Source organism: Schistocerca serialis, chromosome 4 (assembly GCF_023864345.2).
Source record: "Schistocerca serialis cubense isolate TAMUIC-IGC-003099 chromosome 4, iqSchSeri2.2, whole genome shotgun sequence".
Lineage (NCBI taxonomy): Eukaryota > Metazoa > Arthropoda > Insecta > Orthoptera > Acrididae > Schistocerca > Schistocerca serialis.
In genome coordinates, this window is record NC_064641.1 from 17531567 (window position 1) to 18474551 (window position 942985).

The window sequence follows — 942985 nt, forward strand, 5'->3', positions numbered from 1 at the left end:
AAATAGTTAGCTCAGATTCCACCCCGCGAGCGAGGCATTCCGCCTTCACCAATTCCGCCAACCGCCTATACGAGCTGAGGATGACCTCTGAACCCAGACGGCAGGAGTCATTGGTGCCGACATGAGCAACAATTTGCAGTCGGGTGCACCCAGTGCTCTCTATCGCCGCCGGTAGGGCCTCCTCCACATCTCGGATGAGACCCCCTGGCAAGCAGACAGAGTGAACACTGGCCTTCTTTCCCGACCTTTCTGCTATTTCCATAAGGGGCTCCATCACCCGCCTTACATTGGAGCTCCCAATAACTAATAAACCCCTCCCCCCGTGTGCCTGCTCGGACCTTGCTGAAGGAGCAGCCACATGTCAACTCACAGGCAGAACGGGCGATGCCACACGGCCAGCCTCCACATTGACCCTCCGCCTCGTGCGCCGCGAACTCCGCTGAACCCGCCACTCCCCTTGGGGAGAGGGTGGCCCAGTTATTAGTTACTGGTAACTTAACTCAGCACCACAGCCATTTGCTACGCTACGGCACAACTAGTGCATATTCTATAACTTAGTAATCAGTGGCGAAATAAATCTCGGGTGAACAGTCTGGTATGAGTGTGCACAGGACACAATATTTTGGCAATCGACCACGTTGCCATCAGCACCGTGTCTGATGATGGCAACATGGTCGATTGCCGAAATATTGTGTCCTGTGCACACTCATACCAGACTGTTCACCCGAGATTTATTTCGTCATAAAAAACGCCTGGAGAAATTGAAGAACTTAGTAGTAAGTGTCGCTAAATAGATGGCAACGGCCATTAATACTATTTTTTTTTTAAGTTCTCGGGTACTAACCCGCTTATTCTTGGGCCGTGCTACCCGCGATAGTAAATGTACCTTCATTAACAACGGGGAGTAGTCCCTCGCGTTCCGCACAGGTTTTAGTGTGAGTGAATTAATTCCTAAAGTGGACCTCAATTTGGAACTAGACAGTGGTCAGTATACTAACGCTATTCGTCACTGACAAACAGTTTGCGCTATGGCTCCTATTCTTTAAGATCCACTTCAAATTTAACACGGTGAAGATACTAAGCTATACTAATTAATATATGCTATGCGCAATAACCAACACTCACAAATTCACAAAAATCTCACCAAGGACAAAATGACTGCAACAGACCAGGCAGTCACCGCTAGATAAACGACGACATCATTTTTTACCCAAAAGTGTGCAAACCACTCTCTTCAGAATTCTCATCAAAGACGAAACTGGGTAAAACAAAGTCGATCCAAAGAAGTAACATACATGAAACAGAATCTAAGCTAATCCACGCCCCTCAGACATATCTTTCAAAATCACCCCCCCCCCCCCCCCCCCTAAACAGACGGTGACACAGTTCAACCACACAACTGTTTAGGCAACGATACCTTGCTAGTTTTTCAAATAATAAACAACAAACCCGATCATGGCTTTTCCCTGTATGGCGTGCAGAATACCTCTTCATCGATCCACAGCGTGCACAAAACTCACAGGTTATTATATCGGGTGGTTATAATTAAACTTGTCCTATTTAACCTGTTATAACACGGAAACTAATTACATTAAGAGTACCAAACTTGGTAGCATTAATGTCCACAGTATAGGGTACATGATTTCCATGCGTCACAGAGCCACAGTCCAGTTCCAACTGTGGCCACCAGGTGCCGTGGTCAGTCATCGTGATTCATGGTCCCACACACCTGACCAGTCGCACTCACTTGTTGACGTATCAACATGAGCTTGGACAAAAGGAGCAGGGCACTTTTGGTGCAGCTCTATTATCAAAACAACAATAATGCTTCGGCTGCACTTCGGGAATATCTCTGGCTGAAAGGATTACGGAAGGGTGCTCTTCCACTGCGGAGCATGACGAAGAAATTGGAATCAACCGGAGAATTCGGCGTCGCTGTGGGAAGAGGATGACGACCGGTTGCACGACAGGTGGTTGATGAAATCGCTGTTGTTATGGGAAACACGCTACGCGCAATTCCCGATCGCCATGCAGTGAGCGTGCTGTCTCACGACAGTTGAACACCCCATGGTCCACAGTACAGAACGTGCTTCGAACCAATCTCAGTTGGGATCTGTACAAAATCCATACCGTACAGCAGCTTGCACCGAAAGACGCACAGCGACGAGTTGACTTTGCTCTCCACTTTCTCGCAAGGATTGAATTAGACGATGGGCTGGCCCTGGACCGACCTATGGACAGACGAAGCTCATTTTTCTCTGACGGATGACGTGAACACGCAGAATTGCCGAGTATGGGGATCTTCACCTCCAGTCACTGTGCATCACGTTCCTCTGTGTGGTGAACGTGTCACGGTACGGTGTGGCTTCACGGCTACATTCATCGTTGGCCCACTCTTTTTTGAACAGGTTGGCGCTTAAGGACCAAAGAGGTGCAGTCTGACTGGCCAGCGTTACTGCGATATGCTTCGCCAGCATGTTTAATGAAATGAAATTAAATTTAAAAAAAAATAAAAATAAACAGTTACCTTTTTTTAAAATTTGTTTTTAGTTAATTTGCCTTTCTTTCTTTCTGTACGTACGAACTTTGTTGTAGAACCCCTTATTTACGTGTGGTAATAAAAATTCATTTAGACAGAATTAAGTACATTTAAAATTACGTAAACTTAGTCAACCGTCTCATGCTGATAAATTCATATTAACTGATTAAGAATATTTAGTTGAGAATTAAATCTTTTACATAATTCGGCCTTGGCACACGTTTTCTAAATGCAGTGGTCTTTTTTTTTTTTTTTTTAAATATTTACTGAATTCTTTCCCGGCGTTAGCTATGGAACACAAGACTGTCTCTATTAGCAGAAAATGGTTAAATATTGCCAAGCCAACCTGAACGTTTAATTATCATTGATAAAACACACTTCACTATACATTTAAGTTATTTGAAAGAACCAACAAATTGTTAAACTTCAACGTTAACTATCCGCCTATGAATGCACAAATGTGAAACTAGTAATAAATTCCGTCAGTCTCAGGATCGCTGTAAAAGAAAAACATTTACTTAATTCACTGCTAATTTTTATCTGCTCCCGATTTACGGGTTTGGTTAATTTTTCTTAGCGGAACAATTTTTTAAATGTGCCGCCGCTGCAAATCGTTCGGTCGCGGCACAGCCCAGCAATACCAGCGATAGCGATAATTGCTAAAAATGCTGAAAATTCTTTAAAGAAATATTATAGATGAGATGGGCAAGCTAATTTACATTAGTAATACACACTTTTGATAAATTATAATGTATTTAGACTACAACAATAATTCAACTTACATTAGTTTGTAATTTCTCCTCTAATGGCGGGTAAATCTAGATACAGACAGATGAAGTCTACCCATTCATAAAATGCTACGTCACAGCTTGCTCTCACTTTCAGCTCTCCAGGAGGACGACTAAGAATGCACACTATGTATTCCTATTTATACGACTATCAACCGTTATTGTCTCTTTGCAATCTGCGGCTGTATTTTACATTTTTCTTATCGCAGATATTGACACAATTCGTAATTACATTATGAGTATAGAAATATTACAATCAGAAATACATCGATAATATTATTACAGAAAATATTACAATAATAATGAATGTCCTTTACACAAAATTAAATAATATTTTTGTTAAATAATTACAGTATATACAAATTGCTTCATAGCGGCGTATATAGTACAATTAAATTTTAGTTTATTAATAGTGTGTGTGCGGCCAGGGAACGTTACACATGTCGTACCCGCCCTAAGGGAGGGAGACGCATTGAAATGACCGAATTATACACTATGTGATCAAAAGTATCCGGACACCTGACTGAAAATGACTTACAAGTTCGTAGAGCCCTCCATCGGTAAAGCTGGAATTCAATATGGCGTTGGCCCACCCTTAGCCTTGATGACAGCTTCCACTCTCGCAGGCATACGTTCAATTAGGTGCTGGAAGGTTTCTTGGCGACAACCAGCCCATTCTTCACGGAGTGCTGCACTGAGGAGAGGTATCGATGTCTGTCGGTGATGCTGCAAAAAGTCGGCGTTGCAAAACATCCCAGAGGTGTTCTGCAGGATTCAGGTCAGGACTCCTGTAGTGTAACTACTCCGCCACAGGTTGTGCATCATTAACAGGTGCTCGAGCGTGTTGAAACATGGAATCGCTATCCCCGAATTGCTCTTCAACAGTGGGAACCAAGAAGGTGCATAAAATATCAATGTAAGCCTGTTCTTTGATAGTGGCACGCAAAACAACAAAGGGTGCAAGCCCCTCCATGAAAAACACGACCGCACCATAACTCCACCGCCTCCGAATTGTACTGCTGGTACTACACACGCTAGCAGATGACGTTCACATGGCATTCGCCATACCCACACCCTGCCATCGGATCACCACATTATGCACCGTGATTTGTCACTCCACACAACGTTTTTCCACGGTTCAATCGTCCAATGTTTACGCTCCTTACACCAAGCGAGGCGTCGTTTTGCGTTTACCGGCGTGACGCACGACCATGAAATCAAAGTTTTGTCATCTCCCGCCTAACTCTTATATTACTTGCAGTGGATCCTGATGCAATTTAGAATTCCTGTGTGATGGTCTTGATAGATGTCTGCCTATTACACATTACGACCCTCTTCAACTGTTGGCGGTCTCTGTCAGTCAGCAGACGAGGTTGGCTTGTACGCTTATGTGCTGTACGTGTCCCTTCACGTTTCCACTTCACTATCACATGGGAAACAGTGGACCTAGAGATGTTTAGGGGAGTGAAACTTTCGCGTACAGACGTATGACACAAGTGACACCCAATCACCTGACCACGTTCGAAATCCGTGAGTTCCGCAGAGGGCTCCATTCTGCTCCCTCACGATGTGTAATGACTACCGAGGTCGCTGATGTGGAGTACCTGGCAATAGGTGGCAGCACAATGCACCTAATATGGAAAACGTATGTTTTTCGGGGTGTTCGGATACTTTTAATGGCGTAGCGTAAATCGATCGTTTCCAAATGCTTGCCCGGTACGATCACGTGATCTCACTCCCTGTGATTTCTGGTTTGTGGGGCTACCGGAGTGACAGGGTTTACCTGGGGAACATTCACGCAGGCGCTGGTCTGAAGCGCAGCGTATCAATAGAGGTAGTTAGCGTACCTATGGGCATGCTTCGTTCGGCAGTCTTGAGCTTTCAGACTCTTCTGGACAATGATGGCCGACATGTTGAGCCCCTTTTGTAGCAGTAATGGTACCCGTATGTAATGGCGTGATGTAACGTAGCAGAACATTAAAAGAGTTTCACTTGAATTGATTCTGCATTATTTCTCTTCCCCATGTGCTTGACATTAACGCTACCAAGTCTGCTTGTACGCTAATTAGTTTCCGTGTTATGACGTACTAAACAGGGAAAGTTTAATTATAGCCACCGGTACAGTCGAGCTCTAATGCCAGTGCTATAAATTCAGTGGCGTGAGCCAACGGCAGAACTAATGTGCCACACAGTGGAAGAATCCAGGGTTGTGGCAGATACGAAAACCGATGACTGGCGGTGGATTGTTTTCTAGTTACCGTCTACTTCACTCACAAAAACGTAAGTTAATACACAAGAGAATGATAGACCTTGGCTGCGAGCCGTCATTGATCGAAATCAATGTGGAAAGTAGAAAATTTCCTTATATATAAAAATATACATATACATACTCGTGTCTGCCTTACGAATCGTCAGGACCATTTTCCCTGCTGTTTCGTCAATTATTTGCAATTTCGTTTTGGCAATGTGTAGATTGAGTCAGCCCAAACAAGTAGTCCTCATTACGTCTTTGGTGCGACACCCAGCGTCGATGCAAAGCGTCGGTTTGTTTCTAGTTGTGACACTATTAGACAAACGGCCATCTAAATTTACACTACTGGCCATTAAAACTGTTACACCACGAAGATGACGTGCTACAGACGCGAAATTTCACCGACAGGAAGAAGATTCTGTGATATGCAAATGATTAGCTTTTCAGAGCATTCACACTAGGTTAGCGCCGGTGGCGATACCTACAACGTGCTGACGTGAGGAAAGTTTCCAACCGATTTCTCATACACAAACAGCAGTTGACCGGCGTTGCCTGGTGAAACGTTGTTGTGATGCCTCGTGTAAGAAGGAGAAATGCGTACCATCACGTTTCCGACTTTGATAAATGTCGGATTGTAGCCTATCACGATTGCGGTTCATCGTATCGCGACATTGCTGCTCGCGTTGGTCGATATCCAATGACTGTTAGCAGAATATGGAATCAGTGGGTACAGGAGGGTAATACGGAACGCCGTGCTGGATGCCAACGGCCTCGTATCACTAGCAGTCGTGATGACAGGCATCTTATCCGCATGGCCGTAACGGATCGTGCAGCCACGTCTCGATCCCTGAGTCAAGAGATGAGGACGTTTGCAAGACAACAACCATCTGCACGAATAGTTCTTCGACGTTTGCAGCAGCATGGACTATCAGCTCGGAGACCATGGCTGCGGTTACCCCTGACGCTGCATCACAGGCAGGAGCGCCTGCGATGGCGTAGTCAACGACGAACCTGGGTGCACGAATGGCAAAACGTCATTTTTTCGGATGAATCCAGGTTCTGTTCACAGCATCACGATGGTCGCATCCGTGATTGGTGACATCGCGTCGAACCCACATTGGGAGCGTGTATTCGTCATTGCCATACTGGCGTATCACCCGGCGTGATGTTGTGGGGTGCCATTCCTTACACGTCTCTGTCACCTCTTGTTCGCATTGACTGCACTTTGAACAGTGGACGTTACATTTCAGATGTGTTACGACCCGTGGATCTACCCTTCATTCGATCCCTGCGAAACCCTACATTTCAGCAGGATAATGCACGACCGCATGTTGCAAGTCGTGCACGGGCCTTTCTGGACACAGAAAATGTTCGACTGCTGCCCTGGACAGCACATTCTCCATATCTCTCGCCAATTGAAAACGTCTGGTCAATGGCCGGCCGAAGTGGCCGTGCGGTTAAAGGCGCTGCAGTCTGGAACCGCAAGACCGCTACGGTCGCAGGTTCGAATCCTGCCTCGGGCATGGATGTTTGTGATGTCCTTAGGTTAGTTACGTTTAACTAGTTCTAAGTTCTAGGGGACTAATGGCCTCAGCAGTTGAGTCCCATAGTGCTCAGAGCCATTTGAACCATCTGGTCAATGGTGGCCCAGCAACTGGCTCGTCACAATACGCCAGTCACTACTCTCGATGAACTGTGGTATCGTGTTGAAGCTGCATGGGCAGCTGTACCTGTACACGCCATCCAAGCGCTGTTTGACTCAATGCCCAGGCCTATCAAGGCCGTTATTACGGCCAGAGATGGTTGTTCTGGGTACTGTTTTCTCTGGATCTATGCACCGAAATTGCGTGAAAATGTAATCACACGTCAGTTCTAGTATAACATATTTGTCCAATGAATACCCGTTTATCATCTGCATTTCTTCTTGGTGCAGCAATTTTAATGGCCAGTAATGTATAAAAAAATTTGCTTTTAAAATTTGTCGTAATGTGGCTGTGATATGCAAAGACTATGTGGAAAGTTTCGTATATGTTTTGTTAGAGAGGTTTCCAAATTTGTGTTCGTAACTTAGGTAAAGAAATATGTGAAACCTACAACTTACTAAATAATATTTTGTCATGCATTAATGAAATCAGAATGTTCGTGCATGTTATTTCATATATTTGTTCTGGTTGTCATTTGTATTATAAACGGTACACGCCTAGGCACAGCCGAGGGAGGTGGCGCAGTGGTTAGCACATTCGAGAGGTCGACGGTTCAAACCCGCGACCGGCCATCCTGCTTTAGGTTTTTCATGATTTCCCTAAATCACTTCAGGCAAATGCTCGGATAGTTCCTTTGAAGGGGCACGGCCGATTTCCTTCCCCGTCCCGATGGGACGGATGACCTTGGTGTTTGGTCCCTTCCCCTCCAAATCAACCAGCCAACCAACCAGGCTTAGGGACAATTCGTAGGATACGTGTTACGTAAAAGATGCATTGCTTCTTTACTGTATGGAAGTAACTGTGGGAAGCTTAAAACGTGGCTTGGGTTCTTGGCGCGCTACCTGTGTAGTGCGAGCAGGAACGAGAGGACGCAGTCTGTAGGCAGCAGTGAAAGCGGCAACACTCGAAAGGAGCAGGCGATGCTTTGCCTAGAAATTGTTGCACAGTAGCCTCGGATGACGACTGCTGAATAATTACGGCTTTAGTAAAAGTTGTTGGACTATTTTATGGACGTTGAAACGAGGCCAAGAGGAATTAATTAGTCCGTACTACAAGAAACCTGTACGCCGTACCATGGGTAGTATTGCCGCCACTATTATTCGCCGCACCCAGCGCCTGCATCCAGCAGGTTACGAACCGTATAACTAGAGCTGTAGAAGCGTGAACCATTAATTCAAAATTAACTTTTTTTGAATAATTGTTGTGTTGAACATAAAATTTGCGCCAGCCTGTTATTTTATTCGTAATCACTCACCTACGTAAGGTCCTTTGTTGCTAGGTGGGGTCGCTTCAAAAATATGAAGGTCAACTTTGTTTTTTTTGTTTTTTTAATGGGATGCTATAGTTTGGTACTTATTTTCTGATAACGGCTATCGAGACGAATCCAGTGATGTGTAACAGTAAGGTCTTTGAAGCTGAGCGAAGGTCAAAAAGGTGGCATGAACGTCCATTTACAGAGAGTATTCGAAGTGATGACCATTGGTATCAATGGAGTGCTGCATATCATGGATTGAGTGGTATTCCTTATCACATCAGCACTTATCGAAGCACACGCTCTGACAATTCTCCCTCTCATATCTTCAGGTGTAGTTGCAACGTCTTTATAAACAATGTCTTTCACTAATCGCCACAAGAAAAGAAGCAGAGGTATCAAGTCTGCCGAACGAGCCGGCCACGACACATCTCCCCCGCGTCCAATCCAACGATTTTGGAACTGTCTCTGCAACTCATTTCTAGCCATAAGCGAAAAATGTGCCGGACGCCCATCGTGTTGTTACTACATTCTGTGCTCTGTTCCTAAAGGTATTTCTTCCAATAACAGACCTAATGTTTCTTGCATGAATGCGGTGTACTTCCTACTATTAAGTTTTCCTTCGATGTAATAGGGCCTATAATTCTGCCCTCCATAATCCGGCACAATACATTGACCGCCCACGGTTTTTGGTGAGCAACTAACGGCAGCCAACATGGATTTTCAGTTGCCCAGTAATGCAAGTTCTGCAAATTAACATTTGAATGATTCGTGAATGTAACCTCGCCAGTAAATAAAATCAAATTAATAAATGTGTCATACCTCTGAATCTGATGTTGAGCCCATCGGTAGAATTCAATGCGACTCATACAATCCGTACCAATTAATTCTTGATGGAGGGTGATATGGTAAGGATGATATTTATGGCGATGCAGAACACGAACAACACTACTCTGGTTCATGCCAGATTCCCTTGCGATTTGACGCGAACTAACACAAGGATCTCGAACTACAGTGGCAAGAGTACCAATTTCCTTTTCCTCGTTAGTAACTTTCCTTTTCCGGATATGTTTCTGATGCATTAAAGATCCAGTTGTTCTCAATTTATCATACACATATTTAAATATATGACATGTAGGGTGAGTACGTTCAAAAAAATGGTTCAAATGGCTCTGAGCACTATGGGACTCAACTGCCGTGGTCATCAGTCCCCTAGAACTTAGAACTACTTAAACCTAACTAACCTAAGGACATCACACACACCCACGCTCGAGGCAGGATTCGAACCTGCGACCGTAGCAGCAGCGCGGCTCCGGACTGGTGCGCCTAGAACTGCTCGGCCACCGCGGCCGGCTGGTGAGTACGTTGAGGATATCTTTCAGCGTATAAGTCTCTAGCTCTCACTGAATTTTGTTGGCATTTTCCGTAAAGGAGAAGCATATCGACTTGTTCTTCGAAGGAATACACCATTCGCATTCGCTTGATTCGACTATACTGGTCTCATCGTTCCTATTAGTGTTGTATTGCGAAACTGTCGAGTGGTGTTTACATGTGAATGGCACGTTAGAAGGATACGCCGTATTCGGCGAATATTTACCATTTGCACTATATACGAGAGAGAATTGTCAGAGCATGTGCTTCGATAAGTACCGAAGTGAAAAGGCATACCACTCAATACATGATAAGAAGATTGCAGCAGCTCTGGACTGATACCAATAGTTATCACTTGGAACACCTTCCGTAAATGGACGTTCGTGCCACCTTTTCGACCTTCTTTGAGCTTCAAAGAGCTTACTGTTAAACATCATTGGATTCGTCTCGATAGCCGCTGTCAGAAAATAAGTACCAAAATATAGCATCCCATTTAGCAAACAAAGTTAAGCTTCATATCTCTGAAATGACCCTACCTAGCAACGAAAAACCAACGTCATACTATGGCCCACGTTGTCCCATGCAACTTTTGTCCTACAAACTTTTCAGCTACTGTCATTCTTTCTGAGTTATTCTAGGTGACAATAGTTAGTGACTCACCCTGTATAAGCGAAAGTGTGTTTGTTATCTTTTCGCGACTAAACCGCTGGACAGTTTCTTGGCAGTTCACGTGCGACAACAAAAGTACATGTCCGAAACACCACAGTAGCGTAATTTTGGAAATAATATTACCAAGCGCAACTCGGTTTCCCAAGACGTGATGTCACTGTGCTCCGGAAAATGCACACATGTACACATTGACTGCCTTCGCACAGAGATCAGCTAGTCAGATCGTAACGTAGAGGCAAGCCCCACAGAAGATGGCCAAATGCGCTTCACGCATACGATCCACTGCAGTCTGCGACTGCCGACAGATCTCCACGCACACGAGCACCCTTGGCCACGACTCGGCATCGAACTGGGTCCGCCGGTGCACTCTTCTACTTAGGATACCACGAAACCAAATTAGCCCGACTTGCATATAAGCCACACTTCACGTTACTAATTAATCGCGAAACTGCACTTCTCCGCAAACGTGGCAGATGGTGCCGAATGATGGCCTCTTCTGCTGTGTTCGGTGGCACTGGAAGAGATTCCGTCCTCAACCGGCTCCGAGTAAACGGCCGCTAGGGAGCGCTAAAGTGGTAGTTCAAACTCACGTACGACAAGTACTTGCTTCAGTTCTCTCCACACTATGGAACACAAGAGTAGCTGCCCAGCATTCTCTGCGAGCAGGCAATGATACGAGTATCACTGGTTTGCTCATCCGGAACCGAAAGAAGACGTGCAGCATGGAGGTAAGATTAAGGGGAGATGGCGCTACGTATCCCAGCCGTACTACGTTTTGAAGCCATGGGGGCGTGGCTCGCTGCCATGACACTCTGACCAAAACGTTGCCAGTGTGCTATAGCGCTGCGTGTATTACAGTCGCTAATTGCACCATATACGCATGTAACGTCATCAGATTGGTTGTTTCAAAGTTTTTGTTTAAAATAAAATCTCGTAAAGGCGAAATTCCGCGTTTCTTGTGATTAAAAATAGTTTTTAATGTAATATTACGAATAGCTAGCCTTCAATGTAAACGATACAATTTTGTTAATTCAGTAATAAACGCGTATCACTAACTATATAATAGAAACTGAAAACTAAGTTAGCTATACCCTCCCTCCAAAGCCCCATAAATAAATCTTGTTTGTAATACGTACTGGGACATTTCAGTTACGTTACACTACTGGGAAACACTGTTCATTACCACCAATATTTACTGAAATACGGTACATAGAATGGCAAATCTACTCAGTGTCCTATTTAGGCCTATGCTTTACGCCAGTTAATGTAGTGTTAGCTTTTAATTTGGTACATGATGAAGACAAAGTGAGTTACTCAACACTTCGATTATCGACGATACGTACGTATTATACTGAAACGTGAACTTGAAAACTATGAATTTAATTCTTTGAATTAACATACCTTTTGCAAATGTTTTGGGTGTGTAGGGAAAACTGATGGTACATCATTTTCTCGGAGCCTTACTGTTGAATGGGAAGTTCGGTCTATGTCCTCTTCTCGGAAATGCTGAGAACATATAGTGCTCCATTTAGACGCACGCCAGTTCTTCCTCCTCACGGCATTCTCCCACAGAGCTTTCCGACTTTCATTTTTAGGAAATCTAAAATCATATAGGAGAAAAACACGCTACAGTACAAGTACCGATGTAGCACACGTTCATTCACAATGAAGTTGTAAAATCACACTTAACGAGACAACTTACACATGAAATGTTATTCCCTTCGATTTCGCATCACAATCAGAACGATTCGTACATCCGAACACCACACAAGTCACCATAATAGCGCAAAACCCTTCCAAAAGCGAGCGACAAGCCTATGCACACAAGCTTACAGCAGCAATGTTTTGGTCGGATTGAGATGGCTACCCTCGGCTATACATAGCTTCACAGCTGTGACGTCACGGCGTCTCCCTCTATTCTTACCTCCATGACGTGCAGCGTGCCTCATAGATTAACTCCAAAGATGACTAAATTGGTTGAAGTCGATACTAGGTACAGAATGGCGTCTATGCAGTAGCCCAGCGGTAACTAGCAAGCGAAAATAATTGAACAGTAAAATAGCAAATTTAATATTGAAAGTTGCAATGTAACTGCCAACTTTCGAGGTATAGTTCTTCACTCTGGCGATGTTATCAAAATAGTACACGAAGTGATACAAGACTGCTTCAAGCATACAGTGAATTCTTTAATTTGCACATTTCTATTCCGTAATGTGAACTGGGATTTTAATTTTGGGACACCTTAGTTAAGGCTTAAAGGGTACTTAAGTGAAAACACTATATGGTATATCACAATTGTACGTTATGTCAATTAGCGAACATGATTTAGGCGTCCTGACACCAGTGCACGTTTGTTTTCTTATGAGATGTATGGTCAACCGCAGTGTACACGGACGGATCACACGACAAAGGAAGCATTATAATCTTCACGTTGCAAGCATATCCTTAGGTACTGTCCGAAAAATACATTTCCTGTAGTCTACCATAAGAACTGAATGATATTATTGATAAATCACAGTTTTCTAACACTAACTTACATCTTCTTCCTCCCCCCACCCCCTGTAAAATTCCTTATGTTCCCTAATGATTACATTAGTTTTACTTAATATGTTAGGCTAATCTGTTTGGTGGCGAGCGGAAGTGTTTAACTAGACGAATACCAATCAGGTTTGCGTAAACATCGAAGCACAACATCCGCACTGATAAAGGTGACAGATGACCTGAAACAATATGGGCAGACAAGAAGCGACTATCATTTGCTTCTTAGATTTCAGCAAAGCATTTGATACTGTCGACTTCGACATCTTACTAGTCAAACTTAACGGTCTAAATTTCTTACCAAGTGCAGTGCAATGGTTTCGCTCATACACGACGTCTCGTCAGCAACGCGTCCTGTCCGGGAATATAAAATCACAATGGCGACAGGTAGTGTCAGGCGTTCCTCAAGGCTCAGTATTAGGTTCTATTCTCTCTGTATGTCAATGATGTGTCATCCGTTCTGACCTATTGCAAATATCATATGTATAAGTGCGAAACCAAGCAATCTTAAGAAAGCTATCGAAAATTTCAATACTGATCTCGATGCACTATCAAAATGGGCACAGTACATAGGACTAAAACTAAACCCATCTAAAACCCAAGCGGTACTTGTTGGTCACTCTAAGATCATTAGCCTAAAACATAGGGAATCCGTACCATCTCGTATCCTAAATGGAATAAATATTAACTTCTCTCCCTCAGAAAAGAGTTTGGGAGTAATAATAGATGAAAATCTAAATTGGACAGAGCACGTAACTGCAGTGTGCAAAAAAGCATCAGCATCCCTTCACGTCCTACAAAAATATAAAAAACTCTTCCCTTTCGATCTGAAAAAGAAATTAGTACAAACACTTATACTCCCAATCATTGACTACAGCGATATTATCATTCAAGGCCTCTCTCAGGAAAATTCGCGGCGTCTGGAACTGGTTATGAATGCCTGCGTCCGATATATCTGTGGCGATCGACTTTTTGATCACATTTCACCAGCATATGCAAAATTGTCCTGGCTGCGCACAGACAAACTCAGAGATTTCCATACACTCTGTCTCATCTACTCCCTTATAAATGTACACTGTCCCTCATATCTCTCCTCGTCCTTAACGCTTATGTCGGAACAACATGACGGAAACACACGTTCCCATCATAATAAAATCCTCTCTGTTCCACTGCATCGCTCAGTCACCTTCTCCAAGTCCTTTACAGTAGCGGGAACCCGACTCTGGAATAACCTCCCTCGTTATGTTAGAGAACTTAAAAACATGTCCGGCTTCAAAAAACAGTTAATGACGTATCTACTTAAGCAACAGTAATGCCTTCCTCTGTACATTAATACACCTCATTACTTCCCTCTTTCCCCCTCCTTTAATCTCCCTTTCCCAAAACTCGCTATACTAGTAAACATCTACTTTACACGCGAAGATATTAATCTGCACAAATCTTCGTTACTATTGCCAATTTTTCTCATGTTTATCATTATTAATTGATTTTTTTACTGTTATTATTATTGCTTTTATCATAATTTGTATGTATAGCACCTGTTGTAAAAATACTGGCAGCATTTACTTTATTAGGTCTTAGTCATTACTCTTTATTCATACTGTCACAAGAGTAATATAATTTTCTTACTCAAACTATTGTCATGATGTAACTCTGATATGTGAAAAGCTGCATGTGTGGAACACTGGTCCGATGTAAGAGAGGGCCTGATGACCCTAATCTGATCAGGTTAAATAAATAAATAAATAAATAAACTCAGAAGAGTGTTCCTAGAGCCACTCAGTAGCAATTCAGGACTTGTGGGGTGTCGCATTATCCTGCTGGAATTGCCCAAGTCCGTCGAAATACAGATTGGACAAGTATGGATGCAGATGATCAGACAGGATGCTTACGTACGTGTTATCTATCAGAGTCGTATCTAGACGTGTCAGGGGTCCCATATCACTCCTACTGCACACGCCCCACAACATTACAGAGTCTCCACCAGCTTGAACAGTCCCCTGCTGTTATGCAGGGTCCATGAATTCACGAGGTTGTCTCCATACCTGTACACGTCAATTCGCTCGATAGAATTTGAAACGAGACTTGTCCGACCAGGCAACATGTTTCCAGTCATCAACAGTCCAATGTTGGTGTCGACGGGCCCAGCCGAGGCGTAAAGCTTGGTGTCGTGTAATCATCGAGGATACACGAGTGGGCCTTCGGCTTCGAAAGCCCATATCGATAATGTTTCGTTGAATGGTTCACATGCTGACACTTGCTGATGGTCCAGCATTGAAATCTGCAACAATTTGTGGAGAGGTTGCACTTCTGTCACGTTGAACGATTCTCTTCAGTCGTCGTTGGTCCCGTTCTTGCAGAATCTTTTTCCGATCGCAGCGATGTCGAAGATTTGATGTTTTACCGGATTTCTGATATTCACAGTACACTCGTGAAATGGTCGTACGGAAAAGTCCCCACTTCATCGCTACCTCGGAGATGCCGTGTCCCATCGCTCGTGCGCCGACTATAACACCACGTTCAGACTCACCTCAATCTTGATACTGTGGTGTCACCGCCGGACACCAAACTTGCTAGGTGGTAGCCTTTAAATCGGCCGCGGTCCGTTAGTATACGTCGGACCCGCGTGTCGCCACTATCAGTGATTGCAGACCGAGCGCCGCCACACGGCAGGTCTAGAGAGACTCCCTAGCACTCGCCCCAGTCGTACAGCCGACTTTGCTAGCGATGGTTCACTGTCTACAGACGCTCTCATTTGCCGAGACGATAGTTAGCACAGCCTTCAGCTACGTCATTTGCTACGACCTAGCAAAGCGCCATTACCGGTTACTATTGATGCTGTAAAACATGTACCGTCAAGAGCGATGTTCACCAATTATGGATTAAAGTTAAGTATTCCAGGAGCTACGTACGTTTTTTGTTAGTCTCATTTCCTTGACCTGTTCCAGACCTCACGCAAGCCTGCGTGAGCTAAAACGCGTGCCTTTCGGCTTCCTCTCATAGTGGGTTGGCTGTCTTGCCAATCCACAACAGATACCCTGCCACTACACTTTTCTATTATCACGTTCTTACAATTAACATGTGGTTAGACATATTCAAAAATAATAATAATCAAGCAACAAACATGGTTGTCAAACGTAGAAAACTCTTCCTCATACATGTCACGGTATTACGTCCATGATTAGCGGAGGCGCGAAACAGTCACGTAACTGTGTTTACTGATAACTTATAATGGGGTAATGTAGTCCTAAGACATGTTATGTTGAATAAATCACACATTTTAGGCAACTGCTGCATAATTATCTCCGTACTGTTTGTTTCGCATCAATGTATTTTTCAACGGAAAAATTCGAGAGCTCTCGAGCTTTTACTATTAATCTCGAATGTTTTCGAATGAATACAACTTGGAAACGGCAGGTCAGCACTCGGGCAAAATCGTTTTAACCGATGAGTTGTGCAATGTGTAAGGGGCACTCAAATGAAAACGAGAGAGATGGAAAAAAGTAAATAAACAGTTTATTATTTGAAAAGTTATCGGTGTAACTGTTTATACAATATCCCACTGTGAGACAAGACGGTCAGTGCCTTCATGGGAAAATGTTTGCAGATGCCTACGGAACCATGACTGCATCTAGGCGTGAACCTCTTCATCCGAAACAAATCGACGGCCATGTCTTTCTTGAGGACTCCAAGATATGGAAATCGCATGGGGAGAGCTTAGGACTGCATAGAGAATGTGTAAGGGCTTCCCAGCGAAACTTCTACACCATTATTGCGAAGGTTATTTCAACAATGCTCGTATAGAATGTTCGTACAGAAATTAATAGTTGTTGTTGTTGTTGTTGTGGTCTTCAGTCCTGAGACTGGTTTGATGCAGCTCTCCATGCTACTCTATCCTGTGCAAGCTTCTTCATCTCCCAGTACCTACTGCAACCTACATCCTTCTGAATCTGCTTAGTGTATTCATCTCTTGGTCTCCCTCTACGATTTTTACCCTCCACGCTTCCCTCCAACGCTAAATTTGTGATCCTTTGATGCCTCAAAACATGTCCTACTAACCGATCCCTTCTTCTGGTCAAGTTGTGCCACAAACTTCTCTTCTCCCCAATCCTATTCAATACCTCCTCATTAGTTATGTGATTTACCCATCTAATCTTCAGCATTCTTCTGTTGCACCACATTTCGAAAGCTTCTATTCTCTTCTTGTCTAAACTATCTATCGTCCACGTTTCACTTCCGTACAAATACTTTCAGAAACGACTTCCTGACACTTAAATCTATACTTGATGTTAACAAATTTCTCTTGTTCAGAAACGCTTTCGTTGCCATTGCCAGTCCACATTTTATATCCTCTCTACTTCGACCATCATCGGTTATTTTACTCACTAAATAGCAAAACTCCTTTACTACTTTAAGTGTGTCATTTCCTAATCTAATTCCCTCAGCATCACCCGATTTAATTTGACTACATTCCATAATCCTCGTTTTGCTTTTGTTGATGTTCATCTTATATCCTCCTTTCAAGACACTGTCCACTCCGTTCAACTGCTCTTCCAAGTCCTTTGCTGTCTCTGACAGAATTACAATGTCATCGGCAAACCTCCAAGTTTTTACTTCTTCTCCATGAATTTTAATACCTACTCCGAATTATTCTTTTGTTTCCTTTACTGCTTGCTCAATATACAGATTGAATAACACCGGGGAGAGGCTACAACCCTGTCTCACTCCTTTCCCAACCACTGCTTCCCTTTCATGCCCCTCGACTCTTATAATTCCCATCTGGTTTCTGTACAAATTGTAAATAGCCTTTCGCTCCCTGTATTTTACCCCTGCCACCTTCAGAATTTGAAAGAGAGTATTCCAGTTAACATTGTCAAAAGCTTTTTCTAAGTTTACAAATGCTAGAAACGTAGGTTTGCCTTTTCTTAGTCTTTCTTCTAAGTCGTAAGGTTAGTATTGCCTCACGTGTTCCAACATTTCTACGGAATCCAAACTGATCTTCCCCGAGGTCCGCTTCTACCAGTTTTTCCATTCGTCTGTAAAGAATTCGCGTTAGTATTTTGCAGCTGTAACTTATTAAACTGATAGTTCGGTAATTTTCACATCTGTCAACACCTGCTTTCTTTGGAATTGGAATTATTATATTCTTCTTGAAGTCTGAGGGTATTTCACCTGTCTCATACATCTTGCTCACCAGATGGTAGAGTTTTGTCATGACTGGCTCTCCCAAGGCCACCAGTAGTTCTAATAGAATGTTGTCTACTCCCGGGGCCTTGTTTCGACTCAGGTCTTTCAGTGCTCTGTCAAACTCTTCACGCAATATCTTATCTCCCATTTCGTCTTCATCTACATCCTCTTCCATTTCCATAATATTGTCCTCAAGTACATCGCCCTTGTATAAACCCTCTGTATACTCCTTCCACCTTTCTGCCTTCCCTTCTTTGCTTAGAACTGGGTCTCCATCTGAGCTCTTGATATTCATACAAGTGGTTCTCTTTTCTCCAAAGGTCTCTTTAATTTTCCTGTAGGCAGTATCTATCTTACCCCTAGTGAGACAAGCCTCTACATCCTTACATTTGTCCTCTAGCCATCCCTGCTTAGCCATTTTGCACTTCCTGTTGATCTCATTTTTGAGACGTTTGTATTCCTTTTTGCCTGCTTCATTTACTGCATTTTTATATTTTCTCCTTTCCTCAATTAAATTCAATATTTCTTCTGTTACCCAAGGATTTCTATTAGCCCTCGTCTTTTTACCTACTTGATCGTCTGCTGCCTTCACTACTTCATCCCTCAGAGCTACCAATTCTTCTTCTACTGTATTTCTTTCCCCCATTCCTGTCAATTGTTCCCTTATGCTCTCCCTGAAACTCTGTACAACCTCTGGTTCTTTCAGTTTATCCAGATCCCATCTCCTTAAATTCCCACCTTTTTTCAGTTTCTTCAGTTTCAATCTGCAGTTCATAACCAATAGATTGTGGTCAGAATCCACATCTGCCCCTGGAAATGTCTTAACAATTTAAAACCTGGTTCCTAAATCTCTGTCTTACCATTATATAATCTATCTGATACCTTTTAGTATCTCCAGGATTCTTCCACGTATACAACATTCTTTTATGATTCTTGAACCAAGTATTAGCTATGATTAAGTTATGCTCTGTGCAAAATTCTACAAGGCGGCTTCCTCTTTCATTTCTTAGCCCCAATCCATATTCACCTACTATGTTTCCTTCTCTCCCTTTTCCTACTGACGAATTCCAGTCACCCATGACTATTACATTTTCGTCTCCCTTCACTACCTGAATAATTTCTTTTATCTCGTCATACATTTCATCAATTTCTTCATCATCTGCAGAGCTAGTTGGCATATAAACTTGTACTACTGTAGTAGGCATGGGCTTTGTGTCTATCTTGGCCACAATAATGCGTTCACTGTGCTGTTTGTAGTAGCTAACCCGCACTCCTATTTTTTTATTCATTATTAAACCTACCCCTGCATTACCCCTATTTGATTTTGTATTTATAACCCTGTAATCACCTGACCAGAAGTCTTGTCCCTCCTGCCACCGAACTTCACTAATTCCCACTATATCTAACTTTAACCTATCCATTTCCCTTTTTAAATTAATAGTAGCCAGATGAATCATGATACCTCAAAAAGAAACATGTACATTACCATTATTTCCATGACGATTCTGATGGTGTAATCAGATTTTCAATATCTTTATTAGTTTAAAGTTTAGTATCAGACTGTAAATTATACAAGTAACACCCAGCAACGAATTTCCGAAATCTAAACGGTTCATCCGATTTCGTCGATCTATGTGTCTTTAGAAAGCTATTAGTTTAAACGTAAATTAGTATGAATTACAGGCATGTAACTTGAATAGTACATGAGTTATTGGAGGTCAAAGTGGCCGATTACTACTGCTAATCGCGTCAGGCCATAAGTACTCCACAGTGACACGAAAAACGGTAGCAGCATGCTTGTAAATATATTTATTCGTCTATGTCTGGTTATATCCGATATGTACAACTCATGAAGAAATTGGTTAAATATTTAGTGTGTTTTAGAAAGCACAGAGACATTAGGCTACTGGCCTACCTTTTGTTCTACTCCTTTGATATATGTTTATTTAATTTGTTTATGTATCTAATAATGTGTGTTAGAGCGTGTTTATAGTCCAGCCATAGGAATATTCATTTAATTTCAAGTCATTTAAATGTAAATCCAGTATTTCGAATGTGTTTCATTACATATTTACTAAGATGGTATCTGTTCTTTCGGACATGTCCGAAAGAACAGATACCATCTTAGTATATATATATAGTTAAGGCTCACCGGCTGCTTGACCATCTTCTTCTTCTGTGCGAATGCACAAACAGTGCCCGAACTCTTACGGGAATCGGCAACGCGCCGCGAGTAATGAGTATAATGGGCGGGGGCACTACGGATGTAGTGCGGGGCAATACGTTGAGAATGTGGGTTTCGCGGGAGGCGTGCCAGAGATAAATCCCTGCAGTCGCGCTATTCTCTGTGTCCTCAGTAGCTCTGATGGAGGCCGGCATGGCAGCTCAGCGTGTTCGGTCAGAGGGTTACGTGCCCTCTGTAACAAAAAAAATTTAGTTAATCGATCAACAAAGAACACAAACCGATGTATTACGACGTCCGCCCCGAGCAGATGCAACGAACAAAATGAAATTTACGAGGTGCATTCAAGTTTTAAGGCCTACGATTTTTTTTCACCGGACTGGAAAGAGATAGAAACATGCGCATTGTTTTAAAATGAGGCCGCATTCATTGTCAATACGTCCCAGAGATGGCAGCACCGTACGGCAGATGGAATTTTACCGCCAGCGGCGAGAATGAGAACTGTTTTCAATACTTAAAATGGCGACGCTTTCCTTACTTGAACAGCGTGCAATCATTCGTTTTCTGAATTTGCGTGGTGTGAAACCAATTGAAATTCATCGACAGTTGAAGGAGACATGTGGTGATGGAGTTATGGATGTGTCGAAAGTGCGTTCGTGGGTGCGACAGTTTAATGAAGGCAGAACATCGTGTGACAACAAACCGAAACAACCTCGGGCTCGCACAAGCCGGTCTGACGACATGATCGAGAAAGTGGAGAGAATTGTTTTGGGGGATCGCCGAATGACTGTTGAACAGATCGCCTCCAGAGTTGGCATTTCTGTGGGTTCTGTGCACACAATCCTGCATGACGACCTGAAAATGCGAAAAGTGTCTTCCAGGTGGGTGCCACGAATCTGACGGACGACCACACGGCTGCCCGTGTGGCATGTTGCCGAGCAATGTTGACGCGCAACGACAGCATGAATGGGTCTTTCTTTTCGTCGCCTGTGACAATGGATGAGACGTGGATGCCATTTTTCAATCCAGAAACAAAGCGCCAGTCAGCTCAATGGAAGCACACAGATTCACCGCCACCAAAAAAATTTCGGGTAACCGGCAGTGCTGAAAAAATGACGGTGTCCATGTTCTGGGACAGCGAGGGCGTAATCCTTACCCATTGCGTTCCAAAGGGCACTACGGTAACAGGTGCATCCTACGAAAATGTTTCGAAGAACAAATTCCTTCCTGCACTGCAACAAAAACGTCCGGGAAGGGCTGCGCGTGTGCTGTTTCACCAAGACAACACACCCGCACATCGAGCTAACGTTACGCAACAGTTTCTTCGTGATAACAACTTTGAAGTGATTACTCATGCTCCCTACTCACCTGACCTGGCTCCTAGTGACTTTTGGCTTTTTCCAACAATGAAAGACACTCTCCGTGGCCGCAAATTCACCAGCTGTGCTGCTATTGCCTCAGCGATTTTCCAGTGGTCAAAACAGACTCCTAAAGAAGCCTTCGCCGCTGCCATGGAATCATGGCGTCAGCATTGTGAAAAATGTGTACGTCTGCAGGGCGATTACGCCGAGAAGTAACGCCAGTTTCATCGATTTCGGGTGAGTGTTAATTAGAAAAAAAATCGGAGGCCTTAGAACTTGAATGCACCTCGTAAAAAAAAAAGATGGATAGAGCGGCTGCCATGCAAGCAGGAGATCCCGGGTTCGATTCCCGGTCGGGGCTCACATTTTTATCTGCCCCCGTTGACGTCTGTCAACGCCTGTAAGCCAGCCTAAGGGTGTTCATTTCATTGTGTTTCATTATGTTTGTGTGGGTGCGTTAGCTTGAAGACATGGTGCGAGCACTCTAGCCAATCACAGCGCTCGTAAATGGGGAGACTGGATGGAAGCGGGAGAAGAGTTTTGGGCAGGATGGCACAGGACACGGGAGGTACTGGACGCCGCGACTGACGCAGAGTGGCGGAAAAGACCTGGAGTGGAGCAGTTTGCGTCTGGTCGCAAGAGATAGAAATATTTCGTAGTGCCGACTTGTGTACTTGTGAGATTTTCGTGGCTTCTGCAGTGAAGACGTAGTACGCGTTTGGAAGTCAATATCTTGTGAGCTATGTTGTTGTTCATAACTAATTACGTGAAGTACGAATCTATTGTTCCTCCGTTATTCAAGTTACGTTTTATTTAATTGCTGGACCATCGACATCAATAAGTGTTTCGCAGAAATATACCGCATTCTCAAAAGTACTTCTACTGTCGTACTCATCATTTGAAGTCTTCAAAATAGTACCTGCAGATTTTATTTAATTGCAATCTTTCATTTATAAATTTCTATATTAATTCACAATTGCCGAGTGATAAGAAACTTCGACCATTCGATTCATGTGCATATTCATATTGTATACTGTAGACTCAGCAGTATCTGGCCTGTAATGCGGCAACTACGTATCCCAGCCCCTGGACAACGAAACCAGCCAAAACTTTTAATATTTCAACTCTGAGTCGGAGGGAACGTAGTTGAGGGCCATCACATTTTAATTTCAAAGCCTGCAAGCGGATGCGCTTGATTTTCTACACTCTTTTCACTGACGTTGTTAATTTAATCTTTCCCGGGATGGTAATGGAAGAAAATAGACTTTTTAGTCGTTATTCAAAAACAAATTGTATTTACAGTTCGATCTAAATTTAAACTTTACAAGCAGAGTAGTTTCGTAGTAAGAAGTCCAGAGAAATAAAACGATTTAACCGATAATTTTGCGCTGATAAAATTCACAATATTTTGAGGTGAAATTCACACAAACGCCAATTTTACATTTTGTAAGTGTAAGATAAGCGAATTTTTAATATTCAACGACAATTTTACCCAAAATTTCGAGCGGCACGCATACGCTGTAGCTTATGAGGTCTTTGTAGGTCAATTTGAGGTTATTTCCTTGACATATCACATGTGTCGTATGTCAAATTGTTCGTCTCATTGTTTTCTACACCACTGTGGTACGTTGGTAGCAGGTCCCGTTTACGCACTGTAGAGAGGGGCTACATAAAAAGAGAATTGTTGTGTGAGCGAACAATTCCAGCAACGTAGTTCAACAAACAAATCAGCGAACACAGACTATGATTGTCGGGCGAGAAAAAAATTTAAATCCATTGATACAATAATGAATCAAAGCGAAAGTGTAAACTTTCCAGGAGAATTCCTAAATTCACTCATTATTCCCACAGTACCCTCGCAAGAAAGCTTCTAAACAATATTATGGAAACTGAAACATCGACCGGAAAAGAGAAACGCAAGTCAGTACTCATGCCACGAATTCTATTTATTTCATGTAATTTACCGCGCAGCTGAAAAAGACCCCAATTACTTTTTTTCCTTCTTCTCATACTTCGCCTTTCTGCCCCTTCTGCTTCGTCCTTCCTCTTTTCTTTTAGCCGGCCTGTGTGGCCAAGCGGTTTAGGCGCGTCAGTCTGGAACCGCGAGACCGCTACGGTCGCAGGTTCGAATCCTGCCTCGGGCATGGTTGTGTGTGTTGTCCTTAGGTTAATTAGGTTTAAGTAGTTCTAAGTACTAGGGGACTGATGACCTCAGATGTTAAGTCCCATAGTGCTCAGAGCCATTTGAACCATTTTTGAACCTCTTTTCCTTTCATTCTTTCCCACAAAAGTGCGCCATAATGTATAAGGCCCCCAAGGGCATATGACTGGGCTGGTATACCTTGTTCGCGCCACTGGTCGATAAGCAGTATCTAGCAGACAGACACACACAAGCGCATCGCGTTGAGCAGTCGGCGACGGGGAGCAGTTGTAAAACAAAGCATACGGCTGCAGACAGAGAGATGCTGAATGAGGCGCTTTTGGGTTGTTAAGAAGGCAGGGCGTGAAGCATTCGAGGCCTACCGTAGCAGAATGCTGTCGAAAGATCTCTCAGAAAACCGAAGAAATTCTGGTCATATGTGAAGGCTGTTAGTGGCACCAAAATAAGTGTCAAGACACTCATGGACGAGGCAGGAACTGAAATAGAGGGTAACAAAGTGAAAGCAGAAATGGTGAACTCTGTTTTCAAATATTTCTTTACAGGGGTCACTTCAAGACTAATGGTCCAGTTAGTTCTCGCACCACCGCAAAGATCAGTGAAAAAGATTTTAGAGTCAGTAGCGTTAAGAAACAGCTAAAATCGTTAAAAGTGAGCAAAGCACCAGGCCCCGATGGATTCACAATCAGATTCTGCACGGAAGCTGTGGATGACTTAGTCCCCTTCTTAACCGTAATATACCGCAGATCCCTAGAACAAACAACTGTTGGGGACCTACGCAGTGGTTGGAAGGAGGTACAGCACACACCCGTGAACAAGAATGGCAACAGAAATGATCGACTAAGGTGTCTTCTAATGACCACGACATCCATTTGTTGTAGACTCTTAGAACATATTCTGGGGTCAAATGTAGTGAGATATCTCGCACAGAATGACCTCCTCCATGCTGACCAATATGGATTCTAAAAGCATTGGTCATGTAAACCGCAACTTGTGCTTTTCGCACATGACATACTGAAAGCAATGGATCAGTGCAATCAGGGAGCTGCGGTATTTCTCGACGACCATTTGACTCAGTACCCCAACTACGCTTATTATCAAAATCACGATCGTATGCGGAATCAAGCGAAGTCTGCATCTGGGTTGAGTATTTCCCGGTAGGGATGATGCAGTAAGTTACGTCAGATGGATAGCCATTGACAGATGTAGAGGTAACTTCAGGTGTGACCCATCGAAGTGTGTTGAGGCCCTTGGTAATCATATTGCATATTTATGACCCTGCGGATAGTATTAATAGTAACATCAGGCAGTTCACAGGTTATGCAGTTATCTTTAACGAAGTACTCTATGGAAAAGGATGCACAGATATTTAGTTGTATCTTGATAAGAATTAAAAGTGGTGCAAAGGCTGTCATCTTTTTTTTAAATTTTCAGAAATGTAAACTTGTGCTGTTCACAAAACGAAAAATGCGTAGTATCCCGTCACTATAGTATCAGTGATTCACAGTTGCAATCGGTCAGTATAAAGGCTACAAATATCCAGATGTAACGAAATGCAGCGGTCACATAGGCTCAATCGTAGGTGTAGCAGTTGGAAGAATTCAGTTCACTGGCAGAATACTAGGGAAATTCAATCATTCTATAATGCAGATTGCTTACAAAACGTTAGTGCGACCCATCCTAGAATATTGCTCAAGTGTATGTCACCCGTGCCAAATAGGACTAGCAGGGGATTTTGAATGTATACAGAGAAGGGCAGCACAAGAAGCCACTCTCGGGAGTTTGTCACGGAGATTCTGAACGAAGTGAACTGGTAAATGCTCGAAGAGAGACGCAAACTATCCGTGAAAGTCTACTTAGAAAGACTTAGAAGCGGTAACTGATGAAGCTACGACTATGCTACAACCCCCTACGCGTCGCTCCAGTAGGGATGGCGTGGACAAGGTCAGGTTGTTAGGTTACTTACAGTGCGCACGGAGGCGTTAAAACAACATTCTTTCCGCGATCCATAGATCTATATCTACAACTACATCTACGTGATTACTCTGCTATTCACAATAAACTGCCTGGCAGAGGGTTCAATGAACCACCTTCAAGTTGTCTCTGTACCGTTCCACTCTCGAACGGCACGCGGGAAAAACGAGCACTTAAATTTTTTGTGGGAGCCCTGATTTCTCTTGTTTTGTCGTGACGATCATTTCTCCCTATGTAGGTGGGTGCCAACAGAATGTTTTCGCGACCGGAGGAGAAAACTGGTGATTGAAATTTCATGAGAAGATCCCGTCGCAACTAAAAACGTCTTTGTTTTAATGATTGCCACTCCAATTCACGTATCATGTCGGTGACACTATCTCCCCTATTTCGCGATAATACAAAACGAGCTGCCCTTCTTTGTACTTTTTCGATGTCATCCGTCAGTCCCACCTGATGCGTATCCCACACCGCACAGCAGTACTCCAGAATAGGGCGGACAAGCGTGATGTAACCAGTCTCTTTAGTAGACCTGTTGCACCTTGCAAGTGTTCAGCCAATGAATCGCAGTCTTTGGTTTGCTCTACCCAGAATATTATCTATGTGGTCGTTCCATGTTAGGTTATTTGTAATTGTAATCCCTAAGTATTTATTTGAATTTACAGCCTTCAGATTTGTGTGAATTATCGTGTAATCGAAATTTAGCTGATTTCTTTTAGTACTCATGTGAATAACTTCACACTTTTCCTTATTCATGGTCAATTTCCACTTTTCGCACCATACAGACATCTAATCTAAATCATTTTGCAAGTCGTTTTGATCATCTGGTGACTTTACAAGACGGTAAATGACAGCATCATCTGCAAACAATCTAAGACGGCTACTCAGACTATGTCCTATGTCGTTAATATATATCAGGAACAATAGAGGGCCTATAAAACTTCGTAGGGGAACGCCGGATATTACTTCTGTTTTACTCGATGCCTTTCCGTCTATTACTACGAACTGTGACCTTTCTGAAAGGAAATCAGGAATCCAGTCGCACAACTGAGGCGATACTCCGTAGGCACGCAGTTTGGTTAGAAGACGCTTGTGAGGAACGGTGTCGAAAGCCTTCTGGAAATCTAAAAATATGGAATCAATTTGACATCCCCTGTTGATAGCACTTATTATTTTATGAGTATAAAGAGCAAGTTGTGTTTCACAAGAACGATATTTTTTGAAACCGTGCTGACTATGTGTCAATAAATCGTTTTCTTCGAGGTACTTCATAACGTTCGAATACAGTATATGTTCAAAAACTCTACTGCAAATCGACGTTAGTGACATAGGCCTGTAATTCAGCGGATTACTCCTACTATATGAATGGAACGGGAAGAATCTGTAATAACTGGTACAATGGAAAGTACCCTCTGCCGTGCACATCACAGTAGCTTGCAGGGCGTGGCCATGGGTGTATATGAAGAAATATGACGCGTTCCATCTCTAAGATGTAGGGTGTGTAATCTTTGAATAGGACACAGGCGAACGAACTCTCCAATCCGAGCTTGTGCGCCGTCTCTAATGACCTTTTCATGCACGGGACGTGAAACCTTAATCTTCATCAGTACAAGAGATGACAAAGAAAACCAAAACGGCAACTTAAAAGAAGGTGGGTGACTGACATCAAAAGTCATGTAGGACCAACAACGAGGTATACAGCTGAAGACGTTATCGCCTGCAGAAATCTAGACTAGGCTCACACACGGCAAGGGAAGAGACCCCTAGAGACCAAGAATTGTTGTTGATAAGGAAATATTACAAAATGTTAAATATTTTAATAATCGATGATGTGATATTACACATGAATCTGATAGAGATGCAGAGATGAAAAGGCGGAGTTCTCAAATGTATGTGGAAGAATTAAGAAGTGCTTGAAAAACAAAATGCAAAGAAAGACACCATCGAATTTTTTTAAAGAAAGTGGCTGTTCCTGCTTTATTGTACCGAAGTAAGTAATGGGTAACATATAAACAACAAGGGAGTACATACTTATGAGGCAGCTGAAATGAGATTTCACAGAGCAGTAAAAGGATGTAGCTGGTTATGGAGATTTAGGAATGACGTTGGGAATGAATTGAACATCTATAAAGTAGGAAATACGATTCACAAAAACAGACCTAAATATAATAAACACGTTAACAGGCTCAGTAGCCAAACTACACCTTTCAGAATCACAGCATAACCTAGCAGGAGAAGACGTGAAGCAAGACGAAGGAAAAGTTGGGATCGCAACAGACAAATGCCTGACACTTCAAGAATAGCATAAGAATAAGAACAATGTAATACCAGCACCAAACTGTATACGTTTTATCAAAATTTAAACAAAGAGCTCCACAAAGACATATTTTTCACTGTCGCAGCACCAGAGAATTAAGCTGAATTATCGCCGGTACAATTTCGCTTTTCATATGTTTCTGAGCGATATTCTGTTCGTCTGTCTCCCTGCCTTCCAGTGAAGCGGGACTGTATAAAGACTTCGGAGCGCAGAGCACGATTTCCGCCATTACATGCACGCTATTTAATGTAATGTAGATAAATGCTAGGACATGGCCACAGGCATTGTTATAAAGCACTGATCACACAGAGAAAAGAGAAGGCAGAACTTATATTTTCTTGGAGTTCTTATCTGTACTTGGCAACCTAACTGCACTCCAGCATTAATCTGAAACCTATGTGTTTTTAAAAGAATCTTTCCATATTAGAAAAAAATGTGTGTTAGACGCCTACGAGAATTGATTCCAGTGGAAAGTAAATACTATTCGCCTCTAGGCACCAAAAAGTACGTATCTATGAGAGAGCCTGCACTTCATGTTAATGAGGTTCAAATTTTTTTTAAATAATTAACACTCTTGCAAAGATGCATAATAACAAATAAGACACATAACGCCTCTATATAACTGCAACTTGACTAAACAGAATGAATACAAAGATTGTGTGTAAAATTATTTTCGCGGACACCACAAGAAGAAGAAGAAATTAGTCAAATGCCTGGTGGTACATTGAAGGAAATGGAAAATGTTACACCATGAAGAGCAAATGCCATATTTACAAAGCTTTATAGAAATGTTCATCATATAACGGGTATTAAATGATTAAGCTTTCACTCCACTTGGCCGGCCGCTGTAGCCGAGCGATTCTAGGCGCTTCAGTCTGGATCCGCGCGACCGCTACGGTCGCACGTTCAAATCCTGCCTCGGGCATGGATGTGTGTGATGTCCTTAGGTTAGTTAGGTTTAAGTAATTCTAAGTTGTAGGAGACTGATGACTTCAGATGTTAAGTCCCATAGTGCTCAGAACTATTTGAACCATTTTTTCACCCCGTTTGGAACTGATATGCATCATCAAGACGCGGTGTGACCTCGACGTGCGTGAATACAGTCCCGTATTCATCGTGGCGTGGAAGCCGCCTATTGTCATTTTGAGGAATTTCTCACAACTCCAGTAATACATGTTTCATCACTTCGTAAAGGTGGCTGCTGGAGACTGGTACGAAAGTATACATGCCTTCCAATCACATACCAGACACCCTCTGTAGTTGACAAATCAGGGAGACCAGGCAGACTCACCAAGGACCAGTACACACCGCAAGGCGCTTGAGTTGTGAATTGCAGTGTGGCGTCTCGCGTCATCCCGTTGGAATATGACGTTTTCTGCCCTGGTCATGAAGGGTGCGACAACAGTGTTTATCATTCTTGCAGCGTACTGGCGCGCAATCAGCTCCCTTCTGCAATTACCACGTAAGTGTTAGTGTCATATGCAATAGCTCTCCACCCCATGATTCCGGGTGTTGGTGGGGTACGAGACTCAAGAATATCTGCTTCCCGTGATTTTTCAGCAAGTCGTCTATGGACACGTTGGCGTCGATCTGACCGCCACAAATAGAAGCGATCCTCATCGCTGAACACGAGAGAATACCACACGACATCCCAACTGGCTCTGAGTCCACACCATGCATGTCTACGATTTCTATGGTTTGGGGTCAGTGGTAAATGACACCCAGCTTCCAGTAACTTGTTCCCGATTGTTGTGGTGACCTACTCCCACATTTCAGCTATCCATCTGTTCTTGAGAGCCAGTCGATTATTTCTACTATATTCTAGTGGCGCAATCCTTCTGGAAGGATCCATGTACACTGTTCCTGCCACACCATTGTCACGAGTCCGTCTGGTCACTACAGGCGGCAGTCTGAGTGATCCCTCGGTATGATGCCCCCAAGTCCCTCATGCCAATTTTTTGTCTTTTCTCAGTGTCCAAAAGATGGTGATAAGCTGCAAGTGCGCGTCCCCTGAGCACACCTGTGTAGCAACCAACACGTAACAAAATCCAGCAGCATTTGACGCATCCAGTAGTCTCCATATACTGACACCATTCATCATCTATAAGAATGGCTCTCTCCTGGATTGATGTTACTGAAAATGACCTCACATAACGATAAAATTTTTATGAAGCTATCTCACAGACATATGTACACGAGCGGTATCCATGAAGTTTTAGTTATCACCTAAAAAAAATCAAGCTGCGACCACGAAACTTGGTGATTGTGTTACCTCTTCTCTACAAATGTGCCCTTCAATGCGATACATTTTTTCCGACGATGGATGGTTGGAAGGAGAGCGTAGTTGTAAAAATCTACAAAATGGCTGTTCAGGAAATATTCCACCTCGGGAATCATCTTGTCATCATTCTGAAAGTGCCTTCCACGCAATAGTTTTTTCAGCTGGGGAAAGAGAAAGACGACACCAGATACCATACCAGGAAAAAACAAGAGGTGACGCAAAATTTCGCGGTACAAAGAAACTTGTGTGAAAGATGGCTGACATAGTGTTTAGTGTATCTGGGATTGTAAATCAGTTAAGATCCTTAGACACCAGGAAGGCATCTGGCCCAGACGGATTCCCCGTAAGACTATATGTTAACTATGCTACAAATATAACACCATTCTCATCCATCATCTATCAGAGATCATTGGAACAGCGGGAAGTTCCACGGGACTGGAAGAAGGCCCAGGTCATAGTAATCTATAAAAAGGGGAGAAAATCGGATGCACATAATTACCAGCCAATTTCACTGACGTCGATTTGTTGTAGAATCATGGAACATGTTTTGCGATCAGACATAATGACCTTTCTAGACTCTGAGAAGCTCATCTGCAGAAATCAGCACGGTTTTAGGAAACAGCGGTCATGCGAGACACAGCTGGCCCTCTTTGTGCATGATGTATAACAGGCTCTAGATACCGGCTCCTAGGTTCATGCCATATTTCTCGACTTTGACAGCGGCATTAGACTGTTTGCCGATGATGTTGTAGTCTACAGGAAAGTAGTATCTCACTAAAATTGTGAACAGATCAATGAGGATTTGCAGAAAATAAATGCGTGGTATAATGACTGGCAGTTATCTCTCAGTATTCGTAGCGTAACCTACCGTGTATAACAAGGCGAAAATCCCCATTAATGTACGAGTACAAAAAATAAAAAAAATGCCCAGTCTTTGGAGCGGTAGCATCCGTCAAGTACCTGGGTGTGACTATTCGAAATGATCTCAAATGGAATGATCAGATTACACAAGGCGAACTCTAGATTGCGGTTTATTGGTAGAATCCTGAAGCGATGCAGTCCTTCAACAAAGGAAATTGCTTACAATACTTTAGTTCGTCCAGTCTTAGAGTATTTTTCGTCTGTGTGGGACCCTTACTAGTTGGTCTGATTCAATAGATTGAGAAGGTCCAAAGAAGAGTGCCAAGATTCGTGACTGGTACATTTAGCCATCGCGAGAGTGTTACAGATCTCATAGAACGTGTGAAGTGGGACACCCTTGCAGATAGACGACGCGATAATCGGAAGGGGCTGCTCACTAAATTCCGAAATCCGATCTTCGCCGAGGATGTAGAGCATGTATTATTACCACCAACTTTCAAATCGCGCAATGATCACCATTCAAAGATAAGGGAAATAAGAGCTCGTACTAAGGCGTTCAGACAGTCGTTTTTCCCTCGCGCTATTCGCGAGTGGAACACATGAGGGGGGGGGGGGGCGGAATATGACTTTGGCGCGAATTGTGCCCTCGGCCACACACCGCTTGGTGGCTAGCGGAGTATATATGTAGATGTAGGTGTAGAATGTGTGCTGTGCAGAATAGGCTGGGTCGATGTCGTGGGGCAAAAACTTCCCAGTGGATATCTTCCCAAGACACTTTGTATTGACAGCCTCATGTAACCATGACACAAGATTTCGGTACTGTGCTCATGTGACAGTTTGTCCCTTACAAGCATAACCTGTTAGCACCAGACAATGACAGTCTAAAAAAATCGGCGTAGGCTAATAGGATGATTATGGGATTTTAGTGTTTTTCGGCGGTGGTGAGCGACATGTTTTCCCAACTTGAGCACCGCATAATGACAATCTCGAAAAACACTCAGCATCACCTTGCCCAATGATGGTTGGATTTTAGTCTTTTTGGGCGGTGGTGACTCGACATATTTCCACTACTTGAACGCTACATAATGGCAACATCAAAAATTACTCAGAATCATCTTGTCCAATTATGGTTAGATTTTAGCCTTTCTCTGGGATGATGAATCGATATATTTCCACTACTTGAGCACCACATAATGGCAAGCTCAAAACATATTTAGCATCACCTTGTTTCGATTAGATTAGATTTGCTTTCATTCCAATTGATCGGTAGGAGGAGGTCCTCCAGGATGTAGAACATTGTCCAGTGGTGGTTGGCTTTTAGACTGTCTCGGCGGTGGTGAATCGACATATTTCCACTACTGTTAGTCCCTCATAATGGCACGTTCAAAAAGTAGCCTCAGCTTGTCCATTGGTTGTTGGATTTTAGCCTTTTTCGGTGATGGTGAATGCGCATGTTTCCACAGCTTGCTGTGCTCCTTTGTCTCAGGGTGATATTGATACGCCCATCAATGATCCATGGTAGTAACGAAGGGGCTAAAGAAGTGAACTAGACTGGTCTGACACAGCTGCAACATTTCTGTTGTTGCCTCGGTTCCGCAAGCTTTTTGAACAGGCATGCAGTTGTGGTACCAACGGGCAGTGAGTTTTGTCATGATCAAAATGTCAAACAAGATGTTGACAACTGATCCGTGACTGATTTTCGTATTTTCCCCTTTCATCGTCACTGTGATATTCTAGTTTTCGAGCACGAAGGTCTGCGTTTGTCTTGCGACTCCCGTTTCTTCACAGGGAGATGGTCTGTCACTTCGTTTTTCACTATTCAGACATGTTCGGTCGTATTGGAAGTGCCCGCGCCATCACATAATGATTCAGTGTTGCCATACACTTCCACGAAGTAAGTCCTATCTTGCTTTTACGAAATGTTATCTCGTAAGCTTGTAACCTGCTCATCTGCCGCTTCTTCATCATCCAGGTGTCCAATGCATACTTGAATACTATAGCATATTATGTTTGGCATAAAATTTGCTTGTTTTTTGGTGGTACATAACTGCTCCATAGCAAGTTCTTACACTCTGCAGGAATCCATGTGGTTGCCTTCCCCTTTCAATAATATCATTATCATTGCTCCCACTGTCTTTTATTACACTCTCCAAGTTCAAGTAACTTACCACTGTCTAAAGTAGTATCCTCCAACACTTAAACCTGTTGCTACTCTCATGTTATTTTTTTTTTCCAGACTGTCACTATCACTTCACATTTCCTTCCGTTAAATTTCAGTCCATACTGTACCACCTATTTCTCCCACACATTTACCCTTTCTCGTAGGTGCGCTTCTCCTTCTCCACTAAACCATCTGCAAACATCACTGCCCATGCGTCAAAATTCAGCCCGTTGCCAAGCTGTTAACACAGAGGACAGCGATGGCGCTGTCGTGGGGAAGTGTGGTTCGTCTGTCAACTTGAATTTTGACTCATGTGCAGAACACTCACAGCCTGCTATATTAGGGTGGAACGGGGTTGACCTTCGTTCCTCCAACATATCCGAGTCCTCTACACCTCCTGCCGACTTGATCCCCCTCTCCTTTCCAACCCCCGCCCACTGCCGCGCCTTCACTGTTGTGTCCCCCCCTACCCTCCACCCCTACACCCTTCACTCCCTTTTCCAAGGCGACTTCCGTCAACTCCCCCTCCCAGATGATGCCCTCTCTCCCTCTATTTATCCTACCTATCAACTCTGATCATCACCTCCCCCTCCCTCCCTCTGTCCTATTCCCAGGCACCCTCTGCCCCCCTTCCATCCTGTTTTTTCTTCACCTACCCTCTCTTCATTCTTTCTCTCTGAGTCCTTTTGATATCCCCTCCACTGCCTTACCTACTCCTTCTCGCATCCGCCCTGTCCCCCCTCTTCTGCGGCCCCTCTATTTGCTTTTCCTCTCCTCCCCCTTTTCCCCTCTCACACATCCGTGTCACCCCTCCCCAATATGCCTTTGTACTCTATAGTGCAGTGTTTCTGTGAGTGTTCAGTATTGTGTGTCCCCCTTTTTTAAGACACTATACCGTCGCTAGGTGTGTTTTTTTTTAACTCTTTCGAACAGACACCAGACTGTCGCCATGTTTTTGTAATTGTGCCTGTCTAATTACTATGTGTTTTAATCAGCATCACCAACCCTTTGTCTTTATAGTTTCACTTCGCATCTTTTCGCCATGTTACAGTTTTAAACAGTCACTGTTCTATCATCTGTTTATATTGTTTTGTTATCTCCTCAATATGTTTCTAACTCTTCTGTATTCTGCACAGCGGCATATTACGCTGCTGCCAGCCCCCCCCCCCCCACCCCTCCCCCCCTCGCAGAAATTCAATAAAGGACAAAAAAAGATCTTTCTCAGTCTTCGAAGGCTCACTTGAAGATGACTGGTAGGTGCCCAGTCGAAACATCGTGCAATGAATTAAACGACAACCGGCTGCAATCCCGAAATTTATTTGAACGTTCAAGTCACCAGGAAAATTTTAAAATTAAGGCAACTAATTCTTTTTGATTCGATAATTAGGCCTTTATTGCCACCCCTCATACTGGAGTGTCAGTTTGGCAGCAATCGGTCTAGGTGTTGACGGTGCATCGTTTTCAGTTCCATCAGTGAGTAGTCCAGGAGCTAACAATCTAATTTCCCTTCATTAACATCTTGTAATATAAGATTAAAGGTAGTAGTAAAAATGTAAACCATTTTATCATTGAACAAAAGCGAGGAATAGACGTTCGTACATGGTCTATCGAATAAACGAACGACGGTTCACACGACGACGGTTCACACGACGACGGCGCGTAATCATCTTCCGTTTTAGACTAGATATGAATAACAGAACCCCTCGACCCCCTCTTCATTCTCTGTATTCTCCACCTTAAAATTTCAACTATATTTGATATGTCAATTTGCATAAACGCTATTGTTAACGATAACAAAAAGTTTCAGAGACGATCCCTGTTGAAATAAAGGAATGCCAAAATCTGATATAAACAGCAATACAAAAATTTACATTTAGAATTTTACATTCGGTTTCTTTTTATAAAAAGTCATATAAACTTACGTTTCGGCAATAAAAGACAAATATTTAATTTCTGCACATATCGTACCATCACTTTCGGTTCTAAATAAGACATTAAGAATATTAATACCTTGTAGTATTGTATTACGAGCCTCCCATTATTTTTCTAAATCAGTTACCAACCTTCGTAGCATCTACAGATAGCGTTTGTTTTAAATATACAGTAAAAACGAACCTAAACTTTCCAGTATATGAACGCTATGTAACACCAGGAACTGCGGTCGTGAAATTATTTTTTTAATAGGTGTCAACTTGCCAATATTCATAACTCCATACAAATACAACTGTAATTTCCTCACTTATCTTGAGGGGAAGGTCGAACTGTACCACTATACATGTACTGGAAAGAATCGATACGCGTTTGCGGTATTTTAAAAACCAAACCAATGTGCAGATGATAAAAATGTTGGTAATTGGCCTGATTTAGGAAAATTCCACATCGCTTATAATGCACTATTTCAAGGTTTAATCCTTTTTGCTTTATTGTCTGATCGTGGAGATCAAAAGACTCACTAGAAATTACACAAAACGAATTTTTTTAGTCAAACAAGGAGTGTGAAATAGACAAATTGGATATCAACCTGACCTCGTGAGATTTATTTTTAGAAAGAAAAATTTAATTGCTTGAAAGCAATAAAGGTAATTAAGGAAAACTTAGTGATTTGAGGAAAATCACGCAGGGGATTTTTGTCCGAAATTTCATAGCCAAACGAAGTGTAGGGAACGGACAAATGGGATACAAAATTGACCAGCGTGAAATCTAGTTCTGAAAAAAAATTGCAGTTGAAAATAATTAGGATAACAACGAAAAACTTAGTGATTTGAGGGAAAATCACACAAAGGATTTTTATCCGAAATTTCGTAGCCAAACGAAAGGGGGGAAATGGTTAAATACGATATCAAATTGACCTGCATGAGATCTCCTTTTTCAAAAATAGATTTAATTACTTCAAAATCGTCATCATCATCATCATCATGAACAGTTTCCATGTTTGGAACATAAGCTCCACCGTCCTGTTTTCCCACCATCATTGTGTGTTCACTCTGGTCCAGTCCTCGCCTCTTTTTTCAACACACACTTTCACACCTTTCAGCTCTCTCTTCCTTGCTCTTGCTCGTCCTTCGCCTCTCCATTTCATGTACCTTCTTAGGAATCCCCTTGCTTTCTATTCTCTTTAAGTGCACATATTAACTTTTAGCTTTAATGTTTCTATCCTGCTCTGCAAGGACTCCTCTTTCACTATTTCCCTTACCCTTTCACTCCTCGTCCTATCTCTCCTTGTTACTTCTATCCTAGTTCTGAGGAACTTCATTTCACATGCCTGTAATCTGATTACATTTTTTCTTTATTACCCATGTTTCAGATGAAATAACTTCTCTATATTACTACTTTGCTTTTTATGTAGGACGTCTTTGTTACAAAGCAGGCTCCTAATACTTCGCAGAAATGCTTCTGTCTGTCTGTCACGTTCACTGATCTCTTTCTCAATTCTTCCATTTTCGTCTATGACGCTTCCCAAGTACTTGACCCTCTTTAATTGTTCACCAATAATCCTTATTCTGATAGTTGGTCTGCCTTCTTTTGTATTTGAAACCGGTATGTCACATCTGTTACATTAAATTTCCTTCCATACTGTCTCACAGTTTCTTTCCAAGCTTTCATCTGTTCCAGACTCTCTTCCTCCGTTTCCCCCTCCGGTTCAAGTCATCTGCGAACGCCATTGATTTCATCTTGTTTTGTCCAGTTGCTTCTGACACCTCAGTCATTATCTCATCCAAAACACAATGAAGAGGAGAGGTGACAATGCACTGCTCTGTTTCACACCACTTGTTTGCTGGAACCAATCCGTTCTTTCGTTTCGCACTTTCACGCAACTCCACAATACATCTGCTCCACTCTATTTGTTGTCTCTTTTTCCACTACCTTCTTTTCTAGTGCTCTCCAGATCTTTCTTCTATAGACACTATCAAATGCCTTTTGTATATCGAGAAAAACCCTTACAAGGTCTTTCTCAGATTCTTAGCGGCGCTCCTAGAGATGCCTCACTGCAAATATGACGTCAGCAGCTGATCTCACAGGTCTGAAGCTATACTGTTCCTCTCTCAGTTCGGGCATGGGTGTGTATGTTGTCCTTAGCGGAAGTTAGTTTAAATTAGATTAAGTAGTGTGTAAGGTTAGGGACCGATGACCTCAGCAGTTTGGACCCATAAGGCCTTACCACAATTTTTTTTTAATAATAATTTGTATGATACTCACATTTGTGGTGTGTTGAAGAGCTCTGGAATTATTTATGAGCTTAACTCAAGAAGATACGTGGGATCGTTATAGTATTGAAAGGTCGAAATTTAGTGCGAGAGTCAATGCGAGATGCTTTTAATAATTTCCACAATGAAATATTGTCTCAAAATAGAAAACCCAAAGAGATTCTGGTCTATGTAAAGTACACCAGTGGCAAAAAAAACAGTCAATACCGTCACTGCGCGACAGCGATGGAAATGATACCGATGATGGTGCCACTAAAGTGGAGTTACTAAATACAGTTTTCCGTAATTCCTTCACGAAAGAAGACGAAGTAAATAATCGAGAATTCGAAACCAGAACAGCTGTTAGCATGAGTATGATAAAATTAGATATCTTAGGTGTTGCGAAACAACTCAAATCACTTAAGAAAGTCAAGTCTTCCGGTCCAGATGGTATACCAATCAGGTTCCTCTTAGAGTATACAGACACAACAGCGCCTTTCTTAGCAATCATATACAGCCGCTCACTTGACGAAAGGTCTGTTCCTAAAGACTGTAAAGTAGCACAGGTGACACCAATATTCAAGAAAGGAAATAGGAGTAACCCATTGAATTACAGACCCATATCACTGACCTCAATTTGCAGTAGGATTTTGGAGCATATATACTGTACTCGAACATTATGAATCACCTTGAAGAAAATGACTTATTGATTCATAACCAACACGGATTCAGAAAATATCGTTCTTGTGTAACACAGCCAGCTCTTTATTCCCATGAAGTAATGAGTGCTGTCGACAAGGGATCTCAGATCGATTCCATATTCCTGAATTTCCAGAAGGCTTTTGATACAGTTCCTCACAAGCGAATATTAATGAAATTGCGTGCATATGGAGTGTCGTCTCAGTTGTGTGTCTGGATTCGTGATTTCCTCTCAGAGAGGTCACAATTCGTAGTGATAGACGGTAAATCATCGAGCAGAACAGAAGTGATATAAGGCGTTCCGCAAGGTAGTGTCATTGGCCCTCTGCTGTTGCTGATTTACATAAATGATCTAGGTGATAATCTGAGCAACCCCTTAGATCGTTTTCAGATGACGCTGTAATTTACCGTCTAGTAAAATCATTAGACGATCAATTCCAATTACAAAATGACCTAGACAGAATTTCTGTATGGTGCGAAAAGTGGCAATTGGCACTAAACAAAGAAAAGTGCGAGGTCATCCACATGGGTACTAAAAGAAATCCGATAAATGTTTGGTATACGATAAATCGCACAAATCTGTCAATTCGACTAAATACCCAGGAATTACAATTACGAGCAACTTAAATTGGGAAGACCACATAGATAATATTGTAGGGCAGGCGAAACAAAGACTGCGCTTTGTTGGCAGAACACTTAGAAGATGCGACAAACCCACAAAAAAGACAGCCTATATTACAATTTTCCGTCCTCTGCTGGAATATTGCTGCGCATTATGGGATCCTTACCAGGTAAGATTGACGGAGGACATGGAAGAAGTGCAAAGAAGGGCAGCTCATTTCGTGATATCGCGCAATAGGGGTGAGAGTGTCACTGACATGATTCGCGAGTTGGGGTGGCAGTCACTGAAACAAAGACGGTTTTCTTTGCGGCGAAATCTATTTACGAAATTTCAATCACCAACTTTCTCTTTCGAATGCGTAAATATTTAGTTGACACCCACATACGTAGGGAGAAATGATCATCACAATAAAATAAGAGAAATCAGAGCTCGAACGGAAAGATTTAGGTGTTCCTTTTTCCCACGCGCCATTCGAGAATGGAATGGTAGAGAAGTAGTATGAAAATGGTTCGATGAACCCTCTGCCAGGCACTTAAGTGTGAATTGCAGAGTAACTATGCAGATGTAGATGTACCAATTCCATCAGGTACACGAGTGCTGTTTGTTTCTTGAATTGCTCATACAGTGTTTTTCAAGAACCTGCTGTCTTCTGAGAGGTTAGACTGAGATCTATTGCTCCTCTCCATGAATTATTAGCAGTTTATTGCATCTATATTTTTTTTCTCGATTTCCTCTTGCGGTGGGTTGGGGTGACGCCTGAACGTTTTATCAGGGCTAGATACTGGGACACTCGAAGGCTGCAGCTCCGGTACAGTGGAGGTGTCGTATCATTGCGACCCCCATGAAGTTTCTGAGAGCCTGCGTGAAAGTAATCAAGGTAATTAAGAAATACTTAATTAGTGATGTCAGGGAAAATTTAAATATTTAACGAACTGCTGTGAGCGAAACGATGTATCAAAAAGTTCATCTTGTCAAGGCCTAGCTGTTTTGTTCATAAAGACTCACATTGGTGTGTGCTTTGACTGTCGAAAGAATTTGAACCAAGTAAAAGTTTTTAAAAAAAATTGTCGAATATTTTATGAAATGACTTCCCCAACTAAAATCAATAAATAAAATAGATTACAGAAACATCCGACACGCATTTCAATGATGCTCGCTTTCATGTACAGAAAATAAGATGCCGACTGAGATGGTGCTACAGAAGAATGCTGAAGATCAGATCGGTAGATCACATAACTAATGAGGAGGTAATGAATAGAATTGGGGAGAAGAGGAGTTTGTGGCACAACTTGACTAGAAGAAGGGATCGGTTGGTAAGACATGTTCTGAGGCATCAAGGGATCACCAATTTAGTGTTGGAGGGCAGCGTGGAGGGTAAAAATCGTAGAGGGAGACCACGAGATGAATACACCAAGAAGGTTCAGAAGGATGTAGGCTGCAGTACGTACTGGGAGATGAAGAAGCTTGCACAGGATAGAGTAGCATGGAGAGCTGCATCAAACCAGTCTCAGGACTGAAGACCACGACAACAACAATGTAGATAGAGAGGTACAAATTGACACACATGCTTTGAATGACATGGGGTTTTATTAGAACGAAAAAAATACAAAAGGTCAAAAAATGTCCGACAGATGACGCTTTATCTGATCAGAATAGCAATAATTAGCATAACAAAGTATGACAAAGCAAAGATGATGTTCTTTACAGGGAATGCTCAATATGTGCACCATCATTCCTCAACAATAGCTGTAGTCGAGGAATAATGTTTTGAACAGCACTGTATAGGACGTCCGGAGTTAGGGTGAGGCATTGGCGTCGGATGTTGTCTTTCAGCATCCCTAGAGATGTCGGTCGATCACGATACACTTGCGACTTCAGGTAACCCCAAAGCCAATAATCGCACGGACTGAGGTCTGGGGACCTGGGAGGCCAAGCATGACGAAAGTGGCGGCTCAGCACACGACCATCACCAAACGACGCGCGCAAGAGATCTTTCACGCGTCTAGCAATATGGGGTGGAGCGCCATCCTGCATAAACATCGTACGTTCCAGCAGGTGTTTATCAGCCAGGCTGGGGATGATGCGATTCTTTAACATATCGGCGTACCTCTCACCCGTCACGGTAGCGGTTTTGCTGTTCAGCGCCATCTGTCGGACATTTTGTGAACTTGGTGGTTTTTTTTTTTTTTTTTTTTTTTTTTTTTTTTTTTTTTTTTTTTTTTTTGTTCTAACGAAACCCCATGTCAATCCAAGCATGTGTGTCAATTTTTACATCTCTGTCTACATTGTTGTTGTTGTTGTGGTCTTCAGTCCTGAGAGAAGCTGCAGCATTAGAAAATTGAAGCGAAATGCAGGAAGATCTGCAGTGGACAGGCACTTGGTGCAGGAAGTGGCAACTGACCCTTAACATAGACAAATGTAATGTTTTGCGAATACATAGAAAGAAGGATCCTTCATTGTATGATTATATGATAGCGGAACAAACACTGGTAGCAGTTACTTCTGTAAAATATCTGGGAGTATGCGTGCGGAACGATTTGAAGTGGAATGATCATATAAAATTAATTGTTGGTAAGGCTGGTACCAGGTTGAGATTCATTGCGAGAGTCCTTAGAAAATGTAGTCCATCAACAAAGGAGGTGGCTTACAAAACACTCGTTCGACCTATACTTGAGTATTGCTCATCAGTGTGGGATCCGTACCAGATAGGGTTGACGGAGGAGATAGAGAAGATCCAAAGAAGAGCGGCGCGTTTCGTCACAGGGTTATTTGGTAATCGTGATAGCGTTACGGAGATGTTTAGCAAACTCAAGTGGCAGACTCTGCAAGAGAGGCGATCTGCATCGCGGTGTAGCTTGCTCGCCAGGTTCCGAGAGGGTGCGTTTCTGGATGAGGTATCGAATATATTGCTTCCCCCTACTTATACCTCCCGAGGAGATCACGAATGTAAAATTAGAGAGATTAGAGCGCGTACGGAGGCCTTCAGACAGTCGTTCTTCCCGCGAACCATACGCGACTGGAACAAAAAAGGGAGGTAATGACAGTGGCACGTAAAATGCCCTCCGCCACACACCGTTGGGTGGCCTGCGGAGTATAAATGTAGATGTAGATGTAGACTGGTTTGATGCAGCTCTCCATGCTACTCTATCCCGTGCAAGCTTCTTCACCTCCCAGTACCTACTGCAACCTACATCGTTCTGAATCTGCTTGGTGTATTCATCTCTTGGTCACCCTCTACGATTTTTACCCTCCACGCTGCCCTCCAATACTAAATTGGTGATCCCTTGATGCCTCAGAACATGTCCTACCAACTGATCCCTTCTTCTAGTCGACTTGTGCCACACACTTGTCTTCTGCCCAATCCTATTCAACACCTCCTCATTAGTTATGTGATCTACCCATCTAATCCTCAGCATTCTCCTGTAGCACCACATTTCGAAAGCTTCTATTCTTTTCTTGCCTAAACTATTTATCGTCCATGTTTCACTTCCATACATGGCTACACTCCATACAAATACTTTCAGAAACGACTTCCTGACACTTAAATCTATACTCGATGTTAACAAATTTCTCTTCTTCAGAAACGCTTTCCTTGCCATTGCCAGTCTACATTTTATATTCTCTCTACTTCGACCATCATCAGTTATTTTGCTCCCCAAATAGCAAAACTCCTTTACTACTTTAAGTGTTTCAATTCCTAATCTAATTCCCTCAGCATCACCCGACTTAATTCGATTACATTCCATTATCCTCGTTTTGCTTTTGTTGATGTTCATCTTATACCCTCCTTTCAAGACACTGTCCACTCCGTTCAACTGCTCTTCCAAGGCCTTTGCTGTCTCTGACAGAATTACAATGTCATCGGCGAACCTCAAAGTTTTTATTTCTTCTCCGTGGATTTTAATACCTACTCCGAACTTTTCTTTTGTTTCCTTTACTGCTTGCTCAATATACCCCAAAATATTATACCGTATGACATTATGGAGTGAAAGTAGGCAATGTGTGCAAGCTTTTTCATTTTTATGTCGCCTGTGTCAGGTAACACTCGAATTGCAAATACAGATTTGTTAAGGCGTTTCTGCAGTTCTGTGGTATGCTCCTCCCAACTGAATTTATTATCAGTTAGACAGTTCAGGATTTAAGCTAGCTCCCTACTTCTGCAGAGTAGATATGGATGGAGGAGGAGTTGCTACATTTATTAAAAGCTGCCATAAATTCAAGAACATTGACGTTAAGGGGCTCTGGAAAGGCTCAAAATCATGAAAAGTTCAATTTTTACTTTTTTGCGTTTTCTGAGTCTGCAGACTATTACCTTTTAATAGATATATAATTTATTCAATTCCGAAGACTACAACTATTTTTAAATTTTTTTTGAAATGTGTTCTACATGGGCGTGACCCACTGTGGCGCTGTTAAACTGCTGTCAAATGGTGTTATTATTAACGTCCGTGTTCATCAGGTACATTTTAGTGATGTGAGATAAAGTATGTGTTGTGGCTAACCTGTGATGGTTCAATATATATCGCTGGTGTGATTGTCGATTGTGTCATGTTTATTTACTCTGTCGTTATCTCGAAAATATTCGTAATTAATTCTGTTTCTTGAGTCTCTCTTTTGTTGAAGTATCATAATGAGTAAAAGTAAAGTTATTAGAAATCCTCTGAAGGCTTTTAAGAAAAGGAGAAATGTTGGAAAGCCAAAGGTATGTGTTATTACTGTAAACAATAAAGACGATAACCAAGTGAGTGAACCTAACCTCTCAAGTGCACCTGCCCATAGCAGTCAAAGTGGGAAAGAAAATACTTCACAGAAGAAGCTTGGTTCAATGAGTGAAAACTATGAATGTTTTATGGGCGAATCGGATGTGAATGAAATATTTGATATGTCGTTTCTCACAGGAATTTTTTCAAACTGTGTAAGATGTACTCATTGTAGTGAAGTTAGTCTGGAACTCTCCACAATAAAGCACGTAGGACTTGCTAGTGAAATACAACTGAACTGTGATAAGTGTTCATACATGACCACCTTTTGGAAAAGTGTTGCAGTAACTGCAACTGAAGAAAATGGTAGCAAAATCTACGAACACAACAACGAGCGATGCTTGCTTTAGACAAGGAACGCCTTCGGGCTGCAGACAGGGCTGTAAAGAGTCTAGAAATACAAGCAAGAGTAAACAGGAGGGAGGAACAAGAGGAAGCTGGAGGAGGAGTTTGCAGAGGATGAAGATAATCCATCCTATGGACCTGGAATGCACTAAAAAGTTAATCCAATCTTTGTCGCTCGACTCCCAAAACTTTTATTTTCTCATACTAATTACATGTTTTCTAAGGACCTTCCAAACATATTTGTTTCAAACTTTCAGTAAATGTTACACAGTACCTTCTGCATAATTTAACACAGCCTTTTTCCAAAAAACTGTATATTTTTGAATATATAAATAAAAAATTGCAAAAAAAGTTGTGAATTTTCATTACAATTGAAAAAAAATCATCTTTATTAACTGAACTAAAATTTTGTAAAATCCCTGTGTTAAGTTGTAGCCCATATTCCAATAAATAATCTGTAAAAAGTTCAACTTCCTACCTCAAATACTTTGTGAGGAAAGATGTAATTTATAAGCGTTATTTTAACATTGCAAGTATAGGGCGTTCCGGAGTCCCTTAATAGTTTGAGCAGCATCTAGAAGCATGTGCAACAGAAGTTGAGTCAGTCGAAACGCCTACATACGTCGTTTGTGGGTCGGTTGATCAGTCGGTTGCTCAAGTGTAGAGGGTCCTTTAGGACGATAAGGAGAGGGCTACGAAGGACTGGAGCCACGACGAGGAGTGCGCGAGTGTGTGCGACGGGTTAGCACAGGTGCGGCGGCTCGTCCTTGGTCGGCAGTGGGGCGGCGACTCGCGCAAGAAGTGCCTGAGTGGTGGGAGGGGAGGGGGCGGCGGCTGAGCCGAGCTGCGTCCAGCGGCGCCCGGCGGCCAGTCGGCAGTCAGCCACAGCCACCAGCCCGTCGTCCCGCCAGGTGGCTCAGCACAGTGCAGTGAAGTCGGTCGCGCGCGCGCTACGCTAAGCTACCAGTCAACAGCGGTCCCCAGTTCCGAGGAGATGGCACAGCGGAGGATCGGCGGCGGCGCGCTCGGCTTGGCGGCGGTCCTGCTGGCGGCGATGCTGACGGCCCAGGGTCGAACCCAGTCGCTGCGAGGCGGCCTGGCCAGGAGCGGCGGCGGCAACGACCCCAGTGAGTAGCGGCGGACAGGAAGGCGGCTGCTGCCGAAGCGGGCGCACTCTGCTCGCGCTGTGATCGATCACCTGTGCAGGATCCACGGCAGTTCGGGCTGCCACGCCAGGGAGTCCGTAGTCGAAACAACGGTCCCACACTTGCTGAGCGAAAGTGACATTTCCCATCTCAGGCTCTCCTGTTTAGGGTGCTGTCTGTCCGTCTGTTACGCCCCTTTTTCTCAGGGCCCGATAGAGATATCGCGTTGAAATTTCTGTCACATACTGAGGCCTACGGTCCCTTGGCGGTGTGAAACATTTAAGCGTCTAACTCAATGTAATCAAAAGATACGGCCATTTATCACACACATTTTGATACTCGCAAACTCTCTCATTAAAACGTATGGATGAACTATGTATATACATGTTGGATGTACTGGTCTAGTGGTAAAGTGCGTCCCTGGATATCGTGGGATCAAATCTCGGTCTGACCACGGATTTTTCAGTCCTCGTGTTTAGGGTGCTGTCTGTCCGACTGTTACGACCCCTTTTTCTCAGGGACTGTTAGAAATATCACGTTGAAATTTGTGTCACATACTGAGGTGTACGGCCCCTTGGCGGTGTAAAAAATTTAAGCGTCTAACTCAATGTAATCAAAAGATACGGCCATTTATCACACACATTTTGATACTCGCAAACTCTCTCATTAAAACGTATGGATGAACTATGTATATACATGTTGGATGTGCTGGTCTAGTGGTAAAGTGCGTCCCTGGATATCGTGGGATCAAATCTCGGTCTGACCACGCATTTTTCAGTCCTCGTGTTTAGGGTGCTGTTTGTCCGACTGTTACGACCCCTTTTTCTCAGGGACTGTTAGAGATATCACGTTGAAATTTGTGTCACATACTGAGGTCTACGGTCCCTTGGCGGTGTAAAAAATTTAAGCGTCTAACTCAATGTAATCAAAAGATACGGCGATTTATCACACACATTTTCATACTGGCAAACTCTCTGATTAAAACCTATGGATGAACTATCTATATGCATGTTGGGTATGCTGGTCTAGCGGTAATGTGCGTGCGTGGATATCGAGGAGTCGCAACATCAAATCTCGGTCTGGCCACGGATTTTTCAGTCCTCGTTTCAACTTAATCTTCACCTCTCAACGATGTGAGAAGTGGCCAGAAACAACACGTGGTTCGGATTCCACGTCAAACTGGAGGCCTCTTTTTCACGGTTGGATAACACAGTACATTTACTCACTAATGAAATTTTTTCTCAACAACATGGTCCAGTTTATATTCAACAGCGGCATTCATGATTACAATACCAGAAAAAAAGAAAGATCTACACTATCCTTTACCTAACCTATCTTTGGCACACAAAGGGGTAAAATATGCTGCTATAAAACTTTTTGATAAATTACCAGTGAAATAAAATGTCTGACAGCAGAAATAGTTTCAAAAACAAATTGAAATCATACATCCTTGACAACTCCTTCTATACCATAGATGAATTCTTGAATATGAGTAAATAAATCTGGAGATATAATACATGCATTTTGTGCCATTTAAGGAAATGGGATAGATAATAGAAATATTTAGGTATAACACTGTAATGTAAACACAAAAAAACCCTTGTTTCCTGTGCGCATTTCTTGTGCATTTGACACGTTCCACATCTTAACGGTTTTCCGTGCTATTGATCAATGGAACACGTAACTGACTAACTAAATGCGACAGGTTAAGGACGTGGCAGGCACTTCGCTGAAGTGGCGTTTTATAGGAAGACTTGCACCGGGCCACTGAGCCACACCAATCTGTTATCCACGTACATAAAGTTTTTACGGAACCTTCATCTCAGGAGTTCTACTCGCGCTTGACCAGTTTATTTTCTTCATTGTACGCTTTGTACAATTTCAGTTCTTGACCATCTCAGAAGTATATATAACAATTAGAACTGAAAAACACAATATTGTTTATGCTCTACGGCGTTAATTTATTTCTTAAACCGGTTTTCGGCCCATAAGGTCATCATCACTCTTCAAATAACTATCGTCGTCAAACAGAGTACAATATTGGTGAACGGCACTGGAAAATGTGTTACACATCGAGCGTGAAGCATTAACACAAAGTCATCTTTGGTAATACAGTGGTAATGGAATTAAAAATATTAAACAGTAAACGAACGCGAAGGGGACAAACCTAAGAAACATCAACACTAAATTTGAGAATCCAGTGCATTTTTAACAGTATAAGTTAAATTACCAATCCCAATAAAATAAAATTAATGCGTGAAAAGCGTGCTGAAGAATAGCTTGAAGAGGTCTTTCATATGACAGGCGATACAGAAATTAAATACAAGATAGAAGTGACAATTGTAACAAGAAAACATATGCAGTAAGTAGAAACTAACAACAAAATAAATGAATGCAGGCAAAATGCAGGAACAGAAAGGGACTCTGCATGGGAAGATGGGAAGCATTGGGTAACTGTAAGCATTACGTGAAGTTTAAGAAAGGGGAGGTACTGCTATTGAGCTGTATTGGGTCATTTAATACTGAATCCTCTTTGACGACGATAATCAGTTAAATTTTCATGACGGCCTTGTAAGCCGAAAGCCAGTTAACGAAATAATATTGGGGAAATGCAAAATAATGTTGACTTTTTTTTTACAATTATAAAGTCGTTCTACCAAGGAGCGACGGAAGAATCTGGTAACACAGCAATAGAAGACAGTGTATTACTAATCGGTTAAACGTTAAATACAGTAACAAATGACATCTTAAAATGTGCTAGGAATAATAGGAACATACCGTAGAAAAATTCAGCGGTGGAACATTACGCCACAGTACACTGCACATGTTAAATTTGTATGGCATCCACTGTCGCCTTTGTTCCCGAGTGCAAATGTCGTTATTTTCAGAAAAACATTCACTAACATCGTTAATACGAGTGCACGTCACACACTTAAAGTTTTACGTAGCCTATTTCCACGTAACATCGTATTCGACTTCCACTTTATGACCGCGCAGTGGTTAATGTGGGCACTTCACTGTGGAAAATGCTGTTACAAGGAGGTTACGGTAGACTACACAGCAGACTTACAGAGATGATGCACACAGCTGTCATGGATATCCTTCAAGTAGAGCTGCGAGTAATGAGATAAGTTAAATAAAACGCTCAAGGTGTATCGTTACTAGTCGAGTAAAATAAAATGCCATAAATGCTTACTCTTAGAGCTATATAATTAAATACGTCAATGAGTGCACTGCCTAACATAGTTTATTATTGATGATGTAATTTATATTATTATGTGGCAACAGTGATAAACTCATGAATTTTATTACCTAACGTCAGTTTTTTTATGTGGTCGAATACAATGTTGTAAGAGCTTTTATGATCCTGGTGATGTAGTGTTGACCGAAACTGATTGTTAAATAAAGAAATTTTATCAGCAGCTCTTGGCGATAATCATGACTTTCTTCACATCGGCAAATGTTACGTAGCTCAAAATGGCTCTGAGCACTATGGGACTTAACATCTTAGGTCATCAGTCCCCTAGAACTTAGAACTACTTAAACCTAACTAACCTAAGGACATCACACACATCCATGCCCGAAGCAGGATTCGAACCTGCGACCGTAGCAGTCACGCGTCCCGGACTGCAGCGCCTAGAACCGCGCGGCCACCGCGGCCGGCTCTTACGTAGCGGACCTCGCTTGCATTTTTCGTAGTTAATGTACGATATATGTATATAAAACGCTTCGAAATACTCGTCTGAGAATTGTACATTATCTGACATGGGTTTTCTGAATTTACCTTGCATAAAATACGGCGGCGGATTGCATTAAATATGATGCTAACATGGACGACAGACTGTGCTACGGTACCTCTTCTTAGTCACGTCATATAGCCATTTTAAGTGTTTACATATTTTAGTGCCAGTAAAAAATCTGTGAGTAACAATTATCTCAGCTGCTGAAATACACATTATGAAACAGCAGACTCAGTAGCAAGGTGTCACTGGCAAGAGGATAGCAGAGAATTCATGCGATTCGTTGCCACTCGCGAAGTGCACCGGCAGTAGAAGTGTTAGCCATCAGCTGCTTTCTTCATGTCTGTGCACCTCGCCGTATGGTGGGCTGTTACGCGCTGTTTCATAATACGTACCGAAGGAGCTGAGGAAAACAATTAGTTACTCATGACTTTCGACGCCCCTACTAACTGCAGAAAACGTAGACAGCATTATGAATTTCTATATTCGGGGTGAACCAGAATGTCATCTACAAAATTTGGGAGATGGTTCGGCGATATTTTCTGAGTACTTCGGTAGGAGGAACCCGTGGTCCCCGGTGACTCGTTACGGAGGAACTGCGCTTCGCTCGGTTGCTTTCACTTTCCCCCTCCCTTCTTTCAATCGTTGCGTCTGTATTTCACGACAAGTCATGGGATAGCCATATGAACATATAGAGATCGCGGTAGTATTGCGTACACGGGCAGTACATTGTCGTAGCCGTCGTTTGTACTCGGGTGAGTCATGCTTCAGACGTGATTGTGGACACTCAACGGAAATTAACAGACTCTGAACGCGGAATGCTAGTTGCAGCTAGAACTGTGGATATTTTTAAAAATATCGGGTATCGTGTGTATCGGTATCTAAGACGTATCATTGCAGGCTCTCGGTTTATCGAAAGAAATTATCGATACATCGACGTGAAGTGTATCGAAGCACGGGCCTGTAGAAACATAGACTACACATTGTAAGTATACTGCCCATCTTAGAACTGTATATTTAAGTATTGATCTATTATTAGATATTCTGTACATCAACAAGCTAGCAACTTGCTTAAACCCCTTAGAGCAAGAATTGAAAGGAAAAACGATGCACGTTCAAGCTTGGCGACAACAATGGTAGCCGGCCGAAGTGGCCGTGCGGTTAAAGGCGCTGCAGTCTGGAACCGCAAGACCGCTACGGTCGCAGGTTCGAATCCTGCCTCGGGCATGGATGTTTGTGATGTCCTTAGGTTAGTTAGGTTTAAGTAGTTCTAAGTTCTAGGGGACTAATGACCTCAGATGTTAAGTCCCATAGTGCTCAGAACCATTCGAACCATTTGACAACAATGGTAACTGCTTGTAAGTGGCACAATGAAAGGTATCCGATGGGTGCGTCGTTCGACTTCGTCACATATCGAACTTGTCCGGAACACTTCATGTCGACTTCCCTGTCCTTTTTTATTCCTGCATGCGCCAGCGACCTACCAGATGCAGATTCGGGAGGACGACGGTTCAATCCCGTCTCCAGCCATCCTGATTTAGGTTTTCCGTGATTTCCCTAAATCGTTTCAGGCAAATGCCGGGATGGTTCCTTTGAAAGGGCACGGCCGATTTCCTTCCCAATCCTTCCCTAACCCGACCTTGCGCTCCGTCTCTAATGACCTCTTTGTCGACGGGACGTTAAACAACACTAACCACCACCACCACCACCACCAGATGCAGGCGGACGACAACAAAAAAATTGATGAGGATTGAAAACTTCTTGAGAAGAAACTGTCACGTCGAAATACGCCTTTGTTTATTGCCGTCCCAGTCACGAATCATATCCGTGGCGCTCTTTCCGCTACTTCGTGATAGTACAAAATGAGCTGTCTTTCTCTGAACTTTGTAGATGTTGATGGGATGGGCGTCGTCCGTCAAAAGGGTCTCGTAATCCTTGGCAGTAATGCGTCGTTGCAGAGTAACCACGAGCCCCGCGAAGAACCACGGTATGGCTGTACAAATCATCACTGAACCGTCTTCGTGTTTCATTCGTGGGACGTAAACTCGCCCAGAAGCTGGAAACTGTGTGAAACAAGACGCGTCCGACCAAATGACTTTCTTCCGTTGCACCATAGTCTTAGTTTTAAAGTTTCTGCACCACGTTTTCCAGTTAAGGACATTTGCATGAATGATGAGTGTTTTTGAAATCCCAGCTCTCCTGCAGTTCCCTGCTTATGGAGCTCCCTTCGTGTTGTTCTGTTGCTGCGAGTGCTCGCCAGTGCGACATTCTGTTCTGCAGTGACTTTTGCAGCTGTCGTCCTCTTCTTTTACGTCACACAGTGCTCTTCAATGGCTGTCTGCCACGATCACTGAACGCACACTTTCGCCCGCGTTATGACTTAGCGGATGATGTTTTTCCGCTTTCACTGTGTGCGGTACAAATCTTCGGCAGGATCTCTCTTGAAAAACCAGACACTTCGGCTCCTTTCGTTACGGAAGCACCCACCATAAGAGCACCAATAATTTTCCCACGTTCGGATTCCCTTAGTTACGACATAAGCAATCACAATTATACAGAACACTGTTCTGGCCGCGACTGACAATCGCAACATTTTGTGGGCAAATACAAGAAGGTAACCAGCAGGCTTGGCAAGCATCAGTATTTATGTTGAAGCACGAATTTCCGGTGGTGTTAGTATATTTTTGCCAACCCCTTTATCTGCAGGGACAGAGCCACAGACCATATATATTCGAGTGCCTTTGACGCAAGAATTCTTAAGATTCTGGTAGTAAATCAGTATTTCAGTAACTCGCATTGTGAACGTGCTATTGGTCTGGAAACCAATTTATACCCGGCGAACTTCGTTGCGCCTCAGAAACTCTTTATATGTTATAGCTGGCCCGGCAAACGTTGTTCTGCCATATAAATTATCTCTAGTCTATAAGAGTAATGTATACCTGTAACACAATGTATACGTGTAACACTATAGCCGTTGTTGGCGGGAGTTCGAGACACAAACAATAATAATGGCCGAAAGCTGTGCACGGAGTGAGAAAAGGATTAGGGGGAAGTCCGGCAGTATCGGCCGCATTTAGTTCTAGCGTTTCTACGGTAGATCGCGCGGATTTAATAATTGTAGCCGATTCACGGCTCGTCCATGAGCATACAGACATTCGGCATTTAGTGTCGAAATGTGTTCGCCAGCATTATGAATAAGGCCAAGCGCACACGCGTCGATTTTTATCGTACGTAAAGATATTGTACGATTAAATTCCTTTAGAGGAACAAAGGAGAGCATAGGAACTTCTTTGTTCCACTAAAAGAATTTGATCGTACGATATATGACCGTACGATAAAAATCGATGTGTGTGCGCTAGGCCTAAATGTCGGTTTGGCGAATGACGCATGCTGCCTAGTTAAACTTCTCAGTGTAGTGACGTCGATTCAAAGAGGAATATTACAGTCGTTGCTATTGGTACGTTTTCTTCAATTACCTATCTATCGAATAGTGAAAGACTATAACCGGTAGACACCGGGCGGGAATAACTGATCAAGTGATAATTGATCAGTTATCGACTGGAGTTGAAAATTATGAAATTACTAAAATCGCTATTAAAATATAGGGGTTGGTGGTAGGGGGGTGAAAATTTATGGTTGCGTTTATTTTGTAATGCCACATCATAAAAAATAAAATAAAAAGATCTGTCCAAAAAAATAAGAAAAATTTTTGGGGTGGACCGCCCTTATCACATAGGGGCGTGAAAAATAGATTACGACCGATTCTCAGACGTACCGACTATACACGTAAAATTTCGTCAGAATCGATCGAGCCGTTGATCAAGTGATAATTGATCAGTTATTGATCGGGGTTGTAAATTATGAAATTACTAAAATCGCTATTAAAAAATAGTGGGTGCTGGTAGAAGGGTGAAAATTTAGGGTTGTGTGTATTTTTTAATGCCACATCATAAAAAAACATAAATAAAATGTTCTGTCCAAAAAAAATAAGAAAAAAGTTTGGGGGGTACCGCCCTTATCACTTAGGGGTATGAAAAATAGATTATGACCGATTCTTAGATCTACCGAATATATATGTAAAATTTCATCAGAATCGATCGAGCCATTTCGGAGGAGTATGGCAACTAAAACTGTGACACGAGAATTATATATATTTTCGATACATGCAGCGTGCAAGGGGTGTAATTTCTGATATTTATATATGTGATAGAGTAATATGCTGTGTTTTATCTGCGTCAGTCGTCGCACAAACACGTCACATAATTCACTGCCTAATGTTTTGTGCAAGGTCGTAACTGCCCCAGTAGGTGGACTACCCCTTCGACACGTCCACTTGTCCACAATTCAACAGCTCACTTGCTCCACAGGAGGCAATAAGCATTAATGGCTTGCTTATAACACATGCACTTGGAGGCACTACCTAAAATACATATACATGTACATGGATACTCTGCAAATCGCATTTAAGTGCCCGGCAGAGGGTTCATCGAACCATCTTCACAGTTTTCTACTATTTCATTCTCGTATTGCGCGCAGAAAGCTCGAACACCTGTATCTTCCCGTACGAAGTCTGATTTCCTTTATTTTATCGTGGTGATCTTTTCTCCCTATGTAGGTCGGTGTCAACAAAATATTTTCGCATTTGGAGGAGAAAGTTCATTGGAATTTCGTGATAAGATTGCGTCGCAATGAAAAACGCCTTTCTTTTAATGATGTCTAGCCAAACTCCAGTATCATTTCAGTGATTTCTGCCGGGTCTCGAGACAAAGTTCCGTTGTGGAAACTGTTATAAGCGTCTCGCATTGAAGTCCGCGCTGTATTTCGAGCTTCTGCAAAAGATCGCCAATAAAAAGAAAAATGGTTCAAATGGCTCTGTGCACTATGGGACTTAACATCTGAGGTCAGCAGTCCCCTAGAGTTTAGAACTACTTAAACCTAACTAACCTAAGGACATCACACACATCCCTGCCCCAGGCAGGATTCGAACCTGCCCGCATCTCGTGGTCGTGCGGTAGCGTTCTCGCTTCCCACGCCCGGGTTCCCGGGTTCGATTCCCGGCGGGGTCAGGGATTTTCTCTGCCTCGTGATGGCTGGGTGTTGTGAGCTGTCCTTAGGTTAGTTAGGTTTAAGTAGTTCTAAGTTCTAGGGGACTGATGACCCTAGATGTTAAGTCCCATAGTGCTCAGAGCCATTTGAACCATTCGAACCTGCGACCGTAGCGGTCACGTGGTTCCAGACTGAAGCACCTAGAACCGCACGGCCACACCAGCTGGCATCGCCAATCAAACATAGGTCTTGCAATAGCTATAAATATTAGTCTGCAAATGACCTAAATGCCGATGTAATGTTATTTCGTACACCGTCCTCAGTCACTAGAAGAAATATCTGCATTTACACCAGTTTCACCCGGTATACCTCTTCTCCGTTAATTCGAAAAATGGTCAGTCAGTAACAGGTTGATACAAACAGTATCTCCAGGTGGCTAATTTTGTTTTTTTGTTTTTTGCCCAAATCAAAGCAGAAATTGACAAAGCTGTTGTATGACACCCGTGTGATTGGATCGACCCTCTAGTTAAAGCACCACTTCATAAGTTCTGGACCTGCTGATGAGTTGCTACTGAAACAGTTCATGATGATGATCGTAAAAGGCTCAGGCTGTCAAATAAATGCACATAGGAGAGCTGTAGTCATCGGTAGTATCTTACTTATTAAATGCGTTTCCTTTGACGTCTTGCTCCATTTATCTTAGTTTCTGTACGGTACTAAAAGTATCAGCACAACATTGCAAATGTCGGCACTATGGACTGTACAACTTGTTGGGAAATAGCTGTTGGTGACGGTAACACCCACTCTGCTCTTCTCTCACAAGCTTGCCTTCAATACTGCTCGGTTCTGCGTCGGGTCTGTTCCGCTGGCGGTGTTAGTTATAGCAAATAGTTAGTGATAGCAAAGGCACGGACAGGTTCCCTGATGAACAGTTGCCCGGCATGCACCTCGGGTATGAGTTCAGTGAATGCAATAGAAGAGCGGCACAACGATGCAAGCCGAGATGCTCCCACAAAGACGGCAACAGCATCACAGTATTTTTGCATCTAAAACTTTTGCAACTCTTCATCAGTAAACCTATCTATACTACTATGTACCGCTGTTAACGTACAGCCAACATTGTCGGAAAAAGAAACCCGAGACAGGACCGAGCAGTACTGGAGTCGAGCTCGAGACCGAAGAGTAAAGTGGGCGTTACTGTTGTCAACAGTAGGTACCGTGAGTGGAGGGAACAAGTGTGGATTCTCCTATGGCCACTACAGTCGCCGGGTCTAAATACAGGGTGTCCCACTCAAACCTGCCTGATTTTAAAGACTCAGAGGAAATACACCGCAGCAGATACGACAGTGAAAAATGCACCACATTGTAGAGCATCTCAAAGAATTTATGTATTCATCATCAATACACCTCTACATGTGAACCATTTGTAGCACGAAGAATATCGAATCTATATTAAATTTCTTGCCAAGTTTTTTGCCTCATTTCCTCTGTTATTGTTGCAACCGCATCAGTGATACGATGTCGCAACATAGGAATATCGTAAACTTTGGTCGCACACACGCAGTCCTTCACGAATCCCTTCATGAACATAGTGGCCATGCAATGGGTCCTCCGCGTCCGATCCAATGATTAGAAATTTCCTATCCAGAAACTTGGCGAACAGCCGTTGACCAATGCGGCGGAGCTCCATCTTGTTGAAAAGTGATGTTGGGTTGCACGTCTTCCATCTGAGGGCACACAAACTGCTCCAACATGTCCAGATACACTGACCCATTCGCTGTTTGTTCTCCAAAGAAGAATGGTCCAACAATCCTGTCGTGCATTAGCCCAAACCAGACGTTTAGTTTAGGGCTATCACGAACATGTTCACTGAAAACGTGCGGATTTTGCGAATCCCAAATCCGAACATTATGCCTATTAACCCTTCCTGATAGATGAAAGGTTGCCTCATCTGAGAATAAACATCTTTCCAGGAAGTTCGCTTCCGTATCAATACACTGCAGCATATGTGCAGCAAATTGTTGTTGGCGTGGTTTGTCGTTTGGCGTCAGATGTTGCAGAATTTGCACTTTGTAAGCAAGCATACTAAGATGCTGGTGAACTGCACGATGCAAAGTTGCCTAGATGCTTGACGAACTGACTTATGTGGGCTTCTGAGAAACGTTTGTCTGATGTCCTCCACGTCTCTTCTGAAACTCCGTAACGTGCACCGCCAGAATGTTTCAGGTCAGTTCCTGTTGCCAGAAACTTCCTACACCATTCTTTAATTGTTTTCACATCAGATGAATCACACTCATACACACGACGACAATTTCTTTGCACAACAAACGGCGATTTTGTTTCTGCAAACTACACTACAGCTTGCGCGCACTGCAGTGGAGTCACCATTCTGACTTCATGCGACTATGATACACTCTGCCGGCGATACTTGGCACTTCTGACGCGGGAATATAAATTCTTTGTGATGCTCTACAATGTGGTGAATTTTTCATTGTCGTATTCTACTGTGGTTTTTCTCTCCTGGGTCTTTGAAACCAGAGAGATTTGAGTGGGACACCCTGTATTATTGAACCTTTGTGGTCTGCTTTGGAGAGATGGATGCATGATCTCTAACCACTTTCATCTTCGTCCCATAGATTTGCCACTATTTTGTGGGAGGAATTGTATAAGATACCCTTGAAAACGATATAAGACCTGTATTTATCCCTTCCGGGACGAATTGAAGATGTTTTGAATGCCAACGGTTTTGCTACACCGTATTGGGCTTGATAACGTGTCGCGTTTTTGGTCTTCCTCTGTTTTTGTCCATGCTGTAAGCAGCAATGGGGTTCTCAATGAAAAGGAGGGATAATCATTTTAACAAAAATGATAGATACGTACAATGCGTCATCAGTAACATTTTTAACCTGAATATTTAATTTAAATATTCAAACATATCAAGATAGCTTACGTAGATTTTATTCGGACGTGCCTGGGTAAATCATAACCGCTACATTACTTGGTAGTATTCTGATTGCTAGGTGCAGTAACGTACTGAAGCTTGATGATATCGAATGAAACCCAGTAGGAGTATAGTAACTGACGAAGACGTAAACAGTACAAAACAATTCGTGGAATAGTAATTTAGTGGGACGTTGTCTTTTATCGCACAAGAATAAAGAAAAGGACAATTGCCACTTGTAGCAGCTGCGACGCTTTCATGATGCCCAAAATACACACTGAGATCTTGTACATCGTTCTCATCACATCTGGAAGACAATTCAGTCAGTAGCTTAATACTTTCATCGTTCATAGTAAAAAAAGAAAAAAAAACTATCAATAATGGTAACGACAAGGATTTTATCAGGGTTGCGAAAGGCTTGAGCCAGTCATAAAGCAAAATATTGTATTTAATCCTGGAATTTTCAATATTATTATCACAAAAGTTCACTCGGATCGTTGATGGTACCTCCGCAAAAGGCAGTACGAAAAAAACGTTATATTGTGAAAATGAACCAGCAGTCGATGACGCTGTGCCGTAATCGTGTTGCTGACTTGTTCTGTTATATCTGTATAAGTATTCCGTCTGTAATACTATTTCAGATCTCACCGTTTTATAAGCTTTGACTCTAACACTTGTCGTTAGTGAAGCTTACGTTGATTAGTTGTTTATTGAACGCTTGTAGTACAGCTAATAGTACCCGTATGGGGTCGCAACCTGAATGAAAATTAGGTTGGTTACGTGTTACAGAACGACTGCAGCAACTGACGGAATCCAGCTACGGTAAAGTGGCATCCAGCAATCTCTTCTGCTATGAGCTACGTCAGATGTTCATTTCCTCTGCTGATGTAACCTGCGTCTGCAATCTCCTTAAATAAATAAGACAGGTTATTTGCTGGATAAGTGCATGTACTGCTTTATTTAGTTTTCGTGTCAACGACGAATAAAATACGCTGCTTCAGTTTTGCCAAGAATAGCCATTCTGGACACCACGAAAAAGAGGAAATTTCCTATCGAACATATGTAGCGGTCGAAGATTTCAGTCTTCACTTTCGGATAATGACTTTCTGTAAGCTTACTCGTTTTTAAACACGGTTACTTTAAGCACTAACTTCTTTTTCTTGGAGCTTTCTGTCACAAAATCGCAATGCAAACGACTACGTTATAGTTTCGAGATGTTAACGAGATGATTACGTTTAAAATTTAGAAATTTCACTTGCATTCTAGAAGCAATACAGTCTGCGTTCGTATCATGTCGTTTGCATTTTTTTGTTCCCGAGCTCATAAATTTTGCACGGAGTATCTTAAAGTAAAAAGAAAATGTGATCTGTAGAGAAATCATGCAGGACGTTTTGTCTACGTGTTTCTGTATCCATGAGACTGTTAGAGCTATTGTTTTCAGAGCAGGTCTCGGAATTCAGTGTGCTATAATAGAACAGATGGAACAATTACGCATTTCATAAAATCAGACACTTAGCTACCTGGTTAACAACAAATTTTAAAGAGGAGTACTGTCAAATATGTGCATTTATAGTGAACATTTATCTTAACGCAATTCACGCAGAAAAACTCTTCCAATTTGTAGATGACAGAAAGGCCAAACTCTTCATAGTACTTTTGGTAAGGACAAGACGCAAAGGGGTAGAATTATTTGGAAGTAGTGTTGGTAGTGTGTCATGTGCGCATTCTTTGACCTTCCGTTACCGTAGCGCGCTGAAGCGACCTTGGAGTCGTTTGGTGGTAATTAGGACAACAGGAAGCCTAGGTCTCTACATCTGGTCGGCATGTGAGACTAACAACTCATTCTATATTCCGAATTAGTATGAAAGTATTTTGTAAAAATAAGGACGGAGAGGAAAAGACGAAAGCCTGTCTTCAAACTAATGGTGGTGTTAAATGTAGCGTTTCAATAAATACCATAACTGCATGTATACATTTTCCGTGTTGCAATTTACTCACATGAAGTGGAAAAAAAACTTAGGGGTTTATATAGTTTTCAAAACGTCATGTCGTTCAAGGATGAAGCTAATTAGTCTGTTGCGGTGCGCACCGTTTCCTCGATGTTCCAGAGTCTTACCTGTCGTTAGTAAGATATCTCCAGGTATGCAAAGGGAGACGGTTTGGCAACATACGTGTTAAGATCGTGACTCCAGCGTTTCCTGTACGTCATTATATTACTCAATAAGCAGTAAACTTTTAATTCCCTGCGTATGTCCACGTTCCCGAACTTTTCTTTTCTAGAGCATCACTCTAAAATACGATGGAACCTCATTCAATAGGACTGTACCATCGATACTTTTCATTTTATTAGTGTGTAGATTTCCCTTCTCTATAGCAGTTGGTTCAATCCCACGGCCGGTCGGTGTGACCGAGCGGTTCTAGGCGCTTCAGTCTAGAACCGCGCGACCCCTACGGTCGCAGGTCCGAATCCTGCCTCGGGCATGGATGTGTGTGATGTCCTTAGGTTAGTTAGGTTTCAGTAGTTCTAAGTTCTAGGGGACTGATGACCCCAGATGTTAAGTCCATAGTGCTCAGAGCCATTTGAACCAATCCTGCGTCCGGTCATCCGGATTCAGGTTTTCCGTGATTTTCCTGAATCACTCCAGGCAAATGCTGGGATGGTTCCTTTGAAAGGGCACGGCCGACGTCCTTCCCCATCCTTCCCTAATCCGATGCGACCGATGACCTCGCTGCCTGGTCTCTTCCCCCAAACAACCCAACCCTATAGTATTGTTGGAATCGCCTTTGGTTTGTAGCAAATTTTTATCCTTGCTTCCTTTATTGCCTTGCTCCTCCATAATGTTCGAATCGTTTCGTACAACTCATTGAATTTACTGGTCTGCGTCAAGGAGGAAACAGCATTTCAAATTCTAAATGTCTCATCTCAAGACAAATATAATCAAACTGTCTTCATCCAAAAAGACGCCCACACCTGCATCATTACTCTGAAGCCTCCTGGCGGTGTATGGCGGAAGGTACTTCTAGTAAACCCTCCCCCCCCCCCCCCCCCCTCGCGGCCCACAATTCCCTGTTTCATTTGAGAAGAATGGCGCATCGGAAGACTGATTGTTGATAAACGTCCGTATTAAACCCTAATTTATCGCATTTTGTCTTGCTTGTCATTGCGGCCAACTACGTCAGAGGAAGTAATATGTTGCCCAACTCTTTCCGGGAGATATTCACTTGAGTGATGTACAATGCCTTGTTGTACCGTCTGTCACTGGAATTTTTTTCAGCACCCCTGTAACGCTCTCGGGCCGAGTCAACGATCCCGTGTCGAAACGCGCCGCTCTTCATTGAATCTTCTCTATCGCATCTATTAGTCCTACCTGGTAAGGATCGTAGAGTAATGAGCAGTACTCGAGAATCGGTCGAACAAGTGTTTTGTAGGCGACTTCTCCCGTGGGTTAATTACATTTCCTTAAGATCTTCGCGTGAATCTCAGCCTGGCATCCGCTTTTCCTACTGTCTGTTTTGGTCAATCCACTTCAGGCACTTTTGACCGTTACAACTAGATATTTTATCTTAGGTAGCTGTTTACAGTGATTTTTCGCCAACAGAGTAGTCGACTTCTTCGGCTATTTATCCGCAATACGTTACATGTATTTCCGTTCATGGTCAACTGCCGCTCTTTGCACCAGCCATCAGTCTTCTTCATTCTTACTGCACCTCCTTATTGTCTTCTGATATTGCTGCCTTCCTATACCTCATCATCTGCGAATAGCTTCGCGGTGCTTTCTATGTTATCTACTAGATCATTTATACAGTGTGCTTGAAAATCCCCGTTGCAAACTTCTAGGACTTGTGAAGGAGAGTGAATACATGATATTTAGAATAAGACACAATGTCGGGAAACGTTATCTAGCTATAGAGTTACAGGCGCCGTCGCCTGTAAATGTATGTATATACAAGATAATTCCCTGATGATGTTACAAACTTTCGAGGTCGATGGAGAAGGATAAATGTATCAATTTCAGGTAAGCGTCCCTGTACCGGAAACGAACGATTCCAAAGTTACAAGCGAAAACCGTTCTGATACCTCTGACAGTGGAATGTTTGTACCGGTACTGTTGTTGCTAAGAATGTAGGGTAGGCAACTTTCAGAGGAGGTAGTATGGACTAAAACAAGGAAACATAACTACAAAACATGGGCTCTAAAAAGCAGACCTTGAGAGTTAACGAGTACTTGTTCAGTAGAGGACATGTATTTCACACTAGCGAAGATAAACGAGAGCTCACAGATGCTCAGTTGCGCATTTTTGAGCCATTGTTTCCTAGACATTGTTTTCGTTGTTTTGGTGAATAGTACCACCTCTGAAAGTGGCCTACCCCACATTGTTGGCAACAACAGTACCAGCAAATGTATCAACTGCCAAAGGCATCAGAATGATTTTCGCTTGTAACTTTCGACTCGTTCCTTTCCGAAACAAATTGATAAATTTCATACTTCAAACTGATACATTTATCCGTCTCCATCATCCTTGAAAATCTGTAACATTATCACGGAATTACCGTGTACTCGTATATACCGGATGATCAAAAAGTCAGTATAAATTTGAAAACTGAATAAATCACGGAATAATGTAGATAGAGAGGTACAAATTGACACACATGCTTGGAATGACATGGGGTTTTATTAGAACAAAAAAAAATACGAAGTTCACAAAATGTCCGATAGATGGCGCGTGAAAGATCTCTTGCGCCCTTCGTTTGGTGATGATCGTGTGCTCAGCCACCACTTTCGTCATGCTTGGCCTCCTCAGTCCGTGCGAATATTGGCTTTGGGGTTACCTGAAGTCGCAAGTGTATCGTGATCGATCGACATGTCTAGGGATGCTGAAAGACAACATCCGACGCCAATGTCTCACCATAACTCAGGACATGCTTTACAGTGCTGTTCACATCATTATTCTTCGGCTACAGATATTGTTGAGGAATGATGGTCGACATATTGAGCATTTCCTGTAAAGAACATCATCTTTGCTTTGTCTTACTTTGTTATCCTAATTATTGATATTCTGATCAGATGAAGCGCTCGCCATCTGTCCGACATTTTTTGAACTTTTGTATTTTTTTGGTTCTAATAAAACCCCATCTCATTCCAAGCATGTGTGTCAATTTGTACCTCTCTATCTACATTATTCTGTGATTTATTCAGTTCTCAAATTTATACTGACGTTTTCATCACTGAGTACTTACATTTACAGGCGCCGGCGCCAGTAACTTTGACGTTCTGCAGCGTCATTGGATGACGTTCCCGGACATGGGTTCCTATTCGAAATATTATGTACTTACTTACCGCAGTAAGTCCTAGAAGCTTGAAACTGAAATTTTCGAACACCCCATTGTATTGTAAACCGTACTTGCCTGCCCTACCTCCTTCTGCTACTCTTGAAATTTCGTTTACATCGGTCGATTTTGTCACGTCGAAAGCGAAGCGCTCTGCTCTGTCAGGAAGTTCTTAATGCAGTCGCCAATATGGCTCGATTCTCCATAAATTTGTAACTTTTTTCACTGAGCGGCTGTGCTGGGCCATGTTGAATGCCTTCCTGACGTCAAAGAACACGGCAACAACCTCAGCGCCGTTGTCTACCGAGCCTAGTTTCGTAAGACCCATGTCTGTGGAATCCATGTTGATTTTTACGGAGATTTTCGTTCTCCAAACACATCATAATACGTGAGCATGAAGTAGGTTACCATGAACCGCTGCTAGAAGGCGAGAAAATTCTTTAGCATAATGTCTGCAGAATCCTACAGGTATCTCAGATTAGATTAGATTAGATTTGCTTTCATTCCAATTGATCCGTAGTGAGGAGGTCCTCCAGGATGTAGAGCATGTCAGAAAAACAACAATACATGACAAATATTTACAACTCAAACAAATAAGCTTATGTACCTTCCACATGTCCCAAGTGGAATAATCGTCATTTTTTAATGAACACTGTATGAAAGAATCATTTTACAAATACTAATGCACTGAATTTAAAATAAAAAAGTTTTTTAAATTTTTATAAGGTAATAAACGTGTAATACAACTACTAAATACTTATTTACAATGAGCACATTACTGCAGTGAAATGGTGCAGAAGTTAGATTGTACTTACACATACACACACAAAGACACACACTTATTTACAATGAACACATTACTGCACTGAAATTGTGCAGAAGTTATACTGTACTTATATGCATATGTACACACAAATCAGTTGGTTCTACTGAGAAATTCATCAGTGGAGTAGAAGGAGTTGGCCACAATAAATCCTTTAGGCTTCTCTTAAACTGAACTTCATTGGTTGTTAAGCTTTCTATGACTGCTAGCAAGTTATTGAAAATGTGTAGCCCGCATCTCGTGGTCGTGCGGTAGCGTTCTCGCTTCCCACGCCCGGGTTCCCGGGTTCGATTCCCGGCGGGGTCAGGGATTTTCTCTACCTCGTGACGGCTGGGTGTTGTGTGCTGTCCTTAGGTTAGTTAGGATTAAGTAGTTCTAAGTTCTAGGGGACTTATGACCACAGCAGTTGAGTCCCATAGTGCTCAGAGCCATTTGAACCATTTTTGAAAATGTGTGTTCCTGAATAACGCATACCTTTTTGTACAAGCCTAAGTGGCTTTAAATCCTTGTGAAGATTATTCTTATTCCTAGTATTGATTCCATGAATTGAGCTGTTGGTTTGAAGAAGTGATCTATTTTTAATGACAAATTTCATTAAGGAATAAATATATTGGGAAGCAGTAGTTAGTATCCCTAGTTCCCTAAACAGGCCTCTGCAGGATGGTCTTGAGTTCACACTGCATATAACTCTTACTGCACGTTTTTGTGCCTAGAAAACTTTAGCTTGGCTTGATGAATTACCCAAAAAAATAATCCCATATGACATTATGGAATGAAAGTAAGCATAGTATGCCAGCTTCTTCATTTTTATATCCCCTATGTCTGACACACCTGGTCCAGATACCTATCCCCTAATGGGCGCTTTTAGTTGATTTTCTGTTCCGTAATAACTTATCTCAATATCTGCCATGTAGGCGCTCGTGCGATGCCAGTCCGCATTTCTCGTTATCCTGGCAGTGTGATTATGGTAGACAGTAGTAAAGACCAATAAAGGAAACGACACGCAGCGTAGTAAAACTGACACGCACTGTGACCTTCACAGGTGCGTGGTGCGCTCAATGCAGCGCGTATTTACGCGGCCGGGTCGGTAGCAGCCGACGGAATGCAGAAAGCGACAACACTGCCGGCTGCGGCATTGACTTTCACTCCATCCTCACTCACTACTCCGGCGGTACGGCACCGCCACCGGCTATCCGAATGAATAGCGCTACGCAGCACCTCGCGGCACAGTTTCTACTTTGCTAGCCTCTTCACGCTGTCATTACTGTGATACTTTACACATTTTTCGACTCTTGAAGCTCTTAAACATACAAGACGTTTGACCGTACAGGTACAAACCAAAGGGGTGGTTAGAGGATAACGAAATAAGCAAATAATTCCAGTAAACATAGGTCCGGAAACCGATGGTTTCCCCGATACGACGTATGCCCAAGTACATTCATACCAATTTTACAACACTTTTAAGGGGAGTCGTACCGCCCTATCGCGACAATGTTAAATTGGCTATATAAATGCCCCGTTTCCTCAGGAACTGTTGAGTATATAAATGTGGTGTTTTTTATCAAATGTTCTTCCATGTTTTGTGACTGTATTGCTCTACAATCACTTATAATAACAACTGGAAAAAAGTTATGATTTTTTTCCCTACACATATAATTTTTTGGTGTAAATTTTCACAATTTTAATTTCTTGAATTTTAACTATCACAGTAAATACTGCTAAAGTAGAGCTACAACATCATTGTACTATCTATGTTATGTGGTAAATAATTAATTGAGGTAGATTCAGAAGTTTCTGAGAAAAAGGGGCTTTTACACTGAAAAATGTCATGTTGAGAAAATTACGTTTAAAGAAGAAAATTTAATATACAGCCAACTGACACATAACAAATATGTTAGAATCCTACTGGATGGTAGTCCTCATCTCCTCCTTCATCGTCCTTACCCAGTGCTGCCCTCCTTCTCTTGGATCTGGCTTCTTTTGACATATTGTTTGTTGCAATCTCTGCCTTCATGATTCGCAGATGGTCCAAGTCCATCACACTTTTAGTGGTATTGTAACCTTTATGAATCCCAAGATATTCCAAAACCTGTAGTCTTCCAGAATAGCCATCACTAAAAGTAAGAACAGCATCCAAAACACCACGTTCAAAGACTGACCTTTCAACAAAACCTTTTTTTGGTATCCTTGACCATACAACATTGTTCAATGACTCATTCGCTTTTTGTGTTTTGCCCTTGAGACATTTCCTTAACAGCTCTGGTTGGGCAACATCCTGAAACACAGGTTTCATGGCAAGCATAACAGCATTTGGTATAGTAATTTTGTGCGATAAAATGTCTACTTTACTCTCCTCTTTTGCCTTCAAGTATTTACACTATTCAGTGTAACACAGGTTGTGTATTGGTTCAGCATCTGTAGACAGCTTGTGAAAATAAATGGTCCAAACAGCTCTCTTTATACCATCTAAATTATCTTTGTTACTTCTAATAGCCATATTGTAATCTGATCAATTTGTTCTCTCAGTCAGTCGACGTCTTATAATTAGACCATCAGATAACTTGGTACTTCCCAACTGCTGTTTGAGTCTACGTAGTCTCGTGCCCATCCTCTTTTGCACATGATTAATGCACTCTAGTTTTGTAATTGACAAATCACCATATGGTTTACTCTCCACCACTGCCTTATACGATCGTGAGTCTCCATCCCCAAGAAAACTCATATAGCGAATAGCACGGTCATGCTGGGAATGTTGGTACATTTTCACTGCAGAAGCAGCCTCCATCCCTCGACTAGTTCCTTCATAATTTCTCTGACAATCCATTTCATGCTTAGTTTGCTTTTCAGTACTCTTGCCTGCTTGCCTACAACCCTGACAGTACATGGTCAACACACCAACATCCAACACTTTCCCATTGTCGATGCTGATAATAGATGCACATGAATTCTTTGACTGGAAACCTCTTTTTTGCCAGGATCCGTCGAATGATACTGCTATGTCAGAACTACCATTTTCTGCTACAGCCTGCTCTGCTGCATTGACTCCATAGCACACGCTTTGACACTACTTCTTACTATGGAGTTGTATTTGATAGATTTTGCAGGGGGACTAGGGAGGTTCAACAAGCCACAAAGAACCTTATCAGCGTAATGGCCTTTTCCTATGCATCTAAGTCCATAGAAGTATCTTAGATTAGTGTCAAAAAGTCCATTCTTTACACTTACTTCTGAAGTCTTGAAGGTCTTTTCGCTTTTACAGTTGAAACACATTATTTGTGAAGTGGACACCAGGCCATTGCGTTGAGATAGCTTTTCAGAAATTTCAATTTCCCCTCCACATATACGACAACACACTAAGCTGAAATAAGTATAAGGAGATTAAAAATGATATTGCCGTTTGTTTCACTGTCTGAAGCTGCGTTGTATTTTACATCATTACCCAGCAGTTTTTTCTTGGAAGCACTCGGAGGACTAGAAGGGCTGTCACTATTTACAACCAAATTATTACGCCCTTCGGCGCTAACCACTCTTTTTACTGCTGCTATATTTGTTCTGTAGTATCTGTTTCCTTTGTTTCGTATTTTTTTAAACACTACTTTTGGTTTAGTCATGACGAAAACTATCACAGGAAACACAGAAACTAAAATGCGGCTAGTGGATAACTGTTGTTGTCAAACACAAACAAATGTACAGTTCAAAGAGTTTACTGCGAAGTACCGCCAGTGTAGGCAACTTATGAAACGGACAGTTCTCTACAAAACAAAAGAAACCACAGCCTTCTAGACTATATAGTTCCAGAGAAGAATGCCAATAAGCGAAATGATGTAAAACAAAATTCATGGAAATGTCATGGCATGATTATTTTGAAATATTTATTTAAAATAGTAAATAATCGAAATTTTCAATAAAACCAACACCAAATTAAGCACAAACATCCATATTTTCATAATTTGCATTAAAATAAAAATGTCAGATTTTGTCATTTTGGGTGGTACGACTCCCCTTAATTGCTAACGCTACGTTTATTTCGAAACACCGTGAGTTAAGCGTAAATCCCAGAACGACTAGCTGTCCTCGGCTGATCTTATCATCATTCCGGGCACATCCGTACTGGCAAACACCATTCCGACAAAAAATAATGTATCGGTCGTGGTTCAGCAGTATCATGGTCTCCCGTGTGACTCGAGTTGAACCCGTCCGATTTGTGTGTGTGTGGGTGGGTGGGTGGGTGGAGGAGGGGGGGGGGTATTTAAAGGCTTTGGTGATTCCAGCCCTGCTGATAGCGTCGATCAACTCTGAAACATATTGTGGATCTTTGTCAATGCACTTGGAACACGCCTGGTATTACGTAGTAGACACCATTGATTTACGGTATGTTTATTAGGATTATTTGCTTGCTCCATTGCTCTATGCTTTCCTTTCTGTCTATAATACTAATAGTTGAAAACTCTTGTATAAGACTTACTGTTTAGCCGATATGTCTGCTTACTTAAATATCCCAATATTATTTTTATGAAATAATACGTACTGCTAGTCACTTGTTACTAATATTTTACTAGCACGACGCGTTTCGGCAGTATGCTACCATCATCAGGTGCATTTACATTTACTTCTAAATCATAATTAGTATGAAGTGAGGTTAGTGCCCTTGAAATTGACTACAATATAAAATTAACTGTAAATGCTTCGTGTTAATGTAAGTTACAATTGACTGTTGAAAAATATAAATTATTTCATAAAAATCTTACAATACAGGTACAACCCTCACATAATGTCCATATAATATGAATAAATTTAAGTAAAAAATCCTAAAATTGTGTTCGTAAATAACGCAACCAGACACAAATGCTTCTATTTTAGAGCCATAACCGCACAAGAATATCTTGATATTAAGTGCCACTTTGCAGGAAGTCTTATTTAAGAGACGCATAGAGCTTATGACGAAATAAACCTTTGTTCACGACCAGTCTCCGTGAACTATTCTTCGTCACCATCAAACAACATTTACTTCAGCCTCTATAGTAATCGGTCATACCGTGGCGAAAGAAAAGTCTTGCGTCACTACTGACGGCGGTTTCGAGAGAGTTTTATATTTCATTACTCGAAAGTATAATTCTAACTACCGGCTGACAAAAAATGAAACGGATTATAGCCGTCAGACCAGAAGCTCTGTGATCATAACGGGTTCGAAACTCAAGATTACAGAGAGAAGGGCGAAATACTAGCGCCTTTCTCCATATTTCACAGAGGAAAAACTTAATGTGGGTCCTTTTTTTAAATAGTCACGCTAACGTCAGAATGACAGACATCGAAATAAATGACGTCAGTTGGAATCGCTCAACAGAGGAAAGGCCACTGGACATACTGTTGTACACAACTGAAAAATAATGTGTTTTCTCAAAATTAAGGGAGAGCTCATTTCAGAGACCCACTTTATAGTTGTTTGAGAAACGTCATTAACAGTTTCTTCTACTGATTTCGCTCTAACGTGATTTATTGTAAGACTAGTACCGTCCACAAAAAGTACCCATTCTGCTCGATGAGTGTTAAGTGGAAGGTCATTCACATTTCTAAGTAATAGGAATGGACACAGAATTGAATTCTTGACTTCTCCCCACTCACTAAAATTTTCTCTCCCTCTAACATTATTAGCATTATTGAGCGTAATGCTTTGTATTCAGCTTTTGAAGTATGATTCAAACTCGTTGATTGGAAAGCCATCAATTCTATAAAACTTAAGTTCTTCTAAGAGCGTAAGGTACGCAATCAAATGCCTTCGCAAGATCTTAAAAAGTACCAACTGCGGATATTTTATTATTTAAGGCTTTCTGGTCTGATGGATTTACCCTAATCATACGTCGCATTACAAGATATCTATGTTTAAATTTATAATTAACTTTAGTTACCGAATGGACTTCATACTACTGGCCGTTACGTACAGTTACCGATCACTGTTCTTTTTCCACACTCAGATTTCTTTCTTTTCGTCGAGATCGATTATTACGAATGTGGTTCATAAAAGATTGTGTCTGATACTGTAAAAACGCAATTAACGTAAAAAGTCATTTATTATCCCAAGATACATTACGCTAAACTCGTCACACGGCAATCGACTATCAGCCACGATTATTGTCCGAACTATCACATTGGACTATTATATTTAATCACGTCAAACAAATGCATTTATCCCAATCCATCCACGTCTTCAATATCAGCCTCGGGGAACCGTTAACTAGCCGTGTCGATGAATACTACAGTATACATAATACGTTCATGCTCTTCGAACGCCCGCCAACGACGACTTTTGCACACTGACTCAAACTACAACAATGTACCTTTTGTTGGGTGCCAGAGAGGTTTACCACTTTCTCCACTGGCTTGGAGATCGACACTGACTAACCACAACGTGAAATTTTTTATATACCTACTGGGGCGCCATATAGCATAAAGATATGTGTATATGACGCTCCAGTAGGTATATAAAACTCGTCCGTATTCGAATGCAACATTGTTTCAATATTTCAAAGCATTTGATGAAGAACTTTCGGAGATTTACGGTTTTTTACAAAAGAACATTAACATCAACATAAATAAAAATAAATGTTTATGTGTTCAAAGTCATAAATCTCCGGAGCTTTTCCATCGATTTTGATAGAACATTGCATTCGAATACAGGAATGTTTTATATACCAGTTTCTAATCACATAATATATAAATAAATATTAAATATATAGCGAGAAACCGCTGTTATCAAAAATCTGGAGAAGTTCTTGATCGATTTACTTTAAATTTTTACACAGCAGTCCAATGAACATCCAGACAGACATAGGCTATGTATATTCTGAGATGAAGAGGCTTGCACAGGATAGAGTAGCATGGAGAGATGCTTCAGCTGCAACCCACATCCTTCAGAATCTGGAGACCGTGTTCATCTCTTGGCCTCCCTCTACGATGTTAATCCGCTACACTTCTCTCCATTAGATTATGCCACAAATTTCTTTTATCCTCAATTCTATTCAGTACCTCTTCATTAGTTACGTGATCTACCCACCTAATCTTCGGCATTCTTTTGTAGCACCACATTTCAAAAGCTTCTATTCTCTTCTTGTCCAAACTGTTTATCATCGATATTCCACTTCTGTACATCGCTACGCTCCATACAAATACCTCCAGGAAAGACTTCCTAACACTTCATTTTATATTTGATAACATATTTATTTTCATCAGCCATTGCCAGTCTACATTTCGTATCCTCTCTACTTCGGCCATCATCAGTTATTTTGCTGCCCAAATAGCAAACCTCGTCTACTAATTAAAGTGTCTCGTTTACTAATCTAATTTCCTCACCGCTACCTGATTTAAACCGATTACATCCATTGTCGCGTTTTGCTTTTGTTGATGTTTATCTTATATTTTCCTTTCAATGCAATGTCCGTTCTATTCAACTGCTCTTACAAGCTGTTTGCTTTCTTACAGAACCACAATGTCATTGGCAAATCTCAAAGTTTTTGTTTCTTCTCCTTGTACATCAATTCTTCCTTTAAATTTTTCTATCCTTTCCTTTACTGCTTGCTCAACTTACAGACTGAAAACATCGTGGATAGGCTACAATCCTGTCTCAGTACCTTCTCAACCACTGCTTCCTTCTCACGCCCCTCAACCCTTATGTCTGTCTTCTGGTTGCTGTACAAGTAGGAAATAGCCTTTCGGTCCGTCTATTTTACCCCTGCTACCTTCAGAATTTCAAAGAGAGTATTCTAGTCAACATTGTGAAAGGGTTTCTGTAAGACGACAAATTCTATAAACGTAGCTTTACCTTTCCTTAAAACTCGCGAGTTTTCGAATGTAACGTTGTAGGGTCAGTACTACCTCGCGTGTACCTACATTTCTCCGAAATAACAACTGATCTTCCCTGAGGTGGGAATTCGTGCAAGAATCTTGCAGCCATGACTTAGTAAATTGATAGTTCGGTAATTCTCACACCTGTCAGCAACTGCTTTCTTTGGAATTGGAATTATTATATTCTTCTTATGGTCCGAGGATATTTCGCCTGTCTCATACATCTTGCACGCTAGATGGAAGAGTTTTACCGTGGCTGGCTCTCCCAAGGCTATTAGTAGTTGTGACAGGATGTTTTCTGCTCCTGGAGCCATGTTTCAGCTTAGGTCCTTCTGCGCTCTTTCAAATTTTTCACGCAGTATCATATCTCCTATCTCATCTTCATCTACATCCTCTTCGCTTTCTGTAATATTGTACTCTTTCCACCTTTCAGCTTCCCCTTCTTCGCTTAGGACTGGTTCTCCATCTGAGATCTTGATATTCGTCTCTGTTCTCCAAAGGCCTCTTTAATTTTCCTGTAGGCGGTATCTATCTTTTCGCTAGTGAAATATAACCGAGCGAGGTGGCGCAGTGTTTAGCACACTGGACTCGGATTCGGGAGGACGACGGTTCAATCCCGCGTCCGGCTATCCTGATTTAGGTTTTCCGTGATTTCCCTAAATCGCTCCAGGCAAATGCCGGGATGGTTCCTTTAAAAGGGCACGGCCGACTTCCTTCCCCTTCCTTCCCTAATCCGATGAGACCGATGACCTCGCTGTTTGGTCTCTTCCCCCAAACAATCCAATCGAATCCAATCCTAGTGAAATATGCTTCTAAATCTTTACATTTGTCCTGTAGCCGCTCCTTTTTAGCCATTCTGCACTACCTGTAAATCTAATTTTTTAGTCATTGAAAAGTCGTTAACAAACAGGGAGGTTTTATTTATGTCATATCGACTTATGGTTATAAAAAAAAGTGTGTGAAATCTTACGGGACTAAACTGCTAAGGTCATCAGTCCCTAAGCTTACACACTGTTTAATCTAAATTATCCTAAGAACAAACACAGACACACACACACACACACACACACACACACACACACACACACACACATGCCCGAGGGAGGACTCGAACCTCCACTGGGACGAGCTGCACAGTCCATGACTGCAGCGCCTTAGACCGCTCGGCTAATCCAGCGTGGCTTATGGTTATAAAACTACTACAGAATCTGAATGAGCAGTACCAGTAGATAAGGTGCAGTACCAGTAGATAAGGCTGAAGTTCTGAGAGAAGGGGGAAGAGGGATAGAGGGGTGGGAGGAAATGAAAACAGAAAGTGGAAAGGAGAGAGGGGGCAGGAGAAGATAGAGAGGGGGAGGAAAAGATGGACATTAAAATGGAGGAGGAGGTGATGAACAGAGAAGTGATGAGAGGAGATGGAGAGAGAGGAGGGAGGAGAAGGTAGCGAGAGAAAGAAGCAGGAGGTGGTGAACAGATTGAGGGGAAGACAGAGGGGCAGGAGGAGATGGAGGCAGATGGGGAAGAAGGACGACAGAGAAAGGGGGGGGGGGGAGCGGTGATGGATGGAGAGAATGTTTTTTTTTTGATCTCATTTTGTTCACTTTTGTTCGTTGCATCTGCTCGGGGCAGACGTCGTAAGACATCCGTTTAAGTTTGTTGTTGATCCATTAACTCAGTTTTTTATTACAGAGGGTAGCTAAACCCTCTGACCGAACACGCTGAGCTACCGTGCCGGCAGGGTTAGAGAGTGGGTAGGAGGAGGTGGGGAGAGATGGAGGAGAAGAAGATGGCGAGACAATGGGGGGGGGGGGGGGAGAGGTGACGGATAAACAGAGGGGAGGGGAGCAGATCGGCACGTGTATCCAGTTCCCACACATGTTACAGACGTGTGCTTTCTCTACGTACGTGAGGACAGAGTCTCCTCACATTCGGCACGCGCTGCAGCTGGATGCAGAGCATGCGTGGCTCCCGCCCTGCAGCTGCAGAGGTTAGGCGAGGTGAGGTGCCGTTAGGCGCGCGGGTTTCGAAAGCAGCGGGCGCGTGCTGCGGCCAGACGTGACATTCACGGCTCCGGCTGGCATTTCAGCCACGCCGCCGCGGCGACCCGCCCCCCTCGCGGCCGGAAGCAAACCCACACGGGCTTCCCGTCGCTCGCGCAGCCTCTCAAGGCACTCGATTGGAGCCATGTCTGTTTACAAGTACTGAAGATATTTTAAATCTGTTATCAAATGCTTTTCGATTTATTGATATAAACACCATCAGTGACCTGTAATCATATTTTCAATCTGACTTGCTTTCTAGCAGTAAAACCACTTCCTTACAAAAGACATTGAGATATGATTTTATCATTCAGTGAAGCAGCTTTTCCAGAAAGGCTGAAAATTTCAAAAGTGAAGCCATTATTTAAAAACGGCGACAAGTATAAGGTAAAAAACTATCGCCCAATATCTCTCCTCCCAGCATTTTCCAAAATATTAGGAAAACTGATGAAGCACCGAATCAACAAATATCTAAATGACCATAATTTACTAAACACAAATCAGCATGGCTTCCAACCACGTAAAAATACCGAAACAGCAGTAATGTGCTACACTGAACAAATAAATATCTAGAAAAAGATTATACTGTAGTAGGAGTAAATTTAGACCTTTCCAAAGCTTTTGACACAGTGAACCAGGACATTCTTTTAGAAAAATTGGAAGCGTTGAGTATACATGGGATAGGAAAAAAAAATGGTTTGAATCATACCTAAAAAACAGAACACAGGTTGTAGGACTGACATCAACTTACTCCAACCACAAAATAAATTCCGTATCAGAGGCAAAAAATGTAGAAATAGGAGTACCACAAGGCAGCATCCTAGGGCCGATATTGTTTCTTGTCTATACAAATGATTTTCACACCTCAGGTGATGCAGCCAAAGCAATAATATTTGCAGATGATACTAGTGTGATAACAAGTGCACCAAAGCAATTGCTACCAACAACTGCTGATAAAGTACTAAATTACCTCCACTCTTGGTTCAGTGCAAACAGGTTGACTTTGAATGTAAATAAAACAAATTATATGCAGTTTGGGAAAAGATGTCAAAATGTAAATCTCGATCTGGTGTGGGGTGACAAAGCATTAGACAGAGTGACATCCACAGAATTGCTGGGGATTCATGTGGATGATAACTTAAATTTTAATGACCACGTAATAAAACTTGCACAGAAACTTAATTCAGCCTGTTTTGCTCTCAGAATTATTGCAAATGTTTGTACCTCAGAGGGTGCCAGAATGGCATATTTCGGCTATTTTCAATCTCTTGCTACGTACGGAATAATATTTTGGGGTTCCACAACAGGGCGCCTAAAACAAATTTTTTTGTTGCAGAAGAGGGCCATCCGAATAATAACTGACAGTCATCCACAGACACACTTCAAACCCATATTCAAAAAGCTTAGAATACTTACTATACCATCATTATACATACACAAATGTGTATTGTATGTCAGGACCCACATTGCAGATTTTCAGACAAATGCCGACTTTCATAACTACAATACCCGTAATAGCGCAGCACTCCATACTCAGCGAACAAAAAGAACGAATACACAAAGGCATGTGATCCATATCGGTGCAAAACTGTACAACGCACTGCCAGTCAACATCAGGCAGTTACAAGATGATAACAAATTTAAAACAGAATTTAAAAAATTTCTAGTAGAACAGTGTTTTTATTCTGTAAATGACTATATAGGTCAATAAATTTTTTCTGATGATATTTATAAAGGCAAAAGGAAAATACTCTATCTGTACCTAATCATTCATTACATTTACATACTTAAAGGACAGCTGTTGCGCGATGTAAATATATACTTAAGCAATGTTGTGTATATAAGGACTTGCCGTTTAGGGAGGACAAAACTAAAGCCTTATGAAAAACAGACTAAGCATTTAAAATAACAAGCAGGGATGTATATAGGCTGTATTAATTTCATTATATTTATTTAACTTCATTGTATTATTTTGTTTTGTACTTTCTTACGTATATATTGTTTCTGTCCCATTTCTTTGAAGTGGCTTACATGTTCCCTTGACAACATCCATACAATATTTATTGTCAACGGATGGATAAATAAAATAAATAAATAAATTTACTTTATTTTACGACCGATTTTCACTCGCATTACGAAGTGTCTCTGTTTGCATACTTTTGAGGTACTCCTTCGTTTGTCACTGCTGTTCTTTGCCTAATCTCATCATTCCTCAATATCTTTTGTAACGAACTGTTTTTAGATTTAAAAAGCAAACGTATTGTACACGTATTTCATTACAGACCGCTCATGATGGCTTATATCAATAAACGAAACATTTATGACGAGAAGATATACACTTTCTTGTAGCTGCACAGATGGATTTAAAATATCTTCACTAAATCTATTCTTTTTCGTTTTCTTCTTAATTCATTACAAAGCAAAACCTTATTTTTGGAACTTTTTCGAGATTAGTTTCGTGACGAAGTTACTATGGCATCTGTTTCTATACTTGTTATATTGTCTTACTGCAGAAACTTGTTTCAAGAGTAATCCATTTAGAACCAAGGATGCGCCTTATAGTTAATGTCAAGAGAGGTGAACATGATGTTCGTGCGAATTTGCAGATGTAAGAGGGTATCCAATCAGGTAGTAACATACACTGAAGAGCCAAAGAAATTGGTGCACCTGCCTAACACCGTGTAGGGCCTCTGCGAGCACGCAGAAATGCCGCGAAACGACGTGGCGTGGTCTCGACTAACGTCTGAGTAATGCTGGAGTGAGTTGACACCATGAATCCTGCAGGTATGTCCATAAATCCGTTAGAGTACGAGGGGGTGCAGCTCTCTTCTGAACAGCACGTTGCAACGCACCCCAGATACGCTCCGTAACGTTCATGTCTCGGGAGTTTGGTGGCCAGTGGAAGCGTTTAAACTCAGAAGAGCGGTCCTGGAGCCACTCTGTAGCAATTCTGGACGTGTGGAGTGTCGCACTATCTTGCCGCAATCGCCCAAGTCCGTCGGAATGCGCAATGGGCATGAATGGCTCAAATGGTTCAAACGGCTCTGAGCACTATGGGACTTAACATCTGTGGTCATCAGTCCCCTAGAACTTATAACTACTTAAACCTAACTAACCTAAGGACATCACAAACATCCATGCCCGAGGCAGGATTCGAACCTGCGACCGTAGCGGTCACGCGGTTCCAGACTGAAGCGCCTAGGACCGCACGGCCATGCCGGCCGGCGGACATGAATGGATGCAGGTGATCAGACAGGATGCTTACGTACGTGTCACCTCTCAGAGTCGTATGTAGACATACCAGGGGTCCCATATCACTCCAACTGCACACACCCTACACCATTACAGAGCCTCCACCAGCTTGAACAGTCCCCTGCTGACATGCAGGGTCCGTGGATTCATGGTTTCCATACCCCAACACGTCCAAACGCTCGAAACAATTTGAAAAGAAACTCGTCCGACTAGGCAACATGTTCCCAGTCGTCAACAGAGATTTTCTCCGCTCAGGGACTGGATGTTGTGTTGTCCTAATCATCATCATTTCATCCCCATCGACGCGCAAGTCGCCGAAGTGGCGTCAACTCGAAAGACCTGCGCCAGGCGAACGGTCTACCCGACGGGAGGCCCTAGCCACACGACATTTCATTTCAACAGTACAGTGTCTGTGTTGACGGACCCAAGCGAAGCGTAAAGCTTTGTGTCGCGCAGTCATCAAAGGTTATGCTAGTGGGCCTTCAGTTCCGAAAGCCCATATCGATGATGTTTCTTTGAATGGTTCGCACGCTAACACTTGTTGATGACCCAGCATTGACATCTGCAGCAATTTGCGGAAGGGTTGCACTTCTGTCACGTTGAACGATTCTCTTCAGTTGGTCCCGATCTTTCTCCGACCGCAGCGATGTACACATATGTGAAATCGTCGTACGGGAAAATGCCCGCTTCATCGTTTCCTCGGAGATACTGTGTACCATCGCTCCTGCGCCGACTATAAGATCATTTTCGAACTCACTTAAATCTTGATAACCTGCCATTGTAGCAGCAGTAACCGATCTAACAACTGCTCCAGACACTTGTGCGCGAAAGGCAAAGGTCCCGAGTTCGAGTCTCGGTCCGGCACACATTTTTAAGCTGCCAGGAAGTTTCATATCAGCGCACACTCCGCTGCAGAGTGAAAATCTCATTCTGGAAACATCCCCCAGGCTGTGGCTAAGCCATGTCTCCGCAATATCCTTTCTTTCTTTCAGGAGTGCTAGTTCTGCAGCGTTCGCAGGAGAGCTTCTGTAAAGATTGGAGGGTAGGAGACGAGGTTCTGGCAGAAGTAAAGCTGTGAGGACGGGGCGTGAGTCGTGCTCGGGTATCTCTGTTGGTAGAGCACTTGTCCGCGAAAGGCAAAAGGTCCCGAGTTCGAGTCTCGGTCCGGCACACAGTTTTAAATCTGCCAGGAAGTTTCATCACTAACCCACATTACACCTCACGTGAACTTTTGAGCTCTGGTCTTTTTCTCGTATGTGTCAACACCTTGCTGTCTGAACCGTTGCCGAGCTCGCGGGTGACGTCAGAGGGTGGCACGCCATTGCACCGTTACAGAGTAAGTATGTAGGCACCTTTGAGCCAAACCTCAAATTTAGGAGTCGCAATGGGCGATAATTACGGGGTTTCGAAAAAGTAATTCCTCAATTTTGTTGCGCAGTGTAGTTGATATCTGATCCGTTCTGTGTTGCGAGGTACGAACAGGTACTGCTGCGTCTTTGAGAGTAAACGTACCGCAGTTCGTTGCCTCTAGAGTGACCTCGCCTTAGCGGGATGAGCTACGACTTATTACGCTGGCAGACGGTGAGAGCAGGCCTGAGTTACGACTTATTAAACTCACACACACACACACACACACAGGAGGGTGCACTGGGTCACGATCGGACGGCACGCTCTGCCGCCGCTACAGGCGCGGCCATAAATAACGCCACCTAGCGACCCGGCGCGCTCTAATTCGCCACACTTGCCGTCACAGAGCCTCCCTGCTACCGGCTACCTGCCACTGGCAGCAGCCTGTCCAGGCACCGACCGACCCAAGAGCTTAGTCAGGGACCGAGGTGTGGGGGACGTGCCCTTAACGCTAGGATTTCACCCAGAACAAGTCCCGCCCATTCACCCCCTCCACGCCTATCCATAGCGCAAGGCCCTCCCCTAAACAGCCGCCAGTTCCACAATCTGGAAGCTACATCAAAGTTGCTATCGTCACAGTCCAACACATGTTACACTGTGATGAAATTCAGTTGTTGTTGTTGTTGTTGTTGTGGTCTTCAGTCCTGAGACTTGTTTGATGCAGCTCTCCATGCTACTCTATCCTGTGCAAGCTTCTTCATCTCCCAGTACCTACTGCAACCTACATCCTTCTGAATCTGCTTAGTGTATTCATCTCTTGGTCTCCCTCTACGATTTTTACCCTCCACGCTGCCCTCCAATGCTAAATTTGTGATCCCTTGATGCCTCAATTCAGTAACGATAAGAAATTTAAGTTTTTCTGGATAGTAATGTAATATGAATCTGCATTATTAAAGAAATAAAACTATTTATAGAAAATTGAAAGCATCGCCCGCAATAGAAAACAAAAAATAACGTGATGTTATTTAAGGGCAATAAGGACAAATTTTCATTAACTAATTCACTTATTATAATACGTTTATCTGAGGGAAACAGCAGAGCAAACATACAATGCGAAAACAATGGTCTTGAATCTGTCATGTCGGTAGTAAAACCACGGATGCAGTCGAATAACTCTGTTGTCTAAAATCAACGTTATATAGAAATAAGTGAAGGTTGTTTTGTTTATGTATGCCCTCATAGTAGCTCACGAAAATTAAAGAATATGAGAATGCCATAAATTAGAAAGTCCTAATGAAAACAGGAAGATATCTGCTTATATGCCATATTTAGTTAGTATTTGCATGGGTAATGGGTGAATTTTAACTTTTAAATTCTTCCAATGCCATACCTGCGCATTATAAACGAGCTTACAAAGACTTGTGGCTATTTCTGTGTGATTAGTGACCTATATGCTGTTGCAAACGTCTCAGGAAAATAATGTGTCGCTATTCTTTGTCCTGTCTGTTTTTAACCAAAAGATTAATTAATTTCGTAAATGTCATTCAAACCATTTTAAAAATAATAATGTGATGTGTATGTTTGTCGCAGAGGAGTTGTGGAGGAAATAAATGCTGCGGTGTTTCACGGCTGTAAAACGTCCTTCATGCTGTGCTAGTTCTTCTTTCACCCCTAAAACTTTTCAGCAAAACTATTCCGTGAATAGCACGCAAAAACAGCTTGGATCGATCTAGCAAGAACAAAGTAATTTTGATGCCCTCTGGAAGTATAGTGAACATTGGCGCTTGTTTCACATATACTGTCTGAGTTCTGAAACTTAAGTGTCGAGTATGCTGTAGCTCCTCTTTCTCCAAGCAAATTATTCTTTGAGGGTAGGTTTATCCTGTGTTAGCTTTGGGTGCTTTCCCTCACGTAGAAGTATGTTTCCTCATAGGCTATTCATCTGAATATTGAGTTCTCGTATTTAAAGACTTCAGTGCCAAATTGTTTTCTCTCATGTTTGCTGTGGAAGTACCTGGCACAGCTGAGGCCAATTGTGCACGTTTTTTGTAACGACTCTTTCAACTATCTGGCAAAATTTAAGACCTAGCAAGATGTTAATTTAACTTTCACTCCAAGTGCAGCCGAACGCGGTAGACCACGTGGGTCAACTGAAACGATGCCCAGGCGCCGAACAAAGACCGGGAAAACCGGGGGTGAGTGGGCGGGACTTGTTCCGGGTGAAATCATAGCGCTAACGATTCCTGCTATGGGGCGAGGCGCAGCTCATGTTACTTTAGTCGTCGGAGGGGAGGGGTAGTGGGAACCAAGCACAATTTTTACAAATTAAAATTCAGGATTACTGAAAACCGTACTTATCAATGACGCTGATGCTACCGCTTTAAAACAGTTCCCTCTATCTACCATGTTAAAACTACAACACCAGGAAGGTTACAAAATAAGGATATTTTAATTATTGTTCATATACAGTACAGCAGGATGAACAGACGATTAAATTTGAAAGTGATTTGTGGGGTGTGGTGTCGTCCGGATGTCCCGTGGCAAAGATGATACCATGCGATAGGACGACAAGTAAGCATAATCGCTGCCAGACGCAGCGACGAAAGTGAAACGTCGGCGTGGAACTCCACCTGTCGTCGCTGCTGATCGCTTGCTTACTGCAGAGTGGAGTGCCGCTCTGCCCAGCCTCCAACTGTCGGAGAAGACGACACCGTCGTCTCACTACAGAGTCAGCAGTGCGAGAGTTATATTAGACAGAACTATGTGGCAAAATTTGTAGTCAACTGTATTTTCAAAATTATTCAGTTACACTAAGAAATATACGAGAACATAGACAAACTTGTGGGCAGTGATTGTTTCAAAGTTAAATATTTCATCCTGTTCATGTTGTAATAAAGCGATCTCATATTTGGTGTGTGTTACAGTATGAAGTGGGCCTCCACCAAAAGTAAATCTGAGAACCCACCACAGTGCCGACCAGTGTTTTTTCTGGTCACCACAACAGGGGCTACAAAGATGAAGTGTAGTCCCTGGCGCACAGCGTCTGCCTGCTTTCATCTAATACTTTCCCCTCTTTGGGGAAGTGTGGGGGGGAGTTTGTAGCCTTTCGGCTTTTACTCCCCTGTGCACTTGTGTGTGTGATTATTTCTGTACTTTTTTGGTGTCTGTGATCTGTGATGACTGTTCTGTGTGAGTCTGGTACTTGCCTGAGGTTTCGCGAGATAATTGTAGTAATTTGGGTAGGAGCAGGATTTGGGAATGGATATTGGGATTTTTCTCTTCGACTTAGTCGTCGAAGATCGTCATGGGGCGATTGTGTTTATCGCGGGACATGTCGTACCGACCTAGGGAGTGGATGAGGGCGTTTCCCGACCTGGAAGTACCTTCATAGAAGGCCCTTGCCAGGTCTTGAAATCGCTCTCCCAGGAGTGGGATTTCCTCAGCGGCATGCAAATCGTCGATAGGGAATCCAAGGGGTAAACGCAGTGCCCTCCTGAGGGCGCGGTTCTGCAGCCTGTGGAGTTTGTCCAGGTGCTGCTTCGCCGCGTATCCCCAGACAGGACACGTGTATTCCATGACTGGCCGGATCAGGGCCTGGTATACGTTCACTCCTACTGAGCAGGAAAGGGAGCTGGATGAGTTGAGGATTGGGTACAGGATGGACATTCTGGCGCCGACCTTCCTATGGACCTCGTCTATGTGGGGTTTCCACGTAAGACGAGAGTCCAAGGTTACGCCAAGATACTTGGCGGTTCTGCGCCAGGGGAGTTGGGTTCCGTTTAGGTGAAGGTGGAGGGGGGGCGTTGAGGAGGTTCGCGCCTTCCGAGCCTACGGGTGATCAGCATCGCCTGCGTCTTTTCAGAATTGATGGTGATTCGCCAGCGACGGGCCCAAGTTTCTGTGTCATCTAAAACCCTTTGTAGCCTACGGATGACCAGGTCCTTGTTCGCGTTTCTTGTGTAGAAGGCTGTATCGTCAGCGTACTGCGCGGTGTGCACCAGGGGGGCCGTTGGTGTGTCCGCAGTGTACAGACTGTACAAAACGGGCCCCAGGACCGATCCCTGTGGCACCCCAGCACGAATACGCCTCTTGGTGGAGGTGGCTGTTTCTACTTTGACAGAGAAAGTTCTGTTCGAGAGGTAGCTTTTGATCTGCTTAACTATACTCCCGGGGAACCCTTGAGTGTACAACTTGTAGAGTAGCCCTCTATGCCATACTGAGTCAAAGGCTTTGGCTACGTCTAGTAGCACTATCCCGCAGTAGTCTCTGTGGTTGAAGCCCTCTGTGGCTGCTTCAACCACTCCCATGATCTGTTGTGGGGCAGAGTGGTTCTGCCGGAATCCGAATTGGAAATCCGGCAGAATTTGCTCTCTGGTGATATGCTCTTGTATGGGTCTTAGCAGGAGGCGCTCAGGCGCACAGCGTGTTACTGAGCTGCTGACCTAGCTGCGGGTGGAATACACCATTTCTCCGCCACAGCACTGGGAGGGGGGAGGGTGGCGCTCCCGCCGCCCCGGTCGGCCCTACTCCAGAGAAAAATCTCCAGTACTCGTTTGATAGCAGACTTAGTGGTCCTGGTCCTGACCTGAAACAGCGCGGATTGACATATCCGTGTCTGTCATCAAAGGTCAGTTCGACTCGGTTCCCTGCCGAATTAGAGTGATTCTTGCTGCTAGAAGTGTCAGCTGTGTGTACTGAGTTTCTCATCCTCTGTATCCCCTAAACAATCGCCGTGGGGATCTGGGGGGTACAACACAAGACACCAGGATGTCCCAGTCAGAGATAGCTGGTGAAACTAGAAATGCTGTGAGTTTTGGAACAACATGAGTGAAGAAATTACACGTGTATTTTGTACTGAGGATGTGTTTTTTTGTAAGATGGTTCAAATGGCTCTGAGCATTATGGGACTTAACAGCTGTGATCATCAGTCGCTTAGAACGTAGAACTAATTAAACCTAACTAACCTAAGGACATCACACACACCCATGCCCGAGGCAGGATTCGAACCTGGGACCGTAGCAGACCACCGCGGCCGGCTTTTTTGTAAGATATTGACCTTAGTTTTCCTCAGTTTCTCACTTAATAAACAGACACCATTTCAGAATTCTCTCGCAATCATGTCTGCACAACATGTTAGTGAGGTGAGACTGTGTAAACTGCGCTACTGTGTTTTGGCAAAAGAAGCAAATTATAACATGGCAGCAAGAGAAATGTGTAGGTTTTACTGAAAATTCGCCACACGTGACGCTTCTCTTAAAATTACAAATGCTTAACAAGCCACACGAAAGTAAATTGCTGCTTTTGTTGCATTTTCAGCTGTATTATTTTTATATAGTAACTAAAGCAGAGGTGACAGGTCTTTTTGAATGGTTACAATGCAGGAGGTATTGAGTAGGATTGGGGAGAAGAGGAGTTTGTGGCACAACTTGACTAGAAGAAGGAATCGGTTGGTAGGAGATATTTTGAGGCATCGAGGGATCACAAATTTAGCATTGGAGGGCACCGTAGAGGGTAAAAATCGTAGAGGGAGACCAAGAGATGAATACACTAAGCAGATTCAGAAGGATGTAGGTTGCAGTAGGCACTGGGAGATGAAGCTTGCACAGGATAGAGTAGCATGGAGAGCTGCATCAAACCAGTCTCAGGACTGAAGACCACAACAACAACAACAACAATGCAAGGGTGGGTGTGGAGGGGCCTCGTTTAATATTTACAAAAAATCTGAGTGTAGGCTTCAGTTTACCGCGGCACTTGTCCTCCAGCGCTCGGCACTTGTCCTCCAGCGCTCGGCATTTCCCCTCCAGCGCCTGCCCGCAGCCCCCACCACCGCCACCCTCCCCAAACATGCGCTGCCGCCTGTGCAGCTACCGGCCACAGTATTCTGCGTGGACTCCACCCGCCTCCGCGATCTTCACACTTTGCTGCAGAAGCCCCTCAGAGGGTTGATAAATTTCTTCCTTGGAATGGACACAAAAATGGTTCAAATGGCTCTAAGCACTATGGGACTTAACTTCTGACGTCATCAGACCCCTTGACTTAGAACTACTAAACCTAACTAACCTAAGGACATCACACACATCCATGCCCGAGGCAGGATTCGAACCTGTGACCGTAGCAGCAGCCCGATGCCGGACTGTAGCGACTAGAACCGCTCGGCCACAGCGGCTGGCAATGGACACAAATCACATGCTTAAATTGAACTCTTTGCTTGCCTAAGCAGCGGTTTTCCCTTTCTATGCCAATGGAGTTACTAAAAGCCGCTTTGCGGGGTAATTTCAAAGGCTTAACTAATGTTGGTGAGGTTGCTCGGAAAATGATTCAAAAATCATAATGCATACCATTTAGCAGTGATTGAGTTAATGGAATAAATTACTAGGTGAATTATAAGTAATAGCGAAAATTGACGCAGGTATAACTGCATGATAATAGAAGCAAAAACGTATCAGTTAACATGGGTCTGCAACGACCCAATTGTGAGATAATTTATTTGCGGTTGTCACTTGACAAAGACGTCACGATGAAGAATTGACCAAAGAAGTACATATGTATTTCAAATATAACCCAACATGCAGTCGACGCAGATTCAGAAAATGTCGTTCTTGTGCAGTGCGACTAGGTCCTTACTCTCACGAAGTAACAGGTGCTATTGACAGAGGATCTCAAACTGATTCTGTACGTCTCTATTTCCGAACGGCTTTTCATACTGTTCCTCAAAAACGGCTTCTAATCAAGTTATGTGCGTATGCAGCATCTTCTCAGTCGTGCAGCTGGACTTGTAATTGTATGTTCGTAGTAATTGATGGAAAGTCATCGAGTAGGACGGAAGTGATATCTGGCATTCCTCACGGAAGTGCTGAAGGCCGCCTCCTGTTCCTAATCTATACGGCGGCCGGGGTGGCCGAGCGGTTCTAGGCGCTACAGCCTGGAACCGCGCGACCGCTACGGTCGCAGGTTTGAATCCTGCCTCGGGCATGGGTGTGAGTGATGTCCTTAGGTTAGTTAGGTTTAAATAGTTCTAAGTTCTAGGCGACTGATGACCTGAGATATTAAGTCCCATAGTGCTCAGAGCCATTTGAACCTAATCTATACAAACGATTTAGGAGACAATTTTAGCAGCCCTGTTAGTGTCTGCAGATGATGCTGTTATTTACCGTCTAATAAGGTCATCATCTGTTCAAAACCAATTGCAAAATGATTTAGAGAAGCTATCTGCATGTTGTGAAAAGCGGTAATTGAGTCTAAATAACGAAAAGTGTGAGGCCATCCACATGAGTACTAAAAGAAATCCGTCAAATTTCGATTACACGATAAACCGTACAAATCTATAGGCTATCAGTTCAACAAAATACCTAGAGATAACAATTACCAGCAACTTATTTTGATCTGTTACGTAGATAATTTTGTGGGGCAGGCGAACCAAAGACTGCGTTTTATTGGCGGAGCGGTTAGAAGATAGAAAATCTCCACTAGAGAGACTGTCGATACTACACTTGTCCGTTCTCAGCTAGAGTATTGTTGTGCGGTGTGGCAGCCATACCAGATATAATCGGAGGATACCATAAAAGTTCAAAGAAGAGCAGGGGAGATAGTTCGCGCATGTGATTTGCAAGTTGGACTGGCAATCATTAAAACAAAGCCGTTTTTCATTGCGGCGAGATCTTTTCACGAAATTTCTAACTCCAGTTTTCTACTCCAAATGCGAACATTTTTTCAAATGGTTCAAATGGCTCTAAGCACTATGGGACGTAACATCTGAGGTCATCAGTCCCCTAGAACTTAGAACTAATTAAACCTAACTAACCTAAGGACATCACACACATCCATGCCCGAGGCAGGATTCGAACCTGCGACCGTAGCAGCAGCGCGGCTCCGGACTGAAGCGCCTAGAACCGCTCGGCGAACATCTTTTATTGAAGCCTACTTAGATAAGGAGAAATGATCGTCGAAATAAAAGAGCAATTGGAGCTCACACGGAGAGATTTAAGTGCAAGTTTTTTTCCCGCGCGTTGTTCGGGACTGGAACTGTAGAGTAGTGGTGTCGAAGTGGTTCAGTGCACCCTCTGCCAGGCACTTAAATGTGAATTGCAGAGTAGTCATGTAGATGTAGATTCCACCTGTGAACTACGGCTGGGGAATGTGTGCATGCCTGATGGTGTACCGGCACATTTTGCTGCCGATGCAAGGAGACATCCAGTGCGTTAATTTGGTTCGGTGGGTCGAGTGGGGCGTCCACTTTGGCCCTTGAGATTACCTGACCTAACTCCTCTGGATGTTTCTCTCTGGCGTCATTGCAAAAATGATGTACACAGCACCTCCACTGATAAACTTGTAGAATGGGAGCAACGAACTGCACAGTCTTGCGAAGAGTTGCGTAATAACCAGCAGGTGTTTCAAAGAATTTGTAACTCACTGTAGAGAAGAGAGCAGCACTCCATCGAAATGTGAAGACGACACGTGGGCAACCTTCTTCGACAGGCACGAGTGTACAGTAATTTGTAAAATGTAACGTGCTGAAGCAGTATTGCATGCTTGTTAATGTACGCCGTGGTTGAAATTTGAATGCAATTACACGGGGGCTTAATCGAAAAGGGCCCATTCCAAATACGCATGCACTAATTAGGATAATATTTCGTACTGAAATCAGTGGCGGTTTGTAAGCAACCATTTGCAGTTATCTCGCAAACAGTTCGTTTGTGTACGCCTGTTTATTGGAACGTCCATATTTGTATTATCGTAAGATTCCACCTGTTTTCGCTGTCAATTGTGGTAGACCTTCTATTATCAGACGTTATCTCCATACGTTATACGCAACTAAGATAAGAACTTGGCAAAATATAGGTACATGTCGCTGAATAGGGGCCCAGTCAGATCTTAAATCGGCCTTGCGCCACAGTATGTACATCTACATCTACATCTACATCTACATGACTACTCTGCAATTCACATTTAAGTGCTTGGCAGAGGGTTCACGAACCACAATCATACTATCTCTCTACCATTCCACTCCCGAACAGCGCGCGGGAAAAACGAACACCTAAATCTTTCTGTTCGAGCTCTGATTTCTCTTATTTTATTTTGATGATCATTCCTACCTATGTAGGTTGGGCACAACAAAATATTTTCGCATTCGGAAGAGAAAGTTGGTGACTGAAATTTCGTAAATAGATCTCGCCGCGACGAAAAACGTCTTTGCTTTAATGACTTCCATCCCAATTCGCGTATCATATCTGCCACACTCTCTTCCCTATTACGCGATAATACAAAACGAGTTGCCCTTTTTTGCACCCTTTCGATGTCCTCCGTCAATCCCACCTGGTAAGGATCCCACACCGCGCAGCAATATTCTAACAGAGGACGAACGAGTGTATTGTAAGCCGTCTCTTTAGTGGACTTGCATCTTCTAAGTGTCCTGCAAATGAAACGCAACCTTTGGCTCGCCTTCCCCACAATATTATCTATGTGATCTTTCCAACTGAAGTTGTTCGTAATTTTTACACCCAGGTACTTAGTTGAATTGACAGCCTTGAGAATTGTACTATTTATCGAGTAATCGAATTCCAACGGATTTCTTTTGGAACTCATGTGGATCACCTCACACTTTTCGTTATTTAGCGTCAACTGCCACCTGCCACACCATACAGCAACCTTTTCTAAATCGCTCTGCAACTGACACTGCCCTTCGGATGACCTTACTAGACGGTAAATTACAGCATCATCTGCGAACAACCTAAGAGGACTGCTCAGATTGTCACCCAGGTCATTTATATAGATCAGGAACAGCAGAGGTCCCAGGACGCTTCCCTGGGGAACACCTGATATCACTTCAGTTTTACTCGATGATTTGCCGTCTAATACCACGAACTGCGACCTTCCTGACAGGAAATCACGAATCCAGTCGCACATCTGAGACGATACCCCATAGGCCCGCAGCTTGATTAGAAGTCGCTTGTGACGTACGGTGTCAAAAGCTTTCCGGAAATCTAGAAATACGGAATCAACTTGAGATCCCCTGTCGATAGCGGCCATTACTTCGTGCGAATAAAGAGCTAGCTGCGTTGCACAAGAACGATGTTTCCTGAAACCATGCTGATTACGTATCAATAGATCGTTCCCCTCGAGGTGATTCATTGTGTTTGAATACGACGGGGTATCAAATAGTACGTTATCTATTATTATGGCAGGCCAAGTAACTTTTACTGAATGCTGCACTTCATAGTAACATAGATACATGACACTGTATTTCAACATTGTTATCAAGTCTGTATTAACAACGATCGGAATGCTACGGCAATCGTTCACTTCTTCGAAGATAGAAATTCGCTCCTCGAGAACACCTTCCTGTACACCACAGCACACATCAGCAAACAACAGCAGATTGCTGCTCACCCTGCCCGCCAGATCATTTAAGTTTACAGAAAACAGCAGCTGTCCTGTGGCACTTCCCCGTAACAATAGCCTTGCCTCTGATGAACACTCACCGTCGAGGACAACATACTGGGTTCTATCACTTAAGTACTCTTCGAACCACTCACATATCTGGGAACATGTTCGATGTGCTCATGAGTTTGCTAAGTCTGCTATGAGGCACCATGTCAAATGCTTTCCGGAAGTCTAGAAATATGTACTTTGCCTGTCCCCCTTCATCTCATCTCTCTTCTGACAACGCTCCACTACTGTTGCGCGGCGGTGGGTCGATATCGGTAACTTAGTTTTTGAATTTTTTTTATGTCCATTTTTCTGATTGAAGGTTTAAGGGACTTTGGGCGTTCACTTACTTAATTAAGTGAAACACTTGCAGCCATCCTTTTGATGTTACACCGCCAGTTTCGCCACCTTCAGGCCTTAAGGGGCGGTCTACTATCTTTTGCTTCAAAAAATCGATTTTTTTAAAAACTGCATTTTTGGATCCATAAGTGTTTAGAATCCACCCATGAAACAGTTTTTCCGAATACGTTGTTCGAGGTTGCACAAAAAATTGCACCTGCCTGAAATCGGCCTTTTTCACGCACCAGTTTTTTTTTCTTTCGGAGGACGATTTATTGTACCGGTGCTTGGGAGGAAACACGCAAAATTCAAATGAAAGTTCGAACGCGTGTGTTTGGAAGTTAGCCCCCAAGCATTTGCATTCTGCTGCGAAGACTGTGGGGATTGCGACTTTCCTGGCAGTGAGCAGCATCAACGAAGCGGTATTCAGCAATTCTGAAGACCATGACAACGATGGACGTCACCCTGGGACTTTATTCGACGCAGTTCGCCAAGCATTCGGACGACCACCGGATTCAAGCGGTCGAAAACCGCTTGTCACCGGCCGTACGAGCGGCTCTGAAGCAGCGCAGGATGGACCAGATCGAGCAGAACGCCCTCTATGAGGAAGAGGAAGGACTAGTTTATGGACCCGGAATAGCAGATTGAACGTCAGTTGCATAATATTGCATTTATATGTAATCAAAACTTCAAACGCGATTTCCTCGAAATGAATTATTTTTATCGCGCTGTATGGCAACTTCAAATCTACTGAATCGATTGCCATGATTCTTTGTTTCCGACGAAGATAACTAAATTGTCTAGGAGTTGTACCACTTTTATGCCGATCCATCAACTATAAATATTTTTACTTGGCCGACGAAGTCCAAAAATCGATGGAAAATACCCTATTTTTTCCAAATGGCCGCCATTTTGTTTCCTATGGTCCAAATAACTTAAGCGAGGTACAACACGTAAAGAATCTTATATACTTCGTTAACGTCAACTCAATTTTGATTTGAGACGAGCCGGCTGACCTGTGACATACCGCGCGTGCAGGTCTACATCGAAATTGTGTTTCGTTCCGATAACACTTCCGCCTTTGCTCTTAAACATTTCCGGTCGAAAACATTCCAGTTTCTAGAGGAAATATCAATAAACATTTTGTCCAAATTTGACATTGATATCTGTAACACATGCCGAGAACAAAATTCTCAAAGTGTGGCCGTGCGGTTCTAAGCGCGTCAGTTTGGAACCGCGTGACCGCTACGGTCGCAGGTTCGAATCCTGCCTCGGGCATGGATGTGTGTGATGTCCTTAGGTTAGCTAGGTTTAAGTAGTTCTAAGTTCTAGGGGACTGATGACCTCAGTAGTTAAGTCTCATAGCGCTCAGAGCCATTTGAACCAAAATTCTCAAAGAACATGCTTCTTTCGGGCCAAACACAGTAAACCTTTCCTTAACTGACGTTGAGGTGGTTAACTCCAACCATATGCAGGATCCCATCAGTGGCCAACATCTAAGGTGTGGTAGTTGATGGTTGGAGACACATCATCTCTGTTACAGTCTACGGAAACCAGTTCATACACTACTGACCATTAAAATTGCTACACCACGAAAATGACGTGCTGCAGACGCGAAATTTTACCGACAGGAAGAAGATGCTGTGATATGCAAACTATTAGCTCTTCAGAGCATTCACACAAGGTTAGCGCCGGTGGCGGCACCTACAACGTGCTGACATCAGGAAAGTTTACAACCGATTTCTCATACACGAACAGCAGTTGACCAGCGTTGCCTGGTGAAACGTTGTTGTGATGCCTCGCGTAAGGAGGAGAAATGCGTACCATCACGTTTCCGACTTTGATAAAGGTCGGATTGTAGCCTATCGCGATTGCGGTTTATCGTATCGCGACATTGCTGCTCGCGTTGGCTGAGATCCAATGACTGTTGGCAGAATATGGAATCGGTGGGTTCAGGAGGGTAATACGGAACGCCGTGCTGGATCCCAACGGCCTTGTATCACTAGCAGTCGAGATGACAGGCATCTTATCCGCATGGCTGTAACGGATCGTGCAGCCACGTCTCGATCCCTGAGTCAACAGATGGGGACGTTTGCAAGACAACAACCATCTGCACGAACAGTTCGACGACGTTTGCAGCAGCAGGGACTATCAGCTCGAAGACCATGGCTGCGGTTACCCTTGACGCTGCATCACAGACAGGAGCGCCTACGATGGTGTACTCGACGACAAACCTGGGTGCACGAATGGCGAAACGTCATTTTTCGGACGAATCCAGGTTCTGTGTCTACATCGTGGTGAACGCACATTGGAAGCGTGTATTCGTCATCGCCATACTGGCGTATCACCCAGCGTGATGGTATGGGGTGCCATCGGTTACACGTCTCGGTCATCTCTTGTTCGCACTGATGACACTTTGAACGGTGGACGTTACATTTCAGAGTGTTACGACCCATGGCTCTATCCTTCATTCGATCCCTGCGAAAGCCTACATTTCAGCAGGATAATGCACGACCGCATGTTGCAGGTCCTGTACAGGCCTTTCTGTATACAGAAAATATTCGACTGCGCCCTGGACAGCACATTCTGCAGATCTCTCACCAACTGAAAACGTCTGGTCAATGGTGGCCGAGCAACTGGCTCGTCACAATACGCCAGTCACTACTCTTGATGAACTTTGGTATCGTGTTGAAGCTGCATGGGCAGCTGTACCTCTACGCGCCATCCCTGCTCTGTTTGACTTAATGCCCAGGCATATCAAAGCCGTTATTACGGCTAGAGGTGGTTGTTATGGATACTGATTTCTCAGGATCTATGCACCTAAATTGCGTGAAAATGTAATCACATGTCAGTTCTAGTATAATATATTTGTCCAGTGAATACCCGTTTATCATCTGCATTTGTTCTTGGTGTGGCAATTTTAATGGCCAGTAGTGTAGATATTGGCCACTGATGCGATCGTGTGTACGCGTCAGCGTCAGTAAGGCCTGAAGATGGCGTACTGAACACAGAAACTGGTAGCTATTTAATAAATAACATCGAAAGGACGGCTACAGGTATTCCATTTTATTAGTAGTTGAAGTCGCTTTGCATAAAACGAAATCAGTGGGAAACCGATGTCTCTGGCAATGTTGCGAGTAGGACAATTGAAAAAATGTGCGTTTTAAAGAGCTGAATTGGGCTAATCACATTCGTGGATACGGCTATGAGTGGAGCGCGAGCGGCGAGTGTTGTCCACGACACGGCACGGTGAGTAGGCATCCGTAAGTCCAGTGCTGCGGCAGCGCTCCCACTTTCTACGGCTGCTAGCCGGCGTGTGAAAGGATTCTACCGTTACTCAAAATGCCTTGTGACTTTCAACGCCCGGCCGCCCCTACGATAGCCGTAGGAGGAGCGTCTTATAGCGACCTTGCGGAGTGAATGCAGAGGAGGAAGAAACGGTTCACCCAGTATCTCACGATCGCTTATTCTGATTACGGCGTAGCTCAATAACGTCGTTACCGACGCGAGACCATCTACTTTCCAGTTATACCATTATGTGCTCGTGTGCAAGACTCGGTGAGATTTACTCTGAGAATTCTTGGATGAGAAGGAACACACAATAAGTGAGGTATCTTGACACAGCTAGATAATAATGAATTGACCACCAGATGCCTCGAGAAGCGTACCCTCAAGTGCTAATGGAGGCAAGGAGCACAGTGTTGTCAGTAGAAAAGCAATAACAGCAGACTGGGTGCCACTTGAGTAACAAATTCCATTAGGGACATCTCACCCTTCTGAAGCTGCCCAAACCGACTGTTGGTGATGTGACCGTGAAGCGGAAACGCGAACCAACAACCACAACTAAACCAAGATCAGGCAGATCTCATATGCTGATGGACAGGAACAGTTGAGCATTGTGTAGGGTTGTTCTGACCAAAATCGCGTGAAATTTAGCAGAAGTAATCACTCGTCAGTTCGAAAATGCTACCATTACTCCAGCCAGTACGATTACTGTGCGTAGAGTTAAGAAGAACGGGGTATGTGGCGGAACCGGTTTATAGTATTTCGTGACTTTATATACTGGGTGTTACAAAAAGGTATGGCCAAACTTTCAGGAAACATTCCTCACACACAAAGAAAGAAAACATGTTATGTGGACATGTGTCCGGAAACGCTTACTTTCCATGTTAGAGCTCATTTTATTACTTCTCTTCAAATCACATTAATCATGGAATGGAAACACACAGCAACAGATCGAAACAGCGTGACTTCAAACACTTTGTTACAGGAAATGTTCAAAATGTCCTCCGTTAGCGAGGATACATGCATCCACCCACTGTCGCATGGAATCCCAGATGCGCTGATGCAGCCCTGGAGAATGGCGTATTGTATCACAGCCGTCCACAATACGAGCACGAAGAGTCTCTATATTCGGTACCGGGGTTGCGTAGACAAGAGCTTTCAAATGCCCCCATAAATGAAAGTCAAGAGGGTTGAGGTCAGGAGAGCGTGGAGGCCATGGAATTGGTCCGCCTCTACCAATCCATCGGTCACCGAAGCTGTTGTTGAGAAGCGTACGAACACTTCGACTGAAATGTGCAGGAGTTCCATCGCGCATGAACCACATGTTGTGTCGTACTTGTAGAGGCACATGTTCTAGCAGCACAGGTAGAGTATCCCGTATGAAATCATGATAACGTGCTCCATTGAGCGTAGGTGGACGAAATTAAAATGAGCTCTAACATGTTCCGGACACATGTCCACATTTCTTTATTTGTGTGTGAGGAATGTTTCCTGAAAGTTTGGCCGTACCTTTTTGTAACACCTTGTATATATATATATATATATATATATATATATATATATATATATATATATATATATAAAACCAGTTACCTATTGTCAGCGTAACAATTCGTTTGTTCTCAAAAATGATTATCCCGGCTAATATTTGTCACTCAGCTAAAGAAATCTCCACTTGACGTTGTGCAGAAATGGTGTCTGTAAAGTCGTGTGAGTGGCACTAAATTGCATATCATTTATCAGATTTTACACAAGAGTTACTTAAGATGGAAGCACTTTTCTCTAGCAAAGGGAACATTTAGTCACAAAATACTACCCGCGCACAACACTGACGTATGTCTCCTATTAACGAATTTCGTGTAAATCGTCCGAAATAATTAGGCTTCATACATCAGCAAATAAGAAATTGATACTACGTAGCGTTTTGTGAGCAATTAAGGATTCAATCTGAGTTGAATTCTGTCTTTTAAAGTAGATTCGGGACCACCAGTGCACATTTACTTCCATTCATTTATACCTAACAATATTTATGTTTGTTAAAATTCTCGATTCTAAACTGCCGAGGAGATATTTATGCTAAGATGGCGGCAGACAGACGATAGTCAATTTGTCTATTGTTATTTTCCATTCCTTTTATATCAAGGTAATATATTTAGATAAAACTCTTTAACCTTTTTATCTCTATTCTTTAGCATTTAAAATCATTTTCAATGATAAATACCGACATATTTTTTACACCAGCTACTAGTAAACTCCGCTGTAAGTTACTAGCGCTAATGGCTGCACTCCTAATTGCGGAGCTCAAAATTAACGCTTAAAATCATTAATTAGATTGGATTACAACTGAAATAAATACAAATCCACGTCTAGACAATAGCGACTCTATTTTTCAAATAATAATTAACAATATATAGATACAGGTTTTCTCTTTACAGACCTCACACGTCTCACGTCCGAAAAGTTTATCGGTTAGCACAGGAAGAACAACTGAACCACAATTATCACAGATAACAAAAAAAAGATTATAATTGTCGTTGTCCATGAATGCTGTTCTCCGATAATAGTTTTAATTCACACAGAAATTAAATTATTACAGAAATAATGAAATAGTTATCGTCATTTTTACACTATACACTCTTTTTATACGCAGTATCGATAATATTGGTTGAAATTTGTACACTTAGTTCATTTTAACATCTCGTGGCTAGAACATATTGTCGTGCATATTACAGGTACAAACGTCGAGCCGAGCATTTCTGAAGTTTCAAGCAAAGAGTGAAGCGGTGTAAATAGCAACGCCGCTGGACACAACATGACTGGAAACGAGCCATTTGGAGCGATGAATCACGCCGTACCCTGTGGCAAGCCGAAGCAAGGGTTTGGGTTCGCGAATTGCCAGAACAACATCGCCTGCCATCGTTTGTACTGTCAACAGTGGAGTACGCAGGATATGCCGTCACGATATGGGATTGTTTATCGCTGTCAGGGTGTGGTTCCCGTACTGCTAGTAACAAAACGCCAAATGAGGAAAGATGTGGACACATCTTACAGCCTTGCCTTATGCTTATATTAGAGCAACAGTTCGGAAACGATGACCGATTGTATCACTTGGCAATGTTGTTGTGGTCTTCAGTCCAGAGACTGGTTTGATGCAGCTCTCCACGCTACTCTATCCTGTGCAAGCTTCTTCATCTCCCAGTACCTACTGCAACCTACATCCTTCTGAATCTGCTTAGTGTATTCATCTCTTGGTCTCCCTCTACGATTTTTACCCTCCACGTTGCCCTCCAATACTAAATTGGTGATCCCTTGATGCCTCAGAACACATCCTACCAACCGATCCCTTCTTCTAGTCAAGTTGTGCCACAAACTTCTCTTCTCCGCAATCCTATTCATCACCTCCTCATTAGTTATGTCATCTACCCATCTAATCTTCAGCATTCTTCTGTAGCAACACATTTCGAAAGATTCTATTTTCTTCCTGTCCAAACTACTTATCGCCCATTTTTCACTTCCTTACATGGCCACACCCCATATAAATACTTTCAGAAACGACGTCCTGACACTTAAATCTATACTCGATGTTAACAAATTTCTCTTCTTCAGAAACGGTTTCCTTGCCATTGCCAGTCTACATTTTATATCCTCTCTACTTCGACCATCATCAGTTTTTTTGCTCCCCAAATAGCAAAACTCCTTTACTACTTTAAGTGTCTCATTTCCTAATCTAATTCCCTCAGCATCACCCGATTTAATTTGACTACATTCCATTATCCTCGTTTTGCTTTTGTTGATGTTCATCTTATATCCTCCTTTCAAGACAGTGTCCATTCCGTTCAACTGCTCTTCCAAGTATGGGGCCATAAAGCATTATCTGTGATGCAATGATTGGTCACCAAAAATATGAAATCCGCTAACCTGCTCAGAGTCTCAATCTGAATCCAATGGAATACCTTTGAAATTAGTCAGAAGGTCAACTTCGCTCTAGACCCCAGCGTCCAATATCACTAGCTTCTCTGGTTTCGGTTCTTTCGTCATAACGACGAATGTCGGACCCCCCCCCCCTCCGCCCCCCAATTAAAGTGTACCAATAGGTGTCCGGATGTTTCAGATAATGTAAGAATTTAATGTCCCGGCGACAAGAATGGAGAAGGAAAACGAGTGTGTCCTTGTCAGATGAACCAGTCCGACATATTCCTTAAGCAGTGTATGGAAACTACGGAAAACATAAATCTGGATTTTCGAACGAGGATTTGAAGACGGCATTGCCCGGGTCACTGACCGAGGTGGCGCAGTGGTTAGCATACTGGACTCGCATTCTGGAGGATGGCGCTTCAAACAGGCGTCCGGCCATCGTGATTTAGGTTTTCCCTGATTTCCCTTCCTTACCCATCCTTCCCTAATCCTGTGGGACGGATGACCTCGCTGTTTGGTCCTATCCCCCAAATCAACCCGAGTCATTCTAGCAGACGGTGACGGCGCATCATGTATAGACCGACAGTTAATCCGCTGGAATCAGCATTGATTAGCCAAAAATGCTAGTGCTTTCTATCCTGCACGAAAATGTAGTTTTTCGCAAAAAATAGTAAGTACTAAAGCTACTAGTCAGTGGAAGACCTTTTGCGGACTCCGTTGATGTATGGTGAAATACGTGTTGTGACACCAACTAACCACTAAACTCCATAATGAGATTTTCACTCTGCAGCGGAGTGTGCGCTGATATGAAACTTCCTGGCAGATTAAAACTGTGTGCCCGACCGAGACTCGAAGGAAGGTAGGAGACGAAGTACTGGCAGAAGTACAGCTGTGTGGACGGGGCGTGAGTCGTGCTTGGGTAGCTCAGTTGGTAGAGCACTTGCCCGCGAAAGGCAAAGGCGCCGAGTTTGAGTCTCGGTCCGGCACACAGTTTTAATCTGCCAGGAAGTTTCAACCAATAAATTAATTTTTGAAAAACTGTATTGTATATTGCCATATCTGGTTTCGGACACACGAGTCTTGTTCCTGCCAGATGTCGGCAGTGCATTACACGTAAATTACTATAGCGATCGAAAAATCAGCTAAGTATTCGAAAGAGGCAATCACAACAAATAATGAAATTCAGCGTCCACTCTGTTAGAGAGCTAAAATTCATTCTGGAAACCATACTCTAGTCTGTGGCTAAGCCATTTACCCGCAATATCCACTTTAACAAAAGTGCTAGTTCCTCAAGATATGCACGAGGGCTTCTACGTCTACATCACGCTCCGCAAGCGACGTCACGGTATGTGGTGGAGGGTACTTCTGGTACCACTATCTGATGCTCCCACCCCTCCTAGTTCCTCGCGAATGGCGCGTCTTAAGGACAATTGTCGATAGTCTTTGAATTAGTCGAATTTTCTCGTCATGATCATTTCGTGAGATGTGTGTGGGAAGAAGTAATATGTTGTCCGTCTTTTGCTGGAAAGTTGTCACGCGAAATTTAAAAACTCTCCGTGATGCACAATGCCTCTCTTGTAACGTCTGCCCCTAGAGTTTGTTGCGAATCTCTGTACGCTCTCGTGCCGAGTAAACGAATCCGTGACGAAACGTACCGCTTTGCATTGGATCTCATCTATCTCTTATGTCAGTCCTATCTGGTAGGGATTTCTGATTGAGTCGGTCGAAAAAGCGCCTCGTAAGCTACTTCCGTCGTGGAGGAGTTACATTTCTTTAAGATTCTTCCCGTGAATCTCTGTCTGCCATCTGCTTTGCTAGTGTTGGTAGTATGTGCCCATTCCACTTAAGATCGCCCTGGATAGTTACTCGTAGACATTTTACGATATATAATATATCCAGCAATTTGTCATCAATATTGTAGTTGCACAATAGTGGATTTGTTTTCCCATGTATGCGCAGTATGTACACTGCGCATATACAGGCAAAGAAATCCACTACCGTGCAACTAGACTGTCGCTTCTGTGAAGTTTAGAAGCCGCAAGGGTAGTATTGGCAGTAGCAGAACATCCGTAACGAGGAAGACGGCACTTTGACTAGCCTACTAAACTTGCATTCGTGAAGAGCAAGCTTCTAATACCCTTTCGACCGGTCTCATTTCGTTTTTTCGCTGTCTCTCTGTCATCTTGGGAGAAAGCTGGAATAGTTGCTTCCAAGAGTAGCGAACGATTTCCTCCCCCATCGCCCGCAGCTCGTGGTCGTGCGGTAGCGTTCTCGCGTCCCACGCCCGGGTTCCCGGGTTCGATTCCCGGCGGGGTCAGAAATTTTCTCTGCCTTGTGGTGGCTGGGTGTTGTGTGATGTCCTTAGGTTACTTAGGTTTAAGTAGTTCCAAGTTCTAGGGGACTGATGACCATAGATGTTAAGTCCCATAGTGCTCAGAGCCATTTGAACCATTTTGAACCTCCCTCATCGTCGCTAAACCCCAATCTTCCAGTCTTCAAAATACGGCTGTGGACGTCTTTAGCGCGTGTGTGTTTGTGGAAGCGCCAAGCTGTTCTTCGGAAGGCCCCTTGATTATAGCAATTATTGTTGTTACTGAAACATTAAGAGTACACCGGTCCATTAAATCTTCCGGGAATACCTGCAGAGTTTATGGTGAAGGACAGTAATAATTGGTGCAAGTCGTACATGCGAGGACAGGTTGTGTTGTGGAATGCTATCGTTTTTCTGTTATGGCCCGGCGATGGACAGTTTCTTTTTATGGAAACTGGCCGCGACAACTGTAGTGCAAGAAGAAACCGTCCCCTTATAGGGTGTTCGAAGCTCCGCATCACATCCTTCACTTGCGGCTCTTTTTCATTTACAATTTTCTAGATAAGGTGTTCTACTGCGTTATCGGTCAACGATTTCGTCAGACAACAAGGCTCGGGTGCCAGCATTGTTCAGTACACGGCGACACTACAGTCGTAACTCTTCGATTTTGGACTCCGTGATTAGGACAGACATTTTCGCTATATACTGGGACAACGGAGTGTATTATTCTGCATTTTTTCACGCACTAAGAGACGCACCAGTGAATGACACTCTTGTAGCTTGGAACATAGTAGAATAGGTTTGAATGCCTGTATGAATGCATGGTTTCGGGGTGATATGAATTAGAACTTTCTCGGGCTTCCAGCCGCGTCAGGTGGTTAAAATCCCACGAGACATCGCCTTGGACACGGCTCCAGCTAAGCCAAGTTGCTTTTATCGTTACGTCGATGAGACCTTTATCATCTGGCCCCATGGTCGTGAAAAAAAAAGCACTCCGTCTTCAGGCCACGAGTGGCCTACGTGGACCATCCGACCGCCGTGTCATCCATCAGTGGAGGATGTGGATAGGAGGGGCGTGGGATCAGCACACCGCTCTCCCGGTCGTTATGATGGTATTCTTGACCGGAGCCTCCACTATTCGGTCGAGTAGCTCCTCAATTGGCATCACGAGGCTGAGTGCACCCCGAAAAATGGGAACAGCGCATGGCGGCGTGGATGGTCACCCATCCAAGTACCGGCCACGCCCGACAGCGCTGGACTTCGGTGATCTCACGGGAACCGGTGTAGCCACTGCAGCAAGGCCGTTGCCATGGTCGTGAAAAACTGGGAGAATTCTTAGGACACCTGAGCATCATTCACGGCCACATTAAGGCTACGATAGAAGTCGAGACAGATGGTGCATTGCTCTTCCTTGACGTCCTCTTTCGACGGAAAACCAATGGGCACCTCAGCCACAGTGTCTACAGGAAACCGAAACACACAGGTCGGTATCTGCACGCTATCAGATACCACCACCATCCGGCACAAAAACGTGTCGTTCTGAATGCCCCCGTCCATCGTGCTAAAGTCGTCTCAGACGCTGAAAGTCTGCCACTAGAACTGAGCCACCTCGGAAAAGTCTTCCGAGTAGACGGGTACACGCACGGACAGGTGTCACAGGCCATATCTGGTGTGACACGCAAGAAACACGCCAACAGAGAAGAGAGCACCACCGAAGAAGAAAGCAAGAAGCTCGTGTTTTTGTTTTTCTGTGATACGGTGTCGGGAAATATTAGCCGGCTCCTGAAGAGATATAACGTTTGATCGGTGTTCAGGCCCCCGGCAAAAATTCGATAGCTCATGAGGCCTGTGAAGGACGATCTACGTCTTACAAGGGAACCTCCCCATCGCACCACCCTCAGATTTAGTTATAAGTTGGCACAGTGGATACGCCTTGATAAACTGAACACAGATCAATTGAGAAAACAGGAAGAAGTTGTGTGGAACTGTGAAAAAATAAGCAAAATATACAAACTGAGTAGTCCATGGGCGACATAAGCATCATAATGGATGATGTGAGCTTAGGAGCGCCGTGGTCCCGTGGTAGCGTGAGCAGCTGCAGAACGAGAGGTCCTTGGTTCAAGTCTTCCCTCGAGTGAAAATTTTACTTTCTTTATTTTTGTATAGTTATTATCTGTCCGTTCGTTCATTGACATCTCTGTTCACTGTAATAAGTTTAGTGTCTGTGTTTTGCGACCGCACCGCAAAACCGTGCGATTAGTAGACGAAAGGACGTGTCTCTCCAATGGGAACAGAAAACATTTGATCGCAAGGTCATAGGTCAACCGATTCCTCCACAGGAAAACACATCTGATATATTCTATACGACACTGGTGACGGCATGTGCGTCACATGACAGGAATATATTGTCGACCCACCTAACTTGTACACTTGGCGAATGGGTAAAAAGATTCTTCTACCTTGCCCGATTTAGGTTTTCTTGTGGATGTGGTAATCACTCCCAAAAAAGTGATGAAAACACAAGAGTTTGTCACATAAACTGAAAATAACAAATTACAATTTTCACGTGAAGCAAGATTTGAACCAAGGACCTCCACAACTGCTCACGTTACCACGAGACCACGGCACTCCTGCGTTCCCACCGTCCTTAATGTTGCATATCTTCCATTGAACTACTCAGTTTGTATATTTTGCTTATTTTTCCGCAGTTCCACACAACTTCTTCCTGTTTTCGCAATTGATATGTGTTCAGTTTTTCAACGCCTATCCACTGTGCCAACTTATAACTAAATCTGAGGGGGGTGCGATGGGGAGGTTCCCTTGTTAGAACGTCTCGCGTGTACAAGATACCATGTCAGTGTGGCTGTTACTACGTCGGCCAAACAGTATGCACTGTGGAGCAACGCCGGATGGAACACGAGAGGTGCTTACGCCTACTCTATCCAGAAATATCAGCCGTGGAAGAACACGCCTAAGAAAATGGACACCGAATTCTATTCGACGAAGCATCTGTCGTTGCGACGACGAAGGGATTTTCGGATAGCGTCATAAACGAAGCTATCAAAATAAAAACCTCTGAAAACACCATCAACCAGGACGGCGGTTTGCAGCTCAGCACAGCCTGGGACCCGGCCATCACGAGGTTAAAACGGGCGCAACGGACGCGGGATGAAAACATTACCGTATATGGCCAACACCGACTCGAAGGAAGGCCTCGGCGCTTGTTGGTGACGTCACGTCAGCTAGGCACGGCGAACGCCAGGTCTGTTGCAGGCATACTCATAATGGTGGTGTCTCCCTCTCTGACACAGGAAAATGTGAAACTATTGGCGGTAGTTGACCGACACACGTTGTTCTGAGAGATTTCTGCAATCAATTAATTGTGCAATTCATTACACCTCTTAACAAATAGTGTACTCCTGAACTTACATTTCCACCTGTTTTAAGGATTGACATACAAAAACAACTTCATGGGCCAGCAGCTACAGAATTCGTGCTTCTTTACCTTATTTGTAAATCTGAGGAAGTTACGTTTGTACTGGGTTGCTTTTACAAGAAACTGTGAACATATTGGTGCTCTTCTTTAGGTATCTTGGTTGAGTATGGGGTGAGGAGCACTGAAAGGTAATGGTTCAAATGGTTCAAATGGCTCTGAGCACTATGGGACTCAACTGCTGAGGTCATTAGTCCCCTAGAACTTAGAACTAGTTAAACCTAACTAACCTAAGGACATCACAAACATCCATGCCCGAGGCAGGATTCGAACCTGCGACCGTAGCGGTCCTGCGGTTCCAGACTGGAGCGCCTTTAACCGCACGGCCACTTCGGCCGGCTAAAGGTAATGAAATATCTTAAGATTGTACACGTTGGGGGAGGGGGTGGGGGACAGAAGAAGAGGCAAAATAGAGACACTTGTTTTATCAAATAAAATTTTTTATCTTATAAAGTTTTCCTTTCAGTTGCAAGAGGGGAATATTTATCTTTTCTAATGTGCATGTTTAAAAAGTTTAAGCTCAGCAGTATTTTCGATGTATGAAGCTATTTTGTTTCCTGTTTGGAATTCCTTTCGTTGAAAACGACTGTAATCTAATGACTGGCAACAGCTGGACATTTACAGATGTAAATTAGTTCACATTTCCAGTGATGATGTAAAAATAAAATAAACAAATAAATACAAGAAACGAGTTAATTGTAACGGGGTTGGGGTAAGTTTCGATAACAGAATGGATCAAGTACATATAATTACTTGAATGTAAAATTTCGGAAGCTTGCAATGGGGCAAAGCATCTTCTCATATTGATCTACGTTTGTTTCGACAGGATTCAGTAATACAGAACTATGATCTTCATTTGTAGCTTTACGTTAGTAGGAAAATCTTACATCTAAATAAAAGTGCAGAATCCAAAACAGTACCAAAAATTTTGTCCAAAAATAAGAGATTTATAGTGATAAGCACGCCCAGGCGTTTCTGCCTGCAACAGACCTGGCGTTCGCCGTGCCTACCTGACGTGACGTCACCAACAAGCGCCGAGGCCTTCCTTTGAGTCGGTGATGATATGGCGAGGAAGAGAGCACCAGTGACGTCACAGCCAGCAGTGCGGCTATATAACGACGCGGTAACGCCGACACAGCAGTCGGTCTTACCACTTGACAATGACTGAGGAGAGCTCGGTCGAAAGCTCGTGGGATTGTAACCACCTGACGCGGCTGGAAGCCCGAGAAAATTTCATTAGTATAGGTTGATTCAAAAAGAATACCACAACTCTGAAAATCTGTATTTAATCAAAGAGACATGTTGGAACATTGAGTAATTAATCAATGTGAAGAGTTCTTAACAAAGTCTTTCTTTCAATAGAATACAAGTTCATAAATGTTCAATATGACCCCCTCCAGACACTCGAGCACCATCGACCCAATACTCGAACTCGTTCCACACCTCCACACCTCCGGCGTGACATTTTGTGTAGCTGCAGTTGTTCCTTCTTTTATTAGTTCCTCAATGTAAGCTGGTAGAGGTGATCGAAACACCGTATCTTTAGCGTACCCCCACAGAAAAAAAATCACAGGGGCTGAGGTCGGTCAGAGCTTCTTGGAGGCCAGTGATCATGTGCTCTATCACGAGCTGCCTGGCGGCCGATCCATTGGGTGCATTTCGTTCAAATACGCACTGACAGGTAAGTGCCAATGGAGTTGATACTCCATCCTGCTGAAATAACAATTGACATGCTCCTTATTGAAGTTGAGGCGACAGCCAGTTGTGCAACATTTCCACATAAGTTTGCCCAGTTACAGTTGCACCTCCGATGAAAAAAAGGTCCAAAAACTTTATTGGCGGAAATGGCATAAGAAACGTTAATCTTGGGTGGATCAAGTTTTTCCCGAATTGTTCCCCGCGGATTCGCAGTGCCCCATATGTGGACGCCGTGGCGACTGACTTCCCCCGTTATGTGAAATGTTGCTTCATCGTTAAGAACCAACTTCGTAATGAACCGGTGACCCGTTTCCATTTGAAGGGCAAACTCGCATAGCTCGATCAGCTTCGGGGAAGGCTTCAACCAATTGTAGACGAAAAGGTTTCATTACTAACCTTCTCCTTAGGACTCTCCAAATGGACTTCGCTACACCAGGTCAAAGCAGCTACTGACATAAACATAATTATATGTGCTTAGACACAGTGTAGCGAACTTTGAGTCTGGAATTTGGTCATCTATTTTATTCCATAACCATATCAAATGAATAACTATTGCTAATTGCCAGTAAATTAGCCAATTACATAAATCTTCTCGCATTTACTGTTGACAAAATTGGTTTGTATAAGCGAAAATACATATATTGACGAAGCCTTCTCTTCTACTCAAGTCTGATGATTTTTGAGTCTTGTAACATTTGCAAATGTCTTAGGGCCGAAATTCAGATTGTGGAATAAAACCTGTTGTATAGTGCAATACCAGTTATATCTTTCAAAACAGCTATGACAGCTTCTTATCGGTGACTTTCACAAATCACTCCAGATAAATGGTGCGATAGTGCTTTTGCGTGATATCTTCCGCCGGTCATTCCTTTAAGTACTCGCACTTTCTGTACCGTTTGAAATGGCCAATGGTCCCGCTGTCGGTGAGATACCTACCTCTCATAGCCTGTACAGAATTTTTGGTTTCAGCACTGAAAAGGACGACAGATCAATGTCAGTTGTTTGCCCCAAGGTCTAATAAAGGGTGGCGAAGTAGAAATGGAGCGGAAAATATTTGTGAGACTGACGGGGACTGACCCTTGTTAATCACCAGAACAACTCCCGATCACAGAAAAGGCTGGAAAGCGTGATTCAGTTGCAACAATCGGTTGCTGTCAGATGTATGCGACTGCATCTCCAATCTGCTCTGTCACGAACACTTTGCTTTGTCGGTACTTTTGAGTGGCACACATGTTTAGCAACCAGCTGAATGGAACACAAAATGGCGCTCACGATAAAGCAGCGTGTGTTCATTGTCGAGCGTTATGCGAAGCAGAATTCGTTGAAAAGAGCCGGCCGGGGTGACCGAGCGGTTCTAGGCGCTTCAATCCGGAACCATGCGGCTGCTGCGGCCGCAGGTTCGAATCTTGCCTCGGCATGGATGTGTGTGATGTCCTTAGGTAAGTTAGGTTTAAGTAGTTCTAAGTCTAGGGGACTGATGACCTCACATGTTAAGTCCCATAGTACTCAGAGCCATTTGAACCATTTTTCTCCTAAGGACGTATACCGGTGTTTATCCTCCGGCAACCAAGAAAAGAGTAACAGCATGTTGGCATTGTTTGAACAGATTTGGTAATAACGTCTCCATAGTTGACTTTTCTACATTGACCGCACGCGCATCGGAAAGACACGAATTTCACTATTGTCACTTGCCTATATGTCGGTGCTCATATACCCGCATCTGAGTTGCGATACTCTGCATATATGCTACAACGACAGAATAAAACGCAAACATTTTATCGCCCCCTTATAATATACACTACTGGCCATTAAAATTGTTACACCAAGAAGAAATGCAGATGAATAAACGGGTATTCATTGGACAAATATATTATACTACAACTGACATGTGATTTCAATTTCACGCAGTTTGGGTGCATAGATCCTGAGAAATCAGTACCCAGAACAACCAACTCTGGCCGTAATAACGCCCTTGATATGCATGGGCACTGAGTCAGAGCTTGGATGGTGTGTACAGGTACAGCTGCCCATGCGGCTTCAACAAGATACCACAGTTGATCAAGAGTATTGTGACGAGCCAGTTGCTCGGCCGCCATTGGCCAGACGTTTTCAATTGGTGATATATGTAGAGAATGAGCTGGCCAGGGCCGCAGTCGTACATTTTCTGTATGCAGAAAGGTCCGTACAGGACCTGTAACATGCGGTGGTGCATTACCCTGCTGAAATGTAGGCTTTCGCAGGGATCGAATGAAGGGTAGAGCCATTGGTCGTAACACATCTGAAATGTAACGTCCACTTTTCAAAGTGCCGTCAATGCGAACAAGAGGTGACCGATACGTATGACCAGTGGCACCCCATACCATCACGCCGGGTGATACGGAAGTATGGCGATGACGAATACACGCTTCAAATGTGCGTCCACCGCGATATCGCCAAACACGGATGCGACCATCATGATGCTGTAAACAGAACCTGGATTCATCCGAAAAAATGACGTTTTGCCAATCGTGCACTGAGGTTCGTCGTCGAGTACACCATTGCAGGCGCTCCTGTCTGTGATGCAGCGTCAAGGGTAACCGCAGCCTTGGTCTCCTAGCTGATAGTCCATGCTGCTGCAAACGTCGTCGAACTGTTAGATGGTTGTTGTATTGCACACGTCCCCATCTGTTGAGTCAGGGATCGAGACGTGGCTGCACGATCCGTTTCATTCATGCGGATAAGATGCCTGTCATCTCGACTGCTAGTGATACGAGGCCGTTGGGATCCAGCACGGCGTTCCGTATTACCCTCCTGAGCCCACCGATTCCATATTCTGCTAACAGTCATTGGATCTCGACCAACGCGAGCAGCAATGTCGCGATACGATAAACCGGAATCGCAATAGGTTACAATCCGATCTTTATCAACGTCGGAAAGGTGATGGTACGAATGGCTCTGAGCACTATGCTACTTAACGTCTGAGGTCATGAGTCGCCTAGAGCGTAGAATTAATTAAACCTAACTAACCTAAGGACATCACACACATCCATGCCCGAGGCAGGATTCGAACCTGCGACCGGTGATGGTACGCATTTCTCCTCCTTACACGAGCCATCACAGCAACGTTTCACCAGGCAACGCCGGTCAACTGCTGTTTGTGTATGGAAACTTTCCTCACGTCAGCACGTTGTAGGTGTCGCCACCGGCGCCAACCTTGTGTGAATGCTCTGAGAAATTAAACATTTGCATATCGCAGCATCTTCTTCCTGTCGGTTAATTTTCACTTCTGTAGCACGTCATCTTCGTGGTGCAGCAGTTTTAATGGCCAGTAGTGTACATGTATGTTGGTGTTTTGCTACCGGTTAACAGTAAAGGACTGGGTCTACCATTTCTAAAGCCATATGATGTAAGCTGTCACAGGTGGTGACGTGGTGCATAGTAATTTATATTCTTTTATCATAACAGTTTTCTTTCAGTTTAAATAACCCCACTGTTCAAGTAAAAAGTAGTCCCATACTCAGGAAATGAGCGTAGCCAGCAGAGGCAGGACTCCTGCATCACTGTAGCATTCGAGATCCTAGTGGAGGTGATTTGCCATTGCCTCACTCCGAACTGTTATGAATGTCAGGTACGTTTCTGTGTTGTATGGATGACTATGATGAATGTCTGTACTCTGTAGTTCTGGATGAACGGAAGGGAGAGGCGGAAACCGGGTGCCAGCACGTACCCTACTCCGCTCGAATAGCACTAAGAGGGCCGACGAGGTTAATGTCCCCATCTGACGGAGGGATTATCATGAGGAGCGTCACATGACCTCACTCCATGAGACACCACGGAGAGGTTTGGAATTTAATCCTCCGGGACTTTGGGGAACGACAGTGGTCAGAAATTTTACGCCACAACCTCTCTTCCCCTTGCCGGCCAAATACTGGCAGTGAAAACCTTTTCCACCACCAGGATTCGAATCGGCGTACCTCCGACTCGAGTGACACAGCGTCAGCGATTTCGGCTGCGGAGGCGGATAGAATCCTCACCATGAGACTGTTGGAAATTCAAGAATCGTTCTAGTAGCGCATGTTATCTAGGATATTATTATAATACGCACACAGACTGACGTAAACAGACCACACTCCGTATCTGAACGTTTGTTGGAAAAGTTCCACTCCATTTATTTTACGTTATAGCGACGTGTAGCTACATAATTTTGATGGCGCTTGAGCGGAAGTTTAGCTAACGTTGTTGTCAAATACCGATTAGGTCGTTGCACAACTAAGTGGGATGGTAACTTGTTAATGGTATCGACTCTAGGGCAGCCATACGGTATGCGAGACGTCGTTATATTTTACTTAGCCACAAAATGCTCTTACAGCCTTAGATTTCCGTTGCGTAGGGGATAACTTTGTTTTCGGTCTCTGGAATTATTACCATCACGACCAGTTGTTGTCTTATTTTCTGCTTTATTACGTGTCAGAAGCAGATTACAGACTGCCTGAGAAGCCGTTGCATTTGCTTAATTTAAACTTCATTAACTCCACACGGCCAGGTTCGACCTTTTTATTAGGCCATAATGAAGTGTATCTGAAACTGACAATACATAATACGGATACATAAAAATGTTTTATATGATAGGAATGGAGACAAAGCTTGTACAGGGTGTCCCAGAAGGAGTGGTTAGTATTCAGAGAGATGATAGGAACGGTCATTCGAAGCAAAAAGTTTGGTAAACATGGTCCTTTAATGGTCACCTTAATAGCTATGAGCAGTTCTTCTCTCCTACTGCAAGTTTTTTGGTTTCCATATTTTTGGAGGCTGTGTACCCAGTTAATAAGGGGTCAAAAACGCATTCACGCATTCCTTAAGAGCTACAGAGACTTCCTCAGTACAAGGGATACGTTTTACAATAGCGAAGATGACTTTTTTTCTTATTTTGATCAAAAAGTATGGAAACCTAAGAGCTTACAGTAGAAGAGATGTGTTTCACAGTATCGAAATCGAAGAACTGCTGACAGCTCTTAAGATATGCATTTTAGACACGATATTTACTTTATTGCTTCCTGTCACATCCATGAATACTGACCATTCCCGCTGGGACACCCTATATAAACGTTTCTCCTCTCCTACGATATAAAATATTTTTATGTATTTGTATTATGTTGTAGCAGTTCCAGATACGCTTAATAGTGATAAAATAAGAAGGCGGAAATGGTTATATGGATTTAATAAAGTTCTAATTAAGCTACTGGAGCGGCTTTCATTAATTAACAATACTTGCGGGATCAGCACCATCCAAACATGGAGAATCTAATAGGTTAGTGATTGACTGGCATTTGAAAGACATCTCTGTTTTGCACGTCAACTCGGCGGGGAACTTTCCCGTGCTGACAACCTTTATCACCGAAAAGTTGTGGTCCACACGAGAAAAGACCGTTCAAGGTAAACCGACATACTGAACACTGCTCTGTGAATGTAGGTTTACTTTTACCTCCGTTTCCGTTAAAAGTGCCTGTACGTAATCAGTTAACTGCGGTCAAAGTGTTGAGAAGGTTCCAGACGTACATACACGCACACTCACACACACACACACACACACACACACACACACACTTGCGCGCGCGCTCAGATCATGAAGATTATGCTTGTCATTCTGAACAGATAGAAATCTTCTTGGCATATCACGAGAGAGCGTTATAAGACCATTACTTTTAACAATATGCATAAATGACCTAGCGCATAACCACGGAAGCTGCATGGTGCACACAGAGAAGTCGCAATGCTAGAAAATTGTAGCTACGTGGAGGATGATCTCCAGAGGACATACGCTTGCCACTGAGATTGGCCATCGATCGTCAAAGAAACGGTTGCGGCGCACTGGGCGTTGGCGGAAGTCCCCGTTTGTGTCTGATGACACTGGGAGCAGTCACGTCCATTTAATATTTGGGAGTTGTTGTCGTTGTTGCTGTCATCAGTCCTGAGACTGGTTCGATGCAGCTCTCCATGCTACTCTATCCTGTGCAAGCTTCTTCATCTCCCAGTACTTACTGCAAACTACATCCTTCTGACACTGCTTAGTGTATTCATCTCTCGGTCTCCCTCTACGATTTTTATCCTCCACGCTGCCCTCCAATACTAAACTGGTGATCCCTTGATGCCTCAGAACATGTCCCACCAACCGATCCCTTCTTCTAGTCAAGTTGTGCCACAAACTCCTCTCCTCCCCAATTCTATTCAATACCTCCTCATTAGTTATGTGATCTACCCATCTAATCTTCAGCAATCTTGTGTAGCACCACATTTCGAAGGCTTCTATTCTCTTCTTGTCCAAACTATTTATCGTCCACGTTTCACTTCCGTACATGGCTACACTCCATACGAATACTTTCAGAAACGACTTCCTGACACTTGAATCTATACTCGATGTTAACAAATTTCTCTTCTTCAGAAACGCTTTCCTTGCCATTGCCAGTCTACATTTTATATCCTCTCTACTTCGACCATCATCAGTTATTTTGCTCCCCAAATAGCAAAATTCCTTTACTACTTTAAGTGTCTCATTTCCTAATCTAATTCCCTCAGCATCACCCGACTTACAAAATTTTGTACATGGCTGCACGTTCAGAGACCGTGAATAGTTACAATTGAGAGAAAAACAGCCCTCGGTCACTATACCCAGGGCACTATACCGAGGGCTGTTTTTCTCTCAATTGTCACCCGACTTAATTTCAAAAATGGTTCATATGGCTCTGAGCACTATGGGACTTAACATCTGAGGTCATCAGTCCCCTAGAACTTAGAACTACTTAAACCTAACTAAGCTAAGGCCATCACACACGTCCATGCCAGAGGCAGGATTCGAACCTGCGACCGTAGTAGCTGCATGGTTCCGGACTGAAGCGCCTAGAACCTCTCGGCCACAAAGGCCGGCGGATTATATGTACGGAGACATTTTAAGTGAAATACCACATAAAATTAATCTCAGGGAAGACAGGTACGAAACTGAGATTCATTAGACAAACCTTTGGGAAGTGCAGACCATGTAGATAGCTCACAAAACTCTCATTCGACCTTTTATTAAATATTGGTCGTCAGTCTGGAGCCCCTACCAGATAGGACTGACAGAGGAAATTGATAAGATGGAAAGAAGAATGGCGTTTCTTTACTGGTTCATTCAGCAGATGAGAAAGGGTCGCCGGCCGGTGTGGCCGTGTGGTTCTAGGCGCTTCAGTCTGGAACCGCGTGACCGCTACGGTCGCAGGTTCGAATCCTGCCTCGGGCATGGATGTGTGTGACGTCCTTAGCTTAGTTAGGTTTAAGTAGTTCTAAGTTCTAGGGGACTGATGACCACAGATGTTAAGTCCTGTAGTGCTCAGAACCATTTGAACCCTTTTTGAGAAAGGGTCATGGAGCTGCTCATAAAATGTCAGGGCAGGTGCCTGATGCGTCGCGATGTGATGTGCTGTTAAAATTCCGAGGGTGTTCATAGCTAGAAGAATCAACCAACACTTTGTAACGTTGATGCATTAATTTGTTTGAATGCGGTGCTGATATGCAAGACAATAAAAGCGGGTTAAAAGCTGTGACCTATCTGGGGAAGTTAACCTTGCATTACTGAGCAACTGTTTCACCAGGTATCCAGTCTAGTTTACCAAATTCCGAACCAGGCTAACATTAATTATAATCTTTTAGTAGTCATCTTACGATAACCGGTGATATATATATATATATATATATACTCCTGGAAATGGAAAAAAGAACACATTGACACCGGTGTGTCAGACCCACCATACTTGCTCCGGACACTGCGAGAGGGCTGTACAAGCAATGATCACACGCACGGCACAGCGGACACACCAGGAACCGCGGTGTTGGCCGTCGAATGGCGGTAGCTGCGCAGCATTTGTGCACCGCCGCCGTCAGTGTCAGCCAGTTTGCCGTGGCATACGGAGCTCCATCGCAGTCTTTAACACTGGTAGCATGCCGCGACAGCGTGGACGTGAACCGTATGTGCAGTTGACGGACTTTGAGCGAGGGCGTATAGTGGGCATGCGGGAGGCCGGGTGGACGTACCGCCGAATTGCTCAACACGTGGGGCGTGAGGTCTCCACAGTACATCGATGTTGTCGCCAGTGGTCGGCGGAAGGTGCACGTGCCCGTCGACCTGGGACCGGACCGCAGCGACGCACGCATGCACGCCAAGACCGTAGGATCCTACGCAGTGCCGTAGGGGACCGCACCGCCACTTCCCAGCAAATTAGGGACACTGTTGCTCCTGGGTTATCGGCGAGGACCATTCGCAACCGTCTCCATGAAGCTGGGCTACGGTCCCGCACACCGTTAGGCCGTCTTCCGCTCACGCCCCAACATCGTGCAGCCCGCCTCCAGTGGTGTCGCGACAGGCGTGAATGGAGGGACGAATGGAGACGTGTCGTCTTCAGCGATGAGAGTCGCTTCTGCCTTGGTGCCAATGATGGTCGTATGCGTGTTTGGCGCCGTGTAGGTGAGCGCCACAATCAGGACGGCATACGACCGAGGCACACAGGGCCAACACCCGGCATCATGGTGTGGGGAGCGATCTCCTACACTGGCCGTACGCCACTGGTGATCGTCGAGGGGACACTGAATAGTGCACGGTACATCCAAACCGTTATCGAACCCATCGTTCTACCATTCCTAGACCGGCAAGGGAACTTGCTGTTCCAACAGGACAATGCACGTCCGCATGTATCCCGTGCCACCCAACGTGCTCTAGAAGGTGTAAGTCAACTACCCTGGCCAGCAAGATCTCCAGATCTGTCACCCATTGAGCATGTTTGGGACTGGATGAAGCGTCGTCTCACGCGGTCTGCACGTCCAGCACGAACGCTGGTCCAACTGAGGCGCCAGGTGGAAATGGCATGGCAAGCCGTTCCACAGGACTACATCCAGCATCTCTACGATCGTCTCCATGGGAGAATAGCAGCCTGCATTGCTGCGAAAGGTGGATATACACTGTACTAGTGCCGACATTGTGCATGCTCTGTTGCCTGTGTCTATGTGCCTGTGGTTCTGTCAGTGTGATCATGTGATGTATCTGACCCCAGCAATGTGTCAATAAAGTTTCCCCTCCCTGGGACAATGAATTCACGGTGTTCTTATTTCAATTTCCAGGAGTGTATATATATATATATATATATATATATATATATATATATATATATATATATATATATAAGACAATTTAAATAAAAAGAAATTAATCAGTTTACATTTGGACATTTATTTGAACATTGATCATTGTTCCGTTGCAATTTCAGCATATTAAACTTGATTCATAACTGAACTGGTGCCTTATTTAGGATTGTGAAAATGTGAGTTTGTAATCTTACGGAACACATCAAATATGGAGCCAAGATTGGGAGACTGCATACAACACTGCATTCATAAAATAACACACGAAGAATGTTGAAACATATGCAAGAGGAAATTAACCACAACCAACCGATTCAATTTTCACCCAAAGAAGCTACGTTTGTAGCGCAATCCTGTCCGTCATGAAGTTACCACACACTGGTATACTGAATTCATACTAACTCTCTGTGAAATCTTCCCGAAAAGAATAGCTGAGGGCTACTTTGATGCTTACACCACATGGTCAACTTGGTTTACACAAAGAGTGTAACTCCACAATAATTTTGATAATTAAAATAAATTACATCGCAACACAAATGACAAAAGAAAAACATCGAACTGGTTACTATCGTCTTACTATTAACCTGATGGGTCAAACAATTATATAAGCACGTGGTACTGGTCTCACAAAGTACATTCCACGTGGGTTGAACATAAAGAAAAGTTGCTATACTGAAAAATATTGTCAAGACGAGGCGTTATAATCTCACACACATTCGCATTTAAGATTGATGATCTTAGTTAGAGTTACTGATCAACACGTGGTTCCACTTTACTCACAAAGTAGTGACAAAGCAACTACTGGAAGATATTCTGAACCTCACACTCGAATTACACTGCGTTGCAATTTAAGATAACATTAGATATTTTAGAACTAAACCTGAAATAAAGGTGATTTAATTTTCAGTTAGGCTGAAATTAAGAAATTTACTGTCCTTAGCAGACACGCGCTTAGCCGGAGATCTTACCACTTCAGACGCTCGCCGCGGACAGACTGACCTGGGCCCCTACCGAGGGTGCTTAACAGATACAAACGGAAGTGACCAACATGGCAAGGAAGGGCCAGGCCCATACTAAGAATAGAAACCTCTCTGCTTTTAAAAAGCGTAGCTACCTGTTCCGACGTTGGTCCTACTGATCTCTAGCAGACAGGCTTGTCTGCTACCATCAAGCATGCAACTAGAAAGACATTTGCTCATTCATCCTTTCACACAGAAGGGAAGGGGGATCTTATCATATGCAGTATATAAAAGAAAGCGGATGTAGGTTCTGTATCAGACTGTGTGACATGAATTACATATAAACTGTGTTTTAAAGTGTAGTAGTGTGACAGATCGTTCTTGTTTATGTGCAAAAATTACCACGTTCCACTGCTCAGTCTCCTCCCAGGCGGAGTCAGAAACACCACAGTAAATTCAGAAGTGGAATTTATGCCGTAAATGACAACAGATTTAAGAAATTGACATGAAAGGAATCCAGCAGAGACCTTTCAACTTTGCTCCCTGCTGCATAAAGGTGCAACTGTGAGACTGGAACACACGCAGAGACACACCAACAAGTGTTGTTCTAGAACACTATTTGGGACTACAGGAGTTAAGGGAGGAAGTGGCGCTGGTATAAGATGTACTCTACGCCACACACCATCAGGTGCCTTGCGAAGTATAGATGTAGGTGTGGCTGCACAAAACGTTTTTTAGCAGCTCGTATTTTTATTGATCCATCTCCACCACGGTGCTTGTTGGTGCTTTACAACCTCCAGTGATCTCCCGATTCTTGTCATAACGGGCAGGCGCACACCTTGCGGTCGCAGCAGCGCCCATAGAGCAGAAATATCTCTGGAGTGAGCATTGCGTCCTGCGCATGTTGTCAACATTGAACTGGAATTGTCACGTGATCTAGGGACGACGTCGATTGTTTAACGCCAATTCGCGTCCGCCATCAGGTGGCGTCACGTCTCGTCACATAACACCAAAACATTCTACAATACCTTTCGAATGGAGGCATTCGCACAGGTCGTCAACGGAACGTCACGTCATTTCACGATACGTCGAGGTTTCTCGGGAAGAAAATTTTGACGGTACCAGTCTGTTAACATCGTAAGTTAACTTATTTTTGCCGCGCTCATTCTCCTTAGAATAGTTGATTTTGTAATGTTGTATCTTCATAATGTTTATTTTATAATAGCGCTTTGGTTCAAATGGCTCTGAGCACTATGGGACTTAACATCTGTGGTCATCAGTCCCCTAGAACTTAGAAATACTTAAACCTTACTAACCTAAGGACATCCATGCCCGAGGCAGGATTCGAACCTGCGACCGTAACAGTCACGCGATTCCGGACTAAGCGCCTAGAACCGCAAGGCCACCGCGGCCGGCTATAACAGCGCTTTGTTTTAGTGACAAATTGGAGATATTCCATGACGATTGGGACATTTTTTCCACTTTTTTACACAACCGAGGTCGTATATCTGAAGGTGAAAAGTTATTTAGGTTTTACGATAACACACTGGCGCCTACGCCCACAATGTGTATGTATAAGAACATAAGTAGACGAAGCAAATTCCACCATATGACATTTTAAGCAAAAAAGTGAGCTTTAATGAAGGAGTAAAATACAGTTGTTATTAATTACGTAAGAAACAACATAATGGGTAAGTTTAACGGGCTTCATTAATTCGTTTGAAGCTTTCTTTGATGTGTATGAATGTACACATTTTCCCTAGCAAATAATTGTCGATGTTTTGAAACGTTGCCTCACTTCCCAGTAATTTATCAAACATAATTGATCAAGAACATGGTTATAAAGTTTGCTTCGGACATTGACAAATTTTGTCGTTGTTAGCTCCTCAGTTCTGATACTATACTCTAACATTTTATGCATATTAGGGATGGCACTCAAAGCTCCAATTTCGCCGTTCAGTACTGTGTTAAGCGACTTGGCGAGATGTGACATGAAAGACATTGTAAATACATGCTGACGTGAAGCTTCTGTGACGTCATGCTCGTTCATTTTGGTCTTCAAAGCTAACAGCCCAATTTATTTCAAATGTTGTTGTTGTTGTTGTGGTCTTCAGTCCTGAGACTGGTTTGATGCAGCTCTCCATGCTACTCTATCCTGTACAAGCTTTTTCATCTCCCAGTACCTACTGCAACCTACATCCTTCTGAATCTGCTTAGTGTATTCATCTCTTGGTCTCCCCCTACGATTTTTACCCAACACGCTGCCCTCCAATACTAAATTGGTGATCCCTTGATGCCTCAGAACATGTCCTACCAACCGATCCCTTCTTCTGGTCAAGTTGTGCCACAAACTTCTCTTCTCCCCAATCCTATTCAATACTTCCTCATTAGTTATGTGATCTACCCACCTAATCTTCAGCATTCTTCTGTAGCACCACATTTCGAAAGCTTCTATTCTCTTCTTGTCCAAACTATTTATCGTCCATGTTTCACTTCCATACATGGCTACACTCCATACGAATACTTTCAGAAATGACTTCCTGACACTTAAATCAATACTGGATGTTAACAAATTTCTCTTCTTCAGAAACGCTTTCCTTGCCATTGCCAGCCTACATTTTATATCCTCTCTACTTCGACCATCATCAGTTATTTTGCTCCCAAAATAGCAAAACTCCTTTACTACTTTAAGTGCCTCATTTCCTAATCTAATTCTCTCAGCATCACCCGATTTAATTCGACTACATTCCATTATCCTTGTTTTGCTTTTGTTGATGTTCATCTTATATCCTCCTTTCAAGACACTGTCCATTCCGTTCAGCTGCTCTTCCAAGTCCTTTGCTGTCTCTGATAGAATTACAATGTCATCGGCGAACCTCAAAGTTTTTATTCCTTCTCCATGAATTTTAATACCTACTCCGAATTTTTCTTTTGTTTCCTTTACTGCTTGCTCAATGTACAGATTGAACAACATCAGGGACAGGCTACAACCCTGTCTTACTCCCTTCCCAACCACTGCTTCCCTTTCATGTCCCTCGACTCTTATAACTGCCATCTGGTTTCTGTACAAATTGTAAATAGCCTTTCGCTCCCTGTATTTTACCCGTGCCATCTTTAGAATTTGAAAAAGAGTATTCCAGTCAACATTGTCAAAAGCTTTCTCTAAGTCTACAAATGCTAGAAACGTAGTTTTGCCTTTCCTTAATCTTTCTTCTAAGATAAGTCGTAAGGTCAGTATTGCCTCACGTGTTCCAGTGTTTCTACGGAATCCAAACTGATCTTCCCCGAGGTTGGCTTCTACTAGTTTTTCCATTCGTCTGTAAAGAATTCGTGTTAGTATTTTGCAGCTGTGACTTATTAAGCTGATAGTTCGGTAATTTTCACATCTGTCAACACCTGCTTTCTTTGGGATTGGAATTATTATATTCTTCTTGAAGTCTGAGGCTATTTCGCCTTTTTCATACATCTTGCTCACCAGACGGTAGAGTTTTGTCAGGACTGGCTCTCCCACCGCCGTCAGTAGTTCCAATGGAATATTGTCTACTTCCGGGGCCTTGTTTCGACTCAGGTCTTTCAGTGCTCTGTCAAACTCTTCACGCAGTATCTTATCTCCCATTTCATCTTCATCTACATCCTCTTCCATTTTCATAATATTGTCCTCAAGTAGATCGCCCTTGTATAGACCCTCTATATACTCCTTCCACCTTTCTGCTTTCCCTTCTTTGCTTAGAACTGGGTTTCCATCTGAGCTCTTGATATTCATACAAGTCGTTCTCTTATCTCCAAAGGTCTCTTTAATTTTCCTGTAGGCGGTATCTATCTTACCCCTAGTGAGATAGGCCTCTACATTTATTTCAAATATCAGACGTAAACTGCTATGGTGCCTGAAGAACGTCTATACTAAATCCACAGCACTTACGAAGGGAATCTGTCTTTACTAGCGATATGACAACATTCAAACTTTATAGGACAAATGTCGGACAAATCTACGGCGTCCCGAGATCACGTGATCATTGTGGCAACGTATGCTGACAACACAAAATCAATTCTGCGCTTCTGAATGCTCACTCCAGAGATACTTCTACTCCATGGCAGCGCCGCTAGATCTACAAATAGAAAGCGGCAGACGCGCGGGGCAACACGGGCGGCCGCGGCCGCTACGGTGGCGTCACGGCTGCGGCGCGCTGGAATCAAGTGCGCCCGCGAGGTCAGTGCGCGAAGGCCGCCGGCCTTCCAGCGTCCAGCGGGAGTTCGCTGGAGAGCCAGCCAGACCGGACGCCTCCTCTTCTGGGTGGGACGGGAATGTGGAGCTTCTGGCAGCGAGGAAGCCCCTCCGTCCCAAGGACGAGCCATCCAGCCCCTGGCTGGAGAGGTGCTGCCAGCGGACGCTTTCGCAATCTCCCTGGCTCATTTGTTACAGGTGGTTGTCGCCTGCTCGCCGTTCGATGAGTAGTTAAATGGGTAAAATTAAAGGCAGTGCAGTTTACTGTGACCTACGCGTAATACTGTCGTCCACGAATATAAACTGTAAACACTGACGGCCCTAAAACACACTCTTAGGGTACTCTTAAAATTACTTTTTCATCTGTCAATTTGGTTCTGTTAAGAACGACAACGCGTCCTGTCTAGGAATAAACGCGTCCTGTCTGGGAATATAAAATCACAATGGCGGCAGGTAGTGTCAGGCGTTCCCCAAGGCTCAGTGTTAGGTCCTATACTCTTCTCTCTGCATGTCAATGATGTGTCATCCGTTCTGACCTATTGCAAATATCATATGTATGCTGATGACCTTCAGTTGTATCTAAGTGCGAAACCAAGCAATCTCAAGGAAGCTATTGAAAATTTCAATACTGACCTCGATGCACTGTCAAAATGGGCACAGGACATAGGTCTAAAACTAAACCCATCTAAAACCCAAGCGGTACTTGTTGGTCACTCTTAGCTCATTAGCCCAAAACATCGGGGATCCGTACCACTTCTTATCCTAAATGGAACAAATATTAACTTCTCTCCCTCAGCAAAGAGTTTGGGAGTAATAATAGACGAAAATCTAAATTGGACAGAGCACGTAACTGCAGTGTGCAAAAAAGCATCAGCATCCCTTCATGCCCTACAAAAATATAAAAAACTCTTCCCTTTCGATCTGAAAAAGAAATTAGTACAAACACTTACACTTCCAATCATTGGCTGCAGCGATATCATCCTACAAGGCCTCTCTCAGGAAAATTCCTGACGTCTAGAATTGGTCATGAATGCCTGCGTTCGATACATCTGTGACGTTCGACTTTTTGATCACATTTCACCAGCATATGCAAAATTGTCCTGGCTGAGTGCAGACAAACGCAGAGATTTCTATACACTCTGTTGTGACTTGGCAAGACAGCCAAGCCACTATGAGGTGAAGCCGAAAGGCACGCGTTAAAGCTCACGCAGGCTGGCGTGAGATCTGAATCAGGACAATGTCTTGAGACTAGCAAAAAATGTACGTAGCTTCTGGAATACTTAACTTTAATCCATAATTGGTGAACATCGCTGTTGACGGTACATGTTTTACAGCATCAATAGTAACCGGTAATGACGTAGCTGAAGGCTATGCTAACTAACGTCTCGGCAAATGAGAGCGTAATTTGTCAGTGAACCATCGCTAGCAAAGTCGGCTGTACAACTGGGGCGAGTGCTAGGAAGTCTCTCTAGACCTGCCGTGTGGCGGCGCTCGGTCTGCAATCACTGATAGTGGCGACACGCGGGTCCGACGTATACTAGCGGACCGCGGCCGATTTAAAGGCTACCACCTAGCAAGTGTGGTGTCTGGCGGTGACACCATACACTCTGTCTCATCTACTGCCTTATAAATGTACACTGTCCCTCATATCTCTCCTCGTCCTTAACGCTTACGTCGGAACAACATGACAGAAACACACGTTCCCATTATAATAAAATCCTCTCCGTTCCACTGCATCGCTCAGTCACCTTCTCCAAGTCCTTTACAGTAGAGGGAACCCGACTCTGGAATAACCTCCCTCGTTATGTTAGAGAACTTAAAAACATGTCCGGCTTCAAAAAACAGTTAATCGACGTATCTACTTAAGCAACAGTAGTGCCGTCCTCTGTACATGAATGCACTTCACCTCATTACTTCCCTCTTTCCCCCTCCTTAAATCTCCCTTCCCCAAAACTCGCTATACTAGTAAACATCTACCTTACACACCAAGATATTAATGCACATCTGCACAAATCTTCATTGCTATTGCCAATCTTTCTCATGTTTGTCATTATTATTTGATTTTTTTTACTGTTATTATTATTGCTTTCACCATAATCTGTATTACGTTATTAGATCTTAGTCAAGTTTATCATTATTATTTCATTTTTTTTACTGTTATTACTATTGCTTTTATCATAATCTGTATGTATTGAAACGTCCCCTTAGAACAATTTTACATGACTGTCCTTAAACTGATACACAATATTTTTTAGCGCAACGCAATCTGACTTTCAAAAATCCCTACAAAAGAATGGCCCTGACTAACATTAACCTATACGTTTCACAAATCACTTACCTCACCAAAAATCTTAGTTACTCGAACTACTGCAAAACAGCGAGCGCCACTACTGCCAGCTAAATAAAAGATTCAAACTACGGAAGGCACTAACTACTGATAGGCATAGTTAGCAAATGAAAGATTTTAATAGAGAACAAACAATGTATTTATCTTAATAGTCATAATATATATAGCAGTTCATGACAAATTTCAAAACTCCGCCATCTCTCTCCCCACATCCACCACTGCTGGCGGCTCACCTCCAACTGCGCAACGCTACGCGCTGTTCACATCCAGCTGCCGCTGCCCAACACCACAATGGCAGACAACAATGCAAACTAGACACAGACTGCACACAGCACAGCCAGTGATTTTCATACAGAGGTGGCGTTACCAATAAAAAAAACCTAAACAGCCTACTCACAGTATAGCACCTGTTGTAACAATACTGCCGCATTTACTTTATTAGGTCTTAGTCACTACTCTTTATTCATATTGTCACTAGAGTAAGCTAATTTTCTCATTTAAACTATGGTCATGATGTAACTCTGATGCGTGAAATGCTGCATGTGTGGAACACTGGTCTGATGTAAGAGAGGGCCTGATGGCCCTAATCTGATCAGGTTAAATAAATAAATAAATAAATAAATATTCAGTTCTGTCTGCAAGGAAGTCTTGACCCCAATTACGAATCTGACCCGGCGCTAGTTTAGCTCGTATTTTTTTCGCTAAACGGCAGGGGGGAACTGCATCAAACGCCATCCTGAAGTTGAGGAACACGGCATCAACCTGGGCGTCGATGTCTTCGTCACTCTAGATTTCATGGACGAGCAGAGTGAGCTGGGCTTCGCAGGATCTCTGTCTGCGTAACCACTATCGATATTCACAAAAGTGGTTTTCGTTTCCCAGGGACGTCATTATGCGATAGCATAAAACATGCATCACAATTCTACAACACTGAAAAGAAGATTTATTTTCCTTTTTGGCGGGAGAAAAACATATATTGAACGGCACGTTTCCGTAGAACTCTACCATTCTTTCGGAAGATTGGGCCTGCGTAAGCGAGATATGCGATTCTTGGCTTTCATGAAATGAAAGGACGAGTTTTTGGAACAGCGTAATTAAGGGGTCTTTTTTACTAAACATGTCGGAAACGAGACGAAGGTTTCCAGTTAATGTTGGTTGGTTGATTGATTTGGTGGAGAGGACCGAACAGGGTTCGGGAAGGATGGGTCAGTTAGCCGGCGGTGCCCTTTCAAAGGAACTATCCCGGCTTTTGCCTGAAGCGGTTTAGGAAAATCACGGGAAACAAAAATCTGGATGACCTGCGCGGGTTTGAACCGTCGTCCTCCAAGATGCGAGTCCAATGTGCTAACCACTGCACCACCTCGCTCGGTTATGTTGTATGGCTCTGAGGACTATGGGACTTAACTTTTGAGGTCATCAGTCCCCTAGAACTTACAACTACTTAAATCTAACTAACCTAAAGATACCACACACATCCATGCCCGAGGCAGGATTCGAACCTGCGACCCTAGCGGTCGCGCGGTTCCAGACTGAAGCGCCCAGAACCGCTCGGCTACAACGGGCGGCTTGCGTTGTATGTTGAGCACGCTTAGCTACTCGCCCTGGTGGAATATCAGAAAGGCGGGAGGTTAGTGTAACTTCGGTGTGCGACCGCTGATTGCGAAAGAGCCTTTGCGTCCACTGAGTCCGCATTTGTACGACTCACTGCTCGGGTGCTTGGTCGGGTGAATACTGCTGATTGCCGAAGCGCGTCCTCTGCAGCCGAGTAACATTCGATACAGAAACAGCTACCAGTCAACGCCAGGGCAGTGATCTGCTTCATTAGGGGATAGACAGTGTTTCATGAGATGCGTACCACATGGGGTAAAATATCCAGCGAAAGGAAAGCGGTTGTAGGCGCTTCGTTCCGGAACCGCGCTGCTGCAACGGTCGCAGGTTCGAATCCTGCGTCGGGCATGGATGTGTGTGATGTCCTTAGCTTAGTTAGGTTTAAGTAGTTCTAAGTCTTAGGAACTGATGACCTCAGATGTTAAGTCCCATAGTGCTCAGAGCCATTTGAACCATTTTCTTTACCTTTCTTCTTGATAGATGCATTTGTTTTCATAGAAATTTAAATATACACTGAAGAACCACACAGAGTGGTGCACCTGCCTAATATCGTGTACGGCCGCCGCGAGCACGCAGAAGTGCCGCAACACGACATGGCAAGGAGACGCCTAATGTGTAAGTAGTGCTGCAGGAAATTGACTCCACGAATCCTGCAGGGCTGTCCATAAATCCGTAAAAATACGAGGGTGTTGAGTTCTTTTCTGAACAGCACGTTCCAAGCCATCCCAGATATCTACATCTACATCTACATCCATACTCCGCAAGCCACCTGACGGTGTGTGGCGGAGGGTACCTTGAGTACCTCTGTCGGTTCTCCCTTCTACTCCAGTCTGGTATTGTTCGTGGAAAGAAGGATTGTCGGTACGCCTCTGTGTGGGCTCTAATCTGTCTGATTCTATCCTCATGGTCTCTTCGCGAGATATACGTAGGAGGGAGCAATATACTGCTTCACTCCTCGGTTCACGTCTGGGGAGATTGGTGCCCAGCGGAAGTGTTTCAACTCAGAGGAGTGTTCCTGGAGCCACCCTGTAGCACTTCTGGGCGTGTGGGGTGTAACATTGTCCTGCTGGAATTGCCCAAGTCCGTCGGAAAGCACAATGGACAGGATGCTTACGTACGTGTCACCTGTCAGTCGTATCTAGGCGTATCAGGCATTCCATATCACTCCAACTACACACGCCCCACACCATTACAGAGCGTCTACCAGCTTGAACATGGGTTCATGAAGTTGTCTCCGTACCCACGCACGTCCATCCGCTCGATACAATTTGAAACGAGACTCGTCCTACCAGGCAACAGGTTTCCAATCATCAACAGTTCAATGCCGGTTTGACGGGCCCAGGCCAGGCGTAAAGATTTGTGTCGTGCAATCATCAAGGGTACACGAGTGGGATTTCGGCTCCGAAAGCCCATATTGATGATGTTTCGTTGAATGGTTCGCACGCTGACACTTATTGATTGCCCAGCATTGAAATCTGCAGCAATTTGCGGAAGGGTTGCACTTCTGTCACGTTGATCGATTCTCTTCAGTCGTCGTTGGTCCCGTTCTTGCAGGATCTTTTTCCGGCCGCAGCGATGTCGGAGATCCGATGTTTTACCGGATTACTTATATTCACGGTACACTCGTGATATGGTCGTAAGGGAAAATCCCCACTTCATAGCTACGTCGTAGATGCTGTGCCCCATCGCTCGTGCGCAGTCTATAACATCACGTTCAAACTCATTAAATCTCGATAATCTACCTTTGTAGCACCAGTAACTGATCTAACTACTGCGCCAGACGCTTGTTGTCCTATATAGGCGTTGCCGACCGCAGCACCGTATTCTGCCTGTGTACATATCTCTGTATTTCAATACACATGCCTATACCAGTTTCTTTGGTGCTTCAGTGTATGTACTTGATTAGATCATACGCACGTTCTTTAGTTTACTTAATACCTCCGCGGTGTAAATCTAAATGTCGGTATAATCCTTATATGGGACTTCCGTGTTCGCATTGGGAACGCACGTCGGGAGAAATACGGCTTACCTAAATACTCGCGCTTATCCTATCCTGCAACCAGAAAATAGCTGTACGAAGAAGGTACAGAGAAAAGTTCGGAAATAAAAATTACCTCGACTCCGTTCTGCAAAAACCGAGCGAGGTGGCGCAGTGGTTAGCACACTGGACCCGCATTCGGGAGGACGACGGTTCAATCCCGTCTCCGGCCATCCTGATTTAGGTTTCCCGTGATTTCCCTAAATCGCTTCAGGCAAATGCCGGGATGGTTCCTTTGAAAGGGCACGGCCGTTTTAATTCCCCATCCTTCCCTCACCCGAGCTTGCGCTCCGTCTCTAATCACCTCGTTGTCGACGGGACGTTAAACACTAATCTCCTCCTCCATCCGTTCTGCAAAGATTCTTATCCATCTTGACACCAGGACAGCAACGAAATCGAAGAAGAAAACAGCACAATTTCTCACCAACAAAGTGACAACGAATCAAAGTTACATAGTCATCGCTAAAGTCACAGTATCTTCTGTGACTCTCCGACATGCTAAACTTGCGGTTTAGAGGACCCGCAGACAGTCTGTTCCCGAAATATGTGACCATTTTACAATAAGTAAAAAGTCAACACTCTCAGATTCTAGCAAGGGGAGAAATGCTCCTTCTTACCCTTCCATGCCGACTTTGTATGACATTGTATCTATACAAGACGGAACATGTGTGAAGATTATACAATTACGTATCTTTCAAAACACCTGTTACATCTTCCGTAGGCAGCAGTAGGCTGTCTATAAAAATCGGTCCAGTTTTGTGTGAGTCGGTCAACACGTGTGGCGGCTGGGAATCTGCGAGATTCCTTGGACGCTTCAACTCGTCCGTTTCCCACGCGCAGGGCCTCAGCCAACTGATTAGGCGGTCGGCCTTGACGCGGACTGCACTCCAATAAAAGTTATCCGTTCATTCAGCAGTTTACACACCTTGTTTGCATGCGCACTAAAACTAGAGTTGCAACACTTATTTCTTCCATATTATCGAAACCTACAATTTTTCTACGCTGCTCCAATTTCGTGTAAAAAGTCGAAAGACGTGCCCACTGCTACTGGAGCTACTGACAACGTATTCATTGTGATGCAGAGCAATGAGCCGAACCAGTTTAGAGACACACAAAGCACTGACTGTCTGGCACCGAACTATACCATACTGCCTGGGTTTTGAAGCGCTTTTCCTTATTCAGTCAGGAACGTTCTGATGTTGTTCTACGTTTCTGCTTCGGACACACTATATGGAAAACTATCTGACATAAAACGAGCTATCTCGTTACAGGATCCGTCTTTAAAGGGGGAGCACTGATTGGGTTATAAAATTGTGGTTGAAATAAACATCTGTGATATTCCTGGTATTCACCTCAAGCGAACCAGACAACTAGCAAAACCTCACGTCAGGAATAATTAGACGCGGTTTTGTCGCCCACATGCCCCGTACACAAGCCACACGGGTAAATAAACAGGAACTACATGCAGTCCCGTATTATCACGGCAGGCTTAGGAAAGTGGAGATGATGAAGGCCAGTGAACCATATGTTACGTCGAACATTCTGCAAAAGTTGGTGAAATAAAGCGTGCAAACGAAGGCGTAGGTCACGTGCATCGCAGCAATGTACGCACTCAAATAAATTGTAGCATTTATGGACGTATTCGACGGGTGAGCCACATAGTGTTGACCTTTTTTTTGCGCAACTAGATTGTCCACGTAGAGACTGTCGCAGGTGGAATATGAAATAAATTAGATCTCTTACGGAGGTTTACCGACAAATATTGTCATATGCCACAGTTAACATTTCTTAAAAATGCATGTGTCTTTTTTGATATTTCCTATTTCATTTTAGGCAACGGCCTTGCCGCAGTGGATACACCGGTTCCCGTGAGATCACCGAAGTTAAGCGCTGTCGGGCGTGGCCGGCACTTGGATGGGTGACCATCCAGGCCTCCATGCGCTGTAGCCATTTTTCGGGTTGCACTCAACCTCGTGATGCCAATTGAGGAGATACTCGACCGAATAGTAGCGGCTCCGGTCAAAGAAAACCGTCATAACGACCGGGAGAGCGGTGTGCTGACCACACGCCCCTCCTATCCGAATCCTCAATGAGGATGACACGGCGGTCGGATGGTCCCGATGGGCCACTTGTGGGGTGAAGACGGAGTGCTATATATTTCATTTTATGTTAACTGTGTATGTGAAAATAAAACTCACACCACCAGGCATAGTGAAGTGACAGAATATTAATAGCAACCATTACACGTCTTCTCTGAAGTAACTGCCAGCCGCATCGGCGCGTCAGTTCTGGTTCCGTACGAAAAAGTGATCACGTCTAGGAATTTATCGAATAATATTCACTAGATCAGTTCGACTGATGAGGCAGGCCATGAAGTGGAAGTGGTTGCTAGGCTGTCATTCGTTGAACAGTCTGCTATTATAACAGGACACAGCAAAAGGAAATCGGAAGTTTTAAATCTCGCGTTAAAAAATCATTCATGCAGGAGCATCGTACAAACATATCGTCGTTTGACCGTCGTACAGATTCCCGTATGGAGGACGTAGTTCAAATGGTTCTGAGCACTATGGGACTTAACATCTGAGGTCATCAGTCCCCTAGAACTTATAACTACTTAAACCTAACATACCTAAGGACATCACAAACATCCATGCCCGAGGCAGGATTCGAACCTGCGACCGTAACGGTCGCGCGGTTCCAGACTGAAGCACCTAGAACCGCTCTGCCACAACGGCCGGCTGGAGGACTTAGTAATAAGCATCCCTGGCGTAGAGAAGCAACAGAAAGGGCTGAAAACATGTAAGTCACCAGGTATGATGGAACCCCAATTCTGTTTTAAAGAGAGTACTTTATGGATGTGGCCTCTTACTTAGTTTCCTCATATCGTGAATGCCCAGCCCCGTGCAAGGTTCAAAAATGGTTCAAATGGCTCTGAGCACTATGGGACTCAACTGCTGTGGTCATAAGTCCCCTAGAACTCAGAACTACTTAAACCTAACTAACCTAAGGACAGCACACAACACCCAGCCATCACGAGGCAGAGAAAATCCCTGACCCCGCCGGGAATCGAACCCGGGAACCCGGGCGTGGGAAGCGAGAACGCTACCGCACGACCACGAGATGCGGGCCCCGTGCAAGGTCTCAAGGGACTGGAGGAAGCGCAGGTGACGCCTGTACATGAAAATGGTAAGAGAATGGGTAAGCAAAATTACTGACAAATACCCGTAACACGGATTTGCTTCTGAATTCTTGAACGAATTCTCACTTTAAATATAATAAATTTCCTTAATACGAAAGACCTCCTGTCCACAAAACAGCAAGGATTTAGAAAGCATCGCTCGTGCGAAATTCAGTTTGTACTTTGTCAGATGATACACTACGAACTGCCGGCCGGAGTGGCCGAGCGGTTATAGGCGGTTAAGTCTGGGACCGCGCGACCGCTCCGGTCGCAGGTTCGAATCCTGCCTCGGGCATGGATGTGTGTGATGTCCTTAAGTTAGTTAGGTTTAAGTAGTTCTAAGTTCTAGGGGACTGATGACCTAAGATGTTAAGTCCCATAGTGCTCAGAGCCATTTGAACCATTTTTTGAACACTACGAACTATGGATGAAGTTGAAGACAGACAGACTCCATATTCTTAGATTTCCGGAAAGAGTTCGACATGGTGCCCCAGTGCAGACTACTAACGAAGCTCCAAGCGTAGAGCATAGGTTGTCAGGTATGTGAGTGTCTCGAAGACTCCTTAAGTAATAGAAACCAGTATGTTGTGCTCGCCGCCAGGTGTTCATCAGAGACAAGGGTGTCGTCAGGAACGCTCCACGGATGTGTGACTAGACCGCTGTTATGCTCCATGCACGTAACTCATCAGCTGGACAGGGTGGGCAGCATTCTGCAGCTGTTTGCTCATGGTGCTGTGGCGTAATGGAAGGTAATTACAAGGAAATGAACGCCCTTAGCTCCTTACAGGCGTTGAAATACATCAACGGGGAGAGACGAAAATGTGTGCCCCGACTGGGACTCGAACCCGGAATCTCCTTCTTACATGGTAGACGCTCTATCCATCTGAGCCACCGAGGACACAGAGGATAGCGCGACTGCAGGGATTTATCTCTGGCACGTCTCCCGCGAAACCCACATTCTCAACGTATTGTCCCGCACTACATCATTCGTAGTGCCCCCGCCCATTATACTCATTACTCGCGGCGCGTTGCCGATTCCCTAAGAGTTCGGGCACTGTTTGTGCATTCGCACAGAAGAAGAAGATGGTCAAGAGGCCGGTGAGCCTTAACTATATATATATACTAAGATGGTATCTGTTCTTTCGGACATGTCCGAAAGAACAGATACCATCGTTGACCATGCAGCTCGTTAGAATGAAATTACAAGGAAATGAACACCCTTGGCTGCTTACAGGCGTTGACGTACGTCAACGGGGACAGAGGAAAATGTGTGCCCCGACTGGGACTCGAACCCGGGATCTCCTGCTTTTCATCTGTCCCCGTTGACGTGTGTCAACGCCTGTAAGCAGCTAAGGGTGTTCATTTCATTGTAATTTCATTCTAACGAGCTGCATGGTCACCGATGGTATCCGTTCTTTTGGACATGTCCGAAAGAACAGATACCATCTTAGTATGTAATGGAAGGTGTCGTTGTAGAGTGGCTGTAGGAGGATACGAGATGATTCAGGCAAAATTTCTAGTTGGTATGATGAATCATAGCCAGCACGTAAGGACAGAGTAGCGAAGTGAATAGTTGACTTCTGTTTATTGGGGAATTTCAAAGAAAATGTGCTTCATACTGGAGTGTTTTGGATCCCTAGCAGATCAGATTAAAGGGAGATATCGAAAAAATTCGGACGTGGGCTGCTAGACTTGTTGCCGGTAAGTCAGATCAGAGTATTACAGAGATGCTTGGTGAACTCAAGAAGGAATCGCTGGAGGGGAACCGCCATTCTTTTCGCGGAACACTACTTACAAGGGAACCTCCCCATCGCAGCCCCCTCAGATTTAGTTAGAAGTTGGCACAGTGGATAGGCCTTGAAAAACTGAACACAGATCAATCGAGAAAACAGGAAGAAGTTGTGTGGAACTACGAAAAAAATAAGCAAAATATACAAACTGAGTAGTCCATGCGCAAGATAGGCAACATCAAGGATCAGATGATGTTAGGAGCGCCGTGGTCCCGTGGATAGCGTAAGCAGCTGCGGAGCGATAGGTCCTCGGTTCAGTTCTTCGTTGGAGTGAAAAGTTTAATTTTTTATTTTCAGACAATTATCAAAGTTCAGGCACTCACACATAAACAATTTCCCTCTCCAAAATTCCAGGACATGTTCAGATTTGCTTGGACATACGCAGGATTTGACGGTGTACACACGGAAAAATTTGAAAACGTAAAAAACAAATGTTTTGACAGAGCACAGGGAAAACTGTGCGACTCTGAAACTGTTGCATTCATTTGTTGCAGTTTATGTGACAAACTCTTATGTTTTCATCACGTTTTTGGGAGTGATTATTACATCCACAAGAAAACCTAAATCGGGCAAGGTAGAAGAATCTTTTTACCCAATCGCCAAGTGTAGAAGTTAGGTGGGTTGACAACATATTCCTGTCATGTGACGCACTTGCCGTCACCAGTGTCGTATAGAATATATCAGACGTGTTTTCCTGTGGAGGAATCGGTTGACCTATGACCTTGCGATCAAATGTTTTCGGTTCCCATTGGAGAGGCACGTCCTTTCGTCTACTAATCGCACGGTTTTGCGGTGCGGTCGCAAAACACAGACACTAAACTTATTACAGTGAACAGAGACGTCAATGAACGAACGGACAGATCATAACTTTGCGAAAATAAAGAAAGTAAACTTTTAATTCCAGGGAAGACTTGAAACAAGGACCTCTCGTTCCGCAGCTGCTCACGCTAACCACGGGACCACGGCGCTCCTAAGTTCGATTATCCTTGATGTTGCTTATCTTGGGCATGGACTACTCAGTTTGTATATTTTGCTTATTTTTTTCATAGTTCCACACAACTTCTTCCTCTTTTCTTGATTGATCTGTGTTCAGTTTTTTCAAGGCCTATCCACAGTGCCAATTTATAACTATATCTGAGGGGGATGCGATGGGGAGGTTCCCTTCTTAGAAAACTTCGAGAACTGGCGTTTCAAGCTGATTGCAGAACGAATATACTGCCACGTGCAGATTTCACGTAAGAACCACTAAGATAAGAGGAATTAAGACGTAAGGTGGTACAGATATAGACATTTTTCCCTCGCTATATTTGCGAGTGGAACAGGAAAAAAATGACTATCGGTGTTACAAGGTACCCTCAACCGCGAGCCGAACGGTGCCTCCTTTCGGCGTCTGTACGTGGATGTAGATGTAAGGCAGAGGCGGGCAGGAAGCGCGTGAGGCGCGTGGCGGAGAGAGCCTGTGGCGGATGCTGGGTGCCCCACTTATCAGCGACACACTTCACCTGCCGCACAGGCCGGCCCGACCAGTACAGTAGCCCCTGCCGCGGCCGCTGAGAGACACGGGCCTTAACTCCACCTGCTGAGCCCGGCTCGAGTGTAAGAGTGCTCCCGTGCGTAGGCTGCTTTTTCCTTCTTTCTTTCTTTTTCTCGTCAGTCTCCTTTGATGCGATCCATCACGACTTCATCCAGCCTCTTCATAACAAAGTAGAACGTACCTACACTCAACGTCTTCAGTTACTTCTTAGATATGTTCCAAAATCTGTCTTCCCCTATAGTTCACTTCTTTACAGCTGCCTCTAGTACGATGGAAGTTATTCCCTCATGCCAAACACATATCCTATCATCCTGTCGGAATTTATCTACACTACTAGCCATTAAAATTGCCACACCACGAAGATCACGTGCTACAGACGCGAAATTTAACTGCCAGGAAGAAGATGCTGTGATATGCAAATGATTAGCTTTTCAGAGCATTCACACAAGGTTGGCGACGGTGGCGAAAGCTACAACGTGCTGAAATGAGGAAAGTTTCGAACCGATTTCTCATACACAAACAGCAGTTGACCGGCGTTGCCTGGTGAAACGTTGCTGTGATGCCTCGTGTAAGGAGGAGAAATGCGTACCATCACCTTTCCGACTTTGATAAAGGTCTGACTGTAGCCTATCGCGATTGCGGTTTATCGTATCGCAACATTGCTCCTCGCGTTGCTCGAGATCCAATGAATGTTGGCAGAATATGGAATCGGTGGGTTCAGGACGATAATACGGAACTCCGTGCTGGATCCCAATGGCCTCGTATCACTAGCAGTCGAGATGACAGGCATCTTATCCGCATGGATGTAACGGATCGTGCAGCCACGTCTCGATCCCTGAGTCAACAGATGGGTACGTTTGCAAGACAACAACCATCAGCACGAACAGTTCGACGACGTTTGCAGCAGCATGGACTATCAGCTCGGAGACCATGGCTGCAGTTACCCTTGACACTGCATCACAGACAGGAGCACCTGCGATGGTGTAAACAACGAACCTGGGTGCACGTATGGCAAAACGTCATTTTTTCAAATGAATATAGGTTCTGTTTACAGCATCATGATGGTCGCATCCGTGTTTGGCGACATCGCGGTGAACGCACATTGGAAGCGTGTATTCGTCATCGCCATACTGGCGTATCACCCGGCGTGATGGTATGGGGTGCCATTGGTTACACGTGTCGGTCACCTCTTGTTCGCATTGACGGCACTTTCAACAGTGGACGTTACATTTCAGACGTGTTACGACCCGTGGCTCTACCCTTCATTCGATCCCTGCGAAACCCTACATTTCAGCAGGATAATGCGCGACCGCATGTAGCAGGTCCTGTACGGGCATTTCTGGATATAGAAAATGTTCGACTGCTGACCTGGCCAGCACATTCTCCAGATCTTTCACAAATTGAAAACGTCTGGTCAATTGTGGCCGAGCAACTGGCTCGACACAATACGCCAGTCACTACTCTTGATGAACTGTGGTATCGTGTTGAAGCTGCATGGGCAGCTGTACCTGTACACGCCATCCATGCTCTGTTTGACTCAATGCCCAGGCGTATCAAGGCCGTTATTACGGCCAGAGGTGGTTGTTCTGGGTACTGATTTCTCATGATGTATGCACCCAAATTGCGTGAAAATGTAATCACATGTCAGTTCTAGTATAATATATTTGTCCAATGAATACCAGTTTATCATCTGCGTTTCTTCTTGGTGTAGCAATTTTAATGGCCAGTAGTGTATGTGGTCATTCCACTTTAGGTGTCTCCGGATGGTTTTTCCTGTCTACGGTAGTTACTATTTTCAGCAGTTTTTCGTCAATAATGGTATCGCACCGTAGTCGATTTCTCCGCCTATCTATCCAGTTACATTTATTTAGGTTCAGTGAGGGTCAACTGCGAGTCGCTGCTCCATTCGTCACCCTTCTTCACATCTTGCTGCAGTTCGCTACAGTGTATTGGCTTCGCTATCTTTATCATTCGTGACCATCCTCATGGAGCTTCCGACGCCATCCGCTGGATCATTTATGTACGATGGTAAACTGTAACGTTGTCATCACACTTCCTTACGGTAGCTTTCTATCGGTCCATCTCGTTCCGTTAAGATAGACGGATTGACTTCTATCTCCAAAAATGTCCTCGGTACAGTCACAAATTTAGATTGATACTCGGTAAGCTAGAATATTTCACTAAACGGTAGCGCGGAACTGCATCAAACGCCTTCCTCAAGTCAAGGAACACGGCATAAATTTGAGTGCCGACGTCTACACGCTCTGGATCCCATGGGCGAGAAGAGCGAACTGAGTTGCGTAAGATCTGTGTTTGAGGAATCCATGTTGATTTCTACAGAAAAGATTTTCTTTCTCCAAAAGCATCACATACATGAGCTTAAAACATGTTCCATAATTACACAACATATTATCATCACCGATATAGATCTATAATGATGCGCGTATATAGTACAGCCGTTCTTGAGAATCATCTCCGGCTTTTTTTTTCTTTTTGTTTCTTTCTTTTCTTTCAGCGACCTACGATAACCTATTTATAGAAGGGGAGCACGTTATTTCGCATAATCTCTGGAGAGTCACCTGGCGCTGTTGCCTTTCCACCGTACAGCGATTGTAGCTGCTCATTTATTCCGCTATCACTTATCTCGAGTCAGCCGGGCTCCACATTTGGTATGAAGCACTATGCGACAAGCCGACCAGCTACCTACACGCGTACCAATAACATTAAGCCGTTCAAATGAGTCAAAAGCGGTCTGCGCGAAGGCGAACGCCTTCGGACCTACTTTAGCCTCCGAGCAGCTACCGCTGACGCGACGACTCGTCCACGTGTGCAGCCCGTCAGCACGTGCCAGCTGCAGTCTGCATTCAGCGCACTTTTGTGAATGGAGCCTATTTTGCAGAGTTGCATGTACATGCTGTTTCATGTTCCGCCGTTGTGTGAGAACCAATAACATGAAGACATGCTGTGTCCATTATAATTATCCGGGCTGTTATGCCGTGGTCGGTTGATGAATTCTGTGTCAATTCCCAACGTTTCGTCCCCGTCTGCGGAGGACATCTTCAAGGGGGTCTGTAGCCCGATGAAAGGTCCAACACAGCCACTGGGTCGCTACTGACTCCCGCTAAATTCTCTGTCCGCGCCGCGGCGTGACGTCACGTGTTTTGAAAACGTCAGTGCAATTGGCCGCTGTCCGTCGCCGTCGATCGCCGTTGCCAACACCCAGTAGTGGACGAGTGGTACACATCTTCTTTTAACAGCGGCATCCATATACCGTTTAATTTCACGCCCTTTCGATTGAAAAAATTAGGGTGTTTAGCGATTTCGATTGCCTCCCTGTAGAGCCTTTCGTAATATCTGCTCGTGGCCGCTAGTACTTGCGTCTCCTCCAAACGAATATGGTGGTTACGTGGCTGGAAAGCGTGCTCCGCAACAGCTGATCGTTCCGTTTCTCCTCTTATACAATTGCCCTTGTGTTCTTCCAAACGTTTTGAAACAGTTCCTTTAGTGGTACCCACATAAACATCTCCACAGCTGCATGGAATCCTGTACACCCCAGCTTTTTCCAATGCTCTGCGAGCGTCCTTGGCAGGCTTAAGGTATTCCTGTATCTTCCTGGCGGGCTGGTAAATTACGGTGATATTCCGCTTCGTCAAGATCCTCCCTATTCTTTCCGTTACATTTTTAACAAACGGCAGGAAAAACTTAGATTTTGCAGTAGCCTTTACGTCACTATGGTTTCTGCGTGGCTGTCTCACCGCACTTTTTATTTCGGCGGACGAATATCCGTTCTTCGTTAGCGCATTCTGGAGATGTTCCATCTCAGCGTCGAGCAACTCAGGTTCACAAATATTTCTAGCTCTGTCCGCTAACGTCTTGATAACACTCCGCTTCTATTGTGGGTGGTGGTTTGAATCCCGGTGCAAATAACGGTCCGTGTGCGTGGGTTTGCGGTATACTGAGTGGCCGAAACTACCATTTTCGTTTCTAAAAAGAAGCACATCGAGGAAATGTAATTTGCCGTCTACCGCCTCCTCCATTTTAAACTGAATTCTTTGGTTTATACTATTCAGATGTTCGTGAAACCGGCTTAGTTCCTCCCTGCCGGACAGCGGCCAGTTGCACTGACGTTTTCAAAAAACGTGACGTCACGCCGCGTCGCGGGGGCGCGCGGCCACAGAATTTAGCGGCACTCAGTAGCGAGCCAGTGGGTGTGTTGGCCATTCCGTCGAGCTACGGACCCCCTTCAAGATGTCTCCCGCAGACGGGAACGAAACGTTGGGAACTGACACAGAATTCATCCACCGACCACGGCATAACAGCCCGGATAATTATAATGGACGGCCGTGAAAGTCTGCATTTTAGTATGAAGACGTGCTGTGATCGCTGCATACACTATCAGAAAAATCATCGGGAGCCGCCAATGTAATGAGGAGTTGACTACTAGATGCCAAGAGAAGTGGGCCGAGAGTACAAACTAGGCGGGGGAGTATTGTGTTGCCCGTACAAAAGCAGTAATAGCAGAATGGGACGGTGAGGTAAGCCCAGTGACAAGATGTTGGAAGTCAAATGTTTGAGACACCCATTAGTGACATTTGAAGGCTTCTGAAGCTATCAAGTCAGGTGCTCGTAACGTGTCTGGGAAGTGGAAAGGCGAAGAAACGAGTACAGTTAAATAAAGGCCTGGCAGATATCATTTGCTGATGGACAGGAACCATCGAGATTTGTGGAGGGCGGTTATAGAAATGACATGAAATTACCAGAAGGAGTCACTCGTCATTTCGAAAGTGATAACACTAGTCTATCTGCCACAATGATCATGCGTAAGGAGTTTTAAAAATGATGTACAGTGATCGAGCAGCTCCTCATAAGACGAACATTCCCGAAGTCACAGCTAAGCAAAGCTTGAGGTTGCCTAGAGAGCGACGCTAGTGGACAATGGATGCCTGGAAACGAGTGATTTGGAGTGGTGAATCACGCTGTTCCCTGTGGCAAAATGAAGGAACGGTTTGGGTTCAGTGCTTGCCTGAGGAAAGTCGCCTGACATCATGTATAATATCAACAGTGAAGTACGGAGGAGGCGGCGTTATGGCATGGAATTTTTTTATCGTGGTTAGTGTGTGGTCCCCTTCAGAAAACGTTACATCTACATCTACATCCACACTCCGCAAGCCACCTGACGGTGTGTGGCGGAGGGCACCTTGAGTACCTAAAATGGTTCAAATGGCTCTGAGCACTATGGGACTCAACTGCTGTGGTCATAAGTCCCCTAGAACTTAGAACTACTTAAACCTAACTAACCTAAGGACAGCACACAACACCCAGCCATCACGAGGCAGAGAAAATCCCTGACCCCGCCGGGAATCGAACCCGGGAACCCGGGCGTGGGAAGCGAGAACGCTACCGCACGACCACGAGATGCCCTTGAGTACCTCTATCAGTTCTCCCTTCTATTCCAGTCTCGTATTGTTCGTGGAAAGAAAGATTGTCGGTATGCCTCTGTCTGGGCTCTAATCTCTCTGATTTTATCCTCATGGACTGTTCGCGAGATATACGTAGGAGGGAGCAATATACTGCTTGGCTCCTCGGTGAAGGTATGTTCTCGAAACTTCAACAAATGCCCGTACGGAGCTACTGAGCGTCTCTCTTGCAGAGTCTTCCACTGGAGTTTATCTATCATCTCCGTAACGCTTTCGCGATAACTAAATGATCCTGTAACGAAGCGCGCTGCTCTCCGTTGGATCTTCTCTATCTCTTCTGTCAACCCTATCTGGTACGGATTCGACACCGGTGAGCAGTATTCAAACAGTGGGCGAACAAGTGTACTGTAACCTACTTCCTTTGTTTTCGGATTGCATTTCCTCAGGATTCTTCCAATGAATCTCAGTCTGACATCTGCTTTACCGACGATCAACTTTATATGATCATTCCATTTTAAATCACTCCTAATGCCTACTCCCAGATAATTTATGGAGTTAACTGCTTCCAGCTGCTGACCTGTTATATTGTAGCTAAATGATAAAGGATCTTTCTTGTGTGTATTCGCAGCACATTACACTTGTCTACATTGAGATTCAATTGCCATTCCCTGCACCATGCGTCAATTCGCTGCAGATTCTCCTGCATTTCAGTACAATTTTCCATTGATACAACCTCTCGATGTACCACAGCATCATCCGCAAAAAGCCTCAGTGAACTTTCGATGTTATACAGAAGGTCACTTATATATATTGTGAATAGCAACGGTCCTACGACACTCCCCTGCAGCACACCTGAAATCACTGTTACTTCAGGAGACTTCTCTCTATTGAGAATGACATGCTGCGTTCTTTTATCTAGGAACTCTTCAATCCAATCACACAATTGGTCTGATGTCCATATGCTCTTACTTTGTTCATTAAACGACTTTGGGGAACTGTATCGAAGGCCTTGCGGAAGTCAAGAAACACGGCATCTATCTGGGAACCCGTCTCTATGGCCCTCCGAGTCTCGTGGACGAATAGCGCGACCTGAGGGATGTGAATACATTGGACAGCGTTGTGTGAAGTGTACAGTAAAGGAACATTTGGGAGATGATTGTGTCAGCATGGCAATCCACCCTGTCAAAGAGCATTATCTGTGAGGCAATGCTTTGTGAGCAATAACATTCCTGAAGTGGAGCTCCAACCTGAGCCGAATGAAACATCTTTGGGTCAGGAAGAAGGTAGTCTTCGCTCCAGACCGCAGCGCCATTTTCTGTGGTTTCGGGTCTTGAGGAAGACTTTCAGACCCAAGAGTCTCCAGCAGAGTTCAAGGCGTCAAAAAGGCGAAGGGTGGACACACCCCGTATTAATGTTCACCAACACGCGTCCGGATACTGTTGATCAGATAGTGTATTCTGTGGTCTGTTCCTCCGCGTTACCTGGTGGCCTATCGCTTTTAGCCGAAATGGGGGGGGGGGGGCACCAGAGCGTCCTTGGTAGAAAGTCTTGACGCCGTTTTAACAGTTCAGAGTGGTGTGTCATCAACAGCATCCGCTCACGTAGGTGCGCACAGACTCAAACTGAAACCTTGCACAATAACTGTGGTGCATCGACTAATTATTTCACATCCTATTTGTCGACGTCAGTACTCCAACTGGCTATTGCAGTCCGTGCATGATGGAGAGGTTGATTCAGAAATCCTCTGTTTCTGATGAAGCATCTCTGCATTCATCGGGTTATGTGAATTTGCGAAGTTGGACTTCTGAGAATCCTGATGAGTTACAAAAATCTGCATCATATGAAAAGAAGAGTATGGTGTGCGATTAGTCCACCATGAATTACTGGACTGGGCTATAGCTTCTGATAGGTGCGTGAACAACGTACTTCAGCTTTTGATCTGAGAACTAGCAATGACTGGAAATGCCTACGATTATTTCGTAAAGGAAATTGCAAATATACACAATGCCAGTGCGCCTATAACACAATTACAAAGCTGCATTGTCTGCCTCGGATGACTGTGAACACAGGTGCACAGATTCTGACTGTGCGAGCGTTAAAATGGGCGTACTGCTGTTTCCTTCAGTCGTTTCCGCGTCCGTACGGTAAACACAGACCTTCTGTTATAATTTTCTTAGTGGAGAACCTTTATGTCTCTCTTTACTCAACTTCCCGTGGTCTCGCGGCCTTGGCTGTGGGCTCACGAAACGTGTGGCATTAGTCACCGGTAGCAGTTTACGGTCATCTGATGTGTGCCTTTTCCTGGCTTGAATGCCTTTCGCAGCCGGATAGTGCGCAAAACGCGTCAACGTGAACAGGGCCTCAGGCAAGCAACTGGACAGTATCCTGTGTTAAACACAGTTTTATGCTTTCTACAGTTCCTTACCTGTTTCGACACACTTGGTTTTCATACTTCTGTATTCCGCGAAACTTAGGTGAGAAATTTTGGAATTGATAGATGTAGAAATATATACACACTTACATAAATATTCTATGGATGGGGCACGAACAACCTCCCTCCGCCCCCCCCCCCATCCCCGCACACGAACTACCTCCCCCAGAAGAGGGGGGGGGGGCTCTGCTCACTGGATTTGCACCTGTATACACTTTGCCCTTCTGCGATTGTTCCACAGTGCAGTAGGCTCTCTCTCTCGATCTTGTACTTGGTCAAAGTGAAGACCGCTGTCTTGAGGTCCATATGGTGGGTCTCTAGCAAAGCTAGAAAGGTCTCGCAACAGGTCATCTACCATCGACTTTCAGAGAAGCACGCTGCCTGCTATTCTTTCTTGATCTGATCGAAGTACGTATCCATATCACAGTAGACGGCTATGCCTCATCTTCTCAGCTAAAGGTGCCATTCCATACCGCCTGAAAATTACACCGTTGGTCACATGATGATGAAGTGGGAGGCCAAATGTCCACGAAAGTATTTTAGTTTCTATTACAGCAAGCTTCTGCTTCTTTTGTTGTGAACCAACATTCTACACCGTGCAAAACAACTGAAGGAATGCAGATCAGGCGGCCGCTGTGGCCGAGCGGTTGTAGGCGCTTTAGTCCGGAAACGTCGTGCTGCTACGGTCGCAGATTCGAATCCTGCCTCGGGCATGTAAGTGTGTGATGTCCTTAGGTTAGTTAGGTTTAAGTAGTCCTAAGTCTAGGGGACTGATGACCTCAAATGTTGAGTCCCATAGCGCTTAGAGCCATTTGAACCACTTTTTTAATGGAGATCGATATGTTTTCGACTTGAGCATGATCTTCTTCGCACAAAGCATGCATTTAAACCGTGCACTGCTAAAGCGGTTTGTGATTTCTGAAATGACTGCGATGTCAGCAGGTTTTTTTGAGCCAAGGTTCACTCGAAGACAAAAAAACACAGCACTACAAATGAATTATCTGAATGGGACGGAAATCGCTAGATGTGATGCTCATGTACAGACAAACAAATGATTACAGTTTCAGAGCAGTTGGATGACATATTCGTGAAAAATAGCTTCACATAGTGAGCAATTCAATAGTGTGTTGGCCCACCTGTGGCCTTAGGTAAGCCGATATTCGACTTGACATTGATTCATACAGTTGTTGGATCTTTTCCTGGTGGATATCGTGCCAAATTCTGTCCAATTAGTGCGTTAGGTCCTTAAAATCCCGAGATGTTTGCAGGGCCCTGTCTACAATCGTCCAAACGTTCTCAATTGGACAGAGGTCAGGCGACCTTGCTGGTCAAGATATGTTTGGGAAGCTCGAAGACGACCAACATAAGCTCTAGCCGTGTGCAAGCGGACGTTATCATGCTGAAATGTAGGCCCAGGAACGTCTGACATGAAGGGCAACAAAACGGGGCATAGAATGTCGTCGACGTAACGACAACCAAAGGAGTCCTGCTATGGAAAGAAATGGCACCCCAGACCACCATTCCTGTTTGTCAGGCCGTATGGCGTGCGATGGTCTGGTTGGTCTCCCATGCTGTCAGGGGCATCTCTTGCACTATTCAGCCTGCAATCTCATTGTCTGGAGTGGAATTGTCTTCAGCGATGAGTCCTGCTTCGAACTGAGCCCCAGAGACCAGACATATCTGGAGGCTCCCTGGACAGCGGTTGGGGCCGGCCAGAGTGGCCGTGCGGTTCTAGGCGCTACAGTCTGGGGCCGGGCGACCGCTACGGTCGCAGGTTCGAATCCTGCCTCGGGCATGGATGTGCGTGATGTCCTTAGGTTAGTTAGGTTTAATTAGTTCTAAGTTCTAGGCGACTAATGACCTCAGCAGTTAAGTCGCATAGTGCTCAGAGCCATTTGGACCATTTGAGCCACAGCGGTTGGGTACCAGTCTGACTTTAGCTCGCCTTACAGCCAGATAATCAGGAGTGATGGTCTTCTATGCCATTTCTTTTCACAGCAGGACGCCTTTGGTTGTAATCGGAGGCACCGTTACAGCACAGGGTATGTCGACAGTTCTCAAAAAAATGTTGAAATGTGTGTAAATCTTATGGGAGTTAACTGTTAAGGTCATCAGTCCCTAAGCTTACACACTACTTAACCTAAATTATCCCAAGGACAAACACACACACACCCACGCCCGAGGGAGGACTTGAACCTCCGCCGGGACCAGCCGCACAGTCCATGACTGCAGCACCCTTAGACCGCTCGGCTAATCCCACGCGGCCGACGGTTCTCTACGCCTTGCTTTGTTGTCCTTCATGGCAAGCCATCCTGGGCTTACATTTCACCGAGATAATGGCCATCCGCACATGGTGAGTGTTCTACTGTTTGTCTTAGTGCCTATCTTGGCCAGCAAGGTCTCCGGAACTCTTCTAAATCGGGAACATTTAGTGTATTATGGGCAGCTCGGAATTTCGACCATCCAACGCGCCAGTTGTACAGAATTTGGCGCGGTATCTCTGAGGAGAACATTCAGGAAATCTATCAATCAATCAATGCCAAGTCGAAAAACTGCTTGCGTAAGGGCCAGAGATGGACCATCGCGTTATTGACTTGCTCAATTCGTGTAGATCTTTCCATTGAATAAATCATCCAATTTTTCTAAAACTGTAATCATTCGTTTGGCTGCACATGTACATCACATGCACGGATTTCCGTTCCATTCGGATAATTCGTTCGTGGTGCTTCATTTTTTTCTTTCTTTGAGTGATTTGTCTTTGGCAGATCTGAACTGTTGATCTTTGATCTTGATGGTGTCCAGTTGACGGGTATTCAGTATTCTTTCTGCTGAGGTGTAATCCGGACTCTTAAAGGCTGTTTTCAACACGCTTGTGCTTGTCGTTGAGCGTCGTTCTTGTCTTCACTGGCCATAAGAGCATCATTATCTTTTTAGACAACATAGTTGTATGGAGATAAACAGCGATTAATTTACTTCTAATCAGTTATTCAAAATGACAGTCACAATGGCATTATTTATTTTGCCGCCAACTGGTTTCAACCCGCGATGGGGTCATCTTCAGGGCAATTTACACCACTTGGTCGCTCGCTGGAGTCGTCACCCTGCCTGTGCACGGTTGGGCAGGGTGACGTCTGGTGTAAATTGCCCTGATGATGACCCCATCGCGGATTGAAACCGGTTGGCGGCAAAATAAATAATGCCATTGTGACTGTCATTTTGAATAATTGATTAGAAGAGCACACCCTCCTTCGCAGCCAAGGTCGCTAACACACACCTGTGCAATGGTGCTTGACTCGAAGTTATGTCGTTTAGAATTATGGTGGTGGGTGAAATTTTTACTGGCAGTATTTGCCCAGCTTGACGTGGGTGGGTGGGGGAGGGGTGACGGAGAGGGGGTGACGTGGAAATTCTGATTACCAGTTTTGCACCAATGTGCTGGATCAGATTCCAAACCTCTCCATAGTGTCTAATGAAGGTAGGGCATGTGGCACTCTCGGTGTGATCCGTCCATCCGTCGGATGGGGACGTCAAGCTCCGTGGTCCCCGTGGCGCTATTCGAGAGGAGTAGCCTATGTGCTGACATTGGGGTTCACTTCCTTTTTCTTATCACCACCATCGACATACGACACAAACATAACCCTACGCTACACGCACAATCATTGCACTCACCTACACTCTACAAATAGACATACGACAGTACTCCCACATATCAGCAAGGGAAGGGGCCAATATATGCAATGGACGAACACCATTTCCTAATGGTTCTAATGGCTCTGACCACTATGAGACTATGCGACTTAACATCTGAGGTCATCAGTCCCATAGAACTTAGAACTAACTAACCTAAGGACATCACACACATCCATGTCCGAGGCAGTATTCGAACCTGCGACCGTAGCCTAGAACCGTTCGGCCACAACGGCTGGCCACACCATTTTTGCTAGCTGGCTGAATCCATCCCATAGCATGTACCAGCGATTAATGCCACACCACATTTCTAAAGTAGGACGTCGTCAGTATACAACAATGTCGAAGGTGTTAATTTCTGAAGATCTTTGGTGACCGTGTCCGTTATGAGGATGAAAAGAAGGGAAGAAAGAGGTTATGGAGACCCAGAGAAACGACAGTCGTCTGATGCCCGAGGAGAAGACAGTACTCGACTTTTAGGATATTGGTAGAGCAACTGGACCCAGTCAACTAGTTCTTCTCGAACTTCATGGTACTCGATCAGAAGCCTTTTCCAGTTCTGGGAAAGCGAAGTGAAGATGCTTAGAATTCTCACAGTGTTTCTCGATAAGCTAGCGAGTTGCATGGGTAGTCCCTCAGCCTTTCACAAAGCCGTACTGACTGGTGGTAATCTTGACAACCTCGTGTATTCTGCAATCTGTGATGAGCTCCGAGACCTTCATCGTATTTTATAAGAGGCGTATAGGACGATAGTTGGAACATTCAGCCTCGCTGCCCATCTGTTCACAAATTGGAACCTTAGTGCTCAATGTCCACTCGCTTACTATCTACTTCTTGATTAAAATGTTCTCGGGTTTCCAGCCGCGTCAATTGCTTAAAACTACACGAGCTTTCGGCCAAGCACTCCTTGGCCGTTGTCAAGTGGTATGACGCCAGTGGGCTGTTGGTGCGCCCTTATATACGCTAGCTGCCGGCTGTTACGTCACTGGTGCCCGTGACATTGCCATATATGGGCATGTTTTGGGTCGGCTTTCGATGTGCCCTCTTCAACCACGCGATCGCTGGATCCCACGCAGCGCTGAGCTGGCCGTATATGGCAATGTCACGGGCACCAGTGACGTCACAGCCGGCAGCTAGCGTATACAGGGTGTTACAAAAAGGTACGGCCACACTTTCAGGAAACATTCCTCACACACAAAGAAAGAAAATATGTAATGTGGACATGTGTCCAGAAACGCTTACTTTCCATGTTAGAGCTCATTTTATTACTTCTCTTCAAATTACATTAATCATGGAATGGAAACACACAGCAACAGAACGTACCAGCGTGACTTCAAACACTTTGTTACAGGAAATGTTCAAAATGTCCTCCGTTAGCGACGATACATGCATCCACCCTCCGTCGCATGGAATCCCTGATGCGCTGATCCAGCCCTGGAGAATGGCGTATTGTATCACAGCCGCCCACAATACGAGCACGAAGAGTCTCTACATTTGGTATCGGGGTTGCGTAGACAAGAGCTTTGGAAATGGAAATGAGCGTTTGGCGTCATTGGCCGGGAGGCCCCTCGCGGGGCAGGTCCGGCCGCCATATCGCAGGTCTTATTACATTCGGCGCCACATTGGGCGACCTGCACGCCGGATGGGGATGAAATGATGATGAACACAACACAACACCCAGTCCCTGAGCGGAGAAAATCTCCGACCCAGCCGGGAATCGAACCCGGGCCCAGAGGACGGCAATCCGTCACGCTGACCACTCAGCTACTGGCGCGGACCACAAGAGCTTTCAAATGCCCCCATAAATGAAAGTCAAGAGGGTTGAGGTCAGGAGAGCGTGGAGGCCATGGAATTGGTCCGCCTCTACCAATACGTCGGTCACCGAAGCTGTTGGTGAGAAGCGTACGAACACTTCGACTGAAATGTGCAGGAGCTCCATCGTGCATGAACCACATATTGTGTCGTACTTGTAAAGGCACATGTTCTAGCAGCACAGGTAGAGTATCCCGTATGAAATCATGATAACGTGCTCCATTGAGCGTAGGTGGAAGAACATGGGGCCCAATCCAGACATCACCTACAATGCCTGCCCAAACGTTCACAGAAAATCTGTGTTGATGACGCGATTGCACAATTGCGTGCGGATTCTCGTCAGCCCACACATGTCGATTGTGAAAATTTACAGTTTGATCACGTTGGAATAAAGCCTCATCCGTAAAGAGAACATTTGCACTGAAATGAGGATTGACACATTGTCGGATGAACCATTCGCAGAAGTGTACCCGTGGAGGCCAATCAGCTGTTGATAGAGCCTGCACACGCTGTACATGGTACGGAAACAACTGGTTCTCCCGTAGCACTCTCCATACAGTGACGTGGTCAACGTTACCTTGTACAGCAGCAACGTCTCTGACGCTGACATTAGTGTTATCGTCAACTGCACGAAGAATTGCCTCGTCCATTGCAGGTGTCCTTGTCGTTCTAGGTCTTCCCCAGTCGCGAGTCACAGGCTGGAATATTCCGTGCTCCCTAAGACGCCGATCAATTGCTTCGTACGTCTTCCTGTCGGGACACCTTCGTTCCGGAAATCTGTCTCGATACAAACGTATCGCGCCACGGCTATTGCCCCGTGCTAATCCAATGATCATCTGCCAAATCCGCATTTGTAAACATTGCACTGACTGCAAAACCACGTTTGTGATGAACACTAAGCTGTTGATGCTACGTACTGATGTGCTTGATGCTAGTACTGTAGAGCAGTGAGTCGCATGTCAACACAAGCAGCGAAGTCAACATTACCTTCCTTCAATTGGGCCAACTGGCGGTGAATCGAGGAAGTACAGTACGTACTGACGAAACTAAAATGAGCTCTAACACGGAAATTAAGCGTTTCCGGACACATGTCCACATAACATCTTTTCTTTATTTGTGTGTGAGGAACGTTTCCTGAAAGTTTGGCCGTACCTTTTTGTAACACCCTGTATAAGGGCGCACCAACAGCCCACTGCCAGTCATACCACTTGACAATGGCCACGGAGTGCTAGGCAGAAAGCTCGTGCAGTTTTAAGCAATTGGCGCGGTTTGAAGCCCTAGAACATTTTATTCAATGTTATCGCCGAGAGACTCCGCATACATATCTTCTTGTTGTTGGGGAAATCTGTCAGCCGTTCAGCTGCCTCCCAGTGCGCCGATGTCCACAGTCGTACGCCACCGCGTAGTGATGGGGAGCTCGCGAATGAGTCGTTCAAATGAACGCTTCACTCCAGTGAAGTGTGAACTAACCACTCAATTTCAATGAACTGGTACTTCAAACTCTTCACAGATAACACACTCCACACCTTTTTCTAGTTCACTCACTCTCTTCCCCTCTCCCTCATCCCATTACATCGGCGCTACGTCACTCATTCTTCCCTCTACTGCCTGTCGACGAATCGCGCGGTGTTTGTGGGGAACGAAAGGTTTACACGGGGTTTGGGGGGCGAGGGGAAGGCAGCGTCAGCTGCTACCTGCCGTGCTGACATCATTACCCGTGACTATTTGTGCAGTCCAGTTATACTTCGCGTCTACCGGTAGCCTACCGTTGGCAGCGCTTGCGGACAAATGAATATTAAAGATACAAACGAAGAGGCTGGCTTTGTGAGCACGCACAGCCAACATGAAAATAAAAGGTTTGTTAATAACACTGAAAGAGGGATTTTACCTGAAATCGTACCAATGGCTACAGGTGACAGTTAACGTTTTGAATCTGAAGGGTTATTATTCTCAACAAAAATAAAATCTACAGGAAAACTTCTGAATAATTACTTAACGTAGATATATAGACTTTGTGACAGTGGTAAACATACACATTCTATTTTCGATTAAATTTTAAAAGGAACGTAAAATTGCACTGCATTTTGTTGGTAGCCCTAGTTTTTCAGTCCACGAATACAACAAATAAGGTTTCACTTGGCAGATAAGACTTTTTTGGGCGCTTTATGAGAAAATGTCGAGCAAGATTAAATGTAATAGGCCTACCTTCTTTATATGTGACAGGCTTCTCTGTTTATCTTTCCTCTGTCCCCTTCGACCATGCTCTATTTAAGTTAGCTCAGATGCTGTAAGAGCGTAAAACGTTGCGTGCACGCTACTGCGTAGTTCGGCCATCTGTTGGTAAAATTATGAACTATTACGAAGCTTTATTGTACGAGCGAGGCGAAGCGAGCGTAGCCGCGGCTGAGCGGCGAACTGGGCAACTTCGCCAGCCTCCCGTACTTCATCAATGAACTACTTCATTTGAACGCTTCACGGCAAAGAGTGAAATGAATGAAGTAGTTCACGGGAATGAACGAGTTCGACCCATCTCTACTACCGCGCCACCGAGAGGTGTCACTGCAGCAGGTGAGTGGCAGCTGCTGTCAGTGGGAACGCCCTGACCTGGGCCAACGTGGCGGCCGACCGCAGCTGTCCCTCCCACTCACTTCGCGACTGAGGCTCCCATTTCCCACGGAGCGGAGGCAGCAGCGGGCTCACGTAACCCAGGCACACAGCGCGCCGAGCTGGAATCGAATAGTGGCGCTTTAGAATTATGCTTTGTGCCAGAAACTCTCCGAGTACAGCACTGACCTCGATCTCTGTGCCGCCACAACGTGCTATCGTGTGTACGCAAATGTGACTCAACCCGTCAGCATTAGATACGAGGTGTGATCAAAATGTACGGTGAATGATTTTATCGGGAATAAAGTACTAATCTTACGTGAAATTTAATTTAATTTCCTTCGAAATACTGTCCTTGTACCAAAAGTGGCCTCCACCACATACCGTAAAGTGGCTTTCAGAGTATTGAATGTAGATTTTAATGACGTAATTGTTCTCTGCCACAACGGGCCAGTGGGATGGGCTGGGTAAGATAGAAAAGACTATATGATTCGGGTATTGTATCAGAAATCACTTGTGTCCAGATACGCGTTTAAGTCCACTCCGCATGTACACATGTTCCTCAAAAATAGGTGCGGTTCATAGTTAAAGGCTCTGAGGCGGACCTCCTGCAAAGTATATATTAAGATACATTTTTTTTTTTTTCAGTAACGGATTATATAACTTAAATTATCAGAACACATTTAGAACATTCCACACACGAATGTACGTAATGACACTCAACATTTTTGGATCTGTTCTGTAGTGACTTGGCAAGACAGCCAAGCCACTCGGAGGTAGCCGAAATGCACGCGTTTAAGCTGACGCAGACTGGCGTGAGGTCTGGAACAGGACAATGTCTTGAGAATTGCAAATAAAGTACGAAGACCTTGGAATACTTAACTTTAATCCATAATTGGTGAACATCGCTCTTGTTTATACATAATTATAATCTCAATATAAACTGGTAATGGGGCCTTGCTAGGTCGTAGCAAATGACGTAGCTGAAGGCTATGCTAACTATCGTCTCGGCAAATGAGAGCGTAATTTGTCAGTGAACCATCGCTAGCAAAGTCGGCTGTACAACTGGGGCGAGTGCTAGGAAGTCTCTCTAGACCTGCCGTGTGGCGGCGCTCGGTCTGCAATCACTGACAGTGGCGACACGCGGATCCGACGTATACTAACGGACCGCGGCCGATTTAAAGGCTACCACCTAGCAAGTGTGGTGTCTGGCGGTGACACCACATGTTGATCAAGAGATGTTTTCCAACAGATAGTAGCTAGTCTTAATGCTGTGCCTTGAAATGCTACTTAGATCTTTGTATCAAAAGTTTGTGGTGTGGCATCTACGGAGTACATTTCTTCGGGCTTCACGAAGAGCCATACGTCGCGTCTTACGTCGCGTTACGTCATGCCCACGTCACGAGTGGAAGCAGAACTTGGGAGACGCCATATTGAGTTTCGTCGTAATCAGCTGAAGCCCGTAACTGGTAGGTTGTATATTAGAACTACGCGCTACGAATAAATGCTGTTTCTATGCGCCGGCACATTGAGAATCTCTCGAAAGCGCGTCGTTTTTCGTACGATTTGTTGTAATAAAATAACGGGAAACGTCATATTCGTGGTGAAACCATTTTCATACTTTGTTGTTTAGATAAAACTTGCGTATTATGAAAGTATGTCGTTTCAAGGCAGTACCATATTGAAGATTTATCAAAAACGTGTCATTCTTGGTACGATTTGTTATACTTAAATGTCAGTGAATGACACGTCGGAGATATATTACATTTGTTGTGATACGCGCTAAATGCGGTAATGTACAAAAATATGTGCGTCTGTTAGTTACCACTTGTTCAAATGTTCACTACCAGTTAAAGTACGGCTTTTTTGGAAGTGATAAATTTAACCTAGGTGAGTAAAAGCTACGTCCGTTCGGTTTTGAGGAAACCAGAAGTAGTCTCTGGCTGGCTGCTTGAATTTATGCGCACGACGACGCGATTGGCTAACTTCAACGCTAAATAGCTCGGAAATGGCGCAAGGAATCCAATTATTTCTTAACAGTTATTTCTCAACACAACCTCCCCCGCAGCACCCTTACAAGCGTTTCAAACTGTTTCTGACCACGTTGTACATCATCAGCAACAGTACATGGTGTGACTTGCGCAGGTAGAATACTGTCTTCCATTCGCTGTGGTACGGAAGCAAACAGCCTCCGATGCCATTCTGAGGAATTTCTTGCCATACCTGAAAAACACATTGTTTCAATTCATGGGGGTTCATAAGAAAGTATGCTTCGTATTGCATTCCAGATAGGGTGGTCAAATATATGTACAGCCCTCAAGATATTTATAGTGTGAACTGCAATGTGAGGCCCTGCACTATGCTGCTAGGACATGACATTTCCTACCCCAGTCATGAAGAATTTTACAGTCTGATTCACCATTCATGCAACATACTGGCGAGTAGTCAGCCTTACTTTAGCAGTTACCAAACCAGTCCTGTCGTTATATCCAATAGCTCCCCACACCACAATTGTAGATGCTGGAGAGCTATGAGTCTCAGGAATCGATGCTTCCCGTGATCCTTCACCAGGTTATAACTCAAGACTACCACAAAAAGGAGCGAAACTCACAGTTGAACACCGCAAAGTGCCAGCGTCCCAGTTGACACCTTGCAAGCCTGTGTTATCTGCGGTAGGGTGTCAGTGATAAACAAAGTATCGGAGTTCGAGACCTGAACCATGCTACCAGCAAGCCGCACGAGACGGTTCTCGCGACGCTCTGCTTGTAACCTATCCTCAGATTTCAGCTGTTGTCATCTGTCTATTCGTTAGGGCCAGTCGAACCATCCTAAGACCACCTCGTGGTGTATTCCTTCTGGAAGGACCTGTACTAATTCTTCTGCTGTTGGCCAGTCCATGACGTCATCACCCGGCCTGCAGTCACTGGCCTATATCAACCCGTCTGCGCGACCTGTCACTATGACGATCCTATCTCCCTCACGCCAGTAGCAATCCTCTGAGTATACTGTGTTGCCATCTCTACCTGAAAAGTTCCAATAACGTTCCACACATTCAATAGCCATCATGTCTTCACATCAGTCTTTATCTCTAGGAATATCTTTTTTCTGTACTGAAAACGCTGAAGATGAAGTCAGATGAGAATGAAATTTTACTCAACGTATCCCACAGACACGTAAATATTGGAATACACTGAAGAGGCAAAGAAACTGGTACACCTGCCTAATATCGTGTCGGGCCCCCGCGAGCACGCAGAAGTGCCGCAACACGACGTGGCATGGACTCAACTAATGTCTGAAGTGTGCTGGAGGGAACTGACTCCATGAATCCTGCAGGGATCTCCAGAAATCCGTAAGCGTACGAGGGGGTGGAGATCTCTTCTCAACAGCATGATGCAAGGCATCTCAGATATGCTAAATAATGTTCATGTCTGGTGGCCAGCGGAAGTGTTTAAACCAGAAGAGTGTTCCTGGAGCCGCTCTTAGCAATTCTGGACGTGTGGGGTGTCGCATTGTCCTGCTGGAACTGCCCAAGTCCGTCGGAATGCACAGTGGACATGAATGTATGCAGGTGATCAGACAGGATGCTTACGTACGTGTCACCTATCATAGTCGTATCTAGACGTATCAGGGATCCCATATCATTCCCACTGCACACACCCTAAACCATTACAGAGACTCCACCAGCTTGAACAGTCCTCTGCTGACATGCAGGGTCCATGGATTCATCAGTTTGTCTCCATACCCGTACACGTCCATCCGCTCGATACAATTTGAAACGAGACTCGTCCGACCAGGCTACATGTTTCCAGTCATCAACAGTCCAATGTCGGTGTTGAAGGGCCCAGACGAGGCGTAAAGCTTTGTCTCGTGCTATCATCAAGCCTTGGGCTCTGAAAGCCCATATCGATGATGTTTCTTTCAATGGTTCGCACGCTGACACTTGATGATGGCACAGCACTGAAACCCGCAGCAATTTGCGGAAGGATTGCACTTCTGTCACGCTGAAATAGTCTCTCCAGTCGTCGTTGGTCCCCTTTTTGCAGTATCTTTCTCCAGGTGCAGCGATGTCTGACGTTTGATGTTTTACCGGATTCCTGATATTTGCGATCCTACGGGAAAAACCCTACTTCATCGCTATTTTGGAGATGCTGTGTCCAAACGGCCGTGCGCCGACTATAACATCACGTTCAAACTCACTTAAAAGTCTTGATAACCTGACATTGTGGCAGCAGTAACCGATCTAACAACTGCATCAGACACTTGTTGTCTTATATAAGATTTGCCGATCGCAGCGTCGTATTCTGCCTGTTTACATATCTCTGTATTTGAATACACACGCCTATGCCAGTTTCTTTGGCGCTTCAGTGTATGAGCTCGTTAATATTATCTATGTACTTTGGTTTCAGGAATACACTCGCACAGATTATACGATAGTTTAGTAAACTTTGTTATTGTTCAAAACAGGTAACTTTACTGTCTGCGTCATATGTAATTATATTTGTTTGTTTGTTTCAGGTAAGTAGCACATCTTATAACGCTGAAACCGATGCTTCAGCTGACGTGGTACTGGAGTGGCAATAACTTACTGAATCAGAGGAAGATTTGGGAGCTTCATGCAATTCACGAGTAAGTACTGTAAAATATGAACATATTCTCAATGAAGAGAGAGAGAGAGATGTTTCGTCAAAATCGCTCAGATCGGTGGTAGTGGACGACCAAACTACTGGAGATCTGTAGATAATGTTGCTGCTCTCGACCGGAAAGCAAAATCGACTAAACTCTCGTAGAACATCACGGAAAACAACATAGGTGAGTGAAACTTCCTGGCAGATTAAAAGTGTGCGCCGGACCGAGACTCGAACTCGGGACCTTTGCCTTTCACGGGCAAGTGCTCTGGCAGAAGTAAAGCTGTGAGGAGGGGGCGTTAGTCGTGGTTGGGTAGCTCAGTTGGTAGAGCACTTGCCCACGAAAGGCAAAGGTCCCGAGTTCGAGTCTCCGTCCGGCACACAGTTTTAATCTGCCAGGAAGTTTCATATCAGCGCACACTCCGCTGCAGAGTGAAAATCTCATTCTGATCATAGGCGAGTGTTCCCGAGCTGTGGGTGGAACGAATGCAGAGGTGTGTTGGCTTTAAATACGTCCTACTTTGAAGTCGAACATCGCTGATTGTGTATAATACTCAAACGTACATATTTGCAGCATCACTTCTGATTCATTAGTATCAGACCATGCACACGACGTTATGCGGCTGAGTTCAAGTAAGCATCTGTAGCAATTTGCTCATCCTCTGCAACTGCACTCGCTGAGCCAGTTTGTCACTGAGTGGGTTGGAACAATAGTCGCGCACCGACACTCTACGGTACATACTTCCATAATAAAGCAAGCACCTTCTTCCTTGTTTCAGAACTTGTACATTATGCCGTTCCCATAATGTAGAACACAAGTATTTAGCAGCCACAAGTCGCACTGAAATAAATTATGCATTAAGCTCACATTATCCGCTATTTAGATGACCTTCTTTATCCACCCTCCAGGCTGTTAATCCGCTTCACCTGTACTCTGCCAGCTTGCCCTTGCGATGTTCCGTATGCTGATAGTGCAGAACAACGGTACTGTGTGAAGAAGTGTTACTCCTCTATAATGCTTTTATAATGCCCGACGTTGGATAATGTATGGATCTTGAACGGGAATAGAAATGAGAATCAACGTAAATAATGTAGCTGGCGAGTAAAATTGTGATTCATTTGTATTTATTTCCTTGTTGTAATTTCGTGTTGATAATAAAACTATAATGATACGTACACTCAAAAATAACAAGTCTTCAATGTGAAGGCAAATGTACTGATCTTGAACATAAATCAGACCTGAAATTAATACGAGGTGCATTCAAGTTCTAAGGCTTCCGATTTTTTTTCTAATTAACTACTCACCCGAAATCGATGAAACTGGCGTTACTTCTCGACGTAATCGCCCTGCAGACGTACACATTTTTCACAACGCTGACGCCATGATTACATGGCAGCGACGAAGGCTTCTTTAGGAGTCTCTTTTGACCACTGGAAAATCGCTGGGGCAATAGCAGCACGGCTGGTGAATGTGCGGCCACGGAGAGTGTCTTTCATTGTTGGAAAAAGCCAAAAGTCACTAGGAGCCAGGTCAGGTGAGTAGGGAGCATGAGGAATCACTTCAAAGTTGTTATCACGAAGAAACTGTTGCGTAACGTTAGCTCGATGTGCGGGTGCGTTGTCTCGGTGAAACAGTACACGCGCAGCCCTTCCCGGACGTTTTTGTTGCAGTGCAGGAAGGAATTTGTTCTTCAAAACATTTTCGTAGGATGCACCTGTTACCATAGTGCCCTTTGGAACGCAATGGGTAAGGATTACGCCCTCGCTGTCCCAGAACATGGACACCATCATTTTTTCAACACCGGTTACCCGAAATTTTTTTGGTGGTGGTGACTCTGTGTACTTCCATTGAGCTGACTGGCGCTTTGTTTCTGGATTGAAAAATGGCATCCACGTCTCATCCATCGTCACAACCGACGAAAAGAAAGTCCCATTCGTGCTGTCGTTGCGCGTCAACATTGCTTGGCAACATGACACACGGGCAGCCGTGTGGTCGCCTGTCGCCATTCGTGGCACCCACCTAGATGACACTTTTCGCATTTTCAGGTCGTCATGCAGGACTGTGTGCACAGAACCCACAGAAATGCCAACTCTAGAGGCGATCTGTTCAACAGTCATTCGGCGATCCCCCAAAACAATTCTCTCCACTTTCTCGATCGTGTCGTCAGACCGGCTTGTGCGAGCCCGAGGTTGTTTCGGTTTGTTGTCACACGATGTTCTGCCTTCATTAAACTGTTGCACCCACGAACGCACTTTCGACACATCCATAACTCCATCACCACGTGTCTCCTTCAACTGTCGATGAATTTCAATTGGTTTCACACCACGCAAATTCAGAAAACGAATGATTGTACGCTGTTCAAGTAAGGAAAACGTCGTCATTTAAAGTATTTAAAACACTTCTCATTCTCGCCGCTGGCGGTAAAATTCCATCTGCCGTACGGTGCTGCCATCTCTGGGACGTATTGAAAATGAACGCGGCCTCATTTTAAAACAATGCGCATGTTTCTATCTCTTTCCAGTCCGGAGAAAAAAAGTCGGAGGCCTTAGAACTTGAATGCACCTCGTACAAATAATGTGACCGACATGTAAAATTGTAGCTCAGCCATATTTATTTTCATTACAGCAATTAGGTGTTGATAATACGACAATATTTGATACACAATCCGATTTCTCAAGAAACACGTCTGCTTTCTGCAAGACTACGATCTAGAGTTTCTTATACTACATTAGTTACTTGTTGATTCTTCGCTTCTTTCAACGATAGATACACCAGTAGAGGAGAGCCAACGTAAGCAATTTCTGTGCATCATCACCCGTTGCTAATATAAGCAATAACACGTAGACGAACTGAAAGTTTTATTATCTTTTACTGTGGCGAAAGGACTCCCGTCCCCGATTGCTGCACCTACAGCCTGATTCCCCTAATGGGAATCCGTATGGGACAGAGGTCGACATTATAGACAGGAACGCACGGAGAAAGTGAAAAAGTGTCTCACTAATTTCAGAAATATTTCGGAATGAGTACTGAGTCGTCATAAATAGTCTTCCGAAACTGACAAGACGGTTGTGCTGTGAAGGAATGTGCTGGAATAATTCTCTATCTGAATACCTGCCAGCATTTAAATGCGAAACATTCATCATCAGAAGGTAAGAGTCGCCTTTTTACTTTTTTCAGGCGTGTTTCTGACCTCTCCTCACCTGGAATTCCAGTTGGGTGACTGGTTCACCTCCCAAGTCTTTCACCTTGGAGGGTGCCACGCTAAACATAACAGGACTGGATACCTCGACTTGTCGTTTCTCACTCTTAATACACAGCAGACACTGCCTCTCCCATTTAGCGATCTTTAGTGTACGTTATTCCTCGTGGGCGCCGGTGCTAACCTCAATTCTGTCTAGAAAGTCGCTTGGGGCTCACGATGACAGTTTCCTAATCCTGTCGAAATTCTTCCGTACGTCACATGGAGAGAAACGAAGTTGTGCTTGCATTTCAGATGCTATTAGCTAATACTCTCTCAACAGGAAGAGTGGACATGCGTTTCGTTATTCCGTTGCACCTGGAATAAAATCGTGCCAGTGTACAGAACTAGTATCTCTACATTCAAATCTGCAATTCAGAAGGGGAGAAGGAGGTTATAGATTTAGTTAACAGGTAGTTGAATGTTTTAAATAATAGTCCCAACAACATAATGATGTTTATTTATTTACTGGTGACCGGTTTCGACCACTGTTCTAGTCAGACCGCTTGCTCTGTGAACAGAGTAACACGAATGTGCTTAGAAGAATGTACACTACAAGCACAAAAAGAACCGTAGTACATCAACAAACACTTGAAAGAAAGAAAGCCTATACCCAAGTGAGTCTGCTGAAGCTGGTGAGGAGCGGTCGCCACTCTAGGAGGAAAATAACGGCTGCTGAATCACATGCAATTTACATCGCTCAAATAACGGAAGCTCCAGCCACCGTCTCCAGCATTTTATCATCGTCAGACAATGGCCCTAAAACACATTAAATAAGGCCTAAATACAATTGTTTGTGTACAATATTTACGTCCATACCATACATATATCGAAAATACAAATAAACCTAGTCAAACGATAACCTAAAACTTAAAATTGAGTAAAACGAAAGAAAATAAGCTGTTAACGTCTCGGAATATGCACTGTACCCTCTATAGGGTCTCGTGTGTAATAACCATGAGGTCAAGGTGTTTAGCAGGGACGCCACCTGTAACCATGGTAACGTTCTTAAGATCAATGTATTGCGACTGCGTATCATAGATACATCAGTATTGTCGTACAATCTTTGGCTCGCCAGTAGTCAAGGTACCATTATATATGTATATCTCTAACGTCTATAAGTTGTAGAATTTTGGAACACGTATTATGTTCGAGTATAATGACTTTTCTGGAGACTAGAAAACTACTCAGTAGGAATCAGCATGGGTTTCGAAAAAGACGATCGTGTGAAACCCAGCTGGCGCTATTCGTCCACGAGACTCAGAGGGCCATAGACACGGGTTCCCAGGTAGATGCCGTGTTTCTTGACTTCCGCAAGGCGTTCGAAACAGTTCCCCACAATCGTTTAATGAACAAAGTAAGAGCATATGGACTATCAGACCAATTATGCGATTGGATTGAAGAGTTTCTAGATAACAGAACGCAGCATGTCATTCTCAATGGAGAGAAGTCTTCCGAAGTAAGAGTGATTTCAGGTGCGCCGCTGGGGAGTGTCGTGGGACCGTTGCTATTCACAATATATATAAATGTCCTCGTGGATAACATCGGAAGTTCACTGAGGCTTTTTGCGGATGATGCTGTAGCGTATCGAGAGGTTGTAACAATGGAAAATTGTACTGAAATGCGGGAGGATCTGCAACGAATTGACGCATGGTGCAGGGAATGGCAATTCAATCTCAATGTAGACAAGTGTAATGTGCTGCGAATACATAGAAAGATAGATCCCTTATCATTTAGCTACAAAATAACAGGTCAACAACTGTAAGCAGTTAATTCCATAAATTATCTGGGAGTAGGCATTAGGAGTGATTTAAAATGGAATGACCATATAAAATAAATCGTCGGTAATGCAGATGCCAGACTCAGATTCATTGGAAGAATCCTAAGGAAATGCAATCCGAAAACAAAAGAAGTAGGTTACAGTACACTTGTTCGCCCACTGCTTGAATACTGCTCACCGGTGTGGGATCCGTACCAGATAGGATAAATAGAAGAGATAGAGACGATCCAACGGAGAGCAGCGCGCTTCGTTACAGGATCATTTAGCAATCGCGAAAGCGTTACGGAGATGATAGATGAACTCCAGTGGAAAACTCTGCAAGACAGACGCTCAGTAGCTCGGTACAGGCTTTTGTTGAAGTTTCGAGAACATACCTTCACCGAGGAGTCAAGCAGTATATTGCTCCCTCCTACGTATATCTCGGGAAGAGACGATGAGGATAAAATCAGAGAGATTAGAGCCCAGACAGCGGCATACCGACAATCTTTCTTTCCACGAACAATAAGAGACTAGAATAGAAGGGAGAACCGATAGAGGTACTCAAAGTACCCTCCGCCACACACCGCCAGGTGGCTTGGGGAGTATGGATGTAGATGTAGATTATCAAGAAAGATATGTTACTACTACCGATCATAGAATGAAATAGTTATTAAAAGTTGAAAATTATTTCTATCATAATTACATTCAATAATAACGTGGCCATTATGTATTAAAGGGCGTTACAAGCAAACATTATTAAGATATAGAGCGTTAGTGCCCTTCTAAGGGGCAAGCGAACAACATACCTCAGACATAGATGGCGAGAAAAATATTACCTATCATTACGGTAATCGTATGAAGAATGATAGGTTTCTATTGTTAATATTATGTACAATATAACAATTATGTTTAAAACATTAATGAACCTCAATGTAGTATACCTGACATCTTAATATTTTCTCACAGTTTTCGCGTTTCAATAAATTGCGCTGCTCCAGACATACATTCACTTAAACGTCTCTAGAAGAGAACAAGTGTCTGGCGCAGTTGTTGGATCGTTTACTGTTGCTACAATGGCAGGTTATCAAGATTTTAGTGAGTTTGAACGTGGTGTTATTGTCGGCGCACGAGCGGTGGGACACATCATCCCCGAGATAGCGATGAAGTGGGAATTTTGCTGTACGATCACTTCACGAGTGTACCGCGAATATCAGGAATCCGGTAAAACATCAAATCTCCGACATCGCTGCGGCTGGAGAAAAGTCCTACAAGAAAGGGATCGACGACGACTGAAGAGAGTCGTTCATCGTGACAAAAGTGCAACCTTTCCGCAAATTGCTGCAGATTTCAATGCTCGGCCATCAACAAGTGTCAGCGTACGAACCATTCAACGAAACATCATCGATATGGGCTTTCGGAGCCGAAGGCCCACTCGCGTACCCTTGATGACTGCACGACACAAAGCTTTATGCCTCGCCTGGGCCCGTCAACACCGACATTGGACTGTTGATGACTGCAAATACGTTGCCTAATCGGACGAGTCTCGTTTCGGATTGTATCGATGGATGGACGTGTACGGGTATGGAGACAGCTTCATGAATCCATGGACTCTGCATGTGAGCAGGGGACTGTTCAAGCTGGTGGAAGCTTTGAAATGGTGACGGGCGCGTGCAGTTGGAGTGATATGGGACCCCTGATACGTCTAGCTACGACTCTGACAGGTGACACGTACGTGAGCATTCTGTCCGATCACCTGCATCCATTCATGTCCATTGTTCATTCCGATGGACTTGGTAAATTCCATCAGGACAATGCGACACCTCACACGTCCAGTATTGCTACAGAGTGGCTCCAGGAAAGCTCTTCTGAGCTTAAACACTTTTGCTGGCCACCAAACTCCCGAGGCATGAACATTATTGAACATATCTGGGATGTCTTGCAGTGCTGTTCTGGAGGGATCTCCACCCCCTCGTACTCTTACAGATTTATGGACAGCCTTGCAGGGTTCAAGGTGTCAATTGCCTCCAGCGCTACTTCAGACATTAGTCGAGTTGCGGCACTTCTGTGAGCTCGCGTGGTCCTACACGGTATTAGGCAGATATGCCAGTTTCTTTGGCTCTTCAGTGTAGAATTCATTAACTTTACGTACTATGTTGCCTCCAGTTTTGATGCTAAGGTGATCGCTAATCTCATTTCTGCTAAGTCTCATCACTTTCGTCTTTCTTTGATTAACTCTCAGTACAGATTCTGTGATCAGTTGAACGTTCACTCTGTTCAACAAGTCCTACAGCTCTTCGCCGAGAATGAAACTTGTCATAGGTATCTTTTAACCCCGAATTCTAATCGCCTTCATGAAACTTTCTTTTGTTTCCTTTAATTGCCTCTTCGAAGTACAGTAAGGGTGAAAGACTTCCCTTTCTTGCACTAGTGTCAGCCGAGGAGTTCTGTCATAATACAGGAAAAGGATAAGTGTTTCATAATTCTAATGCGAACGGACGGAAGCAAGGCATATCCACCTACCAGGTGTACAAGTATGAAACTGGAATTTCCCTACAGATGGTGCTAGCCGCTGGTTTAGGACCCGAGAGACGGTGTCTGCAGCGCCGTCTGCTTCTTGCAACGGCTGGCGACGAATGTCAACACACAGTAACGCAAGTTACATGCATCGGTACCTGTTTCAAACCCGTAAACACGTGGAGTTTTGTGCCTACAAACTACGATTTGAAGACAACATTGGTTTTGTCTTATCATCTGAAGAAAACTGCTGCAGAATCGCATGGAATGTTTGTCGAAGCTTTCGACGAACATGCTCTTGGGAAAACGCAGTGTTTAGAGTGGTTCCAAAAATTCAGAAGTGGCGATTTTGACCTGAGAAACGACGACCGCGGGAAACCACCGAAAAAGTTCGAAGACAATGAATTGCAAGCCTTATTGGATGAAGATGATACTCAAACTCAACAGGAACTTGTGGAACAACTGAATGTGACGCGGAAATCACTTTCTCTTGAAAGCTATGGGAAAGGTGCAGAAAGTGGGAAAATGTGTTCCGCATGAACTGAATGAAATACAGCAAGCAAATCGAAAGACCACTTGTGAGATTCTGCTCGCCAGATACAGAAGAAAGTCGTTTCTCCATCGAATAGTTACAGGTGATGGAAAATGGATATATTCTGAGAATTCTGAGCGTCGTAAATGATGGGTGAATCCAAGCAAACCACCGTCATCCACTACAAGACGAAATCGCTTTGGAAAGAAGACAATGCTCTGCGTTTGGTGGATCATAAGGGTGTCACCTGTTATGAGTTGCTAAAACTTGGGGAAACCTTTAACAATGATCGCTACCAACAGCAAATGATCGATTTAAATCGAGCATTACGTGAAAAACGACCGGAATACGGAAAAGGGCAACACAAAGTCATATTTCTCCATGATAATGCCCCATCACACACAGAAAAAGGGGTCAGGGAAACGACCGAGGCTTTCAGTTGGGAAATACTAGGGCATGCGGCATATTCCCCAGACTTGGCTCCGTCCGATTATCATCTATCTGCATCACTGGTACACGCTCTCGCTGAACAACGCTTCAATTCGCATGAAAATGTACGAAGACGGATCGCTGACTGGTTCGCTTCAAAAGAAGAACTGTTTCTTTGTCGTGGTATTCATAGCCACTCGGAGAGTTAAGAGAAATTTATGGATAGCAATGGAGATTATTTTGAACTAAATATTGCTTATCACTTTCAAACAACAGACGTGTAAATATTGTAACTAAATTCCGGTTTTGTACTTCTACACCTGCTATAGTTACTGTTGTGGATTGGCAAGAGGGCCAACCCACTAATGTAAGAGGAAGCCGATAGGCACGCGTTTAAGCTCACGCAGGCTGGCGTGAGGTCTGGAACAGGACAAGGAATTTAGACTTCAGAAAAAAAGGTGGTACTTGGTGGAATACTTAACTTTAATCCATTAATGTTGAACGTAGCTCTTGTCTGTACATTCTTTACAATATCAATAGCAACTGATAATGGCGCCTTGCTAGGTCGTAGCAAATGACGTAGCTGAAGACTACGCTAAACTATCGTCTCGGCAAATGAGAGCGTAATTTGTCAGTGAACCATCGCTAGCAAAGTCGGTTGTACAACTGGGGCGACTGCTAGGAAGTCTCTCTAGACTACACCTGCCGTGTGGCGGCGCTCGGTCTGCAATCACTATAGTGGCGACACGCGGGTCCGACGTATACTACCGGACCGCGGCCGATTTAAAGGCTACCACCTAGCAAGTGTGGTGTCTGGCGGTGACAGCACAGTTACACGCATCCTTCGGATGGTTCTTTTGGAAACGGAAACGATCTACGTATTTTTCGAACTGCTTGGAACGTTTTGTTGCTCCAGCGATCTAACGTAAATTGCTCCCAGGAGTTGCAGAAAATCTTTCGCTTAATGTCTGTAGGATCGCACAGGTACCGGGTCGGATCCAGTGGTATCAGTTACCTGTAGTCTCAGAGAGGAAGAGGCGGTGGTCTTGTTGAAGAAACCATCCCAATCTCGCGTACGTCGGCCGTCGTAATTTAATTTATTATTTACTACAGAAATTGGTTGGTAATTGTGATTGTTGCCTACTACTTGATGGACCATAATCAAAATAATATTTCATTCAATTCTGATTTACAATGAAATGCTTTTGTGAAGTTCTCTTTTTTTAACAATATTAAACGTGAGTGGAAATTATTATTTTACGTTAATGAACGTTAGACTCACTGAATCTTAAAGCATGAACATATAAGTTGAACAATGGAATAAACTTTTCATATTAATTTCCTCGGCTAGTCGGTTCACTTTAAAGCAAAAAATCTTTAGTTATTAATTACAATTGCTGCCCCACGCGCGAGAGTATTTTTTCTTACCTCCGTTAACCATTGCCTCGTAGTCGGAGTCCTGGCTCTGGCTCTCGGCTGTTGTACTGAAAATAAGAATCTTAAAGCTACGTATTTTCTACAGCGTCGGGCGGCTGTGGAGAAAAATGTATATTACGTTAACAGCGGACGGGTTTTTCGCTTCCGCTAATTTTTATAAGTTAATATCGCCACGTAAAGGCGTCGTTGGCTGCATCGGCCGCTGCGATTGTTACACTGTAAATTACTCGAATGCAGGTTAATTCAAATGAAGGCGGATATGAAATCGGGATCACCTCTTACAAATTAAAAGTGAACAATAATATTAAATCAGTATATTATCCGCTTAATTAGTACAAATATGCTTACATTTGCAGATGTCTGTCTACACGCAACCAAGACAAGAGAAGAAGTGAAGACGACTAAAAAAATTAACAAAAGAGCGTATCTTGTCGTCTCTTTAGATCATTTTGTTATATTTCTTTGCCCTCGAAATCTACACAGAGAAATTATTATAATACGGTTACATGAGAAAAATGCATATTATTCAATTTTTAAATGTCTCTTCTTTATATATACTGTTTTTTAAAGACTTTTCTAATTATTTCACTGGGGACGCTATACCAGCGTTTTTCAGTAACTATTAAGAAAACCACAGACATTTTAATCGGGATTGTCGAGCACTGGTTTGAGCTCTGGTTCTCTCCAGTTAAGGGACAATACACTAAGATGTTGGAAGTATGAAACAAACCATTCCACATTTGCAGAGCATTTAAAACACTACAACCATCATCCTACAAACATGGAACAAGAAATGAAAATAATGAGAATAAGCAACCATGACAAACATCTTATACAAATGCAAGAAAACTTCCACATCCCGAAAGCCATAGCAGAAAACAAACATGTGATAAATGAACAAACACACATCAACACAGGCTCCCTACTACACTTAGTAAAGGAGATGATAACATAAAACAAAAAAAAAAACAAAAAAACTTTCCCCACACCATCTGGAGACACACACACACACACACACACACACACAAACAGCAAAAAAAAAAATTATATAACACCGAAATACACACACACACACAGCACAAAAAAGTATATATCACAAAAAAAAACCACACACACACACACACACACACACACAAACGGACACACAAATGCATACACGAACAGACCACAGATACTTCAATAGTTACACTCATAAGTTTGGCAATAACATTCGATCTTTGGCAAAAACATTTGAGAGTCGGCAACAGAAACCAAAACATTGCTTTAAAACAAGCGTTCAGTGCATAGTGCTGTGGAATGGGGGAAAAAACCGCAAATTGGCGTTCGTAAGAAGAAGAACAACACCAAAATTGCAACAGGAGCGTAATGTGTAGGAAATTGTGCACGCAACCTGTAAGTACAGTTCAAAACATTACTACTTAATAGGAAATACCAACCACCAGAACTGTTTATAACCTATAGGCACAATGACAAAAATGTAAATAAAATAGCTAACATATGTACGTATTCCAGGCCACTGATGATGCCTTGCAGAAAATAAAGGCGAAACGCGTATGGCACTAAAATTGTGTTTTATTCAGTTGTTGTCAGACGGTCCATAAATAAAAATTATCAATATACCGTAATACTAAAAGCCTCGCTCAGCAGAAGAAGCGAGAGGAAAGCGACGTTGGTGCACCGGTACAACAAAAAGCGGCGTAGCAATTGAGCGTGAGTGGCTGACTACAGATGCAAATTTAGCCGCGGCGCGGTCTGGTGTTCGAGCAAATGGAGTACACGGGTGGGGGCGGTGTGAGTCTATATTCCCCACTAACGGCCGTTCACGTTGAGTCCCGCGTGTTGCCGGAGGTGAAAGGAAACTCTGGGAGGAGGCGGCAGTGCTCCAGTCAGGAATTCCAGGCAAGCCGAGCCTCGCTAATTACCTCTTTCCTACGTCCAACAGGTCGCGCGCAAGTGGATCGTTAAAGCGAACGGCCGTTCGCCAACACCGGCGCGCCGCGGTTCGTTCTTGTACGTTGCTTTTTTTGTCGTCACGCTTACGGCGGCTTGTTAAAGGAACGTTGGCTCCGTGAGTCGGAGCGAAATTCCCGTACACAAGTTCGCTCACTTTGGTTCAAACTGCTTCAAAAAGCTATAGATAAGATTGTAAGGGTACAGTACCATTACGTAGTATCGATTATGGACTATGCAGAGATCATACATGGTTTAAGCAAAGACTGCAGTGCAGTCAACAAAGTGCGAGTGGGTAAGCAGTAGTCGAGTGTTGGAGTCCGTGGGTGGAAGTCGGGTGTGAGAAGCTAAGAGAGAGAGGTTGCTCGGTAGCGAGGCCGGAGATGAGAGGCAGAATGACACACAGTGTCTGATGTTCGTAAATGTTTATAAATTGAGTGATTTAATTAATAAAGTCCAGCAATTAAGAAAGGACATGTTGTCATTTAGTAGTTTTCACAATAACGGAAGTGGACAACAATGAGTCTCATGACAAGGAGGAAAGATATATATTATGCTAAAATAATTAAAATATAACTTCACCTAGAGCGTATGGGAATAATATAGTTCGGTGCAAAACTGGGGGGGGAGCTTACAAGATGCTTCAAACTCTCTTTTCACAAGGTCAGTCATTTCAGTGTGATAAACTCCTTCACACTGTACGCGACCGAGATTAACTTGAATATCACATTTTCGTACCCTGACGGAAAAAATCACAGCACCAAAAAATAATTACTGTAGAGTAGTGAAATTTCGGGAACACTTTTGTCTAGGTAGCATATTTAAGTGATTAACATTGCAAGAGCACAGGTTAATGTATGCGCGAAATAACCCATTGCAAATGTGAAACGTTAATACAGTACATTAATAACCGGTGTAGCCCCCCTTAAAGTTGAATGCAGGCGTGAAAACGTGCATGCATTTTCTGGTACAGGTACCGGAGGTCAGTCTGTGGGCTGAAGTCCCAGACCTGTTGCACGCCGTCGGTCAGTACAAGTTAATGCTGTTTGTGGATGGCACTGGATTTGTCACCCGATGATGCCCTACATGTGCTCGATTGGAGACAGATCTGGTTATCGAGCACGCCAAAATGAACTTGTCGACTCTCTGTAGAGCATGTTGGGTTAGAACAGCGATGTGTGGGCGAGCGTTATCCCGTTGGAAAATATCCCCTGGAATGCTGTTCGTGAATGGCAGCACAACAGGTCGAATCACCAGACTGATGTAACAACTTACAGTTAGGGTGCGTGGGGTAACACCATTAGCGCTCGTGCCGTCATACGAAGTCGCACCCCAGACAATAAGTGAACTGCGGCTGCAGGTCCAGAGTGACTAGCGCGCAGACATGTTGGTTGCTTTCCTCCTGACCGACACACGGCCAACACTGGCAACAAGACAGAACTAGCTTTCATCAGAAAACACAATTAAGCATCCAGCGCCACAGTCTGGAACCGCGCGACCGCTACGGTCGCAGGTTCGAATCCTGCCTCGGGCATGGATGTGTGTGTGATGTCCTTAGGTTAGTTAGGTTTAAGTAGTTCTAAGTTCTAGGGAACTGATGACCTCAGATGTTGAGTCTCATAGTGCTCAGAGCGATTTGAACCATTCTGCGTAATGTTGAAGTACTCCAGAGGCCAACAAGATACTCATATAGAACTTGGGCGGGACCAGATCGGCGGATCGGCGGCCAACTCCGTCCCACTGCCAGTGTATAGCATATGAAGGACTGGTTACAACAGGTGTGGGTCAGTCTGCCGCAGGAGACGATACGACGACCCTGTGATGTCCTTCCGAACCGTATCAGTGCATGCATCCGGACCAGGGAGGGTGTAAAGGTATCGTGATAAATGGGCTCATAGAGCCAAGTTGTTTACAAATTTGACGCGATTTTGTAATCACTGTAATAACATCACACACCTTTCCAATCCCAAAGTTTCATTTAATTTCCTCCTCTCCTTCTCGGTGCTTCACTCCTTTTGTCAGGCAATGGATCTGAAAAAAGAAAAGTTTCCATCAGTAATGGTGATCTCGTGATTGGGAGAATTAGTTAATCAGTAGCGGTCTCATACACCTTGGCCCATAGTCAGAGCTAGACCAAAATGATAAATTCAGGGTTAGGTAACATAAATATACGAATTTTATTTTTATGCCTCTTTTTCTATTTTTGTGCTTAGCATTTTTCTGGATCTGTAGTTGGTCTACGATGACTGAAACCAGTAATTTATTTATTGGTTTTCCAAAATTGTCGTTGTGGCAAGAGTTTTTTTTCCGTTGTCTTCTCTTCGTTCTTCATTTTCAGATACTTGTGCCCTAATTATGTTAATCAGTAAATAAAAATAGTAGCTATGTAAATACAAAACCACAATACATTGTCACTGAAAGTAGCTATTTTGTGAGTTAGTAAACAGTTATTCTTTAAATACAGAACAAAGGGAGCTTAAGTAGGAATGGGTAAAGAAAAAAGAAATAATGATGTCTCGCATGGAGGATTCATAAGTACTTCTTCATTATTGTATTTTTTTTTTTTCAACCTTTCAAAGCTATTGTGAGAGGATGCTATTGATGAAGCATTAGTTCATACGAAAAGACTCGTTCATAGCTCTGTGACATTATCCTGTATTTATTCGGGATAACTCAAGAAAACTTAACCTGTATCCGAGAGCCAGTTCCTTACAACTGTTTTAAAAAGCGCCTTCTTCGAGTTCTCTTCCTAAGCGTCTTATCCGCTTTGTTTTCGTTTCAGTTCTTCTTATTTTCAAATGTAAGTATCTGGATGGTTAATTAAGGTCATCTTTCTGATGCTTTGTATATTTTCTTTTGGGCTAGCAGCAGGATAATGTGTTTTGATTAATGATGCAAACACGGATTTCTCAGTCACTTTTTCATACCACGAGCCAAACAAGAATGGAAACGCATAGCAACAAAAATACATTACTTCTTGATTATCTCTCTCTCTCTCTCTCTCTCTCTCTCTCTCTCTCTCTCTCTCGTGTGTGTCTGTATTTAAGGGGAGAGAGAGAGAGAGAGAGAGAGAGAGAGAGAGAGAGAGAGACATCCGAATCAGAATTTAAATATGGACAGGAGACTTTATTGACTGGGCGCTCGTTGAAGAAGGGGAATTCTAGAGTGCTGAATCAGTCGACATTTCGTATCGACGTGCATCACAACGGCCTATAGCAAACTCTGTCACAGAAGGATTGAAGTTTGTCCCGTGCTTTCCGCAGAGAAAGGCCGCAGATATTTTCTCTCTCGTCGGCATAAAATTTGTATTGCAATGAGTGAAAGCAGCGAAGAGATATATTTACCAAGCTTTCCCTTTTGCATTGGATTTTGATTTCTTATTCCATAACTTCCAGTACATGCAGAGTTTCAGAGAGTTTTGTTTCTTACATTCTGTTATCCGTGTAGCTTCTGTTGTGACTTGGCAAGACAGCCAAGCCACTAGGAGGTAGCCGAAAGGCACGCGTTTAAGCTGACGCAGGCTGGCGTGAGGTCTGGAACAGTTAAAGGAGTTGAGTCTAGTAAAAAAAGTACGGAGCTTCTGGAATACTTAACTTTAATCCATAATTGGTGAACATCGGTCTGACGGTACATGCATCACAAGATAAATAGCAAATGATAATGGCGCCTTGCTAGGTCGTAGCAAATGACGTAGCTGAAGGCTATGCTAACTATCGTCTCGGCAAATGAGAGCGTAATTTGTCAGTGAACCATCGCTAGCAAAGTCGGCTGTACAACTGGGGCGAGTGCTAGGAAGTCTCTCTAGACCTTCCGTGTGACGGCGCTCGGTCTGCAATCACTGATAGTGGCGACACGCGGGTCCGACGTATACTAACGGACCGCGGCCGATTTAAAGGCTACCACCTAGCAAGTGTGGTGTCTGGCGGTGACACCACACCTTCTTCCCTCGTACTTCCGATTTCTTTACATATGACGTGTGATTCTCACTGTATCACAGCTCGGAACATTAGTGCCTTGTATATTTCTAGGTAATGAACTAAGTGGGCTGTTGGAAAAGTAGTCGAAGTAATTGTGACAATACGATTATTGAAATTAAGAGTTACACAACCAATGAAGTGGGGTCTCTCTTTTATCACTTACTGACTCCCATTTATTTATGGATTCTTCCGTCCCTTCTTGATAGAACAATTCCATATTGAGGGTTGAAAAACACATAGGTGATTTTTATTTGTAGGAACTAGTTTTCGGCTTATTAGGTCATCTTCAGATAACTGCTGGCTATTGTCCAGAATGTTTGGTTCGTAAGAACACAAGCCCCTTGTAAACAATAGCCAGTGGTTATTTGAAGATGGCCTAATAAGCCAAAAACTAGTTCATACAAATAAAAATCACCTACGTGTTTTTCAACCCTCGACTCTCATTTCTTTTAGTTACTTCATATTCGAGGTTTCTGGAAATGCATTCTCTGGCGTTCATAGCTCATATATACTAGCTATCCAGCACGGAGTCCGGAAATCTTATGTTAACATCTTGCAGAGGAAACATTCTTATGTGAACTCCAAAAGAAATGCTTCCTAGTTTTTAACGAGTCGCCGGACAAGGAGGTAAACAGATACGAAGCACTAGCTCGCTTGAAGAAGGATATAAGTTGGAAGTTACCGTGCTTTTATTCATTAAAATCTCTCGGCATTCTCCTCAAATGGTTTAGACATCGCATTCAGGATGGCTGGATGGAGATTAGATCCACTCTCCGGCTTAGTGCGAGCTCAATATGATAAACAACCTCACTGCTTATCCGTGACTACGTCGTAGCAATCAGCAGTAAAGAGAAGCTTGAAACCCCAGATGCTAGGAGCCTATCACAACAGAGTCACACATTCCACAGTACAAGGCACCTTGCAGAAAGTCCAGGGAACTCGTTTCTTGTCTTACCAGTATCCTTCTGTGATGAGACATCTGCAGTTTTCCCACAGTCCATGTTTCAGTTCCACAGAATGATGTGCTGCATTTTTAGAAATATCTTCTTCAAATTGAGACCAATGTTTTACACTGGCAGACTTATTTCGGTGAGGAATTCTCTCACTGCCTGCTTCTTACACTGAGGCGGCGAAAGTCATGCTAATATCGTGTCCGACTTCCTTTTGTCCTACGTAGTGCCGCAACCAGAAGTGGCATGGACTCCACAAGGCATTGGCAGTTCCCTGCAGAAACATTTAACCATGCTGCAAATTGCGAAAGGGTTTGCAGCTGCAGGGTTTTGTGCGCGAACTGATCTCCTGATTATCTCCCGTAAATGTTCGATGAAATTCGAGTTGGGGCAATTGGTTCGCCTAATCACTCTCTTAAATTGTCCGAATTGTTGTCGAAACCAGTCGCAAACAGTTGTGAACCGGTGACATGACGCGTTGTCATCCATGAAAATTGGGTTATTCTTTGGAAACATTAAATCCGTGAATGGCTGCAAATGGTCTCCAAGTAACCGAACATAACCATTTCCAGTCAATGATCAGTCCACCTCGACCAGAGGACCCAGCCCATTCCATACAAACACAGCCCACACCATTATGGACCCACCACCACATTGCACAGTGGCTTCCTGACAAGTTGGACATTTTACAATAGAAGTGCCCTAAGCGTGAACCACCTTCCAATATACAATGTTTTTCTTCTAAATATATACATATTATAAAATTTCATTGTTTTAAACATCATTTAGCTTTTCCCATATGTTGTTGTTGTTGTTGCGGTCGTCAGTCCACAGGCTGGTTTAATGCAGCTCTCCATGCTACTCTATCCTGTGCAGGCTTCTTCATCTCCCAGTACCTACTGCAACCTACATCCTTCTGAATCTGCTTAGTGTATTCATCTCTTGGTCTCCCTCTACGATTTTTACCCTCCACGCTGCCCTCCAATACTAAATCGGTGATCCCTTGATGCCTCAGAACATGTCCTACCAACCGGTCCCTTCTTCTAGTCAAGTGGTGCCACAAACTCCTCTTCTCCCCAATTCTATACAATACCTCCTCATTAGTTATGTGATCTACCCATCTAATCTTCAGCATTCTTCTGTAGCACCACAGTTCGAAAGCTTCTATTCTCTTCTTGTCCAAACTATTTATCGTCCATGTTTCACTTCCATACATGGCTACACTCTATACAAATACTTTCAGAAACGACTTCCTGACATTAATCTATACTCGAAGTTAGCAAATTTCTCTCCTTCAGAAACGCTTTCCTTGCCACTGCCAGTTTACATTTTATATCCTCTCTACTTCGACCATCATCAGTTATTTTGCGCCCGAAATAGCAAAACTCCTTTACTACTTTAGGCATCTCATTTCCTAATCTAATTCCCTCAGCATCGCCCGACTTAATTCGACTACATTCCATTATCCTAGTTTTGCTTTTGTTGATGTTCATCTTATATCCTCCTTTCAAGACACTATCCATTCCGTTCAACTGCTCTTGCAAGTCCTTTGCTGTCTCTGATAGAATTACAATGTCATCGGCGAACCTCAAGGTTTTTATTTCTTCTCCACGGATTTTAACACCTACTCTGAATTTTTCTTTTGTTACCTTTACTGCTTGCTGCTGCTCAATATACAGATTGAATAACATCGGGGATAGGCTACAACCCTGTCTCACTCCCTTCCCAACCACTGCTTCCCTTTCATGTCCCTCGACTCTTATAACTGCCTTCTGGTTTCTGTACAAATTGTAAGTAGCCTTTCTCTCCCTGTATTTTACCCCTTCCACCTTCAGAATTCGAAAGAATTTTCCCATATATACATCACAATACTTTAATTTTCCTGTCACAAATCAATGACCTTAGTCAGCAAAGAATACACACTTCGTAATTAGTGACACACGTTACATAATATAAACCTACATCTAATCGATATAAGTGTTACAAGCTCATTCTCTAATGAAGTCGATATCTACTGGACATTAAACTCTTACCACTCCCACTTCACTTTACAGAATATGCTCTGCCCTAGAGATGTTTGTCACAATTGAGGCTACACTGTTGAGAACGTAAACAGCAATGCTCAGTAGCAAGCACGCTTATGTGTTATTCCAAACGACAGTTTTTGTGCTTGTGAGTAGAAGGAATGGAGTAGAGTTATACAAGCGGGATCACACTTGGGTCGTGGTACAATCAGAGTTTACGTCCAGTACGAACTAAATGACCTTTGTTCTCCACCTTGTACGTTCGTTTATGAGGCGAATAATTAACGCTTTTAAACCTCGTGCTCTTCAAACTTTCTTCGTGATGATTGCGACACGCGAAGGAAATAAACTTTTCGCGGCAGTGCTGTGAAACGGGACGGGCGTCAAGTGCGACGTGTTTCGTAATGGAAGTGCAAGACTGCGACGCCCTCCCATCATGGCAGCGCGTGGGCAGACGTCGTGCGGGCCGAGTGGACGTGGAAAGTGTTCCGCCGTTTGGCGTTCCGACGCCCACGCACGTAATGACAGGCCGCGCGCCATTGTGCTCGCAGGAAAGAGCGAAAACGCGGAAGGAGTAGGTGGGAGGGAGGGGGAGGGGGGGGGGGGGTCAGTCGGGCACTCCCTGCGTGGCTAAGACTTCCTGCGTGGGGCCAGTCTCCGGTTTTCACTGGAGCAATAGAAAGCACGCACTCGAGTCGCCGTCATCCGGGGCAGGGTTTCCGAGGTTTCCACGCCTGTAATGTGAATACTGGCGCTGTGCCCCACATTCTTTCCCAATAAATTTCCAATTGAAGGCATAAAGCACCCCACCTCTTCCCCATAATCCCTTTTGCGTCGCCTTTTGAACGTCGCCTTTTGAACGGAATGAATAAATTTTGAGTGGATGCCGTATCACAAATTCTAACCGTTTGGAAAAGTACGACATGGTGCCGAGAAACTGCAGTACGTTTTTACTTTGTTCACGTACTCTTTTCTATAGTGGTATCTTCATCCGGTTGAACGAAATAGTCATAGTGGGTATCCTTGGCGAGCCGGCCGCTGAGGCCGAGCCCTTCTAGGCGCTTCAGCCCCGAATCGCGCTGTTGCTACGGTCGCAGGTTCGAACCCTGCCTCGGGAATGGATGTGTGTGATGCCCTTAGTTAGGTTTACTGGCCATTAAAATTGCTACACCACGAAGATGACGTGACACAGACGCGAAATTCAACCGACAGGAAGAAGGTCCTGTGATATGCAAATGATCAGCTTTTCAGAGCATTCACGTAAGTATGGCGCTGGTGGCGACACCTACAACGTGCTGACATGAGGAAAGTTTCCAACCGATTTCTCATACACAAACAGCAGTTGACCGGCGTTGCCTGGTGAAACGTTGTTGTGATGCCTCGTGTAAGGAGGGGAAATGCCTACCATCATGTTTCCGACTTTGATAAAGGTCGGATTGTAGCCTATCACGATTGCGGTTTATCGTATCGCGACATTGCTGCTCGCGTTGGTCGAGATCCATGACTGTTAGTAGAATATGGAATCGGTGACTTCAGGAGGGTAATACGGAACGCCGTGCTGGATCCCAATGGCCTCGTGTCACCAGCAGTCGAGATGACAGGCATCTTATCCGCATAGCTGTAATAGATCGTGCAGCCACGTCTCGATCCCTGAGTCAACAGATTGGCACGTTTGCAACACAACAACCATCTGCACGAACAGTTCGATGACGTTTGCAGCAGCATGGACTATCAGCTCGGAGACCGTGCCTGCGGTTACCCTTGACGTTGCATCACAGACAGGAGCGCCTGCGATGGTGTACTCAACGACGAACCTGGGTGCGCGAATGGCAAAACGTCATTTTTTTCGGATGAATCCAGGTTCTGTTTACAGCATCATGATGGTCGCAGCCGTGTTTGGCGACAACGCGGAGAACGCACATTGGAAGCGTGTATTCGTCGTCGCTATACTGGCGTATCACCCGGCGTGATGGTATGGGGTTCAAATGGTTCAAATGGCTCTAAGCACTATGCGACTTAACTTCTGAGGTCATCAGTCGCCTAGAACTTAGAACTACTTAAACCTAACTAACCTAAGGACATCACACACATCCATGCCCGAGGCAGGATTCGAACCTGCGACCGTAGCGGTCGCTCGGCTCCAGACTGTAGCGCCTAGAACCGCATGGCCACTCCACCCGGCGATGGTATGGGGTGCCATTTGTTACACGTATCGGTCACCTCTTGTTCGCATTGACGGCACTTCGAACACTGGACCTTACATTTCAGATGTGTTACGACCCGTGGCTCTACCTTTCATTCGATCCCTGCGAAACCCTACATTTCAGCAGGATAATGCATGACCGCATTTTGCAGGTCCTCTACGGGACTTTCTGGATACAGAAAATGTTCGACTGCTGCCATGGCCAGCACTTCTCCAGATCTCTCACCAATTGAAAACATCTGGTAAATGGTGTCCGAGCAACTGGCTCGTCACAAAATGCCATTCACTACTCTTGATGAACTGTGGTATCGTGTTGAAGCTGCATGGGCAGCTGTACCTGTACACGCCATCCAAGCTCTGTTTGACTCAATGCCCGGACGTATAGGCCGTTATTACGGCCATTGGTGGTTGTTCTCGTTACTGATTTCTCAGGATCTACGCACCCAAATTGCGTGAAAATGTAATCACATGTCAGTTCTGTTTGTGATATCTTAAGGGACTTAACTGCTTAGGTCATCAGTCCCTAAGCTTACACACTACTTAACCTGAATTATCCTAAGGACAAACACACACACCCATGCCCGAGGGAGGACTCGAACCTCCGCCGGGACAGCTGCACAGTGCATGACTGCAGCGCCTGAGACCGCTCGGCTAATCCCGCGCGGAACATGTCAGTTCTAGTATAATATATTTTTCCAATGAATACCCCTTTATCATATGCATTTCTTCTTGGTGTAGCAATTATAGTGGGCAGTAGTGTAGTTCTAAGTCTAGGGGACTCTTGGCGACCCGGTATCATGTGTCGAAAATCATTAAGCATTCGCATTAGTTAGGGTTTGGACAAAAATTTGGAAACACCGCGAGAAACGCATGGTTGGACAGAAATGCAGATGCCAACCAAGCCTGCAGGTTGCGCTGTTATTATGTCTTTTTGTGTATGTAAAATGTTATAAATGTGTTCACGATAAAGGATGACAGCCAAAAACAGTTGCAGGATAAAAATTTTTTATTAAAATTCTTGACCAAGGTTTCGGTACATATAAATATACCTTCATCAGAAGTAAAAAATCCTGAACAGAAAGACACATTCATTAGAAAAGCCATAGCAACGAAAGTGAGAAAGAAAAGCTTAAGTAACGGTGAAATTACCAAAGTAATACAGGCACAAAATCTTTAGTTACTTACTAAAATTACATCATGCAATGGAGATTAATAAAACAATTATGCCAAAGGCGTCGTCAATTGTTTAATTATTAGATAATTACGTCGGTAAAAAGTGCAGTCGTTAGATTTACTATTTTGCGATTGGTTATTGATGAAAAGCATGGACTGACGCGGGAGAACGTTGTTTTGCTATTGGCTGTTGAGTAAACTGACCACTGGTAAAGCAATATTCTTCGCGCGCCTTTCTCTGCTGGTAGAGAAGACTTAGAGTATTCTAGAGAAGAGTGGGAGCCTAGTCATGAAACAGTTCGGACGCGTGTAGCAGTAGTTCCGATGGGAACGGTAAGTTGCCGGACCTAGCAGTGTTTCATACATCAAAAGTGTTGTAAAGTGATGCCATAATTATTCCGATGGGTGTGTAGAAATTTCGGAATTTTTAAATGAATTTTGTGACGAGAAAAGACGTATACTCCGCGTGACGTATTGAGCAGGTCGTTGGCTAAAAACTGTGACTGCATTTGGTAGTGACAGACTTAATATTTGGCGAGCATTCTCAATCAAAAACAATCTGTATTTTTGTAGCTATTACGTTTTCGGGAAATGCAACACCATAAACTTGCTAACGTGAGTGAAAGGGATTGTGAGTGACTGTGTTAAGACTAGCACGGTCTTGGCAGTGATACTTGTTCACCTAAGTTTCACAATATATTAATTGAAAACAAAATTTCCAACCTTTTATTTCGTGAGAAAACTTTCTCCCGAAACGTAGATTAGTGACTTAAATTGCAGCCTGGTTCACGTCGAAGTTCAGTAGGTTTCACTCGGCTTCCCTACTGATGATCTGCTGAGACAATGTTCACAGGTAGGTGCAGGTTCGTCGTAAAGGGACGGAAAGGGTGTACGAGACGACCACGACATTTTCTATATGCACCCGCAGTCTTTCGTTAGCCTTCCCCAAAACATTTTCTATGTGTTCCTTCCAATTTAAGTTGTTCGTAAGTGTAATACCTAGGTATTTATTTGAATTTACGGCTTTTAGATTAGACTGATTTGCGGTGTAATCGTAGTTTAACGAGTTCCTTTTAGCACTCATGTCGATGACCTAAAACTTTTCGTTATTTAGGGTCAACTGCCACTTTTCGCACCATTCAGATATCTTTTCAAAATCGTTTTGCAGTTTGTTTTGATCTTCTGATGACTTTATTAGTCGATAAACGACAGTGTCATCTGCAAACAGCTGAAGACGGCTGCTCAGATGTCTCCAAAATAGTTTATATAGAGAAGGAACAGCAAAGGCCTATAACACTACCTTGGGGAAGGCCAGAAATCACTTCTGTTTTACTCGATGACTTTCCGTCAATTACTACGAACTGTGCCCTCTCTGACAGGAAATCGGAAATCCAGTCACATAACTGAGACGATATTCCATAAGCACGCAATTTCACTACGAACCGCTTGTGTGGTACAGTGTCTAAAGCCTTCCAGGAATCCAGAAATACGGAATCGATCTGAAATCCCTTGTCAATAGCACTCAGCACTTCGTGTGAATAAAGAGCTAGTTGTGTTTCAGAGGAACGATGTTTTCTAAACCCACGTTGACTGTGTGTCAATAGACCCTTTTCTTCGAGGTAATTCATAATGTTCAAACAGAATATATGTTCCAGCATCCTGTTACATATCGACGTTAACGATAGGGGATTGTAATTTAGTGGATTACTCCTATTACCTTTCTTGAATATTGGTGTGACGTGTGCAGCTTTCCAGCCTTTGGGTATGGATCTTTCGTTGAGCGAACGGTTGTATACGATTGCTAAGTATAGAGCTAATGCATCGGCATACATCGTTTGTAAGTACGCCTTCGAAGATCTAGGGCTGGGAAACAATATAGCTATTGACGTCGTCCAATACTGGGCTGATAATTTTAGAAGAGACGACAAGGATCATAGACCATGGCTCAAAAGTCCCTGGACACGCAAAAGTAAAAGTAAAGGCGCCGACTGCTGTTTGTCACACTGCGGTTGCAACTCAAGACATTTTCCTCCAACACTGCAGCTGTCCCGGTTTATTACATGACCTCGGATCACAGCGTTTCTTCACTCTGTTTTTGAGGCAGGCACTTGTCAGTTCTTAAGCTGCAGCTTGTTTGTAAAAGGGACGCAGGGGAGGTCAAGATGGCAAGCGAACTAAAAGTCTTGAAAGGTTCTCAATGCGCAACGTGGGAGCTGCCGGAGAACCAGAGAGGGGATGACGACCGATCAGCCACATTTCCAGATTTCTCGTACGCTTTGTTGTAGGTCTTTCTGCTGACAGCAGGACTGTCTGCACTTCACCACACAGACTCTGGGCTTATCGTTGTTGTTGTTGTGGTCTTCAGTCCTGAGACTGGTTCGATGCAGCTCTCCATGCTACTCTATCCTGTGCCAGCTTCTGCATCTCCCAGTACCTACTGCAACCTACATCCCTCTGAATCTGCTTAGTGTATTCATCTCTTGGTCTCCCTCTACGATTTTTACCCTCCACGCTGCCCTCCAATGCTAAATTTGTGATCCCTTGATGCCTCAAAACATGTCCTGCCAACCGATCCCTTCTTCTAGTCAAGTTGTGCCACAAACTTCTCTTCTCCCCAATCCTATTCAATACCTCCTCATTAGTTACGTGATCTACCCATCTTATCTTCAGCATTCTTCTGTAGCACCACATTTCGAAAGCTTCTATTCTCTTCTTGTCCAAACTAGTTATCGTCCATGTTTCACTTCCATACATGGCTACACTCGATACAAATACTTTCAGAAACGACTTCCTGACACTTAAATCTATACTCGATAATAACAAATTTCTCTTCTTCAGAAACGCTTTCCTTGCCATTGCCAGTCTACATTTTATATCCTCTCTACTTCGACCATCATCAGTTATTTTGCTCCCCAAATATCAAAACTCCTTTACCACTTCAAGCTTCTCATTTCCTAATCTAATTCCCTCAGCATCACCCGACTTAACTCGACTACATTCCTTTATCCTCGTTTTGATTTTTTTCATGGTCATCTTATACCCTCCTTTCAAGACACTGTCCATTCCGTTCAACTGCTCTTCCAAGTCCTTTGCTGTCTCTGACAGAATTACAGTGTCATCAGCAAACCTCAAAGTTTTTATTTCTTCTCCATGGATTTTAATACCTACTCCGAATTTTTCTTTTGTTTCCATCACTGCTTGCTCAATATACAGATTGAATAACATCGGGGAGAGGCTACAACCCTCTCTCACTTCCTTCCCAACCACAGCCCCTCGACTCTTATAACTGCCATCTGGTTTCTGTACAAATTGTAAATAGCCTTTCGCTCCTTGTATTTTACCCCTGCCACCTTCAGAATTTGAAAGAGAGTATTCCAGTTAACATTGTCAAAAGCTTTCTCTAAGTCTACAAATGCTAGAAACGTAGGTTTGCCTTTTTCTTAATCTTTCTTCTAAGATAAGTCGTAAGGTCAGTATATCACCACACACTAATTAAATTACGGATTCAGCGATACAGGGCGATTTGCGCTGATATTATTTCACGTCATTGCATATTGGAACTGTACTCGTGCTCGTTCACTACCTATTTTTTACACGTGGCTCATATGCAGAGGGGGTTAGTAGTGAACGGTTGCATTTGCGCCCCTAATGCTGAGTCATATGTTGGCTACCCTTTGAACAGCAGTGAACTGAACACACAATTGTCTATACCACAACCTTGCGAAAATGAGGTACACTATACAAGTTCAGACGGAAACTTATTTATTTAAAAAAGCACTTCTAACTTTGTGGCTATGCATTTTTAAGTTCGCCGGCCGCGGTGGTCTAGCGGTTCAGGCGCTGAGTCCGGAACCGCGCGACTGCTGCGGTCGCAGGTTCGAATCCTGCTTCGGGCATGGATGTGTGTGATGTTCTTAGGTTAGTTAGGTTTAAGTAGTTCTAAGTTCTAGGGGACTGATGACCACAGATGTTAAGTCCCATAGTGCTCAGAGCCATTTGAACCATTTTTAAGTTCACAAATAAATCCGAACTGGATAAATAATAATCGGTGCAATTCGTACGCATGGTTTATTGTCTCGCACCTACACACTTGCACGTTGTTCCGTCACAGTTTATTCACGTGCACTGGCGTCCATGCTTACACTCGCAGTACTTTGCCGCTCCGAACTTACCACCACAACGGACAACTGACAAAGACCCCATTTTCCCGCTCATATCCACAGTCCTGAGTCGGCTCATGCGACACTACATTAATAAGATTAATTCCTAAACATGCCACAATTCATTTACAATTTTTATAAGATTTAGATACTTAAACCTAAATACATTACATAATTTTACATACAATTATCACCACATAATTTTATAATTCGTTGCAATTAAAGAAAACAAAACACTATGCAAAGGAACTACGAACGCTCATCAAAACACAAAACAAGTACTTTCATGTCCATTTTTCATTACACTATTTTAACTCTGCATTTAATATGATATGTAATTTTATTCTTGTTGTTGTTGTTGTGGTCTTCAGTCCTGAGACTGGTTTGATGCAGCTCTCCATGCTACTCTATCCTGTGCAAGCTTCTTCATCTGCCAGTACCTACTGCAACCTACATCCATCTGAATCAGCTTAGTGTATTGATCTCTTGGTCTCCCTCTACGATTCTTACCCTCCACGCTGCCCTCCAATGCTAAATTGGTGATCCCCTGATGCCTCAAAACACGTCCTACCAACCGATCCCTTCTTCTAGTCAAGTTGTGCCACAAACTTCTCTTCTCCCCAATCCTATTCAATACTTCCTCATTAGTTATGTGATCTACCCATCTAATCTTCAGCATTCTTCTGTAGCACCACATTTCGAAAGCTTCTATTCTCTTCTTGTCCAAACTATTTATCGTCCATGTTTCACTTCCATACATTTTATTCTTAAGCACGGAAAATTAAAATCAGAACTAATTTGTGACATGCTATCAGATTTACATGATTAGGAATAACTCCATCTTTTGGCACGGTTTCACCCTCTCCCTTCATTTAATCAAGTCTTTGTACGAAATATGAGACATACAAATACTTGTCTGGCACTACAAAGACCGAAACTGAATGGTGTCTTCATAATAAAATAACGACTTACTTTGCAATTGTTCTAAACATCTTTATAACTTAATTCTACTATGAAACATTTTGATTGAAGTACACCAGCCCAACATATTATTTCTGCTGCTGTGGTTTAAATTTAAATTACAAACTACTTGGAAGAGCCCCATGTTATCCCCCGTTACCTTACAATATACACTAATCTAATCCCCTATTTATGCCACTCATATCCTTCCAGTGGGTTACATTCAAGTAGTAGATATAGTAGACCTAACAAATGTTTTCATAACACACCTGTTGTACCTCTGCTTTTACTTCCATTTCTATAATTTCATCTGTCCGAAGCAAACGATAGTAAACGGTCTGTTGGCACATACCACGGGTTCATAAAATGCCTTTCTTGTGAATCACGACAGGGTCATTATTCGCATGCAGTAATGAGTGCTATCGACAGGGGATCTCAAATTGATTCCATATTTCTAGATTTACAGAAGGCTTTTGACACCACTCCTCTCAAGAGACTTCTAATCAAGCTGTGGGGAATAGTTTCAGTTGTGTGGCTGGATTCGTGATTTCCTCTCTGAACGGTCACAGTACATAGTAATAGACGGAGAGTCATCGAGTAAAATAAGAAGTGCTACCCGGCGTTCCTCAAGGAAGAGTTATAGGCCCTCGGCTGTTTCTAATCTATATAAACAATTAAGAGACTATGTGAGAAATCTTCTGCTTGCAGATGATGCTGTTACTTGCCGTATAGTAAAGTCATCGGAAGATCAAAAGCAACAGCACAATTATTCTGACAAGATATCTGTATGGTGCGAAAAGTGTCACCTGTTTGGGAACGAAGAAAAGTGTGAGATCATCCACACGAGTACGAAATGAAATCCATTCAATTTAGGCTACTCGATAAATCACACAAATCTAAATGTCGTGAATTAAACTAAATGTCTAGGAATTATAATTACGAGCAACTTAAATTAGAACTATCACGTAGATAATGTTGTGGGAAAGACAAACCAAAGACCGCGTTTTGTTCGTAGAACACTTACAATATGTAACAGGTTTGCTACAGAGACTGTTTACATTACTCTTGTCCGCCCTCTGCTACAGTACTGCTGTGCGTTGTGGGTTTCCTAGCAGGTAGCATTGACGGAAGACGTCGAAAAAGTCTAAAAAAAGGGCAGCTCGATTTGTATTATCGCGAAATAGCGGAGAGAATATCGTGGATATGGCAAGCGAGTTGGAGTGGTAATTATTAAAACAAAGGCACTTTTCGTTGAGGCGAGATCTTTTCACGAGATTTCAATCACCAACTTTCTCCTCTGTATGTGAAAATATTTTACTGTCGCCAACTGACATAGGAAGAAATGATCATCGTAATAGAATAAGAGAAATTAGAGAATGTATAGAAAGATTCAAGTGTTCATTTTTCCGACGCGCTGTTAGTGGAACGTCATAAAAATAGTTTACATTGGATTAGATTAGATTAGTATGAAGGTTGTCCGGAGAATCCTCTGCATTGCAGAGAAATTCATGTACGTGTTGATGCAGACGAATGACTCCAAGGAAAGGCATTCACACTGTAGCACAAGGTCAACCAGAAACAGATAAATTGCAAGATTAAACCTCTAATAAGAGTTGTTTTCTCCGCTGGGTTCATAATTAACAACACTTAACTGCAATTGGTTTTCGTGATCTTCCGCCGTGAGTGGTATTTACGCGCCTCTCTGTATTCCACTCACGAGCTTCTGCTGACTGCTACAGCTGGCGCCGTCGCCTCGTTTGCCGGTCAGAGGGGCGTAATTAAAAAAAAAAAATACTGAGTGAAGGAATCAACGATGAACTTGAACGGATGTCATGTGACGTCCGGCCACAACAAATGCAGCGAACAAAATGGGGAGAGAGAGAGAGAGAAAGAGAGAGAGAGAGAGAGAGAGAGAGGGGTGGGGGAGAGAGAGAGGGGGGAGGGAGGGAGAGAGATAGGAAGGGGCGGAAAGAGGGAAAAAACAGTGGTTACCCTCGCTGTCTCTAGATCGCGGTGTCCCGGATTCGTTTCCAGGTCGGGTCCGAGATTTTCTTCGCTCGGGGAGTGGGCGTTTGTGTCGTCCTGAACATTTCACAACTTCATCACAAAGACGCACAAGTTGCCGAAAAAACGTCAAATAGAAAGACTTGCATCAAGAGACTGAACAACTCCAGACAGGGTCTGCTGGCGTACGAACACGTCATTCATTTCGGTAGGTTCCCAAATCTACAACACCCGTTCATATATATCTATCTTCTGGTCGTTCGTCCGGTATAGCAAGTCCACGGTTCCATATGTTTGAAGCGGTTTGAAGTTTCGAAATAACCAAGAAAAACATGATGTCTGTTTACTATCATTCAGAAGAGAGAAGTATTGTTGCATTGCAATGTCGTGTCATAGCTGCCGACGTTCAGCTGAGACCATTTTTTTTTGTGGTGACTTGTGCCGTCATCTGGCCTACGAACATTTCTACTATTTCCAATGACGCTGAAGGTTAAATTTTAATATGATTCGGCAGATCAAAATAGTAGCAAGGGATCCACACAGACCGCTGGATCTGTTACTATTGAAACTGTCTACAGCGTACTGACTGAACAAAGCTGACACGGGGGTAAAAGGGCTGAAATCAAACACAAATGAAAATCGGTACAAAAATGTTGAAATCAATATTAAACGAAATGTGCTTCATGGGTACATCAGAAGAGTGCATTTTAATCATATATTACAAATATCGACGGGAGGAAGTATCAATGTGTTTGTATCAGTGTTTTAATTAATGTTAGTTAGAATATTGTTGTTCGGATGAAACAAATTACCTGTATCGAAGAATTTCAGCCTTTTATTTCGACTGTGACACTTCAGTTGCTTCAGAATGCTTCGCAAAGAAAGTGTCAAAAAGTAATCTGAGTAGCGCTCTCATATCAGGCTTTGCGAATAAGAAGTACTTCTCACTTCCAACATACGTTAGTAAAGCTACGGGTAAGTTCTAAAAGAGAAACCAAATACGAAAACTTAAATCATACGAGGAAACGTGATACAGCGAACGCAAATGAAAAGTTCGATATGGAAAGAGGCTATTATTTCCCAGCAGCTTTAGTCGGTGCGACCAACAAGTTCCGAGACTGTTTCTATTCCTGGTGTGTATACGATGTCAGCTCAGTAGTTTGAACTAACAACTGTGAACAACAGATGCGCATTCGACCAGGCAGTTGTGACCAGGGAGTGTGTGTGTGTGTGTGTGTGTGTGTGTGTGTGTGTGAAATCTTATGAGACTTAACTGCTAAGGTCATCAGTCCCTAAGCTTACACACTACTTAACCTAAATTATCCTACGGACAAACACACACACCCATGCCCGAGGGAGGACTCGAACCTCCGCCGGGACCAGCCGCACAGTCCATGACTGCAGCGGCCGAGACCGCTCGGCTAATCCCGCGCGGCGACCAGGGAGTGTTAGGTAGTGGACGTACGGCCCGAAGTGTGTCAACATTGTTGCGCCACGAATTTCACTGGAGCAACATGCATAAGTGAATCGCTCAAGACATTCTCCAGAAGAGAAAAGTGTGTGCAAACTTTGTGCCGCACATCTTAAAAACGACATGTGGGCGGGGAAGATGATGTCAATGTGACACGCAAGTTGAACAACATCGCACGAAGGACATTTCTGGCACTTCCACATAATTGTATGAACGCTCTGTGTGTTGTACTAAAGTGGGGAAAGACTATGTTAGAACACGTGAAGCATTAAAACCACCATTTTATCTTTTCTTTATCTTTTATTAATCCAGTGTCGAAACTTTATCGACTGTCGGGGTATGTAGTAGACACATGCGTGTGTTACACATAGGGGCTCCCTTCTGACAACCGGTTAGTATGGGAGTGCTCGCAGTGGATATTTGGCCAATTAAGACCAGAGAATTCAGCAAAATTACATCGCATGGTGGCGCCAAAAACGTCGATCAAGCGAAACTCAACTCACGTAGTGGGTAGAGCTGTTGAATACCTTTTAAATCAGTCCACCTCGGCACCTTCTAAAGAAAACACAGTCGTACGGCATTTCTAAATGGGTTTGCGAACTGACTGAAAATTTGCTGATCTGGAGGATGCAGCACGTTATCCTGAATCGTTAGTCATCCACTTTCTTTCTTCTTCTTTTTTTTTTATCATCAGTCGTCTGACTGGTTTGATGCGGCCCACCACGAATTCCTGTCATGTGCCAACCTCTTCATCTCAGAGTAGTACTTGCAACCTACATCCTCAATCATTTGCTGGATGTATTCCAATCTCTGTCTCCCTCTACAGCTTTTACCCTCTACAGCTCCCTCTAATACCATGGAAGTTATCCTGATGCCTTAACAGATGTCCTATCATCCTGTCCCTTCTTAGTGTTTTCCACATATTCCTTTCCTCTCCAATGCCGTGCAGAATCTCCTTATTCCTTACCTTATGAGTCCACCTAATTTTCGACATTCGTCGGCAGCACAACATCTCAAAGGCTTAGATTCTCTTCTTATCCGGTTTTACCACAGGACATGTTTCACTAACATACAACGCTGACCTCAAAAATTAAATTCTCAAAACTTTGTTGCTCAAATTAAGGCCTATGTTTGATACCAGTAGACTTCCCTTGGTCAGAAACGCCCTTTTTGCTGGTGCTGGTCTCGTTTTTATGCCCGCCTTGCTCCGTCCATCATGGGCTATTTTCCTGCCTAAGTAACAGAATTCCTTAACTTCATTTACCTCATGATCACTAATCCTGATGTTACGTATCTTTCTGTTCCCATTTCTCCTACTACTCATTACTTACGTCTTTCTTCGATTTACTCTCAATCCATATTTTGAAATCATTAGACTGTTCATTCCGTTCAGCACTTGCTGCAGTTCTTCCTCACTTCCACTGATAATAGCAATGACGTCGGCGAATCGTATCATTGACATCTTTCACCTTAAATTTTAAGTCCGCTCTTGGCCCTTTCTTTAATTTCTATCATTGCTTGTTCGACATACAGTACAGATTGGGCAGTAGGCCGAAAGACTACATCCCTGTCTTGTGCCCTTTTTAATCCGAGCACTTCGTTCTTGGACATCCACTGTTATTGTTCCCTCTTGACTCTTGTCCATATTATGTATTATTCGTGTTCCTCTGTAGCTTACCCATATTTTTCTCAGAATTTCCAACATTTTGCACCATTTGACACTGACGAACGCTTTTTCCAGGACGACAAATGTTATGAACGCGTCTTGATTTGTCTTTAGTCTTGCTTCCGTTGTCAACTACAACACCAGAACTAACGCTCTGGTGCCTTTATAAAGCCAAACTGGTGTATACTGAAGTACACTACTGGTCATTAAAATTGTTACACCACGAAGATAACGTGCTACAGACGCGAAATTTAACCGACAGGAAGAAGATGCTGTGATATGCAAATGATTAGCTTTTCAGAACATTCACACATGGTTGGCACCGGTGGCGACACCTACAACATGCTGACATGAGGAAAGTATCCAGCCGATTTCTCATACACAAACAGCAGTTGACCGGCGTTGCCTGCTGAAACGTTGTTGTGATGCCTCGTGTAAGGAGGAGAAATGCGTACCGTCACGTTTCCGACTTTGATAAAGGTCGGATTGTAGCCTATCGCGATTGCGGTTTATCGTATCGCGACATTGCTGCTCGCGTTGGTCGAGATACAATGACTGTTAGCAGAATATGGAATCGGTGGCTTTAGGAGGGTAATACGAAACGCCGTGCTGGATCCCAGCGGCTTCGTATCACTAGCAGTCGAGACGACAGGCATCTTATCCGCATGGCTGTAACGGATCGTCCCTGAGTCAACAGATGGGGACGTTTGCAAGACAACAACCATCTGCACGAACAGTTCGACGACGTTTGCAGCAGCATGGACTATCAGCTCGGAGACCGTGCCTGCGGTTACCCTTGATGCTGCATCACAGACAGGAGCGCCTGTGATGGTGTACTCTACGACGAACCTGGGTGCACGAATGGCAAAACGTCATTTTTTCGGGTGAATCCAGGTTCTGTTTACATCGCGGTGAACGCACATTGGAAGCTTGTATTCGTCATCGCCATACTGGCGTATCACCTGGCGTGATGGTATGGGGTGCCATCGGTCACCTCTTGTTCGCACTGACGGCACTTTGAACAATGGACGTTACATTTCAGGTGTGTTACGACCCGTGGCTCTACCCTTCATTCGATTCCTGCGAAACCCTACATTTCAGCAGGATAATGCACGCCCGCTTGTTGCAGGTCCCGTACGGGACTTCCCGGATACAGAAAATGTTCGACTGCTGCCCTGGCCAGCACATTCTCCAGATCTCTCACCAACTGAAAACGTGTGGTAAATGGTGTCCGAGCAACTGGCTCGTCACAATACGCCAGTAGCTACTCTTGATGAACTATAGTATCGTGTTGAAGCTGCATGGGCAGCTGTACCTGTACACGCCGTCCGAGCTCTGTTTGGCTCAATGCCCAGGAGTATCAAGGCCGCTATTACGGTCCGAGCTGGTTGTTCTTAGTATTGATTTCTCAGGATCTATGCACCAAGATTGCGTGAAAATGGTATCACATGTCAGTTCTAGTATAATATATATGTTCAATGAATACCCGTTTATCATCTGCATTTCTTCTTGGTGTAGCAATTTTAATGGCGAGTAGTGTTATATATTGTGTCCGCTGGAGGAGTGTGATAGAACCGTTAGTAAGCGTATCATGTGATTTAAAATCTCAAGCATTTCGCGGATGTTGGAGTTTTCTCCGAGAAAAGTCTATCCGCTAAAAGCTGCAGTGGTGTTCAGTTAAATACAACCAGAATACCAGAGTGGCATTGAGAATGGTAATTAGGTCTTAATTTAGACAAATTCAGACTTAAGCACTTCACAAAACATGAAAGAGTAGTATTCTTAGCTGACAGAATAAGTAAGTACTACGGTTATCGTTAGCCATGTCATGAGGGTGGTATGGACTAACAGTGTCTAGAGATATCAGGGGAAATGAACGCACGGGCTTCTTATAGGTAAAGGAAACGGCAGACTAAATTCGCCTACAAAAGAATCCCCTGCAAAATTCATGTATGGCCCATACCTGACTAGTGGTCGAATATATCGTGTGCACGTCATCTGTAGTACTTAACGGTTGACCCGGTCCGTGGTTCGTGGTGCACTAAAGAAATTATAGGTGGCCTAGCCAACGGTTTAAGATGCAACAAAAATTTGACTTTCAGTACTTGGCATAAAAATTGCCCGAATTTAAAAATATAAAATGGTGATACAGTCTGCTCATTCAGAGGTGTAATCTTATGGTAAAGGTTTAACACAATAAGACGAGCACTACAGCTAGACACTGCGTAGATCTCTTGAGGCAACATAACTCACGTTACGCAGATACCCAGACTATATTCAGCCTGTATTTGGGAATGAGAGCACTTAGCAACTGTCAACAAGCTTTACACATAATCTCAAACCTTCAAGAAAATTTATCTCTCCGCCCCCTGCCCCCCTCACAATGGTTTATCGTTTACTTTATTTTCGCTGGTCACGCAGTAAAAGTGCCGCATGGGGTATTACGTTTTGATTTATTAGTTCTTTGCTACTAACTCTGCCCACAACAGAATTTGCAGACAGTGTTCACATATCCCACTGAATGTACCTGCAAAATACTTCAGAAATTATCGTGCCATAAGCACTGAGATGCGTGAAAACCTAGCTTTTGCGAAAAATGGAGCGCTAATTAACAGGACTGTACTCATCCAGCGTTGGACAGTCAGAGCACTTAGCGGCTTCCAGCAAACTTAAAACATAATTTCAAAACATTTTCTGAACTTTTTCTCGCTTACATACTTAGTGGTGTCGTTCGACGAGTGAGGTCTCGTAGTAAAGTTGGTACCTCACCAGGGAACCACAAGCTACGGACAGTAGCTGCCGGACGCACCCACAAATGAGAGACGTCGACGAAGGCACGCCCACCCTCAAAAGGTTCCACATGCCGCCCCTGCTGGAAGTCTACTTACGTCAGAGCGAAGCGCCGTTCTCCCGATCTTTAATAGCCCACTCTGATAGCAGCAGCATCGTAGTTTCGATCCGCCACCGAGCTGGTGTCATTGATGATTGTTGTGTACCAAAGTTCATAGCTAAGTTCAAAAATGGTTCAAATGATTCTGAGCACTATGGGACTTAACTTCTGAGGTCATCAGTCCCCTAGAACTTAAAACTACTTAAACCTAACTAACCTAAGGACATCACACCTATCCATGCCTGAGGCAGGATTCGAACCTGCGAGCGTAGCGGTCGCGCGGTTCCAGACTGTAGCACCTGGAACCGCTCGGCTACTCCGGCCGGCCATTGTTGAATGCAGTGTGGTATTTGACTCTCATTCAATACAAGAATAACTAGCGACATTACAGAATTGTCCAAAATAATAAACAGCTGTCATTGCGTTCTGAGATCCAAACAAATATGTATCGTCCCTCATACGAACATGAAATTCATGCAAAGTTAAGTATTCCCCATTAAAGAGTTTTAGTGAAACTGAACTAATGTTCTTTATACGCTGTAGCATCCACACTTGACCTGCTCCAGAAGTCAAATCTGTTGAACTGTTGGCTGGGCTTGTTACCACTTTCGGAAAATGCTTAACGTCAAATATTTAACACATTACCTCATTAGTAAAGTAATCTTAAGTTTCAAGCTGTTTTATACGTGAACGTTCGATTCTTTACAGAGTGGAGGTTTACTGATGCAGGGCTCCCAGGAGACATCGAGCGTAGACAAATAAAGATTCGGAGCGAATTTTCAAAGGCTTATTGGAATGGCGAGAGAGTGTAACAGAAATGGTGAAAAATCTAAAGTGGCACATGCCTGGAGAAACGCGCCCTACACCTCGCCGGAGCTTGCCTCGGAAACATCGGGAGCCATCTTGGAGGGCAGAACCAAGGATATTCTTCGGTCCCCTACGGATCTATTGCATAGAATCGTGCAGAAGAATTTAGGAAACCAACAGCTCGCACGGGGGCACAGAAGCAGTCTTTCTTCCCACTTGGCATCTGGAATGGAACAGGAAGAAGTAATATGGATTTGTACTGTAGAGATGTAGATATGTTTGGAGAAAGTTTTCGCAGAACTCATTTTTTACTCCGCGCATTCCTTCGCATCATCATCACCTTCTCATTCGTTGTCCATTAGATGACTGGTCTTTTTCGTATTTCGGTCTTAATGGTCACGGCTGTGGTATTTCTTTTTCGGGACACCTGCAGCCGCTTTCACTCGATACGATGTCACCTTAAGAGTCGCTCCAGTGTGCTATGGGTCAAGGACCATCGCAGACACACATGTGCGTAACACCCGGCCAGCCGCTTCCTGCCTTTCACACTCCAATGTGCTGTGTCGGTTCGTTTCGAAACAGTCGCAGCCCGTCCTCGGGGCAGCTCCCGGGCGGCAGATGATTGGACCGACGAGGAAGAAGCCCTGGGGTCAGAGGCTGGAGGCAGGCGGCAGTCCGATGAGGAGGTGAGGCTTCAGCAGCATTTGTCATCATTACCGACCGCTCCTCCAGTGTGTGCTGGACGATTATGGAGAGGACCCTATTCATCGTACTTAGGAGCTTCTGCCCACCGGTGGAGGAGCGGGGAAACCCGCGTGGAAGGCGGCGCCGAAATGTCAAGGTAGGCCCCCGAGCTACTCATTAGGACACGTTTTGGGTGCTGGAAAAACGGCGGCGACTGGCCGTCGCTCTCCAGAGAGACTCAACCGTTAAGCAAGCGGTCCGGACCCTTTAGCCCACGAGCGGGACGGCGCCGCGCCGCGCCGCGCCGCGGCCGGACGAAATGCCAAGGCGGCGGCCTCACCTGCACTCGACGAGCCACGCCGACACACTCAGACCCGGGGACAACTCTGCGGCGAGGGACCACCCCAGAGAGAAGCGGAATACCTCGTACTGGCGTTTCTGAAATGACACCATCTGACGTCCAGTAGGGTAAAGTCTCATAAATACACTACTGGCCTTTAAAATTGCTACACAAAGAAGAAATGCAGATGATAAACGGGTATTCATTGGACAAATATATTATACTACAACTGACATGTGATTACATTTTCACTCAGTTTGGGTGTATAGATCCTGATAAATCAGTGCCCAGAACCACCTCTGGCCGCAATAACGGCCTTGATACGCCTGGCCATTGAGTCAAACAGAGCTTGGACGGCGTGTACAGGTACAGCGGCCCATGCAGCTTCAACACGATACCACAGTTCATCAAGAGTAGTGACTGGCGTATTGTGACGAGGCAGTTGCTCGGCCACCAATGGCCAGACGTTTTCAGTTGGTGAGAGATCTGGAGAATGTGTTGGCCAGGGCAGCAGTCGAACATTTTCTGCATCCAGAAAGGCCCGTACAGGACCTGCGACATGCGGTCGTGCATTATCCTGCTGAAATATAGGGTTTCGCTGGGATTGAATGAAGTGTAGAGCCACGGGTCGTAACACACCTGAAATGTACCGTCCGCTGTTCAAAGTGCCGTCAATGCGAACAAGAGGTGAGGTGAGCGAGACGTGTAACCAATGCCACCCCATACCATCACGCCGGGTGATACGCCAGTATGGTGATGACGAATACACGCTTCCAATGTGCGTTCACCGCGATGTCGTCATACACGGATGCGACCATCATCATGCTGTAAACAGAACCTGGATCCATCCGAAAAAATGTCGTTTTGCCATTCGTGCACTCAGGTTCGTCGTCGAGTACACTATCGCAGGCGCTACTGTCTGTGATGCAGCGTGAAGGGTAACTGCAGCCATGGCCTCCGAGCTGATAGTCCATGCTGCTGCAAACGTCGTCGAACTGTTCGTGCAGATGGTTGTTGTCTTGCAAATGTCCCCATCTGTTGACTCAGGGATCGAGACGTGGCTGCACGATCCGTTACAGCCATGCGGATAAGATGCCTGTCATCTCGACTGCTAGTGATACGAGGCCGTTGGGTTCCAGCACGGCATTCCGTATTACTCTCCTGAACTCACCGATTCATTATTCGGCTAACAGTCATTGGATCTCGACCAACGCGAGCAGCAACGTCGCGATACGATAAACCGCACTCGCTATACACTACAATCCGGCCTTTATCAAAGTCGGAAACGTGATGGTACGCTTTTCTCCTCCTTACACGAGGCATCACAACAACGTTTCACCAGGCAACGCCGGTCAACTGCTGTTTGTGTATGAGAAATCGGTGCTGTTTGTGTATGAGAAATCGGCTGGAAACGTTCCTCATGTCAGCACGTCGTAGGTGTCGCCACCGGCGCCAACCTTGTGTGAATGCTCTGAAAAGCTAATCATTTGCATATCACAGCATGTTCTTCCTGTCGGTTAAATTTCGTGTCTGTAGCACGTCATCTTCGTGGTGTAGCAATTTTAATGGCCAGTAGTGTAGTACCAGCCTCAGGATTTTTCTGAAAGTTAATGTACACTGCCGGGAAAAATGCAACACCCTCTAAGACAATGTTACACTCCTGGAAATTGAAATAAGAACACCGTGAATTCATTGTCCCAGGAAGGGGAAACTTTATTGACACATTCCTGGGGTCAGATACATCACATGATCACACTGACAGAACCACAGGCACATAGACACAGGCAACAGAGCATGCACAATGTCGGCACTAGTACAGTGTATATCCACCTTTCGCAGCAATGCAGGCTGCTATTCTCCCATGGAGACGATCGTACAGATGCTGGATGTAGTCCTGTGGAACGGCTTGCCATGCCATTTCCACCTGGCGCCTCAGTTGGACCAGCGTTCGTGCTGGACGTGCAGACTGCGTGAGACGACGCTTCATCCAGTCCCAAACATGCTCAATGGGGGACAGATCCGGAGATCTTGCTGGCCAGGGTAGTTGACTTACACCTTCTAGAGTACGTTGGGTGGCACGGGATACATGCGGACGTGCATTGTCCTGTTGGAACAGCAAGTTCCCTTGCCGGTCTAGGAATGGTAGAACGATGGGTTCGATAACGGTTTGGATGTACCGTGCACTATTCAGTGTCCCCTCGACGATCACCAGTGGTGTACGGCCAGTGTAGGAGATCGCTCCCCACACCATGATGCCGGGTGTTGGCCCTGTGTGCCTCGGTCGTATGCAGTCCTGATTGTGGCGCTCACCTGCACGGCGCCAAACACGCATACGACCATCATTGGCACCAAGGCAGAAGCGACTCTCATCGCTGAAGACGACACGTCTCCATTCGTCCCTCCATTCACGCCTGTCGCGCACCACTGGAGGCGGGCTGCACGATGTTGGGGCGTGAGCGGAAGACGGCCTAACGGTGTGCGGGACCGTAGCCCAGCTTCATTGAGACGGTTGCGAATGGTCCTCGCCGATACCCCAGGAGCAACAGTGTCCCTAATTTGCTGGGAAATGGCGGTGCGGTCCCCTACGGCACTGCGTAGGATCCTACGGTCTTGGCGTGCATCCGTGCGTCGCTGCGGTCCGGTTCCAGGTCGACGGGCACGTGCACCTTCCGCCGACCACTGGCGACAACATCGATGTACTGTGGAGACCTCACGCCCCACGTGTTGAGCAATTCGGCGGTACGTCCACCCGGCCTCCCGCATGCCCACTATACGCCCTCGCTCAAAGTCCGTCAACTGCACATACGGTTCACGTCCACGCTGTCGCGGCATGCTACCAGTGTTAAAGACTGCGATGGAGCTCCGTATGCCACGGCAAACTGGCTGACACTGACGGCGGCGGTGCACAAATGCTGCGCAGCTAGCGCCATTCGACGGCCAACACCGCGGTTCCTGGTGTGTCCGCTGTGCCGTGCGTGTGATCATTGCTTGTACAGCCCTCTCGCAGTGTCCGGAGAAAGTATGGTGGGTCTGACACACCGGTCTCAATGTGTTCTTTTTTCCATTTCCAGGAGTGTATTTTACTGACAAACGAGAAAACATGTGGTTCATCATTCCCACTTCATGATGTCCCATACGTGTTCAATTGGCGAGAGAGCTGGTGGTCTCGCTCGCTGGAGCAGCTATCGAAGACCACGTTGCCTCCAGCAGCCGCATGTGGCCGTGCGTTCTCTGGCTAAAGAACACAGTCCTCGAGGCTGTTGCAGTATACGTTATCTAAATGTGCAGCCCATTCTTCAGACACGTGTGCCGAAAGTGTCGAAAATAAGTTTCCTACAACTTACCAGACATAAAACAACAGGTGGAGCGGTGCAGACTGGCAGGTGTTCTATATCGTACCAGTGGTATTATAAATTGAACCAAAAAAATATTTTACTAAATATAGCAACAAATACAGAAAGTTGGTGATTACTGCCGACATTCAGTTTAATTTTTGAGACGTTGGAAAACAAATTTTAACCCCTTAATACATACTGTATTTGTTATCTAAAATGATTGATGAAACAGTTTCAACATTAGCTACTCATTCAGGTCTGCAACTATCACAGTAAAGTATTTTTTACTTCACTCTTACTACTGCACTTTGGGAATGGAATCATTCGCGCACCGAGCGCGTGGCGCAGTGGTTCGGACACTGGACTCGCATTCGGGATGACGACGGTTCGATCCCGCCTCCGGCCATCCTCATTTAGTTTTGCCGTGATTTCCCTGTATGGCTTCAGGCAAAAGCCGGGACGGTTCCTTTGAAAGGGCACGACCGACCTCCTTCCCCATCCTTCCCTAATCCCTTGCAACCGATAACTTCGCTGTTTTGTCCCCCCCCCCAAATCAACCAACCAGTCAATCATACGTGCAACATTGGAAGAACTTCACGATTTCTTCGTCCTGGTCAACTTCGCAGATCTTGCAGAAGCAGCTTGAAGACGCATTAAGTTTTTCTAGTTTTAGTTTTATTAGGACTACTTTTGTTTCTCTCAGACAGTCTGTCGACGTGGAGCCTCTTGTAAGGACTACCGGTGGTCTCAACTTCAGACGAAGTTGCTCTGCTTCTTTCTGCTTTTTTTTTTTTCGTAGAGTTGGGGTAGGGGAGACACTTGTGGCCCCACTGACACTGTCCTACTACAGGTTTGTTGTGGAGGAGTTAAAGGATTCAGGAGTGCGTAAGGTCCATTAGTCTGGCCTGACTTTCCTGGGAGTACATGTCTGTTGACTCATTTCCTATGCCTCATTTCTGGCTTCCGATAATGGACAGCAACAAGTCGCCAAAAGGTCTGAACCCCCAAAAAATGGCCAGATTTCTGTTTTAGAGAAGCCACTGGTGGCGTTTTGTACGATCACAGCCCTATCATATGACTCTCCTACTTGTACCAGCTGATTGGCTGACTAGTATTGCTCAAACGGTTTTTTGCGAAACCATTTGTGAACTGCTTGGTTGCAATAAACAGCAAGTGGCTTAAAAATGCAATGTGTAGCGGCTGTAGCCAATGAGTGGCCCGTGTAGGTAGGTAAATATCACACAATTGTCTAAAATTATAGCAGCCGACAAATATAGCCGGCCGGAGTGGCCGAGCGGTTCTAGGCGCTACAGTCTGGAGCCGAGCGACAGCTACGGTCGCATGTTCGAATCCTGCCTGGGGCATGGATGTGTGTGATGTCCTTAGGTTAGTTAGGTTTAAGTAGTTCTAAGTTCTAGGGGTCTGATGACCTCAGAAGTTGAGTCCCATAGTGCTCAGAGCCATTTGAACCATTTGACAAATATAGCAGTACAATTCCTAGAAGAATTATCGGATCAGATCAATTGTTGGAACGTGAATGGTGAAAATTTTTTCAAAGTACTGGTACAATGTGTAAGAATGGAGCTGGTACACTTTATGAGACGACACCATACTTTGTGAACTTACTTTTTACTGCACAGAGGCTACGCTGATTTTAAATGTTTCTACACTATATTGTCACTTAGCAAGTATAGTTACATGCTAGATAAATTGTAAATAGACTTTACATATTTGTAAGAGAACAGATGCTTAGCTTCACAAACCAATATTTACTTCCTTAGAGCAAAAAATAAGCTTAAACTACTCCACGCCAAAACTATCAAGCATCTTTCAAACTGGTCACATATAACACCTAGATAAAGGCTAATAACACACATTCTGTCCAACTTGCCGCGTCACCATGCAGATAGTCTGATTAGATACGTTAATGGTACAATTTAAATTGGGTGCAAAATATAAGACTGTACCCTACTGAATTACTTTCGGACTCCACTGTTCCGGCTTCCACTTGTCTAATTGTAATTTTTTTTAACGATTTTCTCATTTTGGCTGTTCACTGTACATTTCCGATTGCCAATGAATTGTTCGCCATGTGGGGATCCAATCTGCAGGCGGGCATCATCTTCCGGCTTCTGGAGGACGTCTTACTTATGTGTACCGTGTGAGCTCGCTTGCTTGCTCTGTTAATTGCTAATTACTCCTCTCCTTGTCGACTATTAATTGTTTCATCATTAGCATTATTCGAAACAATGTATTGAGATGTCAGTATTAGATTACTGCATCATTTGTTAAAGCTGGCATTGAATTACAGTAACAAAATCGTGCCACGAAATTCGAATAAAACGTCAAATTTCACGAATGCTTCAAGTTTGGACACGGTTCTCTACTTGCGAATTACTCTTCAACATCGTCCCGACACGAGACATTCTAATTCAGTTCGATACTTGACCACCTTTGCGAATACTTCTTTCGGCCAAGTGCTCATGGGCGATCTGATCTCTAGACTCAACAACTGCCGCGGTGGCGTGCGCTCACATCGGGAAACCGCTAAACTCATTACTGAGTCCAGAAATTCTTAACCGCGCGCTGCCGCACCTTGCATAGGTTGTATTTGTTCTGAAGGTCTGTATTTCTTTTCAGAGTTGTTATGGACAGATATGCAGCAACAGCGACCACACAACAAGTAGTTAATATTCTACTAATGTCTTCTTTGAGGAGGCTTTCTTTCAAAATCGATCTGAGGTTGTGAATATTTTTAATCTTACATTTATCATTTAAGAGATGTAAATTTTATACTGTCTCCTAGCTAACTTTAGCCCTCCCAACACTTACAGCGCAGACATGTTAATATTGTGAGTGCCTCTCCGGGCCCGTTCAGCTCACGAATCACCATGAAACACGTGCGTAAAGCTGGGTCTACAAGTTAGTTTGATTTATACTTTTGGTACCTAGTGTTTTACTATCTCTCTTTTCTTTCGCTTTAAACAGATCATCTGATAATGACCTGGCAGTACGTTGAAACTGGTAATAATACCGTTTATGTAACCTGAGGCTCAGACAGATAGTTCGCAAAGTTACAGGAAGGTACCTGTCTGTCCCTGAGGGAGTTTGACTGACCTACGAGAGTACGCTAACTGAATTCCCATTGCCTTCTTGTCAGAACGTGGGCACAATATTATGAAAGAAACACTTCCATGATGTTCTGCAAATATTATTTATTTGATCATGAGCCAGCTTTCGGTTTCCTAAGGGCCCTCCACACGCACAAACTTATCGTTCAACCTAGCAACAGACCAATTTCGTTGCGACTTGACTCAGCGTTTCAGCGCGGCCCTTATCCTGTCGCTGGTTGCGAAATGTTTGTACTACGTTCAGTGAAGTTATGTTGTGCGAGATGCCGCTTGTTACTGCATAGACACAATAACAGGGACTTGTCTTGACTGTTTTGGAGTTAACAAGGTCAAAAAGAGCCGAGAGGAAGCTGTGGGCAAACCAGTGGCTAATGCAAAAGTAAATATTCACTTACACTCTTATACTTAAGGAGCTGGGGGCCGATGATTTGCGGAAATATTTACAACGTATTAAAAATGCTTATCGTAGCTACTGAATGTCGTAAAAAATGACTGACGAAAAAGAGAACACCCGTAAAAGAAGCTGTAAGCTGCTCGAAGAGCAGGCTGTTAACTAAGGTTTCTAGCCCCTTGCAGAAGTTACGAAGACCTCAATTGCAGTGCAGTTGGATCCTCACAATTATTATCTAAAATGATTATTGAAACACGCATTGCGTTTCACAGTAGCCTCAAAAAGTACATCTTCGTAAAGCTAAATAAGTGGAACGAATGATATTTCTTGTAAACTTGATTAATAAATTTTTGTATATAACGTAAAAGTTGTCCCCTGTAAGTTTAAGAAACTCATTTCGAATTGGAAGACGGAAGACTTCAAATGGTGGGGGCGCACATCACTTAATAAATACAGCATCAGATACGTAATAAATTAAGCATTTAACAACTGTTAGAACAGTAACGGAGGTTCTACACTTTCCTCTTCATAGTAGAAGACGTGGCGGAAAGCAGGATTTCTTTCAACGCTTCTAACAATGAAGCAAGCGCTCGTATATTTTGTGAATTAAGGTCCAGCGACAGTCTGTATTTCGGTTGTTAGTTTTTTTTATTTGCGATACGAGTAGGAAATGAAAACTCAAAATCTAGTCTGTCTGTATTTCGGTTTCTAGATTTCATTACAGCTGAATCTAGAATCTACTCTATTTCCATTTCGGCCTTTATGTTTCATTTTCGGTAAGTGTCGGATATAAAACCTAAAACCCGAAGTACAGACAATTGACGGACTTTTATTAATAAAAATATGTCTTAATGTCTGTGAGTGCCACATGAAACCGTAATAGAATCCGTAAAAAATGAAATAAAATGAAACATGCGTCGATACTGCTATACTACTCGCGCAATGTCTCCAACAAAAATGAGCAATCTATACATTTCTCGAGAAACTCTGTCATCAGTTTCGTCCATCTTCCACTCTGTTATGTTATCCATATCAGAATAGCGTTTAATTCCGCACGCAGTGATAAATAACTTTTGTCGGGCAGCTGGCACAACAGAGCTACAAGAGGCACAGTTGTTTTGGGTGGAGTGGTGGCGATTCGGCTGTCGGAAGGTCATAAACAACCGACCACGTCGTTGTAGTTGTTGTCTTCAATCCAGAGACTGGTTTGATGCAGCTGTCCATGCTACTCTATCCTGTGCAAGCTTCTTCATCTCCCAGTACCTACTGAAGCCTACGTCCTTCTGAATCTGCGCAGTGGATTCATCTCTTGGTCTCCCTCTGCGAGTTTTACCCTCCACGCTGCCCTCCAATACTAACTTGGTGATCCCTTGATGCCTCAGAATATGTCCTAACCAAACGATCTCTTCTAGTCAGGTTGTGCCACAAATTCCTCCTCATTAGTTATGTGATCTACCTGTCTAATCTTCGGTGTTCTTCGGTAGCATCACATTTCGAAAGCTTCAATTCTCTTCTTGTCTCAACTGTTTATCATCCATGTTTCACATCCATACATGGCTACGCTCCATACAAATACTTTGAGAAACGACTTCCTGACACTTCAATCTATAATACATGTTAACAAATTTCTCTTCTTCGGAAACGCTTTCCTTGCCATTGCCAGTCTACATTTTATATCCTCTCTACTTCGACCATCATCAGTTATTTTGCTCCCCTATTAGCAAAACTCATCTACTACTCTAGGTGTCCGATTTCGTAATCCAATTACGTCAGCATCACCTGATTTAATTCGAATACGTTTTGCTTTTGTTGATTTTCATCTTATATCCTCCTTTGAAGACTTTGTCCATTCCGTTCAACTGCTCTTCAAAGTCCTTTGCTGTCTCCGACAGAATTACAATGTCAGTGGCAAGCCTGAAGGTTTTTATTTCTTCTCCATCGATTTTAATTCCTACTTCAAATTTTTCTTTTGTTTCCTTACTCCTTGCTCAATATATGGATTGAATAACATCGGGGAGAGGCTACAACCCTGTCTCACTTCCTTTCCAACCACTGCTTCCCTTTCATGCCCCTCGACTCTTATAACTGCCATCTGCTTTCTATACAAATTGTAAATAGCCTTTCGCTACCGGTATTTGACCCCTGCCACCTTCAGAATTTGGAAGATATTATTCCTGACCACATTGCCAAAAGCTTTCTCTATACAAGTGCTAGAAACGTTGCTTTGCATTTCCTTAATCTGAGATAAGTCGTATGGTCAGTATTGCCTCACGTGTTCCAACATGTCTACGGAATTCAAACTGATCTTCCCCAAGGTTGGCTTCTACCAGTTTTTCCAATCGTCTGTAAGGAATTCGTGTTAGTATTTTGCAGCCTTGACTTATTAAACTGATAGTCCGGTAATTTTCACACGTGTCAACACCTACTTTCTTTGGGATTGGAATTATTATATTCTTCTTGAAGTGTGAGGGTATTTTACCTGTCTCATACATCTTGCTCACCAGATGGTAGAATTTTGTCACAGCTGGCTCTCCCAAGGGTTTAAGTAGTCCTAATGGAATGTTGTCTACTCCCGGGGCCTTGTTTCGACTTAGGTCTTCCAGTGCTCTGTCAAATTCTTCACGCAGTATCTTTTCTCCATTTCATCTTCACCTACGTCCTTTTCCATTTCCATAATATTGCCCTCGTGTACGTCACCCTCTATATACTCCTTTCACCTTTCTGCTTTCCCTTCTTTGCTCAGAACTGGTTTGCTATCTGAGTTCTTGATATTCGTACACATGGTTCTCTTTTCTCCAAAAGTCTCTTTAATTTTCCTGTAGGCACTATATGTCTTACCCCAAGTAATATATGCCTCTACATTCTTACATCTGTCCTCTAGCCATCCTTGCTTGCCATTTTGCACTTCCTGTCCATTTCATTTTTGAGACGTCTGTATTCCTTTTTGCCTGCTTCATTTACCGCATTTTTATATTTTCTCCCTTCATCAACTAAATTAAATATCTCTTCTGTTTCCCAATGATTTCTAGTAGCCCTCGTCTTTTTACTTACTTGATCCTCTGCAGCCTTCACTGTTTTATTTGTCAAAGCTACCGTTCTTCTTCTGCTGTATTTCTTTCCCCTGCTCTTGTCAATCGTTCGCTAATGCTCTCTCAGAAACTCTCTACAACAGTTTATCCAGATCCTATCACCTTAAATATCCACCTTCTTGCAGTTTCTTCAGTCTTAATCTACAGTTCGTAAACAATAAATTGTGGTCAGAGTCCACATCTGCCACTGGAAATGTCTTACAGTTTAAAACCTGGTTCCTAAATCTCCGCCTTAGCAACATGTAACCTGTCTGAAACCTTCCAGTGTCTCCAGGCCTCTTCCACGTATACAACATTCTTTCATGATTCTTGAACCAAGTGTTAGCTATGATTAAGTTATGCTCTGTACAAAATTCTGGCAGGCGGCTTCCTCTATCATTCCTTACCCCCATTCCATATTCACCTACTACGTTTCCTTCTCTTCCTTTTCCTACTATCGGATTCCAGTCCCCTATGACTATTAAATTTTCGTCTCCTTTCATTATCTGAATAATTTCTTTTATCTCATCACGTATTTCTTCAATCTCTTCGTCATCTTCGGAGCTAGTTGGCATATAAACTTGTAATTCTGTGGTGGACGCGGACTTCCTGTCTATCTTGGCTACAATAATGCGTTCACTACGCAGTTCGTAGTAGCTTACCCGCGCTCCTATTTCTTTTTATTCATTATTAAACCTACTCTTGCATTAGCCCTATTCAATTTTGTATTTATAACCCAGTATTTACCTGACCAAAAGTCTTGTTCCTCCTGCCACCGAACTTCACTACTTCCCACTTTATCTAACTTTAACCTACCCATTTCCCTTTTTAAATTTTCTAACCTACCTATCCGATGAAGGTATCTGGCATTGCACGCTCCTCACACACACACACACACACACACACACACCCACACACACACACACACACACACACACACAAATCGGTTGTTCGGTTGGCCATATCGCTTGCACAAGTCCAGTTTGTCGATCGATCAATCGGTCTGTTGATGCGTGTGTGGAGCTCATTAGGCTAGCATCAGATGAAACGACGCGCGACTTACATACTTACCTAGAATAGGTATTATCCACGGAATGAGCATTCAGATTCGCAAACGTAGTACATCGCCTCCAAAGTCACTTGCGTACGGTGAGCACAATGTTTGCCCGCAAACGATTTGCAGATTTTGGTTCACATTACATCTCTAGTACAGGCAGATACCGTTCAAAACTACTGTGGGTTTTGCATGCACGTTTTAGATCCGTGTTGCATTTCCATTCGATGTATGGAGTGAACTTGGCTTGAGGCTATGAACAGATCAATGGAAGGTCATTTCACTCGTTTGCAGAAAGTGTCACAGCTCTGGTATCACAGAACAACTTGGTATAGCAGAAAACGCCTTTGCCGCGATCATTTTTCAAGCTTTGTATTGCACTTCATCGTATTGCATAGTCTCTGTTTAAAGAAATACTACTGAGGCGGCATTGCGAAATCGCTTCCTAGCGTGCCAAAAGTGAAAGTTTCCTGAAAAACGTCGAAGATGGATACATACAACAAATCGGCGATTATTCACACAATAAAACAGTGAAGGAAAATTTTTGGTTTTTATTTTCTAGTCTATATGTTTAATCTTCGTTCATCCTGAAGGAAACTGAAATACGAGTATTAATCGCACATACTCACTCTTGACGTAATAGCCGCTAGTACTCCATTTTTCTATTGTTACTACTTTAAAAGAAGTAGAATGGCTTTGGATATCTGTACAACCCGAAGGTCATAATTCAGACTATCATACACAGATTTTATCTACAACATTGCTCAGAATGTGAATACGTACATTGGATTGACGGGAAGCACATTCCCACGCTTGTGAAGTCTCATAAACATAAAGCCGCACGTCACACACATTAGCCTCGCGATGTTAACTTTTTTGTAATATGTCTCGTTTTCCCAAGAAATAGGACCTAGAGCGCTTCTTATTAATATAATAACTATAAGTATGAATAGATCTTAGTGGTTACTTACTACGAAAGGTATTTTTCCTCCTTTAGCGCATTTCGATTTTTATTCGTGGTGGCAATAATTATTCACCATTTCTGTAACTAATAAATTAAGTATGAGAACAGAATTTGGACATCTAATGTTAAAGTTTTGGTCTTAGCTCAAAATGTAAACAGACTGCGTTATACTTAAGTCACTTAAAACTTTCAGTTTCATCCTGGATCACTACTTGGATATTCCAACTGCATGGCGACGTTCAGAGATACTACTGATACAACATAGAATGGGAAGATGCAAAGTGTTTGTAAAGAATATACAGAATGTTTACTGATTCAGATATTAGTTTTTGCATACATGGGTATCGTTACTTTTAAATATAAATGAAAAATAATGAAAGGTAAAACTGGATTTATTGCTACAATAAATGTCACAGCTAGACATAAAACTGGGTGCGACGTGTACAGATATTATTGTACAGATGATACGTGAAATGATTAGATAGAGAATGTTTAGAAACAAAGATGTTAAATTTAACAAAAAATGAAAATTAAAGTTGATTTTGCTACTGTAATCAAAGATTTGCACAGTGGAAACATAATTTAACAGAGGGGTGCAAATAAATCATGTTTTCGTATGATTATTGATATACAATAGTGTCAGCTTCCCGATTTTCTAACAAGTATGTGAAATACCACAGTCTACATCTAATCGGTGATTTTCTATTAAAAAGTGTTCAGCGAAAGTTGAATATGACTTTCTTTATGTCCAGCTTCACTCACGTTATAATAATTCAACTGCCACAAGTCTGTTCTGGGGAACGAACAGCGCATGCGGGTGATTTCATACACACCACCTTGTGCCAAAGGATTCATTGTGTCTTCACTGTTGACTAATAATGTGCTACGCAATTTGATTGTAGAACGCTGGTGTGCAGTTGCGAAATAACATTTGACCAACATTTGATCATGGTATTAACGGAGATGGCAAATGTTTGACCGTGAATTTAGGGAAGCTTTAAGGAGATTCAATCGTAGTAATTTTCAACTGTACAACTACATCTTATTTTCTTGTAATGGGTAACAATAGAGATAGAAATAAAAAAACTGGGAAATTTTGTTTAATTTTACTCTATAATGTGATACGGTACCAAAAAAATGGCGCTGAGTACTATGGGACTTAACTGCTGAGGTCATCAGTCCCCTAGACTTAGAACTACTTAAACGTAACTAACCTAAGGACATCACACAAATCCATGACCGAGGCAGGATTCGAACCTGCGACCGTAGCGGTCGCGCAGTTCCAGACTGTAGCGCCTAGAACCGCTCGGCCACCCCGGCCCGGCGATACGGTATCATATTTTGGGGTAACTTCATTTTCACTGTGAGAGCACATGATGGAAAATGATTCAATTTAGAAGGAAATGAAGACCAACATGGACGCCGAACAATATAGCAGGTACGCTTTCGGAAAGAAGACCACACACATCAGAACATTCCGTGTTGGCTGTCCTCTGTTTTCGACTGCTGACAGCTTTAAGCGATTTGTCAGTACAGGCTCTTCGGAAGCGTTGCGAATTGTTGTAGTGTGCCAATCAGTTGTCTCATGAATCACGTAACGACTGTATTGAACATGAACGTCCCTACAATCCGATTTTGCGAATCCTTGTTACTCCCGTGTTTAATTTATACCATAGCTGCTGATCGGTACAAGGCGAGTGAATCCGTTGGTTGCCAGTATTGACTGAGAAACGAACAAACATTCGCCCGAAATCTCCTGGCAGATTAAAACTGCGTGCCGGACCGAGACTCGACTCGGGACCTTTGCCTTTCGCGGGCAAGTGCTCTACGATCTGAACTACTCACGTGCGACTTAAGACACCACCTACTTCCGCCAGTAGCTCATCTCCTACGTTGCAAACTTCATTCTGGAAACATTCCCCCTCTCACAACCCTTCTAGATCACCACGATAAAATAAGAGAAATCAGAGGTTGTACGGAAAGACGTAGGTGTCCGTTCTTTCCGCGCGCTATACAAGATTGGAACAACAGAGAATTGTGAATTGAATAATAGAGAATTGTGAATAACAGAGAATTGTGAATGATAGAGAAATGTGAAGGTGGTTCGATGAACCCTCTGCCAGGCACTTGAATGTTATTTGCAGAGTATCCACGTAGATGTCGATGTGTGGGCTATGCCATTCGTTCTCCTCTCCTTATATTACCTTGAGCCAAAACATCTTCTTTCTGTAGAAGCGTGAACAGAAAAGAGAATATGTATCGAAAATACTACCGATTACTGGACGAAAACTTTTCGAGTTCTGTCGATCAGCGAATTTAGGCTATTGATAGTACTTTGCAGGATTAAATTTATAACAGTGGTCAGTGACAATACGGGAGAAAGACGCAGCCAATAAGGGAGCAGCGAGGATTAAAAATAATTGCTGTAATACGGGAGATCCCGGGAAATACGGGAGAGTTGGTCACCCTAAAGCTTTCAGTGAAATGAAAGAATGAATGAACTGTAGACGAAATTAAATATGACGTAAGGTGTAGCAGTATCGCGGGGAAAACTGGTCAGCGGGAGATTCCGAAATACGAATATTATCAGAATGTTTGAGAGATTTCCGAAAATTATTGCCAGAATTTCTCAGTTCTCTCATTGGCTCCAAATTCAATATGTTCATTGAGAAGGTATACGAGAAATCCTCATTTCTACTCGATCTTGAGTCAACAGATGGCGAAAATGCAGTAACGTACCAACAGAAGTGAAAGATGACAGTCTTTGCTTGCAGCCTTGTTGCGACAGGAAGGTGGATTTAGAGCTGCCACTTTAGTGAATGTCAGCACATAACGTTTCACTCCGTTTCCTCTCTTTTTGTCTCTCTCAAGGCGTGCGAAACATTGCACAGAAAAGTAAAATGCTTTTGCTGTGAGTAAAACGCCGGACTGGTCGGGTAGTCACTGGCGAAGGTGAAAACGCTAACGAGGCGTGCGGTGCAGCAAGTAGATGCAGCAGCAGATTGTCGTCTAGCCGTGTAGGCGCTCGTCAGCTGGGAGCTGCGAAGCGAGAAGTCGGCCGCCCCCTGCCCTCGTGTTACGCCCCTTAAGCCGTCGGCACACGGACCACGCATCCGAACGTTGAGCGTTGAGCGTGCCGAGTTTCTGACGTCATAGCGTGGAATAGCACGTTCGGGAGTCTTTCCGAACGTGCAGAGCAATATGTGGTATGTCAGATATTCTGAGCGTGCGTCTGAGCGTTGACCAATGAGATGGCACAACGCCCCCTACGTCACACGCACGCCGTCTCCCTTCAGTACAGAGTTGTGAGGCTCCATATTAAAGCCTATATGTATATATGCCGTTTCTGAGCACCAGCAAATTGAGAATCACTGGAGAACCCGTTGTTAACTGTGTGATTCGTTCCAATAAAATAATGAGAAACATCATATTCGTGGCAAAAGAATTATTATAACTTGCGTATTATGAGAGTAAGCTATTTGAAAACAGCGACACACTGAAGATCCACCCAAAATGCATTGTTCTTGGCACAATTTGTTATAATTAAATTTCAATTAGTAACATAATTATCTACAATTAACGTTCTTAGCAAGGGGTAATAGAATATGATTAAGGTCGAGCAGCGTGTTGTTTGTTCAGCATAATGAGTAGCGTCTCTGACGAGAAATGAGTTTGTGTTGGGACGGTGGTTTGCGTCTTAACAGTTCAAAATTTTTTTCCCTAACATTCGCGTTTTTATTGGGTTCTGATATTTTATTATTAGTTTAATATAAGTATATGCTATAATATTTGATGTTATGTAAATATAAGTTTATCTTTTTTTGAGGGGTGACTTTGCTGGATTGGCTTAATCTATAGGACAGCTTGCGCTACTTCTATAAAAATATTTTGCTCATTTTTCTTTTACACTTCGTAATTCACATGTTGTAGAGATTCTGCTACTGGGTAGGAGCAGTGATCAAGTAAAACAGGCCTTGGGGTTTTACTAAAATGTGCGCATGATGTAATAATAAACTTTATTTATGATTCTTATGCGGAGAAGTATTCCAAATTTGTACCGCACTGTTTGTAATGGAACTTTTATAAGCCTGCGTCCTTATTGATTGGACATGGTACTTTCCTTTTCGTGGAAGATGGAGGAAATGTGCGTTTTAATAGAGTAACGTGGTACTTTTACGGGCGCCCGTTGAGTAAACAGTGTGATTTACGAACTAGAAACATCCCTCAACTGCCGCTGGAGTGCGTTGCGATCGCGTATACCACGTTGGGGCCCACGTACCGTGTGCACAAGTCGCATCGTTCCTGAGCGTTCAGCAGCACGTTGAACTTGGCACGCTCAACGTTCACGTTCGACAGCACGGTCCGTGTGCCGACGGCTTTAGCCACGTCGCTTGTGCCGGCGGCGGCAGTGAGCCCGTTACGATGCAGCCGTTCTCGTTGCGGTGTGCCAGTGGTCGGCTCATTTCCGACCCTGCAGTGTTTACAAGCGGCAGGAGAGAGAAAGTCCTCGTAACTGGTCAGCTCGCCTCTGTCGAGCCGCAAGCGCTGGTCGAGTCGTGGCGGTAGCGGGGATCCGTTTGTCGTCCCTTCACCGGCTCCACTCGCACAGTTCACTGCATCTGGAATGGGCCAATTCTGCATCTGACAAGGCGACCGTACGAACCTACCTCACCGATCTGCCTCGTACTGACAGGTTGTGTAGGGCACGATCAGGACTTCAACATACACTACTGGGCCATTAAAATTGCTACACCACGAAGCTGACGTGCTACAAACGCGAAAGTTAACCGACAGGAAGAAGATGGTGTGATATGCAAATGACTAGCTTTTCTAAGCTATCGCACAAGGTTGGCGCCGGTGGCGACACCCACAACGTGGGTTTCCAACCGATTTCTCATACACAAACAGCAGTTGACCGGCGTTGCCTGGTGAAACGTTGTTGTGATGCCTCGTGTAAGGAGGAGAAATGCGTACCATCACGTTTCCGACTTTGATAGAGGTCGGATGGTAGCCTATCGCGATTGCGGTTTATCGTATCGCGACATTGGTGCTCGCGTTGGTCGAGATCCAATGACTGTTAGCAGAATATGGAATCGCTGGGTTCAGGAGGGTAATACGGAACGCCGTGCTGGATCCCAACGGCCTCGTATCACTAGCAGTCGAGATGACAGGCATCTTATACGCATGGCTGTAACGGATCGTGCAGCCACGTCTCGATCCCTGAGTCAACAGATGGGGACGTTTGCAAGACGCCAACCATCTGCACGAACAGTTCGACGACGTTTGCAGCAGCACGGACTATCAGCTCGGAGACCGTGGCTGCGGTTACTCTTGACGCTGCATCACAGACAGGAGCGCCTGCGATGGTGTACTCAACGACGAACCTGGGTGCACGAATGGCAAAACTTTTTTTTTTTTTGGATGAATCCAGGTTCTGTTTACAGCATCGTGATGGTCGTACCCGTGTTTGGCGACATCGCGCTGAACGCACATTGGAAGCGTGTATTCGTTATCGCCATACTGGCGTATCACCTGGCGTGATGGTATGGGGTGCCATTGGTTACACGTCTCGGTCACCTCTTTTTCGCATTGACGGCACTTTGAATGGTGGACGTTACATTTCAGATGTGTTACGGCCCGTTGCTCTACCCTTCATTCGATCCCTGCGAAACCCTACATTTCAGCAGGATAATGCACAACCGCATGTTGCAGGTCCTGTACGGGCCTTTCTGGATACAGAAAATATCCGACTGCTGCCCTGACCAGCACAGCCTCCAGATCTCTCACCAACTGAAAACGTGTGGTCAATGGTGGCCGAGCAACTGGCTCGTCACAATACGCCAGTCACTACTCTTGATGAACTGTGGTATCGTGTTGAAGCTGCATGGGCAGCTGCACCTGTACGCGCCATCCAAGCTCTGTTTGCCTCAATGCCCAGGCGTATCAAGGCCGTTATACTGCCAGAGGTAGTTGTTCTGTGTACTGATTTCTCAGGATGTATGCATCCAAATCGCGTGGAAATGTAATCACATGTCAGTTCTAGTATAATATATATGTCCAATGAATACCCGTTTATCATCTGCATTTCTTCTTGGTGTAGCAATTTTAATGGCCAGTAGTGTATCTTCGATTTCCGGCGGGGTCAGGGGTTTCCAGCTGCCTCGTGATGACTGGGTGTTTGCGTTGTCCTCATTATATCATCATGATTCATGAATGTGACGAGATTGGGCTGAACAAAGGTTTTGGAATTTGTACGGACGCTGATAACCTCGCAGTTGAGCGCCCCCAGAAACCAAACATCACCATCATTATCATCATCATCATCATCATCACCATAAAACGTGACTCTCAACCGTTTTCGGGAAAATCGAGTTTGAAAATTTTAGGCCTGCTAATACACTTTGAATAGCCGTTGGTATTCAGGGAGCCGGCATTTGTGCGAGTAAGTGGTTAGTTTCACAAGCGTGAGGTCTCTGGATCGAATGTGGCTACCGATATCTTTTTTCATTCCGCCTTATTCTGCCAACGTGCAGTATTAAAGTAATCCCTCCCAAATGCATTTCACTGGTGCAGCCTAATTTTTACATACTGGAGAAGAACCTTATCAAACGACTGTAAAAGTGCGCGTACGTCGTCGAACAGAATAGAAAGATAGCGTCTAGAGTCTTACACCAACAGTCATCTGTACCAATATTTGGTGATTTGCTTCGATACGCGTGGCACACCGCTGAAGTGTGTGATGACCGAGAACAGTTTATAAATGCAAGTGTTTTTGAGTAAACACTTTGAGAAATGATGCACACTGAACGTACCCAGGGGTTAGAGACCCTGCATACCATGCGCTGCTTCCACAAACTGCCTCCATTCTGTTTTGTGCTCGGTTCCTCCAGGTGTCTTCAGTCTCTAGAGCTGCCATCTCGTCCATCCGGTGCTCCCTTGGTCGTCTTACGGGGCGCCTGCTGTTTAGTTTCCTCTCAAATGCTTTCTTCGCTTGTCTTCTGGAATACGGGCTACACGTCCTGCCCACTGCATTCTTTTCCGCTTCAGCTTCTGTAATATTGTTGGTTGTTGCATCAAGAGGTTGATTTCCTCATTCTTCCTCCTCCTCCATTCTCCTCTATCTAAGATTAGTCCCCATAACTTCCACATTACTTTCCTTTCAGATTTTAATAGTTTTTCCTTCTCGCGTTTTGCCATGCTCCAGCTTTCTGAACCGTACATTACTGCTCGGCGTATCACTGTGTAAGAGATTCTCACCTTAGTATTTGCTGATATAGATTCTGAGCTGAGCATCTTCTTGAGTGAATACGTGCATTTCATTCCCACTGCTATTCTTTCTTGATGTCCATTTCAATGTTGTGGTTGCTGATGAACCAAGATCCCAATATTTGAGCTGGTAAACTCTTTTGAACCTCATACTTTCTACCTCCAGAAATTCTTGCTGCTCTTGTCTGCTTTCTAATTGCATGAACTCCATTTTGTCTTGAGTCACCTTTAGTCCACCCTTCTGTGCGTAATTGCCCATTTTCTGGTACATTTCTTTCGACTCATGGATCGATTCACTTAGGAGTACTGTATCATCTGCATATGGGAGACAATTGCAGTAACTATCCATCTGTACACCAGCCCATTGCTGTTGCCTACATTCCCTTCTTACGCTCTCTATGATGACACTGAACGTAACACATGACGGAGCATCCCCTTGTCTGAAACCTGTCGCAATGTCCAACTTGGAAACGCACAGCTGCCCTTGATCCATCCATGCAAGTCTGCACCATTCTCACTAGCTTCTGGTGGGTTCTGAAATCACGCAGTGCATTGTATAGGATATTTCTGTGGATGGTGTCGCAAGCACATTGAAAATCGACGAAGAGACTATAGGTATTTTTATCATATTCCCAGTGCTTTTCAAGGTATTGTCTTAGGGTCGAAACGTGATCTATTGTCGATCGGTTTGGTCCAAAGCCACCTTGGTATTCCTGCATGTTATTCTCTATGAATGGTTGTAATTTTCTGAGGATAATGATCCAGTACCTTGTAGGATACATTCAGCAAGCTGATATCTCTGTAGTTAACACATTCCATTTTGCTTCCCTTCTTGTATATCGCGTATATTATGGCCAGTTTCCATTCTTCTGGCAATCATTCTTCCATATCAGCTGGATCAGTATATATACATCTAAGTGCAAGCTCTCTCTCTCCTTTTTGATTAATTCTCCTGTTTTTCTATTCTTCTCTGGAGCCTGGTTCTTTCTGAGCTTTTTTATTGCAACCCTCACATCTCCTTCAGTCATTTCCCGTTCTTCTTCATATTTCCTTTCCTCCATGGTATCTGCAGGCAGCGTCTCATCTGGCTCTGGACAATTTAAGAGCTCTGAGAAGTAGTCTCTCCATCTTTCTTCAATTGTTTACTTCTTATTTATCAAGTTGTCTTTCTTTTCGCTAATGAAATAGACAGGGCCTGTGAAAAAGTCTTCATTCATCGTACATGCTGTACGTCGCAACAATTATTGTTCTCCATGTTTCTACGATCAGTATCTTCCTCATTCGTGCAGTGCTCAATAGGTTACATATTATACTTGTCGAAATGTGGATACACTAATGTAAATGCCGAAACTGATTTGATTGAAAGTTCCTGTGCATCGTTTTTTTTTATTTCCAATCTCTGTACGAAGAAAATTTTTCTCGTTTTCCTTCAGGATGAATATTTAATAAATAATAAATGAACTGTTAAATATTGATAATTTGCACAGTTGTAAGAAACCTTTTGTTAGAATTATGTGAGAATGAGAAAAGAGTGCACTGTGCACTGGGGACCGAACCGCACAATAACCCTGGGTTCGGTGTGGACGGCGGAGGGGTGGGTGGACTGCTGTGGTGTTGTGAACCACTGACGACTACGGCGGGGACGAAGCCTCTCCGTCGCTTCTAGGTTCCCAGTTCCATACAATAAAACATGCAAGTATACTAAAAATTAAGTAGGCTGATTGGATAAGAAATGAGGAATTTCTCCGCAGACTAACAGGGTCTAGGTGCTACTGCGAGATGAAGAGATTGGCGCAGTATAGGGTACTGTGGAGGTCTGCATCAAACCAGTCGGAAGACTGATGAACCAGTAAAAAGATAAATAGATTATTAAAAAAGCATACAAAGTAGAAGCAATCGCCTGTCACAAATTGGAAAATGAGCGAGAGTAGCTGAAATGAATCGTCAATGTGCGGCAAATAGACAGGGGCAAAACAAAGACCGGAAGAATGGTACATATATCAGTGTCAGTCCCTAACAAGTATTATGGATGACTGAAGACGAAGTATACATGGTTCTTGGTCATGGCCGTGATCCGTATTCAACATATCTGTACGAAATGGGTAGATTTTCTCATGACAATTGCACTTGTGACGACGTCGAAAGACCAAAGCACTTGGTATTTCAGGAAAATGATGATGGCGTCTGTGGTGTTGCAGAACAGGAACTACCCAGAGGCCAAAGCATACACGATATTCTACACTAGTGAAACGAGTGGCGTACTAAGTGTCCTTACTGCGCCGACTGCTTAATTATTGTCCTTTCTTCACAATTGAGAAGTGGTAAGGGAAAACAAAGGTTTCACCGCGAATTTGTCCCTCATGGAGGTATTGTATAAGATGGGCAAAATTTAGCCTACATTTTATATGATGTGGAGGTGTCGACGGTATCAACCAAAGAACGAAGAAAATTTATTGAATGTAATATCGCATCCGAAAGGTTATCAATCATGATCTTAAAGTTGTTGTTGTTGTGGTCTTCAGTCCTGAGACTGGTTTGATGCATCTCTCCATGCTACTCTATCCTGTGCAAGCTTCTTCATCTCCCAGTACCTACTGCAACCTACATCCTTCTGAATCTGCTTAGTGTATTCATCTCCTGGCCTCCCTCTACGTTTTGTACCCTCCACGCTGCCCTCCAATACTAACTTGGTGATCCCTTGATGCCTCAGAATATGTCCTAACCAAACGATCTCTTCTAGTCAGGTTGTGCCACAAATTCCTCCTCATTAGTTATGTGATCTACCTGTCTAATCTTCCGTGTTCTTCGGTAGCATCACATTTCGAAAGCTTCAATTCTCTTCTTGTCCAAACTGGTTATCGTACATGTTTCACTTCCATACATGGCTACACTCCATACAAATACTTTCAGAAACGACTTCCTGACACTTAAATCTATACTCGATGTTAACAAATTTCTCTTCAGAAACGATTTCCTTGCCATTGCCAGTCTACATTTTATATCCTCTCTACTTCGACCATCATCAGTTATTTTACTCCCTAAATAGCAAAACTCCTTTACTACTTTAAGTGTCTCATTTCCTAATCTAATACCCTCAGCACCACCCGATTTAATTTGACTACATTCCATTATCCTCGTTTTGCTTTTGTTGATGTTCATCTTATATCTTCCTTTCAAGACACTGTCCATTCCGTTCAACTGCTCTTCCAAGTCCTTTGCTGTCTCTGACAGAATTAGAATGTCATCGGCGAACCTCAAACTTTTTACTTCTTCTCCATGAATTTTAATACCTACTCCGAATTTTTCTTTTGTTTCCTTTACTGCTTGCTCAATATACAGATTGAATAACATCGGGGAGAGGCTACAACCCTGTCTCACTCCTTTCCCAACCACTGCTTCCCTTTCATGCCCCTCGACTCTTATAACTGCCATCTGGTTTCTGTACAAATTGTAAATAGCCTTTCGCTCCCTGTATTTTACCCCTGCCACCTTCAGAATTAGAAAATGATCTTAAAGGTAAATGATCTTAAAGGTAAATGATCTTAAAGGTAAATGATCTTAAAGGTAAATGATCTTAAAGGAAAATGATCTTAAAGGTAAATGATCTTAAAGGAAAATGATCTTAAAGGTAAATGATCTTAAAGGTAAATGATCTTAAAGGTAAATGATCTTAAAGGTAAATGATCTTAAAGGTAAATGATCTTAAAGGTAAATGATCTTAAAGGTAAATGATCTTAAAGGTAAGTCCTAAAATCGGATTGCTTTGCTAGGCTACTACTGTACGTGGTATGCACTTATGTCTCTGAAAATTGAGAACCAGGTGAATCATACAGTGACTGTGGAATATGCGATTTAACGTGGAATTCGGATATCGATGCAGCTTGTTATTTCTCTCAGATACAAAACATTATCATAGGAGACGGCACTTTAACTGTCAGAAAGAAATCCTAGAACTGTTTCGGGACTGAAGCCCGGTCTTCGGTATTCGGAGTCCTACCAACTTTCTTTCTTATTTACGTGAAGACAAGACACAAATACAGTAAGCGTGTTACTTCTACATTCAAGTAAAAGGACTCGTACTTGTAATCCGTGTCTGGAATGCAGCTACGCTTGGCCTTCATCCAGAACTAGCGAGAAGCAGAGCAATATGATCGCGTGCTGCCAGGGTGACGTATAGCTCAAGGCACTGTGGTTGGGATGACCTTTGTCTTTCTTTAACTGCGTATTGCCCTGCAATAACGGAAGCAATCCGTTATTACAGGATTCTGGAGCCGTAAGAAGTTACTACAGGTCTACTTTCCGTTGTTTTCTTCCTTTTTTAAACTGCAAGAATCTCTGTGGTTACGCTTCATATGTAACACGTGGAACACACACGTCTATTTATCCAGTATACGATGAAATATCATCTTAGTAGATGAAGTATCACCTTAGTAGTAGAATCTAAAGCAATGCATTCTACACTCCTGGAAATGGAAAAAAGAACACATTGACACCGGTGTGTCAGACCCACCATACTTGCTCCGGACACTGCGAGAGGGCTGTACAAGCAATGATCACACGCACGGCACAGCGGACACACCAGGAACCGCGGTGTTGGCCGTCGAATGGCGCTAGCTGCGCAGCATTTGTGCACCGCCGCCGTCAGTGTCAGCCAGTTTGCCGTGGCATACGGAGCTCCATCGCAGTCTTTAACACAGGTAGCATGCCGCGACAGCGTGGACGTGAACCGTATGTGCAGTTGACGGACTTTGAGCGAGGGCGTATAGTGGGCATGCGGGAGGCCGGGTGGACGTACCGCCGAATTGCTCAACACGTGGGGCGTGAGGTCTCCACAGTACATCGATGTTGTCGCCAGTGGTCGGCGGAAGGTGCACGTGCCCGTCGACCTGGGACTGAACCGCAGCGACGCACGGATGCACGCCAAGACCGTAGGATCCTACGCAGTGCCGTAGGGGACCGCACCGCCACTTCCCAGCAAATTAGGGACACTGTTGCTCCTGGGGTATCGGCGAGGACCATTCGCAACCGTCTCCATGAAGCTGGGCTACGGTACCGCACACCGTTAGGCCGTCTTCCGCTCACGCCCCAACATCGTGCAGCCCGCCTCCAGTGGTGTCGCGACAGGCGTGAATGGAGGGACGAATGGAGACGTGTCGTCTTCAGCGATGAGAGTCGCTTCTGCCTTGGTGCCAATGACGGTCGTATGCGTGTTTGGCGCCGTGCAGGTGAGCGGCACAATCAGGACTGCATACGACCGAGGCACAAAGGGCCAACACCCGGCATCATGGTGTGGGGAGCGATCTCCTACACTGGCCGTACACCACTGGTGATCGTCGAGGGGACACTGAATAGTGCACGGTACATCCAAACCGTCATCGAACCCATCGTTCTACCATTCCTAGACCGGCAAGGGAACTTGCTGTTCCAACAGGACAATGCACGTCCGCATGTATCCCGTGCCACCCAACGTGCTCTAGAAGGTGTAAGTCAACTACCCTGGCCAGTAAGATCTCCGGATCTGTCCCCCATTGAGCATGTTTGGGACTGGATGAAGCGTCGTCTCACGCGGTCTGCACGTCCAACACGAACGCTGGTCCAACTGAGGCGCCAGGTGGAAATGGCATGGCAAGCCGTTCCACAGGACTACATCCAGGATCTCTACGATCGTCTCCATGGGAGAATAGCAGCCTGCATTGCTGCGAAAGGTGGATATACACTGTACTAGTGCCGACATTGTGCATGCTCTGTTGCCTGTGTCTATTTGCCTGTGGTTCTGTCAGTGTGATCATGTGATGTATCTGACCTCAGGAATGTGTCAATAAAGTTTCCCCTTCCTGGGACAATGAATTCACGGTGTTCTTATTTCAATTTCCAGGAGTGTATTTGCTGCTGGTATTTGCAGTTGAACAGTCTTGGAAAATCGATGCTGGATGGCCGCATTATTATAAAAGATTTCAAATTGAGCAAAGTGAAGTTTCCTGCCCTACGCGACGTTGGAATTGTTGTGGATTGGCAAGACCGCCAACCCACTATGAGGAAGCCGAAAGGCACGCGTTTAAGCTCACGCAGGCTGGCGTGAGGTCTGGAACAGGACAAGGAATTGAGACTAGCAAAAAACGTACGTATCTTCTGGAATACTTAACTTCAATCCATAATTGGTAAACATCGCTCTTGACGGTACATGTTTTACAGCATCAATAGTAACTGGTAATGGCGCCTTGCTAGATCGTAGCAAATGACGTAGCTGAAGGCTATGCTAACTATCGTCTCGGCAAATGAGAGCGTAATTTGTCAGTGAACCATCGCTAGCAAAGTCGGCTGTACAACTGGGGCGAGTGCTAGGAAGTCTCTCTAGACCTGCCGTGTGGCGGCGCTCGGTCTGCAATCACTGATAGTGGCGACACGCGGGTCCGACGTATACTAACGGACCGCGGCCGATTTAAAGGCTACCACCTAGCAAGTGTGGTGTCTGGCGGTGACACCACAGGAATCATGATCTCACCTAGAGTTCATCGACCGACAGTATGTAAATGGAAACACGAGTAGGCGAACATTATTGCAATTTTAACTTATATTGTCGATAAATGAGTAGCATGTCCACCTTCTCTTCGTTGGCGTGCCTCGTACTCACGCAAACATTCAACTGGTGACGGTTGACTCAATGACCAATATGCGTTTTTCTGGGTTTCTATCTGTTTAGTGGAGAAGCTATGGAATCCTGATTACCTGCACGGTGTATTAGTACAGGAGAAAGAGAGACAATGATACAATCTGATACCTTTCTGAACATATTTTGAGGAGAGAATGCTGATGCGATGGCTCCATACATAACAGTCACAAACAATAGCTCGCTCGACGGAAGATCCGTGCCCAGAGACTGGAAAGATGCACAGGTCACACTAATAGGCAAGAAAGGCGATAGAAGTAATCGACTGAATTACAGGCCCATGTCAGTAACGTCGAACGCAGCAGGATTTTGGAACATACACTGATCAGCCAGAACATTATGACCAGCGATCTACTATCGACATAAACCCGTGCAGGCGGTAGCAGCGTCACCTGGCGAGGAATGACTGCTAGTCAGGGACACGCACGGTGCATGTACACTACTGGCCATTATAATTGCCACACCAAGAAGAAATGCAGATGATAAACGGGTATTCATTGGACAAATATATTATACTAGAACTGACAAGTGATTACATTTTCACTCAGTTTGGGTGTATAGATCCTGAGAAATCAGTATCGAGAACAACAACCTCTGGCCGTAATAACGGCCTTGATACGCCTGGCCATTCAGTCAAACAGATCTTGGATGGTGTGTACAGCTAGAGCTGCCCATGCAGCTTCAACACGATACCACAGTTCATCCAGAGTAGTGACTGACGTATTGTGACGAGCCAGTTGCTCGGCCACATTGACCAGACGTTTTCAATTGGTGAGAGATCTGGAGAATGTGCTGGCCAGGGCAGCAGTAGAACATTTTCTGTATCCAGAAAGCCCCGTACACGACTTGCAACATGCGGTCGTGCATTATCCTGCTGAAATGTAAGGTTTCGCAGGGATCGAATGAAGGGTAGATCCACGGGTCGTAACACATCTGAAATGTAACGTCCACTGTTCAAAGTGCCGTCAGTCCGAACAAGAGGTGACCGACACGTGTAACCAATGGCACCCCATACCATCACGCCGGGTGTTACGCCAGTATGGCGATGACGAATACACGCTTCCAATGTGCATTCACCGCGATGTCGCCAAACACGGATGCGACCATCATGATGCTGTAAACAGAACCTGGATTCATTCGAAAAAATGAAGCTTTGCCATTCGTGCATTCAGGTTCGTCGTTGAGTACACCATCGCAGGCACTCCTTTCTGTGATGCAGCGTGAAGGGTAACCGCAGCCACGGTCTCCGAGCTGGTAGTCCATGCTACTGCAAAGGTCGTCGAACTGTTCGTGCAGATGGTTGTTGTATTGCAAACGTCCCCATCTGTTGACTCAGGGATCGAGACGTGGCTGCACGATCCGTTACAGCCATGCGGATAAGATGCCTGTCATCTCGACTGCTAGTGATACGAAGCCGTTGGGATCCAGCACGGCGTTCCGTATTACCCTCCTGAACCCACCGATTCCATATTCTGCTAACAGTCATTGGATGTCGACCGACTCGAGCAGCAATGTCGCGATACGATAAACCGCAATCGTGATGGGCTACAATCCGACCTTTATCAAAGTCGGTAACGTGATGATACGCATTTCTCCTCCTTAACGAGGCATCACAACAACGTTTCACGAGGCAACGCCGGTCAACTGCTGTTTGTGTATGAGTAATCGGTTGGAAACTTTCCTCATGTCAGCACGTTGTAGGTGCCGCCACCGGCGCCAACCTTGTGAATGCTCTGAAAAGCTAATCATTTGCATATCACAGCATATTTTTCCTGTCGGTTAAATTTCGCGTCTGTAGCACGTCATCTTTGTGGTGTAGCAATTTTAATGGCCAGTAGTGTACTTAAACTAACCTATGGACACCACACACATCCATGCCCGACGGAGGATTCGAACCTGCGACTGTAGCAGCAGTGAGGTTCCGGACTAAAGCGCCTAGAACCGCTCGGCTACAACGGCCGGCTCACACTCCTTTACCACTTTCACCATTTCCCACGGTTACACTCCAGATTACGTTGCGCCCTAGTCTGACCCTAGGCCTGTACTAATGCCTACGGCAATTTCAATCTATTTTGTTTCTTCTGCTTCAGATTGTTTCCATGTCCCGCGGCACTCAACTTTTCTCTTACTTCGGTTTCATTTCTTTTGTTTTTCGCAGTTGTTTCAATCGTTTTATTCTCAGGAACTCAATATTTATTTCACGTACGAAGCAAAACTCGTACAACCTACCTCGGCTAGGAACGCGGTAGCTCCTGGCCTTGAGACACAATAAAAGGCAGCGTAGCTATATGGTCATGTCATGTCACGTGCAGGCATAACTCACGAATTATTTGCGCTCAGATCTTTCCCGGTAACTGCACAGCGGCATTCATATCGCTTGACATTAAGCGAAACATACATGAGTCCTCATAACACTGATGCCTTAGTTCACATTACTTTCTGTAGATCGAAAGCGGAACGTATTATGGCAGAACTTGTTATATTTCGGAACAGCTTTGGATTTAACTACAACAGCAATAACACACACACGCACAATGTCGTAATACTACGAAAGGTACTTGATTAATTTTTTTAATACGTTGCTACTGATTGAATTGCGATCGTATTCGGATCATTAAGGTGTCCGTAAGTTTACGGCAAACTAATTTTGGTTAGCCGTTATCGGTTCATTCAGATACACTCCAAAACTGAAGCATTGCATAAATATTTGAAAATGAATACCAAGTGTCATCTGTAGATTTTAACTTTCTTTTTTTATCTGTTGTATTCAAATTTTCGCTTCTATCTATCTATAATTTTATCCCGGTGAAGCACCACAGGGCTTTGCACGTCTGACTTCTAGTATGGCTAAATGGTATTTTGGAAAATAGCTTTTGTGTGCTTATCTACGTGATATTAGTATGTATGGCTGTTTGTCTATAACTGTTATGCCCTAAATTGTCTGGTGACTGTGGAGACTGGTCTACTATCTTAAGCGTCGGGGTACTGTGAACGTAGCTGGTGAATTAGATGGTGGAACGACGTGGAAGCCCTCTCATAGAGTTTTTCTGACTTCTTTTTGATGCAAATGAGGATCGATCGTTTGTCTAAGAGGTCCATGATGTGTATGCTTGGCGTGTACCGGTCTGCATCGGCGATGACTCGGAGTATTCTGATCTGGAGTTTCTGAATTTTCTGCAAATTCCCATCTGTAGCCATTGACCCAACTTCATATCCGTATAATATAGTTGGGAAGATAACGGACTTGTAAATTCCTATGAAACTTACTCACAGATTAAAACTGTGTGCCGGACCGAGACTCGAACTCGGGACCTTTGCCTTTCACTGGAAAGTGCTCTATTCCTTGTTTCGTCTCTACGTTAAGCAGCCCACCCTTGAGGAGTGGGTATAATTGGACAGAAGCAGTGCAACCTATGCTCCGGGATCTGTGTATCTGTTTCGCGAAGGCCGAGATAAGTTGCTGAGTTCCTCTATTCTGTTTCTTTGTCTGCCACAGAGATCTGACTGGAGGTGTCAACTTTCCCGTGAACGTAACAGCTACAGATTTTTCGGTTTTTTTGCTGATTTTCCATACACTGCTGAATTTTACAGTTACGCCTGGGAGCTCATGTAGCTTTCGTGCTATGAAGCTGAGGTTGCTGCTACTTTTGTACACGGCGCTACCTCCCCACCTTCCAATGCTGGCACGTCACTGGTGTAGAGCGAGTACAATATGGGGCCCAGAGCTGAACCCTGTGGAACCCCTCTCTGGTCGTGCAGCACCTGACACAGTACCACACCTTGGCCAGGAACGAGTCAGTCACGTTCCAATACAAAGTTAACTTTCATACAAATGCAGACCGATAAGCGAGTCACTGATGAGGTGGATGGCAGAAGTCAATCGAAAAGTGCCACGTGCGACAGGAGCATCGCAGCCGATGGCAACGTTTGTTGTTACAAACAGAGCTTTCATTACAGCAGTCAAATGCGTGTAATTTACTCACATCATTCGAGAATGCGATGATAAAAACATTCTCAAGTTAATGGAAGTAATTAGTTGCTCTCTTACAACAGCACACTGGTCCCTCTGGAGCACTGCAGACGGTGTAGAAGTGATAGCAGGCGAACTTCAACCAGTGAAGTAAGTCGCGGCAGCAAAGCGGTGTGTGTGACGCAGCTGTGTGGAGTCGGCGCCATGAGGCGCATCTACGTGGAGACGTGACAGAATGTGTGGCAGAAATACATACCTTAAGCCGTTATTTTTGAAAACTTTATTTGGGCTACTAGTTTCAGCGTCTCAGTAGCGTCTTCTTCTTCAGGATCCTATACCGTTACAGAAAAGGCTTAAAACAATGAAGTATAAAATAAGTTCTATAGTACAACAAACCAGTTATATCAGATACAGTAAAAACGATATGAATTACGTACTTCATAGACATAAAGAGAAGCAATGGTTGGGAAGGGAGACAGGGTTGTAGCCTATCCCCGATGTTATTCAATCTGTATATTGAGCAAGCAGTGAAGGAAACAAAAAAAAATTCGGAGTAGGTATTAAAATCCATGGAGAAGAAATAAAAACTTTGAGGTTCGCCGATGACATTGTAAATCTGTCAGAGACTGCTAAGGACTTGGAAGAGCAGTTGAACGGAATGGACAGTGTCATGAAAGGAGGGTATAAGATGAACGTCAACAAAAGCAAAACGAGGATAATGGAATTTACTCGAATTAAGTCAGGTGATGCTGAGGGAATTAGATTAGGAAATGAGACACTTAAAGTAGTAAAGGAGTTTTGCTATTTGGGGAGCAAAATAACTGATGATGGTCGAAGTAGAGAGGATATAAAATGTAGACTGGCAATGGCAAGGAAAGCGTTTCTGAAGAAGAAAAATTTGTTAACATCGAGTATAGATTTAAATGTCAAGAAGTCGTTTCTGAAAGTGTAGCCATGTATGGAAGTGAAACGTGGACGATAAATAGTTTAGACAAGAAGAGAATAGAAGCTTTCGAAATGTGGTGCTACAGAAAAATGCTGAAGATTAGATGAGTAGATCACTTAACTAATGAGGAGGTATTGAAAAGAATTGGGGAGAAGAGGAGCTTGTGGCACAACTTGACTAGAAGAAGGGATCGGTTGGTAGGAGATGTTCTGAGGCATCAAGGGATCACGAATTTAGTATTGGAGGGCAACATGGAGGGTAAAAATTGTAGAGGGAGACCAAGAGATGAATACACTAAACATATTCAGAAAGATGTAGGTTGCAGTAGGTACTGGGAGATGAAGAAGCTTGTACAGGATAGAGTAGCATGGAGAGCTGCATCAAACCAGTGTCAGGACAGAAGACCACAACAACAGACATAAAGTCTGTTAAGACAACTACGTAGCACAATGGTGCCACTGTTATGGGATGTGGCAAACGTACATATTTAACGGCCAAGGTATGAAGTATTTGTAATAATAAGTAAAAAATAAAAAAATCATAAAGAAGATGTAATATGGTTGGTATAAAAAGATGTTGTCATAGGATATGAAAAGTATGTACAAAGCAATGGCAGAAAATCATAATTAAACGCAATGTAAAATAGTCTAATGTAGGAGAATGTATAATATGTGTGTAACATCAAAATGAATTATTTCTTAGGTTGTAAGGAAAAGGAACACTGGCCACTCAGTTACAAGAACATCCCATGCTTCATGGAAACTAAGAGGAAAAGAATTAGTTAGATTTTCCTATTTTTTCTTTTCAACCTAAGAAATAATTAATTTTGATGATACAAAGATATTATACACAATCCTGCCTTAAACTATTTTGCACAGCGGTTAATTATCATAATTTTCTACTTTACGTGGTGCTTTGCAGACATTTTTCATACGCTGTGACTATATCTTTTTACACCGCCCGTATTACATTTTCTTTGACTTTTTCTTATTTTTTACTTCTTACTAAATGTGTATCATATCTTGGAAACTGAATATGTAGATTTGCTACATTCTATTACAGAGGCACCATTGTGTTCCATAGTTGTCTTGTAAACCTTGTGTCCATGAACTACTGTTTTTCATATTATTTTCAGTTCATAATTTTTACTTGTACCAGTCTGATGTAACAGTTTCTTTGTATTATTGAACTTATTTTGTAGTAAACTATTTTAAGTGTTTTTTTGTAATGGAAGGGTCTACGGGTTACAACAGCAGTGTTAATCCTTGCGTCTTGATGAGTGGAGCCATCTGGTATGTTTTCTGGTCATGCCTCGTAGTGTCTGAGGGGACTTTTATATCACAACGATACGAACATTCCGTGTCCTTCCAGAATGAGATTTTCACTGTGCAGCGGAGTGTGCGCTGATGTGAAACTTCCTGGCAGATTAAAACTGTGTGCCCGACCGAGACTCGAACTCGGGACCTTTGCCTTTCGCGGGCAAGTGCTGTACCAACTGAGCTACCGAAGCACGACTCACGGCCGGTACTCACAGCTTTACTTCTGCCAGTACCTCGTCTCCTGCCTTCCAAACTTTACAGAAGCTCTCCTGCGAACCTTGCAGAACTAGCACTCCTGAAAGAAAGGATATTGCGGAGACATGGCTTATCCATGGCTTCTCATTCTGGAGGTTCGCAGGAGAGCTTCTGTAAAGTTTGGAAGGCAGGAGACGAGGTACTGGCACAATTAAAGCTGTGAGTACCGGCCGTGGGTCGTGCTTCGGTAGCTCAGTTGGTAGAGCACTTGCCCACGAAAGCCAAAGGTCCCGAGTTCGAGTCTCGGTCGGGCACACAGTTTTAATCTGCCAGGGAGTTTCATTCTGTGTCCTTATGTGTTACCCCTCTTGCGGAAGTATCGTGGTGCCATTTTTCAACAGGATAATGCTCCTCCTCACACGGCACGTGTCTGTAGGAGCCGTCCGTCTGATGCTGAGGTACTAAAGCAGCTAGCGAGTTCCGCAGGCCTGCCCCCAGCAGAACGTGTGTGGAACCACTTCGGACGTCAAACCCGCCACAGTGTCAGCACCCAGGGTGTCAAGAACCAGTCACGACAACTGTAGGCCAGCTTGCTTCAGCAGAGGATACGATGACTTTATAACATCTTTGCTAAACGATAAGTGGGTTCATACTGCCAAATTCTGTGTGAAATTGACCCTGTTTTGTATTCGTTGAAATAACATCACATACTCTCTCAACCGTGTAAATTTTATTTCGTTTTCTCCTTACCTTCTAGCTGGTTCACTTTTTTTTATCGTGCAGTCGATATTTCCCGACAAATCGTGCTAATATAACAGCCACATTTCAATGATCTTCTTTCGACGTTTAAATCATTTTGATAACCGTGTCTAAATCAGTGTATGATATTTTTATCTTACGTGGTAGGAATGTCGAATGAACTTAGAGGTGGCTCAGACTTAATCCTAGCTCTGAGGCTTCGTCGAAATTGCACAGGTAAGTGGGTACGTGAACACTCGTAAATTTGCGGTTGGCTCCATAGGGGGAAGTGAGAGAAGGCCCGGGCATTATGTAGCACCCAACGTCTCGTTACGTTCGTCTGACGCGATAATTGTGCCTGTCATGGACGTGTAAGTCGTAACTTAGCCGTGGACAGAAGGAAAGAAATGCGTACTTTGAAAGCTGATAATGATAGGTAACTAAGCCCGTGCGTGACTCCATGGGTAAATTGCTCTGCTTGAGAGAACCATAAATCGCTCGTATTTGCCACGAAGCTGATTTCAGAGCAATTTGTTTGACTTATGTGGGCATTAACCGTTCACTTACATGCTGCAATAAAAATCACGCAATACTCATGTGCAAACATTGCTGCGAATTGATGTAACCTCACGTAGGAATGCGTAAGGAGCACCCCCCCCCCCTCCACACACACACACACACACACACACACACACACACACACACACACACACGCGCGCGCGCGCGCGCATTTGTTTCCTTGCAGATGCTACCAGATAGTGCAATTTCGATGGTATCTGGCGGCTGTAAAGACTACTATAGCTGACACCTAGACCGATAGGCATTTCTACATGTAAAAAATCCACACTGTTCTCTAGTACAAGACATCTGCATTATTTTCTAGTACTATGGCACTGGAGCAGCATATCTGCTTGGAGACACATTTGACGACGCTGCTATACTTATGAAACAGCCCTCTATTTTGGCGGATGGTGCGAAAAATATCAAGGACGCTGCTATGATAAAATATACGTTGGAGAGGGTACAACGAATTCGATAGGAACTATGGCACGATACCGCAGGCAGAGTATACTTTTAACATGACTCCGACCTCATCACATGAAATAATAATGTAACTTAATTACAATAACATTAAGAGTAATACATCAGTAACATGACGCACCCCTTAAGGTATAACGCTCACATTTTTTTCACCGAAGTGCAAGAATCCGTGCACTTTGACGATAACGTAGAAAGCTGCTAAGACGACCGTTGAAATAGGCAACTTTCAGCACAAAGTGTAGATTTCCTGTATGCGTAAGACTTCCATATGTATTGTTTTAAGACTGACATCTTATAAAATCCACAGCTAGAATTCACTAACCAATGTTGACTTCAGATTCAGTTTATATACAATCCTGTATTCCTTGAGACGCCATCTATCATGTGGTGTGCCAAGTACGTATGTGACTGCAGTTATTTCATCGAATCTTTGTAGCTTTATTCCAATCTGACTAATCAGTTCACCTCGATGTCTTTCTGACAAAAGGATTTTTAATTTCTGTGTGAATTAGTTAATGCATAATATATTGAATTTTTTAAAAATCGCGTGAGCAGCAACATAGATAACAATATATTACGCGTTTCATTTAAACCAGTAGCTTTTCTATGAACTCAGAGAGGTTCAAGAGTTCTGCACAGTTAAATCTTATACTAAATTTTAAAATTTCATAATGGAAATAATGTAGGTTTCTAATTTTTCCCGCTATTTTTGGCTGTCGATCTACACGTAGGAGTTCCATTTAGAACTGGTGGATGTATTTTAGAACCTCTGTCTTACACACATCTATCCTATAGGCTGAGAGCATTATTATAAACATCAAAAGAAGCCCTCAGACTTTGCAGGAATTTGTATGGGAGTGCCTGACAAATGCCGAGTCCTTGCAGTGGTGTGCAAGCACTTCAACTTATTCAGACTGTAATTACCTCCGAAGAGGCGCTGCAGAGAGAAGGGAACGAGACAAGTCGATATATTTATGACTCCGGAGGAAGAAAGTGGCGAGGCAAAAGCAACTGTGGTTAAACTCGTCTGCAGATCTCAACGCTTCATTGGAACGCGAACTTAATCGTGTGTGTGTGTGTGTGTGTGTGTGTGTGTGTGTGTGCGCGCGCGCGCATCTATTCTTGGAAGCGTCTCCATCTCTTCCGCTAATCGAACTTGCCAGTGATCACAGGTCAATGAAAAAGCCGCTGGAAATGACGGTAAATTGGCCATTCTATTTGAAATCACTCTCAAGTAGATACTCCAATATATATATGATGTTTGTGGCAGATTCCATTGGCTGATTGTCAGTCAAGTATTCAAACCATTTCTTTTAACATACTGACGTATTATATTTCATTTATTTATTTTAAGGTTCAACGGGCAGTATTCGCATCAACCCTTGGCCGTCTCCAGTTCTTCATGCATGTTGTATCATATCCAGATTTAGATTTTTCGTGATTTCCCTAAATCGCTTCGGTCAAATGCCGGCATGGTTCCTTTGAAAGGGCACGGCCGACTTGCTTCCCCATCCTTCCTTAATCCCATGACACCGATGACCTCGCTGTTTGGTCTCTTCCACTAAATGAAGCCAAACCTGACAAAGGGATTGAACTCCGTCGTATGCGATCAATCACAGAAAGTTGAATACGTTGTTAGCCAGGTCTTTCATGTATACCGTGAACAGCGGCCGTCATATGTTTCACTGAGGTTCGCCGGACGGTATTGTCACCCCTGGTCATATCTCCTCTTTACTAATGACATTTTGGCTTCTGTTGGTTAATAATTCTTCACCGATACTGCGTACCTGGTCTGAAATACCGAAAATAATTATATTTCCACGAAGGTACGGTGCAGAATTGGATGTAAGGCTTCCGGAAGTTACGAAACTCCATCAGCCTTGTTTCCACCTTCTGAATCAAGTGTAGGAAGAGATCAAGCTGAATTTCCGACGATCGGAGCTTTTGGAATACCTGTTGACTTATTCTGAGAATTTTCCTGCTCCCTACATAAGAGTTCAAAACCTGTGCCGTAAATGATACCAGTGAGACAGGTCTGTAGGTCTGCTCAATTGTCCTACATGCTTTTTAAAGAATGGTATTAATGTCCTTTAAAGTCGTCGAATCTCTTACTGCTCCAAGCAGTGAATCCAAGCATTTCCTCAAAGCTGGACGCATACACGTAATAAACAGCTAGTGCCCCGCAAGACTGTAATACGGCCACCTCGGACTATGTGACCAGTACCTGCGAGTTCCCTCAGCGCAGAGGTTAGCGCACTCGGCTCGAGTTCGCGAGGAGCAGGGTTCAAATCCCCTTTCAATCAGGTTTTCCATGGTTTCTGTAAATTGGTTAAGGCGAATAATTTTCGAAGCATTTGACGACGCGCGCGCGCGCTGTTGCCTACCATTCTCCCTGTATTTTAGAACTAGAGTGGACCAATTTGGCAGAAAGCGTTCATTACCATAAAAAGTACGTGCTTTGTTCATTAATTTATAAAAGACTAGCGACCCGCCTCGACTTCACACGGTTAGCGCTAACAAGCGGACCGTACGAACTTCCTCTCATCGATTTGATTCATATTGGCAGGATGTGTGGGATACGACTAGGACTTGAACGTGTCTAAACAAGACGACGCAGCTCCAAATCGCTTTCAAGAAAATCAAATTTGAAAATTTTAGGCGTGCTTATGTACTTTGTAGGGTCACTAGTATTCAAGGATTGCACAGAGAGCGAGTAAGTGGTTGGTTTCATAAACACGAAGTCCTTGGATCGAATCACGCTGCCGTTACTTGATTTTTCTCATTCCCGCGTAATTATAACAACAGATATGTGCGACACGCTGCGAAATTGTGTGATAACCGGGAACCGTTTATGAATGTAAATCAAGTCTGTCTTGGAATAGACACACTGAACGAACCATGTACACGCAAAAATTCGGTGTTCATTACATATCCTGTAGGCCACAGTTGTTTTCCATGTTTCCACTACCAGTATCATCCTGATTCGTGCTGTGCTCCCAAGGTTACACATTGTACTTGTCACAGATGTAGATAAAATAATATAAATAAAATGACAGTACTGATGAGTATCGTATTTTATTTCCAGCTCCCTTACCAAACTTTTTTCCGCTAAAGATTATGAAAATAACAAATCTGTTGTTGGACTTATGTGGGAATAAAGAAACATTTAATATCGGCAGGGAGTTTGGATCCAGAGACCTTGCCCTCAGGAGACCAAGCGCTTACTCTCTTGAATACTAGCGACTTGCAAAGTCGCCGACAATTTTCAAGCTACGCGGGATTAGCCGAGCGGTCTAGGGCGCTGCAGTCATGCACTGTGCGGCTGGTCCCGGCGGAGGGTCGAGTCCTCCGTCGGGCATGGGTGTGTCTGTTTGTCCTTAGGATAATTTAGGTTAAGTAGTGTGTAAGCTTAGGGAGTGATGACCTTAGCAGTTAAGTCCCTTAAGATTTCACACACATTTGAACATTTTTTATTTTTTTATTTTGGAAGTGGTAGTATGGACCAAACTAAGAAAAAAAATTGTCAAGTAAACATGGGGTCTGCACACGTTAAGAGCTATGGGCATACGATGAGTACAAGAGATGAGTTTCACTGTGACAAAGATGAGCTCTTAAAGTCGTTTTAGGGCCATTGTTTCTTACCTCAGATTGATATATCTACCCTTGTTCATCATTCCTGAAAGTTTGTAACATCATCACAAAATCAACCTGTACGTATAGAATAGATCACTGTTCCCCCGTGTGGACAAAGTGCAGCCTTCCTGTACAATTCGTGTACTTCACGGCTGACAGTGTTCTTTCTCGCAGAACTGAAGCTGTGAGGACGGGTCGTGAGTCGTGCTCGGGTGGCTCAGATGGTAGAGCACTTGCCCGCGAAAGGCAAAGGCCCCGAGTTCGAGTCTCGGTCCGGCACACAGTTTTAATCCGCCAGCAAGTTTCATATCAGTGCACACTGCGCTGCAGAGTGAAAAATCTCATTCTAGTGTTCGTTCGATGTCGTAAGCTACGTGTGCGGTGCCGCTGCACATCTGATGAGCTCCTTCTCAAAGAACCTCGCCGCAAAGGCAAAGAGAACGGGCTGATTTGCTGCATGGTTAGATCACCTGATTGGATCTGTGATGAAACTGTCCTCTTGCCAGAGGCTGTGTGCTGTAATCCACCTGGGTAGTGTGTTTGTCTTCGCCGGTGGGCTCTGCCCAGGGTACCTCCGGCAGCGCAGGCAGCGGAGGCCAGAGCTAGCTAGCCGACCAGCCAGCCAGGCAGCCAGCTGCCCGTGGCCTTTGAGCGGACAGCCTGGTCACATTCCCGCGTGGCGCGGTTCTCACGCACAGACCTCGGCTCGCTTCCCGGGGCAGTCGCTTATCGCGGCAGGATATCTTTGCGCCTCTCGCCAGCATCTCACCAGAGACAAGCGCCGCGTCATCGGCGCAGAGCCTCATCTCGACCAGTGCGAACTGCGTTTGTCTAGCAAAAATGGTTCAAATGGCTCTGAGCACTGTGGGACTTAAGTTCTTTGGTCATCAGTCCCCTAGAACTTAGAACTACTTAAACCTAACTAACCTAAGGACATCACACACATCCATGCCCGAGGCAGGATTCGAACCTGCGACCTTAGCAGTCGCGTGGTTCCGGACTGAAGCGCCTAGAACCGCTCGGCCACAGCTGCCGGCTCAGCAATTCAACTATATGGTTTTTACAATTTAAGTTTTAAAGGTTAGCAGAAGGCGGGATATTTACGAGTGTTCAAAATTGGATCAGTTGCGTTTTTTCATGGTTTAAAGCTAAACCATTTGTGAAAGACCAGTCAGTAGTTTCCAGAAAAATATCATTTACTATTTTCTCTGTTGATGTATCTTTACTCGGCTGCTTAACAATGCCTGCATCATCTGCAGGCAGGAGTGACTCTGCCTCCTGATTCAGTTGCAATGGTAGACCATTAGCACAAAGTAGCAGCAGTAGAGGAGGACCAATGATAGAACCCTGTGGGACTCTCATTTTAATTTTTTGCCCATGAGATGATGTGGCGTCCCTCCTTATACTACTTGAACAGCCTAGGGTAACATTCTACACTCTGTTTACTAAATAACAGCTAATCTAGGTGTGTGCTGAACAATGTATTCTATGAAAACCTAACGTCCGTAATAGAATATTATGATTAACACAATCAAATGCATTCGGTAAGCCACAGAAGATCCTAACTAGTATTACATCAATCGCAGATTGGTGAAAGCCTGAAGCGCGTATTGGCATAACTGAAGTTAAGTGGCTGGATGCCGTACTTCTGCGTGTAAAATTGGAGGAAGCTGGGTGATACGTTGGCGTACCCGTCCTCAAGGTTCTCGTCAACAACGCCTGACCACGATGAATGGTTCAAATGGCTCTGAGCACTATGGGACTTGACATCTGAGGTCATCAGTCCCCTAGAACTTAGAACTACTTTGTTGTTGTTGTTGTGGTCTTCAGTCCTGAGACTGGTTTGATGCAGCTCTCCATGCTACTCTATCCTGTGCAAGCTTCTTCATCTCCCAGTACCTACTGCAACCTACATCCTTCTGAATCTCCTTATTGTATTCATCTCTTGGTCTCCCCCTACGATTTTTACCCTCCACACTGCCCTCCAATACTAAATTGGTGATCCCTTGATGCCTCAGAACATGTCCTACCAACCGATCCCTTCTACTGCTCAAGTTGTGCCACAAGCTTCTCTTCTCCCCAATCCTATTCAATACTTCCTCATTAGTTATGTGATCTACCCATCTAATCTTCAGCATTCTTCTGTAGCACCACATTTAGAAAGCTTCTATTCTCTTCTTGTCCAAACTATTTACCGTCCATGTTTCACTTCCATACATGGCTACACTCCATACAAATACTTTCAGAAATGACTTCCTGACACTTAAATCTATACTCGATGTTAACAAATTTCTCTTCTTCAGAAACGCTTTCCTTGCCATTGCCAGTCTACATTTTATATCCGCTCTACTTCGACCATCATCAGTTATTTTGCTCCCCAAATAGCAAAACTCCTTTACTATTTTAAGTGTCTCATTTCCTAATCTAATACCCTCAACATCACCCGACTTAATTCGACTACATTCCATTATCCTCGTTTTGCTTTTGTTGATGTTCATCTTATATCCTCCCTTCAAGACACTGTCCATTCCGTTCAATTGCTCTTCCAACTCCTTTGCTGTCTCTGACAGAATTACAATGTCATCGGCGAACCTCAAAGTTTTTATTTCTTCTCCATGGATTTTAATACCTACTCCGAATTTTTCTTTTGTTTCCTTTACTGCTTGCTCAGTATACTTAACTACTTAAACCTAACTAACCTAAGGACATCACACACACCCATGCCCGAGGTAGGATTCGAACCTGCGACCGTAGCAGTCCCACGGTTCCAGACTGAAGCGCCTAGAACCGCTTCGCCACTCAAGTCGGCGTTTGTCTAACAGTAAAAGGATTGAACCCATTCACCGCTCGTTGAGGTACAGTTGTAGGCTGCACCACAAGTGTCGTCGTTGTGTGACTCTAGGAGGATACATACAGGATGGCTTACGCACAGTTTCTACTTGCTTATGTGCTGTCTGTTCTTTCGGCCACGACGGCCAACGATCTCTTCAGTGCAGGTGCACGCAAAGCACGAACTCCTACGGGAATCGGTGAGATGCCACGAGTAACGAGGTTAATGGGCAGGGTCGCTACATCAGTAGCGCCTGGTATCAGTTGGCAACCTGGATCAGACGGGGGTGAGCTTCGGTACTCCATGTGGTTGTGGTGACCACTGGGTCCGGATGGTGTAGTGGTCAGCTCATCTTCCTAGTAAGCGGGAGATATGGGTTCGAATCCAGGTTCGGTACAAATTTTCCACTTGCTCCGTCGATATAAGTCAATGCCCACTGGCAGCTAATGTCTTTAGTTGCGGGTTGTTTTGGGGAAGGAGACCAGACAGCGAGGTCATCGGTCTCATCGGATTAGGGAAGGACGGGGAAGGAAGTCGGCCGTGCCCTTTGAAAGGAACCATCCCGTCATTTGTCTCGAGCGATTTAGAGAAATCACGGAAAACCTAAATCAGGATGGCCGGACGCGGGATTGAACCGTCGTCCTCCCGAATGTCTTTACTTCCTTTGTGTCTCTTCTACTTGGGTTCGAGAATTCTCAAAATATAGAAAAATGAAAATTAATGCAGATGACCAGGAAAAACATTCCTGTAATGCTCGAATACAACACTGATGGTATGCTGCTTGACACACTCACGACGATTAAGTATCTATGCCTGACGTTGCAAAGTGACATGAAATGGAACGAGCAGATTAGGCCCGTGGCAGGGAATGCGAATTGTAGACTTCGGCAGAACATCATGAGTGTGTAGTTCATCTATAAAGGAGCTCGCTCGTAGAACACTAGTCTGACCCGTTCCATACGGCTGGCCGAGTGTTTGTGATCCCCACCAGGTCCCATTAAAGGAAGACATCGAAGCAGTTCAGAGGCATGCTGCTAGATGTGTTAACGGTAAAGTTCGACCAACACGCGAGTATTACGGAAATGCTCCGTCAAATCAAACTGGAATCCCTGGACAGAAGACGGCCTTCTTTTCGCGGAACAGTTGTTGAGAAAGCTTAGAGAACCGGCACTTACGACACTGAAGAACGATTCTATTGTCGCCAACGTATATTTCGCGTAAATACCACGAAGACAAGAGGAATTAGGGCTCCTACGGAGGCATATAGATAGTCTTTTTCCGTCGTTCCATGTGCGAGTGGAACAGGAAAGGGAATGTTGTGCCATGCACCATGTGCAGGCTCGCGAGTATGTACACACATGAAAAAAATGTCTTGCATCACCTCGGTTCCGAGAGTTCCGGAACCTGTACATAAAATTGGAATAGAGATCAATGTAACCATCATTTCCGCCCTTTCTATTGCTCATGAAAACCACACATTGCATGTTGTACCACCATACAGACAGACCTTCAGAGGTGGTGGTCCAGATTGCTGTACACACAGTTACTTCTAATACCCAGTAGCATGTCCTCTTGAATTGATCCAGGCCTGTATTCGTCGTGGCATACTATCCACAAGTTCATCAAGACACTGTTGGTCCAGATTGTCCCACGCCTCAACGGTGATTCGGCGTAGATCTCTCACAGTGGTTGGTGGGTCACATCGTCCATAAACAGCCCTTTTCAGTCTGTCCCAGGCATGTTCGATGGGGTCCATGTCTGGAGAACTATAGTCGAGCGATGTCGTTTCCTGAAGGAAGTCATTTACAAGATGTGCACGACTGGGGGCGCGAACTGTCGTTCATGAAGACGAATGCCTCGCCATTATCCTGCCGATATGGTTGCACTATGGGTCGGATGATGACATTCACGTATCATACAGCCGTTATGGTGCGTTCCATGACCACCAGCGGCGTACGTCGGCCCCACATAATGCCACTCCAAAACGGCAGGGAACCTCCACCTTGCTGCACTCGCTGGACTTTGTGTCTAAGGCGTTCAGCCTGATCGGGTTGCCTCCAAACACGTCTACATCTAGATCTACATCCATACTCCGCAAGCCACCTGACGGTGTGTGGCGGACGGTACCTTGAGTACCTCTCTGGGTTCTCCCTTCTATTCCAGTCTCGTATTGTTCGTGGAAAGAAGGATTATCGGTATGCCTCTGTGTGGGCTCTAATCTCTCTGATTTTATCCTCATGGTCTTATTGCGAGATACACGTCGGAGGGAGCAATATACTGCTTGACTCCTCGGGGAAGGTATGTTCTCGAAACTTCAACATAAGCCCGTACCGAGCTACTGAGCGTCTCTCCTGCAGAGTCATCCATTCGAGTTTATCTATCATCTCCGTAACGCTTTAACGATTACTAAATGATCCTGTAACAAAGCGCGCTGCTCTCCGTTGGATCTTCTCTATCTCTTCTGTCAACCCTATCTGGTACGGATCCCACACTGCTGAGCAGTATTCAAGCAGTGGGCGAACAAGCGTCTCTGACGATTGTCTGGTTAACGTCATATGCGACACTCATCCGTGAAGAGAACTTGATGCCAATCCTGAGCGGTCCATTCGGCATGTTGTTGGGCCCATCTGTACCGCGCAGACATGATGTCGTGGTTGCAAAGATGGACCTCGCCATGGACGTCGGGAGTGAAGTTGCGCATCATGCAGCCCATTGCGCACAGTTTGAGACGTAACACGACGTCCTGAGGCTACAAGAAAAGCATAATCCATAGGTAGCGGTCATCCACTGCAGCAGTAGCCCTTGGAAGGCCTGAGCGACACATGTCATCGACAGTTCCTGTCTCTCTGTATCTCTTCCGTGTCCGAACAACATCGCTTTGGTTCACTCCGAGACGCCTGGACAGTTCCCTTGTTGAGGGCCCTTCCTGGCACGAAATAACAGTGCGGACGCGATCGAACCGCGGTATTGACCGTCTAGGCATGGTTGCACTACAGACAAGACCAGCTGTGTACCTCCTTCCTGGTGAAATGACTGGAACTGATCGTCTGTCGGACCCCCTCCGTCTAACAGGCGCTGCTCATGCATGTTTGTTTACAACTTTGGGCGGGTTAAGTGACATCTGTGAACAGTAAGAGGGATTGTGTCTGTGATGCAATATCCACAGCCAACGTCTGTCTTCAGGAGTTCTGGGAACAGGTGTGTTGCAAAACTTTTTTTGATGTGTGTATGTAGTGTTTCCTGTGAGTCTAGCGGAATGCGGGCAGGCGCTACCGCATAGTGAAGTCATTTCACGCAGTCTGTCTGGACGTTATTCTTCGATTGCGATTGCAAAACGCCTCGGTTGTTGACAATAAATGTCAGCAGTGATGGTCTCACCTCGGGGAAACAATTCGTAGTACAGGACATCGTCGCTGTTCCACCAGATGCATAACATTATCTTTTGCGGTTGCGCGCATGTTTTAGTAAGGGGATTTGGTCTTTTGTTTGGACTCAGCTCTTCCTTTCTTTTCCTTATGTTAGCATGAAGACACAGTTTCTCCGCACGACTACGATACAGTATAGTAATGATAGGTGTTGTTCACGAGCCAATTGATGAAGAGCCAGCAGAGATGCAGATAAGATCACCTGGTGATTCTTTATGATTTTGGCTTAACAGCATGCGGTACCTATATACCCGTTTTTTAACTTTCCCCATAGCGTGCAAATATCACACGATGATAGAACGATCACAAATCATCACATTTTTCTTTTCGAATACATTGACAAGGATCATTGAGGGTTAATCCATTTAAAGGATCTTTATCAACCCCTCAAGGTATTGGTTAACGTGTGGAGTCAGTAATGCCAAAAAGATCCTCCCTAAAACGAGAAAAACATTTCCTAGCTGTACTGTCCAATGGAATTATCCTCACAAACGGTGAAAACGTTCCGGGTTGCCTCCGCTGCTGTCACACCTCTATGGAACAGAAAAATACGAGGGTAAGTCAATTATTGTCCGCAAAGTAGTTATAAAATTTTATTGTAATCATATAGGAAACTTACATGAACATCATTTTTCGACATAGTCGCCTTGCGTTTCAACGCACTTGGTCCATCGTTGTACAAGCTTCCAGATGCCCTCATAAAAGAAGGTTCTCGGATTGAGCTGCGAGCCAGGAATGCACCGCTTCTTTCACTGCTTCGTCCGAGGCAAATCGACGGCCCCTTAATGCCTGTTTGAGTGGACCAAACAAGTGATGGTCACAAGGGGCAGGATCGGGACTATATTGAGGATGATCCAGTTCTTCAAATTTGAGTTTCTGGAGCGTTTCAGCAGTGTGGGCAGCAGTATGCGGACAGGCATTGTCGTGTAACAACACAACACCTTTTGACAGCAATCCTCGGCGTTTGCTTCGAATTGCAGGCTTTAGCCTAGCAGTGAGCATCTCACGTACACTGTTTATTGTTGTGGCCCTTTCCTCATAATGTTCCAGTGCGTCTGAAAAAACCGTAAGCATCAGTTTTCCTGTGGACGGTTGGGTCTCGAATTTTTTGTTGCACGGCGAATTTGCATGTTTCCGTTCCATACTCTACGGTTTACTCTACGATTCGTAATGATGGATCCATGTTTCGTCACCAGTGATGATCCTGTCTAAGAAGTTGTCTCCTTTGTTTCCATAGCGATCCAAATGTTTTTTGCAGATGTCCAAGCGCGTTTGTTTGTGCAACTGTGTGAGTTGTTTTGGGACACATCTTGCACAAACTTTATGAAACCCAAGTCTGTTGTGGATGATTTCGTTGGCAGAACCGTGACTAATTTGCAGACGATGTGCCACTTCGTCAATAGTTAATTGTCTGTCTAAAAGACTCATTTCACGTCAACGCTCAATGGTTTCTTCATTTGTGGCGGTAAACGGTCGTTCGGCTCCTTCGCCCTGCGTAACACTTGTGCGACCATTTCGGAATTTTTCAATCCATGCGTAAACACTCCGTTGTGGCAAAACACTGTTCCCGTACTGTACCGAAAGTCTTCAATGAATTTCGGCCCCTGATATGCCTTTACTGAACGTTGATCTTCTTTGGTGCAAATAGGCAACAAAGCAGCCATGATTAACACCACGCCAGCGATAACGAAACTAACCTAGCAGCAAGAAAATTGCAAAGATACAACAACAAATAAACAAAGCATGCGTCATCAACGACAGTACTACCAAACTAAACAAAAATACAACTGAATTGCGGATAAAAATTGACTTACTCTCGTATATCGAAGATGATCCGATTTCTCCACTTGGCATCCTATTTTGTAGTGTCCACACCTTCAAAAAAAAATGGTTCAAATGGCTCTCAGCACTATGGGACTTAACGCCTATGGTCATCAGTCCCCTAGAACTTAAAACTACTTAAACCTAACTAACCTGAGGACATCACACAACACCCAGTCATCACGAGCCGTCCACACCTTCGCTCCTTATCTCCCAGTGACAAAATAGCAGTAGAAAAACTCAGACAGTAACAGCGAACTACAAATAAAACATGGCACTCGATGAATAAACCCACAGCAACCGGAATAACAACATACAAAACAAAAACGCTACGTACTTGTGCACCAACCTAATATTTGTGCAAGCACGTATTTCGTAACTATGTACAAGTATTACACAGTGTCGGTACCAGCTAAAGAAGCTGAAGACATGATCTCTTGGAGAAAGTGCTGTCATCACGAGAATTGGGTAACTCTAATGGGACATTCGTCCTCTCCCCCACACGTCTGGACAGGGTTCGGCTCTCCTGGAAAAGCCGACGGGGAAGAGGAGACACGGAAAAAAAAACATGTTAGCCCGACCGTCTGCAAAACCGGACGCCTTAAATGTCAGCGGTGGTCCGCTGAGGAAGCGAAACCCGGCAGTGAGACAGCAAAACACGCGTCCGGCGACGCGCCGGCAGGTGAGTGACAGACAGAAAGGGGGAGTGGCGGTGTTGGAGGGGGGAGGGGGGTGAGTGATCGCGGCCTACTTGCGGCCTGCCGGGTCAAGTGTAGGCTTTCACTGTCCCAACCCAGACGCCCTGGGCGGTGTCGCGGTCCCAGCTGATTCCAGCTCTCCACGGTTTCACTCCAGCCTGCGCGGCTGTGGCGCATTGCGCTGTCTCCGATGATGCAGCCGCATAACAATGGAACCCAGGGAGCGGCTGATCTGCAGTGGGCGGTGCGTGTCAACGTTACTGTTTATTCCTCTTTCCGTGCCACTACTATGCAGACGGACTGCTTCATTAGAACCGTAGAGGGGCGTACCAGCGACGGTGGAATATATGCGAGCAGCGGGGGGAGGGGAAACATTTCCCCGGTGTACCTAGTACCGGTTTACAGCCGTATTCCTGTAGGCGTTACTGACTGTATGAGAGGAAGCTCCTTTCGGACCACTGCCAGAAAATGATGCGAGTAACAGGAGGTCTGACGTTGTTCGAGAGTTAATGTACACTGAAGATGATGAAGTCTCATACTCCATTACAGAGCGTAGGGGAGCGACACGGGAGACCCGCGCCGCCTTGCTAGGCAAGGTCCTAGTGGACGTGGTTTGCCGTTGCCTTCCTCCGACAGGAATAATGTACACTACTGGCCATTAAAATTGCTACACCAAGAACAAATGCACATGATAAACGGGCATTCATTGGACAAATACAGGGTTATTACAAATGATTGAAGCGATTTCACAGCTTTACAATAACTTTATTATTTGAAATACTTTCACAATGCTTTGCACACACATACAAAAACCCAAAAAGTGTTTTTAGGCATTAACAAATGTTCGATATGTGCCCCTTTAGTGATTCGGCAGACATCAAGCCGATAATCAAGTTCCTCCCACACTCGGCGCAGCATGTCCCCATCAATGAGTTCGAAAGCATCGTTGATGCGAGCTCGCAGTTCTGGCACGTTTCTTGGTAGAGGAGGTTTAAACACTGAATCTTTCACATAACCCCACAGAAAGAAATCGCATGGGGTTAAGTCGGGAGAGCGTGGAGGCCGTGACATGAATTGCTGATCATGATCTCCACCACGACCGATCCATCGGTTTTCCAATCTCCTGTTTAAGAAATGCCGAACATCATGACGGAAGTGCGGTGGAACACCATCCTGTTGAAAGATGAAGTCGGCGCTGTCGGTCTCCAGTTGTGGCATGAGCCAATTTTCCGGCATGTCCAGATACACGTGTCCTGTAACGTTTTTTTCGCAGAAGAAAAAGGGGCCGGAAACTTTAAACCGTGAGATTGCACAAAACACGTTCACTTTTGGTGAATTGCGAATTTGCTGCACGAATGCGTGAGGATTCTCTACCGCCCAGATTCGCACATTGTGTCTGTTCACTTCACCATTAAGAAAAAATGTTGCTTCATCACTGAAAACAAGTTTCGCACTAAACGCATCCTCTTCCATGAGCTGTCGCAACCGCGCCGAAAATTCAAAGCGTTTGACTTTGTCATCGGGTGTCAGGGCTTATAGCAATTGTAAACGGTAAGGCTTCTGCTTTAGCCTTTTCCGTTAGATTTTCGAAACCGTCGGCTGTGGTACGTTTAGCTCCCTGCTTGCTTTATTCGTCGACTTCCGCGGGCTACGCGTGAAACTTGCCCGCACGCGTTCAACCGTTTCTTCGCTCACTGCAGGCCGACCCGTTGATTTCCCCTTACAGAGGCATCCAGAAGCTTTAAACTGCGCATACCATCGCCGAATGGAGTTAGCAGTTGGTGGATCTTTGTTGAACTTCGTCCTGAAGTGTCGTTGCACTGTTATGACTGACTGATGTGAGTGCATTTCAAGCAAGACATACGCTTTCTCGGCTCCTGTCGCCATTTTGTCTCACTGTGCTCTCGAGCGCTCTGGCGGCAGAAACCTGAAGTGCGGCTTCAGCCGAACAAAACTTTATGAGTTTTTCTACGTATCTGTAGCGTGTCGTGACCATATGTCAATGAATGGAGCTACAGTGAATTTATGAAATCGCTTCAACCATTTTTAATAGCCCTGTATATTATACTAGAATTGACGTGTGATTACATTTTCACGCAGTTTGGGTGCATAGATCCTGAGAAATCGGTACCCAGAACAACCACCTCTGGCCGTAATAACGGCCTCGATACGCCTGGGCACTGAGTCAAACAGAGCTTGGATGGCGTGTACAGGTACACGTGTCCATGCAGCTTCAACACGATACCACAGTTCATCAAGAGTAGTGACTGGCATATTGTGATGAGCCAGTTTCTCGGCCACCGCTGACCAGACGTTTTCAGTTGGTGAGAGATCTGGAGAACGTGTTGGCCAGGGCAGCAGTAGAACATTTTGTGTATCCAGAAAGGCCCCTACAGGACCTGCAAGATGCGGTCGTGCATTATCCTGCCGAAATATAGGGTTTCGCAGGGATCGAATGGAGGGTAGAGCCACGGGTCGTAACACATCTGACATGTAACGTCCACTGTTCAAAGTGCCGTCAATGCGAACAAGAGGTGACCGAGACGTGTAACGAATGGCACCCCATACCATCACGCCGGGTGATACGCCAGTATGGCGATGACGAATACACGCTTCCAATGTGCGTTCACCGCGATGTCGCCAAACACGGATGCGACCATCATGATGCTGTAAACAGAACCTGGATTCATCCGAAAAAATGACGTTTTGCCATTCGTGCACCCAGGTTCGTCGCTGAGTACACAATCGCAGGCGCTCCTGTCTGTGATGCAGCGTCAAGGGTAACCGCAGCTATGGTCTCCGAGCTGATAGTCCATGTTGCTGCAAACGTCGTCGAACTGTTCTTGCAGATGGTTGTTGTCTTGCAAACGTCCCCACCTGCTGACTCAGGGATGGAGACGTGGCTGCACGATCCGTTACAGCCATGCGGATAAGATGCCTCTCATCTCGACTGCTAGTGACAAGAGGCCGTTGGGATCCAGCACGGCGTTCCGTATTACCCTCCTGAACCCACCGATTCCATATTCTGCCAACAGCCATTGGATCTCGACCAACGCGAGCAGCAATGTCGCGATACGATAAACCGCAATCGCGATAGGCTAGAATCCGACCTTTATCAAAGTCGGAAACGTGATGGAACGCATTTCTCCTCCTTACACGAGGCATCACAACAACGTTTCACCAGGCAACGCCGGTCAACTGCTGTTGGTGTATGAGAAAGCGGTTGGAGACTTTCCTGGAGTCAGCACGTTGTACGTGTCGCCACCGGCGCCAACATTGTGTGAATGCTCTGAAAAGCTAATCATTTGCATATCACAGCACCTTCTTCCTGTCGGTTAAATTTCGCGTCTGTAGCACGTCATCTTCGTGGTGTAGCAATTTTAATAACCAGTAGTGTAGACTATCACAAATTTTCACGTCACGAAAACGCCATTTAAATGTTTCTACATAAGCCGCAATCCGTCATAAGGTTCATGGCGGAGGGTACATTGTACCGCTACTAGTCATTCCGCTTCCTTTCCAATCACAGCTTGAGCGAGGAAAAACCAGCCTGTATACGCATCCTTACTAGCCGTAATTTCTTCTGTTCTATCTTCCTTGGCGACAGTTGAACCGTTCTGGAGTCAGCCGCAAATGGCGAAGCTCCAAAATTTCTCAATAGCATTTCGCGCAAAGAAAGTCGTCTTCCCTCCAGGGATTTCCAAAAAAATGTTCAAATGTGTGTGAAATCTTATGAGACTTAGCTGCTAAGGTCATTAGTCCCTAAGCTTACACAATACTTAACCTACATTATGGTAAGGACAAACACACACACCCACGCCCGAGGGAGGACTCGAATCACCGCTGGGACTAGCCGCACAGTCCATGACTCCAGCGCCCCAGACCGCTCCGCTAATCCCGCGCGGCAAGGATTTCCATTAGAATTCACGAAACATCTCCGTTATACTCGCGTTTTGAACGATCCTACCTATAACAGTCTAGCTGCACGTCTCTAAATTGCTTCGATATCTTCTTTTAATCCGACCTGGCAGGGTCCCAAACACTGGACCAATACTCAAGAAAGGGGCGTACTACTGTTTTACACGCGGTATCTTTTGTAGATGACCTACATTTTCGTAAAATCCTCGCAATAAACCCAAGTGAAACATTCGCCTTCCCTGCAACGTACCTTACAGAACCGTTCCAACCAGCGAGGTGGCGCACTGACTAGCACTCTCGAGTCTCATTCCGGGGGGACGGCGGTTCAAACCCGAGTCGGCCATCCTGATTTAAGTTTTGCGTAATATCCCTAAATCGCTTAAGGCAAATGCCGGGATGGTTCCTTCGAAAGCGCCCAGCCGCTTTCCTACTCCATCCTTCCCTAATCCGAGCTTGTGCTCCGTCTCCTTTGTACGGTCGCAGGTTCGAATCCTGCCTCGGGCATGGATGTGTGTGATGTCCTTAGGTTAGTTGGGTTTACGTAGTTCTAAGTTCTAGGGGATTGATGACCTCAGATGTTAAGTCCCATAGTGCTCAGAGCCATTTGAACCGTCTCCTTTCATATCGCTTTGCAGCTGTACGCCTACATATTTAAACGACGCAACTGTGTCAACCACCACGTCACTAATTCTGTGTTCGAACATTGCAGGATCTTTTTTCCTTCACATCCGCATTAGCTTACATTTTGAAAGGATGTCACATACCGTAATGAGACAAGTGCATGCGCGATTAGAAGCAAGCTGACACCATTTTAAACAATGTCTACGAATTTCTGGCTTGAGAACCTTCTACAGCGTTCTTTTATTAATGATTCAAAAAATAAGTATTCTCAGATCTAATTTCTTGTTTAAGTGTGAGGAATCCACCCAGTTGTTGGCGGTTTTCGTTCTTCTCTATGGTATAACAGCACATTTTAAACCCACTATCGTGTCCGACCAGGTATCCAACCCACGTCATCTGCTTTTCTTCAAGGCACTGTGACAATACGCCACTAAGTTGTCAATCTACGTTCCGTAAGGCGGATGTTCGGTAAGGCGGACTGTAGCATGAAGCCACTGTTATAGTTCACATTAACACTTCATTATAACTAACTGGGGTAAATTGTTGTCAGATAAATTCTTTTGATGAACATGTTTTACAACACTGAGTAACATACCAGAAACACTACTTTGCCTCCAATGTTGGAAAGATTGCCACGCGCGAAATATTAGGCGGCTGGCATTCCTTCGATCTTAAGAGGCAACACAATATCACGGGAATGACACACAATCTGTTAACGGATAGTTTTTCATATATTTTCGTCATATGTTAGTGATGTCAGAAACGGCGTGCCATACATTAAAAAGTGAAAGTTTGTATTCAGTGTCTTTATGCATCTCATGAAATTTAGTTTGCCGCGCGGGGTAGCCGTGGGGTCCTAGGTGTCTTGTCACGGTCCGGACGGCTTCCCCCTCCCGTGGAGGTTCGAGTCCTCCCTCGGGCATGTGTGTGTGTGTGTGTTCAAAATGGTTCAAATGGCTCTGAGCACTATGGGACTCAACTGCTGAGGTCATAAATCCCCTGGAACTTAGAACTACTGAAACCTATCTAACCTAAAGACAGCACACAACACCCAGCCATCACGAGGCAGAGAAAATCCCTGACCCCGCCGGGAATCGAACCCGGGAACCCGGGCGTGGGAAGCGAGAACGCTACCGCACGACCACGAGATGCGGGCTGTGTGTGTGTGTGTGTGTGTGTGTGTGTGTGTTTGTGTTGTCCTTACCGTAAGTTAAAGTTAGATTAAGTAATGCGTGAGCTTAGGGACCGATGACCTCTGCAATTTCGTCCCGTAGGACCTTACCACAAATTTCCAAACTTACTTTGCAGCAGGTGGGAGAACTTCCTCTTCCAGGCGGCGCTAGTCCGCTGTTTCAGGAAGCTAAGGCGCCACGTGGTAGGCGGGAGGTCACACGTTAACGCAAGTCTGTCTGCTTCGAGGACGAGATCTGAAAAGTTACGACGCTTTTGGTTGATCTCGCCGAAGTCGAGGCGCAGCGACGTTAACGAGGCCTTAAATTTCGCCATTTAGAAACAGGTTTGAGAGGTCTGACGGAATACTGCCGAGCTGTTCTCCTCGTTTCTCGAATTCCTCAGTAGAAAGTGATTCTCTCCCAACTCACATGTCTCCATTAGACTAAAGTCTAACTTTACGTGAAGGGTGAAGCCATGCAAATTTTTGTCCGTGACAGATCATCTTAAAGTTTTTCCTTTCTTCTCGACTTTTCAATTCTTTGTCTACTTCCTCGATTTTTTTTTTACTATCTTGAAAGTCTTCCCACTTCTTAACAGTGCCACTACCTTTAGCACTCCTTTTTTTTTACTTTCCCTACGTGCATGACATTCAGATTACATCGCACTCCTCACGGGGCTGCCTCTTTTAAGCTAAACTCATTAATGTTTTATTTTCAAGTTCATATTCTGTTGATGCTGAACGCTCTGAAACGTTTACGGTGAGAACATAAATGTGATCAAAATTTTTCCGTAATCATATGAAATCTGAACAGAATGATTCCGAAACTCTATCGATATTTCACGTTTTATGTCGTCTCTATAGCTTTTCCTTTCCTTTTTCCTTTCTTTTTTAAATTTCTTGCTTCGATTTCTTCCTGTATTTGCCGAAGGCAAACAAGTATTTCCTAGTTTCATCTGTTACGCGTTACCATTTACTTTTATTTAGCTACTGTTCTACTGTCAAATACCGGTCTAACAATCTTTTGTTTTTTTAATAATGTTTCAACTTCCTCTTTTCCTCCTCATTTATTTTGATTATAGTTGTGTAACAGCATCCTTTCTGGCGCAGTTCGTTATTTAACAGAGTTTGAACAGATTTCCTAATGCTCGGAACATGCAGTAGGTCTAAGACGTTCGGGAATCTTTACATGTTTGCCATTCGATGAGAAATGGGACCTTAGCTTGAAATAAGACATCTGTCATCAGTTAGAGATTTTTTGAATGTTCCAAATGATGTGAAAATAATGCTAACTAAAACAGATTCAGAAACGGTTATAAAAGTTTCGTAGGAACATAACATTTTCTTAACAGCATTACGCATGCATTCGTGCATATCAGAGTTATTTTAGCTCGATGGGTATTCCGTCACAAAAAACTAATTCTACGAACTGGCTACATTTCTGTTGTGGTGTTTTGGAAAAAACCATGTTTACCCTTTCACAATCTGTTACAGTTTCAAACCCCGTATGCGCAGCAATCTGAATAGTTTCAGAGATATCCTTTTCAAATTTTCAGAGATATACCTTTCAGATCGGTCGGTAGACTACACCCACAATTACTGCAACAACCAGAAAATAACTCTTCCAGCAGATCACATCGATCCCACCAGTGCAGTAATATTTGCTACCATAAGGACTGCTGATAAGTGTAAATAATTTCTTAGACTCTCCCGGCGATTCGTTGTCATCTTGTAGAATCGGGTGTACTGTTGGTGGTCGGCATCTTGCCAACATGATATTTCGACGTCGTAACTGCCATCAGGTGTTTTCCTGATGAAGATGCAGAGATACGACGTCGAAACATCGTGTTGGAAGACTCGAACAATCAGGTGTACATCCGATTTTACGTGATGATTGATGGTAAACTTTACGATGGCCTTCGAGAGCAGTAGAGCACCAGTACTGTAATCAGTTGCGTCAATAAGTGGACTATTCGCAAGAAGCTATTACCACCACCACCATCATCATCGTTTGCCAATAAGTTGTTGTGACAAATACGGTTCTTCTCTGTTTAACTTCGCCCTTGCCCCACTTTTTTAAATTCCATTTCAGGTTCTGCTGGCTTATTCGTCTGCAGACAAGGTCCACACAACTCGCTGTTGGTCGTCCTTGGCTTCTTTCCACTTCCATATACAGGGTGTCCCGAAACTTTAGGGTCACAATTATGCAGACTGTAGACTGTCATAATCTGATTATTATAAGCTCAAGAAACCAACGTTTGGAAATGATTAGGCGATAAGACGCACTGAACAACCAGTGCTCGTGGAGCAAGCGATTATTTGCTGCCACGCCGTTCGGTCGGTTACCTGATGTCAATTAGAGATATGCCTAGACAGTGACTGTACGCTGTGCATCTCCTTGTCCGCGAGAAATTGTGATTTCAACGGGACAGTCTAGCACCGTACCACTTCATTAGAAATGTATGTGAATTCCTGAACTACAGATACACTCATCGTTGGATTGGAAGTGGAGATCCTATCGTGTCTCACTGCCGCAGCGATTATCGGATTTCACTGCTATGGACTTCTTATCCTATGGCGTTATATGAAGTCCTTGGTTCATGGATACTCGCTGAAACTGAAGAGGAAACGTCATTATTGGACCCTTGCTGTGTCACTGCACAACAGGTAACACAAGTATTCGAGAGTGTGAAGCCGAATTTTTACTTCTTTGAAATGAATAGACTGAGACTGGCGGTCGAAAGTTTGAACAGCTGCTTTGAGCTCTATCATGTATAGACTGTTGACGTCACTAAAGAAAGCTAAATACTCATTTTTTCCCAGAGGTTGAAAATATCGCTTTTATTTAGGACACGACCGGTTTCGGGCTCTTATAGGCCGATCTTCAGGTGTACTGAAAATAGCAAGAGACGGGAGATAATTTCTACACGCAGCAATAGACGTGAAAAAAAGATTGCACAAAAAAGTTTTTAAAAAACACCGGTCGTGCTAGGTGCTGTAAAGCCTTCTTTTTAAAACCACGGGTAGGGTTAGGTGCTGTAAAACCTAAGTCAACGCCAAAGTGACATAGGACAGTACTACAGACGACTGCCTGGGTAAAAAAATGGTTCAAATGGCTCTGAGCACTATGGGACTTAACTTCTGAGGTCATCAGTCCCCGAGAACTTAGAACTACTTAAACCTCACTAACCTAAGGATATCACACACGTCCTTGCCCGAGGCAAGATTGGAACCTCCGACCGTAGCGGTCGCGCGGTTTCAGACTGGAGCGCCTAGAACCGGTCGGCCACTCCGGCCGGCTGCCTGGGTAAAGAAATATGCCAATAATAGCAGGACACTGACACTTAGTGCTGTACTCCGAGCGCCGTGGTGGATGTGTACAAGACGCGACGTGCTAGCAGCGAGCACAGAGCATGGAGTAGCGTACGCGAAGGAGGACGCAAACTGGTAAACCAGAGTGGCAAAAGTACTGCCATCTGTTGACGAGGAGAAGAACGCGGGGCCACTAACCCGGCCGTTCACAATTTGGATTAGTGATTTACATTTAAAATGAAAAATGGTAAAAGGGAAACATTATAGGCCACAGGGGAAAAAGAATTACAGGATTTGGTGGACACCATTGAAACTAACGGAAAAAAACATGGAATGAAAATTAACACAAATAAAACAGAAGTATTGGTGAAACGTCCCCTTTGAACAATTATATAAGACTGTGCTTAAACTGACACACAATATTTTTAGCGCAACGCAATCTGACTTTCAAAAATCCCTACAAAAGAATGGCCCTGACTAACATTAACCTATACCTTTCACAAATCACTTACCTCACAAAAATCTTCATTACTCAAGCTACAGCAATACAGCGAGCGCCACTACTGCCAGCTAATAACAGATTCAAACTACGGAAGGCACTAACTACTAGTAAGCATAGTTAGCAAATGAAAGATTTTAGTAGAGAACAAACAATGTATTTACCTTAATAGTCATCAAAAGTCATAATATATACAGCAGTTCATGACATCCATTTTTACAAACTTTCAAAACTCCGCCATTTCTCTCCCCACATCCACCACTGCTGGCGGCTCATCTCCAACTGCGCAACGCTACGCGCTGTTCACATCCAGCTGCCGCTGCCCAACACTACAATGGCAGACAACAATGCAAACTAGCCACAGACTGCACACAGCACAGCCAGTGATTTTCATACAGAGCGCTACGTAACGTTGCCAATAAGAAAACCTAAACAGCCTACTTACATTGGCACTAGGAGGAAATAAAGAAATAAAAATTATGCTGAATGGAGAAACACTATAACAGGTGCAAAATTTTAAGTATCTTGGAAGCAGGATAGACACCGACTGGAAGTGCAGCACAGAAATTAAAACAAGGATAGCAATGGAAAAAGAGGCGTTTTATAAGAAAAGGAGAATTTTCTGCAGTAGTCTGGACAGAGAACTCAGGAAGAGACTCATAAAATGTCTTATATGGAGTGTTCTTCTACAGGGTGGCGCAGATGGATCGGGTGGTTTGGAAGTGGACTGTACGTCTGGAGGGGGGGAGCCAGGTGTTCGGCGACTTCGTCCTGTGGTGGGGGGGGACGGGAAGTTTCAGTTGCAGGCTGGCAGTCAGTCGCGATGGCTACGTGGTCCGTTGAGCATCGTGTTTTCGCAGTGGAAGAGTTCATACGCAATAACGAGTCAATTGTTGCTGTGACGCGTGCCTTTCGCCGGCGTTTCAACATCCCACCTCGCGGTAGTGTTCCTAAGCGAGATACGATATTGAGTTGGGTGCATAATTTCCGCACTACTGGTTCATGTGCTCCAAAATGGACGCCTAGACCGCCAACAATAACAACGCCTGAGAACGTGGAGCGTGTGAGACGCGATGTCACTGCGAGCCCACGTCGATCAACGAGACGTCGTGCTCAAGCTCTTGGAATGTCACGTCGGAGCCTTCAAAGGATTCTTAACGAAGAACTGAAATTCCACCCCTATAAAATCCTGTTGGTACAGAAGATTCTCCCAACAGACCATCTTCAAAGGCTTCAGTTTAGCCAACAGATGTTGGAGTTATTGGAAGATGTAAACCTGATTATCATGATGTCTGACGAGGCTCACTTTCACATTAACGGATACGTAAACAAGCAAAATTGCCGTTACTGGGCCGACACTAACCCAAGAGATCTACACCAACGGCCTCTCCATAGTGACAAAGTGACGGTTTGGTGTGGGGTTTCTAAGGTAGGGATAATTGGTCCTTACTTTTTTGAAAATGAAAGGGAGCAGGCGGTTACTGTTAATTCGCAGCGTTATGTGAACATGATTGAAGATTTTCTTCTCCCACAACTTGAAGAGAACAATTACGACATGGGCAATATGTGGTTCCAACAAGACGGGGCAACTGCACATACCGCTAGGATATCAATGCAAGCTGTACGCGCTCTGTTCCCTGGCCGTTTGATTTCCCGTAATGGAGATGTCCATTGGCCCCCTCGCTCGCCGGACCTCACGGTATGTGACTTTTTCTTATGGGGCTATTTAAAAGCAAGGGTCTACATGAACAAACCCCGGACCATTCAGGAGTTGAAGGCAGCAATTCACACCGAAATTACATGAATTCCTGGTGATGTGCTTGAGCGGGCAATGCGGAACGTTAAGGACCGACTCCAAGAATGCGTCGCTCGAGAAGGAGGGCATTTGATGGATGTAATTTTTAAAAACTAACATTACTATTTTTTTGTTAATAAACTTCCATTGTAACTACACGTTTTGCACTTTATTTCAATCCAATACCTTTACAATTGACAGTTTGACAAGTATTTTAAAACCACCCGATCCATCTGCGCCACCCTGTATATGCCGCTGAAACATGGACTGTGAGGAAGAAAGACAGAGAAAGGCAGGAGGCTTTTGAGATCTGGACATGGCGGAGGATGGGAAGAATAAGTTGGATGGACAGAGTAAAAAATGAAGAGGTACTGAGAAGAGTGGGAGAGAAAAGACAGTTACTAGATGTAATAAAGAGAAGAAAAAGGAATTGGATTGGGCATATATTAAGAAATAATGACGGACAGATAAAAACAGTTTTAGAAGGTTATGTAGAAGGAAAAAGGAAGCGAGGAAGCAAGGGATTCCAGATACTGGATGACATAATGGACGGTACAACATACAGCAGCCTTAAGAAGGAAGCAATGGATCGCAGAAAATGGAGAGTCAATGGACCTGCTAATATAGCAGATAACTGATGATGATGATAGGCCTATAGAAAATTACATGATAGACGTCAAAAGTGCATTATGCGCGGCTAAGAAACATGTTAAGCAGGGCACGCATACCCGGATGGTGTGACGCAACGTGCTCCTCGTTGTGTACAGGAACTGCCCAGTCCACCAAGACCACCAGATGTCTCGCCAATTGAGCGCAGGTGGAACGTCATGGAGCGGCAACTTAATCGTTCTTCAGGGTGTGCATAAATCATCGCCGGAATGCAAGAGATGCTTGGGCCAATCTGTCATAGGGTGCCATTCGCAACTTTTATGCTCGTTTGCATGCGCGAATACACGCTTTCATTGCAACCAGACGGGGGTATATTGTATAGTGCTGCGACTGTTTGGGCACACTTAACAGTGACGTGTTTGTTTCATTTGGTCTGAATTTATCATATACTCCTACTGTGACTGACTACCTGTCAGATCACTTGTCGGCACAATGGCGTTGTCATTGAGGGTGTTTCATGTCTTTCCGGCAGTATCGCACATCCTAGAGTACTCATTATTTGTGCCAGAGTATTTAACTTGAAAGGTGCACAGCGTGTAAGCAAGAGCATCGACTTCCATCTGTTTGGTCAACTAAAGACGGCGTGAAATGTACCCGACGGCTCTCCCCAAGCTACCAAACACGTGATTACGAAATATCCGAACAGGTATGCAAATGAGCAGGTACGAAGTGGACTTTTCGTATTAGCTAAACACCAAAACGTCAAACGTCAGAAGCAAACGCAACGTTCGATGTATTTCGCGGTAGCGTCAGAAACCTACTACTGCTCACGATATAGTCGGGCAGACGGCGCCTGTGGCTCTGTGCGGCTGCTCGTACATGTCGCAGTCGTGCACGGGGCGGTCCAAAACTGTCACGAAGAGCAGGGAGACTTGCTCAGTTCGGAGACGGCCAGCTGACCCGCTACAGGAGAAGAGGAAAGTAATGCGCGACATTAGAGGAACTGATCCGACATCGTTAGAGTATGCGATGTGCTATCAGTAGTATCAGTCACATTCTCCAAGTACACTACTGGCCATTAAAATTGTTACACCAAGAAGAAACGCAGATGATAAACGGCTATTCATTGGACGAATATATTATACTAGAACTGACACATTTTCATGCAATTTGGGTGCATAGATCCTGAGAAATCAGTACCCAGAACAACCACCTCTGGCCGTAATAACGGCCTAGATACGCCTTGGCATTGAGTCAAACAGAGCTTGGATGGCGTGTACAGGTACAGCTGCCCATGCAGCTTCAACACGATACCACAGTTCATCGAGAGTAGTGACTGGCGTATTGTGAAGAGCCAGTTGCTCGGCCACCATTGCCCAGACGTTTTCAATTGCTGAGAGATCTGGAGAATGTGCTGGCCAGGGCAGCAGTCAAACATTTTCTGTGTCCAGAAAGGCCCGTAGAGGACCTGCAAGATGCGGTCGTGCATTATCCTGCTGAAATGTAGGGTTTCGCAGGGATCGAATGAAGGGTAGAGCCACGGGTCGTATCTAAAATGAAACATCCACTGTTCAAAGCGCCGTCAATGCAAACAAGAGGTGACCGAGACGTGTAACCAATGGCACCCCATACCATCACGCCCGGTGATACGTCAGTATGGCGATGACGAATACACGCTTCCAATGTGCGTTCACCGCGATGTCGCCAAACACGGATGCGACCATCATGATGGTGTAAACAGAACCTGGATTCATCCGAAAAATGACGTTTTGCCACTGGTGCACCCAGGTTCGTCGTTGAGTACACCATTGCAGGCGCTCTTGTCTGTGATGCAGCGTCAAGGGTAGCCGCAGCCGTGGTCTCCGAGCTTATAGTCAATGCTGCTGCAAACGTCGTCCAACTGTTGGTGCAGATGGTTGTTGTCTTCCAGCGTCCCCATCCGTTGACTCAGGCATCGAGACATGGCTGCACGATCCGTTACAGCCATGCGGATAAGATGCCTGTCATCTCGACTGCTAGTGATACGAGGCCGTTGGGATCCAGCACGGCATTCCATATTACCCTCCTGAACCGACCGATTCCATATTCTGCTAACAGTCATTGGATCTCGACCAACGCGAGCGGCAATGTCGCGATACGATAAACCGAAATCGCGATAGGCTACGATCCGACCTTTATCAAAGTCGGAAACGTGATGGTACGCATTTCTCCTCCTTACACGAGGCATCACAGCAACTTTCCACCAGGCGACGCCGGTCAACTGTTGTTTGTGTAAGAGAAATCAGTTGGAAACGTCCCTCATGTCAGCACGTTGTAGGTGTCGCCACCGGCGCCAACCTTGTGTGAATGCTCTGAAAAGCTAATCATTTCCATATCGCAGCATCCTCTTCCTTTCGGTTTAATTTCGCGTGTGTAGCACGTCATCTTCGTGGTTTAACAATTTTAATGGCCAGTAGTGTACTTCGCGTGAGTGGAACAGGAAAGAAATAAAATGGTTCTGGCATATTGCGTACCCTCTGCAGAACACAGTGCGGTCGCTTGCTTATTGGAAAAGGACAACCAGGAAACGACAAAAGGTCGGCCAGTCTCATACATGTATCTCCGAGCCGTCGAAGCAACGTCTCTTTTGACATTCTACAGTGTTCTGAGCTCCCTATTTTCTGAAACTAGGAAGAAAACGGTATGAAGATTAGTATTTAATGTCCCGTCAACTACGAGGTCATTAGAAACGGAACACAAACTCGGACAGGGAAAGGAAATCAGCAGCGTCGTTTTCAAACGAACCGTCCCGGACTTCCCCTTAAGCGATTTGGGGGAAACTGCGGAAAATCTGAACCTGGATGCTAGGATGGGGAACTGTACCGTGGCTCTCCAGAGTCCGTGTTCATCGCCGTGACTACTGCACATCTCGCTCTTACGGCTTCTTGTTGTAAGAGCGAAGCCCATTCAACTCCAGTGGTAGTTAAGTTCGTGTGATGTGAGTCCACGGCCTCTATAATTTCTGTAACTGACGTTATGTTTACTTTTAGCTGTGACTGATTTATTGAGCAATAAATCAGTTACAGTTACAAGGGAACGTGATGTCATTCCAGCGGTAGCTGCTAGCAACACAGCCATTGTTTGTCAGGGTATATACAGTCCGCTTTCAACTTTCAGAGAGCGTACCTTCCGAGAAGAGAGACATGACATATTACTTCCTCCTAAATATGTCTCGCAATTCGACTGTGACTTTAGAATTAAAGAATTAGAGCTCATACGAAGGTGAACCCAAGAACCCCATCGTGTAAGAACAGTTTTAAGTGGGAGGGGCGTTGAAGGAGCTTGTTCCTTGAATTTATGGGACCGTAGAGGAGCCTTCACATAGATTTTCTTGCCACAGGAAATTAATTTGTGCACGTCAGGGTAATCTGATCGCACCTCTTTGGCAACTCTGTGCAACGCATGTACAAGGCAAGTGGCGTGCAACATACTGGGGTAGAGAATCTGAAGCCCTTTGGCTGCTTTAGCCATATATGAAGCACTATCTGCTACAAGCAGCAAAACGTTGTCTCTTTTCACTTCATCCGGCCACAGTGGCTTCAGAGAGTTGTCAAACAAAGTAGCAATCGTCGAATTGTTTACTCTATCGAGAGCTTCACACGTTAGTAGGAACATACTGTATCTCCAGGGCCATCAACTTTTAGAACACCAACAGCAACATTTGCAATATATCGCCCACTAATATCCGTAGTTTCATCTATCGACAGCCAGATCTTTTGCTCAGCACTAGTAATTCGTTTATTGTTGAGCACATCATTGCAGCATACGGATAAATAGTTCTTTCTCAGTATAGAGTAATCTGGAACTGGATGTGTTGTGTACTTCTCCAAGAAGCGTCTGAAGCGTGGATTCTTCAGCTCTTCCAATGGGATGTTGCAGGACACCATCATCTCACACAAATCGTCGCAGAATGATTGCACGGTTGACAATTGACCTGTCTGTTCAAATAACAGCGTTTGCCTGCTGTTATTTTCAGCACTTCGTTTCACACAGCTGCTGTGTTTAGTGGTATTACAGTGTTATTGCATATTAAAGCGCTTTTCTGCGCTAACTTCACACAGTTTAGAAAATAATATTTTTCCATCAGTACTAAAGAAATTCTCTCCAAATTCTCGAACATATCCTCGCAACTTCACGCTGCCGGAGCACTTTGCTTTAGGCATGTTGAACAAGGCAAAGGCTGTATTCAAACCGGTTACTGGGAAAACCTATGCGGCTGCGATGATTATTACGGCAGAAGATGCCTTTGTTGGCTCTGAGAGCGTACTGTCGACTGTGCGCAACAATGTTTTATATTCGCGAAACGACTGTGTTGTGGGTTGGCAAGAGAGCCAACCCGGTATACTAGAGGAAGCCGAAAGGCACGCGTTTTAGCTCACGCAGGCTGGCGTGAGGACTGGAACAAATCAAGGAAATTAGACTGTCGCAAAAAAGGGCGTAGCTGTTGGAATACTTAGCTTTAATCCATAAATGGTGAACATCGCTCTTGACGGTACATGTTTCACAGCATCAATAGTAACTGGTAATGGCGCCTTGCTAGGTCGTAGCAAATGACGTAGCTGAAGGCTATGCTAACTATCGTCTCGGCAAATGAGAGCGTATTTTGTCAGTGAACCATCGCTAGCAAAGTCGGTTGTACAACTGGGGCGAGTGCTAGGAAGTCTCTATAGACCTGCCGTGTGGCGGCGCTCGGTCTGCAATCACTGACAGTGGCGACACGCGGATCCGACGTGTAGTAACGGACCGCGGCCGATTTAAAGGCTACCACCTAGCAAGTGTGGTGTCTGGCGGTGACACCACAGACTGTTGTGGTACACCGATTTTCTACTACAGCCCTGAGAAATAAAGCTGTGTACTAATTTATCTGTTTATCTTTCATAATAGCACGTTAAATATTGTCTCGCGAGCAACATATTCATTTCCTTATTCGTGTGTCCCCTGAGATACGAGAAAAACGGTATATCCATGTTTGGCAAAAGTTGACCGAAATATGACCTGTTATATTAAAAGTTAGCCGCAATATGATCTATTACTAAAATTTGTTGAAATATGACTTTATATGCACGATCAAAATACATTTTTCGACACTAAAATGCCTAGATTTGTGTATACATTGCTCTAAAATTCACCCTATAGTTCAGAAAAAAATATGGTCATTAAAATCCGGGCCCTACTAATGAGGTACTGAATCGAGTTAGGGGAAAAAAAAATTGTGGCACAACTTTAGTTACAGTAGTGAAATGTTGATAGAACACTTACTGACATACTGAGGCATCAAGGAATCGTCAGTCTTGTAATGGAAGGAAGTATGTGTCTGAGGGGGGGGGGGGGGGGGGGGGGAAGAAGTAAGAAGTGTAGAGGGAGACCAACAGATGAATACATGAATACAATAAGCAGGATATGGGCTGCAGTAGTTATGCAGAGATGAAGACCCTTGCAGAAGATAGAGTAGCGTGGAGAGCTGCATCAAGCTCTCTTAAGACCATAACAAAGAGAGCAACAACAACAACCAAAGATGTTGAGTATCAAGGAGTGAGTACAGTTTTTGGACGCTAGACCTCTGTGTCCGCCTATATACGCTACCGTAATGAATTAAAAGTTAATGTTTTACACTGTGTGACATCTTGTTTGATACTGCAAGTGTTTCGACCAATGTGGACAAAACTTTAACTGCGGCGAGTGTGGATGACCTATCGCTGCTGCATTCGTGGTGCAACAGGACGAGGTGTCGCTGTCGATGTGTAGGACCCTCCATAACGAGCGCTCAAACAGACACACACAGAGAGAGAGAGAGAGAGAGAAGGGGGGGGGGGGGGGATAGCAATCCAGAGATAGGCGCGAAGAAGGAGCGTCCTTCTACGCAGAGCACCGTCCCGACACCCGGTCGCCCGCTTTCGCCGTGGCGGTGCGTCTCCGCCTGCCCGTGGCTTTCCCCGCATCTCTCTGGAGACACGCGGCCACGCCACACACCAGCCAGCCGCCGACATCGCTCTAATTAACTGCCGGCCCGGCCTCTCTATGCAAATACGGATCCAGGCAGCCCGCTGCCGTCTCCACACCTGCAGACCTACTCCAGCCTGTGATGCTAGACACACACTGCTGGGTGTAGTACTTCACAGCGACCACCATTCCACACCAGCTACGACGAAATTAACTTCAGGAAACGCATTCGCAAAATTACGAACACGGGACCACCACAGCTATAAAATTTACTGGAAACAAATGAAAATTTGTACTGCATCGGGACTCGAACTCGTATTTCCCTCTTTACACGAACGGTTGTCTAAACTTTTTCGGCTATCCGAGCATGCTTCACGGACAGTCCCAAGCTTCAATATATCCCAGTTTCTTCTTCCCATAGTGCTCGTACTTTGATGTGATCCCTACACAGCAGAGACTATTTAGTTTTCTTGTCAGATTGCCTTGGCTTTGGGATGAAGTAATTAGTGCAGTGCCTGCGTTTGACAGTGTCTGTAAAGTTTCTTTGTACATGCATTGGTCTGCGCTAATGAATGAAATCAACTTTGTTACTCGTCGAAATTACAAGTACTCGGATTTTCCCTTCCGTCTTTCGGTCGGAAGTATCGCTATGCCTCAATTCTACGGACGGAGAGACGTCGCGGTATTGACACAAAATCTCCCCGTCAGCACAAACCTTCGACCTTCCACTACTCACATACACGCCCCTCACGTCATTCTTGAAGTTACAAGAGACGTGTTGCAGCGCCGGCCGGTGTGGTTTGAGCGGTTCTAGGCGCTTCAGTCTGGAACCGCGCGACCGCTACGGTCGCAGGTTCGAATCCTGCCTCGGGCATGGATGTGTGTGATGTCCTTAGGGCAGTTAGGTTTAAGTAGTTCTAAGTTCTAGGGGACTGATGACCTCAGAAGTTAAGCCCATAGTGCTCAGAGCCATTTGAACGCATTCCAGCAGTCACTTGTAAGCAATGAAAAAATGGAGATATACCCCAGAGATATACCGTTTCTGAAAGTATTTGTATGGAATGTAGCCATGTATGGAAGTAAAACATGGACGATAAATAGTTTGAACAAGAAGAGAATAGAAGCTTTCGAAATGTGGTGCTACAGAATAATGCTGAAGGTTAGATGGGTAGATAACATAACTAATGAGGAGGTATTGAATAGAATTGGGGAGAAGAGAAATTTGTGGCACAAGTTGACTAGAAGAAGGGATCGGTTGGTAGGGCATATTCTGAAGCACCAAGGGATCACCAATTTAGTATTGGAGGGCAGCGTGGAGGGTAAAAATCGTAGAGGGAGACCAAGAGATGAATACACTAAACAGATTCAGAAGGATGTAGGTTGCAGTAGGTACTGGGAGATGAAGAGGCTTGTACAGGATAGAGTAGCATGGAGAACTCCATCAAACCAGCCTCTGGACTGAAGACCACAACAACAACAACGACAACAACAACAACACCGCAGAGCAGCCACACTAACAGGACCGATGGACGTTCTAGCATAGAAAGAAAAAAAAATGGTTCAAATGGCTCTGAGCACTATCGGACTTAACTATTGAGGTCATCAGTCGCCTAGAACTTAGAATTAATTAAACCTAACTAACCTAAGGACATCACACACATCCATGTCCGAGGAAGGATTCGAACCTACGACCGTAGCGGTCGCGCGGTTCCAGACTGTAGCGCCTAGAACCGCTCGGCCACCTCGGCCGGCGTATAGAAAGAAAGAACTGACATCATCACACAAGCTAGCATAGGACATATAAGTCCCCACGACAACAGGAATTATCTGTATATCAATTAGATTACATAAAGCAACAGGACAAAAAATGCCTAGACATAATACAATCAATCACAGATGGTGTTTTTCTGCAGGCTGATTTTCCTTCAGCCGTAAGGCGAATGCCGCAATTAAATAATAATTATATGAACATCTTCCTCTCATCCACCTGCATTGCGTACTATGTTCAAACCAAATAAGAGCCCAAAATTAAAAATAAACAACGTTACTACAGCATTAACTACAACTAATTGAAAAGGACCTCACCCTACTGCAGCTTACCGTGGCCTTAAGAGATGAAACGAAAAATTAAAGGAAATTACAGCTAAGTACACAGCCCACATCGAGCCTTCAGACTTTATCCTGGGACATATCGCCCTTGGCGTAAATTAAAAATAGTTCGAATCCCCAGTTTCGATCAGGCTTTTGGCGAGGTTTTTCTTGGTTCTCAGGTAGAAGCTGGTCCCAAATAATTCTCAATTGGAAACTCCCTTCCGCACTCCCAGTTCGCTGAATTTGGCTGAAAAGAATCTGGCTCTAGAATGGGATGGACGTGTCTTCCTCTACAGTTTTGCCTTCTACAATTCCGTCTACTAATACGAATGTTACTTTCTGCTACGTTAGGTCCTGTCATCCCGTTCCTTCTTCGATTAGCACTTTCCGCATGTTCTTTTCCTCGCCGATTCTGCCTAGAACTTCCCCACTTCTTATTTTACCTATCAGTTTAATTATCAGCGTCCTACTGTGACACCACGCCTCCAATGCTTCGATTACCTGCTTTGGCACTTTTCCGTCAGTCCGTATTTCACTCCCACAAAATTCTCAAAAATTTCTTCCTTAAATTAAGGCTTATGTTCGATACAATTAGACATCTTTCAGGAAGGAATATAGAATGAAAAGTTACAAAATACTCTCGGGACACTCACAAACTCTCTCTCCAAGTGTGGAGAGGCATTAAACTTATACACACCAACGCCCTGCCAACCGAAGCAGCACGCGGAGCCGCTCGCTGTTTTCCTATTAGAAGAAACAAACCAAAATATTTGTTTCACAGGACATCACTATTCTAACAGCAGAATTGGCAGACATCCTACAGAAACATCCGTACGCTTGCCAACATGAGGAAGAACTGATCATCCAATTATCGGATTCTGGATCATCACTAGTTCTCCCTGACATTTTTGCTCTACCGTCAACAGGTTAGCAGCCCTGTGTAAAGGCATATTACGATATCAAGTAATTGAAGTGGTAGATATAATATTTTTGCTGATGAGCCTGCTCACAACAGACAAATTAGCCATTCTGGAATGAATCCCAGTTATCAATCTAGTATTAACACAGCTTCAGCTAAGCAAATGAGAAACGAAGATTGGCATGCTCCAGAATCGGGGGATAGGTTACACAGGAATGTAACCTCCGCTGCCAGTGCGTCACTGGTATGACAACAACCTGAGCTTCAGTTATCACTGCTTCAAGAAACATCAGTGCCGCACTGGTTTTACGTAACCCCCGTTAAGTGGGAGGGCACCCCGCCTCCCCCCTCCCCTACCCCCACCCCTCCCCCGTCCTTCTGTAAAGGCTCTGCGAACGCTGGACTTCACGCTGTCCTTTGCAATGACATTGTCAACATAGCAACTTGGTCTTCCGCCTCTGATACGATGTTCTTATTGAGCCTCACGCAATGTTTTCTGAAATGATCAACAAGTCGTAAACTGTTGGATTGTACAATACTAATAGTTATCAAGATAACAGCGCTAGATCTTATCATGTGCCAATAAACAAATAAAAAAGTTTCCACTTATCCTAAAATGACCTCCGTTTCGTATTAACTACCACCAATTTTGCCCCGTTGCTCATGCACTTCGATGACTGACTGCTTTCTTGTCTCTTCTTCGAAAAGTCTTACCCGATAATATGTCACCAAAATTTTTCAGAACATCTCTGCTTCGTTGGTATGCTGAATAAAATTACGTGAAAACGGCTTGGAATATGTAATGGAGCAGTTAATTCAAGAGATTTACTTTTAAGACACACTTCCACAACATAAGGCTACCGCATGAAGTAAACAAATGTGTAAATATACGTACAAACGACTTCGGTAACACTGGCAAAGAGAACTGTAGTGGATAACCCAAAGAGATTATTATTGTTAAAAAAGTAGCAGTCTGTTGTCTGTGACTGGCAGTCGTTGAGCGGCGGAGCGCGCGTGAATTGTGATGCGTACGTCATTGTGCTTGATGGAAAGTACGCGAATTATTACGAATATAATGGCAGTTTGTTGAGATGCGGAAGCAGAGCATTATCACACTATGTTACATAATAGCAACTGCGACGAGAGGACTGAAAGAGAAAACGTCGATCTGCCACTAAAATTCTCATGGCGACGGTAACAATCCAGGTAAGTTCGGCATCTTTCTGTAAAGTGCAACTTCATTTCGATAATATCTCCGTAGCCATTCCAGTAATGTAAGAGATTTGATTAGCTTCTCGGTATCTGTTGTATTAATATCAGTGTTGCTTAGTGCATGATTATTAGTGTTCTTTGCTTGACTTAGTGTGTGAATCATTACTGGTACTATTGTATAACGATGCCTATTACTTCCTTTCGTTTTGATTTCAATTTCGTATTTATGAGCGCACAAAAATAAAATATTATTACCACGTGCACTTAAAAATTTCTGTCGCAGGGCTGCGTTGGGTGTCCAGTGTTCACGGTCAGTTTTTCCAAATTAAAGAGGACAGTTAAAAAGCAAATGCTGACGGCCACGTTACAAATACCACAGCTACAATCTCCTCTTACTGCAGCCACCGGAAGTGTGATATCATCTGGCACTGAGCGTGCGCAATTCTTCATGAATATGGAATGTACGCGTGGCAGTCTGCCATTTGTGTGTCCTACCGTTCTCCGTTCAACTCGGGAGGGTTACAGAGGACGTGTTCGCTGGTTTAAAGGCTCGTGCAAGGCTGTTATCTTCGAAGATGAGCCGGATTTAACTTGTAAAGATACAGCAGTCGCGTATCGATTAGGTGAACAACCCCTGATGTAACTCAACTTCTCATCCAACATTTTGCATCGTTTTGAAGCTCATTGCCCTAGACCGCAAATCGAACCACCCACCGCAACCGACATCTGACGGTAATTAATGTATAATTCTTTTGTTACTAGAAATTTCACTCAATAATGAATTACAGGAAAAACTCATTCTTCAACTACAGGTTCCATCAACTACCACATAAAGTTAAACACGCTACATAGAGGGTACGTGAATGTACGCAAGCCACCAAAATCGGTTGAACTCAGACGAATGCTTGTTTCTGGCATTAATTCCTCCCAGGTATGGTGTCTCTTTTGCTCTTGAAACTGCTACACAGTTTAATTTGAACGAATTTTAATGAGCATAGGAACAGAGCCCTAACTGACAACTATTTTGGTACAAAATGCATTGCTCATGAACTACCGCGTTTTGTCGCTACATTCAGCTCTTCATCCAGTGAAATATAATTACATAGCAAGATTATCTGAAAATCTTGATGTGCACCGCGTCTATGAAACAAGTGTCTTAAAATTCAGTATTACATTACAATATGTACGTTATCTGTACGTTAACTGTGAACAGTCTGTTATTCATTCCGGAACAATGCGAAACGAAGCTCATTCCAACTCTAAATTCTATTAACTTGCACCATAAAACATGAAAAGCATTTATGAAGGCGCCAGAAATACATTAATACGCACCTATCATACACTGTCTTTAGAAGTAGAGTCAATAACATTCATTTCTTTTAACTAATAATCTGTAGCACGTAAAATATTCTTGGTACCGAAAGTATACATAATCCGGCGTTCACATTCAAATTTAAATCATTTCTCCGTCCTGTTAGTCGTATGTATGTTACAGTCAAACCTAGTAGTGAAAACTCGCGCATTTGCAGACCACAGTTCTACTCTCCCCGAGCTTCCATGCAACATTCAGCACTGTAATATCACAGACGCCGATAGAAATACGAAATTTCTATTCCTTTTGTGTCATCAGTCTTCTGACTGGTTTGACGCGGCTATGTTTCCTTCTTCTTCTCATCTCAGAGTAGTACAGACTTTCCACCCACCGGACCCGAAATAGCACATAAATAAGAAGTCTTTACATCACGATTACATTAGTTAACACAAAAGCTAAATTTTTTACCTTGTTTCATGGAAATCAGCGTGTTTAAAATCATCTACATTCCATGAAGCCATTTCATATTATGCTATTTTTATCCAAGATTCACTGACATTTCATTGTTTATTGTCGAACAATAAAGATGGAGATATAGGATGCAATACGATGATGGTAGTTAAGTTTTTTCGAACAACGACGTCTGTGGATATAGAAAATCTGAATTATTTGTCCAAGTGTTTAAGTTTTGTGTGCTGATTGCATGTCGTACGTATTTTATGGAATATTTAACTATTGTCTCGCCGAAGAACTCGTGTGCGGCCTTGCACTTCGAGTGGTTCCAGACAACTGTGAAAAACCCAGATTAGAATATTCAAACCAAGATTCGATCAGTTTTACAACGGTATCACCTCTAGCAGCGAAAGACCTTCGCCCCTACATAAGACATTAAGGTTAGGATAATTCCGTTACTTACCAAGCCTACTGCTCGGTAACGGGAAGAACAGGCGACGGAGATAAAATCCAGTAAACGGATCAACTAGCAGGAGAACAATGGTCGACGGATTGAGGTTACGGAGATAAATGCACGGCATTTTCGGTTCATTACACTACTGGAGGAGAAACAGCTTGCTAACCCTCTGATTTTGAAAGTATCCAGCACCAAACGGAAACTACGATTTAAATTTGTTCATTGGTCTGCTACGTGTTTTGAGGATACGTAGGACAACATCTATCAATCATCATGACGGCAGCATGCAATTTCGTGCAATTCCTTCAGATCGCTTTCGTAAATGATATTCGTAGAGCGAAACCTGTTCTTCGCGGAGAGAGGTGGCTCTCAGTGGGCGTCCAAAATATCCATAAATCATCAGCCAGGAACAAATCGTAGTTGGAACATTTTACATTGTCTCCCGCAACCATATAGTTAGGGTGAAGGCTTTCTTTTCATGTAGCTAAGTACTACGTTCATTCCAGATCTCTACCTCCATGGTAGAACTTGAAAATGCAGTCAGAATAATTTTGAAATGGTCTGGAGTGGTATTCCCTTGCAATGTAATAAAAGTCAAAGAACCCTGACCACAATCATGAGATCTGCTTCGTGACTCCTATCGTTGATAATCTGAAAACAGACTCTACGCGGTTCACATCTTCAGACCCGTGCGCTGAAACCGGAAAACCACACATTACATCGTGATTAAAATTACGCAAACTGTATTTCCTTTGTTCTACAAGCTTGTCTCTTCACTTCATTCGACACGCGAGTCAGCTCCTAGCAACTGTCGCTATGTCCGTGAACGTGTAATTGGTCATGGAAACGTCAACAATCCTTGCATATAGCCAGAAATAAGTACTGAGGCAATGACAAGGGCTGGCGAGTATAAATGAATGTCAATGTATCTGAGCGAATTTTTCAACTCTCGATCGTCTCTGCAGTGGCTTAGAAGCTCCATTACCTCACGAAACTACAAGTAGTTGGCTGGCTATGTTCAGCAAATCAGGACGACCACCACCCACTGGTCACACGGCGGCTAATGCTGGTATCTGACAGCACTCTTTTCTGGTTATGCTCAGCTTTTTGTTACGTGGTATATGTTGACACGACTTTAAAAAATTTAAAGAAAAGAAAAACAATGTAAGTTGACTAGGAAAGCCACAGTAATGTGAACTGTTCGTACGCATGCCCTACTGCTCCCCCGATGGGCGAGGTTAGTAGATTCTTCTACTGTCTATCTAAATCTGTACTCCAAAGGCCCCGTACAATATGTGGCGGTGCGTATGCTTTCCCTCTTTGCTATTCCATTTCCATCTGATACACAGGATGAAGTAACGTATTCCAGTTTCCTCTAATTTTACACGCAGAAGTACAGCATCGAGCCACTTAAGTTATGCCAATACGCACTTCAGGCTTTCACCAATCTGCGACTGAGGTAATACTAGTTAGGATCTTGTGTGGCTTACCGAAAGCATTTGATTAGTTCAAATGGCTCTGAGCACTATGGGACTTAAGATCTGAGATCATCAGCCCCCTAGACTTAGGACTACTTATACCTAACTAACCTAAGCACATCACACACATCCATGCCCGAGACAGGATTCGAACCTGCGACCGTAGCAGCAGCACGGTTCCGGACTGATGCGCCTAGAACCGTTCGGCTACAGCGGCCGGCTAAGCATTTTATTGTGTTAATGATAATATTCTATTACGGAAGTTAGGTTTTTATAGAATACTTGTTCATCACGTGCCTAGATCAGCTGTTATTTAGTAAACAGAGTGTAGAATGTTATCCTAGGCTGTCCAAGTAGTACAACGAGGGGCGCCACATCATCTCATGGGTAAAAATTAAAATGAGGGTACCACAGGGCTCTATCGTTGGTCCTCCTCTACTGTTGCTGCTTTATGTTAATGATCTACCATTACAATTGAATCAGGAGACAGTCACTCCTGTTAAGCAGCTGACTAAAGACACACCAGCAGAGAAAATAGTAAATGATGTTTTTGTGGAAAATACTGACTGGTTTTACACAAATGGGTTAGCTTTAAACTTTGAAAAAACGCATATCATCCAATTTTGACGAGTATCCCAGCTTCGGCTAACCTTTAAAACTTAAATTGGAAAAACTATATAGTTGAGTTGCGAAACGTTTAGGCTTGGCTATTTTTGGCACAAGAATAATTGGCAACTTTGGGGATATAGAAGACAGTAAGTCAATACAGTTAGCGTATTTTCGATTATTCTAGTATGACACCTCGCTTTGGCAAAAGATATACATTTTACCACTGCACAAAAGAAAATAATTAGAATTATGGATGGGGTTCACAAACTTCCATTTTCCAGGCATATCTTTAAGCAGAATTCATTTTTCCCTCCTGAAATTTGTTAGCTACGATCCGTCTGACTTTTGAGAGTTAACAGAGATATTCGCAAGGGCAACACTGGAAGGAAAGGGATCTGCATTACTCTTTAATGAGTCTACTTTTGGCGTGGAAAGGGGTGAAATGTGCAGCTACAAAACTGTTTGACAATTTACACATGGAAATGGAACGTCTGACAGACATCAGAAGCGTTTGCAACGATAGATAAAACATGTTTGTTCTTAAGAACTACTTCTATTGAACAGAAATAGTCATTTTTACAGAAGAAACCTATAAACAGCTAACATGTGGCGATATAATTTTTTTCGCGTCTTAGATATATATGCGTTCTGTGTTTTTTTTTTTTTTCTATTGACTCGTTCCACATCATATCGTTTATCGTGAATTTGATGTATGAAACAACTAACTACATTTATGTCTTCATCATTACTAAGTTGAAGACTTAATTTTGAATGCTACACCGTGCCTCTTAGCCGTGTCTTGTAATTGGTTCTTTCATATCCTAATGCAGTGGAGCATTCATACCTGTACATTTGTCATAATGCTTATTAACAACCAAAAGGAATACATTACAGAGAAAGCATATAAGCCGGCCGCAGTGGCAGAGCGGTTCTAGGCGCTTCAGTCTGGAACTGCGCGACCGCTACAGTCGCAGGTTCGAATCCTGCCTCGGGCATGGATGTGTGTGATGTCCTTCGGTTAGTTAGGTTTAAGTAGTTCTAAGTTCTAGGGGACTTATGACCTCAGAAGTTAAGTTCCATAGTGCTCAGAGCCATTTGACCCATTTGAAAAAGCCTATAAACTGTTGCGAGTACTGTGAAAAACAAAAAGAGAGTGCCACAAGAATGTATTTCATTTTATGTGTAAACATATTCTGTGTGTAGCCTCTACTATTCATTTCTGTTCGGAAGAAGGAAAGTAAGATCAGGATTAACTTCTCGTCGTCAGAAAGCTCATTAGAAACGGTGTAGAAACTCGGATTGGGAAATGAAATCGGCCATGCTATCTTCAAAGAAACCATTCCAAAATTTGCTCTCGACGATGTAGAGAAACCACATTCAAATCATTTGCGCTACGCAAGCTAACGCATGACGTGTTAACGGAGACCAGGTAGTGTGCCACAATTAATTTTCCCTCTTCAAGTTCCATTCCTGTGTGAGGAGAAAAATTGTCGGTACCCCCCTGCATATGCTAGAATATCTCTGATTTTTCCGCTTTGGCCACTTAGCAAGATATAAGTTGGAGAATATACCGTTTTTATTTACTGGAATATGATCTCTCCAAATGTTTAGAGTAGAGCTCTCCACAATGGGCGGTGCCTTATTTACACGAAATCGTTTTCACTGACTGACTATTGCAGTTTCCTCTGACTGAGTCCATATTACTATTCACAAGTCTCAAAAACTGCAGCGCCAAGGTCAAAATTCGGAGACACTCTAACAGCAGCTTACACAACATTCTCCGACTAGACACCGCCGTTAAGTAGAAGGCAGCTGCGAGTGCCTTGAAAATATTGATAGCACATCTGAAACAAGGGCTTTTATTTCCAGCTCGTGATATGCCAATTACTTTCCATTAACGGTTCGGCGTCGGGCGCTGTGTATGATTGTAAGGCTCCCGTAGGCCGCTGATGGCTGTTAACACAGATTCAGCTGTTCGTGACGCTGACAATGGGGGCCACTTTAGCGGGGAAGCTGTTCGCTTTGTTGTTAGCAGCGGCGTGACTGCTTCTCACGTCCAGGATACGTCATGACTGGAGTCCTTATGATATGGCATAACGCTCATCGCTAGGCTATTTATTTTGGCACCATTAGAAGCTACATATCCTCTTTAAACTTAGCTACTGGTAGCACAGTTTATGTAAAATACTCCCAGAGAAATATGTGAATTTTTCATCTATAGGCCTATTTTGAGTCTGTTACTAGTATCTTTATGTTCCCCTTACGTGATTCGTGGCTAATGGATTCGGAGTCAGAAGTTTCTGTATTTCATTCCGTTACTCCCAGATCCTTATGTTCGTGCATGCTTGACCAAAGGACTTAGAGGTGGTAAACAATTGGTAGGGGCTTGTGCATCACGTCTTATTTGCACACTGCGATAAACGTAATGTGCTTGCGGTAATCGTAATGCAGTTTCATTTAATTAGTGGTTTTAATTCTGGTCTTTCTTATGGTGATATAATATTCGCTTCGTGTATAAACAATGACGGGTGTCCTGGACGAAACGTGTGTACAACTCGTCTCAAGGATATTTAGTGGTGGTTGCTGTAGGAACTAAAAGAGGACAACTGCGTTGAGAAAGAGTGTCAGGAATTTATTGTCAGCAATTTATCTACATATACACATATAAAGTGAATCAGAATTTCACTGGCAAACTTCAGAATGTGGTGCTGTGGACCAAAATAAGAAAAGGGGCTAGTAAACATGCGACGAGCATTTGTGCATCGGCCGGCCGTAGTGGCCGAGCGGTTATAGGCGCTACAGTCTGGAACCGCGCGACCGCTACGGTCGCAGGTTCGAATCCTGCCTCGGGTATGGATGTGTGTGATGTCCTTATGTTGTTCTAAGTTCTAGGGGACTGATGACCTCAGAAGTTAAGTCCCATAGTACTCAGAGCCATTTGAACCATTTGTGCATCTTCGCTACTGTGATAGACATGTCTTCACTGAACAAGTGCTTATTGCTCTTAAGTCCATGTTTACTGCCCATATTTTCTTTTTTGGGTCCATACTGCCTCCTCCCAAAATATGGACATCAAAGAGCTTGCTGTAGAAGAGATGTTTCACAGTATCGAAGATGAACACGTACTTACAGCTGTTAAGGTATGTATTGTAGAGCCCATATTTAGTAGAGATTTTTATATTATTATCATTAACATCGAGTATAGATTTAAGTGTCAGGAAGTCGTTTCTGAAAGTATTTGTATGGAGTGTAGCCATGTATGAAAGTGAAACATGGACGATAAATAGTTTGCACAAGAAGTGAATAGAAGCTTTCGAAATATGGTGCTACAGAAGAATGCTGAAGATTACATGGGTAGATCACATAACTAATGAGGAGATATTGAACAGAATTGGGGAGAAGAGGAGTTTGTGCCACAACTTGTCTAGAAGAAGGGACCAGTTGGTAGGACATGTTCTGAGGCATCAAGGGATCAGCAATTTAGTATTGGAGGGCAGCGTGGAGGGTAAAAACCGTAGAGGGAGACCAAGAGATGAATACACTAAGCAGATTCAGAAGGATGTAGGCTGCAGTAGGTACTGGGAGATGAAGCAGCTTGCACAGGATAGAGTAGCATGGAGAGCTGCATCAAAGCAGTCTCTGGACTGAAGACCACAACAACAACAACAACAACTACATGGTTCATACTGCAACCTCTCAAAGTTTTTCGGTGCAGTTCTGGTTCACCCTGTATACTTCACATTGTTCGGTACATGCGGAGTATACAACAAGCTAATAATAACCATTAAATGTCTTACATTCGCGTACCAAGCGAGGGAAAAACGGCGCACTATATTACTCTGTTTGCGCCATACTCCCTCTTATCCTACTCTCATGATTCCTAAGCGAAATATGCGACGGTGACGTCAGGACGTTAGCAGTCTTCTTCGAACAGAAGCTCTTTAAATTTTCGCGAGATTATTCCATTTGATTCTCTAATTCATTCCCCCGTTACACTTTCGTATGGGCTGCAGAACCTAGCATTGCGTGTGTGAAGTCATTTGGTGTCTGTTGTCCTGCCTACTTGGTAACGACTCCGAACGCTGGAACAATACTCTAACAGTTGGACGCGCTAGCGTCTTGTGTCCCAAACTTTTACGGTCAGGCAGCAAGGGTCTGTTTTATATTAATAATGACCATCGGAGTTGCGACAGCAGTTCGTCTCATTAGCTGTTATACATTGAGAAAAGAAGACAGAGTGTAAAGGATAAGTGTTTGCCCCGTACCACGGTGGTCTAGGTGAAGTCAAGAGGAACAAATTTACCTAGGACATCTGCGGTCTATCAAGGCGGTAACGAACCTGATTAAAATCATTCACACTTGGTCTTACAAAATGAAAAACTGTGAATTGTAAATTAGCCTGTATCTCAAAATATTGGGAATATTAACAGCATAAAATTAATAATCATATCTTTTTTTGTCTGGCCGTCTTACAGCGAAACTGCTGTGCTAATAAGGCCTAAGTTTAGAACGAATTGAACTACAACATCCAGAAACGGCACATCTAACAGAATTTGATATTTCATTTTTTGTATGAACCAATAGCTGGAATGTAACTCAATATACTGTGCACAAGGGCCACAGATATACTCACTGGAACATGATTTCATTGGCTGTTTTTTTTTTATCTTGAATGGTGGAGAATGGACATATCTAGCACAGTTATTCTCAGATAAATATTTTCTAGTGATTCAAGCCACGTCCACTGGTTTAAAATCCACGAGCTTTCGGCCGTGTTCTCGTCGGCCATTGTCAAGTCGTGACTGCTGAATCATTGCTGCTGCCATCCTTATACAGCGCGGCAGTCACCACTTGACAATGGCCGAGGAGAACTCGGCCGAAAGCTCGTGGATTTTAAACCAGTGGACGTGGCTGGAAGCCCGAGAAACTTTTAACAGTATACATCGCCGCAAAACTATGCATTCCCATACAGTTATTCCATTTAATTTTATCCATATTTTGCAGCTTAAGACGTGACTGTATTCAAAACATTGGAGGTATGAATTAAACAACGCCTTCAGTCACAACCTTTTCGTGTTTTATTAACTACACGATGCATTTCGGATCCTGTGGGTCCATCGTCAGGTGTAATTTGTCGTAGTACATGTTTTATTTCTTCTCTTGAATCAGGTGAAATGCATATTCCTGTCACGAAAAGGTTTAATGTTAGGTTATGAATTTCGTAAGTCGAACGCGGAAAATATGTGCAAAATAGTGGAAAATGAACAGTGTAAACTTTCCGCATAATCCAAGGAAAGCATTTTTAACGTTTTCGTACCGGCAGACATTCTTTTCTCCGTCGTTTTAGTACATGCCACTTCATACAAGATGTACATTTGCACCCACATGTTTATAAACACTTTACAATATTTTTGTACATGGTGTTGTCAAATATGAATTTATTCGTAGTCCTAAAGATATAACTGTAATACAATTGGCATATGCAAGAAACAAATTTAGAATAGGTCTTCAAAATTACTGAAATAACTATGGCTTGCGAAATCTGGTTGTTCATTTAACATAGATTCTGGTTTAACAAACAGATTTCGCAAGCCATAGTTATGTCAGTAACTTTAAAGACCTATTCTAAAGTTACTTCTTGCATATGTCAATTGTTTAGTAGTCATATTAAATAAATATAAATTTCTACAATACATGCGGCTGTTGGTAAATTATTGCATCAAGAAATACATGCAAACCGTTGTCCCACGGTCCGTAATGGATGAACAAAGATTAAAAGTACTTGACTTTTATCACTGGCTGCCGAAGTCTGTCGCTTGGTACAGCTGAGTAGAAATATAGCCCTAGTATACTGGGCAACATCCACTGCAATGTCACGGGCTCACTAGACATTAAAAACCTGCTATTTTCGGTTAAATAAAGTCGAGGAAAACGACAGTGTCTTTGTATAAGTACCACACCGGAAACCACTGTGCATTCCTGGTGGTGAAACGCTGAAGATTTGTCAAGATGATAGAAGCAAGATTTGAGCCAGGATTCTTCAGAATACTTCTACATCTACATCTACATCCATACTCCGCAAGCCACCCGACGGTCTGTGGCGGAGGGTACCCTGAGTACCTCTATCGGTTCTCCCTTCTATTCCAGTCTCGTATTGTTCGTGGAAAGAAGCATTGTCGGTATGCATCTGTATGGGCTCTAATCTCTCTCATTTTATCCTCATGGTCTCTTCGCGAGATATACGTAGGAGGGAGCAATATACTGCTTGACTCTTCGGTGAAGGTATGTTCTCGAAACTTTAACAAAAGCCCGTACCGAGCTACTGAGCGTCTCTCCTGCAGAGTCTTCCACTGGAGTTTATCTATCTTCTCCGTAACGCTTTCGCGATTACTAAATGATCCTGTAACGAAGCGCGCTGCTCTCCGTTGGATCTTCTCTCTCTCTTCTATCGACCCTATCTGGTACGGATCCCACTCTGCTGACCAGTATTCAAGCAGTGGGCGAACAAGCGTACTGTAACCTACTTCCTTTGTTTTCGGATTGCACATCCATAGGATTCTTCCAGTGAATCTCAGTCTGGCATCTGCTTTACCGACGATCAACTTTATATGATCATTCCATTTTAAATCACTCCTAATGCGTACTCCCAGATAATTTATGGAATTAACTGCTTCCAGTTGCTGACCTGCTATTTTGTAGCTAAATGATAAGGGATCTATCTTTCTATGTATTCGCAGCACATGACACTTGTCTACATTGAGATTCAATTGCCATTCCCTGCACCATGCGTCAATTCGCTGCAGATCCTCCTGCATTTCAGTACAATTTTCCATCGTTACAACCTCTCGATACACCACAGCATCATCTGCAAAAAGCCTCAGTGAACTTCCGATGTCATCCACAAGGTCATTTATCTATATTGTGAATAGCAACGATCCTATGACACTCCCCTGCGGCACACCTGAAATCACTCTTACTTCGGAAGACTTCTCTCCATTGAGAATGACATGCTGCGTTCTGTTATCTAGGAACTCCTCAATCCAATCACACAATTGGTTTGACAGTCCATATGCTCTTACTTTGTTCATTAAACTACTGTGGGGAACTGTATCGAACGCCTTGCGGAAGTCAAGAAACACGGCATCTACCTGTGAACCGGTGTCTATGGCCCTCTAAGTCTCGTGGACGAATAGCGCGAGCTGGGTTTCACACGACCGTCTTTTTCGAAACCCATGCTGATTCCTACAGAGTAGATTTCTCGTCTCCAGAAAAGTCATTATACTCGAACATAATACGTGTTCCAAAATTCTACAACTGATCGACGTTAGAGGTATAGGTCTATAGTTCTGCACATCTGTTCGACGTCCCTTCTTGAAAACGGGGATGACCTGTGCCCTTTTCCAATCCTTTGGAACGCTACGCTCTTCTAGAGACCTACGGTACACCGATGCAAGAAGGGGGGCAAGATCCTTCGCGTACTCTGTGTAAAATCGAACTGGTATCCCATCAGGTCCAGCGGCCTTTCCTCTTTTGAGCGATTTTAATTGTTTCTCTACCCCTCTGTCGTCTATTTCGATATCTACCATTTTGTCATTTGTGCGACAATCTAGAGAAGGAACTACAGTGCAGTCTTCCTCTGTGAAATAGCTTTGGAAAAAGACATTTAGTATTTCGGCCTTTAGTCTGTCATCCTCTGTTTCAGTACCATTTTGGTCACAGAGTGTCTGGACATTTTGTTTTGATCCATCTACCTCTTTGACATAAGACCAAAATTTCATAGGATTTTCTGCCAAGTCAGTACATAGAACTTTACTTTTGAATTCATTGAACGCCTATCGCATAGCCCTCCTCACACTACATTTCGCTTCGCGTAATTTTTGTTTGTCTTCAAGGCTTTGGCTCTGTTTATGTTTGATGTGAAGTTCCCTTTGATTCCGCAGCAGTTTTCTAACTCGGTTGTTGTACCACGGTGGCTCTTTTCCATCTGTTACGATCTTGCTTGGCACATACTCATCTAACGCATACTGTACGATGGTTTTGAACTTTGTCCACTGATCCTCAACACTATCTGTACTTGAGACAAAACTTTTGTGTTGAGCCGTCAGGCACTCTGTAATTTGCTTTTTGTCACTTTTGCTAAACAGAAAAATCTTCCTACCTTTTTTAATATTTCTATTTACGGCTGAAGTCATCGATGCCGTAACCGCTTTATGATCGCTGATTCCCTGTTCTGCGTTAACTGTTTCAAATAGTTCGCTTTACAAACGTTCTGCCCTCGCCTTTCGTCGATTTCACACTAGACTTGTTGACTATGAGTTACGAGGAGGGTGCGAGATTCGATTTGTGCCAGCGTGGCCATTATAATGTCAGCTCTAAAACTGTGCTGATTTCCAGTTTTATATTTGCGCTTTTTTAATCCCGCACGCAAGTACACCACAATGTTTTGTTTTTGTGTATCGGTATGTGGCTCGCTAAATTGGTTTCATTTCGATGATATCACTAAAAAGTTTAGACCCTCGCATTTACACTGCCTGACAGTTGTTAAGCAACAACGGACACTTGCTAAGGAACAACTGCCAACTGCTACAAACACCCTCCCTATGATAGTAAAAGGATATGTAAAGGGCGAGACGAGTCAACCGCAGCGAAGCCAGTACGCAATCACTCTGTGTGCATTCCACAGTTCATGCAGTACGGTTTTTGACGAAGTCTTTTATGGAACCTATTAGTGCGCTAGTCCGTGTGGTACGGAAACATGTCTGCAAGACTTCATTTGAGTCCTTACGATCTTGGACGAGCAAAGGGACGTCTCAATGCCGGCCAGAGCGTCACTACGATGCCCACAATAATGGATGTGTCCGAATGTATCATCTCGCGATTAAAAAAGATCGCTGAAGGTGGAAGTATTATGCGAAAGCATGCAGGCGGTCGTACACGGACCACCACACCGCAAAAGGATCGATACGTAACCCTAGTGGCCAAAACAAACTGACATTTCACTCTGAGGCAGATGGCTGCAGACTTTGCAACGGCGACCTGTACACTTCCTGTACCAGAACCATCTCCCGTTGATTAACTCAAGCTGGTCTGTACGCTCGGAAGTCTGTTAAATGCATCCCACTTCAACCACGCCACCGTCGAAAAAAAGAGTTTCTTGGTAGATGGAGCATGTTGTTTAGGGTCAGCAACAGTATTCCAGAGTGATGTTCTCCGACGAATCCCATTTCACTATAGCAAGCGATTGTGGTCACCAGTGAGAGTGGAGAGAGGGGGAAACACATTCACACCACGTATGTCATCTGTATGTCGTAGGCGTTATGGTGTGGGCAGGCATTATGCACAATGGCCGAAAACCGCTACATATCTTTGCGCGAAGTATCATTGCAGCACAACGGTATTGCAGGGAGATTATTCTGGATCATGTCCCTCTGTTTAGGGGTGCGGTACGTCCTGACTTTCTGTTTATGACGACAGTTCCCACAGGACCGCTGATGTATCGGACACACTGGAAAATGAAGATACTGAAAGTATGGAACGTCCTGCGTACTTTCCGGACCTAAAGTCTATACAGCACGCTTGGAATGCACTCGGCAGACGTGTTTCTCGACGAATACCCCATCCATGAACCGTCCAAGAACTGAAAACCGCCTTGAGGGAAGAGTGGGACTACATCCCCCCAAAGACTCCTCAACAATTTGGTAGCCAGCATGAGTAAAAGGTGCAAGATGTGCGTTACAGCCTGACGAGGACATACTCCTTACTGAGAGTCAGATATCGACCTATATGCGTCATGACTGGGTGTTGTGTGATGTCCTTAGGTTAGTTAGGTTTAAGTAGTTCTAAGTTCTAGGGGACTGACGACCATAGATGTTAAGTCCCATAGCGCTCAGAGCCATTTGAACCATTTGACCTTTATGTTGGGAGTCGGGCCTATGTCAAACATGAACGTTATTTATGTCTGTTGTCCTGATTTCCCGTGTGGTGAAACCTGTACCATGTTTCGTTATAAATATACCGTTCCACTTGTATTACTTATGTTCTGTGTTTCATCTCGTCCATAATTGCGTGTGATTATTCCTGTTCAAGGACGTCTCTGTTCCTTATCAAATGTCAACCAGTGTAAATTTATAGTACAGGTAGTACCGTTTAGTGCGTAGTGGCGATGGTAATTCTTTCTAACATTAATCCATTCTACTCGAGTTTCGTACGGAATGAGAGAAAATTTACTCTTGATGCCCCTGCACACGCCGTTATCGTATTTTCATGATTCCTCCAAGAGATATGGGATGGAGGCAGCGAAATGTTACCGCCCGTAACGTATCACCGGTTTCACTCAACAACGTTTCGCGAAAAAGTCGTTCTGTCGACGATCCACATTTAAGTGTAGTAACCTTGTTTTATATTTTGATATCGGTTACGCCGACCACTTTCTGCGTTAGCAGATGGCTATGTTGACAACTCTAGACGCTGCTGCAGCGCTCCAGATTAGGCCGGGCTACAATACTCAATGCGAAGCCATTAGAGGATTCACTCCGTTTTCCTAGAGATATCTCTTCAAATTTAAATCATTCATTCACTTTCCGCAGTTGAGATTGCACCTGCACATTCCAGGTCATATTGCCTTTTGGTGGTAGGATTATGTCAGCGGTTACTACATGTTTGCAAACTGGCTAGGTTATAACGGAAAGATTTCATTACAGTTTCTCTTGGTCTTTTTTGGGCATACAGTAAGACAGTGGCAACACTGCTCACTTAATGCAAAACTGATGTACATTATGCCAGTCCTAATCACGTTATTGGAGTGAGCTCATGCAGATAAAGATCTGGTGCAAAAATCTTTGGCGAAATGAGGGTTTCCTAACACGTATGATAAGCAACCCGTTCCGCCAATTACTGTAAGTTACGGTTAAGGACGCGGACATGGAGTCCCTCGGAAACATTAAAGAGATCCTGTCTCGACAGGTGTTTCCCAAGGACCGGGCCATTCCTTCCTTATTAAGCTCACGACTTGGCAGTAGCGCCGCAAGTGTGGCAGCCGTATTACCTCGGAAGCCCTTGTCTTAATAGCGAGCGGGCAAATAGCGCCAGTAATAGCTGTGAAGCGTGACTGAGTCGAATCCGAGAACGTGGGATCTAGTACGGGGCGGAAGCAGAAGCAAGCGTATCGAAGGTGGGAAACCAGATTCCCGATTATTCTGCGTCCATTTCATTACATTATTTGATTGATTAATCACGTAATACGTGCATGCTATGTAGACAGTGCGGACAAAGTAAGTGGGAAGGATTTGACGCAAGTAGTCATGCTTCTACATCAACATCCACCTCTGTATCTAAGAGAGTTATTCTGTAAGTAAGGTCCGATTGCTGGTGACAATTAGATAAGGCTATATTGAAAAAGTGAATGGTTAGTCTCAAATATGATCTCATTGATATACTCTACGTATTTTGATTTTTGTAACATATAACAGCTTCCATGATAGCTTAGTATACTTCTTTGTTCTTTTTCATAGCATTAACTGCCTACTGTCTACATCGTATGTAATTCTGTTTTTTTTTTTTTATTGTTTCAGGTAAGTAGTACATCTTCATACCGCAGAAACAGGTGCTTCAGTTGGCATGGTTCTGGTCTTAATTATGGGAATGCCTACTTTATTCAGAGGAAGATTTGGAAGTGTGTTGCAATTTGCAAGTAAGTACTCCACAATATGAACTTATTCTTATTTATACGTCTGACCTCGCATGTATTAAAACGTTTTATATCTGTGGAGGTTCGCCTCTGTCGGATGAACTATATTTCCGAAAAGAGGTGTTAAAAGAAAAAATAATACGTCCTTGTGTTGGAGTATGATGAGCCCAGAACCCGATGAGATGGGTCAATTACACATTACCGCCCAGGATTCCGATTTCGGACTATGGGAGGTCAAGAAGGCTACTGACAAAGAAGGCTGAAGAAAAGTTATATGTTTGTAGCGTGGGCTTCATTGAGTAATAACGAAGGAATGGGCACTCCCGAATGTGTAGTATTCAAAGATAGGAGGTTGTCAGAGAAATTCGAAATTTAATGTGTGAAGAGTAGTACTGGCGGTAGAGCAATGTTGGCGCACATACGGTGCTTCAACGAATGCGTTTTATCTGTTTTTCTGTTCAACTGTCTCCATGCCTTTGACTGCTACGACAGCGAATGGCACGCAAGATATTTGCGCTTGCGTTTTTTGACGTAAACGGATGACACACATGAAAGCGAATAGCTTCCAGACCCTGGTGAGAATCTGGTGCGCTGTTTGATCGAAAATATCCAGCCGTGATCCGTCGTTTCCCGAAGTGCACGGGTGTTCTGTTGCGTGTATCTGGTTGCAATGTCTATCAGCCATAAAGAACGCTAGCTTCTGAATATTACTGGAAGATTAGTCCTATTGATAACACTGTTGGATCAGATGACTGAGTAGTTTTCAATCTGAGGTAACTGTAAAGACTGCGTAAATTGAAATTTTAAACAGAATCTTTAAAATGCAGATGCGTAAGAGGACATCAAATTACATCGGTGTGCAGCCACTTGTCTACGAAGTGGTACCACTTTTACAGTTTCAGAACAATTTACAGTAGCATGTAAGTCAAGAAGTGTTGCATTTCTGTTATTGTAAGACATATGAAAATACCTCTATGAGACGATTTCATAACACGAGAAGTATTTGAAATAGGGCAACGAAACTCCACAGTCGCTAAGAACACTGCTACTGTGTATTACAATTTCAGGAGCAGTTACAGAACGTTTTGTTTTCAAATACTAAGCAGCTCAGACATGTACAGGAATGATCAGTTTCCTGGAAACGAAGCGTTATTGGCAACCTTAAACTCCGCAGAAAGTACATTACGCATAACATTATCTCACTAAAAGATAAATATTATGTTGTCGGTGCAGAATGCGAAAAATCTTCCATACCAACTGTTATGGGAAAAAAATGTCATTTTGCATCTTCTGTCTTAAGCGTACTGCATGTTAAAGGTATCTATCCAAAGACACTTTTCACTTTTATTCAAATCATTTTTACTATACTCTCACTTTTATTCCACTCTTTCTTCGTCTTTCAGAGGTGTACTTTTACTTCAACTGCGTTTTTTATGCAGTTCACTTTAATTTCGTAAAACTTCGTGCAAGTTATTGCGAAGATGCTCATTACCTACCGAATGAATTTAAGGACGTACTGCATGCCGTCCAGGCGATATTATTTCCAACTATAAATCTGACAAGCAAAGCATGAGCTTCAATTTAGGCATGTTTATTTTCGAGCAATAATGCGTTCTTTTCCTATTCCTTGTATGAACGTAAGACGGTAAGTGAAAAAAAAAATACTAACGAGAGAAGGGTTCAGCGATCTGCTGTCACGATTGTCTCCTGTTCTACAGAGAACGATGTAAGCAAGAAACTTAAAAGTCGCTGTACTCGTCATCTGTACTGTAGCTGAGCAGAATTTATATATATGTTTATATCAAATAACTACGTTAGATCATAAACTCCTGAATTCCGAATTACCCGAACGAAAAGAATGCGAACTTTTGATTGCGTCACTGGGACGAAGACAAAGGCAAGTTTTGGGGTTATCTGTCAACATAATGTTACTAAAGGTAAAATCTTCACCTTGTCAAGCTGCATCATGTTTCCCTTTAACTTCTTCTTACACAGTCAACGCCTCGACCCAGAACACATGCCGCTCCTTGTCAACATGGAAGACCTTCATGACAACGACATGAAAACCTGCAGACTTAACAGTTAACAGTGTAGTGTTACTTATTTTGTATCGACAGTGCCCTTCTACCAGTCGCTTGACTGATAGTGAAAATCAGTTTGTTTTATAGTACTGGGTTCGATAAAACTAATGCAAGAAATATACGAAAGGTTCGATGACTGTAATGTAAGTCAATACCATATCTACTATTTTGTACTTTTTACAGAATTGTAATGACATTGGAAGAAGTAAAGGACGTAAATACAGGGTTATTACAAATGATTGAAGCGATTTCACAGCTCTACAATAACTTTATTATTTGAGATATTTTCACAATGCTTTGCACACACATACAAAAACTCAAAAAGTTTTTTTAGGCATTCACAAATGTTTGATATGTGCCCCTTTAGTGATTCGGCAGACATCAAGTCGATAATCAAGTTCCTCCCACACTCGGCGCAGCATGTCCCCATCAATGAGTTCGAAAGCATCGTTGATGCGAGCTCGCAGTTCTGGCACGTTTCTTGGTAGAGGAGGTTTAAACACTGAATCTTTCACATAACCCCACAGAAAGAAATAGCAAGGGGTTAAGTCGGGAGAGCGTGGAGGCCATGACATGAACTGCTGATCATGATCTCCACCACGACCGATCCATCGGTTTTCCAATCTCCTGTTTAAGAAATGCCGAACATCGTGATGGAAGTGCGGTGGAGCACCATCCTGTTGAAAGATGAAGTCGGCGCTGTCGGTCTCCAGTTGTGGCATGAGCCAATTTTCCGGCATGTCCAGATACACGTGTCCTGTAACGTTTTTTTCGCAGAAGAAAAAGGGGCCGGAAACTTTAAACCGTGAGATTGCACAAAACACGTTAACTTTTGGTGAATTGCGAATTTGCTGCACGAATGCGTGAGAATTCTCTACCGCCCAGATTCGCACATTGTGTCTGTTCACTTCACCATTAAGAAAAAATGTTGCTTCAACATTGAAAACAAGTTTCGCACTGAACGCATCCTCTTCCATGAGCTGTTGCAACCGCGCCGAAAATTCAAAGCGTTTGACTTTGTCATCGGATGTCAGGGCTTGTAGCAATTGTAAACGGTAAGGCTTCTGCTTTAGCCTTTTCCGCAAGATTTTCCAAACCGTCGGCTGTGGTACGTTTAGCTCCCTGCTTGCTTTATTCGTCGACTTCCGCGGGCTACGCGTGAAACTTGCCCTCACGCGTTCAACCGTTTCTTCGCTCACTGCAGGCCGACCCGTTGATTTCCCCTTACAGAGACATCCAGAAGCTTTAAACTGCGCATACCATCACCGAATGGAGTTAGCAGTTGGTGGATCTTTGTTGAACTTCGTCCTGAAGTGTCGTTGCACTGTTATGACTGACTGATGTGAGTGCATTTCAAGCACGACATACGCTTTCTCGGCTCCTGTCGCCATTTTGTCTCACTGCGCTCTCGAGCGCTCTGGCGGCAGAAACCTGAAGTGCGGCTTCAGCCGAACAAAACTTTATGAATTTTTCTACGTATCTGTAGTGTGTCGTGACCATATGTCAATGAATGGAGCTACAGTGAACTTATGAAATCGCTTCAATCATTTGTAATAGCCCTGTATAAATACTATCTTTGATCACAAAATATTGTTACAATACATCATACCCAATCAGACTTATTTATCATGTTACTTTTTTCGTATTTCGTCCTTTGATTGCGTGTTATCGTTACTACTACAGAAGAATTTATGTTAGATTGTCAAGCTACAGAATAATTCGTGTAGGAAGGCACATAAACTTATTTGCGGCTTGTTTAAAAGGAGATATTTTACGAGTGAAAGCGACCCCCTGCATTGTTTCTAGGTCTACGATTATGACATGTTAGACGCGAGAGAGGATCCAGGCCAACTAACTAGGTAACACAAGCTGCCCTCAGGAATCGGTAAAATGTAGTCTACATTCTAAAGCAGGGAGGATACACCAAAGGATGTCTGTATGGGAATCACCGTGTGGACATGCAGGAGTTGGGCAGAAAATGGAAAAACTGCGAGAAGTGCATGCTTTAACACACATGGGGCTCACAGAATATCCCGATACGGCTGGCCAAATCATTACCGTACCCCCGCTATGTCTCAGTCTGGGCCACTAGGCCAAAGTTGGAAACAGTGTGTGGCAAGACTCCTCCGACTGAATGACATTATTCCATTGCTCCATAGCCCAGGCCTTATGGCTTTGGCGCCACGATTCCTGTTAAGTGCGTTTACACTACTGACGAGTGGCTCTGGAATACAGCTTTCCCTGCAGCTCCAGCTTATGGAGCTTCTTCGTGTTGGTTTTGTGCTGACAGTCCGCTTCAATGACCATCTGTCGCGATACCTCAACAGCCACTTTCGTCCGCGTTGTGGCTTAACGGATGATGTTTTTCAGCTTTCCGTGTATGCGGTGTAAATCTTCCATACGGTGCCTCTTGAAACACCAAACACTTTGATTACGAAAGCGCGCACCATACTAACACCAACAATGTGCCCGCGTTCAGGTTCACTTAGCTCCGACACAATGCACTCACAACTACACAGAACACCGTTCTGGCCACGTCTAACACATGCAACGTACTGAGGAAAATGGCTCAAATGGCTCTGAGCACTATGGGACTCAACATCTCAGGTCATCAGTCCCCTAGAACCTAGAACTACTTAAACCTAACTAACCGAAGGACATCACACACATCCATGCCCGAGGCAGGATTCGAACCTGCGACCGTAGCGGTCACGCGGTTCCAGACTGAAGCGCCTAGAACCGCACGGCCACACAAGCCGGCCGTACTGAGGAGACTGCGCAGGTGCTGTTAGTGATCAAATACGAGGCGTGTTTTTAAGTAAGTACCGTTTTGAAATTTAAAAAAAGACGTGCTAAAATATCTCAATAATTATATTTTTACATGAAAGACTGTACCTTAATCTACTTTTCTACACAATTTCCATCAGTATTGAGGCACTTGTCATAACGCTGTACCAGTTTTTGAATACCCTTCTCAGAGAAGTCTGCCGCCTGACTTGTTAACCACTGCATCACCACTGTTTTGACTTCGTCATCGTCTTGAAGACGCTGACCGCCCAGGTGTTTCTTCAATTGCAGGAACAGATGGTAGTCACTGGGCGCAAGATCGGGGCTGTACGGAGGATGATCTGGAGTCTCACATCAAAAAGGTGTGATGAGATCTTTGGTCTGATTCACCACATGTGGACGGGAAATGTCTTGCAGCAAAACGATGCCCTTGCTCAACTTCCATGGACTGTTGCTTTGATTCTGGTGTGACGTAGGCCACCCATGTTTCATCGCCCGTAACAATTTGGCTTCAGAAATCATCACCGTCGTTGTGGTACCGCTCAAGGAAAGTCAATGCACTGTCTAAACGTTTGGTTTTGTGCACATCCGTCAACATTTTCGGTATCCAACGTGCGCTCAATTTTCGGTAATTCAAGTGCTCGGTCACAATGCCATACAAAACACTACGAGAAACATTAGGAAAGTCATCCCGCAAGGAGGAAATCGTAAAGCGCCTGTTTTCTCTCACCTTATTCTCCACTTCCTGCACCAAACTTCCATTAACTCCATTGTCCGTCATGCACATTTGTGCGGCCATCTTTAAATGCTCTCACCCACTTTCTTACCATTCCATCACTCATAATGTTTTCTCCGTAAACTGTACAGATCTCACGAGGAATATCGATCGCGTTTAGGTCCTTAGCACTAATAAATCTTATAACAGACCGTACTTCGCTGCCGGCGGGAATCACGATTGTCGGAGGCATCTTAAACAGTCAGTACACAACGTAAACAAGGAAGAATCAGACTGTAATGGCGTCAGCGCGTAGATTAAGGTACAGGCTCTCATGGAAAAATAAAATTATTGAGATACCTTAGCACGTCTTTTTTTAATTTCAAAACGGTACTTACTTAAGAAACACGCCTCGTACAACAGCGCAACCAGCAGGTTTGACTACCATTTGCATTTCCGTTCGAGCTACTTTGGAGGGAAACTTGGCACTGTTTAGCAAGAAGAATGTCTTAAGACTGTGTTGAGGCCCTTCTTAATCATGTAAAGCGGTCTACAGTACGAAGGTTCAAACCACAGTGTTTATCCATTCCTAGACGACTGGAAGCTGTTTTGAATGCCAGCAGTTTTCCTGCACCATATTGGGCATCAAGATGTGTTGTCTTTTTAGTGTTTCTGTATTTTTGGGCAGCCATGCATATGTTGTCTCCCATGTCACAGTGCGCACCATATGGAAAGCCGGAAATACTTCCGAAAAAGAAGTAACTCGATTAGCCGCATCTTCCTCAGCAATACCTATTTACCGAAAATAGACGTCTGGTACTAGCAGAACGATGTCGCCGGACTGTGAGCCTGATTCTCAGAAATAGACAATCCTTGGCCTTCACGGTCGAATTTGTTATTCAGCGGTTACGGCAGCGGTAGACGCTCGAATAACTCCGACGTACGTGCGCTGCAAGTTGGAACGGAGTGGCCGTTTTCTCCGTGTCGTTCGCGCTGCACAACCTGGGGTTCCGCTGCATTCAGCTGCTAGCGGCGACGAACTCTGACATTCCGAATCCCCTGCGCCGGGTACAGCAGTACGGGCACGTTTTCCCGGGCGCTCCGTATCACGTTATTCTGGTGGCCGGCGAAATTTTTTAATCTCGGTATAATTTCAAGGCCCGCCGCATGAATATGTATGAGGCGACGCAAAAGAGGCGAGGTCTTGCGCTACTTCTGACCGCATAGGCCGGGGCGACGGCTTCCCGTCTTGCGTGAAAACCGCTCATTGTTCGCAGGGAAGGACGCAGCCGTATCTTCGCCGACGCATCGACGGCCGGGAAAATAGCATCTACGCTGCGAGGAAATTCGCCCCTCAAGGTGAGGGGTCGAAGGTTTTCCTTCTGTGGATGAAATAGACATGAGGCGAGACTCTTTCATCAGATCACTGGAAATGGAAATCGTATGCGTACCTCTTACAAGGAGACGGCACGACCGTGGGGTCGGGGATTTGGCCGCAATTTTGTGTGGTGAAAGAGGACCTCTAAAACCTCACTTGGTTAAAATATTAGGACCCACTACTCGGAAAATCCCGAGAAAAATCGATTCAAAGTTTCTTAGGTGGCTTATGAGTATAAAATGTTAGTCGACTGCCGAGCCGCCGTGTGACCTACAAGGTTAGCGCTCGGACTCTTACGCCAAAGGTCTCGGGTTCCATTCCTCCTCCGGCATTTTATTTTTTTTTTCTTCTGTTGCTTGCAAAATTGCAGCGCATTGTTACAGAAGAATCGTGAAATCGATTCCCGGGAAGATTGTATAAAAATTCATTCTATAATTCACCATCAATTATCGTCACCAATATTCCGAGACATGATTCAATATGCCTGGTTTGCCTCAAATTTGTCAGAAACTCGAAACATTTTCGTAAATGTTAAAGGGGCATGTTTTTGTACGGATTTATTGCAAACGCCCTGTGATTGTAAAAAATCCGCTTTTGTATGTTGCGCAAGATGTCGCAAAAATTATTGCTTTGTTTATTTTTACTGTAATTACCACTGCAGTTGTTGTTTATAATTATTATATGTATAAAAATTGAATGTTTTGCAATAGACTTTGTTATTCTGATTAAAAAGGCAATGTTTCTCCTCGTATACTTGACAATGAAAAATGGAAAACCCATCGCCATGAATTGTGTTGTTGGACAAAAAGAAAATAATTTTTATTCAATAATGAAACTAACTTTTACAGAACTTTTAAACAAAAAATAACCAAGTACAGCCCACCGACACTCCAATTACAAGATAAAAATGGTAATATTGCACACAACAACAGGGATAATTGCAAAATTTTGAGGGAATATTTCAGAAACCTTCTCAACTGTAAAGAACCAATTGAAAAAATGGATTTCAGCAACTCAACTTCAACAAGTCCTAACTCAGAACCACCCACCGTCGAGGAACTACAATCAATCATTTTGAATCTCAAAAACTATAAGGCTTCGGGAGAGAACCAAATTACAGCTGAACTGTGGAAAAATGTCAATAGAAATGCCATAGAATCTCTCCAAAACATATTTGAAGAAATATGGAAAACAGAAAGAATTCCGGATGAATGGAAGATGGCCCTCATTCACCCAATTCATAAGAGGGGATCCAGAACAGACCCCAACAATTACAGAGGGATTTCGCTCCTTGACGTAACATACAAAATACTGTCTAAAGTCCTTTTGAACAGAGCAGAACCCCAGCTAGATTGTCAACTTGGAGAATACAAGGCAGGCTTCAGAAAGGGAAGATCCTGCCCAGAACAAATTCTAAACCTCAAAAATCTTATGGCCTACCAAAAATCGAGAGCAAAAGCGTATGTCATCACATTCATTGACTTTCAAAAGGCGTACGACTCCATAGACAGGGAATCTCTAATCTCCATATTAAAAGAATTGAACCTAGACAACAAAACTACAAACCTAATTAGAGAAACCATCACCAACACATACTCCAAAATTAAATTTATGGGAGAACTCTCAGACCTATTTGAGATAAAAACTGGAGTACGACAAGGTGATGGACTCTCTCCATTGTTATTTAACTGTGCCCTAGAAAAAATAGTAAGAGAATGGAACAAGAAAATCAATAGTGGAATCCGACTAGGAACAAAAAACAAAGGCATCAAGGTTAATTGCCTAGCATTTGCAGATGATATGGCCCTACTAGCTGAAACATGGGAAGAAGCCAAAGAACAGATCCTCGAATTACAGAAACAAGCAGAGAAAATAGGCCTTAAAATTTCTTTTGAAAAAACCAAAATAATCACAAATATAAAAAAGCCAATGAAATATCTTAAAGTAAGAGACCAAAAGATCGAAATTGTTAAAGAATTCAAATATCTTGGTGAATGGATTAGCTGGAACGCCCTTGAGAAAAAAGCGATAGAATTAAGAAGAAACAAAGTTGAACTAGCCTTTCAGCTTACTAAAAATACTTATAATAAAAAGTCCCTCTCATGGAATTCAAAAATAAAACATTACAACACTGTCATTAAACCAGAAGCACTATATGCAGCTGAGACATTATCTATCACTAACCATGGCCCAATTGAAAGGCTAGAGATCAAAGAAAGAAAAATATTGAGAAAAATTTTAGGCCCCAAATTTCATAACGACAAACTAATCATACCAAAAATGAAACACTCTACAAAACCACAGAAAAACTTTCGGATACAATGAGGAAAAGAAGAATTGAGTTTTATGGGCACATTCTCAGAATGAACCCAAATAGACTTACAAAAAGAATGTTTGACTACTTCAGGAATAAAAAATCCAAACCAAATTGGTTTATCCAAACAGAGAAAGACTTAAGAGAACTACACATCACAGAAAAAATGCTCACAGACAGGACCGCAAAAATGATAAGCAAAGACAGAAAAGAGGGATTCCAGCTCCAAAATAGAAAGAAAAGAACGATTGTCATCTCTGATGAGGAAAGAAAAGCAAGATCAGAAAGAATGAAGCAGTACTGGGCGAAAAGAAAGGCACAGAACACACAGAAGTGATTGATTCAACGTACCCCAAAGTTGGGTGAAACGAAGAAGAAGAAGAAGAAGAAGAAACTAATTTGTTAGAGATAATGTAGGTTTGGGATACTTTCTGAATAATTGGTGGAATAACCAAAGAAAATGAAACAGAAGAAAAGAAAAAGTGCCTGAGGAGGAATGGAACATGAGACCTCTGGCGTAAGAATCCGAGCCCTGAACACCTAGGCCAGACGGCGGCTCGCCAGTGTACTAACAATTTATACTCATAAGGCATCAAAAAAAATTTGGATCGATTTTCCCGGGATTTTCCAGGTAGTGCGTCCTAATATTATAGCCACGTGAGGTGTTGGGGGTCCTCTTTCACCACACAAAATTGCGGACAAATCCCCGACCCCACGGTCGTGCCGTCTCCTCGTTAGTCATGTAAAGCGGTCTACAGTACGAAGGTTCAAACCGTAGTGCTTAAACATGGCACTGTTTTATTTGAGGTTTTGTTCTGTTACCACCCTGTAACCCAGCCGTTCCCAATCTAGTGGGCGGGGAGGGGGGGGGGGGAAGTAGGGCGGGGGAGGGGGGGGGGGGGTGCAGACAGCTCAGAAGAAAGGAGAAACATGCGGTCAGTCAAGTCAAAAATTTTACGTTCTTATTGCAGTTAGTGAATCCATTTTTTGTAGAGCTCATGGCAACAGCTTTGCCTCGAGAGTCACCAAGTTTTTGCTGACGTAAGACACTCTTCAGTCTGCGCTCAGTGTTCTTAGCTCTGTATTACGCTTGTTGTGTTCTGTATAGATAAATAGTATTTTCGGTTTTGTACGTTGAGTGAAAATGTCTGCTATAAAGAAAATTGCTTAATGAAGAATATATTAAGTATGGGTTCATGTTTATTGCAAAAGACGATGTCCAGCTGCCACAGTGTCTTAATTTCCTCAGTAACGACTCATTGCGACCTGTGCGTCCGGAACGTAATCTAACAACAGCACACCCGGCGTCTGAAAATAAACCAAAAGTTTTTGGTTCCATAATGAGATTTTTTAAATCGCATGAAACTGGACTCTGCTGGGATCTTTCGGCTGCAGAATGACAAAGTTATTGAAGCATCGTATGAAATTTCTCTCTCAATAGCAAAAAAAAAAAAAACCTCATACTAATGGTGAGACGTTAATCAAACCTTCCGTTCTTATAGCAACGAGAATTGTTACTGGAGAAGACAGGCTGCGAAAAATGAACTGTGTGAACTGTGTGAAACGTAAGGTCGAAGAAATTGTCCTGAATTTGAAAGAATAGCTAGTTAAAAGACTTGCAGTCTGTCTATTCTACTGATGTAGCTCTACAGTGTCACTTAATAATATACTGCCGATTTGTGGACGGGAAGAACTGTTGTTTTCCAAAAATTTAGAAATAACAGCAAAAGGTTTTCTTGTATATTCTTCCGTTAATGAATTTTTAGTTGAAAATGGTCTGGCCTGGGACAGATGGAATGATCAGATTACACAAGTAACGGGTAAGGCGAACCTTAGATTGCGGTTTACTGGTAGAATCCTGAAGCGACGCAGTTCTTCAACAAAGGAAATAGTCTTGGAGTACTGTTCGTCTCTGTGGGACCCTTACCAGTTGTGTCTGATTCAAGAGATTGAGAAGGTCCAAAGAAGAGCGGCAAGATTCGTGACTGGTACATTTAGCCACCGCGAGAGCGTTACAAATCTCAAAGAAAATTTGAAGTGGGACACACTTGCAGATAGGCAGCGCGCAAAACGGAAAGGGCTGCTCACGAAATTCCGAAATCCGATCTTTACCGAGGATGTAGAGCATATATTATTACCACCAACTTTCAAATCGCGCAGTGATCACCATTCAGAGATAAGGGAAATAAGAGCTCGTACTGAGGCGTTCAGACAGTCCGCTTGGTGGCTAGCGGAGTATATATGTAGATGTAGAGTTATGGGACTTTGTACTGACCGAGGTGACGGAGTGCCAGCCTTGTTAGATTCGCTTTCTGATTTCCCAAATAATGCCAAAAGAAAAAGTCCTGGTCTCATTGACTCTCACTGTATAATCCACAGATTTGCCCTAGCTTCTAAAACTTTACTCGAGATACTGAACACGGAGCTGAAAGTGGCTATCAGTACAATTAACAGAATTAAATCAACTGCCGTGAATATTCGTTTTTTTTTTCGAGTCCTATGTAATGATCTCATTACTGGAAACCAATCTTTACTCTTTCGTATACAAATCCGGTGGCTTTCGAAGGGCAATATGCTTAGCAGGCTGTACAAATTGAAATCAGAAGTAGAATTATTTCTTTCGAGTCAAGGGGAAGCTGAGCTTCAGCGTTCATTCACTGATGAAGGGTTTATATTTTCCCTAGCATAGGGTAACTTCGTAGAGGCGCCGCATGCGGTAGAGACTGCTCACCACTCGTAGTTTCCGCGGACACCGGCACAGCGGGGTTGTAGCGGCACTGTAGTTGCTCTATGACGTCAAGCATAATAAAAGTATTTTACGTTTAGATCGAGGAAGTTTTACACAAGATGTGGGGCAACAACAGGGGTAAGTCTATAAACACCCCTTCAAAACCCTTCTCAGCGTCACGATTAGTTTTTAGTGTATGATAAATAGTCAAAGTTTTCCAAATGTTTGAGTAGTTGTATTAACAGTTAGTTATACTGGGCGTGTTTTGGCTCTAGTGCGGCCATCTTGGCTATCAAGGTCATGAATTTATGAAATGCGACCTCTCTACCCTACAGATCCGGATACACGCCGCAATAAAAACCAATACATATGCTGCACACTTTTTCGTTAGGGATAGTTCCCGCACAAATCAAATAACGGTTTTAAATAAGTGAAAACATTCTCGTTTTGTTTGTCTTTTCGTTCAAACGACTTGGCGTGCACAACGTTTAAGGTTCAGACGACCCGGATGACGACACAAGAGAGTCAAAAAATGTATCCCCAGATACGTGTAAGGAGTGCGGAGAAGTATACCTGAAATGAGCAAAGAAAAATGATTGCTTATGTTCCCCCAACTTGTAAGTTTTGGTTACAAGTAACCTTGCACAATTTTTGTTATGTTTTGCGTCAATTTTGAACGAGAAAATACGAAGAAAGCCAACTGAACTAAGTTTGTAAATCTTACCTTTGTTTTTTATTTAATATTTCACAAGGATTTATTCAGTGTATTAAATAAAGATAAATGGATTATATGCCTTAGTTTTTAAGTTTTCAACTACTAAGAAGGAAACTAGTTATCTAAACCAGTTAACTACTTAGATATACAAATAAGATATAAAAAAGTATTGTTAACACTTCACAGTTTTTTCTTCGCTCCGCTACCTATTTACAACCAAAAATATTTTGACTTAAGAAACAAGATAGTTTTGCGATTTTTAGCATGCTGCATATCACAAATAGAATAAGGGATAGACGCCGCAATGTAAAGATGTTTTCATGGTCAAGTATTATGATTAAATATTACATTAAAAAAGCCAAAAAAATTGTATCTCTTAGACAACTGGTGTATTCAGTCGTAAAAAAAAAGTTTTACTAACAGTGAACCATGGCACTTTACATATGCGATCTTGAAAATGTGCGCCATTTCTCTCGGATTTACGCAACCTTGCAGATTTCACTGTAACCCTGAATAATCTGAATTTGAAACTACAAGATAGAAACACCACAACAACGGCCGGCCGGTGTGGCTAAGCGGTTCTAGGCGCTTCAGTCTGGAACCGCGCGAACGCTACGGTCGCAGGTTCGAATCCTGCTTCGGGCATGGATGTATGTGATGTCCTTAGGTTAATTAGGTTTAAGTAGTTCTAAGTTCTAGGGGAGTGATGACCTCAGATGTTAAGTCCCATAGTGCTCAGAGCCATTTGAACCACAACAACGGATGACAACGATGTCATTGGGTCCTCTTGGAAAAGAAACAATCATGAAATCATTACGTGGATACTGAACTTTGCGTCATTCTCTCGATTCAGTGAAGATCTAGACTGGCCACAGTGTGATGTCAACGAGTGGAGGTTTCATCAGTGAACACCTGGAACCACTTCAAGAAGAGTTCAGACGTTATTTTCCTCATTTGTCTTCAGAAGACTGGCAGTGTAAATTACGAAAATGACCCTTCACAATTTATGTGCTTGTACTCCCTGACGAAACACAAAAAGGTGCAACTGAATTGGAATGTGAGGAACAGTTTCAACAATTGGGATTGGGAGAATTTTGGACCAGTTTCCTTCTTGTACATCCAGGAATGGCGAAGGAAGCCTTAAGCCCTTCTACAGGTCTCATGTACATACCTCTGAGAGATTGAATTCTCGACACTAAGCATCATGAAAACAAAACACTACAGTCACCTGAACGTGGAGAGTGACCCTAGATGTGCTTTAACTAGTTGGAAACCAAATATTAGAGAGCTGCTCAAAGAAAAAACAATTTCAAACTCTCATTCATGTACTGAATTTTTCTTTTGGCTCTCATCACACACAAAAAAATGTTATATGTGAAAAGCATTGTTCAAGTGAAAACATTATCATTGGGTATTTAATAAGACATAAACACATTTCTCTTTCGGCTACCAAGTCCTTTGAAACTCCGTAGTTTTGTATTACTGTGCATTTGATGTCCCTCTTTTACTAAAGTGTGGTTTGCATATTATTGTCAAGTAAAGTTTTTCGAAAGAAGAAAGAAAATTAATAAATAAATAAATTAAATAAACATAAGGGGCATTCGATATTCTGGAGCTGCAACGGGGAGCACCAGGTAGAAACTCCAACCACCGAATCAGCTTGCCAGACTCAGTAGAAATTAACTTGAAACCCTAACCTCCTAACAACACACACCTTTCATTGCCGGAATTAAAATTCGTGGTATATGTCAGTTCTTGCTTAACACTCGCTTCAGTGAGATTTGGAAACAGGTCACGCCATTTTTATGTTCGGGAGCTTTCTTCAAACATGAGAATTATTTTCTAAGTTGTTTGCGTTGTGCATCTACTTAATTTTTCTGGCTTTGAAGTATTTAGAGCATTATGCTCTCCTTATGGAATTCCTCACCATTCTTACACAAATGTATGAAAAGGCTCACCATGTCCTGTTCCTGGCTGTTTCCTTTAGTTCTTGCTGTCTTTTTCTACGTCAATTTCTTTTTCCTTCAATGATAATTTTCTGGGGATAGTTTTCCCTTAGAATATGTGAAATACAGTTTGCTTTTCTCTTACTAATATATTTCACGAGGATTCTTGGTGCATTCTCTCTATGAAATACGTCATTATTGTTTGCTGTGTCTACCCATTTAATTATCTTCATTCTTCTCCGTATCTAGCCATTAAAGCTTTCCAGACGTCTCTTACTTTTGCTTCTTAATTATTCACCTTTCTGTACCGTATGTAACAACAAATAGAGCATTTTGCGTAACATAATTCCTCTTTTGCTCTGTTACCAATAATTTTTGTATTTTTCTGAAGGCTTCCGTTCCAGTGCTGTCCTTACTTCTCCGATTCAGTTTGCAACTGACGTAACCCTGTTTTCTAAGTAAACAACGGAGTACACTTGCTCAGATTTTTCCCCTTTAGTATTATATTTCCTGGGCTGTGTTTCTTCGCTGTTTTCATTAGTCTTGCCTTGAAACAGTTTTTATACATTTCGAAATCCTCCCAAGTTTTTCTCTTGGTCTTTATCGATAGCAGAATTTCTTACTCATTATCTCTGTTTCTTTTCACTCACAAGCCTGTCACCATAACTATTAAATTTCTCTGGAGATACACAACAACTTAAGTGCTTTCCAGAGATCGGCTAACACCGTATCAAAGAGAAGATGCCTGGCTTCCTCACTTACTAGATTCATAGTCTAAACACAGTAATAACTATTCTCATTCTAATAATTCTTGTTTTTTTTATTGAGACTTTTCTTAACAGAGCTTTCTCTACAAAATAACAATACACTCGGAACTTATTACAATGAGCATTACACAAGTACTAACCACAATCTGTTTCGCCAGGTAATTCGATCTTGTTCCGCACGAAATCTCAGTGCCATCTGTACATTTTGGAGCCAGGCAGAGATCGGTCGTCATTATCTCCTTCTTCCTTCAGTTTCCCAACTCAGTTTCATTTCTGATATTCTTATTTCCTCCATTCTTCTTACATGTCTGTACTACTGTAATTTTCATCGATCCATCACATAACATATTCCTTCTTCCACTTCCATTAAAATAATTCTTACTAATCAATAAAGAAGATGTACAACGAAACTGCCGTGTATACCGGCGGCAAGCTGTGGTTACATCCGTATGGGTTTTCCATGAGAGATGCTAACAGAGGCAGCTTGCCGTGACCTTAGTCTGACCCACTTGATTTCTCATCCAGGCGCGTCTCTTAGTTGATGGGAAAAGGCTGACTCTTTATCGTGAGAATCGCACGGCTGTGTGACCCTGAACTTCCTGTTCGAGAGTAAAACTTTTCACCTACACGTCTGCGTTAATGTTCCAGGATTCACTGAATCCAGAACTGGAAAGTATCGGGTTTCTCTGTATGCGTCTTAGAATAGGTTTTATTGCCTTACAACTATCGTAATGTGTGAAGTAAACCTATCCCCAGTTTTACGTGTGGTTTAAACAAAATCGAGCTTTTACTTGTCCAGACGTGTTTGAGGTGGTTTGCCACAGGCTTTGTCTGATCTTTGAGCGGACATGTCCAGACAGTTATCAAGGACCTGCAGTTTATAGTGGAAATGGTATTTTCCACATATAGGAGCCATTGTCAGATATGAAACAAGCCGTAAATTGGGGAGGATGCTAAGTTCACCGGACTTGGATATGATGTGAAGTCATTATGACGGATACACGCTACATCGAAAACGATGGAAACCGTATATCGACTATTCGACTTTTGTGAACTTTCGAGAGGTTGTGACAGGGTAGCGCTGTGCTCTGCGCCATTCGTTTGGATGTGTTTTGCGTTCCTTGCGTTTAAATCGTGTATTGTACTGTTTTTGTGTCCTGTGCGTTGTTTTTAGTTTGCTCGACTCTAATTATGTGTTCAGCATTCGACAGACTAATGAGAGAAAAGCTGAAAGAGTTCAGCATCGATGACGACGGGCAATTGTGTGGTTATCGTGAATCTCAAGCAGAAATTGATGTACTTCTGACCCAGCTGAAGTGCGTCGGTTATTCGTACTCGGTGAGAAGAAGCACTCAGCAGCCAAAATCTTTTGATGCGTCAAGACACTAAACTTTGGTTAAGATTACATTGGGAAATCCACTTGCCCTCGTATTTCATCTCCGGTCGACGATTTTTCTTCAACAATGCCTCATTTTTCTTTTTAAGTTCGAAATTCAATCATTCTACACACCAGTCATTACTGGACACTAAGGTACCTGTCTCTGCGGTCCGAGTGTAAAATTACTTGGAATTATGGTTGATAAAAGACTATCTTGGGATGCACATATAAATTACTTAGCTAACAAATTTGCGCGAGTTCTCTTTCAGCTATATAAATTAAGAAAAAAAAGTCAGCAAGAGTATGCTGCTACAATCTAATATGTACTGACAAGACCAATTGTATGAAACCATACTAAATTATTGATAATAAATAAATATTATTTTCGGCGTAAGCGTTCAATACAACAATCACACAATCTAATCTGGTCGGGACATAAGAAGACTTCACTTTTTTACGAAACGTGTTATCCGTGGTGTTTTCAAGGCCACGGTCAGGAATATTTCTATTAATATCCAGCTCTTTTACTTTTATTTTGGCGAAATACATATACGCTGCCACACTGAGCTGTTTTCAGAATCGCACGTGTCAAAACAAACCACTAGCTGACGACAGTTTAGAATCTCGAACGTTCGTAAAAGTCGATAGGTGTGTTAATCGACTAAAGCGTATAAACGTCATAATGGCGTCACATTATATCCAGATTGGGTGAACTTAGCATCCTCCGTAAATTGGCGGTCGAATCCTGAGACCGCCTAGCTGTTGAAGGTGAGTCCTTTTGGCTTTTAGTCTGACGCTTATGCACTGAGTTACAGAGCCACACAGTGTGACTTGGATGGATAATATAAGAATGGAAACAACGTTTATGAGGAGAAAACTAACAACGTGAAGAACGTATAGAGTCTGTGGATCAACCAGCGAATTTACACTCCTAGCGAAATCAGGCAAAGTAGACGAGACGCTTTACGGAGTCGAAACGCATTCCAAGGAAAACGCGTGGGGCAATGAAAGGCAGACTGGGATCATTAAGTGACAAGAGCCGACCAATAACAGCAGAATGTGGAAAAACTGCACAAAAATGAAAAGACAAGGGGGAACTAAATGAAAACATCCAGATAGTGGGGAAACTGAAGACTATTGCTGCTTCTTTTCTTTGAAGATGTTTTAGATCAGACATCCAGTACTTTCCAAATAGTAAATTTACTTCAATTCTATCTCGGTTCTGTTCACCAACTTCGAAATTAAATTTGCCATGGTCAGTTTCGTCTTGTACAGAATACAAATTGTGTCTTGTATCTAATACAAAAACGTGATCGCGTTTTTACAGCTTTCAATCAAATTTCCCTTATTAAAAATTACTGTTCGTCGGAGTATGTAATCTTTCAGAGAGCTTCTATCGCTGTTTAGTCCAAGGCACACTTTTCCTGGCAGCGTGGATGTCGACGGGGGCTGCAGTCCGGAACCGCGCGGCAGCTACGGTCGCAGGTTCGAATCCTGCCTCGGGCATGGATGTGTGTGATGTCCTTAGGTTAGTTAGGTTTAAGTAGTTTCAATTTTAGGGGATTGATGACCTCAGCTGTTAAGTGCCATGGTGCTTAGAGCCATTTCAGCCATTTTTTTGTCCACGGGGTGCGGGGCAAGATAAAACATTGCCTTTTAACAAGACGTGTCCTGTTGCAAGAACTCAGTTTTACACGAACTACACGGAACGTAGGACGTCTCAAATGATTGATAGTTATCCACCCAATATTTATTGCAGGTAGATTACCATGATAAGCTAAAAGCTACCTACAAATTGTGCGAGACTGCTACGGTCGCAGGTTCGAATCCTGCCTCGGGCATGGATGTGTGTGATGTCCTTAGGTTAGTTAGGTTTAAGTAGTTTTAAGTTTAGGGGATTGATGACCTCAGCTGTTAAGTGCCATAGTGCTTAGAGCCATTTGAGCCATTTTTTTGTCCACGGGGTGCGGGGCAAGATAAAACATTGCCTTTTAACAAGACGTGTCCTGTTGCAAGAACTCAGTTTTACACGAACTACACGGAACGTAGGACGTCTCAAATGATTGATAGTTATCCACCCAATATTTATTGTAGGTAGATTACCATGATAAGCTAAAAGCTACCTACAAATTGTTAGTATATATCAAGTACAAATGGCTCTGAGCACTATGGGACTTAACTAGTGAGGTCATCAGTCCCCTAGAACTTAGAACTACTTAAACCTAACTAACCTAAGGACATCACACACATCCATGCCCGAGGCAGGATTCGAACCTGCGACCGTAGCGGTCACGCGGTTCCAAAATGAAGCGCTTAGAACCGCACGGCCACACCCGCCGGCTATATCAAGTACATCTTTTGTAATAGTAATACGATTATCGATGTAATTTTTTCTAAGCTCGTCTTGTAGATGCTCTGTTCAGGCACTTTATTCAGAGTGCTTGTCGAGACTTGTTAAGAGTCCAAAAAAGATAAGAGGCAGCAAGTTGTTTGTGTATGGTGGGGAGCTTCTTATATCAGCCTAATTGCAGGAGATCGCAAAAGATCCACGATACCTTACGCAGCATTATTAACCATGTCACGAATGTGCATAAAAGTGTATTATCAAGGTGGAAGCGCCTAGAAGGTCAAGTCAGTGAGGTTGTTCACCTGTTAAAAATCGCGAAACAGAACTGAGGTAATGGCCGAAGCAGAGTGTGGTTATGCCGCCCTCGCCGCGGGCAAGCCCTCAGCAGAGAGGCGTAATTACACTGACTGCAGGGAATTCGTGGCGGCCGTCGGTCGTGTTTTCTACGGCGGTGTTTGTGTTGTGCTGCTGAGAGGGCAGACAAAAGTGGACACTTCACGACGGGTGTTTGACACGTAACGTTTCTGTAGCTCTATAAGTCTTTGTACAATGAAAAGTTAGCGAATGTTTTAGGCACTGTTTGACACTGTTTTACAAAGGTTCGCATCCGTCTTCATTAGAGTATGATGCGTAAAACTACGCTGAGCCAAAGGAAACGGCATAATTTGCTGCGGAGAGCGTGTCACATGGCGATTGCGAAGAATACAGTATCTACTGTCAAGCCCGGCCACGTAATGTCAGAAGAGACTTAATATGCACTTTTAAACAATCAGAAACAATCATTTCTAGAAATGTATGAGAATTTCGCAATGAATAAAAATTCATCGGAGGAGGGGGAAACTGCCCCTTCCCCCTCTCCTTTCCCCCCGCTTGGGGTCGCCTTTGCCTGACAGAAGAAAATATAATTTTGTGTAACGTTAAATGTTAATATACATATTTCTGAAACCGTTACTAGTGTTTGTTGTTAGGAATGGGAACTTATTACTCATACCTATACTAAACGACTTTAAGATGTGGTTGTATTTGATAAACAAATCCATTGCTCGCCAACTGATACTTAATACACAAAAGGTATGTAAATTCACGCCTTTAGATTTTTCACTCAATCACACTCTCTCGATCGTCTAAGTGTGGCTATGATGCTCAGTGAAAGAATATCACTCGTTCTCCTTTAACGTCTTTTGACAGTGCAAACAGTGGCCGGCCGGTGTGGTCGAGCGGTTCTAGGCGCTATAATCTGGAACCGCACGCCCGCTACGGTCGCAGGTTCGAATCCTGCCTCGGGCATGGATGTGTGTGATGTCCTTAGCTTGGTTAGGTTTAAGTAGTTCTAAGTTCTAGGGGACTGATAACCTTAGAAGTTAAGTCCCATAGTGCCCAGAGCCATTTGAAACATTTTTTTGCAAACAGTGAAAGGGGAATATTTCTGTAAGTCCATGGGACGCCAAATAACTTTCAGGATATCACTATGTTGGGAAGCAAAACGTTGTAAATCACCATTATAAATAACCATTTCAACAAATTCTTCGTTAACTTTATTTCAGATTTTATCATCACCTACTTACAAGAAAGCTGTCGACCCCTTGTTTCTTCCTCCCACGCCATCTTCTTTGCACTTTCATATCGACTATCACTGTGGAAATCGGTGCGGTCCTATCAGTTGCTCCTCGTCCTTGGATGGCTACTTAACCCTACAATATTCAAGAAAGTTTCTGGTCGATCTCTACAAAAAAAAAAAAAAAAAAAAAATATGCGTTCGGTGGAGGTGTTCCGGTAATACGGAATATGGTAGTAACGTATGTTTTTACTTTTCTTCGCACGTCTTTGTCTATTTAAGGCATAATATTGTGACTATGGGAAGGAAAAACTTTGGATTTATTGATCGCTCACGCTCCTTCCCTTGCCATTACGTACATCTGCATATACCACCGTTAAATATATTAGACAGAAACGTCCTAGATCATACTGCAAATTTTCACTATTTTACAGAGACAATCATTTGTGAATGGCAGATATGTCATCAGCAAGTCGTTCTATTGATTTTTAGGTTTGCACTAAAGAAATAAAGCCACTGACATGTTCGCAGAAGCAACTGCTTGTGTTGAACCGTCTGATTTGCATCTTGTCTATTTGATAACCATTGTTTTCCAAGGAAAACGCCGGGTTTTCGGCTCCCTGGAGCTTGGTAAGTCTGTGTACACCGAACATAGTTTCTAACAATATGGCTCCGGCATACAATGGAAATTCAGGTGTCTGGAGAAGCTTGCCGTAGTTAGCAATGTTTCAAAACTCTTACGACACGGTGGTCGTCACATACAGATCGCACGAAGTCTGAAGTACGGAATGTTGATGCATGACTTTGTTTAATTGTCTTGTACGTGTTACGTGATATTCACCAACACGTAGCTCCGTATGAGCAGACAAGCCTACGTTCAAGAAACAAATTTCAAGATGCATACGGTAATGAATAAATCTTACTTTGAAACGCAGTTAATGACTTATTCATGGCTACTGTGCAAAATTCATTTTGTCAAGGATCAACATAGAACGAGGACAAAAGAAAGAATCAACAGTGGACTGGACAGCGGTCTCAGTCTGTCATTTGTCTGAGCCAAAGTTGATGAAATCACAGAAAACCTAAATCACAGTAGTTGAATAGCTATTCTAACGGTGCTCGTCACAAATACGCGCCCTTCGTGTCAACCATCGCTCATGCATCACCTTGTCGTCCCATACTATGTGATCTCTTAGCCAGTGGAAATGTAAACAAAACAAAAAGTGTAGCCTGTGCTTTACCGAAGCACACAACCTGTCCATGCTAAGGAATCTTTCCACTGCCACGCCTCAATCTGTTTCACTGAGCGAGGTGGCGCAGTCGTTAGCACAGCGGACCCGGATTCGACAGGACGACGGTTCAAATCCGTGTCCGGCTATCCAGATTTAGGTTTTTCGTGATGGTTCTTTAAAAGGGCACGGCCGATTTCCTTCCCTATCCCTGAAACAATGCGAGCTCATGCTCCATCTCTAACGACATCGATCTCGACGGGACGTTACACTGTTCCTTTCAACTACCCGTTTCCTCAAAAGCTCAAGATTTTTGGTGCGAACTGTCCATGTATAATAACAGATTTCCAATTTGTATCTAACGGAAAACGTTACATCTTCTGTTTCTCCCGTTTCCTCGTAAAGCTGGTTCTGCGCTATCTCTCACGAAGCTAGATAGGCGCATATGGAACGACGTTCAGCTACGGGTGGCGAGACTAAAGATAGATGCCTTGTTAGGCAGAGCCCTATAAGGGCGGAGAGGTTGAGCCGGCAACTAAGATAACAAGTGGAGAGTCGCTAGCACATTCATTCAGGAAGTACATAAATGAATTGAATTAGCACCTGCTGCCAGACTAGCGGTTGCAGCTAAACGCAAACGGGAATTAATCCACGCCAGTAATAAACAGTATAGTTATCAGGGACTTTACACTAGAAACTTAAATCTACTTGACGGCCAAATTCTGCTATCGAAATTTTCTACTTATATAAGCAATCTAACCTAGACAGCTACGCTGAATATGGGGCTATAGCCTTCAAGTAACCTTCCAAAGGTTAATGTAATCCCAGCTGCAACGGCTTCGATACAATCCTACTGAATTCGTTCCGCTTTTGAGATCGATCTATTCCAAATCAACTGCTCCAGATGAAAACTGCTTATTCATGATAATCTAAATTCCACGCAATAAAAGTTGGTCCTGATGTAGCGTAAGAAGCCCTTTTTGAGCGCTAAATAATATTTCTTTTTTACATACATACTCCGCAATCGACCATATGGTGTGTGGCGGAGGGTACCTCGTACCACAACTAGGATCTTCTCTCCCTGTTCCACTCCCAAATAGAACAATTCCTTGAATTGATCCGTCCCATTCTATATCGATCTTTTTACTTGTAGTCCGCATCTCGTGGTCGTGCGGTAGTGTTCTCGCTTCCCACGCCCGGGTTCCCGGGTTCGATTCCCGGCGGGGTTAGGGATTTTCTTTGCCTCGTGATGACTGGGTGTTGTGTGCTGTCCTTAGGTTAGTTAGGTTTAAGTAGTTCTAAGTTCTAGGGGACTGATGACCATAGATGTTAAGTCCCATAGTGCTCAGAGCCATTTTTTTACTTGTATTCCAACATTGTTTCCAAGGCGTTACAGCCGACATTCAGCTTTGCACGCAATTCTCTGGTCATTATCCGCCTATGAGTACGGGTGAGTTACTCAAGATGCTCTTCATTGTGAGGGATGACAGCTGTGCAGCATTGACGGGGTCGTGGCTTCTCATACACACCCTTCAAACCACCTTGAAAATGCAGAACCCATCGCCTCACATTGCTCACGTCTGTTATATCGTCTCCATACGCGTTTAGCTAGTATCTATGGATTTCAATCACCCATACTTCTTCAGCAGTGAGGAATTCAATCATGCACTGCTGTCTTAGAAGGGCGTCCGTATCAGACTCCATTTTGCAACATTACCCTGCTGGCGCCAACTACCGCAGAATAATGGAACGAGCTGCAAATGAAAGGGGAAGGTTCAAGCGTTAGAACTACATAAAAAAAAACATCTGGCGTGGACATCCAAAGTCACCACAAAATAATAGGATGTATTACTTTCGGAATGACCCTCGCAGTTGTAGAAAAGCAGAGCATGTACATCTACATCTACATGATTATTCTGCAATTCACATTTAAGTGCTTGGCAGAGGGTTCATCGAACCACAATCATACTATCTCCCTACCATTCCACTCCCGAACAGCGCGCGGGAAAAACGAACACCTAAACCTTTCTGTTCGAGCTCTGATGTCTCTTATTTTATTTTGATGATCATTCCTACCTATGTAGGTTGGGCTCAACAAAATATTTTCGCATTCGGAAGAGAAAGTTGGTGACTGAAATTTCGTAAATAGATCTCGCCGCGACGAAAAACGTCTTTGCTTTAATGACTTCCATCCCAACTCGCGTCTCATATCTGCCACACTCTCTCCCCTATTACGCGACAATTCAAAACGAGCTGCCGTTTTTTGCACCCTTTCGATGTCCTCCGTCAATCCCACCTGGCAAGGATCCCACACCGCGCACCAATATTCTAACAGAGGACGAACGAGTGTAGTGTAAGCTGTCTCTTTAGTGGACTTGTTGCATCTTCTAAGTGTCCTGCCAATGAAACGCAACCTTTGGCTCGCCTTCCCCACAATATTTTCTATGTGGTCTTTCCAACTGAAGTTGTTCGTAATTTTAACACCCAGGTACTTGGTTGAATTGACAGCCTTGAGAATTGTACTATTTATCGAGTAATCGAATTCCGACGGATTTCTTTTGGAAGTCGTGTGAATCACCTCACACTTTTCGTTAATTAGCGTCAACTGCCACCTGCCACACCATACAGCAATCTTTTCTAAATCGCTTTGCAACTGATACTGGTCTTCGGATGACCTTACTAGACGGTAAATTACAGCATCATCTGCGAACAATCAAAGAGAACTGCTCAGATTGTCACCCAGGTCATTTATATAGATGAGGAACAGCAGAGGTCCCAGGACGCTTCCCTGGGGAACACCTTATATCACTTCAATTTTACTCGACGATTTGCCGTCAGTTGCTACGAACTGCGATCTCTCTGATAGGAAATCACGAATCCAGTCGCACAACTGAGACGATACCCCATAGGCCCGCAGCTTTATTAGAAGTCGCTGGTGAGGAACGGTGTCAAAAGCTTCTCTTCGGCTTGTCAAGTAAAAATGACGAACCTGAGGAAACTGGGAGAAGAGGAGGCGTATGCCGTAGGACGGGTGACGGGGACTGGTGACGTGGTGCAGGGAGAGGCCGGCGCATCCCAGACGCCTGCTGACTCAGCTGCGGGCAGGTAACGGGAGAGGAGAGGAGCCGCGGCCTTGCGCCTGCCGGCTGGGGAGTGGCCTTGGTCCGCCGCGGCAAGTAGTGCGCGACCGCTCACACGCCCACGCACCGGGCTCGAGCTGGAGCTGGAGCTGGAGCGGCCTCCGCGGGGCTCTCCTCCACGTGCCTTTCCCACGTCCAGGGTCTCTCTCTCTCGTTACGAGCGTCGCTTACCAAGTGCCAATGCATTGGTCAAATGTCTCTGTAGAGATGGGTAGTTCGCGAACGAACGGGTGCAAAGGAACGGTTCACCAAGATGAACGAAAGGACCGAGGAACGAATTCCAAGGAACGATCGGTTCGTAGTTCACTTCGGTCGCGGCGGTCTACTTACAGTTCCCGGAACGAGGAACGATCGGTTCATAGTTCACTAGTTCACTTCGGTCGCGGCGGTCACTTGGGCAGTTCGCGTTCCAGCCTCGGTCGCGTGCTCGTCTCAGTCTCGGTCTCCGTCGGCCGCACTCATCGTTCTTCGCATGACCACCTGTCTCAGTTCCACTGCCGACTGCTCCTAGTTAGTTCAGTATCCAGTTGTTCATTTCGTTCACTGCGCTCGCCTTTTTTACATGTGTTCCAAACTGTTATTGCACTTGGTTCTGGCTATTCAGCGTCCACGACCGGTAATCAATTACGTTTTATGTAATAGATACGTCTTTTCAGGTAACAAAAGGGCATATCAGCTCACTTCATTATATCGATGAACAGCAGAAGACATACTTATAACAAGGCAAGGTTTTTTTAATTCATATATTTTTTGGTTTCATCGACTTGATTTAGCAGCTAACTTTCAATAATTACCTTAATTTTTAGTGTAAGAAAATTCGTATAAAACGATATTCGTGTGTCTTTCATATACAAAAAATTACATTTAGGAAGGCTCTAATTATTTTTAAGTTTGGTTGTTTCCAATTTGCATTACCTGCTAGTTTGGTTTCTTTGAAAAAAAAAAAAAAAGTGGGTTGTGGGTCATTTTGGCTCAGTAGGAAAAGAGGTGCCTCTCCATTTGAGAAGACATAGGTTGCCATAAAATCGTATTTACTTATTATCTCAACAACATTTGTTCAGAAGGAGCTTTCAAACCAAAAACTTTAATACCGCGAACTTAATTATTATTATTATTGCTGCATTAACTTTAATAGTGCAACATAAGAACCTAATTTTAACTAAGCGTGTGACTCAAGTATGAGAAAACCACATTTTATTTTATGCTTCCATAAAGTCTCTACTTCGCCTACGATCTCAGAGACAACGTGAAGTATATATAGGGTGTAAACGATTATTGTTTACAACGTAGCATAGCTATGTAGTGGAAGTCGAAACGAAGAATTTTATACAAGACACTTGTGGTCTATTAAGTTGGGAAACAGCCACCAACAGGTTTACAAGACTACATGAGCTATAGCCCATGCGCGTCGCGTGAGATTTTCATGTTCTCTTCTCCAACTCCCTACACATTGTCATCGATTGTTTCCAACTGTTGTTTGCATTAGCTTGTTATTTCTTCACTGCCTACTTATTACATGTTTGTCTGTTTGTTGTATCTGCTCGTAACGGGCAACGCATCGTCCGTAATTGGCGAGCAGTCTGTACTGGGGGCCGCTTTTCCATGTGCCAACCTATATGATTTCCCTGCGATCAGCCACACAAGGCTACGGTTGGCTAAACGAGAAGTTCTGCAGAATCACAGAAATTACTTCTAAAAGTGTGTAAGAAATCTTTAATGAATAAAAGCTCTATACTCCAGGGGGGAGGCAAGTGCCCCCTCTTGGTGCCCTCCATCCTTCAGTCACCTACACGACTAGTTTTCAGTTTTTTGTAAGAACCATACACCAAGCACAAATTAACGGTGAACTAGTAAAAATGAACGGTTCCCAAAAAAGAACGATCAGCAGTCAACTAGTCCCTAAGTATGAACGAGTTTGCCCATCTCTACTGACCACTATGGGACTTAACATCTGAGGTCATCAGTCCCCTAAAACTTAGAACTACTTAAACCTAACTAACCTAAGGACATCACACACATCCATGCCCGAGGCAGGATTCGAACCTGCGACCGTAGCTGTCGCGCGGTTCCAGACTGCAGCGCCTTTAACCGCACGGCCACTTCGGCCGGCTATGGGACCTAACATCTGTGGTCATCAGTCCCCTAGAACTTAGAACTACTTAAACCTAACTAACCTAAGGACATCACACACATCCATGCCCGAGGCAGGATTCGAACCTGCGACCGTAGCAGTCGCGCCCTTAGAGGAAAGCTAACTAAAACTATGTACAGTGTATGTCTGAAAAAGTAAAAGTTATGGTATGTGTAATCGTAAGAACGGTGGTCTGGTTATCAGTTGCTTCACTGAATCTAGTACTCGTAGTGAGCCATACGACCAAGTTTTTAAACAGGCGACCAGGGAGGGGTTCAGGTCTTTTGATATTTGGATTTTGGCTGGCAAGATTGCTTGGTAAGGTTTATGTAGCCAGTGATCCACGTCGGCCTAAGTGTTGCTTTGTACATAAAAATATGACGATGTGCATCTATTTGGGATTTACAAGGGGACCGCGACTACTCGCCTTGTCCGATTTCGTCCAAATTCGTGGTATATGCAGGGCTTGGCCAGACATGATAATTACAAAACAGGGAGCTCCAAATGGCCCAGCGTTTGGAAAAAATATAGCTTTTGGTGCGGGTCGGGCGAGGTATGGGCCATTTATGCAAGTGACGTTCGCACGCAGCGTTTAGCGCCGCGAGAAGAGTGTAGAATGGTAATCCGAGCGTAATAGGTTGGACCCTATATTCGGATTTTTTTTCTATTTGTACGTCAGTTAGGCTCCAAAAAAACCGAAATAATGTTTAGTGTATTGTACTTATTATTTTCATAAAATGTATGAAAAGGAAATGTCAATGAAAATGTGAACTTGCAAACAAATTTCCAAAAAGGGATTATAAGGCATACACGAATTATATATTTTTATTATCTTTACAGCTGAGGATTTACATGTGTTGGTGTTGCATTCATCGTAAAAAGCAGCAGACGCAACGATTTTCTGTTATCTTGCACACGCCAAAAACGTCGCATGTTTGTAATTTTACGGGTTCTACAGAAAAACTAGTTTGGTTTATGTTTATAAAAGGGGCTCTCTGATCACACAGTGTGCCAGAAAAACACGCGTAACGCATCATCTCACGAAGTATTGCCAATGGAGCGTATTATGCTGCAGTCTTCTCGGGGTGTGAATTCTTTTTCTCTCTTGATCAGACCAGAGCATTTTGTTGCTTTTTAATCAGATTCTTCGCCTAATAGTAAAAAGAGACGTTGCAGCGCTGACTGGCGTGTGTATTTGGTAGGATGGGGCATTCACATTAATACTGCATGATGGCAATCTCCCTTCATCTTAAAAAAGTCTCCTCCTATAATTATAGATTTGTTTGTCCTTCCTACTAGTCACCTAACTGCAGAAATTAGTTATCCTGCATGTAAGGCTTCAGTTCATAAGTAAAAAAAAAAATGTGTAATGTTGTTGTAAGGCTCCCAGATTTTGATGAAGTAACGACAGTCCTATATTTTACCATGTACTCATCCACCAAATTTTCGTCTGTCTTTCATTTTCATGCCTTTTCTGAAAATATTAATAAGTACAGTGAGAATTATTTCGACTTATTTGCAGTGTTAAGCTAGTAAAAGCTGAAAATAAAAGTATAAAAACAGTTTCCGCAAATTTATTAAACCCATGACGGCCGGGTTACCATTCTGTACTCTCTCCACTGCGCCAACCGCTGGCTGGATACCACACCAACACTAGAGGTTCATGCCTCGCCCGATCTGTGCCAGTAATGCCTTTTTTTCTAATCGTTTAGTCACCTGGAGCCCCCACATCTGTAACTTCAATTTCTGGCCAAGATTTACATACACCATAAATCTGCATGAAAGCGGTAATGACACACAGGCGCGGTCCCCATGCCCGAAATATTTCGGTGTGTACCAATTTGAAATGTGAGTGACAATATGGCTATCAGTGACTGAACTTTTGCCAAGGTGAATCTGTTGCCGTATAAAGTCTTCAGTAAACTATTGAACTTTAGGTATTTACTCAGTTTAAGAGTTTAAGTATTAGGTGCATGGCTCAATTCCTTTTTGTGTTTTGTTACTTGCTGTGCACACTCTGCTTGGACTTAATCATTTGATTTCTTGTCTTTGGTTGTTAAGACGTTCGTACTTTTTATAGTTTGGACAAGAAGAGAATAGAAGCCTTCGAAATGTGGTGCTACAGAAGAATGCTGAAGATTTGATGGGTAGATCACATAACTAATGGGGAGGTATTGAATAGAATTGGGGAGAAGAGGAGTTTGTGGCACAACTTGGCAAGAATAAGGGACCGGATGGTAGGGCGTATTCTGAGGCATCAAGGGATCACAAATTCAGTATTGGAGGGCAGCGTGGAGGGTAAAAATCGTAGAGGGAGACCGAGAGATGAATATACTAAGCAGATTCAGGAGGATGTAGGTTGCAGTAGGTACTGGGAGATGAAGAAGCTTGCACAGGATAGAGTAGCATGGAGGGCTGCATCAAACCGGTCTCAGGACTGAAGACCACAACAACAACTTTTTATTTGAACACTTCTTATACATAAGCAATTTAGGAGCCATTCTGAGCAGCCCTCTTAGATTGTTTGCAGATGGAACTATCATTTACCGTCTAGTAAAGTCATCACAAGATCAAAATCAATTGCAGAATGACTCGGACAAGATATCTGCATAGTACGAAAAGTGGCAATTGAATCGAAATAATGAAAAGTGTGAACTCATTCATATGTATTCTAAAAGAAATCGGTAAAATTTCGGTTACACGGTAAATCACACAAACCTAAAACTTGTCAATTCAACTAAATACTTAGGGGCTACAGTTACGAACAAGTTAAATTGGAAATCTCACATAGAGAACGTTGTGGGGAAAGCAAATCAAAGAGTGCGTTTTATTGGCGGAACACTTACAAGATAAAACAGGTCTGATGAAGAGACTGCCTACACTACGTTTGTCCGATCTCGTCTGGAGCACTGCTGCGCGGTATGTGGTCTGTTTCAGATGGGATTGACAAATGTGACTGAGCGAATCCAAAGAAGTGCAGCTGGGTTTGTATTGTCGTGGAGTAGGGGGAAGAGTGTCACGGATGTGATACGTTGGTTTGGGTTGCAAACATTAAAACGAAGTCGCTTCTGGTTGCGGCGAGAAATCTCAGTCACCAAATTTCCCTTACAAATGCGAAAATGTTTTGTTGACGCCCACCTGTATACGAGGAAACGGACATCGTAATGAAATAAGAGAAACAAGAGCTCGCATGGAAAGATTTCTGTATTCTTTTATTCCGTGCGCTGTTAGACAGTGGAACGGCTGAAAAACAGCTTGAAAGTGGTACGATGAAACCTCTGCCATGCACTTAATTGTGAATTTCAGAATAGTCATATAATGGAGACCTCGCCTTGCCGGCCAAATACTGGTATTGCAAATCTTGTCCACCACCTGGACTGGAGCCGATTTACCAGACAGAGAAACGATTTGCACTAGGATGACACTTCCTTAAACATTGTACGGATTGGTATATACTGTTCTGCAGATTCTAGCTTGAATAGGCTTTCAGTAGAAGCAAAATATGTGAATGATAAGCGCACGAATTTCAAATCTAAAAGCTGAAATGCTTTATTTTGGCTCACTGCTTGTAGTTTGTTACTTGTTGCGTATACTATCGTAATTTTTTAATTGTTTATTCATCTAAATTTCGTAAGAGCCTCATGTCATTTATGGAGTGTCTCAATCCATGACCGATTAGCTTACACTCTCACGGTCTCTCGGGAGCTCAGCGGAAAAAAAACCAACATTATTTTCATCTTCATTAAGTGTGTAGCGGTGCCGAAAACGTCTAGCATGACAGGCAATAAAGAAAACATCGTAAGCAGAAATTGATGGTGGGAAATGAGTGCTGTATTATCTACAGATGTGTAATTTGTAAAGCACTTGATTATGAACTTCATAATGCCAAGGTCGACGGTGTAAGCGAAATGGGTTCCTCTCAACTGAGGCCCGTGTTCCAGCGTGACTCAAGTGCGGAGCGGAACGGCCCCTTGTGTAACCCGGATTTCTGTTGGCTCATCAGCGCTCTGTGCGTTGTACTGTTGCACATCTTCCCGTTAGCAGTATGAGGCGTCATTTCCGAACTGGTTGAACTCCCTGCGTTTATCTAAACGGAATGACGGCAGCGACAAAACGTCCGGGAGAAAGGTAAGTGTCTAAAGAAGTCAGGCCTCAATTGCACTGACCAAGACATGTTTCAAAGATGCAAACATCTCGCCCGTGGGACAGCTGTTCAGGATTAACGCCCTTTCATGACCAGTACTGACGCTTTTATGATAGATACGGTTAGGTATTCAAGACGAATATAATAATTCCGATACCAAAGAAAGCAGGTGTTGACAGATGTGAAAATTACCGAACTGTCAGTTTAATAAGCCACGGCTGCAAAATACTAACACGAATTCTGTACAGACGAATGGAAAAACTGGTAGAAGCCGACCTCGGGGAAGATTAGTTTGGATTCCATAGAAATGTTGGAACACGTGAGGCAATACTGACCCTACCATTTAACTTAGAAGAAAGATTAAGGAAAGGCAAACCTACGTTTCTAGCATTTGTAGACTTACAGAAATCTTTTGACAATGTTGGCTGGAATACTCTCTTTCAGATCTGAAGGTGGCAGGGGTAAAATACAGGGAGCGAAAGGCTATTTACAACTTGTACAGAAACCAGGTGGTTGTTGTAAGAGTCGAGGGACATGAAAGGGAAGCAGTGGTTGGGAAAGGAGTGAGACAGGGTTGTAGCCTCTCCCCGATGTTATTCAATCTGTATATTGAGGCAGCACTAAAGGAAACAAAAGAAAAATTCGGAGTAGGTATCAAAATCCATGGAGAAGAAATAAAAACTTTCAGATTCCCCGATGACATTGTAATTCTGTCAGAGACAGCAAAGGACCTGGAAGAGCAGCTGAACGGAATGGACAGTGTCATGAAAGGAAGATATAAGATGAACATAAACAAAAGCAAAACGAGGATAATGGAATGTAGTCGAATTAAGTCGGGTGATGCTGAGGGAATTAGATTAGGAAATGAGACACTTAAAGTAGTAAAGGAGTTTTGCTATTTGGGGAGCAAAATAGCTGATGATGGTCGAATCGTTTGACGTCCTACCCCCCTTAATACGAATAAATAACAACAATTCGAGGCATAGTGTTTTTTTACGCAATTTCTCCGTAGCAATCAACGTTCAGACAACAAAATTTCATTGCTCAGGACATAGTTTACTTTGTGGGACCAAGGGAAAAGTACTTTCATAAACGAATAATTACCTTACGAGAGATATGTAGCAAAAGATTTACGCAACTCATCCAGGATGGCATGAAAAAAAAAATAGTTGTTGAGATGTGTTGCTCCTTATCGTACTTACTGAGGCGGAGATTGGAAGCAGCGCCGAATTTGCCGAAACGGTCATATAAAACGTAAGTACCACACTCAGGCTGGCCGGTGTACCAGACAAACAACGTCAAAAAAATTCTTCAGAAGAGTGGTGGAAATCGTTTATGCTGGGCGTAGTATACACCGTGTCGATTCTATGCGACAAGTTAAAACTCTGAGCCGGACCAGGATTCGAAGTCGGGCCCCTGCTTTCCATGGGCAGTGCGCTACCATTTACGCCACACGAACCGACTCAAACCTGGTGCATACAACGGCGCCCTCCCTTTCCTGCCAGTCCCTGAGGAGGCTCTCCCACAAGCGTGAAACACTTCACAATGATATTAAAACTCTCCATCCTGATGGGAGTCGTAGTCTGCTGCCGACCACTGAGATGTCTACTTTGTGTGATATCGTAGACACGAGTTTGTTTCCTTTATCATCGGTGACGATAGCAAGCTGTAACTTACACAGCACAGATTCGACGTATATATGCACAAAGTGAATCCGAAGATGAGCCTGCTGGTCCCGAAATCGGTAATGCAATAAAGAAACTGCAAACCATCCTTGCAGCAAGAAGCTAATTTATTTATAGTTGCAACTACACACTGAGACAAATCCTGTCTACACCTGAAACAAGCGTCACTACCACGGTTCACTAAAACTATCCACCAACCTCCATTTGACCCAAAAATATGGTACATTTATAACTGGCTTCGATATCCCTCCTGTCCAATTGCGAATCGTATATGTCACTCAGTAACACTGTCCTAGCTTTGGTCAAACCCATCTCTTTCCTTTCCTTAGGTCCTTTGTCTTTTATTTCAGTACCCCTTCCACTAACTTTGTTACCCTTCCCAGACCAGTTACCAAATACTACAGATTTGGTCACTTCCATACCGCCACGATGTCTTTCTCTTACTTTATCATTACTAAGACTTGAGAGCACCTTTACTTTATACACACATCAAAAAAAGTTTTGCATCACCCCGGTTCCCAGAACTTCTTAACATGGACGTTGACTGTGGAAATTGTGTCACAAACACAGTCCCTTTGACTGTTCAGAGATGCCACTAAACCCGCCCAAAGATTTAAACAACCATGCCTAAGCAGCGACTATTAGACGGAGGGGGTCCGACAGCCGATTAGTTCCAGTCATTCCACGAGGAAGGGTGTTCACGGCTCATGTTGCCCGTAGTTCAACCATGCCTAGACGGTCAATACCACGGTTCGATCGCGTTCGCATTGTTACTTTGTTCCAGGAAGGGCTCTCAATAACGGAAGTGTCCTGGCGTCTCGGAGTGAATCAAAGCGATGCTGTTCGGACGTGGAGGACATACACAGAAACAGGAACTGTCGATAACATGCCTCGCGCAGGCCGCCCAAGGGCAACTACTGCAGTGGATGACCGTTACCTACGGATTATGGCTCGGAGGAACCCTGACATAAACGCCACCATGTTGGATAATGCTTTTCGTGCAGGTACAGGACGTCGTGTTACGACTCAAACTGTGCGCAATAGGCTGCATGATGCGCAACTTCACTCCCGACGTCCATAGCGAGGTCCATCTTTGCAACCACGACACCACGCAGCGCGGTACATATGGGACCAACAACATGTCGAATGGACCGCTCAGGATTGGCATCACGTTCTCTTCACCGATGAGTGTCGCATATGCCTTCAACCAGACAACCGTCTGAGACCTCTTTGGAGGCAACCTGGTCAGGCTGAACGCCTTAGACACAGTGTCCAGCGAGTGCAGCATGGTGGAGGTTCCCTGCTGTTTTGGGGTGGCATTATGTGGGGCCGATATACGCCGCTGGTGGTCATGGAAGGTGCGTAACGGCTGTACGATACGTGAATGCCATCCTCCGACCGATAGTGCAACCATATCGGCAGCTTATTGGTGAGGCATTCGTCTTCATGGACGACAACTCGCATCCCCATCGTGCGCATCTTGTGAATAACTTCCTTCAGGATAACGACAACGCTCGACTAGAGTGGCCAGCGTGTTCTCCAGACATGAACCCTATCGAGCGTGTGTGGAATAGTTTGAAAAGGGCTCTTTATGGACGACGTATCAGTACTACGCAGAGAAGTATCTCAATAACTGATGTGCTGTCCCAACTTCCGGTGGATTATTTTGCGACCTCACCACGCCTTTTCAAGTTTTCCGTGCGTTTAGTGTATAATATGGCTTACCAGTGATCCCCACATTTCCTGCAGCTGTCATATATTTCTTGCTCTTTGAAAATTAATAAAAATTAAAAAATACAGGGCATCGATGGTGATGATGACGATTTTGGTTTGTGGGGCGCTCAACGGCATGTTAACCGCCCGTACAAATTCCCAATGTTTTCAAAGTCTAGTCTCCCCGTTTTCCCGAACGATGATGAAATGATGAGAACAATACAAACAGCCAGTCCACAGGGCGAGAAAATCCCCGACTCGGCCGGGAATCGAACTCGGGACCCCATGATCCGGAGACATCAACGCTAACCACTCTTTTTTTCCGTTGCATTCGGTTGTGGCCGACGTCACATGACAGCCGTTGAAGTTCATCGTTGATCCCTTCACTCTGCTTTTTTATTACAGAGCGCAGCCACCTCTCTGCCCAAACACGCTGAGCTACCATGCCGGCACCACTAGACCACGAGCCGCGAACGCAGGGGATCGAATAACCTCTGGTTTCAAAGCACGATTTCTTACGGTCTACTTCTTTGTAGCAATGTATACGCCGAAAATGAAAGATGGAAGATAGTGTGAACCATTGTAACAATATATACGCCGACCATGAAAGATGGAAGACAGTGTGAAGCATAGGCCTCCGGACATGCTGTCTCGTCACGACGAATCTCCAGGAAAATGAACAGCCCTTCTCTGGCGCAGTGGACAGGCCACGAGTAGAACGAAATCTGCGGTCAGGTGCTTCAAGGTAACGCTGAGAGCACACGCCAAACACGGTGAGGCGACATTTTGAGGCCGCCCACATTATGGGCTGTGACAGCATTCCAGAGGGCTACTGTGCCAGACTCACCGCCGGAGACGCCACAAGGGACACGGACAACGGCTGGGTGCTGCGTGCCGCGTCTTGCTACCGTTCTTCTCAGACATCGCACGCTAAGATTACATTAGATTAGATTAATACTAGTTCCATGGATCATGAATACGATATTTCGTAATGATGTGGAACGAGTCAAATTTTCCAATACATGACATAATTAGGTTAATTTAACAACATACTTAAGTTAATATAACAACTTTATTTTTTGTGTTTTTTTGTTTTTCTTTATTTTTTATTTTTATTTTTTATTTTTTAATATTTTTTTTTTCTTAATTTATATCTAAAAATTCCTCTATGGAGTAGAAGGAGTTGTCATTCAGAAATTCTTTTAATATCTTCTTAAATACTTGTTGGTCATCTGCCAGACTTTTGATACTATTTGGTAAGTGACCAAAGACTTTAGTGCCAGTAGAATTCATCCCTTTCTGTGCCAAAGTTAGATTTAATCTTGAATAGTGAAGATCATCCTTTCTCCTAGTATTGTAGTTATGCACACTGCTATTACTTTTGAATTGGGTTTAGTTCTTAATAACAAATTTCATAAGAGAGTATATATACTGAGAAGCTACTGTGAATATTCCTAGATCCTTAAATAAATGTCTGCAGGATGATCTTGGGTGGACTCCAGCTATTATTCTGATTACACGCTTTTGTGCAATAAATACTTTATTCCTCAGTGATGAATTACCCCAAAATATGATGCCATATGCAAGCAATGAGTGAAAACAGGCGTAGTAAGCTAATTTACTAAGATGTGTATCACCAAAATTTGCAATGACCCTTATTGCATAAGTAGCTGAACTCAAACGTTTCAGCAGATCATTAATGTGTTTCTTCCAGTTTAATCTCTCATCAATGGACACACCTATTCCGTAATACTCTCATATCGTACCTATAGTCGGCTGATGTTATGACCAGTGCTTAATTTCTAAACTTTAAGGTGACGGAATGCGCCCCCTTCTCCTACTTTTCGCCCCCCCCTCCCCCCCCCCCCCGGCCACAAAGAGAGACTTGCGATACTTACAATGAGAAATCGGTTTTTAGAAAATCCTGTTCTGAAATTCAGGTTTTTAAACCATAATATCTTACAATCAGAAACATAACACCAGTATAAACAACAGCTGCCACCGCCTGGTGCCGTACGAGTGTCGCTTTGCTCCATAGTTCTGCTTCATACGTATTGGCACAAGTCGGTAGTCTTCGTGACTATGACAGCATGCTTTCAAATGCTGCCAGCCGGAGCGTTCGAACAGTTTCTTTGTAGCTGCTCCATGAACGTGCGTTCAGTATTAATCAACAAGCCATTTAGTGGTTAATGACAATGAAGATATTCCTGCTCCATCTGGGTCTCGTACAATTCCGATTTCCCACGTCTTCACGGAACGTTAGTCCCGTGTGCATGTTGTACCACAGCAGCCGATCGTTGCGTCGCGCCTGAGTTGGTAACAAAGCCCCCTTCCTCACCCTGAGGCTGCTGTAATCTTCCTCCTCTCCGCTCCTCTCCTCCCCACATCATGTTACACTGTTATTTCTCATTGATACACACAACATGAGACGTCGCCTTGCTACTACATCGCTGAGGTTGTTGGCAGTCGTAAACAAAAGGCGATATGTACCGATCACAACTTTGGAATAACACTCAACTTATCTTGGGTATACTGTACGTGCGTACACACACGAGAAAAACACACAAAAAATGGCTCTGAGCACTATGGGACTTAACATGTGAGGTCATCAGTCCCCTAGAACTTAGAACTACTTAAACCTAACTAACCTAAGGACATCACACACATCCATGCCCGAGCCAGGATTCGAACCTGCGACCGTAGCGGTCGCGCAGTTCCAAACTGCAGCGCCTAGAACAGCTCAAAAAAAAAAAAATAAAAAAAAAATAAAAAATAAATAAATAAATAAATAAATAAATAAATAAAAACCACACACAGTACCTCATGTCCGTCACATGACGTTGGCGACCCATTGTCACGTTCACCTGTGCTGGCGCAGCGGCAAATTATAATTACGTTGTGATTTAATACACGTGTACTATTTCAACTTTCCGGTGCTGAACTGTGAAAGAAAAGAAAACAAAGGGGGTATTTGGGAGGTGCCGGAACGCGTTGCGGCCGAAATTAAGCCCTGGTTATGGCGAACTGAGGATAAAATGGTTAGTACCTGACGACTCTTCGATGTCTAGGTCGCTAGAGACGGACTTACAAAACGAAGTGACTGTGACTGGTTTCAAGGACATGTGATCGTTTTGAGTGATTTATGGAAACCAAAGCAACATTTAATCGGCCTCTCGCTCGATCGTGGTAAGCTCAAACTGGCTGACACAGAAATCCTAGCCATTAGCATTCTGGGAAGGACAGGTTATAGCGGAAGTATTCGGCTGTGCAATGAAGATTTAAGGAATGGCTGACACAGAAATCCTAGCCATTAGCATTCTGGGAAGGACAGGCTATAGCGGAAGTATTCGGCTGTGCAATGAAGATTTAAGGAAGAGGTGAACATAGGACAAGAGATACACGCTAGGTCGATACCTCTTATGGACCGTATGTTAGTTTTGATTTAATCGTCGTAAATGACTCACTACTCCACGTCAGACACTCCGGACTCGCAAAAATTGAGTTTGGTATTACTGCATACACAAACAAGTGAATGGCATCAGAGAGGCTGTTGTGGCGGTGCCCTTGATAGTGGAAACAACAATGTTGCTGGATATTTTTTATCCTTAGAATAACAGAGTTGACGGTAAATTGAGTTCGTGGTTCAGAGTAGTTTCAGGGATAAGACAAGGCTGCAACCTGTCTCCACTGTTGTTCATATTATTTATGGATCATATGTTGAAAACAATAGACTGGCTGGGGGAGATTAAGACATGTGAACACAAAATAAGCAGTCTCGCATATGCGGATGACTTATTTGTGATGGTAGATTCGATTGAAAGTTTGCAAAGTAATATTTCAGAGCTAGATCAGAAATGTAAGGACTATGGTATGAAGATTAGCATCTCCAAAACGAAAGTAAAGTCAGTGGGAAAGAGATATAAACGGATTGAGTGTCAAATAGGAGGAACAAAGTTAGAACAGGTGGACGGTTTGAAGTACTTAGGATGCATATTCTCACAGGATGGCAACATACTGAAAGAACTGGAAGCGAGGTGTAGCAAAGCTAATGCAGTGAGCACTCAGCTACGATCTACTCTCTTCTACATGAAGGAAGTCAGTACCAAGACTAAGTTATCCGTGCACCGTTCAATCTTTCGACCAACTTTGTTGTATGGGAGCGAAAGCTGGGTGGATTCAGGTTACCCTATCAACAAGGTTGAGGTTACGGATATGAAAGTAGCTAGGATGACTGCAGGTACTAGTAGATGAGAACAATGGCAGGAGGGTGTCCACAATGAGGAAATCAAAGAAAAACTGGGAATGAACACTATAGATGTAGCAGTCAGGGCGAACAGGCTTAGATGGTGGGGTCATGTTACGCGCATGGCAGAAGCAAGGTTACCCAAGAGACTCATGGATTCAGCAGTAGAGGGTAGGAGGAGTCGGGGCAGACCGAGGAGAAGGTACCTGGATTCGGTTAAGAATGATTTTGAAGTAATAGGTTTAACATCAGAAGTGGCACCAATGTTAGCACTGAATAGGGGATCACGGAGGAATTTTGTAAGGGGGGCTATGCTCCAGACTGAACGCTTAAGCCCGCATCTCGTGGTCGTGCGGTAGCGTTCTCGCTTCCCACGCCCGGGTTCCCGGGTTAGATTCCCGGCGGGGTCAGGGATTTTCTCTGCCTCGTGATGGCTGGGTGTTGTGTGCTGTCCTTAGGTTAGTTAGGTTTAAGTAGTTCTAAGTTCTAGGGGACTGATGACCATAGATGTTAAGTCCCATAGTGCTCAGAGCCATTTGAACCATTTGAACGCTGAAAGGCACAATCAGTCTTAAATAATGATGATGATGATGATGATGAATAACAGGTATACACGAGAAAGGATGACAAGTGATACACAACATATGTAAGAACCTAGAGGGAAGAGTAAGAATAGAAGACCAAGTCACAAGTGCTCGCATTAAAAAGGACTTAAGGCGAGGGACGCAGTCTTCTTCCTCTTCTCCTCAACCTGTTTCGCAGAAGGAATTATGTAAAACAAAGCTTCAATAATGCGATTAAAAGTCAGAGCGAAGGGATATCAGTGGTGAGATTTGCTGACGAGTTCGCTCACAGTGGTTAGCACTCTGGACTCACATTCGGGAGGACGACGGTTCAAACCCGCGTCCAGCCATCCAGATTTAGGTCTTCCGCGATTTCTCTAAATCGCTCCGGGCTTATGCCGGGATGGTTCCTTCGAAAGGACACTGCCGATTTCCTTTCCCAACCTTGACACAATCCGAGCTTGTTCTCGATCTCTAACGACCTCCATGTTCCTCGGGATGTTAAACCCAATCTTCCCTCCTTCCTTCGAGTTTGCTGTCATCTGTAAAATATGATGATTTACACGACCTCCTGAATATGATAGTCCGCTGTGCACAAAATATGGATTGAGACTAACAGAAGATATGCGAAACTATAAAGCAGTAGCAGAAATAAAACTAGCAAAAAACTTAGCATAAAAATTCGGGGCAATTCTGCTTCTTTGTAAACAAAGAAACACTAGGAGGACAAAGCAAGGGGGATATAAGAAGTAGGCTAACATAGACAAAGAGAATAGTTCTCTCTAGACGAAATCTACTAATATCAAACACAGACCAGAAAAATTTTTCCAGAATGCCAGCATGAATTAAAAAAAAAAAAGCTTTGTTCTTGTGAAAGACAACTGGCTCTTTGTTCACACGAAGTAATGAGTACTGCCGATAGGGGAACTCAAATCTATCCCATATTGTTAGATTTCCAGAAGGCATTTGATACCATTCCTCACAAACGGCTTCTCAAATTGTGTGTCTTCGGAGCGTAAACGACTTAGGAGACAATCTCAGTAGCCCTCTTAGATTGTATGGAGATGAAGCTGTCGTTAAACGTTTTTAAAAGCCATCAAAAAATCGATACGAAGCATAAAATGAATTTGATAAGATACCTATACGGTGCTAAAAGTGCCAGTTGATTCTAAACAGTAAAAACTGTGTTGTCATCCATGTGAGTATTAAAAGGAATCTGTTAAATTTACTCGATAACTCAGATTTAAAGGCTAAATGCGTAGGGACTACAGTTACGAACAATTTAAATTTGAACGATCACGTAGATAATGTTGGGTGACGGCGAACTAAAGGCTGCGTTTTATTGGTAGAACACTTAGAAGATGCAACGAAACTACTAAAAAGTGTGTCTACACTACGCTTGTCCGCCCTTTTGTGGAATACTGCTGCTCGGTATGGGATCGTTACTCGACGAGAATGAATGAGACATTGAAAAATTTCACAGAAGGGTAGCTCGTTTTGTATAATCGTGAAAGGGGGAAGAGAGTGTTCGGTATATAGTAAGCGAGCTGGGTGGCAGTCAACTTCGCATCGAAATTTTTTTACGAAATTTCAGTCACCAACCTTCTCCTCCGAATGCGATAATATTTTGTTGTCTCCCATATACATGGGGGAATATGATCATCGCAAGAAAATAAGAGAAATCGGAGCACGCACAGGAAGATTTAAGTGTTGGTTTTTCCCACGTGCCATTCGACAATGAACGGTAGAGAAACCTTCTGCCAGGCTCTCAAGTGTAACTTGCAGAGTAGATGTAGGATCATGTGGAACACAGCATTGTATGGAGAGGAATCGTGGACTGAGGGGAAACCGGGAAAGAAGAGAATCGAAGCGCTTGATATGTGGTGTTACAGATTCTGATAATTATGTGGACGAGTAAAGTAAGAAACGAGGATATTCTCCTGAGAAATAGCGAGGAAAGGAATATATATCCAACAGTAACTAGAAGAAGGGGTAAGACGATAGAACATGTTTTGAGACATCAGGGAATAACTTCCATGATGCTACAGGGAGGCGCAGAGGATAAAAAATTGTGGTGGAAGAGAGAGATTAGAACAGATAGAACGAATAATTGAGAACGATGGACATAAATGCTGTTCGCGCAGGAGAGGAAGTCGTGGTGGACCGCATCCAACAAGTCGCAAGAATGATGGCAAAAAAATAAAAGTAGGAAACTGTTGCAAATGTTGCATCATATACGCGAGAAACGTCTACATACGTTAAAGTAACCTCTGGCGTGCCACAGGGGAGTGTTACGGGACCATTGCTTTTCACAATATATATAAATGACCTAGTAGATAGTGTCGGAAGTTCCATGCGGCTTTTCGCGGATGATGCTGTAGTATACAGAGAAGTTGCAGCATTAGAAAATTGCAGAGAAATGCAGGAAGATCTGCAACGGATAGGCACTTGGTGCAGGGAGTGGCAACTGACCCTTAACATAGACAAATGTAATGTATTGCGAATACATAGAAAGAAGGATCCTTTATTGTATGATTATATGATAGCGGGACAAAAACTGGTAGCAATTACTTCTGTAAAATATCTGGGAGTATGGGTACGGAACGATTTGAAGTGGAATGATCATATAAAATTAATTGTTGGTAAGGCGGGAGCCAGGATGAGATTCATTGGGAGAGTCCTTAGAAAATGTAGCCCATCAACAAAGGAGGTGGCTTGCAAAACACTCGTTCGACCTATACTTGAGTATTGCACATCAATGTGGGATCCGTACCAGGTCCGGTTGACGGAGGAGATAGAGAAGATCCAAAGAAGAGCGGCGCGTTTCGTCACAGGGTTATTTGGTACGCGTGATAGCGTTACGGAGATGTTTAGCAAACTCGAGTGGCAGACACTGCAAGAGAGCCGCTCTGCATGGCGGTGTAGCTTGCTGTCCAGGTTTCGAGAGGGTGCGTTTCTGGATGAGGTATCGAATACATTGCTTCTTCCTACTTATACCTCCCGAGGAGATCACGAATGTAAAATTAGAGAGATTCGAGCGCGCACGGAGGCTTTCCGGCAGTCGCTCTTGCCGCGAACCATACGCGACTGGAACAGGAAAGGGAGGTAATGACGGTGGCACGTAATGTGCCCTCCGCCACACACCGTTGGGTGCCTTGCGGAGTATAAATGTAGATGTAGATGTAGAAATAATAGGGCTTAATTTAGTATGCGGACACGGCGATGATAGGAGACAACTGCGCCATGGCCTATGCTGTGAGGAAACGCATGGAAAGAGGACGTAGTGGGGGCTCTGAACAGCGGATGGAGAAAGTCCGCCAGCAGCGGTTTATCCTCGGGACTGTTTGCTGAAGGAGCTGCTCTCGGAAAGAGCTGACTTTCGAGTGGTCAAACAGTCGAGACGTCGGCATGCTCCAACCCAGGAAAGCCCACGCTCACACCACAGGCTTACGGCTACTCTGCCTCTTGACTCCAGGGCGGCCTCACAGGCACAACGGTAACCAAGATGTGAGTTAACATTTAAGGCGGGGGTCACAGCGTGACAGCGCAGCCAGCGTCTCGCGTTCTCATAACACGAGGGCCGTAGTTGCGCAAGTGATGACGAGTGACGCGCACAGAACCCGTACCTCGAAAAAACTGGCGAAAGTCTGCACTTGTGTGAGACCCTATCGACCTTCTATTTCAGAGTAGACCTCTGTAGCCGGCGGGAATCTTACCCACACGTACCACGTGTGACACTGTAGAGATTATGCATCTCATTCTACAGCCAGAGTATTGACAGAGTCTCGAACGATAATCTGAAAAGTTGGTCTAAATATGTCACATCCTTAATGGCACAAGCATTATAACACTATCGCGTGGATTTGTTTCTCGACAGATTAAATTATTGTGTTTTCAATCTATTTGCAAGTACGGTGACTTGAATGATCTAAACAATTATCGACCAATTTCCTTACTGGCATCTTTTCTTTGTCGAATATCCCAGAATGTAATGTCGTAAAGGGTAGTACCATACTTACTTAAAAATCATTTGATTAGAACATCACATTTTCGGTTTAGTAATGTCATTGGCAAACTTCAAGCGTTTTTATTTCTTTTCCATTCTTCTCCTTCCAGAAATATCCTTGGTTTCCTTTACTGCTTGCTCAATGCACAGACTGAATAATATCCAGACATACTACAATTCTGTCTCACTAACTTCTCAGCTACTGCTTACCTTTCATGTTCTAAGGCTCTTCTAAATACAGTTTGATTTCTGTACATATTGTATATAATCTTTCGCCCCCTGTATGGTATCTCTGCTAAATTTCCTAGGGTGTATTCAAGTCAATTTTGTAAAAAGCTGCCTCTAAATCTACAAATGTTGTAAATGTAAGTTTGCTTTTCTTCAATTTAGCTTTTAAGATAAGTGTTAGGGCGAGTATTGTCTCGCGTTTTCCAACATTCTCCGAAACCCAAAATGACCTTCCCGAATGTCTCCTTCTACCATTTCTTCCATTCTTTAGTAAATAATTCATGTCAGCATTTGGCAACTATGCTTTATGAAGAGGATACTTGGGTAATATGCACACCTGTCGACACGTGACTGTATATATTACCGAAGGCTTGAAACGAGAAAGTATTTACCACAAGCCAACAGCACCCATGGCTGAGCACACGGCCACTGAACAATGAACCAGTAAGTAGCTTTTCTTCAAAATTAGACGTAATCAAAGTATTCTTCTTCGTCTTAAAGAGAAAGAAAACCTCCCATTCCCAGTGCTGCTTTCTTCCGGTGAACTACCTACAATAATACTGATTATGCATGGAAGGTACACACGTGACAAAAATGGTTCAAATGGCTCTGAGCACTATGGGACTCAACTGCTGTGGTCATAAGTCCCCTAGAACTTAGAACTACTTAAACCTAACTAACCTAAGGACATCACACACATCCATGCCCGAGGCAGGATTCGAACCTGCGACCGTAGCGGTCGTGCGGTTCCAGACTGTAGCGCCTTTAACCGCTCGGCCACTCCGGCCGGCTACACACGTGACGACGGCTGGGAACCACGCTACTGCTACGGTCGCAGGTTCGAATCCTGCCTCGGGCATGGATGTGTGTGATGTCCTTAGGTTAGTTAGGTTTAAGTAGTTCTACGTTCTAGGGGACTGATGACCTCAGATGCTAAGTCCCATAGTGCTCTGAGCCATTTTTGAAGGTGACGAGGGAATGCGATCACTTGGCCATATTTTAACTTTAACTTGAGCAAAAACGTCATCCTGAAGACCTCCAAATCAAAATGAATATGTTTCGTGCATTAATGGTCGGCCCCAGGAGACATACCTAGACCTTCATTTTCCTCTCAGATGCCGTGGACATAAACGTGACAGCAAAGACATTAAAATCTGACTAGCTCATTATTGAAAAATCGCAGGCCAGTTCATTTCGAGGTCGCGAACAGTTCTAATTTTAAGGGGGGCCTTTCCGTCACGTTTCCGCCAGACACCGTAACACAAGGAGCCGCCGAAGTGCAGCGGGCGCGCAATCTCTGCAATCTGTCGGCGCGCCGCCCTTGGCTGCTGTGTACGGATTAACTGTACAGGCGTCCAGAGCCCGGCGCAGCCTTGGTTGTTGGTGTTTCAAACAACGCCAGTGGCTGCCTGCAGCCAGTAACGGGCCGGTCGTTGTCACGGCGCTGCAGCCGGCACAACTGCCCGTGGCGCGCTCCAAGGTTCGCCACCAATGTTACTCTCCCAAGGTGGGCTGACGCACCAAGGCCCACCGCCCACGCTGCAGGCCGGATAACGGACATGTACGGTGACCTACAGAGCCTACACTGAGGTGAAAAGAGTCATGGTGTACCTCGTTTTGCCCGGCGTAGTTCAGCTACTCGACATGGCACGGAGTCGACAATTCGTTGGGAGTCACCTGCAAAAGTCTCGAGCCATGCTGCTCTACAGCCGTCCATAGCCGCGAAAGTATTGCCGGTGCAGCATTTTGTGCACCAACTGTCCTCCCGATTATGTTCATAAATGTTGGATGGGATTCATGTCGGAAGATCGGACCGAGCGAGGTGGCGCAGTGGTTAGACACTGGACTCGCATTCGGGAGGACGACGGTTCAAACCTAATTTAGGTTTTGCGTGATCTCCCTAAATCGCTCCAGGCAAACGCCGGGATGGTTCCTTTGAAAGGGCACGGCCGACTTCCTTCCCCATCCTTCACTAATCCGATGAGACGGATGACCTCGCTGTCTGGTCTCCTTCCCCAAACAACCCAACCCCCCCCCCCCCCCCCGGGAGATATGTGTGCCCAAATCATTCGCTCGAACTGCCCAAAATGTTCTTCCGGCCAAGCGCGAGCAGTTGTGGCCCGGTGGCATGACATCGCTGTTCGCGAATGAATGGCTGCAGATGGTATCCAAGTAGCCGAACATAGGCATTTCCAGCCAGTGATCGTCGGTTCAGCTGCGCCAGTGGACCCAGCCCATTCCGGGTAAACAAAGCCCACACCATTATGGAGCTACCACCAGCTTGCACAGTGCATTGTTGACAACTTGGGTCCATGGCTTGGTGGGGTCTACGCCACACTCGGACCCTGCCATCAGCTCTTACCAACTGAAATCGGGATTCGCCTGACCAGGCCACTGTTTTCGAGTAGTCTAGGGTCCAACCGGCACACCCACGAGCCCAGGACAGGCGCTGCAGGCGGTATTGTGCTGTTGTCAAAGACACTCGCGTCGGCCGTATTTTGCCATAGCCCATTAACAGGAAATTTCACCACACTGTCCTAGCTGATACGTTCGTTGTGCGTCTCACATGGATTTCTGCGGTTATTTCACGGAGTGTTGCTTGTCTGTCAGCACTGACAACTCAAACGCCGCTGCCCTCGGCCGTTAAGTGAAGGCCATCGGCCACTGCGTTGAGCGTGGTGAGAAGCAATGCCTGAAATTTGTTGTTCTCCGCACACTCTTGACACTGGCTCTTGGAGTACTGAATTCCCTAACGATTCCCGAAGTGGGACATCCGATGTGTCTAGCACCAAGTCCGCGTTCAAAGTCTGTTCATTACCGTCCTGGTGCCGTAATTGCATCGGACACCTTTTCACGTAAATTACCCGAGTACAGATGACAGCTCCGCCAATGTGCTGTCCTTTTATACGTTGTGTACGCGATACCACCGCCATCTGTATGTGTGCATATCGCTATCCCAAGACTTCTGTCAGCTCAGTGTATTTTGGTTATAAAATTAAAAATCCATTTAGAGATTAGACTGTGGATAGGCGACGATTTTCCCATTCCCGTTCTGTCACTGCTTCTGTCTTCGACTCCTAAATTTAACACTTTCTTGCTGCAAATATCTCTTTTGCTGCTTCTGTCACTGTGTGGCATACCTTGAGATATAATTTAAGTATACACTACTGGGCGAAATTTAACCGACAGGAAGAAGGTGTTGTGATATGCAAATGATTAGCTTTTGAGAGCATTCACACAAGGTTGGCACCGGTGGAGACACCTACAACGTGCTGACACGACGAAAGTTTGCAACCGATTTCTCATACACAAGCAGCAGTTGACCGGCGTTCCCTGGTGAAACGTTGTTGTGATGCCTCGTGTAAGGAGGAGAAATGCGTACCATCACGTTTCCGACTTTCATAAAGGTCACATTGGACACTATCGCGATTGCTGCTCGCGTTGGTCGAGATCCAATGACTGTTAGCAGAATATGGAATCGGTGGGTACAAGAGGGTAATACGGAACGCGTTGCTGGATCCCAACGGCCTCGTATCACTAGCAGTCGAGATGACAGGCATCTTATCCGCATAACTGTAACGGATCGTGCAGCCACGTCTCGATCCCTGAGTCAACAGATGGGGACGTTTGCAAGACAACAACCATCTGCACGAACAGTTCGACGACGTTTGCAGCAGCATGGACTATCAGCTCGGAGACCATGGCTGCGGTTACCCTTGACGCTGCATCACAGACAGGAGCGCCTGCGATGGTGTACTCAACGACGAACCATCGTGCACGAATGGCAAAACGTTAATGTTTGGAATGAATCCAGGTTCTGTTTACAGCATCATTATGGTCGCATCCGTGTTTGGCGACATCGCCGTGAACGCACATTGGAAGCGTGTATTCGTCATCGCCATGCTGGCGTATCACCCGGCGCGATGGTATGGGGTGCCATTGGTTACACGTCTCGGTCACCTCTCGTTCGCATTGACGGCACTTTGAACATTGGACGTTACATTTCAGATGCGTTACGACCCGTGGCTCTACCCTTCATTCGATCCCTGCGAAAACCTACATTTCAGCAGGATAATGCACGACCGCGAGTTGCAGGTCCTGTACGGCCCTTTCTGGATACAGAAAATGTTCGACTGCTGCCCTGGCCAGCACATTCTCCAGATCTCTCACCAATTGAAAACGTCTGGTCAATGGTGGCCGAGCAACTGGCTCGTCACAATACGCCAGTCACTATTCTTGATGAATTGTGGTATCTTGTTGAAGCTGCATGGGCAGCTGTACCTGTGCACGCCATCCAAGCTCTGTTTGACTCAATGCCCAGGCGTATCAACGCCGTTTATTACGGCCAGAGGTGGATGTTCTGGGTACTGATTTCTCAGGATCTATGCAGCCAAACTGCGTGAAAATGTAATCATATGTCAGTTCTAGTGTAATATATTTGTCCAATGAATACCCGTTTATCATCTGCATTTCTTCTTGGTGTAGCAATTTTAATGGCAGTAGTGTAGATTACTGAAGCAAAATCAATCGCGACAGCTGCTAAATGACTTTTCGACCTTAACCTAAATTCGTATCACGTAGATTCTAATTTTTTACACATAAAACATTTTTGTAGTAGCAATACAACGCCTCTGATTGCTTGCTGATTTCACAGCCAGCATAGAATCTCTCTAAAATTTAGGATGCCTTAAAAAATCAATATTTCTAATTTTGGAACCATCTAAATTCATCACCACGTATTTTTCTATCATGAGTTGAGGATCTACAATAACGTATGACCGTAATAAGATAATAGGTTTCACGGTGGACCTACTTATTTTGATGATTTCGGAAATGTGACACCCCTAAAGGCAAAGGGAGCAATGATACAACCTTGAAATTCAATTAAACGAATGTTTTTAAAAGCAACATGTATTCAATCAATGCGGGCGAAAATACGATCATGCCCGAGACGTACAGGTGTAACCCTAACGCAGCAAATAAATTAATATTAATATTATTAAATAATTAATAATGCCATTAAAACCTTCATAACTTCGGAAATATTACAGACTCGCAGAACCTAAGATCGATTTTGGAATCAGCAAAAAACATTTTGGAGATGAGACAGTTTGCATATCATTTTTCAGCCGTTTTAAATTTCGTAAAGTTTACATTTATTTTATTTTGCTAGAATGGTAGAACAAGTTATGGAAAGAATAGTGAAATCGAGTGTGGTTGGTACCACATTAATACTCATTCCGACTAATTTAATATACAAAGGAAAAACTCTTTTGAGTCAAGACTAACATAAAATAAAATAGCTCTAGCCATCGGGCAGCTTAATTTCACTATGGCATGCATATTTATTCTTGGTTTTGTGACCTCACATCTCTTACACTGGTGGTGAGAGGCATGTATATGAATAGATTTTGGAGAGATGCCATAAAGTAAACGAGAGTGAAGTAACGTTAAGGTAGGCCGTATACACCTAAAACACTTGTTCTTCTGTGAATGCGTTCTAAAAGTAGATTGCGAACAGTGGGAAAACATGACCGAAGACTGTTGTTACTATGAACTTTGTATTGTGAACTGTGTGTGTTTACGAAATAAATGTAATCGTATGAATACATAGTTATGACTTACCACTAATTACGTAGCAGAAAGGAACTCTCGGAGTAGACTCGTGGAATGGACTGCAGCCAGTTTAATTCATCAGTTTTTATTGATGAAATCCATGTACTGGATATGTCGCATAATTGAATGGGGACTCACAATTTAATTTTTTATCAACCTTGAGCTTAGAATACGTCACAGCGTCTAAATATTGTGTAACTTCTTGGGTCCAGTAAGTGGTTTATTTCTTTCCCCAAAGATATTTCGACATATGTTTTGTCAGCCAGTTCTCATACATCCTGTATAAACGCCCGAAAACTTTCTTCTTTTACTTACAGTGTTTCGTTTTTTCTTACATTTGCATGTATTTCATCCAAAAAAAAAATGGTTCAAGTGTCTCTGAGCACTATGCGACTTAACTTCTGTGGTCATCAGTCTCCTAGAACTTAGAACTACTTAAACCTAACTAACCTAAGGACATCACACACATCCATGCCCGAGGCAGGATTGGAACCTGCGATCGTAGCGGTCGCTCGGCTCCAGACTGCAGCGCCTAGAACCGCACGGCCACTCCTGCCGGCTGTATTTCATCATTTGTCTCCTAATTTATAGGCGTCTTCATTTTTTTATAGGATCTGAAATTTTTTCACGAGTGTCCTATCTGATATTTTCAGTTCATCTGATTTAAAATTCAAGCTAGACATTCACGTGTTCAGGGGTATTCTTGTTTCACTTCCGTGTCGTAATACGTTATTTTTGTATTTCTTGATACTCTATTGTTGTTGTAACCAGATATCCTTCTATATTCTCTTTCCATTTTCTGTTGATGTTTCAATTTTTATTTTAATCAGTTAAATAATAAATATTTCAAACATTTTTTGTTAGAAGCACCTTTACATTAACAATATACTCTCAGGAAATGTTTGAACGGAGAAAGGATACATTTTTAGAATCGGGATTTGGGCTTGACGAGAAAGAGTGGTTGTAACCTGAAGTTCTTGTTCATGAGGCTAAGTGTCGTAAGTTTCAGACTGTGTGTCGTAAGATGAGTCCCTGACTTCTGCGAAGTGCCTCGTGGCGTAGGAGCATGTGGCGCTGTTGACGGTGATCAACACGTGAGGTGTGCTCGTTACGATCTTAGTGCCCGTTCAAACTGGAGTCAGTGCATACGGGCGGACGGAGCTGGAGCGATTCGCTTCACACTGGACCCTGAGCGCGTCTGTAGCTGTTTCGCAGCAAGCCCTCAGGCGGCGGGTTGTGAGACGCTTGCTACCTATGCTGCGCATCACCGCCTCCTCCACTTCGCACGTAATTTTCGTTACACTCCGACATGTCAGCAACACTGCACTCCCTGTCTACCTTGTCTCCTTCCTCCGCTTCCTTGCCGTTTCCCGTTTCTCTACGGGGTCTGAATTTTTGTATGGATTTGGAATCTATGTACCCCATCTATTTGAGTGCGGAGTAAATCTCATGTTCAAGTGTGGGGACGTTTTGTAAATGTCTGCGTAGCGCGTATGTGAGGCGGTCGTGGGTACCGGCCCCGTAGTTACCTAGCTGGAGGGGGGAAACCGCCTAAAAACCACATGCAGCCCTAGTCGCTAATCCGCGAGGCGGATTCGATCCCGGGCAGGTTCACCTCTCCGAATACCTAGAAGTGACTCGTTCGGCTATACGGGCGGATCATTCTCTCCGTCTGCTGCCTAGTATTTATTAATTGCATTAAATGTCTTCTGCGGGTGTGTACTGAGTCCACTCCGGATTATACAAAGGAAAGGCTGCAAATAATTGTTCGCCTATCAGTGCAATAAAAATGTCTTGGGATTCTTGAGGGTCAAATCGCTGCGATTCCTTGAAGTTCACGAAGGCATGCACTCTCTTTCTTGTACTGGCGAGGTTAGGATTGTTTGCCTTCCGAAACGTCTGTGGCACATTGCGAATCGAAGCGACAAGATACCCGAGAAATTTTTACTGTAGAAAAACGAAATGTTATTTACGGCAGCCTCGGTCGATACCTAACTGCAGATGGTGTTCTTTTTTTGTTAATGATATATCTACTTTGTACGTCTCTGAGAGTCACGGTCTTTTTCTTTCTCGCATTCTTTTTTCTATTTTTCTTGCTGTTGATGTCCACCGAATGGAAGATGGTTTCAGCTTTTTACATAGTTCGTTAAAAGACGACAATGATCACGACATAAAATGGAAAAAAAAAATTCTCTGGAACTTCCAAAAATTTTTCGTGAAGGCAAAGGAAAGATGCTAAATGTAATCGAGAAATAGTTCCTGGATGGAAGCAACTGTTTATTTCCTGTATTTTTTTCACAGTGACTACACATTCTCAGTAAGAAAATTTTCTGGATGACCGTTCTCTAAACATGACGCCAGCAAGTACCAGTTTTATCTACCACGTCACAGCTTAGCTACAGTGGGAACTACTACGAAATCCGCAGTAAGCGGCGCACTGCATCTCTACTGTGACAGGACCCCAAGTGCTCTACCAGTCGGGGAGTCTGCGTGTCAGCAGCGCTATTCACCTTCTTCCTTCCCCAACAGCGCTGTTCTCCACACTCACCAGTCATCTGCGCTGAAAGTACAGTTAAGATAATCCTGCAGCGCAAAGGCAAGCTATCAGTGTATCCAAAAGATAGAAGTTATAAAACTTTGAACGATTCAGTGACCGTGTCAGAATTATATTACAAACAAATAAGCCCTCGGTCACAAATATTAAGTCAAAATTGACCAGGTTTCGACCGAGCGAGGTGGCGCAGTGGTTAGCACACTGGACTCGCATTCGGGAGGACGACGGTTCAATCCCGTCTCCCGCCATCCTGATTTAGGTTTTCCGTGATTTCCCTAAATCACTCCAGGCAAATGCCGGGATGGTTCCTTTGAAAGGGCACGGCCGATTTCCTTCCCAATCCTTCCCTAACCCGAGCTTGCGCTCCGTCTCTAATGACCTCGTTGTCGACGGGACGTTAAACACTAACCACCACCACCACCAGGTTTCGACGCTAATATGAGCGTCGTCTTCAGAATTAAACTGTTCTAAAACATTAGGTACATAATACATTAATAAAATTAAAGTTTGTACTGACTGGAAAGAGATGCAATACTTACAAGTCACATTTTAAAAAATCTAAGCCGGAAAGGCGACATCAATAAGATGACGAGCCGCTAAGGGCTGCTCGTACTTGTGTAAACAAGAGTTGCAACAAGACTCTGCATATCTTTCCAGTCAGTACAAACTTTAATTTTATTAATGTATTATGTACCTAATGTTTAAGAACAGTTACTTTAGTTCTGAAGACGACGCTCATAGTAGCGTCGAAACCTAGTCAATTTTGACTTAATATTTGTGACCGAGGACTTATTTGTTTCTAATATAGACAGAAGTTATACTCAGTCACATGGGGTAAATTACATAACTGGATCTCCTAGCCAACTGTAAAGCACGACACTTTGAACTAGTATGTATGATATCCTCAGGATGAAATGGGCAATTCGGTTACAGTCCTAGTAGATTCTGTTTCATTTCAGTTGCTGTTAGGCACAAGATACTGTAAGCTGAAACTAGTTACAGAACTATGCTCATAGTCCAGCTGCTAGGCTAACTTTCTCTGGGCGGCTTCTGTCTTTTACTCACGGTATAATCCGGATTCTTTCCATTCGCCTTTTTCTAGGAGAACCGACCGTTGACTAAAGCTGTGGTAGCGACACTGATTGTGAAAACTTCAATTACTAGCCAGCCAAAGGCTACTTTTATTACATAAGCAGTTTGCGCCATATTGATGAACCATCGGTAGCCATATGTATTTTTTTTCCTTTTTCGACAACTGGTTTCAAATGTTTAGTAGCACGACACAAGGTATCCTTGCTTGCCAACGGGACTCAGCCTGTAGGAGAAGCTAGAAGAGCGGTATGGGATGTAGTCTTTACCGTCGTACAGGCATAAGCATATGTGCAATCAATGCGAGATTATCGATCCAATCAATTAATGGTTCCCGTCTTCAATACTAAACGCGCTGTGATAACTGCGTAAATCCAGATATCATGCTAGCACTTCGCGAGATTCACCTTTTGCAACACCATACAACAAGTAAGGTAATTTGGGGGAAGCAACATACATGTATGAATAGGTTAATTGATGAGTAACCCGTTGTCAGAGAGCACAAATGGTTCAAATGGCTCTGAGCACTATGGGACTTAACATCTGAGGTCATCAGTCACCTAGAACTTAGAACTGCTTAAACCTAACTAACCTAAGGACATCACACACATCCGTGCCCGAGGCAGGATTCGAACCTGCGACCGTAGGGGTCGCGCGATTCCAGACTGCAGCGCCTAGACCCGCTCGGCCACGCCGGCCGGCTCAGAGAGCACAAGAGACAAGAAGGCACCGACAGCCTACAAAGTGCTTGTTATTACCTCACACTTTGGTAGCAGTTCCAGGAAGGATTGCATCCTAAATAGCAGCCAGTCATCAGGTAAGAACAGTACACCGCCAGGGAGGCTGGAAAGTATGTTTGGAGGTGGAACAAAGTGTTTGCTAGTGAAAGCGCAAGTTTGCGCTGAAATGTAAACAGCGTGACCACTTCCTTTTTTAACGTTTCCACCGTGTTTGAATTGAGTCCGCTTTCGCTCTTGCAGCGTATTTGGCAAGTAACTTCCCCCTTCGGCGTCCAACGCCGCCTTGCCGCATCGCGCCAGGCGCGAGTTCCAGTTCCAGCTTCGCCTACCGCGGTCGGTAAGGTTGTCGACCATCACCTGCATCGTTTACTCTGTTTCGCGCATAGTGCGGCCAGTCGAAGAAAAGACAAGATCTGATTTGTCGAGTCCATGCCACGCCGAGCTGCTGCTCGGGCAAAAGGTGGTCCGACACGATATTCAGGAGGTATACCATGGGTCTTGTCTCCTCCTGTCCTTGTTATTTTAGCACGTCACTGTAGGCGTCCCTTTTACGCTGTGCACTAAAATACTTGTGAAGTGTTTCTCTTCCTACCGTGCGTTGAAGTCTCCACTGACCTTAAGGCCAATGGTTTTCCAGTCCTTCGCCCGTCCTTCACATTATCTTCTCCCAACAGGTACAAGGACGCAGAGGTGGTACGCAGTGAGCTGTAAATCCAGAAGAACTGGTCCCCGGCAGGAATCCTCATCTTGCTGGACCATCCTCATTTTAAAAGGGCCGAGTCAAATAACTTTCGCTGCGAGTTCCGTGTAGAGCTGCCTACGCAGAACGTTAAATTATGTCGTGTCCCGTTAACGGCTTGTCAGACGTCTGCTCACGTTTGTGGCCACTGCACCAGCTGACATGGCAGTTATTTATGTGCCCTGTAACACGCATTTGCTTAACTTTCAAGGACTGCGTGCGAAATAAGTGCGAGGTTGCGCATCGCTCTCAGACTTTGGAAGAGGCATTACCAGTATATCATTCTGCTAATCGACTGGTATATAAAAAGATAGTTCAACAGAAAATATGGAGCACTAAAGCTGCCGTAGAGCGACTGACTACTTAGGCTTTCCTCGTGTCATTGTTCTTAAAATCTAAAACTCCGTCAATGATTCTTTCACAAAACGCAGATATTTTGGCACGTTTTGTGTGGCTAGTGTTTAGTAGATCACTGTCTTTATTAATGGCTCACTTTCCGCACACAGATTCACACACTTCACAGAGTCACGTAATTAATCGCGTGACGTCTTGATTATAATTAATTTTACAATCGTAATTTGTGCGCAATTTCAAGTTTGCTCCTCTATTTCATTTCATTACTTCTCTTTGGCTTCATAAAATTGTATACCTACACTTCGCGCCGAAATGCCGCTTTGGTGGAAAATTGCACACTTCCCCACCTTCCTTGACTTTAATAGCTGACTTTGCCAGAATTTATTAGCAGAGGCGGACATAATTAAAAGAATAAATTAAAACGATTAGCGCAGCGGCTCCTACTCGTTCTAAATGGTGATCGCGGCCACGCTTTCCATGTTTAGCTTTTTGTTACGCAGTTCCTGGAATGTGGTTCCCGCGTCTACAGGCGTTAATATCTCTTCCTTCATCAGTCGCTGTAGTGCAATTCTGAACCAAGAAATCTTTGGATGAACTAAGATTTAGGGATGAAAGAGTTAATTATTTCGATCAGCCTATTAAATGAATTTGTCTCATACGTTGTGAGACCACAAGAGATGAAAATAGGAATGATCAGATTACATAGTTTTCTCAGTCTTTCCATCATTTATACGTGTGTTAGTGTGTTATTCAATATTGCTACCTTTCCAAAAAAAACTACAGCTCTTGCTCACTAAACTTTAGCATCGGTGCTCTAATGTAATTTACTGTTATTTGTCTAAATCTATTCCAACGCATAAGAGAACAGTCTCTCCAACAAGGTCATAGATGTTATTTTCCCAATTTAATACCATATTGATTTCTTGAATTTTAGTTACAGGAGGTTCAATCAGAACTACACATCTGCGCAAAGTTCTTGGAAATTCGAACCGTATGAAGGCTCTCTCTTTTCTTTGCTCAACGGTGCCGTTTTCTATTCATGCTACATGCTTGTTTCAACACACAAAACAAGCGCCTATCCGACAGAAAAATAATTCCGTGTGTAACGAAGGATGCTCATTTAAACAAGTAAATTTCGTGGGTCAAAAGACGACCAATACCTTAATTTTAGATGTATGTAGTAATTTTTTATTAGTAGAATTGATCGAAGGATGTATTTAAACGTAAATCTCTTATTGTCTCAGACTTATTGTAGCACAAGCCACAGGGTTTTTAGGGGCAACAACTTAAGCGCATGCAATCTTTCAAAGTGAGAAGAGCATGTAGGACAAGGTAGTACACTGACAGAAATCAACTTTGATTTCAACATTATTTGTCCCAATTCATTGCCTACATCGCGTAAATCAGGGATTTTACTGCCCTCCTGCGGTACTTTTCACACCATATGCTGCTTTTCTGCATTTCACGGGCAAGTTGGCGGTTGCTTGTTGCTGAATCTTTTCCAACACGATTCAGTACTATCTACTCAAATTATGGTGTGTGAACAAACCTTTCCCTGCGCTATTCCGCGTTCTACCCAATTTCCCGCTCTTCTATCCCCGACGATAAATTTTTTTAAAAAATTAGGTCGACCACTGTTGCGAAACTTTTTCCTGTACATTTCTTCGGATTTGCTGGTAATAGTTCCTACTGCACCCACAAATTAAACGCATGTCTGAGAGTTACTGTGTCGCATAAAACTCCATCTTCAACAACGAATTACGAATTGCGAACTGTGATGCACTCCACTGTGTTCACATAACAGACGCTCCTATATTGTTTTTCACGGATGCACCAACAGCACCGATACGACAGACGGTTGTTTGTAATGGTAGCAAAGCAGTTAAAAACCCCTGCTTCACATACGTTGTTCATTCCACATCTAGGGCTGCTTGAAATATTCATTTCGTTATCTCATAATACTTAAGATCCTCTACACTGAATATGTATAAGACTGCATTAACAACGATCTTTTTAGATGTCAATCGATTAGGAGAGCGATATACTGGTAACGCCTCCTCCAAAGTCTGCACGCGATGCGCAGCCTCTCACCTATTTCTCACGCATAGATGTCAACTGATACGTGGCTACAAACGTGAGCAGGCGCCACACAAGCCGTTAAGAGAACACTGCCTAACATTCTGCATAGGCAGCTGTACTCGATGTTCGCAGATAAATTTACTTCACGCTGTCCTTTTCTGCCAAAGTGTACGGAGTTGCAAGTAGCATAAAGGAGTCCATCAGAAGAATACTTAGGAAGAGCTTTCCATTTACATCATTTTTCCTACAATTACAGCAGATTTCCCAAAAAGCTTGGTTTCAGTCGGAAGGTAGGTGAAGAATTTGGTCACCCTCCGTGCTGTGCCGACCTGGTACCTAGTGACTACCATTTGTTCTTGCGCTTAAGGGCAGTTCGCAGAGCCTATTCGGCCAATGTTAAATAACCCAAGCCTTTATCTCTAGAACCAGTGAGGATAACAATGTGAAATTTTTACAGCTATCTAATTCATGTTATCTGTGTCTGTTGGAGCAGAATTCAGAGATAAGATACAAAATAACCAGGGACATACATTTTTTTAATTATGCCATTTTACTATGAATATTTGTACATGTAAGCTCCTAGATTCGCACCTATTCCAATTGCTATCATGATAATGCTTCTTTAGGTACAGTGTGTTACAATAAAACGGGTCACAAAATTTCACGTATCTATACAAGTAGTTTTTGATGTAAAGGTACATAATGTATAAAAAAAAGCCAGTTTGAGAAAATCGCGATTGAAGTTCAGAATGATAAAAATGCCCTCATATTTTCATTTTAGGGCTCAAAACCACCTAGTAGAATAGTGAGTATCACGTTCTTTGCCACCCTTCTACTGTAAAATCTTGTTCCTTCTGGCTTATCCTGTTTCTTTGGTGGTAAACTCTGCTGCACGCTGTGCCTCGGCATCTCTCGACTTATTTCGTAAAGTATGACAGCCTGGGGTGACGTTAATATCGGCGAGAACTCTGATCCTCGCTACGTCTCCATCAATAAATATTAATATAGCATCACTAACTGCACGTTTCAGTGTATTTAACCCTATGAACAGATTCTCTGACGCTCTTGTCCAGATAATATTACTGGAAGACTCGTTGAAATTCTGAGTCCACCCATGTAGATATTTTAGGAGGAGGTCTGGATGATCTAGGTTCCCATAAACTCGCTTGATGGCTTCCATAACAGCATCAGGACTAGAGTTCTTGAGTTCAAAATACACTCTGAATCTTCAGCCTTCAGGAATTTACACCATGATTCAGATCCAGGTGGGCAAACTGAAAGTATTGGTTTTTTGTCTGTTGAGAGTTTGTCGAATTATGAGACCAAGGCCGCTTTCTTCACGCTTTCTCAATCATTTATGTTATTTCTGATGACCATTACATAGTACTGCTCCAGCTGGTCTACAGGTCCATTAATCAGTCGATCCCTCAGTGGCCTGGCGTGCGACGAGTCTCTTTTGGTTATCTGAGGCATGTGCCCAACCTCTTTTGTAGGTGTCCACTGCATTACAGATTCCTTATCTTCATATTTTCATATTGATTTGATTCAACTGCGTACTTGTAGGCTTTAGAAACGCATATAAAGAGATACATATCCGAAATTAGGTAGTTTCGGAGCTACGCCAATAACATAACAAAATTATTGTTTTGTTAAATGTCAAAAATTCTGATTTTCTTGCTTGTAGACTCGCCTTAAAGAAGTGCCTTGCTGGTCAACGTTGCTAGAAAGATGAAGATGTTAGGACTGGTTTAAAAATCAAGCGACAGCTTTCTGTATGGATGGATTTCAGGAGTTGGTCGTACGACACGGATAAATGCCTTAATAAAAGTGGAAATTATGTTGAAAAGTAGATTAAGGTCCAGAGAAGGGAGAAAGGAAGGTTAGGGTTTAACGGCTCGTGGGGAACGAGTTTATTAGAGACGAAGTACAAGCGCGTAATGGTTCAAGTTTGGGGGAGGAATTCAGCGGTGCCCTTTTAAAGGAACAGTCCCGCAATTTGTCTGGATTGGTTTAGGGAAATTGCGGAAAAACCAAAATGAGAATGCTCGGACGCGGGTTTGAATCGTCGTCCTCCCGAATGCCAGGCCAGTATGGCAACCACTGCGCCACCTCGCTTGGTATTAAGGTCCAGGCTTTCATATAAAATTAGAGTTTTTCCAATACTTTTTTAAAATTTTCTTTGATAACAGTACTTATTGTACGACTGGGCCTTTTACTTTGCGGCAGTAGAAACTAAAGGATCATTATTTCTGTCTTGGGATCGAACAAACTACTAGCTCCAAAAATATTTTCCCGTTTTTCTGAGAGCGCTGTGCACGTTGTACCGCAGTTGCGGTATCGTCCAAAGAAGGCGGTGCTGCAGCAAAGTCGGCAATTTCCATCGATACCACAGAAGTTAACGATACCTCTCTGCATTCAGCACGGATGAATGGGAGGCCAATATACATCCGAGCAATGGTGCCCTTGGCTGCAGTTCGCGATCAGTGATAATGACGACAGCATCGTCTTAGGTAGGGCACCTGTGTATCTCAAGTCTTATAGCGAATTTTAACTGTGAACAGTGTCCCTATGTACTCCAAGTGAAGATTCTTGAAAAATTGTCTGCATCCAGTGATCAGAGACAGTTGCAAATACTTAGAACATTCCTGTGGAAATGGATTATACACACAGCAAAAAAAAGTTTTGCATCACCCCGGTTCCCAGAGCTCCTGAAGATAGACGTTGACTGTGGATATTGTATCACAGTCACAGTCCCTTTGAGTGTTCAGAGATATCACTAAACAGGCTGAAAGATGTAAACAACATTGCATGAGGAGCGCTTATTAGACGGAGGGGGTCCGACAGCCGGTCATTTCCAGTTATTCCACCAGGAAGGAGGAACACGGATCGTGTTGTCTGTAGTTCAGCCATGCCTGGACATCAATACCGAGGTTCGATCGCGTCCGCATTGTTACTTTCTGCCAGGAAGGGCTCTCAACAAGGGAAGTGTCCAGGCATCTCGGAGTGAACCAAAGCGATGTTGTTCGGTCACGGAGCTGATACAGAGAGACAGGAACTGTCGATGTCATGCCTCGCTCAGGTCGCCCAAGGGCTACTACTGCACTTCAAAAATGTATGTGAAATATTATGGGACTCAAGTGCTAAGGTCATCAGTCCCTAGCTTACACACTACTTAACCTAAATTATCCTAAGGACAAACGCACACAACCGTGCCCGAGGGAGGACTCGAACCTCCGCCTGGACCAGCCGCACAGACTGCTGCAGTGTATGACCGCTACCTACGGATTATGCCTCGGAGGAACCATGACAGCAACGCCACCATGTTGAATAGTGCTTTTCGTGCAGGCACAGGACGTCGTGTTGCGACTCAAACTGTGCGCAATGGGCTGAATGACGCGCAACTTCACTCCCGACATCAGTGGCGAGGTCCATCTTTGCAACCACGACACCGTGCAGCGCGGTACAGACGGGCCGAACAACATGCAGAATGGACCGCTCAGGATTGGGATCACGTTCTCTTCACCGATGAGTGTCGCATAAGCCTTCAACCAGACAATCGTCGGAGACGTGTTTGGAGGCAATCCGGTCAGGCTGAATGCCTTACACACACTGTCCAGTGAGTGCAGCAAGGTGGAGGTTCCCTGCTGTTTTGGGGTAGCGTTATGTGGGGCCGACGAACGCCGTTGGTGGTCATGGATGGAGCCGTATCGGCTGTACGATACGCGAATGCCATCTTCCGACCGATAGTGGAGCCATATCGGCAGTATATTGGCGAGGCATTCCTCTTCATGGACGACAATTCGCGCTCCCTACGTGCACGTATTGTGAATGACTTCCTTCAGGATGACGACATCGCTCGACTACAGTTTCGAAAATTTGTGGTAAGGTCTTACGGAGAAAACTGCTGAGGTCATCGGTCCCTAAGCCTACACACTACTTAATCTAGCTTACGCTATGGACAATACACGCACCCAAGGGCGAGGGATGACTCGAACCTCCGACGGGGGGAGCCGCACGGACCGTGACAAGGCGCCTAGACCGCGCGGCTACCCCGCGTGGCTCGACTACAGTGGCCAGCATGTTCTCCAGACATGAACCCTATGAAACATGCCTGGGACAGATTGAAAAGGGCTGTTTATGGACGATATGACCCAGCAACCACTCTGAGGGATCTACGTCGAATCGACGTTGAGGAGTCGAACAATCTAGAAAAAAAATGTTCAGATGTGTGTGAAATCTTATGGGACTTGACTGCTAAGGTCATCAGTCCGTAAGCTTACACACTACTTAACCTAAAGTACCCTAAGGACAAATGCACACACACCCATGCCCGAGGGAGGACTCGAACCTCCGCCGGGACCAGCCGCACAATCCATGACTGCAGCGCCGTAGACCGTTCGGCTAATCCCGCGCGGCGACATTCTGGACCAACAGTGCGTTGATGAACTTGTGGATAGTACGCCACGTCGAATACAGGCTTGCATCAATGGAAGAGGACGTGCTACTGGGTATTAGAGATACCGGTGTTTACAGCAATGTGGACCACCACCTCTGAAGGTCTGGCGGTATGGTGGCACAACACGCAATGTCTGGTTTCATGAGTAATAAAAAGGGTAGAAATTATGTTTATGTTGACCTCTGGTCCAATTTTTCGTACAGGTTCCGGATCTCTCGGAACCAAGGTGATGCAAAACGTTTTTGGTGAGAGTACAAAGTTAAGTAAATCTTTGTATCTGTCTTGAATAAAGTGCTTTAACATTTTACATGTTCTAGTTTCCACTCGTTCTCCTCAGGGAGCAAGTAAGTACTGACGATTGTAGTTTCGTGAGGTTCATCAGTGCTACGCACGCGTGAAGCGAAATGCCGGCGCTGACGGCGGTAACGAGTAAGCGTGCAGCGCTCTGTGGCTGACCCCGGCTCCTAGCACCTCGTCGCTGTCCCGTTACTACGCGGCGCGCAGCGAGGCATAGCACGTGGCGGAGACACGAGACTGCCGCTAGCCCAAGGACGCAGGGGCGAAGGACCTGACGGCAGCCCACAAGTCCGGGACCCGCACAGGGAGCGCCGGTCCACAGGAGCGACACCTCGCTGCACTCTCCGCGCACCGCCAACAGCCGCCTCGCGCGCCGGACAAACTCGTTTTTGGTGTCCCTGCACGCCCGCCAGGTCACAGCGGCTGGGTGTGCCGCGCGGCAGTGGGCGGGTCAGTACCAGCCCAGCATACAGCGACGTGGACCTGCAGACCTGCCCACGGCCCGCCGACGCTGCAGTGTCGTCACCTCCCAAACTCCAGACCAGGGGTCACCAAACTGCGACCCGCGGGCCACATCCGGCCAGCGAGTTCAGTTCATCCTGCCTGGGGTCGATACCTCAATTTGCTTGTGTAACACCCCACCTGTCACTCATCTGGTTTCGGCGTGTGTTCACCCCAGTTAGTTGACTAACAGATCAACAGAGAGTGCAAAACTGCCGCAATATCGGATAACGCAAAAAAGTAATTTGGCCCTGTGACTCCTGATTGAACTGCGGCGGAAGTGTTGACATTAATTGATTCAGAATTGATCACTTTTAATTAAGAAGGGGTGCACATTGATGTTATATTCAGCTATTGAACACCAGATGCAAATGTTGAACAAAAAATTATTTAAGAAAGTGAGTTGGGATTTCAACTACTTGATTGAAAACAAAGGCAGTCGATTAGCACAGATTTATTTTTAACTCTTGACCTTCAATCATCACATTACAACACTCTCCTATCAGGCAGTGGTAATAAATAGCGTTTGCATGGAGTAAAGCGCGATAAATCAAAAGTAATTCCTATCGACTGACCCAGGCGTAATGCGAAGTGCGAGAAGAATTCTACAATACATGGCCCACGAAACCCTCATGGAAACTTTGCCGACGTGATCCAACAAATTAATCAGTGGCCGGAGCAGGCGCAATATCACCGAATTCAACGTGGCGGAGTGGCGTCGTTGTGTGGACGTCAGCCGACCTCGTAGTGCTGCAAGGCTGCACTCGTCTATTCACTCCTAGCTATCTTGCTCAGTACATAGTTGAACCAAAACTTCCTATGTCCATGCTCAATCATTCCATTTGCTAAGTCCTAAACTGCAGAGATGCTCACTCTTTCTCAGGCAAGCTAAGTAAAGAACGCCACGTCTGCACTCTAGGCAAGCTGGGAACAGAAGACTACTACGGGGACTTCTCCCAGTCCGCTCTTCGCCTCGGTGTCCCCTCCAGCAAAATCACTTACGCCAATTGCAGCACAAGTCGCGTTAATTATGCGTCGCTTCCCAGCGCCGACCAATGCCTGCTCTGGGAAGTGTACAAATGCCCAAAAAATTTCCCTTCCTCTCAACTTCCGCTATTTAGCTCCTCCCAGGCCACCCATCAAGGTTAGTGTCTGCACAAACACCAATTTTTCCTGAATTCTGACTCCCAGGAGAGTACTTCAAATTCCTCGGTCCTACGTTCCCATCGGAGGCCGGCGTATTTCATTCTGTCGCTCTTCACCTGATTTACTTCTGACTCAGCCGACTGTGACTTCAGCGTGAAGTTGCTATAGTCACGAAGACGCTTATTTTGGCCTCTGTTGTCCGCTCCACCATAGCTTTGCGTGGCTTTCTCGCATGTTTCACTGAAAACGGGACGACGGACATTTATCAACAGGCGTACAAGTTCTCCGTCTGCTTCCCGGTACACCAGCATGGGGTCAACCACCCACCCACTGTCACTCATCTTAAGACAGCTGAAGGCCGCGCCCCGTTACCGCTTTCTCAGAGTTTGAGCCACCCTAAGCCGCCTATTGTGAGTGTACATCCCTAACGAAATGTATTGGACCTGAACGTGTCAAGAATAGTAGTTGGTAAATAATCAATCTGACCATCGGGGAAGGGTACACAGAAAACACGTTTGGAATCTAGTAGATGCAGTGGTGCGCAACAATTAGCGTCCACAATGTCCTAAAGGCTTCTTTTATTTATTTATTTATATATTTATTTTTCCGTGGGACCAAATTAAGAAGTCTCCATGGTCATGGAACGAGTCAATACATGAAATTATAACACGATATTAGAAACAGATGAAATGAAACATAAAAAAAAACATATTCGGGTGCAAGTCGTAAGTTTAAATAAAGAAAAGCAACAATGTAACACTGGATTTTGCTTAATTTTTTAGCTCTTCCAGGAGCTCCTCGACAGAATAGAAGGAGTGAGCCATGAGGAAACTCTTCAGTTTAGACTTAAAAGAGTTTGGGCTACTGCTAAGATTTTTGAGTTCTTGTGGTAGCATATTGAAAATGGATGCAGCAGAATACTGCACTCCTTTCTGCACAAGATTCAAGGAAGTGCATTCCATGTGCAGATTTGATTTCTGCCTAGTATTAACTGAGTGGAAGCTGCTAACTCTTGGGAATAGGCTAATATTGCTAACAAACGACATTAAAGAAAATATATACTGTGAGGGCAATGTCAGAATTCCCAGACTATTGAATAGGGGTCGACAAGAGGTTCTCGAACTTACACCACATATAGCTCGAACAGCCCGTTTTTGAGCCCAATATACCCTCTTTGAATCAGAAGAATTACCCCATAAAATAATACCATACGACATAAGCGTATGAAAATATGCGAAGTAGACTACTTTTCGTGTTGAAATGTCACTTATTTCAGATACTGTTCTAATGGTAAATAAAGCAGCATTTAGTTTCTGAACAAGATCCTGGACATGGGCTTTCCACAACAGCTTACTATCTATCCGAACGCCTAGGAACTTGAACTGTTCCGTCTCGCTTATAATATGCCCATTCTGTCTGATCAAAATATCGGTTCTTGTTGAATTGTGAGTTAGAAACTGTAAAAACTGAGTCTTACTGTGATTTAGCAACAAATTATTTTCCACAAGCCACGAACTTATTTCATGAACTACATTATTTGTTACTGTTTCAATATTACACACAAGATCCTTCACTATCAAGCTGGTGTCATCAGCAAACAGAAATATTTTTGAATCACCTGTAATACTAGAAGGCATATCATTTACATAAATAAGAAACAGCAGAGGTCTTTAAAAGCTGACCACCCAACACAATTGTATTTTCATTTAATTGTTCGTAGTAAGTAAGTGCAAACGTTTTGCAGAAGACCCACAGGAACTGCTGTACGACGATTGAGACGCCAGAAATCGTATTACGCAGACTGCTGGAATCGAACCCTCGATCTCACGCACGCTAATTCAAAACACCAACTGCACAACACTGCTCCTTTATGCTGACAGAGATAGTTACCGTACAATTGGTTACAGAGTTGCCAAACTACCAATCTTTGGCTTCCATTTTCTGCCCGAAATACGCGCAGGACGAAATTTTGTGAGGGGCATCTTTGTGTTATCAGTATGTGAAAAATCGCGTTGCGAAGTCAGAGTGCGCGAAATTTTCTTTACCCTGTATGTAGCAGTTCCACCGAACCACTGGTGATGCGTAACAATACACTCAGTTTTCATGTTGACTGTTTTTCCATGTACATTGTTGTCTTGTAGTTTATGTTCATAATAAATGCTTGTTTTTTTATGATTGCAGTACCAAATCTTTTTGTATGAAAATTGATATATCTGTCAGTTTTTTATTGGCTTTACGGAATAAAACTGTGAACAGTAAAAAAAGGAAAGGTTTACACGCAGGTTGTTGGGTGACACAGCAGTAGCACTTTGAACAAAAAACCTTTGAACTACAAGTTGCAGAGAATGCCGGACATTTGCTACGCCGGACATTTGCCACACTTGCCCCTTCGCCAGGTAGCGATCCCTCAGGTAAGGGACGCCCTTCCTCGTACTCCTTCTGTCCGCTTTGAAACCGTCGTCTTCACATCTTACTCGATACTACCAGTACGTAAGTGACTTTCTTCTTCGACATCTTGGCGAAATAAAGAGCTTATTTCCGAAATCGAAGTATTTGTAACTTTTGGGGAACGAAAGCAATACCGACGATTATGTCAGTATGTAATTAGTTCTGCCAAGTATAAATATAGATCCCTCTGTCTGCACGGTAGCTTCCTTTCACGCTTACTGATTGCGATGGAAACAGTCCACCGCCATGGGAACAACAAGAAAGCAACGATGTAAAGAGAATTCGAGTATACGCTAATCATTTCTTTTTGACCACTGCATTTGTGCCTACTTTAATTACTACAACTAGTTGCCCAAAAGACAATAAGGAAAGAAGAAATGGGTATGTGAATGTTTGAAAAGAAGAACGACATACTCCATATTAAATTACTCTCTAAAATCCGATATCCCCTGCGGCGAAACATTAGCTAATAAAGTGTAGAGTGACAATGTTCAAAACATGACTGAAAATACGTTCACTAAATTGAGATAAGAACATCTATGATTGACATGTCATCTAAAGTCGACGTACAATTTTAAAATGTTAGAAATAAGGAAATGAAGTAATACAGAATGCTATGCTTGTAACGTACGTTGTTGTCCTACACTGTTTAGCTCTGATATTTACAGGGTCACAGAGAAGGCATCCTAGGTATTGGAGGGAAAAGCCGTAATTGTAATGATCTGCACTACAATAGAAACAAGAAGCACAACTTAAGGAAAAATAATGTAATGTGTGTTCCAGCTCACAAGCGACATTGAAGCAGATAGTTCCTGTGACTTAGTATGGGCACAGGCTATATTCGACAACCGGAATAAATAAATAACTGATTCCTATCACCGACCCCCGGTCTCAGATGAAACAGTTGCTGATGAGTTCAAAGAAAACTTGAGTCTCATCACAAATAGGTACCCTACTCACACATTTATAGTTGGCAGTAACAAAAATACATTTCCAGACCCAATAGATAGACCCTATGGATAGAAAACAACATCCGTAATTGTTCTAAGTGCTTTTTTCGAAATTACTTTGAACAATTAGTTCACTAGGCCATTCAAATTGTAAATGGTTACGATAACAGACTTGACCTCTTAGCCACAAATAATCCTGAGCATCACGACGGATACAGGGATCAGTGAACACACAGTCGTAGCGAGGCTCAATTCCGTAACAAAGAAATTCACCAAAACTAAACGCGAAATATATCTGTTTATAAAAGCAGCTAAAAATTCGTTTGACGTCTTTCTAAGAGACAGTCTCCAGTGCTTCCAAACTATGTAAGTGAAGACGATATGTGTATCAACAGCACTCGAGAGATTCATACCAAATAAATCAATAAGAGACGGAACTGATCCCCCATGGTACACAAAACACGACAAAAAGCTGCTGCAGGAGCATCGAAAAAGGCACGTATAATTTAGACGAACGGAAAATCTCGAAGATTGGTGAAGTTCTGCTGAAGCTCGAAATTTGGTGCGGATTTCAATGCGAGATGCATTTAACAGTTTCCACAACGAAACTCTCTCTAGAAACGTGGCGGAAAATCCAAACAGATTCTGGTCCTATGTTAAGTAAGGCTCAGTAAGTACCTTTACTGCGCGACCGCGATGTGGAGGAGGGGGAGACAAAGGACTCAACCCTTCGGAGCAAGTAATATCGTGGCAAATGTCCGCCGTGGCAAATGTCCGCACACCGTTGCAGAAAAGGCATAGCTAACAAAATCTGAAATCTTCGTTTTTTTTGCATCAGCCGATAACTGGAGTGTAACTCTATGCACCGTGGAATAGGGTCGCACATATACCTACTGGAACGTGATTTCGCTGGCTGTTGCTTATCTTGAAGGATGGAATGTCAGCCATGCCACACTGTATGCTTATCATGAAGCAATTGTCAAGAGAACTCCTGGTGGGCCGGCCGGAGTGGCCGTCCGGTTCTAGGCGCTACAGTCTGGAGCCGAGCGACCGCTACAGTCGCAGGTTCGAATCCTGCCTCGGGCATGGATGTGTGTGATGTCCTTAGGTTAGTTAGGTTTAATTGGTTCTAAGTTCTAGGCGACTGATGACCTCAGAAGTTAAGTCGCATAGTGCTCAGAGCCATTTTGAACTCCTGATGGATTACGTTCAACAAAATATTAAAGAGCAAGATGTGTTGCATCTAATATTGTTCAACGACGCGTGTTGTGGACGAAACAGAAATCGTACAATGTTTCGATTTCTGCATAATGTGGTCTATAACGAAACATTGAAAATTGTAATACACTACTTCTCTGTATAGGGACACACTACTCTGTATGAGGACATTCCTTTTTGAATTTGGAGCTGTAAAACGGTTCATCAGGGAGCGCCACAGGAAATATAGTGGAACAATACTGTGAGCCTATGGGAGAAAACGGTGTGTCTGAACGTATCTCCATCAAAGTAGATTATATACTAGTTGTCAAGAAATAAAAGGTGTGCCTATCAGATGAGACAGCAGGAAATGGTATTCCCAAGCAAAATAAAATTAGTTTTCAACTGTCTAAGTTGAAACATATTGTATGTAAATGAAATATAAAAAGGAAGATTGTTGTTTATGAGTATATTGATGGACTAGACAAGCATACATTTTTTTTTTGTTATATGCTACAATATCCCTCCGAGTCAACCTCATTAGTAAGCAAACATCATTGGTAGTAGAGATAAAGAAAGTGTAGTATCTGCAAAAACTTGTACAACATATTCGTGCAGGACACATTGAGTTTTATGACACACTTTCGAAACAAATACAGAAGAAGACAATTAATGAGAGGGAAAACTACCCAAATTACTCTATTTATATGTTTCTCTGTAGACTCTTATCACTTTTGTTCGCCTCTTAATTTTCTATAATGTGAAACAATGGTAGCCGGCCGATGTGGCCGAGCGGTTCTAGGCGCTTCAGTCTGGAACCGCGCGACCGCTACGGTCGCAGGTTCGAATCCTGCCTCGGGCATGGATGTGTGTGATGTTCTTAGGTTAGTTAGGTTTAAGTAGTTCTAAGTTCTAGGGGACTGATGACCTGAGAAGTTAAGTCCCATAGCGCTCAGAGCCATTTGAACCATTCTTTTTTTGAAACAATGATAAAAAAATGTTTCTTGCGGTTTATTTCGTTACAGTTTTTAAAATTCCTGTGATTGTAAGAGTGGTACTTTACAAAAAGGGCATATGTAGTACAATATACATAACGTTCAATAGTTGACTCATGTATCGCATGTCGGAGTAATTTTCTTTCAGTACTGTAACAAAACATGACTGGAAAGCTGCGGAAAATTTTCAAGTGCAGACTTTGTGTTTCAAACAGTCTATTAAGTTTTTTGTGTCTACTGAACATTTTCATTTTCGTTGGATATGCCCTTTCTGCATCTTGTAATTCACTTGTTCCAAGAAGACATGTCCTGAGAATCGACTTAAAAAACCGACCAGAGTATGTACTTAGTTGTTTAAGGATGTAGCACCTTTGTGAGAACACGGCCTTCGCTAACACACAGTTCCGCTGCATTGCACGTGGGCACGGGTGTTCATTAAGCCACAGGAAACGGACGCAGTTACAGTGTTACCACATGGCAGGAAACGTGCATTCCAAAGGACTGCGGCGCACAGGATGTTCGGAACTGTGAGGTTTCGCCTTTACATTTCCCATGTATCTCGAGAATGACCTCCTTTGACGCCCATATTTTCTTTATCTGCCGTGGACATCGTAAGTCGTTTCTTATGCGATGTCTCGAATCAGCCCATGCGATTGCCTCTGGTTCGTGGTAACTGCCTAACGATACGTCGTACAGGTAGAGATTCATTTATTCTAAACGCGCAGGGTTCGAATCCACTGCAGGCCATCCTGATAAAGCTTCCAATGGCTCTTTGAGTCATTTTCAGCGATTGTCAGGACTGTTTCTTTGACAAATCCCCGATACATTGCTCCCCCCATACTTGTACCGTACATCTAAGCTCATTATTCCGTCTCTATTGACCTTAACATTGGTGGAACATTTAATCTCTCTTCTTCTTTTCTTTACCGCCACGTTGTCTCTTCCACCTACAGCCGAAAGCACTTCAGTGGCGTCATATACGAAGATGACTCTTTTTTTTTAAACATTGCTGCATAGAAAAGTTTACATTCTTTATTCTTCATTGTTTCTAATATTGTGAACATTTTAACACAATTCCAATTAAACAAATAGACGGTACTGACGTGCGTTTGTGTTATGAGTTCCGCAGGAAAGGTGCTCACTGCATAAACCGAGGTGTTATGTACCTCAGGAGACCTCGAAACTGATGTCGCTGTATCACAGAAGGAAGGAATGGGAGTATTCGAAGACAAAAAATGGCATTTTATAATGTTTATAATAAAGCGTGGCGAGTTGCTTGATTTATTGTTGTATTAACTGAATTGCAACTGAATATAAGTGCTTATTTTCGTCAACAACGAATTTACTGCATGAAGTTAATTTCATTTAATTAGGAGCCAGATGGGCGCTTGCTATTATATCTGTCTAACCCCAGATGCACCACAAAGAACAGTAGACCAATTTTCAGATGACAGCACGTATGAAACTTCGTAACAACTTAAAACTGTGCACAGATGGTGAAATCGAAGCAGGACCTTTGACTTTTGCAGGTTACGCTCTGCTAACTTAATCTAGGGAGCCAGCTTCTCAACTCAGCTGTAAGCTCCAGCCTGACAGTGGCTTTGTATTACTTCTCCAAACTGCAAAAAAGCTCCCCTCATTCCGACGCTACACTAATACCTCTGGGAGAGCGTATATAGTGGTGAAAGGATTAGTCCATTCAGATTTATCGAATTTCTACTCCCTTATATACGAGGAATTTCAAAAAGTAAGTTAACGTTATTATGGCAGTCCAGATAACTTTTACTGAATGCTGACAAAGATACACCAGGACATTCTTTCTCAATATTGTCACCAAGTCTCTGTAACCAACCAATTGTTTAAGCCCTCGACAACAGAAATACACTACTTGGTTACGGCTGCATGAATATTCTCATTTTTAGTAAATCTCCTCTCCCTCGCTCCCTCGGCGAGTCTGTGTGGCAGTTTTGACGCTTTGCCCATAACAATAGTACTGTCCCAAATACTTCAACTCTGGAGTATGTTTCTACTTCCCGCGTCATTTCACTCCTACGCTGTGATGTGCCTTTCAGCGTACCGCAGCAGAAAACCAGGAACGCGTAATCTCTTGTGACAATGCGCCACTCTTGCTGTTCCATGGACTTAGCGTGGGATTACATGGGTAGCTTAATTCCTGAAGTCCCTACGTAGTTTCAAGAAACAGTTTATCGTGGTAAATGTTCTAGCACTCCCCACGTACCACTGCCGTAAGTACTGTGAAGATAAGATTAGATCAATTACATCCCTATAAACATTTATGGCTACAGCTGAACATTTACAGGCGTCTTCTCTAAAAATTACTACATATTTCTGTTCAAGGATTCCTCATTGGTATATAAGGAGATGTTAAAGAAAAACATCTTTATCTGAAAATACTATTCCTACCTGTAGGACATTTTATTTCCATGACCAGATCGTCAAAGAGTTTTATAGCTGCGTATTTCATCCCTTTCCGAGCCAAAGCTAGATTTGTTAAAATACACTCCTGGAAATGGAAAAAAGAACACATTGACACCGGTGTGTCAGACCCACCATACTTGCTCCGGACACTGCGAGAGGGCTGTACAAGCAATGATCACACGCACGGCACAGCGGACACACCAGAAACCGCGGTGTTGGCCGTCGAATGGCGCTAGCTGCGCAGCAATTGTGCACCGCCGCCGTCAGTGTCAGCCAGTTTGCCGTGGCATACGGAGCTCCATCGCAGTCTTTAACACTGGTAGCATGCCGCGACAGCGTGGACGTGAACCGTATGTGCAGTTGACGGACTTTGAGCGAGGGCGTATAGTGGGCATCCGGGAGGCCGGGTGGACGTACCGCCGAATTGCTCAACACGTGGGGCGTGAGGTCTCCACAGTACATCGATGTTGTCGCCAGTGGTCGGCGGAAGGTGCACGTGCCCGTCGACCTGGGACCGGACAGCAGCGACGCATGAATGCACGCCAAGACCGTAGGATCCTACGCAGTGCCGTAGGGGACCGCACCGCCACTTCCCAGCAAATTAGGGACACTGTTGCTCCTGGGGTATCGGCGAGGACCATTCGCAACCGTCTCCATGAAGCTGGGCTACGGTCCCGCACACCGTTAGGCCGTCTTCCGCTCACGCCCCAACATCGTGCAGCCCGCCTCCAGTGGTGTCGCGACAGGCGTGAATGGAGGGACGAATGGAGACGTGTCGTCTTCAGCGATGAGAGTCGCTTCTGCCTTGGTGCCAATGATGGTCGTATGCGTGTTTGGCGCCGTGCAGGTGAGCGCCACAATCAGGACTGCATACGACCGAGGCACACAGGGCCAACACCCGGCATCATGGTGTGGGGAGCGATCTCCTACACTGGCCGTACACCACTGGTGATCGTCGAGGGGACACTGAATAGTGCACGGTACATCCAAACCGTCATCGAACCCATCGTTCTACCATTCCTAGACCGTCAAGGGAACTTGCTGTTCCAACAGGACAATGCACGTCCGCATGTATCCCGTGCCACCCAACGTGCTCTAGAAGGTGTAAGTCAACTACCCTGGCCAGCAAGATCTCCGGATCTGTCCCCCATTGAGCATGTTTGGGACTGGATGAAGCGTCGTCTCACGCGGTCTGCACGTCCAGCACGAACGCTGGTCCAACTGAGGCGCCAGGTGGAAATGGCATGGCAAGCCGTTCCACAGGACTACATCCAGCATCTCTACGATCGTCTCCATGGGAGAATAGCAGCCTGCATTGCTGCGAAAGGTGGATATACACTGTACTAGTGCCGACATTGTGCATGCTCTGTTGCCTGTGTCTATGTGCCTGTGGTTCTGTCAGTGTGATCATGTGATGTATCTGACCCCAGGAATGTGTCAATAAAGTTTCCCCTTCCTGGGACAATGAATTCACGGTATTCTTATTTCAATTTCCAGGAGTGTGTAATGCAGATAATTTTCTTCTCTAGGGTTGTACTTGTGAATATCTCTGTTGCACTCATACTCACACGGATTGTTGCTAACGAATTTCATAAGTGAATAAATGTACCGTGAGGCTGTGGTTAAAATTTACAGCTAACTAAAGTGACGCCTGCAAAATGTACTTGTGTGAACTCCACACATAATTACAATTATTTTCTTTTGCGCAGTGAATACTTTTTACCTAAATGTGGAGCTGTCCTAGAATACCGTCCCAGTAGAATAGGTAACAGGGATGTCGGAGACTGTGTCAAAATTTCGTGCGGTATTACTATGCACGCTGGCGATTGCCATTTAGAACATTTACGAATTGTTATAAGGTGCAAGGCCTTTATGCCATTAACAAAAAAAAATTAGGAAGGATAATAATGTCTATATCTACAACGCTAAATGAAAAAAATGATGTTTATCACCTATTATTAAAGCTATCAGTTCCTTAGAAAGGAGTACAACACGTTTTGATTATTTACGCAATTAACATTAAATACCTGACACGTAGCAAAGCTAGTTTTAAATCTAACCTCATATCGTTTCTTCTGGACACCATCTTTCATTCCATGTACGAATTTTTGTGCAAAAACCGGTAACCTATAAAAAACATGTAGTTGCATGATCAGTACTGAAAAAAATATACCATCTCAGGATTAAAACTAAACTGAATTTTTGTCAGTGTTCGGAAGAACATGACGATGATGTTAAAAAGGAAAACAGATTCTAATGTTCTGCTAAATCACATTTATGTGTCACAAAGAGGCCCTCGGCTTCTCAGGCCATCTTGAGGTGACAACTGACTGTCGCAAACACAGATAAACAAGATATATGACTTACACAGATATTATTTGTGCAGAAGGTGTAGAAATGACTTACAATAATTACATTAACACAAAAAGGGAGGGTAAACAAAGTTTTTACGTGAAGAAACATGTAAGAAATGATGAGAAATAAAATGAATTTACAGTTTGAATCTATTATTTGAAAAGAAAACTTAAAATAACGAGGGGGAAAATGGAAACTGAGTCTGGTCATCTAATACTAAGCTGGCATTCTTTGTCACGTTTTTGTTGATTTCCGACATTTCCAGTAGGGTCTTCTTTCTGATTTCTTTTGGTAGAATGTAAAACTTCACATTCTACATCATACGGATGGTTTTCTGCTAAAAGATGATCAATTAAGGTCGAATCTCTCTTCGTTATTCGCCAGCTTCTCTCGCAGCGTAATTGCCACAACTGTGCCTGATCAATATACGCCTTTTAAGACTGATTGCAAGTGATTTTATATACATCACTCAGTGGGAAGGGCTGCATTTTGAACTGTATTGGTACCATTGGTCTGTAGTTGCAAGACTTTACTTTTTTTGCAAGATTGTCTCAAATATTGATAATGTACGGAATTTCATCAGACTTTGAAACTATTGAGTGATTGCTGCTGGCCAGCGTACAAAAGTGGTGGAATTTTATTCGTTTCCTTTTTTTCGTAGATTATTATCAATAGGGCAGAGCTATGACCTTTGCTGAAAGCGATTTCTTTGATCGTTTGTAGTTCTGTCTGAAAGGCTGATTTGGATGTTTATCTGTGTTTGCAACAGTCAGCTGTCACCTGAAGATGGCCTGGGAAGCAGAAAAACGGTTTGTGACCAAATAAATATAATTTTGCAGAATATTGGGAAGTATTTTCGTTTTTAATATTGCAACTGATCATTCATCGATATAGTGTAACCGGACTCGTTTCACGTCATTTCGAAGAGAAAAAAAATCGTTCAAATGATGTATGTAACGTTTAACTATGCTGAAGAGCAAAGAAAGTGGCACGCCTGCCTAATATCGCGCAGGACCCCCGCGAGCACGCAGAAGTGCCGCAACACGATGTGACATTGACCCGACTAATGTCTGAAGTAGTGCTGGAGGAAACTGACACCATGAATCCTGCAGCGCTGTCCCTGAATCCGTAAGAGTGCGAGGGGGTGGAGATATCTTCTCAACAGCACACCGCAAGGCATCCCAGATATGCTCAATAATTTTCATGGTTGGGGGAGTCTGGTGTCAAGCGTAAGTGTTTAAACTCAGAAGAATGTTCCTGGAGCCACTCTGTAGCAACTGTGTGGGGTGTCACATTGTCCTGCTGAAATTGGCCAAGGCCGTCGGAACGCGGAATGGACATGAATGGATGCAGTTGATGAGAGACGTGTCAGGTGACCAATATCGCTCCAACTGCACACGCCCCACACCATTACAGAGCCTCCACCAGCTTGTGCTGACATGCAGGGTCCATGGATTCATGAAGTTGTCTCCATACCCGTACACGTCCATCCACTCGATACAATTGGAAACGAGACTCATCCGACCAGGCAACATGTTTCCAGTCATCAACAGTCCAATGACATTGTTGACGGGCCCAGCAGAGACGTAAAGCTTTGTGTCGTGCAGTCATCAAGGGCACACCAGTGGGCCTTCGGCTCCGAAAACCCATATCGATGATGCTTCGTTGAATGGATCGTACGCTGACACTTGTTGATGGTCCAGCATTGAAATCTGCAGCAATTTGTGGAAGGGTTGCACTTCTGTCACGTTGAACGATTCTCTTCAGTCGTCGTTGGTCCCGTTCTTGCAGGGTCTTTTTCCGGCCGCAGCGATGTCGGAGATTTGATGTTTTACCGTAGTCCTGATACTCACGGTACACTCCTGAAATGGTCCTTTGGCGCTTCAGTATATATACCTGTCTAAACATTCTTTTCTGACAGTTGATTCCTTATCTCAAAGCAGTCAGATTAAGGAGCTCTACCACCTGAAGAGTTTTCACTCCAAACCTTTGGAACATATTATACGGTACAGGAAAGTCGGTTCCAACACCGCCAGTAAGTTGTAAATCCTCGGGCCGTGAGGCAGTCTCAGGTGATGTGTCGACCCGAAGGTGTGAGTGCGACTCCAGATCTGGAATGCCGTTTAAACCGTTCAGGAAGTGTTACTATTGCTTTCCAATGCGGAGTAATTGTTCACTTCTCATACTAATAGTGCGTGATCCATTAAACAAAAATGAATCGAAGATTTTTGTCGGCATGATACCTCATTTGCTGCCAGATGATGACCTCAATGAATTATAATTTATTAGGTCAGTTTTTCGAGAAAACGACATATTATATCTTTCATAAAATTCCCATTACGTTCACTATAATGCAATGCACATTCGGCCCTGCACAGAAGTGAAGAAAATCCAATGAATTTGTAGTAGAAAAGACACTGGGTTAGAAACAGCGCAACTGATCTGGGAACTATTCTCTCCAGTTACACGACGTGGAAGCAGACGAAAGAACGTTACAGCCATCTGGAAGGCTCAGAATATGGAAGAGTTCGTGAAGATTACGCCCGGTGTTTTCTCTGCAAAAAATAACAAATGAAATACTTCCTTTTAAACGGAGAACGAATGCGTTAGTAACTGAAACGTCGAAATGGTCTCGCCCAGTGTCACGAAAAGTAAACACCGGGGAGACAACCGTCCGAAAATTCTACGTAACCCAATTGTGTCTCAAAGGAATTACTGCTAACAAGAACACTTTAATGTCTAAGTTATAATGGTTGGTTGGTTGTTTTGGGGAAGGAGACCAGACAGCGTGGTCATCGTTCTCATCGGATTAGGGAAGGATGGGGAAGGAAGTCGGCCGTGCCCTTTCCGAGGAACCATCCCGGCATTTGCCTGGAGTGATTTAGGGAAATCACGGAAAACCTAAATCAGGATGGCCGGACGCGGGATTGAACCGTCGTCCTCCCGAATGCGAGTCCAGTGTCGAACCACTGCGTCACCTCGCTCGGTAAGTTATAATGCACATTGACTATACAAAGTGGAAAAAGTCGACATGGATGTTACGGCACGTAAGCATGTGAAACTGAAATAAAGCCACAGTTCCAGCGTGGAAGCCCAGATTGAAGATTATTTTTCTCTCTTCAGATTCTTGTTGGTAGATCGAGAAGTAACATGGATTAAAGTAATTATGCCACTGCGTACGACACCCTGTCCGTGAAGCAGATAGAGGAAGAAAACATGGCAACGTCCTCTTTTCCGTTGTGAAAGTGATTCTTGCTTTTCCAGTTGGTGCTCCACGTTGAGAAGATTAGAAGAGTATGCCAGCAAAATGCCGTCCGGATCAAATCTGGCGGTGAATTTTGAGTAAAATGGTGTATTTTGATGAGTCGAAAGTTTAGATGGTGGGTGGGTGATGAAAGTTCAACGTCTGTGAAGACATGATTGTCATATGACACAGCATCGGTGAAGGTGCTCAAGGTAGGGGAAGAAAAACGTCCTTAGCCGTATCGTGCGAACCAGCCTGGCAGTGAAGCTGACACTCGCCTACAATGGTTTAGAGGAACTGTGAAAAAAATCGAGATTCAGGTAGCTTGATGGGAATCGAGCCTCCCCAGTAGAGTTTCAGTCTGGGATAGCAACATAAAAAAAGAAATCAATTCTTAAAAGTTTTTTCACTGCCCTGTCGCCTGTTTGCAATGACTAGGCCATTGAAGACGTAAGACAGAGATCTATTTGTCTGACGGTGCCACTCAATATTTTTTTCCTTATTTCCCTTTTTTTTGCTGCATTTTTGTTGCTCCCGTAACACATTCACGATTTACAACAAGGGATTTTGTTTCCGCCGTATGTAACTGGATGCGCAATTGAGCGGAAGTTTAATGCTTCTAATTGTATCTTCTGCAACAATGAAGGATTTTGAACACGTTACTTTGGATTGGTAAAAAGAAGGCCCATAAATACAAAAACACTCAACACAGTTCCTGTCAATTTAGGTTGCCAGCGTTTTCGGGCCGCCAGTGTTAAGACATGCTTGTGTGTGTAATGACAATTAAAGTTCATTACTTGTTAGTCATATACTGCAGATTCAATGTAAAAATGTAATTTTTTTAAATTTTTATATCTGTCACACACATTTCATTGCTCCCTCCCCCCACCTCCAAGCGGACAGGTAGAGCTGTTTCAAAAAAAAAAAAAAAAAATGGTTCAAAATGGCTCTGAGCACTATGGGACTCAACTGCTGTGGTCATCAGTCCCCTAGAACTTAGAACTACTCAAACCTAACTAACCTAAGGACATCACACACACCCATGCCCGAGGCAGGATTTGAACCTGCGACCGTAGCAGCAGCGCGGCTCCGGACTGGAGCGCCTTTAACCGCACGGCCACCGCGGCCGGCAGAGCTGTTTCAGGTGAGAGCTTATCCTACAACGCGAGTCTTTACAACCAAATGCACCGCAGAACGTCCGAATTAGAAATATTTGGAAGGACAATTTCGGTTGCAGCTCTGACTTGTTAACCAGAGAAACATCTCTAAAAAAAACTCCGTGGATCAGGGGTTTAAGGAGTATTTTTAATTTGAATCTGAACCAACGTTGTCCCAGATATAAATTAAAAATGTTTGTGCAAGCACAAGCGCTTTGGTCTCTCTCTCTCTCTCTCTCTCTCTCTCTCTCTGTGTGTGTGTGTGTGTGTGTGTGTGTGTGTGTGTGTGTGTGTCTTCAGCGAGGGGCAGAGAGCTTATACAATCATAAGACATAATTCACAACTTCCGAAGGAGATGCCAACTAAATCAACAATAGAGTACATCTCTCCCGTAGATTGTATTGGACGGTAGAACCATCCCATAGGGTGTCCCACCAGGAGTTGAACACAATTTTCTCCTTCCTGCCCCATCATTCACTAACGTAAACTTGAAAGCTGTACCGTTGATGCTACGTAGATAAAAAGCACTGAAATTTCAATTGCACCATTCACTAACTTAAACTTGAAAAGTGTATCGTTGATACTACGTCGATAAAAAGCACTGAAATTTCAAATGTAATAAACGTGCAAATCAGCAATATTACAATAATCGAAAGTGTTTGCTGGTTACCTTCGCGGATATTACTCTTTCCTTTTGCGCTCTGTTGTGAAGTTCATGCTAACAGCTCCTTCTAGGTCACTCATATACAATGTTATCCAGTGAGCTGAAGAAGAGATTCGTTAAGCGAGGGGGAGTGTCTGTAATATAAGATGATGCGATTCGCTTCCTGTAAACAGCACCTCATTTCTCGTTCAACGACTACACTTTCTCTCTGAGGAACATAAACCAAGACAAAAAGCAACCGCAGACGAGTTAAACTACCGGTCTACTCAAGTAAGAAACGAGCACAAAGTAACGCAAAGGTTTCCCCTTATACGTAACGAAGGTCTTCTGTGCAGCAATATTCGGCAAGTTTGCGTTAAACTTTTGAGAAAAAGACGGTAGTATGTGTGTCGGCAGAGAACATCTGATCGTTACTACCTAAAATTACGGCCCCAACGTCAGGTGAACGTCTGAATGCTGATTCAGCAATTTAAATTACTGGTTCGTCTCGGTGTATCCTTTTACGGTTCTGATCTGTTAGCAATTCAGGGAGGTTTTTGGCCAGGGCCGCGTGTAAATGGTTATAAGACTGCGAAAGTTTTCGGCGTTGTTACGGTGCTTTGCGTTAGTGGGAATAATTACGCAGTAATTTTCGGCCTAAGCTCTTGGGTTTTTCCATTTCGCTTCCCTGTGGTCCCTTCATTTTGATTCCATTTACTGCGCTTGTTTTGTACAGTTACCTCACTTTTAAATTCTCTGTAGAGCCCACACAGAAGACGTTTATCACCCCTTGGAATGGATGCCGATTACGGCATTTTGCATTAGCCTTAACACCAGTACTAGCACCGGTAAAAATTTACATTACTTACAATATTTGCTTAAAGTAACGATTTTCAACATTTTCCCTTTATTCGAGCAGAGGAAGTATTTGTAAGTAGGCTGTTTAGGTTTTTATGTCGGTAACGCCACGTAGCGCTCTGTATGAAAATCACTGACTATGCTGTGTGTAGTCTGTGGCAGGTTTGCAGTGTTGGAATATTCTAGTGTTGGGCAATTGGATGTGAACAGCGCGTAGCGTTGCGCAGTTGGAGGTGAGCCGCCAGCAGTGGTGGATGTGGGGAGAGAGATGGCAGAATTTTGAGAGCGGATGATCTGGGCGTGTGTGCATCAGAAAGAGTAAATTTGTAAGACTGGATGTCAAGAACTGATATATAAATATATTATGACTTTTGAACACTATAAGGGTAAATACATTGTTTGTTCTCTATCAAAATCTTTCATTTGCTAACTACGCCTATCAGTAGTTAGTGCCTTCAGTAGTTTGAATCTTTTATTTAGCTGGCAGTATTGGCGCTCGCTGTATTGCAGTAGTTCGAGTAACGAAGATTTTAGTGAGGTAAGAATTCATGAAAGGTATAGGTTATTGTTATTCAGGGCCATTCTTTTGTAGGTATTACTGAATGTCAAATTGCGTTGCGCTAAAAATATTGTGTGTCAGTTTAGTGAATGTCTGAGTACGTTCAGTTTTGCTCAGCTGTTTGAAAATCAAATAACGTAGGAGTTTATCAGCACAGTCATTCATTAATTTTTCAAAGGGGACGTTTCATATTTATAGGGGAAAAAAAACAAATTGCTTTTGTCTCGACCAACATTTGTTTACCACTAACCGGCTTTCGGTTTATTAAGCCCTTGTCAGTTAATTAGTTACAAGCAACGTAGGCGCGGTTTGATCTGGTGACCAAAGTAACTTAAAAACTACGCGGTCTTCGAAGAAGTGATAAATGGTGTCATGACGTCAGGCTATACAAGCACTAAGTTCTAAACTAACATTTGGTTTCTACATCGTACAGCCATCTCGTCAGTTTCGGACTCGAAGCCACTTTTCTGAGTTAGTTGTGGTCTTCAGTCTGAGGCTGATTTGATGCGGCTATTCACGCTGTCCTATTCTGTGCAAACATCTTGATTTCTGAGTAAGTACTTGGAACATACTTCCATTTGGACCTGCTTTCTGTAGTCATCCCTTGGTCTCTCTCTACAGTTTTTCTCCCCACGCTTCCCTACGATACGAAACAGGATTCATTCGTGCCTCAGCCTGTGCGCTATCAATCGATCCCTTCTTTTACCTAAGTTCTGTTGTAAATTTCGGTTTTCTTTAGTTAGCTTCAGTTCCTCCTCATTAATTACGCGATATATCCATCTAATCTTAGCATTTTTCTGTAGCAACGCATCAGAAAAGCTTCTAAACTCTTCTTGTCTGAAGTACCGCACTGCAGATAAATACTGAAGAAAAAACTTCCTAAAACCTGAACTTGTATTAGATGCTAGCAAATTCCTCTGCTTTTTCTGACACAGCCAGTCTGTCCTGTGTGTACTGAAGCAACATTTACGTCATCGCCGTCATGGTGGTCGCCGTCGTCGTTGTCGTCAGCTCCTTCACTATGCACTACTGGTTGAAGACCACCTCCAGACTTTTCTATACATTTAGACCTTTAGCGACGCACGAGTATGCTGTTCTTGCCTATTTTGTAATGTCATCTGCCCATCCGCCATTAGGTCGTCCTCACAGTCTCTTCTTATCTCTTGGAATGCAGCAATGATCTTCCTTTAATATCCGTTCGTTTGGCTGCATCTTCCTTGTTCTTCTATTTGATGTTGATTATAACCGTAATTACGTCTTCTACTCCAGTCTTCCGGCTCATTTGATTGTTTCCCCCGCCAGACCCAGCAATTCCCAACATGCGCCTCTTTATTTCTCACTTAGCTTTCCTCAGGTTTCGAATGGTTTTCGCATTAAAACACCATGTCTCACTGCCATAACTCAAATCTGGCGATGTACAGGGTGATCAAAAAGTCAGTATAAATTTGAAAACTGAATAAATCACGGAATAATGTAGATAGAGAGGTACAAATTGACTCACATGCTTGGCATGACATGGGGTTTTATTAGAACAAAAAAAAAATACAAAAGTTCAAAAAAGGTCCGACAGATGGGGTGCTTCATCTGATCAGAATAGCAATAATTAGCATAACAAAGTAAGACAAAGCAAAGATGATGTTCTTTACAGGAAATGCTCAATATGTCCACCATCATTCCTCAACAATAGCTGTAGTCGAGGAATAATGTTGTGAACAGCACTGTAAAGCATGTCCGGAGTTATGGTGAGGCATTGGCGTCGGATGTTGTCTTTCAGCATCCCTAGAGATGTCGGTCCATCACGATACACTTGCGACTTCAGGTAACCGCAAAGCCAATAATCGCACGGACTGAGGTCTGGGGACCTGGGAGGCCAAGCATGACGAAAGTGGCGGCTGAGCACACCATCATCACCAAACGGCGCGCGCAAGAGATCCTTCACGTGTCTAGCAATATGGGGTGGTTCTAATAAAAACCTATGTCATTCCAAGCATGTGTGTTGATTTTTACCTCTCTACCTACATTATTCCGTGGTTTATTAAGTTTTCAAATTTATACTGACTTTTTGATCACCCAGTATAGTGATCATAAACTTTCTGTTTCAGATGTATCTGAATCTTTGTTTTAAAAATTCCTTTTTAGTGTACCAAAATCACTTTAGGCCTGTTTTTCTTGTGTTTATTTTCTTGTCGATCCAGGTGTGTTGCAACACCTCTAAATTTAAAAAAGCTCAGATTCTGGTCTGTAATTCCGCTGATAATCTGTTGCAGTCCTTTCCTGTGGATGTGATGATTATATATTATTTTAGCTTTGTTATAATTTAACAGGTTTTCTTTCCTTTACTTATTACTAAAAGGCTTTTGATAATGTACATCGAAGCTAACTCTGCGAAATTTTAAGATGCAGATTGAATCTATCGCGTAAGAACTGTGTAGGGTTTATATTATAAATAATAAAATAAAATAAAAATAGTGGACAGCAGGCATACTATGGCTGAAATAAACCGATGATGTACAGCAATAAAAGAATTTAAAATTAATAACGTGGACGTCAGTACACTGCTTTCTGCTGATGACTGTGTCATGGAACTATACGCAGAACGTTGACAAAGGAAGTCCACAGAGATATTCTACTGAAGCTCTACAAGGGTATAGTTATGCCTGTGCTGCTTTGTGGATGCGAAAACTTGTTCATTAAGAAGAGAGATGAAAAGAGAACAGAAGCATGTGAAATAATCTTGCTTAAATACGTAGCTGGATGTACTTCAAAACGAAAAAAGAGAAATAATGACATTCGGGCTCAAATGAATGTGCAAAACATCAATGGCACAATAAAACAATATCGTTAAAGATGGAAAGAGCACAAACCGCATCCCAGACGTAAGAATCACGAAAAGAATATAAACCAAGAGGAAAAAGTTATTTAGGAACACCGACTAGAAAAATTCCTTGACCAATTTTGAAGGCGACGGAACGGACCAAAAGACTCACCTCCGGGTATAGATGGTGATGATAATTTATTTTCAGCATTGCTTCCGAATTTGCATCATTTATTCCATCCATTCGTCTTTGAGCTTTATCTACACGAGAGCCAAACGTGACCAATGTATCACAAAACAGGAATCAACTCAGATACGTCCCGTTAACTAATATTCGTTCTTGGTTGTCCCAGTTTAACACACTTCGAGGCTCTTTTCATATAGCTCTAGATGGTCAAAACAGTAACTTTAATGTAATTTGGTTTTTAGCAGTTTAACTCCGGAAAGATTCCTTCAGTATGGTTGTTGTCATTGGAGTTTTTGTTGCGCTAGCGAAACATTAAAATATTGTCTCATCCAAAGAACGTACGCATGAAATGATCAAACGGCAAGCAAACATTAATTGAGCTCTTGGATTGGCATTTCATTTCAGATAACGAACTTTTGCTCTCTGGTCGACAAAAAGTAGAGGGCTGTGCCTAGTGTGCTACGGTGATTGAGAGGGAAGGAATCTGCATTGTGAGAGAATATTAGTCTTGAGTGTTGCGTCGCTGTGTTATCTCCTTTCATCCTCATTTGTCTGGAAAAATATCAAACATCTCTTAACGGTGTGTCGAATCTGTTCCCACGATTTGACCCCGGATGACTTCTTTTTATTACTTCAACTCTAAACCACGTTTCCCAAGCTTAAGCTCAGGAAATTTAGCACAGACATGTGAAAGTGGCTTCTGGGAAGCGCTGCAAAAAAACGCAGAGATGTTCGGAAAGGTATACTGCAAGCTAAGGCACCTTCTCTGAAGCATTTGGTATCTGAAATGTTTTAACAGTGACAATAAAACACCTGGCATTCACACGTTTCATACAACCTACTCCAACGCTTATATCGAGCTAAGTTATCCATCGTTAAGATAACAATAGGAAACATACAGTCTTTTCGGAAGGAACTATTCAAGACGTGAGAAGGGACGCTTCTTTTCGATGCATCCTCGCTAAAGCGACAGCGCATGCTGAGTGAACTTTATTTTCATGGCAGTAAATAGTGGGTTTCAGATTAAACCTTGAGATTGCGCCATTAACAAACTGATTTAAGAGACAGGGAGAAGTAAGTAGTCATTGCACTATTACAACATCCGAGATTCCAGCATTTAATAGTGGGTCATGATTAATGAGCAATCTTCGAGTAGCTCGGTACAAGCTGTTGTCCTAAAACATATTCTGAACATCATTCTCCTCATTGTGACTATCGCCTAACAAATCTCTCCTCTATCCTATCATCTTTTTATATTATTCTTAAAGAAACAACAAAATGTTATTTATATTTCAACCTTAAATTATTGTTATTTTGAAAAGTATCATTCTTTGTAAATGTTGTAGATAAAACAAAAGAAAAGAAAACTCTAAAAAGATTAAAAACGAAAATTGTAACATGTACGACCTGTTTTCATCATCAGGTAACATGTCTATAATTTGGCAATAAACAATAATAAATAATATCGCCTATCAGGCCATTGCGACACGCTGAAAACCAATTGCCCGCCCCCCAATAAAGTACCAACGCTTTCTCCAAAGTTTCAGACTGATGTCGTTGTAATTTTCTAATTACGTTCAAGGTGAGCCCAGCTCGATTCAATTAAACCAATCAAATACCAGGTTTGCTCAATGCACCTTCACACACCTACCATCTCTAGCAATTACAACCCGATTCTGAATATTACTCGTCATCGCCATGCACACGTGCCCACGATCGAACATGAGCAAAATTTATGTCAAAAGTTCATTGAACTTGGTCTGGGAATAATATATCTAAGTTTTCCATCAACCCGGTGTGTCGCGCAGGTGTGTTGGTAATGTGACCTGTGCCAATCGGAAGGTCACCCCTGACGTTGTTTGTCGACACGCGCATAGAACAACAGGTCGAAAGCCGCACTCGAATGGCTTACGGCATTTCAGCCACATCAGCACCTACATACATACTCCGCAAGCCGCCGTACGGTGCGTGGCGGAGGGTACCCTGTGCCACTCGCAGATAGAACCGGGGGAAAACGACTGTGTATACGCCGCCGCATGAGCCCTGATTCATCGCATCTTACACACAAAATGTACGTTGAAGGCAACCGAATCATTCTACAGTCAGTTTTAGAAGCCTGTTCCCTAAACTTTCTCAGTAGTATTCTTCGAAATGAGAGCTCCCGAAGCAATCTGTAACACCTGCATGGTGACCGAACCTACCGGTAACAAATCCAGCAGCTCGCCTGTGAACTGCTTCGATGTCTTCTTTCAATCCGGCCTCGTGCGGATCCCAGGCACTCGAGCAGTACTCAAGAATAGGCTGCACCAGCGTCCTATATACTGTCTGTTTTACAAATTAACCACACTTCCCAAAAATTCTCCCAATAAACCGAAGTGGACCATTCGCCTACCCTAATACAGTCCTCACATTCTCGTTCCATTTAATATCGCTAGGGAATGTGGCATTAATTTCGACTGATAACACTAATAATAAGAATGAACGTAGCTGTTCGCCAAGCATGTACGAGAATAATAGAGGTTTCGATACGCACAGCTTGCAGTACAGTCCGTTCACAATGGCTCCTCTCTGTCTCTGCCAGTCGCCAGCAAAGGTCTCCCTTTATACAAAGAGTAATATCTGCGTTTCCGCGCAACTGCAAGTTTTCGTCATATTCTCTGACAGACTTCACAAAAACGCGCGTGCTACTTGTCCCAAGGGGATTCCTGCATCAGGAACTCCGATACTTTCAGGGTATTTTCACTTCAGGAGGCATTTCCTCTGGGCTGACAAAGTAGTTGATGCCTGATGGAAATAAGTGAGATGTATGTTCATAGCGGTATGCACAGGCAGCACAGCCAGCTTCTGAGCTTCAGAAACATTATACGGTGATTTTGTTTATAAATGTCCTTCTTGATCGCCTATGTTATAAAACTCACATCACTGGTTTCGAGTTACTGTCATCATCAGATCTGTTCCGAAAAGAAAATAGAAAAAATAAAAAAATAATATAACATTAACGCTAAATGTGTGGAAAACCTAGGAGTACATAAAAAGATAACAGCAGCCATACATGTCAGCTACACGTAGTTAGATATCAAGTCCTTTCGCCCTAGCTATAAAAAACTGAGTAAAGGAAAAAAAAGTGGTCAGAGCATCTGACTGGCCTGCAGAGGACCCGGGTTCGATTCCCTGTGCGGTCGGGGATTTTCTCCACTCGGGGACTGGGTGTTGCGTTCTTCTCATCATCGTTTCATCATCATCGACATGCAGGTCGCCCCATGTGCGTTCAACTGAAAAGCGGCAGAACTTCCCCCAGCTGGGGAGCCCCTACCTTCATTTCGATGCTGATCATTGCGATCATTTTATTTTATTTCATTTCATATATGAATATAGTCGTCGAATAATCTGCAGACGTGGTTACATGAACAGTGCTGGTAGTGGTCTGGGGGCGTCCTGTGCTTACACAAACACAACTAACCCAGTGGAGGGCACTAGTGCTACGCTACATGAATGATCGGTGTCACAAATTCAGTAGGTTAGAACAGAATACGTATGCTAACTAGTTAAACTGGTTCCACGCAGCAAACTGTGTGTCTAATATAAGATGTAGGAATAAAATCCACGATTAAAATATGACTAAAACATGTAAATGTCAAACACTGTTAAAAGAAATCTGTTGGTATGACAATGTAAATAACACAGCAGTGTGTGAAAGTTCGATTAAAAGGCGTAAAAAGTAGTATACAGTAGAAGCTGTTAACAGAAAGACCTTTCAGGATGACGAAGCTTACAAAACGCAACCTTATGTGAAGATCGTAAGTGAAACAATAACTTTATTATAAACGTCCTGGTAGCGGATAGCGCGTTCAGAGTACGAGAACCCAGCTAGGGCCGCTCGTGGCCTCTCTTTAAGCTGTTCTGTTTTCCTGTGGAGTTGCCTGCGGATGGAAGCACCTGTCCCCGTACCGCTGACGTCTCCTGTGTACAGCCGGCCGCGAAGCCGATGAACCTGTTCATATCAGTAAGTTCGTGAACACGTCTTAGTAAGCGTTCAGGCTAAACAGTTACTGGTCATTGAGCAATAACAGCAAAACAATGGTTGTCGTATTCTATGGATCTACATCTCCATTTCCTCGAATAGGTCCAATCCTTACCGTTCCATATTATCCCGCACATTTCCCGCTGCATGCTTTTCGTTAACCAAATGAGTTCCAAACGCGCTCTCATTTGGGCTTTACGTGTGTTCGCTGACGCGAATTTTGAAATTACTCCGGGGCTGACCAATATAAAATCTTTCACAGTTGTGGCGGTTGATCTAGCAGACCCTGGATTCCAAATATTGATTCTTGTTGATGCCAGATTGGTGGAGTAGCTTGGAAGCAATCGTGGCTTTTGCCTGAAATCAGATTTTAACTTCACTTTTTTCTGAAAGCGTGTGCACTTCTACCGAAAAGTGCACCATTGCATGACACATTAACAAACTTATGCCGGGCGGGATTAGCCGAGCGGTCTAACACGCTGCAGACATGAACTGTGAGGCTGGCCCCGGCGGAGGTTCGAGTCCTCCCTCGGACATGGGTGTGTGTGTGTTCGTCCTTAGGATAGTTTAGGTTAAGTAGTGTGTAAGCTTAGGGACTGATGACCTTAGCAGTTAAGTCCCGCCCGCAGCTCGTGGTCGTGCGGTAGCGTTCTCGCTTCCTACGCCCGGGTTCCCGGGTTCGATTCCCGGCGGGGTCAGGGATTTTCTCTGCCTCGTGATGGCTGGGTGTTGTGTGATGTCCTTAGGTTAGTTAGGTTTAAGTAGTTCTAAGTTCTAGGGGACTGATGACCATAGATGTTAAGTCCCATAGTGCTCAGAGCCAACCAGTTAAGTCCCCTAAGATTTCACACACACATTTGAATTTTTTTTTTTTTTTTAACAAACCTATTGTCGACTGATCCTGTTTTCATCATGTAGTTTTTACCGTGGCTTGTTGTATGGGTTCGTTACATCATGGTAATTATATCCATTGGCCCTGGCTACTTGCTTAATAAAGTTCAATTCTTCTGATTTGTCATTACGGTCGAGTCGCAACTTTAACATCCTGTTGGTCATGGCTGTGTAGTAAGCCCATAAATACTTTTTAGGATTACAGGATTTCACATTTATGATATGTGTCAGTAGCTGTTGGTTCCCTAAATATGCTGATCTTTTGTCTTTCATCTTTCTTACTCAACCTGGTATCTAAAAAGCTTATACTTCCTTCTTCCTTCACTCCCACTGTGATTTTAATTTTGTCCTGTATCACACTGACTCTTAGTGTTACTTTACGTTTTTTTTTTCATCACCTTCATACAGTAGTCTGATGTCATCTACGTACCGTCTGTAATATATATATATATTGTAAACTTATCATTCACTTTTTTTATGAAAGTGTCATCTGAAGTGTCTGCGAAACTGTGGCCCATTTTGAGTGCGTTCTTTGGAGGGTACTTTAGATGAGATTTCCATAAACCAACTGGAAAACAAGTTTTCCGTGAATACGAGTACTATATGTTAGCTTTTACACCTTTTATTCCTGTGCATAGTGGTGTGTTATTTACGTTGTCAGGCCAGTTTGGTTCTGTTAAAAGTAAAATTGGAAATTTGTGGTAAGGTCTTATGGGACCAAACTGCTGAGGTCATCGCTCCCTAAGCCTACGCACAACTTAATGTAACTTAAACTAACTTAATCTTAGGACAACACACACGACCACGCCCGAGGGAGGACTCGAACCTCCGACGGTGGGGGCCGCCCGCACCGTGCCAAGACGTCTGAGACCGCGCGGCTACCACGCGCGGCGTCTGTTAATAGTCTTTATCTTTTCCGTATTTTACGCAAGTTTTAAGCGTGTGTTTTTTTCCCACGTGTTATATTTCATTGTTACAAATAGTTTGCCGTGTGACATCACTTTAATCCATTACTATGCATATTTTACGTTAAACTACTAAATTTGTGGCCACTCATACACTCCTCTACTGACTTGGATATGTTTGTATAAGCGTAGAACGCCCGCCGATCGTTACCAGTACTTTGTATGTAACCATGTCTACAGGTTATTCGACGATGATATTTGTTTCTGAATACTTTCAGTGCTACGTATGGCTGGTATATATTACTACTAACCAAGGTATCTTTTCGTGTATTCGTAGGAATTCTGTATATTTATCTTCATTGTCACATTTTTTTATATATTTTTTTTGGACCGCGCGGGATCAGCCGAGCGGTCTCAGGCGCTGCAGTCATGGACTGTGCGGCTGGTCCCGGCGGAGGTTCGAAGTCTCCCTCGGGCATGGGTGTGTGTGTTTGTCCTCAGGATAATTTAGGTTAAGTAGTGTGTAAGCTTAGGGACTGCTGACCTTAGCAGTTAAGTCCCATAAGATTTCACACACATCTGAACATTTTTTCTTTTTGGAACATATCTGTTGATGACAGTAAGCCGAAAACAGTAACTATGACAACTAAAGTACCAAACGTGATCGGGGAATGTTTACAGACGTCATGGCTTCAGCGGATTACATGTGCACAGTGAGTGAGCGCTTCTTAACCACAGTTGCAATGTTCAGCGCCCAGAATGGATAAGATACAGTTTACATCATATGGTGGCCAATGGAAGACAGAGTACAGGGAACATACCGCCATGGGCTAAAGCAAAATTAAGTATGAGAATAAGCTGCAACTGACGGCGGTTCCACTTGCTGTTGTCCAGTATAGTGACCGCGCCCAAGTGGCGATCGATTCCGTGGGTCCAATGGCGATAGTTTACAGCTGTTGTAGATTCTCGACACGAGACCTTGAGATGTGACCGTGGGCTGTACCGGTTTGTCGCAATAGATGCGGGCCGGCTACGCTGATACGGCGCATGCAAATCCGGACGGCGGCCCCTGGCTGTCGGCTATCGGCGAATCGTCGACTTTGAAACTGCCGAGTAGCCTTGGGCGCACTTCCTATCTGCCAGCCGAATGGGCGGCATCGCTCGCCGCTTCTCGGATTTCGTCGAACGCCGAGTGAGATACCAGCCGAATCTGGCAGGTAACCTCGCGCTAGCGACGCGATGACACGTGGCAACTGGTGGGGACCAGAGCTTGCACGCTTTAGAAGTACCGTGTTTACCGCTACGTGGCCGCATAACTTTCAGATAAAAAAGCGAGCGGAGTTAATTCGCATTTACATATCAAAACAATGAAATTTTAGTATCACACACGCCAAAAGAACGCATGCCAACGGCTTTCCTGCTCATGTTTATGTTAACTACATCTTTGTAAATTATACATGAGTCTCTTACTTGGCCGACGTGCTTTTCGAGATTAAACTCTTTTAGCAGTTGTGTACGGTTCGCTATCTAAAGACATTTTTCTGTGTTTTTTTTAACTTTGTAAATTAAATTGTCTGACAGAGCAGGTTGGGCAACAAATTCATCACCAACATTTTGAAGGCGGGATACTGCGCTCAAAGTAGAAGGATCGTATTTGAAAGACATGAACACTATTTCTATAAGCCAAGAAACAAAAATGCTATTAGTGAACATTTTTCCTAATGGAAATGAGAGATCTGTAAGAATTTCACTTTCACTTTCTCTTACTACTGATACCTGATTATGGGTTTCACGTGATCGAATTAAAAAAAAAAAAAAAATTCTAATCTTAGTGTAAAATACAGGATACACAGCATAATAGCAATAGGCACAATCTTTCCAGGGTATATTTACCCATGTGAAAAGAGAAAATTATCCGGTTGTAAACTGGAATGAAAAAATAACCGCCGCGCCGGATTAGCCGAGCGGTCTGATGCGCTGCAGTCATGGACTGCGCGGCTGGTCCCGGCGGAGGTTCGAGTCCTCCCTCGGGCATGGGTGTGTGTGTTTGTCCTTAGGATAATTTAGGTTAAGTAGTGTGTAAGCTTAGGGACTGATGACCTTAGCTGTTAAGTCCCATAAGATTTCACACACATTTGAACAATTTTTTTTTTTTTTTAAATAAGCGAAGGGTCACAGTTTACGCTTCCGTCTGCGACTAGATTATTAGGGAGGCAGCAATGTCTTTTGTGAGCAAAGAAGAGCAGTCAGTTGTCACACGGGACACACCAGAAAGTTGAGTGTATCACTGCAGTATATTTGAATCTCACTTCCTCTGAATGTGTGGGTAGGGTCGAAACACATACGCTGCCGCACTTGGTGGACGTAGAAACAGATCCACAACAGACAAATGAATCGCAAAGTTACCATAGCAACCAGTAAGCTCGGGAGGAAGATCGCAAAGGAGCATTCGAAACATCGAGTTGACTCAGCTTCCAGCCCTGACTTTATGATGAAAGTTCGTCAAATTTTTGTTGTGGTTTCAAACTGCAAGTTATAAGTTTCCGAAGAACAAATAGGCGCCTAAGACAGTACTTAAATTCTATGCGAACAAGAAATTAGTCATATATACAACTACTGAATCGTTTATACCCTTCAACTTGAAGCTAAATGTTAACTAACAAATCCACAGTAAAGTGGAACACTTGCAGTTTTTCGTTTTAGGTAAGATAAGTATTCAAATCTAATAATAGAGGACATCTTGAAAAACTCTTAAAAGCTGCTATTTTAGATGATCATTACATTTCTGCAACTAATTTAGGCCAATGAACATGATTTTACAGACACGTAAACAGAATAAAAATATTAAACTTCCTGGCAGATTAAAACTGTGTGCCGGACCGAGACTCGAACTCGGGACCATTGCATTTCGCCGGAAACCGCTCTACCGACAGAGCTACCCAGTTTTAATCTGCCAGGAAGTTTCATGTCAGCGCACACTCCGCTGTAGAGTGAAAATTTCATTCTAGGATAAAAATATTGTTTAGCAAAACTACCTTGAAAAGACAATGATGTCAAACAGCAGTCAAAAAATACCCACAAAAATCCTAAATAACAATATTTAGAGTAGTATTTCTTTAAGAAAGCTTGGTTGCTGTCAGTCTCTGTATCTACACAAAATTCTGTTAAGAAACTGAAATTACTTGAGTACAAGCTTTTGTTTCAGACGTTTCTAATTATTTTTACAATAACTGCTGCAAACCACTCCCTCTAAGAGAACGTAGTTTATCGCGGCGACATTCGTGAATAAATGCTTCACGGAGTTCTTGACGCGTCAGAGTTGTATGCACTCTTAGGCTTTCGATGATTTTGTCTGGAGCTATCCGTAGGTCGGGTGGGTCTTTAGTCATGTCGCCGAATTTTGTCATGGAGACTTCAAGAAGTCAGGGAACGCCCGTGTGCTACCACAGATTATGTCGACGTTTGTGACGGATGTTGATTTCGGTAGGTGGCGTGTGATTCAGCTTATTTCTTTGTAACTTTTCAGTACCGAGCGCACTTTGCAGGCACCTTTTAAAGGTGTAAACGCTGTCCCGTCTAAAGTTGTTGCACAGCGGCTATACCCAAGACGCGTGGAAACGGACCTAATATAGAAATAAGTTGAACCAACTACCATCTATAGAAATCAACATCGCTAGCAATGTTCTAGCATACACAGCGACATAATGTCTCGTGACATTTCCACAAATCACTTCGGCCAAATAAATAACGTAACATACGGTCTTCGGATAATTATTGCCGATGGCAACGGAGGACGTCGTCGAAAGCTTGAAATGGCATCAAAGAGATATGATTTAAATTCACTTTTGAAACTGTTACTGCTGTCTGTCAGACATTTTATTTCATCTGGTAATTTGTCAAAAATTTCTGTAGCAGCATATTTTACCCCCTTCTGTGCCAAAGATAGGTTGAGTAAAGGATAGTGTAAGTCTTTCTTTATTCTGGTATGGTAATCATGAATGTTACTATTGTTTTTAACCTGGTCCATGTCGTCGGGAACAAATTTCATTAGTGAGTAAATGTACCGTGAGGCTGTTGTAAGAATTCTGCATTTTAAAAAGATGCCTACGAGACGTGCGACTATGTACCCCACACATTATTCTAACCACTTTCTTTTGAGCAGTGAATACTTTTTGTCGAAGTGTAGAGTTACCCCAAAATATTATTCCGTATGACATCAGAGAGTGAAAGTTCAAATGGTTCTCAGCACTATGGGACTTAACATCTGTGGTCATCAGTCCCCTATAACTTAGAACTACTTAAACCTAACTAACGTAAGGACATCACACACATCCATGCCCGGGGCAGGATTCGAACCTGCGACCGTAGCGGTAGCGCGGTTCCGGACTGAGCGCCTAGAACCGCTAGACCACCGCGGCCGGCAGAGTGAAAGTATGCAAAGTATGTTAGCTTACTAATTTCTATATCCTCAAAATTGGCAATTATTCTGATTGCAAAAGTTGCTGAACTTAGTCACTTTAGAAGATCCAAATATGAATTTTTCAATTAAGATTCTCATATATGTGCACGCCCAAAAACTTAGTATGCTCTACCCTGTCTACTGACTTCTGTTGATGTGTTATATTTATTGAAGGAACTGTACTTTTGCAGCAGAAAATTTGAAGTACTGCGTTTTTTTCAAAATTTAGACCAAGCCCATTTGCAGAAAACCAATTAATAACTTTTCCAAAGACCTTATTTGTATCATCTTCAATTGGAGTTTCTTTTACTGGATTAATAATTATACTTGTATCATTAGCAAACAGTGTCAGTTCAGCTTCTTGTTTCAGATAAGAAAGAAGGTCGTTCACATACACCAAGAACAGAAGGGGACCCATGATTCAACCTTGTGGAACACCTACTGTAATTTCGCCCCAGTTAGATGAAGTGGCAAACTTATTTAAATCACTTGACCCATATAAAGAACTTTTTGTTTCCTGTTCTGTAGGTATGACTTAAACCACCGATATGCTATTCCATTTATAACATGGAATTGTAATTTCTGTAACATAACGTCATGGTTCACACAATCAAATACTTTGGACAAGTCACAGAAAATTCCTATTGGTGACATTTTACTATTTAAACACTATTATGTGGACACTGAAAATGTATATTGCTGTCTCAGTGGAACAGCATTTTTGAAATCCGAACTGTGATTTACTAAGTATCCCATTACTGTTGAGATGGCTAACAACACTTGAGTACATTATTTTCTGAAAGATTTTTGAAAATGCTGTAAGTAAGGATACTGGCCGATAAGTATTGACATCTGTGGTGTCCCCTTTTTTGTAGAGAGGCCTGACAATGGCATATTTTGACCTGTCTGGGAAAATACCTTGAGTTAGTGATGCATTACATATGTGACTCAGAACATCAGCTGTAGCTGCTCCACATTGTTTTAGTATCTTATTAGAGATGTCATCTACTCCAAAAGAACATTTATTTTTCAAAGATTTAATAATTTTATTTATTCCACGTGAGGTTGTTAGGTGAAACTTAATCTGACTAAATTTTTTCAAAACTAACATTGCTATGTATTTCCTGGCTTTTTCTTTTGAACTGTTCTCACCAATTTTTTCCACTACACTTAAGAAATTGTTGTTAAATACATTAGCTACTTGTGTACTGTTGGTTAGGATGGTTTCATTCTCTTTAACGGTAATACTACCTACCCCATGCCGGCCGCGGTGGTCTAGCGGTTCTAGGCGCTCAGTCCGGAACCGCGCGACTGCTACGGTCGCAGGTTCGAATCCTGCCTCGGGCATGGATGTGTGTGATGTCCTTAGGTTAGTTAGGTTTAAGTAGTTTTAAGTTCTAGGGAACTGATGACCACAGATGTTAAGTCCCATAGTGCTCAGAGCTATTTGAACGAACCCACCCCAGTGGTTACTTTTCCTGTCTCCCTTCTAACAACATTCCATATTGATTTGATTTTATTGCCAATGTTGAATTTCTTCTCTAACATACATATTTCTTGATTTCCTTACAACTTTTCTCAGTGTGTTACAATAATTTTTATAGTGTAAAACTACTTCTGAATCTTTACTAGTTCTTGAGGTCTCATACAGTTTTCTTTTTCTTTATGAAGACACTTCAATACCTGTAGTAATCCAAGGTTTCTTTGAAAAGTGTGTGGTATTACATTTAGTAATTTTCTTTGGGAAACAATGTTCAAAAAGGGATATAAATTTATCAAGAAATATGTTGCATTTATCATTAGCATTTGGCTCATTATATACATCTCCCCAATTGACATTTCTTAAACTTTCTCTGAAGTACTCTATAGCTATCGGGTTGAGCGACCTCACACTTTTACTTAATGGTTTCTGAAGTGTACACCCTGTTAGGTTTTGTAAGTTAATCAGTTGTGGATCATGGTCTGACAATCCATTTACTACAGGCAAAGTATGTGTTTGTTTTACATCCTCCGTCTGTACAAATACATATCTGTTAGAGTGCTACTGTCTTGAGCTATACATGTAGGGAAATTACCACTGATTATAAGATATATGTTGTTAATAACACTTCTAGTTCACTTTTCCTATCAGAATTACTTAGAAAGTTTACATTGAAATGACAGATTTATATTTTCTTTTTGTCTGACAGACACCATAATAGGGAGTCAAACTTTTTTATGAATAGCTCCCAGTCTCCTATTGGGGACCTGTAGACTGTTTCTGATATCAATACTACATTATCTAGCTGAAGTTCACATGCAGAAACCTCAAAGTGCTGATCAACACAAAATTTGTTCACTTGTACAGTAATTATGCACTGCAATTGGATGCACTGTTTTTACGGTCGGAGCCGTTGTAAAACGGTTTTTCAAATGAAAATTTTGTTCGAGTAAACTCCAGGGGAAGGCGGTATGGCCCTATAGGTAGTGGTAATGTTTCGCTAAAATGCGCGTGGCCGGCTACCTATGCGGGACGACGTAATCGGGAGTCGGATGATGTACCACCGTCACGACGTGATAATGAAATTCGTCTGACATTCTTGCGCCCATCCGCACAGCGAAAGTTCAGGCAAGCTGGGAATGAAGCGTTAGGCATAACGGATTGCGGGATGAGTCGGGCGAAAACACGCGTGCCGGTGGCTTCGGAGCCCCGTATCGCCGACCTCCAGCCTGTCACTAGCGCGGCGCGAAATATGAGTTACTGGCGCGTCCCGTTTTGGAAAGAGCGGTTTCAATTGCTCCGTACGACCGACACCGTCCTTGGGATTATTAATGAACGCTCAAGATGGGAAAGGGGACCGTCAGCCCCAGCTGCAAGTGCACGTATCGAGTGACCGGGGTGCGTTGCAAATCCAGAGTCAAGACGAATGAGCAATGTGGATGACTCATGTGGTTTTTTACATACATCATTAGGTTTCATTTTATTACGGTGTCAGTCTTTTTCTGACAGATGCCATATTTTGTCATACTAAAGAATCTTGACAAGTGGTTCTCCCTTCAACACAGATTCTCTTCTGCTGTTGCCAGAAGGTCCGAGCGTAACCTTTAGGCATTGTGAAAGGTCAGCACCTACTTGCTGTAAGGTTAACGCTGAAATTCGAGTTGTCTGTATTTCCGATGGTAGGGATACCTGTACTGGACTCGTTCTTTATTTTTTGTCTTTGACCGTAAGCAACTATACGAGAAGTCCTACGAGACGTGTAGCGCTACTGGTGCTTACTGTGGAGAGGCAAGGCACGAAATGCAAACTCCTTCAAATGGTTCAAATGGCTCTGAGCACTATGGGACTTAACAGCTATGGTCATCAGTCCCCTAGAACTTAGAACTGCTTAAACCTAACTAACCTAAGCACACCACACAACACCCAGTTGTCACGAGACAGAGAAAATTCCTGACCCCGCCGGGAATCGAACCCGGGAACCCGGGCGCGGGAAGCGAGAACGCTACCGCACGACCACGAGCTGCGGACGCAAACTCCTACGTCACTGGCCAGAAATGTATCTTTACCGGTTCAACGCGTCTATGAGTGTAGCCTAGAGAACTGTCTGTTAAAAAGCAACGTAGGGTTTTATTGGCTAGGATCTCTCTTCTCCAACTTCACCTGAGCTGGGGACACGCGGCCAATCACATGTGACGGATTTCGACAGTATAACGCAACTGCCCGAACGCTCGTCTCCCTGCGTGTGTCTGCGCGAGGGAGGTTTTCTTGCCTTTTTTGGTATAAACAATGTCAACAACTGTCGCCTATACATCGTTTTTTGCTGCTTCTCTGCCGGAATGGGAGCCCCTGCTGGAATGCGTTCGCTCAGTGTTCCCAGAGCTACTGGGTCATAAGATTGCACGAGTGGAAACTAGCAGTCACGTGCTTAAGACAGGCCTGCTAACAAATAGTGTCACTAGATATGTCGATGTGGCCAGCAGAGACCCATTAGTTTAAAGTAACAAACAGCTGTCTGGATCGACTCCAGCCGCTTGAGCTAGACGAGCAGTTCCAGCGTTTCCCCAAGCTTAAGCTTATAGTTTTTATTCCTGTCAATATATTATGTATTTTAATGGTTTTAATCAAACCTTGAAGCTGCCGTACGCTTCTGTTTGTTTATTTGCTAACTGCTGATTAAATGGAACTTTCTTATCCTCATTTTTAGTTTATGAATGGTACATTGCAGTCCATCTCAGTGAATATGCACAATACCTTCACTAGTTGGCGAGACTCATAACTAGCGTGCATGAACAATCTACCATATTGATCATAGCCCTGATTAGATTAGATTAGATTAATACTAGTTCCACAGATCATGAATACGATATTTCGTAATGATGTGGAACGAGTCAAATTTTCCAATACATGACATAATTAAGTTAATTTAACAACATACCTAAGTTAATATAACAACTTTTCCATTTTTTTTATTTTTTATTTTTTTAATATTTTTTTGTTTTTTCTTGTTTTCTTTTAATTTATGTCTAAAAATTCCTCTATTGAGTAGAAGGAGTTGTCATTCAGAAATTCATTTAATTTCTTCTTAAATACTTGTTGGTTATCTGTCAGACTTTTGATACTGTTTGGTAAGTGACCAAAGACTTTAGTGCCAGTATAATTCACCCCTTTCTGTGCCAAAGTTAGATTTAATCTTGAATAGTGAAGATCGTCCTTTCTCCTAGTATTGTAGTTATGCACACTGCTATTACTTTTGAATTGGGTTTGGTTGTTAACAACAAATTTCATAAGAGAGTATATATACTGAGAAGCTACTGTGAATATCCCTAGATCCTTAAATAAATGTCTACAGGATGATCTTGGGTGGACTCCAGCTATTATTCTGATTACACGCTTTTGTGCAATAAATACTTTATTCCTCAGTGGTGAATTACCCCAAAATATGATGCCATATGAAAGCAACGAGTGAAAATAGGCGTAGTAAGCTAACTTGCTAAGATGTTCATCACCAAAATTTGCAATGACCCTTATTGCATAAGTAGCTGAACTCAAACGTTTCAGCAGATCATCAATGTGTTTCTTCCAATTTAATCTCTCATCAATGGCCACACCTAAAAATTTGAAATATTCTACCTTAGCTATATGCTTCTGATTAAGGTCTATATTTATTAATGGCGTCATACCATTCACTGTACGGAATTGTATGTACTGTGTCTTATCAAAATTCAGTGAGAGTCCGTTTACAAGGAACCACTTAGTAATTTTCTGAAAGACAGTATTGACAATTTCATCAGTTAATTCTTGTTTCTCAGGTGTGATTACTATACTTGTATCATCAGCAAAGAGAACTAACTTTGCCTCTTCATGAATATAGAATGGCAAGTCATTAATATACACTCCTGGAAATTGAAATAAGAACACCGTGAATTCATTGTCCCAGGAAGGGGAAACTTTATTGACACATTCCTGGGGTCAGATACATCACATGATCACACTGACAGAACCACAGGCACATAGAAACAGGCAACAGAGCATGCACAATGTCGGCACTAGTACAGTGTATATCCACCTTTCGCAGCAATGCAGGCTGCTATTCTCCCATGGAGACGATCGTAGAGATGCTGGATGTAGTCCTGTGGAACGGCTTGCCATGCCATTTCCACCTGGCACCTCAGTTGGACCAGCGTTCGTGCTGGACGTGCAGACCGCGTGAGACGACGCTTCATCCAGTACCAAACATGCTCAATGGGGGACAGATCCGGAGATCTTGCTGGCCAGGGTAGTTGACTTACACCTTCTAGAGCACGTTGGGTGGCACGGGATACATGCGGACGTGCATTGTCCTGTTGGAACAGCAAGTTCCCTTGCCGGTCTAGGAATGGTAGAACGATGGGTTCGATGACGGTTTGGATGTACCGTGCACTATTCAGTGTCCTCTCGACGATCACCAGTGGTGTACGGCCAGTGTAGGAGATCGCTCCCCACACCATGATGCCGGGTGTTGGCCCTGTGTGCCTCGGTCGTATGCAGTCCTGATTGTGGCGCTCACCTGCACGGCGCCAAACACGCATACGACCATCATTGGCACCAAGGCAGAAGCGACTCTCATCGCTGAAGACGACACGTCTCCATTCGTCCCTCCATTCACGCCTGTCGCGACACCACTGGAGGCGGGCTGCACGATGTTGGGGCGTGAGCGGAAGACGGCCTAACGGTGTGCGGGACCGTAGCCCAGCTTCATGGAGACGGTTGCGAATGGTCCTCGCCGATACCCCAGGAGCAACAGTGTCCCTAATTTGCTGGGAAGTGGCGGTGCGGTCCCCTACGGCACTGCGTAGGATCCTACGGTCTTGGCGTGCATCCGTGCGTCGCTGCGGTCCGGTCCCAGGTCAACGGGCACGTGCACCTTCCGCCGACCACTGGCGACAACATCGATGTACTGTGGAGACCTCACGCCCCACGTGTTGAGCAATTCGGCGGTACGTCCACCCGGCCTCCCGCATGCCCACTATACGCCCTCGCTCAAAGTCCGTCAACTGCACATACGGTTCACGTCCACGCTGTCGCGGCATGCTACCAGTGTTAAAGACTGCGATGGAGCTCCGTATGCCACGGCAAACTGGCTGACACTGACGGCGGCGGTGCACAAATGCTGCGCAGCTAGCGCCATTCGACGGCCAACACCGCGGTTCCTGGTGTGTCCGCTGTGCCGTGCGTGTGATCATTGTTTGTACAGCCCTCTCGCAGTGTCCGGAGCAAGTATGGTGGGTCTGACACACCGGTGTCAATGTGTTCTTTTTTCCATTTCCAGGAGTGTATATTAATAACAACAAAGGACCCAAGACTAACCCTTGTGGAACCCCATTCTTGATAGTTCCCCAGTTTGAGGAATTTGCTGATCTTTGCATATTATGAGAACTACTTATTTCAAGTTTCTGCACTCTTCCAGTTAGGTACGAATTAAACCATTTGTGCACTGTCCCACTCATGCCACAATACTTGAGCTTGTCTAGCAGAATTTCATGATTTACACAATCAAAAGCCTTTGAGAGATCACAAAAAATCCCAATGGGTGGTGTTCGGTTATTCAGATCATTCAAAATTTGATTGGTGAAAGCATATATGACATTTTCTGTTGAAAAACCTTTCTGGAAACCAATCTATACGAACAACACATTTAGTCAACAAATATTTGCGCAGCGGAATACGTCAGTGAACCTGTCCCGCACCTCCTAGACTCATAGAGTTTCAAACTTACCTCAAACGCTGAAATACATTTGTGTACCTGTGTGTAATATACGTAGCTCAGCCTATTACAAAAAGGCGAAACTGTGACCAAGGGAAAGATGAGCTTAGGATTATGGAAGAGTACTTAGAGGGTGTGTGAAATCATTAAAACAGTTTTCCCAATAAGCCTGTATCGAGATGAAAATAGGAAGGAAACACAATGGGGATTACAATCACAATGCAAGGACAGAGACGATCAAATACTGAAGACAGGCAACGCGTAACTGCGTATTATCGAAAGTGCAAGCGTCGCGAGCTCTTAAAACGGTTAAAATTAGAAAAATGCATTGAAAAGCACATTGGGAATGGCCATAAGAGAATACAAAGAACGAATATAGGAATCAAGAACGTCTATGTTGACCAGAACACTTGTCGCACTCACGATTGGCTTATACTAACTAATCGAAATTCTGCGGCCATAATGCGCCCAGAATATAGTATTAACGGAAATAATAGGAATGATCAAAGGCCTTTCGCGATGCATGCATGAGAACAATAGACGTTTCGTTGCCCACGTGTTGCAGTGCAGTGCGTCCACAATATGCCCTCTCTGTCCCGTGGTCAGGCCGGCGGTTCTAGGCGCTACAGTCTGGAGCCGCGCGACCGCTACGGTCACAGGTTCGAATCCTGCCTCGGGCATGGATGTGTGTGATGTCCCTAGGTTAGTTACGTTTAAGTAGTCCTAAGTTCTAGGGGCTGACGACCTCAGAAGTCAAGTCCCATAGTGTTCAGAGCTATTTGAACCAGTAATGCAGCAAATTCTGGCCCGTTGCAGGAACTACCTACAACTGGGAGAAGGCATTTTAATCAGATATTTAAGCATATATGATGCATTTTGCAGGCTGTGTCTCAGTTTTACTGTCACAGAAGTGTGTATTACAAAGTACATGTGTACAGTGAGTAGACTATGTGAGGAAGGTGTTGATCAGACATTTGTTTCGCAAGCTGTAACCACCACGTCGTGCCGCATGTTGATGCTAGTGTTAAAAAAAATGTAATTACTGGTAACTTGTGTAATCAGTATTGCAGCTTTACGGAACAATAATACAATTGATCTTTCAATAAAAGTCTAGCTTCATGACTTGAGCTCAGTCATGTCATTTTGTTTTGACCCCACAGAAGGTTTTATTGTACTCTTCAGGGAGTAGTTACCCGCAGGTCGGGAGCCACTGCGTTGCGCGGTTTGAACATCAGTGGCGGCTGAACTGTGGCAGAGGTGGTGGCGGCGAGTGTGGCGGGCCAGCCCGGGCTAGGCTGGAATCCCTCCCTGCACGGCGTGCCACACGCGCCGGAGCGGCGCGCCGAGAGCTCTGCGGCTGCCGCGTCGACACCTGCCCGCCGCCTCCCGCCCCCAGCTTCACGCCGCCAGACCCACACCGTCCCGCCTCCAGCCCCACGCCGGCATTCGCCGAGCCGTCAGCAACACGCCGCGCCGGGCGCCCGTCATCACCCCGGGCGACACCGCATACCGGGCAGTTTCTCCAGTTAACGCGTCGCCGCGGGCCGCGCTACCACGACACGTGGCTTTTGCCTCCCCCTACCCTGGCGGTCACCGTCAAAGATCCGTTTTTTTTCCATCGATGAGCAAAAACGTGACGACCACTCCCTCAACAGCTTGTTGTTATCCATTTGGAACGCAGTACAGAGGCGATTGTACATGGCACGAATTCGCCGTTTCCTTGATACGTTTCCGGAGCTACGTGGCACCTGATCATTACACACAGGTCACGCAATTCCCGTAATTTACGTGTCGGTGGGTTTTGAGCGCGGTGCTGGCTCTCTGTAGCGTGCCAGGTGCATTCCATTAGGTTCAGTTAATGGGAATTTGGTAGCCAAGACATGAACGTCACTTCACTATCATTACGCTCAAGCCTTCGTAGTATGTCACGTTGGAGACTGGAGTCCTTCCTCGGGCATGAGTGTGTGTGTTGTCCATAGCGTAAGTTAGTTTAAGTTAGATTAAGTACGGTATAGGCTTAGGGACCGATGACCTCAGCAGTTTGGTCCCATAAGACCTTACCACAAATTTCAAATTTTTTCAGTGTAATCATCCACGAAAGAAGTGGACTACAAAACACTTGTAAGACCGACTCTTCAGTATTCCTGGGCCCTTACCAGATTGGATTAATGAAAGATGCAGAGAAGATCCAACGAGGAGCGGTGTGTTTCGTCACAGGACCGCTTTGTGGGCGCGAGGGCGTCACGAAGACACTTGACAAACTGCAGTGGCAGGCGCTGCAAGAGAAGCACTGGGTGGCTCAGACGAGGTTACTGTTGAAATTCCGAGAGCGCACTTCCCAAGAACAGTGAGATACCATATTACTTTCTCCCATACAAGTCACGCAAAACGACCAAGAAGAGAAAAATCAGAGAAATTAGAGCTCATACCGAAGTTAGAGAAAGCAAAGAACTTGGAAGAGCAGTTGAACGGAATGGACAGTGTCTTGAAAGGGGGATATAAGATAAAAATCAACAAAACCAAAACGAGGATAATGGAATGTAGTCGAATTAAATCGGGTGATTCTGCGGGAATTAGATTAGGAAATGAGACATTTAAAGTAGCAAAGGAGTTTTGCTGCTTGGGGAGCAAAATAACTGATGATGGTGGAAGTAGAGAGGATATAAAATGTAGACGGGCAATGGCAAGGTAAGCGTTTCTGAAGAAGAGAAATTTGTTAACATCGAGTATAGATATAAGTGTCAGGAATTCGTTTCTGGAAGTATTCGTATGGAGTGTAGCCATGTTTGGAAGTGAAACAAGGACGATAAATAGTTTAGACAAGAAGAGAATAGAAGCTTTCGTAATGTGCAGCTACAGAAGAATGCTGAAGATTAGATGGGTAGATCACATAACTAATGGGGCATGAATGTGTGTGTTATCCATAGCGTAAGTTAGTTTAAGTTAGATTAAGTAGTGTATAGGCTTAGGCACCGATGACCTCAGCAGTTTGGTCCCATAAGACCTAACCACAAATTTTTCCTTCGTAGTATGATTTTCGCCCTCGGACACGGACAGTTATCCTGTCGAAAAACACCATCACGGTCGGGGAAGACATCAAGCCCTAAATGTTGCAGGTGGAAGATGGTTCACAGTAATGTTCACGCAGTCCACAGCTGTCGTGGTGTCTTCGACTACCGCCACAGGTGCCCTGGAAGCCGAGATGGACGTCCCCCCATAGCTTAATACTGTTCCCGCCGGCCTCTGTCCGTGGCGCGGTGCATATTTGGAGGACCCGTTCGCCTGGGTGACGGGGTATCGGGAGGAGACTGCCGACTCGGTGTAAAAACGAATCGTGACTCATCCGACGAGGCTATACGTTTCCATTGAGTCACGGCACGGTATCAAGGAGTAAGTGCCAACAGCATTCATAATTGACAATGTCGTTGAGTCAACATGGAAACACGTTGAGGTCATCCGCTGCGGTGCCCTACGTTAATAACGTACGCTGAACAGTACGCTCCGAAACACCCGCCGGCCGGTGTGGCCGATCGGTTCTAGGCGCTTCAGTCTGAATCCGCGCAACCGCTACGGTCGCAGGTTCGAATCCTGCCTCGGGCATGGATGTGTGTGATGTCCTTAGGTTAGTTAGGTTTAAGTAGTTCTAAGTTCTAAGGGACTGATGACCACGGATGTTAAGTCCCATAGTGCTCAGAGCCATTTGAACCATTTTTTGTAAGCTACTTTCTATATTGTCGACTACAGTTTCTGAGGTTCTTCCAATGAAACCCAGTCCCTCATCTGTCGTACTCCGATTAGTCTTACGTCGTGACCCGACTTTGTCATTTCGTACCTGCACTCCTAGAGTCCTGTGGAGTGACTGCTCCCAGTGACAGTTCTGCAATCGTGTAATCGTACAGTAATGGGTGCCTCAGCTATTTCTGCGTATTACGTTACATTTGTTTACGTTGAGAGTCTACTGCGAGTCCCTGCAACGTGCGTCGGTCCTCTGCAGGTATTCCTGCATTTCAGTGCGATACTCCAGCTTTGAGGGTTTTCTTTATACACTAGCGTTATGCGCGAAAAGCTTCACGGAATTTCCGACGTTGTTCACTTGGTCATTTGTGTATTACAGTGAAAAGTAATCGTCTTTCAAGACTCCTTTTGGATACACCCGGAGTTACTTGTACGCCGGAAGATTTCTCTCCGTTGATGATGGTATGCTCTATTCTTTTTGCTAAAATCTCTTCGGTCCAATCACAAAGCTGGTCGGATATATCGTGCATTCGTATTTTGCTCACTAGATAGTAAACTGCAACACGGGATACGTATTGCTCTATGACACCAAGATGACTTACGAAAAATGCATGCAGTTAGGATGATAAAACGATAGTGGCCGGAATATTGTTTCAGTTAACAGTATACGCTGAATGCTGAACCTTGCACGGGGTTTCAGCAAAGCGAAATTCAATACATATATCCTGGAGTTGTTTACCTGCGACGCCTGGTGAAATCTGCCGGACTAACAGCCCACCAACAGGCGGAAGCCTTTTAAGTCAGAAGCTGTGCGCTCATTTCTAGCCCCAGAATATGATGATCCTCGCGAATCCCTTCCTTGAGTGGTTTATTATCCTGACACGCTGTCTTGGCACCGCGCCTTAAGAGCCCACCTTATAAGGATGATGTACGAAAGACTGGAGCGGAATGTCGGCTTCGAAGGTCAGTTCTGACTCTCTGAGAGCACCAAGTGGCAAGTAACTTCGCACACCTGTTGTTTCGCGAAGATCAAAGCAGATATTACAGCAGACTTACAGGAATGGCAGTCCCAAATAGTTTCACCATCGCCAAAGCAATTTATATAATGTGGGAGAACTATAGCCATTAGCTGGCGAAGATCTCCAGTCTTATGGAAACTGCTGAAACAAAAGGGAGAAAGGAATATTAGCGTTTAAAATCCCAACGACGATGAGTTCATTACAGAGGAGTCAAGGGCTCCAAAAGTGCAGATATTTGCTCGCCCTGTGAACACTCGGAAGACCAAAGTGCTCGCACACCTGCCCCTGGGATGGCTCTCTCAAGCTTTGATATCGCCACGTCTGATGCACATCTGGATCAGGTAAAACGAAACACACCTTGCATGAACTCGCCGACACGGTGCACTTCTGGTCGATGACTGCTGAACGACTGGCCCGGAATACACCACCAGCTGGTGCACCAGGTCAGCTTCTGGCAACACTGGAAGCAGCACGGACTGCTATACCCTAAGAACACATCCAGAGCCTCTTTGATTCAGTGCCGAAACGCGTAGCAGCGGGTACAGTCAGCAATGGCGCAACACTCAATATTGATTTCAAGATCTTCCTCACTTCTTATGGGGTTGTAGTTTCAATCAAGTGATATTCAGGGTGACAATGATTGCACTATATGAAATAAAATCGTCATAACTTTTGAATAGTTCGCGTTAGGGCGCTTAAACTGCACAGTTGGCCGCAGGGCTTGATGGGAATTAGTATGTGAATATGGTTTGGTTTACCGACGAAGTCCACTTTCATTTGGATGGGTTCGTCAGTAAGCAAGATTGGCGCATTTGGGGGACTGAGAATCCGCATTTCACGGTCGAGAAGTCTCTTCACCCTCAACGAGTGACTTGTGGTGCGCAGTGTCCGGTCACGGGATAATCGGTGCGATATTCCTTGATAGCATGGTGACTACTGAACGGTACGTGAGGGTTTTGGAAGATGACTTTATCCCCATTACCCAAAGTGACCCTGATTTCGACAAGATGTGATTCATGGAAGATGGAGCTCGACCCTGTCGAAGCAGGAGAGTGTTTGACGACCTGGAGGGGGTTGGGTTGTTTGGGGAAAGAGACCAAACTGCGAGGTCATCGCTCTCATCAGATTAGGAAAGGATAGGTAAGGAAGTCGGCCGTGCCCTTTCAAAGGAACCATCCCCGCATTTGCCTGGAGCGATTTAGGGAAATCACGGAAAATCTAAATCAGGATGGCCGGGCGCGGGGTTGAACCGTCGACCTCCCGAGGGCAAGTCCAGTGTGCTAACCGCTGCTCCACCTCGCTCAGTGTCCTGGAGGAACAGTATGGGCCGGCCGGTGTGGCCGAGCGGTTCTGGGCGCTTCAGTCTGGAACCGCGCGACCGCTACGGTCGCAGGTTCGAATCCTGCCTCGGGCATGGATGTGTGTGATATCCTTAGGTTAGTTAGGTTTGCGTAGTTCTAAGTTCTAGGGGACTGATGACCCCAGATGTTAAGTCCCATAGTGCTCAGAGCCAGTTGAACCATTTTGACCACTATGGGGACCGCCCTCTGGCTCTGGGGTACGCAGAGGCCACTGGTATGGGCGTCGATTGGCCACCATATTCTCCGTATCTGAACACATGCGACTCCTTATTAGTGGGGCTGTATCAGTGTGTACAGCAATAACCTCAAACCACTGCTGAGCTGAAAACAGCCATTCAGGAGGCCATCAACAGCATCGATGTTCCGACACTTCAGCGGGTCATGCAGAATTTCGCGCTTCGTCAGCGCCACATCGTCGCCAATGATGGCAGGCATATCGAACACGTCATAACCTAAATCCGAATATCTGTAGTGACGTTTACACGTTGAACCTAACTAACCTAAGGACATCACACACATCCATGCCCGAGGCAGGATTCGAACCTGCGACCGTAGCGGTTGCGCGGTTCCAGACTGTAGCGCCTAGAACCGCTCGGCCACTCCGGCCGGCCAACACGTGAGGTAGCACTAATTCTGTCCCTCTGGTTTTTTTTTTTTTTTTATGAGAGACAGAGCCGGATTCCAAGCAGCATTTAAACAAAATCCGCCATCTCTGATAATGAGGTTGCTTGATAGTCTGATTTCAACAGCTTCCTTAATAACACTATCCCAATAGCTGGACGTGCAAGCCAGAATCTCCCTGTTGTTGTATTCCGTAGGATGACCGGTGTCAAGGCAATGTTCTGCAATAGCGCATTTGCTCGGCTGTTGTAAGCGTGTGTGACGCTTATGTTCAATACACCGGTATGCCACAGTCGTGATTGTCTGACCAATATATGACATGCCACAACTGCAAGGAATAGCCGGCCGCGGTGGTCTAGCGGTTCTAGGCGCTCAGTCCGGAACCGCGCGACTGATACGGTCGCAGGTTCGAATCCTGCCTCGGGCATGGATGTGTGTGATGCCCTTAGGTTAGTTAGGTTTAAGTAGTTCTAAGTTCTAGGGGACTGATGACCACAGATGTTAAGTCCCATAGTGCTCAGAGCCATTTGAACCACTTTTTGCAAGGAATACGATAGACCCCAGCCTTACCCAAACCAAGATCATCTTTTACGGACGCCAACAGGGCCTTAAACTTAGAAGGTGGTCGAAAAACACATTTCACATCATATTTCCGCAAAATACGGCCAATCCTGTTGGAAATGCTTCCTGCGCAAGGCAAAGAGGCCGTACACTTAGGTGCCACTTCGTTGCTATCGTCACTCACCCGTTGCACAGAAGAAGACAGCGCAACGCACGTTTGATCTGCCTCTCACTATAACCGTTCTGACGAACGGTGACTTCCAGATGTGCTAGCTCAGCTGCCAAACTTTTAGGGTCTGAGATAACGTGGGCCCTGTGAACCAAGGTGCGAAGTACTCCTTCACGCTGAGCTGGATGGTGACAACTATCAGCTCGCAGATACAAGTCAGTGGGGTGGGCTTCCTATAAACAGAATGTCCCAACGTACCATCAGTCTTCCTTCTGATCAACACATCAAGGAAGGGAAGGCATCCATTCTTTTCCACCTCCAATAGTGAACTTAATATTGAGTGGATTGAATTCAGATGTTCCAAAAACCGGTTTAAATTCTCACTACCATGAGGCCACACAACAAAGGTATCGTCTACATATCTGAAAAAACACGCAGGTTTCAAGGTCGCTGACTCCAATGCACGTTCCTGAAAGTCCTCCATAAACAAATTGGCCACAATAGGTGACAACGGCCTTCCCATTGCTTGCACATTTTTTCCTTCCTCGCATTTGTGCCTTGAGAATGGCAGGGTGTGCTCCTGTCGAAATATCGGCGGTGTTGTCGACGTCACCCGGCAGCAAACCCGTAAGTTATTTGAACAGCGTCTGAACTGTCCTGGTGGGGGGGTCAAGAAGCGCACAGTGGGCGCCAGGGAAACCCGTCGCCAGCTGCGAGAAAGCGGTTCTGGTGGACGTAGCCGGCAGCTGGGAGCCTGGTTGGAGGATGGGGGGGGGGGGGGGGGGGAGGGCGGCTCGTCGCTAATCCCAGCCTCAGTAGGCCTCAGCTTAATGCGGCATCTTGAAAGCCCCCCTCCCCCTGTCAGAATGCTGCCAGAAACCTGCCGCTCTGTATTGAACTTCTCCAGCATATTAAGCTGCGGCCGAATGGACTCTTTTGGTGAACCCGTACATTCTTCGACTGCCTCCGGAGATGAGTGGGGTCTGGGGCGGTGAGGCACGAGACGAGGGAGGGTGGGAGGGTGGTGGCTCCGGTAGACGGGAGACAGCCACACAGTGGATCGGTGCTGAGTCACTGCGTGTGATGAACAGCAACTACAGTGCACGCAGATGATGTCTTCCGCAGGCAGCTGTGACTGGATCGGTATGACAATGCACCCTGTCATAAACAAGCCCCTACCACGCCGTACCGCAGAAGCGAGGCAACTGCCCCCAGTTGAAGCAGCTGATCGCCGCCATTTACACGGATGAATCCTAGTACTGGGGTGGTGATTTGAAGTATATGAGACGCAACAAGAGCAAATTGAAGCACAAATTAAACACATGATTGTTTAAAAAAATACTGAGTATTCGAGTCTATTTTAAAAGTGTACTTAAATGAATGAAGTTTCCTAATTTCCGAAATACGCCTGCATAGAGGCGCGAAATTTAAGAACGTAAGGCTCTTAAAAAAGCGAGTTTACATCGAGTTACTTGCATTAGTTAATTACATGAAACTTTTAAAGTAGCAGACAGTACGATTATTATTTAATTCACGTAATTTTCCTGTCAGGTCCTGTTTGCTTTTTGCCGACTACTGTGTAGATTTTGCACGCTTACTTTTGTTTAGCACAGTATTGTCTACACTCGAATTTTGGTATGATTAATTTAATTCTAATAACCCATATCACTTTAAATATCGTAGGAATTTCATTCGCACATTAGTTTTTAACACTGATAGCACCTCTGAAAGTGGTTGAGTTTGCAACATTTGATAAAATATTTGACCATTTACAAAATATAATCACCACCTGACAACACATGTTAAGTATCTAAACGCAATTATTCGACCTACCTCTGATTCATACTTAATATATATTTGATTGCCTTGGTAACCTGGAAAAGGAACGTTCAAAATTATACACACTGACAGTATTTCCACACTGTTTAACTTAGGCCTATATTGCACGATTTCCGGGACACCATACCTTTTTCAAATGAGGTAGAAATACAGATACTGTCGGTATAGCATCGTCCTTCAGTTGACGTCTGTTTACATAATTTTCCATGTACCAATTCTCTTCAAAATGAAGGGAGCACAGCAAATGATTTGCTGTCGGTTGGAAGTTCTCTCTCCGAGTAGCAACTATCCATTTCAGATTTAGAAAATCACTTGTAAGGGGAAACCTAAACAAAAACAAACGCTCATGATGTATTATTTCTCCATGAAAATACTATATACAAGTAATAGGAAGTAACAAACAACCAGAAATGACTGACCTGTGAAATGTAACATTCTTTCCGTCTTCGTCTTTGCTTCCATTCTTACTGTTACAATTAAAAGCAGCACTGTTTCCCTGCAAATGGCGGCTTCTGTCGCGTTCAATGTGGGGACGCGACACTAGCGCCAATGCGCGGTCTAGTTTTTATTTAGTAAGTCTACGGTCATAAAGCAGCATCCTTGTAGCCGTGGTTTGCGGAAAATAACATTTCTAAAACGGACTGGCGTGCCCAATATCCCGACCTGAGACCAATATAACACCTTTGGTATGAGTCACAACTTCGACTTTGGTCCTCAGACCAGTGCGCAACGGAACAACCTTGTCTGGTTTCGGATCGTGAGGAAGAATGAGTCACCTTTCCTCCTTAGGCGTCCTTGACAGCTAACTGAAAGTGTCCTCAACAGAGTTCAAGCCGTCAAAGAGTGGAAGGGTGAACGCAAACGATATTAATGTCTACGAATAGGTGACTCGATACTTTTGGTCAGATGCATTCTCATTGGCCACTTCCAGCTCCCGTTAATAGCGGTTATCTGTAAAGTGCTGCAGCTTCCTGAAAGGACTTTGCGAAGTATCTCTCCAGTGGGCGCCGTAACACAACGGCTATAATGGAAGAATTACGGGTCCTGAGTATGCTGCCCCTTACCCCTGCTAACCCAAACTGATCCTCGCATGCACATTAGTGAATAAGAGGTACACATAAGAACGACTGGGATATGGTACTTTACAGTCTGGTAACCCGCTTACCTGGTCAACTAGCCTGATAACCCGCTCACCCTGTCAACTATAGTGAAGCTTAAAGGAGGGATCTGTACAAAATGCTACTGCCTATAAACTGTGCTGCAGGTAAGATTCTTAACTTAGTTCAAAATTTGAGCTACTGTAAGTAGGCGGTTTAGGTTTTTATATTGGTAACGCCACGCAGCGCTTTGTATGAAAATCACTGGTTGTGCTGTGTGCAGTCTGTGGCTGGTTGGCATTGTTGTAATATTCGCTATTGAAGTGTTGGGCAGTTGGATGTGAACAGCGCGTAGCGTTGCGCAGTTGGAGGTGAGCCGCCAGCAGTGGTGGATGTGGGGAGAGAGATGGCGGAGTTTTGAGAGCGGATGATCTGGACGTGTGTCCATCAGAGACAGTAAATTTGTAATACTGGATGTCATGCACTGATATATATAATATGACTTTTGAACACTATTAAGGTAAATATATCGTTTGTTCTCTATCAAAATGTTTCATTTGCTGACTATGCCTATCAGTAGTTAGTGCCTTCAGTAGTTAGAATCCTTTATTTAGCTGGCAGTATTGGCGCTCGCTGTATTGCAGTAGTTCGAGTAACGAAGATTTTTGTGAGGTAAGTGATTCATGAAAGGTATAGGTTATTGTTAGTCAGGGCCATTCTTTTGTAGGGGTTTTTAAAAGTCAGATTGTGTTGCGCTAAAAATGTTGTGTGTCAGTTTAGTGTTGATGAGAATAAGTAAAGAGAGAAATGTCTGAGTACGTTCAGTTTTGCTCAGTTCATATGAAACGTCCCCTTAGAAAAATTTATGAATTACTGTGCTGATAAACCTCTACTTTATTTGATTTTTAAACAGTTCATGACATCCAGTCACTGTCTCTGATGGACACACGGCCACATCATCCGCTCTCAAAACTCCGCCATCTCTCTCCCCACATCCACCACTGCTGGCGGCTCACCTCCAACTGCGCAACGCTACGCGCTGTTCACATCGAACTGCCCAGCATTACAATAGCGAATATTACAACAATGGCAACCAGCCACAGACTGCACACAGCACAACCAGTGATTTTCATACAAAGCGCTACGTGGCGTTACCAATATAAAAACATAAACCGCCTACTTACACTACCTGTGAGAGCGCCTTGTAACATATTCCATCACCTGGAATGCTTCTGCGTGTTAGTGTCCCGGACTTTTTCATCGTGCTTCCACGATATGTTTCTAACGTCTGAATAACACTGAATATTCCGTGGGAGGTAACAGTAATCCGGAGGAGAAGCCGTCTTCGTTGGTGCGGCAGTTGCAGTGTGTGGCTGGCTGACCACGTATTTCGCGCAGCCTGAAGTGCAACTGGAGGGGAAAGCCGGACCCCGGGCCTGCCAACTGGGCCGTGGGGGGCGCTCGGATTACCCGGCAGCCAAGGACGCGCCGAGCAGTTCTGCCGCAAAGTGCTGCCCCGTATCCTAGATTCGGTAACTCACCCTGTCAAGTATCTCTTCTCATCTCATTACACACTTGGATTTTATTGTCTTCGAGAAAACTAGTTCGCCTCCTCCAGAACGTGTACACTGAGAGAAACACAATGATAAATTGATAGATTTTCCATGAAAAAATTCTTCTGATAGAAAAATGGTTCAAATGGCTCTGAGCACTATGGGACTTAACTTCTGAGGTCATCAGTCCCCTAGAACTTAGAACTACTTAAACCTAACTAACCTAAGGACATCACACACATCCATGCCCGAGGCAGGATTCGAACCTGCGACCGTAGCAGCCGTGCAGTTCCGGACTGAAGCGCCTAGAACCGCTCGGCCACCACGGCCGGCTTTCTCCTTCTTCACTTTTTTGTCATACAGTATAGATGACAAACAGAAAAACCTTATGAAGTATAGCGGAAAGTAGAACAGCGAATGACTTGTTAAACATCAGAACTGCGAATGGCAGACGTTGTAGGAGTGAAAGAATTCTGGTATTTTGGGAGTAGGACTATACCGATTGACTGCAACAAGGAAGATATCGCAAGCAGGATGACAAAGACGAGGAAAGTTTCCTTAAGCAAAACGGGGGAACTGCTGTCAGATACTAATATGAAAATGAGGGCGAAGTACCCTCTTGCGTTCCCCTGGAGCACGGCGTTCTGCTGAAGTGAACGTTGAGCGCAGCAAAACCGGAAAAGAAATTTGATCCGTTTGAACTATGGCGCTATCGATCAATGATAAAAATGAAATCGACGGATAAAAGTACGAAACGAGAAAGTTTTAAAAGGAATAGATGAACAAAGAACTCTAAGGAGCAGTTACGTACACTACTGGCCATTAAAATTCCTACACCACGAACATGACGTGCTACAGACGCGAAATTTAACTTACGGGAAGAAGATCCTGCGATATGCAAATCATTAGCTTTTCAGAGCATTCACACAAGGTTGACGCCGGTGGCGACACCCACAACGTGCTGACATGAGGAAAGTTTCCAACCGATTTCTCATACACAAACAGCAGTTGACCGGCGTTGCCTGGTGGAACGTTGTTGTGATGCCTCGTGTAAGGAGCAGAAATGCGTACCATCACGTTTCTGACTTTGATAAAGGTCGCATTGGAGCATATCGCGATTGCGGTTTATCCTATCGCGACCCTGCTGCTCGCGTTGTTCGAGATCCAATGAGTGTTAGCAGAATATGGAATCGGTGGGTTCAGGAAGGTAATACGGAACGCCGTGCTGGATCCCAACGGCCTCGTATCACTAGCAGTCGAGATGACAGGCATCTTATCCGCATGGCTGTAACGGATCGTACAGCCACGTCTCGATCCCTGAGTCAACAGATGGGGAGGTTTGCAAGACAGCAACCATCTGCAAGAACAGTTGGACGACGTTTGCAGCAGCACGGACTATCGGCTCGGAGATCATGGCTGCGGTTACCCTTGATGCTGCATCGCAGACAGGAGCGCCAGCGATGGTGTACTCAACGACGAACCTTGGTGCACGAATGGCAAAACGTCATTTTTCGGATGAATCCAGGTTCTGTTTACAGCATCATGATAGTCGCATCCGTGTTTGGCGATATCGCGGTGAACGCACATTGGAAGCGTGTATTCGTCATCGCCATACTGGCGTATCACCCGGCGTAATGGTATGGGGTGCCATTGGTTACACGTCTCGGTCAGCCCTTGTTCGCATTGACGGCACTTTGAACAGTGGACGTTACATTTCAGATGTGTTACGACCCGTGGCTCTACCCGTCATTCGATCCCTGCGAAACCCTACATTTGAGCAGGATAATGCACGACCGCATGTTGCAGGTCCTGTACGGGCCTTTCTTGATACAGAAAATGTTCGACTGCTCTCCTGGCCAGGACATTCTCCAGATCTCTCACCAATTGAAAACGTCTGGTCAATGGTGGCCGAGCAACTGGCTCGTCACAATACGCCAGTCACTACTCTCGATGAACTGTGGTATCGTGTTGAAGCTGCATGGGCAGCTGTACCTGTACACGCCATCCGAGCTCTGTTTGACTCAATGCCCAGGCGTATGAAGGCCGTCATTACGGTCTGAGGTGTTTGTTCTGGGTACTGATTTCTCAGGATGGATGCACCCAAATTGCGTGAAAATGTAATCACATGTCAGTTCTAGTATAATATATTTGTCCAACGAATACCCGTTTATCATCTGCATTTCTTCTTGGTGTAGCAATTTTAATGGCCAGTAGTGTAGATATGAGAAGATAGGGGGCACAGCGCGCGTAGAAGTGCGCAGAGCTGCCTGGGACTCGGGCGCCCTACATCGTTAAGGTGAGATTGTGGAAGGAGCGCACACGGCATCCGCATCAAGTGCCACATATGCACCCATAACACACACACAAAAAAAAGAATAAAGGACGACGCAGCGCGAAGGAACTGTTCAAATGAGACGGAAATCAGTAGATGTGATGACACGTGCAGACAGACAAGTGATTACCATATCAGAAAAACTGGATGATTTACTCAAGAGAAGGAGCTTACCAAATTGAGGAAGTCAATAACGCTTTGGCCCACGTCTGGCCTATCCGCGAGCAGCTATTCGGCGTGGTATTAATCGACTAAATTGCTGGATGTCCTCTCGAAGAATATCGTGCCAAGTTCTGTCCAGTCGTCGCCTCAGACCGTTAAAATGTCGAACTGGTTGGAGGGCCCCGCTCATAATGTTCCAACGTCCTCAATTCAAGTGATCCTGGGCTTCCATTTCAACAAGATAATTTCCCCCCTCCCCCCCCCCCCCCCCCCCCCCGCACACGGCGAGAATTAGTACTGATTGTCTTCCTGCTTACCAGACCCTGCCCCGGCCAGCAGCGTCCCTGGATCTCTCCCCAACTGTGAACGTCTGGAGCATTAAGAGTAGGGTCCTCCAGTCACCTCGGGATTCTGACGATCTATCGCGCCGATTGGACGGAATTTGGCACGGTATCCCTTAAGAGGACAAAAAAAAAAACACTCCATCTTCAGGACACGAGTGGCGTACCGGGGCCATCCGACCGCCGTGTCATCCTCCGAGGAGGATGCGGATAGGAGGGGCGCGGGGTCAGCACACCGCTCTCCCGGTCGTTATGGTGGTATTCTTGACCGAAGCCGCTACTATTCGGTCGAGTAGCTCCTCAATTGGCATCGCGAGGCTGAGTGCACCCCGAAAAATGGCAACAGCGCATGGCGGCCTGGATGGTCACCCATCCAAGTGCCGACCACGCCCGACAGCGCTTAACTTCGGTGATCTCAAGGGAACCGGTGTAGACACTGCGGTAAGGCCGTTGCCTTAGGAGGACACGTAACAGCTGTAAATGTCAAGTCGAATAACTGGTTGCATAAGGGCCAGATGTCTACCGAGCTCTTGCTCCTGAATAAATGATCGAGAGCATACATACGTTTCCAGTCGCTGGTGCTCTGTAGTGTCGTTGGTTAATATTTCCGGACATGAGTTCCTATGTGAAACTTGATCTACTAAGTCCCCTCTACAACCTCTAAAGATGTGTAACACGAATTGTGGAAGACACTGTTTATCTGACACCAAGAGCATTTGGTGAATGTCCGCAGCTCGTGGTCGTGCGGTAGCGGTCTCGCTTCCCACGCCCGGGTTCCCGGGTTCGACTCCCGGCGGGGTCAGGGATTTTCTCTGCCTCGTGGGTGTTGTTTGATGTCCTTAGGTTAGTTAGGTTTAAGTAGTTCTAAGTTCTAGGGGACTGATGACCATAGATGTTAAGTCCCATAGTGCTCAGAGCCATTTGAACCATTTGGTGAATACAAAACGAATAGCATCAAACACTTTGGAAAACGGATAATTGAAATGAGAGACTAAAACGAAGAAAGCAGATGGATAACAGCGACGTGAAGAAATGTCCCTTTGGGTGACAAATTTCTGTTATTAATTACCGGAAGAGGAGTGAGCCGTCCTTGACTCAGGACCCTGGATAACGAGCGCCACAAGGTCCTTCTCAGCTGATCAGAGTATAAGTGATATGCTAGAGGCTTACAACTGGAGTATTACGAAAAGTGATGGACACTGGACCGCTCGGGAAGCGGAGTGCGGGGCGCGAGGTCACTCGGCTACTGCGTTGCCTCGCGCTGCCGGTGTTTGGGACGGGGTGTCATTTCTCACGGTCGACCTGCGAATCAGGGTGAGCAACTCTGTGGCGGCGCCGCGGCTTCCTCCTGCACTTCCCGTGGCGGTGACCTCGACAGCCGGCCCGCTCTCGCCTGCGTGCGTGCGTGCGGCCGCAGGTGGCGGCCCAGCCGCGGTTTCGAGCTCTGGTGTCGCCAGGGACCGCCCGGTAACAGAGAGCCTGTACAGGGAGAGAGTGGCCAGCCGGACGATACGGCGGCCATTTTTCTGCCAAACTGCGGGCGGGACTTTTGAATGGCCAGTAGTGGAGTACACACTCACCGAATCAAAAGCACAAGACAATATGGCGAAATCGTTCGGTAAATGCCTTTGTTTATGTGTTATAATAATTTTCACACAGCCAGTTTACAGGTCTGTTTTCAAATTTAACTGTGCATATTGTAAGTTGTTTTATATGTAGTCAAAAGCAAAAACGAGTTACTTCGCATAGATAAGAGTACTTGGTTGGTTTCCACAAGGCTCCTGTTTGATTCATGTCAGCCCTGTTGACTGCGACTGCCCACTGCTTTCGTCTTTCTTGATTGCGTGGAAATGCTAACATGCGAAATCCATCTTCGCCTCGGAACAAATGCAGCACAACCTGGCATCGTTTACGAACGTCTGCAGAACGAATTACAGATGTCAAAAACAATACTGTACAATTACTAACGTGTTTAATTCAAACATGTAGGCTTACCGACTTCATCACAAAACGCTTCATTATTTCAACTCGTATTTAAGATCGCAAACGCTAATTACGTACTAAAAACAATATACAACTAAATCTAACATGCATGCATAACGCATAACAAGTCTGTCAATAATTTAAATGACTTTTACTCGTTTCCAGAAGTCCTCTGAACTTCAGTTCAACTCAAAACCACGGTGAACATAGGAAACGCGAGAGACGTTTGGCGCCATTTTTGTGCCAAAGCTAATCAACCAATCACGGGCAACTTCACCTGTGGCCGCTCCCTCTGTGCACAGGCTCCCTACCCAGTAACAGAGCGACCCGCCGCTGGCGCCCTCGACGTCGTAACAGTCCCCAGTGTTGCTGGGGCTCTGATTTGGAACTGCCAAAGCAAGAAAGGTAAACAACAGGTAGCGTGCGTGCTGTATAACGTAATACCGTGTTTCCTGACTTCCGGAAGGCATTATACAGGGTGGTCCATTGATCCTGACCTGGCCAAATATCTTACGAAATAACCGTCAAACGTAAAAACTACAAAGAACGAAACTTGTCTAGCTTGAAAGGGGAAACCAGATGGCGCTACGGTTGGACCGCTAGATGGCGCTGCCTTAGGTCAAACGGATATCAACTACGTTTTTTTTTTTAAATAGGAACCCCCATTTTTAGTATATATTCGTGTAGTACGTAAGGAAATATGAATTTTTTAGTTGGACCACTTTTCTCGCTTTGTGATAGATGGCGCTGTAATAGTCACAAACATATGGCTCACAATTTTAGACGAACAGTTGGTAACAGGTAGGCTTTCTAAAATAAAATACAGAACGTAGGTACGTTTGAAAATTTTATTTAGGTTGTTCCAATATGATACATGTACCTTTGTGAACTTATCATTTCCGAGAACGCATGCTATTATAGTGTGATTACCTGTAAATACCACATTAATGCAATAAATGCTCAAAATGATGTCCGTCAGCCTCAATGCATTTGGCAATACGTGTAACGACATTCCTCTCAACAGCGAGTAGTTCGCGTTCTGTAATGTTCGCACATGCATTGGCAATGCGCTGACGCTTGTTGTCAGGCGTTGTCGGTGGATCACGATAGCCAATATCCTTCAACTTTCCCCACAGAAAGAAATACGGGGACGTCAGATCCGGTGAACGTGCGGGCCATGGTATGGTGCTTCGACGACCAATCCACCTGTCATGAAATATGTTATTCAATACCGTTTCAACCGCACGCGAGCTATGTGCCGGACATCCATCATGTTGGAAGTACATCGCCATTCTGTCATGCAGTGAAACATCTTGTAGTAACATCGGTAGAACATCACGTAGGAAATCAGCATACACTACCATTTAGATTGCCATCGATAAAATAGGGGCCAATTATCCTTCCTCCCATAATGGCGCACCATACATTAGCCCGCCAAGGTCGCTGATGTTCCACTTGTCGCAGCCATCGTGGATTTTCCGTTGCCCAATAGTGCATATTATGCCGGTTTACGTTACCGCTGTTGGTGAATGACGCTTCGTCGCCAAATAGAACGCGTGCAAAAAATCCGTCATCGTCCCGTAATTTCTCTTGTGCCCAGTGGCAGAACTCTACACGACGTTCAAAGTCGTCGCCATGCAATTCCTGGTGCACAGAAATATGGTACGGGTGCAATCGATGTTGATGTACCATTCTCAACACAGACGTTTTTGAGATTCCCGATTCTCGCGCAATTTGTCTGCTACTGATGTGCGGATTAGCCGCGACAGCAGCTAAATCACTTACTTGGGCATCATCATTTGTTGCAGGTCGTGGTTGACGTTTCACATGTGGCTGAACACTTCCTGTTCCCTTAAATAACGTAACTATCCGGCGAACGATCCGGACACTTGGATGATGTCGTCCAGGATACCGAGCAGCATACGTAGCACACGCCCGTTGGGCATTTTGATCACAATAGCCATACATCAACACGATATCGACTTTTTCCGCAATTGGTAAACGGTCCATTTTAACACGGGTAATGTATCACGAAGCAAATACCGTCCGCACTGGCGGAATGTTACGTAATACCACGTACTTATACGTTTGTGACTATTACAGCGCTATCTATCACAAAGCGAAAAAAAGTGGTCCAACTAAAACATTCATATTTCTTTACGTACTACACGAATATGTAATAAAAAAATGGGGGTTCCTATTTAAAAATACGCAGTTGATATCCGTTTGACGTATGGCAGCGCCATATAGCGGGCCAACCATAGCGCCATCTGGTTTCCCCCTTCAAGCTAGACGAGAGACGAGTTTCGTTCTTTGTAGTTTTTTCGTTTGATGCTTATTTCGTGACATATTTGGGCCGGTCACTATCAATGGACCACCCTGTATACAGCTCAGCACTATACTTTAGGGAACAAAATACAAGCTTACCAACTAACGTGCCAAATTTGTGGTCGCATTCAGGACTTCCTTCCCGATAGCAGCCAACATGACATACTCAACGACCGAAGTGGTTGCATGTAATTCGGGTGTGACAGGACAGCTACTGTTCCAGTATGTTGGTTGAACCTCAACACCACAGACAAAATATCTGATGTTGTCCACGGGTATTTTCTGAGTATTTTAGTATAAGGGCGCTGTAGTTTCTGATGGCTCGTTGTTGTTGTTGTTGTTGTTGTTGTTGTTGTTGTCTTCAGTCCGATGCTTTGGTTTGGTGCAGCTCTGCACGCTAGCCTATCCTGTGCAAGCTTCTTCATTTCTTCGTAACTACTGCAATATACATCCATTTGCACCTCCTTAATCTATTGAAGCTATGGTTCGCTACTACAATTTCTAATCCTCATACCTCCTTCCATTACCAAATTGACGACTTCTTGATGCCTCAGAATGTGTCCTGTCAACAGATCCCCTCTTCTAGTCAAGTTATCCAACAAATTCCTTTCTTCCCCAGTTCCATTTAGTACTTTCTCATTGTTATTCGATGTACCCTTCTGACATTCTTCTGCAGCGCCACATTTCCAAAGCCTTTTATTCTCTTTTTATCTGAACTGGATATCGTCAACATTTCACATCCGTACAAAGCTATACTCCAAACGAACATCTTCAGAAAAGACTTCACGTCAGTTAAAGCTAATAAACTTCTTTTTTACAGGAATGCTTTCCTTGGTTTTGCCAATCTGCATTTGATACTCTCTCTACTTCGACCGTCGCCAGTTATTTTGCTGAGAAAAAAACCAAACTTGCCCACTATTTTTAATGTCTCATTTCCTTATCTACTTTCCTCAGCATTAGCTGATTTACTTCGACTACAGTACATAACCTTTGGTTTTACTTTTGTTAATATTCGCCTTATAACCTCTTTCCAAGACTCGAACCAGGTCTTTGAACAGCTGTTGCAAGTCCTTTGCAGTCTGCAGTCCGGTTTCTGTACAAGTTGGAAATAGCCTCCCGCTCCATGTACTGTCTCCCCATTACATTCAGAATTTCGTATCGTGTATCCCAGTCAACAACGTCAAAAGCTTTCTCGGTCTAAAAATACTATAAACGTAGGTCTGCCTTCCTTCAGTGTCTCTTCTAAGGTAAATCGTGGTGTCAGTAACGTAATTATGATTTACTCTGTCGGTTATCATAATTACCTTCGTTTCTGTCAAAATACATTCACAACAGTGAAGAAACCTTGTAATATGCCATCTTCAAAGTATACAACGCAAAATACAGAGTAATGTACATATTCAAAACTATTATGATGTTGTTGCAGTCACTGCCGAAATTGCTCAGAAAAGCGTATTTGTAGCGCCCGTTCATTGCACGAGATACCTGTCGGACAGTAAAACTACACATGCTGCTTTGCGTTACTGTTACGGTACGATTAGCACCGCAGTAGTAGCAGACAAGAGACAGAACCGACCAGTACCGAACCCAAGCTTGAGGACGAAAAGTGAACATTACTGTTGTCAACAGCAGATACCGTGAGTGAATGGAACAAGATCGCTTCCAAACAAGACACGCGCCAATGACCATCGACATTTGTACTGTTGTGCAGAAGTTTCAGTGTAACACCGATAAAAAAAAAACTGAGGGTAAGAAATCAAACGAAATGCAGTACACTGTAACGAGCCACCGCAGGCCACGAGTCCGTTATACCAAAATATTCAGGTATAATGTTCCTGAACGGTATCCGAAATTTTTTCAGTGGTGATCGGGCTCACGCTGCTCATTATTTATGTAAGAGATAATGTCAGAGGCTCCGTGAGATTACCTACGGACGAAGCTGTTGTCTGTAGGAAGGTCGCAACGCGAGAAGACAGTAGCGAAATGCAGGAAGACCTGTAGACGATTGGCAGTTGGTGCTGGGATTTGGCAGTTGACCCTCAACGTAAATAAATGTCACTTACTCAGAAAAATAAGCGAAGAGCATCCACTACTGTTCATTACGCTATTGGCAATAAGGCACTGGAAAGAAAAACTGAAGCAAAATATGTAGGAGTAACCACCCGTAGCGATATTAAGTGGAATGACCACCTGAAACAAACTGTAGGAAACGCAGATGCCAGGCTGAGAATCACTAGGACAATCTTGAAGAAATGTAACCATCGCCCCCGTCGGAGGTTCGAGTCCTCCCTCGGGCATAGTTGTGTGTTTTGTCTTAGCGTAAGTTATTTCAAGTTAGATTAAGTAGTGCGTAAGCTTAGGGACCGATGACCTCAGCGGTTTGGTCTCATAAGACCTTACCACAAATTTCAAATTTTTTTTTCAATGTAATCATCCGCGGAAGAAGTGGACTGCAAAACACTTGTAAGACCGACTCTTCAGTATTCCTAGGCCCTTACCAGATTGGATTAATGAAAGATGCAGAGAAGATCCAACGAGGACCGGTCTGTTTCGTCAGAGGACCGCTTTGTGGCCGCGAGGGCGTTACGTAGACGCTCGACACACTGCAGTGGCAGGCGCTGCAAGAGAAGCACTGGGTGACTCGGAGAAGGTTACTCTTGAAATTCCGAGAGCGCACTTTCCAAGAAGACTGAGATACCATATTACTTTCTCCCATACAAGACACGCAAAACGACCACGAAGAGAAAATCAGAGAAATTAGAGCCCATACCGAAGTTAGACACAGCGAATTACTTGGAAGAGCAGTTGAATGGAATGGACAGTGTCTTGAAAGGAGGATATAAGATGAACATCAACAAAAGCAAAACGAGGATAATGGAATGTAGTCAAATTAAGTCGGGTGATTCTGAGTGAATTATATTAGGAAATGAGACACTTAAAGTAGTAAAGGAGTTCTGCTATTTGAGGAGCAAAATAACTGATGATGGTCGAAGTAGAGAGGATATAAAATGTAGACTGGCAATGGCAAGGAAAGCGTTTCTGAGGAAGAGAAATTTGTTAACATCGAGTATAGATTTAAGCGCCAGGAAGTCGTTTCTGAAAGTATTTGTATGGAGTGTAGCCATGTATGGAAGTGAAACATGGACGATAAATAGTTTGGGCAAGAAGAGAATAGAAGCTTTCGAAATGTGGTGCTACAGAAAAAATGCTGAAGATTAGATGGGTAGATCACATAACTAATGAGAAAGTATTGAATAGAATTCGAGAGGAGAGCAGTTTCTGACACAGCTTGACTAGAAGAAGGGTTCGGTTGGTCGGACATATTCTGCTGCATCAAGGCATCACCAATTTAGCATTGGAGGGCAGCGTGGACGGTAAAAATCGTAGAGGGAGATCAAGAGATGAATAAATTAAGCAGATTCAGAAGGATGTAGGTTGCAGTAGGTACTGGGAGATGAATAAGCTTGCACAGGATAGAGTAACATGGAGAGCTGCATCAAACCAGTCTCGGGACTAAAGACCACAACAACAACAACAACAACCGGAGTTAATGGAGAGTCGTAGTTCCCAAGAAACATTCACGAATAGAACAGGAATTCGCGAAATGGTCGTGATACCAGACGTACCCTGAACCACAAAACCATAAAATCGGTGAAAAAAAGAGTCTAGATCTCGATGGTACTTTATATCACCAACTTTGGCCTATGCCAAGGCCGTCTTCAGACAGCACCGTCAGCTGAAGTTAACGATGCGTACAGCAGCCAGTTGGACTCAGTCGGTGAAACTGCGCAGGCTGTCGATTCGCTAAATACCTAGGGGCTACAATTAAGAACAGTTAAAATGGGAACCATTACACGGAAAATGTTGGTGGGAAGACGAACCAAAGACTGTGTTTTATTGGCAGAACACGTAGAAGATGCAGCAAATGGATCAAACAGACTGCCTACACTAAGTTTGCCCGCCCTCTACTAGAGCATTGCTGTGCCTTATGGAATTCTTACTAGGTGGGATTGACGGAGGATTTTCAGAAAGTTCAAAGAAGGGCAGCTCGTCTTGTACCACCGCAAAATATGGGACAGTGTCACGGATATGACACGAGCTAGAATAGCAGTCATTAAAACAAAAGCGTTTCTCGTTACATCGAAATCTTTTCACAAAATTTCAAACACCATCTTTTTCCTCCCAATTTTGAAAATGTTTTGTTGACTCCCACCTATAAATGGAGAAATGACTATCCGTAATAAAATAAGAGAAATCGGAATTCCGACGGGAAGATTTACGCCTTCATTTTTCCCGCGTTCTGTTCGAGAGTGGAACGGTCGAGATATAGTCCTAAACTAGTTTTGTGAACCCTCTGCCGAGCACTTCAACGGGAATTGCAGAGTAGCGTTGTAAACGTAAAAATTATATTCTACACTTTTTCTTTTGCTGTCCTTACACAATGAAATTGTCATTTCCGTGCTCATTATATCCCTTTGGGTGTACCTGTACATTTTCTTCAGTGTTTCCGGAGCTTAAACAAGACACGCCACACTTTCAGGTTAGCCACCGCAAAGCCGCACGCACTGAAGTAAAACAGTGGAAATACGTCCACCAAATATGAATCAAACCATTCGCGATGCTCGTACGAAATATGTAGCTTTACATGCCGAGCAAGTCGTCGACTTCACTCTCTTATACACACAAAACAGTTACACATTGTTTACTGGGAGGTGTTGTCTCAGAAACAAATTAGAAATATCTCCACTCTCTGATTCTGACGAAGGCTTTCGGGAGCGTTTCCTTGGTTTAATGCAACTGCTGGAACTAGAAATCTTCACACAAATATTACAAAATCTCATCTCGCTGCTTGGTTCAAATGGCTCTGAGCACTATGGGACTCAACTGCTGAGGTCATTAGTCCCCTAGAACTTAGAACTACTTAAACCTAACTAACCTAAGGACATCACAAACATCCATGCCCGAGGCAGGATTCGAACCTGCGACCGTAGCGGTCTTGCGATTCCAGACTGCAGCGCCTTTAACCGTACGGCCACTTCGGCCGGCTCATCTCGCTGGGATTTGGCTGAAAAGAACAGCGACTTAAAATGGGATCTCAAACAACAGCCGACTCCCCTATGTTATGTCAACTAGGTAAAGACAAATATTAAAAAGAAAAGATACACTCTCCAAATTTGCACCACGGAGTATAATTTTTCAGCAAAGTATGATTATGAACTATCTGCTTTTTCTATGCACTCATAACCATATGCGTGAAATATACAAAATTGGGGAAATTGTATATAGCACATTCTGAATTGAATGGTGGTCTCATTGAGCGAATCATGTTCCGTAAATCTCTTAGTAAAAGGAAAGGAAACAAGCCTTTCTTGCTCCTAGCTTAGGTTCCCAGCGGTTTACCTAACCCATTTTACGACGAAAGCCGCTGCCAATCCTTCCTTCTTCTCGTCCATCGGTGTCAGATTTCCGTCAATAATGATCTCCACCGCACCGTCGTAACAAAGTCAGTAAAAAAAGATACGTTATGAATGTTGAAACAGGTATTTGCGCCGTCATCTCGTGCGCAGGAAATACCACAGCCTTCAGAAAGTATCGTCCAGCGCCTCATGAACGCCAGCCAACATTGTTGTAATTAGCTTTTCCGCTCCACCAGCATAAATTTCTGGTTAAGGTCGTATGTCAATATCAAGACGCTATGACTGCCAATTAAGAGTTTTTAATCTACGACATTCAGGCCGTTTTTCGGTGTGGCGCAGTTTAAATTTTAATTTATGTCGGTTTTTTAACAGTTCTCCTGTGACTTGTTGTAGCAGCTTCGTACATAAACATGTCTCCTTGACCAGCCTAATACGCAACCGAATAGGTGAGAAATACCTTCTTGGCCTCGGTAGACGACAATGTCATATATGTTGATTGCTGCCGGCCGAAGTGGCCGCGCGGTTCTGGCGCTGCAGTCTGGAACCGCGAGACCGCTACGGTCGCAGGTTCGAATCCTGCCTCGGGCATGGATGTGTGTGATGTCCTTAGGTTAGTTGGGTTTAACTAGTTCTAAGTTCTAGGGGACTAGTGACCTCAGCAGTTGAGTCCCATAGTGCTCAGAGCCATTTGAACCATTTTGTTGATTGCTAAACTGCTAAGAGTTTCTCCAGTGCGAACTTTCATGATACTAGAATAATTGATAAATAGCACGTGCCCCCATAAACGATTTTTAATCAAGGCAGCGTTTCTTTGTGAGAGAAACATTACCGCGTTCAGCAGGTAAGTTACAGCATATGGGGCAATCCATCAAAGGAACTTTCACTGTCAGCACTTACGCACATTTTCGACAACTGCAGGGAGGCAACGTTCTAAATAATACTGGGCGAATATCTCTAACAGGACAGGAGAAGCAGCAGGGCAATTTTCAGTTTATTACGTAGTCCTCATCACGTCATTAGCACCATAAATTTCCAGCTAACTGGTAACTGTCTTCATTTAACTTTAGGTAACTAAATTCTTTAGTCACTTCATATCACAGTGACTTCTGAAGCAAGTTTTCGTTCACACTACAACTGCACATTCGAAATTGGTGATTTCATGATGCTACAGAGATCCCTTTATCTAACATATAATCTAACCTGGCTGCAACACATGTGGGCGGTACAATTGAAAACTTCAGTGCTGATTGTTTACTGTTGTTGTCGTTGTTGCTGTTGTTATTGTGCGGCGTGTCGTGAAGAGATGACTGGAGTAACCAGACTCAAAAGGAGGTAGGTTGCGGTAGTTATTCGGATATGAAGCGGCTTGTTCACGATAGAGTAGCATCGTGAACTGCATCAAACCAGTCTTTGGAATAAAGACCATAACAACAGTCTTTTGACAGTACTTCTCGGTTTGATTTCCAACTTAATATTGGAAGCATGGGGAGCGTACAAGGGATAAGTCCCTGCAAGTGCGCTGTTCTCTGTGCCCTCGGTCGCTCAGATGGATAGAGAGTCTGCGATGTAAGCAGGAGGTCCCAGGTTCGAGTCCCGGTCCGGGCACGCATTTTCAGCATGTCCGCAGTGATGTATATCTACGCCTGTTTGCAGCTAGGGTGACGATTTAATCATCATTTCAATGTAAGAAATGGCGTCTGAAATTCTAGCCCTTAAACGAGCCCAGCGACTCGGATCGTACCATTCAGCATACACTGTGAATCTCCCCTACAGCTCACTTTATGGGGATTGGGGAAAGCTAATCCATCAGATTCACACCGCAAATTAATAGCAAGGACCTCTAGACAAAGGGGCTGGTAGAAGTTCCGCTAGGTGCCAGGTCTCACACTGCTAAGAGCTACGATCGGATCCCTAGATGTGGCAGACTCAGGTGAACATTAGGTCAGTTGTTGTTGTTGTAGTGGTCTTCAGTCCTGAGACTGGTTTGATGCAGCTCTCCATGCTACTCTATCCTGTGCAAGCTTCTTCATCTCCCAGTACCTACTGCAACCTACATCCTTCTGAATCTGCTTAGTGTATTCATCTCTTGGTCTCCCTCTACGATTTTTACCCTCCACGCTGCCCTCCAATGCTAAATTTGTGATCCCTTGATGCCTCAAAACATGTCCTACCAACCGATCTCTTCTTCTAGTCAAGTTGTGCCACAAGCTCCTCTTCTCCCCAATTCTATTCAATACCTCCTCGTTAGTTATGTGATCTACCCATGTAATCTTCAGCATGCTTCTGTAGCACCACATTTCGAAAGCTTCTATTCTCTTCTTGTCTAAACTAGTTATCGTCCACGTTTCACTTCCATACATGCCTGCACTCCATACAAATGCTTTCAGAAACGACTCCCTGACATTTAAATGTATACTCCATGTTAACAAATTTTTCGTCTTCAGAAACGCTTTCCTTGCCATTGCCAGTCTACATTTTATATCCTCTCTACTTCGACCATCATCATTTTGATCCCCAAATAGCAAAACTCCTTTACTACTTCAAGTGTCTCGTTTCCTAATGTAATTCCCTCAGCAGACACCCGAGTTAATTTGACTACATTCCATTAACCTCGTTTTGCTTTTGTTGGTGTTCATCCTATACCCTCCTTTCAAGACACTGTCCATTCCGTTTAGCTGCCCTTCCAAGTCCTTTGCGAACCTCAATGTTTTTATTTCTTGTCCATGGATTTTAATACCTACTCCGAACTTTTCCTTTGTTTCCTTTACTGCTTGCTCAGTATACATATTGAATAACATCGGGGATAGGCTACAACCCTGTCTCGCTCCCTTCCCAACCACTGCTTCCATTTCATGCCCCTCGACTCTTATAATTGCTATCTGGTTTCTGTACAAATTGTAAATAGCCTTTCGCTCCCTGTATTTTACCCCTGCCACCTTCAGAATTTGAAAGAGAGTATTCCATTCAACATTGTCAAATGCTTTCTCTAGGTCTACAAATGCTAGAAACGTAGGTTTGGCTTTCCTTAATCTTTCTTCTAAGATAAGTCGTAGGGTCAGTATTGCCTCACGTATTCCAACATTTCTCAGTACCCTAAGTAAAATCGATATCGGATTTATGTACTCTTCCGAACACATTTTCCAGCTCGAATATGGCTTGTTAAAAGACATCATAAGTGTCTTCATATGCACTTCAGTGGGTTAATTACGCTATAACAGCGCGCTCGCTCGCACACGCACACGCACGCACGCACGCACACACACACACACGCACACTCACACACACACACACTCACACACATGAGCACGCCCGCTCGCGTACACTTATGGGAGATTAAGTGACTGGATTCGTGACTGGCTGCGGGAGTGTCCGACCAGTTCGGCGACCGCTCACTTCTTTTTGGAAGAGCGCCCGCCTTAGGGTGTGGCCAGCAAGCTACAAGGAGCTAACACCGGGGCTGTTGACCCAGCACTGAGGTTCGGCTAGCTCGTGTCTGTGACCCCTGCCACTGGTCGGCAGGCAAGGTCCAAGGTCGTGCATGTGTGTGTGGCAAGAGGAGGGCAGCGATCTCAAGCGAATGAGATGACGAGGACGGGAAAAAAAAGAGAAAGGGACGACTATTAATGTTTGATACGCCGTACTGACCGAGGTCGCTGCCGTTGGGCCAGGGGATCGCGCGGCGATGTGTCCGCTGTCAGAGGGGTGAAGAACACGGTAAGAGCAAACCTCCCTGTGCGCATGCGCAACAGCAGCAGCCAAGACCCAGCTTCTAATGTCAGACGCCTCCTTATTGGTGTGGTAACGTTTCCATATTTCTCAGATCATCGAGATATAGGAACAACATCTTTTGGCAAGTTTCATTCCTAACCATTCATTGTTAAAAATACACTGGGCTGTAGGAGTCCGCCGAAATTGCAAGAGAAATGGCGACGTATTTCCTCCAGAAAATGGTTCAAATGGCTCTGAGCACTATGGGACTTAACATCTGAGGTCATCAGTCGCCTAGAACTCAGAACTAATTAAACCTAACTAACCTAAGGACATCACACACATCCATGGCCGAGGCTGGATTCGAACGTGCGACCGTAGCGGTCGCTCGGTTCCAGACTGTAGCGCCTAGAACCGCTCGACCACCCCGGCCGGCTTTTCTCCAGACTTCTGACTCCTTTTTTCTTCGAGAGAAGTGTCGTAACTGATCATGTTTGAGTTACACCTAAATTGTCTTGTTGCCATATTAAAATTTGCATCTTTCGACAAAATACAGCAGAGTTTACAAAATCTCACCTCACTAGCAAACGTAGTTGATATTGCCACAAAAATCATGGAACAGTGTATTGTTGCATTAGCAAGTGAGGGCAAGACAGGTCAGTAGTTTGTGGAAAAGCCGATGCTCATTAAAAAAATAAAATCTAAGTTCTTCACTTATGTTGTTGCAAAACATACAGCAATATCCGTTTCACACACTATCAATTCGCCTTAAAAATTACAGTAGTCGATTGAAAATATGTGTAGTTATCCGTATATCACACTAGATAAGGAAGCTTTCCGCGTTAACCATAAGAGAAAACACTCTTCTCTTTGCATCCTACCATTTGCCGTAATATCATTTTGATGTCTCAAACCATTTGCTAGGTGTGAAGGACGTTTGAATATTTATCGCCTGCATGTGTGAGCGGCAAGGAGTGCGCTGCATACAATCGACTTCCTTGAAATTGGTGAGTGGTATAGGTGTCCGCCCAAGTTTAAGGAATAATTGAATATGTTAGTTACATTTTGTACACAGCGATATACGACCTATCATGGACCAAACGCAAACTCATTGAGGACCGCTATTCTTTATTGCAAACTATTCAATTTTCGTGCAGTAGATTATTCGATCTCGAAATTTCACATTATCGAATCATAGACAGTTCGTCATGAAGCTGAGGGAATAGCGCTGTGAGATGAGAAGCAGGAAATATTTTATCCAGTATTTCGTTCAAAATCATTTGAGAAAGATCGAGAGGATCTGCTAGGCCCACGACATTCTGGTTCGTCTTGCAGGTAAACCACCGTTCGCTGTGAGACTTCGCCTTGCTAGCTGTGACGTCAGACGCGAAATGGGACTCCTGACTGGCCAGTGTATGTCGCATTCGCAAAACGTTGCAAGTGGAACAGGTCCGAAACTGTCACGGAAAACATGCGGACCTGTCTGCAGGGGGGGGGGGGGGGGGGCGATTAGCAGACGACAGAAGCTGTCTCGCAGCAACGCGTAACATACTATGATTAAATGCAAGGGCTGTGTTGTTGGTTCAGCGTAAGGCGTAGCGTCACTGACCGTTATTGAGTTGTTTGTTGGGGTAGTGGTTTGCGTCTTGACACTTCCAAAATTTTTTTCGTAACATTCGCGTTTTATTAGGTTCTCATACTTTATTATTAATATAAGTATAGACTATAATATTTGATGTTATGTAAATATAAGTTCACCTTTTTTTTTTTTTTTTTTTTTTTTTTTGAGGGGTGATTTGTTCAATTGGCTTATTCTACAGGACAGCTTGCGCAACTTGTATAAAGATATTTTGCTCCTTTCTCTTTTACGCTTCGTAATTCATATGTTGCAAAGATTCTGCTGCTGGGCAGGAACATTGATCAAGTAAGACTGACCTTGGAGTTTTACTAAAATGTAGGAATGATGAAATAATGTTTATCTTAGGCGGACGAGTATTCCAAATTTGTACCGCACTGTTTGTACTGCCACTTTTATAAGCTTGTGTCCTTATTGATTAGACATGGTACTTTCCTTTTCGTGGACGATAGAGGAAATGTGCGTTTTATTGGAGCTAACGTGGGAATTTTACGCGCTCCCGTTGAGTAAACATCCCTGAAATGCCGCTGGAGTGCGTTGCGATCGCGTATACGACGTTGGGTCCCACGTACCGTATGCACAAGTCGCATCGTTCCTGAGCGTTCAGCAGCACGTTGAACTCGGCACGCTCAACGCTCAACATTCGGATGCGCGGTCCGTGTGCCGACGGCTTTAGAGGGAGTGTTGCTTCGTGTGAGACAGGCACTGGGGAGTGTGTGCCTCGCGACACAGAGGGCGACTTCCGCACCTCAGGCAGTACACAACTGGCTCTCCGCTGCGCGGGCCTCTGGAGCGCCCGTGAAAGAGTGAAAAAACAAGCGAGGCGGGCAGAGCGGCCCGAGAAATTGCGCCTCCGTGACCAGAGGCAGGGCGCGACGTGTTGTCGTGAGGTGTGTGTAGTCCCACGCGATGTGCGGGCAGCGGGCGGCGACCCGCCAAGGCCGGCCGCTGCTGGCGGTGGGTGACTGAACGCCGTGGAGCGCGCCCCGGGCTGCTGGACTGGACTGCCCGCCCATCTCCTCTTCTCCCCCCCCCCCCCCCCCCCCCCCCGACTGCGGCCGTGACGCGAATCCCGAGTGCGCAAGTGCCTCGTTCACACCGCTTAATATTCCCGAGAATTTATTGCCAGTTCTCGGCCGGAAATGCCGCTCCGGGGCCAATGTACAGAAAAACGTCCTCGAACCAACAATCTTCCTTTTGGGTGTTAGCTGTGAGCAATGCAGATATCTATTTTTTTTTCTTTCTTTCAGTGTTTGCTCCTAGCAGCGTAATTGCGACTTACCTACGGCTGTAGGCGAGGCGTATGACCCAAGCGTAGTATGCACCTTTCGAACCGAAGATAGCTGGTTCTCATCTACATTATATCTACACTACTGGCCATTAAAACTGCTACACCACGAAGAAATGCACATGAAAAACGAGTATTCATTAGATAAATATATTACACTAGACCTGACATGTGATTACATTTTCACGCAATGTGGGTGCATAGATCCTGAGAAATCAGTACCCAGAACAACCACCTCTGACCGTAATAACGGCCTTGATACGCCTGGGCATTGAGTCAAACAGAGCTTGCATGGCGTGTACAGGTACAGCTGCCCGTGCCGCTTCAACACGATACCACAGTTCATCAAGAGTAGTGACTGGCGTACTGTGACGAGCCAGTTGCTCGGCCACCATTCACCAGACGCTTTCAATTGGTGAGACATCTGGAGAATGTGCTGGCCAGGGCAGCAGTCGAACATTTTCTGTACCCAGAAAGGTCCGTACAGGACCTGCAACATGCGGTCGTGCATTATCCTGCTGAAATGTAGGGTTTCGCAGGGATCGAATGAAGGGTAGAGCCACGGGTCGTAACACATCTGAAATGTAACGTCCACTGTTCAAAGAGCCGTCAGTGCGAACAAGAGACGTGTAACCAATGGCACCCCATACCATGACGGCGGGTGATACGCCAGTATGGCGATGACGAATACACGCTTCCAATGTGCGTTCACCGCGATGTCGCCAAACACGGATGCGACCATCATGATGCTGTAAACAGAACCTGTATTCATCCGAAAACGTTTAAGTAGTTCTAAGTTCTAGGGGACTGATGACCTCAGATGTTAAGTTCCATAGTGCTCAGAGCCATTTGAACCATTTTTGAATCACCGCCAAGAAACCTCAATATGACTTTATTTATTTCACACAAGTTTCGAGAATACAGGGCTGTTCTGCCAGAGATAATCATATTGCACTTCATCACGCAGAGCAGAAGATAATGTTATCGAAACTTGTCGTGATTAAATAAACATTGCAACTCCTTGATGATCATGTGCCTTCTTCTTTTAAATTTTTGGAAAGTGTGTAACACCACCTGAATACAGAGTATTGCGGTTTGAAACTGGCAGTAAAGTTTGCGGGACATAAGAAAAGTGCCCCATTGAAGACGTGCAGTATTATGTGCTTCTGTGAGCAATGGTCTTTTGGAGGTGTCCGATTTCAGATGCACGTTGCATCTGATTCTCTTCGCAATATTCGCTCTGAAAATGGTTGAGATGGACATACATACACTAACAGCAGCAATTCCTTTTTTTGCGCCTTGCGACATGGCTGCGAGTGATACGCCGTTCCTTGTAGACACGTTGGAGACTCCGCGTTCGTAGGCCAACAGATCGGAGAGCTCCTATGCAGTGTCTGCTCACGGGCACGCTGAAACGAGGTAGCTCCTTTCTGGCGTTCTGTCACGCCTCCACATCTCGTTCCATACAACCGACCATCAAGCAGACACCGCTGCACTGAGCTGACTTGTCAGCGGTGGAGGGTCAACTGGCTCCCGGCCACCACCGAGCTCTTTCAAGCAGGTGACTACTACGTTGCCTGGTGCGCTTTCATTGCAATGAAAGAGAGGCGTCACATTCTTCAGAAACGGTAATACCCGACGACGGTTGCCTTTCGAATGCGCAGTCTCCGAACGATATATACTGAAGAGCCAGAGAAACTGGTACACCTCTCACCTGACTAATATCGTGTAACCCCCCCTCCCCCCTCCCACCCCTACCCCCCCCCCCCCCCCGAGAAATCAGAAGTGCCGCAACACGACGTGTCATGGACTCGACTACTGTCTAATGTCTGAAGTAATGCTGGAGGGAACTGACACCTGCAGGGCTGTCCATAAATCCCATGAGGGGCTGGAGATCTCTTCTGAACAACATGTTGCAAGGCATCCCAGATATGCTCAATAATGTTCATGCCTGGGGAGTTTGTTGGCCAGCGGAAGTGTTTAAACTCAGAAGAGTGTCCCTGAAGCCACTCTATAGCGATTCAGGACGTGTGGGGTGCGGCATTGTCCCACTGCAATTGCTCAAGTCCGTCGGAATGCACAATGGACATGAATGGATGCAGGTGATAAGACAGGATGCTTACGTACGTGTCAGATGTCAGAGTCGTATCAAGACGAATCAGGGCTCCCATATCACTCCAACTGCCCCACACCATTACAGAGTCTCCACCAGCTTGAACAGTTCCCTGCTGACATGCAGGGTCTATGGATTCATGAGGTTGTCTCCGTAGCGAACACGCCCATCAGCTCGATACAATTTGAAACGAGACTCTTCCGACCAGGCAACATGTTTCCAGTCATCAACAGTCCAATGTGGGTGTTTACGGGCCCAGGCGAGGCGTAAAGCTTTGTGTCCTGTAGTCATCGAGGGTACACGGATGGGCCTTCGGCTCTGAAAGCCCATATCGATGATGTTTCGTTGAATGATCTGGACGCTGACAGTTGTTGATAGCACAGCACTGAAATTTGCGGTAATTTGCGGAAGGGATGCACTTCTGTCACATAGAGGGATTGTCTTCAATCGTCGTCGGTCACGTTCTTGTAGGATCTTTTTCCGACCGCAGCGGTGTAGGCGATTTGATGTTTTCCCGGATTCCTGATATTCACGGTACACTCGTAAAATGGTCGTCCAAGAAAATCCCCAGTTCATCGCTACCTCGGAGATGCTGTGTCCCATCACTCGTGCGCCGACTATGACACCACGTTCGAACTCACTTAAATCTTGACAACCTGCCATTGTAGCAGCAGTAACCGATCTAACAACTGCACCAGACATTTTTTATCTTATATAGGCGATGCCGCCCACAGCGCCGCATTCTGCCTGTTTACATATCTCTGTATACGCACGCCTGTAACAGTAACTTGCAGCGTAAAAAAAAAAAAAGGTTCAAAATGGCTCTGAGCACTATGGGACTTAACTTCTGAGGTCATCAGTCCCCTAGAACTTAGAACTACTTAAACCTAACTAACCTAAGGATATCACACACATCCATACCCGAGGCAGGATTCGAACCTGCGACCGTAGCGGTCACGCGGTTCCAAACTGAAGCGCCTAGAACCACACGGCCACAAAGGCCGGCCTTGCAGCTTCAGTGAGTATCCAACATGCGATGCTAAATCGACTACGCGGCTGTTACCGCCCGGTTTGTGAACACAGTGTTTATAGGTGTCTAAAGCATCGATAAAAGAACGCTTACTAACTTGTAAGTAATTACAAATGACAGTACTTAGTTGGGTTACTTCGCTCGTCAAGAACTAGTCCATTTGTCGTGTAAGTCAATGGAAGCAGTCCTTTGTAGCCGTAACCAGGGTACGCTCCTGCTATGCCACGAAGAAATATCGGCAGAGTATGAGCAGCGTCATTTTGTCCACGCAATGTCCGATTGTGGAAATAGAGGCATTGAAACAGGTGAAGTTGGTCTCTGTCTCCTGGCCCGGGACGCCATCTCTCTTAATGGAAGAGTTGTCTGATTTCCACTGCTGCTCTGTGTTCTGGCTATGGACACGCGGATCGTCCGACGATACAAGCTTCGCAGAATGATTCACCAACTCGCGATCAGATCCTTCTGTCGTTAAGTGTTGTAAAATTTGAACCCGCCCATAATGACTTCCGTGCCTGGGAGTATGAGATAGTTTATGAGACTGACTAAAGTTTGCTTGTCTCTTGAATGAACTCTTACTATGAAGCACTTACGGGGCGCCGGCCTATGTGGCCGTGCGGTTCTAGGCGCTACAGTCTGGAACCGCGCTACCGCTACGGTCGCAGGTTCGAATCCTGCCTTGGGCATAGGTGTCTGTGATGCCCTTAGGTTAGTTAGGTTTAAGTAGTTGTAAGTTCTAGGGGACTGATGACCACAGATGTTAAGTCCCATAGTGCTCAGAGCCATCTGAACGATTTGAACTTATGGGGCTCTCGTTAAATACTGCCAAATAGCGAATTTTGACTTTATTTCTTAACGGTTGTGTTCTCTGTTATTTTCTTCTTGCTGTATGGAACTCGTCTACTTTTACGACCTTGTTCCGAACACCGATGAGAACACTCTCGTTGGTCACTATCACTTAACACATCTATCAGCAGAAGCCGAAGTAGACGCATAGGGTGTTCGTTGATAATTTCCGGAGGCTGTCGCTTGCAGCATGTTGTCTCTGATCCAGCAAGAAATTAAAATTATGCTTTCCTCTACTGATAACTTCGAACAGCCAAACTACGTATTTCTTGTCATAGTTGTTCTCTTCCTACACTTGGTGCCATGAAATTGTAAAGAGATGTCAGCATCAGAACTTGTCTTGCGAAGTTTGACGAACTTCTCTCAACCACAGTCTGCTCAATTTCTCTTCACCTTGTCTGTAAGTAACCCGAATTTCTTGGACGTTACACAAATAAAGAATTAAAATTCTCCGCGTCGAAGTATTGTCGGCAGAAAGGTCAACACCATCGAATCGTTGATTGCTACTCACAAACGGTATCTACTGAATACGTTTCCGTGGCAACGCATTAAACACTTATCGTAACTCGCACGGTAACAGCCGCGTGGGCTATTTAGAATCTCAAGTTCGTTATACACTGTCCGGCGCCTGCGCATTCGATAGGCAATCATTCTTGGAAGTTACGATATCAGTCTAATGACTGTCAGAGAATTTATGATGTCACAGTGGCGACAATTTCGTCAGTGGTGATGAGGAAATAGATTAGAAGACGTAGTGATGGAGGGTGCAGGAATGTAGGTAGTGACAGCGAACGGAGGAGGACGGTGGACGTCGCGAAACACATCGAATGTTTTGCTACTTTAGTTCGCAGAGGTTTCTCGTTTGTCTCCGTCTACCGTAGCCAACACACACGTGTAAAAGTTCAAGAACGAGATGAGTATCTCGACAGCGATATAGCGTCTGTATTAATTAGAGCAGTTTGCGAAAGGCGCGGCACGAAACGGCTGACCAGCCAAGCGGCGCCGAACCGTCGTTACGCCCAGCCTCCACTGGTTGGCAAACCACAGGTCCGGTTCCCCCGCTACTGAATCGAGCCGCCGTAATATAAGCAAGCGTGCCTGTGATGCTTTGTTGCCTGTGGGTCTCTCTCTCTCTCTTTCTCTCTCTCTCTCTCTCTCTCTCTGTGTGTGTGTGTGTGTGTGTGTGTGTGTGTGTGTGTGTGTGGTTTTTCTCTGTACTTACGATGCGCAGTACATTACGTACAAAAAGAACTTAATAACAAGTTAATAAAGTTATTAGAGCAACCTTTTGAGCATTCTTTTTATCCTACTTGAGATGAATTCCCTCGTCTGTATGCTAATAGTAAGCTGACCTTCCAAGGAGATCCAATGTAATGCCTGACCAGGCACCGGACTAATCTGTCTAGCCCCTGGCGACCAAACAGCTACGCCCGATGCGATCTCATGCACTCATAGGGCGTTCTTCGTTAAGGTGTGTGTCCACTAGCAAGGAAATCTCTGCCAGTCACTTGCAGAAGCTGCTGCAAGTTCCTCTGCGTTAAAACACCCTCAGCGAGTCTACTTGCACAGGTTTCGCCAACTTCCAGAAGTAGCTTCCGCGAGTTAGTGGAAAACGTTTCCTACATCTTGCTGTGATAGTGTGACCACGTGCCGAACTTGCCGACTGCTGGAAGTTCTTCTCGAGCTTGCAGATCTTTTGCGTCTCCAGTACCGGTACAGAAATGTCAATGTTGCAAAGATGAACGGCGGGGATGAGACGAAATAAATGTGCCATTTGAACCCATTTACGTGCATAACTTGACACTGTAAGCCAAATAAGTACGAAATGTTTACCCATTACATTGTATCGCCAGAAAGGAAACTAGAATGGCGATATTTATTATGTCTTTAAATTACAGCCGATGTTTTCAACGTTATTGTAAATATTTAACACTGTTTGTAAGGATCGAAGAGTAATTAATAGGCGATCTCTTGACTATATAACATGCAGCATTTTTTTGTCTCGTTTTCGCGTACTTGATTATACAAGCGACCTTCATAGCTTGCATACGACATTCTCAGAAGGGCTTTAATCATAACGGTGTCCCCTCAGTTTAGCTGATTCAACAGTGTTTTTCGAAAATTTAAATGTGTACGCTTCTGTATGTACCGGGTGATCAAAAAGTCAGTATAAATTTGAAAACTGAATAAATCACGGAATAATGTAGATAGAGAGGTACAAATGGACACATATGCTTGGAATGACATGGGGTTTTATTAGAACCAAAAAAATACAAAAGTTCAAAAAAGGCCCGACAGATGGCGCTTCATCTGATCAGAATAGCAATAATTAGCACAACAACGTAACACAAAACAAAGATGATGTTCTTTACAGGAAATTCTCAATATGTCCACCATCATTCCTCAACAATAGCTGTAGTCGAGGAATAATGTTATGAACAGCACTGTAAAGCATGTCCGGAGTTATGGTGAGGCATTGGCGTCGGATGTTGTCTTTCAGCATCCCTAGAGATGTCGGTCGATCACGATACACTTGCGACTTCAGGTAACCCCAAAGCCAATAATCGCACGGACTGAGGTCTGGGGACCTGGGAGGCCAAGCATGACGAAAGTGGCGGCTGAGCACAAGATCATCACCAAACGACGCGCGCAAGAGATCTTTCACGCGTCTAGCAATATGGGGTGGTTCTAATAAAACCCCATATCATTCCAAGCATGTGTGTCAATTTTTACCCCTATATCTACATTATTTCGTGTTTTATTAAGTTTTCAAATCTATACTGAGTTTCTGATCACACGGTATTTCCTCAGCCAAATAAGTCTCGTTCTCAACTTTTTCTTTTCAGTTATGATTTTTCTTTAATAATAACACTAATGCAACAATGTGGCAGCTGCTTGAGGTTTTTAAGCGCGGCAATGTCAACTTCGACTGCCCGTCTCACAACGCAAGTCCAACGGGAACACTTCTGCAGTAGTAGCAGCAAGTTTTGGAATAATACCTTCGTCTCTGCAACTTAATAAAAATATCAGTGAGCTCAACAGCCTCGCTCTTTTTTCACGTAACTTATCGAATCTTCGAATACGCTGCATCAGTTCCTCCGATAAGTTACGTCAAAAAAGAGCGAGGCTGTTGAGCTCACTGATATTTTTATTAAGTTGCAGAGACGAAGGTATTATTCCAAAGTTCGCAAAATACCAGGGCTCAGTGTATTGTCGCCAGTATCACCTGAAGATGGCCAGAAGGCTCTGCGCCGAAATATTGAGACAGGAAGTTACAGACATCCGGCAGTTCTCCCGAAATTTTGTGAGACAATAAACCTTTCAGTTCTATAATGTCAACGTCTCCTTTCGAATCCTCTTCAGATATATTACAACTGAAGATTTTTAACGGCAAGTGTGACTATTTTGATGGACCTTTACCGGTAGGCACATGGTCCCATTTTTAGTCTTCAGGTTGTAACAATACCACCACTTGCAAAGTAGGTTAGAAATCAGATTAATAATGTTCCTCGCGCAGCATATGTTCGCTTTATGGTTCAAATGGCTCTGAGCACTATGGGACTTAACATCTATGGTCATCAGTCCCCTAGAACTTCGAACTACTTAAACCTAACTAACCTAAGGACATCACACAACAGCCAGTCATCACGAGGCAGAGATAATCCCTGACCCCGCCGGGATTCGAACCCGGGAACCCGGGCGCGGGAAGCGAGAACGCTACCGCACGACCACGAGCTGCGGACGGTTCGCTTTATCGGGCAACAACAAAGTTATTGACTGTGGATGGTAACGTCAGAACGGAAATAATGAAGTCACTGTAAAAAAGTCATTAATTTTGGCACTTATCTTGAATGGATTCCCACGTAGATTTCGTCGAAGTTGTTATGGCTCATCTTGTTGATTCTAGGGTGATTCCGCTTTGACTGCTAGAAGGTCCAGCTCTGTATCTTAGCAATATTTGAAGACGTAACAAATGCGTTTTTCAGGAAATTCTTAATGATCGAACAATCCCAAATCAGCACAATGGTATGGTAGAAATAATTTTTGACTTGGTGTCCACGATCCACATTTTTATTAAACTTCTTGTAAATTCACATATACTTCTTAATTGTCACATCATCAAGAAAACAGTTTTGTATCAATCTTCATATATTTAATTTCCACTTTAACCAAACACAAGACTTGACTGTTCTTTTACAAAGCGAAATAACAACTTAACTTCTGCAAAGTGAAACAAAGACTGCTCTGTGCGCATTCGCGCCAAAAACGGTTACAAGTAAGTCAAAGATTATGACAGTCTCACAGAAATGAATACACACAAGAACCATATCACTGTAATATATCGATAATCGGAGTACCTATACATTAATGAAACCAAATGTGAATATTGTCACAAAAATATGTCTGTTACTTCGCAGAAAACTAGTACGATATTACTGGTATTGAGAACTGGGGTTGGAGTGCCGTAATGGTCACGTAAATAAAGAACCATTACAAGGTGCATGTTTATTGAGAGTAAGATTCCGACTCTAAGCTGCGCAACATAAACACTGGTGCGATCAATACGGCTGGTTTTAGAGCGGAACTTGGCCACGATAGATACGAATAAGGGAGCGGGCATCTTTACAACAGACGCCCCTAGGTAATCCCTGTTAGCAGAGTAGCACGTCCCGTGCCAGTCAGTCTTTGCCTAGCCTCTGCAGTAGCAGTGGTGGAGGCGGGCTGACTCAGGGTCCGCCGGTCCAGGCGGCTGTCTAATTACTGGAGGGAGGGCGTGGCCGCGCAGATCTCGCGGCCAGATAACGTCCGTGGGCTGCTGAATGTGGACAGCAGCCGCACGTCACTGCTCCACTGACGCTTCCCCAGCCGCCGTTACCACACACCGGTTATGCAACTCTACCAGAACAAGAGTGAATTCGTTTATTTGACAAATGGAACTGGCAGCTCAATGTCTGTGTCCGTGGCTGAGTGATCGGCGTTGCTGACTGAAATGCGTGGGACCCGGATTCGATTCCCTGTACCGACAGGGATTTGTCCTTGGTGGGAGGACTGGTACGAAATGCACTGAGCCTCTCAGTGCCAACTGAAGGCCTACTAGACCGATTATTAGAGGTTCCGAGTCGATAAACTCGACAACGACAGGTCGACTGGAGTTTTGACCACTTTCCCCTCCTGACAGCATTAGCAGAGGATGACACGGCGGTCGGTCGGACCAGATTTTTTTTCTTTTTTTTTTTAAATCTTTATTTCAACATCAATAATAATTATACAACATAACCCACTTCCTTATATGATTAGGGGGTCTTAATTTGTTTAAACATCAATTGCAGCTAATTGTAATTCAATTGATTGTGAGCTACAGCTATAACTAATTACAATGGGAAGCTAAATTTCTACACGTATTAGCATTTAGTGTATAAAATCTTAACTAACTCTACTACCTGCAGCGTCACAGTTGTGTCAGAAATATATATAAACCTATTTTATTGCCTTGCCCATCGAGCTGATCCCGATGGGCGTGCCCCTGGCACTGCGTAGGCCAAGGTGTTATTCGCTGCAGGTTCCTAATACTAATTTCCTAGTCTAAGTCCTCCTAACTAGTTCTAACCTAAGTGAAATCCGGTGCTTTGTCTAGTCGGTGATATTGTTCCCCACTCCACCTAGTCCCGTACGTGGCGGATTTCAGACTACAAGGAAGTCGGCCTATCCACGCGCAGGCGGTACAGGAGAAGGGCACGTATTTGTATTTGTTTTATATATATATATATATATATATATATATATATATATATATCCATTTTTTACATTAATTTATGTTAATTTATTTCCCTCAGGTTTTCCTTTAGCACTTTTCGTGATACCTCATCTGCTAGTTTATTGAGAGTTTGAGAAGTGTCTTGTTGTTTTATTAGGTGGTATGTGTCACGGTCAGGTAATTGGTCACGTAGTGTGGAAGCAACATCATTGAAGAGGGGGCACTCGTAAATCACATGATCGGGAGTGCCCTCCGGTTCACCACATTCACACGCGGGTGTGGCCCTTTTCCCCAACTGACATAACTATGTAGGGTATGGCCCATGTCCGGTGGGAAAATGGATTTGTCCTCTAGTGGGTTCAAAGTATGTCATTTTCAATCGTTCCCTGATGTTTGGAAGAAGTTCATATGTCCTACCCCCTGTTTCATACGCCTCCCATAGCTCTCGCCATAGTTCTACATCTACATCCATTACTCCGCACGCCACCTGACGGTGTGTGGCGGACGGTACCTTGAGTACCTCTATCGGTTCTCCCTTCCATTCCAGTCTCGTATTGTTCGTGGAAAGAAGGATTGTCGGTATGCTTCTGTGTGGGCTCTAATCTCTGTGATTTTATCCTCATGGTCTCTTCGCGAGATATAGATAGGAGGGAGCAATATACTGCTTGACTCTTCGGTAAAGGTATGTTCTCGAAACTTTAACAAAAGCCCGTACTGAACTACTGAGCGTCTCTCCTGCAGAGTCTTCCACTGGAGTTTATCTATCATCTCCGTAACGCTTTCGCAATTAGTGAATGATCCTGTAACGAAGTGCGCTGCTCTCCGTTGGATCTTCTCTATCTCTTCTATCAACCCTATCTGGCACGGATCCCACACTGCTGAGCAGTATTCAAGCAGTGGGCGAACAAGCGTACTGTAACCTACTTCCTTCGTTTTCGGATTGCATTTCCTTAGGATTCTTCCAATGAATCTCAGTCTGGCATCTGCTTTACCGACGATCAACTTCATATGATCATTCCATTTTAAATCATTCCTAATGCGTACTCCCAGATAATTTATGGAATTAACTGCTTCCAGTTGCTGACCTCCTATTTTGTAGCTAAATGATAAGGGATCTATCTTTCTATGTATTAGCAGCACATTACACTTGTCTACATTGAGATTCAATTGCCATTCCCTGCACCATGCTTCAGTTCGCTGCAGATCCTCCTACATTTCAGTACAATTTTCCATTGTTACAACCTCTCGATACACCACAGCGTCATCTGCAAAAAGCCTCAGTGAACTTCCGATGTCATCGACAAGGTCATTTATGTATATTGTGAATAGCAACGGCCTACGACACTCCCCTGCGGCACACCTGAAATCACTCTTACTTCGGAAGTCTTCTCTCCATTGAGAATGACATGCTGGGTTCTGTTATCTAGCAACTCTTGTTCGCCCCTTTGCCGAATCTCACCAGATTTCCTCTCTAGGGCCAGAACGCGGAGCTTTGCCTCTTTTTAAATACCGGTAGAGCAATGTAGCTATCAGAGAAATGCATCCCGCTCGCGGAATAGAAAAGCAACTACAACGGGGTTGGTAGTGGAAAGAGATCAGGACCAGATGAGATCCCTATAAGATTGTACAAAGATTATGCGAAAGAACTTGATCCCTTTCTAGCAGCAGTTTATCGTAGATCGCTGGAGCAACGAAAGGTACCTAGCGATTGAATAAAAATGCAGGTAACTCCCATTTTCGAGGGCCGTAGGTTAGATGTACACAGTTACAGACCTATATCGTTGACGTCAATCTGTTGTAGAATTGTTCTACGTGTTTTATGCTCAAGAATTATGAATTTTTAGGAGACCAAAAGTATCCTCTATAAAAATCAACAGGGAGTCTACAAACGGAGATCTTGTGAAACTCAGTTTGCTCCGTCCCTCCACGAGATGTCTAGCGCTGGGCAAAACATCGCTCTGGTTGATGCCGTGTAGCTCGACTGCAGGGAAGCTTTTGAAACCATCCAGCACTGCCGTTCAGCGAAAGAAAAAAAAATGCGAGCTCATCGAGTATCGTTTAAGACTGGATGCAAGACTTCCTTGCCGATAGAACTCAAAACGTCGCTCTTAACGGAACAAAATCGACAGATCCATAAGTGATTTCCGGTGTAGTATCTCTTTATATTTGATGATTTATTCTGATGCAATTCTACCCTTGAATGACGTATACTAATTTTCTATCTTCATACTCGCAGAATCCATTCGCAAAGTAGTTTCATACAATAGCTATGCCATGAGCGCATAATTATTCTTTGCAGTACTCTCTCTGGTGGTTGTTAGAAAAAAGCTTCCGAGATTGTCTTCGTGCCGATTAGCCTGAGCATTGTTTCAAAAATTGTAATCTGAATATTGAGATTTATGACAAAAGATAACTGGTACGAAATTGTACGATTAATATATATATATATATATATATATATATATATATATATATATATATATATATATATATATATATATAAAAGGTGTGTAACAATTTACATTATTTGACATTTGAGAGTTAATGATATTCATCGATATATTGCGTAGTTGTTAATCAGAAGGGAACTTCCGAAAGACTGGATACGAACCTGCATTTTATAATCCAAGAGCTCCATTACTTCTTCGGAAGGTTAAACTTCATCAAAGCCAAATATCCGCTTGATCTGAGGTTTCCCGACTGATCATACAACGCTCCCAAAATTACGAGGCATTTTATTTGTACAGATTAGCAGACTGCCGCAAAGCACGAGCCTCCAGAGAAGAAGAATCATCGCCCGATTTCATTCTAACAAGTAAAATTTCTGAATCATTTTGAGTGACTGAGCTATGACTGTGTTTCCTATTATGAATGATAGATTGCTCGAACGAATTGAGAACTACATAACTACATGATTACATAGATAGGAGGAAAAATTACACCGGTGTACGCCAAGGAAGTATTTCAGGACCATTATTCTTTACAATGTATGTAAATGATCCAGTAAAAGCCGTCGGATGCTCCTTAAGACTGTTTGCAGATGATGAGACTGTCTATAACGAAGTATTAACGTCAGAAGACAGTATCTGTTTGTAGAACAGCTTGCAGAAGACTGATGAATGGTGCAGGCTCTGGCAGTTGATCCTCAACGTAAATAAATGTAAAATAATGCGCATACATAGGAAGAGATATCAACTACTGCACAACTACATCACTGATGAGAAACTGCTGGAAACGGTATTAACCTTAAAATATGTAGGAGCAAATATCCAGGGCGACCTTAAGTGGAATGACCGAATAAAATAAATAGCAGGAAAAGTAAATGTCTGACTGAGATTCACTTGGAAGGAAGTGGCTTATAAGGTGTTGCTAATCAAACCTTGGTCTCCCGTCTTCCACTTTCCTCATTACCAAACTAACGAATCCTTGATGCTTTCCGAAAGATTTGGTCGCTACGTACCCTTTGCTGAAGAGGACCCCTGTTGTCCTTTGTCTCCCTTTTATGTTCGCTTTTCTGTTCACCTTATTTCTTTCAGTTTTTGCCCTATGTGTTTTTATTATCATTCTTCGACTCTTAATGCGCCACTCGTTTTACCACTAGGTCTACCTTCTCGGTGTTTTCCACACATGAAGGTGATTATGTTTACGCTTGGAGCATCTTTTTAACCGGGGATAGATTCGTTCGTCTTACCAACATTATCAAGAATTTATACGCTCGATTGTATATCCGTATTTTTATATGCGCGATATATTTCAATCGCATGGAGAGCTGCATCAAACCAGTCTCAGGACTGAAGACCACAACAACAACAACATATTTCAATCGATTGTTTCTGGTGAAAACTGATTTGTTAGTCATAACTCAGTTTCTACGTATTAAAAGATCGCAACGGTATAACATAACAGGCAGTTTCGGCCGCTACAAAATATTGCTTGAAATGATCCATCCTTTTCCATATCGATCATTTTACTCATATTTACTTTAGCAGCATTCTTTGTGAGGTTCAAGTTTTCGTATTTGGTAACTACCCCCCAGCTTTACTAACAAGTATACTGGAAGTCAGGATCACCTCTTATTCGCAGCGACGTAACAGGTTTTGTGGGGGATGGCTTCAACAATCAGTCGTGCAAAGCCTGATTTTTGAGCACTGCTTGTCTTAATTTTGTCATTGTTATAGGAAATCCGTTTCAAGCAGTTAATGTATTTCAATCAAAGCACGGGGTCAAAAAACCTCCATTCTGATAATTAGTTTAACTTAAAATAGAATGTTTTAAGATGAAGATACATCGAGTTTGCTTGTCGCTAACTATAAGCCATTACATTTCGACTGGACACGTGCCAATCATCTTCAGTTGAGCCACCGAAGACTGCAGTCTTCGATGGCTCACATCAACACGACTTTCAGGTGCCCAGTCGAAAAATGGTGCATTGTGAAGAGTTAGTTATAAATGTGTCAGTTTCAGCTGATATCGACGAGTGTAGCTGACAGACGTTTTGACAGCCGCAGATGTGTGCATCCTGTGTATCTTCTTCGTCTTTGGTGAAAGTGCTAACAGTGAGGCAGCGAGATATTTCTGAGCATCGATCTCGTGTTATTGTTTACGCGCCGAACGATAAAAAGCGAACGTTAATCAAAGCTGTCACGTCAAATATGTAATACCATTGTGGAATCTACAATTGTTAGATGGGATTTGGTTAATGACGTTTAAAATAAACTGTAGGTATATCTCACGTGTTAATTGCTATGACCATTTTGCAACTTCAATGGCTGCAGTATCTCTCCTTTTGGCGTCTTCTCTTGTGGTTTTACAATGAGTGACAAGTCAGCAGGCCACCTTGAACAAATTAGAGAGAGACGAAGTATTCGTAAAACTCAGTAGATCACAGAAATTGTAGGATTGAAGTCATCTGGATATCTTAACGTAGTAAATGACGTGCCGAGGTTTTGGGCTTTGTTAAGTAGACAATAAAGCGATGAGGTCTTTGTCTACCTTAAGGTAATGACAAAGTGACGTAAGATTTGCACTCCTTGAAAGATGAAAATGAAGTGACGATCATTTGGCTACCATAAGAGATCTATTGAAGTGGCATAGCACCTGTAATTCTGAGGTGACAAGGCAATTGGCTACCTTAATACCAATCAGTAGAGATCGTGTATTTTTATTTAACTGTAGTTAACGTTTTCACTCAAATTTAGGTTTAAACTTAAGTCCTATAGAAGAATTCCTCCATCTGGTGTCGGCCAGTGTGCACTAGTTTAATGGAGTAGTGAGGCTTTTGGCTACCTTAAAAAATGATAAAGTGACATGGCATTCGGTTACCCCGAGATAACTTCAAAGTGATGAGATATTTGCCCGTCTCAAGAGAATTGTGGAAGTAAGCAAGCATTTACTGCTTTAAGAGTAAAACAGGGCGATGAGTCATTTGGCAACCTTTACTGAATTACAAAAGTAACAATCATTTGATTACCTTAAGATATCAATTGTAGTGATGAGGGTTTTGACTGCCGTAATCAAAACACACAGAGACGAGGAATTCCGTTACCAAAGGGGGCTAGGACGTCAAACGGGCCGACTTGGAGCAGGAGAGGCACCACAGGACATTTTATTTTCTACTGTCTATACTTTTACAAATAAATTCGTAAAACTTTGTCAGCACGACAAGAAAGGATTCGGGATTCACACTCATAGCAGTGGAAGTGCAAAACCATAACAAAATAATTTTTTTTTAGATATGAAATTTCATCATTTTTTCACTTACTGTTGGCTGCATTTGTTGCTATAGGTACCTTTTTCTTCACAAGTAAGAGAGATTCTTTGATGAATTTTGCACAGCATACAAACCATACTTACAGGTGTATGAAACTCTAGAATTTTCGAAATCTATTAAAAACTGTGGTATAAGTTGAGATAATTAACTACAAAATTTGATTTTTTTCTAAACATTAAGTTTAAAACGTAATTTAAAACGTAACAGCTCATTCATTTTTTCATAAATTAAATAGATTCTAGAGTTTCAGACACCTTTAAGTATGGTTTGTATGCTGTGCAAAATTCATCGAGCAGTCTCTCTTACTTATGAAGAAAAGTGTACCTATAGCAACAAATGCAGCCAATAGTAAGTGAAAAAATGATGAAATTTCACATGTAAAAAAATTATTTTGTTATGTTTTTGAACTTCCGCTCATACGAGTGTGAATTCTGAATCCTTCCTGGTCATGCTGACAAAGTTTTATCAATTTATTTGTAGAAGTATAGACAGTGGAAATTAAAATGTCCTGTGGTGCCTCTCCTGCTCCAAGTCGGCCCGTTTGACGTCCTACCCCCCTTAACAGAATTACACAGTAATGAGGCATTTGCACTTCCAAAGCACTTGTACATCCGATCTTCGAATGCAAATGTGTGCTGGACACATATGAAACAGCATGGGAGAGCACCATGAAATGCTGAAAAATCTGAACTGGCACATGGAGTGGAGAATCTAGAAATATACTTCAGCACTCTATATATCACTACCGCAGGGAGCGCAAAAACAGGGTCAGACTAATTGTACCGCGCACACAGGCAATTAAGCTGTCGTCCTCACCGCTCTCCATATGCGATTTGAATACACTGAGATGACAAGAATCATGAGATAGCAATATGCACACATAGAGATGGTGCTGCCGGCCGCAGTGGCCATGCGGTTCTAGGCACTACAGTCTGGAGCCGTGCGACCGCTAGGGTCGCAGGTTCGAATCCTGCCTCGGGCATGGATGTGTGTGATGTCCTTAGGTTAGTTAGGGGACTGATGACCAAAGAAGTTAAGTCCCATAGTGCTCAGAGAAATTTGACCCATTTTTACAGATGGTGCTAGTATCGCATACCCGAGGTATAAAAGGGCAGTGCATTGATGGAGTTGTCATTTGTACACAGGTAGCTGATATGAAAAGGTGTCCGATGTCATTATGGCCACATGACGTGAATTAACAGACTCTGAACGCGGAAAGGTAGTTGGAACTAGACGCACGGGACCATTCATTTCAGAAATCGTTAGGGAATTAAATATTCCGAAATCCACAGCGTCAAGAGTGTGCTGAGAATACCAGATTTCAGGCGTTACCTGTTACCGCGGACAACGCAGTGGCCGATGGCCTTTACTTAACGACCGAGGGCAGCACCGTTTGTGTAGGGTTGTCGGTGCTGACAGACAAGCAACGCTACGTGAAATAACCGCAGAAATCACTGTGGGACGTACGACGGACGTATCCGCTAGTACAGTGCGGCGAAATGGCGCGTTAATGGGCTGTGGCAGCAGGCGACCGACGCGAGTGGCTTTGCTGCGCCTGTCCTGGGCTCGTGGCCACATCGGGAGGACCCTGGACGACTGGGAAACTGTGGGTGGGTCAAATCAGTCGCGATTTCAGTTGGTAAGAGCTGATGGTGGGGTTCGAGTGCACAGGCAGACCCCACGAAGTCAAGGACACAAGTTGTGAACAAGGCTCTGTGGAAGCTGGTGGTGGTTCTATAATAGTGTGGACTGTGCTTACATGGACGATGGAATTGACTATGCGCCATGTCACCTGGTGCGATTGGTTTGAAGAACATTCTTGACAGTTCAAGCGGTTGATTTGGCCCGACGTGAATTCCATCGAACATTTATGGGACATAATCGTGGGGTCAGTTCGTGTACAAAATGCTGCACCAGCAAGACATTCACAATTGTGGACGGGATATACAGGCAACATGACTCAATATTTCTGCAGGGGACTTCCAAAGACTTGTTGAGTCCATGCAGTATGCCGGGCAAAACGAGTCCGACAGGATACGAGGTATCCGACGACTTTTGTGACCTCCGTGTAAAGCCATCGGCACACGGACCGTGCTGTCCAACGTTAACATTGAGCGTGCCAAGTTCAACGTGCTGCTGAACGCTCAGGAACGATGCGACTTGTGCATACGGTACGTGGGCCCCAAGGTGGTATACGCGATCGCAACGCACTCCAGCGGCAGTTGTGGGATGTTTCTAGTAGTTCGTAAATCACACTGTTTACTCAACAGGCTACGTAAAATTCCCACGTTAGCTCTATTAAAACGCACATTTCCTCCATTGTTCATATCCTAGTCACGTTGTTCTATATGTAATATACACAAATAAAAACTTCAATATCGATGTACATGATTTAAGACAAAAAGGAATGTACCATGTCCAATCAATAAGGACGCAGGCTTATAAAAGTTCCATTACAAACAGTGCGACACAAATTTGCAATATTTCTCCACATAAGATAAACACTATTATATCTCCCCCACATTTTACTAAAACACTAAAGTCATTCTTACTTGATCACTGTTCCTACCCAGTAGCAGAAACTTTACAACATGTAAATCACGAAGCTCAAAAGAAAATTTATACAAGTAGCGCAAGCTGTCCTGTAGATTAAGCCAATCGAACAAACTCACTCCTCAAATATTTACATAACATCAAATATTGTAGTATATACTTACATTAAACCAATAATAAAGCATCAGAACCTATATATACGCGAATATTATGAAAAAAAATTTAGACTAGGCGAGATGTAAACCATCATGACATCACATACCTGGTCTTGAATCATCAACGCTACTCACTACGGTAAAGTGATAACAATTCGTTTACGGACTTCTTATAAGATCTTGCCACTTGCTAAAAGCTTTAACCGTAGCTATGTTACTAACTGAAATTTCATTGTAACAAATTGTGCCAAGAACAATGTGTTTTTCGTGGAACCTCAGTGTGTCGCTACCTTCAAATGATATGCTCTCATAATACGCAAATTACAGTAATTCTTTTACCACGAACATGATGTTTCTCATTGTTTTATTGGAACAAATCGCGCCGACCGGAGTGGCCGTGCGGTTCTAGGCGCTACAGTTTGGAACCGCAAGACCGCTACCGTCGCAGGTTCGAATCCTGTCTCGGGCATGGATGTGTGTGATGTCCTTAGGTTAGTTAGGTTTAAGTAGTTCTAAGCTCTAGGGGACTGATGACCTATGAAGTTGGGTCCCATAGTGCTCAGAGCCATTTGAACCATTTTTTTGAACAAATCGCGCAGTTAACAACAGCTTTTCCAGTGATTCTCAATTTGCTGGTGCTCAGAAACGACGTATATATACGCATGGGCTTGAGATGAATGCCAATATGGCGTCTGACAACTCTGTGCTGAAGGGAGATGGCGTGCATGAGACGTAGGTGGCGTTGTGCCATCTGATTGCTCAACGCTGAGACGCACGCTCAGAATATCTTGACATGCCATATATTGCTCTGCACGTTCGGAAAGACTCCCGAACGTGCTGTTCCACGCTATGACGTCAGTAACTCGATACGCTCAACGCTCAGCGTTCGGATGCACGGTTCATGGGCCGACAGGAAACGTTAGCGACAGCCCCGGACATTTGCACAAGCCCCGCCCATTTACCCCCCTCCACACCTACCCCCCGCCACACCAACCAAGAGCGCATCAATATGATCTTTGGTAGTCCTCGTCGCTGTCGTGTTTTTGTTCGTCGTTTTTTGTTTTACCGCGGTTGTTCATACTAGCAGTGTTGTGCTTTTAGTACTTCTTAGCAGTTTGTGTAATACTGTCAAAATGAAATATAGATATGCACTTTCAATAAAGTTATCATACACAAGGTACCTAATCTTGACTGTTGTGGCCAACTGGTGTCAAAACTGATATCTAACAGACATTAAAGTACGATAAGATGTGTTGGAATTACACTGACGAAATTATGTACATATGTTTAACAATAGGCAGGTCTAAAGCTCTGAAACACTGAAGAAGAACTCAAGGTAATCTCGTGTCTGCTATAAGGAACCAGTCATAAGAGTTCACAAGTAAATATTCACCCATTACACAGGCAAATATTAATGAAGAATGTCACTGTATAAATATCTGACTGCTTGCATTAAACATTTCTACATTATCCCACTCTTATATTCTTTAGTCTTAATGAGGGAATCAGAAACAAACCAAGACATCGACTTTGCCTTGTTTATGCACAACATTGACTTTAGACAATCGAGATAATGGACAGCATCCTTGGCGATACTACCAATTAATATTTCCCAACAGAATTTCTTACACTACGCGATGTGACGGAAATTTGCGCTCACTGCAGTTAACAAATATCAGATTTTTTGATACAGTGCAGATGAAAGCTCATGAAATAAAAAAGACACTGTTGATGCCATTTTTATTTTTCATTCTTATTGATGATTTTTCAACTCGCATATTCAATGAACATATTTCCGATTCTTTTCACAATGGTACCGGAAAACTGTATTTCGTACTAACTACCGATTTTCTCCCTTGTTATGACTGGCCTATCTGTGATACGAACAACTTTGATGTTGGAACATGCGGCAGACCATGGGCGGAGCTTAGGATATGGATTGGTGTGGAGGGGGGTGATTTGGCGGGACTTGTGCACCGTCCGGGTCTGTCGCTAACGTTACGTTGGGCCGACGGCTTAAGTTGGTTGGTTGGTTGTTTGGGGAAGGAGACCAGACAGCGTGGTCATCGGTCTCATCGGATTAGGGAAGGATGGGGAAGGAAGTCGGCCGTGCCCTTTCAGAGGAACCATCCCGGCATTTGCCTGGAATGATTTAGGGAAATCACGGAAAACCTAAATCAGGACGGCCGGACGTGGGATTGAACCGTCGTCCTCCCGAATGCGAGTCCAGTGTCGAACCACTGCGCCACCTCGCTCGGTACGACTTAAGTAGAAGCTCTTAACATGAGGTACAGTTTTAAGTACCCTCTGCCATTTACGACACAGTGGTTTGTAGTGTGGTGGTTGGGAGTGGTGCCTGGGCGATTCTGCAACTGTTCCACCGTTCGCCGCTGGCAGATCGTCTGCTGCAGCGGCCTACATAAGCGCCTCTCGTAACGTGGAGCAGCAGGTGCTGGGCGGGCCTCGTGGGCGACCCACAAACCGGGTCACTGTCGCAAGCCGGCCCCCGCTGATTCGCGATACCCTGCCACCACACCCCACACACGCGAACGCGCCACTGCGTATCACTGGCCAAACCGCGACACGCACACACACGCTGGTGTCTTAGTACGAAGGCCGGTTTCTGCTGTGGTCTGGCAACACCGTTCGCCCAACTACACTACATTGTCGATCATTCTATCAAATCAGTATTCGTGCCACACTGTAAACAAAGAATGGTGTTAATGTCGCTTACTGTTACCAAATGTATGGAACTCCACGCGTAATGTCTCTTCAAACGTCGCGATGATGCTTAAACTTCTATAACTCATTTCATTGGGAATATATGGCGCTTTTTCCGACATGTCTTTATTTATGGCTCAGCATTATTTCTTTGCACATTTGTGGTCTTGTGTGTGTGTGTGTGTGTGTGTGTGTGTGTGTGTGTGTGTGTGTGTGTCATTTCTAGTCTTTCCATTGTCGGCCGCGGTGGCAGCAGGGTTCTAGGCGCTTCAGTCCGGCACCGCGCGACTGCTACGGTTGCAGGTTCGAATCCTGCCTCGGGCATGGGTGTTTGTGATGTCTTTAGGTTAGTTAGGTTTAAGTAGTTCTAAGTTATAGGGGACTGATGACCTCAGATGTTAAATTCCGCCCACATCTCGTGGTCGTGCGGTAGCGTTCTCGCTTCCCACGCCCGGGTTCCCGGGTTCGATTCCCGGCGGGGTCAGGGATTTTCTCTGCCTCGTGATGGCTGGGTGTTGTGTGCTGTCCTTAGGTTAGTTAGGTTTAAGTAGTTCTACGTTCTAGGGGACTGATGACCATAGATGTTAAGTCCCATAGTGCTCAGAGCCATTTGAGCCATTTTTTTGTTAAATTCCATAGTAATCAGAGCCATTAGTCTTTCCATTCTTTGTTAGCGATTGATTGGTTTGCCGCCGCTACCGTGTTTGGTGTCGTGAGTATGACGCTAGGAGAAGGAGCAGAAAGACATTTTGCGTCACTGCTCACCAATCAATTTGCAGAGCGCAAATGAACATGCCTCCTTGACGCACTCTTCCTTCACTTCACTGTACAGCTACGTATTTGATTTGAATATCTGGGGTATATTTCCTGAAACAGCTTAAAACACGCTGTAGATTCAGCTGAAGAACTGGAATTCATTTGGAATACGAGAGACTGACAGTTCCTCTACGTTGAAGGCAATTATCTATTTCAGAGACAGTTGTTACAGTTGTATAAGTGCGAGCCATTTAATTGTTTCACATTAATTGTTTATTGACGCATGTATTCTGCCTTTCTACAATTGTGGCATCAGTATTCAGTTTCATTTTTGGTTCAAATGGCTCTGAGCACTATGGGACTTAACTTATGAGGTCATCAGTCCCCTAGAACTTAGAACTACTTAAACTTAACTAACCCAAGGACATCGCACACATCCATACCCGAGGTAGGATTCGAACCTGCGACCGGAGCGGTCGCGCGGTTCCAGACTGAAGCGCCTAGAACCTCTCGGCCACACCGGCCGGCTTTCATTTTTAATTCCCGAACTAAACACTTGTGTCAAAAGCAAGATGTTAATAGCGTTTCATGAGTTTTCTTGAAATAGTCGTAATATCGTAGATCTTCTGACATGCAACATTAATAGCGTGTGTTTTAGCACTTCTGTTAAACGTAAGGTATCTGTCAAGGTCATAGTATTTGAAAAAAATTGCGAAAAGCTCTACTGTTTGTTGTACATATGTCAGATTCTTTGTGCAACCAATTTCCAACCATAATAATACGGACGCTGAGCTGATTTTTCGATGTAATGATAGTACCAGATTTAAACTGCGTGCAACTTTGAGCGTTAAAATTTGCATACTTCCAGTGCAATTAGCAAACATTATGCTGACGGAACTCCTGCAGATTTATCTCCAGACAATCGAAGTAGACAGTCTTGCTAATTACTCGTGAGCCGTATGCTGCTGTGCAGGCACAACACGGTTCATTTGTCATTGTGTCAACAAAACAGCCGAGTAATCGAAAAAACAGTATGAAAACAATGTCAAATTTCACTGCCCCTACAAAAAAGTGAAGCTCCTACAAGACATGGCTGGACGTCAACGGAGTTTCGTAGACTTGCACGTCATCGGTGGGTATGTAAAAGATTAGGGTTGTGATTTTCTGTGATAGCTAGAACGGCCGCCAGATTGCGTTAGTGTTGTTCGTGTTTAGTTTGTTACCAGGGCTTCCAGGGTATATACGGGACGTGAACAGCGTCAGATGTTGAGTGATTACTGTGAAGGAGACGTAGATGCCACGTACTTGTGTGAAAGAGCTTCATCAGCATCTGGCAGAGTTCGAAAGGGACCTCATTGTGGGTCTCCATTTGGTGGGAAAGTCGATTTGTACAGTGTCCAGATTTGTAGAGCATTCGGATGTGACAGAGGTAGGAAAATTTGGAAATTTGTGGAAAGATCTTATGGGACCAAATTGCTGAGGTCATCGGTCCCAAGGCTTACGCACTGCTTAATCTAACTTTAACTTTTACCAAGGATAACACACACACACCCATGCCCGAGGGAGGACTCGAACCTCCGACGGGGGATGTGACAGAGGTCCAGTGTTGGAATGCACGGTAAAGTGAGGCCAGGCATACCCATCGCAAAAATTTGGGTCGACCAGGTCTGGCAGCCACAAGCGAGGACCGCCGTATTGTGCACCAGGCACGTCGCACCCCCTCCAGACCTGCCCGTGGACTCCGTCAGCACTCCGTGTCATGGCACACCACTGGTCGGAGACTGACAGCAGCCAGACTAGGAAACTGCTGTCCCACGCGCAGGCAGCCGTTAACAGCACAGCACAGACGGCTGCGTTTGTGTTGTGCCACGACCGCGAGGCACGGACTGCTGATGCTCGGTGTCGCATTGTGTTCTGCATTACCCCGTATGACCACCGTCGGAGAGTATGTACCCGACCTAGGGAATGGCCATATTCTTCCAATATTTTGGAGAGGCAATGCGGTTTCACGCCTGGTGTCGTGGTGTGGGAACCATAGAGTACAACTTCAGTTCGTAGCTGTAAGTGATTATGTTGTTGTTGTTGTGGTCTACACTCCTGAGACTGGTTTGATGCAGCTCTCCATGCTACTCTATCATGTGCAAGCTTCTTCATCTCCCAGTACCTACTCAGCCTACATCCTTCTGAATCTGCTTAGTGTATTCATCTCTTGGTCTCCCTCTACGATTTTTGCCCTCCACGCTGCCCTCCAATACTAAATTGCTGATCCCTCGATGTCTCAGAACATGTCCTACCAACTGATCCCTTCATCTAGTCAAGTTGTGCCACATACTCCTCATCTCCCCAATCCTACTCAATACCCATCTAATCTTCAGCATTCTTCTGTAGCACCACATTTGAAAGCTTCTATTCTCTTCTTGTCCAAACTATTTATCGTCCATGTTTCACTTCCATACATGGCTACACTCCATACAAATACTTTCAGAAACGAGTTCTTGACACTTAAATCTATACTCGATGTTAACAAATTTCTCTTCTTCAGAAACGCTTTCCTTGCCATTGCCAGTCTACATTTTATATCCTCTCTACTTGGACCACCATCAGTTATTTTGCTCCCCAAATAGCAAAACTCCTTTACTACTTTAAGTGTCTCACTTAGTAATCTAATTCCTTCACCGTCGCCTGATTAAATCGGCTACATTCCACTATCGTCGTTTTGCTTTTGTTGATGTTCATCTTATACCCTCCATTCAAGACACTGTCCATTCCGTTCAACTGCTCTTCCAAGTCCTTTACTGTCTCTGACAGAATTACAATGTCATCGGTGAACCTCAAAGTTTTTATTTCTTCTCCATGGATTTTAATACCTACTCCAAACTTTTCTTTTGTTTCCTTTATTGCTTGCTCAATATACAGATTGAATAGCATCGGGGATAGGCTACAGCCCTGTCTCACTCCCTTCCCAACCACTGCTTCCCTTTCATGCCCCTCGATTCTTATAACTGCCATCTGGTTTCTGTACAAATTATAAATAGCCTTTCGGTGCCTGTATTTTACCCCTGCTACCTTCAGAATTCGAAAGAGACTATTCCAATGAACATTGTCAAAAGCTTTCTCTAAGTTTACAAATGCTAGAAACGTAGGTTTGCCTTTCCTTGATGTTTCTTCTAAGTCGTAGGGTCAGTATTGCCTCACGTGTTCCAACATTTCTACGGAATCCAAACTGATCTTCCCCGAGGTCGGCTTCTACCAGTTTTTCCATTCGTCTGTAAAGATTCGCGTTAGTATTTTGCAGCTGTGACTTGTTACCCGTTAGTTCGGTAATTTTCACATCCGTCAGCACCTGCTTTCTTTGGGATTGGAATAATTATATTCTTCTTGAAATCTGAGGGTTTTTCGCCTGTCTTATACATCTTGCTCACCAGATGGTAGAGTTTAGTCATGACTGGCTCTCCCAAGGCTGTCAGTAGTTCTAATGGAATGTTGTCTACTCCCGGGGCCTTGTTTCGACTCAGGTCTTTCAGTGCTCGGTCAAACTCTTCACACAGTACCTTACCTCCCATTTCGTCTTCATCTACATCCTCTTCCATTTCCATAATATTGTCCTCAAGTACATCGCCCTTGTACAAACCTTCTATATACTCCTTCCACCTTTCTGCCTTCCCTTCTTTGCTTAGAACTGGGTTGCCATCTGGGCTCTTGATATTCATACAAGTGGTTCTCTTCTCTCCAAAGGTCTCTTTAATTTTCCTGTAGGCAGTATCTATCTTACCCCTAGTGAGACAGGCCTCTACATCCTTACATTCGTCCTCTAGCCATCCCTGCTTAGCCATTTTGCACTTCCTGTCGATCTCATTTTTGAGACGTTTGTATTCCTTTTTGCCTGCTTCATTTACTGCATTTTTATATTTTCTCCTTTCATCAATTAAATTCAATATTTCTTCTGTTACCCAAGGGTTTCTATTAGCCCTCGTCTTTTTACCTACTTGATTGTCTGCTGCCTTCACTACTTCATCCCTCAGAGCTACCCATTCTTCTTCTACTGTATTTCTTTCCCCCATTCCTGTCAATTGTTCCCATATGCTCTCCCTGAAACACTCTACAACTTCTGGTTCTTTCAGTTTATCCAGGTCCCATCTCCCTAAATGTGAAAGGTATGGAACGGAATATAAAGGATGTAGATAATAGGGTAGACAGTAGTATCAGCATGTTGCTGTCACAGAAAAGATTAACATTTTAATGCAACAAAACGCAGTGTAAACGGTTTCTCGAACAGAGGTCATGTGAATGCGAAATTTTATTGTCCCAAGGAAGTCAAATATTTAGTGAATTCGACTGCTTTAGATTCTTGGGACTGAGGGCAGATGGAAGCCTTTCTTGGAACTATAACATTCAAGATATTGTGCAGAAACTAAATGTTGTTGTGTTCACCGTAACAGTGATGTCCTTTGCCTGATACTGAAACGTGGAGGCTTCTTTACTGTGTTTGCTTTCATTCCATTGTCTCATATGTTGTTATAAAATGGTTCAAATGGCTCTCAGCACTATGCGACTTCAACTTCTGAGGTCATCAGTCCCCTAGAACTTAGAACTACTTAAGCCTAACTAACCTAAGGACATCACACACATCCATGCGCGAGGCAGGATTCGAACTTGCGACCGTAGCGGTCGCGCGGTTCCAGACTGTAGCGCCTAGAATGGCTCGGCCACTTTGGTGTTATATTTTGCGCCAATTTTGTGCGTACGCCAACAATATTTTTAGCTCAGAAAAATAGGTCAGACTTATCTGCTGTGACAGTTCGCGAACTTCGTGCAGAATGTTCTTAGGGTGTCTCGGAAATTTCACGTTAGCGCCCCTGTGCGTACATATATTCCATCACGGAACTAGTCGTTGGCGAAATTGGCTTCTTCAGAAGAAATTGCAACATTCTCCCAGTTTATATGAGACGAGAAAACGATGAACCCCGAGTAGCCACATCCAAGTTGAAATATTTTCTTCTGACACTCAGTTTCTTTTCTGTACAGGATCTCCTCGTAATAGTTGAAAACTTTCCTTGTAATGTGCTGTTTATTCGTGTACTCTGTCACAGTTTTTCGTGTGTCTGTTAATTCTTTTTTTTTTAATTTTCTAATCAGCATCGTGTAAACTATTTACTGACTCGTTAGGACTGACCAGATACCCGTATCTCACATGCTCTCACGGAACCGATAAGTAAATAAATTTAAAAAAAAAAGTACGTAACGTACTTGTGCCCAATGGACTACCTTTATACTGCCGTCTCCAGCATCTGATAAAATAATAATTTCATATCTGCTCTTGTAGTAAGCGTGAGCGAGGGCGTGAAAGCAGTGGCTCCAGCAAGGGCATCCGACCATCGTCTACCATAGCATTACCAAATCTAGTATAAGACGGCAGTAAAAAGAAGTAGAGGAAGAAGGAGACCGTGAAAGAGAATTGAATTGCATGTTTCCGAACTTGTTGTTGTTGTGGTCTTCAGTCCTGAGACTGGTTTGATGCAGCTCTCGATGCTACTCTATCCTGTGCAAGCTTCTTCATCTCCCAGTACCTACCGCAACCTACATCCTTCTGAATCTGCTTAGTGTATTCATCTCTTGGTCTCCCTCTACGATTTTTACCCTCCACGCTGCCCTCCAATACTAAATTGGTGATCCCTTGATGCCTCAGAACATGTCCTACCAACCGATCCCTTCTTCTGGTCAAGTTGTGCCCCAATCCTATTCAATACTTCCTCATTAGTTATGTGATCTACCCATCTAATCTTCAGCATTCTTCTGTAGCACCACATTTCAAAAGCTTCTATTCTCTTCTTGTCTGAGTTATTTATCGTCCATGTTTCACTTCCATACATGGCTACACTCCATACAAACACTTTCAGAAATGACTTCCTGACACTTAAATCTATACTCGATGTTATCAAATTTCTCTTCTTCAGAAACGCTTTCCTTGCCATTGCCAGTCTACATTTTATATCCTCTCTACTTCGACCATCATCAGTTATTTTGCTCCCCCAAATAGCAAAAGTGGTTTACAACTTTAAGTGTCTCATTTCCTAATCTAATTCCCTCAGCATCACCCGACTTAATTCGACTACATTCCATTATCCTCGTTTTGCTTTTGTTGCTCATCTTATATCCTCCTCTCAAGACACTGTCCATTGCGTTCAACTGCTCTTCCAAATCCTTTGCTGTCTCTGACAGAATTACAATGTCATCGGCAAACCTCAACCTGTCAACCCGAACTCGTTAAGGGTGCCAATTCCTAGATAATGCATCTCCACGAGCATATAAAATTGCTTCGGTGAACTAATGCTCACCGCAGACTACTTTATTTTGACACAACAGCCACTCTACTCCACTGCTCTCCTCGAACATGTGCCAGCTCCACTATGAAAAGATACGAGAGCCGCCTGCAGTTACGACACACCGCCGTACGTCACACAGCGACCAGTGTCGCCGTCTCGCACTACATATGAACCGGTTGAAATAACTCGCATCAGCATGAAAGCCAGCTACGGCTGTCGCCTAGCGACGGACAGCAACATATCAGAGGCGAGAAAAAGAGAAAGCGTCAACACCAAACAACAAGCCACGAAAAAACTATTTCGCTTTCCATGCGGTCGCTTTCACTGGGTGGACAGCGTCTGCTCGCGCGGATTCCACTGTGCCGCTGGGCGCTGGTGTGGAGCGCCGGACAAGACCTCTCTGGCGCAGACTCATGTTTTACACCCGACAGTCCTCAGACTCTGATTTCCTAGTTTGAATGCTACGTTTAGAGGAGAATCGCTACCAGGGGAGTAACCATCAGGACACTGTTCTTATTTCTTCTTCTTTTAGTCATAAATTCTTTCTTTCGCTGGTGCCATGTCCCGCAGCATCGCAGGGTCGACACGGTTAGGAACGGTTTTGGCGAGGTTAGATTTTGAGGGGTGGCCGGATGCCCTTCCTGCCGCCACCCCCATGCACCCCAGGAAGGAATGAGTGTACCCCAACTGTCTGCGTCTAGTGGAATCCATGGAATAGTGAGAAAGTGTTCAGATGTCTGCGAGTCGTGTAACGGAGTCGGAACGTGGGGACCAGCCCGGTATTCACCTAGCGGGATGTGGAAAACCGCCTAAAAACCACTTCCAGGCTGGCCGATACACCGGCCGCCGTCGTTAATCCGCCTGCCCGAGTCCAGGAAGCAGCACGTTAGCGCTTTCGGCTAACCAGGCGGGTTCTTTTAGTCGTAAATGGAACAGCCTAATACAGTTTTATCACCTTGTCCAGCGTATCCATACGAATTATGTTCTTAGAAGATTATAATGCAGGTTTTTTTTTTCAATGGATTTCTTTTCTGTCAGTTAGATAATGTATTCTTTATTCTTTCCACTTAATTTTATTCTGCACAGCTTATATCCACTGTTCGAAGTTGGTAAGGCTGTCGTGGCCACTCGTTGACAAATTGCCATTAGGTTTCTGTCTCCAGTTCTTCTCCCAACATTTGCTTGATGATTTTTCTAGCGTTTCGCCAGCACGTGTGGTCGGCATTCACGAAACTCACCCTCCTCTGGAGTGAGGGTGAAGTTTTTACGATGCCAGGCGCTTGTGCTGGAGAAAGATTAGATTATATTAGTACTTGTTCCATAGATCACGAATACGACGCTTCGTAAGGATGTGGAGCGAGTCAGGTTAGTAAAAGGTGTCTATACAAGATATTACATTACACAAAATATTACATTACACTTAATATTTTTTTCCTTTGGTAGGGGTTGGGGAAATTACCCACTTACTATATCCAAATATTCATCTAATGAGTAGAAGGAGATGTCATTAAGAATTCTTTTAATTTCCTTTTAAATGCTATATGGCTATCTGTCAAACTTTTGATGCTATTTGAATTCGTTCAGATTGTTAATAAAAATTTTCATATATATATGGTGTTACAAAAAGGTACGGCCAGACTTTCAGGAAACATTCTTCACACACAAAGAAACAAAATATGTTATGTGGACATGTGTCCGGAAACGCTTACTTTCCATGTTAGAGTTCATTTTATTACTTCTCTTCAAATCACATGGAATGGAAACATACAGCAACAGAACGTACCAGCGTGACTTCAAACACTTTGTTACAGGAAATGTTCAAAATGTCCTCCGTTAGTGAGGATACATGCATCCACCCTCCGTCGCCCGCATCTCGTGGTCGTCCGGTAGCGTTCTCGCTTCCCACGCCCGGGTTCCCGGGTTCGATTCCCGGCGGGGTCAGGGATTTTCTCTGCCTCGTGATGGCTGGGTGTTGTGTGCTGTCCTTAGGTTAGTTAGGTTTAAGTAGTTCTAAGTTCTAGGGGACTGATGACCATAGATGTTAAGTCCCATAGTGCTCAGAGCCATTTGAACCATTTGAACCACCCTCCGTCGCATGGAATCTCTGATGCGCTGATGCAGCCCTGCAGAATGGCGTATTGTATCACAGCCGTCCACAATACGAGCACGAAGAGTCTCTACATTTGGTACCGGGGTTGCGTAGACAAGAGCTTTCAAATGCCCCCATAAATGAAAGTCAAGAGGGTTGAGGTCAGGAGAGCGTGGAGGCCATGGAATTGGTCCGCCTCTACCAATCCGTCGGTCACCGAATCTGTTGTTGAGAAGCGTACGAACACTTCGACTGAAATGTGCAGGAGCTCCATTGCGCATGAACCACATGTTGTGTCGTACTTGTAAAGGCACATGTTCTAGCAGCACAGGTAGAGTATCCCGTATGAAATCATGATAACGTGCTCCATTGAGAGTAGGTGGAAGAAACTAAAATGAGCTCTAACATGGAAATTAAGCGTTTCCGGACACATGTCCACATAATAGCTTTTCTTTATTGGTCTGGGAGGAATGTTTCCTGAAAGTTTGGCCGTACCTTTTTGTAACACCCTGTATATAGGCTGGCGTGAGGAGGGAAGGACTATACTGACGTGAGGTCTGGAACATGACAAGGAATTAGAATTCAGAAAGCTGACGTAATTAGTTTGATACTTAACTTTAATCCATTAATGATGAACGTCGCTCTTGACGGTACATGACTCACAATATTATCTGTTCAGAATACATTCATAGTAACTGAATATGGCGCCTTGCTAGGTCGTAGCAAATGACGTAGCTGAAGGCTATGCTAAACTGTCGTCTCTGCAAATGAGAGCGTATGTAGTCAGTGAACCATCGCTAGCAAAGTCGGCTGTACAACTGGGGCGAGTGCTAGGTAGTCTCTCTAGACTACACCTGCCGTGTGGCGGCGCTCGGTCTGCAATCACTGATAGTGGCGACACGCGGGTCCGACGCATACTAATGGACCGCGGCCGATTTAAAGGCTATCACCTAGCAAGTGTGGTGTCTGGCGGTGACACCACATATATATATATATATATATATATATATATATATATATATATATATATATATATATATATATATATATATATATATATAGTGAGGCTACAGTGAAGATCTCTAGCTCTTTAAATAAGTGTCTGCAGGATGATCTTGGATGAACTCCAGCAATTACGTCAGAAATATCATCAAAGAAACGTCGGCCGAAGAACCCAAGGCAGAAGCGAACCGGCAGACCAGGGTTGCTCACGTCAGACTGATATATTTTCCCTTCTTCATCATACTAGAAGTCCGCCCCCGGTAGCTGAATGGTCAGCGCGACAGAATGTCAATCCTAATGGCCAGGGTTCGATTTCCGCCTGGGTCGGAGATTTTTTCCGCTCAGGGACTGGGTGCTGCGTTGTCCTGATCATCGTCATTTTACCTCCATCGACGCGCAAGTCGCCGAAGTGGCGTCCAATCGAAAGACTTGCACCCCGCGACCTGTCTACCCGACGGGAGGCCCTAGTCACGCGACATTTACATTTTATCATACTTGAAGGCGTGTATCATCGTCACGGTAACACCTTGTGTATCGCAGCCGGCGCGGTGTCCACGTAGTCATGGATCCGGTGAGAGGAGGAGGAGGAGGAGGAGGCTGGAACCAGTTCCTCTGGAGTTTCTTCCGAGGCCAGTGGGCGACGGCGGCCGCCTGTGACGAAACCAGGTGGGAGCGGCTCCCTGCTGCGGCGCCACAGGCACACGAACGCGGCCGGACAGGTCACGGGTCACCCGGCTGTGGTCGGCGGACGGCCAGCTGACAAACCGCACATTCCGCGGACACACCCAGCCGTGGCACAGCGCCGGCTGCGAAACGGACCGACTGATTCAGCTGCCTGCGTGACCACAGAAATTGCCGGTGGCGCACCGATGTAATTTAATATCGTCTGTGTAGGGTATGGTCAAAGGCGTGAAACGAGGACCCAGTGAACCTGTCATTACAGACTCCAGCTATTATTACCTCAATCGCTAAAGTATGCCAATACGATACCTCTCAATTTGAGTTTAGCGAGTACAAGTTTTACTGACACACAGAATGTCGTCCAGCAGTATTTAGTCGACGCTAAGGACAAGGTTTTTTCTCCAGTTTCAGAGGTACAGGGATCATTCCGAGCTGTACCTATAAGCTTAGCAGCTGTTAGCTGAATAACGGATGCTTTTCTATCGATGACCAGACGAGGTCAAGTTTACTACACAGAGAAGGCTGGGCCAAAACGTTCGCCAGCGATTGGCCGTTTTCGCGTGACGTCACTGTCGAGAAGCGGCAGCATTGCGAGCTGTATTCTGGAGTTCGGATATGCCACTATTCCGCGTAAACTAACATTACCAAAACTCATGGACAGTATAATGAGTGATCAGCACGATAGAGACGTACATATACAGGGACTGAATGTCATTACTTTCCGCGACCATCAAACTCGTATGTTGCTTTCCTTGTTATAACAATACTGAAAATAAAAATTGCGACTGCTCTTGATATCTGTATTCCGTTAATACACTACTGGCCACTACACCGAGAAGAAATGCAGATGATAAACGGGTATTCATTGGACAAATATATTATAATAGAACTGGCATGTGATTACATTTTCACACAATTTAGGTGCATAGATCCTGAGAACTCAGTACCCAGAACAACCACCTCTCGCCGTAATAACGGCCTTGATACGCCTGGGCATTGAGTCAAACAGAGCTTGGATGGCGTGTACAGGTACAGCTGCCCATGCAGCTTCAACACGATACCACAGTTCATCAAGAGTAGTGACTGGCGTACTGCGACGAGCCAGTTGCTCGGCCACCATTCACCACACGTTTTCAGTTCGTGAGAGATCTGGAGAATGTGCTGGCCAGGGCAGCTGTCGAACATTTTCTGTATGCAGAAAGGCCCGTACACGACCTGCAACATGCGGTCGTGCACTATCCTGCTGAAATGTAGTCTTTCGCAGGGATCGAATGAAGGGTAGAGCCACGGGTCGTAACACATATGAAATGTAACGTCCACTGGTCAAAGTGCCGTCAATGCGGACAAGAGGTGACCAAGACGTGTAACCAATGGCACCCCATACCATCACGCCGGGTGATACGCCAGTATGGCGATGACGAATACTCGCTTCCAATGTGCGTTCACCGCGATGTCGCCAAACACGGATGCGACCATCATGATGCTGTAAACAGAACCTGGATTCATCCGAAAAAATGACGTTTTGCCATTCGTGCACCCAGGTTAGTCGTTGAGTACACCATCGCAGGCACTCCTGTCTGTGGAGCAGCGTCAAGGGTAACCGCAGCCACGGTGTCCGAGCTGATAGTCCATTCTGCTGCAAACGTCGTCGAACTGTTCGTGCAGATGGTTGTTGTGTTGCAAACGTCCCGATCTGTTGACTCAGGGACCGAGACGTGGCTGCACGATCGGTTACAGCCATGCGGATAAGATGCCTGTCATCTCGACTGGTAGTGATACGAGGCCGTTGGGATCCAGCACGGCGTTCCGTATTACCCTCCTGAACCCACCGATTCCATATTCTGTTAACAATCATTGGATCTCGACCAACGCGGCTTTATCAAAGTCGGAAACGTGATGGTACGCATTTCTCCTCCTTACACGAGGCATCACAACAACGTTTCACCAGGCAACGCCGGTCAAGTGCTGTTTGTGTATGAGAAACCGGTTGGAAACTTTCCTCACGTCAGCACGTTGTAGGTGTCGCCAGCGGCGCCAGACCTGTGTGAATACTCTGAAAAGCTAATCATTTGGACACAGCATCTTCTTTCTGTCGGTTAAATTTCGCGTCTGTAACACGTCATCTTTGTGGTGTAGCAATTTTAATGGCCAGTGGTGTATTTTCTATTAAAAAATTCTAACATGCTGTCCTCCCACTTTCAGTAGCACTCGAAACGCAACAATAGTGGTGCAGCTCCAGAAACGACCGCGAACATAACATCATGGAGATTCCAGCTCTCGCGGGACCTTACCGTCAACAAATCCTCGCAAGAACCATTCGAGACTGGAACAGTAGAGTGAGAAATGACAGGTATAAACGTACGCTCCGCGGAGTATAGATGTTGATGTAGAAGATATAGTTCAGGGCTGAGTTGGTTCTGTGATGTTTCGCAGGTAATTTTCATACTGTGAAGTGTACCCTCTTACCTAGGTCATCGCGAGCGTGTAACGGGATGTCTACATCAACATTTTCAGAGTCAAGTGCTGCCCTTCTTCTAAATCCTTGCAAGTATTCCGTGAACTCTCTCTTATTCCGAGATGACAACAGCTGTGTTCACAGAGATGCACACATATGTTAACGAATAAACAGGCACACGATTGCACCTCGAACGGCCGAATAAATCACCCTATTTAAATCCCAATAAACAACATCGGGGACCATTTGGAACGGCGGGACCAATGTAGAAATGAACATTCCCTCAGTTTTGTTGTAGTTGTTGTTCTTATAGCCTTCAGTTCTCATAATAGTTTGATGCCAGCCTTCTTAATCTGCTTACTGTGTTTATATCTCTGTTTCCCTGTACGATTTTTACCTCCCTCCCCCCCCCCCCCCGACACACACACACACACACACACACACACACACACACACACACACACACACTTCTCTCCAGTACTAAACTGGTGATTGCTCGATGTCTCAGAAGTGTCCTGTCAACCGATTCCTTCTTCTGATCAGGTTGTACCACTAATTCCTCTTCTCCCCGATTCTATTCAATACCTCCTCATTAATGGTAGGCTCCATATGGTTCCCACATTGTGCAGCGACCGTAAACCATAAAATTACCAAATAAGCAGCAACCAGTCGCAAAATCATGTTTTCTTTATTTACTTTTGCAAATCGATTTCAACTGATTAACAGCCATCATCGGTGCTTTCAACGTATATGGTCCCTGAGTAGTAACACTGCCTAAAGCACAGGTCAAACATAAACTGATCACTTTATGTTATTCAGTTGAAATCGATTTGCAAAAGTAAATAAAGAAAACATGATTTTGCGACTGGTTGCTGCTTATTTGGTAACCTCCTCATTAGTTAGGTGATCTACTTATCGAATCTTCAACATTTTTCTGTAGCACCACATTTCAGAAGCTTCTACTCTCTTCTTGTCTGAACTATTTATCGACCATGTTTCACTCGAATACATGGCTACACTCGATACAAATACTGTCAGAGAAGACTTCCTCACACTTAGATCTATACTCAATATTAACAAATTTCTCCTCTTCAGAAAACGTATATACTACTTTAAGTGTCTCACTTACTAATCTAATTCCCTCAGCGTCACCTGATTCAATCGACTACATTCCACTATCGTCATTTTGCTTTTGTTGATGTTCATCTTATATACTCCTTTCAAGACACTGTCCATTCCGTTCAACTGCTCTTCCAAGTCCTTTGCTGTCTCTGACAGAATTACAAACTGACAGACGAACCTCAAAGTTGTTGTTTCTTCTCACTGGGCTTCAATTCCTACTCCAAATTTTTCTTTGTTTCCTTTACTGCTTGCTCAACGTACAGATTTAATAACATAGAGGATAGGCTACAGCCCTGTCTCACTCCCTTATCAACCACTGCTTCCCTTTCATACCTATCGACTCTTAATACAGCCGTCCGGTTTCTGTACAAGTTGTGAATAGCCTTTCGCCCCCTGTATTATACACCTGCTACTTTTATAATTTCAGAATGTCAGAGAGAGTATTCCAGTAAACACTGTCAAAAGCTCTGTTTGGGTCTACAAATCCTATAATCATAGGTTTGCCTATCATTAACCTACCTACTAAGAGAAGTCGCCGGCCGGTGTGGCCGTGCGGTTCTAGGCGCTTCAGTCTGGAACCGCGTGACCGCTACGGTCGCAGGTTCGAGTCCTGCCTCGAGCATGGATGTGTGTGATTTCCTTACGTTAGTTAGGTTTAATTAGTTCTAAGTTCTAGGCGACTGATGACCTCAGAAGTTAAGTCACATAGTGCTCAGAGCCAGCCATTAAGAGAAGTCGTAGTGTCAGTATTGTCCCGCGTCTTCGTACATTTCTACGGAATCCAAACTGATCTTCCCCCACGTCGGATTCTACCAGTTTTTCCGTTCGTCTGTAGAGAATTCGTGTTACTGTTTTGCAGCCATGACTTATTCAATTGATATTTCGGTAATGTTCAGACCAGTTGACGCTTGCTTTCTTTGGAATTTGAATTATTACAGTCTTCTTGAAATCGGAGAATGTATGACCGGTCTTAGTGTGGTATCTCTGTGGAATCGAATGGTCAGTGTCTTCAACTGGATATGGCGTTCGTAAAGAAAGTAGTAGACTGACTCCCTCGCCAATCTGAGGAAGCTGACAAGGCGAGAGGCGGCGCTGCACGGGATTAGCGCGCTGTCTCCGGTGCGCTTTCCGAGTTGCTGGCCGCGGAAAGCCTCGCCAGAGACTGTGGCGGATGGCGCCGCTCCGTGACACCCAGCGGCGCCACGTGACCACCTGCTGCTGCGCGCTTCCTCCACGTAGCTTCTTCAGCAGACCGGTCTGTCCGGCCGAGCCTCGCGGCGAAACGCCGCAGCCATTAAAACAGGTCGGCGAACGCCGGCTGCCCGCTGCCCTTGCGGACGACGATCCCAAAAAACCACTGACCTCGCTCTGTCCACCTGGTTCTGCACCGGCGTCACTGCGGTTCAGGTACTCTTACTGTCCGGCCGCCCCGAGGCTTACTTCCACAGCCAGCATCCCATTCTGCGGTAATCCCAGTAATTTCCAGACGTGCGAACTGGTCATCAACCACTGTCGGCACTCGCCTTACAATCTGGGTGAGTTAGCTTTGTTATTACACTACTGGCCACTAAAATTGCTACACCAAGAAGAAATGCAGATGATAAACGGATACTCATTGGACAAATATATTATACTAGAACTGACATGTGATTTCATCTTCACGCAATTTGGGTGCATAGATCCTGAGAAGTCAGTACCCAGAACAACCACCTCTGGCCGTAATAACAGCCTCGAGACGCCTGGGATTTGAGTCAAACAGAGCTTCGATGGCGTATACAGGTACAGCTGCCCATGCAGCCTCAACACGATACCACAGTTCGTCGAGAGTAATGACTGGCGTATTGTGACGAGCCAGTTGCTCGGCCACCATTCACCAGACGTTTTCACTTGGTGAGAGATCTGGAGAATGTGCTGCCACGGGCAGCAGTCGAACATTTTATGTATCCAGAAAGGCCCGTACAGGACGAGCAACATGCGGTCGTGCATTATCCTGCTGAAATGTACGGTTTCGCAGGGATCGAATGAAGGGTAGAGCCATGGGTCGTAACACATTTGAAATGTAACGTCCACTGTTCAAAGTGCCGTCAATGCGAACAAGAGGTGACCGAGACGTGTAACCAATGGCACCCCATACCATCACGCCAGGTGATACGCCAGTATGGCCACGACGAACACACGCTTCTAATGTGCGTTCACCGCGATCTCGCCAAACACGGATCCGACCATCATGATGCTGTAAACAGAACCTGGATTCATCCGAAAAAATGACGTTTCGCCATTCGTGCACCCAGGTTCGTCGTCGAGTACACCATCGCAGGCGCTCCTGTCTGTGATGCAGCGTCAAGCGTAACCGCAGCCATGGTCTCCGAGCTGATAGTCCATGCTGCTGCAGACGTCGTCGAACTGTTCGTACAGATGGTTGTCGTCTTGCAAACGTCCCCATCTGTTGACTCAGGGATCGAGACGTGGCTGCACGATCCGCTACAGCCATGCGGATAAGACGCCTGTCATCTCGACTGCTAGTGATACGAGGCCGTTGGGTTCCAGCACGGCGTTGCGTATTACCCTCCTGAACCCACCGATTCCATATTCAGCTAACAGTCATTGGATCTCGACCAACGCGAGCAGCAATGTCGCCATACGATAAACCGCAATCGCGATAGGCTCCAATGCGACCTTGTATCAAAGTCGGAATCGTGATGGTACGCATTTCTCCTCCTTACACGAGGGATCACAACAACGTTTCACCAGGCAACGCCGGTCAACTGCTGTTTGTGTATGAGATATCGGTTGGAAACTTTCCTCATGTCAGCACGTTGTATGTGTCGCCACTGGCCCCAACGTCGTGTAAATACTCTGAAAAGGTAATCATTTGCATATCCCAGCATCTTCTTCCTGTCGGTTAAATTTCGCGTCTGTAGCACGTCAGATTCGTGGTGTAGCAATTTTAATGGCCAGTAGTGTACATGCCTGCTGACAGTGTGTAGGTGTGCGAATTTTCATTGACATACTGACTTACGATCGTCTCTCCTTGGTGCTTCACGTGTTTTGTCAGGCAGTGTATCAACAACGGCGGTGCGGTGTCACAACTTTCCACACTTAACTACTTTCTTCTCCATTACGAGAAAAGCGCCTTCCATCCGTGCACGCACCCCAAAATCGGTTGATCACGAGCATAGGACCGCAGAGGGTTGGGAGAAGGCGCAGGCTGGGGTAGTGGCCACAGTAGGCCACATCCGGTCCGCCGTGCTGGGAGGCGCGAGACCCGAACCCCGCAGCCCGCCGCGGCCGTGATTTCTCCGGCTCTGATGTAAGCCAAGGCCGCCGCCGCGCCCCACATTCTGCCGACGAGCTACCTCACTGCAGTGGCTGCCAAGCTAGCAGCCGCCACACGTGCCGGCGCGGCGGCGCATCAGGGACGGCGTCGAAGTGCGGGGGGCAGTCGGCCGGCCCGAGGGAACCTCCCCACACGCGAGCGGCGGGTCGCTGCAGTCCGTCTCATAGACGAAATACAGAAAAGTACTGTGGTGTGCGTACTGTAAGGCCTTCGGTTCACACACCATCAGGTTATTTGACTTGTCGCTCTAACGAAGTAGGCGAGTGTCAGCAATATGTCTCGTGGTCTTATCGTGGCGTGTTTATCTTCTGCCGTTAGGTCAGACGATAGAAATGCCACTTGCACGCTTAGAGTAGCACATTGACGGTGACCAACTTTAAACAGAACTTGATTAATTTTCACACACAATTATTAAAATAATAAAAAGCATAGATATTACGTAACTTGATTCTGGATGCTGTTTACAATTGACAATCAGAAGTTCCTTTGCTTTTGGTACGTTAATCTTATTCTCACATATCTCTGATACTTGACAAAGCGCAGTGGTTAGCACACTGGACTCGCATTCGGGAGGACGACGGTTCAATCCCGCGTCCGGCCATCCTGATTTAGGTTTTCCGTGATCTCCATAAATCGCTCCAGGCAACTGTCGGGATGGTTCCTTTCAAGGGGCATGGCCGACTTCCTTCCCATCCTTCCCTAATCCAATGAGACCGTTGACCTCGTTGTTTGGTCTCTTCCACCAAATCAACCCAACCAACCCCAACTTGACAAAGTGTCTATTCATTTATCTTCATGGCTACGTACAGGAATGTGGTAATCTTATTAGGCGCAGACTGAAACTTGATTGGTACAGACAAATGGAGATTAATGCAGACTGACTAATCGGAGGTCTGTACACTCGTTATAATACCTCGCGCGTTCAGGTATCACTGCGCGAGTGTGATCCGCGAGGACAAAAGGTTCTACATTAGCAGCAATCTCATTGGCTGCATTACATATTAATACACGGATCGGCGGAAGCAGAATTTGGTCCGTCTCTAAGGCAGCGCCATCTCGTAGTGCGGAGACGGACGAGCGCTGCGCCTCCGCTGTTGTGTTTAGCGGGCCGCGCTCCAGTGGGAAAGTTGTGTACGCGCTGACTACGCGGAACTATGTATACAACACGTACATATACCACAAAAAGCCCGCCTCCTCGTGGCGGGACACGGGCAACGGTGTGAGGGAGATCGGGAGCCGGGGAGGTGACATATCAGCCACTCCGGGCCCCGAGCCCAGTTACCGCGGCCAAGTGGCATAATACGACCCACCATAAGCAATCAGAGGATGGGTCAGTAAACAAAAAGCAGCAAGTGGGAAAAAAAATCCGTCTCAAGGACGCGCCATCTGTCCGCATATCGCTCGTGTGCGGGCAAATCGCAGATCGCAGCGCTCGATAGCTGATCGCTCGTAATTCCTGTGCAATTCGATGAATCGCATGAGACGTGTGGCAATATGGCTGCTACTCGTTCACCTACAGCATCCTCACAGCTAAAGTTCCAGTTTCAAAACGCAGCAGAATGAAAACCACTGCTCAGAATAACGTCAAATTCGAAAAGGATTTTGTTGGCTCAGTGCGAAATGTCATGAGACAAAAACAAAAAAACTAAGGAAAATTTTTGCAATAGATACCGACGTAACCCTCTTAACGTAAATTGGATGGCAGATGAGTCGGAATACTAAGGTTATGCGTCCGTGCTGTTCAATGTACGTGACTGAACAAGCTCAGCAGTCAACAGTTGTGGCACTCTTAGGTAAGATCGCCCACCAAGGCAGTTGAAACGTCCCCTTAGAAAAATTATGAATGTCTGCGCTGGTAAACTTCTTACATTATTCGATTTTCAAACAGCTGAGCAGAACTGAAAGTACTCTGACATTTCTCTCTTTACTTATTCTGATCAACACTAAACTGACACACAATATCTTTAGCGCAACGCAATTTGACTTTCAATAATCCCTACCAAAGAATGGCCGTTACCAGCAATAACCTATACCTTTCGTGAATCACTTACCTCACAAAAATCTTCGTTATTCGAACTACTGCAATACAGCGAACGCCGATACTGAAGGCACTAACTACTGATGGGCATAGTTAGCAAATGATAGATTTTGATGGAGAACAAACAATGTATTTACCTTAATAATGTTCAAAAGTGATAATATATATAGCAGTTCATGGCATCCAGTTTTACAAATTTACTGTCTCTGATGGACACACGTCCAGATCATCCGCTCTCAAAACCCCGCCATCTGTCTCCCCACATCCACCACTGCAGGCGGCTCACCTCCAACTGCGCAACGCTACGCGTTGTTCACATCCAACTGCCCAGCACTACAATAGCGAATATTCCAACAATTCAAAGCAGCCACAGACTGCACACAGCACAGCCAGTGATTTTCATACAGGCCGCTACGTGGCGTTACCAACATAAAAACCTAAACAGCCAACTTACACAGTGTCATACCATACTGGATGGGAAAAATCGGTTCTTAATTGCCCTGGGGCCAAAACCCGCTTAAAAACAAAACGTCATCGGTTTCTGGTTTTTGTGAGACTGGAGCAAGACGTGTTCAATATCCTGTTCACCGTTTTCTTCCACAATCTGAAATCGAGAAACAGCATGTTCCACAACAGATCGGAGTGCCTCGAGGTCACGTAAGAGAATGCGTTGCGCATTGCGTGCCTTTAGTTCAGCTGCATTCACTATTGCATCACTGAGCATATCTTTCAATATAACACCACAGCCAAAAGTCACACGGATCAAAAGTAGGTAATCTGCACGGACGGGCTCTAGGGAAATGACAGCCAATAATCCTAGCACTTCCGGAATGCCTCTGCACCAACCGCTTCATTGGCTGTGCAGTGTGCGGAGGGGCGAGCCTGTTCGGGTGCCAATATAAAATGACTTTTTTTTTAATAATTTGAATATTTATATATGTGTTTGCAGAGACAGAGAGAGAGACTGATTTTTTATTGAGATTTATACTTTAAGTGGTAACTGGTACGTGAATTTTGGTTGCTGCGTCCTTGAATGACCAGCTTCTGCACCAGTTGTTGACGTATTACAATTTGGAGGAAGTTATTGTTCTTTAAGGTTTAAAATACGACTCTGTTAGTTACTTGGCCGTATTGCGGATAGCTTTGAGCCAAAGTTATCGTAGCTTTTCATACCTAAGGGCCACTGTTGTAAGTAAGCAAGATCAAACAGCAATCTGCTTTTCGTGAGAAAAGGAGATTGCTTGGCACACACACTTCCTTCAAACTACACGTCCTGCTACATCAAAATTGGTCAGTGGAGTTCAGCACCATACTATTGTACAAGAACATAATCCAATTACTGTAATTAAGAAATTATGAGAGGTTGTTACTTATTGAACGAAAACTATAGAGAATGTATTTCTTTTGCTGTATTTTAGTGAACTTTGTACACTTACAATTCTGTCGGTTGATAGACGGCAACGACAAAGAAGTTTACTTCCTTTTTCAAAAACAAGATATTTCTATTCTTCACTTCCAGAAAATTTGTATTCATAAATGTTTGGCAACTCTTACACATACTCGGTTTTGTCACTAAAATATCAATTCTCATTAAATGTAACAATACGTTCTGAGCGACGACCTAGCAACACGTCCTCTTTCGACAAGGTACAGATTAACAGTAATTTTTTTTAATAAATCAGTTGGCTTTTTTTTTTTTTTAGTCCATACTCAATGATTCACAACTACTATCGTTGCGGGGATTGCGCACTAAAGACTTTCTCACTGTCGAGCTGCGCTTCACTTCAAGTACTTTTTGAATCAAAAAACTGTGTGCCCGACCGAGACTCGAATTCTGCCAGGAAGTTTCGGTATTCACATACATTACTGAGCTTCTCAGAATAAAATCAGGCACAAATTAGTTAAAGAAAAGAAGCAGTGAGGCACAGATAACATTACAGCCACCTCGTATAAAAGTGAACCTGCCCAAACATCGATATTGTTGAAGGGTTGGAATGACGCTGGTGCACAAAAGACTCTCATGGCGTTTACCAATGACGGGCCCTTAGGACTCATATCCTCGAAAAAATACGGCCCTGCAGTAAACGATCCCGCACTACTTAGTAACCTTCGCAGAATCAACTGGTACCGGTTGATGTGCCTGCGGATTTTCGCTTGGCCATATTCTTTAATTGTGCGTACTGACATGTCGCTGGAGACGGAAATGGGCTCCGCCTGTCCGCAGAATGTTGCATGGCCGTTCATTGTGCAATCCCATGCGAGAAAGAAATTCCAGAGTGATCGTTTCTCTTGCTGGCAGGTCAGGTGGCCATTCCTGAACACGGGTTATTTTGTTTCGATAGCAATGCAGGATATTCCGTAGGATTTCACGCGCCGTGCTCGCAGGCACGCCCGACGTTCGGGCAGTTCCCCGTGCACGGCGTGTTCGCACACCACCAGTCGACCACTCCTGCAGTGCTGTGGCCACGTTTTCGACGGATGTCGGAGTAACTGCTTTCATCCCTCTGCCACACTGCACTTCAAAAGAACCTGTATTTTCGAATTATGTTACCATTTTCTGCAGGCCATCAGCAGACATCGGACCAATGCCTTTTTTCACGTCCCTGAGGGCTACTGGTATACCGTCACCGTTCTCGTAAAAGGGCTTTAACAGCACCGCGCAGTCCATGTTGTGCGTCTCGGACGAAATCTGTGGAACAACCGTCTGTCGCGCACCTATTGGTGTGTGTATATTGTGACACTTACAGCGCGATCTATTGGTCAAATTTTCATTAATCAACTTTATTGTTCGACGACGTTTCCCCGTGCGTCAATAACATGCTGTTCAGATTTGACGTCGTTCCGATCAGTAGTTCTCTTTGTACAGCGTTTTGAAACTGGAACTCTAATTGCGGATAGCCTGTAGATATTAAGTGTGGTTATGTACAACATCACGTTACATTTTATAGTTATTCATGTAGCATAAACGATTCTGAAAACTGAAGTTGAAGCTGGAACTGCTAATTATATTAAGAAGGAATACAAATATAGAAATTGACACCCTCAGATTTTACTGTGTTTAGGATTTCGATGCTTTTGCTGCAGAAGTAGAAATTCGTGGGAAGGCCACAGCTACAGTTACGATATACAGAACTCCATCTGGTGATGTTGAATTATTTACGAAACAATCTGACGCGTTATTAAATTTTTTTAGCTTGTAAACAGAATGAGGCGTCGTTAAGAGGAATTTTAAATTCAATGCCAAGGGCTTATCTCTTCTACATTTGTATTTAAGTCCTTGTCACTTCATATAATCTGACTCGTGAACTATTTACAAATGGTGTGTAAACCAGCACTGCTGCAATTGGTAACATTCGTCTGGAGACATCGAGATGCGGAAATCACGGTGAAAATGCTTGCAGCTAAAGCAGAAGACCAGTAAATGAAAGAAAGGGATTGACGGATTTAATAAGTACTTCCGAGATACAGGGAAGATGTACAGGGCACACACTTCGCATTGATGAAATGAAATGTAACGTAGAGTACAGTTCCCATGGATGCCGTTTCAAAACGAGATTCTTAAAATAAAACTCACGTGTCTTTTGTTTTTGCAAGTATTGGTGAGCAAGCGGAGAACAGCCGCCGTGCTCGTACACATAGCAGTTCATTTTCCACAGCAGAAAGTATTTTGTTGACACCGACGTACATAGGGAGGAACGATCACCACGATAAAATAAGGGAAATCAGAGCTCGTACGGAAAGATATTCGTGTTCATTCTTTCCGCGCGCTATGCGAGATTGGAATAATAGAGAATTGTGAAGGTGGTTCGATGAACCCTCTGTAGGCACTTAAATGTGATTTGCAGAGTATCCATGTAGATGTAGATCTTCGCGAGACTGGCGTCCAAAATATTGGACAATACTGCTTGGTAAATAGTTCGTGCGTGGCGGAGATGAAGCGATGGACCGATTGCAGTCAATATCGAAGTTCTCTGTGGCTGGTAGAATGACCACCAGAGGGAATTAGCGTTATTCGTGTATAATGTCGTTACCAGGCCGGGTCGGGTATATAAAAGGCATGAGCAGCAGCAGTCATTGAGTGATCGCTGTGAGGGACATGAAGATGCAATATACTCTTGTGATACAGCGTTTTCAGCACGTGACAAGTTTGAAAGCGGCCTCCTTGTGGGTCTCCATTTGGTCGGCGGATCGAACCGTCCAAAATGATGAATGGCGGGGCGTTCTGATGTGACACTGGACCAATGTTGCACTATATGGAAACACAAAGGCAAGCGTTCTCACAGTCGAGGATAAGGTCGACCAGGTCTGACGACCACAAAGGAGGATCGCCGTATTGTACACGACCCACACACCGTGACCACTTGTCATCTGCGCCGACAATCCAATGCACTCTGTGCAACCATCTGCATCATCACGCACCATTGGGCAGAGACTAGAAGCAGGCGGAATACAGAATTACCATCCCATGTGCAGGTTGTTGTTAACACTGCAACACAAACGGCTGCGTCCGGAGTGGTGCCACGACCCGGAAGCAAGAATTGCTCGGGAATGGTGTCGCATTGTGTTGAGCGTCGAACCGCGGTTCTGCGCTACCGCGGATGACCACCGTCGGCGGCGATAGGGTGGCGACCTGGTGATGAGAGGTGCCATTATTGGAATGTATCGGAGAGGCACAGCCGTGTTGCTGCTGGCGTCAGGGTGTGGGCGGCCATCGGGTGTGACTTTTGCTCACGACCGGTGGTGACTGAGGGAACACTGAAAGCCAGTGTGCGATTTGCAGGAGGGGGGTGGGGAGATGGGGGGGATTCGCCCCCCCCCCCCCACCTCCTCTGCATCAGACCATCCCCTTCTCTGGTTTTAGTTTATGCATCCCAACCTGGGATGTTTATTTCCCACGCACTGGAGTAAAACTTTACATATAATTTAAATTTGTGGAGCCGAACACTGAAAGTTTTTAATACAGTCTTACTATTAATACTATTAGTATGTTTGCTTTTTAATTTTGAAAAAGTGTTATGTAATAGTTAAGCATTTCAAAACATTTAGAACTAAATCATCATTCTCATGTTGTCATTGTTGCTTTCGCCTAAGGTGCGTCACCCGTTTACTTGCGAGGGAAGTAGTGTGGCAGTCAAACCGCAGCAGTCGCACTGCAGAGTTGTCTGAGCTGGGGGCTGAAAGTCCCACCCCGGGCCCTGACACAGGGTGGCGACCGGCCCGGTGCCTGTGCGAACATTTACCACCTTTTGGCAACGGTATGGCGCGGAATAACGCGCCTGGGACGAAAGCACACATTACTAAATAACGCACCATCGTCTGCTTCATTACTAAATAACGCACCATCGTCTGCTTCTACACTCCTGGAAATTGAAATAAGAACACCGTGAATTCATTGTCCCAGGAAGGGGAAACTTTATTGACACATTCCTGGGGTCAGATACATCACATGATCACACTGACAGAACCACAGGCACATAGACACAGGCAACAGAGCATGCACAATGTCGGCACTAGTACAGTGTATATCCACCTTTCGCAGCAATGCAGGCTGCTATTCTCCCATGGAGACGATCGTAGAGATGCTGGATGTAGTCGTGTGGAACGGCTTGCCATGCCATTTCCACCTGGCGCCTCAGTTGGACCAGCGTTCGTGCTGGACGTGCAGACCGCGTGAGACGACGCTTCATCCAGTCCCAAACATGCTCAATGGGGGACTGATCCGGAGATCTTGCTGGCCAGGGTAGTTGACTTACACCTTCTAGAGCACGTTGGGTGGCACGGGATACATGCGGACGTGCATTGTCCTGTTGGAACAGCAAGTTCCCTTGCCGGTCTAGGAATGGTAGAACGATGGGTTCGATGACGGTTTGGATGTACCGTGCACTATTCAGTGTCCCCTCGACGATCACCAGTGGTGTACGGCCAGTGTAGGAGATCGCTCCCCACACCATGATGCCGGGTGTTGGCCCTGTGTGCCTCGGTCGTATGCAGTCCAGATTGTGGCGCTCACCTGCACGGCGCCAAACACGCATACGACCATCATTGGCACCAAGGCAGAAGCGACTCTCATCGCTGAAGACGACACGTCTCCATTCGTCCCTCCATTCACGCCTGTCGCGACACCACTGGAGGCGGGCTGCACGATGTTGGGGCTTGAGCGGAAGACGGCCTAACGGTGTGCGGGACCGTAGCCCAGCTTCATGGAGACGGTTGCGAATGGTCCTCGCCGATTCCCCAGGAGCAGCAGTGTCCCTAATTTGCTGGGAAGTGGCGGTGCGGTCCCCTACGGCACTGCGTAGGATCCTACGGTCTTGGCGTGCATCCGTGCGTCGCTGCGGTCCGGTCCCAGGTCGACGGGCACGTGCACCTTCCGCCGACCACTGGCGACAACATCGATGTACTGTGGAGACCTCACGCCCCAAGTGTTGAGCAATTCGGCGGTACGTCCACCCGGCCTCCCGCATGCCCATTATACGCCCTCGCTCAAAGTCCGTCAACTGCACATACGGTTCACGTCCACGCTGTCGCGGCATGCTACCAGTGTTAAAGACTGCGATGGAGCTCCGTATGCCACGGCAAACTGGCTGACACTGACGGCGGCGGTGCACAAATGCTGCGCAGCTAGCGCCATTCGACGGCCAACACCGCGGTTCCTGGTGTGTCCGCTGTGCCGTGCGTGTGATCATTGCTTGTACAGCCCTCTCGCAGTGTCCGGAGCAAGTATGGTGGGTCTGACACACCGGTGTCAATGTGTTCTTTTTTCCATTTCCAGGAGTGTAGTTCCTACCATACTATTTCGTGGACCTTCTTTAAATACTCTCCTCTTCCACCATCGTTTTCTTTTCCTTTGGCTGTCATTTCCGTTGTTAGCTGCATGTGCAAGTACCAAGTAGGCCGCCGCTGCGATACTTTATCGTCCTTTATACTGCAAGACTGACGCACGTGTGGCGCAAATTCTGTTGCTTTGGTATGAATTAACCTGCCGCATGCAACATACGCCGCAAGATGTTGCCTGTTGTAGCATGCTACAACACGACGCACGCCACATTTCCGTAGCATGCCACAATGTTGCAAGACGGCGTCCCAGCGTAAACGAGGCTTTAGAGCCACGTCTGTATTGTATGGTGGATGTGATGTGTTGCGTACGAAACTAAAACCTGCAACCAGATCCAAACGTCGTGGAAAACTGTGAAGAGGTGTCATCCCGCAGCAAGATAACGCTCGCCCACATTCTGCCAAACGGACAGCCGACGCAATAAAGAAGTTGAGATTCGAGGTGCTGGAACATCCACCATACAGTCCAGACCTGGCTCCAAGCGATTTTCACATGTTTGGACCCTTAACGGAAGCACTACAGGGGAGAAGATTTGAAAGTGATGAAGACGTCATTGCTGCGGTGCAAAATTGGTTACAGGTGCAACCGAAAAACGCATTTTCTGAAGAAATAAAAAAAAAACCGTAAAACGTCGTGAAAACTGCATTGAAGTCCAGGGAGGTTACGTAGAAAAATAACGCATGTTTCAGTTTTCTATCATCAGAGTAAGTACAGCTTATCACAAATGTGCTTTTACTTTTTTAATTCCCGTTGTATACCTGTATATAGATAATTTTGTAAATAAGCTTTACCTATAATGTACTTTTAAAGATATAACAAGGGATGGCTTTTCTGACAGTGCATGCGCGTGAATAGTGAGTTTCGGCATTAACATCTATTTATAAATAACTGTTTAACCATGGGTAACGCCACGGTCCAAGCTAGTAACTTATGTAATTATACTAGCCCCCTAAGACATCCCCCCCCCCCCCCCACTGGTACAAGCACAATTCACACACAGCTGAAAGCACAGCAGTACTTCAAAGACATCCTGCGACCTGGTGCGTCAGCTCTCATTTGCCAACATCGTGATGCCATTTTTGGACAGGATAGTACGCGTCCACAGATGGCTCGTATCTTTATAAACTGTCTGCGTGATGTTGAGGTACTGCTGTGCCCTTTGAAAATCTCATACTTGTCCCCGATAGAATATGTGTGGGACAAGTGTGGATGTCAAGTCCGTCCCAGCACCAGCGTCCAGGATACCAAAAGACAGCGGCAGTAGTTGTGGGCTGGCTTGCCTCCAAAGGGAATACAACGCCTTTCCCAACCGAATGAGTTGGATCCATGCGAGAGGGGGTGCAACGTCGATTTTGTTATCACTACTATAACATCATATACACTACTGGCCATTAAAATTGCTACACCAAGCAGAAATGCAGATGATAAACGGGTATTCATTGGACAAATATATTATACTACAACTGACATGTGATTACATTTTCACGCAATTTGGGTGCATAGATCCTGAGAAATCAGTACCCAGAACAACCACCTCTGGCCGTAAAACGGCCGTGATACGCCTGTCCGTTGAGTCAAACAGAGCTTGGATGGCGTGTACAGGTACAGCTGCCCATGCAGCTTCAACACGGTACCACAGTTCATCAAGAGTAGTGACTGGCGTATTGTGACGAGCCAGTTCCTCGGCCACCATTGACCACACGTTTTCAATTGGTGAGAGATCTGGAGAATGTGCCGGCCAGGGAAGCAGTCGAACATTTTCTGTATCCAGAAAGGCCCGTACAGGACCTGCAACAAGCGATCGGTAATTATCCTGCTAAAATGTACGGTTTCGCAGGGATCGAATAAAGGGTAGAGCCAGGGGTCGTAACACATCTGAAAAGTAACGTCCACTGTTGACAGTGCCGTCAATGCGAACAAGAGGTGACCGAGACGTGTAACCGATGGCACCCCATACCATCACGCCGGGTGATACGTCGGTATGGCGATGACGAATTCACGCTTCCAATGTTTGTTCACCGCGATGTCGCCAAACACGGATGCGACCATCATGATGCTGTAAACAGATCCTGGATTCATCGGAAAAAATGACGTTTTGCCATTCCTGCACCCAGGTCCGTCGTTGAGTACACCATCGCAGGCGCTGCTGTCTGTGATGCAGCGTCAAGGGTAACCGCAGCCACAGCCTCCGAGCTGATAGTCCATGCTGCTGAAAACGTCGTCGAACTGTTCGTGTAGACGGTTGTTGTCTTGCAAACGTCCCCATCTGTTGACTCAGGGATCGAGACGTGGCTGCAGGATCCGTTACACCCATGCGGATAAGATGCCTGTCATCTCGACTGCTAGTGATACGAGGCCATTGGGATCCAGCACGGCGTTCCGTATTACCCTCTTGAACCCACCGATTCCACATTCTGCTAACAGTCATTGGATCACTACCAACGCGAGAAGCAATGTCGCGATACGATAAACCCCAATCGCGATAGGCTACAATCTGACCTTTATCAAAGTCGGAAACGTGATGATACGCATTTCTTCTCCTTACACGAGGCGTCACAACAACGTTTCACCAGGCAACGCCGGTCAACTGCTGTTTGTGCATGAGAAATCGGTTGGAAACTTTCCTCATGTCAGCACGTTGTAGGTGTCGCCACCGGCGCTAGCGTTGTGTGAATGGTCTGAAAAGCTAATCTTTTGCATATCGTAGCATCTTCTTCCTGTCGGTTAAATATCGCATCTGTTGCACGTCATCTTCGTGGTGTCGCAATTTTAATGGTCAGTAGTGTATATACGTGGTGAATTGCTATATTTGTAGTCTCTCTCAGACAAACAGGCATTTAGTAGTCTCTGACACATCATTTTCTTTTTATGTAGGCACTCACTGCTGTGACATTTGATGCAGTGGGCTGGTCTTGCGTTAAACAATGTAATCGAACAAGTTAGTACGTAACCTTACGGGACGCCCTGTATGCCGAGGACGGCGTTACGACAGGGCGGTTTTTAACGCTCGGAACGTAACGGGTATGGCCCAAGCGGCGGCGCTCTTCAGGTGAATGCCGCTTAATTAGCTTAGCGGGGAGGCTGGCCTTGCGAGCAGTGAGGCCGGGGAGAAAGGGAGGGCGAAGATCCCCCCGGCCGACAAAGGCGAGAGCGGCGCGGGTTGCGCAAGCAGGACAATGCGCGCCCGTCGCGCTACGCAAAGCGTGAAATCAGTGCGCTCTTAAAGTCCGGCTGGACGACGAGGGAGGGTTGGGGGGAGGGGGGCGGGAGTCCCAGGCTGGCAGAGCCGGCACACGCTGCTGACAAGCAGACGGCACCACCGTGGGGTCGGGGTTTGGCAGCAATTTTGTGTGGTGAAAGAGGACCCCTAACACCTCACGTGGCTATAATATTAGGACGCACTACCCGGAAAATCCCGGGAAAAATCGATCCAAAGTTTCTTACGTGCCTTATCAGTTTAAAATGTTAGTACACTGCCCAGCGGCCGTCTAGTCTAGGTGTTCAGCCGGCACGGTAGCTCAGCGTGTTCGGTCAGAGAGCCGGTTGGTCTCTGTAATAAAAAAACTGAGTGGAAGGATCAACCACCGAACTTGAAGAGGATGTCTTGCGACGTCCGCAACGACCAAACACAACGACCAATAACGAAAAAAGTGCAAAAAAAATTTAAAAAAGCTGTTTCGGGCTCGGATTTTTACGCCAGAGGTCTCGTGTTCGATTCCTCCTCTGGCACTTTTTTTCTTCTGTCTCATTTTCTTTGGTTATTCCACCAATTATTCAGAAAGTTTCCCAAACTTACATTATCTTTAACAAATTAGTTTCATTATTGAATAAAAATTATTTTTCTTTTTGTCCAACAACACAATTCATGGCGATGGGTTTTCCATTTTTCATTGTCAAGTATACGAGCAGAAACATTGCCTTTTTAATCAGAATAACAAAGTCTATTGCAAAGTCTATTATACATATAATAATTATAAACAAGAACTGCAGTGGTAATTACAGTAAAAACAAACAAAGCAATAATTTTTGCGACATCTTGCGCAACATATAAAAGCGGATTTTTTACAGTCACAGGGCGTTTGCAATAAATCCGTACAAAAACATGCCCCTTTAACATTTACGAAAATGTTTCGAGTTTCTGACAATTTTGAGGCAAACCAGGCATATTGAATCATGTCTCGGAATATTGGTGACGATAACTGATGGTGAATTATAGAATGAATTTTTATACAATCTTACCGGGAATTGATTTCACGATTCTCCTGTAACAATGCGCTGCAATTTTGCAAGCAACAGAAGGAAAAAAAAAAGTGCCGGAGGAGGAATCGAACCCGAGACCTTCGGCGTAAGGGTCTGAGCGCTAACCGTGTAGGCCAGACGGCCACTCGGCAGCGGACTAACATTTTATACTCACAAGGCACCTAAGAAACTTTGGATTGTTTTTTCTCGGGATTTTCCGAGTAGTGCGTCCTAATATTTTAACCACGTGAGGTGTTAGGGGTCCTCTTTCACCACACAAAATTGCGGACAAATCCCCGACCCCACGGTCGTGCCGTCTCCTTGTGAGAAGCGTTGCCTCCGTCACTGAGCGGTTTGCTGATTATCTGTGCAAACAAGGAGGCATTGTCACGTGTCACCAGCAGTGCCTGTTAATTCTACCTTTTGACTTGGCTCTAAATAGACCCAGTCTCTGGGCGTTCTCAGCCTAGTGACCACCTGAAGCTGCAAACAAGGTCTAAAGAGTGGAATTAATGCCCCACCAACGACGATGTCATTAAAACTTCCTGGCAGATTGAAACTGTGTGCCGGACCGAGGCTCGAACTCGGGACCTTTGCCTTTTGCGGGCAAGTGCTCTACCAACTGAGCTACCCAAGCACGACTCACGCCCCGTCCTCACAGCTTTACTTCTGCCAGTACCTCGTCTCCTACCTTCCAAACTTTTACAGTACCTCTGCTGCGAACCTAGCAGAACTAGCACTCCTGAAAGAAAGGATATTGCGGAGACGAGGCGTGAGTCGTGCTTGGGTAGCTGAGTTGGTACAGCACTTGCCCGCGAAAGACAAATTTTCCGAGTTCGAGTCTCGGTCTGGCACACAGTTTTAATCTGCCAGGAAGTTTCATATCAGCGCACACTCCGCTGCAGAGTGAAAATCTCATTCTGGACGATGTCATTGCCAACGGTAGGATTGCACAAAGATGACGACTGTGTCCTTTCGAACGAAACACACTCAAAAGAACGACGCACCACGGAGGAATTATGCGAATGGGACGGCAATCGGTAGATGTGATGTACGTGTACAGACAAAGAAATGATTACAGTTTCAGAAAAATTGGGCGATTTATTCCATAGGAAGAGCTTCACAAATCGAGCAAGTCGATTACGCGTTGGTCCATCTCTGGCCCGTATGAAAGCGGGTATTCGGCTTGACATTGATTGGTAGACTTGCTGAATGTCTTCCTGAGGGATAACGAGCCAAATTCCGTCTAGACGGCGAATCAGACCGCCAAAATTCCGAGCTGGTTGGAGGTTCCTGTCCATACTGCTCTGTACGTTCCCAATTGGGGCAGATCGGCAACCTGGCTGGCCGAGGTAGCCTTTGGTAAGCGCGAAGACAAGTGGTAGAAACTAGCGCATTGTGCGGGCTGCAACTATCTTGTATAATAATAATAATAATAATAGTAAATAAATAATATATAATTAATAAGTTTTTTTAAATGTATAATCAATAGTTGATTAGTCAGGAGGAAAGGTAATAAATGAAAAGTAAAATGAATTTAAATTATCTCATTCGCATACACAAATCACTTTCTTAATCTTTTTTACCTTTTTTGTTGTTTGAAGTGAAGATCAGTAGACTCTTAACGTGCTGGAAAAACGTTTAGTTTGCGATCTTAAAATCTCAGGGGAATGCAAAATTGTCTTCTCGCCTCGAGAGAAAATTCAGATCAGTTCTAAATTAATTTCGCGGGTATCGCGTTGACAAAGTAAGAAAAAATGTAGTAAAGCAAAATCTGTAACATTCTATAAATTGGGGATCGATAACCGCTACTATGAAATGAAAGCGGAAATGCCAAATCGAGCAATTATTATTTCACAATCTTAGTTTTTTATACAGACATCTGAAATCTCGAACACTAATCTCACAGTTTTCAACAAAATAAAGAATTGTGCCGAAATACGTAGAAATTAAAGTAATCTCAGCTCGACCCTGGAGCGAAAGAAAAATATTCGTAGTAAAGTCATTTCGGTAATCGCAATTACCGATAATAATGACACAACTAAACAAATTCCTAGCAGGAATACGATTTCAGTTCATTTGAAACAAAATTGAAAAATATATGAGTCCGACAGCGTAAGATGCTGTCGTAAAGGCGCGCGACTAAAGAGAGAGAAAGAAAAGACGAGCGCGCATTCTTATATAGGACAAAATACAGATGATAATGCTACGCCGTTCTCATTATCCTGGGCGTACATATTCGCTGACCTGCAGCGCACTTAATTGGCACAAAGATTAAATTATATCTTTAACTTTTGATATTTCGATAGGAAAGGAGAATAGTACATTATTACGTCGCGGGCAGGACACAATATTACACTTGCTGAAATTTAGGCCCGGGATGGCGTGTCATGAAGGGCAACAAAACAGGGCGTAGAATATCGTCGACGTACCGCTTTGTTGTACGAGTGCCGAAGATTATAGCCAAAGCGGTCGTGTTACGAAAAGAAATGGCGGGCGATCTAGTCGGCATCGCACCACTGTCCAGGGCGTCTGAGGACACGTCTTCGGCCTGGAATCTCATTAACTGGAGTAGTTTTCAGTGATGAGTTCCACTCTGAAGTGAGCCGCGACGACCAGCGGTGACGTGTCTGGAGAGACCGGACGCCCTGAACAGATACCAGCCTAATAGTAGTTCACCGTGCGGCCCGTCAGCCACGAGTCACGGTCTGGGGGGTGGCACTTCATTTCACAGCAGAAGCCCTTTGGTTGTCATCCGCCGCACCCATACAGCACACAGGTACATCGACGATATTCTACTCCCCGTTTTGTTGCCCTTCATTGCAAGCTTCCCTGGGCTTACATTTCAGCAAGATAATGCCCGCCCTCTCACCGCGACAGTTTCTACTGCTTGTCTTCGGGCTTGCCAACCCAGCGAGATTGCCGGATCTCTCCCCAATTGAGAACCTTGGGATTTTGACCATCTAACGCGTCGGTCGGACAGAATTCGGCACGATATTCCTCAGGAGGATCTAATCCAGGGTTCTCCTCACTAGCCATTCGTCCTGTTAATACAGGAGACTTGTCTAGTAAGGCCATTAATTGTTCTATCCTCTGCGAAATAATCAGCAAAAAATCCTCTTCCATGTCAAGAAACACTGACCGCTTCTCACAAGGGAACCTCCCCATCGCACCCCCCTCAGATTTAGTTATAAGTTGGCACAGTGGATAGGCCTCGAAAAACTGAACACAGATCAATCGAGAAAACAGGAAGAAGTTGTGTGGAACTATGAAAAAAAAAAGCAAAATATACAAACTGAGTAGTCCATGCGCAAGATAGGCAACATCAAGGATAATGTGAGCATAGGAGCGACGTGGTCCCGTGCTTAGCGTGAGCACCTGCGGAACGCGAGGTACTTGGTTCAAGTCCACCCTCGAGTGAAAAGTTTAAGTTTTTGTTTTCAGATAATTATCAAAGTTCAGGCACTCACACATAATCAACTTCGCTCGATCAAATGTTTTCGGTTCCCATTGGAGAGGCACGTCCTTTCGTCTACTGATGGCACGGTTTTGCGGTGCGGTCACGAAAACACAGACACTAAACTTATTACAGTGAACAGAGACGTCAATGAACGAACGGACAGATCATAACTTTACGAAAATAAAGAATTAAAATTTTCACTTGAGGGAAGTCTTGAACCAAGGACCTCTCATTCCGCAGGTGCTCACACTAACCACGGGACCACGGCGCTCCTGCGCTAAAATTGTGCTTGATGTTGCTTATGTTGCGCATGGACTACTCAGTTTGTATATTTTGCTTATTTTTTTCATAGTTCCACACAACTTCTCCCTGTTTTCTCGCTTGATCTGTGTTCAGTTTTTCGAAGCCTATCTACTGTGCCAACTTATAACTAAATCTGAGGGGGGTGCGATGGGGAGGTTCCCTTGTCAGCAGATTTCGCTTCTTTTGGTGCAAAGCCGCAGGTTTCACCAATGACGGTTCAATCCCGCGTCCGGCCATCCTGATTTAGGTTTTCCGTGATCTCCCGAAATCGCTCCAGGCAAGTGCCGAGATGGTTCCTTTGAAAGCGCACGGCCGAATTCCTTCTTCGTCCTTCCCTAATCCGATGAGACCGATGACCTCGCAGTTTCGTCTCTTCCCCCAAAAACAGCAACAACCCGCAGGCTTCAGCACACTACTTCGATTGCTGTATCGATGAATGGCGTGAAATGTTGTTTGTGTCCACGTTCCATCCACACTAACACTTCGCTGCACGAAATCATTTACACTGTTTAAAATAGACGAAACATATGGGGGATACGAGGGCGTGCTGTAAAGTAATGTCCTCGAATTTTTTATGCGAAAACTCTTAAAATAAAAGAAACGTTACTAATGTTCTATATCTTTATTCTTAATTTCTACGTATTTGTTTCTTAACATAGCCAACGAGAGACCAGTTTGTTGATACCGTCACTGTAAAACGTTTGACCTTGGCGACGGAGCGACAACCTCACCTCTTCTTGCACCGCTTCATCGCAGTGGAAAAGAAGTCCACGAAGCTGTTCTTTAAGTTTCGAAAATAGATTAAATTCGAACGGGGCCAAGTTGGGACTGTATGGTAGATGATCGATGACAGTGAACCAAGGCGTCGGCTTGTGGCAGATGTCGCGACGATCGCGTGTGGTCCGGCGTTATCATGCTGAACGAGAGGGTGCACCGTGCGCCGGCGAACTCTTCGAAAGCGAAACTCGTTTACAGTAGGCTGGTTCTCACGAATGTGCACAGTTCGTTACACACGCAATGCTACACGCTGCAATTCTGAGCCCTCTGGTGGCAGAAGGCTGCAAGTACAGTATGTACCCATGAGGCAGAAGGCTGCAAATACAGTATGTACCCATGAAGAAGAAAGATGTAGAATGTTAATAACGTTTAAACTTGAAGAAAGGCAGCTTCTCAGCCAAGACCGCATTTGTAAAACCTTTATTTACGATTATCTGTTTCGTCAAACAGAGCTACCATAAAATGTAAACATATTTCATTGTGAAGCGTACGTATCATCAATATAATAAATAGATTGAATTATTATTACAGATATCATAGTACAGGTTAATATATGTAGCCAACGTGACTATAATGTACTCCATACGTAAATCAGCCGGTCAGTTCACGTAAGACGCACTGGCATGGCAAAGCTAAAACCAGTATTTACGAAATGTTTGGCCAATATTACAGATGACAATGTACATCACTGATGCAACAGCAAGAGCGCCGCTGAACTGACATACAGCGAAAGTTACTGGGGAGCGTCTTCACATTTAGTGCTGTTGGACGACGCTCGTGTATTCATGTCATCGTCAACTGCAAGCATAAATGTGCAATTTTAATAAAAATGTGGTAATCGCTATACAATTTTTTGTAGCAGATGGGAGCTAAAATATTTACTAAGAAACAGGAGGAAATATGTAAACCGAAAGTCAAAAAAGATAACATCTCGTTAAAGCTAGTACCTAAGTCGTATTTTAAAGTCGAGTCTTTGTATAACGCCAGATATACAAGGGCGTTCAGTATTCAGTAAGTAAGGCAACACATTTATTTCCTCCGCCAGTTTCGGCTGAAAAAAAAAAATGCGGAATTCGTTGTGGGACACCGTGGAATACGCCCACTTCACATCCTATAGTTTCGCGAAGTTCCAGTAGATGGTGGCACTATACGTAGCCTTCAAAATGGCGTCTGTGACGGAAGTGCGTTCGAAGCAGAGAGCTGTCGTTGAGTTTATTTCGGCGCAAAACCGGAGCGTCGCACATATTCGTAGGCGTATGGAGAATACCTGCGGAGAATTGACAGTGGACAGAAGCAGGGGCAGTCATTGGGCGAGGCGTCTCCCATGATCGCAACAAGGTCGCGCGAAGCTGCCCGATCTCCTGTTTTAGTACACGCCCTGCCAGTAAGATGGCGTAAGGCCGTCGCATTGAACGGAGAGTATAATGAAAAATCGGTTTTTGTAGTCAGAAGAGTGGGGAATAATACGGTGTATTGGAATCCCGAACGAAGCCAATCTGCATTCAGAAAAAAAGAATTGTTGCATTGCTTATCACCTACTGGATGATTGGAAATTATGATGTAAAACGTCCATCTGCCGAGTACGAACATGTCCACGAAACAGCAGTACTCTCCTAGAAAATCGTAAAATGGCCGGCCGGAGTGGCCGTGCGGTTCTAGGCGCTACAGTCTGGAGCGGAGCGACCGCTACGATCGCAGGTTCGAATCCTTCCTCGGGCATGGATGTGTGTGATGTCCTTAGGTTAGTTAGGTTTAATTAGTTCTAAGTTCTAGGCGACTGATGACCTCCGAAGCTAAGTCGCATAGTGCTCAGAGCCATTTGAACCGTAAAATGCCTAATAAGAATTCCACGACCGCGTACGGCACGGCACTTCTGAATTCTTGATTACTTTCCGTGTTGGAAAACAAACGTTTTGTGTCACGAAGGATCATCAAACAGAGGAATGCAGTGGATAGTATGTGTCGGCGGGTAGTACGGGCCGCCTGATAACACTCGGGTTTTCCGCAAAAAAAGAAAAAAAACGAAAGTGTACACGCGCGACTGCTACGGTCGCAGGCTCGAATCCTGCCTCGGGCATGGATGTGTGTGATGTCCTTAGGTTAGTTAGGTTTAAGTAGTTCTAAGTTCTAGGGGACTGATGACCACAGATGTTAAGTCCCATAGTGCTCAGAGCCATTTTTTTTTTTTTTTTTTTGAAAGTGTACAGTGCTTGCAATAAAGCGTTGACATCATTCCCCAGTTTGCTAGAACGTAAGTGGTGTAGTTATTCGATTTGTGCTACAAGTAAATTTTATTGGTTTCTGACTGGCGAAGCTGGTGAACGGTGTAATTTTCAGCATGGGTTTATATTTTTAAAGATGGGAACTAATTTCATCATACTAGTATTAGTGTTTAAGTAGTCTCATGTAGATTATACGGTAGTAACGAAATCCCGCTCTTTCAAGCTGCTTTCTGTTTCTGCTGTATTTTAATGTGTAGTATTATCTGGGTAGTCCGCCCCAGTAGCTGAGTGGTCAGCGTGACGGATTGCCGTCCTCTGGGCCCGGGTTCGATTCCCGGCTGGGTCGGAGATTTTCTCCGCTCAGGGACTGGGTGTTGTGTTGTGTTCATCATCATTTCATCCCCATCCGGCGTGCAGGTCGCCCAATGTGGCGCCGAATGTAATAAGACCTGCGATATGGCGGCCGGACCTGCCCCGCGAGGGGCCTCCCGGCCAATGACGCCAACCGCTCATCATCATCATCATCTGGGTAGTATCGGCCATATCATAGTCGCATGGTAGGGGTCGTATAAGTAATTTTTGTTTTGTTTTTGACTTTAGTTGATGAAAAAGCGTGTCCTCGAAAGTGTAGAAAATTAAATAGAGAAAAGAAATTGGCAGGTAACGATTTCTATCAAAATTTTACGAAGAAGCACCTTGAACTGCCTTACAGAAAACATCAGCCCACAAACTCAATTCTTGTCAGGTTCAATCGACCACACGTTGAAACGTTCATCAATCAACTGTTTTTTTGTTATCTTGTACTTTTGATTGTATAAATAGATTAATTTTTTGTGAATCACGAAAACACCATTATTTAATAATACATATTTTATTGGCTGGCCTGACTAACTGACACTTTTCTCAACATCTCGAAATGCAAGTCTTAGAAAATCTTTTCTTGTTTTGTGCCGTTTTGGTTAGAAATCTTTATTTCTTCACTAGCACAAATAAAAGTTCAAGTAAAGATTTTAAGCAGTTATACCTTACTGCAAAAAAACAACTGAAGTTTTATAGCACCTTTGAATTAAGTGGCCCATACTAGTAACCGTTCCCCTACCGACTTTAGAAATGTTGAACACTTTCAAACAACCCCATAGCAAACCCAATACGTGCCACCCTAAGCGCAGGGTCCTGAATGTCGATTCGTACATCACGCGAGCCCCAACAACGCCCGAAAAAATTTAAACATTGCGTTCTTTCAGCCAGTTAGCCTGAGGAGTAGCATGGAAGCGTTTTCAGTGATGCACTGGTAAAGCCGGGAGGGACATTGGATGTGTTCGCAAGAAGAGCAGACGTCTGTTCTAATTATCCTCGTTTTCTTTGGTAGTGGTCTGTGTCTGTCTTGGTCTGACTATTGTCTCGCAGAAAGTTCCTCCCGCGTTTGAGTTCGCCGAACCAACGGAAAGATGTACTTAAGAAAGGAAAATGAAGTCCAAACGGGAAGTTGCTCAAGACGCTTGGGAGTACTCAGTTACATTTTGAAACTGTGAAACGTAATCTCAAGTAAACACCGTCGTTTCTGCTCCACGCTCGGTGCGACTTGATATCGCGTGGAAAACGGTAATGAAGGGCGTTTCAGAACTTCTTACGCCTGTACAACGCAGTGCCGGTAACGGTAGATTGGATGCTTTCATCGCGAATCTTTCACAAGTGCACCGGAATGCTGCCATTTTACGTAATTATACCGTAGGTTTTGTATATTTCCACAATAAAAACTGTCTACATGAAAACATGCAGATATTTATAGAAATAAGTCTCCCATGGGCTTCGAATCAGGAACGAAGTATAAAAGTGTACAACAGGTGTGGTTTAAGATCAAAGAAATAGTGTCGACAGCAGCGGATTTGTACCACATAAATTAATTTCGTAGACTGAAATCACCCCCTGTGGTGCAAAAAACAACTCAGAAAACTGTTGCAGAAGCAACGAAAAAAACTCATGCCAAATTTAAAAGAACCGGTTCCCGTGAGATCACCGAAGTTAAGCGGTGTCGGGCGTGGTCGGCACTTGGATGAGTGACCATCCACGCCGCCATGCACTATTGCCATTTTTCGGGGTGCACTTCATCTCGTAATGCCAATTGAGGAGCTACTCGACCGAATAGTAGCGGCTTCGGTCAAGAATACCATCATAACGACCGGGGGAGCGGTGTGCTGACCCCACCCCCCTCCTAACCGCATCCTCAACTGAGGATGACACGGCGGTCGGATGGCCCCGGTAGGCCACTCGTGACCTGAAGACGGATTGAGTGCAAATTAAAAAAGAACGCAAAAGCACCTAGACTGGCGAATTTGCAGAAGTTCAAAATTTAGCGCGAACTTCAATGCGAGATGCATTTAATAGTTTCCACAACGAAATTTCTTCTCTAAATCTGATAGAAAATCCGAAGATATTTTGGTCGTATGTGAAGTATACCAGCGGCAAGACACAATCAGTCCTCAGTGTGCGATAACGAAGGTAATGTTATTGTTGACAGTGCCACTAAAGCCGAGTTACTAAACACCATTTCCCGAAATTCCTTCACCAAAGAAGACCAGGTAAGTATTCCAGTGTTCGAATCAAGAATAGTTCCCAACGTGATTAACTTAGAAGTATATTTCCTAGCTGTAGCAAAGCAGGTTAAATAACTTAATATAGTCAAGTCCTCCAGTGAAGATTGTATACCAATTAGATTCCTTTCAGACCAAACTGATATAATTGCTCCGTACTTAACAAATACAACCGCTCAGACGACGAAAGATCTTTACTCAGAGAGTAGAAACTTGCACAGGCCGCACCAATGCTCAGGACTGGAATCAGAAGTAAAGGGATGAATTACAGATCCGTATCACTGACGCCGATTTGCTCTACGATTTTGGAACGTATACTGTTTCAAACATTATGAATTAACTCGAAGAAAACGATCTGTTAACACGCAGTCATCACGAATTCAGAAAACATCGTTCTTTTGAAACGCAACAAGCTCTTTATTGGCACGAAGTAATTAGTGCTACCGACAGGGGATCTCAGATTGATTCCATATTTCTAGATTTCTAGATACCCTCTGCCAGGTACTTAAGTGTGAATTGCGGATGCCATGCTGCGGGTTGGAGTACAGAGCACAGACAGTTCTCTTTCGTGCTCGCCTATTCAAGTACGCCCCGTGCACAGACACAACGCCTCAGCCTACCAATGCCTTTTAAGTTCCACAATGGCTCGTCTGCGCATCGATGTTCTTCGAGCACAGAAAAGAAACTGTCATAACAGACATGGGAGCTACAATTACAGCGAGACTGGACACATTCCGTGTGCGAAGTTTCTCGAACACAGTTCTGGGAAGCATCTCTAGCTGAGTGATGTGTCTTTGGCCTCTTTCATCGAAATAAAAAGCAGCTTGACGTAGTCCACCCATTCAGCTGAGAACAAACGTGTGCTGAACAATAGTGGGGAAAGCGCCAGCTGTCAAGGGTCATCATCAGTCGCAGATTTGTTCCACTGCAGTGCAGTTTCTATCGCCAGCAGCGCCGCGGGTGTCGAGTCGACGAGAGACTGTCGAGTCACTGTGCGAATAATCTCTCCTCGTCGTAAACACTGAGAAGTTGCCTCTCTTCGTGCACAATGGCACCTTTCCTTCGCGCAATGTTATTGTTGTGCATCAGGTGCATGTTTCTAAAGGAAACATATCGTTTCCTGGCCGCGCAAGTGTGTTCGTTCAAATGGTTCAAATGGCTCTGAGCACTATGGGACTTAACATCTGTGGTCATCAGTCCCCTTGAACTTAGAACTACTTAAACCTAACTAACCTAAGGACATCACACACATCCATGCCCGAGGCAGGATTCGAACCTGCGACCGTAGCAGTCGCGCGATTCCTAACTGGGCGCCTAGAACCGCGAGACCACCGCGGCCGGCGTGTGTTCGTCCTGTTTCCTAAGCTGAACGCCAGAGCCAGTTTCCGTTATTCGAGGGACGGAGGCTTTTCTTCAGCTCATTTCCTGGGCTTTCCACTGTCCGTATAAACGGGTTATGGTCAAGACTGACTAGGCCGGGTTACAGTGTAGTGACTTTCCCACGAAGGCAAGTGTGTTCCAACTGGGAAGGAGCAGCACTTTTGCAGCGTATTGCTAACAGTGGCAGCAGAAAATCGTCAACTGAATTGTCTAAGTTCTCCTAATGAAGCTGACTAGCAAAAAAAGGCCTGGATGTAAAATTCAGGGTTATTCATAAATGCTTCTAGGATTTCAGAATACGTCTGCGTGGAAACTACAAGACATACACAAAATAGGCACATGTTAGTAGATAGAGAATCTCCCCAACTTTTAACTCGTTTTGCATTTGCTCAGTATGATACGATAGCAAAATTCTTAACATACACGTCGTAACAAGACATGATCGATATAGCGATCACATTAGGTGGTGGTGGAGGCAGGAATACACGATCTTTGATGTAACCCCATAAGAAGAAATTACGTGGACTTAAGTCAGGTGGCCACGGGGAGCGACTGAAGAAGACGGTTCAAACGGCTATAAGCACTATGGGACTCAACATCTGATATCATCAGTCCCCTAGACTTAGAAGTACTTAAAACTAATTAACCTAAGGACATGACGCACATCCATTCTCGAGGCAGGATTCGAACCTGCGACCGTAGCAGCAGCGCGGTTCCGGATGGAAGCGCCTGTAACCGAACGGACACAGAGGCCGGCGACTGAAGAAGAGCAGAGTGATGATGGGAGGCACGTGCAGTCCAACAATTAAGCAAGTAAACACAAACCTCTGCAAGAAAGTCTACTGGAGCACCGCGTTTTTACAAAACGAATTCCACAATGTATTGCTGTAATTATGCCATGAGCCATTACTGCATGTCCACGAACATGAAACCAGTCACAGTTTACTCAGAAACGAAAAATGCCCATAAATTTATGAAGAGGACATGGCACAAAAGAAGTTAATTTTAAGCAGATCACGAATGCGTCCCACAGTCTCGTGTGGATATTCAGTGCCTTAAACACGCACGTTACGACGAACCTTTCCGAAGACATGAAACTTGGTTCCCTCAGTGAGAATGTAGATGTAGATGTAGAATCAACTGTCCGCGGCTCGTGGTCTAGCGGCTAGCGTTGCTGCCTCTGGATCACGGGGTCCTGCGTTCGATTCCCAGCCAAGTCGGGGATTCTCTCCTCCCAGGGATGGGGTGTTTGTGTTGATCTCATCATTTCATCACCATTCAGGAAGTTTAACCTTTTCAAATGTTCGGATAATAAGTTGCCGTCTCTTTATCTAAGAATAGATGATGTATGCAGCTAGCCGCTATCTCTGTGTAATGTCTTGTCTGTATAGACGTGTATCTGTTGCCTTTAAGATCCCTTCACCTTCACACATAAGTCTATACAGTAAAGTAAGGCCCTCCCAGTTCTTGGCTGATCCGTGATAAGACAGGCGAAAAATTAGACTAATGGAGGATTATTAGTATTATCTCTATTTTCATTCGCTCTCTCTCTCTTTCTCTCCTTTATCTATGTACAGTTTTTAATATAATATTTTATTACGTGAAATCAGCCAAATAGGATCTTTGGTGGAGTCCTTCGTCTTGGTAATCAGCGGCTGGCTTGCTGTAAGAGATCTTTAAATTTATTATTACTGTTAAACACTGCAGTCAGTCGGGAGAATCAATCGTTTGGACAATTTGTTCCTTTTACGAAAGATTGCGAATTCCAGGTGTGTACGAAGCCTTTTTGGACGATTTAACACAGACTCAGTGATTGCAGGCTCTCTTCGACACAGCTGAAACTTCCCCACTAATTACAGGGCCAACGTGATCAACAAATGATTCAGGAAAAAACTCATTCGTTCATTCACTCCAGAACAAAAAAGTCACAAACCTTATTTATGGAGGAAATTGTGTATTAAATCCATCTCCATTACATATCCAGATCTCCGGTGATTCCACGCCTTAATTATTTTCCGTTTACAGTCTCTTTCTCTTCAAACAAACCGCTAGCGGCACAAATGTTAATTGGCTCGCTTTAGCGAGAAGAAAAGCGGAATATGTATCTCTCAGAAACACGTCAGTCCCTCAACAGATACTCCAGAAGCTGTCCTAGTTACCACTCTAACAACCATGGAGAATGCATATGTGCATCTCTGTTATTTCAAAGAATAAACGCACTAGAAAATACTTTGGCGTCGTCCAGCTGTCGCCGCATACATTACGAGAAAACCAGATCAGATAACTTTTCCAAAGTGAATGAATGTGGATGGTTTGATTGAAAATGATTAATTGGTGCGTGGTAGAGGGCATTTTCTGTGGGGACATTACAGAAGCTGGCGAGACTGCAAAGCGAAAAGATTTGGAATTTGTAAGGGCGCTGATAACCACGCCCTTGAGTGCCCCACAAACCAAAATCATCACCATCATGATCTGAAAGTATTTTGTGAATAACCATCTCCCTCCAGTCAGAAGCTCATTCGAGTAGTCATCACATGTAGAAAAATGCACATGATTCCACTGCAGTAAAGGTTACGTGCAAAGAAATATTTACTGGGAGATACATTTACCGTGTGCATTCAGCACACATAGAACAACAAATGGTTGCTGAACAGGCCACAAAAATGATTACCAGTGAAGATGCCTAACATGAATAGGTGAAACACGTCTTGGTACTCAACAATAAATTTCAGTTGCAAAAGGTGGAAGTTTTCTTATCTTTATGATGAAACTTGATTGAAAGATGAAAGACTATTTTGTACTGTTTCGTTTTCCAGTGTAGGTGTGGGAGAGACATAAATGGTTATTCGTAACTATCTCTGGAGTTTCTGAATATGACTGCGCAAAACACATACGGAAAAGAGGCCGGTAGAAGTGCCCCAAGTCCTTAGCTCACATTACAGCTGCTCAGTATAAGGATCGCTTGTTACACGGCAACGGTAGAAACGTGCGTGCAGTTCATTGACTCGGAATGTCTGGAAAGGCGCGACGGCACCCCGCTCTGATAACTTACAGGGGATGACATACACTACTGGCCATTAAAATTGCCACACGACGAAGATGTGCTACAGACGCGATGTTTAACCGACAGGTAGAAGATGCTGTGATATGCAAATGATTAGCTTTTCAGAGCACTGACACAAGACTGGCGCCGGTGGCGACACCTACAACGTGCTGACATGACGAAAGATTCCAACCGATTTCTCATACGCAAACAGCAGTTGACCGGCGTTGCCTGGTGAAACGTTGTTGTGATGCCACGTGTAAAGAGGAGAAATGCGTACCATCACGTTTCCGACTTTGATAAAGGTCGGATTGTAGCCTATCGCGAATGTGCTTTATCGTATCGCGACATTGGTGCTCGCGTTGGTCGAGATCCAATGACTGTTAGCAGAATATGGAATCGGTGGGTTCAGGACGGTAATACGGAACGCCGTGCTGGATCCCAACGGCCTCGTATCACTAGCAGTCGAGATGACAGGCATCTTATCCGCATGGCTTCAACGGATCGTGCAGCCACGTCTCGATCCCTGAGTCAACAGATGGGGACGTTTGCAGGACAACAACCATCTGCACGAACAGTTCGACGACGTTTGCAGCAGCGTGGACTATCAGCTCGGAGTCCATGGCTGCGGTTACCCTTGACGCTGCATCACAGACAGCAGCGCCTGCGATGGTGTACTCAACGACGAACCTGGGTGCACGAATGGCAAAACGTCTTTTTTCTGATGCATCCAGGTTCTGTTTACAGCATCATTATGGTCGCACCCGTGTTTCGCGACATCGCGGTGAACGCACATTAGAAGCGTGTATTCGTCATCGCCATACTGGCGTTATCACCCGGCGTGATGGTTTGGGGTGCCATTGGTTACACGTCTCGGTCACCTCTTGTTCGCACTGACGGCACTTTGAACAGCGGACGTTACATTTCAGATGTGTTACGACCCGTGGCTCTACCCTTCATTCGATCCCTGCTAAACCCTACACTTCAACAGGATAATGCACGGCCGCATGTTGCACTTCCTGTACGGCCCTTTCTGGATACAGAAAATGTCCGACTGCTGCCCTGGCCAGCACATTCTCCAGATCTCTCACGAACTGAAAACGTCTGGTCAATGGTGGCCGAGCAACTGGCTCTTCATAATACGCCAGTGACTACTCTTGATGAACTGTGGTATCGTGTTGAAGCGGCATGGGCAGCTGTTCCTGTACACGCCATCCAAGCTCAATGCCCAGAAGTATCAGGGCCGTTATTACGGTCAGAGGTGGTCGTCCTGGGTACTGATTTCTCAGGATCCATGCACCTAAATTGCGTGAAAACGTAATCACATGTCAGTTCTAGTATATTATATTTTTCCAGTGAATGCCCGTTTATCACCTGCATTTCTTCTTGATGTAGCAATTTTAATGGCCAGTAGTGTACCATCCAGTGGTAGTTGAAAGGATTAAGGCGCTGTGCTGTACTTTCTCCAATCTCGTTGTATTTAATGTACCGCAGGAGGCCTTGGCATCACGGCGGCAGAAGTAGCAACACGCGGGGTGTGGAGTGTAGGCTGACCTTGGCGGGTGGGGCCGCAACCGACGCTCCCCACACGACGCCCAGTTACGCGTCCCGCAGCTCCCGATAGCCATCGCCTGCTCTTGAGAATATTCCGCGCTCTAATCTCCGCCTTGCATCAGGCGGCTCGCAACAGCTGGTCCGGTTTAGCTACCTTGCCGACGGCACGACAGAGACAGTTGCTAGGAAACGTCCCGCGCCGTTTATCTGACGGCACAAGGAGTTCCTCCTACATTTTCGGAGCCATATTGGCTGATGTCTGTAGCGAAAATGAGCGAATATTCTTATTCATTCCTCTATTTCCTTGCACACAGAGCGTTTATTGTTAGACAAAATTGTTAACATTCAAAATACAGGCCGTATAATTAAAACAACTTGTGCTAAGTAGGTAAAACGTGTACCAAGTGCCGGCCGGGGTGGCCGAGCGGTTCTAGGCGCTATAGTGTGTAACCGCGCGACCGCCACGGTCGCAGGTTCGAATCCTGCCATGGGCATGGATGTGTGTGATGTCCTTAGGTTAGTTCGGTTTAAGCAGTTCTAAGTTCTAGGGGACTGATGACCTCAGATGTTAAGTCCCATAGTGCTCAGAGCCAATAAGCTGGTTTTGGAGAGGGAAAAGTTGCTCTTCACAAATCTTTAGTTAATATTTTGAACAGGAATATTCTATAAGCTTTTCAAACCAGTTGTTTAACTCCTCCACTTGTGCTGAGTGGGAGAGCTATGTCTCGGATTTGCCAGTTGCAACATCCAGCATGATAGACAAGATGTGTCTCGCCAGACATTTACTTCATAACTGTCAAAAAGTGCTGTAGGTCTAGTCAGCGTACCGAAATAACTGTTGTTAATCGGAGAAGCAGTTTTGATCTGTTTTAAGGCTTAACCCCCTGTCTCGAAGGCCGGCACACTGAGCGTTAAGCTATACGAGAAGGTCAAAGTATCCGTTCGCTGTGCTTGTGTGTACGTCACACGGTGTCACTAACGGACCACAACTGTGGGCGGATTTAGGCCATACATTATCGTGTCAAGTTGGAGGTAGGAACGGGAATATGGTGTGTGGTAGCCAATGGCAGGCGCTTTACCGGGCGATGTCTGTAGAGCGGAAATAAGGATTGCTCGTATTGTGTGGAAGACCCTTCTTTCACGTTCTGACTTTGCCGCATTCTCACTCTTTTCGGTGGTGTATACAATCATTTATCATTCGCTTATTGTATTGATATAGTTATTAATGATCCGTATGAAGATGATAGTTTATTTGTGAGTTGGAGAAGGCATTGCATGTAAATACAAAGAGTTTCACCCGAATACGATGTGTTCGTACTCTGACCGCTACTGATTGACGTTACAAACTTGCAACTATTTGTTCGAACGATTGAAAGCAGATAGTGCTATCTGGCTACTGGGAATCATCTGCTACTCCATGATTTTAATTATCCTTTACCGTTTACGGTATCTGTCAAGAAAACACGCTTCGAGTTAGGTGCTCGTAGTGAAAATTTACACATCGACAAATATCGAAAACTTGTTTTCCACTGTGATTAAAATAAACCACTGTCTTTAAATTTTACTTTTAAGTTTCTACAGGTTTTCAGAAGTTACTTCATACGAACACAGTGGCAGAATGAACAGGTTTGTTAAAAAGAATAATAATTGTGAACTGTAAAATTTACACCATAAAAACGTCGTGAAGACGTCAAAATGCTAAATGCAAGTAGTTAAGCAATAACCGCACTAATTACTAATAATTTCAGTTGTTAAACACCTCACATTTATAATTTCCAGTTTGTTAATGCCTACTAACTTCTCGATCAGTGTATGGTCTATCTGCTTTAACTCACTAAATAAACTTCTCAGACTTTCTCAAAGATGAATACCTACCAGTATAGCATGATATATTGCTTCCGAAGCCTTTTCATAAGCCCCTGCCCTAACCAAAGACATCCCCTTCCTTGCTGTCCTCCCCTGTAGGGAATAGAGGAATGTGGTCGCACTCCTTCCATTCGTCTATCTTCACTACAGAAAATTTTTTTTGGTATTATTTTTAGGTTTCTTTTATTTGAGACCTGTGGATCATACAAAATATCAATACCAATCTTAAGCAGGGCAGAACTGATTAAGATTCCTTCATGCTGTACGCATCTTCCTCACTGAAAGACCATGCACCAGGATGGTTACTTGGAAACACTGTGAAACATTGGTATTAGTGTAAAATTTTGTCACAATGTCACACGTGGCATCTGTGGGAGTTTCATTTATAAACTTTTGTTGCTTGTGTAATTTGCACAAGTAGCTGGCAAGTTTTGGAAGCCGTGGTGTTCGCTTACTCCCTGGATCAGTAAGTTTTATTTGCGTTGTATTACTAAAGATTTGCACAAAATAGTTACGTTACTGAAGAGAGAGTGTTTCCTCGACAACAGTGAATACTGGTGGTATAGTCGACTTAAAAAAATACGGAGTAAATGGAGCAAAGCCTCGGCGGTTGCGTGGGGAAGGTTGGAGACTCGCGCTGTTAACCGCTTAACGCCTGTCGGGCAGGCGCCGGGGACCCGACCCATGGCTCCTGAAACTGGCCCGCTGTTTGGTGCGAGATGACGAATGGAAGACGCCGAGTGACGGCCGCTCCTCGTCCCCACAGGTGACGTAGCCCGCCAGAACCAAATCACCCAGCAGATCCTCGCCCAGTACCTGCAGAGGCGGCTGTTCCCCCAACTCAACGCGCCGAGGTTCCCGACCAACAAGTTCTTCCCGCGCACCGCCAAGTCGACGACGACGACGACGTCGACGACGGAACGGCCGCCGCCGGAGCTGGAGCCGGAGCCGGAGGCGGAGCTGGAACCGGACTACGAGCCGGAGCCGGACGAGGACCCTCCGGAGGACATCCTGCACGTGCCGGACAAGCCCGACAGCCTCCAGGAGGGCGAGAGCGAGGAGGTGTCCAACTTCCTCAGCTCCCAAGGTGCCTGCCTGCGTCCCTCGCTTCGTAAGGTGGCGGTCGGGGCTGTAGTGCTTGCCTTGTTGCTTCGGATCTGGCTTTCTTGTAGTTAGTCACAGGTACATCAACATGCAGAAGCACGTTCTGGAGCTCCCGTGAAGTGCTGCGTTGTCTGCTAGCATATGGCACCAACGACTCTGTTAGAAGCTCTCCTTAGTAGTACGTTCTAAGGAAAAAAAACAACAACAAAGGCCGGCCGAAGTGGCCGTGCGGTTAAAGGCGCTGCAGTCTGGAACCGCAAGACCGCTACGGTCACAGGTTCGAATCCTGCCTCGGGCATAGATGTTTGTGATGTCCTTAGGTTAGTTAGGTTTAACTAGTTCTAAGTTCTAGGGGACTAATGACCTCAGCAGTTGAGTCCCATAGTGCTCAGAGCCATTTGAACCAACAACAAAGCAACACGAAGCAATGACACGATAATCGGTAAATGTCATGTACATTACTACAATTTCAGAAAAATTGGATTTATTCAAGAGAAAGAGCTTCACAAATTGAGTCAATGACGTGTTGTTCGACCTCTGGCCATCATTCGAGCAGTTATTGGGCTCGTCACTGATTGACAGAGTTCTTGGATGTCCTCGTGAGGGCATGGTGCCATCTGTCCAAATGGCGCTTCAAATCGTCAAAATCCCAAAATGGTTCGATGGTGCTGTCCATCATGCTCCAAACGTTCTCAATTGGGGTCAGATCAGGCGACCTTTCTGGCCAAGGTAGGGTCTGGCAAGCACGACGACACCCAGTATAAACTCTTGCAGTGTACGGGCAGGCATTATCTTGCTGAAATGTAACCCCAGGGTGACTTGCCATGAAGGGCAATAAAATGGGGCGTAGAGTATCACCGACATACCGCTGTGCTGTAAGGGTCTCGCGGATGACAACTAAAAGGGTCTTGCTGTGAAATGAAATGAAATTTCACCCCAGACAATCACTCCAGGTTGTAGGGCTACATGGCGGGCAAGCGTTGGTAAGTATCCCATAGCTGTCCAGTGCGTCTCCAGACACATCCTCACTGGCCACCAGTGCTCAATTGGAAGCGCGACTCATCAGTGAAGACAACTCTACTCCAGTCAATAGGATTACATGCCGAATACGTGTGGTGAGACGCCCTGGAGAGCGGCGGGGTACCAACCAACTGCTGCCCCCCCGTATAGACCTTCAAGCAGAACTGATGATCGCGGCTGCCATTTATTGCCATTGCAGGACCCTTTTAGTTAACATCAGCGGCAGTCTTACAGCTCAGAGGTACGTTGACGATATTCTACACCCCATTTTGTTGCCATTCATGGTAATCCATCCAGGGCTTACATTTCATCAATATAACGCCCGTCGGCACACGGCGAGTGTTTCTATTGCTTGTCTTCGAGCTTGGCCAGCAAGGTCGCCGGATCTCTCTCCTAATTGAGAATTTCTGGAGCATTATTGGCAGTGCCCTGCAACCACCTAAGGACATTCACGATCTAACGCGCCATTTGGACAGCATTTTACATGTTACCCCCAAAAAGGTTATCCAATAATTATGTCAATGAATATCAAGGCGAATAGCTGTTTGGAAAGTGCCAGAGGTGTACGTCAACTTTCCTAACTGTCTACACACAGTCATTGTCGTAGCGTGGCTCAAATGGCTCCGAGCACTATGGAACTTAACTTCTGAGGTCACCAGTCCCCTAGAACTTAGAACTACTTAAACCTAACTAACCTAAGGACACCACACACATCCATGCCCGAGGCAGGATTCGAACCTGCGACCGTAGCGGTCGCGCGGTTCCAGACGGTAGCGCCTAGAACCGCTCGGCCACCCCGGCCGGCTGTGGTAGCGTGACTTTTGGCAGCACTTTGGAACTCACCAGTAATTCCTTCCACTGATTTCAAGCGATTTTTCACAGTCACAGAACCTGCCACCGTAGCCGTCACGCGGTTCCAGACTCAAGCGCCTAGAACCGCTCGGCCACTCCGGCCGGCCATTGAAACCGCTCATGGATATGTTGCACAGGTGATATCCAGGTTCTGTCCACTCCTCGTTACAGTCAGTCATCAGTTCCACACGATCCACTGCGTATTGCCACAATGAATTTATTTGCGCGTACATACAGGCAACCCGATGGATGGATTTCCAAGGCACGCTGCTGTTATCCATCCTAGGCAGTTCATGAACTTCAATGATCTGCAGGCACGTACTGACGATGGTCACATCGCAAACAGTGCCGATACTGTGCACCTGTAATTTGAATTAAAAATTTGGTGAAATAGTCTATCTTCTGATATGTGACTACTTTCTTTATGTCTTGTAGTTTTCAAGCAGTTATCTTCTGCAACCTCAGAGGTACTGACGAATAACCCTGTACTTCTTCACCGAAAACATTTTCGCAATGGACATCTGTTTGTTATGGGATTAAAGTACGTACAGGGTGAACTTGAAGTCCACCACGTTAGCGTACCACTCACCATAGCCAGGGGCGGTGTACCCATTCTACCGCCGTTGGTTCTGTTTGAAGTGCAGCACGACCAGAGCGTCCGAAGGACGTTATTTGAGTTACCAGTGGGGGGTATGTCGAGTCTGGGGCCAGAGTATAAACGTGAGACGCGTGGTCGCATTACAGACATGAAAATGGGCGTAACACGGTTAGTTGACAGGGGAGAGACGAAAGGACATCGCGACTGACCTCTGCAGAATGTACCCTACGTTGTTGAATACAGACAACTGGAAGAATTATCGCTGGTAATGGTGATGAAAGGTAGACTTGGGATTACAACAGTTAGGCATCATAGCGACTGATGGGTTCAAATGGCTCTGAGCACTATGGGACTTAACTTCTGAGGTCATCAGTCCCCTAGAACTTAGAACTACTTAAACCTAACTAACCTAAGGACATCACGCACATCCATGTCCGAGGCAGGATTCCAACCTGCGACCGTAGCGATAGCGACTGATATTTGGTATTCCATAAGTGTTGCGAAAGTTGATCTGTCGTTATTCAATATTTCCCTAGTCAGTAAATAGTACATACTCATAATGACTTTAACCAAGATCGTGTTGATTAGGGCAAACGGTCGTTAGTGGAAGCGAATACGCCAAATAGATGTGAGCTATACAACCAATTAAACAGCCTCGTAGCCGAAAATTAATTAAATTGTTATAAGAATTTACTTGTAGGGAGCTTACAAGCCACAAAATTTCGGAGGATATTCAAGGAGATTTCCGAGTATTTCTTGCAAGTTAGGCCGTCGCCTCCCATGGCTCTTTAAGAACAATTGCATTAGTCCGCAGCTCGTGGTCGTGCGGTAGCGTTCTCGCTTCCCCCGCCCGGGTTCCCGGGTTCGATTCCCGGCGGGGTCAGGGATTTTCTCTGCCTTGTGATGACTGGGTGTTGTGTGATGTCCTTAGGTTAGTTAGGTTTAAGTAGTTCTAAGTTCTAGGGGACTGATGACCATAGATGTTAAGTCCCATAGTGCTCAGAGCCATTTCTTGAACAATTGCATTTCTCTTTAGTTTTTACTCTATTCATCTTTGTCTCTGCATTGAACTGGCAATATCACCACAAAAGTGCAAATATGGCCGCTATGCTCTACATCTGTCTTGTTTGGAAACAAACTCGCGATGCTTGTTATTGACGTCAATTAGCGCTGGTTCGGGAACATTTTTCTACACAATCAACATATCAATTGGCGATTCCTCACCCCGCCAGTCCCTAACTTCACACAGACATTAGTTGTCTTTCCCTGGGCCCTTCGTAACACCTTTAAAATTAAATCTAAATCTATTGATCGTAAAAATAGTTGTTCTTTCTTTTAAAATAAGTACTACATGGAAATTTATTTGTAACAGAAATAAAGTTATGAACTTATTCCAGTGCTAAATATTAAAGGTGTAATTCATAACATCTTTAACAGTTTTTAGTGACAGAGGAAAGAACTAGACCTCTTTTATTGTTCTGGCTTGCATAAATATGTGTTGCGTACTAAACTAAGTGGCACGAATGAAAATATAAAATTTCAATTTTTTTTTTGTTTAGTAATGGAAGTACTGAGTTACATAATTTAGCTTTAACTAGAAGATACATTGCATGCTTCTTAATTCATGATAAATTTGTACTAGTGTGCACGTAAATATTCTGTGTAGACGGAAACATCAGAACACGCAAATCAAAACACTACCCCACAAGTACACACCTCTAATAACTTTTCGCTAGTGGTTTCCACTGCATCACCACGATGTTTTCTTGCAAAACTTGGTGAAACCCAGAAACACTTACACTATTTTTTTTAAGATATCCGCCCTCTCAAACGTAAATACATTTTCTGTATGGTGTGGCAATTTACACAAGTTATGTGAAAGGAGCTTCTAACGTTGTTTAAAGATGCAGTATTCCAAAATTTGTGCTAGTTCTGTCTCGGATAATTCTAAAAGCTGCTGACAATAGCCCGCGCAAAAATCAGTTGATAGTGCGTAAAAAAATGATGAAATAAAGAAACATCCATTTAAATCAAGAATTAATCAACAACATAGTTTCAATCCTCGAAACCCTAACCCCTGCTCTACTCGCGTACAAGGAAACTGATGTAAACCGTACCTGTCTATATGAATAATTATTTTCCAATAATTATGAAGGCGTAAACAAAAATTAGTTATAAGTTTGAACGGTATCAGTAGTTCTGGGAGCAGCAGCTGTCTTGTAGCTAGGAAATCCAAAGTCGCAATAACCTTTGTTCCAAACGTGGATACTACTTCTGTAGCGTCTTCCATGTATAGAACCGTATATCCGGGAACGTTGTGCACCTGATGTTAGGATAGGGTTCGGTGGCACCAAAGCCATTCAAGCGCAGAACCATTATAAGAATGAGGGACGTGGAGATGGGGGCAGATCAAACAGTGGAATTAACTTCGCTATGGTCGCTTCTCTTCGCTTTTCCTCTTTGTTTTCAGCTCGGCCTGGTATGAGCTCTCCATATTATGGAGGTAATTTCTGATTGCAGATAAATCGTTTAATCGAATTATAGAGAAAGTTCTGCTACGTTAACGACGTTAAACTCCGAAGTTTTAACTGAAGCTGGCGTACCTCCTTTTTTTGGTGGTAGTTGGCTACTTTTTACAGCAGGTAAACCCGTTTTCCAAGAGCACATTATTTCTTTACTGCTTCTCCTGTTATGCTAATGGGAAACAAAACACGTTCGCAGTCTGGTAGTCACCGTACTTTCCTAGCATCTCGGAAGCAGGCAGTCTTAGGTCAACTGAGAATCTGCTTAACAGTAAAGTCGAAATGTCGCATGTCTCGGCAGTTTTTATTACTTTTGTCTACACCTTTCCTATCTTTTTCTTTCTTTCTTTTTTTTTTTTTTAAAGAAAAGTTCCCTTTCGGCATTCGTTTGATCTGTTGTAGCTCCTGTCATCTTAAGCTAATCCACGTGATCGATAAATAATGTTCACTCTTCCTTTTACGGGCGGCAGACCAAGGTCTACATTAGTGAAATCAAGTCGTGCGACCATGATCCTTTGCGATTGTGGCCACACTTGTTCTTTGTGTGACTGTAGCAGACAGAGTCTGTCGTCGTGTTCGTCGCTTAAGAATAAATTAATGATGTCGAAAAAAGTTTGAAATGGTATGCTGTACCGCACAGAATAGTAGCCGCGTCTCTTTTGACCAGTACCTTAAAAAAGGTATTTATCTCACTTTTGTACCATCAGTTCATAATGGCATAATGTCAATTTTCTCAGAAAATATATGGTCGAATTTAAAGCAGCGTGTGGAAACTTGTTTAGTGTGAAGCTTTAGGTTATTATTTTCCTATGTCTTCGTCCTTTGCAATATGTGTCTGATTTGAAATAGCTAAAAATGAAATGGGAATTAATTGGAACATAACACTTACGGTGAGCAGTAAGCTGTGGTCCGTTTCACCTTCATTGTAATATACTATGTGCTTTGCGCCTAAAGATACATCCACAGGATTACACCCTGCAAGCAAAAACAGTTTCATCTCTGGCAATGTTTCTTGACGTGAAAATTGCAGAGCACCACCGTGATTCGAGATACATGCCAAACTTTAGGTCCTGCTGTAAAGGTCGGTCAAAAACAAATGATCCTAATTCCAGCCACTTTAGGACCATCCCAGTAATTACCGTAATGTTCAAAGCAGAATGGTGACAGCTTTAGGGGAGAGTGATGTAACTTGGAACGCTTTTCAGACTTCCGCCTCTTGCAAGCCCTGTAATAGAAGATGAATACATTTTGTTATTCCTTTGTTAAATGACAGTATTCACTTTTTATGTGCTGCAGTGTTTTTCTGATATTAGAAAAAGTACTTCAAAAATGGAAGGTTTTTCCAGATCCAAAAATACTGTTTCAAGGTACGATATGGTCGTGTACCTAGGGACAAATATTCTATTCAAACTGAAAAGGGTTTTCTTGTGCACATTCTATTTAATGTCCCATCTGCATGTAGGCTCTGAAAACCACTGTGAAGCGCGTGGCAGAGGGCACGTACCATTATATCAATTATTAGGTTTTCTTCCCGTTCCGTTCACGTGCGGAGCGTGGGAAGAATGTTTGAACGCCACTGTGCATGCTGTAATTAACCTAATCTTGTCCTCAAGACCCCTACAAGGGCGAGAAGTAAGGGATTCTATCATACTCCTAGAGTCAGCATTTAATGCTAGTTCTTCGAATTTTGTGAGTAGGCTTCCTCGGGATATTTTTTGAATGATTACTTGAAGCCTTCAGCTGCCATTCTCTTTATTTCCAGTACGATTGTACATTTTCGGCGTTAGGACCATTTTGAAGTATTTTATGGATGATTTTTTTAGTAACAGATTATGTCATATACGTCGTTGCTTGTGTAACATCATGTTATGCTCATAAATTGGTTGGAGGTGTTCACGCTATTTTAGGAGCATTATTTAGGAGCTATTTCCCCAGGATGGTTTACGTCTGTCTTCGAGATCTGCCATTTCAGTTCTTTCAGTGTCTATGTGACGCCAAGGGATGAAACAAAGATGTCGCCATTCGTGCCGCCTTTCTCTGTATACGTTCAATGTCGCCGGTTAGACTTATTTGGTATGGGTCCCACACACTTGAGCAATATTCCAGAATGGGTCGTACGATTGATTTGTAAGAAATCTCCTTTGTGGACTGATTGCTTTTCCCTTGTAGTCTACAACTGAACCAAAGTTTGCCACCTAAGTTAACGACGACTTAGTCTATGAGATCGTTCCACCTGATATCCGTCCAAGGTGTTACACCCAAGTATTTGTATGAATTGACCGATTCCAACTGTGACTCACTGATATTATAATCAGAGGATACTAGGTTGTTTTCCGTTGTGTGAGCTGCACACTTCCACATGTATGAACATTTAAAGCAAGTTGCCAGTCTGCACCATTTTGAGACCTTATCAAGAACTGGTATTTGTGCAGCTTCTTTCAGACAGTACTTCATCATAGATGAATGCACTTCCTTGGCGCACTCTCCAAGTTACTTGTACGCCTGTTAATGATTCTCCATCCAAGATAACATGATGTGCCCTCCCCACAAAGAAATGCACGCTTCAGTCAACAAATTGCGCCTCATACTCAATACGACCATACTTCTTATAATAATCGTAGACTTGACACTGAGTAAAATGCTTTGCGGAAATCAAGAAACACTGCATGTACCTGACTGCCTCGATCCACGGCTTTCAGTATGTCATGTGAGAAAAGTGCGAGTTGGGTTTCACATGATCGATGTTTTCGTTATCCATGCTGTGTGGCATGTAAGGGGTCATTTTGTTCCAGGTAACTCACTACGTTTGAACGCAGAATATGTTGTAGGATTATACAACAGATGGATGTCAAGGATATTGCACGGTAGTTTTGTGAGTCACTTCGGCTACCAACCTTGAAGAGGTTGCTTTCTTCCAACAGATTTTAGTTAGAAGATGGCCTCACTCGGCCACAAGTTCACTATGGTGGCATCTGACAGGGAAACCATCAGGCCCTGGAAATTTGTTCAGTTTTAACACTTTCTGATGGATTTCAGATGTTTCTCAGTACCGTTAACTCCACGGCTTATTTCACTTATCTTTTCAGTGGTACGAGAATTAAATTGAGGCAATACTAATGAGTTTTCCTTCGTGCAGGAAAATTTGATAAATATTAGGCAATTCTGTTTTTGCTTTGTTACCCTCAGTTTGAGTTTCTGTCTCGTCCGTGGGTGAACAGACACTAACTTTGGAGACAATAATAACCTTTACATACGACCAGAATTTCTTTGCTTTTTGGGAGAGATCTTTCGATAATTTTATGCTACGGTAGTAACTGAAGATTTCACACATTGCCTCTCTAGACAGGCAAACGTGTATCATTCTGCACCTCTCAAACTGTAGCCATATGCTTTGCTTTATTCCTTCTATGCAGCAGCCTCTGTTTCCTTAGCAGTTTGTTTCCAGTGACTATACCGTAGAGGATTCCTCCCACCATGAACTGTTCTACTGGGTACTTATTATCCAGTGCATTGTCCACTGTCCTTTTGTACTTGAGCCATAGTCCCTGTACATGTTCCTGTCCTGAGTTAAAAGTTTCAAAAGCATCGCTGAGATGACACAGCTGCTTGTTTATCTGGTTTACTAAACATATACATCTTTCTGCTTGTTTCAGTTGCCCTTTGTACTTTGGTAATCGCTGTTGGTACAACTGCCTCATGGTCACTGATACCAGTTTAGATGTGGACACCCTCAAACAGCCCTGGTCTGTTTTTTCCTATTAGGTCTAATATATTTCTATCCAGAGTGGGATTCCGATGTGTCCGTTCTAGGTAGTTTTCGGAGAAGGAGTTTAGCAATGTTTCAGAGGATGTCTTGTCACGACCACCGCTAACGAAACTTTACTCGTCCTACTTGATTGTTGGATAATTTGTGAAGCGAACTCAGGGTTTCTTTCTAGTTTTCGGCAACAGTAGGTCTCTGGTGGTCGGTAGAATGATCTACCCTACCCCTAATGCTGACTCTTGTTCAAATAATCTCGCACGCAGATTCAATTTGTATCGTAGTGGATTTGAGTTTCTTCTTTACTGTGACATATGCACACCCATTTTCCACTAGGCTATGCTTTCGATACGCATTTAAATTCTTCCGAAATATCTTGCATGGGGGCTTAATTAAATATAATGAATGCAAATAATTTTAATTTTTTGATTTAGTAGCTGTCTGTCCGATTACGAAGTCTCTTAAACGGTTGGCCCTGACTAGTTTTTGTACGCAATCTGACTGCATAGAATAACAACAAAGAATGAAAGAAAATTTCCGTTAACACAATTAATTAATTAAGTCCCCAGCAACTATAAAACGTACGAAACCAAAGCACAAGTGTAACTGTTCTGTGTGTGGAAGTGTGATTCAACGTATACATCTGGCACGGTTCTTCGTCAATAAGACAAGATATTTTGAACACCATTTATACTGAAGCAATTAAAAAAAATATAAATGCTATAATTGCGTAAGGAAACCAGAATTACACTCTAATACAAGAACACAAGCCAGATGCTTTGTTGACTGAACCTGTAATGACGCATTATTTAAGACATTGAAATAATGAAAAAAAAAGGGAATTTTTTTTTACCTTCATATATATTGACGAAAAGCACTCTGATCATTACAATATATCCATTCGAACAACATCTGCTGTCTAGCCCGTCAAACAACTGCATACAACATGGCCACAAATAGCACAGCTACCAATATCCTCTCAGCAAGATCTGCACAAGCACTCACTACGACGACCTCTAAACACCGACTGACTCCTACCACATCTCAACAAGCACCCTCCACCACGAGTTCTCGACAAGAACTGCCAGTGGAGGCGGCAGAATAAAAATCTTTGGCGCAATCTCTGGCGCTGTGGCTCAGTGTAGCCACCTTTCAATCTCACTGCTGTTAACTTAAGATTTTAATCAGCTTCTCGTATCTCGTGTTATGTGAGCTTCATTGTTCTTTAGACGCGCTTTGAACCATGGCAGTTTGTCGTGTATGCTTCGGCAGTTCACCACGAGAATTTCAATGCTCTCGCCTCTGGGGAGGGGAATATTTCTTTGAATGTAACACTCCTACACCTACCACTACATGGATTAGATGGAGAGTCACTTAATCTAAAAAACCCTTGCGTGTCCCCCCCCCCCCCCCCCCCCACACACACACACGCACACAGTGATCCAACTGTGACTTGGGAACCCAGACGACAAGCATCGTTTGTTCTTACGTGCGCCACAGTCTGTAGCCGGTTGGACCCTGCTCCCTCAATGGCTCCTGGGATGGCGTCTTCAGCATGCTGAAAGAGGCCTCCAGACACAAACATTGAGTGCTTCTGGTGTTGCTTCCCATCGCTTGCTACCATTTCTCTAAGGGGTACCGTTTCGCCGTACTTTTGAACCACTGACGATTAACAGACCTCTACATTTTTGTCTCTACCTTCCCTTGACATGGGACAGAGCATGTTTCCCAGAGGTGAGGTGAGTCTCACTGGCTCAGTCTGGGTTTCGGTGGAAGGCAGCACCTCTAAACTGTTGGTTTGGGGGATGGATGTAACACCGTGACTCCCCTCTGCTCAGCGTCACACGTGTACAGGACACCTGCGCGTACCACTGACGTCACTCACACTGAAGTGGACGAGTAACGATAGCACCTGTAGTTCCTGCAGAAGAAACAGTACGCGCAGGGGAGAAGAGTACCTGCGATACCTTTAGCATCGCTGGTCCGTACTCTCAGTAGCTCTTCCAACACACCCAATCGCAGCAGTTTCCATTCGCTTGAGAGTAGTCAGGGTGATTTGCAGATGCAGCAACTAACTCATTTAGTACCTGAGGACAAAAAACATTATTTCTGTACTGTCTATCAATAAGCAATAAATGAAATCAGATTAAGTAGAAGTATTATTAAGGACCATTTGTTGTTGTTGTTGTGGTCTTCAGTCCTGAGACTGGTTTGATGCAGCTCCCCATGCTACTCTATCCTGTGCAAGCTTCTTCATCTCCCAGTACTTACTGCAACCTACATCCTTCTGAATCTGCTTAGTGTATTCATCTCTTGGTCTCCCTCTACGATTTTTACCCTCCACGCTGCCCTCCAATACTAAATTGGTGATCCCTTGATGCCTCAGAACATGTCCTACCAACCGATCCCTTCTTCTGGTCAAGTTGTGCCACAAGCTCTTCTTCTCTCCAGTTCTATTCAATACCTCATCATTAGTTATGTGATCGACCCATCTAATCTTCAGCATTCTTCTGTAGCACCACATTTCGAAAGCTTCTATTCTCTTCTTGTCTAAACTATTTATCGTCCCTGTTTCAGTCCCATACATGGCTACACTCCATACAAATACTTTCAGAAACGACTTCCTGACATTTAAATCTATACTCGATGTTAACAAATTTCTCTTCTTCAGAAACGCTTTCCTTGCCCTTATCAGTCTACATTTTATATCTTCTCTACTTCGACCATCATCAGTTATTTTGCTCCCCAAACAGCAAAACTCCTTTACTACTTTAAGTGTCTCATTCCCTAATCTAATTCCCTCAGCATCACCCCACTTAATTCGACTACATTCCATTATCCTCGTTTTGCTTTAGTTGATGTTCATCTTATATCCTCCTTTCAAGACACTATCCATTCCGTTCAACTGCTCTTCCAAGTCCTTTGCTGTCTCTGACAGAATTACAATGTCATCGGCGAACCTCAAAGTTTGTATCTCTTCTCCATGGATTTTAATACCTCCTCCGAATTTTTCTTTTTTTTCCCTTCAGTGCTTGCTCAATATACAGATTGAATAACATAGGGGAGAGGCTACAACCCTGTCTCACTCCCTTCCCAACCAGTGGTCCCCTTTCATGCCCCTCGACTCTTATAACTGCCATCCGGTTTCTGTACAAATCGTAAATAGCCTTTCGCTCCCTGTATTTTACCCCTGCCACCTCTAGAATTTGAAATAGAGTATAAGGACCATTTACTACAAGTTAAATACGATTTGAAGTAAGAGCTACTGAAAACTAACACAAATTTTCATTCTCGAGACAGATGAAATTGTTAAGAAATCAAACGAACTCATTTCATTATCAAATGTCACAAGTTTCAAGGCAGAAGACCTCCTTCCGTTTCAAGGTACAAGATGGTGCACGATCGACAAAGTATAGCTCGTCCATATGCTCTATAGTTAGTTTCTGAAATACACAGAATTTTACTCACTATAAAACTCTGAAACTGAAGAATTAAAAATATCCTCGAAATAGTTTCAATATACAGGGTGTTTCAAAATTAATATACGGGTTTTAAGGCTTTGTAGCACATATTCCATCCACCTTACAGTTATAAATAATACACCAAATGAAAGAGAAACACAAGAAATTTTTCTTAGAATTATTCAGTGTGAACACCGGTCACACTTCGAATCGATAGGCGAGTTGTACCGAAACCTTGATCAATGTGTCAGGAGTAACTGTTGCAATAACACTGTTTCTAAAGTCGAACAGATCAGCTGGTATCGGAGGCACGTACCACGATCGCGTCAGATCGTGTGTGAACGTGGAGGTCGTGCATAAAATGCTGTGTCAGCCGGCCTCTTGCACCCCAATCCACTGGTCGGACGCAACGTCGTTTAACCAGTCGCGTACTGAGTTACGCCAGGGAGGCGGCGCACAATCTCGCTCCGAAATAAAGGTGTGTTGTTCAGCTTTTTCCCATTGAGGCACGGGCCGTAGCTGTAGCACATCAAGATAAGCAACATCAGTTAGAGTTGATTCACCGAAAACTTTCCACGGCGATATTTCTTGGGACTAAGCGTGAAAGACTCTCACTCGTTCACCACGTTTTTCAGTCACTCTTTTTGTCATTCCATACTCTTCCCATTGCGCAGAGGTATACAAACAAAACTGAAGCTCAGTTATATGCTTCTTCCAGTTCACGTTTGTATCAATATGTGCACCCAAAATTTTGTAACGCTTTACCTTATTTACTGCTTCCTGCTCATATGCTGCATCAGTTGTTTGTTGCACAGAGCTGAATATAGTGTTTTTTTTTTATTTCAAAATTTGGGAAGAGTCCATTTTCTGAGAACCACTTTTAAATTATTTGGAAAATATTATTTACCATCTCTTCTGGTGCTTTCTCTCTAATGGGATTTTTTATAACACTAGTATTGTCTATGAAAAGATTTCAGATTTCAGAGTACCCGACGGCTCAACACAAAAATTTTGATTTAAGTACAGATAGTGTTGAGGATCAGTGGACAAAGTTCAAAACCATCGTACAATATGCGTTAGATGAGTATGTGCCAAGCAAGATCGTAACAGATGGAAAAGAGCCACCGTGGTACACCAACCAAGTCAGAAAACTGCTGCGGAAGCAAAGGGAACTTCACAGCAAACATAAACATAGCCAACGCCTTGCAGACAAACAAAAACTACGCGAAACCAAATGTAATGTGAGGAGGGCCATGCGAGAGGCGTTCAATGAATTCGAAAGTAAAGTTCTATCTACTGACTCGGCAGAAAATCCTAAGAAGTTTTGGTCTTATGTCAAAGCGGCAGGTGGATCAAAACAAAATGTCCAGACACTCTGTGACCAAAATGGTACTGAAACAGAGGATGACAGACTAAAGGCCGAAATACTAAATGTCCCTTTCCAAAGCTGTTTCACAGAGCAAGACTGCACTGTAGTTCCTTCTCTAGATTGTCGCACAGAAGACAAAATGGTAGATATCGAAATAGACGACAGAGGGATAGAGAAACAATTAAAATCGCTCAAAAGAGGAAAGGCCGCTGGACCTGATGGGATACCAGTTCGATTTTACACAGAGTACGTGAAGGAACTTGCCCCCCTTCTTGCAGCGGTGTACCGTAGGTCTCTAGAAGAGCGTAGCGTTCCAAAGGATTGGAAAAGGGCACAGGTCATCCCCGTTTTCAAGAAGGGACGTCGAACAGATGTGCAGAACTATAGACCTATATCTCTAACGTCGATCAGTTGTAGAATTTTGGAACACGTGTTATGTTCGAGTATAATGACTTTTCTGGAGACTAGAAATCTACTCTGTAGAAATCAGCATGGGTTTCGAAAAAGACGGTCGTGTGAAACCCAGCTCGCGCTATTCGTCCACGAGACTCAGAGGGCCATAGACACGGATTCCCAGGTAGATGCCGTGTTTCTTGACTTCCGCAAGGCGTTCGATACAGTTCCCCACAGTCGTTTAATGAACAAAGTAAGAGCATATGGACTATCAGACCAATTGTGTGATTGGATTGAAGAGTTCCTAGATAACAGAACGCAGTATGTCATTCTCAATGGAGAGAAGTCTTCCGAAGTAAGAGTGATTTCAGGTGTGCCGCAGGGGAGTGTCATAGGACCGTTGCTATTCACAATATAGATAAATGACCTTGTGGATGACATCGGAAGTTCACTGAGGCTTTTTGCCGATGATGCTGTAGTATATCGAGAGGTTGTAACAATGGAAAGTTGTACTGAAATGCAGGAGGATCTGCAGCGAATTGACGCATGGTGCAGGGAATGGCAATTGAATCTCAATGTAGACAAGTGTAATGTGCTGCGAATACATGGAAAGAAAGATCCCATATCATTTAGCTACAAAATAGCAGGTCAGCAACTGGAAGCAGTTAATTCCATAAATTATCTGGGAGTACGCCTTAGGTGTGATTTAAAATGGAATGATCATATAAAGTTGATCGTCGGTAAAGCAGATGCCAGACTGAGATTCATTGGAAGAATCCTAAGGAAATGCAATCCGAAAACAAAGGAAGTAGGTTACAGTACGCTTGTTCGCCCACTGCTTGAATACTGATCAGCAGTATGGGATCCGTACCAGATAGGGTTGATAGAAGAGATAGAGAAGATCCAACGGAGAGCAGCGCGCTTCGTTACAGGATCATTTAGTAATCGCGAAAGCGTTACGGAGATGACAGATAAACTCCAGTGGAAGACTCTGCAGCAGAGACGCTCAGTAGCTCGGTACGGGCTTTTGTCGAAGTTTCGAGAACATACCTTCACCGAGGAGTCAAGCAGTATATTGGTCCCTCCTACGTATATCTCGCGAAGAGACCATGAGGATAAAATCAGAGAGATTAGAGCCCACAGAGAGGCATACCGACAATCTCTCTTTCCACGAACAATACGAGACTGGAATAGAAGGGAGAACCAATAGAGGTACTCAAGGTACCCTCCGCCACACACCGTCAGGTGGCTCGAGTGTGGATGTAGATTAGTTGCAGAAGTACCAAGCCCCTCTGCTGTTGTCAAGTCTTCGAAGGAAACACTCCACAAACGAGTTCATGAAATATAGATATTGATGGCTTCGGTTACTCATCTGTCGATATGCATACGGGCCTGAAGATTGCTTTCGTCAGATGCCGAAACTTGTCTAAATAAAATAATCTCTGAAAACCTACGGTTGTTTGGTCGCTTTCCTTTGGTAAATATCTGACCGGTCGCAGCCCCGTATCCACGATGGATCAATAGAGATTTTCAACGGAGAAGTCTGCAGAGCGGTCTGTGACCTGCAGTAGTCCGAAATACTACGCCGTTGTTGTATCTCTGGTTCCTCCCGTTTCCTCACTTTACGATTTACCTACCGCTGCGGGGGCTAAGCTGTACACGGAGGTCACGTTGAGGCGGGATGACGTGGCATAAATTCATTCTGGAAAGAGCTCCAGCGGTTGTTTCGCTGACATTACGTTCCAGGCAAGAGCTCGAGAAATGATAGAGAATCGTTCGCCAGCTCAGCGAGAGAAGCGCCCGGCACGCCGTTTTATTCTGGGCGCCGTTTTATGGCGATCGTGAAAGTCAGGGGAACTTCGCTATTACGGCCCATAAAAAAGAAACTAGCGGCTCGTGTGATTTTGGGACTCGCTGCCCCTGGAGAAAACACACACACGCCTGGAAAGGAAGCAGAGAGAGAGAGAGAGAGAGAGAGAGAGAAAGAGAGTGTGTGTGTTCTGCCCTGCTCTCCGCAGCCGGAGAAGGCGGACAGACGAAGACAGACTTTGAGGAGCACTTCCGGCCTCTCTCGCGGCCTTACTCTCCCAACATCCGGCGGCCCACCAGTGCTTTCACGGAAAAAGAACTCGGCTGCTAGTTACTCCACTGCAAGCAGACCACCTTGAAGGGTCGAGTCATGCCATTAGCACTCCCGGGCTCATTCAGATCCTACCGATTTGAAGCTCGGATGTTTCCGGTGCATCATCAGGCGGACTGGTCGTGAGGCAGATGTGATTCCAATTGGGAATAGTTTCGAGGGGATTTCGACAACATCAGTGTATTTCTCCCACATATATGGCTTTTATAGTAAAGTTTTCTATATATTCTGGCGTCCGAACGAAATGGTCCATGAGGCCAGGAGAGGATCAGCAGACGAAGTGGTGCTGTTAGCAGAGGTTCTCGGGGTCGGTCGTCTGCTGCCATAGCCTATTAACGCCAAAAAAATTGAGCCGAACAGTCCTGAGGCATACGTTCGACATTCGTTTCTGCAGTTATTACACGCAGTGTTGCCTGTCTGTTAGCACTGACAACTCTATATAAACGCCGCAGCTGTCGGTCATTAAGTGAAGGCCATCGGCCACTGCGTTGACCCTGATGAGACGGAATGGCTGAAATTTGATATCGTCGCCACACTCTTGACATTGTGGATATCGCAATAGTGAATTCTCTGACGATTTCCGAAATGGAATATCCCACGCGCCTAGCTCCAGCTACTGTTCCAACTACAGTTCAGTGTGTCTTAATTTCCGTCGTGCGGGCGTAATCGCGTCAGAAACCTTTTCACATGAATCGCCTGAGCACAAAAGACAGCTCCGCCAATGCATTGCCCTTCTACACCTTGTGCACGCGCTACAACCGCTATCTGTATATACAAGTATTGCTATCCCATGACTTTCGTCACTTCTGTGTACATATTCTCTCGGTCCATATATAGGGTGGTCAGAAAAAATCTGAAAAGATTGTAAGGCGTTGCGGGGTAGTTTGTGCTCAGAAATAATTATTAGGAAAAAGATATGGTGCGTCGCAGATATTTTTGTATGTGGTACGTTAATACGTACACACACCAGTGTGTTGGTCGTTTCTTCTCTGTGTCGAACAGTATTCCCACAAAAACGTCACAGACTCAAGAACCTGATGTTTTCTGCATGGCTGGAACTGCACCACTAACTCGGAGTAAATCTGTCAACACAGACTAAGTTTTTTGCGACCTTGTGTCCACAATTCAGTAGCCCAGCTGCTGGCCAGGAAAAAATAAGCGTTATTAGCTTGCCTTTGCCACACATCAACCTAAAAACATACTACACTTAACAGCGATAATTTTTACTCTTCCACACCATCCACCAGTAGAAATATCTGCACTTAATAAGAAAAGCAGCTGTATTAATATGAAGAGCTCAGATGGAAAACAAATCCTAAGCAAAGAAGGGAAAGCTGAAAGTGGAACGAGTGTATAGAGGGCCTATTCAAGGAAGATGATCCTGGAGGCAATATTATAGAAAGGGAAGAGGACGTAGATGGAAATGAAATGGGAATGTGATACTACGAGAAGAATTTGATGGAGCACTGAAAGGTCTAAGTCGAAACAAGGCCCTGGGGAGTAGCCGATATTCCGTCAGAGCTACTGACAGACTTGGGAGAGCCAGCCATGACAAAACTCTTCCATCTGGTGTGCAAGATGTATGGGACATGCGAAATACCCTCAGGCGTCAAGAAGAATGTAGTAATTCCAATTCTCAAGCTTTGTAGCAAGTGTCCAATACCCTCTTCATGGAAGGCAGCCTCCTGTGCTTTCGAAAATTTTCTACGCTGTCCTGCAGGTGGTTGTCTGCGCCAAAATGTTGTTTTCGTAGACAGCTGTTCATTCGAGCAGAGATAAAAATCAGAGAGAGCCAAGTCGGGTTGCACGGTTGGTGATCAAACACTTCCCATCGAAAACGCTGCAGCATCGTCCTCATTGCCCCTGCACTGTGCGGCCGAGAACTGCCACGGAGAAGGAAATGCGTGACAGTCGTGTCGTGTGGGGTTGCAGGACATCAGGCGAAGTCTCTCGACAGCCACCCATACTTCGGGGGCAGATGCCACTTTATAGCCGTCTTTAAGCCCTCACTGTGAGCTCAGAACTGGAAAGCGCAACATGATGCTGTCTACTGGCGTACTGGAGACACTGACCAACACACCCGTCCAAAGCTTCTTCGGATTTCCTCTGTGGTTCCCATTTCGTGGCAGATCGTTCCTTAATTTCCAAACAGCCCTCATATCAAGATACTCTGATAAAAGTTACGAGGTTGTTCGTGAATACTCTTTCTACGCAGTTTGGGTTCCCTGTGTGTACATACACTACTGCCCATTAAAATTGCTACACCACGAACATGATGTGCTACAGACGCGAAATTAAACAGACAGGAAGAAGATGCTGTGATATGCAAATGATTAGCTTTTCAGAGCATTCACACAAGGTTGGCGCCGGTGGCGACACCTACAACGTGCTGACATGAGGAAAGTTTCCAACCGATTTCTCATACACAAACAGCGGTTGACCGGCGTTGCCTGGTGAAACGTTGTTGTGATGCCTCGTGTAAGGAGGAGACAAGCGTACCATCACGTTTCCGACTTTGATAAAGGTCGGATTGTAGCCTATCGCGATTGCGGTTTATCGTATCGCGACATTGCTCCTCGCCTTGGCCGAGATCCGATGACTGTTAGCAGAATATGGAATCGGTGGGTTCAGGAGGGTAATACGGAACGCCGCGCTGGATCCCAACGGCCTCGTATCACTAGCAGTCGAGATGACAGGCATCTTATCCGCATGGGTGTAACGGATCGTGCAGCCACGTCTCGATCCCTGAATCAACAGATGGGGACATTTGCAAGACAACAACCGTCTACACGAACAGTTGGAGGACGTTTGCAGCAGCGTGAACTATCAGCTCAGAGACCATGGCTGCGGTTACCCTTGACGCTGCATCACAGACAGGAGTGCCTGCGATAGTGTACTCAACGACGAACCTTGGTGCACGAATGGCAAAACGTCACTTTTTTCGGATGAATCCAGGTTCTGTTTACATCATCACGATGGTCGCATCCGTCTTTGGTGACATCGCGCTGAACGCACATTGGAAGCGTGTATTCGTCATCGCCATACTGGCGTATCACCCGGCGTGAAGGTATGGGGTGCCATTGGTTACAAGTCTCGGTCACCTCTTGTTCGCATTGACGCCACTTTGAACAGTGGACGTTACATTTCAGATGTGTTACGACCCGTGGCTCTACCCTTTATTCGATCCCTGCGAAACCCTACATTTGAGGAGGATAATGCATGACCGCATGTTGCAGGTCCTGTACAGGCCTTTCTGGATACAGAAAATGTTCGACTGATGCCCTGGCCAGCACATTCTCGAGATCTCTCACCAATTGAAAACGTCCGGTCAATGGTGGCCGAGCAACTGGCTCGTCACAATACGCCAGTCACTACTCTTGGTGAACTGTGGTATCGTGTTGAAGCTGCATGGGCAGCTGTACGTGTACACGCCATCCAAGCTCTGTTTGAGTCAATGCCCAGGCGTGTCAAGGCCGTTATTACGGCCAGAGGTGGTTGTTCTGGGTACTGATTTCTCAGGATCTATGCACCCAAACTGCGTGAAAATTTAACCACACGTCAGTTCTAGTATAATATATTTGTCCAATGAATACCCGTTTATCATCTGCATTTTTTCTTGGTGTAGCAATTTTAATGGCCAGTAGTGTACATAAACCGTCTTGTGTGTCGGGAAGTCTTCCAGATTGTCTCAGCTTGATGTGGGACCTTGCGCCTCTCTCGAGCGGCATCGTAACTCTCCGGCGAGGCCGGGCTGCAGCGGTGAAACCTGCCCGCCTCGGTGCAGCCGTGGCCCGCACAGTGCAAACAATTACCTAGCGGTACACTCAGCTGATGGTGCGCCCGCTCTGCGGCTCAGCCTGCTCCCCCCTACCGCCGGCGTCACGACGAACCGCGCCGCGTCTCCTCGGTTCGATCTGTTCTCCAGTCGCTCTTCCGGAAGCGAGTCGTGCCGTAACCACGTGACCCTGCCAAGGCCTCCGCGGGCACGTGAGCTTCGCTGTGGGCTCCTTGCCAGCCACACTGCTTTCTCTTACTAGTGAATACGCCAGGAGCAAAACATTACGCGCCGGAGAATGGAAACGAGAAAGGTGGCTCTGTGTCGCCAAGGAAAATAGTGATTTTTTATGCTTTCCTAAACAAAACACGATCTTAATTACGTGCTATTGCTACCTCCAATGGAACCGGCCCTATTAGTTCATCTTCAAATCCGAACAGGATCATACACTACCGGCCTTTAAAATTACTACAGCAAGAAGAAATGCAGATGATAAACGGATATTCATTGGAGAAATATATTATACTAGAACTGAGATGTGATTACATTTTCACTCAATTTGGATGCATAGATCCTGAGAGATCAGTACCCAAAACAACCACCTCTGGCTTTAATAACGGCCTTGATACGCCTGGGCATTGAGTCAAACAGAGCTTGGATGGTGTGTACAGCTACAGCTGCGCATGCAGCTTCAACACGATACCACAGTTCATCAGGGGTAGTGACTGGCGTATTGTGACGAGCCAGTTGCTCGGCCACCATTGGCCAGACGTTTTCAGTTGGTGAGAGGTCTGGAGAATGTGCTGGCCAGGACAGCAGTCGAACATTTTCCGTATCTACAAAGGCCCGTACAGGACCTGCAACATGCGGTCGTGCGTTATCCTGCTGAAATGTAGGGTTTCGCAGGGATCGAATGAAGGGTAGAGCCACGGGTCGTAACACATCTGAAATGTAACGTCCGCTGTTCAAAGTGCCGTCGATGCGAACAAGAGGTGACCGAGACGTGTAACAAATGGCACCCCCTACCATCACGACGGGTTATACGGCAGTATGGCGATGTCGAATACACGCTTCCAATGTTCGTTCACCGCGAAGTCGCCAAACACGGATGCGACCATCATGATGCTGTATGCAGAACCTGGATTCATCGGAAAAAATGACGTTTTGCCATTCGTGCACCCAGGTTCGTCGTTGAGTACACCATAGCAGGCGCTCCTGTCTGTGATGCTGCGTCAAGGGTAACCGCAGCCATGGTCTCCGAGCTGATAGTCCATGCTGCTGCAAACGTCGTCGAACTGTCCGTGGAGATGGTTGTTCTCTTGCAAACGTCCGCATCTGTTGACTCGGGGATCGAGACGTGGCTGCACGATCCGTTGCAGCCATGCGGATAAGATGCATGTCATCTCGACTGCTAGTGATACGAGGCGGTTGGGATCCAGCACGGTGTTCCGTATTACCCTCCTGAACCCACCGATTCCATATCCTGCTAACCGTCATTGGATCTCAACCAACGCGAGGAGCTATGTCGCGATACGAGAAACCGCAATCGCGATAGGGTACAATCCGACCTTTATCAAAGTCGCAAACGTGATGGTACGCATTTCTCCTCCTTACACGAGACATCACAACAACGTTTCACCAGGCAACGCCGGTCAACTGCTGTTTGTGTATGAGAAATCGGTTGGAAACTTTCCTCATGTCAGCACGTTGTAGGTGTCGCCACCGACGCCAACCTTGTGTGAATGCTCTTAAAAAGGTAATCATTTGCATATCACAGCATCTTCTTCCTGTCGGTTAAATTTCACGTCTGTAGCACGTCATCTTCGTGTAGCAATTTTAATGGACAGTAGTGTATACAGGTCGTTTGTAAGTTATTGCGACAAATGTCTAGCGATTATCTATCACGTAATTGGGAACAACTTCTTTTAGTGACAGAATGTTCGTTGCCGCTTTCTGAGACGCCCAGGGTCGTTTTATTGAATTCACCGGTCCTGAGATGACGAGATTTCACCTATTAGGGATTATTAACCAGGCGCGATGCTTACGCATGCTGCCTACGCTAGTATATTGGTACAGTGATTTTCAACGATAAGCCCGTAAGAATGAGTGTCCCTGGGTGGAGAAAGATGTTTTAGAAGCTCGGCCTACCGCTTTTTACTGGAGGCAGATGACTGGCGTATAGACAACACGCATTGCCCATGTTCGCCGCAGCGTGTTTGCAGGCTTACGGCTCTCAGCAGCACGTCACTGTGTGCCTCCTCGAACATTTTGTCTCCGACAAAAGTTGTCCCCCACAATGTGATGTATAACCCCTGCATGATTCTTACAAAGATTTTGAAACTCCGTGAATGTGAGACAAAACAATATACGGTGTTCAAAAAAATGTGTCGAATAACAACAAAAGTGGTAGTACTCATCGAAACAAGAAAAATAAGTCCAATAAACATGGTTCCGCAAACGCATACTCTCCGACGTAGACACGTGTTTATAGGGAAGGGTGCGCAACGGTTGACTGCGGATATTACACAGCCGTTGCATTGGCGCTCCGTCAAATGTATGGGCAGAGAATTATGATGTCTTTCTCACAGTACTCTAATTACCATTACGTGGTCTGCAGTCAATAGTTTGTTGTATGCTACGATAGTTTTCGTCGCATTGTGTGCCTCTTTGTGCAGTACCGTCAATCCTAGGTACGTGTCATAGTGTTTTACCATCTTTCAAACGCGGATTCACTTATGTGTTTCCTGTTATTGCGCTGTTTGTACGTGCAAATGGTATAGTACGTTTACATTTCACTCTTGCTCCACTTGTTAGTAATGGACGCGTACTACTCGGCAAGTGAAATGGGACATATGGTATTCTGCTATGGTTTTACCAAATGGAAGTAGCCTGCGAGCCCGTGTCTTCTACGCTAAAAAATATCGACAGTGCAGAGTGCCCTCTGATAAGGAGTTGGGCAGACTTTTCCAGCGCCTGAGGGACACAGGGACCCTTGCACCTCGGAAGACTGACAATGGAAGGGCCCGCTCAGTCCGCGTGTGTGCGCCACGTTCGGTGGAAGAAACCCCTGGGACCAGTGTGCGGCGTTTAGAGCAGCAGAAGGTGTGTCTCACTCTCTTATCTGGGGGGGGGAGGAGGAGGGGGGGGGGTACGCCAACAACATATTCTGTACCTATATCATACACAGCGCGTTCATGCCCTAAGGCGACCGGGTGATCATGGCAGATGGCGGTTCTACATCTACATCTATACTCCGCAATCCACCATACGGTGCGTGGCGGAGGGTGCGTCGTACCACAACTAGCATCGTCTCTCCCTGTTCCACTCCCAAACAGAACGAGGGAAAAATGACTGCCTACATGCCTCTGTACGAGCCCTAATCTTTCTTATCTTATCTTTGTGGTCTTTCCGCGAAATATAAGTTGGCGGCAGTCAAATTGTACTGCAGTCAGCTTCAAATGCTGGTTCTCTAAATTTCCTCAGTAGCGATTCACGAAAAGAACTCCTCCTTTCCTCTAAAGACTCCCACCTTTGTTCCTGAAGCATTTCCGTAACACTCGCGTGATGATCAAACCTACCAGTAACAAATCTAGCAGCCCGCCTCTGAATTGCTTCTATGTCCTTCCTCCATCCGACCTGATAGGGATCCCAAACGCTCGAGCAGTACTCTAGAATAGGTCGTATTAGTGTTTTATAAGCGGTCTCCTTTACAGATGAACCACATCTTCCCAAAATTCTACCAATGAACCGAAGACGACTATCCGCCTTCCCCACAACTGCCATTACATGCTTGTCCCACTTCATATCGCTCTGCAATGTTACGCCCAAATATTTAATCAACGTGACTGTGTCAAGCGCTCCACTACTAATGGAGTAGTGAAACATTACGGGATTGTTTTTCCTATTCATCTGCATTAATTTACATTTATCTATATTTAGAGTTAGCTGCCATTCTTTACACCAATCACAAATCCTGTCCAAGTCATCTTGTATCCTCCTATAGTCACTCAACGACCACACCTTCCCGTACACCACAGCATCATCAGCAAACAGCCGCACATTGCTATCCACCCTATCCAAAAGATCATTTATGTAGATAGAAAACAACAGCGGACCTACCACACTTCCCTGGGGCACTCCAGATGATACCCTCACCTCCGATGAACACTCACCATCGAGGACAACGTACTGGGTTCTATTACTTAAAAAGTCTTCGAACCACTCACATATTTGGGAACCAATCCCATATGCTCGTACCTTAGTTAGGAGTGTGCAGTGGGGCACCGAGTCAAACGCTTTCCGGAAGTCAAGGAATATGGCATCCGTCTGATACCCTTCATCCATGGTTCGCAAGATATCATGTGAAAAAAGGGCAAGTTGCGTTTCGCAGGAGCGATGCTTTCTAAAGTGGTGCTGATGCACGAACAGCAACTTCTCTGTCTCAAGGAAATTCATTAGATTCGAACTGAGAATATGTTCGAGAATCCTGCAACAAACCGATGTTAAGGATATTGGTCTGTAATTTTGAGGATCCGTCCTTCTACCCTTCTTATATACAGGCGTCACCTGCGCTTTTCTCCAGTCGCTCGGGACTTTACGTTGGGCAAGAGCTTCGCGATAAATGCAAGCTAAGCAAGGAGCCAATGCAGTAGAGTACTCTCTGTAAATCCGAATTGGAATCCCATCAGGACCTCGCGATTTATTTATTTTCAACCCATTCAGCTGCTTCACAACCCCAGGGATGTCTATCAATATGTCCTCCATACGGGAACCTGTACGAGACTCAAACGGCGGTATGTTTGTACGATCCTCCTGCGTGAAAAATTTCTCAAATGCTAAATTTAAAATTGCAGCTTTCGTTTCGCTGTCTTCTGTTGTCAGGCCACACTGATCAGTGAGTGACTGGATGGAAGCCTTCGACCCGCTTACCGATTTTACGTAAGACCAGAATTTCCTTGAGTTTTCAGCAAGATCTTTTGCTAAGGTATGACGGTGGTAGTGGTTGAATGCTTCGCGCATCGCTCTTCTTACAGCAGCACGAATCTCTACTAACTTTTGCCTGTCCTCATTCTCCCGATCTTTCTTGTACCGCGAGTGCAACTGCCTTTGCTTCTTGAGCACTCTCCGCATTGCGCTGTTAAACCACGGTGGCTCTTTTCCGTCCGTAACCCACTTTTTCGGCACATACTTCCCCAATGTGTGATTTACAATGTGTTTAAAATTTCCCCATAATTCTTCCACGTCCATCGTACCGGAAGTAAATGAAGTCGATTCATTTACTAAGTGGGATGCTAACAACTGCTTATCTGCTCTTTCTAGTAAGAATAGTCTCCTAGCCTTCTTGACCGACTTTTTAACATTTGTAACCATGGTCGGACTGACAACATCATGATCACTTATCCCTGTCTCAACACTGACATCGTCGATGAGGTGTGGTCTGTCCTGTCAGTGGCTGTTGCAGAAGAGTGCGGCAGATCCACTATTCGCATCCAATATTTTATTTACCGATGAGGCTGGGCGTTGTGAATTTCCGTAACCAGCATGTATGGGCAAATGTGACTCGCCGTGCAACTCAGGAAAGAAGGTATCAATAACGATTCTCAATCAGCTTGTGGGCAGGCGTATTTGGCGACAGATTAATATTGCCATACATACTACCACGAAGGTTAAATGTAGCACATTATCTCGAGTTTCTGGTTAGTGTATTGCCTACCTAGCTGGAGACTGTGTCATTGCAGCAACGAATACAAATGTGGTTCATGCATTGTGACGCAACAGCACACTTTCGTCACAAAGTGCGTGAATATGTGACGTAGACATTTCAGGACCGCAGAATTGGTGGTGGTGGCGATGGGGGGGGAGGGGGGGGGGAGGACACCTTGGCCTTCTGGTTCCCCAGGCATCAATCCCCTAAACTTTTTGCTATGGGGACGCTACGTGAAGGAATTGGTCTACGCCACGACAATCAACGATGTGCGGATACTACTGGGTAGCTTCTTGAATGCAGCAACCGGGAATACTTCAAAGGATGCGTCATTCCTTACGCCAGAGAGCAGAGGGGTGGATTATCATGAATGGACGCCACGCTGAACATCTCGTATCGCAGAAAGTGTGCATTTACGGTCCCATGTTTATTGAACTTATCTCGGAATGCATGCATTTCCGGACCCATGTTTATTTTGTGTCCCGTACAAGCTAAATTGTATGTGTAGACAGTTTGTCCACTCCGTGAATCGAGGATCTTGATGATTTTTTTTTCCCCTGTTATCGAATCGATACCGGCAAGGTATCTGTCCCAAGGATTCCAAGACTTTCGACGGTGTTCTTATTTCAAGTTTTAGCTCCGATGACACATGACAAAAGAAATACTTTTTCGTGTGATATGGTTACGAATAAACTATTTTCTAATTTTTCCCTTTACTTGTGCAGTGAAATCTTGTTTCTTGGCAAATGTCGTGATTCTAGAGCAACCGGAAGGACTATACAGTTTTTGACGAGTGAGCCTGCGCGTATCGAAATGTGTGACATAAATGGGCGTATATTTTCACTGTATTGACGTAGAAGTTTAACATTTTATATCACGAAAAGACTAGAGTTCTCAGTATGAGAGATAAATTTCAACTGGTATATCTACCGGTTCCTGAGAAAAGTAGGTCTTAACAGACGGATAGACAGACACAGTCGTTTTCGTGTAATATAATTACAAATTCCGAATATTTCCCCTTATTCGTGCTGTGAAACCTTTTTCTTCTTGCCTGATTTCATGATTGTAGACCAACGGGAAGCACCTGGTAGGTTTTGATGAGTGAGTCTGCGAGCAACGAAATGTGTGACATCAATGACCGTATCCTTTGACTGCACTGATTTAAATGGTAACGTTTATTACACCGCCAGTGGAACATAGACCTTAGTACGGGACATAAATTGCAGCTTGATGCGTCTACCCGTTCGTGACAAAAAGGGTTTGGGTTCAAATGGCTCTGAGCACTATCGGATTTAACTTCTGAGGTCATCAGTCCCCTGGAACTTAGAACTACTTGAACCTAACTAACCTAAGGACATCACACACATCCATGCCCGAGGCAGGATTCGAACCTGCGAACGTAGCGGTCCCGCGGTTCCAGACTGTAGCGACTAGAACCGCGGCCGGCACAAAAAGGGTTTTGAATAGTCGTACAGGCAGAGAGACGGACAACATAAGTGATCCTGCAAGGGTGCCGTTTTAACAAGTGAGATGCGGAACCTTAATCACGAGGCCCTCGTTCGTGCGCCGTGTGGTCTTCTGCCTTGCAGCGTCATGCGGATGCGGTAACGCGAGGCACGTGGCCAGCACGCCGCTCTCCCGGCCCTCCTGCAGACTTTCCACACCGCGGAGTCTGCTCACTTTAGTGGCTCCTCAAGTGGCGCCACGAGACCGAGTGCACCCGGTGCCACTGCTACCACCTGCTCAGTAGCGTGCTGATGGACTTTTCGGTACGCGCTACACCAACGATCCCGCGTCGCGTGAATTCGTCACGTTTTCAAAATGTTTGTGGCGCTACGCGGCACCACGTGACCACGCACAGGTCACGTTGTTCCCGTAAATTACTGGCCGGTAGATCGTGAGCAGCTGCCACCCAGTAGTGTCCCGTAGGAGTTCCATCGGGTCCAGATCAAACGAATTTTGTGGCCAAGACATCAGTTTGACTTCACTGTCATGCTCTTGAAGCCACAGTAGTGCGATTCTGTTATCCTGTTAGGATATGACATCGGCATGGGGGAAGATTGTTGTTGTGGTGTTCAGTCCAGAGACTGGTTTGATGCAGCTCTCCACGCAACTCTATCGTGTTCAAAGCTCCTTCATCTCCCAGTACCTCCTGCAACATACGTCCTTCTGAATATGTTTAGTGTATTCATCTCTTGGTCTCCCTCTACGGTTTTTACCCTCCACGCTGCCCTCCAATACTAAATTGGTAATCCCTTGCTGCCTCAGAATATGTCCTACCAACCGATCCCTTCTTCTAGTCAAGTTGTGCCACAAAGTCCTCTTCTCCCCAATTCTGTTCAATACCTCCTCATTAGTTATGTGATCTATCCATCTAATCTTCAGCATTCTTCTGTAGCACCACATTTCGAAAGCTTCTATTCTCTTCTTGTCTAAACTATTTATCGTCCGTGTTTCACTTCCATACATCGCTGCACTCCATACAAATACTTTCAGAAACGAATTCCTGACATCTATACTCGATGTTAACAAATTACTCTTCTTCAGAAACGCCTTCGTTGCCATTGGCAGTCTACATTTTATGTCCTCTCTACTTCCACTATCATCAGTTACTTTGCTCCCCAAATAGCAAAACTCCTTCACTACTTTAAGTGTTTCATTTCCTAATGTAATTCCCTCAGCATCACCGGACTTAATTCGACTACATTCCATTATCCTCGTTTTGCTTTTGTTGGTGTTCAAGACATTGTCCATTCCGTTCAACTGCTCTTCCAAGTCCTTTGCTGTCTCTGACAGAATTCAATGTCATCAGCAAACCTCAAAGTTTTTATTTCCTTTCCATGGATTTTAACATCTCCGAATTTATCTTTTGTTTCCTTTATTGCTTGCTCAATATAGAGATTGAATAGCATCGGGGATATGAATTAGTTAATTCCATAAATTATCTGGGAGTATGCATTAGGAGTGTTTTAAAATGGAATGATCATGTAAAGTTGACCGTCAGTAAAGCAGATGCCAGACTGAGATTCATTGGAAGAATCCTAAGGCAATGAAATCCGAAAAGAAAAGAAGTACGTTACACTACATTTGTTCGCCTACTGCTTGAATATTGCCCACCAGTGTGGGATCCGTACCAGATAGGGTTGACGGAAAAGATAGAGAAGATCCAACGGAGAGCAGCGCGCTTCGTTACAGGATCATAAAATCGCGAAAGCGTTACGGAGATGATAGATAAACTCCAGTGGAAGACTCTGCAGGAGAGACGCTCAGTGGCTCGGTACGGGCTTTCGTTGAAGTTTCGAGAACATACCTTCACCGAGGAGTCAAGCAGTATATTGCTCCCTCCTACATATATCTCGTGAAGAGACCATGAGGATAAAATCAGAGATTAGAGCCCACACAGAGGCATACCGACAATCTTTCTTTCCACGAACAATACGAGATTGGAATAGAAGGGAGAACCGATAGAGGTACTCAAAGTACCCTCCGCCAGACACCGTCAGGTGGCTTGCGGAGTATGGATGTAGATGTAGATGTAGAAAGTGATACGGCCATGGTGTAAAAAAGATCTGAGGATGGTCATTAGAGACTGAAACCGGTCATCGTCTAAAGAATTCATTTGTGATCATAGACTGGAAAAAGTGATACGGCCATGGTGTAAAAAAGATCTGAGGATGGTCATTACAGACTGAAACCGGTCATCGTCTAAAGAATTCATTTGTGATCATAGACTGGAATAAAAAAGCATTTTACAGTATTGGATCACTGCTTGTACACGCGATTATGTCGCAGCTGGTGAAATTTGTGGTAAGTTCCTGTGGGACCAAACTGCTGAGGTCATCGGTCCCTAGGGTTACACACTACTTAATCTAACTTAAACTAACTTACCTTAAGGACGACACACACATCCGTGCTCGAGGGAGGATTCGAACCACCGACGGGGGAAGTCGCTCGAACCGTGGCAAGGCGTCCCAGACCACACGGCTACCCCGCGCGTCCAGGACGGACATTTATTGAGAGTCGAGGGTCTGATATTAACGAATAAATTCGGAATAGCAGTGGCTGTGTTATTAACAAGTACGAAGCAATGTTCCCTTGGGCATGGATGCGTGCCCGAAGGAACAATGCTTCGTAGTTGTTAATAACACAGCCACTGCTGTTTCGTATCCAGCCATTACAGAGCAGGTGAGGCTTCGACCTCCACGTTACGTAACGAGGCGTGGACGACAAACACTCCGTCGCCCAGCCGTAGTTTCGCCACCCTTCAGTCACTTTCTGTAGACGCTGACGAACAGCTGAGCCGCGTCTCTGGTGCTGCTTCCCCGGCGCCACGCTCTCTGTCAGAGTCGCTCGTATCGACGGATTTCCCAACATGCGTCCCGTATCGACTCTAGAATGGTTCCACATTTGTCTTTGCTTCGTTCTTTGGGGCGTCACGTGCCTGCAGCGTCCCCAAGCAGCATCCAGTCCTGCGGTGAGAAGTGGCTGTAATGTTTTGCCTCATATACAGACTGAACCATAACTCCTACCACAAACTTTCAGCCGTGATATTATGGATAAAAAAAGTCAAAGTAAACACAGAGTTCTAAAATGCATAAATTAAGACATACAAGGCGGCCGGGGTGGCCGAGCGGTTCTAGGCGCTATAGTGTGGAACGGCACGACCGCTACGGTCGCAGGTTCGAATCCTGCCTCGGGCATGGATGTGTGTGATGTCCTTAGCTTAGTTAGGTTTAAGTATTTCTAAGTTCTAGCGGACTTCTGACCTCAGAAGTTAACTCCTATAGTGCTCAGAGCATCTTGAACCAAGAGATACACACTCACTTTCAACTCAGATACTGTGAAACACGTTTCTACTACTGCAAGCCCTGTGATATCAATATTTTAGGAGGAGTGATATGGACCAAGAACCGAAAAAAGTCCAGTACACATGGGCTCTAAAAGGAACACATTAAGAGCTATGAGCACTTTTTCACTAGAAGAGATGTTTTTCACAGCAGCGAAGATGATCAAGGGCTCATGGGTCTTAATGTATGCCTTTCACAGTCCATCTTCACTGGACATTTTTTTCTTGTTTTGGTCCATATTGCAACTCCTGAAAATGTTCTTTTTTTAAAGAGTGTAACGATATATACTTCTAACGGTGTTCGAAAGCTCATCGGAAGTACCGTCATGTAACGCTTGGAATCCTTGTGTTAAAACTTTCTGTAAAAGTGTGCCAGCAGTGCGCTAAAAATTATAAAGGCAAGGCGGCTGGAGTGGACGGAGCCCGTCGTAAGAGTCACAGACACGCAACAGCAGATGACGACCGCCTCGCCTTTCGGTTTTTGCAATTTTCTCGGATACTTGAATGAAAGGTTTCAACACCAGCGTTACTGCCCTCTATATCACCATAGTCGTTATTTCAAGAATTATTCCTTTAAAGGTCTATCATTCAGTTTGAAAAACCATACTTGCTTCAGTGGGTTGCTTGATACAAAGAGTTAAGATGATTAAAAATGAAATAGAACTACGAATTTCTCCGCACAGTATTATTTGCCACGATACCGACAAGAAATTGTGAAGAATAAATCGTTCGGTTTAATGGTACCCTCTGCGGCAAGACTAAATGTTTCGAAGCTTATCTACGCCATACGCTATAATTTTTGTTTCCATTAGTTTCATGGGAGTTTATTTTAAAAATCTGTATTTACAATACTGCCAAATTGTTTCACCTTTATCATAACCTCGTTTCAAAACGGTAATCAAGCGTCTGTTTATGTCATATGGATCCCCTTCAGTGCGAAACATTCGACGCCCCATATATTGTCTACCAGGCAACCAAAATACTGGCTTGTAATGGTAACAGGGGGCGGGATTGGAGGCATCCATTTATGAGTACATCATGAGGCTACGGAGCGTAGTTGAAGTGCCTAGGCCGGCCGGGACGGCCGTGCGGTTCTAGGCGCTACAGTCTGGAGCCGAGGGACCGCTACGGTCGCAGATTCGAATCCTCCCTCGGGCATGGATGTGTGTGATGTCCTTAGGTTAGTTGGGTTTAATTAGTTCTAAGTTCTAGGCGACTGATTGTTGTGACTTGGCAAGACAGCCAAGCCACTATGATTGGTAGCCGAAAGGCACGCGTTTAAGCTCACGCAGGCTGGCGTGAGGTCTGGAACAGTTAAGGGAATTTATAGTAGCAAATAAAGTACGTAGCTGATGGAATACTTAACTTTAATTCATAATTGGTGAACATCGGTCTGACGGTACATGCATCAGAAGATAAATAGCAAATGATAATGGCGCCTTGCTAGGTCGTAGCAAATGACGTAGCTGAAGGCTATGCTAACTATCGTCTCGGCAAATGAGAGCGTATTTTGTCAGTGAACCGTCGCTAGCAAAGTCGGCTGTACAACTGGGGCGAGTGCTAGGAAGTGTCTCTAGACCTGCCGTGTGGCGGCGCTCGGTCTGCAATCACTGACAGTGGCGACACGCGGGTCCGACGTATACTAGCGGACCGCGGCCGATTTAAAGGCTACCACCTAGCAAGTGTGGTGTCTGGCGGTGACACCACAGTGATGACCTCAGAAGTTAAGTACCATAGTGCTCAGAGCCATTTGAACCATTTTTTTGAACTGCTTAGTCGACGAGTAACTCACAAGAGCGCTCAAAATGGTTCAAATGGCTCTGTGAGGTCATCAGTCTCCTAGAACTTAGAACTACTTAAACCTAACTAACCTAAGGACATCACACACATCCATGCCCGAGGCAGGATTCGAACCTGCGACCGCAGCAGTCGCGCGGTTCCAGACTGTAGCGCCTAGAACCGCTCGGCCACTCCGGCCGGCACACAACAGTGCTACTGGTGTTGATACAAAGCAGAGAAATAGCACCGATAGACAAAGGGAACATTGCATTGTATTTACAACAGTTGCTGGAGTTGACATTTCGTCAGATAGGAAACCCAATGAATTTCGCAGAGTGAGAAAAATAGTGGCAGGTGGAATATTACCGTTTCTGCAAGACGAGTGAGTGGAAAGTGTGGTTTCGTATAAGCTCGGCTGTGCGGTTGACGAACATGAGTGCAATGACGACGATGCGTGCTCAAAAAGTGAGAGCGATATTGAAACAGTTGTCGAAGCCATGCAGTTAATCATTCTTGTCGGAGTGGGAGTCACAAATCCTGTATTCGATATCTTGAACCCTTCATGCAATAATGTTGACGATCGCGTTAAGTTCCATGTGCGAGTACGATTACTAAGTGTTGCCATATTAAGCGACAGACGTACGATGTTCTACAGCTCGTAATACCACTACGTTATCGCCGGTGAAGAAACCATGAATGTGTGTGGACTCGGAGCTACTTCCAAAACGCCCTAAATTTATTATTATTATTATTATTATTATTATTATTATTTTCTGAAAAGTCGGCAGACTGGCTTTGACCAGCGAGGAAAGGGCATAGCAGTCAGTGTGCCCCCTGCCGCCGTTGGATAAGCAGCTGCAGCAGCAAGTCGTATACTCCTAGCTCACTCATTTGTTACATAGTTTAATTCTTAATTTCTTTGGGTGTTTTTCGTACTTGCATTGTTTAATTCATAAATTTCGAGCGTATTATAGTATTTGAGAGTTGTAGCATCGCGTTTTAGTACCTGAATAGTGTAAATTCGCGTAGTCGTTTGTCTACTGTTTTGTTTTGAACGGCCAGTGTCGGTTGGTCGCAGTCAGTGTGCTCCCTGCCGCCGTTGGATAAGCAGCTGAGCAGCAAGTCGTATACTCCTAGCTCACTCATTTGTTGCATAGTTTAATTCTTAATTTCTTTGCGTGTTTTTGGTTCTTGCATTGTTTAATTCATAAATTTCGGGCGTATTATAGTATTTGAGAGTTGTAGCATCGTGTTTTAGTACCTGAATAGTGTAATTTCGCTTAGTCTCCTTCCACCGCCGAGCAGTGTCAGCAGTGCGCAAGTAGCAGCATTACTGCATTTACTAGGCAATCTTGTATTTTAATAACCGTTTAAATTTTGTCGATTTGTTTGCGCTCTCTGTAGATTAGTTCAGACGTTCTTAGCAAAACAGTTTTTAGCATGGATAGGGACTGCAACTGCTGTGTTCGGATGCAGGCTGAGTTGGCATCCCTTCGCTCCCAGCTTCAGGCAGTGTTGGCTTCGGTCACACAGCTTGAGGCTGTTGCCAATGGGCATCACTGTGGGGGTCGGGATGGGGGTTTGTCGGGGACGGCCAGCTCGTCCCACGCATCCCCTGATCGGACTACGACTGTGGTTGCCCGGGATACTGCCCGCATTGAGGCTGATCCCTCACCTGTGGTAGAGTGGGAGGTCGTTTCAAGGTGTGGCAGGGGGCGAAAGACATTCCGGAGGGCTGAACGGAAAGCCTCTCCAGTTTGTCTGACGAACCGGTTTCAGGCTCTGTCTCAGGCTGATACTGATCTTCGGCCTGACATGGCTGCTTGTCCTGTTCCAGAGGTTGCCCCTCAGTCTGCAAGATCCGGGCAGTCGCAGAGGGTGGGCTTACTGGTAGTTGGGAGCTCCAACGTCAGGCGCGTAATGGGGCCCCTTAGGGAAATGGCAGCAAGAGAGGGGAAGAAAACCAATGTGCACTCCGTGTGCATACCGGGGGGAGTCATTCCAGATGTGGAAAGGGTCCTTCCGGATGCCATGAAGAGTACAGGGTGCACCCATCTGCAGGTGGTCGCTCATGTCGGCACCAATGATGTGTGTCGCTATGGATCGGAGGAAATCCTCTCTGGCTTCCGGCGGCTATCTGATTTGGTTAAGACTGCCAGTCTCGCTAGCGGGATGAAAGCAGAGCTCACCATCTGCAGCATCGTCGACAGGACTGACTGCGGACCTTTGGTACAGAGCCGAGTGGAGGGTCTGAATCAGAGGCTGAGACGGTTCTGCGACCGTGTGGGCTGCAGATTCCTCGACTTGCGCCATAGGGTGGTGGGGTTTCGGGTTCCGCTGGATAGGTCAGGAGTCCACTACACGCAACAAGCGGCTACACGGGTAGCAGGGGTTGTGTGGCGTGGGCTGGGCGGTTTTTTAGGTTAGATGGCCTTGGGCAAGTACAGAAAGGGCAACAGCCTCAACGGGTGCGGGGCAAAGTCAGGACATGCGGGGACCAAGCAGCAATCGGTATTGTAATTGTCAACTGTCGAAGCTGCGTTGGTAAAGTACCGGAACTTCAAGCGCTGATAGAAAGCACCGAAGCTGAAATCGTTATAGGTACAGAAAGCTGGCTTAAGCCAGAGATAAATTCTGCCGAAATTTTTACAAAGGTACAGACGGTGTTTAGAAAGGATAGATTGCATGCAACCGGTGGTGGAGTGTTCATCGCTGTTAGTAGTAGTTTATCCTGTAGTGAAGTAGAAGTGGATAGTTCCTGTGAATTATTATGGGTGGAGGTTACACTAAACAACCGAACTAGGTTAATAATTGGCTCCTTTTACCGACCTCCCGACTCAGCAGCATTAGTGGCAGAACAACTGAGAGAAAATTTGGAATACATTTCACATAAATTTTCTCAGCATGTTATAGTCTTAGGTGGAGATTTCAATTTACCAGATATAGACTGGGACACTCAGATGTTTAGGACGGGTGGTAGGGACAGAGCATCGAGTGACATTATACTGAGTGCACTATCCGAAAATTACCTCGAACAATTAAACAGAGAACCGACTCGTGGAGATAACATATTGGACCTACTGATAACAAACAGACCCGAACTTTTCGAATCTGTATGTACAGAACAGGGAATCAGTGATCATAAGGCCGTTGCAGCATCCCTGAATATGGAAGTTAATAGGAATATAAAAAAAGGGAGGAAGGTTTATCTGTTTAGCAAGAGTAATAGAAGGCAGATTTCAGACTACCTAACAGATCAAAACGAAAATTTCTGTTCCGACACTGACAATGTTGAGTGTTTATGGAAAAAGTTCAAGGCAATCGTAAAATGCGTTTTAGACAGGTACGTGCCGAGTAAAACTGTGAGGGACGGGAAAAACCCACCGTGGTACAACAACAAAGTTAGGAAACTACTGCGAAAGCAAAGAGAGCTCCACTCCAAGTTTAAACGCAGCCAGAACCTCTCAGACAAACAGAAGCTAAACGATGTCAAAGTTAGCGTAAGGAGGGCTATGCGTGAAGCGTTCATTGAATTCGAAAGTAAAATTCTATGTACCGACTTGACAGAAAATCCTAGGAAGTTCTGGTCTTACGTTAAAACAGTAAGTGGCTCGAAACAGCATATCCAGACACTACGGGATGATGATGGCATTGAAACAGAGGATGACACGCGTAAAGCTGAAATACTAAACACCTTTTTCCAAAGCTGTTTCACAGAGGAAGACCGCACTGCAGTTCCTTCTCTAAATCCTCGCACAAACGAAAAAATGGCTGACATCGAAATAAGTGTCCAAGGAATAGAAAAGCAACTGGAATCACTCAATAGAGGAAAGTCCACTGGACCTGACGGGATACCAATTCGATTCTACACAGAGTACGCGAAAGAACTTGCCCCCCTTCTAACAGCCGTGTACCGCAAGTCTCTAGAGGAACGGAGGGTTCCAAATGATTGGAAAAGAGCACAGATAGTCCCAGTCTTCAAGAAGGGTCGTCGAGCAGATGCGCAAAACTATAGACCTATATCTCTTACGTCGATCTCTTGTAGAATTTTAGAACATGTTTTTTGCTCGCGTATCATGTCATTTCTGGAAACCCAGAATCTACTATGTAGGAATCAACATGGATTCCGGAAACAGCGATCGTGTGAGACCCAACTCGCCTTATTTGTTCATGAGACCCAGAAAATATTAGATACAGGCTCCCAGGTAGATGCTATTTTTCTTGACTTCCGGAAGGCGTTCGATACAGTTCCGCACTGTCGCCTGACAAACAAAGTAAGAGCCTACGGAATATCAGACCAGCTGTGTGGCTGGATTGAGGAGTTTTTGGCAAACAGAACACAGCATGTTGTTATCAATGGAGAGACGTCTACAGACGTTAAAGTAACCTCTGGCGTGCCACAGGGGAGTGTTATGGGACCATTGCTTTTCACAATATATATAAATGACTTAGTAGATAGTGTCGGAAGTTCCATGCGGCTTTTCGCGGATGATGCTGTAGTATACAGAGAAGTTGCTGCATTAGAAAATTGTAGCGAAATACAGGAAGATCTGCAGCGGATAGGCACTTGGTGCAGGGAGTGGCAACTGACCCTTAACATAGACAAATGTAATGTATTGCGAATACATAGAAAGAAGGATCCTTTATTGTATGATTATATGATAGCGGAACAAACACTGGTAGCAGTTACTTCTGTAAAATATCTGGGAGTATGCGTACGGAACGATTTGAAGTGGAATGATCATATAAAACTAATTGTTGGTAAGGCGGGTACCAGGTTGAGATTCATTGGGAGAGTGCTTAGAAAATGTAGTCCATCAACAAAGGAGGTGGCTTACAAAACACTCGTTCGACCTATACTTGAGTATTGCTCATCAGTGTGGGATCCGTACCAGGTCGGGTTGACGGAGGAGATAGAGAAGATCCAAAGAAGAGCGGCGCGTTTCGTCACTGGGTTATTTGGTAACCGTGATAGCGTTACGGAGATGTTTAATAAACTCAAGTGGCAGACTCTGCAAGAGAGGCGCTATGCATCGCGGTGTAGCTTGCTCGCCAGGTTTCGAGAGGGTGCGTTTCTGGATGAGGTATCGAATATATTGCTTCCCCCTACTTATACTTCCCGAGGAGATCACGAATGTAAAATTAGAGAGATTAGAGCGCGCACGGAGGCTTTCAGACAGTCGTTCTTCCCGCGAACCATACGCGACTGGAACAGGAAAGGGAGGTAATGACAGTGGCACGTAAAGTGCCCTCCGCCACACACCGTTGGGTGGCTTGCGGAGTATCAATGTAGATGATGTAGATGCATGTACCACACCATTCACTCTGTTTGAGGGTTAGTGATCTTATGACGCTAATCTATGAATGACGCATCCCGAGCCACAAGCGCTCATCACTTCAGCCACCGAGGCAAGAAAATCACTTCCTGCTGTTGTCAGTCGATCTTAGCGGGTGAAACGTGTGGAACGCCGAATTCGGAGAGGGGATGGTTTTGACGCCGAAGTCTTCAGGGGGCAAGCACAAGGGAAGGAAGGTGGGAAAGGAAGAAAAGCGGGTGGAAAGAGTGGGAGGGAGAGACCGAGAGAGGGGAGGCGGGGGAAAGGCCCAGGCATTTACTTTAAGCGACTTAAGAGGAATCCTGCCGAATTCAGTTTGGCTTATTTACCCATGGCGTCCTGCTGTTCTGGACGAAAGCTAGTCGCATTTATGGCAATTAGATTTGAGGCGCCCTGGGAACCTAATTATGATGATATAGTATCTTGGAGTCGGTCGTACTCGAATAGAACATCAAACTAAAATGTAACAGTTGTAACGAGAAACCGACGTAATTAGTGGAACAATAAGTTCTGGCAGGTTTTAGATGTTAACTGTCATGTTTGAGAAACACCATTACTTTAGTGGAAGCAGAAAGCAAGTGATTTTCAATATTTTGAACATGGCTTCACTACAGCAACGGTTACACAACAGTAAATGTGACAGACAGGCAAACAGTTGCCATAAATGGTGGTTTTCAAATAATCTTTACTATATTTTCGAAGGACTTAGACCCGTCTTTCTGGGAAGGACGAACAAACTTCACATTAGCCATCAGCCAGAAAAGCTGTCTCCACATGACATGCGTCGGCAACCGTCTGTATATCCATATGTGAGAATTAGGGAGGCTCCTAGAATCAAGGGCTTGTCATATCGGTAAAACCAATCACTTAAAATAACAGACCATGTTCATAGCTACGTACCGACTGGAATGGTTTCACTGATGTGACAAGTCCTTAATTCTAGGGACCTTAATTTTCACATATGGACATACAGGCCGTTGCCGACACATGTCACATGGAGACAGCTTTTCTGACCGATTGCTAATGTGAAGCTTGTTTGTCCTTCCGAGGAAGACGGATTTAAATCCGTCGTAACCACAGTAAAGGTCATTTGAAAACCACCATTTATTTGCAACTCGTTGACCGTCTATTACACCTACCAAGTGATTTTGTTAAGTATGGTTTTAATTGGACCGTGGTGAACACGGTGTGGGTACATTTTCAGCGGCGCACCGTTCGCTGTTGGGATTGCTCTCCGCGTTACACCCAGCGTGTAGGCCCCTCTGAATGCCACACGGGCAGCTCATTACTACACAGCCAGCATTCACGATTATCGCATCACGTTCCCGCCGTATGCATTTCCGAAACGATGCCATTGCAGTGCTGCCATTTCGATGCAAATGGCGCGATGCACGATTATTTAGAGCTCATCCAAATATGGCCGTGCGTCTGACCTTTCTCTGCGCGGTGTGCACGCAGCTAAAGACTCGCAATTCGACAGAGGCAACTCCAGCACTACGTCCTACTCCTGCGTCCGGCGCACCTCTAAATCAACAACACTGTTGGTTCAGCTCTGTACATAGAAATATGATGGAACAACCGTATGTATGAAAGACAGGTTCACTGAATTATTTTCAGACCGAGAACAAATTTAACAGTCAGCTATTACATCATCTGAGTTAGCACATATTTTCATCTTAATATTGTCTACCCTTGCTCAGATTTTATTTATATTGGTACTGCGTAAAAAACGGTGTTTGCTGATCAACCAAATCGAATAAGCAAGCAAAGGAGCAAACGATATTTGGAATGTAAAAAACGGTGTTTGCTGATCAACCAAATCGAATAAGCAAGCAAAGGAGCAAACGATATTTGGAATATAGTACAATGGGACATTTGCAAGTTGTAAACGAAACTATGAAATGGAGTAATGAATAAGAGCTACAACCTTTCCTGGCATTCGTAGATTTCGAATAATCAGTTGAATAAATTGTAATAAAATTTGTACTAACGGGTTCCCGATTCGTCCTTCGTTAGTATAAAGAAGAAAGTATACTGATTGTTGACTGATACATTCAGAATATTTTGATACAAGTGACCCACAGTATTCGGTGGCTCATTACGGAGTAGTTACAGTTCGTCAGACTTCTTTCTTCAATTTCTTTTTGCATCTGTACTGAAATGAAAGTATATGCAAAATAGTGCAAATAACGACGGTATTCGCCTTATGCCTTGCGTTGAAACAAAATTGTTTCATTCACTCGAGGGTGTTGTTGCTGACAACTGTAACGCGCGCTTTTCTGTTCGCCCTCATGCTTGGACTCAGTGCCGCTGGTTCTGCCTCGAGTTTGTTTTTCAGACAGTGTTAATTCTATGAACAGGTTTGCTGATATACGCTGGTTATAGAATACGTAAAATTACGTTACCAGCGCAAGTGAATGTGATGAACAGTAAGACCAGGCGAGATACCACACAGACGTCTCACAGAAATGAAAACAGCAAATGAACATGTGTGAAGTATCTTGGGTTGTCTGGTGTCCTGCCGGATATCAGCGTCGTACTTGCACGATATTTCGGTCACGTAGCTGCTGACCTTCATCAGTTGCGACCTGATGGTCAGGTCGCACCTGATGAAGGACACGAGCTACGTGACCGAAATATCGTGCAAGTACGACGCTGATATCCGGCAGAACACCCGACAACCCAAGATGTCATTAGATCGCCGGGAAAGGCTGAAGAGTTACATGTGTGAAGTATGTTACAACAAAGGAATTTAAGAGTCAAGGCTTCGAAAACGGAACGCATCTTCAAAGAAATTGAAATCATATGCTTTGACAGGGCACGGAGAAACTGTGTGATTGTGAAACTGTTGCGTTCATTTTTTGCAGCTTATGTGACAAACTATTATCTTTTCATCATTTCTATAGGAGAGATCACATTCACAATCATACGAACACCTATATTGGGCAAGGCGGCATATCTTACTCACTCATCTGCCGTACAAGTTAGGTGCGTCCATAAGCAGAGAGATCCCCACTTACTGTCGTTAATGCCGTATATGACACAGTAGACGTGTTGTCCAGTGGGCGATTCGGTTGAGTAGTCGCCTTGTCATCAAACGTTTCACTTCCCATTTGAAAGCCGCTTCCTTTTGGCTGCTAATAGAGAAGTTGTTCAGAATCAACTGTCATTACAGGTCTCCAACCTTACGCATCGCTGTTGCAAACGGATGTTACACCACGACACAAACACAAATTTGAATACAGCGAACAGACACAAATTTGAATAAAGCGAACAGCGGAAAAAGTAAAAAAATGGCATAAGGTAGGTTTGAACGTCTCGCCCGTTTGGCAGTCCAACACCGTAACCACTTTTTTTCACCTAATTTTGTTCGTTGCATTTGTTCGGGGCGGATGTTCAAGGACACCCGTTCAAGTTCGTCTTTCATCCATTCACTCAGTTTTTTTTTTTTTTTTTTTTTATTACAGACGGCAGCTAACGCTATGACCGAACACACTGAGCTACCGAGCCGGTATTTAACCAGGACGCCATTTCTGTTCCCACCTGCTCTATATTGCACTTATTGTTGTTGGCTTCCTGTTTTCATTCTTGAACTGCGTTCAGTTTTTGAAGAGCTGTCCACCCTTACCAGTAACTCTGTGGGGGGCGGGGGGGTTGCGATGGCTAGTTTCCCTTGTGAGTCGCCGCTGAATTGCTGTTTATTCTTTCTATTTTACTGTCTCCGTTAATATAATATCGCTAAAACACATATCGCACTAGACTAACATGGGACCGCTCCACCGAATAGTGACGTAAAATTCCGCTTTAAGAATCATTTTGTTTGTAACGGGAAACAAACCGACGCTTTCCGCCGACACTCAGCGTCGCATGAAAGACCTCAGGAACACTATTTGTTCGCGCTGGCTCCACAACGCATAACCGAAATTGCAAATATATGCCGAATCACCAGTGAAAACGTATCTGACGTCTCTAGGAGAGACACCATATGCGTACACAGTTTCTAGTTCTAATATTTTGCTTATTGGACAATTGGAACGGATGATTATTTTAGCCGTCTAGTAATATAGATACTCAGTAAAAATCCGTGAACAGTGTGTATCATACGTCAAAGCTGCGGTCTCAGAGTTCACCAGGGTAGTAGGGGATGCGGAATGGAGAGGGCAGCCAGGAAAAGAGATCTCAAACCCGTAATACTATTGTCAAGCTGTTAGCATGAGTGACATAAAAGTAGAGATTTTAGGTGTTGCGAAACAACTCAAATCACTTAAGAAAGGAAGCCTTCCGACCCAGATGGTATACCAATCAGGTTCCTTTCAGAGTACGCAGACACAATAGCGCCTTTCTTAGGAATCATAGACAACCGCTCACTTGACGAAAGGTCTGTTCGTAAAGACTGGAAAGTAGCGCAGGTCACACCAATATTGAAGAAAGGAAAAATGAGTAACCCATTGAATTACAGGCCCATATCACTGACCTCAATTTACAGTAGGATTTTGGAGCATTTACTGTACTCGAACATTATGAATCGCCTTGAAGAAAATGACTTATTGATTCATAACCAACGCTGATCAAGAAAATATCGTTCTTGTGCAGCACAGCTAGCTCTTTATTCCCATGAAGTAATGAGTGCTGTCGACAAGGGATCTCAGATCGATTCCATATTCCTAGATCTCCAGAAGGCTTTCCATACCGTTCCTCACAAGCGACTATTAATCAAATTCCGTGCTTATGTAGTATAGTTTCAGTTGTGTGACTGGATTCGGGATTTCCTCTCAGAGAGGTCACAGTTCTTAGTGACAGACGGTTAATCATCGAGCAGAACAGAAGTGATATCTGGCGTTCCGCATGGTAGTGTCATAGGCCCTCTGCTGTTCCTGATTTACATAAATGATCTAGGTGATAATCTGAGCATCCCCCTTAGAATGTTTGCAGATGACGCTGTAATTTACCGTCTAGTAAAATCATCAGGCGATCAATTCCAGTTACAAATTGAGCTAGAGAGATTTTCTGTGTTGTGCGAAAAGTGGCAACTGGCACTAAACAAAGAAAAGTGTGAGGTCATCCACATGGGTACTAAAAGAAATCCGATAAATTTTGGGTATACGATAAATCGCACAAATCTAAGAGCTGTCAATTCGACTAAATATCTAGGAATTACAACTAAGAGCAACTTAAATTGGAAAGACCACATAGATAGTATTGAGGGGAAGGCGAAACAAAGACTGCGTTTTGATGACAGAACACTTAGAAGGTGCGACAAAACCCACTAAAGAGACAGCCTACATTACATTTGTGCGTCCTCTGCTGGAATATTTCTTCGTGGTGTGGTATCCTTACCAGGTAGGATTGACGGAGGACATCGAAAAAGTGCAAAGAAGGGCAGCTCATTTCGTGTTATCGCGCAATAGGGGTGAGAGTGTCACTGATATGATACGCGAGTTGGGGTGGCAGTCACTGAACTAAAGGCAGTTTTTTTTTTTTTTGCGGCGAGATCTATTTACGAAAGTTCAATCACCAACTTTCACTTCCGAATGCGAAAATATTGTGTTGACACCCACCTACGCAGGGAGAAATAATCATCATAACAAAATAAGAGAAATCAGAGCTCGAACGGAAAGATTTAGGTGTTCCTTTTTCCCACGTGCCATTCGAGAGTGGAATGGTAGAGCGGTAGCATGAAAATGGTTCGATGAACCCTCTGCCAGGCACTTAAGTGTGAATTGCAGAGTAACCATGTAGATGTAGATATAGATGTAGAAGGGGTACTAGAGTAAATTTTCAAATCGGTATATAAGGGAAAGATGGGAGAGTTACCTAAAGAGCTTCGTTTTGCTACGCGGTAAATGTCGGTTCAGGTAACTGCCCAATGATTTCTCAGGTATACCTGCGTCGAATTCTGCAAACGAATAGGAATCGTAAGCCAATTGCACCACCGACAGCTTTTTGTTGAGCGCAAAGCAGTTTACACAAGAAGTGAAAACTGGAGACCGTTTCAAAGGGCTAAGACTCGCTTACAGCGCCGTTTCGTCAGCCTGCTTTCAAATGAATGTAGGGGCGCCCGGCGGATAACGGGCGCCGAAATGTATTCACACAGCATTCGACGGCCGCCATTCCGCTCATTTACGCCGTGAGCCGTGAGCGCGCTTTTCGGGTTAACTGCCCCGCGCAACACCACTCGTGACTGGCAGGCCGCTAACTCCACTTAGCTCGCTCTAAGTAACGGCCTGCATGCCTGAGAGGTGGCGGCCGAAACTGCTCGGCCGCACTGGATCGAGAAGCATCCTGGTTCAAAATGGCTCTGAGCACTATGGGACTCAACTGCCGAGGTCATTAGTCCCCTAGAACGTAGAACTAGTTAAACCTAACTAACCTAAGGACATCACAAACGTCCATGCCCGAGGCAGGATTCGAACCTGCGACTGTAGCGGTGTTGCGGTTCCGGACTGCAGCGCCTAGAACCGCACGGCCACTTCGGCCGGCGAGAAGCATCCTGTCTGCAGTGAATGCCACTGACGAGCGTTTTGCAACAGAGAGCCATTATTTTAAGTTTTCAAATTGTTTTGTATAAGTAATTACCATTACAGTTTCAGCTGCAAAAGTTCACTCTTGGTTACTACACTACTGCCCATTAAAATTGCTACACCAAGAAGAAATGCAGATGATAAACGGGTCCTCATTGCACAAATATATTAAACTAGAACTGACATGTGATTATATTTTCACGCAATTTGGGTGCATAGATCCTGAGAAATCAGTACCCAGAACAACCACCTCTGGCCGTAATAACGGCCTTGACACGCCTGGGCATTGACTCAAACAGAGCTTCGATGGCGTGTACAGGTACAGCTGCCCAAGCAGCTTCAACACGATACCAGAGTTCATCAAGAGTAGTGCCTGGCGTATTGTGACGAGCCAGTTGCTCGGTCATCATTGACCAGACGTTTTCAGTTGGTGAGAGACCTCGAGAATGTGCTGGCCAGGGCAGCAGTCGAACATTTTCTGTATCCAGAAAGGCCCGTACAGGACCTGCAACATGCGGTCGTGCATTATCCTGCTGAAATGTAGGGTTTCGCAGGGATCGAATGAAGGGTAGAGCCATGGGTCGTAACACATCTTAAATGTAACGTCCACTGTTCAAACTGCCGTCAATGCGAACAAGAGGTGACGTGTAACCATGGCACCCCATACCATCACGCTGGGTGATACGCCAGTATGGCGATGACGAATACACGCTTCCATTGTGCGTTCACCGCGATGTCGCCAAACACGGATGCGACCATCAATGATGCTGTAAACAGAACCTGAATTCATCCGAAAAAATGACGTTTTGCCATTCGTGCACCCAGGTTCGTCGTTGAGTACACCATCGCAGGCGCTCCTGTCTGTGATGCAGCGTCAAGGGTAACCGCAGCCACGGTCTCCGAGCTGATAGTCCATGCTGCTGCAAACGTCGTCGAACTATTCGTGCAGATGGTTGTTGTCTTGCAAACGTCCCCATCTGTTGACTCAGGCATCGAGACGTGGCTGCACGATCCGTTGCAGCCATGCGGATAAGATGCCTGTCATCTCGACTGCTAGTGATACGAGGCCGTTGGGACTGTTAGTGATACGAGGCCGTTGGGATCCAGGACGGCGTTCCGTATTACCCTCCTGAACCCACCGATTCCATATTCTGCTAACAGTCATTGGATTTCGACCAACGCGAGCATCAATGTCGCGATACGATAAATCGCAATCACGATAGGCTACAATCCGACCTTTGTCAAAGTCGGAAACGTGATGGTACGCATTTCTCTTGCTTACACGAGGCATCACAACGACGTTACAGCAGGCAATGCCGGCCAACTGCTGTTTGTGTATGAGAAATCGGTTGTAAACGTTCCTCATATGAGCACGTTGTAGGTGTCGCCACCGGCGCCAGCCTTGTGTGAATGCTCTGAAAAGCTAATCATTTGCATATCACAGCATCTTCTTCCTGTCGGTTAAATTTCGCGTCTGTAGCAAGTCATCTTCGTGGTGTAGCAATTTTAATGGCCAGTAGTGTATTAGTAGCCGTTGCTACTAGAAGATATTTCATTTCCTGTTTCACAGCCAATTTATTATTAAAATCACTAGTTGATTAAAAACGCTAAGATATTTTGTTGTCACAGTACCTAGAAAAACCACTAGGTCGCACGCCGATCGAACAGAGCCCGAAATGTGACGTAAACTGTTCGAACAGTTCAAATGCAGCCCTGCTGACGCGTCTTCAAGTGTCTTACCAAAATTCACCTGAGGGTTAATGTCTACACGTGGTCGTTTCTCGTTAATCACTTGGAGTCCCACGTCATGACGGTGATGATGGTGACGAAGTGTCCATTTGTTAGATTACACGAATCACTTTACAGAGACCAGTTACGCTTACGTGGAAGGGAATTTGCGCGATTTTGTTTCGCGTAGTCACCTTCGCGAAAGCCATGGTGGCGAAAAGTCGTGTGGACCTGCTGTGAGCCCTTCTGAGGCAACGGCCCGGCAGCCCAGCTGATTATCGCGGCCCAGATCTGGCCGCTCCGCAATACGTCCAGGGCCGGCGCAATTGTTTGCACTCGCATCTTCTCCTCGCGCGAGGTCTCGTTAGCTGGTAGCGGCCACGGCTGACGTAGCACGACAGCGAAATGCTAACACGCCTCCTGTTGGGAGGGGGGGGGGGGAGTCCATCTGATAGTCGGGCGTGCGCTGCTTTCCAGAACACCTGCGATGGAGTCGTTGCATTAGCGAGGGTTGCTTCATTTCCAGATTAGATTGCAGATCAGCCAGCGGTGTAGCTTGCAAACGGATTGAATAAGGCAACAAAAGCTACGTCAACCCATCTGGTTTCCACCTGCGGAGGAGGCACAGTAGGGGCTATGCATACTGTTAAGTCCTACTGCTAATATACAAAGATCTCGAGAGAGACCACCATCTCGCGTTTATTGGCCTCCGACTGAGTGCCGGGAATGCATACGTTGCAGGCAATCCGCGCACCGTGTGTGCCAGATTACTACGTCTATGCCATAAAGGACTTGTGTAACAGGATCAAGACAGAAGTCGTAAACCCTGCAGGTCTCGGCGAAGAATTCGAGGCGAAAGTTGGTGTCCACCAAGGATATGCTCTATTCAGTCTGGTCACGAACTGCGCCACGTAACATCGGCAGAAACCTACTACACGAACACTTTTATACGTTATCCAGAGAACCTTAATGTTTTGTCGCAACATGGCACAGATCCAAGCTATCAATACAGACTTGATCTGCGCTGTGTGGCGCAATCACGACGTTAACGACAATATCGCTCGATTGTTTTTTCCGTAATTAACCTGTATAATGGAGTTCAAAAATGTTCAAATGTGTGTGAAGTCCTATGGGACGTAACTGCTATGGTCATCAGTTACTAAGCTTACACACTACTTAACCTAAATTATCCTAAGGACAAACACACACACACATGCCCGGGGGAGGACTCGAACCTCTGCCGGGACCAGCCGCACAGTCCATGACTGCAGCGCCACAGACAGCTCGGCATAACGGAGTTCAAGCTGGAGTAGAACCCCCTTGGTTGTTTATGGATGGTGTTGGGCACAGAGAAGGATCAGTAACTTTTGAGAAATTTCTCCTGGAGACCAGCAGTCTTGTAAAAATTACTTTAAAAATAAGCACAAACAGTCTCGACTGCAAAAAAAAAGAAAAAAAAACTTTTATTTTATGGTAACTGGTTTCGGTTAGTTTTTGACAATGTTTTCAGACCTTCACACCATCACGATAGGCGATGTCGGTGAATGCAGCGGGTGTTATAAATCCACGAACGTCAACTGTGTCGCTCGCTTTACGTGGTGATTGGAAAAATGGTAAGAACATGCTGGCGCCTTGGTAAACTTTCAAGTGATGACTCGCTTCCCGCTGCGTCCAGAGCGTTGTCTGTAGCAAACATCCTGGTTATCTGGGTGGCTACTCATGTACACACATGCAAGCCTGCCCAGAAGTTTCGTAGGAAGCCGTTCCCCTTACGCTCCGACATTTCACTAAAGTATTCTCTGGTCATCACAGTTTGGTACACAGCACTAGAAAGTAGAGGTCATAGAGTAAGTAGGGTCAAAACGGAGCATCTCAAGAACAGCCACCAGTTCTAAACCACAACTGTATCCAGACAATGACCTTATAACACCAAACGAGAAGTTCAAGTACATCGGATCTGTAATAATATCCACAGCTTTCACAGACAAAACGCATCGACAATCGTATAACAACTGACTGTTGAAATGAAGGTCAGTAACAGGAGCCATTTGCTATGCGAAAATGCCAGCCGAAGCCAAAGCAAATGTATGGAAATGAGTAGTAAAACCAGCTCGAACGTAGTGCTCAGAATGCTGGGCAATGACAGACCTAAGCTCTAGGCTACAGCCACGCGGTCCAGGGCGTCCTGTCACAGTTTCTCGCCGCTCCCCCCGTCGGAGATTCGAGTCCTCCCTCGGGCGTGGGTGTGTGTGCTGTCCTTAGCATAAGTTAGGTTAAGTTAGATTAAGTAGTATGTAAGCTTAGGGACCGATGACCTCAGCAGTTTGTTGCCATAAGATCTTCCCTCAAATTTCCAAATTTCTCTAGGCCGCAAAACAAAGATCCTATGCTGGTCTGGAGAAGTGATCCTAATAGATTGAGAAACGACACGTCCGAGGCTTGTTTAAGGTAGAGAACGCAGTGGAAAGGCTTCAAGAGAATCGCCTACATTGTGACGGGCATGTCATGCGCCAGAATTAAGAATGGCGTAAAAAAACTAGGACGGTCGACCCGAGACATCAGAAAAAAGCGTGGAAGTGAAGGACGAAGCGGAAGTTACTGTGCCGATTAATACTTTCGTACGTTAATCTCGTGATACCTGCCCGACATAATATCAGCGGCCCAGTTCTGTTCGAATACAGGTATTCTTTACCCAACACTGTTTCGCGTCGCCTTGTTTGAATGATACCAGTTTGCCGCACGGGTTGCTATTATTAGGATTAAACCATCCTTTTCTTTTATATTGTTTGTTATTACACAGTTTCGGCGATGTAACCATTACCAGCTGTAGAGTATTACCTGTTAAGTTCACATACTTGTGTTACAGTCAGCGGACTTGTCTGTGTCACACAATTTCAGAAGCAGAGAGTGGCTCACAAGTGTAAAGGATTACTGAACAACGAGAGCGAGGTGTTGTGCAACATTAACCAGTCACAAGACTGATGACAGAGTAGGAAGTGAAACTGTTACGCTGCGGGCAGTGGCCGCGCGGTTTGAGGCGCCTTGTCACGGACTGCGCGGCCCCTCCCTCCGGAGGTTCGAGTCCTCCCTCGGGCTTAGATGTGTGTGTGTTGTTCTTAGCATAAGTTACTTTAAGTAGCGTGTAAGTCTAGGGACCGAGGACCTAAGCAGTTTGGTCCCTTAGGAATTCACACACATTTGAACATTTGAAACTGTTACGGAGTTGTAAACTGTTTGCCGGCCAGGGTGGCCGAGCGGTTCTAGGCGCTTCAGTCTGGAACCGCGCGACCGCTACGGTCGCAGGTTCGAATCCTGCCTCGGGCATGGATGTGTGTGACGTCCTTAGATTAGTTAGGCTTAAGTAGTTCTAAGTTCTAGGGGACTGATGACCTCAGCTGTTAAGTCCCATAGTGCTCAGAGCCATTTGAAACCTTTTTTGTAAACTGTTTTTTAATTTCGCTATATTATTACTAACCAGCGTAACAGCGCTGGTTGTACGGACCCACCTGAGTTACCATTTGAATAAATTAATAAACAGAAATAAGAACCTTATCTAACGTACTAGCTGCACCCAGCCACAGTTTGTTATGGCTCAGTCTGCTTCAATGGAGAAGAAAGAAGAGAGAAATCATACGTTTCTAATATGTATGGCAGTTGGATGTACGTCCTAATCTTCTTCTCTCCCCTGTCTCTGTCTACATCTACATCCTACGTCTACATCATACTCCGCAAGCCACCTAATGGTGTGTGGCGGAGGGTACTTTCCGTATCGCTATGTGATCCCTCCAATCCTTCCCTACTCGCGAATAGTGCGTGGGAAGAATGAGTGTCGGTAAGCCTCTGTATTGGCTCTAATTTCTCGGATTTTCTCCACGTGGTCAACACGTGAGATGTATACGGGGAAAGTAATATGTTGTCCGACTTCTGAAAAGTGCTCTCCCGAAATTTCAATAGTAAATCTCTCCGTGATGCATAACATTTCTCTTGTAACGTCTGCCAGTGGAGTTTGCTTAGCATCTCCGTAACGCTCTCTCGCCAGCTAAACGATCCCTTGACAAAACGCGCCGCTCTTCGTTGGATCTTCTCTATGTCCTCTGTCAGTCCTACCTGATAGGGATCCCAGATAGATGTACAGTACTCAAGAATCGGGCGAACAAGCGCCTTATAAGGCACTTCTTTGGTGGATGAGTTACATTACCTTAAGATTCTTCCGCTGAATCTGAGTCTGGTGTCTGCTTTTCGCACTATCTGTTTTATATGGTCATTCCACTTAAGGTCGCTATGGATAGCTACGCCTAGATATTTTGCGGCAGATTCTGTCTCCAGCTGTTTGTCATAAATAGTGTAGCTGTACAGTAGTGGGTTTCTTTTCCTATGTATGCGCAGTATGTTACATTTATTTACGTTCAGAGTCAACAGCCAGAGTCTGCACCATTCATCAATTCTCGGCAGGCCGTTCTGCAAATTCTTACTATCTTCTGGCGTTGATACTTTGGTGCAGGCAACTACATCAACTGCGAATAGCTTTAAAGAGCATCCGATGCTTTCTGCTAGGTCATTTATATATACTGTGAACAGCACAGCAACGGTCCTGTCACACTTCCCTGTGGTACTCCGGATATTATCTTTACATCTGTCGATTTTGTTCCGTTTAACGGCGACGTGTTGAGTTCCATCTGCAAGAAAGTCTTGCATCCAGTCCCAAGTCTGCTCCGATACTCCTTAAGCTCGTATGCTTTTCATTAAACTGGAATGCGGGACGGTGTCGAATGCCTCACTGAAGTCAAGGAACACGGCATCAGCCTGAGCGCCGTTGTCCACTGAGCTGTGGATCTCACGGAGGAACACAGCGAGTTAAGTTTCGCAGAATCTGTGGTCGCGGAATCCATGTTAACTTTTATAGAGGAGATGTCCATTTTCCAGAACGTCATAATTCTTGAGCATAAAACATATTCCACAATTCTGCAACAAATTGACGTCAGCGATATAGGTCTATAATTGTGTGGATCTGTCTTATGGCCTTTCTTAAAAACGGGAATGACCTGCGCTTTTTTCCAGTCGTTAGATACCTTTCGTTGCTCAAGCGATCTACGTTAAATTACTGCTAGAAGGGGAGCAAGTTCTTTCGCGTAATCTTTACAGAATCTTATAGGTATCTGATCTGGTCCTGACGCCTTCCCACTACTAAGCGATTGTAGCTGCTTTTCAACTCCGCGATCGGTTATCTCAATATCTGCATTTCGACGTTCGTACGACGATTGGAAGGAGGGACAGTATTACGATCTTCGGCGGTGAAACAACTTCGGAAGATCGAATTCAGTATTTGGGACTTCTCTCTGTTATCTTCCGTTTCGGTGGCGGTGTGGTCCCTGATGAATAGATGATTTTGACCCACTTACCGATTTCACATACGACCTCCCCTTTTCGTTGTCCATCTCCTGCTCCTTCTCCCTCACTCTGTCTATCTTCTCTTCTCCAGCTCTCTCTCCATCTCCTCCCGTCTCCCCCCTCTCTGAGCCGATCACCTCCTCCCCCTTTCTCTGTCATCTTCTCCTGCTCCCTTCTCTCTCTGTCTCTCTTCCTCCCTCCTGGCCCCTCTCTCCGTCCACCTCCTCCTTCCCGTCTTCTATGCCAATTTCTTCCCATCTTCCTGTCCATCTCCTTTTCGTCTCTCTCTCTCTCTATCCTTGAGTCTTCTTATTGTTATTGCTAATTCAGATAATTTTGTGGTATTCTAATCATAAACTAATAAGCCATAAATACAACTTTTATGTTTGCTAACAGCGTTTCACTATCGTATAATTTATATGTATATATTGAGTTGGGTTGGGCTGATTTGGGGGAGGAGACCACACTGCGAGATCATCCGTCTCATCGGATTAGGGTAGGATGGAGAAGGAAGTCTGCCATGCCCTTCCAAAGGAACCATCCCGGCACCTGCCTGGAGCGATTTAGGGAAATCACGGGAAACCTAAATGAGGATGACCGGACGCGGGATTGAACCGTGGCACTCCCGAATGCGAGTCCAGTGTGCTGTGCACTGCGCCACCTTGCTCTGTTATACGATTATGTATATAGCAAAAGTATATAGTCTGTATATCTTTAAACGTTTGCCACAATAATGTATAAAATTTTAAAGTTCATTGGAAAGGTACATTTTAAGATTTTTGGTAACAATGTTTTCCTTTTGAATATTACATTTACATATTTATATGTTATATGTATTAAAATATTTATGTATTAAAGTACTATGTACGTAAAACCACGGCCGTATTAGAATTCAACGTTGTCAAAATTTCAAAGAACTCAAACAAGAACTTCTGGCGATTAACGATTTTGAGCAAACGAACATTTACATTTTTATTTATGTAGACACATTTTTCGTTCTTTTATTGCTACTGAGTAAGCAGAAGAAAACGTTTTGGTAAAGTATGATTAGAAACTTCGTTGTTTAACAAAACTTCATTAGGTTGTCTAAAGTGTTTCTTTTGGATTGCTGTCGGAAGTACTGTTTTTTTTTCGACAATTTTTCTTATTTATGATGTTCACACGAGTTTGCTTGTGCCCATTACAACAGTGCCTTTCTATAAAGGGTATATCGCGAGCCGTTATTTCAGTTCTGTTGAGCGGTATGAGATCAGAGGTAATACATCACGTAAAAAATTTGAAACTCTCTTCCTAATTAAAAGCTAGCAATATCCGTGATGATATGTGGATACGACACCAGCTTGTCTTAAATAATTCTCGTTAATTGGAGAGTACGGAAGGAAGAGGAAAAACAAGGAACGGTTCGTAGCGAAGCTGTGGGGGCGTATCGTGAGTCGTGCCTTGATAGATCAGATGGCGAGAGCAGCGCCTGTGAAAGGCGGCGTTACGGGATGGGATCCCGGTCCGGCACACAGGAAGCACCTGTGGAAGTAGAGAAAATACTGTTTCAGTTTCCGACAGACAGCAGGAATCGAACACGGGATATCATAACACTGAACTTCCATGTAACAGTATAATACAGATACTGTTCAGTACTTGTTAAATGGATAAATGTTCAGGTTTGGAAATTCTCAAACAATGATGTTTAGACCTCATTCCTCATTATTTGGCAATGCTGAAACTGTTACTTTCTTGTTGTATTTATTTCAGAGATCGCCTACTGCAGGGTGGAGCAAATAAAAGTGGCTCGGAGAATGGAGTTCCACAGCACAAAGAAACGCAGCAGATGAAAGGAAATACAGTACTAACCTGACTACAGCAGGTGTTGAAAGTGACCACTATTCGTGTTTTGGCACTTTTGGACCCTGCCAAGCAAATTTCTGAAGGCGGATCGCAGCTGCAATCTTATCCGAAATGTTCTGCTGCAATTCTTGAACGCTATGAAGGTTAATGCAGTAAACCTTACACTTGAGGGCTCCCAAACAAAGCAATCGCAGACCGACAGATCTGGTGACCTGGGTGGCCAGTTAGGCCCGCGACCACACTGACCTGTGCTAACAACTCTTGTCAGGCGTGAAGTTTGTGGAAATGTGCTCCAAGGTTCGGCGGCTGTATGGGCAGTTGCTCCAACCCGTTGGAAGTAACTGTAAGTCTTTTCCTCCTCCTTTAATTCTGCCACAAATGCTTTCAAAATGTCCAGGCCACTTTTATTTACCCTTGTAGAAAATGCAGTTTCGTATGTGTTCAGAGTGTTTCACCACTTTATGGCATCGTCGATGAGCATACGGTATTATTAAAAATGTTTTTAATATTAGTAAACTGCAGTATATAATGATCGTTACATAAAATGACGGAAACCTGTTTTGTTAACGAGACCCTTATATCTAGATATTTCGGGTGATAGTTCCAACTGAAAGGCCTATCTTGTAAAATGAGTGCAAGAGCGTAACACGGCGGCAGGCGAAGTGTGGCTAAAAGTTCGCTTTCACCGCCACCGGTCAGCGGAATGCGGCAGCCCGTCGCTGCACCAGAAACCTGACAAGAAAGTGCGTGCCCAGCCGGGAGTCGAAGGAGGGACCTGCCGCCCTATTTGGACTATTTCACCGGATACGCCCAAAGCACACACTTAAATCTCTCAACTGAGATCAGGCGACAGACCAAATGGTGTACTTTCAGCCTAGCGTGTATCCTTCAGCACGCGACCTAACTGAATGGCATATCTTTTATTCTCTCCGGTTAACGTGCCATCAGGATCAAACAGTCAGCTGAATTTACGTGTTATACTCGTTACACGGTTCACAGTGCTAGAGACTTTTCAACCGAATCTCTCTTTTGCTCAGCTACCGGCAATCAGGTTAGAGTTAGCTACATTAAGTTCCGTGAGTTCGGCAGCATAAACTTTTCTTCTTGTTCGTCTAGTATTTCGACCTATTCCTTTCAGACTTCTTCACAGTGAGCCGGAGACTGAAGCAATAGTATTCGTGCCGTCGTTTTAAACCACAGATACACAAGAGCCATGTAGACTGACGAATGGCAAGAATATGCATGAATTGAATCTGATGTTAGCGCGGTCGATCCAGTCTGGGATATCGATGTATCATTATTAGTTGCACTGTAGCGCCATATTTGCCAGTTTATTCAAGCAAGCGCCGGATTCCATGATTTTTCCAAGTTGAAATTACTCTGTTAATTAAATTCTTGGACAAACAAAATTCAGGTTCTTCTTTTACCAACGAGTCGCCAAAAGAAATTTCGACATGTTCGTACCGCACAGAGGGATCGGTATACAGGCAGTCCTCTGTCGCAGCCAATTAACTGGCAATAGTAGGCGGGTGTACCTAGGGTGTTCCAAGCATCTGTCGTGGACTGCCACAGATTCACTTTTATGCATGCTCCCTGCCGCTGATCAGCGTCTCTGGCGCTCGTTTGTCTCTGGTTGAAAATTACGGAACGAGTGCTGTTCCTTTATTCTGTCGTCTGACTCTGAAGACGGCCGAAAGGTATACGCCCAAAATATTAGTAGTAGTAGTGGTAGTAGAATAAGAAGAAGAAGAAGAGAAAGAAGAAGAAGAAATATATGGGGCTGCATTCCAGAAATTTTTTGGATCAGTATTGCGCAGTGAAAACATGAAGATGAACAGGTTAGAGTTTGTCAATCCGTCAGAATAAGAATCATTAGGAACATCGCGGAGAAACGTTGAATTCGTATGTGGGAGCTGTGCACATTCTACACCAGGTGACTAGTCCACTTTCTTAAGCTGTAGACTATTTCACTCTTTTACGAGAAAGTCTTAAGCAAGATCTTCAAGAGCTTAGAACTTCTTTGGGTTGTGATTATTTACAAGATAATTCTTAAAGAAGTAAAAGCGTCAACCACTCGCGGTTAATAATTCAATTCATAAAGAGCAAACAACGCCGTTACCAGTTTAGAGCCGTTACGTCCACCGTCACACAGCTGTTCACGTTTAAAATCGCTTCGGCTTATGCAGTACAGGCGATGTTTTTCGATGTGGCGAAATCTTCTTAGGGTGGTGGTGCCATCGAAAATCCTATGTTATTTTATGACAGGGCAGACTGCTTTTGAAGTAATTCATACTTCAATGAATAGTAATAAAGGTTCAACACTTCTCTGAAGTTTAAAGAGAGAGACACCACACATGCACATGCTTGCGTCCCCCCCCCCCTTCCCCACACACAAACAGCTAAATATTCCGGCCAGGTGGATGGGCGATTTTCACAAAATAGCGTAATGACAATTTTCTTCGTGTCAGGAATTATGCAAAGCAGAGTTGTAGTTTATTGCCACTATTAGCAAAGAAGCGTCAAAGGCAGTAAAAGAAAATACTAGAACAGAACAATAGCAAGGGAGGGGGAACGATTCAGTTCTCTTCGACGAAAGTAAGAGAAGTATGCGCAAAAGAGAAGAACAGTTATTTTCTCGAACCAAAAGTTGAGGGGGACAAAGTAGAAGAGCTACGGTTCTGCTGCCTACGGAGCAAGTATAACAGGGAAAGAAGCATAGTAGACTTGAGAAGCATACCACCGTTGTCGGAGAAATCTTACTACAGCTCCTTTACTACACAGAATGAAGTGGAGAATGACAAACACACCGCGCTGGCATCCCTGTTGTTAAATAATCATCGTCGGGAGCTTTCTTTCTCTTGATGAAAATTACTTTTTTTTAAAATTAGGCCTCCTTTCACGTACTGGTCAATAAGACAAAAACATTTTCAGTTATTGTTTTACTGCTAACAAAATAATCAACACAAGAAATCCATTTGTGACGCAGGAAACGCTGCTCCTAACTGTTCTGGTAAGGAAACACCGGCCATAGCTATTGTGATGGAAGAAATCAGCTGTGCAGTTTTTGGTGCAGGACTACCCGGTTCGTTTCCGGCATTAATTGATTGATACAGTTGCCACCGATAGTAATAAAAAAATGATTCAAATGGCTCTGAGCACTATGGGACTTAACATCTATGGTCATCAGTCCCCTAGAACTTTGAACTACTTAAACCTAGCTAACCTAAGGACATCACACAACACCCAGTCATCACGAGGCAGAGAAAATCCCTGACCCCGCCGGGAATCGAACCCGGGAACCCGGGCGCGGGAAGCGAGTACGCTACCGCACGACCACGAGCTGCGGACCCGATAGTAATAAATCGGTGCGCAAAATACGTTCTGTTCTTTTTAATAGTTGCAACCATTGATAATCCATTGGTTTTCGCATTCGTTTTTGATCAGCATTCAACAAATGTAATCTCATAGGTTTATGGCGACGGCTGTTTTCTGTACCTTCAATCGCCGATCATCTTATACCACTCTGCGCACTTTCTCAGGGTTCTCAACTGTTTCTTGAATCAAGGTTTCGCTCTTTTGTAACTTTGTGCCAGATTAAAACTGTGGACAGGTAGCAAGAAGGTCTCGGGTTCGATTTCCGGTCTGGCACACAATTTTAATCTGGCAGGAAGGTTTCAACTGTGTTAGCAGAACTGAAGAAACGACCGAAATAGACAACCAAATTGGCATCTGCCTAGATTAGCATATAAGACTTTCTAAAAACCACGCCCAGATAGCCCATGTGCCGACGTCATATTTGCCGACGATGAAGCGGTTGAATGTGAAGAGTATCACGTGAGTGACAAGACCAATGAAAAAGCGACGCACCACAAAATCTAAGAAAGAAAGAACAGTACGACTCATACAGTTTGCTATTGCACAGAATGACAGCGCATCGGACTTCGTCCGTGAGGCGAACGAAGTATTTTGAGTATTGTATTCAATTTCGATCGCCAGGATACTGAACCAAGACATGTATCCAAAGTAAATAAAGAGATTTTTCCGCTGTGACGTAATAAGAGAGAAAGTTAAGACTCTGACCACACTGGATAAAAGGTATTTCGTTTTCGCAATTGCATTGGCAGCTTTGCAGTGAGCTAAGCTACAATTCTTTGGTAGAAGATGAAATATACCGGGTGATCAAAAAGTCAATATAAATTTGAAAACCTAATAAACCACGGAATAATGTAGATAGAGAGGTAAAAATTGAGACACATGATTGGAATGACTTGGGGTTTTATTAGAACAAAAAAAAAGCACCCCATATTGCTAGACGCGTGAAAGATCTCTTGCGCGCGTCGTTTGGTGATGATCGTGTGCTCAGCCGCCATTTTCGTCATGCATGGCCTCCCAGGTCCCCAGACCTCAGTCCGTGAGATTATTGGCTTTGGGGTCACCTGAAGTCGCAAGTGTATCGTGATCGACCGACATCTCTAGGGATGCTGAAAGACAACATGACAGTGCCTCACCATAACTCCGGACATGCTTTACAGTGCTGTTGACAGCATTAATCCTCGACTGCAGCTATTGTCGAGGAATGATGGTGGACATATTGAGCATTTCCTGTAAAGAACATCATCTTTGCTTTGTCTTCCTTTGTTATGCTAATTATTGCTATTCTGATCAGATGAAGCGCCATCTGTCGGACATTTTTTGAACGTGTGTATTTTTTTGGTTCTAATAAAACCCCATGTCATTTGAAGCATGTGTGTCAATTTGTACCTCTCTATCTACATTATTCCGTGATTTATTAAGTTTTCAAATTTATACTGACTTTTTGATCACCCGGTATATATTCGATTTCCTTGAAGATATGTCGTTGCAGTTCCCACGCTATCCGTTGGGAGGCTAGAGCGACTACCTATATACGAAAGAGTGAGTGAATAGGTCTGTACAAAGACACCCAACTTGTGCGCTCTCTCGCAGTAATCATCCAGAAAAATATTACTCCAACTGCTACAACGTCATTACTCTTACGCAATGGGTTTCCAAGTTACCTACTCAATGAACAGATGCTGTGCTGCTCTTCTTTCTGAAAATGAATGTATAACTTGTCCCTTGTGAGTGCAATGGGTTCCGAGTCACAATTGTTTACATACGTCACCAATAAAACTCTCTTCTACTCATGTCGTCTGTAAGCTAAAAGGCTGTAATTCAAGTTTTACAAGAAAAGAAACCGTCTTCAATCTGCAACCTTCCAGAATGAAATTTTCACTCTGCAGCGGGGTGTGTGCTGATATGAAACTTCCTGGCAGATTAGAACTGCGTGCCGGACCGAGACTCGAACTCGGTCCCCAATTATAGTCTCGGTCCGGCACGCAATTCTAATCTGCCAGGAAGTTTCAGCTACTTATATTGTATTCTTAAGAATTCTTAAGAAAATTCGTGAGAATAGGAAATGAATTTATCACCATATCAAATAATAATTGATGTACATCTTCGCCGCTGATTTTAAAAAATTCGCCAGTGCTGCTTAGTTTTTCTCACTCGCTCGTAGATGTCACTCTGATCGACAGCTCATACCGTCTCTATCGACTCCTTTTTAATCCCAAAATATGGCAATACTCTCATCTGTCACAGATCGCTCTCTCTTTCTCTTCATTGTTTGCCGCATCAAAAACGAAATAAAATCCATTTTAACTACTACTTCCCGGTTCCTACCTAATTTAAAACATTTTACCTTAATTATATTCCATTTTTGTGCTGCGATATATTCAGCATTTCATTGAGAACAAAAACACACTTCTTGTGAACGAAATTCCCTTGAAAATACCGGGTGATCAAAAAGTCAGTATAAATTTGAAAACTGAATAAATCTACATCTACATCCATACTCCGCAAGCCACCTGACGGTGTGTGGCGGACGGTACCCTGAGTACCTCTATAGGTTCTCCCTTCTATTCCAGTCTCGTATTGTTCGTGGAAAGAAGGATTGTCGGTATGCCTCTGTGTGGGCTCTAATCTCTCTGATTTTATCCTCATGGTCTCTTCGCGAGATATACGTAGGAGGGAGCAATATACTGCTTGATTCTTCGGTGAAGGTATGTTCTCGAAACTTCAACAAAAGCCCTTACCGAGCTACTGAGCGTCTCTCCTGCAAAGTCTTCCACTGGAGTTTATCTGTCATCTCCGTAACGCTTTCGCGGTTACTAAATGATCCTGTAACGAAGCGCGCTGCTCTCCGTTGGATCTTCTCTATCTCTTCCATCAACCCTATCTGGTACGGATCCCACACTGCTGAGCAGTATTCAAGCAGTGGGCGAACAAGCGTACTGTAACCTACTTCTTTTGTTTTCGGATTGCATTTCCTTAGGATTCTTCCAATGAATCTCAGTCTGGCATCTGCTTTACCGACGATCAACTTTATATGATCATTCCATTTTAAATCACACCTAATGCGTACTCCCAGATGATTTATGGCATTAACTCCTTCCAGTTGCTGACCTGCTATATTGTAGCTAAATGATAAGGGATCTATCTTTCTATATATTCGCAGCACATTACACTTGTCTTAATTGAGATTCAATTGCCATTCCCTGCACCATGCGTCAATTCGCTGCAGATCCTCCTGCATTTCAGTACAATTTTCCATTGTTACAACCTCTCGATATACCACATCATCATCCGCAAAAAGCCTCAGTGAACGGAATAATGTAGATAGAGAGGTACAAATTGACACACATGGTTGGAATGACATGGGGTTTTATTAGAACCAAAAAAATAGAAAAGTTCACAAAATGTTCGACAGGTGGCGCTTCATCTGATCAGAATAGCAATAATTAGCATAACAAAGTAAGACAAAGCAAAGATGATATTCTTTACAGGAAATGCTCAATATGTCCACCATCATTCCTCAACAATAGCTGCAGTCGAGGATTAATGCTGTCAACACCACTGTAAAGCATGTCCGGAGTTATGGTGAGGCATTGGCGTCGGATGTTGTCTTTCAGCATCCCTAGAGATGTCGGTCGATCACGATACACTTGCGACTTCAGGTACCCCAATGCCAATAATCTCACGGACTGAGGTCTGGGGACCTGGGAGGCCAAGCATGACGAAAGTGGCGGCTGAGCACACGATCATCACCAAACGACGCGCATCTGTCGGACATTTTGTGAACTTTGTTTTTGCTTCTAATAAAACCCTATGTCATTCCAAGCATATATGTCAATTTTTACCTCTCTATCTACATTATTCCGTAGTTTATTAAGTTTTCAAATTCATACTGACTTTTTGATCACCCGGTATAAACGCGAATAAGTGTTACCTTACAAGTTTATATGAATTTAATGCGTACTCGCTGTCTGTGAGGTGTCCGTAATTTTGTTCTCCTGTCACAGTCAGCATAAACATATCATTCTCAAGGTACCCGTACGCAGATCTACTTTTTAGAGATTGCTTTAAAGAAGCAAGTGGAAGTAGTTTAACGCTATATGTGGTCTCGAGTTCCTGCAGCTGCGGTAGCTGTAAGCAGCCACTGTGCTGGGGGGTAATGCCTGCTGCCACTGCACTGCACTTGCGAGCAGACGCCGCTCCGGCTTCGTGATCGTCCGCCACGGCGTGACGCAACGGCGCCGACGAGTTGCAGAATCGGAAGCCATTGTTTCTGTGCAAACGACGCTCGCTCATTTCGATCTCGATGCAGGCTCCCTGTCCAGAGCCACCGCACTGCGGAATGCAGCGCCGTATCCTGGAGAAGGGAGGGCGAGGTTTAGCCCGTAGTCTGCCGAACTGCAACTTGCGAGTTCCACGAAACGTGGAGATCCCCCGTATTTCAGAAAATGTTATGGTATGTAGTCAGGATTTTCATGTAGTCAGGCAGTGACATATTAAAGAAAGTGTGTCTTCGTAATAACCGTCAACGTAAATGGAGAACCCGGACATCATCCCAAGGGAAGAGTTAGTCTCTGGAAGTGGGCTCCCGTTCCCTGCGTGGCGAACTCTGGACAGGGCGAGCGTGCGTGACCTACTCTAGATTTAGATACGTACGCCGCAAGCCACCGTAACGGTGCGTGGCGGAGGGTAGCTTGTATCACTGCTAGTCATTTCCTTTCCCGCGAAGGGAAAACGATTGTCTATGTCTGGGTACGAGCACTAATTTCTCGTATCTTATTTTCGTGGTCCGTGCGCGAAATATACTTTCGCGGTAGTAGAGTCGTTCTGCAGTCTGCCTCAAATTCAGGTTCTCTAAATTTACTCAGTAGTATACGAATGAAACGAATACACCACCAAGATATGTTAGAAATAGGATGTGTGATAATCAATAACCTCCTATTATTGTTCCTGTTATAAAACCCTAGAAAACATTTCGCCTTCCGCCCAGAGGTTCCTATTTGAGTCGCCGAAGTATTTTCGTAACACTTGCGTATTGTTCGAACCTACGTGTAGCCCATCTCTGAAATCCTTGGATCTCTTTCTTTAATGCAACCTGGTACGGATGTAGAGATCCCGAAGACTCGAATACACTACTAGCCATTAAAATTGCTACACGAAGAAGAAATGCAGATGACAAACGGGTATTCATTGGACAAATATATAATGGTAGAACTGACATGTAATTAGATTTTCACGCAATTTGGGTGCATAGATCCTGAGAAATCAGTACTCAGAACAGCCACCTCTGGCCGTAATAACGGCATTGATACGCCTGGGCATTGAGTCAAACAGAGCTTTGATGGCGTGTACAGCTACAGCCGCCCATGCAGCTTCAACACGATACCACAGTTCATCAGGAGTAGCGACTGGTGTTTTGTGACGAGCCAGTTGCTCGGCCACCAGTGACCAGACGTTTTCAATCGGGGAGAGATCTGGAGAATGTGCTGGCCAGGGCAGCAGTCGAACATTTTCTGTATCCAGAAAGGCCTGTACAGGACCTGCAACATGCGGTAGTGCATTATCCTGCTGAAATGTAGGGTTTCGCAGGGATCGAATGAAGGGTAGAGCCACGGGTCGTAACACATCTGAAATGTAACGTTCACTGTTCAAAGTGCCATCAATGGCAACAACAGGTGACCGAGACGTGTAACCAATGGCAGCCCATACCATCACGCCGGGTGATACGCCAGTATAGCGATGACGAGTACACGCTTCCAATGTGCGTTCACGGTGATGTCGCCAAACACGGATGCGACCACCATGATGCTGTAAACAGAACCTGGATTCATCCGAAAAAATGACGTTCTGCCATTCGTGCACGCAGGACCGTCGTTGAGTACACCATCGGAGGCGCTCCTGTCTGTGATGCAGCATCAAGGGTAACCGCAGGCACGGTCTCCGAGCTGATAGTCCATGCTGCTGCAAACGTCGTCGAACTGTTCGTGCAGATGGTTGTTGTCTTGCAAACGTCCCCATCTGTTGACTCACGGATCGAGACGTGGATGCACGATCCGTTACAGCCATGCGGATAAGATGCCTGTCATCTCGACTGCTAGTGATACGAGGCCGTTGGGATGCAGCACGGCGTTCCGTATTACCCTCCTGAACCCACCGATTCCATATTCTGCTAACAGTCATTGGAACTCGACCAACGCGAGCACCAATGTCGCGATACGATAAACCGCAATCGCGATAGGCTACAATCTGACCTTTATCAAAGTCGGAAACGTGACGGTACGCAATCGTCCTCCTTATACGAGACATTTCAACAGCGTTTTACCAGGCAACGCCGGTCAACTGCTGTTTGTGTATGAGAAATCGGTGGGAAACTTTGCTCATGTCAGCACGTTGTAGGTGTCGCCACCGGCGCCAACCTTGTATGAATGCTTTGAATAGCTAATCATTTGCATCTCACAGCATGTTCTTCCTTCGTGGTGAAGCAGTTTTAATGGCCAGTTGTGTAGTACCCAAGAATAGGTCGCTCTAACGTCCTATATGCGGTCGCCTTTACAGACCACCAACGCTTCCCCAAAAGTCTTCCAGTACACCGAAGTCGACCTCCGCCTTCCCTACCACAATCTTTACACGCTCTTTCCATTTCATATAGCTTTGCAACGTTACGTCCAGATATTTAAACGACGTGCTACTAGTAATGCTGTATCCCAGCTTGTGCCCATCGGTTAAAAAGAACTGTGAGAAACGACTAGATAGTGGGGACAGCCTTCCTCAGAAGCGGGACGGCACGGCCCATGGCACTTGCCGATTGAGTCTTGGCTGGTCGCTCGTTCCGAAATACAGTTGGCCGATTGGTTAGGCGCCCGCAAGTGTTTACACTGTGCGAAAGGCGTACCGGGTCGGGACCCCGGCTCGTAAATTACGCTTTAGCGCCGGCCGTGTCCACGCGGCGGGCTGCAGCGAGCCACTGTGAAAGGCCGGGCCGCCTTCGCTGGCTCGTGCTGCTCTCTACGGCCGCCGACACTGCTGAACGCAGACGGTGGCCGGCGCCGGCAGCGCACTAGAGGCAGGCGTAGCACGTGGGCGTGGCCCGCCTCCTCACCCCCCGTCACGGGGAGCCGCGCTGCAGGGCTAAAGTGATCTGAACGTCTCAAGGGTCTGATCTGGACTTGTTTGTGCCGTTACAAAAAAGAAGAAAAGCCGAGAAAAAACGAGGAGAGGTGAATGCCAGCTGCAGCATCAAAACTGCTGTCGATATTGTACCACTGTAGAAACTGAACATACATGTAATTTGCCAGCTGAAGATGGGTGCAAACCCGAAATGCATATTGGCATAAATAAAACGCATTAAAAAAAAGTGGCTGGTCGCTGTATTTTTACAGTAAAATATCATTATCCACGGCCACGGAGCTCAACAGTCCAAATAAAATGGACCAATTGTTGTTGGTGAACTTCTCAACTTCAGCTTAGCTTCCTTACGCAAACGATTAACTTCTTGCTTTCTCGCGGATTTCGAGTTATCGGCATGCCGCTGAACATACGCATTGTAAAAGTTCTGATACAAATTTATGTTGAACACAATAACATCGGCTTTATATGCGTTGCAGATTATCGTGACTGACCGACTGAACGGCAGGTAGAGATTTCGATAGGCGCGGCAGGGAACCACCCGAATGAAATTTGACACTTGTGCGGTGCTTTTTCAAATCGGGACGTACAAATTATTACCCAACCATGGAAACTAGCCAACGAGGTCATTGCGAGCGTAAATTTAAATGGTTCAAATGGCTCTGAGCACTATGGGACTTAACAGCTGAGGTCATCAGTCGCCTAGAACTTAGAACTACTTAAACCTAACTAACCTAAGGACATCACACACATCCATGCCCGAGGCAGGATTCGAACCTGCGACCGTAGCAGTCGCGCGGTTTCAGACTGTAGCGCCTAGAACCGCTCGGCCACTCCGGCCGGCCGTAAATTCAAGCAGCCAGACAGAAACATTATCGCCAAATTTGTTGTCCATTTGTTTTCCTCAAACCGAACAAACGTAGATTGTGCTCACCTAGCTATATTTTATCATTCGCAAGAAAGGCACATTTTCAACTGGTAAGGGGTATTCAAACAAGTGGAAACTCACGGATCCATATATGTCTGCTTGAATATGCGAGCGCAACGACCGCATTGGCTAACGTCAATGCAAATTATATGGAGTTTTTTTCTTAACAATTTTTCTCAGCAGAACCTATTCTGGAAGACCCTTGCAAGATTTTCAGGCACTTTAAGATCACGCTGTATATAAGGTGTCTTCAGAAAGCAAGTTACACATTATTATGGCAGACCGAGTAAATTATTTTGAATGCTGGACTACAATTCAAAAAAGTGATACGTCTACGTGACGCTATTTTTCAGCATGGTCACCAAGTTTCGGTAAACAACTGTCGGAACTTTTTACCAATTGTTTGATTCCTTGACGATAGAAATCTGGTTCCTGGTGACGAAGCCATTGCAGAATCGCTGTCTGAAAGTCCTCATCCTTGGAAAACCATTATACCCCCTGATGTACTTTCAGGTTGCCGAAAAGGTGAAAATCGCATGGCGCAAGGTGTGGACTGTACGGTGGATGCTTGAAGGTGTGAAATGATGAACTCATGCCACGTCGCCCGGAACTATGCGGCTTAGTTACACCATAGACCTTGCTCGATGTGTGCGCGTTACAGTGGTCGCTGCTGAGTCTGCTGTGAGCCCATATTCCGATACTGTTGACAATACACGACAGTGGAGTGAGCGCTGCCTGTTGGCCCGCTGTAATCAACCTGCAGCCGCGCGGTCTTGGGCGTCTTGTCACGGTTCGCGCGGCTCCTTCCGTCGGAGGTTCGAGTCCTCCCTCGGGCATGGGTGTGCGTGTGTCGTCCTTATCGTAAGTTAGTTTAAGTTAGATTAAGTAGTCTGTAAGCCTAGGGACCGATGTCCTCAGCAGTTTGGTCCCATAGGAACTTACCAAATATTTACAAAAAATCACTCTGCGATTGCTGCGAAACAGTTCCTCGACTTCCTGGACACAGCCGTCCGTGGCCAATGTCGATGGCCTTCCTTCTCGATCAGAAGCTCCAACGTCTGTACCTCCTTGTTCCAGTTGTTGGCACCATTTCACTTCGGCCGTACGCGGCACTGCGGTTGATCCGCACGCCGAAAAAAATTCACGCTGGGTCCGTCTGCAATTTAGACGTTTGCGCAGAAGAACTGTAGTGTCCCGCTCACACTGGTGTATGTTTCCAGTGGCCGCACCATTTCACTCACTGTGATGCGTCTGTTGTCTGTACCGCAGGAGAACCGTCTTTTCAGGAAACCCGGAATACGGTGCTGTCTTCTGACAGTGCGAATCTCCTGTTGCTCAGTGGTCTTAGCGTGGGACGACACGTGTAATTAACGCGTCCTACGTATTAATTGCTTATTTGCCTCTATCGTACTTTCATTCATTGTAAAATGGTTCAAATGGCTCTGAGCACTATGCGACTTAACTTCTGAGGTCATCAGTCACCTAGAATTTAGACCTAATTAAACCTAACTAACCTAAGGACATCACGCACATCCATGCCCGAGGCAGGATTCGAACCTGCGACCGTAGCAGTCGCTCGTTTCCAGACTGTAGCGCCTAGAGCCGCACGGCCACTCCGGCCGGCCATTCATTGTACCCAATAATTAGTGACAGTAGCAGCTTGCTAGCTCAATTGACTCAGTTCACTAGTGTCCCTAATGGGGCCAGGTATTTGACAGTGAAATTCACCAAACAGCCGTGCAATTGAGACGTTGTTTTATTTTATTTTCGCTACTAGTTACGGCAATGTAATATGCCATCTTCAGGCCCAATATGCACCTCTCAAAAACAATCGATATTGCTATACTGGAGCCGTATGTTTCTAGATGTCGTGAATTTGTTGCTCAAGTGCTTGCTTCGAAGACTTGGCTGAAAACTGCACTTGAGCTATGAATTCACGACATTTAGAAACATATGGCTCCAGTATGGCAATATCGATTATTTTTTAGAGGTGCATATCGAGCCTGAAGATGGTATAATGAATTGCCGAAACTGGTAGCGAAAGTAAAATGAAATAACATCTCAATTGCAGGGCTGCTTGGCGGATTTCATTGTTAAATATTTGACCAGCCAGTGTTCCATGTCCTCAATGGATCAACAGAGAATGGTGCCAAGTGTCCAATTCTTTGCTTTCGTCAGCTACTTTTGGTTGGTGTCAGGCAAGAAAACTCTTCCTTTTCTGCAGCCTTTACCATTTTTAATAATTTTTATTGTTAGCTTATCAACTTACATAGTTATTTCAACACTGTAAATTGGAAATGATTTGACACTTGACACAGTGGGTAGGTGTTACTGGGAAACCGAATCCCCTTTGCGTCCGTTCGCCGACTGTTACTGATCTCTTCTTTCACAGGTCTTGATGAGCTGCGTATTTTGGTTGACAGAGCCCGTCAGTCTTTTGTTGTTGAACAGTTTTGTGGCCGACATTCAGCACAGTTTTTTTTTAAAAAAAAAATGGCAGTGCTTAATGCAATAATTTTAAAAGATCATAAGATTTTCTTCAAATCTTGGTATATTTCTTGATTTCTCGTGTAGGACCCGTAGATAAACTAGAGGCTGTAATGTGTCAGTGTGTGGCAGGTGGCAGATGCAGTGCGCTGCGTGGCCGGCTATCCATGTGGTGGCACAGCTCTCTCTGGCTGGCAAGGAATTCCTTATCGTGCGGTGCCGTTGTTGCAGCGGCAAGTGCGTCGATACGTTTCTGTTCATCAATCGTAGCACTAATTTACGAGTTTTGCAAAAGTCTGCGACCACGTGATACAGAATCCTATGCTCCTGAGCGTCTGTTCAAAATGGTTCAAATGGCTCTGAGCACTGTGGGACTCAACACCTGAGGTCATCAGTCCCCTAGAACTTTGAACTACTTAAACCTAACTAATCTAAAGACATTACACACATCCATGCCCGAGGCAGGATTCGAACCTGCGACCGTAGCAGTCGCGCGGTTCCAGACTGAAGCGCCTAGAACCGCTCGGCCACTCCGGCCGGCCTGAGTGTCTGGTTCACTGCACGTGTCGCAGGCGTCTGTCCTGTGTACTTCTCAGGTGTACGCCAGCTAGTTTTTCATTGGTCGATATGGTCCTGTTAACGACCATGTACCACGTGCTGTGGCCTTCTGAAGGGGAAAAAAGAAAAACGCGCTGTCACAGTACGCCAAGCAATATTCCAACTTTAGTGCATTGCCTCTGATTCGCCAAATATTTTTTTTTTTTTTTGCAAACTTCTCTCTGTGATTTATGGAGCTTCCTAATACGTAGCCCTCCTGTATGCAGCACTGCTGCATGTAGTCGAGTGTGAATTCAAACTTTTTGTGGGCGTTTGGCGCTGTTTAGAACTCTGGTTTGTACCTGTATTTGTCGAACAAGACCATTGCCGGACTGATAAGGTTGTATTTTATGATTTTGGATGTCCACTGTATCAGTAGGGTAGCGCACTGCGACGTAGAATCTGATTTTACAGTAGATGTGGTGTGTGCAGTCTTAACCCTCTGTTTGACAGACACAGGAATATTGTAAAAAAGTATTAATTTACGTAAATTATATGCGTATTGTCAAGTTGACACTTTCACATCCATTTTTTTTCTTCAAAATACAGTATGTTGCCCTTAAGTGTCATTGCCCAGAAAAGGCACATGAGCGCTGCGATAAAAATACTCCAGTGTTGATCCTGGGGCTTCAAACACGTCGCATTTTGCATTATTTCATGTGAACTTTTTAAAACAATACATTTTTGGTTCAAAACAGAGCAATTCCACAATGCCTACAAGTTATAGAAGAACACCCCTAGAATCCAACCCCACATCTTTCTTTTCGGCCCATAGTCTGGCCTGTGTGCAAAATTTTCTTATCGTACGTTGTTTACTGGTGTTGGAGCTGGAGTTTTCTTCTTCTTCTGAACTTGACCATCCAATACTCAAATCTAGGCTTGCTGTTTCCAATCGCCGGCCGGAGTGGCCAAGCGGATCTAGGCGCTACAGTCTGGAACCGAGCTACCGCTACGGTCGCAGGTTCGAATCCTGCCTCGGGCATGGATGTGAGTGATGTCCTTAGGTTAGTTAGGTTTAAGTAGTTCTAAGTTCTAGGGAACTGATGACCTTAGAAGTTAAGTCCCATAGTGCTCAGAACTAGTTGAACCATTTTTGTTTCCAATCGTCAAAGCGAGGCTTGCTCTTTCCGTAGAAGATCAGTCCATTTGCAATGCTCTAGATAAACATTCGCTAACACATTTCTATAACAACTCACTTTCAAGACTTCCTCTTTCCGTTTATAAGCAGTTTTAACCGCACATGGAAAAACAGCACAACAAAACCGAAAAAAATGCTACACTGTGTAATCAGCCCCCTTCAAAAAACTTGTTGTTGTCACTAATATTGTCAAAGGTGAAATCTCTTTTTCCAAAACTACGAGAGGAGTAAGATTTACAATAAACTTTTTACTTATCTTCTTTTCTCGTAGTTGGCTCCAATTCTTCATGTCTAGGGGCAAGTGTGCCAAACATTTCGTAATTTCGAATGTTTCTAAAAAAATAATTTTAACCGTACATTCAGAGCTAGTGCTTACCTACTGTAAAAAAATAAAATACGGCTATTTGTTTTTATAGGTTTTAGCTTGTAATACAACACATCATATAAAAAATCGTATGAAATTTTTTAGAAAAACACCTGAGATAATATTAAAAATCGAAAATATTTCTGGTATTGACAACTTCTGTTGAGGAAAAGTAATGCTGGAGGAGTGTGTCTCTTTTACAACCGTAAACTGATGCTGACGTAATCTTACATGCTGTTTGCTAAATACGGACACTGTTTAGCAAATTTCCACCAGAGACCACAGAATACCGCTGGATACGGGAGCTTAATTGTTGCTTGCCGGCACTGTTGTGCATCCAAAGCCGGAACCTGAAAGGTTTTACACGAAACAGTGTGCGATTTTGATATTGCTTGAGAATAGCATTGCCAAATAAAGGTTTGAATATGTCTCCAGGCCACAGTAAACAGGAGAGCGCTTGTATTGTAGCTCGATACAGTTGTTTGGGTAGGTGATGGCGGAGTGCAGGTTACGAAATCATAACGGCGCCTTCCAGGGCGTGCTGAACTGCACTGTTGAGTGCGAGCTCGCTGTCTTTGTTACGAGCCGAGTGGTACTCAAGTCGCCCTGAGTCGTATAAAGCCGGGCTTTGAGGCTTTAAACGCAGACGTCGGCCCCTTTAGTTGAGTCATCACCTCTCTGGCCTTGCTGCCTCTCTTCGTTCCCCTCTTCTCCTCTCTTGGAAGTGAGTAACAAAAACTTCTGCATTTCTACCGTTACAGCCATTTTTGCTCCCGAGGCCTCGACCTTGGTGCCACCAAGTTTTGCGCAATGACCTTGCAGGATATCCGCAACAGAGAGGCAGCTGTGTGACAGCTCTTCCGTGGTCCTTCCTCTCTCCCGGTTTGTAACAAAGGCTGGAACTAAACTGTGTGTGCCTGTCGTAGCATATCCAGACGAAGAAAAATAGAGGACTGTATGGCATTGTCGGCTGGGACAGCCCTTGGATTAGTTCTGTTGACGTATTGGAGTGGTTGCTTTTCACTCGCAACATTCACGCCTCTCCTTTACGAAATACTAATGATGGATCTGAAACAAAACTGTCGAGGTTATTTTACTCTGGTAATCGCATATATGGTTCAGCGCTGTGTTTGTATTGATTTTAATGGAGTTGCAACGATGGAGAGGATGAAAGTCAACGCAGAGCCATTGCTTACTCGCCATGCAACGGCGGACAGCTTACAGTCTTAACGTTCCCATCCGACGAATGGGTCACACTCGGACGTGTCTTTATTCTCTGTTACACTGTGGAGAAGTTTGACAGGCAACAGCACACGGTCCAGCACGGTCCAGTAGTGTACTAGTGCGCCGTCGTTTTTCCTGAAATTGTACGATGCGAGTGTAGTTTGGGGAAAACAAAGATTTTTTTCTGATCTTTGTGTCCTTAGAATGCTATGCACTTGGTCCAGTAACTGTTCAAATTTTTCATCCCTTTACAAGAATCGGATCCGTCTAACTCTACAAACAACTTCGTAGTGATGGTATTAAGTTTCTCGCTCGATGATGTTGTTGATTTTATATTGAGAGGATCTCCTGGATCTAAATCAGGACAATAAGAACAATGGGGAAGCAATTAATTTTAAAAGCGGTACAATTAGCCTTTGTGACTGGTACTGTCAGCTGCAAGAGTGAAAAATCCCTTGTGTGTCTATCGCGGAGATTTTCAAATAAATTTCTTCAAATGATGAGGTAATAAAGGATAATCGTACGCGTTCAAGCGCCGCTTCTGGGACAGGGGAGGTGCGGCAGCGCCAGATTGAGTCCGCCAGAGGATTAACGACGAGGATCGGTCTGCCGGACAGCCTGGATGTGGTTTACAGGCGGTTTTCCACATCCCACTAGGTGCATACTGCGCTGGTGCCCAAGTCCCGTCTCCGTTACACGATTCGCTAACACTAAGAAAACATGAGTAACACCACGTGCAGACAGTTGCGGTGCACGTATTTTCGTCTCGAGTGATCACGGGGTGTTGATAGAAACGGCATTCGGGCACCCCTTAAACTAACCACGCCAAATCCGTCAAATAACCATGCCGGCCCTGCTCCGGTGCGGGACAAAGATACAAGTAAAAGAAGAAGTCAGTTGGAGTAATCTGAAGTTATTGCCGTTAATTACAGTGGCCTACCCATCCCTATCAGCAAAAAGGTTTTCGACTTCCTCTGTGCATTTACACCCGCCTCTGACCATTATGTTACTGACGAGGGAACCTCCCCATCGCACCCCCCTGAGATGTAGTTATAAGTTGGCACAGTGGATAGGCCTTGAAAAACTGAACACAGATCACTCGAGAAAACAGGAAGAAGTTGTGTGGAACTATGAAAAAAAGAAGCAAAATATACAAACTGACTAGTCCATGCGCAACAAGGGTAACATCAAGGATAGTGTGCGCTCAGGAGCGCTGTGGTTCCGTGGTTAGCGTGAGCAGCTGCGGAACGAGAGGTCCTTGGTTCAAGTCTTCCTTCGACTGAAAACTTTAATTTTTTATTTTCAGACAATTATTATCTGTCCGTCCGTCCGATGCGAGGTAACTGCGCCGTAGTATGGGGACGCTACACCTAAACAAACATCGAAACACACGACCTCAGTCGACTATAGCGCAAAAACGTTAAAAACATATGTTTTGACAGACCACAGGGAAAACTGTGCGACTGTGAAACTGTTGCATTCATTTGTTGCAGTTTATGTGACAAACTGTTATGTTTTCATCACTTTTTTTGGAGTCGTTATCACATTCACAAGAAAACCAGAATCGGGCAAGGTAGAAGAATCTTTTTACTCATTCGCCAAGTGTACTAGTTAGGTGGGTCGACAACATATTCCTGTCATGTGACGCACATGTCGTCACCAGTGTCGTATAGAACATATCAGACGTGTTTTCCTGTGGAGGAATCGGTTGACCTATGACTTTGCGATCAAATGTTTTCGGTTCCCATTGGAGAGGCACGTCCTTTCGTCTACTAATCGCACGGTTTTGTGGTGCGGTCGCAAAACACAGACACTAAACTTATTACAGTGAACAGAGACGTCAATAAACGAACGGACAGATCATAACTTTGCGAAAATAAAGAAAGTAAACTTTTCATTCGAGGGAAGAATTGAAACAAGGACCTCTCGTTCCGCAGCTGCTCACGCTAACCACGGGACCACAGCGCTCCTGAGCTCACATTGTCTTTGATGTTGCCTATCTTGCGCATGGACTACTCAGTTTGTATATTTTGCTTATTTTTTTCATAGTTCCACACAACTTCTTCCTGTTTTCTCGATTGATCTGTGTTCAGTTTTTCAAGGCCTATCCACTGTACCAACTTATAACAAAATCTGTGGGGGGTGCAATGGGGAGGATCCCTTATGAGTGATGTGGCACAGTGGTAAGAACATAGACTCGTATTCGGGTGAGCGGCGATTTAAATCCCTGTTGCCATCCACATTTAGATTTTACTTGTTTCCCCAAATCTATTAAGGCGAATGCCGGATGGTTCCCATAAAAGTGATGCTGCCGATTTTCTACATTATCGTTCCCCAAACCGAGCTTGTGTTCCAACTCTAATGACCTCGTCGTCGAAAAGATTTTGAAATCTTATGACTCTTTCTTTTTTGGCTATTGCTTTGAATCGACTCTGATGATCAATTCGTCTCTCATCCACAGTCCCCACTCTTCGTGAAAAGTGCAGCGAAATGCGTCTGAACGTTGCCTGATCCAGCGCTGACGTATCGCTGGAGCCGCTTTGAGTGCCGAGCGCCACAAGCCCCCTTTTGGGGTCGCAACTGCGAGATTTCCATGCAGGACGTACCATAATTAGCAGAAGCCGCTTGGCGCTCCAAACTGTAAGGTGATCCGGGGACGTCTAAAAACAAGTTTTGTATACAGTGCTTATCACAATTAGTAGCGAAATTTGACACGGGCGAAAGTGTACGAGGGAGAACGGAGGCGTTTGCGTGTGAAAAATGTCCTCGAACCGACCCTGTGTACTGCTTCGATATCGAATGTGTTCGAAGAAGGAATCACAACACCCAGCGAGCAACTATTTCTTGTCCAGGATAAGGTCCAGATGTTCAGTTGAGATGATTACAACAACTATCTCGCGCACTTTCGTCTTTGAATCTTTCATTGCCATGCTATAAGCTTTTCGGTAGTTTTCCGTAACATGTCCCAATTGGTACAGTGGAGTACGCTTCATATTCAGAAATCATCTGACCAAACCATAAATAAATAGATACATAAATAGTTCCAGTGCCGATGCACAAGCTTCATCTCATTTGATTTTGCGCTGCGAGCAACCTTTCATATGGAAATGTGGAAAATTCCAAGAAACACGTTTTATCCATCTTGTACACCACACGTCACAACGACGACTCCAAGAAACTACCAAGAAACAATTGTACCTCGTGTTCCTTTGAAAGCAAAATAAAATATATTGTCAATAAAACAAAGCGTTACTAGGAGCAATGACACGGTTCACCGAAATTTCGCAGAATTTCGTAGAATGTAACCATTTTCAACAAATTTTCTTCTTTGATGTGACTTTAAAATTTCTTCTTCCACTAAGATTTGTGGCAGGGATGAAAAACTGAAGTCACAAAGATTTTTTATTTGCGTTTTAGTGTTTAAGACCTGAGGATCATCACACACAGTTGACAAATATAACTTGTCGTAACTGACATTTCTAGAATTTTAGGCCAAACCAATTACTTTCATGGGTGATAAATATCCAACAATTTGTGAATTACTACAAATTAATTCTTACATGTTACTATACGTAGAAATTCATTTGCAACAGTGTGACCAATTCGATAAACTTATAAAATAATACTCAAACGTGTTTCTTTAACAACGTTTTCAATATCAATGTTCTCACTGCGTTCAGGATAATAGAACGATAAATATACGTATGTACGTACATGTACATGTTGTTTTGTGAGTTTCTCATGAGCGAGCACCAGCGCTCTGCCCTTATCAGTTACGCAAACGGCAATTTTAAACGTCACACTCGACTTTGTACGTTCGTCTATTAATTTCCAACGTATACACGTTCAGTTGTTAGGAACAAAGCCTGTTGCTGTGTTCTGAGAGTCTGCTTCCCGCAATGAGGTCAATGAGGTGTAATCCACCGTGGACGAAGCGGTTCGTACGGAAACAAAACGTGACAGATAAATCCGCGAGTAAAGTTCACGGACGACGTTCAGGGACATATTCGACAATCACACCATGAACAGTTAGGTAAGGGCAAGGGTCTATTATTTTCCTTAACTCCTTACATTTTAACAGAATAACGTATAATTGGCTTTCTAATTGCAGCTGACAAAAAATCTGCCTAAATATAGCAAGTACTTGGCGCGACAGGTTTTGCAACGGTGTGTTACGAAAGTATTGTTCGTAGAGAGTCAGGGGTGAGACGTACGTCCATGGCACAGTAATAGAAAACCAGCTATCGGGAACAGAAGGATTGGCGCTAAAATGATCTGGTACACTCTTCGTACTGATACCTTCTAGCAAACGTACGACATACGATGCACAAAGAAGTTGCTAGTTTGATATCATTGTCCCTACGCTCTTCATCCTGATGAAACTCTCTCTGGTTTAGTTAGCATTCACCTCTATGGTACTTTAAAGGTAGGTGGGTCTTAATCCTCTAATTCGTGCGTCAGTCACCTCACAATAAAATTTCAATTAATCATAAAAGCTTGAAAGTTTTCTTGAAAATGACGTGACGTTCTTATCTACTACCGCTGATTCGACCCCATACCGTTTCCAGGTGGAGATTCTCTATCTTGAAGTTACGCTGCACTGTTCTATGTCTCCAGGGAAAAGCTGGATCCTATCGCATTACCTTTGCCTTGTTCTGCCTAGTTTTGTTGATGCCATATTTAGGAAGATTATGACGCTCCAGTGGTGGCAATCTATCAGTCTTCGATGAAAAAATTCTCTGAAGTTGTACCAACAACTCAGACTTTCGTATAAACGGCATATTCAGAAGCGTGCGGTGCTTTGACATATCAGAGAGTAGACATCTTATATTTTAAAACCCTTATCTGCAATGTGCATGAGGAAGAAGGTTAAGGCTTAACACCAATTTAGCGATGAGGTCATTAGGTGAACTGAAGGCATAAAATCTATTATCGAGTCCGCAATCGTATCAGGAACTTGATTCGTAAACATCCGTTCAAAATGTTCAAATGTGTGTGAAATCTTATGGGACTTAACTGCTAAGGTCATCATTCCCTAAGCTTACACACTACTTAAACTAAATTATCCTAAGGACAAACACACACACCCATGCCCGAGGGAGGACTCGAACCTCCGCCGGGACCTAAACATCCGTCTTGACCACATATGCCTTACAGTTCCGAATGATCAGTTTCGGCTTACTACCATAATCAGATCATTGAAAGTATTCTAGTACAAGTATGATCGTCAAACAATATGTACACGTAGGCACCTAACATTTGTTATACCATATGTTAAAGACCTTGTTACAGTAAGGAATAGCTCTGAAACTCCAGTAAAATATTTACCATGCATCGAACGTTTTCCTCCGTGCCATGTGCAATGCAATACCTTAAGCCCGCTAAAAAAAGAATCTTGCAACACCACATTCTGTAATATTGTACTCGCTTTTGTGTGTCTGAAGGCTCGGCTCTGAGCACTATGGGACTTAACATCTGAAGTCATCAGTCTCCTAGAACTTAGAACTACTTAAACCTAACTAACCTAAGGACATCACACACGTCCATGCCGGAGGCAGGATTCGAACCTGTGTCTGAAGGACTACGGCAGTATTCACACTGCAATTAATCTACGTACAATTGTTCTTCGGAGTAAAATACAGATCGAATTATTACTTCTCCCATGTGTATTGCTTTGGAAAGGATACACTACTAGGTTTCCAGTTGAAGCTGACTACTACAGTTACCACTGGCGTCGCTGATTGGTTGTAGTTTGATTGTCAGGTGGCCGGAGAAGCTCTAAACTTTGATTCAGTATACTGATAAGGCATGAACATACTAATTATCACGTATTTATTAGCCTTTGTTTCTTTCCCTAGTCCTCTATACAAGATGTACTGAAAGTGTTTACGGAATTGAATAAAGTTTCTAGCCCTCACAGTAACGGTCGTCAAAAGCGTGACACCTCCTTGCCACGAGAATATTTGATTCCACAACAATGTTTCTAATTCCTCCACGCTCGTCACAGGCAAAAATCAAAGGAATTCTGCTCAACTGCCTTACCCCTTGTGTGTCACAGGATTGTTCAACTGCGCAAAAGATTGCTCTGCTTGCTAACCGAACGTTGAGCATTCACTCCCTGCTGGATATCCCAAACAACATTGAATCATTCACAAGGAACTGAAACAGTCATCCGGTGAACACTAGACAGGGACACGAGGTGCGCTTGGGAGGAGCACACCACAGAACTGCAGAAACGCCTTAACAAATCTGTATTTGCAATTCGAGTGTTAGCAGACATAGGAGACATAAAAATGAAAAAGCTTGCATACTTTGCCTACTTTCATTCCATAATGTCATATGGTATAATATTTTGAGGTACCTCTTCAAGTCAAACAAAAGTTTTCAGAGTCCAAAAGCGTGTAATACGTATTATTTGTGGAGTAAATTCACGGACGTCCTGTAGAAACCTCTTCAAAGAACTGGATATACTAACTACTGCCTCTCAGTATATTTACTCCTTAATGAAATTTGTCCTAATAATGTATCTCTTTTTCCAACAAACAGCTTTCATACATAGAATACCAGGAACAAAAGTAATCTGCACAAGGACTTAAAAGCACTTCTTTAGTCCAAAAAGGGGTCCACTACTCAGGAACACTCATCTTCAATAATTTGCCAGTAAACATAAAAAATTTAGTTACAAATAAAGATCAGTTTAAGAGGAGCTTGGAAGACTTACTAGTGGCCAACTCCTTCTACTCCATTGACGAATTTTTTAATAGAAACAAATGATGTATTGTATATATTCATATCATTAATTAGTATTGTTATTTCAGCTTAAAAAAAGGACATGTTCCACATCCACGAGGATCTCCTCAGCACGGATCTATGGAACGGAAAACTAATCTAATCTAAACACTTCGTTAAACATTATACATTGTACATAATCAAAAAAATGGTTCAAATGGCTCTGAGCACTATGGGACTTAGCATCTGAGGTCATCAGTCCCCTAGAACTTAGAACTACTTAAACCTAACTAACCTAAGGACATCACACACATCCATGCCCGAGGCAGGATTCGAACCTGCGACCGTAGCGACCGCGCGGTTCCAGATGGTGGTGGTGGTGGTTAGTGTTTAACGTCCCGTCGACAACGAGGTCATTATAGAAGGAGCGTAAGCTCGGGTTAGGGAACGATTGGGAAAGAAATCGGCCGTGCCCTTTCAAAGAAACCATCCCGGCATTTGCCTGAAACGATTTAGGGAAATCACGGAAAACCTAAATCAGGATGGCCGGAGACGGGATTGAACCGTCGTCCTCCCGAATGCGAGTCCAGTGTGCTAACCACTGCGCCACCTCGCTCCGCGGTTCCAGACTGAAGCGCCTAGAACCGCTCGGCCATCAGCGGCCGGCTGTACAGAAACGTGTGTAATATTCAGCACGTTTGATTATCAGTAAGTTGCCACAAGAACTGAAAAAATGGGTAATAAACCCCAATACAAGTTGAATTTCATTGCGACTCAATTCTTCTATTCAGTACAGGAGTTTTTCGAAGTCTCCCAGAACTTTTATCTGTAATGTATTATTTGTTCATACACATTCTCGAAGTTTTGTCGTGTTTTATTAATTATTTAATTACCTTGTTTATAAATTGACTAATGGACATTCTGTAAGCTACATACTAACTTTCTCATGACCAAGCAGCTTTGGTTCTTCATTGTCCCACAAAACTTAATGAATCAATAATACAAACTATCCAGAATGAGATTTACACTCTGCAGCGGAGTGTGCGCTGATATGAAACTTCCTGGCAGATTAAAACTGTGTGCCCGACCGAGACTCGAACTCGGGACCTTTGCCTTTCGCGGATAAGTGCTCTACCATCTGAGCTACCGAAGCACGACTCACGCCCGGTACTCACAGCTTTACTTCTGCCAGTACCTCGTCTTCTACGTTCCAAACTTTACAGAAGCTCTCCTGCGAACCTTGCAGAACTAGCAACCCTGAAAGAAAGGATATTGCGGAGACATAGCTTAGCCACAGCCTGGGGGATGTTTCCAGAATGAGATTTTCACTCTGCAGCGGAGTGTGCGCTGATATGAAACTTCCTGGCAGATTAAAACTGTGTGCCCGACCGAGACTCGAACTCGGGACCTTTGCCTTTCGCGGGCAAGTGCTCTACCATCTGAGCTACCGAAGCACGACTCACGCCCGCTACTCACAGCTTTACTTCTGCCAGTACCTCGTCTTCTACGTTCCAAACTTTACAGAAGCTCTCCTGCGAACCTTGCAGAACTAGCAACCCTGAAAGAAAGGATATTGCGGAGACATGGCTTAGCCACAGCCTGGGGGATGTTTCCAGAATGAGATTTTCACTCTGCAGCGGAGTGTGCGCTGATATGAAACTTCCTGGCAGATTAAAACTATGTGTCCGACCGAGACTCGAATTCGGGACCTTTGCATTTCGCGGGAAACTGCTCTACCATCTGAGCTACCGAAGCACGACTCACGCCCCGTCCTCACAGCTTTACTTCTGCCAGTACCTCGTCTCCTACCTTCCAAACTTTAGAGAAGCTCTCCTGCGAACCTTGCAGAACTAGTAAAGCTGTGAGTACCGGGCGCGAGCCGTGCTTCGGTAGCTCAGATGGTAGAGCACTTGCCCGCGAAAGGCAAAGGTCCGGAGTTCGAGTCTCGGTCGGGCACACAGTTTCAATCTGCCAGGAAGTTTCAATACAAACTATATTTTCCCTTCCTTAAAGTGCAGATGCTATTGGAACCGATGTCAGCAGTTTACAACTCGCTTGAATGGCCTCTCCGCGACTACGGCTTTGAAAAAGAAACAACTGGAGGCAGCCACATTTTGCCGACTGCCATTGTGCTCCTGCTGATTGACCAGAGATGCAACAGTCACACCTGCGCCACGTTCTGGCAACCAAGTCGGCGACTTCTCAGTTACAGCGACTGCAGTTCACAAAATGTCAAATTCAGAACTTGACAGTAACACTGTCAGAAAACACATTACTTTTTTAACTGGGGAATGAAATTTTTTCGCTTCTACATCAGCTTCTCAAAGGTGCTGCATGATTAGGCTCAAATCAAAGAGCGCAGAAAGAATGCTGTGTCGGCATTGCAGCGTAATGCAAATGCAGGTGACTAAGCTGAGTTCTGGTTTCAAGGACACCCGGCACCCACAAGAGTCCACGCATAAGCGCAGCGGATCGCCAGACCGGTGACATTTCGAAAACTCGGCATCCTCCGCTGATGTTCACGGTCGTGATACCTGCCAAGTGAGAATACCGCCTTGGATCTACCCTCTGCCTGGTCCTCCGCGTATTCCCTAGACATACAGGCGTCTCACCCACAGAACTGGGACTTCTCAGTATGATCTATAGTCATTGAAACGACGTATCGATAGGTCGGAAATATCTATATTTTGTAAAGATAAGATTGATAGCCGCACACTGATATTATAATGTCGATATATCGGAAATATTAACGCATTTGTCTGATACAGCGAGCATTCGTAATTGGCTTTTTTATATACTTATATTAGTTATTGGGTATAAGTAACCATTTTCCCATCAGATATTGTTGTTGTGGTCTTCTTTCCAAAGTAGCGTCTGAACCTGCTTGATGTATTCAATCGCTGGCCGGTGTGACCGAGCGGTTCTAGGCGCTAGTCTGGAACCGAGCGACCGCTACGGTCGCAGGTTCGAATCCTGCCTCGGGCATGGATGTGTGTGATGTTCTTAGGTTAGTTAGGTTTAAGTAGTTGTAAGTTCTAGGCGACTGATGACCTCAGAAGTTAAGTCCCATAGTGCTCAGAGCCATTTCAACCATTGGTATTCAATCCTTGCCTCTATCAATTTTACGACGCACTTCTCTCCTTAACGAGCGAGGTGGCGCAGTGGTTAGACACTGGACTCGCATTCGGGAGGACGACGGTTCAATCCCGCGTCCGGCCATCCTGATTTAGGTTTTCCGTGATTTCCCTAAATCGCTCCAGGCCAATGCCGGGATGGTTCCTTTAAAAAGGGCACGGCCGACTTCCTTTCCCGTCCTTCCCTAATCCGATGAGACCGATGACCTCGCTGTCTGGTCTCCTTCCCAAAACAACGCAACCCAACTTCTCTCCTTTACCAGTTTGATTGTTTCTTGATCTCTCAAGACGTGTCTTCACTGAATTATTTACTTTCTGATATCTTTATTTACATAGGTTTATATAACCAAATCCATAAATTTTTTTTCAATTAAATAACATTGCAAATCTTTTTCTTTTTATAAAAATTAAAGACGTTTCTGGTCCAAAAGCGTGTTCATCAACCATTTATATAAATTTCCTTTTAATTCGAAAGCTATGAAAATCTCAACTATTTTATGGAAATTAAAGAAATTTCTGGACCAAAGATCAGCAATCACGGACCCCTCGCAGAACAAGCGTATATAATAACGGTTTTCTGCTTCGAACCTAACGTTTCTCATGTAAGAATCTTTTAAATATTTCGAAAGTCGCATATATCATTCGATATATCGTCGTGATTAACATCAATCAAGCGGTTCACTACAAAGTCGATGCATCGATACCGGAGAACATCTTGGCCCTCGGAGAAGTCTCCGGAACTGCCCTACCAGAGAAACTACACACAGGGTGACAATTATTGAACTATACGTAATAAAATAGTCATAACTCCTGAAGGGTTTGCGCTAGAACGTTCGTATTGCACGGTTGGCCATGGCGCATGAGGAGGATTAGTATGCGCACGTGTGGTTTACTTTAGCGACGAAGCCCACTTTCGTGTGGATGGGTTCGTTAATATTGGGGGGGACTGACAATCCAGATTTCGCGATCGAGAAGTCTCTTCGCCCTCAACGGCTGACTGTGTGCCGTGCAATATCTAGTCACGGAATAATCGGTGCGATATTCCTTGATGGCACGTACCTGGAGGTTTTGGAAGATGATTTCATCCCCGTTATCCAAAATGACCCTGATTTCCACAAGATGTGGTTCACTCAAGGTGGAGCTCGACGCCATCGAAACAGGAGAGTGTTTGATGCCCTAGAGGAGCACTCTGGGGGCCGCATTCTGGCTCTGGGATGCCCAGAAGCCACTGGCATGGACCTCGATTGGCCGCCGTATTCTCCGGATCTGAACACAGGCGACTCCTTTTTGTGGGGCTATATTAAAGACAAGGTGTACAGCAATAACCCCAAAACCACTGCTGAGCTGAAAACAGCCATTCAGGAGGTCATCGACAGCGTCAATGTTCGGACACATCGGCGGGTCGTGCAGAATTTCGCTACTCGTCTGCGCCATATCATTGCCAATGATGGCAGGCATATCGGCCATGTCATAGCCTAAATTCGAATATCTGTAGTGACGTTTCCATGGCGCATAAAGTTTGTGCACGCCGTAGTATGTAACTAATGTACTTTTCTCATATAATTCAATAACTGTCGCACTGTATGTTACTGTCAGCACTACGCCGTACTCAGTCGCATGTACACTACTGGCCATTAAAATTGCTACACCAAGAAGAAATGCAGATGATAAATGGGTATTCATTGGACAAATATATTATACTAGAACTGACATGTGATTACATTTTCACGCAATTTGGGTGCATAGATCCTGAGAAATCAGTACCCAGAACAACCACCTGTGGCCGTAATAACGGCCTTGATACGCCTGGGCATTGAATCAAACAGAGCTTGGATGGCGTGTACAGGTACAGCTGCCCATGCAGCTTCAACACGATACCACAGTTCATCGAGAGTAGTGACTGGCGTATTGTGACGAGCCAGTTGCTCGGCCACCATTAACCAGACGTTTTCAGTTGGTGACAGATCTGGAGAATGTGCAGGCCAGGGCAGCAGTCGAACATTTTCTGAATCCAGAAAGGACCTGCAACATGCGGTCGTGCATTATCCTGCTGAAATGTAGGGATTCGCAGGGATCGAATGAAGGGTAGAGCCACGGGTCGTAACACATCTGAAATGTAACGTCCACTGTTCAAAGTGCCGTCCATGCGAACAAGAGGTGACCGACACGTGTAACCAATGGCACCCCATACCATCACGCTGGGTTATAGGCCAGTATGGCGATGACGAATACACGCTTCCAATGTGCGTTCACCGCGATGTCGCCAAACACGGATGCGACCATCATGATGCTGTAAACAGAACCTGGATTCATCCGAAAAAATCACGTTTTGCCATTCGTGCACCCAGGTTCGTCGTTGAGTACACCATCGCAGGCGCTCCTGTCTGTGATGCAGAGTCGAGGGTAACCGCAGCCATGGTCTCCGAGCTGACAGTCCATGCTGCTGCAAACGTCGTCGTCGAACTGTTCGTGCAGATGGTTGTTGTCTCGCAAACGTCCCCATCTGTTGACTCAGGGATCGAGACGTGGCTGCACAACCCGTTACAGCCATGCGGATAAGATGCCTGTCATCTCGACTGCTAGTGATACGAGGCCGTTGGGATCCATATTCTGCTGGATCTCGACCAGCGCGAGCAGCAATGTCGCGATAAGATAAACCGCAATCGCGATAGGCTACAAACCGACCTTTATCAAAGTCGGAAACGTGATGGTACGCTTTTCTCCTCCTTACACGATGCATCACAACAACGTTTCACCAGGTAACGCCGGTCAACTGCTGTTTGTGTATGAGAAATCGGTTGGAAACTTTCCTCATGTCAGCACGTTGTACGTGTCGCCACCGGCGCCAGCCTTGTGTGAATGCTCTGAAAAACTAATCATTTGCATATCACAGCATCTTCTTCCGGTAGGCTAAATTTCGCGTCTGTAGCACATCTTCGTGGTGTAGCAATTTTAATGGGCAGTAGTGTAGATAGATGGCCACGTAAACGGTATGAGAGACGCTCTCGGCACGGCAGATGGATGCCCTTGCACGCACTGGTCAGGTGGCCTTGCCGCAGATGCAACGAACATTTACCCGTCTCCTCTCTGAGAGCGCATCGTGTGTGTGATACATAAATTGCTGTAAAAGCTAAGTGGATTACTTTGCCACATAATGTTTAAGAGCCTGTCTAAGACGTTTTGTCTTACCTATTATGCAAACTTGCAAGGAGCGATAAGTACATTAAGTGCCTGCAGTTAGTTTAAACAGTCAACGGACATATGATTGATTGTACCGGTACTGGTACGTATTGCAACGAATATTGCGCTGGTTGCTGCAAGAAGGAGCAAGATTACAGCCAGTACAGATGGATCACAATTCAGCAAGTCTTCAACAGAGACGATCAAATGGAATTTCCGAAAGGCGAATGTCGTGTGCGAATGAAAAAAAGCTATCCTTCTTGCAGAAAATTTCTGTGTGTTCTTATGGACGCAACTAAGCTTCTAGACAAGTTTTTGTAATAAAAACTAAAAATAATTGAAAGAATAATAGAAGATAAAGTACTTTATTGATGTATCGGAAGATCTCTTCAACCTACTCTATTAGTCTTGATGATTATTATTGACAGCGTTACACCTCCATTAGTAGACGTTTACAACTTGCTAACAGGTTCACATCACGTTGCATACGCTTCACTTGTAGCCTGACATGACAGTTCGAGGACTAAGTTTACTAAACGTGTATGGAAGACGTTAAACATTTCGAACACGAAGTTATTGCAGACTACCGGTAACGGCACACCACTTCGTTTCTCTTAACGACGTAATCTTCCTGCATACAACAGAACCTGGCTCTTGTTGACAGTTGTGTAATAATGCTGTGAGCTCCGATGTGTCGCACGCAGCGGAACTGTTACTTCTTCCATCGTACAGATGCGTTAGGAGTGTAGGCGCTGATCGTGAATCTGATGACAAGATTATAAGTTCCTACACTTCTTCTTAACTTAAGAGTTCAAACGTTATTCACCTCATCTTCGCGCACTTAGAGTTTCACCTTTCCCGAGCTCTTTCGAGCAACTTTCAAGGATCTTCCTCTCCGTATAACAATGGGCTCCGAACATAGCTCGACGACTTCTTCTCCTCAAAAGTGCGCGTTTCCTACAGTTGTTAAACTGAAAGTTATCCCGGCGTTGGCAAACTATTGTAAACAATGGAAGAGAGTACATTAATAATGACTGAAGTCTCTGTTGGGGTTATTAAACTTATGCGAAAACGCTACGAACTTTCTGCACCAACCCAATATTTTTGTCATAGCTGTTGCCAAACCGTATTTGGCCTTGTGAAGAGATTGTTCAGTTGCTGTGTGCAAGCAAGTGGCTCGTAACAGCAAATACCTCGGTGATAGATGGTTGTCTTGTTGCTACGTACACTATGTGATCAAAAGCATCCGGACACCCACAAAAACATACGTTTTTCACATTAGGTGCATTGTGGTGCCACATACTGCCAGTTACTCCATATCAGAGACCTCAGTAGTCATTAGACATCGTGAGAGAGCATAAGGGAGCACTCCGCGGAACTGACGGACTTCGAACGTGGTCAGGTGATTGGGTGTCACTCGTGTCATACGCCTGCACGCGAGATTTCCACACTCTTAAACATCCCTAGGTCCACTGTTTGCGATGTGATAGTGAAGTGGAAACGTGAAGGGACACGCACAACGCAAAAGCGTACAGGCCGACCTCGTCTGTTGACTGACAGAGACCGCCGACAGTTGAAGAGGGTCGTAATGTGTAATAGGCAGACATCTATCCAGACCATCACACAGGAATACCAAACTGCATCAGGATCCACTGCAAGTACTGTGACAGTTAGGCGGGAGATGAGAAAACTTGCTTCTCATGGTCGAGCGGCTGCTCGTAGGCCACACATCACGCCGGTAAATGCCAAACGACGCCTCGCTCCGTGTAAGGAGCGTAAAAATTGGACCATTGAACGGTGGAAAAACGTTGTGTGGAGTGACGAATCACGATACACAAACTTGGCGATCCGATGGCAGGGTGTGGGTATGGCGAATGCCCGGTGAACGTCATCTACCAGCGTGTGCATCGCAAACAGTAAAATTCGGAGGCTGTGGTGTTATGGTGTAGTCGTGTTTTTCATGGAGGGGGCTCGCACCCCTTCTTGTTTTGCGTCGCACCATCACGGCACAGGCCTACATTGATATTTTTAAGCACCTCCTTGTTTCCCACTGTTGAAGACAGCCTGTGGCGGAGTGGTTACACGGCAATAACATCCCTGTAATGGACTGTCCTGCGTAGAGTCCTGACCTCAATCCTACAGAACACCTTTGGGATGTTTTGCAACGCCGACTTCGTGCCAGGCCCCACCGACCGACATCGATACCTCTCCTCAGTGCAGCACTCCGTAGAGAATGGGCTGCCATTCCCCAAGATACCTTCCAGCACCTGATCGAACGTATGCTTGCCAGAGTGGAAACTGTCATCAAGGCTAAAAGTGGGCTAACACCATACTGAATTCCAGCATTACCGATGGATGGTGGCACGAACTTTTAAGTCATTTTCAGCCAGGTGTCCGGATACTTTTGATCGCATACTGTATATGTGACACCAACTGCATTTGCGGAGTGCATCAAAAACATTAGTTTCCTACCTATCAGTTATGGAATAACGGTTCTCCTCAAACTTCCAAGAGATCCCCGTTACCACCACTGAACGATTATCATTGTGAAAACAGGCATTTGACATTATTCAGACAGGTGGAGCCAAATGGTACGCTGCATTTATGGTCGGTGCGACAAACCGTGTCGTAACCGAGCTCTGCAGCCGGTAGCATTGGCGATAGGCGTGGCACGTATGCCAAAAGGCGCGTGGGGAGGTGTGTCGCTCCAGCAGAGTCAGGTCGGGCGCATCATTTTCCGAACCCGTCTCGCGGCCCGCTGCGGCACAGAGGCAAGTGGTCGCGGCTGGGAGAGATGGCCCAGACGGCGGGCGGCCTCGCCGGCTCCTCCTCGGTATTCCGCGGCGGTGGCGGCCGCGGTGGAGATGGCGATCCCAACCGGTCTTTCCGGACCGGCCGAGACCACGGGTCAGCTCCGCTGCTCCCAGTTCAGCTCGCCTTCCACCGGCAATAAAGCGACGTACGTGTGGTGCGGCTGGGCACGGGGAACGATCCCGACCTCCAGCTGCCTCAGCGGCTAGATAGAGTGCACGCGGTGGGCCGGTAGGCGGCCGGTGCGAACTCAGCGTGTCCGAAATTTAAATCACCTGGGTTTGGCCAGTACGGTAATTGGAACACTGTACTCGCGTTTGGCAAGAAGACGGTTCAAATTCCCATCCGGCCATCTTGATGAACATTTTCCGCAATTTCCATCAATCCCTCCAGGAAAATGCCGGGCCGGCCGAAGTGGCCGAGCCGTTCTAGGCGCTACAGTCTGGAACTGCGCAACCGCTACGGTCGCAGGTTCGAATCCTGCCTTGGGCATGGATTTATGTGATTTCCTTAGGTTAGTTTGAGTAGTTCTAAGTTCTAGGGGACTTATGATCTCAGCAGTTAAGCCATTTGAACCACATTTTTTTTTTTTAAATCCCGGGATGGTCCCTTTGAACAGGGCTTTGCTGATTCTCTCTCTCTCTCTCTCTCTCTCTCTCTCTCTCTCTCTCTCTCTCTCTCTCTCTCACACACACACACACACACACACACACACACACACACACACAGACACACACACACACAGACACACACACACACTCCCCAATCCTTTCGTAACCCGAGTTTTTGCTTCGTCTGTAATGACCACGCTGTCGACGAGACGTTAAACTGTAATCTTCCGTCTTTCCGTGTCAGAGGAGAAAAGGTTGCCCGATCATCAACTGTTCGCCAAGGAACTGATTTAATTCCAGAGCTACATAACACATAGGTCTTGCAGTCTGACGTAACATATAGAGTATTGAAAACTACTGTTTGAAAGATGTCCAGTAGACACATGACACATCGAGTGGTAATACAGCTTACATCACTTTTCTTAAACACCAAAAATAAGCTAGACAGCTTGCAACCAGCATCTACATATACATTCCACTTGTCTACTTTCATGTTCCAGTCGCTATTGCAGTGTGGGAAGAAAGACTGTTGGTAAGCCTCCGTTTGATCTCGAATCTCTTTAATTTTTATCTTCGTAGTCTTCCCGCGAGCTGTACGTAGGAGGAAGCAGTGTGTTGGTTGACTCCTTTAGCAAACATTCGCTCTCAGAATTTTAAAATCATCCCGCGATGCTCAGCTGGTGTCGTCTCGTGTCTGCCTCTGTCGCTGTATGAGCGTCTTCGTGACGACTTCGCTCTGCCCTTCTTCTCTACTTCCTCTTTGTTAACGCTGAGGGTGAATTGCTAATCCCTGCGTCAAGCGTTGATTCCTCTCAGCTCTTCCTTTCCATGCAGTTCAGCGTTCTGATTTTTCTGTACACAAAAGCATCATTCGCGATGAGCTAATGAAACTTTCAACGTTATCCACTAGACCAGTTACGTATACAGTGAGCAGTAATGGTCCTACTATATTCCCTTGGAGTAACACCGAAGTCACATTTACTTCTGATTTCCCTCTGTTACAACTGGCATGCTGTGCTACATACGCTGTAAACTCTTCATTTATAAAATTGGTCTGATATTCCGTACGTTCGCATCTTGTTCGTTATCGAACGCTTCCGGGAGCCAATTAACACGCATGAACTTTTGCACTGCCATCTGTTGCCTTCTGGTATCGTGGAAGATGAAAGGGACCTGGTGATTCCTACACAGGAAATTTTTCGGATTCTAAAACGGCCTTAAACATGAGTATAAATATGTGCTCCACAGTTCTACAGCAGATTGACGAAGGTTATGAAGGCCTAGTTGCAGAAACACCCTGCGGTAAACTGTTGCTGGAAGGGGAGCAAGTCCCTCCTCGTAGAAGGAAACATTCCAGCATGTGACCGAAGTGACTGACGAAAACAAAAATGATCATGGCGCAAAGGTGATATGAGCTACGCTAATCGTGAACGGTACTACTGTGTGTCAACCACTTCATCTCCTCCAATCTTATGCCGTTTACAACTTTGCAATTTCGACTTGATTATGGAAAACATGCAACGTTTCATTTTGATCAAATGTGATGAATCATGCTAAGTCAGCATGTCAAGGGTTATAGGCTTTAAGAAGCGCGCTTTCTTGCAAATGTTGTTGATGCTGTGGTCTTCAGTCCTGAGATTGGTTTGATGCAGCTCTCCATGCTACTCAATCCTGTGCAAGCTTCTTCATCTCGAAGTATCTACTGTAGCCTACATCCATCTGAATCTGCTTAGTGTATTCACCTCTTGGTCTCCCTCTACGATTTTTACCCTCCACGCTGCCCTCCAAAGCTAAATTGGTGATCCCTTGATCCCTCAGAACATGTCCTACCAACCGGTCCCTTCTTCTAGACAAGTTGTGTCATAAACTCCTCTTCTCCCCAATCCTATTCAATACTTCCTCATTAGTTATGTGATCTACCCATCTAATCTTCAGCATTCTTCTGTAGCACCACATTTCGAAAGCTTCTATTCTCTTCTTGTCCAAACTACTTATCGTCCATATTTCACTTCCATACATAGCTACACTCCATACAAATACTTTCAGAAACGACTTCCTGACACTTAAATCTATACTCAATGTTAACAAATTTCTCTTCTTCAGAAATGCTTTCCTTGCCATTGCCAGTCTACATTTTATATCCTCTCTACTTCAACCATCGTCAGTTATTTTGCTCCCCAAATAGCAAAACTCCTTTACTACTTTAAGTGTCTCATTTCCTAATCTAATTCCCTCAGCATCACCCGACTTAATTCGACTTCATTCCAATATCCTTGTTTTGCTTTTGTTGATGTTCATCTTATACCCTCCTTTCAAGACACTGTCCATTCCGTTCAACTGCTCTTCCAAGTCCTTTGCTGTCTCTGTCAGAATTACAATGTCATCGGCGAACCTCAAAGTTTTTATTTCTTCTCCATGGATTTTAATACCTACTCCGAATTTTTCTTTTGTTTCCTTCACTGCTTGCTCAATATAGAGATTGAATAACATCGGGGATAGGCTACAACCCTGTCTCACTCCCTTCCCAACCGCTGCTTCCCTTTCATGTCCCTCGACTCTTATAATTGCCATCTGCTTTCTGTAAAAATTGTAAATAGCCTTTTACTCCCTGTATTTTATCGCTACCACCTTCAGAATTTGTAAGAGAGTTTGCTAGCCAACATTGTCAAAAGCTTTCTCTAAGTCTACAAATGCTAGAAACGTAGGTTTGCCTTTCCTTAATCTTTCTTCTAAGATAAGTCGTAAGGTCAGTATTGCCTTACGTGTTCCAATATTTCTACGGAATCAAAAAAAAAATGGTTCAAATGGCTCTGAGCACTATGGGACTTAACATCTGAGTTGATCAGTCCCCTAGAAATTAGAACTACTTAAACCTAACTAACCTAAGGACATCACACGCATCCATGCCCGAGGCAGGATTCGAACCTGCGACCGTAGCAGTTGCGCGGTTCCGGACTGCGCGCCTAGAACCGCTAGACCACCGCGGCCGGCTACGGAATCCAAACTGGTCTTCCCCAGGATTGGCTTCTACTAGTTTTTCCATTCGTCTGTAAACAATTCGCGTTAGTATTTTGCAGCTGTGGCTCATGAAACTGATTGTTCGGTAATTTTCACATCTATCAACGCCTGCTTTCTTTGGGATTGGAATTATTATATTCTTCTTGAAGTTTGAGGGTATTTCGCCTATCTCATACATCTTGCTCACCAGATGGTAGAGTTTTGTCAGGACTGGCTCTCCCAAGACCGTCAGTAGTTCTAATGGAATGTTGTCTACTTCCGGGGCCTTGTTTCGACTCAGGTCTTTCAGTGCTCTGTAAAACTCTTCAGGCAGTATTGTATCTCCCATTTCGTCTTCATCTACATTCTCTTCCATTTCCATAATATTGTCCTCAAGAACATCGCCCCTGTATAGACCCTCTATATACTCCTTCCACATTTCTGCTTTCCCTTCTTTGCTTGGAACTGGGTTTCCATCTGAGCTCTTGATATTCATACAAGTGGTTCTCTTTTCTCCAAAGGTCTCGCAAATATGGAACGAGTTTTAGTTTTTTAAATTACAAGTTTATCCGAGAGTAAAGGCTTAGAATGACTGCAAACTGCGCTATGTCGTCCACAACTGGTTTGAGAGAGAGAGAGAAAGCTTTTCCTTCCTATAACCAAAATTCAATCCTGTGGTATTAAAATATCACCGGAATTTACGAAACCTAAACCTACTCGTGCAATTCCTCTGATAAAACATCGAAACATGGAACTAAGACTTGAGAACTACTACAGCTGTTACGACACTCAGAACAAGGATGAAGGCTGTGCTTCACCCTCAAACCTGTCCAATAATTTAAAGTAGTTCTCGACTGACATACCACTGATTATTATTACCTTTAGCGCACTGCCACTGCTGTCTATGATCGATATGTTATGCGGTGAAATGCCAGAGCACAGCCTGGACTAGTGAAAGTAACCAGGCATTAAACAGCTGCTAGTTCTACGTTTTCTGTTAAGTATGTTTCTAATTGGTGTCCACTAAGGCAACTATGCAAAACAGAAATCTACAACAGTTTGCGACTAACTTCCTTTCCGATCAGGTTTTAATCCCGCCAATGTATAGACGTTTCCTACAGAGATTAACAAGACTGCAACCTGACAATGTTCGTCCCTCACCTTATTGCGCTAGAGCCTGAAATTTTTGCACCAGCGCATTCCTTCAAGATGTAAACTAGCTTGCAGCTGTACAACAAAAACACACTATTATTGAAGTTTTCCCAGCGGATAGAATATTCCATCATCTTTCGCGTATGCGTGTCGGACAGCAACGCTTAATCTACTGGGTACAAGCTTGAATGCTAATTGACTAAAGAAATTCACAAATGAAGGTCCGTCCTTAGTGTCATGTAAATATGTAAATTACCCTATGGACTGATAAGCCAGCAAGACCAATAAAATCATATATGATGAAATGAACAAGAACTGGAATAGTTGCAACACACGAAGGGAATTACGTGGCTATGAGGATAAAATTATGAACTCTTACTGTAATATGTAGCACAAAGGAGCCTTGTTTACTGCAAATTTGACGTAATTTGTAATTTTTATATAAATTACGCCGTTTATATTAATTATGCTTATCAAAAATATGTTATACTGAAGTTTACAGGTATAATTTACGTACAGCCTTGATTTTTTTCAAAACGTCCATCACTCACAATACGTAAAATAGGCCATCTGTTGTCCCCCCCCCCCCCCCCCCCCACATACACACACACTTCTATACACCGAGCGGTTCTAGGCATTACAGTCTGGAACCGCGCTACCGCTACGGTCGCAGGTTCGAATCCTGCCTCGGGCATGGATGTGATGTCCTTAGGTTAGTTACTTTTAAGTAGTTCTAAGTTCTAGGGGACTGATGACCTCAAAAGTTAAGTCCCATAGTGCTCAGAGCCATTTTTGAACTTCTATATATTTTTGCCTTGGTCAATAGTTCAATAGTTTCAATCTTCTGGTTTCAGCTTAAGATGTCCGGAAGTCTTTCTTTTAAATGGTTACTTTCTGGCAATTGATGGTTGGTATAAGTCCCGCATAGTGCCCATACGTTGGGCTGTGAAGTGGTTACAGATATGTGCTCTGCAAATCAAGGGCTTCGCTGGGGCTAACATTTTTATTTGAACCATTGTTAAGCTATGCTGTGCTTTCTCCAATGATGTCGGAATAAAATGACTACTGATACATATTGGTGTGGCGTGTTCTTAGTCTAATATGCACAGTTTCTACCCAACTGGTATAAAAAACGTTGGAGAATATTGATTAATTCCACTTTGAAATCAAGTTTGTAGTACTGTTTAAAAATTAAACGTCATCCTTCGAGTTTCTCCTAATCGAAATTTTTCAGCATTACTCAGTACCACAGTTTCTAGACTTTTCACGTTTTTTTTACGTTATCGATGTTGTGGAGACTGACGGACAGCGAGGCATTCGTCCAATGCAACTTCAATGCGAAGCACGATGAGAGAAGGAACACATACAGAATCCAGAAAAAGAATGGAATTGTCCAGCCGCAGACAAGTTTAGCAACTTGAGTAGCTAGTTTACCGTTCCCTTTGCAGCATTATGGGTACAAGATCCTAAATTGTCCATTACACTATTTTATTTCGAATATTTGTGGTCATGTTCCCTCATTAACTTGTCTTCAGATTAGCACAGCGTTTATCTCCTGACATCGTAAGTACCATATTCAGCTACATATAGACCGGTGAGCAGGTCGCTCCACGGTCTCCTTTCACACTTGATCTGGAATGCCGGCACGCATTGCTGAGCCCAGAACGTTTGGTGCCTTTCGACAGGAAAAGCTGTCGAAGAGTGTAAACACATTCTGTCAGTTGAACTTTTAATGGGTATTTTCATCTGCGTGAGCGCATCGTGACTGTGGTATGACACACGGAAGCATTCCAGTGTCTGTGTCATTTATTGCCGTATTTCCCACACAGTGTTAAACGGTCTCTGGAGCAGTTACCCGATTACGGAAGCTCTAAATGCCACACGTCTTCCTCTATCTCCCCTCGTTATTGTTGCTTTCAAAGAGGAGCTAATAGTTCTCACATCATCCGGGATGTTAATGAAAGTTTTTACAGCATGTGCATTGTTTTGTGAAGGGAATACTTCGAAGGCGGTAAAATACGTAGTTTTTTAAAATTGCGGTGTTTATCAGGACAGAGGACAATTTGTGGCGTAGCTTTTGTTCCACATTTCACTTCCATTGTAAATTGTTCAGAAATAATAGTGGAAATAAGACTCTCTCATTTGCCAGCTGTCTCGCTTCCATCGCGATTATGGCAATCAAGGGAGACATGGGGGACATGAAATTGTTGACTTTGACATCTTGTTACAGCATGTGTGTGTGTGTGTGTGTGTGTGTGTGTGTGTGTGTGTGTGTGTGTCGCAAGTTCATTTAGGGTCCTCAAACCAAGCAGCAACAGCAGTCATTACATTGGCAATCTCTCGTTCTCAGGTGAGCGGTGGGATAGGCAAATTTCATCGTGCTTACAATACTGTGTGTACAAAACCTGCTCCTGGTCCTTCGCAAGGTGTGAAAAATGTCAGCGCAGCCTACAGATTTCGTTCGTGATTTGCAGACACAGTTTTGGAGGTCAACAAGCGATGTCGCCTGTAACACTGTCTGTATCTGGTTCATGCACACTAGGTCGCGACACTTTTCGATATGTTTGCTGTATTCATTGATCTTTAAGCTCAAAGAGGTGGTCGGCATGTGTTTTGCCTCGAAAAGCTGATTGAAAAGTCGCTCCCACTCCCAACCCCCCACTTCAATCTAGGAGGAGGAGGATATTAGTGTTTAACGTCCCGTCGACAACGAGGTCATTAGACACGGAGCGCAAGCTCGTGTATGGGAAGGATGGGGAAGGAAATCGGCCGTGCCCTTTCAAAGGAACCATCCCGGCATTTGCCTGAAGTGATTTAGGGAAATCACGGAAAACCTAAATCAGGATGGCCGGAGACGGGATTGAACCGTCGTCCTCCCGAATGCGAGTCCAGTGTGCTAATCCATCTAGGACCTTTGCTCGAGGCGGTGTTTACGATTACAAGTTCTTAAATCACCAGAAGCACCAAAGCACCCTATGTCAGCCAGAAGCTACGATAGACGTCATTTTTGTGGACGCAGATACGCGCAGAACAGTATCAGACCATCTCTCCAAATGGAGAAGCATCAGAGCCATGTATTGGAGAAGGGTGTGGAACTGTTTACTGATATCCTTCTCGTATTTCAAGAAGCTAACGAAAATTCCTGCTCCCACTTGACATCGCCAACAGGAAAGCTGGCTCTCCTTCTACATACAGGCTAACCAACAATCGAAAAAAAAACTGATCATATAAATGGAATCGACATCAGCGCTTGCGCTCCATTTGCAAATACGCTATGGAGCAAGTAATCATCGGAGTAGAACGATAAGCGGAAACTGCTAATAGTTCTCCACATCTGTCAACAAGCAGTCAACATTTACACGATAAAGGTCTATTACACCGCTAAGGAAAACTAAATAATAGACGTTTTGCCAAAGGAAAGGACCCAGTCCTCATCTACATTTACATCTATGTGAATACTCAGCAATTAACACTTGAATGTTTGGCGGACGGTTCATAGAACCACTTTCAACTTGGTTCAAATGGCTCTGAGCACTATGGGACTTAACTTCTGACGTCATCAGTCCTCCAGAACTTAGAGCTACTCAAACCTAACTAACCTAAGGACATCACACACATCCATGCCCGACGCAGGATTCGAACCTGCGACCGTAGCGCTCGCGCGGTTCCAGACTGAAGCGCCTACAGCCGCTCGGCCACACCGGCCGGCCACTTTCAACTATTACTCTTCCATTTCACTCTCGAATACCACGTGGGAGAACCAAACCACAATTTTTCCGTGAGGGCTCTGATTTCTCCTGTTTTATCACAATGGTCATTTCTCCCTATGCGGGAGAGAGTCAACAAAACAATTTGGTATTCGTAGGACAAAGTTCGTGACTGAAATTTCGTGGAAAAAACTAGAAAAAGTTTTCGCTTTGATAATTGCCACCTCAACTAGCTTATCACCATGACACTCTCTTAGCAGTTTCGTGACAATACTAAACCAGCTGTGGTTCTTTAAACTTGTTCGATGTCTTCTGCCAGTCCTTTCCAAATACGGAACGCATATCGCATTATATATACGCGTTATATATACGCATATCCAGAGCAGGACGGAGATGTGTAGTGTAGGCAACCTCTGTAGTACGAGTAGGTTTGTTGAATGTTCTAAGGGTTTTGCCAATTAAACGCAGTCTTTACTTCGCCTCCCCTGCAGCATTTTTTATGTGAGTAGTCATGTTTAAGTTCGTGATGATGATGATGATGATGTTGGGTTTGTGGGGCGCTCAACTGCGTGGTTATCAGCGCCCGTACAATGATCCAATCTGTGCTCAGTCCAATTTCGCCACTTTCCTGGATGATGATGAAATGATGAGGACAACACAAACACCCAGTCATCTCGAGGCAGGTGAAAATCCCTGACCCCGCCGGGAATCGAACCCGGGACCCCGTGCTCGGGAAGCGAGAACGCTACCGCGAGACCACGAGCGGCGGACTTTTTTTTTTTTTTTTTTTTTTTTAAGTTCGTAATTGTAATACCAACATGCTTAGTTTACTCGACAAGCTTTAAATTCGTGCGGTTCGTCGTGTAACCGAAACTGAACGCATTTTGTAGTGCTGCTGTGGTGGAGCTTAGACATTTTATTAGTCGTATCTACGAAGAGGAACTTTCGGCAGGGAAGTGTTTCGCGGAGAATTGTAGGGCAAGAGCTTACGGCTGAATACCGAGCCTGGCTCGTATGTCAACTGCCTATGCTCACAAAGCTTCTAAACCACCACGCACTGCTGAGCCTTTACGACGAAACTGCAAGAAATGGCTTCGGCGCATCGGCTTCACGCTATTTCCCATAGCACGACTGTCAACGCAGACTGTTAATTCTTTCGATTTCATTACAGCTTCCCAACTACGTACAGATATTAGTACAATTTATTTTACACTTCGTGACTTTTGTATTTGAGAAGTGGCTTCAAAGTAAATATTGATGATCTCAAATCGTATCATAACCGAAACCTGGTGATTTGTTGCAAGCTACACAACAGAATATTTTGAATGATGATAATATAGTATCGTGCGCCATTCTATTGGACTACGGTGACATGCGTGTTCTGACGCAACAGAAAAAACAATGTCACGAACTTTGTAGATAAAACTTCATTTCCAATGAGTGCTCTGCAGTAAATTACTTTATTAATATTTAAGCCAAACAGTTGGGGAAATTATTTAAGCCAAACAGTTAGGGAAATCCAGTTGTTGGTGCCATTAGTAAACTGGCAGTGCCCTGCAGATAATTCTTACTGAAAATCTTTAATACTAATCTCCTTGGACGTAATACACATTCGCAACATAAATACTGAAAACTGCCTATATTTTTTCTTGGGAATTTATGCAAGTTAAACATTGTCATTAATACCATTTAATCGACCCCGAGACGTAATGGATACCTACTTTTCGCATGTCGAAGGGAATTCAGCAGACGGCTTGTGGGATTGAATATTTAAACCTGAGGCAATTTTAGTCATACAAATCCAAATTTTGAAATTGCTGCAAGAAATTAGATTTCATTAACAGGTTCTGATCGCTGTAAAATTGAAACGGGCAGAATATTTAATCGCAGAAAAGCCATTTTTGGTAATAATATAAAAGCATCATTTTGGAAACAGCTTGCGTAAGACACTTTGCATCAGCTGGTCATAACATTCTACGCGTCTCGTTTGTGATGCATAAAACGGTAGCTCGCTCGATCGTGCCGCTAGCGCCTCCTTGGATTTGCGGGTCCCGCAAGGCTTTCTGAGTCATCCGAATCTTATTTGTCGGGGTTATCTTAGGTTCATCTTCAACTGTCCGGCAACCAACTTTGTTAAGGAGGTCTTTACAGCAGCTAAAACTTCGCTGCCAGCGGTCCCTGTCGGCGGAAGATTTACAACAGAGAGATCAGCCGGATAGGGAACCAGCCGGCACGACGAAGCAGTTCAGAGAATCGCCACCAGTCGGCGTGAGCTATGCGAAATGCAAGGCACGATGTGCTCGGTGCTGACACGAAAGCTCACAGGGAGCGCGTCTGCAGTTGGTTAACATCGTAGCCGCGGAATAACATTTTCAGCATATATGTTTCAGAAATTAACATTTCGTTCTTTTTTCCAGAAATAATTGTAACGGCAACTTGAACGAATGATTTCGATATGGCGCTGTAGATACGTCTCGAACTTTGAGATGGTTCATTCCCGTTCTGTAGATAGAACTTACGAAGTGTATCTGCTTGTACATTTTTATTGTTGTAGCTGATTCACGATTTTCAGGACACAGCAAAAGAATAACTGCGGTTCTTTGGTGTCACGTATGGCAAGGAACTGTAGACACGTAAAGATGAAAAGCAAACTAGTTGCAGTTTGTTTCATTAATATTTGTTTATTTGGAAACCAATTTTCGGTTCATTATGCTATCATCAAGTAACAAATCAGTAACATCCAAAAAAGTTTAGTACTGAGCGAGAAACCAAACCGGATTCCCCTCCCCCCCCCCCCCCCCCCCCCCCCCCCCCCTACAAGAATAGCTTTCAACATGCCACAGATGATTGTGATATTGATGATGATGTTTGGATTGTGGGGCACTTAACTGCGCGGTTATTAACGCCCGTACAAATTCCCAACCTTTGCTCAGTCCAGTCTCGCCACTTGCACGAATGATGATGAAATGATGTGGACAACACACACACCCAATCATCTCGAGGCAGGTGAAAATACCTGACCCAGCTGGGACTCGTACCCGGGACACAGTGCTCGGGAAGCGAGGACGTGACCGCGAGACAGCGAGCTGCGAACGATTTTGATATTATTAACAATAATAACGATAAAATGTATATATTGTGTCGATGGTGGTAACGATAATAATGGTTATAATTTGTTTAGATCAGTGCAATTCGGAGAAACACACAATCTGAGAAAATCAGTTGGAGAGTTGTAATAGCAAGAAACCGTCATAACTTTGACAACGTCATAAATCATAATGACTGTCAGTATTACAGCCGGAACTACGACTGTGAGCACACGTCTGCAGACACCCGCTTTGCGAGTGTGTAGAGTCATGGAGAAAGCTGTTTCTTTCAGTCGTTTCCGCTTACATTCGGGTAAGGTCAATTTTTTCTTTAAGAGAACCTCTTTGGTTTCCTGTCTTTTGTTGCTCAACGTCCTCTGGTTTGGCGATTCTGTTGTTGGGCTCTCGAACCGTATTGGATTTTTTTTGTTGGCGGCTGCTATGGTCAGCCTTTACGTGGCTGCAAGGTTTTCGGCAGCCCGGCAGCATAGCCTATCAGAAAAGCAACTGCAAAATGTCCTGTGCAAAACATACGTTGTAGTTTTCTGAAATCCCTGCCATTTTCGGAACATCCAGTTTCTGTAGATGGAACGGGACTGCAGCTGGTCGAAAACTTGAAGAAAATAAATGCCGACAGCCATAATTTTTTTAAGCTACGAGTTTCGGTGCCTCATTGGTACCATCTTCAGGCTTCTATACATGTAGCTAGACAAGACATCTAAACATTTGTGCTGTTATAGGGACCACCATATCCAAATGGTTTCAGTAGACCTCTTCTCGGTAGACGTGGACGGTTCACACTTCTAACGACAACTCGTTACTTGTGTGGGGGCCTGAAGATGTTGCCAATGAGGCACAGAAACTGGCAGCTAAATAAAATTATGGCTGTCGATATTTACGAGTGGCGTTTGAAAAGTCCGTGCAAAGTCAGAGAGATGGCACCACCGGAACGTGTCGAGGTCATGTTTAGTTAGTAGCACCTTTGGAAAGAACGCACACCAAGTTTCAGCCATATTGGTCTATTTCTTTGTGTTTGCCATTCGTGTGAATCAAGAAAGTCTAGTGATTGTCAAAAAATGGACAAAAGGAATTTCGTTTGGTGATTAAACATTACTTTATGAAAGGAAAAACGCCTCATGAGACTAAAGAGAAGCCTCTTAAACATTACAGTGACTCTGCAGCTTCGATTAGAACAGATTATAAGTGGTTTCAAAATTTTTAGGGTAACCATATGGGCACAAGTGATGCTGACCGTTCTGGACGCCCTATGGAGGTTACGACTCCAGAAATCATTGATACAATCCAAGATATGGTTATGGATGACAGAAGAGTTAAGGTGCGTGAGATTGCTATTGCCGTGGGCATCTCGAATGAACGGGTACCTAATATTTTGCATAAACATTTGGACATGAGAAAGCTATCCGCAAGATGGGTTCCACGATTGCTCCATTAATTTGAACATGTATGAAGCATTATAAATAAACGAATTGTTGGCATCAGAGCTGAATAAATTCTTTTAAACCTTATGTCCTGTTCGTCCACTTAGAGGATTCATGTGACATACTTTGCTGATTTCAAGCAGGATTTTCGCAATCTTTGTGACTTTTTTGCTATTTCAGATTTTTCATTTTCAGTTTCAAACTAACATTATGGGAGTTCAAAGACATGCCTTTGAAATGTTAAATTAGCTTCATTTCATAACTCGTTGGATGTCCTGACTTCATCCTGACGATGTACTTTCACGCCATTGAATCAAACAAGTGACATCCTTATTCACGTTAATAACATAAAAACATGTAGTTTGAAATTACTATTGACATACGCTTGCCTTTTAGGTACCAAAGCACTCTAATTTAAAAATACTAAGAAGATCACTATCAGTCATTTGACAAAGAATAATTTTTGCGTACGCCATGTCAAATGTAGTTCTGAGAGCAGGATATGTTTCATAACTCTTCGACTCAATTATATAAAAACTGGCAACTTTTGAATCTTGCCCACTCTTGGAAAAAATTCTGCGTACGCTCATGTTGGACTACGGAAGCGACTGGTTTTCGCGAATAAGCAGTTGCAGCTATTTGTCCCAAAATATTTCCGCAATAAGGGTTGACAGTCGTGTCATATGGCTATATGTGTAATCCGCACTAGGCAGACAAATGTTTCCAAACACTCCAATTAATAATCTCGGGATTAATATTACGTTTATCACAGTTACTCTGAATTTTCTTTTTTCTGAATTTTTTCCCTTAAAAGCATTCCCCATGCGTATCAGCATTTTTTCCTAGGGTTGAAGTATTTCTGGACTGCGATTATCAGCATGGCATTTATCTGCTTCGGTCATTCTACCGTCCGCTTTTCAACGTAAGCGAAACGTCACGATTTCATGGTTCTTTTCAGCTTCAGGAATACGATGACCGGACAGGGCGCCACAACTTTAGAATATGATGGCTGAGACACGCATATCAGCATGGCTTCTAGCCAAAAATTCAAGAAAAGGTGTTGGACTGTAAGGTGGTGTTTTATGGATGTGCAGCTACCATGGAATTATTTCGACAGAAACCCAACAATTTCTTTGAATTGCATTACGCAAACGATGTAAAACTTCTAGTTAGCAGTTCCTAGACTGCGTCCACAGTGGCATCGACATCTGTGTTTTCTGCCGACGACCGACATCGGCGGAAGACGGCCGGTCTTTTGAAATCAGTTCGCCACTACACACAGCTCCATCTCATCGTCCGAACGTACAGACCTGGGACGACAGTGGGTGGGATTGAGCTCAGTTTGTTTTGTTCGGTCAAATCGACCGACGTTCTCACACACGCATTATTCAGTGTGAGAAACTGAGCAGTTTAGTCCAAGAAAGAGTGAGCCTGTGGCGTCCTGACTAATATAATATCATAATCTGAATATAATTCGGAATCTGTGGACTGAAATCGCTGGTTTACTGGAAACTACGAGTAAGCAAAACCTTCATTGGAAATTTTGGGCGTAAATTATAACCTCAAAAAGTAATTTGTTCAAGTGAGAAAGGGGTTGTATCTTACAGCTACAGTAGTGGATCTTTTTTGGATTGTGGTAGATTGGCATTAGCTATCTAAAAATTATCAGTACTGCTTACTGGCCTTTTTATGCCTGTAGGGTGGTGAGTCTGTTATAAGAAGTGCTTTGCAAATGTGGTGTGCGGTATGACTCCCACTTATCATACTGTAGGTGCTCAGAGTAGCTTATGCTAATCTTTGTACTTGTCTTTCACACATATGCTAAATGACCGTCTTTGAAGTTACGTCTGCACAACTTTAAAGAAATAAAGCGAAACAGAGTGTTTTTGATCTTCTTTTTCAAGTTCGCCACGAATCATCTGGAGTATTTAACAGCACGTTTCTCCCGTTAACTCATATATTCGTAAAACTTGTTTGGCTATTCAGATAGCTGAGGACAGTCTTTAGAGTTCTGGCCACGTTCTTTTCAAGACAGATGCACCTAACTCGCACGCATTCAGCGATGCAGCACTCGTCTCGGAGTACAGAGACAACGTGGTACCCGTCCCAGCCTAGGAGATTTAAATCTAACCTACTTCATACATAGGATAGACCGTAATGTAACCTAAGCTAACCTCTTTCACTCCGCCAAAAACTGATACGGGACACACTGTGGCCACACTGTCGGCCGACCTCTGGCGGCGCCGTCCACTGTGCTGGTTGCTGGTGCCACTCTGAAAAAATGAAATGTCGTGTGGCTAGGGAGGCCCTCCCGTCGGGTAGACCGTTCGCCTGGTGCAAGTCTTTCGATTTGACGCCACTTCGGCGACTTGCGCATCGATGGGGATGAAATGATGATGATTAGGACAACACAGCACACCCAGTCCCTGAGCAGAGAAAATCTCCGACCCAGCCGGGAATCGAAACCGGGCCCTTTGGATTGACAGTATGTCGCGCTGACCACTCAGCTACCGGGGGCGTACGGTGCCACTCTGAACACAGCCTTACTAACTGGAGGACCCACAGCTCGTAGCTTAATGGTTTACGTCATTGCCTCTAGGTCGCGGGGTCCCGGATTCGATTTCCGGCCGGGTCGGCGACTGTCTTCACTCGGGGAATGGGTGTCTTTGTTGTCCCAATCGTTTCCTCTCATCTTCATTGCAAAGACGAGCACGTCGCCGAAGTGGCGTCAAATAGAAAGACGCCCCAACAATTCCAGACCTTGTCTCCCGGTCAATAATGTCACACGCCGGCCGCGGTGGCCGTGCGGTTCTGGCGCTGCAGTCCGGAACCGCGGGACTGCTACGGTCGCAGGTTCGAATCCTGCCTCGGGCATGGGTGTGTGTGATGTCCTTAGGTTAGTTAGGTTTAAGTAGTTCTGAGTTCTAGGGGACTGATGACCTAAGATGTTGAGTCCCATAGTGCTCAGAACCATTTGAACCATTTTTGAATAATGTCACACGATGATCTCATTTACTGAAGGGTGCGTCGGAAAAGCATAACACAGTGCCCAGAGCCTACAAATTCGACTAAACTTTACGAGACTTGTTTCGATGTTTCCTCTACTCAAGAAGCTTCTAATAGAACTATTGGGCCTTAGTTTTGACGTCATGTATGCCTGCGCAGTTTTTATATCTCGTGAACTTCATTCAGCAACTCATTTTGATCGAAATTTAACACTTCCAGGAAGATTTTCTCCCACACGTTTCATACTCAAAAGTGTGAAACAATTTCTCTGTTCCGCCATATAACTCGCGAGTGGTTCATGAGGATTTGATACGAGCGATTACGGCGAGTGACAACGCACGTACACAGTCATTTGTTTCCTCGCACCGTACGCGAATGGAATAGCGGAGAAAGTTACTGATACGAGCATGCAGTATGCAATGTCTTGCAGAGTATGTAGGAGGGGCGTTCAATACATAATGCAACACATTTTGTTTTCTCGGCCAATTTCCCTTGAAAAAAATTCTGATTTTGTTGTGGGACGTCGTGAAATATTCCCGCTTCAGCTCCGATAGTTTCATGCAGTTCTGATAGGTGTGCGCGCGCCATGCGTAGCTTTCAAACTGGCCTTGTAACAAGGCCGGCAGTACGAATGGGTGGGGGGTACTTTAAACTGACTTCTCGTTTCGTGACCGTGCGGCCTGTCCACACCACGCACCTGATAATGCCGCGGCTGTCGTGCAGTTCTGCTCCACACTGCTGCTGGCTTGCCTGAAATTATCTGTCGAAATATGCAAGCGGGTTTAGGGGGGCCACTCAACGTTAAAACACAACACTGTTCTACGTGTGGTATGATCAAATATATTCTGAGACGATTATAGGGAATCACAGGTTGCACTGTTTACATTCTAATTCATCTAATTCATAAATGTTTATCCCAATTTAACAATCTTGATGATTATCTGTCCACAAAAAAATCACTAGGACGAGCGTACGCGTAACCGAACACGGCTCGGCTGATTGTTGATGATGCGAAAGCCGAATGATCGCACGAAAGTTCTTACGCTCGCCACACATACAGATATCTGGTACCAGTCCTCCTTCACACTAGTAATGATATTTTAACGCTGTTCGTTAAGTTAATTTTTCAGTTTCTTAGTTCTCACTTGCACGAGCGTGCGCGTAACCGTCGCGGCGCGGCTGATTGTTGATAAATGCGGAAACGCGAGGATCGAACGCACGTTCTCACGCTCGCTACAAGACACTGGCACTTGACTGCACTCTTTTATGGTAACAAATTTTTACTAACTCATTTCAGTTCATTCTGAGAGACGGAACACGGCGCGGATGATTGATGCTGTACGGTACGACACGGATCGAGAGGATACACAAATACGTTATCAGCAGCACTGCTCATTTTTAAATTGCAGGGTGATTCAAAAAGAATACCACAACTTTAAAAATGTGTATTTAATGAAAGAAACATAATATAACCTTCTGTTATACATCATTACAAAGAGTATTTAAAAAGGTTTTTTTTTCACTCAAAAACAAGCTCAGAGATGTTCAATATGGCCCCCTCCAGACACTCGAGCAATATCAACCCGATACTCCAACTCGTTCCACACACTCTGTAGCATATCAGGCGTAACAGTTTGGATAGCTGCTGTTATTTCTCGTTTCAAATCATCAATGGTGGCTGGGAGAGGTGGCCGAAACACCATATCCTTAACATACCCCCATAAGAAAAAATCGCAGGGGGTAAGATCAGGGCTTCTTGGAGGCCAGTGATGAAGTGCTCTGTCACGGGCTGCCTGGCGGCCGATCCATCGCCTCGGGTAGTTGACGTTCAGGTAGTTACGGACAGATAAGTGCCAATGTGGTCTCTCCATACAGTTGATTGTGGAATTTGCAGCTCTCTGCTAGCTCTGCGAGTCCATTTTCCTGGGCTGCGAACAAATGCTTGCTGGATGCGTGCTACATTTTCATCACTCGTTCTCGGCCGTCCAGAACTTTTCCCTTTGCACAAACACCCATTCTCTGTAAACTGTTTATACCAACGTTTAATACACCACCTAGCAGGAGGTTCAACACCATACTTCGTTCGAAATGCACGCTGAACAACTGTCGTCGATTCACTTCTGCCGTACTCAATAACACAAAAAGCTTTCTGTTGAGCGGTCGCCATCTTAGCATCAACTGACGCTGACGCCTAGTCAACAGCGCCTCAAGCGAACAAATGTACAACTAAATGAAACTTTATAGCTCCCTTAATTCGCCGACAGATAGTGCTTAGCTCTGCCTTTTGTCGTTGCAGAGTTTTAAATTCCTAAAGTTGTGGTATTCTTTTTGAATCACCCTGTACTTCATGACGCACTTTCCTCTGAATCATTTACTTATTTTATCACTTTACTGCAATAACACTTGTATCAACACTTCTACTTCTATACTAACAATGGCTCTCACGTGCAGATCTACGCACTACGCAACATAACAGTTCCGTATCCCGCGCTCGACTCTCTAGACGCGGCTGCCCGATAAGGCAAACACAACTAAACTAGCGATGTGACAGTACACTTACAGCCTTTGCAACGGAGGTACGTCCCAAGCAGTAACCTGTTGTTGAGTTTCTTTTGACGGAACACCAGAGCATCGTAGATATTCACATGCGCTTACAGAATGTCTGCGGAGACCTACCGGTGAACAAAAGCACGTTGAGTCGTTGGGTGAGGCGTCTGTAACCAGACCAACAAGGACGCGCAAACCTGTTTGATCTCCAGCGTGCCGGCCGGCTACACACAGCTATGATTCCTGCAATGCTGGAACGTGCGGACACGCTTATCCGACGTGATCGATAGATCACAATCAAACACCTCGCTGCTCATCTTGACGTCTCTGTTGGTAGTACTGACACACTTGTTCAGCAGCTTGGGTACTCAAATGTTTGTGCCTGCTGGCTTTCTCGCCGCCTAACAGAAAACCATGAAGAGCAACGAAGGACCATCTGTGCGGAATTGTTTGCGCGTTACGAGGGAGATAGTGACAATTTTTTGTCGAACATCGTCACAGGTGATAAAACATGGCTTCATAACTTCGAACTGGATACAACACGGCAATCCATGGAGTGACGCCTCTAACAATACCGCCACTTGCAAAGTAGGTCAGAAATCAGATTAATAATGTTGCTCACGCAGCATACGTTCGCTTTCTCAGGCAACAACAAAGTTATTGATTGTGGATGGTATTGTCAGAATGGAAATAATGAAGTCACTGTAAGAAAAAGTCATTAATTGTGGCCATTAACTTGAATGGATTCCCACGAAGATTTCGTCGAAGTTGTTATGGCTCATCTTGTTGATTCTAGGGTGATTCCACTTTGACTGCTAGAAGGTCCAGATCTGTATTTTAGCAATATTTGAAGACCTAACAAATGCGTTCTTCAGGAAATTCTTAATGATCAAACAATCCCAGATCATAACAATGGTATGGTAGAAATAATATTTGACTCGGTGTTCACGATCCACATTTTTATTAAACTTCTTGTAAGTCACATAGAATTCTTCTCAATTGTCACATCATCAAGAAAACAGTTTTGTATCAATCTTCATATATTTAATTTCCACTTTAACCAAACACAAGACTTGACTGTTCTTTTACAAAGCGAAATAACAACTTAACTTCTGCAAAGTGAAACGAAGACTGCTCTGTGCGCATTCGCGCCAAAACGATTACAAGTAAGTCAAAGATAATGACAGTCTCACAGAAATGAATACACACAAGAACCATATTACCGTAATATATCGATACATCGGAGTACCTATACATTAATGAAACCAAACGTGAATATTGTCACAAAAATACGTCTGTTACTTCGCAGAAAAGTAGTACGACATTACTGGTATCGATAACTGGGGATGGACTGCCGTAATGGTCACGTAAGTAAAGAACCATTACAAGCCACACCACCTCACTTCCAAAGGTTGGTAAAGCCATGGCGACGGTCTTCTGGGACTCTGAAGGTGTTATTCTGTTCGATGTCATCCCTCGTGGTGCAACGATCAACTCGGAACTGTATGCTGCTACCCTCAGGAAACGGAAGAAACGACTTCAGCGTGTTCATCGTCACAAAAATGCTAACGACCTTCTCCCCCTCCACGATACGCGAGACCTCACATAAGTCTGCGAACCCGAGACGAGCCCACGAAACTTCACTGGACTGTTCTCCCTCTTCCACCCTGCAACCTGGATCTCGCATCTTCCGACTTCCGTATGTTTGGCCCAATGAAGGATGCACTCCGCGGGGAGCAGTGCGTGGGTGACGAGGAGTTTATTGGCGCAGCAAGTCGTTGAGCGGACGTCGACCACTGCAGTGGAGTGGTGTACATTTTCTCCTACTAAGGCGGCGTTAAGACCGTCGCATTGAACGGAGATTAGGTTGAAAAGTAGCGTTTTGTAGCCAAAAGAATGGGTAATAATATGGTGTATTGGAACCTGAATAAAACGAACTTGCTTTCAGAAGAAAGGTGTTGACAGATGTGAAAAACACCGAACTACCAGTTTAATAAGTCACGGCTGCAAAATACCAACACGAATTCTTTACAGACGAATGGAAAAACTGGTAAAAGCCAGCCTCGGGGAAGATCAGTTAGGATTCCGTAGAAATGTTGGAACACGTGAGGCAATACTGACCCTACGACGTATCTCAGAAAATAGAGTAAGGAAAGGCAAACCTACATTTCTAGCATTTGTAGACTTAGAGAAAGCTTTTGACAATGTTGACTGGAATACTCTCTTTCAAATTCTGAAGGTGGCAGGGGTAAAATACAGGGAGCGGAAAGCCATTTAGAATTTGTGCTGAAACCAGATGGTAGTTATAGGAGTCGAGAGGCATGAAAGAGAAGCAGTGGTTGGGAAGGGAATGAGACAGGATTGTAGCCTATCCCAGATGCTATTCAATCTGTATATTCAGCAAGCAGTAAAGGAAACAAAAGAAAAATTCTGAGTAGGTATTAAAATCCATGGAGAAGAAATAAAAACTTTGAGGTTCACCGATAACATTATAATTCTGTCAGAGACAGCAAAGGATTTGTAAGAGCTGTTGAACTGAGTGGACAGTGTCTTGAAAGGAGGATACAAGATGAACATCAACAAAAGCAAAACGAGGATAATGGAATGTAGTCGAATTATGTCGGGCGATGCTGACAGAATTAAGTTAGGAAATGAGACGCTTAAAGTAGTAAAGGAGTTTCGCTATTTGGGGAGAAAAATAACTGATGTTGGTCGAAGTAGAGAGGATATAAAATGTAGACTGGCAATGGCAAGGAAAGCGTTTCTGAAGAAGAGAAATTTGTTAACCTTGAGTATAGATTTAAGTGTCAGGAAGTCGTTTCTGAAAGTATTTGCATGGAGTGTAGCCATGTATGGAAGTGAAACATGGACGATAAATGGTTTGGACAAGAAGAGAATAGAAGCTATCGAAATGTGGTGCTACAGAAGAATGCTGAAGATTAGATGGGTAGATCACATAACTAATATGGAGATATTGAATAGAATTGGGGAGAAGAGAAAATTGTGGCACAACTTGACTAGAAGAAGGGATCGGTTGGTAGGGCATATTCTGAGGCCGTCAAGGGATCACCAATTTAGTATTGGAGGGCAGCGTGGAGGGTAAAAATCGTAGAGGGAGACCAAGAGATGAATACACTAAGCAGATTCAGAAGGATGTAGGTTGCAGTAGGTACTGGGAGATGAAGAAACTTACACAGGATAGAGTAGCATGGAGAGCTGCATCAAACCATTCTCTGGACTGAAGACCATAACGACCACAACAACAAAAACATTACTTATTGAACGACTCTCGCATACGGATATAGAATGCCAAACTGTTTCATGAATTAACAGTGTAGGAAAAGACGGATTGCCATCTACCGTAAAGAAGACATGTCAAGGTGCAGATAGGCACAATTAAAAGACACTGACATGCAGGATTGGACCACAGCCTTCATCAGTAACAGACAGAGAGAGACACAAACACACCATTCACACAGTGTGTGTGTGTGTGTGTGTGTGTTTTACTGACGAAGGCTGTGGTCCAATCCTGTATGTCAGTGTCTTTTAATTGTGCCTGTCTGCACCTTGACATGTCATCCTTACGGTAAGTGGCAATCCGTCTTTTCCTACACTGTTAATATTCCTACCTGGAATTTCCATTGCTTGTTGTTTCATGAATTATTTAGCCAAACTGGAAACTTCAGCAGTCTAAGATACGTCGTGACCAACTACTATTCCGAGCGATAATGTTGCCGTAAGAATTCGCTGTTACGTTTCTGTGGTAAACGGTACACCGACATTCTCTTCGGAACGCTGTGGTCGTCGGATGGGAGAAATCAGTCTGCGCTGCCGCTACACAATCTCGTTTGCCAGCTTAGCGTGCGCGGCACCGACGTAAACAATCGATTAACGTCTTCTGGCGAGTGAACTTGGCATTGCCAGAGCTGGCAAAAAAGAAATACAGAAAAAATGCTGCCACGTCAAGGCCGCCGAGAGGCAAGCGGTGCCGTTAATCGGGCGGGCGTATGATTGTTGTCCGTTTGCTTGGCCGCTACCTGGTGTGTGGTTCATTTAAAAGTAAGTTATTCGTTGCTAAGGATAACTGAAGTCTGCCGCGATATGCACTTCAGTGAAGTCTCCGTCTCACGCATCAAAATATTTTTTTCAGGCTGTTGCCAAAGTCAAGAATTACGGCTTTCGATGGTCGGTAGACGGACACTTATACTGTGCACAGCTCCAGGCAGTCGTCAGATGATGGAGTTAAGGCGCACACCTTTCAACTTACAGACGACAAGCAGTTTTATGTGAAATTAATGAGTTCCCGGAGATGACATAAACTGGAATTTTCTTTTATTTCCTGTGTAAGTTGTACTTCTACCAGTAGCATTCACTTCCACATAAACATTTTAATCGCCACAACAAATGTAGACTGAAGCCTTAAATCTTTCTTCAGCTACCGTGTGCTTTTATGACCCACTTTTAAAACAGGTAGTTTTCAAGGTCGTCACAGCCTCCATTCTACACGTTTATTTTTATTTGTTATTTTATTTCGTGTATTTAAACGCCAAGTGCTGAGTTTAGCCGCTTCTTTTGAGATCAACATCCAAACGACTCCGTAATCGCAGTTTGTAGCACAATAACAATGACTATGCAGCAGCAAAGGCAATCTCAAAAAGAAAAAAATGTTGGCTTTAATATTAGACTCCGGGACGGTATTGACACTTTGTATTTATATGTAATATTAGTTCTTCAGATCGCCCGAACACCTCGGTGTCCCGGATAAGTACGAAGGCGGATCACGAAAAGTCAGTAATGAACATATAACAGCGGAACTAGCACAGATCATATCTTGAAATCTGCACAACGGTATCGTTCAACATAGTGAACACGCATCTGTAAACATTTGTATCGTTGAACCCAAGCATCAAAACCAGAGTAGAAAAATTCACAATTTAAGTTTGTATAGCGTGGTTACATACATTTCACTGTTAATAACGCTACTACCTCCTCGAATCATTTCACCAGCACGTCCTCGATTGGCGTGCGTGGTTTACATGCAAGGTCCCCGTGTCCGTTAGCGAGCTTCTTCACCCAACGCCGTACATTGCTGGTGTCCGTTACAGTGTTCCCCACATGAGGTTAAAATAGCTTTAAAATCATGGATCAAGAAGCAAAGCCTGAAAATTTTCAAACTGCTTTTGCTGCCTGGGTTAAACGATGGCGCAAATGTGTACAAATGTTTCGTGCCTATGTTGAACTACACAGGGCTATTACAAATGATTGAAGCGATTTCATAAATTCACTGTAGCTCCATTCATTGACATATGATCACGACACACTACAGATACGTAGAAAAACTCATAGTGTTGTTCGGCTGAAATCGCACTTCAGGTTTCTGCCGCCAGAGCGCTCGAGAGCGCAGTGAGACAAAGTGGCGACAGGAGCCGAGAAAGCGTATGTCGTGCTTGAAATGCACTCACATCAGTCAGTCATAACAGTGCAACGACACTTCAGGACGAAGTTCAACAAAGATCCACCAACTGCTAACTCCACTCGGCGATGGTATGCGCAGTTTTAAGCTTCTGGATGCCTCTGTAAGGGGAAATCAACGGGTCGGCCTGCAGTGAGCGAAGAAACGGTTGAACGCGTGCGGGCAAGTCTCACGCGTAGCCCGCGGAAGTCGACGAATAAAGCAAGCAGGGAGCTAAACGTACCACAGCCGACGGTTTGGAAAATCTTACGGAAAAGGCTAAAGCAGAAGCCTTACCGTTTACAATTGCTACAAGCCCTCACACCCGATGACAAAGTCAAACGCTTTGAATTTTCGGCACGGTTGCAACAGCTCATGGAAGAGGATGCGTTCAGTGCGAAACTTGTTTTCAGTGATGAAGCAACATTTTTTTCTTAATGGTGAAGTGAACAGACACAATGTGCGAATCTGGGCGGTAGAGAATCCTCACGCATTCGTGCAGCAAATTCGCAATTCACCAAAAGTTAACGTGTTTTGTGCAATCTCACGGTTTAAAGTTTACGGCCCCTTTTTCTTCTGCGAAAAAAACGTTACAGGACACGTGTATCTGGATATGCTGGAAAATTGGCTCATGCCACAACTGGAGACCGACAGCGCCGACTTCATCTTTCAACAGGATGGTGCTCCACCGCACTTCCGTCATGATGTTCGGCATTTCTTAAACAGGAGATTGGAAAACCGATGGATCGGTCGTGGTGGAGATCATGATCAGCAATTCATGTCATGGCCTCCACGCTCTCCCGACTTAACCCCATGCGATTTATTTCTGTGGGGTTATGTGAAAGATTCAGTGTTTAATCCTCCTCTACCAAGAAACGTGCCAGTACTGCGAGCTCGCATCAACGATGCTTTCCAACTCATTGATGGGGACATGCTGCGCCGAGTGTGGGAGGAACTTGATTATCGGCTTGATGTCTGCCGAATCACTAAAGGGGCACATATCGAACATTTTCGAATGCCTAAAAAAAACTTTTTGAGTTTTTGTATGTGTGTGCAAAGCATTGTGAAAATATCTCAAATAATAAAGTTATTGTAGAGCTGTGAAATCGCTTCAATCATTTGTAATAACCCTGTAGTATTGTGTAGAGGGCAGTTCAAGCTATGATCTGTATTAATTCCTCTTATTTAAGTTTCTATGGCTCAGGAAGCATTACGTTTTGATCCACCATCGTATAATTTTAATCTTTTTGATGTGTGGATTTGTAGGTTAGTTAACTGTTAAATGATATCTGGTGAGTGTTCATACAAATTCCTTCTTCAAATAATTGATTCTTAAATCATGCAAAATGGCATTTAGGATCTATCGTCAGATGCTCTGGTTGCTGAAGGATGTACACTTGCGTATGATGCACAGGCTCCGCAGTGGCACTTTATATGACTTCAGATATATTTGTTTGTCCCTGAAGGCGGCGTTTATACTAAATCCCCTCAAATTTACTACTGCCACAAATACACTACTGACCATTACAGTTGCCACACCAAGAAGAAAAGCAGATGATAAACGGGTATTCATTGGACAAATATATTATACCACAACTGACATGTGATTACATTTTCATGCAATTTGGGTGCATAGTTCCTGAGAAACGCCGTTTGTGTTGTGGTGTTAACGGCAGCCCACGCTTTGGACGCTAATTCCCTTATCCGGCTGCTGCTAATCTCCAACCAATGGTGTGGAATGACAGTGGAATGTTGTTGGGAGTCCATTACTTTAGATGTGATCGGGTTGCGGTGTGTTTGTTGCAAAATACGTCTAACCTCCCTTCTGGTTGTCAGATATGATCGCTCGAAACCTTGACAACATGTATTCCTGGCCTCACCTCCTCCAGCTATCCTGCATAGGGCCACTGTCACATCCAGGTCCCTCACAAATAAACTGCGTGATTCGAAAAGCCGGCCAAATGCAAACCCGATGATGAGCTCCCCTTCAAACTCTGTAAAGTGCTTATAACGATGTCGCATGCAAGTATGCGGCATCTCGGAGTCCTTCACAGGGATCAGTGAAAATCTGATGCTATTAACGCTCCTTACATATCCTACCGGACCTGGTAATAACACTGTACACCAACAACGCTAATGAACTCATGTGGCCGTTCCGCCTGTCACAGAGAATGCCAACTCTAATCATTTCAGTACCCGCCGGTGGTGTGTACGTGTAGGAAGTTACAGTGACGTTCGATCGTCTCTACTACGGGTTGCTTTATTTTTTCTGTCAGTGAATGTATATCACACGAGGATGCGTCCGGAGAGCCTTTCACTGGGAGAGGTGGCGCAGTGCTCAGCACTCTGGAGTCGCATTCGGCAGGATGACAGTTCAAGTCTCCGTCAGAGCATCCAGATCTATCTTTACACTGACTCCAGTAAATCGCTTAAGCTTTACGAACTGCTCATTCTGCATGCAAACTTTCCCTTACAGTCCATACCTAGACACGAACAACAACTGCAATGTTTCAAAGCAAAGCAATACTGGAATTGATGTATGATTGCACTTCCATTGTTTGAGATGGACCTCCGATACCCCGTAAAATATCCGTCGAAGCATTCCACAGAACAGTTCGACACTTGCGTAACTACAGTAGCCCTATGGCCAGCTGTACCATTTCCTTCTCTGGGAACTTCCGTCAAATCTCACCAGTAATCGCAACAGGTATGAGGGTTGTTTTTTAATTAAGGGCCGTTTTTATTTTAAAAAAAAGATACAAATACTTTTGTAAAAAAACTTTTATTTTCTGATTCTACACACTTTTACCTATTTTTCTACATAGTTGCCTTGTTTACTTAAGCGCTTGTCGTACCGTACAACTAAGTTTTTAATTCCCTCTTCAAAGAATTCGGCCGCCTGCTCCGACAGCCAAGAGTTCACGGCCGCTTTCACTTCATCGTCGTCATTGAAGCACTGCCCGCCAAGATGGTGTTTCAGGTACCGGAAAAGGTGAAAATCGCTAGGAGCAAGGTCGGGGCTGTATGGTGGACGGTCCAAAACTTCCCAGCCAAAAGAATCAATCAAATCCCGAGTTTTTTGAGAGGTGTGAGGCCTAGCATTATCGTGCAGGAGCAAAACTCCTTTTGTCAGCATGCCGCGCCTTTTGTTTTGAATTGCTCTGCGGAGCTTCTTTAGAGTTGCACAGTAGGCATCAGAGTTGATTGTCGTTCCTCGTGGCATAAAGTCCACTAGCAAAACACCGCGCCGGTCCCAGAACACAGTTGCCATAATCTTGCGCTTTGACGGCGTCTGTTTGGCTTTGACCTTGACGGGTGAGGTTGTGTGTCGCCATTCCATCGATTGTCGCTTGCTTTCGGGAGTGATATGGGATACCCATGTTTCATCTCCAGTGACAATTTGACTCAACATGTCATCCCCTTCTTCCTCGTAACGAATCAAAAAGTCCAATGAAGTGGCAAATCTCTTCTCTTTGTGGTCCTCTGTGAGGAGTCTGGGTACCCACCGAGAACACAGTTTCTTAAAGTTTAGGTTTTCAGACACAATTTTGCACAAAACCGATCTTGAAACTTGTGGGAATTCCAAACAAAGAGTGGAAATTGTGAATCTTCTGTCCTCACGAATCTTTGTTTCGACTGCAGCCACCAAATCATCAGTGATCACAGAGGGCCGGCCGGAGCGTTCTTCGTCACGGACGTTTTGACGGCCATTTTTAAACTATCTAACCTATTGACGCACTTTACCTTCACTCATTGCATTCAAGCCATAAACTTCTGCTAACTGACGATGAATTTCTGCAGCTGATAGGCTTCTCGCGGTCGTATCATTGACCGTATCTCACACGCGGCGGGCGATTCAATAATCGTAAACATTATAAAGTAGCACAGCGATGCGTACACGTCAGCTACAGAGCTGCAACCTGCATCAGAGTGAACGGGAAGGATGCCGGCAAGTGGCGCGGTGGCTTGTTGCGGCGTCCGCGCGAACTACGGGACTATACGCGCGAACGGCCCTTACTTAAAAAACAACCCTCGTATTTTGTGGTAAGGTGTTATGTGACCAAACTACTGAGGTCATCGGTCCCTAAGATTACACACTACTTAATCTAACTTAAACTAACTTACGGTAAGGACGACACACACATCCATGCCCCCTCCGACCCGACGGTGGAGGGGGGCGGGGGGGGGGGGGGGGGGGGAAGCCGCGCCCATGACCGCGCGGTAATCGCAACAGGAGAACAGACGAAGTCAATGCATCTGCAATTGCCAATTAGCATAGCTTATTAATAAAGCTCCAGTATTAATAACACAAACGAAAACTTACAGTGAGGAATGCACAATTGCACAAAAAGTCTAAGCTTAACATTAGCCATGGAATTTCCGGGAGTTTGGATTGGATTGTTTGGGGGAAGAGACCAAACAACGAGGTCATCGGTCTCATCGGATGAGGGAAGGACGGGGAAGGAAGTCGGCCGTGCCCTTTCAAAGGAACCATCCCGGCATTTGCCTGGAGCGATTTAGGGAAATCACGGAAAACCTAAATCTGGATGGCCGGACGCGTTTCCGGAAGTAATATCTTCCCCATATTGATATCGATACAACATCGAGATCCTCTATTCTCTGGATAGATGAAGTATCAATACACATAATTAAGTTCGTACTGAGAGCTCGGAGTGCGTGTCCTAATTTAGCCCTTGCCCGGTTTTTTTCTTTTTTTTATATCATTAGACATATCGACTTGAAACTGTTTTCCTGTTTTCGTCTTTATGAAGATTATCGATTTCCTAGAGGCCAGCTGGAGCGGTGCGTGGACGGTTGCCGGTGAGCATTTTGCAGTTTAGACGTCGGATAACTGAATATTTCTGAAAACTGTTATATAGTTACAGGGCTTATAATTGTTCACTTTGCAGTAGTCACTAGTTTAACCTTGTCTCGAGGGTCCAAGTGAAGCTGGCGACTTTTAAGTGGACAGGTTTTATAAGTGCAACAGTGCAGGGAATTAATGTGGTTCTGGCAGTAAATGATTCCGAGAAAATCTGCGGAGTCGTACCTCGCGTAATTTGTCTCGTGTGTCGCTCACGTGAGTGCGTGATCCCTTGCGGTGCGCGAAAGGCACGCGATTGAAGTTTTGCGTCTGAGACGTAAGCAACATTTTAACCGTGCTCCGTGAATAGGTCAGTGCACCTGGAATTCGATGCGATGGGCGTTTGATGAAAGTATCAGCGCTAACGGAGAGCATTTTGAAATTATCGTGTGAGAAAGGGTTCCCGTTGTACAGTGGTGCGTTTTGTTCCAGACTGTTTCCATGATTATTGTATTCTGGAGTGCTATAAAAATAATTTCAAACATGGGAATAGAGCGTTTCCTGATCCATATCCATATAAAATATTTCTTCTCCTATTTGTGGTGAATCTGTCCTGAAAGTCCGACTGTACCTCTTGGTTGTATAAAACGTTGCTGTATACCAATACCATTCCACTTACCTGATTAGTTATTTTATTCCGTACTGCCACAATGTCGCTCAGTAAATAGCATTCCTGTGCGATAAGCAGCCGGATTTTTTGAGACGAGTGCTTAACTTGTTTACGTGGATGTGGAGCCATCAGCAGACGCAGCCTAGAGATCTGGAGTAGCTCCAAGTAACGCGGCTTGGATACTGTTGTTCACCACCCGTACTAATACCTCCACAGAATACATCAGCTGCGAGTCAAGATTATCTGTAAGTTGGAAGAACGATGCGAGGTTAACGTCATGAACAAACAGAGGCTAATCTGTATTTGATAGGCAGAGGCATAGACTGATGAATTGCTGGAAACGACCATTTCTTTACGAGGAATCTGAACCGCGTTTAGTGACAGTGTGAGAATAAATACTTTATTCTTTCACACCTTGTCCGATGGTCACGAGATTCGTTTGGTGAAACAGCCTTCGTCCCTGGGATGTAAAATGAAGTAAGGACGCACTTCTTATTGCAGTGTAATCCAATGAAATTATTTAACGTTATGAAATAGCATTCTGTTACAGTACTAGTATGGATTAAAACATATCCTAAATCATTCGTTCTTATAAGTGTTTCTCTGAAGATACTCGTTCGTGGAGTAAAAGAATTTGATCCAAAGAAAATCATTTAATTGTCTAAAGTTGCACCACGTTATCTATTACCAGTTTCATATGCTCTCATAGGTTGCTTAATACATGTATAGCTCTGTATCGGAATCTTTTCTGCTGTGCTGTTATTTCCTTCAAGTCTTTGTTACGGTCTTTCTTAGCACTAGAGCCATTCTCATGCAGAGCACTACTTTTTTTGAGAAAAGAGAAATATTGCTAACTACAGAGAGATATAATGAATAAGTGCCCTATCAAACAGTTGTCAAAATCTTAAGTTGAATGTAGAAACCCCCACAGGACGTTATGGACAGTAGATGCAATTCCTGTATCAGTGTTCTCAAAATACTACTCCCGTAAGTCCAGTTTCCTCTTAAAATGGTTCCATTATTCGTGAGTGAATGGTTATACAAAAGAAACTAGTTTATCATTTTAAAATCATCTACAGTAGAATTCATGCGTACTCAAAATGTAGCTGAACTAAGCCGATTAATCCTTGCTTATCAGTTGCCGAATTAAGATCGTGATATGTCTGTAGTCCTAGCACTTCACACTATCTACACATCTGGCCATTAAAATTGCTACACGAAGAAGAAATGCAGATGATAAACGGGTATTCATTGGACAAATATATTACACTAGAACTGACATGTGATTACATTTTCACGCAATTTGGGTGCATAGATCCTGAGAAATCAGTACCCAGAACAACCACCTCTGGCAGTAATAACGGCCTTGATACGCCTGGGCATTGAGTCAAACAGAGCTTGGATGGCGTGTACAGGTACAGCTGCACATGCAGCTTCAACACGATACCACAGTTCATCAAGAGTAGTGACTGGCGTATTGTGACAAGCCAGTTGCTCGGCCACCATTGACCAGTCGTTTTCAATTAGTGAGAGGTCTGGAGAATGTGCTGGCCAGGGCAGAAGTCGTTCATTTTCTGTATCCTGAAAGGCCCGTACAAGACCTGCAACATGCGGTCGTGCATTATCCTGCTGAAATGTACGGTTTCGCAGGGATCGAATGAAGGGTAGAGCCGCGGGTCGTAACGCATCTGAAATGTAACGTCCGCTGTTCAAAGTGCCGTCAGTGCGAACAAGAGGTGACAGAGACGTGTAACCAATGGCACCCCATACCATCACGCCGGGGGATACGCCAGTATGGCGATGACGAATACACGCTTCCAATGTGCGTTCTCCGCGATGTCGCCAAACACGGATGCGACCATCATGACGCTCTGAACAGAACCTGGATTCATCCGAAAAAATGAAGTTTTGCCATTCGTGCACCCAGGTTCGTCGTTGAGTACACCATCGCAGGCCCTCCTGTCTGTGATGCAGCGTCAAGGGTAACCGCAGCCTTGGTCTCCGAGCTGATAGTCCATGCTGCTGCAAACGTGTTCGAACTGTTCGTGCAGATGGTTGTTGTCTTGCAAACGTCCCCATCTGTTGACTCAGGGATCGAGACGTGGCTGCACGATCCGATACAGCCATGCGGATAAGATGCCTGTCATCTCGACTGCTAGTGATACGAGGCCGTTGGGATCCAGCACGGCGTTCCGTATTACCCTCCTGAACCCACCGATTCCACATTCTGTTAACAGTCATTGGATCTCGACCAACGCGAGCAGCAATGTCGCGATACGATAAACCGCACTCGCGATAGGCTACAATCCGACCTTTATCAAAGTCGGAAACATGATGGTACGCATTTCTCCTCCTTACACGAGGCATCGCAACAACGTTCCACCAGGCAACGCCGGTCAACTGCTGTTGGCGTATGAGAAATCGGTTGGAAACTTTCCCCATTTCACCACGTTGTAGGTGTCCCCACCGGCGCGAACCTTGTGTGAATGCTCTGAAAAGCTAATCATTTGCATATCACAGCATCTTCTTCCTGTCGGTTAAATTTCGCGTCTGTAGCACGTCATCTTCATGGTGTATTAATTTTAATGGCCAGTAGTGTATAATGTTACTCAACCTGCCATCCACAATCTGTTGATTTTTTTTGACATGTTTCATTATATTGATTTTTATTCCTGTACTTTTGTCACATGCAAAAAGGGCAAAATTTGCACCTTCTGAAAATATAAGTTAAAGGTAATTTATGTATATCAAAAAAAGCGGACCCAACATAGAACCCTGTGGTAAGTCACATTCGTTTGCTTCAAATTTTTGAGTGCCTATTAGTATTTTTAGTTTACTGTGATAGAATTGCGTTAAAGCGTCTCTCTCTCTTTCTGTCTGTCTGTCTGTCTGTGTGTGTGTCTAAATTACTGTAAACCTAAGACACTGCTGAGGCACTGCACTTCATCTAGTACGTTTCGCACAGAGGTTCCGTAATGTGACGCAACTGAGTGGTGCTGGATAAGCGCTGGAGATCGGCCCCTGGCGCGCTCGCTGCCTTGCGCCTCTCCGTAATTGGCAGCCTGATGACTGGCCAGCGCGCGCAGGAACTCCGTCGGCGACAGCGGATTCCACACCCACTGGCTGCACACAGCCTCTCTCCCTCTCTCCCTCTCCCTGGCAGTGCGTGCGCCCCAGTTGACGCAACCGCAGGAGGCACCAGCTTCGCTTCCGGTGGACCGCCTCCACCTCTCACTGCGCCAATTATCTCTGCTCTGGATAGGGCTCGCGTAACCACCCGTCGCTCGCGTAACCTCGCTACACCACTGACCACCGCGTTTAAAGAGTTGTATCAAAAGTACTTTTTCAAACTTTGTTGCTGGACCATCACCCTTCAGCAAGATACAAACGTCCGTATGAACGTATCTTTTATTTATTTATTTGCTGGTACTCAGCAGCTGCTTCCTAGGGACTATATGTAGCATCTCGTTTTTATATATCTACGTGACCACTCTGCTAGTCACAATAAAGCGCCTGGCAGAGGGTTCAATGAACCACCTTCAAGCTGTCTCTCTACAGCTCCACTCTCGAACGGCGCGCGGGACAAACGACCACTTAAATTTTTCTGTGCGAGCTCTGATTACTCTTATTTTATCGTGATGATCATTTCTCCCTATGTAAGTGGGTGCCAACAGAATGTTTTCGCAATCGGAGGAGAAAACTGGTGATCGAAATTTCATGAGAAGATCCCGTCGCAACGAAAAACGCCTTTGTTTTAATGATTGCCACACCAATTCACGTATCGTGTCTGTGACACTATCTCCCTTATTTCGCGATAATACAAAACGAGCTGCCCTTCTTTGTACTTTTACGATGTCATCCGTCAGTCCCACCTGATGCGGAACCCACACCGCACAGCAATACTGCAGAATAGGCGGAAAAGCGACATGTAAGCAGTCTCTTTAGTGGACCTGTTGCACCTTCTAAGTGTTCTGCCAATGATTCGCAGTCTTTGGTTTGCTCTACCCACAATATTATCTATGTGATCGTTCCAATTTAGGATATTTGTAATTGTAATCCATAAGTATTTAGTTGAATTTACAGCCTTTAGATTTCTGTGACTTATCGCGTAATCGAAATTTAACTGATTTCTTTTAGTACTCATGTAAATCACACTTTTCTTTATTCAGGGTCAATTGCCACTTTTCGCACCATACAGATATCTTGTCTAAATCATTTTGCAAGTCGTTTTGATCATCTGATGACTGTACAAGACGGCAAATGACAGCATCATCTCCAAACAATCTAAGATGGCTACTCAGATTGTCTCCTATGTCGTTAATATAGATCAGAAACAATAGAGGGCCTGTAACACTTCCTTGGAGAACGCCGGATATTTCTTCTGTTTTACTCGATGACTTTCCGTCTATTAGTACGAAGTGTGACATTTCTGACAGGAAATCACGAATCCAGTTGCACAACTGAAGCGATACTCCGTAGGCACGCAGTTTGGTTAGAAGACGCTTTTGAGGATTGATGTGTTTTGACATCCCCTGTGGATAGAACTTATTACTTCATGAGTATAAAGACCTAGCTGTGTTTCACAACAACGATATTTTCTGAATTCTTGCTGACTATGTGTCAATAAATCGTTATGTTCGAGGTAGTTCATAATGATCGAATACCAAAACCCTACTGCAAATCGACGTTAGTGATATAGGCCTGTAATTCAGCGGATTATCCTACTTCCCTTTTTGGTTATTGGTGTGACTTGAGCAATTTTCCAGTGCTTAGGTACGAATCTTTCTGTGAGCGAGTGGTTGTATATAATTGCTAAACATGGAGCTATTTTATCAGCATACTGTGAGGGGAACCTGACTGGTATAGAATACGGACCGGAGGCTTTGCCTTTATTAAGTGATTCGAGCTGCTTTGTTACACTGAGGATACCTACTATGTTTCTCATCTTGGCGGTTGTTCTTGATTGGAATTCAGGAATATCTACGTCTTCTTCTTTGGTGAAGGAGTTTCGGAAAACCGTGTTTAATAACTCTGCTTTAGTGGTACTGTCACCAGTGACTTCACCGTTGTTATCGCGCAGTGAAGGTATTGGATTGCGTCTTGCTTCTGGTGTGCTTTATGTATGGCCAGAATCTCTTTGGGTTTTCTGCCAGATTTTGAGACAGAATTTCGTTGTGGAAATTACGAAAAGCATCTCGCATTGAAGTACACGCTGTATTTCCAACTTCTGTAAAACTTTGCCAACTTGTGGATACCTATCTTTAGAAGCACACTGGACGCACACCAACAGACATCGTCCTGATGTCGTGTGACACTGCCTGTAACTTTGACATGGCCTCAGTTACCTCAATAAATTTCTTCAAAAACGAAAAAAGAAAAACGCTGTACGAGCAGGCCGTGAAGGTCCAAGGTACCGACCGGCCGCCGTGTCATCCTCAGCCCTTAGACACCACCGGATGCGGATACAGAGGGGCACGTGGTCAGCACACCGCTCTACGGCCGTTGTCAGTTTTCGTAACCGGTGCCGCTACTTCTCAGTCAAGTAGCTCCTCAGTTGCCCTCACAAGGGCTGAGTGCACCCCGCTTGCCTACAGCGCTCGGGGGACCCAGACGGTGACCCATCCAAGTGCTGGCGAAGCCCGACACCGCTTAACTTCGGTGACCTGACGGGAGCTGGTGTTACCACTGCGGCAATATATGCTGTATCCAGATGAAACCACTCATTGAGGATTACATCACGTAGAGTCATCAAACTTCGGGAATGTTGATTGCTACTTTTCATCCTCTGTCCCAAGTAGTCACAGACATTTTCTGTGGGATTGAGATAGGGGGGGGGGGGGGGGTCATTCGAGGTCCCATACGATGCATGAGTTTTTGTCACACAAACGGTTCGATAAAGCCTTCTTATCTTGTAAGACGGGAGAGTCCACAGCATATTCATGACGAAGATATAGAAGGTAAGGGCAACATTTGGTCACGGCAATCTGAATGAGGAGGCCCAGGTGTTAGTAGGAAATAAACCAGCGTAATATCACAGAACGACCTCCGCTGGAGTTATCGTCTCCACACACAGCACGTTAATCTCCTCATTGGACACTTGCCGCCTCCTCACATTTGGAAACGAGCCAAAATCGCGATTCGTCTGACTACACTATGATCAGATATACATGTCCTGTAAACTGACTTGTCCCACTTCATTTAAAGAAAATATTCGTTCAAATGATACGTGGAACATGCAGCTCACTGATTGACCTACACCAAAACAATTTCACACCTCGTGTTCGTTACTCCAAGCACTGCCGGGGCGCAACACGACGTTGCTGCAGCCGGCAGAACAGACGTGGATACTAGAGAAGCCTAGGGCTCACTAGTTAGCGCGTGAAAACGACTCCTGTCATAAAACGTCATTGCCCTCGGCAGCTGACCGTGGCGACAGCGGTTTTCCCTGCACAGTCTCGGAGGTGGGTGGCCCATGTGTCGCGCACATCTGGGTTGGGTTGGGTTGTTTGGGGGAAGGAGAATAGACAGCGAGGTCATCGGTCTCTTCGGATTAGGGAAGGACGGGGAAGGAAGTCGGCAGTCCCCTTTCAAAGGAACCATCCCGGCATTTGCCAGGAGCGATGTAGGGAAATCACGGAAAACCTAAATCAGGAAGGCCGGACGCGGGATTGAACCGTCGTCCTCCAGAATGCGAGTCCAGTGTGCTAACCACTGCACCACCTCGCTCGGTGCGCACATCTGGTCACGATCAGCTGCGCTGACACCACTTCTGCTTTAGTCTGCACTCAACCATCATGCTGATGATCAAAGCGAGGTCTGACGTCACCCAAGCTGTGTAAAACGAGGAACTACACCATTCACAGTGTAGCCAGCCATCTCTCCCCATCAGCTAACATGAACGCATTTATCATACGTTTTAAACTTGTTTGCAGTTGAGGTTTACTATATCTTGCTAAATCAGTACTGAGTTTATTTTGGGCTGCATGTAACCTGTCTTGTTTTATGACATTTGCTTTGTTGTAAGTATGACAGCTGAGTAGCTACAAAATTTTAGTTGTTTAGTATAAAGAGCAGGATGTTAAGTCGTCCGTAGTTCACTAATCACACTGTTTCTTTTGTTTACAGGTAAGTTTCGCCTCTCAACCTCCATCAGGAACAGCGAAAGCGTTGAGAGTAAGTAGTGAATTACACAACATTAGCCAAATGACTCGAACACGAACTTCCGTCGTTTCAGTATCCAAAAACATGTAGAAACCTCCCATATACACACATGAAAAAAAGTTTTGCATCACCCCAGTTCCCAGAACTCCTGAAGATAAACGTTGACTGTGGATTTTGTATCACAGACACAGTCCCTTTGATTGTTCAGAGATGTCACTAAACCCGCGCCGGCCGGAGTGGCCGTGCGGTTCTGGGCGCTTCAGTTTGGAACCGCGTGACCGCTACGGTCGCAGGTTCGAATCCTGCCTCGGGCATGGATGTGTGTGATGTCCTTAGGTTGGTTAGGTTTAAGTAGTTCTAAGTTCTAGGGGGCTGATGACCTCAGATGTTAAGTCCCATAGTGCTCAGAGCCATTTGAACCATTTTGAACTAAACCCGCCCAAAGATGTAAACAACCATGCATGAGCAGCGCCTATTAGACGGAGGGGGTCCGACAGCCGATCAGTTCCAGTCACTCCACCAGGAAGGAGGTACACAGCTTGTGTTGTTTGTAGTTCAACCATGACTAGACGGTCAGTACCGCTGATCGAGCGCGTCCGCATTGTTACTTTGTGCCAGAAAGGGCCCTCAACAAGGGAAGTATCCAGGCGTCTCGGAGTGAACCAAAGAGATGTTGCTCGCACATGGAGCAGATACAGAGAGACAGGAACTGTCGATGACATGCCTCGCTCAGGCCGCCCAAGGGTTACTACTGCAGTGGATGACCGCTACCTACGGATTATGGCTCGGAGGAACCCTGGCAGCAACGCCACCATGTTGAATAATGCTTTTCGTGCAGCCACAGGACGTCGTGTTACGACTCAAACTGTGCGCAATAGGCTGCATGATTCGAAACTTCACTTCCGACGTCCATGGCGAGGTCCATCTTTACAACCACCAGACCATGCAGCTCGGTACAGAAGGACCCAACAACATGCCGAATGGACCGCTGAGGATTGACATCACGCTCTCTTTACCGATCAGTGTCGCATATGCCTTCAACTAGACAACCGTCGGAGACGTGTTTGGAGGCAACCCGTTCAGGCTGAACGCCTTAGACACACTCTCCAGCGAGTGCAGCAAGGTGGAGGTTCCCTGCTGTTTTGAGGTGGCATTATGTGGGGCCGACGTACGCCGCTGGTGGTCATCGAAGACGCCATAATGGCTGTGCGATACATGAATGCCATCCTCCATCAGCAGGATATTGCCGAGGCATTCTTCTTCATGGAGCACAATTTGTGCGCCCATCGTGCACATCTTGTGAATGACTTCCTTCAGGGTTACAACATCGCTCGACTAGAGTGGCCAGCATGTTCTCCAGACATGAACCATATCGAACATGCCTGGGATAGATGGAACAGGGCTGTTTATTGACGACGTGACCCACCAATCACTCTGAGGGATCTACGCGGAATCGCTGTTGAGGAGTGGGACCTTCTGTACCAACAGTGCCTTGATGAACTTGTGGATAGTATGCCACGACGAATACAGACATGCATCAATGCAAGAGGGCGTGCTACTGGGTATTAGAGGTATCTGCGTGTACAGCAATCTGGACCATCACCTCTGAAGGTCTCGCTGTATGGTAGTACAACATGCATTGTGTGGTTTTCATGAGCAATAAAAAGGGTAGAAATGATGTTTATGTTGATCTCTATTCCAATTTTCTGTACAGGTTCCGGAACTCTCGGAACCGAGGTGATGCAAAACTTTTTTTTAATGTGTGTATATGTCAGAACTGTCAGCTGATAACTAAGCAGTGAGACCTGTGTGAGAAGGTTTATATTACCGTATGCAATTATTTTCCAAGGCTTAGACAATATTGAATATTACTCAAAACAATCCATGTGACCTGAAAAAATTTGTTCGCAAGTGGATAACAAATAGATGCGCGGTACCCATCTTTTATGCCCCGTAACCACATGATAGGGTGCCTCGTTAGCTTGTAACTGTTGTACTGTGTAATCCAATGTGCTTGCAAAGATGGACCTCGCCATGGACGTCGGGACTAAAGTTGCGCATCATGCAGCCTATTGCGCACAGTTTGTGTCGTAACACGATGTCCTATGCATGAGCAGCGCCTATTAGACGGAGGGGGTCCGACAGCCGATTAGTTCCAGTCACTCCACCAGGAAGGAGGTACACAGCTTGTGTTGTTTGTAGTTCAACCATGACTAGACGGTCAGTACCGCTGATCGAGCGCGTTCGCATTGTTACTTTGTGCCAGGAAGGAGAAAAAAGAAGTAGGTTATTGTTATCAGTTGCACTAGATTGCTATGTTCTTGCATTCATCACGTGCTCAATGCTCTTAAAAATATATCAGTATTAAGATGTTAACTCGTTACGTTGAGTTGTCTAGAGTTGCTATCTTGAGCTATCATATGTTATCGAATACACGCGGTGTTTCTAAAATGACAAGATAAACTTCAAACGACGATAGAGAACCATAGAAGATGGACAGTTATAGAAAAGAATCTCTGTACTGCAACGTCCCATTCAGGAACCGTGCTATAATCTGACAGTCATTATAATACAACGATAGCCTTCAAGTACCAGTACAATAGTAGGCAATCTTGCCATGTAGCTACAGAAGAAGTGCTGGAGCCCTTCCTGCGGAACATTCCACACAAAAAAACAACGAAAATTCGTTATTCGATTCATGTATGGGACTTATCAGATGTCAAGAAATCTGTCTACTTTTGACGGTACTTGCCACCCAGAATGACACCATGTGAGCTCACGTCGAGACAGATCGATGTTGCCCATATGTCGGTGGATTTGAATGGAATGTAGTGAAACCAATACTACGTAGACCATAATTGTTGGGAGACGTGAATATTAACCTCGAATACCACCAAGAGCGCTGCTGAGCTTTGGTTCCAGTGAAGAGTGAACAGCACCACACGTCCTTACATCGTGGGACGCTGTGGAAGGTTTAGAATTTAGCTCAGCACTCTGGCGCAAAGTATGAGGACCAACACTACCTCTCCTATTTCCGTCGATCGCAGTACGGGATTTTTTTTTTTTTTTTAAGTATCTGGCAATCTCAGTTTGAGCCTCCGCTGACGTATTAGGTACTTCGAGTGGGTGTCATGGGACGGGATACACCTTCATTGCACTGTCTGACTCATCTTCATCCATAATGTCTAAGTTTCGTCGTATGCCGCTAGTATTGCCCGAGAGCGTTTATTTGTTCTATTTTACAGCCACTTCTGTGCTCCAATTTCAGGATCGATTCCAGCTATTTGCTGACATCGTCTTCGAATTTTTGTGCTCTATGCACATGTACCAATGAGTTCACGCTCTTATATCTTAATATTTACAAAAGATGGAAAATTTTAGAAGTTTTCATATTCACAACCACGCCTCTTCATTTTTTCGTGTTTTTATTAGTTTCCGATACACATACTTGGAGCTGCAACACTTGCACCCGTCTTCAAAACCACAGTCGGTTCTCTCAAATGGGATAATTAATGTCTGAGATATGATAGTGTTTATGAACACGTGTGGATTCCGTAAACTCAAAAATTCTTGGACTCACTTTGCATATTTACAGATGGCGGCATCCTCCACCACTGATAGCGGAGAAGAATGACACATATTGTGATTCTTACTCCATAAGGCGACTCCAAGATATGTGACATTATTTCTATTTTGAGCCTAGCAAATGGGTGTTTGTATTACGTCGACAGAAACTGCCGTCACTTGCAATTGCCTTTCAACGTCTGGAATTGATGTTAAAGATGTCTTCACACACAAAAAGCATTCTACATCTACATCCATACTCCGCAAGCCACCAGACGGTGTGTGGCGGAGGGTACCTTGAGTACCTCTATCGGTTCTCCCTTCTAGTCCAGTCTCGTATTGTTCGTGGAAAGAAGGATTGTCGGTATGCCTCTGTGTGGGCTCTAATCTCTCTGATTTTATCCTCATGGTCTCTTCGCGAGATATACGTAGGAGGGAGCAATATACTGCTTGATTCCCCGGTGAAGGTATGTTCTCGAAACTTCAACAAAAGCCCTTATCGAGCTACTGAGCGTCTCTCCTGCAAAGTCTTCCACTGGAGTTTATCTATCATCTCCGTAACGCTTTCGCTATTACTAAATGATCCTGTAACGAAGCGCGCTGCTCTCCGTTGGATCTTCTCTATCTCTTCTATCAACCCTATCTGGTACGGATCCCACACTGCTGAGCAGTATTCGAGCAGTGTGCGAACAAGCGTACTGTAACCTACTTCCTTTGTTTTCGGATTGCATTTCCTTAGGATTCTTCCAATGAATCTCAGTGTGGCATCTGCTTTACCGACGATCAACTTTATATGATCATTCCATTTTAAATCACTCCTAATGCCTACTCCCAGATAATTTATGGAATTAACTCCTTCCAGCTGCTGACCTGCTATATTGTAGTTAAATGATAAGCGATCTTTCTTTCTATGTATTCGCAGCACATTACACTTGTCTACATTGAGATTCAATTGCCATTCCCTGCACCATGCGTCAATTCGCTGCAGATCCTTCTGCATTTGAGTACAATTTTCCATTGTTACGACCTCTCGATATACCACAGCATCATCCTCTAAAAGCCTCAGTGAACTTCCAATGTCATCCACAAGGTCATTTATGCATATTGTGAATAGCAACGGTCCTACGACACTCCCCTGCGGCACAACTGAAATCACTCTTACTTCGGAAGACTTCTCTCCATTGAGAATGACATGCTGCGTTCCGTTATCTAGGAGCTCTTCAATCCAGTCACACAATTGGTCTGATAGTCCATATGCTCTTACTTTGTTCATTAAACGACTGTGGGGAACTGTATCGAACGCCTTGCGGAAGTCAAGAAACACGGCATCTACCTGGGAACCCGTGTCTCTGGCCATAGCATTTTGCACCTTCAGGATCCGAACCGGTAGCCTCTGGGGCTAACGGAGGAGTATTGTGCGGAGAAAGGAGCAATGACAGGAAGATAACATCGAATCACTTTCGTAGATCGAGGTGAGAAACGACCGTGTGTGACGTGGGTGGGAGTGACTGTATCTGTCGCGCCGCGTGTTGCTGTCCCTGGCGCGCCATTTCCCGGTGCCAGCCGCGGCTGACTGCGGGAGAAAGCAGGCGGTCAGCGCGGGCCGGCGTCTGTCTCCAAGCCGGGCGGCGCGCCTATAAGGAGAACGCGCGCCCCGCACTGCAAAGTAGTTGGCGGCTCCGTTCGGGGAGAGACTCGGCACTAATTACCAGCCTGCCTGGCCTGGTTCTGCTCAGACGTCGCTGAAAGCCGGCCACAAATGCCGGAGAAAGACACCAGCCTACGGAGGAATTCCTATTAGATCTGACATCAAATGCGCGGCTTTAGCTTCATTGTACCCAGGGTGTTACAAAAAGGTACGGCCAAAACTTTCAGGAAACATTCCTCACACACAAATAAAGAAAAGATGTTATGTGGACGTGTGTCCGGAAACGCTTAATTTCCATGTTAGAGCTCATTTTAGTTTCGTCAGTATGTACTGTACTTCCTCGATTCACCGCTACAATTTTCACAATCAACACGAGTGGGCTGACGAGAATCCGCACGCAATTGTGCAATCACGTCATCAACACAGATTTTCTGTGAACGTTTGGGCAGGCATTGTTGGTGATGTCTCGATAGGGCCCCATGTTCCTCCACCTAAATGGCTCCGAGCACTATGGGACTTAACACCTGTGGTCACCAGTCCCCTAGAAGTTAGAACTACTTAAACCTAACTAACCTAGGGACATCACACACATCCATGCAGGCAGGATTCGAACCTGCGACCGTAGCAGCCGCGCGGTTCCGGACTGCGCGCCTAGAACCGCTAGACCACCGCGGCCGGCTCCTCCACCTACTCTCAATGGAGCACGTTATCATGATTACATACGGGATACTCTACCTGTGCTGCTAGAACATGTGCCTTTACAAGTACGACACAACATGTGGTTCATGCACGATGGAGCTCCTGCACATTTCAGTCGAAGTGTTCGTACGCTTCTCAACAACAGATTCGGTGACCGATGGATTGGTAGAGGCGGACCAATTCCATGGCCTCCACGCTCTCCTGACCTCAACCCTCTTGACTTTCATTTATGGGGGCATTTGAAAGCTCTTGTCTACGCAACCCCGGTACCAAATGTAGAGGCTCTTCGTGCTCGTATTGTGGACGGCTGTGATACAATACGCCATTCTCCAGGGCTGCATCAGCGCATCAGGGATTCCATGCGACGGAGGGTGGATGCATGTATCCTCGCTAACGGAGGACATTTTGAACATTTCCTCTAACAAAGTGTTTGAAGTCACGCTGGTACGTTCTGTTGCTGTGTGTTTCCATTCCATGATTACTATGATTTGAAGAGAAGTAATAAAATGAGCTCTAAGATGGAAAGTAAGCGTTTCCGGACGGATGTCCACATAATATATTTTCTTTCTTTGTGGGTGAGAAATGTTTCCTGAAAGTTTGGGCGTACCTTTTTGTAACACCCTGTATACGCAGGGTGACAATTATTGAACTATATGAAAAAATACGTAAATTAGCTACAAATTACGGCGTTGACACACACAGTGGTTGCGGTTACTACAAGCCACACCACAAGTTGGGAAACGGGGCCAAATTACTAGTAGTTTACTGTCGAGTTGAGATTTTCACAAATGGTTTATTCGTATCTTACAGAAACTAGCAGTACGGCAATGAACAGCCTTTTAAAACACGCCGCTAACAGCAATCAAGTAATTTATAGCAATACAACAACTAAAAAAAATTTTTTTATAAGAACACAGAAGCTAGCAGTACGGCAATAAACTACCTTTTAAAACACGCCGCTAACGCTAATCAAAATTAATTTATAGCAATACAACAATTTAAAAAAATTTAAAGAACATTAGTAAACAGGCTGCTAAAGTAAATACATAACTCTTTTAATAAAGTACGGTGAGGTAGTGAAGCTACCAACACCGCCATCGAAAAAAAATTAAACAGGTCTCAGCAAACACGCGATTAATGGCAATACAAGGAATTTACAAACTAGGAGGAATTAAAAACAAATTTAAACAAAAGTGTCCTGTAATATCATTAGAACATAACAGATATCACACACCCGTGTAAGGCGGCCACAAATCACCCACTCAGGGATGCTCAGGCTAGGCAGAATACTGGCCAGTTTAAATACGCTCGTAAACACAATTGCCACTCTCAGGCTGGTCACTGCACCGACTTTTAGCCAGCGAAAACTTATTATAAGATGGCTTGACTTGCTAACAGAATTAGAGCTAACCTCGTGCAAGGAAACATTACACCACACAGTCCTGAATGAGCGATCACATGATCGACCAACAAGAAGCATGAATTTACTCATAATCCACGACAGAATAGCGAAACAATTAAACTGCCAAAACTACACCTCCCATCGAACAGTAATGAGAGGAGGAAGAAAGATCACTGTCTTCAATTACACCAGTGCCAGGGACAGGAAACCCGGTCGCCGGAGGCCACAAGGCAGAAGAGACGCTGGTTACACAAAATTATTGGTTAATGATTAAACCTTCCACGAACTTAACTTGCGATTATGCTCGAACAGGCAGTACACGACCTCCGATGGCAGGGGTCCACACATCCGACCGCGCACGCGTCGACAGCGTACCCGACACGCCACGGTCGCGCGACAACACGCTCTGTCACCGGAGTTCACGTCTTCTCTGCAACGTTGACGGGGAGTGACCGCTCCTTCATGTTAGGTGACTCCTTTTAAACTCCAGTGTTGAAACGGAGGACTTAAAGAAGCTTGTTAACGTCCCACCGAGACGAAATGAACAGCAGCTACTCGTGGGGCGATTCTGTATACAACCAATGCGCGGGGAGCTCTTCCGTCAACTCGACCCGCTCGTTACACACAACCGACATACATCACGTGGCGACTCGGTACAGCCGACCATGCCTGCTTCGCGCTGGAGAACCACACTGCCCTCCCGTGTCCACCACACTCTCTGCGCGCAACGCCCCTACTTCCGCGCCACCGCACGAGGTTACAACCGGTCAAAGATCTCACTTCCTCCATAGCAGGTTCCCGGAAGCAAAACGCAGATATCGATAGCAGAGGGAAAAGACAACCAAGCAGCCACTTAACGACAGACAACATATCAAACAAACATGTCAGGGGAAGAAAAGGAAAACCAATGCAATCTAAACACAAGGTGTAGCACGAGTCTATACACGCCTCACGCGTACATACTCTTTACTCAACATGCAAACGTCACTGCAGATATTCTGATGTAGATGATGACAATGATGCCTGCCACCGTTGGCGGTGATGTGGCGCAGACGAATAGCGAAATTCTGTACGACCCGCTGAAGTATCGGAACATCGATGCTGTCGCGACGACTTCCTGAACGGCTGTTTTCAGCTCAGCAATGGTTTTAGAGTTATTGCTGAACGCCTTATCTTTAATATAGCCCCACAAAATGGAGTAGCATTACTTCAGATCTGGAGAATATGGCGGCCAATCGAGGCCCATGCTAGTGGCCTCTGGCTACCCCAGAGCCAGAACGCGGTCCCCAAAGTGCTCCTCCAGGACATCAAACTCTCCTCTGCTTCGATGGGGTCGATCTCCGTCTTGCATGAACCACATCTTGTTGAAATCAGGGTCACTTTCGATAATGGGGATGAAATCATCTTGCAAAACCTTTACGTACAGCTCGGTAGTCACCGTGCCATCAAGGAATACCGCATCCACTGTTCCGTGACTGGACACCGCCACCACACAGTCACCCGTTGAGGGTGAAGAGATTTCTCGATAGCGAAGTGCGGATTCTCAGTCGCCCAAAAGCGCCAGGTTTGCTTATTGATCAACCCATCCAAATGAAAGTGGGCTTCGTCGCTAAAACCAAACCGTGCATGCGCATACTAATTCCCATTATGTCCCGCGGGCCAACCGGTCACTTTGAACGTCCTAACACAAACCGTTATGACGATTTTATCTCACATAATTCAATAAGTCTCACCCTGTGTACGGTGTCTGTTCTTGACTCACACACACACACACACACATATATATATATATATATATATATATATATATATATATATATATATACTCCTGGAAATTGAAATAAGAACACCGTGAATTCATTGTCCCAGGAAGGGGAAACTTTATTGACACATTCCTGGGGTCAGATACATCACATGATCACACTAACAGAACCACAGGCACATAGACACAGGCAACAGAGCATGCACAATGTCGGCACTAGTACAGTGTATATCCACCTTTCGCAGCAATGCAGGCTGCTATTCTCCCATGGAGACGATCGTAGAGATGCTGGATGTAGTCCTGTGGAACGGCTTGCCATGCCATTTCCACCTGGCGCCTCAGTTGGACCAGCGTTCGTGCTGGACGTGCAGACCGCGTGAGACGACGCTTCATCCAGTCCCAAACATGCTCAATGGGGGACAGATCCGGAGATCTTGCTGGCCAGGGTAGTTGACTTACACCTTCTAGAGCACGTTGGGTGGCACGGGATACATGCGGACGTGCATTGTCCTGTTGGAACAGCAAGTTCCCTTGCCGGTCTAGGAATGGTAGAACGATGGGTTCGATGACGGTTTGGATGTACCGTGCACTATTTAGTGTCCCCTCGACGATCACCAGTGGTGTACGGCCAGTGTAGGAGATCGCCCCCCACACCATGATGCCGGGTGTTGGCCCTGTGTGCCTCGGTCGTATGCAGTCCTGATTGTGGCGCTCACCTGCACGGCGCCAAACACGCATACGACCATCATTGGCACCAAGGCAGAAGCGACTCTCATCGCTGAAGACGACACGTCTCCATTCGTCCCTCCATTCACGCCTGTCGCGACACCACTGGAGGCGGGCTGCACGATGTTGGGGCGTGAGCGGAAGACGGCCTAACGGTGTGCGGGACCGTAGCCCAGCTTCATGGAGACGGTTGCGAATGGTCCTCGCCGATACCCCAGGAGCAACAGCGTCCCTAATTTGCTGGGAAGTGGCGGTGCGGTCCCCTACGGCACTGCGTAGGATCCTACGGTCTTGGCGTGCATCCGTGCGTCGCTGCGGTCCGGTCCCAGGTCGACGGGCACGTGCACCTTCCGCCGACCACTGGCGACAACATCGATGTACTGTGGAGACCTCACGCCCCACGTGTTGAGCAATTCGGCGGTACGTCCACCCGGCCTCCCGCATGCCCACTATACGCCCTCGCTCAAAGTCCGTCAACTGCACATACGGTTCACGTCCACGCTGTCGCGGTATTCTACCAGTGTTAAAGACTGCGACGGAGCTCCGTATGCCACGGCAAACTGGCTGACACTGACGGCGGCGGTGCACAAATGCTGCGCAGCTAGCGCCATTCGACGGCCAACACCGCGGTTCCTGGTGTGTCCGCTGTGCCGTGCGTGTGATCATTGCTTGTACAGCCCTCTCGCAGTGTCCGGAGCAAGTATGGTGAGTCTGACACACCGGTGTCAATGTGTTCTTTTTTTCCATTTCCAGGAGTATATATATATATATATATATATATATATATATATATATATATATATATATATATATTAAGGTGACGACGGCCAGTGTTCCCTTCAGTACGGATGCGCACCAAGCCTGAACTCTAACGGAAATCGGCGAGATGCTACTATTGAGCAGGGCCACTACATCCGCAGCGTGTGGTACAAGTTGAGAAGTTGGGTCTGACGGAAGGCGTGCTGGGGTGGTTCGTGCGGTCGTCTAGACCACTGTGTCCGGGCGCCGTAGCGATCAGTGCATTCCCAGTAAGCAGGAGTCCCGGATTCGAATCCTGGCCCGACACAACTTTCAGCTTGCCCCATTGATACAAATCAATGCCCACTGGCAGCTAGTGTGTTTAATTCCCTTCTGTCTTTAGGCTCTTTCCCGATTCATAAACGCCGAGAATCTCGCACGCAGCCTGTAACCCCTAGTAACCGCGAAAGAGAACGATATCCGACCGCAAAACCCTTAAGGCAGTAGATACCTGCTGTATTCCCAGGCACGAGTTCCATCCAGTTGCGTACTGTGGCCTAGTGCACAAAGTGCGAGCGTACGGGATATCAGGGACCCAATCTGTGATTGAACTGAAGAGTTCCTACTAAACAGAACACACAGCGTGTGATACTTAACTGAGGAAATCCTTCAGACGTAAAATTGACTTTGAACGTAGCTCAAGGGAGTTTTATAGGATCATTACTGTTCCGAATATACACACATGACCTAGACGCCGGCCGGAGTGGCCGTGAGGTTCTAGGCGCTACAGTCTGGAACCGAGCGACCGCTACGGTCTCGGGCATGGATGTATGTGATGTTCAAATTGCTCTGAGCACTATGGGACTTAACATCTGAGGTCATCAGTCCCCTAGAACTTAGAACTACTTAAACCTAGCTAACCTAAGGACATCACACACATCCATACCCGAGGCAGGATTCGAACCTGCGACCGTAGCGGTCGCGCGGTTCCAGACTGAAGCGCCTAGAACCGCTCGGCCACACCGGCCGGCGATCTATGTGATGTCCTTAAGTTAGTTAGGTTTAATTAGTTCTAAGTTCTAGGCGACTGATGACCTCAGAAGTTAAGTCGCATAGTGCTCAGAGCCATTTGAACAATTTTTTTTTCTTTCTACCTAGACGATAATGTCAGAAGCTCCAGCCTGCTGTCAGTGGATAACGCCGTTGTACACAGACAATCACAGTGCCAAATAATTGTAGCCAAGTGCAGGAAGACTGCAGAGCATCGTCGCTTGGTGCAGTGATTGGTAGCTGACCCTCAACGTAAACAGATTTAACGTACTGCCTGTAAGTAAGTGGAAAGCCACGATTACTGAAGAGCCACTGGAAGCAATCATATCCATTTCGTATCTGAGGCTATGCGTATGGAACGATTGAAACTGGAACGAATACATAAATCTAATGGTAGGAAAGACAGTTGCCAGACTGTGACTCAACTGAGACAGTGCTCAAAAAGTATAAACCACTCACGAAGGAGGTAGCTAGCAAAATGCTCTTCCACAGACACGTAAGTATCGTCCGACAGTAAGGGATCCCAGGTAGGATTGATACAGGAAGTAAGGAAGATCCAAAGAAGAGCAGTGCGTTTGGTTTCAACAAGGTTGGTTGGTTGGTTGGTTGTTTTGGGAGAAGAGACCAAACAGCGAGGTCATCGGTCTCATCGGATTAGGGAAGGACGGGGAAGGAAGTCGGCCGTGCTCTTTCAAAGGAACCATCCCGGCATTTGCCTGAAGCGATTTAGGAAAATCACGGAAGACCTAAATCAGGATGGCCGGACGCGGGATTGAACCGTCGTCCTGTCGAATGCGAGTCCAGTTTGGTTTCAGGCTCGTTTAGTAAACGTGAAAGCGTCAAAGAAGTGATCAGCCGACCCCAGTGGCGGTCGCAGGTTCGAATCCTGCCTCGGGCATGGATGCGTGATGTCCTTAGGTTAGTTAGGTTTAAGTAGCTCCATGTTATATGGGACTGATGACCTTAGAAGTTAAGTCCCATAGTGCTCAGAGCCATTTGAACCATTTATTTCCCTCATGGCAGCACGTTGCAGGTGTCGCCACCGGCGCCAACCTTGTGTTAATGCTCTGAAAAGCTAATTATTTGCATATCACAGCATCTTCTTCTTGTCGGTTAAATGTCGCGTCTGTAGCACGTCATCTTCGTGGTGTATCAATTTTAATGGCCAGTAGTGTATTTACCGTACGCCCACAGCCATTTAAACAGCTATTTTTCCCGCCCTCAGTACGCCAGTGTTAACGTGGAGACTCTATGGTATAAACGTTTAGACCCTCTGCCACTGACTTCATAGTGTTTTGCTGAGTACGACTGTAGACGTTGATCCCTCTTGCCAGTTGTACAATGAGACTGACATCTACGATCTTATTAATCAGTTCATCTTCAGTTTCTACTGGTGTTTCTTACGCCAACTACTTCAAGTAAAGCCATGGAGAAAAAGAACACGCTGGACACACCGCAGAATATTCAGTCATTACTTACAAAGTAGCGACACGACCTCGATGCAGGAATAGGACTACTTTTAAATAGTTGTAATTCTGGCGTAATGGAGAAAAGCTTTACGATCTGCTGAACATTTTGCAACAAACCACAATGCTCTGTCTCCAATAGTTTCCAAGTTACGCTTTTTTCGAATTATAGTGGGACTTCACCGTATATTCTTTTCCAGCCAATAACACAGTACGTTAAAGTACTCAGTTTACGATTCAATACCAGGTGTATAATCTTGACGGTTAAGTTCTCAGGCACCCTGCATATCGCACAGTGCTTGTTTAAGACCTCACGCCGCCAAAATATTAGCTTCATATCTCAAATCTTCTGGTTAGACCCCTCTACTAGCTGTACATTTTGGATCCTAAGCGTTTGCGGCAACCTGTAGATTCATTTTGACTGGCGAGAAGGTATATCCTAGCTCCGGAAACAGCTATTACGACCCTATTCGAAACCGTGCAAGATGGCGCAGTTGCAAATGAGCCTCGACTCTTATTCGACACAACTGCGCTTCAAATGACCGCCCTCCCATTTATCTTTCGGCATTCCACGGTCTCGTCGGCGAACACCCCGCTGGTTCCTTTAAAGGCCGATTTCCTTTTCCATCCTCTTTCCATCTTAGCTGGTGTACCATCCCTGATGACTTCGACGTCGACGGCGTCTTAAATTTTAACATTTCGTAGTTAAACAGTTGAACCTTATCGAAACTTTGGTATCGTAGTGTAGGCGAGTTCACCGCATCCAATTTTCTTTCTTTCGAGAGATTAAACCATGTTGCATAGTGCAGCTTTTGTTTTTGGTAGAAAATTGCCAAACGTCTCAAGACATATACGGTCTAAAATATTAAAAGGACAGTCAAATGGAAACGAGAGAGATGAAAAAAAGGTAAGTAAATTGTTTATTATTTCCAAAGTAATCTTCGTAACCTGTTAATAAATTTGCCCCACTGTGAGACAAGACGGTCAGTGCGTGAGGTTGCGTACGGAACCATGTTTGTACCTCGGCGTGCACCTTTTCGTCCAAAACAAATCGACGACTACGAATGTCCTTCTTCAGGGCTCCAAAAATATGGAAAACACACGGAGAAAGATCGGGGTTGCACGGTGGACGTGTAAGGGGTTCCCAGCGAAACTTCTGCAGTGTAGTCGTAACGACAGGCACGTCAGCTCCAAGAAAGTGGTGACGACCTTTTCTCTGTGAATTTTAAAATTTTCTTTGCCTGCAACTGTCCGCTGCTCATAGACATTCTGGAACTTGGCGCCCTAATTAACACACAGCGCCAAGTGGACACTTTGCAAAAACTGAAGCGTGCAATGAAGCCCAAAGGCCCAGCTATATTGACGGACGGCACCGTTCTTTTGCAACATAATGACCGCCCGCGTATTGCCAAAGTTGTTTCGACTATGCTGCAGAAGTTTCGCTGGAGAACCTCCACACACTCTCCATGCAGTTCCCAACTCTCCCATGCGAATGCCATATTCCTGGGGCCCTGAAAAAGACATTCGTGACGACCGATTTGCTTCAGAAGAAGAGGTGCAAGCCGGGGTACAGTCATGGCTCCACAGGCAACCACAAACAGTTCTTCACGAAGCCACTAACCGTCTTATCTTACAATGGACTAAATGTGTTAACAGTTAACCTATTTTTTCCACTTGTCTCGTTTCCATTTCACTGCCCTTTATACTTTCAAAACTGGCTAATATGACGCTCATCATACTGTCACAGACTAAGAATTCATTGGGTTTCTGTCAGAGGGAATCGAACATTATAAATCACCTTGAAGAAAATGACTTATTGATTCATAACCAACACGAATTCAGAAAATATCGTTCTTGTGCGACATAGATAGCTCTTTATTCCCATGAAGTAATGAGTGCTGTCGACAAGGGATCTCAGATCGATTCCATATTCCTAGATTTCCAGAAGGCGTTTGATACCGTTCCTCACAAGCGACTATTCCTCAAATTGCGTGCTTATGGAGTATCGTCTCAGTTGTGTGATTGGTTTCGTGATTTCCTCTCAGAGAGGTCACCGTTCGTAGTGATAGGCGGTAAACCATCGAGTGCAACAGAAGTGATATCTGGCGTTCCGCAAGGTAGTGTCATAGGCCCTCTGATGTTCCTGATTTACATAAATGATCCAGGTGATAATCTGAGCAGCCCCCTTAGATTGTTTGGAGATGACGCTGTAATTTACCGTCTAGTAAAATCGTCAGACGATCAATTCCAATTACAAAATGATGTACAGAGAATTTCTGTATGGTGCGAAAAGTGGCAATTGGCACTAAACAACCACATGGGTACTAAAAGAAATCCGATAAATTTTGGGTATACGATAAATCACACAAATCCAAGGGCTGTCAGTTCGACTAAATATCTAGGAATTACAATTACGAGCAACTTAAATTGGAAACACCACATAGATAATATTGTGGGGAAGGCTAAACAAAGACTATGCTTTGTTGGCAGAACACTTAGAAGATGCGACAAACCCACTATAGAGACAGCCTACATTACACTTGTCCGTCCTCTGCTGGAATACTGCTGCGCGGTGTGGGATCCTTACCAGGTAGGATTGACGGAGGACATCGAAGAAAGTGCAAAGAAGGGCAGCTCGTTTCGTGTTATCGCGCAATAGGGGTGAGAGCGTCACTGATATGATACGCGAGTTGGGGTGGCAGTCACTCAAACAAAGGCGGTGTTCTTTGCGGCGAGATCTATTTACGAAATTTCAATCACCAACTTTCTCTTTCGAATGCGAAAATATTTTTTTGACACGCACCTACGTAGGGAGAAATAGTCATCATAATAAAATAAGAGAAATCAGAGATCGAACGGAAAGATTTAGGTGTTCCTTTTTCCCAGGCGCCATTCGAGAGTGGAATGGTAGAGATGTAGTATGAAAATGGTTCAATGTACCCTCTGCCAGGCACAGAGTGACCATGTAGACGTCGATGTTAATTTGTTAATTATATCCCAGGATGACCGTAGGTCCATCCTTTGTAACGAAAACAGACCGTAAATTGTGACACCCGGATCTTTATACACTACGTCAGTACTTTGGGAAGGAGATGGGGGAACTGGCATTGAACTATTAATCCTGGCACTGTTTTTAATGACTTACGGAAACCATGGAAAAGTTTAAATGACGCACATATACCAGCACCAAAAGTCGGATCATCAACAAATGTGGCTTCAAGTTTCAGTTGCGCAAAGACTCCGTGAATGTAGAAGAGGGTATCAGTGATCATAAGTCAGTGGTTGCATCAATGACTACAAGTGTAATAAGAAATGCCAAGAAAGGAAGGAAAATATATTTGCTTAACAAGCGTGATAGGGCACAAATCGCAGAATATCTGAGTGACCACCATCAAACGTTCATTTCTGAGGAAGAGGATGTCGAACAAAAATGGAAAAAATTCAGAAACATCGTCCAGTACGCCTTAGATAAGTTCGTACCGACTAAGGTCCAAAGCGAGGGGAAAGATCCACCGTGGTATAACAATCATGTACGAAAGGTACTACGGAAACAAAGAAAGCTTCATCATAGGTTTAAGAGTAGTCGAATCATAGCTGATAAGGAAAAGCTGAACGAAGCGAAAAAGAGCGTAAAGAGAGCAATGAGAGAAGCATTCAACGAATTCGAACATAAAACATTGGCAAACAATCTAAACAAGAACCCTAAAAAGTTTTGGTCATATGTAAAATCGGTAAGCGGATCTAAATCCCCTATTCAGTCACTCGTTGACCACGATGGCACCGAAACAGAGGACGACCGAAGAAAGGCAGAAATACTGAATTCAGTGTTCCGAAACTGTTTCACTGCGGAAAATCGTAACACGGTCCCTGACTTCAGCCGTCGCACGGATGCCAAAATGGAAAATATTGAAATAAACGATATCGGAATTGAAAAACAACTGCTATCACTTAGTAGCGGAAAAGCATCCGGACCAGACGAGATACCCTTAAGATTCTACAGTGATTATGCTAAAGAACTTGCCCCCTTTCTATCAGCAATTTATCGTAGATCGCTGGAAGAACGTAAAGTACCTAGCGACTGGAAGAAAGCGCAGGTCGTTCCCATTTTCAAGAAGGGTCATAAATCAGATGCGAATAATTATAGGCCTATTTCGCTTACGTCAATCTGTTGTAGAATAATGGAACATGTTTTGTGTTCTCGTATTATGACGTTCTTAGATAATACAAATCTCCTTCATCATAACCAACATGGATTCCGCAAACAGAGATCATGTGAAACTCAGCTCGCCCTATTTGCCCAAGAAATTCACAGTGCCGTAGACACTGGCGAGCAGATTGATGCCGTATTCCTGGACTTCAGGAAGGCATTTGATACGGTTCCGCACTTACGTTTAGTGAAAAAAATACGAGCTTACGGAATATCGGACCAGGTTTGTGATTGGATTCAGGATTTCCTAGAAGAAAGAACACAACATGTCATTCTTAACGGTTCAAAATCTGCAGATGTAGAGGTAATTTCGGGAGTACCGCAGGGAAGCGTGATAGGACCTTTATTGTTTACAATGTACATAAATGACTTAGTTGACAACATCGGTAGCTCCGTGAGGCTATTTGCAGATGACACGGTTGTCTACAAGAAAGTAGCAACATCAGAAGACTCGTACGTACTCCAGGAGGACCTGCAGAGGATTAATGCATGGTGCGACAGCTGGCAGCTTTCCCTAAACGTAGATAAATGTAATATAATGCGCATACATAGGGGCAGAAATCCATTCCAGTACGATTATGCCATAGGTGGTAAATCATTGGAAGCGGTAACGACCGTAAAATACTTAGGAGTTACTATCCGGAGCGATCCGAAGTGGAATGATCACATAAAACAAATAGTGGGAAAAGCAGGCGCCAGGTTGAGATTCATAGGAAGAATTCTAAGAAAATGTGACTCATCGACGAAAGAAGTAGCTTACAAAACGCTTGTTCGTCCGATTCTTGAGTATTGCTCATCAGTATGGGACCCTTACCAGGTTGGATTAATAGAAGAGATAGACATGATCCAGCGAAAAGCAGCGCGATTCGTCATGGGGACATTTAGTCAGCGCGAGAGCGTTACGGAGATGCTGAACAAGCTCCAGTGGCGGACACTTCAAGAAAGGCGTTACGCAATACGGAGAGGTTTATTATCGAAATTACGAGAGAGCACATTCCGGGAAGAGATGGGCAACATATTACTACCGCCCACATATATCTCGCGTAATGATCACAACGAAAAGATCCGAGAAATTAGAGCAAATACGGAGACTTACAAGCAGTCGTTCTTCCCACGCACAATTCGTGAATGGAACAGGGAAGGGGGGATCAGATAGTGGTACAATAAGTACCCTCCGCCACACATCGTAAGGTGCCTCGCGGAGTATAGATGTAGATGTAGATGTCCAGCAATGCACCACCATTCTGACTGCAAACTTTTTTCTGAGACTTTCTCGTGTAGTAAAACGTAAGTACCTATAAGTGGAAAGAAGGTCTGGATACCTTACCTTAGCTTTTCAGTGCGTTATGCACAAAATATCGCGAATCCATCATTCTGCATACAGCTGCTGCAGTCCCCTGACTGACATCTCATGAAGCTCTCAGAAACTAGAACTTGGGTTTTGTTTCCAACATTTTCTGGGTGATTAATTTTGTAGCAGTCCCCTGACATTAAGTTCGAACAGAACTCTCGCGTACATAAACCTCTGTATCCTTAGTGGGTTTTCTGTTCCGGTTTTTGCATCGTGACCAGGAGGAGAAAGCTAGTTCCTGTATCAGAAGAAATACAGCGAATCGTGACGTATTCCGACCTACGGAGCTGTTAAAAGAGACATCACATGCTGGTTCTAACGTCGAGAGCGTATTACATTCCTCTAAAAGAAAAAGTTCATTCATGATATACCGCCACTCGCTCCGGTACTGTTAGAAGGCGTGCTTCCTGCTCGTATTCAGCTCTTTTTACTTTCTGACTCGAAGTGTACCTGACTTCGCCGGTTCATTAGATCGACCTGCTCATTAGCAAAAACACAAATACGTGAGGAAACGGTGTGCGAACGTGCTTCTTACGGTTGATGTAGAATACGGAGGCAAACTACGAGGTGCATTCAAGTTCTAAGGCCTCCGATTTTTTTTCTCAGGACTGTAAAGAGATAGAAACATGCGCATTGTTTTAAAATGAGGCCGCGTTCATTGTCAATACGTCCCAGAGATGGCAGCACCGTACGGCAGATGGAATTTTACCGCCAGCGGTGAGAATGAGAACTGTTTTAAATACTTAAAATGGCGACGTTTTCCTTACTTGAACAGCGTGCAATCATTCGTTTCCTGAATTTGCGTGGTGTGAAACCAATTGAAATTCATCGACAGTTGAAGGAGACATGTGGTGATGGAGTTATGGATGTGTCGAAAGTGCGTTCGTGGGTGCGACAGTTTAATGAAGGCAGAACATCGTGTGACAACAAACCGAAACAACCTTGGGCTCGCACAAGCCAGCCTGACGACACGATCGAGAAAGTGGAGAGAATTGTTTTGGGGGATCGCCGAATGACTGTTGAACAGATCGCCTCCAGACTTGGCATTTCTGTGGGTTCTGTGCACACAATCCTGCATGACGACCTGAAAATGCGGAAAGTGTCATCCAGGTGGGTGCCACGAATGCTGACGGACGACCACACGGCTGCCCGTGTGGCATGTTGCCAAGCAATGTTGACGCGCAACGACAGCATGAATGGGACTTTCTTTTCGTCGGTTGTGACAATGGATGAGACGCGGATGCCATTTTTCAATCCAGAAACAAAGCGCCAGTCAGCTCAATGGAAGCACACAGATCCACCGCCACCAAAAAAATTTCGGGTAACTGCCAGTGCTGAAAAAATGACGGTGTCCATGTTCTGGGACAGCGAGGGCGTAATCCTTACCCATTGCTTTCCAAAGGGCACTATGGTAACAGGTGCATCCTACGAAAATGTTTTGAAGAACAAATTCCTTCCTGCACTGCAGCAAAAACGTCCGGGAAGGGCTGCGCGTGTGCTGTTTCACCGAGACAACGCACCCGCACATCGAGCTAACGTTACGCAACAGTTTCTTCGTGATAACAACTTTGAAGTGATTCCTCATGCTCCCTACTCACCTGACCTGGCTCCTAGTGACTTTTGGCTTTTTCCAACAATGAAAGACACTCTCCGTGGGCGCACATTCACCAGCCGTGCTGCTATTGCCTCAGCGATTTTCCAGTGGTCAAAAGAGACTCCTAAAGAAGCCTTCGCCGCTGCCATGGAATCATGACGTCAGCGTTGTGAAAAATGTGTACGTCTGCAGGGCGATTACGTCGAGAAGTAACGCCAGTTTCATCGATTTCGGGTGAGTAGTTAATTAGAAAAAAAATCGGAGGCCTTAGAACTTGAATGCACCTCGTACTTCCTTTGTTTTCGGATTGCATTTCCTTAGGATTCTTCCAATGAATCTCAGTCTAGCATCTGCTTTACCGACGATCATGTCGGAGGCCTTAGAACTTGAATGCACCTCGTATACCTTACCTACTCATATTTAAGAGTCTCCAAGTGGTTCTTTCCTTCCACAGTATCTGCAACTGCAGTTTTCGGCTACAGCTGAAGTCAAAATATACACTATCTGATCAAATGCTTCCTGACGCCCCTATGTAAATCATAATTGTCCACTAGATGTCACGATAGGCGGACCGGTCAGGAGATCTGAGTCACTTCGAACGTGGACTAGTCACATACTGGACGGCACTTCAGTAACAAATCGATGAGGAATATTTCAACCCTTCTGCAGCTGCCCAAGTCGATTCTTGGCGATATTATTCTGAAGTGAAAACGCGAAGGCACTGCCACACCTAAGCCGACATCGTCTACTGACGGTTAGGGACTGTCAATCATTGCAGAGGGTGGTTGTGAAATATAACATGAAATTTTCAAAGCGGTACAAGCAATACAGGTTAAAAGGAATGGGGTGCGATGGGCGAACAGCTCTCCATAAGCCACACATTTCTCTAGTCAATGCTAAGCGACTGATAACAGACAGACGTAACGTTGTGACGAAATTACGACAAAACTGCAGCTCGTGCACACAATAGGCTAAGAAGGTGATTCCGAGCTTAGGCTACTGATACGTTGTCATATTGACAGAATATTACAAGTTTGGTGCTTCTGTTCTTGCTAAAGAGATAACGAACTGGAGGGTTCGAGTTTCTTACTGAATTGATACGGATTATGTTCCATCGTAGTAAACGTGTGACAAAAAAGACGGAGTGGGGATTCTAAGCGACCTTCAAAATTAAGCTGAAATTTTTGTTATTTCTTAGTAAATAGGCGAAGCATAGCGTAGAACGATAACGTGCAACTTCGTTCGACTGAAAGTTCCTCTGTCATCAATCTCGTTAAATCATTTCGGTCTGGTGCAGGTGTGAACAGAGTAGTCTCTGATCTTTTCGTCAGCCAAAAAGCGATGTAGGATGAAGGAAACGATTGGCGGAGCACTTGCTTAAGAAGAGAGTTGCCGTTTTCTTTGTTTTTAAGTTTGCGTAACGAGAAAGGAGTAATACAACGACTTCATCAAGGAGCACATTCATCAGAGTCTGGACAGTACAGATAGGATAGTTCTTTTTCCACTTGAATTCGTCCTTTTTCCAGCTAGGTGAGCTACCTCCGGACATCTCATTTACCAACACAGTAATTCCTTGGATAAAAAATGTTTGGGTAAGCGAATGGAAGTCATCCGTGTGAAGAGGATAATGCCAACTCGTCTGTTGTACTCATTCACGATCTTCATTCACAGATAAAAAGAACGTTTACGATGCGGTATAGAGAGAGCTTCATGCCCCGTCAATATCAAGCTCACTGCAGACGAAGCACGATTTCGGATTAGGTAAGCATGCCAGAAGGAATCGGTCGCGATTCAAGCAACGACACAAACATTTGCCAAAAGAAATAGGAGGAAGAGCGGAAAAACTAAAGCAAGATGGCTAGGCAGCGGTTTAAGCCGTGCTCCCCTCGAATCGCCAGTGCAAAGGGAAACATGTTCCCCTAGACAAGATTTCTGTATCTTAACCAGTGTTCGTCTGATTTTCGCTACCCTTAATAATGCGATTTCAGGAGATGGGATTCATTACGAAAGTCTAGCGTAACGGAAGGAAATAAAAACACTTCAGAAAAAAGGATGCTATTAATAATTGAGTATTCAAGCGAAGTCGGAAAAAAACCGCTTCAGAAAGAACTTGGTACCATGCCGTTCATCACACACTTCCGTCCATGTAAGAATGTGGATCCCATGTTCGATATATACAGGGCTATTACAAATGACTGAAGCGATTTCACAGCTCTACAATAACTTTATTATTTGACATATTTTCACAATGCTTTGCACACACATACAAAAACTCAAAAAGTTTTTTTAGGCATTCACAAATGTTCGATATGTGCCCCTTTAGTGATTTGGCAGACATCAAGCCGATAATCAAGTTCCTCCCACACTCGGCGCAGCATGTCCCCATCAAAGAGTTCGAAAGCATCGTTGATGCGAGCTCGCAGTTCTGGCACGTTTCTTGCTAGAGGAGGTTTAAGCACTGAATCTTTCACATAACCCCACAGAAAGAAATCGCATGGGGTTAAGTCGGGAGAGCGTGGAGGCCATGACATGAATTGCTGATCATGATCTCCACCACGACCGATCCATCGGTTTTCCAGTCTCCTGTTTAAGAAATGGCGAACATCATGATGGAAGTGCGGTGGAGCACCATCCTGTTGAAAGATGAAGTCGGCGCTGTCGGTCTCCAGTTGTGGCATGAGCCAATTTTCCAGATGTCCAGATACCCGTGTCCTGTAACGTTTTTTTCGCAGAAGAAAAAGGGGCCGTAAACTATAAACTGCGAGATTGCACAAAACACGTTAACTTTTAGTGAATTGCGAATTTGCTGCATGAATGCGTGAGGATTCTCTACCGCCCAGATTCGCACATTGTGTCTGTTCACTTTACCATCAAGAAAAAATGTTGCTTCATCACTGAAAACAAGTTTCTTCCATGAGCTGTTGCAACCGCGCCGAAAATTCAAAGCGTTTGACTTTGTCATCGGGTGTCAGGGCTTGTAGCAATTGTAAACGGTAAGGCTTCTGCTTTAGCCTTTTCCGTAAGATTTTCCAAACCGTCGGCTGTGGTACGTTTAGCTCCCTGCTTGCTTTATTCGTCGACTTCCGCGGGCTACGCGTGAAACTTGCCCGCACGCGTTCAACCGTTTCTTCGTTCACTGCAGGCCGACCCGTTGATTTCCCCTTACAGAGGCATCCAGAAGCTTTAAACTGCGCATACCATCGCCGAGTGGAGTTACCAGTTGGTGGATCTTTGTTGAACTTCGTCCTGAAGTGTCGTTGCACTGTTATGACTGACTGATGTGAGTGCATTTCAAGCACGACATACGCTTTCTCGGCTCCTGTCGCCATTTTGTCTCACTGCGCTCTCGAGCGCTCTGGCGGCAGAAACCTGAAGTGCGGCTTCAGCCGAACAAAACTTTGAGTTTTTCTACGTATCTGTAGTGTGTCGTGACCATATGTCAATGAATGGAGCTACAGTGAATTTATGAAATCGCTTCAATCATTTGTAATAGCCCTGTATTGAGTCAGCAACTGTCAATATATGTAGCTAACCGAGTCACAGAAAGCCTATAGTTTCCAGCTACGTACATCTCGTTAAAAGATTATGAAGATAAAACAGAGAGATTCGAGCCCACACGGAGGCTTAACAGCAATCGTTCTTCCCGCGAACCGTTAGCTGCTGGAGCAGGAAAGCTGGAACCGACACTCGTACACAAAGCACCCTTCGCCACACACCGTAAGGTGGCACAGGAGCAGACGTAGTTATTTTAGTCCAACAGAATAAAATCGCTTTGAGACAGCTAGCTCAAATAAGAAAAGACGAATAAATGTGAACTTTAACGAACAATTAATGTGACACCACATTTTCTCGATAGCGTGTCAACAATGAGAAAATGTCATGTAACCTCGTATTCGAAGCTGTAACCTATGGGCTAGGCGGGCTCGTCTTTGGTCGTTACGTTCGTATCCCCCTCACAAGACGTCAAGTTGCGAAATGCGCTGCGCTATAAGTGTCACTGAATACGGGTATACGTGAAAATAAATAATAAATCGAATTATGTTTCTCTAGTTCAAAATGGTTCAAATGGCTCTGAGCACTATGGGATTTAACATCTGAGGTCATCAGTCCCCTAGAACTTAGAACTACTTAAACCTAACTAACCTATGGACATCACACACATCCATGCCCGAGGCAGCATTCGAACCTGCGACCGTAACAGTCGCGCGGTTCCGGACTGAGGCGCCTAGAACCGCCCGGGCACCGCGGCCGGCTAGTGAAAGTGATGTAGCATTACTTAACCACAAGCACAACGATTATAAACGTAAGATAATTTCAGTAATCACTCAGTTCACTGCATCCTAAATCGCAACGGAACCTTTTCTTTTATTCTCAACCAAACTTTTAAACTACCGCGGAGTATGTCTTCTTCACAGTCTTTCACTTCCGTTCCAGTAAAAAGATGTAAAAGAAACGCTGTTTTAGTGGACAGTAAATGCCAGAAATGTTCATGGTTTTCTACTAAAAGTGCTCTTGCTGAAATGCGCCATAACTAGAAAACTTCGTGTGTAATGAAGAAACATGTCCTGCAGTAATGTATATTCCGTTCGCTTCTTGTTTCCTCGTGAAAAAAAATTAGTCGTCAGCGAGGTAAAATTTAATTGTACTCATAAACTATTTAATAACGCTGTTTTCCACTGTAAACATAGAAGGGTTTGTTTGCCAGTCTTGGTAAATACTGCCACCTACAAAGATATCCGAAGTTTATAACGTCCCACTTAGATTTTTAATGTCTGTTTTAGACTTCATTTCACAAGAACCAGTCTCCGTTTCTGTTAATCGGCGTACGTAGCGGCAGTACACCGCACAGAAACACATCGTCGAAGCAAAGATGTTGAGTCACGAAGCTTTACTAGCTCGTGTTCTATTGCCTTTCATCAACCTTAGAGCCAAACCACCCACTCGATTATGAGTTATGAATGGAATTTAATAAGAAATTTTAAGCAGGGTTAAAATAGTTTTTTTATGTGTTCATGTAAGTATTTGCAGAAGTGAATTCGTCTTAAGCACAAAAAAAAGTAACTAATTGGTGGCCGAGCCTCAGTCCTCAACACATTCAGCTTAAAACTCACTCACTGAATCAGTTTCCCATTTTATTGAATTATTGAAGGTAAGTTTACATCTACAAAAATCAACTGAAAGTAGTGAAAGTGAACGGTCAGGATCGTATTTAGAAGAATGCAAGGAAATTTTTCAGCTTCCAGTCATTGTTTAATACGCATGTCCAAGAAATAATAGAGGAAACTAAAGAGAATTACAGTGCAAGAATAAACAGGTAAGCAAAACAGATACAGATTCCAAGGTCTGTAGAAAACGTAGTAATTCTGGTCGTCTATGAAGAAAACTTACAACTAGAGAACCTGTTGAATTCAGTTGATATCATTGTTTTCATTAAATTTTATTTAGTTTTGGAATTACTTGTGGTAATCAGATTGGCTGACATTAGAAATACCATGAGTGTAGAAATTCTCGAGATGATCTGAGTGGCTGCTTAACATAGCAGACAATAGTAATTCAGCATTTCCTGCGCGTTTCAATAGGGCTTTGTGCCTCAGATCTAAGAGTCGCGCTTTTGAAAGGTTCTCGTGTCGTTGACGAAAATTGACTGCAGTACTATTTTGTGAAAGTCTGAGCTTTGTGAGTGGTTTATTTTACGAAATAGGAAATATTCGAGTTTGAATATTTCACGTCGTACATAAACGTCCTGTGGCGTCTTTCGTGCAGATCGCGAGACATTGTGGCGAGCATTTCTTCACAAGAAGCCAACTGAACGACTAAATGTGTTAACTCGCAAGTAGGTCAGCGACTCCCTAGGACGCTCAGAATAACGGGCCGGACTAAATATCTTCTGGCTGCTTTCGGGTGTGAACCTATAATACAGACAGTCAGTAACATTGCGTAATTGATGTCGGGATATTAAATACGGACTTGATAGCCATTTTTGTGTTTTATAGACAATAAATTAACTTTAAGGAAATTTTAGACATTTTTTCAGACGAGTCATGCAAGATTCCCGAACGCTCGCGAGCTATTGCTGGACCGGACTTATGTGGCCTTTGCGTGGTAGGTACATTATGCACTTCGTCAGTTGAAGGTAACATGGAAATGATCTGTTAGCTGACAATGTTCGATACTTTTTCTCTCATCCACTACATAACTCCTTGAAGCAGTCATTCTTTCCACACTCCACATATAAGTGATTTGAGAAGAAACCTTTACGCATGATACCAACCTTTCTGTCACTCAAAATACAGTAGAGTTCAGACAAAGGTGTAGCTGTAAAAGTTGCATCGAAGTTCTAGCGTCAGACTTATACAGGTGGTAGAGGATACTGAACACAGTACTGTGATACAAGAAAAGAATTGTCGGAAGGAATGTTTTGTTTACCGACATAATCACCTTACGTCTCATGTCATGAAATTAAGCTCATAGCCATTCTCAGTACATGCGTTGCATTGGCACCTAATTTTTTTTTCACTCGTACTTTGTATCCTCATTCAGTTCGTGGCACTGCAGTAGCTTAGTAGGCCTGTAAATGCAGGCTGCAGTTTTCCAGTTTTGTGGAATTCCAATATGCAGTTAATTTCAGTTACACACTCTTATCACCCCCGGTGCGCCCGCAGCCACTACTAAGTACCCACACTCGGCGACAGTAGTATGTTGACGTAGTGCTCTACTTACCAAAACACAAAAAAGTCCAATCGACGTTCACCAGGACACTGAATATTTATGTGGCCATTACCACGCGGCAATAAACTCCTTCTGACTTTCTGAACTCGCGTGTCTGTTTTAAGGCCCTAGAAAGTAGCTCACCCGCGTACAGCTAGCGGAAGCAAACGCCGCGAACAGCTGGTTCTGGCTGGTGCCGCAGTCGTTTTCAAAGCGTTATGTCCAGAAGCTGTTGGCTGCCGGTACGGCTCCAGCCAGTGAATGGCGGCACACGTGCGAAGATATTCCGATAAAACGGCCTTCGGCTGGAGTATCTCGTGAACGTATCACCCGCCGCATAGAAAGGCAGCCGCTGCTATCGCCTGCTCGGTACATTTCACGGCAGGCCTGCGTGGGTGGAACTTGGAGCTGTTCGGCGCTGCTGACATCTCGGACGTCTCTTCTTCCTTTCTTAAGTCGGGGATTCTACGGACTGATCCCTTTTGCACCATCTCGAACGCCACGGTTGCCAGTTCTGCCAATCGGTTTCCTGAAATTCCCCAGTTGCAAAATCTTCTCTCTCGTCTTGTGGCCACGTGTCTTCATTGACGTTGCTCCAGTATCTTTTCCGGCCGTGTTTCGTCCTGTATTCGTCTAAAATAACGACACGGAAACAATTTTCAGTACCCAATTTTGTCAAGTGCTGATGATGTCTTCGGCCATGGCCTCTACCTGCACGTCACGTACGATCAATTTCCTGGACTTTCAGGGTGTTCTCGGTTCTGTGTGTATTGTGCCAACATTTCTTGCCAGATTTTGCAATGGGCTGAACCACGGCTCTATACAGGGTGTTACAAAAAGGTAGGACCAAACTTTCAGGAAACATTCCTAACACACAAAGAAAGAAAATATATTATCTGGACATGTGTCCGGAAACGCTTACTTTCATGTTAGAGCTCATTTTATTGCTTCTCTTCAAATCACATTAATCATGGAATGGAAACACATAGCAACAGAACGTACCAGCGTTACTTCAAAAAGTTCTCTGTTAGCGAGGATACATGCATCCACCCTCCGTCGCATGGAATCCCTGATGCGCCGATGCAGCCCTGGAGAATGGCGTATTGTATCACAGCCGTCCACAATACGAGCACGAAGAGTCTTTACATTTGGTACCGGGGTTGCGTAGACAACAGCTTTCAAATGCCCCCATAAATGAAAGTCAAGAGGGTTGAGGTCAGGAGAGCGTGGAGGCCATGGAATTGCTCCGCCTCTACCAATCCATCGGTCACCGAATCTGTTGTTGAGAAGCGTACGAACACTTCGACTGAAATGTACAGGGCTATTACAAATGATTGAAGCGATTTCATAAATCCACTGTAGCTCCATTCATTGACATATGGTCACGACACACTACAGATACGTAGAAAAACTCATAAAGTTTTGTTGAGACAAAATGGCGACAGGAGCCGAGAAAGCGTATGTCGTGCTTGAAATGCACTCACATCAATCAGTCATAACAGTGCAACGACACTTCAGGACGAAGTTCAACAAAGATCCACCAACTGCTAACTCCATTCGGCGATGGTATGCGCAGTTTAAAGCTTCTGGATGCCTCTGTAAGGGGAAATCAACGGGTCGGCCTGCAGTGAGCGAAGAAACGGTTGAACGCGTGGGGGCAAGTTTCACGCGTAGCCCGCGGAAGTCGACGAATAAAGCAAGCCGGGAGCTAAACGTACCACAGCCGACGGTTTGGAAAATCTTACGGAAAAGGCTAAAGCAGAAGCCTTACCGTTTACAATTGCTACAAGCCCTGACACCCGATGACAAAATCAAACGCTTTGAATTTTCGGCGCGGTTGCAACAGCTCATGGAAGAGGATGCGTTCAGTGCGAAACTTGTTTTCAGTGATGAAGCAACATTTTGTCTTAATGGTGAAGTGAACAGACACAATGTGCGAATCCGGGCAGTAGAGAATCCTCACGCATTCGTGCATCAAATTCGCAATTCACCAAAAGTTAACGTGTTTTGTGCAATCTCACGGTTTAAAGTTTACGGCCCCTTTTTCTTCTGCGAAAAAAACGTTACAGGACACGTGTATCTGGACATGCTGGAAAATTGGCTCATGCCACAACTGGAGACCGACAGCGCCGACTTCATCTTTCAACAGGATGGTGGTCCACCGCACTTCCATCACGATGTTCGGCATTTCTTAAACACGAGGTTGGAAAACCGATGGATCGGTCGTGGTGGAGATCATGATCAGCAATTCATGTCATGGCCTCCACGCTCTCCCGACTTAACCCCATGCGATTTCTTTCCCTGGGGTTATGTGAAAGATTCAGTGTTTAAACCTCCTCTACCAAGAAACGTGCCAGAACTGCGAGCTCGCATCAACGATGCTTTCGAACTCATTGATGGGGACATGCTGCACCGAGTGTGGGAGGAACTTGATTATCGGCTTGATGTCTGCCGAATCACTAAAGGGGCACATATCGAACATTTGTGAATGCCTAAAAAAACTTTTTGAGTTTTTGTATGTGCGCGCAAAGCATTGTGAAAATATCTCAAATAATAAAGTTATTGTAGAGCTGTGAAATCGCTTCAATCATTTGTAATAACCCTGTACAGGACCTCCATCGTGCACGAACCACATGTTGTGTCGTACTTGTAAAGGCACATGTTCTAGTAGCACAGGTAGAGAATCCCGTATGAAATCATGGCGGTGAATCGAGGAAGTACAGTACATACTGACGAAACTAAAATGAGCTCTAACATGGAAATTAAGCATTTCCGGACACATGTCCACATAACATCTTTTCTTTATTTGTGTGTGAGGAATGTTTCCTGAAAGTTTGGCCGTACCTTTTTGGAACGCCCTGTATAAATTTGTTTTTGTGTTCTTTCTTACCTCGGATGACTATTTCGTTTTGCTCTCTAAACTGACCAACTCTCTTAAGTATGATTACGTTGCGACGAATTAATGTCTTTGTCAGACCAGGTCTCAAACCAGCGGTCGCATACATCTTTGAGCACGTCTGCAGATCTGAGTCAAACTTTGATTGCCACTGATATTTGAGGTATACAGTAACAGCACCACTAGGAGAACAGTATCGTTGCAAGACTTGGATTGTTATAATTAATGGGCAGCTACTAACAGGGGTTCAGTATGGCAGCGAATCTTGGTAGATATTCTAACGGACTAATGCGGAGCCTATTTACGCTGGAAAAAAGAATTCTTTCCAATTTTGGCCGACAGGTGCAAATCGGGCGCTGCACAGCATCCCTTCGACGGCTCCAGTGCTCATATCGAACAAACTGCGTAACTGACGATTAATAACAACATGAAAATTATGCCTTTCTCAATTGTTTGACATATTTGCTCATGTCTTGTTCATAATCCATTACATATGGAAATATGTCTGTATGTATTTCTTGTATTCAAAACGCCAAATTCGCTCCTGATGCCCAAAATTGGAACTAATTTTTTTACAACGTTAATTGTTTCCGCATTGACGCCTTAGAATATCTACCAAATTTCGTTACCATACGGTAATCACAGCCCACGCAGGACATGTGCGTGTGGCTGCACTTCGTCCGCACCTCGTGGTCGCGCGGTAGCGTTCTCGCTTCCCGCGCCCGGGTTCGATTCCCGGCGGGGTCAGGGATTTTCTCTGCCTCGTGATGACTGGGTGTTGTGTGATGTCCTTAGGTTAGTTAGGTTTAAGTAGTTCTAAGTTCTAGGGGACTGATGACCATAGATGTTGAGTCCCATAGTGCTCAGAGCCATTTGAATTTGTAGCTGCACTTCATTTATAACCACTCCGTATGTGCCGTGATTACGCGGTAGTTAAAATGGCGCCCCGCTCGGCAGTTGGCGCAAAGCACTGGACTGGCAAAGGCGCATCTGTTACTGAAGCCTGACGCCGCCATCTTACCTCAACAAACGTCAAGAAGTTTGCGTGTGGTACTACTACAATATTCTGAAGCGAAGTGACGTCGTAAGCTTTACGAGATGGTCTAAACAAGTTCTGCACTTGAGCTAATATTTACGTACTAGCTGAATTTAACGCATACATTGTAGACCCGTGCTATGAGAAGAACATGAAGTTAGGTATACACACGTTTAACGCGGACTGTAGTTTTCGTAAAAACGCTCAAATGAATAAACACACATGTTATCAACGACAAATAGCACGTTCTACTTATAGGAGCACTCTTACAGCGAGCATACTATTCTAAGAGAAGTCGAAGTTGATCGAGTCTGGTAATAGATTAATAAATACGGTAACGCCACTAAACCAACGCGACCCGTTACTGTACATATCAGAACGTAATGAATAATAAAGAATAAGATATGTGACTACTACCACTTATCGAACCTTCCAACTCCTACATCAGTTACCTTTTGCGTGACGACGGATTTCCCATAACAGGCTCATCACGACTTGAGGATGCTCTGTTACAACACACGTGTAAAGTTTTATCACCAGCACCTTCACGAACAGGACACTTCTTTGAGATGTCCGATTTCTGACAATACGATGGAAACAAAGAGCATACAGAGGTGTCCTCGTCTGACCATTTAAATCTGTGTCTTCTTTACCGTCACAACCCACTCAACAGCCTCATAGTCTGTGTTGCTGCTAATGCCGAATTCCTGCTGATTATGTATATGAAATGAATTAATTCGGTTCAAATATGCCACTTTAGTAGGAAAAGCAACGATGAGCTTAAAGTATAATAAAATTATTTACTAGAGAAAGCACACACATCCATTCCCGAGGCAGGATTCGAACCTGCGACCGTAGCAGCCGCGTGGTTCGGGACTGAAGCGCCTAGAACCGCTCGGCCACCGCGGCCTGTAATTGGAAAAGTGTCATGATCATCTCTCCACTGGCAAAATATTCCGAAATAGTCCGCCATTCGGATCTGCGGGATGGGACTACCAAAGGGGAGGTGACCATGAGAAAAAGATTGAATAATCAACGAAAGTATAACGTTCTACGTGTCGGGGCGCGGAATGTCAGAAGCTTGAACGTGGTAGGGAAACTAGAAAATCTGAATATAGAGATGTGGAGGCTCAATCTAGATAAAGTAGGGGGTCAGTAAACTGAAATGGTAAGAAGACAAGGATTTCTGGTCAGATGAGTGTAGGGTAATATCAACAGCAGCGGAAAATGGGATAACGGGAGTAGGATTCGTCATGAATAGGAAGACAGGGCAGAGAGTGTGTTACTGTGAACAGCTCAGCGACAGGGTTGTTCTTATCAGAATCCACAGGAAACCAACATCGACAACGATAGCTCAGGTATACATGCCGACGTCGCAAGATGAAAATGAACAGACACAGAAAGTATATGAGGATATTGAAAGGGTAATACAGTTTGTATAGGGAGATGAAAGTCTAACAGTCTTGGGGAACTGGAATGCAGTTGTAGGGGAAGGAACAGAAGAAAAGGTTACAGGAGAATTTGGGATTGGGACGAGGAATGAGAGAGGAGAAAGACTCAGTTCTGCAATAAATTTCAGCTAGTAACAGCCAATAAATAATCTGTTCAAGAATCACAAGAAGAGGAGATATACTTGAAAAGGACGGATGATACGGGAAGATTTCAGTTAGATTACATCATTGCGAATAGGCACTTGGTGCAGGGAGTGGCAACTGACCCTTAACATAGACAAATGTAATGTATTGCGAATACATAGAAAGAAGGATCCCTTACTGTATGATTATATGATAGCGGAACAAACACTGGTAGCAGTTACTTCTGTAAAATATCTGGGAGTATGCTTGCGGAACGATGTGAAGTGGAATGATCATATAAAATTAATTGTTGGTAAGGCGGGTGCCAGGTTGAGATTAATTGGGAGAGTCCTTAGAAAATGTAGTCCACCAACAAAGGAGATGGCTTACAAAACACTCGTTCGACCTATACTTGAGTATTGCTCATCAGTGTGGGATCCGTACCAGATCGGTCTGACGGAGGAGATAGAGAAGATACAAAGAAGAGCGGCGCGTTTCGTCACAGGGTTATTTGGTAACCGTGATAGCGTTACGGAGATGTTTAATAAACTCAAGTGGCAGACTCTGCAAGAGAGGCGCTCTGCATCGCACTGTAGCTTGCTCGCCAGGTTCCGAGAGGGTGCGTTTCTGGATGAGGTATCGAATATATTGCTTCCCCCTACTTATACCTCCCGAGGAGATCACGAATGTAAAATTAGAGAGATTCGAGCGCGCACGGAGGCTATCCGGCAGTCGTTCTTCCCGCGAGGCATACGCGACTGGAACAGAAAAGGGAGGTAATGACAGTGGCACGTAAAGTGCCCTCCGCCACACACTGTTGGGTGGCTTGCGGAGTAGAAATGTAGAATGTAGATGTAGATGGCCAGATAGAGATTTCGAAATCAGTTACTGGAAATGTAAGGAAACCCGCCCCCCCCCCCAAAAAAAAGGACCAACTGTGATATTGTGATCTGTCTCTAATGACCTGGGTATGGACGAGACAAAGTCTGCTTCCTTCCTTAGATCAATCCTTTTACCATTTGCGGTCATATGTCCTGGAAGGGGAAAGGACGGAGAAAAATCTTTAACTCAAAATGGTTCTGAGCACTATGGGACTTAACATCTGGGGTCATCAGTCCCCTAGAACTACTTAAACCTAACTAACCTAAGGACATCACACACACCCATGCCCGAGGCAGGATTCGAACCTGCGACCGTAGGCTGAAACGCCTAGAACCGCTCGGCCACTACGGCCGGCCCTTAACTCATTCCAGCCTTTCACAGCGTGCACGCCACAGCACTAATGTCACGCGAGTTATATAGCAGTGCGGCCCAGGCTGTGGTCCGTGTGTTACCAAAGGCTAAGGCCCGCACAACGCGATCGGGACCGCGCAAACACGATAAATAATGGCGGGTGGAGCAGCCGCCTCCGCACGGGACCTCCGCCACTCTGCGACCTTTGCTCGCGACAGCCGGATTACTGCAGTTCGTTGTTCCCTGACACGGAGCCACAGCGATAGCCATGAAACGTGTTCCCATCCCACGGCGCGCCCGAGCATCAAGGGCGCATCGCGACGGGAACCCAGTCAGGAAGATCCCCTCCTAGTGAGACGTTGTTGAAAAACGTTGGAGACTTGTTAGCACACGCACTGAAAAGGCGAACGCTAGTTTGAAACAAGGCAGCTCAGCAGAACGACACAAGCGGAGCAATTCTTTTCTCCATTCTCTACTGCAGTGGACATAACAGACTGTGTGAGATACCGCTCATTACCGAGTCGGTCCTTTTCCGCCAGTTTAGAGACGAGTCTCTTGTGGGGCAAAGGGGTGGTCCAGATTGGGAATATCTGGAACGCGAATAGGGGGGGTTAGCTGTTCCGTAATTTCCCTTACAGCCACAGGAAACCTCCAGAAAACCTTGGTCAAAACTGGGAATTGGAGCTTCCTTTTCATTTTTACTTATTTCATTCCCTTTCGGTGAAAGCGAGGTAGGGCATCGTAGAAGTTCGTTCTTTTCATTGGGATTAAATCAGATGATCGTGGTGGTCAGGATATTGTTCCACCACGTCAAATACAAGTCGGCACATTCCTACGGAGATACGCGACAGGCCGGCCGAAGTGGCCGTGCGGTTAAAGGCGCTGCAGTCTGGAACCGCAAAACCGCTACGGTCGCGGGTTCGAATCCTGCCTCGGGGATGGATGTTTGTGATGTCCTTAGATTAGTTAGGTTTAACTAGTTCTAAGTTCTAGGGGACTAATGACCTCAGCAGTTGAGTCCCGTAGCGCTCAGAGCCATTTTTTAGATACGCGACAATTACACACTGATGATGTGGTCGCTCGCTATCTTGCTGGAAAATAAATTCTGTAGCATCTCTCGTTGATGTATCCGGACTACAAATGTAAGATTGGCGAACTTGTTCAACTGATCGCCGACCCTAACCCAGCGTCCTGTGTGATATACACAGCCAGCTTCAGTGAAATGATTCTACCAGTTAATAACAGTTTGCCTTTGGGGTGGTGACTTGCGATATTTAGTCCGGAATTGTTTCTGGACTGTAGTAGCGGATACAACACTGCGCACAGTCTTCACCGTCATAGGATTCCATGACGACTGTTGGAATAACTAACTCGCGCGTGCCACCTAGTAGGAATGTCAGAAACTCACAGATTAGACGGAAACAAAGCTTTGAAGATACCATGCATTCAGTGCTGTATCAAAATTTCTGTAAGTTATTTACCCTTTTCACAATTATAGGTTACTTTCGTGTAAATAATTTCTAAACGCCCTTTAGAATTATTGATGGTCACCTAAATGGTGGCGACCGCTAGTGAGTTCTTTGGTTTGAAGGACGCCAAGAGCGTAGGGACGCATTCCTGCGAGGTATTTTGCTATCGGGACAGCCAGGCAATGGCAACCTATCACACCTGAAGTACTTCAATAATCTGGAGTACTTGGATAATCTGGGGCAATGGCCTTGCCGCAGTGGGTACACCGGTTGCCGTTAGATCACCTAAGTTAAGCGCTGTCTGGCGTGGCCGGCACTTGGATGGGTGACCATCCAGCCGCCACGCGCTGTTGTCATTTTTCGGAGTGCACTCAACCTCGTGATACCAACTGAGGAGCTACTCGACCGAATAGCAGCGGTTCCGCTCAAAGAAAACCATCAGAGCGGTGTGCTGACCACACGCCCCTCCTATCCATATCATCTATGAGGATGACACGGCGGTCGGATGGTCCCGATGGGCCGCTTGTGGCCTGAAGACGGAGTGCTGTACTTGAATGATCTGGAGAGTTCACTCAGGACTCGATGGGGAGCGACTTTGCTTTCCGTAAGAATGGGCGTTTAGGGTGGCAACAGAAAGTAGTGACTAGCCTGACACTCTGCTGTGTTCTTGCTGCGACCGAGGTCTTAAATGGGAACGAGCTGGGTCACTCAGACTCACTTTTGTGTGTGTCGTGGAGCAGTCAACATGTAGCACCCGTGTCTCTCCCGTCACAGAGGACGTCGCCGACAACACGGCGAGGTGCTGCGACATACAGGCCTAGGTGACGCGACATCACGTCCCACTGTTTTTTTTATTTTTTATTTGGCCTTTGAGTCGTCCCACTGTTGCTCCTCATTGCTAGCATTTCTCCCTCCCGGTCGTCTCGTCCTGCAGACACTTATTTAAAGAGCTAGAGATCTTCGCTGTAGCCTCACAATACATATATTCACTTATGAAATTTATTGTTAACAATCCGAACGAATTCAAAAGTAATAGCAGTGTACATGGCTACAGCACTAGGAAAAAGGATGATCTTCATTACTCAAGGTTAAATCTAACTTTGGCTCAGAAGGGGGTAAATTATGCTGCCTAATAGCATCAAAAGTCTGACAGATAGCCATATAGCGTTTAAAAGGAAATTAAAAGAATTTCTTAATGGCAACTCCTTCTAGTCATTAGATGAATTTTTGGATATAGCAAGTGGGTAATTTCCCCAACCCCCACAAAAAATATTAAGTATCATGTAATATTTTGTGTAAAGTAATATCTTGCATAGACACCTTTTATTAATCTGACACGTTCCACATCATTACGAAGTGTCGTATTCATGATCTATGCAACAAGTGCTAATCTAATCTAGTCTAATCTCTCTAATCAAAGAGTCGAATTTCTGTTCTCTCTATTGTTACACTTGTGGTACTGCCCTTTCTGTTCATCTAATGTTCACCCGCGAAATCACTTTATTTCTGAATAAACACTTCACTGTCAAGGCAAATTCAAAGGACCATGGAAAACACTCAGTGAAAGCTTCTCCCAACTCAGCACATGCTTAGGACGTCTGCCACTTTGATTCCAAACTTTCTCCAGAAGAACACTGACGTTAGAGGTAACCCTACGGCACACGTCTTCCGTCCATGATTTCACGGCAGACTTGAAAAAAAGGCGTCTTAGTTCCATTAATTCATCTGGACGTTTCGAAAAAATTGTTTCCTTTACGTACTTCGAAAGAAGGAAGTCACATGGGGTTGAGATATGGACTATTCGTGGTCCCAAATTGTCTGTCACTGAAACGACATGGAAGTAGTTGCAAGAAGCTGTGAAATGAAGTTGTTGCGAAGTATGCTCAAATAAAGCGCACAGTTCAGTTTCTGCCAAGGAAAAGGGTCCAACAGACCCGTGACTGAAAATTGCGACCTTTACTGCAATCCTCGGAGCATGATGTCGTTCATGAAGCACTTGACGATTTTCAAAGGCACAAAAGGGTAAATTGTGTTAGTTAACCTCATCGTCCAAATGAAAATCCGCCTCGTCTAAAAACGTTGTTGAGACTTTGTTCCCTTTTCTCCACCAATCAGGAAAACGGTAGTCTCTGTCGCTTGTGTTCTGCAGTAAGCGTCTGAGCAGAGGTTATCTTGCATGGGAACACCCGGAGGTCACGTTTAAGAATGCATTGAACGGACCGTCTGGATACGCGCAGTTGCTCTGCTGCCTTTCTGCACGATTTGCCGGGGATTCTCCATAGAGCGGTTCGAAATTAAGAGATGGATCCTAGATTTAGTATAGATTTTTCGTATGTAGAACGATGGAAAGATAGGTATTTCCGGGCTGTTCCAGGATCCACCGTTATGGGCCACGAACACTGTAATAAAAAAATGACTGTTTATTAAATATTTTACCGCCCTCTTGTGTACCACATAAACAGTTACTTCTACGTAGTGGAATATTTTGACACGTTGTACAGATATCTCATCATGACCTTCATATTCGCCAGCGTACGTACACGACGAGTATGATTGTGAAGATGACAACAACGATGACTGAGACGAAGACAGAGAGAATTACGAGCACGATGAACGCGATGAAGATACAGAAGCAGCAAGTGAAACAGACATGGGGAAATATGAAGAATACACGGAAATTAAAGAGCAAATGTACCAAGGCAAACTTGCCAGTTTAGGGAAACAGCTCCAGCACTTGAAGGATGGTACACACCCAGAACATAACAGAAAACTGAAGAACTTAGAACAAGGTTATAGAGAGGGGTTGCGTTTCACCGTCATTTCAAGGGATTATTTAATTGAGTGTCTAGAAAGAGATTACACTATTGAAAGAAGGGCAGTAGCAAAATAATTTGAAGAAACGCTGATAAGCGATTTGGAGGAAAAGAGGAAACTCACAGAATCTGAACGACACACTATAGAGTTGACAGGCGATTCTATGTAGGTGAAACCGGCCATGACGAGGAAACTACCTCATCGGCCTCATGATCCCGTACCGCTGCAATATAGGCTTCGACCGTGGTCGCTTCGCTTCCAGTGTTGATCCTTCCTGTGCAATTTCATCATACAGTCTGTGAATAGTTCTCTTGCAAGAGGCGCACTGTGTTTTAAACTGTTGCCGAAACCGCCTCTGAATCGCAACAGGCCTTTGCGTTTCGTGTAAAGCTAACACAACTGCCATCGCTACTGCGCTGTCAGTCGTCCAAACGTCGGCCATGTTGTAAACACTGGCCTCCTTGAGACGGTATCCTGAACCAAGCGACCTTTCGTAGCTCACTTGTTTCTCCAAGCTCTACTGCTACTGCTGTTGAGATAGTCAACAGCATATCTAGTGCGACTCATAAATTGTGTACGAAACAAATGGTGACAAATTTCGTGCGCCACCCTACACAGGCTGGTCTATTGATCGTGACCGGGCCAAATATCTCACGAAACAAGCGTCAAACGAAAAAACCACAAAGGTCGAAACTTGTCTAGCTTGAAGGTGGAAACCAGACGGCGCTATGGTTGGCCAACTAGATGGCGCTGTCATAGGTCAAACGGATATCAACTGCGTTTTTTAAAAATAAGAACCCACAATTTTTATTACATATTCGTGTAGTACGTAAAGAAATATGAATGTTTTAGTTCGAACACTTTTTTTCGCTTTGTGATAGATGGCACTGCAATAGTCACAAACATATGGCTCACAATTTTAGACCAACAATTGGTAACAGGAAGGTTTTTTAAATTAAAATGCAGAACTTAGTTACGTTTGAACATTTTATTTTGGTTGTTCCAATGTGATATGTGTACCTTTGTGAACTTATCATTAATGAGAACGCTTGCTGTTATAGCGTGATTACCTGTAAATACCCCATTAATGCAATAAATGCTCAAAATGATGTCCGTCAACTTCAGTGCATTTGGCAATACGTGTATCGACATTCCTCTCAACAGCGAGTAGTTCGCCTTCGGTAATGTTCGCACATGCATTGACAATGCGCTGACGCATGTTGTCAGTTGTTGTCGGTGGAACACGATACCAAATATCCTTCAACTTTCCCCACAGAAAGAAATCCGGGGACGTCATATCAGGTGAACGTGCGGGCCACGGTATGGTGCTTCGACGACCAATCCACCTGTCATGAAATATGCTATTCAATACCGCTTCAACCGCACGCGAGCTATGTGCCGGACATCCATCATGTTGGAAGTACATCGCCATTCTGTCATGCTGTGAAACATCTTGTAGTAACATCGGTAGTACATTACGTAGGAAATCAGCATACATTGCACCATTTAGATTTTCATCGATAAAATGAGGGCCAATTATCCTTCCTCCCATAATGGCGCACCGTACATTAACCCGCCAAGGTCGCTGATGTTCCACTTGTCGCAACCATCGTGGATTTTCCGTTGCCCAATAGTGCATATTATGCCGGTTTACGTTACCGCTGTTGGTGAATGACGCTTCGTCGCTAAATAGAACGCGTGCAAAAAATCTGTCATCGTCCCGTAATTTCTCTTGTGCCCAGTGGCAGAACTGTACACGACGTTCAAAGTCATCGCCATGCAATTCCTGCTGCATCGAAATATGGTACGGGTGCAATCTATGTTGATGTAGGATTCTCAACACCGACGTTTTTGCGATTCCCGATTCTCACGCAATTTGTCTGGTACTGATGTGAGGATTAGCCGCGACAGCAGCTAAAACACCTACTTAGGCATCATCATTTGTTGCAGGTCGTGGTTGACGTTTCACATGTGGCTGAACACTTCCTGTTTCCTTAAATAACGTAACTATCCGGCGAACGGTCCGGACACTTGGATGATGTCGCCCAGGATACCGAACAGCGTTCCTAGCACACGCCCGTTGGGCATTTTGATCACAATAGCCGTACATGAACACGATATCTACCTTGTCCGCAATTGATAAACGGTCCATTTTAACACGGCTAATGTATCACGAAGCAAATACCGTCCGCACTGGCGGAATATTACGTGATACCACATATTTGTACGTTTGTGACTATTACAGCGCCATCTGTCACAAAGCGAAAAAAAGTGTTCCAACTATAACATTCATATTTCTTTACGTACTACACGAATATGTGATAAAAAGTGGGGGTTCCTATTTAAAAAAAAACGTAGTTGATATCCGATGGACCTATGGCAGCGCCATCTAGCGGGCCAACCATAGCGCCATCTGGTTTCCCCCTTCAAGCTAGACGAGTTTCGTTCTATGTAGTTTTTTCGTTTGATGCTTATTTCGTGAGATATTTGGCCCGGTCACTATCAATGGACCACCCTGTATATCCCGATGATTATCTTCGATTAGTCATTCTGTACTCTTACTTTCAAAGTGACCGCTTGATTGACACCTGCAAGCAGGAGTGAGTCAGATGGTTCCACGTCCACGCGGTATGGCATCGCCATCATTCGGTGCCATCTGTTAGCGGAAGCGTTGAGCACAGGCGAGGTGTGACAGCACAGGCATATTTCGCTCCGTCGTGGCTGCAGAACTTCCCTCAGATCGCTGCACACGTGATGTGCGTACGGTGTTAACTGCTCCTGCTCTACAAAGACCCAGATGCCGGCCAGCAAGGAACGCCCGAACGTCGCGACGATGTCCGGGAGAAACGCCTCTAAATAGGACGACGCCGGGCTAGCGACACGGCGGCGCCTAGGTAAGCGATAGCGGCCGTACGTCAGCGGCGATGACGGATGGCGGTTGACAGCAAGCAGACCATGCCGTGGCGCACACTCGCACAGCATCTGCTCTCTCTGCGGTGACACCAACGAGCGATAAGATCGACTGTTTCTGCACCTTGGAAAGCGGCTCTTGTCTCCACTCTCTTCTAAATCCGAGGAACGAGAGTGGCTGGACAAGAGCATGCGTGACGATAGGCCACAAGGAAAGTGAGCTCCTTTGGCGAAACCTGTCGACAGTGAGGTGTGGCTGATATTTTGCACATGTTCAGTGCAAAGTTTATAGTTTCAGTGAGAAATTAAATGCCTGAAAGAGTGAAACTGTGTTCCCCGTCAGGTTTCAATCTCAGTACGATGCTCTTACCGAAAGAACTACCACATGTATATCGACATCTACGTGACGGAAGCCATCTTACGGTTTGTAGCAGAGGTTGTTTCTGGTGCCACTAAATTTATCGTCTTTGCCTATTCCACGCGCGAACACTGCGTATGAGCTCTCATTTCTCCGATTTGTTGGTTCAAATGGCTCTGAGCACTATGGGACTTAACATCTGAGGTCACCAGTCCCCTAGAACTTAGAACTACTTAAACCTAACTAACCTAAGGACATCACACACATCCACGCCCGAGGCAGGATTCGCACCTGCGACCGTAGCAGTCGCGCGGTTCCAGACTGAAGCGCCTAGAACCACACGGCCACACCGGCTGGCCCCGATTAGTTGTTACGGTCATTTCGCGAGACGTGTGTGGGATGACGTAAAAGTAAAGCAGAGCAAAGTCGTACGCCACTGTTGGCTGGGAGAGCCCAACGGATGCAGATTATGTTCAGCCACCTAGTCGCCCACGGTGGACACTTTCCTTTCGAAGCGGTGGGAGCTGTGTCTTATGCATATTTTTATCGTGGCACAGTCTTTACCTCTGCGCAATCTGATGCACGTTTAGTTGAAGTGTGATAGGTGGTGGACATATGTTGTAGTGATGCGTTACCTTGCGATGGTATCTGTTAGATGAAGAAAGATTTATTGTAAAGGACAGGAAGGATTAAGAAAGGCGAAAATTCAACAATGTTATTATTTTTGAAGAGAAGTAGTCTGGGGTAAGACTGCAACCCTGCGCAGCTAGGAATGATTCTTGTCAGTTAGTTAACTTGCTAAGAGCTGAGAGAAACACCACCCCACTTCCCTGAGTCATGTATTACCGTATTAACTGATTAAGCTGCTTGCTTTTCTATAGAAATTCTCTGTTAACATTGTACCCCCATTAAATCATTGTTCACGTTATTAAGCATATTATCGTTCAGGCCAGTGTTATGTATGAAGATCAGTCGAAGCTTTACTCTTTCTTTTTGAATACATACTTCATTCTAAAATCGTTGTCTTGGTGTATCATTTCATAGGAATAGTTATTCTCCCAACCCCACTGTTTATCGTTGTGCATTACCACATGCAACAGTATGAATATATATTTAGAGACAAAAATTTAGCTTAGCCGCTGTCTGCTTGCTGTTTGCTCTTGTGATTTGATAAATCTGCAACAATGTTGTCAAGACGTGATGTAAGTGGAAATTTTGATTAGCGCCAGATAATTGTTTCACTTCAGTTGCGCATTTTAATATAAAGACAGGTTGCATTCTGATCAGTTACAGGTCAAATCAAATTAGGTTCTGTTTAATCAAGGTTATCGCACGGGTTTAAGTTGGAATAACAGTTTGTGGGGACATAGTTTTGGTAATACGTACGTTTTTGTAGAGTGGGAGGTAAAGTTGGGCTAAATTCCACAAAGAAACAAATATAGTGGGAAGTTGCATATTTAGGCAACAAAAGAATTTTTCTACAGGTTTTTACCGTATTTTAAGTTCTTTTTTCTTTGACACACGGAAGTTCGACAGTTGTTTTATGTTTGACAAGGATTATCTCTGCCGACCAAGTGTAAACTTCCGCCATGCCCATCTTCCTCAATATTTACATCACTCTCCAACGTCCGGCTGTCAGCGGGCAAGATTCTGAGAACCAGGAGCTCCTCTGAGGATGTCTAACGCAGCTCTGGACGAAAGTTCAGGAACAAAAATGTTTGACGGATCTCGATAGTACAACCCGGAATATTCACCAGAAACAAAGCCAACTTGTAGTGAAAGCCACCACTGTATCGCTGTAACTGGCGTGTGGCAACCACCTAACAAGCGCGGCTCGGTGTTTCTGCCCCCACGTGTTGCGCCCAGCATTTAAGATGATGAGACGGCGAGAGGCTGCACTTTGCATGTTATTCAGTTGTCACGACGACTTGCGACACAGCTTCAGTAAAATTCATAGTGATCCAGGATTTTTTAAAATAATTATTTCAGTAACAGAACAATATTTTATTTTACTCATGTACTTATCGGCTGTCGCCGGCCCAGTAAACCATACTTTGTGTCAACAATGAGTCTGCACTGTTTTATCTCATTTGCCGTTCCCTCTCAGTGGATTAAGTTCAAAGCATCCGCATCTTTCTCTGTGCCGGCCGCTGTGGCCGAGCGGTTCTAAGCGCTTCAGTCCGTAACCACGCGGCTGCTACGGTCGCAGGTTCGAATCCTGCCTCGGGCATGGACGCGTCCGATGTCCTTAGGTTAGTTAGGTTTAAGTAGTTCAAAGTGAACTTCAGATGTTAAGTCCCATAGTGCTTAGAGCCATTTTAACCATCTTTCTCTGAGCCGTCTTCCCACCTGATTCTTGGCCTACCCAGGGTCCTTTTGTTGTAAGCGACAAATGAAAGGAGACTGCTCTTCTGATATTGCAAAACGTTAGGCTGGTTCCTTACCTCATAAATTTCATTATTCTTTCTTGTTCTCTCCGGGTTACCTCTGTCTGTCCTTGGGCCTCAGATTCTTCATATCGCCTTTCTTTCAAGTGTTAGAAGTCTTTGCATCTACGCATCAGTTAGTGCCCAGCTTTCTCAACCATAGAGGACACTCGAGTGTACTATGGTATTGTAGATGATCATTTTCGCAGAATGCGATATCGCTTTAGACTTGAACGTATCTCTGAGGGCGCATAGGCATCTGGAGTCAGGAGAAATTTTTTCATTTGCAACTACGTATATTTTAGGCAACGGCCTTGCCGCAGTGGATACACCGGTTCCCGTGAGATCACCGAAGTTAAGCGCTGTCGGGCGTGGTCGGCACTTGGATGGGTGACCATCCAGGCTGCCATGCGCTGATGCCATTTTTCGCGGTTCACTTAGCCTCGTGCTGCCAATTGAGGAGCTACTCGACCAAATAGTAGCGGCTTCAGTGAAGAATACCATCATAACGACCGGGAGAGCGGTGTGCTGACCCCGCACCCCTCCTATCCGCATCCTCCACTGAGGATGACACGGCGGTCGGATGGTCTCGGTGTGCCACTCGTGGCCTGAAGACAGAGTGCTATCTACGGATATTTTAATATAACACTCGTACGAACTTTCCAGTTACTTGAATTGTCCAATAGACTTGTCTTGGGAAACTTTGAACAATATTTTACACCAAGTAGTTAGTTTTCATCCTTATGGGAGTCTTCAAGACCTCAGTGCAAACAATACTCCAGTCAGATCGAGCCACGACTTTCCTTTACAGGTGAAATAAAGTCTAGCACAAAAGCAATACACAACGAAGGAATTATACGAATGGGACGGAAATCGGTAGATGTGATGTCCGTGTACAGTCAAACAAATGATTAAAATTTCATAGAAATTGGATGACTTGTTCAAGTGAAAGAGCTTGATAAACTGAGCAAGTCAGTAACGCCCTGATCCACCTCTGGCCCTTAGGTAAACAGATATTAGGTTCAAAATGGTTCAAATGGCTCTGAGCAAATGGTTCAAATGGCTCTGAGCACTATGGGACTCAACTGCTGAGGTCATTAGTCCCCTAGAACTTAGAACTAGTTAAACCTAACTAACCTAAGGACATCACAAACATCCATGCCTGAGGCAGGATTCGAACCGGCGACCGCAGCGGTCGCGCGGTTCCAGACTGTAGCGCATAGAACCGCTCGGCCACCCCGACCGGTTTACGTGCGAGGAACACTGTCCACAGCGACGCAGACGTTATCTTGTATGGAAACACCCGGAGGTCACTTATAAGAATCCATTGAACGGAGCGCCTGGTTCAATTGATTCTAAGTACTGTGGGACCTAACATCTAAGGTCATGAGTCCCCTAGACTTAGAACTACTTAAACCTAAGTAAACCTTCCAGACTGAAGCGCCTAGAACCACTCGGCCACACCGGCCACCACAGATATTCGGCTTGACGTTGACTGATAGAGCTGTTGCGTGTCCTCTGGAGGAATATCGTGCCAAATTCTGTCCAACTGACGCGTTAGATCGTCAAAATCTCGATCTGATTGGAGGGCCTTGCCCATAATGCTTTAATTGTTCTGAAATGAAAAGAGACCCTAGTGGACAAAGGAGGCTTTGGCAAGCACGAAGAGAATTAGTAAAAAGTCTAGCCATGTGTCGGTGAGTATTATCTTTCTGAAATGTAAACCCAGCATGGCTTGCCATGAAGGGGCAACAAAACGGTGAGTTGAATGTCGTCCTATATATTTACTTAACCCGTGTTGCAGAAGAATTCACTTGCGGTACGTGTTATTCTTATGGGCCTTATCAATTTTTTTGATCAATTCATTAATAATTTGCAGAAGAATTGTTTGGTGTTCACTTTGTTTGATGTGGAATTGGGGCTGGTGGGCGGGTTGCCGTCTTACACGGCTTACGCACTGTGGAGCGGGTGACCTTAATTCGGACTTGGTCTCTGGGAGCTGCTGGGCGCAACACGGTTCCTAGTATTACTAGACCCGTGTTGCAGAAGAATTCGCTTCCGTTTGCGTAACCGCTGTGATAAGAGCGCTGCAGGGGTCCAGCTGCGCTTCCGGTCTGAGTCTCATTTGATCTCAGACTGCCGAGCAGTGCGGATGCATAGCGCTGTGTGCTTCGCTGGGCGTTGGCTTGCTACGTTCAGTTGTGTTAACGTGCCACTGCAATGACACTGCGAGGGATGCGCTGTAGGGGTGCGACATGTGACAGCCAAAGCGATCCTGCTGTGAAAAGAAATGTCGCACACTCCTGGTTGTCGTGCCGTATGGTGGGCGACAGTCGGGATGGTAGCCCAGCGCTGTCCGGGGCGCCTTCATACACGTGTTCGCCGGTCGTTGGGGCTCAGTTCGAAGCGGTGTTCATCACTGGAGACAGTCAGTTAGATTCCAGGGTGAAGACATGCCTCGAGATACCCCGGACAGCGGTGGTGCAACCAAACGTCTCCGTTCGTCGTCCCTGTTGGGAAGGGTACCGTACGAAACGCGTGGGCGGTGGGGGTGGGCGGCGGCTAGTGATGAGCAGGCGGTCGCATTACAGGGCGTGGCGGGGTGGGGCGGCTGTGCGAGTCGCGTGGGCGGCGTGCGACACTGGCAGTGAGTCAGGCGCGGCCCGGCTGTCCTCCTCCTCCTCCGGTGGTGGGCGGCGCCGGCCACTGTGCGTGGGCGGCCGGCGGAGCATCCAGGTCCCACGAGGCTCTCGGCCCTCCTGCCCTGGGTGTGGCAGGGCCGCGTTATACTTAACTGTAACTGCCAGCCGTCAGAGTCTTATCAGGTGCAGCAGTAACTTGAATCGCGGGCACTGCTGTAATGTTACTCTTACGCTTTGTTACCGTCCTCCCGCTGATAAGTTTTCACGTCGACACTAAGTTCACAACATACAAATAAAAATTCGCCCAGATACACAACACCCACACATGAAAATTTTACGTAATGTCGACATAGTTTCTGCTAGTAAAGTTCTAATGCTACTCGTCATTAGTGAGTTTGTAAGCAGGTTGTTTAGGTTTTTGTATTGGTAACGCCACGTAGCGCTCTGTATGAAAATCACTGGCTGTGCTGTGTGCAGTCCGTGGCTGGTTTGCATTGTTGGAGTATTCGCTATTGTAGTGTTGGGCAGTTGGATGTGAACAGCGCGTAGCGTTGCGCAGTTGGAGGTGAGCCGCCAGCAGTGGTGGATGTGGAGAGAGAGATGGCGGAATTTTGAGAGCGGACGATCTGGACGTGTGTCCATCAGAAAGAGTAAATTTGTAATATTGGATATCATGGACTAATATATATATTATGACTTTTGAACACTATTAAGGTAAATACATTGCTTGTTCTCTATCAAAATCTTTCATTTCCTAACTATGCCTATCAGTAGTTATTGCCTTCATAGTTTGAATCGTTTATTTAGCTGGCAGTAGTGGCGCTCGCTGTATTGCAGTAGTTCGAGTAACGAAGATTTTTGTGAGGTAAGTGATTTGTGAAAGGTATAGGTTAATGTTAGTCAGGGCCATTCTTTTGTAGGGATTATTGAAAGTGAGATTGTGTTGCGCTAAAAATATTCGCTGTCAGTTTAGTGCTGATCAGAATAGCTAAAGACCGAAATGTCTGAGTACGTTCAGTTCTGCTCAGCTGTTTGAAAATCAAATAACGTAACAGGTTTATCAGCACAGTAATTCATTAATTTTTTTAAGGTGACATATACATAGGCAAATGTAATGTATTGCGAATACATAGAAAGAAGGATCCTTTATTGTATGATTATATGATAGCGGAACAAACACTGGTAGCAGTTACTTCTGTAAAATATCTGGGAGCATGCGTGCGGAACGATTTGAAGTGGAATGATGGTATAAAAGTAATTGTTGCTAAGGCGGGTACCAGGTTGAGATTCATTGGGAGAGTCCTTAGAAAATGTAGTCCATCAACAAAGGAGGTGGCTTACAAAACACTCGTTCCACCTATACTCGAGTATTGCTCATCAGTGTGGGATCCGTACCAGATCGGGTTGACGGAGGAGATAGAGAAGATCCAAAGAAGAGCGGCGCGTTTCGTCACAGGGTTATTTGGTAACCGTGATAGCGTTACGGAGATGTTTAGCAAACTCAAGTGCCAGACTCTGCAAGAGAGGCGCTCTGCATCGCGGTGTAGCTTGCTGTGCAGGTTTCGAGAGGGTGCGTTTCTGGATGAGATATCGAATATATTGCTTCCCCCTACTTATACCTCCCGAGGAGATCACGAATGTAAAATTAGAGAGATTCGAGCGCGCACGGAGGCTTTCAGACAGTCGTTCTTCCCGCGAACCATACGCGATTGGAACAGGAAAGGGAGGTAATGACAGTGACACGTAAAGTGCCCTCCGTTACACCGTTGCGTGGCTTGCGGAGTATAAATGTAGATGTAGGTGTAGATGTAGACGTTTCAAGTTTACTGCTAGCTACTAACAGCTGAAAAATGGCAAGGCAGTGCTAACCAAAGAAAGTAAAAGAGAAGGCGGAAAGAATATATAGAGTTTCTATGTAAGGGAAACGAGTCAGTGTGCTGGCTTAAGCTGTCGCCGGCACGCCGGTCGGCAAAGATGAAGCGCCAAGACCGATTAGCAGTAGCTGGATCAAGCTCGTGCCTCACGAGAGAGGCCGGAGAGACACCCGCAGGCTACAATACACCGACACCCTGATGACCGCACGTATCGTGCAATGCCTGTGTAATAATGGGAAACGTCTACTAGCACTTTCCCAGCTTCCACACTATCAGGATCGCGCAGTGTCGTGTCGTGTCGCGGTACTCCTGCTCTCTTTGTCATGGTTGTGAGACTGTCCTACCTGTGGTGTCACCGCCAGACACCACACTTGCTAGGTGGTAGCTTTAAATCGGCCGCGGTCCATTAGTACATGTCGGACCCGCGTGTCGCCACTGTCAGTCATCGCAGACCGAGCGCCACCACACGGTAGGTCTCGAGAGACTTACTAGCACTCGCCCCAGTTGTACGGACGACTTAGCTAGCGATGCAACACTGACGAAGCCTCGTTTATTTGCAGAGAAGATAGTTAGAATAGCCTTCAGCTAAGTCAAAGGCTACGACCTAGCAAGGCGCCATAGCAATTGATAGTTATCGTATGAAGCATGTCTCATCCAGAACGATGTATACAAATGATGGATTAAAGTTAAGTATTCCAGCAGCTACGTACTTTTCTTTATAGCATTCATTACGTATCCTGTTTCAGACCTCACGCCATCCTGCGTGGGCTTATAGCGTGCATTTCGGCCTTCTCAAGCTATACAACACTACCAATATGGAATCGCTGCACCATGCTTGACGTCGTGATCTCAGAGGCCCTACTCAACTAGCGCCAGATGACAGGTATATTATTCACTCGGTCGTGCAGGATAATGCACGCACGTCACGTACCTTGCGCCAAGAAACGCTCTTATTTGCAACAAGACAAGTACGAGGTGCATTCAAGTTCTAAGGCCTCCGATTTTTTTTCTCCGGACTGGAAAGAGATAGAAACATGCGCATTGTTTTAAAATGAGGCCGCGTTCATTGTCATACGTCCCAGAGATGGCAGCACCATACGGCAGATGGAATTTTACCGCCAGCGGCGACAATGAGAACTGTTTTAAATACTTAAAATGGCGACGTTTTCCTTACTTGAACAGCGTGCAATCATTCGTTTTCTGAATTTGCGTGGTGTGAAACCAATTGAAATTCATCAACAGTTGAAGGAGACATGTGGTGATGGAGTTATGGATGTGTCGAAAGTGCGTTCGTGGGTGCGACAGTTTACCGAAGGCAGAACATCGTGTGACAACAAACCGAAACACCCTCGGGCTCACACAAGCCGGTCTCACGACATGATCGAGAAAGTGGAGAGAATTGTTTTGGGGGATCGCCGAATGACTGTTGAACAGATTGCCTCCAGAGTTGGCATTTCTGTGGGTTCTGTGCACACAATCCTGCATGACGACCTGAAAATGCGAAAAGTGTCATCCAGGTGGGTGCCACGAATGCTGACGGACGACCACACGGCTGCCCGTGTGGCATGTTGCCGAGGATTGTTGACGCGCAACGACAGCACGAATGGGACTTTCTTTTCGTCGGTTGTGACAATGGATGAGACGTGGATGCCATTTTTCAATCCAGAAACAAAGCGCCAGTCAGCTGAATGGAAGCACACAGATTCACCGCCACCAAAAAAATTTTGGGTAACCGCCAGTGTTGAAAAAATGATGGTGTCCATGTTCTGGGACAGCGAGGGCGTAATCCTTACCCATTGCGTTCCAAAGGGCACTACGGTAACAGGTGCATCCTACGAAAATGTTTTGAAGAACAAATTCCTTCCTGCACTGCAACAAAAACGTCCGGGAAGGGCTGCGCGTGTGCTGTTTCACCGAGACAACGCACCCTCACATCGAGCTAACGTTACGCAACAGTTTCTTCGTGATAACAACTTTGAAGTGATTCCTCATGCTCCCTACTCACCTGACCTGGCTCCTAGTGACTTTTGGCTTTTTCCAACAATGAAAGACACTCTCCGTGGCCGCACATTCACCAGCCGTGCTGCTATTGCCTCAGCGATTTTCCTGTGGTCAAAACAGACTCCTAAAGAAGCCTTCGCCGCTGCCATGGAATAATGGCGTCAGCGTTGTGAAAAATGTGTACGTCTGCAGGGCGATTACGTCGAGAAGTAACGCCAGTTTCATCGATTTCGGGTGAGTAGTTAATTAGAAAAAAAATCGGAGGCCTTAGAACTTGAATGCACCTCGTATATTCGCTGACAGTGAGACAAGGTCTGTAGCACCAAGTACTACCAGTACGGAAACTAATGTCGCAGTTCTCCTTGACGCGACAACATAGCCAGGAGACGCGTCCAAAGAGGATACTGTAAAAAAGGATATTAATAACCACCGAGTAGTAGTTTAATAAATGACTTGGATTGATCGCGTGCTAAGGACAAGGGGCTGTTCGGTAATACTGCTGTGGGAAATGTTTCGTATTAGTGTTTCGGTTGCTGAATAATGAACTATCACAATCAGTAAGTATATATATATGAAGACAGTAACTTGTTCTCGAAAGAACAGTTACTGTTGATGACCATGCAGCTTTTTCCTGGAATAAATGATGACTAACTAACAACCTCAGCTGCCGACAGGTGTTGTTGATATACCTCGATGTGGACAGCTGAAAATGTGTGCCCCGACCGGGACTCGAACCCGGGATGGATAGAGCGTCTGCCATGTAAGCAGGAGATCCCGAGTTCGAGTCCCGGTCGGGGCACACATTTTCAGCTGTCCACATCGAGGTATATCAACAACACCTGTCGGCAGCTGAGGTTGTTAGTTAGTCATCATTTACAATCAGTAAGGTTCTGCTGTAATAATAATCGCTTCCGTGTTCCGCTCCAACTGAGAGTTACGTTCTTGATTTTACGCAAGTGTGAGGCAGTCACTGCTTTCGCCTTACAATTTAAAGACGGCTATACGCATCGCAGGTCGCTCTTTGATAATCTCACACGCTGTTGTATTGGGTTGGTCGGGTTGATTTGGGGGGAGGAGACGAAACTGCGAGGTCATCGATCTCATAAGATAGGGAAGGACGGGGAAGGAAGTCGGCCGTGCCCTTTCAAAGGAACCATCCCGCCATTTACCTGAGGCGATTTAGGGAAATCGCGTAAAACCTAAATCACGACGGCCGGTCGCGGGATTGAACCGTCGCCCAGCCGAATGCGAGTCCAGTGTGCTAGACACTGCGCCACCTCGCTCGGTTGCTGTTGTATTAATTAGCAGAAACGCAATAGAGTCCTCACTGCAATACAGTTGTAGGTGGCCGTCGCGATTGACGCGAAACGCGTAATCACGACACGACACTTCGAAATAAACCCTCTTGCCACGACTGGTAAACTGCTCAGGGTCAACCAGCGGCATCGGGGACACGCCCAGTCGACAGTGCGGACCTCCGCCATTACACCCCGTGCTGCTCGCCCTGTATGCTGCCTGCACTCCACTTTCTGACAACTGCCGGCTCTCCGGCGCTCGTGATGCCCGACTATCGATGTATAGCCCACCTCGACCTGTGTGAGGTAAAACACGTTTATCTTTACGTAAGGGGCTGTGGACCCCTTACAACTGGGATACTACCTCTTCTATTCAGACAAGTTGCTGTTCTACTAAATGTTCAAAAGTGTGTGAATTCCTAATGGACCAAACTACTGACGTCATCGGTCCCTAGACTAACACACTGCCACGTGGGATTAGCCGAGCGGTCTGACGCGCTGCAGTCATGGACTGTGCGGCTGGTCCCGGCGGAGGTTCGAGTCCTCCCTCGGGCATGGGTGTGTGTGTTTGTCCTTAGGATAATTTAGGTTAAGTAGTGTGTAAGCTTAGGGACTGATGACCTTAGCAGTTAAGTCCCATAAGATTTCACACACACACACACACACACACACACACACTTACACACACATACATGCGCGGGAGAGGCCGCGAAATGGGTGAATGTTGCCTCTAACCGCTCGGCAACTGTTCTACCTAAAGCCCACATGTGGGGATCGAAAATGAATGAACCTTGCCAGATTTCATTCTTCATCTTCATGGGCCCGATACCTGACTTTATGGCGGTACATTAGATACTTTTAACCCAACCGTCGCATTTACAGTGTGTTAAGGTCGCTGCAAGAACCCTGTCTTCGAGGTCTCCCTGACGTCGTCTTTCAACAAAATAAGGCAAGAACGTATGTTGCGCATTCTGTCGTGAGGTAGTTCGATAGAGATAATGTTCGAGTGTTGCCCAGGACAACACGTTCTCCAGATCATATCATGGGTTGCCGAGAAACTGGTGAGCTAGCAGCCACTACGATTGTTGACCTCAGGCATGGAAGTGAAGCTGCGTCGGGGACCACGAAAAACACGGACCCCGCAACGAACTTGTCACGCTAGTAGCCTTGCTCGCCAAAATTCGCGAACGCCCGGCTCCATTCAAACTCTTAACTTTGTCGGTGCCATCGAGAGTTTTCATCCATTTAAACGCAGAGTTACGAATTATAAAACTCGTCTGAAATAGTTACTCGCTCCCGCAGTAGACGTTTTCAGTTGGTGAGAGATCTGGAGATTGTGCTGGCCAGGGCAGCAGTCGAACACTTTCTGTATCCAGAAAGGCCCGTACAGGACCTGGAACATGCGGTCGTGCATTATCCTGCTGAAATGTAGGGTTTCCCAGGGATCGAATGAAGGGTAGAGCCACGGGTCGTAACACATCAGAAATATAACGTCCACTGTTCAAAGTGCCGTCAGTGTGAACAAGAGGTGACAGAGACATGTAACCAATGGCACCCCATACCATCACGCCGGGTGATACGCCAGTATGGCGATGACGAATACATGCTTCGAATGTGCGTTCACCGCGATGTCGCCAAACACGGATGCGACCATCATGATGCTGTAAACAGAACCTGGATTAATCCGAAAAAATGACGTTTTGCCATTCGTGCACCCAGGTTCGTCGTCGAGTACACCATCGCAGGCGCTCCTGTCTGTGATGCAGCGTCAAGGGTAACCGCAGCCACGGTCTCCGAGCTGATAGTCCATGCTGCGCAAACGTCGTCGAACTGTTCGTGCAGATGGTTGTTGTCTTTCAAACGTCCCGATCTGTTGACTCAGGGACCGAGACGTGGCTGCACGATCCTTTAGAGCCATGCGGATAAGATGCCTGTCATCTCGACTGCTAGTGGTACGAGGCCGTTGGGATCCAGCACGGCGTTCCGGATTACCCTCCTGAACCCACCGATTCCATATTCTGCTAACAGTCATTGGATCTCGACCAAAGCGAGCAGCAATGTCGCGATACGATAAACCGCAATCGCGATAGGCTACAATCCGACCTTTATCAAAGTCGGAAACGTGATGGCACGCATTTCTCCTCCTTACACGAGACATCACAACAACGTTTCACCAGGCAACGCCGGTCAACTGCTGTTTGTGTATGAGAAATCGGTTGGGAGCTCTCCTCATGTCAGCACGTTGTAGGTGTCGCCACCGGCGCCAACCTTGTGTGAATGCTCTGAAAAGCTAATCATTTGCATATCACAGCATCTTCTTCCTGTCGTTTAAATTTCGCGTCTGTAGCACGTCATCCTCGTGGTGTAGCAATTTTAATGGCCAGTAGTGTAGAATGGCGTACCGGTATCTGTCCTCCAAGCTCAGTTACACTCTATACGCGGCCAGGCGTCGCACTTGTATGTAGTAAAATATCGCTAAATGTCCACCTACATATTAGTTACATATTTAATCGCAGAGGCACAATAAGCAAACTGTCGTTATTTGATATCCTTTCAGGTGTTTAATTTTTTTGTCCAGCAATTCTGAGGCTGACGTACTGCACAGAGAGTTCAACCTGATGACGCAGTCTTGTGCCTTTGAAGTCGTTAGCAATTAATAGCAACTCTGTTGTTTGGTGTAGAGGTCCAAAAAGTGACTCTAAGCACTATGGGACGTAACATCTGAGGTCATCAGTCCCCTAGACTTAGAATTACTTAAGCCCAACTAAACTAAGGACATCACACACATCCATGCCCGAGGCAGGGCTCGATCCTGCGACCGCAGCAGCGCGGTTCTGACTGAAGCGCCTAGAACCGCTCGACCACAGCGGCCGGCTGGTGTAGAGGGAACAGAGGAATAACCAGTATTTGTTTTCCGGCGTGTAATTTTTAACAGCTCAGTTCCGCGTCATCTCGAATCACTGTGGGAAGCTGCAAGACGGGGCAGTCAATTTGCCAGCGCGCGGCACACCTTCCGCCGTGCGCTACGTAAGCGGCGGGAGACGAGCAGTTTGCCAGCCGCCTGCGCTAACGGAACTCGGCGTCCCCGTCACGCGCGTGGCTATTTTCGGAGCCTACTCGGCGTCTGCAGCCCGAGGTGCGAGGGCTCAGCAAGAGCGGTCTCTCACGGGATGACTCACTCCGCCTCGTCCCTGCAGATTAACTTGGCGCAACCGGCCGAATCGCGGAATAAACCTCCGGAGAGAAAGCGGACCTCTGGTTACGTGCGAAGCCGTTTGCGCGAGATTTGTGTCTGGGCCCGCCGACGAGCGAAATGCCGCCTAGACCTCTCGGGGAGCGATTTGTGACGCTGTAAAACTTGCAGGCCGTGTAATCGGTATTTCATCAGCTCGGGTTAGCCAACGTGTAATAGTCAATTAATTGATGAAGACACCACGGTTACAAAAAGGTGCACCGGGGGATTCCAGTGATGTACCTGTGCTATTTCTTATTTAATGTATCTGCATGACGTAAGTCTGGTTTTAGTGCTGTAAAATAATAAAAAAGCACTCCGTCGTCAGGCCACGAGCGGCCTACCGGGACCATCCGACCGCCGTGTCATCCTCAGTGGAGTATGCGGATAGGAGGGGCGTGGGGTCAGGTATTCTTGACCTAAGCCGCTACTATTCGGTCGAGTAGCTTCTCAATTGGCATCACGAGGCTGAGTGCACCCCGAAAAATGGCAGCAGCGCATGCCGGCCTGGGTGGTCACCCATCCAAGTGCCGGCCACGCCCGACAGCGCTTAACTTCGGTGATCTCACGGGAACCGGTGCATCCACTGCGGCAAGGCCGTTGCCACGCTGTAAAATAAGAATCTAAAAATTGCTTGTGCATGCCTTTACCAAAATCATCATCTTCTATATTTCTTTGCTGCAGAGTTACAAAATGCTGAAACAACTTCATTGTTTATTGGATGACTAGTCCCCGTAAACACCACCGTTATCTTTTCGACGTGCGACTGATAACATTTAAAAATTATAAGGAGTATTTCTCACCATTACGCATCGTTTTTAAACATTTGAAGCCATTGGACAATATCTAAGATTTTTGTAAAATCTAAGTTTGCAAGACCGTCTTTCGCAACATCTGTTATAAATCGTCTTCCATCTGCTCTTTCCAATTTAAGTTGTTCGTAATTGTAATGCCTAGATATATAGTTGAATTTACCATATTTATATTTGATTAATTTTTCGTATAACCGAATTTTAACTGATTCCTTTTAGCCCTCATGTGGATGACCTCACACTTTTCATTATATAGGGTCAACTGCCAATTTCCGCATCATTCATATACCTTTTCTAAATCGTTTCGCAATTTATTTTGACCTTCTGACGACTTTATTAGTCAATAAACGCCAGCGTCACCTGAAAACAACCTAAGACGGCTGCTCAGATTGTCTCCCAAATCGTTCATATAGATAACGAACAGCAAAGGACCTATAACACTACCTTGGGGAACGCCAGAAATCACTTCTGTTGTACTCCATGACTTTCCGTCAATTACTATGAACCGTGATCTCTCTGACAGGAAATCACGAATCCAGTCAGATGACTGAGACGATATTCCATAAGCAAGCAATTTCACTACAAGCCGCTTGTGTAGTACAGTGTCAAAAGCCTTCTGGAAACCTACAAATACGTAATCAATTTGAAAACCGTTGCCAATAGCACTCAGCACTTCATGTGAATAAAGAGCTAATTGTGTTTCACAGGAACGATGTTTTCTAAATCCGTGTTGTCTGTGTGTCAATACGTTCTCTTCGAAGTAATTCATAATGTCCGAACACAATATATGTATCAAAATCCCTCTGCATAGCCACGTAAAGATATCTGCCTTTAATGTAGTGGATTACTGCTACTACCTTTCTTGAATATTGCCGTGACCCGTGCAACTTTCCAGTCTTTGGGTTCGAATATGAGTGTAAGTATGGAGCTATTGCATCAGCATGCTCTGAAAGGAACCTAATTGGTATATAGTCTGGAGCAGAAGACTTGCTTTTAAAAAAATGGTTCAAATGGCTCTGAGCACTATGCGACTTGACATCTGTGGTCATCAGTCCCCTAGAACTTTAGAACTTACTTAAACCTAACTAACCTAAGGACATCACACACATCCATGCCCGAGACAGGATTCGAACCTGCGACCGCAGCGGTCACGCGGATCCAGACTGACTTGCTTTTATTAAGTATTTTAAGTTGCTTCACTACTCCGAGGATATCTGCTTCTAAGTTGCTCATAGTGGCAGCTGCTCTTGATTCGAATTCTGTAATATTTATTTTGTGCTCTTTGCTGAAGGAATTTGGCAAGGCTCTGTGTAGTAACTCTGCTTTAGCAACACTGCCATTGATAGAATGAGATTTTCACTCTGCGGCGGAGTGTGCGCTGATATGAAACTTCGTGGCAGATTAAAACTGTGTGCCGGACCGAGACTCAAACTCGGAACCTTTGCCTTTCGCGGGCAAGTGCTCTACCAACTGAGCGTCCCATCGTCCATGACTGGTTTTGTGACCACGAGGATGAACTGTCTCATGTCTCTGGCCACCCACAACCACATCTTAGTATCATTGATCCTTTGTCGCCTACTTAGGAGGGGATAGTGTATGATCACTGCCTGTCTCCAACATCGTTACCCGAGCTTGCCACTATTTTGCAGGAAAAACGATATACAATTCCCTTGAAAACCATACAGAATCTGTATTTATCCATTCCGAGACGTCTGCAAGCTGTTTTGAATGCCGTCGGGTTTTGCTACACCGTATTAGATATGGTAATATGTTGTACTCCTGGCATTTGGATAGTTTTGTTCACTCCCTGCACATTCCCACACTCTTCGTTAATAGACAGCAGGCCTAGTGGGTTCGCTTTTCTGCTCACTTTCGCGTGAAATAAAGTCACAGCTCGAGAAAGAATGTAGGGGCACCATAAGGATTTCATGACCAGCGCAGAAAAATCAAGTTGTGATCGTGAAACTTGGTAATGGTATTAGACGTTCTGTACATATATACCCTTCAATGCGAAAAATTTTTCTCAACGATGGATGACTTGCTACAGATCATGGTCTTAGAAGAATGCGTTTTGGTTTTTCAAGGAACGTACCATCTCGGAAATTAACTTGTCATCATTTTGAAAATACCAGTCACGTAATGGTTTCTTCATCTTACAAAGTAGCACTACTAAGTGTCATGTCAGGAAAATACAGAGAGGTGGAGGTGGAGAGGCAAAATTTGAAACGCAAAGGAGCCGTACGTATAGCTGTGTCCTGTCCAGAATCAGCAGTGGCGTTGCCGAGGAGCAGAAAGAGCGCCTCAGACAGCTTCGGCTTAGCAGCCTCCCTTACCCTCGTCAGGATATTTCGGTAGAATGTTACGCTGACGGTTCGCACCAATGGACACTCATCACCACCTTGCTCGATGATAGTTGCGCATTCGTCTTCTTCGGAGGTGGTTAAACTCTGTCTCGACAGGTCGCTTTACGTCGCTTTATGGGCGTCATAATGATACAGTCACCACTCCATGGCGGATGGCTGGCTAAAGAAATCATCTGTTTTGACCCAATACAGCCGCAGCATACCCGCTGTCGCCGCGATTCAGCGGGCTTCGTGACTGAGTATGAGCAGTCGCGAAACCTTTGCCATGTTCAAAGCACTGATCCATGATCACTTTTCTCGTTTTCCATTATTGCCTCGACAGTAGCAGGGCCTCCACTCCTGCTGCAATTCTCAGTTCTTCTCAGAGAGGTGGTCTGCTACATTGTTCACTGCCATTCAGAGTTCTTTGACCACACTGGATGCCTCTACGCCAGCTGACTGCTGTGTCATACGATGGTGCGTTGTTCCTATACGCTTCCACCGACGCAGTACACATAACTACAGCATTGTTACCCTTCAAATATACAGGGTTTTACAAAAAGGTACGGCCAAACTTTCAGGAAACATTCCTCACACACAAAGAAAGAAAATATGTTATGTGGACATGTTTCCGGAAACGCTCACTTTCCATGTTAGAGCTCATTTTATTACTTCTCTTCAAATCACATTAATCATGGAATGGAAACGCACAGCAACAGAACGTACCAGCGTGACTTCAAACACTTTGTTACAGGAAATGTTCAAAATGTCCTCCGTTAGCGAGGATACATGCATCCACCCTCCGTGGCATGGAATCCCTGATGCGCTGATGCAGCCCTGGAGAATGGCGTATTGTATCACAGTCGTCCACAATACGATCACGAAGAGTCTTTACATTTGGTACCGGGGTTGCGTTGACAAGAGCTTTCAAATGCCCCCATAAATGAAAGTCAAGAGGGTTGAGGTCAGGAGAGCGTGGAGGCCATGGAATTGGTCCGCCTCTACCAATCCATCGGTCACCGAATCTGTTGTTGAGAAGCGTACGAACACTTCGACTGAAATGTGCAGGAGCTCCATCGTGCATGAACCACATGTTGTGTCGTACTTGTAAAGGCACATGTTCTAGCAGCACAGGTAGAGTATCCCGTATGAAATCATGATAACGTGCTCCATTGAGCGTAGGTGGAAGAACATACTGACGAAACTAAAATGAGCTCTAACATGGAAATTAAGCGTTTCCGGACACATGTCCACATAACATCTTTTCTTTATTCGTGTGTGAGGAATGTTTCCTGAAAGTTTGGCCGTACCTTTTTGTAACACCCTGTAGAAAATAACTTAGGGCGCGATACTTCCCTTTATCAGTAGGCTGCACTGTTTTGTTTAGGCTCCTCTAGCGGCGTAATTCGAGACACGTCAATTTCAGTGTGTACCAGGTCTACAGAACAAAACTTTAATTATGTCACTTCATTTTTTTTAATTTTTTTTTTTTTTTTTTTGTAACGATAAATTTATGACTTCCCCCCGTACAAATAACAGATACGGATCGCAACAGTTATATTATTTGTAGGGCGGCGGGTGGTATGATTTTTAATGTTCCTATTATTTATTTAATGCTGTTGTTTGCCATTCTCAACACTGGCTCTCTAACTACAATATTGGCAACCAGAAACTGATTAGCAAAACGTGAAGCCTGTAATTAGAATTCCTAGTGCCCACTTCATCTGAGAAATACATTTATAGCTACAGCTTATAGCTCTGAGGAATTAGGATATTGTCTGGGATTCATAATCAAAAACCATTCTCTCTAAAATGTTCACTATATTCTGAAAGTCACAGACCAAAAAAAGGAATCCACACAATCCAACTACCAGAGCAGTTCAGAGTCTAATGCGCTGATATAACTATAACTGTTCAAATTAAATGTTTAAGTGAATGTTCGCCATAATTTGATGATAATGTTCTTCAAACGCCACGCTAAATAATGGTAGAATGTCTGTCCTGCGGCGGCACGTGAAAATACGACATACGCCAACTAAACATAGATTGTTAACGCCATCCCAAAATTAACACTTCACTCGAAAACGATTCCATGGTTACGCGTATCCCGAATAACTTATTACTGCATCCGAGGCTGTTTATATCAACGATACCGACGCGACGCGACTCCCGGCACAGGTGGTGTGCTATTCAGCGTCTGGAGAGAACTGGGGCCTTCCCTTTTCTCGCGCAGCGTTCTTACATATAAAGCCGCGGTGCGGACGGCTAAGGGAACGCCTGATCAAATCGGCTCTCCCGACTAGCCGCTGGGCTAGTAATGCACCACTTTAAGTTACCGAATAAATCATTGCTTCCTTTGCTGATGGCCGATGAAGCTTTCAATTTAATTGTAGTAGTCATAATAAAAGTCTGACGTGGCTAAGTCAAATATTTTGGGCGAGAGAATTAATTTAATTACACTACACGCAGTAGACGAGCTCCGAACTTGCTCTTTGGAGATACGCTATAGCTATAGTTTTATAGTTATTCAGTTGAAACTTCTCACATCTTTATGATTATAGCAGATCTCCCTTCTACTTAAATTTAAACCTCCTAGCTTTATTTATTCGCCTACTTAATCTATTTTGCTTCCATAATTTTTAAGACAAAAACCAGAAAATCATGAATTTCAACTAAAATTTTAATTTGTGAGATCCAGAATACTGTTTCTACTAAATTATTATGCAAAAGGAATCTAAATATAAATTTTTAAGTTTCTAGCTCTTTTCTGTTGCCCCAATGATTTTTACAGAATAACGTCCAAATTTCGAAAATGGTTAAATTTATTGAACTGATATTCAACACATATTGATTTAGTATTACTCCTGACATGCTAGAAACGTTTCAGGTTATTTACTTGATTTTTAAAGTATTGGTAACATTTATGACGTCAGAGCTAGTTACAGCGGACTGGCTGGCACACAGTGGAAAGACTGATGTGAATTTTATAAGGCGTGAGTAGGCTGCTTCCCTACATATTGGTCACAAGAGTGGTTTGCAAGTGACTGTGGTAACTGGGAGTAGAGTTAGCGCAGCGATACGACGGACGTGAACGGGCCAATAGGCTTGATCAAGCTTTTTCTCTGACTGGTTTTCCTGTAAACAAATAGCTGTCAGTCACTTTATTATTCTCATACGAGTGTAGGACAGTTGTACAGGCCGCACTTTCTTTCGCGGCCAGCGGCAGAGACACGGACACGGCGGTGTCGGTCCCCGGAGGGAAGGCCGCGCAAGGCCCTTCTCCGTGAACTTAGCCCCGCCTCGCCTAAACATTCAGCCACCGCAGCACCTGGAGGTCGAGCCTAAGCCTGCAACACAGCCAAAAAGTCGACCCAAGGTCGCTCACACACACCCACCCACCCGCCCACACACACACACACACACACACACACACACACACACACACAGTCTCGCACCGAGGGCGTGGCCGTCCCGAGCCGCCGCGTCAGCACTATTCCGGAGCCGGGCGTGCTGCGACACAGCCGGAGCGAAGGAACCTAGCGGCGCGGGAAAGCGGGCCCCTGCGGTGTAGGCTAACCCGCGTAGCTCGCATGTACACGCTTGAACTGTAAATTTCGCCACTGTGTAGCTGGCCATTAAGACATCATTTGTCGTCGCATAAAATGTTTAACTATGAAAAATAGCTTGCATTCTGGTTTCACAAACGTGTTTCTTTTCATGCTGCTTGAGCTACTGCATCAAAAAGGCCACTGTAAATGTGTCATACTACGACTTTGTACGTCGTTGATATTTCCTCTACAGGAGCATTTCTCAATCTTTTCAATTAGTGGAACCGTTTTTAACGTCCACCTTTATCGTTGAAACCCTGTTTTGTATCTATAGTATGTTTTTAATGCAATAGTCTGTCAATGGATTAGTTTTGTAACAAAAATTAAAATTAATTCGACTAATATTTACTTGCTTCAGAAATGATTTCAAAATTAATCTAAAAGTTCTTGAAGTAATCTTAAATTTAAGACAACGTATCAAGTAGCACTTATAAATTCAAACAATAAAGAGATGAGTGGTACTGGTTTTTATTTTCGCAGATAAACCTAATATTAGGTGTCGTGGATGAAAGTTGAACCATCATGGCGGGTTTGGCGGCAGTTCTGTTTCGGTATTTAGTTTTTGTCAACACACAATCTGAAAATTCTGTCTGGCACATATATGTAATTGCGAATGGTAAAAATAGCAGCGTTGCCTTTTGGATCAATTCAGGATATTAATCTTTTAAGCTAAACCAGGATTCCGATAACAGCATTAATTTCAATTTATCTTCCAAGGATGAATGAAATGTCAGTTTAAAAAAATTTCTTGTGCTTCTGCTGAGGAGGTCGAAGCTCATTCATTGATAATAAAGAGGCTTCTAATCTACAATTCAAATTTGATATATAATGTATTGTTCATTTGAAAAAATACTGATTTAAAGTTTCTTTCAAATCTTCCAGGCTACTGATTAACTTCTTCAATAACTGTCTCTCCCATTCCAACTCCTGCCGCTCCTAAAAGGTATTATCTTGTTGAATAGGACTTGAGCTCATGGCTCGTAACTTGTTGCCGCTGCTTCCTGATAAGCACAGCCTCGTCCACTGTCTGTGCCGCATTCGTACGAAGTACCCAAGTTAGCAAGTGGAGGAGAGGGTTAGCTATTCTTCAATTTTTTTTAATTTCGAAGATCTATTAATTTTATTTTTTAGTTACTTTCATTGTTTTCACTTAAAAAACACTTAATTCTGCGGAACCGTCGAGTGATGGCTACAGAACTCCACAATTTAGCGGAACACAGTTTAAGAAGCACTGCTCGACAGTGGTGTGCACAGTGTTTCGAAGTAAAGAATATGTTTGAGGGTAAAAAAAAAAAAAAATTGAATCGTGTTGCTTCAACTACATCGTTCTGTCACTAGATACAGGTAGACACATGTTACGTCGGACTTAACATCACACGAGTCGTAGTCCATGGATCCCACGGGGAGGGTTCTCTGATCGGTGGAAAAGCTTCAGATATATACTTTCATTGAAGTGCGGTATAATGGAATGATTTAACGTTAAGAACGATTCTTATCTGACAGTGATAGTGATAATTTTTTTTATAAAGTAACCTAAGATATTTATTTTAAGAGTTTCTTTGAAAACACTCTTCAGTAAGGTAGGGCTGTTCAACAGAATGTTATTTAATTCACTCTTAACCTCAACCACATTATTTACGTGTCACGTAATATGCTAAGGTAGGTATATAATGGCGTCTAACCGTATCTTTTGGCACGCTGTTGTAATGGAAGTCGTATACCTGTTACTTCTACAGACAAGCCAGTCGAAACATTACGTAAAGTATGAGACATGTCATGTGCTTTGAAGTAAAAATAAATAAGTTGCATTGAACAAATATAGTGCTATCCAATTACAAGCTGTTGTGAAGAACGCAAAAAACTGCAACAAATTGGTATCTCACAGACCACGATCGGAAACAGGTATAAATTCAGACATATGGAACACAACTGCCAGGAATTCAGGCTGGATGAAGAAACCTGAGGAGGATAGGGCTTTCGTCAAACAAAAAAATGAAGACGTTAACCTAGGTTCCAAAAGATACTGATAGGATGCCTAAGCCGGCAAGGCAAGATAACAAAACAGGAACATGGAAAATGATTCTGATCATCAGCATTTCATCCATATAGGCTCAATTCCAATGTAAAGCAGAATATCAGTGGAGTCCTGCATCCTTGCAGCAGATGTATTGGTGTACACAGAAACTAATAATAATGTTAGTGTATAAAGGTTTTTTTACAGTATCGACATAGCTGCTGTGTGAAGAGGTTTCATCAGCTTAGCGTCTAATAGAAACCGTTCTAATACGTAATTTGTACTGAATTCTGAATGTGCATTTATTACTTTCACACTGATGTACATGAAACTGAATGCCGTTCTAAGTTTTCAAGTAACTATAACTCAAGGAAATTATTTGGGAAAAGTTCCGAATATTTTGTGAGTAACCAAGATCCGTAGTATTTATTTTAAGACCACAAGTAAATATGCTATATCCATAGATTTTGTACAAGTAGTTAGTATTCTTCCATTTCTCAAGGTTAGGTTTTACATAACAAGTAAAATAACACTAATATCGAAGCACCTTCAACCCAGTTCCTTGTTATGATCAGCGTTACCGTTTACGACCGCATAACTTTGGTTGCCTGAAGAAAGAGTTTGGATATGTTAATGAACCAATGTGACACGTTCTTCTTCAGATCCATAGAATGAAATTTTCTTTCGTCTAAACAAATATTGAACTAATTAGTGCGTTGGCAAAAGATGCTGTCTTTAAAGATGGGCCATATTTTACGGCAATGTGTAGCTGCGACAGTGTTGCTGTCAACATTGTTGCACTGTGGCTGGTATTAATGTGGAATGGCCTGGAAATATTACTCCTGTTGTCCACCTAGGGAGGAGAATACATCCTATGAATGGGCGATATAGAATGTGTCCAGGGAGGAATGGTCAGTATTAAGGAATATGACATAAACGCTCATTGGAAGCAAAAATCTTCATATGGATATATGCCTAATTCCGAATGGTTCCCAAGCCAGAATCCAGAATACGTTTAACGCACATTTGTTTTTGGGCTACTGGCGCACGTATTTTTGTTACCCATCCTACTTCTTAAACGTCTTATTCTACCCCAACCTATCCTGTTGCTTACAACGTCTTTGCTCGTGATATCGTTCTGCCATAGGAATAGGAGTGGATCCAGATCAGAAACCCATGGGACTCCCTTTGTGATTTCTCCCCATTCATTAAAATTTTCAGCCTTTTAAACATAGTTTGAATTATTCAGCACAACCTTTTGTATCCTGTTTGTTAAGTATGATTCAAACCAGTTGTGTTTGATGCTATCAGTTTCATAAATAACAATTTACGTTGAAGGTGTTCTGTCTCGGAAACTGTTCAAAATATGGCATATATCTATATGAAGACTTTTCCTTCAGATGAGCTTTCCTGTCATATCGCCGAAAATGGACCATCCTTTCTGGAACACCCTATATAGTGCAGTCTGTGAGTGTTTGCCTCTCACTCTCAGCTTTGCTTCATCTTTCTCACGCCGACGGGCCACAGTGCCAAGTCACGGAATCTGAGTAGTGAAACCATCTTCTTTGCGCTTCAGGTCGTTGGCGAGCGATCGCAGACGCACTGGATTCATTTGTTTGTCTAGAGGAATGTAAAAGCGGACAAACGAGAGAGCCATGAGTTCCATAAATGTGAGACATCTACGACCAGAGCAGTGGCACACAGAAAGTAATATATCGAAAGACTGCTGTCTGAATAAGGACAGTCTGTTTTCTGCCGTAGTATTAGCAAATCTACCGCAGTGAGTCCTACTAACCGTGTTTTGCATACGTTCTTAAGAATTCTAAACTTTTTGCAACTTTCACCGCATGTGTTTCTATCTTCATGAACGGCAACTTGCCAACTGTACTTTCTGTTATTACAATGTTTTTACACATTTCTTTCCACGTTCCACAACCCCGGCCGTTGGTGTACTGCATTTATGAAGTTCATAGTTCGCTAATTGTACTGATGAACCGCAGTAATTTGTTAACACAAATATTTGGTTGTTATTCCAAATTTATCTTAATCAGTTCCAAGACTCCTTTCACCAAAGCATTGCAAAAAATCCGATACCAAGAGGAATATCCAAAGTCCTGAAAAATTCTTTGAGATTCCCCAGTAACCAGAAACCGAAGGATAATACACAACCTGGTTGTAACTGGTATTCAGTCTCCAATAATGGTATCAGCCGTACCAGTTCTCAAGCCAGTTGCTTGTACAATATTTTAAAAATCGTGTTTCGACATTTAGGTGAAACTCTGGAGAGTATGTAATCATCAGCGGTTCACAAGTTCACTTTACGGATGCAGTTCACTTTCTTAAAAAAGTAAGCAAAGTCTAATTTCTTGTTTTCTTGCTAGTTTGTTTCCTTGTGGAATACAGAAGCAGGAGAGCCCCACTTCCCCCTAGCTTGCTTTCGTCCACTTCGTTGCAAATGCTGTGGACCATTAAATACTTCTGGCCGGAAAATTTGTTGCCGTAATCACTCGGCGCAACTGTAGCCGTGATGTTGTTGAACATTTGGGTGCAACTCGTATGCCCAGCAATGTTGCCGGACAACATTGCGGGGTCATATTTTCGATATAAGAAATATATGACCACAGTAAACGTGCCTTTATAAACGTTATGATTTGCTATGAGATAATGGACATTTTTTCATTCAGCGGTTAAAACTAATGTTGATCGCTAGCTTCATTGTGAACAACAACCGAGAGGTTCTCAAGCAGTGCTTCGTAACAGGTACTGACACCAGCTGGGAAGACGCATACGATGACTAAACAGTGCAACTTTAGTCACACGAAACAAATAGAGCATCTCTTTCCCAATATCGTTAACAATCGAACTGAGTAAACTTGATTCCATGGACAAAATGCATACACTATATAAGGTATAAACACGTGCATTTATAGAATAAAGATACTTGGTTTCATTGTCTGTCAAGCAACGTAATCTCGAGCCCTCATGTAAACTGGGATGATAAGATGTTCATGGGATACTTTGATATCCAATACACTTGAAACAATTAACATATACTGATTCGTAATATGCAAGTCATTTGCTTATATAACACACTGTTCTTCACATTCATGACATTAGCCATTTATAAGGGATAGGAAAATAAAACTACCCCGGACAATGTTTGATGCCCCTCTACATAGGCAAAGCAACTTACATGTTCCGCACCCCGGATAGGTGATGTGAGCTGGTTTACCTATAGTTAGGTGTATGAAGTACTTTTCAAGCCACTTTTATTTTGCCCACACCTTTGTGCGTCCAACATTGTGTCAAGACAGACTAGACACAACCATTAATTTGACTAGAGTGTTTGTTACTACATTAGTACTAATGAACATGGTATTTAGTATACCACTTATACAATGAAGTGAGAAAAGTCGTGAGATACCTCCTAATTTCGTATCAAGCCTCATTTTTCCCGGCGAAGTGAAGCAATTTGACGTGGCATCGGATCAAGAACTCGTTGGAAGTCATCGTGTTTTATAAATTTTCGATGAGACTCATGTCGGTCGACCTGGGTGGGCCAAATTTTCGCTCGATACGCCCACATTGTTCTTCAAATCAATCGCGAACAACTGTCGTCCGTTTATAACACTAGCTTCGTTATACGCCACTCTTCCCTAACAACATACCCTCAAGTCCTGTCACGGAAAAGCCATGTATAACACTAGCCTACCGTGACATAAGCTAATGTTAACCTCCGGGAGGGTTGGGAAATTTGACCGTGCGTGTATCTAATGGATGAAGGTATAGGACTATAATTTTGAATATATTGCAATCAACAGAAGGAACTAAACAGGCTTTAACTTTGCGGATTAATGAAAGTAGAAAAGTTCATACACGAATTAAAAAAAAAAAATGAACGGTCGCCAGCCCAGTTAGGCACATTACTTTAGAAATATATGTTTAAGGAAACTGAATATTAGTTATTGAAGTGACTTTCATTAAGATTTCCCTTTGAATAGCACGTAGGATACAAACTGACACAGGACACTCTGAACTGTGGGGAGCAGCAGTTACTAACAGTGCACAAACTAGTGATCATAGAAAGCAAAACTGTATCAAACTCACACTAATAATAGTTACACTCAACATCACTACTTGGATCAGTACTGAAAAGTTACTGCAAGAAATGCAGATATACAGCTGGCCAGGAGAGGCTTCTAATTTAACTAATATGTAACAACCACTAATAAAAAAAACAAATAATATCACTATTACACTGTTTATATTCCCACTTAAAGAAATATATCATATTTCTTTAGTAGCAACAATATTCCTATTATCTTTCTAACATGAGAAGAATATAACGGGGACCCATAAACTGGTTGTTGTTGTTGTGGTCTTCAGTCCTGAGACTGGTTTGATGCAGCTCTCCATGCTACTCTATCCTGTGCAAGCTTCTTCATCTCCAAGTACCTACTCCAACCTACATCCTTCTGAATCTGCTTAGTGTATTCATCTCTTGGTCTCCCTCTACGATTTTTACACTCCACGCTGCCCTCCAATGCTAAATTTGTAATCCCTTGATGCCTCAAAACATGTCCTACCAACCGATCCCTTCTTCTAGTCAAGTTGTGCCACAAACTTCTCTTCTCCCCAATCCTATTCAATACCTCCTCATTAGTTACGTGATCTACCCACATTATCTTCAGCATTCTTCTGTAGCACCACATTTCGAAAGCTTCTATTCTCTTCTTGTACAAACTAGTTATCGTCCATGTTTCACTTCCATACATGGCTACACTCCATACACATATTTTCAGAAACGACTTCCTGACACTTAAATCTATACTCGATGTTAACAAATTTCTCTTCTTCAGAAACGATTTCCTTACCATTGCCAGTCTACATTTTATAACCTCTCTACTTCGACCATCATCAGTTATTTTACTACCTAAGTAGCAAAATTCCTTTACTACTATAAGTGTCTCATTTCCCAATCTAATTCCCTCAGCATCGCCCGATTTAATTTGACTACATTCCATTATCCTTGTTTTGCTTTTGTTGATGTTCATCTTATATCCTCCTTTCAAGACACTGTTCATTCCGTTCAACTGCTCTTCCAAGTCCTTTGCTGTCTCTGACAGAATTACAATGTCATCGGCGAACGTCAAAGTTTTTACTTCTTCTCCATGAATTTTAATACCTACTACGAATTTTTCTTTTGTTTCCTTTACTGCTTGCTCAATATACAGTTTGAATAACATCGGGGACAGGCTACAGCCCTGTCTCACTCCTTTCCCAACCACTGCTCCCCTTTCATGCCCCTCGATTCTTATAACTGCCATCTGGTTTCTGTACAAATTGTAAATAGCCTTTCGCTCCCTGTATTTTACCCCTCCCACCTTCAGGATTTGAAAGAGAGTATTCCAGTTAACATTGTCAAAAGCTTTCTCTAAGTCTACAAATGCTAGAAACGTAGGTTTGTCTTTTCTTAATCTTTCTTCTAAGATAAGTCGTAAGGTTAGTATTGCCTCACGTGTTCCAACATTTCTACGGAATCCAAACTGATCTTCCCCGTGGTCCGCTTCTACCAGTTTTTCCGTTCGTCTGTAAAGAATTCGCGTTAGTATTTTGCAGCTGTGACTTATTAAACTGATAGTTCGGTAATTTTCACATCTGTCAACACCTGCTTTCTTTGGGATTGGAATTATTATATTCTTCTTGAAGTCTGAGGGTTTTTCGCCTGTCTCATACATCTTGCTCACCAGATGGTAGAGCTTTGTCAGAACTGTCTCTCCCAAGGCCATCAGTAGTTCTAATGGAATGTTGTCTATTCCCGGGGCCTTGTTTCGACTCAGGTCTTTCAGTGCTCTGTCAAACTCTTCACGCAGTATCTTATCTCCCATTTCGTCTTCATCTACATCCTCTTCCATTTCCAAAATATTGTCCTCAAGTACGTCGCCCTTGTATAAAACCTCTATATACTCCTTCCACCTTTCTGCCTTCCCTTCCTTGCTTCGAACTGGGTTGCCATCTGAGCTCTTGATATTCATACAAGTGGTTCTCTTCTCTCCAAAGGTCTCTTTAAATTTCCTGTAGGCAGTATCTATCTTACCCCTAGTGAGACAAGCCTCTACATCCTTACATTTGTCCTCTAGCCATCCCTGCTTAGCCATTTTGCACTTCCTGTCGATCTCATTTTTGAGACGTTTGTATTCCTTTTTGCCTGCTTCATTTACTGCATTTTTATATTTTTTCCTTTCATCAATTAAATTCAATATTTCTTCTGTTACCCAAGGATTTCTATTAGCCCTCGTCTTTTTACCTACTTGATCGTCTGCTGCCTTCACTACTTCATCCCTCAGAGCTACCCATTCTTCTTCTACTGTATTTCTTTCCCCCATTCCTGGCAATTATTGTTCCCTTATGCTCTCCCTCAAACTCTCTACAACCTCTGGTTCTTTTAGTTTATCCAGGCCCCATCTCCTTAAATTCCCACCTTTTTGCAGTTTCTTCAGTTTCAATCTGCAGTTCATAACCAATAGATTTTGGTCAGAATCCACATCTGCCCCTGGAAATGTCTCACAATTTAAAACCTGGTTCCTAAATCTCTGTCTTACCATTATGTAATCTATCTGATACCTTTTAGTATCTCCAGGATTCTTCCAGGTATACAACCTTCTTTTATGATTCTTGAACCAAGTGTTAGCTATGATTAAGTTATGCTCTGTGCAAAATTCTACAAGGCGGCTTCCTCTTTCATTTCTTCCCCCCAATCCATATTCACCTACTATGTTTCCTTGTCTCCCTTTTCCTACTGACGAATTCCAGTCACCCATGACTATTAAATTTTCGTCTCCCTTCACTACCTGAATAATTTCTTTTATCTCATCATACATTTCATCTATTTCTTCATCATCTGCAGAGCTAGTTGGCATATAAACTTGTACTACTGTAGTAGGCATGGGCTTTGTGTCTATCTTGGCCACAATAATGCGTTCACTATGCTGTTTGTAGTAGCTTACCCGCACTCCTATTTTTTTATTCATTATTAAACCTACTCCTGCATTACCCCTATTTGATTTTGTATTTATAACCCTGTAATCACCTGACCAAAAGTCTTGTTCCTCCTGCCACCGAACTTCACTAATTCCCACTATATCTAACTTCAACCTATCCATTTCCCTTTTTAAATTTTCTAACCTACCTGCCCGATTAAGGGATCTGACATTCCACGCTCCGATCCGTAGAACGCCAGTTTTCTTTCTCCTGATAACGACGTCCTCTTGAGTAGTCCCCGCCCGGAGATCCGAATGGGGGACTATTTTACCTGCGGAATATTTTACCCAAGAGGACGCTATCATCATTTAATCATACAGTAAAGCTGCATGTCCTCGGGAAAAATTACGGCTGTACTTTCCCCTTGCTTTCAGCCGTTCGCAGTACCAGCACAGCAAAGCCGTTTTGGTTAATGTTACAAGGCCAGATCAATCAATCATCCAGACTTTTGCCCCTGCAACTACTGAAAAGGCTGTTGCCCCTCTTCAGGAACCACACGTTTGTCTGGCCTATCAACAGATACCCCTCCGTTGTGGTTGCACCTACGGTACGGCCATCTGTATCGCTGAGGCACGCAAGCCTCCCCACCAACGGCAAGGTCCATGGTTCATGGGGGGCATAAACTGGTATAGTATCACTAATCAAACCCTATGATTATTTCAGAAGCAAAATTTAATTCAACTAAAGTTAATTCGTAGCTTCACTTGGAATAGTTTATGTTTTTACTTTTCAAGGCAAATTGTTCAACACTGAGATCAATTAACTTCAAAAAACTCGTTCATGACAGTAATCAAGGCTAAATTATGCTTCAGATAACTTTATCTTATGTGCCTTTTTTTCATCACCTGTGAAGCAGGTATTTTAAATAGTAACATTTACACAGTCTTGTGCTGAATTTTTGCAAAACGATACTTTGCAATAAACTGAAAGCACTTTAGCAACATTCCAACTAACTTCAACTCTTGCTAATCCTTGCACATTTGACCAACATAAACGAATCACTAGTTCATTTGAAATAGGATACTCGGTTTTCTGAACACTTAGGAGAGGACCTTGCATAGGTTCATGATCAGGATAGAAGATATGGTTCCAAACACAGACTTATAGCACATGGATTATTGTTGAAATCGCTCACACAAATTAACTGGTCCATCCTCTGATACATATCTGTATGCATGAAGTTAGTGGAGCAGTCGTGAAGTTGTGGTGGCAAGCGACGTGGGGGCTAACTGTACTCACGGCTCTTCATGTTTGAATGCTGTATAAAACTTCTTATTGGCAGCGGATTTTTAGTCTGTTAGAGCCATTCCTCAATGCTGAGGGTAGCACGCAAAAGTCAAGTCTAATTCCGAGGCAAAATTCCTTGCAAAGCGGCTTCCAATTGCCTCCCTTGGCACCATCGATGTGTACCGCGCAACGGCTAGCCACTGACTGCGTCCCGTTGACACCAAGGAGCTGCCCAGTTCGACCACCAAGACCACCTTTTACATCGCCACTTCCGTTGCGGAGAGACTTCCCTAGAACTTTTACATTTTACAACAAGTGCCCTACGCATGAACCAGCTTCCAATACACATTTTTTATCTTATAAACTTGTTGTTGTTGTTGTGGTCTTCAGTCCTGAGACTGGTTTGATGCAGCTCTCCATAGTACTCTATCCTGTGCAAGCCTCTTCATCTCCCAGTACCTACCGCAACCTACATCCTTCTGAATCTGCTTAGTGTATTCATCTCTTGGTCTCCCTCTACGATTTTTACCCTCCACGCTGCCCTCCAATACTAAAGTGGTGATCCCTTGATACCTCAGAACATGTCCTACCAACCGATCCCTTCTTCTAGTCAAGTTGTGCCACAAACTTCTCTTCTCCCCAATCCTATTCAATACTTCCTCATTAGTTATGTGATCTACCCATCTAATCTTCAGCATTCTTCTGTAGCACCACATTTCCAAAGCTTCTATTCTCTTCTTGTCCAAACTACACTCCTGGAAATGGAAAAAAGAACACATTGACACCGGTGTGTCAGACCCACCATACTTGCTCCGGACACTGCGAGACGGCTGTACAAGCAATGATCACACGCACGGCACAGCGGACACACCAGGAACCGCGGTGTTGGCCGTCGAATGGCGCTAGCTGCGCAGCATTTGTGCACCGCCGCCGTCAGTGTCAGCCAGTTTGCCGTGGCATACGGAGCTCCATCGCAGTCTTTAACACTGGTAGCATGCCGCGACAGCGTGGACGTGAACCGTATGTGCAGTTGACGGACTTTGAGCGAGGGTGTATAGTGGGCATGCGGGAGGCCGGGTGGACGTACCGCCGAATTGCTCAACACATGGGGCGTGAGGTCTCCACAGTACATCGATGTTGTCGCCAGTGGTTGGCGGAAGGTGCACGTGCCCGTCGACCTGGGACCGGACCGCAGCGACGCACGGATGCACGCCAAGACCGTAGGATCCTACGCAGTGCCGTAGGGGACTGCACCGCCACTTCCCAGCAAATTAGGGACACTGTTGCTCCTGGGGTATCGGCGAGGACCATTCGCAACCGTCTCCATGAAGCTGGGCTACGGTCCCGCGCACCTTTAGGCCGTCTTCCGCTCACGCCCCAACATCGTGCAGCCCGCCTCCAGTGGTGTCGCGACAAGCGTGAATGGAGGGACGAATGGAGACGTGTCATCTTCAGCGATGAGAGTCGCTTCTGCCTTGGTGCCAATGATGATCGTATGCGTGTTTGGCGCCGTGCAGGTGAGCGCCACAATCAGGACTGCATACAACCGAGGCACACAGGGCCAACACCCGGCATCATGGTGTGGGGAGCGATCTCCTACACTGGCCGTACACCACTGGTGATCGTCGAGGGGACACTGAATAGTGCACGGTACATCCAAATTGTCATCGAACCCATCGTTCTACCATTCCTAGACCGGCAAGGGAACTTGCTGTTCCAACAGGACAATGCACGTCCGCATGTATCCCGTGCCACCCAACGTGCTCTAGAAGGTGTAAGTCAACTACCCTGGCCAGCAAGATCTCCGGATCTGTCCCCCATTGAGCATGTTTGGGACTGGATGAAGCGTCGTCTCACGCGGTCTGCACGTCCAGCACGAACGCTGGTCGCACTGAGGCGCCAGGTGGAAATGGCATGGCAAGCCGTTCCACAGGACTACACCCAGCATCTCTACGATCGTCTCCATGGGAGAATAGCAGCCTGCATTGCTGCGAAAGGTGGATATACACTGTACTAGTGCCGACATTGTGCATGCTCTGTTGCCTGTGTCTATGTGCCTGTGGTTCTGTCAGTGTGATCATGTGATGTATCTGACCCCAGGAATGTGTCAATAAAGTTTCCCCTTCCTGGGACAATGAATTCATGGTGTTCTTATTTCAATTTCCAGGAGTGTATTTATCGTCCATGTTTCACTTCCATACATGGCTACACTCCATACAAATACTTTCAGAAATGACTTCCTGACACTTAAATCTATACTCGATGTTAACAAATTTCTCTTCTTCAGAAACGCTTTCCTTGCCATTGCCAGTCTACATGTTATATCCTCTCTACTTCGACCATCATCAGTTATTTTGCTCCCCAAATAGCAAAACTCCTTTACTACTTTAAATGTCTCATTTCCTAATCTAATTCCCTCAGCGTCACCCGACTTAATTCGACTACATTCCCTTATCCTCTTGCAGGTCCTTTGCTGTCTATGACAGAATTACTATGTCATCGGCGAACCTCAAAGTTTTTATTTCTTCTCCATGGATTTTAATACCTACTCCGAATTTTTCTTTTGTTTCCTTCACTGCTTGCTCAATATACAGATTGAATAACACCGGGGATAGGCTACAGCCCTGTCTCACTCCCTTCCCAATCACTGCTTCCCTTTCATGCCCCTCGATTCTTATAACTGCCATCTGGTTTCTGTACAAATTGTAAATAGCCTTTCGCTCCCTGTATTTTACCCCTGCCACCTTCAGAATTTGAAAGAGAGTATTCCAGTCAACGTTGTCAAAAGCTTTCTCTAAGTCTACAAATGCTAGAAACGTAGGTTTTCCCTTCCTTAATCTAGCTTCTAAGATGAGTCGTGGGGTCAGTATTGCCTCACGTGTTCCAACATTTCTACGGGATCCAAACTGATCTTCCCCGAGGTCGGCTTCTACTAGTTTTTCCATTCTTCTGTAAAGAATTCGCGTTAGTATTTTGCAGCTGTGACTTATTAAACTGATAGTTCGGTAATTTTCACATCTGTCAACACCTGCTTTCTTTGGGATTGGAATTAATATATTCTTCTTGAAGTCTGAGGGTATTACGCCTGTTTCATACATCTTGCTCACCAGATGGTAGAGTTTTGTCAGGACTGGCTCTCCCAAGGCCGTCAGTAGTTCCAATGGAATGTTGTCTACTCCGGGGGCCTTGTTTCGACTCAGGTCTTGCAGTGCTCTGTCAAACTCTTCACGCAGTATCGTATCTCCCATTTCATCTTCATCTACATCCTCTTCCATTTCCATAATATTGCCCTCAAGTACATTGCCCTTGTATAGACCTTCTATATACTCCTTCAACCTTTCTGCTTTCCCTTCTTTGCTTACAACTGGGTGTCAATCTGATCTCTTGATGTTCATGCAAGTGCTTCTGTTATCTCCAAAGGTCTCTTTAGTCTTCCTGTAGGCAGTATCTATCTAACCCCTAGTGAGATAAGCCTCTACATCCTTACATTTGTCCTCTAGCCATCCCTGCTTGGCCATTTTGCACTTCCTGTCGATCTCATTTTTGAGACGTTTGTATTCCTTTTTGCCTGCTTCCTTTACTGCATTTTGCAGGATTTTTAATATATATTACATTTTCTTATAAACTTACACATATTAAAAAGTCATTATTTTAAACAATCATATAGATATACATATATATACACACACACACACACAAACAATCAAATATATATATATATATATATAATTATTATTATTATTGGTGTTTTGCCCTTAAAGAGCGCATTTGGACTAAACTACATGCCCAGTTCCTTTTGCTGCCTTCCTTGCTGCCCAAACTTCCCTCATTCGCTCGCTGTGTTTCTGTTTCCGGTCCTCTGTCCATGCTTCTTGTCGGCTTTGTGTCTTCGGCTTCATCTTGATTGCCTTTTTGGTTGCCCATATTTCTTTCATCTTCTGGCTGTGATCTTGCTTGCGTTCTTCGGTCCATTTTATGCCTGTTCGTTTGTCGCATTGTATCTCATGTAGTTTACTTTTCTTAATGATGTTTCTGAACTTTATTCTGTCGTTTATTGTGTCTCCTGTTATGTTGGGCTGGTTCAGGTCGTTTTCTACCTCTGTCACCCATTTGTTGTTTCTAGTGGTTACCCAGTCAAAGATCTGTTTGGTCAGCCTGTGTGATGGCGTTCTGTATAGGTGTCCATAGAATTGTAGTCTACGTTTTCTAATCTTTTCTGTGATTGTCTCCGTATGTTTGTACAGTTCCTCTGTAGGTTTCTTGATCCATATTCCATTGTTGTTAGTTGCGCCAAATATTTTCCTAAGTATTTTCCGTTCTACTTTTTCTAATTGTCTGATGCGTGTATGCCCTAGGATTAGTGTGGTCTCTGCTGCATATAGTGCCTCGGGGAGCACCACCGTGTCGTAATGGCGTAATTTGGCTTTTTGTGAGATAGACTTCTTGTTGTAATGATTCCACACTACTTTGTATGCCTTGTCCAGTTTAGTCTTTCTTTCTTCGTTTGAGTCTCTGTTATGTACACTCATTTGTAGTGTTTCACGGAGGTATTTGAAGTTTGCCGTTTTGTAAATCGTGCCATACTTTGTGTTCAGAGATGAGAGTTTCTTTGTGCTCATAAACTGTGTCTTTTCGTAAGAGATCTGTAGTCGTGTTTTGGAAGCGATTTCGTGCAGTTTTTCAATAGCGTCTTTTGTTTCCTTTATACCTTTCGTGACAATCGCCAAATCGTCTGCAAAAGCCAGGCATTTAATCTGTAGGTTTCCTAAGGTTATCCCCTGTTGTGATGTTTCCCATTCTTTTATGACCTTATCTAACACCAGATTGAAAAGGAGAGGTTACAGGCCATCGCCTTGTCGGACACCTGTGCGAATTTCAAAGGGCTCTGATAGTTCCCCACAGAACTTTACTTTGGAGGTCGTGTTGGTTAAAGTTTGCTCTATGATAGCCCGTGTTCTGTTGTCTACTTTGTATTCTGCTAGAATTTTGAACAGAGTTTTCCGGTCGATAAAGTCGTACGCCTTTTTGAAGTCAACAAAGGTAATGATCAGGTTCTGTTTGTGTTGTAAAATCATTTTCAGGTTCCAAATTTGTTCCGCACAAGACCGCCCTTTACGGAAGCCTGCTTGGTATTCCCCAATCAAGTGGTCGGTTTGGCATTCTAGTCTGTTCAGTAAAGCTTTAGATAGGATCTTGTATGTGACCGGTAGTAGGGATATTCCTCTGTAGTTGTTCGGGTCAGTCTTGTCACCTTTTTTGTGTAGTGGGTGTATCAGGGCAGTTTTCCAGTCGCCAGGAATTTTCATGGTCTTCCAGATGTCTTCCAAGATCCTGTGGACTGGTAACAGTAAACTTGCTGTTTCATTTAATCCTGTGGATGTCTTTGGTGAGTTCTGGGTCTTGCAACCTCCAGATTTCCGCGATGATGCCATCTTCTCCTGGTGCTCTACGATTCTTGAGTGACTTTATTATTTCTTTAACTTCTTCTAGAGTTGGAGGTTCACTATCTGGATTGTATGTGCTCGTTTCTGTCATCATTTCTTCCATGTGCGGGGGGGGGGGGGGTCCGTGTTGAGCAGTTTTTCAAAGTACTTTGCCAGAATGTCACAATTGTTTTTGGTATTGGTTTCTAGGGTTCCATCCGGTCTTCTGAAGCACAAGTTGGGTGGTTGATATCCAGTCATATTTTCTCTGAACGTTCTGTAGAATTTTGTTGTATTGTTCTTCATGAAGTCCGATTCGATCTCTGTCAGTCGCCTTTTGTCATACTGTCGTTTTTCACTGCGAATGATTTTGGTCGATTGCTTCTGTGTTTTCAAGAAGTTCATCCAATTCTCTTGGGATTTATGGCTACTAAATTTTTTCCATGCACTGATTCGTTGGTCAATAGCTTGGTCACATGTGTGGTTCCACCAACGGTGTTTTCGTGTTCGTGGTGCTTGTGCTAGTTTCATGGCCTCTCGGATTCTTCGTGAAAGTTGTGTCCAGTCTGTCGTACTCTCCATTTTAATTTTGTGTAATATTTGTGTCTGGTTTAAAGTAACGTATTCTGGATCTGGTGTAACAATTTTGTTCTTCTGGAGCTTTTTCTTGGGCAAAAGACGAATCCTGATCTGTAGTAGGTGGTGGTCTGAGTCGAAGTAGCCTTTACGGGTGTCTATGTTCAAAATTTCTTTTTGTGAGTCTTTCTGCACTATTACGTGGTCGATTTGTAGTTCTTGCTTTCCGCTGGGGAATTTCCATGTGGTAAGTTTTCGTGTTGGTTTCTTGAATTTTGTTGACATAATGGCGAGGTCGTGGCTTTTGCAAAAGTCTATCAGATGTTTTCCGTTTTTGTTGGTGTCCTTGTGTGGAGTATGTTTTCCTGTGATATGTCTGTATATCTTTTCTTTTCCGAGTTTGGCGTTGAAGTCTCCCAGTATTATTTTGACTCTATGTGCAGGAATTTTTCTGATAGTTTCTTCCATTGTCGTCCAGAAGTCATCAATTTCGTCCGGATTTTTCCTGTTGTAGTCATTAGTCGGTGCATGTGCGTTGATTATTGTGTAGGATTTATTGGCTGATTTCACTGTGATGGTGCTGATTCTTTCGTTTGGTGACGAAAAGTCGATTATGCTGTCCGTGATGGACCTGTGTACTGCAAATCCTGTGCCAAAAAGCCTTAGGTTTTTCAGTTGTCTCGATGGTTTTCCTTTGTATATTCTGAAATTCTCCGTGTTGAAATGGTCTTCGTCTGTGAATCATGTTTCATGCAGTGCACATATTTTGATTTGAAATTTTTCGAGAGTGTCTGTCAGTTGTTTCATCTTTCCTGTCTTCATCAGTGTGTTCGCGTTGAGTGTGCCGATGTAGTGTTTGCGTTTGGTCTTGAGGGAGTTTGAGAAGCTCCGATTCTTCTCATGATGTCCGTGAGCCCCCGGAATCCGATGCTCACGACAATCCCAGTCTATTGACTGGGGCCCGGGGTAATGAGATTTTTCTCGTTGTACGATCATGATGTGTAGTAGTTGGATGTATGGCATGCTGCCGAGTACAACCTGACTTTCCAGATCAGGAGGTTGGTTGAGGCCGCCACTGACATGTGGAGCAGACGCCTTTTGTAGCCGCCCACTGTGGGAACAGACGCTACTAGTAGTTTTCGTCCGCCCCGAGTATTTCAGTTCCTCGGTACCACCTATATCTAGGAGGCATTCCCCTATCCGCCACCTGGGGAGGCGCTCGGTTGCGGGTCTACTAACCGCCCCGATATATATATATATATATATATATATATATATATATATATATATATATATATATATATATAAATTTCCTGTCACAAATCAGTGACCTTAACTAACAAAGAATAAACACTTCATAATTACACACACAAAGTTACGTAATACAAACCTACTTCTAATCGATACAAATGTTACACGTTGACACAGCGCATTGCCATCCATAAAAAATTCCTTCGTTGTTTGGGAACGAGTAGCCAAACATAACCATTTCCAGTCAATGATCGGTTCAATTGGACCAAAGGACCCTGTCCGATCCATGTAAACACGGCCCACACCGTTATGGAGCGACCAGCCGTTTGCACAATGCCTTGTTGACAAGTTGGCTCCATGGCTTGGTGGTGTTTGCGCCACACTCAAACCCTACAATTAGCTCTTACCATCTGAAATCGGGACTCATCTGACAAGGTCACAGTTTTCCAGTCTTCTAGGTTCCAACCTTTATGGTCACGCTGCAGGCAATGTCGTGGTCCTAACAGAGGCACCCGCGTCGGTTGACTTCTGCCATAGCCCATTACCGCCAAATTTCGTCGCGTTGTCCTAACGGATACGTTCGTTGTACCGGTACGTTCTACAATGATTTCTGCGGTAATGATAAATCTAGGCTCTGTATGAGAAAGAAGGCAAGAGACAAGGAGATTAGTTTTGAGGGACATATTGCAACCACGCTGTCTGTAGTCATCAATATTAAAAGAACGACTTTTATCTATTTGTGTACAGCATTCACACACCCATCATATTCATAAATTTCAAAGAAACTGTCTAAGACTCATTTGAATGCCACACATGCATGTCTTTCAGCAGTACTCAGTAAGTCTTGGAAGTGGCTATCAGCAATGACATTCCTAAATGTGGACCTGTGAACAAACCTCCTTTCACGCTTGCGTAACTCCAGAAACAAGTTGCACAGGTATTGAAAAACATCGATAGTTTTTGTAGTGCCTCTATGATATTGTCCATGAGCTCGAGCTGTATATGAAGCAGTGGTGCGGTAACTTTGTTACGCCCAACAAAAGGCACATGAAAGAAGTTTTCGCCTCCTGGCTACATTCCATATCTAATCGGCCATTTCTTCTTTATGTAGTGGGGCTTTAGGTCTCTGCTGTGTCACTCGCAAATAAAAACAGTAGTACTTGTTGTACCCTGTCTGCACTCCCACGAGAATTGCGATTACTTTCGTATCTCTATACATACGTGTTTTCTTACATCTGGTCCAGTGGAGTAGACGTTTGTTGGACCTCTCCTGCTGACGGCGACACAGAGGTATGCGACTTCGTTATCGTCTTACTATTTGCCGCCATGTCACGTCATTGAAATCATCTTTGAAGGCTCTTTGCATTACCATGGAAAGAATACATAGAACCATTAAGAATACATATAACCAATCGGTAACTGTCAGAAAAATCGCAATTTTGTCCGCTATGATGTAGCGAAAACAGCACAAAGATATACTCGTGTTCCAAAACAGTGCTTCTAGGAGTTCTTGAGGGAAACTAGCAGGTAAACTTTCGATAATGAACCCGTGACTCAGGGCAATAAGTTTGAGGACTGGATCACTTTCAGATCTCCCGCTTCACTGTACGCACACAGCGCAAACGATGAGCTCTGGACGAATGTGCTCTAGAGAAACCCATGGCATGGGTAGCGATTCGAGCATTCGACGTCGTGTTCCCTTCTACATGGAGCACCACAGTCAACACTTCTACTATAGCCCGATAAAAAATACTTGACACTTGGAACTTAACGGGTTGTAGTTGGTTTCCTCCGATGAAAGCGCTCAACTCGCGCCCGAACCGTTCGCTGTTACCAAACTGCCACAACAGTAGGTCAGTTCACTTATGATTCCTTGTTCAGCTTTTTTCTTGATGTGTTTGGCTCCCGAATCCAACGTCTGGCCCTTTCATTTCGTATTTCACCACACACACACCTATGCTAACGAAATACACTCGTTTCATACACAGTATTAACCAAACACTATTGGAGTCTTCTGCACAAGACGTGATTCAGCGTCACATACGAGCGAAAAGCTTCCGTTTCAGATACATTTGTACAATCTGCTACAATATTACTTTCATACTGAAGTCAGTGGCGTCTCGTTTCGCTGCGGTACACGATGTATATAGGTCATAATTAAGAACGAAACTACTCTGTGTGTGTGTGTGTGTGTGTGTGTGTATGTGTGTGTGCGTGTGTGTGTGTGTATTAGTTTGAATTGATGTTTAATATTAACTCACGTTTCATACATTACCACCTACATTGATATTCATCTCAATACAAATTAGTACAAGCGCTGAAAGACCTTGGTGTAGATAGACTTAAATTCTATAGTCATCAAAACTACTGTAGCGAGCAGACGGGTATAGATCAATAGCAGGTCGGTGGTCAAAATGTTCTGGCTCAGCCTTTGTCTCAGAATTCCGGTATCTATCGCTGCAGTGCATGTTAAGAAATACACTACTGGCCATTAAAATTGCTACACCAAAAAGAAATGCAGATGATAAACGGGTATTCATTGGACAAATACACTCCTGGAAATTGAAATAAAAACACCGTGAATTCATTGTCGCAGGAAGGGGAAACTTTATTGACACATTCCTGGGGTCAGATACATCACATGATCACACTGACAGAACCACAGGCACATAGACACAGGCAACAGAGCATGCACAATGTCGGCACTAGTACAGTGTATATCCACCTTTCGCAGCAATGCAGGCTGCTATTCTCCCATGGAGACGATCGTAGAGATGCTGGATGTAGTCCTGTGGAACGGCTTGCCATGCCATTTCCACCTGGCGCCTCAGTTGGACCAGCGTTCGTGCTGGACGTGCAGACCGCGTGAGACGACGCTTCATCCAGTCCCAAACATGCTCAATGGGGGACAGATCCGGAGATCTTGCTGGCCAGGGTAGTTGACTTACACCTTCTAGAGCACGTTGGGTGGCACGGGATACATGCAGACGTGCATTGTCCTGTTGGAACAGCAAGTTCCCTTGTCGGTCTAGGAATGGTAGAACGACGGGTTCGATGACGGTTTGGATGTACCGTGCACTATTCAGTGTCCCCTCGACGATCACCAGTGGTGTACGGCCAGTGTAGGAGATCGCTCCCCACACCATGATGCCGGGTGTTGGCCCTGTGTGCCTCGGTCGTATGCAGTCCTGATTGTGGCGCTCACCTGCACGGCGCCAAACACGCATACGACCATCATTGGCACCAAGGCAGAAGCGACTCTCATCGCTGAAGACGACACGTCTCCATTCGTCCCTCCATTCACGCCTGTCGCGACACCACTGGAGGCGGGCTGCACGATGTTGGGGCGTGAGCGGAAGACGGCCTAACGGTGTGCGGGACCGTAGCCCAGCTTCATGGAGACGGTTGCGAATGGTCCTCGCCGATACCCCAGGAGCAACAGTGTCCCTAATTTGCTGGGAAGTGGCGGTGCGGTCCCCTACGGCACTGCGTAGGATCCTACGGTCTTGGCGTGCATCCGTGCGTCGCTGCGGTCCGGTCCCAGGTCGACGGGCACGTGCACCTTCCGCCGACCACTGGCGACAACATCGATGTACTGTGGAGACCTCACGCCCCACGTGTTGAGCAATTCGGCGGTACGTCCACCCGGCCTCCCGCATGCCCACTATACGCCCTCGCTCAAAGTCCGTCAACTGCACATACGGTTCACGTCCACGCTGTCGCGGCATGCTACCAGTGTTAAAGACTGCGATGGAGCTCCGTATGCCACGGCAAACTGGCTGACACTGACGGCGGCGGTGCACAAATGCTGCGCAGCTAGCGCCATTCGACGGCCAACACCGCGGTTCCTGGTGTGTCCGCTGTGCCGTGCGTGTGATCATTGCTTGTACAGCCCTCTCGCAGTGTCTGGAGCAAGTATGGTGGGTCTGACACACCAGTGTCAATGTGTTCTTTTTTCCATTTCCAGGAGTGTATATTATACTAGAACTGACATGTCATTACATTTTTACGCAATCTGGGAGCATAGATCCTGAGAAATCAGTACCCAGAACAATCACCTTTGGCCGTAATAACGGCCTTGATACGCCTGGGCATTGAGTCAAACAGAGCTTGGATGGCGTGTACAGGTACAGCTGCCCGTGCAGCTTCAACACGATACCACAGTTCATCAAGAGTAGTGACTGGCGTATTGTGACGAGCCAGTTGCTCGGCCACCATTGACCAGACGTTTTCAGTTGGTGAGAGATCTGGAGAATGTGCTGGCCAGGGCAGCAGTCGGACATTTTCTGTATGCAGAAAGGCCCGTACAGGACCTGCAAAGTCGAATGAAGGGTAGAGCCACGGGTCGTAACACATCTGAAATGTAACGTCCACTGTTCAAAGTGCCGTCAATGTGAACAAGAGGTGACCGAGACGTGTAACCAATGGCACCCCATACCATCACGCCGGGTGATACGCCAGTATGGCGACGACGAATATACGCTTCGAATGTGCGTTCACCGCGATGCCGCCAAACATGGATGCGACCATCGTGATGCTGTAAACATATCCTGGATTCATCCGAAAAAATGACGTTTCGCCATTCGTGCACCCAGGTTCGTCGTTGAGTACACCACCGCAGGCGCTCCTGTCTGTGATGCAGTGTCAAGGGTAACCGCAGCCACGGTCTCCGAGCTGATAGTCCATGTCGAACTTTTCGTATAATAGATTTGCCCAATGAATACCCGTATATCATCTGCATTTTTTTGGTGTAGCAATTTTAATGGCCAGTAGTGTACATGCATCGTGCGTGTCCCTGGCAGGTGACGCTGCTATTGCCTTGACGGGTTTATATCAATATCAGGTCGGTGGTCAAAATGTTCTGGCTCATCAGTGTATCATTGTACTGTTTTTGAATAATTAGTATTGTCATCAGTAATATCAAAGCTTTTGTTCTGTCTTATGGTAACACATTTCGTCCACTAATATCAAAGATGCTTCATCCAAACGTGCCTAAGACAACACAAAGTGTAGAACATCAGGATCAACAGATCGACAATGAAGTCGGTAAGTCCAACCAAGCTTTGTTTTGGCCGACATCTTGTTTGGCCGACATCTTGTGAAATGGTTCATATGGCTCTGAGCACTATGAGACTTAACATATGAGGTCATCAGTCCCCAAGAACGTAGAACTACTTAAACCTAAGTAACTTAAGGACACTACACACATCCATGCCCGAGGCAGGGTTCGAACCTGCGACCGCAGTAGCAGCGCGGTTCCAGACTGAAGCGCCTAGAACCGCTGGGCGACCAGCGGCCGGCTATCTTGTCTCTACTGCACACTAGTGTTGATTATGATAAATAAAGTCTCTAAGTGTTCTTCAGAAATTTTTAATCTGTGGACAGCAAAAAAGTAGTAGGTAGTGAACGCAAGAAAGGGATTTCACCACAAGAAGGCCTCAATTTCTGATTAAGAGAATATGCGATTACTTGCGATGTTTAGTGTTATTAGCAGAGTAGTAAACGAAGTAAAGCCGACCGCTGTGGCCGAGCGGTTCTAGGCGCTTCAGGCCGGAACCACGCGGCTGCTACGGTCGCAGGTTCGAATCCTGCCTCAAGTCATGGATGTGAGTGATGTCCTTAGGTTAGTTAGGTTTAAGTAGTTCTAAGTTCTAGGGGACTGATGACCTCAGCAGTTAAGTCCCATAGTGCTTAGAGCCATTTGAACCCTTAAACGAAGTAAACACTCTCTTAGAAGGTTTATACTTCCCTTCTTCGCAGGCACGCCATAGCTTTCAGAAGGTGTTGTCCCAGCATGTAAATATTTGAAGAACGTCATGATTTACCACCAAGAGCTGCTGATAAAATTTCGTTACTGAATAACCATGTTCGGTCCGCAGCCCATGATCAGGTTCATAAAAGGGTTACATCATACTAGGCGTTAGAAAAATAAAATCCATGAATTCGTTACTGTAGTCGCATAGTAATGTCAACGGCCTTGCCGCAGTGGTAACACCGGTTCCCGTCAGATCATGGAAGTTTGGCGCTGTCGGGCTGGGATAGCACTTGGATGGGCGACCATCCGGTCTGCCGAGCGCTGTTGGCAAGCGAGGTGCACTCAGCTCTTGTGAGGCAATCTGAGGAGCTACTCGGTTGAGAAGTAGCGAATCCGGTCTCGTAAACTGACATACATACGGCCGGGAGAGCGGTGTGCTGACCACACGTCCCTCCATATCCGCATCCAGTGACGCCTGTTGGCTGAGAATGACCGTAGCGTTGAGCTTTCATAGCCTGTTCGGGCGGAGTTAAGTTTTTTGTCACGTAGTAATATAAATTACATCGTCAATCATAAAACGTTGCAAACAGTGGACTAGCCCGTGCTATATCAACAGTCAGCATTAGCGTCACGAACATAGGCATTCTATATACTCAATACTACTCTTGACATAGCACGAACAAGTACCTTGTCTGGCAGATTTATGACTGATCAGGTAAATTGTCAAGGTATCTTCCATTAGGAATGTGCAATGCACTCATCGACTGTGATAAGGCTTTCAAAATGATGGAGCACAACAGTCAGTCGTCCTTTCCTTTCAGGTTTTACTGCAGCAAAACTAGACTTGGTATAGCATCTAAACATTATCAGTGCAATTTTAATACATGACCTGCTACAGTCCCCTGTTGTTCGGGCTCCTATCACAGTTCATTCAAGATTCAAGAATTAGTCTAACTGTGACAGGAGCCCGAATAACAGAGGATTGACGTACTAGGACATGTATTAAAACTCTGAGATACTGCACTTGTAATGGCTAGGTACTCGTCGAAATCTAGATTTGCTTTAATAAAGCCTGAAAGGAAAGGACGACTGATTGCTGTGTCCTATCATCTTGATGTAAATTATATTACTATGTTACAACAGAAACGATTTCATGGATTTTACCATCTGACGCCATTGACTTTATATCGCCCAGCGTGATGTAAATCCTTTTATGAACCTGGTGGTGGTCCGTGGACCGAAAAATTTTATCGTTTGGCTGCAAATAATGGCGTTCTTAAACTTTAAGCTCTATTTATATTCATGCGAAAAGTTTTGCATTGCCATTTTTTGAATGACAATGAGATTATTCCTCGAGACATAGTGCAATATTAAATAATAATAATAATGATTTTTACATTCATGTTATGTACACTACTGGCCATTAAAATTGCTGCACCAAGAAGAAATGCAGATGATAAACGGGTATTCATTGGACAAATATATTATACTAGAACTGACATGTGATTACATTTTCACGCAATTTGGGTACGTAGATCCTGAGAAATCAGTACCCAGAACAACCACCTCTGGCCGTAATAACGGCCTTGATACCCCTGGGCATTGACTCAAACAGAGCTTGGATGGCGATTACAGGTAGAGCTGCCCATGCAGCTTCAACACGATACCACAGTTCATCAAGAATAGTGACAGACATATTGTGACGAGCCAGTTGCTCGGCCACCATTGACCAGACGTTTTCAATTGGCGACAGATCTGCAGACTGTGCTGGCCACGGCAGCAATCGAACATTTTCTGTATCCAGAAAGGCCCGTACAGGACCTGCAACATGCGGTCGTGCATTATCCTGCTGAAATGTAGGGTTTCGAAGCGTAGACCCACGGGTCGTAACACATCTGAAACGTACGTCCACTGTTCAAACTGCCCTCAATGCGAACAAGAGGTGACCGAGACGTGTAACCAATTACACCCCGTACCATCACGCCGGGTGATACGCCAGTATGGCGATGACGAATACACGCTTCCAATGTGCGTTCACCACGATGTCGCCAAACACGTATGCGACCATCATGATGCTGTAAACATAACCTGGATTCATCCGAAAAAATGACGTTTTGCCATTTGTGCACCCAGGTTCGTCGTCGAGTACATCATCGCAGGCGCTCCTGTCTGTGATGCAGCGTCAAAGGTAACCGCAGCCATGGTCTCCGAGCTGATAGTCCGTGTTGCTGCAAACGTCGTCCAACTGTTCGTGCAGATGGTTGTTGTCTTGCAAACGTTCCCATCTGTTGACTCAGGGATCGAGACGTGGCTGCACGATCCGTTACAGCCATGTGGATAAGATGCCTGTCATCTCGACTGCTAGTGATACGAGGCCGTTGGGATCCAGCACTGCGTTCCGTATTACCCTGCTGAACCCACCGATTCCATATTCTGCTAACAGTCATTGGATCTCGACCAACGCTAGCAGCAATGTCGCGATTCGATAAAGCGCAATCGTGATGGGCTACAATCCGACGTTTATCAAAGTCGTAAACGTGATGGTACGCATTTCTCCTCCTTACACGAGGCATCACAACAACGTTTCACCAGGCAACGCCGGTCAACTGCTGTTTGTGTATGAGAAATCGGTTGGAAACACGTTGTAGGTGTCGCCACCGGCGCCAACGTTGTGTGAATGATCTGAAAAGTTAATCATTTGCCCATCACAGCATCTTCTTCCTGTCGGTTAAAATTTGCTGTCTGTAGCACGTCATCTTCGTGGTGTAGCAATTTTAATGGCCAGTAGTGTATTTACCTTGAGCTGTCTTCTTATTAAATTTGTATTTATAAAATGCTGACGTTTAGTGACACTGCAAGTAAGAAACTTGCAGGTAAATAAAAAGACCGGCGTACTTGATGTAATGTGTGCCATTTGTCACTGTCTTGTCGTCTTGAGTGATACAGACACCATGCATGTAAATCGTGACCGTCAAGTTTTTATTCAGCCTCGGCGTTTTGAGATCCGAATTTAGTACGAGAAAAAAAATTTTTTTTTTTTTTGATCTGCCAGTAAGCTGAGGTATAAAAGCTGCATCACTTCTTTTTTCATTCGATCTTTGAAACAAAGATCTGGATTCGTGTTAGATATTTGTTGAAATCTACATCTATGGCGTATCCCCTTTTAGACGCTTTGGTGAGATGAAATGTCGTAAGACCTCACCTGATGTGGGATTTCCCTCTGAAGCAGAGATTCCTACTGCTGTGAGAAGACGTAACAGTGCACTGTGCTTATGGTGTACGTATTTTAGTATACGAAATTTTAGCAGCTTAACCCTTGTTTGCTCATGCTGTGATACGCCACGGTTTAATTGAGAATCTATCCTTTACTTTGAAATGCGTCACAAAAGTATCGAACTTGTTTTACATTTTTATTTTATTTTCCATCTCCTATTCCTTTTAGGAGCTCTCTATTCAGTTCCCCACACTTTTTTCTGCCTCTTTCATAGTAATTTTAATTAAATATGAGTATCACTGTTTCTTAGATTATTTTTCTGTGTAGTCTACTATTCACTTGAGATAATCGTAACTGGGTCCTAATGACTACGCATCGTGCGTCCTGATGTAAACATCAACCAGAAACCTGCTAAGCACAGCATAGCGTTATTTCTGCATACGCGTGTTTCCGCATCATCAATCACTTTCAACAAAGAAAATAATTTAGAAAGTAAAAGCAGTGGCGACGCAGGCCACAAATAAAATCTTATTATGGCGGTAGCTTTTGGATAGATAGTAACTGATATCTTCGCAGCGAAAACACATCCTTGCAAAATATTCTTCAAAATACGAATGCCACGGTCCGACAATCCAGGTCTGGCCACCAGCAGTCAAGTCATTCAGATGAGGGTAATGGTCAGTCCGCTTTATGCTTCGTAAGCCATTTAGTGAGAACGAAAAGATGATCCGTCAGCACTTCGCTACTTTCACCAGCATGAGTTAGTGATTCCAGAGCACTTTTCAGAAGAAATTACAACCCTCTAACCTCCTTTTCCGCAAGTGAAGTCTGTCCGACCTCATTTCGGACAAAGATAGCGATATATCGCTGTTACAGTTACTAACCTAACTCTTGGTGGGTACATGATTTTTTTTCTCCTCACATAAAAGGAGAATAAAATGATTGCCTCAAGCTGGTCGTAAATGCCACACGTGCTTCGCAGCAACATTTACAACAACTACACCGGTTGAAATAAAAATACGAAAATAGTTAATAGAATCTTCCGTCGGTTCTTGGTAGAACAACATAATAAATGAAAAGCACCAGTTTGCTTTTGTTCTCTAATATACTTTTATTGTGGCAACCGGTTTTCGGCTTAAAAGGCCAAGTTACAATGTTTGCAAACAACATTGGAAGAGAAGTAACACGTCTAGACTGAAGTAGAAACATACAGTAACCTCTTTGACAGAGTGGTGGTAATGCAATGAAAAAGTAAAAATTGAACAGTACATAAATAACAGTTGAGTAGACAGCAAAAACCTTTAACACAAAATAGGAATAGCACCCTAAATAACAGTTTCTATTAATAAATTACTTTTGTTTATTAATAGAAACCCTGCATAAATGGCATAGTAGACGGGTGCCTCTTTTTAAAGGGAATGTAGGGCTTCATAATTTTCTACAGGGTTTTGTATTGTTAACGAGGATAGAAAACCAAAACAAGGATAATGGAATATAGTCGAATTAAATCATTTGACGCTAAGGGAATCAGATAAGGAAACGGGACACTAAACATAGTAGATCAGGTTTACTATTTCCGTAGAAAAATAGATGAAGGTGGCCCAAGCTGAGAGGATATAAAATGAAGAGTGGCAATAGGAAGCACAGCGTTTCGAAGGAAGAGAAATTTGTTAACTTGCAATATAGATTTTAAGTGTTAAGAAGTCTTTTGTGCAAGTATTTGGCTGGAGTGTAGCAGTGTATGGAAGTGAAACATGGATTATAAACATTTCAGACAAGAAGAGAGTAGAAAAGTGGTGCTTCAGAAGAATACTTAAGGTTAGATTAGCAGATTGCGTGACTAATGAGGAGGTACTGAACAGAAATGGAAACACAATAAATTTGTGGCACAACTTGACTAAAAGAAGGGATCTGTTGATAGGACACATTGAGAAATCAACGGATCACAAAAGTAGTACTGGACGAAAGTATGTGGTGGGGGTAAAAATCGTTGAGGGTGACAAAGAGATGAATACAGTAAGCAGATACAGAAAGATGTAGGTTACAGTAGTTCTTCGGAATTTAAGAGGCTTGCAGAAGATGGAGTAGCAGGGAGAGCTGCATCAAACCAGACTATGGAGCGGAGACTGCAACAACACATTTACTGTGCATCGAATTTTGCCACAGCCGACGGTCTTCGATGTATCCGTATAAATCTTCGTCGACTTCAAAAGATGGCTTAGAACAAAAATTTTACTTTAAAATTCGTAGATGACTAGGTGGTGGGTGCGACCGATGATTTCGTGTATGGTGAGAAAATTGTGTCCGCAGCTCGTGGTCGTGCGGTAGCGTTCTCGATTCCTGCGCCCGGGTTCCCGGGTTCGATTCCTGGCGGGGTTAGGGATTTTCTCTGCCTCGTGATGACTGGGTGTTGTGTGATGTCCTTAGGTTAGTTAGGTTTAAGTAGTTCTAAGTTCTAGGGGACTGATGACCTCAGAAGTTAAGTCCCATAGTGGTCAGAGCCATTTGAACCATTTTTTTCAGCATAGCTCCCTAACGGAGACCACTGTCGAATATCCGAGGCCCGATAGTATTTACCCTGCAATTAAGACAGATTCCTCTTACTGACAGCAAAGATTTAGTACCACCTCTAAGTTTAAGAGGTAATTTCCCAAAATAGTGGTTTTTACATTGTCGTAAGCTCCAGCAACATACATACGTTTGTCATGTATATGCAAGATGTCGTGTAAATGTACTTATGTGCTCTTTCAAATTAGCTACAGTATAGAAGGAAGAACGGAAGAAAGATTAGGGTTTGACTTGCCGTCGACATCAAGGTCGTTAGAGACGGAGCACAAGCTGAGAATGTTTCAAGGATGGAAAAAGAAGACAGCTGTGATCTTTGAAAGGAACCATTCCGAAATTTGCTTGGAGTGATTTACGGAAATCACGGAGAACCTAAATCTGAATGGCCGCACGGGGATTTAAACCGTAGGCTGGTCTTCCTGAATGCGAGTCTAGTGTGGTAATGACTGTGACACCTCGCTTGGTGGCTGTAGTGTGATTGTTGTACCTTACGCAGGAAAATCTTGTTTTGTTGTGAAGGTGCTGCTCACACCTGTTCAAAGCATTTGTAGCATACTGCTACAGTTATGATGTCATCTCATCGCTATAATGTACAGTTTTTATTCAGTTCTGCACTTCATAAATGCAGCAACACAACGAGGGTATCTCAGACTGAAACTTCCCCAGCCACAAGAGAATAACTGAGCGCGACACTTTCGCCTTTCTGCGTGTACTTCGAACAGCCAGACACCGCAGCACTATCCGACCAGTGTGAGAGAGTCAATTGTGTTCGGTTCAAAAACTCGGCTAGGCCAATATTACTGCGTCGCTCTGGACAGTGTTCCTGGCACGTAATGTAAAACATTTATGAAGACACTGCTTCAGCCCAGCATCACCTTCCTGTTTTGAAATGTATGTCTTGCACTCAAAAGGAGGCAAGTTATGTGTTCTTTTCCCTATTTTTGTCACGAATTTATCAATTCTTCTCGTCCATTGGCAACATCATGGAGTCGTCCCCTGCATGATGAGCCTCTTAAAGTAGAGAGTTGTAGGCTCTGAAGTGAGACTACTCCGGGAAGTCGCAGAGAGGGGGTCATACCTGGCCGCCGTCTGGTGCTCAGTGGCGCACTCAAGCTGTTAGGGGAATGTACACACCTCAAAAAAAGCTTTGCATCACCCCGGTTCCCAGAATTCATGAAGACAGACGCTGACTGTGGATATTGTATCACAGACACTGTCCCTTTGAGTGTTCAGAAATGTCACTAAACCCGCCCAAAGACGTATGTAAACAACCATGCATGAGCAGCGCCTATTAGACGGAGGGGGTCCGACAGCCGATCGGTTCCAGTCACTCCACCAGGAAGGAGGTACACGGCTCGTGTTGTCTGTAGTTCAACCATGCCTAGACGGTCAATGCCGCGGTTCGATTGCGTCCGCAGCATATTGGCGAGGCATTCGTCTTCATGGACGATAATTCGCACCGCCATCGTGCACATCTTGTGAATTACTTCCTTCATGATAACGACATCGCTCGACTAGAGTGGCCAGCATGTTCTCCAGAAATGAAGCCTATAGAACATGCCTGGGATAGATTGAAAAGGCTGTTTATGGACGACGTGTCCCACCAACCACTCTGAGGGATCTACGCCGAAGTGGGACAATCTGGACCAACAGTGCCTTGATGAACATGTGGATAGTATGCCACGACGAATACAGGCGTGCATCAATGCAAGAGGACGTGCTACTGGGTATTAGAGGTACCGGTGTGTACAGCAGTCTGGACCACCACCTCTGAAGATGTCACTGTGTGGTGGTACAACATACAACGTGTGGTTTTCATGAGCAATAAAAAGGGCGGACATGATGTTTATGTTCATCTCTACTCCAATTTTCTGCACCGGTTCCGGAACCGAGGTGATGCAGAACTTTTTTTGATGTGTGTAAAAGCAGTATTCGAATGTAAAGGTACGAAACGTCCTAACAACCAGACCGATTGAAATTTGCATGTGCGCCCTTTGGGTAACGTAGTGAGACATCTAGGGACACAAATGTAGTGTCGGCACCACCCACTAAAAAGTTCAAAGCTGTGCCCTCAACAGGTAAGGCGATGCTCACCGGCATTTTCGACGTCCGAGTGTAACCTCCCCCTTCCTAGTCGGCCTACTGGATTGCCATACAATTGACCGTGATAAAATTTTACAGTAAGACAACCGTTACCGGAGGAAAATAATACCGGTTAGTAAAAGGACAGCGTACAACAGACCCTTATGAAGGAAGAATCTACTCTAAATACTGGCGATGATTTTGAAGTGAGTGGAATTTGGCAGAGTCGCTCACGAACAACACAGGGTGGAGAGGGTGCCACGTAATACATAATACAAAAATACTGATAAATCAAAAAAATACTGATTAGTTAAAAAGGGTGTAATTAAATGGTCGCCAGCCCACTAGGGTAATGAACCTCCAGTATGTTAAGAAAGGTAATGGCAAAGAAATTTAAGCAAATAATCAGTGGCATGACAGCAAGTTGTCGCGCTTTCCCGCAACACAGCAGTCCACGAGAAAATAAATGGATCAGAAAGTACTGCGTTTGCAGTTACTAATTCTGAAATACTAAATTTTGAAAGTAAAATTAAATGACTGACGCTAACTAAAACTTTCAGTAACCTCAGAGCAACGTAGTGCAAAATTTAGCAAAAGGCAAACAATTTCCTTTCAATTATTGAAGGATTGAACTTAATTTACTATAGGCAAATCAGCAACTGATTTTGTGTTTAATATAACAACAGTTAAATGCATACCAAGGCAGCAGAAGTCACTCGCTAAGCTAAATACAGAATAAATAAAATGGCGCACTCTTAATTTGTGCTTGTCTTTAGTTATTAGTTTTCAGTGAAATTTTACGTTACTGTAAGTGAATGAAGTTGATACTCAAAATTACAAATTAGTTAATCCTCTGTTATGCACTACAAGAATAAATACTTACTGAGGCAGAAGGCTTACACTGAAACTGGTCATTAGCAAAGAAACAAAACTGGCAGTAGGTAGTTAATCAATTTTCATATTTTTAGACACTCTGTGGCTGAATGGAGAGGAAAGGGACCCTGCTTGGTAATAATGTATGCGCACAACGACAACACAGGTGCCCTAAGAGTTTTAACTCTTGCAGGTTATTATTCAAGTTAGTCACACTTTCCGGAATAAATCTCACTAGGTAATGCCTCTACAAGGTTATATTTTTTCACTTAACAGTCTTACGATGTTGTAGCTGTGTACTCACGGGCTAACGAATCAGGCGCGCCTACACTGGCGCGAGCGTAGCTGGCTGCACACCCCGTTGGCGGGAGCGCCCAACAAACACTTCCGCACTGTTTCGTGGCTCAAGCTGATATTCTCTCTCTCTGCTCGCAGCGCGACAGAGACGCTCCACACGCAATGATAAACAACGGCACAACTACTGCCATATCGCCGTTGCTATCGACACATTTAAATAAAGTGCCCTTGGATATTACCCAGCTATTTACAATATTTACCTTATAATGACAATTAACAAAGTAAGAGCATATGGACTATCCGACCAATTGTGTGATTGGATTGAAGAGTTCCTAGATAACAGAACGCAGCATGTCATTCTCAATGGAGACAAGTCTTCCGAAGTAAGAGTGATTTCAGGTGTGCCGCAGGGAAGTGTCGTAGGACCGTTGCTGTTCACAATATACACTCCTGGAAATTGAAATAAGAACACCGTGAATTCATTGTCCCAGGAAGGGGAAACTTTATTGACACATTCCTGGGGTCAGATACATCACATGATCACACTGACAGAACCACAGGCACATAGACACAGGCAACAGAGCATGCACAATGTCGGCACTAGCACAGTGTATATCCACCTTTCGCAGCAATGCAGGCTGCTATTCTCCCATGGAGACGATCGTAGAGATGCTGGATGTAGTCCTGTGGAACGGCTTGCCATGCCATTTCCACCTGGCGCCTCAGTTGGACCAGCGTTCGTGCTGGACGTGCAGACCGCGTGAGACGACGCTTCATCCAGTCCCAAACATGCTCAATGGGGGACAGATCCGGAGATCTTGCTGGCCAGGGTAGTTGACTTACACCTTCTAGAGCACGTTGGGTGGCACGGGATACATGCGGACGTGCATTGTCCTGTTGGAACAGCAAGTTCCCTTGCCGGTCTAGGAATGGTAGAACGATGGGTTTGATGACGGTTTGGATGTACCGTGCACTATTCAGTGTCCCCTCGACGATCACCAGTGGTGTACGGCCAGTGTAGGAGATCGCTCCCCACACCATGATGCCGGGTGTTGGCCCTGTGTGCCTCGGTCGTATGCAGTCCTGATTGTGGCGCTCACCTGCACGGCGCCAAACACGCTTACGACCATCATTGGCACCAAGGCAGAAGCGACTCTCATCGCTGAAGACGACACGTCTCCATTCGTCCCTCCATTCCCGCCTGTCGCGACACCACTGGAGGCGGGCTGCACGATGTTGGGGCGTGAGCGGAAGACGGCCTAACGGTGTGCGGGACCGTAGCCCAGCTTCATGGAGACGGTTGCGAATGGTCCTCGCCGATACCCCAGGAGCAACAGTGTCCCTAATTTGCTGGGAAGTGGCGGTGCGGTCCCCTACGGCACTGCGTAGGATCCTACGGTCTTGGCGTGCATCCGTGCGTCGCTGCGGTCCGGTCCCAGGTCGACGGGCACGTGCACCTTCCGCCGACCACTGGCGACAACATCGATGTACTGTGGAGACCTCACGCCCCACGTGTTGAGCAATTCGGCGGTACGTCCACCCGGCCTCCCGCATGCCCACTATACGCCCTCGCTCAAAGTCCGTCAACTGCACATACGGTTCACGTCCACGCTGTCGCGGCATGCTACCAGTGTTAAAGACTGCGATGGAGCTCCGTATGCCACGGCAAACTGGCTGACACTGACGGCGGCGGTGCACAAATGCTGCGCAGCTAGCGCCATTCGACGGCCAACACCGCGGTTCCTGGTGTGTCCGCTGTGCCGTGCGTGTGATCATTGCTTGTACAGCCCTCTCGCAGTGTCCGGAGCAAGTATGGTGGGTCTGACACACCGGTGTCAATGTGTTCTTTTTTCCATTTCCAGGAGTGTATATAAATGACCTTGTGGATGACATCGGACGTTCACTGAGGCTTTTTGCAGGATGATGCTGTAGTATATCGAGAGGTTGTAACAATGGAAAATTGTACGGAAATGCAGGAGGATCTGCAACGAGTTGACGCATGGTGCAGGGAGTGGCAATTGAATCTCAATCTAGACAAGTGTAATGTGCTGCGAATACATAGAAAGATCCCTTTTCATTTAGCTACAATGTAGCAGGTCAGCAACTGGAAGCAATAAACGCCATAAATTATCTGGGAGTACGCATTAGGAGTGATTTAAAAAGGAATGATCATATAAAATTAATCGTCGTTAAAGCAGATGCCAGACTGAGATTCATTGGAAGAATCCTAAGGAAATGCAATCTGAAAAGAAAGGCAGTAGGTTACAGCACGCTTGTTCGCCCACTGCTTGAATACTGCTCAGCAGTGTGGGATTCGTACCAGATAGGGTTGATAGAAGAGATAGAGAAGATCCAACGGAGAGCAGCGCGCTTCGTTACAGGATCATTTAGTAATCGCGAAAGCGTTACGGAGATGATAGATAAACTCCAGTGGAAGACTCTGCAGGAGAGACGCTCAGTAGCTCGGTACGGGCTTTTGTTGAAGTTTCGAGAACATACCTTCACCGAAGAGTCAAGCAGTATATTCCTCCCTCCTACGTATATCTCGCGAAGAGACCATGAGGATAAAATCAGAGAGATTAGAGCCCACACAGAAGCATACCGACAATCCTCCTTTCCACGAACAATACGAGACTGGGATCGAAGGGAGAACCGATAGAGGTACTCAAGGTACCCTCCGCCACACACCGTCAGGTGGCTTGCGGAGTATGGATGTAGATGTAGATGTAGATACATACATTCACAAATAAATACACTATTACCTTCATTACATATTAAGTATGGTTTATGTAAGAAAGCCTGAATTAGAAGTACAGTACAAGTTGTCAACGGATATTAAACGCCGAAAAATTTTGGATACTGCATAAGGTATTTTATCCACATTTTCGATGTTACACCAGGTCTAATACTCATCGAATTCCTCAGGCACGGAAAAACCTTTAACAGTGATGTGTACTATGACACACTCCGCAGCCCACGCAAGTCTATCAAGAGCAAACGGCCCAGGCTGGTCACGGAGGGAGTGATTCAGCTCCAAGATAACACGCCTCCACACATCTCCACAGTCACATACTCGTAAACTGTAATGGCCAAGTTGGAGTGTGAGAAACCTGAGCATCCGCCCTAGAACCCGGACACGACGCCCTGTGTCTTCCACGAAAGCGCTTCCACTCTGGCGACGAACTGAAGGACACAGAGAAAGACAGGCTCTTGTCACAGCCACAGGAATTCCGGGAACAAGTAATCCTTCGTCTCGTGAAACAATGGGATAGTTGTGGTCGTGTCCCAGGTGATTAATTTCTAATAAAGGATTCAGTTCTACGCAGTGAGTTGTTTCATAACTTTTGTTTTCAAAACCGCTCATAAGTGTCGCAATTCTGGTATTGCGATACACATTCTGTGCAGCTCCTAACTTGCTTACTTCGGCACACTACTTCTGTTGCTTAATTTGATTATAATTTGTGGGATCTTGTAGCACAGTAACTGAAATGTCGCGAGCTGCCAGTTAATCAGATCCTTTTTTGCACTCGCTCCATACAGTAATACAGTCTTTCACACTTTTTGTGCTTCCCCACTGTGTTAGTCATTTTATAATTCGATTTGAGCTGTATAGAACTTTCCACTGTGTTTCGTTGTGACTTATGTCATTCATTAAAGCAAATAAATAACTGTTCATCTCTGTCTTGATTTAGATTAGAAAATTGTTTGACGTATCCTACAACTTCTCCTGGTGAGGCGAGCGATTAAAAAGTAAATGTAACCTATTGTATACACAATTGGTTCACTTCACTTGGTCGTGGTTGTCTTTGTGGACAGTGGTCAGCTACGAGAATATTTTACTTGTTATTTTGTGAAAGCAACGAGCATTGTACTTGCTCGTCTTTAATTCGTACGATTTGGTTGCATGTGTTAGGTTGTGACAGCAACGAGAAGGGAGAATTGCACTCGCTCTTCTTGCCTTGTGTTGTGTTAATTAAGAAAGGGAGGTAGAACTTTCAGCCTCACAGCATTGACTGAGAGACACAGACAGCACCTCACTTTCCCTCGCCGCTTAGCAGTGCTGACAGTGCTCGAGAACATAGAGTTACATCAAAGCGCCACTTACTATTCTGCCTCTCACAATCTACCGGCAATACGTTGACCTTTTTTCTCCCTACATGGCTCAGGCGAGGGATATTTGTTGCTTCATGTATTCTCTAGTTGCTCAAAAATATTACAGTGCCGAAATGTTGTAACTTACTTACACTGAGATTTCACTGCCACTATGCCGGATTACAGTCTGCCAGTTGAAGGAACGAAGATTGTAGTTTAACGTCCTGCCGTTGACGGGGTCATTAGAAACGGAGCATAAGGTAGGATTAAGAAGGACGGGGAAAGAAATCGGTAGTGTAATTTGCAAAGGAACCTTACTAACTCTTTCGCCTTAAGCGTTGTTGTCAAAACATGGAAAATATAAACCTGGGTGACTGAAACGGGCATCCAACCCCGGTCCTCACACATGTGATTCAACTCTCTTATCACTGCACCAACTCGCTCGATAAATGTCGGTATATAAAACCCATGCTGTTCTGAGTTTTCCAGGAGAATGGGGAAGGCTTTGCTCTCTCCGTAAGCATATTAAAAATACGACAAACGCTTTAAATGTTTATGCATGCATGTATGAGCTACGTAAATGTGACGACGTCGCATTTAAGGAAGTCGTATCTTGCTGAGTGTATCGTAGTCGTCAATGTATCTTACTCCATTCAAGGTAGGAGTTTAGTAGACGGGTATTTTCAAGGTGGGAGTGTAGAGAACACTTTTTTTTTTTGCTATCGACGTGTGTCTCTATGGACTGCGTGGTAACAACCAATTTCATTTTAGTGTCTAGGTCTTGTTCCTGTTCCAGCTTTGACTTCCAGCCAGTATCTTCTGCGTCCACCAAGAAGTGCCCGTTTATGCTCTTCGGACAAAGGTCCTTTCCATCTTTCGGGCGTTGATGCCATTTAAAACCTTGGCAGTGGTTCACCAATCTTCTAAATTTGTTCCTGTCAGAAATTTCTCTTTCTGAGATACCAATCTGCCTAAGATCTTTCTCATATTCTTCGAACCATCTCGGCCTTTTTTTCTGAGATTGGATGAAACTCCATATTCTTATTGTTAGTCGGCCACCGTCGATCCTCATGAGATGGCCGTGAAATAGCAATCGTCTCTTCTAAACGGATGCTGTGATAGGTTCTGTCTTGCTCTACAAGTCCTCATTTGCACTCATTGGCCACTGTCCATCAACCTACCTTGGATATTCCTTAATATCCTACGCTCTCGCTTTTCCAGCCGCTCAGCTCGACCTTGTCTATTCATGGTCAAAGTTTCGGACGCGTATAAGCCCCCAGGTTTTACAACTGTATTATAATGTCGGAACTTGGCCCCTATACTCTAGACGTTTTGTTATAGGTATTCTTTGTCAGTTGGTATGCTTCGTCTAACTTCCTCATCCCGACATTAATTGCTTCTTCTTCTACTGCATTCCCCTGGAAGAAAACATTACATTTTCAAGGTAGGAGTTTAGAGGAAAGATTACATTTTCTGCATACTCCGAAGTACTTTGCGGCTTCTGTACGTATTTGTCACAGCGGTCACAGATACTGTTGGAGGACGCCGTGGCCGAGGTCGCTGACGCACACCTGCGCGGCGCTCCACTTGGAGGTAAGCCGATTCCTGTCCTGGTGGTGCACAACATTTTGACTGCCACTACAGATATTTAGCCGGTTAGTGGAGGAGAGGTGATGATGTAAAATTGCTGAACAACAGTCTTTGCTACAACATCCTGAATTGAATTTTCAACCTCTCTGGCAGTCTCTCATGAAGTGAGGCCATGTGACGCAGTTGATTGTGATCCGTGCGTCGGGTGGGGATGTTAAGCCCGGCAACACCGCTGATGCCATTCGAGAGAATCAGGATTTGTGCCAGCAGCTGGTTTCACCCTGTCTCTTCTCTCATTACCATCATCATCATCGTCATCATCATCATTGTTGTTGTTGTTGTTGCTGTGGTCTTCAGTCCTGAGACTGGTTTGATGCAGCTCTCCATGGTACTCTATCCTGTGCAAGCTTCATCATCTCCCAGTACCTACTGCAACATACATCCTTCTGAATCTGTTTAGTGTATTCATCTCTTGGTCTCCCCCTACGATTTTTACCCTCCACGCTGCCCTCCAATGCTAAATTGGTGATCCCTTGATGCCTCAGAACATGTCCTACCAACCGATCCCTTCTTCTAGTCAAGCTGTGCCACAAACTCCTCTTCTCCCCAATCCTATTCAATACCTCCTCATTAGTTACGTGATCTACCCACCTTATCTTCAGCATTCTTCTGTAGCACCACATTTCGAAAGCTTCTATTCTCTTCTTGTCCAAACTATTTATCGTCCATGTTTCACTTCCATACATGGCTACACTCCATACAAATACTTTCAGAAACGACTTCTTGACACTTAAATCTATGCTCGATGTTAACAAATTTCTCTTCTTCAGAAACGCTTTCCTTGCCATTGCCAGTCTACATTTTATATCCTCTCTACTTCGACCATCATCAGTTATTTTGCTCCCCAAATAGCAAAACTCCTTTACTACTTTAAGTGTCTCATTTCCTAATCTAATTCCCTCAGCATCACCCGACTTAATTCGACTACATTCAATTATCCTCGTTTTGCTTTTGTTGATGTTCATCTTATATCCTCCTTTCAAGACACTGTCCACTCCGTTCAACTGCTCTTCCAAGTCCTTTGCCGTCTCTGACAGAATTACAATGTCATCGGCGAACCTTCAAGTTTTTATTCCTTCTCCATGGACTTTAATACCTACTCCGAATTTTTCTTTTGTTTCCTTTACCGCTCGCTCAATATACAGATTGAATAACATCGGGGAGAGGCCACAACCGTGTCTTACTCCCCTCCCAACCACTGCTTCCCTTTTATGCCCCTCGACTCTTATAATTGCCATCTGGTTTCTGTACATATTGTAAATAGCCTTTCGTTCCCTCTATTTTACCCCTGCCACCTTTAGAATTTGAAAGAGAGTATTCCACTCTCACATATCCGCAAAGAAAGGGCCCATGGCGCGCAAGTGAAGAACATCCTTTCCGCTCGGTAAATGAACGCACCACGTGAGATATCCCAGCCAGCAACGCTCTCCGAAACGGCCAGGAGCCAATATACTGCGGAGCTGACGTTGGAAAATTAGTGGTGGCAGATGTCGATCTATACACTGAATGGAAGAAACTGGATCATTGCAGCTGTTGAGCACAGTGGGTAGTTCTGCACAGACAGGAAGTACTGCCTGCGTGTACAGGAGTAGGAGTCCAGCGCTGTTGAGCAATGGCGGGATGAGCAGGCAGTTCACCGCCGCGGCTGCGGCTCCACTTTCCCAGCCCGCTCACCCCCCACGTCTGTCTTCACACTTCAGACACCTGCCGCGGTCGGAAAGAGTTCAGAGAGGCGACACAAAGGGCTGCCTGTCCGCGCAGTGGTGCTCGCCGAGGCTCCTCGTCTCCTGCCACCTACGACGCCGCAACTGCAGTGAAAGGACGCTTACGGGCAGCGAAAGGGTCAGCGCCGACGTCGCTAAGCTGACGGGTCCGGCAAAGCAATCTGCAGTTCCATTCAATCGATTGTATTTACGTAACCGACCTCAGAACTGAAAAGCCAAGTTTCATCTGCTAATCTGTGAAGCTTAACAAGCATACCTTTTCATGACAGTTGATGTAAGACAATGGTGGCTTGTCAAGAAGTCAAATGTATCTGTACCTCCAGAATAAATCTCTCACACTGCAGCGGAGTGTACGCTACGAGGGTCACTCCAAAAGAAATGCACACTATCTTTTTAATCCATCTTTTATTCTATATGTTTGAAAGCTTTACAGTGTGTAGATACATCCTTTAGGAACAATGTTTTCATTTCTCCACATAATTTCCATCCCTCTCAACTGCCTTACGCCATCTTGGAACCAGCGCCTGTATACCCGCACAGTAAAATTCTGGACCAACCTGTTGGAGCCACTGTTTGGCAGCGTGCACAAGGGAGTCATCATTTTCAAACCTTGTTCCACGAAGAGAGTCTTTCGGTTTCCCAAAGAGATTACACTCACGTGGAGCCAGGTCAGGACTGTAAGGCGGGTATTTCATTGTTGTCCATCCGAATTTTGTGATTGCTTCCACGGTTTTTTCACTGACATATGGCCGTGCGTTGTCGTGCAACAGCAAAACATCCTGATTTTGCTTTCAGTATTCTGCAAACACTTCCTTCCCCTGTCCCAACGTAGCGTGACAATTCGTTCACTGTGATGCGTCTGTCAGCAGTCACCAATTCGTTAACTCTCTGTGTGCAGTACGAGGCCTGCCACTGTGAGGACAATCCCAAATATTGCCGTGGCGGCTTTCAGCACGTAACCTGCTTGCCCACCGACTAACTGTACTACGATCGACAGCAGCATCTCCATACACCTTTTTCAACCTCTCGTGGATGTTTCCCACTGTCTCGTTTTCACGGCACAGGAATTCTATGACAACACGTTGCTTCTGACGAACGCCAAGTGTAGCAGCCGTCTTGAAGACATGCTGTGACGGCGCCACTCACGGGAACAGGTTTAACTAAGTTTGAAAACAAGCGGGAAGGATGTATCTACACACTGTAAAACTTTCACACATGCAGAATGAGAACTGTATTTTTACAAAAATAGTGTGCATTTCTTTCGGAGTGACCCTCGTATTATTAAACTTCCTGACGGATCAGACATGTGTGCCGGTCCAGGGTCGAACTTGGGATCACGCCTTTCCCACCGCCAGCAAAACGCAGACTTCTGGACTCGATATCGGTTCGGCGCACAGTTTTAATCTGCCACGAAGTACATGTATTTGTCTCATACTATTCTCATCTGTTATGTGTTCAGGAAATCAATTGGTTCAATAAGGGAGGGATTTTTTCTGCAGCTGTTGAAGACACGCTTTTGTAGTCAGTGACATACAGTTGCTTCTATCGTCGTAGAAAGCAATCAGCTTTCCTACTAAGTGTCACTGCCTGGAAAGTAGCGAAATGACGGCCACCTGCTCCAAAAATTCCATAAATCCTAATCCATATTTAGATTTTTGCGCAACAAATTTGTCTTCTCGTCTTTTAATAGCCTTGCACATGTTGTCAAATGCAATACAGATTGTTAAACAGCGGAGTGTCTGGAACACTGCCAGCGAATGATTAGTTTCATGTTAAAGAACCCACTTTTGTTAGGATAACACAAAAGCATAACTTCCAGTTCAGGTGCTACACTAGTCTGAATCTGTCCTGACTACAACTAAGTCCAACATACACTAGAGTCACACTCCAGAGTTTAAGTGCATTACCGATGTTGTTAGCAGTCGTGGCTGTGGCCGTTTCTATACCCACACCTGATGAAGCATGCAGACTGCGGACACAACATTGCTGGTTACTTGCTAGGGCACGTCATAAATAATGACGCAGATTGATACTGGGAATCTGCACGATTGACTGTGGCCGTCGGGTAATATCGTGTGTCCGCTCACTCATTGGCTTCTAAGGCAAAGTAATGCCGTCCTTCTGTCTGATTGGTGCACGTGACGGAGATAAGCAAAGTAATGCAGCTGCCGCTAGCAGGCTCTGTGGAAGACCGCCAGAGTACGCTCTGCACTGGCTTCACTTTTATGGAGGTCAAATCTGCGCGCCACCCGTGACAGAAGGCAGGACTACATGGCTACGTGGCAGAGGTTGTGGCGTGGAACACTTCTGACTCCCCAGAGGAGAGAGGCGAAGCTTCTTACTCTTCGGCTGTTACTGTGATTACTAGACGATATCTCCCTTCAAACTAGCACCCGCACCATCCCTGCCTGGCCCAGAGTCCATCGGTTCCACTGGTGGCAGGGTTTGGGGCTGGTGGCTGTTGAGGTTCTGCGGCTCCCCCTTTCGCTTCCAGGGTAGATCTCCTTTCTGCTGCTGAAACTGAAATAGGTCTATAATTGCTGGAAGGAGAAAAAGTATCAACTCGTGGTCGGAGCTAACGCGCTGCAGGATACCCTTCCTTCTTTTCCTACTGAATTCGTAACAGTAGACCCTACCCTACGCCTCAAACCCACTGGCGATAGTCCTTCCCTGAAGACGAGTTGCAGTGACGGACAGAGGGGTCCTGATCAGCCGTCAGTGCAGCAGCTCCTCGGGAGATGTGTCCTGATGGGGAGAACTTCTGTAAGAAGAGAGACACGTCAATAAGGTGTCCTCTGAAGTACAGTCAGCAGAGAGTTTTTTTCACTTGAGCCTTGAATGTCTGAGCGAAGCATTCTGCAACCCGTTCGACTACGGACTAATCGGCGTGCTATGGAGGTGTTGTATTCCACGAGCTGCGCAGGAAGATTTAAATTACTGAGCGGTATACAGTGCGCCATTATCTGTAACAGTAGCTGTTGGGAAACCTTCCACTGCGAAGATCTGTTTCACGGTGCAGACTTTTTGCGGCGCAAAGACGTAAGAATAATAGCTTCAGCGTCCTCAAGAATAAGCAAATTAGCCACCAGTTGTGGTCTGGCGCAGCCTAGGTTGGACCAAGTCCAGGGTTCCTTCGCCTTAGGCCAAGGAAATGAAAATCGGGGGTGCGGCTTGCTATTTATCATAAGGCTGTATACATTCCACATTTCCATCCATGACATACATTTGTTTGGCCAAATTCTGAATGTCAACCCAAGTTGCTGAAAAAGATTAAGTCCCGTCATGTTAACAGCTTTTTGAGAGTGCTTCACCAGCAGGGAAGTTTGTTTTTGTGCCGAGTAGCCACTATTCAACGATCTTTAATTTAAATCGGCTGATCACTGTAACTCATCAGAGGGCCTTGAGATTCGGCCAACTTTGGAGAAGTAATAACGTTGTAAGTAGCACTGCTTATGAAAGTTTTAGAGGACCTTGTATCAGTTTGAACTTGCAGATTTTGTCCAGTGAGTCCAACGTCACTCGAAACTGCTTCAGTACCTTCATAAATAATACTGCAAACGCCATTTTCGAAATCATCCTCCACATATTCAGCTGCACTTGTGCAGGTACTTGCTTCTGCAGATAAACGTCTCTTTTGCCCCTTTTTCGATAATGTAAACACTTCATGTTTTACGATCGCCTTATCATGAGTAACATAGTACTGTGACTGATTTCCGAACAAATTTTGACGTGTCCCCCTTTGGTTCTGTCTAGCCTTGCGACTGTAAAATTTGTTACCGCTATGAAAGTCTGTCGTATAAACCTGGGCTCATCCGTGATTGAGAGTCCGCCCTGTTTGCTCAGCAGTCTGAATAACACACAGACGTGCTTCCAGCGTGAGTTATTTAAGAGGGTAAGGCAATTCCGTAGCGCTACATCTGGTGCACGAACGATAAGCGTGTCGCTGGCCGCTGAACAGGCATATAACAGATTACAGCCCAGATTTTCACATTTGAATTTACAATCCATAGTGAGACCTTGCACCATAGCTACCTATTCCGTGAAAGACTGTCAGGGATTCTTATTCACCCTATAGAAATTCAGCGTGCCGCCGCCACTACAGTCTTACTTTGAAAATATTCAGTCTTTGTCCTTCGCTTCTGCAGAACCTAACACATGTGGGTCTTCACCCGGGAACAACTATTACATCAGACCGTAGATATGAGCACCGGCACTGGATAATAAGAAAGCTCATTTGGTAATATCACATACTGTGCCGTGAAGTGTTGCCGCAGTCTGGCGAGGTAACTGGAGCGAGTTTCCTTTGCCGCCTCAAATTGGTGCAACTCCGCCAGCGTCCGCCTGGCTTCATCCAGCCTTTGTAACAGCTTTTCCTGAGTAGCATTAAAGGCCTGCAGGAAGTGTCAGATTTACACTGTCAAGTCAATTTGCTGCGCCATCTGAAATTAACTGAACACAGATTAATAAAATTATAAACAGCCGACCAGTTGCAATGGATAAAGAATTATTTACCTAGGTTTCAACAAATTTAAATTTGTCTTCTTCAGAAGGTGGCCTAAGGTGTTAAAAAAAAGCTCTCTAATTTGTAATGCAAGAGCTCTCTAATTTGTGTTAAAGTCTATTCTTGACTTAAGTTTCATACCTTTCTAATGTAAGCTATGATGTTCATTGTCCTTAGGCCACCTTCTGAAGAAGACAAATTCAAATTTGTTGAAACCTAGGTAAAGAATTATTTATCCATTGCAACTGGTCGGCTGTTTATAATTTTATTACGTAGAACCGTTGCTGTTGTGCAGCTATGTTTAAAATAGCAAAAAAAAAAAAATACTGAACACAGATTATTGTTCTCAGCTAGAGCGCCTGCGCCGGTCGCTGTGGCCGAGCGGTTCTAGGCGCTTCGGTCGGGAACTGCGCTGCTGCTACGCTCGCAGGTTCGAATCCTGCCTCGGGCATGGATGTGTGTGATGTCCTTGGGTTAGTTGGGTGTGAGTAATCGTAAGTTGTAGGAGACTGATGACCTCAGATGTTAAGTCCCATAGTGCTCAGATCCATTTCTGAACTAATTTCGTCCAACTGCAGCAACGACTGCGAGAAAGTGATACGTTCTCAGTTCGGACGGTTAACTACGGTGCTCCACGGACGCACCATAGTGCCGACTTTAAAGACGACTTCTTTTGTCACGTAGAAGAAAACCCGACGACGAGTATTCCAGACATTGTCCATTGGCTGAACACACAGGTTACAGTTCACTGTCTCGGTTGTGTGTTACTGTGAAGTGAGAGGTTTGGAAGTGATCCGCTCTAGAAACTTATTTTTCATCCAAACGGTACATTTCTGGACGTGCATTCCTTATCAAGACTTCAACTACTGCACCAGTCCCTTCCACATCTCCTAGAAGCCTGAAATAGAAATTGTGAAACACTCTGTATAACCGGCTAACCAAATATACAACGGTGCAAAATTGCTCTGTTCAGAGCGTAAACAAATGTCTGTGGTTCATAAGTTGATTCAAAAGGTGAAGAAAATGGACGTTGATCAGAGCAAACTTACGTCGATGGCAAATTTATATTGGGATCTGACGCCTTAGATAAAGATATATGTTGAAATACCCGAAAACTTTCAGATCCTTAGAGAAGTCCGGGTAGGCTGCGTTTTGTCACACATGCTATTCACTGTTTATTCATTCACAGCAGATATTTCGCGACGCACTGGCGACCTCTGAAACAGGTTTAATATGTTTCCTCTTTCCTTACTAAAAAAAAACCTCTTAAAGGTCCATGATGATGCCGCATGAGTATCCCAATTCCGCTATTTTGTGTGCTAATATGTCCGTTGGAAGGATGGAGGCAGTCCGTCATGAGTATTATTCTTATGTACAAGATAGAACAGCACATTAGTCGGACATCATAGTACAGTACTGTATTCGAATGCACCCAGTCACTCACAACTAAATATTGTGCAGATGCAAAGCACTTGTTCTACTTTCTGTATGTCTATACCTATTCATGTGTTGTGGATGGCTCCAATAAACCTGACCCACTCCTCTCACTGATGGATCCACCTTTGAAACTCATCTCAGACATACCACATTGCGAATCATCCTCTATACATTGTTCCAGATATAATGTCGGGTGGATCCACATTCAAACCCTTGTGGACCCACATTCCAACAGTAACTCAGGCCCAGTAATGACCCTTCGGAACCCCCTATACCGAAAAATACTCAGAAAATACTCACTGTAAATTAAACGAAACACCGTCGGAATAGGTCTCGGAGGGCCCAAAGGTACCGACCGACCACAATGTCATCATCAGCTGATAGGAGTCACGTGATGCAGATATGATGGGGCATGTGGTCAGCACACCGCTCTTTTTCTTCCCCTGCATAGATCCTCTGTACATGCTTTCCATATTTCAGCTATCCTTCTTTCCTAAGTTTAGACTTACTATTTGAGCTCTTGATAGCCATGCTGTCGCTTGTCTTCTCCAAAGGTCTCTCTAATTTTTCTGTAGACGACTTTTGTCTTTGCCATAGTTATACATGCTTCTACAGCCTCGCTTCTTTCGCCTCGTCGTTTCTGCTGTGCCATTTTGCACTTCCTGTCAATCTCAGTTTTTTAACACATGTATTCTATTTTGCCTGTTTCATTTTAATATTTTCCCCTTTTATAATTTCGGTTCAGTATCTCGTGTGCGATCCAATGATTTCTACTGAGCCACACCTTTTGCCTATTTGATTCTCGACCGCAGGCAAAATACAGGACTGAGTTTATAGGTGATTTACGGGTATATAGTCCCCGAAAATTTGTACGCAGGCTGCAGCAACAGTGGCTCTAGCCAGGCTTGTCATCTCCCCTCAGTGACAGATACATGTACGTCACTCCATGCTGGCTGAACTCTGCGCCAGATGTCATCAGCCGTAGTGGCTGCAGACTGCAGGCAACACATGATCAGTGGGTTAGATATGTAGACAACATGGTAGCCAGGCAATGACAGTAGGGGTAAGATGCCGTGTTGCGTTATCTTGTTGAAAGACAGCGTCATGAAGGACTCTAAGTTAGGAGCAACTATCGGTCTTAGTACGTCAGATATTGTCACGCTTGTTGTCCACCTTATGTCTATGGGATACGGAGACGATATTGTGTGCCCAGATGCACCCCACAGCATCGCGCCAAGGGGCTGACCTCGTATGGCGATGACGAATGTATTCTGACAACTTCCGTTGTGCTCTGAGTCTCCACACACGGGTAGCTCCATCGTGATCCTGTACCCAAAAGCGGGAATCGTCGAAACGACAATGTGGGGCAGTTCTTGTGCCTCTCTCTCTGTCGCTGTGTCAAGGGAAGCTGCAGCTGTTGGCACCGTGCTAACCGTGCTTCCCCCTTTCAATCATCGAACAAACGACACAGTGTTCAGTGTACCCGGGACTGTAGAACAGTTAAGATCCTTAGACGCCAGAAAGGCATCTGGCCCAGACGGTATCCCCGTAACACTGTATGCTGACTATGCCACAAATATAGCACCATTCTTATCCGTCATCTATCAGAGATCATTGGAACGGCGGAAAGTTCCACGGGACTGGAAGAAGGCCCAGGTCATAGCAATCTATAAAAAGGGTAGAAAATCGGATGCGCATAATTACCGGCCAATTTCACTGACATCGATGTGTTGTAGAATCATGGAACATATTTTGTGCTCAGACATAATGACCTTTCTAGACTGTGAGAAACTCATCTGCAGAAATCAGCACGGTTTTAGGAAACAGCGGTCTTGCGAGACACAGCTGGCCCTCTTTGTGCATGATGTACAACAGGCTCTAGATACCGGCTCCCAGGTTGATGTCATATTTCTCGACTTTCGAAAGGCGTTCGACTCAGTTCCCTACTGTCGCTTGCTACAAAAAGTGCGCTTACGGTCTGTCCAATGACATATGCGGTTGGATAGAAAGTTTTCTAACATACAGACAGCAGTATGTCGTCCTGAACGGGGTGACTTGAACAGAAACAAGAGTAACTTCAGGTGTGCCCCAGCACAGTGTAATAGGTCCTCTGATTTTTACGATTTACATAAACGATCTTGTTGATGGTATTGACAGCGGCCTTAGACTGTTTGCCGATGATGCTGTAGTCTACAGGAAAGTAGTTTAATACGAAAGTTGTGAATAAATCAATGAGGATTTGCAGAAAATAAATGCGTGGTGTAATGACTGGCAGTTATCTCTCAACATTAGTAAGTGTAATCTACTGCGTATAACAAGGCGAGAATCCCCATTAATGTATGAGTACAAAATAAATGATCAGTCTTTGGAAACGGTAACATCAGTCAAATATCTGGGTGTGACTATTCGAAATGATCTCGAATGGAATGATCAGATTATACAAGTAACGGGTAAGCTGAACTCTAGATTGCGGTTTATTGGTAGAATCCTGAAGCTATGCAGTCCTTCAACAAAGGAAATTGCTTACAATACGTTAGTTCGTCCAGTCTTGGAGTATTGTTCGTCTGTATGGGACCCTCACCAGTTGGATCTGATTCAAGAGATTGAGAAGGCCCAAAGAAGAGCGGCAAGGTTCGTGACTGGTACATTTAGCCATCGCGAGAGCGTTACAAATCTCGTAGAAAGTTTGATGTGGGACACGGTTGTGTAGATAGAAGGGGTTGCTCTCTAATTTCCGAAATCCAATCCTCACGGAGGATGTAGAGCATACATTATTACCACCAACTTTCAAATCGCGTAATGATCATCATTCAAAAATAAGGGAAATTAGAGCTCGTATTCAGGCGTTCAGACAATCGTTTTTCGCTCGCGCGATCCGCAAGTGGAACAGAGGGGGGGGGGGGGGGGGGGGGAATATGACTTTGGCGCGAATTGTGCACTCCGTCACACACCGCTTGGTGGCTAGCGGAGTACATATGTAGATGTAGATGTAGTTCTTCAGATGTCGCACCGTCCGTCTGGGCACTTGTGTTGCTGCAAACAAGTCCGTTTCCTTACTTAAGGGACGTGCCGTAGGTGTTCGAACCTCCACGACGGAGCGAACAATACGTCTGTCCTTATCGGCGCTAGTCGCTTGGGGCCGCAGAGATTCTACACAACAAGAAAAGGCAGTGTCCATAAGTCCCGATCTTGCCGCTGTCGATTTCCGACACTTGCTGGTACACGTTTGTCCTTGTTGCAGGACGCGTAACACGGTCTTCTCACAGGTAAACAACATTCAAATGCGATTTCTGGATGAGATACGTGCTGCGCATTCTTTCGATATATATAGAATGTGTATTCCGTTACACGTACCTACTTTCTACGGTTGCGCTGAAATACTAATCATTTGTATATTTAAGCATGTAAACAAATCTCTGTGGCTGATAATTTATGCAAAAGTTTTTAAGTGAGCGTAGCCTAACGAGCTGATTCAAATGCGTAAGAACATAGACGTTCATGCCAATTTGACGGTTATTGCTTGTCACCTACAGAGTATTGCAATTGTGACAGCCATAAGTGTATGCTGAGAAGCACATATAGCTCAAGCCCAGAATGTATACACCTTATCTGATAGCGGCAGCCGGCCGTGGTGGCCGAGCGGCTCTAGGCGCTACAGTCTGGAACCGCGCGACCGCTACGGTCGCAGGTTCCAATCCTGCCTCGGGCATGGGTGTGTCTGATGTCCTTAGGTTAGTTAGGTTCAAGTAGTTCTAAGTTCTAGGGGACTGATGACGTCAGAAGTTAAGTCCCATAGTGCTCAGAGCCATGTGAACCATTTGATATCGGGAAATGGCCAAACATGTGTCGATTTTCTCCTTGTAAGCGTGCTGTGTGCTCTATCCGATGCTCTAACGATGCTACTAAGACTCACATAAAGTTTGGACCTCTAACTTCCTTAGCTGAATCTTGTGAAAGTCGAATCTGTCGTTAGCCTTACGGATAGGCATCAACTGCAAAATAAGGAATTTTGAATGTTCGGCTGCCACCTGGTTCAACCAGCTCCCTATCCGACAGCGGCCTCCCGTCTGCTAGGCCGTTCGCCTGGTGCAGGTCTTTGCTCTGACGCCACTTCGGCGACCTGCGCGTCGATGGGGATGAAATGATGATGTCCTAATCAACACAACACCCAGTCCCTGAGCGGAGAAAATCTCCGATCCAGCCGGGAATAGAACCTGGGCCCTTAGGACTGAAATTCTGTCGCGCTGACCACTCAGCTACCGGGGGCGGACACTTCTAGGACTTTTGCTTGAGGTACATAATTGGGCGTGAGGAAGTGCAGTTTTTAGGTAACAGTTCGAAAGGAAACATAACTAAACACTCATTTATTAGTCAAGCACACTTGTTTGTTTTAACACTTTAAAATTATGTGCCGGGCCGGTTAGCCGAGCGGTCTTACGCGCGGCTTTCCGGATTGGGAAGGAGCGCCCGGTCCCCGGCACGAATCCGCCCGGCAAACTTGTGTCGATGTCCGGTGAGCCGGCCAGTCTGTGGTGGATGGTTTTTAGGCGGTTTTCCATCTGCCTCGGCGAATGCGGGTTGGTTCCCCTTATTCCGCCTCAGCTACATTGTATCGACGATTGCTGCGCAAACAAGTTCTCCACGTACGCGTACACCACCATTACTCTACCACGCAAACATAGGGGTTACACTCGTCTGGCATGAGACGTTCCCTGGGGGGATCCACTAGGGACCGAACCGCACAATAACCCTGGGTTCTGCGTGGGGCGGCGGGGAAGGAGCCGCTCCATCGTTTCTAGGTCCCCAGTTAACATACGATACAGTACAATAAACATTCTTGTTTACAATACTCCAAAACAAAAACAAACCCAACGTACCGTACGTACACAACACTAGTAACGCATTACAACAGAGTCTCGATGTGGCGATGACCAACGTTGTCACAGACGTTGTACCCACAAAGCATGTTCTGATAAACACTCTCCTGGTGTCTCTTCAGTTTCTAGTGCCCCGAATTCGTGCCAGTGGACCTTCCTCTTTCTCTACAGGAGTCTAGTAAATTAAACTTCGCCTTCGACCTCACAAGAAGTATTCCATGGAAGTTAAATCCCGTACACCCTATTGCATACTAGGGCATGAAACTCCGAGACTTTGCTCTTTCCTTCAGCAGACGCAGAAGATTTACACGTCTGAATTGAAACCGTCGTAGAACGGAAACGGTACGTTTCCAGTCATGGGTTCCCATACAATATATTATGTACTCGCTCCCCTGTACAAGTCCTAGAAGTTTGCAACGGGAATATCCTGCATAATCTAAATTGGAGCCCTTAAGTTTGGCTGTCTTCGCCTTTCTTCGTATACGTACGGATACGGAAAACTTAAAAGAATGCATCGCTAACACAACTTGAACGTGTCATATAAGTGAAGTTACAGCACATGTTGTAGTATCGAACAGGAGGAAGAAACTGCAGTCGATTGCCACACTATCGATCCAAACAAGGCCGGCCAGAGTGGCCGTGCGGTTAAAGGCGCTACAGTCCGGAACCGCACGGCCACTACGGTCGCAGGTTCGAATCCTGCCTCGGACATGGCTGTGTGTGATGTCCTTAGGTTAGTTAGGTTTAAGTAGTTCTAAGTTCTAGGGGACTTGTGACCACAGCAGTTGAGTCCCATAGTGCTCAGCGCCATTTGAACCATTTTTGATCCAAACAATATTTAGTAATAGATCGCGCTCATTATTCTGTGTCATTATCACTGCAACAATCAGTGGCGCTGCGAATTATTTTTGTTTAGAGCGTACCTACATATAAGTTACACAATTCAATTAACCAGGCTGTGCAGACATAAATATTAGACAGTCAGCATGACGCTACTGACAGACGCATTTGGTTTCTTCGTGTGTGCCACTGCTATACAAGCGATTGCAATATTTATATCTGACTGTTATTGCCAAATTATTTAGGAATCTACTTTCGTGTGCACATAATGTGGTGCTACAGAATTTTGTAATTAGTTTTAATTGTTATTGTGCGCAGAGGTCTATTTATTAATGAATTATTACCCCGTAATCTGGTGCTAATTTAAGGTCGTATAAATAGTGGTGAAATACGGTGATTGAACCTACAGATGAAGTGTGTGTGTGTGTGTGTCAGATAGTGACTCCTCTCCCTCGAAAATGATACATGTTGAAAGTTCTGTATTTGGTATGTATTTCTTTTTGATAAAGTCTATTCGGTGTTCAGAATGTTCCTCTTCTGTTCCTTCAGCGACTCCACGTTTTGGCGTTTCTGCTGCGATCTTCTTGAGGTGTCTTCTGGTGTCTGCAGGCGGGTACAAACTGCCACAGTCTGAAGACTTGTATAAATTTGCGTTAGCTGCGAGTCATTCTTCAGTAATATAAGATACCATCCTACTTTTTCCCCCGTTATTGCTGTTTTCCCCGTAATTGCAGAAACCACTGTCATTCCCTTCTTTGGCTTCCAGATGTGTCCTTGCAGGAGTTGTAGAAGATGGAATTGCGTTTCATGGAGCGCACCGCACTTGAGCTGGGCCACGCTGAGAATCAAGTGTGAAGACGCTGCTGCGAGTCACTTGAATCATTAATAATAGCTATCGCGTTCGCTTCGCATGGATCAGAAATGAGGTACACTGCGAAGCTATAGGAGGTAGTACATGTTGTGCAGTTGGTGTCCCACAGCTTGTGAATATTTGATGAAAGCGGTGTTTAGGAACCGCCAACAGCTGCTGTGTATTCACTATCAGTTTCCACCCGCCGATTACCAGGCAACAACAAATTACTTAGGTGGCAGCCTGTATGACAGTCTTACTGCGGCATTAGTAAACAAAATAATAGTAAGCCACCCTACATACCTGGAAGTACGGTAAATAGTAAAATGAGAAACATGAGCTTCTCCCTATGTATAAAACGTTCGAAGAATTTATGGGAAGTGTGATAGGATTGAAACGCTGCCTGAAGATTGGAAAAGTGCAATAATTTGTCCCATACACAAGAAAGGAAACAGAGTGGAATGTGGAAATTACAGAGGAATCAGGTCGCTGAACATAACACACAAAATTCTGTGAATGACCATTCTGGAAAAACTTAAACCTTACGCGGAAAACATTATTCAAGATTACCAGGCTGGATTTCGAACAAACCGCTCCACAACTGATAATTTGTTTACTATACGACAGATATTTGAGAAATACTGGGAATTTAACAAAAACGTCCACTGTCTCTTCATTGACTTCCAGCGAGCCTACGACAGCATCCACAGAAGTAGCCTCTACAACGCATTACGAGAATGTACTATACCCAGTAAAATCATTAGTATGATACAACTGTGCATGGATGGCTCCGAGGCAGCAGTGAAGTTCAGAGGATCCATATCCCCCACCTTCCAATTAAAACAGGCTTACGACAGGGAGACGCTCTTTCATGTGTCCTCTTCAACCTTGCATTAGAGAAAGTGGTTCGGGAGAGTAATTTACAACTATACAATGGTCTCCGATTCGAACACAGTGAAGTAAAACTCCCGGCTTATGCAGATGATATAGTGTTGCTGAGTGAAACTGAAGAAGAACTGAAAGACATGTACAGATCTCTCAGGCAGAGTGCCAGCTAAATCGGGCTTTTGATTAACCAAGAGAAAACCGAATATATGGAAATAGATCGAGTCATAAACCCAAATCTTTCCTTTGAAACTGAACGGCCGCAGATTCGAGTCCTGCCTCGGGCATGGATGTGTGTGATGTCCTTAGGTTAGTTAGGTTTAAGTAGTTCTAAGTTCTAGGGGACTGATGACCTCAGATGTTAAGTCCCATAATGCTCAGAGCCATTTGATTTTTGCATATGTTCCATTACAAACAGGACGATACAAATTTGAAATACTTCTCCACATAAGATAAAGATTATTTCATCATTCCCACATTTTAGTAAAACCCCAAGGCGAGTCTTACTTGATCACTGTTCCTACCCAGTAGCAGAATCTTTGCAACATGTGAATTACGAAGCGTAAAATGTCTTTATACAAGTAGTGCAAGCTGTCCTGTAGATTAAGCCAATCGAAAAAAGTCACCTCTCAAAAAAAAAGGTGAACTTATATTTACATAACATCAGATATTATAGTATGTACTATATTAAACTAGTAATAAAGTATTAGAATCTAATAAAAACGTGAATGTTAGGAAAAAAAGTTTGGAAATGTCGAGACGCGAACCACCGCCCTAACATACAAGTTGATACGGATCAGTAACGCTATTCACTAAGCTTAACCACCAACACACTACTTATATCCAGTCACAGTATGTTACTACTTGTTGAAGACCTTAATCATAGATATGTAACTAATTGAAATTTAATTATAACAAATTGTACCAAGAACAAAGTGTTTTGGGTGGATCCTCAGTGTATCGCTGCCTTCGTATAGCCTACTCTCTTAATAAGCAAGTTACAGTAATTCTTTTGCGACGAATATGATGTTTCTCATTATTTTTTGGAACGAATCACGCAGTTAACAACGAGTTTTCCAGTGATTCTCAATTTTCTGGTGATCATAAATGGCATATATACGTTGTTGTTGTTGTTGTGGTCTTCAGTCCTGAGACTGGTTTGATGCAGCTCTCAATGCTACTCTAGCCTGTGCAAGCTTCTTCGTCTCCCAGTACCTACTGCAACCTACATCCTTCTGAATCTGCTTAGTGTATTCATCTCTTGGTCTCCCTCTACGATTTTTACCCACCACACTGCCCTCCAGTACTAAATTGGTGATCCCTTGATGCCTCAGATCATGTCTTACTAACCGATCCCTTCTTCTAGTCAAGTTGTGCCACAAGCTCATCTTCTCCCCAATCCTATTCAATACCTCCTCATTAGTTATGTGATCTACCCATCTAGTCTTCAGCATTCTTCTGTAGCACCACATTTCGAAAGCTTCTATTCTCTTCCTGTCCAAACTATTTATCGTCCACGTTTCACTTCCATACATGGCTACACTCCATACAAACACTTTTACAAAAGACTTCCTGACACATCTATACTCGATGTTAACTAACTTCTCTTCTTCAGAAACTCTTCCCTTGCCATTACCAGTCTACATTTCATATGCTCTCTACTTCGTCCATAATCAGTCATTTTAGTCCCCAAATAGCAAAACTCGTTTACTACTTTAAGTGTCTCATTTCCTAATCTAATTCCCTCAGCATCACCCGATTTAATTCGACTACATTCCATTATCCTCGTTTTGTTTTTGTTGATGTTCATCTTATACCCTTTCAATTTATCCAGGTCTCATCTCCTTAAATTCCAACCTTTTTGCAGTTTCTTCAGTTTTAATCTATAATTCATAACCAATAGATTTTGGTCAGAGTCCACATCTGCCCCTGGAAATGTCTTACAATTTAAAACCTGGTTCCTAAATCTCTGTCTTACCACTATATAATCTATTTGAAACTTGTCAGTATCTCCAGGTTTCTTCCATGTATACAACCTTCAGTTATGATTCTTGAACCAAGTGTTAGCTATGATTAAGTTATGCTCTGTGCAAAATTCTACCATGCGGCTTCCTCTTGCATTTCTTAGGCACAATCCATATTCAACTACTATGTTTCCTTCTCTCCCTTTCCCTAGTCTCGAATTCCAGTCACCCATGACTATTAAATTTTCGTCTCCCTTCACTACGTGAATAATTTCTTTTATTTCATCATACATTTCATCAATTTCTTCATCATCTGCAGAGCTAGTTGGCATATAAACTTGTACTACTGTAGTAGGCGTGGGCTTCGTGTCTATCTTGGCCACAATAATGCGTTCACTATGCTGTTTGTAGCAGCTAACCGGCACTCCTATTTTTTTTATTCATTGTTAAACCTACTCCTGCATTACCCCTGTTTGATTTTGTATTTATAACCCTGCATTCACCTGACCAGAAGTCTTGTTCCTCCTGTCACCGAACTTCGCTAATCCCCACTATATCTAACTTTAACCTATGCATTTCCCATTTTTTAACCTACCTGCCCGGTTAAGGGATATGACATTCCACGCTCCGATCCGTACAACGCCAGTTTTCTTTCTCTTGATAACGACATCCTCTTGAGTAGTCCCCGCCCGGAGATCCGAATGGGGGACTATTTTACCTCCGGAATATTTTACCCAAGAGGACGCCATCATCATTTAATCATACAGTAAAGCTGCATATATACGTATAGGCATGAAATGAATGCCAATATGGCGCCTCACAACTCTGTAAATACTGAAGGGAGACGGCGCGCGTGTGACGTAGGTGGCGTTGTGGCATCTCATTGGTGAAGGCTCAGACGCACGCTCAGAATACGAGATGTGGCTAGAAAAAAACCGGACTAGTACTGGTGAAACAATAAAACGAATGCAATAAGGCTGAAAGTCGCGTGGCCTGTCACGTGACTCTCGCTCCGCCTACTGCTCGAGTTTCATCTGCCTCCTGCACTCAGTCTGCCCGTGGCGTCTGTTTTAAGTAGTTGACGTTTTGTCTGTGCGTCGGAAAATGTTGAGTGTACAGAAAGAACAGCGTGTTAACATCAAATTTTGTTTCAAACTAGGAAAATCTGCAAGTGAAACGTTTGTAATGTTGCAACAAGTGTACGCCGATGATTGTTTATCGCGAACACAAGTGTTTGAGTGGTTTAAACGATTTAAAGATGGCCGCGAAGATACCAGTGATGACACTCGCACTGGCAGACCATTGTCAGCAAAAACTGATGCAAACATTGAAAAAATCGGTAAACTTGTTCGACAAGACAACAAGTCAACTCCTGTTAACTCAGACACTGCTCTGATTGTTAAACGGCGATCTTGTCGAACAAGTTTACCGATTTTTTCAATGTTTGCATCAGTTTTTGCTGACAATGGTCTGCCAGTGCGAGTGTCATCACTGGTGTCTTCGCGGCCATCTTTAAATCGTTTAAACCACTCAAACACTTGTGTTCGCGATAAACAATCATCGGCGTACACTTGTTGCAACATTACAAACGTTTCACTTGCAGATTTTCCTAGTTTGAAACAAAATTTGATGCTAACACGCTGTTCTTTCTGTACACTCAACATTTTCCGACGCACAGACAAAACGTCAACTACTTAAAACAGACGCCACGGGCAGACTGAGTGCAGGAGGCAGATGAAACTCGAGCAGTAGGCGGAGCGAGAGTCACGTGACAGGCCACGCGACTTTCAGCCTTATTGCATTCGTTTTATTGTTTCACCAGTACTAGTCCGGTTTTTTTCTAGCCACACCTCGTATCTGACATGCCAGATATTGCTCTGCATGTTCGGGAAGACTCCCGAACGTGCTACTCCACGCTATGACGTCAGAAACTAGGCACGCTCAGCGTTCGGATGCACGGTCCGTGTGCCGGCGGCTTTAAATACGGCCGTGCGTGTCGATTAGTGGTACGTGGGGCCCGCTTCGGAGGATCCCGAGACAGTGGCGGGAGGCTGCGAACTCGGCTGTAGGCAGTGAAGGTCGGCCGCGGCAGGGCAGGGAGGGGGCAGGCGAGTTGGCTGCCGGGGCCGGCTGCCGGCTGGCGGATCACTCGCCATGGAGACCGCGGGCCGGCCGCTGCTCGGCTGCCTGGTGCTGGCCGCGCTCGCCGCCGCCGCCGCCGCCCACCTCTTCGCCGCGGGCAGCGACGCCGGGGCGCCGCCGGCCGTAGCCGCTGCGCAGGCGCCGCCCGCCGCGGCGATGCAGGCCAGGGACCCCGGCCAAGGTAGGCGCAGGGCGTCCCACTGTGCACCCTTCTAAGAGGTTGTAGGCGGGACTTACTGGATCGAGTTTTACATAGGAACCCATGTCAGGAGACGTTATACAATGACGCCACATAGCGTCAGAGTTACAGACGCCAGCGCGTATAATGTATGTAAATACAGGGTGATTCTGTGATGATGCTACAATCTTTCAAGGGTGACGGAGAAGGGTGTCAATTTGAGGTCAGGGACGCTGGGCCAGAAACGAACAAGTCGAAAGTTACGCCGCGCGGGCTTAGCCGAGTGGTCGGGCGCTGCAGTCATGGACTGTGCGGCTGGTCCCGGCGGAGGTTCGAGTCCTTCCTCGGGCATGAGTGTGTGTGTGTTTGTCCTTAGGATAATTTAGGCTAAGTAGTGTGTAAGCTTAGGGGCTGATGACCTTAGCAGTTAAGTCCCATAAGATTTCACACACATTGGAACATTTTATTTTTTCGAAAGTTACAAGAGGAAAGCGTTCGGGTACCTCTGACGATGGAGTAGATGTAAGACTGTATGGTAGGCAACTTTCAGAGGTGGTAGTATGGACGAAAACAAGAAAGACATGTACAGTAAACATGGGCTCTAGAGTGCATACCTTAGAAGCTATGACCGCTTCTTTATCTTCGCTACCGTGGAACGCATCTCCTCTATCGAAGAAGTCCTCTTAACTCTTAACGAGCTCACGCCTACTAGACACTTCTTCTTGTTTTGGCCCGTACTACCACCTACCCTACAGTCTTAGCATTAACAGTACCATTAGAAGTGTTCCACTGTCAGAGGTATCAGAACGGTTTTCGCTTATAACTTTCGATGATGATGATGATGATGATGATGATGTTTGGATTGTGGGGCGCTCAACTGCGCGGTTATCAGCGCCCGTACAAATTCCAAACCTTTACTCAGTCCAATGTCGCCACTTTCACGAATGATGATGAAATGATGAGGACAACACAAACACCCAGTCACCTCGAGGCAGGTGAAAATCCCTGACCCAGCCGGGAATCGAACCCGGGACCCCTTGCTCGCGGAGCGAGAACGCGACCGCGAGGCCACGAGCTGCGGACTATAACTTTCGAGTCGTTGATTTCCGGTGCAGTTACCTTTACCTCAAACTGATACACTTGCCCTTCTCTATCATCCTAGAAAGTTTGTATCATCATCACGGTACAACCCTTTGTATACATACATTCACAGGCGCCGCCGCCGGTGCCTACAACTCTGACGCCGAGCAGCGTCGTTGGACGATGCTTGTGGACATGAGTTCCTGTGTAGAACTTGATCTACTAACCCCTCTCTACAACCTTTACAAGTCTGTAACACGAATTGCGAAACGCCCTGTATATACTTACTGAGCAGAAAAACAGCGTGACAATAAGGTCAGACCCCGGTAGAGCACGTCCAGTGGAGCAAAACCTTACAAATAAACACGGCACGCCAACGCAGCGTTGTGGAGTTACGGACGTAAAATATTTCTCAGGCAGCGGCGAGCACGCGGGAGTTTGTACATTTAAACTAACTCCCGCTAGACAATAACCGCTATGCTAAAGATCGCAGCTACTAATTACATGAACAGTGGACAATGGTTTCAGCTCCACAGCCGCAGCTAGACAAACTGTTCCTATTCGTGGCTGGTTACGTTACTCGCGATTTTCTGCGATGCTTACTGCCGGACTATTAATTCGACTACGCTACCAGTACCGGAATGCCATTAATTAAGCTGTACTGCAGAAACAACACTGCTGTCAGATGGCTGACCTGTCGTATTCTAAGGTCCAACGGTATTAATAACACTTGTTAGGCTATTATTACGAGAAACATAACTTCAGCCGCCTTATGGGCATTCAAATGAATCAGTGGTGGAGGCTGAAAATTTGTGTCGCACCAAGACTCGAATCCGGATGTTCCGCTTTTCTAGAACGATTGCCTTGATCACTAGAGCCATTCGAACGCGCTTCGCAGCCGACCCAAATTGTCATCATGTCATGAGCAAATAGAGCCCCGTTTCATTAGCCGCAGGTTCGGAAGATACGGTGCATCAGACTGAAAGTACCTAGAGCCGTCCTCGCTTGTATACAGGGTGAGTCACCTAACGTTACCGCTGGATATATTTCGTAAACCACATCAAATACTGACGAATCCATTCCACAGACCGAACGTGGGGAGAGGGGCTAGTGTAATTGGTTAATACAAACCATAAAAAATGCACGGAAGTATGTTCTTTAACACAAACCGACGTTTTTTTCAATGGAACTCCGTTAGCTTTGTTAGCACATCTGAACATATAAACAAATACGTAATCAGTGCCGTTTGTTGCATTGTAAAATGTTAATTACATCGGGAGATATTGTAACCTAAAGTTGACGCTTGAGTACCACTCCTCCGCTGTTCGATCGTGTGTATCTGAGAGCACCGAATTACGTAGGGATCCAAAGTAACGGTGATGGACCTTAGGTACAGAAGAGACTGGAACAGCACATTACGTCCACATGCTAACACCTTTTTGTTGGTCTTTTTCATTGACGCACATGTGCATTACCATGAGGGGTGAGGTACACGTACACACGTGGTTTCCGTTTTCAATTACGGAGTGGAATAGAGTGTGCCCCGACATGTCAGGCCAACAGATGTTCAATGTGGTGGCCATCATTTGCTGCACACAATTGCAATCTCTGGCGTAATGAATGTCGTACACGCCGCAGTACATCTGGTGTAATGTCGCCGAAGGCTGCCACAATACGTTGTTTCATATCCTCTGGGGTTATAGGCACATCACGGTACACATTCTCCTTTAACGTACCCCACAGAAAGAAGTCCAGAGGTGTAAGATCAGGAGAATGGGCTGGCCAATTTATGCGTCCTCCACGTCCTACGAAACGCCCGTCGAAAGTGTACCTCACCCCTCATGGTAATGTACATGTGCGTCTGTGAAAAAGATCAATAAAAAGGTGTTAGCATGTGGACGTAATGCGTTGTTCCAGTCTCTTCTGTACGTAAGGTCCATCACCGTTCCCTTTGGATCCGTACGTAATTCGGTGCTCTCGGATACACACGATCGAACAGCGGAGGAGTGGTACTCAAGCGTCAACTTTAGGTTACAATATCTCCCGATGTAATTGACATTTTACAATGCAACAAACGGCACTGATTACGTATTTGTTTATATGTTCAGATGTGCTAGCAAAACTAACGGGGTTCCATTTTTAAAAAAACTTAGGTTTGTGTTAAAAACATACTTCCGTGCATTTTCTTATGGTTTGTATTAACCAATTACACTAGCCCCTCTCCTCACGTTCGGTCTGTGGAATCGGTTCGTCAGTATTTGATGTGGTTTACGAAATATATCCAGCGGTAATGTTAGGTGACTCACCCTGTATACACGACATGTACGACACAGAAGATAGCACATTACTAAGTTATAAAGTTATGTATTTTAAATTTTGGTAATGTACGACACAGAGAGCAAGTTGCTTTTGTTGTTGTTGTTGTCCGAAGACTGGTTCGATGTAGCTTCTGAGACGTATGTGTACTTCAGGTTTTCCAGTTTTGTGTCAACTTATTGAATGACGTACCTGTGTGTGTGTGTGTGCGTGATGCGTAGTAGTATATGAAAGACGGACTCGCTGTGTGTGCCCTTGTGTAGCCGCTCTCTTATGGCGTGTCTTTGAGTGAATGATTTATGACGTATATATGCAGACTGAAGCAATGAACGAAATTTGGTACCAAGGCTGGGAATCGAACCCAGACCACCTGCTCACTAGGCCTACCCGCTAACCACTACGCCACCAAGGCACAATAACTGCACGGACTACCCAAGCACGCCTGCCTCCAAAGTACAAATTCCCAAGTGGCACGAATGGGAATTTGGATAGAGGAAGCAGTCGTGGTAGACCGTGCAGTTATGCAAAGCCACTGTGCCAGGGTGGCGTAGTGGTTGGCGCATCTGCCTACTCACCAGGAGGCCCCAATCCTAATCCCAACCTTGCATTCGTCGCTGCAGTCTGCGAATGAAGTCGTATCCCAGACCGCCACTCCTGGTTGTCGCGCCGTATGGCGGGCGACACTCGTGTTGGTATCCCGTCACTGTCGGGGCGCCTCCAGGCAGGTATTCGTTGGTCATCGAGGCTCTATTCGAAGCGGTTTTCATCACTGAAGACAATCCTACTCCAGTCCATGGGATTCCAAGCCGAAGATGTGTCTGAAGACTCCCTGGACAGAAGTGAGATCCCAACCTGACTGTCGCCTGCTGTACAAGCCGACAACCAGGAGTGATGGTCTCGGGTGCCGTTTCTTCTCATAGCGGGACCCCTTTGATTGTCATCCCTGGCACTCATACAGCACAGCGGTACGTCGAAGATATTCTACGCCCCGTTGCGTCGCCCTTCAAGACAAGCCATCGTGGGCTTACATCTCAGCAAGATAAGGCTTGCCCGCACACGGCGAGACTTTCTACAGCTTGTCTTCGTGCTCGCCTAACCCTACCTTGGCCAGCAAGGGCACCGGACCTCTCCCCAATCGAGAACGTTTCGAGCATTATGGGCAGGACCCTCGGGTCTTCAACGATCTAATACACCACTTGGACAGTTTTTAACACCATATCCCCCAGGGAGACATCCAACGGTTCTTTCAAATACTGCCAAGCCGAATAACTGCTTGCGAAAGGCTCAGAGCAGTCATGGACTGTGCAGCTGGTCCCGGCGGAGGTTCGAGTCCTCCCTCGGGCATGGGTGTGTGTGTTTGTCCTTAGGATAATTTAGATTAAGTAGTGTGTAAGCTTAGGGACTGATGACCTTAGCACTTAAGTCCCATAAGAATTCACACACATTTGAACTTTTTTTTTTTGAAAGGCTGAGAGGTGGACTAAAGAGTTAGTCACTTGCTCACTTTGTGAAGCTCTTTTTCTCGAATAAATCATCCAATTTTTCCGAAATTTCAACCGTTTGTTCCTTCTTGGTGCGTTGGTTTTCTTCCTTAGACTACATTTCAAGCGCAAACTTTTCGATGAACTCTTCATCTAATTGGCTTAAATTGCACCCATGGCCTCTCTTACACCGAAATACAGCACTACTCCAGCACGTAGTAATCTTTCTTTGCATCGTACCTGTTAAAGGAGGTGTTCTGCAAGCCGTCCTCGCTTTTCGATGCACCACCATACTCGTCTCTACAGACAGTTACAAATCCTTTCAAACATCTCCGGTCATCTCTTAAATTTTGACAGGTTGGCTCAAATGGCTCTGAGCGCTATGGGACTCAACTGCTGAGGTCATTAGTCCCCTAGAACTTAGAACTAGTTAAACCTAACTAACCTAAGGACATCACAAACATCCATGCCCGAGGCAGGATTCGAACCTGCGACCGTAGCGGTCTTGCGGCTCCAGACTGCAGCGCCTTTAACCGCACGGCCACTTCGGCCGGCAAATTTTGACAGGACTGTAAGATTCGCTGCTGCAGTTCTTCAAGTATATCGACGAGAGAGCTGTGCCCTTCACTTTGGAGAGGATGTCACAGAGACAAATCCAGAGAGCTGAGGTGAGAGGACCTTGGAGAACAAAATACAGAGCCTGTTCGACCTGTCCGTCTTGGACCATACTGGTGCGTTAGATTTCACAATCCAACATACACTACCTGATCAAAAGTATCCGCATACCCTTAAGCAATGCAAAGTTTACCACTAGATGTCACGAGGTGCGCACCCACCAATACAAAAGGAGGCGGGGAGTACTGCGTCGCCTGTAGAGAAGCTGCAATAGCAAGAGGAGCCTGCCAGCAGCGGTCAGTGACTTGGAGAATGTACTGGTTACTGGATATCACCTGAGTAAACTCAGGAACGTTTTAACCGCTCTTAGGTTGCCGAATTCGACTGTTGCTGACGTGATATTGAAGCCGAGCGACGGAGGATCAGCCACAGCAAACAAAGGGCAGGGCGACATGAGGTATTGAGGCTGTGCTTGTAAAAAATCAGCGGAAGGAATCACTTGTGAATTCCAAAGTGCTGCCAGCAGTCCAGCTAGGACAAAGACAGTGCCTACGGAGTTAAAAGTAATGAGGTACAGTGGTCGAGGAACTCCTCATAAACCATATATTTGCGTAGTCAACGTTAAGTGGCGCTTGAGGTGGTGTAAACAGAGACGCCGCTGGACAGTCGGTGACTGCAAACAAGTTCTTTGGATCGATGGATCACGGTATGCGCTGTGGCAATCCGACGGAAGGTTTTGGGTTTCGCGAATGACTGAAGAACGTTACCTGCCGTCGTGTGTAGTGCTGGTTGGTTGGTTGGTTGGTTTTGGGGAAGGAGACCAGACAGCGTGCTCATCGGTCTCATCGGATTAGGGAAGGATGGGGAAGGAAGTCGGCCGTGCCCTTTCAGAGGAACCATCCCGGCATTTGCCTGGAGTGATTTAGGGAAATCACGGAAAACCTAAATCAGGATGGCCGGACGCGGGATTGAACCGTCGTCCTTCCGAATGCGAGTCCAGTGGGTAACCACTGCGCCACCTCGCTCGGTGTGTGTAGTGCCAGTAGTGAAATACGGAGGAGGTGGTATTGCCGTATGCGATTGTTTTTCGCGGTTAGGCGGTGATCCAGTTCTTGTACTTGAGAAAGCGCTAAATGCCGGAGGATATGAACACGTTTTACAGCACAGTGTATTGTGTACAGTTCGGAGATGCTGATTGTAAGGGCATGACAGTGCACTTTGTCACAAAGCAGCAGCTGCGAAGCAATGGTCTGTGGACAATAACATTCCTGAAATGGGCTGGCCCACCCAAAGTCCAAACTTAAACGTAATGGAACACGTTTGGGAAGATTAGGACGTAGACTTCCCTCCACACCTCAGGTTCCAACGTCGCTTCCGTCTCTGGTTCCAACACTCGAGGGATTACAGGCCGCCGTTCCTCCGCGTACATTCAGACGACTCATTGGAATTGTTTCTAGCAGAGTTCAAGCCGTTATAGCGAACAGTTGGCACACTCCACCTTCAAGTCCAATAATAGCTGTCCCGATCCTCATGATCAGACTGACTACCTGTTGCTTCCGGCGTTACTATCGCCTCCCATTCGCGCCTCTATTGACCACACTTTTGCAGAACGATCAGACTGGACTATTTCTTATGAATCTGGTTTAGCTTCTTGAGGCCAACTGAAGAGTTCAAACGGTTAAAATGGCTCTGAGCACAATGGGACTTAACATCTGAGGTCATCAGTCACCTAGAACTTAGAACTACTTAAACCTAACTTACCTAAGGCCATGACACACATCCATGCCCGAGGCAAGATTCGAACCTGCTGCGTCCGTAGCAGTCGTGCGGTTCCGGACTGAAGCTCCTAGAACCGCTCGGCCACAGCGACCGGCAACTGAGGAGTACCTGATCATGATTCCTACGTTTCCTTCAACGAGAGAAGGAGAGACAACGTACAGACTGCATCTTCAAGCACTCTTGTGGAGTTTTAGAATAAAATAAAACACTATGCGGATATAATCGTCGAAACGAAAGTGACAAACTAATTATAGCGGATGCTCCTAAGACGTGATAAAGATGTTTAGTGGATGGGACATCTTAAGCTTCAATTTAATCTCAGATAAAAATGGGTTTTTCGTATAAAATGTCAGTTTACGTGATGAGAGTGCATCTTAGAACTTCTATCTAGCCATTGCATCAAGGGACCACATGTAGCAGTAGAATAGCTATAGCAGATATAATCTCTATTCAATGATTTTGGCGTGACAAGGTAACAGTTTGTATTTCGGGGATGGAAAAAATGTAGGCTGCTTCATGTAAAGTGCTGTGGAATTTCTCCGCCGGCCGGGGTGGCCGTGCGGTTCTAGGCGCTACAGTCTAGAACCGCTACGGTTGCAGGTTCGAGTCCTGCCTCGGACATGGATGTGTGTGATGTCCTTAGGTTAGTTAGGTTTAAGTAGTTCTAAGTTCTAGGGGACTTATGACCTCAGAAGTTAAGTCCCATAGTGCTAAGAGCCATTTGAACCATTTTTTTGGAATTTCTCCCGTCTGAAACTGATGGCAATCACTGGCAAGTGTGTATTTCAGTAGATCTCGACCACAGACGCATAGTCTGTGATTCGCGCACGGAGAGGAACGGTGACGACAACACTGGCAATAAGTGACTTTCTGTGCTGTTAGGTTTATGTGATTAATTTCTAACTATTCTAAAGTTACTTCAAACATTTTTAATCCTTTGTGATTTTTTTCCGTACCCCTCTTTTGTATTTTCCTACATTGTCCAGATACTTTTTGCACGTATTTTTTCGAAATATGCCATTAAATCTTGGCAAAACCAGGTAATTTTTTATGCCTCAGTCTGCGTGCGTGTGTGTGTGCGTCTGTTTGTGTGTGTTTACGTGTGTGTGTGTGTGTGTGTGTGTGTGTGTGTGTGTGTGTGTGTGTGTTTTGGTTTGTGATACGTGCAGAGAAAGAGAAAAAATTCCATAATAGCCTTCACGTATATTTCCCGGTTTTCATGCGAATAAGACAAAGCGAAATTAGTTTCCGGGCTCCACATTAGACTGAAAGAGAAAATACATCAGTTTCCTCGTGTATAAATTAAAATTACGTACAAAGAACGTGAACCTCTTCTCACGTTTGAGATCGCCAATGCCTAAAACTTTGTATTATCCTACGAACACGAACGTTATATTTAGCATTTACTGTTGTTGTTGTTGTGGTCTTCAGTCCTGAGACTGGTTTGATGCAGCTCTCCGTGCTACTCTATCCTGTGCAAGCTTCTTCATCTCCCAGTACGTACTGCAACCTATATCCTTCTGAATCTGCTTAGTGTATTCATCTCTTGGTCTCCCTCTACGATTTTTACCCTCCACGCTGCCCTCCAATACTAAATTGGTGATCCCTTGATGCCTCAGAACATGTCCTACCAACCGATCCCTTCTTCTTGTCAAGTTGTGCCACAAACTTCCCTTCTCCCCAATCCTATTCAATACTTCCTCATTAGTTATGTGATCTACCCATCTAATCTTCAGCATTCTTCTGTAGCACCACATTTCGAAAGCTTCTATTCTCTTCTTGTCCAAACTATTTATCGTCCATGTTTCTCTTCCATACAGGGCTACACTCCATACAAATACACCGAGCGAGGTGGCGCAGTGGTTAGACACTGGACTCGCATTCGGGAGGACGACGGTTCAATCCCGCGTCCGGCCATCCTGATTTAGGTTTTCCGTGATTTCCCTCAATCGCTCCAGGCAAATGCCGGGATGGTTCCTTTCAAAGGGCACGGCCGACTTCCTTCCCCGTCCTTCCCTAATCGGATGAGACCGATGACCCCGCTGTCTGGTCTCCTTCCCCGAAACAACCAACCAACCAATCCATACAAATACTTACAGAAATGACTTCCTGACACTTAAATCTATACTCGATGTTAACAGATTTCTCTTCTTCAGAAACGCTTTCCTTGCCATTGTCAGTCTACATTTTATATCCTCTCTACTTCGACCATCATCAGTTATTTTGCTCCCCAAATAGCAAAACTCCTTTACTCCTTTAAGTGACTCATTTCCTAATCTAATTCCCTCAGCATCACCCGACATAATTCGACTACATTCCATTATCCTCGTTTTGCTTTTGTTGATTTTCATCTTATATCCTCCTTTCAATGGAATGTTGTCTACTCCGGGGGCCTTGTTTCGACTCAGGTATTTCAGTGCTCTGTCAAACTCTTCACGCAGTATCGTATCTCCCATTTAATCTTCATCTACATCCTCTTCCATTTCCATAATATTGTCTAGCATTTACTATTACAGTAATTTTATGCAGTTGCTTAGGCTGTATTTCAGCCTGAGACAATCACTCATAGGCTTCTTTGACACGTTTCAACCTCAGAAACACTATTTGACACGTGCGTATATATTTGTGTATTATAGTGATTGTGAGTTTCATGGAAAAATATGTCCAAATTAAGGAACAAAGTATTTAAAAGCTCACCTTAGTCACTCCCCTCGTGTGGGGGTTCGCCATCGCCACGTTTTTCTGGTATAACAGGAAATGGACCCCGTCGACGGCTAGAAAAAGACAACGAACTGAAAAATGCCGGCTACAGATGGGGACTGGCTCAATGTGGACGACATTCCGGACTCTGAAGGTCGTCCTCAAGGGCCACGGCCGCTGGTTTCTCGCTCTCAGTCTCAGAACACTTCAAATATTGTGTAATGTTTACAGTCAAGAGTGTGAGAATGTAGTTGTTTCCACAGTCACCAAAGTTTGTTCTACTCAACAGAAAATGTGTGAGATGAGGTTTCGAAGAAATGATATCGTTGAGAGGCACGACAGAACATCACAAAATTCGTAAGCTCAGTTATTCAGCCTCGCAAATTGATATAAAATACAAATGAACATTCATTTCCCGCGATGTCCTATTTCCACATACTTACAGGAGGTAAACTGCACTGTAAAGATGACGTGTAGAAGGAGACACTTATTAAAATATCAGATATTACCTCTTGGTTAGAGGCTTGATGTGTCAAATTGTCCTCCCCCCCCCCTCCTCCTCCTCCTCCTCCTCCTTCTTCTTCTTCTTCTTCTTCTTCTTCTTCTTCTTCTTCTTCTTGTTGCATCAATCAGCAAACCTTACGGTCTGTTGCACCTTAGAGTTTGCATCTGTTGGACCCAGCATCTGTTTGGTTTGCCAACAGCTCTTCTTTCTCGTGGGGTGTAAGAGTCCTTTTCGGTATTATTGTTGTTTCCACTAGACATTGCTGTAATCTAAAATCTTTTCCGCTAAGGTCCATATCTTCATGACAGGCGTTTATCATTCTATCACTTCTTGTGACATATGAGATCAAAACCAGAAATCGCATTTCCGCAGCCCGGATACTTGTCTTGCCCTTTCTTAGAATCCATTGCTCACTGCACATAAGCAGCTTCTCGCAGCCATTGTTTTCTAGAATTTCGTAGTGTATTTTCCTAGTTCTTTTGCCCAATGTTCTCCTAACAGTTCGAAGCAGATAGTAAAATACGTCCAACTTAAATCAGTATCTACTTTCTAGATTTACGACTTTCAACAGCACAATAACGAGTCTCGTATAGCGTGCATCCTGCTGGCCAGAACCCTACGAAGGACATTAGTTCGTTTTCGTTAATGGAGACGTTGAGCTTGTAAAATTTGATGTAATTTGGAAAATTTTCGCTGTAAAACTGCCTAATATTACGGTAATTCGACAACCTGCCACCATGAGAACAGCAGTAACATTACTTACAGGAATTTCTGAGTAAAATGTTAGAAGTCTCAGACTACTTTCCTTTCTCTGATGGGATTATCAGGCCGTGAAAAAAATAGAGAAATGATAAACTACATCGTTTACGTAATTCCATGTTTGTTTTTCTGTTTATAAGGTCTTATCTTCGTTCTAGTCGTGCCTATAGGTAACGCTACATTGGTCTTTCGCTACTTTAACCACACTAAGTGCGATAACTCTTATCCTTACTGTCCACAGTTGGTCACTTCTATCCACACTCTCAAAAGTTTTAGAATAATCTGTGAACTGAATGACTGGCTCATTCTTAAACTCCCGTCCCTTCCCTACGAGTTAAAATCAAAACAATCCATACAGGATCGTCCTTTGCCAAAACCACTCTGCTCTTCCGAGATTATTACGTTTTACATTTCTTAATCTTGCCATTGTCACCTTGGTAAAATATTTATATTCCTTATAAAGGGCAACACTGGAACTTTCACCACTCGACCACGCTACCAAGGGGTCGCTATAATTCTATGGGGAAAAACGAAACAGAAATCGTAAACCTCAAGCAGGTAATGTAAGTCAAATTTTGATTTGTAAAAACTATATTACTCAGGTATTCTGCGATCGTGGGAAAAATGTTAAAAACCACAAAAGAGACTTATCGCACTCTGAAAATACATAATACGCCATTAAATGCAGTCGCTGCGAACAGAAATAGCATTGGCACCTGCGACTCGGTAATGGAATAGTTAACGCGCTTATGGTCCATAACAGACGCGTTTTTCGCTATCATTTCAGTTTAGGTTCACTACGCTTGCCCTAGCTGGGTACAGGACAAGTCCGGGAGCGTACTTTCTGTAAATCCACCTATTCACGTACAGCCGAGTTAACGCACCACCCATAATGACGTTGCTGTGGAAGAGACATTAAGTCGCAATAAACACTAGGATTTTCCACTTAGTAAGGTAAACGGCGGACGTTTCAGTAACGTACCTCGTAATGACCGTAATTTGGGTCAATTTATTTCAGTTTAATAAAAGATTTGGAGTATTCAGGTAACTGTAGCTACAGACGGGAAACACGATCTTTTCAAGGGAAGTATGTATCCCAGGATGATTTGTTACTATATATGAATAGCTTATTTCAATAGTGGTACAAGTCCATTTCTGTTCATATTGAGATACAGAGTCCTAAAGTTAAATGAGCGCTGAAAAATCTGCAGTTGAGATACCAGAAATATTCAAGCATATGGCTTCTTGCTAGAGATGAACCTTTCTTTCTGTTTGTTTGGCTCATTAATTTGAGAAGCATTATAGACAGAAAAGTGGGGATAATGGACTTGTACCACTATTGGTGGCAAATATCTCTGCGTTTTGGACCCAATTTAAACGATATGTTCTGTTAGTTGCCTAGATGAATTGACTCTGGTAGTAAGAAACCAAGGGCCTAGTATATTACATGCAAATGCAGATCTCAGAAATAGCTTCAATAGCGGCCTGAAAGTTACTACTTGCTGAGATTCGTTTTCAGTTCAAAGTTTCACTCTAATCTCCTCTTCCAGGTTTCGAGAGTATTTACGTTTGCTCACACTAGGTCAAGGCCTTAAGACATCGACTCTGCACTTCTTAATCATCTAACTGTAAACGGTTGAAGGGTGCGGTTAGCAATTTGGAACAGAAATTTAACGCCTAGAACACAGAAACCTGGCCATAGCGGGCCTGTAATACAGCTCGTGAATAGCTGGATAACATTACGCGCTTCCTGTTTTTCTGCAGCTCTAGATGGCTCGGTGTGGATTAGCTGCGCTCCTCATAGCAGATAGCTTGCCTTGTCGTAGTTAAGCGATCACCAACGGAACCGGTAGCGATGACCACGGCAAACTGTATGACCCGCTCTGGTGACCAAGAGGAACAAACATTACTGGTTGGAGTTGGTGATGAGCTTAATACGAGGGTAGCTACAGTTCCTTTACCATGTAAGGCCCCTTCACGTTCATCTGTGCGCTATGCGCTTGTCGGAAAACAGTGTAGCTAAAGTTTCAGCATCGGAGTTCCCCTCTAAGAAAAAGCTGTCTGTTTGGCAAGTCAACATTTCTTCATAAGAACCTTCGCTTTACCAAACGTCGCTACTTCGAATAGTCTGAAAATTATCATCACGTTCTAACAATACCATCGCTTGCAAAGTAGGTTAGAAATCAGATTAATAATGTTGCTCACGCAGCATATGTTCGCTTTATCGGGCAACAACAAAGTTATTGACTGTGGATGGTATCGTCAGAATGGAAATAATGAAGTCACTGTAAAAAAAGTCATTAATTTTGGCACTTATCTTGAATGGATTCCCACGTGGACTTCGTCGAAGTTGTTATGGCTCATCTTGTTGATTCTAGGGTGATTCCACTTTGACTCCTAGAAGGTGCAGACCTGTATTTTAGCAATATTTGAAGACCTAACAGATGCGTTTTTCAGGAAATTCTTAAGGATCAAAGAATCCCAGATCAGAACGATGGTATGGTAGAAATAATTTTTGACTCGGTGTTCACGATCCACATTTTTATTAAACTTCTTGTAAGTCACATATAATTCTTCTCAATTGTCACATCATCAAGAAAACAGTTTTGTATCAATCTTCATATATTTAATTTCCACTTGACTGTTCTTTTGCAAAGCGATATAACAACTTAACTTCTGCAAAGTGAAACGAAGACTGCTCTGTGCGCATTCGCGCCAAAACGGTTACAAGTAAGTCAAAGATTATGACAGTCTCACAGAAATGAATACACACAAGATCCATATTACCGTAATATATCGATACATCGGAGTACCTAAACATTAATAGAACCAAATGTGAATATTGTCACAAAAATATGTCTGTTACTTCGCAGAAAAGTAGTACTATATTACTGGTATCGAGAACTGGGGTTGGACTGCCGTAATGGTCACGTAAATAAAGAACCATTACAACGTTAAACATTTTTATGGTCGTTGCAATGAACTGAATCCATACAAATAGCAGTATTGAACCAACATGCCGCGTAATAGACGTCGCCTTAACTTTCAATCTGTTGTGGCGGAGAAAATGAATCTGGTTCGCGTCTAGACCGTAACATTTCGCAAAGGGACATCAATTAACTTAACCACGTGTAAAATTCCAGAAAACATTGTTTGCTAGGTGAGGCGTCGATTTAAAGCTGTTACTAAATGAGGGGCATGAAAGGTAAGCAGTGGTTTGGAAGGGAGCGAGACAGGGTTGTAGCCTCTCCCCGATGTTACTCAATCTGTATATTGAGCAAGCAGTAAAGGAAACAAAAGAAAAATTCGGAGTAGGAATTAAAATCCATGCAGGACAAATAAAAACTTTGAGGTTCGCCGATGACATTGTAATTGTGGCAGAGACAGCAAAGGACCTGGAAGAGCAGCTCAACGGAATGGACAGTGTCTTGAGAGCAGGATATAAGATGAACATCAACAAAAGCAAAACGAGGATAATGGAATGTAGTCGAATTAAGTCGGGAGATGCTGAGGGAATTAGATTAGGTAATGAGACATTTGAAGCAGTAAAGGAGTTTTGCTATTTGGGGAGCAAAATAACTGATAATGATCGAAGTAGAGAGGATATAAAATGTAGACTGTCAATGGCAAGGAAAGCGTTTCTGAAGAAGAGAAATTTGTTAACATCGATTATAGATTTAAGGGTCAGGAAGTCGTTTCTGAAAGTATTAGTATGGAGTGTAGCCATGTATGGAAGTGAAACGTGGACGATAAATAGTTTATACAAGAAGAGAATAGAAGCTTTCGAAATGTGGTGCTACAGAAGAATTCTGAAGATTAGATGAGTAGAGCACATGACTAATGAGGAGGTATTGAATAGAATTGGGGAGAAGGGAAGTTTGTGGCACAACTTGACAAGAAGAAGAGATCGGTTGGTAGGACATGTTATGAGGCATCAAGGGATCACCAATTTAGTATTGGGGGGCAGCATGGAGGGTAAAAACCGTAGAGGGAGACCAAGAGATGAATACACTAAGCAGATTCAGAAGGATGTAGGCTGCAGTAGGTACTGGGAGATGAAGAAGCTGGCACAGGATAGAGTAGCATGGAGAGCTGCATCAAACCAGTCTCAGGACTGAAGACCACAACAACAACTAAATGACTCCAATTTGTTCGCATGTAGTTTTTAAGCAGTTCGATCTTGTAATATAAGTGGTACTTACTGCCGTTAATCGGTGTCTGCGTGAACCTATTACTTACAGGAGCTCAGCAAGAATATTGCACATCTTGATATTCATCTTTCTGAAGATTTATTGCTCACGTTGACGACTTCCTTCAGCTGGTGTACTAGTTACGGACACTGTTACTTCACTAATGTAACTTCTTTTTGAAATACTGTATTTCCATTTTTCCATTAATTTCAATACCAACATCAAAGTAATTACGGTTGGTGGTAGCGTCAACTTCTCTTATTAATGTAACAGCCGTGCCTGTGGTTAGTCTCGCCGTTATCGTTCCGAAAGGAAGCAGAACAAAAGCAAACAAAGAAACGACCATCCTAGGAAGCACTGATGCCTTGATTGTCTATAATCTCTTGCAATAGCTGCTTGTCTGCAAGTATGCAGTTAGAAGCAGAAGGCCTTGCTTCAAAAGCCAAGGTCTCCTTGTGAGGGGTCAGGAATGCCATCCCGGCGATTTCTTTCGGTTGTACAGAGAGACAAACAGCTGTTTAACGGAAGAAGCTTGTATAATGCGACTGGGAGAGACCCAGGCAGTATCGTTAAAAGAGAAGGTACGTATCGTTCGCGGAAGAAGGAGATAACGTTTTCAGCGGCAGCCTATAGACTCTATAGTATAGAGTTTACGTTATAGTATAAACGGAAACCACCGGTAAGGATCTGTTTATGTCGCTTTGTTACTTAGTTCCCGCTGTCGTACTACCAAGACAGCAGCTAACTAACGACGAAGCTGAGGTATATTGCCCTATTCTTTAAAATACATTACCAGGGACCCAGCGACCCCAGTAACTGGTACCGCAGTTCCACAGCTATCAATGCACATCGCAGGCGAGATACATACAGCCTGTAAACGACTTTAGATATCTGTATGACTACATCGCTAAATCGGGTATTTGGTCTCAGTTGCATGTTGCCTACATAACGGCTTCCAGGGGCCACAAGAATTTTATTTTCAATATTTCATGTAATTATTAACCGAATTCAGAAACCTAAACTGCTGTCATGATCTATCCATTAAGAAGCACAACCTTACGTTAAGGGTTTGACAGAGTGAGGCAAGTACTGCAGTTGAAGCAACGTAACTGACTCTGCCCAAATAATCCAAACTAAATTCATCCGGTATTTCGGAGTAAGAGCACTTCCAACAAACTTTACACATAATTTTACACCTTTTTGAAACTTTTTGTCGCTACCGCTCTCCACAAAATAACGAAAGGAAAAAAGTTTATCGGTTAGTACATTTTCCCTGTTTATATAGTACGACTTCAGCATCACATCTCACGTTTTTCAATTTATTGCTTCTTTACTACTAACTCTAATCGCAACACATTTTGCAGACTGTATCCAAAGCTACCCGCAAAATTATATCATTTTGCGACACATAGTTCAAAGATGCGACGTCATAGACACTGAGCTAAAAAACAGCTTTTCTTGAAACGGAGCTATTTTATACTTGTAGGTTCGATTCTTTAGGGTATGAGAATTTGTGTTATTACTTAACTAAAGATGTGATTTCTGCAATGAAAACTGTAGTAAAAACTCTACTTTTAGTGAACAGGAAGTTCAGTTGAGTCGTGCTCACATCATGCGGTCTTTCTATACGCCTTGGAGTTTCAGCGCAGTCGTCTTCTGAAACCCTGCAGGTATTTATAACTAAGGGAATTGGTGTTCATTACAAGGGGAATGACGAACTGCTTTATTTGCTTACGTGTTACTATGGTATTCTCAAATGAAACTTGGGGAAAGCAAGAGGAAACTCCACAGCATGAGATATCCCGCGGACTCTGGGAAAATTGGTCCTTCATGCGAGCTTGAATACCCGGTAAAGGCAAAAAAACTGTTTCAAATCCTGGTCTGATTTACACAGTAACATGTTCTGCCTAGTTTATGATGCACAGTCTTATCAGTCATAGCGGACAATGAGAGTGTTCGGAAGGTAGCTTAACTGAATGAAGAAGGAAAGTAGTTAGATTTAGATTCAACGCCCCGCCGACGACGAGACCATTAGATACGAAACGCAAGATCAAATAAGGGAAGAAAATCGGCCGTATTCTTTTGAAAGGACTGTAACGTCCCCTTAGAAAAATTAATAAATTACTGTGCTGGTAAACCCCTTAAGTTATTTGATTTTCAAACGGCTGAGCAGAACTGAACGTACTCAGACATTTCGCTCTTATTTTGATCAACACTAAACTGACACACAATATTTGTAGCGCAACGCAATCTGACTTTGAATCATCTCTACAAAAGACTGGCCCTGACCAACAATAACCTACACCTTTCATGAATCACGTACCTCACAAAAATCTTCGTTACTCTAACTACTGCAATACAGCGAGCGCCAATACTGCCAGCTATATAAAAGATTCAAACTACTGAAGGCACTAACTACTGATAGGCATAGTTAGCAAATGAAAGATTTTGATAGATAACAAACAATGTTTTTACCGTTTCAAAAATGACCGGTATATTTGAAACGGCAATAAAAACTAAACGAGCAGCGATAGAATTACACCGTTTGTTGCAATATGCTTGGGACAACAGTACATTATCAGGCGGACAAACTTTCGAAATTACAGTAGTTACAATTTTCAACAACAGATGGCGCTGCAAGTGATGTGAAAGATATAGAAGACAACGCAGTCTGTGGGTGCGCCATTCTGTACGTCGTCTTTCTGCTGTAAGCGTGTGCTGTAGACAACATGTTTTATTCCTTAGAACAGAGGATTTTTCTGGTGTTGGAATTCCACCGCCTAGAACACAGTGTTGTTGCAACAAGACGAAGTTTTCAACGGAGGTTTAATGTAACCAAAGGACCGAAAAGCAATACAATAAAGGATCTGTTTGAAAAATTTCAACGGACTGGGAATGTGACGGATGAACTTGCTGGAAAGGTAGGGCGACCGCGTACGGCAACCACAGAGGGCAATGCGCAGCTAGTGCAGCAGGTGATCCGACAGCGGCCTCGGGTTTCCGTTCGCCGTGTTGCAGCTGCGGTCCAAATGACGCCAACGTCCACGTATCGTCTCGTGCGCCAGAGTTGACACCTCTATCCATACAAAATTCAAACGCGGCAACCCCTCAGCGCCACTACCATTACTGCACGAGAGACATTCGCTAACGATATAGTGCACAGGATTGATGACGGCGATATGCAAGTGGGCAGCATTTGGTTTACTGACGAAGCTTATTTTTACCTGGACGGCTTCGTCAATAAACAGAACTGGCGCATATGGGGAACCGAAAAGCCCCATGTTGCAGTCCCATCGTCCCTGCATCCTCAAAAAGTACTGGTCTGGGCCGCCATTTCTTCCAAAGGAATCATTGGCCCATTTTTCAGATCCGAAACGATTACTGCATCACGCTATCTGGACATTCTTCGTGAATTTGTGGCGGTACAAACTGCCTTAGACGACACTGCGAACACCTCGTGGTTTATGCAAGATGGTGCCCAGCCACATCGCACGGCCGACGTCTTTAATTTCCTGAATGAATATTTCGATGATCGTGTGATTGCTTTGGGCTATCCGAAACATACAGGAGGCGCGTGGATTGGCCTCCCTATTCGCCAGACATGAACCCCTGTGACTTCTTTCTGTGGGGACACTTGAACGACCAGGTGTACCGCCAGAATCCAGAAACAATTGAACAGCTGAAGCAGTACATCTCATCTGCATGTGAAGCCATTCCGCCAGACACGTTGTCAAAGGTTTCGGGTAATTTCATTCAGAGACTACGCCATATTATTGCTACGCATGGTGGATATGTGGAAAATATCGTACTATAGAGTTTCCCAGACCGCAGCGCCATCTGTTGTTGACAATTGTAGCTACTGTAATTTCGAAAGTTTGTCCGCCTGAAAATGTACTGTTGTCCCAAGCATATTGCAACAAACGGTGTATTTCTATCGCTGCTCGTTTAGTTTTTATTGCCGTTTCAAATATACCGGTCATTTTTGAAAAACCCTGTATATATATATATATATATATATATATATATATATATATCAGTTCATGACATCCAGTCTTACAAATTTACTCTCTCTCTCTCTCTCTCTCTCTCTCTGATGGACACACGTCCAGATCATCCGCTCTCAAAACTCCGCCATCTCTCTCCCCACATTCACCACTGCTGGCGGCTTACCTCCAACTGCGCAACTCTACGCGCTGTTCACATCCAGCTGCCCAACACTACAATAGCAAAATTTCCAACCATGCAAAGCAGCCACAGACTGCACACAGCACAGCCAGTGATTTTCATACAGAGCGCTACGTGGCGTTACCAACATAAAAACCTAAACAGTCTACTTACAGGACTATCCAGGTATTTGCCCTATGCGATTTAGGGCTTCGTGGAAAACTTAAATCTGAAAAGCAGGATGGGGAATTAAACCGTCGTTCTCGCAGATGCAAGTCCAGTGTGCTGATGACTGCCCCATATCAAATCCTATCGTATCTGGCTTTGAAGAAGCACCTCGCTCAGTTGCAGCTGAATAAGAACATTGCTTTAGAAACGTAAATCTGTCTCCGGTCAGTTTTACGACGGATCGCTGGCTGGCAGCAGTTTCCAGTGGCGGGAAGTACGGAGGATTCTTAACGCGTTACGAAGGCTCGCGTAGGAGTGCTTGTATACGCGGGCAGTGTCCTCGGGGGAAACGACGGCTGGGTAGCCAGCTAACAGGCTGTCTGCACCTGCAAACCGGCTGCAGTAGAAAGCTGCCGCCGCCGTCCGCTCCAGGCGAAACCAGGAGCTGCCTCTGCGTCCTGCGTGTAAGAAGGCACCGCCAAGAGCAGCGCATCACGAAGCGTGGAGTAATGTCTGTGATGGACCTTTACGATTGGCCAAAACTGACTCTTCAGGAATCAAGTGTAGGTCATGAGTGAGTTGTATTGAGTGGTCAACGGTCGTCGGAAGGCACTGGATGTGATGTTGACAGCGAACCGTTCCTCTGGGATCTTGGCCTCCAGACACACAATCTTAATCTAGAATTTATGGGACGCTGTCGATACCTGTGTAGACTCGATGCACCCAGTCCCAACTACACAAGAACAGTTATGGGTAGCACTGCAATATGCATGGATGAACATTTTTCTAGAATATTCCATTATCTTGTTGAGGTGTTAAGACCACAGTAAAAAGTCGCGAGTCGAGGCATGGTCTCAACGAGATATTGCAATGCTCTGGAAAAATGTCGATCCACGCATATTTCAGTACTATCCATAAGTACTCTGGTATAGTTGCAGCAGGATTCGACAGCGTCCCATAAATTCTGGACTGAGTTAAGGTTGGGTGTTTGGGGGGGCCAAGCTACGATCATTAACTCAGTGGAGTGTTCATCGAGCCACCTTCGTGAAACATACACAAACATGCCACCTCCATCAGAGAAAGGAGCACAGACGAGCTGCAAGGATGTCCAAAGAACGTGCATGTAGACAGTGTGGGCTAAGAGTCCACGACGTAAACAACAGCTCACGCTATAGCTGAGCAACCTCTGTCCTGGACACTACCTTGTAGACACGTAGGATCTACAGCTTCATGTGGCATAAGCCACACTCGCACGCGTCTATCAGCTCGATGCAACTGAAACAAGGATTCGTTGGACTTTGTTACACGCCGCCATTGTCCAGTGACCCAGTGACGGTATTTTAGAGTCCACCCCAGTCGCTAAGCTCTTTTTCGGTGCTTCAGCGAAGGGACAAGAGTCGTCCATGGGTTGCTGAAGCGTGTGCAGTGCCTTCGCCTTCTCACGATCCTGGTACAAATGGATTCCTGACGCCCCACATTCAAATCGGCGACTCAAGGCAGCCAGTCTATCGCCGTGGCGTCCGTGCGTCAAACATTTGTGCAGTGCATCACCCGTTTGGAAATCTCTGCTATACTGAAGACTGTAGATGCCGTAAACATTAATTCTTGTCTACAGTCAGCCCCGACTCGTCACCTCATGCGATTTTTTCCCATCATGTGAGTGTCCAGTGCCCCTTTACTAACCCGCAGGGCTTGGACAAAAAAAATGGAAACGCCGAGAGAAAGGCATGCTTGAACATAAATGCAGATGCTAGCCAAAGCTGCAGGTTGTTCTGTTCTAACTAAACACGGACGGCACCTCTGCATTGTCCTCAGTACGTTCCAAGCGTCAGCAGTGACCACAACAGTATTCTAGGTAGCTGTGAGTGCAAGCATTATGTCGGAACTAAGTGAATTCGACCGTGGGAAAATTGTTGTTCCTCGTACGGTGGGTGCTTCCGTAACCAACGTAGCCGGACTGTTTGGTGTCTGAAGAGGCATCGTATCGAAGATTTATGCCGCTTACAGAGAGACCGGAAAAATATCATCCGCTAACCACGCAACACACGAATGACTGTGCACGCGATCACTGAAGAGGGTTGTGACGAAAGTTCAGGACAGCAGCTGCAAAATTCGATGCAGAGCTTGATATCGCACTCGAGAAACTCCGTCAGCACGAAACCACCACGGGGGCTTGATAAACAGTAAATTACAGGACGAACTGGAATTTCGAAACCACTCAACAGCCACGCAAAAGCCCGTAACAGGAAAACTAGGTGCCGAAGCCATAAAACCTGAATTATGGAGTAACAGAAGAAAATGAATTGGTCGGATGAGTCTTGTTTTACACGGTTTTCAACTTGGCCCGGGTTCCCGGGTTCGATTCCCGGCGGGGTCAGGGATTTTCTCTGCCTCGTAATGACTGGGTGTTGTGTGCTGTCCTTAGGTTAGTAAGGTTTAAGTAGTTCTAAGTTCTAGGGGACTGATGACCATAGATGTTAAGTCCCATAGTGCTCAGAGCCATTTGAACCATTTTTTCAACTTGTCGCCGAGTTTACTTGAAACATCGCATTACTGCCGAGGATTATGTGACCATTCTGGCTGATCAGGAGCATGGGGCAATGTTTGTTCCCCAATGGTGAGCCGCTGTCCACACAGCTCGCAGTTCCAGGACTGGTTTTGTGAGCACGAGGATGAATTGGCAGGAGATCTCAGTGTTATTGAGCCGTTGTGTTCTACTTTGGAGAGAATGATGCGTGATCGCTATTCAGTTCCATCATCGTTATCTGAACTTCCCACTATTTTACGGGAAGAATCGTATAAGATTCTCTTCAGAACCACACAGGACATGTATTCGTTCACCCTGAGACCACTGCAAGCCAACAGTTTTCATATACCGTATTAAATATGTTGTGTATTTGATGTTTCCATGGTTTTGTTCACCCCTGCACGTGTTCTTTTGTGAAAAAGAGATACACGAGGGGCTGTGGTTTCCGTATTTCACCCTCACCCCTCCCTCCCCCAGTTTCTGCTTCACTACATGGAGTACATTTACAGCCCGAAGCCGTATGTTTCTCGGTTGTCCAGCATCTCTCTTTCCTATAGGCTCATAACCGATTACTTGTCTAACCTGTCTTTTCCCATTCTTTCGGTATGGTGTTTCCATAGAGTGGAAATACTCCTGAATGATACTGTTGCTCGCTGATTGTTGCTGTTGTTGTTCTTTTTGTTCTGGCCAAGCAATGATTCGGCGTAGTTCACTGCACAGTGTGACTTGTGTCCTGTATTGTTTACGCGCGTCAACCCGTGTTTTCCCACGACGCCATGGATTCTGTCCGCGGCAATGGTGTTCTTCGAATGGGGGCACTCATGGTACACCCTTACCTGGACACCTCAGTGTCTGCACGATGTTTAAGAGGTTGTGGCCCATGCGTCACGCACACACTATTTGTTCGTGAATACGCTGATGCCGCGCGCAATGCCATCACAGTCCTCGACTACAGTGCCGATGGCCTGCAAAATGATTGAAGACGTCCCAGTCATATTCGCAAAGTCAAGAGCGCTTCCTCTCCGACCAAGCGTATATCTTTAATTCCGCTGGCCATATCGTGTGTTGAACCATGAAATTACGCTCTTCTGGTACTCGGCTAGCTAGCATCTACAGCAAGTTCGTTCGTCTCCGTAAAGTCTCGTGCCAATCATTTGGAACCCTTTTAGTGAGAGACGCTTTTGGTGAGACAGTACGTTCTCTGCGCCCACAGTAGACTCTGCCAGAAAGGAGATTCATCTTCTACGACGAAGCTAAGGTTTCCGAAGGTCCGAATCCAGTCACTCATTTCAGTTCTGATTACTATTCATGTCCAGGTTCCAAACGGACGTGAACATTGCCATCTTTATAATTACCATTATCATGACCGTCAGCAGTATGAAAATCATTATCATTATCGGCACCAACAGTTTTGCTAACTCGGCTGTAAAGTGTCAGCATTTAAGCCTGTGTCGACTGTTATATTATGTACAACAGCCACAATGGTTCGAAATATGTTTGACGATATCCAGCGACGTTGATTATTTCATTTTTCCAACACCATTTCTGTGACAGACTTCCTCATCTTCGTCAGGTTCTTCAAAGGTTGATCTTGTATGTGCTGGAGACCTAGTCCCTGGTCATTCCAGAAACACCTCAGTCGTTAAAGTTATGTGCGCAAAAGTGGAATTTTCAGGCACCTCCACTTCCCGAAAAATACCGTCTATCCATCGCACTGGGACTCATAAGTCGTGTAGCATTAGAGTTATAATTCGTATTTTCGTTGTCTTCGGCGTACCATTGTGTATGCAAAAGGAACAGAAATGGTGCCTGGAGTCTGATAGCAAGCGCCGGTGAAAGCGCGCTAGCTGGCACACTTGGATGTCGACAGATACTTAACAGCGTTTAACAGCGTCGCCACATTAGGAGTACCTCTCCCTGCTATTGCAGAATCCAGCAATGCCACCCGACACAGCTACAGCCGTTAGCACCACATGTCAAAAACAGATACTGAATACTAGGACCTACTTAGCTGCTTGTACAATCATTGGTAGGCAATGAAAACCTCGTAATTCCATTTTGTTAAATTTTGCAGAAGAAGCAAAACAGGTTTCTTAAAAAGGAATATAAAGTGACACAGGAAGTTGCTACACGTGTAACTGTATAGTAGAAGCCTAGTTTCTTAGAAGTAGATACCTTAGGGGTTGCGAAGCAACTCAAATCGCTTGATACGGGCAAGTCTTCAGGTCCAGTTTGCATACCGATTAGGTTCCTTTCAGATTACGTTGATACAATAGCTCTCTACTTGGCAATCATATACAGCCGCTCGCTCACCGATAGATCTGTACCTGCAGATTGGAAACCTCGAAGGGAACGATCTATTGATACGTAATCAGCATCGTTTCAGAAAACATCGTTCTTGTACAACGCAGGTAGCTCTTTATTCGCACGAAGTAATGGCCGCTATCGACAGGGGATCTCAAGTTGATTCCGTATTTCTAGATTTCCGGAAAGCTTTTGACACCGTTCCTCACAAGCGATTTCTAATCAAGCTGCGGGCCTATGGGGTATCGTCTCAGTTGTGCGACTGGATTCGTGATTTCCTGTCAGGAAGGTCGCAGTTCGTAGTAATAGACGGAAAGTCATCGAGTAAAATTGAAGTGATATTCGGTGTTCCCCAGGGAAGCGTCCGGGGACCTCTGCTGTTCCTGATCTATATAAATGACCTGGGTGACAATCTGAGCAGTTCTCTTAGGTTGTTCGCAGATGATGCTGTAATTTACCGTCTAGTAAGGTCATCCGAAGACCAGTATCAGTTGCAAAGCGATTTAGAAAATATTGCTGTATGGTGTGGCAGGTGGCAGTTGACGCTAAATAACGAAAAGTGTGAGGTGATCCACACGAGTTCCAAAAGAAATCCGTTGGAATTCGATTACTCGATAAATAGTACAATTCTCAAGGCTGTCAATTCAACTAAGTACCTGGGTGTTAAAATTACGAACAACTTCAGTTGGAAAGACCACACAGATAATATTGTGGGGAAGGCGAGCCAAAGGTTGCGTTTCATTGGCAGGACACTTAGAAGATGCAACAAGTCCACTAAAGAGACAGCTTACACTACACTCGTTAGTCCTCTGTTAGAATATTGCTGCGCGGTATGGGATCCTTACCAGGTGCGATTGATGGAGGACATCGGAAGGGTGCAAAAAAGGGCAGCTCGTTTTGTACTATCACGTAATAGGGGAGAGTGTGTGGCAGATATGATACGCGAATTGGGATGGAAGTCATTACAGCAAAGACGTTTTTCGTCGCTGCGAGATCTATTTACGAAATTTGAGTCACCAAATTTCTCTTCCGAATGCGAAAATATTTTGTTGAGCCCAACCAACATAGGTAGGAATGATCATCAAAATAAAATAAGAGAAATCAGAGCTCGAACAGAAAGGTTTAGGTGTTCGTTTTTTCCGCGCGCTGTTCGGGAGTGGAATGGAAGAGTTCGATGAGCCCTCTGCCAAGCAGTTAAATGTGAATTGCAGAGTAATCATGTAGATTTGGATGTAGTTATTGAGAGATAAGTGAAGTCGAAGCACTTACAAAGCTCACTTTGATTAAGGAATTAGTGGTTACTGGAATTAAGAGTTTTCACAGACAGTTGGGGTTACGAGGTTTCCACAGCCTACCATCGCTATCATGCCAGCAGCTATGGAAGCTGCGGACAAGAAGATTCCGCCCTGGAGAAGTGATCGATCGCGTGGCTGACGAGAATACTACTAGAATCTATTTGTATCAGGGCACAGGCGTAAACGCATATTGCCTTTCACTGTTCGGTGGACTATTTTACTGAATCTTGTGGTTTACGGAGCAGGTACACTGGCCTGCACGTGTGTAGGCTTTAGGCGGTTCCCAATGATCGTTTAGGCAAATGGTAGATTGAACGTGAACCACAATTTCAGAGAAGACGAAACGCGGACAGTTAACACAGAATGAGATACACACAATTCAGAGACTGGCGGGGCACACAACTTTCCTTCTCTCCAATTAGTTGACGATTCTGACACAAAAGGGAATGCGGTTACAAAGTGAAAACGGAAATAATGGACAAACCGTAAACCAACAGAGAGAAGGAAGGAGGAGACAAAAAATTGCTCTGAGCACTATGGGACTTAACTTCTGAGGTCATCAGTCACCTAGAACTTAGAACTACTTAAACCTAACTAACCTAAGGACATCACACACATCCATGCCCGAGGCAGGATTCGAACCTGCGACCGTAGCAGTCGCGCGGTTCCAGACTGTAGCGCCGAGAACCGCTCGTCCACTCCGGCCGGCCGAAGGAGGAGACAATACAATAGTCTTGTCTATTGATTTCTCCAGAGAGACGCTCTCGAGGCCTGTCTTCTTCTACACCGAAGCACTTCTCGCTTACTGTAACTATTCGGCGTGTCATCTGGTAAATCAGAAAGCATTGGAAAACGACACGGCGAGGCACAGTGAAAGCTCGAACGAGCGATTGTGGATCTGAGACAAAAGGTGTCTTCCGATGGACGCTGTATCTGGACCGCTTTCCCGGACAGATTTCGCACTCGCCACGGGCTCCGATGTGTCGCTTGGCGCCAAAGCGAAAGCTCTTCGAATTCTGTAGCACCCTCCGTAAATGTAAGGCTAGTGCATTAGTTGCACCCTGACGAGATGAGGAATGCGATCTGGCGAAGTATGTCCTCCTCGGAGCATCCACACAGGAGTACGTAGGTGGTGATTCTGCACAGGAAACCGGAAATCTTCTGAACAGTCTTCGTGCTGCAAATGTTGTGCCTTTCTGTGCTGCCGCGTTAAGGGATGCCGCGCAACAATGGCCGCCGTGAGGAAAGTCCATGGTGCTCCAACAGCGACTGTCTTCCTCCAAATAATGCCTTTCCTGACTAAAGGATCGTGACGCTGCAGTTCGATCCTGCACGGCCGAGCGAACGGTATGTCTGTCCTATCTGGCGCTAGTCGCGTGGAGCCATTCCGCAGAATAATAAACCACGGTCTCGATTGGCCACGATCGTGCCGTTATTGAATTCCGCTACGTTCTTCTTCTTACAGGAGGCATAATACGATCTCCTCGCAAACAAACATTTATAACTGGAAAACTCGCTGCGTTATTTTCCTTGTATACGGAATGTATATGACATTATTCTAATCTACTTTATGTGGTTGCCTTGGAGTAAATCACCTCTGTGTCTAAGAATGTAATAGACTTCTTATCAATTTGGTGTTTGTTGCGCGTCGGCTTCACAGTGTTACTATTTTACTGGCTAGCGCTGTAGATAGATTCGTTTAAGGAGATTGCGACAGTAGGAAGATAACTTGCCACTGCCAATAGCTCATCTGGTGGAAAAAGCAGTACCACGCCACATGCCACTTCACCCTATGTAGTTTGTATAGTATCGAAGATAATGCCTTAAAAGAGTCATCTCAACTCAGAAACATCAGTTAACAAGTACAGACAAGCTGAATTCAACGTCAGCAAGAGGTATTAAAATATTTCAGAAGTAGTCCAATGTCCATGATACTCCCGGATCAATTTCTCCGTAATTTTGGATACTAGTAATGAGGAAAACTACACTGATGTTCAAAGCTTAATGACGAAAGTAATTTACACATCATATTTCCCTGCCAAGCAACATAACTCGATGAAACTTGGACCATATATAGAAATAATTGCTGCAGTATAGTACAGAAGGTAACGGCACGATATACGCAAGGAGACGAAGAGAAACGACACTTTATTCGTACATGGATAAAAGTGTCAGTTACGTTCGTTCCATTGTGTATTTCTTTCTGTTACCTTCGGTGGTACACTGTAGGTGTTCTTTCTATGTACCTGTGTGGCCCAAGTTTAATCAAGATATTTTACTCGGCAATTACATCATTCCCGAAAGTTACTTTCGTTCTTAAGTTTTTCACACTATTCTACCACAGAAAGCAGGAGAAGTTTTTAATCTGCTGGTACAAATCATTTCCGGGGCTGTTGTTAATCAAATAGGCTCCTGTAGTGCATTTGCGAAAGATTCCGGAAGTGTCGGTTTCTCCCTTACCTGGTAAAATCTCTTAGTTTGATAACCACTTTTTTCTTAGGTTGAAATTACAGGAGAGATGCATAAGGTTATTTTGGACAGTGGGATGGTACAATAAAATACATTAATGAAGATAAGATCCCATTAGCTTTAGGCCGGCCAGAGTGGCCGTGCGGTTCTAGGCGCTACAGTCTGGAACCGCAAGACCGCTACGGTCGCACGTTCGAATCCTGCCTCGGGCATGGATGTGTGTGATGTCCTTCGGTTAGTTAGGTTTAATTAGTTCTAAGTTCTAGGCGACTGATGACCTCAGAAGTTAAGTCGCATAGTGCTCAGAGCCATTTGAACCATCAGCTTTAGCTACGAAATGATTCTTTGTGTAAAGAAACACTTGCGTTTTTGGCCGACCACTGTGATTTTAGACAAAAGACAAACAGTTAAAGCTACGTCTGTCGACCAAGCCATGGAGGACCAGATGGAAGCGGGTGTCAGTCGTACTGACGTCGGAACACTTCAGACGAAAGCTCAGAAACCCCAGGAGCAACCAACAATCGGTCTGCACAGCGTCCAGACGCACTCAGCCGTCCGAGGACAATGGCCAACGCTCACATGTCACGCGAGGAGAAGTGAGCTGACTATTGTTCTGCGAACTGCGGCTTCTTTCGTACAAATAAAACTTCGTGAGCCTTGGGAACAATGTACTGGTAAAATCTTTGGCTTCAAATCAGTGTCGAAATGACCCTCATTCAGGGAGAAGCTGACATTTGTACATGAGTAACAACCAAACAAAATTTCTGAATGTAATGGCGATTGTTTCTTCAAGCAACAACTAAAATAACGTAAAAAAGCATGTCAAATAATTGGTTTTCACATTTTAAAAATTAACAGCTAGATAATGGACTGAAATCTTTTTTTTCTAAAATCGTCGAGATGTACCTAGATGACTATGTAAGCAGAGATCTTATTACGAACAAACGCTGATTTATTCGGCGGACGCTACGGCCGAGCCTGTGAGGGGCAGCTGCCCGTACTGTAGGACCAGACCCTAAGTAGCCAGTGTGGCAATGCGGCACTGTACCCGCGTGACGAAAACCAGCTGGGGTCCAGTTTTCCAGCGTGCGTGATGCCGAGTGTGGGTTAAGGTCGTCGCTACGCTTTACGCTGGCAATGGGCGTGAGCACTCGACTTTCTCACGAGGAATGCAGCACACGGACTTCGGGTCACTCGACTGGCCAACGCCTTGAGAAGCTCTTCAAGCATTCCAATACGCCCAATTAAACGGAGGTGCGAGAAAGTCGGGACATAACCGTGAAGCCTCCACACTGATAGGCTGTTTCTTTAAAAGAATTTTTAATTTCTAAAGAGGACTTTTACAGGGCAAGAAATTTTGTTTGAGTTACGAGGGTGAGTCAATTGAAAACCTTAAATTTGTAATAACAAATCGAAATTTCGCTCTGCTATCCTGTAAGTTGGTAAGCGTGCTACAAACAGCATGCAGAATGGCCTGTAGGTGGCAGCATAGTGCAGATGCACACATTCCGTCGCAGTATCAGTATAAAGATGGCCGCCCCACTTGCGACTTGCACCAGGGAAGAACAGCGTTCTGTTATTCGGTTTTTGCGTAGTGAAAGTGTGAAACCTATTGAAATTCAATTCAACAAATGAAGCTTCAGTACTGTGATGCATGTTTGTCACAGCAGCAAGTCTACGGATGTAGTAGGAAGTTCGCAAATGGTGTGACACTTCAGTGGAAGATGCTCCTCGTCCAGGTCAGGCACAACGAGTTGTGACTCCACAGAACATTGCAGCAGTTGAAGCCATAGTGAAGGAAAACCGCCGAGTGACACTGAATGACACTGCAGCATGTTTACAGATTAGTCACGGGTCAGCACACCACATTGTGCACGATGTGCTCCAGTTTCACAAAGTGTCTGCAAGATGGGTGTCACGGCAGCTGACTCCTGAAATGAGAGAACGACGCGTTGATGCTTGTGAATAACTTCTTCGGCGCTTTGAACGATAAGGTGATGGCTTCCTTGCAAGAATCGTTGCTGGGGACGAAACCTGGGTTCACTTCCACCAACCGGAAACGAAGAGAGCGAGCAAGGAATGGCGCCATTTCTCATCACCAAGTGATTTCCATATGTTTGGACCACTCAAAGACGCATTGGGAGGAAGGAAGTACCGTTCTGATGAAGAGGTACGCCACGCGAATTTTTTTCTAAAGGAATTTATGCACTTTGTAAGCGCTGGAGGACTTGAATTGGGCGTGGGGGAAATGATGTTGAAAAGTGATACAGCTTTGTACCACTTCTGCTCAATAAATAATATTTTAAAAAATATTTAAGGTTTTCATTTGACTCACCCTCGTAGTTTCGAGGAGACTATTTCCGATATCCTTTCTGTATTTGTATCAGCAAATGTCTATTTGACTTGCGCACTGGGGCACGGTGTACGAGCTTTCTGACTGGCCAGTGCACTGTGATGGTTGCACACTGACATAGTCACTGAGGGAATTCAGTGGTATCAAATATACGTGTATATGCATTAGGTATGTGACACTCGTATAGAGTTCCAATAGGCAGAGCAGTGAATACGGCCCATACCGACCACTGAACTCATTATTTTATTTTATTTACTTTAGTCGTTGTCGTAGTTGGGGTGGGGAGTGGGGAATGGGGAATAGCATTCCAGCGACCCATGTGTTGCTCTTGAGCTACTGACTGTTAGAAGCTAAGCACATTTTTTTTTTTAAATACGAAACTGTTGTTTTGAGGTTGTTTGTGATGATGATGATACGTTCCGTTTCGTAATGTTTGAAGATAAATGTCTTGAGGGCTCCAGGTAACTACGGCATAAGGATCTACGAGGGTTATTCGCAAAGTAAGGTCCGACAGGAATGGAAACGACAGTGAAAATCAGATGAAGCTTCGCATAGACGTGTTGGACAGTGTCTCTAGAATGCCTGTCGATCACGCTACGTCACTCCTTTCAGTTCTGCACACACGGTGAGCACGTCAAGTTGTCCAACATTCTGCGTGGTGTCTGTTTGTTCTAAGTCGTGTCTCCGTACCACTTTCGCGCAACGACGCTCTGAGCGTGTTTTTTAGGGAATTGACTAGTTTGAACCTGGGACCTGTTGCTGGTAAGGAGACGCCAGACCACACACGACATGTAGAGTTCAGTGAGACTAGCGATGACATATTCAAATACTTAATGATTTTAGCGTCAGCTCCACTGCACTCCCTGTAAAAGAATCTTAATACTAACTAAATTTAGTGGAAGGGGTTCAAGGGTTTCCTATTTTTAGTTAGCTGGTAAAATAACGTCGGAAAAGCAGTTAAGTTTACCATTGGAAATTTTATTCTACTCACAAAAAATTGTTTATAAATTGCACTATTGATAAAAGGAAATATTTTAATACAGGATGATAAAAACCAACTGCGTTCAACAAAAATTTGAGCGAATATTCCCTGAATGGGTTTCCAAGTTCTACAATGGATCGAAGGATGACCTATGCCATATCACATCTATAATCTAGGTTTAAGTTAAGTTTCATAAAACAGAAAACTATCCAAATGATCTACAGTGACCCTCAACTATCTTTAATTACTTATTTAACTTGTCGTAAGTTACAGTGGCTGATGTAGCTTCTCAATAATTATATAACAGAAAAATCGTTGCGTTTCAGATTTTAACTTCATGTAGCAAATAATACCATGAGCTTTAATTGACGATCGACACTGGTATTACGCAAAACGGGGGTGTGAAAGATGAGACTTCTGCAGTTCTGAGTGAAGCTTTATGCGCTGTAATGCGGCATCGAGTGCGTTCATTACCTTGTCAGTGTTTAGGCAGCGTCAGGGGGCGGCGGCCGGCGCAGCTCCACACAGCTCGCCGTCTCGGAAGCAACTCTCTCCTCGCTTCTCCTTACTACAATTTACCGAAGTTGGTTTAAAAAAAAGCTATCTGGCTGTGTTTTCAACTGACCAATCAGGGTCTCAATGTTAACCTTAAGCTCCGCCTACAAAAATTCTGTCTATACAATGAGAAACGTTATACTTTTCGTGGTGGGGCAATATTTTTAACGTTTGCAACGTAACAGAGACGCGAAAAAGTCTCACGCTAAAACTTGCAGCTGGTCTGGCCCTTTTAGTGTTATCGTAAGATCTATACTGTTCTTCTGGAGGGCTCTATCTTTTAACATGGGCTGGGGGAAGGTCCTGGCGGTCAGCCGGAGATATGGGTGTCCGTCCCTTATCCTAGGGCCTTCTAACTTAACACGGTTCTGCTCTCGGCTTCTGTTCTCGTGTCTTCCCTCGGAACTGCGTCTGTCTCACGGTGGGAAGGTATGACATACATTTAGGCGTTCTTGTGTTAGTCTGTGGTATTACATTTGCTCACTCGTTGATCGTATTACTTTGGTTAATTTAATGTCAGGTTTTATTCGGAACTGTGTGACATACTGTTGGATTTGCTATCATGTCAGGGTTTTCATGGAAGGTGTTGGATTTGCCTGACACCTTACAGTTGCCTACAACAATAGTGTCTCCCACCAAGTACGGGCGCCAACTGCGAGGTTTCGCCTGATTTCATGCAGCACTACATTGCGTACCTACCAGGCAATGAGGAAGCCCCTGCAGCGTTTTCAAAAATTGGCTCAAATGGCTCTGAGCACTATGGGACTCAACACCTGAGGTCATCAGTCCCCTAGAAAAATGGCTCTGAGCACTATGGGACTTACCATCTATGGTCATCAGTCCCCTAGAACTGAGAACTACTTAAACCTAACTAACCTAAGGACATCACACAACACCCAGTCATCACGAGGCAGAGAAAATCCCTGACCCCGCCGGGAATCGAACCCGGGAACCCGGGCGTGGGAGTCCCCTAGAACTTAGAACTACGTAAACCTAACTAACCTAAGGACATCACATACATGCATGCCGAGGGAGGATTCGAACCTGCGGCCGTAGCAGTGGCGCTGTTCCGGAATGAAGTGCCTACAACCGCTCGGCCCCCGCGGCCGGCGTAGCGTTTTCGATGGGAAGTGTTTGATCACCCACGAGACAGGTCGGAGTAGGCTCCCTCCGAAGTTCATCTCTACTCACATGAAGACAAGATTTCGGCGCAGACAACGAACTGTTGACCAGCGTAGAGAAGTGGCAATAAGCATAGGTGACTGCCTTCTATAACGAGGACATTGGAAAGTTGGTACAGGCAACGGCAGATGTCTAAGTCGAAGCGACTACGTAGAGAAGTGGCTGAAAGGTGTAGCAACCTGTTGTAAATGAAACATTTTTGATTTTCAGTGCGGTTTGCATTTCGCGGCCGATCCGACTTTACATTCCGAATAGCCCTCGTAGATACAGGATTCACGTAGATATCTCATGTCAAAACAATGGAGGGTGTACATTCAGGAAAGACCAAACCAATAAGGTGTTGCAAATACATTTGTCGCGTTTCCTGCCGGATAACATTTTTAACTCCCACAATATTTCTCGAAACATTTCACATCTTCAGGTGGTCGGACGGGGGAGAGGATTAGTTAAACTAGGGTGAATAGACTATTAGACAAGGTGAACCTGGTCTGGGAATAGGGAGGTTGGTACATTTAGATGGAAGATGAAGTATACGTCTAGGGGTATTTATTGAAGCGCTGGGAACGTTTAAAAGGCTGGATGATTTGCAAGGCTGTTGTAACAAATTGTTTAATATCTTTGGTTGATAGAGAAATATGAAAAGAGGTGTTGGGGTGAAGTGGGGATAAACTGCAATCGATGGGGGCAGTCATCCCTTGTCTCGTAGGAGGCTTTGCTGATGTTAGAGCATGTGTTGTGAAGTTGATTACACATATTAGATGTAGGAGGCAAGTTGTATATGACCTGTCTGCACTGCGGCTTTTGTGGGAACTAAGTTTTGAAAAGTTTTGAGGAGGCGTGGTCGACGACACATCAGCGCCCTCCGCAGTTGTGCTCCTTCCGCAAGCTCCTCTTCTGTGTCACTCTCGAAGACCAGAGATAAAGCTCGACGATTATATCTTCGTTTTGTTAAAGCTGGCCATCGAATTATGCTGTTTTATGTTCAGCTGCTGTTGATTTCGGAGTTCTACTTCTGTTATTCTAAAGGTCTACAGGCAGCACGGCATCCTTAACAGGCTTTGTATTATGATTTTTTTAAATAACATGGAGTGAGTTCTGCTTTAGTGTGTGAAACCTCCCCCTAGTATGTAAAGAATGACAGTGCTGGAAAACCTCTATCTTATTTGATTTTCAAACAGCTGAGCAGAACTGAACGTACTCAGACATTTCGCTCTTTACTTATTCTGATCAACACTAAACTGACACACAATATTTTTAGCGCAACGCAATCTGACTTTCAATAAGCCCTACAAAAGAATGGCCCTGACTAACAATAACGTATACCTTTCAAGAATTACTTACCTCACAAAAATCTTCGTTACTCGAACTACTGCAATACAGCGAGCGCCAATATTGCCAGCTAAATAAAAGATTCTAACTACTGAAGGCACTAACTACTGATAGGCATAGATAGCAAATGAAAGATTTTGATAGAGAACAAACAATGTATTTACCTTAATAGTGTTCAAAAGTCATCATGTATATATCAGTTCATGATATCCAGTTTATCAAATTTACTCTCTCTGACGGACACACGTCCAGATCGTCCGCTCTCGAAATTCTGCCACCTCTCTCCCCACATCCACCACTGCTGGCGGCTCACCTCCAACTGCCCAACGCTACGCGCTGTTCACAACAATGAGTCCAACCAGCCACAGACTGCACGCACCACAGCCAGTGATTTTCATACAGAGCGCTACGTGGCGTTGCCAACATAAAAACCTAAACAGCCTACTTATATGTGCAAGGCTAAATGAGCTGCCGCAATAGATATTTGTTCGTATGGCTTTTATTTAAAGGGTCTCGCTGAGGGGCTACGGCCGTAAACACTGTCAACACATAACATAAGATAGTAAATTAGTTCGTATGGATGCATAACATTATTTTCACTCGAAATATGTATGTGTTTGCCGCTGATGTACGAAGGAAGATATTATGTACAAATTACTGCATTTATCCGTTTCTACCAATCGTATACTCAAACATACACGAAGTAACGGAAATAGGAAAGGAAGACGGAATAGAACACTGCCACGGATACGTATGGCAGCCTGATCAAGATAATATTCAAACGACCAGGATGCGTAGCTTTGCTGTCATGAAGCATTACTGTGGTAACGCTACGTTACCTATGACGTCACACCAGGAACATCCAGCGCACTGTCTACTGCAGGGGAGTCACGTGTAGCGGGGCACTAAATGTTTACGAGGGCAGCCGAGTCGTGCAGCAGGCATTTGAATATTCTGCCGAGCCGGGGCTGCGTTGCGTGTTGGCTGCTCCTTCGCGGGGAGGCAGCGCATTCAGGCGTTCGAGCTAATCCCATTATTTACGGCACTTCATTAGCAAGTACGTGACCTCGATTCTGGGGGCGTGCCTGCGGTTAACATCAGGAACACGCGGCTCTGGAAGAGAACCTCCAGTTGTACGGGCCGTCTTTGAGATGTTCTCGAGTGCAACCTGTAATCATAAGTGCGTTGTGTGGTCGAGAGATCTTCTTCGGACTTTAGGCAACCGCCAGTTTTGGAGTCAACAACACGGTAGAAAGAGTACAAACAAGCAACAAGTGATTCTTAAGTATGTGTTAGGGGAAAGGTCACCTACAGCAAATTACGTTTTCTCGTTAACTCAGTGGAACACACACAATCACACAGACGCCTCATTCCTATCCTCGCTCACACCTTGCAGTACTTATACTGCAAACCACTCATGGATTTAAACACATCAATCAGCACAAAGGACGTAAAAGTCACAATTGAAACAAAGCATAACACAGCGCCTGGGCATGACTCCACTGCATATCATCACCTTAAGGAATGCTATCCCTCGTTCCTGGAACTCGTAGCAACTGTCTATAACGCCATAGTGTCCCCATAGCAGTTTAACATCCTCCTCTTCCTAAAATCCAGTAAACCTTCTAACGACCTATGACCCTTACCTCAGTCTTCAGCTAGGTCCTCGAATCCATCTTCTCCCAACGCCTCTACAGTCAATTTGCCCGACACCGAACTCTTTCTTCACGCAGGACGACTTTCGGTCGAACTTTTCAACAAATGATCACAAATCCACTTCCTCAAAAAAAAAAAAAAAAAAAAAAAAATTTCAAATGGCTCTAAGCGATATTGGACTTCACATCTGAGGTCATCAGTCCCCTAGACTAACCCATGGACATCACACACATCCACGCCCGAAGCAGGATTCGAACCTGCGACCGTAGCGGCAGCGCGGTTCCGGACTGAAGCACCTAGAACCGCTCGGTCACAGCTGCCGGCTCCACTTCCTCAACCAACAACAAAAGTGTCAGCGCCTAGTCCTCCTCCTCCTAGAGTCCGAAAAAGTCTCCGACAGTGCATGGAATCCAGGCTCCTGTTCTAACGCTTCCAAGCAAATACATCTGGGTAACTGCATCGTTCCACACTAACTTGGCGTCCTCCCACATTTTCCTCCACTTTTAAGTGAGCTTCAAGCATCCGCCTTGTCACCGCACCATCATCCTCCACATACAGACAACATCCAGCGGTAATGTGCTGACAAGACGGTCTTCATGTCATCCATCTCACTCTTCATGGATCTCAATGATCCCTCCAACTGGATCTCAACAATCTCATCTACTGGTAACCAAACGTATCCCTCCATCAATCCCGCAAAATGTAATGCAGTAATAATAGATAAAATTATCCGTCCATTCCGTCACCAGATCTTCACATAACAATCCACAGTTGTCCAATACAATCACCCAAAACACTAAAATATTCCAGGCTAACGTGGTATAATAAACTATCTCGAAATCGTTACCCACTAACCACCCAAAAGAAGTCCCACTATTTGGTAAAAATAATAATTGGCCCAACATGGACACTACATCCCAGGACCACTGCCGGTACATGTAAGACCCTCAGCAACCCTATTCCTACCTACGAAAATGTACAATGGTGTGTAAAACTTAAGGTCGAAAGTAACTTTCTCATGATGCGTCGCTGTCAAGTACTATAGCTCTATGAAACTTGGACCATACACAGAAAGAACTATCACAATATACGAAAGAAGGTAACAGAAAGAAACACCAAATGAGACGAACGGAAATGACACTTTTATTGAAACACAAGAATTGCGCTGAAGTCACCGTGACACTTCAGAACGCAGGACATGGTTCTCAATAGCGTGTCTGACCACCACGGTCGGCACTGCCTGCTCTGCAACGTGCTGCAGTCAGCGCGATTCGCAACTGCTGGAACTTGTTTGGTGCACGTGGAAGAGCTGCAGTACCTCTGCATAAAGCATCCCATACGTTCTCGATGGGCTTTAAATTGGGAGAAAAGGCAGGCCAGTTCGTTCCCCGGATGTCTCATCGTTCCAAGAGCTCCCCCAGCTGCTCTGCGACGCCGCCGCCCATTGTCATCCATAAAAATGAAGTCAGCGTCTAATGCATCCCTAAAAAGACGCGCATTGGGAAGGAGTACTGTGTCGCAATAACACTTGACCGGTGAGTGCTCTGTGTTTCAGAAATTTGGAAGTCAGTACAACCGTCAAACATTGTGGCTCCCCACACCACAACACCTGCACCACCAGAACAATAAAGTTCGACAATGTTCCTGGGTCCCCACATATCGCCATATGAGGGAACGTCCTAGTCACACTGAATCTACTCTCATCTGAGGAAAGCATGCGACCCCTCTCCTCCTTGGTCCAGTCCCTATGCTCCTGGCACCACCGCGAACGGAGTCGCCGACGTGCGAGTGTCAACGGAACACAACGTATTAGTCGTTTGGCAAAGAGGCCACCCCTATGCAGTTGATCGTGAGAACCTGTGCTTTGCAGTCCTTTTAAATATACTTGCAGCCGCACCCGCTGTTAGACCTGGATCCCTTCTCACTTGTTGCACAGTGTAGCGGTCATCTCCTGCAGTAGTTGACGGTGATGGTCCTTTGAGCAGCACAGCTTGTGGCTCGCAATGCTCCACACGCAGGTGGAGCAATGTTGCTGGTAATACCAAATTCCTGAGCTACAGTCGCCGCACTTCGCCCTTCTTGGCCGTGTCAAGTCGAGCAAACGTTGTCTCCTGGCCATGTCGTAATGAAGACCATCGCCACAGTCGCTAATTGACAAAACTTCTCCAGTTCCTTCAGCTGCCTCGTTTTGCTGGGCCAGCCCCATTTGTGACCCCACTTCAGACGCGAGCTGCTAGATTCGAACAAACGTCAAGTGTTACAAAGGTGCTTCGGGAACTCGAATGGGAATCCGTGGAGGGAGGGCGACGTTCTTTTCGAGGAACGCTATTGAGAAAATTTAGAGAAACTACATTTGAAGCTGACTGCAGAACGATTCCGTTGCTTCCAACATACATCACGCGTAAGGATCATGAGGATAAGGTACGAGAAATTAGTGTTCATATGGAGGCATTTAGACAGTCGTCATTGCCCCACTCTGTTTACGAGGGGAAGGAAATGACCAGTAGTGGTACGAGCTACCGTCTGCCACGCGCCGTACTGTGGACTGCGTAGTATCTACTGAAATCTCCCCTTAGAAAAATTTGTGAATTACTGTACTGGTAAACTTCTACGTTATTTGATACAGAGACAGCTGAGTAAAACTGAACGTACTCAGACATTTCTCTCTTTATTTATTCTGATCAACACTAAACTGACACACAATATTTTTTTTTTTTTTTTTTTTTTTTTAGCGCGACGCAATCTGACTTTCAATAATCCCTACAAAAGAATAGCCCTGACTAACAATAACCTATACCTTTCATGAATCACTTACCTCACAAAAATCTTCGTTACTCGAGCTACTGCAATACAGCGAGCGCCAATCCTGCCAGCTAAATAAAAGATTCCAATTAATGAAGGCACTAACTACTGATGGGCATAGTTAGCAAATTAAAGATTTTGATGGAGAACAAGCAATGTATTTACCTTAATAGTGTTCAAAGGTCAATATATAAACAAAGGTGATGTGACTTACCAAAAGAAAGCGCTGGCAGGTCGATAGACACACAAATAAACACAAACATACACACAAAACTCTAGCTTTCGCAACCAACGTCTGCTTCGCCAGGAAAGAAACTCTTTGCCTTTGAATATATCTGTATATGTGTGGATGGATATGTATGTGTGTGCGAGTGTATACCCATCCTTTTTTCCCCCTAAGGTAAGTCTTTCCGCTCCCGGGATTGGAATGACACCTTACCCTCTCCCTTAAAACCCACATCCTTTCGTCTTTCCCTCTCCTTCCCTCCTTCCCTCTTTCCTGACGAAGCAGCCGTTGGTTGCGAAAGCTAGAATTTTGTGTGTATGTTTGTGTTTATTTGTGTGTCTATCGACCTGCCAGAGCTTTCTTTTGGTAAGTCACATCACCTTTGTTTTTAGATATATTTTTCCCACGTGGAATGTTTCCCTCTATTATTAATATATATATATATATATATATATATATATATATATATATATATATATATATATATATATAAGTGCATGACATCCAATCTTACAAATTTCCTTTTTCTGACGGACACACGTCCAGACCGTCCGCTCTCAAAATTCTGCCATTTCACTCCTCACATCCACCACTGCTGGCGGCTCACCTCCAACTGCGCAACGCTACGCGCTGTTAACATCCAGCTGCCCAACGCTACAACAGCGAATATTACAACAATGGCAACCAGCCACAGACTGCACACAGCACAGTCAGTGATTTTCATACAGAGCGCTACATGGCGTTACCAACATAAAAACCTAAACAGCCTACTTACACTATGGAGATGTAGATTAGGCTCTATAGACATGCTGACCTCTCGCTATTTGACGTCCAACTTTCTGCGCACTATTGGGAGACCTACTTCATCTATTTCGTCCTTAAGTTTTGCGGACCAATGTAGCGCGGAGATTTGCTCCTCCCACATTTTATGCCGGCCACTGTGGCCCAGTGGTTCTAGGCGCTTCAGACTGGAACCGCGCGACCGCTACGGTCGCAGGTTCTAATCCTGCCTCGGGCGTGGATGTGTGTGATGTCCTTAGGTTAGTTAGGTTTACGTAGTTCTAAGTTCTAGGGGACTGATGACTTCAGATGTTAAGTCCCATAGTGCTCAGAGCCATTTGAACCATTTACTTATAGCTGAGTTCGACCCCCGGTGGCAGCTACGTAATTTGATACTTATTTGTTGCCAGTTTGATTTTCAGAGGCCGTACTATTAATCAGTGAAATGAACATTCTCTTGTCGCTATAAAAACCTCATCTCTGTGCATTAAGGTATCTACATTCCAAACGCACTGTAGGGCATTGAAGTGTCCCAATAGAATTCCTTCCTTTTGTCTATGTCTGTTTCATACTGAAAACATAGTTGCTGAAAGACCGCGTTTTTCCAAAGCCCATGTGTTCCTTAGTCAAATCGCATCTGAAATATTTCGGAGACTTTTATTTACTATTTTAACACTTGATTTATCAGCTGCATTCAGCAGTCTAAGCCTCTGTTGTTACTCAGCTTTCTTACAGAATCTACCACTAGCCATTACTAATGGCGGCTGACTGGATGAATGTGCGACACGAATGAGGTTTGGTGGCAGTTAAGCGCCGCCATTCTTCCGGAAAGTGAGCAACGCCGCGTTGTTGGTGTAGACAAGGAAAGTGAAGCACCGGAGAGCCGCTGGGCTCGGAGCATAAAGTTCGGTGAAAGCGGAACTTGGAGCAGAAGAAGAAGGTGCTCCCACTGGTAGGGTTCTTGTGTCCCGTGTCCGCTTGCTTCCAACGCACCTTTCCACGCTTTTCTTTATCTCTGATGAAAGGAGAACCACAGAACAGAGGCAGCTACTGGGAAGAAACATGCTGGAGAGCTACGGCAAGTAACAACTACTTGCCATAGTCCGACGGAACGACAATAGTCACCCTTTTTGTGTGTAGATGAAGTACATACAGTTAAAAAAACGATACATAGCTTGTGAGCTGCTCTTTTCTTATTTGCATTTAATAAACTACTGAACGTTTTAGATCAGAGGTTTCCTACGTCTCTAGCTATGCGGACCAACTATGTTGTGAGAAAAGCTTAGAGGCCCAATAAATATACAAGCACGAAATACAAATACACACAAACAGTTATATTTATATCTGTTTGTGTGTATTTATTGGGCCTCTAAGCTTTTCTCACAAAATAGGTGGTCCATCTGCACATAAGTTATATCAGTAGGTGTAATCAGTGGAACATACCATATGACAAGGACCTAAAAGTATATTTATGTATATTTTTCATAAAGGAAGATTTTTATTGTATTCATTTAGCTGTTACAACGCTATGAAAACTCGAAACTGATTGGTCAATGTTAAAAACACTCAGTGGGATATTTGACCTTGTTTGTCCACCGCCTGAGCCGGCCGCAGTGACCGAGTGCTTCTAGGCGCTTCAGTCCGGAACCGCGCTGCTGCTACGGTCGCAAGTTCGAATCCTTCCTCGGGGATGGATGTGTGTGATGTCCTTATGTTTGTTAGGTGAAGTCCCATAGTGCTCAGAGCCATTTGAACCATTTAACTAGATTACCTTCAGAAACAACAAGTGTGAGTTCCGGAACAGTAAAATGGTTCAAATGGCTCTGAGCACTATGGCACTTAACATCTATGGTCATCAGTCCCCTAGAACTTAGAACTACTTAAACCTAACTAACCTAAGGACATCACACAACGCCCAGCCATCACGAGGCAGAGAAAATCCCTGACCCCGCCAGGAATCGAACCCGGGAACCCGGGCGTGGGAAGCGAGAACGCTACCGCACGACCACGAGCTGCGGACTCCAGAACAGTAGTGACCGTCGTATAGTATTTGTGTGAAGGTGATGGTTTACTTTGCTTCGCGTGACTGACAGGCCTCACTCGGCCATGGTCTTGCATGGGGCGTGCGAGGCAATCGCCTTGTGCTATATTTGCCGTTTCGCCGTTATTTGTCCACCTTCCATGCATAGCTTCCCGGCGTCGGACAAGTATCACCGTCCCCGCGATGTAGACGTCAACATCGTTGCATTGAACCCTTGAGGAAAATCTGTCTAGGAGTATGTACCAAGTAAATTAAAACGCAAAATTTTACCTAGAGAAAAAAAAAAAAAAAGAAATGTAACTTACGATCTCTATCTCGTATCGTTCGCTGGTTGCGCGCGAAAATTGCCAGTTATCGTCAAGCACCCAGTGTCTAAACACGTGTCAGGTGTTTAAACAGGGCCATAAGGCTTTTACGGCCATTACTGTTAATTCTCTCGAGGACCAGGTTAGTGATTCGGATTGTAATTAGCCTTACGAAACGGCAGTTATTATCTACGTTTCGGCCTCCGCCCGGTTGCCGTGTATAAACACTCGGTTTCAAGGACATCTTGAATTAGCAGTGCGTCCGTGGCGGAACGATAACGAGGATACTTTACGGTAACGACTACGCTAAAGGCTTCCTGGACCAATTTCACCACCCAGCTGAAACAAAGTTGTTAAGTGTTCGCCTTCGAAACGCGAGATTTCGGAAATAAATCCGTAAAGGAAATTTATTGTATCCTTTGCGAAGTAGCCGGAGTTGTGTCTACGGAGTATTTTTTTCGAAATACCTTATTGCCCTTAATGGACAGATTTAGAAAACGTCTTCACGGAGAACTCTACGCCTAGCGTCTATGGCTCATCTACTTTTAACAAATGAGTTCGTTACCGGTAAGCTGTTACAGTTGTGTGTGTGCATCTGCATCACCGATTCAGTTTTCTGTAAGTTTATAATAAACACAAAAGAGACACGCAGCAGAGACTTTCGTCATCAGTAATATTTCTCCTTCACTATTTTCAAGTCTGCCATCGCTGAGGTAACCTTCCGATTCCGTGTGGGTTGCCGGTGAGGCAACTAACACGTCGAGCCATTTTCGGAGCCCATTTTCATCCGAAGGGGATGTTCGTTGAAGGTTACTCGAGAGAGAGCGGGAAAGGTGAAAATCTGAGGGCACAAGATCAGGTAAATAAGGTGGGTGCCGAATGACTTCCCAACGCTACTCCGGTATAGTGCTTTTTGTCAGTGAAGATGAATACGAGCGGGCTTTACCGTTGAGTAGCACCACTTCACGAAGTCTTCCTGGACGTTGTTCTTGGACTGTGTCGCCAAGTGGTCTCAGCTGTCGACAACAAATGTCAGCAGTGGTGGTTACACCTCGGTGTTCCACACTTACTGTTCCTGGGTAAGCGCTGGTCTTTATGCGGAGAGTTGCTTCTACGTTTGGGCTCAAGCATTCCTTTCTTTTCCTTATGTTAGTACAGAGACACCATTGACGATAAAGGACAGGAATCGTCGGTGTTGCCCACGAGCCAACTGGTGAAGAGCAAGCGGAAATACACGTATGGCCACCAGCTGATTTTCGTATTTTTTGGCTTAGAGCATGTGGTACTCACGCACCCACTTTTTGAACCCTCGCCCTTGCATACAAATGTCGCAAGACGGTGGAGTGATGACAGTTCATCACATCTCTGTTACCAAAATGGTACTGAAACAGAGGATGACAGACTAAAGGCCGAAATACTAAATGTCTTTTTTCAAAGCTATTTTACAGAGGAAGACCGCACTTTAGTCCTCTCTCTAGATTGTCGCACAGATGACAAAATGGTAGATATCGAAATAGATGACAGAGGGATAGAAAAACAATTAAAATCGCTCAAAAGAGGAAAGGCCACTGCACCTGATGGGATGCCAGCTCGATTTTACACAGAGTACGCGAAGGAACTTGCCCCCCTTCTTGCAGCGGTGTACCGTAGGTGTCTAGAAGAGCGTAGCGTTCCAAAGGATTGGAAAAGGGCACAGGTCATTCCCATTTTCAAGAAGGGACGTCGAACAGATGTGCAGAACTATAGACCTATATCTCTAACGTCGATCAGTTGTAGAATTTTGGAACACGTATTATGTTTCAGTATAATGACTTTTCTGGAGACTAGAAATCTACTCTGTAGGAATCAGCATGGGTTTCGAAAAAGACGATCGTGTGAAACCCAGCTCGCGCTATTCGTCCACGAGACTCAGAGGGCCGTAGACACGGGTTCGCAGGTAGATGCCGTGTTTCTTGACTTCCGCAAGGCGTTCGATACAGTTCCCACAGTCGTTTAATGAACAAAGTAAGAGCATATGGACTATCAGACCAATTGTGTGATCGGATTGAAGAGTTCCTAGATAACAGAACGCAGCATGTCATTCTCAATGGAGACAAGTCTTCCGAAGTAAGAGTGATTTCAGGTGTGCCGCAGTGGAGTGTCGTAGGACCGTTGCTATTCACAATATACATAAATGACCTAGTGGATGACATCGGAAGTTCACTGAGGCTTTTTGCGGATGATGCTGTAGTATATCGAGAGGTTGTAACAATGGAAAATTGTACTGAAATGCAGGAGGATCTGCAGCGAATTGACGCATGGTGCAGGGAATGGCAATTGAATCTCAATGTAGACAAGTGTAATGTGCTGCGAATACATAGAAAGAAAGATCCTTTATCATTTAGCTACAATATAGCAGGTCAGCAGCTGGAAGCAGTTAATTCCATAAATTATCTGGGAGTAGGCATTATGAGTGATTTAAAATGGAGTGACCATATAAAATTAATCGTAGGTAAAGCAGATGCCAGACTGAGAAACATTGGAAGAACCCTAAGGAAATACAGTCCTAAAACAAAGGAAGTAGGTTACAGTACGCCTGTTCGCCCACTGCTTGAATACTGCTCAGCAGTGTGGGATCCGTGCCAGATAGGGTTGATCGAAGAGATAGAGAAGATCCAACGGAGAGCAGCGCGCTTCGTTACAGGATCATTTTGTAATTGGGAAAGCGTTACGGAGATGACAGATAAACTCCAGTGGAAGACTCTGCAGGAGAGACGCTCAGTAGCTCGGTACGGGCTTTTGTTGAAGTTTCGAGAACATACCTTCACCGAGAAGTCAAGTAGTATATTGCTCCCTCCTACGTATATCTCGGGAAGAGACCATGAGGATAAAATCAGAGAGATTAGAGCCCACACAGAGGCATACCGACAATCCTTCTTTCCAAGAACAATACGAGACTGGAATAGAAGGGAGAACCGATAGAGGTACTCAGGGTACCCTCCGTCACACACCGTCAGGTGGCTTGCGAAGTATGGATGTAGATGTAGATGTAGATCTGCCAGCTCTCGAGTACACTTAAGTGGACCATTGTGGATTAATGCGTTTAAAAGATTTTCATCTAACCCCGAAGGTCTTCCTGAACGTGGAAATAACTAATGTCAAAAACAACCCACCTTAAAACGAAGAAACCATTTTCTAGCCCTTCTGTCACCAGCGGCATTATCCCCGTACACAGCGCAAATGTTTCTGCCCGAATACGCTGCGACCACCTGTCTATCGAACTCAAACAGAGGAATACGTCGGAACTGATCCGATTTCTCTACTTGGCACTCCATTTTCTATCGTCCATAGTTACACTCGCTATCTCCAAATGACAAAATGATAATATGTAGCCGGCCGCTGTGACCGAGCGGTTCTAGGCGCTTCAGTCTGGAACCACGCTGCTGCTGCAGTCGCAGGTTCGAATCCTGCCTCGGGCATGGATGTGTGTGATATCCTTAGTTTAGTTAGGTTTAAGTCGTTCTAAGTCTAGGGGACTGATGAGCTCAGATGTTAAGTCCCATAGTGCTTGGAGCCATCTGAACCATTTGATAATATGTAGACTGAGATAGCAACAGCGACCCGGAAATAAAATAAGTCAGTCGACAGATAAACCCATAGCAATCGGAATACCAACATGCAAAACAAAAACGCTGCGAACTTACGCACCAACCTAATAGTAACAAAAGTCAGAGAAATGTACACAGATAAAAATGTATGCATGGCAATGGTTATGAAAAGCCATCAACAGCTGAGTGATTTCTAACTAAACTTTGTAACATCTGGCCCCAAACATGGAGTTGTGTAAGAAACAGAAGTTAGTACTGAAAGCTCTCTCTTATTCTTAACTTTCTTATTTCCTTGGAAGAAAGGTTAGTTTTTAACGTCCCGTCAACACCGGTGTTATTAAAGACGGAGCAAAAGCTCGGAATGTTTCAAGGGTGGGAAAGGAAATCGCCCATGTCCTTTTGAAAGGAACCTTCCGATACCTTCCTCGAGTTATTTAGGGAAATCACGGAAAACCTAAATCTGCTTGCAGAACGACATTTTCACTCTGCAGCGCAGTGTGCGCTGATATGAAACTTCCTGACAGATTAAAACTGTGTGCCGGACCGAGACTCGAACTCCGGACTTTTGCCTTTCGCGGGCAGGTGCTCTACCAATTGAGCTACCCAAGCACGACCCTTGACCTGTCCTCACAGCTTTATTTCTGCCAGTACCTCGTCTCCTGCCTCCCACACTTCACAGAAGCTCTTCTGCGAACCTTTCAGAACTAATCTGTCAGGAAGTTTCATATCAGCGCACACTCAGCTGCAGATTGAAAATCTCATTCTGGAAACATCCCCCAGGCTGTGGCTAAGCCATGTCTCCGCAATACCCTTTCTTTCAGGACTGCTAGTTCTGCGAGGTTCGCCGAAGAGCTTCTGTAAAGTTTGGAAGGTAGGAGACGAGGTACTGGCAGAAGTAAAGCTGTGAGGACGGGTCGTGAGTGTGCTTGGGTAGCTCAGTTGGTAGAGCACTTGCCCGCGAAAGGTAAAGGTCCCGAATTCGAGTCTCGGTCCGCCAGACCTTTTTAATCTGTCAGGAAGTTTCAATCTAAATCCGGATGGCCGGACGCAGATTTGAACCGGCGTCCTTCCGAATGCGAGTCCAGCATGCAACCGACTGCACCAATTAGCTCGGCGTTATTCTCTTCTAAATATTTAAAAAAATATGAGAAACGATTTTTGTTGGTGACAGTTCTACTATTTAAAAGATTGCTGTTGTATTTATGTACTTTTATTTTCACAAGTGAAACGTAGTGTCTCGGTATCAATTGCTCTTAAAATAGAAAATTTCTTATTGGTGCTCAGAACCAGTCAGTCCCCTAGTACGGCACCTAGAAAGTTGTTTATTTTTTAAGTTATCTCATAATTTATTTGCAATGATTAGGTGAGCAGCATGATTGTGTAGTCTCAAAATATTTTCTCAGTTTCTTAGATACAAGTTAGTTATGTATAAAAAGAGATACATTCTCTTTTTTTTAATCTCCTGACAAAAGTGAGGTTTGGCTCGTAGAAAGTTCGACATTTCTACCCTTCATTTGCATATCCAAGGACGTAGTGCACTTTTTGCCAGTTTGACATTTGTCAGATACCACCTTCAGACCCGGCCCTATTTTAAAGGCCAGCAGTGTATTATGCCAATTGAAAATGATTGAAAACACAAAACGAATCTTCGCATTAATAAAGTTATATAAAAAGTGTCTGGTTGCCACATATATTCAAGTAATTAGTTATGGTGACGCTCTCGTACTAGTCCGGACCGCGTTGTGATTAATACTTACAGCTTTGCGATACTACTCCGTTCTGGCTTTGTTTACAGTTCCCGCATACTGTTACAACACTTCACGAGGACAAAGTCGACCTTCGCCCATTTCGTACGCACGGTATGGTTCAGCTGGCCCTGAAAGCGGGAGCGGTGTGCCACACTGGGGCGGCGTGTTTCCCACGCCACGCTGGCGTTCGCTCCCCACCCTTGCTGTTATCACGTGCTGTGGCGGTAATGAGGCATTCGTCGGGAGCCAGCGCTCAAGGTCACGCCGTGTGGCGCGGCTGCCCCGCTCACGTTTTAATTCGCTCTGCCGCCAACGTCACCCGGATGCCCGCAAATCCGTTTTGTGCGCGCCCGTCGCCAGAGCAACTTCTTTGTTTATGGTGTGTGTTTTGGCAGACCAATTCACTGTGTTTAGATGCGGCACGTCTTCCGAAAGACGAAAACCGAATTTCGGAAACCGTTTTTCGCTGTCGTGTTTACACGTTAAGGGCTGAAGTGGATTTGCTAGCCCAGTCAAATATGACGTCTGGAAAGAGTTGTTGCAGTTCCTGATTTAGTCAGCATAATGTCTGTTTCTCTTCACTAAAATATAGGATGTAGACCGTTTCGTGCTCACAAGGGGAGGCCGCCAATTGCGAAATTCAGATTCGATTCATACTGCGCATAGTAAAAGCTCATGGCCAGAGGTGTAATGTGGCAAAGCACCAAGATGCACTTCTCAGCCGTTGTCGAGAAAATCGACAGTTAAAAGAAACCGTTGTAGTGAAATACTCTCTACGATTAGTAATTATCTACAGCGTCGTGGCGCAGCGGTAAGCGCTCTGGTTCGTAATCCGAAGGTCGTCGGATCGAATCTCGCGCTATGCAACCTTTTTATTTAGTATTTGTTTTTTATAATTCAAATATATATATATATATAATTCCCGGCAATCAGTTGCAACAATTATGCATATAATAAGTTGTTGAAAGTCGTTTGTCGTGGAAAAACTGGCGACTTCGAACATCATTATGTTTTCCGCAAACAAAGTTGTATTTCACAAATGTTATTAATTGTCTTCATAATGTTAACCACGCATAGTTAGCGGAAGACGTAGAAACGATATTCCGAAACGAATACGTATAGCGTAAGTCAAACGTTAGAATTAGAATAGAGACCCCACGAACACAAATTTGCTGTGGCAGGTATGAAATATAAACTCCGTTACTCGCTCGTTACACTTGAATGAAAGATGTTGAATGGGCCGAAACGAGCCGCCGCATAACAGCGTAGTTGCCTGCTAACTTCGAAAGAAGGTAGATGCAGTCCCTAGCGCAACTTATAACATTGTCGAAAATCAGTGCGGACGGGAGAGCTTTGGTACACCCTGTTAAAAAAAACGGAAAAATGGAGGCGGTACAATTGGAGAGCGATCCGCCTTCACCAACATGCATAAGCAATTCATTAATACTTTATATATATATATATATATATTTGAATTACAAAAAACTAATAATAAAAAAAATGTTGCATGGCGCGAGATTCAATCCGGCGCCCTGCGGATTACTAACCAGAGCGCTTACCGCTGCGCCACGACGCTGTAGATAATTACTAATCTTCGAGAGAATTTCACCACAACGGTTTCTTTTAACTATCGATTTTCTCGACAACGGCTGAGAAGTGCATCTTGGTGCTTTGCCACATTACACACCTCTGGCCATGATCTTTTATTATGCGCAGTATGAATCGAATCTGAATTTCACAATTGGCGGCCTTCCCTTGTCAGTCTAATATTTGCACTTCTCCTTCATTGCAACATTTACATATTAGCTGACTATTTGTAGGTGTGTGTTCTGGCAGACTAGTTCGCTATATTTACATGCGACACATCTTCCAAAAGACGAAAACCGAATTTCGGAAACCATTTTTCGCTATCGTATTTACATGAAGCGGATTTCGGCCGGAGTGACCGAGCGGTTCTAGGCGCTACAATCTGGAACCGCGCGACCGCTACGGTCGCAGGTTCGAACCCTGCCTCGGGCATGGATGTGTGTGATGTCCTTAGGTTGGTTAGGTTTAAGTAGTTCTAAGTTCTAGGGGACTGATGACCTCAGAAGCAAAGTCCCATAGTGCTCAGAGCCATTTGAACCATTTTGAAGCGGATTTGGTATCCCAGTCAAATACCGTGCGTGGGAAACAACTGTTCCATTTTTCTGATTTAGTCAGCACAATCTTCGTTTCTTTTCATTTAAATACTAGATGTAAACAGTTTCATGCTCAGTCTAATATTTACGCTTCTCCTTCACTGCCCCACGTCCATATTAGTCGTATATTTTGAAAACGAGACGTGAGATGACAATCCAAGTAGGTTTCAAAAACAGTTGTGCGTTTACATTGGAGTGAAAATCGGTGATGGAAGTAGAAAACCGACAGCTAGAAACAATTTTCCAGAATCGATTCTGAAGTGTTTTCAAGACGAACCAGAAAGAATATTGTGTAATCGCTTTACGAAATCCCGTTTAAGGAGGCCCATGCGAACAGTGATTGTCTGGCGCGTTGATCGATAATAACAACAAACAACCAAAGAGCCAGAAAATTGTAGAAATTCATCCATGTCTGGTTTTTCAAGATATCGTGCTCTCGATTCATATCCTCCACTTGTTAAATTTATTATTGATTCACTTTTCTGTTTCATTCACGAATGTACCGAACGAAAAACCATTGACTACTTGGCTCTCACTGTACTGTCCTTGGCGATGATTGGTTGGTTGATTTGGGGGAGCGAGGTCATCGGTCCCATCGGATTATGGAAGGATGGTTATAGGAAGTCGGCCGTTCCCTTTTCAGAGGAACCATTCCGGCATTCGCTTGATGCGATTTACGGAAATCGCGGAAAACCTAAATCAGGATGGCCGGACGCGGGTTTGAACCGTCGTCCTCTCGAATGCGAGTCCAGATTGGTAACCACTGCACCACTTCACTTGTTGCTCCTTGGTTAAATATAATACGGAAACTCAGTAGGTTTGCTTTTGTAGTGTCTGAATCCCTGCACAGCGCCATACAGTTGTGATATGCGTTTATCGAGAGAAACAAAGAACTACACAAAAACGCAAGCAAGGTTCTTTGCGGGTGCCAGAAGCGCATGTTCAGCGATTGTTCCACAATTTGTCAAGTCTGAAGCATGAGCCAAGCCCTTGCTAAGTGACATGATCAAATTTTGTAGTTAAAGTTCAATAAGTATAAAATGTTCAAAAATAATTTTGCAAGAAGCATGAAATTCGTTGTTTCAATTGTAAACAACGTCATCAAGACGAAAGGTAACACAGAAAACTATATTTCATCTACTGAAACACAGGTGGTAATCCTGTCGACAATTTGTGCCGAAACAGAAGTGAATCATAGTGTGGTTAGTCAATTGCTGATGCTGAAGAATATCGTCTAATGTTTCCTCTTACGACATTTACAATGGAAGCCATCAAACCTATATTTACAAACATTTCAAATGAAAACTTATGCATGAAATGACTATATGTCTACATATGTCTGCCTTGTAGCTACACATACATAAACTGAAGTTCCCCACGAGATATCTGTCTGTAGTTGTAAGTTTGAGCTAATCTCAGGAATCACTGTAGACATGTTGATTCAGTTTTGACTAATAGATAGACTGATTGGCAAGGAACGTTTGTGAACACAGGAGACAGACCTAAGGCCAGCCGACTGCAGTGCCCTGCCACGAGCAACCGACATCTTCCTAAACGACCTGAGTTCCAGGTTGTACGAGATACTAAGCGGATAAGATCATTTGAAATAGAGTTCATGGTTAAGGGGTGTGGAGGTAGAATGAGATTTTCAATCTGCAGCGGAGTGTGCGCTGATATGAAACTTCCTGGCAGATTAAAACTGTGTGCCGGACCGAGACTCGAACTCGGGACCTTTGCCTATCGCGCGGGCATGTGCTCTACCAACTGAGCTACCCAAGCACGACTCACGCCCCGTCCACACAGCTTTACTTCTGCCAGTACCTCGTCTCCTACCTTCCAAACTTTACAGAAGCTCTCCTGTGAACCTTGCAGAAGTAGCACTCCTGAAAGAAAGGATATTGCGGAGACATGGCTTAGCCACAGCCTGGGGGATGTTTTCAGAATGAGATTTTCACTCTTCTTCGGATTAGGGAAGGATGGGGAAGGAAGTCGGTCGTGTCCTGTAAAAGGAACCATCCCGGCATTTGCCTGAAGCGATTTAGGGAAACCACGGAATGGCCGGACGCGGGATTGAACCGTCGTCCTCCCGAATACCGGACAGGTCCGGCAAGGTTTGCAGAAGAGCTTGTGTGAAGTTTGGAAGGTAGGAGACGAGGTACTTGCAGAACTGAAACTGTGAAGATGGGTCGTGAGTCGTGTTTGGGTAGCTCGGATGGTAGAGCACTTGCCCTCGAGAGGCAAAGGTCCCGAGTTCGAGTCCCGGTCCGGCACACCGTTTTAATGTGCCGGGAAGTGCAAGGTAGCTCGCGTGGGACTTGTGGTAGTGTCGAGTGGCTGGCAAGTGGCTGTAGTTCGCGTCAAATTTCATTGCAGTCGTGTGGACCGCTGCCTTATGGTGCTGTACCTGGGCGGAATAGCAAGCGGCAGTAGCTCGTTCCGAACTGGCGCTGCAGTTGAGCGTACCTGGAGGCGCAGCAGTTCGCAGCTCCTACCATTGCCGCGCAGATGGAAAATGGAAATGAGCGTTTGGCGTCATTGGCCGGGAGTCCCCTTCCGGGGCAGGTCCGGCCGCCTTGGTGCAGGTCTTATTACATTGGACGCCACATTGGGCGACCTGCGCGCCGGATGGGGATGAAATGGCTATGAAGACAACACAACACCCAGTCCCTGAGCGGAGAAAATCCTCGGCCCAGCCAGGAATCGAACCCGCGCCCGTCGGACGGCAATCCGTCACTCAGCTATCGGGGCGGACGCTGGTCAGATGTGGCATTCTAAATATCAGTTAAATATGGAACACACAACACACTTGCCTCCTGAGCCCTGAGAACATTGATGGCGTACGTTGCCTGAATCGTTTATGTTACACGAAAGTGGTGATACTGAATCACCCAATGTTGGTCTCTGTATTTTAATCATAAATCTGCGTTGTTGCCCATGAACAAAATTACCACTATACCAAAAAAGCAGCCCACCTGTAGCTAAATTGTACTAACCGTGTGGAAGGTAGGAGACGAGGTACTTGCAGAACTGAAGCTGTGACGATGGGTCGTGAGTCGTGCTTGGGAAGCTCAGATGGTAGAGCACTTGGCCTGGAAAGACAAAGGTTCCGAGTTCGAGTCTCGGTCCGGCACACAGTCCTCCCTCGGGCATGGATGTGTGTGATGTCCTTAGGTTAGTTAGGATTAAGTAGTTCTAAGTTCTAGGCGGCCTGATGACCTCAGATGTTAAGTCCCATAGTGCTCACAGCCAATTGAACCATCGGCACTTCAAAATTGAAACAACTATGTACAGAGTTACTGGCCACATACATCTATTTACGCCACTCGCAACAGAGCACATGATTGCGGACTGGGTGCCACTACACTAGGTCTTTTTAATTTTGACATGCCTATGTATCAGTCTTCTAGTCTGTCACGTACCTGCCAATTAATGAGAAAGGGTATTCTTACTGCATTTTATGAAATAGGCGATAATCCGACTGTTGACATGTATAGATGATAACACTGATTACCAAAACACGTTATCGAGAGTAAATGTTATTATTGGCTATTTCGGCAAAGAATTTCATCTTGTCTAATCTATTATCACAGATCGTCGCTAGCGGCTCAGAATTAATATAGTAAAGAAAATGATGGCATTAGTGACCGCGAGACCCCGCGTGGGCTTGTTTGAACGAATGGCGCACGTGTTTCTACTTGATGCCACTTCGGCTACTCGCACGTGTATGTGATGAAAACGAGATGAAATGATAAGGACGACACGAACGCCCAGTCCCCGAGCGAAGAAACTCTTGTACTACCTGGCCGGCCCGAAATCCATAGGTTCTAAAAATATTTTAACCTAACACCTGACAATTTACGTCTTCTTCTTTTTCTTCTCTCTCTCCCTCTCTGCCCTCTCCCTCTCCCTCTCCCTCTCTCCCTCTCCCTCTCTCCCTCTACCTTTCTCTCTCTTTTCTTTCTTTTTGTTCCGAAGTCCCGACATTTACGTTCTTGTCTCGCCAATTTTTTAACACCATCAAGTCCGAGTTTTCTGCATATTGTACGTGGCACGCCAAGGTGCGAGCTATGCACCTCGGTGGGGCGCGCCGCGCCTCTTGCCCACAGCAGCCAGCAGCTCCACATACACACACACCGCGGTGCACCAGATCGCCCACATCGATAGCAGGCCAGCCAGCCACTCGCTAGCAGGCGCCGCCCGCCAGCGCTCTTACTTTCGCCTAAGCTGCCAGCCACTCGCAACTGGAGCACACACACAGCTACTGCAGCTGACTGTCGTCATTCGTACTGAGCGGGTAAAAGGAGACAGCGAGAGTCTAGCGCCGCTGACGTTGTACGAAATCTGACACAACTTGGTTCACCTCACAGAAGTCACAAAACAACAGGTTTAGCAAGAAAACTTAATTGTATAACGTTCCGTTCGCATATCATAACTATTTACAGCCATAACCCAGGCTGAGGTCACGTGAGATGTTCAGACAGTACGGCGTTACACACGACGCGATTTACCGGAGAATATGACCAGTTTGTAGTAACTGAAATCAGTATTGGCAGATAAATACGTCTCTTAGTGCACAGTGTAGTTGGAATATTTCACCGGCGATATATTGGTTCATTTGCAACGACAAGAAAACGAGCCACGTTCATCCCCCTGGCTCTACGCTTTGACTCACTGCGCTGAATCTGTTCCGTTTAGCTGCAGTAGACAACTGGTGCGGTGCATGACGTCTTCCCGCTTCAGCCAAATATATCTAAGGAATCTGTAAATGGATCAGATCGTTCCCGTGTTCAGGTAGTAAGTAAGGACTACACAAATAAAAACTTGAAATGCATAGTTTATGACAAATTGGTCGAATGAAGGGAAACGTAAGAGGAAGTACGTAAGTATTAAACCCGTAAACATTAGAAGTTTAAATTTAATTCATGTATATAATTTTACTATTTATTGACTGAGGATCATTAAAATTAATGAAACTCAAGTTTTTCTAATTACATCTTTGTAATGTGTTTATCTGACATGTTCCACCCCCAGGAGTATCCCCTCTTTTGTGGGTCCATGGAATGAATAATTAATCTAATCTAAAGAACGTGCTATATTCGACGTATAACAGAAGACGCAAAATCTTAGGAGAACTTTTTGAAAAGAAATAAATTAAGTCAGAGAATCGAAACAAAGCGAAGGTAACGCAAATGATATTTACAAACCACAATATCTTGCTTATGTTTACCAAAAATGGTCCCGCGTCCGGCCATCCTCATTTAGGTTTTCCGTGATTTCCCTAAATCGCTCCAGGCAAATGCCGGGATGGTTCCTTTGAAAGGGCACGGCCGACTTCCTTCCCCATCCTACCCTAATCCGATGAGACCGATGACCTCGCTGTCTGGTCTCATTCCCCAAACAACCAACCAACCAACCAAAAATGCAAAGTTTCCTGACCAGTATGTAAAGTATAGAGGTGTTATCTCCTTTCCCTCTCTTCACAAGCATATTCTCTGTTAAGGCAATAACAATTGCCGGTTCATTGTCCAGTGCAGCCACAACTCCAGCTTCGTTCAGGTTGGTTAGTAAAGTCAACCAGCCACTGGCGAGCGATATAGAAGTGCAGCAGCTCGTCGTCCCATGCGCTCAACAAGTCTTTGGGTGTCCCCTGCAGAAGTATTGAGCCATGCCGCCTCAGTAGCCGTCCGTAATTGCGAAAGTGCTGCAGGATTTTGTGTACCAACTGACCTCTACATTATGTCCCACAAATGGTCGGTGGGATTCATGCCGGGCGATCTAGATTGCCCAATCATTCGCTCGAATTGACGAGAATGTTCTTTAAACCAATGGTGAACAACTGTGGCCCGGTGACAGCACATTGCCATCCGTAAAAATTACATCGTTGTTTCGGAACATTATGTCCATGAATGGCTGGAAATGGTCTCAAAGTAGCCGAACACAACCGTTTACAGTCAAGTAGCGGTTCAGCTAGACCAGGGGACCCAATCCATTCCATGTAAACACAACCCGCACCATTATGGAGTCGCCGCCAGCTTGCACAGTGGCTTGTTGACAATTTCGGTGCATGGCTGCGTAGGGTCTGCGTCACACTCGAACCCTACAATCAGCCTCATTTTAGCAGGATAGGGTGTTCCAGTCGTCTAGTAGAGGTGATGCAGGTGAAGTCGTGCTGTTAGCGAAGCAACTAGCGTCGGTCGTCTGCTGCCACAGCCCATTAACGCCAGATTTCGCCGCACTGTCCAAACGGATACGTTCGCCGTGCGTCCCACATTCATTTCTGTGGTTGTTCCACGCAGTGTTGCTTGTCTGTTAGCACTGACAGCTCTTCGCAAACGCCGCTGCTCTCAGTCGTTAAGTGAAGACCGTTGGCCACTGCGTTGTCCGTGACGAGACACAGTGTTTGAAATTTGGTTTTCTCGGCAAACTGTTGATACTATGGATCTCTGAATATTGAATTCCTTAACGATTTGGGAAACGGAATGTCTCGTGTGTCTAGGTACAACTACCTTTACGCGTTGAAACTCTTTTTAATTCCGGCGTGCGGCCGTAATCAAATCGGAAACCTTTTCACACGAATCAGCCGAGCACAAAGGACAGCTCCGCAGTGCAGTGCCCTTTTATACCTTTTGTACGCGTTACTACCGCCGTCCGCATATCAGCATATCGCTACTCCATGACTTTCGCCACATCAGTGTATAGTGGCATACGGATAACGGACATTTTTAAATTACCCAGTACAATTCTCTCGTTGGTGATATGGAGAAGGCCGTAAATTCAACGAAATACCTAGGAATTACAATGGCCAACAATTTAAATTGGAAGGAACTCATAGAAAATGTTGTGGGGAAGGCTAACCAAAGACTACGTTTTATTGGGCAGGACACTTTTTTAGAAAATGTAACAGACATACTAAGGAGACTACCTACACTACGCTTGTCCGTTCTCTTTTAGAATACTGCTGCGCGGTGTGGGATCCTTACCAGACAGGACTGACGGAGTACATCGAAAAAAATTTAAATAAGTTCAGCAAGTTTTGTATTATTGCAAAATAGGGTAGTGTGTGTCACTGAAATAATACAGGATTTGGGATTTACATCAGTAAAATAAACGCGTTTTTCGTTTAGAAGAAATCTTCTCACGAAATTCCAGTCACCGACTTTCTCTTTCGAATGCGAAAATATTACATTGACCCCGACCTACGTAGGGAGAAACGATAACGGAAATCAGAGCTCGTACGGAAAGATATGTGTTCGTTCTTTCCACGCGCTATATGAGATTGGAATGATAGAGAATTGTGAAGATGGTTCGATGAACCCTCTGCCAGGCACTTAAACATGATTTGCAGAGTATCCGTGTAGATGTAGGTGTAGACGTAGATGTAGATGTAGATGTGCACTTCAGAGTTTTTGTCTGTTCTTTAGGCTTCGGCTTGATGATGGACTACTGATCGAAAACTGTAGCACTGGGCATAAAAATATATAGGTGACGGTCATCTACAATGAAGTTTCACAATCTGTTGACGAAATTCGGAGGACTACCATTTCAGATTGACTGCAGAACGATTCTACCGTCGCCAACGTCCATCTCGCATAAAGACCACGAAGAGTAGACACGAGAAACCGGGGCACGTACGGAAACATATGCGCAGTCGTTTTTCTCTGGTTCCATTTGCGAGAAGAACAGGAAACGAAATGACTGACAACCGTAAAAGGAAACTTCCACCGTATGGTGTCTTGGGGACTATTGTTGTTGTTGTTGTTAATGTTGCTGTGGTCTTCAATCCAGAGACTGGTTTGATGCAGCTCTCCATGCTACTCTATCCTGTGCAAGCTTCTTCATCTCCCAGTACTTACTGCAACCTACATCCTTCTGAATCTGTTTAGTGTATTCATCTCCCAGTCTCCCTCTACGATTTTTACCCTCCACGCTGCCCTCTAATGCTAAACTTGCCATCCCTTGATGCCTCAGAACATATCCTACCAACCGATCCCTTCTTCTTGTCAAGTTGTGCCACAAACTCTTCTTCTCCCCAATCCTATTCAATACTTCCTCATTAGTTATGTGATCTACCCATCTAATCTTCAGCATTCTTCTGTAGCACCACATTTCGAAAGCTTCTATTCTCTTCCTGTCCAAACTAGTTAACGTCAATGTTTCACTTCCATACATGGCTACACTCCATACAAATACTTTCAGAAACGACTTCCTGACACTTAAATCTATACTCGATGTTAACAAATTTCTCTTCTGCAGAAACGCTTTCCTTGCCATTGCCAGTCTACATTTTATATCCTCTCTACTTCGGCCATCATCAGTTATTTTGCTTCCCAAATAGCAAAACTCCTTTACTACTTTAAGCGTCTCATTTCCTAATCTAATTCCCTCGGCATCACCCGACTTAATTCGACTACATTCCATTATCCTCGTTTTGCTTTTGTTGATGTTCATCTTATACTCTCCTTTCATGACACTGTCCATTCCGTTCAACTGCTCTTCCAAGTCCTTTGCTGTCTCTGACAGAATTACAATATCATCGGCGAACCTAAAAGTTTTTATTTCTTCTCCATCGATTTTAATACCTACACCGAATTTTTCTTTTGTTTTCTTTACTGCTTGCTCAATATACAGATTGAATAACATCGGGGAGAGGCTACAACCCTGTCTCACTCCCTTCCCAACCACTGCTTTCCTTTCATGCCCCTCGATTCTTATAACTGCCATCTTGTTTCTGTACAAATTCTAAATAGCTTTTCGCTCCCTGTATTTTACCCCTGCCACCTTTAGAATTTGAAAGAGAGTATTCCAGTCAACATTATCAAAAGCTTTCTCTAAGTCTACAAATGCTAGAAACGTAGGTTTGCCTTTCCTTAATCTTTCTTCTAAGATAAGTCGTAGGGTCAGTATTGCCTGACGTGTTTTACCATTTCTACGGAATCGAAACTGATCTTCCCCGAGGTCGGCTTCTACCAGTTTTTCCATTCGTCTGTAAGGAATTCGCGTTAGTATTTTGCAAGCTGTGACTTATTAAACTGATAGTTCGGTAATTTTCACACTTGTCAACACCTGCTTTGGGATTGGAATTATTATATTCTGCTTGAAGTCTGAGGGTATTTTGCCTGTCTCATACATCTTGCTCACCAGATGGTAGAGTTTTGTCAGGACTGGCTCTCCCAAGGCTGTCAGTAGTTTTAATGGAATGTTGTCTACTCCCGGGGTCTTGTTTCGACTCTGGTCTTTCAGTGCTCTGTCAAACTCTTCACGCAGTATCATATCTCCCATTTCATCTTCATCTACATCCTCTTCCATTTGCATAATACTGTCCTTAAGTACATTGCCCTTGTAAAAAACCTCTATATACCCCTTCCACCTTTCTGCTTTCCCTTCTTTGCTTAGAACTGGGTTTCCATCTGAGCTCTTGATATTCATAGAAGTGACTCTCTTTTCTCCAAAGGTCTCTTTAATTTTCCTGTAGGCAGTATCTATCTTATCTCTAGTGAGATAAGCCTCTACATCATTATATTTGTCCTCTAGCTATGTGTGAATGCAGATGTAGATGCAGAGCGCCGTAATGGTCGATGACAGTGATGTCCAGTCAGTACTGAATGTCTTTCCTTCTAATTCATGTGTTCCGGTCGCGACCCGCTCCTAAACGCTCCGGCATATGGCACGCCTGGGAGGGTGGGGACGTCAGTTCAGTGACTCCAGCGACGGCCGTGACCTTAGTCCTGGACAGTGATCTTGGCAACCAGTGGCGGGTCGCGTTCCAGGTTTTCCGCGCGAGCGCCCACCGGCGACAGTCGCTCCTATCGCCAATCACCTCTCCCCCTTCCCCCTTCCCCTGTGTGCCCCACAGGCCTTTGAACTGCGTAGTGGGCGGCGATCAGGGAGACCGCAGCACGTATCACGTTTCAGAATTCCGCGCGGCTGCTCGTGGGTGCAGCGTCCAGTCGGAGCGTCGTTCTGCCAACGAGCGATGACCCTGCGGGCAGGCAAGGTCGCCTCCAGGTGCCCTGGTCGGCCTTGGCGCCAGGGCACGCATGGGAGAGGTGGGCCTTACAAAGGAGTCACGGCAGCGGCAAACACACACAACCTCAGTTTATCTGATAATAAAATACCTACTGCAAACACCAGACGCTGACGTAAACATGAGTTAAGCTGATGTCCGCACCGTGGCATATGCGAAAAAACTGAAGAACGCTATGATGTCCGGGATAAGCTGTCTCTTGAATGGAAACTTGTTTTGATTACCATTTACGATCACACAGAGCATAACCGTGACCGTAAAAATCAACCCTAAGAACTTCATAAATGACATCGATAATCCGAATGGTTATTTTAGAATCAGATGTCCGAGCTAGGTGGCGCAGTGGCTAGCACACTGGACTCGCGTTCGGGAGGACGACGGTTCAATCCCACGTCCGGCCATCCTGATTTAGGTTTTCCGTGATTTCCCTAAATCGCTCCAGGCAAATGCCGGGATGATTCCTTTGAAAGGACACGGCCGACTTCCTTCACCGTCCTTCCCTAATCCGATGAGACCGATGACCTCGCTGACTGGTCTCCTCCCCCAAACAATCCAATCCAATCCAATCCAAAGAATCAGATGCAAAGGATAACACGTCTTCGTAGCCGAGTTCTAACGCAGTCATGTGCAATGGCGCTCGGCTCCGTACAGCCGGTTCGACTCCTGGTGATAGATGAAATTTTTACTGCGAATATTTGGCCGGCAAGACGAGGAGAGGTGGTGATGTAGCGTTCCTGATCACAAGGGTTTTGCGCCAGTCTCCTTGACTAAATTCCACACCTCTCCGCAATGTATCATCAAGTGAGGACATGTGACACTGTTGATGTTGGTCCGTCCATCGGCTGGTGATATTAACCTGCGCGGCCCCGTTGGTTCTACTCGAACGTAGTAGGCTATGTGCCGACGCTAAGTGTCACCCTCTCCCTTCTGTCATCATCATCATCATCATCATCATATAAATACACACATTACACTACACATGTATCCACTCCACTCACCTACTCTCTACGAATAGACATTCAATACAACACTCACATATCCGGAAGGAAAGGCGTCAGTGTGCGCGGAGGAAGAACACCCTTTCCTCTAGACGGCTGAACCCTTTCTGTGTGATTTCCTAGCCAACGATGCCACGCGTCATTTACATACACAGGACCATAAAAATTAAGCCAATAAACTTCGTACAGGTGGTACTATGACATAATTAATGTCAGTACTTATTTCATAATCATGCGCAGTAGATAATCATGTCACATCGTATTTAAAATGGTCAAAAGATATAGGTTACGAGTGTGAATCGACACAGTGCATAAAAACTTATAAGAAGCATTTCTTCAAACATAGTAGTTGATACCATAAGAGCACACTGGACACAATTTTGTATCTCACAGTTTTCTCGAATAAAACGACAATTTTACCGTTATCAACCACCGTTTATTTATTTCCACAACGCGTTTCAAAGATTTAGATCTCCATCATCAAGTAGATTTAAGCGTCTTAATATGACGCGTGTGTCTGTTTAGTACTTTGAGGTAACGTGTGACACTATCTCCTGTGGTTACAGGTTCCTTTCTCTGTCGTAATAGATCTCGTATAAACTGTAACACTTGGTAAACAAAGATCTTTGCTTTCGAAGAATTATAGATGACGTATTAGGACGAAGGAAGGAGCCTGTGATTACTGCAGACAGTACCACACGTTGCCTCAAACTCGTAACAGAAAACGCGCATGCCATATTAATACCAATACATCCACCTGATGACGGAGGTTAAATCTTCGTGAAACACTTTGTAGAAATAAATAAACAGTGACTGGCAAAGTTGTCGTTTCATTCGATATCATTAACAGTCACGATAAAGCTAACCTAAAAATGTTCGGGTTTAAAATATATACTACTGGCCATTACAATTGCTACACTACGAAGATGACGTGCTACAGACGCGAAATTCAACCGACAGGAAGAAGATGCTGTAATATGCAAATGAACAGCTTTTCAGAACATTCACACAAGGTTGGCGCCAGTGGCGACACCTACAACGTGCTGACATGAGGAAAGTTTCCAACCGATTTCTCATACACAAACAGCAGTTGACCGGCGTTGTCTGGTGAAACGTTGTTGTGACGCCTCGTGTAAGGAGGAGAAATGCGAACCATCACGTTTCCGACGTTGATAAAGGTCGGATTGTAGCCTATCGCGATTGCGGTTTATCGTATCGCGACATTGCTGATCGCGTTGGTCGAGATCCAATGACTGTTAGCAGAATATGGACTCGGTGGGTTCAGGAGGGTAATACGGAACGCCGTGCTGGATCCCAACGGCCTCGTATCACTAGCAGTCGAAATGACAGGCATCTTATCTGCATGGCTGTAACGGATCGTGCAGCCACGTCTCGATCCCTGAGTCAACAGATGGGGACGTTTGCAAGCCAACAACCATCTGCACGAACAGTTCGACGACGTTTGCAGCAGCATGGACTATCAGCTCGGAGACCATAGCTGCGGTTACCCTTGTCGCTGCATCACAGACAGCAGCGCCTGCGATGGTGTACTCAACGACGAACCTGGTGGCACGAATGGCAAAACGTCATTTATTGGGATGAATCCAGGTTCTTCTTACAACATCATGATGGTCGCATCCGTGTTTGGCGACATCGCGGTGAACGCACATTGCAAGCGTGTATTCGTCATCGCCATACTGGCGTATCACCCGGCGTGATGGTATGGGGTGCCACTGGTTACACGTCTCGGTCACCTCTTGTTCGCATTGACGGCACTTTGAACAGTGGACGTTACATTTCTGATGTGTTACGACCCGTGGCTCTACCCTTCATTCGATCCCTGCGAAACCCTACATTTCAGTAGGATAATGCACCACCGCACGTTGCAGGTCGTGTAGGGCATTTCTAGATACAGAAAATGTTCGACTGCTGCCCTGGCCAGCACATTCTCCAGGTCTCTCACCAATTGAAAACGTCTGGTCAATGGTGGCCGAGCAACTGGCTCGTCACAATACGCCAGTCACTACTCTTGAAGAACTGTGGTATCGTGTTGAAGCTGCATGGGCAGCTGTACCTGTACGCGCCATCCAAGCTCTGTTTGACTTAATGCCCAGGCGTATCAAGGCCGTTATTACGGCCAGAGGTGGTTGTTCTGTGTACTGATTTCTCAGGATCTATGCACCCAAATTGCGTGAAAATGCAATCACATGTCAGTTCTAGTATAATACATGTGTCCAATGAATACCCGTTTATCACCTGCATTTATTCTTGGTGTAGCAGTTTTAATGGCCAGTAGTGTAGTTTCCTATTGGGTGTAATTATAAAAGATCCACCCTGATTACATTTTGTTACAGTCGTCAAAGTATTGTCTAGCTTCAGTACAATCTCTTGTTTTTCTCTTTAACGACGTCATTTCTTACTTTAGAGACGCGTCGTACACTTACTTAATTTTCGTGACAGAATTAGTTAAATATCGCTCGTTTTCCGTTGTTATAAGCAAACCGTGCAAGAAATTAGGCACTAACGGGAGACGTCGCGGTAACACTGTGTAACATAGCCTATAGCGTTGGCAATGGCCTCAATTAGGAGAAGAAGAGAGTCTGCAAGATTCTTCAGGTGTGCCAAATCCAGACGATGCTGATGATTAGAACCCGCAGATCTACGAAATTGTGCAGATATTCTTAGGCTCAGGTGAGACTATACACAAAATTACAGTTGCACATGCTACAGTAGGCACTCAATTATCCGGACCTCGGTCATATGGATTTGTGGTTTTCCAGATTGTCAGTGGTGTCCGAAAGTGTTTAGTGTGTAAAACATAAGAAATGCACAGCAACTAAAAATCATACTAAAAGTATCATTATCTAATGCAGAAAAACACCACAGACGGGGGGGGGGGGGGGGGGGGAGTGAGTCGTGCTTGGGTAGCTCAGATGGTAGAGCACTTGCCTGCGAAAGGCAAAGGTCCCGAGTTCGAGTCTCGGGCTGGCACACAGTTTTAATCTGCCATGAAGTTTCATATCAGCGCACACTCCGCTGCAGAGTGGAAATCTCATTCTGTAAAGGAGTGTTGTGACATGCTTGTACAAGCGTGGGATTTGATTGAAAGAAAGATTTTGAACGGAGCTTGCACCAGAGCACGAAAACGGGAGCACGAAGATTCAGTAACAGATACGGATGATTCTTTTTCGGAGGATATAAATGAACCAATGACAAACATACAAATATGCGAGCAATGTGATGCCGATGATATGAAAAAGTGGCTCAATTGTGACAGTAATAACCAAGGTTTTTGGATCACTTCGGATGAAGAAAGTTTGAAGACACATTACAGTCGAACGAACAGCAGGAAAAGCGAGAAGATGAATCAGAATGCATGTAGATGCAGAACTTAATGTAGGACCATCTCATGCAGATGCATTTCGAGCCCTGGATACAATGTTCGAAAAACAGTGTGTGATTTAGCAACAATTAAGAGAGAAATTGTTTACATTAAATGACAATTAACAAATTTTTTAAAGAAATTTAAACTACAGTGACTGCCCTATGAGACTTTTGTTAGGTATTTTATGATTAAGATTGCAGTATTTTTATAATTTTAAGAAAATATATATGTACGCACGAAAATGTGTCTCTAATCTCTTTTGTTGATTTTAATAAGTTTAATTTGTTTTTGGTGTTCTAAATAAAAGCCGGACATCTTGTAATGTACCTGGAAAGATAACTACATGACAACGTAGGCCTACGTAAAAAATAAGCGTATGTGGGTGACACAAGTTATCTTTGTAGAATAAATAATACGTAAACGGCCCTTCTTCATAGATTCAGTCTTCCGTATTTCCGATTTTCCGAGTGACATACGATAACAACTAATCCGGTTAATCGAGTCTCCACAGTATGTAGAATAATAACTTTACGTTCAGTTTGACTTGAACACAAAAATGTTAACTGAGTTCACGGCCGGAAGCGGTCAAGGAATTTGTAACACATGGCCAACGACTAGCGCAATTTTTGTAAAATAAATCGATAGTGACACGACAAAATTAATCTGAAGATCATTTACGGAGTCAGAGAGCTCTTAATCTGATCTTAACGTATGACCTTGTTTCCGCGTCCCATCACGATGGAAATTTTAAGTAAATTACTACATATTTGTTTATGTTCCGGCGTAACATCGAGCGCCGGCACGTCGGCCTGGAACGTCACAGCAGAGATGGCTGTGAGACGACGCCAGCCAATAGTGGGCTGGCTAGGACGACGCCGAGGCAGGAGCGGCCCCTATACGAAGAGAATATAAGTGCCGCTCTGCCTAGCCGAGGCCGCACTAGAAGAGGAGCCGCGATGTAAACGCTATAGCAGCCACTTGTGAACTGTGTTATTTGCTTGCATGGAACTTGTATATGTCGAAGGACATTGTTTGTTTGCATGTCGCCATTTGCTTGCGATCCATCTTTGTAAATACGCAAAGTATTGTCAATTTAATTCACTATAATCAACACCATTAATAATATTTGCTTGAATTGCTATCTAGCTATCCGAGAAAACAGCTTCCTAGGCGCCCCATGTTAAACGAGTGGGCAGGATACGACAGTTTATGTGGCAAGGGAGCGGTGCTCTCTATCTGTTTCAATGTATCTCAGGTTAAGTGAGCTGATACACAGATCAGAATAACAAGTCGTTCGGAGGTAGTTTAACATTTAGCGCGCGCTCGGATGCATCTGTTGGGAGGGAACGATGCTCGAAACTGATTTGTGCCTCTTGATCTGCTATGTTGCGTAACGTGTAGATCAAATGGGCAGATGTTTCCCGTAATTACCGCCGCAGCGCGAAGAATCGGCGCGTAGCGGTACAAGACAGCTGGTGTCATTATCTGCTTTTAACTGCATTTCGGCCGAAGGACCTTTGCAAGGACATGACGAAAGCCAGACGGGGGAACTCGTCTTTCATAATCCTGACACGCCAGGAATGATGATCCGCCTTGACTGGCGTGGCGTTTTGCTCGTCTGAAAAGGTCAAGAAAATAATCTTACAAAAAAGATGTATCTGTACACACACACACTCACAGAGAGAGAGAGAGAGAGAGAGAGAGAGAGAGAGAGAGAGAGAGAGAGAGACTTCGATCTAAAGAAGAAAATGAGACAGATGACGATTACCTCGTGCAAGCCGGCAAATTGTTTTCACCTCGACATACTTGAGCTTCGAATAATTTACACGAGCAGATATGTAGCTGGTACAATTTAGGAGAAGAGAAATGACTTTTCTTTACTATTTGACTGACGCTTAGAACACGAAGAATGGGGTATACACTAATGGCCAATAAAATTGCTACACCACGAAGATGACGTGCTACAGACACGAAATTTAACCGACAGGAAGAAGATGCTGTGATATGCAAATGATTAGCTTTTCAGAGCATTCACACAAGGTTGGCTCCGGTGGCGACACCTACAACGTGCTGACACGAGGGAACTTTCCAACGGATTTCTCATACACAAACAGCAGTTGACCGGCGTCGCCTGGTGAAACGTTGTTGTGATGGCTCTTGTAAGGAGGAGAAATGCGTACCATCACGTTTCCGACTTCGGTAAAAGTCGGACTGTAGCCTATCGCGATTGCGGTTTATCGTATCGCGCTATTGCTGCTCGCTTTGGTCGAGATCCAATGACTGTTAGCAGAATATGGAATCGGTGGGTCCAGGAAGGTTATACGGAACGCCGTGCTGGATCCTAACGGCGTAGTGTCACTAGCAGTGGAGATCACAGGCATCTTATTCGCATGGCTGTAACGGATCGCACAACCACGTCTCGATCCCTGAGTCAACAGATGGGGGCGTTTGCAAGACAACAACCATCTGCACGAACAGTTCGACGACGTTTGCAGCAGCATGGACTATCAGCTCGGTGACCACGGCTGCGGTTACCCTTGACGCTGCATCACAGGCAGGAGCGCCTGCGATGGTGTACTCGACGACGAACCTGGGTGCACGAATGGCAAAACGTCATTTTTTCGGATGAACCCAGGTTCTGTTTACAGCATCATGATGGTCGCATCCGTGTTTGGCGACATCGCGGTGAACGCACAGTGGAAGCGTGTATTCGTCATCGCCATACTGGCGTATCACCCGGCGTGATGGTATGGGGTGCCATTGGTTACACGTCTCGGTCACCTCTTGTTCGCATTGACGGCACTTTGAACAGTGGACGTTACATTTCAGATGTGTTACGACCCGTAGCTCTACCATTCATTCGATCCCTGCGAAACCCTACATTTCAGCAGGATAATGCACGACCGCATGTCGCAGGTCCTGTACGGGCCTTTCTGGATACACAAAATGTTCGACTGCTGGCCTGGACAGCACATTCTCCAGGTCTCTCAGCAACTGAAAATGTCTGGTCAATGGTGGCAGAGCAACTGGCTCGTCACAATACGCCAGTCACTACTCCTGATGAACTGTGGTATCGTGTTGAAGCTGCACGGGCAGCTGTACCTGTACACGCCATCCAAGCTCTGATTCAATGACCAGGCGTATCAAGGCCGTTGTTACGGCCAGAGGTGGTTGTTCTGGGTAATGATTTCTCAGGATCTATGCACCCAAATTGAGTGAAAATGCAATCACATCTCAGTTCTAGTATAATATGTTTGTCCAATGAATGCCCGTTCATCATCTGCATTTCTTCTTGGAGTAGCAATTTTAATGGCCAGTAGTGTAATAAATGACAACTAGGTAAATACCGCCTCTGGCTTGGACTCCTCGACTCCGGCAAAACAATTGTGCAGCATCAGGCTTCAGTTCCGATAAAACGGCCTCCCTACTCGTGGTTGATGAACTGAAGGGAGGATAATGTGATGCAGATGGGAATCTTGGTAGGAATGTGAGAGTGGTGATGGAAGCGCGGGTCCAGCCGGTGGACAGTGGGGGGAGTAGGCGGTGTGCGGGAGGCAGTGACCCAGCCGCGTCTGCCGACTGGCCGCCAAGGCCGCAGCCGACCGACCAGGCGGATGAGCTGCGCTAACTAACGGTCCCCCAGACGCACTCCGCGCTCTCACTTTCCCACAGCCGGCTCCTCCGGCGCAAAGATCAGCAGCTTGTCACGGAAACAGCCGCTAGGGACGCCGGGTGACGTGTCGCGCATTTAAGAGCACTGGTCTCCGATCCGGGTATGAGTGTGCACGAAACTGTGGGCCCACTACCAGCCAAATGTCGGCAAGTCACATGTAGAAACAACTTCTGCAAGTCCTTTGGCGTGAAAACACCACAGCGGGGCGACTCTTGCAAGTTTCTTCAACTTCCAGAAGCTGTTTCTGCAAGAGACTGGAGTCAGTTTCGTGCATCTTGCCCCAATTACTCGGCGAGCTTGCCATCTGATGGAAGTTTTTCTCAAACTGCCGAAATTTTGTGTGTTCAGTATCAGAAACTGAGGAATACTTCTGGACAGTGAAGGAGCGCTGTTCAGGAACTGTTCAAATGGCTCTGAGCACTATGGGACAACACCTGAGGTCATCACTCCCCTAGAACTTAGAACTACTTAAACCTAACTAACCTAAGGACATCAGACATAGCCATGCCCGAGGCAGGATTCGAACCTGCGACCGTAGCGGTCGCGCGGTTTCAGACTGAAACGCCTGGAACCGCTCGGCCACACAGGGCGAAAAAGCACTATTGTTTATTCTGAAAGTGAAGTGTTTTAGTTTTCGTGGCTTTTACAAATACGCCGTGCGGCCATAAACTTGCGAGACCGATTTTATTGCTGGCGCAGTAGCGACGTCAGCAAAGTAGCTACAGCAGCAGCTTCAACTAGCAACAGTAAACAACAGACGTGCATTCGACCAATCAGTTGTGAGAAGGCAAATTTAAGTAGCAGACGTGCGGCTGTAGTGTATCAACACTGTTTTAGCACAAATCACAGTGGAGAAATGTATCTAAATCAAGTATTTAAGACATTGATTCAAATGGCTCTGAGCACTATGGCACTTAACAACTGTGCTCATCAGTCCCCTAGAACTTAGAAGTACTTAAACCTAACTAACCTAAGGACATCACACAACACCCAGGTATCACGAGGCAGAGAAAATCCCTGACCCCGCCGGGAATCGAACCCGGGAACCCGGGCGTGGGAAGCAAGAACGCTACCGCACGACTACGAGCTGCGGACCATTTAAGACATTCTCGAGAATATTTTGAAGAAGAGAAAAATGTGTGCAAAGTATGCCCCGCACACCTTCACCCCCGAACGGTGACAACGATGCATGGATGCCTGTCGTGACTTCGTTGAAGTGCAAGACGCGGTCAAATAAATTCAAAACAAAACCCTCATGGACAAAGGTAATTCCGTAACAAAGCCTTTTTCAAAATGTTTTTATGGGCCGTTATGACGTTTCTTCTCCCTGGTGGTTTTCTTTAACGAATATGGTTCAAATATTTTCCAGTAACATGCCTTCTTTCATAACAAACAAAACTTCAAGATGGCTTACAGTGTATATAGATTTCTCACTCGAATTTCAATTGTGAACTTCTCAGTATCATGATAATGTCTGATGGAACCTGTAACAATCAGGCATATTTTCCTAAATATACAAACGGAAACTGAACCATTGCCTCGTATCTCAAAGGTTGTTAGCGAAGATTTTACTAAAATCTTTCTCAAAATCTATGAACCCTAGGCAAAGCAGCAACTCATACACTCATACATATATGTTAGGAAGGGATATGTTGTTTGACGCCGCGCGGGATTAGCCGAGCGGTCTGGGCGCTACAGTCATGGACTGTGCGGCTGGTCCCGGCGAAGGTTCGAGTCCTCCCTAGGGCATGGGTGTGTGTGTTTGTCCTTTGGATAATTTAGGCTAAGTAGTGTGTAGGCTTAGGGACTGATGACCTTAGCAGTTAAGCCCCATAAGATGTCACACACATTTGAACAATTTTTTTTTTTGTTTGATTTTTCTTCGCGGAATTTTAACAATAAGCCTGTCGTGGTGCAGAGTGCTGCTCTTTTAGGGAGGGTCCGCCATTGGAACTAGATGATCTCCATGAAACTTTTACGCAGACTAATGGACTCGTGACGAAACACGTAGCTCTTTCAATTGTCTCTATCTATGAAGAGTACCATAATGAATAGACGAACTAGGGGTTTCGAAGGCTCCTACCTCCTAGACGTTTTTATTATGATTGTTCCAATGAATCTCTTTAGCGCCACACTTCTCAAAACACCTTCTGCCGGCCGCTGGTGGCCGAGTGGTTCTGGCGCTACAGTCTGGAACCGCGCGTCCGCTACGGTCGCAGGTTCGAATCCTGCCTCGGGCATGGATGTGTGTGTTGTCCTTAGGTTACTTAGGTTTAAGTAGTTCTAAGTTCTAGGGGACTTATGACCTCAGCAGTTGAGTCCCATAGTGCTCAGAGCCATTTGAACCAACCAAAACACCTTCTGCGTATTTTAAGAATTTTTCGAAATTGTGACGAAGAAATGCTGCATTTCTGCAAAATTGATGCTAATAGTTTTTAGTTGTCATGGCCTGCTGATTTGTGCTCCTCCTGAGCAACGAAATGGAATGCAGTATTTTCCAGTTCTGGAGGCTCAGTCGCCGGCGTGTACTACGATGGCAAGGAGGCCTATTTCTTCGGCGAGAGTTCATATAGAAACATCCAGCAAACTCATTCTTTTTTTACAGTGAATGACAGACTAAAGCGACGAACGCAGCGATTAAACGCGCGCCGGGTGCTCTAGTGCCCCTAACGACGCGATGTTTTTGCTCGTTACCGCCCCCTATCCGTGTAATAGCTGCTGCCTGCCGCCCCACGCACTTTCTCGCTCCTAATGCCGTCCTCTCCAGCCACGCCCACTTTCGCTCAGCTGACACATCAGCTCGCTGCACCTCAGTGCAATGGCCGTTCTAATTGCTGCTCTAGCAGAAAATCTCACCAATCTAAATTCCAGTGCATGCCGGCCAGAAAAACCAGTTCAGAAATAATCCCTTATTATGTAAATCACCCGCGCGACTAAAAAAAACACCTTTCCTTGGGATGTTGATCCCTCAACTAGTCCAATGCTTGGGGAAAGCTACAGTGCCTGACAGAAAAGGTGTAGCACCTAGAAGAACCCGTCGGATGACATTGTAACTCCGTACACGCACACGCCATCGGTGGCTGTGTAAATGATTATACTTGAAGAAAGACAACTTCTCAGCCAAGAGCGCACTTGTGAAGCCTTTATTTACGATGATCGGTGTCGGTAAACAGAGATCCCACCAACTGATGTCAGTATAGGTTAATACATGCGGCCAATCTGAGCTATAAATGTAGCCCAAATTGACCACTTGTATGAACATATACTGACATCAGATGATGGTAACTCTAAATTCTTCATTTGTGTGGTCATATAGTACGTAGTTGCTTTACAATTCCTGAGGGTATTTTCGTTCTGTCGTTGCAACTACAAGAAAATGCGTGTTTTCTTTCCCAGCATACGCGTTTCGGTTTATTGAGGTAAAGCATAATCAGTGTTCCGTCGTTAAAGATATTTGCAGTTTAATTTGTTTCTAAGATCGAAGAGCAGTTCGTTAACAATATGTTGCTTTTTACGTACGGTGATTTCCGCTTGGTTTCTCGCGTATATCGGGAAACGCCGTATGCTAAGCACACCTTTGGTGTTTTTCTTCATTAGACATTGATACTTGTAGTCTGACTTTTAGTTGCTCTGCGGAACTACGCATTTCTTATGTTTTACACACCACACTCTTTCGCACACCACTGTTTTCTGTTTATTTGTATACTTCTAAGTGTGTATTGTGGTTTGTGTTTTGTTGTGTTGCCAACATAACATTGCCACTAGTTTGTCTTTGACCTAAACTTTTTTATTTTAGTTAATAGTATGTGTGTAATTCTATTTAACTGTATTACTGAGTATTTATATGAATTACACAAATACAACTGACTAAAATAAAAAGAAGTACCGGTATAGGTCAAAGACAAGCTAATGACAATCCCAACATAAGGAACACATAGGATAACATATAAAAAAAACAAAAAACAATACTGTTTGAAAAAGTGTGTTGTGTAAAACAAAAGAAATGCATTCTTCTGCAGAGCAACTAAAAATAAGACTACAATTATCAATGTCTAATGAAGAAAAACACCAAAGGTGTGCTAGCATACGGCGTTTCCCGATACACGCGAGAAACCAAGCGGAAATCACAGTACGTAAAAAGCAACATATTGTTAACGAACTGCTCTTCGATCTTAAAAACAAATTAAACTGCAAATATCTTTAATTACAGACCACTGATGATACTTCAGCTGAATAAAGCGACACGCGTCTGGTGAAGAAAACAAAAAACACGCGTTTTCTTGTAGCAACGACAGAACGAAAGTACCCTCAGGATGGTAACTCGGTTTACCGAAATCGGTAAAGTAAAGTTTTACGGATGCGATCTCGGATGAGAAGTTGTTACTTTTACTCGACGACTTTCCGTCAGTTACTACGAACTCTGATCCCTCTGACAGGAAATGACGAATCCAGTCGCGTTAACTGAGATGATATTCCATAAAAACGCAATTTCACTACAAGCCACTTGAGTGGTACTGTTTCAAAAGCCTTCTGGAACTCTAGAAATACGCAATCACTTCGAAATCCCTTGTCAGTAGCACTCAACACTTTGCGTGAGTAAAGAGCTAGTTTCTAAACCCGTGTTAACTGTGTGTCAATAGACCGCTCTCTTCGATGTGATTCGTAATGTTCGGACGTGTGTTACCTTTCACGTGGCAGTGTGGCGGTGCCATTTGTCAACAGTACAGTGCTCGTGCACGCGTGGTACTTGCCTCAGTGAGCTGCCTGCGTTGTTGAGGTACCCTCGTGACAAGCACGATCTCCAGATGTGTCCCTGGTAGAACGTGCGTGCGACCGGCGCGGATGTCAAATCCATCCCTCTGTGAGTAGCCGAGATATAAAGCATCAGTTACACGAGTTGTGCGCCAGCTTGCTTCGAGAGAAAATACAGCGGCTGTACGACATCCTGCCCTACTGAATCAGCGCATGCATCCTGGCAGCAGTGGGTGCAACGCCGTACTGAGAAGTGGGCTCGTTTTTGTGGTCGCTGTAATAGCACCGCATACCCTTTCAACGCGTTAAGTTTCATTTCGTTTCCTCCTCACCTTCTGGATGCTTCAGCTTTTTTTGTCAGGCAGCGTATATTTCTTTACGGTTTGCTCTACCTGTGAATCTCTCCACGTGGCATTTTGTTTGTCTACCGTAGGAAGCTGTTAACTGGAGATGACTGTTGCTGTAAACCTGACGGCAGTCTAATAAACTACAACTTGATTGTCTCACGCTGATATCAGAATCAATGACAGAGTGTATCGTAGTTACCAGCGACTACTCACTTGGGTGAAAGTGTAAGGTTATAGAAACAAAGATATTCCAGTAAACGTGGGTCCTGAAACGAGCAGTTTTCGAGATAACGGCTACTGTGTGATTACGACCCGCCACTGACTTCAGTGTAACACATTGCGGTAGTTTGTACAGACGTGTTTGACTTGCAAACATTTTCTATTCAGTACCCATCCAACTGGGCTCAAATTTCACCCTGGCCTACTATAATATGTAATACAATATCACTTGAGCAAGTTACTTGATACAAGTTACTGTACACTCATATCTGTTAAAGGAGGTGTTCCAAGTGTCGTCCTAGCATTTGTATGCAATATTGTAATCGCTGCTGCTGTAAATTACCAATTCTTTCGTAGTCTCCTTTTCATCCCGCTAACCTGGGCAAGACTGTACAATTTGCTACTAAAGTACTTCAAGGAGAGTTCTGTAGACTTGACTTCCGAGGTGGACTCAGACAGAACATTCCAGAGGACTGAGGTCACGTGATGTTGAGGGTCAAAGTAAAGACCCTGATCGACCCATCCATCTTGGGCCATATTGGTGCAAAATGTGCCTGTCCGCCCTTCATACCTCTGCCACATTCCGCGTGAAATTTGAGTCAAATTACGTGGGGACTTAGTCGAAATGATTACATTTAAAATATTTCACACTCAAGTCAGAGGTGTCTCGCAACCACACTTTAGCAATTACACCGCAAACGGCTCTTTACGGGCCGATGTTTACTGCAACATTTTCGCTTCTGTTGTCGTATGCTTCTCTCCGTGTCAGTTTTCGCTATTGATTATGACAGACCCTGTACATAAGAATACCACATGCGATTGCGTTACCGACACTCACCTCAAACTGCTCATCTTGCAAGTCCAATGCAGGCTGTAGAGTGTGTGAAATTCTTTTTTTAGATTCTTGTGATCAGATAATGAATGGATTTCTCGAGAGTGGGAAATCAATAGCCGGCCGCGGTGGTCGTGCGGTTCTAGGCGCTTCAGTCCGGACTGCTACGAAGTGGTTCAAATGGCTCTGAGCACTATGGGACTCCAGTCCGCTAGAACTACTTAAACCTAACTAACCTAAGGACATCACACACATCCATGCCCGAGGCAGAATTCGAACCTGCGATCGTAGCAGTCGCGCGATTCCAGACTGTAGCGCCTAGAACCGCTCGGCCACTCCGGCTGGCTGAACTGCTACGGTCGCAGGTTCGAATCCTGTCTCGGGCATGGATGTGTGTGGTGTCCTTAGGTGATTTAGGTTTAAGTAGTTCTAGGGGACTGCAGTCCCAGAGTGCTCAGAGCCATTTGAACCATTTTTGAAATCAATATTTGACGACAGTTTTAGTAAAGCAAAGTCGTACGACATGAATGTGTGAGAGACTCCGAAGACCAGGTTCAGCTGCCTTAATGGAAAGATTTTTTCTTATCCTCCACAAACCACAGGCACCTTTCTTTCGCGAAGTATTAGAGCCGTGTGTGCATGTGTGTTTCAAAATTCAAATGGCTCCGAGCACTACGGGACTTAACATCTGAGGTCATCAGTCCCCCAGAACTTAGAACTACTTAAACGTAACTAACCTAAGGACATCACACACATCCATGCCCGAGGCAGGATTCGAACCTGCGACCGTAGCGGTCGCGTGGTTCCAGTCTGAAGCGCCTAGAACCGCTCGGCCACTCCGGCCGGCGTGTGTGTTTCAGTGTCATGCTCGAGTTGGGTGATGATGATGATGATGATGATAAGAAGGGAGAGGATGAAATCCAGTACCGGCACAAAGCTCTAAGGGGGCAACCGAGCTTAACGCCCACATCCGACGGAGGAATCACCACCAGCAGTCTCACATGCGCTTAATGAGACAGAGCGGAAGGGTTTGGATTTCAGTCCAGGACGTTGGCGAAAATACTGGCGTTCAGACACTTTACACAACTACCCCTCCTGTCCCTTGTCCCTTAAAGGTACAAAGAAAATTTTCAACAGCACGCGGCGCAGCGAGACAGTCAGCCATCCAGGTACACCCCATGGTGTTTCAGCTCAGCGATGTGACGGGACTTTCGTATCCACTCGGCACGGCTGTTGGCGAGAGCTTAAGTAAGGTCGAGTCTGTGAAGTCTGGCACGAAATCACAGTATTCCGCAGAGTCCTGTCGAATATGGTTCATGAAAATGCTCTGGAGGTCATAGCATGAAGCAAACAAGTGTTGTTAGTGTTTAACGTGAGCTCGACATCTAAGCCATAAGAGGCGCAGTACAGCATCACTTTGGACCACGATGTGCAAGAAAATAGATTTGGAACATCCTTTAGGAATCACCCCAATAACTTACAATATTCATTTCAAGGAACCTCGTGAAATCTGCACCCTGGCAGATGAAGTTTTGAACTCTGTACCTTACAGATAAGACTAGTATCCCTTGTCTGAGCTAAGGTGCCGTCTCTTTTTGGTCGTGCAATCTGCATTCATAATACAAATGGATGTGTGCAATGCTTTTGGCCGTGTAGGTTCCAGCATAACTCTAGAAAATGCCTCGAACAATTTCAACAAACCTTGCTACAGACATGGTTCACAAACTGGAAAAGAAAAATTTGTGGATAAGTTCCTCGTGCATCTACATCTAAATCTATTCTTCGTAAGTCACCTTATGGTGTATGGCGGACGTTATCATTGTTTACTTCGCCCTTTTCCTGCTTCAGTCGCGAATTGTTCGCGAGAAGAACAATTGTTGGTAAGTATCCGTGTGAGCTCGAATCTATAACTTTAATTTCTAGGTCTTTTCGCGATATGTAGGAAGACATATTGGAGGAATCAATATTTTGGTTGGTTCTCCTAGGAACGTACGCTTTCGGAACTTGAACTGTGAATTACACCGAGATGCAAAAAACCTGTCTGCAGTTTCTACCACCGGAGTTGGTTTATCATCTCTACGACGTTTTCGTGTTTACTATTTTAACCTGTAAAGAAACACGCTATCTTTGGGTCTTCTCTATTTCCTCCATAAGTTCTATGTCGTACGGGTCCCAAACTGGCGAGCAGTATTCAAATATTGGTCGTGTGACAGTTTTGTAAGATACATCTTTTGTGGGTGGGTTACACTTCCTGAGCAGCTGAATCTCAGTCTGACCTCTGCCTTATCTGCGATTACTTTTATGTGGTCGTTCCACTTTCAGCCGCTCCTAACGCACACTCCTGCATATTTTGTGTATGTAGCTGCTTCAAGCGATTATTCTGCAACCGTTTAATCATGCAGTAAGGGGTCTTTCTTCGAGGAATGTGAAACGCCTGGGGTACTTGCAAAAGAACTCTATGGAAAAAAAAGTGTTAAGGACATCGGGGGAGGGGAGGGGGAGGGGCGAATAACTAGACACGATTACCGTCGTCTGACCCTGGGGATGAGAAGGATCTTACATACGTAAAAACAACTACGGAACACACACGATACTGTATGGCTAATGGAAAGAAAAGTTCCTGGCGGTAAGATACCTCTAGCTTCCCTAGGGCTGTGTGGCATGTAAATATAGTGTGCATAACATCAAGAATAAAAACAATACAGAGAAGACGAATTAAACGAGCTGCAAAATTCGAAAAAAGTTGACTAACTTCCATAACCTTAACAGCGGAATTTAAGGGGCAACAAACGCGCGCACAAGTTACGCTGATTCATATTCCCTTATACAGTTACCTAGAGACTTAACAGCAACTTTTCCCACTTTTGGGAAACACTGTTAAAGAGTTACACCACAGCCACTTTCTTTCGTTATCTGTTTCATAACTACAACAAAGCGAATGAAGCAGAGTTTAAGACAAGGCCAGCGTTGAACTCCCCGTCCGACTAACCAGATTTAGCTTCATCACGGTATCCTAAATCGCTTAATGTAATCATCAGAATGGTTTGTTTGAAAATAGATGGCCGATTCCTTCCCTATCCTTCCGCAATACAACCTTGCGCAACATCTAGAGTAAACTAGTCATCGCCATCAAAAAAATGGTTCAAATGGCTCTGAGCACTATGGGACTCAACTGCTGAGGTCATTAGTCCCCTAGAACTTAGAACTAGTTAAACCTAACTAACCTAAGGACATCACAAACATCCATGCCCGAGGCAGGATTCGAACCTGCGACCGTAGCGGTCTTGCGGGTCCAGACTGCAGCGCCTTTAACCGCACGGCCACTTCGGCCGACTAGTCATCGCCATCACTTAAAGCCTAATCATTCCCTTATCCTTCGATGACACCTTGCTTGATAGTATTGTGCGATGTTATTGAATCTAAATACAAGATTTCATAACCGCAAGATGATACTCCTTACACAAAATCTCTCTTTTCTTGTCTATAAATGAGGTGCGAATGTATTAGATAAATTAAGGTTTTGCGACCCGGCTGTGTTTCACGTATGATGCAGGGCGTGCTCTTACTAGAAGCCTCGAGATTAAATCCCAGCACAGCGGTACATCACCATATTTCCAGCATTTAATTGCTGCAAGTTTAACGTACATCTATTTTCCCAATTATTGACAATAGTACAAAGCAGGGAATTTTCGATGTACCGGGTGATCAAAAAGTCAGTATAAATTTGAAAACTTAATAAACCACGGAATAATGTAGACAGAGAGGCAAAAATTGACAGACATGCTTGGAATGACATGGGGTTTTATTAGAACAAAAAAAGTTCACAAAATGTCCGACAGATGGCGCTGGACAGCAAAACGTCAGTAACTGCTACCGTGACGGGTAAGAGGTACGCCGATATGTTACAGAATCGCATCATCCCCAGCCTGGCTGATAAACACCTGCTGGAACGTACGATGTTCATGCTGGATGGCGCTCTAGACGCGTGAATGATCTCTTGCGCGCGTCGTTTGGTGATGATCGTGTGCTCAGCCGCCACTTTCGTCATGCGTGGCCTCCCAGGTCCCCAGACCTCAGTCCGTGCGATTATTGGCTTTGGGGTTACCTGAAGTCGCAAGTGAATCGTGATCGACCGACGTCTCTAGGGATGCTCAAAGACAACATCCGACGCCAATGCCTCACCATAACTCTGGACATGCTTTACAGTGCTGTTCATAACATTGTTCCCCGACTACAGCTATTGTTGAGGAATGATGGTGGACATATTGAGCATTTCCTGTAAAGAACATCATCTTTGCTTTGTCTTACTTTGTTATGCTAATTATTGCTATTCTGATCAGATGAAGCGCCATCTGTCGGATATTTTTGAACTTTTGTATTTTTTTTGGTTCTAATATAACCCCATGTCATTCCAAGCATGTGTGTCAATTTGTACCTCTCTATCTACATTATTCCGTGATTTATTCAGTTTTCAAATTTATACTGACTTTTTGATCACCAGGTATTTTTTCTGTCAGCGGTCGTTCGAACAGCAGTTTTCCGTGACAAACCCTCAAGGGATCAAAATCTGTTCCTGATTCAAGCAACAAGTTTCTAGTCTGCAGTTTATGTGCCTAGGTGCAGGTAGGCGAAACGAGTTATCTCCATTTAAAGGGAGAACTGAAACCAGTTTGTACAGACGCACGCTTCACACATTCGCGACCTCTCGGTGAAAGCGGAGAGGCTCGCAGCGTTTCGGTCAAAAATCTGCATCGAAATAAAAAGAACGGTCAGTTAATATGCAGTGTCTAACAGGTTGCAGCGAGTTTCACCTCTGTGCGCCAACAAGTTGCAGGAAGCAAGACGTGTTGAACAAAATACTGGAGACTGAGAAGCCTTAGATCTTGGCAGTAGCACGGTGTCTTATCTAAAAATGAGCCTGTATCTGCTTTTCTGGAAATAAAGTGCGGTTTTTTCCCATCTGTGGTATCATGTGACGGAAGTTACGCATTGTCACTAATATGGCTATAAGCAAATGACGTCGCAAAAACACATATTGAAAGCAAAGTCTCATCTAAAAGATGCTGGTACATCTACATCTACATCTGAACCCACACTCCGCAAGCCACCCGACGGTGTGTGGCGGAGGGTACCTTGAGTACCTCTATCGATTCTCCCTTCTATTCCAGTCTCGTATTGTTCGTGGAAAGAAGGATTGTCGGTATGCCTCTGTGTGGGCTCTAATCTCTCTGGTTTTATCCTCATGGTCTCTTCGCGAGATATACGTAGGAGGGAGTAATACACTGCTTGACTCCTCGGTGAAGGTATGTTCTCGAAACTTCAACAAAAGCCCGTACCGAGCTACTGAGCGTCTCTCCTGCAGAGTCTTCTACTGGAGTTTATCTGTCATCTCCGTAACGCTTTCGCGATTACCAAATGATCCTGTAACGAAGCGCGCTGCTCTCCGTTGGATCTTCTCTATCTCTTCTATCAACCCTATTTGGTACGAATCCCACACTGGTGAGCAATATTCAAGCAGTGGGCGAACAGGCGTACTGTAACCTACTTCCTTTGTTTTCGGACTGCATTTCCTTAGGATTCTTCCAATGAATCTCAGTCTGGCATCTGCTTTACCGGTGATCAACTTGATATGATCATTCCATTTTAAATCACTCCTAATGCCTACTCCCAGATAATTTATGGAATTAACTGCTTCCAGCTGCTGACCTCCTATATTGTAGCTAAATGATAAGGGATCTTTCTTTCTATGTATTCGCAGAACATTACACTTGTCTACATTGAGATTCAATTGCCATTCCCTGCACCATGCGTCAATTCGTAGCAGATCCTCCTGCATTTCAATACAATTTTCCGTTGTTACAACCTCTCGATTTACTACAGCCGCACTACTGGCCATTACGCCATGAAGCTTAGCAAATAAGAAAATACAGTGTAGAAGAAGAGAACATTTTTAATTTTGTAGGTGATTTTGGAGTGGAGGGGGCGAAGGTGCGAAATTTACTACAAAAAGTTGCCATCTCTTGCAGCAGCAATGGGTCTAACGCAGTTGGACATCGAGCCTGGGTGACAGATATAGATACGTCATTCTGTGCTGCTGTGCTTGTAGTCTTGCGTTATCTTTTTGACAAACAGCATCACGGAGATCTCCAAGATAGATCGCACCCACTGACGTTAGCATGACAGAAGCGTAACGTATGCTTTCCTAATATTCCGCGTACTGGAGCCATGCCTGAACATATTGCCTACCCAATAGTATTCCGTACCTTCAGGCCAGGTGCTATTCCTGCATCTCCATGACGAATGCAATCTGGCAACGTGTGAAGATATTACCTGATGCCATTCCACATCTCTCCCGTACCATAAACTGGCCATTGAACTGGATCATACAGTATGCGGTACACTTCAGTGGAGTGCCAGTTTGTACACATGGTAACCGATAGAAAAGTGTTTGAGATAATGGACTCACGTATAAATGAGAGACGCTGCCAGTGATACCAGGGACCTTCAATAATTAAAAAGACAAACTGATGTACAAAACACTGTAGTTTTACTGAATGAGACTTTCACTTTTTCTCAACATAATAACCACCAATATTAACACACTTGCCCCAACGATGAACACTTTTTTTTTAAATACTTGATACAAAGAAGTATTTGTCTGATTGTTTGAGCCACTTTCCCACAAATTCTTTAACCTCCTTGTTGTTGCTAAACTTTTTCTTCCGCGTAATGCCTCATGTGGACGAAACGAATGAAAATCCGAAGGGCCTAAACCTGGATTGTAGGGAGGATGAACTAGTAACTACCAACCCATTCTTGAATGGTCTGTTTTGTCATCTGGGAGTTGTTATCATTAGCATTGTCGTGTAGCAGACCACGTCTTTTGTACGAGATCCACGTCGTTTTTCTGTCATCAGCATGTCTGCGTAGTAGACACTGTTTATTCCACGCTGATCTTCAAAATGATCACGAAAGACGACACCTAGGGCACCGCAAAAAGCAGTCAACTTGACTTGTCCCGCTGATTCTTGCGTTCTGAATTTCGGATTTCAAAATCTTGTTTAGAGAAGGATCAGCTTCCCTTTAACAGCGCCAGCCGCGGTGGTCTAGCGGTTCTAGGCGCTCAGTCCGGAGCCGCGCGACTGCTACGGTCGCAGGTTCGAATCCTGCCTCGGGCATGGATGTGCGTGATGTCCTTAGGTTAGATAGGTTTAAGTAGTTGTAAGTTCTAGGGGACTGATGACCATAGGTGTTAAGTCCCATAGTGCTCAGAACCATTTGAACCCTTTAACAGCGTTCGTTCAAGTCTGTACACACTCTGAGTTCTACTTCGTCGTGTAACTGCGGCAACTCTTTCGGTGCCCGACCTCCACTTGTTTTGCTGTACTTGAGCATGATACTGATAACGTTACGAACTGTGCCAATACTTACTGCAACTGTTTCTGCTATATGTTCAATTGTAACACGTCGGTCTTCATGAATAATGTCGTAAGTGCTAGTTTGAAGCGAAGGAGGTGACACTTCAATTGACCGGGCAAGACATTGCTCGTCAGTCACTGAGATTCGACCGTTTTCGAACTGTTCTACACACTTTTCCGCAATTCGTACAACTTTCACTATACAGTTCGATTATTCTAGAAAAGATTTTAGTCGATTTTCACCGTCAGAAAGCAAAAAAGAAGTATCACCGAACGTTGTTCAACTATCTGGAAGCTTAAGCGCACAAACCATCGTTAAATCCAATATTTAAGTTGTTAGCAAAACAATTTTTATCCGTCAGCTGATGCCTATCTAAAGTCGTGAAAGTATAAAACTTCCCCTACAAACTGTTTCATCTCTACATCAATTCGTCTTTTCAATTATCAAGCGCCTTTGTAATTATATACTTGACACCAAGGGCCCTTCCTTTAACCTGGTGTAACGCTATCCGTGGCCTGAACGAGGTCACTTGGCCAAAACTGGTTATCGATAAATAAACACACACTGTAGCAGCTTTGGTTGGTTTCATGATGCACTGAAGTCGTGCTGCATCGTTTACAGCAGGTATCCACATTTGGTTTCCGTGGTGTCACTAAATAGATTAAGGAGATGGTTCTTTTGTAAAGGCAACGGCCTTGCCGCGGTGGCTACACCGGTTCCCGTCAGATCACCTAAGTTAAGCGCTGTCGGGCGCGGCCGGCACTTGGATGGGTGACCATCCAGGCCGCCATGCACTGTTGCCCTTTTTCGGGGTTCACTCAGCCTCGTGATGCCAATTGAGGAGCTACTCGACCGAATAGTAGCGGCTTCGGTGACAGAAAACCATCGTAACGACCGGGAGAGCGGTGTGCTGACCACACGCCCCTCCTATCCGCATCCTTATCTGAGGATGACACGGCGGTCGGATGGTCCCGATGGGCCACTTGTGGTCTGAAGACGGGGTGCTTTTATTTTCTTTTGTAAAGGACGCAGTCGATTTCCTTCCCTATTCTTGTACTATCCGACTCGGGTGACAATTTAGCCGACAGGACATTAAATCCAATCTTCCTTCCTACGGTGGTACCTCACCTCCCACAAGATACAAATACCTTCTTTGCACATAACAATAAATGTGAATAAACAAAATTATGTTATGAGTTTTGCATTGTATTACTTCTAATACAAAAATAACTTTCATAATAAGAAGCGATCTTTGCATCTTCACCGATTAAAAAATCTTCACTGATTCTGCTCCCCCAACAATGCTACTCCCACATGGCACGTAAGAGAACCACTGATTGCAGCGTCTGTAAATTATAGATGGAAACATCAGTGACAATGACAGAATGAGCCAGTGCTGTGGAGGATGCTCAGATGGTGTAATATTTAAGGCAACTGCTTGTGAGGAGTACAAAAGACTAGTTAGAGTTCCGATGTGACACAATTTTTCATCAGTCACTACGTAGATGCACTAGGAGGAGGAGCAGGAAGAGGAAAAATAAAAGAACCAAAAATCTGGATAATAATGAACAAGGAATTGTAATTGGCAGTGTATAAATGCTGAGCTAAAGATATTTTTAAAAATTGTGTGTGTAATTTCACAGATCTCGGGGGACAGGTCAGGTCGTAGCCGAGTAATTGCAACACAGTGCTAGGCGTAGACACAAATGATACGAAAGCGGACTGAACGTAATTTAGAATGAAAGGCTCCAGTGTCTCGTGGGTGTTGTTAATGCAAGAAATCTGTGTTTCAGAAATAATGTCTGAGGCTGTGGCTACCCGGAAAACTACGGGGTTGGCACAGTCTGTGGTAATCTCGCAGTCGGACTGTACGTAACCAGGGCAAGTCTCTGTGGAAAGGAGTCACGTATTCATAAGACAAAGTGTGCCGACTGCAAATCTCTCTCAGCACTTTTGGGCGAGGTCAAGGTGGCTGGAGTTGCACAGTAACGTTACACACTGCACCGGTTTCTTTTCTACGTATCAAAACTGTTGCGTCCTCTCTGTTGTTCGATGTGAAACAAACCTTCTGCACCTACATAAATACTACGCGAACCGGTGTGCAGTGCGTGGCGGAGGTTAGCAATATTTCCGATTTTCAAAAATGGTTCAAATGGCTCTGAGCACTACGGGACTTAACATCTGAGGTCATCAGTCCCCTAGAACTTAGAAGGACATCACACACATCCATGCCCGAGGCAGGATTCGAACCTGCGACCGTAGCGGTCGTGCGGTTCCAGACTGAAGCGCCTAGAACCGCTCGGCCACACCGGCCGGCTCCGATTTTCAGTCCTATTGCATACACATACTGGCGACGGAAAAATGTGTGCCTCTTTACTTGTCCTAATCTCTGTAATTTTATTCTGATGATTGCTAGATGCACAAGGACGGTAGCGGAGTCATCGTACATTCGTCCTCGAACAACGGTTCCCTAAATCTACCCAACAGCACCTCTCTAGAAAAAAGTCGCATCCTAGAAGGTACTGCAAGTCGTGTTTCACAGTTATTGTTGTTATTAAGATCCACATCGCATTAAAAAAGTATTTTCGTTGTTTTGCAAATTGTTTACTACGCAGCTCTGAAATCCAACATTATACAACACTATTTAACTGAGATGTTGATAAAAAAGAAGTGGCCTAGAAAACGAGGAAATAGAGGACACAGAGAGACAGTCAAGGGACTAATTTATGACAAAAATATCAGATAACGGAGAAGAGACTACTAGTAGTTGTTAGAAAATATTGTTGCAGCAGAACCCATTGATCCTAACTCCGCAGCCAATGGCGAGGCGGGCAAGTTAACTGCCTACGAGATTCTGCTGTAGGGCTGGAATACTGCTGAAGCAGCATGGTACAGGGCCCTGGTCCACTCCAGTGGTGAGCTAAAGTCCTTGGTGTTGTGCCGCAACGCTGCCTGCCTCTGTTACGTGACTGAAAACGGGGGATTGGTAAGGGTTCACAACAATGCTCGGGAGAGCTACCACAAATACTCGCTGCTGAGACAATAGCAGTTCCTTGTCTTCGACTCCTGCCGACACCAAGACATCTCCGCACCAGCTATCGGCCCTACGTGGGCCTATCAGCGAGGTCTGTGTCTAGCGGCGTCATCCACTACCTGTGGGTTTGCGACCCGCTCTGAAGCTGGGTTTACACTAGCAATCGCTTGCAGAAGTTATTGCTGCAAGTTATTGCTAGCCGCTTGAAGCTATGTTTACACAACAGCGCAAGAATTAAGCAATATTCTTCCACAAGTTCTTTAGCAAGAAACTTGCGTCAACAACTTGCTGATACTGTTTACATATGCTTTCGGTGCCACTACGAGTGTCAGCCGAAGTATAAAATAACAAGTAGGTAGGTGAGATATGCTGCATCTCTTGTAATGCAAAACGTGAAAAAGAAAAATATTTGGGTTAGAGAGTGGATAATGAGAAGATCGCAAAATGGTTCCTATAATAACCTTTTGCAAGAACTTAGTATCGAGACCATGGATACTTTTGAAAACTTTTCCAGAATGTCCTGAAATGATCTGGAGTATTTGTTGATGTTAATAGCGCCCGTCATATCAAAACGAGACACAAACTTCCGTACTGATATTTCAGCAAAAGAACGTTTGCTACTCACTCTACGGTTTATAGCTACAGGCGAGCTACGAATACAATAGGCATTTCATTTATTTACGTGAAACATACAACCAAAAAAAGTTTGAATTTTGAAATCTTTTCTTTGTAGGAGACCCATACAAGTCCCTAATGCACTTGTTTCATATTCCCGTCAGCACGATTTCTCTGATCGTACCCGATGTATGTAGAGCCATTTTTGACGTCTTGAAAAGGGAAAATTATTTGAAGGTATGTGAAAACACAACAATGAAATTAAATTTTTATTGTAATAAACTGCATTTTACAGAATGATATGCTTATAAAAATGTTTTTTTTTTCTAATGCTCATAAAATGAAAAGTGACAAGGTAATTAAAAAGAACATGTAATAATTACACATCGTCTTTTTCTAGACTCCTAAAACAACAAGCTAGTGGGTGCAGGTGGCAAAGGGGTCGTGTCTTCAAGTTATGCTACTTTCTGTGCACTTCTTTCGCAGATGTGTCGAATATCGACGAGATTTCATTTAATGCGCTCATCTTCTTCACTCTATCCTTAAAGTCTCGGTTATGCACGTTCCATATTTCGGGATAGCTCTCCACGGCTTCAATAAAATGTTCTGTATCCTGCTTCATCGATTCCAGTTTCTCCTCCATTTCTGAAATTTGTTTGCATATAATGCGTAAGATGGTTGCATAAAATTAAGTCGCCACATTAAGTAAAATGTTAAATATGAGTGTTATGCAGACGACATAGTTACTATAACTTGCGCTTCCTACTTGCAGGAAATAGAAATAAATCCTAAAAGCTGCAAGTTACTTGCAGATACTTCTTGCATGGTGTTCACACTGGAAGCGGAAAACCTGCAGCAAGTCACTTCCGCAATAAATTGTTACGGTCGCAAGTCGACTTGGCGATATGTTTACACTCGCAGCTCGCGCGGTAAGTTCCTCCGCGCAAGTAAATTGCTGCAATAACTTGCTAGTGTAAACCGAGCATTAGACTCGATAATTCTGGTGCTCTGGCTGACGCCACCGACAGGGGACCATTTCCAGGGGGACTTCGTCCGGTCTCTTAGCGACATCAAGGGTGCTGAATTCGGGGCGTGCACATCAGCACAGCACAGCACTGGAGCGGCGGGCGGTCCAGCACATATGCGCATGCTGCCTGCCGAACCCCGGAGACGTGTGTCACGCTGGCGAGGCTACACCAGCCGCTGCCACTTCGCTGAAGCATCTCTCCTGTCCCGCGGCCAAACACGCCCCCACGTCGCTAGCAGCTGCTGCAAGGTGTCTTCTCACGCCGCCGAGTCACTGAGCTCAATCTCTGTACGTGTGCTAGACTGAATAAAGAATGTTTGTGCCGTGGCGGCTCATATCGATAGTGCCACTCTGGTGGTTTCTCTTTCCTGCCACGGTCAGGGCGGTAAGCAGCGCCCTCTGGGGCCTACGCGAGGAGTGACGAAGCGGAGGTCCTGTGGGGGGGTGTCCTCCGGGACGTGGTGGAAGACGGTTGTCGGGATGACGCAGCGAGTGTGGGACCGGACCTATCGCACGGAGATATACGAGGGCGGTTCAGAAAGTAACCTCCGATTGGTCACAGTGCGGGTTGTGGGGGGAGTAGCGACGCCATCTGTGCGTTCACGCACTCAACAGGTCAGTCGGCATCAAGCCGTGGTCGAGTGAACGTCGTACCTGCGCTAGTTTAGTTTTTGTGGCAGTTTGAAATGTGTGCTGCTATAGAAAACCCCGCCAAATGTGAAGCGCGTGCTGTCATAAGGTTTTTTACAGCCAAAGGATATTCTGCAGCAGCTATTCATCGTGAGCTTTGTGCCGTGTACGGACCAAGAGTTATGAGTGAAGGAGTTGTCCGTGAATGGGTACGTTTATTTAAAAGTGGACGAGAAAACGTTCATGATGAAGAGAGGAGTGGTAGACCATTATTGGTGACTGACGAACTCGTTCAGACAGTTGATGCAAAAGTTCGTGAAAATCGACGTTTCTCAATGTCGGAGTTGTCTACTGGTTTTCCACAGATTTCTAAGACTCTCTTGTACGAGATAGTGACAGCAAGATTGGATTACCGTAAGTTCTGTGCACGATGGGTGCCCAAAATTCTTACCGACCACCACAAAACTCAAAGAATGGCCTCTGCATTAGACTTTCTGTCACGTTATGAGGACGAAGGAGAACCATTGTTAAGCAGAATCGTGACCGGTGACGAAACCTGCATTAAGTACGTGAACCCTGAGACAAAAGAACAATCAAAGATGTGGGCACATTCAAATTCGCCTACCAAACCAAGAAAAGCCTCGCAAGATTTTTCTGCCAGAAAACTGATGGCAACGGTGTTTTGGGATGCCAAAGGGGTGTTGTTGGTTGAATTCATGGAACGTGGTATGACCATTAATCAAGACGTGTACTGTGAAACAATAAAAAAGTTACGACGGGCTATACAGAACAAACGCCGTAGTATGCTGACTTCCGGTATCGTTTTTTTGCACGATAACGCCCGTCCTCACTCTGCTCGCAGAACAACGGCCCTTCTTGAGTCCTTCAAGTGGGACGTTATCAACCATCCACCTTACAGCCCACACCTGGCGCCAAGTGATTATCACCTCTTCATGCATTTGAAGAAATGGCTCGGGTCACAGCGGTTTGATGATGACGAAGAGCTCAAAGATGCGGTCACAGGCTGGCTCCAGGCACAAGCAGGTGATTTTTATGCAGAAGGAATTTCAAAGCTTGTGAAGAGATACGATAAGTGCCTCAATCGCTATGGAGACTATGTAGAAAAATAGTGCAAAGATGTAGTTGTAAGATGTATATATTAAAATATTTTTATTTAACTTGGTGTATTTTTTTAAATCAACCAGAGGTTACTTTCTGAACGGCCCTCGTACAAGTTGGCTCTGAACGGAAGGCGCCGTAGCAAGCATCGGGAAGCGGGCGTCCTCTAATTTGTGTGAAGGAGTAACGATTTTTGCATTGGATGTCCCAGTGGTTCCCGAGACTTGCGGTGGCTGCTTTCGGAGAAGAGAATTGGTAAGAGCTTGTCTCTACGTTCTTTTCCGTACGATGTTGCTGCCTGCCGTTATAAACGGGTGAAAATCTAGCGCTTGTATTGACTATACGGGAACTGGTGATGTAAAATTACCTTTGTGATTGAGTCTCACTTGTACTGTGACAATTTAGAGGCGAAAACTGCGGTGGTTCCATTAGGTCTGGTTCTTTGCTGTGCAACTAAGGGAGTCAGTTATGTGGGGTAACTGAGGGAGCTCCATTATGTTGGTCCAAGTGATACGTTCTCCACGTTTTGTCTATGGCTTTGCGAATCGAAATCGTGGGGGAGTACACGTGTGAGTAATTTGCTATTGTATTGATGGTTATGTTGTAAAGACTGTTCTGTGGTGTGTTAAATCACGCGCTGATTTGTAGCCAATCTAAGCAGAAGTTACCATTGCTCCCTGCTTACGTGCTACTGTCCTTATGATTGGCGTTGTTTGTCATTTGACTGTGGGTGTGCTCACGTTTAAAAAAAAATTTACGGCTACTATTCATAAGGGTTGTTTAGTAAGGAAGTTGCTTAAGTTTTTATCATATGCTGGTCTGTTTGCCTATCACATTGGCTTTCTATGCAGTAACCGAAGGAATGTGTATGGTGGTTCAAGATTGTAGGTTGACTAGTATTTGAACTGGTGTTGAGGTTAAGGGCGAGATCAGCATCCCGCAAACCCGCACGCTGCGCGTGGTTAAATGTTCCGCTATTGGAGAGCTGGCTCTCTGTTCTTGGATTTTGTAAAGCTACGGGATGAGTGCATCGCTGCAGTTTTTCGCGTGCTAAATTGCGGGGTGTCGGTGCCGTCCTAGCGTAGACTTGTGGTGTATGTTATGTTGAAAGGGAATTAACTGTAACAAACTTAAGAGAGCTTTTAGTTTGTTTTAGGTCTGTACTTGGAATGATGTTGATATTTTGTCGATTGCGGCAATAACTTCCTGTGTGGGGAGATCCTCTGAGGGACTTGTATTGTACTGTTGCAGTGCAGTCCATCTGAAGCGTGCTGCTTAAAACTTGGGACTGCAGCTCTCTGATGTTATATGTTACTGTTTAATCTTTAATGTCTTGGATGTAATATGGTTGTTGAGGATTATGTAATTAATTTTGATCACTGGTTCCTTAAAGGAAGTATTTCGTTTTAAAATATGTGCTCGGTCAGAGCCTATTTAAATATGATTTTAACTCGTCATTCAAATTTTCTAGTCTTGCTTTCTTAAAAGGCTTTCAGTTAAATGATTGCTATTTGCCTGTTTAAATGTTTGAGTGACTTAAAGGAAAAGAATATTATTTTGTAATTTGTACCGATTGTTCCTTTTGGGTAATACCTGACTTATGTGTTCAGTAAATGAGTGTCTAGTCAATGGTGATGCACTGTTCTATTGCTAGCCTACCCCTTCCACTTCCAGCTATTGAGCTGCTTTGTGTCGAAATTGTGTTCAGAACACCCCTCTGACCTGACACCTCAATGATAATACCAACTGAGCTCTTGCGATTGCACGAACGCCCGGGAGCTGACAGTACGCACCCTATCGACCTGCACACGACATCCTATAACGACCCCGACACCACTATGATGCAAAGGAATTACGAGCTAATGCTAGGTGCAGATATTGTCAGAATTCTGGCACGGTTCTATCTGCGCATCACGAGCGTCAAACCGGCAGTCACAGCACGTATCTCTGTGGCCGGTGTGCTGCAGCACGCCCACCACGTTCCATCACACTTCCTTCAATCTGACGTTGGACTTCGAGCTTTTCGGCACGTAGGATGTCATCTAGCGGATGCAGCTGTGGTTCTCTCCGTTGTCCGGCACTGAAGTCTCTGTTGAAGTGACGAGCTGTCTTCCTTTACTCAGTTACTGGGAAACGATGCGTAAGCTATGGTCTAGGAATGTCCACCAAGCCGAGACCGCTGGTAGGCTTCAAGAACTCTGAATCTGAAGCTCGTAATACACCTTGGGAACATCATGCATTCAAAGTCCAGTGATGACATTTGTCATGCCACTGCCTTCTCTGATGCCGGGTCTAAAGTGACGCTGTGCTGGTAGTGATTAAGAATTATCATGCTTTCTTCGTCTCTGAAGATTCACATATTTTTGAAGCTCTCTCCTGGAATATGAATCTGATAGTTGTTCAGAACATTATGTGCTTCTTCCTCGTGTATTGTACCATAGAAACTACAGCCTCTTAAACAATCCATCAACTGTAAGTCTATTACTACATTTTCACAAGTTACAATCGCTTCATAAATGCATCTCTAGCTTCTTCTTATGTTAAATATGTGAGAATTTGACTTTCTTAGGAGTCTCCCAACACATCTGTATGTAGCGTCTGCCTTGACCACGTGCGATCAAACCACGTTAAATCATTCCGGGACCGGCTGCGGTGTCTGTGCGGTTCTAGGCGCTCCAGTCCGGAGCCGCGCTGCTGCTACGGTCGCAGGTTCGAATCCTGCCTCGGGCATGGGTGTGTGTGATGTTCTTGGGTTGGTTAGGTTTAATTAGTTCTAAGTTCTAGGGGACTAATGACCACAGCAGTTGAGTCCCATAGTACTCAGAGCCATTTTTTAAATCATTCCGGACAGAAACTCCTAGATACTTGAAACTTGATTCCAGTGACAGACCGGATCCTTTCGTCTATTTACCCTAATCCCGGCAGTAGACAACATTCCATTAGAACTACTGATGGCCTTGGCAGAGCCAGTCATGACAAAACTCTACCATCTGGTGAGCAAGATGTATGAGACAGGCGAAATACCCACAGACTTCAAGAAGAATATAATAATTCCAATTCCAAAGAAAGCAGGTGTTGACAGATGTGAAAATTACCGAACTATCAGTTTAATAAGTCACAGCTGCAAAATACTAACGCGAATTCTTTACAGACGAATGGAAAAACTGGTAGAAGCGGACCTCGGGGAAGATCAGTTTGGATTCCGTAGAAATGTTGGAACACGTGAGGCAATACTAACCTTACGAGTTATCTTAGAAGAAAGAGTAAGAAAAGGCAAACCTACGTTTCTAGCATTTGTAGACTTAGAGAAAGCTTTTGACAACGTTAACTGGAATACTCTCTTTCAAATTCTGAAGGTGGCAGGGGTAAAATACAGGGAGCGAAAGGCTATTTACAATTTGTACAGAAACCAGATGGCAGTTATAAGAGTCGAGGGGCATGAAAGGGAAGCAGTGCTTGGGAAAGGAGTGAGACAGGGTTGTAGCCTCTCCCCGATGTTATTCAATCTGTATATTGAGCAAGCAGTAAAGGAAACAAAAGAAAAATTCGGAGTAGGTATTAAAATCCATGGAGAAGAAATAAAAACTTTGAGGTTCGCCGATGACGTAATTCTGTCAGAGACAGCAAAGGACTTGGAAGAGCAGTTGAACGGAATGGACAGTGTCTTGAAAGGAGGATATAAGATGAACATCAACAAAAGCAAAACGAGGATAATGGAATGTAGTCAAATTAAATCGGGTGATGCTGAGGGGATTAGATTAGGAAATGAGACACTTAAAGTAGTAAAGGAGTTTTGCTATTTAGGGAGTAAAATAACTGATGATGGTCGAAGTAGAGAGGATATAAAATGTAGACTGGCAATGGCAAGGAAAGCGTTTCTGAAGAAGAGAAATTTGTTAACATCGAGTATAGATTTAAGTGTGAGGAAGTCGTTTCTGAAAGTATTTGTATGGAGTGTAGCCATGTATGGAAGTGAAACATGGACGATAACCAGTTTGGACAAGAAGAGAATAGAAGCTTTCGAAATGTGGTGCTACAGAAGAATGCTGAAGATAAGGTGGGTAGATCACGTAACTAATGAGGAGGTATTGAATAGGATTGGGGAGAAGAGAAGTTTGTGGCACAACTTGACTAGAAGAAGGGATCGGTCGGTAGGACATGTTTTGAGGCATCAAGGGATCACAAATTTAGCATTGGAGGGCAGCGTGGAGGGTAAAAATCGTAGAGGGAGACCAAGAGATCAATACACTAAGCAGATTCAGAAGGATGTAGGTTGCAGTAGGTACTGGGAGATGAAGCTTGCACAGGATAGAGTAGCATGGAGAGCTGCATCAAACCAGTCTCAGGACTGAAGACCACAACAACCACCCTAATCCCATTACATTTTTTCACGTTGAAAGTCAGTTGCCAATCTTCGCAACATGCACTGACCATCTGCAAACCTCTCTGCATTTCGTAGCGAGTTTCTGGGTGATGTCACGTCCCTGTACCCAATCGCGCCCTCTGCAAACAGCCTCCTATTGCTCAGGCTATTTCCACCACGCCTTTATTATTTTATAGACCCATATATCGCAAATAGCAGCAGCCGTATAACACTACCATGACCTACATCGCCGGCCGGGTTGGTCGAGCGGTTCTAAGCGCTTCAGTGCGGAACCGCGCGACCGCTACGGTAGCAGGTTCGAATCCTGCCTGGATGTGTGTGATGTCCTTAGGTAAGCTAGGTTTACGTAGTTCTAAGTTCTAGGGGACTGATGACCTCAGATGTTAAGTCCCATAGTGCTCAGAACCACTTGAACCATTTTTGACCTACATCTGACGCTATATTCGCTTCTAATTACGTTTCTCCATGAGGGATTACCTACTGAGTTCTGATCGCTGGAAAGTCTTCAAACAAATCGTACATCTTTCAAAACAATAGAGGATAGCAATCAATCGTCCTTTCCTTTCAGGTTTCATTAAGCAAATCTTGATTTCGCCTAGTGCCTAGCCATTATCGATACACTATTTCATTGTATCAATGCACGTCCTAGTACGTCAGTCCCCCGTCAGTCTTCAACGAACTGTGACAGAAGCCCGAAAAACACGAGTCTAGTACGTAGTCGAAAACTAGATTTGCTTAATGAAACCTCGAAGGAAAGGACGACTGATGTACTGCATCATTTTCAAGGTCACATCACAGTCGTTGAGTACATCCACATTCCTAAAGGAAGTTAACTTGATGAAATCGCACATCTGTCCGAATATTGCGTATGCACGTATTTAACAACGCGACGGTGCAGACCTCTGTCGAAGTCTTCCTATAAGTCAAAGATACGCCGCACAGACCTGTGACGCCAGTCGAAAGCAGAAAAAAACGGTGGTACCAAAATATGATGTACAGATCCTTTACCCCACTACTCTCTACCTCAAAAAATGGCTCTGAGCACTATGGGACTTAACATCTGAGGTCATCAATCCCCTAGAACTTAGAACTACTTAAACCTAACTAACCTACATCTAACTAATCTACATCTACGTGATTATTCTGCTATTCACAATCAAGTGCCTGGCAAAGGGTTCAATGAACCACATTCATGCTGTATCTCTACCGTTCCACTCTCGAACGGCACGCGGGAAAAACGAGCGCTTACATTATTCCGTGCGAGCCCTGATTTCTTATTTTATCGTGATGATCATTTATCCCTATGTAGGTGGGTGCCAAAAGAATGTTTTCGCAATCGGAGGAGAAAACTGGTGATTGAAATTTCATGAGAATATCCCGTCGCAACGAAAAATGCCTTTGTTTTAATGATTGTAACTCCAGTTCACTTATCATGTCTGTGACACTGTCTCCCTATTTCGCGATAATACAAAACGAGCTGCCCTTCTTTGTACTTATTCGATGTCATCCGTCAGTCCCACCTGATGTGAACCCCACACCGCACAGCAATACTCCAGAATAGGGCGGACAAGCGTGGTATATGTAAGCTGTCTCTTTGGTAGACCTGTTGCACCTTCTAAGTGTTCTGCCAGTATTTGGTTTGCTGTACCCACAATATTATCTATGTGATCGTTCCAATTTAGGTTATATGTAATTGTAATCCCTAAGTATTTAGTTGAATTTACAGCCCTCAGATTTGAGTGACTTATCGCGTAAACGAAATCTAGCGGATTTATTTTAGTACCCTCGTGAATAACTTCGCACTTTTCTTTATTCAGGGTCAACTGCCACTTTTCGCACCATACAGATATCTTATCCAAACCATTTTGCAAGTCGTTTTGATCATCTGATGACTTTACAAGACGGTAAATGACAGCATCATCTGCAAACAATCTAAGACGGCTACTCAGATTGTCTCCAATGTCGTTAATATAGATCAGGAACAATAGAGGGCCTATAACACTTCCATGGTAAACGCCGGATATTACTTCTGTTTTACTCTATGACTTTCCGTCTATTACTACGAACTGTGACCTTTCTGACAGGAAATCACGAATCCAGTCGCACAACTGAGGCGATACTCCGTAGGCACGCAGTTTGATTAGGAGACGCTTGTGAGGAACGGTGACGAAAGCCTTCTGGAAATCTAGAAATATGGAATCAATCTGACATCCCCTGTCGACAGCATTTATTACTTCATGAGTTTGTTTTCACAAGAACGATATTTTCTGAATCCGGGTTGACTATACGTCAATAAATCGTTTTCTTCGAGGTACTTCATAATGTTCGAATACAATATAAGTTCTAAAACCCTACTGCAAAGTGACGTTAGTGATATAGGCCTGTAATTCAGCGGATTACTCCTACTTCCCTTTTTGGGTATTGGTGTGACTTGAGCAATTTTCCAGTCTTTAGGTACGTATCTTTCTGTGAGCGAGTGGTTGTATATAATTGCCAAATATGGAGCTATTTTATCAGCATACTCTGAGAGGAACCTGACTGGTATACAATCTGGACCGGAGGCCTTGCCTTTATTAAGTGATTTAAGCTGCTTCGTTACTACGAGGATATCTACTTCTGTTTGACATCTTGATTGGAATTCGGGAATATTTACTTCGCCTTCTTTGGTGAAGGAGTTTCGGAAAACGGTGTTCAATAACTCTGCTTTGGTGGCACTGTCATCAGCGACTTTACCGTTGTTATCGCGCAGTGAAGGTACTGATTGCGTCTTGCCACTGGTGTGGTTTATATACGACCAGACGGGGAATAATCTGAAAATGCTGAAAGCTACTCGACAGATGCGTTGAGGGAGCTGAGTGTCTGTTACTCTAACAATCAGCTTCGTCCAACCCAGCTAAAACCCAACTGAGCGCATTTCATCTTAATGTCAGAAACTTAATACCATATGGCAAGAGATACAGTTGGTATATTTCACAGCCTGGAACACGGCCCGTCCTGATCAGTGCAGTGTTTATGTGGTGTTTACGTTTTGCAGTGGAGCAGCATGGTGTGACTCGTGCTCTCGTGTGCCCACAGGTGGGGAGTGCACCAACTGCGTGGACGAGAGCGCAGGAGCCGCGGTGGTCAACAGGTGGACCATGCCGCTGCTCAAGCTGGGCGAGAAGCGCTACTACCTCGGCATCTTCTTCAAGGTGAGCGCCGCACGCCGGCCACGGCACTCACTCGCTGCTTGTGCGTGAGCGGTGTACTTGCGGAACCCATTTTACACTATTGAGGCCCAAGTTCCCTGAACGCCCTACTCACCGCCTTCTGAGAGGTTTCAGCCGAGACTGTGCTAGTGTAGGCTCAACGCTGTTATACAAAAGCCAACGAAAACAAGTGAGCACCTTCTAGCGAGGAGGTCTAACTATAAGAGTGCGCGCACGTTCGAACACTCCGTCAACGAAAGGGTTTATCTCAGTGTTTCACGAAAAGTCAATATGAAGTCATTACAGATGCAGCCCGAGCTCCGACTGGTGTACCGAAAGAAAAATAACTGTTCGTATGGCTTCGTCAGAACCCTAATTTCTCTTAACTTGTCTACAAGGTCCTTGTTGTTATTGTTGTTGTCTTCAGTCCTGAGACTGGCTTGATGCAGCTCTCCATGCTATTCTACCCTGTGCAAGCTGCTTCATCTCCCAGTACCTACTGCAGCCTACATCCTTCCGAATCTGTTTAGTGTATTCATCTCTTGGTCTCCCTCTATGATTTTTAGCCTCCACGCTGCCCTCCAGTACTAAACTGGTAATCCCTTGATGCCTCAGAACATGTCCTACCAAGCGATCCCTTCTTCTAGTCAAGTTGTGCCACAAACTCCTCTTCTCGCCAATTCTATTCAGTACCTCCTCATTAGTTATGTGATCTACCTATCTAATCTTCTGCATTCTTCTGTAGCACCACATTTCGAAAGCTTATTCTCTTCTTGTCCAAACTATTTATTGTCCATGTTTCACTTCCATACATGGCTACACTCCATACAAATACTTTCAGAAACGACTTCCTGACACTTAAATCTATACTCGATGTTAACAAATTTCTCTTCTTCAGAAACGCTTTCCTTGCCACTGCCAGTCTACATTTTATATGCTCTCTACTTCGACCATCATCAGTTATTTTGCTCCCCAAATAGCAAAACTCCTTTACTACTTTAAGTGTCTCATTTCCTAATCTACTTCCCTCAGCAACACCCGACTTAATTCGACTACAATCCATTATCCTCGTATTGCTTTTGTTGATGTTCATTTTATGTCCTCCTTTCAAGACACTGTCCATTTCGTTCAACTGCTCTTCCAACTCCTTTGCTGTATCTGACAGAATCACAGTGTCAAGAACAAACAAGAGAAGAAATTTAAAAATGGTGAACACAGTTATAAAAAAAGGGGACATCATGGAAGACAATAGAAAAAATAGGGGTGACTGTAAAATGGAGATAAAAACCGTAAAAAAGTTGCGCACACAAAAAAACCACACACTGGGACAATTAAATAAACAAGGCGCAGTATGACCGGAGCATAAAAGTATTGACGGATGGGGTAGCACATAACAAACACTGACAGTGACACTAAGTACGAGGCCAGCACACAATTAAAATCACACCTCTCGACGCACAGGAGAAACAGCACTAAACACAACACGGACGTGACACACTGATGACGATCTGCCAGGCGGAAGGAGATGAGGGAGAAGGGAAGAAGGGAGGGAGGGGCCAGCTCGGCCAGTGCACTGCGCTTTTATACCTCGTGTAGGCGGTACTACTGCCATCTGTGTATCTGCATGTCGCTATCCTATTACTTTTTTTCACCACGGCGTCTAACAAGGTAGCTCCAACGACGTCTAAGCGGCAGGCAGTTGTTTGTTATGAAAAGTAAGCAGTTCACAAGTTCTGTACGTGCATAATACGCCATTGTTCATCCCAGGCCTGGCACCAACTGAAATATTCAACTCCTAATTCGCAGTTTAAGATCGTTTGTAGTTTGTATAATTTTGATCCTAAAGGCTTGGGACGCCGTGTATGTTAGTTTTCGTAGGTCGTACCACTCGCTCCTTCCGGCTCCTGGATTTCTCCCTTACTGTCTGCGCCCGTCCTGCCCACCTCACCCGCACCCTCACCTACCTTGGCCTCACCATTGACCGTCACCTCACCTGGATCCCTCATCTCCGCTCCATCCAATCCAAAGCCCACAACCGCCTCCGACTCCTCAAACTTCTCTCTGGCCGGACATGGGGGTTGCCCGCCTCTACCATCCTCCACACCTACAAATCCTTAATCCGTCCCATCCTCTGTTATGCCAGTCCCGCCTGGATAACTGCCCCCCCTCCCCCCCAAATTCTATATGTCACTCCACATCCTCGAGCGTCTCGCAATCCACCTTGCCTTCCGTGTACGCGTCCCGTCCCCCACGCGGATCCTCTACGACCTCATTCCTTTCCCCCACTTCTCCTATTCCTCGAACATATCCGCATACTCTACACCTCCCGCTGCCTTGATCCCCCTCACCCCCTGGTTGCTCCTCTCCTCTCCAACCCCTGCCCTCTGCCGCTCCTTCACTGTTGTGTCCCCCCTACCCTCCATCTCTACAGCCTTCATCTCCTTTCCCAAGGTGGCTTCCATCAACTCCCCCTCCCGGATGATGCCCTCTCTCCCTCCATTTATCCCTCCTATCAACTCTGATCCTCACCTCCCCCCCTCTTTTCCTCCATCCTTTTCCTGGGCTCCCTCTTCCCCCCCCCCTTCCATCCTGTTTTCTCCCCACTAAACCTCTCCCTACCTCCCTTCTCCCCCCCAGTCCTTTTGTATTCCTGTCCTCTGCCTTCCCCACTCCCTGTCGCCTCTGCCCAGCACCCCCCACCCCTCTTATGGGTCCTCATCCTCCATTGGCTCCTTTCCCCCCTCCCCCCCTTCGCTTTTCCTCACCTTCCCCCCTTTTTTATTTTCCCATCATCTGACCAGTTTCCCCCCACCTGCTCTCGACTGTGGCATGTCATATTTTAGTGCAGTGTTCCAGTGAATGTTCACTGTTGTTTCGTCTTTTCCCGCGTTGCGAACAGAAACCATGCTGTCGCTGGGTGTGAATTTTATGTCTGTTGCGAACAGAAACCAGACTGTCGCCGTGTTTTTTAGTTGTCTGTCTATTATTTTACCTGTTGGCTTCATATGTATTTTATTAGCATCATCATCCCTTTGTTCTCTGTTTTAAGTTCCACGATTTTTTCGCCATGTTACTCTTTGTTTCCGATTTTGTCGCCTGTTTTTATTATATATTATCTTCTCCTTTTTAAAACAAAGTCTGTAGGCTGAAGAGCGGCATACTAAGCTGCTGCCAGCCCGCCCCCTTCAGGGGGAATCGAACTTCAGTAAAGAAAAAAAAATGTATGTTAATGCGGGGAACGTGGGAACACTCACAGCTCTGCTAGCAGCGGTGGGGCAGGTTTCTTCCAGCCTAATTGAGTGCGCACCAATAAATCGCCGCTAATTCAGTCTTTAGCTGCGGACAGCCCATTGGCGCCAGTTCTACGCGACTGGCAGCGCACGGCGCCCCACTTGCCGTATCTCAGTGCGCCATCTCGTCCTGGACTGTTATTGAGGACCGGCCGCGGTCCAGACGGTGCGCGAGGATTGTGCCGCTACTAGTTTCATAAGAATTATGTAGGCCGCGGGGAGGCCAGCCGGAGCGGCGTGGCGTATACCTCTTGGGCAAGCACGACGCCCATTGGCTGAGAGAACCACGTTGCTGGGGGCGGAGTGGGTGTGCGACTGTGAGGCGGATGTAACGCAGGGGAAGGGCCAAGAACCCAAGCAGGGTCAAAAGGCACCTCATCCACATATATATCAAACACATTTATGCAACCCGCCAGAGTAACCGAGAGCGCTAACGCGCTGCTTCCTGGACTCGGGTAGGCGCGCCAGTCCCGGATCGAATCCGCCCGGCGGACTAACGACGAGGGCCGGTGTGCCGGCCACCCTGGATGTGGTTTTTAGGCGGTTTTCCACATCCTACTAGGTGAATACCGGGCTGGTCCCAATGTCCCGCCACAGTCACACGACTCACAGACATCTGAAACACATTCACACTATTTCACGATTTACACTACACGCAGACAGCTGGGGTACACTAATTCCGTCCTGGGGGGTACGGGGTGGCGGCAGGAAGGGCATCCGGCCACCCCTAACAATTAACGTGCCAAATCCGGCTAATTGTGGCCGACCCTGCGAAACCGCGGAACAAGGCGCAAGCGATAGAATAGAATAGAACATATGAGACATTTATGCCAGCTCCTTTTCCGGTCTCGGAAGCACTTCTGGACCTCACTTTTCGTTACGGTGTTCAACCCCTTCAGAGATTCTGTTTTTATCTCATCTGTGGGAATGGGAAGAAGTCCGGCAGATACGGTGGCTGAAGCAACGTCACTGTTTTGTTTATTTGCCAAAAAATCACGAGCACGCGTTTATGTGTGAACAGGAGCGCTGCCGTGATGCAGTTTCCCCGAGTGATTTTGCCACGATTCTAGTCGTTTCCTCTGGATTTCTTCACGAAAATGGCGCATTACTTCCAGGTAGTAAGAAATCCACTATCCCATTTTAAACGAAGAAAACAGTGAGAAGAACCTTCACATGTGATCGGATCTTTCGAATTTTCTTCAGTTTTGGCACTTCAGGTAGTTTCCACAGGGACGGTTGGACCTTGGTTTCGACATCGTACCCACATACCAATGTCTCGACACCTGTTATAACCTTCTTCATTAATTGTGGACCATTGTAGACTTCACTGAGCAATTCCTGAGCGTCGTTACTGGTCGAAATTCAACAATTTTGTAGCAAACTTTGCTGGTACACATTCCGTGCCCAAAACATCCGAAAAAAATTGCTTGGTGTCAGCCAAAGGATGTGCCGACATCATCAACAACCTCTCTTATGGTGATTCGGCGATTTCCAGAACCATTTTCCTCAGCGTCGTCAGTAATCGATGTGCTAGGCAGTCCAGGCTGGTCGTCGTCTCTAACATCTTCTCCACCCTGTTTCAAACGTTTATGCCTCTCGTAAACTCCTAAGACAAATGCCACAGTTAACATTTCGAATGTGATGGTGCACTTTATTGCATTTTCCAAGCAAAATATTATGCAAATGCTTTGATCCATTCTTTTCGAAAGTAAAACTTCGCCGAGCTCTCGAAACAACGTATAACCTTTTCGACTATAAACGATATACAAAATAATCAAAACAGTTGAAACTGGAAATATACTTAAGAAACACGTGTGGCAACAAGATAAAAATTGAAAATTGGATGTATCATGCCCGCGAATTTAAAAACTTCACGTTACTTTTTGACCACAGTTTATACACTCTGTGCCAAGCAGCATTCAACAACATGTTCGGGTTCAGTGCCGTTCAAATACAGTCTGGAGCGCCCGTAAGAGTGACTGCTTAACCACCTCTGTGCATGCTGTATCGATACTTGTTCTCTTACGTAAGAGGTTGTAGCGTACTCGTAAATAGGTCATTTAAAGTCGATTATTGGAACTTTGTATGTAGGCTTCCTTGGTATAGTTTGCGTCTTGTCTCTTGACTTCTGAAGCTTCAGTTTCTACAGTATCTTTGTGACACTCTTCCATGGGCCAAACAAACTTGTGACTATTCGTGCTGCCCTTCTCTGGATACGTTCAATATTCCCGCTTAGTCCTACTTCGTACTGGTCCCACACCTTTAAACAATATTCTAGAATGGGTCACACTGATATTGTTTAAGCATTCTCCCTGGTCGACTGAGTTTTCGCAGTACCGTACCAACGAACCGAAGTCTACCTCCTGCTTTATTTACGATTGCGTCTGTGTGATATTTTCATAACCCAATCTATTTTTATAGCCAGGTATTTGTGGCAATTGATTGGTTCCAACCGTCACTCATTGATGCTATAATCATAGGATACAACTTTTTTTTTTTGTCAGTGAGAATATAGTAACACAGACATACACTGATATAATCAAAGTCATACAGTTAGTCTTCCAACCGTATATCTATATCTACACGTACAGGGTGTTTCGCTATTCATGTTACGCGCTTCCGGAGATTGCAAGAGGGGATTTAGTAGATCAAGTTCCACATAGGAACCCATGTCCAGAAAAGTCATCCAACGACGCTGCAGTGCGTCAAAATTAAAGACGCCGACATCTGTAAATATATATACAGCGTGATTCCGTGATGATGACACAGACTTTCAACGATGATGGAGAAGGATAAATGTATCACTTTGAGGTAAGGCTCCCTGTACCGTAGAGAAAATTACAAGCGAAACCCCGTTCGGATACCTGGGACAGGGGAATACATGTACCGATACTGTTGTTACTAACATTGTAGGGTAGGCAACTTTCAGAGGTGGCAGTATGGACCAAGACAAGAAAAAGTCGGTAAACATGGGCTCTAAAATGCATACGTTAAGAGCTATGAACAGTTGTTCAATAGAGGAGATATGTTTCACCCTAGCGTAGATAAACAAGTGCTCATAGCTCCTACGAATGCATTTTAGAGCTCATGTTTACTAGACATTTTCTCTTGTCTTGGTACACACTACCACCTCTCAAAGTTTCCTACGCTACAGTCTTAGCAACAACACTACCAATACGTGTATTCCAGTGTCAGAGGAGTGAGCGAGGTGGCGGAGTGGTTAGCACACTCGAATCGCATTCGGGAGGGCGACTGTTCAAACCCGCGTCCGGCCATCCTGATTTAGGTTTCCCGTTATTTCCCTGTAGTGCTTCGGGGAAATGCCGGGATGGTTCCTGTGTAAGAGCACGGACGACTTCCTTCCCTGATGCGATGGGACCGCTAACCTAGTTGTTTGGTTCCCTCCCCCGAATCAACCAACCGACCAACCACTGTCAGAGGTGAAACTTCCTGGTAGATTAAAATTGTGTGCCCGACCGAGACTCGAACTCGACACCTTTGCCTTTCGCGCACACTCCGCTGCAGAGTGAAAATTTCGTTATGCTGTGTTCTGTTTGCTAGAAACTCTTCAATCCAGCCACACAGATGGTCTGATATTCCGTAGGCTCCGTGTACTCAGTTGAGTTGTAATTTAAGATATTCAGCAAATTCCTCCTATTTCAGTAACTTGAGAAATGTCAAAAATTGAATACAATAAATAAAAGGGTAAGGAAATGTGTTGTCCTCGAGCAGTTGTAAAGGAATTGGTGACAAAGCACAGTAATTGAGGACTGTTTCGAGAAAATGAGGTCTACATCTACATCTACATTTATACTCCGCAAGCCAACCAACGGTGTGTGGCGGAGGGAACTTTACGTACCACTGTCATTACCTCCCTTTCCTGTTCCAGTCGCGTATGGTTCGCGGGAAGAACGACTGTCTGAAAGCCCCGGTGCGCGCTCTAATCTCTCTAATTTTACATTCGTGATCTCCTCGGGAGGTATAAGTAGGGGGAAGCAATATATTCGATACCTCATCCAGAAACGCACCCTCTCGAAACCTGGACAGCAAGCTACACCGCGATGCAGAGCGCCTCTCTTGCAGAGTCTGCCACTTGTGTTTGTTAAACATCTCCGTAACGCTATCACGGTTACCAAATAACCCTGTGACGAAACGCGCCGCTCTTCTTTGGATCTTCTGTATCTCCTCCGTCAACCCGATCTGGTACGGATCCCACACTGATGAGCAATACTAAAGTATAGGTCGAACGAGTGTTTTGTAAGCGACCTCCTTTGTTGATGGACTGCATTTTCTAAGGACTCTCCCAATGAATCTCAACCTGGTACCCGCCTTACCAACAATTAATTTTATATGATCATTCCACTTCAATTCGTTCCGCACGCATACTCCCAGATATTTTACAGAAGTAGCTGCTACCAGTGTTTGTTCCGCTATCATATAATCATACAATAAAGGATCCTTCTTTCTATGTATTCGCAATACATTACATTTGTCTATGTTAAGGGTCAGTTGCCACTCCCTGCACCAAGTGCCTATCCGCTGCAGATCTTCCTGCATTTCGCTACAATCTTCTAATGCTGCAACTTCTCTGTATACTACAGCATCATCCGCGAAAAGCCGTATGGGACTTCCGACACTATCTACTAGGTCATTTATATATATTGTGAAAAGCAATGGTCCCATAACACTCCCCTGTGGCACGCCAGAGGTTACTTTAACGTCTGTAGACGTCTCTCCATTGATAACAACATGCTGTGTTCTGTTTGCTAAAAACTCTTCAATCCAGCCACACAGCTGGTCTGATATTCCGTAGGCTCTTACTTTGTTTATCAGGCGACAGTGCGGAACTGTATCGAACGCCTTCCGGAAGTCAAGAAAAATAGCATCTACCTGGGAGACTGTATCTAATGTTTTCTGGGTCTCATGAACAAATAAAGCGAGTTGGGTCTCACACGATCGCTGTTTCCGGAATCCATGTTGATTCCTACATAGTAGATTCTGGGTTTCCAAAAACGATATGATACTCGAGCAAAAAACATGTTCTAAAATTCTACAACAGATCGACGTCAGAGATACAGGTCATCTAGTCACCTTATTTAGTGACTGTAACTACCATAGGAGATCTGTGTTGTTGCGCCACTGGATGGTTGTGGTGGTGGTGTTGTTGGTAGTGGTGGTGGTGGAGGGTGGGGGAGTATCGGGGAGACAGATGCTATTAAAAAAGAGGGGCGTCATTTTTCGCTTCTCGCCTAGGGCGGCAAAACACCTAGCAACGGCGCTGCACTAGTCGGAAGCTGACCTTCGCTTACGTTTGGCCGGCCCGCCTCAGGGATATGCGCGACTGACGCTCCACTCTGGCGGCGCTCAGGCCGCAGACATCGACGGCTTCGGACTGGGAAGAGCCGGGCCGCTAATTTCCGGCAGCGTGTGAGGATCGTGGCGGCCATAATTTCCGGCATTTCTGCGGGGTATTGACTATCGGCCGCCTCCTGTGCGGGCCCCCACCACTAAGCTGCGGTACGCACCACGCGTACCAATTTGCGTCCGTCATGAGCCGCTGCTGGGCGTGTAACGCGAGCTGTCCGGAACCACGAGCATAGCCCCGCGGCCCGCTGTACACGTGCCTAACCCGTGCATCGTGTACACTGTACTGCATGGTCACCCACAAACGCATCAGTTGCATATGTAACGGATTAAAAAAACTCTTGTTTCCATATATCAACGGACCGAGAGAGGTGGCACAGTGACAAGAAGGGGTCCGAAGTCGGGACCACAGCCGTTCAAGTCCCTTGTTGCCATCCGCATTCGTGCTGTCGGAGGTTTCCCTAAATCGCTTAGTCCCTTACAACAAAAGCGCAGTATAATGACTTTTCTGGAGACTAGAAATCTACTCTGTAGGAATCAGCATGGCTTTCGAAAAAGACGATTGTCTGAAATCAAGCTCGCGTTATTCGTTCACGAGACTCAGAGGGCCATGGACTCAGGTTCCCAGGTACATGCCGTGCTTCTTGACTTCCGGAAGGAGTTTGACACAGTTCCCCACAGTCGTTTAATGAACAAGGTAAGAGTATATGGACTATCAGACCAACTGTGTGATTGGATTGACGAGTTCCTAGGTAACAGAACGCAGCATGTCATTCTCAATGGAGAGAAGTCTTCCGAAGTAAGAGTGATTTCAGGTGTGCCGCAGGGGAGCGTCGTAGGACCGTTGCCGTTCACAATATATATAAATGACCTTGTGGACAACATCGGAAGTTCACTGATGCTGTAGTATGTCGAGAGGTTGTAACAATGGAAAATTGTATTGAAGTGCAGGAGGATCTGCAACGAATTGACGCATGGTGCAGGGAATGGCAATTGAATCTCAATGTAGACAAGTGTAATGTGCTGCGAATACATAGAAAGAAAGATCCTTTATCATTTAGCTACAATATAGCAGGTCAGGAGCTGGAAGCAGTTAATTCCATAAATTATCTGGGAGTAGGCTTTACGAGTGATTTAAAATGGAATCATCATATAACATTAGCCGTCGGTAAAACAGATGCCAGACTGACATTCATTGGAAGAATCCTAAGGAAATGCAGTCCGAAAACAAGGGAAGTAGGTTACAGTACGCTTGTTCGCCCACTCCTTGAATACTGCTCAGCAGTGTGGGATCCGTACCAGATAGGGTTGATAGAAGAGATAGAGAAGATCCAACGGACAGCAGCGCACTTCGTTACAGGATCATTTAGTAATCGCGAAAGCGTTACGGAGATGATAGATAAACTCCAGTGGCAGACTCTACGGGAGAGACGCTCAGTAGGGGCATTTGTTGAAGTTTCGAGAACATACCTTCACCGAGGAGTCAAGCAGTATATTGCTCCCTCCTACGTATATCTCGCTAAGAGACCATGAGCATAAAATCAGAGAGATTAGAGGCCACACAGAGGCATACCGACAACCTTTCTTTCCATGAACAATACGAGACTGGAATAGAAGGGAGAACCGATAGAGGTACTCAAGGTACCCTCCGCCACACACCGTCAGGTGGCGTGCGGCGTATGTATGTAGATGTAGATGTAGATGATCCTTTTGAAAATGACACGCCCAGTTTCATTCCGCACCTGTCCTCTTGCTCCGTGTCTAACGAACTCGCCCTTCCTTCCCTCGCACAAGGAAAAATAACGAAAATGCACTAACTGACAAAAAAGAGAAGCACCCAGAACACATCATCGGTGGGTTTGTAAATGATTAGCGTTGCAATTCTCTGTGACAGAGTGCGTTAGTTGTTGTTCCTGTTTAGTGCTGCTACTAGGAGTGGTAGAGTATGTAAAGTAGCGTGAACAGCATCAGTGTTGAGTGATCACTGTTGGTTGGTTGGTTGGTTGGATGGTTGGTTGGTTGATTTGAAGGAGGGGACCGAACAGCGAGGTCATCGGTCCCATCGGATTAGGGAAGGATGGGGAACGAAATCGGCCGTGCCCTTTCAGAGGAATCATCCCGGCAGATGCCTGAAGCGATTTAAGGAAAGCACGGAAAATCTAAATCAGGATGGCAGGACTCGTGTGTGTACCGTCGTTCTCCCGAATGCGAGTCCAGTGTACTTACTACGCTCGATAAGTGACCACTTTGATGGTCACGGTAGATGCCGCGTACCCCCGTGGAACAGCGCTCCAGCACCTCACACACACACACACACACACACACACACACACACACACACACACACACACATTGAAAGGGGCCTCATTGTGTTTCTCCATTTGTCCGCCAAGACGACTCGTGCAATACCCAGATTTGTGGGACATCCGGATGTGACGTGACCCGAAGTTGGAGGGCAGACAAACTCGTCGCCGAGGTTCCAACCGACCACATCTGACCACCACAGGAGACGATGACTGGACTCGTAGAGGCGGTATAATAATAATAAATACGATTAAGACTGTTTTTGAATAATTGATTAATCATACTAATCGCTCCTTCATCTCCACAACCATGTTGTCCAAAAAAGAAGCATTAACATTTAAGGAGCTGCTCAGTTCTGTCTGACAAGGGGAGGCCGCCAATTGTGAAATTCAGATTCGATTCATACTGCGCATAATAAAAGCTCATGGCCAGAGGTGTAATGTGGCAAAGCACCAAGGTGCACTTCTCAGCCGTCGTCGAGAAAATCGACAGTTAAAAGAAACCGTTGCGGTGAAATACTCTCGACGATTAATGATTTTCTACAGCGTGGTAGCGCAGCGGTAAGCGCTGGAGTTCGTAATCTGGAGGTCGCCGGATCGAATCTCGCTCCATGCAACTTTTTTTTAGTATTTCACAATTGGCGGCCTCCCCTTGTGAGTGTGATGAGATTCCAGTCTTTCAGCGACAGCCCACCGCAATGCGCGCTGCCTACCTCACAGCACCAGCTACCGCTGCCTCGCTGGATGCAGACGGCAGTCTGGCGCGGTCCTAGTGCAGTAACAAGAGGCGCAAGTTGTGCGTCGGCTGCTGGGCGTTCTCCTGCTTGGCCGGCCCGCCTGACGCCGGTGTTTCGGTGTGTTTCAGGCCAACTGGTACCGCGCGGCGCAGTACTGCCGCTATCACGGGATGCACCTGGCCAGCATCAACAGCCAGGAGGAGAACGACCGCCTCGAGAAGCACATACGAGACTTCGGTACGTACCGTTCGCAGCCAAACCTAGAGACTTTCAACTCAGAATCCTCGTACAGTGTCCGGAAACTCTGTGATGCATTGTTTCTAGCTGACCTTGCATTATCCCAGCTTACTTAAGAGGCGTGTGAGAAAAGTTATGACACAGATAATACTGTAGTCATCCGGAAACGCTGCGTTGTTCTACTTGTGCAGATCGGTGTGTTAACTCCCCTCCAGATGCTCAGTCCGAGTTTCAGTTCCGTACAGCCATCACGTGATCTTTCAGAGCGCCATCGGTTTAGTTGTGTTTTGGGGAGCAGCGCAATTTAGAGCAGTGTTATGCCATCAAGTTTTGTATTAAACTAGGGGAATCTGCGAGCGTGGCCTTTTAAATGTTGAAACAGGCCTATAGGAAACGTTCCTTGTCAAGCTCATAAGTTTTTCGCTGGCGCAAATGTTTGGACGGCCAAAGAACACATTGAAGACGCACCTCGCTCAGGGAGGCCTCAACATCAAAAACCGACTTTCTGGCCAATAAGGATGCCGTGCACAAAAAACTAGCTCCTCTGGCACAAAGCACTCCGTCTTCGGACCACAAGTGGCCCATCGGGACCATCTGACCGCCGTTACGATGGTTTTCTTTGACCGGAGCCGCTACTATTCAGTCCAGTAGTTCCTCAATTGGCATCACGAGGCTGAGTGCTCCCCGAAAAACGGCAACAGCGCATGGTGGCTGGATGGTCACCCATCCAAGTTCCGGCCACGCCCGACAGCGCTTAACTTCGGTGACCTGACGGGAACCGGTGTACGCACTGCGGCAAGGACGTTGCCCCTCTGCCACACACTGTCAACCAAATGTTTTAGAGAGATGTCCTTGAAAGGCCTAGGAAAATGGTGAATCGAGGGAGACCGGACGTTGCAGGCAAGCAGATGCTGCACCATGACAGCGCCTCGTGTCACACGGATATTTACACCATGGAATTTTTGACCTCAAAAGGCATTCCTGTTTTTCCACAGTCCCCCTACTCTCCTGATCTTAGTCCATGCAACTTTTTTCTTTTCCTGAAAGTGAAAAATGTCTCAAGACGACGTCATTTTGGGACTCTGGAGAACATTCAACAGAATGTGACCGACGTGTTAAGGGCCATACCAGTTGAAGCCTTTCAACGCCGCTGCTAAGACTGGCAACAACAGCTCCGTCGGTGTTTAGCTCTCAAAGCGAACTACTCTGATGGGGACAATATTGTTGTTTGAAAAACTAAAAACTTTGGCACATAAAAAGTCAGTCTCATTACTTTTCTCACACACTTCGAATTTATCCAAAGCTAATGCTAGCCACGTAAAGGCACCAAATCTATCCACAGGGTTAAATCGAAGCAATTTTATCACCTAATTTAGCCATGTCATAACACCCCTGTGTCTTTTTTTCCATTCCCTGTATTTTAATGTCACTATATTTATGATTTAATGGTTGTTTGATTCATTTTATAAGGACCACGAAGGTGGGTTTGTTCGATCCGATTAAATTGGGACTTAAATGTCACCGGGTTCGTCACTAATATCAGTCATTTTCTAACATTTTACATGTTACTCTATTCCCACCACCAGTACCTAGTCTTGTTCTTGTGTGTGTGTGTGTGTGTGTGTGTGTGTGTGTGTGTGTGTGTGTGTGAGTGTGAGAGTGTGAGTGTGTGTGTGTGTGTGTGAGAGAGAGAGAGAGAGAGAGAGAGAGAGAGAGAGAGAGATAGAATTACAGAATAGTTCTGAATTTGTCTCCTACGGATATGTTTTTCCGGCGTAGAAAAATGCCATAGTTTAAATTTTAAAAACCAGGTTACTGTCTTCATTTCATGATTAATCAACTTGCAAAAATGTGTTTGCCTGTTCAATCATCATCTTGGTGAAAAGAGATTACAAACATCTTGAATGAGTAAAAAGTTACCCGAAATGAAAAATTTAGGCACGTGTCCCTACATACATCGTGTCTCGCAATTATAAGTGCAAACGAAAAGGACGAGTAAAGGACAATGAAACAAGCCAGTAATCCTAATGAACGTCTTCTTCTCTCGGTGCCTTTCAGGTTCGTGTGATGGCGATCATGACGGGTGTTCTCCTCTTGTTGGTAGCACCACGGAGTAGTTCTGCTGAAGACATACTGAACCAGCGTCTACGGCTGTCAGACCAACATATTCCTCTCCTTCCAGGACCTCTTTTGCTGTTGATTTTCCCTTGAAGTATTTTTGTAACGGATCTTATCTATTTGTATTACGCATTATATGTCCTAGATATTGCTGTTTTCACCATTTCACTATCTTTATTAATTTAGACGTTTTTTCATTCTTCTCAAAACTTCTACGTTTGTCACTCTCTGGGTCCAAGGTATTCTCAGGATCCGCCTATAAAGCCACAATTCAAAGGCCTCCAGCTTCTTCCCCGCGCTTTTGTGTAAGGTCCATGTCTCTACCCCATATAGCAGGACAGAATATACATAGAAGGGCAAAAGTTTGATTTTTGTCCTAAGAGTTAGGTTATGCCTTTTGAAGAAGACAGCACTCATTTTCTGAAGCACACTTCTTGCTTTTTCGATACGAATCTTGATTTCTTGCGAGTTATCCCAATTTTCATTTATTGTGGTTCCAAGAAATGTATATTGTTTTAGCCTTTCTATAGTTCTTTGGTTTATGACAGTGTTTACTCCTGTAATATTTTCCTTATTTACGACCGCGAGTTTTGTCATTGTGGTGTTTGTTTCAAGCCCCTACCGACTGCTGACTCTTACAATTCTATCCACTAATAATTGTAATGCCTGAATAGAGTAATCGAATAAAATAGTACCGCCAGCATATCGAATGTTGTTTAATGTTATTCCCTTTATCAAAATTTCTTCTCCTATTTCTTCCAAGGATTCTATAAATATGAATTCGGAGTAGATATTAAATAGTATGGGTGACAAGATACATCCCTATCTTACTCCCCTGAGAATTTTGACTGTTTCAGTATGTTCTTCATCAATATGCAACACTGCTTTTAGAGTCAAGAACACGATCTCTATGATTCGCAAGTCTCTTACTTCCTTTCCAATATTTCTCAAAATCTCCATCAACTTGACGTGTTTTACTCTAGCAAAAGCCTTCTGGTAATCTATTAGGAAAGCAAACACATTTTTATTTACAGATCTGCATTTCTGAAACAATACTTGTATACTGAACAAGTCTTCTGTCGTACCCAAGGCATTAATAGACCCAAACTGATTAGGAGCTATCTGTTCCTCACGTAGTCTTTATGTTCTTCTGTGTATCACCCTCAAAAACAATTTCAAAGTATGGCTCATTAAGCTTATCGTACGATAATCTCCGCATTGTTTTGTACTTGGCTTTTTGACCAGAGTAATGAACTCTGATTTCAGCTACTCCAGTGGAATGTTTCCAGATACATAAATATGACTGAAAATTTGGGTTAACTATTTTATACGATTTTCATCCATTAATTTTAAGAACTGTGCTTCTACTTTATCTGGTCCCACAGCCTTTCCGTCCTTCATCTGATTGATGGCTGTTTGAACCTCTACTTTTAGTACATCTGTGCAACTTATTTCATTTATACTTGTATCAAAAGCACATCTAATCTCATGACATAAATTTTCTGTATATTTTTTCCATGTCTTTTTCTTGTCTTCTAAATCCACCATCAAGTTCCTTGCTTCATCCACTAGTTTTCCACTGTTGCTCGTCCCGTATTTCCCTGTTACTTCTTTGACTTTCTTGTGTACATTGAAGTTATCATATTTACTTTGATAAAACTCGATATCCTCGCATTCCTCCACTTTTTCTTCTTTGACCTTCCTAATTTTTCTTCCGATGTCCTTATTTATCTTCCTGTATTCAGTTGGCTTTCTCTTATTTAATCTCCTTTCCTCCAGTAGAGTGAGTATCTCATCCGTGGATTCCTCTTCTTTCTCTCTGGTTCCATTTGCTGCAGAACATTCTGTAATTTGTTCAATTCTAAATTGGCATTGTTACTCGTGATGTCTTCTGTGTTAATCGCCGAGCTGAGTTCTGTTTGTATATTCTGTTTCACTATCGGGTCTTTCATTTTCCTCAAAACGTAGAACTACTTTTTCTTCCTCTTCGCTCTCTTCATTCTAAATTTGAAAACTCATACAAGCGTTATGTAGTTTACGTCTGCTCTTGGGTATGTTTTTAATGACGTGCAACTGTTCCTGAAACGTTTATTTACTAAGATGAAATCAGTCTCGTTTCTCACAAGTTTCCCAGGTCTGTGCATTGGAGACTTCCATATATATAGTCTTCTAGGTGGAAGTTTAAACCAGATGTTCATAATCACTGGATCATTTGACACCGCAAAATTTTCAAGTCATCCCCTCTAGAATTCCTGTCGCTTAGCCCAAATGGTCCTACCATGTCTGATGTTCTTCTTCCCCTACTTTCGAATTAAAATCTACCATCATAACAGTCAACTCATATTTGTGGAGTTTTCTAAAAATTCCATTTGTGTTATCATAAAATTCCTCCAACTCTTCATCTTCCTTGTCCATTGTAGCGACATACACTTAGGTGTGTATATTTATATCAATAGAGCTGCAGTAACATTATATGGGCTGATATACGTACAAAACTTTTGAGGTACCTTGCTAGTTTTGCTGATAGTATTAGACCGACTCCACGCTCATGCTTCCCGTCTGCTCTACCTGAATAAAACATTCTGTGTCCGTTTATGTAAATAACTCATGTATTCAGCCATCGCATCTCGGTAACTCCAAGTATCTCTATTTCCACTCTATCCATTTGTTTAATTGTATTACGTATTTTCCATCCTTGACTCATTGAGTTCACATTCCAGGTCGCCACTTCTATTTTTTCTTGCCATTTGATTTCCTGCATGTCTATGCTCATAACTGTTGCTCCCAGAGATCCGATTGATGAACTTACGACAGATGCAAATTTTGCCATGAGCACAGCTATGATGATTACCAGAACATGCTGTAAGGCCTTTAATGTAGTCGTTGTCCAGTGTGTTCTACATTCTTATGCCGTTGACCACCTTCACAGACCCTCCGCCTTTAGAGCCAGTTTCCCAACTGTAGGCCAAAAGAGTGCCCTAACCTTAATCCGCTTTTGGCAAGAGAGGGGGGTGGGGGGACTCCTTCTCCCGGAAGTCATTCGGTTGCCAGAGTCTCGTCAGTCTGAAATAGACTACACCACGTGCAGTTGAGGTTGGCATTTGGGTAGAATCTATCACTTATACACTCTAATAAACGTACATCCGGAAAAACCAATGGTTTCTCCTACAAAACGTATGCAGAAGGGTAATCATACGAATGTTACAACACTGTTAGTGTACAGGGTTATTCAAATGATTGAAGCGATTTCACAGCTCTACAATAACTCTATTATTTGAGATATTTTCACAATGCTTTGCACACACATACAAAAACTCAAAAATTTCTTTAGGCATTCTCAAATTTTCGATATGTGCCCCTTTAGTGATTCGGCAGACATCAAGCCGATAATCAAGTTCCTCCCACACTCGGCGCAGCACGTCCCCATCAATGAGTTCAAAAGCATTGTTGATGCGAGCTCGCAGTTCTGGCACGTTTCTTGGTAGAGGAGGTTTAAACACTGAATCTTTCACATAACCCCACAGAAAGAAATCGCATGGGGTTAAGTCGGGAGAGCGTGGAGGGCATGACATGAATTGCTAATCATGATCTCCACCACGACCGATCCATCGGTTTTCCAATCTCCTGTTTAAGAAATGCCGAACATCATGATGGAAGTGCGGTGGAGCACCATCCTGTTGAAAGATGAAATCAGAGCTGTCGGTCTCCAGTTGTGGCATGAGCCAATTTTCCAGCATGTCCAGATACACGTGTCCTGTAACGTTTTTTTCGCAGGAGGAAAAGGGGCGGTAAACTTTAAACCGTGAGATTGCACAAAACACGTTAATTTTTGGTGAATTGCGTGAGGATTCTCTACCGCCCAGATTCGCACATTGTGTCTGTTCACTTCACCATTAAGAAAAAATGTTGCTTCATCACTGAAAACAAGTTTCGCACTGAACGCATCCTCTTCCATGAGCTGTTGCAACCGCGCCGAAAATTCAAAGCGTTTGACTTTGTCATCGGGTGTCAGGGCTTGTAGCAATTGTAAACGGTAAGGCTTCTGCTTTAGCCTTTTCCGTAAGATTTTCCAAACCGTCGGCTGTGCTACGTTTAGCTCCCTGCTTGCTTTATTCGTCGACTTCCGCGGGCTACGCGTGAAACTTGCCCTCACGCGTTCAACCGTTTCTTCGCTCACTGCAGGCCGACCCGTTGATTTCCCCTTACAGAGGCACCCAGAAACTTTAAACTGCGCATACCATCGCCGAATGGAGTTAGCAGTTGGTGGATCTTTGTTGAACTTCGTCCTGAAGTGTCGTTGCAGTGTTATGACTGACTGATGTGAGTGCATTTCAAGCACGACATACGCTTTCTCGGCTCCTGTCGCCATTTTGTCTCACTGCGCTCTCGAGCGCTCTGGCGGCAGAAACCTGAAGTGCGGCTTCAGCTGAAAAAAACTTTATGAGTTTTTCTACGTATCTGTAGTGTGTCGTGACCATATGTCAATGAATGGAGCTACAGTGAATGTATGAAATCGCTTCAATCATATGTAATAGCCCTGTATTAGAAAGAGGAGCAAATTACAAAGCAATAAACCGCCCGAGTTTAATTTTAGCATCATTCCAGATACCTAAAAATGGATTATTGCTTCGACAAAGGTTATCTGTCACGACTCGGTAATGCTGCGACCTCTCAGGTCCTCAGACTTGAACCTCTCGGATTTTTATTTGTTGGAACATATATTACAGCTTTGGTGTATTCTAGCCCTGTTGAGGTCGCGCGGGGTATCCGAGCGGTCTACAGCGGCTTGTCATTGTTAACGCGGCTGCCCCCATTTGAGATTCGAGTCCTCCCTTGGGCATGGGTGTGTGTATTGTCCTTAGCGTAAGTTAGTTGAAGTTAGATTAAGTAGTGTGTAAGCTTAGGGGCCGATGACCTCAGCAGTTTGGTCCCATAAGACCTTACCAAAAAATTTCGAAATTTCTTCTAGCCCTGTTGAGAGTGTCGACTATATGCGGGAACGCATTGTAGATGGTTCTCAATCCATTCAGAACACGACTGGGAGTTCTGGACGTGTCCTGGCATCAGTGAGGATGCGTGGTGAAGCCTGCCTTCAAACGAACAGTGACTATGCGGACCACTTGCTGTAATACATTACTCCTCAAGTTCCTCGGGGCACTGTCTAAGGCGTTCATTTACTCAGTTATAAAAAGTCGTATGGAGGAAACAATTGGTTTCCGGGTCTACGTTTATTAGGATCATTTGCTTGTTTTATTGTCGTTTACTCGCTCCTTTCGTTTGCACCCGTAAAGCCAAACACTACACAAACAATACCTACAAACTTCGAGAATTCTAACGGAATAAACTGAGGTTAGGAATCATGTATGGGAACGTCAACCACAGCCACTACTGAAGAGACAAAGCCCCCCGCTTCTTTGCTGTCAAACGTTTCACGGAGACAGGCCTAAAGAGGGTGGTGATGGCAGGTGTTGACGCAATCGACGCCATCACATGATATGACTGCTGTTAGGCCCATACCAACTCTTGTTCTCTGTTGAGGGGTGATCTCAGACGTTGTTCCCTGCAATTTTGGCGGTCTGTAGCGTGATTGGATAACGTTTCCGAAGATGAGTTCCTACACTGCCGGCCATTATCATTGCTACACCAAGAAGAAATGCAGATGATAAGCGTGTATTCATTGGACAAATATATTATACTAGAACTGACATGTGATTACATTTTCACGCAATTTGGGTGCATAGATCCCGAGAAATCAGTACCCATAACAACCACCTCTGGCCGTAATAACGGCCTTGATACGCCTGGGCATTGAGTCAAACAGAGCTTGGATGGCGTGTACAGGTACAGCTGCCCATGCAGCTTCAACACGATACCACATTTCATCAAGATTAGTGACTGACGTATTGTGACGAGCCAGTTGCTCGGCCACCATTGACCAGACGTTTTCAATTGGTGAGAGATCTGAAGAATGTGCTGGCCAGAGCTGCAGTCGAACATTTTCTGTATCCAGAAAGGCCCGTACAGGACCTGCAACATGCGGTCGTGTATTATCCTGCTGAAATGTAGGCTTGGCTCTGAGCACTATGGGACTTAACATCTTAGTTCATCAGTCCCCAAGAACTTAGAACTACTTAAACCTAACTAACGTAAGGACATCACACACATCCATGCCCGAGGCAGGATTCGAACCTGCGACCGTAGCAGTCCCGCGGTTCCGGACTGCAGCGCCTAGAACCGCACGGCCACCGCGGCCAGCTGAAATGTAGGGTTTCGCAGGGATCGAATGAAGGGAAGAGCCACGGGTTGTAATACGACTGAAATGGGAACGTCCACTGTTCAAAGTGCAGCCAGTGCGAACAAGAAGTGACCGAGACATGTAACCAGTGGCACCCCATACCATCACGCCGGGTGATACGCCGGAATGACCAATACACGCTTCCAATGTGCGTTCACCGCGATGTCGCGAGCAGCAATGTCGCGATACGATAAACCGCAATCGCGATAGGCTACAATCCGACCTTTATCAAAGTCGGAAACGTGATGGTACGCATTTCTGCTCCTTACACGAGGCATGACAACAACGTTTTACCAGGCAACGCCGGTCAACTGCTGTTTGTGTATGAGAAATCGGTTGGAAACTTTCCTCATGTCAGCACGTTGTAGGTGACGCCACCGGCCCCAACCTTGTTTGAATGCTCTGAAAAGCTAATCATTTGCATATCACAGCATCTTCTTCGTGTCGGTTAAATTTCGCGTCTGTAGCACGTCATCTTCGTGGTGTAGCAATTTTAATGGCCAGTAGTGTATCTTCAGTCAAGGCACACTCAGCAACCTATTGATATTTATCGCTATCGTGTTGTTACGTCATATACACTATTTGACCAAAAGTATCGAGACTCCTCTATGTCATGGGAATTGATCACTAGATGTGACCAGAGGCGAACTCGTCAGTGTAAAAGGAGTGTGGTGTTGTCAGTGCAGCGGCAGTAATGGCGGGATGGATCGTGCAAGAGAGCTCAGTGACGGAACATGGACTAGTCACTTGATGTCGCCAGAGTAACAAATCAATTGAGGCTACTTCAACCTTCTAAAACTGCCCAAGTCGACTTTTGCTGATGTGATTATGAAGTGGAAACACGAAGCTGCACAGGTAAACCAACACCAGTCAGACATCACGTACTGAAAGAGAAGGACCGACGAGCATTGGAAGGGTGGTTTCAGAAAATGGCGCGAAAACAACGCAAGGAATCCTTCGTTGCTATCAGCAGTCCAGGTAGCATAATAACTGCGAGTATGGAGTTAAAAACAGTGAGCAGCTCGTCACAAGCCAGATATTTTTGCAGTCGATGCTGAGTGGCGCCTGAGGTAGTGTGAAGAGCGACGCCATTGGCCAGTGGATGATTTGAAGTGATGACTCACATTACCCTGTGGCAGTCCGACAGAAGGATTTGGGTTTGGTGAATGGCTGGAGAACGATACCTTACGGGTAGTGCCAACAGTGAAGTACAGAAGACATGCTGTCATAGTATAGGAGTGTTTTTCGTGAGTTAGGATGTGGTTCCTTTATTGCACTCAATAAAACGACAAATGCGGAAGGATACGAACACATTCTAGCTTTGCATTCTCGATGTGTTTTTGTGTCACCATGGTAGAGGACCCTGTCATAAGCAGCATTTGATCAATAACACTCCTTAAATAGACCGGCATATCCAGAATTCCGCCTGAACCCAGCGTCTATTTGACTCGAGGACCAGTTTCCAATGATAATGAAAAAGATCACTTCCTTCTATGTTTTCGGCTCTTGACGAAGAAGGGGCTCCCATTCCTGTACAGGCATAAAGACACTTCATTGAAAGTGTCTCCAGGAGAGTTCAAGCCGTCATAGTATTACAGGTGATTCAAAAATATTTCTGTTTGCTGATGACACCAGCTTGGTAGTGTAATATTGAAACAGTATCAAATAATGTAGTTCATGAAATAAGTTCGTGGCTTGTGGAAAATAACTTGATGCTAAACCATAGTAACACTCAGTTTTTACAGTTTCTAACTCACAATTCAACAAGAACCGATATTTTGATCAGACAGAATGGGCATATTATAAGCGAGACGGAACATTTCAAGTTCGTAGGCGTTCGGATAGATAGTAAGCTGTTATGGAAAGCCCATGTTCAGGATCTTGTTCAGAAACTAAATGCTGCTTTATTTACCATTGGAACAGTATCTGAAACAAGTGACAGTTCAACACAAAAAGTAGTCTACTTCGCATATTTTCATACGCTTATGGCGTATCGTATTATTTTTTGGGGTAATTCTTCTGATTCAAAAAGTGTATTTGTGGCTCAAAAACGGGCTGTTCGAGCTATATGTAGTGTAAGTTCGAGAACCTCTTGTCGACCCCTATTCAATAGTCTGGGAATTCTGACATTGCCCTCACAGTATATATTTTCTTTAATGTCGTTTGTTGTTAGCAATATTAGCTTATTCCCAAGAGTTAGCAGCTTTCACTCAGTTAATACTAGGCAGAAATCAAATCTGCATGTGGAATGCACTTCCTTGACTCTTGTGCAGAAAGCAGTGCACTATTCTGCTGCATCCATTTACAATAAGCTACCACAAGAACTCAAAAACCTTAGCAGTAGCCGAAACGCTTTTAAGTCCAAACTGAAGAGTTTCCTCATGGCTCACTCCTATTCTGTCGAGGAGCTCCTGGAAGAGCTAAAAAATTAAGCAAATTCCAGTGTTACATTGTTGATTTTCTTTATTTAAACTTACGACTTGCACCTGAATATGTTTCTTATATTTCATTTTATCTGTTTCTACTATCGTGTTATAATTTCGTGTATTTGGAACATCCCCTTGGAAAAATTAGTGAATTACTGTGCTGGTAAACCCCTTACGTTATTTGATTTTCAAACAGCTGAGCAAAACTGAATGTACTCAGGCATTTCTCTCTTTACGTATTCTGATCAACAGTAAACTGACACACAATATTTTTAGCGCAACGCAAGCTCACTTTTAATAATCCGTACAAAAGAATGGCCCTGACTAACAATAACCTATACCTTTCATGAATCACTTACCTCACAAAAAATGTTCAAAAAATCTTCATTACTCGAACTACTGCAATACAGCGAGCGCCACTACTGCCAGCTAAATAAAAGATTCTAACTACTGAAGTCACTAACTACTGATAGGCATAGTTAGCAAATGAAAGATTTTGATAAAGAACAAACAATGTATTTACCTTAATAGTGTTCAAAAGTCATAATATATATATATATATATATATATATATATATATATATATATATATATATCTCAGTTCATGACATCCAGTCTTACAAATTTACTGTCTCTGATGGACACACGTCCAGATCATCCGCTCTCAAAACTTCGCCATTTCTCTCCCCACATCCACCACTGCTGGCGGCTCACCTCCAACTGCGCAACGCTACGCGCTGTTAACAGCCAACAGCCCAACACTACAATAGAGAATATTTCAACAATGCGAACCAGCCACAGACTGCACACTTGTGATGGAGAGCTCGCGAATGAGTCGTTGAAATGAACGCTTCACTCCAGTGAAGTGTGAACTAACCACTCAATTTCAATGCACTGATACTCTTCACAGATAGCACACTCCACACTTTTTTCTAGTTCACTCACTCTCTTCCCCTCTCCCTCTCCCACTACTTCGGCGCTACTGTCTGTCGACGAATCGCGCGGTGTTTGTGGGGAACGAAAGGTTTACACGGGGTTGGGTGGCGAGGGGAATGCAGCGTCAGCTGCTTCCTGCTTTGCTGACATTATTACCCATGACTATTTGTGCAGTTAAACTTCGCGTCTACGGGTAGCCTACCGTTGGCAGCACTTGCAGACAAATAAATATTAAAGATACAAAGGAAGAGGCTGGCTGTGTGAACAGGCACAGCCAACATGAAAATAAGATGTTTGTTAATAACACTGAAAGAGGGATTTTACCTGAAATCGTACCAATGACTGCAGGTGACAGTTTACGTTTTGAATCCGGAGGGTTATTATTCTCAACAAAAATAAAATCTACAGGAAAACTTCTGAATAATTACTTAACGTAGGTATATAGGCTTTGTGACAGTGGTAAACATACTCATTCTATTTTGGATTAAATTTTAAAAGGAACATAAAATTGGACTGCATTTCATTGGTAGCCCTAGTTTTCTGTCCATGAATACAACAAATAATGTTTCATTTGGCAGATAAAGACTTTTTTGGGCACTTCATGAGAAAAATTTCGGGCAAGATTAAATGAAATACCTTCGTTATATGTGACAGGCTCCTCTGTTTATCTTTCCTTTGTCCCCTTCGACCATGCTCTATTTAAGTTAACTCAGGTAAGAGCGTGAAACGTTACTGCATAGTTCGGCCATCTGTTGGTAAAATTATGAAGTATTGCGAAGCTTTATTGTACGAGCGAGGCGAAGCGAGCGTAGCCGCGGCTGAGCGGCGAACTGGGCAACTTCGCCAGCCTCCCGTACTTCATCAATGAACTACTTCATTTGAATGCTTCACGGCAAAGAGTGACATGAATGAAGTAGTTCACGGGAATGAACGAGTTCGATCCATCTCTACTGCACAAAGCACAGCCAGTGATTTTCATACAGAGAGCTATGTGGCGTTACCAATATAAAAACCTAAACAGCCTACTTACATATTGACTCGTTCCATGACCATGGAGGGGTCCCGCCTGGTAGTCCTATTCTTCGTCGTGTGTGCTCCCAGTGGGCTTTAAGTGTGTTGTTTCGGAGTGTTTTTAATACTGTGGCCAACCTTTAACCTGTGCATGCGCATCCAGTGTCTTCTCTGTGTTTTAAGAATCGCCAACTGTGTTTTTTTAACTTTCTGGTGACTTTTTTAACTGTCCCCAATGAACGTCTACATGTCAGTGTATTTTTACCTCCATTTTCTCCCCTTACTCTGTTTTATGTTCCCCTTTTTTACCTCCTTATGTATGCATTATTTTATTCTTGTTTTAGTTGTCATGTCACTCGGCTGAAGAGCGGCGGATTGTGCTGCTGACAGCCCTCCCCTGCCCATATGGGGCAGGGGCATGAAATCACAATAAAGAAAAAAAAAAAGACCATGAAGACTCCCCAAATTCTGTAAGTCCCTCCAGATCCTTGAGCGTCATGCACTCCGCCTCGCCTTCCGTATGCGCCTCCCGTCCCCCACGCGGATCCTCTACGATCTGATTCCTTTCCCCCATCTGCTCCTATTCCTCGAACATATCCGCATCCTCTACACCTCCCGCCGCCTTGATCCCCCTCACCCCCTGGTTGCTCCTCTCCTCTTCCACCCCCGCCCCCTGTCACGCCTTCACTGTTGTGTCCCCCCTACCCTCCATCTCTACACCCTCCATCTCCTTTCCCAAGGTGGCTTCCATCAACTCCCCCTCCCAGATGATGCCCTCTCTCCCTCCATTTATCCCTCCTATCAACTCTGATCCTCACTTCCTCCTTTCCTCCGTCCTTTCCCTGGGCTCCCTCTCCCTCCCCCCTTCCATCCTGTTTTTTCTCCCCGCCCAACCTCCCCCTATCTCCCTTCTCCTCCCCCCCCCCCCTGAGTCCTTTTGTATTCCCCACTCCCTGGCACGTCTGCTCAGCACCCCCCACTCCTCTTATGGGTCCTCATTCTTCATTGGCTCCTTTCCCCCCTCCCCCTTCACTTTTCCTCTCCTTCCCCCCTTTTTTATTTTTCCATCATCTGTCCAGTTCCCCCCCACCCCCCCACCTGCTCTCGGCTGTGGTATGTCATATTTGTGCCAAATTTTTAGTGCAGTGTTTAGGTGAGCATTCAGTGTTATGTGTCTTTCCACAGTGTTGCGAACAGAAATCATGCTGTCGCTGGGTGTGCATTTTATATCTCTTGCGAACAGAAACCAGACTGTCGCTGTGTTTTTTAATTGTCTGACTGTTATTTTTCTGCTTCCTGTGTATTTTCTTAGCATAATCAACCCTGTGTTTTATGTTTTAAGTCCCAGAATTTTCTGCCATTTTACCTTTAAGTCACCGATTTTATCGCTAACTGTTATTTTTTTATTATCTTCACTTTTTAAAACAAATTCTGTAGGCTGAAGAGCAGTGTAGTAAGCTGCTGCCAGCCCGCCCCCTTCAGGGGGAATTGAAACTCAATAAAGGAAAAAAAAAAACACAAAGACCATGGAGACCTCTCCTTAATTTGGTCCCACGGAACAATAAATAAATAAATAAAGCGGAAGGGTGGACACACCCCATATTAATGTCCACTAACGGGATATAGCGTTTTGGTATTTGTCTTGGCTATACTGGAGTGGCCGTGCGGCTCTAGGCGCTGCAGTCTGGAGCCGAGCGACCGCTACGGTCGCAGGTTCGAATCCTGCCTCGGGCATGGATGTGTGTGATGTCCTTAGGTTAGTTAGGTTTAATTAGTTCTAAGTTCTAGGCGACTGATGACCTCAGATGTTAAGTCGCATAGTGCTCAGAGCCATTTGAACCATTTTCTTGGCTATACTCGTTCTCTGTGCGCAGTCGATCCTTGAAGCACGTTCACATGAGTGCCACTGTGTTTCAGGTCTGGGCCACGAGCACTTCTGGACGTCCGGCACCGACCAGGCGGAAGAAGGCACCTTCTTCTGGATGGCGACCGGCCGGCCCATCACCTTCACCAACTGGAACACGGGCGAGCCCAATAACTTCCGCTACGAGAACGGCGAGGAAGAGCACTGCCTCGAGCTGTGGAACCGCGACGGCAAGGGCCTCAAGTGGAACGACAGCCCCTGCTCGTTCGAGACCTTCTTCGTCTGCGAAGTGCAGTGATCGGTCGGACTGGAAGCAGGGGACAGTGAGCGGACTTCCAGCGGGCGGCGACCGAGCGAGCGCGTCTGGACCTCCCAGTTGTCTCGGTCGCGTCCGATCCGTTTCCAAAGACTAACAAATGGTGCCCAACTTCCGTGGTGAGCCCCGGCCGTCTTCGCGTGCTCCGGCGAGGGAACTTCGCGAAGCTGACCTCTGGAAACTGGAGAAACGCGATCTCGCCCTGCGGTCACTGCCGCTCTCTCTCACTTTTCTGTGTCCGCGGAATGAAGTGGCTTGAGCGTTTTTCAAATCTTAATTACTACTGAAATGCGTCTCCCAGAGCAAATGGATTCTAGTTAGCTCAGAGGATTAATAATTTCACATTGGTGAGCCTCTAAGTTAGACTTAGCAGAGGAGAGTAACGTTTTTCTTCCCCCCCCCCCCCCCCTCCCCCTCTTCTTGGAACTAACAGACCGGCTCAATCTATCTATGGTCCAAATGACTACGTTCCTCTCCTGTTATTTCAATAAGGTTTTCTGTCCTCTAACCAAGTAGGTACCCCCCCCCCCTTTTTTTTTTTTTTTTTTTTTTTTTTTTTTTTTTTTTTTTTTTTTTTTTCAAACATAAGTGTACGTCATGAGAAAGAGAGACAGGTAAGAAATAATGTTTCCTGTTACGAAGCGTTTTCTTACAACCGCCTAGATTCGATCTGTAACCTTGCTAATGTATGGTCTTCCGCCATCGATTTCGGTCCATGAATCTAGGCAGAAATTGCGTGTGAAATTAAACCAACTTTACATATAATCCAAATGTGCTGTACGGTTGCTTATCTGTTGAATCAACACCCGCTTGAGACACAACACACTCTTCCTGTATCCAGCGACTGTACCTGGGGAGAAAATGAGGTAATTCCACTGCTCTATTTCGTAAATGCTACCACAACCGCAGGATAGGTCGCAATCGAATCATTTAGCGGGAAAAAAAAACTAATTTCGTATTTCCCTCGCCGGACCGTGGATTGCCTTAGCTGCCATGTGAAACCTACTATACTCGTTTCCTGAGACTTAACCCTTTTGTTTGAAATTCCTTAATTTTAACAAGCAGGCCGCTGGCCACAGATCTCCACGTTGCGCCAGTCTTTCTCATTCCAGTTACGCCCGCCCGTGTTCTGTTGCAGTTAACGATCACGAAGTGCCTCAGAACTCGCCAGAAATGAACTTTGCTACATAATATCCGTGTAACTCGAGGAAGACAGCGTGCCTTGCCGGATCACGTCCGGAGGAAAGTGCTTATTTACAACGTAACAGAGACGGCGGATTCAATGGCTGCCACTTCATTCGCACAGTTCATGGTATGTTAGTGTTTTGTCAGGCTGAAAGCGTGAATGTCTGGGTGAAAGCTACCGCCACTTCGTTGCGCCTCTTTGCGTAACGGAGGGCTCATTCAGGGAATACTTTTAATTTCGACCAGTGAATTATACAAAGGAACTTAGTAGAAGAAAAAATAAGTTTACTGTTTCTATTTTTCTGTTTTCGTCGATAACTTAAAGTAACTGATGTTAAAATAATTATTTCAGTCACAGCATCCTTTTATTCAGTCAATTGTTAACGAATTACGAATGTGATCTACTTAATAAAGGCAAAAATTACTTATTATACCTTATGGTATTGTGTAGTACACCGAAAAAGAATGATAATACTGTATGAAAACTTTTGTATATTTTTCTTTCACTGTTTTTATTGCATTATAAAAATGTGTCTACGAACAATAAAAATTTAATGAATTTCGCCTTATTAAAATTCCACTTATGTAATTAACTGCACTGTAATTCTTTTACAGTATTGTGTACAGATGATTTTATTAATAAAAATCAGTTACTGGTAACATTTTGTGACCTACAACTTTTCTTTCACAATGTTGCCATACTAACATGTTTTATCACGTTTTTCCGTTTCGTCTTGCAAGCACTGACAAATAAAAACTAAGTATGAAGTCAAGATTAAAATGAGCACAAATCAAAAAATATAACATACAAGCGAAAACTACAGCTTGAGTTGTGACAGCAAATTACTCCAAAATACATTATAAACTGGAGCTATTTATTTCAGAGCTGGGAGCGGACTCCATCATGGGCGTCTACAGAAATTTGTCCACAAAGAAGGGAGGGAACCAAGGTCCTAAAATTACTACCTTTAATACAACATAGTCAAAGAGACTGAGGACATATGCCCCACGGCTAAAATTTCACTGGAGAGTTACAAAACTTGATACACATGATTTATAATTATGTAGTCATTATTTACAGGTAGATTAGACTACATGATACTGAGGAGGGACACATGATGTCATTGCTCTATATTTTTATAATATGGTCACTTTTTTCTTGTTAATGATCTGAAATTCTTTCTTCGAATTTTTATTACTATATCAATGACGTTGGGTCGAAATGATATTCGAAATTTGAAACAGATAGTCAGAACTGATGTCTATTAGAATAGACATCAGTAAAAACAACCGGTGCTAAATTGATTAATACTCTACAAAGGTAGACAAGCTGGAAACAAATGTTAAAAGATGCGTGTTCGACGTTGATGCCTTCTACAGGGTGTTTGAGAAATACTTTTTACAAACTTTGGGGATAGATTCCTGAAGCCAAATCAATCGGAAAAATTCTATGCCAACATACATTAAAGGAACAAACATTTCTGAATTGCATTGATTATTTAATATTAATATGTTCAAAACAAAATTAAACAATTGAAGTATCTAAACAATAAGCTCCGACCGTTCTTTTCGGCGTCCATCACAATCGCTTTGCGATGTTATTTGTTCATTTTACAAATCTAGTTCCGTAGAATCAAACGGAGGAGCAAATCTCCATGATCATGGAACGAGTCAGCACATGAAATCAACATTGAAAAATTAATAAAAGATCAAATAAAATTTAAACATGTCCAATGCACTTAAGCTGCTGAGCATATACTAGCATAATAAACAAATAACACAGGAATTTGATTCATTTTTTTGAGGAACTCTCCAACAATATCGAGTACTAACAGTAGGCGGAGCAGGAAACAGCTTGGCTGGCAAGTTAGAGCATAATATTAAAGGTGATCTGGAAGAAATAGGAGCAACAACAACACACACTTACATGGGTTTTTCGGTGAGATTTGGTAGCGTCATGTCCAGCCCAGGGTTATCACAGCTTTTAACAGTGTAAACAAAGAGCTGAATGGATTGCTTTTGATTCAATGTATGTGCCATGCCTGTTGCTGCAGTTGGGAGATGGGGATACACGAATTATGGTGTACTGCATGGCTGCCATAACTTCCTGATGTGGGCAAAAGTAACTTGCTATACTGTGCCCTGGAAAGGATGAAGGGATTCTAAACACTTACTGTAGCGTGCCACCACTTACGTACATTGGTCAACAGAACACTACACTTCCCGAACTGTGTCAGTACAGTAAGGCATATGCAATACTTCGTATCGAAGCAAAGTGAAGAAAGACAGAATACAAATTGCCGCGGCATCGACAGGAAATGTTAAGTTTGGTGAACAAAAATAATAAATGTACACGTACAGTTGTGTTTTATGACCCAGCTCAAATGTCGCTCGACACTCCCTAAAGCATATAAAAAAAAGTTCTTACTAACGGGATTAACAGTAAAAGATGTATAACAATTAGCGACGTGGAAAGCGGAGCCCTACGAGGTTCGCGTCGCTTTTCGCTTCGTCACAGTACAGATCTTCCTGTTCTAAAGTAACATCCAACGAAACCAACACATCTGAAAGAACATCCAGTGTTCTTTCAGTAATACATACGCGTTCAGCCTAGAAACATGAAGCTAATCAATGCAGCCTAATACACTTAATCATTATATGACTGTATTGTTATTATTTGACAGAAACAGTTATTGGCTCAGTCCTATTAACATAATATCAGGAAACATTCAATTAGAATTAGTTTTTTATTTATGAAAGAGAAAATGCGCACCTTGTTAATGATTCTTTGTTAGCTTCAGCTACATCGCTGACGCACCTGTAGGGAAAAGCGATCTATGGTCATTTCCCTAGCCTATTACTGTTTTAATATCGTTACAGGATATCCACACTAACATTTTCATTTCTTTCGTTATATCAGAATTGCTTAAAGGCAGCCGGGCGTATCTTCTTTTGTCAGTCGTAATACAACTGCGAGCAAAGATCAACTTTACTTGTGAATAAGCGATATAATTCAACTCCTATATTTCTATAGATTGCTTAGCTGCTTACAGTGTAGTTTTATTGATTTATGCGTATTCTTTCTTTCCTTTATAAGTAATGTTCCAGCTTCGTTACTTCTCTCTTTCTTTTCCCTTTCTTAGTATATACAGGGTGGTCCATTGATCGTGACCGGGCCCTAGCCACACGGCATGTCCAATTACGAATACTGAATTCTTTCTTTATTTCCGCCTTTCTTCTATTTTTCTTTCTTCATGAATCAGCTATCAAAATAATTCGGAGAACATTTCCAATTACTACCAAGAAATAATCGAGGGCTAACAATTACTTTTCACTCACAAGTTTTCATTTTTATTAATATTTTACAAATACACCTTCTTCTGTATTAGGTGATCAAGTGCAGAAATATCTTATACCTCTGTTAAAACGCAAAAGGTAACCAAAAACAAAATGCAAGCTTGTACTACTTTTACCAATAGCCCCAAAGCCATGACTGTTACCTTATAGCGTGCATATAATCTACAAAATCTAGCAATCACTCAAGAACCTTAAAGAGTGCCCACTTTGATCTCAATCAATTGCGCTACTCAGTTTCCTCTGATCGCCATCAGAATCACTAGACACGAAGCAGGGTACCATTCAGATCAAAGTCCGCTTATAACCAATTCAAACGTCAATCTCCAATAAAAATTACTTGGTCAGAATACCTATTTACATGCATATCCAACAACTCTAACAAAATTATTGAAGCACAGTTCTCATTCAACAAGCCCCAAGATCTCTGGATTAATATCTCCACCAGAAAACTCAGGAACCTACACTACCGGAACAGCGATAGTTACCTAGTGTAATATCAAGATTTATTAGCATTCACTGTCTCCGTAGGAGGCCTACCACACCGACAGTTTATCCTTGACTATCCTCCAGATCCCCAATGATAAATTCCGTACCCTGTCCTACATGGAGGGCTCAATCTGCGCCGGCCGCAGTGGCTGAGCAGTTCTAGGCGCTTCAGTCTGGAACCGCGCGACCGCTACGGTCGCAGGTTCGAATCCTGCCTCGGGCATGGGTGTGTGTGATGTCCTTAGGTTGGTTAGGTTTAAGTAGTTCTAAGTTCTAGGAGACTGATGACCTCAGCTGTTAAGTCCCATAGTGCTCAGAGCCATCTGAACCATTTGAGCTCAATCAGCTCAACAACCCTGGATCATAGTCAGACGGTAACTGTGGTCCAGCGTCAACTGCCCGCGAGCGCCATGTTAAGACTTTCCGGTATCATTTAGAGAAAACAAATGTGTAGCGCTACCGATGCATTCGACAACAGCTTCATCATTATCATCAGACGTCGACGGGTCCTCGGGCGACCAGTTCTTGTCGGCAAGATCTTTGCCGCGAGTTTCATCTCCGGTCCGCCTCAATCGTTGCAGCTGTATAACATTGCTTTGAAACTGCATTCCACAACATTACAAACAAACACGTAAGTAAGACATAACAAAAATTAGAATATTAGTGTTAAATTTCTTTTATTTTACTGCATACAGCCAGTTGCAGAAGTTAAGGCGACATCAGATTCGTGACACGAAGTACAGTCAAACGAGGGTGGTTTCAAAAGTTCTCGGAATCACCACGAGATGTCAGCGCTAGCGCAATGAGTTGTTTACGTGATATTCATTGGACTGTTGCCTGTAAACACGTGCCACATCAGTGCTCTTGGAAGAGAGTTGTGGAGGTGATGTGACTCTGTTGTTGTTACCGTGTAGTGACTTGCGAAGATTTTTTGATTCGAGCAGTGATTAAGTACTCCGTAAAAAAAAAAAAAAGGTGTGAAAGCAAAGGACATTCATGCCGATTTCTAGAATACACTGAGGGACGCTGATCCTTCATATTCCACTGTTGCCAAGTGAATTTGAATTTGGTCGGGAGAGCTTAGATGATGATCTGCACAGTGGTAAGCCAAGATGTGTCACTACTCCAGAAATCGTTACAAAAGTGCACAAAATGGTCATGGAGGATCGCCAATTGAAAGTGCGTTTAATTGCTCACGCTTGCCAGATGTCATCTGAAAGCTTATATCATATTTTAATTCAAGAATTAAAAATGAAAAAATTATCTGCAAGCTGGGTGCTGCGACGTTTGACGCTGGATCAAAAATGCATGAGAATGGACATATCAGAACAATGTTTGGCTCATTTTAGGAGAAACAAACGAGATTTTTTGCACCATTTTGTGACCACAGATGAATAATGCATATCTGTTTATCAGAATAACGGTGCTACTGTAACACCATTCTTAGGTGTTGCAGCTCACCTGGTAGGCTAATGGGACCTGGGACCACAAGTGCTCTATGTACCAGGAAGCATAATACACTACGCTGTTGCACAGGGTGATGACAGCTTTTGGCCTTCATACTCGTATACAACTCCGTGAGAGTTTGTGGTAGACATTATGTCTCAGTGTCCTGTCAGCTTTTGTTCTGGCCACAACACCCAATTGCTGCAACAGATCTCTCGGCAAAGCCTGAAAAGTCAAATCTCGTTAAACATCTTCGTAAGAAAGGTGACAAGAAAGACTCAAATGATTATTCTCCAGTTGCATTACTGGTATCTTTCTCCAAAACATTCGAAAATGTAATGTATTCAAGAGTAGTCTCACATTTAAATAGAAGCAATTTACTTAGCGTATCACAGTTTGGATTCCAGAAGGGTTCCTCAATTAAGAATAGTATTTTTACATTCTGTCGTCAAATTATGTAAATGTGCACAAGCCTCAAATAGTAAGATGTAGGCAGTTGGTATTTTTGTTACCTTTCCTGTACAGATCTGTTACACTCTTAGAAAAACTCAGGTTTTGTGGAACTGATGGCTTTAGACACAATTGGTTTCAATCATACTAAACAATTAGAATGCAAAAACTTGTGTTAAATAATTGAAACAGTATTGGAAGCATAGAAAATGTAGTGACTGGGAGGAAAAAAAAAATATCACAAAGGGAGTCCCACAGGATTTAGTTTTGGGTCTACTCCTGTTCCTTACATTTGTGAATGTCCGTCTACTTAACATTCAACAATCAGAATTGGTATTTTTTGTAGACGATACTGTGTTATAATAAATCCCATTGGAGAGAAAATCACAGAAAATATTATTAATGATGTTTTACAACGAATTATTAAATGATTCTCACTAAATTTTGAGAAAACGAACTATATTCAGTTCTGTTCAACAAGCAGTCATACCACAAGTGATGTAGCACATGAAAAGAAGTCAGTAAACAGGGTAAAATGCTCCAAATTTTAGTGTGTACATATTGATGAAAACTTGAACTGGAAGAAGAACATTACTGAACTTCTCAAACCGTTAAGTTCTGCGTCTATTGCTAATCACACAACTGTTATCCTTGGAAACAAACGATTCAGCATCCTGAGAAATTTTGCATATTTCCACTCAATAAGGTCTTATGGCGTAATTTTCTGCGTTAACTCACCACTTAGAAAGAAACTATTGACTGCACAAAAGCGAACAGAAGAATAATATGTGGTGGACCCAGCAGTCGTCATGTAAGCAGCTCTTCGAGGAATTAGGTATTTGAACTGTGCACTCACAATACATATATTCGCTAGTGAAATTCGTCATGAATAGTCCAACATAGTTTGAGAAGAACAATGATGTCCACACCTGCAACATTTACTATCCATTATTAAAGCTGTCAGTAGCTCAGAAAGGAGTTCAATGTGTGGCAACAAAAATGTTTGAATATTTTCACAATAACATAAAATGTCTGAGAGGTAGCAAAGCAAGGTTTAAATATAATCTCAAAATCTTTTCTCCTGGACAACTCCTTCTATACTACAGATGAATTCCTATTTAAAAACCGGTACACCAGAGAAAAATGTAAGTGTAGTTGCATGAGTAGGATCAGAAAGCATGTTTACTAACTTTAACACTAATGGTGTATACATTTTTGGTAAACATTTTTGGAAGGCAGTGATCAATAAATTGTTATATTTTGACTAAAGTTCAGTCTTGATCACGTCATGTATGTTTTAACGATACAGGTGACCGGTTTCGGTTCTTTCTACAAAACCATCATCAGACCTGTGGATAAATTTTAAGAAATACTAGATACCAATCTTTAAATAAGATGAAAGTGTCTAATGATGTCAAACTTTAACAAGATAAAATAAAATTAATTATACCCTAGCTCCTTTAGGATGGTAGGTGGAGCTCTCCTCGCTGCTACGCAGTCAACTGATGGTTATGAGTGCTGAGCACGAGCTTAAATATGCAGAGGCTCCGCCTACTTCCTGTCACACTACTTCACAACTGCCAATCAGCGTTCATAATATGACGCCACCGTCAAAGGATAAAAGTAGGAAATACACTAATAACATAAAATTGATTCATTTAAATATCTGATTAACAGATAGTTAGTATGTCTACAGCTTATTTATATTTTGGATAAAAACAGGGAACTACGATGTGTAACAGTTGTGCACTCTATGGGCAACCTTAATACTACTACAGTGCCAGTTACATCAAAGATGTGAAAGTCCTTGGCGTTGTGGTATATATCGATTATACTGAGTCGCCTACATCACAATTGCATCTTTGTTGGATGCTGCAGAATCGTCTTATTTTAGCTGTAGTTTTTATAGCAATATTCTTTATAGCAGTAGGGTAGCAGCCAAGAGTAAGTTCCACATTATGTACATCTGAACTACTAATTAAAATTTTTAAAATCATAGCAAAAGTTAAACTCAGGAAGTGAAGGGCACGACTGACGAATTGCTCAAGGACACTGGCGTCACTAAAGAATGGAAAGACAAAGTAACGGACGACCTAACACAAGTCTCCTAAACAAGTAGAGCATTTCCTTCTCTGTCGTCTTATCCGTTTCTACCGTCTTTCCGTCACACCCTTGTACGTGACCAATTAACTGCTTCGGTCTTTTTTAAAAACTCATCCGCATTCTTATACCACTTGCCTTTTTTTCACACTGACGCTTGCTTTCCAATGCCATCTCAACTAAGAAATGCTGGAGATCTGATGGGGGCGGCGGTGAAGGAGTTGGCGCGAGATCAGTTAACTCCCTGTGTCACCTCCTCGCGTCCACAGGCTGCCGAGTTTTCTGCTGCCTGTGACGTCGTCACATCCTTCTCACACAGTGGTCAGCCTGGGATTGTTGCCTGCATGTTATTTGACTCACTATACGGCGCTACCGACTCTTGCAAATTTCTCTCGTGACTTTCTCTAAATTCAGTAATCTCTGGGACCTGCCTGCCTTGCTTGACTTCCATTTTAAGTTCACAGCTTACATTTACAGATGGACTAGCTTCTTCCCTATCAGATTGAATCCTCTTTTCTAAACTTTGTGCATTGGCATTCGCAGACACAGACACAAATCAAACACTTGTCCCTAATCACCACGTTTCTAAACCAGACACGCCACGAAACACAATGGAATCCTTCCAAAAAAAACACAAACACATTTAAATACACTCTAAGATAAAAAAAAAAGAAAGATGCAGCACGATGGAATTATCCGAATGTGGTGGAAATCAGTAGATGTGATGTATGTGGCAGACAAACAAATGATCAACACTTCAGAAAAGTTGGATGATTTATTCAATAAAAAGAGCTTCACAAATTAAGTGACTCAATAACGCGTTGGTCCACCTCTTGCCCTTATGCAAGCAGTTATTTGGCTTGGCATTGATTGACAGAGTTCTTGTATGTCCTCCTGAGGGATATCGTGTCAGAATGAGATTTTCACTCTGCAGCGGAGTGTGCACTGATATGAAACTTCCTTGCAGATTAAAACTGTGTGCCGGACCGAGACTCGAACTCGGGACTTTAGCCTTTCGCGGGCAAGCCACAGCCTGGGGGATGTTGCCAGAACACACAGTTTTAATCTGCCAGGAAGTTTCGTATCAGCCCACACTCCGCTGCAGAGTGAAAATCTCATTCTGGAAACATCCCCCAGGCTGTGGCTAAGCCATGTCTCCGCAATATCCTTTCTTCCAGGAGTGCTAGTTCTGAAAGGTTCGCAGGAGAGCTTTTGTGAAGTTTGGAAGGTAGGAGACGAGGTACTGGCAGATGTGAAACTGTGAGGACGGGGCGTGAGTCGTGCTTGGTTAGCTCAGATGCCCAAGGAAGGCAAAGGTCCCAAGTTCGAGTCTCGGTCCGGCACACAGTTTTAATCTGCCAGGATCTTTGATATTGTGCCAAATTCTGTCCAATTGGCGCGTTACATCGTCAAATTTCCGAGCTGGTTCGAGGGCTCTGCCCATAACGTCCCCAACGTTCTCAGTTGGGGAGAGATCCGGCGACCTTGCCGGCCAAGGTAGGATTTCGTAATCACAAAGACGAGTAGTAGAAGCTCTCGCCGTGTGCGGGCGGGTGTTATCTTGCCGAAATGTAAGCCCAGGGTGGGTTGGCATGAAGAGCAAAAAAAACGAGGCATGGAATATGGTCGAATCTGCCGTGGATGGCAACAAAAGGAGACGAGCTGTGGAAAGAAGGACACCCCGGATCATCGTTCGTGGTTGTTGGGCCCTGTGGTACGCAACAGTCAGATTGGCACCCACCACTGTCTCGAGCGTCTCCAGACACGACCTCGGCCTGGAATCTCGTTGATTGGAGAAGAATTGTCTTCAGTGACGAGCCCCGCCCCACGACCAGTGAATGAGCAGAAGACGTGTAGTCCACAAATGTGTTACTTTCAAAATTCACAACTAAGAAAGGGTGATTTCGTCACACAGAAGCGTACAGCACTTACGTTTTCACCAGATTTCACGTTTTAATAACTTTAAAATCTTTCCAAAAATGGCTCTGAGCACTATGGGACTTATCTTCTAAGGTCGTCAGTCCCCTAGAACTTAGAACTACTTAAACCTAACTAACCTAAGGACATCACACACATCCATGCCCGAGGCAGGATTCGAACCTGCGACCGTAGCGGTCACGCGGTTCCAGACAAAATCTTTCCGTAAGTGCTTTATTAGAGGCCATAAGAAATAAATGTATCGTAAACTTTACCAAATAGTGAAAAAAAAACTTTGTCTATCCCAGTGCAGCAAACCAATAACGAATACAAAATGATGTACCAGCAAGAAATCAACGAGACTTGTAACTAGCATCTGATGACCTATTTATAAAAAATTCGAAACCGGTCATGGTTTGGTCCAAATAAACCTTGTTAAACCATGCTTGTGGCTAGTTGGTGTTCCAGTTATAAATTTCTTACTCTTGTTTTTATTAAGTGGGAAGAGAGAGGTACTCACTATTCCAGGTATTTTCTATCTCTCGAAATACCAGCAAGCAGGAGTGACAGTTGCCTGCTGTTGCAGGCGATGACTCGTGCAGACTATCTCGAAATTGATGATGAATTATTGCGTCTCACTTTAAAAAATAAACTGTATCGTGTTATATAATACTAATACTAGGCATAATTATAAAATTGTAAAGTTTATAAGTGTTTTATGCCTCTGGATAGGACAAAATTTTGCAAGACACCCCATAAGACATTGTCACACAGTACAATGTCATTACACATTGTTTGGCTAACCTTGATCTATGTTGTTCTTGGCTGGAAACCTCACAACGCGACATTCGGCGCGAGAGAATGGAGCGCAGTAGCGTATGTTAATGGGCATGTGTGAAAACTACTAGAATGTGTTGAAACTTTGTTGATAAACATACGCCGGCCTGAGTGGCCGTGCGGTTCTAGGCGCTACAGTCTGGAGCCGAGGTAGTTAGGTTTAATTACACTCCTGGAAATGGAAAAAAGAACACATTGACACCGGTGTGTCAGACCCACCATACTTGCTCCGGACACTGCGAGAGGGCTGTACAAGCAATGATCACACGCACGGCACAGCGGACACACCAGGAACCGCGGTGTTGGCCGTCGAATGGCGCTAGCTGCGCAGCATTTGTGCACCGCCGCCGTCAGTGTCAGCCAGTTTGCCGTGGCATACGGAGCTCCATCGCAGTCTTTAACACTGGTAGCATGCCGCGACAGCGTGGACGTGAACCGTATGTGCAGCTGACGGACTTTGAGCGAGGGCGTATAGTGGGCATGCGGGAGGCCGGGTGGACGTACCGCCGAATTGTTCAACACGTGGGGCGTGAGGTCTCCACAGTACATCGATGTTGTCGCCAGTGGTCGGCGGAAGGTGCACGTGCCCGTCGACCTGGGACCGGACCGCAGCGACGCACGGATGCACGCCAAGACCGTAGGATCCTACGCAGTGCCGTAGGGGACCGCACCGCCACTTCCCAGCAAATTAGGGACACTGTTGCTCCTGGGGTATCGGCGAGGACCATTCGGAACCGTCTCCATGAAGCTGGGCTACGGTCCCGCACACCGTTAGGCCGTCTTCCGCTCACGCCCCAACATCGTGCAGCCCGCCTCCAGTGGTGTCGTGACAGGCGTGAATGGAGGGACGAATGGAGACGTGTCGTCTTCAGCGATGAGAGTCGCTTCTGCCTTGGTGCCAATGATGGTCGTATGCGTGTTTGGCGCCGTGCAGGTGAGCGCCACAATCAGGACTGCATACGACCGAGGCACACAGGGCCAACACCCGGCATCATGGTGTGGGGAGCGATCTCCTACACTGGCCGTACACAACTGGTGATCGTCGAGGGCACTGAATAGTGCACGGTACATCCAAACCGTCATCGAACCCATCGTTCTACCATTCCTAGACCGGCAAGGGAACTTGCTGTTACAACAGGACAATGCACGTCCGCATGTATCCCGTGCCACCCAACGTGCTCTAGAAGGTGTAAGTCAACTACCCTGGCCAGCAAGATCTCCGGATCTGTCCCCCATTGAGCATGTTTGGGACTGGATGAAGCGTCGTCTCACGCGGTCTGCACGTCCAGCACGAACGCTGGTCCAACTGAGGCGCCAGGTGGAAATGGCATGGCAAGCCGTTCCACAGGACTACATCCAGCATCTCTACGATCGTCTCCATGGGAGAATAGCAGCCTGCATTGCTGCGAAAGGTGGATATACACTGTACTAGTGCCGACATTGTGCATGCTTTGTTGCCTGTGTCTATGTGCCTGTGGTTCTGTCAGTGTGATCATGTGATGTATCTGACCCCAGGAATGTGTCAATAAAGTTTCCCCTTCCTGGGACAATGAATTCACGGTGTTCTTATTTCAATTTCCAGGAGTGTAGTTCCAAGTTCTAGGCGACTGATGACCTCAGAAGTTAAGTTGCATAGTGCTCATAGCCATTTGAACCAGCCATTTGATAAACATACTGAAAAGGCGCACTGTAGCAGAAAAAAATAATAAAAGAAACATAAATCAGGATCGCATAAGCAGCATTAAGTGAGATAGTGTATCACTAATCTCAGTTCAGATTAATATCTGCCAGACCATGGAAGTATTCTGTTTCTTCGGCTGTCGGCTGTTTCGCTCATCGGCCTACGACGTTTGGTGCATGAGTATATCAAGACAGCAATTAATAACTGTCAACAATGTTGTGCAAGTTCGTAACAATGAGCAACAGACCACAATGAAAAAGTACAGGTAAATAAAACTCTTGTGACTATTCGTAATACGTAAAATGTAATTTCATAAAACCACTGAATTACGTCGATTGTATTCTTCAAATGTTCAAAAAAGCACACAATTTTATAACAATGATATATAATTTACTATGCTTCAAAAATTCTGCACAACCATGCGCACATTATCCTAAACAGAGTTATTATTTTCACCCAAAACTGCTAAAGTTCATTTTACCTCGAAAATTAGGGAGTGTGGTGTGGGGCACTTGCTACATTAGGTATTTCGATAAACCGTCCCTGTTTGTAGAATATCGTCTTACAACATTTTTGCTATCTCTAACCATCATGGCCATTTTGCTGTCCCTAAATTTCTGTGAGACTGTTTTATTCTTTGACGACGCCGAAAAACAATCGCTAGCGGGGTGTGCAGCGGGTTCGGCACACAGTTTGCTTGGAGTCGGGAGTCTGGGGTCGACTTTTGACGAGCACAGCAAGAAAATTGTCGAAATACCGCAGAGAGAAAATGTCAATATTAACAGCTGCAAACCCATAAACCTGCAAGTCATTAATTCGCCGAGAAAGCCTGAAAGATGATATACGGAAGTAGTCTCTGCTCTGATAATTAACTGCACGGATTGTGAATAATACTACGCTTAAGCAGTACGCATTATACTCCAAAGGTATATGGAGAACAGTTTGCTGTGTAATCATTATAAACTCCCTGTAGTAGTCATAAGCAAGGTAAGTGAAAAGGATAGAATGTGAAACAGTTCTCCATCTGCACTTAATAGAGTAGACAGCATACACTTCTGTATTACAGCTTAGCCTTTAAGAGAAGAGCTGCTGAATTTGTAACAAAAAAACATTATGTAATTTGCCAATATTGCAGTAGTGCCACAGTAGTTACGGATAAAACAAGATCATGATGAAACTGTTTTAGATTTATAGATGGGTTCTGAGTATGCTTCCTTTAGAGTGCCAAACTATTGGTTAATATTGTCAAAAGCTGAAGAACTGTCATGCACTGTTGTGGTTGGAAGCTGTTGACAGGTGACTATTTATTAATATTTAATTTACGAGTTACTTAACTCCACTGTATCATTTGAATAAGTAACTGTTATTTAGTTTTTATATTTAGCAAAGTTTTAAATAATGCAGTGGAGAATAAGAATGCCAAGAACTGTTATAAGTGGCGCTCTATGATACCGACTTAGCTGTCCACAATACAACACAATATAAATATTGACTACATAAGTTATTGTTATCAGACTTTGTAAAAGATCTCAGTAATTGATATAATTTGTATCCTTTGGCACTTGGCCAGTATTGTTGCATTCGTTTACAATACAGTTTTGTCCTGTTTAAATACTGTCACGTTCTGAAAGCTCAGCAGAAATGCCGTCATCACGTGTATTGCCAACACTGCCGCTGCAAACATCGCCACTAAATTTTAGAATTATTTATTAACATAAGATTTAGCTAATTCAGTAACGTTTATGTATCACACAAATGAGTTTCTTTCATAAATTACATACTGGTATGAGTGTAATTAGATAGTCCGTATTTTACACAAAACCGCAAAAAGTCGCGTAATCGCAGTTCTTAAGGGAGCAGTAACCGCTAAATAATCTTTCTGCTCCAAAGTACATGTAACATACACAAATGTGAAAACTGCCGCAAAATAGTGAGAAACGGTCAATACTGTTAAGAGCGCCCACGATTTTTTCAAGTTGAGTTATGAGAAAATAGACCCGCCAAAAAGGGCAATAATCGCAATTTGTCGGTAAGCAGCAACCGATAAATGCTGTTTTTAGTCGAAAGTAGCCGTGACAGTGCACATATGTGGAAACAGCCGCAGTGTCCTGAGAAATATTCGGCAGTGTAAGGAGCGCCCACGACTTTTTAAAGTTTTATGCTGAGAAGCGAGGATAGATAGCGTTTAGTGCCAGTGATCTGACAGCAGCACAGGCAAAACTAGAACAATTGAGTGCTGCAGTTGGCAGCATTAAAATCAGGAAGAAGGTAGATGGCATGACTCTGCTCAGTGTAGACTGTAGCCCAAAGTCTCCAGGGAATATAGAAACATTCTGACAAGACAGAGAAAAAGAACAAGCTAAGGTTGGTACTAGTCAGAGAGTTAAAAAGATTATAACTATCCTAAGGAGTAATCATGAGAGGAGAGTGCCTGTCCTACATAAAGTACAGAGCTCTCTGGGTAGTGAATAGCAGTAACTAGTATTATTCAACCAAGAAGAGGGCTCAGCGAAGTCACCTGTCATTTAGTCTCCCAGGGGGAAATATTTTGGTAAAGATCAGTTTAGTAGTCATTGGGGTATCTGAAACAGTTTAGACATAATCTCACAAGGTCGCAACATACGTGGCATGGTCTACATCTCAGTGTTACCATTAAGGGATTACTTGCATGACTAATTTCCAGAAGCATTTAGTGAAACCAGAAAACTGCCTGTCCAGTCCTTGTGACTTGCAATATTTATGATAGGCCATTTTTGTGGTAAATGTTTCGGAAAGACAGAGCTGCCAGTTGTAACAATAAATAATGAAATAGAAAATGGCAGGTTGGACAGCACAGAGATCAACAATCATAATCCATCTGGACTTTACCATCAAAACATAAGAAGCTTATTCAATAAAAAGAATGAGCTTCTGGTATCAACGTAGGACACTGAAAAATGTTCTAAGAATAACAGACTCTCCCATGGAAGACATACAAATTGAACAGATGCACCTAGATGGATACAAATTCTCCTCGCGTTACTGTAGGCATTCTGTAGTATGAGAAAGAGGGAATTGTTATGTACACAAAAATTGAAGTGAAGTCCAAGGTCTTACACCGTACTGAATGTTGCATTGAATTGATATTTATGTGCTGTACTTCTGTAATAGACTGGGATGGAGATTTCAATATATTTCATCTCAAATAGTTCTGACTGTGGGTACCTGGAGTTATTGGTGTATAGTTTTGATTTTACCCCAAAGTACTATTCCCAATGAGAAAAGGAGACACAGTGCAATGGCAACTGACATATTATTTCTAAAACCAACTGTTTTTAGTGAAACGGATGTGAGCCCCATAGTAAACTGCTTACTTAAACATGATAGTCAAATGGCAACAATAAAGCGTCACCATTATTCAGGTTTAACTAAGAAAGAAAAAGTAGAATTTCACATAATTGTAAATATGCTGAATCAGTTACACTATTCAGATAGAATTTACAGGATGGAGAATAGGAAGAAGTTTAGCAAGGACACAAAGTATATCAGAAATTTAATTATTACCTAAAAATATTCATACAACTGAATGAATCCATTTTTCCTTCACAACAGGTCAGGGACATTTACGGTCAGAGAGGAATAAAGGTTGGTTTACACCTGGTATGAAAACATTATACACAAGAAAGAAAGACCTTTATTTAATCAAATGAGTACTATAAAATTCATAAGCATGTCATCAGAACAGCAAAAACCATGCACTGTGCACAAAATATTCAAAGAATAAAGCAAGAACAATTGGGAGCATTTTAGCCATGAAATGAATAAACCCCCTAGGCAAATGACACTGGATTTCTGGCTTACAGTAGCTAGTAGGTAATATTAAATTCCAGACACAGTCCACTATATTCAATGAATTCTTATTAACAGCAACTGAAAAACATGGTAACAAAAAAATTGCCCATAAAAGCAAATCCAATAAACAATGATGAAATAAAAGAAATTATTCAGATAGTGAAGGGAGACGAAAATTTAATAGTCATGGGTGACTGGAATTCGAGTGTAGGAAAAGGGAGAGAAGGAAACGTAGTAGGTGAATATGGATTGGGGCTAAGAAAAGAAAGAGGAAGCCGCCTGATAGAATTTTGCACAGAGCACAACTTAATCATAGCTAACACTTGGTTTAAGAATCATGATAGAAGGTTGTATACATGGAAGAACCCTGGAGATACTAAAAGGTATCAGATAGATTATATAATGGTAAGACAGAGATTTAGGAACCGGGTTTTAAATTGTAAGACATTTCCAGGGGCAGATGTGGACTCTGACCACAATCTATTGGTTATGACCTGTAGATTAAAACTGAAGAAACTGCAAAAAGGTGGGAATTTAAGGAGATGGGACCTGGATAAACTGGAAGAACCAGAGGTTGTACAGAGTTTCAGGGAGAGCATAAGGGAACAATTGAAAGGAATGGGGGAAAGAAATACAGTAGAAGAAGAATGGGTAGCTCTAAGGGATGAAGTAGTGAAGGCAACAGACGATCAAGTAGGTAAAAAGAAGAGGGTTAGTAGAAATCCTTGGGTAACAGAATAAATATTGAATTTAATTGATGAAAGGAGAAAATATAAAAATGCAGTAAATGAAGCAGGCAAAAAGGAATACAAACGTCTCAAAAATGAGATCGACAGGAAGTGCAAAATGGCTAAGCAGGGATGGCTAGAGGACAAATGTAAGGATGTAGAGGCTTATCTCACTAGGGGTAAGATAGATACTGCCTACAGGAAAATTAAAGAGACCTTTGGAGATAAGAGAACCACATGTATGAACATCAAGAGCTCAGATGGAAACCCAGTTCTAAGCAAAGAAGGGAAAGCAGAAAGGTGGAAGGAGTATATAGAGGGTCTATACAAGGGCGATGCACTTGAGGACAATATTATGGAAATGGAAGAGGATGTAGATGAAGATGAAATGGGAGATACGATACTGCGTGAAGAGTTTGACAGAGCACTGAAGGACCTGAGTCGAAACAAGGCCCCCGGAGTAGACAACATTCCATTGGAACTACTGACGGCCTTGGGAGAGCCAGTCCTGACAAAACTCTACCATCTGGTGAGCAAGATATATGAAACAGGCGAAATACCCTCAGACTTCAAGAAGAATATAATAATTCCAATCCCAAAGAAAGCAGGTGTTGACAGATGTGAAAATTACCGAACTATCAGTTTAATAAGTCACAGCTGCAAAGTACTAACACGAATTCTTTACAGACGAATGGAAAAACTAGTAGAAGCCGACCTCGGGGAAGATCAGTTTGGATTCCGTAGAAATGTTGGAACACGTGAGGCAATACTGACCTTACGACTTATCTTAGAAGAAAGATTAAGGAAAGGCAAACCTACGTTTCTAGCATTTGTAGACTTAGAGAAAGCTTTTGACAATGTTGACTGGAATACTCTCTTTCAAATCCTAAAGGTGGCAGGGGTAAAATACAGGGAGCGAAAGGCTATTTACAACTTGTACAGAAACCAGATGGCAGTTATAAGAGTTGAGGGACATGAAAGGGAAGCAGTGGTTGGGAAGGGAGTAAGACAGGGTTGTAGCCTCTCCCCGATGTCATTCAATCTCTATATTGAGCAAGCAGTAAAGGAAACAAAAGAAAAATTCGGAGTAGGTATTAAAATCCATGGAGAAGAAATAAAAATTTTGAGGTTCGCCGATGACATTGTAATTCTGTCAGAGACAGCAAAGGACTTGGAAGAGCAGTTGAACGGAATGGATGGTGTCTTGAAGGGAGGATATAAGATGAACATCAACAAAAGCAAAACGAGGATAATGGAATGTAGTCGAGTTAAGTCGGGTGATGCTGAGGGTATTAGATTAGGAAATGAGACACTTAAAGTAGTAAAGGAGTTTTGCTATTTGGGGAGCAAAATAACTGAAGATGGTCGAAGTAGAGAGGATATAAAATGTAGACTGGCAATGGCAAGGAAAGCGTTTCTGAAGAAGAGAAATTTGTTAACATCGAGTATAGATTTAAGTGTCAGGAAGTTATTTCTGAAAGTATTTGTATGGAGTGTAGCCATGTATGGAAGTGAAACATGGACGGTAAATAGTTTGGACAAGAAGAGAATAGAAGCTTTTGAAATGTGGTGCTACAGAAGAATGCTGAAGATTAGATGGGTAGATCACATAACTAATGAGGAGGTACTGAATAGGATTGGGGAGAAGCGAAGTTTGTGGCACAACTTGACCAGAAGAAGGGATTGGTTGGTAGGACATGTTCTGAGGCATCAAGGGATCACAAATTTAGTATTGGAGGGCAGCGTGGAGGGTAAAAATCATAGGGGGAGACCAAGAGATGAATACACTAAGCAGATTCAAAAGGATGTAGGTTGCAGTAGGTACTGGGAGATGAAGAAGCTTGCACAGGATAGAGTAGCATGGAGAGCTGCATCAAACCAGTCTCAGGTCTGAAGACCACAACAACAACAACAAAACAACAACAGACAAGAAATTCATACTCCCCCACCAGACATTAGTTTTGTGGACTCATCTATTAAGAGAGATCACAAAAGTCATTAGGTTAAGTAGTAACTCTCGCAGTTATGATGGTATCTGAGTTAAAGCACCAAAATCTTATTCTGACACGTTAGTGTCACCCTTGAGTTACCCGTGTAGCCAATTAAGGATTCAAATTGTTTCTGAATTGAGCAACTGACCTCTAATTACAGACCGTAGTCCGTTCTACTCAAGCTCGCAGAAAGTTTTGATAACATAGCTTTCAAAGGGATACTGAACCATCTTTCTGAGGATAACTTTTTTTTACACTAGCTCAGTCTGACTTCTCTAAAGACGTCTCTAGTGAGAATGCAATGGTCTCATGAACTTAATTCTAGTTATTCTAAACAAGAAAAAATACTCTGTGGACATTTTCTGTGACCTTGCCAAGACTTTTGTTTGTGTGGATCAGAAAATCTTCTAAGGAAACTAAAGTGATAGGGCATTAAATTTGTCTTCCCCTTGAATGGATGGGGTCATATCACAGGTATAATATTAAATTGTAGTAGGCAAATATTAAATATGGTGCATTGCAAAATTTGGTGCTACGTCCAGTCTTGTTCTTACTCTACAGAAATAATATACCTGGGACAAATGTGATATTTGGTGGTGACACTACTTATTCGATAAATATCTCAAACACGTCCATAGCAGAGACAGCCAGGAGGATAATGGAGCATGCGTACTATTGGTTTACAGCCAACAGCATAACATTTAATCTTAAAAAAACTCATGTTATTTACTTCTAAACAAATAAAAATGATTTACTGTTACCAGAAGTGGAGATCAGTGAGCATACCCTAGATGGGGCTACACGTGTGAATTTCCTGGACAGCCAGATAGATAATAAACTGAGGTGATACTAGCATATGGATAATTTAATTAAACTGCACTGTTCTGCCAGGTTTGGTGTTGGAAATCTTTCTCACTGTGGTGACCTGCAGACAGGATTTCTAGCATGGAGAACTGCAACTAAGATGAAAAAGTATTTATTCAACAAAATCATGCAATGAGGAACTTCCTAGCAGATCAGAACTTTGTGGAGGACTGGGACTTAGATCTGGGATGTTTGCCTTTTGCCGCCAAGTGCTCTACTGACTGAGCCATCAAAAGATGACTCGTGACCCTCGCTCACAGCTTTACTTCTGCCAGTACTCTTTCTCCTACCTTTCCGACTTCCCATGAGCTATCCACCATATCTTGTGGGGCTAATACTTCTGGAAGAAAGGGTGTGGTGGAGAAATGACTTAGCCACAGCCTCGGGGATTTTTTCCAGAATGAATTTTCACTCTGCAGCAGACTATGCACTGCTTTGAAACTTCCTGGCAGCGTAAAACTGTCAGATTACTACTTGAACCTGGAAGGTAGAATAAGGAGTACTGGGGAAGTTGTTCTGGCATAACCACAAACGCCGGAACGAAGAGCCGGAATGCAAGAGCAGAGAAGGCTGTGAGGAAACGGTGGCGAATGGTGAGCGGAGTTGGACCACACTGCACCAGGCGCGCCCCTGCAACAAGTGCACATAAACGACGCTCCTGCTAACATTGTCCACTCAGACAGGCCCGAGTCTGGTAACGTGATTGGTGCTACGCTGATTGTCGTGATCCGTGTCGAGTGTTTCCTTGGACTCTGTGTATAGAAAGAACTGTACGGTTTTCACATCGCCTCTCACTAATGACATCTGCAAAAATAAAGTTAAGTATTGTCAGTTTGCTTTCTGGAAATAAAACTACTAGTGTTATTTGATTGAATTGTTGTATAGCATTCTGAGAAAGCTGCATTCTGTAGGCACCCTATTAGTGATGAGTGGGCAAGACCCCACAGAAGTAAAGCTGTGAGGGGAGGTCATGCTTGAACAGCTTAGTCGGCAGAGCAATTGCCTGTAAATGGCTATGATCCTAGGTTCGAGTCCTGGTCCAGCGCACAGTTTTAACATGCCGGGAAGTTTTCTTATCAGCACCCTCTCTGCTGCAGAGTGAAAATTCATTCTGGATGCTATAAAAATTTTCTTTTAAGTTGAAAACTGAAAATTTTGTGAAGTCCATTCAGGGACCTAGGGATTCTCACACTTACATGCCACCACATACATTCGGTGGTGGTATCTGTGGTTAATAACAAGAGTGAATTTGGTATAAATTTAGCATTCCACAGCCATAAAACTAGAAGAAGAAATAACTTTTATGTACAAAATTGTTAAGGCTTTTGTGGCCACTTGTTGACAAAATGTCTATTGGCTTCTGTCTCGGGTTCTTCGGCTGACGTCCATCTAATGATGAACGTCAGCCGAAGAACCTGAGACAGAAGCCAATAGGCAATTTTTATGTACTTTATGATTCTTTCTCTGTGGTTCAGAATTGAGTTTTATATTCTGGTGCAAAAGTCTGTGACAGGTTGCTGGTGGACATCAGGCAGGAAACTGAAAATCCTCGTATATTTAGAAACAAAATAAAGCAGTATCTCATTAGCCACTTCTACAGATTATCAGAATACTTGGACCCAAGAATGTAAAATATCGTGTGACTCTAATATATGTATTAAACAGATCCTGACTTTGCAGTATGTATAGACCGCTGATAGTGTTACGTGTAAAGTTGCATAAATGCTTTGTTTCAAGTATTAGGTGAAGAGAACTGCTATATGGTATAGCAGAAGGAGCAGTTGCTTTATTCAAAGATTCTGTTTTTCTCCTAACATACATTTATAAAGTAAACTAGAAGTAATTGCCATAATTATCAGTGTGAATAGATTAATACTATTTGTAAGGTGGAAGCACACTTTACATAAGTAGCCTGCAGTGGTTGTTTTTACCTGGTAATGCATAACCTGACCCAGTCCATGAGTTCATGACGGGATTTATGGAACATGAAGTGAGAATGAGTAAATGAATGAATTATAAATATTACTGAAACTATTCAGTCAAATGTTCTTTTATTTCTTATCCTTCTTTCATTTTTCATTCCCTTACTCAGTCCCTCACATATATGCAACTTGCAGCCCTATTAGTTTCCTCATAGTTAATTTTTTTTCAGATTTTAAAATAATTTTGTGTTTGGTTTTTGTTTATTACAGTAAGTCACAAAGTACATTTACAGGACTGTACCAACTTTCCACAGGTGCTATTGCCATGAGGGAGTAAGCACATGATATCAATTTTTGTAGTGAAAACTAATTGTTTGACACATCTTTTAGGCGAAAGTTCATTCCTTTATATTTCCTTCACCCGGACAACAGAAGATTTTGTATCTGAGGTTTTATATTTTTATCATCACGTACAACTGCTTTGTGAGTAGTAGACTATATTTTGTGAACTGTAAATATAGTCTAATGTAAAGTAATGCTTGTTATAAGTTGGAACTAAAAGTCACCTTTTGCTGTGAATAAGGTTACTAAACATTCTGCAATTAACTGCTCAGGTTTTGTTTTAGGTGAATATAACTAACTTTTTACATTAAACAATTTACTCGCCAAGTGGCAGCAAGAGAACACACATATAAAGTTATTAAAGCTTGCAAGCTTTCAGAGCCAATGGCTCCTTCTTCTGGCAGAAGTGTTGAAGGAGAAGGAAGAAGTGTGAAGGAAAAGGGATGGTGAGGTCTATGAAAAAGGGTAGAATTCAGAAAAGTCACCCATAACCCCAGGTCAGGGGAGACTCACCGAGCTGTATAAGAAGGAAAGGGATGTGAAGAGAGGGAAAGACTCTCCTTCTTATCCTGTCTGATAAGTCTTCCCTGACACAGAGTTCTGGGTGACTTTTCTGGACTCTGTCCCTTTTCCAAGACCTCACCAGTCCTATTCCTTCACCTCTCTTCCTTCTACTTTAACTCTTCTGCCATAAAAAGGAGCCACTGGCTCCAAAAGCTTGAACACTTAAATATCTTTATATGTGTGTTCTCATGCTTCTGCTTGGTGAGTAGATTTCTATCTATTTAATTACATTATATTTTCCAAAACTGATTATTTTCATTGATATAACTTTTTACTTTATATTGTACACCTGAAACACCAATCTGTAGACCTAATTTTTGTGTCTTGTAAAAAAATGCATATAGTGTAATGTGTGTTAAGTGGTTCAGTTCTATTTTTAAGTGTTTAATCTCAATGTGTGATAAGCGTGGATGTTGCTGCAGGGTAGTCAGATAGAAAGTGGTGTTTGTTGATTGTGGGTTGGAATTCCATTGAGACAATTTTAGTCAGGAATAGAAGACAAGATACTCTCTGAACAGGAAGCAAAGATCTATGTCTTTTGGACTGGATTCAATTACACAAAATTTAAATTAGATTGGTTGAATGATGAAAAAATCATGGGAAATGGATAGAGGTAACAAGTAAAATGCAAAAGGGGTATAACTCTTAAACTTCATCAACTACATTTCAGCTTATAGTATCTAATACATTTGACTTGTTGGCTGAAGTAGGTGGGCAAGAGCCTCTTCCAGCTGTTAATCACAGTAGGATGTGGCAGAGTTCGTGCAAAGAAACTCAGTGCAGGTCAGTAACAAGAGAGATTAGGGAGAAAAGAGTTGCTGCTAGATAGTAGCTGGGGGTTTAGGTCAGATGATACACAACAAATTAAGAAGAGGGTATCATGACGCAAGTATTGTGAAACCAAGTGCTTGGCTATGTCAGGTGACAGATGGCGTAGGAATTTTGTGTAAGCATTTCAATAAAGATGATCTGGTGATAATAGTAGGTAGAGTGGGAAACAGCCTGGCTAAACACAGAAATTACAGCATTAAGTATGGCCTGCATGGAGTAGGAGCAGCAACTTCACACACAAGTGTGAATTTTGTGGAAGTACTACAGCACCATGACCAGCCCTCAGTTACCACTACTGTGAGCCATGTGGACACAGATTTAAGCAGGCTGTTGTGGACTGAAATGAAATACGTGTCTGCAATGTCTGTTGCCACAGTTGGGAGATTGGGATATATTAGACATGGCTTGCACCTGACAAAGAGGGGGAAAGATAGCTTGGCTGAACATCTTGCAGAAAATGTACTGAGTGCCACCATCACACAAAGCAAGATCCCTGTGGTTATTGGTGTCACAAGGGTACCTTTTTTAGGTTAGAGTCAGAAATCAGGCACCTTACTGTGAAAGAATAGTGAGTCTCATAACATACAATTTCTAATCATATGATAAGTGTACAGGAGACACGTCAAAAAAATGGATAACACAACTTAGGCCTAATTGGTACAAACGATTTTAACATTAATATAAACTTTTATTTTTCTTTCGTCGATTTTGTGAAGGACAGCTAAATTTACACACAAGACTATATGTAAATTTATCCTGCTCAAATGTTCAGTTCATCCTTCATGAACTCCTCAACAGTGTAGTAGCAGCGTTTGACAAGTATATTATATAGCTTTGTTTTCAATGTCTCTAGGTTCATACTCAGAAAATTCTTTCCTTTTAGCTTACTATATTGTGTACCCCTTAACATTCTGTATAAATAAATGCATATCTGAAGGATATTTTCCCGAAGAACTCAAAGTGGCTAGGGTAATTCCAATATATAAAAAGGGAGATATGGACTCACCTTGCAGTTACAGACCAATCTCCATAGTCCCAGCTTTTTCTAAAATACTGGAATGTGTAATTTACCAACAGCTATCTGTCTATTTTGAAAAATTAGGAATAATTAGTGAATCTCAGTATGGTTTTAGGAAAAAGTTGTCTACTGTGGATGCTATAGACTTTGTAGTCAAATACTTACATCAAGTGTTTGAGGATAAGGGCTATGCTCAACTCACATTTTGTGATCTAAGCAAAGCTTTTGACTGTGTAAAGCATAAGCCACTCCTAGAAAAACTGGAATTCTATGGCATTAGACATAACAGCCTTAAATTAATAAAATCATATCTTCAGAATCGTAAGCAAGTTGTTTGTGTAGGGAGAGAAATGTGAAGTATAGAGCAAGTCAAGGTAGGTGTTCCGCAGGGATCTGTGCTGGGCCCCTTTTTGTTCCTGATAATGATAAATGATCTGCCGTCATTTATCAAGTCCACCACTGTGTTGTATGCAGATGATACAACATTTCTTCATGCTAGTGAGGATTTCAATAGCCTTAAAACTTGTGCAGCAAAGACAATTGACCAAGCATCCTATTGGTTCAAGGCAAATGGATTCCTGCTGAATGAAAACAAAACACAGCAGATGGTCTGTAGTCTTAGAGACAAGCTTCTGTCAGACGATCCAAGTTATGTCAAATTTTTGGGGGTATACATTGATGATAAATTATCTTGGGGTCAACATGTACAATATATTAGTGGTAAATTGTCTAGAGTTATTTACCTGTTAAGGCGACTTATGAATTGTGTTCCTGAAAAATATGTTAGAACATCCTATTTTTCATTCTTTCAGAGTATAATAACATATGGAATTATTTTGTGGGGGAACTCTAGCTGTGTACATGACATATTAATACTGCAAAAAAAAGCTATTAGGATAATTACTGGTTCTGCATATAAGGCACACTGTAAACCATTGTTCTGTGAACAGAAAATCATGACTGTTATAAACTTGTACATATACTATGTTCTAATTTATACAAAGGAGAAATTACCAGAAACAAAAACCAGAGAAAATGTACACAGCCACAATACAAGAAGGAATAGGTGCCTCTATATTCCTTACCACAGGTTGTCAAAGTCACTCAACAGCTACGAAATCATGGGGTACAAATTATTTAATAAACTTCCTCAATCTGTTCAAGAATTACCTGAACAATTATTCAAACAAACAATTCATGACTGGCTAGTCCTCCACCCATTCTATGACATAAGAGAATTTATCAACTGTAATATAATACTATAATGTTAACAAGAAACCTGTTGTTTCTTTCAAACTATTAATTGTATTTTAGTATGTATATGACGTTGTCTATTGCTGTAATGGCCGAATGACAATAAAATTATTATTATTATTATTATTATTATTATTATTGTTATGGATTTTCATTGCCATATACTGAGGAGACTGCGCATCTAGGTTTAAGCGATGAGTGGGAAGCATAAAATTGTCTTTGTTTCTCGTGTTATACATGTGATTGAAACAGTTTTTCTCGAATAACTCCAAATTGCTGTGTAGAAAGATGATAATATCATAGATGTATAAGGAAGGAACTGTTAATAACTGTTGTTTTTAAAATAGTGGACGACGTGATGTCCTTGGATGGGCAGTGCACATGTTCCTCATTATTCTTTTCTGTAACTTTAGTATGCGCAATATATTGTTTGAATTATCCCAAAAAATAATACCATACCTTACAACTGATTGAAAGTAGCTGTGGTATGCAATTTTCCTTGTACTCATGTCTGTTGCAACAGCTAATATTTGCATAGCAAATGCAAAGCTACATAATTTGTTTAACAGGTAGTCAACATGTTTATTCCAATTTAAATTTTTATCTAGGTTTAACCCTAAAAACTTCACAGAATCCACTTCTTCTATATCCTGATTTTTATGAGTTATTTTAATTTCTTGGGGCTTTCACTGTTTTGTTCTGAATTGGACCATGTGGGTTTTGGGGATGTTCAATCTTAATCCATTTAGTTGGAACCATGTTTCTAGTTTGTTCATTGTGTTTATTATGTAGAGAGGGATGTTTTCTGGCTCCTGGTTTTCAATTAATACAGATGTGTCATCTGCAAATAAAATTGATGGAGCATTTATATTGTTTGGTAAATCATTACATAGAACAAAAACAAAATAGGTCCTAGAATCGAGCCTTGCGGGACACATTGGGCTACTGTTTTCTGTTTGGAATAGTAATTTGCAGCATTTGATGAGACAATCACTCTTTGTTTCCTATTTGATAAGTATGAAGTAAGCCAATTTAGAACATTACCCTTGATCCCATACTTGTCAAGCTTATAGATGAGCAGTGCACGATTTACAGAGTCAAAGGCTTTTGTGAGATCACAAAAGATTCCTGCAACTTTATTATGGTTGTCTAATGATGTGCTGATCTTGTCGATAAACTTGTTAATTGCATCAATAGTACTTTTGTGAAGTTAAAAGAACAGAAAAGCACCATAACATACTTAAGAATGCACAGAAAAACAAGGTTAGCTTATTCCATCATAATATTAGAAAACTGAATTATAAAGTATAAGAGCTTCTTGTCTATTTGGATAATTTAGAAAGTACTCAGAAATATTTCACTTTTACTTTTACCTGCATACAGATCCCCACTGGGATATTTTGAACTGTTTATGAGCCTTATGAATGCCTTTCTATGCTATCTATATAATGGAAGGAAACATTCCACGTGGGAAAAATTATATATAAAAACAAAGATGAGGTGACTTACCGAACAAAAACGCTGGCAGGTCGATAGACACACAAACAAACACAAACATACACACAAAATTCAAGCTTTCGCAACAAATTGTTGCCTCATCAGGAAAGAGGGAAGGAGAGGGGAAGACGAAAGGAAGTGGGTCTGCTTGTGTCTGTATGTGTGGATGGATATGTGCGTGTGTGCGAGTGTATACCTGTCCTTTTTTCCCCCTAAGGTAAGTCTTTCCGCTCCCGGGATTGGAATGACTCCTTACCCTCTCCTTTAAAACCCACTTCCTTTCGTCTTCCCCTCTCCTTCCCTCTTTCCTGATGAGGCAACAATTTGTTGCGAAAGCTTGAATTTTGTGTGTATGTTTGTGTTTGTTTGTGTGTCTATCGACCTGCCAGCGTTTTTGTTCGGTAAGTCACCTCATCTTTGTTTCTATGCTATCTGTTAGACAGCAGTGAGCACTTAATAGTCTGTGGTGATTTCAATTTAGATTTTCTAAATCTGGTAGGAAAAAGGATCTGGAAATCTTATTTGGATTCTACAACTTGATATCAGTAACCAAATTTCCAACAGGGATGGATAAGGCAGTAGGACTCTAATTGATGTTTTCTTTGGTGAAGTTCAAAGTAAGGAAATAACTATATACCCAGTAACAAATGCACTCTCAAATCATTATGCACAGTTAGTTAGGATAAACAGATAGTGATTTACATGCACATCCATACACTGAAAACCACTTTGAAGTGCATGGCAGAAGGTAAGTTCAATTGTACCAAATATTAGTGTCTGTTTCAGTCATGTATGGAGCACTGGAAGAATGATTCTTTGAATACCTCTGTGCTTGCTGTAATTATTCTAACCTTGTCATCATGATTGTTATATGAGTGATATGTAGGGGGTTGTAGTATATTCCTAGAGCCTTCATTTAAAACTTTTCATTGAAACTTTGTTAGTAGCCTTTCTTGGGGTAGTTTACATCTGTCTTCGAGTCTGCCAGTTCAGTTTCTTCAGTGTCACTGTAACATTATCCCACAGGTCAAACAAACCTGTGAACATTCGTACTGCCTGCCTCTGTGACCATTGAATATCCCCTGTTATTCCTATTTAGTCCCACACAGTTGAACAATATTCTAGAATGTGTCACACAAGTGATTTGTAAGCAATCTCCCTTGCAAACTGATTGCACTTCCCCCATATTATACCAATAAACCAAAGTGTACCACCTGCTTTATCCATGAATGAGCCTATGTGCCCATTCCATTTCGTATCCTTACACCCAGGTATTTGTATGTGTTTGGTGATTCCAGTTGTGACTTGTTGATATTACAGTCAGAGGATACTATGTTTTTTCATTTTGTGAAGGGCACAATTTTATGTTTCTGAACATTCAAATTGAGTTGCCAATCTTTGCACCACTTTAAAATCTTGTCAAGATTTGAATAAATATTTATTCAGTTTCTTTCAGTCAGTACTTCATTACATTGCATCACCTGTAGAAAATCTGAGGTTACTGTTAATATTGTCCACAAGTTCATTAATATACAGCATGAACAGAGCACCCAAAGTTATTTCTACGTCTGACGGTGACTCTCCATCCAAGATGACAAACTGACCCTCCCTACCAAAAAGTCCTCAGCCCAGTCATAAACTTCACTTGTTAGCCCATATGATCGAACTTTTGCAATAAGCATAGGTGTGGTACTGAGTCAGGTGCTTTTTGGAAATAAAAAAAAGTACTGCATCTATTTGACTGCCTCGATCCAGAACTTTCAGTATGTCATGTGAGAAAAATGCAATTTGGGTTTCACATGATTGATGTTTTCAGGATCCATGCTGGTTGGCATGGAGAAGGCTATTCTGTTCAAGATACCTCATTGTGTTTGAGCTCAGGATATGTTCTAAGATTCTACAACAAATCAATGTCAAAGATGCTGGACAGTAGTTTTGTGGATCTCTTCTACTACCAATCTTGTAGATGGGTGCTACCTGTGCTTTCTTCCAACTTCTGGGCACAGTTTTTGTTCAAAAGATCTATGATGGATTATAATTAGAAGAGGGGCTAACTCAGCCACAAATCCAGTGTACACTGATGAGAGCTAAAACATTATGACCACTGCCCACCATGAGGTTGAATGCCTCCTGGCGGACTTGCAAGCATGTCACACAATAAGGAAAGAATGAAAGTGGAAGAGAGACGAATGAGCAGTTATTAGAGTGAAGATATGAGCCACAAATTCAGAAATCCACTGATATAAGCAGTTTTGACAAAGGTTGCAATGTTGTGGCGCTGTGGTTGGAAATGAGAATCTCTGAAATGACAAAGCCGGTCAACTGTTTGCGTCCTACTGCCATGAACATCTAGAGAAAGTTGTTGAAGGATTATGAAATAATGAGTGGACCATATGGTATTGAATGTCCACATCTCATCACAAAACATAGTGGTCAGAGGATCCCTTGTTGTGTAATCCAGGATAGGCAGCAATCTGTGGCAGATCTGATGACCAAGCAGAATATTGGTGCAGTCACAAGTGTTTCTGAGCACAACATTGAGAGAGGCCATTGTTGAACATGGACCTCCACATCACATGACCCCTAAGTGTTCTTGTTCTGACCAAATGATGTCATCACCATGGATCGATAGAAGCGTGTTGCCTCTCAAAATTGCATTTCTCGTTACACCAGGTTGATGGTTGGATCCTTACATGCCTTCATCCAGGAGAATGGCTGCTTTAAATGTGCACCACACCACAGACGCAGGCCAATGAGAGCAGAATTATGTTGTGGGCTGCATTGAGTTGGGCTTCCATAGGACCTATGATAGTACTCAAAGACACGGTGACAGCAGAGAACTACGTGAACATTGTTGCAGACTACCTGCACCCCTTAATGGTTGATGTCTTCCTTGATGACGATGATGACACAAGACCAGAATCATGCTGCAGTGGTTTGAGAAGCATAATAGTAAACTCACATTGATGTCTTAGCCAGCAAATGACCCTTCTCTGTATCCACTGGAACACATATTGGGCACCAGCTGCTTCTCCACAAACCACTATCTCGTAATTTGCAGGAATTTAGTGACCCATGGGAAGACATCTGGCGCCACATTCTTCTGGAAACTTATGAAGGACTTGTAGAATCCATGTCAAGCAGAATTGCTGCTGTATTGTGTTTGAAAAGGGAACCAATACACTATTGAACAGGTGGTCATAATGTTTTGGCACATGGTTGTATAATATGATAGAGATTTCATCAGGCCCTTGATTTCACTCACCTTTTCAGTGGTATGAGTGTTAAATTGGAACAATGCTCCTGGGTTTTCTTTAGTAAAGAAACATTTGAAAACAGAGTTAAACTTTTCAGCTTTTATTTTGCTACCCTCAATTTCAGTTCCTGTCTCATTCATTGGGGCTGGACACTTAACTTTGTGCCACAAACAGCCTTTACGTGTGGCCAGAATTTCTTTGGGGTTTGTGAAAGATTATTTGATTCACTGAAGGCTTCATACATTACTCTCTTGATAGCCAAACGCATTTCATTCAGCATCTCTCTATCTACAGTCCTGTGCTTTGTTTTACACCTGTTATGCAATAGTCTCTGTTTCTTTAGAGGTTTCTTTACAATGGCTGTATACCATGGAGGTCCTTCCCATTATGAACTTACTTTATACATTGTATTGTATTAAACCAGGGACCTAGAAGTGACGGAGAGGCTTCGTCCCACCATAGCCCTCAGTGGTTCACAACCCCACAATAGGCCGCAGCAGTTTACCCATGCCACCACCACCCCACACTGAACCCAGGGTTAATGTGCAGTTCAGCCCCCAGGGGACCCCCCTGGGAAATCTCATACCAGACGAATGTAACCCCAGATTGTTGCATGGTAGAGTAATTATGGTGTACGCGTACGTAGAAACAGTTTTCACAGCAATCGCCAACATATACTTTATACATACTTTGTACATATTCTTCAGTGAAATCACTTAGAATAATTAATGATTCCAGGACAAACATTTTTAAGAACAGTTTGAGAGATGATCTGGGATGAAATTTACAATGACCCAACTGCTGACATAAAATTTAATCTATTCTTTGAGAAATTCATATCATTATTTGTAAATAGTTTTCCACATAAATTAATCAAAAAGACCCAAACAGCCGTGTGAAAAACCATGGATCAGTGGAGGGTTTAAAGTATCTTGTGAAAGGAAAAGCAAAATGTATCTGAAGTCAAGATCCAGTAAAGGTCCCACAGTAGTTGCACACTACAAAAAATGCTCAAAATTAATAAGAAAAGTTATTCAAAAATCAAGTAACATGCAGATTATGTCAGAAATCAGTAAATCCAACAACAGATTTAAGGCTACATGGAACACAGTAAAACGAGAGAGAGGATAACAAGCCACAGAACACGATAACATCACTGTTGGTGTAATTAGAAGGGCCATAAATGACCAGTCTCAATTAGCAGGCATGTTTAATAATTGTTTCTTAAATGTTGAAAAAAAATATTGTGACAAATAGATCTAAAGAAAAATCAAAGGATTATGTTCGACAAGCAACTTTCATGAAATGCAGTCATTGTATGTCTCACCTTGTTCTCATTATGAAATTAATAAAATTATATATTCTCCCAGAGATAAAAGCTCGTCTGGATTTCCTGACATTTCCAACAGACTACTTAAGTCTTGTGCCCATATAATAAGAGCTGTCTTTTCTGAAATATGCTAAGCATCACAAACAAAGGGGATTATTCTACAGAGATTGAAATATGCCATTGTTAAACCCCGCAAAAGGAAATGTGGTGGGAGAGATGGCAATAACTACTGACCCATTTCACTACTGGAATTTTTCACACCAAAATTTTCAGATGGTCATGCATTCTACAATACTATCCCAGATGAGAACACTAATATCATCGGTAAATCACAGTTTTGACTCCAGAAGAATTATCAACTGAGAATGCCATTTACACTTTCACTTACCATATTTTACAAGCATTAAATAACAAACCAGCACCAGTTGATATTTTATGTGCCCTATCCACCTGTCATCTTTCTTCGAGCAACATGTCCAGCCCACTGCCATTTCGAGGTATTCACTCCTTCTGTTAACGTCACCGACCTTTGTTGTCTGTCCGATATCGACTGCTTTCTTTCTGTCTCTGTTTATGCAGCCCAAAATTGATCTTTCCATTCATCTTCAAGCTGTTATTAGTTTTCTAACCATGAATTCATTTAATGTCCATGTCCCACAGCCATATACTGCCAGTAATAACTTATGGCTGTGTGACCAAGAACTGTTCACGAAAGGGAACAGAACTGGCCCCATAGCCCACCAAACGCCATGAGGGCAGAGACAACTCAGGCAAGCACAATTGTGCAAATGTTGCCAGACTGATCAAAGAAATTATGGCTCATGTGTCCACATGAAAACAGACATCCTCATTATAAGTGCAGAGTGTGTGAAATAACTTTCCCATGAATGGGTCATACAACAGGACTACTGACAGCAGTGCATGTATGATGTCCTGATACCCTTGTGGGGAGGGGTGGGAACACATTATATGGCTGTGACATACCAGAGAGGTCCTTCTTTGCCACAAAGTGTCCAGGACTCTTGTGATCTGGTCATTTGCATGAAAGTGAGCAGAAAAACACTGAGCATGAAGGGAGCTACCCCATGACCTGCAATGTGGTACGACCAGAGACTCATATGCCATAGAAACATCAGACAAGGTGCAATTCTGACGGTTCTGCAGTCTGGGGATGGTCTTCACATGCAGCACAAGAGTGGAGCGCATGGAAGTGTGTTGACTCCTGCAACTTGTGGCCCCGCCATGAGTCGTTTGTTGGCTGCCTGTACAATTTCAAATGAGTGCGCAATGCGCAAAATGTCCCCAGTGATGGGTTATATGGTTTCAATGTCACATGTGGACCTTCGGATCTGGTGCAAGCTGGACCACCATGTCACAAATCAAGGAGTCCATGTATGAAGCCTTGCACCGTTGATTGGTGCAAGTGAAATCACATTTGCGGCTGAGACCTTGCAGATCAGTGACAAGTGGTATGATTATCCTGGCTGTTTATGGTATTGATGGAACTCGAGCCTGCAGGCAACCGTGTGTCGTCTCTGGGAATAATAATCTGTCGGCAGAATGTAAATCTCCTGAAACGGTCTGACAGAGGAGCCGACTTTCGAAGCAGAAAGAATGTTTCTGGTGAGGCCCAAAACTAAGATGTGACCTGAAGTGCTGTTTCAAACAATGCAAGTATGTGTCCCAATCCTCCTTAGTGTCAGTGAAGGTGGAAATGACAGAGAACACATGGGGGCGTCAGTAGTGGGAGATGCTCAGGCCGTGTGCAGCTGAGCCTCTTGTGTTCCTAGTTTGCCCATCTGAAGCTGAAGTGATTTTTGTAACAAGTCTAACTGGAGCTACTACTGAATTAACTGCTGCTGTTGCTTGAGCAGGCAAACCAGTTGAGCCTCCATGCTTCTAAATAACTTCCTTTTTCCTCATTGCCAGTTCTATATCTGCATGTAGATGGACATAGGTGCACATGTCAAAGCTCCAGAAGAAATGAAGTCATAGAGGAAGCCACCAGGCTGAAGCCACCTGCAGAAGAGTAACCCAAACTAACATATGTGAGCAAAATGTGACAGACAGCTGACAAAACAACAGACCAGAACAGGGACAAAACCCTAGACAAGAGTGAGGTGTTCAGCAGAGCCTTCACCACAGTGATGATGACAAGGCCTAGCCAGACCAGTGGAGAGGCAAATCTGAGGCACAACCAATGGTGGCAGCAGTGTAGTTATCAAGCAATCCTAGTGCAGCGAAGATAGACCCAACAGTATCAAGCACAAGCACTGAATTGATCATCTGCCCTCTGGGCACCTGCCTGTATGTAGGCCACATGGAATGCTATGGGCCGCTGTACTCATATGGCACAAGAAAGTGGTGTTCCTGCTTGTGAACACATTGCTGCACTGCCATGGCACCCCCTAACAGCCATCTAAGTCTATTTCCTCTGGCAGGCATTCAAGCTCCGTGGCGCCTGTTGCCAGAGGGATAAGGTTGATATTATTAACTGCTGCTTACACAGTTCATTCAATATGAGCATCAAAGTTGTCAATGAGATGCTATACTGCTCCCGATTTGCACATGGTGGACAAAATTGAAACTAATTTTGTTTCCACTGTTAATCGGTTCCACATTAACACATTAGAATATCTGCCAAGCTTTACTGCTGTACAATGATTACAATCCACACTGGACCTCTGTGAGTATCTGCACTTTAATTTTAACCACCCAGTAAATACATGCTACATGATGATATTCATAGAAATTCAGAATTTTCCCACATAAAATATTTTTTTTATTCTGAAAATTTCAAAATTGGGTTTTTTTGTTTTGAGAAAATAAAATGCATGTCAGTCATACATTATTTGTTAATATGTGTGCCAAATTTCATTATGGTATTGCAGTGGGAACTTGTTAAAGTTTTATTTTACTGATATGTGTAGCATGTGGTGTGGAATCTGTTGGACTTTGGACTTCCTATTGAGTTGTAATGCAAAACTTAAATGTCAAAAATAAAATAAGGGTGTCAAATTATTATTATTAGTTTGGGTTCCCCATGTTGACCATGAAAATATTAATACATCACAACAACACTTGCTCAATAGAGATTACAAATAATTTACTTAACTGTAATTTTATTTTGCAAATATATTAATATTGACTAAACAATGATGTAGCTGTTACTATTTAACAAAGTGTTCTTGAGTGCCTTGGAATAAGAAACTTTATTCATCACCAACAATGAAAACATTATAATGATCTCGTAACAAACTTATTAGTGTCCAAGATTATATATTTGTCTTCTTTTAAATGGTGTAATGCAATTGTCTCATGCAATAATGATATTGTTGGTGCACCAGCACATTATTTTCTGATATAGTCTGTGAGGCTTTTCACAGTGTTTGTTTGATAGTCTATATGTCCTTCAGTACGAGTTATGGGACTTAATATACAAAGTATGAAAGGTTTTTTTTTTTCATAAGCACAAACAAAAAGTCCTGTAATATATTCGAAAGCATGCATCTGCATCAGGACCTCTGAAATTCGCTTATGAACATCAGAATCCTTAAAATCAGAAACAAATTTTCTTTTCCTTTGTCTTTCTTCACAGAAATACCAGGCAAGAATGTCAGCGTGCAGTCAGTATGTTTGCCGGAAGGTCTCGTGTGAGGCGTCAAAGAGCCCCTGCTGGCAGCTATCAAGCACACAGGTTTCAGGCAGCTGCATACAGGGACACAGGTCGGCACAAATGTTGCCTGCCACGTGGGTTCTGAAAGCATCCCCAGCTCCTTTCGGTGGATGGCTGATTTGGTGAAGGCAACTAGCATCACACGCCAGGGTGCATGCTAAGCTGTCTATTTGTAGCATTGTTCCCAGGGTCGATCATGATACTCTGGTTTGGAGTGGAGTGGACAGTCTAAACCAGAGGCTCAGATGGCTCTGTGATGGTATTGAATGCAAATTTCTCGACCTCCACTATTGAGTAGAGAATTGCAGAGTTCCTCTTAATAGGTCAAGTATGCACAATGCACAGAAAGTGGCTACTAGGGAGCGGAGTACATGTGGCATGCACATGGGACTTTTTTAGGTTAGAGAAACCCTCTCTTGGGATCAAAGACGATTTGCTTGATAAATTAGCCACAATGTCCTCAGAGAGCATTCGCCACCGAAGGTCAGAGATAGAAAAGGTTAATATGCCTTTAGTAAACTGCAGGAGCATTCAAGGAAACGTCCCAGAACTAGTATCACTTACTGAAAGTTATAAAGCACAGATAGTATCAAGAACAGAAAGTTGGTTGCATCCGGACATTAATAACAACGAAATCCTAAGTCCAGATTAGATTATTTATTGTGAGGATAGGTTAGTCACCAATGGTGGTGACGTGTATATTGCAGTAAAGAATTCAATAAAATCTAGTGAGGTTATCATGGATTCTGCTTGTGAATTAATCTGGGTGAAGTTAAGTATCAAAGATCAGTCAAAAATGGTAATCGGATGCTTTTATAGCCCACCTGGGTCAGGAGCTCTAGTGGTAGAGCACTTCAGAGAGAAGTCATTTTCCAGATCATGCCTTTAAAATAGGAGCTGACTTCAACTTGCCATGTATAGATTCTTAGATCTCCTGGCAACAAAAAGATCTAAACTTATCAGATAAGTTAACGTAAAGGAAGGTATCAGTGATCATAAAACAGTGATAGCATCTATGACAGTGGATCTGAGAAAGAATGTTAAGAAAGATAGGAAGATATTTTTGCTTAGCAAGAGTGACAGGATACAAATTTCAGAGTATCTAAGCAGTGAGCATCAAATATTCAGTGATGAGGATGGAGATCTGGAAAACAAATAGAAAGAATTCAATGCACTTGTGCAATATTCCCTAGGTCCTAGGCAAATATATTCCAAGTAAGGTCTTAAGGGATGGGAAAGACCTACCACGGTATAATAGCCGTGTTAGAAAACTGCCATGTGAACAAAGAGAACTTCACCTCAGATTCAACTGAAGTAAAAACCTTGCTGACTAACAAAAGGCTGAACAAAGCCAAAATGAGCATAAGGATAGCAATGAGAGAAGTGTTCAATGTCTCTGAAAGTAAAAACACAAAGAGGTTTTGGTCATTTGTAAAATCAGTAAGTGGGTCAAAACCATCTACTCATTCCCTGAGTGAGCTTTCTGGCACCAAAACAGAAGATGACAGAGAGAAGGTCAAATACTGAATTCATTCATCCAAAAATGCTTCACTGTGGAAGAGCATAACGCGATCCTTCCTTTCAATCATTGTACGAACATCAAAATGGCAGATATTGAGATAACCTCTTGTGGAATAGGTAAGCAACTACAACTGCTTAATAGTGGGAAGGCATCAGGACCAAATGAGATACCTTTAAGATTCTATAAAGATTATCCAAAAGAACTTGCTCCCCTTCTAGCAGTAATTTATCATAGATCACTTGAACAATGAGGGGTACCTAGCGACCGGAAGAAAGTGCAGGTCATTCCCGTTTTTAAGAAGGGCTGTAGGGCAGACCTGTATCATTTATATCAAACTGTTGTAGAATTATAGAACATGTTTTATGCTTAATAATTATAACATTATTGGAGAAGAAAAATCTCCTCTGTAGAATTCAACATGGTTTCTGCAAACAGAGATCCTGCAAAACTTGGCTCACTCTGTTCCTTCATGAGATCCACGGTGCCATAGAAAATGTTGCTCAGTTTGATGCTGTGTTCCTTGACTTAGCATTTGACTCTGTCCCACACTGCCATTTAATGAAAAAAATACAAGCTTATCAAGTATCAGAGCAGACGTGCGACTGGATTCAAGACTTCATTACAGACAGAACACGTTGCTCTTAACGGAACAAAATTGACAGATGTAAAGGTAATTTCTGGTGTACCCCAAGGAAGTGTGATGGGACCATTATTGTTTACAATATTTATAAATTATCTAGTAGAAAGTGTTGGATGCTCTCTAAGGCTGTTCGCAGATGATGCAGTTGTCTATAACAAAGTAGAAACACCAGAAGAGAGTAATGATTTGCAGAATGACCTACAGGGAATTGATGAATGGTGGAGGCTCTGGCAGTTGACCCTGAACATAAATAAATGTAACATATTGAGCACATGTAGGAAAAGAAATCCAGTGGTGTATAGCTACACTATTGATGGGAAACCACTGGAAACAGTATCTGCCACAGAATATCTAGGAGTAATTATTCAGAGCGACCTTAAGTGGAATGACCATATAAAACAAATAGTGTGAGAACCAGATGCCAGACTCAGATTCATAGGAAGAATCTTAAGAAAACGTAACTCATGCATGGAAGGAAGTGGCTTATAAGGCACTTATTCAACCCATTCTTGAGTTCTGGGATCCCTACCAGATAGGACTGATAGAAGGGATAGAGAAGATCCAACGAAGAATGGCACGTTTCATCATGGGATCATTTAGTCAGCACGAGAGGATTATGGAGATGCTTAACAAACTTCATTGGCATGTGCATCATGGAGAGATCTACTATTGAAATTTCAGAAGAGTACTTTCCAGGAAGGGTCAGAAAACATATTACTTCCCCCCGAGACATTAGAGCCAATACAGAGGCTTACACAATCATTCTTCCCACGCACTATTCACAATTGGAACGGGGTTGGAGGGTTCAGATTAGTGGTACAAAATGTACCCTCCGCCACACATCATTATGTGGCTTGTGGAGTATGATGTAGACGAAGATATAGATGAAATGTGTGATAACTTCTGGTTTTGTGTGACTGCTATGGTTTTCCAAGTTTCTGTTAAAAAGAAACACAGCAACTGTTATTCTGGTGCATTCATTAAGCCACCAGTTTCATTATACAGGGCGACAATTATTCAACTATATGAAAAAAACGTAAATTAGTTACAAACTACAGCCAGCACACATTTTATTTAACATATACCAGGTGTACCAGTATGAAATGAGCGTTTTCTTGTGAAAATGAAACACTAATTTTGAATTGAAAAGTAAAAACATTTTACTCAAAGTACTGACCATTGCTTTCTATACATTTTGACCACCTTTCTGGCAACTTGTGGACACCACACCAATAGAAATGTTCGACTTATGAAGCAAACCAATCAGACACCCAATTTTCGACTTCTTCATAGGAATCAAAGTGTTCCTCAGCCAATGCGTGTCCCATTGATGAAAACAAATGATAGTAAGAAGCGCCCAAGTCTGGTGAATACGGCGGGTGGGGTAGCAGCTCCCAGCCAAGTGTTTTGATTGTATCCTGAACCAGTCTTACTCTGTGTGCAGGTGTATTGTCATGTAAAAAAATTATTTTGCCATGTCTTCTGGCCCATTCTGGTCTTTTTTCGATCAATGCCTAGTTCAAATTGATCATTTGTTGTCTGTAGTGATTAGTATTCACAGTTTCACTGGGTTTTAGAAGCTCATGATATACCACAGCTTTCTGATCCCATCAAACACAGAGCATTGTCTTCTTGCCGAATCGATCTGGTTTTGCAGTCAATGTTGATGGCTGTCCCAGACTAACCCATGATTTTTTCCATTTAGGATTCTTAAAATAAATCCATTTTTCATTGCTAGTAACAATTCGATGCAAAATTGATTTTCTTTCGTCTTTGAAGCAAAATTTGACAAATGGTTTTTCGGTTTTCCATCTCTTTTTCATTCAATTCATGTGACACCCATTTTCCACACTTTTGGATCTTCCCCATAGCTTTCAAATGGCCAGAAATTGTTTGTTGTGCAACATTTAGCATTGCTGCCAATTGCTTCAGACTCAAAGTATCATCTTCATCCAATATTGCTTCCAATTCGGCGTCTTCGAACTTTTTTGGTGGTCTGCCATGTTCTTCATTTCTTACATCAAAATCATTATTTCTGAACCATTGAAACCATCTTTTGCATGTTGCTTCTGATAGAGCATGATCACCATATGCCTCGACAAGCATTCGATGCGACTGCAGCACTTTTCTTCAAATGAAAACAAAAAATTAATGCTTTCCGCAAATCATCACTTTCTGGTACAAAATTTGACATTGTTAACATGATGAAAACATATGATGTTGTTTGTTCCATGACTTGATGTATACTGAATATCTTTGACAGATGTCATACCAACCAAACAAAAAAAAAATGGCTCATTCACAACAAATGTTCCCTATCGACACCTCGTAGACATCACTACAGATATTCAGATCTAGGGTATGACATTTTCAATATGCCTACCATCCTTGGTGATGATGTGGCACAGACGAATAGTGAAATTCTGCATGAGCCACTGAAGCGGCGGAACATCGATGCTGTCGGTGACCTCCAGAATGGCTGTTTTCAGCTCGGCAATGGTTTTGTGGTTATTGCTGTACACCTTGTCTTTAATATAGACCCATAAAAAGGAGTCACATGTGTTCAGATCCAGAGAATATTGCGGTCAATCGAGGCCCATGCCAGTAGCCCCGGCTAACCCAGAGCCAGAATGCAGGCCCCAAAGTGCTTCTGCTGGACATCAAACACTCTCCTGCTTCAATGTGGTTGAGCTCCATCTTGCATGAACCACATCTTGTTGAAAGCAGGCTCACTTTGGATAATGGGGATGAAATCATCTTCCAAGACCTCCATATACCATTCAGCAGTCACCATGCCATCAAGGAATATCACAACAATTATTCTGTGACTGGAACATGGCACACCACACAGTCACCTGTTGAAGGTAAAGAGGCCTCTAGATCATGAAATGTGGGTTCTCAGTCCCCCAAATGCACCAGTTTTGCTTATTGATGACCCCATCAATATGAAAGTGGGCTTTGTCACTAAACCAAACCATACAGCACATACTAATGCCCATCATTCCCCACAGTCCATCATGCAGTTTGAAAGTCCTAATGCAAACTGTTCAGAAGTTACTACAATTTTAGTTCATATAGTTTAATAATTGTCACCCTGTATATGAACATTTTTAGGTGACAAGGTAGCAGAAATGTGCCAGTTTCATGATTTAAAATGCTTGATCACCCAATAAAACACTGAAAGGCACTTGTTGGGAAACTTCTTCTTTTTCTGTTTCTTGTATCTTTGTGCTGCGTTGGCACTTGGATTAGGCTTGACTAATTCAAAGGGTGACTGGATGCCTTTCCTGTCTCAGCCGCCCCCCCCCCCCCCCCCAGGCCAGAATATTTTTAGCCCAACTGTACGTGCAAATAGTGTTATTCTTGTGAAAGTGAAGAAAAATATTCTAAGTGTTTGCGAATCATGTAAGTAAGGGAAGTCTTGGGCACCCGCACAGTATTCATCTAGTGGGATGTGGGTAACCACCTAGAAACCATATCCAGGGTGGCAGCACAATGACTTTTGCTATTAATCCACCAGGAAAATTCGATCTGGGGCCAGAGCCTTCCCCTTCCCAGAAGAGGTGCTGTAATGTGCACAGCTTTAAGGGCAAGTACATGTTGGAATGCTACGAGTACAATATTCTCCTTTGTTAGCTGTGTTTGGTACTTCTCATGTTTCATCATGTGCCTATTAGTGTTTTATTGAGCAGTGAAGTATTTTAAATCAAGATTTCTTCAATTGTGGGTGTTACCATGTGGCATCACTGAATGTTGCTGACCAGCGCCATCTGTTTTCCGGTTTTTGCACTCGTTTTTTCAGGAACATGTCTCATGTTTCACCTCTCTAACTACATTATTCTGTGAATTAGTGCATTTTCAAATGTTAATGTACTTTTGGGTCAACCTGTGTTTTATAAACACAAACAACAACTAAATCAAAAGTTATATAAAATGAAAAAGACATACTCTCATTTCCCTTACATTATTTAGGTTTATTGTTATGTGGCATGATTTAGTACATTTTTAAAATGATAATCCAGGGTGTGCATAAGTATTACTGAATAATTTGATTTTAACTATAGTTTTATAAACCAGCCTGCTAACTATGTGCAGCTGTACAGTTGGCAAATGCAAATTTCAGTAAAATAAAATTTATTTCACTATGTTCCTATTGCAATACCATCATGGAATCCAGCACACACATTAACAAGTAGTGCATGACATGCATTTTTTTTTTTTCAATTAAAAAAATCCAATTTCAAAATTTTAAGGATTTAAAAATAGTTTCGTTTCAAAAAATTAAGCCTTTTTTATAGATATGGTCAAGTTGCTCATATTTTCAAAGCTTATAATAAATAGAATAAAATGGCGTAAATTTCAGATCTGTCTTGTGGGGATATTACCATTTTAAGGCTTCAAAGTGCGACAAAACACTCATAATTTTTTAACCTTCAAAAATTAATAACTCAAAAAACAATATATCCAAAAAAATTTTAATTTTGGATTGTACTTTAGTGTTAAAAGAATAATAAAATAACAGAATTACAAAACATGAAGGTTCAAATTTATTTTTTTGTTGGTTGATGTCTCCCATAATGATGCAATAGTAAAATGTTAGTTCTGTTCTTTCAGTATTCTTATGTTGATAGTGAAAATTCATCCTTTTTAACAATCATGCTCCTACAGACAATGCTTTGGTCAGACTGGGTGCTTCTGGCAATTACCGTATTTTATAAACTATAAGACAAACCTTATTGTTGGATTCAAATTAATGATATCAATATAATGGAAGGAAACATTCCACGTGGGAAAAATTATATATAAAAACAAAGATGAGGTGACTTACCGAACAAAAGCGCTGGCAGGTCGATAGACACACAAACAAACACAAACATACACACAAAATTCAAGCTTTCGCAACAAACTGTTGCCTCATCAGGAAAGAGGGAAGGAGAGGGGAAGACGAAAGGAAGTGGGTTTTAAAGGAGAGGGTAAGGAGTCATTCCAATCCCGGGAGCGGAAAGACTTACCTTAGGGGGAAAAAAAGGACAGGTATACACTCGCACACACGCACATATCCATCCACACATACAGACACAAGCAAAAAAGACCTTTAAAATTCCTAAAAATTGTCATCTGAACTTGCTCCTTCTTCTTCTTCATCATCACAGTTGTCCTCTTCATATACGAGACGGTCTCCACTGCCGTCGAGAGCCTTACTTATTCTGCAGTTCTTGAAAGATGTAACAATAATGTCTTATCTACTTTTGATCATTACTGGTTTGTGCACTGACACACTTGTTTGACTGTAGGTCATTTTAAAACTCCCTTCAACATGAATTTCTGTTGGGTTTCATCCATCATCCATTTTTTCCATTCCTCTCTCATGTCCACTTTAAATGGTTTATTTATTGAGACATCAAGACATTGCAATTACGAAGTAAATCCTCCTGAAATAACACCAAGGTCTGTACTTCTGTCTCAGTTTCTCTTTCACAGAATTTTTCAAATGACTGCTAAATTGCTCTAGCACAAGAAGAGAACTCTTCTTTAGCAAAGCACCTTTCCTTCTCTCCCACACTCTGTTAATCCACAATTTCATACCAGCCTCATCCATCCAACACTACTCATGTATGTGAACAACAATACCTGGCGGTATTTCAGAAGGTTTTGGCACTGTTTTGTGCTTGAAAATGGCCATTGGATTAAGTTTACTACCATCAGCATGACAGCACAACATGAAAGGATAAGTGTAGTGCATTTTTTCATGCTGACTTGTTTTTATGGTTACAGTTTTAGCACCTTCCATGGCAACAGTTCTGTTGCTCAGCACATCAAATATCAGAGGAGTTTTATCCATATTCACTATTTGGCTTAGTCCCACACTGGTTTCCTTTCAGTGTTGAATAATAAGGTGATGGGAAGATAATACAAGGTATGTCCACAAAGTAAGTTCTTATTGGTCATATAAAACAAACATGTACAGAAACATAAAAAATATTTATTGTGCAAAAATCTACAACTGTTAAACTACTTTTCTACATAGCTTCTGAAATTTTGTGGGCACTTTTCATAACATGGCACAAGTTTTTGTATGCCTTCTTCATAGAAAGTTGCATCCTGTGTATTCAACCATGTTGTTTCAGCTTGTCATCATCATCATTGAAGTACTGACCACCAAGGACAGATTTTAGGTATAAGAATAGATGAAAGTCACTAGGAGCAAGGTGCGGGCTGTACGGAGGATGATCAAGTGCGTCGCAGTGAAATTCCCATAAGAGTTGTTTGGTAACATTCGCTGTGTGAGGTTGGGCATTATCATGGAAAAAAAAACACCTTTTGACAGTAATCCTTGGTGCTTGTTCTGTATTGTGTGGATCAATTTCTTAATGGTCTCGCAGTAACCATGTGCATTGATTGTTTGGCCTTGTGGTAAGAAATCAATCACCAAAATGCCTCTTATGTCACAAAAAACGGTGCACGTGACTTTTCAAGGTGTCAAGACTTGCTTAGGCTTAACCCTCGCTGGGGATGAAGTGTGCCTTCATTCCATTGATTGCCGTTTTGTTTCAGGGGTGTCATACAATACCCAGGTTTCATCCCCCGTGACTAGCCGAGAAAGAAAACCATCACCTTCTTCATTGTAGCATGTCAAAAACTGAAGTGCACTGCCCATCTGCTGTTTTTTGTGTGTTTAGTAAGAATTTTGGGTACCCAGCTTGAACAAAGTTTTCGAAATTTCAGTTTTTCAGTAACAGTTTCATGAATCAGTGATCATGAGATTTGCAGGACTTCCATAGCAAGTGCACTAACTGTAAACTTACGCTTGTGCTTAATCTTCTCTTCAATTGTGTGAACCAGTTCATCAGTAACCACAGATGGGCATACAGTTCATTCTTCATTGTGCACTTGATCACAGCCTTCATTTAACAGTGTGACTCATCCTCTAACCATTGAATCACTCATAGCATTTTGTCCGTAAACCTCGCAGATTTGCCAATGAATTTCCTTTGGTTTAACTTCCTTTGCATTTAGAAAACGAATTACTGTCTGATTTCACACTCGACAGCATTTTCAATTACGGCTGACATTATAAAGAAGCACTACACAACACACATCGGCAGCAGTGGTCTGAAGTGGCGTACATGTCTTCCCCTTGAGTCAGAGCAACTGCCATGCATGCTCAGAACTGCGATCGTAGCGCTGCCGCAGATAGAAATAGAAACGGAATTTACTTTGTGGACAACCCTCATATTTTTTATTGATACTCTTGTGGGCATTTTCTGGAATATTTTGGTTTCGGTTTTCATGCGAAGTCCATGATGTTTTATAAACCTGTAGCACCAACCAACGCCGTGCTTTAAGTTTATTAAGTTCCACTGTAATGCTAGCTTATGAACATGTATTGGAATCACTTTTGTATTAATTCCATTGCTATTTTGATGATGTCTTTGAAACCATTTCAATATGTCATCGTCTAGTTTTCATTCAGTCCTCCATTTGCACATTTAGTCTTCCTTATTTTTTTCAGTTCTTCTTTACTAGCCTGCCAGTCATGAATGGTTTTTCCTTTTGATGGAGGGCCGAAATGCTGGTCAGCTGCTCAGTTTTCTGCGTATGCTATTACTTTGAATTTATTACCTACATCATACACTGAAGAGCCAAAGAAACTGATACACCAGCCTAATATCGTGTAAGGCCCCTGCGAACATGCAGAAGTGCCGCAACACGACGTTGCATGGACTCGACAAACCTCCAAAGTAGCACTAGAGAGAATTGACACCATAAATCCTGCAGGTCTGTCCATAAGAGTACAAGGGGGTGGAGATCTCTTCTGAACAGTGTGTTGCAAGGCATCCAAGATGTGCTCAATAATGCTCATGTCTGAGGAGATTGGTGGCCAATGGCAGTGATAAAACTCGGAATACTGTTCCTGGAGCCACACTGTAGCAGTTCTGGACATTGCCCTACTGGAATTGCCAAAGTCCGTTGGAATGCACAACGAACATGAATGAATGCGGGTGATCAGACAGGGTGCTTACGCACGTGTCGTCTGTCAGAGTCATTTCTAGATGTATCAGGGGCCCATATCACCCCAGCTGCGCATACCCCACCCCATTACAAGTCTCCATTAGCTTGAACAGTTCCCCTGCTGACATACTGGGTCAATGGACCCTTGTGGTTGTCTCCATACCCATACACATCCATCCACTCAATACAATTTGAAATGAGACTCATCCGACCAGGCAGTATGTTTCCAGTCATCAACAGTCCAGTGTCAGTGTTGACGGGACAAGGCGAGGTGTAAAGCTTTGAATCATACAGCTATCAAGGGTACACGCATGGGCCTTTGGCTCCGAAAACCAATATTGATGATGTTTCATTGAATGGTTCGCACACTGACACTTGTTGATGGCCCAGCATCGAAATTGGCAGCAATTTGTGGAAGGGTTGCACTTCTATCACACTGAACGATTCTCTTCAGTCATTATTAGTTCCATTCTTGCAGAATCTTTTTCTGGTCACTATGATGTTGGAGATTTGATGCTTTACGAGATTCCTCATATTCACAGTGCACTCATGACATGGTCGTACGGGGAAATCCCCACTTCATTGCTACCTTAGAGATGGTGTGTCCCATCACTTGAGCACAGACTATAACATCACATTCAAACTCCCTTAAATCTTGATAACCTGCCATTGTAGTGGCTGTAACCAATCTAACAACTGAGCCAGAAACTTGTTGTCTTATATAGGTGTTGCCAACTGCAGTGACATATTCTGCCTGTTTACATATCTCTGTATGCGAATATGCATGCCTATACCGGTTTCTTTGGCCCTTCAGTGTATGAATACTTTTTATTTTTTTCCATTACGAAACTAGCTGCTAATAAAAATATTGTACTAGTACTGATAACACAAATCACTTTAAGTTAAAGTTTACTGGCACCATATACTGCAGTGACCCATCCTAAGCTAGACAGCTTTCTTCTGGGTTTGTGATGTGGGGGTGGGGGGAGGAAGACAGTGTTAGCAAGTTTGTGAATTCACACAACTCATGTTTGGTGCATCAGTGTGCTGCTGCTGCCAGTTGAATCTAATGTTGCCAGATTAGGTTTCCCTGGCATTGAATATATTGCCGTTTTTAAGACTGGCGGGGATTTTAAATCAAACTGGACATTTTTTATTAATTTTGAGTATAAGATGCACCTGAATTTTGGAGGAAATTTTTTTGAAGAAAAAAGTGTTACTTATGGTCCATAAAATATGGTAGCTGTGCAATCAGCCTCATACTGGAAGCATTAAAATGCAAGTCATGGCGTATATGATGTGACTGAGTGAGTGAATGATACACCAGTCAGTCCCACATGTGAATGTCACTCTCCCCTGAATTATTTTCAAAGTTCTTCAGTAAAAAATTCCACAAAATTCTTCATACAGGGCTTATTATACACCACTCAGAGTGTGGTATGATTTTCAGACTAGTGTGAGGAGCATTCTCAGCAATGTGCCTGATGTCATCCTCAATTTTGTAATGAGGGTTATGATCTAAACAATTGCTGCACCACCTATTATTAATACTATAGTAGAAAAGCTCTTGCAGAATTTAAATAACTTAGGTTGACTAGCTTGAGGTGGAGGCTGTGTTGATGGGGCGGGTCAAGGGCTAGAGAGGCAGGAGGGGGGGGGGGGGGGGGGGGGGGGGAGAGCTAGCAGCTTGGAAGCAGCAGGTTTGCTGACTAGTGACTAGGAATGTGAGAGGGAGGGATGGCAGGTGAGGTGTTCCAGGCTCAGAATACTCCCACAAGAAAACATAAGAATAAAGTTCTGTCTCCATTTATTAACAAAATGATTTTCCTCGACTTAACACAGAGGACCTACTTTGACCGATAGTGAACTGTAACACAAAGTGCCAAAATGTCAATAATCTGGTAAAAAACCTTAGACTAAATAGAAAGTTCACTGAATGCTTGATAACACAATCCTTTTATCACTGGAACACAAAAGACCAGACACAGAAATATCTAAGTCCACTCCCACTGGGAGGTGTAAGTCTGAACAAAACGAAACTTAAGGTTCTGGGGAAACCAACATAAATTCAAAGTCCCTTATATTTTGCTGGACGAGTCTAACCATAACAAATGATATCAATAGTTCCAGCGAGCATGTCGCCAAACTTGGTGCTGTTTGCTGGGGATGAAGGGGGCACGCAGTCTGAAGCAGTGCTGGGTCGGTGGCAGAAGACATCAGTCAGCTGGCCTGTGACAGAACTACTTGGATCAGGGCCAGCATGGTGCATTGCATGGCAGAGATATACTTGCATTCGACTGGCCGCACATGACATGGCTGATGCAGCAGAGGCTTCTCAGCAGTATTGACACCTGTCACGGATGGCTGCACACGTCACTTGTTTTTCATTTCTGGTGTATGCAAAGGCCCACTGCAGGCTTGAGTTGCAAATTTCTTGCCTCGCTGGCTTGTGCAGTCATTGATTCACAGGGGCTGTGCTTGGTGTAGCCCGCTTGGCAGAGGTGTGCCGCAGGGTGGTATCAGCAGCTGACAACTTCTGTGACATACCAGTCCTTTCCCCCTCCCCCCTTGACATGATCTTGTCCACCTCGTCTGGTTGGGAAAGGGAGGGCAGAGTAGAACTGGCATTCATTTGGATGAAGTGCTGTATGCTCACCATCCCATGTCGCTCAGTGGAGGAGCGGCCAGGTCGTTGTCCCCCAGAGCCCCTTGCTGGCTTGGGGAGTCTGGAAAAGAAAACTGAGTGAGATTTTCAGGCAGAAGATTTGAGTCCTGCCACCGGGTGCTGTCCTGTCGGGTGACCTCCAGCATGGCATGGTTGAGGAAGCATGACACCGTGCAACGAGCCAGCGCAGTTGACCACAGGCAAAATTCGTTGCTCACATGGGGACCTGCAAGGAGAAATGATGCTTCTGAGACTGTGGAGGGCTGTCGCACTTTTCATGGGGATGAAGGACGGAAAGAGAGGATCTGTGCAGTCAACCATGCAACTGCTCCATGGGGAGGACCCGTCCTGCAGAATGGCATGATAGGATGCCAAAAAGGGTGTCAGCATGTCATCCAGGGGATGGTGATGACAGCATTGTCATTTGCTTCTTGAAAGTGCAGAAAAACTGCTCAGTGATGCCATTATATGATGGATGGAATGTTGCTGGATTAATTACAGAGGTGCCATTCACAGCACAAATGGAGGAAAATTTGAGGTCTGAGGGAGGCCTTCCACAGCAAAAATATGAGTAAGCACTTTGGTGGTCTGGGTTGAGGGTGGTGGTTGAGGTGGGGGATGGCATCTGAGTCACAAATGGAAAGCCCATGCTGGCATCAATTGTTATGAGCTAGGAGGCACCAAGCAAGCGAACTCAAAATCGAGATGGATGTAGTGGGCCATGGTAAATATTGTGGACTGGGACAGCTTGCTGGCTTTGGCACATGGAGCAGGCAGCAACCACATTGGCTATTGCACCATCCGTGCCCCTCCAGTAAGTGTGTTGCTGTGCCAGCTGCTTAGAAAGTCCGCATTACCGTGATGTGCTGTGGAGTGGAACTGTATCTTATAGCTGTAGCTGAAGAGGTAGAGAGCCCAGTGTTGCAAGCAGCACACCATCTTCTTGGGGATGCGGGCAGTCAACTTGAACAGTGGAAGCTGTGGTTTATGTTCTGTGATAAGAGCGATCTGACGGCCATAGACATAGTCAGGAAACTTATTAGTTCCAAAGCCTCCTCCTTGATCTGACTGCAGTTACACTGTGTCACATTCAAGAAACACAATATGGGGAGACCCACTCCTATACTGTAATCCAGTGCATCAACTGCCAAGACTAGAGACTTGGAAGGGCCATAGGCACTAAGGCAAGTGGTCTGCAGGAATGTGTGCATCATGACTTGAAATACCCTGTCATACTGTGGCGACCAGGTACGTGGAATGTTCTTGTCAACCATATGGTACAAAGGTTCCAACACTGCAAATTTCTGGGAAGAAACACCAGTAATAACTGTACTGTACAAGTACTGGTTTTAACTGAGATCTTTCTGTAGCCACTAGGGTGTACTGAATAGCCTCAGTGTACTGAGGGTTAGGGCAAATTCCAGAAGCACTAAACACATGCCCCAGGTAGTCCACTGTCAAATGAAGAGGTCGCACTTGTCCTTGTTGCACCACAACTGAACGTCATCAGGAATGGAAAAGAGATCATTCAAATTGCGTGAAAGCTCTTCGGCAGACTTGACAGCCACCAGGCTATCATCTAAGTAATTACCTGTTCCAGGGACATCACAGAGTAACTCTTCAAAATCTCTCCAAAAAATGACAGGCACACTAGCAATGCAGAATGACAGCCGATTGTACTGAAACAAGCCAAAAGGGGTGTTGATCATGAGCACTTCCCAAGATGCAGTGTCCAATGTCAGCTGTAGATTGGCATTGTGAAGATAAGTCTTGATGAACACTTTAACAGTCCTGAGTGTAGTCAGAATGTCTTCCACTCTGGGAATGGGGTATAGCCTATCATTGACTGAGAGTTAACTGCAGTACTAAAATCATTACAGATCCTGAGAATGCTTTACTATAGCCACAACAGGAGTGGCCCGTCTGCTACTGGAGACCGACGTGAGAATTCCCTCATCTTGAAGCCACTGCAGTTTCTGCTGAGGCCTGTCACATGGATCAAATAGGACACTGTGGGCCTTACAGAATTCCTGGCCAATATGGGTGAGATGGTGATGTGGGCTTTGAAATTAGGGACCTCAGAGGAATATGCTGAAAACATCAATGGATATTTGCCAAAAAGCTCTGATGTGTAAGAACCACTGTCCATGACATTAACAGTGGGGTTGGGGTTGTGCATCTCTAAGCCCAAGGAATTAAAGAGGCCAGACCATGGAGGTTAGAAGTGCCAGGGGTGACCACCACTAGTATCCAAGCTGTGAGAGCTGGGGAACCATACCGAAGCTGGGCCAAAAAAGCAATGCAGATGAATGTGAGATCATTACTAAAACTACAGATGGGGGTGTCAAAATGTTGAAGGGGACTTACACCAGTGTCTGTCTGCAAGTCCACTGGAACTCCATCATTCAGAACAGAGATAGATATCAACTTCCTGGGCGGTGGGAGAATGAACTGCACAAAAGAGGCATCAACAAGGTCAGTGTCCTACACACCCATCCCCAAGTCATGGAGCCATGCGGAGCAGCTGAGCGATCTGGGGCGTCTTGTCATGGTCCGCACAGCTTCCCCCATTGGAGTTTGGAGCCCTTCCTCAGGCATGGGTGTGTGTGTCGTCCTTAGTGTAAGTTAGTTTAAGTCAGATTAAGTAGTGTGTAATCTTAGGGACTGATGACCTCAGCAGTTTGGTCCCATAAGGGTTTATCACAAATTTCCAAATTTTGCCAAGTCATGAGACTCAACGTGCATCCAATCAATAGAAATCACAGTAGAAGAATGGCAGACTTTGGCCACATTGCCAAATTTGACACAGGCGGCACACTTTGCCCACCAGAAGTGGCATTGCTGTTGCTGGTGACTGACAAAGAACTAGGTACACTAAGGGAGCTGTCAGTACTGACATGGGTCTGGTGCTTCCTTGTCAGACTTCCAGGACAGTTGAGACAGAGAAGGGTTCTCACAAGCCAAGTGTGAGGCAAACACCAGCAGCGTATCCTGCAAAGCCACTGAAGAGTGCAAAGATTGATCTAAGGTGCAGTGACAGGCAGTCATACCTCAAGAGATGGGTATTTGAGTTTCAAGAGGTGACATAATGCTTCATCAGTGAAGTGAGTGAAGAGGCATAGGATTGCTTACATCTGGAGTCAGCACACTGAGAATAACAATCCATAGAGAGCTACTGGAGGTGGGATGTCTGTTCCCTATATGACTAAGAAGATTGTTTATTACAACTAAAAATGTTTGGCGTGCTGTGACCATGTGCACCTGAGAACCGAACTAATGAATAATAATAGATGTCAGTGTGGTGTAAGTCAGGGCATGGGGTTCTGCCTCAGGCTGGGAAGGATACAGATGGTCCAGATTATGAAGCACCCAATGAAATCGCATAAAGCATGTTGTGCTCATCTGCATGTTGTGCAAATGGATGGCATTCATTCTGGTGGACACCTGGACAGTTGTCATACCAACATAAAAAACTGTGTAGTGATTGCAGCAGATGTGGTGTACGACATGGGTGCTTTCACAGGTAGCCCAGCCCATGATGGGGCAGGATAAGACTGTGACAGGAGTGGAGTAGGAAATGCTGGGTGGGTTGATTGGGCAGGTCTTGCACCATGGTCTTCCACAAGGATATGATCCTTGCAGCCAGGGTGTGGGAGAGGGAGTGGCATGTGGGTGGACCACAAAGTTCTGTAAGTTGGTTGGTGACAGAATAGCACTTTGGGAGAGGTGAGAAGGATCATGGGTAGGATGTGCTTCATTTTTGGACACAATGATAAATAATTCAAGCCCTGGCAAAGGACATAGTTCAGTTGTTCCAGTCCATGGTGATAATTGGTGACAAGGATGCATTCCCTTGTAGCTGACCCTTGAGGGTGGTGGTTGGATTAGGGGTCTCCAAGGATATGGCAAGGAAAATCTGTATGTGGACTGGGTTTGAGGATAGTGCCTGCCTGTGAAATCCCTTGTGAGGCCTTCAGTATGTTTGATAACAGAGTTGTCACTGCAGATTCAGAAGACAGATAGACAGACTGTATGGGAGTGATTTGTGTGTGTGTGTGTGTGTGTGTGTGTGTGTGTGTGTATGTGTGTGTGTGTCAGGGATACACAAGTCAAAATGCAGTTACTGTTTTGTAGTTGGGAGGTTTAATATGGATAGAGGTGTGGATGGAGCCATCAGAGAGGTGGAGGTTAACATCCAAGAAGATGGCATGTTGGATTGAGAAGGACCAGGTGAAGTGGGTGGGAGAAAAGTTGTTGAGGTTGCAGAGCAATGCAGAAAAAGTGCCTTGGTCCTGAGTCCAGATCATGAAGATATCACCAGTAAACCTGAACCAGACCAGGTTTACTCTAGATGTCCTATAAAAGAAAGACTTAGGAGGTGCCATACTGGAGATTGGTTTATTTACCTTACCCTCAAAATAGAAGTAATTATGTTTCAGGTTATACTTGTGTTACAAGAATGAGGTAGTGGGTTAGGAATCTGAAGGACACTGGGAGAGGCAGTGTTTGATAGCAGCAGTGCCATGGGGACATGAGCGATGTTGGTGTATAAGGAGGTGGCACTAACTGTGATTAGTAGAAATCCAGGAGATAAAGGGTGGGGATGGTGGATATTCAGTGAAGGAAGTGGTACCCTTGATGAGAGAGGCTAGGTCTTGGAAAATTGATTGGTGGTGTTGGTCATCAAGAGGAGAAATTCTTTCAGTAGGAGCACATTAACCAGCTACAATGGGATGACCAGGATTGTTGGGTTTGAGGGTTTTGGGGATCATCTAGGAAGTCGGTTTTCAGGGTGTTGTTTGGGTAAAGAGGGAGATGTCGTCCATCCTGTGGCACAACATGCAGCTGAGCACAACATGCTTGATTTATTTCAGTGGCTGCTTCACAGCCCAGATCGTCTGGACCCTTGCCTCCACCGCCATCTTTCCTGAACTACTCACATGGGAGTTATCTTTGCCACACGGCCTCCATCCCTATAACCCTCCTGGCCTCGATCTCCTTAGCCCACTGTGTCCACACCCTCCATCCAATTGTTTCCCCTTCCTCTGGCCTGTCACCCCCTCCCAGCCCAAGTCACCTTCATCATGTGCCACTCCCCATCAGCTCCGGTACTCGTGCATCACATGCCTAGCCCGTCACCTGCCACCCGTTCCTCCCACATTCCCAGCCAGCAAACCCGCTGCCTACCTCCGAGCTGCTAGCTGCCCACCTCGGCCTCTCTTCCTGCCTCCCACTTCTCTTTCCCTCTACCCATCTGACCCAATACAACCCCCTCCCTACATTAGTCCATCTGCCAAAGAGCAATCCTGGCATTGACTGCACAGCTGGCACAATGTAAAAGCACAGCTGTGTGTGTGTGTGTGGGTGGGTGTACACGTGTGTGTGCGTGCGTGCGTGCACACGCGTGGATGTATGTGCTTGTTTCTGTCTGTATTTCTTTGCACTCTAGCTTGACAAAGGATTTATTCTGACAGCTAGCAAGTTTTCTTTCACCTTCTTGTGTGCCTATAGACAATTCAACATTTCTGCTATTTGGTTAATGGTCTCCTTTACTCTTAAAATTATTATTACATGGCCTTTGTTCCCAAGGTACTCCCCAAAGAGTCTAAATCACAGGTGAATTCACTTGATTAAAAAATCACTTAGCCCAGTACTAGGTTCAGAAATATTAGTTATCTGGTAATCACTTCCCTTAGAGTTTTGTACCAGTTCTGACATCTCCCTCCCATGACTACTACCCTGCAATAATTCCTTTTTTTTTTTTTTTTTTTTGCTCTTCTCAGGATTTTTCTTCTTACCTTTCACATGCTCTTTATACTGTCACACTGCTTATGAACTTTTTCAAGTTATCCTGATAGTTTTGTGTACAGTCTGAATATAGGAATGAAGCTATGAGAGGTACCCAAACTGAAGCTCTCTGACTTGCAGTATCTCTTGGAACTTTTCTCTGATTTGTGCTTTTTAACAGTAGCCCAGTTTTCTTATCTAACCCCAACATAATATTGCAAACTGTACCTCACAAAAGTGCTAATTATCTACATCTACATGGATACTCTGCAAATCACATTTAGGTGAGTGTAGGCAATCTCCTTAGTAGATCTGTCACATTTTCTAAGTGTCCTGCCAAATATGCTGAGGTTCTAAATCACCTTGTAGTTAGATAACTTAACCTTGATTATAATGTTTCATTGATAGGTGTAAATTCAGCTTTGCTGCAATTTAAAGCTTTTGTAGTTCATGGCTTCCGCATGTTGGAAAAAATAATTCTGGTGACACATTTCCGCGTTTAAGCTTTCAATGTATTAATAAAAACCCAAGAATTTTTCAACAAACTGGTGCAGACAGTGCTTCACAATGGCTGATATGACTGACACATTGGTCTCTTCCACGTTATCTTAAATAAAAATACTATAATGGTGTACATTTCATTATACTGTTGAATGCATGACATTGATAGATTTACAATTACAAATGATAATTGTGGAAAAAGCTGCATTATAGTAAGTCACTTTATATTATAAGTATTCTTTCAACATAATAACATTTTTGATTATTTTACGAGCTTTGTGAGAAATTTTTATGAGTTTTTGTAACAATGTTTGTAACTAATGTAGAGATTACTTAAATGTGAACATAATATCGGCATCTGTATGTAATTTGTGCTTTGCTGAGCATATGACTTTTGATGTAAAAAGAAGTTAAGACTCAGTGCCAGTAACATTCAAATTACTCTAATGCCTGAATGTTTTATAATTTACTAATTTGTATAATACTGTTCTGTAAGTGAATCAAAGCTACTTAAATATCAAATGTAAACTGAGATAAAGCTCAAATAATAGTAAACATTAATTTCTGTGATATTGTTGACCAGGTGATCCAAAGTTACGTAAGTATTAATGATAAACTGAGATAGTATTCACATGATAATAAACATATGAATGCAGAAGTTAAATAGTGCACACAGTGTGCTACTGCAGTATCAAGTATTCAAGCTGATGTGGGATCAATCAAATCAGCAAGTGTAAACTCACTGTGCCATGTTACAAGGTTTAGAAACAAATAGTTTGCATGTAACAACTAAGTAGGTTTGGTCATAATAATGGCTTAGGAATTATAACTGCAGCAGATGATGTCTTTATCCAGTTAATGTGTTAGAAAATCAAGCTACCAGTCATCAAGTAAGTATTACTGTTAAAAAGTAATGTATAAACTGAACTTAGTGTAGCAGTAGGGGAACTAGAATACCTTGTACTTATCCCAAATCTCTCCAAGCAGTAAAGCCCCAATTCTTTAAAGAGTCGAACTCTGAGGCATAAAACGGCTTCAAACTTCTGATTAGCTGACAAATGAGTTAATCTGTTACATATTTTACATTAGATGTAAGTGTGAAAATGTTTAGGAAAGGTTTGAAATTATGTTTATAATTTGCTGGAAGTTGCTAAGTGCTCTCATTATCAAACACTGGATGAATGTAATCACAGTAATTTACTCTCCATTTTAAACAGAAACTAGTTTTTTGCACATCTCAACATTTATGATGTCATATTTCCTGAACTATGTATCACACAGTGATACAGTTTTGCAGGTGTATTCAGTAGTATAATTGGATATTGCTTGCAGAAGGTCTTGTGTATAGAGTTTGTAATAAAGAAGTAATAAATTAAAACATTGTGCTTGATGCCACAATTTTATTGCACAAATAACGAAAAGGTGGTATGTGATCAACTGTTTTCCTTTCATCATTTTGTGGAGGATGTGAATGAGAAAAAGTTTTGTAAAGGTTTGAAATTTTGTGTTAGAGTTTATTGCACGTCACTAAGTGCTCTTATTCTCAAGTGTTGGATGAATACAATCTGGGTAATTTATGTGCCGTAAGTTATGCTGCCACAATACATGTGCACTGCTTCTAACTGTAAGTCTTGACTTACTGTTTTAAACCTTCAGCATAAGATTATACTTCTTAATGAATAGATTATTAGAGATTTAAAATTTCAGTCAGTAATTATATGAAATATCAAAAACCAAAATATTGTTGCCTCTGGAAGTTGTTAGATAGGAAACCTGCAACTTGGACTTAATGATTGTGCCCCTGATTTATTAATTCAGATCTCTCTCTGATTATTGAATAAAATAATACTTAGAATAGATTGTGGATAATATGGAGAGTCCATTTACACTCTCTACAGGAGTCAAGATGAATGTAAATGGAGTATACACAACAAGCTAGAAAGAAACTGCAGTCATATAATACTATATTTTGCTAACTTTTATTTTTCTATATCTCTAACATGTTCCTTAATAGTCTCCTGTCCTTCCAGTGAACCATAGAGCCTGCATAGCTGTGGTGGCTTGTGTGCCTCAACCACAACAATACACCCAACCATAGCAGAGGGGTATCAATGGAGAGGCCAGACTAAGACACGATTCCTGAAGAGAGGCATCAGCCTTTTCAATAGATGCAGGGGCAAAAGTCTGGATGATTGCCTGATCTGGCCTTGTAATGCTAGTCAGCATGGACTTGCTGCTCTGGTACTGCGAATGACTGAAAGCAAGGGGAAACTATAACTGCTATTTTTTTCACAAGGGCAGGCAGTTCTACTGTACGGCTTAATGATGATGGCATCCTGTTGGGTAAAATATTCCAGAGGTAAAATAGCCCCATTTTCGGATCTCTGTGTGGAGGAAACTATCAACAGTAAGTAATGAAAGAAAGTGTGTGCGTGCATTTGTGTGTGTGTGTGTGTGTGTGTGTGTGTGTGTGTGTGTGTGTGTGTGTGTGTGTGTGTGTGGAGGGGGGAAGGCAGCTTGGGGGGGGGGGGGGGGCTTAAATTGTGGATGGTTACCAAGACTTGAATACAGTAAGTAGATTCAAAGCTGATGAACTGATTCAAAGCTGATGATTAAGATGATAGACTCTGTATTACAGAACAGTGCATTCACATTTCCATTCTGTAATCGTCATACTGGTTTTCTGTGCTTTCCGTTAATTGCTACAGGCAAATGTTCATGCTGTGTCAAGGCCTTGTGCCTACTCAGCCAGCAGCACAGACAGATAATGTGAGCACAGACCTCACAGAGTACAGCTCTTCAGATGACAGACAAGGGATGGTCATGCTCCACCTGGCCATCTGGTGGCAACCAGTGATCTCTCACCCCATGGACCTCTTCGTCCTCCACAGTCCACATGACAGAAAGTACTACTTGCAGTATCATGGTGCCCAGACAGAGACAAACTGCAGCTGGAGTTACAGCAGTTGCAGGATGAAGGTATTCTCACTCCTGTTTCTGCTGCCAATGGGCCAACCCCATCATCATCGCAGAAAAACCAAATGGCACATAGCACATTTTTGGCAACTTCAAGACTACGATTACTGTCCAATCTGTCACAGACGCTTTTGCTATTCCCAAGGTAGAAGGCATAAATAATGACTCACCTTGTGAGCGGCAAAGTGTTTACCAAGACTGAAGTCCTTGATGTGTATCTCCAGATTCCATTAACTGAGAATTCCCAATGGTTCTCGGAGATTAGTACTCCTTTTGTATTTTTTTTTTTTTCGGTATAATAAAATTTTGTTTGGCATTGCCAGTACTCCGGCCATTTTTCATCACCACCTCGAACACCTCACCCACAGTGTGATCTGCACTGTGAACTATTTAGACAACATTCTCATCACAGGTAAGGACACACAGCAGTTGGCTAACAACCTATGTGCACTGTTCATGATCCTCCAAAAGGCCAACCTCAAATGTAATAAATACAGGTGCCTTTTTTCCCTAAGTGTAGTATTTGGGTCATGTTTTTAGTGCATCAAGCATCTGTCCTATCTCACATTAAAAAGGTGCGGAGCAAAATCTGCCCCCGCTGACACCAGCCAGCTGAAATCAATGTTGGAGCAGCTCAGTTGTTACCATAAATATATTTCCACATGCAGCAGCTACTGCAGAACCATTACACCACCTCTTACTCAAAAAGGTTCTCTTAAATGGACTCCGGCATGTGATAAAGCCTTCCAGTACTTGAAATCGGTCCTCCTTTGCTCCGTGTGCCTCATGGCATACAACCAGCCAAGCTCCTAATTTTGACAGCTGATGAATTGGACTATGGGTTGGGGTTGTCCTTTCACCTGTGTTTGACAGGGTGGAGCGACCAATTGCATCTGTGTTTCAGACTCTCTTTGCTGCACACATAACTACAGTCAGATAGAAAAAGAAACCCTAGGAATCATATTTGGCATAGAAATTTTCATGAATATGTCTACAGCTGCTATTTCAAGCTGTTCATGGACCACAAGCCCTTACTCCATCTTTTCAAAATGTCGTCAAATATTGTGACCAACACAGCATGCTGCCTTCATCAATGGACTCTGTTTCTATGAAGCTATAATTATGACATTCAGTGCTGTTCAGCAACATGGCATGCTAATTCTGACCTCCACTCAGCCAGGACCCTGGCTTCAACATGGATACTGTCCACCTTGACTTAACCACCGAGGCAGTCATGGCCAACAGCTCTTTGGACACAAAGCTTGTTGCGTGCCAAACCGCCGAGGACCCGAGCTCCATGAGTACTTTGCCTGATGCAACGAGATTGGTCGCCAGACCACAAGTAGCTGCAACGCCCAAATGTCCAGGTCTACTGTTATTGTCAGAATGAGCTCTTCCCCTGCTCCAGAAAGACATTGGCTGCATCAGGGTCATGACCCCAGCAGCATGTCTTGTCTCTTGCATATCAGGCACTACGGCATTGTGTTTACCAAGCACATGGCCTGCCAGCATGTCTACTGACAGGGCATGGATGCAACGATGACCCACATGGTGGCTTCCTGTCCCACCTGCCAGAGCAAGCAGGCCATCCCTCCATGTCATTTTTTCCCTTGGCCAGACACTTCCACCCCCTGTTCCCAGTCACACCTGGATTTCATGGGTCCCTTCCTGCAATATACCTGGCTGATCACCATAGATTCTGGCAGTTGTGTCACCCATATCTCATGCATGTCTACCATATCCACAGGGCAGATCATTCAAATCCTGTCCTGCATTCTTCCAATTGAAGGGCTGCCAGAAACTATTGTCACAGATAACACTCCTCACTTGGCTTCTCAGAATTCTCCACTTTCTGTGGAGCAAATGGCATAGCACTGATACACACTACACCCATTCATCCGTATTAATCCCAGCTGTCTAAGCTCCACCACCATCACCCCTTGGACGAGGCCCTCACACTCTTTCTAGCTTCTTATGATTCCACTCCCCATGACAGGTCGACCCTATCAGAAAAACCCCACAGCTGACGACATCAGCCACAATTATCATCCAGCCCACCAGCACCCACCCATCCTCTCAGTGGTCTAGCCACCAGCCTTTCTCTCTCCAAGATCCTCTTTGGCCTCTTGTCTTCACCAAAGGCCTTCAGCATTGGTTTCCAGCGGCCATTTCCAATCTCCTGGGTGGCGCCACGACTTAGGTGAAGCTTCAAGATGGCACAGTGTGTCTGAAACACATTAGTCAATTGCTGCCCCACTGTGGTCCTCATACTCGGTGTGGTAGCCTGCCATCATCTTTTATTCCAGAGGCAGAGTCCTCCACAGTGTCCATCCCAGACACTGCTCCATCCTCCAGCATCCCAGATATCACACCAGAGCTAACGCTGACGGAGGTCGACCTCAGCCCTACAGCTGCCCTGGCCACCACTGGGGACCCAGCCCCGTTCAGGGACAAGCTACCACCTCTCTTCCCCTTTGTGGTGGTGGTGGTGATGGGTGGGGGGAGGAATGCTGAGTTGAGGAGTTTCACCTACTCAGCCAGCAACCAACAACACAGACCAGTTATGTGGGCACAGACCTCACAGGGCACAGCTCTTCAGATAACAGACAAGGGATGGCCGCACTCCAACCAGCTATCATGTGGCAAGCCAAGTGCCAACAGAAGTCACTGGCCCCACAGACCTTTTCCTTCTCTGCAGGGCACATGACCAAAAGTAGGACCTATAGTATTCTGGCACCTGGGCAGTATTATGCCAGCATCCGGGCTGTGCTCAATCAGTTTTTCCTCTGAGCAAGTTTCCTGTATCAGGAGCCACTGCGAAAGCAATTTTCAATTCCGTTATTATTTTTCTCTAATGATCTCCATCCTGATGAGCCATTAAATGCTTACCTTCCATTATTTTTTGTTATCCCGTGGTTATACTGCAGTTAAACACTAAAGTATTATGTAAGTTCAAAATGTAAAAGTTAATATTAACTATTAACAGTGTGTGGACCAGTATACAAGTGTATATTTTAGGAAATTAGTGGAACATGACCTATCAGTGAAGGACTGACAGACACATGTTGAATTATTTCTAATTTAAAAACCACTTTCATCACTGTGAGAAAGGTGTAGATACGAGTTAAGTAAAATTTAACAACCAGTTTCATCACTAGGAGAAAGGTGTATACAGGAGTTAAGTAAAGAAAAGATGGAAGTATGCTAGAGGAAAGGAAAAGTAGCTCCAAATCGTGGATCCTTCAAGAGAAAATAATCTCACCAACCCACCTTCCCTTTATGTCATCTTATTTGATATTTGTTTCAGGAGGTGAGCTGCATCAAGTTTCAAAAACTAGAAGTTAAACTTCAGTCTGTCATCCTTATAATGTTTCTGTTCACCTACAGCAGTAAAATTTTACTTACAATATGGGGAAAAAACTGCAGTAATAATTTACTAAACAGCTAAAATAGTACCCTTGCTTTTTTCACATTGTTTTGGTGCTGATAGGGCATGTAAGTGCAACACTTAATTTTTCAGCTGTTGTTCTCTTATTTTTCAGCACAATCGTCTTCAATTAAGATCTGTCACAAACAGTCAGTGCACACTTTCATCCATGTTGTTACTTAGCAGATGACGTTTTTCTGCATCCCTATATGCATTATAAATCTTCGATGTGATACCTCTTGAAACACCAAACACTTAAGCTGCACTGACTAAGGAAGCACCCACCATACAAGCACTGCCAGCCTTCCCACATCCAAACTTCCAACTATGCAGGACACTCTTCTGACCACCACTGACACTTGCAACAAATTAAGGACATTGCACAGGTGCGATTCACGGGCATCAAAACAGTGCAACCTGCAGCCTTGGCTAACATACGAATTTATATTCAACCACCCGTTTCTTGCGGTGTTTCCATATTTTTTTCAACCCCTGTATCTCTCAGTGGGAGATGCCCCAAAAAGGAACAGAATATGTAAGTACAGAGAGTAAAAGTGCGAAATAAGCACATTCCAGTTACTCAGAACAGTAAGTGGATAATTGAAACTGCTTGATCTATGTACTAACTTTTTATGTATGTTCGACTATAGATCATCAACTTTCCACACTTAGATAAATTTAATGGTTATCTCTTTGTTCAATAACAATTTATTTATATTTAACCAATTTATTAGTTTGGAGTTTGTATCAGAAGTTGTGTGATGGATACCATTAGCACAATATCACTGAGACAGCAACAGAAAAAAGTTTCATAATACAAACTGATTATGTTGCTTTTAGGGAATAACCAGGATTGAAAGAGATTCTATCCCTTTGTTGTACGTAGGTTATGTATGTATGGCACTCTGATTTTAGTATAGTGCTGTTGCCTGATTGCTCCTATGTTGGACTGATATGAGGTTAAAGATCAGAGTCCCATCTTGGGGAATGAACTAGGTTTTAAATATGCCATAACTGTGTGTATCTTCCAAAGTAAAAATTGTGTATAGAAAAGTTCATGTATGTGTTTGTGTAATGTGTGAAGAATACATATGAGATGGATCTACCTAGAAAATAGTGCTCAGATGATTCTAAAGCCTGGTTGAGAAAAAGAAGAAGGAAAGATAGATTTTGATGTAATCATCAAGTTCATGAAACATACAACATATAACAGTATCAACTGAAGTGACAGAAAAAATATTTAATAAGAAGCCCACTAATGACAAAACATATTAATGGGGGAGATCAAAACAGTAAAGCAGTCCCACAGAGTAGACAGAAGGAGATTCCCATAATTTCCATAAAACAGGTCTTATAGAAACTATTCTTGTAATACTCTAATGGCAACCTAGTGATGCAATATTTAAGTTGGTAAAATGAAGCATAGTTAGAACAGGACTCAAATATCATTTCAGACATTCTGACATAATATTTGAAACTACTATAGGTGAATGCTATAAATGTCCTCTAAAGTGGGATCTGTCTGCCTCCAATTGAGCAAGGGATTTCTCTTATCTGTACTAATAATCTCTGAAGTTTCAAGTTTGTGGCCAAGTAATTACTTTATTACTAGATCTGTGTCGTTTACCAGCCATGACTGGATAGACTGCATCAAGATTAATTACATATATACATTTAAAAAATATTCACAAAATTAAGACATTTATACTTAATAGAAACAATATTTGTTTGTCCATTCACTTTGGTCACTATTAAAGAATTCACCAATAGAGTACAATGGGCATTCTTTCAGGGCCTGTGCTACTCTCCTTCTGAATGTTCATAGCAGCAGGGATTGCACTTCCTGAGGCAGTGAGTTGAACATCTTTAGGGCAACCGCCGGCCGGAGTGGCCGAGCGGTTCTAGGCGCTATAGTCTGGAACCGCGCGACCACTATGGTCGCAGGTTCGAATCCTGCCACGGGCATGGATGTTTGTGATGTCCTTAGGTTAGTTAGGTTTAAGTAGTTCTGAGTTCCAGGGGACTGGTGACCTCAGCAGTTAAGTCCCATAGTTCTCAGAGCCATTTGAACCATTTTTTAGGGCAACCACTGGAAAGCTGTCTTGCGTTCCCATCAGCCGACACCTAGGTATTTCGATGCTCCTCTTGTTATGGGTATTGTGATTGTGTATATCTTGTCTCATGCTGAAGACTTTCACGCTGATGAGACATAAAAACACATACTGGCTGAAGACTGTCATAATTCCTAACTGCTTGAATATAGGCCTGCAGTGCTCCTGTCTTTTGCTTGATGTGATTATTCTGAGAGCTTTTTTCTGTAGAATTAGCACATCCTTACAACCTGCAGAATGTCCCCATAACAGTAGTTTGAAGTCAACTTAGCTGAATGCGTGAAGTGTGTCCAATGCAGATCTTTGTTTGGACTCCAGTGAAACAATAGTCCTCCATGGAGCAGTTTTCACCTTTGTGACTTTTGATCTTTATTATGTCTTCTCCTTAGTCATTGCTCTGTGTAGAGATGGTTCTCTTCCTCTTGTGGTTCTGCTCCCCTGCTCAGCAGACAGAAAAGTTTATTGGTTGGTGGAAGATGTGTCATATAGCCTTGTTCTACAGGAATTGCAATTCCTCCATGAGAATTCTTGTTGATGTTTTTCAGACGGAGCAACCAAGCAAGGTGGCACACTGTTTAAGACACCAGATTTGGATTTGGTAGAACAGCAGTTAACAAACCTCACCCACCTTTTCAGATTGTTTTCCTCAATTGTATAATCCAGATGCTGGAATGTTTCCTCTGAAAAAGGACAAGATCAATTTCCATCCCTGTCCTTCCACAATGAGAATACATTCTTTATCTCTAATGACCAAGTCATGAATAGAACAATAAAAACTAATCTTCCTTCCTTCCCATACTTCAGACAGAAGACGTATAGTCCATGACTGACCAGATGTAGATCATGAAGATTTGTTGATCACTTTTAATAGATAGTGGTGATCCTTTGTTGAGTAATGGATAGAAAGCATCCAGGGTTTTTGAGGTCTTTTTACTTAATTCAACCTGTTACTTCCATTTCAACCTCCAGCAAATGGTGAGTACAAAGCAGTTGACTATCAGGGCCAGTTGAATAGACATATTGAATTATTTTTATGTACTTACTTGTTATATTTAAGTTGAAGTGCATAATAAGAATATTTTAGTTGCAGTAGTGTCCACAGCCACTACAACATTGTCTGAATGATAACATTCTGCCACACTGGCTACCACTGCCATTGGATGGATTAGAAAATCCTTTTATTTTGCATTCATTACTGTGAAATTTCATCTAGGTAGTCATTTTCAAATGATTGTGTAATGTAACACACATGCTTGCATTACAGTCAAGCATTCATCAAGTCACATAGTGATGAAGAAATGTAATGAGTTGTCCAGCCGGACCTTACAGTTACAGACATCACACCTTGTCTTTCTTTAGCCGCAGTTGAGTAATTTAAAACAATTGCACAAAAATTGCTGTTTATGATAAATAAACTGACAAATTTGTAAACTAAAGATGGAACACAAATTATATATGTTTAGAAGAAGAAAGTATATGAACAAAATTCGTGAAGCAGTTAACAATATCTACTAATAGTGGTATTGGTAGAGTAAACACAATCCATGACCTAATTTTTGTACATAAATAGCATGGCATTTAAACTTACTGTTTACCTATTTTGATTTTTATCCTATGATTAATATATGTAAAACTAAAACTGTGTGTTATTGAAGAACACTCACTGAAAAGGTAAAACACACCCAGCTGTCTGTATTTTGTCCTTTGTGAGAACACAGGTTTCACTCTTGCTACAGTGGAGATGTCACAGCCATGATATAATAAAACTTGTTTGCTTTCTAACTCCATTCACTAAGGTTCTATTAATGGTGCCTCATTTATTCACTGAAATTGACGAAACTTTTTCTCTATATATCTATTGTGATAGTAACTTACCTGTGACATTAGCCAGCAAGACTTTGTTGTGCTGGTACTGCAAACATCTGAAAGCAAAAGGAAACTGCAACTGCTTTTTCCCCCAGTGGCATGCAGCTCTACTGTATGGCTTAATGATGATGGCATCATCTTGGATTAAATATTCTGGAGGTACAGTAGTCACTCTTTTGCTTCTTCAGGCAAAGAGCGTGTAATGTTAGGTGTCTTAATCGGGTAGGTAAGTTAGAAAATTTAAAAAGGGAAATGTATTGGTTGAAGTACCTATACTGGAAATCAGTTGATTTGGGGCAGAGGGGGGGGGGGGGGTGAGAGTACAGGGTTATCAACAAAAAATCAATGCAGGAGTAGGCCAGATAATGAATCAGGAAATAGGAATGCAAGTAAGCAACTATGAACAGCAGAGTGAACATATTATCATAGCTAACATGGACACGAAGCCAACCATGGTAGTACAATTTCATACACCAACTAGGTATGCAGATGATGAAGAAATTGAAAGAATGTATGACAAGATAAAGGAAATTATTCAGATAATTAAGGGAGATGAAGATTAACTGTGATGGGTGACTGCAGTTTGGTAGTACGAAAAGGATGAGAAAGATAATAGTAGGAGAACATGGACTGTGGGAAAGGAATGAAAGAGGAAGCTACCCGGCGAAGTTTTCCAACAGAGCATACTTTAATCATTGCTAAAACTTTATTTAAGAATCATGAAAGAAAGTTATATGTGTGGAAGAGACCTGGAGATCTTGGAAGCTTTCATTGATTGTAGGCCAGAGATTTTGAAACCAGATTGTAAACTACAGGGTGTTTCAAAAATGACCGGTATATTTGAAACGGCAATAAAAACTAAACGAGCAGCAATAGAAATACACCGTTTGTTGCAATATGCTTGGGACAACAGTACATTTTCAGGCAGACAAACTTTCGAAATTACAGTAGTTACAATTTTCAACAACAGATGGCGCTGCGGTCTGGGAAACTCTATAGTACGATATTTTCCACATATCCACCATGCGTAGCAATAATATGGTGTAGTCTCTGAATGAAATTACCCGAAACCTTTGACAACGTGTCTGGTGGAATGGCTTCACATGCAGATGAGATGTACTGCTTCAGCTGTTCAATTGTTTCTGGATTCTGGCGGTACACCTGGTCTTTCAAGTGTCCCCACAGAAAGAAGTCACAGGGGTTCATGTCTGGCGAATAGGGAGGCCAATCCACGCCGCCTCCTGTATGTTTCGGATAGCCCAAAGTAATCACATGATCATCGAAATATTCATTCAGGAAATTAAAGACGTCGGCCGTGCGATGTGGCCGGGCACCATCTTGCATAAACCACAAGGTGTTCGCAGTGTCGTCTAAGGCAGTTTGTACCGCCACAAATTCACGAAGAATGTCCAGATAGCATGATGCAGTAATCGTTTCGGATCTGAAAAATGGGCCAATGATTCCTTTGGAAGAAATGGCGGCCCAGACCAGTACTTTTTGAGGATGCAGGGATGATGGGACTGCAACATGGGGCTTTTCGGTTCCCCATATGCACCAGTTCTGTTTATTGACGAAGCCATCCAGGTAAAAATAAGCTTTGTCAGTAAACCAAATGCTGCCCACATGCATATCGCCGTCATCAATCCTGTGCACTATATCGTTAGCGAATGTCTCTCGTGCAGCAATGGTAGCGGCGCTGAGGGGTTGCCGCGTTTGAATTTTGTATGGATAGAGGTGTAAACTCTGGCGCATGAGACGATACGTGGACGTTGGTGTCATTTGGACCGCAGCTGCAACACGGCAAACGGAAACCCGAGGCTGCTGTTGGATCACCTGCTGCACTAGCTGCGCGTTGCCCTCTGTGGTTACCGTACGCGGTCGCCCTACCTTTCCTGCACGTTCATCCGTCACGTTCCCAGTCCATTGAAATTTTTCAAACAGATCCTTTGTTGTATCGCTTTTCGGTCCTTTGGTTACATTGAACCTCCGTTGAAAACTTCGTTTTGTTGCAACAACACTGTGTTCTAGGCGGTGGAATTCCAACACCAGAAAAATCCTCTGTTCTAAGGAATAAACCATGTTGTCTACAGCACACTTGCACGTTGTGAACAGCACACGCTTACAGCAGAAAGACGACGTACAGAATGGCGCACCCACAGACTGCGTTGTCTTCTCTATCTTTCACATCACTTGCAGCGCCATCTATTGTTGAAAATTGTAACTACTGTAATTTCGAAAGTTTGTCCGCCTGAAAATGTACTGATGTCCCAAGTATATTGCAACAAACGGTGTATTTCTATCGCTGCTTGTTTAGTTTTTATTGCTGTTTCAAATATACCGGTCATTTTTGAAACGCCCTGTATAAGACATATCCAGCGGCAGATATGAACTCTGACCATAATTTATTGGTTAGAAACTGTAGATTCAAACTGTATAAATTCCAAAAAATAAGAAATTAAGAAGGATAGATCTGGATAAAGTGCAGGAACTGGTTATTTAGAATTTCAAAGGAGCAATAGGCAGTGTTGGACTGAAATGGGGGAAAAGAATACAAAAGAAGACAAATGGATAGCTTTGGGAGATGAAATAGGGGAGGCAGCAGAGCAACATTAAGGTAAAAAGACAAAGCCTAGTATAAATCCCTGAACATACTGAATTTAATTCATGAAAAAAATAGAAAAATTAATTATACGAAAGGGAATACAAACATCTAAAAATGAGATTACAGAAAGTGTAATATTGCTAAGAGGAATGGATGGAGGATAAATGTAAGACTATATCTGCATGCATAACTAGAGGAAAGATATATGCCACCTATAGAAAATGTAAAGAGACATTCCAGAAAAAAAGAAGCAACTGTATGGATACCAAGAGCTCAGATGACAAGCCAGTACTAAAAAAAGGGAAGCCTGTAGGTGGAAGAAACATGTAGAGGATTTATATGAGGGGGACAAACTTGTGAACTACACTCCTGGAAATGGAAAAAGGAACACATTGACACCGGTGTGTCAGACCCACCATACTTGCTCCGGACACTGCGAGAGGGCTGTACAAGCAATGATCACACGCACGGCACAGCGGACACACCAGGAACCGCGGTGTTGGCCGTCGAATGGCGCTAGCTGCGCAGCATTTGTGCACCGCCGCCGTCAGTGTCAGCCAGTTTGCCGTGGCATACGGAGCTCCATCGCAGTCTTTAACACTGGTAGCATGCCGCGACAGCGTGGACGTGAACCGTATGTGCAGTTGACGGACTTTGAGCGAGGGCGTATAGTGGGCATGCGGGAGGCCGGGTGGACGTACCGCCGAATTGCTCAACACGTGGGGCGTGAGGTCTCCACACTACATCGATGTTGTCGCCAGTGGTCGGCGGAAGGTGCACGTGCCCGTCGACCTGGGACCGGACCGCAGCGACGCACGGATGCACGCCAAGACCGTAGGATCCTACACAGTGCCGTAGGGGACCGCACCGCCACTTCCCAGCAAATTAGGGACACTGTTGCTCCTGGGGTACCGGCAAGGACCATTCGCAACCGTCTCCATGAAGCTGGGCTACGGTCCCGCACACCGTTAGGCCGTCTTCTGCTCACGCCCCAACATCGTGCAGCCCGCCTCCAGTGGTGTCGCGACAGGCGTGAATGGAGGGACGAATGGAGACGTGTCGTCTTCAGCGATGAGAGACGCTTCTGCCTTGGTGCCAATGATGGTCGTATGCGTGTTTGGCGCCGTGCAGGTGAGCGCCACAATCAGGACCGCATACGACCGAGGCACACAGGGCCAACACCCGGCATCATGGTGTGGGGAGCGATCTCCTACACTGGCCGTACACCACTGGTGATCGTCGAGAGGACACTGAATAGTGCACGGTACATCCAAACCGTCATCGAACCCATCGTTCTACCATTCCTAGACCGGCAAGGGAACTTGCTGTTCCAACAGGACAATGCACGTCCGCATGTATCCCATGCCACCCAACGTGCTCTAGAAGGTGTAAGTCAACTACCCTGGCCAGCAAGATCTCCGGATCTGTCCCCCATTGAGCATGTTTGGGACTGGATGAAGCGTCGTCTCATGCGGTCTGCACGTCCAGCACGAACGCTGGTCCAACTGAGGCGCCAGGTGGAAATGGCATGGCAAGCCGTTCCACAGGACTACATCCAGCATCTCTACGATCGTCTCCATGGGAGAATAGCAGCCTGCATTGCTGCGAAAGGTGGATATACACTGTACTAGTGCCGACCTTGTGCATGCTCTGTTGCCTGTGTCTATGTGCCTGTGGTTCTGTCAGTGTGATCATGTGATGTATCTGACCCCAGGAATGTGTCAATAAAGTTTCCCCTTCCTGGGACAATGAATTCACGGTGTTCTTATTTCAATTTCCAGGAGTGTATATTATAGAAAGGAAAGAGGAAGTAGGTGAAGATGAGAGGGGAAGTGTAATACTATGACACAACACTGGAAGATTTAAGTGGAAACAAGGCCCCTGGAGCAGATGAGATTCCATCAGAATTACTGAGATCCATTGGAGGACCAGCCAAGGCAAAATATTCTATCTGGTGTACAAGAGCTCTCAAACAGGTGACCTCTCCTCAGCCATCATGAAGAATTTAATAATTCTAATTCCAAAGAAGACAGTTATGACAAATGAGAATTGTATAGAACTGTCAGTTTAATAAGTCATTTTTTGCAAATATTCTTACAAATTATTTATGGAAGAATGGAAAAACTGATTGAATCCAACCTTGAAGACGATCAGTTTGGGTTCTGGAGAAATATAAAAACATGTAAGGTAATACTTACCCTATGACTTTCCTAGAAGATAGATTGAAGAAAGTCAAAGCTAAGCCCATAGCATGTATAGATTTAGAGAAAATGTTTGACACTGTTGACTGGCCTACATGCTTTGAAATTCTGAAGTTAGCGGGAATAAAATATTGGGTGTGAAAGTTTATTTATAGCTAGTAAGGAAACCAGACTGCAGTTACAAGAATTGAAAGTCATGAAAGGAACTGAGAGTGGAGTGAGACAATTGTAGCATATTCCTAATGTTGTTCAATCTGCAAGCAGGAGACATAATGGAAAGGGAATTAAAAGTTCATGGAGAGGAAATAAAAAATTTAAGTTTTGCTGATGGCATTGTCATACTGTCAGAGACGGCTAAGGATTTTGAAAAGCAGTTATATGGAATGGATAATATCTTGAAAGGAGAGTGTACAATGAATCACAGCTAAAGTGAAACAGGTGTAATGGACTGTAACAGAGTTAAATCAGGCCATGCTGATGGAATCAGATTAGAAAATGTGAAACTAAAAGTAGTAGCAGAGTTTTGCTATTTGCACAGTAAAATAACCAATGATGACTGAAATACAGAGGAAATAAAACAAGACTGGCAAACAAGAAAAGCATTTTTGAAAAAGAGGCATGTAATATCAATGAAGTGTTACGAAGTCTTTTCTGAAAGTATTTGTCTGGAGTGCAGCCTTGTAGAAACTAAAACGTGGATGATAAACAGTTCAGACAAGAGGAGAATAGAAGCCTTTGAATTTTGGTGCCTTAAAAGAATGCTGGAAGTATGGTGATAATACACTAAGCAGATTCAAACAGATGTAGGCTGCAGTAGTTATGCAAAGATGAAGAGACTTGCACATGATAGACTAACATGGGGAGCTGCAACAAACCAGTCTTTAGACTGTAAACCACAACAGCAACAAGTAATTAAAACTGTTAACTTATTAAATTAGTCTGTTTTTGATAACAAGTTTTGATCCAATTGGCTCAACTCTTTTAAAGGTGTGTGTGTGTGTGTGGTTTGAGGTTTTCGGGTGCTAAACAGCATGGTCATCAGCGCCCAAATGCATAGAAACAGGAACACATGCGGTGAAGGGACAAAGACGGACAGCGAACAAGAATAACAGCTAAAAGACACAGACCTGACGCAGTTCCAAATCCTCACATACAGAGGCAAAACAAGAGGAGAAGAAAGGAAACACAAGGAAAAGAGAACAGAAATCGAAGTGAAACAAGTAGGTAATCGTGAAGTTATCTTTATTGTATTAACTGAGATTTCCATATTGTATTCTTTGGTTACCAGGTGCAACTTAGGTATAGCATATTGTAATTTATTTTCACTGTCAAATACAACAAACAGGTCATCTGCAAAGTGGCAGGTGTGTATGTTTCCATACTGTGATCAGCAATAGAGATAAACACCACCATGGACATCAAATAACTGCATAATGTTTTTCAATGTAATCCCATCAATGTAAATGTGACAGACAGCTGTTTATTACATAGCATTAGTGGTACTGACATATGCCTCATATATTGCTCTACTACCAGAATAATTTTTAACCTAAACATTTGGAAGAACCGATATAAATTATTGCTCTGACTGCTCATGGGCAGGCTGTTATCGAGTGTAACCAATTTCTGTCAGGGGATTTTGCATTCTGTTGCATCTTTTTTTATTTGTAAAATTGTGAATTGTTGATCTACAACTGCTTTTGTTTTTTTTCTTTTTGTCCTTCTGTTGCTAGTGTCTAGGGTTGTCATGATCCTGGAAATTGCCTAAATGCTTTCTAAAATCTTAACAGTGGCCAACATTCCAGATATTCTAGTAAAACTTTATGTTTTGTTCCATTTTAATTTCTTGTTGGTTATTGTACTACTCATTACATTGGTGGAATGAATGATACCCTGTATTATCATAGTAGGTTCATGTGGCTGTTTAAATCTGATTAAGTTGTTTGTTCTTACTGTCCCTTTCAGTCGATCTGTTGTTCATATTGTGAAATATTCTCTACTTTTGCCAAGGTTTGGTATTGTCTATTAGTTCTCTCTGTATGAATTTTGTTCCTGATATTTTGTGCACCACTCCTCAATTTATGCTGTATTTTGTTCTTAATCATATTCTAAGGATTCTTCTTTTGTTCACTGCTATTTTGTTAATGAGAGCATAGAGTGCCATGCATACTAGTGTTGAGTGTTAAAATATTGGCCTTAACCCAACCTTTGGCCTTATTACATTTTATTATTTGATACATTTAAGAGTTTTGAATTGGATAAAGTCATTTTGCTACTTATTAGTAGTATGAGATTAAGTCTGCTGTGTACTCTGCCACTGAAATTTTTAATGTGCTGTTGCCAGGACAGGTGCAGTTGAGGGTAGCTCCTACATGCTTAGCTGTTTCTGTTGGTGTGGTCTTGTTTCTGCAAAGTGTGATGGACCCACCTTTACTTTGGTGTGCAGGATATTTGTGATTTGATTTTCTATTTAATCAGCCATGGTTTGAGTTTTGCTGTGTACTATTAGTTTTCAGCTATTACTGACAACAGTATGTCATGCTAATAGCTTGCACTCAAAGCCCCCTCACCAACTGTCAAGTTATTATATATTTGCTGCCTATAGATTGATGTTTTGCAGAGTCTTGTTAGCCTTGTTCACCAGAAGTGTATCACGTTTGCCAGAGTTCCATAAGCAAAGAGCTTCTGATGAAGTTGATTGTGCCACTGTTGTCAAATTCCCTCTCTGTAATTAAAAATAGTACATAGGCACATTCACAGTTATTTAACATTCTTGAGATTATGTTGGTGGCTGTAGGGACAGGGTCAGTTCTTTTGGAAGCTATCGTATGTTTTTGCATTATCCTTTGTTCTTCCACTAAATTTTGGAGATTTTCACTCAAATAGCTTACACATAACTGGTAGGAGTGTTGCCAGTTGTGTAAGGCAGTGATCTGTTGGCTTATTTGGCAGCTCCAGGTAGTGACATAATGTTTTCAGTTTTCCATTGGACTAATTCTAAGGCAACTTCCAGACAGCATAGGATAGTTCACTGAAACCTTCAACAATTTTTTTCTGTGGGATCAGTCATAGATGTAATGATATTATTCTCTCAGTTCCTGGATTTTTGCTTTCTTTCATTGATGAAATAATCTCTGCATCATTATGTCTTTGATGAGCTTATACTGTGGTTCAATGGCTGTCCTTGGTGTAGTTAATTTTTTGAGGAGCACTTCCTTCACAATCTTGTTATGTTCTGTATCAAATATTTCACCTTATGGTAGCTTATATATTCCTTTTAACACTTGTGGGAGTATTAACACTTTTTATGATTCCAAGTCATGATACATCTTTGAGAGAAGGGCTGTAATTGCTTTTGATTTGCCTGCTAACTTTGTGAATCTTTTCGGGCTCTGTTGCTTGTGACCTTCTTGACCATTTTTTAAAGGTTATCCAGAATACAGTCTTTTGTTTTCACAGATGTTGAACAATTTTTGTGCTTTGTATTTTTGCAGCTGCTATTGTTGGTTTTCTCTGTAATGAATCAAACTGCCTGTAGCTGCATGCCACGTCTCAGGCACTGACTGCCACAGTCAACGACGATGCTGACACAGCATCCGCAGCAGCAGTGAGCCACTACCACATTCTGATGTACTTCTCTGACATGATGACAGAGTCCTCAGACACTGACCAACCCTTGAGAAGTTTCCAGATGAGAGAAGAATGTGACAGTGCTGTTTCTGCCACATGATAAGCCTCCAGACACAGTATTTATACCTCTGGGGTATAACAATGATATATATTCATATTTATAATATATATATATATTATATTTATATATACACTCCTGTAAATTGAAATAAGAACACCGTGAATTCATTGTCCCAGGAAGGGGAAACTTTATTGACACATTCCTGGGGTCAGATACATCACATGATCACACTGACAGAACCACAGGCACATAGACACAGGCAACAGAGCATGCACAATGTCGGCACTAGTACAGTGTATATCCACCTTTCGCAGCAATGCAGGCTGCTGTTCTCCCATGGAGACGATCGTAGAGATGCTGGATGTAGTCCTGTGGAACGGCTTGCCATGCCATTTCCACCTGGCGCCTCAGTTGGACCAGCGTTCGTGCTGGACGTGCAGACCTCGTGAGACGATGCTTCATCCAGTCCCAAACATGCTCAATGGGGGACAGATCCGGAGATCTTGCTGGCCAGGGTAGTTGACTTACACCTTCTAGAGCACGTTGGGTGGTACGGGATACATGCGGACGTGCATTGTCCTGTTGGAACAGCAAGTTCCCTTGCCGGTCTAGGAATGGTAGAACGATGGGTTCGATGACGGTTTGGATGTACCGTGCACTATTCAGTGTCCCCTCGACGATCACCAGTGGTGAACGGCCAGTGTAGGAGATCGCTCCCCACACCATGATGCCGGGTGTTGGCCCTGTGTGCCTCGGTCGTATGCAGTCCTGATTGTGGCGCTCACCTGCACGGCGCCAAACACGCATACGACCATCATTGGCACCAAGGCAGAAGCGACTCTCATCGCTGAAGACGACACGTCTCCATTCGTCCCTCCATTCACGCCTGTCGCGACACCACTGGAGGCGGGCTGCACGATGTTGGGGCGTGAGCGGAAGACGGCCTAACGGTGTGCGGGACCGTAGCCCAGCTTCATGGAGACGGTTGCGAATGGTCCTCGCCGATACCCCAGGAGCAACAGTGTCCATAATTTGCTGGGGAGTGGCGGTGCGGTCCCCTACGGCACTGCGTAGGATCCTACGGTCTTGGCGTGCATCCGTGCGTCGCTGCGGTCCGGTCCCAGGTCGATGGGCACGTGCACCTTCCGCCGACCACTGGCGACAACATCGATGTACTGTGGAGACCTCACGCCCCACGTGTTGAGCAATTCGGCGGTACGTCCACCCGGCCTCCCGCATGCCCACTATACGCCCTCGCTCAAAGTCCGTCAACTGCACATACGGTTCACGTCCATGCTGTCGCGGCATGCTACCAGTGTTAAAGACTGCAATGGAGCTCCGTATGCCACGGCAAACTGGCTGACACTGACGGCGGCGGTGCACAAATGCTGCGCAGCTAGCGCCATTCGACGGCCAACACCGCGGTTCCTGGTGTGTCCGCTGTGCCGTGCGTGTGATCATTGCTTGTACAGCCCTCTCGCAGTGTCCGGAGCAAGTATGGTGGGTCTGACACACCGGTGTCAATGTGTTCTTTTTTCCATTTCCAGGAGTGTATATATGATATATGAATATCATATTTATATAAAAATAGATATATATTCATTTAACATAGATAACTGGGGTATCATTTTCAGACAGCTGGGCTATGTTTTGAAATCCACCCAGTGTCGAACGCTATTGTGTTCAAAAAAATGTTCAAACATGTGTGAAATCTTATGGGACTCAACTGCTAAGGTTATCAGTCCCTAAGCTTGCACACTACTTAACCTAAATTACCCTAAGGGCAAAACACACACACCCATGCCCGAGGGAGGACAAACCTCCACCCGGACCAGCCGTGCTATTGTGTAATTGATGGCAGACCTACAATGCCAATGCTGCCACTGACACTGGGCTTCGAACACTCAACTGCTGCCTGACCACCCAGGCTCTTGGAAGCCGTGTGCTCTGCCCTTCCATGTTTTGAGGCAGAACTGAGATCTTCCCAACCCAGCACTGCTGGCTCCTGACACAGCCAGTTGTACCCATCCATCCTCCAGTGCGGAGTCAGAGCATTGGTTTCCCCTGCCGTCACTTGGCCACCTTCTCTGAGTCAACAACAAATGCCACAACCAAGCCTCCTACAGATTTGTTTGTACAAGTCCTCTATGGGGCCATGACACAGCATCAGTGGGAGCACTTGGGTGTGCTGCCACATCAACACCCATGTCCTAGAAGATCAGATGACTGTAAATAATAAACAAAAAGTGTTATTTATATCCATGGACTGCCTTCTCCTGCTGTACGTGCATCTACTTGCCCAGTCCAAGCAATGCTGACATCACATCTCATTATGTTCTTCTATTTCTATTTTGTTGTGTTTAACCTCTGGCTTGGTACCTGCTACATACCATCTCTGATTCCATTTTTTGGGCAATCTTGTGTCATGTGTTTGAGGTTGGCAATGACTTTTCATTGAATGGTTTGAGATTGTCCATATTTTCTGCGAGTTGTGGGCTTGGCAGTTCCTATGTTAGGACTTCCCTGTAGCATTCCATGTATATCATTTTCGTAATGCTATATCCTGCCTACGACAAGAAGCCTTTCCTTCGGCTCGCAACTGTAAATGCATATTGTTGTCAGGCTATCATTTCTACAGTGTCATTTCTTCCAAGTAGCATCAAAATGAAACTATTACTACTATTGCTAACATATTGTTGTGCAGTGTGGGATCTGCATCAGGTGGGACTGACGGATGACGTCGAAAAAGTACAAAGAAGGGCAGCTCGTTTTGTATTATTGCAAAATAGGGGAGATAGTGTCACAGACATGATATGTGAATTGGAGGGGCAATCATTAAAACAAAGGCATTTTTCGTTGCGACGGGATCTTCTTATGAAATTTCAATCACCAGTTTTCTCCTCCAATTGCAAAAACATTTGTTGGCACCCACCTATATAGGGAGAAATGATCATCACGATAAAATAAGAGAAATCAGGGCACATACAGAAAAAATTTAAGTGCTCATTTTTCCCGCATGCCGTTAGAGAGTAGAACGGTAGAGAGACAGCTTGAAGGTGGTTCATTGACCCCTCTGCCAGGTACTTTATTGTGAATAGCAGAGTAATGATGTAGATGTAGATGTAGTCTGTGTGCCAACAGTGGGCTTGATTCACGCAGCTGCCACCTGCACAGCTCGCTCATGTTCAACAACAAAGTGTTTGCTGCTTCTTTGTTATGGTGATATAGGATGTCATAGATCAGAGAGAGGGTGCTGGTATGAATATGCTATTTGATGAAATGTTTCCGAGTTTTGTGGTTTTGTGATGACTGAGGACTGGAGTGAGATGCGACATTGGAGAAAGTAAGAAAAAAAGATGGATGGGATACACTATCCAATTAAAAGTATCCAGACATCCCTTACTGTATTGTGAAATTGACCACTAGATGTCACAAGAGTCAGATTTGCAATATAAAAGAAGGTGGAAAATACAGTGAAGCCATTAATAATGGTAAAACGGATCTGTCAGGAGGGCTCAGTGACTTCTAAAGTGGACTAATCGTTGGATATCACGTGAGTAACAAATCCAGCAGGGACATTTCAATCGTTCTAAAGCTATCCAAGCCTACTGTTAGTGATGTGACTGTGAAGTGGAAATTCAAAGAACAACCATAGCTAAACGAAGACCAGGCACACCTCATGTGCTAATAGACTGGCACAATCGAGCATTGCCGAGGACGGTTGAAAAAGAATTGCAAGAAATCAACGAAAGGAATTATTTGTGGACTCCACAGAGGTACCGATAGTCCAGCTACCACAGTGACTGTGCGTAGAGCGCTCAAAAGAATGGTGTACTACAGTTTAGCAGCTCCTCATAGGCCACACATTGATGTAGTTCATGTTAAGCAATGCTGGAGGTGGTGTAAAGAGCAGTACCACTGGATCGTGGATGACTGGAAACTAGGCACGTTTGGTAACGTATCACACTATACCCTGTAGCAGTCCGAAGGACGGATTTGGGTCTGGTGAATGTGTGGATAATGTTACCTGCAGTCATGTGTAGTGCCAACAGTGAAGTACAGAGGAGGTGGTGATACTATATGGGGTTGTTTTTCGTGGTTAGGCTGAGGTGTCTTTATTTTGCTTAAGGAAACTCCCAATGTGGGAGGATATGAACACATTTTACAGCATCGTGTACTGCGTACATTTTGTAGACGATGCTGGTTTATATCAGCATGACAGAGTGCTCTGTCATAAAGCAGTGTTTGTGAGGCAACGCTTCGTGGGCAACAACATTCCTAAAATAGACTGGCCTGCCCAGAGCCCCAGTCTGAATCCAAGGAACACCATTGGAATGAGTCAGAACATTGACTTTGACTCCAGACCCCCACGTTCAACATCACTACGTTCTCTGGTTTCATCTGTTTGGAAGAATGGGCAGTCATTCCTCCATAGACATTCAGACACCTCATTGAAAGTGTCCCAACCAGATTTCTGGTCATCATAACGGCGAAGGGTGGACATACCACGTGTAATGTCCACTAATAGGTTTCCAGATACTTTGATCAGGCAGTGTATGTAATTCACTTACCCCTCCGACAGTGGTTTTGACCCCCACCCCCAAGTTTTTCTTGCTACGAACTGTTATGTATATGAAAACAATTTCAAGAATAAGCCTTCTATGGCTGGTTAATAGTATTATGGGAGTTATTAAGTCATCAGATATGGCTGTCTTGCTGTTGGAATTCGACACAGCTGCTAAACGTGACCTCACTGAGATAATCATTTTTTCTCTCATGTGTTTTGTTTGTAAAAATATAGATATATTTCAACCAAACAGTAATTATCATGAGCATAACACACGGAGGAAGAATGACATACACAGTGAACTCAGAAATTTGAGCCTGGCACAAAAGGGTGTCCACTACACTGGAGCAAAACTCTTCAATGCTCTTCCTCCCGAAATAAAGACAAAGATTCACAACAATAGTGAGTTTAATGGTTCAAATGGCTCTGAGCACTACGGGACTCAACTGCTGTGGTCATAAGTCCCCTAGAACTTAGAACTACTTAAACCTAACTAACCTAAGGACATCACACACATCCATGCCCGAGGCAGGATTCGAACCTGCGACCGTAGCAGTCGCACGGTTCCGGACTGCGCGCCTAGAACCGCGAGACCACCGCGGCCGGCAATAGTGAGTTTAAGAAAGCTCTAAAAATATTTTTGCTAGAAAAAGCTTTTTACAGTCTAGATGAATTTTTAACTAAATAAATTGTAATATTTTAATATTATATAATACAAGTTGACATAATGCCACTATGAATTTTATTTAACCTGAGCTCTGTAACTGTGTGTGCTCCGTATCTGTTTTCTGTAGTGTTTTAATGACTCTAAGAAAATATGTATTTTCTTTTTCTATATTGCTGCCCAAAGAATTTACTGTATAAATTTTTATATAATTATGTACTCAAATTTCTGTATATGCTATAAGATTATCAGATTGTATTTGTAAAAAACTGACTCGTTCCACGTCCTTGTATATCCAACACAGTTGGACCTATGGAACATGAAATAAATCAAATCAAATCAAATCTTCAGTCAAAGCAAGAAAATGCCCTGTAAAATCATATTAAAAACACAGTTCCCACAAAGAGCTGTTTTTTCAGTTTTTAATTATATCTCTTTTATTTCCAGTTAATAATTTATGCACTAGAAATAATTTATTAGGAGCAAATAAAATATATTCTTTATTACACATCATTCTAAAACTAATATACATTACCTGCTTTAAACAATAAGATAAAAGTTTTGATTTACTGTAAGTTTTTTTTAAAAAGTTTATACAGTTTGTAATTTATGTAAAAATGTGGTACATTTAATTTATGGTTTACAATATTTTTCATCAGTTTATGCCTAGTTCATTTAAGTAATATTTTTCTGTAACATTTAATTTTTTTAAAGCTGCTTACAAAATAATAACATTTGCTAATTTTCCGTTGAAGGAAGGTAGTTTTACAGTGGCGACAGCTTTAACAATTCTGCCAGAGGGCACAGAATCATGTTGGTAGGGCATACAGTAGAAATATTTCTACTCTGGACGGTAGGGCTCTGATCATAACTTCTTTCCTATAGTCAAATTGTGGACAAGACGCCTCGACAGTTTTGGTGCATTGACAGTGGTTTAGCGTGACATGTCCGCTTCCAAATCGTTCCCCTGTTGTATTACCATGATTCCGATGACATCTAAGCAATGGCACGTGCTCAGTTCTTTGTAAGAAAATTATCTGTTAGCACTTTTAAATTGAAAATAACAACAGTTTTCAAGATTATGTGCACATGACTGTGCAGTATTTTTAACGCATTGCAAATAATGTATCACTGACATCAAATTTTGTACATTTTCAGACGTCTGAGGAATACATTCGAAATAATTCTGTTTTATTATACCACATTTTGCATATTAAAAATAGCCACAAGAGGTTTTCTTTTACGCATTTTGTTCCACCTCTGCACGTTGCTAAGAAATTGCATCCCAATATTGTGGCAGAGATTACATACTTTATGTTCTTAACAAAGCTCATCTAAATCTGTTGGACAATTTTTCTGTAACAGAAGATACTTGTGTTCCAGTAACTGGACCTATTTTTGGTGCTAAAGAGCCTGAAGATAAAGCCTTGTTTTCTTCTAAGTCTATGTCACACAAATAAAAAACTAAATGCAGATGAGTGGATAAAACATAGTTATTACCATAACAAGATGTTTAATAGCTGACAATCTCAATGTCCAGCACAATGGAAGCAACAATATTATTGTTATACGCTCACACCAAATGACTTCGTTGATCAAACAATCAGAAGGCTTTAAAAGTTTGGCAACTAACTGATTAAATTAAAGTTAGTGACAATCTAGCAAACCTAGTGCTGTTTTTGCGAGTTTGTTTTACATACCTTTCACAAGATTTGAGTCCGGGCACATTACACTATGTCTGTCTACTATGTTTTAACACAATTCTGTGAAGCCTTTATGCAGATTTTGAAGTTTAACCTGTGGCGTCTCTGGTGTGGAGTGCCCTATCTTTCAGTCTGACATCTTTGAACTGCTTTGGTCTATGTCTCTTTTGGCGTGCAGCTTGTGTACTGCCATGTTTTGTACTTCTTGCTTCATGTCTAATAAATGCATGTACGATATTTAAAGTGTATTATTACCAATCAGCATAACGTGATAACCACAGTGTGACCCCGACATCATTGTCGTATGATTGTGAGTTATTTTGTGCTTCTCTTCATCATTAATGGACTTGGTGTGCCAGCAATGGATCTGCCAATGTCTTTTGGTGCTATTGCCATGCATCCTATTAACAGTGTTTGTGAACATGAGTGGTCAAGTGTACCTTATGTGACCATTTGGTTAAAAGTGAGCCGGCCGGAGTGGCCGAGCGGTTCTAGGCGCTACAGTCTGGAACCGAGCAACCACTACGGTCGCAGGTTCGAATCCTGCCTCGGGAATGGATATGTGTGATGTCCTTAGGTTAGTTAGGTTTAAGTAGTTCTAAGTTCTAGGGGACTGATGACCTCAGCAGTTAAATCCAATAGTGCTCAGAGCCATTTTTGTTAAAAGTGAACAATTATCTATGGCCAGCCATGCCAGCGGCCACTTAACCTTAACCGACCCAACATGGCCTCCGTCAAGTGCGACAGCACAAAAATGGCCACAGTATGGACAGTGCACGGTGCCTAATGACATCATGAACAATCACCCAGTTAAGGACATTGTGGTTTACCCCTCAGCTACGCAGTCTCCTTCGGTTTGGTTTGATGTCCTGAAAAAGTTCCAGAACTGTGATTCCTATGCACATTCCTATGCACGGGGTTGCACATTCTTATATGCCTAGTGCTGCAGCACCCGACACCCCTTCCCCCCACCCCACATGCCATCTCGGTGACACCAATCGCCTCGACCGTGCCGGTTTCCGCAACTATCACTCTGTGGTTACACCCGCAACCTCCTTAAGCCAGCTGTTGTAACAGCACCAGCCATTACATCCACACCGTGTTCATCGTCGGGCCCGCAGTTGGGACACACCATGCCGCCTTTGCACCCGCACGCTCCACACCGTGTGCTACGTGCAGCTGCCCCCACATAGACCTCGAGCTATGCATCGTCCACCACAACTGCACACCCAGTGTCAGGGGCTTCCTGCTCTGTTCGCATAGATCTCCATCTGTCGGTGCTGCATCAACATGTGTTACCCGTCAGGTTTCCTAAGCTGCCCGCTTTGCAAAATGATAACCCAAAGACTCGGCTCATGTTAGTGGATCACCTACTGGATATCCACAGTATTTCAGACAATGACACACATTTTGTCTGCCTCCACACTCCTCTGAACCTCATCGGCGATCTTCTTCTCTCACCACCCACCTCGCACAAGTATTCGACAGTGAAAGCACTTCTCATCTAGCACCTTTCTCACCCCCGGGTAGAGGCTGTCCACCACATTATTCACGACAAGCACCTCGACGACCGCACACCTTCACAGCTTTGGCAGTGCATATGTGCATTAATGGATTACCTGACGCCATGCTTTGGACATTGTGGATGGTCAAAATGCCTTCGGATCTACAGCTCCACCTGCTGTCCCACATCGCCGACTCACTCGAGGTTCTCTTACACGTGGCTGATCGAGCTTACGCTATCATTCAACACCGACACCGCCTGTCACGGATGACTCCTCCATCACCCCCAGTTGGCATGTAGGTTCCACACCCTGCTGGCAGAGGCCAGCATGCTTACCTCGACACCTCAGCTGACAGCCAGGAACTGCCACCTTGCAGCCTACAGGAGGTACTGCCTGCAGCCTCCAAATGGCAGCCGACCTCGCCCGAGCAGCAGCCCGAGCAGCTCCCAGCCCCGACGCAGCCAGCTGCGGCCCCTCCCTCTCCACACCACCTCACCTCGCAGCCTACCTACTGTGCTGGTACCATGCTACTTATGGGGAAATGTAAGTTGAAGTGGACCACACCCATGGTCGACGCATTTGGTAACCTTAAAAATGCCCTCACGAAAGCCGTTACACTCACGCAGCCTGATCCTGAGGCCCATGCTTCAATCACATCTGGTGCCAGTGACTCAGCTGTGGGTGCTGTCTCACAACAGCACACCGCCGACTCAACCCAACTGCTCCGCTTCTTTCCCAAGAAACGGACTAAGAGGCGTTGTAAGTGGTTCACTTTCGATAGTGAGCTTCTCGCTGTGTACAAGGTGATTAAACACTTCCGGAGTGAAGTCGAGTGGTGACCTTTCACGATCTACTCAGATCACAAGCCTCTTGTGGACGTTATTCGTAGCCCAGCTAAGGACTTTCCACCGAGGCGTTCCCATCATATGGACTACATCTGTCAGCACTCTTCTAATGCATGCTATATCCACGACATGGAGAATGTTGTGGCAGACTACCTATCCTGCATCTACATGCTAGCCTTGCCGTTGAACTTGGAACATCTCGTCCGACTTCAGGCTGAAGACGTCGATATACAGCGATTAATTTCAGACAATAAGTCATCTCTCTCTGTCCAACTCTACATCCTACACGGGTCGACGACAACGGTCCTTTGCGACATCTCTACAGGCACTCCCCACTCGTTCTTTCATATCCGTGTGGGTTGCACGATTCGGTTGTCCTCTTTTCCTCACAACTGACTAGGGACGATATTTTGAGTCTGTCCTCTTTGCACGGCTGTGTGAATTCTGAGGTGTTGCACCACGGCCTACCACCTGCAAACAGCCATGGCGGCTTATGGTGTGAGGCCCACCGTTGGGTCCTGCTGGGCATCTGTTCGGCACATAAAGAAGACTTGAACGCATCACTCGCTGAGATTCTATGTGGTGAACCCCTCCTCTTTTTAGCAGAGTTCATGGAGGACTCACTGTCGGCTGATACTATGGACTTTCCGGCTCTGGTTGAATGGGTTTGTGTGGACATCGCACGCCTATGCACCCCCTGCCTTGCCTTCATTTCACCCCACCTGTGTTCATCCATAAGAACCTTGCATCTTGTAAATTTGTGATGCTGCGCGACGACTCTGTGCGAACGGCCTTGCAACCACCTTATTCGGGGCCTCACCGAGTGTTAGCTCGAGGTGTGAACAAGTTCGTAATTAATCTACATGGACGACCACAGACCATGTCTGATCATCGCACACTGGGAGGGGGCCTCTGTGAGATCTCTGGCGCGGAATGTCCTATCCTTGACTCTGACCTCTTTGAACTGCTTTGTTCTATGTCTCTCTCGGCGCTCAACTTGTGTACTGCCATGTTTTTTCTTCTTGCTTTGTGTCTAATAAATGCATTTATGATATTTAAAGTGTGTTATTACCGATCAAAATAACGTGATAGCCACAAACCCTTTCGAATACGCCAATAGACACATTCTTTCCCTCTGAATGTTGCAGTATTAGATTTTCAAGTTCCACTGTTAAGCACCACATAGATTATGCTTACCATATCTGTGTGTTGCGATGTTAAACTCTACTACATAATACAGTGGAGGGTATGGTGAAATTTTGTTGTATGTTCAAATGTGTGTGAAATCTTATGGGACTTAACTGCTAAGGTCATCATTCCCTAAGCTTACACACTACTTAACGTAAATTATCCTAAAGACAAACACACAGACCCATGCACGAGGGAGGACTCGAACCTCCGCCGGGACCAGCTGCACAGTTCATGACTGCAGCGCCGTAGACCGCACTGCTAATCCCACGTGGCTTTTGTTGTATCCGGAGGTCTAAGTTCTATAATACTAGAGTTTAGTTTTTGTAAAAAGAGGCCTTTTTTCTCTCGCTACATGTATGGCGTTAATAAAAATTTGCCCCCTCCTGGAATCTGGGGTATAGACCATCCATTACAAAATTCTCACGTTTATCTAACAATGATTGTCTGCGATTCTAGTGAACAGCAGGTTTCCAAGGTACTATGGCTGTAGTAATCTCTATACTCACTGAAGTATAACCCCCATAGACATAATTTCGGCGTTGTGCAGGGGAACTTTCAACGTATTTTGGTATAGGTAGCATGTAAAGAATATTCTTATGTAAAGAATAATTTATTACATTTCGTTAGATTTCATACCCCCATTTACCTATGGGTGTGTATTTTTTGACTCAGCATTCAGTACTGCTTGGTTATTTCTCGAGTTTGTTTTTCAGGCAATGTTAGTTGTACGTTAAGAGTGATAAACAACAGCAAGGGTAGATTTATTGATTAATAGTTGACTGATGTGCACCTCGCGTGTGGGTTAACTGAATGCACTGGAAGAGGGGCGTAATGATTCTGTACTGAGGTATTACTGCAGCAGTGGCAACCACATACAGTACTTTTTCATCTGTCAGTGTGTTGTCGTATTATTGTGTGTATTACGGCGTTTGTTGTGATGATGGCATACACTGCCTGACAAAAAAGTGAAGCACCCAGAACACATGATAGGATTTCATTGTAACTTCATGTAGGAACACTCCATAGGTGGGTATGTAAGTGATTGGAGTTACAGTTCTCAGTGACAGGTAAAACTGTCACTTGGGTGCATTAGAGTTGCTCGTGTTTAGTGTTGCTGGCAGATCAGGTGAGGCACGTAAGGGGGGTGAACAGTGTCAGTGTTGAGTGATCACAGTGAAGGGTGCAAAGTTGCTATGTTCTCGTACCCGTGTGTGATAGCATTATCAGCGCCAGACAGAGTCTGAAAGGGACCTCATTGGGGGTTTCCGTATGGCTAGCTAGTCGAATTGTGCTTTGTGCAGTATTTGTGTGGCATTTGGATGTGACAGTGCCCAGATGTTGCCCTGCAAGGAACGTGAGAGCAGGCATACTCCTCGAGGTTCTAGTCGACCACGTCTAACTGCTACAAGCGAGGATGACTGTATCAAACGTCTTTACGTTTGCGCCACCATTCGAGAACAAGTAACAGACTTTGTAGCATTCTGTGTCATCGTGCACCATTTATTGCAGACTTGCAACAGCCAGACTAGAGAATTCCCGTCCCTGCTATTAACACAACAACACTAATGGCTGCTGTGTCGGGAAGCATCGACTGCTGCTGAATGGCGTCGCATGTCATCATTGTGGTTCTGCACTATATCAGATGACCATCGTCGGCAAGTGTGTCGGCGATCTGGGGAGAGGTCCCAGTCTGCCAGTGGTTTTGAGGGGGTTATTTAACAGGAAGAAACAAAGAAATTTTGATTGCTGGTGACTTTAATACAGATTTTCTAATGCAATCTTCCAGTAAACATTTACTGCAGTTAGTAATGTTGTCTTTCAATCTAACTCACACTGTAAACTTTCCAACTAGGATCACTAAATCCTGAAGGACAGCCATTGATAACATTTTTATAGACAAATCAAAGGAACAAAACCTGTAATAAATGGACTATCAGATCATGACGTGCAGCTTCTTGTTTTAGATGTAAATTCTAAGCAGATTATCAAGACTGCTAAATCTGAGTACAGGAAAGTAGTCAATCAACCAAAAACTGAGTGTTTTAGAAAACTGCTCAAAGATATGAACTGGAAGGATGTTTATAGTGCTCATGACATGAATGAAAAATATAACACATTCATGAACAATGTCAGTACAATGTTTGAAAACTGTTTTCCTCTAAAAGTTACTCAAATTAAACAGAAGTCTATAATAAAACCGTGGATTACACAAGGAATAAAGATTTCCTGTAAGACAAAAAGGAAAATGTATCTGTCGACCAAGAATAGCTCCAATGCTGACGATTTAGCTAAATACAAGGATTACTATAAAATATTTAAGAAAAAGTAATTCAGACATCTAAACAAATACACTACGAGAAGAAGATAGCAATGTCAGAGAACAAAATGAAAACAATATGGGATATAGTGAAAGAGGAGACTGGTAGAACCAGAAAGGAACAGGAGCAAATAGCATTAAGGGTAGATGACACATTAGTAACCGATGGGCATAGTGTGGCAAGTCTATTTAACAAGTACTTTATATCCATTACTGATGGAATGGGATTGTCAGGATCAGTAAATAATGCCCTTGAATATCTGAAACTAGCCTTTACAAATAGCTTCAGTTACATGAATATGTCACTCACTTCACCAAAAGAAATAGCTACCGTAATAAAACCTTTAAAAACAAAGCATTCTAGTGGTTACGATGAAATATCAACAACGCTAATTAACGCATGTTCTTGTGAGTTAAGAACAATTCTACTTTACCTACTTTCATTCCATAATGTCATATGGTATAATATTTTGGGGTAACTCTTCAAGTCAAACAAAAGTTTTCAGAGTCCAAAAGCGTGTAATACGTATTATTTCTGGAGTAAATTCAGGGACGTCCTGTAGAAACCTCTTCAAACAACTGGGTATACTAACTACTGCCTCTCAGTATATTTACTCATTAATGAAATTTGTCTTAAATAATATATCTCTTTTTCCAACAAACAGCTCAGTTCATACATACAATACCAGGAACAAAAATGATCTGCACAAGGACTTAAAAGCACTTACTTTAGTTCAAAAAGGGGTCCACTACTCAAACACTCATCTTCAGTAATTTGCCAACAAACATAAAAAATTTAGTTACAAATAAAGATCAGTTTAAAAAAAGCCTGAAAGACTTACTAGTGGCCAACTCCTTCTACTTCATTGACGAAATTTTTAATGCAAACAAATGATGTATTGTATATATTCATACTATTAGCATTGTTATTTCAGCTTTAAAAAAATGACATGTTCCACATCCACGAGGATCTCCTCAGCACGGATCTATGGAACGAAAAACTAATCTAATCTAATCTAATCAAAGGGGTGTTAAGTCTGGCATCACGGAGTGGGATGGTGTCGGGTATCACTTGACATCACGGCTGGTAGTGACCGAGGGAACCCTGGGGGCACAACGATACGTCACGAACATCCGGCATCCCCTAATGTTAGTTCTCGTGCAGCGGTATCGTGGTGGTATTTTTTTAAAAGACCAATGCTCCAGTACACATTGCATGTGTCCCTACGAATTGTCTGCGTGATGCTGAAGTACTCTCCTGGCCAGCAAGACCTCCTGACCCCTCCCACAAAGAACATGTGTAAGACCAGCTCAGCCGTCAATGCTGCTCCAGGACCGACATCGAGGATACTAAGGATGAGTTAACAACAACTGTGGGCCAGCTTGCCCCAGGAGAGGCTGTAAGTGTACTGTCATATTGCCGGTTTAGTTGTGGAGTATCTTTGAGGGCAGCCGCGTCTAGAGAGTCGAGCGGGCGACACGGAACTGTTATGCCGTGTAGTGTGTAGCTCTGCATGTGAGAGGCATTGTTAGTATGGAAATTGAAGTGTTGCTATAAGTGCTATTACAGTAAAGTGACAAAATAAGCAAATGATTTAGAGGAAAGTGCGTCAAGAAGTAATTCAAAAATGAGCAGTGCTGCTGATAACGTATTTGTGTATCCTCTCGTTGCGTGTCGTACCGTACAGCATCAATCATCCGCGCCGTGTTCGGTCTCCCGGAATGAACTAATGTGAATCGGTAGAAATTAGTTACCATAAAAGAGTGCAGTCAAGTGCCAGTGATTTGTAGCGAGCGTGAGAACGTGCGTTCGATCCTCGCGTTTCCGCATTTATCAACAATCAGCCGCGCCGCGACGATTACGCGCACGCTCGTACAAGTGAGAACTAAGAAACTGAAAAATTAACTCTACGAACAGTGTTATATCATTACTAGTGTCAAGGAGGACTGGTACCAGATGTGTGGCGAGCGTAAGAACTTCCGTTCGATCACTCGGCTTCCGCATCATCAACAATCATCCGCGTCGTGTCGGTTAGGCGTACGCTCGTCTGAATTATATTTTCGATTGTTAATCATCAGGATTGTTAATGGGGATAAACATTTACGACTTATAGTGTAAACAGTGCAACCTGTGGTTTCCATATCGTCTCAGTACATAGATGTTCATACCAGACGTAGGACAGTGTTGTGCTTGACGTTGAGTGGCTCCCCTAAACTAGGGTGTCCATTTCAATTTCATTGAAAAAGGGGACATTGAAAATAAATTAGTGAAAAACCTGGGACAATGAAGAAAAAAACGGGACATAAATATTCTACTGACTAAATTTAATACAGATACAAGTTTACCTTTATAACGTGCTCTCAGATTATCCCAAATCACTTTCTACAATTATTCTACCACACTATCACCGTACTTTTCACTTTTATGTACTTTATCAAGAAGTGCATTTTCGTTTTAAATTGTATCATAAAAGTCAGTACACGATACACCATTAAAGTGAGTTTTGAGAATGAGCAAGGCCCTCACTGTTTCAACTTTCATTCTGTTTTTTCTTCATCTGACCACAAAGGGTTCACTAACGAAAACACACGTTCCACAGCAGCATTTGACCCACGAATTGCCAGACAAAACTCCACCAAATGAATCATGTTTTTCATGTTAATGTTTTTACTTTTGAAATAAGCAAATATTTTACACCACGTTGCACTAACACTTTCTTTGTCTCCTTCACTTTTTATGAATTTCTGTGCACATGAAAATTCATCGAATAGTTCGTCTTCATCAACAGGAAAATTTGGTACAATAATTTTAAGAAAAACACAACAGTCCTGAATATCATTCCACTGTAGCTGCTCCTTTTCAGTATTAACCCAGTCAAATGCTTTAAAAGGTGTGAGAAATGGTAAACACCATTCTTTAATATTTAAAATTACCTGCTATTTTTGACAGTTCGGTACATGTTTGGGGTTAGCTGAAAGTCATCACACGCTTCCTAGCGTAAATAATTGCGCAGTTTATAGCAAGTCAAACAACCAGTAACTTAAAATACTCTAACCAAGCGGAATCATAAAAAAACGGGACATTTGAGCGTCCCCCAAAAAACTTTCGGGACAGCGAGACATTTTGGTAAAAGACGGGACTGTCCCGGGAAAAACGGGACGAATGGACACCCTACCCTAAGCCCGCTCTCATATTTCGATAGATAATTTCAGGCAAGCCAGCAGCAGTGTGGAGCAGAACAGTACGACTGCCGCGGAATTGTCAGGTACGTGGTGTGGAAAGGGCGCACGGTCACGAAACGAGAACCACAGTATAAGGTCCCCCACCCCCGTTAGTACTCCCGGGCGTGTTACAAGGCTACAAGGGCTTTATGACACCCTCCCTACCTAATCAGTGTATGCATCTAGGACAGAAGGAGAAAAAGGTCATATAATAAGAGGGCACTTGTTGCCAAGTGCTTTGTAATCACACAAATAATATCAAATACTCCCTGAGATTTCATTTTGTTTTCACTTCTCCTTAGGGGTGCTTTCCTTTGTTTGTCAGATAGTACATTACAGGCTTTTTCACCATTGTGAATGTACTTCCACAGAAATAAAGGACACAGTAGTAACAAACAGAATAAATCAGTGTTACTTTATTAGTCCGTAATGTTCCGCCAGAGACCAGGGGTCCCTCATACGCAGATACTCAGAATATATGCCTGAACAATCTCTGAAATTTAGTCGGTGGCGTCGGAGTTTATCCTGTTTAACTTGTGCTCGTTCGGTTGTAACTCTGTTCGCGGAAAATTATGACGTTCCCACGACGTACCGGCGGTCCTGCAGTCAAAATGGATGCGAATCTTTACCTAACATATCCGAAAAGTCCCCATTCTTTTCTTTGTCGCTTGCTCATACAGAATATGTGTTTTCCACTATCCTTGCCCGCGGTTTCTGGTGACAGTTCTCAGCACAAGGCACCTTCCAGACGCCCCCCTTCCACTGCAGCACAACGTAATGGCAACGGTATTTTGCGAAACAGGTGTTTTATATTGCCTGTCTAAAATTGATAATTTTTTTAATGACGTGTTTCGATTCCACATGAAACATCCTTAGGTCTGCAGACAAGAGTAAAATTGTGGTTATTTTTGTTGCTATACAACAAGATTTTATTAATCACTCTTTTTTTTAATTGAAGATTTTTATATTTCAGTGTCAACCTAACATTATTGCTATATGGATATTTTTTGTGGATAATTCGTAATGTATCCTGGATTTAATCGTAAGAAGGATTTAATTTCATATCGTTGACTCGAGAATGTGCGTTTCACATTCATATTAATAACATAAAATACGTATTTTTATATACTAATGTAATATGCTTACCATTTATGCATCAAAGTTATCTATCTCAAAAACATTGATTGAATACCTACCAGTCTTTGAGATACAATACGTTTTGTGAACTTTCTGACAAAATTAGTTCTTGAGCCACGATACGTTGTCAAACTCACTGAAACAACTTGCCCTCTCTTGCATAAATGTGTGCCGACGCCCTTGATAACATGTCGTAAGTTACGCTGCTTGTATTGGTCAGATAATGGTCCAAAAATCCAAGTATATATCATCTGTTAGTTTTTAAATGTAGAGACGTGAAGTACTGTTATACGTTACCGTCACTTATTACATGGATGTAAAATGATACATGTTCCTGCATATGGTACCCGCGATTCACTAGTGCCACCTGGCCATGGGTGCGACACACTATTCTGCACAGTCTCCAAAGCCGTGACCGAAGTTCGGGGCCTGCTACACGAAATAGCGATCTTCATATTTCATTTCAGCGTCACTCGCGACTCGGTGGCAACTCAACTAGCTGCCTCAGAGTCGGGCCCTTGAGGCACACGAAATTATTATTTAGAGTCTGGCGTAACGTTGACGTTCCTTACCTCATTTGTAAGTGTTTTCCGAACGTCTGCGGTGTACTTGTAAAGATTATTCATCGCTATCGTGACTTAGCATCGGTTGCGAAGAAATTCAGTGCCCTACATTTCGGTCGGTTATACTTCAGAAAATTAAAGTAATGGTTACGTTGTATGGGAAAGCAGGCTTCCTCGGCGAATTTCATATGTGAAAACTTCTCAAGTTATAAGCCGCCTCATGGCGTCAACTTGTCGCAACGTTTAGATTCCTACGCGTCATATTTTCCGGATTTTAGTTCTCATGAAGACTCATTAGAGTCGAACCCATTTAATTGTCTTAAATGCATCAAATGTGATGGAAACGCTTGTAAATAAAAAGTATTTTTCAAAAGAGATCACGTGCTTCAATTCGACAATGCCAAATTTCATTGTCCAGTATGCTTTACGAATAGCTACTCGCTTATTCGTTATAGACCTATGCCAACATTACCTCTATTTCATTAAGTGTTCACAATCCTGTACTCACCTGCTACATCAACCTTCGATTTATCTGTTTGAGAAACAGGAATTAAAGTTTAGGAATTACTGACATTAGCTGCCCGTGGGCATTGATATATATCAATGGGGAGAATTAAACATTGGTTCTTTATCGGGGTTCAAACCTAGGTCTCTTGCTTACTAGGCAGATGGACTGACCACTACGCCATGCAGACATAGTGGTGCACAGACTACCCTAGCACGCCTTCTCAGCTTATACCACACACTCCTGATGTAGTGCCCCAGTTCATCAGCTCATTACTCGCGGCATTTCGCCAGTTACAGTAAGAGTTCGAGCTTAATGTGTTCAAAAATGGTTCAAATGGCTCTGAGCACTAATGGACTTAACTCCTGAGGTCATCAGTCCCCTAGAACTTAGAACTACTTAAACCTAACTAACCTAAGGACAGCACACACATCCATGTCCGACGCAGGATTCGAACCTGCGACCGTAGCGGTCGCGCGGTTCCAGACTCTAGCGCCTAGAACCGCTCGGCCACTCCGGACAGCGCTTGATGTGTATCTGCGTTGAAAGCTCATTGGCCTTAATAACCTTATATATATATATATATATATATATATATATATATATATATTCACTTATTTTTAATATATATATATATATATACGTATGTATATATATACTCCTGGAAATGGAAAAAAGAACACATCGACACCGGTGTGTCAGACCCACCATACTTGCTCCGGACACTGCGAGAGGGCTGTACAAGCAATGATCACACGCACGGCACAGCGGACACACCAGGAACCGCGGTGTTGGCCGTCGAATGGCGCTAGCTGCGCAGCATTTGTGCACCGCCGCCGTCAGTGTCAGCCAGTTTGCCGTGGCATACGGAGCTCCATCGCAGTCTTTAACACTGGTAGCATGCCGCGACAGCGTGGACGTGAACCGTATGTGCAGTTGACGGACTTTGAGCGAGGGCGTATAGTGGGCATGCGGGAGGCCGGGTGGACGTACCGCCGAATTGCTCAACACGTGGGGCGTGAGGTCTCCACAGTACATCGATGTTGTCGCCAGTGGTCGGCGGAAGGTGCACGTGCCCGTCGACCTGGGACCGGACCGCAGCGACGCACGGATGCACGCCAAGACCGTAGGATCCTACGCAGTGCCGTAGGGGACCGCACCGCCACTTCCCAGCAAATTAGGGACACTGTTGCTCCTGGGGTATCGGCGAGGACCATTCGCAACCGTCTCCATGAAGCTGGGCTACGGTCCCGCACACCGTTAGGCCGTCTTCCGCTCACGCCCCAACATCGTGCAGTCCGCCTCCAGTGGTGTCGCGACAGGCGTGAATGGAGGGACGAATGGAGACGTGTCGTCTTCAGCGATGAGAGTCGCTTCTGCCTTGGTGCCAATGATGGTCGTATGCGTGTTTGGCGCCGTGCAGGTGAGCGCCACAATCAGGACTGCATACGACCGAGGCACACAGGGCCAATACCCGGCATCATGGTGTGGGGAGCGATCTCCTACACTGGCCGTACACCACTGGTGATCGTTGAGGGGACACTGAATAGTGCACGGTACATCCAAACCGTCATCGAACCCATCGTTCTACCATTCCTAGACCGGCAAGGAAACTTGCTGTTCCAACAGGACAATGCACGTCCGCATGTATCCCGTGCCACCCAACGTGCTCTAGAAAGTGTAAGTCAACTACCCTGGCCAGCAAGATCTCCGGATCTGTCCCCCATTGAGCATGTTTGGGACTGGATGAAGCGTCGTCTCACGCGGTCTGCACGTCCAGCACGAACGCTGGTCCAACTGAGGCGCCAGGTGGAAATGGCATGGCAAGCCGTTCCACAGGACTACATCCAGCATCTCTACGATCGTCTCCACGGGAGAATAGCAGCCTGCATTGCTGCGAAAGGTGGATATACACTGTACTAGTGCCGACATTGTGCATGCTCTGTTGCCTGTGTCTATGTGCCTGTGGTTCTGTCAGTGTGATCATGTGATGTATCTGACCCCAGGAATGTGTCAATAAAGTTTCCCCTTCCTGGGACAATGAATTCACGGTATTCTTATTTCAATTTCCAGGAGTGTATATAGCTGGTACGTCCCACTTAAACGTGCATGTGAATAACTGGCGCGAAGTAACCGTGAACATTCACACCTATATCCCCGCAAGCCATCTTATGGTGTTTGACAGAGTTTTCTTCGTGTATCGCTGCCACCCCTCCCCCTTTTTTCCTTTTCCAATCGTTGACGACTACTGAGAGCCTCTGTATGAGATAAAGTATCTTTAACTGTACCTTCTTAGTCTACACGAGACATACAAGCATGTAAGAGGGAGCAATGTACCGATTGACACTTCTAGGAACATAGGTAGTAAATGACACCATGGTGCACAGCGACTTTCTTGTACCGTCTGCCAGTGGAGCTGATTGAGCATCTCCTTGCCGCTTAGTTTTATGTGGTAGTTTCGCCTTAAATCCTTCCGTACCCATTCATCCATATATTCAGTGTCTGTGACTTTTTCCTGTGAGTGTTCAGTAACCTAATATAATAATAACGCGTCTTCCACCTATTATTTGAGCAGTACATTTCATCTGTCCATACCAGGGGTCAGCTTCCAATCCTTGCACCAGCCATCGATTCTCTCCACGTTTTCCTCCATTTTGCTACTGTTTCCTTGCATTGCAGCGACTCTATATACAACAGCATCATCCGTGAAAACCTTTAGTAACAAATGAAGCTGTATGATTCCAGAGATCTTTTAAAGCCTCAACCATCTGCGACTTATATACGCAGACGGAAACAACGAATGAAAATTTGAACCAAGGCCAGGATGCGAAGCTAGGTCTCCTGCTCTCCCGGCAGATCCGCTAACCACTGCACCACCCTGCCTCAGTGGCTTTGCATGACTCTCGCCTCAATCCAAATTATTCAAGTTTAGGGGGGAGACCAAGTGGGCAGACGTGTGAATGGGAATTTGGTTTGAGTAGGGAGGTGTGCTAGGATAGTCCGTGCACTTGTGCAGTGCTACTGTGCCGCGGAGGTATAGTGGTTGGCGCATCTGCCTGGTGAGCAGGTGACCTGGGTTCGAATCCCGTGATACAAATTTTCATTCGTTGCTTCAGTCCGTATACGTAAACCTTTTGTATCTTTCGACGTTATCCACTTTGTCATACATATACTTGTAGTAGTGGTCCTATAATACTCACTTTGAGCACATCCAAAGCTACTTTTACTCGTCTGGATTTTTCTCCGTTAAGAACGATATACTGGCTCTATTTGCAAGCGACCCTTCAGTCCAAATACAAAGCTGGTTTGGGGTTTCATAGGCTCTTATTTTGCTCATTAGGTGACGGCGAAGAACCATTTAACGCCTCTTGGTATCAGTCAGGGCCTTGGTATCTACTGCCTGCTGGGTCTGGTGGATGACCAGAAGCAGCCATGTTTGCTATGTCGGAACAGACACAAGATCTTTCATAAACGCTGACGACACAATGGTTGGAGACCAACGAAGAACGTCCAAGAAGATAGAAGTAAAATTGACTGCAGCGCTCGAAGATCTGGTAGAATACTTGATAATAACCACCTGAAGTCTAATCCATCCACAAAGTAGGTGTGTGCGTTTCACTTGAGAAATAGAAAAGCCAGAATAAAATTGGAAGTAACTTGTAGAGGAAAGCAACTACAACATTGTGACATTCCCACAATCCTCGGACCAAAGCTTAACCATACACTTACATCAAAAGACCGTTGCGAGAATATGAAGCTCAAAGTCAGCAGCAGAAATAATATTGTACGCAAGCTCACTAACGGCACATAGGGGGCTCAACCAATTGTTCTATGTGTGTCTGCTCTATCTCTGTGTTTAGAACATGCTGCACGAGCCTGGCAGAACTCAGCACACGCCAGGCACGTTGCCACTGTTCTTAACGAGATAGGGTGCATTATAATTGGTTGCCTACAACCAACTCCAAGTTCACAAAATCTATCATCTTATAGGCGCAGCACCTCCGGATATCAGACAAAAACAGCGACAGAAATTGAGAGCAAGAAACAGGAAAATGATTTCAGGCAGCCCATGTTTGGAAGGGAAGCGTCATGTCCAAGGCTGAAGTCGAGAAAGAGCTTTCTTTGGACAACTGAAGCCATTATATCATCACCTTCAGCTCGTCGAATAGAACTGTAGCGAAACAAGGCAGGTGTTAGTAACAACCAGAACCTAAAGGAAGAACCCGCTGCTGGTTTTCAACTACTCGACCAGACGTGGAGCACTGTGATGTGGAATGATGCAGTGCAAACAAACCTTGAAGCAGTGGGGCTACATTACTGGAGATGGAACTTGTGAATGTGGAGGACTTTAAAGACACTGAACACCTCTTGGTCTGCCCAAGTTGCCTGAAGCCTACACGCTGGTGCAGAAAATGTCCCAGCAATCAAGATTCTCGAATTTTGGGCCTCAGAATCAGTTTCACATGTACAAAGTCTAATGTTTATATTGTATTTTGTTACTTTGAAAATTTTTAGAAATTTGTGGTAAGATCTTATGGGACCAAACTGCTAAGGTCATCGGTTACACACTACTTAGTCTAACTTAAAGTAACTTACGCTAAGGACGACACACACCCATGCCCGAGGGAGGACTCGAACCTCCGACGGCGAGCGGCGCGGTCCTTGACAGGGCGCCTGAGACCGGGCGGCAACCCGACGCGGATGTGTTATTTTGAATTTGTAATAAGTGTGCTGTACTGAGCATCAAAAAATAATAATTGTTTTGCGGGATCCATATTGACTCCTATATAAGAGATAAACAGTCTCAAAAATGGTCGTAATGTCTGGCGACAAAACTTGTTCTAAATTCTACCACAATTTGACATAGTACTGCTGCGTACATTCTGTCACAGGTTGCACTGTTGCTACATTTCTGATAAGATAATCAATGACCTCACCATGTGCTGTAGCGAGATTTCGCCTCACCACACTGACAGCATAGGGCAAATTTCAGTGGCGGGAAATTCAACATAGTCCAATTGCCCTAAATATAAAATAGGGGGAAATCGAAAACTACAAGATGGGGAAGCTAGCCCAATTGTACTGAATATAAAACCCCAATATTGTAGATCTGGAGATAATAGCACAGTCTCTGTAATATCAGAATCCAAGGTGGCGGACTTGGAGATAATAGCGTATGGATGTCAGTATCCCGAGTCCTGTAACGTCAGCATCCAGTATGGTGGACTTGATGTGTACTGGCACGTGCTGTACAGTTGTTAGATTTCCTGCGTTGTACGTTTAGAATTCTGTACTAAATTTAAAATGGTAGGATGATTCCAAATCATTGGTTTCACTTGTGCTAAGAGTCTACTTGACTTAAGTTTAGACCCTCCCAACCTGTAAGATGTCACAGCTTGCATGATTGTCACGCCAAGTTTGGAACTCGAGAGCTGACTTGGTCTAACCTGAAGTTTATTTGTGCTATGCTTAGACAAGTACGCCACGCAGATGCCTGTTTAAAGGATGGGAACAAATGTGTCCAAGCAAATACCGCACTGCCGATCCCTGCATCATGAAGCGTGCACGCCGAGTCCGGCTGTCTCGTCCGCATCAAGTCCACAGGGCTGCAGCAGGACAGTGAATGCATGCTCGCATGACTCGGAGTGTGGGATCGTAATCTCAATTTCCACCACTAGTACTTTATTTGTGATGATGCTGCAGTCATAGCCCACGTGACCCAAGTTGAAATGGGGGTGAAATTTGAAAATGCAAGCACACTTACGCCTTAGCTCATATTGAGAAATTATGGGAAAATCAAAATTGTCACGAACATAAAATGACATCATTATACAATTGCACACACATACAGGGGTTGGACAAAATTATGGAAACAAGGCGAAAAATGTATGCTCCAAGATAAGTGCAAGTGCTAGCAGATTGTGGTGTTGTGTTTGACCACAACGGACACGTGTGCAGTGTTCTCAATACGTTGCAAGTGTTAGTCTTGGTTAGAACAGTGTCCTGTGTAGTTGTGGATGCATTATGCCGGAGCTAAGTGAATTCTAATGTGGGCAAACTGTTGGTGTCATATGGTGGCTGTTCTGTAACAGAGGTAGCTGACTTGTGTGCCGGACCGAGACTCGAACTCGGGACCTTTGCCTTTCGCGGGCAAGTGCTCTACCGACTGAGCTACCAAAGCACGACTCACGCCCCGTCCTCACAGCTTTAATTCTGCCAGTACCTCGCCTCTTATCTTCCAAACATCACAGAAGCTCTCCTGCCAGGAAGTTTCATATCAGCGCACACTCCGCTGTAGAGTGAAAATTTCATTCTAGTAGCTGACTTGTTTGGTTTCTCAAAAGGCACCATATCAAAGAGAAAGCGGAAAACATCATCCGATAAATCACAACACGGACGAAAGTGTGCCTGAGTGATCGTGACAGACGGTCAGTGAAAAGGATTATAACGAAAAATTAGGGGATGACAGCAGCAGAAGTCACTGCAGAGAATGTTGCAGGTCCTGTATGGGCGTTTCTGGATACAGAAAATGTTCGACTGCTGCCCTGGCCAGCACAATCTCCAGATCTCTCACCAATTGAAAACGTCTGGTCAATGGTGGCCGAGCACCTGGCTCTTCACAATACGCCAGTCACTACTCTTGATGAACTGTCAAACACCATAAGATGGCTTGCGGGGATGTAGGTGTGAATGTCCACGGTTACTTCGCGCCAGAATGAGACTAGACGATATCCAATTAGAGTTTTGTAATCCTCTGTTTACATCGTTTGATGTTTGTTGTTGTTGTTGTGGTCTTCAGTCTAGAGACTGGTTTGATCAAGCTCTCCATGCTATCTATCCTGTGCAAGATTCTTCATCTCCCAGTACTTTCTGCAACCTACATCCTTCTGAATCTGCTTAGTGTATTCATCTCTTGGTCTCCCACACCACATTTCGAAAACTTCTATTCTCTTCTTGTCTAAACAATTTGTCGTCCAGGTTTCACTTCCATACATGGCTACACTCCATACAAATACGTTCAGAAACGACTTCCTAACACTTAAATATATACTGGATGTTAACAAATTTCTCTTTTTCAGAAAGGCTTTCCTTGCCATTGCCAGTCTACATTTTATATCCTCTCTACTTCGACCATCACCAGTTATTTTGCTCCTCAAATAGCAAAACTCCTTTACTACTTTAAGTGTCTCATTTCCTAATCTAATTCCTTCAGCCGGCCGGAGTGGCCGTGCGGTTCTGGGCGCTACAGTCTGGAGCTGAGCGACCGCTACGGTCGCAGGTTCGAATCCTGCCTCGGGCATAGATGTGTGTGATGTCCTTAGGTTAGTTAGGTTTAATTAGTTTTAAGTTCTAGGCGACTGATGACCTCAGAAGTTAAGTCGCATAGTGCTCAGAGCCATTTGAACCATTTTTAATTCCCTCAGCATCACCCGACTTAATTCGACTCGTTTGATGTACATCATGGTACTTATTGTTTTGGCGGTTTTCTAGTGATTTTTGTTTTTGTGTGTATTTTAGCCCTTTATAACCTTTCAACACGGTCAAATCGAAACACTATAAACACACTTTCCATTCAACCGTAACGGCAAATTTGTGAAAGATTCCCGATGTCATTGGATGCACTGAGCTGTATGCATCATTAGCCTTTAATATAGTTTAAATTTTCACGATATTTAATTTGTGTCGTAAGACGCGTAGTAGCACCGGCGAGCCGGCCGCGGTGGCCGTGCGGTTCTGGCGCTGCAGTCCGGAACCGCGGGACTGCTACGGTCGCAGGTTCGAATCCTGCCTCGGGCATGGGTGTGTGTGATGTCCTTAGGTTAGTTAGGTTTAAGTAGTTCTACGTTCTAGGGGACTTATGACCTAAGATGTTGAGTCCCATAGTGCTCAGAGCCATTTGAACCATTTTAACACCGGCGAAGGGCTTGTCTGCCGCCATGGGAGTGCGGTAGCGCTTGCGTGGGCCTGTCTTTAATAGAGTCTTGGCTGATACTTTAGCAAAGGACGGATGTGGATATGCGAACAAGATGGTACTGTACTACTTTCTGGCTGGGGTGAAGGTGGCAAACTGAGTTACAGGAGCAGCAATATACTTCAGTCGTCCAGTGTATCGACATCATGTTGTGTGTGATTAGAACAATAACGAATTAAGATTATTCTAAGTGATTGTTTATTATTTATAAACATAAAAGATACCGGTAGTGTCAAACATATATATGAAACCGTGGACCTGCGCTCTGAACAGCAAGTGACAACAAGCTAAGCATATAGGGGGGGGGGGGGCTCCAGTTAATGCCAATATACCAATTAATATAAAAAACAAGTCGATCTTACAATACACAACAGACGCTAGCCCTAAGCATTCCCTTATAACTCAAGTGGGCCTACTGGTGCCCCGCTGCCTCTGGGTGTCACTCGTCGGAGACTGGAGCATTATTGACTGTTTGCAGCGGCTGCTAATTCAAATTCATTCAGATGACTACGGTACTTTGACAGCTTTGAACTACACTGCGAAGTCAAATAACTAGCACTCTCGAAAACCGCAAACAGTTAGAGAAAAGAAATTTACTACTGAACACAGACAACAAATTAACACCCAAACATCACTTCCAGGTATAAGTAATGAATAGAAACGACTAACCTACGCGTTCTATACATACTGGTACTGAACACTCACCGACAGCTACTGTTCACTTCTCTGCAGAAGCAAATAAGAACACGACTAAACCGAATGCTGCATAAAACTAGTGCTGCTGCTATTGGCGGCTGCTGGCATACGACTGGACTAGTACAGCAGTTCCAAAACCTCCAGTGAATACACAGAAAGCTCCGGTCTTTATAGGTATTGTATCAAATTGGTCTCCGTAATGTGATGTTTGACAAACATTCCAGTTTCAGTAACACAGGCTCGCGTAAGTTGGATTTCGGAAACAACTGTATGGTTTGGTTGTGTAAACTTCATCAGACTTTGTGATATACCAGAACGGGGATAACATGGACTTTGGAAAAGATTTTTGTTGTATATACTGTAGACCTTCATAAAGTTAAGAACTCAAATTTAGTAAAAAATGTGTAAGTAGGCTGTTTAGGTTTTTATGTTGGTAACGTTATGTAGCGCTCTATATGAAAATCACTGGCTGTGCTGTGTGCAGTCTGTGGCTGGTTGGCATTGTTGGAATATTCGCTATTGAAGTGTTGGGCAGTTGGATGTGAACAGCGCGTAGCGTTGCGCAGTTGGAGGTGAGCCGCCAGCAGTGGTGGATGTGGGGGGAGAGATGGCAGAATTTTGAGAGCGGACGATCTGGACGTGTGTCCGCCAGAAAGAGTAAATTTGTTACACTGGATATCATGAACTGATATATATATTATGACTTTTGAACACTATTAAGGTAAATACATTGTTTGTTCTCTATCAAAATCTTTCATTTGCTAACTATGCCTATCAGCAGTTAGTGGCTTCAGCAGTTAGAATCTTTTATTTATCTGGCAGTAGTGGCGCTCGCTGTATTGCAGTAGTTCGAGTAACCAAGATTTTTGTGAGGTAAGCGATTTGTGAAACGCATAGGTTAATGTTAGTCAGGGCCATTCTTTTGTAGGGATTTTTGAAAGTCAGATTGCGTTGCGCTAAAAATATTGTGTGTCGGTTTATTGTTGATCAGAATAAGTAAAGAGAGTAATGTTTGAGTACGTTCAGTTTTGCTCAGCTGTTCGAAAATCAAATAACGTAGAGGTTTATCAGCACAGTAATTCATTAATTTTTCAAAGTGAATGTTTCAAATAGATTAACGGATTTGGGAACCGTGTGCATTTATGTTTAACCGTTACTTAAAAACTTTGTGATTATTAACATACACTAATTGTATTAATTAATGAAGACCTTGGTTGACACGTTACCGAAAGACATGTCTCCGGTGAGAGATGCGGCTAAAGACGTGAAAGCTGTCCTGATATGGATGCTAATGTGCAAAGAGCTAAGATGGGACAGATGCTGAGAAGAAAAGGATTAATACCATTTCATATCCAAATTTTAATGGCGATAAAACATTAATACTACATAATAATTTTCATTTTTTTTAATACGGTTGATATGTATTTTTGTGTTTATGCTATTTAGCGGGTCAGGTGACTTTAGTTGCGCCGGGGACCCGACCGACAGATACCTAGCTGGTGTGGTTTCTCCTAAGTACAGTTGTGGTACACCAGACAGCCTACTGCGTCAATATCCATGGTTCGCGCTATATCTCAGATGTTTCGTTACTAATGATACTTGTAGTATCTAAGCATGTTGTGAAAAAATTCACATCCTTTGATAAACAATCTTTTTTTTTTTCAGGAGAAAGGCTCAAGGAAGAGGAAATAAATGGATCATCATAGGAAAACAGAGATCTTCGTTCAATAAGGAGACGAGAAAGAAAATCACGGTTTATTATCCCATCGATTTCAGTAAGTGCAGACTATTAATTCAACAGCAGAAGTATCTTCAAAAAACCATTCATGCCCTTGGTGAACAGATCATTCTGGTATTCGCCTTGTGTGTGTTACGTGAAAAACGGTAAACTGAAGTCGAGTAGTCGACGATGTGAATTCCTTACCTCTTCCCTAAAATATCTGCTTCTGCATACATATTGTGCAAAACCACGTGAAGTGCATTGGTGAGGCTACTAGCTATTTGGGCTTCTTTCCATTTCATTTACTTCTGAAGCGCAGAAATATTGACTGTTTAAATGCCTCTATGCGCGCTGTATTCAAAATAATCGTGTCTTGGTGTAACAGCACACGCGCAGCCCTTCCCGGACGTTTTTGTTGCAGTGCAGGAAGGAATTTGTTCTTCAAAATATTTTGGTAGGATGCACCTGTTACCGTAGTGCCCTTTGGAACGTAATGGGTAAGGATTACGCCCTCTCTGTCCCAGAACATGGACACCATCATTTTTTCAGCACTGGCGGTTACCCGAAATTTTTTGGTGGCGGTGAATCTGTGTGCTTCCTTTGAGCTGACTGGCGCTTTGTTTCTGGATTGAAAAATGGCATCCACGTCTCATCCATTGTCACAACCGACGAAAAGAAAGTCCCATTCGTGCTGTCGTTGCGCGTCAACATTGCTTGGCAACGTGCCACACGGGCAGCCATGTGGTCGTCCATCAGCATTCGTGGCACCCACCTGGATGACACTTTTCGCATTTTCAGGTCGTCATGCAGGATTGTGTGCACAGAACCCACAGAAATGCCAACTCTGGAGGCGATCTGTTCAACAGTCATTCGGCGATCCCGCAAAACAATTCTCTCCACTTTCTCGATCGTGTCGTCAGACCGGCTTGTGAGAGCCCAAGGTTGTTTCGGTTTGTTGTCACACGATGTTCTGCCTTCATTAAACTGTCACATCCACGAATGCACTTTCTACACATCCATAACTCCATCACCACATGTCTCCTTCAACTGTCGATGAATTTGATTTGGTTTCACACCACGTAAATTCATAAAACGAATGATTGCACGCTGTTCAAGTAAGGAAAATGTCACCATTTTAAATATTTAAAACAGTTCTCATTCTCGCCGCTGGCGGTAAAATTCCATCTGCCGTACGGTGCTGCCATCTCTGGGACGTATTG

The 942985-nt window shown here is 44.2% G+C and overlaps 1 protein-coding gene, 2 non-coding genes and 4 pseudogenes across 3 annotated transcripts; 4 read left to right on the plus strand and 3 right to left on the minus strand.

The window, feature by feature from the left end:
• The first annotated feature begins 45079 nt into the window (after window positions 1–45079).
• Window positions 45080–839055, plus strand: LOC126473866 (mannose-binding protein C-like). Its single transcript, XM_050101194.1, has 5 exons — window positions 45080–45327; window positions 473984–474304; window positions 811583–811698; window positions 823518–823626; window positions 838330–839055. The coding sequence occupies exons 1-5, from the start codon at window positions 45195–45197 to the stop codon at window positions 838572–838574; spliced, it is 924 nt and encodes a 307-aa protein (XP_049957151.1). The 5' UTR covers window positions 45080–45194; the 3' UTR covers window positions 838575–839055.
• LOC126476004 (5S ribosomal RNA) lies at window positions 125317–125434 on the plus strand (annotated as a pseudogene).
• On the plus strand, window positions 324483–324555 carry Trnaa-cgc (transfer RNA alanine (anticodon CGC)). The gene has a single exon. It is a non-coding gene; the product is annotated as a tRNA-Ala (tRNA).
• Window positions 388182–388299, minus strand: LOC126476052 (5S ribosomal RNA; annotated as a pseudogene).
• On the minus strand, window positions 456585–456659 carry Trnal-caa (transfer RNA leucine (anticodon CAA)). The gene has a single exon. It is a non-coding gene; the product is annotated as a tRNA-Leu (tRNA).
• LOC126476137 (5S ribosomal RNA) lies at window positions 641012–641129 on the plus strand (annotated as a pseudogene).
• On the minus strand, window positions 652239–652356 carry LOC126475740 (5S ribosomal RNA; annotated as a pseudogene).
• Window positions 839056–942985: the final 103930 nt, after the last annotated feature.

What these genes read in the sequence shown, in the direction of transcription:
- LOC126473866 (XM_050101194.1), top strand. Translation starts at nt 45,195, where the DNA reads ATGGCACAGCGGAGGATCGGCGGCGGCGCGCTCGGCTTGGCGGCGGTC. An exon ending in CGGCGGCGGCAACGACCCCA is followed by an intron (nt 45,328 to 473,983) that starts GTGAGTAGCGGC and finishes TCGTCCCCACAG; the next exon opens with GTGACGTAGCCCGCCAGAAC. An exon ending in ACCTCGGCATCTTCTTCAAG is followed by an intron (nt 811,699 to 823,517) that starts GTGAGCGCCGCA and finishes GGTGTGTTTCAG; the next exon opens with GCCAACTGGTACCGCGCGGC.